This window comes from Schistocerca serialis, chromosome 3 (assembly GCF_023864345.2).
Source record: "Schistocerca serialis cubense isolate TAMUIC-IGC-003099 chromosome 3, iqSchSeri2.2, whole genome shotgun sequence".
NCBI lineage: Eukaryota > Metazoa > Arthropoda > Insecta > Orthoptera > Acrididae > Schistocerca > Schistocerca serialis.
Genome location: NC_064640.1, coordinates 1,025,380,011 through 1,026,532,697, shown reverse-complemented (window position 1 = coordinate 1,026,532,697; position 1,152,687 = coordinate 1,025,380,011). Strand labels below are relative to the sequence as shown.

Here is a 1,152,687-nt window from a genome sequence, read left to right as displayed (position 1 = left end):
CATGCAAGACGGAGCTCGACCCCATCGAAGCAGGAGAGTGTTTGATGTCCTGGTGGAGCACTGTGGGGGCCGCATTCTGGCTGTGGGGTACCTAGAAGCCACTGGCATGGGCCTCGATTGGCCGCCATGTGCGCCAGATTTGAACACGTGCGACTCCTTTTTGTGGGACTATATTAAAGACAAGATGTACAGCAATAACCCCAAAACCATTGTTAAGCTGAAAACAGCCATGCAGGAGGTGATCAACAGCATCGATGTTCCGACACTTCAGCGGGTCATGCTGAATTCCGCTATTCGTCTGCGCCGCGTCATCGCCAACGATGGCAGGCATATCGAATATGTCATAACCTAAATCCGAATATCTGTAGTGATCTTTACATGTTGAATAAAGTGTGTGCACGCTGTAATTGGTAACTAATTTTTTTCACATACTTCAATCATTGTCACACTGCACTAACATATACTATGGAAAAGAACGTGTTGAAAATGTGAGGAAATACTGCACTAAGGAAGACAGTGGCACTCAAGGCAACAATAGTGATGAGGATAACAATAAAAACTAATGTGTGTTTGTGTATAGTAATTTGAGTCATGAACGCTCACCTTAGTGACACTGAACTCTTAAAGTTTTTGGGTTTAAATTTAAGTTGCAGTGCAAATACTAAGTGTCCAAGAAACTGCAGTACACCTGAATAGGCACTATAGCGATGCAGGATGCCGCACTTTTGTCTGTTTCAGAATCATCTGTGTGAACGTCATGAGACATGTTGGTGAAACCACGCACGACTGTTGAATGTTGAACAGCGAGAACAACGACTGATTGCATACGGGGTGTGGCCCCAGTGTCAGAATGTTTTTGCTAATTTGGAGAAATATCCCCCCGATTAAGATTTTGAGGAGTTCAGTGGAAGGAGGCAGTAACTCTATAATTGTAGAAGAAGTTTTATCAATATATATGCAAGGAGTCGAAGCTATAATTGGGAAGGAAGTCTCCAAATGTTATGTGTGTTGCCACCATTAATGTTACATGGGTGTTTAAACATTAACAAAGTTACTGTTGATATTATCGGATGTTGGAAAAAGTTATATTGTGGGTCAGTAAGTTTGTTTAACCCTTCAGAATGTAGTTTTCAAGGTAAATTTTACATTATGACTAGGTGGGGCGGACCGATTAGGGAAGATTAGCTTGACTTAAGAATTAATAAACTTCGTTTCCATAGAGTTATCGTTAAATATAGAGCCCTATAATCTTAGGAAGAAGTGTGTAGCTTGGTTTCAGGCTACACAGTAGAATTCAACAACCTCTTACGTATCTGGGAGTAATTACGACTGTCTTCTCTCATTTGCCCGATTAGCGTAAAGAACCATTAAACAGAAAAAGGGGGCAGTTACACTATGTCCCTGTCCATCATCAAATCAGAGATGACTGAAACATTCACTAGTATTTATTTATTTGGCTTTAGGTATTATTCACTTATTAACCAGCTACTTTTATTTATACATAAAATTTACAGATTATGTATTATGACATAGCTATCTACCACAAAAATGAAATTTTACGTTAATGTGATACATGAATAAATACACAGTGGTGGAAACATTTATCGCATCACCTCTTACAATTAACAATTTTTGTTACAATCATTGAATTACTGAGCTAAATTTGCCTGAGTTCTCTTGATTTCTATCAGAAATGAATATACACAATAATTTTTGTCAGTTTGTTTTTATTCTTAATTTTTGTTTCTATAAAAATGTTTGTTTTTTACAATTTAACACTTTCTTGAAAAATGAGTGTAAGTGGATATGTCAGCTGTTCGGTTTGCTATTCTGAAGTATGAATTCTAATGTTGAAAGAAATACTGCATATTAATGTTGTAACATAACACTGATGGATTTTAGTGTTTGTATTGCCTCATATGAACACACTGTTGCATTTAATACTTTGTTGCTCCACCACGTGCCTTAATCACCGCTTGGCGTCGATAAGGCATTGAAAGAATTAACTTTTTAATGTACTCCTCACTCAGTCCATGGAACCACACACGCACAAGGGTCTCCAACAGATCCCATTTATTTTGTGGCTTCTTTTTGGTGACAGCACTTCCCGTAACCTTCCAACAGTTCTCAATAGGATTGAGATCAGGGCTGTTTCCAGGCAACTCTGATACCCGAACCCCATTTTGTCGAAGGAAAGATTTTAATTGAAATGTAGAAGTACGTGATAATTAACCAAGGAAGTAATCTTCTTTGTGTTTGGTAAAAATTTCGGTCATAGGACTCACCTTCAAAGCTCTATGGCAAGGAGCGGAGTCATCCTGAAAAATGCAGTTGGAAACATCTCCAAACTGGTCTCTAATTGTTGGCATAAGCTGCCCTTCAAGGATGCTTATGTAGGCATCTGCATTGACAGTGCCATTGATGAAGTCCAGACGACCTACTCCGTGACTGGAAATGCACACCCAGACCATTTGTCCTTGTGCGTGTTTGACTGTATGTGTTATGCATGGTCCGCAGCTCGTGGTCGTGCGGTAGCGTTCTCGCTTCCCACGCCCGGGTTCCCGCGTTCGATTCCCGGCGGGGTCAGGGATTTTCTCTGCCTCGTGATGACTGGGTGTTGTGTGATGTCCTTAGGTTAGTTAGGTTTAAGTAGTTCTAAGTTCTAGGGGACTGATGACCATAGATGTTAAGTCCCATAGTGCTCAGAGTCATTTGAACCATTTTTTGTTATGCATGATGGCAAAAATTCTTCGCCTTTTCTTCGATGCGCGAACACTTTTCCATCTGAGCCATGCAGATTAATTTGTTCCACATCCATGTCGCATGTGCCTTTGCCCATTTTAGTCGCTGTTGTCACATTATCGTAGTCAATAAAGGCTTCCTCAAGGACGACGTGCTGAGAGTCCCAGCCTCCAGTACCCTATTTCTTACAGTTCTACTGGTTACTGAGATGTCGCACATTTCTTCCCAGTCTCGCTTTAGTTCACCAGATGACAGGCGACAATCGCTGAGCGAAAGCCTTTTCAATACCCTGTCCTGTTTGGCAGTAGACGCCCTTTTCTGGCCTCTTCCTTTCTCACGATCAACATTCCCTTTTTCCCTGTATTTTTTCAGTAATCTCGTTATCCTAAGCTGATTAAGTCCTGTCTTAGAGGCTATCTCTCTGGTGCTGAGACCAAAAGATGAATAAGCTAGTATAGCAGCTTTCTTTTGTGGGGTTATTCGACTGACCTGATCATCTTCTCACTGCAAAGTCTCAGCTCGAAATGGCATTATAAACACTGGTTTCATTGTAAAAACAAACGACAACAAGAAAGAGTTGTGTATTGTTGGAAAACATGCGTGAAGAAGTCAGAAAATTAAGGCAAGAATATGTCAACAAAGTTTACCAACAATGGGACTGGTATAACCTGAAGCAAACTGCTGCAAAAGACGAAAAGACGAAGCAATTCATGGTGATGCAATAAATATTTCCACCATTGTACATATACAACCATTCTTTTCAAATTTAACTGTATATTGATGTCTGTATGCTCCAATAATACGATAAATCGTTCTATCATTCATATTTAACTACACTATAATGGAGGTCTATAAGGGAAATTTCAGCTGGTTCAGTTTTTCATATAATTTCGTTTGCTACCACCGGTATCGGTGCACACTAACATTACATGACTTAAGTCAGCTTCTTCTTCGCTGTCTTGGCTGTACACCCCCCGGGATTTCAACAACTTTAATGCTATAAAGGTGAGTGGGGTGACATCCGTGTCCTAATGGCATTCTTATTATGGAGTGCTGGTGTCATTTGCTCTCCCTGACTCTGTTACAGCATAGTTTTCTCAGCAGTTCGGGTTGAATACGACCATAGAATTTTCCTGTGTTCCTTTGAGTAATTGCCCACTCTGTGTTCCACTGTTCCTGTGCTTTGCACTATATTTTCCGTATAAAATTACTAGAAGACAGTCTAATTCTTTGGAATATGCCTTGCGTTGTTCTTTCTTTAGCATATCTGTCGGCTGTTGCTTTTCCTAACACGCCTGTTTGTCCTTTGATCAACAAGAAGTCTACATCAATATCAACTTTTCTTGCAGTATGAAGCAGACTCGTTATATCTTGCATATAATCAGGGATGGTCAAGTCTGCTATGCATTTTCTGACCTCTGGAGGGTACTTTTTGAGTCTGTTAAGATTAAAACTTAGAAATTCTTTCCTTATTCCGTAGGTAACCGGTTAGCGAATTGTTAATATTTCCACAGTGTGAATGGATGCTTCATAAGGAATAGCGTATCTTTTACTTTTATCCCGCATGATTGGATATTGCTGCTGTATTTTCTTGATCATCATGTGACTGGGAGACTTGTGTCGTTTTATAAAGTAATTTTGTGATACTAATTGTCGTCGAATGTACAGTAGAATTTTTATTTCTGCAAAGAGTGAATTGGTCGGTGATGTCGACATGGCCCCAAAACATGTTCTCATTGCTCTGTATTGTAGTTTGTCCAACTGCTTGGGGTGAGTCACCTAACATTACCGCTGGATATATTTCGTAAACCACATCAATTACTGACGAATCGATTCCACAGACCGAACGTGAGGAGAGGGGCTAGTGTAATTGGTTAATACAAACCATAAAAAAATGCACGGAAGTATGTTTTTTAACACAAACCTACGTTTTCTTAAATGGAACCCCATTAGTTTTTTAGCACATCTGAAAATATAAACAAATACGTAATCAGTGCCGTTTGTTGCATTGTAAAATGTTAATTACATCCGGAGATATTGTAACCTAAAGTTGACGCTTGAGTACCACTCCTCCGCTGTTTGATCGTGTGTATCGGAGAGCACCAAATTACGTAGGGATCCAAAGGGAATGGTGATGGACCTTAGGTACAGAAGAGACTGGAACAGCACATAACGTCCACATGCTAACATCTTTTTATTGGTCTTTTTCACTGACGCACATATACATTACCATGAGGGGTGAGGTACACGTACACACGTGGTTTCCGTTTTCAATTACGGAGTGGAATAGAAGAAAGTCCCATTCATGCTGTCGTTGCGTGTCAACATTGCTTGTCAACATGCCACACGGGCAGCCATGTGGTCGTCCGTCAGCATTCGTGACACCCACCTGGATGACACTTTTCGCATTTTCAGGTCGTCATGCAGGATTGTGCGCACAGAACCTACAGAAATGCCAACTCTGGAGGCGATATGTTCAACAGTCATTCGGCGATCCCCCAAAACAATTCTCTCCACTTTCTCGATCATGTCGTCAGACCGGCTTGTGCGAGCTCGAGGTTGTTTTGGTTTGTTGTCACACGATGTTCTGCCTTCATTAAACTGTCGCACCCACAAACACACTTTCGACACATCCATAACTCCATCACCACATGTCTCCTTCAACTGTCGATGAATTTCAATTGGTTTCACACCACGCAAATTCAGAAAACGAATGATTGCACGCTGTTCAAGTAAGGAAAACGTCGCCATTTTAAGTATTTAAAACAGTTCTCATTCTCGCTGCTGGCGGTAAAATTCCATCTGCCGAACGGTGCCGCCATCTCTGGGACGTATTGACAATGAATGTGGCCTCATTTTAAAACAATGCGGATGTGTCTGTCTCTTTCCAGTCCGGAGAAAAAAAATCGGAGGCCTTAGAACTTGAATGCACCTTTCGCTGAAAGTGGGACCACAGGTCTACTTTTTTATCCGTGCGTAACCGTGAGCGCCAGATTCTTCGTGTCTCAGACGGAAGTCACCTGCCGAAAGGATGTTGTGAAGGTCCACCTGTGTTAGACGCGTGGAAACATCGAGGTCAGAGGCCCCTGCGTGTAGCTCCACAAACCTTTCCCAAATGCAGAAATGGTAAATACGAAAAATGTAGTACTTAAAATAGGTGAAAGAAGGTTCTAATCAAGGTAAGGCTAACTACAGCACTCTTTGAGTCTCGTAACCACTCATGTTTAACATCCTCCTTAAAACTGGAATGCAAGATTGAATTATGTACACGTGATGCGGTTTTACATTGATTTAAGAATCTGAGAAAAAGGCCAAGATGAGGCCGACGCCTCACATAGCCTCCTACTCAGAAACGAGATTGATACCAGGAGAGCTTACACCGAGAAACACTGTTTGACCTTTCCCAGTCAGTTTCTCCAAACTCACCCACCAACCAAAAACAAAACAAAAAGTCAAATAAGGAATGTGGAATATGGATGTAGGGTTGATTTCTGTGTCACTCTTCTCACAGTCACACACTCTAACCATCATTCCATTCATTCACTTTGCTGAAGCTTCAGAAACCTTCTTTACATAGGATTTAATTATGTAATTGAGCTATTACCACACTAACACTTAAGAATTTTACAAAATAATTGCTGCGCTCTTCTTGACACTTCTTATTTCCATAGTCCTTAAACCTCTTGGGTTGTCACAGCATTCACTCCCTCCCCGTCTGTGACGACACCATTTAACTACGATCACACAATAATTTTCCTGAATTTACTACCACAGTCACGCAAACAGCCAGCCTCATACCACCAATCATACAGATAAAACATTTAGATCAACTAAAAATAACTATAAACACGTAAATACTGTCAAAATGATAATATGAAACATAATACACTCCTGGAAATGGAAAAAAGAACACATTGACACCGGTGTGTCAGACCCACCATACTTGCTCCGGACACTGCGAGAGGGCTGTACAAGCAATGATCACACGCACGGCACAGCGGACACACCAGGAACCGCGGTGTTGGCCGTCGAATGGCGCTAGCTGCGCAGCATTTGTGCACCGCTGCCGTCAGTGTCAGCCAGTTTGCCGTGGCATACGGAGCTCCATCGCAGTCTTTAACACTGGTAGCATGCCGCGACAGCGTGGACGTGAACCGTAAGTGCAGTTGACGGACTTTGAGCGAGGGCGTATTGTGGGCATGCGGGAGGCCGGGTGGACGTACCGCCGAATTGCTCAACACGTGGGGCGTGAGGTCTCCACAGTACATCGATGATGTCGCCAGTGGTCGGCGGAAGGTGCACGTGCCCGTCGACCTGGGACCGGACCGCAGCGACGCACGGATGCACGCCAAGACCGTAGGATCCTACGCAGTGCCGTAGGGGACCGCACCGCCACTTCCCAGCAAATTAGGGACACTGTTGCTCCTGGGGTATCGGCGAGGACCATTCGCAACCGTCTCCATGAAGCTGGGCTATGGTCCCGCACACCGTTAGGCCGTCTTCCGCTCACGCCCCAACATCGTGCAGCCCGCCTCCAGTGGTGTCGCGACAGGCGTGAATGGAGGGACGAATGGAGACGTGTCGTCTTCAGCGATGAGAGTCGCTTCTGCCTTGGTGCCAATGATGGTCGTATGCGTGTTTGGCGCCGTGCAGGTGAGCGCCACAATCAGGACTGCATACGGCCGAGGCACACAGGGCCAACACCCGGCATCATGGTGTGGGAGCGATCTCCTACACTGGCCGTACACCACTGGTGATCGTCGAGGGGACACTGAATAGCGCACGGTACATCCAAACCGTCATCGAACCCATCGTTCTACCATTCCTAGACCGGCAAGGGAACTTGCTGTTCCAACAGGACAATGCACGTCCGCATGTATCCCGTGCCACCCAACGTGCTCTAGAAGGTGTAAGTCAACTACCCTGGCCAGCAAGATCTCCGGATCTGTCCCCCATTGAGCATGTTTGGGACTGGATGAAGCGTCGTCTCACGCGGTCTGCACATCCAGCACGAACGCTGGTCCAACTGAGGCGCCAGGTGGAAATGGCATGGCAAGCCGTTCCACAGGACTACATCCAGCATCTCTACGATCGTCTCCATGGGAGAATAGCAGCCTGCATTGCTGCGAAAGGTGGATATACACTGTACTAGTGCCGACATTGTGCATGCTCTGTTGCGTGTGTCTATGTGCCTGTGGTTCTGTCAGTGTGATCATGTGATGTATCTGACCCCAGGAATGTGTCAATAAAGTTTCCCCTTCCTGGGACAATGAATTCACGGTGTTCTTATTTCAATTTCCAGGAGTGTAAAAATGAACACTACGAAATCAGGCTAATTCGTGTATGATTTTTAAAATTAATATCATCAAGAATCAGCGCTATTTACAATTCCATTATGAAATTTGGTTCAAATATCTGTGCTCTTGTCAGGAAATCTGCACTGCCTTCATGCACTGAAGCGACAAAGAAACTGGTATAGGCATGCGATAGACAGAGATATGTAAACAGGCAGAATATGGCGCTGTGGTCAGCAACGCCTGTGTAAGACGACAAGTGTCTAGCACAGTTGTTAGATCGGTTACTGCTGCTACAATGGCAGGTTACCAAGTTTTAAATGAGTTTGAACCTGGTGTTATAGTCGGCGCACGAGCGATGGGCCACAAAATCTCCGAGGTGGCAATGAAATGGGGATTTTCCCATACAACTATTTCACGAGTGTACTGTGAATATCAGGAATCCGGTAAAACATCAAATCTCCGACATCGCTGTGGCGTGAAAAAGTTCCTGCAAAAACGAGACCAACGATGACCTAAGAGAATTGTTCAACATGACAGAAGAGCAACCCTTCTGCAAATTGTTGCAGATTTCAGTACTGGGCCATCAACAAGTGTCAGCGTGTAAACCATTCAACGAAAAATCATCGACAGGGCTTCTAGAGGTGAAGACCCACTCGTGTACCCTTGATGACTGCATGACACAAAGCTTTACACCTCGCCTGGGCCCGTCAGCTGTAGGGCAAGACCGGTGTGGCTCCATGTTGCATTATTGCCAAATTCATATAATATGGCGACGATAGATGTGGCAATGTCGCAATGACGTCGTGGTGGGAAGTTCAAATTTTGGCGGGAAAATAGGTAAATTAGGCTACCTCCACTAACATAAGAAAATGGCTCGAAAATTTTGGTAAGAAGATAGGTCAACTGGGCTACCACCACTAACCTAAGTCATCCAGTCATCCAACCACCACCTCTTCCTTGAAATTGGTGGGAAAAGGACCCAGTCTATGTTCAGCTGCTGGAGAGGAAGCAATGTACTTTATTTATTTTCAGTGGGAAGTTGGAACATTGCACATAAAAAAGCTTTCGAACTATCGCTAATAAATTCGACCGCAACATATCAGCGAACTGTTCCCTACAGAGGTCCAAGGTGCACACGCTCCGGTGCGGCCTCCCCTGCAAAGCGACGACGTGGCCGTCAGCTGCCTAGCCATACACAGGTGTCCGTTGGATTCCCTCAAACATGAGGTGCTGCCGTACCTTTCATACTAGACACCTGAAAAATTCCTGTCGAAACATATATTTACCCAGCCACTGTGGAGACGCATCGCCACGAGATGTTTTCCTAGCAACTCATCATCCCAAGCCCAATTAAAAGGTTGTCAGCATTAGACTGACATCACATGTCTATGTAAATAACAGCCAAGTCTTCCTCTGGACATGTTATAGAAATCTTTTGCAGTGCTTCCCAGAATAACACAGGATGCAATCTTCCTAGCGATTCTAACAGGGCAGCCCATCCATTACATATCAGTCCCTTCCTGGAAATCGTGAAGTGTCGCAGAAATAGTTAACGGTCGCTTTTGTTGTTGTAGAAGCTTTCGTGATGCCTCAGCTTGTCTACATAGAAATTCTTGTCGTAACAGGACCTGTTTACGAAAATAGCCCAGAATAACACTTATTGCATTCTTCCTGATGGTCCTAATAAGGCATTGCGTGTTCCCTTCTTTCGAAACCATGACGTCCTGCTTTCAACATACACCTCAGAAACGGTAAAGATTCTCACGACTAAAAGTTTTTATCATGTCTGTGCATGCTTGCGAATACACTGTTAATCATAAACGCATTCTTGTTATTTGGAAAGAGAGAAGATGGCCACATAAAACCACTCCAGGAAATAGTGATGTTCCATAAAGGCTTCTCTTTGGCTATCCATTCAAATGAAGCTCTCTCATTGGTTGCCTTGGTCCATGTATAAACCCACAGCCAACCTCCATTGTCCTCAGTCTGCTTCTGTCCACCTTGTTGTGCGTATCTTCATCTCTGTCTGTATGTGTGTTTTTTCTTCCCAAGATGATGAGAGCTAGAAGCAGCAGTGGTCCATAGTACAGCGGCAAGAGGCATAGAGTTTTGGAGACAGGATTACCAACTGAGTAAATAATTTGTATTTTCACTGTAAATTTTCGTGTGTATGGTAAATTCGTCTTATTAATTCTGTCTCCTTGTTACAATACAACTCCAGGATTTTATCTTGGAGTGTGATGAGAGACGGGAGGGGGCTGTACCGTGGCAGACTCTAAAAGCCCAGCTTCCTGTGGTGGGTTCACAGCCAGGATTCCGTTGTGAGTATAGTTTTCATTGTAATTTGTTCTTGTATAGTAGCGATTCAAAATTTTCTTACTTCATACTTCTTTTCGGTTTATATATCTTGTTTGTTGTTGTTGTTGTAGGCAAGACAGACCAGTTAGCAGATGCCGATTCTGACAGGGACGATGACATGCCTGAATGGGTCAGACAAAGTGCCACTGGAGTAGAGGAGGAAAGGCTCACTGATGATGATGACTTCTTTGAGGGTGTGGTGGAGTCGCCCAATGACATGTTAATGCCTTGGAGCCAGAGCGAAGAAAGTAATTACTCACTCTGCTTATAACCTTGTGATCGTCAGTATTGTTTCTTTCACTGCTCCAGCAGCGGTAAGCAACGTATTTTTTTTTATCTCTTCTTCTACAGTGGTTGCGTCTCCGCAACCGCCACACAGTGTGGCACGCATACCGATGGTGGCTAAACCTTCTTCAGCATCGGGAACCATCACCGCAGCCTGGTTGTTCCCTTTGGTCCGCCCTGGTAGCACTGCTGCATCCTCCTCTGTCATGATCATGATCATATCAGCCCCGACAGAGTCGGCGTAAACGAAAGGTATGCGTGCCTCGGCGCATACTTATTTGCCCCTCCCCAATGCCATCATCAATGGGGTGTACGTAGAATAGCATTAATAGTAATAGAGAAGATCCTGTGGCTAGTGGCAGTTCTATCTCCCGTCCTTTTAGTGAAGGACATCAGGTCAGTAATACCATATTGCAGTTAGAATACTCGGTGACTGCAGACGCCTTTGAGGAGCGAATCTCGTTGACGGGTATCGAGAACTCGGCAGGAGGGTACCACAACCCCGTTGGTTTTCTAAGGGCATGCCTTCCTGTAGTGGAAAAGGAACTCCTCAAGGTAGTTAACGATTCGCGTTATCCCACCATTAAATTCAGTGCAGTGCTCTGCATAGAACTATAACTACCGCCCCCCCCCCCCGCCCCCCCCCCCAAGTTGATTCTGGTGTTGAAGAGAAAACTCTTTATTATCTTTGGGGAAAATGACGTGACAACGAAGAGCACGTCAATCGCTGAGTGGTTTCGTAAGTCCTCCTTGAGAGCTATACTGGCCCAGTTTTCCGAGATGGAAGGCAGAGAGTCAGCTAAAGCACTCAGCCGAATACTACACCTGGACATCTATACACATGTCTATGATCCGGTAAATGGAGGGTCAAACTATACCAAGCACCCTAAAGATATAGCTAATAAGCAGGCATGTATTAATGTCGAAAATAGAAAGGATTGGGCCTGTTTTGCATGATCAATCCTGGCTTGCGAGAGAAATTACGATTGTAGGATCATCCTTAGCGTCCCAATACATACCATGTAGATGATAATATTCGTGGGTGCTCTAAATTTGATAGTATCGAGTTCTCCGTCAAGATCCAGGACATACCTAAATTTGAGGCGTAAAATACCAGAATATCGGTTCATGTTTATGGCCTGGAGGAGGAAAGAAAGTCAGATGAGCAAGACAAGCATATTGTCATCGGCCCCCTCCATTTCTCAAAATTTGGTGATGGGCGTGAGTTGCATGTAAACATGCTTCTCATCTCTGAAGCTGATAATTATCACTATGTTTGGATCAAAGACATATCCCAGCTCCTTTCCGCCCTAGATGAATAAACATAAACATAAACAACATATTTGCTTAAGGTGCCTGAATTACTTGTCCTCAGACAAGTTATTAGCAGCGCATCTAGTAGACTGCACTTCCAAGGATCCGGTACGTGTTATTTTGCCTACTGAGGAAGACAAATTAATAAAGTTTAAGAATGCTCACCATCAGGAGCGATGCCTGTTTGTAGTGTACACCGACTTTGAATGCCTCCTCGCTCCTGTGACCCGCTGTGAAGGTGACCCTACAGCCTCACAAACCACCTTTCCACCTTTACAGAAAAACACATACGATATGCATCAGCGTACCAAATTGTATCGTCCTATGATTCCAGTCTTAATCGCTACAAATCTTATGTCGAGGATAACCATGTGGTTTGGCTGTTCTATGAGCTCGAAAAACTTTCGTGGGAGGTTGATAAGCTTTACAGCGACAACGTTCCCATGACCAAATATTGAAGATTTGTATAGTAACGTGACTGATTGTCACATCTGTGGGCTGCTGTTAGACAGAAAAGCGGAAACTCGTCGTAGAAACAACTGTCATCTTATGGGGAAGTTCCGTGGCTCAGTTCACAATGCGTGCATTTTGAAGAACCAGCTACCAAGGCACATACCCGTTTTCTGCCATAATTTAAGCACGTAGAATGCTCACTTTCTAGTTGAGCACTTGATTGGTTTCGGTTCGGAGAAAAATCGGGTCAGTGTCGTACCTGAGAGCGTTGAGAAATACATTTCATTCTCCAAACGAATGACGTCAAGAACTACGCTCCGCTTCCTTGATATGCAGGCGCCACTCCAGAAACTTGTTGAAACTCTACCTCGGGAGGATATGCGTATCACTCGATCTGCATTTCCCGACGAGGAAAAGTTTCAGCTTGTGACTAGGAAGGGGGATTTCCCAAATGAGTATGTGGATAATATGGCGAAACTCAACAAAACCAAGCTACCTGACGTAACTGCATTCTCGAGCAGCCTAACAGACGATGCCATAACGGATGCAGAGTATGAGCTTGCTGTGAATGACCGGCGGGAATTCAGCATCTCCACTTTAGAAGATTACACACGGCTTTACATGGACACAGACATGAGCTTGCTTGGTGACGTTTTCGAGAAATTCCGGAGTCTATGCACGGCCACATATTCTATGGATCCTGCCTTTCATTACACGGCACCTGTGTTCTCTTGGGACGCAATGCTCAAGAAAACGAAGTGCAGCATTGAATTATTGACCGATGCTGACATGCTTCTTTTCTTTGAGTGAAGGATCCGTGGGGGACTTCAATAATGTGTCCATAGGTATGCAAAGGAAAATAACCCGTGGATAGGTGACAGGTTCTACGCATCCCTTGATTCGAGTTACATAATGTACATGGACATAAATAACTTATATGGGCACGCCATGCAGCAATCACTGCTGATTGGTGAGTTTCGATACCTTTCAGAAAACAAATGCAAGGGGTTAGGTGGAAAAATCGTGGGGGTATGGCAGCTGATTCTGATGAAGGGTATGTTGTGGAGGCAGAACTCACATACTCTATCTGTTTGCATGTTGCACACGCCAATTTGCCGCTGTGTCGAGAGCAACTAGTTCTGCGAGGAGGCTCCACGACAAAATTGATGACAACACTGGGGATTAAGCGGAGATACATTATTCATTATCGTAATCTTCAGCAATGTCTCGGCTTGGGTAGGAAGCTGGTTAAAATCACCCGGGCTATCTCCTTCAAGCAGTCTGTCTGGTTGAAGGAGTATATTAATTTGAATATGGGATAGAGAGCTTCAGCAACGTGTAACTTTGAGACAGATTTTTACAAATTAATGAATAATACAGTTTTCGGTAAAACAATGGAGGATCTAAGGGAACGACATAAAATTTTGATTAGAACCGAATGGGTTGGGGTTATGATGCAAGAAGATGTATTGCCAGACCAAATTTTAAGCGGGTCACCATAGGCAATAAGAGCTTTGTTGCTGTGGAGATGGCCAAGACTACAGTAGAGTTTACGAAATCTATTTATATGGAGATGTTCATGCTAGACCTATCCAAATTTCACACTTACAGTTTACATTATGAGTCTTAGAAAACTCGTTTCGCTGATCCTAAATTGTCATCTATTCGGTGAAGAGCCGTGATCCATATGAAGTAATGAGGTACCATGGTAATGAATTCGACACGTTGTAATGGTTCTTTATTTACGTGACCATTACGGCACTCGAACCCCAGTTCTCGATACCAGTAACATCGTACTACTTTTCTGCGAAGTAACAGACGTATTTTTGTGACAATATTCACATTTGGTTTTATTAATGTATAGGTACTCCAATGTGTCGATATAAACTGCTGGTCATTAAAATTGCTACACCACCAAGATGACGTGCTACAGACAAGAAATTTAACCGACGGGAAGAAGATGCTGTGATATGCAAATGATTAGCTTTTCAGAGTATTCACACAAGGTTGGCGCCAGTGGCGACACCTACAACGTGCTGACATGAGGAAAGTTTCCAACCGATTTTTCATACACAAACAGCAGTTGACCGGCGTTGCCTGGTGAAAAGTTGTTATGATGCCTCGTGTAAGGAGGAGAAATGCGTACCATCACGTTTCCGACTTTGATAAAGGTCGGATTGTAGCCTATCGCGATTGCGGTTTATCGTATCGCGACATTGTTGCTCGCGTTGGTCGAGATCCAATGACTGTTAGCAGAATATGAAATCGGTGGTTTCAGGAGGGTAATACGGAACGCCGTGCTGGATCCCAACGGCTTCGTATCACTAGCAGTCGAGATGACAGGCATCTTATCCACATGGCTGTAACGGATCGTGCAGCCACGTCTCGATCCCTGAGTCAACAGATGGGGACGTTTGCAAGACAACAACCATCTGCACGAACAGTTCGACGACGTTTGCAGTAGCATGGACTATCAGCTCGGAGACCATGGCTGCGGTTACCCTTGACGCTGCATCACTGACAGGAGCGCCTGCGATGGTGTACTCAACGACGAACCTGGGTGCACGAATGGCAAAACGTCATTTTTTCTGATGAATCCAGGTTCTGTTTACAGCATCATGATGGTCGCATCCGTGTTTGGCGACATCGCGGTGAACTCACATTGTAAGCATGTATGTATTCGTCATCGAATACTGAGCAACTGGCTCGTCACAATACGCCAGTCACTACTCTTGATGAACTGTGGTGTCGTGTTGAAGCTGTATGGGCAGCTGTGCCTGTACACGCCACCCAAGCTCTGTTTGACTCAATGCCCAGGCGTATCAAGGCCGTTATTATGGTCAGAGGTGGTTGTTCTGGGTACTGAATTCACAGGATCTATGCACCCAAATTGCGTGAAAATGTAATCACATGTCAGTTCTAGTATAATATATTTGTCTAATGAATACCCGTTTGTCATCTGCATTTCTTCTTCGTGTAGCAATTTTAATGGCCAGTAGTGTATTACAGCGATATGGTTCTGGTGTGTATTCATTTCTGTGAGACTGTCATAATCTTTGACTTACTTGTAACCGTTTTGGCGCGAATGCGCACAGAGCAGTATTTGTTTTCACTTTGCAGAAGTTAAGTTGTTATTTCACTTTGTAAAAGAACAGTCAAGTCTTGTGTTTGGTTAAAGTGGACATTAAATATATGAAGATTGATACAAAACTGTTTTCTTGATGATGTGACAATTAAGAAGGAGTATATGTGAATTTAAAGAATGTGGATCGTGAACACCAAGTCAAAAATTATTTCTACCATACCATTGTTCTGATCTGGGATTGTTTGATCATGAAGAATTTCCTGAAAAACGCATTTGTTACGTCTTCAAATATTGCTAAAATACAGATCTGGGCCTTCTAGCAGTCAAAGTGGAATCACCCTAGAATCAACAAGGTGAGCCATAACAACTTCGACGAACTCTACGTGGGGGAATCCATTCAAGATAAGTGACAAAATTAATGACTTTTTTACAGTGACTTCATTATTTCCATTCTGACGATACCATCCACAGTCAATAACTTTGTTGTTGCCCGATAAAGCGAACATATGCTGCGTGAGCAACATTATTAATCTGATTTCTAACCTACTTTGCAGGTGGTGGCATTGTTAGAACGTCCTCATACGCGGATGGCAATCCTTATGGTATCGTTCCACAGAACAAGAAGGTTATCAGTCTTATGAAGGACGAGGCGAACGGATTGCTTATTGTGCAGTTTGTAGGTCTACGTTCAAAACTGTATGCGTATCGCACACTGGAAGGTGCATCGAGAGCCCTCTCTGTCGAAGACTATTTGCGGTGCGTGTACAGCGGTGTTCATGGTGCTGCACAGCACCGCCGCAGATGGTACGCAGATGAATATTCGATCGAGGGGACACGACGTTTAAACTGTGCTGCAGTCTAAGATCGGTCTGTCACCTCGTAACGATAAAAGGGTCATTTGTGATGACGGGATTGAAGCTCTCCTGTACTTACTTGTAGCGAGGAAAGGGGTGGGAGACTCTGATTGAGTGAGAGTGAGACAGAAAGAGAGAGAGAGAGGGAGAGAGAGAGAGAGAGAGAGAGAGAGAGAGAGAGAGAGAGTCTGCATAGTAGTAGTGTGACCCTTTCATCACAGTGTAAGTAATTTGTGTGTGTGTGTGTGTGTGTGTGTGAGTGCTGTAAATATTTATGTGTACTTTGTACGCCTGCATATACATGCACATAGAGCATGTCTGGTAAAAAGGATAAAAATAGAAAAAAGCAAAAAAGTGTATATATGCTCACCATGTGTGTGTATGAAAGAAAAAAAGAAAAAAGCATAAACAAAAAAGTATTAAAAGAGCATAAAGAGAAAAAATATTTGTATTGAGTTCATAGCGTATCTCTTGAAACAGGAAAGCCTAAGAGTTATGTGTAAGCTTGGATCCCACTGTATCGCTGCTGTCAGTTTTCTTGAATGACCCCTCCAGATATATGAAACTCTTGCATGGAAGCGTCAGCGCATCTTGGTGCTGGATGACAATTCTCATTGCGAGGTTACAAGCCAACTGATTTAAGAAACTCGTAGTTCGCAGGTGTTATCACTTTGCGGTTCGGCAGCGAGGTGAAGTGCTGTGAAATGCGTGCTCTGGTTTTATACCGTCCGCCCATCCTGTCTTATATGTAATCGTACTATGATTTCCTCACCACAGATGTCAAGAAGTTGATTATTCTGATCCGAAAGACGCAGCTCCAAATACTCCAATGGCTCTGAGCACTATGGGACTTAACATCTGAGGTCAAACAGTCCCCTAGAACTTAGAACTACTTAAACCTAACTAACCTAAGGACATCACACAGATCCATGCCCGAGGCAGGATTCGAACCTGCGACCGCAGCGGTCGCGCGGTTCCAGACTGAAGCGCCTAGAACCGCTCGGCCACACCGGCCAGCAAAATACTCCAATGGCTGAACTGTCACTGGAAGGTATATAGCATTGGCAGGAGGCTCAACAATCTTATACCCCGTTGCAACTGAGGGGAAGGATCGGTAAATAGTATGAATCAGACTGTCGTTGAGATAGGAGTTCGTTGCAATGCTACACTCGACACGGATTGTGTTGATGGGCAGTATGTCCACAATCTGGTCTGACTTGTATAATTTATTAGGATCCTCCTTCAAAACCTGCCCTACTGAATCTTTCTGGTTAGAGTCAATCGTTGCATTTACAGTCCTTATTTCAGATTTAAGTGTACTGATTTTTGTACGTAGTTAAATACCTTTTCCCGACTGTTTCGAAACTTCATTTAAATCGTTGATGTCGTATACACCCGGTTCTATTTCCATAATGTCTTTTTCAGCATTACTATCCAGATGCAGTTTGTCGTTGGTATCGGTGATATTTGGGATGCTGTTGTACGTCTCCAGTCCAATCAACGCAATACTCCATTCACTAATGCTCAAATCAATTGGCGGGAAGTAATTTGCACGCAATACAGATTATCGTTCTTTTAACGTCAAAGTGTATGACTTTGCATCTGAACCTCAACTGATGAAGGAACGTTTAAAGCTCCTCCTTATATAGTCTGCTTCTTCTTCTTTGGGAACGTCAAGAGAAACATGATGCATAGATGTTCGCATCGGTGTGTATTAAAGTCCTGATAGCGCCGAAAATTGTAGAACACACGTCTTCTGTGAGTGAAGTATCGTTGTAATTCTTCTGGCTATTGAAGGTCACCAAATGAGTCGAAATAGTAGACGGTATTCGCATTTTTCATAACATATGACACCCAGTGGGTGCCGGGGCCTCCAGCAACATCTAAATTCACAATACCACATTCACCAGTTTTCCAGATAGTCGTCGGTAACGTAGCCCGCATAAACACACCACGGAATCTTGGAATGTTAAATTTTTTTCCAAAAACTTAAGAAGATCAGTATTTGTGAGTGATCGATCTAGTAGGACCGCTCATGGGTTTTTTAAATTTATGAATAGACCAAGCCCTTTTCTGTACAGTATCAAGAATAGTCCTTTTCCGATGGTTGCGGCTGCCATCATGCGATTATGTCTTTTTGCCTCTTCTAACTGCACTTTGGAGTTTTGCGCGTTCTTGACTGTTCGAGCAATAGCTGCAGCACCACCAGCGAGGGACCTTACCACCGAGAGCGCGGAGAGGGCCGGGATGAAAAGTGGAAGAAAACCACCAGACGTCTTTTGCATTGGTAGAACTCGAAGTGCTTTAACCGATCCTCTTCTTCTTCCCGCAACTTTCTGCTTCAGAACGTTTTAGCTGCATAATCGCTGTCAGGATACAGCTCTTCAAACAGCTCTACTTCTCACCCTTGCCATTCTTTTTGTTTAGTGCACAACGTGCAGCATTCATAACTCGCTTTAAATTCATCACTCCTAAACCCAACTCAATTTATCCATGGATGGTTTTATCAACTGCAAATGCTGCAGTGCGTTGACTTGTACCAATATCCTTTCTTCTGCGCATCGCCTTAGCCTTATCAGCTAAAATCCTATCTGCAATATGATGACTTGAGAGATCTTTATTTGCAGGGTATGCAACGTAGTGTTCTATACACGCTTCATTGAGCAAATTAACTCCCTTATCACGTCGTGCCAACCGTTTCTGTATCTGTTTTCCAGGTCCACGGTTGGTTTATCCCGGAATGTTTAATTCCACTGGCAGTTTGTCTAGAATACCACCATCTCCTCTAATGCGTCTCCTAGCATGCATGTTATGTTACTGCGGTCGTTGTGGACTGTGCGCCCCATTATATAGCAGATCATTAGCATCAGTCCAACTATATTGTGCTGCAGGAAAACCAAGCCATTTGACTAGTGCTCCATTTCTCCGACGTCTTATGACTCTCTCCACGAGAAACACATCCGGTTCTGAGCTTTTCTGCAACTCTTCGGTGTAGAAACAACCTGCGATTTCTTTGCCTTTACTGTCCTTCAAGGTGTAAGTTCTGATTCGTTCTTTGTCCCTTTGAAACTGTAAATATCTCCGTTGACCAGTTGGGGAGGTATGATTTCTCAAATCCTGCCTTGTGTTTTGAGATACGTAGCAAGTTACCTACATTAAATTTCTATCTGCATGGATCCAGCATTTTAATGTGGTAGTACACCGTATCCATGAGTCCATTATCAAAAACATCGATTGATCTCATTTTTATTGTGGTATGTCTGGTTCGATTATACTGAACAATTATTTCTGGGGGGGGATATCTGTCAATTTGTATGAGCCGCGAAGGTTAAAGCACATCCACATTCGACCTGTTATTGTTCGGTTCAGACGCTTGACGGGGCTGAGTGAATGTTGTGTAGTGATGTATTACATAGCCCTGCATTACGGTCTCGGAGTACCTATTGTAAAACTCTCCACCGTGATCGGTTTGGAGGATGTCTGGGCATCGATTCGTCCCTGTCTGCAACAAACGCTCAAACACATCCGCGACATTTCTTCTCGTTTTTGTTTTAACAGGTAATTCCCAGCAAATTTGGAGTATATATCAATGATCATTAAAATATATATGAATCCCTTTTTCTCATGTGAGTATTCCCTCATATTTACAAGATCAGCCTGTCGTAAGTCATCCAAACCTTTAATCATAACATGCCTACGAGAGTATGTTTTGCTTGCTGGTTTGTGTAGTTCTCGATCTACTGTCTCCATACTTACTCGATGATACCTCTCTCTAAGCTCAGAAATGATTGAAACAGCCTCATTCGAATGAACTGTATTACCTGCAGCAGCTGATGCTATGAGCGGCCGTAATCGATTTATTGGGTCGTTGAGGTCGCCATAACATATATATTGCGGGATTCGATTGTTCAGCGCTTAATGCTTAATGTCAACACCATCGCCGCTGTTATTGTTGTCGACATCAAGTATTGATTTTATAATGGTTTTATATTTCTTGTTGCTCAGGCTTTTTGCGATCTTTTGTACATCAGTCAATGCAGTATTTCACGGTACGTTTGCCTATCATTAACTGAATAATTTATAGATTTTTTGGTAGGTCTTAGGAAAATAAGATTCACTAAGCCAGGTGTTCTCTGAAACCGCCTATCACCAACGTGTATTGTGCCATCAGTTACATTTATAGGCTGCGTGCCCAGCATGTACGGTCCTCCCCTGCTGACGCCGAACGTTCTGTCTATCTGACCAGGGGCGTGATGGATAATGAATTCGTCAATGGCAACACCATCGTTATTGTGTGGTTTTGTTTTTGCTGAGAGCTACCTGAAAGATTAAGTAACCGTCTTAAAGGTCTCTCTTAGTATTTGCTGTCGATCCATATGTCCTAACCTCAGCAACCGTAATTTCTCTCGAACCGCTTTCCGCGTTTGAATGACTTTCAGCTTCCTTGACATCTCGGTGTATACTAATCAGAAGTCTCCGCAGCGTGAGGCTTCATATATCCGCTTTTCTTCCTCTTATTATGTACCTGCTGCCCCTTCCCAACAACAAGGACCTCTACATCCATTTTCCCCACAATAGCCACGACCTTTTCAGTTAAGTCGGTTACTTTCTTACCGATTTCATTAACTAATTCATTTAATGCGTTGATCATTCTCAGAAGAGCCTGGTAATACGTCTCTAGTTCCCTGCGCATACCTCCAACTTTATGCACAGTAACCTGAATTTTCGTATCCATGTGCAAGCGGGTGTTCCGTCTGTGTACACCCATTCTTTCGGACTGAGAGCTAGACATGCGCGCGAATTTGTCCATGGTGCAGCGTACACTGATGTACGCAGGCTTTATATACAGAAACTCTTGAAAGTTTCGCCGGTACCTACCGTGATTCAGTTTTCTTGTTTTATCAATAACGAGAAATCCGTACTGTGAATGATTCCAGCAATCAGTACATTTCTTTACAAAATCATTGAACGACATGTCATTTCCTACATGTGCTTCCCGGGTTCGATTCTCGGCGGGGTCAGGGATTTTCTCTGCCTCGTGATGACTGGGTGTTGTGTGATGTCCTTAGGTTAGTTAGGTTTAAGTAGTTCTAAGTTCTAGGGGACTGATGACCATAGATGTTAAGTCCCATAGTGCTCAGAGCCTACATGTGACTGGTAAATGTGTTTTAAATTCAGATTGTCTTGTTTGAAGGCTATAATGAGGTTTGTATTATCCCTAACCAACTGTTTCGGGATTGTGGAATATGTCTTGCTTAGATACAAGACAGGGTGGTTATAATTAAAGTTTAACTCTCAAACCGCTGTAGAAATAACACCACTGGCCAGAATGGCGTCAAATTGCAACGAAATAGTATCGGAGAAGGGGGAAAACGTATGGCAGAAGAAAAATAAAAAGTTACAACATGTAGCAATAGATGACGCTGTAGGCATCATAATTTAATAGTGTTCGACTACAAACGACAAATGAATCATACAAGAATGCTTAAGGTGTACGTTTGACGTTAAACAAACTGTACTACTCAGTTATTTACCTTATGGTATGACACACTACATTGGAAACAGCACAAAAGAGAATATACATTGTTAAAATATAGGATACAAAAATAATAAAATCATGAAAACTGAACATTGGCGCATAACAATAAATGTATAACTACATTACAAAACAGTAAGATTGCATAAAGTTCAGATTCCAGTATTCTCAGCAATCATAATTCCACACACAGATTCTGCTGCCACTCCACAGCTTGTGCTGTTGCCCTCAGGAAGTCATCATCTGTGCCGGTGAACGCCCTCAGTTGACACTCGCTGACGATGTGGTGGATGGTTTGTTCTTTGACACCACAATCGTACCCAGGGTCAGGTCTCAAGTTCCATCTGTACATCGAGGATCCGCGTCGGCTATGACCTTCCGTATTCTGTTCAGTGTTACCCAGGTTTTCCTTGGGAGGTGAAAGCCCGCTGGATGGTTGGGATTCTCAAATAAAGTATACCATCTTGGATTGGTTCTGTTTCTCCAGTCCGCTCGCCAGATTTTAACGCCACTTTAGTTTTGGCTCAGAAGTTGCTGTGCAGTCTTCACAGGAGGTCTTCTGGATTTGAGTCTTCTAAATACAGTAAGGTCCTGGTGGATTGGCAGGGCTGTATTACTGGAGGTTCTTTTAAACTCTCTTATGAGTATGATGCATCGTCGCATATTAGGCGCTTCGATGTTACTGAAAACTGGTAGCCAGTAGAGTGGAGTGGTTTTAATAGCTCCAGCAATTATACCCATCGTTTGATTTAGCACCACATCTACCTTTCCTATGCACAGACTGTTTAGTCACACTGATGCGCAGTTTTCAGCTGTTGAGTAGACCAAGCTTAGAGCGGTGGTATGGAGTGTCTCTGCACCAGCTTCCCAGGTGGTTCCCGCTAATTTGTGGAGGATGTTGTTTCAGGATTTCAGTTTTGCGGCCAGGTTTGATAGGTGTTTTTTATAAGAGAGTGTCCCATCCAATGTTACGCTCAGATGTTTTCGATGGGATTTGTAAGGAAGCGCAGTACCATTCAGGGATTACTATATAGGTGTTCTAGCCAGCCTATTGTTCAGGTGGAAGCATGAGGTCTCCGTTTGAGGTGCACTTGGGATTAGTGGCCATTTCCTGAATTATTCAGCCATCAATTACATATCTTGCGTGAGAGTCTGTTCACGGGCAGTCATATTAGTGTGTTGGCATGCATGATTGATGTAATCTGCGTAAATAAATTTTCTGGATGCTGTAGTTGGTGGATCGGCTACATAGAGATTGAACAGCCGAGGTGCAAGCATTGATCCTGGGGGGAGACCATTACTCAGGAGTTTTGATTTGCTGAAAGAGCCACCCATTGAGATATGCAAGACTCTATTTGACATCATGATCTCTAAAAGCGACGTCATCGTTTTACATTTAGTAGCTTTTTGGAATTTATATGTTAGATCCTCTCTCCAGACAGTATTCTATGTTGATGTCAAATCGACGAAAACCGCACTAGTTTTCAGGCATTGTTCATAGCCCCACTCAAGGAATGTTGTTAATGGGAGGACATGATCCTCGCAGTTTCGATTGGGTCTGAAGCGAGCTTGGTCAATAGGCAGAGATTCCAGTATGATTGGATTTAGTCTATTGTAAAGGAGACGCTCAAGCAGTTTATATGCTACACTTAAGAGAACGATGGGTCTATAGCTTTCGGGTTTATCGTCTGGCTTTCCTGGTTTGAGGATGGCTATGATCTTTTCCCTCCTGAATTCTTTTGGAAAAGCTCTTGTCTGGAGTATGTGGGAGTAAAATGTCATCAGCCAGTCTTTTGTTTTTGGTTCACAGTGTGTTAGGAACCCTGGGTGTATGTTGTCGAGACCAGGGGCTTTGCCGGTTCTAATGCCTTGTAGGGCCTGTAGCGTTTCTGTGACTGTGAATGGTATTGTCAAGTCTTGTTGTTCATGACTGTTTTTCTTTAATGTGTCTAGTTCTTTCTTTATTTTACATGAGTGTTCATTATCGACAGGTGCTCTAGACTTTTTGACTATATTGTTGGCAATTTGGTCTGGTGTAATACTTGGTTTAGTTTGTGGTACATGTGAATTAGCTCTTAGTTTCTTCAGAAGGCTCCATACTTTTCTGCTAGAACGTCCAAAATCCGGTTTTTCAACGGTGTTCCCCCACTTGACCCTCTTAGCTTTGTCCAGGCTATGCAGGAGGTCATCTGCGGTTTCAGATCTTCCACTCTTCTCGTAGTACTCATACAGCTGTTCATTAGCTTCACTCCATCCTGGCATATACTGCTTTCTAATACACCTAGGAATGTATTTTTAGCGGTCTTTATAACAGTGTAAGCAAGTTTTATGTCATGCTGAGGATGAGGAGGTATGAATCGTATATTAGAGTCCAGGTCTCTAGAAAGGCCAGACCAGTCAGCTTTGGAGAAATTCCACCGGGGCAGTGGAGACGTAAGGATCACAGGGATGTGTATGCCCACCTCAAGAAAGATTGGTCTGTGCTGGCTGTGCAGGAAGTGTTTGACAATGTGACGGTTAGTAGTAGAACAAAGAACAGATGTATCAAATATGGCGGCGATGATGTTTTCCAATATGCCGTCATGTAGACTTGGCAACAGTGCATGACGTCATCCAAGATGGCGGCCGCGACGTCACAGGCACACGCCAAAGTAGGTCACCCCAGATGGCGGCCGTGACGTCATTAAAGATGGCTGATTTTGACAGGAAACTGCCACACCCCCTCCCCCAGAAAAATGGCACGAAGTTCGAGTTCTAGCAGGGTAATGCGTCACACCCAGGAAAATGGCAGGAAAAACGGACTTGTCTTTATTATTTAACCAATTTCATGCATGTGTGTCCACCACGAGCTCCAGAGCCCAACTGACTTAGTTCATATCGTGGCCACCAGCGGGCGCTACCGTGAAGTCGCGTGATGACACAAGTTGTCAGCTCTCTCGCTCGCGCGCGTTATAACCGAACACGCGCCGCGTCAGCGGCCCGCGAGCGACCGCTTACCTCAAACACCCTCGGCTGCCACCTCCATACATGTGCCGTACATAGTCTTCTGTAAATATTCTAACTAAAATATGACTCTAGTACCATTATTCAATCTGCATGGTCCAGGACACAGATGGAGCACGCTCCGATTACGTAATCCAAGACCGTCGCTCACCCCACCTGGAGTCAAGCGCTGCGAGAGAGAGAGAGAGAGAGAGAGAGAGAGAGAGAGAGAGATATGCTGCAATGCATTCTCTCTCATGTAGGTAAGAAAAGGCATTCACTGTACTTTCAACTACCTAGTTTCAACTACTTTTCAAGGTCCAGACCGCCACCTCTTCCTAGGAACTGGCGCTGAGTTTGAATTCTGATAGTAAAGAAAGGTCACGTGGGCTTTCGCCACCAACCTAAGAAAACTGTTGCAAATGAACCTCACCACCACTAACCTAAGCCTCCAGGGCGCAACCTCTTCCTAGGTGTTGCTAGGTGAGACTGGCGTGAACGCGCTTTGGAATGCTATGACAGTATAACCGTGACTGTATAGAGGCATGCAACTTTCACCGGTGTTCGACGACGCCGGCTTGGGTACTGTGACAGAGCGCACGGGATCCGAGCTCCAGCTGCCTCAGTTCGTGGGAGTTTTCGTGCGCGCGGCAATAAATGGAGGTCTGTGAGTGCTTTAACAGCTGACGGCCGCATCGACCGTATGTGCGAACACATCATCATCGGTGTCTAGTGGACAGGAATTTCTCAGGTGTTAAGTATGAATGGGTGCGCCACCACCTCATGCTTGCGGAAGCTGAGCAGTGGCCTGTGCGCGGTTTGACATCTGACTGATGCGTCACTTATCACTACCTCCTGAGTACTCTACTTGACAGGGGGCGGTGGACTGCGCTTGCACATGTTGATTGCATTATTTAGCGAGCGGCTCTGTAGGCCGTGCTATGCACTATTTAGACAGTTTGCGAGTACTGAGTGTGGGTACACATCAGTGTGAAGAATTATTTAGGAGCAGTTTGCTATTGTGTACTACAATTACGAGTTGGTTGCGTGTCTGTGTGCAGTGCAACATGGCCCCTGGCACATCAGGGTGGATCTTTTGTATCAGTGTGATGGATATACTCTATTGTTAAATACGTTGTTTCAAAATAAATAGAGTGCAGTCAATCCTTACTCTCCCCAGCAGCCCAGAGCAGGCTGAGTCGTCTTGCTACCATTTTCCTTAACCATCTTGGTTTACATCAGGGAACGGACGACAGCGTCCTCTGCTGGTGGTACTGAGTCCTAGAGCTCGTGGAGAACACACTGTTTGCCGCCATCATGGATAACTGTACTTGCGTCATCAGCTGGTGTCACGGTGGCGTCCTTTGGTGGCGACGAAATGTACTAAGCCAGTTGGGGTCTGGAGCTCCTGGTGAAGCCACTAGGTGACGCCATCTTAGATTACGGCACTTGTGTCATCACCTGACGTCACTACAGCGTCCTCCAGTGGCATTGATATGAACTAAGTCAATCGGGCTATGGACTCGGTGCCGAATACAGTTGGTGGTGGTGCTGCCTCTAATTGTTTAAACAAAGACGGGTGTATGATTTAGACAGTTGATGATTAGCAAGCAGAGTCTCTTAGATGGATTATTATTTTGACAATTTAGGAGTTGTTTGGCTATCTGGATGTAAATGTATTGCATTATTTATGAGTGGTTGGTATGTGTGTAGGCTGTGCAATGCGTTATTTTTGACGGTTTACAATTAGCAAGCGTGTGTGTAGAGCCTTATACTGAGTTATGTAGGAGTAGTTTGCAGTTCTGTATGCTGTGGGGCATGTCAGTGTGTGTTCTGTGATACATATACTCCATCCCTAATTAAATTGCTCCCAAATAAATAAAGTACATTCCTTCTTCTCTCCATCAGTCTAGTGCAGGCTGAGTCCTTTTACCAGCAACACCTAGGAAGAGGTTGCGCCCTGGAGGCTTAGGTTAGTGGTGGTGAGGTTCATTTGCAACAGTTTTCTTAGGTTGGTGGCGAAAGCCCACGTGACCTTTCTTTACTATCAGAATTCAAACTCAGCGCCGGGTCCTAGGAAGAGGTGGCGGTGTGGACCTTGAAAAGTAGTTGAAACTATGTAGTTGAAAGTACAGTGAATGCCTTTTCTTACCTACATGAGAGAGAATGCATTGCAGCATATCTCTCTCTCTCTCTCTCTCTCTCTCGCAGCGCTTGATTCCAGGTGGGGTGAGCGACGGTCTTGGATTACGTAATCGGAGCGTGCTCCATCTGTGTCCTGGACCACGCAGGTTGAATAATGGTACTCTAGTCATATTTTAGTTAGAATATTTACAGAAGACTATGTACGACACATGTATGGAGGTGGCAGCCGAGGGTGTTTGAGGTAAGCGGTCGCTCGCGGGCCACTGACGCGGCGCGTGTTCGGTTATAACGTGCGCGAGCGAGAGAGCTGACAATCTTGTGTCATCACGCGACTTCATGGTAGCGCCCGCTGGTGGCCACGGTATGAACTAAGTCAGTTGGGCTCTGGAGCTCGTGGTGAACACACCTGCATGAAATTGGTTAAATAATAAAGACAAGTCCGTTTTTCCCGCCATTTTCCTAGGTGTGACTCATTACCCTGCTGGAACTTGAACTTCGTGCCATTTTTCTGGGGGAGGGGGTGTGGCTGTTTCCTGCGAAAATCAGCCATCTTTAATGACGTCACTGCCGCCATCTGGGGTGACCTACTTTAGGGTGTACGTCATGCTGGGGGCGTGTCCTTGAGTCACGGCCGCCATCTTGGATGACATCATGTGCTGTTGCCAAGTCTACACGATGGCATCTTGGGTGACGTCATCGCCGCCATTTTTGATACATCTGGCAACAATGGAATGTGGGGCCACACATACTTTGTTCTACTACTACTATTAACAGGAATTGGCTTGTCCCTCGGGTCAATGGATACTAAACATACTTCGACGTTTGTGTGTGACCGCCATCTGGCTGATTTGAAGGTTACCATGTCTTTATGGCTATGAATTAGATGCATTTTCTGCATCTCAGCCCATTCCACAATCCTGAGCCCATCTGTGTCGTTTCTCTGTACTTCCATTCAGTATGGTGGCTATTAAAAATCACCTGCCTTTAATGCAGTGTGGCTAGCGAGTGGAGGCTGATTTGCTGCCCAGGAAATGGAGGGGGGTTTGTAAATGTTAATGATAGTTAAATCTACCGCTTTTGTAGTAGTGTTATGAAATTATCACTGCCAGATGTAGAGACAAGCTTCACATTATCAATATTTGTGTTTGCGCAGGTAGTGGTGCCATAGTTTGGGTGGTATGTTGCACCAATCAATCTGTACCCTGGGATTTTTCCTCTCGACTGAAGCTGTGCTTTGTATGCAGTGTGTGTTTCTTGTATTAAAAGGATGTCAATGTCATGGCCTAGAAGAAGCTTTGATAAGCATTCACTCTTTGCTCTGCTTACGTTTTCTATACTAAACTGGCAGACGCGCGAGATTGGTCCCACGGGCTTTGTCCTAGTGCCCTGGGGAAAGCCATTCGCTTGCTTCGCCTGTATGTGTCCGGTTACCTTGGAAGTCGTAAGACAATCCAGATTGTCTAGGTTTCTAACTCTTTAGCAGCTTGGCAGCGCCCGGGGTGTACCACTTGGAGGCGAATTAGAAATTACACGCCGTACTACTCAGTGTGCATAGGTGTACAGGTGTGATACTATTTGTTATGTAAGCCCATCCACCACGGCAAGGTCATATCACATCAGATGGGAAAAATGTGCTTTTAATTGTCCTGAGGCCAAAAACCGATAAAAATCGCCAGGCAAAATCAAATCTGACTATTAATTTCCGTGTGACTGACGCAAAATATGTTCGACTTGCTGTTCACCGTTTTCTGCAACAAGTTGAAATTGAGAAACAGTATGTTCTACCACTGATCGAAGAGGTTTATGGGGTCACGTTCAGAATGTGTTGCGCAATGCGTACCTTGAATGCAGCTAAGTTTGCAATCGCAACACTGAACACGACATCTTTCGGACAGCCCCACAGCCAGAAGTCACACGGATTGAGGTCAGGTTATCGGGACGGCCAGGCTGTAGGGAAAGGGCCGCTGATAATTCCAGCATTCCCGAAATGGCGCTTCAGCAGCTGCTTAACTGGATTTGCAATATGCGGAGGTGGACCATCTTGCGTAAAAATGATCCCATCCAGCCGGCGGAAGTGGCCGTGCGGTTAAAGGCGCTGCAGTCTGGAACCGCAAGACCGCTACGGTCGCAGGTTCGAATCCTGCCTCGGGCATGGATGTTTGTGATGTCCTTAGGTTAGTTAGGTTTAACTAGTTCTAAGTTCTAGGGGACTAATGACCTCAGCAGTTGAGTCCCATAGTGCTCAGAGCCATTTTTTTTAATCCCATCCACACATCCATGCGGTTGGAGAGCTGGAATGACGTGTTTACATAAAAGACACAGATAGCGCTCACCAGTGACGGTATAGGAAATAGGACCGGAAGCACCTGTGTCTTCGAAAAAATATGGCCCTATGATAAATGATGCAGTAAACCCGCACCACACAGTGACCTTTTCAGGGTGAAGTGGTACTGGTTGATTTGCGTGTGGATTTTCCATTGCCCATATTCGGCAGTTCTGTGTACAGACATATTGTGTAAGAAGGAAGTGGGCTTCGTCTGTCCACAAAATCTTCCCCAGCTAATCATTGTCCGCTTCCATGCGAGCAAGAAATTCTAAAGCAAAGGTCTCTCTTGCTGGCAGGTAAACAAGAAGCAAATCGTACACATGGGTAATTTTGAATGGATAGCAAAGAAGGATGTTTTGCAGGATTTTACGCACCGTGCTCAAAGGTATGTCCATGTTCCGGCAATTCTCTGTCTACTACACGTTTGCACATCACCACTCGTCTCCTCCTGAGTTACTGTGGCCAATGCTTCCACTGACGTCGAATCAATTCGTTTCCTCTCTCTACCAGGTTGCACACCAAAAGAACTCGTCTTTTCGAATTTCCGAATCATTTTCTCCAGACCCACGGCAATCATAGGACCAACGCCTTTTTTCAAACCTTTCAGTGACCGGAACTTCTGCAGAGCGACGTGTGCACAGTCATCATTCTTGTAATACAGCTTTACAAGCAGAGCGCGATCTTGCATTGAGACAGACATGGCGAACGTCGCAGACGCGAAAGGAGGAAAAGCCGTGTACCCGGCGTGTTTGTACCAACCTGCGACCGCAGCAGTCGCGCGGTTCCGGACTGAAGCGCCTAGAACTGCTCGGCCGCCGTTGCCGGTTCAAAAATGTTCAAATGTGTGTGAATTCCTAAGGGACCATACTGCTGAGGTCATCGGTCCCTAGACTTACACACTACTTAAACTAACTTATCCTAAGGACAACCCACACACCATACCCGAGGGAGGACTCGAACCTCCTGCGGGAGCGGCCGCGCAATCCCTAACATGGCGCCTCAAACCGAGCGGGCACACCACGTGGCTATACCAACTTCAATGGGTTGTGTGCATGACAGATGTTTCCATTTACGTATTCTGACACATACAGCGCCATCTGTTGATCAATTTTCACACAATTTTTTATTCTTCTGCCATACGTTTTCCCCCTTCTCCGATAATATTCCGTTGACATGATGTCATTCTGACCAGTGATGTTATTTCTACAGCGTTTTGAAAGTTTAATTATAATCAAGTTGTACATCAGCATCCATATGACAACCGAAACAGAAACATTTTCGGATATGGTTTTGGTTTTCCACAGCAACATCGTCAAATATGAAGACAGTGTTTGGCTTTGCTTTTCCAGGTGGGGGGATATCACCGCTGTCACTGAATGACATGTATGTAACACGTTTCACACTGCGCAGTGTCTCCTGTAATGGCTGATACTTGGACTGAAACAGTGTTTTTGAAAATATACAAACATGTTCAAATCGGACTCCATCTACATGTGTTTGCAGCGTCATGAGGACAGTGGTCTTACGACAATTGGATGAACTTACAGTAACTGCTCGTATATTATCAGGACGGAGCATTCCATTCTTTTTCTTCTTCTTCTTCTTCAGGTCCTCTTTTGCATCTTCACAGGACCAATCACTGACAACAAACTCCTTGTGATGAGGATGTTTCACCCACCCTGCCATGATACTGACCACGCCAGGTACTGCTAAGTAGAAGGCATATATAGAAAGATACACTTGAACCGACGGTAATAGTATGTGTAGCCACTATAGCTCCATCACTTAACCAACTGAGCTATATTGGCTACACAGAGAAATCAGCTAGTATGTTTCATATGTTTTACCCAAGAAGAGTAACTTCATCATTCATTTTGTCAATGACTGGTGAGGAGATGTATGGGGCAATTGCCTATTGCTGCATCATTATAGGTGTAACATTGAAAAATAATGATGATATTAATAAGTGTAATACTTGGACTGTAATGAGAGACATATGAAACAATACACAAACACAGTTTGAGATTATATATATATATATAATTTAAATATCATACACCGGATGCAGTATTTCAAAAAAATCATCAGATTCTTTCTTTATCTTCTTCTTTGCACCTGTACAGTGTTTCTCAAACAAAGGTTTTTGATATGCAATAAATTCAGCGCATGTCTCCCTCAAACCAATGGGTGTCTCCCAGTATCGGATTTTTCACATACACATGTAATCTGCTTCTCTTTTGGTTCTGCATTCACGTGGAAACAGATCATCAACATGTACACTATGCCCACGTAGGAAGTTTACAACATCTTTGTATGCAGAGTCAATGCTCAGCAACCAATGACTCAGTCTCTCCAATGCAAGGCATAGCGCAGTATCCAGTTCTTATAAGTTCATAACTGATGGGTGTCTAGATAAACACACTTGTCACCAGATTTCACACACAGTGCAGAGTCATCATACACTGTTGTAATAGATAGTGTCATACCAGTAAGGCGAATGTCTGGAGGGGGGGGGGGGGGAGGGGTACGAGTTGGATAATACTCTGTAGTCATCTGTTGATTGATGTAGCGCTCTGCACGACATATTTCGTCCCAGTCTAACTCAGAAATAGGCACACTAACACCCTTCGATGCATTTTCAATTTCTATTCTCACATGCAAGCCCCACTCATGATGTGCTTCTATACCCACATTTACACGTTTCGTTCCACTAGGAGTTACATTGTAGCATGGATACACTTGATTCCATTTTATCCACAGCATCTACAGTCTGTGCTTGCACTAGTACAGGGATGTTCTGCTGAGATCGGTCATATATTGGTAAGCATTATTGTCCTTCATCTTGCTGTTGTTTAGAACTACCAGCAACATTCGATGTGTTGGGAGCAGACCGTGTGTCCTCATCATACAAATCGATGAGTGGGACAGGAAACATCAGCTTCATCTCCTGCTCCAGCAATGGGCTATGTGTGCTGCAGGAACCCACGTGGTCACTACAGGTTCAGACGTGCTGGACAGCCCTGCAGGATTCATGGTGTCAATTCCCTCCAGCACTAATTCTGACATTAGTCGAGTCCATGCCACGTCGTGTTGCCGCTCTTATGCTCGCTCGCGGGGGCCCTACACGATATTAGGCAGTTGTACCGGTTTCTCTGGTTCTTCAGTGTATATACAATTTAACTGAACTCACTCATTGATCGACCTAATCACAGCTGACACAAATGAAGTCCCGAGAAAAATTAGTCAGTTACTGTGAATATGTGTATCGAATTTGATTATGTGGCAATATTTATGCGAAGATAAATATCAAAATTCATGGTATTCATGCTCAGGAAATTGTTTAGGCTGAAGTTTGTATCTTAGTGATTTAAAAATGTACATCCAAATACAAAGTGAAACAACAAAATTAATGTTTAAATATTGATGATACAGTTCGCTGAAAGATAAAAAGGAAATATGCAGGGTAAGAAAAATTCTCGCGCTCGAACGTCGCAGCACAACACATACTGGCAATAGAAAAATGTCTGTCATGATATTTCGTCCTGCGCATATTTCTGGCAGTAAATGGACGTTACAGATTGGCAATCTGGCAACACTGTAATCACGTGTACGGTAACTACCTCTGTCAGGATATAGCAGTAGTGCTGTGCAGTTGGTGCAGTGGGTATGGTTTTGGGTTAGAATGCAGCAGATCGAGTGTTTGATTCTGGGTCGTGTATTATTTGTGTTTATTTGCTAAAAGTAATCTGCGTGGTGCGGTATCTGGCGTCTTAATCGTCTGTAAGTAGGCTGTTTATGTTTTCTTATGTTTTCTTATTGGCAATGCCACGTAGCGCTCTGTATGAAAAATCACTGGCTGTGCTGTGTGCAGTCTGTGGCTAGTTTGCATTGTTGTCTGCCATAGTAGTGTTGGGCAGCGGCAGCTGGATTTTAACAGCGCGTAGCGTTGCGCAGTTGGAGGTGAGCCGCCAGCAGTGATGGATGTGGGGAGAGAGATGGCGGAGTTTTGAAATTTGTAAGACTGTCATGAACTGCTATATATAATATGACTATTAAGGTAAATACAGTGTTTGTTCTCTATTAAAATCTGTCATTTGCTAACTATGCCTATCAGTAGTTAGTGCCTTCCTTAGTTTGAATCTTTTATTTAGCTGGCAGTAGTGGCGCTCGCTGTATTGCAGTAGTTCGAGTAACGAAGATTTTTGTGAGGTAAGTGATTTGTGAAATGTATAGGTTAATATTAGACAGGGCCATTCTTTTGTAGGGCTTATTGAAAGTCAGATTGCGTTGCGCTAAAAAATATTGTGTGTCAGTTAAAGCACAGTCTTGTATAATTGTTCTAAGGGGACGTTTCATATGTCGACCCTTAGCCGAGGATACCTCACTGGAATCTTCTGATTTTTTCCTTGTAGGTTGTGTAATTAGCGTAGATTTTGTTTATTGCTAGCGCGTAATTGTAGAGAGAATCTCCTTTGTAGTTGCAGTCTTTCATTGTTGTACAGTAAAACAGTTGTGACATGCATGTAGATTTGCACCAAGTATTTAAGTAGACATTATTTCCATTTCTATGTTAATGTGTTATCTTATTTTGCTCTTCAAGTTGTGCTTTTCTGTGTTATCGTGTGAAATATTGTGACAATAATGGCGTGTGAAAAACGTAACACTAGGCTCCAAAGTAAACTGAGAAATAATAGTGACGACGAGCGTAGCTTATCAGCGCCGCCGAGTAATGAATTTACTAATGTTCAAAGTAGTAATTTGATAACTGTGCATAGGGAAATGGAGCGGGCGTCAAATAATGGTGTAGACAGTGAAAAAGGTAGTGAACAGGGAAGCATTATCGATCGATCGGTCGGCAACAGCTTGCCTCAGGAATCGGGAATGACAGAACACAATATTGCAAATACTGTAGACTCAGGTTTTGGGTTCTCACCATTTTCTCAAATGAGTCAAGACACATTTTCCGCTTGTCAAAATGTGAATGTTGCCGGTGCAAATTCACTGCCGAAAAGCACTGAGGAACATGTTTCAGACACCAATGCATTGTTATTACAATTAATACAACAAATGGGACAAACACAGCAAAAGCTTAAAAAGTTAGACACGTTGGAACAAAATCAGAGACAAACACAGCAACAGCTTCAAAAGTTAGACTCATTGGAACAAATTCTTGAACAAACACGTGAAGATTTAACTACTGAGTTACATAACATTGAATCGAAATGTCAAAAAGTCTGTAATGACGTAAAAACACAAATTTGTGAGCATTTTCAACCTATTTTTTCGCGGCATGAAAATGCATTACAGAATCACGAAGCAGCCATAAAAGAACTGCAAACTATTGTTCATGAAAATCATGAGACCTTGCAAGCTAAATTTGACTCAGTTGCATCTACCGATTCGGTTACGCAACTTGCAAAAACTCAGGAAAACTTAAAGGACACAGTAGATACTCTGAAAATTGGTTCAGAGAGACACATGGAGGAAATCAGTTCATTATCAGAAAAAGTAGTTGAACTTTCGGATCAACTAAATAATTTATCTACGAAGGTAGATGATAATCTGAATGACACAGAACCGGTAGTCTTTAATGACACAGAAGAGTGTGAACAAATTAGGAAATTAAAACAAAATCAGAATCAAATAAATACGCAACACCAAAGAGAAATCCGAGAAGTACAAGGTCAGCTGACACAGGTAATACAAGAATTACGTATTTCAGAGGACACTCGCGCCCCAATACGGGAAGAGGGACATAGAAATACGGAAAAGCCACAAAATAATAACACAGGGCATTTCGGAAATTATGAACGAAATTGGCAAGGTGCACCGAATTTTGAAATGGAACCGTCGAAACGACGTAACAATGACCGATATGAGACTCGCCAATTCTGGCAACGACATTCATCCACAAGCGTGGCTCCATCAATTCTCTCATTGTTTTCCTCCCAACTGGTCATTAGAGCACAGATTAGAATTTATGTGTGGCTATTTAGAGAATGAACCAGCTGTAAGAATACGATCGGTCATTCACGATTGCCACAGTGAAGGAGAATTTTATCATGCCTTCCTCTCAGCATATTGGTCTCAAGCTACACAAGACCGAGTAAAACATAGCATCATAATGATGAAACATTTCGAACAATCTGAATTTTCCAGTCTTGTGAAATATTTTGAAGACATGTTGCACAAGAATCAGTACCTGTCAAACCCATACAGCCCCTCAGAACTCATCCGCATTTGCTTAATCAAACTACCTGAACATTTACGACATATTATTTTGGCAGGACGTTGCAAAGATGACATTGAAGCTTTTCAGGGACTGTTACATGATCTGGAAATCGACACTGACAATCGCGGAACGCGGAAACAGGAACACAACAATTACAGGTCACATCCGTCGCAATTCCGCGATGAAAGAAATAATAACTGGACATGACAAGATTATCCTCACAACACAGACCGTGACCAAAACAGACACCACCCGTATGACAACCACTGGCAGAGTAATAGTTACAGAGAAAGATCGCATTTCCATGGTAATGAATATGACAGAGACAATCATAGAAACAGACAATTTGGCAACCAGAACTATTATTATCACGGGAGACAGAATAACTTTAGACGCAACGGACCAGCGCGCAGTTACGATTCAGGGAGAAGTTCTCCACCACGTGACCGACAAGAAAGTAACTATGTAAACTACCGACAAAACGACAGACCTGAATTCCATCAGAACTGGCGGGATTCTAACAAGGCTGGGCCCTCTCGGCAAGGCGAATTTGTAGAAGTTAGGTCTCCTAATCCCAGTAACGACGCGCGCCAACAAAGAAACAGACAATGACTCGCACCGCAGGCAGCCACCTGCGCCCGCTGGCTCAGGGAAAAATAACATAGACGCAAACCTTGAGAAAAATTCCAGTATTCTTTATCGATGTATACCACATGAAAATTGCGTCGAAGTTGAAAACACTGCGTACTAGGAAGAGTAAAGGTTTACACCACATTTCACATGTAAAACCATTTATTGAGAGATAATCTGCTAACTTTGTCTTTACCATATAACTTTTCACTTTACATTACTACTATGCTTTGTCAGACTTAGAAACTGTTAACATGCAACTATGTTCTAAAGTTAACTATCCAGTCTACAACTTAGGGAAAAACAAAAATTATGAATGTATTCTTATAGTGAATAGACGACACAGTGTTGTTATTTGTACATTCTTGCTTGTTAGTTGCACGATTACATAACGACTATAAGGCTCACATACTTAGAACATTTACCAGTACTGCTAATGAGATTTTAATGCAACATTTTGGTTTACTTGAAAATACATTCTGGATTTAAAGTACTTTCTGTGAGATACCAGATGACACAGTGGTTAGTTTATGTGACAGCTACACGATTTTATCACGACACTACTAATGAGTGACAATTTACAATGTTGCTTTTGCGGTGCTTCTGTTTTATATCTGCACAGTTTTTCTGAATTATTCTGGAAAGTAAAACATGTTTTAGTAGTAACTTTTGAGGTATAGCTACAATGAAACAGCCTTTTCCGTAGCACAACAATACGTTACAGCACAGTACTTTTTTCATCACGGGAATAAGCGTAATAACTAAGATATCTATACGCAAAGCATTTCACTTTTGTTTATCATGAGGTAAGGACATTGGCTTCTGCAGAACTTAGCTTTTGGAGGACAATAACTACGACACTTCCACAGAGATTATCTTACAGCAAGACGCACATTTAGCGCTACAGGACACGTATTTGAGTGATTAATTTTGTACTTAAATCATTTATTTTTAAAGATATTTGAAGTACAATAATACAAAGGTTTTCCGTAATACATTTCATTCCATTGTTGTAATCTGGAACACCTGAGGGTATAATTACATTAATCCTCAGGGGGGTACACGCTTACTTTGTGTACCATGTGTTTGGCAAGCACAAGGAGCCCTAGCTAATATGGTATTTGCTTATACAGCTTTACACATCGGTACCATATTTCTCTAACACATAAATTACACAGCTATCTGATTATTTAACAGAGAAACAAACATTTTTTTATTACATCAGTGACAGATGTTTATGCAATTACACAGTTGGATAACTTCACACTTATGAAACTGTATTTTGTCTGTACTTTGTAAACTGTTCATATTTTTTCGGAACCATTGTGATACTATGAGAGCTTTGAATGATGTATTTGGTATGGGATCATGATTTTTGAAGTACGTTTGAGGCAGATGACACTTTTGACATGAGCAGTGAATTTTTTTAGGTTTTGAAATTATTGGAGGAAGCTACGCCGATTTTGAGAGTTGACTGAGGTGTTATGATGTTATTATTACGATGACTATATGTATTATGCTGCTGCGGTATGTTTATGATCAGTAAGCTGATGCTATATGAGTTATTTGATTATGTTACGTATCTGTTATGATGAAATATTGAAGAAGTGTCGACAAATAAGGTAAGGAATAATGAGAAGTGGTTAGGGACTCTGGTTTGTGAAAAAGGTTGTTGGAAACCAAGAATCGTACTTTAAGAGTTATGAAATGTGTGTATATGCGTGAATGTATCACAATGCTGGCGAAAATTTTTTGGACGCTGTTATATTTATAGGATTTTGTTTCTACAGATGCGTAACCCAAATTCTTGACCTGTGAAATATTTTTATATGAGACTGTCACTGTAGCGGAAACTGCTGTCGTAAATATTTCGGTAAGAAAGGTAAGTGACCGTGACGTAATTCGTTGTGAGCGGCCAGGTGTGCCAGCCGTCTTGAGAAAAAGCCATTAGGTGGTAGAAAAAAAAAGGGAGGCCATTATCCTCGCTATTGACATTCCTTTGTAGAAAGCATCGTAAATACGACACCCTCAAACTTGAAAACATATGATTACACTGTGGAGCTCTTAATTTATGATATTTACTAAAATGCCTAATGAAATGATGAGAAACATTTTACATCTATTGCCTTTCTAGTTGAGAGATTGCCCATTTTGTTTACTATCTAGTTTCTAGCGGCACTGCAGCATTGGTTAAAATAAAATTTTATAGATGTACTAATATAAATATTTTCTGTCTACAGATCGAGTAAATAATAATTTTTTCAAAAAAATGAGGGAGCACAAAAAGACATTTACCTTCACAGGAACTGCATTCATAATTTTCTTTTCAAGTACTTGGTAATTTTTTGTAGAAATAGTTGTGGTGCACCACTTTAATTACTTAGACATTAAGATGTGATTATACATTTCCCTTATCTGCATTGTTATCTTTAGTGTACTATTTTTTCTGCTTGAGCTATGTCATGTTTACGTATAAGTTATTTCATTTTCTGCTGCTGTTTGCCAGGCATAGTGCTACTGAATTTTAATTTGTGTTACTCTGCTAAGCCAGATTTATTTTTCTTGTTTGCTGCACATTGCCTTATATTAGTTGTAATATTGCAATTGCTTTCCTAATTTCTGTAATGCTGCTTCCTTTGCAAATCTGCATTTTTTTATCATTGCTGTTTGTGTTAATTGTTTTGTGCTGCTGCATTGCCTCCCTTAGTTTAGCATCTGAGCTCAGTAGATTTAAGTTAGCTTAAGAGGGGGTAGACTATATAAGAGAATGAGTTGCGATGAATTGGAAGAAACGCATTGAGAAGTTATACGAAAAAAGTACAGAAAGCAGGTATAGATAGGACCTTTTGGGAATAATGAAGAACGAAGGGAGATCTCCGAGAAGTAAAGAAAGTGTTTGTGGACCCTTGTGTATTTATGTTCTTCCTGTCTTAACATGTTTATCTGATAAGACTTACGTTGTAGAATGTTTCTAATACTCAGCTACATGAACTATGACGAGGAATACTGTTATACTCAAATATAATTTGCATTAATAATATGTTATTTATTTTGTAAAGATGTTAGACATTATTAATTCTGTTCTGTTTTAATGCTCATGTGTGAAGTCGATGTTCCAATAATTATTCTGATCTTTTATGTATGTACTTATGTCATAATTCCTGTAACACTGATGTATATGTTATTTCGATTCTTTTGTAAAGCCCATATTACTACAAATGTTATCTGTACTATTATGTTCTTTAATGATGTATTTTGTACCTTTGTAATTGTATTTTCATGTTGTAAATTTATAATTGTATAGACACCAGTTCTTCAAATTAAGTTACATTTCACTACACACGTTTCTGTTGGTCATAGTATATGGACAATATGTGAGAAGTAGGGACTGATAGTGTCTGCACGTGTGTTAATGATTCAGCAAGGGACTGGATAACAGCATTGCTGGTTCTAAGGACAATTCCAGAAATTTTGTGAGTGGACAAGTGGTGGTTTATGGACTTGCTATATTCTCCTCAAGACTCTTTGATGGTGATTGTGCACCTGCACAGTCGCAACAGATGGCTGCTGGCCGTCTCTACAAGGACTGCAGTGGGTCTGCGCCTCTGGTGGCCCACCAATACCGTAATCTCTACCAGGACTACAGTGGGTCTGCTCTGTGATGACCTACCAATACTCTTCAAAACTTCGATTGACTCTGCTGTGGGTTTGCTCTGTTGTGGCCCATTACTTGTCTGCATGTCAAGAGTCAGCACTGTCTTTCCATTGGAAGGACAACACTACTTCTTCAAGACAGCATGGAAATCCACTACTTCTGTGTGCATTTTCTTTTACTGCTCAGACTTTGAGAAAAACACTGCTATTTTACTGTGATGAACCATCAGGACTGTCTTTATGGACTGTGAGAAAATTTTAGCTTTTGATCAACAGTGTATCAATAAGTGTGTGCATTTGATATCTTTGTTACTGTAATTATGAAAATTTTTATCAAATCTGTATTGGCCACCGCCCAAAACAATTTGTAAAATTTTTTGTGGGGAGCATGGGGGCTATGTAAGTAGGCTGTTTATGTTTTCTTGTGTTTTCTTATTGGCAATGCCACGTAGCGCTCTGTATGAAAAATCACTGGCTGTGCTGTGTGCAGTCTGTGGCTAGTTTGCATTGTTGTCTGCCATAGTAGTGTTGGGCAGCGGCAGCTGGATGTTAACAGCGCGTAGCGTTGCGCAGTTGGAGGTGAGCCGCCAGCAGTGATGGATGTGGGGAGAGAGATGGCGGAGTTTTGAAATTTGTAAGACTGTCATGAACTGCTATATATAATATGACTATTACGGTAAATACAGTGTTTGTTCTCTATTAAAATCTGTCATTTGCTAACTATGCCTATCAGTAGTTAGTGCCTTCCTTAGTTTGAATCTTTTATTTAGCTGGCAGTAGTGGCGCTCGCTGTATTGCAGTAGTTCGAGTAACGAAGATTTTTGTGAGGTAAGTGATTTGTGAAACGTATAGGTTAATATTAGACAGGGCCATTCTTTTGTAGGGCTTATTGAAAGTCAGACTGCGTTGCGCTAAAAAATATTGTGTGTCAGTTAAAGGACAGTCTTGTATAATTCTTAAAAAAGGGGACGTTTCACGTCATACAACGACTACAGTGGGTCTTCTACGAAACGTTTGCAGTTATGTATTACGAACACAGAAATGGAAATACAATTGTTTTCAATTTGTCAGCTTTTAAAGACATTTTTATGTGTTGTGGACGTGAATTGTTTCGCACCACAGCATCTACTAGATTCCAAACTTTGTTTTGTGTGCACCCTTCCCCAATGATTCCCTCAATTAATACCAACTGTTGTTCTCGCTATGTTCAGGTCCATTACAGTGCGATAGGGCCTTTCATCACCGGTAGCGCTAGGAACGACTTTGCAAATAATTTTGATGGGACCATTGGGAGAGTGTACATACAAAACAGGTTTGTAACCTGGTACTTGCAGTGGAACGAAACAGTTCGTGTCCACGACGTGCAAAGGGCTTCTTTAAAAGCTGACCAATGAAAACGATTGTACTTCCATTTCCGTGTTCTTAGTACGTAACTGCAAACGTTTTGTAGAAGACCCCTGTAATCGCTAGATGACGATTAAGACGCCAGATACCGTACCACGTCGAGTACTGTTAACAAATAAAAATAAATATGCCTCGACCCAGAATCGAGTCCTCGACCTCCTGCACGCTAACCCAAAACACTATCCACTACCCCAACACCATAGGAGTGCTCTATTTGCTGACTGAGGTAGTTACCGTACACGTGATTACAGTGTTGCCAGACTGCCAGTATTTAACGTCCATTTACTGCCCGAAGTACCAGGTGATCAAAAAGTCAATATAAATTTGAAAACTTAATAAACCACGGAATAATGTAGATATAGAGGTAAAAATTGACACACATGCTTGGAATGACATGGGGTTTTATTAGAACAAAAAAAAACAAAGTATTGCTAAACGTGTGAAAGATCTCTTGCGCGCGTCCTTTGGTGATGATCGTGTGCTCAGCCGCCACTTTCGTCATGCTTGGCCCCCCAGGTCCCCAGACCTCAGTCCGTGCGATTATTGGCTTTGGGGTTACCTGAAGTCGCAAGTGTATCGTGATCGACCGACATCTCTAGGGATGCTGAAAGACAACATCCGACGCCAATGCCTCACCATAACTCCGGACATGCTTTACAGTGCTGTTCACAACATTAGTCCTCGACTACAGCTATTGTTGAGGAATGATGGTGGACATATTGAGCATTTCCTGTAAAGAACACCATCTTTGCTTTGTCTTACTCTCCTATGCTAATTATTGCTATTTTGATCAGATGAAGCGCCATCTGTAGGACATTTTTTGAACTTTTGTATTTTTTTGGTTCTAATAAAACGTCATGTCATTCCAAGCATGTGTGTCAATTTGTACCTCTCTATCTACATTATTCCATGATTTATTCAGTTTTCAAACCTATACTGACTTTTTGATCACCCGGTACATGCAGGACAAAATTTTGTGACAGACATTTTTGTAATGCCAGAATTTGAGGAATCGGACTGCGAAGTTCGAGTGCGCGAATTTTTCTTCACCCTCTACATCCAACTCATTTTTTCACTGTGAGGTCTTGCGGAACACGGCTTTATTCACTGTATCCGCACGGTTGCGTACTGCACTCGATACTCGACATTGGAGGCGTCGAGTTTCATAGTGCTCGGTGTCTCGAGCGGCATAGTCCGATTGTGCGGGTGCTTTTTGCGATGGCGCCTCGACCAACCACACGACTCCTCTTCCTTGACTTACACTGGCATGGCAACTGTGGCATAGGATCAGGTTATGCTGACAGGACATGTTGCGTAGCGTCAGAAACAGGATTTTGACAAAGGTTAACAACACGTTACATTATGAGTGCGATTGTGCGCCACAACACACGAAATTGGATAATGATCTCACCAGGAGACAACAGTACTGATAGTTCATCGAGCAGTTTCGAGACAAGCTCGGGAAGAAAGAGTTTCTCTTACAATAAAGCGGGTTTAGTGGATCGTGCTTTGCCGCTACGTGTGACAATGGCGCATATTTATTTTTCTCGCGAGGAGGCCTTGCACGGTCTGCAACTCGCCATCGATACACTGGCTGTTTATATAGAAATGGAGATAGGTGTAGGTCATTGTTGCGAACGCTGCACGGTTGGAAGTTATTGTCCATTCGATGAGTCTCGCACGTCGTTTCGCCCTCTCCATTCACCATGTCAGTTGCGTAGCCGTTCGGCGTCAGCCGCTCCACCGCGCCGCGGTGAGTCGCAATTGAGTCATGTCGTTGCCTCCGACCCAACTGTGCCCCCTGCGCCAAGGGATTCCTGGCCTTATCGGACCCAAGCGTGCCGGCTCCCGGTCGGCGCCCCACCTTCTGTGTGCGGCGTCTCGCACCTCTCCGCCACGTCTCTCAGTACCTCAGTGCTTACGTTTCGACTCTTTCCATCCATCTACACAGACTTTTCCAAAGCACGATAAGCAAGCGTACCACGTAGACTTACATACGTCTACATGCATTTTCATTCGACCAACAACTATCATTTCTTCCCCTACTGTTTTATCACATTCTATTCTTAAACTGGAAATTATACAGTCACAGTTGAGCTTACCAACTAAACTCTACAAAAAGAGAAAAAGGAATTAAATTGACTTTGCAAACAAAACTTATCTTTCTAACATCGTTTGCATTGATAGTACAATTGGAAACTTTTGTTCATTTATTTATTTACTTAAACTGAATTATCATACACTTACATAAATCGAACCTCGGATATGTCTCCTACTACCAGGTTCACACTCTCCATTCATACTTTCATAGAGTCGCTCTTTAGTGGTTACTATGCTGGTCAAATTATTTTATTTGTCATGCAACTTACACTGTGTTAAAGGTCATACATGCAGCTCGTTTTCGATACGCTCATGCTCCCTGGTCTCCTTTCATCCGTCTGCTGCTCTTTCTATTGTACTTGCATCCTGACGTCCACCTCAGTGGTCCTCAGAGTTTACCACATTTCTCCTTTGGCTGCATTCACCTAAAGTTCTCTTCGTTCAAAATGGTTCAAATGGCTCTAAGCACTATGGGACTTAACATCTGAGGTCGCCAATCCCATAGACTTAGAACTACTTAAACCTAACTAACCTAAGGACATCACACACATCCATGCCCGATGAGAACCGCGCGACTGCTACGGTCGCAGGTTCGAATCCTGCCTCGGGCATGGATGTGTGTGATGTCCTTAGGTTAGTTAGGTTTAAGTAGTTCTAAGTTCTAGGGGACTGATGACCACAGATGTTAAGTCCCATAGTGCTCAGAGCCATTTGAACCATTTGAACCATGCCCGATGTAGGATTCGAACCTGCGACCGTATGAGCAGCGCGGTTCCGGACTCGAGCGCCTAGAACCTCTCGGCCACAGCGGCCGGCGTTCTCTTCGTCTTCGTCTTTACGTGTCCATGAATTCTCTGGACAATTTTCCGAGCGCCGCACGCCTTTGCACTACTTCACTCGAGACGTTCGGTCAGTACCACCATTGCTATCTCACCTACACAAACATCTCATTTCACACCACATACACACCTTAATTTACCGAAAGATTTTACTTAAAAGCATTAGTCGTCATCTTACCCCTAGATTACCTTACGTTTACCGATCACCCTTTGATACTTGCTTGACCTTTCACCGATCTCATCTGAAATTTTCCTTTCCTTTTGATGAAACATTTGCACATTTCTTAGATATGTTTATATTCATTAGGTGTTTGCTGTTTCCGCCTTCGTTTTGTGGTGGCTTACTACTTGGATTGAATTCCACTTCCTCCTCTCCATGCTGTCTGGGAAACATTCTTAAACAGCACTACACAAAAATTTCATCTTTAGATGCTATCAGTGCACATGAGTAAGTAGCACCAGTTTCAATTCCCTCTGCTCGAACTTCTGCCTAATGTCCCGCCTCTTCGTCTCCTCTGCTGACTCAGCAGAATAAAGAATTGCTTGAAAACACGTATTGCCGTTATGTGTTCCGACACTTCTCCTAACTGGGTTTGGGCGGTCTCATCGCTCGTTACCGTGGACTGCACAGTCGTAAATAGTGGGCAACGAGTAATGATACACTGACAGTGGCCAACACATCCTCGCAATGTGGACAGTAAATTCCATACTGGGTCAACGCATCCGCCGACGTGGACATTCGAAATCCCCTTCTTGCTCCTAACCTTCGTCAGTGCCTATATTGCCTGCTAACAAGCGCTACTTCCCCTACCCCACATACAACTCAGACAAAGGCAAAATGAATAAATCCAATTCTTCAGGACAGAACAATACCTTCCTTTAGTGCTTCCACAACTACTCATCCACGGTACCCTTTTTTTCATCGTCATGGGCCTATGTCGTGGTAGTCCATACAATACTTAACTCTCGATTGTTTTCTCGCAGGAGCATCGTAATATGGCTGCCTTTCCACTCACGTAATTCTTTCCAAGCGAACTACTAACTGATAATGTCTTTCTCCACTTAATAAAAATAACAACTCTAATCTAAGGAATCGCTCGACCTCGCGAAATTAAAGTGCACAACCTTACTAAATACAATCCTATCTACCTATCTCATCTCAGTACAAAAAATTTTGCGAATTTACCCCATAGATTTTCCTATCAAATTTCCAAGTGGATCAAATGGCTCTGAGCACTATGGGACTTAACTTCTGAGGTCATCTGTCCCCTAGAACTTAGAACTACTTAAACCTAACTAACCTAAGGACATCACATACATCCATGCCCGAGGCAGTATTTGAACCTGCGACCGTAGCGGTCGCGCGCTTCTGGACTGTAGCGCCTAGAACCGCTCGGCGATCCCGGCCGGCTATCAAATTTCCAAAAAGATTTCCGACTGGCATGGTGTCTTGACTCATCTCTCAGTCTCCTCACCTACTCAGGATATGGCTTAGACCTATTCGAGACATGGCTTATCATTAACCACGTGGTGTTGGGCATGGGATTAGCCAATCTTGACAGACTCTAACTCGACCACGTTCTGGTTCTTGACTTCCCTCTGTCACAATGCTCCAACCTACAGGTAATGGAACTTATGGCATTGCCTTAGACGATGAGCTCGCACTAGCACCCTCTCCTTCTACATCTACGCATATGTCATATGAATACAAACATCTTATTACTTGAAAAATATACTTACACTGCCTGCTAAACACACAAGACGTACTGACGAAGTTCAACTAACCAGTTAAACAGATATTTAAACTGTAACTCTAAATACTTTATGCAAAGTACAGGACCCTCTGTACACTTTCTGATACTGAAACCTGTATTGGATCCAGCAGAAACCTAACACTTGAATTTCATTCTTCTCCAACTTTACTCCAAATCTCTTGACTGTGGTACGACGTGAATTAGAAGGCGGCGGAGTATGCGCTGTAAACTTGCCCCACTAAATTCGATAATTTCTAAACGTCCACGAGCTGCACTTAATCCAGTCCTATCATTATAAACCAAATCACCAACTAATCTGCTCTCAACTGGCATCATAAGTAGAAACATTCTAATCTTCGGAAAATACCTGACATATTCTGAAGCGTAAATTCATGGTGCCCCAACATACACAGAACAGTGCACATTCTCAACATACGGAGCCTCTGCAATTGTGAGCTCACTCCTCACTGAAAATTGTTTCACTACCTCCTCATGAACAGCTGTAACCTCCTCCAAATCATAATGACTGGTTGGTACTGTGCCATCTAAACTCTGTTCAACCATACTAAGCAGGTGTGCTGCAATAGCAACAGGCACAGCTTTTTCTTCTACCACCACTTGCACCTCAACATGACTTACAACTTCTTGTTGTGGCACGTCAACTAATCTATTCTCTGTTTCAGACTGTTCCTCCTCGCCACCCTTGTTTCCTGTAGCTTCCTTTACTTTCCCTGTGCTCTCTTCCCTCCACCTGAGTACCATATCTACTCTCATGTTCCCACAGTCATGGTGCAGTGACTCCACTGCGCCTCGGTTTACGACAGTTATGGAATCAAACTAGGCACCATCATCCTCAAATTCCTTTTTCGGTTTCACGAGCCTTTCCTCAGTTTTTTGGTACCTTATATCTAACTCCTTGGCTGCTTCGTGGAGCATTCTTCCAGCCTTTTCTCCCATTCATCATCTTTCTTATCCTTTTCCTCATCTTTCTTGTCCTATTTCTGATCCCTTTCCGTATTTTGTTTAATAAGTGGTAACACTAAATCCTTAATCCCGTTAAGATTTTTCTTGCGTTGCCACCGGTGCAGCCGTTACTACAGACTTTCTCATTTGAGCATTCACATCTACAGTATTACCAATATTCTCTTCTTCCCCTGTGATTTACGACGCCAAAAACATATCATTAAATTCCTCCATACCTATACCGTCACCCTCGTTACTATCACTTCCTACGACATCCTTCTGACTTTTCTCAACACCTTCTTTGTCACAGTGTATCTGTTCTGACCCTTCACCCATGACTAAAACCACCATGCTATCGCCTGCCTCTGCATGCACGAGCATTGTTACACACTTCATGTCTGCCTTACCTAGACTCTGGCCTTCTAGTCAACATTCGCACTGAATCTATTAATTTGTCGCCAGAACTTGCCTGTCTCTTCGACGTCTCGAGTATGAAAATTCTCATGTCCTTGTGCACACAAAGCAGAAAGCAACAACAAAGTAGACCTTGTCCACAGGTTGAAAATAAAAAGCCAAGTTAGCACATTAGCACAAGTGCCGCAACTTAGTGCTTAACAAAAAAACACTCCTAACAGTACTCAGAAATGATCTTTAAGTTTTATTCCTGCATTACTCAATTGATTATATATCTAAAAATTACACCAATATCACGCGATGAAAGGTTTTCCGACTGCACCTACAAAAGAACGTAAAATTCGAATCTCACGAAACATCCAGGCAGGGTCACTATTTATGCAAGAGGCCAGGGTTCTGCAACTATCCATTGGCTATACGAGCGCTTCCTGAACTGACAAGGTAACTTGCTCTTTTCCCTAGCACTCCAGATTAACTTCCACAGGGGGTTCCCATGAAACTAGCAGTCATCTTCGTGAACCAACTGTGCGGATGAAGCAAGTGCCTGTTATCCGACTAGATTTAGTTGTGGCTGTAATCACTAGCTTATGGTGGAAGAATCCGTTGCAATCAAAGTAAGGGTTCCCCTTACAACTACTAAATGAAATTCAGAGATCTGTCAAGACAATTTATTCAATAAGACGATAATGGTTTGACAGTGAGACAAAAATGAATTATTACAGAACAACACAGGATCGTCATCAGCGGAAATCACTGGGCAGTTAATATCCAAATGTTGATTACTAAACAAATGGCGTTAAATTAAAGTTTATAAATTGTCAATTGACGCCGGCCGGTGTGGCCATGTGGTTCTAGGCGCGTCAGTCTGGAACCGCGTGACCGCTACGGTCGCAGGTTCGAATCCTGCCTCGGGCATGGATGTGTGTGATGTCCTTAGGTTAGTTAGGTTTAGGTAGTTCTAAGTTCTAGGGGACTGATGACCGCAGATGTTGAGTCCCATAGTGCTCAGAGCCATTTGAACCATTTGTCAATTGACAGTTACAACAATACAAAACCCACAATCGGGAAGCTATGAAAAAGGAGGAAATCTACGTTTAGCATCATTAATTTCGCGGCTATCTGCATCATTAATTAATAACATGAGATATTATTTGATCTGTTCCCTCCAAGAAGAGAAATAGAATAAGAAAGCTCGTGCTGCAACTCAGAAGATACGCACTGCATAGGCACTGGAAATCACCGTAAATTTAATTGTTCTAAGAAAAAGATCCTCTCCAAACTATTCCACGTTTCTGCGCCAGTCTCTCACACTGCAATGCCGTCTTGCCACCACTGCATTGCGTTCGTGGTGGCCGACGACACGCCCCTGAGCTACTCCGGAGTGTTGCATTACGCGTGGGCAGGATTGTTCGTACAGCGATGGTGCCTGCAGACTTCGCCCTCCATCGTAGCAGATACCGTTCCGAAAGAAAACTTTAAGACTCAAAATACGAAAGGCAAAAGAAAAAAAAAGTTCATATGTGTCTGAATCCCTAAGGGACCAAAGTGCTGAAGTCATCGGTACCTAGACTTACACATTACGTAAACTAACTTACGCTAGGGACAACACACACACCCATGCCCGAGGGAGGACTCGAACGTCGGGCGGGAGAGGCCGTGCAATCCGTGACATGGCGCCTCAAACCTCGCGGCTACTCCACGCGGCACGAAAGGCCAACTCTCTTACCGTCCCGTAATCAGACTCCCAGTCCTCGGCTCTCTGGCTTCCCATTTAAACTTGGAACAGCGCTCACGTCTCTTCCTCACAGCCAGTCGTGTGGTAGCCTCGAAATGCTCTTAAAATTGTGGGAAATTATCGTGAACTTTTTCCTCCCGCCAAAGTGTTAACTGTGGACTAACCAATCGGCACCTTCTGCATGAAGCTGCGGCCAGCTACCCCGAATTCCACTGCATGGCGGTCGTTCACCCTACTCGAAAGATTTCTGGAAACAGGAATGGAAAATTTTAAGGGTCACGTTCACGCAGAAGATTCTGCGCCTGTGTACCACGGAGTAGTCTCGAGACGATATTGTGTATGGTGTCCCGCTGCCTTCCAGCAGGACGTTTGTTTGCTCATTAGGTCAGCTCTCACACACTCCACTTTTGCTTTGGCTAATGGGGATGGCTCGCCTCGCCCTGCCCCCGTGCTTGGTTACACTATTGTGCGATCCGCGTTTTGCTGAAACTGTGACCACAGGTCCACTTTTGTTTCTGCTGTAAGCGACTTAGCCATGGTCCGGTGAGCGCCAAATGGTTCAAATGGCTCTGAGCACTATGGGACTTAACTGCTGTGGTCATCAGTCCCCTAGAACTTAAAACTACTTAAACCTAACTAACCTAAGGACATCACACACATCCATGTGCGAGGCAGGATTCGAACCTGCGACGTAGCGGTCGCGCGGTTCCAGACTATAGCGCCTAGAACCGCTCGGCCACTCCGGCCGGCTAACAAGGCGAGTTTCTCTCAACATCACTCCAGTTACACCGTTCAAATGTCTTACAGACACATAACGACGGTGAAGTGGGTCGATAAAGACGCCAAGGATGGATCCTTCCTCTGTTTTAGGATAGGGACGACTATATGCATGCTCACTCAGCTAGAAATGTACTGATACTTCACAGTGAATTAAAAATTTCGTTGAGCAATTTTTTTGCATATCTTGGCAGTCTGAGGATCATTGAGTACATTATCTTATAGACTCCTGGTGCGGTATTAGCCCTTGATTCCCATACTTTTTACAACTCTGCTACAGTAAATGGTTTTTACAAAATTACGTTGGTTATCCACGGGTGTTAGATGGCTCAAGCGTACGCATTCTATGAGCAGTCATTGCGGGTGCGGCTCAATCTGCCTTTGCCCGAACGTCAGACAGAGAAGTGTCCTTATTGATTGTCAGACAATACTCACACAACTTTCTCTCTTCACCTGGACTCCTTGGCAAAGTGGCGGCTGAAGTGTAACGTGTTGAGTTCGACTCGCAAATTTTAGTCGCAATCGAAGGTATTCTAGCAAGTGGTGTTGATCAATACAAGTAGAACTCGTGTAAACAGTAGCGTTCTTTGCAACAGTGCTATTTTTTGCTATGCTCCATCAGTACCCACACAGGAAAATGGCAAACAAGAAGCGGGTCAACAGTGCATCCAGACTCGGGGCAGCGGCGGCCCACCTCATGGCCTCAGTTCCCGGTACAGCCATGCTGATCCCCTCCAAGGTACACTCTTTGACATAAAACTCGACCGGCGGCCGGCCGCTGCAGAGGCTAAGTCCGCGCCGATCGCGACATGGGACAAATAAACTGGCCAACTCGCTAATTCTCTAAGTCCAGCCATCTGCACAATCTGGCAACACTGTAGATTGCGGCACTTCCTGGAGGAAGTCTTGTCCCATGTTAGAGAAAACATAGACTGTTTACGCCCATGGTCTAGCGGAGCCGGCACGGTAGCTCAGCGTGTTCGGTCAGAGGGCTGGATGGCTCTGTAATAAAAAACTGAGTGAAAGGATCAACAACGAACTTGAACGGATGTTATGCGACGTCCGCAACGACCAAACACAACGATCAACAACGAACAAAATAAAAAAAAAGCGGTAGCATTCGTACTTTCTATCTGCAATGTCTGTGGATCGAGACCAGCTAGCGCCAAACATTTTTATAGCCTCTTCTGTTTGAATGCTGAAGACGTGAATTAAATGGTAGCGCAGATTCAATCTATTTCACTTGCTGACACACCGATAGCAAAATTTTATCCAGTAACCATTTTGCGGCAGATTTCTCGCAGACTGTCCTCCTCTGGACGCCCTATGCGGTAAAGCTCCGGGATCCACTTGCTGGCTACCGGCAGCAGCTGTGGCGACAGCAGCGGCGCTGCACTCTCCCGTCCTTTATCGAAAGCGCCTGCTACCGCTCATCGCTACTGATAATTTAAAACGCTTTATTATTATTATTATTAAATATTGCTCCACAGAAAATTTATACGATTTCCATTCACGCTCGAAAGCAACGGAGATTACTGTATTACGTTAATCGGCAAGAGCCTAGTATGGCCCGAAATTAATTTTATAGACTGGGACGAAATTAAACCACCTCACTACATTCGATGAATTTATAAATGCTTCATACCTCGTTTCTTTTTCTTTCAAATTCAGTTATTTGTGCAACTTAAGGCCAATATTCGGATGTTTTCGTCAAGGCAGAGTGAGCGTCTGTGGCGTAAAGTGTATTACAGTTTTTCTCACATTCCTTGTGGTAAGTCTATGCGATAAGCTGTGTGAATACCTTGCAATGCATGCTCTGTAGCAGTGCAGGAACACTGCACATTTGGAGTTCCATTTGTGGATTCATGAAGTATTTAACGATGATCGGAAGTGATAGTAAAGGTCATCAGATTTAAACCAGACGTTTCAGAGAACGGAAAGGAACTGATAACGCCGGTGTCAGAAAACCTCCACAGTTAAATGCAATTGCAAAAATTTAGAGGAGAGGAAGTATATTGATCACGATGTTCACTTCATAAGCAACCTCCATGACATATTAGACCTACATGACGAACAAAGCTCAAATTCGTATCGTTGACAGTCGGTTTGAATCTTTTCAGAAACTAGTTTACAGTGATGCACCTTGGCAGTTGCAAAGTCATCCGTGATATTAACATAATTTACTAATTAGAAAATTGCACGAAGATTTGTGAGTAAAGGCATTCTTCAGCTTTCGTATAAGGAATTTTTACTAGCAGTTTGCAACTCCATTAATTAAAATGGAAAATAAAAGGTCGTGCTCTGCAGCTTTCACCGAGATTGGAACTGCCACCTCATATAGCACCAGCATCGCAACACGTAAGGGAACCACTTTTTTTTTTTAAAATTAGAGCGGGAGTTTTTTGTTTATTTTTTTATTTACGCGGTGACGCTATTCATTACGCTTTTTTTAACCTACACTAATTAAAATAACAAAATGCGTGCGTAACACAAACTGGCATTTTTTTTTAATAGCCAGCTATCCTAGCCACTTTTTTTAACAAAAATGAAAAAAAGGAAAAAGGATTTTGGAAGGTTTGTTTTTCTACTTTTTTAAAATTTTATTTTTATACAAATGGATAAAAGGAAGGCCGTTCCTCTTCGGCTACATAAAGAGAATAATAGGAAATAGTCCCGTTACGACAGAGGATGCTCCATGCTATAGCCGCTGCGAATTTTTCGATGACTGTCGTCTCGTTGCTGTGTTTCCGTTGTTTGTTCAGTCTCATAATAAAAAAAAAGGAACTGGGAAGAGGTGCTATGGTTACCTTCTCATGTCATCGGTAATCCAGCTGCGAGGCGGATTATGGAATGCGCTCCAAAGAAGATTAGAAAAATATTGCCTATATTTAGGGTTCTTGACGATCGCACAATGTCGTTCGTTGAGGAAATACCAAAAATCGGGTACTGTCTTTTCGCCATTACCGAATAGGTAATGAACAGCGTGGCCGCTGATCCATGTCACAGAGTTAGTTTTTGCTCTTGGGAAATAAATCCTATCGGGGAAAAGAAGTGATCGGGTAGTTATCCTGTCGGGAGTCGTGCGTGTGAGAAAAGCCAATACCTGACGCACCAAATACCAAACGTCCTTTGCCGACCCGCATTCGAAACGATGTTCATCCGTGTCAGTCACTTGGCACGTGGCACACAAGGGTGAATCAGCGAGGTGGATGTGATGTAGGCGGGACTGGCACAACTGTTTCCCGTTAACAGTTGCGTACCATGCAGTAGTGGGGTGTTTGCTTTCAATCACATTCGGCGTCCTGTTCATTTGCATGGCAGCATATATCGCCCTCGTCATCATCAAGCGTGTGGGTAGTAGTGCGGTGCGGATGTAGCTTAATTCAAGGAAGAATTAGCTAATGTAGAAGAAAGGTGCTGGGATGTCCGATATCATCACAAGGGGTGTGAGTGAGATTGGTCGTAAGGCTTCCAGTAAGAGACTTGTGAGGCACGTCGGACTTCGTCGTCATAGTTGCAGGTGACAGCTGACGAACAGGGCCTTCGCTCTGTTCTGAACGTGACAAAGGCCTAAACCCCCTCCGCTCCTTGGGAGGGTTAGGGACTCGTAACGAATCTTAAATAACATGCCCGTATTAACAAAGGATCCCAAAACCGCCAACATGCGGTGAGCCATGGTAGGTGGTGTCGGGAGTATCTGTGCAAAATGGGGGATACGTGACGCCAAATAGACGTTAGCATATCGTGTCCGTTGCAGGAGGTCTAGATGTCTCAGACGGTGGTCACTTATTCCTGCTCTCATCTGATTCAATAAACGCCTGTAGATAAGGGCTGTTGAACGCTTCATGTCAGATGCGAAATCAATGCCAAGACAGCGGATTGTGTCACTGATTCGTAGCGGTGCGACGCTGTCGTCGGGTAGGCCTCTGCCTATAGACAGGGCGTGTGATTTGTGGAGATCGAGATGGCTCCCCGATGCCGCGCCGTAGGTCGCCACCCACGCCAGTGCTGCACGAACATCGTCATTATTGCTAAGAAGGAGTGCCAGATCATCCGCATAGGCAGTGCAGCAAAAAGTGTGTCCACCAAGGGACATTCCAGTCAGGCGTTGTCGGAGGCCGCAGAGGAGTGGTTCCAAAACGAGGGCGTACAATATCGCCGAAAGAGGACAGCCTTGTCGCACCGATCGCTGGATCTGTATCGGTGGCGTGAGACGGCCATTATATGACACCTTGGACGTCGCTCCGCGTAGGAGACGCATCAGTACATTAACTATGACGTCCGGGTACCCCATGTGTCGCAGTACATCCATCAAAAATGTGTGGTCGACTCTGTCAAAGGCCTGGGTAAAGTCGAGTGAAGCCAAAACTCCTGGCAGCTGGCGAGCTTTGGCTAGCGTGATCATATCTCTGTATCGGCACAATGCAGTGCGAATATTATGGTCACCACGTAACGATGCCTGGTCCTGCGACGCAACACATCGTACTGATCGCTTTAGGCGTGCCGCTAGAAGCCGGGTGAAAATCTTCAAGTCACTGTTGAGTAAGGTCAAGGGCCGATAGTCACTGATCCTGGATCCGCCTCGTGGTTTGTGTATGGGCACAATCAGTCCTAGGAAAGCCCCAGGGATCTGCGTCGTGGGAGACATAAGATCGCGGCAAATATCAGTCCATGCTGGTGCCAGCAATTGTTGATACGTCCGGTAAAATTCCAGAAGAAAGCCATCAGGTCCCGGGGACTTATGAGCAGCCCCTGCCTTTATTGCTTCAATGATTTTCTCTTCCGTTACATCTGCAGTCAAATCCGCTGCCGCTGTCGGAGAGATCGTGCCATAAGTGAGTTGAGAGACCTCGGCGATCACCTCTGGGGGATGTCGATGTTCCGAGTACAGCGTAGTGTAGTGAGCATGAAGGGCGTTTCCTATGTCGCGCTGGGTATCAATGCGTCGTCCGTCTTCCGTCGTTATAGCTTGGATCAGTGTCCTGCGTCGGCGCTGTCGTTCTGCAATGACGTGGTACATGGACGGTTCCTCCTGGGCCATTCTGTCTTGAGTGCGCGCTCTGACGATCGCACCCCCAAGGTGGCAACGTGTTAATCTGATGATCTGTGACTTGGCACGGTTCACCGTCACCTGCCGTGCAGGTGAGTACGGCATTGTTGTACATTCCCTTAAGATGCTGTAGTAAAAGTCCATGGTTTGTCTCTTCCATGCTGCAACATCTCGGCCGTAGCCTATCAAGGTCTTCCGGAGGGCTGGTTTGGCGTAGAGTAACCACCACGACAGTGTAGACCGGTAGGTGCCACGCCGGCGGCTACAAGAGTCCCATGTGTTCTCTATAAGGCGGCGACATTACTGAGAGGCTAGGTGGGTGACGTTCAACTTCCAAGGCCCACGGCTGTGCCATACCTTCTGGCGGCCGGGGGTAATGGCGCAGGTGTAGGCCTCGTGGTCAGAAAACGCTGTGGGCCAAACTTCGGCAGCTCTCGTCCGCACAGCTATGGAGCGCGAGATGTAAATCCGGTCGATGCGGCTGGAGGAATGGCTGGTGTAGTGAGTAAATCCGGGCCGATCGCCACAAACATGTTCCCATGAGTCCACCAATTGAAGATTATTTATAATTGTCGTAAGTTCTGAGCAGGGAGAATGATGTGGTAACTGATCCTTAGGTGCTTGGCTACAGTTGAAGTCCCATCCGATTATCAAGGCGTCCTGACGTCTCATAAAGAGGGGCGTGATTGTATGAGCGAAAAAGGTGGATCGTTCGTGAGGCCGACCACATCCTGACGGTGCATAGATGTTAATAAGTTTGACTCCTTGGATAGTAAGAGCCATGCCTCTGGCGTCAGGGAGATACTCGACGTCTTCTGCGGATATACCTTCGCGAAGGAGGATCGCCACACCACTGCCATTGGCAGACGCATGTGAGACCCAAGTCTTGTAGCCACAGGGTTTCTTGAAGTCTGCGACATACAGCTCTTGAAGGAGCGCAATGTCAATGTCTGCTGCGTTGAGTAGATCCTGTAGCATCGCTAGTTTATGTCGGGCACGTATGTTGTTGATGTTAATCGTCGCTAGACGGTATGTTTGGTCAGCCAGGTCGCCAACTGGGTTGTGTAGGAGGCCAGGTGTGGGCAGCAGGGGCGGCCCCACAGAGGCTGACGATACAGCCGTAGTCACTGTGGTTGGTCGGTGCTGCGTACAGCCGAGGGAGCATCGCTGCCTTCGGCATCCTCCTGGTGCTGTGGCTCATCCTCGACATCATCCGCCCAAGAATCAGATGCAGCAATTGGTAACTGTTGATTAGTGCTGTCAGTAGAGCGCTTGCGCGCATGTTCAGTAGCAGAAGTGATGTTGTCAGACCGAGGCTCAGAAATTGTATCCGCCGTAACATCGTGATGGGAAGGGTGAGTTGTGGTGGTAGAGTCCTGAGTGTCGTCCAACGCCGGATGTTCATCCGGGTCACACATCCGAAGCAGGCAATCATCGGATGGCGTATGGCGCCGTTTCTTGCGATTTCGAGGGGACCGTTGTTTCCGGACATGTTGTTCTGTGTCAGAGTGCGGGCGACAATCATCTGATGCGGTCTCGATTGGTAGGAAGGTAGAGGTCGGGACAATTTCCGTTTCTACTTCCATCTTCTCCTTAGGCTCGTCTTGGTGGCACAATTGATCACCGTGTTGAGGGAAATCTGCCGATGACGTCGTAGAGGGGGATATGCTGTCCGCCACACTGTCATCGACCACTGACTGCAATATGGTGTTACGATCCTGGGCAGGAACAGCTGTTGCGGTTGCAGCCGCTGCATACGTGATGGGGAGTGAAGTAGGCGTCGCCGGGGATGGAACTTCACCAACCGGTGTCTGAGTCAGTCGGCGTTGAACGCAGGCCGATCAGACATGTCCTTCCTGGCCACAGATGGCGCAAGTACGCGGTTGTCCGTCGTACATGACAATGGCTCTGCAGCCGCCAATTACTAGCTTCGTCAGTTCAATCTTAATTTGTCGCACTCCATTTAAGACGGGGTACGTCTCAAACGTTTGCTATTTTTCAGCAAAGTGACTTAGCACGTTGCCGTACAGTTTGAAAGCTGTCATCACAACATCTGGCTGGACTTCGAATGGCAGCTCGAAGACCCTCAGAGTGCGAAGGCCTAATCCAGCGTGGTCGATCGTGACAGTTCCTATGTGACCATCAGAAACCAGTCCATGAGCGTGTCGGCACACAACTTCAAAAAATGGTTCAAATGGCTCTGAGCACTATGGGACTTAACATCTATGGTCATCAGTCCCCTAGAACTTAGAACTACTTAAACCTAACTAACCTAAGGACAGCACACAACACCCAGCCATCACGAGGCAGAGAAAATCCCTGACCCCCCCGGGAATCGAACCCGGGAACCCGGGCGTGGGAAGCGAGAACGCTACCGCACGACCACGAGATGCGGGCCACACAACTTCAGTGCACGCCTTTTCATTGATCAGTTTTATATAGACGACACTTTGTGTTATAGAAAAGTGGATCCCAATGATGTCTTGAGATGCAATATGAAGTTCTTCCCGGATAAAACGTTCAATATCAAGTGCTCGAGGTCTTGCGTAGTCCGCTTGAAATGTGATCTTAATTGTGGACTTGCGACACGAGTGCGCCATTGCACTACCGAGACACGGACGCGTGACACTCGCCGCAGCGGAAGGTACACAGTAAACATTCGCGCGCGCGGTGCGCTAACAGGGGGACACAGGCACGACGACATTCGCCCATCGCTGCTGACAGCGGACTAAAATTAAACTTTTCACTCGAGGGAAGACTTGAACCAAGGACTTCTCGTGCCGCAGCTGCTGACACTAACCACAGGACCACGGCGCTCCTGAGCGAACGGCACGCTAGCGATGAGAGGCGGCCTATAGTCATTGAGATAGTGACTGAGCCTCAAAAACGCAACATTAAAAACACAAACAGGTGTTACTTATGTGAAGAACGCCGTTCTTGGAGTCCAGAAATTAAATATACTTTCTAAGTGTCTCATCTTATAGTGGATTATATCGTATGAGTCTTCGATTTGAAAAACGAATGCCAAGTGAATTTAGCCAGGTAATGCCGGGCTACACCCGGAAGTAAATGCACTATCACAGTGCTGACAAATACTTGCTACTATGCTGCCAATTCTGAGCTCTCTTACGAGGCATCTCTTCAGCGAAATGCTTGTCGCGATTGTCCGATACGGTTCTTCAGACGGGAGACGCGCGCGAACGTTTGGTTTTTATGCGGCGTTCACCCCTGATAGTTTCTGACGTCACCTTGTGGGCTATGTATACATTTGACGCATTCAATAATCATTAATCCAGAATGATACAAGTTTCAGCTTCCGGCAGGGAAGAAGACTGTTGACGCCGACATTATATCATTTCAAAGTAGGGAAATCAAAACTGATGATTCAGTGTTTCTCATTCAGCATAAACCATGCAAAATAATTTTCCGCGACGTTCATAATCATCTCAAAATACACAAGAAGTAAAAATACATCGAAAGCTAATTTGAATTGAATATAATGTAAGATATGAAACACTTTGCACCTCGGTGTCGAATGTGGCCACGTGCAATCTTCTGCAGTATACATTCAGAATGTCACGATTACCACGAGAATGAAGAAATATGTTGGTAGGGATGGAAGCAAGAAGAGACACAGTTAACAAATATTCAATTCCTCAGGGCATTCATTTCATTTTAGATTTAAGAAGTGGTAAAGCGGGATATTACTTTCGTTAACACGAAAGATATGCCGCACATATGGATAACGAGGAAGTCTGCGTCTTCATACGCTTAATCTTTGAAATCTGTATGTTCTATTATATACTAAGTAGCCTGATCATTGTTTCCATACGTTACCCTCTTGTTTGGCCCCTACACGCTCAATAGATTCCAAATGCAAGTCACTGAATGAAAGTAGTAGTTCGAACCCTTCCTGCGTTGTTTTTTGTGCCCCCCACCCCCACCTCTCGAGAGTTAGGTCTCAAAACTAAACCGTTTTTTTTATCAACGGGCATAATTTATTCAGACAGAATCAGCACAAGACTATCAAACAAAGCCATCCATTTACTGTTGCAACACTCTGACCAGCAGCTGACCCAAGGGTAATTCACGGTCATGGTCCGAAATAAGCAGCTCTCTGCTACTGTGGCAAAGCCTGTGCTACATTTTCGATTCCGCAGCACCAGTTTACCTGGTAACACTGTGTTAAACCAACAGGAGTTGTTCCAGAGCTGTGCCAGCGCATCTATCCTCCCATTGTCAACCTTATGTATCTCACTTCTCCTGTAGCGTTGATCACGAGGTGCCGAAGTAAAGGAGTGTATTCTGCATGACGTAACATTCAGTTTTCCCTTCTTACATAGCCACTCTTCATGTGCTTCGATACCAAATAGGGATGCGGAAACTCTTGCGAGTGAGAGAATGACAGCAATAATCGTAATAAGAACAAGCAAATAATGAGTGAGGTTTATTCGAATGCAGAACGAGAAATGGCTGTGAAAATAAAAATCTATAAAAATTGGTTGATCGTTGAGTTGGCAAAATGCAAATATCTTCTTAGCATTTTATTATTGAATTTAGTTCTGGATGTTTGCAGAGAAAAAGGAAAATTCGGTACTTCTCGCTAGTGCCATATAATATGAACCCGCAACTACCCTTTCCTTGGAACACGACTCAAGCAGGTCCCCAAGTATCTACCAAGGCATTGCTGCATTCTGTTCCCTGACATTATTCTGATGACGGTTAATGCAGATAGTTCCCATTACGAAATACAAAACGTATTGTAGGTTAGTTCCTGGGATCGTAATATTAAATTTCCGATGTAGATGGCACATGGACGTGACGACTATCCAGATTACTCGTCAAAGTAAAAAGACAATATTATGGGAATTGAACATTGTTCCTCGGCACCAGTGCTGAAAGAGAGTGAATGACCACAGGTTTGCCCAACACTTTCAAAAGGTCTGCCAAGTACCAAAGACAGTAGCAATATGAAGAAAGCATTCGACAGATCAGAAAAGCCTCACTGCTATCCACAGCTTGTTTCTGTCAGCCCTAGTGGAGCTGCGCTGCCAGACGCCAACCCGATAGCACATTACACCACTGAAATCTACGAATGAATTGTGTGCTTATGCTGATCAGCTTCAGTGAAATTTGTTATACATCACTAGAATATCAGATGTTATTGTGGATAATAGTCCAACACATCGAAATCATTTGGTGGATACTCAAAAAAAAATGTAATGTGAGAGCACTGAAGAAGAAAGGAAACAATGGGAAAATGCGCTGATGTGCATTTTTGTATGTTTTTATGTTCATAGCTGTCATGGTTAATACATCAATAATAACCTCGTTTATTGCTTCAGTAACTGTTAACTTCTTGTTTGACACCGAGATGATATAAACAACACAAATTCGTGTCACTGACAGTTAATTCTAGTCTCTTCAGGGACTTAGTCTTGTTTTTTTGTTGATGTAAATTGTTATTCGCGAAGAATACTACTGTCGCAAATCCTGAGAGGTTTCCAGAACACATATGAAACGGAGGGTTAAGTATAGTCTCTCAGTTGTGATCTTTAGAATCGCAGTTGCCACGCGGGGTGGCCGCGTGGGCTGATGTGCCGTGTCACGGATTTCGCGGCCGCTTCTGCCGGAGGTTCTAGTCCTCCTCCGGGCATGGACGTGTGTGTTGTCCTTAGAATAAGTTAGTTAACGTAAGTAGTTTCTACGTCTAGGGACTGATGACCCTAGCAGTTAGGTCCCTTAGGCATTAGAACTTAAGAAAAAGTGCAGTAGCGGAAGGAATTTATAAGATAAAGCTTTTGCAGAGAAACTGGAACTAAAGAAAAAACAGCTATAGTTACGTAAATTGAACACTTTACTGCAGCAGTGCCTCGTTCTCACAGTAGTAAATACTGCCCTTACCATAATCGTAACTCACTTATACAGATCGCAATGTGAAACATGAGAGTAAGGCTACCTCTTGTATGAAGCGACCATTTTGAACTGAAATACGTTTTCTAACTCAAAACCACTCGTTCTGTGGTAATTATTCACAATATTTGATCGACATGACAAGAAAATATGAAATGGATGTAGCAGATAAAACACAGTCCCACAGCCGCAAATCATTCTCATACCAAGACAGTTGCCAAGTAAGGCGTCCGACTTTGTGAGTCCTTGACTACGATAGTGGCAAGAAGATTCCGTTTTCTTAGCAGGAATTCTTCACGAACAGATGGGGATACAATGCAATCCGAATGACAGATATGACTGTATGCCTACATGTCTAAAAAGAGCAGAAAACCTAATTGTTAACCATTCGAGTAATATCCCCACGTCTGTGACTCGTATCATGGTTAAAGCTCATTAATTACCACTGTTCATGCTTACCGACTGTTACCTACATCATCAAATAACAGCAGGAAAGGAGAGAAAAACTTTCGGAGTAGACGCCTTGATACTTGAATTAATTTTCAGATGTAGCAGGTTTTCTTTTTCAATAAAGCTATCGTTTCTATTTCGAGGCAACATTTCATATCCTTCTTACTTTTGCTGTAGCAGTTGTTTTGCTGTCCACATGGGAAACCACGCCTACGACTACCATCGTCTCATTTCCTCTGCATAACCTTACTTAATTTTACTACTGCTCATTACCCTTTTATTAAAGGCTATACACCAAGGAAAGAGAAATAACACCTACATGTAATGTTTACCGGGATGCAATCAGGAAATTGTGCTTATAAAAGCGCTCAGAACAGCTGAACGAGTCTCTCAATTTACAGCATACTCCAGACCTAATGAAAGAAAATAATATTAAGACGAGCAAGTTGACCATAGGCAGTGTGGGGAGGGTTTGATGTAGTGCCGTGACGTTAGACCAGTTTCCGTCGAATTTAGTTCCTGATAGACCAAAATGTGATCATAATACTAAAGCATCAGTGTACTCATATGGGAACTACTTCCAACATGTAATTGATGGAATACCCGGTCACGTTAGGTAGCGTTTCGCTTGCGGCCATCACTAATTTTAATTTCAGTCCATTCCTTGATGACACACTGAAATTTTTTCGAACTTTTCTCATTGATTCCTACCATAGACATTTCTTAAAGCATTATGTCGTGTGTTAGTCACACCGTAAGTTAGACAATCATAAAGCTCTGACTTGATGTAGAGCATCAAATCATTTGAGCAGTGATTCGAAAATACAAAAGACCACTTCTGAAGAAGGGCCTGTTGGCAGCAACGCCCATGTTTTACGTCTCAAGATGCAGGAGTGATTTACATGCTTTTCGAAAAACTCATTTCATGAATACTTTTGAGTCTGGTAGCGTATGGGACGGGTGCTTTCGTGATGATACAAAATTGGGCAACACAGATTTCACTCGTTTCGTTGGATTTGAGAATGGGGGTCAGTTTTTGGATAGTCGAGTGACGTGATGATGGTCAAGACCGAGTGCTATTTCTACATCACCGTGGCTGCCGCAGCGTTCCTGTTTCGTCAACACAAACACCACATGACTGGGCACACTGCTCACCACGTCACATGCTGCGAGTGGCAGTGTCAAGAGGGGGATTACACGAATATTGTAAGTGGGACAGAAACCTTAATTTACCTTTCTTGCATATTTGTTGTCAGACTAAAGTGAACAAGAGCATCGTTTAATATCTTGCCTTATGATTGTCGTTTCTTTCTTAATAGTGATTCTTGACAAAGCACTTTAACGGAGTTTATATTTTTTAGTGTCAGATAACTGGAAAAAGATATTCTTTTATTTTGTCAGTCATCGTTTCTCCACTGGTGCTCTTTATAAAACGCATGATAACGTCACAAAGGCGACAGTCGCAATGCAGTCGCTTTGGAATCGAGGGAGTAGGGTGCGTGTGGTTGCAATGATTGAGCATGGTAACTACTCGGCATCAGAAGCTGGAGAAAATTGTGGAGTACCGGCAAGAACAGCTAGACGCTGGTGGAAAGAGTACCATCAAAGGGGCTATAACGAGTGGAAAAGAGGAAGTGGCCGAAGGACCATGCTAAATTCCCATAATATTGTCTTTTTATGTTGACGAGTAATCTGGATAGTCTTCACATCACAAATTTAATATTACGATCCTAGGAACTAACCTGCAATACGTTTTGTATTTCAGAATCGGAACGATCAGCATTAAACGTCATCAGAGCAATGCCGGGGAACAGAATGCAGCAATATCTTGGTAGCTACTTGGGGACCTGCTTGAGTCGTGCTCTAAGGAAAGGGTAGTTGCTAGTTCACAAAGTACCGAATTTTCCTTTTTCTCTGCAAACATCCAGAACTAAATTCAGTAATAAAATGCTAAGAAGATATTTGCATTTTGCCAACTCAACGATCAACCAATTTTTATAGATTTTTATTTTCACAACCATTCTAGTTTGCATTGCAATGAACTTCACTCTTTATTTGCTTGTCTTATTGCGATTATTGCTGTCATTCTCTCACTCGCAAGAGTTTTCGCATCACTATTTGGTATCGATGCACATGAAGAGTGGTTACGGAAGAAGGTAATACTGAATGTTACGTCATACAGAATACACTCCTTTACTTCGGCACCTCGTGATCAACGCTACAGGAGAAGTGAGATACATAAAGTTGACAATGGGAGGATAAATACGCTGGCACAAGTCTGGAACTTGCCTCAGTAGCAGAGAGCAGCTAATTTCGGACCATGACCGTGAATTACCCTTGGGTCAGCTGCTGGTCAGAGTGTTGCAACTGTAAATGGAAGGCTTTGTTTGTTAGTCTTGTACTGATTCTGTCTGAATAAATTGTGCCCGTGGATAAAAAAAAAACGGTTTAGTTTTGAGACCTAACCCTCGAGAGGGGGGGCGTCTGCTTCACGAATTCCAAGCATAAAGCACAAAAATCAACGCAGGAAGGGTTCGGACTACTACTTTCATTCAGTGACGTGCATTTGGAATCTATTGACCGTGTAGGGGCTAAACAAGAGGGTAACGTATGGAAACATTGATCAGGCTACTTAGTATATAATAGAACATACAGATTACAAAGATTAAACGTATGAAGACGCAGACTTCCTCGTTATCCGTATGTGCGGCATATCTTTCGTGTTAACGAAAGTAATATCCCGCTTTACCACTTCTTAAATCTAAAATGAAATGAATGCCCTGAGGAATTGAATATTTGTTAACTGTGTCTCTTCTTGCTTCCATCCCTACCAACATATTTCTTCATTCTCGTGGTAATCGTGACATTCTGAATGTATACTGCAGAAGATTGCACGTGGCCACATTCGACACCGAGGTGCAAAGTGTTTCATATCTTACATTATATTCAATTCAAATTAGCTTTCGATGTATTTTTACTTCTTGTGTATTTTGAGATGATTATGAACGTCGCGGAAAATTATTTTGCATGGTTTATGCTGAATGAGAAACACTGAATCATCAGTTTTGATTTCCCTACTTTGAAATGATATAATGTCGGCGTCAACAGTCTTCTTCCCTGCCGGAAGCTGAAACTTGTATCATTCTGGATTAATGATTATTGAATGCGTCAAATGTATACATAGCCCACAAGGTGACGTCAGAAACTATCAGGGGTGAACGCCGCATAAAAACCAAACGTTCGCGCGCGTCTCCCGTCTGAAGAACCGTATCGGACAATCGTGACAAGCATTTCGCTGAAGAGCTGCCTCGTAAGAGAGCTCAGAATTGGCAGCATCGTAGCAAATATTTGTCAACACTGTGATAGTGCATTTACTTCCGGGTGTAGCCCGGCATTACCTGGCTAAATTCACTTGGCATTCGTTTTTCAAATCGAAGACTCATACGATATAATCCACTATAAGATGAGACACTTACAAAGTATATTTAATTTCTGGACTCCAAGAACGGCGTTCTTCACATAAGTAACACCTGTTTGTGTTTTTAATGTTGCGTTTTTGAGGCTCAGTCACTATCTCAATGACTATAGGCCGCCTCTGATCGCTAGCGTGCCGTTAGCTCAGTGGTTCCCTTACGTGTTGCGATGCTGGTGCTATATGAGGTGGCAGTTCCAATCTCGGTGAAAGCTGCAGAACCTTTTATTTTCCATTTTAATTAATGGAGTTGCAAACTGCTAGTAAAAATTCCTTATACGAAAGCTGAAGAATGCCTTTACTCACAAATCTTCGTGCAATTTTCTAATTAGTAAATTATGTTAATATCACGGATGACTTTGCAACTGCCAAGGTGCATCACTGTAAACTAGTTTCTGAAAAGATTCAAACCGACTGTCAACGATACGAATTTGAGCTTTGTTCGTCATGTAGGTCTAATACGTTATGGAGTTTGTTTATGAAGTGAACATGGTGATCAATATACTTCCTCTCCCCTAAATTTTTGCAATAGCATTTAACTGTGGAGGTTTTCTGACACCGGCGTTATCAATTCCTTTCCGTTCTCTGAAACGTCTGGTTTAAATCTGATGACCTTTACTATCACTTCCGATCATCGTTAAATACTTCATGAATCCACAAATGGAACTCCAAATGTTTAGTGTTCCTGCACTGTTACAGAGCATGCATTGCAAGGTATTCACACAGCTTATCGCATAGACTTACCACAAGGAATGTGAGAAAAACTGTAATACACTTTACGCCACAGACGCTCACTCTGCCTTGACGAAAACATCCGAATATTGGCCTTAAGTTGCACAAATAACTGAATTTGAAAGAAAAAGAAACGAGGTATGAAGCATTTATAAATTCATCGAATGTAGTGAGGTGGTTTAATTTCGTCCCAGTCTATAAAATTAATTTCGGGCCATACTAGGCTCTTGCCGATTAACGTAATACAGTAATCTCCGTTGCTTTCGAGCGTGAATGGAAATCGTATAAATTTTCTGTGGAGCAATATTTAATAATAATAATAATAAAGCGTTTTAAATTATCAGTAGCGATGAGCGGTAGCAGGCGCTTTCGATAAAGGACGGGAGAGTGCAGCGCCGCTGCTGTCGCCACAGCCGCTGCCGGTAGCCGGCAAGTTGATCCCGTAGGTTTACTGCATAGGGCGTCCAGAGGAGGACAGTCTGCGGGAAATCTGCTGCAAAATGGTTACTGGATAAAATTTTGCTATCGGTGTGTCAGAAAGTGAAATAGATTGAATCTGCGCTACCATTTAATTCACGTCTTCAGCATTCAAACAGAAGAGGCTATAAAAATGTTTGGCGCTAGCTGGTCTCGATCCACAGACATTGCAGACAGAAAGTACGAATGCTACCGCTTTTTTTTTATTTTGTTCGTTTTTGATCGTTGTGTTTGGTCGTTGCGGACGTCGCATAACATCCGTTCAAGTTCGTTGTTGATCCTTTCACTCAGTTTTTTATTACGGAGCCATCCAGCCCTCTGACCGAACACGCTGAGCTACCGTGCCGGCTCCGCTAGACCATGGGCGTAAACAGTCTATGTTTTCTCTAACATGGGACAAGACTTCCTCCAGGAAGTGCCGCAATCTACAGTGTTGCCAGATTGTGCAGGTGGCTGGACTTAGAGAATTAGCGAGTTGGCCAGTTTATTTGTCCCATGTCGCGATCGGCGCGGACTTAGCCTCTGCAGCGGCCGGCCGCCGGTCGAGTTTTATGTCAAAGAGTGTACGTGCAGCACTTCACGATATTGACCATCTCATTACTGGCACTATATCACTACAGTAATCATAGAAAATATTTGTGTCACTGTTGAGAGAAATACTGCTGAAATAGCCGCTTTTAAAAAACTCTGTGTCGCAGTGTGAGAAAAAGGCTCAACATTTGGAAGAAAACCTGTCTGCTACGATGGACGAGTTAGAACGGTACCAAAGGAGAAGTAGCCTACGGCTGTTTAGCGTGGCAGAAGATGAAACAGAAGACTCAGACCACCTATTTATACAGGTTGCATGTGAGAAATTAGGCATTGATGTAAATAAGGTAAACAAAGACAGGAGCCATCAGGCGGAACGAATATTATGAGGTGTACAAGACCTCGTCCAATAATTGTGAAGTTTGTCTCATACCAGAAAAGGGCGAAGATCTTTAGCCACAAGAAAAAATTAGCAAGGACAGGACTTAAAATAAGAGAAAATCTTACACCAGAAAGTCTAAGGATTTTGAAAAATGCCATATCCCATTTTAGCCTTCAGAATATGTGGACTCAGGATAGTAGAGTAATTATAAAAACTGCGGCTGGAAAGAAGGCAGTTACAAACATGGCAATACTGAATAGCATTAAGTGAAACTATATGAGCCAAAATGAAAATTTTACATCTCCCACATTGGTTTAATACTAATTTAGTGTAACATACCTTCTGCTCTAAATACTATGTTGAAACTGAACGAACTCTGTAACTGTCTTTGTATCTGTGACTTCACTTGCTGTTCTTATAACTGTAACTCTGTAATTATCTTTGTACTAGTGCCTTCACTTATTGCCCTTATATTACCCTTAACTGTAGTGTTCCTTTTTTTTCTTTTTTTACTTTTATCATTATTTGCCTGAGAATTTTCTACTTTGCTTGTAATAGTAGCATTGCAATTATTGCTCTTCTCCTGGTTACATTACTCACTCATCTTCCTGGTTTAAACTGCCAAGAACAAAATCGCAATCAGTGTTATTTTAGTAATTTATAATTTAATTGTTAACTTTCTGCATTAATCTTTTAGTAATTAAACTTATTTTTCTCTGCTTGCAGCGTCGGCTTTTTAAATCGTCTGCTTCTCTGTTCCCACCCTGAACTTTACATCTTTTAATACAGGAGTAAACTGCTGCTGGAGACGAGGCTGAAGCAAAGTGTCCTTACAGCTCTGTAAGCCTCTGTGGCTATGTCCTTCTGAGACATGACAGGTATAAAAGAAGATGTGGCGACGTGGCTGCATAAATACCTACAAGCACGCTCTTCAACGTCATGCTCACGTCCAAAAACGAGAACAAACAACCCCAACATACGTTCATTGAAATTAAATCTCCCAACAGAAAGCGTCTTATCTGTGTACTATACAACAGCCGAATGCTGGGCAGCTCTCTAACTTTGAATCCGCACTCTCAGGTCTTGAATATTTGCGTGAACACGTAATTATAGTCGGAGATGTGAACGTAAATTATATAAACAACAGTGCTTCAGTTTCAAAGCCAGCCGAAGTGGCCGTGCGGTTAAAGGCGCTGCAGTCTGGAACCGCAAGACCGGTACGGTCGCAGGTTCGAATCCTGCCTCGGGCATGGATGTTTGTGATGTCCTTAGGTTAGTTAGGTTTAACTAGTTCTAAGTTCTAGGGGACTAATGACCAAAGCAGTTGAGTCCCATAGTGCTCAGAGCCATTTGAACAATTTTTTTTTCAGTTTCAAAATTCAAGTGTATACTTTTCTGCGCAAATCCTACACTGCTTCCACTTGGGCCAAATCATCATACAGTAGACATACGTACATACCTCTATCGGTATTTTTGCAAGCAAGTTTGCAAACGCAGTAATTCGAGCTGACCAAATTCCTGCACCTTGCTTATTTGCTCGTAATATAATCTTCATGACTTACTCGTTGCAGTTTCCAAAGAACAGGCCGCCAGTGGCCATTTTTAGAGATTTTAAGCGCTTGAATATATCTGAGCTTAAAATTGAGGCCTATGATATCTCTTGGCAGGGACTGACAGGAATTAACTTTGACGTAAATTATGAAGTATCTAATTTCATTGAGAGACTCAATTCCTTATGCACGACATACAGGAAATACACTCATGCTCATAAATTAAGGATAATACTGATACATAGTGAAACAACGCTCTGGTGGGCGGTTTGCGGGTTTAAATCACCTCGGGGTATGACCATGCGGTGCATTTGACCTGTTGTCGTCGCACGGTGGCGCTGGCAGCAGTTCACATACGCAGAGGTGTGTTGGCGCATGTCAGAGTACGGTGCAGCGAGTAAGTGTGCAGACGCTGTCAGACGTGTTAATGGTGACTGTGCGTTGAAAATGGCTCAAAGAACTCATATTGATGACGTTATGAGAGGTAGAATACTAGGGCGACTGGACGCTGGTCAAACACAGCAGGACGTAGCACGGGCCCTCCGTGTGCCAAAAAGTCTGCTCTCATACTTATGGCAACGATTCCAGCCGACAGGAAACGTGTCCAGGCGCTACTGTACGGAACGTCCACAGTGAATAACACCACAAGAAGACCGATATCTCACCATCAGTGCCCGCAGACGGCCACGGAGTACTGCAGGTAGCCTTACTCGGGACCTTAACACAGCCACTGGAACAGTTGTCTCCAGACACACAATCAGCAGACGACTGAACAGACATGGTTTATTCGCTCGGAGACCTGCAAGGTGCATTCCACTGACCACTGGTCACAGGAGAGCCCGTAAAGCCTGGTGTCAAGAACACAGTACGTGGTCATTGGAACAGTGGTCCCCGGTTATGTTCACAGACGAGTCCAGGTATAGTCTGAACAGTGATTCTCACTGGGTTTTCATCTGGCGTGAACCAGGAACCAGATACCAACCCCTTAATGTCCTTGAAAGGGACCTGTATGGAGGTCGTGGTTTGATGGTGTGGGACGTACACCACTGCATGTCTTTAGCAGAGGGAGTGTAACAGGTCAGGTGTATCGGGACGTCATTTTGCACCAGTATGTCCGCCTTTTCAGGGGTGCAGTGGGTCCCACCTCCCTCCTGAAGGATGATAACGCACGGCCCCACCAAGCTGCCATCGTGGAGGAGTACCTTGAAATACACTCCTGGAAATTGAAAAAAGAACACATTGACAGCGGTGTGTCAGACCCACCATACTTGCTCCGGACACTGCGAGAGGGCTGTACAAGCAATGATCACACGCACGGCACAGCGGACACACCAGGAACCGCGGTGTTGGCCGTCGAATGGCGCTAGCTGCGCAGCATTTGTGCACCGCTGCCGTCAGTGTCAGCCAGTTTGCCGTGGCATACGGAGCTCCATCGCAGTCTTTAACACTGGTAGCATGCCGCGACAGCGTGGACGTGAACCGTATGTGCAGTTGACGAACTTTGAGCGAGGGCGTATAGTGGGCATGCGGGAGGCCGGGTGGACGTACCGCCGAATTGCTCAACACGTGGGGCGTGAGGTCTCCACAGTACATCGATGTTGTCGCCAGTGGTCGGCGGAAGGTGCACGTGCCCGTCGACCTGGGACCGGACCGCAGCGACGCACGGATACACGCCAAGACCGTAGGATCCTACGCAGTGCCGTAGGGGACCGCACCGCCACTTCCCAACAAATTAGGACACTGTTGCTCCTAGGGTATCGGCGAGGACCATTCGCAACCGTCTCCATGAAGCTGGGCTACGGTCCCGCACACCGTTAGGCCGTCTTCCGCTCACGACCCAACATCGTGCAGCCCGCGTCCAGTGGTGTCGCGACAGGCGTGAATGGAGGGACGAATGGAGACGTGTCGTCTTCAGCGATGAGAGTCGCTTCTGCCTTGGTGCCAATAATGGTCGTATGCGTGTTTGGCGCCGTGCAGGTGAGCGCCACAATCAGGACTGCATACGACCGAGGCACACAGGGCCAACACCCGGCATCATGGTGTGGGGAGCGATCTCCTACACTGGCCGTACACCACTGGTGATCGTCGAGGGGACACTGAATAGTACACGGTACATCCAAACCGTCATCGAACCCATCGTTCTACCATTCCTAGACCGGCAAGGGAACTTGCTGTTCCAACAGGACAATGCACGTCCGCATGTATCCCGTGCCACCCAACGTGCTCTAGAAGGTGTAAGTCAACTACCCTGGCCAGCAAGATCTCCGGATCTGTCCTCCATTGAGCATGTTTGGGACTGGATGAAGCGTCGTCTCACGCGGTCTGCATGTCCAGCACGAACGCTGGTCCAACTGAGGCGCCAGGTGGAAATGGCATGGCAAGCCGTTCCACAGGACTACATCCAGCATCTCTACGATCGTCTCCATGGGAGAATAGCAGCCTGCATTGCTGCGAAAGGTGGATATACACTGTGCTAGTGCCGACATTGTGCATGCTCTGTTGCCTGTGTCTATGTGCCTGTGGTTCTGTCAGTGTGATCATGTGATGTATCTGACCCCAGGAATGTGTCAATAAAGTTTCCCCTTCCTGGGACAATGAATTCACGGTGTTCTTATTTCAATTTCCAGGAGTGTAGAAGATACAGGCAAATGGAGTGGCCAGCCTGTTCTCCAGACATAAACCCCATCGAGCACGTCTGGGATGCTCTCGGTCGACGTATCGCTGCACGTCTTCATACGCCTAGGACACACCATGAGCTCTGACAGGCATTGGTGCAAGAATTGAGGCTGTATCCCAGCAGCTGCTCGACCACCTGATCCAGAGTATACCAACCCGTTGTGCGGCCTGTGTACATGTGCATAGTGATCATATCCTATATTGATGTCAGGATATATGCGCAGGAAACAGTGGCGTTTTGTATCACATGTGTTTCGGTATGGTTTTCTCAACTTATCACCAATACTGTGGACTTACAGGTCAGTGTCGTGTGTGTTCCCTATGTGCATATGCTATTAGCGACAGTTTTGTGTAGTGTCACGTTGTGTGAGACCACATTCTGCAATTATCCTTAATTTATGAGCATGAGTGTATAAGCGGCACCCAGCCTCTGAGAATCACCTCGCCTTCAAGCGACTACGCAACCGAGTTAGTCAATTGGTGAGATATGCGAAACTGAGGTATGCTGATTCGTTAACTAAGGACTTTCACAGGACCTCTGTCTTATGGAAAATTCTACGAGGGCTATGAACTGGCAAATCTCAATCTTCAGTTGAACCTCTAGTTCCTATTGAGGATAGAAAAGAGTATTTCGCCACACCAACATCTCTACTTGACCACCGCACGAGGACGCAAACCATCGATGTCCTTGAGTATCTGTGGTCGGTACAAACGAAAATTTTTTTCTACAGCCAGGAAGTCTTAACACACACAGGAAGTCAATTGCACGAATTCGTTCTGCAGCTGCAGAATACGACAGTAGTATAATACAAATGACCAGTTTCCTCACCGATCTATTACTGCCCGCAATAACAGATTTTTTAACCGTTCTCTGACCTCCAGCATCTTCCCAATGGCCTGGAAAAAGGGGCTCATAAAACCTCTACCCAAAAAGGGATTTGCCAAAGAAGCTTCTAACTACAGGCCCATTTGCATTCTACCAGCATTATCTGAGGCTTCAGAATACATAGTTTACGATAAGCTTACCACTCACTTAACATCAGATAACCTTTTGGATGAATACCAGTCTGTTTTCTGGAAAAATTGCAGCATGACAACTACTTTTATAAAAGTGACTCACAAACTGAAACAAGCTATGATATTCTGCTTGCTAAGCTCAAAAGTAAAAACGTTTCTTCAAATGCTGTACAGTGGTTCCACTCATACCTTACATACCATCAGCAGTGTTAAATGATCGGAAGAAAGAGGGCACAGTGGAAGAATGTAGTACCAGGAGTCCCACAAGGATCAGCACTGGGCCCATTACGTTTCTCTGTTAATAATGTGCCAACTACAAATATTGAAAAAAGTTTTGCATCACCTTGGTTCCTGTCCACAGCTTGTGGTCTAGTGGCTAGCAATGCTGCCTCTGGTTCACGGGTCCCACGTTCGATTCCTGGCCGGATTGGCGATTTTCTCTGCCTGGGGACTGGGTGTCTGTGTTGTACTCATCATGTCATCATCATCATCACTAGTGATAGTGGCTAGATTGGATTGTATCAAAAATTGAACTGTGTAAAAAATAGAGACTTTGTATGGGCGCTGAAGACCGTGCAGTTGGGGGCCCAACAAACCAAATATCATCATTATCATCAACTCGATTGCAAGAGTTCCGGAACCTGTAAAGAAAACTGGAATAGAGATCAACATAAACATCATTTCCGCCCCTTTTTATTCCTCATGAAAACCACACATTGCATGTTGTACCACCATACAGCGAGACCTTCTAAGGTGGTGGTCCAGATTGCTGTACACACCGATACCTCTAATACCCAGGAGCACGTCATCTGGCATTGATGCATGTCTGTATTCTTCGTGGGATACTATCCATAAGTTCATTAAGGCACTGTTGCTCCACATTGTCCTACTCCTCAAGGGCGATTCGGCGTGGATCCCTCAGTGTAGTTGGTGGGTCACGTCACCCATAAACAGCCCTTTTCAATCTATCCCAGGCATGTTAGATAGAGTTCATGTCTGGAGAACATGTTGGCCACTCTGGTCGAGCGATGTCGTTATCCTGAAGGAAGTAATTTACAAGATGTGCCCAATGGGGGCCTCGAATTGTCTTCCATGAAGACGAATGCCTCGCCAATATGCTGCTGATATGGTTGCACTATCGGTCGAATGATGGCATTCACGTATCGTACAGCCGTTACGGCGCCTTCCATGACCACCGGCGGCGTATGTCGGCCCCACATAATGCCACCCCAAAACAGCAGGGAACCTCCACCTTGCTGCACTCAATGGACAAGTGTCTAAGGCGTTCAGCCTGACCGGGTTGCCTCCAAACACGTCTCCAACGATTGTCTGGTTGAAGGCATATGCGACACTCATCGGTGAAGAGAACGTGATCCCAATCTTGAGCGGTCCATTCGGCATGTTGTTGGACCCATCCGCATGGTGTCGTGTTTGCAAAGACAGACCTCGCTATGGACGTCGGGAGTGAAGTTGTGCATCATACAGCCTATTACGCAGAATTTGAGTCGTAACACGACGTCCTGTGGCTGAACGAAAAGCATTATTCAACATGGTGGCGTTGCTGTCTGGGTTACTCCGAGCCATAATCCGTAGGTAGCACTCATCCACTGCAGTAGGAGCCCTTGGGGGCGGCTTGGGCGAGGCATGTCATCGACAGTTCCTGTCTCTCTGTATCTCCTCCATTCAGAACAACATCGCTTTGATTCACTCCGAGACGCCTGGATACTTCCCTTGTTGAGAGCTCTTCCTGGCACAAAGTAACAATGCGGACGTGACCGAACCGCGGTATTGACCGTCTAGGCATGGTTGAACAACAGATAACAAGAGCCGTGTACCCCCTTCCTGGTGGAATGTCTGGAACTGATCGGCTGTTGGACCCCCTCCGTCTAATAGGCGCTGCTCATGTATGGTTGTTTACATCTTTGGGTGGGTTTAGTGACATCTCTGACCAATCAAAGAGACTGTGTCTGTGATATAATATCCACAGTCAACAGCTGTCTTCGGGAGTACTGGGAACCGGGGTGATGCAAAACTTTTTTTGATGTGTGTATTATCTCCCATTGCAAATATCATTTAAACGTTGACGACCTTCAGTTATACCTAAGTGCAAGCCCAACAAATTTGCACATTGCAATCCACAATGCAAATGCTGACTTACTTGCTTTATCATAGTGAATGCAGAACATAGGTTTGAATCATTTAACCCATCTAAAACTGAAGCTATCTTAGCCGCTCACAAAAGACTCATTACTCCTCAGTTCAGAGAATTCCTTCCACCCTTAATCCTAAACACCACAGAAATACCTCATCTTCTCCTGCAAAGAATTTGATGATAGTTGTGGAGCGTCTCCTAAACTGGACTGAACACGCAACGGCAGTCTGTAAGAAAGTGTCAGCATCACTTCATTCACTAAACAAATATAAAAAAGCATTGCCTTTCTAAATTAAAAGTACACTTGTAGAGTCTCAATACTCCCCATCCTTGATTATGGTGATCCTGTTCTCCAAGGACTTTCGTATGAGATCGCGTGTTGGCTGGAACTGGTGATGAATGCTTGTGTGTGATGTGTTTGTCATATACGCTATTTCCACCATATCACTCCTGCCAGGGAACAGTTATCATGGCTGTGTGCTGATTAGCATAGAGATTATCATACACTGTGTTTGCTGTATCGTCTGCGCAAACATTGAATTACTTCCTATTTATCTTCAACCCTTACACTACTCTCTGAACAACACAGCAGAAATACTCGAACTCAACAAAGTAAAATCCTCTCTTTACCACTACACAACTCTGCCATGTTCTCTAAATGATTTTCCGTATCAGGAACTCGACATTGGAACAGTCTTCCTGAAAATATTACGGAAATTAAAATCCTTTTAAGCTTCAAAAGGCAACTAATGGCCCACATTCTATCACAATAGCTAGCTCTTCTTGCAGCCCACTTTCATCAACCCTCCCTCCACCCCCACATTTCTGTCTCTCTTGTCTACTGAGTTCTCTATTGAATTTCTTTTCTTTCCTAGCAGCCACTGACACTTTCGTTTCAGTCCTCCCCTCTATTTCTTCTAATACTAAACAAGGTTTCAAAAGCGCTAAACTAATCAATATCATTCTTAATGCCTCCAATACTGTATTGTTGTTATTAGTGTTACTGATGTTATTATTATTTCAAATTATTACTTTTTATTAATAATGAAAATTATAATTATTGAGTTTGTTATGTAATAACTAATTAATATTATTCTTAATTCCCCCATTATTTTATCATCTTTTCATTAGTGTTACTATTATTATTATTATTATTATTGCCAATTATTATTATTGTTAATAATGCAAATTATTGTTATTGCAATGGTTATGTAATATTTTTTGTGTTGTTCCTGGTGAGATGTAAGAGAGCGCCTTAAGGCCCAACCAAATATGGTTGGACTTAATTAGCAATAAATAAATAAGTAAGTAAATGTGCATTTCACTGTAGCATTTGCTTTTTTATATTTAATTAACTTTTTCTAAGTCTAAGATTGTTTGAATATTTCAACGGCTTCTTCCCATTTTGTAATAACGAAGTCACAGTCTTTATTCCACCAGGGTGCGAATGTTCCTCTCGGTATGAGGGCTGGATTAATCGCAGGAATGCGTGGTCGCTGCATCACTGATAATACTAAACAATTTATAGTAATCTTCCGTCAGTGAGGATTACGTGGTTAGCATCTCAATCTGGTGCTCCATTAGTCCTTGATATTTCACCCAGTCTGCTTTGTTAACTTTCCACTTTCTTGATGGGTTAGTGGGAGTTGAGTGATGATCTTGAGTTGTCTTATTTCTATAGCCTAGTGGTTTGATAGTTTAGATTAGCTAATAATTTAGTAAATAGAGATAATGGTTTTAATTTGGACAAAGCATGGAATCCGGCTCTTGGAGTAATTAAACTGCAGAGAAGTCGTCATGGTGTCACCGGCGCCGATCACCCATGGATAAGCGAATCGAATGTCTGCACGCCTTCACCACAGGCGGCACATGTGTAAGCGTATTTCTTTGCCACCGACCAGCATCTGTGACCCGCATGCGCAATACCGCCGCTGTGGACCATTAAGGCCGCACGTGGCATCTTGTCAGTTTTGTGACGCACCCTGAGGATGGCCTGACGATACGCGTCCGAAATATCAGTGGAGGAAATTTTATTTGCGTGGGTGCATGCCCGAGATTTAATGGACTATTCATTACGCCTCGAGAAGCTGAAAATGCACAAAATCTGTAACGTTTTTCGACGCCACCGAAATTCTTCCCCTAACGTTAAAATTGAGTTGACGTACGTTCGGTTCTACTTTACGCTAAGTGTCTTATCAGTTCCATGTGTAGCGTTGTCAAACATGGATCGTAGGGCTACGAATGCCCACGAAAGATCGAAATTAATAGTCTGCAGATGTTTTAATCTTCAAATCGGGCGGGAAAAGATAAATAATTTCCAGAAACACGTTGTATCTGAGACGAATTGTGTATGGTTCAAATGGCTCTGAGCACTATGGGACTCAACTTCTGTGGTCATCAGTCCCCTAGAACTTAGAACGACTTAAACCTAACTAACCTAAGGACATCACACACATCCATGCCCGAGGCAGGATTCGAACCTGCGACCGTAGCAGTCGCGCGGTTCCGGACTGAGCGCCTCAACCGCGAGACCACCGCGGCCGGCTCGAATTGTGTATCTGGCGGGAAAATGTTGCTACTTTGCAACAGAACAATGATTTTTTTAATGTTTAAATACAACCAAACGAAGGAAACAAAGGCCATTTCGGAAGAAAATGGTGCTGAAGCTTTTTCAAAAGCAAAAGGAAAAGCAAAAAGTCAAATCTTCCCAATCAGCACTCTTATTAACAGTCAAATTCAAAGAACTAATAATTTGTTTGTCTTAACTCAGGTAGCACGACAAACTTTTAAATTCGTGCATCTAATGATTTACAAACAAAGACAATAGACACAAATTTTGCAAAAAATAGATGCGAATTTTTGGAAAAAACAGATGCTACATTTTCCGGTCCGTACTCATACGACAAATATGAAAGTAATATTGCTTATGCTCTTCTTGCATCTTCCAGATCATGTCTAAATACGCGAAAACTTCAGAAGTAAACTGGATCTCATGGTTTGAACCATGTTGCACAGATACATGCCAAGAAAATGTCTGTTGAAATTAATTTACGATGTAGGACATCTTTGTTTGCCAATGTAGAACGAACATTCCATGGCAAATTTTTGTATTTGATTCTTAATACGTTTCATTGTTTGTAGATAAGAATCTAGTAAGTAAGTGTCAGTTTGTTTCTATATGAATGGTACCTTCTGCCATGGACTTAAGTTCTTCAGTTATGGTTACAATAAACTCATTACATTTTCCTATTAAAAATTCCCTTGTACTCAGTGAGATCATGTTATTATAAGGTGGAGGTGGATGTGGATTATGTAAGATATGGTGCAGGGGGAGGCATTGTGGCACATATATTTCTTGGTTCATCTGTGCTGCTTTTTACAGTGTAGTGATAGACTCACTCGTCCCACGTGCCATTCTCTACACTGTTGTTGCTCCGCATCCACTAGTAGATACAGAAGTGTCTCCTTCATGAGCTGTAATGGAAAGACTTATGGGGAAACAATGATATAGTTTGGAAACCACGGACCACGCTGCTCTTTGACCACTCATTGTGCAGGTTCATGAAGCATCAATCACTGTTAATAACTTTACCCTGTTTGACGCTCTGCAACAATAGCGTACATTTAACATGGGTATTTTTTGACGTATAAAAGGCACATGTTCCTTCTTAGTGGCACAATGTTCCAGAATAAATCCATTTTGAAGTTTCTGTGGTTATCTGCTTGTATTCATTTGGTCTTTCCTATTATTATGTATCTTCAGGTATCAAGTTGGTTAAGTTCTGTCCGGCAGACTGAAGTAATGTCTGCAGAAAGGAAGCCCATACAATGCTCCTGATAAATGGACAAGTTAGCACTTTTTTGTCTCTTCTACAACCCTTCAACAGCAGATTATCAGTTACAGCTCACAATTGCGAGGATGGGGTATGTTTTTAACTTGCTAATGAGCGACACTATTCTAAATTTTAAGAACTTACTTAGCCCTATGCTTCAGAACTTCAACTTTGATTTGAAACTGTTGTGATTATTCTACTTCAGGGACGTGAAGACAAGTCCCCTTGAAGTGCCTTAACAATAAGCTTAATGGGACAGGCTGGGCACATCTGCGCTAATTTTAAGAGGCATTTGCCCAATGCCTTTTATATTAGGAATGCACAGTTTAAGTGACAGTGAGACCTATTTACCCAAAGATAACCAATACTATCCATCATAAATGTATCAGGCTGGCCTTGTCTATGAGCACTGAAATCATTTAGGATTTGTGCAAAGCACAACTAACTGGCACTCTGGTGTGGGGAATATTTCATGCTGACCAAAACCCAGGACTAGGACTGGCTGCTGCTATCGTTACTGTAGAGACCAGTAGTAATGTTAGGTCTATTGGGGTCCAGAAGAGACTGAACACCTGGATATGTTTTTATGGAAATTAATCGAACTCCACAGTGACATAGCAATCGTCTCAGATTGATCTAGACAGGACGAGACCCTCGGCGGTTCAATAGTTTTTTCTGATAGTGTTCTCAAAATCTGTGTACGAAATGAATTTTATTTTGATGAAGAGTTATATGTGGTCTTTAGGATCTTATGTCACCGTTTCTTTTTTCAAAACTGTCGTGCAACTGGTATAAACGAGAATTAAAAAGACCAATCAAATAGGAATATTTAATCCCTACCCATAAACGAGATGTGTATCAGTATCACTGATTGCCAGTGCTTAATTAACGTAGTTTACAGTTTTATACTGAATTGCATGGTTCAGCTAAATGAGAGGCCACTCTGGAAGGTTATCAAGATGAGCTGCAAGCGCACAGGTACACAGCGGGCTGAGTTAGTAGCCCGCCCCTGGGGGAGTGTCTCAGTAGGCACCAGCTGGCAGCTTAACAGGTCGCTGCCACTCGGCCACCCGGCCTTTCTTTGAGGAAATGCCGCTGGGTGCCGATCACTGAAGTCACAATACAGATACAATCTCTTGTAGCGTACGGCCACCAGCAGAGTCTGTTTTACAACTTGAATGTGGAAGAAGAAGAAATTGCCGTTTTTGGCGAGGTCCAGAAGAACACTTTTGTGAAGAGAACCTAGAAAATAGGACTTTCTTTGAAATAAACCGGCCCTCTTAGATAAGGTCGAAAAGTGAAGTGAGAACCCATAGTTAGGCCGCCGTTGAGTGCATGGACGCTGCCGACCTGAGGCACTGAAAAACCAAATGTTTAACACAGTGTAATGTAAAAAAATTAGAAATTAGAGAAAGAGAGACACGACTGTGCTGCCAAGAAGGACCCATCTCATTGGCCACACAGAGAACAGGACATAGTGTTAGGGACTGTTTTACCGGTTAACCGCCTGTAATCAGAGTGAGAGAGGGGACCAGCTTCTTTTAAAGCATTTTTTTACTAGTCAGCACTCGGAATATCCACAGTTTAGCCAATCTACATAATGTGACGAACGAAAAGGCGTATATACGAGTCTTATTTTTAGGAAGCAATCGGTAAGAAATCACATAATCACTAGATCTCTTCATCGCCAGAGTTGTTGAGGACCAGGGCCTGTCACCGCCTTCCTTCTCCTCCGCACCTCGTTAGCTGAACAGCTAGGCGCCCCTCCGAGCGGACGACCTGGGGACAGAAAATTTCTCGGCTCTCCTGAACTTAGCCGCACACGAAACAAATGACTTCTTTCGTAGCCTCTTCAGCCTCCGTCTGCAGATTGAGATGGTGAAATCTAGCAGGGACAGCGAGACGAGCCGTAGGGACAGGCAAATCATAATCACTGAGTTTTATTAATTTCAAGATTTATTCGGAAGGTTTGATTGCAGATTTTACGATCAATATGCTTTCAACTCCGACCACAGATGCAAATGTATACCATTTTGTAGCGCTATCTGCCTTTTAATACTAACATTTCGGCAATCACAGTACGACTTCGCGATTATAAACTGAAGAGCCAAAGACACTGGTACAATTGCCTAATAACGTCTAGGGCCCCCACGAGCACGCAGAAGTACCGTAACACGACTTGGTATGAACTCGACGAATGTCTAAAGTAGTGCTGGAGGGAACTGACACTATGAATCCTGCAGGGCTGTCCATAGATCCGTAAGAGTACGAAGGGGTGGAGATCTCTTCTGAACAGCACGTTGCAAGGCATCCCAGATATGTTCAATAATGTTCATATCTGGGGAGTTTGATGGCCAGCGCAAGTGTTTTAACTCAGAAGAGTGTTCCTGGAGCCACTCTGTAGCAATTCTGGATGACTGGGGTGTCGCATCGTCCTGCTAGAACTGCCCAAGTCAGGCGGAATGCACAACGGACGTGAATGGCTGCAGGTGATCAGACAGGATACTTAAGTACGTGTCACCTGTCAGAGCTGTATCTAGACGTATCAGGAGTCCCATATCACTAAAACTGCACACGCCCCACACCATTACAGAGCCTCCACCAGCTTGAACAGTCCCCTGCTGACATGCAGGGTCCAAGGATTCATGAGGTTTTCTCCACAGCCGTACACGTCCATCCGTTCGAAACAATTTGAAACGAGACTCGTCCGACTAGGCAATATGTTTTCAGTCATCAAGAGTCCAATGTCGGTGTTGACGGGCCCAGGCGAGGCGTAAAGCTTTGTGTCATGCTGTCATCAAAGGTACACGAGTGGGCCTTCGGCTCCGAAAGCCCATATCGATGATGTTTCGTTGAATGATTCGCACGCTGACACTTGTTGGGGGCCCAGCATTGAAATCTGCAGCAATTTGCGGAAAGATTACACTTCTGGAACGTTGAACAATTCTCTTCAGTCGTCGTTGGTTCCGTTCTTGCAAGTTCTTTTTCCGGCCTCAGCGATGTCGGAGATTTGATGTTTCACCGTATTCCTGATATTCACGGTACACTCGTGAAATGGTCCTACGGGAAGATCCCCAGTTCATCGCTACCTCGGAGATGCAGTACCTCTTCGCTCGTGCGCCGACTATAACACCACTCTGAAACTCATTTAAATCTTGATGACCTGCCATTTTAGCAGCAGTAACCGATCTAACAATTGCGCCATACAGTTGTTGTCTTATGTATGTGTTGCCGACCGCAGCGCCATATTCTGCCTGTTTACATATTTCCGTATTTGAATACTATACCAGTTTCTTTGGCGCTTTAGTGTAGTTTTGATTTACCAATCTTTGTCATTTGTATTATCGTATACTTTCAATGTAATAAACCTAGTTAATTGTGATTCTTGGTTAATTTTGTACTCCCTTATTGATTCCTTTCGGAGAGCAGCAATTAAATATGTCAGATTAACGGAGCACTTTACATACCCCAAAGCGAAACACGAGCCGCTGATACGTATTCAGGTTGCTGGGGAAGTGTATGTCATTCTGCTGGTGCCAGGGTATACGGAAATACAAGGAAGCTAGTCAGAAAAAGAAGTACTGTAAATCCTGTAGATTGATGTGATATCCTTCTGCAAGCTACCAATTGGCTGTCAGTGGTAAGAACAGAGACTGAAAGTTACAAACAAGAAGCTGTGGCTAGTGAAGACAATTTCTCAGTTGTCTTGTACCTTCCGTCACCCACACGGATAGGATGAAATCTTTCTCCCTTGTCTAGGGATAGGACACTATCTGATGACACATGAGAGTATACTCAAATGTGCGGTGCTTGTGGTGTACAGATTCCCACACACCAAATTTTGACTCTGCTGTGTTTTGTATTCAGACATAAGGTTAGATAACTGCTTTCTTAAAGATCTTGCCATATGATGAATGTAGTACCACTTTTAAGATTTTGCGAATCGTCAAAATTTATTTGCTAAGTAGTTTGGCCGTCGGTCTAAATGCATGCTGACAATTAATGAGAACTGCTAAGTGTGGCAGAATTTGCAAATAAAATTAATAAAATAGGATAGCTAATTTAAGTAAATGAAGTCGAAATCCACTTACGATTTAACTTTATTAAATAAAACCGAACCACTTGCGAATGGTGGTTTCATAACAGCAGAAATAAAATATAAGTGTTTTTGTCGTATGTATGACAGTCAGAACGATCTTCTTTCACTACAATCGGCAAAGGATACTGACTGATATTGTGGTACTGCACGGAACCCACGCTTTTATTACGAAAATCATTGTCAAAGTTAATATATTTCTAGTTACAACATGCAATAGTAGCCCACACTAAATATCAAAATATGAGGCTGCTATTCTTCAGAGAAAAAGGTTGGCTAATCGGTTTTTAGATGCGAATCACAGCAATGGGAGTGGAAGAGAACTGAAGCCACAGCAGAGTGTGAGCTCACACTTCTGAACTGAGTCCTGAATGTCATACTAACAGTAAGGTTGCAGCATTTCGGCAAGACGTACATTCCAAATCCTTGCTCATGCGATGCAAGTGTCTTCAGCTCAACAATGAGACGATTTCGACCAAGCTCTCCAATACTTGACTCAAAGCCAACAGTATCGTTACATAATACTTCCATCGTTCGCCAATGTTTGTTTCACGTAAGTACATCCTGCACTTGTAGCGATCTTAAAGAGAGTTTTCTCTTATTTGCTAACTATGTCATATTGTTGCTTCTTGCATAGCAAACACTCTTGAATCCGGAATTTAGTTTATTCTAGCGTAGGTCTACATATCACAGGTTGGAAGCATGTACATATGAACCGAATACCTAATTTTATATTCTTTTAGTGTATGCAACAGTTTTCAATATATATTTCAGTCGAAGTGAGGAAACACATCGCATTTCATCGATAAGGTTATGAAAAACAACGTCAAATGCATATGTTAGTTGGACAACCTGTCAGGTGACGGTTGTTAATTCTGATCTAGCTTAGTATATAGGGTGAGTCACCTAACGTTACCGTTGGTATATTTCGTAAACCACATCAAATACTGACGAATCGATTCCACAGACCGAACGTGAGGAGAGGGGCTAGTGTAATTGTTTAATACAAACCATACAAATATGCACGGAAGTATGTTTTTTAACACAAACCTACGTTTTTTTTAAATGGAACCACGTTAGTTTTGTTAGCTAGCAAAATAAAATACTGGCGGCCACAGCCAGGAATACGACAACCTGCAGAAGACGACTAGATCGGTCGTTCAAATGTTGTGCTTAAAACTGGAACATCACCTAGGCTGAATACCCGGAAGCACTCCATTAATCAGTTACGCCGAGAAAACCTGACAGATCACAGTACCAGACATTTTATATGAGATTACAGTTGGATAATTTAGAGAGCCAGTGGAGGTGCGAGAGGGTTTGTCAAAGTAGGAACGTATGTGTGTCAATGGCTCAAATGGCTCTGAGCACTATGGGACTTAACATCTGAGGTCATCAGTCCCCTAGAACCTAGAACTACTTAAACCTAACTAACCTAAGGACATCACACACATCCGTGCCCGAGGCAGGATTCGAACCTGCGACCGTAGCGGTCGCGCGGTTCCAGACTGAAGCGCCTAGAACCGCTCGGCCACATCGGCCGGCTGTATGTGAGTAGTCCAGCGAACACGACTGTTGTCGTTTTGGAAGATGGATATAGAAGAAAGGGAAACACTTTTTCACCAAGAATGTGAAAGTAAAAATCCTGGTTCAATTCCGTGGTAACCTGAATGGGCGCGCCCAAGTGTTGGTATGAAAAACACCCCCAAAACCTTACAGAAACATATGTGGCTCGAACCACGTCCTCTACACAAAAAAAGCAAACACCTTCCTAACAGGCCTTGAAGGCTCAAAGGTACCGACCAGCTACCGTGTCATCTTCAGCCCTTAGGCGTCACCGGATGCGGATACAGAGGGTCACGTGGTCAGCACACCGCTCTCCCGGCCATTGTCAGTTGACTTCTCAGTCAAGTAGCTCCTCAATTGTCCTCACAAGGGCCGAATGCATCCCGCTTACCAACAGCATTTGGCAAACTCATGCGGTGACTCATCCAAGTTCTAGTCAAGCCCGACAGCACTCAACTTCGGTGCTCTGACGGGAAGCGGTGTTACCAGTGCGGCAAGGGCCTTGCCCTCGCCTCCCACACACTGTGGATTAAATACCTTACTGCCCACCATTTGAAGAGGCAAAGGCGCTGCTCGTCGGACCTACACGCCTCCAGTCAACTACTGTCTAGTTTTGTGCTGTTTGGATCTTGAAGAGACATCAGCTTTACGTGCAGCTGTGAGCAATGGCCTTTAGCGAGGTATCCACTCCAAATGTCCACTGTATGCAGTTCTTTAAGCCCAGAAACTGATTGAGGTGGACCTGAATTCACCGATATCAGGAATTCCTGTCAGGTTGCAAACCAGTCATTGATAAAGCGTGACCCTCTTTCCCAGCTTCTGTGGGTTAGGAGCTACATCTACCTACATATTACGCAAGCCACCACATGGTGGCTGACAGACGGTACCTTGTATCACTGCTTCCCTTTCCCGTTCTAATCATGAATGATTGGAACGAGGGAAAAACGGCTGCCTACATGCCTCTGTACAAATGATAATTTCTCTTGTACTGTCTTACGCGATGTACACTGGTGGCGGTAGACTGATTCTAGGATCAGTCGCAAATGCCGTTCCTCTAAACTTTATCAATAGTGTTTCGCGAAATTACGTCTTTTCCCTCTATGTATTACCATTTGAGTTCACTGAGCATTTCCGTAATACTAGCACCTACTGATAAAAAATCTAGCAGCACACCTCTGAATTGCTTCGATGTTTTCCTTTAAACCGACCTGATGGGGTCCTAAAAAGTCAAGCAGTATTGAAGACCTGGCCTCACAAGTGTTCTATACGCAGTCTCTTTCATACGTGAGTTACATTTTTCTAGAATTCTCCCAGTTTACTGAAGTCGACCATTCGCCTTCCTTACTACCGACCTTACGTGCTCGTTCAATTTCATATCACTTCGCAACGTTACGCCTAGGTATTTAGTCGCTGTGACTGTGTCAAGCAGCACACCACTAATACTGTGTTCGAACATAAAAGCATTGTTTTTCCTGGTCGTCTGAATTAACTAACATTTTACTACATTCAGAGCAAGCTACCATTCATCACACTAAATAGAAATTCTGTCTTTGTCCTCTTACAGTCACTCAGTGACGACACTTCCCCGTGCGCTGCAGCATCGTCAAGAAACAGTCGCCGATTGCTGCTCACTCTTTCTGACAGAGATAGTTTATGTATATAGAGAAGAATAGTGCCCTAGGGCACTTCTGAGCATGCCCTTGTCTCTGATGAACAGTCGATATCTAGATAATCGGGCAACTTCATTCACAGTGTGGTCATGGGCATGTCCAAACACGATAGCTCTTTCTGCCATTGTGGCATTTCTTCATATCGAACCACCTTACGTCGCTGATTCCTACGTCGCTGATTCCGTAAAATAATTGGGAGATACCCACAACTTCATTGCAAGACGGACGTGACTGGTATAGGCTCACAAAACCGCCTGGTGCGAGTTCTTCACCATCCTTGCTCCAAAGAGACGAATACACTGAAGAGCCAAACAAACTAGTACACCTACCTAATATCGTGTAGGGCACCAGGGAACACGCAGAAGTGCACCAGCTTGAACGATCCCCTGCTGACATGCAGGGTCCATGGATTTATGAGGTTGTCTCCGTACCCACACACGTCCATCCGCTCGATAAAATTTGAAACGAGACTCGTCCGACCAGGCAACATGTTTACAGTCATCAAGAGTCCAGTGTCGGTGTTGGCGGGCCCAGGCGAGACGTAAAGCTTTGTGTCGTGCTTTTCGGAAACCGACGAATACTGTATCTGCCTGACAGCCATGACTCTCAGTATGTCATGTGAGAGAGTGCGACTTGGATTTCACATGACCGCTGTTGTCCTTATCCTTGCTAGATTGCATGAATGAGGTCATTATGGTCGAGACACCTCATACGCTTGAACTCGGAGTATGTTCGAAGATTCTACAACAAATAAATGTAAAGAATACTGGACTGTAGTTTTGTGGATCACTTGTGCTGTCCATTTTGTAGATGGCTATGCTTTCTTCCAATTACTGAGGACAGTTCTTTTGTTCGATGGTACTACGATTGATTATAGTTAAAATAGGGGCTAAATCAGCCTAAATGGTACAAATGGCTCTGAGCACTATGGGACTTAACTTCTGAGGTCATCAGTCCCCTAGAACTTAGAACTACTTAAACGTAACTAACCTAAGGACATCACACACATCCATGCCCGAGGCAGGATTCGAACCTGCGACCGTACCGGTCGCGCGGTTCCAGACTGTAGCGCCTAGAACCGCTCGGCCACTCCGGCCGGCTCAGCCAAAATTAAGCATAGAATCTGATATGGATATCATCGGGCCCTGGAGCTTTGTACACCACTGATAGCACCAAGGAGAAATTATGCGACATAAACTAAAGTTGGTAGGAGTGTTTCTACATCTGAAAGATAATGTCCATCATATTTCATGCCAGTCGCATAAGACTGAAATCAAGTTCGACTGAAATAAACACTGTAACGGTCGTGATTTTTAGTTACGTTTGAGATTGGGCGTAGTGAGTAGATGCTAGTCAAGAATGCCTTTAAGACGAAAAAGACGCCATAATCAACATCTCACTGAGTTTGAACGAGGTCGTGTAATAGGGCTACGAGAAGCTCGATGTCCCTTCTGCGATACTGCAGAATGACTTGTCAGGAATGTAACCATAGTACACGATTGCTACGTCACAAGAAGACTCTGGACGGCCACATAGCACTACCGACAGGGAAGACCACTGTGTTTAGCGTATGGCTCTGAATCATAATGCTTCTGCAGCAGTAATTTGAGCAGCAGCTGGCACTCTTGCGACACAACGACCTGATTCAAATCGATTACTTCAAAGACAGCCCCGAGCCAGACGCCCTGTAGCGTGGATTCCACTGACACAAACCAGCGCCATTTGCAACTTCAGCCGTGTCAAGCGAGAGCTCATTGGAGGGCGGGATAGAGGTCTGTTGTGTTTTCTGATGAAATCTGGTTCTGCCTCGATGTCAGTGACTGCCGCGTGTTGGTTAGGAGAGGCCAGCTGAGGGCCTGCAGCCAACCTGTCTGCGGCCTGGACACACTGCACCTATACGTGGAGTTACGGTTCGGGATGCATGGCTACAGATTTTTACGTCAGTCTGGTGATTCGACCTGTTGTGCTGCCATTTACGAACACAGTATTTAAGGAGGTGTTTTCCAACGCTCGACCAACTCTCGACTACGTACCGCTGTTGTAACCCACCATGCTCTACCGAGTGTCGACATATTGCCTTTGCCTACTCAATCATTATATCTGTCTCCAGTCGGGCACATATGGGACATCATCGGACGACAACTCCAACATCAACCAGAAACAGTAGTAACCGTCACTGTATAGACCGACCAAGTGCAACAGGCGTGGAAATCCGTCCAACAAACTGACATTCGGCACCTGTTCAACGCAGTGCATGTCCGTTTGAATGCTTGCATTCAACTTTCCGGCGGTTTCACCAGTTACTGATGTGCCAGTGTTTCACATCTGCAATAGCTTATCTCACACTTACATAGGCCCGCGATCTTGCAACGTTTATTACTTAAATATGTTACCTAGATAAATGTATTCCAGAAATTTCATTACTCTGCGTTAATTATTTTGAGAGGCTGCGATTTTTTCCCGTCATTGCGTTTCGCTCATCTTTTCAACGCTACGAGAAATATATTGGGGCAGTATTCTTGGATTTTCCTTTGTAAAGGAACATTTTAAAATGGAATTAAGCGTTTCTGCGTTTGCTTTTTATCTAGGATTTCAGTTCCGGTTTCTCCATGAGTGTCTGGACACTGACTTTGCTGCCACAAACAGCTTTTACATATCACCAGAATTTATTTGAATTTTTTGAAAGACCTTTCGACAGTATTCTGCTACGGTAGTTTCATTGAGGGCTTCACGCATAGCTCTATTGACAGCTAAACGCGTTGCACTTAGCATCTCCTTAGCTTAGGCCTATGCTTTGTTTTATACTATTGTGCAGTTGTCTCTGTTTCTTTAGAAGTTTCTTTACAGTGACTGTATACCACAGAGGGCCATTCCCATCACGAACTGTTCTGCTGGGTGCATAACTATCTATTGCATGATAACTATTCTTTTAAACATGAACAGAGTACCTCTACAAGTTCCTGCCCTAAGCTAAATGCTTCAAGTTTCTCGTTGAACGATGGCTCAACTGCTTATTTGCCTAGTTTACTGACCATATAAATCTTTCTGCTTGTTTTATTTGGCCGTTATATTTTGGTAATCATTGTTGCTAAATATGTCCTATGGTCGGTGATAACCTCTCCGTTCTGCGCCTGTAAGCTCCTCCTTCCTTCCTTATAGTTACTGATACCAGTTGCGATGTGGACTTCCTCAAAGATGTGAGGTCTTTTTTTGCCATTAGTTCAAATATATTTCCATTATGAGTGGGTTTCTGAACTGTCTGTTCTAGGCAGTTTTTAGAGAAGACATTTAGTAATGTTTCAAAGAATGTCTTGTCACGTCCACACCAAAACTGTTATTATACCAGTTGCTTGTTGGATGTTTAAAGTCTCCTCCAATGATTACAGTATGATTGGAGAACTTACGGTAAGGTGGGGTAAATCCGACCTAGTAATTTCTTGTGGCTATAAAACGCTTATCCGAGGTCGGATCTTAACGTTATATACGTTAAATTATAGGTAATATACAGGAGCAAATTTTTGCAAAATATGTTTATTATACCATCAATAGTTTTTGAGATATCCGTATTTTAAGAAACATCAATTTTTGCCATTTGCAAAAATGGCAGGGTAAATCCGACCCTCTATTTGTTTGGCTGATTTTGCACAGAAATAGCTCTAAATGAACGGTTTTTTGGGAATTAATTATAAGCAATTATGTTTTTTACATTTATGAACAAAATTTATTAAAAAAAACAATGTTTAGAGTACTAAATGTACTGAAAGTTAAATGAATGTAAATTTTAATTGAAAAACGATGGTTTCATTGAAAGAGAAGAATTTATTAATTAATAGGAGTCTGATTGGCTATCGAAATAGCTTATTTGCTAACATTTGGTTCGATTTGAACGTCTGATTGGCTGCAACGTTGATGGTTGTTCGACATTTGTTCGATTATTGGACTTTTTTCGGTAACCTTTTTTGCCTTTATTGGTGGCCTTCTTTGTTTGCTTCGCTAACCGGTTTCACTCAGCTTCTGCCACTTCAGAAATGGTTTCATCTGAGGTAAGGATGAATGTTCGGCCAGGCTTACGACCACGTTTTGTTTCTTGGCGAGGCGGCGCGCGCAGGAACGGACAAATCGATCGCAACGTCTCGTTCAAACTGGATGTTGATGTTGTTGGTGTTGAAGCGGCGATTGGTGGATTCAATGGAATGTCTTCCTCTTGTTCATTATCATCGCCATCATCGACATCCATAGCGACATTTTCCAGCGGCCGATCGATTGTTTCGCTCGGCATAACATCGATGTCCTGGAACATTTGTGGGTCGAACAGCCAAATGCCACTTGCACAGAATCCAGCTTCAATGTTAGTTTCCGTGGCACCCATTTCCAGCGCTCGGTTCACCATTTGCGGTATGTCAAAAATTTGGATCGGCCGGCCGGGATGCATCTGAAGAAAGTTGAGGCACTGCTGGTTCATCGCTGTTTTGAATGGACCAAATACTGCAACATCGAGCGGTTGCAATCGATGCAAGCAATGGGGCGGAATCGACTTCGCATGAATCCCATTTGTTCGGCAGTATTGCAACGCTGCTAGTGACCGGTGGCTTCATGGTTATCCATGAATAGCAACACAGGCTGATCTGGCGAGCAACGCGTGAAGGCGTGGAAATCCCTTAAAAAGCCCAGAAATAGTTCGTTCGTGATCCATCCTGATGGATGTGCGCCGCCCACGCAACCTGTTGGGCCGCCATACAAAAAATGCGGTTGGAAACGGGCTCGGAAAAACACGAAATACGGTGGCATCCGCATTCCGATGGCTGAGACAGGCAAAAGCACTGTTAACAGTTTTCTAGGCTGAAGTGGTTTGCACAACATGTCGGTTGCTACGACGAGCAATCATTCAGACAGACCGCTGCGCCTTCGTGACGCCCGTTTCATCGACATTCCGAATATTGTGTGGACCATATGAATGTGTGTTCATCACACGTCTATAGTTTTTAAAAAAATTGGCAGCATTATGTCGATTGAACGCACTTGCTCTTGCCAAACTACACTCCTGGAAATGGAAAAAAGAACACATTGACACCGGTGTGTCAGACCCACCATACTTGCTCCGGACACTGCGAGAGGGCTGTACAAGCAATGATCACACGCACGGCACAGCGGACACACCAGGAACCGCGGTGTTGGCCGTCGAATGGCGCTATCTGCGCAGCATTTGTGCACCGCCGCCGTCAGTGTCAGCCAGTTTGCCGTGGCATACGGAGCTCCATCGCAGTCTTTAACACTGGTAGCATGCCGCGACAGCGTGGACGTGAACCGTATGTGCAGTTGACGGACTTTGACCGAGGGCGTATAGTGGGCATGCGGGAGGCCGGGTGAACGTACCGCCGAATTGCTCAACACGTGGGGCGTGAGGTCTCCACAGTACATCGATGTTGTCGCCAGTGGTCGGCGGAAGGTGCACGTGCCCGTCGACCTGGGACCGGACCGCAGCGACGCACGGATGCACGCCAAGACCGTAGGATCCTACGCAGTGCCGTAGGGGACCGCACCGCCACTTCCCAACAAATTAGGGACACTGTTGCTCCTGGGGTATCGGCGAGGACCATTCGCAACCGTCTCCATGAAGCTGGGCTACGGTCTCTCACACCGTTACGCCGTCTTCCGCTCACGCCCCAACATCGTGCAGCCCGCCTCCAGTGGTGTCGCGACAGGCGTGAATGGAGGGACGAATGGAGACGTGTCGTCTTCAGCGATGAGAGTCACTTCTGCCTTGGTGCCAATGATGGTCGTATGCGTGTTTGGCGCCGTGCAGGTGAGCGCCACAATCAGGACTGCATACGACCGAGGCACACAGGGCCAACACCCGGCATCATGGTGTGGGGAGCGATCTCCTACACTGGCCGTACACCACTGGTGATCGTCGAGGGGACACTGAATAGTGCACGGTACATCCAAACCGTCATCGAACCCATCGTTCTACCATTCCTAGACCGGCAAGGGAACTTGCTGTTCCAACAGGACAATGCACGTCCGCATGTATCCCGTGCCACCCAACGTGCTCTAGAAGGTGTAAGTCAACTACCCTGGCCAGCAAGATCTCCGGATCTGTCCCCCATTGAGCATGTTTGGGACTGGATGAAGCGTCGTCCCACGCGGTCTGCACGTCCAGCACGAACGCTGGCCCAACTGAGGCGCCAGGTGGAAATGGCATGGCAAGCCGTTCCACAGGACTACATCCAGCATCTCTACGATCGTCTCCATGGGAGAATAGCAGCCTGCATTGCTGCGAAAGGTGGATATACACTGTACTAGTGCCGACATTGTGCATGCTCTGTTGCCTGTGTCTATGTGCCTGTGGTTCTGTCAGTGTGATCATGTGATGTATCTGACCCCAGGAATGTGTCAATAAAGTTTCCCCTTCCTGGGACAATGAATTCACGGTGTTCTTATTTCAATTTCCAGGAGTGTAGTTGCTTCTGGCTTTCGCAGCGAAAGTGTCGGATATCGTTGCATAAATCCGCGGAACCAGTCTTGTCCCGCTTTCGATTCCCTTTTCCATGAATCGTGGACATTGGCTTTTACTTGTGTGACGAACTCGAATGTTAATGATCTTGATTGGTTACTCGTCAAGCCAAGGAAAATATCAGAAGCATACTTCATATAGTCTTCTAAAGCATTTTCTTGTCGTGCAGTGAGCACCTATGAAAAAAGAAGTCTAAAAAGTAAAGAAAAATGCAATAAAAAAGGTAAACAATTTGCTTCGTATAATAAAACCAATAAGACGAAAGTCAAAAACTTTTGCAATTTTAATGTGCTACGGGCTGCAGAAGCAACAACAATATCATTAAAATTGACTTCAGTACGTTGCGTATTCACTTCATTAGCACGGCAGTGCAACAGCAATGTCGATCTCGGAATGTTAAAATCACGAGCGACAGCTCGTAAAGACATTCCCATTTGCATTGCAGCAACTGCTAGGCGAATATCGTTTTGATTGCGTTGTTTCATTTTTCGTTTGTAATTTCGTACCATTTTCCTAAAAATAAACAAAATTCACTCTGTTTACATAAATAAATAATTCCATACACATAAAAGATAAAAAATATGCGGTCAGATTTACCCCACCATTTAGCGGTCGGATTTACCGCACCATGCCATTTTTCATTTAACACTCATAGAAACAATTTACACGTAGAAGACAGAGAAAGCTATTTCTACCACATTCTGCAGTCCGTGTAGAAACAGGCTAAGCTGAGTTAGTGTTACAGGAAAATGTTTTAGATTATTCAATGCAAATGGGAACATGTTGTCGTAGCTCTGCCAACCTTGCACAGTGTGTAAGGTTGGCGCCAAACGAAGTCCGCTCCTGCAACACAAGGTAGTATAAAGACAGTATGAACAGTTACGGTGGTGTTTATTATCGGTAAAATTAGGAAGACTCAATGTCATACAGGTACTGCACACCGAAGCAGATCTGCATCCGGCGGGAGGGGGGAGTGTGCAGAAATTCGACTAATCAAATTAGACAAAATAAACACAAAGGAAATAGTATCAGCTTGAAAAAACTTCATATGTTGTCCATGTATTATTTGCAGGATGAAACTTGCAGAATATCTCGGCTGTTTGGAACATTAATTGCAGAATATCGAATCGGACATGCTCGGAGTCAGTGATAAGAGCTTCAATAGTGAAGCGACTACTAGCCTCAAGTTTGGGAACCTCCTATTTGAGAATAACTCAGACGTAAATTCACATATTGGCGGCGTAATTTTGCTAATTCACAACAGGAGGAAATATTATATCAGCAAGGCTACATCGATTTCAGACAGACAGATTTACGTGATCCTTAAGTTGAGTACTATGATTAGCCTTCAGATCAATTGTGTCTGTATACCTACTCCCACCTCAAACGGTGAAGCACTAGAATAGTTCTACAAAGATTTGACAACAGCAAAAAGATGCAAATCCCACCAAATTTTCCTTAATAGTTGCCGATTTTAACACCAAAATAGAAGTTAGCTTCACAGAAGACGATACCTTCATTGGAAATTTGGGGTTTTCAGCTCGTACGCAGAAAGGACAAATGATGAATTTTTTAACAACCAACAGAAAAGTTAAGAGGAATTGAACTGAATGAACTCTCGACAGAAATGACTGTCAGTATTGTAACAGAAGTAAAGAACTTATGCTATAGCAACATATTTTAATGAGAAATACCGTATGGAGGACATAGTGATAGCCATCCCTGGGGTTGTGAAGCAGCTGAATGGGTTGAAAATAAATAAATCGCCAGGGCCTGATGGGATTCCAATTCGCTTTTACAGAGAGTACTCTACTAAATTGGCTCCTTACTTAGCTTGCATTTATCGCGAATCTCTTGCCCAACGTAAAGTCCCGAGCGACTGGAAAAAAGCGCAGGTGACGCCTGTATATAAGAAGGGTAGAAGGACGGATCCTCAAAATTACAGACCAATATAACATCGGTTTGCTGCAGGATTCTCGAACATATTCTCAGTTCGAATATAATGAATCTCCTTGAGACAGAGAAGTTGCTGTCCATGCATCAGCACGGCTTTAGAAAGCATCGCTCCTGCGAAACGCAACTCGCCCTTTATTCACATGATATCTTACAAACCATGGATGAAGGGTATCAGATGGATGCCATATTCCTTGACTTTCGGAAAGCGTTTGACTCGGTGCAGACCCCTAACTAAGGTACGAGCATATGGGATTGGTTCCCGAGTATGTGAGTGGCTCGAAGACTTCTTAACTAATAGAACCCAATACGTTGTCCTCGATGGTGAGTGTTCATCGGAGGTGAGGGTGTAATCTGGAGTGCCCCAGGGAAGTGTGGTAAGTCCGCTGTTGTTTTCTATCTACATAAATGATCTTTTGGATTGGGTGGATAGCAATGTGCGGCTGTTTGCTGATGATGCTGTGGTGTACGGGAAGGTGTCGTCGTTGAGTGACTGTAGGAGGATACAAGATGACTTGGACAGGATTTGTGATGGGTGTAAAGAATGTCAGCTAACTCTAAATATAGATAAACGCAAATTAATGCAGATGAATAGGAAAAAGAATCCTGTAATGTTTGAATACTCGATTAGTAGTGTAGCGCTTGACACAGTCACGTCGATTAAATATTTGGGCGTAACATTTCAGAGCGATATGAAGTAGGACAAGCATGTAATGGCAGTTGTGGGAAAGGCGGATAGTTGTCTTCGGTTCATTGGTAGAATTTTGGGAAGATGTGGTTCATCTGTAAAGGAGACCGCTTATAAAACACTAATACGACCTATTCTTGAGTACTGCTCGAGCGTTTGGGATCCCTATCAGGTCGGTTTGAGGGAGGACATAGAAGCAATTCAGAGGCGAGCTGCTAGATTTGTTACTGGTAGGTTTGATCATCACGCCAGTGTTACGGAAATGCTTCAGGAACTCGGGTGGGAGTCTTTAGAGGAAAGGAGGCGTTCTTTTCGTGAATTGCTACTGAGGAAATTTAGAGAACCAGCATTTGAGGCTGACTGCAGTACAATTTTACTGCCGCCAACTTACATTTCGCGGAAAGACCACAAAGATAAGATAAGAGAGATTAGGGCTCGTACAGAGGCATATAGGCAGTCATTTTTCCCTCGTTCTGTTTGGGAGTGGAACAGGGAGACAAGATGCTAGTCGTAGTACGAGGTACCCTCCGCCACGCACCGTATGGTGGATTGCGGAGTATGTATGTAGATGTGGATGTAGAGCGCTTATGAGTGAAGTAGATTACATCTTAATATCGGTCAACCAAATTTTCTCAGATGTCTCAGTTTTAAATCTCTTCCACACAGGCAGCAACCCTAGGCTACTTTGAGCCAGAAACCATATTAATACTCAACTAGAGAGAAAACATATGATGGGAAGGAAGATCCGACCAACAATAAATTAGTTGAAAGAGAAAGGAACTCAGTTCAACCAGTGCATAAACAAGAAAATACCAACAGGAAAGTTAAGGGGAATGCAACTTAACGATCCCTCCACAGAAATTATCGACAATATTCGAACAGAAGTAAAGAAAATCGGTGCATTCCTCAAACAGAAAAATCTAAGTTTCAACTCTGAAACAGAACTGCTCTGAAATAACTCAAGAATTTGAAGACGCCAGCTGAAGATCAGACCGTGAGCGAGGTGCTTAAAGTTGGGGAAGAGACGAAGAAGCACTCCAAATGATATTGAATGAATGTCTTGAGGAAGGGGAGATTCCAGAGTCATGGAAAAACGTAGAAGTCATTCTCCTCTTTAAACAAAGTGACAACACGAACATTTAGAATTACAGGCGTATTAGTCTTTTATGTATATTTTAGAATCTGTTAACAAAAATCATTACGAACCGCCTGACTCAGAAATCTGACTCTTACCAGCCAGTCGAACAGGAGAAATTCAGAAAAGGATCAATAATGTTTACCATATCCAAGCAGTACCCACACCGTGAAATGTAGGGGTTATAACGTCCCACATCGTATGACCTTCATAGACACCAGAGGGCGTTCAACTGGATCGAAAACTGGGCAGTACTGAGGTCGATGAACAGAGCCCGCTTTGATTACAGACATACCAAATTAATCTGCTACATTTAGAGAACGCCACTCTACATATGAAAATAAGAAAGTTGTATCATTGGAAAGGATCCCACGTGAAGCGGCGTCACACAAGAAGACACGATCTCACCTAATTTATTCATCTTCTCTCTGGAGGATATGTTTAAGTGTCTGTCCTCTGGACATAAAAATATCGACATGGAAAACGTCTCAGCCATCTTTGCTTGGCAGTTGATAACATCCTATGGTTACATTACGTAGTTGGCACGAGACTAGTCTCTTATTATGAAAAATATAATCCTCTAGTTGGAGAAGTTTTATGTCCGGATCGAATGAGTTACATGTATGGACGAGTAGTCTCGGCAAACTTTAATTGCATCCTGTGATAACATTGACACAAATGAACTGTCAAAAAAGACGTGAGAACTCAAAGATGCTCCCCATGCGGTAGATCTCAAAATTAACTTTCAAAAGACTGAGGTCACGAGGCCTGTCAATATTACAAACTTCATCGAAAACAATGCTCTGGATGTAATAAATGAATGCATTTATCTGGGGCATAAAATTCAACTTGGAAAAGATAAACGGACAGCAGAGATCACCCAGCGAATTGGTCTCACCTGGTTGGCACTCAGGAACCTTGGTTACATTCTCTCTATAAATTTAAAAAGGAATGATTCAGACACATGTATCCTGCTAGCAACAGCATTAATGCTCGAAACTATGACACTTACAACAAACAACACAAATCAACTCCGGATCTGTCAAAAGGCATTAGAGATAGCAATGCTTGGAGAGAGTCAGAGCATCCAACGACATGCAAGAGAAACCTGGATCCAGACGACCCAGAAAAGACCGATATGGAAATCTTTGGAAGAGGTCTTGTTGTGGCTTGGCAAGACAGCCAAGCCACTATGAGGAAGCCGAAAGGCACGCCTTTAAGCTCACGCAGGCTGGCGTGAGGTCTGGAACAGGACAAGGGTTTGAGACTAGCAAAAAAGGTACGTAGCTTCTGGAATACTTAACTTTAATCCATAATTGGTGAACATCGGTCTGACGGTACATGCATCACAAGATAAATAGCAAATGATAATGGCGCCTTGCTAGGTCGTAGCAAATCAAGTAGCTGAAGGCTATGCTATCGTCTCGGCAAATGAGAGTGTAATTTGTCAGTGAACCATCGCTAGCAAAGTCGGCTGTACAACTGGGGCGAGTGCTAGGAAGTCTCTCTAGACCTGCCGTGTGGCGGCGCTCGGTCTGCAATCACTGATAGTGGCGACACGCGGGTCCGACGTATACTAACGGACCGCTGCCGATTTAAAGGCTACCACCTAGCAAGTGTGGTATCTGGCGGTGACACCACATTCCTCCCCCGCAAATCGGCGGACGGTTGTGGCATAAGGCTTCCACCCGCCGTGGAGAGGACCCCATGTTGGCGTATGCGACGAGGTGGGGAGCCTAACAACAGGCGAGGCTGTGCCACCCGCACCCTGCCATTCGGACCGAGGGGAGCTAGGAAACGCCTGAAAACCTGCTTCAGGGTGCACCCCAACATGCGGTGTATGCGCCCGTATAGAGACAGGAGGGGCCGAAGGGTCGACCTTCATCGGGTCGGGGTACCCGACGGGCGAAGACGACATATGGTCCGGAGCGGGCTAGAGTTCCATGGCGGAGGACAACTGGTCACGGGAAGCGTTCGGCGGCGCGTGACCCAGGGAGGCGCCCGGCGGTTGCAGCGACGCGTCCACTGCGGGCGTCGCCGGCGGGAGAACAGGCGGCGGCGGCGGCGGCGGCGGCGGCGGCGGCGGCGGCGGCGCGTCGCCATGGGGCAAAATGGAAGGCATTGTCGGCAACACCTGGGGCTGAGGCGAGCCAGTAGATGGGTCCCCAGGCCGCTGACCGGACGGCACCGTCGCTGAAAGCAGACGGGGAGCGGCAGAGCCCGTGCGACGACAGAGGCGCAGCTGATTAAGATGCCGACGCACCTCACCAGAGGCCCCCAAAAGCAGATACATAGTGCGGCCGAGGCAGCGAAGAATGCGCCCTGCGAGCCAACGCCGTGAACCGCGATAGTTGCGATAATAGACAACGTCGCCTGGAGCAAAAGCAGGTGGCTGCCGCTGCACAGGAACCTGATGCGGCGGATGTAGCAAAGACATCAAGGTTCGATGAGGGCGACCGTGAAGCAACTCAGCCGGCGAGCGACCATCTAGGGGCTGAGAGCGATACGAGGACAAAAAGAGCAATAACGCGTCCTCCCGAGAATGCGACTCTTTCAGCTTCAACATCTGTGACTTGAAAGTCCTGACCAAACGTTCAGCGGCACCGTTTGACTGTGGCGAAAACGGCGCGGACGTCAGATGTTAAATACCATTGGCCTTGCAGAATGACTGAAATTCTGCGGACATGAATTGTGGGCCATTGTCAGAAACAATAGTCTGTGGAAGACCTTCAATGCAAAAGATAGCGGATAACGCTTGGATGGTGGCAGAAGACGTCGTGGAAGACATCCGGACAACAAAAGGGAAATTACTGAATGAATCGACAACAACCAACCATCGAGCATTCCAGAATGGACCAGCAAAATCGATGTGTAAGCATTGCCAAGGGGAAGTGGCTTTTCCGCAGTGGTGCTGATTGTTGTTCGGCACACACCATGCAAGAAGAGCACATATTCGTAATCGCGGCATCGATTCCGAACCAAGTACAGTGCTGACGAGCAAGTTGTTTCGTTCGCACTATACCCCAATGTCCTTGGTGGAGAAGCTGTAAGACAGAGGACTGTAACGAACGTGGTACCACGACCCTGGACTTATCATTATCAGAACGCAACAGCAAAACATCACGTCGTACAAAAAGTCTCTCCTTGTGAGCAAAAAATCGGCGAACCAACGGATCCTCGATCCGGGACTTTAACAAGGGCCATTGCTTAGCAACAAAACGCAGAACGATAGCAAGGACAGGGTCGGCAGCTGTGGCTGTAGCTACACGACGAAAATCAATCGGGAACGATTCGACCACATCATCGGTTTCCGAATCAATGAACATGCAAGCAAGTTCGGAGGAATCGAATGCTCTATCCTCAGCAACAGGCAAATGGGACAATGCATCGGCGTTTCCGTGCTTAGCAGTGGACCGATACAAGATATCGTAGCGGTACTGCGAGAGGAAAATAGACCAGCGAATGAATTTCTGCGCTGGACGTAGAGGTACAGGCTTGGTCGGATGAAAAAGCGATGTCAAAGGTTTGTGGTCTGTGATGATGGTAAAGTGACGACCATACAAGAAATCATGAAACTTTGTAACACCAAATACGAGAGCGAATGCTTCTTTCTCGATCTGTGAATAATTTCTTTGTGCAGACGAGAGCAATTTGGACGCAAAGGCAATAGGGCGATCGTGCGAACCATCTTTGTGCGCAAGCACAGCACCGATCCCGAAATCCGATGCATCCACCATCAACAAAAGGGGCTTCCGGGGATCGAATGGCGTAAGGCAAGTATTGGAAAGCAACACCGATTTCAACTGGCGAAAGGTGCGTTCGCAGTCCGTCGTCCAGACGAACGGAACACCTTTACGGCGTAAGCGATGAAGCGGAGCTGAAATGGAAGAGGCGTGGCGCACATAGCGATGATAATAATTTATTTTTCCCAGCACACTCTGTAGCTGCTTCAAATTCTGCGGCGAAGGCAAGTCTTGTATGGCACGGAGGTGCTCTGGACTCAGATGTATGCCTTGGGCATTGAGTACATGGCCCAGATAGGGTAAGTCACGAGCAAAACACACACATTTGTCCTTCCGCAAGCGAAGACCATTTTGTCTCAAGACCTGAAATAACGTTCTGAGATTGGCTAAATGTTCTTCTTCCGTCTTTCCGGAGATCACAATATCGTCCAGATAGTTTACTGCAGTAGGGACCGATGCACAAACAGTTTGTAGATATTGCTGAAACAATGCAGGGGCGGATGCACACCCGAATGGCAGTCGTTTGAATCGGTACAAACCAAGCTGCGTGTTAACGACTAAAACGCTCTGGGATTCTTCGTCCACTGGTATTTGCAAGTCCGCATCTGCTAAGTCCAATTTCGAAAAATATTTACCCGGGCACAGTTTGTCAAAAAGATCTTCTGGGCGGGGTAAAGGAAAAGTCGCAGTCACTAGTTGTGGATTCACTGTTGCCTTGAAGTCCACACAAAGTCTCAATTTTCCCGAAGGTTTTTGCAAAATTACTAAGGGTGATGCCCAGAGAGAAGCCTGCACACGTTCAATGACACCTTGTGATTCCAAATCATGTAATGTTTTTGCGACCTCATCACGCAATGCGTGGGGAACATCGCGCGCTCTGAAAAATTTTGGTTGCGCGTTTACTTTCAGTTCCAAATGTGCTTTATAGTTCTTAGCGCAACCGAGGCCTGGTGCAAAAATGTCTGCAAATTCTTCACATAGACGAGAAGCACTGGCTGAAGGCACAGTCTGGTTCACTGATAGGACTTGATTGACTATAGACAAGTTAAACAACTGAAATAAATCGAAACCAAACAAGTTCACTGCAGCAGAAGAATGAAGTACGTAAAATGACACAAGTTTTGTTTGTCCTTTGTATGTTGCAAGAAGGCTGCACTGTCCTAACACAGGGAGCCCGTGACCTGAATATGTAGTTAGCTTAACATTTGCTGCACGCAACGGAGGTGTGCCCAGCTGTTTGTACGTGTCTTGATGGATCAGCGAAACTGCAGCTCCGGTATCGAGCTGGAATGGTATCACTTTGCCGTTAATTTCCAAGTCCACAAAAAGTTTTGTCCTGCTGACGACAAGAGCGACTGTCTCGGACATCATGAAGTGACACTGGTACAAAATCACTTGCGACTTGACGGGATTTCCGGCGATGTCGACGCATACGATGTGTGGGACGAACACAGTCACTGTTAGACAGAGTAGCACTGGGCGGAGTGGAACGAACTACATGAATTTGCATAGGCGAAGTTTCATGAGCCAGAGTATCCTTGGTTCGATTCTGATTCCGGCGCGAAGCAAAGGGCCTGGAATGGTTTTGAGCTTCTTCTGGCTTTTTCTGGCAAACACTTTGAACATGTCCTTTTTTATTACAGAAAAAGTAAAGAGCCTGGCGTGACAGGCAATTCTCACGCGAATGTCTAGTAGCACACTGTGGGCATGATTTCACTGCATTTGCTTGCTGGCACGGTACACGTGGCTGAGAGCCAGGCGGCTATGGCGCGGCCGGGCGCGAGAACTGTTTACTGTTCCGTGCAGCTGACCCGGCGGGCCGGTTAACCTGACACACGGGTGGCCAAGTTTCAAATGATTCCTGAGCAAAGTCAAGTGTGTCCTGCCGATCCAATATGTCCATCACTTGTTGAAGGGAGGGATTGACTAGTTTCAGAATCTGTTCCCGTATACGAACATCAGAAATGTTCTGTGCAATTGCATCACGCACCATAGTATCTGAATAAGGGAGTCCACATTGACACTCAAAAGCACAATCCCTAGTAAGGCCTTGCAAGGTTGCAACCCACTACCGATTAGTCTGACCTGCCGTACGTTTTGTACGAAAGAACGTATACTGTTTGGCAACTACACTGACTGATTCTTTGAAATATGCGTCTAATGCAGACAAAATTTCTTCGTAGGACAGAGTTGCTACGTCGCATCGGGGAAACAATTTGACTATCACACGGTACGTGGACACTCCGACGCACGATAATAAGAAAGGCTGCCGCTCGTTACCTTGAATCCTGTAGGCGGCGAGATGGAATCCAAATTGGCGTGACCACTCCGTCCAGCTTTCCAGTGCCGCATCAAAAGGACGAAAAGTTGGTGCAACAGCGTGTTGTGGCTGCGGTAGCGGTGAAGCGGCGGCCGCCGCATCGTTTTGCATCGCACATTGACCCTGGACGAGCTGTCCAAGGGCATCCAGTAAGGCCTGCGTCTGCTGATTCTGTAAGCGATAAAATTCGGACAGTACATCTGGAGATTGTGGCGAAGCCATGACACAAGTAAATCAGGGCAGTATAGGTACGAATGCGATTTGGCTCGTCGCCAACTGTTGCGGCTTGGCAAGACAGCCAAGCCACTATGAGGAAGCCGAAAGGCACGCGTTTAAGCTCACACAGGCTGGCGTGAGGTCTGGAACAGGACAAGGATTTGAGACTAGCAAAAAACGTACGTAGCTTCTGGAATACTTAACTTTAATCCATAATTGGTGAACATCGGTCTGACGGTACATGCATCACAAGATAAATAGCAAATGATAATGGCGCCTTGCTAGGTCGTAGCAAATCAAGTAGCTGAAGGCTATGCTAACTATCGTCTCGGCAAATGAGAGTGTAATTTGACAGTGAACCATCGCTAGCTAAGTCGGCTGTACAACTGGGGCGAGTGCTAGGAAGTCTCTCTAGACCTGCCGTGTGGCGGCGCTCGGTCTGCAATCACTGATAGTGGCGACACGTGGGTCCGACGTATACTAACGGACCGCGGCCGATTTAAAGGCTACCACCTAGCAAGTGTGGTATCTGGCGGTGACACCACAGGTCTATGTCCAGAAGTGGGTATATAGTAGCCGAAGAAGTAGTTGATGAATGCCACGGCACACATGGGCAGACGGTTCTAGAATTTTCAGAGACTATCCATGCACTGCACTACTCTAACAGTACTATTCTTAGGCGTTTTATAACCTAGACTTATGTCTGTGAAAGAAATGCTTAACAGAGTGTGAATACCATCAACACCCCTGCAACCCACATACAGCACAGACCCATTATATGCAGGCTCTGTTCGTCGTCCTCAATACTGCTCGGGATTCAATATTGTCGAACGCCTGTTGGTAGGCCATGTAACGTGGGACGTTTTAACCAGCACATTTTTCTATTAGTGAGCATACTGCTTGGATATGGTCAACAGAAGAAAATCCTTTTCTGAATCCTGCCTGTTCGGCTTGCAGGTAAAAGTCAAATTTCAGACTCAGGCGGTTCTTAATGATATTTCTAGCACCTAATATCACATAATTTGCTATCAAATTTGCTTTGGCTTTAGAAGTCGTTTAACAACTGAAAATGCTATATTCTATTTTCTATGTGAAGTACTGTATGTATTAAACAGAAGGTTTCGAATGATAGGAATATTTTTTGGTTTAACTAAGGCGTTTGATTGTGTTGATCATAAAATATTGCTCCAGAAGCTGGACCATTATGGAACAGGGGGAGTAGCTCACAATTGGTTCACCTCTTACTTTAACAACAGACAGCAAAAGGTCGTTATTCAGAGTATTGAGAATGGCAGTGATGTTTGGTCTGAGTGGGGTACAGTCAAATGGAGGGCGGTGGTGGGGGTTCCCCTTTCTTATTTATATAAATGATATGCCCTGTAGCCCTCTAGTATTACGGGTAATTCTAAAATATTTGTGTTGTGTTGGCTGAAGAGCCAACACCGTGTTACTAGAGGAGGTCAAAATGCACGCGTTTTAGCTCACACGGGCTGGCGTGAGGAGAGAAGAACTATACTGACGTGAGGTCTGGAACATGACAAGGAATTAGAATTCAGAAAGCGGACGTAATTCGTTTGATACTTAACTTTAATCCATTAGTGATGAACGTCGCTCTTGACGGTACATGATTCACAATATTGTCAGTTCAAAATAGTAACTGAATATGGCGCCTTGCTAGGTCGTACCAAATGACGTATCTGAAGGCTATGCTAAACTGTCGTCTCGGCAAATGAGAGCGTACGTAGACAGTGAACCATCGCTAAAGTGCGCATCATTTATGTTGGTGGCCGAGTTTAGGTTCGTTCTGCGCATCTGACGTCACAAAACACAATCAGCCAATGAACAGAGAACGACATTGCCAGATATCGATTGAAGTGCAGAGCACGGACGAGTGTCTCCAGTTTTAGAAACGTTCAGTCATAAATAAAGTAATAGAACAAAAGCAATGTCTTGATAGCAGACTTTCTTTTGTAGAAAGTTTGGAAAAAGCATTCTTTATACCAACTGCTTCATATTCTATTAATTAATTAAACCAAACAAGCAATAAGACTCCTAATTCAGGCGATAGCAAGGAAAGGCGTTTGTATCAATCTCACGAACCGCTTTTTCGCAATAAAGAACAGCGGTAATTGTTTATTTCCTGTTGTACTTCGACGAAGCATGAGTAATTCATAGTCGTACCAATAGTGTTTGTCAGTATTTTGCGTGACATGTTAGAGTCCTCATGGAGTTACACTACCAGAACGGTAAAGGTGTTCGACTATTAAGATTATGAGTTCGAACCTTGTGTGGTGCATAATATTTTCTTTATTTAAAAACAATATCGAAGTGTCTTACTTCACGAATTTTATTCGTTTGAATGCAGTTTTGTGAAATTTTTTAGTGCTTTGTCTCTTCATTAATTCTTTCGCTGCTGCAGACACGTGCTCCGCGCTGTGCGCGATTTTGTCATCATTGTACTGCTCGCCTGTGCAGACGCATCGTGTTCCCACTGCTTTGACACACTTATCATACGATTTCACAAAAACTATTTGGCACAAAAATTTGATTTTTGCACATCTTCTTGACTGATACCTTCCCCCTATAAATGACTAAATTTTGTTTCGATGTTCAACGCAGTTATTGTGCAGCATTAAATGTAGTAAACCATTGCACGAAATTTTGAAGAGTTTGAAGAGGTAAAAGCCCATAGCGTATACTTTCCGTATGGTCGATTTTAGTTGCCACAATGTTGATAATGAAATGTGGTCAAGATACCTAAATTTCACGTGCCCAGTGTAAATAAAACTTTTGTTACAGTCACGAAAAATGGAATATTTCTCAATATTACATACGACACCTATGTGGTACTTAAATTAAATGAGATATTGTTATACAGTAAATTTTATATGAAATTTAGGTATCTTGTCCACATTTCATTCTCAACATTGTTGCAACTAAAATCGACCATATGGAAAGTATACTCTATGGACTTTTACCTCTGCAAACTCTTCAAAATTTCGTGCAATGGTTTACTATATTTAATACTGCATAATAACTGCATTGAACATCGAAACAAAATTAAGTCATTTATGGGGGGAAGTTATGAGTCAAGAAGATGTGCAAAAATCAAATTTTTGGGCCAAATAGTTTTTGTGGAATCGAATGATAAGAGTGTCAAAGCAGTCGGAACACCATGTGTCTGCACAGACGAGCAGTGCAGTGACAAAATCGCGCCAAGTGCGGAATGCAGGGAGCACGTCTCTGTAGCAGCGAAAGGGTTAATGGGGCCGTGATGGCTTTACTTCATGAACTGCGCGCTCCCCCCTAAACGTAAGCTTGCGAACTATGCTATACTATGGCGCTGCTTCTCTTGACGCGTGCGTCGTGTGCAACTGGCAACGCAGCAATCTCCCGCGTCTGAGCGGGCATGCGCCAAGATAAAAGAGTTGGTACTATAGCAAAGTCGGCTGTACAACTGGGCGAGTGCTAGGAAGTCTCTCTAGACCTGCCGTGTGGCGGCGCTCGGTCTGCAATCACTGACAGTGTCGACACGCGGGTCCGACGTATACTAACGGACCGCGGCCGATTTAAAGGCTACCACCTAGCAAGTGTGGTGTCTGGCGGTGACACCCCAATTTCTATTTCCTGATGACACTAGCTTGATAGTAAAGGATATTGTGTGCAACATTGGTTCTGTTTCTAATAGTGCAGTTCATGATATAAGTTCATGGCTTGTAGAAAATAAACTAACGCTAAATCACAGTAAGACTCAGTTTTTACAGTTTCTAACACACAATTCAACAAAACCCGATGTTTTAACCTCACAGAATGGGCATATGATTAGTGAAACTGAACAGTTCAAATTTCTAGGTGTTCAGACAGATAATAAATTGCCGTGGAAAGCCCACGTTCGGGATCTTGTTCAAAGGCTTAATGCTGCCATGTTTACATTCGAACGGTATCTGAAGTGAGTGATCGTTCGACACGAAAATGAGTCTACTTTGCTTATTTTCATTCGCTTATGTCGTATGGTATTATACAGGGTGATTCAAAAAGAATACCACAACTTTAGGAATTTAAAACTCTGCAACGACAAAAGGCAGAGCTAAGCACTATCTGTCGGCGAATTAAGGGAGCCATAAAGTTTCATTTAGTTGTACATTTGTTCGCTTGAGGCGCTGTTGACTAGGCGTCAGCGTCAGTTGATGCTAAGATGGCGACCGCTCAACAGAAAGCTTTTTGTGTTATTGAGTACGGCAGCAGTGAATCGACGACAGTTGTTCAGCGTGCATTTCGAACGAAGTATGGTGTTAAACCTCCTGATAGGTGGTGTATTAAACGTTGGTATAAACAGTTTACAGAGAATGTGTTTTTGTGCAAAGGGAAAAGTTCTGGACGGCCGAGAACGAGTGATGAAAATGTAGCACGCATCCAGCAAGCATTTGTTCGCAGCCCAGGAAAATCGACTCGCAGAGCTAGCAGAGAGCTGCAAATTCCACAATCAACTGTATGGAGAGTCCTACGAAAAAGGTTAGTTATGAAACCTTATCGTCTGAAATTGGTTCAAGCACTGTCTGCAGCTGATAAGATTAAAAGAATCGATTTCTGTGATTTTATCCTTGCTCAAATGGAAACAGATGAATCTTTCGTTTCAAAGATTGTGTTTAGTGATGAAGCAACTTTCCACACTAACGGGAAAGTCAACCGTCACAATGTCTGTATATGGGGCACTGAGAATCCGCGGGAAACAACTCAGTATGAACGTGACTCGCCTAAGGTGAACGTTTTCTGTGCCATTTCAGCCAATAAAGTTTTTGGTCCCTTTTTCTTCGAAGGTGCTACTGTAACTGGACTACAGTATCTGGAGATGTTAGAGAATTGGCTGTTCCCTCAGCTCGAACAAGAAGCACAACAATTCATATTTCAGCAGGATGGAGCGCCACCACATTGGCACTTATCTGTCCGTAACTACCTGAACGTCAACTACCCGAGGCGATGGATCGGCCGCCAGGCAGCCCGTGACAGAGCACTTCATCACTGGCCTCCAAGAAGCCCTGATCTTACCCCCTGCGATTTTTTCTTATGGGGGTATGTTAAGGATATGGTGTTTCGGCCACCTCTCCCAGCCACCATTGATGATTTGAAACGAGAAATAACAGCAGCTATCCAAACTGTTACGCCTGATATGCTGCAGAGAGTGTGGAACGAGTTGGAGTATCGGGTTGATATTGCTCGAGTGTCTGGAGGGGGGCCATATTGAACATCTCTGAACTTGTTTCTCAGTGAAAAAAAACCTTTTTAAATACTCTTTGTAATGATGTGTAACAGAAGGTTATATTATGTTTCTTTCATTAAATACACATTTTTAAAGTTGTGGTATTCTTTTTGAATCACCCTGTATTTTGGAGTAACCCTTCCCATTCTAAAAGGATATATTTCGCTCAGAAACGGAGAGTTCGTGTAATAAGTGGTGTAATTTCGCGGACCTCTTGTCGACCCCTGTTCACTTGTCTGAGTATTTCGTCTTTGCCCTCTAAATATAAATATTCTTCACTGTCGTTTCTTGTTAACGATGTCAGCTTATTCCCAAGAATTAGCAGCTTTCTCTCAGTTAATACTCAGCAGAAATCCAATTGCATTTGGATCGAACTTCCTTAACTCTTGTGCAGAAAGGTGTGCAGTATAATGCTGCATCCATTTTCGATAAGCTAACACAAGAATTTAAAAGTCTTAGCAGTAACCCACACGCTTTCAAATCGAAACTGAGGAGTTTCCTCGTGGGTCACTTCTTTTATTCTGTTGCGGAGTTCCTGGAAAAATTAAACTGATTCTTATGTTGATTACATTTACTTAAACTTATGGCCTGAGTTTTTTTGAGTTCGTAAACTTTTTATTTCATCTGTTATTACTTTTATGTTGTCATTTCATGTACTGACACGTTACATGACCTTTGAGATTTGCTCCTCAATTTGCTCCTACGGAACTAGACGTGTAAATAAAAATAAAAATTATAAAATAAAGATAAAAGACTAATTCTCGATGTTCGTGTTGTCACTCTTTTTGAAGTGGAGAATGGCTTCTGGATTTTTCCATGGCTCTGGAGTCTTCCCTTCCTCGAAATATTTATTTAATAAAATCAGGAGGGATTCGTCTCCCCCAGCATATCACAAGCAAGCTGGTATCCTAGCGCCTTACCATTCTTGAGTTGTTTCAGAGATGTTTCTATTTAATTTTTTTGGCTGGTTGCAGTTCTTCCGATCCTGCATTCATAACAAATCTTCGTGATTCGTCATGCAGACTTTTCCTTGAGTGTGATTGACTGTAGGGCTTCCGACAAAAGTCCTCGACTGTTTTTATAATAATGCCTCTTTAGGTAAGAACTTCTCCTCGGCTATTCAGAATGTTATGGGTGATAAGATTGTTTTTGATTGATTGGAACGAAGACTCTCACGTTCACATTGACACTGATGGTTTCTTAGATAAGTCCCGTGTTTTGCGTTCACTGATTTCTTATGATTGCCTTCTTTATGTTTTAGGTGAGGTCTCTGCATGTTTGCCTTTCTTCTATAATCTGTTCTTGATGTTTTAAACATTTTGTGGCTGTGAGCTTAGCAACCGTATACGCAATTATACAAAATGTAATATTCAGGCAACTGGTTGCACACAATTTTAAAAAAAGGAACACATTAACCAGGTTGCGATAGTTCTAAGACTGTCTTCGTCAGAATGGCAAAAGTTACATGAAATCACATAACAACTTGAAAATTTCACAAACAGTGCTCTCGTCAAACGACTCGTCGTCTTGACTGATAGAACACAAACATGTCATTTGACGTGAACACTGTTGCTGAAATTTTAAACTTGTTATGCGATTTCATGTAACTTTTACCGTTCGGACGAAGATATTATTAGAACTATCGAAAACCGGTTAATGTGCTTTTTAAAAAGATTGTGTGCAACCAAGCGGCTGAATATTATATTTTATATAATAATCTGTTCTGTTTAGAGGCTGCATCTCGGTTTTTTGTCTTTGTGGAGTGCTCCGATTCTCTTCACGTTTCTCGAATACTACTGAAAATTTCTGTCGTGGGTATGTTGAGTTCCATTCCCCTTAACTTTCGTGTTCGTTACTACGAATATTGATTATCATTTGCCCTCTCTGGATTCACGTTGCAAGTCCAAAGTCTGCAATGAAGGGACGGTTTTCTGTGAACTTCACCAGTGTCTTTGTACTAATATCGTCAAGTATTAAGAAAAATCTCATAGTTTCTGAATTTTTTGGTGTTGTCAGGTCTTCATAGAAGTTTTTCATCAGTTGAAGTGCAATAGCTGCATAGGCACGAATGATTTGGGGACTAATCTTACAGTTCAACTCAAGGATTACGTGGATCACTCTGTATGAAATGGTCATGGTCTTGGTGATAGGGGGTTTCTTTCTGTTATGAGTTGGCAGAGCTATGCTGACAGTTTACGAATGTAAGTCTGAGTTATTCTGTAACAGGAGCTGGTGCTATATCCTTTGTGTTTATTTTGTTATTTAGTTTGATTATTCAACGTTTTGTTCACCCCTTTCGCCTCCTCCAGAATCCATGTGGTAGGCTGACATTTTAGTACGAGATTCCGAGTTTCCAACTCTACTTGTATGGGATATGCTTGTTTTAAATCTCAAAATTTTTGGTCAGGGAAAGTTTGGTTCATGTTTTCTCATGCTGGTTCAATGTGGGTTGAGAAGAGATGGAGGGTTGTTCAGGAATTAATAGAAATTTGAATGGATAATGGATTTACAGCACATCCCCCTCGGGATGTGCAGATGAGGAAGAAGAAGTACTCCTATAGGGCAGGGTCGCCACTTCGTGAGATAACCCTATACCCACCAGCTCGTGAGAGGAAATCACTCACTGTCACACCCGTGGCATTACATCTTGATAATCTTCACATGAATATTTATGTTGCCTAGAGGCGTCGTTTATATGAAACAATCGTAGAGTAAATTAATAACGCTGCACTGAGTGTAGAGCACTGTATAGAAAATTTGCACAACGCTCATCTTGGTTCTCTCTGTCTCAAACTTACTGCAAGTTGAAAAGATCTTCAAGAAAGACGGTTTTCGCCTTTATTGACTAAGAATAGAAAGTGGTAATGTTATACTCGTTACGAGTAGAGGATTTTGGTCATTTTTTCAACATTTATATACTAAACGATACTTTTGCTTAACGATGACTTATTCTACAGAATATTGTTCCACGTTCTGCTGACAACTGCTTCTTCTTCATGTTAGCTGTTTGACCTTCTGCACTCCTTCCTGAGCCCACTTTTTCAGTCATAGCGCATAGTTTCCATGTACAATAAACTTTCTTGGTCTGGAACATTATGTTATTCGTAGCTTATGAAGTCTCTCTGTGGATGTTCACATTTTGCAATCAGTGCTGTGTTTCTGTCCATTCATTTGTGTGCCTGCGTTTTCGGGATAGTGCTAATGATAGCTTTCTACCGCTTCTATGCGTATGGCAACGTACTGGTTCTCAGATAAAGACATCAGCAAACCAGGTTTGACCGGCATTTTCATTCTAAAAGGAATTTTCTTGACGATTGTTCGATAAGGAGCGGGGAAGATAAAAATTTGAGGGTGGAAGATTAGAAGAATAATTGCACGACAGCTGACTTCCCAAACAAACTCATGTATAATTTTGTTTGTGGCTTCAGCAGAGTGCGTTATGACGTAGTAGTAGCATGTGATGCTTTATTGGTGGTCGTTTTTTGGTATACTGCGACCTAAAGACGTCTCCTTTGTTGGCGACTAGCAGTATCAGTGATGGACGCACTCATATTGAGGAGTTCGTAGAGCACAACGCCCTTTTTGAGCTACCAGACTTTCAACGTGTTAAGACTTCCCTTAGCCCGAGTATATGTGTTTTGTTGCGGCCGGCGGGTAATAATCAGATGGTCGTTACTTCGTTATCTCATTATGAATAGAGTCTTAAATTGCCTGTGCGTGCTTTATACCTACCTCCGCCATCTACAAGAGCTTGAAAACTACACTCCTGGAAATTGAAATAAGAACACCGTGAATTCATTGTCCCAGGAAGGGGAAACTTTATTGACACATTCCTGGGGTCAGATACATCACATGATCACACTGACAGAACCACAGGCACATAGACACAGGCAACAGAGCATGCACAATGTCGGCACTAGTACAGTGTATATCCACCTTTCGCAGCAATGCAGGCTGCTATTCTCCCATGGAGACGATCGTAGAGATGCTGGATGTAGTCCTGTGGAACGGCTTGCCATGCCATTTCCACCTGGCGCCTCAGTTGGACCAGCGTTCGTGCTGGACGTGCAGACCGCGTGAGACGACGCTTCATCCAGTCCCAAACATGCTCAATGGGGGACAGATCCGGAGATCTTGCTGGCCAGGGTAGTTGACTTACACCTTCTAGAGCACGTTGGGTGGCACGGGATACATGCGGACGTGCATTGTCCTGTTGGAACAGCAAGTTCCCTTGCCGGTCTAGGAATGGTAGAACGATGGGTTCGATGACGGTTTGGATGTACCGTGCACTATTCAGTGTCCCATCGACGATCACCAGTGGTGTACGGCCAGTGTAGGAGATCGCTCCCTACACCATGATGCCAGGTGTTGGCCCTGTGTGCCTCAGTCGTATGCAGTCCTGATTGTGGCGCTCACCTGCACGGCGCCAAACACGCATACGACCATCATTGGCACCAAGGCAGAAGCGACTCTCATCGCTGAAGACGACACGTCTCCATTCGTCCCTCCATTCACGCCTGTCGCGACACCACTGGAGGCGGGCTGCACGATGTTGGGGCGTGAGCGGAAGACGGCCTAACGGTGTGCGGGACCGTAGCCCAGCTTCATGGAGACGGTTGCGAATGGTCCTCGCCGATACCCCAGGAGCAACAGTGTCCCTAATTTGCTGGGAAGTGGCGGTGCGGTCCCCTACGGCACTGCGTAGGATCCTACGGTCTTGGTGTGCATCCGTGCGTCGCTGCGGTCCGGTCCCAGGTCGACGGGCACGTGCACCTTCCGCCGACCACTGGCGACAACATCGATGTACTGTGGAGACCTCACGCCCCACGTGTTGAGCAATTCGGCGGTACGTCCACCCGGCCTCCCGCATGCCCACTATACGCCCTCGCTCAAAGTCCGTCAACTGCACATACGGTTCACGTCCACGCTGTCGCGGCATGCTACCAGTGTTAAAGACTGCGATGGAGCTCCGTATGCCACGGCAAACTGGCTGACACTGACGGCGGCGGTGCACAAATGCTGCGCAGCTAGCGCCATTCGACAGCCAACACCGCGGTTCCTGGTGTGTCCGCTGTGCCGTGCGTGTGATCATTGCTTGTACAGCCCTCTCGCACTGTCCGGAGCAAGTATGGTGGGTCTGACACACCGGTGTCAATGTGTTCTTTTTTCCATTTCCAGGAGTGTATTTTTACTGTCAGATAGAAAGCGATGGAGAATATACTGACCATAATTTAGAGCCTGCAAGCCCGCATTTCTCATTGTGCTCACGGAAAGAAAATGTAACTATTGATATTTACTCAGCGGTATCAGTAACTATGATTATCATTAAAAGTTTAGAGTTTTAATTCATTGACGTATTGTGTAAAAGTCCACAGGCACAAAATACAGGGTGTTTCAAAAAGGTACGGCCAAACTTTCAGGAAACATTCCTCACACACAACGAAAGAAAATATGTTATGTGGACATGTGTCCGGAAACGATTACTTTCTATTTTAGAGCTCATTTTATTACTTCTCTTCAAATCACATTAATCATGGAATGGAAACACGCAGCAACAGAACGTACCAGCGTGACTTCAAACACTTTGTTACAGGAAATGTTCAAAATGTCCTCCGTTAGCGAGGATACATGCATCCACCTTCCGTCGCATGGAATCCCTGATGCGCTGATGCAGCCCTGGAGAATGGCGTATTGTATCGCAACCGTCGACAATACGAGCACGAAGAGTCTCTACATTCGGTACCGGGGTTGCGTAGACAAGAGCTTTCAAATGCCCCCATAAATGAAAGTCGATAGGGTTGAGGTCAGGGGAGCGTGGAGGCCATGGAATAGGTCCGCTTCGACCAATCCATTGGTCACCGAATCTGTTGTTGAGATGCGTACGAACACTTCGACTGAAACGTGCAGGAGCTGCATCGTGCATGAACCACATGTTGTGTCGTACTTGTAAAGGCACATGTTCTAGCAGCACAGGTAGAGTATCCCGTATGAAATCATGATAACGCGCTCAACTGAGCATGGGTGGAAGAACATGGGGCCCAATCAAGACGTCACCAACAATGCCTGCCCAAACGTTCACAGAAAATCTGCTTTGATGACGTGATTGCACAATTGTGTGCGGATTCTCGTCAGCCCACACTGTTGATTGTGAAAATTTACAATTTGATCACGTTGGAATGAAGCCTCATCCGTAAGGAGAACTTTTGCACTGAAATGAGGATTGACACATTGTTGGACGAACCATTCGCAGAAGTGTACCCGTGGAGGCCAATCAGCTGCTGATAGTGCCTGCACACGCTGTACATGGTACAGAAACAACTGGTCCTCCCGTAGCACTCTCCATGCAGTGACGTGGTCAACGTTACCTTGTACAGCAGCAACTTCTCTGACGCTGACATTAGGGTTATCGTCAACTGCACGAAGAATTGCCTCGTCCACTGCAGGTGTCCTCGTCGTTTTAGGTCTTCCCCAGTCGCGAGTCATAGGCTAGAATGTTCCGTGCTCCCTAAGACGCCGATCAATTGCTTCGAACGTCTTCCCGTCGGGACAACTTCGTTCTGGAAATCTGTCTCGATACAAACGTACAACGCCACGGCTATTGCCCCGTGCTAATCCATACATCAAATGGGCATCTGCCAACTCCGCATTTGTAAACATCGTACTGACTGCAAAACCACGTTCGTGATGAACACTAACCTGTTGATGCTACGTACTGATGTGCTAAATGCTAGTACTGTAGAGCAATGAGTCGCATGTCAACACAAGCACCGAAGTCAACATTACCTTCCTTCAATTGGGCCAACTGGCGGTGAATCGAGGAAGTACAGTACATAGTGACGAAACTAAAATGAGCTCTAACATGGAAATTAAGCGTTTCCGGACACATGTCCACATAACATCTTTTCTTTATTTGTGTGTGAGGAATGTTTCCCGAAAGTTTGGCCGTACCTTTTTGTAACACCCTGTATAAGTCTTAGTATTGTTACTAATATCCCTATCGGAAACAGCACTATTAACAGTTCAGAGGCGACTTTTACGCGAAGTTCCAAGTAAAATGGTCTATTGCCCTGACTTCTAACACCAAAAGTCAATTGCTCGCCTTAAAAGTGGAAAATAATCTCGCTGCTTGACACGTGTTTTTGTCCTCATTGCGGGCAGCACTCAAACAGTTACTTCCGTGAAATCTACGCGATGCAGGACGGTGTACGGTCCTCGCGAGTTCACCTCCTACTTTTACGAAGAAACCGTTCAAGTCTGCCCAGCTCTGACGTCATCTGAGACACAGTGCATGCGGGCGATTGACTGGCGCAGACAGTTTGATATGTCAGTGTGAAGTGTATCTTACCACTGCTTCTCTGGCTGGCGCGTTTCGTCACAGGGTTATTTGGTAACCGTGATAGCGTTACGGAGATGTTTAGCAAATTCAAGTGGCAGACTCTGCAAGAGAGGCGCTCTGCATCGCGGTGTAGCTTGCTCGCCAGGTTTCGAGAGGGTGCGTTTCTGGATGAGGTATCGAATATATTGCTTCCACCTACTTATACCTCCCGAGGAGATCACGAATGTAAAATTAGAGAGATTCGAGCGCGCACGGAGGCTTTCAGACAGTCGTTCTTCCCGCGAACCATACGCGACTGGAACAGAAAAGGGAGGTAATGACAGTGGCACGTAAAGTACTCTCCGCTACACACCGTTGGGTGGCTTGCGGAGTATAAATGTAGATGTAGATGTAGATTTACAGTACATGGGGTGCAGCGGATGGCCAAACGGAACATCTATCAACCGCCCTAGGCACAGATAGTTGTATCAGAATGTCCCCTTTCTCTTGAGACATATTAATTAATAGTTACGTCGTTTAACAATTTACAATATTCTTAATTTCTAGGTAAATAGAGTTAAGTTTGCTTTAGGCACTGAAAAGGTCTTAGCTCGATTGCATTTAAACTTTGCTGGCTAAAATTTTTAGACCGGAACCGACAGAAGAACATAACTTCTGAACTGCTTCTTTAAGATTCCTTGTGACCATTGTTATTTATTATACAGTCTTGAAACTTGGTACAGCTGTATTATTTCATGAATGTAATCGAGTGCTGTAATTAGAAATTTCTATTACAAATACACTGGCGAGCCCAAACATTATGACTATCTGCTTAATAGCTTGTTCGTCCGTATTTGGAATGAAATACCTCAGCCATACTGCGTATCATGGATCCGAAAGTTTGTTGGTAGGTTTGTGGAGGTATGTGGCGTTAGATGTCTACGCAATGGTCATGTAATTCGCCTAAATAATGGACCGCCGATTTGCACATGCGGTGATGGAGCCCGGTAGCGACCCAGATGGGTTCCATAGGAATTACATCAGGCAAATTTGGTCGTCGAGACATCAATGTGAGTTCATTATAAAGCTTCTCCAACCACTCTAGCAGTCTCCGAGACACGGGCAGTTATACTGCTGAAGGATGACATCATCGTCGGAGAAGACATCAAGCATGAAGGGATGCAGGTGGTTCGCAGCTGTCAGCTTGTCTTCGATTGTTACGACAGGTCCCATGCAAGCGCAGGGGAATGTCTCCTACAGCATAACACTGCTGCCACCAGCCTGCGTCAGTGGCGCGCTGCACGTTTCGAGCCGCCGTTCACTTCGGTGACGGCGTCTGTGGAGATGACCAGCGACCTAGTGTAGCAAAAATGTGATCCGCCCGACGAGCCGACACGTTTCCATTGATCAACAGTCGAATCCCGATGATTCCGTGCCCACTGCAATCGTAACTGACGATGTCGTTGAGTCAGTATGTGAACACGTAGGGGTGGTCTGCTGCGAAGCTCCATCTTCAACAATGTACGATGCACTGTGTGTTCCGAAACACTTGTGCGTGCATTAGCATTGTGCTCTTTCGGCAGAGGTGCCACAGATCACCATCTCTCCTACTTTAGAAAGCAGACAAGCCTCCAAATCCCACGTTCTCTCAAGAGACGTGGACGTCCAACCATTCTTGACCTAGTGGTAGTTTCACTGTCCTTCTACCTCTTTATGTAGATGCTCATGACAGTAGCACGTGAACATTCGACCAGCTTCGCTGTTTTTGAGATACTCGTATACCGGTTCTGCTTAATAATGATTTGGCCTTTGTCAAAGTCACGTATCTCATTGGATTTCCCCATTTGCAGGCCATGTCTTCACTACGGTGATCACCCCATCCAACGTTGCGGTGGGCAGAGGTCATAATGTTTTGGCTTATCGGTGTACAAATGATATTTAATCTATCACGAATAATGACATTTTCGTTCTAAGTTTGATTTTCAGTAAATAACTTGAAACCTAACAGATATAGCTTATTGGTGTTGCATATTTCATGTTTTTACATGAAACTGAAGACATACGAATTTTCAGCTTTCTGAGTCTAACATTGAGCGGCTTGAATTTTTCGTAAAGACGCCGATTTTAACCAAAATATTGCTCTGATGAAGTTGAGATTAGCAACTTTTAATTGTGACGTACATTTCATATTCTCACCAATTTTTAGCTTTCTAGTTTTATTATTCGCCAACGGCCTTACCGCAGTGGTGACACCGGTTCGCATCAGATCACCGAAGTTAAGCGCTGTCGGTCTGGGCTAGCACTTTCTTGGATGGGTGACCATCCGGTCTGCCGAACACTGTTGGCAAGCGGGGTGCACTGAGTCCCTGTGAGGCAAACTGAGGAGCTACTTGAGTGAGAAGTAGCGGCTCCGGTCTCGTAAACTGACATACGGCCGGGAGAACGGTGTGCTGACCACATAATTGACCGCATAATTGGAGTGTCGCCTTGCGCGTCGAGCGAGCAGGTTGTCGTTAACTTCCGCCTGTGCCGCAGCGCCGTTTTGTCGAAGCTACTTAGTCTTGTTGTTGTATCGGCCGGAGTCACATCGTAGGTGTGTAGCGGAGTTTGTTGTCGTTTTCCTCTTGTTTTCTGCCCGCGCCATGGAGTCTGTCGAGTCTCCTAAATCTGCTCCTCGTCGAGATACTGTTCGTTACAATTTTCACAAGAGTACGCGTCGTGTTCAACCTGGCTCCTTAGAAATTCACGATTGGTTGGCTGATGTTATCCGTGTTACACCTGATCAGTTAGATACTGCTTACTTTGAATCTGATTTGTATGCATTCTTTGTGAAGTTTTATGATCCCGTTCAAGTAGAAAGACTTCTCTCACTGTCCACCGTTACCGACGCGTACCAGTGCGGCCTCTGCCCACGAGGGGACGACGGCTCCAGCAGCGCACGTCAAACGCCGGCGGACTGAGGATGGTACAGATTTCGAGGACGCCCCACTCCAGTCTCGTTCTTCTGACACGGCGTTGACAGAAGGTGCACCTTCTGGCGGTAATGCGTTGTCTACTGATGTTAATTGTGATTCCAGTATTACTAGAGAGGCTGTAGCTGCTTCTGTTGATGTTGAAATGTGCGTTCAATCTGCGTCCCCCACTTCACCCGTCGACGTGACGGTTCCTGTGGGTTCCGTTGTTCCCGCAGAGACGTTGCCTGCTGGCCAGCCTTTACAGTGTTCTAGTGCAGTACCACCCCTCCTCCACGCCGAGACGGTCGAGCAACAAGATTCTACGGGTTCTCTTCCTGATGTTCAGGAGATGCCACCCGACACCGGTACTGCATTACCTGTCTCTTCTGCACCTGATGTTGCTGTTGGTCGTTCTGAGTTGTGTTCCCCAATTTCCGATATGTGCGGTGACGATGGCTCCTCTGTCGAATCGGAGCTTGACGTGCCCCCAACCCCTCCACATCAAGAGCGTATGTTTTCACGGAGTGGTGTGAAACAGCGTTTTCAACTTGGCCGTGCCGCAGGGCGTCGTAAAAAGAAAAGCGAGGATTCCTCGGTGGCAGGTGGGGAGGACTAGCATTATACCTCCTTTTCCTCGCCTCCGGACGTTGGGGAGAGACGGACGTAATAGTGCTTTTTCCTTAATGTTGTTTTATTGACCTTACATGTGTTAACGGATGCAGGCATATACATTTCTAACCCTCAATGTTAATAGGATACGTTCCCAATTACGGCTTGCTGCGTTACGCCAGTTTATTTACGATTCCCAAGCTGATATCGTATGTTTACAAGAGGTATTATTTGATGTGTTTTGTCTTCCTGGATATTCTATGTTTTTCAATGTCGCGCCTGAAAATTCTACCGGTAGACCCTATGGCTTTGCTTTATCGAGATGGAATCCCGCTGACGGACTTAGAAACGCTAGATGATGGTCGCGGTATAGGCTGTAGTTTTTATGACCTCGCCTTCATTTTTCTTTACGCTCTGTCTGGATCCGGTCGTTCATCCGATCGCTCGCGGTTTTATAAGGAAGAAATTGCTTATTTACTCCGACGGAACCCGCGCAAGGTTTTGTTAGGGGGCGATTTTAACTGCGTCTTACGCCGTGTTGATCAGACCCCCAATTATCCTTTTTGTCGTGAACTTAATGATATGGTGACGTCCTTGCATCTCCAGGATGCTTGGGTTTGCAGATATCCTACATTGATGCGGTTTACGTTTTTTACAGCTACTTCAAGTAGCGATTGGACCGCTTTTATTTATCTGCCCCATATGTAGTCAGCTTCTATCGATTGATGTAATTCCTGCACGTTTCACTGATCACTGTGCTGTTTCAATGACCTTTAACCACGTCCCGCAGCGGGTCCATCTTTCGCGCCCTTTATGGAAGCTAAACACTCTACATCTCACGGACCCCTCTCTAGAAGACATCATCGCAGACGTTTGGCGGCGGACGACCCAGTCCCAGATGCGTTATTCCTCACTTCTCGAATGGTGGGTTACCTTTGCTAAACCCCGGATTCGAAATACAATCAAGCATTTTAGAGCTGAAAAAGTGGCTGAAATAAAGCGCACTAGGGAATTTTATTATGCAGTCCTTCTCGATCTTTACGATAATGCTCGTGATGCCCCCTTGAGAGTCGTCGACGTCCACCGTGTGAAGGCGAAACTTCTACAACTCAAACATAGGCAAATGGATGGTGTCCGACTGCGTTCCCAGCGTCGTTCAATCGTACAGGATGAGTTGACCTCTGTCTATCATCTTCTCCGGCTTCAAAAGAGATCTCAAAGGACGTGTCTTTCTACCATTCGTTCTCTAGATGGGCGTGAGTAGTCCTCCCAATCTGATATCACGCGTGAACTTTACCAGTACTATTCCGAGCATTATGCTGAAGTGGATTCAGACGGTCCACCGTCTGTTGATTTCACCTCCCTCCTTGATCGTGTTGTTACACCAGCTCTCCAGGAAGAGTTTTTCTCTGTACTCCATCGCGATGATATACTTGATATTATGACTCGTTCTTCCTCCCATAAATCACCTGGCCCGGATGGCATTCCCAAAGAATTTTATATTCGATTTTGGCCCCAAATAGTAGATACGATAACTTCCATGGTGAATGAAGTGTTCCACGGAGGCCTTCTCCCGCACAGCTTTATGGTTGCTAAAATAGTCCTGATTCCCAAAGAGCCGGGACGTTTGCGTGTGAATCAGGTCCATCCGATAACCCTCTTCAACTATGATTATAAAATAGTGGCGCGAGTGGTCAATAGCCGACTATCGGCATTGTTGACTACCATCATCGCAAGTCATCAAAGTTGTCTTCTGGGTCGCACTCTCCTGACTCCCGTTGCTGAATGTCGAGATTTAATTTCGATTGCTTCCACCATTCCCGTGCCAAGCGCTTTGCTTTTCATTGATTTTCACTAAGCATTCGGCCGCGTCAATCATGGATTCCTTATGTGAGTATTGACGACTGTTGGTTTTAACAATGCTGCACGACGGCTGTTTAGCTCGCTCATCACTGGTATTCGGGCGTCCATTGACGTAAATTACCGTTTTACTTCCCCCATCGCGGTGTGTCAGGGCGTCCTTCAAGGGAGTCCATTATCAATGTCGCTCTACGTGCTGTTTCTGGAACCATTATTGCGAACTATAGATGCTCGTTTGAGTGGCTGGTCGCTGCTGGGAGAAAGGTTTACCGTTTGTGCATATGCTGATGACATTATGGTTCTTCTCCGTACCCATGATGATATACCACTGCTGAAGGAAGTTTTGGATGCTTTTTGTCGTCTTACGGGAGCGCGGGTTAATGACCAGAAATGTCGTTTACTCAATTTGCGAGGATTTGACGCTGTTGAAATTCCATGGGCTACAAAGGTCGCCCGAAATCGATCTTTGGGTGTTATAATTGACAGCTGTCCGCTAAAGATGGCTACGATAAACTGGAAGTCTGTCACGGATAAGATTCAGAGTGCAATCATTGAACACGAGTGTCGCTCCCTCACACTTCTTCATAAGGTTCGGGCCATGGGAACATATGTGTTAAGTAAGGCTTATTTTATTGCACAAATCTTTCCACTTCCTGTGATGATGTCCCGCAAGTTGCAAAGTTTAACTGGCAGGTTTATCTGGCGCCACTCTGTCTTTCGCGTGCGTTATGGGGTCATGGCACGGCCCTGTTTGAAGGGAGGTTTGGGCCTCCCTGACATTCGGGTCACCGGGTCCGTCGCACCGTGTTAACGTGTCAACGCACCCCCCAGTCACTTACAGCTCGCCTTTATGACTGTATCCGACCGGCGAGTTTAACACCTCTAGTAGATATTGGTAGGATTAGTTATAAACTACGGCACGTCAAGGAATTTTTCCTTGAGGTCAGTTATTTAGGAGTAAATATCCTTTCCCAAGCGAATCTCTCCCGAAAAATGCTGTTAAGCCGCTGGTCAGTTTCTCATAGTATTCCCTCTGTGGAAGCCCTGTCGCCAGACACGACCTGGAAGATTGTTTGGTCTAACATCAGCCTCCCGATTTTCCAGATGGAAGTGGCGTCCTCGTGGTACCAAATTGTTCATGATATTGTACCTACCAACGTGCGACTTTTTCGTATTGGCCTCAGTGTAGCGGATCGCTGCAATCATTGTCATGAAACTGATACATTATCTCATCGGTTGATTTCCTGCGGTCATGACCATTGGAGATGTCTTCGCCGACAACTGGCTTTTCTCCTCAGGACGTCGGAGGCGGCTATCTCGGGGGAGATTCTCGTGCGTCCCTATTCAACCTTCTTTCCTCGATCGAAGAACATTGCCATCATGTGGCTTGTTGGACATTATGTCCACTACGTGATGGTGAGTGGATATGACGCAGATCCGTGCGCCTTTTCCCAATATATGGCCACCGCACATTGGACGTGGCTCAGGATGCCCCGTTATCGTGAATTTTTTTCTAATATGTTGTATCTTGTTTTTCATTGCCAAGGCGTTGGATGAGTTGCCATGCGCCCCCCCCCCTTTTTTTTATTTTTTATTTTTGTGGACACTTCTATGGATTCAGATGTTCCACCATGTAGAAGTGAAGGAAGAAGGAATGTGTGGGCACGTTAAAATTGACACCCCATTCCTTCCTATACGTTTTTCTGATTTCACCCATTTCTTTTTGTCGAAGTGACTTCTTTTGTTTTATTTTAATTGATTGCCTTCAATAAGTAGTTTGAAAAAAGAAGAGTGAATATTTCGTTTTTTAAAAAAGAAAAAAAGAAATAGAGCATCTGCCATGTAAAAAAAAAGATGGCTAGAGCCTCTTCCATGTAAATAAGCGATCCCGGGTTCGAGTACCGGTCGGGGCACTTTAAAAAACAAAACAAAAAATGGCTCAGATAGATAGAGCGACTGCCATGTAAACAGCAGATCCCAGGTTCGAGTCCCGGTCGCAAATGAAAAAGAAGTGGTTATGATACTAGATTGTTGCATGCAAAAAAAAAAAAAAAAAAGAGTGGGGGGGGGGGGGCGCTGCAGTCATAGACTGTGCAGCTGGTACCGGCGGAGGTTCGAGTCCTCCCTCGGGCATGGGCATGTGTGTCTGTCCTGAGGATAATTTAGGTTAAGTAGTGTGTAAGCTTAGGGACTGATGACCTTAGCTGTTAAGTCCCATAAGATTTCACACACATTTGAACATTTTGAACGCCTGTAGGCTCAAGATGACACGGCGGCCGGTCAGTACCGTTGGCCTTCCAAGGCCTGTTCGGACAGAGAGAGAGAGATTTATTATTCAGCACCGCTTACCGTTTTCTTGAGATCGTATATTTTGTCTAACAAATTCATTTGACCATTCTGACACTTTACAGTGTTAACATTAATGTACTTGGGAAACACTGAAGAAGCTTGGGAAACTAATTTTAATTTTTAATTACCTTTCTTTGTATTATGCATGGGCGCTTTGTGGTCATGTGGCACTGGTAGTGATGAACTGAGGTAAGCCCCGGCACACTCGCTCGCCTCTGTACCCCTTATAATGATACAGCGCTTGTTTCGTCTCACCTTCACCTCTCTGTTAAATCCAAAGCGAACAATATGTCACAAATATTAAACTTTTTTCCACTTACGACTCTATTTTACAACGCTTGCACAACGTTCATAAGTTTGAAGAATGCAAAATTCAATACGTAACAGCAAGGTAAACAATAAAATGACAGTTGATAAATACAGTTGTAGCGCCACGCCGCGGCCACCTGGTCGGATGGCGCGTGATGTGATGGAGCGGGTGCTGGGTGGCCAGTAGCCAATGACTGCGGTAGGACGAGGAAATCCTGGAACGTATACTGTTCTGATGTCGGAAACACTGGTGCGTATACTGTTCTGACTCCGACGCAGCATCGAGCTGTTGTGTATTTGAATAGTTTTCGAAAGTTTTTGCTTTTACTTTTGTACTTTTGGGTTAGAAAGTGATGCGAATTATCTTCGAAGGACCACCAGGCTGATAACTTCAGCATACAGCCGAGATGTGTTTTAAAACAATGAGTATATGTGGACTCCTCGGCCTCTCGACTTTGAGCCTACATTCTGCAACGTTTATCACTAGACCACGCACTCATCCGGCACTGAACCGCTCCAGGAGGAAACTAATTTCCTCCATACATTGCGGAATTCCACCGTGTTGCCAGATTGTGCATATGGCCGCCCTTCAGATTCTGAGAAGCGGCCGGCTGTATTTGCCGCCTTAAGTGAACCACTCGGACCTGCTCTCTGCAGCTACCAGCCTACAGACTGTACATGATTGTCTTAATCAACTTTTTGCTCAGTGATTCATACTTACGTGCTTAGAAGCTCTCTCTGTTTCTCTCTCTCTCTCTCTCTTTCTCTTTCTCTCTTTCTTAAGAAAACCATGCGCGCGCAAGAAAACCATGCGCGCGCGCATACACACACAGACACACACACACACACACACATCATATTAGGTGTATGTGGTTTGGCATAATTCATGACTGAATGACTGATGTTAGATTCTCGTGGAGCAATGGTCTAACCTTCAAATTTGGTTAGTGCATATGTCCATTCACAGAATAACACGCCTCACTGTCAAGGCTCATCTCTGAGTAGGCCTACCACATATGATACATGAATTTACAAATAAAACTGTCTATGTCTATCTGGTAGATGAGTATTGTAACTAATCCTTATCTAAAGTATTATTTTCATTGCCTCTGAGACCGTCTCTGTCTTAGTCATCTTCATTCTAAGAGAGAGTCCTGTTATTTTGTGGTGTACTTTAGATTAGATATCAATTTTGTTTCTCATATATGTGGCACTGATAAGGGTAGTGACAGGTAATTGACATCACGACATGATTTTCTGAAATATTCCTGTCTTCGAGTTTCTTAGTGCCTGAGAAGTAGATGTAACAATGTTGGTGTACTTCTTGTAAAACTTCCATATCAATACTCTGGCTTTGCAGTGAAATTGCAGGTTTATTTACTCATTAAGTTATATTGTCTATTCATAATGGTATATTGTTATTGTTTGTTCTAATAATGTGCTAGCCCTGTGGTAATGAGTTCACCTGTGAAGTTATGGCTGCTTTGGCTCGTGGTTACAGTCACGTTGCGGGTGGATTTTTAGCATGTCTGTGACGAAGCTAATGTAATAGTTAAAGGTAGCAATTTGTCTTGTGTAATTTAATATTAAGAGTAAAAAAATCCCAGTTAATTAGAAATAAACTGAAAAGAAATAAATAACGAAACAAAATAAAAATGAAACTGATAACCTGCTTTAGAAACTTCACAGTACGGAGACGGATATCACCATATTGATGTCGCTCATTTTGTGGCTACCTCTCTATGTCTCGAGTGAGAAAATCTTCGAGGGGTACTTCTACATTTTCTACAGATATTATAGCTGAATTACGATATTTATTATGTTATAGTATTAATAGATCTTTAGTTAGTCCTATGTTACATGTAATATTACACTACTGGCCATTAAAATTGCTACACCAAGAACAAATGCAGATGATAAACGGGCATTCATTGGACAAATATATTATACTAGAACTGACATGTGATTACATTTTCACGCAATTTGGGTGCATAGATCCTGAGAAATCAGTACCTAGAACAACCATCTCTGGCAGTAATAACGGCCTTGATACGCCTGGGCATTGAGTCAAACAGAGCTTGGATGGCGTGTACAGGCACAGCTGCCCATGCAGCTTCAACACGATACCACAGTTCATCAAGAGTAGTAACTGGCGTATTGTGACGAGCCAGTTGCTCGGCCACCATTGACCAGACGTCTTCAATTGGTGAGAGATTTGGAGAATGTGCTGGCCAGGGCAGCAGTCGAACATTTTCTGTATCCAGAAAGGCCCGTACAGGACCTGCAACATGCGGTCGTGCATTATCCTGCTGAAATGTAGGGTTTCACAGGGATCGACTGAAGGGTAGAGCCACGGGTCGTAACACGTCTGAAATGTAACGTCCACTGTTCGAAGTGCCGTCAGTGTGAACAAGAGGTGGCCGAGACGTGTAACCAATGGCACCCCATACCATCACGCAGGGTGATACGCCAGTATGGCGATGACGAATACATGCTTCCAATGTGCGTTCACCGCGATGTCGCCAAACACGGATGCAACCATCATGATGCTGTAAACAGAACCTGGATTCATCCGAAAAAATGACGTTTTGCCATTCGTGCACCCAGGTGCGTCATTGAGTACACCATCGCAGGCGCTCCTGTCTGTGATGCATCGTCAAGGGTAACCGCAGCCATGATCTCCGAGCTAATAGTCCATGCTGCTGCAAACGTCGTCTAACTGTTCGTGCAGATGGTTGTTGTCTTACTAACGGCTCCATCTGTTGACTCAGGGATCGAGAGGTGGCTGCACGATCCGTTACAGCCATGCGGATAAGATGCCTGTCATCTCGACTGCTAGTGATACGAGGCCGTTGGGATCCAGCACGGCGTTCCGTATTACCCTTCTGAAACCACCGATTCCATATTCTGCTAACAGTCATTGGATCTCGACCAACGCGAGCAGCAATGTCGCGATACGAAAAACCGCAATCGCGATAGGCTATAGTCTGACCTTTATCAATGTCGGAAACATGATCGTACGCATTTCTTCCGCCTTACACGAGGCATCACAACAACGTTTCACCAGGCAACGTCGGTCAATTGCTGTTTGTGTATGAGAAATCGGTTGGAAACTTTCCTCAAGTCAGCACGTTGTAGATGTCGCCACCGACGCCATCTTGTGTGAATGCTCTGAAAAGCTAATCATTTGCATATCACAGCATCTTCTTCCTGTCGGTTAAATTTCGCGTCTGTAGCACGTCATCTTCGTGGTGTAGCAATTTCAATGGCCAGTAATGTAATAGCTGAACATGCAGTGTTGCCCGGGTATATATTTATCCCAGTCTTTTATTAGTCCATCTCCTCCTTCCCTATCTGTTCACCTCACCATCCTCCTCTAATTCCATTTCTTCCTCCTCTCTCGTTGTACAGCTCTTCCTGTTTTGTAAATTTTTGAAAATTTGTGGTAAGGTGCTATGGGACCAATCTGCTGAGGTCATTGGTCCCTAAGCGTACACACAACTCAATCTAACTTAAACTAACTTACGCTAAGGGCAGCACACACCCATGCCCGAGGGAGGACTGGAATCTCCGACGGGTGGGGGGGTGGGGGGGGGGGGGAAGCGGCGCTGACCGTGACAATGCGCGTCAGACCGCGCGCGTCTTTGCTGTTTATTTCCTCCTCCCTCCTCTGCGTCCCCATCTCCTCCTCTTTCCTGTCTCTGTCCATCTGCTCCTCTTCCCCTTCTCCTCCTCGTTCCTTTCTCTATCCATTCCCTCCTCCACCTCACTCTGTCCATCTCTTCCTTACCCCTGTCTCTGTCCATCTCCTCCCCTGCCCTCTCTCTGTCTGTTATTCCCCCTCTTTCTCTCTCTGTCCATCTCCTCCTCCCCCTATAAGGGTCCACTTCCTCCTTGCCCCCTCTGTCTGTTCATCCCCTCCTCCCTCTTCTTTCTCGATGTTATCACCCAATCCTCAATAGGAGGCTGGTGGTTCTCACCCTCTCAGTAGTTCTTTCGAGACTTAACTAATACGTCTACCAGATTTGATTGAAATCGTTCCATGGGTTTAGTATGAGCTTTTTACCCATCAGTTTGTCCCATAGCATCTTACCACAAATTTCCAAATATTTGAGGAAGAGATATACGTGGTTGCCTATGTAAGCACATGTCAACTATGTTTCATGTACATTTAAAATATCTTACACGTATTTGTACACATATTTCACCTGCATATTTAGTGACTTTCGCACGGCAGTTTCATTTTCACACAACTCAATATTTATGACGTCGTATCTCCTGAACTATCTATCGTGCAGTGATATGACTTTTTAGGTACATCCAGTGGTGTATGTGTCGACTGTCTGTCAAATGTGTTGTGAATAGAGTTAGTAGTAAAAAAGTAATAAATTAAACATCATGCACGATGCGGCAGTTTTACTGCAAGAACACCGACAATGTGTTAAGCGATAAAGTAGTTATGAAACTTCCTGGCAGATTAAAACTGTGTACCCGACCGAGACTCGAACTCGGGACCTTTGCCTTTCGCGGGCAAGTGCTCTACCATCTGAGCTACCGAAGCACCACTCACGCCCGGTACTCACAGCTGTACTTCTGCCAGTACCTCGTCTCCTACCTACCAAACTTTACAGAAGCTCTCCTGCGAACCTTGCAGAACTAGCACTCCTGAAAGAAAGGATAATGCGGAGACATGGCTTAGCTACGGCCTGGGGGATGCTTCCAGAATGAGATTTTCACTGTGCAGCGGAGTGTGCGCTGATATGAAACTTCCTGGCAGATTAAAACTGTGTGCCCGACCGAAACTCGAACTCGGGACCTTTGCCTTTCGCGGGCAAGTGCTCTACCAACTGAGCTACCGAAGCACCACTCACGCCCGGTACTCACAGCTTTACTTCTGCCAGTACCTCGTCTCCTACCTTCCAAACTTTACAGAAGCTCTCCTGCGAACCTTGCAGAACTAGCACTCCTGAAAGAAAGGATAATGCGGAGACATGGCTTAGCCACAGCCTGGGGGATGTTTCCAGAATGCGAACCTTCGCAGGAGAGCTTCTGTAAAGTTTGGAAGGTAGGAGACGAGGTACTGGCAGAAGTAAAGCTGTGGGTACCGGGCGTGAGTCGTGCTTCGGTAGCTCAGTTGGACAGTCTGCGTTCGGCAGGGCAGCAGTGCGCACCGCGCTCGGCCGTCCACGCCGCTGCGCGCGCGGAGTGTTTTGTTTACTTCCTCGTCACAGCGCTCCTCAGTCGAACAAGCTGTAATGGCCAACTCTTACAGGAAGAACACTCTTAAGTTCACCTTCTCAAACGAATACGCACGACCCAAAGCACTGGCCGTCGAACGCTTCCTACGCGAAGACGTGAAGATCCCGCGTTACGAACTCATCGGCATACATCTATCGATCATTAGCAGCGTCGTTTATGTTAAAATGACTTCCGACGCTGCCTGCAACGAGATCATTCAAAGGACGCGACATGGACTAAAATTTCTGCACTCCGACGGAAACGTCGGGCCTGTGGATGTCGACCATGCAGGACTTGGCCTTCGGACGATCCGTGTATTCGAACTGCCTGTCTAGGTGACTGAAGATGAAGTCATCGCGGCGCTAACCCCGTTCGGAAAAGTCCAGAGCCACGTAGCCGAGACATGGGCACAGTTTACGACGTATCCGGTGCTTAATGGTGTGCGACAAGTCCGAATCGATCTCAAACGGCACGTTCCATCGTACATTTCTATCGGCGGCTGCCGTGCGGTGGTCATTTACGACGGACAACCTCGAACATGTTCCGGTTGTGGCAAAGAAGGCCACGTCCGTAATGAATGCCTGCAACGCCGCATCACACAACTAAGGCCCGACGATACGAACACCGACAGAACCACGACCACCCTTCCAGTCACCAATGCGGCGACACTGCACGTCCAGCCCGCACAATGCGCCGTTCATGAGCGTCTCTCCGGTCCGATACACCCGGAGGCGTCCCAGCACCTTGACACCGGCGATGCCGCCCGTGAACATGTCCAACAGCCGGACACACCCACGCTAGAAGATCACAAGGATACCAATGAGAGTGTTCTGGAGAATGAAGACCGTATCATAGCACCCGCGGCTTTTGTACCGGAACGACGTGAATCTCTTCCTTCCTCAGACACCGAAACTCATTGCCGAAAGCAGAAGTCGCCCAAACGACGAAATAAACGCCGCAAGACATCAGACTCGACCATTGAGCCCCCTCCGCAGGACGAAGAGATGCCACATCACTCCGACGGAGAACACGATAACACTTTCTCCTCTGCCACGGAGACGCGTCATCCACAAGACAGTGAACCGTCCAACAGAGATCGTGCGCAAGCCCCGCGCCCAGAAGCCATGGAACATAGCACGCCTGTTGTCACCGACGCCATTGAGCAGACTCGGCCAGCGATGCCACCTCTCGCCGATGTCAAACCTGTCGGACACCTTTCATGGGCGGATGACACGGATTTCCCACCTCCATCTGATGCGGAAAAGAGATCTGTTTCTCCGTTAGACCAAAACTAAAACGGGGGAAGTTTCTACGGCGAAGCCTGCGACTTCTATGGACTTCCAGCATCCACCACAACAATCTTCACCAGATACGACCCTATCAGCAGCACGGATCTCCCATCAGGCGTACCGAATATGAATAGCTACCATCAATACTAATAATATCGGCTCCCACGCTAAACTTCAACTGCTCCGTGACACGCTAAGAGCAGCGGACATCGACATCGCCCTGTTACAAGAACTGAGGACAGCGACTTGGACTGGGTGTTATGGATATGAGACGTACGCCGCCCCTGCAGCTATGGAACACACAGGCGCAGCCATCCTCCTCCGAGAAGGAATTGCAGTTTCCGATGTCGCATACCTCCCAACAGCGCGAGGGGTGGCCATAACAGTTGAAGGACTCAAAATCATAAATCGCTACGCCCCATCGGGCACTGATAAACGGAGGGATCGCTCCCAGTTCTACGCAGAAGATATCACGCCTTTATTCCTCGGTCGATACGATCATCTCATCGTAGGTGGAGATTTCAACTGTGTTCTTGAGCGCACAGACCAATACCCCCATTTCACCACATGTCCCGAACTTCGCTTCCTCGTCCGCCGCCTTCGTCTCCTCGACACTTGGCGAGTGGTACACGGCGACCGACCGGGGTATACACACATCACGAGCCACTCTGCCAGCCGACTTGATAGAATATACATCTCTCACGCTCTAAAATCAGTTCTCCTCGACGCGGAACGTTGGCCGTCTGCCTTTTCGGATCATGACATCTATATCTGTACCATGAACCTACGTCGACAATCTATATGGCGCAGTGCAGGACCTTGGAAACTGAATGTCGCGCTACTGCGGGACCCTGAATGTCGACAACAGGTCACCGACACGTGGCACACCTGTGTTCAACGCATTATGCGTTACGAGACCACACTGCAGTGGTGGTTGCTGTGCGCCAAACCGGCCATCCGACGCACATTGACACACTATGGCAGAGCCAAAGCCAGGTGGAATCACCATACAACTGATTTCTACTATAGCGCTCTACGTGAACTCATGGATCATCCTCCATCCCCGGATCGCCTCAAAGAAGCTCAACGCATCAAGGCAAAGATTTTATCCTTGATCAGATGCCGTCTAGAGGGAGCCATTGTACGAGCCCGCAGCCAAGACAGAATTAATGGTGAAGAACCTTCTATGCATCATATTGTTCAAAATGTTCGTCGACGCCGACAGGCTTTAATGACAACTTTAAACTTGCCTGATGGACGACGGCTGACTTCGCAAGCTACCATTGCGGATGCATTCACAACGCACTATAGACTTTTCTATCAAGAAGTACCTGCCGGTGTAGAGGCCATTGCTGAGGTTGCCCATGAGACACTTGGTACTCTAAACGCAGCAGCTGCAACCCTCCTGACTGCTGAAGTGACCACCGACGACGTCCAAGGCGCTGTGGCCAAGGGGTCTCTGGATCGATCTCCCGGCCCGGATGGTTTACCTCTCGAATTTTACAGAACCTTCCAAGATTTGATGATGCCACGATGGAGGGACGTGTACTGGGAACTTTTGTCCGGCGCGGCGAACCCGCCACCAATGTTCATGGAAGGCTTACTTGTACCAGTCCCGAAACCCGCAGGAGGAACGCGACTCGACAGTTATCGGCCGATCACGTTACTCAATTCGGACTTCCAAGATTTTCACACGCCTTCTGGCAGTGCGACTCAAACATGTCTTACGGGACATTGTTTCCCACGAACAAACATCCTTAGGCGCCGATCGTAATATACAGACGGGCCTCAGTGAATATCGAGATGTGATCGCTGTGGCAACACACTCGCGACTGCCAGGCGCTTTAATCTCCATCGACTTCAAACAAGCGTTTGACCGCGTCAATCATGCATTCCTCAACGCAGTGATGGACCGAATGGCAATTTCCCCGACGTTCACGCAAGTGATTATGCGGCTCCTTCGTGGAGCAACGTCCAGACTTCTCGTCAACGGCAGACTTACAGAACCTATACGGATTGAACGCTCAGTACGGCAGGGTTGCCCTTTGTCGACGGTACTTTATGCCATTGCGATGGAACCACTCATTTGCGGATTACGGCGACGTTTGACAGGTATTCCACTCCGGGATCATATGTTCCGCTGCCGAGCTTACGCGGACGACTTGGCCCTCGTCGTACGTTCAGCGGCTGAAGTACAAGCTGTGATGCAGTGGATTACCCGTTAAAGTGCAGGGGCAGGGAGCGCTATGAACGTGGCAAAATCATGCGCCATGAAGATCGGCCGCGGCCTTCCCGCAGACAGCGTAGTTCCATTTCAACTGGTGGACACCATTCGTTGTCTCGGATTGGTGTACACGCGAGACATTCGCCGCACCTCGGCTATCAATTTTCGGGCGCTGCTGCAACGCATCCGGGCCAACATACAAAATCACATACTACGCCCGCTGAATATGTGCCAGAGAGTCACCTTCGTCAATACCCATCTGGCAGCTCGGATACCCGATATAGCGCTGATCTGCCCATCACTGCGACAATGGCGGCCAGGTTACAGGCGGCATTCGGGTATTTCATTTGTTCTGGACACATCTTCAAAGTCCAGTATGAAGCTCTCACCTTACCGAAGCGGGATGGTGGCGTAGATCTGGTTAATGTGAGAGCCACGACAACGGCACTTTACACCAATACTATGCTCCGGTTATGGAAAAGCCAAAATGCTAGTTTTACTGGAATGTTGACCACCGAGCTCGCGCCTGTTTCGAGACGCCCACCGACGTCTTTGGCACAAATCCCACCTCCGATGTCACATATCGGCCGTTTCTTTTTGGAGTGCAGCTACATATGCACCGAGCTCCCCAGGTCCAGGAAGTCGACCACCCGCGACATCTACCGCCTTCTCCGAAAGTCTCCACCCCGCAACCCCGTCGAAACACGTCACCCCCAGGTTTCATGGCCTACAGTTTGGAAAACGATCCAACAACCATATCACACCACTGACACCACCTCTATGTGGTACCTTCTCGTCAACGGCAAGTATACTACAAGACAGAAACTGCATCGCATCGCACTGGTGGACTCAACCCTGTGCCTCAAGTGCAATGTCGAAGATACAGATTTACATCGTTTTGAGTGTGGACCAGCAGCAGCTGTTGGACCCTCGTACAGAAGATTGTGGCTTTCTACCTCTGAGTACCACCACATCACGTTTCTCCCACTATGATGATATATCCCGACACGACCTACTTTCCATCGGCTAAGTGGCACGCCATCACATGGATCAGTGGCATGGCTGTCAACTACCTCTTCCGGGACGACATCGTCGATCCGGCGGACTTTTGGACACGCCTCCAAGTACATCACCACACCCTTCGCCGGCATCGACACTATCGGGCCACTTTCGCGAACTATTTACAGAGCATTTTCACCAACCCGCCTCAAAGCTGGAATCTCAACGAACCGTGCCAGCCAAGGCTGGACGATCCCACGTTCCCCTTCAATGGTCAATGATAGAATGCATTTTGTTCTGCTGGCGCGCCAAAGTGGAGCATGGCGCGGAAAGTATTCCTATTTTATTTCAGTTCTCTTTTCTCCTCCTCTTCTAAGTTTTTTTTCTCCTTACACATGTTTATCATTTTCACACATAGCTCTCTATCTGCAGCCTATTTGTTTTCTTTCTCTTGTGCTCCCCCACCCCCTCCCAAAAAAAAATTGCTGCTGATGGTGAGACTGTACACTCATTTATGTTAACAAAAACCATACAAATACAAAAGAAGGCCGTTTCGGAAATATGGCTACCTTTTATGTTCTACATTTTCAAAGGATATTGTGTTATTTATGAAGAACGTCGTCTTTTATTTTCATACCCAAGAGGTTTTTATTTGTTTTCTTAAAAAAAAAGAATAAAAAAGTTGGTAGAGCACTTGCCCGCGAAAGGCAAAGGTCCCGAGTTCGAGTCTCGGTCGGGCACACAGTTTTAATCTGCCAGGAAGTTTCATATCAGCGCACACTCCGCTGCAGAGTGAAAATCTCATTCTGGATAAAGTAGTTTCCTGTCACCATTTTGCCGGCCGACGTGGCTGTGCAGTTAAAGGCGCTGCAGTCTGGAACCGCAAGACCGCTACGGTCGCAGGTTCGAATCCTGCCTCGGTCATGGATGTTTGTGATGTCCTTAGGTTAGTTAGGTTTAACTAGTTCTAAGTTCTAGGGGACTAATGACCTCAGCAGTTGAGTCCCATAGTGCTCAGAGCCATTTGAACCATTTGTCACCATTTTCTGGTGGCTGTCAGCGAGAAGAAGTTTCTTAAGTATTTGAAATTATGTAAAATGTTTGTTGCAAGTCACTATGTGCACTCATTCTCAAATACTAGATGAATAAAGTGTGGATATTAGAGCGTTGTGGACTACACTGCTTTTTTTTTTATCACCGTTCCCTCCTCTTTGATAGGTATATGAAAATGATATCTGTTCTTTCGGACATGTCCGTGATCTTGCAGCTCTCGAAGAATGAAATTGCAATGAAGTCAGACCATTAGCTGCTTACAGGCGTTGATAAAAATCAACGGGAACAGTTGAAAATGTGTGCACCGACCAGGACCTCCTGATTACAATGCCAGACGCTCTATCCGGCTGAGCCATCGAGGACACAGCGGATAGTACGACTGCAGGGACTTATCTCTGGCACGCTCCCCGTGAGACCCACATTTCCAGCTTACTGTCCACACACTACATTTAACGTGCCCCTGGCCACTATACTCATTATTCGTGGTAGTCATTCTACCGATTCCCATAAGAGTTTGAGCAATGTGAGTGCATCCGCACTGAAGAAGATCATTGGCTGGTAAGCCTTATCTATATGAAGATGGTATCTGTTCTTTCGGACATGTCTGAAGGCTATTGTTACTGGTGTCTAGTTATGACGCCTTTACGTTAACTTCTTAAAAGGAAACTGATCACTGAACCGCAAGAAAAAACATCTCCTCAAGTAAAGGGCAGTGTGAACATAATATATTGCAGCTGGTGGCTCAGTAAGGATGTGCACTACCAAACGCTCCCCAGGGTCGTGTGTGTCGCACCTGGTATTTGTTGAAAGCAAGTAAGAACTGTAATTCAGCTTACAAAGGTAACCTTACGACGAAACTCTGTTTTAATAAAACAGAAAATACTGTAACACGAGCGACCGATAACAGTACAAATGAATAAGATTACTCATTCTGGACTTTGAAAAGGTCTGTGTTCATTTGCTATCCTATGACAAACTGAAACAGTATGGAAATGTGACATTTCAGAGTTATAGTTTATTTATTGATTTTGGATCTGATTGCTTGTTACTCAGTCACGAAACGGCTAAAACATCTCGGCTTCAGCGACACTGGAACCGTGACCCATAGCAGCCCTTACTTCAGAAACAAACACGGTACCCCTGCCCCACTTTTTTTTTGAAGCAGCGTATTAGCGCTCTTTTTTTTATGTAGTGGACCGGTGGGGGCTCGGGGGGCAAAGTGGGCAGGGGTCGAAACCTGAGGCCTGGCCACAGTGTCCCCCTCACCACCACCGAGCCTGTGGTGCTTAGGGAAGTGGGAGACACAGGAATCAACAGTAGTGGAAAGCGTTGTCATTTATTTATTGTATGTGTTTTTGTAAGATTCACTAGTATCATGAAATTATGGGAACACATATGTGAAAGAGAAAAGAAATATAAATTCTGGTTAAAGAAAAAGAAAGGAAAAAGGAAAAGCAAAACGAAATAAAATCCGCGCAATCTGCGACGCGCTCTCCCATCCGCGGAGGTCAGAAGTAGAATAGATCGTAGGCGGTTGAAACTCAGACACCGCCGGGGGAGGAGGGGTGGGTGCCCTCTGAGCCAGGCACCCCCCAACTCAGTGGAGGTCTAACAAAGACCGCTCGAAGATAGTTAGCAAATAATGTTCGGTAACGTGGCGTGTTTTCGAGAGCTGCATTGGCTGTTCGTAAATAGGTCCAGAAGTCGAGGCGGGATTTAGGTCCCTCATGAAAGAGATAAGCGACCGCCCACCCTTTGACCCACGTAATAGCATGACATTTGGCGGCGGGAAAATGTCGGTCCTCCGGGTATAGAAACATTCGAGGTTCGGTTGTGTCTGGTGGCACCCGGAGATAGCAGGCAATGATTTGCTGGACGAAGCGCCATACATCTTGCGATGAGGCGCATGTCAGATGGTGTTCATCAGTGTCCAGTTGCTGGCAAAGGAGACAAAGAGGGGATTCTGACAAGCCAATGTTGTGCAGGCGCTGCTTCGTGGCAAATTTCTTGTTGACTATGTGATACCACAGTGCCCGGACGGTAGTCCACACTATGGGCCACTGGATGGAGGGATGTTTGGTCTCCATCACATTCTGGGGAACACAGCGCAGCAACAGGCTGTAAAAATCCTTAGTCCGAGGTGGGCGTGTATCTGGGAGACTGGTATGTATGTAACTGTAGTCGACGAAAAAGGTCGAAATATGGGACAAATAAGGCAGGATATGGCCGACAGACACCGGTGGTGAGGTGGAAGCAGGTAGGAGGACCTCAAGCAAGCTGCGTGCTAGAGATGTACCCTGGCCCATCCCCTGTTTTCTCATGGTACTCATGTACAAGGCTGCAGCTCGCATACGGACATTGACTAGCCCGACGCCACCATACCGTGAGGGCAGGTAAGTGTCTCATAACGGACTTTAAACATTGAACCAGCCGTGAGATAATAGCCAAAAGCCGCCTGAAGGTTGCGCCCAATTACAGTTGGCAGAGGGAGAACTTGCGCGATGTGAACCAATTTTGATTCCACATAAAGATTAATAAACTCAACCCGTTGAAGTGTGTCCTGGCGGCGCAAGAGGTTCTGGCGGACGTCGTTGCGGATGGCATGTAACAGGCGACGGAAATTCGTTGCCGCTGTGCGTGTGACCGTGGGGGTAAAGGTAATGCCCAGGTACCGGAAAGTCCGCACAAGCGGCAGGGGTGCCACTTCACCCTCCTGGAGGCCTCATCCAATGTGCATTGCAGAAGATTTGGCGAAATTCATGGCACTGCCAGCGGCAGCCCCATAACGGGTAATCAATTCGAGGACTTCCCGAATCTCAGAGCCAGAGCGAATGAGGAGGAGGAGGTCATCACATATGCCCGACAGCAAAAAGTGTGTTGGCGTAGGGTGAGACCAGAGAGCTTGGTCGTCAAGCCCCCAATAAGGGGCTCAAGTGCAATGGCATACAGGAGGGTAGAGAGGGGGCACCCCTGCCGTATCGAACGGCAGATAGGTACCGGCCCTGCTAAACGTCCATTGACTTGGACACGTGAACTGGCACTGTCGTAAAGACGCCGGATGACGTCGAGAAACGGAGGGGGGATGCCCATTCGGGCTGCCACCAGAAACAGGAAACGATGACGCACTTTATCGAAGGCGCTGTCGAAGTCTATGGCGACGACCGCTGCCCGGAGCCTGCAGGCCGCCGCTATCGCAATTAAGTCGCGGCATTCCCCTGTGGCAGTCTGTATGTTAACCTGTCCGCCAGGCGTCGTTTGCTCTGGCGAGAGGATATGAGGGAGTGTAGTTCGGAGCCGCATTGCCAGTAAGAGCGCGAAAATCTTGTAATCGGCATTGAGTAGGATGAGCGGTCTGTAACTCGTGACCATCGAACGTCGGGCTGGTTTGCGGACTGGTATAATGATGCCCTCAGCAAAGGCGGGTGGGATTGCTTGGTCAGATGTCATCAGTTCTTGATACATAGTCGTCCACCGTGGTGCCATGAGGTCCAGAAAGGTACGGTAAAACTCAATCGGTAAGCCGTCAATGCCGGGCGATCTGTTGACTGCACCCTTGGTGATTGCGTTGTTGACTTCGTCTAGCGTGACCGCCACTGTCATAGCATCCGCCTCTGTGTGGGGAGGGTGCGCGTGACGTAATGCAAAATGGAGTCGTCTGCTGCAGTTTCAGTGTCTTCATCACTATAAGTACGACGGTAGTGCTCGACGAATGCGTGGACGATGTCATTCTGAGTGGTCACCTGCGTTCCATGAGGCGTGGTCAGAGTGCTGATGATCTGCCGACGACGCCGTCGTTTGTCGGACACTATATCATGCATGGATGGAATTTCTAAATCCGCGTGATCGTGGCATCGCGTCCGTATCACGACCCCTTGCAGTTTCCGGCGTGCCAGCGCAATTATCTTCGCCTTAGTTCTTTGCCGTTCCAACTGGTTGTCCGAGGTTGGCGGTTGAGCATCCAGATCTCGGAGAATCGCGTAATAGAAGTCAACAGTGGTGCGATGTCAGTCGGCCATGCCCTTCCCGTATCTCATCAGTGTCCTCCGGATCGCCGGCTTGGCGCAGTCCAACCACCATGTCAATGTCGAGTGGTAGCGGGGAAGGCGTCGTTCGCAGGCTGTCCACATTTCAGCGACTTGTTGGCGACACGCCAGATCATGCAAGTGTGAAGTATTGAGTTTCCATGGCGCACGGCTGCGCCATACTGATTGCGGCGGAAGGAGGACCGTACAGATGTAAGCGCAATGGTCGGAAAAGGCCAGCGGCCAGCGTTCGGCGCCCCGTATCGCAGATCTAAGAGTTTGTGAGACATATATCCTGTCTAGTCGGCTTGCGGAATGACTTGTAAGAAAGCTATGGCCAGAAAGGTCGCCGTGTTGTACTTCCAAGGTATCGTGAAGCGGGAGGTCTCGCACCACTATACGTAGCTCCTGGCATGTAGTATAGTGGGGTATCTGATCTTTAGGATGCAGTACGCAGTTAAAATCACCTCCTAGTAGGCAATGGTCATAACGCCCTAAAAACAGGGGAGCGATTTCCTCGGAATAAAACTGGGCTCTTTCATGCCGTCGGTCGGTGCCTGAGGGAGCGTAGACATTAATGATGCATGTCCCCATGGCAGTGAGTGCCATGCTCCGAGCTGATGGGAGGAAGGTCACAGAAATCCCGTGGCGGACGTAGATGGCCACCCCGCGGCCCATAGGATCACTCGCGGAGGCGTGAGCGGTATAGCCATTGATATCCGGAAGACTAGCCAAGTGAACTTCCTGCAGAAGGGCGAAATCAATATCCGAAGCCCAGAACATCTCCTGCATAAGGCGGATTTTCACCCTGGAACGGATGTTGTTGGTGTTGATGGTTGCTATCCGGTAGGCCTGGTGTCGGATTGCTGGAGGCTGGTCCACTCCACCGTCTGCGCAAGGGTGTGGGCGTCGCAGCGGAACGTTATCCCGCTGGCCCGCAGGGGAGTCTGGGGAGAGTATGATTAGTGGTGCGGCCGTGACGGCGCAGGGTCTCGTAACGGTTCCTGCTCCTTGACCTCCTCCTCGTGCCACGCCGTGGAAGCGGAGACTGGTGTATCGTCCATTTTGTCTGCAGAAGATGTTGTAATGGTGCGTGGTGTAGTGTTGCCTGTGAGACGTTCATGATTTAGTTCAGCGTCAGCACGGGGCGCGATAGATGTCTCCGCGCTCATTACGTCTTCGTCAGCAGTAGCGGGTTCTGAGGCCTCGTGCTGGTCGACGGTTACGTCCTCCTCAACTTGTAACGTCTCCTCCTGGCCGGAAACGGTGCGACGTCTTCGCTTGCGACGTTTCGGGGAACGTTGTTTCCTTGTGCGACCCTCCGTGTCCGACGACGTAAGGGAGTCGCGTCGTTCTGGCAGAAAGGCCGCTGTAGGAACGATGAGCGAGTCGATCTCCATCGTGTTTCCGAGATCAGAGTCAGCGTCTGGTTGCGCCGGCATCTTCGGAACGGCGTCGATGGCCGGCCGAGGCGGCGGGTCGTCCGAGGCGCTCTCCGTCGGTGTCTGGTCGGGCTCGTTGGTGGCGTCGTTTGTGGTAACCGGGCGACGTTGCAAAGCGGTAGGTAGGAGAAGCTAGAGCAGCTGCATAGGTCACCGGTAGCACTGTAGGTGGCGACGTGGGTGGTTCTTCGGCAGCCGGAAGTTGCGTAATACGCCGTTGTAGGCATTCGGATCTAAGGTGACCTTCTTTGCCGCACCCGGAACAGGTCCGAGGCTGGCCATCGTATATAATTATTGCACGGCATCCGCCGATCTGTAAGTATGACTGGACGTGGCTTCGGAGATCAATGGTGACCTGTCGGACCCTGTTTAGGACAGGATATGTCCGAAACTGTGTCCACTTCTCCGCAGTGTGGCCGTGGACTGTGCCGTATGGGCGTAGTGCCGCGACGACTTCCTCAGCTGGAAGTTCGAATGGCAATTCGAAAATGCGTATCGTTCACACGAAGTCAACACGTACCGGTACGTGTCCGCTCTGTTGCCCTGCCGAAGGCAGACTGTCCCACTGAAGCGCTGCTGTCTTTGTCTCTACTTTATTGTCCCAGTGGTGGCTAGATCTGATAAACTGCAACGTAAAAGACGAGATTTGTTTCAATTTCCGTGTCGAATGACCCCCCCTGGGCTCAAAATCATAATGAGAGACACCGATGTCAAACCTTTAAAGGAAATGACTCAGATTATTTAATTTAACTGACAAGGAAATATCAAGTGAATTTGTCAGCATATTCGTATGTCATATAGGGAGTAGCTCGGCGGTTACACCATTGCCAAACATTCTACGTTGTTGCCAAGTTTCAGTCTAGTGTTTAACGTCCCGTCGACAACGAGGTCATTAGAAACGGAGCGCAAGCTCGGGTTAGGGAAGGATTGGGAAGGAAATCGGCCGTGCCCTTTCAAAGGAACCATCCCGGCATTTGCCTGAAACGATTTAGGGAAATCACGGAAAACCTAAATCAGGATGGCCGGAGACAGGATTGAACCGTCATCCTCCCGAATGCGAGTCCAGTGTGCTAACCACTGCGTGTGTGTCATTGGAACCGTCCCCGAAACAGAAGAACAAAAATGAAAGAACTGCTCAACTTTCAATGCAAAACGTGAACATCCAAGGACAGGCTTCGTAAGCTACGAATAACGTTACGATCAAACCCAAGAATCATTCGAAAAGTGGGCTCAAAAAATGCGTAAAAATTGACACCAGCGAATATGCACAGTGTTAATTCGATTCGAACTGCTGGTAACGTGAAGGAAGAACCAGTTGTCACCAGCACAAGGAATAAGGAAGGAAAAAAATGCAGACAGTAATGTCTGGAATAAGTCATCCTCAAGCAAAACTGTGATTAAGACTATAAATACTAAAAGAACAACAAATATCTACTGATAATGATTGTACTACACACATCAAAAAAAGTTTTGCATCACCCCGGTTCCCAGACTCTTGAAGACAGCCGTTGACTGTGGATATTGTATCACAGTCACAGTCCCTTTGACTGCTCAGAGATGTCACTAAACACGCCCAAAGATGTAAACAACCATACATGAGCAGCGCCTATTTGACGGAGGGGGTCCGACAGCCGATCAGTTCCAGTCATTCCACCAGGAAGGGGGTACACGGCCCGTGTTATCTGTTGTTCAACCATGCCTAGACGGTCAATACCGCGGTTCGGTCGCGTCCGCATTGTTACTTTGTGCCAGGAAGAGCTCTCAACAAGGGAAGTGTCCCGGCGTCTCGGAGTGAATCAAAGCGATGTTGTTCAGACACTGAGGAGATACAGAGAGACAGGAACTGTCGCTGACATGCCTCGCTCAATGAATGACCGCTACCTACGGATTATGGCTCGGAGGAACCCTTACAGCAACGCCACCATGTTGAATAATGCTTTTCGTGCAGCCACAGGACGTCATGTTACGACTCAAATTATGCGCAATAGGCTGCATGATGCGCAATTTCACCCCCGATGTCTATAGCGAGGTCTGTCTTTGCAAACACGACACCATGCAGCGCGGTACAGATGGGCCCAACAACATGCCGAAGGGACTGCTCAAGATTGGCATCACGTTCTCTTTGCCGATGAGTGTCGCATATGCCTTCAACTAGACAATCGTAGGAGACGTGTTTGGAGGCAACCCGGTCAGCCTGAACGCCTTAGACACTTGTCCATCGAGTGCAGCAAGGTGGAGGCTCCCTGCTGTTTTGGAGTGGCATTATGTGGGGCCGACGTACGCCTCTGGTGGTCATGGAAGGCGCCGTAACAGCTGTACGATACGTGAATGCTATCCTCCGGCCGATAGTGCAACCATATCAGCAGCATGTTGGCGAGGCATTCGTCTTCATGGACGACAATTTCGCGCCCCCATCGTGTACATCTTGTGAATGACTTCCTTCAGGATAACGACATCGCTCGACTAGTGTGACCAACATGTTCTGCAGACATGAACCCTATTGAACATGCCTGGGATAGATTGAAAAGGGCTGTTTATCAATGACGTGACCCACCAGCCATTCTGAGGGATGTATGCCGAATCGCCGTTGAAGAGTGGGACAATCTGGATCAACATCACCTTGATGAACCTGTGGATAGTATGCTACGACGAATACAGGCAGGCATCAATGCAAGAGGACGTGCTACTGGGTATTAGAGATGCCAGTGTGTACAGCAATCTGGACCACCACCTCTGAAGGTCTCGCTGTATGGTCTTACAACATTCAATGTGTGATTTTCATGAGCAGTAAAGAGGGTGGAAATAATGTTTATGTTGATCTCTATTCCAATTTTCTGTACAGTGTCCGGAACTCTCAGAACCGAGGTGATGCAAAACTTTTTTTGATGTGTGTAACCACTGTTGATTTTTTGTCGGTGAAAGTGAAGAGCATCCAAGGTGAAGAGCTTTTCAACTTGCGCTATACTTAAGACAGAGATACCTAGAATGTACACAGTGTTATTAACTGACTCACTTACAGTATCATTTATGAATGACGGCTCTATCCCGCCACAGTACTCAGATGAGAATCATCAGTGTGTTGTAATACAACTGCAAGTCAATGGCCTTGCCGCAGTGGTAATACCGGTTCGCATCAGATCACCGAAGTTCAGCGCTGTCGCGCTTGGCTAGCACTTGGACGGATGACCATCCAGTCTGCCGAGCGCTGTTTGGAAGCGGGGTGCACTCAGGCCTTGTGAGGCAAACGGAGGAGCTACTTGATTGAGAAGTAGCGGTCCTGGTCTCGGAAACTGACATACGGCTGGGAGAGTCGTATGCTGACCACATACCCATCCATATCCGCATCCAGTATGCCTGTAGGTTTAGGACGACATTGCGGTCGGTCGGTAACGTTGGGTCTCCATGGCCTGTTTGGGCGGAATATACAGGGTTATTACAAATGATTGAAGTGATTTCAAAGCTCTACAATAACTTTATTATTTGAGATATTTTCACAATGCTTTGCACACACATACAAAAACTCAAAAAGTTTTTTTAGGCATTCACAAATGTTCGATATGTGCCCCTTTAGTGATTCGGCAGACATCAAGCTGATAATCAAGTTCCTCCCACACTCGGCGCAGCATGTCCCCATCAATGAGTTCGAAAGCATCGTTGATGCGAGCACCATTAAGAAAAAATGTTGCTTCATCACTGAAAACAAGTTTCGCACTGAACGCATCCTCTTCCATGAGCTGTTGCAACCACGCCGAAAATTCAAAGCGTTTGACTTTGTCATCGGGTGTCACGGCTTGTAGCAATTGTAAACGGTAAGGCTTCTGCTCTAGCCTTTTCCGTAAGATTTTCCAAACCGTCGGCTGTGGTACGTTTAGCTCCCTGCTTGCTTTATTCGTCGACTTCTTCGGGCTATGCGTGAAACTTGCCCGCATGCGTTCAACCGTTTCTTCGCTCACTGCAGGCCGACCCGTTGATTTCCCCTTACAGAGGCATCCAGAAGCTTAAAACTACGCATACCATCGCCAAATGGAGTTAGCAGTTGGTGGATCTTTGTTGAACTTCGTCCTGAAGTGTCGTTGCACTGTTATGACTGACTGATGTGAGTGTATTTCAAGCACGACATACGCTTTCTCGGCTCCTGTCGCCATTTTGTCTCACTGCGCTCTCGAGCGCTCTGGCGGCAGAAATCTGAAGTGCGGCTTCAGCCGAACAAAACTTTATGAGTTTTTCTACGTATCTGTAGTGCGTCGTGACCATATGTCAATGAATGGAGCTACAGTGAATTTATGAAATCGCTTCAATCATTTATAATAGCCCTGTAGTTTTAGTAAAGACGACGGCACAGATGGGCAGACAGTTCTAGTACTTGCAGAGACTATCTATACGCTGCTGATTCACGACGCTAAACTACCACTACACCTGATTGTATCTCAGACTTATTTTCTGCTCGTGAAAAAGTTGCTCAGCAGTGGATGAACAGCAATCACACACTGGTACCAAACATATATCATAGACCCATAATATGGTAGTTGACCGCAGTCACCTCGTTTTGGAAACGATAAACAACTGTTTCAGTGTGCCACATCATTATTCACACCCACTCCCTCCCCTCCCAACCACAACAACAACCGTGGATATTTCTTAACATATTGACATTGGATGCAGTTTCGTACCTACCTTATCGGACCCTTGTTGTCATCTTTTTGAGAGATTACTCTGCTGTTACTCTGAAGATAAATACGTAAGGTAAGCACTAATATTTTAATATTTTATTGTGGTGATCTTCCAATGTCTCCATTCTTGCAGCTCCACCATTCAAAATGCAATGAAAATGAGATCGTAAATGCCCTTATGACTGATAAACAGTATTATTATATTAACTGGCAACGTATGGCGAACTCCATCAGTCATCTGACGATTAAAAACTCATGTGTTTCGTAAGACTCTTATAGTCGATTTCGTTGCGTCGTTCTCAGTTTAAATGGAGGAAGAGGTAAAACATCTACCTTTCAACGTACGTTTGTAGTGGGATCTGAATGTATGGGCACAGTTGCAGCAGGACACAGCTAGTGAGATATTGTCGAGAACGTGAACATTCATTTCGAACGGTAGGTCCTCTGATAGTGCCATATTTGACACCATCACTAAACGAGGCGTTGCGAATACGGAGGATCCCGGCGATATGCGTAACTGCTAGAGCAGTAGTGATTAGAAAGGAAAAGGCTAAAGACCCAGCATCACCGAAAAGTTTTCGTAAACAGCGCCTATCACTCCTTATCTTCACCCCTCACCACCAGCCTACAAATACTTGCTACATGCATGCACGTGCGTCGCGCGTTGACGATATGTTCCCTCTACCTGTCGCCATATGAGGTTCTAGAGAAAAACGCTTGTGGTGTGCGTACTGTAAGACCTTCGGTACACACACCATCAGATTATTTGACTTGTCGCTCTAACGAAGTAGGCGAGTGTCAGCAATATGTCTCGTGGTCTTATCGTGGCGTGTTCATCTTCGGCCGTTAGGTCAGACGATAGAAATGCCACTTGCACGCTTAGAGTAGCAGATTGATGGTGAACCACTTTCAACAGAACTTGATTAATTTTCACACAAATTTATTAAAATAATAAAAAGCATTGATATAGGTAACTAGATTCTGGATGCTGTTTACAATTGACAATCTGAAGTTCCTTTGGTCTAGGTACGTTAATCTTATTCTCACATATCTCTGATGACAAAGTGTCTATACATTTCTCTTCATGGCTATGTACAGGAATATGATAATCTTATTAGGCGCAGACTGAAACTTGACTATAGACTGGTACAGACAATTGCAGACTGGTACAGACCAATGCAGACTGATGCAGACTGACTACTCGGAGATCTGTACACTCGTTATAATACCTCGTGCGTTCATGTATCACTGCGCGAGTGTGATCCGCGAGAAGAAAAGGTTCTACGTTAGCAGCAATCTCATTGGCTGCGTTACATATTAATACGCGGATCGGCGGAAGCAGAATTTGGTCCGTCTCTAAGACAGCGCCATCTCGTAGTGCGGAGACGGACGAGCGCTGCGCATGCGCTGTTGCGCTTAGTGGGGCGCGCTCTATTGAGAAAGTTGTGTACGCGCTGGCTATGCGGAACTATGTACACAACATACTTTTAAATGATTCTTATTTTCATTATTCTGTTTTATTTCTACACTAAAATTATCAATGGTTGTTGTTAACATAACTTATTACTATATACAGGGTAGCCCACATAAATGTTTTAGCGCAAATATCGCTGGAACAACGATAGATATTGAAAAACGACTTTGATGGGCACGAGTGTAAGGCAAGGGCTCATAAGACTAAATAGTATGAGACGCTGTAAAACGTAAGCAAATATAAGTTTCAACACAAACCTATGTATTTTTAAATGGACACCTTACATTATTTCTTACTCAGTCAATAACATGAAAAACTACAAAAATAATGGCGTTGGTTTCATCGCAATACGTTAATTACATCCCGAGAAATTGCAAAGCGAAACTTACTATTGAAACAAACGAAACGCCCCGCTAATGCACATCCCGAGATGCAAGCGAGATCCCCACAGATCAGTGTTTGTGGCAGGAAACCCAATTATTACTTTCGGCCCTCGTGACAACAGTGAAAGTATTGTTACATACGTCAATCACGTCGCGATTATGAGGAACTTGAAGTTCACGCTTGCATTTCAAGATGTGCAATGGCGGCAAGTTTCGTTTATTTGAAGCGTCAGCTTCGCTTTACCATTTCTAGGGATGTAATTGACGTATTACGATGAAACCAACGCCATTCTGTTTTGATTTTTCATATTGCTGATTGCGTAGGGCATAAAACGAGGAGTCCATTAAAAAAAAGATTGTATTGAATCTAATATTTGCTTCCAATTTAGAATGTCTCATAGTATTTATTTTCATGAGCGACTGTTGTACATTCACACCAGTGAAATTCGTGTTTCAGTGTCTATTTCTGTTCCAGATATATTTGAGCTGAAACGCTTAAATGGGCCGCCCAGTATACATAATGTAAAACATTGCATGTCACCATGATTACTGAATACGTGCGACCTGTTTAGAGTTTCCGGATAACAGGTCTAAAATTCAAGGCAGTAAACTGTACTGAATTGGTACACCAGTGAAATGACGGCCACTGTGCGTGTTCTTTGTGTTACAATTTGATAAATAATCAGTTCACTGCCACTTATCTTTAAATGTGCAGAATTTTACTGATAGTTAACACGTCCTTCACGAAAGTTCTGAAGACTATAATACATTTTTGTAGACTTATTCCCATCTACACCTCACTTTCGATGCACTACCTCGACTTCACAAATTATCGTCTCTTTACGAAAGCTCGAAACAACTGCCGAAAGCCGAGATACTGGCTGCTCTTCAATGTTTTATCATACTAGACAAATGCCTACTGTATTCCAAATATTGGAATGGCTAATTCTAAAACGTTTACACACGGACATTTACCTTTGTGAACTTTTTTTACACAATTATACTTTCATTTGAAAAAGGGAAAAGAAAAGAGTTGATTCGTTTGAGGTGTGATTTTACAGAAGAATGATGAGAATTAAGCGTCTGATAAGATAAGAAATGATCTTCGTTGTAGTAACACCGACGAAAGGAATACACGGAGAACATTAATTAAAACGCGCTGACAGAACACGTGTTAAGACAGTAGGGGAAAACATCCATGGCAGTAGAGAAAGCGGTAGAGGGCGATAGCTGTAGGGGAAGAAAGATATCGAAAAACATGCATTGTATTACTGAAAACGGGTAGTTAAAATGGAAAGGTTGCCTCAGGTGGGGAAGTCGTGACGAGCTGCATCAAATTGTTCAGAAGACCGGAGGGAAAGGATCATTTCACTGCATATGTTGTTGTCGCTGGGGTCTTCATTCTGGAGATCGATTTGATGCAGTTCTATATGCTAATCCAACAAGTGCATTCTCTCTACGTAACTACCGCAACCTGCTGCCAATTGGGCATTCTTACCATATTCAGTCCGCGGTATTTCTCAACTGTTCTTATTATCTCTCATCTCTCTTCCCCCCCCCCCCCCTCACCGTACATACACCTCAATCCATTATCAAATCAATGATGACCTGATGCCTCGGGACATGTCCTATCAAATGATCCGTACTTCTAGTCAACTTGTAAAATTAATATCTTCCCTTCCCAAATCATATCGTTTTAATCTTCAGCATTCTTTCGAAGCACCACATTTCAGAACCTTCTATATTCCTCTTGTCTGAACTGTTTATAGCCCACATTTCAATCCGTTCAAGGTTACGCTCCAGACAAATACCTTCCGAAAAGACTTTCCAAAATTTAAATTTGTACTGGATGTAAACTACTTTCTCATTTTGAGAAATGTTTTTCTTGCGCCCTGCATTTTCTGTCCTCTCCACTTCGGCCGTCTTCACTTATTTTGCTGCTTAAATAACAAAACTCATCTACTACGTGTAGTGTCCAACTTCCTACTGTAATAAGTGGTTTAATTCGACTACATTTCATTATCATTGTTCTACTCTTGTTGATATTTGTCATATCACCTCATTTCACGACACTATCCATTCCGTTCAACTGCTCCTCAAAGTATTTTCCGTTACCGACGGAATTACGATGTCATCGTAAAAACTCAAAGTTTTAATTTTTTCTCTGAACTTCAATTTCCTTAACAAATGTCTCCTTGGTTCCTTGACTGGTTACTCAATGCACAGACTGAATGACATCGGGAATAGACTAGAACACTCTCCCATTGCCTTCTCCTGCTACCCTTCACGTCCTTCAACCACAAACTGCTTTTTATGCAAGTTGTAAATATCCTTTCGATTCCCGTATTTTATCCCTGCTACCTTCAGAATTTCACTGTGTTTTCCAGTTAACATTGTCAAATATTTTCTCAAAATTGATGAATGCTGGAAGCGTAAGTTTGTCATTCTTCAGTCTGCTTTCTAAGATAGGCTCAGTATTGCCTCATGTGTTCCTACATTTCTCCGGAATCCAAACTGAAGTTCCCTGAGTCCTGCTTCTACTAGTTTTTTTTCTTCCATACTTATGTATTTTGCAAGCATGACTTATTAGCTCTATTGTTCGGCAACAGTCTGATCTGTCGGCAACTACCACCTTTGACATTTGAATTATGAAGTTTTTCTTGAAGTCTGAGGGTATTTCTCCTATATCGTATATGTTGCATCCCCGCTGGAACGGTTTTGTCATGGTATTTCCTCCGAAGGAGCTCAATACTTTTGAGGTTATGTCGTCCTCTTCTCCAAATGCCTTGTTCCAACTTACATGGGTCCGTGCTCTGTCCATTCAGTTCAGTATCTCGAGTGTTATCCAAGGATTTTATCTGTCACTACAGCTACTGTCAGTATTGAGCGTTGCAGCAACAATTCTTAACCGAAGGGATTTAGTTCGATCAGGAATTTACATTTAGGTAAACGAACAATAGACAGTGTTAATAGTTTGTTTCCAGCTATGGAAGGGTGTCTGTGTCGTATGTGGGGCTGTGCGGTAACATTTAGTTCAGCAACTTTTTCCCTGCCAAAGATTATGTATGAGTTATACTAATGCAATCAAGACCTGCTGTTGAAATGTGTCCAGCAAATGTGCTTTTTAGTTTGCAGTACACGTAATAAAGAAAAAATAATTACAACAGTTTACAACAACAACTGAATAGATAAGCCACCGAAATAATTCCTCATAATACTAATTTATGGTGTTTAGGCTGCAGTCTGAAAACTATTCGTAAATATGAAGTAACTTCAATCCCTAGTTAAAGAAATGCAAATAAAATTTCTTAGCCTATTCATCTGGCTAAATAGGCGGTTGCTTGTTCCATGTGTTTCAAAAGCAAGTAGGAGATACACAAGATACAGGTTAGCTGTGGACACGTTTTTCCTGCCACTAGCAAGAGACATGACAAAATCCCGGAATATATTTGGCAACACTGCGACATTCGACTTGCTTCCTGAAGTGGCAGAGAATTATTATGATATATTTACTTTATATTTTCTTGTCATTTTGACTAAGCAGTCACTTGAGGGATGCTATAGAGTTAGAAGAGTTATGTTATTTAATTCAGGAAACGCATTCCAAGCCGAAACTAAAATCACTCTCGTATTTTACGTTACAAACTATCAGTGTTGGCTATCACTGGGGCAAAGAGAGAGTTCTATGTGACAGCTGTCTGCTAGCTCCGTGGTAAAAGTGTTCACCCTTTAAAGGGAATACTGTGGAAGCTGTAGGTTGAAGTGTCGTTGGGAACAAGATTTTAACTTCTTCTGCCATAAAGTTACACTCCGGCAGATCGACCCGCAGTAAAGAAATGTTTAGAAAACACTTCCTTCACAAGTTTTTTTTTTTGCTACTTTGATTCAAAAAACTGTAGATCCAAAAATGAAGAACTTATATTTGCATACTTGTTATTTTTGCTTGTTCTGCTTCTGGAGAGATAAGTTTTTCTTCTTGTGAGTCTGCCCACACTGCATAATTTCCATACTTTCGTGACAGTCATGTAAGCTACTTCAGTAAGAACATGAACTGCACATAGTCACAGACGATTTTTATGCCAAAAGAGCATAATATCTTACTAATTTGTGACGATTTGTTATGTTATGAGTACTGTGTTATGAGTACTTTGTTTTGTTATAGAAGACTTTTGTTGTAAGGTCACCACGGTAGGTTGCAATTTATTTGTTTTAGTACAGTGTATACATTATAGCGTTTTCTCGTTAGTTTATTGAGTATACCAGATAAACCTAATAATTAAATTAATCATCAACAGTATAGTCTCCCACAATATCTAACAATATCGAATATGCACTATTTCATTCATTGTTTTTTGAATCCTCTTTTTTCGTCATTGTGAAGGATTTCCTTGCACTGTTTGCTTTACTGATTTGAAACGGTGTGTTATTCGCAGCTTATGAAATACCTTTGTGGATGTTCATGTTTTATAATCAGTGTTACGTTGTTTTCTCATTTGTGTTATTATACGTTAGTGGTGGTTCCAATGAAAGTGTTGTTAAGGAAAAATGCTTTAAATGAATAATATTAATTAGAATGTTATTTACACATAATGTTAATACAGAGTCAAATGTTAAAGCGTGTGTGCTTTCCTAAGGGACTAAGGGACCAAACTGCTGAGGTCACCGGACCGGTCCCTAGACTTACACACTAACTTATGCCAAGAACAACACACACGCCCATGCCCGAGGGAGGACTCAAACCTCCGCGCAATAAATAAAAGAAGGTGAGTTTGAGGTTATTTGTAACTCTGTTTTAAATCGAAATCATATTTACTGAAGTGTGAAAGGAACTCATTGGGCTATGCTTAAGATATTTCAGCTGCTAGTTATTGTTGTAGCAACAGGCTGCATCGCGCCTTCGAAAGGCGAACTTCCCAAGTGCCAACCAGCCCAGCACGTCCGTTAAGCGGACGTATTCTTCCTGTCACTAGTCTAATAGAGAAACGGCAACATTGTGGAATATATTTGGCAACGTGACCGTTGATTTAATTTCTGGTGTGGTTCAGAATGATCCTGCTAAATTCACTTGATATTCGGCTGCCATTTCCGATAAATAATGGGAATGATCCTTACTTCAAGTGTAACACTGGGATGTCAAATTTATTATTTGATTCTACACAGAATATGTAACTAATCTAATAGAGAACATCACTAATTATCTCTGTTAATCAACAATACAACAGTGACAGTGTACTGCTAGCAGCACCAACTCGCTAGCTAAGCGTTGACATGACCGCTTGGTGGAGGGAACGCTGGATTAGCTCAAGGTTCTAATCTCACTAGAGGCCTCAACATTTTGTCTGCGTTTTATTTCCTCTCTTACCAAGCTATAAGCTTCCAGATCGAAAAGCATTAAGAAAATCTTAACTTCACCATCTTAAGTCTGATTGCAGTTTCGCTTTGGTATCTATTAGATCTAATGGTCAGAAATTTAAGAGGTTATGATCTTATATTTTGAACTTATATTTTTTTGCTTATATAGCCGTACACCTTAGATTTTTGTGAATACACAAGTCAAATGGCTCTGAGCACTATGGGACTCAACTGCTGTGGTCATAAGTCCCCTAGAACTTAGACCTACTTAAACCTAACTAACCTAACGACATCACACACATCCATGCCCGAGGCAGGATTCGAACCTGCGACCGTAGCGGTCGTGCGGTTCCAGACTGTAGCGCCTTTAACCACTCGGCCACTCCGGCCGGCAATACACAAGTCAATTGATTATGTATGGCATTGAATAATTCCTTGGTAATCCTGAAATGCTTCATGCATATGACAAGGGACTTCACGTAGACACATGCCACATCGGGTTCAAAAATGTGTATTATTGCTAATACGTGATGTTCTGGGCAGGATCATGTTACTGATCGTGTTTGTTTTATTAAATTAGACTTTTGTCTCAAGAACCTCCTGGTAAATTGTAATTTTTCTGTATCAGTACAGACAATATTTTTTGTAGCGTCTCTCGTTTTTCTTATTGATGTAACAGAAAGACATTGAAATTAATCATCAACAGTATATCCACCCACCCCCCCTCCCCACCACCAATAACTAAAACAGTCTGATGATGGCCAGGCAGTTTCTGGATTCCATGAGTGTGGAAAGAGGTAAAGACGTCCTCCATCCATGTTTAAAGTGCATTTTCGTCCACAAAGAAATTTTATTGATAGTTTTTTGATAAGGAGCGAGGGCTCTAGGACTTCGGATCAGGTACAGACAGCGTATTTTAACACCGAATTTTATATTTCCTTTGTTAAATTTGTGAATCACTTACAAGTAGAAAAATCTCTGCTCAAACATGGTTTCCAGGTTCCTTCACGTCACAGAGTTAACTTAGTATAGCCCTCCTTGCGATCGCTGACGCTGAATATACGAATATTTGTGTGTACAACCTGCTTCTCGAGGTAGAAGATATTTATCTCAAAGACAGTATAGTGAGCTCAAAAACACTCGCTTTGAACGATGGTGCATCCAGCACTGACTTCATTGTTACAGCGGGGTTCGTTACGTAGAAATGAACGGAAACAGAATATTCTGTCTGATTTACAGATATGTGGTTACCGTACACACGTTACATATAGTGTCCAGGTGGGGAAGTGCTTTTTGTGTAACGCGAGTGGTCATCTTCGTAGCAATTGTCCGAGAAGGGTTTTGTTTTGCGATCTTCTCTTGAACAGCAACGTAAGTTAACGCTGGCGGACCTCGTCCCCAATGGACCCCGCGTCCGGCTATCCTGATTTAGGTTTTCCGTGATTTCCCTAAATCGCTCCAGGCAAATGCCGGGATGGTTCCTTTCAAAGGGCACGGCCGACTTCCTTCCCCGTCCTTCCCTAATCCGATGAGACCGATGACCTCGCTGTCTGGTCTCCTTCCCCAAAACCAACCAACCAACCCAATGGACCTGAATCAGGAGTTGGGCAATATTCTGCTAATGACACCCGCAACACGGATTTGAATTTCGCTGCGGGTGATTTTCCTCTGTTACGACCGAAGGCTGGTTCTGATGTGACTGCCCATTGCACTGATCGTCAAGTGATTGAAAATAAGAGACGCCGTACACAGGATGAGAATAGAGCTAATGTGCTCCCCCTCCGCGCCCCGCCCACCTGAACTTCGTCCATCTGCTGATTCTCTGGACGGTAAGGACGGAGTCAGGATTATCGAACCGAAAGTTGAGATAGAGGGTTCGGGTGCCTCTTCGATTTCCGCGGATGTTTCCTGTGAACCTCTGGAGTACTTGGTGTCGATTCTCTCGTCTCCTGATCCGTTGCCCCCACCTGTTTAGTCACAGCACGACACCGTTCCCTTGTCTAGTACTCCTACGGCGGTTCTATTTCCTTGCTCTTAGAGAAGCCGGACTCGGGGGTAGCTTCACTTGATTTGTCTCCCGTGACGCCCTGTCCATCGTCTGATTGTCTTGTTGACGTGGGTAGGTCGCTTTCGCGAGGGGTTCTTCGTGAGCAGACAGCTTCTGATTCAGAGCCGGCAGTGACTGACTTGAATGTGGTGAACAATCCTTCCACCTCGTCAGCGGCGGAGGATAACTTGCAATGCAGTCGGCGTAAACAACGAATCCAGCCGGTTCGTGCTGTTGCAAAGAAAAAAAACCGAAGAATAAAGGTTTGGCAGGATTCAGCCTTAGCACTAGCACTAGCCTCCTCTCTCAGATTCGTTGACGGATGAGGCGATGGAATGTGACGGTCGAGTGGTGGAAAAAGTTATATTTTTTGTTGCTGTTTTTAGTCTGATTGATAACACAAGCATACACCTTTATTACCCTAAATGTTCATAGAACTGAATCAGATTTACTTCTGATTTCGTTATATCCTATGCTGATGTACTTTTGCAAGAAGTTTTATTCACCAGTTTTGCTCTCCCTGGTTTTCGGGCTGTTTCTAGTGTGGCTCCTGAATATGCGACGGGTACCGCCGTTTTCCATTGTGAGGGTATTCCCACTGCCGAAATTGAATTATTTGATTCTGGTAGGGGGATAGGATGTCGTCTTTTTGACCTCACCTTGGTTGTTTTGTATGCATCGTTTGGTTCGGGTCGTACAATGGCGCGTTCGTGATTTTACAAGGAGAAGGTCGTCTGTCTTTTTCAGAAGAGTCTTCGGTTTCTCACGCTAGGTTGCAATTTTAATTGTGTTTTTCATGCTAGCGATTTGTCCCCACACAATAATTTTTGTCTCGAGTTAAGTGAATTGGTTCGTTGGACGTGTTTGTGTGACACATGGGAGCAAGGATATCCTACGTTGGTTAGATACACGTTTCTTAGCGCCACCTCTAGTAGCCATATCGACAGATTTTATTTATCTGATTGTTCATGTAATAGGAGTCTTGTTGTTGACGTTATCGCCGTTTCCTGTTCTGACCACTGTGCTGTGGCGACTAATGTAAACCTTCAGCGGGAATCAGCGAAACTGTTTCGGGCACAATGAATTTGATTGTCTCCCACCTCACGGACAGCGCGCTGGATGATGTTGCCTCCGGTTCGCTGTGCGTTATACTTCGTTGTTGTACTGGGTGACACATTAGCTTAGCCGAAGCTCTGTCAGTCCTTAATATCAAACTATGCTGCTCGAGCAAAGGAACTTTAGGAAAACTTACGAATTTTATTACTCCCTTTTGGGTGAACTCTATGAACGAGCAGGAAACGCCACTCTACGGATCCAAGACGTTCGCCGAATTAAAGCAAAGGTGCTGCAGCTCAAGCAACATCAGATGTAGGGTTAACAGTTCATATCTAAACCTCGGGTCGCTTATTGAAGGGAGCTGACGTTCTTGTATTACCTGCTACGCCATCAATTGCGACGTTGTCGCTCGTTCGTTCTGTCTCTCACAGTTGCGGCAGGCCGTCAACTGACTGAGCAAGGTGATATTGTTGGCATTTTCCACCAATACTACGCAGAACTACACTGAAGACCCAAAGAAACTGGTACACCTGCCTAATATCGTGTAGGGCCCCAGCGAGCGACGAGAAATGCAGCAACACGACGTGGCATGGACTCGACTAATGTCTGAAGTCATGCTGGAGGAAACTGACACCACTAATCCTGCAGGGCTGTCCATAAATCCGTAAGAGTACGACTGGTGGAGATCCCATCTGACCGGCATATTGCAAGGCATCCCGGACATGCTCAATAATCTGAACTTCTGGGGAGTTTGGTGGCCAGTGGAAGTGTTCAAACTCAGAAGAGTATTCCTGGAGCCACTCTGTAGCAATTCTGGCTGTGTGGGATGTCGCATTGTCCTGCTGGAATTGGCCAAGTCCGTCGAAATGCATGATGGACATGATTGGATGCACGTGATCTGACAGGATGCTTACGTTCACCTGTCAGAGTCGCATCTAGACGTATCAGGGGTCCCATATCACTAAAACTGCACACGTCCCACACCATTAAAGAGCCCCCACCAGCTTGAACAGTCCCCTGCTGACATGCAGGATCCATGGATTTATGAGGTTGTCTCCCTACCCATACACGTCCACCCGCTCCATACAATGTGAAACGAGACTCGTCCAACCAAGCAACATGTTTCCAGTCATCAAGAGTCCAATGTCGGTGTTGACGGGTCCAGGCGAGGTGTAAAGCTTTCTGTCGTACAGTAATCCAGGGTACACCAGTAGGCCTTCGGCTACGAAAGCCAATACCGATGTTGTTTGGTTGAATAGTTCGCACGCATTGAAGTCTGCAGCAATTTTCGGAAAGATTGCACTTCTGTCACGTTGAACGATTCTCTTCAGTCGTCGTTGGTCCCGTTCTCGCAAGATCTTTTTCCAGCCTCAGCGATGTCGGAGACTTGATCTTTTACCGGATTTCTGATATTCACGGTACACTCGTGATATGGTCGTACGGGAAGATCCCCACTTCATCGATACCTCGGAGATGGTGTGTCCCATCGCTCGTGCAGCGAGTATAACACCACGTTCAAATTCACTTAAGACTTGATAACTTGCCATTTTAGCTGCAGTAACCGATCTAGCAACTGCGCCAGGCACTTGTTATCTTGTATAGGCGTTGCCGACCGCAACGCCGTATTCTGCCTGTTAACATGTCTCTGTATTTGAATACGCATGCCTATACCAGTTTCTTTGGTTCTTCAGTGTATATGCAAAAGATAACAATATGAGACCCTTTCCTGATGATACTCATGAAGTCTTAGGTGAGAGAATCACACATACTCAAAATATTGAATTTTTGGCTGCCTTTCACGCAGATGAGGCCCTTACTGTTATTGCTGCTTCTCCCTCCGTAAACCATCTGATCCGGATGGTCTCCCAAAGCAGTTTTATGTCCACTTTTGCCCCCTCTTGGTGCGACGTTTATGGCAATATTAAACGAGCTTTTGCAAGGGAGAACTATGCCTACTCTCTGACCGTGTCACTGCGGATTCCTTTCGTCCTCTTACTTTGCTTAGTTCTGGTTATAAAACTATTGTGAAGGCAATCAATAGCAGGTTATCTTCTCCGTTAACGAACGTGATTAGGGAGCATTGCCTCCTGGTCGCTCGATTTCGACTCCTATAGCGGAGTACAGCTTTGTGGTTTCAGTTGCTACAATCACTTCTTTTCACTGTACACTTGCTTTTCTGAATTTTGACGAGACATTTGACCATGTTATTCATAGACATTTGGCCCGTATGCTGGAGATAATCCATTTTACCCCTGAAGCTCACGTAGGTCTCTCTCACATGTTTCAGGGCATCGAGGGGAAGAAACCTGTTAATAGTCAGCTGACGCCACCGATCGCGATCTGTCTGCTGCTACAGGGCAGCCCAATTTCGATATCCTTTTCTCTTCTCTCTCTGTAACCGCTCCTTCGCCGTCTCTCACTTCAGTTACGAATGGTTTACCCTTTCGGTTCGGGCGTATGCCGGAGCTGTAGTAGTTTTTCTCCTTCGTCGTGAGGTCCCTTGTTAAAGCCGGAGTTAGACGATTATTGTCTAGTCTCTGGTGCACGGTGATTGAGGGCAAAAGTAAAATTCTTGTACTTCCGGGCTTAGATGATGTTGCTATTCTGTGGGTTACTGCAGTAGACTGGCATACGTCATTGGGGGTCATCCTCGATCGTTGCCCTCTTAAAATGGCGACACTTCATTGGAAAACTGTAACTGACGAAATCCATGAGGCCATTCAGGAACACGAGAAGCGCCAAGTTACAATTCTCCAAAAGATGGCATTTTGGATATTTATGTTCTGTGTAAGGCATTTTACATTGCCCAGTTGTTCACTCCCCCTGCGACGGTAGCAAAAAAGTTGCGCTAATTGTCTGGGCGTTTTTTACGGAGACGTTACATATTTAGGTTCTGCTATGCGATCACGACCATACCACGTACCTTAGGGGGTTCGGGCCCCTCTGACATCAAAACCAAAGTTTGTGCTTTATACATTCAGATCATGGATTTGATTATTACGCAGGGGTCACATACTTTCATAGATCGGTTGTTCATACTTGTGCGTCCACCGAGTCTTGCTCCGCCTGTTGATGTTGGTCGCCTTAATTTTAAACTACGGCACGTTAGGTAGTTTTACCTTGCCACAAGATATTTGGGTGCTGACGTGCTGCAGCAGCCGGTACCTACGACTAGGTCTTTGCTTGCTCGCTGGGAGGGGTGGTCTGTCCCAATCCCATAGAGCTACTGTCGCCGTGGATCCCCTGCAAGTCAGTATGGAACAATGTTAGTCTCGCGATTCATTGCATGCCAGTGGCCTCTTCTTAGTATAGACTTGTAAATAATTTGATTCACACTAATGACCATTCATGTAGGATTGGGATCTGTGACACGGACAAACGTAGTAAATGTGCTCCTACAGATACCATCCAGCATCGATTTACCTGCTGTTGACGTTTGGCGAAATACTATTTGCTCCGGATACTGTTGACTTTCCTTACCCGATCTGTTGACACTGCATACACCGCTGACATTGTTCTGCAGCCCGCAACTCTGTTCTTTGCAAAAACGAAAAACAATACAATAACTTGGCTGCTTGGCCATCTTGTACACTTTGTGATTGATTGTGATGGGGGAGACGATCGCTTGGAGTATCGCCAGTATGTGCAGTCTGCATAATGGTACAGCCGGCAACTGCCCCGCTATCAAGACTCCTTTACCATGCTCACCATCACATTTTACCGGCAGGGCGTTGGTTGAGGTCAGATGCGGGTGCGGAAGGCTCGTGATAGCATGTTCTGTGCACAACTGCGTGAAAACATTTATGCGAAAGGTGACTCAATTTACGGTAGTGTCTGATTGGTAGTGAACACGTAACAGTACAGATGTACATTGTAAAAAAATAAATTAAAAAAGTGCAGTGGGTACAGTTTTGCGTTGGAGGACTCGAGTTGGAGAGTTGACTGGGTGTAATGTTTTTTATCTTCTGATTTCACACTGTACGAAAAATATGTTTTTAACAATCGAGATCAATGGTCGTTGGACCACTGGACCGAGTTCAATATGGTTCAAATGGCTCTGAGCACTAGGGGACTTAACTTCAGAGGTCATCAGTCTCCTAGAACTTAGAACTACTTAAACCTAACTAACCTAAGGACATCACACACATCCATGTCCGAGGCAGGATTCCAACCTGCGACCGTAGCGGTCACGCGGTTCCAGGTTGTAGCGTCTAGAACCGCTCGGCCACAACGGCCGCACTGGACCGAGTCTCTCCCATTTTTGTTTTGTTTTTAAATGTGTATTACTTCCTCAATGTTGGTCATGTTATTTTGCATATGCATCATTTCAGAGGTAGTATAGTGGCAGAACGTGTATGTTTGCGTGAACTTTTATTGGATTTCTAACTGTGGATGCAAGGAAGGAAAAAATAAAAAAGACAAGTAAGCGATTGGTTTCATAGGTTGTAGTGGATCGAGTCTCGCTCTTGGTTACTTTTTTTCCTTGTTCTTGTTTTCTCTTTGTTCTCATGTAGTTCTAATATCGGGTTGGTTATGACTGTGAAAATTATCAGTGTCTAAGAGCTGTTTATTATTTTCATGATCTTTGTACTGAATATTAGGGATTTCTCTAAAAAATAAAAAACGGTAAACTTCATTCCTAGAATACGAGAGGTCGTGGGATAGAGTCTCGGTCGGATCCACGATTCTTCAGTGTCCATTTTAACGTAGCCTTCACCTTTCAGCGATGTGATGAGTCAACAGAAACAACAAACCGTTCGGATTCCGCGTTAAGTTATAGGCCCTTTTCCCCAGCCAGCTCCATAACTAGGGTAGGTTAGGGACGCGAAAGTCGCCGAAGTGATTTCCAATAGGGAAACTTGCACCAAGGTACTGAGGTACACGAAATTATTATTATTATTATTATTATTATTATTATTACCTATAAATATAATCAAGTTTGAACGGAAGCGTCAGAGCGCAAGTGTTACTCGAACTTGTCTGCTTTTTTAAGGTGAACTTGGTCCTGCTGGATTACATACAGCCGGCCGGTGTGGCCGAACGGTTCTAGGCGCTTCAGTCTGGAACCGCGCGAGCGCTACGGTCGCAGGTTTGAATCCTGCTTCGGGCATGGATGTATGTGATGTCCTTATGTTATTTAGGTTTACGTAGTTCTAAGTTCTAGGCGACTGATGACCTCAGGAGGTAAGTCCCATAGTGCTCAGAGCCATTTGAACCATTTTTGATTACATACATCACTATTCTCCACATAACAAACAGCGTAAGAAAAGGTCACTACGCCATTACCTACGTAATTATATGCGACGAAATGCGGTTTAAAAATGTAAAAATATGTGAAAATGAGAGTGTGCTAGATATCTGGACTTTGCGTTCACATCGCGCCATATCTATGAGTAAAACACGAATACGTACATGAGCAAAAAATCACATGTGGCAAGCAACAATTCCAGTAGAAATTTTCGATCCTACCGTGTTGCCATTTCATGCAGCTGGCTGTTACATGATTTTATTTAAGTGAACACAAAATCAAGTCAAAAGCGCGTACTGGGTTGACAAGACAGCAACTGAATATCGAAGTGTATGAAAAAAGAAATGAATGCTTCGAACAGGTTGTAATCAACCTCCAGAATTCGCTTTCAGAGTGCAGCATCCTATTTTACGACACAATCAGGAACCAATACTCTGTGTAGTTTGGTGGTGTGAATGAATGATTCCAGATGTGTGTGCCTAAGGTCTGGGTTCGATTCACTTCTCAGGCAACCACTTTTAACAAGCACAAACAGACCCTCTTCATATCTGGTAACGCAGGTTGAACAACGTAGGGTTGCACCGTGGTTCCAAATCTACATTAAACACTACATTCCTCCGCTTCCTACTGGAGGAGAGTCAGTGCAGGCTGGGTCACGACAGCGGCGAAAGTCATTCCAGGTAGAAGCTCTATCAGGAGTTGGCTTTCTTACTCGAGAATTTTTTTATTATAATGTCAATCGCCATGTAATGCCGCAGGGCACTTACTTTGTACTGTATCGGAACCTGAGGTGTTGAAAATATTGGTCCTGGACTGAGATTCAACTCTGATCTCTCCTTTCGCTGGATTTGACCCTTTTGAGACGATGCAGTTCCATCGTTTCATTGTTTCCCCAAGGTTTCGAACGCCACAAGGTCTCCAAAAAGAGTGCGTCCCTCGGTTCGAATCCTGGTCTGACACAAAAGTTTCCTTTCTCATTTCAAGTTTCAGCATACGCGCACCCAACAACAGGTGTCAGACGGTTATGATTTTTAACACCTTCAGCAATGACGATTGGTACTGGTTTCGACTTTCCGTCATATCATTTCATGTTCAAACATGCCACTATTAGTTACAGCTGAAAAAGAATTCGATTGTCAACATCTCTTCGAGTGTAGTCAACAAAGATGATATGAGGAGGGTTGGATTCCAGATCAAAATTTTATCATTTTATTTCCGATTCAGACTAGTGTGCATCTCGCTACTGATGAAATAAACCGATTTTTAGGATCTATTCGTGTCTAGAAGCCAACAACGATAGGTGTTGGGCTCTGATCAAGGTATGGCAAAACATTTTCGTCTCGTTATTTCAGTTTCAGTCATCTTGCTATTGGTTAAAAATTACAATTCCTAACAGTTGACTGTGCTTAGTGAACAATCCGATAGGTGGTGGTTTCGAATTCCCAGCCAACACAAAACTTTATGTCATGTCATTTCAAGTTTAAGACTGCACATACTTTGTTACTTGTGATTGTAACCATATTTAAGATCTTTCGTGGGTAGGTAACAAGAACAATGGTTGCTGGACTGGAGTCCTGTTCTCCTGTCCAATACAAAACAGTTCGTAATGTAATTTAAAGTTGATATTTTGAAATGTCATTTACTGTAATAAATTCTAATGGCTGTGTCGTCTATAATACGTGTTTTCTGATATTTGCATTGTGGTGATATTATCTTGACTGATAGCCATGCAGAGCAGTTATCTCTTGTGGCTTCTTGTAGTAACCATGTTGTATAGTAAAACGACTGTACGAAAAGAGAGCAGAGAAACCTGCAATCCAGTAACGTTATGTGGGTTGCATGAAAATCAGGCGAAACGCAATTCAGGTCACTCGGATACTTTTAACAAGTCCATAAGTATAAGATTTTATTGAAACCGTTGCAACCTGATGAAAATTATAACTTCAAGAAAGACGTAGATGGCATAAATCTCATTTAGACTGGACTGGCCCTCATAACTATAATTGATTTATTCTAAATTAGTTAAATATGCGATCTGTACGTTGTGTGTGCTTTTTCGACTACGTAGAACGGATTATAGTCATCATAGCGCTTTGGTAAGATGTCCATTCGGTAATTTCTTTCAATGCCTATGAATTCCGAATGATACGCAGATGAAGTTGAAAATTCAAGTGATTATGTTAATGTCAAGACAAATAAAACTGAAAGTGCAGAAAAACTCGTCAATGAGAATCTTGCGAAATTGGTACAAAGTAATGCCACTAAGTTGAAATCAGTTGTTTCTTGCGTACTGTTTTGTTCTTTACATGACTTGCCTTTAAGAGAAAAAAAACAAATTAAAATGCTGTTTTTGACGAGTTTAGAGTACAGCCAGGTGACGAAACATTGCGGAAATATTTTGAAAGTGCCCCTAAAAATGCCTCCTATGTTTCTCATAGAACACAAAATGATTTAGATTCGGAAATAAACTGCCTCTTTTTATGTTCCGTAGAAACACTGGAACACGTGAGGCAATACTGACCTTACGACTTATCTTAGAAGAAAGATTAAGGAAAGGCAAACCTACGTTTCTAGCATTTGTAGACTTAGAGAAAGCTTTTGACAATGTTGACTGGAATACTCTCTTTCAAATTCTAAAGGTGGCAGGGGTAAATTACAGGGAGCGAAAGGCTATTTACAATTTGTACAGAAACCAGATGGCAGTTATAAGAGTCGAGGGACATGAAAGGGAAGCAGTGGTTGGGAAGGGAGTAAGACAGGGTTGTAGCCTCTCCCCGATGTTGTTCAATCTGTATATTGAGGAAGCAGTAAAGGAAACAAAAGAAAAATTCGGAGTAGGTATTAAAATTCATGGAGAAGAAATAAAAACTTTGAGGTTCGCCGATGACATTGTAATTCTGTCAGAGACAGCAAAGGACTTGGAAGAGCAGTTGAATGGAATGGACAGTGTCTTGAAAGGAGGATATAAGATGAACATCAACAAAAGCAAAACAAGGATAATGGAATGTAGTCTAATTAAGTCGGGTGATGCTGAGGGAATTAGATTAGGAAATGAGGCACTTAAAGTAGTAAAGGAGTTTTGCTATTTGGGGAGCAAAATAACTGATGATGGTCGAAGTAGAGAGGATATAAAATGTAGGCTGGCAATGGCAAGGAAAGCGTTTCTGAAGAAGAGAAATTTGTTAACATCCAGTATTGATTTAAGTGTCAGGAAGTCATTTCTGAAAGTATTCGTATGGAGTGTAGCCATGTATGGAAGTGAAACATGGACGATAAATAGTTTGGACAAGAAGAGAATAGAAGCTTTCGAAATGTGGTGCTACAGAAGAATGCTGAAGATTAGATGGGTAGATCACATAACTAATGAGGAAGTATTGAATAGGATTGGGGAGAAGAGAAGTTTGTGGCACAACTTGACCAGAAGAAGGGATCGGTTGGTAGGACATGTTCTGAGGCCTCAAGGGATCACCAATTTAGTATTGGAGGGCAGCGTGGAGGGTAAAAATCGTAGAGGGAGACCAAGAGATGAATACACTAAGCAGATTCAGAAGGATGTAGGTTGCAGTAGGTACTGGGAGATGAAAAAGCTTGCACAGGATAGAGTAGCATGGAGAGCTGCATCAAACCAGTCTCAGGACTGAAGACCACAACAACAACAACAACAACTTTTTATGTTAAACATTACCGCATTATTCTACTGTTTGTGTGTGAGGGAGAACGCGATGAAATTTCCACATACCCGTAAATCGATTTGCAAATTTCAGAAGTAGTTCAAAGGTATAAAATGAGGGAAACGTTATTCGTACCAAATTTTTACTGTAGGAAAACAATTGAGAGCGTATGGTCTATCACGAGACCAACAAAACATGAGATAAACAACGTAAAATCTAGGAATGTGTAAACAAACTTTTAAAAAATGGCTCTGAGCACTATGGGACTTAACTTCAGAGGTCATCAGTCCCCTAGAACTTAGAACTACTTAAACCTAACTAACCTAAGCACATCACACACATCCATACCCGAGGCAGGATTCGAACCTGCGACCGTAGCGGTCGGGCGGAACAAACTTTACTATAATTATACTGTTACCTCGTTTATAACATTGACCAAGTAATTAAATAGCACTGCAGAAGCCAATAGGAGAAATGATGCGCAGATAACAACGTCGTCAAAAATTGTAAATCACTGGTATGGGGAAAATATTTTGCGCGCTACTGACATGAAAATATGCAGGCGCCCTTGTTTACTCTTTATATTGTAAACATTAGCGGCTCCATGTACTCGAGAAATAAGTTTTACACCCTAGATTAAGTCACTTTAAGAATTACGTACTGGGTTTCTATGTCTTAGAAAGATCTGAATTCAGTAACAAATCTCATCCCATTCTCATTAAGTTCACTAACATCAATCTGTCTTCCGTGTCTTTTCAGCAGCATCCTTGTCATTTCGAATGTTTTGAAGAGAGTTCTTGGAGCAATTAGCGTACTACTGTGAACATTTCGCAGGAGAATTGAGGCGAACCCCATAAAGAATTTGAGGTGTAAGTGTCGATTAGAACGTAGTGTTGGTGTGGTCCCCTCAAAGATTAGCTTCTCTTAGAAAAAAAACTACATTACGCAGTAGCAATAAAAATATGAAGTGACTTGAAACTCGTATTTTCTTATCCACGCATTAGTTCCGTTGTAAGAAACATTGTCGGCGTCTTCCATCGTCGTCTGCAATGGTGGGAAGGGTGGAACTAAAGGGGGATAATTGATAACTTCAGAAATATCGTCTGCAGTCTTTTTATTCGTTGTAGGATTCTCACCCATTTCTAGATACTATTGACGGCGATTGTACTGAACCGTAGATCTAGCACCGCCTAGTGTGACATGAAGCATTGTGGCTTTAGCAATCACTCTATAACTTAGATTCGTTTGTTTGTCGGGTTGTCCACAGGTAATTATGTCTGTGCCGTGGTTGGGGTGCTTTCCTGCAGTCAAGGTACATGTGAAGATTTTCAGAACACTGCCAATGTAGAGTCCCCAGCCTATTCTCCGTTCATCGTACAATCTGCAGACGTGGCGTGCGGTATCCGACCACATTCGCAGCCCGATTGTAGAATTTGTTAATCTGAAGTCGTCTATAAGTCCAAATGGATCAATCGAAAAGAGAAAACGACATTTCCGCGATAGAAGGGAGGGAAAAAATCATAACACTTCAAGCCTTCTTAAACTACATGGGATACAACACAGCACAGCATGCTGTCATATAATTACGAATTCAGCAGTCCAGTTATCGTGTCTGTACAGTAATGCGTCAAATTGGGGACACAAGGATCGCCTTCGTTCAGTCCTAAGCTTTTAAGAATCGGTTGTACCGAAAAATTCAGTGTTGTTTTGGGAGGTTTCCCGCATTTACATAAATAGTCCAAAACATGTTTCATTCAAGACATGTTTTATTAAACTTTAATTATATAGTCGGCTTTAAGAAAAGGTTTGAAAATAATGCATGAATCTGTTAACATAATAAGATGTGGAATTTTGGAAGCAAACGAAACGGTATAGATTGCATCAGTTCTTTTATTGATGTAGCAACTCTTTTACTCTGTTGCTTTACGTGTAAGTGGTTTGTCTTATACTATTTTACATTCCCATGATTCCAGAAATAAAATCTTAATTTATGTATACTGCTACAACTTGCAGTTGCCTTTGGTCAATATGCAATATGCAAGTAACTCTTTCACTTTTTCATCTGCATCTACATCTGTATCTACATCTACATAACTACTCTACAATTCACACTTAAGCACCTGGGAGAGGGTTCTCCGAAAGACCTTCAAATTAATTTTCTATCGTTCCATTCTCTAACAGCGCGTGGCAAAAATGAACACTCAAATCTTTCTGTACGATATCTGATTTCTCTTATTTTATTATGATGATCATTTCTCCATATGTAGTTGGCGACAGTAAAAGGTTTTCACATTAAGAGCAGAAAGTTGGTGTTTGAAATTTCGTGAAAAGATATCGCAACAACGAGAAGCGACTTTGTTTTAATGATTGCCATCCCAAATATTTTACCATACCCGTGACACTCCCTCCTCGATTTCGCCATAATACAAAACGAGCTGCCCTTCTTTGAACTTTTTCGATGTCCTCCGTAAATCGCATCTGATAAGTATCCCATACAGGACAGCAGTATTTCAGCAGAGGACGAACAAGCCTAGTTTAGGAAGTCTCTTTAGTATACCTGTTGCGTCTTCTAAGCGTTCTGCAAATAAAACGTAGTCTTTGGTTTGCCTTCTCTGCAACATTATCTATGTGGTCGTTCCAACTTAAGTTGTTCATCAGTGTAATTCCTAGGTATTTAGTCGAATATTGATTGCCTTCAAATTCATGTGATTTATTGCATAATCGAAATTTAACGGATTTTTTTTTTGTACTCATGTGGATTACCTCACACTTTTCCTCACTGAGAGACAACTGCCGCTTTCGCACCATTCAAATATCGTGTCTAAGTCATTTTGCAATTGTTTCTGATCTTCTCATACTTTACTAAACTCATTATGTAGTAACTATTTGTTTATCTCTAACTGTTTGATTCCTATTAGTTGTGTATTGTCAACAGTTGGCAATATCTGCAGCTTGAAATGGTCACTTACGCCTATATTCTATCCTTTAAAGTATTATTCTGAAATTTAACGCATCTCAATCTCATGTCACTGGTCGCGATGTGGCAAAGTTTGGTATCTTGCATCTTCATACGCTTTGTACTTTCATTTAGTATTTACTTACTGTGAAACGAAGTGCACTTGAAATATGTGTGTGTGTGGATGGGAGGGTGAGTGTGTGTGTGTGTGTGTGTGTGTGTGTATGTGTGTGTGTGGATTTGTCGTAGATATCATAGGACAGTGTAATGTAAGTATTCTAAAATATAAGGAACTTCTTGTTTTATAAACAGACGGTTTACTAAATTTCCGCTGTTTCCACCAGTAGGCCTACCATTATCCTAGCGTCTAGCTGCTTTTTGTCCAGATATAATGTTCCTGTATTACTTACATCTGATGATGAGCTTATAGTTTCTCAAAAACTAATTAATGGTACAATAAATTGTATAAAAAAGGACATAAAATGCCAACATACAGTATGTTTTGTGTACTTCATGTCAGATTTAGTTGTGGGTTACGACATGTTATCAGACTCACTGAACCTGATACACGAAAACTGACAGTTGTAGACTGTTGCCTGCTGTCGGGTAAATCTCTGCGGACGCCCATGTGCCCTCGAGAGTAATGTGAGCTGCGACTCGAGCGCCGGCTCATCTCCTCTGCCAACTGAGGCGCGGCTCGAGTTTCCGTGTTAATTAAACCGAACGGCGACTGGCGCCAGTGAGATACGGTTAGCAGTTTCTTGAGCGACTCAGCACAGGCCGACGTGGCGCACTCTCGTCCTTCTTCAAGAAGAAGGAAGCTTTGGAAAATACGCAGGAACTGTGGTAATTAGGATCAGCAAGAAATTTTCACGTTCGTGACACAAAACGCTAAGTTGCCTAGTGATTACTTTCTTGTTGAATCAGCAGAAAAAAGTGTACGAGTTACTGTCAGTTGTCTGATTCAAATGAACAAACAATAGGCAAACGTTGGAAATTTTTTTGAGACAGCGAAAAGACATACAAAGAATCCGTTTGGGGATTATGATTGATCATACTCTGAACTTTATTTTAGATTTTCAGTATAAAAACAATGGCGCCCGTAATTATGGTTTAATCGAGGGCCTGTGAGTTTGAAGTACGCACACTGCGTGCAGTGCAGCACCTCAGGAGTTATCTGAAATAAAAAATGGATAACAGCAGTCGATACTACATTAAATTTATGGGAGCTTATACCTAACTACAATGAAATAACCTTAAATTTAACGATACGGTGCTAACTGGAATTTTGAGTCCGATGTTTGGTGTTTTTTCACTTTTTATTGCTTTAAAAAACAGTATATATTGACAGACTTGATGTATTATAGGAATAAGTTCCCAAGAAAAGCGTTTACTTTTCGGAGGTCACAGGTAGAAGTTAATAGGTTGAACCGTTTTTAACTTACACTACACGCAGTTCTGAAAAATTGTTTCTCGAAAAAAACTTATTTAAAGTTTAGGGAAAACTTTTACCTGTGTTATTAGTTCAATTTCCAAAAAAACTACGTGTTAGTGCATATTTTTGATTTCTCTGAGCATGACTCTGAAGTTAGATTTTAAAAATTCAAAATGACTGCTTTCGGTACTTAGGTTTTGTGGAGTGCAATTCCCTCATTCTTCTTGGCGAGGAAACCCGATCTGGCGGAGTTGGATATGATGCATTTGGTAGCCTGCACACGATGTTCGCCGGCTTTTTCGGTCAGTATGTTTGCATGCATACTGCAATATAAATAATTTTTTGAACGTTCGTCACGCTACGTCAAGTTCCTATCTGAGCCGGTCGTCTCCGGCTGAGAACGTCCCACTGCGGCCTTGACACGGCCTCAAACAATGGGCTGTAGAAACTTTTGTACCCTACGGATTAAAAAACTTTTTCGTGCCAGAATTCTAAACACACATACCTTTCAAAAAATACATTAAAAATAAATTTTCGACCGTGTCTAATGATAACCTTGCCTTAAGCGTGGAACAGTAAATGGAGATATTTTATGGCAAGTAGAAAAATCCCGATTTTCAATGCGCTGTCACAAAAAACGTCACCGTTTCTCATAACACGATACAAGACATCTTTTGGGAAGTAATATACTATTCTCGAACGAAAAATATAATTTTCCCTAAGGAGAATGTTTTATGTTATTTTATCATGTATGTTTCTGCATAATGTGACTACACACCGTATCTATGATGACTTATATAATCCGAAATTGGAGGAAGGTGAATGGCAGATAAAGCAGGAGCTGATGAGAACCAGGGAGAAGATAGTGGTACAGAGAGGGTGTAACGTAACAATAACACACACTTGTTTGTGTTCCTATACACTATAAACTTACTTCGTTTAATGTTTGTAATGTGATAGTATGATGTGTAGCTACCAGTATGACTTGTATTAGGTACAGTCGAATTTATTGTTCTGTAGTATAAAAGAAATACTGTGACAACTGTTATGAAATTGTGTCTTAACTGTGTCCTTCCGACGAGGCTACTCACCTTTAAAAATTAGCAGTGATGCAAATGTTAAATTGCCTCCGATGCAAGAATATGGAAGCAAACGGGCCATATTGAAGTTTGCTCCACGATCAGGTGACGAAGGGCCAAATTTTGAACAGTGGTAACTCTGTGAGTTGAAAACGACGGTATAATCGTGTTGAGCTGGAGCATATCCTGCACTGGACGATCTGAAAATACTACAAGCTGCTAGGTGAAAACTGCTTTGTATTTTTCAGCTGTAATAAGTACAGATTATTTACCGTTTTATTTTTAGTTTTGTAAAGGAAGATCAGCTTTCTTCCTTTTCGAGTAAAGGAACAAGACATTTATTTACCATAAACTTTTCAGTGTATTTGTAGTAATTGAGCTCTATAAAGAACGCACAATACTTCCTTTTGTCCCGTTTAATGATTACGAGTGTACTGTTTAACAAAAGCTGTACTTGCAAGATACATTTGCGATATCTTGGCTTAGTTTTCATGCCATATTAATGCTTTAACTTAAGCAATTTTAATGTGTCAACAACAGTAAAGATTATTTTCACCTAGTTCACTTGTAATTATTATATAAACGCGAGAGCCATAAAATAAAGTAACAATTGCTTGAAAGCTGCAATAAAAGATATGCTCATATTTGTTGTTACTCACAAAGAATTTTTACAGGAACTTTCATATGTCTTTATCATTCTGTCAGCACATTAAAGTTTAACTGATTTTTTTTTTTTTAATGAGCAAAGATATACTGCTACAGAGTTAGAAAGTTACTGTCTCTTTTATCATATTGGTCATTATTAAAGCATAAAAGTTGCGCTAAACAAAAATACCAACAACCAGTTGGTTCAAGCATAAAATAAGTCATTGCCCTATTGGGATTGGGGATCGATTTCAAACATAATAAATCTGCAGGTCGAATTTCTAAAGGTGAGTTGTACTAATACCTGCCTGAGTTATAAAAAGAGGCAAGGGCATTTGCCGGTAATTCGGGCCCTCTCGATATCTAATCAACAAAGATGGTGAATAGTTCAATTACAAGTACTAGTTCGTATATAAGCTTCTATTGCGCCCTGACGCAGTAGTTACTCCTCCAGCAGCGAGTAGTTAGGTTATCTTCATTTCACCGCCAACACAAACTTTTAGAGGTGGGAGTTTGTGCCAATATTACTACAGCTATACCTATGCAGATACTCATTACGGTATTGTCTATGTATTAGGCACGTATCAAGGGTTATGTTATAGTATCAACATTTCAGTTTATACTTAATGTTAGATTATGATAAATTTTTGTTTACAGAGATGACGATGTTGGTATTATGAATCATTTTCGTGCTGGCTGTATGAGCCTCTATTATAAAAGGGCCCAAATTATAATCACTAAAGAACTTATGTTCAATTTTGTGCGACAGTTGCCTCGTAAAGAGTTAACGCCTAAGAGCAAGATATGGGGTAAACAAGACATGACAAGAGCTTTACAGGCGCTACCAGAGAACAGAATTAGCCTAAAGAGACAGAAATTGTTTTCTGTGCCCAGAGAAACCTTAAAAACGCTTTTCCGTGTTGACCTGCTTTTCGAAGAAGCAGTTAGTAGAGAAGTCGGAAGGTAACCGATTTCGTCTACTGATGCGGAAGAGGAACATGTTAAATATTTAATTATAATGGAATATAAATCCTATGCGGCTTTTGGCTTTCCAGTTATGTGAGAAAAATTGAATGCCGCATTCATTCACTGATGAAGTTGCAGTACAGGTCTGGTTTGATCATTTAATTAACCGCCACGAAGAAGTTTTGTCTGTCCTAAAACCTAAAGGAAATTCACTTTCACCTGCTAATGGGTGCACTGAGGGGGCTATAAAGTTTTTATTTTTATTTTTTTTAATATTCTGGTGGCTGTAAACATGTCTATCCACCGAACTGTATAATCAGAATACATGAAATAGACATATATACCGTGCAAGATAGGTCTCTCGAGTAACTGGTCTCAGAGGCAAACGCCAGGCAGGTGCTTTAAGTGCCGCTGCTGAATGGGGGAGTCTCATAACAGTTGTCTGTTTCATGTGTGCCGGAGAAACCCGTCATAAATTCCAAGGAAAAGCATGGTATACATTTTAAAGAAAGGGGTGTCACCTGCTGCGACTGGAAGATGCCATCCTCCTGGCTGGATTCAAGGAAATATATTTACAGACTGGCTCAACCACATTATTCAGAATACCAAGCCCATAGCAGAAAATCATGTCTTCCTAATTCTTGATGGGTATAATACGCAACGAAAACGTACTGAGTTTGTTGATCTTACCTAGGATAATCATATTACTATCATAAGCCTTCCTTCTCATTCAAGTCATGGGACGCACCCCTTGGACAAGAAACTTATGATCTCGTTAAAACATTATTTACAGTGAAAATATTCAACAGTAGATGTGCCACAAGGACAGGCCACTTGGACCGTACGACATTTCAGAACCCTGTGAGAAATCTTACTCAATGTGTTTAATTGGAATGACATACTTTTCCCAAAGTTCCCAACAAAACAACGGTATACTTTCCCCAAACGATACAATTGCTAGTGCGTCTACTTATGAGGTAGTATCCACGAGTTCTCCTGCCGCCAAGTCAGATAACTCGAACCGCTGTATTTCACCCAATGCTAAGGCTACAGAAGGAACTGCTCCCTCCAGAATTTCTAAACCAAAGGAAGAAATATACAACTGCTGTTTCATTAAGAGATATTTGGCTTATTCCAAAACGCAAGTAAAAGAGGATAAACAAAGGCCGCAAGTCTGCAAAATCTCCCTTAATAGCATCGTCTGCTTATATACTGTCATTAATAGATGCAGAATAGAAGAAAAGAGAGAAAGAATGTAGAAATGTTCCAAAAAGAAAAACAGAAGAAGGAAACAATTTGACGTGAAAGTATGTAGGAAGAAGTGCGTAAGAGAATGTGTCAGCCGTTATAACTGAAGAAAAAAGAATAAAAATAAAATTATTTCCAAGTAGTCCTACAACTCAAAACTACTTCTCTCACCCAAAGATTTGATACTGAGTCATATCATTCAAATATAGATTCGGGTAAGTCCGCTCCCGAATCAGCATTCGGTGATAGCATGCTTGTTAATGACGACACTGCATACCTTTTTTGTGAAGAGATACATGCAGAGGACTCTAGTGGTGAACAGGGGCTCACAATAAATGTGAGACTGACACTTCTTAATGGGAAAACTACATAAATATCGATTTTTTAAATATAAATTTAAGTCTTGGGACAGTGTTCACAATCTCTACATTATACAATATTATAATGTATTTCATTTAATAAAAGTGTCTTTCCTATAATTTGTTTAAATTTTTTAATGTATCCCATGGGGTTCAAATTACAAGCACAACTTTGTTTTTTGCAAACTCTGTACGGTCCTGTAAAACAAATTATATGTTTTGCTTCGTGCATAATACTTCAAAAATTGTGTAATAAATAAGCGAAAGGCACGTCGCAGTATCTGCTCAGCAAGTATCAAGTAGACAGAAAAGAAAATGTGGCAGTAAATATACAAAATGTGGCCCTTTACACCACCTCCTTCTCTGTCTCTGTGTGAAGGAACTGCTGTAGGAATTCTGATGCAGTTTTCAGTAACAGATAGACTGATGCACGAGGAAGGTTTGTGCTTATAATTTGTTACCGGTATGAGAGACAAAGTCGTCCCGCGGTATATACTTAGTGCTATCCTTGCAAAACCGTGGCAGGTCGCTAATATTACCTAAATAGAAAATTACTTTGAATTTGTGTTTTGAAAGTAATTGCACTGAAATTTATTGGGTAACGTGACTGTCGAGGGGACCGCGCTTATTCGTGATCATCGTTTCGTTCAAATTTGTTATACGCAGAGCTTGACCAGAAATGAAAGTGACAGAAGCGGGAGAGTTTAGAAAAAAATAGCATTTGTGGTGCGGGTCGGCCGAGGCACGAGGTAGTTTACTGCGGCGTGTGCACTTTGCCAGCACCTTTCCAGCCAGTGACCAAGTGTGTGTATTTTCATGTACTCAATTCTAAAAACGGTGCAAACATGTCTCGGTTGGATTTATTTGATTTGTTCAACTTGTGCCTTGAGAGATATGTGTTATAAATCAGGGTTTCTGTGCCTCACACTAACGTTTCTGACTTGTGTAGTAAGTACAAGGAACTGTCTGAATCAGGTATGGGAAGGACAAATGACTTTAAAGCTCTCATCACAGTGAAGAACAAAGCACAGCCGCGATTTTTTCGTTCCAGACCTGTTCCCCGTGCGTTACGTGAGCAACTCGCTCAGGAATTCTAAAGGTTGTTACACAATGGGGTTATCCAATCCGTTTCTGGAAGACAATGGGCATCACTCTCAGTCATTCTGAAGAAGCCTCCAGATGGTTTTCGTTTGTGTACTGACTTTAAGACAACAGCAAACCCACAAACTGTAGTGGTGTCTTTTCGTCTTCCGCGTCCGGAGGAACTGATGGACAGATGAGACAGGGCAGATACTTTTCAAAGATAGATTTGCGTCAGGCATACTGTACACTACTGGCCATTAAAATTGCTACACCACTAAGATGACGTGCTACAGGCGCGAAATTTAACCGACACGAAGAAGATTCTGTGATATGCAAATGATAAGCTTTTCAGAGCATTCACACAAGTTTGGCGCCGGTGGCGACACCTACAACGTGCTGACATAAGGAAAGTTTCCAACCGATTTCTCATACACAAACAGCAATTGTCCGGCGTTGCCTGGTGAAACGTTGTTGTGATGCCGCGTGTAAGGGGGAGAAATGCGTACCATCAAGTTTCCGACTTTGATAAAGGTCGGATTGTAGCCTATCGCGATTGCGATTTATCGTATCGCGACATTGCTACTCGCGTTGGTCGAGACCCAATGACTGTTAGCAGAGTATGGAATCAGTGGGTTCAGGAGAGTAATACGGAACGCCGTGCTGGATGCCAACGGCCTCGTATCACTAGCAGTCAAGATGACAGGCATCTTATCCGCATGGCTGTAACGGATCGTGCAGCCGCGTCTCGATCCCTGAGTCAACAGATGGGGACGTTTGCAAGACAACAGCCATCTGCACGAACAGTTCGACAACATTTGCAGCAGCATGGACTAGCAGCTCGGAGACCATGGCTCCGGTTACCCTTGACGCTGCATCACAGACAGGAACGCCCGCGATGTTGTACTCAACGACGAACCTGGGTGCACGAATTGCAAAACGTCATTTTTTCGGATGGACCCAATTGAAAACTTCTGGTCAATGGTGGCCAAGCAACTGGCTCGTCACAATACGCCAGTCACTATTCTTGATGAACTGTGGTATCGTGTTGAAGCTGCATGGGCAGCTATACCTGTACACGCCATCCAAGCTCTGTTTGATTCAATGCGCAGGCGTATCAAGGCCGTTATTACGGCCAGAGGTGGTTGTTCTGGGTACTGATTTCTGAGGATCTATGCACCCAAATTGCGTGAAAATATAATCACATGTCAGTTCTAGTATAATGTATTTGTCCAATAAATACCCGTTTACCATCTGCATTTTTTTCTTGGTGTAGCAATTTTAATGGCCAGTAGTGTAGTTATCGCTGGACGACAGTACAAGCAGTACCTCGTAATAAGGACTCACTGAGGTTTGTTCCAGTTTCAAAGACTGCCGCCTGGAAGTGCTTCAGCTCTTGCAACTTTTCAGCAGTTCCTGTACAGTTAACAGAAAAGTCACTTTTTGTACTAGTTATCTGGATGATATTGTCGTCACGGAGCACACGCCTGCGGAAAGTTTAACAAATTTAGACTGTTTGTTTCAAGTTCTTTATGCAGCTGGCTTAAAGTGCAACAAGGAAAAGTGATCCTTCTTCCAGGAAGAATTGAACTGTTTAGGTCACAGGGTATACATCCAATTACATCGCACTTGGCTGCGATCAGAGATCTACTAGCGTCCCGTAACATTAAGAATCTCCAATGAGTCATGGGGAACTTACCTGTTATATCAAATTTATTCCAAGCAGTGCGCAAATTGCTGCTTCGCTTAACTGGCTGCGCTGGAAAATATGTTCCTTTCGTGCCGTCCAGAGAATGTCAGAACGCATTTCAGCGATTGAAAGAGGCATTGTTATGTCGTAGACGTTTGATTCACTTTGACCCATCTAAGCCTGTAGTGTTAGCTGTGAATGCATCTTCTTATGAGATCGGAGCGTTGCTCTCCCATAAAATTGGTTCTTCAGACGGACCTGTTGCTTCTGTCTCGAAAACTCTTAACAAAGCTCAGTGTAAGTACAGTCAACTTGACAAAGAAGCGCTCGCCGTTATCTATATTGTTACGAAATTCCACCAATGTTTGTACGGTCGGAAGTTCTATTTGCTGATAGATCAACGGCATTTGCCGACCTTGTTCAATCCTGCCAAGCCTGTCCCATCTCGGACAGCGCAGAAATTGCGACGTTGGGCTATGATATTGTCTAGTTATCATTATGAGTTATTGTACAGACCCATTACTCAATATTAGAACAGTGAAATGTTGTGTCGGTCACTGATCGGTACAGACACATCGTTTGATTGGTCTCAGACATCATGTTCTCACATCGATTCGAGGATATTGAATGTCTCGAAAGCTTTCCTCTCGACATTCGGCGTGTCGCCACAGCAAGTGCTTTTGCCGCAGCTCTTCAAGTTGTTTTACAATACGTGCACCATGGGTGACCGGGCAGTTTGAAAAAAATTCGCCAACCAGTGGCGCCAAACTATTTATCCCTTCGACGCGCGCTTTCCGCGCGGTCAGGTGTTCTGCTGTTGCATACAGAGAACGACGATCAGTCGGCTGTGATTCCTCCATCCCTACAGCGGGAAATTCTGTTTGTATTGCACCAACGTCATTCGGACGTAGTTCACACAAGCAATTCGTCCGCCGTCATTGTGCTTGGCAGAGCACGGACGCTGAGATTGAGCAAATGACCAGTTACTGCGAAGTTTGTGCTGAAAATCAGTCAGCTCCGCAGAAACACTTTTTGAGTGTCAACGTCCGTCCGGACTGTGGCAGCTCATTCGTATTGAATTCGCAGGTCTATTCTGGAATACGCGATGGTTATTGGTGGTAGACGCTTACAATAAGTTTCCTTTTGTTGTCCACATGGCATCCACCACTCCTGCGAGAATGTTGCCGGCTTTGTCTTCTGTTTCTCTCTTTTAGGTTTTCCTGAGACCATTATCTCGGACAATGGTCCACAATTCACGTCTACCGGTTTCAATCAGTTTTATGTCGTCGATGAGGCACACCGTGTGACCACCGCACCGTTTCATCCACAGTCTAACGGTGAAGCTGAAGGGTTCGTCCGAAAGGTCAAATGTCACATGGAGAAACGTCTTTCCTCCCACACACGGGACCAAGTACCGAATTATTTTTCTATTTTTCCACCGCTGCTTGCCATGTGACAGAAAGTCGCCGGCAGAATTGCCTCGTTACTGTACCGAATATTGCCTGACCACATGTCATCAACTTCGAGCCGTGCCAAGAACACAAGAGCTAATTCGGAATGTTGCTCTGGATCACGGGCTTCCAGTTGCTGCACCGTCTGGATCTTGTTTGGGTGCGAGTGTAAAACAGACTGCAAAATTTTCCACACTGTTAACCAAGGGATGGACAATTCTTGTGAGACTGCACGAGCACTAGTGCTACCTGGAGCACGTGCTGCATAGTCAGAAACCTCGGCAATTAGTTCCACTGGGACAGGACGCCTTCCTCTTCCAGATGACACACCGAGCTCATCCGTGTCTTCGAATTTCATTATCATCTCCTTTATGACCTTTCAGTCGGCAATACTGTCTCGACGCAGGACTGTAATTGCTGTCTTTCATGTAAAACAGTTTTACTAATAGCACACGGTCTCTCTTCTCGATAGCAATACTGATCACTCATGTTATGGATTGTCTAATGATAGCGTGGATGTCATATCCTCATACAAACACTGTACAGCGCCAGATTTGCACCCGGTGGCCACTGCTGGAACTAATTTGTTTTCCAGCAAAAGTCGATTCCGCCTTAACGTGTTAGCGTATCGATCAGTTTGTGCTGCCATACCATACTTACAGCCCACCCTGGACTGAGTAGCTGCACTTTAATTATAACCACCCAGTGTTACATATTCTAAAATCGAAATGTGTATAAATTTATAAATATGAAAGTTTGATTTAAATATCAGTATGTAAAGTTTTTTGTAGTTCTGCTCACTGTATTAGCACTGTCGAATGTACTAATTTGTGAACAGTGACCAAGAGAGCCACAGAAATGACATCCACGCTATCATTAGACAATCCATAACATGAGTCATCAGCATTGCTATCGAGAAGAGAGACCGTGTGCTATTAGTAAAACTGTTTTATATGAAATGAAATGTCGTGTGACGAGGGCCTCCCGTCGGGTAGAACGCTATCGAGAAGAGAGACCGTGTGCTATTAGTAAAACTGTTTTATATCAACGACAGCAATTACAGTGCTGCGTCGAGACAGTATCGCCGACTGAAAGGTCTGAGGAGTTGCCCGACTTTATTAAATGACATAAAGGAGATGATAATGAAATTCGAATACCTCAACGCATCACAACGAGACTGCCACGACAGAAGAACAAAGATCACCACAGCATTTACGAAAAGACTATGTAACATCAGTATGACCTTATTGTAAAGTTGTTTTTGTAATGACATTTAGCCTGAAGATGCGGTATAACCCTCGAAACATGTCGCTAAATAAACTAAATAAATCAGTAACACAATAGTTGACAAAGTTTGTGACTGGCAGCGGGAATTTAAAATAAAACCTTTACAAAATTGCAGCAGTTCAGGTACAGGGTGGCAATTGTTGAATTAAATGAAAAAAACGCAAATTAATTACAAACTACGGCTTGCATACACTTTATTCAATATGTAAACGCCAATACAGAAATTCGGATTTAGGCTATGACGTGTTCGATTTGCCTGCCATCATTGGCGATGACGCGGCATAGACGAATATCGAAATTCAGCATGATCCACTGAAGCGTCGGAATACTGACCCTGTCGATGACTTCCTGAATGGCTGTTTTCAGCTCAGAAATGGTTTCGGGGTTATTGCTGTACACCATGCCTTTAATTAAGCCCCACAAAAAGGAGTCGCATGAGTTCATATCCGGAGAAAATGGCGCCCAACCGAGGTCCGTGCCAGTGGCCTCGGGGTACCCCACAGCCAGAAAGCAGCCCAACGTGCTCCTCCAGGACATCACTCTCCTGCTTCGATGGGGTCGAGCATCGTGTTGCGTGAACCACATCTTGTCGAACTCAGAGTCACTTTGGATAATGGGGATGAAATCATCTTCCAAATCCTTCAACTACCGGTCAGTAGTCACCGTGCCATCAAAGAATTTTGCACCGATTTTTCCGTGACTGGACATTACACACCACATAGTCACCCATGGAGGGTGAAGAGACTTCTAGACTGCGAAATGCAGATTCTCAGTCCCCCAAATGCGACAGTTTTGCTTATTACAAACCCATCCAAATGAAAGTGGACCAACAACAACGAGACGCGTGCGCATACACATACTAATTCGCATCGCGCCCCGCGGCCAACCGTGCAGTTTGAACGTCCTAACGCAAAACCGTTCAGAAGTTATGACGATTTTATTACTCATAGTTCACTAATTGCCACTCTTATTTACAGTTAATATGTATACCTTCACCGTTTTCCTGTTCACGGGTCTGATGACTTGTTTTAGTGCTTAGAAAAGTATTGCTGATATGGAGTCTCCTTGCCTGACTCGTCTTAGAGTATGGAAATTCTACTTGTTTTGACGTAAACCAATGAAAGCTGCGTCACAGATGCATATGGCCTACAGTAAGTTGAATCAGTGCCTTGAATTTCAAGTACAGATCCTTTCAACAACTAAGATGAAGCTTTAAAAAAATGTACATATCTGTCGCAGCTTGACATGTAATACTCGTTGCTCCTTTCTATAACATAGTTCAGGAGGTCCAGATATAAACCGTACTACTTCCTTTGCCTGATTCAACTTAATGATTTTTCTACTCAGTTGGTGATAATTTTAAAGAATATTTTGACATTATGGAGTAGAGGTTGATAGGTCTAGAATTTTTTATATCTACTCTGTCTTCTTTCTTGCAGAACAGGAATAATTACAGTGCTGTTTCAATTTTCGTTTACTTTTGTCTAAAATATTCTGCATATAATTTTTAAAGTGTCGTTTGTATAGCTTTTGGCCCAACTTTAATCATTTTTACTGAAACACCGTCTCCTGACTTCTTCCCTTTGTTCGTATTTTAAATGGCTTCGTACGTCTCATTTGAGATTACATTTGGAATGTCATTATTTTCATAGTTACCTCTCTGTATTTCTGATTCATCTCTTTAACTATGCATAAATTTACATAAATTTTAACATGCTTGTAAAATTTTCCCTCTGTTTTTAGTTACTAAGCCACCCGTCGTTTACCTGACGAAGTGTAATGTCTACCTAACATATGTCTGCATTTTATTTTCTTTATACTTTTATTGTTTTTAATTTTCCCAGTGATTTTTCAAACTTTCCCTGCGAAGGTTTTCAGAATTGACTGAAATGAAGACGACTGGTTACAGTCAATTCTGAAAACCTATATTCGTCTCGTCGTAGTGCTTCACGTCTGCAGTGGATAAAAGTTAGATTTGTTTGTTATGTTGACGATTTCCAAGTTTCTAATTATGCAGTCAAGTTAGTGTTGTCATTTTCCTTTCACGATATTTTGACAACTTTCCGAGTTCTCTTCGTCAGGTATCGAGCACAGATTTCCTTGCTCGCTACTTGGTCTCCAAACTATGAACAGGACATGTTGTGTGCTACCCTAGTGCTTACTTCCGGGAATTGTAAAAGAATAAAATACTCTCACATAAATTTAACACAAATCAAAACTGTGCAGCAGAACAGTGTCATATTTTTACAGTCTTCGGCAGACTGTAAAAATATGACACTATTATAATTTTAGTTGCCAGTAAATAATCTCTAGGGCAACGCGTTACATGTCTTATACACAATTTAGGTGTAGTCCGAACAACATGCAATGAAATCTGTTCTCGATATCTAATGAAGACAACAAAGTAGTCGCAAATTTGTGAACAGTGATTAGGCCCAAAATCCATTAACTTGGAAATCAGTTATCATTCGTATCCTCTTCTCGACATTTATGAAATGTTTTCGTTTAATTAAACATGTTATATAATGTTCCTTATATCGCTTGTTTGAAACTCTCACTTTCTCTTTAATATATGCCTCGTTCTACTTGACGTTTTCTTTTAAGATTTACACAGAAAATATAAAATGACAGTCTGAACACGTAATGGCGTTATCGCAAAAAAAAAATAAATAAAGTCATGCTTGTAGATTTAGTAAATCACAGTAGAAACAAGGAAATATATACCAGTGGAGAGATTTTTGTGTAACTTTTCTTGTAATACGCAAAAATAGTAACAATGTGCCTTAAAATAATGGCTTATTCAAACATATAATGTCTGCCATAGGTATTTTGTATTTGATTTTGAGAAGTGGTGCACTGTCAAACAAGTGATAAATAATTTCAACATTATTTACACAGACATACTTTATTTGTTCGTACATATCTTCTGTTAAGAGGAGCTACATTATTTATTCTGCTAACACTAATTTCTGTGCAGTAGATGTGGACAGGTCGTATTTCACAAGTTCCTGTTACAAATAATCTTCTGTTGATTTGAGAACAATGAATAATATTACCATTTTATTGTCCTGCTAGTGAGTTTTTAAACTAAGAAGACATTCACTGATTTTTTGTAAATAGTACACGATTCAATTCCTCTTTCCTCCATGTGGGAACTAATTTATCACAGGTTAGTTACAATGAAAGGCAAGAGATGATAACAGTTGCAGGTATACTTCTAAGTGTGATTAACCAGTGATAAATATATTCTGGCATGACTACTGCTATTCACATAAAGTTCTTTTCAAGGTAATTTATTTTCGTTACATGTCTAGAGATATAATATATAATTCAAATTTGACTGTTATGTGAAACACATATGCCTACTGTATATGTATATATATATATATATCTTTTGAATCGCTGGTATGGCTAAAAGCAATAATTAGTGTCTTTAATATATAACACGAACTGCACAGCATTACAAAATTTTACATTTTTTGGTTAGATTGAAATGATTTCTTAAAATCCAACATAAAATATTCACAAACTTTATTTACTCATTTTACATCAATCTCATGCAAAGTTCCACAGGCTCTGATCATTTGCAGTTACCGAAATTCTTTATTTGTATACAGAGCTTCATAAAACAAGTTTGAATAATTCTGTGATTGATGAGCAGAAAACAAGTATATAAAGTCTGGCGTCTGAAATACTTTATTTTCAGGTTAAGGGCTGCCTTAAAAATAAAAATACCAGAGATTTTCGTTGGTTCTAAGTCTTGTGTTGTAAGTCTGCTAAACTTAGAATGCAGACAAAAATTCATAGATTATGAAAATTACATTTTTGTAAGCCCTTATTCAAGATACTGAGATACATTTTAGAGTTCAGTGTTGCTTTAGAAACTTCAAACAACATCTTCATTCAAATAAATTAATTTGACACTTAATCATATGCATAGGAACCTAAATGTTCAGATGCAACAAATTTTATTGATGAATTCTATGAATAATCAATTGGCTAGCAGTTGAAAGACATAAGCTTAAATTTTGTAGCAAAAATAAATAAGTTAAATAATTGATAACATGAGCTCATGGATTTGTGTTGAAGGGAATGTCCACTAGATTATTTGTAATAAATAAACTGAGGAACATAAACAGTGAACTTTGTGCAATGAGAGGTTATCATTTGTGAGATGGTACACCAAGGAGCTGGACCATTTAAATGTGATTAACCATAAATTTTTGTCCTTCAGCAAGTAGTGTGATTTAAAGAAAATCGGTTGATTGATTCTAAATTCAAGTAAACTATGTACCTACAAACAACCTCAAATTGAAGGATAATTTAAATTTTACACAAAATTGTAATTGACCCTAACTCATTTAAGTCACAGAAAGGCAAGGAATAATTATTTAAATTGAGGATTTATTCAGATCTACAGCGAGGAACTTCTGCAAGTACTAGCTGACACTCAGGAGTGTAGTGGGGACACATTACTTAACAAACATCTCCATACTTGCTACTAACCGTTAATTTTTTAAGTTTGCAGGTATGGTCTACCTTTTCTTCTGACAATATCAACAGATTAATGGTACTGTGCTTAAAATTTTCTCCATATTTTGACTATCCATCATACTGATAGTTTACATAATGCTCCAGAAACTGCCACAGATTAACTGAGTTGCATATTTTTAGATAGTTACATTACGATCTTAAACTTACACATAGGTACTATTCATGTTTAATGGCAAAGTTATAAATAAATATAACATATTTGTAATAAACCACTGCAAAACAATGCCAGTTGGTTATTAACTAAAGGAATGAAGTGCTAATTAAAAAATGATCAGACATATTTGCAGTTTCAATGAAACTAAAAATATTCCAAGGAAAGTCACAAGTGGCTTTTTGCTACAAAATTTTCCTTGCTTTCTTTGAAAGATCAGTAAAGCAGTATGCCAATTTAAGGGCGAGCGTGTACAGGTGTGGTGTCTTCAGGGCTAGGAGAATCGTCATGGCGTGACTTGACACGCACCACTGCATGACGTCCTGATCCTCCATCATCCAGCTGCTGCGTATATTTCGGACCAATGGTTCCTGGCGTCTGCAGGCGCACTTTCTCTGGATCTCCAGTGGTTTCATCAGAACGCATCAAGAAGAATAGACCAAAATTCAGTTGGGGGATGTCGTAGAATACAGTCAGTGTCAGCATCATAAATGTCAAGCCCGCAAGAAGATAACCTGAGGAAAAAGAACAGAACTCTTAGCTTAAACCGTTTTTACTTTGACTATTGGTTGCTCTAAATAAAGATCTCTTTCTTTCACTATCGTTTTTGGACAGTACATCAGCTATCTAAATTTACACATGCTAGCAGTGTATTTTCTTGTTCTGTGAAACTAAGTTGGAACATAAGAATTAAAGTTAGTGAGTAAAACACTTGTGATAAGTATGAATGGTGTTTCAGAAATTTTGAAAACTTTAGGCCACACACATAAGATCACGCTTTGTTGAAGGACACATCCCTTTTAACCAGTCATTTACGATATGTTTACATGCGTGATACAAATCGGTCATTATACGCAATACATCGTAGGAAACTCGTTGTTAGTTGTTATTTTGCTCATAAGCTTTCAGTGTGCCTTACTAATTATTATGGCTTACCTATGAAATTCAGGATCCAACGTGGACGGGTGATAATTTGAGTTCATTGGCATGATTAGGAGTTACGTTGAGGCGGCGGGATATGGGCAGAAACGTTCGCTATAATTACCATTAGCGGTTGCCTAACGGGAGGCATCCGCATGACGGTAGCTTCGCTGCAGTTTATCGAAACTAGGAGTCTTCGTCCTGAGTATGTTGGTCATGGAAGGAGTGATAGAAGTACGCAAGTGTCTGTGGCTGTCATTGTACATAGGTGTAGTAATACACCTTGAAGTTGTACGTCTGCTGAGTTATGTGCTACGGCGCAGGCCACGTAACCGTTCGGAGAGTATTCTAGGAGTACAGTCTACACGTGGAGCACCTTCAACAGATACGGGTATTAGCACCAACCTATCCTGAAATGCACATGGGACTTGTGCAATGGTATCAATATAAAAATGCCCATTTATATTCGTGGATTGAGGCACCTTGTGTGGCTTATTTTACAGCTACCCCCATATATACCTCACTGTTGAGAAACAGGATCATGCATCTGTGTGAGGACGAGAGATTAGGGTGGGGAAACAACAAGCTATGGTCGGTGAAACAAACGATACACCCGTGGCGTTCCTCTTTCCGGTCGCTGAGATCGGAGGAAGTGATTTCACGTGATCCAGACAAGGTGCTCTGCTCGCCCGGTGAGAGTAAGCCACCGGTGTGCGACGCTTGTAGTCGACTGAAATGTGTTCATCAAATTTCAATAGTACGTGTTTTTGTCAAAATATGACGGCTGCAACATGCTCCGATCTATTTCAGGACTCTATGAAAAGCGTGTGGTTCCTGTTTCAGAATGCTGTGTAGCATCTGAGTTTCTACAAAGGTAATTAGGTAGAGTATTTTTCTGTGTTTTAATGGTTGCTGGCTCACCCTATTTTTACCCAGTGATCAGCGATCACCTTTCCGTGTTGTAATAATTTAGCGAAATGAAATGATGGTATGGCATTGGCGGCCGGGAGTCCCCAACTTGTGAAGTGCCACCCACCACCGAGCTGCAAGTCTTTTCAGTTGACGTCACATTAGGCGACTTTCGTGTCGATCATGATCAAATGATGAGGAGGAAAACACAACACCCAGTCCAAGAGAAAGAAAACCTCCAACCCGGCTGCTGCATGGCAGTCAGATGCGCTGACCGCTCAGCTAAGAAGGCGGACTTATTTTAGCTATTGCATAGTTATCTTACGTGTATTTTAATAATGAATTTTACGAAATGCTTGTAGACTGAGGCTTGTGTAAAGGGAGTATCAAAAAGAAACATCCGATTTGGAACGTCTATATTTCTCAAATTAATAAACATATACAACGAATTTTGTCTTTTGGTGAAAAGGAAATTCAAAACTTTTTTTTATACCTTTTAATAGGTGTTCAATATGCCTCCCTTGAGATGCACGGCAATACGTCAATGCGGTATTCAAATTGTTCCCACACTGCAGTGAGCGTGTCTTGAGTTACAGCTTCCACAGCTGCTGTTATGCGATGTCTCAGTTCACGCATTGCTGTTGGTAACGGAGGCATATAAACAGAATCTTTTATAAACCACCAGGTCCTGTGACCTAAGAGACCAGTAATGTAAGGTGGAATCACATGGTCCAGTGTGACCGATCCATCGGTCAGTGACCGTTTGATTTAGAAGTTCCTGCACTTCCAGAAGCCAGTGTGGTGGTGCCCCATCCCGTTGATAAATGAAGTCGTTCGAATCAGTCCTCAACTGTGGGAAAAGAAAGTTCTCAAGTATATCGAGATATGTGCTTCTTGTTGAAGTGTTATCGGCGAAGAAATATGGACCATACACCTATTCCCGTGAAATGGCACAAAACACATTAAATTTTGGAGAGTCCCTCTCACGTTGTACAACTTCATGTGGTTGTTCCGTACCCCATATTCTCTCATTATGACGGTTCACCTTTGCCGGCCGGTGTGGCCGTGCGGTTCTGGCGCTTCAGTCTGGAACCGCGTGACCGCTACGGTCGCAGGTTCGAATCCTGCCTCGGGCATGGATGTGTGTGATGTCCTTAGGTTAGTTAGGTTTAAGTAGTTCTAAGTTCTAGGGGACTGATGACCACAGATGTTAAGTCCCATAGCGCTCAGAGCCATTTGAACGGTTCACCTTTCTATTTAAATGGAATGTTGCCTCGTCACTAAACACTAAGCATGGAAGAAAACTGTCACCTCCATCTTGCCAAGCACGAAATTACAGAAGTCGTAACGTTGTTGTTTGTCACCTTCACGAAAAGCTTGTACTAGCTGAATTTTATAAGGTTTCATGTGTATTCGTCGACGCAGTACGCGCCAGACGGACATCGAGGGCATGTTGAGCTGCATGGTGAAGGGATTTCTGCGGACTCCTTGTGAAACTATGACGGAAGCGTTCTACATCTATGTTAGACACTCGGGGACGGCCCGGCAATTTGCCTTTACACAAACAACCTGTTTCTCGGAGTTGTTCATACCATCGTGTAATGCTCTGTGCTACAGGAGGATTCACACCATATCTAGTACGAAGATCACGCTGAACAGTTATTACTGACCCGCACTCGCAAAACGTAGAACACAAAACGCTTTCTGTTGTCCCGACACCATTTTTACTAGAACTGAAGTGGGCGCACACTGCTGCTACCTAGCGGGAACCATGTAAAACTCGAGAGTTTGCTCTTTCCAACAGGACGTTTTTCACGCACATATCTCAAATAACATAATATATACGATTTCCTTAAATTGTATGATTCTTTTTGATACACCCTGTATTTTGTACTTGTGTGTGAAAGTGTGAATGTAAGTGAGTGAGAATGGAGCTTTAGTATGAGATCAGATGAGCTCGATATTGAGCGCCCTAACCATATAGTACAAGGACATAACCAGTACCAGATTGAATATTCACTCTTTACCGAAGTTTGCGTTGATTTGATACTTCCTAGTATATTCAGACTTTGTGCTTGTCTGGGACTCGAACATAGACTCTTAGCTTTTCGTGGGTAAATGCTCTACCGACTGACCTATCCAGGCTCCACTGAGACTCGCTCTCATCGCTTCACTTCCACTCAATCAGTAGAGCATTTGCTCACAAAGGGCAAAGGTTCTGGGTTTGAATCTCAGTCTGGGTGCTGACGCTGCTGCTGGTTAAGCGTCTGAAGAGACTAAACATCTAAGGACAGCAGTCTCTTATTCGCCTTCCACGACGGAGTCTGTACACCCCATCTGTCTACTTCTGGCGTTAATCCTGTGTACAACTGCGAGAATGTCTTCTAAATGCTTGTGTAATGTATATCTGAAGTGAGACGTGGGTATGAGCCCAGTTTTCACCTAATGGGGTGTGGAGAACCGCCTAAAACCCACACCCAGGCTGGCTGGCTCACCAGCCCTCATCATTCATCCGTCAGGCAGATTCGATCCGGGCCAGGCTCGCCTTCCCTAGCCCTGGAGATGGTGCTTTAATACGCTGGCAGTTCTCAGTATGGCACACTGATTTAATCTCACAGGAAGTTGCAGACAAGTACTTATTTTACAGTCGTGACGACCATAAATGGGACTCCGGGAAATCACATACAACTGCTGTAAGATCTCACCAACGATTGGTTTCTGTGAAAATTGGGGCTGAAAGGGTTGGCAATCGTCTTCTACAATCTATTCTTCTGCTATCATGCTTAAATTAAATAGTAAAATAGCTTACTATCGGTTTCAGCACGTCGCATTTACGAAATTACCACACACTGCTGTTCGCAATCTCTGCTTCCAGAGTTACGAAGCTCCTGTACACTTCAGTGTTGAGATGCGAGCACAGCTATCAACTTTAAGGTAAAGTGGACAGATTGGACATGACGTACTGTGTGCACGCTCGTTTGTTTGTTTTAACGCGCTAATACTTCTTCCGTGAGAGATATCGAAAATTTGGTTTCCATTTCTTCAGTTCTCACCAGTCGTCAACTGATTGAATAAAACAGTAATGAAATACAATCCTGGCATGCTCCATAGAGTTGGACGACCACTGCGGCCTGTGTGTTAAGCTTGTAACGAGGCTAAGGCCAGACTGTTTGAACACTTGTTGTAAGTTTACTAGAAAATACCTCGAATAAATATAATTTGTGTAAAGTTGTTGTTTTTTATTTATTTATACTCTTATGGATGTCTGCAATAACAGATGCGTTAGAAAGAAGATGTTCCTTGGCAAGAAATAATTCTTTGCTGTATATATTGTGAGAAAATAATTATGAAGTCCATTTTCAAAATAACGCCAGAGAAATAGAGGAGAGGCAAAAATAAATATATCTTTCAGTATTTTTAAAAATTTGGAACTCAACAATTGTTCCTAGAGATAATCACAGACGTGGGGCTCCGTAATTATGTTAAATACTAAGATCATATTGCAGTGGAAAGTTTATATACAGCTAATATAATATAGCTGCGGAAAATTTGTCAAGCTGACTATCCCAATTTCTGCTATATGCCAAATGTCATAAGCTATGAAATAACAGTACATAGACATCTTCAAAACAATTATTCCACTTGAATTTTGTTGATAATATAAATGAAGAAAAGGCCACAGAAATCATTAAAAGGTAATTCTCAGCAGCAACAGACTCAATATGTTAATAAAGAGATGCAGAAGTAATAACATAGTTCGACTGTGAGCTTCAGTGTATTGTTAAATTATAATCTGCCACATATCACTATCAAATAAAAAGTAGGAACTACAAACATGGATCGATAATCGAAGCAAATTTCAGCTAGGTATCAGTATATTTTATTAAATGACACGATCGGTTGTAAGCATGATTCTTGTTATGCTCTCGAACTTTCAAAAAGATGCAACGTGCAGTTTTTTTATTACCAGCTAATCAATTGTCACACTTTTCGTAGAAATGTATAATGATACGTTACGTGCAATGATAAGAAACTTTTATTTAAAAAGGTAAATTCGGATCCAGATATAAACTAATTTGTTGGAAGGTGTCTCTACCCGAGCACTAAGGAAATAAAATTAAATGTTCTCTCAGGGGCACTGCAGTTTTAACACGATCTGGATGCTTCTTTGAGGTTTTTATAAATAAAGGCCAATAAAATTCGTAATATGATTATAAAATACCGTCGCGTTGAGATCCGTGAATTTATTGACTTGCCATGCATGTAATGAAAAGCGTCAATACACTGCATGTCAAAAAAGTGAAGCACCCAGAAGACATGGTCAGATGTTAATCTAGCTTCGTACATGTACACACCATTGACGGGTATGTAAGTGATTGGAGTTACAGTTCTCTGTGACAGGTAGAATGGTGACCAGGATACATTAGCGTTGTTCGTGTTTAGTGTTGTTAGCAAGCCTGGTTAATGCATAAAAGGGGGAATGAACAGCGTCAGATATTGAGTCGTCATTGTGAAGGATACGGAGACGCTGCGTACTCCTGTGAAACAGCGTTATCAGCACCTGACAGAGTTTGAAAGAAGCCTCATTGGCGATCTCCACTTCACCGGCTGGTCGAATTGTGCAGTATGAAGATTTGTGAATTCAGATGTGGCAGTGGCCCGATGCTGGACTGCATGGAAATGTGAGGGCAAGCATACTCGTCTTCCAGGTTCCAGTCAACCATGTCTCACCACCACAAGGGTGCACCAATCCTCTCACATCTGTGCCTGCCATCATCCCGCACCATTGGTCAGAGACTAGCAGCAGCCGGACTACGGAATTAATATCCCACGCGTAGGCTGCTGTTACAATCACAACACAAACGGCTGTTTCTGGAGCGCTGCCGTCACCGAAAAGCAACGACTGCTGATTAATGGCGTCGTATTGTGTTCAGGTATGAATCACGGTTGTGCACTACCCCGGATGACCATCATCGGCTGGTACTGATTGAGGAAACTCTGAAGGCACAAAAAAAAAGGTCACTTACATCCTGCTTCCTCATGTGTTAACTCTCATACGGCAGTACCGTGGTGACATTTTTGAACAGGGCAATGCTCGACCACATATGGTTCGTCGCTCTGTGAGCTATCTGCGTGGTGTTAAGGCACTGCCGTGGCCAGTTCGATCGCCAGATCCGCCCCAAAAGGATATGTGTGAGACCAGCTCGGAAGTTAACACTGTCCAAGTGCCCGTACTTGGGATATCAAGGACCGATTACGACAGTTGTGGGAGAACTTGCCTTAAGAGAGGATACAACGGATTTGTGACACCCTTCCCAACCGAATCAGTGGTTGCATCCAGGCTGTAGGGGATAGGACGTGCTTGTGATAAACTGACTCATACTGCCAAGTTCTTTATAAATTTAACTCGATATTTTAATCACTGAAATTATATCATATACCATTTCAAACGGGGAAGCTTCATTTTGTTTCCTCCCCACTTCTGCGTGCGTTACCCCTTTTGTCAGACAGTGTAATATCCTGAATGAACTTAGGCGTATGAAGGAGCTAACAGTAAAATAGGTGCTTTATACGTTGACTCTAGGTCAAAACCGCTTGAAGAAAGACGTTTCAAACTCGTGTTTTCGGCGTTATGAAGCTATAGACGAAACGACGTATGATATTACAGCACATTGATAAAACTACCGTAAAAATGGTAGGGTGCCAATGTAAACGCACAGCAAAATCACATAACGAATCAGTTATAGTGGTGGATTCACAGGGTATCATCACAATTGACTTCTTGGAAGAGACTGTAACAAAAATTTATGTTACACCACTGTTCTTTATTTCCTAAACTCAACATACTTATTGGAGTGAATATATTTAATGAAACGAATTTATATCCTGTATGTCGGAACTAAGCAAGGTAGGAAACAATTTTTTGAGGGAATGAAGAAATGAAATGTCGCAGCACAAAAGTCGTTATGCAAAATTGAGTTTTTGAAGATAATCGTCTACTAGTAGTATAGTCACCTAGTTATGTAACATATTCATGGGCTTTTCAACTGGCATTCGACACATTTAATTTCTTACAAAGCTACAAGTAAAGCTGCTCCAAGCAAGTCAAAAACATTTAATTCGAGGATACTGATATTATCGGTATGCATGCGACAGCATGCGCTACCTAATACACTGATGGAAGAAAGGACCGCAACGCAAAGAAGGAGTTATGCGACATAAGCGAAAGTTGCTAGCCATGTTTCTACATCTGGAATATTACGCCTATTCATATTTCGCGCCAGCTGCGTAAGAGTGGCGCTAGTAGCAGCACTATGAGGATGCAAATCACGTTCCTTTAAGTACGGCTGTAACGGCTGTGAGCGTTAGTTACGTCTGAGACTGGAAGTGGTCAGCTGATGTTAGTCAAGAATGCCTTTAAGACGACAAAGATCCTATTGTCAACAGCTCATTGTGTTTGAAAGAGATCTTGTAAAAGGGCTACGATACACGGGAATGTACGGTCGCAACGAGACAGGACTCCTGCCTGATGGCCACGTGGCACTACCGAGAGAGACGACCATCGTGTTCGGCGTGGGGCCCTGGCGCATCGTACTGCATCGACTGCAGCAATTTAAGCAGCCGTTGGCACCACAGTGACACAAAGAACTGTTACAAATTGCTTACTTCAAGGACAGCACCGAGCCAGACGCCCTGTAGCGTCCATTCCACTGACCACAAACCACCGCTATTTTTGACTTCAGTAGCGTTAAGCGATAGCTCATTGGAGGGTACGGTGTAGGTCTGTTGTGTTTTCTAATGGAAGCTGACTCTGCCTCGCTACCAGTGAGGGCCGCTTGTTGATTAGAAGGGCCTGCAACTAACCTGTCTGAGTGCTAGACACACTGGATCTACACCTGGAGTTATGGTCTGGGGTTCAATTTCGTATGACGCGAAGAGCACTCTCGTGATTATCCCATGCTCCTTGACTGCAAATTTGTGCGTCAGTTTGGTGATGCGACCTGTTACGCTGCCATTTATGAACAGCATTCCAGAAGCATCCAACAGGATAATGGTTGCCTACACACGGCCGTTGTGACCCAGAATGTTCTATAGAGTGTCGACATGTTGCCTGGCCTGCTAGATCACCAGATATGTCTCCAGTCGAGCACATACGGGTCATCATCGGACGACAACTCCAGCTCATATACGAACAGACCCTATACTGACCGACCTAGTGCAACAGACATGGGACTCCATTCCACAAACTGAAATCCGGCAGCAGTGCGACACAATGCATGCAGGTTTGCATACTTGCATTCAATATTCTGGCGACTACACTTGTTATTATTGTACCAGCGTTTCACATTTGCAGTGGCGTATCTCGTGCTTACATTAATGTGTGATCTTGGTATGTTAAACGATTAAATATGTTACTTAGGCAAATGTATTCCAGAAATTTCGTTACTTTAGATTAATTATTTTTCGGCGTTGCCATATTTCTCCGTTAGAGGATGTTCCATAGCGCCGTGCATGAAAACAGGATTTTTCCAGGGCTCATACCTCGTCTTCTATTGGTGATAGTGATATGGTCAACTGGTTTGGATATCCCTTTCGCTGTGGACCATTTGTATACCCAACAGAAGGATCGTCTTACTGTAGCTATCCTACAGTGCAGGGTCAAAGGCTGAATGTTACACACTTCGTGAGCTTAGACAAATGGAACAAATCGGTTGGTTGTTTTTCCATTAGATGTAGTCTACGGTACGCCTTAAGAGCCTTATGGAAGCACCATTTAGTTCATGAGTGGTTTCTGAGAAAACACGAAAAAATGGTTTTCTGGCACCAAAACCGAGCTGCAGATTTTAAGACAGCTGTGCACAGAAAATGTCTGAAATTTTGTATGTATTCCTGAAATCCCGATCTCGAACAACCCTGAAAATTTTCTAGATATTTCTAACCATTTCCAACAACAGAGGTTCAAAGTTACCATACTTGAACACGGAAAATACGCACGTAAAATCAGGTGTGAGGCGAAAACGTAGTTTATAAAGTGATGTAGCTTGGAGGAATATGCTGTGAACTGTATTCCTTATCACTCGAAGGGTTCTGGGAACTCCATGTTGTAGTACTGAAGCACATGCAAAATATTTATGCACGTAAAATTCGGTCTGAGGTGTAAAACTATACAGGCTGAGTCACCTAACGTTACCGCTGGATGTATTTCGTAAACCACATCAAATACTGACGAACCGATTCCACAGACCGAACGTGAGGAGAGGGGCTAGTGTAATTGTTTAATAAAACGGTTCAAATGGCTCTGACCACTATGGGACTTAACTTCTGAGGTCATCAGTCCCCTAGAACCTAGAACTTAGAACTTTTTTTTTTTTTTTGGTCATCAGTCTACTGACTGGCTTGATGCGGCCCGCCACGAATTCCTTTCCTGTGCTAACCTCTTCATCTCAGAGTAGCACTTGCAACCTACCTCCTCAATTATTTGCTTTACGTATTCCAATCTCTGTCTTCCTCTGCAGTTTTTGCCCTCTACAGCTCCCTCTAGTACCATGGAAGTCATTCCCTCATGTCTTAGCAGATGTCCTATCATCCTGTCCCTTCTCCTTATCAGTGTTTTCCACATATTCCTTTCCTCTCCGATTCTACATAGAACGTCCTCATTCCTTACCTTATCAGTCCACCTAATTTTCAACATTCGTCTATAGTACCACATCGCAAATGCTTTGATTCTCTTCTGTTCCGGTTTTCCCACAGCCCATGTTTCACTACCATACAATGCTGTACTCCAGACGTACATCCTCAGAAATTTCTTCCTCAAATTAAGGCCGGTATTTGATATTAGTAGACTTCTCTTGGCGAGAAATGCCTTTTTTGCCATAGCGAGTCTGCTTTTGATGTCCTCCTTGCTCCGTCCGTCATTGGTTATTTTACTGCCTAGGTAGCAGAATTCCTTAACTTCATTGACTTCGTGACCATCAATCCTGATGTTAAATTTCTCGCTGTTCTCATTTCTACTACTTCTCATTACCTTCGTCTTTCTCCGATTTACTCACAAATCATACTGTGTACTCATTAGACTGTTCATTCTGTTCAGCAGATCATTTAATTCTTCTTCACTTTCACCCAGGATAGCAATGTCATCAGCGAATCGTATCATTGATATCCTTCCACCTTGTATTTTAATTCCACTCCTGAACCTTTCTTTTATTTCCATCATTGCTTCCTCAATGTACAGATTGAAGAGTAGTGGCGAAAGGCTACAGCCTTGTCTTACACCCTTCTTAATACGAGCACTTCGTTCTTGATCGTCCACTCTTATTATTCCCTCTTGGTTGTTGTACATATTGTATATGACCCGTCTCTCCCTATAGCTTACCCCTACTTTTTTCAGAATCTCGAACAGCTTGCACCATTTTACATTGTCGAACGCTTTTTCCAGGTCGACAAATCCTATAAAAGTGTCTTGATTTTTCTTTAGCCTTGCTTCCATTATTAGCCGTAACGTCAGAATTGCCTCTCTCGTCCCTTTACTTTTCCTAAAGCCAAACTGATCGTCACCTAGCGCATTCTCAATTTTCTTTTCCATTCTTCTGTATATTATTCTTGTAAGCAGCTTCGATGCATGAACTGTTAAGCTGATTGTGCGATAATCCTCGCACTTGTCAGCTCTTGCCGTCTTCTGAATTGTGTGGATGATGCTTTTCCGAAAGTCAGATGGTATATCGCCAGACTCATATATTCTACACACCAACGTGAATAGTCGTATTGTTGCCACTTCCCCCAATGATTTTAGAAATTCTGATGGAATGTTGTCTATCTCTTCGGCCTTATTTGACCGTAAGTCCTCCAAAGCTCTTTTAAATTCCGATTCTAATACTGGATCCCCTATCTCTTCTAAATCGACTCCCGTTTCTTTTTATATCACATCAGACAAATCTTCACCCTCATAGAGGCTTTCAATGTATTCTTTCCACCTATCTGCTCTCTCCTCTGCATTTAACAGTGGAATTCCCGTTGCACTCTTAATGTTACCACTGTTGCTTTTAATGTCACCAAAGGTTGTTTTGACTTTCCTGTATGCTGAGTCTGTCCTTCCGACAATCATATCTTTTTCGATGTCTTCACAATTTTCCTGCAGCCATTTCGGCTTAGCTTCCCTGCACTTCCTATTTATTTCGTTCCTCAGCGACTTGTATTTCTGTATTCCTGATTTCCCCGGAACATGTTTGTACTTCCTCCTTTCATCAGTCAACTGAAGTATTTCTTCTGTTTCCCATGGTTTCTTCGCAGTTACCTTCTTTGTACCTATGTTTTCCTTCCCAACCTCTGTGATGGCCCTTTTTAGAGATGTCCATTCCTCTTCAACTGTACTACCTACTGCGCTATTCCTTATTGCTGTATCTACAGCGTTAGAGAACTTCAAACGTACCTCGTCATTCCTTAGTACTTCCGTATCCCACTTCTTTGCGTATTGATTCTTCCTGACTAATGTCTTGAACTTCAGCCTACTCTTCATCACTACTATATTGTGATCTGAGTCTATATCTGCTCCTGGGTACGCCTTACAATCCAGTATATGATTTCGGAATCTCTGTCTGACCATGATGTAATCTAATTGAAATCTTCCCGTATCTCTCGGCCTTTTCCAAGTATACCTCCACCTCTTGTGATTCAGGGTATTCGCTATTACTAGCTGAAACTTGTTACAGAACTCAATTAGTCTTTCTCCTCTTTCATTCTTTGTCCCAAGCCCTGTAACCTTTTCTTCTACTCCTTCCCCTACAACTGCATTCCAGTCGCCCATGACTATTAGATTTTTGTCCCCCTTTACATACTGCATTACCCTTTCAATATCCTCATACACTTTCTCTATCTGTTCATCTTCTGCTTGCGACGTCGTCATGTATACCTGAACTATCGTTGTCGGTGTTGGTCTGCTGTCAATTCTGATTAGAACAACCCGGTCACTGAACTGCTCACAGTAACACACCCTCTGCCCTACCTTCCTATTCATAACGAATCCTACACCTGTTATACCATTTTCTGCTGCTGTTGATATTACCCGATTCTCATCTGACCAGAAATCCTTGTCTTCCTTCCACTTTACTTCACTGACCCCTACTATATCTAGATTGAGCCTTTGCATTTCCCTTTTCAGATTTTCTAGTTTCCTTACCACGTTCAAGCTTCTGACATTCCACGCCCCGACTCGTAGAACGTTATCCTTTCGTAGATTATTCAATCTTTTTCTCATGGTAACCTCCCCCTTGGCAGTCCCCTCCCGGAGATCCGAGTGGGGGACTCTTCCGGAATCTTTTGCCAATGGAGAGATCATCATGACACTTCTTCAATTACAGGCCACATGTCCTGTGGATACACGTTACGTGTCTTTAATACAGTGGTTTCCATTGCCTTCCGCATCCTCATGTCGTTGATCATTGCTGATTCTTCCGCCTTTAGGGGCAATTTCCCACCCCTAGGACAAGAGAGTGCCCTGTACCTCTATCCGCTCCTCCGCCCTCTTTGACAAGGCCGTTGGCAGAATGAGGCTGACTTCTTATGCCGGAAGTCTTCGGCTGCCAATGCTGATTATTTATCAAAATTTAGGCAGTGGCGGGGATCGAACCCGGGACCGAAGACGTTTTGATTATGAATCAAAGACGCTACCCCTAGACCACAGGTACTCCCAACTTAGAACTATTTAAACCTAACTAACCTAAGGACATCACACACATCCATGCCCGAGGCAGGATTCGAACCTGCGACCGTAGCAGTCGCGCGGTTCCGGACTGCGCCTAGAACCGCTAGACCACCGCGGACGGCAATTGTTTAATACAAACCATACAAAAATGCACGGAAGTATGTTTTTTTAACACAAACCCACGTTTTTTTAAAATGGAACCACGTTAGTTTTATTAGCACATCTGAACATATAAACAAATACGTAATCAGTGCCGTTTGTTGCATTGTAAAATGTTAATTACATCCGGAGATATTGTAACCTAAAGTTGACGCTTGAAACCTCCAATGTTCAGTTGTGTGTTGTAACAAACACGGGCCACGGTCGGCGAGCAGCATCTGCAGGGACATGTTTACGATGACGACCGTGTTTACGAGCGTGGCTGTAGTGCACCGTTGTGGTTTGGTCTAGCTGTCGCAGTGTCCGCATGTAGCGCTTGCTGCTATTGTTATTCTGCATTCGTCTCCGCACGCAGACCAACTGTAGTACACCATGTTACCAGACGTCTGTGATAGTGTAGTGTTGTAGGAACTGTGACCATGGTGTATTCGAACTTTGAAAAGGCAGAGATGATACTCATCTATGGCGAGTGTCGACGAAATGCAGCTGAAGCCTGCAGGGTGTATGCAGAACGGTACCCGGACAGAGAACATCCAACGTGCCGCCCATTGCAAAACATCTACCGCCAACTGTTTGCAACAGGTATGGTCGTAGCACGCAAACGGGTCCGTAACAGGCCCGTCACAGGAGAAGCGGGTGCAGTTGGTGTGTTAGCTGCTGTTGCCATGAACCCACACATGAGTACACGGGACATTGCGAGAGCCGGTGGACTGAGTCAAAGTAGTGTCATGCGCATACTGCATCGTCACCGCTTTCACCCGTTTCATGTGTCGCTACATCAGCAATTACAGGGTGATGACTTTAATCATCGAGTGCAATTCTGTCAATGGGCATTAACAGAAAATGCGTTGCAGTTCTACCTGTTTACCGATGAAGCGGGTTTCACAAACCACTGGGCAGTGAATCTACGGAACATGCATTACTGGTCCGTGGACAATCCTCGCTGGTTCAGACAGGTAGAGCGACAGCGACCGTGGACTGTAAATGTACGGTGCGGAATCATTGGTGACCACCTCATTGGTCCTCACTTCATTGCAGGGGCCCAAACAGCTGCAACATACATCGCGTTTCTACAGAATGATCTGCCAACGTTGCTCAAAAATGTCCCACTGGAAACGCGTCGACGTATGTGGTATCAGCGTGATGGTGCACCTGCACATTCCGCAATTAACACTAGGCTGACCCTTGACAGGATGTTCGACGGGCGTTTCATAGGACGTGGAGGACGCATAAATTGGCCAGACCGTTCTCCTGATCTTACACCTCTGGACTTCTTTCTGTGGGGTACGTTAAAGGAGAATGTGTACCGTGATGTGCCTACAACCCCAGAGGATATGAAACAACGTATTGTGGCAGCCTGCGGCGACATTACACCATATGTACTGCGGCGTGTACGACATTCATTACGCCAGAGATTGCAATTGTGTGCAGCAAATGATGGCCACCACATTGAACATCTATTGGCCTGACATGTCGGGACACACTCTATTCCACTCCGTAACTGAAAACGGAAACCACGGGTGTACGTGTACCTCACCCCTCATGGTAATGTACATGTGCGTCAGTGAAAAAGACCAATAAAAAGGTGTTAGCATGTGGACGTAATGTGCTGTTCCAGTCTCTTCTGTACCTAAGGTCCATCACCGTTCCCTTTGGATCCCTACGTAATTCGGTGCTCTCCGATACACACGATCGAACAGCGGAGGAGTGGTACTCAAGCGTCAACTTTAGGTTACAATATCTCCGGATGTAATTAACATTTTACAATGCAACAAACGGCACTGATTACGTATTTATTTATATGTTCAGATGTGCTAACGAAACTAACGGGGTTCCATTTAAAAAAAAACGTAGGTTTGTGTTAAAAATCATACTTCCGTGCATTTTTTTATGGTTTGTATTAACCAATTACACTAGCCCCTCTCCTCACGTTCGGTCTGTGGAATCGATTCGTCAGTATTTGATGTGGTTTACGAAATATATCCAGCAGTAATGTTAGGTGACTCACCCTGTATAGCCTTTGGGTTACTTCAATTTCACATAAGTAAGCTATCAAAATTTTACTAAACCATAAATTGCTTTTGACATGAGTGACGTGCCCTGCTTTACCAACAAAAGACGGAAACCAGCGGAAAAATGCTCCTATCGGAGCACATAAAGGACGAATATGCTGCCGTTTATTGAAAGATTCTGACTGAAAAGTGGGGTACTGGCTGCCTCGTTCTACCTTCCTCAGCACCTTTAAAATTTTTCCGAAAAATTTTGGCATGCGAATATATTCACTCTTTTTTAGGCTGGACTGCGGGAGACAGTAGCAGCGGGAAAAAGACAGAAAAGTAATAAATACTAGAAGGTAGCAGACAGTTGCTGTGGTATAGAAAGAGCGAAGGAGACAATGGCCGTGAGACAGAAAGAGAGGGACACAGTGACAGTGGAACATAGTTGACAGTGACAGAACAGTGTTAGGAAATGATTGAAGGAAACAGTACTAATGGGAGAGGAATAAAGAGAAGGAGAAAGTGGGTGAGAGCCAGTGATAATGAGAGACAGAGTATTGATAATGACAACGAGGAAGACAGAGATACTGATTGCGAGAAGGGACGGCATCAGTGCGATGATGTGAATGGGATAGTTGCAGTAAGAGATAGGAAGAGGGAGACAGTGGCAGTGACAGTGAGAGGAGACAATATTAGTACGACAGTACGAAGGAGACTGTGGCTGTGAGACAGGGGACAGTGCCAGTTAGGGAAGCACAGACAATGACTTTGACTTGGGCTGAATAAGTGAGTGAGAATCAACAAGTGGGAGTGGATGCGTATGAGCGACTTACAGTGATGGGGTCGTGGGTGTGAGCGAGCTATAGTTCAGGGAGATTGTATGAATGAGACGTGAGTTGAATGTTAAAAGGAGAGCGAGTATGTTTGCATGCCAAAATTTTTGAGAAAAGTTTAAAGGCGCTAGGGAAGGTAGAATGAAGCAGCTGGAACCCCACTTTTCAGTTAGTCTTTTAATAAACAGGAGCACATTACCTTCTTTTGAGCTACGATAGGAGCATTTTTCCGCTGGTGACTATATGTTCGACTATGTGCATCTGGTTAGTGTTTGCATTGAGCAAATATTTTTCCATGATAGTGATTATATACACATAAAAACTGTTCTTATCTTAACGTCTTTTCCTTATAGTAACTTATGTGTTCACATAAAATTCCAGTAGCTTCGTCCTGGTAGACGAGTGAATCAGTGAGGCTAACAGTATTAATTGTAATACAGTGACAATCAGAAGTACAGAAGCAGAGTTTGTCTACTGTGACTATCAAAATGATTCATTCAGTTTCTTACCTGTGGTTGCAACCTTATACAGGGGTCTGTATGCCTGATTTGGAGAATCTCCTGGAATGTAGTCACCAAGGCCCACAGTTGTGAGTGATATAAAGCAGTAATACAGAGAATCCAGGAAGTCCCACTCTGGTTCAAGTGCTGCAAAAACTGAAGCAGGCAGCATCATGAAAAATGCGACGAGCACTGTGACAACGATAGCAAGATGCAGCAGACGGATATTGAAGGGCTGATACAGATGGCCAAGGCGTGAGTTCAGGGTCTGCAGCAGCACTGTTGTTGGAACCATCAATCTTTCCACCAGGGCTGTCAGCAGCACCAAAGTCAGAGGGATTCCCAGCATTGCGTATATCATGCAAAACACCTTTCCACCTTTGGAAAGCGGTGTCACATGCCCATAACCTGCAACAAATGACACCCTTTTTAACGAAGAATAATTTATATATGTAAAATAATAATCGAAAAGCCGATATTTGCTTCAAAATTTCTATGAAACTCATTATTACAAACTTAAGAACATAAACCCTCCCCACAAAAACAGCAGTTAAGAAATAGTAGGTATATTCAGCTCATGGACAACACTTTGATACATGTGTAATAATTTCTGCTGTTTAAACCGTCCTAGTCTTACATTAACTTTTCTTTAAGCATTCCCTAAACACTTATAAATTTCACTTCATAGATTCACTAGCTCCATGTACAAGAAGTCCACAAGCTTTCTTTCAGTTTCACTCATCGTTTTCTTAGCTTTGGCTTCATGTTTTCCCAAACTTAATATTATTGATAAATGAGTGTTAATTGCTGCTACTACGTTAAATATATGTCCTGCGCCATTCTGTAATGTAGTTGGCGATGGTTTAATTTTTACACACGTTACATAAATGTAGATTTAAAAATTCTGATATTGATAACTTAATTGAATCATTGAACTGGTCCTTTTCAGTGATATTCCAAAATTTGCTGGCAGGAGTTGTCTCCACAGTCAGAACATTAAAACGCATTTTTTATATTGGCAACTTATTGGTTTATCAACATTCATTATTCCTGGAAGCAACATACTTTCTACACAAAGGAAAAGCACCATTTAGCGCAAAAGCTGGTTGATACAGAGATCAAACTATTAAAAGTGTGGAGCAAATTTTGACATTTGCTCTGATTCTATGACTCACTTCAAAGAAGTCGTCTGAAACTGAAAAATAAAAATTTATTTTGTGTCGTGTATACAAAATTGTATAAAGAATTATTCCATTTATATGTAATTGTATTCAATTATTCATTGTTGGGGACTACAATTTCTCACATAGAGGGAAGTTAAGTGTGGTAAATTGCCTACTGAATAGCGTAATTACCATTTCAGATCAGTAGAAGTATGAGTAAAGAATTAGAACAGTAAAAGAAATTGAAAACGTATAACAACGATAAATCGTTGAACTATGAACTAAGAAAGGCATGTGACACACTATGAATAGAGACAATTAATTGCGAGAATATGGTCATGCAGTGCAGAGGAGTGTACATGCGCTGATAACCTCTCCTTGTGCGCCTCTAAGCTCCATAGGAGTGTACAGAGTGCAAGGTACGAGGAAAATCGTGATGTAAAATATACAGTAACCACTTTGTGGCAACAGAATATCTGATGCTGTTTGGCTATATGCTAAACATACTAAAGTCCAAAAAAGATTCTTGCTGCAGGAGTTCGACATAATCCTTCGAGCACTTCTGCAGGAACTATATTTCTGAAGCTTGTTTCCAGCCTTATTTTTTCTTTCTCTTGTGCTATAACACCGCTTTTGAGTGTTCTGAGACGAAATTGAGTTTTTGACTGTTGCGATGCTATGTTGACTTGTCTTGCTAGCAGACTTTACGGACTCCTAACAATAGAAAATTTTCTGTACTGGCTTGGCTGGTGCACTCTGCCAACAATCGCAGATCTATTACAGAGCCTTCGAAGCTATTGTGTCTTATGCAGGGTTAAGGGGAGAGCTACGTAAGTTCAGCAACGGTGATGTACTAAACCTAGTGTCAGAAACGGCAGAGCATTAAAGAGAATTGCTGTCTTTAATAAAACTATTCTTCATTTACAAGTAGAAAGAAAAAGTGTTAACGAAGGCAGTGTGATGGGAACTATTCATGGCATAGCTCACGTTACCATCTCTGTTGGAAATCAGTCAAATACCAAAAAGAGGCTTGAGTGCTGGAAGGAATACAAAACTTTCTCTATCAACCAGTCGTACTTTATAATCTGGGCCAGTAAATCTACACTTCTACGCAACAGTGGGAAGGATAGCGCATAACGAAATTTTAATTACTGTATGTAGTAAAGAAGGAAAAACCAGGGCCGTTTTGAGTACATTCTTTCACACAAGTGTCTTATTATTTGATGTCCCCTCCCCCTCCATTTTCCCTCATACACTTTCTCCTATGTCAGTTTTCGTTACTCATTGTGAAACTCACTGCATATAAATCTTGCAATTCGATGACCCTGCCACCCACATCATCTTGGGGCCCAAGCGGCCTCTACTAATTGTACGTCCTGTATAGAAACCTTACAGTTGCGGGACCTCTGGCGTCTCTCTCAGCTTGGCACCCCAAGGAATCTATACTAATTTTATGTCCTGTATAGAAATCTTATAGCTGTGGAGCATCTGCCACCCCTCTCAGCTTGATAGCCGAAGCGGCCTCTACTAACTGTATGTCCTGTACAGAAATCCTGCGGCGGTGGCACGTCTGGCACCCCACTCAGCTTGACGTCCCAAGCGGCCTCTCCTAATGGTACTACCTGTATAGAAACCTTATCTCTCAGTTTGATGCTCCAACCAGCCGGTTTTAGTTGTACATCTTCTATAGAAATCTTACAATTTCAGCACCTCTGGCGCCCCTCTCAACTTTGTGCCCCAGGTGACCTCTACTAATTGTACATCCTGTATAGAAATTTTACAGTTGTGGCATCGGTGGCCACCATCTCAGAGTCCCAAGCGTCGGTTTTTGTCACGTGGGTCTCACACCGGCCCTTGGAAGAACTTAACAATTTAATCTGTAGGAGATCCGGAGGTATACAGGGTGCAAAAGTTGGTACACAAGCTGCTGCCACTTCTGGCAGCAATGGTGTCTTCACTCCACTAGGAATTGACTGAAACTGAGCTTGGATGACACATACAGTTGCGTCATTCCACGCTGCTTCAACTCAGCTCTATGATTGAGTTCATCAGTCATAATGGACAGCGAGTGGTGGTGTGCCAGTCTCTCAGTAACCCATGAACAGGTGTTTTGGATGAATGTGAGATATGAAGAACGTGCTGGGAGGGCAGTAGCAGAAGTTAATCTTTATCGAGATAGGTCAGGACAGCCTAGGCTACACGCAATTTTACATTATCTTGTTGAAAGACAACATAATGGAGACATTCAGGGTAGGCCGTAGCCAACGGCCTTAACAAGCCGGCAATTTAACCGCTCATATCCAGATATTACTGACTATAACAACCAGAGGTGATCGAGTTGTGCACCCAATGACATCCCATACCATCACACCAGGTACCTGGCCTGTATGACGATAACAAATGCAAGATGACAACTTTTGTCCTGTCTGGAGCCTTCAAGCGTGGATGCATCCATTGTGTTGCTATACGAAAAGCTGGAACTCGTATGAAAATACAATTTGTCGCTACTCACGTGTCCATTGTTGATGATGGGTGCACCACTTGATCATGGGTGCACCACCGTCAGAGCAAGTCCCACTTTTGGTGTGTAAAGGGAAGGCGTAATAAAGATCTCAGTGCTGAAGTTCCGTGGTATTTCATACATCGTCGCACTGTGCATATGAACATTTCCCTAGTTGCAGACAAGTCCATTTCCAGATCAAGACACCTGACGTGGCTGTACGAGTTTCCACAGCCGAGCGAACAATATGCACGATCGGAAGCTAATTGCGTGAGGTTGCCGGGCTCCTGCATGGCGTCGAGTATGGTCCTCCTGAACCCACAGATTCCGTATCTGCTTGACAGTCAAGGGATTCCGACCAATGTGAGCAGCAATGCCGCGGAACGAGAAACTGCCCTTTCGATAGGTCCTGATTGTCTGTTCTCAAATTCCGAAACGTGCTAGTACACGGTTCTGCTTCTTACACGAGGTAAAACACGGTCTTTTCACAACCCACGTTCAAATGTGATTTCTGAATGTTGAGCCCACTAAGTAATACTTCCTTATGTATAGAATATAGGTGGCCTCAGTCCTATTTACTTTGTGATGTGGCTCTGAAATGCTAATCATTTGCACACCCAATTATTTAACACATTTCACTTCATTTCGACGTTAGCTGTATGCTTCCTTCTTCATGTCACAGTTTTGATGGCCGACACTGCAGCCTTACATGGGTACATACCACAGGTCGTGTTTACATATGGGGAACACCAAGGTAAGTTTTCGCTGCAGACGTATTTATCCAGCGGTGCTGCTATGTGGAGGTTCTGTAATAATTTGGGATGTTACATAGTAGTTTTCATTGTGCTTTCATAGTGTGAGTGGCTTAAAATGGTTGATTCTAACATGTCTTATCTGTGTCTCTGTGGAAGCGTAAAATTTTGTATTTGGTTTTCGTGTAATTAAAGCCAGACGATTGCATCATAAATTATGCATTAGCTATTCTCTTTATTATTCGTTTAATATTATATTTTGTTCCATTCAAGGCAAAAAATAAAATCAAACCCAGCTCTCTAGAACAGATGGTCAATGGTCTTCAATCCGAAGACTGAGTTGATGCAGCTCTCCGTGCAACCCCCTCCCGTGCAAGCCTTTTCATCTCCAAATAACTACTGCAACCTACGTATTTTAGAACCTGCTTATTGCATTCATGTCTTGGTCTCTCTCTATAGTCTTTGTGCCCCACATTTCTCTCCAATACGAAATTGGTGATCACTTGATGTCTCACAATGTGTACTGTCAAGTGATTCCTTCTTTTAGGCAACTAGTGTCACAAATTTCTTACCTCCCCAGTTCTGATCGGTACCTCGTCAGTAGTTACGCGATCTACACATCTAAACTTCGACGTTCTCTTGTAACACCATAATTCACCTTTTCCTTGTAACACCATATTTCATATTCTGTTCTTGTCTAAAATGTTTGTCATCAATGTTTCACTTCCATATATGGCTACACTCCATACAGACAACTTCAGAAAAAGTCTTCGTAATACTTAAATCTATTTTAGATATTAGCAAATTTCTCTTGTTCAGAAACGCTTTTCTTGCCATTGCCAATCTACATTTTACATCCTCTCTACTTCTGCCATTATCATTTAATTCGCCTCCCAAATAGCAAAACTCATCTACTGCTTTTAGTGTCTCGTTTCCTAATCTAATTCCCTCATTATCACCTGATTTAATTCGACTACATTCCATTATCATTGTTTTACGTCTGTTGATGTTCATCTTATATCCTCCTTTCAAGATTCCGTCCGTTTCGTTCAACTGTTCTTCCAAATCCTTCGCTGAATAACAATGTCATCGGCAAACCTCAAAGCTTTTATTTTTTCTCCTTGAACTTTAATTCTTTCTCCAAATTTTTCTTTGATTTCCTTTACTGTTTGCTCAAGGTACAGATTGAATAACATTGGGGACAGGCTACAATCCTATCTCACTCCCCTCTCAACCTCTGCTTCCCTTCCATGCCTCTCGACTCTTACAACGTCCGTCTGGTTTCTGTACAAGTTGCATGTAATCTTTCGCTTCCTGCGTTTTACACCTGTTACCTGCAGAATTTCAAAGAGTGTATTCCATTCGACATTGTCAAAAGCTTTCTCCACATGTATAAAAGCTATAAATGTAGGTTTGGCTTCTCTTAACCTAGTGTGGCCTTCGAAATGAAACGTTTTGATCGCAAATCATATTTATGAAAATTGCAGTTATTCGAAAGTCAACGTAAGGCTCAGAGTGACTCAAAGAAACAATTAAAAGTACGTAGAAATAAACGAACATTTCAACTCCAAATCAATATTTAATAGCGCTATCACTCGCTACCACGTTAAAAGATCAAGGGCAATGAATAATGAACGATCTTTACGAGCGAACTGCCGCCTCATGAAAACTAAGACTGATTCACCTGATGCCACACCGGATGAGTGTAACGGCCAGGTAAAATACGGTTACTGCCGCGAATTGAATATATCTTCAGCATTCCTCGTAATGTGTGGACGGGCAATGTCCTATTGGAAATCATCGCGCAGAATGTGATGAAGAAAGAGACTTGTGATTCTATAGCTTGACTGCTGCAGCAGTTACTGTTGAGAGCAGTCACCGCCAAAGAGACTCGAGACTCTTCGGAAAAAGTCACTAATTGCAAAGTTTAGGGACACGGTAATCAGTGAGGTAACATAATTTTCTTATTTCATTCATTAACGTTTTGCGGAAATATATTTCGTGGTAACTTTTCACTTAGACGAACATTGGACACAAAAATATACTTAAAATTATGTTTAGGGTTTTCACACGCGTATCTTCCTGGTATGTGATTAAAAATTAGGCGATATTAACTGCGGCCTGTCAATACTTTTTTAGTAAATTAAGTTTGTTGTGAACCATCCATCCGATTTTGAGATAAATAGTAATATTTACAAATATAGTATTAAAAGGGAAATGATTCCAACTATCACGTAGTATATCTAGCTTTGGCACAGAAAGGAATTAAATACTCAGCAATAAAACTCTTTGACAATCTGCCTACGGAAATAAAGATAAAATGTCTAAAACGAAAAAAGTTTCCATGTACAGATTATGTTTGTTATTCATTAACAAATCCTTCTACAGCGTAGAGAAATTATTGAATAGAAATAAGTAGTCAATGAGAAACTAGAATTTAGTCACACTGACGTATTTCTTAAGATATGTACACCGGTAAAGATGTTCCACATGACAACAAATACTGATAGTGCTGTCTCTGGAACAGGTACCTAACTACAAAGGTATAACCGTTTCTCAGCTACCCGAATTTTACACAATTGTTCACATAGGTCTCAAACGATGTTTTGGCAATAGTCTTCCAGATACCAGCTGCATTTCTAATCATCCAGAGAACGAAAGGCAACTGCCAGTCACCCATCTATAACTCTAATATCCTTTTACATACACATCAATGACACCAACGGCACAGATGACTACTCAAAGACCCTTGAACGTCTGTGTGTATGTGTCATAGAAAAACCTAAAAACAAAGCGACACATCCGTTACAATGTTTGTATCTGGTGAGATATGACAGAACATAGAATTCATAGATATATTATCCCATTTACGCATCCTTTGGTAATCAATCGGATCCTCATATCTAGCGCTTGATCCACGTTTAAAAAGGTGCTCCCTACTTACATTATAAATTAGAGACTATAAATACTGAAACTTAATTGTTACTGTAGAATATAGCTAAAGTGATCTCAAATGGTTCAAATGGCTCTGAGCACTATGGGACTTAACTTCTAAGGTCATCAGTCCCCTAGAACTTAGAACTACTTAAACCTAACGAACCTAAGGACATCACACACATCCATGCCCGAGGCAGGATTCGAACCTGCGACCGTAGCGGTCGCGCGGTTCCAGACTGTAGCGCCTTTAACCGCTTGGCCACCACGGCCGGCTAAAGTGATCTCAGAAATGGCCACTGGATACTTGTGTTTTCTCGTTTAACACGTTGACTCGTTTACCTCTGAAAAAGCAAAATATTTCTATTCCCTCTAAAATAAATAGGAGAGTGGTGGTGATGAGAACGGAGGACTGGCTAGAGGTGGTGACGAGACTAGGGTTGCTGTGGGGGACCAGGAGAGAGGGGTAGCTGGTATTGGGATCTATACATTTGAGAGGGAAGTGGGTGGGAGGCAACAGGGATGAGGAAAAGCAAAAGGTGTGGTATAGGGAGAGAAGGAGAAGGGAGACTTTGGGTGGGGGTGGATAGGGTGGGATGGATTCTTATTCGGTATGATGGGTATTATTTGGGGCTGAGTTCATAGCCTAGGAGAGGGGAAAGGGTTGTAATTTTTTTAATGAGTATGTAGTTTGTGTGCTAGAGGAGGATTGGTGGGATATGTTAGGAGAGGCATGGCAGCGCACTTGAATTGGAAAGGAGAGCAGACACAAGAGAATTGTTGGAGTTGAGTTTGCAGATGGTGTAGGTTCTTCAGAGGTGTTCTATGTGAGTGGGGAGAGGTGGGTGACGGATCCTCGTGAGGGGAGGTAAAAGGATACAGAAAGTGTGGCGGAAAGCATGGCGTTCGAAGATCTGGAGGCACTTATAGAACTTGTAAGGGCCAGATATCAGGGCAACAGTCGCATAGAAAAGCATGCGGTAGATCAAGGAGCTGTACATGTGAAGACAGTGGTGTGCTATAGTCCCCATGTTTAGCCAGGTAGTAGCCTTAGTCTGTCGTGGGCTTTCTGTTGGATGTTTAGTAGGTGAGGTGTCCACGTTAGTTTCCGATCGAAGGTTAGTCCAAAGTTTTTTGGCACCTTTTTTTTCCTTGTTATTTCATCCCCCTCGCCACATATGGTGGGGGTTGGGCTGCCAGAAGTACAGTTCTCTGCTCTTCAGCCAAGCCAATTAAAAAAATTACAATGATAAATATAAGCAAAATTTTTGTTTTTTTTCTATTTTAAATTAAGAATCGAAGATAGGCAGTTAAAATATGGAAGTACATACATTTTAAAAACATATCACAGGGAGGTTAAATTCCTCTGATAAAAACACCGAAGCACTGCACTTTCACTTAAAAACTAAAGGACCTGCACTAGGATGAGAGGTATTGTTTTAGCACCATATAATGGCATGCTTAATAAAGGTTACTTATGAATGTGGTGGTAATGGGAACAACTTTCACAGATGTGAATCTGCAGCGGCTATGGGCCCATACATGCAAAAGACTATTCAGCATATTAAATTAGTACTAGGAATAAGAACAATCCTATAAAGACTTAAAGCGATGGACTATGTTATGTAAAGGAGCCGGGAAGACACGTTTACAACCGCTTGCCAGCAGACAAACACTTTGGCGACGAAAGTCACGGGATAGCGATATGCACATATACAGACGGTGGGTGGCATCACGTACACGTTATAAAAGGGGTCTGCATTGGTGGAGCTGTCTGGCGCCAGACTTACACTAAACTCAACGCTACACATCCATTTAAATCTATCGAGTACTGGAAAGTACATTGTCAACTCATTAGCTACATCCCCACACCTTCCTACCCACTTCTCCACGATAACCACCCCTTACAGACAACCTGAGCAAAGCTAGCCACTTTGCAACATATCTGACATCTTCTCCCATCCCTGATAATCCACATTTTGATGATTCTCTTTTAGCTATCGTCCATGAACGCATTAATACCGCCATCCCACCCCTGGCTTCCAGCTTCCTGTACTTGGACAACATACCACACACAGAATTAAATACACCTATTGCAGTAAGACACATAAAACAAGTACTCGACAAAAAAACGCAACACTTCCCTCGGCCATGACTGCAATACTTATCGACACCTCAAAGAATGACTCCTCTCCTTTCTCATCACTCTTTCAACCCTTTACATCACTATCCTCAACAATGGAAAACCTCCAAAATCCTACTTTTCCTCAAACCCCAAAAACCTCCTACTGATAACTCCTGCTACCGCCCCATCTGTCTCACCTCATTGTTTAGCAAGGTCTTCGAATCCATCCTCTCCCAATGCATCCATCAACACTTGAACCAACACCACCTTCTTCCCATTAACCAGTGTTGCTTCCATTCCAGTGTCTCCTCTCATGACCGGCTCCTGCACCTCACCCATCTCCTATCACACCAACTCAACTTCCGTAAATCCGCTATTTTTGTCTTCCTCGACCTAGAAAAAGCCTATGATCATGTATGGAATTCCCGTCTCCTTTTCAAACTCCAGACATATTCACTTCTAGTTACCTATGTCCGTCTTATTGCATCCTTCCTATGTAATCGCCCATCCTTTGTCACTATTAACAACATCAATTGCTGTACCTTTCATCCCACTGCAGGAATGCCCAAAGGTACTGTCCTGTAGCCTCTCCTTTATCTTCTCTACACCGCTGATATGCTTAAACCACCTCTACCAGTCCACCTCCTCCAATATGCTGATGACACTGCTTTCCTCGCCCTCTACCCTACACTCCAGAAATCCCAATGATCCCTGCAAATTCAACTCAATCAGTTTGCCTCCTGGTGTGACCAATGGCTTCTCAAGATCAACCCCTCCAATGTCCAGGACAAACCACCTGCACCTTCCGCCTCCATGACTTCTACCTTACCATTTACTATCGTCCTATCCAGCTAACTAACACTCTAAAATGTCTCGAACTAACCCTCAAACGGCAACTAACGTGGTACCCCCACCTACCAACCATTCAAAAAAAGGCCCACAATAGACTAAAACTACTAATAGGCAGAACTTGAGGATTACACCCATCCACATTTATCCTACAAAATCCTGATCTGCCCCATTGTTTGTTATGCAAATGTTGCATGGATCTCCACCCCCCCCCCCTCCCAAAGTTCTATAAATCCAATGAAGTCCTCGAACGCCATGTATTCTGTCTCTCTTTCTGAATCCGTTTACCTACCCCTCTGGATCGTCTGCCATCTCATCAAATTCCCACGCCTCCTCATCCACATCGAATACCTACACATCTATTACACTGAGACCTGAGTATCTCCTGGCGTATACAACTTTCAGATAACTTTCGGGCATTACGATGGTGATGGAAGAGGATGGTTGTCTTCCCTTTCTTGAAGTGTTGGTTAGGAGGAAGGATGATGGATCATTGGGACATGCAGTCTACAGAAAACGTACTGACACCGACTTATACTTAGAGGCTAATAGTTATCACCATCCGGCTCAGCGTGAAGGGGTACTTCGTACCTTGGTACACAGGGCACATGTCGTTTCCGACGCTGAGACTTTGCCAGCTGAGCTGTCCTATCTTGAAATTACGTTTCGTCAAAATGGTTATAGTTGTAAGTAGGCTGTTTATGTTTTCTTTATGTAAGTAGGCTGTTTAGGTTCTTATGTAAGTAGGCTGTTTAGGATTTCTTATTGGTAACGCCACCTCTGTATGAAAATCACTGGCTGTGCTGTGTGCAGTCTGTGGCTGCTTTGCATTGTTGTAATACTCGCCATTGTAGTGTTAGGCAGCTGGATGTGAACAGCGCGTAGCGTTGGGCAGTTGGAGGTGAGCCGCCAGCAGTGGTGGATGTGGGGAGAGAGATGGCTGAGATTTGTAATTTGTCATGAACTGCTATATTTATATATGATGATATCAAGGTAAATACATTGTTTGTTCTCTACTAATATCTTTCATTTGCTAACTATCCCTATCAGTAGTTAGTGCCTTCCATAGTCTGAATCTTTTATTTAGCTGGCAGTAGTGGCGCTCGCTGTATTGCAGTAGCTTGAGCAGCGAAGATTTTTGTGAGGTAAGTGATTTGTGAAGGGTATAGTTTAATGTTAGTCAGGGCCATTCTTTTGTAAGGAATTTTGAAAGTCAGATTGCATTGCGCTAACAAAATATTGTGTGTCAGTTTAAGCACAGTCATGTATAATTGTTCAAAGGGGACGTTTCATAGTGATAGACAGATCGAACGCGCGTTGCGCTATCGACCAACTGTACATCGGGTGATTGATGATAATTCTGAGACGACACCTAAGTCTACTGCCTTTTTGCCTTGCGTAGGAAACACTTCCAACAAGATCGGTCGTATTTTATGGAAATACGATGTGAAATGTGTGTTCCGACCTCCATCTAAACTTAGAGTGCTTTTGAGGTCTGTTAAGAATGATCTTGGTCTGCGTAAGGCGGGTGTATATCGCATTCCTTGTAGCTGCGGCATGGCATGCATTGGTCAAACTATCAGGACCGTGGAGCACCGATGTACTGAGCATAAACGGCACACACGATTACAGCAGCCAAGTAGATCGGCTATTGCCGAACATTGCTTGGGTACTGGTCACCCGATGTTATATAATAACACCGAGATATTGGCATGCACGTCCAGCTATTGGGACAATGTTATTAAGGAGGCAGTTGAGATTAAATTAGCGAGCAACCTCGTTAACAGGGCAGGGATGGAGGTTTTTGTTTAAACTCTGTCTGGAATCCGGCTCTCTCCCTTGTGAAGAAACAGAGGTACACAGTCAATGCTACCTCACCTGCGAGTTCGTAGTCTCACTGTCGATATCTCTGACTTTGGTCATCGTTGATGGCACTAGTGTTCAGTGTGTGTGTTATCTTTCCTGCATCAGTCCGAGAACCAAAAAAAAAAAAAAATCAAATGTCTGTGACATCTTATGGAACTTAACTGCTAAGGTCATCAATCCCAAAGCTTACACACTACTTAACCTAAATTATCCTAAGGACAAACACACACGCCCATGCCCTAGGGAGGACTCGAAACTCCTCCGGGACCAGCCGCACAGTCCATGATTGCAGCGCCCCGACCGCTCGGCTAGTCCCGCGCGGCCAGAAACTCTTCCTTCCAGTCACGCAGCTGGTCTGATGTTCCTTACGCTCGTATTTTGTTCTTTAGGCCTGAATGCGGAATTATATCGAACACTTTTGGAAGTAAAAAAAGGCGGCATCAACCTGGGCCCTGGTATCTACTGCTTTCTGGGTCTCGCGGCTAAACAGAACGAGCTGGGTTTCACACTGTCATTGTGTTTTGAACCATGTTGTTTCCTACAGAGAACATTTTCGGTCTCCAGAACTGATGTAGCAAGCGAGCATTAAACATGTTCCAAAATTCTGCAATAGACCGACGTAAGAGATATACGTCTAGAATTTTTTACGTCTACGTCTATTCGACGACTCATTTTGAAAACGGAAATCACCTGCTCTTTTTTCCGATCATTAGGAACGCTTTGCGCCTACAGCGACCTATGGTACACAGCTACTAGAAGAAGAGCTAATTTTTTCGCGTATTGAATGTACAATTGTATGGGTATCCCGTCAGGCCCAGTGGCCTTTCCTCTGTTGAGCGATATCAGTTGCCTCTCTATCCCACGGCCACTTATTTCTGTATCTGTCATTTTGACGTTCGAGTCACTGTTTAAAGGAGGAACTACAGAGCGGTCTTCCTCATTGAAACAGTTTTGGAAAAAGATGATTAGGATTTGGGCCTTCTGTGTCACCTTCCGTTTTCGATGCCATTATGGTCACAGAGTGTTTGGACAAAAGGCTTCGATCCGTTTGCTTATTTAACATAAGGCGAAAACTTCTTAGAATTTTCTGGCAAGTCTGTAGATAGAATTTTACTTTCAAATTCAATGAACGCTTCACGCATGGCTCTCCTTAAGCTACTTTTGGCTTCGTTCAATTTCTACTTGTCTGTAAAGCTTTGATTACGTTTAAATATGCAGTGACGCTGTCATTGCTTTCGTAGCAGCTTTTTAACACGTCTTTCCCGACCCTCACAGTTTTGCTAGCCACATACCTGTCTAAGGCGTAATGTACGGCACTCTTTAACTTTGTTCATCGGTGCTCAACATTATCAGTGCTATAGATGAAATTTTCATGTTGACCTCTCAGTAATCTGAAATCAGTTTCTTGTCGCCTTTGCTAATCAGGAATGTCTACCTACCTTTATTTATAGTTTTATTTACAGGCGTATTCAGTGATGCTGTACCGGTGTTATCAGCAGTGATTCCCTGTTCTACACTGAGTCGAAAAGGGAGCGCCTGTCGGTGACCAGGAGATCTAATACGTTCTTTTCACGAATCGGTTCTCTGATTAGCTGCCCAAGGTAACAGAACACCTGGCTTAATAATATAATATTATCATGCAAAATGCTGGCTGTTCCGAATAAAGGATGCTATCAGTAATAGGGGTGTTGCACAGCCCAGAGGGATGCTATGCCTTCATGGCATTATATTGGAACAGGATAATGTTTTTCTACATGTTGCGAGCAATAATTACGGCTTCCCCTCTTCATGAAACCTTCTGATGCCCTTCTGACCTATAAACTAAGCCGGTATGTCAGCGATAGAACATATATGAGATTGTGTGGGTGGGCACGTTGATCGTGACATCGTGTCAGTTGCTAGAACCACTAAAGTTGGCACTGTCATAGAAGTTACCTGCAATAGTATTGCTCAGGGACTTATTCAAAATCTACTTAATTTTTTTTAGAGCTAGAGATTCTGTGGCAGCCTCACCTCACCAAAAATGGCTTGTATAATATTGTTTCATTAACATATTTATTTGGTATCTTCTTTACCCTATTAGAGTTGACACTTGAACACAAAAAATTCATTTTGCTGTGATACCTTAATGGAATTCCTTCATTTTCACAACAGGCAGTGTATTACACTCAAGCGCCAAAGAAACTGGTGTAGGCATGCGTATTCAAATACAAAAAATGGTTCAAATGGCTCTGAGCACTATGGGACTCAACTGCTGAGGTCATTAGTCCCCTAGAACTTAGAACTAGTTAAACCTAACTAACCTAAGGACATCACAAACATCCATGCCCGAGGCAGGATTCGAACCTGCGACCGTAGCGGTCTTGCGGTTCCAGACTGCAGCGCCTTTAACCGCACGGCCACTTCGACCGGCCTATTCAAATACAGAGATATGTAAACACACAGAATACGGCGCTGCGGTCAGCAACGCCTATATACGACAACAAGTGTCTGGCGCAGTTGTTAGATCGGTTACTGCTGCTACAATGGCAGGTTATCAAGATTTAAGGAGTTTGAAAGTGGTGTTATTGTCGGCGCACAAGGAGTGGGACACAGCATCTCCGAGGTAGCGATGAAGTGGGGATTTTCCCGTACGACCATTTAACGAGTGTACCGTGAATATCAGGAATCCAGTAAAAGATCAAATCGCTGCGGCCAAAATTAGATCCTGCAAGAACAGAACCAACGACGACTGAGGAGAATCGTTCAGCGTAACAGAAGTGCAATCTTTCCGCAAATTGCCGCAGATTTCAGTGCTGGGCCATCAACAAGTATCAGCCTGCGAGCCATTCAACGAAACATCATCGATATGGGCTTTCGAAGCCTGGGTCCGTCAACACCGACGTTGTACTGTTGATGACTGGAAACGTGTTGCCTAATCGGAAGAGTATCATTTCAAATTCTATCGAGTGGATTGGCGTGTACTGAATATAGCTGACAGAAGAAGCTACCTGTTGAGGGAGGTGCGCCGGCTCTGAATCGAATCCGCTCGGCGAGTTGACGACGTGGGTCTGTGTGCTGGCCAGCTTGGATGTGGGTTTCAGGTGGTTTTCCACATCCCACTAGGTGATTACCAGTTACACGACACGCAGACACTTACAAAACTTCCACTTGCTTTCATATGGCTAATACTACACACAAGTAGTTGGGATACACATATTCCGTAACAGAAGGTAACTGGGCGACGTCAGAAACTGAATCCGGCCACCCCTTAAATTAAGCACGCCAAATCCAATCCTAACTATGGCGACCTTGTGCCAATGCAAGACAAAGGCACGCAGAGCAATGGCACAAGATGTAACGATATCACCGACCACCTTAAACGGCAATCGATGCGAACCTTATACATCTGAGAGGAATTTTTGAAAAGTTGACTGTGGGATAACCCAATGGAAACGGAACAATCAAACTGGGATTCGTTCCGAAGCACTCCAGCGGAGTATAACTAACAGTAAACAGGTGGGTCAGGAGCAGTCGTTCTCCCAGCATAAAAGCAAGTTGTAACATTACATATTAAAACCGGTCATTCTTGTGCCAAACAAAATGATAAAGCAGAAGACAGTCTTAAGGCTAACCTAAAATTGCAGATAAATGCGTTGCTAACAAATGGCCAATGAAACAGTGAACAGTAACATATGCTACCTTGAATGAACTAGGAGTAACAATTTATAAAACCAATTACCGACACACATGAAACTAGCAGCAATTCTGAACAGGGAAAAGCCTGAAATGATTCTGAATTTAAATCAGGGGGTCTGCTAATGACCATAATCTATAACTTCAATGCTTATCACAGGGTCTCTATATCTGTGCATTAACCAACTTGGATTAAGAGATAACACGGTAAACAGTTCTTTCTTAAACTCGGTTTGAAGCAACTAAACGGAAAGCAAATCTGACTACACTGGCTCTGAAGAAGCCTTTGCACTGCTTCATTAACTAACTAGCCTAGTACATGAGGGCCCTTAAACTTTCATGGTTAGAAGAACCATGCTCATTGACAAAACTACGCCAGTTTGTATGAGAAATGGTAGGTATTCTTATCATTAATGATTAATTAAGTAAAGCACAACAAACTATAATCCTTTAAATAAGAAATGTGTTTTCATAAGCAGTCTTTTGACCTATTCAAAAGTATAATTGGCTGTGCAAATGACAACAAAACATTAAATTCAAGTTCAACCACTTTCTTATAATAAATTAGGACACTCGGAATTAAATATACTAGGATAGGATTCCTGTCCAGGTTTGTGATTTGGGATAATCACGGGTATAAGATAGAGTTTTTAACAACACCATGATTATTATTAAAATCAACCAAATTTCACAAATACCTGGTCCATTTACAGAGTGCCAAATATAAACAATTTAGTAGAAAGCCGATGGCACTGGTGGCGAAATTCGCGGTGGCTATAATCTTGCGGCGATGCAATCATAGCAGTACTGTTGGTCTCGCCCTGTTATATATCTTCTAGGTGTCGGAATTATATTTTTATAGTGCCAAAAATAGACATGATAATGGTATCACCAAATGCAGCATCCGAGGCCCATAAATACTGCCCTTAAGCTCTTCTGGCCTCAAAACTCCAGGGAGATGAGCCACAATGATCTGCTACTGCTAGCGAGATGCTAACCACAGCACTGCTCAGCTCAGACTCCTTACCCGACACAAAGTGCGAGTTGCCACTTGCGCGCCAGCCAATCCTTTACCACTCTGCCAGTCTACTTCCGTAGCTGCGGGACTTCCCTACAACTTTTACATTCAACCCTATGTTCCCTAACTATGGACGAAGTTATTTACAGTACTTTATACAACAATTATTCCGGTACTTATTTAAATTCACAAGCGCAGTTTAAACAACGTCGTTCAAAAGCTCACGTAACTGAAATATGTATACATAGTCAAAGAATTTTCATGATAGATACAACATTCTATATAAAGAACACTACAAACTGACATAGAATTATCGCTACAGATACAAATAAGTTGAAAATAGGTGTTACAAGGATCTACCTAGCACAATGCACACTTTCAGTACTGCCGTATGAGAAACAACGCCATACAAAAAATGACGGGATGTTCGGAAAGTGTAGACAGCTGGAAATGGACAAAGCGGCGATGTGCGCTTACGCTACGTGAGCAGCCACAAAAGCTGTCGAACAGAACACTGATTCACTTAGACATTCGAGCCTTTTTCTGTGTTCTGGAGTGAGGATATTAACATGGTTGGTTCGTATTTACGTATCGTAAGTAATAAGAAATAATGAAACAACACACGAAGGACTCCTGGACCACGGAAAAAAAGAAAGAAAGAAAGATGAAAATTAATAACAAATTCAAAACTAGGATTAAAATACAAGCCATATCTATATGCAATCATATAGTACTAAGAACGAAGACAAATATCAGTGAACAGGCTGGGGAATGATGACTGAGACATTAAGGTCGCGCTCGCTGGGCAGCCAGATCACCAATGTATTTCTTCGCCACATATATAAAGAATGTGATACTGCATTCGGTACTTGGTTCCTAATATTTTGCTCACGCTGAAGTTTGCGGCTAATCTCATGGAATGAGGGAGCTACTATGATCATGATGCATCTCAGCACGATCCGCCATCGTCATCCCCGTCAGCTATTTGAACAAACGATTATGTATCAAAGAGAATAAAATTTTCTGCAACAAGGAATCAAATGTTGCTCAAAAAAGTGTATATTCTTGTGGATACAAAAATAAACGGGCATTGTCTCCTTTTTCCTTGTTCGTTTTCATTTTTTAACTGTCCTTGTTTAGTGTAATAATATGAAGAAAGTGTTAGTAGCGCTTGAGTTTCGCATTAACGCTGTTTTTCAGCGCAGTTAACAGTTTAACCAAAAAAATAATGAGAAAAATTAAAACATTGCCTGGTAACCGAAAGATCAGGGGATCGAATCCCGGTCGGCCCAGGGACTTTTTAACTCTGCCTTTTAACTTAGCCTTCACCTCTCAAGGATTGGTGAGTCGCCACGAACGGCAGTTGGTTAACTGGAGTAGTTTAGATTTGCACCAGGCCATTGAGCACACGACATTATTATTACCCTCAATTTTATTAGAGCAATTAGGTGGAAGGTACTTCTCATATAAAATTTCGAAGCAGATTTACTCACGGCACCAAGAACAATTAATGAATGCAATCTTTGCGCAACTAAATCGTTATTTCCGAAGATTCGCCGGAAAACAGACGTGGTTTACAGTTAAAAATATTTCATTTTCGAGAATTTATTTTTATGCATACCATGCATTCTTTGTACAAAAGAAATGTGGACTATGCTATCGCCGGATGGCGTCCACGGACTCTGTAATGACATTAACGATATCTACAAAAGTTTCAGGCACAATACGTCCCTGTTTGAGCATCATTGTCAGAGTGACAATAACTATGACAACTCCATTAAATTCGGGTGTGCAGACGCGTAAATGCAGCTTCTCCTAATATTTCGCCTGTATATTGTTCAGCCATTTTCAGAGTGAGCCGAAAGACTGACGCCACAGCACTCACCCCATCCAAATATTAGAAGAAGAAGCTAAATTTATGGGACTGCACACCCGAAAATTTAACGAAGTAACATCTACGGCAGTCTATATACGTCACCGATGCTCATATTTACAGTCTGCATCTGCATTTGCATTTAGAAATTTCACACGATGGTCTCATCGTCTTGTATATTTTAAATTAGTTTACTCGTTTCTTTCGCCAGTTTTCGTTATTTACTTTAGAGTTAGGATCCTTGTGATAAACAACATAGTTCTATCCATTACTGGTCTAGAAGAAATGAAGAATTAAAGATTCGTACACATAAAAATGGATTTACTTTAAATACGAAGGCGAAAATGTACCCTACATATTTAAGAAATGTGGTAACTCATTTCCAGAGACATGGCTATTGGAACTGTTGAACAAGTTATCATAAGTACTTGTGTTTCTCTGATATCTTATTTCGTTGATGTCCAGTAAACAGCTATGGAAATTTGTCTGAGATCAGATTAACAGAGTACGAAGCATTTCTCTTTTCACTTGTCACCGACGAGAACACAGGTTTGCAACCAGACGCGTTAGCAATCGATAAAAATTGGCCAATCTTTATATATTTTATCTTCTTTCTTGCATACGTGGGCGAATTCTTTTCCTCTTATGATAAGAGTAAAATTCTGCACTAGAACTTATAGAATGGTTTGCAGTGTTAGTATGTGACGAATATATCTTTATTTTTGGTGTACATATAGGTCTGTCGAGCGGTTTATATATATGATGTATGAAACAGGCGAAATACCCTCCGACTTCAAGAAGAATATAATAATTCCAATCCCAAAGAAAGCAGGTGTTGACAGATGTGAAAATTACCGAACTATCAGTTTAATAAGTCACAGCTGCAAAATACTAACGCGAATTCTTTACAGAGGAATGGAAAAACTAGTAGAAGCCGACCTCGGGGAAGATCAGTTTTGATTCCGTAGGAATGTTGGAACACGTGAGGCAATACTGACTCTACGACTCATCTTAGAAGCTAGATTAAGGAAAGGCAAACCTACGTTTCTAGCATTTGTAGACTTAGAGAAAGCTTTTGACAATGTTGACTGGAATACTCTCTTTCAAATTCTGAAGGTGGCAGGGGTAAAATACAGGGAGCGAAAGGCTATTTACAATTTGTACAGAAACCAAATGGCAGTTGTAAGAATCGAGGGACATGAAAGGGAAGCAGTGGTTGGGAAGGGAGTGAGACAGGGCTGTAGCCTATCCCCGATGTTATTTAATCTGTATATTGAGCAAGCAGTGAAGGAAACAAAAGAAAAATTCGGAGTAGGTATTAAAATCAATGGGGAACAAATAAGAACTTTGAGGTTCGCCGATGACGTTGTAATTCTGTCAGAGACGGCAAAGGACTTGGAAGAGCAGTTGAACGGAATGGATAGTGTCTTGAAAGGAGGATATAAGATGAACATCAACAACAGCAAAACGAGGATAATGGAATGTAGTCGAGTTAAGTCGGGTGATGCTGAGGGAATTAGATTAGGAAATGAGACACTTAAAGTAGTAAAGGAGTTTTGCTATTTGGGGAGCAAAATAACTGATGATGGTCGAAGTAGAGAGGATATAAAATGTAGACTGGTAATGGCAAGGAAAGCGTTTCTGAAGAAGAGAAATTTGTTAACATCTAGTATAGATTTAAGTGTCAGGAAGTCATTTCTGAAAGTATTTGTATGGAGTGTAGCCATGTATGGAAGTGAAACATGGACGATTAATAGTTTGGACAAGAAGAAGATTTCGAAATGTGGTGCAACAGAAGAATGCTGAAGATTAGATGGGTAGATCACATAACTAATGAGGAGGTATTGAATAGGATTGGGGAGAAGAGGAGTTTGTGGCACAACTTGACTAGAAGAAGGGATCGGTTGGTAGGACATGTTCTGAGACATCAAGGGATCACCAATTTAGTATTGGAGGGCAGCGTGGAGGGTAAAAATCGTAGAGGGAGGCCAAGAGATGAATACACTAAACAGATTCAGAGGGATGTAGGTTGCAGTAGGTACTGGGAGATGAAGAGGCTTGCACAGGATAGAGTGGCATGGAGAGCTGCAGCAAACCAGTCTCAGGACTGAGGACCACAACAACAACAATATATATATGGGTGCGTCTGTGTATGAGATTGCACTAGGGCTTTGTATTGGAAGGGTCAGATTGATTTATGTGTCTTCTGTAATTTCAGTGACTTCAAGCGAATGCTTAAATAACGCCTTCAATAAATTAACGGCCGCTTCTTTTCGCCGATTCAGTCGATATGTTCTTGTTCTCTGCCACAGTAACCGTGACGTTGATGGGACTTTTTACATCTATATCTACATGGACACTGTGTAAATCACACATAAGGGCCTGGCAGACGGTTCGTCGGAACACCTTCACAATAATTGTCTATTATTCAACTCTCGAACAGCGCGCGGAAAAAACGAATACCTCCGTGGGTGCTTTGACTTCCCTTATTTTATTATGATGATCGTTTTTCCCTATGTAGGTCAGGGTCAACAAACTATTTTTGCATTTTGAGGAGAAAGCTGGTGATGGAAATTTCGTGAAAAGATCCCGTTTCAACGAGAAACGCCTTTGTTTAATGACGTCCACCCTAAATGTCCGTGACTCTGTCTCCCCTATTTCACGATAACACAAAAAGTGCTGCTCTTCTTTGAACTTTCTCGATGTACTCCATTAATAATATCTGGTAAGGATCTCACAAAGCGCAGCAGTACTCCAAAAGAGAACGGACAAACGGATTGGAGGCAGTTTCTTTAGTACATATGTTGCATCTTCAAAGTGTTCTGTCAATAAATCGCAGTCTTTGGTTCACCTTCCGCACCATAATTTTTATGTTTTCTTTCCAATTTAAATTGTTCGTAATTGTAATTCCTAGGTATTTAGTTGAATTTACGGCCTTTAGATTTGACTGATTTATCGTGTAACCAAAGTTTTTTAATCGGGCAGGTAGGATAGAAAATTTAAAAAGGGAAATGGATAGGCTGAAGTTAGATATAGTGGGAATTAGTGAAGTTCGGTGGCAGGAGGAACAAGACGTCTGGTTAGGGGAATAAAGGGTTATAAACACAAAATTTCTTTCAGCAATCATGCGAATGACCTCATACTATTCGTTATTTAAGGTCAGTTTCCAATTCTCGCACCATTCAGCTATCTTTTCTGAATCATTTTGCAATTTGTTCTGATCTTCTGAGGACTTTACTAGGCGATAAACGACAGTACCAACTGCAGAAAACCTAAGACGGCTGCTCAGATTGCCTCCTAAATCGTTTATATAGATAAGGAACAGCAGAGGGGCTATAACACTATCTTGGGGAACGGCAGAAATCATTTCTGTTTTGCTCGATGACTTTGGGTCAGTTACGACGAACTGTAACCTATCTCACAGGAAATCAACTGAGACGACCCCCCGCCCCCTCCCCCACCCCTGAAGTATGGACCTTGCCGTCGGTGGGGAGGCTTGCAAGCCTCAGCGATACAGACACGGTGCAACCAAAACGGAGGGGTATCTGTTGAGAGGCCAGACAAACGTGTGGTTCATGAAGAGGGGTAGCAGCTTTTTCAGTAGTTTAAGGGGCAACAGTCTGGATGGTTGACTGATCTGGCCTTGTAACATCAACCAAAACGGCCTTGCTGTGCTGGTACTGCGAACGGCTGAAAGCAAGGGGAAACTACAGCCGTAATTTTTCCCGAGGACATGCAGCTTTACCGTATGGTTTAATGATGATGGCGTCCTCTTGGGTAAAACATTCCGGAGTTAAAAGAGTCTCCCATTCGGATCTTAGGGCGGGGACTACTCATGAGAAGGTCGTTATCAGCATAAACAAAACTGGCGTCCTACGGATCGGAGCGTGGAATGTCAGATCCCTTAATCGGGCAGGTAGGATAGAAAATTTAAAAAGGGAAATGGATAGGCTGAAGTTAGATGTAGTGGGAATTAGTGAAGTTCGGTGGCAGGAGGAACAAGACTTCTGGTTAGGGGAATAAAGGGTTATAAACACAAAATCAAATAAGTGTAATGCAGGAGTAGGTTTAATAACGAATAAAACAATAGGAACATAGATAAACTACTACGAACAGCATAGTGAACGCATTATCGTAGGCAAGATAGACACGAAGCCCACGCGTACCACAGCAGTGAAAGTTTATATGCCAAGTAGCTCTGCAGATAATGAAGAGATTGAAGAATGTATGATGCGATAAAAGAAATTATTCAGATAGTTAAGGGAGACGAAAATATAATAGTCACGGGGGACTAGAATTCGATTGTAGGTAAAGGAAGAGAAGGAAAAGGACTGGGGGTAAAGAATGAAGGAGGAAGCTGCCTTGTATAATTATGCATAGGGCATAATTCAATTATAGCTAACACATGGCTTAAGAATCATGAATGAAGGTTGTATACGTGGAAGAGGCCTGGAGACGTTGGAAGGTTTCATATATATTATATAATGGTAAGACAGAGATTTAGGAACCAGGTTTTAAATTGTAAGACATTTCCAGGAGCAGATGTGGGCTATGACCACAATCTACTTGTTATGAACTGTAGATTAAAACTGAAGAAACTGCAACAAGGTGGGGATTTAAGGAGATGGGACCTGGATAAACTGACTAAATCAGAGGTTGTAGAGAGTTTCAGGGAGAGCGTAAGGGAACAATTGACAGGAATGGAGGAAAGAAATACAGTAGAAGAAGAATGGGTAGCTTTGTGGGATGAAATAGTGAAGGCAGCAGAGGATCAAGTAGGTAAAAAGACGAGGGCTACTAGAAATCCTTGGGTAACAGAAGAGATACTGAATTTCATTGATGAAAGGAGAAAATATAAAAATGCAGTAAATGAAGCAGGCGTAAAGGAAAACAAACGTCTCAAAAATGAGATCAACAGGGAGTGTAAAATGGCTAAGCCTGGATGGCTCGAGGACAAATGGAAGGATGTAGAAGCATGTATCACTAGCGGTAACATAAATACTGCTCACAGAAAAATTAAAGAGATCCTTGGAGAAAAGAGAACCACCTGTATGAGTATGAAGAGCTCAGATGAAAAATCAGTCCTAAGCAACGAAGGGAAAGCAGAAAGGGTCTATTTAAGGGTGATGTACTTGAGGGCAATGTTATGGAAATGGAATAGGACGTAGATGAAGATGAAGTGGGAGATATGGTACTGTGTGAAGAATTTGACAGAGCACTGAAAGACCTGAGTCGAAACAAGGCCCCCGAAGTAGACAACATTCCATTAGAACTACCGATAGAATTGGGAGAGCCAGCCCTGACAAAATTCTTCCATCTGGTGAGCGAGATATATGAGACGAGCGAAATACCCTCAGACTTAAAGATGAACATAATAATTCCAATCCCTAAGAAAGCAGGTGCTGACAGGTGTGAAAATTACCGAACTATTAGTTTAATAAGTCACGGTTGCAAAATACTAAGACGAATTCTTTATAGACAAATGGAAAAACTTGTACAAGCCCACCTCGGGGAAGATCAGTGTGGATTCCGTAGAAATGTTGGAACACGTGAGTCGATACTGACCATACGACTTATCTTAGAAGATAGGTTAAGGAAAGGCAAACCTACGTTTCTAACATATGTAGACTTAGAGAAAGCTTTTAACAATGTTGATTGAAATGCTCTGTTTCAAATTCTGAAGGTGGCAGGGGTAAAATACTGGGAGTGAAAGGTAATTTACAATTTGTACAGAAACCAGATGGCAGTTATGAGAGTCGAGGGACATGAAAGGGAAGCAGTGGTTGGGAAGGGAGTGAGACAGGGTTGTAGCCTCTCCCCGATGTTATTCGATCTGTATATTGAGCAAGCAGTGAAGGAAACAAAAGAAAAATTCGGAGTAGGAATTAATATCCATGGAGAAGAAATAAAAATTGTGAGGTTTGACGACGACACTGTAATTCTGTCAGACACAAAAAAAGGACCTGGAAGAGCAACTGAGCGGAATAGACTGTGTCTTGAAAGGAGGATATAAGATCAACATCAACAAATGCAAAACGAGGATAATGGAATGTAGTCGAATTAAATCAGGTGATGTTGAGGGAAATAGATTAGGAAATAAGACACTGAAAGTAGTAAATGAGTTTTGCTATTTGGGAAGCAAAATAACTGATGACTGTCGAAGTAGGGAGGATATAAAATGTAGACTGGCTATGGCAAGGAAGGCGTTTCTGAAGAAGAGAAATTTGTAACATTGAGTCTACCTGCTTAGCTGGGTGGTAACGTGCTTGCCTCTCATGCAGTGGGCCCGGGTTCGATTCCCGGCCGGGTTGGAGGGTCTCTCTGCTCGTGGACTGGGTGTCGTGTTGTCCTCATCATCACCGGCACGCAAGTCGCCCAATGTGGCGTCGGCTGAAGTAAGTCTTGCATTTGGCGGTCGAACTTACCCGGTTGGGGCCTCCCGGCCAACAATGCCATACTCATTTTTTTTGTGTGTAACATCGAGTGTATATTTAAAGGTCAGGAAGTCTTTTATGAAAGTATTTGTATGGAAATGAAACATGGACGATAAATAGTTTAGGCAAGAAGAGAATAGAATCTTTCGAAATGAGGTGCTACAGAAGAATGGGTAGATCACGTAACTAATGAGGAGGTACTGAATAGAATTGTTGAGAAGAGGAATTTGTGTCACAACTTGAATAGAAGAAGGGATCGGTTGGTAGGACACGTTCTGGGGCATCAAGTGATCACCAACTTAGTGCTGGAGGGAAGCATGGAGGGTAAAAATCGTAGAGGGAGACCAAGAGATGAATACACCAAGCAGATTCTACATCTACATCTACATCTACATCCATACTCCGCAAGCCACCTGACGGTGTGTGGCGGAGGGTACCTTGAGTGCCTCTATCGGTTCTCCCTTCTATTCCAGTCTCGTATTGTTCGTGGAAAGAAGGATTGTCGGTATGCCTCTGTGTGGGCTCTAATCTCTCTGATTTTATCCTCATGGTCTCTTCGCGAGATATACGTAGGAAGGAGCAATATACTGCTTGACTCTTCGGTGAAGGTATGTTCTCGAAACTTTGACAAAAGCCCGTACCGAGCTACTGAGCGTCTCTCCTGCAGAGTCTTCCACTGGAGTTTATCTATCATCTCCGTAACGCTTTCGCGATTACTAAATGATCCTGTAACGAAGCGCGCTGCTCTCCGTTGGATCTTCTCTATATCTTCTATCAACCCTATCTGGTACGGATCCCACACTGCTGAGCAGTATTCAAGCAGTGGACGAACAAGCGAACTGTAGCCTACTTCCTTTGTTTTCGGATTGTATTTCCTTAGGATTCTTCCAATGAATCTCAGTCTGGCATCTGCTTTACCGACGATCAACTTCATATGATCATTCCATTTTAAATCACTCCTAATGCGTACTCCCAGATAATTTATGGTATTAACTGCTTCCAGTTGCTGACCTGCTATTTTGTAGCTAAATGACAAGGGATCTATCTTTCTGTGTATTCTCAGCACATTACACTTGTCTACATTGAGATTCAATTGCCATTTCCTGCACCATGCGTCAATTCGCTGCAGATCCTCCTGCATTTCAGTACAATTTTCCATTGTTACAACCTCTCGATACACCACAGCATCATCTGCAAAAAGCCTCAGTGAACTTCCGATGTCATCCACAAGGTCATTTATGTATATTGTGAATAGCAACGGTCCTATGACACTCCCCTGCGGCACACCTGAAATCACTCTTACTTCGGAAGACTTCTCTCCATTGAGAATGACATGCTGCGTCCTGTTATCTAGGAACTCCTCAATCCAATCACACAATTGGTCTGATAGTCCATATGCTCTTACTTTGTTCATTAAACGACTGTGGGGAACTGTATCGAACGCCTTGCGGAAGTCAAGAAACACGGCATCTACCTGTGAACCCGTGTCTATGGCCCTCTGAGTCTCGTGGACGAATAGCGCGAGCTGGGTTTCACATGACCGTCTTTTTCGAAACCCATGCTGATTCCTACAGAGTAGATTTCTTGTCTCCAGAAAAGTCATTATACTCGAACACAATACGTGTTCCAAAATTCTACAACTGATCGACGTTAGAGATATAGGTTTCAGTAGTTATTCGGAGATGAAGAGTCGTGCACAGGATAGAGTAGCATGGAGAGCTGCATCAAACCAGTCTCTGGACTGAAGACAACAACAACAAATGAGACGATATTCCATAAGCAAGCAATTTGATGATAAGCCGCTTGTGAGGTACAGTGTCAAACGCCTTCTGGAAATCCAAAAATACGGAATCAGTTTGAAATCCTTTGTCAATAGTAGTCAACGCTTCGTGTGAGTAAAGGGCTAGTTGCGTTTCACAAGAACAATGTTTTCTAAATCATTGCTGACTGTGTGTCAGTAGACCGTTCTCTTTGAGGTTATTCACAATGTTGGAATACAATATATGTTCCAGAATCCTGCTGCATATTGATGTTAATGATATGGGTACGTAATATAGTAAATTACTCCTACTGCCTTTCTTGAATATTGGTGTGACCTGTGCAACTTTCCAGGGGTGCAGTCTTTCGTCGAGCGAGCTGTTGTATATGATTGTTATGTCTGATGCTATTGCATCAGCATAATATGAAAGGAACCTAGTTGGCATACAGTCTGGACCGGAAGACTTATTTTTACTAAGTGATTTAAATTGCTGCACTACTCCGAATATATCTGTTTCTAAGTTACTCATGTTGGCAGCTGTTCTTGATTCGATTTCTGGAATATTTACGACGTCTTCTTTGGTGAAGGAACTTCGGAAGGCAGTGTTTAGTAACTCTGCACTACCATTGATAGTATGTTAATTGACATTGATTGTGTCTTGCCACTAGCAGACGTTACATACGAACAGAATCTCTTTGGATTTTCTTCCAGGTTTCGAGACAAAGTTTTGTCGTGAAAACTATTATAAGCATCTCACATTGAGGTCCTCGCTGAATTTCGACCTTCTGTAAGATGGCCAATCTTGTTGATTTTGCATTGGTTTAAAATTGTTATGCTTTTTTCGTTGTTTCTGTAACTGTCTTCTGACTCGTTTAGTGTACCAAGCATTTTAAACTACAGCACGCCATGTGTGGCCAAATAACTACGTATACTCACCGATGGTGGTGACGACGGTGCTGGAGAAGAAAAGCGACTGTCCAAAGCTCCAGTTGGGTTCTCCAGAAGCATTCTTGGCTGCGGATACGCCTCTGTTGCTCGCGCGCACCACTTCCTCGATCAGCTCCTCCAGGGCCTCATCTGTCAACAGCAAAAACTTTGTTCTTACTATATTTGTTTTTTAAAATGCAACTACACTGAATCGCCAGAGAAACTAGTGTATTCAAATACAAAGATATTTAAATGGGCAGAATACGGCACTGCGGTCGGCAACGCCCATATAATAAAAGTGTCTACCGCAGTTGTTAGATCGGTTACTGCTGCTAAATGGCAGGTTATCAAGATTTAAGTAGTTTGAACGTGGTGTTATTTTCAGCGCACGAGCAGTGGGACACACCATCTCCGAGGTAGCGATGAAGTAGGGAGTTTCCCGTACGACTATTTCACGAGTGTACCGTGAATATCAGGAATCCGGTAAAACATGAAATCTCCGAAATCGCTGTGACCGGGAAAAGATCCTGCCAGAACGGCACCAACGGTGTGCTCTCTGCCGCCGTTGGATAAGCAGCTGCCAGCAGAAAGTCGTATATTCCTAGCTCACTTATTTATTACATAGTTTAATTAATTTATTTGCGTGTTTTTGGTACTTGCATTGTTTAATTCATAAATTTCGGGCGTATTTGAGAGTTGTAGCATCGCGTTTTAGTACCTGAATAGTGTAAATTCGCGTAGTCGTCTGTCTTCTGTTTTTGTTTTGAATGGCCAGTGTCGGTTGGTCACAGCCAGTGTGCTCCCTGCCGCCGTTAGATGAGCAGCTACCAGCAGAAAGTCGTATACTCCTAGCTCAGTTATTTGTTACATAGTTTAATTCTTAATTTCTTTGGGTGTTTTTGGTACTTGCATTGTTTAATTCATAAATTTCGGGCGTGTTATAGTATTTGAGAGTTGTAGCATCGCGTTTTAGTACCTGAATAGTGTAAATTCACGTAGTCGTCTGTCTTCTGTTTTTGTTTTGAACGGCCAGTGTCGGTTGGTCACAGCCAGTGTGCTCCCTGCCGCCGTTAGATGAGCAGCTGCCAGCAGAAAGTCGTATACTCCCAGCTCAGTTATTTGTTACATAGTTTAATTCTTAATTTCTTTGCGTGTTTTTGGTACTTGCATTGTTTAATTCACAAATTTCGGGCGTATTATAGTATTTGAGAGTTGTAGCATAGCGTTTTAGTACCTGAATAGTGTAAAATCGCGTAGTCTCCTTCCGCCGCCGAGCGGTGTGTCAGCAGTGCGCAAGTAGCAGCATTACTGCATATACTAGGCAGTCTTTTATTTTAATAACCGTTTAAATTTTGTGTCGATTTGTTTGTGCTCTCTGTACGTTAGTTCAGACGTTCTTTGCACAACAGTTTTTAGCATGGATAGGGACTGCAACTGCTGTGTTCGGATGCAGGCTGAGTTGGCATCCCTTCGCTCCCAGCTTCAGGCAGTGATGGCTTTGGTCACACAGCTTGAGGCTGTTGCCAATGGCCATCACTGTGGGGGTCCGGATGGGGGTTTGTATGGGACGGCCAGCTCGTCCCACGCATCCCCCGATCGGGCTACGACTGTGGCTGCCAGGGATACTGCCCACATTGAGGCTGATCCCTCACCTGTGGTAGAGTTGGAGGTCGTCTCGGGGTGTGGCAGGGGGCGAAAGACATTCCGGATGGCTGAACGGAAGGCCTCTCCAGTTTGTCTGACGAACCGGTTTCAGGCGCTGTCTCAGGCTGATACTGATCTTCGGCCGGACATGGCTGCTTGTCCTGTTCCAGAGGTTGCCCCTCAGTCTGCAAGATCCGGGCGGTCGCAGAGGGTGGGCTTACTGGTAGTTGGGAGCTCCAACGTCAGGCGCGTAATGGGCCCCCTTAGGGATATGGCAGCAAGAGAGGGGAAGAAAACCAATGTGCACTCCGTGTGCATACCGGGGGGAGTCATTACAGATGTGGAAATGGTCCTTCCAGATGCCATGAAGGGTACAGGGTGCACCCATCTGCAGGTGGTCGCTCATGTCGGCACCAATGATGTGTGTCGCTATGGATCGGAGGAAATCCTCTCTGGTTTCCGGCGGCTATCTGATTTGGTGAAGACTGCCAGTCTCGCTAGCGGGATGAAAGCAGAGCTCAACATCTGCAGCATCGTCAACTGGACTGACTGCGGACCTTTGGTACAGAGCCGAGTGGAGGGTCTGAATCAGAGACTGAGACGGTTCTGCGACCGTGTGGGCTGCAGATTCCTCGACTTGCGCCATACGGTGGTGGGGTTTCGGGTTCCGCTGGATGGGTCAGTAGTCCACTACACGCAGCAAGCGGCTACACGGGTAGCAGGGGTTGTGTGGCGTGGACTGGGCGGTTTTTTAGGTTAGATGGCCTCAGGCAAGTACAGAAAGGGCAACAGCCTCAAAGGGTTCGGGGGGCAAAGTCAGGACATGCGGGGACCAAGCAGCAATCGGTATTGTAATTGTAAACTGTCGAAGCTGCATTGGTAAAGTACCGGAACTTAAAGCGCTGATAGAAAGCACCGAAGCTGAAATCGTTATAGGTACAGAAAGCTGGCTGAAGCCAGAGATAAATTCTGCCGAATTTTTTACAAAGGCACAGACGGTGTTTAGAAAGGACAGATTGCATGCAACCGGTGGTGGCGTGTTTGTCGCTGTTAGTAGTAGTTTATCCTGTAGTGAAGTAGAAGTGGATAGTTCCTGTGAATTATTATGGGTGGAGGTTACACTAAACAACCGAACTAGGTTAATAATTGGCTCCTTTTACCGACCTCCCGACTCAGCAGCATTAGTGGCAGAACAACTGAGAGAAAATTTGGAATACATTTCACATAAATTTTCTCAGCATGTTATAGTCTTAGGTGGAGATTTCAATTTACCAGACATAGACTGGGACACTCAGATGTTTAGGACGGGTGGTAGGGACACAGCATCGAGTGACATTATACTGAGTGCACTATCCGAAAATTATCTCGAGCAATTAAACAGAGAACCGACTCGTGGAGATGACATCTTGGACCTACTGATAACAAACAGACCCGACTAACTAACGTAAGGACATCACACACAACCATGCCCGAGGCAGGATTCGAACCTGCGACCGTAGCGGACACGCAGTTCCAGACTGAAGCGCCTCGAACTGCACGGCCACACCGGCCGGTAGTCCCAGTCTTCAAGAAGGGTCGTCGAGCAGATGCGCAAAACTATAGACCTATATGTCTGACATCGATCTGTTGTAGAATTTTAGAACATGTTTTTTGCTCGAGTACCATGTCGTTTTTGGAAACCCAGAATCTACTCTGTAGGAATCAACATGGATTCCGGAAACAGCGATCGTGTGAGACCCAACTCGCTTTATTTGTTCATGAGATCCAGAAAATATTAGATACAGGCTCCCAGGTAGATGCTATTTTCCTTGACTTCCGGAAGGCGTTCGATACAGTTCCGCACTGTCGCCTGATAAACAAAGTAAGAGCCTACGGAATATCAGACCAGCTGTGTGGCTGGATTGAAGAATTTTTAGCAAACAGAACACAGGATGTTGTTATCAATGGAGAGACGTCTACAGACGTTAAAGTAACCTCTGGCGTGCCACAGGGGAGTGTTATGGGACCATTACTTTTCACAATATATATAAATGACCTAGTAGATAGTGTCGGAAGTTCCAAACGGCTTTTCGCGGATGATGCTGTAGTATACAGAGAAGCTGCAGCATTAGAAAATTGTAGCGAAATGCAGGAAGATCTGCGGCGGATAGGCACTTGGTGCAGGGAGTGGCAACTGACCCTTAACATAGACAAATGTAATGTACTGCGAATACATAGAAAGAAGGATCCTTTATTGTATGATTACATGATAGCGGAACAAACACTGGTAGCAGTTACTTCTGTAAAATATCTAGGAGTATGCGTGCCGAACGATTTGAAGTGGAATGATCATATAAAATTAATTGTTGGTAAGGCGGGTACCAGGTTGAGATTCATTGGGAGAGTCCTTAGAAAATGTAGTCCATCAACAAAGGAGGTGGCTTACAAAACACTCGTTCGACCTATACTTGAGTATTGCTCATCAGTGTGGGATCCGTACCAGATCGGGTTGACTGAAGAGATAGAGAAGATCCAAGGAAGAGCGGCGCGTTTCGTCACAGGATTATTTGGTAACCGTGATAGCGTTACGGAGATGTTTAGCAAACTCAAGTGCAGACTCTGCAAGAGAGGCGCTCTGTATCGCGGTGTAGCTTGCTCGCCAGGTTTCGAGAGGGTGTGTTTCTGGATGAGGTATCGAATATATTGCTCCCCCCTACTTATACCTTCCGAGGAGATCACGAATGTAAAATTAGGGAGATTCGAGCGCGCACGGAGGCTTTCAGACAGTCGTTCTTCCCGCGAACCATACGCGACTGGAACAGAAAAGGGTGGTAATAACAGTGGCACGTAAAGTGCCCTCCGCCACACACAGTTGGGTGGCTTGCGGAGTATAAATGTAGATGTAGATGAACGACGATTGAAGAGTGTCGGATAGATCGTCAGAGACAGAGCATCTCGTGTTCCTGCTGCTAATAAGGCGAGTGCACCGTTCGTTTGTTATACAAACTACTGGCCATTAGAATTGCTACACCAAGAAGAAATGCATATGATAAACGGATATTCATTGACTCTGGGGTGATGGGTTTCCGGTTTCCGCTTATTAGGTAAGGAGTCCACTACATACAGGCGGCGGCTGCACGGGTAGCGGGGTCTGTGTGGAAGGGACTGGGCGGTTTTTTTTTAGGTTAGAGGGTGTTAGGGAACCACAGAAAGGGCGTTCGTCTGAAAGGGGGCAGGTAAAACACAGTAAGGTAGTTGTTGAACTGATCGGTACTGTAGTTGTAAATTGTCGTAACTGTGGTGGGAAAGAACCGGAGCTCCAAGTCCTAATAGAAAGCACTGAAGCTCAAATAGTTATATGTACAGAAAGCTGGATAAAGCCGGAAATACGTTCAGCCGAATTTTTTTCAAACGATCTAACAATGTTCAGAAAGCATAGATTATTGCTGTCAGAAGTAGCTTGCCTTGTAGTGAAATTGAAGTAGATAGTTCCTGCGAAATAGTATCGGTAGAGGTTATACCTGACAATCGGACTAAACTATTAATTGGATCCTTTTACCGACCCTCCGACTCAGAAGATATAGTTGCCTAACATTTAAAAGAAAACTTGAGTCTCATTTCAAATAAGTACCCCGCTCATACAATTATAGTTGGTGGGGACTTCAATCTACCCTCGATTTGCTGGAAAAATTATCTGTTTAGAGCCGGCGGCAAGGATAAAACATCATCCGAAATTGTACTGAATACTTTCTCAGAAAATTATTTTGAACAATTAGTTCATGAGCCCACTCGAAGCATAAATGGTTGTGAAAGCATACTTGACCTCTTAGCAACAAATAATCCTGGACAAATAATGAATATCGTGACGAATCAGGGATTAGCGACCACAAGGCAGTCGCTGCTAGGCTGAATGCCGTAACACCTACAACCATAAAAAAGAAACGCAAAGTATATCTATTTAAAAAGCTGATAAAATTGCTTTTAATGCCTTTTTAAGAGGTAGTCTTCAGTCCTTCCGATCTGATTATGTAGAAAAGGTGTGGAATGATTTCAAAGAGATAGTATCGACAGCAGTTGAGTGATATATACCATATAAATTAATAAGTGATGGTACTGATCCTCCATGGTACACAAAACGGGTCAGATCACTGTTGCAGAAGCAGCGAAAAAAGCATGCCAAATTTAAAAGAACGTAAAATCCTCAAGGCTGGAAAAGTTTTGCGGCAGTTCGGAATATAGCGCGTTCTTCGATCCGAGATTCTTTTAATAATTTCCACAACGAAATTCTGTCCGGACATCTGGCAGAAAAGAGATTCTGGATATACATAAAGCACACCAGTGGCAAGACGCAATCAATACCTTCACTGCGGAATAACAACGGTGAAGTCACTGATGATTGTGCCACTAAAGCAAAGTTATTAAACACGGTTTTCTGAAACTCCTTCACCAAAGAAGACGAAGTAAATATTCCTGAATTCCAATCAAGAACAACTGCCAAGATGAGAAACATAGAAGTGTATATTCTCGGTGTAACAATTCAGCTTAAATCACTTAATAAAGCCAAGGCCTCCGGTCCAGACTGTATACCAGTCAGGTTCCTCTCAGAATATGCTGATAAAATAGCCCCATATTTAGCAATTATATACAACCACACGCTCATAGAAACATTCGTACCTAAAGACTGTAAAATTGATCAAGTCACACCAATACCCAAAATGGGAAGTAGGAGTAATCCGCTGAATTACAGGCCCGTATCACTAACTTGCATTTGCAGTAGGGTTTTGGAACATATACTGTATTCGAACATTATGAAGTACCTCGAAGAAAACGATTTATTGACACATAGTCAGCACGGATTTAGAAAATATCGTTCTTGCTAAACACAACTATTTCTTTATACTCATGAAGTAATGAGTGCTATCGGCAGTGGATGTCAAATTGAGTCCATATTTTTAGATTTGAAGAAGGCTTTCGACACGGTTCCTCACAAGCGTCTTCTAACCAAATGGCGTGCCTATGGAATATCGCCTCAGTTGTGCGACTGGGGACTAATGACCATAGATGTTAAGTCCCATAGTGCTCAGAGCCATTTTTGTGCGACTGGATTCGTGACTTACTGTCAGAAAGGTCACAGTACGTGGTAAAAGACGGAAAGTCATCGTGTAAAACAGAAGTAATATCCGGCGTTCCCGAAGGAAGTGTTAGAGACCCTCTATTGTTCCTGATCTATATTAACGACATAGGAGACAATCTAAGTAGCGGTCTTAGATTGTTTGCAGATGATGCTGTCATTAACCGTCTTGTAAAGTCATCAGATGACCAAAAAGAATTGCAAAATGATTTAGATACAATATCTGTATGGTACGAAAAGTGGCAACTGATCCTGAATAAAGAAAAGTGTGAAGTTATTCACATGAATACTAAAAGAAATCCGCTATATTTCGATTAGGCGATAAGTCACGAAAAACTGGAGGCTGTAAATTCTACTAAATACTTAGGGATTACAGTTACAAATAACCTAAATTGGAACGATTACATAGATAATGTTGTGGGTAGAGCAAACCAAAGATGCGATTCATTGGCAGAACACTTAGAAGGTGCAATAGGTCTACTAAAGAGACTGCTTAAACCATGGTTGTCCGCCCTATTCTGGAGTATTTCTGTGCGGTGTGGGATGCGCATCAGGTGGGACTGACGGATGACATCGAAAAAGTACAAAGAAGGGCAGCTCGTTTTGTATTATCGCGAAATAGGGGAGACAGTGTCACGGACATGATACGTGAATTGGAGTAGCCATCATTAAAACAAAGGCGTTTTTAGTTTCGACGAGATCTTCTCATGAAACTTTAATCACCAGTTTTCTCCTCCGATTGCGAAAGCATTGTGTTGGCACCCACCTACATAGGGAGAAATGATCATCACGATAAAATAAGAGAAATCAGGGCTCACACAGAAAAATTTAAGTGCTTGTTTTTCCCGCACGCCATTCGAGAGTGGAACGTTAGAGGAACAGCTTGAAGGTGGTTCATTGAACCCTCTGCAGGCACTTTAAGTGAATAGCAGAGTAATCACGTAGATGTAGATGTGGAGAGAATCGTTCAACTTGGCAGAAGTGCAACCCTTCCGCAAACTGCTGCAGGTTTCAGTGCTGGGCCATCAACAAGCGTCAGCGTGAGAACCACTCAACGAAACATCATCGATATGAGCTTCCGGATCCGGAGGCCCCCTAGTGTACCCTTGATGACTGGACGACAAGTAGCTTTACGCCTCGCCTGGACCCGTCAACACCGATATTGGACTGTTGGTGACAGGAAACATGTTGCCTGGTGGGACGAGCCTCTGTTCAAATTGTATCGTGCTGATGAACGTGTATGGGTATGGAGACACTTCGTGTGGGTAAGGGGCTGGTTGCGTTTAACAAGTACGATGTTTTCTAAATCTGTGCTAACTGTGTGACAGTATACCGTTCTCTTAGAGGTAATGCATGTCAATAGGGGACTGCTCAAGCTGGTGGAGGCTCTGTAATGGTGTGGGGCTTGTGCAGTTGGAACGATAGTGGACCCCTGACACATCTATATACGACTCTGACAGGTGACACGTACATAAGCATCCTGTCCGATCACCTGCATCCATTCATGTCCACTGTGCATTCCGACGGACTTGGGTAATTCCAGCAACGCAATGCGACACCCCACACATCCAGAATTGCTACAGAGTTGCTCCAGCAACACTCTTCTGAGTTTAAACACTTCCGTGGCAACCAAACTCCCCAGATATGAACATTATTGAGCAGGTCTGGATCACCTTGCAACGTGCTGTTCAGAAGAGACCTCCACCCCTCGTACTCTTGCGAATTTATGAGCACCGCTGCAGAATTCGTGGTGTCACTTCCCTGCAGCACTACTTCAGACATTAGTCGGGTCCATGCCACGTCATGTTGCGGCACTTCTGTGTATTCGATGCTCAAAACTTATGTAAAGATTGCACCTTACCTAGTTATCAAACCGAGTGAGGTGGTTAGAAGGGAGAGGGTTCAACTAAGTCTAAGTACAGGGCTGTTCATAAGTACCTCCAAGGTTTCAGAAGACGACTGCTTGGAACCGACAAGATGTACAGAAAGTGACACATATGACTGGACAGAGCATTTATCCAAGTTTAGATTCGTAATACGCGCCATGATACACGCCAGTGGAGGGTAGGGGTGCCAGGACACGTAAACAAATCGTGCTTCGTATTTTCCCATCGAATTCGTTCACGTTTGCAGACAGACAACACAGTGATCTGATTTTCAAAATGAGTTACTGTCGCGCCTTCCTGGGCAACTCCTGTCAGAGACTTTAATAAATTGCACACACGTATTGATTTTTGCCACGTCACAGACGTTGGCCATATTGAAAACCTGCAAGGTGAGTTAAAAACTTGGAGGGATCCTCTATCGACTGTTACGTATCTATTTGCTGTATGTCCTGTAGTCCCCTCCCCTCTCTCCTCCAGTCGTCTTCCGAAATCCCAGAGATACAAAGAATCATGCACTTAGAGGTAAAATTAGGCGACGCAGCGCAGCGGTTAGCATTGGAGTACATTTTGAGAGGAGCAGTAATAAGATCCCCAAAAGACATTCTCGAATTGAGTTGTTTATTGTTTCCCTAAAACACCTGAGATGCACGGATGTGATATGTTCTCGAAAACATGCACTCGTTGTTTTTAACCCCTATCCTTGCGCAGTCCGAGTTTGGATTCTGTCTTAATGACCTCTTTAACTTTATTTTTTCCTGGTTTCCTTCCTCCTTTCTTTTGAGAGAGGAAACTGCCATTCAAAAACGTGTAGAGCAAATGTAGCGTTATAGTGATTGTGCAGCAATGTGTAAGAACGATCAGAAGCACTGTTTTATCTTTCGAGACAAACACATGCAGCTGGCACTCAGCCTTCCTCTATAGTTTTTACCCTCTATATACCCCTCTAGTACCATGCAAGTTATTCCCTTATATGTGAATATATGTCCTACCCTCATGTCCCTTCTTCTTGTTAGTGTTTTCCATATGTTCCGCCGATTCTGTGGAGAACCTCCTCATTCCTTATCAGTTCACCTAATTTTCAACATTCTTCTCTAGCACCACATATCAAAGGCTTCGATTCTCTTCTGTTCCGGTTTTCTGATAGTCGAAGTCTCACTACCATACAAAGCTGTGTTCCAAACGTCCATTCTCAGAAATTTCTTCATCAAATTAGGACCAATGTTTGATACTAGTAGAGTTCTCTTGGCCAGGAATGCCCTTTCTGCCAGTGCTAGTCTGCTTTTTAAGTCCTCTTTACACTGTCCATCATTGGTTATTTCGCTGCTTAGGGAGTAGAATTCCTTAACTTCAACGACTTCGTGATCTCCAATTCTGATAAGTTTCTCGCTGTTCTCTATTCTTCTACTTCTCATTACTTTCGTTTTTCTACGATTTACTCTCAGTCCATATTCTGTATTGATTTGACTGTTGATTCTATTCAATACATCCTGTAATTCTTCTTAACTTTCACTGACGATCGCAATGTCATTGGCGAATCGTATCATTGACATCCTTCTACCCTGAATTGTAATGCCACACTTGAACCTTTATTTCATTTCCATCATTGCTTCTTTGAAGTACTGATTGTAAAGTAGGGGTGAAAGACTACACCCTTGACGCCACGCGTTGTAACCGAGTGGTCTTGGGCGCCTTGTCACGGTACGCGCAGCTCCTCCCCGTCGGAGGTTCGGGTCCTCCCTAGGGCCTGGGTGTGTGTGTTGTCCTTAGTGTAAGTTAGTTAAAGCTCGGTTAAGTAGTGTGTAAACTTAGGGACCGATGACCTCAGCAGTTTGGTCCCATAAGACCTTACCACAAATTTCCCAGGTTTTTGCCTTACACCCTTTCCAATTTGAGCACTTCGTCCTTGGTCCGGTCTTACTGTTCCCTCTTGGTTCTTGTACACACTGTATGTTGCCTGCATTTCCCTATACTTGAAACCCGTTTTTCTTAGAATTTAGAACATCTTGAACTATTTTACATTTCGAACGCTTTTTCCAGGTCGACAAAGGCAATGAACGTGTCTTTACTTTTCTTTACTCTTGCTCCCATTATCAACCACTGGCACTTTAAAAAACAAGAAATGTTATGAGGCAACTATATGAGTACACAGACAGAGTTGGCACCGTGGAGTTATTATCTGGTGGTCGAACATGCAGCTAGCTGACAAGCGTTTCATTTATGTTGTGACAGGAAGTAGAGCCATAAACGTCGAACTGATGTACCACCATAAGTTCCAAGCAGATATCATCCTAATTCAATCACGTTTCTTGCTGCTGATCGGATCTTGTACCAGAGTGGGACAAGAGATGGATAATATGCTAGATGGTGTGCTGTTTGCCCACCAGTGATAGAGGACATCAGTAACCGCTCCTCCATGTCCTTTAAAGAATCGAACTGCCATTTATAAAATTGCTTGAGAGCACTGATTAATGGGTTAAATGTTTGATGTTAAACATCTAAAACCTTTATGGTTGAAGACGCACAACCCTATAACCATGTTTAGAGTTTGTTAAAAGTCATTAAGTGCTCTCATTATGAAACAACGGATATTAACAGTCGACTCGGACTGTAGGAGATTTGACATGCGATTTTATTTATAGTGGCCATATTGACGAGATCATTAACAGTGAAACTTAGTATATCTGATATTATTGCAACATATATTTCAGTGTGGACACTGCTTTTATGAGTGGTTTCGAACTGAAACAACTGGGCAGTATGCAGTTTTGATACAGATCTTATTAATTTTAGGCCGATTTTTATTCGTTATTTATAACTACAATCTGTTCTAGGAATTATGAGTTCATGGAAGATTCGATATGTAGGATTGTGTCGACGAATAAAGCCAATTTGCTTTCAAATGTAATGCATGAAATTATGAGTCACTGAAACCAATATGTCCTAGTGGTTCCAAAGTGAAACCACCTCTTCAAAACAACTGATTGTTTACTTTTTGCAAAGTTATTCTTGTATTCATCGTTTACTGTGATAATAACGATTAATTTTGTGAAAAATTTTAAAATTATATTTTTTTCGCATTGTTAGAACACCAAGGGTTAAGAAAAGCTAGTTTCTCACGCATCTCAATGTTTTTGACATCATATCTCCTGAAGTGTACGTCGTACAATGCTATAATTTTGCAGGCACATTCAGTAGCGTATGTCAATACTGTCTGCAAATTGTGTGGCGAAAAGAGTTAGTAGTAAACAAGCAATAAATTAAAATGTCATGCCTGACGCTGCAGTTTTCATGCATTGACAGTGAAAATATAGCAAGCGATAGGCTATCTCACTTTCATTATTTTGTAAGGGGACTTGAACAGCCAAAATGACCACATAACCCTTGGCAGTAATACGACCTTGCGGAGCAACCGTGGGGCACATGGAATTCCACGACGTGGCTGTCCAAATCATCACCGAATCCCCACTGTGATTCACTCTCGGGGCGTATACTCGACCAGAGTGCGAAGCAAGACTCATCCGTCCAAATAACATTCTTCCATTGCTCCATAGTCCAGGTATTATGGCTCTGGTACCCCGTTTTCCTGTCACTGATGAGTGGTTTTGGAATTCCAGCTCGCCCTTCGTGCTGTTTTGGTGGTGACAGGGTTTGGGAGCTCGCAGTTCAGTTCCGCAGTGACTTTTGCAGCTGTCACAATCATGAACACGCAACACACGCTTTCGTTCACGTTGTGACTTAGCGGATGATGTTTCTTGCTTTCCCTATATAGGGTGCAAATCTTCGATACGGTGACTCTCCGATACCAAACACTTCGGTTCCCTTGATTCCGATACACCCATCATATGAGCGCAGAGAATTTGCCCACATTCGAATTCACTTAGCTCCGACATAACCAGCTCACAACTACATAGAACACAGTTCTGACTTCGCTCGACACTCTCAACGTATTGGGAACTGCCTTCTCCTGTCGAACCGCACCAAAGCGACCGCGAGCTTAAAGTGACGGATCACCACCAACAGTGTAGTGCCATCAGTCTATGGGACACTTTGGAGTATTGTAGATTATAATCCACTACAATCGTGCAATCTCTGATCATCAGAAACTTTACACAACGCCCTTCCCTCCCATTTTCGCCCAAATATTGATGGTGAAAACTCCTTGCACCACCAGGATTCGAACCGCTGTACCTCCAAGTCAAGCGCCACTGCACAGTCCTTCGTTAGGGACCCCGGCTACGGCGGACGGTTGTCCAAAGGCATATCATGTTTTTATGGTAAATTATCAGCAACGACTATCGTTCAACCTGTAGATAGAAATTATTCAAGATTGCTTTGTGGGCCGTCATCTTGTGCCAAACTGTTTTAAAGAATCATAGTTACAGTTTTTTTTAATTTTTTTTTTTAGTGGAGATTGGACGTACATCTTCTTATATAGGAAACTGTCAGTACCAACATAGCGAGTCCCCGATACACTTGTACGTTGTCTGAGCAAATGCTTCACTGGAATTAGGGTTACATTGGATGGCAGCTGTGAACTCCAAATCTCAATGAGCTTTTTTCCTGTGGGAACGCATCAACTCATTTCGATAGAAATCACAGAGGACTTGCTGGTTAGAACACTAGATGCCTATCTTTTCGTTTATTAGTCCAGTACATACCGGAAAGTAGCAGTTTAGAAGGTGTTGTGATGCATTGATTAAGGCTGACGATTTTCAGACTGAACAGCGACTCTGAACTGAACCTTTCTATTGTTTCCATTGTTTAATTTGGGATATGAACATACAGCGCGTTTCTTTCGTTGTTGGGAAGGAGGTATGCGCCGTATGTACTGCAGTGATGTCTTATGCTTCTGGTGATGATGATGTGTTTTGTCCAAATACAGTAAGGTCTTTAGCGTCAGTACTAAAATTTTATGAGACGAATGTGGTTAAAATAGATTTCACAGAATTATAAAACTTAGCTAGGATTAAAAATTATAAAAGGCCCTAAAACACAACAACAACACCACACATACACACACACATACACACACACACACACACACACATACACACACACACACACACACACACAAACACACATAAATACGACAGTAATGTAGTGCTTCAGGTCTAAAACTTCCACTAAAAAGGAAAAGGCAGCGGAAAGAATTAAAATAGCAGATAGCTGTGACTTTCAGATTACTAAGAAAGAAAACACACTCTGCAACATTCTAAAATCTTCACCCTAAAATCTTAGCCTGGAGTGCAGTGAATACACAAAAATTTTAAAGCTGTGCCACTCTCGTCTCGTCGTCAGCTAAAATAGAGGCAGGTCTGCACCTGAATTTGCTTCTGCCCTCTCATCACAAAATATAAAATACACTTGTTAAACATGTGGTGTACTTTGATTTGGACACCACAGGGATCACATGTTGGGGGATCCTCCCGGCAGAGTATGAAGCCGAAGTAGTACCCTCTTCACAGGCGGGTCAGGATTAATTAATCCTGTTTTAATGACTGGTATGAGGTACGCCACGACAGAATAATAATTATTCTTCTGTATTAATGGTTTTGTTAATTTTACAAGGGTCAGCAAGGCTTCTGTTTCTTTCGGAAACTAAAATAGGGCAAACCATCGTGATCGGACCAATCGTTCTGTCAGATTGGTTTCTACTCCTGGTCAAATCGTGACCAAACCAGATGTCATCGACTATTGGGTATTGAAAGTATCAGCCTGAAAGTCGTCAGCTCGCCTGCTCCCTTTCCCAGAGCTGATAAAGGGCGTACTGTGTAACTGAATTAACGCTACGAACGTAACGTGTACTAACGGAAACACATGCCTTCCTGATATTGTTTTCTGGATAGCTTGAGGCAGCCTTGACGTAAAAGTTAATGTGATAAGACCAAAACCCAATACAAATATCACAGCGATGGTACACCTTCTCGATGAGAGAAGGAACCAGCTTTATCGGTTTAACGAGGCTAATGAATCTAGCACCTAACCGCAAGCTCTCTCACCCCACCACGCCCCACAGCCATCGCCAACTGTGCCCCTCCTATCGTAGTTCTAATTAAAGTTTACTTTACTAGTAACAGTTACGTACTAATTTTTGTATCTTGACTTGCCGTCGGCGCTATACCCGTTCGTTGCTGTGAACTCCTGATTGCCGGCTTCATACAAGGTGCGTAAATAGGTCCGCTTTGGACTCGCCCGTCTTGCACGCAGCGAAATCGATAGCTTCCTGCAAGTGGGTCGCAGCGGCAATTCCTGCAACTGAGGAACCAGCAAATGCTACGAACTCTCTGCTGATTAGTTTGTACTGACAGTTCCTACAACTGCGGAACCAGCGAATACCCTCCAAGTGACAAACTCACCACTGATTAGTCCTTAATGGCTGGTTGCCTGGGATTGTCCCCATTCGGTTGCTATCAGCGTCCGCGATATAAAGAGGGCCTTGTTGTCTCTTAATTACAACGCATTACGTAATCGTACTCTTTCACTTCTCACGTTTTTCACATAATATCCTTAATGTGTATAGCGATAAATGAAATATACATTTTGAGTTGCGAAGAATGCAATAGTACGTCGATGGAAATGCAGATTACCTTTAACAGTGCCTTTATAAGGCACACGAGGATGTTCATTAGATGGTGGGAATAAGAAAATGTATACAAACACTACAGACTTGTCATTTGATCCAAAACGGTTTCCATCAAACAGGAACACACATTTTTCAGTAATTTACCAGCAATCATAAAGAAGTGTAGCTATTAATAACGCATTATTTTAGTAGAGCCAGAAAGACTAACTAATCGGCAACATTTTCTACTCCATCACCGAATTTCTTGGAAGAACCAACTGGTGTGTACAAAAGGAGCCAGAAATTTACCATAAAAATTTCGGGGATTGTTCAGGAACATTTTCTAAGTATTTTGTAAATGTCACTTATGGCCTTCGGTGGCTCGTTATACAGTAATTGCATTTCGTTTGACTTCTACACCCCATTTAACTTCGCTGCTGTATTAAGTTGAAAATTTCTGGACAACATTACAAATGTATGCGCTGTATGTATTCGAAACACACTCGTTCCGTACACTGACGGTACTTGCTGCTGGCATCAGTATTCGCCCTCACGTACGCATTCATTACTGCTCGGCTCTGTCGCTAGTTTGTTTTTCCGCCAGCGTTAAGTGTAAGTTATCAGCAATACACAGGAATAGGGATAGATTTAGTGACCGATATGCACCTCGAGCAGAGGTTCACTGAGTGCAGTGGAAGAGCGGCACCGCGACGCTGTACGAAGCCGTTCCCCTGGCGACAGCAAGCACGTCACACAACTTTTGGTTCGCGTGAGTATTGTTGCATTAGTCTTGTGTTTCGTGTAGCACGTTTTGGTAGTTCCATGTTACAAACTTTTTCATTGCTGTAGAGGTGTTTTCACAAAAATATAAGTAACTTTAGCAATACAACGAATATTATCCTGTAACCAGCCACTAGAGACCACGGGTCCGTTATACCAAAATACTCGCAAAATGCCCCTAACAAATTCCTAAATTTTTCTAGAGGAGTTCGGGATCACTCTGCATATTATTAATATCAAATAACACGAGTTCTACGTAATAATCTACTTCTGCGCATCTTAAGTGCAGTAATATGACAAAAATGAGCAAACATTGTAAACTCTTGTCTATTTGTTGATGATTGGCTAGAAATTATTTAATGTTCCTTAATATGCCTGTATCTGGACACCGATGGCAACTGTTATATTAATCTGAAAATGAAAATGAATTTTAACGTGCTTGACTTGTTCCAGACCATATCACTGTTGATCTGTGAATTGAAATCAAATCTAAGAAAAAATATGCTCAAAATCTAGGTGCGTCTCCTCATTGTACCTCTATGGAATGAACAACACAGCTGATCTAATATAATCTGAACTCTACAGAACTGGAAATCCATAGTTTTCGCCAGTAAGTCTAGATTTCACTTGGTACGAAATAATGATTACTTTAGCGTGTGGTGTCGGCCACAGACAGTTGTGAGCTCTAAATATCATCAAGTCATTGTGAATAATAGTGAGGCGTTTATTAATATTTTGGGCACTAAGATAACTGACCGTGAACACAATCTCGCGCTTTCTGGATGTGATATAGACCTCCCTAAATTCTCTAACTGCAACAAACACGCTGTTAGGACATGGATGAAGATAATTTCCAGGCACTTGGCTGGATGAGTCCCTGTCATATCAAGTTGCTGTATTTTGAGGACTTACAGGAACCCATGAATGATAACTGGTGGGCGTACTATATCGTTTATACTGCAGTGTAAATGGCTCGAAATATTATGTAAGGATGTGCCTTTATACATTTTGTTCCACGAATACAATTCGTTAACTTACCAGTCAATACTGAACTTATATTTAGTCATAAAGGTACACGAGAGATATAGGCAAATTGTACAAAAGAGTCTAAACAGTTTTCGCTTCAGCTAATTAGTCAACAAACGGATACAGCATTTATGCACAACATTCACTACAGCAGATATTGATAGTTTGGTATGAGGCAGTTTAAACATGTTTGTTCGATGGTGGTTCTACTAAAGCGAAAATGAGTGAACCAGGATTCATTTTCGAGCTAGGTTTTGTCGCAGAATATATTATTTAAATCTGTTCGTGGTTTGTCAAGAGTAAAACTCTCATAATCTACTTCCGTACACTCATATTAACGGATTATCGGAATGACAATGTTCTCATGGGGAACCTAGAGTCAATGTGCTGCATCAAATGTCACTAATGCAGCACCTGTATGTAACACGTGGTTGATGATTAATTTACACAGTATCCGTACCTCACTCTACTAACTCCACTCCACTACCACTGGAAGGCTGTAATAGGAACTTTGAACACCCCGTAGGTGGACGGCGGCTCCCCGACGTTTAACTGCCGGAGATTCATGTTACGAAGTTAATTTGCACCTCCTGAAGTGTAACGTTACGATCTGTTCCAGATGCTCTTACACCCTGCTTGGAGCGAGAGAGCTATCAACACAGTGTCGTCGTAACTGCCGTCTGCTTCACGTCTGCTGTGCAGCGAGCTACGTTAATTTAAGTATTAACTGTATTTTTCTTACTTGTCACTTCTTCTTCCGTGTGTTTTTGCTTTTATGAAGCTTTAATTGTCGAGTGCTAGTAATAGTGTTCCATAGATTTCGTGTTTGTTTTGAATACAGTCAGAGAGAGTCCCTTTGTCAACCATAGTGCCAGTAGTGCTAGTGTTTGTTTTCAATACAGTCCAGAGACAGGTAGTGCCATTTTAATTGTTTTCTACAAGAAGTGTCTAGCAACCACAGTTTAGTCAACAATCAGCCGCCTTTAGTGAATTAGCAGTCTAGTTAAAAGCTGATTAACTCTCTACAGTAAACTGATTTCTTAGAATGGATAGGATGTGTGACTGCTGTGTACGGACGCAGGAGGAGATGGCCACTGTTCGCGAACAGCTGAACGTGTTGATGGCCGCGGTCAGCCGTCTTCAGGCTGCTGCCTCCGAGTGTAGCGGCAGTGGGGAGTCTGGTGCGTCGCATGGTACACCCCAGGTGTTACATGCCTCACCCACTGTCCCTGCTGTCGAGACATCTTCGCGGGTACCGGGCGCGGTTGGGCCACCCTCTCCCCAAGGGGAGTGGCGGGTTCAGCAGCGTTCGCTGCGCACGAGGCGGAGGGTCAATGTGGAGACTGATCGTGTGGCATCGCCCGCTCTGCCTGTGAGTGGACATATGGCCGCTCCTTCAGCAAGGTCCGAGCAGGCACACGGGTGGAGGGATTTATTAGCAACTGGGAGCTCCGACGTTAGGCGGGTGATGGAGTCCCTTAGGGAAATAGCGGAAAGGTCGGGGAAGAAGGCCAGTGTTCACTCTGTCTGCTTGCCGGGGGGTCTCATCCGAGATGTGGAGAAGGCACTGCCGGCGGCGGTAGAGAGCACTGGGTGCACCCGATTGCAAATTGTTGCTCGTGTCGGCACCAATGATAGCAGAGGTCATCCTTAGTTCGTACAGGCGGTTGGCGGAATTGGTGAAGGCGGAAAGCCTCGCTCGCGGGGTAGAATCTGAGCTAACTATTTGTAGTATCGTTCCCAGAACCGATCGCGGTCTTCTGGTTTGGAGCCGAGTAGAAGGCTTAAACCAGAGGCTCAGACGATTCTACGGAGATCTGGGGTGCAAATTTCTCGACCTCCGCTATCGGATGGAGAAATGTAGGGTCCCTCTGAAGAGGTCAGGCGTGCACAACACGCCGGAAGCGGCTACAAGGGTAGAGGAGTACGTGTGGAGTGCACATGTGGGTTTTTTAGGTTAGAGAATTGCCTCCCTAGGCCGACAAGATGCCTCCTGAGATGCGGCTAGGTAGGAGTAGGGCAAAATGCAACAGGGAATAACAATATTAATGTGCTAATAGTAAACTGCAGGAGCGTCTATAGAAAGGTCCCAGAACTGCTCTCATTAATAAACGGTCACAATGCCCATATAGTACTAGGGACAGAAAGTTGGCTGAAACCAGACGTAAACAGTAATGAAATCCTAAACTCCGATTGGAATGTGTACAGCAGAGACAGGCTGGACAATGAAGGGGGAGGCGTGTTTGTAGCGACAAGAAGTACAACAGTATCGAAGGAAATTGACGGAGATCCGAAATGTGAAATAATTTGGGTGAAGGTCACGGTTAAAGCAGGCTCAGAAATGGTAGTTGGATGTCTCTATAGGCCCCCTGGCTCAGCAGCTGCTGTGGCTGAGCACCTGAAGGATAATTTGGAAAATATTTCGAGTAGATTTCCCCACCATGTTATAGTTCTGGGTGGAGATTTTAATTTGCCAGATATAGACTGGGAGACAAAGAAACCAGTGAAATTTTTCTAAGTGCTTTATCTGAAAACTACCTTGAGCAGTTAAACAGAGAACCGACTCGTGGCGATAACATATTAGACTTTCTGGTGACAAACAGCCCCAACTATTTGAAACAGTTAACGCAGAACAGGGAATCAGCGATCATAAAGCGGTTACTGCATCGATGATTTCAGTCGTAAATAGAAATATTAAAAAAGGTAGGAAGATTTTTCTCTTTAGCAAAAGTGACAAAAAGCAGATTACAGAGTACCTGACGGCTCAACACAAAAGTTTTGTCTCAAGTACAGATAGTGTTGAGGATCAGTGAACAAAGTTCAAAACCATCGTACAATATACGTTAGATGAGTATGTGCCAAGCAAGATCGCAAGAGATGGAAAAGAGCCACCGTGGTACAACAACCGAGTTAGAAAACTGCTGCGGAAGCAAAGGGAACTTCACAGCAAACATAAACATAGCCAAAGCCTTGCAGACAAACAAAAATTACGCGAAGCGAAATGTAGTGTGATGAGGGCTATGCGAGAGGCGTTCAATGAATTCGAAAGTAAAGTTCTATGAACTGACTTGGCAGAAAATCCTAAGAAAATTTTGGTCTTATCTCAAAGCGGTAGGTGGATCAAAACACAATGACCAGACACTCTGTAACCAAGATGGTACTGAAACAGAGGATAACAGACTAAAGGCCGAAATACTAAATGTCTTTTTCCAAAGCTGTTTCACAGAGGAAGACTGCACTGTAGTTCCTTCTCTAGATTGTCGTACAGATGACAAAATGGTAGATATTGAAATTAGATGACAGAGGGATAGAGAAACAATTAAAATCGCTCGAAAGAGGAAAGGCCGCTGGATCTGATGGGATACCAGTTCGATTTTACACAGAGTCCGCGAAGGAACTTGCCCCCCCCCCCCCTTCTTGCAGCGGTGTACCGTAGGTCTCTAGAAGAGCGCAGCGTTACAAAGGATTGGAAAAGGGCACAGGTCATCCCCGTTTTCAAGAAGGGACGTCGAACAGATGTGCAGAACTATAGACCTATATCTCTAACGTCGATCAGTTGTCGAATTTTGGAACACGTATTATGTTCGAGTATAATGACTTTTCTTGAGACTAGAAATCTACTCTGTAGGAATCAGCATGGGTTTTGAAAAAGACGGGCGTGTGAAACCCAGCTAGCGCTATTCGTCCACGAGACTCAGAGGGCCATAGACACGGGTTCACAGGTAGATGCCGTGTTTCTTGACTTCCGCAAGGCGTTCGATACAGTTCCCCACAGTCGTTTAATGAACGAAGTAAGAGCATATGGACTATCAGACCAATTGTGTGATTTGATTGAAGAGTTTCTAGATAACAGAACGCAGCATGTCATTCTGAATGGAGAGAAGTCTTCCGAAGTAAGAGTGATTTCAGGTGTGCCGCAGGGGAGTGTCATAGGACCGTTGCTATTCACAATATACATAAATGACCTTGTGGATGACATCGGAAGTTCACTGAGGCTTTTTGCAGATGATGCTGTGGTGTATCGAGAGGTTGTAACAATGGAAAATTGTACTGAAATGCAGGAGGATCTGCAGCGAATTGACGCATGGTGCAGGAAATGGCAATTGAATCTCAATGTAGGCAAGTGTAATGTGCTGAGAATACACAGAAAGATAGATCCCTTATCATTTAGCTACAAAATAGCAGGTCAGCAACTGGAAGCAGTTAATTCCATAAATTATCTGGGAGTACGCATTAGGAGTGATTTAAAATGGAATGATCATATAAAGTTGATCGTTGGTAAAGCAGATGCCAGACTGAGATTCATTGGAAGAATCCTAAGGAAAATGCAATCCGAAAACAAAGGAAGTAGGTTACAGTACGATTGTTCGCCCACTGCTTGAATACTGCTCAGCAGTGTGGGATCCGTACCAGATAGGGTTGATAGAAGAGGTAGAGAAGATCCAACGGAGAGCAGCGCGCTTTGTTACAGGATCATTTACTAATTGCGAAAGCGTTACGGAGATGATGGATAAACTCGAGTGGAAGACTCTGCAGGAGACACGCTCAGTAGCTCGGTACGGACTTTTGTTGAAGTTTCGAGAACATACCTTCACCGAGGAGTCAAGCAGTATATTGCTTCCTCCTACGTATATCTCGCGAAGAGACCATGAGGATAAAAACAGAGAGATTAGAGCCCACACAGAAGCATACCGACAATCCTTCTTTCCACGAACAATACGAGACTGGAATAGAAGGGAGAACCGATAGAGGTACTCAAGGTACCCTCCGCCACACCGTCAGGTGGCTTGCGGAGTATGGATGTAGATGTAGATGTAGAGATGTAGACTTCAGCCTTTATGACGTCTAAACACGAGGTCCACTGTGGCGGACACTAATTGCACGAATGGGACTTTATGTGGTGAATGCTTCAGGAAATCGTCAAAAGTGAGACCGAGTGCTCCTGCTGGGTGGTATTTTTGTAAGACTAATTTCCAAGAAGAGTATAGCATATCGTTTTGTTTGGCACTATTTTCTGTTGTCACCCTAAACTGACATTCCTACAAACAACTAGGACACTTTAACAAGCGAGGTCTTAGAAATCTTCAGACCTATTATATTGACATTATCTGGATGATTTCTGCGGCCAAATACCTCCCAGTTGAGGTATCGTATCGATGATGGCGTCCTCCTCTACACAAACGAACGAATTTAACTGTCACTGCCATTTTGATGAAAATTAATAATTATAAATTAAGAAGACTATGTTGTTGTTGTTGTAGTTGTTGTGGTCTTCAGTCCTGAGAATGGTTTGATGCAGCTCTCCATGCTACTCTACCCTGTGCAAGCTTCTTCATCTCCCAGTACCTACTGCAACCTACATCCTTCTGAATCTGCTTAGTGTATTCATCTCTTGGTCTCCCTCTACGATTTTTACCCTCCACGCTGCCCTCCAATACTAAATTCGTGATCCTTTGATGCCTCAGAACATGTCCTACCAACCGATCCCTTCTTCTAGTCAAGTTGTGCCACAAACTTCTCTTCTTCCCAATCCTATTCAGTACCTCTTCATTAGTTATGTGATCTACCCATCTAATCTTCAGCATTCTTCTGTAGCACCACATTTCGAAAGCTTCTATTCTCTTCTTGTCCAAACTATTAATCGTTATGTTATTAGTTATGTGATCTACCCATCTAATCTTCAGCATTCTTCTGTAGCACCACATTTCGAAAGCTTCTATTCTCTTCTTGTCCAAACTATTAATCGTCCACGTTTCACTTCCATACATGGCTACACTCCATACAAATACTTTCAGAAACGACTTCCTGACACTGAAATCTATACTCGATGTTAACAAATTTCTCTTCTTCAGAAACGCTTTCCTCGTCATTGCCAGTCTACATTTTATATCCTCTCTACTTCGACCATCATCAGTTATTTTGCTCCCCAAGTAGCAAAACTCCTTTACTACTTTAAGTATCTCATTTCCTAATCTAATTCCCTCAGCATCACCCGACTTAATTCGACTACATTCCATTATCCTAGTTTTGCTTTTGTTGATGTTCATCTTATATCCTCCTTTCAAGACACAAATCAAAATGAAAATAACACACAAACAATTCCGTGCCTACCGATTAATATCTAACTACCGTCTATCTATCTCTCTCTAGTGTGAGGAATATATAGGAAATTATTTTCCTAAATTGTGCACTAATTAATTAATAACATTAAAAGTGGTTCACACTCCTGATAAAAGTGTATCGCTTCGCATTATAACAAAAACTAAGGATAACTGAGCGTTAGCTGTGCACCAACACTGTAATTAATATTATTTATTCGGCCCTGAATACCAAGTCACCAGAAGTTCCATGAAATTTTAATTGATAACTAGCCTCTCTATCCTTAGAAGAAAACTGCGGCACGGAATTTTAATTAGGGAACTCCAGAAGGACCGGTCAGGGACCACACTTTGCTAACATGTTAAGTCACAGTGTACGGGCCGCTGAACATCATGGGCCACGGGGATATGTGCTGGCGTGCACTTTGAGGAGTAGTTTGACGAACTAACTGGCTGCAATATTAACATTTATTTCGCAAACGGAGCGTACTCCTGGGCCCACATATACATGGAACACAGATAAAAATACTTGCCCCTTATCTCCACACGAAGAAACAGTACTACCGTACTAATCATTTGCAGCGAAAGAACGAATGGGATAAGGGAGTGCAACATGGACGTGCAATTACTCTCAGCAGAGATTCGGAAGCAAAATTTGCCACTTTCCAGTAGTAATTGAACCATAAAACTCAGCTCGTGACAGCGAAAAGAACCATGGCAATCAACTGGGTATACGTTGCTTGAACTTTTTCGTAACCGGTCATACAGCGGATTGTCAATCGCGACAATTCTGCAGTGCTCCTAATGATGTAACTGCATCGTTGAGGAGAAACCTAAATCGAAATAACTCTAATTTCAATTCAAAAAAGCACTACTTACTTGATCACGGAGCAGCGACTGCTTGGTGCGATTGCTCTCGCCTAAGTGCCGCTAAATTCTTTCCGGAACTTGTACTTCCTCGCCTCTGCATACAGAGAGCGACAAAACTTGGTGAGGGCGTATTGACCAATCCTCAGATTGCTTCTTTCAGAAAGAGAAAGCGTTTCCTCCGATCAGAAGACAGGAGTGGAAACGCCAGCTTCTCTCGGCCTAAAATTTTCCATTCCGTTCAATAGCTGAAATTCTGAAGACGCCGTACCAACGTTCGGATACGAGACGGCCGATCACGCGGCCCGAAGTGTAGGGACGGGCGGCCGAGTCTGGCGTCACAGTGTGTCGCCCATTTGACGTCAGCCAAGCTGCATCAAAAATAATGTTCATCTGCCTGTCCAGGCTGCAAAGCTAAACCGAGAGCCCTCAACTAAATTTGCCTACTTGCATGCATTTGTTATGATGCCCAGATTCATTCAAAGTGACGAGCTTTGGAACGGTTGGTAAAGGGTACATGTTGTACTGACTGTCAGTTGTAATTAAAGTGAGAATAAAGACACACAAAGTCAGGTTCGCAGCGCGCTCTTCTTCCCTGGCAGAAAAAATATGATCATGGAAAACAGTAGCAGGCAGAGAAAAGATAGCACGCGGAAATTAATAAGCCAAAACCATCAAAATTATACGAGAGACGGAATGACTGACGCTTTTCAATTGATTGGATAAACGAAATATCATATTTGTGTCCAATTGAGCGTCCCTACGCTTTAGGCGTACATATATATTACAATCTGCACCCCTTTGAGTGTCTCACTACTTAGTAACGTACGAGGGATAGCATGGATTGCCCATAGCAGTTGGCAAGCCACAATGCATACAAGCCTTTAAACGCTAATGCAGGACCTATCACCTATCCGACAGAACAGATACTTTCATTTGCTTCTGTTGGAGCAGAAGGTCTACCAGAATGCATCTGTTATGGTCACAGAACAAAAGGATCGTCTTGCTGTGTTCATACGTTCGCGAAATAGCCCACAGCGGATTAAAAACAAATTGCTGGATCAGAAAAGTTAAAGGTTCAAATGGCTTTGAGCACTATGGGACTTAACATCTATTGTCATCAGTCCCATATAACGTAGAACTACTTAAATCTAACTAACCTAAGGACATCACACACATCCATGCCCGAGGCAGGATTCGAACCTGCGACCGTAGCAGTTACGCGGTTCCAGACTGAAGCGCCTAGAACCGCTCGGCCACACCGGCCGGCAAAAGTTAAAGTATTTAAGCCTGGTGTTCGGACAAGGGTACGGCTCCGGCAAATGGAGGCTGTCGATCGTGGGGCACATGACAATTCTCTACATTCACGCCTTGTTTTCTCGTGCCTTAAAATGGATCCACTATTCTTTCCGCCAAAGTCTTTTTATTTCACGAAAAACAAATTTCGAAGTCATCGGGTGGTTAGAAGGTGAGCAAGGGAATATGGGTCGTTCCTTTGTCTGGTACCAAAAAGGAGCAGCAATGAAAGGTTACTGTTTCTCTCCAAATCATCCTCTACTTCTCCTGACATGATCCACACTCTTGCGTTTATGGCACATCCAGTCGCTGTACTTCGTCTTCCTATACGTCCTGTTACGTGAGTACTGATCGTCGACAACACGTCAAAGACGCCAGATTCATTCGAAAACTCGGTCAACACTTTCTAGCTACAGTCACAGTTTTTTGTTGTATGTTCTAGGTTACCGTTTCACGAGTTTTCTTTACCTAACAAATATCAAAAACTTATTGAGTCTGTCGATGTTGGAATGCATATCGAGGACCAAGCTTCTTATTTATTACTATCTATTACTATCTATTCCAGGCTCCATGGATTGTGTTACATACATTTAGTCATACACTGACAGTCAATTTTGTATATATAGTGGTAGTAACAATATACAGGGTGTAAGCGATAACTGTTTACAACGTACCACAATGGTGTAGGTGAAGTCGAGGTGCACAAATTGATACAGGACAACGGTAGTCCGTCAAGACGGGATATAGCTTCTAAGGGTCTACAAAAGTCATGTGAGCGACCGCGCATGCGCGTCGCGAGATAGACTGTCCAGTGGTATTAATATGACCTGCTGTCGACAGCCTGAATAGTCACTATTTGCAGCGCGGACGTGCATGAAGAGAGTCAATGAGGTTCTGGGAAGTACCGACATGGTATTGTGGAGCCACGTCGACTCCAGCGCCGTGGCCAGCTGCGCTAGGTTTCTCGTCTGAACACCATGGCGCAAACAGTCCGCTCGAGGTGGTCAGACAGATTCTCGATTGGGTTTAAATCTGGGACGTTTGGTGGCCAGGGGGCTACCGTAAACTCAGCCTGGTGCTGTCTGAATCACGCTCGTGAACTGCGAGCTGTGTTGACACGTTGCATTGTCTTGCTGGTAGATGGCATCGTGCGTGTGGATGTGGACGTTGTCCCCAAGAATGGGTGCATACTTGTGTTAATCCACTGTGCCTTCCAGAACGACGACATCACCCAGAGAATGCGACGAAAACATTCCCCAGACTACAACGCTCTGTCCTCTGGCCTCAACCCTTCCAACGATTGTTGCAGGGTGTTTGGTTTCAGTCTGTCAGTCCAATGGAACATAAAACGTGATTCATCTGAAAAGGCCACCTGTCGCCACTTAGTGGACATCCAGTGGCGTGAAAATTCCAGTCTTAGTCGCCAATGACCAGCAGTCAGCATGGGTGCACGAACCGGCCGCCTACTGTGGAGGGCCATACGCAGCAACGTTTACTGAATGGTCGTTGAGCAGACACTGTTGATTCGTCTGCGCGGTGAGCTGCTCAACAGTTGCACGTCTGTCCGCCCTTACACATCTCCGCAGCCGCCGTTCACACCCGTCATCTATGGTCTGTGGTGCACCACAGTTGCCTCCGCGCCGGTTTTGGATAAAGAAATTTTGCCATGCACAGTATACTCCAACCACGACAGCACGCGAACGCTTTACAAACCTAGTCGTTTCAGAAATGCTTCCACGTTTGGCCCGAAAGCTAATGGTGATGCCCTTTTGGATGTCAGATGAGTGACTCCGTTTCCGCATTACGACAACCTCTGCATTGTCGTTGCTTTTTTACGTGTCCCCCCCCCCCTCCCCTTATACGATTTATATGCCCTCTACTGCAAGTACTGCCACCTGCTGTCTATGAGTGATTATTGAAAGTTGACATCGAACGAAGCCGGTGGTCACACTAACCTGAGTGGACCGTGCGTTTTGGTTAAAATCGTCCTCATTGTCTATACAATTACGAAATGTAAAACTGACATTTTTGTACATTCTATCTCAGAATATTGTGAACGGTAACTACATAAAATTAACAATTAAATCGTTTTGTTTGTCTGGCCTCCTTGCTACAAAAATACCGTGCTTTTAAAGGCTAAGTATAGATCAAATTGTAAACGTAATTAGGTCTTTTTTCTTTCATTATCCTCTCGGAAAAACTTAAATTAATACTGTCAACTAAATAGTCGACTTAGCCAATGGCATGGGAGACGGAGAGGATACTGAAAAATCTCGGGCGGCGCGCATGCGCTGTAGCATAGGTGTCTGTTGTAGGCCGATTTGAGGTTGTTCGCTGCTTTACAGACCGTAGGTGTCCTGTATCTAATTGTTCGTCTCGCCTTCCCCTGCACCCTGTAATTTGGTTTCTCAGCAAAGAAAGTAATACAAAATGTGAGACGATATATTTATACAAAACAACTTGCTTCGTTCACCAACAATTAACACTACCAGGAATTATATTGGACTCTTTTACAGCGTAGTTCAGTATAAAACGAAACGATACCAGAAGAAACTAAAATAAAAATATACTCTAAACTATACTTTTTTCATTGTTTTCCTAGTTTGGCATAAAATGATTTAACGATGTTATTGGATTTGTCCTAATTGAAAAAGTGTTCTGTTCATGAGACGAGCAGAGATAAAGAAACGTTAACAAATAAATAGCTGAGGCTGCTATAACCGAGCTGTTAATTATCAGTGGCCTTTGCAGCAAAACTTAAATCTATTACTTAGAGTTTTGCACAATATGTGAATAACACATCCGTGGGCGAAGCTATCGCCTTTACCGGAAACTAATTACAACGAAAAATTGTTGCTATTGCTGTATGACTGCGTGGATGTCAGCAGCAGGAAGGAATTTCATATGTTGCGTATGTAATCGTGTAACGTCATCTAGTCGAGCCTGGTGGTCTAGCGGTAAAGCACGTGCCTAGAAACCGATGGGTAGCGGGAGTGAATTCCGGTCGGACCACGGAAAGTTTCAGTGTGCCTTTAATCTACCCTTGAAGTTATAAAGTGGCTATAATTTCGCACTTTACAAGCACTCATCTACATACTTTGCCGTGATTTACAACCGAAATTAGGTATCATTTGATAAGTTGGACATCGTATATATGAATATTTAAAGGAGACAGACATTGTCACGTACACCTTGTAAACAATTGTTAACGCTTATTGCATGAAAGGTGAGGGAGTGTCTTTATTATCAAAACGGCGTAATGAATGATTGCCTATGCTAGTAGAGGTTGGAACGCCAGTGGAAATGAAACGGCAGGCGTAACTCAAGCCCTGGGTGGAAAAGCCCGGACTGTTGTGTTGGTCCTGCTTCACGCAGGAAGTGCCAAGACGGACAGTCTGGGCACCTGAGCGCGGAAGCACAATACAGCAGCGGCCGGCCAGTATTGTAGCGGGGGACGGAAAGATAACCAGATAATACTTCGGAAACTCTGAAAATATTGGACGCAGTAGAGAGTAACGAGGAAGCGTTACCTCGGAAATCGCAGGCTGGGTTATTTCCAAGGTTTTTTACTCTGAGAAGCGTACCATTGTATGAGTATAGGTATTTCCTCGCAAACTTTCCGCGCTGGACGACAAAAGACTAAAATATGGTTGTTCGGCGATCGGAAGAATCTGTAGAGAGAGAGAATATTCCGTGGTTTCGAGAATATGATTCGCCTTCTGGGTTACGAGGGAGGGGAGCCGAGCTTTGCTGGGAAGCCAGTAGTGGAGAGAAGAGGTCTTCCGTTTTGACCGCCCGGGTTTGATGGTCGCTCAGTATCGGCTTTTGTTGGTACAGACGGACTTGCTGTCCTTAGAACGGTTAGGCACTGTATTGCTGTGAACTTATACGATTCTGGACTTCGCCTCCGGGTAGGGAATTGTCGTTGATTGAGAGCACTTCTTCTGTCTATGCTCGTGTAGAGACATTATCTGAATTCCGTCCTTGTGGCTGAGAGTTCGCGTTTCTCGTCTGTAGAACACAGAGAGGAGAAGACAATATTAGATTATAACAGTCAGAGGACCGCCTATTGCCGTCCTAGTGTTTGAAACCCCCCTGCGGGTCCGGGGATTAGAATAGGCCCGAGGTATTCCTGCCTGTCGTAAGAGGCGACTAAAAGGAGTCCCACCCCCTCAAGGGGGTCGTTAGCGCCTGCGTCCGGAGACGGACGGTTCCACGACCTCTATTTGCGGTCATTTTGCTTTTTCACTTCTCGTTTCTTCCTTCCTTTGGTTGGTTCCTTTCTTTGCTCTTTTCCACCTCACTGTTTCCTTACTCTTTCCTTGTCTTCTTCTCCTTGCCTTCTCTTTGCCTTCTCATTGCCTTCTTCTCCTTGCCTTCTCATTGCCTTCTTCTCCTTGCCTTCTCATTACCTTCTTCTCCTTGCCTTCTCTGGTCTCCGCCTCGGCGTTTGAGACAGTCTGTCCTCTCTCTCCCTCTCTCTCCTCCTTTTCCTCTTCTTCCTTCCTCCCTGTGCGTGCCTGAAGGCCGACCCACGCGTTCGCACGCGTAGCCGGTGACGGGGTAACGCGTAATTCCCCGCCCTGGGTAGACATGTAAGGCACGCGCGTACCCTCTGGTAAAGGCCAGGCCCGGGGAGGGGTGATTGCCTGAGCTGATACCTTCTGACCATGCCGATTGGTCCCTCCGTCTGGTTCTCGGGAGGTGTGACCTGAGGTGTAAACATTCACCTAAGGCGGGAGTGCCCTCTGAGAGGGTCCCCACAAGGAAGGAGCGCGCCATCGGAGACGCTGGCAATCATGGGGGATTCCTCCGCAATGGATTTCACTCCATCTGTCTCGACTTCTGCCCAAAAACGGAAACGTGACCAGCCATCAGTGACAAAAATACTACCGCCTGCCCCACAGTTCCTCGACGTTTCTCGATCTGAGGACGGAAAAGATTTTTCCTCTGTCAACCCTTTCGTTATCCAGAAGAGTGTAGATGCCATAGCCGGATCTGTCAAATCTTGTACCAGGTTGCGTAACGGTACCTTATTACTAGAAACTGAGAGCGCCTTTCAGGCACAAAAACTGCTTCGGGCCACACTCCTGTACACGTTCCCTGTGCGGGTGGAGGCTCACCGAACTTTGAATTCGTCTCGTGGTGTGGTCTATACTAGCTCCCTCGACGGACTGATTGACGAGGAGATTCAATCTTTCCTCGCTGAGCAGGGCGTGACGGCTGTCCATAGGGTCATGAAAAAGGTCAACAATGACCTTGTACCGACCCGGACACTTTTCTTGACCTTCGATAGTGTTAAGCTGCCATCGCGCATCAAGGCGGGCTACGAGGTTATTTCTGTTCGCCCCTATGTCCCGACACCTACGCGCTGTTACCAGTGTCAGCGTTTCAATCACACTCGACAGTCTTGTTCCAATGCGGCTAAATGTGTCACTTGTGGCAGGGATGCCCATGAGGGTGACTGTCCACCTCCGTCTCCTCGTTGTGTGAACTGTCAGGGTGACCATGCCGCATCCTCCCGCGACTGTCCTGTCTATAAGGAAGAACGCTGTATCCAAGAAATTCGGGTCAAAGAGAAAGTGTCCACCTCGGCTGCTCGCAAGCTATTGGCTAGTAGGAAGCCCACGCTGCTCCCAGCGGGGAAATACAGTACTGTCCTCGCCTCTCCTCTCGGACTACCAGGGAGGTGGCAACCCAGACATGCGATCTGACCTTCAGCACCACGGTCGTCCGTTCGGCCAGTGCTAAGATCGCCCGGTCGACGTCTCCTCTTCCTCCCGTCACCCCTCAGACACAAGCACCTTCATCAGCTTCTGCCAAGACGAAGACCCAGAAGTCAGATGCACGGGCCTTTAAGAAGGAACCGTCCCGTGCAGACTTCCTACGTACCTCGACCTCCCAGCCCTCGACCGGTACTTCCACCAAACGTCCTTCCAAGAAGGCTCCTAGGAAGCACAGTTCTCCTTCTCCGCCACGGCGCATTTCTTCTCCTGCGCCACCCAGCGGTTGCCGCCCCAGGCCGTCATCCGTTTCGCCTGGCCGCACCGCTGGTAGCCGAACATCTGGCCGTTCACCGGCGGAGGAAGCTCCCCCTCCCGGCCATCTTCCCAAGATGGCCGATGAACCTATAGACCCAATGGACGAAGACTGTCCGCCTACTGATAGCGGCGGCAGTGCTCGCTCAAAGCCAGGCCCTCCGCGGCCTTCGAGGTGACCCCTTCTTTTATCTTCCTTTTCTTACGATGGCACTTATTCACTGGAATATTCGCAGCATTCGCTCCAATCGAGAGGACTTGAAGTTGCTGCTCCGCTTGCACTGTCCGCTCGTCGTAGCCCTCCAGGAAACGAAGCTACGCCCATGTGATCAAATTGCCTTGGCACACTACACCTCTGTGCGTTTTGACCTACCCCCTCTGGTAGGTATCCCGGCTCATGGAGGGGTTATGTTGCTGGTCCAGGAGGATATTTACTATGATCCCATCACGTTGCACACCGGCCTGCAGGCAGTTGCCATCCGCATTACTCTCCCCACTTTTACATTTTCCATTTGTACCGTTTACACTCCATCGTCATCTGCCGTTACCAGGGCAGACATGATGCAACTTATTGCTCAGCTACCTGCACCATTTTTGTTAACTGGAGACTTCAATGCCCACCATCCCCTTTGGGGCTCTCCAGCATCCTGCCCGAGGGGCTCCCTGTTAGCAGACCTTTTCAACCAGCTCAACCTTGTCTGCCTCAATACTGGCGCCCCTACTTTTCTTTCGGACACATCTCACACCTATTCCCATTTAGACCTCTCTATATGTACTCCCCAACTTGCACGCCGGTTTGAGTGGTATGCACTTTCTGATACATATTCGAGCGACCACTTCCCGTGTGTTATCCATCTCCTGCAGCATACCCCCTCTCCATGCTCCTCTAGTTGGACCATCTCCAAGGCAGACTGGGGGCTCTTCTCTTCCAGGGCGACCTTTCAGGATCAAACCTTCACAAGCTGCGATCGTCAGGTCGCACACCTCACGGAAGTCATTCTCGCTGCTGCTGAATATTCCATCCCTCACCCTACTTCTTCTCCACGTCGCGTACCGGTCCCCTGGTGGACAGCAGCATGTAGAGACGCTTTACGTGCTCGTCGACGTGCTTTACGCACCTTTAAACGCCACCCTACAGTGGCGAATTGTATCAGTTATAAACGATTACGTGCTCAGTGTCGTTGTATTATTAAAGAAAGCAAGAAAGCCAGCTGGGCTGCTTTCACAAGCACCTTCAACAGTTTTACTCCTCCTTCTGTTGTGTGGGGTGGCCTGCGCCGGCTATCTGGCACTGAGGTCCACTCACCAGTTTCTGGCTTGACGGTCGCGAATGACGTCCTTGTGGCCCCTGAGGATGTCTCCAATGCCTTCGGCCGCTTTTTCGCCAAGGTTTCGAGCTCCGCTCATTACCACCCTGCCTTCCTCCCCCGCAAACAGGCAGAGGAGGCTAGGCCACCTAACTTCCGCTCCTCGAATCGTGAAAGTTATAATGCCCCATTCACCATGCGGGAACTCGAAAACGCACTTGGCCGATCACGGTCCTCCGCTCCAGGGCCTGATTCTATTCATATTCAGATGCTGAAGAACCTTTCTCCTGCGGGTAAAGGTTTTCTTCTTTGTACTTACAATCGCATCTGGATTGAGGGACATGTTCCCGCATGCTGGCGCGAGTCTATTGTTGTCCCGATTCCTAAGCCAGGGAAGGACAAGCACTTGCCTTCCAGTTATCGACCCATCTCGCTTACCAGCTGTGTCTGTAAACTGATGGAGCGAATGGTTAACTCTCGATTGGTTTGGCTGCTCGAGTCTCGACGCCTACTTACCAATGTACAATGTGGATTTCGTAGGCGCCGCTCTGCTGTTGACCATCTGGTTACCTTGTCGACCTTCATTATGAATAACTTCTTGCGGAAGCGCCCGACCGCGGCTGTGTTCTTTGATTTGGAGAAGGCTTTCGACACCTGCTGGAGGGCGGGCATTCTCCGCACCACGCATACATGGGGCCTTCGCGGTCGTCTCCCTCTTTTTATTCGTTCTTTTTTAATGGATCGACGGTTCAGGGTACGTGTGGGTTCTGTCCTGTCAGACATCTTTCGCCAGGAGAATGGGGTGCCACAGGGCTCCGTTTTGAGCGTCGCTCTCTTCGCCATCGCGATCAATCCAATAATGGATTGCCTCCCAGCTGATGTATCAGGCTCCCTTTTCGTGGACGATTTTACCATCTATTGCAGTGCGCAGTGTACACGTGTCCTGGAGCGCTGTCTTCAGCGTTCTCTTGACCGTCTTTACTCCTGGAGTGTCGCCAATGGCTTCCGTTTTTCTGCCGAGAAGACGGGCTGTATTAACTTCTGGCGCTACAAAGAGTTTCTCCCACCGTCCTTACGACTCGGTCCCGTTGCTCTCCCAATCGTGGAGACAACAAAATTTTTAGGTTTTACATTTGACAGGAAACTTAGCTGGTCTCCACATGTGTCATATTTGGCTGCCCGTTGTACCCGTTCTTTAAATGTCCTCCGTGTTCTCAGTGGTATGTCGTGGGGAGCGGATCGAAGCGTCCTGCTTCGTCTATATCGGTCGATCGTCCGCTCCAAGCTGGATTATGGGAGTTCGTATACTCCTCTGCACGGCCATCCATCTTACGCCGCCTCAACTCCATACAACATCGGGGTTTACGACTTGCGATCGGAGCGTTTTATACTAGTCCCGTAGAGAGTCTTAATGCTGACGCTGGCGAATTGCCACTCACCTACCGGCGCGATATACTGCTTTGTCGGTATGCCTGTCGGCTACTGTCAATGCCCGACCACCCGTCTTATCGCTCCTTTTTTGACGACTCTCTCGACCGTCAATACGGGTTGTATGTCTCTGCCCTGCTACCCCCTGGAGTTCGCTTTCGTCGCCCCCTTCAACACCTTAATTTTTCACTCCCTGCAACCTTTCGAGTGGGCGAGAGCCACACGCCACCTTGGCTCCAGGCTCAGGTCCGCATTCACCTTGACCTCAGTTCGCTCCCAAAAGAGTTACCCCCGGTTCGGTCTACCACTCCCGTTTTGTTGAACTTCGTTCAAAGTTCATCAATAGGACCTTCATTTATACAGATGGCTCAAAGACCAATGACGGGGTCGGGTGTTCTTTTATTGTCGGGGCACAAAGTTTCAAATACCGGCTCCATGGCCATTGTGCGGTCTTCACAGCTGAGCTCTTTGCCCTCTACCAGGCTGTTCTTTACATCTGCCGCCACCGACATTCTGCTTATGTCATCTGCTCCGATTCCCTGAGCGCCATCCAGAGCCTCAGTGATCCGTATCCGGTTCACCCTTTCGTGCACCGGATCCAACGCTCTCTTCAGCAGCTGGTGGACGTCGGTTCTCCGGTTAGCTTTATGTGGGTCCCTGGCCATGTCGGTATCCCTGGGAACGAAGCTGCAGATGCCGCGGCCAAGGCTGCGGTCCTCCAATCTCGGACAGCTTCTTGTTGTGTCCCTTCCTCAGACTGTAGCAGGGTCATTTGTCGGCGCATTTTATCGCTGTGGCATGCCGATTGGGCTGCACTTACAGACAACAAGCTTCGGGTCTTGAAACCTCTTCCCGCGGCTTGGACGTCCTCCTCCCGCCCTTCTCGGCGGGAGGAGGTCGTTTTGGCCCGGTTACGCATTGGACACTGCCGGTTCAGCCATCGCCATCTGCTGACAGCTGCGCCGGCGCCGTTCTGCCCATGTGGGCAATTGCTGACGGTCCGCCACATTTTAATGTCCTGTCCGGATTTCAACATACTGCGTCTCGATCTTAACCTGCCATGTACTTTAGATGCCATTTTAGCAGATGACCCACGAGCAGCTGCTCGTGTCCTTCGTTTTATCAATTTGACACACCTGTCTAAGGACATTTGATGATGCTGTTTTTTAATCCTCTGCCTATCAGTCTGTCTTTTATCGTGTTTTCCCTTTTAGTTGTTGTTTTAAACTTGTGCCTCGCGGTGCATTCTTAACGTAGTAAGGGCGCTGATGACCATTGAAGTTGTGCGCCCTAAAACCACAAAAAGAAAAACTAGTGTTTGAAAGAGTTTTATTTAGTGGGTGGTGTCCTTTCATCGTCGCAGACGTGTACGAGAACCATCAGTCCGATTCACCGGATGCAGTACATACTGTGATACTGCTAACTGCTTCGGCTTATTTGGGCTATAAAGCGAAACAGCTGTGATCACGTAAATTATATTTCCACTGAGGTTGCACTCCACTGTAGATGATCTTTGAAAGTAGAGTCTTCTAGTGTTTGGTACGTAGATGATGTCAGTCGTCTCGCGTTATTTATATTAGACCGCATTGCCATAAAAAGGTAGTTAGGAAATTCATTTGTATCTCTTTATGTCCGTTGGATATTGATATATAAACATTTGTAATATAAAGAGGTTTTAATCTACAATAAATGTATAAGCGGAAACAGCATTTATCATTTGGTAGTGACGAGTTCCCTTAATCATTCATTTATGTTTATGATGTAATTTATATGTTAAAGAGCAAGAAGAAGATAATTTCCATTAACAAATCCTAAGATATGCTTCAGGGAGTAGTCAAACAGGGCGTTCAGTATTTCCGTTGCGCACATTCATTTTACACCCGCCTGGAGTAGCATCATGGGAAGTCCCAACGGTGCGAGGAGTCAAAAATGGTTCAAATGGCTCTGAGCACTATGGGGCTTAACATCTGAGGTCATCAGTCGCCTAGAACTGAGAACTAGTTAAACCTAACTAACCTAAGGGCATCACACACATCCATGGATTCGAACCTGCGACCGTAGCGGTCGCGCGGTTCCAGACTGAATAGCCTAGAACCGCTCGCCCACTCCGGCCGGCTGCGAGGAGTCGCCAGGAAAGACACGTGGATCGGATTCTACATTAAATTGTACACTGTGGTGACAGAAGTCATGGGATAGCGAATGGCGGTAGTATCGCGTTCACATGGTATAAAAGGGCAGTGTATTGGCGGAACTGTCATTTGTACTCAAATGATTTATATGAGAAGGCTTTCGATATGATTATGGTCGCACGAAGGGCAATAACAGCCTTTGAATGCGGAATGGTAGTTGAAGCTAGATGCATGGGACATTTTCCTTCGAAAATGGTTACGGAATTCAATATTCCGAAATCCACAGTGTCAAAAGTGCGCCGGGAAGACCAAATTCCAGTCATTAGCTCTCACCACGGACAACGCAGTGTCGATGGCCTTCACTTAACGATCGGGAGCAGCGGCATTTGCGTAGAATTTTCTGTGCTAAGAGACAAGCAGCACCGATGAAAAGAACAGCAGAAATCATTGTGAGACAAACGACGAACGTTTCCGTTAAGACAGTGCGGCGAAATGTGGCGTTATTGGAGTATGGCAGCAGACGACAGACGCGAGTGCCTTTGCTAACAGCAGGACATCACCTGCAGCACCTCCTCTGGGCTCTTGCCGATATTGGTTGGAGATGATGGTAGGGTTCGAATGTGGCGCGGACCCATCGAAGTCATGCCACTATGCAAGCTTGTGGTGGCTCCAGAATGGTACAGGCTGTGTTTTCATAGAATGGACAGGGTCCTCTGGTCCAACTGAACCTATGATTAATTGGCAGTGGTTATGTTCGGCTACTTGGAGACCACTTGAAGTCATTCATAGACTCCATGTTCCCAAACAACGATGTAATTTTTACGGATGACAATGCCCCCTGTAAACGGACCACAGTTGTTCGCGATTGGTTCGAAGGACATTTTACACTGAATGATTTGGCCACCCAGATCGCCTGAGATGAGTCCCATGGAACATTTACGGGACATAATCGAGAGGTCAGTTCGCACACAAACTCCTGTCCCTATGACAATTTCGCATTTATGTACGGCTATAGATGCTGCATGGCTCAGTATTTCTGCAGGGGACTTTTAAACTTCTTGTTGAGTCCACGTCACTTCGAGTTGCTCCACTACGCCGGGCAGGAGGAGGTCCGACACGGTGTTGGGAGGTATCTCACGACTTTTGTTACCTCAGTGTAGTTCCTCTTTTCCCGAGAGGATAAATAGGTAGGTCAGGGACACACATGTTGCCGAAGTAGTCTCCACTTGAAAGACTTGCACCTGCCACAAGTAATGCGATATCGAAATTTGCAAGAATGGTGTGAGCTGTTTTGTATACGCAGAAAGGCAGGAAAGAGGATTAGGGCTTAACTTCTTGACGGTGAAGCCATTAGAGATGGAAACGAGCTCAGATTTGGGAATGATGGGGAAGAATTTGAGCAGTGTTCTTTTCAATGGTACCAAGCCCAGTATCTGACCTAAGCTGTTTAAGAAAATCACAGAAAACGTAAATGTGGGGAATGGACTGGGATTGGAGGCGCTATTCTCCAGTATCTAATCAATCGCTACGGCTCACTCGGTTTGTATAGACATTGAAAATGTGAGAACCATTGTGTGAAAATGTGTGTCGGTGCATGCGATTAAGGAAGATTGCGAGCCGTTATTTTACTACAGGAGCTGGATCTGTAAGCTGTATGCTCTGAAAGCAGTGCTAGTTAAAAATGTACCGCTCTCATCCAGTGAAATTAAATCGATAATAATTAAATATACAGTAATTTGAGGGTAACGTGATCCGACAGCATATATCTGTTTCCATTTCGATGCGTGCCAATTACCGAGTGTACGCTTTGTGTTGTCTGCACCGCTCGGAAAGTTAATTACGCTATTGGCCGAGTTGATGTGACAATTTAGATTGTATTGATATTCTTGTCTGTAGGCTGGTTACTAAATTCAGTAGTCTCGACGAGTTTGCGACAAACGCACGCGTAGAGCGTGCTTGTTCTACACGGAGCATAATCGTTATTTCACATAGCTGTTAAAGAATAGCATTGTGGACTGCAGTTCGCTCTGCATCATTTTCATCATGTAAATAAAACTAACACTTCCGTAATGATATATACTGACAGAAAACAGTCGCAACACCAAAAAATAATTAATGTAGAGTAATGAAATTTCGGAAATACATTTGTCTACTAGTACATTTAAATGATCCTAATTGCAAGATCATAGGTTAATGTAAGAGCGAGATAAGCCATTGCAAATGTGAAGCGCTGCTGCATTAATAACCAGGGTAACCGCTACAATGTTGACTGCAAGAAGGCAAACGTGCATGCATTGTGTTGTACAGGTGACGGATGTCAGCTTGTGAGGTGGAGTGCCAAGCCTGTTGCACGTGGTTAGTTAATACAGGGACAGTTAGTGCTTATTGTGGATGACGCTGGACTTGTCGTCCAATGATGCCCATATATGTTCGTTTGAAGATAGATCTGGTGACCGAGCAGGCCAAGACAACATGTCGACACCCTGCAGAGCATATTGTGTTACAACAGTGCTATGTTAACGTGCGTTATCCTGTTGGAAAACTCCCTTTGGAAGGCTGTTCATGAATGGCAGCACTACAGGTCGAATTACCAGATTGACGTACAAATTTGCAATCAGAGTGCATGGGATAACCATGAGAGTGCTCCTGCTGTCATACGAATCTCATACCGGATACTAACTCCAAGTGTATCTCCAGTGTGTCTAGTATACAGACAGGTTTGTTGTTGGCATCAACTGGCCTCCTTCTAACCAACACACGGTCATCCTGGCATCGAGGCAGACCGAGTCCTTCAGTGAGCTCTCGTTTGACGCCACTGAAGTGACAACTGGCGGTCGGTTGGGACCAGTGGAGTGCACGCTACAAGGCATCTGGCTCGGAGCTGTCCTTGAAGTTACCCATTTGAACAGTTCGTGTGTCACTGTAGAGCCAACTGCTGCTCACAGTGCTGCTGCAGATGCAGTACGATGCGCCAGAGCCATACGCTGAACACGATGGTCTTCCCTCTCGGTAGTGCCACGAGGCCATCGGTAGCCCTGTTTTCTTGTGACCTTACATTCACTTGACCACCGCTGCCACCAATCACGTACAGTGGCTACATTCCTGCCAGGTCTTTATGAAATACCACAGAAGGAACGTCCAACTTCTCATAGCCCTGTTACACTACTGCGTTCAAACTCAGCGAGGTGTTGATAAATCGTCCTTTTCACCTTAAAGGTATTCCTGATAAACATCAACTCATCACATCCAATTTAGAAGATAAGTAACGCTCACTACCATGACAGCCTGTATTTGCTACTAGCACCACTCTTATGCGGCTGGCACGAAATCTTTCAGGTGTAGAAAGACGTCTGTCAAGTTTCGTTTATGTCGTAGGGTGTATAATAATTATGTGTTATTCATGGTTGTTTATAAGAATCATATGCTATTTATGGTTGTTCGAAGCAGAGATCAGACAGAAAAATACGTAAAGACTTATTATAGGTTAAGTGAACATTTTAGAGACTGTCACACATTAAGCCACAATATTCGGAAGTGGCAGCAGTCGAACAAGGAGGCCGATGACCAACGGAGTTTTCGCAGCAGCAGTCAGCACTTCGACAGATCGACGACCGAGCTGATGGGAAATGCTTCCAAGGAGAACAACGACCAGCGCAGTTCGCACATCAGCGGTCAATGATCCAGGAACTGTCATCATACTGCACTCACGTGTGTGACTTACCTGCCGATGCGAAGGAAAACGACAGGGCAATAAGCGACCACGCCAGAACAGAGGTAAAACAAGGAAAGCCGGCACGTGTGTCGACATTGGTGAGGTCTTACTTTGTCGGTATAACATAATTAGTTCGTAGCCTTGTGGTTAGCGTTGCTGACTCTCGATCACGGGGCATCGGGTTCGACTCCCGGCCGGGTGGGAATTTTCTCCACTCGCGACTGGGTGTGTGTTGTCTTCATCATCATCATCGATGCGCACGTAGCAGATGTGGCGTCAAATAAAAAACTTGCACCACGTGACCACTTGCACCACGTATTGGGACTTCCTGCCAAAAATGTCATATGCACATTTCATTTCGTATGAAATATTATTTATATTGTTTACAATTACTGATCGTCACTAATAGAAAGTAAATGTTATGGAAACGTGGACTACGAGGGGCAGGTTCAGTCGCCTAATAAGAAAAGTTTGTGTCCTTTGCTGACAATAGCACCTTTCCTTTTCGATGTGTTAAGGCTGTGCATTAAGTGTAGGTGACTGTAAGGGATGTGTGGCGAGGTGGCGTGTTTGTGTTGCATGAGAATGAGGGAAGGGAGAGACTGAAACCCGGTGCCGGCGTATAGCCTACTCCTCTACAAAAGCATCGAGGGGGCCTTTTAACGTGGACTTTTGTGGACATTGGTATTGGGCCGTCACCGTATTGCGCCCGTAAACTTCCAACTGTGTAGAGGACAGTGACTTTAACTTTTGCCATTCAGACTTTGAACTTATGTCAATTGGAAGCCCACTGTCATGTTTTCGGAAAAAAAGAATAAACAGTGACCTTATTCTAATTGTTATTTTAACATTAAAACATTCTTAGTGAATCTAGATCTTGAATTTTTGGCTATTGCAGTTTTGGCCAGTTAACCATTGCCTATCTTGCTGGGACTTGAACTACCATGCTAACTTTCATCTGAGTGTAAATCGAAATCCCGGAAGGGAATTTCAGTTTTGGTTCAATCCATATTATTGCGTCCGAATTGAGAAGTGTACTTTTTATGTGTTGATTGATAGTCCAATAAACTTGTTATGCATTGTTTACCTAGGCTTTGATCTCTGTGCACGGCCACCGCACTAGACATATTATTTGGCGACAAGGATAAACATTTTTGTTTGGCTTTACCTTCCAAATTTCGTCCTACATATCAAGTGACGACGAAATAACAATTTTTCATTGGCTCTAGCCCGTCTAGTCTCCCTAGTGCCAGTAGTCCATGTACTTTCCATATCAATTAGCGATGAGGTGTTTGTTTTTTGTGGACTCCGTTCTCATGCGCGTACTCCATCCCAGATAGACAGTGTATTTAAGTGTGTATTGAGTGTTCGTGGTGTGCTAACATACGACTCTCATTGCAGTGTGTTCATCCTCGATGTAGAATTGACACCTCAAGTCCCATCTTTATTGCACAATATGCAGCAGATGTAAAGACACACTTTGGAGAATCACCACAGTACGGGAGAAATCCAGCCCCCGTCCCCGTCCCCAGTACGCGCCCTGGATCTACCGCTTCCGGTCAGCACCGCCCCGGCTTCCCACTGTTAGCGCAGCACCAGGTCTGTGGAACAACGATTTGCTCCATCGGGAGTTGCAGTTACTCATGTACGGATCTTCCGTAGACTCCAACCGACGGACCCCAGAGTCTCTTCAATTTCTCACTAGCATATTCTTTTCCTGCACTTTTTCGTGCTCTACCGCACGCTCGGGCGCTGGAGACGTCTATACCGACATGCTAGGACTCCAGACTAGTCCTCCATCTTTGTCCAATTTCCTGCAAGTCCCCAGTATTAGCACACATTTCTCGACTGTACTCTCAGTGCCCCTTCACACACTCCTTTTTTCCAGTTTTCCTGTGCCTGCTCCACGTACGCATTTTTCGACCCTGTTTTCTGTGTCTCTTCCATACACGGGGGGTTCAGATATCGCTCCAGTGCCTAATGAATACTGCCACAATTTAACCCCACTCTTCAAAATCGGAGATCAAATGGTACCTTAAACTGCTACTGCTAACGTGCTCATCGTTTAAGTAATTTCGTTTCTCACTTTTTTAGATAATTGAGGAACGAAACGACACGTTCTATTCCCCCTTTTTCTTACGTCTTGCATCACAGGCAGGCCGTCTCTCCCGTTTTCTGAAATTTTGGTACAATAATAAGGTTAATTAAGCTGAGATATGTTTTATTTCTTAGAAACGGTGACAATATGTAACGCCTTTTCTATGTTTCAGCATTTCAATAACCATGAGAAACGACTGGTTTGGAGACGTGTCGATTACGCGCCATCCGCCCACCATTAGATGCATATTCGCATCCTTTATAAGTCGAACCTAGCAATCCAACTTCCTTGTCACGATGTCTGATTACTGCTTTTATGATATGCAAAACATTCTAGTGCATTATACACCATATTATCACCGTCTGTTGTCACCAAGCTTTTTCGCTCTCCACTCTGCACCTGACTACAAGAGAAAATCATAATAGTAACAGAGGCGTTTTGGTCAAGTAGGTAGTCTGAAATTACAGTACACTAATAGCCTAATGATACATATTTCTTCATTGCACTCCTGCTGTGGTCAAAATTAGCTTTCAGAGCATTGAATTTCAATTATTTTCTTTCACAATAGCGATTCATTTCGAGAGATACATTACAACATTCCTGTGCCTAAAAACGCTCTTGTTTTTCTCTGTTCTGCGTCCTTTAGCGCTCATATCCGCTCTCCAGGCGCAACATTTCGATGTCTCAAGTGCTCCCGTACTCACCGATGCCTTCCAGATGTATCTGTTTTGCTTTCCAAGTGGTCCCATACTCATCTACACCTTTCGGGCGCACAGTTTTAGTTTCATATGCTGTTACCCATATCGACGCCTTGCGGGCGCAACTTTATACTTTTCAGGAGCTTTCACATTCATCTTCACATTCCGACGTCAATGTTACCATGTTCTTGCGAGTGCCCTCTTGCACCACACATTTCTCAGGTGCTTTTGCACCACTGTCAGCCCTCCTAGCGCAATGCGTCTGTTATTGCTTTTGTTATTCTTGCAAATTCGCCCCAGACGGTTCGCTCCCCAAGCCTCTCCGAGTCCGCGTATGTTAGCTTCAGGATGGGTTCAGGATCTAAGGCTGTGGACACGGTCGCAGGACGCCGTCTCTGCCACCCAGGGCCATGAAGGCTCATCGCCCTACGTCTGTCGAAGGCGCTACCGTCGTTTTCTGAGAGGAGGAAGGAGGCTGGGTCGTCAATCTCCACCGAGATAGCTTCGCGATCTGTTCCCTGCAGGGTAGGGAAGGGATGCTGTGTCTCGGCTACTCGTCAGGCAGTCAGACACTAGCGCCCAGCGGGTGGCCTTCGCAGGGAGCTGCAGGGCCAACTGCGATGCTTTGTTGGTATTACGATCTCACCTACAATTTCGTAAAAATATTATATTACTTGTTAGGCGACGTCTAAGAGGCACACTGAAAAGAAATCAGTTATGAAGCTAGGATTGGATTGTTTTGGGGAAGAGACCAAACAGCGAGGTCATCAGTCTCATCGGATTAGGGAAGGAAGTCGGCCGTACCCTTTCAAAGGAGCCATCCCGGCATTTGCCTGGAGCGATTTAGGGAAATCACGGAAAACCTAAATCAGGATGGCCGGACGCGGGATTGAACCGTCGTCCTCCCGAATGCGAGTCCAGTGTGCTAACCACTGCGCCACCTCGCTCGGTTTATAAAGTTAAACATATCTACAAAAAGGAAAGCTATGACAAGGTACCTTGGCATTTATATAGACCGACATTTACACTTTAACGAACAGTGCCAGACTGACAATTAACAAAGCGACGAAACTCATGCATAAACTTACAAGACTGAACGCTATACGATACAGACTACCCCTTCAGACAATGAGGATATATTACACAGCACTCATTGAGTCAATAACTTGTTTTGTGACTAGTGCTTGAGCACATCGATTATGCTTAGGTACGCATAAAACCATTGTGAGGCGCGGCCAGAGGAGTGTTCTACTCAGAATCTTGGGATCTTTCGGCACAACGTCGACTGAGGCACTGTGCGTGGTACTGGGAGTTTTCCTTATAGATATTACAATTCGCCACAGAGCAGCTGTCCACTGCCTGAAGAGGGGAAGACCTGATAAAATAAGAGAAATAACTGGACAAGACATAACCGACAAACAGAAATTAAACAAGTGGAGACTTGATACATGGTAGACAGAATGTAACACAACTGATAAGGGAAGAGGAGTCTACTCTTTCTTACCCAGTACACGAGAGCAGATGAATTTGAAGTACATAAATCCAATACGCGGCGTGATGCACTTTCTCACGGGCCATGGCCCGTATCCCACGCATCTCTACAGGTTTGGTCTAAAACAGGCTCACACTTGTGCCTGTGGTGAGATGGCACACCTAATCATATAATGCTCATCTGCGATGCCCTAGGACGCATAAAACCGAGTTTAGGAAACCAGGACATAAGACTGTTAATACGCAGGCAAGATGACTGGAACTCTATAAACAACGTCGCAGACGAAGTATCGCGAGCACTTCATGCGGCATACAAACAGGAGAGGCCATACGCTAGAATAAGACAGGCTCCACATCGGACAGATCAGCAGTACATAGCAAGCACTGACACGGAACCGGATGCCGCATCACACACAGGAAGTGAAGACGAGATAAACATACAAACATAGCAAAAGTAAGTGAAGGTCCAACAACACTAAATCGAATCAGTCTGAAAATGTAACTCTCTATGTAGCTGTTTGTTACGCCATTTCATAGCATGTAACGCTATCTGAAGATGTCACAGTTCTTCTTCTTTCGCTGCATCAGGTGTGACTGGCTTTTACCGAGTCCTCGCCCTGATAAAGAACAGAGAAGGAGAAATTAACTTATGTAACACTAAAATAAAACGAAATAATTATATAACGGAACTTCACGTTTATAAAATTGTTTTCTACCGAGAGATTATTACTAACGAATCTTTTTTCTGTCCTACGTTGGTTGTCTATATATTTTTTCCGTACGCCATTTCCATACGAAAATTTGAACACAACGTTCTGATTATTTGGTGAGATCCAGAGAAGCAGTTTTGTTCCCTTATAAATTTAGATTTATTACAAGTAGGGAAACCTAACAGTTTCACCGTTGCAAATGTTGTGTAGCTTCATGTTAGCAAACGCGCGGTGAATGTAAGCTCGTCCGTTCATTGCTTTTGACAGGTACGTTCCAGGCAGCCCAGTCGGAGATAAGCTCGAAGCCACAAACCGAGGACACTTTATTGCTTTTCGCGGTCGTTCAGTAACTGCGCCACAGATATGATATCAGTAATGGACCATCAAACGGGTACAAAACACACGTAATTGAAGTCCTGCGTTTGAAGCGCGTGACGCTGATTGAGGGCCTGCAGATGACAGAGCAGAATAATTGCAATCACTTCGGTCGATCTGGGCAATTATACTCGTACTTCACGTCAGAGGCAAACCGAAGATATTCAGGTGGATACAGGTGGTTCAGAACAGTTTCATTTCGTTTGACATAATCTCCATTTTCCGACAACAGCTCTTCTTAAAGCTTAGATACGCCCTCTTAAACTGTCGTACATTTCAAACCATTCATTACAAAACTCTATTATTGCTGTATTGGAAATCAAAAGGGATCCTTGTTATATCTTATGAACACTGTAGTAATGCTTCCGGATGCGTTACGGCTTCCGTTCTTTCATCCTAGCGATGTAAGTTTACAAAATGGTTAATTCTCAGAACTTAAAGCATTTGTAGAGCATATTTGAAGTTTTAAGGGAAAAAGGTACATTGTGTTTTGCACTGAAATAATATATTTAAAATGGAGATAGGATACATATAGCACACATCGTGAATCGATCCTAGAGACTTGTAGTTAAGTTGAAGTGTTTAATTTTATATGTGTGCCCTGCACAGTTATGTTTAAAAAAAATGGTTCAAATGGCTCTGGGCACTATGGGACTTAACTTCTAAGGTCATCAGTTCCCTAGAACTTAGAACTAATTAAACCTAACTAACCTAAGGACCGGCCGGTGAGGCCGAGCGGTTCTAGGCGCTTCAGTCTGGAACCTCGAAACCACTACGGTCGCAGGTTCGAATCCTGCCTCGGGTATGGATGTGTGTGATGTCCTTAGGTTAGTTAGGTTTAAGTAGTTCTAAGTTATAGGGGACTGACGACCTCCGATGTTAAGTCCCATAGTGCTCAGAGCCATTTGAACCATAACCTAAGGACATCACACACATCCATGCCCAAGGCAGGATTCGAACATGCGACCGTAGGGGTCACGCCGTTCCAGACTGTAGCGCCTAGAACCGCTCGGCCACCCAGGCCGGCAGAGTTATGTTTATCGTCAAGAAAGATCGCATACCTCCCACTGGAAACATCTGGAATTATCGTAGCGTTTTCATGTTTCTGTGACATCTGCATGTGACTTAACACATTCTAGCTACCCGACAGAAACATCGCTATGATTCCCCTTTATTTTTCAACACGTGTGCTTTTTGCTTCACGGATGGCATATTTTTCTCTTTTTTCCGCAACGCGATTTTCCGTGTAAAAAGCAAAAAAAGCATTTTACTTCATAGCATATCATTTTCGACTGACTGAGCCAGCTAGCCTAATAGTTGGTTATTCGATCCAGATTTTAATATGGGGTCTGGTTCTGTGTAGTGTAAGACACAATCACAGTAAAAGGTCAAATAAACCCTCCTGCAAAGGCTTCTGTAAAGTTTGGAAGGTAGGAGACGAATTACTGGCAGACGTTAAGCTGTGAGGACGGGGCGTGAGTTGTACTTGGGTAGCTCAGTTGGTAGAGCACTTGCCCGCGAAAGGCAAAGGTCCCGAGTTCGAGTCTCGGTCCGGCACACAGTTTTAATCTGCCAAGAAGTTTCAGTACTGCAGCACCTCACAATTCGAAAACAGTACGAGTAAGTGGCATATTACCTGAAAAACATATTTGACACTAAATGTTTCTGATAAGCGTCGTGCCAAATAAACTAAAGAGAATAAGGTGACTGGTAGAGGAAAAAGTTATTTCATAAACAAACCTGTTATTCCATTTTTCAATGTCCAGGTCTTATGAGAGCAGTTTTGAAGATGTTGAATAACTGACTTGGACTTTCCTTCGAATTTCTCACTTCTCTGACAAATTCTACTGTAGCAATGGTAAACATGTTTCTCAGTATATTAACATTCGTAGAATGTTTCTCAAGAGTTGTAAGCACATACTTTATTGAAATTATGTGAAAAATAGTATAAAACTTTATGAATAGGTATATGATTTATTTTGATAAAGAATGTAATCGTAAGTTTAAAAGTTTATGCTGAAGTCAGGATAGCTCTAGCAACCGGTTTTCCAATCTCCAAGCAACAGCGCAGAATCCAACCACGGACATAGAAATAACTTAGGAAGATGTGTTACTGAGAAATATGCTGGTGTCCAAAATTAAAGCAACAAACGGAAACCTTGCAGGTTTGCGTTCATTTTTCCGCAAAACAGTATAAACAAGTGACAGTAAATTAGAAACAATTTAAAGAATACAGAACGTAAACAACTGCACAACTGTAGACAAAAATGTTCTTCGTGTTTTTCAGCAACTGAACAACGGCAGACAAAAATGTTCGTTTTTTTTTATTTCAACTTTACAGATTTGCACACACATTCCGACAACTGATTTATCTGCTCAGTATTGGGTGTGACCACCTATAGCAGCAACACAGGGATGGGATATGCAGTGAATGATGTCATCAATCTCATGTTGAGGCAATAATGCCCATTCTACCTGCAGAGCTGCTCGCAAGTCTTGAGGAATAGTTGGTGGATGCTGACGTGATACTACCTGTCACTGCAGTGCATCCCAGACATGCTCTATGGGATTCAAATCGGAAGACCGAGCAGGCCACGCCATGCATGCAATATCTTCCGTTTCCAAGAAAACATCAACCACCTGTGCTCTGTGGGTTCAAGAATGACTGTGCATCAATACGAAGTCTGGCCCCATAGCACCTCGCAACAACTGCACATGAGGTCTCGAGATCTCGACACTATACCTGACAGCAGTTAAACCTTGTCGATTCACCCGTACAATTTCATGAAGAGCTGTTCGAGTGGTCAGCATAATCCCTGCCCACACCATTAGAGATTCTCCTCGACATCTATCTCTTTCCACAATGTTTGGGTTCCGAAATGGTGTTCCACGTTCCCTCCAGAGACGAATCCGTCGAGAATCACTTTCCAGACCAGATCGGGACACTGTTCGATCGTCCAGGTGGCATGTTGACAACTGCACCCTAGACGTTCCCTTCTGTGAAGAAGTGTCAGAAGTATACACACAGCAAGTCTCTGACAATAAAGGCCACTATGCCGAAGCCTTCTGTACGCCGTTTGCCTCAATGCAACATGTCCAGTGCATGCTGCGAGGTCAGATGCCAGCTGCCGTGCAGTATTAAGGCTTTACCGTCGTGCCCTTACAGCCAAATAGCGGTCCTGTCTTTCTGATGTCACACGTGGTCGGCCCATCTTTGGGATACACACTGTCACCACATCCGAGAAACAACAGAACGATTCACATTAAGCCAATGGGCCACATCAGTTTGCGACTGTCGTGTTTCCATTCTTCCTGTGGCTTTCCACTGCAGAGAGACTGGTAGGTGTCTTCTCTGTGCCATACTGCACCGTTCGTGACTGTGTAGACAGCGATTGTGAATGTGGGACTTCCAGACAAATACTACCCCATTTCATGGGTGCCCTGACGTCATCGTTGGCGTGCTTGTCCGTTCACTGGAATGCCATCATCCGTGCAGAACACGCTCCTACGGTCATCTTTTGACACTTGATATGATTATATCGAGACTTAGACACAAGACGGGGAAACAGCGATTTGTTGCTTTAATTTTGGCTACCAATGTGCATGACCGTGGTACTGCTCAGTACGAATCAATGTAACGATGGTGCATGTGATAGCTGATGTTAGCTGGTGACGTCTGCATGCGAACGGTTTTCGCAATCGGATTGCTAACAGCGAGGTCGGGAACAGGAGGGTCGTAATCCTAATGAACAGCCTGTGTGCCGGATGTCTGTGGTAATCCCAGACCAGTCCGCAGCGCCTGCAAAGTGACGCTCCACGGCCATTCGGCATACAGCGATCTGCCAGTGTGTGTCACTGTTACGTCAACTGACACGTGGAGACGTGAATGGCACCAGTTCGGGCGCCATTCATCTGGCCAATTCTAGGAAGTTGTGCCGGGATCCAATTTATGAAGTTCCATGTGACTCATGTCACGTAATCTATGGTCTGGGAAATGACATGTCGTCCGAGGCGGGTAATTTACTAAAGTAAATGGAATAGTAGGCATCAGTTCAAACGCAAATACTTCACGTCTAACTGTGTTATGCTAAGTGTAACTAATTAAAATGAATTGAAAAGTAGCAAAGCTGTTCTTATAAAGAGGATTCATGCTTTTTTGTTTATTCGATGTTTCACGTCTTCGGTTTTTCATTGATTTCCCAAATCATTTCAGGCGTATGCCTCGATCATTGCTACAAATAAGCCACGAATAACACCTTCCCGTTCTTATGAAGTACGACATTTCTATCGTCGAGAGTCGATCGCATTTGATATATTTATTAAAATGATTTTTATTTTTCGACACAATTACTCTCCCCTTCCTTGTCCGTTATTAGGGATTGTAAAATAAAATATATTCTCACGCTGTTACTACTACTATTATTATTATTATTATTTTCATGCTGAAACTACGCAGTTAAAAGGTTAGTTATTCAGATTTCTTTCTTTTAAAAAGACTGCAGTTGTTACAACGTCGATCGCAGGTTCGAATCCTGCCTCGGGCATGGATGTGTTTGATGTCCTTAGGTTAGTTAGGTTTAAGTAGTTCTAAGCTCTAGGGGACTGATGACCTGAGATGTTAAGTCCCATAGTGCTCAGAGCCATTTGAACCATTTGTTATAACGTGTTTGTTGACTTCTGTCCGTGAATATTAATTAAAAACTCTAATAGAAGGATGAATGTAGTACACAGAGGTAACGGACTATTAAATATTTCCTATAATCGGAGTGAGACTCACCATATATTCAACAGTGGTATAGTTCAACAATGGTATATATATTGCTACAATATACGTATCAGTTACTTGTAAGATGTTGCCGACGGATCACCTACAAACCACCTCCTATTGATCTACAAGATATACGCTTTCTATGCGTAGACATATAATATCATTACTACTGACGACGTACAAAGGACGTAAGGAATTATTTTGAGGACATCGTGCAGCTGTTTCGTGCGTGAAACGAGGACGAGCACCGTATTCCATCGGTTGGCATAATACCTTGCTGATCATTGTAGGGTGGGGGATAATACGACTTAAACATTGTGATCATCAATATTAGAACATAAACAAAATTTTGGTAAGTATAAGAGAAGGAATCGACTGTGGCTGCTTTCAAAGAATTAATGGCATCAGTCACACTACGAGGTCGAGGAACACAACGAGAAAGTTTTACACTGAACGTTCCGCCAGGTACTAAGTAGGTTGGCTTAACTGGACACGGCCCATATCCAATTTACTTGTACACGTTCAACAGGAACGATAATGACATTTGTAATCATACGAGACCAGCCGACAACATCATCTTTAACTGTCAAGCACATAACGTAATTACGAAAGTAATCGATTCTAATCAATTTCTATTTATTTATTTAACCGTATGGCTAGGGCCCCCCGTTGGGCAGGCCGTTCGCCGGGTGCCGGTCTTTCAATTTGACGCCACTTCTGCGACCTGCAGTCGATGAGGATGATAGGACGTGATGAGGACAGCACCACACCCAGTCCCTGGGCGGAGAAAATGGCCCGACCCAGCCGGGAATCGAACACAGGCCCAGAGGATTGACAATCCGTCACGCTGACCATTCAGCTACCGGGGGCGGACATCAATTTCTATAAGAGCTTTTAAGAGATCAAGAAAAGTGGACGACAATAGGTAATGTAGCTAATATCATTACCTCTATCCCTCCATCTCCCCCAACATGAAAAACGCAGATACGGCAGGGTATGAGAATTACAAAATCCCTTCTGTCCGGGACGACATCATCATAGTAACGTGAATGTGAATGGTGACATGCTAGCGAGTGCATCTAGTGTTGTGGAAGAAGTGAATGCTAGTGTTCTGTTAGAAAACGTGGCTGTACAAACAAGATTACATCATCTAGCAGAAAGGAAATGGCACCCCAGACCATCACTCCTGGTTGTCGGGCAGTATGGCGGGAGGCAGTCAGATTAGTATCCCCCGCAGGTCTTCGCTGACCATTGGGGTTCAGTTCGACGCAGGAGTCATCAATGAAGTCAGCTCTACTCCATTAAATGAGATTGCAGGCCGAATACGTGTCTGAAGACGCCCCGGACAGTGGTGGGATACGTCGCCCGCCACAGAGCCCGACAACCGCAAGCGATGGTTGGGAGCGCCTTTCCTTTTCACATCAGAACCTTTTGATTGTCATCCCCGATATCCTAACAACACAACGGTATGTCGACCATATTCTAAACCCCGCTATGTTACGCTTCTTGGCAAGTCATCCTGGGATTACATTTCAGCAAGATAACGACCGTCTGTACACGGCAAGTGTTTCTACTACTTGTCTTCGTGCTTGCCAAACCCTGACTTGGTGAGCGACGTTACCGGATCTCTTCTCAACTGAGAACTTTTGGTGCATTATGGGCAGAGTGTTCCAACTGGCGGCGGTACTTCTCCGAAATGAGTGAACGTGATGCTCTAGAGTCCACAAGAGCTTGGGCTGGTCGGCCATCCATGAGGATATCGACGTAGTTTCCTGTCATTGTAGTGGACGACGGCGGAGGATTTTTCTCCTTGTCAGCCTCACCTCCAAGGGAGGACGCACCCTTTAGTTTTCCAGGTTGCGGCGGCTAGGTGATTGGCTGGATCTTCTAAACGGCGATGGATACCTTGATTGGTGTGTTGGGGAGCGTCCTCTCCCGCGGCTAGCTTGCGGCGATGGTGACCTACATCGTCCTGTACCCACATCTTCTTGTTCATCTTCGTCGTCTCGGAGTTGGCGTCGGCTAAGATCGATCTGCTGTCTTCTGGAGCGGGCGTCATCAAATATCCGCCGCCTTTCTCGACAATAGCGCACCACATGTCCTGGTCGTCCGCAGTGGAAACATACTGGTTGGTTATCCTGGGTCCTCCAGACGTCAGTCTTCCTTGGTGCCCAAACAGATTCCTCATGTGGCATTGTAGGAACGTAGCTCCGCCTGGGTCTCGACTTTTTCACCGTTTTAAAGGGAAATGAGAGACGAGAGATTGGATTCAATGACTGTTCCACTTCCTCCATTATGACCTCTTGAAGCCTCTCGATTTTTTGCTCGCTGTGCAATCCAAGTGCCTTCTGAACTTCCTCTCTCACTATCTGACGAAGAACACATGTGAAATAAGTTGCTTCCTCCATCACAGAGATTGATACGACGTTTGGAAGCCTTTCAAATTTTTTGGTGTAATTCTTTTTTTATGCATTGTCTTGATATACTGGCACCATTTTATGGAGCCGTCTGCTGTCGAAACCTCCTTCAGGAGTAGGGCTTGATACATGTCCTCAGCAACACCCTTCATGAGATGTGCAACCTTATTTTCCTCCTTCATTCTAGGATCCACTTTTTTACACAACTCCAAGACGTCTTGAATGTAGGATGCTGTAGTTTCTCCTGGACGCTGTGCCCAGCACTTTAATTTATCTTCAGCCTTGCACTTCTGTCGTGTGTCGCCGAAATACTTGCGCAGTTCCGCCTTGAATACTTCTCAGCTTGTGAACTTCTCCTCGTTGTTCTCATACCATTTCTTGACAGTGCCCTCCAAGTAGAAAAATACATTAGCCAAATACACAGTATCATCCAATTTGTTAAATTTGGCTATACGCCTATATACCTTCAGCCACTTGTTTGGATCTTGGCCATCGTCATCAGAGAACCCGGAAGGATGTCTCATGTGGTGGCACACAGTTGCTGTCATCGTAACGTCCTCCTCTTCTTCTGTCTCAGATAGATTGCGATCTGTTGAATACGTCTCGAACTCGGGTTTTTCGCCACGTAAACGGCGGTTCTGTCGTGGCCGGATGGGAGCCACTGAGTTGTCGATACTGTTCAGTATCACAAGTTCCAATACCCAGCGCCTCCACTAGAATAATATCACGTAGAAGAAGGTGTAAGTAGATGAATGACGAACACTACATTCACTTAACGAAGGTTTATTCAGCACTTGCACATACAAGAGCGCGGAGCGAAATGCCTCAGGCCAGAACACGTACGGTATATACACAGCTACAGACCATTCCAGTACAATGATTCTTGCCATTTGTGGATACTTCTGGAATGTACTCGAACCGAATATAGAAATTAAAATGCTTCGTTTTAGGTGAGTTGCGAACTCACGATCCTCCATGCAACAATCTAGTATCATAACCACAACACTCAGGCTACTGCGCTACTCGGCTTCTTCTGCGACGTTATTGCCACCTTTAGATATAAGTCTATATTCACGTAATATGTTATATTTAAGCCATTTTTAACTTTTCATGCTTTTTAATTGATAACAAAGTCATTTTTACACACAGCACTAATTTTAATAAAATCAAAATATTGACTAAGTAACTGTAGTTGCATTATACATCAGACTTAATATTAATGGAGAGAATATATGTATTCACCTTGACTACAAAAAAGAAAATGAGAATTTTTAAAAAGAAGAATAAATACCAGACAGATAAAATTTAACAATAAGAGGCATTACAAATACAGTTAAAAATAGGAGAGCTAAGGACAGACAACAGTTAGAGAGAACTTCAATTTATTTATATAGGTGTATCTGAAGTTAGTGTAGAAAATGAGAGGGCTGGTAGAGAGGGACATAACAAGCCTATTTCACAAGAAAGCAACCCGTGTCCGCATAACTTAGCGTGCGGCAGTAGGTGTCCTTGAGCAGTTTCGCGCCTGCCGAGAGGGTAGCCACACAACATGCCGTCCGAGCCGTAATGGTAGCAGGTCTGCAGGGAAACGTTTCCAATGTGTTTGTGACATCATGGCAAAAGGGACGTCACGTTGAAGTATTATGAGTTTTATTTGGTATCTCTGTAGTCGACATAATTACAGATATTCCAGGCGGGATAACACTACGTGTTTCCTGCCTCTAACTGGAACGTTAACGCGTTGCTTTTGGCTGTGCAAATGCTTGTTTGATACAGTAGGTGTTGCACAGAGGACAGCATCTGTGTAGACTGCGGAGTCTGGTTTTCCCTGGGTCAGTTTGTCATCCTACGGGGACACTCTTGTGTTTGTTACTGTGTCGAGTGGACAGGAAAGGGCTGACATGCACTGCACTTACGGGGCGGCAGATGAAGTAAGTTCACGCTCCCCAACGTTTATGCGTTTGGCGGTTTGCGAATCGTCAAGTGCTAGATCCACACAGATTTACTGCCATTCAAAGGTCCTTACGAGAGACAGCTTCACTTGAGGTTTTTTGCTCGAGTACCATGTCGTTTTTGGAAACCCAGAATCTACTCTGTAGGAATCAACATGGATTCCGGAAACAGCGATCGTGTGAGACCCAACTCGCTTTATTTGTTCATGGGACCCAGAAAATATTAGATACAGGCTCCCAGGTAGATGCTATTTTCCTTGACTTCCGGAAGGCGTTCGATACAGTTCCGCACTGTCGCCTGATAAACAAAGTAAGAGCCTACGGAATATCAGATCAGCTGTGTGGTTGGATTGCAGAATTTTTAGCAAACAGAACACAGCATGTTGTTATCAATGGAGAGACGTCTACAGACGTTAAAGTAACCTCTGGCGTGCCACAGGGGAGTGTTATGGGACCATTACTTTTCACAATATATATAAATGACCTAGTAGATAGTGTCGGAAGTTCCATGCGGCTTTTCGCGGATGATGCTGTAGTTTACAGAGAAGTTGCAGCATTAGAAAATTGTAGCGAAATACATGAAGATCTGCGGCGGATAGGCACTTGGTGCAGGGAGTGGCAACTGACCCTTAACATAGACAAATGTAATGTATTGCGAATACATAGAAAGAAGGATCCTTTATTGTATGATTATATGATAGCGGAACAAACACTGGTAGCAGTCACTTCTGTAAAATATCTGGGAGTACGCGTGCGAAACGATTTGAAGTGGAATGATCATATAAAATTAATTATTGGTAAGGCGGGTACCAGGTTGAGATTCATTGGGAGAGTCCTTAGAAAATGTAGTCCATCCACAAAGGAGGTGGCTTACAAAACACTCCTTCGACCTATCCTTGAATATTGCTCATCATTGTGGGATCCGTACCAGATAGGGTTGACGGAGGAGATAGAGAAGATCCAAAGAAGAGCGGCGCGTTTCGTCACAGGGTTATTTGGTAACCGTGATAGCGTTACGGAGATGTTTAGCAAACTCAAGTGGCAGACTCTGCAAGAGAGGCGCTCTGTATCGCGGTGTAGCTTGCTCGCCAGGTTTCAAGAGGGTGCGTTTCTGGATGAGGTATCGAATAAATTGCTTCCCCCTACTTATACCTCCCGAGGAGATCACGAATGTAAAATTAGAGAGATTCGAGCGCGCACGGAGGCTTTCAGACAGTCGTTCTTCCCGCGAACCATACGCGACTGGAACAGAAAAGGGTGGTAATGACAGTGGCACGTAAAGTGCCCTCCGCCACACACCGTTGGGTGGCTTGCGGAGTATAAATGTAGATGTAGATGTAGACTGTCCACTTTTCCAGGGGCGTTTGAGAAAGTGCGACAGTCACTCCAGCGTCGTTACATAGCGTGCATTCAAGCAGAACGGCGAAATTTCGAGCACTTTTTGTAACTGCTTTCAAATAAAGTTTATAAAACTTCATCCCCACTTCTCATTTGCCTCGATTCGACAAATATATTGAAAATGTTGTCTTGTAGACATGCTACTACCATGATAGCTCGGATAGCATGTTGTGTGCCTGCCATCGTGGCGTCGTGCGACGCTGTTCAACGACACGTAGCGCAGTGCGCTAAGGGAGACGGGCGTGGGTTGCTATGTGAAGTATGCTTGTTATGACCTACCCTACCAGCCGTATCACTTTCTACATTCATTTCAGGTATGCCCTGTACGCATATGTACATATAGTCGTCAGGCGCATTTTGTTTCTTGTTTCGGCAGATATTTGCTACCGCCAAGCATGCAGCGCTACTGAGTAGCTGCTGGGCTGCTGTTTATTTTTCGTGTCTTACTGTCCGTGTTAACACATGTCGATAAAACGAATATCGTACTTCACTAATTTGGGAGCGGTCTGTCCAATGGACATGTCAGATTCCTATTTAAATATAGTTGTGATTGTAATGGAAAACAAACCGACGCTTGCTGTTGACATTGTAAGTCGCATGAAAGACGTGATGGGCAATAATTGTATGGGCTGACTCCAGCTACACAATGCAAAACGAATAAAGTAGAAATCCGCCTAAACACCAGAGAAACTGTGCCTGACGACTCTTAGCAGAGTCACCAGGTATACACACTTATACACTCTTTTCTTTATATATAAAAAAAACATCCACTATGAAAAAATTATCCGAGTGAGGCGGAAATCTGTCGGTCTGATGTTCATATACAAACAAATGATTACAGTTTCAGAAAAATCGATGGATCGTCCAGAAAAAGTACTTCACAAATTGAGCAAGTCAATAACGCGTTGGTCCAGCCCTAGCCCTTATGCAAACAGTTATTGGGCTTTGCATTGGTATCGAGGGACATCGTTCCAAATTATGTCCAATTGACACTTTAGATCGTCAAAAAAGTCTTCCAAATTCGAAGCTCCAGCGACAGGCAACAAGCGGAAAGGTACCGAAAAACGTGGCGGCAAGGGAAGTCTTAAGAAGATCAGCGCCAGGGCGAACATCAGTCACCGCGAGTCGGAGTATGCATGAACGATGACTCGTTCCCGGACTAGGACGACGCAACACCGAGACTCTGTTCACTTAACGAGGGAGCAATGTCGCAGAATGAGCTAAGTAGCGCAGAGGCAATAGTTTAGTGGTTATGATACTGGATTTTTGCATGGAGGATCGTGAGTTCGAAACTCACGTAAAATGAAACATTTTAATTTCTATATTCGGTTCGAGTACATTCTAGAATTATCGCGAATAGCAAGAATCATTGTACTGTTATGTTCTGTAGCTGTATATATACCGTATGTGTTCTGGCCGGAGGCAGTTCGCTCCGGGCTCTTGAATGTGCAAGTGCTGAATAAACCTTCGTTAAGTGAAGTTACTCATCTACTTACACCTTCCTCTATGTGACATAAATAAATGTCACCACTGATTGAGCGGTGAAACATGGAATTATCCCACGGCGATGCCAATGTGGGAACCAGTTAAAGAGGAGAAGAGCAGGGGAGCCCATAGAAGAGAATACCTGGAACTTCATCCAGATGACGGCAGTTAAACATCTTTTAACAGTCATCGACCTGAAAATTAAAAAAAAAAGAAAATGGAAATGGAAACAAATCTGAGAGACGTAGTAACTTTCCGAGGAAGACTGTCCGCATCCGTAGCGCAGCGGTAACGTTACCGCCTACCACGCCAAGGGGTCCGGGTTCGTTTCCCGGCTGGTGAAGGAGAGTTTCTCCGCTCAGGGACTGGGTGCTGTGTTGTCCTCCTCATTTCATCCCCATCTCCGGCGCGCAATTCGCCCAGTGTGGCGTCGAATGCAATAAGCACTTGCCCTCGGCGGCCGAACGCCCCCGAAGGGGGGACTCCCGGCCTACAATGCCGTACGCTCATTTCCATTTCCGAGAAAGACTGGTTCTGACACTTCGATTCCTTGTGACAAGTGAGGCATACACAAGTTTACAGTACCTGTCTGAAATCTCCAACACTGCGATACCAGAAATTACCCAGCAGCTTGTAGTGCGCTGAGAGACTTGAAGGTTGCAGCTGGTCATGTCGGGGACCATCTCCTTCGCACCTGATTGTACTGCATTGTTTATTTGGAGTTACACAAAAGCTGTTGGTTGTTTCACAGTTCGATAGGGTTGATTCTTACTTCTGGTTCATTGTCTCCTGTGCAACAAATTTCGATATTTACACTATGCGAAGTGAGAGAAACGGAGACAATTCGATGCGCGCCGAGAAACGGACTCTTAGTCTGCCTCGCCGCGAAACAGCTTCGTGCAAAACGTTTCGTTGTGGGGAGCGCGTTTTCTCAAACCGAGGTCCGTCTCGTGAAACTGTTGCGAGAAACTGTTTCGCGTAGTGTAAACGAACCTTTAGACGCTACCATCTCGTTGAGCAGTATTACTATCACATGCCAGGTATGGCGATTTTCAGCACTATTGGATATAAAATGCGATCTGAGGCTAATCAGAGCAGTAACTGCTAAACAAGGGAGATTCCATAGCCCAAGCTACTGCCCCTGTATCAGACAACTCTAGATGTCCTATTTTAGAAGGGCAATGCCCAGTTATATGTGGAAATGAATGTGCAAGTCCTCACGGAAAAACGACAGATACCACTGGGTGCCTGCTCTGAGAGGTCACCCACTTAGCAGCCTTGTTTCTAGCGCACGTCACACTTCTCCAGCAACAACTTTTGACGCGTAGAAACTGCCTTGGGGGAGGTTCCTTAGGAACATAACACCCAGGATCTTTTTAATTGATTACAATGGCTACTAGAATCTAACAGCTTCATGTGGGACTCAATATCACACTAAATTCACATACACAGTTCATGTATAGTTGTGTAACGTTAATAATTTGTGTTCTGTCATCCTGCCATGTACCTCATGTATGGATGAAGTTCATTTCGGTCACATGTATCGTTTTCAGTGCTGAAGTATTAATAAACGTTAGTGCATGCATCCATTTGTCGTTAGTCATGTTGAACTCTATACTCTCGGAATCCTCTGGATAAGGAAAAAGAAGAGCTGTACTATTTCTTGGCTTCGCAAGATGCGTATCTCTGGCTAGCACATGGAAAATTTGGACTTCGCAACGTTGTTGTTCGTTTCCGTGGAAACGCAATCAATTCTTAAGCTGGCAGCTGTATACAGTTCGTGGAAATGCTGTAGACGCGCCGTCGCCACAGAAACCACAACCGGCACCCATTCCTTGACGGTCTTCCTGCAGAAGCTAGTGACTTCAGCGTTCGGTGAGCTTCACAGGAACGGCATTACGACGTTGATGTTTTCTCTGCTGCGTAGCGCGGACTAACGTCACTAAAATGTATTGTGAATGTCTATATGCCATTTATTTGCTTGAACAATGTTAAACCGTTTGTAACACAAAGAAATGATGTGTAAAAGATACTCGTTCTCTATAAGAAAAAATAACTGCAGTAAATAAAATAAAAAAGTCTGTCAAATGTTTTGTGAAATAATTTGTTTAAAAGTAAAAAAAATGAATTTGAGCAATATTTGACGCATAGTTGAATGATGCACGAAATCATGCACAGTGAATGAGACTGCACGGTCTCCCTAATCCATCAGACAGACATGTATCCTGTATTACTCTTTAAAATTCTAAGATTCTATTGTTAAACACAGAATTTTCAATCCTCAATCGATACCTCATTTGCTGTACATGATTTATAGCATCATTCAAAGACGCGTCTAATGCTTCCCAAATCTATTTTGCTTCTTACTTTTAGACATATCATTTCAAAAACATTTGACCTTTTTTCCAGTTTTTTACTACCAAAATGTCTAGGCCTTGAAGACATGAACTTATTCATCCTTCATTGACAGCAGCTGTTCTTGAAATATTTAAATTTTCCCTAAAACTACTTATTAAGTCTTTCTTAATTAACCTTGATTTATTCAAGCAGTTATATCTGTTTTGCGAATCTAGATGTACCATGGTCAATCTAATATCTTATTTGTCCATTTCTCATTCTGTGTTTGGCTATGAAAATCCGAACAAGTATTTTGATTCTGATCACTAATTAAGTTTTTATTAATGGCCTTGATTACCCTGAGGCCACCTGGTCAGTTTGGTCCACTTCTCACTGATCGTTTAACAACGAAAATTCGGAGAAAAATTCATTGTGTAATTTCTAGGGAGTCTTGGTTTTGTTCCACTCTCACATTTGACCAATAAGGAAATAAATTCAATTTCAATTTCAGAATGTAATTTCCACATATTGGCAAATCCAGATCTCCTGTGTTCTATTACGCAGGCAGAACTTTTACGTATCGGCAAATGTGAGGCTTAAGAAAAAATCTAGGCGTGGCAGTGAAAGACTGTCGTTTCTAGGTCCAAAGTTCATTTATTCTTAGAATGAGCCCCCTCTTGGTTCAGTACACTTTATCCATAACTTTTCAGATCTACAAGTCTCATCCCCGAAAGCAAATCCTGAAAGGCCTGCAGACTATCCGTCTCCGCCTGTCGTAACCTCTCCACTGGACACAAAACATTTTCCAGTCAGAAATTTCCTTGCACTTGAGGATAGAGTGAACTCAGAGGTTGAGAATTTGCTGGATATGGCAAGTGTTCCAAACAATTCTTACATAAAATCCCTTGAATTTTTCCTTGACCAAAGCGCTTGAAATTGCTTTAATTATGAAACTTCCTGGCAGATTAAAACTGTGTGCCGGACCGAGACTCGAACTCGAGACCTTTGCCTTTCGCGGGCAAGGGCTCTACCAACTTGCCCGCGAAAGGCAAAGGTCCCGAGTTCGAGTCTAAGTCCAGAACACAGTTTTAATCTGCCAGGAAGTTTCATATCAGCGCACACTCCGCTGCAGTTCATTCATTTGAGTGAAACACACGCAGCATCGTAGCTTTTAGGCAGGTGTAATCAAGACCGTTATGCAGAACAAGTTGACATTCGCCTCTGGTTATAGTGCAGTAGGAATCGACATAGCAAAAACAAATTTTGATCGATACCAACGCCGTCTTCGTCACACATCGAGAACTTTTTGCAGTGATCAATACTATTTAAAATACGTACAAAACAATAGTTGAAGTTCTAAAAGTATAAGGAGCGACCAAGAAGTTTCTGTACAAGGGCGTTGGTGTAGCGTGTATGCAACGTAGCGCGATTCTGATGCAGGTAAATAAGTACAGACATGGCACTGATGTGTGTTTTGGACGTGCACGCGAGCTCCCGCCCTGTAGTCGTGATCTCTCCCCATGCGATCATCACGCCTTCGGTCCCTTAAGACCTTGAAGGGTCGACGGTTCCTATCGGGCGGGGATGTGTAGCAGGCAGTGTAGCAGGATTCGGTCTTTTGCCAAACTAATATCTTCAGCCGGGTATGTCGGCCCATGGCGATTTTGACTGATGGGCATAGCGATTCTGAACTGTACGGCTTTCGAAAGGAAACTTTTTGATCATGCCTTATAGTTCAACTCCACTTTCCCGACATCATGAAATCGTTCTTAGGCTCCATATTGACCGTTGGCACATATGTTATGCGTCACTTATGTTTCTTAGCTTGAAATGAATCTTCATTTCCCATCTCCAAAACATCGTGGTTCAGGCAAATCTGCTTCCATTTTAAGCTAAAACTCAACAACTGTACTTATATTTTGAAAGTATATAATTAGTAAGCAGCTCAGTAACGTTGTATAAACAGAAATATGTCTCCTGCATGTGGTATCAGTTCCATCCTCATACTACGTGATGTGGGCGTATTTAGCTTTATGGGAACAGCGCACAGGAAATGCGACCTTACTAGGAAAACAAATTATTAATACGAACTAGTGTCATGTGGTAACATTTCTAAGAATTAATTTTGCAAAATTACAGTATTGCATATTCCACGTAGTTTTCAGATGAGTGTAAGTGGTATACTGCAGACCTACAACGAAACAAAACGAAGGTTGGAAATATGAATCAGAAAATTAAATTAGTAATTATTTTAAATTGGAGCACTTTGTGCAGCGTTTTGTCTGAAGTCCGCGTTTTTAGAGCCCGATATTTAATTTAGCTAGTGAGGTTTCGCTTTTCAGCGCGGCGCACGGTGCCTTTGTCCTGCTTTTACGATAAAGTAAGATATTTCAAACAGATAGCTTCCGTTGCTGCGTTTACATTTTACGGCCGGTCAGAAGGTTTCGTGCTGACGTAACAAAATAAATACTCTTTTGTATAGTAAGAAATATGCTGTTTTGTGTGTGTCAAGTACAAGCCATTTTACTGAAAACTGTGGCTATAAACAGTAAACTGTGGAAATTTCCCCCGTGCGTAACAACGCCAGAAATGACTGCAACGTGAACATTCCTAGTGTCTAAACACGATGAACGATTAGAAACTTAATACTGTCACTGTGAAAAAATTAGTGAACATAATGAATATGTGAGAATTCTTCACTTTTCAGTTATTAACGAGAGACCATTGCACGAAGTTCTTGAGTCACGAAATCAAATAAAATGCTCAAAATAGCCTCAGCTTGGTCCTACACACGCATACATTTTCCAGATCATGGACTGTCATAACCTTTTAAATATCTCAATACGGTGTGAAATTGTTCCGCAGATTTCCACACCTCGATGGAACGTCTCTGCCTCAGGAACGTCTGCTCCATAAACCAAATAATAACCTGAATAGAGATGGGAGGAACCGACTGATTCATCTATCACGGTAGATATCATCTAATACACCTCAAAATGTGATTGAAATGTGCTATAATCTTATAATGTATAAACTATGCACTTAAATATGGGAGAGTATTTTGAATGAAGGCTTCGTAGATAGCATCTGTAAGATGTACTGGGAAAACGTATGGACCTCCCGGACTCCCTTTCGCCATTACAGCCATATTTTCGTCTTAGACGACATCCAGTGTCAATGGTAAGATCCTCTGTGACGTTGCTATCGCCAGTGACAGTGAAGAAGAGTCGCAGAACTTACTAAATGAAATGGTCTAATGAGGGCACCATATGGATCGAGTGTAAACCGAAGAAAAACGAAAGTAATGTGGAAGAGTGAAAATGAGATTAACGGCAAATCAAACATCAAAATTTGGAACCACGAAGTAAAGTAATTCTTCTACCTTTGGATTGAAATACAACATGACGGACGAATCGAGGAGAACATAAAAAGCGGAGTGCCCAGGTAAAGAGGGCATTCATGGACAAAAAAGTTTACTAGAATCAAACAGCGGCCTTAATTTGAGGAAGCAATTTCTGAGAAGTACGTTTAGAGAACAGCATTCTATGGAAGTGAATCATGGACTTTGGCAAAATGGAAATGAGGATAATCGAAGCGTTTGAGATGTGATGCTATAGAAGGATCTGAATATTAGGTACAATGATAAGAAATGAAGAAGTTCTCCGCAGAATTGGTTCAAATGGTTCAAATGGCTCTGAGCACTATGGGACTTAACTGCTGAGGTCATCAGTCCCCTAGGACTTAGAACTATTTAAACCTAACTAACCTAAGGACATCACACACATCCATGCCCGAGGCAGGATTCGAACCTGCGACGGTAGCGGTCGCGCAATTCCAGACTGTAGCGCCTAGAACCGCTCGGCCACTCCCGCCGGCTCCACAGAGTTGGCAAAAAGAATAACGTGATGGAAACACTGATAAGAAGAAGGAACAGGATGACAGGACATGTGTTAAAACATCAGGGAACAAGCTCCTCGGTATTTCATTGAGCTATAAAACGTATTGCCTGTAGGGGAAGACGGATATTGGAATACGTCCAACGAAGTTGTTGGATGCAGGTGCTACTCTGAGATAAAGAGGTTGGCACAAGAGGGGAATTCCTAGCAGACCGCATAAAAACAGTCAGAAGACTGACGACCCAAAAAAAAGCAGCTAGCCGTAACTGTACCATTAGGATTTGCATGGTCCAACAAATACTGGGGCATGCGTGTGTATTTAGAAACAAACAAAAATATTTTGAATATTTGTTTGGGGATCTATGACTTCAGAAGTTTGTAAAGTGGTCTTTCATTAATACTTCATGAACACATAATTTTCAGGCTTCTTTTTGTACCAACTTTGTTTCTAATTTAGGTATCTAGAATCGTCTAAACCGTTTATAAAAGTATCGGTGTGCGGAACTTATGAACGAGACTAACTTTCGCACGATGTGTAACTGCCAAATAACATAGTACGATGAAACTTGGACCACACATATAAAGAACTGCTATAGCACAGCATAGCACAGCGCAGAAGGTAACTGAAACAACTGAAAGAAATATGCAGGGAGATGAACAGAAATGACACTTTTATTAAAAAACAATAATTACACCGAAGTCACCGCCATTTGTGATGTCCCCAGGAAAATACAAAATGTGGGAAATGGTTCTTAATAGACTGCGTGCTCAGTGCGGGACAGCACTGCATGCGCTGCAGCGTGCTTCCGTGCCGGGCACAAGATGGGTAAAGAGGTGATATGGTAGGGCGTGCCGTTCGTCCACCGGCAGACAACTGCTGGATGGACATGCTGCAATACGTCTCCCTATCGCATCTCTAATATCCTCTCGTTCCAAAAACTCCTCCATTTGTGGAGTTCAGCGCGGTCGCCCATTGTCACCCATAAAAACGAAGTCACGACCGAATGCAACCCTGAAAATACGCACACTGCGAAAGAGTGCAGTTTCACAATAACGTTGAGGGCGAGTGTACTGTGTTCAAAGATTTACAGGTCGGTACACACCTGCAAAATTACGCTTCCCTACACCATAACACTTGGATCACCAAAACGATCGTGTTAGACAATGTTCCCGGGTGTACGTCTCGCCATATGAGGGTACATCCAGAGTCTGTGACTGTGCTCTCAACCCTGCCTCGTTGGTCCAGTCCCTATGCTGTTGACATCACTGCAAACGGTGCCACCGGTGTACTGAACACAACGTACCGATCGTCGGGCAAAGATACCACCGTCATGCAGTCGCCGTGCCACTGTGGAGCATCGATTGCGTACCTTGCAGTTCATTTAAATGTGACTGTACTTGCCCCCGCAGTTTGACATTGGTCCCTTCTTGACCGTAGCTGTTATCTGGTGCTGTAGTTCACTGTGCTTGCGGTTCTGAGCGCTCCCGACGCACGTGAAACAATGCTGTGAGCAAACCGAACTCCTGGGCTGCACTCGGCACACATCGTCCTTCTTCCAGTTTCCCGGTGATTTTTTCCCTTGTGAAGTGACCCATTTTGAAATGAAGAACACCGCCACAGTGCACCGTAACTGCTCACTAATTGACTCTCTCTCTCTCTTACACACACACACACACACACACACACACACACACACACACACACACACACATTTCGACGGAGTAGGTAATATATCATGTTACCTTATGTACCTCGTCCTTAAGTTTTGCAGAGAAGTGTATTTATGATGCATTCTGTATAAACACAAATAACGACATAACGTTATTTCATAATGATAATAAAATTTACAATCATTTGTTTGGGAAACTGTTCAGAGCAGAGCAGATGTCTGTCGTAGAGTTTTGCTTCTTATGAGAATTTCTTATGTCGTCCGGGATATGTAACTTTACTCCTGGAACAAGTCATAGAAACACATGACACCGCCGTTCATGAGCTGGTACTCAGCGTATGGAACATCTTCTCTCTGCGACTATAGCTATTTACCTGTCGTATTCTCGTATGAAGTCCTGTGCGTTTAGCAAGATGTGCATAATTCCTTCACAGTGTTGCACTTGTCACTGACAGTCGCGTATATCATACGTGAAAGAATCTATTCCTTTGGTTTTGTCATTTTCATGATATAATTAACAAGGAAGTATTTTACACCGATTTCTGAACACGTTGCGATACCGCAGATTGGAACATTGGTATAACGCATTTCGAAGTCTGATGTGGCCATTGACGGGAAAGTTTCTCCTGCATGCTGTGGCCGAAGCCAACATCGGAGAAGATATTTCTAGATTTTGAGGTAACGTAGGAACACACAGGACAAAAACTGATCATCTGAGGCTGAAAAAAGATGTACTTATAATTACAGATTTGTAAATTTATTGTGGTGTCGTCCGGACAGTGAGACCTCTGGTTATGGTTGGTATCTCAGGACGGAACCACAAGCTGAGGACAGTCACTGTCAAACGCAGCCACGATTAAGATACGTCGACGAAGAGACGCCCTCGTGAGGTACCGTACGCTGCTGCTGCTGGAAGTCTGCTTACGTCAGAGAGCAACACCAGTCGATTGTAATAGCACCATCATTATAGCTCACATCCGGCAATGACGTACTATCAGTAGTCAGAACCGTACGCTGAGATGACGAAAGTCATGGCATATCTCCTAATATCGTGTCCGACCTCCTTTTGCCCGACCCAGTGCAGCAACTGGACGTGGCAGGGACACAACAATCCTTTCGAAGTCCCTTGTGGAAGTATTAAGCCATTCTGTCTCCACAGCTGTCCATAATTATGAAAGAGTTTCCGGTGCAGGATTCTGTGCACAAGCGACTTCTTGGTTATAACCCATAAATGTTCAATGTGATTCATGGAAAATTTCATCGTTGTTTGGGAACATGAAGTCTATGAAAGGCTGCAAATGGTTTCCAGGTGGCCGAACATAACCATTTCCAGTCAATGGTCGTTTCAGTCTGACCAGAGGACCCACTCCATTCCATGTAAATACGGCCCGCGCCATTGTGGAGTATGGAGGCACCACCAGCTTGCACAGTGTCTTGTTGACAACTTGGATCCATGGCTTCGAGGGGTCTGCGCCACACTCGAGTCCGGTATCTGCTCTTACAAATTGATATCGGAACTCATCTGACCAGGCCACGGTTCTTCAGGCGTTTGGGATCAACCAATATTGTCATGAGCCTAGGAGAGGCGCTGCAGGCGATGTCCTGCTGTTAGCAAAGGCACTCGCGTCGCTCGTCTGCTGCCGTAGCTCATTAATGACAAATTTCGCCACACTGTCCTAAAGGACCTCTCCTCCGAACGTCCCACATTCATTCCTGCAGCTATTTCACGCAGCGTTGCTTGCTTGTAAGCACTGACAATTCTACGCAAACGCCGCGGTTCTCGATCGTAAAGTGAAGGCCGCGTCGCGCGTGGTGGGAGTTAATGCCTGTAATCAGGCATTCTCGGCACACTCTTCACACTATGAATCTCGGAATACGGAATTCCTTACCAATTTCCGAAACGGAATGTTCCATGCGTCTACCTCCATCCACCATTCCGCGCTCAAAGTCTGTTAATTTCCGTCGTGCGGCGATAATCATGTCCGAAAAACCTTTTCGCATGAATTACCTGAGTACAAATAACAGCTGTGCCAGTGAACTACCTTTGTATAACTTGTGTACGCGATACAACCACCATCTGTATATGTGCACCTCAGTGTACTGTGGCCAGTCATCTGTTCTGGCCAATCTTAAGCGTCTTTCACATTTTACTTGAAGTTAGGTTAGGCCGTTCCTCGTGAACTAGCCTGTACACGAATATGAAACACGCGGCCAGATAAATGCAATTGGGAAAACGGCCGCCGTACGCTAAGTAAATGTCTCATCTGACAGAAACAGTCATGTAGGCGCGTAAAGTGTGTTTCCTGTGGTGACAACGTCCGCGTCGGCGGTGTGCGGCTGCTGGAGAGGACGAGGAGAGCGACCTCATTAGTGCCAAGTCCTGCGCTGGCCAGGTGCTTGTGCTGGACACAGGCCTCGACAGGCCGCCGGGCCGTTCACGTTTAGTCGCCTCGGCCACTGTGTTGCTGCAGTGTTCAGTCCGTATGATGGTTTGATGCATCTGTCCGTGCTAATCTATCCCGTGGAAGACCCTTCGTCTCCGCATACCTACCGCAGTGTACATCCACTTGAACCTGCTTACTACATTTCGTATTGGTAGCTGACTAGAGGGTGGTATACCCCCCAGTCAGCTACCTATACGAATGGCAGAGTATGTGTTTCAGATGTTGCAAGAAATTTCTCAAAATGACATTCGGACGCTGTTTGCTCCCATGTCACAACGAAAATAACAGTGTATCGTGCCCGTGGATCTCACAGCTCATACTCATGCTGATCACAGACATCAGTTCCTGATGGAAACTAAGGTGAATCGTCCGCTGTGTGACGTATACCTCCACAAAGAGCAAGTGTACAACTTTTCCTATCCGTCAGTGTAATTTCTGTGCCATCAGTTGGCGTAATCGTTAGCTTAACCCTATCTAAGCATGTAACTCCTATCGTAATATGTCCGAGAGTCTTAACATTCTTAACTCATTCTAAACTGTTCATATAATATAAACTCTCATCTGTATTTGTAGAAAAATTCTCGTTGGTGATGCAAGGCATTCGCATGTTGCAAATACAAACCACCTTCCGAGCAATACAGACATACACTGAGGGGGGGGGGGGGGGGGGGGGAGAAGGGCATCACATCACCAAGACGGAGTTGTGCGACAGGATGGAAGTTGGCAGGCGTGTTTCCTACAACTGAAAGATGATGTCTATTCAGATTTCGCATTTGTGGCATAAGAGTGGCGCTAGTAGCAGCACCACGAGAATGCAAATCAGGTTTGCTTTAAATACACGTTGCAGCGGTCGTGAGGGTCAGATACCTTTGAGATTGGACGTGGTGAGTTGGTGTTAGTCAAGCATGCCTTTAAGGCAGCAAACACATCGTTATCAAGACATCAGTGAGTTTGAACGAGGTCATGTAGTTGGGCTACGAGAAACTGGATGTTCCTTTTGTGACACTGCAGAAAGACTTGGCAGGAATATAGCCAATGTACACGATTGGTTGCTGCCATGGTGACGAGAATGAACGATCGCAAGAAGCCCGGGCTCCAGACAGTCACATAGCACTACCAAGAGGGAAGAACATCGTTTTCAGTGTATGGCTGTGGCGCATCGTACAGCACCTGCAGCCGCAATTTGATCAGCAGGTGGCACCACAGTGACACAACGAACTGTTAGAAATCGGTTACTTCAGGGACACCTCCGTGCCGGACGCCCTGTAGCGCGCGTTCCACTGACCCCACCCCCGGCCATTTGCGGCTTCAGTGGTGTCACGTGAGAGATCACTGGAGGGCAGTGTGGGGGAGTGTTGTGTTTTCTAATTACAACCGGTTGTGCTTCGGTGTCACTGATCGGTGTGTGAGAGACCAGTTGGGGTCTGCAACCAACCAGTCAGCGTGCTAGACACAGTGGACATTCACGTGGAGTTATGGTCTGGGGTGCAATTTCGGATGACAGCAGAAGCACTCTAGAGGTCATTCCGCGCATCCTGATCGCAAATTTGTATGTCAATCTGCTGATTCGATCTGTTGTACTGCCATTCATAAACAGCATTCTAGGCGCTTCAGTCTGGAACCGTGTGACCGCTACGGTCGCAGGTTCGAATCCTGCCTCGGGCATGGATGTGTGTGATGTCCTTAGGTTAGTTAGGTTTAAGTAGTTCTAAGTTCTAAGGGACTGATGACCTCAGATGTTGAGTCCCATAGTGCTCAGAGCCATTTTTGAACAGCATTCTAGGGAGTGTTTTCCAACAAGATAAAGCTCGCCCACATACGACTGCTGTAATAGAGCGTCGACACGTTGCTTGGGCCTGCTCGATCACCAGAGCCGTGTCCAATCGAACACATATGGGACATTATCGGATAACAACTCCAGTGTCGTCCAAAAACAGCACTAACTGTTCCTATATAGGCTGATCAGATGCAATAGGCCTGGAACTCCATCCCACAAATTGACATCCGATACCTGTAAAACACAATGCATGCACGATTGCATGCTTTCATTCAATATTCTGGCCGTTACACCGGTTGTTAATGTACAAGCATTTCACATTTGCAGTGGCTTATCTCGAGCTTACATTAACCTGTGATCTTGCAATGTTAATCACTTAAATATGTCACCTAGACAAATGTATTCCCAAAATTTCATTATTCTGCATTACTTATTTCTCGGTACTGCCATTTTTACTCGCCAGTGTATACTGACCTGATACATCGACTTGAGCGCACTGTTTGAAAATCCGCTGGCTGCGTGGAACTGATTTGTGCTGAGAGATATCAACTGACTCACTATGGAAACGAGATGTTTCTGTAGATAGTATTGCCAAGGACGTACTGACAAACGCTTTGGACGCACATAGCCGTGGTGGAGTCGCTTTGCACGTGAGGTACATACCAGGCGGGTAGCCCCTGCAACCCAGGAATCCAGGAGAAGGTGCATCAATCGCTAGGATTGCAAATGACTTTTTGCGACGAATCTTTGGTATGAAAATTATTTTTCAATGATCAGAAATGATTAGTTTCGCATTTTGAGGGTAGAAACTGCTATAATGAGGAATAATAATAGTTGCAACAATAATAATGGTGGAGGTAGATATCAGTAACTGCCGTAGGCATAATAGCTGCAGTACTGCTGGTGGTGGCAACAGTAATATTTGGTGTATTTGTTTCCGCAGCGATGTTTACGAAATTAATTTCGAGTGCGGGATACAATCGTACTGAGAGCATACAGCCTCGTTGTAGAACACTACAGCTAATAGGCCGTAATGCAGAATAAATAAGTAATGCTCTGTGTCTCATTCTCGATTTTATATCAGCGAATCATAGGTAACATAGGAACTACTCCACTGGCGAGAAAAATGGTAAGCTGGTCGGCTCATTTAAAGGGGTAGCTGATACAAGAAGAGCAGTGAGAGATCAGGTCCCTCGTAATCCTTACTATACTGTTCCCAATATGCAACCTTTCCATTGGATAGTGGTAAAATAAATGACATCAATGTGTAATGTACATGGTGCATAAAAACATGTGTCAGAAAGTTTTGGGATTTATTCTTGACATCGAAACATAACAAAATGTTCATATGAACATGCGTCCGAAAATTCATCGTTTTAAAGGAATTAAGGGGTCCCATTTTGTGACTCATGGTTGAGTGATTTACGAGGGCGTGCTGAAAAATAACGCCTCCAATTTTTTTGTATGAAAACTCTTCAAGCTTTTTAAATGATACAAACATGATTAACATTCTACATCTTTATTCTTGAGGTTTACATATTTGCAGCCCTCTGCCAGAAGAGGGTGCTGGACTGTAGCGCGTAACATGGGGGTGTGTAACGCAACTATGTCGGAGCGTGAGAAACAGCGTGCTGCAATCGAGTTCCGGATTCCAAGAGATCGTCCACAAGTGGAGTACGCTCTCCTTTAGCATGACAATACCGGACCTCACACGAGCGCTTCGACCTTTGCAGCAATCCGACGCCTTGTGCTCACTGTTATCGATCATCCTCCTTACAGTCCCTCCTAGGCCCCATCCGATTTCATCTGTTTCCAAAACTTAAAGAACACGTTCGAGGATCTTACTTCATAGCGATCAAGCAGTGAAAGCAGAGGTGACTTTGTGGCTCCGTCAACAAAATGAAAAATTTACAGTAACGGTATCGACTAACTGCTCTCTCGTTGGAAGAAATGTGTTCGTCACCATGTTCAGAGATAAATATGTAAACACGAAGAATAAAATGGCATTTTTACTTTGTTGTTTATAGTTGGTCATGGCATTTTGTTTTCTTTTGTCACATTGTCGTTAGAATAACTTCCGTCACCATCATGTATTTAGTGTCTGAAATGACGGATATGCACTAGATGCACGGCTACCAGGTATGAACGTGAACGTTATGCAAGAACATTTGTACGACTCCACCAACGCTTGCGAGAGACGGGCTCAGAGAAGACAGTTGCAAATTGCGGGAGACCACGAGATGTACGAACGCTTTAGTTTGAAGAACGGGTTCTTCCGTCTGCGGATGAAACTTCAGCTATCGTAAGCAGAACTGCGAGAAGGAACGGTGTTAATCACGTGACGATTCTTCATAAAATCCTTCTATACCTGCATCATCTTCAACGGGCGCGAGGATTAAATGGGGCAGACTTTCAGCCAAGAATAACTTTCTGTCAACGCATATTAGGGCAGTGTGCTGTTTCTGCAGTTCTTAGTATGTACCTTATTCATTGATGAGGCTGTCTCCTCCCGTGATGGGATCTCCAAGTATCATAAAAATTACTCCTGGGCGACAAGACAGACATCAACAGAGATTCAGCCTCAACGGGAGGGTCGGAGTCATTCATAACCATCTCATTGGTTCCAACTCTTTTCTTCGTCGTTTGCGGGACAAACGTATCTATAGTTTCTCAGACATGAAGTGCTTCATTTACTTGACTATGTTTCTCTAGAGTATGATTTACGCGCAAAGGTGCTCCATTTCACTTTACACGGACCGTTCGCCAGTATTTCGATATCCTGTTTCCAGTGAGGTGGATTCATAGAGGGGGATCCATTGCATTGTTGTTGTTGTGTTGTTGTTGTTGTTGTGGTCTTCAGTCCTGAGACTGGTTTGATTAAGCTCTCCATGCTACTCTATCCTGTGCAAGCTTCTTCATCTCCCAGTACCTACTGCAACCTACATCCTTCTGAATCTGCTTAGTGTATTCATCCCATGGTCTCCCTCTACGATTTTTACCCTCCACGCTGCCCTCCAATGCTAAATTTGTGATCCCTTGATGCCTCAAAACATCTCCTACCAACCGATCCCTTCTTCTAGTCAAGTTGTGCCACAAACGTCTCTTCTCCCCAATCCTATTCAATACCTCCTCATTAGTTACGTGATCTACCCACCTTATCTTCAGCATTCTTCTGTAGCACCACATTTCGAAAGCTTCTATTCTCTTCTTGTCCAAACTAGTTATCGTCCATGTTTCACTTCCATACATGGCTACACTCCATACAAATACTTTCAGAAACGACTTCCTGACACTTAAATCTATACTCGATGTTAACAAATTTCTCTTCTTGAGAAACGCTTTCCTTGCCATTGCCAGTCTACATTTTATATCCTCTCTACTTCGACCATCATCAGTTATTTTACTCCCTAAATAGCAAAACTCCTTTACTACTTTAAGTGTCTCATTTCCTAATCTAATTCCCTCAGCATCACCCGACTTAATTCGAATACATTCCATTATCCTCGTTTTGCTTTTGTTGATGTTCATCTTATATCCTCCTTTCAAGACACTGTCCATTCCGTTCAACTGCTCTTTCAAGTCCTTTGCTGTCTCTGACAGAATTACAATGTCATCGGCGAACCTTAAAGTTTTTACTTCTTCTCCATGAATTTTAATACCTACTCCGAATTTTTCTTTTGTTTCCTTTACTGCTTCCTCAATATACAGATTGAATAACATCGGGGAGAGGCTACAACCCTGTCTCACTCCTTTCCCAACCACTGCTTCCCTTTCATGCCCCTCGATCTTATAACTGCCATCTGGTTTCTGTACAAATTGTAAATAGCCTTTCGCTCCCTGTATTTTACCCCTGCCACCTTCAGAATTTGAAAGAGAGTGTTCCAGTTAACATTGTCAAAAGCTTTTTCTAAGTCTACAAATGCTAGAAACGTAGGTTTGCCTTTTCTTAATCTTTCTTCTAAGATAAGTCGTAAGGTTAGTATTGCCTCACGTGTTCCAACATTTCTACGGAATCCAAACTGATCTTCCCCGAGGTCCGCTTCTACCAGTTTTTCCATTCGTCTGTAAAGAATTCGCGTTAGTATTTTGCAGCTGTGACTTATTAAACTGATAGTTCGGTAATTTTCACATCTGTCAACACCTGCTTTCTTTGGGATTGAAATTATTATATTCTTCTTGAAGTCTGAGGGTATTTCGCCTGTCTCATACATCTTGCTCACCAGATGGTAGAGTTTTGTCATGACTGGCTCTCCCAAGGCCATCAGTAGTTCTAATGGAATGTTGTCTACTCCCGGGGCCTTGTTTCGACTCAGGTCTTTCAGTGCTCTGTCAAACTCTTCACGCAGTATCTTATCTCCTATTTCGTCTTCATCTACATCCTCTTCCATTTCCATAATATTGTCCTCAAGTACATCGCCCTTGTATAAACCCTCTATATACTCCTTCCACCTTTCTGCTTTCCCTTCTTTGCTTAGAACTGGGTTGCCATCTGAACTCTTGATATTCATACAAGTGGTTCTCTTTTCTCCAAAGGTCTCTTTAATTTTCCTGTAGGCAGTATCTATCTTACCCCTAGTGAGACAAGCCTCCATTGCATTGCCTCCCCAATTGCCCGATTTGAATCCAATATCTTTTTCCCCTTTGGTCATATTTAAAATCCTTGGCCCATTCAGCTCCCGTACCCACTATCGATGTTCTGAGTGAGTGTATACAAAACGGGTTGTACCAAATACGGAATACACCAGGAGTTTTCCACAAGGTTCAGCAAAGTATGGAACGCATGCTTAGCGATGCACGTAATCAGTTGGTAGTCACTTCGAGCAATTTTTGTAAATGTAAATGTGTTTCGTAAATGTATCTTTTTTGTGCGATGAATAATAAATTTAAGTTAAAACAATCAGAGCCTCGGTCACAAAATTTAAGTCTTTTGACTTAATTTGTAAATGCTCACTGATCTACGCAGCCATGTTTAAAACTTTCATAATAAATTGTTTCACACATATAACCGTATGTGGTAATTATATCATTTTTGTGCCAGGAATAAGAAATTCCTTCAGACCCGGGTTCATACGAACTTTTTGTAATATTATTCTGTCAAGAATAAACCCCAAAGTTTCTGAAACATGTCTTTTTTTCTTTTTAGCCATATAGTTCGTGAACGGATCATCACAGCTTTTACCTTTTATTAATTTTATGTCTAGCAATGTTAACTAAACCGCGATATGTGCATCTATATAGTAAAAAAATTTCTCGAATGCTCCCACATCACTATCGGAATAATCAGATCAAGTCATTTCAAATTGTGTTAAGGTTTGACCAAAGTACCGTCCTTCCAGTGACTGTAGGTTCCAGACTGCGTCTCCCTTCCCGCCCTGTAAAGCAGCAAAAACGCTCACCGCTGACCGGGAGTAATTTTAGAGTACCCGCAGTATTGGCGTGATAATCTGGCGCTCCGCTTACCGCAGCGGTTGGCTGTCGAGCTGTGATCGATCCGCTCCCAATTTGCACCCAAAGCGACTGATGCGCCTCTTTTAATGGCCTCCGTATCGCCTGATGCGAAAACGAACGACGCTATTTCCAATTCAGCTTTGCCGGCGGGTATTGAAGTTTGATACGCTCTGGGAGCTGCAATCGCAGAGGGCTCCACGACCTGCAGAAGGCTCCGTTACTCACAGTCACTGTTGTAGCGGCAATCCTACTGTAGACGGACTAACGGCGGAGGTTCTCGAGTCTTGTCTGACCAGAAGAGGGAGGCTTTAGAACAGAAAGAAGCTTCATCTCCACAACCATACAAAAATACACTGTCGTAGACCATTCTCAAAATATGCTATAGGGGTCTAAATCTTTCTTCTAGTGAGGATAATAGTAATAATAAAAATAATAATAATAATAATGGTTCATGCATTTTGAAAGTAGTACGCTATGATTTTGCTGCGTACGAAATTTCCCAACAGGAAGTGTCAGTATTCCAGATGATTACAGAAGCGGCCATTAGTAGTATTGGTAGTGCTACAGTAGTGGAAATCAGTAAAAAGGCATGGATATTTGTAGGAAAATTAAGATTGTCCGTTGGAACAGTTGTGCACAATGTATATGCAATAGTACGAGTTCCAGTATACCGATAAATCCAGTCAGAAGTACGGTTTATAAAAAGACATTAACAATTGAGGTGGAAGGGGATGGAATTCGGTTAAAGGCTGTCGGTTCTGAGCGGTGTTAGTCTGTGTGTACGTGCCTTTACTGCAATTAGGAAACAGACGCTATTAGTCGCAGAGTGTTCTGTATACATAAACCACGATTGTGACAATTTCATGCGGAAAACAATTATCATATGATGAAAAAGGAAAAATCGTTGCGTACGAGGAAATGGGACTCTCTAATCGTCAAATCGCTAAGAAGTTGAATTGTTCAAGTATAGTGATTGATAATTTCTTTCGATTCGAGGCACAACGAAAAATATGGGCAAAGTAGTAAATTATCTGAGGCATTAAAACGGCTACGTTTGCACAAAGCAAAGTCCGCAAACCCTTATTCTCGTCCACTTGTTGCTGAGTTACAGTTGCCAGTAACTGCTACACGCGTACAACAAATTTTGCCGCACGACAAACGCCTCGCGTTCAAGAAACGACTGCAGAAACCTGCAATAACACCCCAACAGAAACAAGCTATATTTAAGTTTTCTGAAAAACATATGTCATGGACTTCAGAATGGGATAATGTTATCTTCAGTAACGAGAAGAAATTTAATTTAGATAGTACGGATGGATTTCAATGTGACTAGCATGATCTGAGAACAGAGCAGCAGGTAAGAATGAACAGAAATTTTTGTGGTGGAAGTGTTATAATTTGGGCAGTATTTTACGCTAAAGGTAAATTACGCATTGCTTGGCTAAACACTAGAATGAACTCTGACATGCACGCTGAGATGCTGGAAACAGATTTGATTAGGATGCATGAGAATCCAGCGGACGAAATTATAATGATTCAACAAGATAAAGCATCTTTGCAAGTTTCTGCTACAATCGAAAAGTGGTTTGAAGGTAAAGATATCGATAGCATGATCTGGCTCGCACGTAGCCCAGACTTGAACCCCGTAGAAAACCTTAGGGTAATCTTGCAAGGTGTCTTTATCGCAATGGATGGCAATTTGAGGTCGTATGTGTGCTGAAAGAGTGAGCGACAATGTCACTGCAGTAACTACAAACCCTATAAAAACAATGTCGAAGAGAATTTTTAAGATAATTAGGAAGAACGGACGTTGGAAAAACCACCAACAGTGCAACGACACAACAGATCAGGGAGTGCCTTTACACAAATTTCCATCCAGGAAATTAAAAAAAAAATGGTTCAAATGGCTCTGAGCACTATGGGACTTAACAGCTATGGTCATCAGTCCCCTAGAACTTAGAACTACTTAAACCTAACTAACCTAAGGACATCACACAACACCCAGTCATCACGAGGCAGAGAAAATCCCTGACCCCGCCGGGAATCGAACCCGGGAAACCGGGCGCGGGAAGCGAGAACGCTACCGCACGACCACGAGCTGCGGACAGGAAATTCAAACGCCTTATTTTCTTAATCCTGTTATGAAAGAAACTGTGCAAATCCGTCTTGATTTTTTGTGTCTTACATGTATCTATTACTTTCACAATAAATTCGATACAATTATGCATCACGCACTGCACTATTATTTTCGTAGGTATCCTGCTTTTATAATGATTTCCACTACTGTGCTACTACTACTAGTAGTAGTAGTTCTATCAATCCATGTATCACTTTTACAAGGATAATGGACATGTAATTATAACACACTAAGGACGAAAACGTAAGTAAAATATACAGGAATTTACATTCCGAAAAGTCTAATTTGTCAAGGGCGGGACATGTAGACTACCGTGGTCTTATAATAGGAATCACACTAGCATTTTCCTGAAGTAATTTACGAAAATGGCTGAAAAGCTAGATGAAGATGACCTGATTTGTATGGCCCAAGGAACCTTTCCCAGTATACATATTAGATAGTATTAGCAGCTATATGAGACTGTTTGCTGACGGTGCTGTTGTGTACAGGAAAATAACGTAGTTAGAGATCGTAAGGGATTGCAGGCAGGCTTGGGCAACATTTCGGTTTGGTACAGCGAACTGTAGCCGTCATTAAAATTGGACGATTGTAAGATATGTCTATACAAACAGAAATAACCGTTTTACAAAGATTGTGGTCAACATCGTGAGGATGTCACGCTGGCATATTAACAAGCAAGTGAAATGGGACGATCACGTAAAATCAGTATCGGGGAAGGGGAATGGAAGACTTATATTTGTTAGAAGGGTTCAGGACAACGCACTACATCCCTGAAAGAAATGGCATACAAGACGATTATGCTACTAGTTCCAGAGCATTCTTCCAGTGGTGGGAGTCCTTGTCAAATTCGCAAGACAAAAGACATCGACAGAATTTAGAAACGCGCTGACAGGATCGTGAAAAGTAGGTATAGTCCATATGAAAGTGTACCATAAGCGTTCGGGGAACTGAAAAATGGAAACCCTGAAGAAAATGTGACGTAGTTCCCGAGAATCCCTGTTGGACAAATTTAGAGACTGTGTATGCTAAGGAGACAGCGAGATCATTCTGCTGCCACCAACGTATATCTCGCGTAGGGATGATAAGAATAATATAAGAAAGATTTGGGGACGTACAGAGGCATATAGATAGTCATTTTTTACTCCCTCAGTACACAAATGAAATAGGAAAGGAAAACGATAATGTTTGCACGATGTACCCTCCACCATGGACATTGAACTGCATACGGGGGTCGCACAAAAATATGGAAACGCCGCCGGAGATTCATGTTTAACCATAGATGCAGGTGCACGGTTGTGTTTGACCACGAACAGCACCCGTGCAAAGTCCTCAATACGCTGCAAGTGTCAGTCGTGGTTAGAACGCAAGAACGGTGTTCTGTGTATTTATGAGTGCATAATGTCAGAGCTCAGTGGATTCGAATGAGAGCAAATTATTGATGCTCATATGGGAGGCGCTTCTGTAACGAAAGTAGCCGAATTGTTTGATGTTTTAGGAGATGTATAACGTATACAGGGAAAGCGGAAAACATGATCTGCTACGTCACAACTCGGACGAAAGTGTAAGTAGCGTTAACGCAACGGATGGCGACTGCAGAGGACTGTCACGAAAAATAACAGGACGACAATTGCAAAACTCACTGTTAGCACCAAAACGACGCGAAGGGAGCTCCAGAAGCATTGAATTGCAGGGTGATCTGGGATTCCAAAACCACTGATCAGCTATGCAAATGTCCGTAACAGGAAAACGTGGTGCCGAAGCTACAATACATGGGATATGGAGCAATGCAAGAAGGTCATTTGGTCGGATGAGTCGTGTTTCACACTGTTTCCAACTTCTGACAAAGTTTACGTCCCAATAGTCAAACATGGCGGGGCTTCGGTGATGGTTTGGGCAGCCATATCATGGCCTTTCATGGTATGGGAAGCACTCACCATCATGGTAGGCCAAGGTTACTCTGCAAGGTCACTCTACTGCCAAGGACTAGCTGATCACGTCCATGTTTACAATGTTTATTGTCCAACGGTGATTCTGTGCCCCAAAACAACAGGAGTCCGTGTTCACACAAAACAGGTTCTGTGAGCACGAGGATGAGTTTTCCCATCTCCCATGGCCGCCACAGTCACCAAATCTCAATATTATTGGGCTTTTGTAGTCTGCCTCTGTATAGAAGGGTGCGTGATCGCTAACTACCTCCATCGTCGATATCTAAACTTGCCACCATTTTGCAAGAAGAATAGTATAAAATTGCCTTGAAAACCACAAACCACTTAAGACCTATATTTATCCTTTTCGAGACGATTGGAAATTGTTTTGAATGGCGACGGATTTCCTAGATCGTATTAGGCATCGTAATGTGTTGTGCTTTTTGGTGTTCCCACAGTTTTGTCCACCCCTGTATGTAGTTGTAGGTGGGTGTGTAAAATCTTTCTTAAGACAATGCCAGTCTGTGAACAAGGGTGCAAACTTGTTCAGTTTATCTATAGTGTACAATGTTATTTTCTTTACGTGTTTTATAATCTAAAAGGTTAGTGCTACACAGTTCATTCATTTCTTGACACCAATAACTGCATCCATTAATGAAGCAAACACGTTCATCTATATACAGGGTGTCCCATTTATCTTGACCACTCTAAATAACTGTTTGTCCAGATGCAAATTACGAAATATTTCAAGCAAATGTTCTTTAGCAGTCAGGGGGACATCAATCAGCATGATTGCCTTCGTTGTAACTTTGTTCTTTATAAATATATGAACAGCGGTATGTCTTTTTTAAATAGCTCCCTATATTTTTTTATTCGGTGATTCACTTCCTCTCCTAAAGACTTATTCAGAAATGTTTCACAGTGTACCATTAACTGAAACACAACGTTATTAATTACATAACACAACACTGACTTTGAGATCGGGATCACAAACTCGTCCACTTGCTGGAGTTGTCAGAAAACAAATGAAAACCAAGTAAAAACATAACACTAAATTGACTTTGGCTCTCCTGTACCATTGCTCAGGAGTAGAACATTCAAAGGTGCTCAAAGTGGTGACTTTTGGCACCGTATACTGATGCACTCGTTGACTGAAAGAATTATTTACTGCTTCCAGTGTTGCCTGCTGGACAGAATTACGTTCCTCGGGAGTTGTTGGAATATCGCGATAGACAACGTCTTTATATGCAGCCCATATAATGTAACAAGTACAGTGTTTTAGGTACAGTTGTGTGACTATACGAAACGGTTATCACAAGAGACATATAGAGAACACTGTGCTGTATGGGAGTCAATCCAGATTTAAATTAATGCCAAATTTCAGGAAACACGCTATTTGAAACGAGACAGTCCTTAACTCTTGTAAATTCAAATTTATCACAATAAGTGACGCTTCAAAAATGTTACCGCTCTCATTAGCACCTGATATAACAAATATTCGTAACTCTGTCACATAAATTACTCAGTACTCTTAAGTCATAACTCTCTTTTTTGTGAGTAAGAGATTTGGCAAGGCTGTCTTGACTTCAGCAGAAGTTGTAAGACAATTCGAAGTGGAACTGTGAAACTGCTGTTGCCAAACCTCTTGCAAATTAATTGTGTTTGTTATGTAGAAAAGAATAACTTCGTCCTTTGCGATTGAATGTTTATTTTGTTTTTAAATAATCATCTTTCGCCTATTCATACTAGGCACCATCAGTAATTTTCATTCTTCTATTCTGTTCACAATTTATTCTATAGTTCATCTGTAGGCACACAGGTTCAAGAAAAGAATAGAAAAATGAAAAAAAAAATGATGATGTCTAGTACGAATAGATGAAATATATTTGGTTAAAAACAAAATAGATATTTATCTGCAAAAAAACAGAATTTTTCTTATCCACGTGATAGACGTGACTGAAGTAGCACCTGAGGAAGAATGCCTGGAAAACATTAAGACTCGCACACTATTTTATTGCAATGCTAAATAAAAACGATCAATGAGTGGCGTAATATGGTTCGACATTTCTACTTTTTTACTTTTCCTTACCTCAGGATGTGCTCACACTCGGAGAACACCAAGGGACGCTTACAGTATGAAATGTCTATTTACAGTGGAGACTTGGAGATGGTTTGGTGATCGTATGGTCATTTCTGATGCATCTTGGGGTCGGAGTGAAAAGAAATGTAATTGATGAACTGTGTCAGGACCTGTCACAACCTTATTTAGTAATTATTGTTGATTCAGCATTCTGTGCGATCTGATGTGCTGTCCTATGGGACGTAATTTATAAGGCCTAGTTGGTGCAGAGCGGGTAGAGTATGGCTGAGTTTCCCACGCATGGTGGGCTCGTGTTACGGTAGCTTTTCGGCTCGAATCACAGGCAGTTTTTGTGGATGTGTCGTGGGAAAGGGAGTAACCGATACTTGGCGGTCGGCGGTGCGGAGGCGCAGTGAATGCGCTTCTACGGGACATACCGACTGCATACTGAAAATAACCCAGAGTGGAAACACTTTCACACATACTATTACCGAAATGTCGCTCGATAAAAGTGCCACCACATTTTAAAGCCACATTGTTAAATACCGTTTTCTAATAAGCAGTCGAACGTAGATTAGCACAGCGATTGTGACCTAAGTTACTCAAATCTTTCCGATGGTAGGAGAATATTGCACTCGTTGTACGTCAGTCCATCTTAGATTACTATGGGAGTCAGAGAGTAAAGGATACACTGATCTTACTGTTACATATCTGAATTCAAAACAAATATACAACTTAATTTAATTTGTTTTCTTCGTCATTCTTAAATATCAACATCTCGGCCCCCACTGTTTTGTTTGTTTACCGTAGAATGACCGCAGTAGGATCCGCTACTGGGCTTTTACTGAGAATATTGTGGAATATTAGGTATACTGATTGTAGTTGGTCGATCTTGAAAGAATTTTCCAAGAGAAGGATTCAGTCGGAACACTACAAGAGGGTGCAGTGACACCTTTTGTGGACAAAGTTTATGAAATAAGTTCAAGTGATCGTGTCATTTCAGTGTCGCAGCATGTTCCTAGCAGAAGACTACATCTTCGAAGATGATACTGTCTCACTTAGAAGGCTGAAAATGAGTAATACTGTCGGATGAGCATTAATGCGAAGTGATAAATCTCACATAGCCTTCAAAATCGTCGGATCTGAAATTTTCGAGCCATTGCGGCCTGTATTCTATGGCTCCATTACCTTTTAAAATTATTGTTTTGTGAAGAAACTTCTCACCATTTAGGACGTATCTGCCTCTGTCGCCTAGGTGATACAGACTATTCCGGGCACTAGTACGGGTCTACACCATATTTAGTTGGTATTCAAATGATGTTGTGTAGCCCCTGTTATTTCACGCTCTTGTGGAAATATATTATTTTCTTGTGTGACAAGGAATTGAAATGCGCGTCTTCTTACAACGAAATTTCGATAGTTGATGTACAGAAACGTACTGCACATGGATAAAATCTGCCAAGACTGATCATATCCTCGTAATCTTCCTCATAATTTTAACTTTTACTCATGTTATTTGACGCAAATTAAAGAATATAGATATCAATTACTGAATGTAAAAGATGAAGCATTGCTAAAAAGTAGGAGCTCAAATGAAATCAGTGAGTCCACATTCTGTTTAACATGAACATTTGCTAGAAGGGTTGTAAGGTGGCAGCTTCAATGAATGTTAACTTCATACCTTACATGAGATTTTATATGGCGTAACAAGTAGAAGGATATGTCACCTGACGTACTTCGGCGATAGTGAACAGATTTGCCTATCAAAATGTACAGCATCTAATGCAAAGGAATGACACCCGATTCGATGGTATTAACACACCGAACCCAAATCCTGCATGTCAATGAGCAAAAGGTGGAAAAAGCTGCTGGAAGAAACGTTTTAGTTTGGGGGCAGACGCGAGTTGCGCTGTTGCGGCCCGCATACAACGGAAGGATTCTAACAGGGGTTGGTGAACCACAGCGAGAGAGACAACGAACGCGCCGGGCGATACAGCAAGGGGAGCAGGTAGCGGCCCAGCGCTGCCTGCGATGGAGAAATTATTTAGAAAACTGCAATGGGGAATTCCCAGATGGATACAAACAGACCAGCGATGCAGTTGATCGTGTGTTTGTGGTACGCTCGTGATGGACGCGTGTAACTTTTAGGCGTCAGGAGCGGGTTCAAAATGCCCGATTGGCTGAAATAAACTCGGAAGGAGAAAAAGGGGCGATGTTGCGACGCAGTTTAAAGATAGGCCCTTTGCGATTGGCATGGGTAGTTTCCACAATACGAAAGAAACGCTCCCATTAGTCTGAAAAAGCTGTGACGTGAAGCACGAAAGGACACAGGTAGGGGAAAGTTTGCTACGAAAGACACAATACCGAAAACTTCGGGGACTCTCCTGTGAACCATCATCAAGTACAGAACAGGGCGCATCACGCTGTGTACGACATCAAAAGAGGAATTTGTGTGTGAACACTGTGTTCACTTTGTCTGACATTCAGCTGGAAATTAGCTGAAGAGTCGCTGAGCTCCGATAGCGAAGAAACGAAACAGCCACGTAGTTAATTGTTCTTGCGATAACTGAGAGGGCATTGAAGTATACATGCTGCTCATCTATGCACGTGTATATCGCCATATTTTCCAGACTAGGGATGAGTGCATGTTTTCTAACCTAACGAGAAACATAGGACCGTTTCAGCTGATAAAATCAGTAAAGATTTTGATTAGCTTTTTACAGGATTTTCAGGGAGCGAGAGCAGCCATGTAGCCAGCAGCTCGTCGCAGATAAAGGTAAATGCCCCTCGCAGAGGCGTAAAATTGTTGGATCACCAATCACCAGCTTGCGTTCATTGTGAAAATGAGCCACCTTTAGTAATCTTGTCACAAAAAATAACCATCATCAGTAGACTTGATTGTCATCCTAAACAGTACCGAACTTAGAACCGGAATCGGATAATTAGTCGTAATATTTGCCACATTCACTGTCTAGAAGTAACAAAAATCTTGTAGAGAACCTTCCATTTAAATTTGATATTGTTGTGTTCAGTGTTATTTGTGCTAAACAGGACGTAACGCATTATCTTGACAACTGTCCTGAAATTGCCATGTCACAATCTATGTAAACCCACGTGCTTCTTTAACAACAAAATAGGAATAAAACAAATTTAGTACAGCTAAACATCGTTGTGCTCTGTCATAGAATAAGGGTCCACTCCTAACCCCAAAAAGTTATTCTAGTGACGCTAACGGACTCACGGGGTGTTTTGCTGATGTCTGACGAACGTGAGAGGGAGTGGAGTGTCAGAGGGTCTAGCAATAGTGTTGCGGGGATGCTAAAATTCTTGACAAGAATTTTCAGGCGTTTTCTGGAAATAGCAAATATATAAATAATTCTGCCGTGTTTTGAGTGTTAATGTAATCAACTGGGTGAGGAGGTTCACACAATGAGGGCTGAAAATAGGCTCACTGTTGAGCTTTACTCCCATCAATTTGTATTTGCCACACGCGAAAACCAAATGTGCCCCTCATGGTTATTTTTAATCTTCTATTGACTTTTCTGTTGCTCAAATGGAACGTACAGATTTGTGTTTTGCCAGGGTGGGAACTGAGGCGATTCGCTTCATAATAATTTGCCAACGCTGTTGACAGTTTCATGTCTACGTCCATTAAATTTTTATCTTTGATTACCCATCATTTGATAAAGGTATGGACAAGATACTGACCCTATCTATGCCCTTGTTGAAGGAACCATCCTACCGCACGACTGCAAAGATGTAAGGAAAACATGGTAAAAATAAATCAGGATGGCCGGACGGTAATTTGAATCCGAATATCCAAAAATACGAGTCAACTGCCTTACCATTTCGTCGTCTCTGCCTGCGTTCTCAGTTCTCTTTGTGCGATATTTTCGTGTCCGCTACTGGTGAGTGGTTGTTTCAACGGAATTAATCTCGCCTTGGCGAAACGACAACGGACTATACGCTCAGGATATACATCTTCTCCCGTAGTGAGTTGATTATTGCTGTCATAGCAGTCTCCGGGAGAGCCCATTATGTTGTTATTAATGGTGTGAGACGAGTGGCCCACTATAATCGATGTGCTCCTCGTCATCCGTACATTAGAACCGCTGTAACGCGAGGAACACAAAACAGCCGTACGCTTAATATCAATACGGAACGACGTTCATAGTGCTCGTGTCAGAAATAAAGTATTCGTTAATGTCATAAGAATCATTCTACTTGTACACACACTCCACTATGCTTAACGGGGATGTGACTCCAAGCAGTAGATTATTAAGAAATACCTCCTGTTCGTGTCAGTTATTTCTGTTTATGCATTACCTTTGTGTGCCATGAATTCTGAAAATTTAGGCTTACCAGCCGTGAAATTACGCGTTATGCTTGCTGTTTACTTTCTCGTCGAGTCTGACTTTCGTTTTGTCCACGTGGTGTCTAGAACACCGTCGTGAACTGTTAATTCATATTATGATCGAACGGCAGCTAGTAATAACGATCGTGGCCTCTTGTTTCTGTGACATTTAAGCAGCACGACACGTGCGAGCTTTGAATATGTAGCAGTCAACATAAGGATTAAACTTAGGACAATTTAAGTTTGCATGTGCATTGACAGATGCGGTCCTGGAGTATTTATATTATGTACTTGTTATTCTTGTATACATTCTGAGAGGCAGATCGTACACAGCCAGCTACTAAAGTCTGAGTGTGACTGAAAGGTAGCACGTAGAATATTGAACTAAGATTCAGAACTAGAAACATGGCAAGCTAATGACGTCACATTTTTCAAGAGAAGTTCTGTAGTTCTGAACTTGATCAGGAACCAGATCAAACTCATGATACGACTGATGACTAGCCATGGGAACTTTAAGAAACATCTACTTGTACACTTGATGGGTGTACAGAAAGAAGTCCCTAAGTGCAAATTATGCAGTGAGGGGGTGAAACCGCACTACATTGCAAAGCGTTGGGGGCCAAAAGACACAGAATATTGAGATCATTAATTCCTGAAGAAACTGTGTCTAATAAAGAACTAGTATAAGGCCCCTACTACTCTGCAGAGGTACTGGCTAGCTTTTCTAGAAGTGCAGGGAGGGAAATTGTCAGTCAACGCAAGCCTGAAGGTATTTCATTGGCATCTAAACCTGCATTCGGCTACATTCCACGGTGTGTTTTGAAATGCTAGTTTAAAATCACACAGTTCCAATTTAGTGCCAGTAAATGATTTATGTACCTCGCTATTACTGCGATTTGTAGACCTTGCAGTAGAAAGCGCAGCCTGATTGTAAATGACGTAAAAATTTGAGTCTTGTTCCCCCGTCATTTTATGTAAGTTCAAATGCCGATGGAAATAATATTAATGAAACTAAGAATATCAACTACAAAAAAATTTCAGTCTTTATTTCTTCACACCACCGCAAAGGAAATAAAATTCATGTTCGAAATAACATATAAAATCCCGAATAAATATTACTCTTTACAATATTGTTTCCCACAATATTAATACATAAGCGCAAATATCATTAAGTTATTTTTTGTCTACTTTATGTTCTTTTCAGAATACGACAATGTACAACTGAAGTTACTAATACCGTTCTTATCGTCTACGGATATTTTGCTTACCGAATTACTATATTCTCAAGGCCGTGCTAATCTGCTCGACAACAAAGATACTTGATGTGAGGTGATGTTAAATCCTAGTCACCTATAGTCAGTGTTCGACTACCTTCAGTACACACTTGAAACACAGTTTCCAAATTTTATTTTCAGTAACATATTTTCGGGAGGAGCTAGAACTTTCCTAAGTTATTAGTTGACAACTAACAATGAAGTCTCAATAACATTCCAGTGAATAATATGCTGTTATGAAAAGCAGCAGTTTCATGCTTTCATGAGTTACGAGCAACACTTCTCCCAGTGACAAAGTTACGTTGTCTTGATTTAAAAGATACTGTACCGGGCTGCGTTTGTGTTTTCGCACCTCAGCTGACTTGATATTGTTGGTTAAATATCGCCTAAAATATCTAAAGCTTCATCTTGAGAGTAAATGACATCGTACTTGAAAGATCAGCGAGGAATAAGAAGACAGGCTTTATTCATTTCAGACTGTACCAGTTTACAACTAACAGGGGAAAAACGCTTTCACCGAAAATAAAATACGCGTAAATGCTGGATCACCGACACGTCTAATGAGTCTCTGACGTACGATATCGATACGCGAAAAAACCGCGAAAGTTTTGTAAATAGTGTGGTGTCACCGCCAGACACCACACTTGCTAGGTGGTAGCTTAAATCGGCCGCGGTCCATTAGTACATGTCGGACCCGCGTGTCGCCACTGTCAGGGATCGCAGACCGAGCGCCACCACAAGGCAGGTCTCGAGATACGGACTAGCACTCGCCCCAGTTGTACGGACGACTTTGCTAGCGACTACATGGACGAAGCATTGCTCATTAGCCGAGCCAATAGTTAGAATAGCCTTCAGCTAAGTCAATGGCTACGACCTAGCAAGGCGGCATTAGTAACATTGCATGTATCTAAAGAAACTCACTTGTATCGCCACAATCTCCAGATGTACCAAAAGGATGGATTAAAGTTAAGTATTCCAGAAGCTACGTACTTTTCTTTATAGCATTCATTACGTATCCTGTTTCAGACCTCACGCCATCCTGCTTTAGCTTAGCGCGTGCCTTTCGGCTTACTCTCATTGTGTCTAGGCTGTCTTGTCTAGACACAACAAATAGCATATTGGCATAAGTATGTTGGTAATGTTTTTGATAAGAATATAATATAATTATGTTGACAAGCGTGGTACACTGTAAATTTCTCACAATTTCTCTCAATTATTTTCTGGTGTTTTCAATTTTTTCTGTCACTGTATTCCAAGTAGCTAAAATATATCATACAACACTTAAATGTGTAAAACACAAACTAATTACAAATACTGCACAAAACACAACGTCATCTCTAACAGAGAAAAACCTGTAGAATACGGCGTGTACTGCTTATGGCGGATTGTAGTGCGCACTGCCATTTGTGATTCTAAAATCGATCACTAGACTGAAGTACCGACCAAAACATATGGTGTGTTCCTACTTACACTATTCTCTAGGCACAACACAGTCCCTTACGCACAACACTGGGTAGTTTTGATTCTGTGTGGCACAGTGAGCGGAGGTCCCTCTAAAAAAGGTCCACTACCAGGTGAAGTCGCTCATCAGTATCGGATGGGAGGGGCGACGGAAGTGTCGATGAGCGTTCTGCTTACATGGCTCCATAACTGTGTGTTGCCGGACTCAAATTGCCAACAGCCTTGTTGCCTTCTCGTCGTATGACGAGTGTACTTCTGGACTTCTGCCTTTACGCTTTGATGTATCCTGTATAGACACGTTTGTTCAGACAGTATCTGTCATATTCACATCATTCACGAGTGACTCTCTTCTCTTTAGCAAACCTTAATGGATGAGTAACTACGAAGATATCCGGTACCGTTTAGAAACGTTTCCTCGAGGTGAATCGAATGTCAGCTCATATGAACGGTGGATAAATCCATGATAATGCGAAAAACTCGGGAAAGCCACAGAAGTAGTTGATTACGGCTTCAGTGATAGGCTTCCAGTCTGAGAGACAGAGTTCAACTGTGCAGATGCAGGGACAAACTTGGGACGTGATAGAAGTGCAATAAGAAGAGACGCCTTTCTTGTACTGAGAGCATTTGAAATGCAAAGTTGTGTATTGTGTGACTGAGCACTTTTCAGGTATTTAGGACCCGCACGAAGTCCATCTGAATGGAAAGATCGAAACTGACGTATGTGTGTCGCTGTGATACTGCAAATGCCTGTTTCTTCAGCAAGGGTGTCTTACTGATATATTTACATAAAATACGTGTATGGAATTCGATGATACAAAGACAGCATGTTGTACCAAAAACAATGGTTGAGTGAGAATATATGTCGAGCTATAATGATCGAGGAAATATAATTTTACGAGATATAACCCGGTTTGGCCTCGCTGGATAGCCGCGAGGTCTGGGGTGCCTCGCAACGGTACACGCGGCTTCCCCGTCGTGGGAGGTTCGAGTGTTCCCTCGGGCTTGGATGTGTATGTTCTCCTTAGCGTAAGTTAGTTTAAGTTAGATTAAGTACTACGTAAGCCTAGGGAGCGATGAACTCAGCGGTTTGGTCCATAGGAAATTATCACAAATATTCAAAAAATTTTCCAATTTGTTTCTTTTTTATATTATTCATTGTATAAACAAATATTATCAAAGGCGGGAATTTAGACTACCTTACATAGTACTACCGATACCAGTTTGAAAGAGTAAATCCTTGCTACGTGATACGTAGGCAATCCGGATAGATTATCAGAATCTATGGAGACTAACGCTCCGCAGACGACGCCTGGTCGCACCCACGAAAGAAACTTAAGTGACCCAATCCCGCGAACAATGTTTGTACTTAAAACCGCCGCACCGGCCGCTGTGGCCAAACGGTTCTCGGCGCTTCAGTGCCGAACTGCGTTGGTGCTACGGTCGCAGGTTTGAATCCTGCCTCGGGCATGGATGTGTGTGATGTTCTTTGGTTAATTAGGTTTAAGTAGTTCTACGTCTAGGGGACGGATGACCTCAGATGTTAAGTCCCATAGTGCTTAGAGCCATTTGAGCCATTTTATGAAACCTCCGCTGTTCACAGCCAGTCTCTTGCCCTGCGTTGGCCAAATGCATCAATAGTACTGCTGCTAGTACTGGCACCGACAGTTCATTATCGGCTACGGACATTCTTACGGCTGTCATTTTTGAACTGATTGTTCTACTTTAGATCACTGTAACCAGTATGGCGACAATGTGCTGGTCCCAAGATTTCTGCAACTTCCATGTTTTTCAATGGCGATGACCTGCCTCCATCAGGATGTTAACGTTCTTAATTGCAATAGTACAAAAATGCACTCAGTATCCAAACCGAAATTACGAATGATTACCGGTATATGAGCTTTTAAATTAAGTGCCTGAGTATCATTGTAATCTGATATGGACTTGGGAAGCTTTGCATTGAAGTTCTTTATGCTGAAATTTTGTCAGCGAATCGTTGCTGCAGCTAGCACACTTGGAGGAATGCGGGAAACTAGATAGTGGAAATCGAAATTGTGCTGTGACATTGCACGTTTCCATATGACTTGCAGTGCGATGGAATGAGATACAGTGAAAACATGGTGTTCGTATATTACCAGTGAGGAACTACGAGGTTTTTTTTAAATTTTTTTTTTGGTTGTTAAGAGCTAGAAGATTCTTGACATCAAATATAAGACGTAAGGTTTGATCATCAGTTAATCTGGGTAAGAGCAAAGATACTGACTCACAGAGGAAACTGTTTCTCTCGCAGTGGTGTTAAATGGCATGAACAGAGAACATTTTGACTGTTATAAATTGCCACCATTGGTAGGTGGAATATGTGTGATAATTGTGTTCGGGCTAGAAATCATTATGGTAAGAGTGGCAGTTTATTCTTACTGAGAAGGATGTACAAGACGTTTTGAAACAATAATATCGACAATAATAAAACAGGGGATAACTGCATTCGCATTTGGTAACCATTCTGGTAGTAATCAACTTTATGAGGGAGCAATAAAAGCGAAAACCAGTGAGCACCGTTATTAATTTCCGCTACCCTACAACCTCACCCCTTTCTCTGTCCTTCCCTACGACAATTAAATGCGACGCATAGCCTGGTGCGTAAATTTGGAATCTGGATACTCGAAAAAGTTCAAAATGGGCACACAGGAAATCATTGTTTTTCTCCTCCGCACGCGAATGAAACGAGGTACAACTTACAGGAGGTTGCACTGTATGTATGTAGACGGAACTAAAACTAGATTTTTCGAATACGTATTGTATGTGTGTGTTTGTGAATAAGTCCGGTTAGAACTAGGCAAAGTACTTAGAGACAATGGTTTCCCTTTAATGTGTCATGTCACCATATTATTGTCTTTCTGCCACTATGATGTGGTTTGCTCCCTATGAACGATTTTGCTCCCATATTTTTGTAAAATCTTTGATGTTGGTCATCTTACGACTGTTGAATTTTGCACCGACAAAATTTCCTGTCTGAGATGTCTTCAGTTGTGATAAATGTCAATTTTTGATTATTTTTCATTTTCATAGTCCAATTCGTTGTCTTTCTCTGTCTTTCATAATAGTGAATATTTTTGGTGAGTCTGTCTGTTTTTATTTTTGTTGATATAACTGAAAAAATTTAATCTGCGTTTCTAATTTCACTGTGTGACTTTTTATCTCCTTGTTGTTTTTTAGTGTTTATTGATCTCTTGTAAAAATTGATTCTGGCACTTGCGATATACATTTTCGATCCAATATTGTTGTTTTCTAAAATTTGTGTTTGTGATACAGAGAAAAATTCTGATTTTTGATGAGCAAGTGAGTCTGCACTTTTTCTAGAGTTTTTGGTGTGTCGGCATGCTGTTTCAATTTTTCATCCATCGTAATCAGCATTATTTTAGATTCAATTTTTTTAAACTGTTTCACCTAGGCGCTGAAGTTATTGCACTCACTCTATTATGTGTATGCATGTACATATAGTTTTGTGCTGGAAAAAATGCCTTCTGTCTTTGTCGAATGAAATGTATGGGTCAGCATCCTATGATGTTTCAGTCTGGTTTAGGACTGTTTTGCTGACAGGAGTCAGGACTGCTAGATGTCTGCAAATGAAAAAAAGTCTGTCTCTGATTTTCCTCTGCCTCTGCCTAATGCGAATGGGTGACAAATTTCAAGTATAAATTCTATTTGCATCAAATTTTGTTACTTTCTCCAAAATACAGCTAGAAGGAGTCCGCTTCCTTATTAATAAACCATTTGTGATAACCGTTAGAAGGACCGTTTTGTTTGTTATTTTAAGGCAAAGATGACGAATACAGACATCTGAACAGCAGCGTACGGTTTTGAAGTCCATAGTTCTTAGATAAGAGCGCGAGCAGTCGGCAGAGATAAGAATGTTAGAGATGCTTAAATACGCTCTGTCTGACCAACTTTCAGAATTCTGTCCGTCGTTTTCGTAGTCTGCTCACGCGCAACATACACTGGACGCGTGTGAGACACATGTTGTTTTAAACTTGTTACTATGACGCGGTGTCAGTTTCAGTTATATTTTTGTTATTTGACCACCTGTGGATAGGGGCCGACAACTGATGAGAATGCATAATTTCCTTTTTAGCTTAGGAAAAGAGATATTTGTATCGCTGGGACACAATTTTTTCAGTATGTAAATTGGGACATGAGTTTTAACCTGATAATCTGTTTGTATTCGCCTTTTGTTTCTCTTCTGCTTAGCAGCAGGGCTGCCATAAAAGGTGATTCCTCAGTTTACTTTCGTGATACATACTGATAGCGTTATGGTTTTGCTAAAGAAAGATAATGTGATTTGAAAGTTAAAGAAAAGATTATGTATTACAGATGAAAATAACAGTTCCCTCTTCGTCTTCTATTTAAGTACTGACTCAAGGTCACTATGTTCCGCTAGATACACCAGTCTTGGAGACATTTGCTTTACTCGTTCCATTCAGCCACAAGCTGCCATCATCCTACAAAATGCGGTAGTGCATTACGTACGTTAGTTCATAGAGCGCATGTGGTATCTGATCCTGAAAGTCTGTCGTGTGAAATACTGTTGTGGATTGGCAGGAGACCAACCCACTAAATTGAGAGGAAGCCGAAAGGCACGCGTTTTAGCTCACGCAGGCTGGCGTGAGGTCTGGAACAGGACAAGGAAATTAGAACTTAGAAAAACGGACGCAGATGGTGTAATACTTAACTTTAATCCATTAATGTTGAACGTAGCTCTTGTCTGTACATTATTTACAATATCAATAGCAACTGATAATGGCGCCTTGCTAGGTCGTAGCAAATGACGTAGCTGAAGGCTATGCTAACTATCGTCTCGGCAAATGAGAGCGTATGTAGGCAGTGAACCATCGCTAGCAAAGTCGGCTGTACAACTGGGGCGAGTGCTAGGCAGTCTCTCTAGACCTGCCGTGTGGCGGCGCTCGGTCTGCAATTTCTGATAGTGGCGACACGCGGGTCCGACGTATACTAACGGACCGCGGCCGATTTAAAGGCTACCACCTAGCAATTGTGGTGTCTGGTGGTGACACCACAAATACAACATTTGAAGACAGTTTTCCGACAAAAAGGTTATTTTGAGAGACAGATACGTAATGCATTCAGGCCCAAGCGAGTTCAATCTATGGAGCAGAATTAAGATACGAAGACACCCACCACTTCGGCCTTTTTGCGTATTTTGGTGCCCTGTCGTCAATAATCGGAAGAGTCCTCGGAAAATATGACATTAAGTGCGTTTTTCGACCATCTGCAAAACTGAGGAACCTGTTGTGTTCGGTTAAGGACGATTTTGGCCTGATTCCTGTGTACAAGGTTTCTTGTTTATGTGGGGCAGCATGTATAGGCCAGACATGTCGTACAGTACAATAACGTTGCGATGAACATTAGCGTCATACACGCCTACGTCAACCTGAAAAGTCGGAAATTGCGGAACACTGTCTGAATACAGGAGATCGCATGATTGACGAAAAGACGGGAGTCTTATCCCCAGCGTCATCTTTCTGGCACTGCGTCATTAAGGAAGCAATACATATCCGTACAGCCGATAATCTCGTCAACAGCGATGCGGGATTGCAACTGAGCACAGCCTGGAACCTTGCATTGGCTGCTATTAAGGGGGTAGGACGTCAAACGAGCCGACCTGGAGCAGGAGAAGTACCACAGGACATTTTAATTTCCACTGTCTATACTTTTACAAATAAATTCATAAGACCTTATCAGCATGACCGGGAAGAATTCAGGATTCACACTCATAGCAGTGGAAGTTCAGAAACATTAGAAAATAAATTTTTTAGATGTGAAATTTCATCATTTTTTCACTTTCTATTGGTTGCATTTGTTGCTATAGGTACACATTTCTTCATAAGTAAGAGAGATTCTTCGATAAATTTTGCACAGCATACAAATCATACTTACAGGTGTATGAAACTCTAGAATTTATCTAATTTGTGAAAAAATGAATAAGCTGTTACATTTTAAAGTTCATGTTTTGAAAAAACTCAAATTTTTATAGTTAATTATCTCAATTTTTACCACAGTTTTTAATAAATTTGGAAAATTCTAGACTTTGATACACCTGTAAGTATTGTTTATATGCTTTGCAAAATTCTTCCAATAATCTCTCTTACTTATGAAGAAAAGTATACCTAAAGTGACAAATGTTGCCAATAGTAAGTGAAAAAATGATGAAATTTCACATGTAAAAAAATATTTATTTTCTTACGTTTTTGAACTTCCACTGCTTTGAGCGTGTATCCTGAATCCTTTCTGGTCATGCAGACAAAGTTTTATGGATTTTTTTGTAAAAGTATAGACAGTGGACATTAAAATGCCCTGTAGTGCCTCTTCTTTTCCAAGCGGGCCGTTTGAAGTCCTATCCCCACTTTTTAAATCACGACGGGAAAATTGAGATGTTTCGGTAACAGACCGGTCAGAACATTGGTTTAGTGAGTGACGTCTGGCCGTAAACACAGCGTACACCGCACGCGCGGGAAGGTCGCTCTGCAGAGGGCATTATAGTATGGCACCATCTATCTGCAAATCATTGCGCATGCTTGATTTCCGCGCCTGCGCATTCTTCGCGCGCGTGTTTTATACACAGGGCATCGACGTGCGGATACCGTCAGTGGTACCTAGCCACCAGCAAGGTTGAACCACCTGAAGATGTCGGACAGTTGCTCCGAGGAAATATTGTGGATTTGCACAACGTGATCCGGCGGCAAACCCGTGAAGACTATTTACAAGAAATATATATTGAGAACTTAAGAACACAATACTATTTGATGTGTATCTACGAACATGACGTCAACAGAGCTTCTAAATTAGTTCACAACGTATTTTCAACTTTGATCTTCTTTGGTATTCGAAAAATGTTACAATGATACTTTTTGTTTGTTTGCCGTTTCTTTATCATACGTGTCATCTAGTGACGATTTGTAGACCTTTTGGCAGTTCTGTAAAAAAATTAGACATCTAAACAAAAGAACAGTAAACATCGAAATAGGGAAAATAAACAAAGAAAGTCCTTAAAAACTGAAAAACCTTATGTTGTGGACTGGCAAGACAGCCAATCCACAGTGACGGGTAACCGAAAGGCACGCGCTTAAACTCATGCAGGCTGGCGTGAGGTCTGAAACAGGATACGTAATGAATGCTATAAAGAAAAGTACGTAGCTGCTGGAATACTTAACTTTAATCCACAATTGGTGAACATTGGTCTTGTTACTGTACATGCTTCATTAGATACATAGCAAAGGATAATTGGCGCCTTGCTAGGTCGTAGCAATTGACTTAGCTGAAGGCTATGCTAACTATCGTCTCGGCAAATGAAAGCGTAATTCTCAGTGAACCTTTCCTAGTAACGTCGGCTGTACAACTGGGGAGAGTGCTAGTAAGTCTCTCTAGACCTGCCGTGTGGCGGCGCTCGGTCTGCAATCACTGATAGTGGCGACACGCGGGTCCGACGTATACTAATGGACCGCGGCCGATTTAAAAGCTACCACCTAGCAAGTGTGGTGTGTGGCGGTGACACCACACCTTACGTGCTAGAACATGTTGAAAGCTAGATCCGGACTGTATACGCAGAAATACATGCTAATTGATATATCACATCCCAGATGCAAAATGGCTCTTGAGTAATGATAATTGGCCTCGTACTTTTCAAAGTAATCATTCCAGTGTTTACCTAGGGACACCATGGGAATCCACAATCTAGTTCGCCGGGTGGGGTTATGTTCACGAATACGAGCTCACTCATAACGTCTGCGTCATCTCGCATGGTAAATCAGTGCAGATAATGACAAATGGGAGCAGTATAACAAACTGCAATGCAAGCAGTATGGAAAAAAAAGTATTTTATTTGTAGACTACTTCTAGCCGGAAGGTAGAAAACATGCACGGTATTTTGTAGTTTTCTTTTTCCATAATCAGCTTGCTGAAGAAAGGGACTGACTAACAGTATCCCATAATTTTACTGGCGGCGAGTAATGATATTTTTGTGTCAACGTCAATGAAAAAGAGGAGTTGATTGAACGTTCCCAAAATGTAGCTGGCGACGAGTAATGACTGCCATCAACAGAAAATAGAATCTCTTGTTACTAATAAGTATGCGTCTTCACTTATAACTGTTGCTTATTACCGACGTAAATTATTCGTATTAATTGTCACAATGGAGTCTGATAGCTACAGCCAGCAACGAGAGTTAGAAACGGGAATAAATGAAACGAGGAGGTGAACAAGCTATGTAACATGACCACAGTACGGCCACCACCCTCTGCCCTTCCTTGTATGGACTTTCATCTCCACAGTTTTTCTACCAATTTTCGAGAAATCCCCTTAATTTACAAAATTTTAATTTTAAAACTACTTTAGATAAAGGCAGTTTTAATTAAATATCAATAAATTAGCGAAGGCAGATTCCCAAAGGTATTGTGCAAAATATGAGTTACTGATTAATATATCTTTTCATTTTTATTTTGAATGCATATCAAAAAATATTTATTCCTGAGATAAATGACTCAACTTTAAGGCTGAAGCTAAACATCCGCGCGGAGTGGCCGCGCGTTTTGAGGCGCCATAACACGGATTGCGCGGTCCCTCCCGCCGGAGTTTCGAGTCCTCCCTCGGGCATGGGTGTGTGTGTTTTGTTCTTAGCGTAAGTTAGTTTAAGTAGTGTGTAAAGTCTAGGGACCGATGACCTCAGCAGTTTGGTCCCTTAGGAATTCACACATTTGAAAATTTTTTGTTAAACGTTATGGATTTCTACTACAGTTCAGTTACGTAAGGTTCTGATTGAACATTGTTCACAAAGATAGTCAGCTAGAGGCAAACAGCACGCACATAACCTCTTTACAATGAAACTTTTCACCGTTATGTTTGTCATATCCAGATTTTATTTTCAGCGTTTAGCTGTGTGCTGTTGGTGATAACCTGTTACCGCGACGGATGGGGGTGGAGTTGACTTTGCAAACGGAAAAAGATCCATAACGTAAACATCCAAATTCCCCTCCGTTGCATCTGTGGCAGAGGGTAGTGTTTGGCGGCGATTGAGGTGTTGCCACGGGTCGAATATAATCTCAGTGGCGGAAAAGAAAATTAGCTGCGGGGCACATTTGTTGATCGCTGGAGTGTGTGCCAATGTCTTGAATTAAATCTAAAATTAGCTGATGTATATTTTAGTTGAGTATGCAAGGTACTATAGCTGATGACCTGTTCATCACAAGGATATGTTAGAGCCAATGGCCACTTACGTAATATTACACTGGGTATTTTTGATTCTATGTGGCACAATGAGAGGAGGCCCTCTAAAAATTCCTAAGGTAAACTACCAGGTGAAGTGGCTCATCAGTATTGGGAGGGAGGGGAGACGGAGGTGTTGATGAGTGTTCTGCTTACGTAGCTCCATATCTGTGTGTTGGAGGACTCAAATTGCCAACAGCATTGTTGTCTTCTAGTCGTATGACGAGTGTACTTCTGAAGTTCTGCCGTTACCCTTTGATGTATCCTGTGTAGAGAAGTTTGATCAGACAGTATCTGTCATATTCACATCATTCACGAGTGACCTCTTCCCTTTATCAAATCTTAACGGATGAGTAACTACGAAGGAATCTGCTACCGTTTAGAAACGTTTCCTCGAGATGAATCAAATGTCAGCTTATATGAACGGTGGATAAATTCATGATAATGCCAAAAACTCGGGAAAGCCACAGAAATAGTTGATTACGACTTCAGTGATATGCTTCCAGACAAAGTGACAGCGTTCAACTATGCAGATGGAGGGAAAAACTTGCTACGTGATAGAAGTGGAATAAGAAAAGACGCCTTTCTTGTACTGAGAGCATTTGAAATGCACAGTTGTACATTGTGTGATTGAGCACTGTTCAGGTATGTAGGATTCCCACGAAGTCGATCTGAATGGAAAGATCGAAACTGACGTATGTATGTGGCTGTGATGCTGCAAATATCTGTTTCTTCAACATAGGTGTCTTATTGAGATATTCACATAAAATACGTGTATGGAATTCGATGAGATGTACCAAAAACAAGTGTTGAGTGAGATTATATGTCGAGCTATAATGATCGAGAAAATATAATTTTACGAGATATAACCCGGTTTGGAAGCGCGGGGTAGCCTCCCAGTCGGAGGTTCGAGTCTCCCCCCGGACTTGGGTGTGTGTGTTGTCCATAACGTAGGTTTGCTAGGAACTTACCATAAATTTTCAAAAAAATTTCCAGTTTGTTTCTTTTTTATGTTATTCATTGTATAAACAAATACTATCAAAGGACTGTAATGTCATTGATGGGGGAAATTTAGACTACATTACATAGAACGACCGATACCACTTGGAAAGAGCAAAGCCTTGCTACGTGATACGTAGGCAATCCGGATAGATAATCAGAATCTATGGAGACAAACGCCCCGCAGACGGCGCCTGGCCGCACCCACGAGAGAAACTTATGTGACCCAATCCCGCGAACAGTGTTTGTACTTAAAACCTCCGCTGTTCACAGCCAGTCTCTTGCCCTGCGTTGGCCAAATGCTTCAGTAGTACTGCTGCTAGTACTGGCACCGACAGTTTATAATCGGCTATGGACATTCTTACGGCTGTCATTCTGTTAACTTTAGATCACTGTATTCAGTATGGCGACAATGTGCTGGTCCCAAGATTTCTGCAACTTCCATGTTATTCAATGGCGATGACGTGTCTCTATCAGGATGTTAACGTTCTTAATTGCAATAGTAAAAAAATCCACTCAGTATCCAAACCGAAATTATGTATGATTACCGGTTTATGAGCCTTTGAATTATGTGCCTGAGTATCATTGTAATCAGGTATGGACTTGGGAAGCTTTGCATCGAAGTTCTTTATGCTGAAATTTTGTCAGCGAATGGTTGGTGCAACTAGCACATTTGGAGGAATGCGGGAAACTAGATAGTGGAAATCGAAATTGTGCTGTGACATTGCACGTTTCCACATGACTTGCAGTGCGATGGAATGAGATACAGTGAAAACATGGTGTTCGTATATTACCAGTGAGGAACTACGAGGTTTTTTTTATTTTTTATTTTTTTTGTTAAGAGCTAGAAGATTCTTGACATCAAATATAAGACGTAAGGTTTGATCATCAGTTAATCTCGGTAAGAGCAAAGATACTGACTCACAGAGGAAACTGTCTCTCTCGCAGTGGTGTTAAATGGCATGAACAGAGAACATTTTGACTGTTATAAATTGCCACCATTGGTAGGTGGAATATGTTTGATAATTATGTTCGGGCTAGAAATCATTATGGTAAGAGTGGCAGTTTATTCTTACTGAGAAGGATGTACAAGTCGTTTTGAAACAATAATATCGACAATAATAAAACAGGGGATAACTGCATTCGCATTTGGTAACCATTCTGGTAGTAATCAACTTTATGAGGGAGCAATAAAAGCGAAAACCAGTGAGCACCGTTATTAATTTCCGCTACCCTACAACCTCACCCCTTTCTCTGTCCTTCCCTACGACAATTAAATGCGACGCATAGCCTGGTGCGTAAATTTGGAATGTGGATACTTGAAAAAGTTCAAAATGGGCACACAGGAAATCATTGTTTTTCTCCTCCGCACGCGAATAAAACGAGGTACAACTTACAGGAGGTTGCACTGTATGTATGTAGACGGAACGAAAACTAGAGTTTCCGAATACGTATTGTATGTGTGTGTTTGTGAATAAGTCCGGTTAGAACTAGGCAAAGTACTTAGAGACAATGGTTTCCCTTTAATGTGTCATGTCACCATATTTTTGTCATTCTGCCACTATGATGTGGTTTGCTCGCTATGAACGATTTTGCTCCCATATTTTTGTAAAATCTTTGATGTTGGTCATCTTACGACTGTTGAATTTTGCACCGACAAAATTTCCTGTCTGAGATGTCTTCAGTTGTGATCAATGTCAATTTTTGTCTATTTTTCATTTTCATAGTGCAATTCGTTGTCTTTCTCTGTCTTTCATAATAGTGAATAGTTTTGGCGAGTCTGTCTGGTTTGTTTCTTTTCATATAGCTGAAAAATTTTAATCTGCGTTTCTAATTTCGCTGTGAAAGTCTGTGACTTTTCATCTCCTTGTTGTTTCTTAGTGTTTATTGATCTCTTGTGAAAATTGATCCTGATACTTCCGGTAAATATTTTCGTACAATTTTTGTTGTTTTCTAAAATATGTGTTTTTGATACATAGAAAAATTCCGATTTAGTGATGTAATGTCATACTTTTGAGCAAGTTAGTCTGCACTTTTTCTAGGTTTTTGGGTGAGTCGACATGCTGTTTTAGTTTTTTCATCTATTTTAAACAGCATTGTTTTAGATTCCTTTTTTCTAAACTCTGGGGTGGTGGACGACTACCTACAACCCTTGGACGTCACGCGTCTCGATTGACCAGCTTCACACCCAGACTTGAAATGGATACCATGTGCGTGGGACGCTGTAACTACGCCACTGCAGACCATTACTGGTCTCCTCAGAACGTTTGTTCAGCAATAGGAGCCCTTACAGCTAAACATGTTCGACAGAATTCATTAATATTCGCGCTGAATCCATACCATGCAGATCCAAGGAGTTGTGTTGATGTTCTTATGAACTATCCAGTTCGGCGTGACTTTTTAAAACTATTGCAGAATTATGTGGATAAATGACAAAATCTCATTATAGAGCACACTAAGGTTCAACTCACTTATGTATCTTTATACTCAGGACTATCAAGTTCAACAAGGCATATTTTTCATTTCTGAGAAGCACAACGCAAGATACGCGGTCACGAAGCACGCGTGGATACGTAACTTATCGTTTTCTCTGATGCACTAAGCTTATCGACTAAATGCTGGAGCCCAGAGGCGAAATTAATCTGCGGGGAGAGCTGCTTTTGTTAGCGGGGCCACTATCAGGCGGTATTAGGTTTCCATCATCAATCAATTCCCTAACGCTATAGCCGACCCAGTTCGCAGCCAGCGGGGCTTGCTTTCACTACACGCTGTAGTCCCCAGGACAAGCCTGCACTTCAGCTTTGTTGGCAGTGTTTATGTCGACGTCGTCGGTCGTCAGACACACGGATATGACTTCAAATGTAGGTTACTTTTAAATCGTGCTGGAAACTCAACATGGAATATGCGTGTAACTCCTGAGTTCCAAGTTACAGGGAGAGTCGAGAAGCCCCTCGGTATATCAAATATTTCCCGTCTTATCATGAATGTAATTCGAGATCTAGTAACTGACTATATACATCCATAAAAAATCTCAACTCCTTGTCCACTACTCCAAGTTACTGAGTAGTCTTCGCAAAGCTCAACACGTCATTATATTCTTTTAAACAGTTGAGGTACTTCCTTTTGTTGCCTTACAAGGGAACCTCCCCATGGCACCCCCCTCAGATTTAGTTATAAGTTGGCACAGTGGACAGGCCTTGAAAAACTGAACACAGATCAGTCGAGAAAACAGGAAGAAGTTGTGTGGAACTATGAAAAAATAAGCAAAATATACAAACTGAGTAGTCCATGCGTAAGATATGCAATATCAAGGAGAATGTGAGCTCAGGAGCGCCGTGGTTCCGTGGTTAGCGTGAGCAGCTGCGGAACGAGAGGTCCGTGGTTCAAGACATCCCTCGACTGAAAAGTTTAATTTTTTATTTTCAGTTTATGTGACAAACTCTTATGTTTTCATCACTTTTTTTGGAGTGATTATCACATGCACAAGAAAACCTAAATCGGGCAAGGTAGAAAAATCTTTTTACCCATTCGCAAAGTGTACGAGTTAGGTGGGACGACAACATATTCCTATCATGTGACGCACATGCCGCCACGAGTGTGGTATGGAATATATCAGACGTGTTTTACTTTGGAAGAATCGGTTGATCTATGACCTTGCGATCAAATGTTTTCGGTTCCCATTGGAGAGGCACGTCCTTTCGTCTATTAATCGCACGGTTTTGCGGTGCGGTCGCAAAACAGAGACACTAAACTTATTACACTGAACAGAGACGTCAATGAACGAACGGACAGATCATAACTTTGCGATAATAAAGAATGTAAAATTTTCACTCGAAGGAAGACTTGAACCAAGAACTTCACGGTCCGCAGCTGCTCACGCTAACCACGGGACCACGGTGCTCCTGGGCTCAGAGTGTCCTTTATATTGCCTATGTTAGCCATCGACTACTCACTTTGTATATTTTGCTTATTTTTTCATAGTTCCACACAACTTCCTCCTGTTTTCTCGATTGATCTGTATTCAGTTTTTGAAGGCCTATCCACTGTGCCAACTTATAACTAAATCTGAGGGGGGTGCGATGGGGAGGTTCCCTTGTTAGAAATTTGAGCGCTTCTCTTGTCCAAATTCAAAAAAAGGAGGCTCATCTCGTGTAGCACAACTCTTTGTTTGATGTTTCGCTCTCAGTCGTCCACCTCATCTTGCTTTTCCTGCTGTCTTCAATCTTCATTACTCATATTCCACTATTTCTTCACGTACCTTTAAGTTATTTTCTCCAAAGTGTCCTCTCATATCTGTTGCTGTTAGTCTAGGTCTGTCTATCTGTCTAATTGCCTGTATTAATGGCCACGCTACACGCATTTCTAAACTATGGCTCTTTCTATTGTAGCTATTGCTGCTATTATTGTCCCCGTTATTATATTTATTTATCAGTTTTCGTGGGACTAAGCGAGCCAAAGTTACTTGATTCTGGAACGAATCAGTATATAGTATACACAAAGTTCAAGAAAATTTATAAACAAAAGAAGCAAAGACTTAATAAAAGACGAAACAAATTGCCAGAGAGTATACCAATATATAATATATTACAGAGGAAATTCTCAATTACTGCGGTAACTCCTGTTCAGAACAGAATGAATATGACGTAAGGAAACTATTCAATTTAGATTTAAATACCCTGGGTTAGCTTACAGTTTTTTTCCAGTTCGCCAGAAGCCCACTGAAAATTAAACCTGCTGAAAAGTGCAAACATTTCTGTACAATGCTTAAGGAAGTGATGTCTAAGTGTATTGTAAGTGTTAGATTTTATACTAAATGTAAGACTAGTTTCATAAAAAAATATTAATACGAGTAGATTCTGAAGAAGACCTGAGAGGGTCTTATGGTCCTAATCTTTCCGGGATAAATAAATCCACAATGAATAAAAATGAATAAAATATTGACTTGCTGCTCACAGATGTGTATTCGTCTTTCAAAACGATATTAACAGTCTGTCATCCATATATTGTTGTAAGATGTCAATCTACATTCTCGTCCATAACGAAGATACTTCCATCTTACTTTTATTTAACTATCGCCTACACCTACGCATAGCTGTTATCGATGTCAAAATCAGATCGGCGAAATTTCATATTTCTACAAGTGAAGAAGTTAATGTGATGTTAGCCATTAAAGGTATGAGGGAAATCGCTAATGATCTTTTAGAAGGAGCAGCGCTTTTGTAGACTTTATTCTAAGGCAAGGAAAAATAAATTCCGAGCCGTCAAACTTGAACCTTTCGAAAATAAAAATCCGTTTCCCATTACGTCATCTGAATGTACGAAGAGTCATCCTGTCCTATAAAGAGATAATGCTCATCAGAAAGCTTGTATCCGTTGTATGTCAACTCGGTGCGTCTCTTCTCACAAACCAACAAACTTTTGCAAAATGGAACGTTGTACGATTCTTTTCCGATCTCACAAGCGGGAGATTAACAAATGGAAGATATATATTCGCGAAGTGGAGAACGAATATAGCCTATAAAACATTTTGACTATTTAATATTATGGGACGAAGAACTTCTGAAATAGCGATAAAAAGTGGCATCAATGGAGAATTTGGGTGAAGGAAACGAATCACAGACAGCTGTATTTATAGAAAACCAACTTTTCAGGACATACTGGTAGTCGTTCGCTAACCTACTGCACCTCATTATCGATCTAAGCTTTGGAGATCAGATTATATACCACAAAGAGTGCTGATATTGATTCGAGTTGTAATTCAGATATATGAGCTCTTGGTTAAAGCTGATGGAGATTATGAGCCAAATCACCGTCCGGGCGCCTTGATTTTCCTACTTTTCCCTGAAGCATTTGAGGAAAACTCCATGGTGGCTTCTTAAATAGGTCACGTCTGATGCCTTAGGCCATCCTTCTACAATTGAGGTTGTTCCGGACTTCCAACTATGTCGATGTCGACAGTGCATGAAACTCTAACTTTATTGTGAAATTCTCCTTTCTGGAAGTAGTAACTAACTGCCTGAGGAAAACTATCAAACGTTATCACGGAGATACGATGGGACTTCAGAAAGTACACTGAGGTCATGGAATACCTACTGCCGGCCGGAGGCCGAGCGGTTCTAGGCGCTTCAGTCTGGAACCGCGCGACCGCTACGGTCGTAGGTTCGAATCCTGCTTCGGGTATGGATGTGTGTGATGTCCTTAGGTTAGTTAGGTTTAAGTAGTTCTAAGTTCTAGGGGACTGATGACCTTAGCAGTTAAGTCCCATAGTGCTCAGAGCCATTTGAACCATTTTTGAATACCTCCTAACACAGTGTCGAACCTCCTTTTGTCCGGCGTAATGCAGCAACTCGACGTGGCATGGACTTCACAAGTCGTTGGATGTCCAATGCAAAAATATTGAGCCTGCTGTCTCCGTAGCCGTCCATGACTGCGAAAGTGTTTGTACACGAACAGACCTCTTACTTATGTCCCATAAATGTTCCACGAACTGACCTCTCGATTATGTCCCATAAATGTTCGATGGGATTCATGGCGGGCGGTCTGGGTGGCCAAACCATTCGTTCGAACTGTCCAGAATATTCATCAAACCAAATGCGAACTATTGTGCCCGGTGATGTGGCGCACTGTCATGCATCAAAATTCCATCACTATTTGTGAACATGACATCCATGAGTGGCTGCAAATGGACTCCAAGTAGCCGAACATCAAGAGGACCCAGTCCATTACATTTAAAAACAGCCCACACCATTATGGAGCCACCAACAGCTTGCACAGTGCCCTGTTGACAACTGGGACTGCTCCACAGTCGAACCCTGCGATCAGCTCTTATCAACTGAAATTGGGACTCATCTGATCATGCTGCGGTTTTCCACTCGTCTAGGTTCCAACCTATTTGTTACGAGTCCAGGAGGGGCACAGCAGGCGGTGGCGTGCTTTTAGCAAAGGCAGCCGCACCGGGGCCTACTGCCACATCCCATTAACGCCTAACGGATACATTCGTCGTACGTCCCACATTGATTTCTGCGGTTATTTCACGCATTGTTGCTTGTCTGTTAGCACTGACAACTCAATGCAAACGTCGCTGCTTTCGCTCGTTAAGAAAAGGCCGTCGGCTACTCAGTTGTCCGTGGTGAGAGGTGATGTCTGAAATTTGGTGCCCCGCGGGATTAGCCGAGCGGTCTAGGGCGCTGGAGTCATGGACTCTGTGGCTGGTCCCGGCGGAGGTTCGAGTCCTCCCTCGGGCATGGGTGTGTGTGTGTTTGTCCTTAGGATAATTTAGGTTAAGTAGTGTGTAAGCTTAGGGACTGATGACCTTAGCAGTTAAGTCCCATAAGATTTCACACACATTTGAAGATTTTTTTTTTTGAAATTTGGAGTTCTTGGTCCATTCTTGACACTGTGGATCGCGGAATATTGAGTTCTGCTGCGGTACGGATAATAGGTACGAGTCTCGAGAGAAAAGTGTCTAAACCGCACACAGACTCAGGCGGTAAATGGTCCAAATGAAATGTCGCGTCCAGGGCTAGCAGTGCTGCATTCTGTGGTGTCACCGCCAGACACCACACTTGCTAGGTGGTAGCTTTAAATCGGCCGCGGTCCATTAGTACATGTCGGACCCGCGTGTCGCCACTGTCAGCGATCGCAGACCGAGCGCCACCAGAAGGCAGGTCTCGAGAGACTGACTAGCACTCGCCCCAGTTGTACGGACGACGTAGCTAGCGACTACACTGACGAAGCCTCGCTCCTTTGCCGAGCAGATAGTTAGAATAGCCTTCAGCAAAGTCTGTTGCGTCTAGACAAGACAGCCTAGACACAATGGGAGGAAGCCGAAAGGCACGCGCTAAGCCAAAGCAAGGTGCGTGAGGTCTGATACAGGATACGTAATGAATGCTATAAAGAGAAGTACGTAGCTTCTGGAATACTTAACTTTAATCCATCCTTTTGGTACATCTGGAGATTGTGGCGATACAAGTGAGACTCTTTAGATACATGCAATGTTACTAATGGCTCCTTGCTAGGTCGTAGCCATTGACTTGTCTGCTTTAGATGCCTATTTCAAGGAAACAGTTAATGTAGTTGCAAAAACGTATACTTTCTCTCCCTTCAACAAGTGATAGACATATTGGATAGACAGGACACGCTTGAATTTGCTCAGGAATCATTTGCACCTTCGCCAGCCTTGTGTAACATTAACCGGCCCGCCGGGCGCGCTGCACGGACCGGTAACTTGCCCTCGCGCATGTCCACGCAGCTGCCGCCACGCTCTAAACCAGGTGTGCCGCGCCAGCATACAAATGCAGTGAAATCATGCCCGCGGTGTGCTACTAGACATTTGCATGAAAATTGCCCGTCACGCCAAGCTATTTGCTTTTTCTGTAATAAGAAAAGACATGTTCAAAGTGTTTGCCAGAAGAAGCTCAGATCGGACACTCACACCCATTCCAGGCCCTTTGCTTTGCGCCAGAATCGAACCAAGAATACTCAGGCTCGGGAACCTTCGCCCATGGACATTCATGTAGTTAATTCCACTTCGTCCAGTGGTACTGTCTCTAACCGTGACTGTGTTCGTCCCACAAATACTGTGCGTCGACGTCGCCGGAAATCGCGTCAAGTCGCAAGTGCTTCTGTACCAGTGTCAGTTCAAATTGCACGAGACAGTCGCTCTTGTCGTCAGCCAGACAATAAACTTTTTGTCGATTTGGACATTCATGGCCACATGATAGCATTCCAGCTCGATACCGGAGCTGCTGTTTCATTGATCAATCACGACACGTACAAACAACTGGGCAAACCTCCGTTGTGTGCCGCAAATGTTCAGTTAAATAGTTATTCAGGTCAGAATATCCCTGTGTTAGGACAGTGCAGCCTTCTTGCAACATATAAGGGACAAACAAAACTTGTGTCATTTTACGTTCTTCGTTCTTCTTCTGCAGTGAACTTGTTTGGTTTAGATTTATTTCAATTGTTTAACTTGTCTATTGTTACTCAGGTCCTATCAGTGAATCAGACTGTGCCTTCCGCCAGTGTTTCTCGGCTATGTGAAGAATTTGCAGACATTTTTGCTCAGTAGGAGAGACTTTTTTTCAACGTGGTGTTTTGTTGTTGCGTTCTGATAATGATCAGTCCAGAGTCGTGGTCCCACGTTCGTTACAGTCCTCTGTTTTACGGCTTCTTCACCAAGGACATTGGGGTATAGTGCAAACGAAACAACTTGCTCGTCAGCACTGTACTTGGTTTGGAATCGATGCTGCGATTACGAAGATGTGTTCTTCTTGCATGGCATGTGCCAAACAACAATCCGCACCGCCGCGGAAAGTCTTTGCATGGCCAAACGCCACTTCCCCTTGGCAACGCTTGCACATCGATTTTGCTGGTCCATTCTGGAATGCTCGATGGTTGGTTCTGGTAGATGCCTTCAGTAATTTTCCTTTTGTTGTCCGGATGTCTTCCACGACGTCAACTGCCACCATCCAAGCGTTGTCTGCTATCTTTTGCATTGAAGGTCTTCCGCAGACTATTGTTTCCGACAATGGCCCACAATTCATGTCCGCAGAATTTCAGTCATTCTGCCAGGCCAATGGTATTCAACATGTGACATCCGCGCCGTTTTCGCCTCAGTCAAACGGTACCGCTGAACGATTGGTCCGGACTTTCAAGTCACAGATGTTGAAGTTGAAAGAGTCGCATTCTCGGGAGGCCGCGTTGTTGCTCTTTTTGTCATCGTATCGCTCTCAGCCCCGAGATGGTCGCTCGCCGGCTGAGTTGCTCCACGGTCGTCCTCATCGAACCTTGATGTCTTTGCTGCACCCGTCGCATCAGGTTCCTGTGCAGCGGCAGACTTCTGCTTTTGCTCCAGGCGACGTTGTATTCTATCGCAACTATCGCGGTTCACGGCGTTGGCTCGCAGGGCGCATTCTTCGCTGCCTCGGCCGCGCGATGTATTTGGTTTTGGGGGCCTCTGGTGAGGTGCGTCGGCATCTCAATCAGCTGCGCCTCTGTCGTCGCACGGGTTCTGCCGCTCCCCGTCTGCTTTCAGCAACGGTGCCGTCCGGTCAGCGCCCTGGGGACCCATCTACTGGCTCGCCTCATCCCCAGGTGTTCCCGACGATGCCTTCCATTTTGCCCCATGACGACGCGCCGCTGCCGCCTCCGCCGCCTGTCCTCCAGCCGGCGCCGCCCGCAGTGGACGCTTCGCTGCAGCCGCCAAGCGCCTCCCTGGGTCACGTGCTGCCGATCGCTTCCCGTGACCAGCCGTCCTCCGCCATGGAACTCTTGCCCGCTCCGGACCACATGGCGTCTTCGCGCGTCGGGTACCCCGACGCAATGGAGGTCGACCCTTCGGCCCCTCCTGTCTCTTTACGGGCGCATACACCGCATGTTAACGTGCACCCTGGACTAGGTTTTCAGGCGTTTCCTAGCTCCCCTCGGACCATGGAACTCTTGCCCGCTCCGGACCACATGGCGTCTTCGCGCGTCGGGTACCCCGACGCAATGGAGGTCGACCCTTTCGGCCCCTCCTGTCTCTTTACGGGCGCATACACCGCATGTTGACGTGCACCCTGGACTAGGTTTTCAGGCGTTTCCTAGCTCCCCTTGGACCGAATGGTCAGGTGCAGGTGGCACAGCCTCGCCTGTTGTTAGGCTCCCCACCTCATCGCATACGTCAACATGGGGTCCTCCCCACGGCGGGCGGAAGCCTTATAACACGACCGTTCGCCGATTTTCGGGGGAGGAATGTGGTGTCACCGCCAGACACCACACTTGCTAGGTGGTTGCTTTAAATCGGCCGCGGTCTATTAGTACATGTCGGACCCGCGTGTCGCCACTGTCAGGGATCGCAGACCGAGCGCCACCACAAGGCAGGTCTCGAGAGAGTGACTAGCACTCGCCCCAGTTGTACGGACGACGTAACTAGCGACTACACTGACGAAGCCTCGCTCCTTTGCCGAGCAGATAGTTAGAATAGCCTTGAGCTAAGTCCATGGCTACGACCTAGCAAGGCGCCATTAGCCTTACATAGCTTGTATCTAAAGAGTCTCACTTCTATCGTCAAGAGCGATGTATAAAACAAGGATGGATTAAAGTTAAGTATTCCAGAAGCTATGTACTTTTCTTTATAGCATTCATTACGTATCCTGTTACAGACCTATCTCTTGCCTGCGTGAACTAAACGCGTGCCTTTCGGCTACTTCCGTGGCATGGCTGTCTTGCTATGCCACAACACATTCAATAAAAGTTACTTGGCCTGCCAGAACAATCTGAAACTTACATTTTGAAGTCCCCTCGTAGGTTACGGATAGAAACAGCTCTTATCACAGTTTGTTTATTTCCAAATAGCATGCAGGAGGGGGGAAAGACTACTGTTGGAATAATTTGTGATAACGAATAATGTAAATCAGTAGAGAATTTAGAAGTTAATAATACTGGATAAACTGTGTCGTTGAAATGTAACGTTTCATAAATCTTCGGTAATAGAAAAAATATGACAGTCGGAATAAGTTATAAAAAAAGAAAAAGAAGAGTTATAGTATAAGCGAACTGTTCTTCCGTATGTGATCAGTAAATATAATTTTGTGGTTATGAGAAGCAAGTGTCTTAGTATCAGAAGTACAAATGGAAAACCCGCAATTACCTTGAAAACTTACCCCCAGCGGGAGACGGAGATAAGCAAAAGTTACATTATCATAGATTTTGGAGAAAGCACTATGGTTCGCTTCGATACAGCTTCGAAGCACATAAACGCAAACGTAATAGTGCTAACAGTACTCCAAAGCCGTATTGATTTATCAACGAAATTGAGAACATAAATGTAACATTCATCAAGAAATGGAAAAATGTGGCCGAAGATGAGGTCTTGGAAAGCAATAGTACCACGAAATTTAAACAATAACGAAGTAAAAAGGAAAGTGGCAGAAGTAAAGTAAATAGATGTTGGTTAGTAAATATATGTTAATATTAGACACCGTGTTATGTTCAAGAAAAATGCACCGTACAGTAAATTATATAAACGAAAATCAGATAGTGCGACACAATGAAAGGATTGTGTCCAATTAATTTATGGTGCTGTGCGTAAATAAATAAATAAATATAACTGAAGAACTAAAATTTTAAACGTCGGATAAATCGATCCCTTTTCTTTATTTAGGTGAACTTAAAGTATGTCTTTAATGAAACTTTTCTTGAAAAACATGCCACCAATCACGAGTAATTCATGTACGGATTGTTATGCCTCCCATAAAAGCATTAAAATACATTTATTCTTTAATAATGTCAGCAACTATGTGACTGTTTTAAAAAACCACATGAAAATTATGAACTTTTAGGTAGATGTATGTGGAAAATAAATTAGAAGAGAGAAATATCGTAAGTTGCAAGATTTGGATTTGCACATTTGCCACGTTTATATCAGACACAACTGCCGGACGACAAAACCGGATTTTGGGAACTATTTTTCGCTGTACTAATTACATGTTAAGGGATTATGCAGTTCTGCTAAGCCCTTTCAAATATCGGTTTTCAGATCGTCAGTTGTTTTACAAAAAAGCATCTGCAAATCAGCTTTTCCAGTTTCCGATGTAAGCAGCATAATGGCTGTTTCGTTTGAATTAAATATCAGAGGTAGACAACTTCGTCCTCGGTCTAATATTTCTGCTTCTCTCTCGCTGCAAAAAATGTGCCTCCGTCCAGATTAGCCGTAAAGTTTTCAAAACAAAAAGTAACCTGACAACACAAGCACGTTTTAAAACTGAGAGTGAAAATTAATTGTGGGAGAGGAAAGTAAGCTAGAAACATATTCCTGTAATCGATATTGGAGTGTTTACATGAATAATCAGAAGGAAATAACGGAAAACTTAAATCTGGATAGGTGGGCTGACAGTTGAATCTTCCTCCTTCTTAACACTAGTCCAGTGCCTCACCACTGGACCGCCTCTTTCGGTGTCAAATTCGAATTTTTAAAAATAAACCACCATTTAGTATTTCATTCCATACCACCTTACAGAATATTTCAGATTTTCATATTGTAAGCTGTTTATTACCTATCATTCTCAAATGCCACTTATATTTCAAACGGCAAAAAATATTTTCCGTTTAAATACAAGTTAGTAGTACGGCGCAATGCGGGGGTCATTGCTGCGTTTTTATCTGTGTGGTGTGAGTGCAGGGGCACATTCTCTCATGCACAGTATTGTGAGTAGAGGAAAAGAATCGTTATATGTATTCCTGCTGAAAATTACTGTGTGATCATGGAACATTTATTTACTAAGTCGTATTTACAGAAGCGAACGAAACTATTTACTTAGTTTTTAGCTGTTTATACTCGCATTATCTTGGGTATGCTACTGAAGAATGAAGGGAATGTTTCGTTTCTGTAACTGAATTTCTCTAGGGAACTCTTGCAGAAGGGTAATTCAATATGGTTTTCAGCTCTCTTTCCTCTCTTAAGTGCGCGAACGTCCAGTGTTTCCAGACATCTGTTTCACAAACATAGACCTTGTGGTGTCACCGCCAGACACCACACTTGCTAGGTGGTAGCTTTAAATCGGCCGCGGTCCCTTAGTACATGTCGGACCCGCGTGTCGCTACTGTGTGGTCGCAGACCGAGCGCCACCACAAGGCAGGTCTCGAGATACGGAAGAGCACTCGCCCCAGTTGTACGACGACTTTGCTAGCGACTACACTGACGAAGCCTTTCTCTCATTTGCCGAGAGACAATTAGAATAGCCTTCAGCTAAGTCAATGGCTACGACCTAGCAAGGCGCCATTAACCATTTTAAGATAGAGTCTCACTTGTATCATCAAGGAATGCTGTAGACAAATGATGGATTAAAAGTTAAGTATTATAGCCGCTACGTACTTTTCTTGCTACCATTCATTACGTATCCTGTTTCAGACCTCTCTCTAGCCTACGTGAGATTAACGCGTGCCTTTCGGCTACTTCAGTGTGGCGTAGCTGTCTTGTTACGCCACAACAGTTGGCGATGAGTCAACGGAAAGGGTCTTGTTCTTTCTAATTGCTTACATTTACTTGTGTCATGGCTTCGCCAGATGTACTGTACGAATTTTATCGCTTGCAGAATCAGCAGACGCAGGCGTTATTGGATATCCTTGGACAGCTCGTCCAGGGTCAGCGTGCACTGCACACCGATGCGGCAGCCGCCGCTTCACCGCTACCGCAGCCACAACATGCAGTTGCACCGCCGTTTCGCAATTTTGATGCGGCGCAAGAATCATGGACCGAGTGGTCACGCCAGTTTGGATTTCATCTCGCCGCCTACAGAATTCAAGGTAACGAGAGGCAGCCTCATTTATTGGCGTGTGTAGGGGTGCAAACGTACCGTGTGATAGTGAAATTATTTCCCCGACGCGACGTAGTGACTCTGTCCTACGATGAAATTTTGTCGGCATTGGACACCTATTTCAAAGAAACAGTCAATGTCGTTGCAAAAAGGTATACGTTCTTTCAAACGTACGGCCGGTCAAACTAATAGGGAGTGGGTTGCAACTTTGCAAGGCCTTACAAGGAATTGTGCTTTTGAATGTGAATGTGGACTCCCTTATTCAGATACAATGGTACGTGATGCAATTGCACAGAACGTTTCTGATGTTCGAATACGGGAGCAAATTTTGAAACTCGTTAATCCCTCCCTTCAAAAAGTGATAGACATATTGGATAGACAAGACACGCTTGACTTTGCTCAGGAATCATTTGCAACCTCGCCAGCCGTGTGTAACATTAACCGGCCCGCCGGGAGCGCAGCACGGCCCGGTAAACTGCCCTTGCACACGTCCACGCAGCTGCCGCCATGCTCTAAATCAGGTGTGCCGCACCAGCATACAAATGCAGTGAAATCATGCCCGCGGTGTGCTACTAGACATTCGCGTGCCAATTGCCCGTCACGCCAAGCTATTTGCTTTTACTGTAATACAAAAGGACATGTTCAAAGTGTTTGCCAGAAAAAGCTCAGATCAGACACTCTTAATCGTTCCAGGCCCTTTGCTTCGCTCTGGAATCGAACCAAGGACACTCAGGCTCATGGACCTTCGCCCATGGACATTCATGTAGTTAATTCCACTTCGTCCAGTGCCACTGTCTCTAACAGTGACTGTGTTCGTCCCACAAAAAGTGTGCGTCGACGTCGCCGGAAATCACGTCAATTAGCAAGTGATGCTGTACCTGTATCAGTTCAAATTGCACGAGACAGTCGCTCTTGTCGCCAGGAGGACAATAAACCTTTTGTAGATTTGGACTTTAATGGCAAGGTCATACCATTCCAGCTCGATACCGGAGCAGCAGTTTCATTGCTCAATCATGACACGTACACACAACTGGGCAAACCTCCGTTGCGTGCCGCAACTGTTAAGCTCACTACATATTCAGGACAGCAGATCCCTGTGCTAGGACAGTGCACTCTTCTTGCAACATACAAGGGACAAACAAAACTTGTGTCATTTTACGTTCTTCGTTCTTCTACTGCAGTGAACTTGTTTGGTTTAGATTTATTTCAAGTGTTTAACATGTCTATAGTAAATCAGGTCCAATCAGTGTATCAGACTGTGCCTTCAGACAGTGTTTCTCGTCTGTGTGAAGAATTTGCAGACATTTTTGCACCGGGCTTAGGTTGCACTAAAAACTATGAAGCACATTTGGAACTGAAAGTAAACGCGCAACCGACATTTTTCCGAGCGCGCAATGTTCCTCACGCATTGCGTGATGAGGTCGCAAGAACATTCAACGATTTCGAATCACAAGGTGTGAGTGAATGTGCGCAATGCCTCTTCCCTTTCATCTCCGCTACATCGTTTACGCCGTACAGGTGTTCCGTTTCTCTGGATGATGGAATGCGAACGCGCTGTTCGCCATTTGAAATCGGTGTTGCTTTCAAATACTTGCCTTACGCCATTCGATCCCCAGAAACCCCTTTTGTTGATGGTAGATGCATCGGAATTCGGGATCGGTGCTGTGCTTGCGCACAAAGATGGATCGCATGATCGCCCTATTGCCTTTGCGTCCAAATTGCTCTCGTCTGCGCAAAGAAATTACTCGCAGATAGAGAAAGAAGCTTTGGCTCTCGTGTTTGGTGTTACTAAGTTCCATGATTTCTTGTATGGTCGTCGCTTTACCATCATCACAGACCACACACCTTTGACGTCGCTTTTTCATCCGCACAAGCCTGTACCTCCGCGTACAGCGCAGAAATTCATTCGCTGGTCTATTTTCCTCTCGCAGTACCGCTACGATATCTTGTATCGGTCCACTGCTAATCACGGAAACGCCGATGCGTTGTCCCGTTTGCCTGTTGCTGAGGATAGAGCATTCGATTCTTCCGAACTTGCTTGCATGTTCATTGATGCGGAAACTGATGACGTGGTCGAATCGTTTCCGATTGATTTTCGTCGTGTAGCTACAGCCACAGCTGCTGACCCGGTCCTTGCTACCGTTTTGCGTTTTGTTGCTACGCAATGGCCTTTGTCAAAGTCTCCGATCGAGGATCCGTTGGTTCGCCGATTTTTTGCTCATAAGGAGAGACTTTTTGTACGACGTGGTGTTTTGTTGTTGCGTTCTGATAATGATCAGTCCAGAGTCGTGGTCCCACGTTCGTTACAGTCCTCTGTCTTACGGCTTCTTCACCAAGGACATTGGGGTATAGTGCAAACGAAACAACTTGCTCGTCAGCACTGTACTTGGTTCGGAATCGATGCTGCGATTACGAAGATGTGTTCTTCTTGCATGGCGTGTGCTGAACAACAATCCGCACCGCCGCGGAAAGTCTTTGCATGGCCAAACGCCACTTCCCCTTGGCAACGCTTGCACATCGATTTTGCTGGTCCATTCTGCAATGCTCGATGGTTGGTTCTGGTAGATGCCTTCAGTAATTTTCCTTTTGTTGTCCGGATGTCTTCCACGACGTCCTCTGCCACCATCCAAGCGTTGTCTGCTATCTTTTGCATTGAAGGTCTTCCGCAGACTATTATTTCCGACAATGGCCCACAATTCATGTCCGCAGAATTTCAGTCATTCTGCCAGGCCAATGGTATTCAACATGTGACATCCGCGCTGTTTTCGCCTCAGTCAAACGGTGCCGCTGAACGATTGGTCCGGACTTTCAAGTCACAGATGTTGAAGATTGAAAGAGTCGCATTCTCGGGAGGCCGCGTTGTTGCTCTTTTTGTCATCGTATCGCTCTCAGCCCCGAGATGGTCGCTCGCCGGCTGAGTTGCTCCACGGTCGTCCTCATCGAACCTTGATGTCTTTGCTGCACCCGTCGCATCAGGTTCCTGTGCAGCGGCAGACTTCTGCTTTTGCTCCAGGCGACGTTGTATTCTACCGCAACTATCGCGGTTCACGGCGTTGGCTCGCAGGGCGCATTCTTCGCTGCCTCGGCCGCGCGATGTATTTGGTTTTGGGGGCCTCTGGTGAGGTGCGTCGGCATCTCAATCAGCTGCGCCTCTGTCGTCGCACGGGTTCTGCCGCTCCCCGTCTGCTTTCAGCGACGGTGCCGTCCGGTCAGCGCCCTGGGGACCCATCTACTGGCTCGCCTCATCCCCAGGTGTTCCCGACGATGCCTTCCATTTTGCCCCATGACGACGCGCCGCTGCCGCCTCCGCCGCCTGTCCTCCAGCCGGCGCCGCCCGCAGTGGACGCTTCGCTGCAGCCGCCAAGCGCCTCCCTGGGTCACGCGCTGCCGATCGCTTCCCGTGACCAGCCGTCCTCCGCCATGGAACTCTTGCCCGCTCCGGACCACATGGCGTTTTCGCGCGTCGGATACCCCGACGCAATGGAGGTCGACCCTTCGGCCCCTCCTGTCTCTTTACGGGCGCATGCACCGCATGTTGACGTGCACCCTGGACTAGGTTTTCAGGCGTTTCCTAGATCCCCTCGGACCGAATGGCCGGGTGCGGGTGGCACAGCCTCGCCTGTTGTTAGGCTCCCCACCTCATCGCATACGTCAACATGGGGTCCTCCCCACGGCGGGCGGAAGCCTTATCACACGACGGTTCGCCGATTTGCGGGGGAGGAATGTGGTGTCACCGCCAGACACCACACTTGCTAGGTGGTAGCTTTAAATCGGCCACGGTCCCTTAGTACATGTCGGACCCGCGTGTCGCCACTGTGTGGTCGCAGACCGAGCGCCACCACAAGGCAGGTCTCGAGATACGGAAGAGCACTCGCCCCAGTTGTACGACGACTTTGCTAGCGACTACACTGACGAAGCCTTTCTCTCATTTGCCGAGAGACAGTTAGAATAGCCTTCAGCTAAGTCAATGGCTACGACCTAGCAAGGCGCCATTAACCATTTTAAGACAGAGTCTCACTTGTATCATCAAGGAATGCTGTAGACAAATGATGGATTAAAAGTTAAGTATTATAGCCGCTACGTACTTTTCTTGCTACCATTCATTACGTATCCTGTTTCAGACCTCTCTCTAGCCTACGTGAGATTAATGTGTGCCTTTCGGCTACTTCAGTGTGGCGTAGCTGTCTTGTTACGCCACAACAGACCTCGCGATCGACCTATTCCAGAAAACAAAATATGTCTGAAACTTAAGTCGGCTGTCTCATTTAAATAATGTTGAAGTCAGAAAAATGGTTCTGTTATTAACTTTCACACTTAACGCATAAAAACAAAAGATGGGTGGACTGAGGGAAATTCACATGTCAATCAAAAAAATCTCTTGTATGTGAAATTAAAAGGATTGTGTGTGTGTGTGTGTGTGCGAGCGAGAGTGCGCGATTCACGGCATGCCTCACTGAAGTTAAGAAAGGAAGAGAAAAATCTAATACTGCACCACAATACCACATACAAATAATCATTAATTCGCTCGAAGAATGATTGCTTTCCACTTCACTGTGAAATATCTCAGCCGTGTTGTGCCCTCGTGCCTAACCCAAATCGTTACTGATTGGTAACACAATCAAAGAAGGCGAGCATGAAAGAAGGAAATGAGAAAAACAAGAACAATGAAAGAAACAGTAATGTTGCGAAGAATAGACATCAAGGACCTGAGCCAGCTCGCATAAAATGACTCCAAAATTTATTGGTACGCGGATATTTTTGGTTCAAATGGCTCTGAGCACTATGGGACTCAACTTCTGAGGTCATTAGTCCCCTAGAACTTAGAACTAGTTAAGCCTAACTAACCTAAGGACATCACACACATCCATGCCCGAGGCAGGATTCGAACCTGCGACCGTAGCGGTCTCGCGGTTCCAAACTGCAGCGCCCAGAACCGCGCGGCCACTTCGGCCTGCGGATATTTTTTTTTTGTTTCGTGTTATAAAGAAATACTAGAAAATTAGGCGACAAAAACATCTTCGACACCTATAATCGTTTTAAACTTTTATCTATTTATTCACTGACATATAAAAGTAAACACTGTAGCGTGCAAAACTTAAGGACGCAGTAAATTTCGCTTGATGTGTTTCTGCCAAGTAACATTGTTCGATGAAACTTGGACCATACATAGTAATATCTGCTACAGTATAGTAAAGAAGGGTACTGAAACAGATGCGTAATGAGACGAACAGAAATAACTCTTTTATTTAGGCAATAATTATACTGCAGTAATGGCGATTCATGATCGTCCCCTGGTCATTACAAAAGGTGGGAGATGGTTCTTAATAGGATGTGTGACCACCACGGACAGCAGTGTATGCTCTGCATCGTGATCCCACGCTGACCAAAAGGTTGAAGTGCAGGACGTTCCATTCCCCACTAGCGCGGCTAACACGTCGGTGCACGTCCACGTGCTGCACACCTTCTGCTCAATGCATTCCACGCGCGCTCAGTAGGATTTAAGTCGGGGCAACGAGAAGGCCAGTCCATTCGCCAAAGATGCTCTCTTTCCAAGACCTTCTCCAACTGAGTCATTCGATGAGGATGCGCATTGTCATTCAGATTATTAATAGGTATAACGAGCATTCAAATCGTGGAGAGCAACAATTAACACTTAGAAATTTCGTGGCATGCGTCATTTTGGGGCAATTTCTATTTTTATTTTAGAAGTAATATTTGAAAGCTTAGTTTAAAGGAGGAGCGAAGCATTCTGTTTTGTTTGTCGGAGAGCGAGGAGTGGTAGTCAGCCGTATTCGGTTCGCCGGCCGGGGTGGCTGAGCGGTTCTAGGCGCTTCAGTCCGGAACCGCGTGACCGCTACGGTCGCAGGTTCGAATCCTGCCTCGGGCATGGATGTGTGTGATGTCCTTAGGTTAGTTCGGTCTAAGAAGTTCTAAGGGACTGATGACCTCAGAAGTTAAGTCCCATAGTGCTCAGAGTCATTTTTGTATTCGGTACGGTACTTCGTGTTCAATAAAAAAGTCTCATTCGGACGCGTCACTTCTGAATTTGGAAGATAGCATATTTTCGATTACTGACCCACTGTAAGTGAAATCTATTTTGTGTACACCAAAGCACACATATATTTGACATCACAGATTTTACAGTGGATTATCGTTACATCGGTTTGAGAGTTGACAGAACACTATTTTTTTAAATCTTGGCTCTGAGTTATGTTTGAATCACACTTTCTTGTTTCTGCCAGATTGGGTCAAATTAAATTTAAATATGGTGTGATATTGTTCCAAGTCAAGCATACAAATATCTTACTCATCTAATGACATATACATAGTGTCCCTCCGGAGAGTCGTCAGGTGCGTTTTCTCTGGTCTTTTGGCAGATATTTACAGTTTACTTTTTGCAGTACGTAGCTGGAGTACTCCAGCAACGACAGCACCGCCCTGGCTCACACTGACCACTACCCCCATACATCATCGCTGCTCAGTCGCTGTTGGAGTACTCGTTATTCTCCGTGTTTTACTGTCGATAAAACGAATATCGCACTACACTAATATGGGCCGCTCTATCAAATGAGCACGTCAAAATCCGCTTTAAAAATTATTTTGTTTGCAGCGGAAACTACTCAACGCTTTCCGTCGACACTCGGCGTCGCATGCAACATGTGATAAGCAGTATTTGTTTGGGTTGAGTTCAGCCACACATTGCAAAAACGCAATTGCAAATATCTGCCCAAAAACCAGAGATAATGCGCCTGATGACTCGTAGGAGAGACACCCGGTATATATGGGCGTCACCCTAGGAAATCGTGTTGAGAATGTTAAAACCATTCAAGAAGTATAGGTTCACTGTTTTGTTCGAAGTTAACTGCATATCTGACTCAGTTTTTCCTCCATTTCTGAAATATTCCTTTAGAGCGCTGATTATTCTTCTACTCTCAAGAGTTGTGAGTTCTGTTTTAGGTCGCATTTATATGGGTACAGCTTTCATCAGAGGCTGGGGGACACTGCAGGAGCCTCCACGAAGATTGCGTTCACCACTCGAACAACAAGCAATCGGGCGTCCCCTGGAAACGACCTAGTCGGCCAATCCTGCAAACACCGGAGCACCAAAACCAAAGATGACAAAACAACTCTCCGAAGAGACTCAAAAAAGGCCTTTATCAAGACCATCACTAGTGACAACTTCCTGCAATATTGAAGGCTTATCTGTAAATAAAGAAATTTTATTATCTGACATGTGCAAACGAAACAACTGTAATGTTTTAGTGTTACAAGAAACACACAGAGCACCAACTAGCCATAGACCAAAAATACAGGGCACGAAATTAGTTCTTGAGAGACCACACGAAAGGTACGGAAGTGCTATATTTGTGAAACCGAACTTAGACGTATGCTCCTGTGCTCTGACCTGCGAAGAAAACATAGAAATTTTAACTATTGAGCTACATTCATGTACTGTAACATCCGTGTACAAACCACCCGGTGCGAGGTTCAAATTTACGGAGCCTGGAAATTTCCATTCAAAAAACATGAAAGTTGTACTAGGAGATTTTAACTGTCACGGTCTCGCATGGGGTTATAAAGAGACAAATGACGATGGCGAAATGCTGGAGACCTGGGCAGACCAGACTAAACTGAAATTGATACATGACCCAAAGTTGCCTGCATCATTTAACAGCGGAAGATGGAAACGAGGATATAATCCAGATAACATCTTTGTCTCCGAAAAGGTATCCCTGCAAACTGTAAAGCAAATCGAGGACCCAATTCCAAGATCGCAACACAGAGCAATAACTTGCTGCATTACTGCAGTAATCAATTCAGATGTAATGCCCTTCAAGAGACGCTTCAATTTCAAAAAAGCTCATTGGGAACTTTTCACAGAGGACCTTGATAAGGAGATCCTGGAAATTAAACCAGAGATACAAACATATGAAACTTTTATAGACCTTGTCAAGAAAATCTCTCGTCGGCGCATACCTAGAGGGTGCCGCACCCAGTATATCGCTGGACTCAATGGTAGCAGCAAGGAAGCTCTGAAAAAGTATGAAGAACTGTACAATAAGGACTCCTTCTCAGAGGAAACGATCCAGGGAGGTGAGGTACTGATGTCTGGTATCTCCGAAGCGAGAAAGGAAAAGTGGTGCAACCTCCTACAAGAGACGGACATGAAGCACAGCAGTAGGAAGGCATGGAAACTGGTCAAAAGTCTCAACAACGACCCAACAGAACCACAACCAAATTACAGTGAAGTTACACCTGATCAGATAGCTCACCAACTACTCATGAACGGAAAAACTAAAAGGAAGATCAGGAATGGCAAAATTAAAAGAAAATTGAACGAGGAGATTAGCTTCCTAGCTCACCCGTTCTCCATTCAGGAGCTACAAGATGCCATCAAAGATTTGAAAAACAATAAGGCCGCTGGCCTCGACGATCTGAGATCTGAGCAAATTAAACATTTTGGCCCGGGAGTACAAGCATGGATCCTAGAGCTAATGAATAACTGTATTACAACAATGCAAATTCCTAAACTGTGGAAGAAAGCCCGGGTTATTGCGTTGCTAAAACCAGGGAAAGACCCAGCTGAAGCTAAAAATTTCCGGCCTGTCTCACTGCTTTGTCATTTATTTAAAGTGCTGGAGCGAATGATCCTCAAACGCATAGCTGATTATGTGGACAAAGTCCTCATTAACGAACAAGCTGGATTCCGACCAGGAAAATCGTGCTGTGGCCAAATCCTGAATCTCACACAGTACATCGAAGACGGCTATCAGAGAGGAGAAGTAACTGGGGTCGCATTCCTGGATCTCAGTGCTGCATATGACACAGTTAACCATAAATTGCTTACCCAGAAAGTGTATAATGTCACTAAGGACTACACCCTTTCTATGTTCGTGCAATGTATGCTACAGAACAGACGCTACTATGTAACATTACAATCTAAAAACAGCCGATGGAGGTCACAGAAAAATGGACTTGCACAGGGCAGTGTCTTGGCTCCAATATTATTTAACATCTATACCAATGATCTTCCCATCAGCCACCAGACACGAATGTTCATATATGCTGATGATGCAGCAGTGGCCACACAGAATAAAACCTTTGAACAAGTGGAGGAGAATCTCACAGGAGCCTTAACAGAACTTGCTACCTATTACGACGGCAATAATCTCAAACCAAACCCCAGTAAATCACAAGTATCCGCCTTCCATCTTAGGAGCAAACAAGCCAAACGGAAACTCCGAGTCATGTGGCAAGGGGAAGAGCTGAAACATACAAACAGCCCAAAATACCTGGGAGTAACATTGGACAGAGCACTTACTTTTAAGCAGCACTGTCACAACACTAAAAAAAAGGTCTGTGCCAGGAACAACATGCTGCGGAAGCTAACAGGTTCATCGTGGGGAGCTCAACCACATGTTTTGCGCACCACAGGTCTGGTGCTGAGTATCTCAGCTGCGGAATATGCGGCGCCAGTTTGGAGGAACTCTGCCCACGCTAAGCAAGTTGACGTCGCCGTAAACGAAACTGTACGTATTGCCACAGGATGCCTCAAACCAACTCCCACAGACATCATTTACCCCATCATAGGCATAGCACCACCCACTATCCGCAGACAAATAGCCGCCGAGATCGAAAGATCAAAACAAAAGAATGATCCTCGACACCCGATGTATATGCACCGAAAACAACGTGTCCGGCTGAAATCCCGCAGGAGTTTCATGGAAACTACTGAAGAGCTCGCCACCAAGCCCATCGCAAGGCGGCTATCTCTCTGGGAAGAAATGGTGCCACACTCCACAATGGAACTACTTGAGGAGGGATCTGCAGGATTTCAACTACCTTTTACAACTTGGAGGTCATTAAACCGGCTGCGCACTGGAGTAACCGGGTGCAAATCAAACCTATTTAAATGGGGTTACAGTGATAGCGATAGGTGTAAATGCGGAGCAATACAGGACTTGGACAACCTACTGATCTGCCCAGACATGTCTATGACATGCACTAAAGATGATATTTTGAAAGTCAATGACAAAGCAATCTACGTTGCTAATTACTGGGAAGGAAAGATATAAGTGGTGCATCCGGACACGGAAGAAGAAGAATCAGAGGCTGATATGGAAATGATAGCCCCAGTTCGTCGTGTAGTGGCTAGCGTCGCTGGCTTTAGATCGCGGTGTCCGAGACTCGATTCCCGTTCGTGTCTGAGATTTTCTTCACTCGGGGACTGGGTGATTGTGCTGTCCTCACGATTTCGTGTTATATTCATCGACGCGCAAGCCTCCAAAGTGGCACGAAACAGAAAGTTTTACACTATGCGGCCAGACAGACCCAGGCGGGGTCTCCTGGGCGGTAATACCATAGATCATTTCATTTCATTTTACGAAGATGATTGTTGCCATACGAAAAGTACTGCGTACAGTTGCGCAACTTCCAATTTCACACTGCTCGTAACAACTGACGCCAGCCAGTATGTCTCATTGCTGTGGCTAAAATAGGTGGACTCCAACAGTTATTTTCTAGCGGTTAAACAAAGCATATGAAATCGTGGCAATAGATCTTGTATGCATCGTAGTAATGCACATGAAGAAGAGTTTAGTGTTATTCTTATTGAATACTGGACCGAGAATCGACTTTGTTTTCAAATGCCCTCAGCTCTTAATGCAATTATTGGTCTTAATTTATTCGGCGAGGCAACTGAACTGCACGGCAGGGCCGTCCGAGAATTCGGCTCGCGAGCTGTGCCCGGCCACGAGTGCCACAGCATTCAGCCACGTTGCACATTTCCCGCACCACCACGACACGCTGTCTCAGCACGAGGACGGGGAAAAGGAGGGAACTGCGAAAGGGCTGCACTTCGTACGACTAGGTTTTGTATTTCACGTTTTGCAACAACATAGATCACAAGCAAAACAAATTTTCGATAATATTTAATAATTTTGAAACGGTGAAGACATAATATAATTTTTGTCTGGTACAAAATGTCGGCATACAGACAGCCACAGAGAGTTTCACAGATTTTCACACTCAGGTTGCCAGGTAATCGTGACTTATTTGGTCTCATATTAAAAAAGTCTTTTACACAAATATTTCGATCGAAATATTATAGCACCTTTGCAACCTCATTATGTAGAAGTGTAAACTCTACCTGAGAAAGGAATGGAGACGTCCTGGACAGTTTTAATGTAGAGCGATTTGTCATTAAAATTTGAATTACCTTGCAGGTCAATCAGTTGCATCTGCTGGTGCGCAGATGCCCTTTCAGCTAAAATGGCAAACGGTCTCGAAAACAGAGTAAGGTTGACAGTTTCCTCAAACCAATAAGGAAACTATTCTCGTAATTTTTTCGAGGCCACAATTAATTCTTAAAACCTCACGTTTTCCTTAACGGCAGTGACCTTAGGCAACTGGAGTATGTCTGTCAGAAAGTGTTTCTTCCATAACGCGATTTTCTTTTTCAATGCATCCTCATCAAATCAGAAAGAAGTTGTTTCTCACCTTCCAGTCGCTTACTACAGCCAGTGTACAGTCGAGTAGACTTAAAATGCGAGGTCTGCAATCCATTTTTGATGTTTTAATTTTCGTTCCTGCACTCCTTTCTCCGTCATAAATTCGACACTAGCGGATTTTAAATCGAAAAGCCGTTCCAGGCGTGCTCCTCGACTTAACCAATGAAATTTGTAGCAATTGCTCCAATTTGGCACCATATCCCCCAGGAAAACGTCCGACAACTTTATCAGTCAATGCCTAGGCGAATAACTGATTGCACATGGGCCACAAGTGGACCAAAGCACTACTGACTTGCTCAGTTTGTGAAACTCTTCCTCCAGAGTAAATCACTCAATTTTTCTGAAATTGTAATCATTCGATTGTCTATAGATGTACATCACATCTACACATTTCCAACCTCTTCGGATAAATCCTTTGCGGTGCGTCGTTTTTTTTTAATTTTTTTATTAGCTCTGAGCACTATGGGACTTAAACATCGGAGGTCATCAGGCCCCTAGAACTTAGAACTACTTAAACCTAACTAACCTAAGGACATCACTCACATGTATGCCCGAGGCAGGATTCGAACCTGCGACCGTAACGGCCGCGCGGTTCCAAACTGTGCCGGTCGGAGTGGCCGAGAGGTTCTAGGCGCTTCAGTCTGGAACCGCGCGACCACTACGGTCGCAGGTTCGAATCCCGCCTCGGGCGTGGATGTGTGTGATGTCCTTGGGTTAGTTAGGTTTAAGTAGTTCTAAGTTCTAGGGGACTGATGACCTCAGATGTTAAGTCCCATAGTGCTCAGAGCCATTTGAACCATTTTGCTCCAGACTGTAGCGCCTAGAACCGCTCTGCCACTCCGGCCGGCCTATTTTTTATTATTTTATTTTTTGCCTTAGAGCATGAAATGGTCGATTCACTCGGTAGAGCTGATTTCTTAGTAACGTTCAACGTGTTCCGTTAATGTGGTGCTCATTTTTCCATTCAAATGGAATAAACCTCTCCAGTTACTTCTTGACACTAAGTATTCAATCAGGTTAGCACCCACATGGCAGACCACTGAATCAGAAGAGTACCTGGAGGAAGCGCTTTAGTGAGCACTCGTATTGGCATAGTGACTAACAAATTGGAAATATTTTTTTCAAATTACAAATGCAGTATTTTTTGAAAATTTTCCGTTGTAGCTACACTATTTGATCAAAAGTATGGAATACATATTAGGGGACGTTAATAAGGGGTATGTCCACCCTTAGCCTTTATGTTGGCTGGGAACACTTTTAATGAAATGTCTGAATATGTATATGGAGGAATGGAAGCCCGGTCTCCCTCAAGAGCCAAAATCAGAGATGTTATTGGTGTTGGACACTGGGAACTGGAACGAAATCTACGCTCTGACTCATTCCGAAGGGTTCTATTATATTAAGGTCGGGACTCCAGGTAGACCAGTCCATTTCAGGAATATTACTGTCCATAAGCCATTGCCTTACAGATGCTGCTCTATGACACGGTGCTTTGTTATGCTGAAACAAACAACCATCGTGTCCAAACTGTTTCTCTATTGAACGTATTACTAAGTGCTGTAAAATGTGTTCTTAACTTTCCTCACTGAGCGTTTTCTTAAGCGCAACAAGGGGCTTACATCCCAGGCACGAAAAACTCCCCCATACCGCAACACCACCTCCTCTGCACTTCACTGTCGGCACTACACATGATGGCAGGAAACGTTCTCCAGGCATTCGCCAGACCTAAAACCTTCGATCAGATTGCCACAGGGTATAGCGTGATTCGTCATTCCAAATCAGTCCTCTCCGTCGTCCACTGTCCAGTGAGGTAACTGTTTACACCACTTCGAGGCTCGCTTAGCAGCGACTACAGAAATGTGTGACTTATGAGGAGCTGCCCGACCATTGTGATCCATTGTTTTCAACTCCCTGCACACACTTATTGTGTTGCACTTTGTAACTCACAAGTGATTTTTTCCGCTGATTTTGTGAGATGTTTTACAACTACCTGCGGAATACTGGACGGTCCCTGTCCGTCAGCACGTGAGGTTTGCCTTGTCTCGGTTGAGCTGTACTCGTTCCTTCGCGTTTTCATTTCTCAGTCACATCCTCATCAGGCGACTGGGGCGTGTGTAGAGGGGTTGAAACGTCTCTGATGGGTTTTTCACTCAGGTGTCCTCCAAAGACTAGTCCTCGTTCGAAGTCATTGAGGTCTGCTGATGTACCCATTCGGCTTCTCTGTGGACAACACAATACTTCCCGCCTGCTTTTATAGTTCTGGGTGCGACTCTTGTGACATCTAGTGGTCAATTCTGCATTACGTAGGTGTGACCGGACAATTTTACCAGATAGTGTATGCGTGCAAGTATGGACATACACTTAATGAAAGAACTAATTTATGTCTTAACCGTCTATGAGAAAATGATGTTTGTCAAATCATTTGGCTACTTTGTGAATTAAGACGACACATGTAATGACAGGAACGTGTAAGTGAGCAAGGTTTGAGAGACTGGTGTTAAAGTGTGGCACACACACGGTTCGCCTGGCACAGTCTTAGACTATGACGAACACTTGTGCAGTGTAGCCTAAGTTTCTGTTTGTACTGTTATTGATCAGTATGGAAGTTAAAGGCAGACGAGCATCTCGTTCTACTTGAATCGTATAAGGGGTTTTTCGTCTTACGAACAGATCACCCACTGTGTTTCACTCCTCGGGATACCGCTGAAGAAATGGGATTTAACGTGGCTCAGTGTCGCACACTACGGTGATCGTGAAATCGTAACCCTCCAGCTCTCTCGTGGGTCACTTGCTGCGAGCAACAGTTTGTTCCACTGCCGAGATGTGGACCGGCTAGCTCCATCACACTTCCGTCTCGTTGCCGCCTTGTCTGCTTGGGCAACCAGACATAAACAGCACTGACAATCGAGTGTTTGCAATTAAGCGCCGGCCGCGGTGGCCGTACGGTTCTAGGCGCTCCAGTCCGGAGCCGCGCTGCTGCTACGGTCGCAGGTTCAAATCCTGCCTCGGGCATGGGTGTGTGTGATGTCCTTAGGTTAGTTAGGTTTAAGTAGTTCTAAGTTCTAGGGGACTAATGACCACAACAGTTGAGTCTCATAGTGCTCAGAGCCATTTGAACAATTTTTTTTTTTTTTTTTTTTTTTTTTTTTTTTTTTTTTTTTTTTTTTTTTTTTTTTTTTGCAATTAAGCTTTATCTTGTTCTCTTTTTCCAGAGGAATATGCTTCGTCGAGAGCTGGTTTCAGCAGTTACCAGGTTATTTATTTGTACGAATAGTATTTAGCTGCATACTATTCACGAGTTTTCATCGCTATCAAAAACGAGTAAGAAAATAATAACTGTCGCAGCACTTATGAATCGTCAACTAAATAACAGTTTGTACAATTGATGAATTACGGCCATACAAACGAATAAGATTGAGTGGATTTTTTTGAACTGTCTACTGGCTGCCGATGACGCGCGCTCACACAGTCTCTTCGTATCAATTCCGCCAGTGGCTAGTCCAAACTGACAATACAGCGGTATTTAGTAGCCATCACATTTGCCAGAAGACGCTGCAGAAAGGCCTTTTTGTGATAACGAAGCAGCGACATCGAGCAATTTCAAACTAACGCAGTCTTTTAGAGAGTCTCACACAGTAACTTTATGTTTTGTGTAAAAGTGATTGAATAATTAGAAAATATCACGAACAATGAATGTCTAAGTCATGAAAGTATTATAATAGGAAAAATAACCAAATAGCCAACAACTTCAAAAATGGTTCAAATGGCTCTGAGCACTATGGGACTTAACATCTGAGGTCATCAGTCCCCTAGAACTTAGAACTACTTAAACCTAACTGACCTAAGGACATCACACACAACCATGCCCGAGGCAGGATTCGAACCTGCGACCGTAGCGGTCGCGCGGTTCCGGACTGAAGCCCCTAGAACCGCTCGGCCACACCGGCCGGCAGCCAACAACTTCAGCGACATATTTATATTTATATAAACTGTTTTACGGACTTTACTGAGGTATCTACATCTACTTGATCTAAATCTGCACGTACATCTATATGTGTGTGATTACTCTGCAATTCGCAATCAAGTACCTGGGAGAGGGATTTTCTACCATTCCATCCTCGAATGGCAAAGGAAAAAAGAACATTTCAATCTTTCCGTGCGAGCCCTGATTTGTCTTATTTTGTTATTATAATCATTCCTCCCTATGTAGATGGGCTCCAACCAGATATTTTCACACTCTGAGGACAAAGTTGGTGACTGAAATTTCACGACAAGATCCTGGCGCAACGAAAATTGCCTTTGCTTTATTGATTGCCACTCAATTCGCGTATCATATCCGTGGTTCCCGCTCCCTTATTCAACGATAATACAAAAGGCGCTGCCCTTCTTTGCGCTTTTTCGATGTCATCCGTCAGTCCCACCTGATGCGGATCCCACACCGCACAGCAATACTCCAGAAGAGTGCGGACAAGCTTAGTCTAAGCAGCCTCTTTAGTAGTCCTATAGGATTTTCTAAGTGTTGATCAATAAATCCCACTCTTCAGTTTGCTTTCCCCACAAGATTATCTACGCGATCGTTCCAATTTAAGTTATTCGTAGTTGTAATCGCTGAATTGACAGCCTTTAGATTCTTGTGATTTATCGTGTAATCGATATTTAGCGAATTCCTTTTAATACTCATGTGGATGAGTGCACACATTTCATGATTTACAGTCACTTGTCATTTTTCACACAATACAGATATCTTGCCTAAATCATTTTGCAATTGGTTTAGGTCATCTGATAGTTTCCAAGACGGTAAACACAACATCATATGCAACAATCTAAGAGGGCTTCTCAGATTATCCCCTAAGTCGTTTATGTAGATATATTGAACAGCAGAGGGCCTATAACATTTCCAGGGGAGCGCCAGGAGTCACTTCTGTTTTACTTGATGACTTTTCGTCAGTTACTACGAACTGTGAGCTTTCTGACAGAAATTCACGAACCGAGTGGCACAACTGAGACGATTCTCCACAGGTACGCAATTTGATTAGAAGCCGCTTGTGAGGCACTGTGTCAAAGCCTCCTGGAAATCTAAAAATATGGAATGAATTTGACGTCTCCTGTCGATAACATAGAATAGTTGTAAAAATAAAGAGCTAGCTGTGTTTCAGAGAAACGATATTTTCTGAATCCGTGTTGGCTGTTTGTCAATAAATAGTTTTCGTTGAGGTAACTCATAATGTTCGAACATGGCATAAGTACATAAATCCTACTCTAAATCGTCGTCAGCGATATGGGTCTGTAATTCGTTAGATTACTCCTATTTCCTTTCTTGGGTATTGGTGTGACTTGTGCAATTTTCCAATCTGTAGGTACGGATCTTTCGACGAGCGAGCGGTTGTATATGACTGTTACGTATGGAGCTATTGCATCAGAATACTCTGAAATGAACCTGATTGGTATACAGTCCGGACAGGAGGCCTTTATTAACTGATTTATGCTGCTTCCCTACCTCGAGGATATCTGCTTTTACGTTACTCATGTTTGCAGTTGTTTTTGATGCGAATTCTTGAATATTTACTTCGCCTTCTTCGGTGAAGGAATTTCGGAAGGTTGTGTTTAGTAAATAGTGGAACTGTCATTAACAACATCACCATTGTTGCCGCGCTGTGAAATTAGCGATTGTGTGTTGCCGCTGGTGTAATTTACATACGACCAGATCTCTTTGGGTTTTCTGTCAGATTTCGAGACAGATTTTCGTTGTGGGAACTATTAAAAGTATCTCGCACTGAAGTTCGCGCTGAATTTCGAGCTTCTGTAAAACTTCACCAATCTTGAGGGTTTTGCGTTCTTTAAAATTTGAGAATTTTTTGCGTTGTTTCTGCAACAGTGTTCTGACCTGTTTGGTGTACCGTGAGAGATCAGTATTCCAAATGAGGGGAAGAAAGCCAGTGTGCACTCTAAGGGTGGAGTCATTGCAGACGTGAAACGGGTCCTTCCGGTTGCCATGAAGAGCACGGGGTGCAGCCAACTGCAGGTGGTGGCTCGCGTCGGAGTCGCTTATTTCTTGTTTCCTACCAGTAAAGAGAAGAGTGTTACTTCCTTTATAAGTGCTTGAATCTATTGAATGATGCCATTTCGTAAGCAGACTGGACATGCCTAATAGAGATCACACTAATACCGCGTCACACTGTCTCTAGCCTTGATAATGGGCTCAATCAGGCAAGGAAGGGAGTCCACAATTTTATTCACGAATACCATATCAATATGAAGCCGCGGATTCAGTCGCCCGTTGACCCGTCTAGTGTGGCTGTTTGAGATAACACAACGAAAAACGCAGCTTTAACGTTCAAGAAACCGTTCACGCAGGAGAATCGTTCAAATATACCAGCATTTGACCATCTCACAGGCTCCCGTATGGACTACATAGTAATAAGCATCCCTGGCGTAGAGAGAAAACTAAAAGATTAGAGAGCAAATAAATGACCACGTACGGATGGAGTCCCAGTTCGATTTTACAAAGAGTACTCTACAGCTTTGGCTCTTTACCTAGGTTGCATTTATCATGAATCTCTCGCCCAGCAGAAAGTCCCAGGCGACTGGAAAAAAGCGCGGACGACTCCAGTATATAAGAAGGGTAAAAGAACGGACCCGCAAAAGTACAGACCAGTGTCCTTACCTTCTCTCTGCTGCAGAATCGTTGAACATATTCTCAGTTGAATATAATAAACTTTCTTGTGACTGAGAAGCTTATGTCCACGATTCAGCATGGTTTTAGGCAGCATCGCTCGTGCGAAACTCATCTTGCCCTTTTCTCACAGGATATACTGCGCACTACGGATGAAGGGCAAAACGCAGATGACATTTTTCTAGATTGCCGGAAAGCATTTGAGACGGTGCCTCATTGCAGGCCATTGACGAAGGTACGAGCATATGGAATAAATTCACAGATATGTGAGTGCCTCGAAGGCTTCTTAAATAATAGAAAGCAGTACGTTGTCCTCGACGGCGAGTGTTCAGAGACAATGATATCGTTATGAGTGCTCCAGGGAAGTGTGGTAGGACCGCTGTTGTTCTCTATATACATGAATAATTTGGCGGACAGGGTGGGCAGCAACCTGCGGTTGTTTGCAGATGGTGCCGTGGTGTCGAAGTTGAGTGAGTGTGGGAAGATACATGACGATTTGGACAAAATTTCCAGTTGATGTGATGAATGGCAGCTAGCCCTAAATGTGGAAAAATGTAAGCGGAAGCGCATGAGTAGGAGGATCAAAACTTTAACGTTCGGAAACAGTATTACTAGTGTCCTGCTTGACACAGTCACGTCGTTTAAATATCTCGGCGTAACGTTGCAAATGCATATGAGATGGAACGAGCGTGTTAGAACTGTGGTGGGGAAGGCGAATGGTCGACTTCGGTTTATGGGAGAAGTTTAGGAAAGAGTGGTACGCCTGGTGAGACCTGTTCTTGAGTAGTGCTCGAGTGTTTGGGATCTGTAGCAGGTCGGATTGAAGGAAGACATCGAAGCGGTGCAGAGGCACGCAGCTGGATCTGTTACCGGCGGGCTAGAACCACACGGGAGAAACCTCGGAAACTCAAATGGGAATCCCTGGAGGGCAGGCGACGTTCTTTTCGAGAAACGCTACGGAGAAAATTTAGAGCACCAGCATTTAAAGCTGATTGCCCAACGAATCTGTTGCCTCGAACATACATTGCGCGTAAGGACCACGAAGATAAGATACGAGAAATTAGAGCTCTATTTGCGAGTGGAACAGGAAAGGAAATGCCTAGTAGTGGTACAGGGTACCCTCCGCCACGCAGCGTACGGTGGCTTGCGGAGTAACTATGTACATGTAGAATTAATGATTAGATCTCAGGTTCCAATTTGCGAGGATGTATACTGCTACATTTCACCCGCTGTTTCATAGAATCAGGGACGATGTGCACTTTTCTTTCATTTCTTTAATTGGCTTTCGGGTCGTGCTCATGCAACAAACTCAGTAGTAGAAAGACGATACGACAGCGTATTGGAGACGATTTTCTTGTTAGTAACGACAATACAAACGTAAGGACAACAGAACAACCAGTCCCCAAGCGGAGAATATCTCCGACCCGGGCCGCGCGGAGTAGCCGTGCGGTCTTAGACGTCTTGTCACGGTTCTCGCGGCTCCCCCCGTCGGAGGTTCGAGTCTTCCGTAGAGCATGAGTGTGTGTGTTGTCCTTAGCGTGAGTTAGTTTAAGTTAGATTAAGTAGGGCGTAAGCCTAGGGACCGATGACCTCAGCAGTTTGGTCCCATAGTCCTTACCACAAATTTCCAAATTTTTTCTCCAGCCTGGACACGAATCGAACCCGGGTCCGTGGGCAGCCTTATGTGCCACTGTGAGCAACGCCTTTCGTGCGGTAAACGACTCCAATACGTCCACTGCATGCAACTGCCTTCCCAGCGTTCATTCGCAAACGGACTGAGATGGACCTACATTCACCGACAGCAGCAAATTGTGTCGGGTTTGAGAAATATTTTCACTGACAAGGCGCAAGACTCGGCAGCGCTCCCTGTCGGTTAGTACCCTTTTACGACCACAGTTCTTATGTCGTGTTACTGCGAGTGGTACACCACTTGTTGTGGACACGTAGGTCGGTCTGCGTTCATACACCCACAAATCGTATAGCTACAATCGCGGTGTGGTCATGCGTACATCCACACACTGTAGTTCTTTTCTGTCATTCTACCCCGTCACTATGTCGATCCATCTTACTGCGCTGTTTCCAAACAACCGACACACTACTTCACTGCCAGGCCTTACATCAGATCACGTTACTGCCACATTTTCGACTAATGTTCCGTCCGCATACATTTCCATAATATCTACTAAGGTCCACATTTTTTAGTTTTGGGAAGTAAGATCTTCTGGCACCTCTCTTCATCTCGGATCGTCAACAATTTATATACTTTTTGCTTCTGTAATTGAATTGCCGGTGCATCATTTTTGTTATTTGCAATCGATCGGTTATGCTAGTAAAACCGAAAATATCGATTTATGTTGCTTACAATCGATGTTTCGATTTGGATGTGTGGATGCAACCATTTAATGGATTGTCTTGCTTTAAGTGGCTTGATTTTGCAGATGTATCATCGACTTAAGTGGAAGAAACTATCATATTTTTTGTTGGATAAAAATACTGAAATTGGCGATGAAAAGTGTTCTGATCAATTTTCAAACCGAAAAAAAAATCATAACCGTATGTGTTGGAAATCTGAACCAAGCCAGAAGAAATATTTCAAGCAAATTGAGTCATGTATTAGTGAGGAACAGTTTCGTGAATTAAAATCACGCAGTTCTTCTTCGCACCGAGCGAGGTGGCACAGTAGATAGCACACTGGACTGCCATTCGGGAGAACGACGTATCAAACCCGCGTCCGGCCATCCAGATTTAGTTTTCCGTGATCTCGCTAAATCGCTCTAGGCAAATGCCGGGATGGTAACTCTGAAAGGCCACAGCCGATTTCCTTCCCCATCCTTGACGCAATCCGAGCTTGTGCTCCGTCTGTAATGAATTCGATGTCGACGGGACGTTAACCCCAATCATCCTTTCTTCCTTCCTCTTTGCAGTACCAGCCTATAACGTTTGAGTTGAGGGGTTGTTCTCCTTAATAGAATCACAGTGGACAAAGGAGAGAAATAGTCTCACAGTTGAATCTGTAAAAGGGATTGCAATGGTAAAACTTGATTTTAGGCTTCTGAATTGCAAAAACTTTTTTAAATATTTGTGTCAACAAAAGGAACTCTTAAGAAAGATTTGGTCCAATGAAAAATCTACATAGGACAAGGGATCTAAAAGTAGTTTAGGTATGTGTAATGCGTGTAATATTTTTATCTTTTTATTTCTCATGTAATGAATGTAAAATATGGGAAGTGTCCTCTTTTTGCATTCCAAAATATGGTAACGCTAAGTTCCACACCATCTACAGCACTCCACTTAGAAATTATCAGTGCGCTCTTTTAAGAGGGGGTGACTAATATTTTTTCCGATGATAGTATTTCCGCTGGTTATTACCTAGAGGCTGTTGCATTTCGTGACTAACTCGAATTGTTACATACTAATATTCGTAATATTATGCTCTAAATCATTAATATTGCTAAATGGCAAGTAGCGGTCATGAGATACATCTGGAAGTCGGTGAAGAGCGTGCTGGATTTAGTGATGGCGGTGCGTTGCTTGCTGTGAGGAAGTGTCCACTGTGCTCTGGTCCTTGCACGAGAGAGATAAGGGGAACCGTGTTTGCAGTTCATCTGCTCCGTTAGCCACTGATTGGTCCCGGTTCCCTGTAGCACATTGGCAGAATCGTGCTGCTCTAGACTCCTGCGAAGTATATTCCGGTGAAGGACGTTCACTACTGTTTTCACCTTCCAGTGAGATGACAGCCTGTAAGGGGGGACACCCGAGAAAAGTATTTTCCGGTGTAGTAAGTTCATTGCCAACCACTCACCTTAAAATGAGGAAGAAACCTGTAAAAGGGGGCCTGAGCTCCACATACTACGATACGGTGCGAGAGACGACAGCGGGGCGTTCGTTTTACGCCGCGTACTGGTCTTCTACACGTAAGGAAGCAGGATTTATCATACTACTTTGAAATCGCACGATTCAGTTAACTCCCAAACACTAGTGAAAAATTACGGTGGAGTGAGTGAACGTCGGTTTCAGAGTATGATCTACAGATGTGGCTTACAATAGGAAAGCAGTGCTACTCTGTCACGGTAGGTTCTGTTTAACACTTGGCCATAAATTTTATGGAAAACTTTCCAAAAAAAATGTGTGTGAAATCGTATGGGACCTAACTGCTAAGGTCATCAGTCCCTAAGCTTACACACTACTTAACCTAAAATATACTAAGGGCAAACACACACACACATGCCCGAGGGAGGACTCGAACCTCCGCCGGGACCAGCCGCACAGTCCATGACCGCAGCGCCCCAGACCGCTCGGCTAATCCCGCGTGGCGGAAAACTTTGCATATTTTGGTGCGCTCACATAGGGAAATACTGGGAGAGATAAATAATTTACTGAAATACAAGTTCCATAATAGGGAAAAAAAACAGTTTTTGACGAAGTTTCCCCTTGCATCAGCTCTAGAAGGAGATTCATTCTAGTAGACCCGTAAACCATAGATTTGATGTGAACTGCACTACGGTCATTGAAAAATCTTCCTAGAATACGTAGAAGAGCCACTGTAGATGATGGCTGCTGAATATACATGGTGGTCCATTGATCGTGACCGGGCCAAATATCTCACGAAATAAGCGTCAAACAAAAAAACTACAAAGAACGAAACTCGTCTAGCTTGAAGGGGGAAACCAGATGGCGCTATGGTTGGCCGCTAGATGGCGCTGCCATAGGTCAAGCTGATATCAACTGCGTTTTTAAAAAATAGGAACTTCCATTTTTTATTACATATTCGTGTAGTACGTAAAGAAATATGAATGTTTTAGTTGGACCACTTTTTTCGCTTTGTGATAGATGGCGCTGTAATAGTCACAAACGTATAAGTACTTGGTATCACGTAACATTCCGCCAGTGCGGAAGGTATTTGCTTCGTGATACATTACGCGTGTTAAAATGAACTGTTTACCAATTACGGAAAAGGTCGATATCGTGTTTATGTATGGCTATTGTGATGAAAATGGCCAACGGGCGTGCGCTATGTATGCTGCTCGGTATCCTGGACGACATCATCCAAGTGTTCTGACCGTTCGCCGGATAGTTACGTTATTTAAGGAAACAGGAAGTGTTCAGCCACATGTGAAACGTCAACCACGACGTGCAACAAATGATGATGCCCAAGTAGGTGTTTTAACTGCTGTCGCGGCTAATCCGCACATCAGTAGCAGGCAAATTGCGCGATAATTGGGAATCTCAAAAACGGTGGTGTTGAGAATGCTACATCAACATCGATTGCACCCGTACCATATTTCTATGCACCAGGAATTGCATGGCGACGACTTTGAACGTCGTGTACAGTTCTGCCACTGGGCACAAGAGAAATTATGGGACGATCACAGATTTTTTGCACGCGTTCTATTTAGCGACGAAGCGTCATTCACCAACAGCGGGAACGTAAACCGGCATAATATGCACTATTGGTCAACGGAAAATCCACGATGGTTGCGACAAGTGGAACATCAGCGATCTTGGCGGGTTAATGTATGGTGCGGCATTATGGGAGGAAGGATAATTGGCCCCCATTTTATCGATGACAATCTAAATGGTGCAATGTATGCTGATTTCCTACGTAATGTTCTACCGATGTTACTACAAGATGCTTCACTGCATGACAGAATGGCGATGTACTTCCAACATGATGGATGTCCGGCACATAGCTCGCGTGCGGTTGAAGCGGTATTGAATAGCATATTTCATGACAGGTGGATTGGTCGTCGAAGCACCATACAATGGCCCGCACGTTCACCGGATCTGACGTCCCCGGATTTCTTGCTGTGGGGAAAGTTGAAGGATATTTGCTATCGTGATCCACCGACAACGCCTGACAACATGCGTCAGCGCATTGTCAATGCATGTGCGAACATTACGGAACGCGAACTACTCGCTGTTGAGAGGAATGTCGTTACACGTATTGCGAAATGCATTGAGGTTGACGGACATCATTTTGAGCATTTATTGCATTAATGTGGTATTTACAGGTAATCACGCTGTAACAGCATGCGTTCTCAGAAATGAAAGTTCACAAAGGTGCATGTATCACATTGGAACAACCGAAATAAAATGTTCAAACGTACCTACGTTCTGTATTTTAATTTAAAAATCTACCTGTTACCAACTGTTCGTCTAAAATTGTGAGCCATATGTTTGTGACTATTACAGCGCCATCTATCACAAAGCGAAAAAAGTGGTCCAACTAAAACATTCATATTTCTTTACGTACTACACGAATATGTAATAAAAAATGGGGGTTCCTATATTAAAAAACGCAGTTGATATCGGTTTAACCTATGGGAGCGCCATCTAGCGGGCCAACCATAGCGCCATCTGGTTTCCCCCTTCAAGCTGGACGAGTTTCGTTCTTTGTTGTTTTTCGTTTGACGCTTATTTCGTGAGATATTTGGCCCGGTCACTATCAATGGACCACCCTTTATAATTTTTACCAGAATGTAACAAATGTCCCTCCCAGATTGCAGAGAGCTCTCTAATAGTTAATGCTAGGTGAAAAGTGTTCGGTAGTTGTTTCTGGTACTCCTATGGCACCGACTATTTCATGTCATATTGTCCGCAGCTCGTGGTCGTTCGGTAGCGTTCTCGCTTCCCACGCCCGGGTTCCAGGGTTCGATTACCGGCGGGGTCAGGGATTTTCTCTGCCTCGTGATGAGTGGGTGTTGTTTGCTGTCCTTAGGTTAGTTAGGTTTAAGTAGTTCTAAGTTCTAGGGGACTGATGACCATCGATGTTAAGTCCCATAGTGCTCAGAGCCATTTGAACCATTTTTGAGTCATTTCATATTGCACACTTGCTCAACGTTATTTTCTGTCGTTTCGATCGGTTACAATAGCTGGGAATCTTTCACGAGGGTCATCTTGAAGTGCATTATGGGACGTTGGAATTCAGTCACCCATTTCTTAATGAATGCTGTGACTATACCCTTAAAAAAAAAAGATCGGACTGAGACTGTTTCATTCATTTTAATGACAAACCAACACAACTAGAGTACTTAATTGATAATATTAAAAATAAAATTGAAATCAGACTCGTGTTCCTGCTCAACAGTCACCAAATGAACAAAAACAGAACTGACATTATTATCAATGCCGTCTTTTTGATAGACCGAGAATTTTTCTCTTTGCCTTCGTACTGTTCATTTGTACTGAAATGTGCCGTTTGTTTAATGCAAGCTTGTATCTACATCTACATGCGTACTTTGCAGTTAACACATAAGCGTTTTTAGAGGATCGGTGAACACCTTTCAGCCTATTACTCGACTGCACCATTCTCAAATAACGCCTGGGAAAAATGATCTCCTAAATCTTGCCGTTCGAATTCTAACTTGTCTTATTTTATTACGATAATCACTTCTCCCTATGCAGGCAGCAGTCAGCGAGATATTTTCGCATTCGGAGGAGGAAGTTGGCGACTGAAATTTCATGAAAATCTCTCGCCACAACGAAAAACGCCTTTGTTTTAATCATTGCCAGCCCAACTCACATATCATATTCGTTTCACTCCCTCCACTATTTCACGATAATACAAAACGAGTTGCCCTTCGTTGACTTTTTTCGATGTCCTTCGTCAGTCCTATTTGCTAAGGATTCGACATCGTGTGGCAATACTCCAGAAGAGGACGGACAAGGCTTATGTAGGGAGTCTCCTCAGTAGACTTGTTACATCTTCTGGGTGCAGTATTTGATTCGCTTTTCACACCCATTTGTTATGTCACGGCTCTAATTTAAGTTTTTCGCAGTTGTAATCCCTAGATATTTCATTGAATCGACAACCTTTAAATTGAAACTTCCTGGCAGATTAAAACTGTGTGCCCGACCGAGGCTCGACCTCGGGACCTTTGCCTTTCACGGGCAAGTGCTCTACCATCTGAGCTACCGAAGCACGACTCACGCCCGGTACTCACAGCTTTACTTCTGCCAGTATCTCGTCTCCTACCTTCCAAACTTTACAGAAGCTCTCCTGCGAACCTTGCAGAACTAGCACTCCTGAAAGAAAGGATACTGCGGAGACATGGCTTAGCCACAGCCTGGGGGATATTTCCTGAATGAAATTTTCACTCTGCAGCGGAGTGTGCGCTGATATGAAACTTCCTGGTAGCTCAGATGGTAGAGCACTTGCCCGCGAAAGGCAAAGGTCCCGAGTTCGAGTCACGGTCGGGCACACGGTTTTAATCTGCCAGGAAGCTTCATATCAGCGCACACTCCGCTGCAGAGTGAAAATCTCATTCTGGAAACATTCCCCAGGCTGTGGCTAAGCCATGTCTCCGCAGTATCCTTTCTTTCAGGAGTGCTAGTTCTGCAAGGTTCGCAGGAGAGCTTCTGTAAAGTTTGGAAGGTAGGAGACGAGATACTGGCAGAAGTAAAGCTATGAGTACCGGGCGTGAGTCGTGCTTCGATAGCTCAGATTGTAGAGCACTTGCCCGCGAAAGGCAAAGTTCCCGAGTTCGAGTCTCGGTCGGGCACACAGTTTTAATCTGCCAGGAAGTTTCTTATCAGCGCACACTCCGCTGCAGAGTGGAAATCTCATTCTGGAACCTTTAAATTGATCGTGTAACCGAAATTTAATAGGTTTTTTAGTACTCCTGTATATGACTTCGCCGGCCGGAGTGGCCGAGCGGTTCTAGGCGCTACAGTCTGGAACCGTGCGACCGCTACGGTCGCAGGTTCGAATCCTGCCTCGGGCATGGATGTTTGTGATGTCCTTAGGTTAGTTAGGTTTAAGTAGTCCTAAGTTCTAGGGGACTGATGACCTCAGAAGTTAAGTCCCATAGTGCTCAGAACCATTTGAACCATTTTTGTAAATGACTTCGCAGATTTTATTCATTTATGAAATAAATATTACTGCTTGAGTCACTGTTTACTTATACTTGTTAGAGCACGCGTTTCGACAGTATGTTGCCATGATCAGATGCATTACAGTTACATGCTCTTTAATATCATGTGTGATTAGGAGTATTTGTTGGGTGTGTCAGTGAAGCTATGTGCCGAAATTTAATCCTGTACAGAAAAATTCATTTGTATGTTTAACTCATTTCACGAATGTCTTTACTAACATTTTTGCTGGAAATTGATTTGTGTAGCCCACAGAGTACAGTAGTAAATACAGAATCATCACTTGACACTGCCAGTTTCAGATGTTTACATTCCAAAGGCTTTTAACAGCTAAAATTCACTTATTTCAGTACCAGAGGTAGTACAAGCAATGGAAATACATTATTTTTACATAAGCTTATTTATACTATGCCGTATAGTAAACAATATGATTATTTGTTATTTCTTGTTTACTCGGCAATGTTAAGACAATTTCGTTATATTTTCCCTCAAATTAAAACTTTCTTCTGATAGAATAACTATTCCACACTCAAGAAAATTTTTGAAGAAATTTACAGTGTTACTTTCTAACTTATCGTTTAGCTGCCTGTTAGCATGTACTGTGACATTAATGGAAATTTCTAGTTATTCATACAATTCTGTTAGATGGTTGTTGTCTATTTTATCTAATATATGTAGGTCATTCGCGATACCTTGGAATGGGTGCCCAATGCCTTTAATTTGGGTAGTTATTGCTGATTTAGCATAATTATTTGTGTGATAGGCATGTATGTGTTCATTGGATCTTTTTAGGAAGGTGAAAGTTGCTTTCACAATGTCGATTTTCAAAAGTATTTTTTCCTCTACATACTCTGCATAGCAAGTATACTACAAAGATGTTCCGTACCAAGTGATCGATTACTGACAGTATCACAGTTTTTGACTACCTGAGAAGCAATGTCTGAAGTGATGTACTTTGGCGCGTTGAAGCAGGAGCGAATGACAGGTGAGCATGGCCGCACGCTCTCTGTGGACACACAAAGCAGTCTAGTCGAATCTGCTCGTTTCTGTCGGCGTTTCCGAGTGGTCGCCTGCTGCAGCTCTGCTATGGACACGTGATGTGTTCAGATGTGTGTGAAATCGTATGGGACTTAACTGCTAAGGTCATCAGCCCCTAAGCTTACACATTACTTAACCTACATTATCCTAGGGACGAACACACACACCCATGCCCGAGGGAGGACTCGAACCTCCGCCGGAACCAACCGCACAGTCCATGACTGCAGCGCCTCAGACCGCTTGGTTCAAATGGCTCTGAGCACTATGGGACTCAACTGCTGTGGTCATAAGTCCCCTAGAACTTAGAACTACTTAAACGTAACTAACCTAAGGACATCACACACATCCATGCCCAAGGCAGGATTCGAACCTGCGACCGTAGCGGTCGTGCGGTTCCAGACTGTAGCGCCTTTAACCGCTCGGCTCAGACCGCTTGGCTAATTCCGCGCGCCTCACGTGATGTATTAACTTGCTTTGAAGTTGCTCGCTGATGTTCGTTCTCAGAAAATTGTATTTTCATTGTTTGTGCTATATCGGCAATTGAAACAAGTTAATGTTAAAAGTTAAGAGTCTTTGGAATGTAAACATATGAATGTGAAAATGTTAAGCGACGATGTGTTTATTACTGTCCTCTGTGGGCCAGACAAATAAATTTCCATAACTATAGACATTAATGAAATGATTTAAATACACAACTTACTCAAGTTCTAGAGTAAAATAAATGATTTTTTCTGTATAGAGTTAAATTTCGGTACATAACGTCACTAGCACACCCAGAAAATGATCCGCATTAAGATTAAAGTACATGTAACAGCAATGCACTTGATGATAACAGCACGATAGCGATAGGCGTCGTGATAATAAATGCTAGTAAAAACTGACCGAAACAGTAAAAATTATTTCATAAATTTATAATACAGTCGGTGACCTCAATGAATTCTACACAACATGGATAAATTTAAGAAGAAACAATTTTTCTTGTTTATGGTCAACTGGCACTTTTTGCACCATTCAGATATATATATTCTAAATCAGGGCTTAAAAGCCAACTGATTTTGAGCGTAAGCACTCGCGCCTGCTCACACTCTTGCTCGCGAGCTGAACAGTCGCGGTGTAGTGGGGAATGACAACACAGGGGAAGCGCCAACTATGAAAAAGATGACGTTTCGTGTATCATAAGACACTGGCCATTTTCTGGGAGTTCAATTTACAAAGGCGCTACACGTCTTAGCACGTCAAAGAATACGGAAATGGAGCCGGCCGGTGTGGCCGAGCGGTTCTAGGCGCTTCAGTTTGGAACCGCGCGACCGCTACGTTCGCAGGTTCGAATCCTGCCTCGGGCATGGATGTGTGTGATGTCCTTAGGTTAGTTAGGTTTACGTAGTTCTAAGTTCTACGGGACTGACGACCTCAGATGCTAAGTCCCATAGTTCAAATGGTTCAAATGGCTCTGAGCACTATGGGAGTTACCTTCTAAGGTCATCAGTCCCCTAGAACTTAGAACTACTTAAACCTAACTAACCTAAGGACATCACACACATCCATGCCCGAGGCAGGATTCGAACCTGCGACCGTCGCGGTCGCGCGGTTCCAGACTGTAGCGCCTAGAACCGCTCGGCCACCCCGGCCGGCTTAAGTCCCATAGTGCTCAGAGCCATTTGAACCAATACGGAAATGGAAAGTGTGGGGTCCTGCCTACTCGTTTCTTACAGGGTGCCTGAATGCTGCTTCCTCGGATAGCTATATAACAATTCAAGCAAATCACATTAACGGTTTTTGTTACAATAAAGTAGACTGACAATACTTAACTTTGGTTTACAAGAACGTGTCACAAGCGATTGGCGACATGCAAACTATCAATGTCTTTAGCTATTTACAATGTCCATGCAAGTAATGGATATGGATGACAAGTCCGGATGTGGATCACAACTCTTCTCCTGTCAGGGTCTGTTAGTAGCGGTCTACTACTGTCTGACGGAGGTGGCAGTAGCGGCGCTTACATTCTCTTCGGATAGAGGCCGCTCCTGTCGTGGTGCGGTCCTAGTCAGCGAATTATTGGCTGACGTCGTCTCACAGCCTTCCCTGCTCTTACGTTCTTCATCATCGTTCCGGCGCTTCGTTACGCGGGAACAGAAACTATGAAGGACCTGGGCTTGTACAAGAGATTTGAAGGCTTAAAAGGAAGCTCTCTGATGAAGAGGAATGCAAATCAATGTGCCATTCAGATGAGCTACAAAATTTCACTAGTTTTAGCATAGTCCTTGCGTCCTTTCGCGAATGGCGATTTAATAAAAGAATACTTGGTAGTTGCAGCTGAACATTCATGTCTGCTTCAGGTAGAACAGTTTCGCGTGCTGGTGGTATAACACGACAATCGTGCGTCACATACAGGTTACGGCGGACGACATTCATTGCTAAAAGTTTGTAAAGATTTTGTTCCATATTATTTAGCGCTTATGGAAGTGCAGATATCAGTGGCATGGCATTTTTAACGGAGTAGAAGAAAGTGTTGAAAATGTAGATTTTTCATGAAATTTAAGAGTTTATGTGACGGAGCGCCAGTCATGTTCGGAAATAAATCAGGAGTTGTAGCCCAGGTGAAAGGGAAAATGAAAAAAGCTTCCAGTAGTAAGTTCCTGATGACCTAAAGATTGAAGTACCTGATCTGCAGTGCAACAGGAAATAAAAAAAAGAACAGTCGGGGGGGGGGGACAGTACTCGCTGCTGGCAGCCCTGCTGTGCTCAGCGCCTGCTCACGGAGGACGTTTGCGTTTGCTAATAAGCCCTGGTCTAAATCATTTTGCAATTCGGTTTGATCTTCAAGTGACTTTAATAGACGGTAAACTACAACACCAGCTGCAGCCGATCTAAGTGGGCTGCTCAAAGTGTCTCCTAAATCGTTTATTTACATTAGGAACGGCAGAGGGCCTATAACACTTCCTCGGTGAACCCTAGACGTCACTTCTGGTTCACTAGATGACTTCCCGTCAGCCAGTATGAACTGTGACCGTTCTGACAGGAAATCACAATTTCAGTCGCATAATTAAAACGCTACTCCTACAAGCACGCTTCCTGATTAGAGTCCGCTTGTGAAGAACTATGTCGAAAGCCTTCAGGAAACCTATAGATGTGGAACTTCAGAACCCCTGGAGATAGCACTCATTACTTCCTCTGAATAAAGAGCCAGTTGTGTTTCACAAGAACGATATTTTCTCAATCCGTGCTGGTTGTGTGTCAGTAGATAGTATTCTTCGAGGTATTTCATAATGCTCGAACACCGCGTATGTTCCAAAATCCTACTCTCAAGAATACAGGGACGATATTTTGAACACCTGACTTTTCTCAGTCGATATGCTCGGATGAACTCGTTGTTTACTATGAAAAGGATCCTGCCGCTCCGACGGGGGCGCGAAATTAATTTTCTGTTGGCTGCATCGTTAATTTTGTTTGCCGGGTGGGCGCTCCGCAGCTCCCAGCTGCCGCCGTCTCGCTTCATTAGAGGTTACGATGCTACAGCGCTGAGGCGAAAGCACACGATACCAAGAAACATACACACTTTGCTACCAGGCACAATGTAGCTTATTTCAGTAAATACGTTAGTACACGCTCTTCCACAATACACATGAAGCCAAATAAGTGAAATTAGTATAGGAACTGTAACTCTTGATGGACATTTCATTACGATTTTCTCCTCATTCATTAGCGTCAGAGTGGTAGCGTCCCCTTCGGTCACTCTTACTTGAAATCGGCACTTGATCTACAATCAGGGCTATGGATTAGGGTTATGGGAGTCAGTTTTCTGATGCTTTATAATATAACGTCGCTCCAATCATTCCATTAATTGAACCTGTGTTGTCACCGACAGACACCACACTTGCTAGGTGGTAGCCTTTAAATCGGCCGCGGTCCGTTAGTATACGTCGGACCCGCGTGTCACCACTATCAGTGATTGCAGACCGAGCACCGCCACACGGTAGGTCTAGAGAGACTCCCTAGCACTCGCCCCAGTTGGACAGCCGACTTTGCTAGCGAGGGTTCACTGTCTACATACGGTCTCATTTTCCGAGACGACAGTTTAGCATAGCCTTCAGCTACGTCATTTGCTACGACCTAACAAGGCGCCATATTCAGCTACTATGTATCCTGAATAGGTAATATTGTGAATCATGTACCGTCAAGAGCGACGTTCATCATTAATGGATTAAAGTTAAGTATGGAACTAATTACGTCCGCTTTCTGAATTCTCATTCCTTGTCATGTTCCAGACCTCACGTCAGTACAGTTCTTTCCTCCTCACGCCAGCCTGCGTGAGCTAAAACGCGTGCATTTCGGCTTCCTCTTGTAACACGGTGTTGGCTCTTCTGCCAACAAAACAGAACCTACCAAAGAAATCACGGCAGTAAAAAGAAAAAAGTAAAAACTGAATGATGTTTCAGAAAAAAAGCCTAGAGAAATGGCGCATTAATTATAACAATAACTTTACATTCGCTGAAATCCCAGTCCGGCCATTCGGATCTAAATTTCTTCGGAAGACAAAAATCACTCCAGGATGGTTCCTTCAGCAGAATCGTTTCCCGTGGCCAAACCTGTCAGTGCTCTGCGACCTTTGACGCCGTTGAGGCGTTAAGCTTTTCGAGTTAGAGAATACCGTTTTTTGACGTTTAACCACAAAGTAAATTTCTCCACCACATTACTATAAAGCAAGTATAGCCAAGGATCTGAGTGAAGAATATGTTCTTTCCACATCTCTGCTGGTTTCAATTTATTTCCCTTTGGTACAAAAGCAACTAAATTTTCTGAAAGCTATGTGGTAGTTTTCGCTATTCCTTACTTAGCAATTTTGGGAGCTTCTTCACTCTGTTTCTCGGAGATATTTGCGTCGTGAAAAAGAGTGCAATGAACTGGAACCTTCACCGTTTCGAAGGAAGAAAAGAAATGTTTAAGGTTCCGTTGTTAGAGACAGAGCACAAATTCGGACAGTACAAGGATGTGGTAGGAAATCTGCCGCGTCCTTCTCAAAGGATCCATCTCGGCATTTGTCTTAAGCATTTCAGAGAAACTATGGAAAACCTATATCCAAATGGTCGGACGTGGATACCCGCTTCGAGGATTACTCATAGCCATTTAGGTTTTTTGTACTGTCACTGAATTCTACACTGAAAAGCAAAACAAACTGGTACACCTGCCTAATATCGTGTAGGGCCTCCGCGAGGAAGCAGAAGTGCCGCAACACGACATGGCATGGACTCGACTAATGTCTGAGTAGTGCTGGAGGGAACTGACACCATGAATCATGCAGGGCTGTCCGTAAATCCGAAATAGTACGAGTGGGTGGAGATCTCTTCTGAACAGCACGTTGCAAGGCATCCTAGATGTGCTCAATAATTCTCACGTCTGGGGAGTTTGGTGGCCAGCGGAAGTGTTTAAGCTCAGAAAATCGTTCCTGGAGCCACTCTGTAGCAATTCTGGACGTCTGGGGTCTCGCATTGTCCTGCTAGAATTGCCCAAGTGAATCGGAATGCACAATGGACATGAATGGATGCAGATGATAGGCAGAATTCTTACTTACGTGTCACCTGTCTGAGTCGTATCTAGACGTCTCAGGGGTCCCATTTCACTCCAGCTGCACACGCTCCAAATCGTTACAGAACCTCCACCAGCTTGAACAATCCCCTGCTGACATGCAGGGTCCATGGATTCCTGAGGTTGTCTCCATACCCGTACACGTCCATCCACTCGATACAATTTCAAACGAGACACGTTTCCAGCCGTCAACCGTCCAATGTCAGTGTTGACGGACCCAGTCAAGGCGTAAAGCCTTGTGTCGCGCAGTCATCAAGGGTACACCAGTGGCCTTCGGTTCCGAAAGCCCATATCGATGATATTTCGTTGAATGTTTCGCAAGCTAACACCTGTTGATATCCCAGCACTGAAATCTGCCGCAATTTGCGGAAAGGTTGCACTTCTGTCTCGTTGAACGATTCTCTTCAGTCTTGCAGGACCTTTTTCCGGCCGCACCGATGTCGGAGATTTGATGTTTTACCGGATTCCTGATATTCACGGTACACTGGAGAAATGGTCGTACGGGAAAATCCCCACTTAATCGGTACCTCGGAGATGCTCGTGCGCCGGCTGTTGCAGCACGTTCAAACGCACTTAAATCTTGATAACCTGCCACTGTAGCAGCAGTAACCGATCTAACAACTGCGCCAGACACTTGTTGCCTTATATAGGCTTTGCCGATCACAGCACTGTATTCTGCCTGTTTAAATATCTCATTATTTGAATACGGATGTCTATACAAGTTTCTTTGGCGCTTCAGCGTATAAGAAGAATAGATTTTGCGTCTCAGGAAACACCGGTTATATTCAGTCTGGTAGATGAAATTGAATTTGATTTTTGAGTTGCTTGTAGGCCTGCTACCACCCACTCTTTTGATTTCGTTTTCTGACGAGAAGTGACGAATCGACAACTAATTGACAATAATAAATACGTTTATAATGTCGGATACAAACTTTTTAAACCAAAACATTTGTTGTTAAAACATTTGTTTTTGCATCTGCTTTTGATCAGCGCTCAACGTATGTGTCAGCCATCTGGCATAAAGCTTCCTCATGGTTTATAATCGATGAAAAAGGAATCACACTATTTCCTCTTATACGGCTATGGCGTTTATGACACATATCCCAAACTATCCACTTAAATGTAATAACACAAGGCTCTCGTTTAAAATATTTACAAACAAAATTATTCCTCAGTGCAGGTTGACACTTGGCTTAGGTTATCATGATACATGTACAGACATACCAAATTAAAATTTTGTAGATACCGACTCTGTCTCTTGACTAGACGAAGAACTTTTCGTTTTGTTTCACATTAAAATAGATACGGCTGATCTGTGTAATTCAAACGAGTGAAAAAAATGGTTCAAATGGCTGTGAGCACTATGGGACTTAACTTCTGAGGTCATCAGTCCCCTAGAACTTAGAACTACTTAAACCTAACTAACCTAAGCACATCACATACATCCATGCCCGAGGCAGGATTCGAGCCTGCGACCGTAGCGGTCGCGCGGTTCCAGACTGTAGCGCCTAGAACCGCTCGGCTACAAACGAGTCATTTCGAGAAATTATACCCACATGAACAACAAATCGGCTTTGAAATGAAGCTAGTATTTTAGCTCTCTCAGAATGTTAAAGCATTGATCCCCTGTAAGAACTTGCAGAAGTCAAGATTGATTGGACAGATTGGAGAGTGAACAGCTCCTGCTGACCAAGGGATTTGTTGGACAGTGAACCTTGCGCTACCTAAAAGTACAGGGTGATTCAAAAAGAATACCACAACTTTAGGAATTTAAAACTCTGCAACGACAAAAGGCAGAGCTAAGCACTATCTGTCGGCGAATTAAGGGAGCTATAAAGTTTCATTTAGTTGTACATTTGTTCGCTTGAGGCGCTGTTGACTAGGCGTCAGCGTCAGTTGATGCTAAGATGGCGACCGCTCAACAGAAAGCTTTTTGTGTTATTGAGTACGGCAGAAGTGAATCGACGACAGTTATGGGGGTATGTTAAGGATATGGTGTTTCGGCCACCTCTCCCAGCCACCATTGATGATTTTAAACGAGAAATAACAGCAGCTATCCAAACTGTTACGCCTGATATGCTACAGACAGTGTGGAACGAGTTGGAGTATCGGGTTGATATTGCTCGTGTGTCTGGAGGGGGCCATATTGAACATCTCTGAACTTGTTTTTGAGTGAAAAAAAAACCTTTTTAAATACTCTTTGTAATGATGTATAACAGAAGGTTATATTATGTTTCTTTCATTAAATACACATTTTTAAAGTTGTGGTATTCTTTTTGAATCACCCTGTATTGTACGTTGTAACAACGTGAAAATTCTAACTCACTGTATCAGCTCAAGCTTTCGTTTCACTTTATGTTGCGACAGTACCACGTGAGAAACAAAAATACCATAATACAATGACTAGGTATCAATAGGGTTTAGAAGTGAAGTAACATTTGGGTATACCGATAGGACCCTTTCGTCACCTGTAGGTAATGATCTGAGAGGAATTATTCAAACCTGGGAAGGTTATACGTACTTTAAACACCATGCTATGATGACAAGACCTGCGAAATCAAGGACACGCTTGGCAGTGTTTAAGAATTATATTCAGACATTGGTGATGGTCTCAAAACCAAGAATCTAGGACATTCAGGTGAAACAGAACGTCAACAAACTTTGTAATCACAAATTGATCATCATATCGAGAACAGAGGGTCAATCATTGATATAACACAGAATAAGAAACTGTTGGAGTAGTAAATAGCTCGTGATTGGCAGAGTTTTTGAGTAGAAGTAAAAAAAAAAAAAAGGTTAAACAACCAAAACAAGGAAAATATGAAACGGGATATCAGAAATCTCGTGCGAGGAAGGTGCATGCTGGTAGGCTTCAGTTTTATCGCAGTTTGAGCAAACATACATAAGAGAGTCTTAAAAATGCCATAAGAAAAGGAAAATACTGTAATATTTAGAATTTAGCGATGTGCGGCTGGGGAAGGGAGGTGCTCCGGATCGGTGTGCAGGCAAGTCTGAGTGCGGTTTTCAGGCGGTTTCCCACATCCCACTAAGTGAATATCGGGCTGGTGCCCAAGTCCCGCCTCAAGGCATGTCTGGGACGCCTTGCAACGTGCTGTTCAGAAGAGATCTCCATCCCCGCGCACTCCAACGGATTTATGGATTGCTCTGCAGGATTCATTGTGCCATTCCCTCCAGCACCACTTCAGACATTAGTCGAGTTCATGCCACGTCGTGTTGCGGCACTTCTGCGTGCTCGCGGGGAGCCTACACGATATTCGATAGGTGTACCAATTTCTTTGGCTCTTCAGTGTAGACTACTTGAGAGTTGTCTGTACCAAGGAGATGAAAAATATGTGTGTGGAGGCTTGGATTGTACAAGAATATATCCTTCATCATGACAGTACACTAGCTCGCAATCATACTTTCACTACTGGAAAACTGACGATTTGAATATGAATTATTGAGTATTCCGTTACATAACGAAAATCAAAGGCTTATGGCGACCCAAAAAATTAGACAGTTATCGTACATTTCGTTTTCCGCAGTTTGAAGCTGCTTCCGTAATAATAAAATAGGGCAGGCGGTAGGTACCCATAGTATCGCCGAATGCATTGGTATTCGTGAAAACTCAGTAGCGTGTGGTATGATGCCAAACCTCATGACAAAATACTGAGTACCAATGCCAGAAGTCTCGAGCAGTACTCGGAAAGCCGGCCGCGGTGGTCAAGCGGTTCTAGGCGCGCAGTCCGGAACCGCGCGACTGCTACGGTCGCAGGTTCGAATCCTGCCTCGGGCATGAATGTGTGTGATGTCCTTAGGTTAGTTAGGTTTAAGTAGTTCTAAGTTCTAGGGGACTGATGACCACAGCTGTTAAGTCCCATAGTGCTCAGAGCCATTTGAACCAGTACTCGGAAAAGAAAGGAAAAAAAGTCGGAGCAACTGAAGCTCAGTCACAAAATTTAACCTTAAAGTAAAGTGTCCTTCAATGTCACAAAACACTAAGAGAAGAGAATCACACGTGAGTACGCACTTGGAAAGATTTGTTTTTATGAAAGTGTAGTCCTACAAATATGAAATTTATGCATTTTCTCACCTCCTGAATCGATTACAAGCAAACATGGACGGGAGGAACCACATAGTAGTTTAACAACCGGTCATTATCAACACATAACAGCCACTAAATAAAGTGTAAGTGTCCGATGATTTTTTTTTCCTTTCCTTACAATTCGTAAGCTTTTTTGACAGAATTGTGAAATGAACGTTAGATCAATACATTTTCGACAAAATCGTCTGTGATGATTGGTGTAAATGCAGATTGGCCTGCTGTAATTGCAAATACAGACTAAGGCAGTCACAAAAAAGACTCATAAACTTGTGGCATTGTGACATATGTGCAAACAACATAGCAGACGGAGTCTATTTGGGAAGGAGATAGGTCCAACTCGTTTCAAACGTTCATTGCCTAGCTAAAACTGTGAACGTAGCAGTATGGTCTGTTACGATGCATATTGTGGTTACGTTGCGTGGCTCTGTACTCGTCGCTGAGTACAATTCCTCGTGTTCACTACTTCCCCATGCGTGTACTCTACCTTTGCAATTCAAACCACTTACTGAAATTATAACACGCTTCTGCATTCTGAAAACGTTATTTCTGTAAGGAGGCCTTCCACACACGCAAACTGTAACTTATTAGGTAAGGCTATCCACAATGTGAAGATCAGTTTGAACAGTCCAGCGCTTTATTAGGCACATTTCTGTTGGAGAGAGCATGCTCTTGCTTTCCTTCGATCTTGGAACTGAGTTACTCGCCCAGTTATCTAAGGACCTGGAGTTTAACGTGGATTTCCAAACGCGATACTTCTCTTCATTTTTGACATGCTTGAACTAATTGCCAGAGTGAATGGGAGCTGTAAGTGACAGAAAAATCATAAAATCATTGGATCGACAGGAAACTGAACTGTTGACGTTTGAATATGTAGTCTGACACATACTAGTATAATTCATTAATGAGTGTAAATGTGAAGAATAAAATAGTTTATTCAGTTTTAAATCGTCCATAGCTGCAACTATGCATACTACAAATGCAGCTTAACTACGAAGGTTCATTATTTTAGGTAGTGGGTTTTGAATAAACTGTTGTCAAACTTAAATGGCATTCGATTTGCCTCAAACCTTGTGTTTAAATTCTCACATACTTCATTAGATTCTTTATCAGTACTTCATATCTCTGTCATATATATCAAACGACAAAATTTACATAGTATGACATTTCGGATGTGATATTACTGTATGTTAGGGACTACAGAAGACAAAATATAAACTCGTGATATAGCATGTGTGATGGCCACGGAACTGATACTACTGCTTTGTAACACTCAGACGGGATAAAAAGTATGAAACTGTTGTGTTAGCTACTCCATAATAATTTATCATTTATATGAATAATAACGTGGTTCGCAGAATCAGGTGCCTAACTAAGAAGCAAAATATTGCCAACGGTATAAAATGTTTGATTTATTGATGATAACATTTCATCTGTCATTGTGAATATAAACTGTTTAGTTTCGTTAAGGAATCAGGTGATCACCGAATGGCGCGAGACGTCTTGGGCGCAGCGCAGGGCGCCCCCCCCCCCCCCCCCCCCCACACACACACACACGTGCTGCGATTGCTTGGGGGCAGACTGTCGCAGCAGCGACATCTTCCATTTCGACCCGGCGAGTCCCATCGGAATCCTCATACATATATTTATAAGCCGAGGGAACTGTTTGTTTGGAAAACATATTACCGTGCTGTAAGGCCGGCGCTCCACCGCAGGTACAGTAAAGAAGAAGGAAATGACTCGTCGCTATAGCACATTTACCCTTTTCGTCTCGCCCGCCAGCGGCTCACGCTAGGAACGAATGCCTCAACGAAATCGTAGCTTCTCTCGCTTTATTTAAACTAAGAATGCCGTTACCTTTCCCAGTATGCCATCAAATATATTTCTGATACAGAAGGGTTTCTATTTTAAACACAATTTTACAAATCGTAAAAAAAGGACAACAAAAAATTATGTCGAATGATGAGAATTGTCCAACGCACATAACTCGCATCACGGTAGTGAATAATACATGAAAATAGAATTTCAAGGAAATAATTTGTGTTTTAACTTTCAGACTATATATTTTCAAACATATTGCAATTTTCTGTTTGCGTCCAGCATAAGTTACGACATTACGAAATGTGCTTACCCAGAAACCCATATAATGATGTGCGACGCGGTTATTGGTTGTGTCTGCGAGTTGCAAAGGAAAGGGATATCATTATTCCAGCAGGTCTTCTTTTATGTACGAATGCACAGTCACTACAATTTCGTAAAAGAACAAATTTTCCTATGTAGGCTGTTTTTGTATTTGAAATTAAATTTTAATTAAATATTTAGAAATTAGCTAATCCTGCTCCCTTGGTAGTTGGTTGGGGTTGTTTGGGGGAAGAGACCAAACAGCGAGGTTCAAAAATGGCTCTGAGCACTATGGGACTTAACATCTGTGGTCATGAGTCCCCTAGAACTTAGAACTACTTAAATCTAACTAACCTAAGGACATCACACACATCCATGCCCGAGGCAGGATTCGAACCTGCGACAGTAGCAGTCTCGCGGTTCCGGACTGAGCGCATAGAACAACAGCGAGGTCATCGGTCTCATCCGAATAGAGAAGGCCATGGAAGGAAGTCGGCCGTGCCCTTTCAGAGGAACCATCCCGGCATTTGCCTGGAGCGATTTAGGGAAATCACGGAAAACCTAAATCAGGACGGCCGGACGCGGGATTGAACCCTTGGGAGTTACCAAGCTACATGTTTGTCTCTTTTTCAACAGTTTCGTCAATGTACTTTAATGTGTTATGTGCGCTTGCACAGTAAGAAAATCGCTTAAGGTTTAACTTTTTATATTTGAAATGTGACCTTCACATCTGTGACGGTCGTGTCCGCACTTGCTGGAGTTGGGCGAAACTTTTATTTAGGACGCCAACACGTGTTGCTTTTTGTCCACACAGAATTGTCGAGTATAGCGTTCTGTAACCATAGCAACTGTTATTGTGATGTATCTTGGTAATGCCCAAGGGGACTAAATTACCTAATTGAAAGATAATGAAAGAAAGTATTTATTTCAACAAAAAAGGACAGCCTACTCAGGGGACAATTGCTTCTTTTCAAAAACTACTGCAGGTGTTCTCGGCGTGGGCTGAGTCTCTTGGACAGGAAAGCGAGCACCAGGACATCCCTTGAGAGCAGCTCAAATACGAGGGTTGGAACTTTAATAGTGGCTACTATTTATTTACAGCTCGTACAAAATAGATCCGTGTTTCAAAGTTTTACTGACCTTCAAAGTAGTCATCAGCATTGTGTATAACCCGTTGCCAGAGATGTGGAAGTCGTAGGATACTCTTGTCAGTGCCAGTTGTGTTGACAGTTCGAGCGGCGCGGTCTATTGCCTGACGAATTTGTAGCACGTCACAATACGCCAGTCACTACTCTTGATGAACTGTGGTGTCGTGTTGAAGCTACATGGGCAGCTGTACCTGTTCACGCCATCCAAGCTCTGTTTGACTCAATGCCCAGTCGTATCAAGGCCGTTATTACGGCCAGAGGTGGTTGTTCTGGGTACTGATTTATCAGGATCTATGCACCCAAACTGCGTGAAAATGTAATCACATGTCAGTTCTAGTATAATATATTTGTCCAATGAATATCCGTTTATCATCTACATTTCTTCTTGACGTAGCAATTTTAATGGCCAGTAGTGTGATTGTAGAGAAACAGGCATCATCCTGTCTAAATCGGAACCAGAACAGCTGATTTACAGCTGCCATTTGTCTACTGACATTGAAAATCGATGTACGACTGGGATAGCAGAATGGATTAGAGTCTCACCATGAATACTGAGGTGACTTTAGTCGTGGGTTAGCGATATCCATATATACAGATGGCGGTAGTATTGCATACACAAGTTATAACAGGTCAGTGCACTGGCAGTGCTGTCAATTGTACTCAGGTGTGCTACGTGATTCTGGCCGCACGATGGGAATTAACAGGCTTTCAACGCGGACTGATAGTTGGAGCTGGGCGCATGGGACATTCCATTTCCGAAGTCGTTAGGGAGTTCAATATTCCGAGATCCACAGTATCAAGAATGTCCTGGGAGTACCAAAATGCAGACATTACCTCTCATCATAGACAATATAGTGACCGACGGCTTTCACATAACGACCGAGAGCAGCGGCGTTTGCGTAGTTTTGTCAGTGCTAACAGATAAGGAACACTGCGTTAAATAACAGCAGAAATCAATGTGGGACGTAACGTACGACGAACGTATCCGTTAGGACAGTGGGGCGGAATTTGGCGTTAATAGGCTATGGCAGCAGACGACCGACGCGACTGCCTTTACTAACAGCACGACATCGCCTGCAGAGCCTCACCTCGACTAGTAACAATACCGGTTGGACCCTAGCCGACTGAAACACCGTGGCCTGATCAAATGAGTTCCGACTTCAGTTGGTAAGAGTTGATGGTAGGGTTCGAGTATGGCACAGACCCTACGAACCCATGGATCCAGGTTATCCACTCGGCACTGTCCAGTCTGGTGGAGGCTCAGTAATGGTTTGGGCTGTGCCTGCATGGGATGAGTTGGGTTCTCTGGTCCAGCTGAATCGATCATTGACTGGAAATATTTATATTTGGTTGCTTGGAGACCAGTTGTAGTCATTCATGGACTTCCTGTTCCCAACCAACGATGGAAATTTTATGGATGAGACTGTGCCATGTCATCGGGCCACAATTGTTCGCGATTCGTTTGAAGAACTTTCTGGACAATTCGAACGAACGATTTGCCCACCCAGATCGCTCGACGTGATATATAGTCGAGAGGTCAGTTGGTGCACTGAATCCTGCACAGGCGACAATTTGGTAATTATGAACGGCTATAGAGGCAGCATGGCTTACTATTTCTGCAGGGGATTTCCAGCTACTTGTGAAGTCCATGCTACATCGAGTTGCTGAACTGCGCCGGGTAGGAGGAGTTCCGACACGGTATTATATGGTATCTCATGACTTTCGTCACCTCAGTGAAAATATGTCTGTGAAAAACAGTTTTCGAATTTAGTTTTTCTCCTCCCGGAACTTGTGTTTCATTTAAATGTAGCTATTCGGTTAACATAGACATTTCAGTTTTCAGCCTTGTTGTGTTACTATTTAGAATAGGATATTGTGAGAAATGTGGATCCTATACAGATAGCATGATTTTGTTATACGTTCACTACATGACACCGAACTTACCTCGAAAATAATTAGGGGAGAATAAAACAAACTGCGGCTATTGTGGCGTAAAAATATGACTTCATCGAATGCTACAAAATATGTTAAATATCTATGGCTTCACTGATTCCTCGTTTCCCCTTTCAAAATTTCGCTAGGGAATTCCTGCCCCGTTTTATTCGAAATTACAACAGTTACTCGAACATTCCTACGTGAATTGGGAGCGCGTCGAATCCTACGCGCAGATGCGCGTGCGATTTGACCTTGGGACAGGCTGAGATCAAGAAGAGCCTTGAACCAGGCAATAGAGCGCCGCGTGCCGCTCACGTTACGTAAACCAGCACACTGCCCGACACGGCCGGACACTGTTCCGGAGTGGACTTCATTTGCTGGTTTAGCGCGTTTATTCACTTCATTACTCTGCTGCTGCCGGGTAGTTTGCGGGGTAATTTACGACAGAGCACAGCGGAAGCCATAAACGTGCTGGATGGCGGCAGCATCCACCGCACTCTGCCAATTTCACGGAAACGTATAAGGAAATTGTAGAGGCTGAAGTAAAGATTCATAAATGGCTACTCTAACTGATTCGTATAAACTCATATGACTCACGATCAGGAGGCACTGGGGCAGGCATCGCCTTCCCTAAGCGACGGACTCTATACAGTGTGGATCGTAATTAATAGCGAAAACTGACACAGATGAAAATCTATCTTAATAGCAGCAAAAATGTTCCAGTAAACATACTTCCTCAAACGAACAGTTTGTGAGAGAATTTTTAATGTGTGGCTACCACCCGCCGAGTTCATTATGAAATATTGTCCTAGATAATATAAATGTGTCTCATCTAATGGGGTCAAATTACAACCTTGGCTTATCTTAACAAGAAAGACAATACTGCTTCAGCATGTTATTGGCTACAGTTTGCTGTACATTCGAACCTAATTAAGGAGGTGTTCCAAGTGTCGTCCTCGCATGTAAATACAATACGAGCTCCTTTTTTTGGGGGGGGGGGGGGAGGGGAAGAGACCTAACAGCGAGGTCATCGGTCTCATCGGATTAGGGAAGGAAGTCGGCCGTGCCCTGTCAAAGGAATCATCCCGGCATTTGCCTGAAGCGATTTAGGGAAATCACAGAAAACCTAAATCAGGATGGTCGGACGCGGGATACGAGCTCATTCAAAGATCTTCGGCTAATCTCGTCTTGACAAATCTTTACAATCCGCCGCTGCAGTTCTTCAACTTTCTTCAGGAAAATGTTGTAAATTTTCCATTTGAGATGATCCCAGATAGAAAAATTCAGATGAATGAGGTCAGATGATCTTGGAGGGGTTATCACACATCTCAAAATGCAATATCTACAACCGATGCGGCACCCGTCATATTCATTCTGCCGTATATAGATAATCTGTTTTATAGCTTGCAGTACGCCGTTTCAGAGCAATGGCGCAATGAAAATTTATCACAGACACGTCACCCTTTTGATTAGTCAGTTAATAGCCCATCAACGATTTAAGTCTTCAGGAGATACTATGATGACCAAGACAGGAGACTAAAATCGGATGACCAAGCATTAGTGTAATGTATAATGTTGTGTTTTACGGAGCCGAAGAATGTAGATTCGTAGCCCGCTATATGTTAATATTTATTTTCGTCTTAGAGTTGTTAACACATTCTGGAACTTTCTTATGAATGCAATACAAATATTTTCTGCACTATTCGACGTTTTTTACATTTCTGTCTATTAGAGAACAAAGGATGAAGCAAATACGTGGGGATTTCCGAGTGTGTGGTTAGGGAGGAACCTAAGAGACAGCTTAAATTGCTGCGAGTGAAATGAGGAGCAATAACTTTTATATTCTTCTTTGTCGCAAAGTTGATAGCCAGTAGGCTGAGGTACTAAGTAATTATGTACGATGAGTTTTCACCTAACAATGGCAACATGGGAGTTAATTAACATTTATCAGTTTAGAAGTATAGTTTCTATTTCTTTTGTTTGCGACGTTTCAATTTACAACACATTCTCAGTACAAATGAGTCGAACGTGTGTGGAATATACACAAAAACAGGAAGTTATTATCATAAATATATTACAAAGAATGTCATACTGGTTCTATTGAAAAGAACACGATCATTTTGTTTCCATTTAAATTTTGTTATCCGTATCTAACGTTCTCGTTCTCGAACTGAAGTTAAACCCAAACCCTCGTATCTGCTTCCTACAAAAAACCGGTGCTCCATTATTGGGCGTAGCAACATGTGTTGCTCTGGCCACTTCTAAACGCGAACACCAGATGAAGTTCAACTCTACGAGCTAATTCCATTAACACGGCACGAAGAACATTTTATGTGCCGTGTGCCCTATATAAAAATTTTTACTGGCCTAGCGTAAAGCTGAAGGACCATTCGCGCTGTGCATATGTCACGTCATGTGGCGCGTAGAGACTGTTCCGTCTTGTGCTTTTCCAGTCGTATAAATGAATTGATAAACATGTTAAAACTGAAATGAGATTACAGGATTACGAAACATGTTTTAAAATAATTACGAAGCTCATTTTGTTTTAAGGTAATCTACTAACGTTTTTCACTCCACTGCAGATCAATGCCGCTTTTAACGCCCGCTATAAATAAATTCTTCCAATACAACAAAACAGATTAGTGACACCGTGTGGCCCTCGCTTTTGCTGAAAAATGTAATGATTTAATGCAATGCAATGTAGAAAATGTAAAAGAAGAAGTTTATAGAGGATACATCTCCCTTTGTATCAATTTATTACCAATGTTATTACCAATTATATGTTATCCGATCTGAGGTATTCGTATATTTCAAGAGAAATTGGGGGTATTTGCAACATCTATGGACATTTAGAATATGAGCTCTCATAGATAAACTATATTAGACACATAATTATACTGATACACAATAGTATTACCTTCGTACTCATCACTTTTTGACATAGTAAGCATGTTATCCAAGTAGTTTTTCCGTAGGTATATCATGGCATTGATGCCTACATGAAGCCCCTGTAATCACGTGCTGCCAATATGTTGAAATGGTTGGGAATCGATTACCACGCAAGTGTTTCTCTTTTTCCCTAATAGATGACATTAGATTGAAGTGTTTAAGGAAATATGACGCCGTACCTTCCGCACCTTTTGTGTTTTACTGGCTACAGGTTCAATTTAATATTCAACGATTTCAGTAACGTTTGAAAGCTCAAAATGTACTTAACGGCGTCATCTGAATGAATCCATAACGGTTGGACTTCCTCGATATACAAAGGCGATTTCGATATACAAGACGTAAGGCATGACAGCTGATGCTGTGTGAGGTACCAATACAAGGCGATCAATGCGCCTGAACAAATATCAAAGCAAAATGCGAAAAAGATCTAAACGGGTTTTGTAAGGATTTACTGAAGACTAGTTAGATGGGCTTATTCAGAAGGCAAGTGTGTACTTACAATGAGAGACCACGACATTGGGATCACGGATTTATTTCAAACTTTGTATACATTTAGTAGGCCATTAAAACAACATAATGTGCAAGTAGTAAGGTACACTACTATGGTAATTCTGAGATAGTGGCAAGAGAAGTTTTACACATCTATTATGTGACTGATCTATCTGTGCTTAGGTTCTGTACATTAGAGTCGATGGTGGTCAAGTGGCGCCGACACAGTAGCTCAGCGTTTTCGGTTAGATGGTTAGCTGCCCGCCGTAATAAAAAAACTGAGTGAACGGATCAACGATGAACTTGAACAGGTGTCATGGGACGTCTGCCCTGAACAAATGCAACGAGCAAAATGCAACGAGTCTGGGACTCTTATCAGGCTGGATTAATGGAAGATGTGATGAAGATCCAAGGAAGAGCCACACGTTTCGTCACGGGACTGTGCATCCCGGAGAGACATACTGGCGAAATTCCGAGAGCGAATGTTCTGATAAAACACGGGCCACATATTACTTTCTCCTACATACCTCTCGCGAAATTAGGACGTCGAGAAAGCCAGAGAAATTAGAGCTCATACGGAGTATTACATATAGACTGTCTTCCCATACATTATTCGCGAATGGAACACGGAAGATGGGGAACTATAGTGGTACCGCCAAGTACCCTCCTCCACACACTGTAAGGTGTCTTGCGGAGTAATGATGTAGAGGTGTAATCTATCGGTTTCAGGGGAGAGTCATATGGCTCCAGTCCATGGTGCTATTGTTATCTGGCACAATTGTGATCTCTCTGTTCTAGACTTCTGGCTACGTCATGGGCCTCCAAAAATATTTCTAGAATTCTGGCGTATGTCATGGGCCTCCAAAAATAGATGAATATAGAGGTTTGAAGAATATTATATCCAGTATTTACTTTTGGAAATAAATACTGTAAAGAATGAAAAAATATTATTGAACGATATAATATCTGAAGTAGAAGTACTTACGCATGTATGTATTCGTTTACGATTTGCAAACCGCTCTTCAGTGAATGGTGAAAGATATTTGGCCTAATTATAAGTTACTACTCTTAGTTTTCTACTTAATGGTGGAAAGATTAGTACCTATATGTTTCCTTACGCTCATAGCTACTTACAACTTGTGTTTACAGTCATTATGTGAAACATATGAAGTAGCCAGAAGAATTATTATAAGGTTTCTTTCTAACATTTTTCTCTATGAAATTAACTAATATTGCGTATTTCTTTCGACAATTGTTTACGTTCTCCATTCATGTGCAGAACACTTCCGCATCGATAAAACCGACCAGTCGCTATCCTAGCAGTACATCTCCGACTTCTTCTGAGCATTTAAGACCGATTTGATGAGGATCCGAAACACTCAATATCTCCTCTAGGGAAAGTCAAATGAGGGTCTAACATATGGACTTCTTTACAACTATCTACCTCTTTATAGAGATGCATCCAACATGCCGAAGTGCGGCTGTGGACACCATATAAACTGTGGAATCAGCCGGTAACTTTACTTACGATTGTACACAATAACTATCACTGACGTGCGAGCCACGTATCGAATAGAAGTCATGACACATCTATCGGTGACCAGAACGAATATAACACGTAGTACCGTAACAGATGCAAACAATAACTGCTGGAAAATGAAAATTACGTAGAATATTTCAATGGAGGTATTGTAAAAAGTAAGTTAAGAAAGGGCCAGATGCGTGAGCAGATTTCGTAATTGCTAGGCTAAAATGTGTTGCTACGAGGAGTGTCAGATATGTTATCATCAGTGCCATTTACTGAACCGAAACTGGAAAGTTTCGGAGACTGAAGCTATTTCTCTATATAGGGACGAAACACAGTTCACCAAGAATTTGGCGTCTCAGTAATAATCCGTATAACGTATCACTGGGAACATGCGAACTGCTAAAAGATGTGCCTTCTATACAGCTTTGTAAGACATACACACACTATATCCATCTATGTTATGATCACCCATGGAAAATACACTACCGAAAAAAATCGCAATTCCAGAGAGGATGTTATTGGATATAGGTTACGCCTTTTACGAAAAAACACTGTTTTTCTTGTTACTCAAACATGTTCCGGCACATGTGTGTCATCATCATTGGGCTTTGTTTATCGAACAATGTGAAAAGTGAACATATTTTAGGTTGTAATTCACCTTACAGAGTGAGGAATCACTTTGTTAGATCATTTACAATCTAATATATGTTCACTTTGTACAGTTTTCAATAAACAAAATCCACTGATGATCGCGTGCTTGGACAACAAGAGAAAACAGTGTTTTTGCATAGTAGGTGGAACCTATATCCGATAGTTTAACTACAAACACGGAAAGAAGCACAAGAGTTGCAGATCCAAAAGACAAATACCAAAAGGAGTTGTACGACACAAACGAACGTTGGTAGGCGTGTTTCTATATCTTAAAAATGATGCCTATTCAATTTTCGCGCCAGTCGCTCGTGCTGGCCCACAGCTGTTGTAATTGATCCCTAATATCCTAGCTACTGGTACTGCGACGGAGTTGACGTACGAGCTGATCCCACATAAGTTCTGCTGGGAAGAGATCTGGGGATCTTCTAGTCACGTGAGTACCTCGGCATTACGTAGACAATTCATAAGCACGTACCATCTATCGACGAGCAATTGCCCGTTGAAAAAGGGCACCACGACACTATCGCACGATCGGTAACATACGAAGGTTGGAACTTTAACAGTGGCAACTATTTATTTACAGCTCGTACAAAACAGATACGTTTTTCAAAGTTTTACTGACCTTCAAAGTAGTCACCAGCATTGTGTATAACCCGTTGCCAGCGACGTGGAAGTAGTGTTGACAGTTCGAGCGGCGCGGTCTATAGCCTGACGAATTTGTAGCAGTTTCGAAGCGAATGCCGTGAAATGCTTCCTTCAGTTTAGAAATCGAGTTGAACTCACGAGGGCTTAAGTCAGGGGAGTGCAGTAGGTGGTATAGCACTTAGCAACACCATCAGTCAAACAAAGCAGTAACAGCTTGCACTGTACGTGCTTGAGCATTGTCCTGCAAAATGATGGTCAGGTCCTGCAGAAAGTGTCATCACTTCTGTCTCTAAGCTGGTCGTAGGATGTGTTCCAGAAATGAACAGATTATGTGGTATCTGGCGCACAATATGGCGATCCTCGTGGTGATCAGACCTGGTTGGCTGGAACCTTGACGACACGTATGCCTGCCTTCGAGTTCCCATGCAGTGAAACATCGAACCACTATCACATCCGAATTCCCCACAAATATGGATATTGAATAATTCGACCAGCTGCCCAGATGGAAACCTACAATGAAGCCTCTTTCAAACTCTGTCAGGTGCTGATAACGCCGACTTTCACGGACACGTGATATATTAGCGTCCTTCATAGTGATCACTCAAAATCTGACATTGTTCATGCCTCTTATGTACCCTTATGACTTCAATTAGAACGATCACATTGATAATGTTGTGAGTAAAGCAAACCAGAGACTGTGATTTATTGGCAGAACACAAAAAATGCAACAGGTCTGCGAAAGAGACTGCTTAAACGACACCTATCCGCTCTCTACTGGAATATTACTGTGCAGTGTGGGACACGGATCAGGTAGAACTGTTCGAGGACATCGAAAAAGTTCGAAGAAGGGCATCTTATTTTGTATTATCACGAAACAGAGGAGATATGATACGTGAATTGGGATGGCAGTCATTAAAGCAAAGGCGATTTTCCTTGTGGCAGGATCTTCTCGTGAAGTTTCAATCACTAACTTTGTTCTCGAGTTGTGAAAATATTTTGTTGGCTCCCACCTATATACGGAGGAATGATCATCATAATAAAATAAGAGACATCAGAGCACACACGGAAAAACTGAACTGTTCGTTTTTCCCGCGCACTGTTCGAGCGCGGAACGGTAGAGAAATAGCTTGAAGGTGATTCGATGAATCCTCTATCAGGCACTTAATTGTGAATCACGAAATAATCTGTAGATGTAGATGTATCAGGCCTGGTAACAACAATAAACATGAACAGTGCTGACGCACTCTGGTGGCCCTTCTATCTGTCACAGAGAATTACAACTCCAACCATTTACATACTGACCGAATGTGTGTACGTGTACAAAGTTACATCGGCATCCGACCATGTCTTCTGAATGCTTCATTTTTTTGTCGGGCAGTGTATAATTTGGTGGAAAAAGATCGGTCTAATAAGTCTTGTTTCGTTAACTCCTATTTTCATATTATTTACAAGCTCTTCAAACCACCGAGCGAGGTGGCGTAGTGGTTAGCACACTGGACTCGCATTCGGGAGGACGACGGTGCAAACCTGCGTCCAGCCATCCCGAGTTAGGTTTTCAATGATTTCCCTAAATCGCTTCAGGAAAACGGCGGGAAGGTTCGTTTGAAAGGGCACGGCCGACTTCCTTCCCCATCCTTCCCTAATCCGATGGGACCGATGACCTCACTGTTTGGTTTCCTCCCCCAAAACAGCCAACCAACCAGTCTTGAAACCAATGAGGACTTATTCTGCGAGTTCACTTACCAGTAAATGCTTCTTGCTTCTTTAGGAAAAAAAAAATAATTTCAATATCAACCTTTCCATCACACGGTATTGACGTCGAGGAATATTATCCGAATTGATCAATCGTTGCATTACCGTTACTTTGCCAGGTTTCAATTTGCGTCGGTGCATAGTTCTGCGAGCATACGCTCAGACAAAATAGCTTGAAGCCCTAGGTGGTGCAACCATTTCATCGGATTTCTTTTCAAGGCTGCTCCTAAGTAATTTAGTTCGACTAAAACGATATACCACGTGCAATAATCTGCTGAACGGGCCGCATCGTATGGACGGTCGGAGCTTGCCTCGCCGCTCATCGTCGGACACATTTCCTGATACAGAATCTGTAGAGAAGGCAGCACAATGAGGCGTAATGATGAGAATCATTCTACGGTGCTATGATAACGTAAGTGGCAAAGAAGTGATACTTTTCGACAACAAACTTAATAGTTATCGTGTGCTTCTGAAAGTTTCCTGAAGGCCAAACTAACGGTTGTACGTTTCTCTTTCTTGAACTCTCGCGTGGCTTTTTTAGATCATCGTGCACGCATAAAAAAAAGAAGCAAGGAGGGTTAGACGCAATTCCCCCTTAATTGCGGGTAGTTTGTGTTGTGGTATGCATACGACTCTACCAAAAATCTTAACTACCTTGAGCAGCTTGCTCGGCACCCCACACATAATCTTAGATCTTGTAACTACAAATAAGCCGTATCTTTACAATAATGTCAGCATATAAACGGGGGTTAGCGATCATGATTTCATTATAGCAATTATGGTGACGAAAGTTAATAAATCAGTCAAGACGGCGAGGAGTGTGTTTCTGCTGGACAGAGCAGATAAGGGTTTGTTAGCATCTCAGTTATACAATGGATTGACGTCACTTAGTTCCAGTAAGATGGAAGTAGAGGACTTATGGGCAAAGTTTAAGCAGATTGTAAATTGTGGTCTGGAGAGTTATGTGCCTCGTAAGTGGATAAAGCATGGAATAGACTCACCAGGCTTTAATAACGGAATTCGGAAGATGCTGAGGAAGCAGAGTCTATAGCTCTCTCCATTCAAAAGAGAACGCACAAGTGACGACAAGCAAAAGTTTGTAGAGATTCGTGCGTCTGTGAAAAGATCTATGCGCGAAGCATACAACTACCACTGTCACACCTTAGCAAAAGGTCTGGTAGAGAACTCGCGAAAATTCAAATGGTTCAAATGGCTCTGAGCACTATGGGACTCAACTGCTGAGGTCATTAGTCCCCTAGAACTTAGAACTAGTTAAACCTAACTAACCTAAGGACATCACAAACATCCATGCCCGAGGCAGGATTCGAACCTGCGACCGTAGCGGTCCTGCGGTTCCAGACTGCAGCGCCTTTAACCGCACGGGCGAAAATTCTGATACTATGTAAAATCGCTAGGCGGGTCTAAGGCTTCTATTCAGTCCCTCGTTGACCAGTTTGGTGTGGTAGTTGAAGACAGCAAAACGAAAGTCGTGGTTTTAAATTTCACGTTCAAGAAATCGTTCACACAGGAGAATCGTACAAACATACTGCCATTTGACCATCGGATAGACTCTCGTATGGACGACAAAGTAATAAGCATCCCTGGCGTAGATAAACGACTGAAAGATTTGAAACTAAATAAATCACCAGGTCAGAGGGAATACCAATTCGATTTTACAAAGAGTATTCTACATCATTGGACCCTTACCTGTCTTGCACTTTAAGCAAACTCCGTTCCCGGGTTCGATTCCCGGCGGGGTCAGGGATTTTCTCTGCCTCGTGATGACTGGGTGTTGTGTGATGTCCTTAGGTTAGTTAGGTTTAAGTAGTTCTAAGTTCTAGGGGACTGATGACCATAGGTGTTAAGTCCCATAGTGTTCAGAGCCATTTGAATCATTTTTGAAGCAAACTCCCAAGTGATTGGAAAAAAAACGCAGGTGACTCCAATAAATCAGAAGGGCAAGAGAATAGACTAGCAAAATTACAGACCAATATCCTTAACTTCTGCTTGCTGCAGAATCCTTGAACGTATTCTCAGTTATAATAAAACAACTTTCTTGAGTCTGAGAAGCTTATGTCCACGAATCAGCACGGTTTTAGAAAGCATCGGTCGTGCGAAACTCAGCTTGCCCTTTTCTCACGTGATATACTGTGAGCTATTGATGACGGGTAACAGGCAGATTCCATTTTTCTGGATTTCCGGAAAGCATTTGACACGGTTCCCCATTGCAGGCTGTTAACGAAAGTACGAGCGTATGGAATAAGTTCACAGATATGTGAGTGGCTCGAAGACTTCTTAAATAATAGAAACCAGTATGTTCATCAGAGACAAGGGTATTGTCAGCAGTGCCCCAGGGAAGTGAGTGCGATAGAACGCATGTTGTTCTCTGTATAAATAAATGATTTGGCGGACGGGGTTGGCTGCAATCTGCAGTTGTTTGCTGAAGATGCTGCGGCGTACGCTAAGGTGTCGAAGTACGATAGTAGTACATTGGTGTTTCCTCTAAAACTCTGACACTGTTCACTATCTAGAATAAGTACTCTGTGTGCTTTTGAATCCGTTTCTGAACGCACTTTTGCCCTAAACAATGAAGGATCCCAACATTCAGCTGTATATGGATGTTAAACACTGCTTAGTAGATTATTCTGTACAATATATACTGTCGAAAAAACATCAAAGGTGGTTGTCTATGTTTTAGCTGTTCTGTTAGAGGGTGGGATTAGAGATTAGGGAGCTTCTTGTTACCGTCGGCTCCATTGAGATCCAGTCCGGCGTACATTACGGCTAATACGAAGCTGCAGTTTTAATTAGGGAGTAACTTTCCGACTTACGTAAGAACAGCAAGGCGTACGTGTTTCGAATCACGTGCTGCGGCTGCCAGCCTGTTCTGTGGCTGGCAGAGCGGTAGGCGTGGCTCCATCGTTGAGGCGAGCTACATACGTGTTAGCAATCAAATCACGTCTGATTTAGTACAATAAAATCCTTCATTGCTTAGTGAGGGTATCAGAGGGTGCTTCGATTCTGACGCAGCTGATGGGAACACTGTGCCCAGCCCGCATTTGTGTCTTAGTGACTTTTCGTCCTCGTACAAATGTGCAGTAATTGGTGGTAAAATCCATGAGAGTTTTCAAGACAAGACCGTCGCGCGGCTATTTCCCACAGAGAACTCAACAACGATGATCCAGAAGACCGAATATAAAGAAAGGCTAGGGTCAGTTATTTCGTCTCGGGGGCGTTTCCAAGGTCCCATCTGATGGACAACACAGTACTTCGCAGTTTCAGCAACGTTTTTTAAATCATTTCTTTGCTTACACAGAGTTTTGGGCGGATTCGTAGAGGAAAATGCGGTTCAGTGATTTTATTACTTGAGTGCTTTCACGCCACAAAACTAAGTAAGGCTAGAACTTTGCATTTCATGCGTTCTGAGTTATAGGTTGGCCTGCAAGTGAAAATCATCGTAGGCTGGCCGGGTGGAAAAATTCTTTTGCGTTTTGGTCTGTGATGGGTACACTTGTTAATCGACAACTGAGAAATTTCGAACATAATTAGAGAGTAGAATTGTGTATGCAGGTAAACATTCTGAAATTTTCACTAAAGTGTTGTGGCACTTGGAGACGTTAACAAAGAACCTTGTGGTATTAAGAATAATCGTTGACGGCTAGAAAATCATGAACAACATAAATTGATAAAATTATTGCTAGTGACTTTTTTTTAAGTGTAGTGCTTTGTTACTTGAGTCATTATTGATGGTTTTTGAGTGGAGCGATATGCATTGATGAATGATGTCAATTATGAGATTGAAATGCAAGGTTTATATTTAGTCTATATTATCAATTTTGGTGTATGGCAGTAAGACATCAGCCTGTAATTGCAAAATCGTTCAAAAACAGAAGACTGCTCAAGAGAGACGTTGGTAGTATGGATGTTGTGATTACTACCAGTGACAGGCGACCAGACGAATGGCTCGGAGAACAGACTCGAGTTGATGTCTTATTTTTCCAAAAAGTAAGAAAAGGTCAATACGATCAACCGAAGAATGCAGAGAAATAGCATAGAAATTGTGCAGCGTCAGCCTGGACACGTACAGCTGAAGACTGCAATGCGTGGAAAATTCGAGAGAATTCTGAACGGCTGATGATGATAATTCTTCTTCGTTGTTGTCATGCAATGAATCGTATTATTTTACTTTCACCGTCGACGTCACTGTCAGTCGTTACAAATTACGGTTTTGAACCTTGAGCTGAAATTAATGTGTTCAAAGTTCTTACACAGATCTATACTCAGACACTTGTTTGTAGATATTTTTTATTCTATCCATAGGTGTTTGTGTTCCCGTCTGCTTTCTTCTCCTATAGATGTTGCCACAGGTGATCACAAGGACCCATAACTGTGAAACGCCACTCAAATTCTGTGAGGTAAACTCAAAATTGTAATTAATAGTCCGAAAGAATCGAAGGTAGCAATAGTAACACGATGTAATTAATTGCATGAATGTGCGATAAGTATTAATATGGGATATATATTAGTGTTATTTTCGTTGATTCTTGCAAACTGTTTGTAATACCATGAACGACTCATCTTTAGGCTTTCTGTATAGTACTAATATGGTTTGTTCCAACATCTCAGCGACATTTCGCTGACACCTTTTTGGTCGTTTTCACATCACTGAAATACCTCCTGGAACGTATTTAAATTGTACGGCATTCTGTGACATTAATGTGTAAGCAAAGAGACTCTGTTCGTTCACCCTTGTACGAACACGTATATAACGTTACTACCGAGGATCACCGAGTATTAAACGCCAGACTAATGTAATTTCTGAGTATCAGGAAACTTCTTGTTTGACTTCCAGAGATTTCATTGACGCTGATTTACAGTACGATTTTGGAAAATATACTATCTTCGAACATTATGAATTCCCCCGAAGAATACATACATGATACATAGTCAGCACGGATTCAGAAAATATCGTTCTTGTGAATCACAACCAGATCTTTATTCACATTTTGGTTTAATATTTGTAGATTTACAGAAAGCTTTTGACACCGTACCACACAAGCGACTTCTAATTAAATTGTTTGCCTGTGGACTGTCGTCTGAGTTGTCCGACTGGATTCGTGAGTTCCTGTCAGAAAGATCGCATTTCGTACTAACTGATGGAAAGTCATCGAGTGAAACATCAGTAGTGACATCAGCCGTTCCCCAAGGAAGTGGTGCAGGACGTCTGCTCTTCGTAACCTCCGTAAATTATTTAGAATACAAACTTAGCAGCTGTCTTATATTGCCTGCAGAAGATGTTACCCTTTATCGTCTGGTAAAGTGATCAGAAGATCAAAACTAATTGCAAAATGATTTAGATAAGATATTTGTATTGTGTGGAGAGTGGCAGTTGACTCTAAATAATGAACAATGTGTGAAGTCATCCACATGAGTACTAAAAGGAATAGGCAGGGTGAACCAAAACTCCACCAACAAACTTTCGGAGGTGGTAGTACGGACCAAAACAAGGAAAAAAGTCTAATAAACATGGCGTCTAAAATGCGCAACTTACGAGTTATGAGCACTTATTCATTTTCGATACTGTTAAACACATCCTTTCTAGCGCAAGCTCTTTGTTTACCATATTTTGGGAGGAGGTACTAAGGAGCAAAACAAGAAAACGTGTCCAGTAAAAATGGGTTCCAAAATGTGTACCTTAAGAGCTATCAGCATTTATTGAGTAGAAGTGATGTGTTTCACAGTAACGGAGATGAACAAGTGCTCATAGCTCTTAAGGTATACATTTTAGAACCCATGTTTACTAAACATTTTTTTCTTGTTTCGGTGCGTTATACCACCTCCGAAAGTTTGTCGGTGGAGTTCTGGTTCCCTCCGTGTAGACTATCACTTCAACTAAATACCTAGGCATTACAATTATGAACAACTTAAACTGGAACGATCAAATTGAAAATACAATGTTAAGGCAAACAAAAGACTGTGTTCTAGTGACAGAACACGTAGAAGGTGCAACAAGTTTGCTAAAGAGACTGCCTACAATACGCTTGCCCGTTCTTTTCTGGTGTACTGCTGTGTGATATTGAATCCTTACCAGATAGGAGTGACGGAGGACATCGGAAAAGTTCAAAGAAGGACAGTTCGTTTTGTATTATTGTGAATTAGGGGAGAGAGTGTCGCAGACATAATAAACGAACTGGGCTGGCAATCATTAAAACAAAGGCGTTTTCCGTTACGGCGAAATCTTTCTACGAAATTTCAGTCATCAGATTCCTCGTCTGAACGCGAAAATCCTTTGTTGATGGTAGCCTACATAGGGAGAAACTATCATCGTAATGAAATAAGAGAAATTAAAGTTTGCGCGGAGAGATTTAAGTATTCGTTTTTCCCGCGCGCTATTCGAGAGTGAAACGGTAGAGACGCAGTCTGAAAGTAGTTCGATGGACCCTCTGCCAGGCACTTGTATAGACATGTAGATGTAGTTAAACTGCAGCTGCTCTCATAAATGGCCGGCCGGGATGGCCGAGCGGTTCTAGGCGCTGCAGCCTGGAGCCGCGAGATCACTACGGTCGCAGGTTCGAATCCTAACTCGGGCATGGATGTGTGTGATGTCCCTAGGTTAGTTAGGTTTAAGTAGTTCTAAGTTCTAGGGGACTGATGACCTTAGAAGTTATGTCCCATAGTGCTCAGAGCCATTTGAACCATTTTTTTCTTACAAATGCGTATGGCATACATCTGCACAAGGATAATATGGTGAAGGGCTCCCATTCTGCTGTTACATATCTCGGCGAACAGTATCGTCAGTAATGTACAGTATACAGCATAAAACACATGATTGCGGTTTCAAACATGTCAGAACAAATCCACAATCAGTTTATAAGAGAAATTTCCCTTTCAAGTTACGTGGGACCGACGTATCCTGGTTGAGAAATAAATTGCAGATATCCTCCAGACGTGCTCGATGCTTTTCTGTACGTCTTAGGAGGGGCACGTTCAGGGACATTGCAACAAACCTAGGTTGCTATTTAAGTTGATTTGTTTGACGTTACGTCGTAAGTCGTATAAATATGTACAAAAGCCTCACGCGTCACTATCTCACCGATTTCAATATTACCAGAGATATCAGTTTATAACTAGTTAGTATTTATACGTATGCGTGATGTCCGTTCCTTCGGACATGTCCGAAAGAACAGACACCACGCGGAATCCACAGCTGTGACACATATTATAATGCAGCCGACGTCAATAGTTCTTTCCCTTTTCTTTCCTTTCTCCTCCTCCATCCTCAGTTTACAAAATATCTAGTATTTGATGATAAATTATCTGAGGCGGCAAATATAAAACGAAATGAATGTAGGCACAAAATTCCACCTCTAATTTGTCCAATAAAATCGAAATCACAAGACTTTTATACCAACTACGTGTCTTCCTGTATTGCGACATGAAAGCATAACCTGAAAATTACGATGTATCATTTTCTAGTGTTTAATAAGCAGACATAATTCGATTACTATGTTTTTACATTTAATTGGTTTATATAGTTCCAAGAAAATGCAAAGCACCCGCTGCTGGCACATGGCATTTGGGGAATCACATGGCATGTTCACTGAAGAAACGTCACTGTAAGTAGTTAGTTTAACATTTAGACGGATAATTTATTACAAACGAATGAAATCATTTCATATGTCTGATGAGGGTTCAACTTCATCTACATACATACTTCCCACTCCTGTTCTACTTACAAATGGAGCGATCGCTAAGTTCTATTATCTTGTCTTCACGATCCTTAAACGAGATGTATGTTGGTGGCAGTAGGATCGTCCTGTAGTCTGTCGCAAACGCCGGCTCTACATACTTTGTCCGTAGTGTTCCTCGAAAAGAACGTCTTGTTCCCTCGACGGATTCTTATTTGAGTTCAATGAGCATTTCTGTAACAATCGCGTGCTGATCGAACATGCCTGGAACAAACCTAGCAGCACATATCTGAATTGCTTCGATGTCTTCCCAGATGACAGCTATCACAAACAGTGGGGCGTTTAAGTGGTACGCATACCGCATCGTTCATAGATGAGCTACACTTTCCTATAATTCTCCCAAAAATTGAAGTCGACATTCGCCTTCACTACAGCCGAACTTTCGTTCTTGTTCCATTTCATATCACTTAACAGTGTCACTCAAGAGTCACTCAAAGACGACACTTTTCCCATACACTACATCGTCATCAGCAAACACTCGCAAATTGGTTCGTACCATATCAGTCAGATCGTTTACATATGTAAAAAAATGGATTTATGCCACCTTTTATAGGTTATTCAGCTGTGATTTTTCCCGGATAGGCTGCATGTAATTCACGAATTGTTTCTCGAAAGTTATTTAGCATTCGTTGTAGACTGCAACGCTTCCTTCTTATGTGATGTCCATGAAGAATCATATTATGGGCTCTACATTTATAAAGACGAGGACAGAAACCATTCGAGGTGTAGCAGTGGTTAAGGCAATGCCCCGCATTCGGAAGAAGTTTTGGAGTTTAACGTCCTATAGCCTGTGCGGTCATTAGAGACGGAACACAAACTCGGATTAGGAAAAGATGGGGAATGAAATCGGCCGTGCCCTTGTCGGAGGAACCATTCAGACATATGCCTTCATCGATTTGAGGAAATCACGAGAAATCTAAATCTGGATGGCCGGACGGGCATCTGAACCATCATCGACTCGGATGCGAGTCCACTGTGCTAACCATTACGCCACCTCGCTCGGTCCCTCGCATTCGGGATTAAGGTAATTAAAATCCCTGACTGACCATCCACATTTAGGTTTTGCATGGCTTCCCTAAATCTCTTAATGCAAATATCGGGATGGATCCTTTGAAAAGGACAAGGACTATTTCTTTACCCAAACCGATAGTGTGCACCGGTCTCAAATTATGTCGTCATGGGCCATTAAATCTAAATCGTTTTTCCATTTTTACGACCACAGAATTTCGATATTTTTAGAGATACTGAATATGAGCTGATATTCCGTTAAAAACCAAGAAGGTTAGTGCACAAAGGAAAATAGAAGACCAAATGTTTTCATTTGGTGTACAGAGTGAAGTGGCTCAGTTGTAAATATTCTGGAAAGCCGGGGTGCAGTTCATATCTGGTCAGCCAGGTTTAGAGTTTACCACAATAGCTTGTGGTGAATGCTGAGATTCATCAATTGAAGAGACTCCTTACTATACGAACTTGTGCTCTGCCTTCAGTGACTTCGTTATGAATGTGGTGTTATGTACAAGTTTCCTTTTTCTCTTTCTGTGGTAGGGAATAGCAGTCTGACGCTTTTTCCGCCCTTTCTTTTGTACGAGGTAAAGTTTAGGATAAGTTACCGAACCATATTACTTCTTTAAATTCTCGTCTGTGAATAATCCATGACATAGCCATCATACACTTAGTGCTAAAACGTTGTTTACGTAATCAGATATTTGGATGTTGTGCTCTGGGCACGAGTTGGTCCCATTCACCTTGGACTGCGAAGCCGGTTTCGCGAGAAGCGGACTGAATTCTGAGTTCTCTGGTGTCGCATTTGCATTACAGTGCGTGTTGCGAATCCCGATCGGCGGAACAGATCACTGGATAGTGACTTTCTTCTCTTACCAGGAGCTGTATTTGCTGTCATGTTCTTAGCCTACGGTTCTTCTCGATGCACAAAAGTCGCTGTCAGTCTTCGATAAACAAACAGATTTTCAACCATCTCTCTACTTAGAAACAGAGAGAGAACATTTTTATCTAACCTGCAACACACAAACTGAGTAGAATAGTGTGTTTAAACAGCATGATAATGGGCACCCTGAGAAGCAGAGAAACTGGGTACCCCAGGTAGTTTAACACAAGACTGAAACTTCTTAGGACATCCGTCAAGTCGGTAATTAGTATTTTACATTCGAATTTGTTGAACGGCTACGCTAATTTTGGCTTCGGTCAGATTTGGGTTGCCTGTGAGCCTTCGGCTACTTCAAATTTGCAGCGAAAATCTCTTTGCTTTCGCAGCAGCATCCTAACGCGGCTGTTGAACCTCGGGGTTTTCCCATCTCTCAAAACATTGCTCGGCACATACCTGTCTAATTCGTACTGCACAGTGCTCCTGAACTTTGTTCATTGTTGCTCAATACTGTCAGTATTGGAGATGGAATTTTCATGTTTACCTCTCACTTAACCTAAAGTGTGTTTCTTGTTGCTGTTACTAAGTAGGAATGTTTTCCATCCTTTCTTTACATTCCTGTTTACTGCCGTTTTCAGTGACAATGTCACGGCCTTATGATCACTGAGTCCCTGTTTAGCAGCATGTTGATCGACCTTTGGAGCACAATTTTGCGTTGTTGATAAACAGTGTGAAACAAAGAATTGTGTGATGGCACGGTGTTCCAGTTTATCTATTTGGGCTAAACAAACACAACACGTCTACTTTAAAAATCGTATAAATAAAATTACTCCGCACATCAAGTGGGTACTTAGTTTACTTTATTACGCAAATGTACCAACAAAAGATGAACACTGTAGCTGAACAAGACAGAGCAGATACAGTCGTAGATCTGTACGTAAAAGAACACTTGGAGAAGCTGTGTGACAAGATTAGAAACGTAGACAAAGGCAGTACAAAAATGCGAGTGTCGAGGTGGTGGTGTCCTTTTTATGTAGAATTTCCAAGAGAGTATACCTTCTCTTTTATTTTAATGTTACTGGGTTTCCAACTTACAGTCGTCACAGCTCGTTCACTCAAGCGCTGGTTGAGTTGCGAAGAAACTGCGCGTGAGCGAGGTCAACAGGCTTGGAGAAGTGCCACGACTGGCCAGGTGTAACGGTGGACCTGAGAAAGCTTCGTTACGTGGATATGTAGCCTACACAGCACTTACGTACTTTCAGCAAAGCAACGGACTCATATTCGGTAGGCTATCATCGTATAAGTTTTTCTCGCAAATAGCGAGAGGGTTAATCCAGTCTCGCTACGAGCAAGTTCGTTCTCTTGTTCGAGTGTCGTAATGACCTGTGTCTAGTGACCTTTATTTTTCAGAAACGTCGTAACTGTAACGTACGTTCCTTACAGATACTGTATAGCCGCCCATAGCGCTGTTCGCTACTCTATGTTTTCACTTCATGGTAGATCGGAAGAATAGCCTTTTTGCTTTTCCTTTCTCTGTTCGTGAAACACAACTAAGTTTTCTGCAGCTTATGAGTGAGTCTGTTAACTCCGACGTAGAATATAGAACAATAATATTAGTGCTGTATGTTAATTAACGGCGTATAAGAGCTGCTGTGAATCTTCGTCTCTGCTGACAACTTACAAGTAGCACTTCTGTGTAAAACAAAGGTAAAAACAGTCAACAAATTTCAGTTTCTAAGGTAAGGGTAACAGGAATAAAATTGTTAAAGTCTGTGTTTTTCGTTGTTGTGCCCTTTAAACTTCTTATTTTAGAACAACAATATAGATTCTTTGGCAAAACCGGTGTGTCAGTTTCCATCATTTTAGCCACAGGAAATAAATGTTGTTCTATCTCGTGAGATGGCGGCACCGGAAGCAAACTTTTCCAGCGGATCGCGCTTAGTTAAAACTCTAGCGCGATCCGCCAGCTCTGCCGGCAGCCAGGCGAAGATCGTTCAAGGTCACCCGCCTTCCAAAGCGTGAGTGAAGACAGCCATGCATTTTGGCATCTGTTTCCACACGTAAACCAGTTTGTGTTTGGAAGATCCTTTGATACCAATAAAGGGGTAGTAACAGTCCGAGATTAATATTTTTCACATCTTTCAGAATCACATTTCACAGTTGGTATGTACATCCTGGAAGAAAAATACAACAAAGTGCACGGACGTAAAGGAGAGTAAGTAAAAAAATTGGTGAATTTTGACATTTAGAAACAGAAACTAATCTCGAAACAGTCTAAGTTGCTTTTTATTCAATCTTAGTAATCGGTTTCAGTTCAATGATGTTCAATCTAAAATGTCTATGGTGAGGTGGCATGAATGACAGTATTGTTTAAGCAGGTGGCAGGCAGCCGTGTAAAATAAACAATTTGAAAAAACTCTTGCCTAGTAGAAGGCACTACTTCATCAGTGCTTACAAGGCTCTCACCTCACCGTGGATATTCTAATCTCAACTTGCTTTAACTGAAACCGGTCATCAGTAATACTCAACACCAAAAGAAATTAACGTAGACTAATGAATTTTCTGGAACAGATTTGTCTAGGTAATATATTTAAGTGATTAACGTACCCAAGATCACACATTAATGAAAGCGCGAGATAAAGACATTGTAAATGTGAAATGCTGATACAATAATAACCGGTGTAACCGCCAGACTGTTGAATGCAAGAATGCAAACGTGCATGCATTGTCTTGTTCAGGTACCGGATGTCAGTTCGTGGTATGGAGTCCCATGCCTGTTGCACTTGCTCGGGCAATATAGGGCGGTTAATGCTGTTTGTAGATGACGCTGGAATTGTCGCCCGATGTTGTCCCGTACGTGCTCGACTGGACATAGATATCTGGTGATCGAGCAGGCCAAGGTAACATATCGATACTCTGCAGAGCTTGTTGAATTACAACAGCGGTATGTGGGGATGCGTTATGCTGTCGGAAAATACTACCTGGAATGCTGTGCGTGAATGGCAGCACAACGGGCCAAATCACCAGATTTATATGCTCGTGCAGTCGCAAGAAATCGCGTCCCAGACCGTAGCTGCAGGTGTGGGTCCAATGTGTCTAGCACGCAGATTGGTTGGTTGCAGGCCCTCAAGCGACCTCCTTCTAATCAACACCCGGCCATCGCTGGCAAGAGGGAGAACCAGCTTTCATCAGAAAACACAAGAGACCTTCATCCTGCCCTCCAATGTGTTCTCGCTTGACACCACTGAAGTGGCAAATGCCGGTGGTTTGGGGTAAGTGGAATGCACGCTACAGCAATCTCGCTCGGAGCTGTCCTCGAAGTAAGGGATTTGTAACAGCTCGTTGTGTCGTTGCAGCACGATGCACCAAATCCCCACGCCAAACACGACGCTCTCCCTCTCGTTAGTGCCACGTGGCCGTCCGGAGCCCGATCTTCTTCCGACCGTACATTCTCGCGACCACCGCTATCGGCAGTCACGTACAGTGTCTCCGTTCTTGCCAAATCTTTCTGCAATATCGCAGCTTTTCGTCGCCCTATTACACGACGTCGACGAAACTGAGTGAGATCTGATAATGGCTTCTTTGTCGCCTTAAGGGCATTCTCGACTAACATCACCACGTCCAATCTCGACGATACTAACGCTCAAAACTGTTACAGCGTGTATTTGAAGCGAAGCTGATTTGCATCACCATAGTGATGTTACTAACGCCACGGTTATGCGACTGGCGCGAAATCCGAGTAGACGTAATCTTTCACATATATAAACATGCGCACCAACTTTCGTTTATGTCACACAACTCCTTCTCGGTGTCGCGTATTTTTCCATCAGTGTATAAGAAGCAACGAGCACTGTTTATAGATTAATTTTTGGTAGTCAGTTACTGTAGTTCGTCGACGATATGTCAGAAAAGGTACTAAAAAATCGCAGTTTCTCACTGGGCAGCGGAGAAATTTTCACAGTCCTCTCGTACTCTTAAACGCGATCGTACATTGCACTCGGTCGTACGAAGATACGCACAGACACCGAAACACATCGGATATGTCAACGAACAGCGCTCACAGGTTTGACTCGTTAAGACAATCCCGTAATTTTTCGTCGTATATTTCGCGAGCGCAAAGTGAGCGGACGGTATTAACGGCCTCGCCGTCGACCGGAAGCGTACCTGTGACGCAGGGGTGGTCGTCCAGGAAGCGGCGCCGGGAGATGGCGAGAAGCTCCTTGAGCTCGTCTTCGGCGGGGGCCTCTAGGGCGGCGAAAGCGAAGCCGCCGGCGGCCAGGTAGACGCAGTAGAAGGCGGCGTACAGCAGCAGCAGCAGCGAGCTGCGCCGCACGCCCAGCACGGTCCGCGGCCGAGCGCTCGGCCACTCGTGGCGCATGGCGCGCGCGCGCACGGCACCCACTGACCGCAGCCGCCGCAGCGGACGCCGCCGGCTCGCCCGCTGCACACGTCACGCCGCCGCTTATCACCCGCTCCCTGCCTCAGCTTCACGCTCCCATTCGCGTCCTCGAGATCTATCACTCGCACCGGTAAAACGACTCCTGTGCAACCGCAGCACTGTCTCGCTGACCTTCGTGAGGAGCGTAGGCGAATTACCGCGCGAGAATGCACACGCGGGACCGACGGATAAACGTTGCTGACTGGAGATCGCTTCGTCGGAAAAGGCAGTTCGTCTGAGATAACCATCATCGTCCTCAATACGTGATAGCATTTCGACCACAAAGTCATATCAACGTGTACTGTCATTGTGCAACAAGGCCTGAACGATTTGCACTTTGTCTGCACGAAACAATAAACGTTTGAGTAAAATGTCACGGAGAGAGCTTTTTGGCGTCTGTAATTCACGTGAGGCCCTGCGCACCGATTTCTTCGGACGAAAAGACTGCCTTGCAGCTTCCACCCTGTCTGCTGAGGTTCTTGGTCGACCAGACCTCGGAAGGTCAGCAACCGATCCTGTGTTCTTGAACTTCTCATACCAGGCTTTAATGCTCTTGACATCAGGTGGATTCCTTTCAAATGTTGTCTGGAAGTGTCTCTGCACTGTGGTTGGTGATCGTGTCTCATGGTACCACAGGACACACTGTGCCTTCTCCTGATTGGTTAACATGGCTTCTTGGGCAGTGCACCTAATCCACTACTTACGTACTACGAACCTAAAACAGAAACATAACTTTGATAGTTTTAAACAATTCGACACAAGTTTCATATTTGTACCTTACTTCTAGCCTGAGTTATCAATTTACGTAATCAGGGAATGACTTTTCGGACACCCTGTGTGTTCGTGACCCAGCTCTATTGTAAAACACTAAACTTGGATCCACCGAAGTAGGTTCACAGTTGATCTTAAGTAGCACGTGACATGCTCGGCAGCCCGGTCAAAATTGGCTGTCGACAATATTATTGCTCTTCGACCACTATTCATCGTACATCGTAGATACGCAGTATTTGTTATCGAAAATGTCGTGCTGTAACCGTGGGAGTAAATAAACAGAAAAAGGGGACATCGCCAAACTTGTCTTACAACCGAAAAAAAGGTCACTGCTACAGCTGTGCAAGCTGTTGCTGTGTCTTCTTTAAGCAGATCACCAACCGCTATTTGAAAGGTTCGCGTGACGTAAAAACTTGAGGTTAACAGCAACATATGCATTGCAGTCAGTGGTTGGTTTCTTTTGGTCGGTTTCACCAGATAGTCTCTGAGCCTTAATTCCAACTGCTCTACAGTACTTTTATCCAAACGAAACCTCAGCTTAAATAACTTGTTATTTAACTCCAAGAGCGGGTTCACAATTCCACGGACGTACGGCGTGCTCGTTGGTTCTCGTCATAGTCGTCCTCTGTGGGCACATCTGATTGCTCAGATATTTGTAAAGCAAACGAAAGGAAACAATATAATCCACATCGCGCAGGGTTATTGCACACATAATTTTGCCCAACAGTGATCCAGAACGTTCGAAAAGCGGAGAGTATAATATGGTTTCAGTGGTATGGAATGGCATAGTAACGTCGTTATAATTATCTTTACGACCAATAAAGTAGTGACAAATGGAAAAAAAGTTTCAAAAATCGACGTGGGCTTCGAACATGTGATCTTCTGCACTGCAGCTCACAACACAATCTCTGAGCCACCGAAATAAATAACATAGCGTTATGTGGTTAGCATATTTCGAGATACTCGCTTGTGTTCTATTTATCGACGCATGTGGAATAGCCGTAGCAGTTTAAGGACGTGTTCAGTAGTCAAAAATTTAACACGAATTTCATAGCTACTGCTACTGGAGCCGGTAGAGAACATATATAGGTGATGTTGAATCGTTCCTGGCTGCTGTGAAAATTCCTATACTTCACTGTTCACTGCAAACATGTCCGCGGCTCGTGGTCTTGCAGTAGCGTTGTCGTTTCCCGCGCACGGGGTCCCGGGTTCGATTCCCGGTGGGGTCAGGGATTTTCTCTGCCTCGAGATGACTGGGTGTTGTGTGTGTCTTTCATCATCATAATTTCATCCTTATTTACTCGCAAGTCACAGTAGTGGCGTTAAAGAACTTGTGGAGCGGCGGCCGAATCGCCCCGCGAGGGGTCTGCCGGCCACCAATGCCATACGCTCATTATTACTGCAAATACTTCCAATTTTTCTTTCTTTCTCTGCTACTAAGTGCCGATAAAATATCTTTGAACTAACCACATAAATTACGAGTCGTCTCCCAAGAGCTGTTATAACACTGATCAAGTACACACGGTATCCGGGAATTTACTTAACCTAACCTGCCACATCGAAAAAAAGTATTTTCTGCATCAGCGGCGTGGAAGTGGCGTAGTGAGATATTTATTTGCCATTTTTTGTGTCACTAACAACGATTTTTATTGTTTCACTTGGTATCTGCTAAAAACAAAAGCGATGAATCGTAGTGCTACTACACTATAAGTTGACGATTAGAGCTGAATCTGACTTTCAACCGCCAATTTTCGCCAATCATATTTGATCTGACATCTTGGCGGTATGATCTAGGATTAACGTTTATACAACACGGATATCCAAGTTAAGCTTCATCTAAAGTCTTTTCTGTCTTAACCTAAGGTTAAATGCTTTATACAAACGGCCCCAAGTGTTTCTCTTGCACTTGCTCGACGCTACTCAACCCCATAGCCTCATCACATCCTGCCGTAAGGAATCGCCGAGCTTGCCGTTAAAAACAGCTATCTTAAAGGTACTGTACACCTGATAATGATGGGTACACAGGCAACAGCATGCCCTATCTAATATGTTACAAAACGCCGCACGTAAAAACGCGATTTTTCCTGGGCTTCTACCTCCAGTTTTATCGGAGATAGAAAGGTAGATTCAAGTGTTTCGGATAGCCTTTGGGTTAGGGATTATTTCTATACCGAACAGAAGGATCGTCTTACTGTAACTATTCTACAGCACAGGGTCGAAGTTGGAATATTACGCACTTCCTCCAGCTTAGGCAAATGAAACACTTCGTTTGCTTCTTTTTGCATTATATGTGGTCTACCATGCACCTTAAGGAACGTATGGAGGCACCATTTAGTTCATGGGCGGTTCCTGAGAAAACCCGACAAACATTGGTTTTGGGTACCAAAACCCAGCCGCGGATTCCGAGACGCCTGTGCATAGCAAATGGTTGAAATTTTTAGGATATCTTACTAAGATCCTGGTCTCGAACACGGAACTTTTCTTGGTATCTTTATCCTTTTCCAAGATACAGAGGTTCAAAGTTACCCTACTTGTACACGGAAAATAGGCACGTAAAATTCGCTGTGAGGACAGAACATAATTTACAAAGAGACGTAGCCCGGAGAAATATTCTATGAAGTGTCTCCATCACCATCAGAAGAGTTTTTAGAACCCCATGTTGTAGTGTTGAAGCACACGCAAAATTTTTGTGCACGTAAAATCTGGTTTGAGGTATAACACTAGTTTTGCGTTGCTTCAGTTTCACATAAGTAAACTATCAAAATGTTACTGATTCATAAAGTTGTTTACATACGAGTGACATGCCCTGCTGCAGCAGAGAATAGAAGTGGATCAGCGAAAAAATGCTCCTGTCGGAGCACGAAGAAGGCTAATATGTTCCTGTGTCAAAAGACTCTGAAGAATGGGCTACCAATTGTGTCATTCTACCTTGCTCAGCAACTTTAAAAATCTCTCCAAAACTTTTAGCATGCGAACATATTGGCCCTTTTTGTATTGGGGGAGAATGAGACAGAGGCAGTGGGAAAAAGACGGAAAAGTAATAAATTATGGAAGACAGTAGACAGTGGCTGTGTATAGAAAAAGCGAAGGAGACAATGGCAGTGTGAAAGAGAGAGAGGGACGCAGTGGTACTGGAACGTAGTTGACAGTGACAGAACAGTGCTAGGAAAAGAGTGAAAGAGACAGTGCCAGTGGGAGAGGAATAAAGAGAAGGAGAAAGTGGAAGTGGATGAGAGCCAGTGATAGAGACAGAGTCTGTGACAGTGACAACGAGGAAGGGAGGCGTAGTGACAGTGAGAAGAGACAGCAGGAGTGGGAAGGGATGAATGAAATAGTAGCAGTAAGAGAGAGCAAGAGGGAAACTAACAGTGAGAGGAGGACGGGACGAAGGGATTGTCTGTGGGACAGGAGAAAGTGCCAGTTACAGAAAAGACAAAGGGATAACGGCAATGAGTTGTGCTGAATGAGTGAGTGACAATGGACAAGTGTGCACGGATGGGTACGAGGGACTTACAGCGATGGACTGGTGGGGTTAAGTGAGTTACAGTGTGTGAATGAGATGTGCGTTGCATGTTAAAATGAGCAAGAATATGTTTGCTCGCCAAAATTTTGGGGAAAATTTTTGAAGGTGCTAAGGTGGGTAGAATGGAGCAGCTGGTACCCCACTTTTCAGTCAGTCTTTTGGACCAGGAGCATAATTGGCCCACTTTGTGCTCCGATAGGAGTATTTTCCGGTGGTAGTTTAATACTCGAAAAGCGTAGTTGTTGAGGTACAAACTTCGTGACTGACGCAGAATCATATACAGTGAATTTCAGGAATAGTATGTTATGAAATGGTGATACAGATTAATTCGAACAAGACACGTTCCATATAAATAGTGTCCAAATGTTATTGGTTACTAAGATACAGCTGCTTTCAGAGACATGTTTTCCTTCGGCGTGTTTGTACTCTAGTTACTACGGATTTATTTATCGATTGTAATTTTTGTTTCGAACTTCAATCTGTGAAATTGTGCTGCACTTGAAAATATTTAATTTTGCAATTGTGATTTTGATTCGCTGGTCAAGTCTACTGTACGTTAAGCATATCGCGTATTTACAAATTCGGAGTATCGTCTACAGGTGTTACAACGAAAATGCTGCTGAGTTTTTCGCTGACGGTAGAATATTGCAGAGTACCCGATTCGAGAGTGTTTGCTCGTGGTTTCACGAAACCATGTAAGACTGATTTAGTGCCTAGCAGTCATCTCTCATCTGACCTCGCAAATAAGCAGATTGTGAATGAAGAAGGCATCAACACGATTGTAGCAAGCATCGCTCGTAAACTCAGCAGTGCCCTTTTCTCACATGATATGCTGCAAACTATGGGTGAAGGGCAACAGGCAGATACCATATTTCTAGATTTCCGGAAAGCGTTTGCCATGGAGCCCCATTGCAGGCTGCTAACTAAAGAAGGTATGAGCGTATGGAATAGCTTTCAAAGATATGTGAGAGGCTCGAAGACTTCTGAAGTTATACAACCTAGCATGTTGTCCTCCACGACGAATGTTCATCAGAGACAAGGGTATTGTCAGGAGTAGCCCAGGGAAGTGTGATAGGACCGCTATTATCCTCTATATGCATAAATGATTTGGCACACAGGATGGGCAGCAATCTGCAGTTGTCTACTGATGATGCTGTGGTGTACAGCAAGGTGTCGAAGCTGAATGGCTGTAATAGGATGAAAGATGACTTAGACAAAATTTGTAGTTGGTGTTATGAATGGCATCTAGCTCTAAATGCAGAAGAAATGTAGGTTAATGCGGATGAGTGGGGAAACCGAACCCGTAATACAGCATCAGTAGTGTCCTGCTGAAGGCAGTCACGTCGTTTAAATATCTGGGCGCAACGTTATAAAGCTCTATGAAATGGAACGAGCATGTGGGGAGAGTGGTAGGAGAATTCTTGGAAACTGTATTGCACCTGTAAAGGAGATCCTATATAAGACACTAGTGCGACCTATTCTCGATTACTTAACTATCTCAGGTAAAATTTAATTTAAATAAAGTGTGTTTTTCCAAATTTTGGGAGAGTCCATTTTCTGAGGACCACTTAATAATTCTTTCTGTTATTTCTCTCTAATGGGATTTATTATAACACTAGTATAGTCCGCAAGAAGTTCCAGTCCTGCACAACGCAGGATGGCAACCAACATCTCTGAAACCGAAGTTGCGATATTTTACAGCTCCGGCAGGGCTTCTGAAGGAGTTGAGTAGACAGGAAAACTGTGGCAAGTGAAGTGATCGTTGCTCAGCGGTAGCAGCTGCTATGTGTTCTGGAGTGGGAGTGCTGCAATTGGAGAAAAACTAGCCAGCCAGGTCGCACATATACCACCCAAATCACACCCCATTTTTCAGATTCTCACATTGTGTTCGGTAGTATCTAGCTGTTTATTTCTCTATTGCCAAAGAATAGACCTGTTACCTGATGTTTTAAAACAGGTCGTACATCTTACAGTTTTCATTTTTCATCTTTTTTGTAGTTTTTTTCTTTTGTTTTTATCTACAGCATCTGGCAAAGAATAGCAGTTTTTTAAAATAACTATAATTTATGGATTAAACATAAATAAAATTTTGTTGTTTTAAGAAGAATATAACAAGATGATAGGATAGAGGAGAGACTTGTTAGTGCCATCATCGATTATGACTGGCAGTGAATACTTCGGAATGGATTCTTCGAGCTGTTGAGCGCCAGTCACAACAAAAAATTTTGTTAGTAGTACAGAAATAATATTGTTAATCCTATGTATTGCTAATCCTGTGTATTGACTTTAAGTGCTCACCCATGTACAGCATTTGGTACATTCTTCGTTAGATCGCCAGCGCCTTATGCTTATTTACTGTTACATCTCGTCTTCCTCCTCCTGTTCCTCTCCAGTGTCACTGTTTTTGCTGTCACTGTGAGTGTCGCTGTTATGTTGCATATAGGCATGTCTGCTATGTCATGTCCGCAGGCACTCTTCATGTGTTGTTTTTGAAACACTGTTTGTCAGTGCGTTTAGTTGTGCCCATTGTCTTCGTCTCTTATTGCTGTGTGTACAAGTATGTCTGTTTCTGTGTAGTCTAGGTGTAGTGTATGTCTATCGTCAGCATATTTCCCGCAGAAAAAGACAATGTGTCTTCCCCCCATGTGCATGTCGGCGTCTGTCTCAGATCCACGCGGTTAACGTGCGTGGGATAAGGTCCGTGTCCGGTTAAGAAATGTAATATACCGCGGCTGGGATTTTCCCAGCCACTCCCTTATGTCAGGGAGGAGGTCGTGCAGTCTATGTCCCTTACCACTAACATCCCACTCACCTTGCCATGTAATGCCAACCTTTAAGGTGACATGTCGTCTGTATCGGTACACCAAGTATCTAGGTGTGCACAATACGGTGAATGGCTCCGTCAACGCCTCTGGTGTGTTATACACCGCCGCCGTAGCCAGGGCAGTTCTCTTTCACCTTTCGACCGCTGAGCTGACACTGCTGCCTTCTCGGTGGTCTACTGCTGACGTTGGAACGCACCAGCGACCGAGGCCACCGATGTCACACAGGGCACCGACTTCCTCTCTAGCTTCCATTCTGTATCTGAATAAAGGAGACTGTTGACCACGTATGTTTTATTGGTGATTTACGTTCTAGCTCACCACTACCACCACCATCACAACGACCACTGCACCCACGTCCTGGTGAGGGAACGGCACTCCATTCTCACATACCAGTAGCAGATCCACGCGCCGCCCTAAGGATCACGTTTCTACCCCTACAGTTTATTGTAGCTTCGTTGTCTGAATACAGCAAATGCACTAGAAAAGGCATCCCTTCTGTAATATCACTCTTTGGTGACTGGTTAACTGTTTCGTTACGTCTTATTTCGGAATGTCCTTTGACACATAAAAGTTGCACTTCTTATGTTGTTTGAGACAATGATAAATTTCTTCCTGCACTTAAAAGAGGTAATAATTCGCTTCCAAACTCCAATTCTGTTGTTATACGTTTTCAGGAACGCTCCGTTAATTTTCTGTGATTGTTGTGTTATTTAAGAGGTCTTTTTTAGTCTACCGTATGGGAGACCAAGTCCTATTTCTCCAATCGCTCACCACGTACCCGATTCCGGTGTACCACGTTAGTGTATGTCGGACAACCTTCAGTCGTCAAATGGACTCTGGCGCCGCTAACCGCCAACCCTTTGAACTATGTACCCTCGTATCACTCTCATGTCTACATGACGACTAGAGGGTTATCTGATAAGCGTTTCTGTTCTTCTTGTTATAACAATAAACGGTTATGTTCCAAGCCGTTGCAAACACAGAAATCTCTCCATAATATATCAGGATATCGTTTACAGTGGGTATACGCTGTCAGCAATTAAATGTTTAGCTGGATCCTCCATCCAGGCCAAACCTGACACAGACTTTTAGCCTATAAGAGATTTCATTACACCTTACCCTCCGCTGTTGAGTGAAGAACTCACTCCTACATTTCATACGTTTGATTAAAAAAAATAACTGTACGTTACTTGGAATCAAACGAAATATTGTTTAAAGCACATACAGTCCTTGCTTCCAATAGTTAAAATGAAAAGATTCTGCAAAAGAAAAGGTGTGGTCAATCGCGAAGCCACGTACCGATGTATCTCGTTAGTTCAGATGACTTTCAGGTCTCAGCGGCTTCCAGACTACGTCCCCCTGTACGACTGAGGTGAGAGGTTCGACCGCACAGACCGCCAGTTAGACTACGTTATAAGTAACTCCGGTTTTATCACGTGTCGGACTAAGATACGCTGCGCCGGACGTGGTGCATACGATCTAACACGGTGTATATCAACGCCTGCTCCTATGTGCCTGTACTGCTCTGATAATCACCTATCTAGGGACTAGAACTACCAATTATATCCTAAACTACAACCACGAGTACGACCATCGCCAATTTTGGACACTCAAACTTCACAAACCTATGGGTCCATTGTACTTAGAGGTGACAGCTGATGCCAAATTACCGCCACCCGACACATTTACTTGGACAGCTCACAACAGATCTACTATCACACTCAGCTGAACGTGCAAGCTCAAATGAAATCTTCGTCTCCTAAAGATTCTGTCGTTTTTGTGCCGAGACCGCGACCCTTCCCAGATAAACCGGTACGCAGACAATATAGTGCCCCGAATGAGGCGGATATGCTGTACCAGTACGCTGGACCCACCACACCGATCAGCGAAAATCCCTACCCGCCCAGGACTTCTACAGGAACTGCTATGTATCAATAGAACTAGAATGATGCTGACAAAATATGCCATATTGTATTATATGTGATTCAAAGATTACAAGCCGGCCGCTGTGGCCGAGCGGTTCTAGGCGCTTCAGTTCGGAACCGCGCTGCTGCTGCGGTCGCAGGTTCAAATCCTTCCTCGGGCATGGATGTGTGTGATGTCCATAGGTTAGTTAGGTTTAAGTAGTTTAAGTCTAGTGGACTGGTGACCTCAGATGTCAAGTCCTTTAGTGCTTGGAGCCAAAGATTACATCAACAACCTGGCGCCCCCAGATCACAGATTGAGGTTAGAGCTGCTGTTATAGACATCTATGGAACAGAACGTGGCTCATTAAAACTTATATACAGCACGAAACATTTCTAATAACAACACTGTCAGATCAAGTTACAGGCTGCAGTACAATGGGAAAGATGGTCCTTTTAGTATTCTACGGTGGAATGCGAGGAACCTTATGCAGAGATGGAACGGCTTGATTGCTACTATGAGCGACCTGCATACCAGTGTAGCAATCATTTCTGAAACTTTGTTAAATGACAATGGACACCTAAAGGTCAACCGTTTTAAAATTGGTTGAAAGGACACGAAATGATTTATACCGGAAAGTTGCCGTTACAGTTAAAAAAATCTTAATCTATATTCCTCGCAATACGCAGGTAAATAATATTTCCATAGATCTGTTCTCGCTCGACTCAGTGAACTTACAAGATATTTCGAATGTTACGGCTATGTACTGTTTTCCTTATACTCGCGTTTCCACAGCCACATGATCCCATTTTTGAACCAGCTACCGAAGAAATGCGTTCTTGGAGGAGATTTCAACATTCACAATCGCATGTGGGACGACCAGTTAAATGATTTCAACGGTAATTAACTCGCAAACTCTGTTGTAAAGTCATATGTAGTTTTAGTAAATACTAAACAACCAACCAGAGTAGACAGTCCACAACGTGCATACTTGCCACTTATTACATTAGTACTTTCAGTATTATCGTCAAGATGACGATGGGAACCGCACACTGACAGTCTAGGCAGTGGCAACTTTTTTATTAACTTCTCTCTGATGGCATGTACATCCTGTCGACATGGGAATATGGAATCAACTATGAGCGGATTAACTGGCAGGGATATCATACATTATATGAAACGTTTAATACCCATTCACCGAATTATGAGCAGCAAAGTAGATACACGTATTCTGAGAATGCCTTCTTGACAGCTGCCCTTGAAAACTCACCCCTGAACACGGCGGCTAACCACAGATATTACAACCGGAAGCCATATTTGAGTGCAGAATGTTCTCATGCGATCGCCAAAAGACCGCTTGCAATCACGATATTTAAAATAAATTCCACACATAATGATTTTATAGACATGAGGTAGAAAACGGCTCCGACAAAAAAAGATCACACGCAACACAAACAAGGAAGGGCGGATTAAATTTTGTTCCAAATTATAATCGAATAATACAGCACAAACACTCTCTAAAAGGGAAAATTTTTTGAAGCAACAACTCTCAATAATAGTATCGTCCAGGCAAATAAGGACTACGCAGAATCATTCGTGAACATGTTAGCCCCAGCCTATAGTATGTACCACGAAATACTCTTGACAAGTCGAATTTCAGGCAGTGATATGTATCTGACTATACATCACAACTGTGTGCACGTCCGGTCACATAAATGTGACCACCGCCTGTGTTCGAAGTCAGCATGGAATAACTTGTTGTGGCGTAACAAGCTTGCTACGCCACACTGGGAAGGGAGCCGAAAGAAAGGCACGCGTACACACACGCCGACTGGCGTCAAGTCTGGAACAGGATAACTATTGAATGGTAGGAAGAAAAGTACGTAGCTGCTTTATACTTAACTTTTATTCTTTGATGAATACAGCGTTCTTCTTGAGACATTTATACTATAACTCTCAAAGTAGGTAAGGCTAATGGCGCCTTGCTAGGTCGTAGCCATGGACTTAGCAGAAGGCTATTCTAACTGTCTCTCGGCAAATGAGAGGAAGGCTTCGTCCGTATTGTCGCTAGCAATGTCGTCCGTACAACTGGGGCGAGTGCTCTATCGTATCTCGAGACCTGCCTTGTGGTGGCGCTAGGTCTGCGATCACACAGTGGCGACACGGGGGTCCGACATGTACTAAATGGACCACGGCCGATTTAAGCTACCACCTAGCAAGTGTGGTGTCTGGCGGTGACACCACATAACCACTTGCAGATGGCCTGTGGCAGCGTTGCCAGTGGAAAATCTAATGTCTCTGAGTACTATGGGACTTAACATCTGAGGTCATCAGTCCCATAGAACTTAGAACTACTTAAACCTAACTAACCTAAGCACATCACACACATCCATGCCCGAGGCAGGATTCGAACCTGCGACCGTAGCAGTCGCGCGGTTCCGGACTGAAGCGCCCAGAACCGCTCGGCCACCGCGGCCGGCTGCCAAGGGAGGTAATACGAGTATAAAGCGTGTTCGCGGGAAACAGTGCAGTCGAAAACGGAGCGATTTATCTGACGTCAAAAAGGACAGTATGAGTGGTGTTCGGGCGAAGGGTGCAATCATTTCCGAATCGGCTAAGTCTGTAAACAGTTCGCATGCAACTGTGGTTAAAGTATACAGTGCATAGCAAACCCTGCGCTATCCAAAACTGGCGCCCGGCAACTGCCGTACACCACGGGGCATAGATAACAGGGCTGAACGACGGCTAAGGAGATGAGTACGGGCGAATAGTCGTGCAACTCAACTGCTGAGTAACTAACCACCCAGATAAACGTAGGGTCTATCAACAGTATCTCCTCAACGACCGTTCAGCAAACATTGCTGAGCGCACGCCTCTGCAGCAGGCGCCTGGTTCGTGCACCATTGCTGACTGCTGTCCGTTGGCAACGACGGCTAGAATTTTCACGCCAGTACCGGAAGTTGACTGGAAAACTCTCTTTCAAATTCTAAAGGTGGCAGGGGTAAAATACAGGGAGCGAAAGGCTATTTACAATTTGTACGGAAAGCAGATGGCAGTTATAAGAGTAGAGGGGCATGAAAGGGAAGCAGTGGTTGGGAAGGGAGTGAGACAGGGTTGTAGCCTCTCCCCGATGTTATTCAATCTGTATATTGGGCAAGCAGTAAAGGAAACAAAAGAAAAATTAGTAGTAGGTATTAAAATCCATGGAGAAGAAATAAAAACTTTGAGGTTCGCCGATGACATTGTAATTCTGTCAGAGACAGCAAAGGACTTTGAACAGCAGTTGAACGGAATGAACAGTGTCTTGAAAGGAGGATATAAGATGAACTTCAACAAAAGCAAAACGAGGATAATGGAATGTAGTCGAATTAAGTAGGGTGATGCTGAGTGTGGTGTCACCGCCAGACACCACACTTGCTAGGTGGTAGCTTAAATCGGCCGCGGTCCATTTAGTACATGTCGGACCCGCGTGTCGCCACTGTGTAATCGCAGACCTAGCGCCACCACCAAGGCAGGTCTCGTGATACGAGAGAGCACTCGACCCAGTTGTACGAGAACCTAGCTACCGACCAGATGTACGAAGCCTTTCTCTCTCATTAGCCGAGAGACAGAATAGCCATCAGCTAAGTTAATGGCTACGAACTAGCAAGGCGCCATTTGTATCAGTGCCTATAGCTTACGAGTATTCAAGAGAGATGTATTCCAAGGACTAATAAAAAGATAAGTAATAAGCATCTACATACTTTTCTTCTTATTCATTTATAAGTTCTCATGTTCCAGACTTCACGCCCGTCTGCGTTAGCCTTGCGTGCCCTATCGGCTACAGCGTTAGTCTAGCTTGCCTTTTCAGCCATCTCAACTTCACGGTGTCGGCCCAGATACCGACACAACACTGAGGGAATTAGATTAGGAAATGAGACACTGAAAGTAGTAAAGCAGTTTTGCTATTTTGGGGAGCAAAATAACTGATGATGGTCAAAGTAGAGAGGATATAAAATGTAGACTGGCAATGGCAAGGAAAGCGTTTCTCAAGAAGAGAAATTTGTTAACATCGAGTATAGATTTAAGTGTCACGAAGTCGTTTCTCGAAGTAATTGTATGGAGTGTAGTCATGTATGGAAGTGTAACATGGACGATAAATATCTTGTACAAGAAGAGAACAGCAGCTTTCAAAATGTGGTGCTACAGAATAATGATGAAGATTAGATGGGTAGATCACATAACTAATTAGGAGGTATTGAATAGAATTGGAGAGAAGAGGAGTTTGTGGCACAACTTGACTAGAAGAAGGTATCGGTTGGTAGGACATGTTCTGAGGCATCAAGGGATCACCAATTTAGTATTGGAGGGTAGTGTGGAGGGTAAAAATCGTAGAGGGAGACCAAGAGATGAATACACTAAGCAGATTCAGAAGGATGTAGGTTGCAGTAAGTACTGGTAGATGAAGAAGCTTGCACTGGATAGAGTAGTATGGAGAGCTGCATCAAACCAGTCTCAGGACTGAAGACCACAACAACAACAACAACAACCGGAAGTGATAGTCCACTGAGGGGCCACAGGTGTCCTTCAGATGAATGACTTTTTACGCTCCATCGGCGTGAAACGTGAGAAAGCAAACACAATGCAACAATGGTCTACATCTACATCATCTACACCCATACTCCGCAAACCACCTGACGGTGTGTGGCGGAGGGTACCCTGAGTACCTCTATCGGTTCTCCCTTCTATTCCAGTCTCGTATTGTTCGTGGAAAGAAGGATTGTCGGTATGCTTCTGTGTGGGCTCTAATCTCTCTGATTTTATCATCATGGTCTCTTCGCAAGATATACGTAGGAGGGAGCAATATACTGCCTGACTCTTCGGTGAAGGTATGTTCTCGGAACTTCAACAAATTCCGTACCGAGCTACTGAGCGTCTCTCCTGCAGAGTCTTCCACTGGAGTTTATCTATCATCTCCGTAACGCTTAGCGATTACTAAATGATCCTGTAACGTAGCGCGCTGCTCCTCGTTGGATCATCTCTATCTCTTCTATCAACCCTATCTGGTACGGATCCCACACTGCTGAGCAGTATTCAAGCAGTGGGCGAACAAGCGTACTGTAACCTACTTCCTTTGTTTTCGGATTGCATTTCCTTTGGATTCTTCCAATGAATCTCAGTCTGGCATCTGCTTTACCGACGATCAACTTTATATGATCATTCCATTTTAAATCACTCCTAATGCGTACTCCCAGATAATTTATGGAATTAACTGCTTCCAGTTGCTGACCTGCTATTTTGTAGCTAATGGTAAGGGATCTATCTTTCTATGTATTAGCAGCACATTACACTTGTCTACATTGAGATACAATTGCCATTCCCTGCACCATGCGTCAATTCGCTGCAGATCCTCCTGCATTTCAGTACAATTTTCCATTGTTACAACCTCTCGATACACCACAGCATCATCTGCAAAAAGCCTCAGTGAACTTCCGATGTCATCCACAAGGTCATTTATGTATATTGTGAATAGCAACGGTCCTATGACACTCCCCTGCGGCACACCTGAAATAACTCTTACTTCGGAAGAATTCTCTCCATTGAGAATGACATGCTGCGTTCTGTTATCTAGGAACTCTTCAATCCAATCACACAATTGATCTGATAGTCCATATGCTCTTACTTTGTTCATTAAACGACTGTGGGGAACTGTATCGAATGCCTTGCGGAAGTCAAGGAACACGGCATCTACCTGTGAACCCGTGTCTATGGCCCTCTGAGTCTCGTGGACGAATAGCGCGAGCTGGGTTTCACACGATCGTCTTTTTCGAAACCCATGCTGATTCGTACAGAGTAGATTTCTAGTCTCCAGAAAAGTCATTATACTCGAACATAATACGTGTTCCAAAATTCTACAACCGATCGACGTTAGAGATATAGGTGTATAGTTCTGCACATCTGTTCGACGTCCCTTCTTGAAAACGGAGATAACCTGTGCCCTTTTCCAATCCTTTGGAACGCTACGCTCTTCTAGAGACCTACGGTACACCGCTGCAAGAAGGAGGGCAAGTTCCTTCGCGTACTCTGTGTAAAATCGTACTAGTATTCCATCAGATCCAGCGGCCTTTCCTCTTTTGAGCGATTTTAGTTGTTTCTCTATCCCTCTGTCGTCTATATCGATAACTACCATTTTGTTATCTGTACGACAATCTAGAGAAGGAACTACAGTGCAGTCTTCCTCTGTGAAACAGCTTTGGAAAAAGACATTTAGTATTTCGGCCTTTAGTCTGTCATTCTCTGTTTGAGTACCATTTTGGTCACAGAGTGTCTGGACATTTTGTTTTGATCCACCTACCGCTTTGACATAAGACCAAAATTTCTTAGGATTTTCTGCCAAGTCAGTACATAGAACTCTACTTTCGAATTCATTGAACGCCTCTCGCATAGCCCTCCTCACACTAGATTGTCTGGAAGGCTTTGGCTACATTTATGTTTGCTGTGAAGTTCCCTTTGCTTCCGCAGCAGTTTTCTAACTCGGTTCTTGTACCACGGTGGCTCTTTTCCATCTCTTACGATCTTGCTTGGCACATACTCATCTAATGCATATTGTACGATGGTTTTGAACTTTGTCCACTGATCCTCAACTCTATCTGTACTTGGGACAAAACTTTTGTGTTGAGCCGTCAGATACTCTGCAATCTGATTTTTGTCACTTTTGCTAAACAGAAAAATCTTCCCACCTTTTTAAATATTTCTATTTACGGCTGAAATTATCGATGCCGTAACCACTTTATGATCGCTGATTCCCTGTTCTGCGTTAACTGTTTCAAATAGTTCGGGTCTATTTGTCACCAGAAGGTCTAATATGTTATTGCCACGAGTCGGTTCTCTGTATAACTGCCCAAGGTAGTTTTCAGATAAAGCACTTAAAAAAAATTTCACTGGATTCTTTGTCCCTGACACCCGTTATGAACGTTTGAGTCTCCCAGTCTATATCCGGCAAATTAAAATCTCCACCCAGAACTATAACATGGTGGGGAAATCTACTCGAAATATTTTCCAAATTAGCGTCCAGGCCGGAGGAGGGCCCGTTATGATGTGGGGAGTGATTTCATGGCAGTCCCTGGGTGACCTCGCCATTCTGGAAGGCACAGTGGATCAACTCAAGTCTGCATCAATCCACGGAGACCATGTCTGCCCGTAAATGCAGTTTGTTTTTCCTCGGTACGACGGCTTCTACCAGCAGAACAACACAGCGAGTCACACAGCTCGTAGGATACGTGCGTGGTTCGAGGAGCACGAAGACGAGTTTACCGTAGTCCCTTGGCCACCAAAACCACCGGATTTAGACCCAACGAAGAATCTGTGGGAGCACCTCGATGGTGCTGTTCGCGCCGTGGGTCCTGAGCCGAGCTGGAGGCGGCAGCGCTGCACATCCCCGTCCGTACCCTCCACAACCTCATTCACTTTTTTGCTGCACGTCTCACAGCAGCCCGCACTGCAGAAGTTGGTTATCCAGGCTTTTGACAGGTCGTCACATTAAGTGACTGAGCAGTGTAGTGCATATGAATTGCAACCCGGACTGAAGAAGATAGGCACTGCGCCAGGCTCAGACAAAATTTCGTATTCTGTAATTTTTGACCTCCCTTACGAAAAAAGATGATTCTTTTTTACTTTATCAATTTTTTTTATTTCAAAGCAGTTTTTTCCATGGGGAACCGATGACAGATAACCAAGATTATACTAGTTCCCAAACCGGAAAAAGACCCAAACCTACTTTGCTCTTTCCGCTCAGAATCTTTAATCTCATCTATCTGCAAGATTATGAATATTATTGTGAAGAACGGATTAGAGTGTTTTGTAGAGAATAACAACTTATTTCACAGCTCATTAGATTCACTACATACCTTCGTTACGGATGTGCAACTGAACTTCTATGTAGGTCTATAAATGTTAACAGCCTTTCTAGATATATAGGATGCATTCGACAATGTTGATATTTATATATTATGACAAAACCTATGTGACCCGGGTATTCCATCGAAAACAATTATCTGTTGCTCGTATTTACTACACCACAGAATATTACGATTAAATACGATAGACGGACAACTGATTTTCATAAACGTCTATAAAGTTTGCGACAAGGAGGTCCCGTTACTTTTTAACATATACACTGATCAGCTAGAACATTATGACCACCTACCCAATAGCGATATTTCCAACTTCGGCACAGATAACAGCGGCGACGTGGCGTGACATTGAGTCAGTGGGGCCTCGGTAGGTCGCTGGAGGAAGTTGGCGCCACATTTGCAAACACAAGTCACTTAATTCCAGTAACTTCTGGGAAGGGGGCCGAGGAGCTCTAACGCCACGTTCAATCACGTCTCAGATGTGTTCCATCAGGTTCAGTTCTTTCGAGTTGGAAGGCCAGCACATCAACTGGAACTCGCCACTGTGTTCTTCGAACCATTCCATCACTCTCCTGGTCTTGTATAAAATGGCACGTTATCTTGTTGAAAAATGCCACTGTCGTCGGGAAACATGATCGTCACGAAGGGGTGTGCGTGGTCTGCAAGCAGTGTACGATACTCCTTGCCCATCATGTTGCATATTGTGAGCTCCACAGGACCCATGGATGTCCTTATAATGCTCCGCAGAGCGTAATGTAGCTGCCACCAGCTTGGCTCCGTCCCGCAGTACGGGTGTCAAGGAGTTGTCCTCCTGGAAGACGACGGATTCGCGCCCTCCCATCGACATGATGAAGAAGATACCGGGATTCATCAGATTACGCAACGCTCTGCCACTGCGCAAACGTCCAGTGCCGATGGTCACGAGCCCATTTCAATCGTAGTTGCAGATATCGTGGTGTTAACATTGGCACATCGACGGGCCATCGGCTGCTGAAACTCATCGTTAGGAGTGTTCGGTGCACTGTATGTTTGGACGCACTTGTACTCTGCCCAGCGTTAAAGTCTGATGTTAGTTGTGCCACAGTTCGACGGCTGTCCTCTTTTACCTGTCTGCCCAGCCTGCGACGTCCGACATCTGTAATAAGGGGTGGCCGCTCAACCCCACGACGTCCAGACGTGGTTTCACCTTATTTTCACCACGAGTTGAAGACACTCACCACAACAGTCCTCGAACAACCGACAATTTCTGAAATGCTCGTGTCGAGCTTCTGGGCCATCACAGACTGCCTTCAGTCTACCTCAGATAGATCGGGCTCCTTCTGCACTCTATACACGGACAGTACGCTCACTGATACTACATGCGCCGTGCGTGTGTCTGACTAGCAGTCATTCCTCTCCAGATGACGCTGATATCGCCTGGATGGATTTATATCGACAGTAGATCGGTGGTCACAATGTGCTGGTTGATCAGTTGTACATCGATTATGTGTTGCACTGACTGGGAGCCGACCTTATGATTCTCCTACATCAGTACAAGCAATTAATTAGGGCAAAATGCAGTATGGTAGAATATTATATGACTCCGCTCCCACGTCGCAATTGAAAACTCCAGAACGTATACAACCCGTAGCTTTGCGCATTCGTGGAGGCTATATCAAAACTGCACCTATATCGGTCATGTAAGCGGAACTGGAAGTTCCCCCACTTGAGACGAAAGCTCTTATGTGGTCGATACACTTTAAAGTCAGATCCTCCATGTCATCCATTACACTGCAAATTACCTCGATTACTACTTATGATACAGACTAATTCATACTAATGGAAGAAACCTAAACCGCTACTACCAATATCACATAGTATGGGGAAACCATGCAACATCCGACAGCACAACGTTAAAATCAGTTTCGGAGAGGACAAGTGTTGTAAAGCAAACGAGAACTCTCCACATATTTCACTAACTAAAAGATCCGCACTCCCGAGTGTTTTAGAGCCTTTACACTGTCAAACTTGTATAGTAACTTGCATGACTGGTAAAAATTGTACACGGATGTACGACAGAACAGTGTGCCGACAAACTTTCCTGAGTCGAACAGGAGCCCCGAGATTAACCGTGCAGTTATATGCCATTCATGAAGGTATTATTGATGTAATCGATTTACAAGTCTACAAATATTAATAAATACTCAATCGACGAGTGCCCTACAATCTTTTACGAGGGCAGCCGAAGGAAAAGGAGTAAATCATTTGGCACACGGTGTTCTGAGGAAGTCTAGGTCGAGCAAAGGAGCTAAGGTCACTTCATTCATCTACAGTGGATACCGGAATGTGCTGGAATTACCTGCAACGAACGTGGAGACCAACTGGCGAAAATAGTGCAGCATCTACTTCCCACTGTCATACCTCTACCATATAGGGATTTTCGTTGTAGACTCCCAAGCCAAATTAAGCTCAACGAACAAAGTTAGTATACATGGACCGTAACATCATAGGCTCATGTTTTTGGGCGATTCAGTAACAGATTCAACGATACCCTTGGTATCACAACTTGGCGCTCACGAGAAGGAAAACCGTTACCCTTAACAGACTAAGAGCAGGTCACATGAATACTAATTAAAGGAGACATTTGTTAAAATTAATTCCCTCTTCAAGCTGTGATTCTTGTACAAATACTAACAGAATGTGACAAAGGTAACATTCCAGAAACAATTACATTCTACAAAATGTCAAAGATCAGAATTATTTTTCTCTTGGAGTAGCACTTAATTCCATGGGCAAGTCCGCTGCTTTTTCTTATGCTTTGTAATTCAGTTTTAAGATAAAATTTCGTGGCTTTTATTGTAGTGGTGTAGACATACTGATGTATTGTTATACCGATATGTGGTGTCTGTACTGTCGAACTTCTGTTAGACATTTCTGACAGAACAGACACCACATATCAATACACAGAATATACGAGCGAGGACGGCTCCAGGCAGATGCACCAAGTCTTCCGAGCCCCTCAAGGACTCAGTGAATGCTACTCCCCTTGCGGGTCCGGGGTTAGAATAGGCCCGAGGTATTCCTGCCTGTCGTAAGAGGCGACTAAAAGGAGTCCCTCCCCCTCCAGGGGGTAGTTAGCGCCTGCGTCCGGAGACGGACGGTTCCACGACCTATATTTGCGGTCATTTTGGTTTTTCACTTCTTCTCGTTTCTTCCTTCGTTTGGTTGGTTCCTTTCTTTGTTCTTCTCCATCTCACTGTCTTCCTTACTCTTTCCCTTGCCTTTATCTCCTTGCCTTCTCCTTGCTTTCTCCTTGCCTTCTTCTCCTTGCCTTCTTCTTCCTGCCTTCTCTGGTCTCCGCCTCGGCGTTTGAGACAGTCTGTCCTCTCTCTCCCTCTCTCTCTTCTTTTTCCTCTTCATCCTTCCTCCCTGTGCGCACCTGAAGGCCGACCCACGCGTTCGCACGCGTAGCCGGTGACAGGGTAACGCGTAATTCCCCGCCCTGGGTAGACAAGTAAGGCACGCACGTACCCTCTGGTAAAGGCCAGGCCCGGGGAGGGGTGATTGCCTCAGCTGATACCTTCTGACCATGCCGATTGGTCCCTCCGTCTGTTTCTCGGGAGGTGTGACCTGAGGTGTAAACATTCACCTAAGGCGGGAGTGCCCTCTGAGAGGGTCCCCACAAGGAAGGAGCGCGCCATTGGAGACGCTGGCAATCATGGGGGATTCTGTAGTGTCACCGCCAGACACCACACTTGCTAGGTGGTAGCCTTTAAATCGGCCGCGATCCATTAGTATACGCCGGACCCGCGTGTCGCCACTGTCAGTAATTGCAGACCGAGCGCCGCTAGAGAGACGTACTGGCACTCGCCCCAGTTGTACAGCCGACTTTGCAAGGAACGGTTCACTGACAACTACGTTCTCATTTGCCGAGACGATAGTTAGCATAGCCTTCAGCTACATTTGCTACGACCTAGCAAGGCGCCGTCTTCAATTGATATTGAGATTCTAAATGTATCATCAAGAGCGATGTTCTACAAATGTGGATTAAAGTTAAGTATTCCAGAAGCTACGTACTTTTCTTTATAGCATTCATTACGTATTCTGTTTCAGACCTCACGCCAGCCTGCGTGAGTTTAAGCGCGTGCCTTTCGGCTTCCTCTCATTGTGTCTAGGCTGTCTTGTCTAGACACAACAGATTCCTCTGCAATGGATTTCTCTTCTTCTTCTCTCTCGACTTCTGCCCACAAACGGAAACTTGATCAGCCACCAGTGACAAAAGTACTACCGCCTGCCCACAGTTCCTCGTAGTTTCTCGATCTGAGGACGGAAAGGATTTTTCCTCTGTCAACCCTTTCGTTATCCTGAAGGGCGTAGATGCCATAGCCGGGTCTGTCAAGTCTTGTACCAGGTTGCGTAATGGTACCTTGTTACTAGAAACTGAGAGCGCCTTTCAGGCACAAAAACTGGTTCGGGCCACACTCCTGTACACGTTCCCTGTCCGGGTGGAGGCTCACCGCACTTTGAATTCGTCTCGTGGTGTGGTATATACTAGATCACTCGACGTATTGACTGACGAGGAGATTCAGTCTTTCCTCGCTGAGCAGGGCGTGACGGCTGTCCATAGGGTCATGAAAAAGGACAACAATGACCTTGTACTGACCCGGACACTTTTCTTGACCTTTGATAGTGTTCAGCTGCCGTCGCGCATCAAAGCGGGCTACGAGGTTATTTCTGTTCGCCCCTATGTCCCGACACCTATGCGCTGCTACCAGTGTAAGCGTTTTAATCACACTCGCCAGTCTTGTTCCAATGCGGCTAAATGTGTCACTTGTGGCAGGGATGCCCATGAGGGTGACTGTCCACATCCGTCTCCTCGTTGTGTGAACTGTCAGGGCATGCGATCTGACCTTCAGCATCACGGTCGTCCGTTCGTCCAGTGCTAAGATCGCGCGGTCGACGTCTCCTCTTCCTCCCGTCACCCCTCAGACACAAGCACCTTCATCAGCTTCTGCCAAGACGAAGACCCAGAAGTTAGTTGCACGGGCCTTCAAGAAGGAACCGTCCCGTGCAGACTTCCTACGTACCTCGAACTCCCAGCCATCGACCAGTACTTCCACTAAACGACCTTCCAAGAAGGCTCATAGGAAGCACAGTTCCCCTTCTCCGCCACGGCGCATTTCTTCTCCCGCGCCACCCAGCGGTTGCCGCCCCAGGCCGTCATCCGTTTCGCCTGGCCGCACCGCTGGTAGCCGAACATCTGGCCGTTTACCTGCAGAGGACGCTCCCCCTCCCGGCCATCTTAACAAGATGGCCGATGAACCTATAGAACCAATGGACGATGACTGTCCGCCTACTGATAGCGGCGGCAGTGCTCGCTCGAAGCCAGGCCCTCAGCGGCCTTCGAGGTGACCCCTTCTTTCATCTTCCTTTTCTTCTCACGATGGCACTTATTCACTGGAATATTCGCAGCATTCGCTCCAACCGAAAGGACTTAAAGTTGCTGCTCCGCTTGCATCGTCCGCTCGTCGTAGCCCTCCAGGAAACGAAGCTACTCCCATGCGATCAAATTGCCTTGGCACACTACACCTCTGTGCGTTTTGACCTACCCCCTGTGGTAGGTATTCCGGCTCATGGAGGGGTTATGTTGCTGGTCCGGGATGATATTTACTACGATCCCATCACATTGCACACCGGCCTGCAGGCAGTTGCCGTCCGAATTACTCTCCCCACTTTTACATTTTCCATTTGTACCGTTTACACTCCATCGTCGTCTGCCGTTACCAGGGCAGACATGATGCAAGTTATTGCTCAGCTACCTGCACCATTTTTGTTAACTGGAGACTTAAATGCCCACCATCCCCTTTGGGGCTCTCCAGCATCCTGCCCGAGGGGCTCCCTGTTAGCAGACCTTTTCAACCAGCTCAATCTTGTCTGCCTCAATACTGGCGCCCCTACTTTTCTTTCGGACACATCTCACACCTATTTCCATTTAGACCTCTCTATATGTACTACCCAACTTGCTCGTCGGTTTGAGTGGTATGCACTTTCTGATACATATTCGAGCGACCACTTCCCGTGTGTTATCCATCTCTTGCATCATACCCCCTCTCCGTGCTCAACTAGTTGGAACATCTCCAAATCAGACTGGGGGCTCTTCTCTTCCAGGGCGACCTTTCAGGATCAGACCTTCACAAGCTGCTATAGTCAGGTCGCACACCTCACGGAAGTCATTTCTCTGCTGCTGAATATTCCATCCCTCACACTACTTCTTCTCCACGTCGCGTACTGGTCCCCTGGTGGACCGCAGCATGTAGAGACGCTTTACGTGCTCGTCGACGTGCTTTACGCGCCTTTAAACACCACCCTACGGTGGCGAACTGTATCAATTATAAACGATTACGTGCGCAGTGTCGTCGTGTTATTAAAGAAAGCAAGAAAGCCAGCTGGGCTGCTTTCACAAGCACGTTCAACAGTTTTACTCCTTCTTCTGTTGTCTGGGGTAGCCTGCCCCGGCTATCTGGCACTAAGGTCCACTCACCAGTTTCTGGCTTGAAGGTCGCGAATGACGTTCTTGTGGCCCCTGAGGATGTCTCTAATGCCTTCGGCCGCTTTTTCGCAGAGGTTTCGAGCTCCGCTCATTACCACCCTGCCTTCCTCGCCCGAAAACAGGCAGAGGAGGCTAGGCCACCTAACTTCCGCTCCTCGAATCGTGAAAGTTATAATGCCCCATTCACCATGCGGGAACTCGAAAATGCACTTGCCTGGTCGCGGTCCTCCGCTGCAGGGCCTGATTCTATTCATATTCAGATGCTGGAGAACCTTTCTCCTGCGGGTAAAGGTTTCCTTCTTCGTACTTATAATCGCATCTGGATTGAGGGACATGTTCCCGCATGCTGGCGCGAGTCTATTGTTGTACCGATTCCTAAGCCGGGGAAGGACAAGCACTTGCCTTCCAGTTATCGACCCATCTCGCTTACCAGCTGTGTCTGTAAAGTGATGAAGCGAATGGTTAACTCTCGTTTGGTTTGGCTGCTCGAATCTCGACGCCTACTTCCCAATGTACAATGTGGATTTCGTAGGCGCCGCTCTGCTGTTGACCATCAGGTTACCTTGTCGACCTTCATTATGAATAACTTCTTGCGGAAGCGCCCGACCGCGGCTGTGTTCTTTGATTTGGAGAAGGCTTACGACACCTGTTGGAGAGCGGGCATTCTCCGCACCATGCGTTCATGGGGCCTTCGCGGTCGCCACCCTCTTTTTATTCGTTCCTTTTTAATGGATCGACAGTTCAGGGTACGTGTGGGTTCTGTCCTGTCAAACACCTTTCGCCAGGAGAATGGGGTGCCACAGGGCTCAGTTTTGAATGCCGCTCTCTTCGCCATAGCGATCAATCCAATAATGGATTGCCTCCCAGCTGATGTATCAGGCTCCCTTTTCGTGGACGATTTTACCATCCATTGCAGCGCGCAGCGTACATGTTTCCTGGAGCGCTGTCTTCAGCGCTCTCTTGACCGTCTTTACTCCTTGAGTGTCGCCAATGGCTTCCGTTTTTCTGCCGAGAAGACGGTCTGTATTAACTTCTGGCTCTACAAAGAGTTTCTCCCACCGTCCTTACGACTCGGTCCGTTGCTCTCCCATTCGTGGAGACAACAAAATTTTTAGGTCTTACATTTGACAGGAAACTTAGCTGGTCTCCACATGTCATCTTTGGCTGCCCGTTGTACCCGTTGTCTAAATGTCCTCCGTGTTCTCAATGGTATGTCGTGGGGAGCGGATCAAACCGTCCTACTTCGCCTATATCGGTCGATCGTCCGCTCCAAGCCGGATTATGGGAGCTTCGTATACTCCTCTGCACGGCCGTCCATCTTACGCCGCCTCAACTCCATACAACATCGGGGTTTACGTCTTGCGATCGGAGCGTTTTAAACATCGGGGTTTACGTCTTGCGATCGGAGCGTTTTATACTAGTCCCGTCGAGAGTCTTCATGCTGAAGCCGGTGAATTGCCACTCACCTACCGGCGCGATATACTACTTTGTCGGTATGCCTGTCGGCTACTGTGAATTCCCGACCATCCGTCTTATCGTTCCTTCTTTGACGACTCTCTCGACCGTCAATACGGGTTGTATGTCTCTGCCCTGCTACCCCCTGGAGTTCGCTTTCGTCGCCTCCTTCAACACCTTGATTTTTCACTCCCTGCAACCTTTAGAGTGGGCGAGAGCCACACGCCACCTTGGCTCCAGGCTCAGGTTCGCGTTCACATTGACCTCAGCTCGCTCCCAAAGGAGGTTACCCCCGGTTCGGTATACCACTCCCGTCTTGTCGAACTTCGTTCGAAGTTCATTAATATGACCTTCATTTATACAGATGGCTCTAAGACCAATGACGGGGTCGGGTGTTCTTTTATTGTCGGGGCACAAAGTTTCAAATACCGGCTCCATGGCCATTGTTCGGTCTTCACAGCTGAGCTCTTTGCCCTCTACCAGGCTATTCTTTACATTTGCCGCCACCGACATTCTGCTTATGTCATCTGCTCCGATTCCCTGAGCGCCATCCAGAGCCTCAATGATCCGTATCCGGTTCACCCTTTCGTGCACCGGATCCAACGCTCTCTTCAGCAGCTGTTGGACGACGGTTCTCCGGTTAGCTTTATGTGGGTCCCTGGCCATGTCGGTATCCCTGGGAACGAAGCTGCAGATGCCGCGGCCAAGGCTGCGGTCCTCCAGCCTAGGACAGCTTCTTGTTGTGTCCCTTCATCAGATTGTAGCAGGGTCATTTGTCGGCGCATTTTATCGCTGTAGCATGCCGATTGGGCTGCACTTACGGACAACAAGCTTCGGGCCTTGAAACCTCTTCCCGCGGCTTGGACGTCCTCCTCACGCCCTCCTCGGCGGGAGGAGGTCGTTTTGGCCCGGTTACGAATTGGACACTGCCGGTTCAGCCATCGCCATCTGCTGACGGCTGCGCCGGCGCCCTTCTGCCCATGTGGGCAATTGCTGACGGTCCGCCACATTTTAACGTCCTGTCCGGATTTTAATACACTGCGTCTTGATCTTGGCCTGCCATGTACTCTAGATGTCATTTTAGCGGATGACCCAGGAGCAGCTGCTCGCGTTCTTCGTTTTATCAACTTGACAAACCTGTCTATGGACATTTGATTATGCTGTTTTTTTAATCCTATGCCTGTCAATCTGTCTTTTATCGTGTTTTCCCTTTTAGTTGCTGTTTTAAACTTGTGCCTCGCGGTGCGTTCCTAACGTAGTCTGGGCGCTAATGACCACTGAAGTTGTGCGGCCTAAAACCACAAAAAAAAAAAAAATCTGTGAATGCTACGAGTAGTTGCGCTTGTAAAACGTAACGGAGAAAGGGGGGGGGGGGGGGGGAGACACTACTTGTACGTAGCAGAGCAGGATGAGAACTTGACTTGGACGGGAACGCTGTTCGCATGAGCGAGGCGGTTAAGGTAACTGTTCTAGAGAAGCAGAGTATCCAGTGTCGAGTCCCGGACTGGCACAAAATTTCAGCATTCACCATTTACTTATCAATGCTTGTAGGCGGCTGAAGTCCGACTTCTCGTGATATAATGTATTGTTGGGTCTTTATCTCGTACAGTTATGTTTTATATTTTGTAATAAAGTCAGAGTAGTATCTTGTTTATATCATTATTTGGACTAATTGTATCTGGTGAAATGCACTCTGCCTGTAACCAAATAAAATAAAATAAAATAAAAATAAAATTTAAGTATTAAGTCTCAATGGCGCTTCCTACGAAGTGTGTCGATGTCACTGGGCACAGTGATGTACAGATCATTCTTCCACGTACCTCCCTGGATTTCGTTTCTTCTCTAGATCACTGAGAGTTGTCTGTATACATCACTTTACTAAGGACTACATCTGCAGTTCGTAAACTACCGTCTCGAATGAAGTGAGTCACCGCGTCTCTCTCTCTCTTACTCATTTTGTTGCCTCCGCATACGTAATTGACACAGTTTGTGGGAAATTGTTTGTTCAATACAGACGACATGTATTTGCTGGTCGATCACGACATCGATATGTTAACGGGAACTTATGTGTGCCCAGCGGCGTAGCAATTTTGTTCCGCTGCGTGCTTGTATGTATAAGTCTATTTGTGTGTGTGCTCCAGTTTAACCAAGCTCTTCCCATTAATTAAATTTACCTTTTGAAACTAAAGCTATGACATTATTTTGTGTACTTATTTTTGCATAGTAGGACACAATAACGTTATTGTTTACTGATCATTTTTCGCCTCAGTCAAAATATTCAAACAGTGCAATGCAACACTGACGTAGATGAAGTGAGTGAATAGTGTCGTGGTGTATCCAAATATAATTATTTTTTATGACTGTAGGACACAGAGGGGAAATAACGTAAAAATATCGTGTGATTCATTCGATCTCAGGAATGATGGGAAAAGAAGATACATTAATTGTGTGATCGTAATTTTTGCCTATATTATTTTGCTGTACATCCGTCATTATTCGAAGAATAATTACTTCGTAAAAAAACGGAGAAAGAGTAAGAGTTGTGAATTAATGAGTGTGATGAGCAGTTCTGCAGCGTGACCAACTGGCTGGCCCCCAGTTCTACTGCAGTGTGAGAAGTCACTCGGCGTACTGATTGCCGCATCCTGCCTTTGAATGGAGCAGCACTTGACCATGACCTTCATCTGGATGACAAGGGTTAGTAGATGCTAACGATGCTGACTGACATATTATGGGAGTTAGTTATACAATACCACTTTTGGCAAAACTGAGGGCATCTCATTCAAGACTTCTGGAGGCAAGGAAATACAAAAGGTGGTTTTACCGGCTGACCAGTGGAATTCAGTCTTCTTACTTCATCCGATCTAGAAACTGGGTATTAATACCAATTTCACATACCGTAAGTACCGTAAGTGAACTTTTTGTTGATTAAATTTCGAGAGAGAGAGAGAGAGAGAGAGAGAAAGAGAGAGAGAGAGAGAGAGAGAGAGAGAGAGAGATGGCTGTATTATGGTGGTTGTAAGTGAAATACGTGTCCGAGCTTCCGTTATCACAGAGTCAATCATGTTATGAGATCCGCGACTATATTATGGGTCATGTGTACCTAGTATTCCACTATCATTGATGATTATAAATTTAGAGAGTGTTTGAAATGCCAAGCCCTTACTATTACATATGTGTGGACTTTTCGTGAAAGTAACAACAATGTGGATTAAAATGTCTATTGGACGAGGCTAACAGAAAGTTCAAGACCTAATTTTTACAAACTGAAAGGAAAGTTTTCACAGACGACAAGAGTATTTAAATATAAGAAAATGTGAAGTATGTCATACCGTATTTAGCTTTCTCGTAGAAAGATTTATGGTTGCATTACCATTTCGAAAAGGACAGGAAATTCTTGACTGCTCCCTGTCTGAACGCAAGGAAAAAGAAGTCACCTGTTGTTGGTCAAGGTAGCAGTCGTCGTGCGTTTCAGTAAAGACCAGCACTTCCAGTTAAATGGCCGTTTTCAATTTATAAAAGTTTTATTGCAATACTGAGTTCTGTTAGTGATGTCTGACATTTTACTCCTCAAAAGTGTATAGGAAAGGTATCTGAAATGAAGTCTTGTTGAAAACTGATCTGAGAATATTTCATTTAATTAAAATTTCAATACTTTGATTCATGCACTCTGGAGATAGGAGAAATTAAGTTTCTCTCCATGATGAAATTTGGTCTTTGTTAGCTGAATACTAAGTAACTAGAGATTTGGCTATGATTCACCGCTCTATAACCCAAATACATATTTAGTAATGTGTAATTTATTTATTTGCTGTTCTATTTTTGGCCGTCACTATACGATTCAAATGTTACTGCAATGTTTTAAACGTGATCGAATTGTTCGCTTTTTGCAGGTTAACTTACGTAATTGCCTAAAGAGGTTGCTGGATGTTATTGCTTGAAAACTGATTATTGTATTAAGCACAGGAACAGCTTTCTGAATAATTGGTGGACATACTTTAAATATTTTACTATTAGTCATTAGATAAAATGGTCAATGGAATCAGGCAAAATATAACTGATTTGAAATGTTGGTTCGTTAATAAGATGTGTAGCCGCCAGAAAATTGAATGCAAGCATAGAAACCTGCATGCTTGTTGCAGTGTTACACTTGACACGGATTGTACTGGCCGGGAGTATATCCACTGACTGGTCGGATCTGTAGAATTTATTAGGATCCTTCTTCAAAATATGTCCTTTTGTGAAACCCAGTAACCGTTCTACTGATCCGTTCTGGTTAAAGTCAATCGTTGCATTCGTCTTTATTTCAGATTTAAGTGTGTTGATGTTTGCACGTAGCGCAATCCCTTTTCCAGACCGTTTTAAAACTTCGTTTCAATCGTCAGTGTCGTATGCGCCAGGTTCTATTTCCACAATTTCTTTTCCATCGCTAATTTCCAGGTGAAGCTTACTGTTAACCTCAGTGATATTCGGAATGCTGTTATAAGGCTCCAGTCCAATCAGTGCAATACTCCCCTCTGCTTAAATCAATCGGTGGGAAGTAAGCTCCGCGTAATACTGACGATCGTTCTATTAAAGTCAGAGTATACGACATCGAATCTAAACCTCGACTGACGGGTGGATCCGTAATGCATCTTCTTATGGAGATGATTCTTCTCAAACTTTAGAAGGAACATGACGCACAGATGCCTGCATAAGTAGGTATTAAAATTTTGGTAGCGATAAAAATTGTAGAACACATGTCTTCTGTCGGTGAAGTATCGTTGTAACTCTTCTGGCGGCTGCAAGCCTTCAAATGAGTCGAAATAGTAGATGTTATCTATATTTTTCTTAACATACGCCACCCAGTGGGTTTCTGGTCCCCCAAAAACATCTAAATTCACAACTCCACATTTTCAGATAGTCTTCGGTAATGTATCCCGCATAAACACACAACGGAATCGTGGAATGCTGAATTTTTTCCTGACAAACTTCAGCAGATCTGTATTTGTAAGAGGTCTGTCCGGTAGAATAGGTAATTGGCCTTTTTATTTATTCATTTGTTTATGAAGAAATCTAGTCCTTTACTGTATGGTCTTAGGTGTAGTCCTTTTCCGGTGACTGTTGCTTCCATCATGCGGTTATGTCCTCTTGCTTCCACCAGCTGCTCCTGGGAGTTCTGTGCGTTCTTCACTGTTCTGGCAATAGCCGCAGCCCCAGCAGCCAGTGAACCCTCCGCTGAGAGACCTGCGAGGGCAGGAATGAGGAAGGGAATAATCCCACCTGATGTCTTGGGTACAGGCAGAATCCTGGGTACTTTAACGGGTCCTTTGTGCTTCAGGGCACTTTTAGCTGCATCCATCGCTGTCACGATACAGTTTTTTAAACACCCCTTCTTCTTATTCAGTGCACGACATGCAGCATTCAGAACTTGCTTGAAATTCATCACTACTAAGCCCAACTTAATTCTATCAAACATGGTTTTATCAACTAAAAATGACACAATGCACTGTCCTATACCGAAATCCTTTCTCGCAAGTATTTCTTTGGCTTTATCAGCTAAAATTCGATCTGCAGCGTGACGTTCTGGTAGAGATTTATGTTTTGTGTATGCAACGTCGTGTTCTAAGCGCCCCTCGTCAAGCAGGTTAATCTCTTATACCCACGAGCCGAAAGTTTTGCAACGTTTGTACCAGGTCCACAGTAATTATATCCCGGAATGTGCGATTCGACGGGAAGTTTGTCGAGAATACCACCGCCTCCTATAATGCGCCTCCTATCATGCATGTTATGCTACTCTTCTGGTTGTGATCTGTGCACCCCATTATATAGCAAATCGTCAGCGTCAATCCAGCGGTTTTGTGTTGGAGAAATACGAAGCCATTTAACTAGTGCTCTATTGCCTCGACCTCTTATGACACGCTCTATGAGAAACACGTGTGGTTCTGAGCTCTTCTGCATTTCCTTCGTATAAAAGCATACTGAAATTTCAGTGCCACTGTTATCCTTTAAGATGTAAGTTCTGGAATTTGTTCTCTGCCCATTGGAAACTGTGAATGTCTCACTCGACCAGCTTGGCAGGTAAAACTTCTGAAATGCTGCCTTGTGTTTTGAGATACGTACCAAATCACTTACATTAAATTTCTGTTTATGTGGATCCTGCATTTTAATAGGATAGTGTATGGTATCCACGGGTCCATTATCACGAACATCGATTGGTCTCATTTTTATTGTGTTGTGTTTGGTTCGACTATACCTTGCAATTATTTCAGGGAGGATATCTGTCCATTTGTATGAACTGCGAAGATTAAAACACATTCACATTTGACCTTTTATTATTCTGTTCACACGTTCCACGATACTCGCCATCAGGTGGGTAAATGTTGAGTAGTGATATATTCCATACCTCCGCATCATGGTTTTGTAATACGTATTGTAAAACTCCCCACCGTAATTGGTTTGGAGGTTGTGAAGGCATCGATTCGTTCCTGTATGCAAGAACACTCAAACACATCCGCGACATTTCTCCCCGTTTTAATTTTAACAGGTAATGCCTAGGTAAATTTGGAGTATGTATCAGTGACCGTTAAAATATTTTTGAATACATTATTCTCATGTGAATATTCCCTCATATCTGCAAGATCAACCTGCCATAAGTCATCAAAACCTTTAATCATAACACGCCTACGAGGGTATGTTTTGCGTGTTGGCTTGTACTATTCTCGAACTACTGTCTCCATACTTATTTGATTATATATCTCTCTCTAAGCTCTGAAATTATTGAGACAACCTCATTCGAATGAGCGGTATTGCCCGCAGCAGCTGATGCCATGAGCAGCCGCAGTTGATCTATTAGCTCACTGCTGCCATACCGACCGTCTAATAATAACGGTTTTATAATGTCTCTGTATTGGTTTCCTACATTCCTGTGTACACCGGTCAATTGTAGTATTTCACCATACATCTCCAGATCTTTAGGTGAAAATTTTGATATTTTTGATGGTTTTAGGAAAATGAGGTTCAGTACAACTGGCGTTCTTTGAAATTTCTTATCCCCTATCTATATATTTTATTCATTTAAAGTTATAGGGTGCGTGCCCAACATGTATGGCTTTTCACCACTGACACGGAATGTTTTGTCTATCCTAGTGCCGCTGTGACGGTTACTGAAACCGGCTATAGCTCCATCGTCGTCGTTGTGTAATTTCGCTGAGGGTTCATCGTGGGATTCAGTAGCTGGTTTGAACGTTTCTCGCAGTGTCTGCTCTTGATCCAAATGTCTTAACTCCAACAACCGTAACTTCTCTCGAACGGCCTTCCGTGCAGCGATATCCTTATGCTTGGGTGACATCTTCCTATGAACTAAGCGGGCTGCTTCATCGGCTGTACGTTATCCCTTTCGCTTAATTTTTAGACTTACGTCACGTGCTTTGTGACGCGTTTGTTTATAGCTCACTTGTCTACTTTCTTTCTCAGAATGACGCGGGTGTACGTCTCTAGTTCCTTAACCCTAGCATCTAATTCGTTGATCAGTCTCAGACGGATCTGGGTGTACGCCTCTAGGTCCTTAACTTTACGTTCGAGAGACTGAAAATTTCCACCTATGTACAGATGCATTGTCTGTCTATGCACACCTATCCTCTCTGCTGAGCGCCTGAAATACGTGCGAACTTGTCCATGGTATGATGCATACTAACATACTCATCAGTTTTTTCATAGCTATACATATAGAAACTCTTGGAAGTTTCGTCTAGATCTACCGTCATTCAGTTTTCTTGATTTATCAATAACAAGAAACCCGTACTGTGTGTGATGCCAGCAATCTGCACGTATCTTTACAAAACCATTGACTGACATGTTGGTTCCACACGTGCCTGGTAAATGTGTTTCATATTTAGATTTTATTATCTCAAACCTATAATGAGATTTGCATTACCCCTCACCAACTGTTTCGGGATTCTGGAATATGTCTAACTCAAATAAAATACGTCAATACCCATATGACGACCAACGCAGAAATATAGTGGAGTTTGATCTTGGTTTTACACAGCGACATCCTCAAATATGAACACTGTGTTCTGGCCAGGGGATTTGACTGCTTTGACTTGAAGTTCGTGTCTGTTACATCATCTACACCTGCAGTATCTTTTGCAGTAGCTGGTATTTGGGTTTTTAAGCGTTTCTGAAAATACACGTACATACTCAAAGCAGACCCCATCCGGGTATGTTAGTAGTGACATGAGGACATTGGTCTCGCCGCAGTTCGATGGACTAACTCTAACTACTTAACCCTAACGACATCACACATATCCATGCCCGAGGCAGTATTCCAACCTGCGACAGTAGTAGCAGTGCGATTCCGGACTGAAGCGCCTAGAACCGCTAACCGCTCGATCACAGCGGCCGGCATACCAACTACATCAGGTTATAATGTTGAATGATCTTCTATAGAAAAATGAACTATTGTAACATTAATAACATGTGTAACCACTACAGCGCAATATATATATATATATATATATATATATATATATATATATATATATATTCAAAAATCATACATTGGAGTACTGAGTCACCATACGCTGTTGTAATCGAGGGAGTTAGAACACCACAGTTAATGTCTGGTGGGGTACGAGTTGGATAATATCGGTGGTAATCTGCTGATTGATATAGGCTTCAGCACGTTTCTTTTCATCCCATTCCTCCTCAGCCCTGCACTTTAATATTTCTTCCATTTCTAACAACGCACACCAAATATTGGCTTCTGCAGCTGCTAGTATACTGATATTGAAACGCTTTGAACCTGTAGATGTTAAATTGTAGCCGGCCGGTGTGGCCGAGCGGTTCTAGGCGCATCAGTCTGGAACCGCGCGACCACTATGGTCGCAGGTTCGAATCCTGCCTCGGGCATGGATGTGTGTGATGTCCGTAGGTTAGTTAGGTTTAAGTAGTTCTAAGTTCTAGGGGACTGATGACCCCAGATGTTAAGTCCCATACTGCTCAGAGCCATTTGAACCATTTTTTGTTAAATTGTATGTTGAAGCGAAAAGCATTAGTGCGCTAGGTAGAACTGCTAGCTTCTCACGTACAATATCTTCACCTCGTTCTTTTTGCAGTGGCATCGGAATCGTCTGAGATTGCTCGTATGTCGGCAGCCGGTAGTGACCTGTCTCGCGTGGTTTATCTCGTTCCAAATACCGAATCCCAAAAAAATTAAAACTCTAATTAAGATAGATGTAAGGTGAAATAAGTTATGCAAATTTTTTGGAAATAAGCAGTTTGTTTCAAACGAAGGTCGAAATATGTGTGGAGCAAGGAGATTTAGACAATCCTTGGTAGGCAGTCCTAGCATTTGTCTCGAGAGGAAGTGGACTGTACCTTTGTCAAACTAATCGGTATAGAAAAACAGTCGACTACGTTCATGGAAAAATAAAGTTCTGAAACTGAATAACAGGATGAAACGAGAGTTCAGTCCATTGCGATCAGTGGTTTTTCACCAGTTATGGCTTAACCGATAGCGGTAACGGGGACTGAGGGGAAGATGTAACTGCGTTGCTACTGAAGTGATAGTGACGGGAGCAGCTAACGGTTAGCAACGGTGTTAAAGCTCAGCTGAATGTGATTGTAAGGTTGTACTGTTGCACCAAGAGCTTGTAAACATGATCTTTGCGTGGGAATATTCCGATAGCTAGAGACACGACGGAGCTATTTTCCCCCCAAAAAGATTTTTTAGTGTCTGCTACCAGTCACAAAATTTTCTATTGTCTTACATGAATTACACTGAAGAGCTAAAGAAACTGGTACATTCACTTAATGTCGTGTAGGGCACCCTCGATCACGCAGAAGCGCAGCAGCACGACGTGGCATGGACTCGACTAATGTCTGTAGTGCTGGAGGGAATTGACACCATGAATCCTGCAGGGCCATCCATAATTACGTAAAACTACGAGGGGGTGGAGATTTCTTCTGCACAGCACGATGCAAGGAATCCCGGATATGCTCAATAATGTTCATGTCTGGGGAGTTCGGTGGCCAGTGGAACTGGAGAAACTCAGAAGAGTGTTCCTGGAGCCACTCTGTAGGTTCAAATGGTTCAAATGGCTCTGAGCACTATGGGACTTAACATCTATGGTCATGAGTCCCCTAGAACTTAGAACTACTTAAACCTAACTAACCTAAGGACATCACACAACACCCAGTCATCACGAGGCAGAGAAAATCCCTGACCCCGGAGGGAATCGAACCCGGGAACCCGGGCGCGGGAAGCGAGAACGCTACCGGCCACTCTGTAGCAATTGTGGACGTGTGGGGTGTCGCATTGTAATTACCCAAGTCCGTCGGAATACACAATGGACATGAATGGATGCAGGTGATCAGACAGGATGCTTACGCACGTGTCACCTGTCAGAGTCGTATCTAGAGACGTATCAGGGGCCCCATATCACTCCAACCGCACATACCCAACGCCATTACAGAGCCTCCACCGGCTTGAACAGTTCCCTGCAGACATGCAGGTTCCATGGATTCATGAGGTTCTTTCCATACCCGTACACGTCCATCCCCACGATACAATCTGAAACGAGACTCGTCCGACCAGTAAATATGTTTCCAGTCAACAACAGGCCAATGTCGGTGTTGACGGGCCCAGGCGAGGCGAAAAGCTTTGTGTCGTGGAGTCATCAAAGGTACACGAGTGCACTTTCGACTCCGAAAGCCCATATCGATGGTGTTTCGTTGAGTGGTTCGCATACTAACACTTGTTGATGGCTCAACATTGAAATCTGCAGCAATTTGCGGAAGGGTTTCACTTCTGTCTCGTTGAACGATTCTCTTCAGTCGTCGTTGGCACCGTTCTTGCAGGATCTTTTTCCGACCGCAGCGATGTCGGAGATTTGATGTTTTACCGGATTCCTGATATTCACGGTACACTCTTGATATGATCGTACGGGAAAATCCTCATTTCTTGGCTACCTCGGAGATGCTGTGTCCCATCGCTCGTGCGCCGACTGTAACAACACGTTCAAATTCACCTAGTTTAACTAGCAACGTTCTGGTGTGTCGTGCCTGATACATTTCCAAAATTTGTTATTAAATAGTATTAAGCCTGATGAATGCGACGGCCGTGTACAGTACGGGAACATCTCGTCTAATAAATAGGTAAAACACTGCTGGGCTTCGTGAAGCAACGCTGACAGAAAGATCGCAGTGCCTCTGAGTAACATTCTACATAGCCAAGATTTATAGATGACAGTTTAATATACTTATTCACGCTCATGCAGTAGAAGTAAGTTTGTCACTGACTATTCGAAGAATCTTGTATATTTGTCGAACTTGCTATGATACCAAATTGCCTTTCAGATAACAAGAAACTGTTCACCTGTGACTGACTAATAGGACAACTAACTGTCTCCCGTCCATGTGTTCCACCTCCCGCAAGAATGACGGAGTTCAATCACGAGGCTTTCTTTCGGTATCAGTCTTCTGACTGGTTTGTTGTGGGCTGCCATGAATCCCTCTTCCGAGCCAAATTTTTCATTTTAGAATAGCACTTGCTCCAAAAATCTTGAGTTATTTGTTGGATGAATTCCAGTCTCTATCTCTCCGTACAGTTTTGACCCGCAACAACTCCTTATTCATGTCTTAATATACGTATTGGCATCCTGTCATTTCTTCTCGACAAGGTTTTTCACGTGTTACTCGGCTCATCGACTCTGACAAGACCCACCTCATTTAATATTTTAACACTCCACCTAATTTCCGACATCCTTCTATAGCAACGCATATTAAACTATTCTATTCTCTTTTTTTGCGCCTTTCATACAAACGCAGTGATCGACTTACTAGGCTACAGCTAGCAAGAGAAGATCACGTTGCCCTTGATCATCAGAGTACGCAGGTATGATCTGGCCGTAATAAAAGACTGTTTGAAGTTCAGTATAGTGTAAGAATATAAAACACCTCGACGACGAGTGTTCATCAGAGACAAGGGTATCGTCAGGAATGCCCCAGGGAAGTGCGATAGGATCGCTGTTGTTCTCTATATAAATAAATGATTTGGCGGACAGGGTGGTTAGCAGTCTGCAGTTGTTTGCTGACTATGCCATGGTGTACGGTAAGGTGATGAAGTTGAGTGACTGTGGAAAGATACAAGACGACTTAGACAAAATTTACAGTTGATGTGATGAATGGCAGCTAGCCCTAAATGTCGAAAAATACACTCCTGGAAATGGAAAAAAGAACACATTGACACCGGTGTGTCAGACCCACCATACTTGCTCCGGACACTGCGAGAGGACTGTACAAGCAATGATCACACGCACGGCACAGCGGACACACCAGGAACCGCGGTGTTGGCCGTCGAATGGCGCTAGCTGCGCAGCATTTGTGCACCGCCGCCGTCAGTGTCAGCCAGTTTGCCGTGGCATACGGAGCTCCATCGCAGTCTTTAACACTGGTAGCATGCCGCGACAGCGTGGACGTGAACCGTATGTGCAGTTGACGGACTTTGAGGGAGGGCGTATAGTGGGCATGCGGGAGGCCGGGTGGACGTACCGCCGAATTGCTCAACACGTGGGGCGTGAGGTCTCCACAGTACATCGATGTTGTCGCCAGTGGTCGGCGGAAGGTGCACGTGCCCGTCGACCTGGGACCGGACCGCAGCGACGCACGGATGCACGCCAAGACCGTAGGATCCTACGCAGTGCTGTAGGGGACCGCACCGCCACTTCCCAGCAAATTAGGGACACTGTTGCTCCTGGGGTATCGGCGAGGACCATTCGCAACCGTCTCCATGAAGCTGGCCTACGGCCCCGCACGCCGTTAGGCCGTCTTCCGCTCACGCCCCAACATCGTGCAGCCCGCCTCCAGTGGTGTCGCGACAGGCGTGAATGGAGGGACGAATGGAGACGTGTCGTCTTCAGCGATGAGAGTCGCTTCTGCCTTGGTGCCAATGATGGTCGTATGCGTGTTTGGCGCCGTGCAGGTGAGCGCCACAATCAGGACTGCATACGACCGAGGCACACAGGGCCAACACCCGGCATCATGGTGTGGGGAGCGATCTCCTACACTGGCCGTACACCACTGGTGATCGTCGAGGGGACACTGAATAGTGCACGGTACATCCAAACCGTCATCGAACCCATCGTTCTACCATTCCTAGACCGGCAAGGGAACTTGCTGTTCCAACAGGACAATGCACGTCCGCATGTATCCCGTGCCACCCAACGTGCTCTAGAAGGTGTAAGTCAACTACCCTGGCCAGCAAGATCTCCGAATCTGTCCCCCATTGAGCATGTTTGGGACTGGATGAAGCGTCGTCTCACGCGGTCTGCACGTCCAGCACGAACGCTGGTCCAACTGAGGCGCCAGGTGGAAATGGCATGGCAAGCCGTTCCACAGGACTACATCCAGCATCTCTACGATCGTCTCCATGGGAGAATAGCAGCCTGCATTGCTGCGAAAGGTGGATATACACTGTACTAGTGCCGACATTGTGCATGCTCTGTTGCCTGTGTCTATGTGCCTGTGGTTCTGTCAGTGTGATCATGTGATGTATCTGACCCCAGGAATGTGTCAATAAAGTTTCCCCTTCCTGGGACAATGAATTCACGGTGTTCTTATTTCAATTTCCAGGAGTGTATACCGGGTGATCAAAAAGTCAGTATGAATTTGAAAACTTAACAAATGACGGAATAATGTAGATAGAGAGGTAAAAATTGACACACATGCTTGGAATGACATGGTGTTTTGTTAGAACCACTCCATATTGCTAGACGCGTGAAAGATCTCTTGCGGGCGTCGTTTGGTGATGATCGTGTGCTCAGCCGCCACTTTCGTCATGCTTGGCCTCCCAGGTCCCCAGACCTCAGTCCGTGCGATTATTGGCTTTGGTTCTAATAAAACCCCATGTCATTCCAAGCATGTGTGTCAATTTGTACCTCTCTATCTACATTATTCCGTGATTTACTCAGTTTTCAAATTTATACTGACTTTTATATCACCCAGTAAGTTAATGCGGATGAGTAGGAAGATCAAACCTATAATGTTCGGATACGGTATTACTACGTCCTGGTTGACACAGTCAAATCGTTCAAATATCTGTGCACAACGTTTCAAAGGGATATGAAATGGAACGAACATGTGAGAACCGTGGTAGGGAACGCGAATGGTAAAATTCGGTTTACTGGCAGAATTTTAGGGAAGAGTGGTTCACCTGTGAAGATGACCGCATATAGGACGCTGGCGTGACCTATCTTGAGTACTGCTCGAGTCTTTGGGATCAATACCAGGTCGGATTCAAGGACGACATCGAAGAAATTGCCGCGCGGCGTTGCCGCACCGTATGAGGTGCCATGTCACGCATTGCGCCGCCCCTCCCGTCGGAGGTTCGAGTCGTCCCTCGCGCATGGGTGTGCATGTTGTTCTTAGCCTAAGTTAGTTTAAATTAGTTCAAGTCTAGTAAGTCTAAGTAAGTCTAGGGACCGTTGACCTCAGCAGTTTGGTTCCTTAGGATTTCACACACAGTTGAACATTCGAAGCGATTGAGAGGCGGGCTGCTAGATTTGTTACTAGTAGGTTCGAACAACATGTAAGTGTTACGGAGATGCTTTGGGAACTCAAATGGGAATCCCTGGAGGGAAGGAGACGTTCTTTTCGAGAAACACTATTGAGAAAATTTAGAGAACTGGCATTTGAAGCTGACTGCCAAAAAATTCTACTGCCGCCAACATACATTGCGCGTAAGGACCACGAAGATAAGGCTCATAAGGAGGCATATAGATGGTCGTTTTTCCCTCGCTCTATTTGTGAATGTAACAGGAACGGAAATGACAAGTAGTTCAAATGGTTCAAATGGCTCTGAGCACTATGGTGCTTAACTTCTGAGGTCATCAGTCCTCTAGAACTTAGAACTACTTAAACCTAACTAACCTAAGGACATCACACACATCCATTCCCGAGGCAGGATTCGAACCTGCGACTGTAGCGGTCGCGCGGTTCCAGACTAGCGCCTAGAACCGCTCGGCCACTCCAGACAAGTAGTGGCACAGCGCCACACTTATCTGATAATCCAGACTGCTCAAGACACGTACGTTTCCATTATAGTGTTAAAGAGACAGACAGCAGCAGACTTTAAGTAAGATGATATCTAGTTTTAATAAGATATGCACTTCCTTTGGTCACTGCCATTTTAACCGCCACAACGCTCAAGAACGTAGACAGGCTAGTTTGATTGCGCTTTAAGAAACTGTGAACGTGTCAGACGATTGTCATCATTCCATAGCTAAAATACAAGTAAATACGTCCATCCTCTTGGAGTCTTGGAAAATTCTCCTGTTGACATTATCGTAGTTCTCTCTGTATATCAGAACTGTCTTCATCTTACCAAACAGTGAAGCGAAGCATCTGTTTCCCATTTTCAACATTCTCTCAGATTTGCTTATTCCTGTTTCTTTATTTTTCCCATCTACATGAATTTCATTCATTACTCCTTCCGCTGACTAAAGTCACGGACTTCCGCAGACTAGTTAACTTACTCTCCAAAGTTCATTCTTTCTGTACTGATATTATGCAGGTCTGCTACAGCTACATCTACTTGACTACTTCACAATCCACACTTCAGTTGCTCTACCGCCCCACTCTTGAACTGCAAGTGGGTAAAACGAATACTAAAATCTTTCTGTCCGAGCTTTGATTTCTCTTATTTTTAACGTTGGACATTTTTCCCTTTGAAGGTGGGAGCCAACAAAATATTTTCGCATTCCGAGGAGAAATTTGGTGATTGAAATTTCATGAAACCATCTCGAGACTAATAAATACGACTTTCTGTTAATGATTGTCGCCTCATCTCGCTTAACATATTTGTGACACACTGTTCCCTGTTTCGCTATAATAAAAGACGAGCTGCCTTTCTGTGAACCTTTCAATGTCCTCCGCAACTCTTATCTGGTAAGGCTCCCATACCGCGTCGCAATACATCGGAAGAAGACGGACAAACGCAATGTAGGCACTCTATTTAGCATGTTTGTTGCATGTTCTAAATGTACTGCCAATAAAACTCATTCTGTAGTTCACCTTCGCCACACCATTTTCTGTGTGATCGCTCCAATTTAAATTCTCTGTAACTGTAAGCACTAGGAATTTAGTTGAACTGACAGCCTTTAACGTGTACCAGTTAGTACTCCAATGGATGCTCTCACACATTTCATTGTTTAGAATCAACTGCCACTTTTCGCACCAGACAGATATCTTGTATACATAACTTTGCGATTTCGTTTTAATCTTCTGATGATGTCACTAGTCAGCATACGACAGCATCATCTGCAAAAAAATCTCAGACGGCCGCTTGTCTCGTACATGGTTTGTATAGATTAAAAACAGCAGAGGGCCTACAACACTACCTTGGGAAACGCCAGATAACACTTCTGTGATATTTCTGGCAGGAAATCACGAATCCAGTGCCACAATTTCCCGACACTCCATAGGCACGCAATTTGATTAAAAGGTGCTTGTGAGAAGCGATATCAGAAGCCCTCTAGAAATCTGCAATAAATTTGAGATCGCCTGTCGACAGCACTCGTTACTTCTTGTAAATAAACAGCCAGTTGTGTTTCACGAGACCGATATTTTCTCAATCCCTGCTAACTGTGTGCCAATAGATCGTTTTTTGTTTTTTTTTGTTTTTAGAGATAATTCATAATGTTAATGACAGTATACGTTCCAAAAAGCTTCTGCAAATCAGTGTCAGTGACACGGGTCTGTAATTCAGCGGACTACTTCTGTTCACTTTCTTGTGTATTGGTAAGTCCTGTGCAACTTTCCAGACCTTGGATACAGACCTTTCGTCGAGTAAGCGGTTGTGTATGATTGCCGGCCGCTATGGTCTCGCGGTTCTAGGCGCGCAGTCCGGAACCGCCCGACTGCTACGGTCGCAGGTTCGAATCCTGCCTCGGGCATGGATGTGTGTGATGTCCTTAGGTTAGTTAGGTTTAAGTAGTTCTAAGTTCTAGGGGACTGATGACCACAGCTGTTAAGTCCCATAGTGCTCAGAGCCATTTGTATATGATTGCTGAATACGGAGCTATTACATCAGCTTACTCCGGAAGGAAGCTAATTATTATACACTCTGGACAGAAAGATTTGTCTTTATGAAGTATGTAATAGCTCTAATCTGACAACATCGTTCTGTTGTGAGAAATATACTTAGTACGATACTAATTTGTTGATGATAGTGATGGTTGATCTCTGTGGTTATGGATTAAATTACTTGCAGAGACACAGCAACCAGCCTACTTAAAAGTTTAAAGAACGAGCACTGAGTGAGAAATCTGGATTATGCAACAAAACCCTACCTATGACTCTGGAAGACAAGGTCAGATTAATCAGAACGCGGACAGAGTTATTTAAGCAATCGTATTTCCCTTGCTCCATAAGAGAATGGAACGGGAAAGGGCACTAATAAGGTGTGCAGTGGGAATTACCCTCTGCCATGCTATCCACAGTGGTTCACCGAGTATAGATGTTGTTCTAGATGTAGGTTAGATATCAATGTAGAAATGTGGGAAGGGTCAGTATTCCTGTGCCACTGATTATGGCTAACGCAGAGCGTTCATGAAGAAAAAAGAACGTTATTCAAGCAGTCTTCTGAATGAAGAGGGAATAGATATTAATTCTTCTGTAACTACGCCCTATGGTTCAGGCTGTCGAAAGTGACAGCACTCATTCCAAAATACAGCTTTATCCTTATTTCTCCAAGGGCAATTACTGACTCTGCGGCAGGAAGATATGCAATGGCTTCTCGTTCTATTTACAGATACACTGATCAGCCAGAACATTATGACCGCCGACCTACTATCGATATAAACCAATCCAGTCGATAGCAGAGTCACCTGGCGAGGAATAACTGCTAGTCAGACGCACGAACGGTGCATGTAGTATCAGTAGGTGTACTGTCCGTGTGTAGAATGGGGAAGACGCGCGATCTATCTCTTTCACCGAGGGCAGATTCAGAGGCTCGGCACGAGCATTTCGGAAACGGCACAACTTGTTGGGTGTTCTAGGAGAGGTGTGCTGAGTGTCTTCAAAACGTGGTGAAACCACGTCCAGACATTGTGGGGTTTGGCGGCCACTCCTCATTACAGATGTCGGACATCGTAGGCTGGGCAGAACAGGAGGCAGACTGTGGCAGACTTTAATGCTGGGTAGAGTACAAGTGTGTCTGAATACACAGTGGACCAAACACTCCTAACGATGGGCCTCCGCAGTCGACTAGCAATGCATGTGCCTATGTTAACACCACGATACAGGCAACTATGACTGAAATCTGAACGTGACCATCGCCACCGGACGTTGGCGCAGTGTTAGGGCGTTGCATGGTCTGATGAAGCCCGATACCTTCTTCATCATGCAGATGGAGACGGCGAATCCATGTTCTTTCAGGGGAATAGCTCCTTGACACCTGCACTAAAGGACGGAGACAAGCTGGCGGCGGCTCCATTATGCTCGGGGAACATTCACGTTGGCATCCATGGGTCCAGTGGAGCTCGTGCAAGCACCATGACGGCCAAGAGTATCCTACGTAGTTGCAGACCACGTACATAGCTTCATGACGATTATGTTTCCCGACGGTAATGGCAACCCGATCGGTGGTTCAACGTGGCGTCAGCGCTCATTGCACCCCTCCCCCGAATTTAAGGGAATTAGGTGACTTGTGTGTGCAGATGTGGTGCCAACTCCCTCCAGCGACCTACCAAGGTCTCATTGCTTCCATGCCACGACGCGTCGCCACTATTATCCATACCAAAGGTGGACACACCAATGGTCATAATGTTTTGGGCGATCTGTGTAGAACGACTGAAGAACCCGTGTCTGTCCTCCGTGCTCATGCTAGAATGTCTGTAATGATTCCTCCAATAACTCACATCCACTTCCCGTGCCTATCTATCACCAGTGAACTAGTACTTCAATTCCAGTGAAACCGAGCGAGGTAGCCCAGTGGTTAGCAACGTATTCGGCAGGACGACGGTACAAATCACCGTCCGGTCATCCAGCTTTAAGTTTTCCGTGACTTCCCTAAATCATAAGGCAAATGTCGGGATGAATAGCCCCCCCCCCCTCCCCCCGCCTTTCCATAATCCAAGCATGTGCCCTGTCTCAAATGACCTCGTTGTCGACGGGATGTTAAGCACTAATCTTCCTTGCTTCCTTTTTAGTTCCAATGAGACACACGCCGACGAGTGGTTAAACTCAACCCTTGGTTTTTTACATACCTATTCGAGAGGATCTGAAATACCTGTGAGGCCATCCTGATATAGGTTTCTCGAGGATTTCCTAAAAATCACTGGCGAGTTCCAGGATGAATCCTCGTGTATACTTGGTCAAATGAACATTAACTGTCTGTCTCTGTTGGCATTGACGCGTGCAGGAAGTTAAATCTGAATCTATATTCTTCCGTCGGTACAGAACTTTCCGTGGGAACTTTCACCCCACGCCACAAAACTTTTTGTTCACTGTAGCGTACAGTACCAGCTGCGATACTCTCCCTGACAAGTAGTAGCGACCATTCATTTGTGTTGATACATCCAAATCGACTCGAAAAGTGCTTTGGTCGAGGAAGACAGGGACCAAACATGTAGTCACCTCTCTACAGTACTCAAGTCTACTAATCTCCGTCGACCGTAAGACATTACTAGTAATTTTGTTTCGGAGCAAGAAAGTTGTTTCTAAGAGAAAGTAACTACGAAGATTTATTTTTTAAACCTGAAACCAGCTGCTCCAAACGTATTGACGACATCCCAGTAAATGGTAAGGTAGAGCAGTAACGGTTCACAGGTGGCTACGTGGTTGCTGCAACAGAAAGGCGTACATGACGTAGTCGCGTGGGATGTTACTCACTGGAAAATTCCCAGCTGGTCTGGTGATCCCAAGCCAGTTAGCTGTACCAGATGGCCCGTTTCCGATCTGTGGAATTCGTTATGAGGCCAACGAACCAGCATACAGAGGGCTATGGGTCGGCTAATGATGTGACAGCGGTTTATGATTATTTAAGGAGGATTTTTACTCTCGGAATTACTGTCCCGTGTGGCGTTGGCACTTCTTTGGCTCAAACAGTTATTTTATAGACAACAAATTGCGCCGAGGCCGCATATTAGCTTCCCAGTAATAAAACAGTTCACTTCACAAAACCACAGCTACGAGAAGGGCAAATTGTAAAGACCACCAAATGTCTCGAATATAAAAATGATGGGACGTGTCCTAGACGTGCCAGATTTACCTTGCAGTATGGAATGATAAATACGGTGCTCAGTATTTGGATAACAGAGTTTCTTTGTTTATCTCTCGTGGTAAATATTTTGTTCGAAATAACAGAACAAAAATTTATTTTCAGTTGACATGGCTTTCTGCCTTTTCAGTCAGGGATGCGTGTCACTGTCTCATGTCAGAGACATTCAATTTCGGTCCCTCGACGTGTTTAATATTTTAAAACGTATTCCGCATAGGACATAGGTAGGAAACCGAAGTTCTTTGTTCCAGTTTTGTTGATGCCTAACACGGCTCCGGCTTGGTTACGGACGCTTGGTGTACGGATCTGCCAGAGTATTGTGTCTGGAGATATTGAATGCAGTCCAGGATGAGAAACTAGGCTGGTCGAAGTGGCAGCCCCATTACCCAGCCAGGCTGACGATCTGCCACTTCCTCACGAGGCAGAAGCGGCCTAAGCCTGGGTGTCGCCCGCACCCATGCGGTCCGAGGGGTCTCGCACTTTTGTTTATACAGCTCTCTTAAACTCGTGAAAAATATTCAGCTGAACCATTAAAAGCCGTGACCGCGAGTAAAGATTTTAACTACCTTAAGGCGATAAATCACAATGGCTAGAAAGCACTTGTTAATATTTACCTACAACACCCGCTTTTTAAAAATTTAATCTGCACTACGATAACGAGAAGAAGGAGGCTGCCTGGGCCCATAGTATTCCTCGAGTAAACTCGAAATTTTTTGTGGTGACTGTCCTTTGTTTACAGTTACTGCCAACTTCAGCGGACTAACAGTAGTGGCGTGTTACTAGCTGTGCTAAGTGTAGTTATTCTTTGTTATGTGTCACTGACAATGTACAGAATAAATAATGAGCGGCGAAGTAATTGCTAGTCCCTCGATGTGTTCCCCTACGACACCCAGAAAAGTTAGAAGCCATAGAGAGGGCTTAACAACCCGCTGATTTTGAGCCTGAGCAGTCGCGCCTGTTCACGTTCGTGCTCGCGGGCACAGCAGTCGCGGCGTGGTGGAGAGTGAGGGAAATGCACGCGCATCATGTGGTCGCGACCATGGAAGAAGCACCAACTGTTAAATATGTGTGGTAGGTTTTGACAGCGGTGCCATCTAGTAGAAGCGATAAGGAGTCGGCGGTGTGTAACACCGACAATGTCTTCGCACTTCAATGCGCAGTGCGAGGGATCTTATCATTTTATACAAAAAGATGGGTTCGAACAATGTTTAGTGTATCGTAATGTGCTTACTACTTCCAGGAACTTCAATTTACAAAGCCACTAGATTTCATAACACATCAAAGAATACAGAAACGGAAAAACTCAAAAGAAGCTCTCAGAAACTGAAGAAGAAAAAGAAGAAGAAAAAGCAAGTGAGTGAGCTGTTCGGGTGAGCTACAAAACTGCACTATTCTTACCAAATTCCTTACGCTCAAATGGCTCTGAGCACTATGGGACTTAACATCTGAGGTGATCAGTCCCCTAGAACTTAGAACTACTTAAACCTAACTAACCTAAGGACAACACACATCCCGAGGCTGGATTCGAACCTGCGACCGTAGCTGTCACGCGGTCCCAGACTGAAGCGCCTAGAACCGCTCAGCCACATCGGCCGGCCCTTACGCTCATTCAGGGATGATGATATAGAATAAGAATCATTGTTAGTTGCAGTTGAACATTTGTGTCCATTTCAGGTAAGTGCGTTGTACCATCATCAAACATGACAATCATGCGTGCCACACAGGTAATTACAGACGAAGTTCAGAGCCAGCTTGCAAAATCCTTGTAAAGAGTTTGTCGCATATTTTTGGCGTTCTGTGGAAGCATAGATATGGTCGGCACACAGCTGCATACGACGTTTTTGGCAGCGTAAAGAAAGCGTAGAAAATTTATTTTTGTAGGAGTCTATGTGTCTACAGACGGAGCACCACCCATGTTGGGAAAAAGTCAAGATCCGTGACGCAACTGCATGGAAAATGAAAAACCGTTCAGCACCCAATTCGTGATAATCTTCAGCTTGAAGTACTTTATCTGTAATGTAACAGGGAATACAAAGATATCCTCAGGATCGATTTCGCCGTTCACACGTGTCCACTGCCTCGATATTCCCTGTGTCTATTTGCTCGCTGTGAACGGGGGGGGGGGGGGGGGGAAGCTTTGCTGTAGATGAAGTGTCATTTGTGGTAATGCTTGGAAAATAATAAAATCAGGTCGCAGAATGCTGCCCCGCTTTTGAAGCTGACCGTCTCTAAAATCCGTTTACGCGATTCCTTGCTATTTCCGTACGTAATTTATACACTGACGAGCCAAAGAAACTGGTAAACTTGCCTAATATCGTGTAGAGGCGCCGCGAGCACGCAGAAATGCCACAACACGACTCGGACTCGATTAATGTCTGAAGTAGTGCTGGAGGGAATTGACACCACGAATCCTACAAATGGTTCAAATGGCTCTTAGCACTATGGGACTGAACATCTGTGGTCATCAGTCCCCTAGAACTTAGAACTACTTGAACCTAACTAACCTAAGGACATCACACACATCCATGCCCGAAGCAGGATTCGAACCTGCGACCGTAGCAGTCACGCGGCTCCGGACTCAGCGCCTAGAACCGCGAGACCACCGCGGCCGGCCGAGTCCTACAGGGCTACCCATAAATCCGTAAGAGTATGAGGGGGTGGAGATCTCTTCTGAACAGCACATTGCAGGGCATCTCAGATATGCTCGATAATGTTTATGTCTGGGGAGTTCGGTGGCCAGCGGAAGGGTTTAAACTCAGACGAGTGTTCCTGTAGCCACTCTGTAGCAATTCTGGACGTGTGAGGTGTCGCATTGTCCCGCTAGAATTGCCCAAGTCCATCGGAATGCACAATGGACATGAATGGATGCAGGTGATCAGACAGGGTGCTTACGTATTTGTCACCTGTCAGTGTCGTATCTAGACGTGTCAGGGCTCCCATATCATTCCAACTGCAGACGCCCCACACCATTACAGAGCCTCCACCAGCTTGAACAGTCCCCTACTGACATGGCATGCAGGGTCCATAGATGCATGAGGCTGTCTCCATACCCGTACACGACCATCCGCTCGATAAAATTTGAAACGAGACTCGTCCGACCAGGCAACATGTTCTGTCATTCAAAGTCAAACGTCGGTGTTACTGGCTCAGGCGAGGCGTAAAGCTTTGCGTCGTGCAGTCGTCAAAGGTACACGAGTGTGTCTTCGGCTCCGAAAGGCCATATCGATGATGTTTCATTGCGTGGTTCGCACGCTGATAGTTGTAGACGGACCAACATTGTAATCTGCAGCAATTTGTGGAAGGGTTTCACTTCTGTCACGTTGAACGATTCTCTTCAGTAGTTGTTGGTCACGTTTATGCAGGATCTTTTTCCTCCCGCAGCGATGTCGGAGATTTGATGTTTTACCGGATTCCTGAAATTCACGGTACACTCGTGATATGGTCGTACGGGAAAATCCCCTCGTCATCGCTACCTCGGAGATGATGTGTCCCATCGCTCGTGTGCCGACTATAACACCAGCGTCGACGGGTTGAGGAACGGGTACAGTTGGGTCAGTCGACCCCTGGCCTTTCGGACGACGTCGTCGACGTGCTGTCGCCACGTCAGCCTCCTGTCCAGCGTTACACGCAGGTACTTCGCTGTAGTGACCCAAGATATTGCGGTTCGCCTGCTGGTAATCCGTGGTAACAACTGCGCCAGACACTTGTTGCCTTATACAGGGTGTTACAAAAAGGTAAGGCCAAACTTTCAGGAAACATTCCTCACACAAATAAAGAAAAGACGTTATGTGAACATGTGTCCGGAAACGCTTAATTTCCATGTTAGAGCTCATTTTAGTTTCGTCATTCCAACGTGATCAAATTGTAAATTTTCACAATCAACATGTATGGGCTGACGAGAATCCGCACGCAATTGTGCAATCACGTCATCAACACAGATTTTCTGTGAATGTTTGGGCAGGCATTGTTGGTGATGTCTCGATTGGACCCCATGTTCTTCCACCTACGCTCAATGGAGCACGTTATCATGATTTCATACGGGATACTCTACCTGTGCTGCTAGAGCATGTGCCTTTACAAGTACGACACAACATGTGGTTCATGCACGATGGGGCTCCTGCACATTTCAGTCGAAGTGTTCGTACGCTTCTCAACAACAGATTCGGTGACCGATGGATTGCTAGAGGCGGACCAATTCCATGGCCTCCACACTCTCCTGACATCAACCCTCTTGACTTTCATTTATGGGGGCATTTGAAAGCTCTTGTCTACGCAACCCCGGTACCAAATGTAGAGACTCTTCGTGCTCGTATTGTGGACGGCTGTGATATAATACGCCATTCTCCAGGGCTGCATCAGCGCATCAGGGATTCCATACGACGGAGGGTGGATGCATGTATCCTCGCTAACGGAGGACATTTTGAACATTTCCTGTAATAAAGTGTTTGAAGTCACGCTGGTACGTTCTGTTGCTGTGTGTTTCCATTCCATGATTAATGTGATTTGAAGAGAAGTAATAAGATGAGCTCTAACAAGGAAAGTGAGCGTCTCCGGACATATGTCCACATAACATATTTTCTTTCTTTATTTGTGAGGAATGTTTCCTGAGAGTTTGGCTGTACCTTTTTGTAACACCCTGTATAGGCGTTCCCAACCACAGCCCGTCTTCTGCCTGTTTACATATCTCTGTATGTGAATACGCATGCCTATACCAGTTTCCTTAGCGCTTCAGTGCACCATAGCTGCAGATCGGCATGGGGCGCGCGCGTCAGTAGGTTGCCATTCCTGACAGACAGTAGAGGCCTAGTCATTGCCTGTCCTCTACACGCTTCCGCCTGAGCCAAGGCGCCTCCTTTCCGTGTTCGTACTATACCTGTCCATTATACATCGTCCGGCGGCAGAATGCGGAACTAAACTTGTTTTACATGCAGACGGCACCACAGGCGTCCGACGAAACGTGAATGACGCACGCTGCTCGACAGCTCAGGTTAATATTCACAGTATGTTATTACTTCTGCGTAGACTCTGCGTCTGCTGAAATGGGTGGTCAACGCACAAACATACGTGATGGAAGAATACGACAAGATAGCAAATCTTTTACAAATAACGTAGATCAACTCTGTTGTGAAGAGAAACGAAAATGTTTGCTAATACCGTTAGTCACAACTGTACAGAGAGCAGTAGCAACAGTATGAAGTGATATAAGAATAGTTCGTAATGTGAACAATGTCAATGAAGATCCAGACAAATGGTTCAAATGGCTCTGAGCACTATGGGAATTAACATCTATGGTCATCAGTCCCCTAGAACTTAGAACTACTTAAACCTAACTAACCTAAGGACATCACACAACACCCAGTCATCACGAGCACGAGGCAGAGAAAATCCCTGACCCCGCCGGGAATCGAACCCGGGAACCCGGGCGCGGGAAAAGATCCAGACATTAACCTCACAAGGAAAAACAAGAATGTTATTTTCCTATTTTAGTATCTTTCGCTTTTCTGTAGAAGAATATCTGATGCATTCCTGCCGCAGTTATTAGATTCAAAAACTAGTTTTATTTTCTCACGCTTTTCTATAGAAGAATATAGTAATAGATGATGTAGTTTAGTTTTGTTTCATATGCTGCACGCAAAACAAGTGTTCAATTTGGATCAAATGCGATTGTAGTGCTCCTGCGTCACTTGAAGTAACCAATAGTCGAGCACGTCAACAATCCGCAGCGCGCCCAGCTAAAACGGCAATTGCGAGAAGGACAGGTTATACCACCAACCTTCAATCGTTAGAGAGCGAATCAGAGAGCCGCACGCAGCCATGCCACTGTGCGTCCTTATTTAATGTTATGTTATTTTGTAATTCTGACAGAATGGTGAGTGAAAATGAATATCGTTCATTTTTAAATATTAAATAAATAGGCAGAGATTCTTGATCGGTATCATATACTGAACTAAAATAAGTAAAGAACTGTTTTATGTTAGAACTTGTTTATTTAATGAAGAAAAACAACGATGTATATGCTTAGTTAGTGAGAATAAGGTAAGAAATAATTTGCACACGTATACCCAAAGAGAGTAAGTAAAAGTATTGCGATCCCTTACACCATGTATGGTGTACGTGAAATACAGTCGATCGCAAAAAAATAAAATCAAAATTGCAGAAAAAATTTGACCCTTCAACTTTCATGCTAATTCGCGCTTTAGTGAGCCACCATAGTGGCTGACTTGTACGAAAAGCTGACAATATTAATAATAAACAAACTTTTAAAAACAGGGTTACACAATTTTTGGTATCAAACATACATAAGAAGCGCGTTAAAAAGAGCTACTTCAGAAGTTATTATTTTTTACCTTTGTAATAGAATTGTAACGTTACACATATTTAGGCCAGCAATTTTGCCGTCAAGGGTTGGTACTGAGGAGAGGTGAATTTTCTTGCTTGGTTGGGTGCGAACCGGCGGGACGAGGATACCGAACGGCTGCTACAGGCGAGCTGAGGTACAAAGGCGGTCAGCATGTGGCCGGATATGGGTAGTCCCAGAGCAGGGAGAATTTGGACGGCAGTTGCTCACATGGTCAGAGTGTAGAAGATGTAGCAACTAAACCACAAAATAACAATGTTTAAGCACTTTGTGCGATTTCAATAAACAATGTCTCAGATGATAGATAGCGTTATGGCTATCATCCATGAAAGCTACACATCTATAACTATTTTAATTATTGATTTATTAAATTTTATATCGTTTTCGTTGTGGACTTAAAACTCGAATGTTAAATATAAATTCCAGGGCATTTTTTACACCCTGTAGGTGTCATAGATGGAATCTTCTACTGGTAGAAGCGGTTAACTCTTCAGTCGCAGCAAAAATATTTTTTCCTTTTATTTAGAAATTTTGTTTGCTATTGTCAACTCCAGTAAAGGTTGGAAATTAATATGAAGTGAATTAAAGCTTACCATGAAACCTTTATTAGACTTAATGTGGGAAAGCAGAATCGATGCAGAGAAGGCCTTCCTACTAAAATTTGATGATGTTGTTGAATGCATTGAAAGTTTAAAAAATTACACAGAAGAATCAGATACACTGAGTGATTGTGATTCAGTTCTGAACGAAATGCTCCGCTTAGAATTTTCGTATCGCTGCATTTGTGGTATGAGATATTATGGTGTGTTAATGCTATAATCAAACTATGACAATCTGTACAAGTCCATTTGAGTATTGCTTTTGAACATTTGCATATGTTTTCTGATTGAATCAAATAAAATCGGCAAACTGGGTGGAGGAATACTTGTCTGACATTCTTCAGTTTCTTGAGACAACAGTTATGCTGTGCCAAAAGATCTCAAAAAGAAAAGGGTATCAAAATGGCAAGGATATTCCATTATGAAAACAGTAATGAAGCTATATAGTCTCCAAAAAGACGATACGAAACAAATTTTTTAATACTATAATTGATTCCATGTTGAGTATTCTTTTTTTTCTAAAAAAAAAATTGACACTTTTGGTTTTCTCTTTGACGTAAGAAAGTTGAAAATTATTCCAAAAGATCAGATATTAAAAAGATGTCAAAATCTGCACGCAGTCCTTCGAGCAGGTGAGAGATATGACTTCCAGTCTTACGAAGTATATGAAGAATTGCAAATAATAAGCCCATATTTAACCGACTTCGTTACAGATATGAAACTGCAATACATAACAGAAACTAACGTAAAAGAAATTTTTCCAAATATTCGTATTGTTATTCGAAATTTTATTAACAATAGCAGTAACTGCAGATAGAAACTTTTCAAAATTAAAAGTAGCAAAAATTATTTAAGAAGTACGAGGAGTCAGCAAAGACTTTCACCTTCGGCAGTTTTAGCCTCTGAACCAGATATATCATCTAAACTGAATTACGATACAGTTGTTTAAGAGTTCAGTAAGGTTGAAAGTAGGAAATTTTTGTTTCATTAATATTTAACTGTTAGTTATTACTGAAATTACTGAATAACGTTACTTAAAATTAAAATATTTTGATTTTTATGAATAAAACTTTGACAGTTTCAGAACAAAACAAGAAAGATTTCTCTGTATAAAATTCATCCTCTTGCGCCAACAGAGGGCCTCGCAAAATTTTTGTTGCCCATAGGAGATTTTGGTCTTGCCCTGTCACGTCAGGCGGAAATTCTTCATGTTACAACCAGCATACGAAATATAAATAAAATCTTAACGGTATTCAAGCCGCATGATTTCCAATACAGTTCCCAAACTTTCGGCAGCCGTATGTGCCGACGTCTTCAGGAGGAAAGCATCTGACTTTTTTCTGCTTATACAGGCAGCACTTCGGCATTCGTCTGGAAGATTCAAACGCTGCAGCCTCGTCTATGTAAGCAGAACACAGTAAAATCCGTGGCAGTCATTACTTTTACTCCTAAATACTATGGCGACAATTTTATTCGAAATGACGCGATTTCAGTATTGAAAAGATTTGATTCAGGCATGCCATCGCAACAGAGCTGAAGGACACGAACAAAATATCTTTCGTATCCCGGGAGTTCATCCACTTATGAAGCATATTTCGAATGCTACCTGTACAACGCCATAGTACACCATCAGAAGCTAGCGAATGAATACTACTTCATTTGCTAATAATTTTTCAGGTATGTAGAGTACGACTATAGAACTAAAGCTATTAGAAATAAATGAACTGTTAGCGCAATAATGGTTCAAATGTACCGTTGTATGCCAATTATACGCCTAATTGTCCCCTATAACGACAGTAACATATATAAAATGTAATGAACTCTCATTGCTGAAGCTTCATAAATGGCTCCATAGTATTACCTATCACAGATATGCTTCATTAACATTTTATGTTGAAGTAAACTGGAAATGAAATACTGTTTTTTTAGTTGCTTCTAGCAGTTACTTATGAGGTTCTTTAAATATTTAAAAGTTGTAAGGCACCGCTATTATTCTCAGTTACTGAAACGAGGAAATGGTTCATATGGCTCGGAGCACTATGGGACTTAACATCTGAGGTCATCAGTCTCCTAGAACTTAGAACTAATTAAACCTAACTAACCTAAGGACATCACACACATCCATGCCTGAGGCAGGATTCGAACCTGCGACCGTAGTGGTCGCGCGGTTCTAGACTGAAGCGCCTAGAACCGCTCGGCCACACCGGCCGGCACTGAAACGAGGACCTTTAGTATTAGCATAATAAACACATACATATGAACGACATCAAGTGTCGGCATCGACCACGATGAGTTTGGAGTTAAGATTTATCCACGACTCAACAGTTAGCAAAGTTTACTCGTATTTTTGGGAGGCTTGGGGCTCGTGGTTTTACCTTGCTTCAAGTTTTTCCTGAGGTATCCGACACGACTGAGGTGATGATTTTCTTTGCAACACAACTTCCATATTGCTTTCAACCTGTCTCGAACTGACCAAACGTTATGGATTGATCGATACCGCTGTTAACCGGACTGTAAAACTCTTATCTTCCTTTCCCTGTACACCTCACACACATTATAACCTGTACTTCAGAGGCGCTCAGTCAACAGAATATAAAGAGGCCGTGGCACACCTTAACGAGTGTAGGTCAGCTTGCGTGCGGTAAAAAGCTGCCGTCATCGATTCAGCTGTAATTGCCCACAGCTCGTGGTCTGCACGAACTAACACGTCCAGATTATCGCAAAAACCCTGTCTGAGAAAGTAACGCGCAACAAGAAAATTCTGACTTTCCCTCTTAGGTAACGATTAAGAAAGAGGTTTACTCCCGCTCGTACTACTTGCTGCTGCAGATGTTAGCGATAAGAAAAAGAAAAAGCAAAGCACATGCAAACGCAAAAGACTTTCTACCTAAAGTATTACTGAGCAACGTAACTGTAACCTTTACTATGCGGAAAGGACTTGCACCAACTAGTGACTGTCAATGTTCTGAACTTTGTGCTTATTTCTCATGAAAAACTTTAATACAGATCTTCCAGTATGTTTCACACTTTAAATTCTTAGACAACATTCATTTCAAGATTTAAAGCAGTTTGTATACAGCAGTGAAAAATATTTCATCCACTTAAACAGCGCATAATTCATGTAATAAGATCAAATCATATCGTGTGCACGCCCACGCACGCAGACACAGACACATAAATATACACATACACACACATACACACACACACACACACACACACACACACACACACACACACACACACACACAACAAACAAAATTTCACACCGTCACAGTATCCTTCAATAAAATAACTGCGTTTCGCTATGTTTTTTGTAGGCTTAAAATAGATCCTGGTTTTCAATATATTGTTTTCTTCGACAGGGAAAATGTTTAATATAACTCAAAATTCATTTCCGTTCGTAATCGTCTCTATGTTTCTTTCAGTAATTCCACAATATCTATAGTGCATTTATACTTCCCTGGTCTGTTTAAAATACACCGTATTTTTTACATACACATATTGAAGTGAAATACATATCATATTAAAATAGCTTCTTTGAATATCATATGGAATAATAATGGACTGAATTGAAGATGCGAGCCAATAATTTTAATATCTATTGTAATATTAGTCTCCATTTCGCGGTAACTGTTTGCTTCGCTACACCTTATATGTGTGTCAGACTCGTAAAGTGTGTGTTGCATGCCATATGAAACGAACCGTACAGCCAAATCAAGAGGAAGAAAGAAGAATGTCTGTTGAAAGAACTCGGAACAACATAACGGCTTTAATTTACTCTCTACAGAGTTTCACTGAATAAAGGCGAACGGTGAAATATCTAAAGTACAACATGGTATACAAAGTGAATTTTAAAATCGAAATCATCCCAGAAATATCCTAAGCAGCAACTTTTCAACGATATTCCCGTTGGTAAAAGACAGTGACTTAGCGTGTGCCGAGTTCTCGTCAATAACATCGTGGATTCGCTTGCGGCCGGCCGCAGTGGCCGAGCGGTTAAAGGCGCTACAGTCTGGAACCGCACGACCACTACGGTCGCAGGTTCGAATCCTGCCTCGGGCATGGATGTGTGTGATGTCCTTAGGTTAGTTAGGTTTAAGTAGTTCTAAGTTCTAGGGGACTTATGACCACAGCAGTTGAGTCCCATAGTGCTCAGAGCCATTTGAACCATTTTTGATTCGCTTGCGTTCCGACGGAGATCAGGTTTTTGATGGAAAAGTAGATCACCTTGAATCTCGTGTTGAAACAAAATGGTGTGAGAGCATTTATGGAATATAAAACGCGAAAAACCCATTCTTGGCCTTATGGCAGTTGCCGTACGCTGCGCAGGTTGCCGTTAACCCCACAACACTATCAGCTGCGTGTTGAGTGGTGCCGTCACTGGGAAGCATGGACTTCGGATGAATAGCGTGGAACTGTGTTCAGCGATGAACAGCGGTTCTGCACTACCCCGTATAACCATCGTCAGAGAGTATGCTGGTGAACTGTGGAGAAGTCGAATCCTTCCAGTGTCTTAGAGAGGCACAGTGGTCATGATGGATCCATCGCACATGACTTCAGGCCACGGCTGGTAGTGATCCAAGAGACTGTGACGACACCTCGTCTCCTCATGTCTTGCTTTTCATGTGACAATCGTGGTGCCATTTGTCAAAAGGACACTGCCAGTCCACACACGGTACGTTTGTCTACGAACTGCCTTCGTGGTGCTGATGTCTCTCATCACCAGCAAGACCTCCAGGTCTGTCCGAGTCTACTGCTGGTTTGATTCAGTGATGTGCGCTAGTCTTCCTCGTGCAAGTCTCTTAATCTCTACATTAATATCGCAACCTTCTTCCAGTTCAGTCTGCACACTATAATTACGCCTAGGTTCCCTGCACAATTTTTACCCCCTACACTTCCCTCAGTCACGAAATTGAAAATTTCTTTTATCTTATAGTCTTCACTGTGTATGGTCCAAATTTCACATCCGAACAAAATTACAAACCATATGAACGCCTTCGTAAGAGATGCCTTAACACTTAAATTTGCATTCGGTATTAACAAATACTTCTTTTCAGAAGCGGTTTTCTTGCTACATCCAGTCTGTCGTTTACATCCTCTCCTCCTCGGCCTCGTCAGTTTTCTGTACAAATAGTAAAACTAATCAACTACTTTTACTATATAATTTCCTAAGCTATTTCTCCCAGCATCGCTCGATTTACTTCGAATGAATTCTATTGCTCTTGTTTTACTTTTTTATTTTCAGATTTTGGTCTGTTCTGAAGACACTAGCTATTCCGTTCAACTGGCCTTCCAAATACTTTCCCGTCTCTGACAGAAATACTGAGTCATCGTCAAATCTCAAACCTAAAATTTCTCCTTCGTGAATTTTAGTTTCCTTTCCTAAGCTCTCCCTTGTTTCCTTTACTGCTTTCTCAATGAACAGATTGAATTAGGTTGGGATAGAATAAAACCCTGTATTACTCCATTCTCAACTACTGCTTTCCTCTTGTGCCCTTCAACTCTTATAACTACAAAAAATGGTTCAAATGGTTCTGAGAACTATGGGACTTAACTTCCGAGGTCATCAGTCCCCTAGAACTTTGAACTACTTAAACCTAACTAACCTAAGGACATCACACACATCCATGCCCGAGGCAGGATTCGAACCTGCGACCGTAGCGGTCGCACGGTTCCAGACTGTAGCTCCTAGAACCTCTCGGCCACACCGGCCGGCCTTATAACTACAGTCTAGCTTCTGTATAATTAGTTGAAAAATTTCGCACCCTGTATTTTATTCCACCTACACACTGAGGTTACAAAATTCATGGGATAGCGATATGCACATGGCTGCAGTATCGTACACGAGGTATAAAAGGACAGCGCATTGCCGTAGCTGTTATTTGTGCTCAGATAATTCACGTGAAAAACTTTCAGAGGTGATTACGGCCGCAGGAAACGAATTAACAGACTCTGAACACGGAATGGTACTTAGAGCTAGACGCATGGGACATTGAATTTCGAAAACCGGTAGGGACTACAATATTCCGAGATCCATAGTCTAAAGAGTGTGACGAGAATACCAACTTCCAGGCATTACCTCTCTCCAGTGACAACGTAGTGGCCGATGACCTTCACTTAACGACCGAGAACAGTAATGTTGGCGTAGAGCTGTCAGTGCTAACAGACAAGCGATACTGCGTGAAAATAACCACAGAAATCAATGTGGGACATACGACGAACATATTTGTTAGGACAGTGCGGCGAACTTTGGCGTTTGCTGGCTGTGGTAACAGACGACAGACGCGAGTGGCTTTGCTAATAGCACGACATCACCTGATGCGCTTCTTCTGGGCTCGTGATCATATCGATTGGAACCTAGACTACTGGAAAATAATGCCTGGTTAGATGAGTCCAGATATCAGAGCTGATGGTAGGCGTGTGGCACAGACCCCGCTAAGCCAAGGACCCAAGTTGCCAACAAGTCACTGTGCAAGGTGGTGGTGGCTACATAATAGTGTGGACTGTGTTTACATGGGATGGACTGGATCCTTTGGCAAAATTGAACCGATCATTGACTGAAACGGTTATGTTCGGCTACTTGGAGACCATGTGCAGCCATTCATGAACGTCATGTCCCCATACAACGATGGCAAGTTTATGGATGAAAATGCGATACGTCAATGGGCCACAATTGTTCGCGACTGGTTTGAAGAACATGCTGGATAGTTCGAGCAAATAATTTGTCTTCCCATCGAACATTTATAGAACATAATCGAGAGGTCAGTTCGTGCACAAGATCCTCCACCGGTAACTCTTTCGCAGTTATGGAGGCCTGTGGAGGCAGCATGGCCCAGTATTTCTGCAGAGACCTCCAATGATTTATTGAGTTCATGCCACGTCGATTTGCTGCACTACACCGGACAATAGGATGTCCGACACGATATTAGGCGGTATCTCATGACTTCTGTCATCTCAGTGTATTAAGAAGTTCTAAGAGTGTATTGTCAAAATCTGCGTATAAATCTACAAATGCTATAAACTAGGTTTGCCTTTCCACTTTATCTCCTAATATAAGTCGTACGGTCAGTATTGCGTCTCGCGTTGCTACATTCTGCAGGCCCCAAACTGATCTTCCCCGAGGTCGGTTTCTACCAGTCGTTCCATTCATCGTTTAGCAGTTCGTGTCTGTATTTTGCAACCATGACTTGTTAAACGGATGGTTCTGTAATACGCTCACCTGTCAGCACCGGCCTTCTATGAAACTGGAGTTACTCCATTCCTCTTGAAGCCTGGGGGTTAATTCGCCTACTTCATGTATCTTACTAAGTGGAATATTTTTGTCGTGATTTTTCATGGAGCGTCATCTACTCCAGGTGTCTTGTTAAGACGCAGGTCTTCCAATGCTCCGTCAAATTCTTCTCACAGTATCATATCTGTCGCCTTATCTTCAATTACATCGTCTTACCAGTGGCCGCGGGGTTAGAGGCACTATGTCACGGACTGCACGTCCCCTCCCGCCGAAGTTTCGCGTCCTCCCTCGGGCATGGGTGCATGTGTTGTTCTTAGCATGAGCTAGTTTAAGTAGTGTGTAAGTCTAGGGACTGATGACCTCAGCAGTTTGGTCCGTTAGGAATTCACACACATTTTTTGTTCTATTTCGAAAAATATTGTTGCCAAAATTGCCTCCTTTATAGCGCGCTTCTGTAGATTCCTGTCATCTTTCAGCTTTCTTTTCTTCGCTTAGTACTGGCTTGTCATCTGAACTCTTGATATTTATACAGCTTCTTGGCTTTTCTCCTTGGAATTTCCTATCCACCATCTATTTTTCTCATAGTCCACCACTTTTCTACAGCTTTGCGCTTCTTCTCTTCTGTCAGTTTCATATTTTAGACAGCTGTATTATTTTTGCCTACTGCACTTGCTATGTTTTTACATTTTCTCTTTTCGTCACTAAAATTCAACACCTCTTGTGTTAGCCAAGGATTTCTTCTGAACCTTGTCTCTTTGCCTAATTGTTCCCCAGCAGCCTTCACCATTACTTCTCTCAAAGCTACCCATTCATCTACTGTTGCCTTCTCTGACCCTGTTTCAGTCAGTCGTTGCTTAATAACTCCCCTCGAAACTCTACTGATATAGAAGGCCAATATTCTGTTACAGTAAGCTTACTTATAAAAATTAAACAGAATGAAATAAAATAAAATAAACTGGCATTACTGCCCGAAACTACGTGATTTTCGTGTTTCATTTTTAGCTGTAGAGGGAGAGCACAAAACAGAAAGCACTTAGCCTAACTCATCGTGTCAATTACGTCGTTAGTAATTAAGAAAGCGACGATACTGGGGGTGATATCGGGGCGCGAATGTAAGCGATCGGTCTTCCCCTCATGTCCGACAACTGTAATTCCTCGCTCCTCACTTGTGGCCGAAGAGGCTAGTTGCACTTCGGCCAAGTTACAGCCACGGCTCTACCGGTCTGCCACTGCGTTCGAGAGCCGTAGCCTTCTGAAGAGCCTCCCTAGTGAGCCTCCTAAGCCTCCAGGCTTATGGCGCGGGCCTTAAATAAACCAGCGAATAGAGTAACTGTTGCGGAACCTGAGGGCCGGCTGCAAGTGTGAGGGGACCCGTATAAACGCCTGGAGACTGGCGATAAACGGCCACCGTCACACGCTGCACCTGGTTAGAGCGCATCTCCGCACGTACAAGAATAGCTACACACTTAACACGGCAGTGTTCACAGCCGAGATGATGGCTGCCGGGGGTTGAAACTGCGGTAAAGACTATTACGGCGCAATCTCCTGGCGGGCTTTGTTGTCTCCGGCAGCTAATTAACTGACAGAGAATGCGAGCACTGTTTACCTCGCTCACTCCGCCTGCCACCGACACGTCTCACACAGGCAACTCATATCTTCTACAACGGCAGACACCGTCTTCATTAACTCCCTCGATGAACAGTCTGTGTTAGAGAGGGGTAGCGCAGTTTTTCTCATGTTCTCGATATCACTAAAGGGATGCAGTAATGACGCAGCGTATAGCATAATGCTTTCGAAAAACTGCTGCAAATAACATCTAAAAATCATCTAACGACTATAAGCTGAACAAGGGTTCACTTTCTACTTTCATTTCTATTTTATTACTGTTACCCGACTACGAACAGCCACATACGCAAATTCAGCGGCATCTGCGTTCCATAAATATCTTCTCAATGTGTTTACCTCTTCCCTATAGTGTTCTGTGCAAGATAATGTGACCACCGTTTCTCGGATATCTAATTTTTAATTGCTTTATATACACTGGTTATTTTAGCAAAAAAATGGTTCAAATGGCTCTGAGCACTATGGGACTTAACATCTGTGGTCATCAGTCCGCTAGAACTTAGAACTACTTAAACCTAACTAACCTAAGGACATCACACACATCCATGCCCGAGGCAGGATTCGAATCTGCGACCGTAGCAGTCGGGCGGTTCCGGACTGAGCGCCTAGAACCGCTAGACCACCGCGGCCGGCGGTTATTTTAGCAGATGGCTTGTGCTGATAACAAACATGTAATTATAACCTCTTCATCTGATTTAAAATTCAGTGAATGAATAATGCGTTCTTCATCCCCTCCCCATCGCACCCCAAGTTCTTCCATTAACAAAGCACTATGTGGAAAAGTGGGAGGTCTGTTATTTTTACTTACACAATTGAGGTCTTTCGTGACTTTTTTTCATCCAGTTGAATCCACTTATACACTGCCTGACCATAAGTATCTGGACAGCTCTAAGTGGACATTAATATGGGCTGTGTGCACCCTTCGCCATTATGATTGCTTGAACTCTACTGGAAACACTTTCAGTAAGGTGTCTAAATATCTGGCGAAGAATGACAGCCCATTCTTCCTCAACAGGCGAATCCAGATGAGATAGTGATATTGGAAACTGGGGTCAGAACCGAAGTCGACGTTCTATCTCATCGTAAGGGTGTTTCACTGGATTGAGCTGGGGACTGTGGGCAGACGAGACGTTATTGTCCACAAATGACTGCCTCGTAGATGTTGCTTTATGACAGGGTACATTGTCATGCTGGTACACGCAGTCATCGTCTCAAAATAGTTCCTCTATTGTACGCATTACACAGTGCTATAAAATATGATCGTGTCCTTCCGCATTATAAGCGCAATAAGGAGACCACGCCGTCACCAGGAAAAACATTATCATATCGTAACACCACCTTCTCCGTTCTTCACTATCGGCATTACAGATGATGAGAGCTAACGTTCTCCAGGCATTAGCCAAATCCAAATCCTTCTATCGGTTTGCGACAGAGTATAGCATGATTCATTCTCCAGTTCACTCGTTCCAGTCATCCACCGTTCAGTGGTGGCGCTCTGTACACCAACTCGAGCGTTGCTTAGGTTTGACTAGAGAAATGTGTAGTTTTGTAGGAGCTGCTCGAGCATTCTTTTTAACTCACTATGTTCTGTCACTGAGCTACCTCGACAGCTATTAGGACTTTGGAACTCACGAGTGATTCCTTCGGCTGATTTCATGCGTTTTTACGACCATACTCCGCAATACTCGAAGGTTCCTGACTGTACATGAGGTCAGCCTTGTATTGGTTTAGCTTTGGCTTTTCCAATTCACAAATGCACCATCAACAATCGACTTCAGCAGCTTTAGAAGGGCTGAAATGTCGCTGATGAATTTGTTACTCAGTTGACATCCAGTGAGTAGTCCACAGTGGAGGTCAGTGACCTGTTCTGAGCCACACATTTTGCTGTTACTGCTTCTCTGCTGACAACACAACAAATGCTCCCTGGCACCTTTTATTGTGGCTGGTCCATCTCTCTTGATATCTAGTGGTTAATTCCGGATTACATAGAAGCGTCTGGATAGTTTTGAACAGATAGTGTAGATTTATATCTATTGTGTGTAGTGAACCGGGGACCTAGAAACGACGCAGAGGCTTCGTCCCACCGTAGCCCTCAGTGGTTCACAACATGCCACAGCAGTTCACCCACGCCACTGCCGCCCCACACCTGAAACGCCTGCTTGGAGACTGATGAATTTGGTTACGAATCATCAGGCATCAGACTTTAGACAGGCCCTAAGCAGTAACTCTGTCTCCATTTTGTGTTAAGCTTTTTACCACCTCGCATCTTTCAAACAAAACTGGTGGGAGTCAGACATTGGATCTAATGAATGTATGTTTTTTTTTTTCAATCTCTTCCTCTGATATCCCTGGAAGGGGCAGTTACTTGCTCACCGTCACTTCGCGCGGTGGTCTGCGCGTTAAGGTTCTGCAGCGTACAGCCAGTTTTGTGAAAGTCGTCTGTAACTTCCTGCTACACTAGTTATTTGGTCGTTGCTTGTTTTCTCTTGGACTGCACTTCGGCTGAATACTTGTTACTCTGGTATCGGAGCTTGTGCCACAGACCGGTTTTGTTTGGAATATTCCTACACCATAATTTTTTCTTTAGTCTATGATGAATGTGGTGATCTAGGCTTATCACGTTTGTGTCTGTATCCACTCGCCCCGATCGTCTACATTATAACGGTAACGTGTTGTTTCGACATGAACCGTATGACGCAAATGCGAATGGACTTAAACACTGAAAGCGCTCACGAACATAGATTTCTCCTCATCTTGCTCCATGCGACTTCTTTCATTCCCAAGTTAATAAACAGAGAGTGCTAGGAGGAATGGTCAGTTTTCAGGGGTATGGCTGGAACGATTATTCGAAGCAAAAAGTCTTATAAATATGGACTCTAAAAAGCATACCTTAAGAGCTATGAGTACTGGTTCATCTTCACTACTGTGAAACAAACCTCTTCTACTGGAAAAGCGCTCCGAACTGTTAGCGTATGCATTTTAGAGATCATATGTATTAGACTTCTTTGTTCCGAATGATCGTTCCTGACACATCAGTGAATGCTGACCATTCCTTCTGGCACACACTGTAAAAATGGCATGAAGCGACTATGTTGTTACAGAATGAATCATACAACATGAAAAATACTGAAATTAAGCTCTGGAAGAGTTGACGCATATAGATTTCTCCTTCTCTTGCTCTATGTGACCCTTTTAGTTCCCAGTTAATATATATCCTATGAATACCTCATCGTTCGGTTTAACAAATTTTATAATAAAGTACGAGTGAATAATCATTAGTGACTCTTAAGACAATAATTGCAAGCAACCAAGTGAACACAGAAAATTATCTTTGCACATGATACTTGCAACTCCGTAGTATTTTACAGAACTGCGTGTTGGGTAACATGAGTTCAAACAGCGCCAAAGATCACTAGCGCACCTCAAAGAATTCAGGGCGCACGAGCGAGCAACGATATGTTGGCCACATAGCTTAGCTAAGAAGAAACCCATCAAGCAGCAGTTCATTCGTACTGCAACGCTGTACGAGATAGAACGAATGAAAATTAACTACACTCCTGGAAATGGAAAAAAGAACACATTGACACCGGTGTGTCAGACCCACCATACTTGCTCCGGACACTGCGAGAGGGCTGTACAAGCAATGATCACACGCACGGCACAGCGGACACACCAGGAACCGCGGTGTTGGCCGTCGAATGGCGCTAGCTGCGCAGCATTTGTGCACCGCCGCCGTCAGTGTCAGCCAGTTTGCCGTGGCATACGGAGCTCCATCGCAGTCTTTAACACTGGTAGCATGCCGCGACAGCGTGGACGTGAACCGTATGTGCAGTTGAAGGACTTTGAGCGAGGGCGTATAGTGGGCATGCGGGAGGCCGGGTGGACGTACCGCCGAATTGCTCAACACGTGGGGCGTGAGGTCTCCACAGTACATCGATGTTGTCGCCAGTGGTCGGCGGAAGGTGCACGTGCCCGTCGACCTGGGACCGGACCGCAGCGACGCACGGATGCACGCCAAGACCGTAGGATCCTACACAGTGCCGTAGGGGACCGCACCGCCACTTCCCAGCAAATTAGGGACACTGTTGCTCCTGGGGTATCGGCGAGGACCATTCGCAACCGTCTCCATGAAGCTGGGCTACGGTCCGGCACACCGTTAGGCCGTCTTCCGCTCACGCCCCAACATCGTGCAGCCCGCCTCCAGTGGTGTCGCGACGGGCGTGAATGGAGGGACGAATGGAGACGTGTCGTCTTCAGCGATGAGAGTCGCTTCTGCCTTGGTGCCAATGATGGTCGTATGCGTGTTTGGCGCCGTGCAGGTGAGCGCCACAATCAGGACTGCATACGACCGAGTCACACAGGGCCAACACCCGGCATCATGGTATGGGGAGCGATCTCCTACACTGGCCGTACACCACTGGTGATCGTCGAGGGGACACTGAATAGTGCACGGTACATCCAAACCGTCATCGAACCCATCGTTCTACCATTCGTAGACCGGCAAGGGAACTTGCTGTTCCAACAGGACAATGCACGTCCGCATGTATCCCGTGCCACCCAACGTGCTCTAGAAGGTGTAAGTCAACTACCCTGGCCAGCAAGATCTCCGGATCTGTCCCCCATTGAGCATGTTTGGGACTGGATGAAGCGTCGTCTCACACGGTCTGCACGTCCAGCACGAACGCTGGTCCAACTGAGGCGCCAGGTGGAAATGGCATGGCAAGCCGTTCCACAGGACTACATCCAGCATCTCTACGATCGTCTCCATGGGAGAATAGCAGCCTGCATTGCTGCGAAAGGTGGATATACACTGTACTAGTGCCGACATTGTGCATGCTCTGTTGCCTGTGTCTATGTGCCTGTGGTTCTGTCAGTGTGATCATGTGATGTATCTGACCCCAGGAATTTGTCAATAAAGTTTCCCCTTCCTGGGACAATGAATTCACGGTGTTCTTATTTCAATTTCCAGGAGTGTAATTCCTGTAACATATGATCGCATTAAATTCGATACCAAATGGTGATTTCTTTACGTAGATGAGGTGAGTAGTGATTTATGACTCTTCCATGAAAGTTAGGGCCGGCTGCGGTGGTCTCGCGGTTTTAGGCTCGCAGTCCGGAACCGTGCGACTGCTACGGTCGCAGGTTCGAATCCTGCCTCGGGAATGGATATGTGTGATGTCCTTAGGTTAGTTAGGTTTAAGTAGTTCTAAGTTCTAGGGGACTGATGACCACAGCTGTTAAGTCCCATAGTGCTCAGAGCCATTTGAACCAATTTTTTGAACCATGAAAGTTCGGGAAGTGGTGCCAGTGAGTCTACTGTGTTAATACACATGTGCAGCTGAATGGGACACACCTACCCTGAAGCATTTAAAACCTCCTGCTGGTCACGATGATGTTGACGACGCATTGTGGCATCGACTCCACAACCAGATTTCCGCCCACGGAAATTGTCGGAGCTGAAAAAAATGGTTCAAATGGTTCTGAGCACTATGGGACTTAACATCTGTGGTCATCAGTCCCCTAGAACTTAGAACTACTTAAACCTAACTAACCTAAGGACATCACACACATCCATGCCCGAGACAGGATTCGAACCTGCGACCGTAGCAGTCGCGCGGTTCCGGACTGAGCGCCTAGAACCGCTAGACCACCGCGGCCGGCTGTCGGAGCTGAGACCGAGCCCCAGATCTCATCGGTAGCTTCGGAGATTTGCTCAGTACGAAAGCTAGTCATAAATGTTTATTTATCACCTCAAAAAAATCAGTGTATGATTATGAAACCTGGTTACGGGGTTAGTCATCCTCTACCTGTACACCCTTCAATGAGATACATGTTCCACAAAAATGGGTGACTTGAAACTTACTGTCAGATTAAAACTGAGTGCCGGACCGACTCGAACACGGGGCCTTTGCCTTTCGTTGGCAAGTGCTCTACCAACTGAGCTACCCAAGCACGACTCAGCACCTCTCCTCACAGTTTTACTTTCGCCATTACCTCGTCTCCTACCTTCCAAACTCCACAGAAGCTCTCCTGCGAACCTTGCAAGACTAGCACATCTGAAAGAAAAGATATTGCGGAGACATGGCTTAGCCACAGCCTGGGGGATGTTTCCAGAATGAAATTTTCACTCTGCAGCGGAGAGGCAGTTTTAATAGCCAGGATGTTTCATATCAGTGCATACTTTCCTGCAGAGTGAAAATTTCATTCAGGAAACATCCCCCAGGCTGTGGCTAAGCCATGTCTCCTCAATATCTTTTCTATCAGATGTGCTAGTCTTGCAAGTTTCGCAGGACAGCTCCGCAATATCCTTTTTTCCAGAAATGCTGTTCTTGCAAGGTCCTCAGGAGAGCTTCTGTGAAGTTTGGAAGCTAGGAGACCAGGTAATAGTGGAAGTAAAGCTGCGAGGGCTGGTCGTAAGTAGTGCTTGGTTAGCTCAGATGGCAGCTGGAACGGTAGCTGAGCGTGTCCGGTCAGAGGGTTAGTTGTCCTGTGTAGCAAAAAACCGAGTAAATGGATCATAAATGAACTTGAACGTGTGTCACGTGAAGTCCACGAACAAAATGTGATTTTTATTTTTTAAAAAAAGTTGGTAGAGCACTTGCCTGCGAAATGGTAAGGTCCCCAGTTCGAGTCTTGGTCGGGCACACAGTTTTAATCTGCCAGGAAGTTTCGTATCAGCGCACACTCCGCTGTAGAGTAAAAATTTCATTCTGGTGTGGATGACATGGCGGAGACCTTGGTTGTAGAAGTCTGCTGTTTGTTTGTCCAGACGGACTTCGAAAATCACCTTGTCATTATGGTGTAAATGCCTGCCACGCAATGGGTCCTTCATCAGAGGAAAGAGGAAGAAGTCACTGGGTGTCGTGCTAGGAGGACGGGGAATGGGGAGGGGGGGTGGAAGGGGGGGGGGAGTTTGACAGACCTTTGCAGAATGAGCCTAGGCACTGTTTTGGAGCACTCCCTTGTACAGCTTCCCGTCTTGCCAGACTCCCGTAAACTTATCAGGAGATTTCCGTAATATTTTTCTGTGACGGCTTGTCCTTATGAGCGCAATCTATTAGCAGCACATCTTGGCAGGCCCAAAATAGCTTCAGCATCCGCTTTCCAGACGATGGATGGGTCCTTGCTTATTTCGGCGTTGTTGAATGCACGTGTTTCCAATGATTTCTTTGCTTCATTGCCTCGGGATAGCAATGATACATCGAGCTTCTCAGTGCTGATAAGGAGGCTGCAGAAGTCACCTCGGCTGGCCTGACATACGTGTAACGTTCCCGCTACTGCCTCGGATCGGCAGCTTTTTCGAATAGGTGTTGAACAGTCGTGCAACCTTTTTCATATTCAAAATATGAGAGATTTTTAAAACTATCGCGTCGATTGTAATACGCCGGTGTTCGAGCACGAGGGCCTCCGCTTCTCTTGTGATTCCAGGTGTTCACAGAGAGATAGTCAGCCACTTCGTTTTTCGTCATTCAGACTTGTTTGACCACATAGAAAATGTGGCCTACGGCTCCACCAACTCAGCACGGATTCTTACAGTATTGCAATGCCCATATTGTTAAGAAGAACGAGGCAACGTTCCTTCGTTACGTCGTTCTTCTTAACAACACAGGCTCTGCAATATTATATTTATCCGACGGTACCGGCAACGACATTCAATTAAAATGTCATGCACGGGAATTACATAATGTGTGTACGACTACACGTTGTGACGCAGGAACGACGACATGTGGAAGTTTGGGTCAGTAAACCCATATCCTTGGAGCCTTCCTCGAAGAGTTCTGATAGATCTGGGAGCGATAGTATCATGCACTGTCTCGCTGAAGATATAGGTCGCTTGCATGATGCACCCAATCGGACAGTAGCTTCCCGTATCGTTCGCCTTTGAGAGACGGTGACAGACTTATGAGGCTCTCGGTTTCATATCGCGCAAACATCTCTCAAAAGAGAATACCGCCATCGTCGGCATCCTTGGCTCTTTTTTCAAATGATGCAAGGCTTCCATTCACCGACAGTTCACTGAAGCGTTAAACCCTACATGTGTAGAGGGCGTAGTCCAGGCGGGATGTGGTGCTGTGATGCTTTTGGGTTTTTTTTCGTAGGGCCCAGTGATTCAAATAATCGTGAACATGAACTAAGATATTTATTTCAACATTCTCGGTGAACAAGCGTTGCCTTGTCTTCGGCATCTTCGTGATAAACATGCTATCGACACACCCGTCTTCTAAGGTGACAACACAACGGTTCATAGTATTACATCGTAAGTGTCTGCTTTCACGAATACTCAGGTACACTATCGCTCCTCGACTGGTATGCTAAATCAGTCGATCATAACCCGATAGAAAATATCTGTGGGACTATTTGGAATGGCTGGTGCAACTTACCGGTCATTCTAAACGCTACAATTAGGTAGTTCTAGAGCATCTAATGATCAGCAGGTTCAGCAGGATTTGTCATACCGGAAGAAACTAACTTGTGGGGTCTCTTTCTCGCCGAATATATCGTAGACCTTCCCAAACTGGACCTCAAGGGTGGAAACTCGTCATTAAAAATTACATTCGCGTATAGGAGGGCAACGTCAGGAAAATAAATGTAAAATGTAAATAAAAACACAGTCCTTCAGCGTCAGGACGAGAAATTTTCAAGTTCCCCTCGCATAAAAATGAGATTCTTCTCTGTCTCTCCCGTCTCCGCCTGCTACCCTCCCTACCTCTCTCGCTGCCTCTCTCCGCCTCTCCCTCCCTTCCTCCATCCCTCATTCCTAAACATTATAATCTTCTACGTCGATAGACACTCGGCGCTCAGTATCAAAGATATGGAACTTGAGATTTCTATCTCATATTTCCTAGTGTCTGGTGGATCAGTCTATTTTTGACAAAATCGTTCGGCAGCAGACCCGAGAAGAATATAATCTGTTACCAGGTAGCGAAGACCTAAAGAACTACAGGTGTGTAAGTCTACGTGAACGTTCTTCGCTATAGAAAGGAAATATTGCTGTTGCAGGCTTATATCTGCCATTTACTGTAACTACAGCTGAAATTTTCTGTACCAAATACTGTACTAAATACTGTACATTTCTTTTGAAAAGTGCCTCGAAAACGATTATTTTTGGAATGGAAACCTGCGAGGTCCACGATTAGTATGAGAAACAACTCTGAAAATTGTTTAATCACGTACTATCGATGTTATTTCCGCTCTGTTTATTGCTGCTCGCTGCTAGACTTGAGTCAGGAGAGTGAAGAGGGAATGCTGCTGCCCGTTTATGGTTAGAATCTAAATTCACCATGCCTTTTAGACAATATATGTTTTATGTTTGTAACCTTCTGTATATTAACATTTGTAATCTGCGCGTGCTTGCATTGTGTGCATCTATAATTACTAGAAGAGCCTCTTTCACAAGTCGAAAGAGTTGCACAAGAATACACGCTAAGATCACTATAGCCTGTTCTTTCCCCTGCGGCCTTTTCCTTGAGGGAAATACATTCGAGTTGTCGACGATTAATTAAGTCCTTCCTTTAGCAACTAATCACTGTCGTACATGAAGTTATACACCTTCCAAGATGCGTATCAGCTGTTGACAGTTAATAGAAATACCCTTCTTCAGCAGCTTTTATGATCTTGTGCAAAAATCCTCAGGCCTGTCAACAGGATAAACATGCTGCACAGGCTTAGGCTCAATGTCTGTATAAACGGCACTTTGAATTTGTTGTTAAGAGGATAGATATACCTGACACGCAACTCGCAGTTCGAGATGCCGAGTGGCTTGCAAACAAGACTGAGTTTCCGCCGGCGACGACAGGACTGCACGTACTTGGTGCGTCCGGAGCAAGTTTTTCAGAGTCGGCCGCTCGACACTCCCGACTGCGACAGCTGCCAGTCGCTCGCCACAAATGGAAGCGACCTACGACTGCTTCCGAATCGCTGCTGACATATTTCGTCCCGAAACACCGATGAAAATGAGGTCGCGTTTTAATTACGATTTACGTACATTTGTCTCGAGAACATAATAAAAAGACAAATTCGCACAAAAATAAGTAGCGATAGATGAAAAAATCTACAACGAAAATAATAAAAAGAATCCAAAGAATTATGGCATTAGACGCAGCAACATCTTTTGGATAAATAGACTGACACGACGTGCGATCACTAAAAGAGATTCGGTCGTTTCAGATCCCTGGAATACTGATAGAAGACTGAAAAATCTAATTCAGCTGTGATTTTCGGATGAACAACGACCGATAAGAAAGTGAAAAAGGCGTCACCGGTCAGAGACGACACTCTGCAATTGGACTGTTAAAATTTCTGTTGCACACAGCTATATATTTTATAAATCACGTCAGCCACGCGTAACCGTTGTAAAATTCACAAAATGGACAGAATACCGCAACACATCTAAATGTACATATAGTCGCGGAACTGTAGCAATGAGTGGGATGAATAGTACGTTTATTTGTACGAATGGTTTTAAATCATCGCAGTGGATTAAATTTTCAGTGGACACATGTCATTTCATCAGCCCACAATGGGAAATTTCTAAGCCTATTAAATCACTAAAAAAAGAGAGGAAGGGACAAACTCTGGAATTAACTGCAGATTCAACGCTTAGTGTGACATGTTCTGCCCTGCTTCATACTGCACTGATTCACGTGTGGTGTTAATTCCACATGGAAAAAAAAAATCGCGACTCTTAGGCAGCTCCGTGGCAAACCCTTCTGTGCTGTAGAAATTATAACAATCTAACTGCAGTATGTCGCCTGTGAACATAAAAAATATCAGCGATTGTCCACTACAGAATCACAGCTGAATTACATTCCTGAGCCATCCATCAGTATCCCCGAGATCCGAAACAACTCACACACTTCTAGCGATCGTACCTCCCATCATACTCTTTATCCAAAGCATGTTGCTACATCTGGTGTCACAGATCTTTGGATTCTTTTCATTGTTCTCGTTGCAGGTTTCCGAATTTATCTCTACTTATTTTTGTGCGAATTTCTCTTTAGTTAGTACCTTTTCCACAGCCGATTGTAGTTTTAAGACAACTGATTTTACTCCATAGTGTTCATGTACGATCAGGCATTTCCATTAATTGATAACAATCTGTACTATCTCCTTGCGACGACTCTCTTTCTTGAGGGAACGTTACATTGCAATACAGGACACTTTTCATACTAAAATGTATTGTTAATTTCATATTACAGATCGTGATATGGTAAATTACTTGTATTTGCAGATACATTTAATTTCATCATTCAGCACCTAAGGCATAATCAACTTCTAACATTCTGCGTGGTGTCTGTTTGTTCTAAGTCGTGTCTCCCTACCACTTTCGCGCAACGACGCTCTGAGCGTGTTTTTTAGGGAATTGACTAGTTTGAACCTGGGACCTGTTGCTGGTAAGGAGACACGAGACCACACATGACATGTAGAGTTCAGAAGAGTTCAGTGAGACTAGCGATGATATAATCAAATATTTAATGATTTCAGCGTCAGCTCCACTGCACTCCCTTAAAAGAATCTTAATACTAACTAAATTTAGTGGAAGGGGTTCAAGGCTTTCCTATTTTTAGTTATCTGGTAAAATAACGTCGAAAAAGCAGTTAAGTTTACCATTGAAAATTTTATTCTACTCACAAAACATTGTTTATAAATTGCACTATTGATAAAAGGAAATATTTTAATACAGGATGATAAAAACCAACTGCGTTCAACAAAAATGTGAACGAACATTGCCTGAATGGGTTTCCAAGTTCTACAATTGATCGAAGGATGACCTATGCCATATCACATCTATACTCTAGATTTAAGTTAAGTTTCATAAAAGAGAAAACTATCAAAATGGTCTACAGTGACCCTCAATTATCTTTAATTACTTATCTAAGTTGTCGTAAATGACAGTGGCTGATGTGGCTTCTCAATAACTATGTAAAAGAAAAATCATCGCGTTTCAGATTTTTACTTCAAGTGGCAAATGTGAACACCATGAGCTTTAATTGACGATCGACACTAGTATTACGCAAAAAGGGGGTGTAACAGATGAGACTTCTGCAGTTCTGAGTGAAGCTTTATGCGCTGTTATGCGGCATCGCGTGCGTTCATTACCTTGTCGGTGTTCGTCAGGGGGCGGCGAGCAGCACGGCTCCGCTCACCTCGCCGTCTCGGAAGCAACTCTCTCCTAACTTCTCCTTACTACAATTTGCCGAAGTTGGTTTAAAAAACAATCTGGCTGTGTTTTCATCTGACCAATAAGGGTCTCAATGTTATCCTTAAGCTCCACCGACAAAAATTCTGTCTATCCAATGAGAAACGTTATACTTTTCGTGGTGGGGCAATGTTTTTAACGTTTGCAACGTAACAGAGACGCGAAAAAGTCTCACGCTAAAACTTGCAGCTGGTGTGGCCCTTTTAGTGTTATCGTAAGATCTATACTGTTCTTCTGGAGGGCCCTATCTTTTAACATGGGCTGGGAGTGGTCTTGGCGGTCGGCTGGCGACGTGGGTGTCCGTCCCTTATCGTAGAGCCTCCTAGCCTACACGATTCTGCTCTCGGCTTCTGTTCGTGTGTTAGTCTGTGGTATTCCATTTGCTCACTCGTTGATCGTATTACTTTGGTTAATTTAATGTAAGGATTTATTCGGAGCTATATGACATACTGTCGGATTTGCTATCATGTCAGGATTTTCATGGAAGGTGTTGGATTTGCCTGACACCTTACAAACTACGAAAATTTGACTGACTTTTGTGCTTGTGACAGCAGCAACTATTAATGTTTTTTTTCCTACTTACCATGCCGATGACAAGCATTTGAATGAAGAGAGCGACGCCTGTAGCGGTAGCAGCAATAACGGTTGTCTAATACACAGAAATTTAGCTTCGATTCTGTTTTTTTCCCCATGTGCTTCTGCGTATAAGTGAACTGTGCCAGTGTATTTTACTATGTAGTTTAGTGTGTACCAGATTACTCTTAGTTTTTGTTTTTGCGTAAACCATAGTGCATATCCTTGTGTGAGGCGGCTTCCTCGTCTAATTTTTCCGACACCAGTTGCGCCGCATAACGTGACTACTTTTAAATCTTATGTTAATATACAGCGTATAGTTCAGATCAGTGCATTAGAGTTTGCATATATATTTCTTGCAGTAACTTTTGTGTAAGCAGAGTTTCTAGTAAAAAGTAACTGTTGATACATCCATTTTCAATAGAGACTTCTATCTCTGTTTTAAGAGCTTGCAGTCTCGGGGTATAGTGAGAACCGTGCAGAGCGGATTTTGGTGTTATTTCTATTCTTCTCATTATAATTTGCGTACATTCCAAACTCAGTAACGTCGCAGTCAGGTAATTTTCTTTTTTGCGTGTGTCTGTTAGTATTTTCCAAGTTCTCATGACTGCTTTATCCGTACTTTTTGAGATATTACATCAATTTTTTACACGGTACGATGTGGCTAGGAACTGTGCTCGTTCTGATCGGACACAACGAAAATAGGCTGCTAAACAGCTAGATGCTGCACTGGCCATTGTCAACAGGCTTCTGGCTACTTCTCAAAGCTGCAGGCACATCGTGGCGCCGGTGACGAGACGTAAGACACCTTTGATGCCGTTGGATTTCCATGATGAGCTGGTTGTCACTGCGTCTTCAGACACGCATCATCTGACCGGTCCGTCCTCACTCGAGAGTGAATGGCGGACAGTGGTGGGTTCCCGTCTCGCTGGGCGGAAGACAAAAGAGGGAATGGACCGCACGGCTCGCTCCTTGCGCCTTAGCAACAGATACGAGGTGCTACCCAGTGTTAACATTTCTGAGCCAGCACGAGGTGCCTCTCCAATTGGGCCAGAGGCCGATTTTCCTGCCCAATCTGGACTTGTACAGAGGGTGGGGGTAGGGAGGGGGGCGGGGTTGGGAGTGGTATGCTAGTCACTGGGTGTCCACCGTTAGGCGGATAATGGAGTCTATCAGGGAAACAGCATGCAGGGCGGGAAAGAATGCCAATGTAGACTCGGTATGATTGCGCGGGCGACCGGAGGAAGTCTCGTCCGTGACGTGTAGGCGGCGCCGCCGGTGGCTACCGAGCGCAGTGGGGCGCGGTACATTGGATTGGGGCAGAGTGGAAGGTCTAAAGCAGGGGCTCAGACGACTCTGCAACATTATTGAATTAGAATATCTCCACCTCCGCTATCAGATGCAGAACTGTAAGGTACCCCTTAATAGGTCACGCGTGCACCACACGCAGGAACCGGTTACTAGCGTAGCAGAAGCGTCGTGTGCACGTGGGCTAGGGGAACTATCCGCTCCCCCTCCCCCGCGCCACCATGATCTCAGAGAATTCTCGTCATCGCAGATCGGGTATAGAAAAGGTTAATATGATGTTAGTAAACTGCAGGAGCATCCAACGAAAGGTCCCAGAATTAGTATCGATTATTGAAGGTTATAAAGCCCGCATCTCGTGGTCGTGCGGTAGCGTTCTCGCTTCCCACGCCCGGGTTCCCGGGTTCGATTCCCGGCGGGGTCAGGGATTTTCTCTACCTCGTGATGGCTGGGTGTTGTGTGCTGTCCTTAGGTTAGTTAGGTTTAAGTAGTTCTAAGTTCTAGGGGACTTATGACCACAGCAGTTGAGTCCCATAGTGCTCAGAGCCATTTGAACCATTTTTGAAGGTTATAATGCCTAGATTAAATCAGGAACAGAAAGTTGGTTGAAACCAGAAGTGAATAGCATCGAAACCCTAAGTTCAGATTAGAATATTTATCATAAGGATAGGTTAGTCGCCAATTGGGGCGGCGCATATATTACAGTAAAGAACTCGATAAAAATCCAGCGAGGTTGTCACGGATTTCGAATGTGAGTTGATCTGGGTGAAGTGAAGCATCAAAGGTCAGTCAAAAACGGTAATTTGTTGCTTCTGTTGGCCACCTGTGTCAGTTTCTGTAGTGGTAGAGTGCATCAGGGTGAACTTGCAGAAAATCGTTAGTAATTTTCCTGATCGCGCTGTTACAACAGGGGTGACTTCAACTTGCCAGGTATAGATTGGGAGAATTATGATATCAAAACTGGTGCCAGAGATAGGGATTCGTGTAACATTATTCAGAATTTCTTGTCGGAAAATTACTTCGAGCAGATAGACTGAGAACCAACTCGTGAAGGTAACGTCTTAGACCTCCTAGTACCAAACAGACCTCAGCTTATCGAATCACGTAACGTAGAGGAAGGTATCAGTGATCATAAGGCTGTGATAGCAACTATTACTACGGGTTTTACAATGAATGTTAAGAAAGGCAGGGATATATTTTTGCTTAACAGGAGTGACAGGATACAAAACGCAAAACATGTGAGTAGTCAGCACCAAAATATTCAGTGAAGAGGACGAAGACATAGAGCACAAATGGAAAAAATTCAAAAGCATCGTGAAATATACCATAAATATGTTCCAAGCGAAGTCTTAAGGGATGGGAAAGATCCGCCGTGGTTTGATAACCGTGTTAGAAAACTGGTACGTGAACAAAGAGGGCTTCATCACAGATTCAAAAGTCAGAACTTAGTTGACGAACAAAAGCTGAACGAAGCGAAAATGAGCATAAGGAGAGTAATGAGAGAAATGTTCGATGACCTTGAAAGTAAAACTTTGTCAAGCGAGCTGAGAAAAACCACCGTAAGAGGTTGTGGACTTATATGAAATCAGTCAGTATTTCTAAATCAGCTGTCCATTCACTCAGTGATCATACTGGCACAGAAACGGAAGATAACATAGAGCCGGCCGCGGTGGTCTAGCGGTTCTAGGCGCTCAGTCGGGAGCCGCGCGACTGCTACGGTCGCAGGTTCGAATCCTGCCTCGGGCATGGATGTATGTGATGTCCTTAGGTTAGTTAGGTTTAAGTAGTTCTAAGTTCTAGGGGACTGATGACCTAAGATGTTAAGTCCCATAGTGCTCAGAGCCATTTTTGAAGATAACATAGAGGAGGCCGAAATACTGAATTCGATCTTCCGAAAGTGTTTCACCGCGGAAGATTGTAACACGATACCTCCTTTCAATCATCATACGAACGTCGAAATGGCAGCTATTGAGAAAGAGATCGCGGAATAGAAAAGCAACTACAATCGCTTAGTAGTGGAAGGTCGTGTGCGTGTGTGTGTGTGTGTGTGTGTGTGTGTGTGTGTGTGTGTGTGTGTGTGTGTGTGTGTGTGTGTGTTTAGTGCTCCCGAACGCTCAACATCGAGGCTATCAGCCCTCTTACACACATTAAAAGAAACGAATGTGGAAAGTCGTCGTGACCAAATGAGATACCTATAATATTCTGCGAAGATTGTGCGAAAGAACTTGCCCTCCTTCTAGCAGCAGTTTATCGTAAATCACTGGAGCAACGAAGAGTACCTAGCGACTGGAAAAAAGCGCAGCTCTTTCACGTTTACAAGAAGGACCGTAGGACTAACGCATACAATTATAGGCCGATATTATTGATGTCAGTCCGTTGTAGAAATATGCAACGTGTTTTATGCTCAATAATTATGACATTCTTGGAGAAGGAAAATCTCCTCTATAAAATCAAAATGGAGTCCCCAAACGGAAATCTTGCATAGCTCAACTCGCTTTGTTCCTCCATACAACGCGAGCGCTCTATACAACGGTGCTCAGGTCGATGCTGTGTTTCTTGACCTTAGGAAGTCATTTGTCATCGTCCCGCACTGCCAGTTAGTGGAAAAAATACGATCTTATCAAGTATCGGACCAGATTTGCAAATGTATTCAAGACTTCTTTGCCCATAGAACACATCACGTCGCCCTTAACGGAGTAAAATCGACAAATCTAAAGGTAATTTCCGAAGTACCCCATGGAAGTGTGGTAGGACCGTTACTGTTTACAATGCATACAAATGATACAGTAAAAAGTGTCGGAAGTTCTGTAAGGCTGTTCGAGGTGATGCGATTGTCTACAAGAAAGTAGCAGTTGCGGGAGACGGTATCGATTTGGAGAATGACCTAGAGAAGCTTGATGAGTGGTGCAGGCTCAGGCAGTTGACCCTGAACGTGAATAAATGTAACATATTGCACATACATAGGAAAAGAAATCCGCTGCTGTATAACTACACTATTGATGACAGGCTGCTGGGAACAGTATCTACCGTAAAATATCTAGGAGTAACTATTCAGAGCGACCTTAAGTCGAATGACCAGCTAAAACAAATAGTAGGAAAAGCAGATGCCAGATTGAGGTTCATAGAGAGAATCTTAAGAAGCTGTAAATCATACACGAAGAGGTGGCTTATAAGGTGCTTGCTCGACGGATTCCTGAATATTGTTAATCAGTATGGGATCCTGTCAGATTTAAAATCCTCCCGGTAAATTAAATGTTTGAAGAAATTCCTGGGTTGCAGCCAGTCGTCGTAAACTTCACTCCACGATATTTCGACAGGGTGCAAAGCAGTATGGATACCGTATCGTTCTGAATAATCTGACCTTGTCTTACAGAGGCATAAGTAGGGTTTTGTTGCACAACGTTTTTCGCCAAATCGTCTAGTTCACCCACTTCTTTATGGAGGTGTGTTGCTTCCATGGTTATGTGAAAATAGCTGAAACGCAGGCTTCCATAGACATTTTAGCTCCGCTGGATATTCTCCGAACGGTCCTCAAATCAACACCACAGGCTTCAGCTGTCTGCTCCTGACATTAGGCACCCACACTGATCGAATACATTTAAAGCATTTTCAAGTCTTAATAATTTGTGACCATAAGAATATCAAAATCAGATCGTTTAATGTGTTACCGAAGGCGAGTATCCAACAGCAATGCAAAAATTCGTTTGATTAACTAGTAAAGGTAACTAGTAAAGGTAATAGCAGAGAAACTAGTTTCGCGTATGAAAGAAGCTGAAAATTTTAACGGAAGCAAATGGACCATGTTGAGGATACTGAAAGACATGGGGTTCAGGTTCAGAGAACGAACGATGGTAGGAAATTATTAGTAGAACGAAGCAATATTGCAGCTGCAAGGACTGTGTTTTTGAGAACAATGCAGGAGATCAGAAAAGCTGGCACATCTCGAATTTATTATTTAGATGAAACTTTCGTTAACCAGAACCACGCAAGGGCTATATGCTGGAAAATGAGCGATGGGTACGGTGGACTAAAAGTTCCTGTTGGTAAGGGTAACAGAATTATAGTGCTTCATGTCGGATCAGCAGGTACTGGCTTTATTCCCCAGGGTAAGCTGATTTTGAAGGCGTATAAAGCTAATAATTGTGAAGATAACCACTGTGAAATGACGTACAGCATCTTCAAAAGGTGGTTTACACAACAATTATTGCCACATATGCTCACGTCTTCAGTTACAGTCATGGACAATGCGAGCATCCACTCAGTGCAAGTGAACAAAGCTCCAAATACGAACTCCAAAAAGGCAGACAATACTGCATGGCTGTCATCTAACGGAATACCTCACAACTCGTAGCATACCAGAGCAGAATTGCTAGTTCTTGTCAATCGACACAAGCCTGCCTACAGAGTTTGTGAGATAGACGAAGTTGCAAAGCAGCCTACTGTCCAACGTAGATCAATCAGACTCAGCAAGATTTATGACGAATGGTTCCATAACCCTGTCCCTGCCAATTTCCCTGTTGTAATCTTAATCTTGCAGTTTTTCTGCGTGTCTGCCCATACACAAGTAAGATTAAGGTTGTGCCTCCTCCTCGCCCTAGTGCAACTACGTTCTAACAAACTATTTGTCTGCTTACGAAATGCTGGCCTGGCCGTTAGATTACCCCCATACCATTGCCATTACAACCCAATCAAGCTGGTATGGGCTCAAGTGCAAGCATATATTGCGGAAAAGAATAATACATTCAAAATTGCAGATGTTGAGAGACTTACACATGAGGCAACATACAGCATCTCAACATCTGCATGGGCCGTCGTGTGAACTTTCAATTAGACACAGGTGCCTCAGTAACTTTGCTTAATCATGCTACGTATGAACAATCAGGCTCACCACGCCTTTCTAAATCTAGCAATCACCTCACTGCTTGCAATGGACAGGAAATTCCAGTGCTTGGACAGTGTAGTTTGCCTGCCACTTACAAATCTCACACTAAGACAGTGAATTTTACTGTGTTGAAATCAACAGAAAGTGAGAACATTTTCGGTTTAGATGCCTTTGATTTGTTTGGCCATAGCATCCACGTCAATGTACTTTCCATATCCGCTTGTGATCGGAAAGACACTGTCGCTAGCTTGCTTAAAGAATTTCCTGAACTATTTTCAGAAGTAATGGGAAAAGTTAATAACTTTGTAGCGCATGTCCCATTCAAAGACAATGCACAACCTAAGTTTTTTCGGTCCTGCCCCGTTCCAATTGCCTTAAGAGGCAAAGTAGCCAGTGAATTGAAAGAATTGCAAGACAATGGTGTCATTACACCCAATCAAGCGAGTCAGTGGGCAAGTACTCTAGTTTTGTTGTCTAAGCCTTCTGGTCGCCTTCGCATTTGTGTTGACTTCAAGTCTACAGTCAACACACAGACAGTGGTTGATACTTATTCGTTACCACGCCCTGAGGAACTCATGAACAGGCTTGATGCAGGACGTTACTTTTCTAAGATAGATTTGCGTGATGCCTACTTGCAGATTTTATTGGATGAAGAATCACAGAAAGTGTTCGTTGTAAATACAGACTTAGGACTGTTTAAGTATTTGCATTTGCCTTTCGGCAGTGCTTCCGCACCCGACGTTTTTCAACGCTACTTGGAACAGCTGACTGCAAAAGTACCAATCTGTTCACACTACTTTGGGGGAGCACATTGCCAATTTGCATATTCTTTTTCGAGTGTTGCCAGAAGCAGGATCCAAATGTCGTCTCGAAAATTTTGACTTTTTTAAAACTGAACTACAGTACTTAGGTCATGTGATAAACAGTCAGGGAGAGCACCCCCTCATTTGCTTGCAATATGTGCTTTTCCTGTTCTTCGCAATGTGTCTGAACTACAGTCAGTGCTGGGCAAGATGACATACTACACTAGGTTCATACCAAATGCCACTCAGATCGCGCTCCATTGCATAGCTTGCATCGCGAAAATGTACCTTCTGTGTGGACTACAAGACGCATTTCAGAAACTCAAAAATGCCTTGCTTAAGCCAACGGCCTTGCTGCAGTGGTAACACGGTTTCCGTCAAATCACCGGAGTTAAGCGCAGTCGGGCTGGGCTAGCACTTGGATGGGTGACCATCCGGTCTGCCGGGCGCTGTTGGCAAGTGGGGTGTACTCAGACCTTGTGAGGCAAACTGAGGAGCTATTTGATTGAGAATTAGCGGCTCCGGTCTCGGAAACTGACATACGGCCGGGAGTGCGGTGTGCTGACCACATGCCCCTCCATATCCACATCCAGTGACGCCTATGAGCTGAGGATGACACGGCGGCCGGTCAGTACAGTTCGGCCTTCATGCCCTGTTCGGGAGGAGTTTAGTTTAGTTTCTAAAATGCCTTGCTTTGTGACAGAGGTTTAGTGCATTTTGACTTTCCCAAGCCAGTAGTTTTGTAAGTCGACGCTTATTTCTAAGGAATCGGCGCTGTGCTTTCGCACAGAACAGGTGCCCATGACAGATCCATTGATTTTGCCTCAAAGCTGTTAACTCCAGCTCAGAGCAATTACTCTCAAACTGAAAAAATTTTGTTGCATTACATTCGCAGGTCTTGGCCTCATTCATTGAGCAATATCCAGAACTCAGTTGTGCGCCGATATTTTGCATGCCGGCATAGCCTTTCAGTTCAAAAGGGTGTGAGTCCAGTTCAAAGTGACAGTGGATAATTACGTGTGTTTATTCCCAAAGAGTTGCAAAAGGATGTCTTGCGAATGCTCCACCAAGGACATTGGGGAACTGTTCGTACTAAACAGTTAGTGCGGCGGCACTGTACTTGGCAGGGCAAGGACGCCCACATTGAACTGATGACGGCACAGTGTCGTGCATGCGTGGAGAATCAATCTACTCCAGCACAAACATTCTCAGCTTGGCCTAAGACTCAATCGCCATAGCAACGAGTGAACATAGACTTTGCAAGGCCATTTTGGAAAACTCGTTGGCTCATAGTGGTAGACTCTTTTAGCAAGTTTCCATTTACATTGCCTATGAGCTCTACCACATCACGTAGCACCATTCAAGCGTTGTCCTCCATATTTTGCATAGAAGGTTTGCCAGAAGTACTTGTATTGGACAACAGACCACAGTTCATTTCACGTGATTTTGAAAAGTTTTGTGAATGAAGTGGCATTCATCATCTCACAAGTGTCCAACGGAGAAGCAGAACGCTTTGTACGCACTTTCGGGCAACAGATTGCCAAGCTCCGCACCACCCCTACATAGGAACAGATGCTGCATCTTTTTCTTGCCTCCTATTGTTCCCAACCACGAGACGGACATTCACCGGTTGAACTTCTGCATGGCCGCCGCCATCAGACGCTGCTACACCTGCTACAAGAACCGCAGCATCCAGAGCCGCCAACGGTCCGCAAGTATCACTTTGCGCTGTGCGTGTTATCTTTTCAGGGTTTACGGCAACCGTGGACGCTGGGAAAGAGGCGTGGTACAGGAACGCATTAGCTCTTCTATGTTTTTGATTGCAGGTCCCGATGTTTAGCAGGGCCGCCACTAGAACCAAATTCGAGCATGTCATTTGCCCGCTTCTTCCCCCAGATTCACGGCTTCACGGGACCGCGCGGCCTTCGCAGTCGCATACTGATGCCACCAGGTTACTCCAGGAGGTACTGATGGACGATGCGCCCTCACCCCCGCCATCCCCATTCGCCGACTTGGTGGACCTGGACCCGCCATCGTCGTCGCCGTTGTCGTCGCCATCGCTATCTTCGCCCCAGGACACGCCTTCTGGCCTGGACGTGCCTGGGCGTGTGCCCTGGTAGCAGTCTTTAGGAGGATGTTCCTGTTGCCTCGCAAGACAGATGGCGGGGTACGGTCGGCAGTACACTGTCCTCCAAAGCCACAGCTCCCGTCTCATCTCTACCTCCAGCGTTCTGCCTCCTTCCCTTTTGTCGTTCGCAGCCTCACTACACGACACCAGTGCGACATTTCGCGAGGTGGGGGAGAGGGTGAGTGGGGTGTGGGGGGGGGGGGGGGGAGAAATGTACTGGTGTAAGCTGCCGCCAGCACACCAGGCGGCAAGCAGCTTGCGACAAGATCGATAGTAGATGTAAGCAAGGAGCCTATCAGGAGAGAGGCCAAAGACAGACTCGCAAGCAATGTGCAGCCAACGCCCTCTCGCCCGCCAGTATTTAGATCACTGTCGCGGACCGGAGGGATCAGTCAGTCAGTCAGTCATCCAGTGAGTCACCAAGTCGCGCCTTCAGTCGCAGCCCAGTCACTTGCAGTCGCAGACAGAGTCTTAGTCTTAGGCAACGCATAGCGACCAGAGTAGTGTACACAGTAGACTTGTACTTCACCAGCACTGAGGCTAACGTGGACTATTACGGTAGAGCTTGTACCACAGCACATGGAAGCTGAAGTTAAGTAGCTCTTTGTTTATATTAATAAAGAACCCTGTTAATACATGCACGCAGTCCCATGGTACAAGCCCACAGTGACAACGAGACGACAGAGAAACTCTGACACCCGCCCACTGGTAGTCTCAGCGAGCTATACAGGGCGGGCGAAGAAAGTCTTCATCAGTCTTCGATGACTAACCTGAGGATGACTGGCAGTTGTCCAGTCGAAGTATAGTGGAATGAAGTTTATGACGATCGGCTGCAATCCAGAAATCTTTTCGAACATTTAATTCGTCGGAAAAATTTTAAATTTCGTATCAGACGCCTTTACAGGGAGGAGATGGCCTCACATGTAAGAAGTTAGGACAAGCTATGTGGAAATAGAGCAAAACTTTTAAGTTCTTTAAGTTTTTTAATGAGATATCGGGACCATGGCATAATACCAAAATTTGCCAGAGTGACACATTATATTAAGACTGTCGCTACATGCAAGATAACGAAGAATACCAATCATGCTATTGTTAAAGAGAGAATCTGTTATTCGCGACGAAGGCTGGATGCAATCTCAGAAGATTGTAGCACTTCTCTCTCCTGTATCATGGGACTGGGTTGATGGAGTGACCTCAGCCAAGTTTGACTGTATATACAAGGATGAAAGTTCTCGGGATGTCAAAAACTGATCGTGGGTAAAGGACTCAATTTAGCATCTCCACCTAGTGCACTATCACTGGTAAGTTTTCTGAGTGGTGTTGAAGAAGCTGAAAGACACGTTCCTGGGAATGCTGCCGAAGAAATAAGAAGAGGAGCTTGATATACTCTTTTGAAAGCTCCTCCTCAACGCAGTAATATAACCTCCAAAGAAATGGTCGCACTACAAAATGTCCGAGATTACCCGGACATAGTGGTACTGAAGGTTGATGAAGATAACTCAACTGTTTTGTTACCTTGTAGTTTGTATAATGGTTCAAATGGCTCTGCGCACTATGGGACTTAACTTCTAAAGTCATCAGTCTCCTAGAACTTAGAACTACTTAAATCTAACTAACCTAAGGACGTCACACACATCCATGCCCGATGCAGGATTCGAATCTGCGACCGTAGCGGTCGCGCGGTTCCAGACTGTAGCGCCTAGAACCGCTCGGCCACCCCGGCCGGCGTAGTTTCTATGTGGAGAAGGTGTATGGCCTACTTAGTGTTAATATGTACAGGAACACTGATCGTGACCCTACAGCATGTGTGCAGTGGAAGACGTGTACCCTCCTGAATTCTCCCTCGTTTATTCCAGAGACTATCAAGTTCTGGAAAAATAATATACGTGTACAGTGGTGAGACAAAAACAGTATTACCGCATGCATAATAGAATCGGCACACAATACAGCAGCAATTATACGCGATGTGGCAGCGACAAGTCTTTCGTAGGTTTCCAGAGGCACGTGGCACTTTATGTGTACGCATAGATAACACAGTTACCGTAAATGACGGGCCAGTGGTTTGTGGCCACAGGACTGGCGCGCGATAGCATCCAATATGTGTTCCAATGGGTTCAGGTGAGGCAAATTTGGTGGCCAAGTTATCAACGAGGGTACTCTATCATGCTCCTCATACTACTGTAACACGATTTTGACATTGGAATACGGACAGTTACGGTGATGGAAGATGACGTCTCCATCGGAGGACATCAAACGTGAAGGGATGCAAGTGATCAGCTATAATGTTCACGTAGTCGACAGATGTTATGATCCCTTGGATAACTATTGCAGATCCCCTGGAAGCCCAAGTGAATGACTGCCGTAACACAGCATGTACTCCCGCCACCACTCTGCGCCCGGTAAGGACCGTGAATCCAAGGGAGGTGGAGGACCTGGTGCTCGATGAGCGGCGTATCCCAATGGCAGCGACAGAGTAAAAGGTGAAACTCAGTCGCCCATCACTCTCCAACACCTGGCATCACATTTTGTACACCACCCGCTAAGTTCCGCGACGGCTCACAAACATTCTAAAAGCCCACCGAACCGAGGTAGCAGCGAAAACGTTGGACGTGTTTCACGTCAATCCAGATGACATCTTTAGCCATACAAACACCATAGGTGGGTGCTGTGTATATCATAAAGACCTCGAGACAAAACAGCAAAGCGAACAATGGAAGCATGTGGATTCACCAAGGCCGAAAAACGCGAAGACCCAACCATCATCGGACATCGAGATGCTGAGTGTTTTTTTGGATTACCACGGTGTCGTGCTAACAGATTATGCTCGTAAGGGTGAAACTAGCACAGGAACATACTAACAAAACCTCCTGACGACGTTCCAGGAGTCTTTAGAGTGAAGCGTCTAGGGAAGAGATCCTGGTGGGAGGTTTCGTTCCAAGACGTAGCTGAACTCGATCTGCAGAGGGCACAGTTACGTATGAACTTCTTGGAGTTACAAATTGTGGATCAAGCCCTCGTATTCTCCTGACCTCGCACCCAGTGACGTTTTCCTATTTCCTTTTTTTTTTTTTTTGAAAACGATGACAAAATGCTCCTAAAAGTGCAACGTTTCTTGAACAGCCAAACTGTAGACTTGTACAACCGAAGTCTCTATCACGTCATCCATCGTTATGAGAAATTTGTCGCAGATTGATTTTTTCGTGATGATTGCCAAACTTTATGACTACCTCTTGTACCATGCATACTGCAAAAAAAATTACGTTGCACAGACATTCTTTTATCGTACTGCCGTTTCCTGAAACGCGGATGTGTAAGAGAATAGCTTGGTCACGCTTGTGGTGTTAAATAATGGTAAAACCTCCTGAGTGCTCCACCATTGCGCTGGAGCGTTGCAGGTAAATCTCTGTCCACTGTCGCCTGTTGTACGGTGTGCAGTGGTGTGGCAACCAGATAACGGTGTCCTGTATTGCATGCGCCTTTGTTCGTTCGTGGCTAAGCACAGGCGACTCTCTGGGCACTATGGCCAGAATATAGCCGTTCTGTCGCACACCAGATTAGTACTTCACGATGTCATTCTCTCCGTGACTGTCGCGGTGGCCAGAATAAACATTTTTTCTCCCATACACGCTGGCTATCTTTGCCTGACGATTCAATTGATGTTGCTTGTATTGGGGCTAGGGTGGCAATAGGGAGAGTGGTGGGAGGGACAGATGTGGAGTGGGTATAGGAGAACTACACGTGGGCAGACATACACGTGGAAAAATTTCTGCTGTAGATGTATACTACATTTTCATTCACCTTTCTTTTGGTAATCGGTAGATAATAGAAACATATGGCCACTTCTAAATTAACCAAAAAGTGCCTTTCAGAAGTCAGTAAAAATGCACTTGGAACATATATACGAGGGCAAAAACTTCGAAGGGTGCTAGGTTACATCGAAACTATCATCTATAAATACGAAAATATGTCTATAGACCTAGGTCTCAGAATGGTTCCAGAGAATGATGTAAAACGCTAGAAGTCGCAGATCTGTTACCGTTCTTGTAACCGATTTGTTATTTCAACAGAAGTGGGTCACTAGTTCCAGCTTCAGTATTCAAACAGTAGGGACTGTCACACTTGACCAAACATTCCTGACCGATAAATTCGAAAGTTACTGTAATTCGTGTCGTGAGCTCCTCCATTGTAATGATGTCGTTTGTCAGTTAATAGGTTCTCATCTTCTGATCAGCCTCCCAACATGTATTGCAGCAAGTTTGTCTGAGATACTACTGCAGGAGAGGAGTAGCTTCACCGTGCTGGAACCCCACATCTGCACAAATATAAAGCAGAACATTTTCTAGAAATTGTCATAGCAGACGCTGTTAAATTTCAAGAACTGCAGCCTCTAGAGAAATAACCAAGTGTACGTTATGGATACTTGCCTATCTAAAGAAGACTGGCCCGCTGTACTTTATTACACCCACACGGCGCAAAAAAATTGTCTACCTGACAAGAAATCACGTTAATACTAAGATAAGTTCAGCCGAAGTTTTTACTATGCGTCTCACGGTGATCAGAAAGGACAGACTAAATTAAATTAGCGGTTGTGTCTTTGTTGCTGCCGGCCGGAGTGGCCGAGCGGTTCTAGGCGCTACAGTCTGGAACCCCGCGTCCGCTACGGTCGCAGGTTCGAATCCTGCGTCGGGCATGGATGTGTGTGATGTCCTTAGGTTAGTTAGGTTTAAATAGTTCTAGGTTCTAGGTGACTGATGACCTCAGAAGTTAAGTCCCACAGTGCTCAGAGCCAACCATTGTGTTGCTGTTAAAAGTAGTAGGTGGATAGTTTCTGTGAGTTAATATGCGTAGAGGTTATACTCGACAACCGGAATAAATTAATAATTAATTCTTTTTAGTAACCACCAGATTCAGATGATATACACTGGTGTCCAGAATTAAAGCAAGAAACGGAAATTTTGCAAGGTTGATTTTATTTTTCCACAAAACAGTATAAACAGGCGATACTAAAGTAGAAACAACGTAGAGAATACAGAATGTAATCAACTGCAACATTCATAACGGCAGACAAAAATGTTCTTCGTTTCCTTTCCAACTTAACGAATTTGCACACACATACTGACAACTGGTTAATGTGCTCAGTATGGGGTATGACCGCCTCTGGTGCCAATACAAGTCTGACAAGGATGGGACATGCTGTGAATGATGTCATCAATCTCATGTTGAGGCAATAACGACTATTCTTCCTGCAGAGCTGCTCACAAGTCTTGCAGAGTGGTTGGAGGATGCTGACGTGATACAGCCCGTCTCCCTAGTGCATTCCAGACATGCTCTATGGGATTCTAATCTGGAGCGAGCAGGCCGCCACATGCGTTCAATATCGTCCGTTTCCAAAAGACCATCAACCACTTGTGCTCTATGAGGTCGAGCATTATCGTCCCTACAGTCTGGAACCGCGCGACCGCTACGGTCGCAGGTTCGAATCCTGCCTCGGGCATGGATGTGTGTGATGTCCTCAGGTTAGTTAGGTTTAAGTAGTTCTAAGTTCTAGGGGACTGATGACCTCAGGAGATAAGTCCCATAGTGCTCAGAGCCATTTGAACCATTATCGTCCATCAGTACGGAGTGTGCGCCCACAGCACCTCGAAACACGAGATCATCTCCTCACGGTACCTGACAGCAGTTAAATCTTGCTGACTGATCTGTACAATTTCATGAATGAGTGTTCGAGTGGTCAACGTCATCCCTGCCCACACAATTGTGAACCCTCTTCGATATTGGTATCTTTACACAATATTTGGGTCCCGAAACCGTGTTCCGCGTTCCCTTCAGATGCTAATCCGCCAAGAACCACTCTCCAGACCAGATTGGGACTCATGTGTGAGAGGAACATTAGCCCATCATTCGATCGTTCAGGTGGCATGTTGACGGCTCCAATCTAGACGTTCCCTTCTGTGAAGACACGCCACAGGTAAACAGATACAGGTTTCCAACAGTAAAGGCCACTCTGCTGAAGCTTTCTGTACACCGTTTGCCTCGATACATGTCCAGTGGATGCTGCAAGGTCAGATGCCGTCTTGCCCTTACAGCCAAAATTACGGTCCACTCTTTCTGATGCTACACGTGGCGCGCCCTGTTCTGGTCTCCGGGATACAGTTTCGGTCTTTATAAACTGTCGCCTCATCTGAGAAACAACAGAACGATTCACATTAAGCCATCGGGCCACATCAGTTTGCGACTCTCCTACTTCCATTCTTGCTATGGCCCTCCACAGCAGAGAGTCTGTAGGCGTCTTCTCTGTGACATACTGCACCGTCTGTGACTATGTGCACAGCCATTGTGGATGTGGGACTACCTCGCAAACACTACCCCGCTTGATAGGTGCCCTGACGTCGTTGCTAGCGTGGTTGTCCGTTGATCGGAATACCATGTTCCATGCAGAAAATTATCGTAACGACATCTGTTGACAGTTTGTATGATTATATCGTGAATTACACATAGGACGGGGAAATAGCAGTTTGTTGCTTTAATTTTGGACACCAGTGTAGTTGCTGAAAAGTTCAAGGAAAATTTAACTGATTTCGAATAGATACCATACTCATACAATTAAAGTTGGTGGTGACTTCAACCTACCCATGTCAGCAAAATACGTGTTTATTTCTTAGCAACAGATAATCCTGAGCAAATAGGGAGCATCATGATGGTTGCAGCAATTGGTGACCACCAGATCATTGTAATGTGACTGAATACCGTAACAACGAAATTCACCAAAAATAAACGCAAAATATATCTATTTAAAAGAACATATAAAATTTAGCGGCAATTGAGAGATTTGTACGAAGTGAATTAATAAGAGGTAGAACAGCCCTCACATGGTGCATAAAAAAATCCCAGGACAACGTTCCAGAAGCAACGAAAAAGCTTGTCAGCTTCAAAAGAACGCAAAATCTTCAAGACTGGTGATGTTTTATAGATGCTCAAAATTTAGCGCAGACATCAGCGCGGGGTGGTGTCATTAGTTTTCAAAACGAAATTTTGTCTAGAAATCTGGAAGAGACTGTTTTTGTTTGTAAAGTACTGCTGCCGCAAGTTACAATCAATATGTTCACTGCGCAACATCAATGGTAATGTTATCAATGACAGTAACACTAAAGAGGAGTTTCTAAACACGGTTTTCCGATGTTTCTTCACCAAAGAAGACGCAGTAAATATTTCAGAATTCGAAGCGAAAACAGCTGCAAACACGAGCAGATTAGAAGGAGATATCCTCGGTGTAGCAAAGCAGCTTAAATCACTTAACAAATGCCAGACCTCCGGTCCAGACTGTATACCAGTGAGTATGCTGACACAATACCTCCTTACTTAGGAATCATTACGGCCTGTCGCTCGACACAAGATACGTACGTGAAGAACGGAAAGTTGCACAGGTCACACGAATATGCAAGAAAGGAAATAGGAGTAATTCACTGAATTACAACCCCATATCACTAAAGTCTATTTGCACTAGGATTTGGAACATATACTATGTTCGAACATATTAAATTATCGCGAAGAAAACGATAGTACATAGCATGGATTCAGAAAATATCGTTCTTGCGAAACACAACTAGATCTTTATTGGCTCTGAGCACTATGCGACTTAACTTCTGAGGTCATCAGTCGCCTAGAACTTAGAACTAATTAAACCTAACTAACCTAAGGACATCACACACATCTATGCCCGAGGCAGGATTCGAACCTGCGATCGTAGCGTAGATCTTTATTCACACGAAGTGATTAGTGCTATCGACAGGGGATGTCAGATTGACTCCTGTGGATTACAATTATGAGCAACTTAAACTGTAACCATAACAAAGAACATTTTGTGGGAAGACGAACCAGTGACTGTGTTTTATTGGCAGAATACTTAGAAGATGCAACAAATCTACTAAGGTAACTACCTACATTACACTTGTCCGTCCTGTTCTTGAGCACTGCTGCGTTGTATGGATGCCTTACTGGATAGAATTGACGGACGACATCGAAAAAGTTCAAAGAAAGGCAGCTAGTTTTGTCGCGAATATGATATTCGGGTTGGGGTGGCAGTTATTAAAACAAAGGCTTTTGTCGTTGCGACACATTTTTCACGACATTTAATCACGAACTTTCAAATACGAATGCGAAAATATTTTGTTGGCTCCCATCTACATAGGGAGAAATGATCATCGAAGTACCATAAGTCATATTGGAGCCCGCATGGAAATATTTGAGAGTTCCTCCACATGCTATTCGACAGTGCAAAGATAGAGAAATACACTGAGGTTTCAAAAATCATGGGATAACGATATTCACATATACGGAAGTATCGCGAACACAAGGTATAAAGGGGCGGTGCCTCGGGGGAGTTGTCATTTGTACTCAGGTGATTCATGTGGGAAGATTTCCGACGTGATTATCGCCGCACAGACTTTGAACGAGGAACTGACGCATGGGCATTCCATTTAGGGAATCGTTAGGGAATTCAATATTCCGAGATCCATAGTGTGAAAAGTGTGCCGAGCATACCAAATTTCAGGCATATTCTGTCACCACGGACAACGTAGTGGTTGACGGTCTTTATTTAACGGCCGAGAGCTGTTGCGATTGCGTAGAATTGTCAGTGCTAACAGACAAGCAACACTGCTTGAAATAACCATAGAAATCAGTGTGGGACGTACGACGAACGTATCCGTTAGGACAATGCGGCGAAATGGGCTATGGCAGCAGACGGCCGACGCGAGTGCCTTTGCGAACAACACATCACCTGCAGCGCCCCTCCTGAGCACGTGACGGAGTCGGATGGATTCTAGCACACTGGAAAATCGTGACCTGCTCAGTTGAGTTCCAATTTCGGTTGGTAAGAGCTGGTGGCAGGGTCAGAGTGTGGCGAAGGCCTCACGAAACAATGGACTCAAGTTGTCAACAAGGCACTGTGCAAGCTGATGGTGGCTTCATAATGGTGTGGGCGTGTACACCTGGAATGTACCGGATTCCACGGTCCAGATGAACCAATCATTGACTGGAGATGGATATGTTCGGCTACTTACAGAACATTTGCAGCCATTCCACAACTGTTCGTGATTGGATTGATGAAAATTGTGGACAATTCGAGCGAATGAGTTGGCCACACAGATCGTCCGAGATGAATCCCATCGAATATTTGTGGGACCTAATCGAGAGGTTAGTTCGTGCACAGAATCCTGCGTTGGTAACACTTACGTGATTACAGACGGCTATAGTGGCTGTATGGCTCATTATTTCTGCAGGGGACTTCCAACGACTTCCGAGTACATGCCACGTCCAGTTGCTGCTCTACGCCGGGCAAAAGGACGTCCGACACGATATTAGGAGGTCTCCCATGACTTTTGTCTCCTCAGTGTAGTCTGGAAGTGGTTCTATGAACGCTATGCCAAACACTTAGGTGTAAACTACGGATAATAATGTACACTACTGGCCGTTAAAATTGCTACACCAAGAAGAAATCAGATGATAAACGGGCATTCATTGGACAAATATATTATACTAGAACTGACATGTGATTACATTTTCACGCAATTTGGGTGCATAGATCTTGAGAAATCAGTACCCAGAACAATCACCTCTGGCCCTAATAACGGCCTTGATACGACTGGGCATTGAGTCAAACAGATCTTGGATGACGTGTCCAGGTACAGCTGCCCATACAGCTTCAACACGATACCACAGTTCATCAAGAGTACTGACTGGCGTATTGTGACGAGCCAATTGCTCGGCCACCATTGACCAGACTTTTCAATTGGTGAGAGATCTGGAGAATGTGCTGACCAGGACAGCAGTCGAACATTTTCTGTATCCAGAAAGGCCCGTACAGGACCTGCAACATGCGGTCGTGCATTATCCTGCTAAAATGTAGGGTTTCCCAGGGATCGAATGAAGGGTAGAGCCACGGGTTGTAACACATCTGAATGTAAGGTCCACTGTTCAAAGTGCCGTCAATGCGAAGAAGAGGTGACCGAGACGTGTAACCAATGGCACCCCATACCATCATACCGGTTGATACGCCAGTATGGCGATGACGAATACACGCTTCCAATGTGCGTTCACCATGATGTCGCCAAACACGGCTGGGACCATCATGATGCTGTAAACATAACCTGGATTCATCTGAAAAAATGACGTTTTGCCATTCGTGCACCCAGGTTCGTCATTGAGTACACCATCGCAGGCGCTCCTGACTGTGATGCAGCGTCAAGGGTAACCGCAGCCATGGTCTCCGAGCTGATAGTCCATGCTGCTGCAAACGTCATCGAACTGTTCGTGCAGATCGTTTTTGTCTTGCAAACGTCTCCTTCTGTTGACTCAGGGATCGAGACGTGGCTGCACGATCCGTTACAGCCATGTGGATAAGATGCCTGTCATCTCGACTGCTAGTGATACGAGGCCGTTGGGATCCAGCACTGCGTTCCGTATTACCCTCCTGAATCCACCGATTCCATATTCTGCTGACAGCCATTGGATCTCGATCAACGCGAGCAGGAATGTCGCGATACGATAAACCGCAATCGCGATAGGCTACAATCCGACCTTTATCAAAGTCAGAAACGTGACGGTACGCATTTCTCCTCCCTACACGAGGCTTACAACAACGTTTCACCAGGAAACGCCGGTCAACTGCTGTTTGTGTGTGAAAAATCGGTTGGAAACTTTCCTCATGTCAGCACGTTGTAGGTGTCGCCACCGGCGCCAACCTTATGTGAATGCTCTGAAAAGCTAATCATTTGCATATCACAGCATCTTCTTTCTGTCGGTTACATTTCGCGTATGTAGCACATCATCTTCGTGGTGTAGCAATTTTAATTGCCAGTTGTGTAGCTGTGAACGTCGTGTACCACCAACCCTCGCATTGATAATGGTCTCATTTCGGCGAGGACGAGACTCTAAATTTCTTCAGGAATGTCATATACAGCTGAGACATTCACTGATGATTAGATCCCGTAGAGTAACTAAGCTTCCAGTTCCACTCGCTATTCTAAACAGCCCCAGACACTTCCTATGGGATTATGATCGGATGATTTAGCGATGCAGGCGAAGTGCAACAGAATGCCTGCAATGTAAGCGAGCAGCCCTGTGAACGTGGCTGCTGTCATCCTCGGAGACGGTAGCGTGCACAGCGTCCTCATTGTGAAAATGTGGAAGGAAGAGCAACACTTCCTAAACGAGAATGTTGGAATAAACATGTGAGGGGTAACTATTATTATGTCCAGTGAGCTTATAGCTTGGTAATCAGCGGATACAGCAGTATTCCTCTTCCTAATCTATGGAAAGACGATCCACACACTACTATATCGTTGACTAACAACAAAGATGCGAGCATAAGGAGTATCTTCGAAAGTATGATGAATAACTGACTAATAGGAGTCTGTGTGTTACACTGGATGACGAATGTTTTATAGAAACGTACGTAACGTCTGATGGCACCAAGAACGCGCAATGGGATCTCGCTTCTTTCTTAATGTATGTAAATGATTCAGAAGCACTATAATACTATTCACTGACTTTCGTGTAGTGTACGGGAAAGGTCTGTAGTTGGGCGATAGTAATGCATATCAGAAAGAAAGCATTTCCACTTGCTGTACTGAATGGCAGCTCTCTTAATGCGTGGGTAAATTCAAGATCATTCGAACAAAAACCGCCCGATACCATCTCACTATAAGCACAGTGGCGAACATTGGGAACATGTGACATCGTTTAAAAGTTTAGGTACACTGACAGCAAAAAATTGCAACACCAAGAAGGAGTTGCGCGATGTAAACGAAAGTTGGTAGGCGTGGTTCTACATCTGAAAGATGATATGTATTCAGAATTAGAGACTGTTGCATAAGAGTGGCGCTAGTAGCATGCAAGTCAGGTTTGCTTTAAGTACGCCCTGTAACGGTCGTGAGCGTTAGTTACCTTTGAGATTAGACGCGCTGAGTCGATGTTAGTTGAGAATACCTTTAATGGCGACAAAGACGGCACTACCAACACCTCACTGAGTTTGAACAGGGTCTTGTAATAGAGCTAAGAGAAGCTAGATGTTCCTTCTGTGATATTACAGATAGATTTTGCTGAAATGTATCCACTGTACTTGACTGTTGGCAGCGTTGGTCACGAGAATGTACGACCGCAAGGAGACCGCTCCCCATATGGTGACGTGGCACTACCGGGAAGGAAGATCGTGTGTCAGGCGTATGGCTCTGGCGCATCGTACTGCATCTACAGCAGCAATTTGAGCAGTATTTGGCACCACAGTGACGCAATGGGCTGTTACAAATCTATTAATTCAAGCAGGGCTCCGAGCCAGACGCCCTGTAGAGTGCATCATACTGACCAAAAGCCACCACCATTTGCGGCTTCAGTGGTGTCAAGTGAGAGCTCATTGGACGACAGAGTGAAGGTATTTAGTGTTTTCTGATGAAAGCTGGTTCTGCCTCGGTGTCAGTGATGGGATGGCCGTGTGTTAGTTAGCAGGAGACTTCAACCACCTTGTCGGCAAGCTAGACACACCAGAGCTACACTTGGAGTTGGTCTGCGGTGCGATATAGTATGATAGCAAGAGCACTGTCGTGGGTATCCCACGCACCCTGACTGCAAATTTTCACGCCAGTCTGGTGATTAGACCTCTTGTGCTGCCACTTATGAAGAGCATTCCAGGGGGTGTTTTCCAACAAGATAACACTCGCCCACATATCGCTGTTGTAACCCAACATCTTCTAAAGAATGTCAACATGTTGCCTTGGCCTGTTCTATCACCAGATCTGTCTGCAATCGAACACATATGGGACGTCGTCGGACGACAACTCCAGTGTCATCCACAAACAGCATTAACCGCCCCTATATTGACCGACCAAGTGCAAACGACATGGAACTCCATCCCACAAACAGATATCCGGCAACTGAACAACACGATGCAGGCACCTCTGCGTGCTTACATTCAACATTGTGGAGGTTACACCTGTTATTAATATAACAGTATTTCATATTTGCAATGGCTCGTGTTGCGCTGACAATAACCTGTGATCTTGCAACGTTAATCACTTACGTATGTTACCTAGACACACGTATTCTCGAATTTTCATTACACTACATTAATTATTTTTTAATGTTGCGATTTTTTCTATCAGTATATAACACTCAGAGAGGACATGAAATGAGCCGAACACGTAAAATCGGTATTAGGGAAGACGAATGAAAGACTTAAATTTGTTGGACTGGTTTTTCGAAAGTGCAGTGCATCTGTAAAGAAAACACATACAAGATTCTAGTGCGGGCAGTTCAAAAGTATTCCTATAGATGTTGCAGCCCTTATCAAGTAGGCATCACCACAGACGTCGAACGTATCCAGAGATCCGCTGCCACGGTCGTAACAACTCAGTATAACCCATACAGAGGTCCAAAAGAGTAAGACTACGAGGACGTAAACGAGAAGCCTTGGAAGAATGGGCACGTTGTTCTCGGATGAGTTTAGAGCACTGTTACTGGAGGAAGACTGTGCAATATTTCTGTTGCCAGTGTCGTATTTCCCTAGTAGGGATAAGGGAGCTGAGGCGTGTACAGAAGTATGGAGTCATGTCGCACTCGCTCAGTTCCCTAATAGGAAAGGACAGAAAATTAATTATGTAACAAATAACATCGTTATAAAGCATAGGTAGCGTTCACGAGACGAAATGTGTATAACCTGGCTTTACCAACCATCTAATGAAACCAAAGTTTATATGAACCATGAAATAGGGGCAAATATCGTTGTGAGATATCACATTAGCCATACGAAAGACACAATAATGATCAAAAGTGTCCGGACACTTATAGATGGACATTAATTTGGGTTGTGTCCACCGTTCGCCTTTATGAGAGCTTGAACGCTGCTGGGGCACTTTCAGTGGGGTATTTAAATATCTGTGGAGGAATGGCAGACCATTCTTCCTCAAGAACCGAAAACAGAAAAGGTAATGATGTTGGTCGCTTGGTTCTGGAGTGTATTCGGCGTTCTAGCTCCACTGAAGAATGTTGCATTGGGTTCAGCTCCGGACCATGGATGGGCGAGTATATTTCACGAATGTTATTGTCCAGAAAGCATTGCCTCACAGATGCTGCTTTATGACAGGGTGCAATGCCATGCTGATACAAAAACATCATAGTCTCTCAACTATTCTTCTACTGTCCATAATACACAATGCTGTAAAACGTGTTCATATCCTTCCACATCTATTTTTTTCTTAAGTGCGTTGAGGGGATCATACCCTACCTACGAAAACAGCACATACCGTAACACTATACAGGGTGATTTTTTTCTACCGTGAACAAACTCTAGGGACTGATAGATGAGAGGATACGGAGAAAACAAGGTCTAAGGAACTTATGTCCGACAACGCATGGTTTCCATGCTAGAGACCATTTATTCAGTCATACATGTTACAAAGACTGCAGTCTAATAAGCGCTGTAACATGCAGCCACAGTTACAGTATGTGTTGAAAACGGTTTCCATGTGTCTCACCTCATGCGTGAATGCGCCGGAGCATGTTATGTCACACGTTCACATCGGCAAGGCTGCATCCGAATAGTGTCAAAGGCAGCATGAATACGCTGCTCCAGTTTCTCCACATCTGAAATACCCTTGAGTACCAGAAATCACACTGGTTGAGATACGGTGAACGAGAAGGCCGTGCACTGGCCCCCTCGTCCCATCCATCGACCAGGGAAGACACGACTGAGATGCGTCCGGACGTTAAGCAGCCAAATAACCCTTCGAATCATCAATGGCACTTCTTCCAGCACGGGGGCAAAGTCATCCGCAAGAAACGCCAATGGTTCCGGCCTGTTAGGCGACGTGGAAGAAAGACTGGTCCCAAAATACGGTCGCCAATTACTCCGGCTCAGACATTCCGGCTGCACCGATGCTGATGATGTGCTATCACCATACCGTGGTGGTTCTGCATACTATACCACGGATGACTCTTATGGAAGTTGAAGATACCACTCTGCGTAAAGGTGGCATCATCTGTGAATAGGATGGATGGCACAGATCTCGGAATCGTGGTTGCCTCGTGAAGAAACCAGTGCCAAAACTGCTCCCGATGTGGAAAGTCTGATGCTAGTAAGCCCCACACGCGCTGTAAGTGGTAAGGGTAGTAACAATTGTTATGGAGAATGTTCCACACGTTCGTCTGGCTTACTTTGTACTAGCGACGCAAGTGCTTGGTATTGACACGGTGGTCACCTTCCACAGTGTTAATCACATTTTTCTCCAAGTCTGGTGTTTGAAAATTCTGGGTATGTCCTTCATCACTTCCTGCTCGCTGAAACGTCCCTGTCTCAGACAAACGGCGAAACACTGTTGCAAACATTGGAAGCTGTGGTTGTTGTCGTCGGGGATAGGTCTCCTGATATAACCTTGTTGGTCGCCGCCCGTTGCCGTTTGCCTTACCGTAAATAAACACCACATCGGCAAGCTCTCGATCCGGATAGGAAACGATTGTGTACAACGCTGTATCACATCCACTATGTGGTGAGTCAGCAAGAGCAGTGAATCGGACACAACACAACCAACTACTACGGCAGGAGAGGGCGCTAGGGCATGACGTAGGAGGAACAGTACCACCCTTTAGGAGGAAACCGTGCATACTGTAACTCTGGCTGCACGGCACAGCGCGTATTAGACCGCAGTCCCTGTAACAATGTATCACTGAGTACGTAGTCTCTAGCATGGAAACGATGCATTTCCGGAGATAAGTTCATTAGACCTTTTTTGTTCCTTATCCTCTCATCGATTAATCCCTAGAGTTTGTACACGGTGGAAAAAAATCACCCTATACTTCACTATTTGCACTAGACAGGATGGCAGTTAACTTTCTCTAGGCATTCGCGAGACCCAAACCTATCCAAAGGTTGCCACCGGGTGTAACGTCTTTCATCATTCCGTATCACTTGTTTCCAGGCATCCGTTGTCCAGTGGCGTCACTGTTAACGGCACCTCAAGCATCGAGTATTGTACTTTTTAACTCCCTACGCCCAGTTATTGTACTAGTCGGACAGTTGATAGGAGTTTGGAACTCACAAGCGTTTCCTTCTGCTTATTTCATGCTATTGTTTATAACCACTCTCCACAATGCCCGAATGTCTACATCTACATCTACATCCATACTCCGCAAGCCACCCGACGGTGTGTGGCTGAGGGCACTTTGAGTACCTCTACCTGTTTTCCCTTCTATTCCAGTCTCGTACTGTTCGTAGAAAGAAAGATTGTCGGTATGCCTCTGTGTGGGCTCTAATCTCTCTGATTTTATCCTCATGGTCTCTTCGCGAGATATACGTAGGAGGGAGCTGCTTGACTCCTCGGTGAAGGTATGTTCTCGAAACTTCAACAAATTCCGTACCGAGCTACTGAGCGTCTCTTCTGCAGAGTCTTCCACTGGAGTTTATCTATCATCTCTGTAACGCTTTCGAGACTATTAAATTATCCTGTAACGAAGCGCACTGCTCTCCGTTGGATCTTATCTATCTCTTCTATCAACCCTATCTGGTACGGATCCCACACTGGTGAGCAATATTCAAGCAGTGGGCGAACAAGTGTACTGTAACCTACTTCCTTTGTTTTCGGATTGCATTTCCTTAGGATTCTTCCAATGAATCTCAGTCTGGCATCTGCTTTACCGACGATCAACTTTATATGATCATTCTATTTTAAATCACGCCTAATACCTACTCCCAGATAATTTATGGAATTAACTGCTTCCAGTTGCTGCCCTGCTATATTGTAGCTAAATGATAAAGGATCTTTCTTTCTGTATATTCGCAGCACATTACACTTGTCTACATTGAAATTCAACTGCTATTCCCTGCACCATACGTCAATTCGTTGCTGATCCTCCTGCATTTCAGTACAATTTTCCATTGTTACAACCTCTCGATATACTATAGCATCATCCGCAAAAACCCTCAGTGAACTTCCGATATTATCCACAAGGTCATTTATGTATATTGCGAATAGCAACGGTTCTACGACACTCCCCTGCGGCACACCTGAAATCACTCTTACTTCGGAAGACTTCTCTCCATTGAGAATGACATACTGCGTTCTGTTATCTAGGAACTCTTCAATCCAGTCACACAATTGGTCTGATAGTCCATATGCTCTTACTTTGTTCATTAAACGACTGTCCTTACCTTTTACTTGTACTTTTGAACTCCCTACGCCAAGCTATTGTACTAGTCGGAAAGTTGATAGAAGTTTGGAACTCACGAGCATTTCCTTCCGCTTATTTCATGCTATTGTTTTTAACCACCCTCCACAATGCTCGAACGTCCTTAAGGTTAAGATGTCGTGGTGTGTGCTTTCTGTTCTGTGTCCTTGGTCAGTTCTCTCAGAGCGGTATAGAGTGTGTTGTTACAAAGTGTTGTGTTTTCGTTTAGTACATTTTCCCCTTCCACTATAGCTTTTTGTATGTAGCAAATAGTCACACGAAAGAGCCTTAGTCTGAAAACGTCACGGAGTACTTCGACCACCATAGTCACTAGATACATCACATTCACCTTCTCCTAATGTTTTTTGATGGAGGTGCAACATTTTTGGTCTAATAATATAACAACAAATTTTAAATTTTTGTCTTTTCAAGTTTCTTCGACATTCACTTAATGAGTACTACAAATCAGTGTTAGCAATTTCTGTATGGTGAGTGCTTTTTAAAAGTGTGCTGCCAACATGTACAAATTTGAGAATTGTACGAGGGTGTGCTAGAAATTAATGCCTTGGATTTTTTTGTGTGAAAATTCTTAAAGCTTTTAAAGTAAAACAAACGTTATTTACAGCTAACATATTTATTTTCGGTGTCTACATGTTTAAAGCCCTCTGCCGCTAGAGGTCTCCGAACTGTAGCGTGTAACATGGCGGTGCGTAACGTAACTAAGTGGGTGAGTGAGAAACAGCGTGTTGTAATCGAGTTTCGAATTTGAAGAGTTCGTCCACTCATAGAGCACCATCTCCTTCAGCATGACAATGCCGGACCACACACAAGAGCTCCCACATCTGGTGCCTTGGGTGTAGAGTCCCAACTTGATCACATCCGATTTTCATCTGTTTCCAAAACTTAAAGAACACGTTCGAGGACTTCGCTTTGATAGTGACGAAGCGGTGCAAGCAAAGGTGACATTCTACAGTGGCGGGATCAACAAAGTGTCTCGCGATGGGAGTAATGTGGTCGTCGCCAGGGTGACTTTGCTGAGAAATGATTATGTGAACACGAAGAATAAAAATGCAGAATGTTAGTATCGTTTGTTTTATTTAAATGGATCTAAGAGTTTCCACATAAAAATTCGGAGGCATTACGTTTCAGCACTCCCTCGTACGCCAGTCACGTGGTGTACTTCGTGCGTGGTGTGGACAACAGGACTTCAATCCTAACTTCGCTTTTCTTAGCGTGCGTGGACTGCTCAACGGTCCCGAACAGCAGAGCTCTGAATGTGCCGTTCTCCTTTTCAGCTCGGAAAGCAAGCAGGCGCAATCTCAGCCAAACATATAGCGCACCAATCACTGACAATAGGGTCCATTCTGAAGCAGTCCACAAACTGCTCTCATAAAAAATAAACGACCTGAAATATTCAGAGTGGATAAAACTTGGTCACGCGGAGGGCTATTGTCGCCTTTTTGCCTTTATCGTTTATTTCATTCCGCTCTACAAAGCGGCGAGCTGGGATCGGTCACAGCTGCTGCACTTCAGCCAAATATTAACACCGATAGCACATAATACTTTTTTCTTTAATTTGACAGTTTTTTTAAACGAACTGGCGGTTTGCCGTGCTTTGTGCCTGTATAAAGGAGCATATGAGCTGCTACTGTGGATGGGAACTCTAGGAATATAAAAACACAATGGGCACAGGACTCCCAGTTATACGGGATAGGGGTTTTATACCCTACTGAATAAAACATGTTTTTCGTGTAGAACCAGTCAAGGGTAACTGGTTGTGGCCGTTATTTATAGCGTGTATTCGTGTCTGTTTGCATTATACTGTAGGTATAAGCGCAAATGTTTGCTTTTCATAAAGGACAGACCACAGTGTGCCCCAAATCTATACGAACAAACCGACGAAGAGTAAAAAAGGCGCATTTGTAAACTGTTTATGTTTAATAAGAAACAATTCACTGTTTCATGGCGCTATCTCGCAAGTAAGATAAATCTGGGAGAGGCGCCGCATGCGGTATAGACTGGGACCCCTCGTGGTTTCGGCAAATACCGACACACTGTGAGCTCATCGGCACAGCCGAGCGGAGGGGCCGCGCGCTTTGAGGTGACATGTAAAGAACTGCGCGGCCCCCCACGTCGGAAGGTCGAGTCCTCCTTCGAGCATGGGTGTGTGTGTGTTGTTCTTAGTATAAGTTATTTTAAGTAGTGTGTGAGTCTAGGGATCGATGACCTCAGCAGTTTGGCCCTTAAGAATTCACACACATTTGAACATTTTTTCTTATCGGCAGTGCAGTGGCTCAGTGGACGCCAGGCCATAATAAAAGTGTTTACGTTTCGATCGAGTACATTTCACATAAGCTCTGGGAGAATAACTGAGGTAAGTCTGTAAACATCCCTTCAAAACCTTATCAGCGTCACGATTAGTTCTCAGTATATGCTGAGTAGTCAAATATTCCCAAATTGTCGAGTAGTTGTATTAACAGTAAGTTTCACTGGGATTCTTTTGATTCTAGTACGGCCATCTTAGCTATCAAAGTCATGATTTTATAAGGCGTGGCATCTCTCCCCTGCAGTTCGAGATACATACCGCAATAAAATCTTGTACATATGTCGCACATTTCTTCGTTAGTGGTACTTGCTGCCTATATCAAATAACTGTTTTAAGCAAGTGGAAACATTTCTGTTTTGTTTACATTTTCGTTCAAATGACTTAGCCTGCATTTTTAAGATGTTCACACAGTACCATGAAAATCAAGGCAAAATATTATTCAATATTTTCGAATATATATATATATATATATATATATATATATATATATCAGCCAATTACTTAAAATTTGTTTGCCGGATACTGACAAAATAAATATAAAAAAATGGCTCTGAGCACTATGGGACTTAACATCTGTGGTCATCAGTCCCCTAGAACTTAGAACTACTTAAACCTAACTAACCTAAGGACATCACACACATCCATGCCCGAGGCAGGATTCGAACCTGCGACCGTAGCAGTCGCGCGGTTCCAGACTGCGCGCCTAGAACCGCTAGACCACCGCGGCCGGCAAATAAATATACCCAATTTGTAAATAAAATTATATTTTTAATTTTTAGAGTGAAACACCTGGCCAAAGTTTGTAAATATTACTTCTGTTTTTCATTTAATGTTTCACTAGGAATTTTTGAGTGTGTTGACGAAAGATAAGTGGTTTATATGTCTTAGTTTTAATGTTTTCAACTATTAATAAGAAAACTGGTTATCTAAACCAGGGAACTACTTAGATATATAAATAAGATGTCATTAAAAGAACTGTTGTTAACACTTCATCGTTTTCTCTTCTCCTCACAACATACTTATAACCGTATATATATATGGCTCTGAGCACTATGGGACTTAACATCTATGGTCATCAGTCCCCTAGAACTTAGAACTACTTAAACCTAACTAACCTAAGGACATCACACAACACCCAGCCATCACGAGGCAGAGAAACGTATATATATATATATATACACTCCTGGAAATGGAAAAAAGAACACATTGACACCGGTGTGTCAGACGCACCATACTTGCTCCGGACACTGCGAGAGGGCTGTACAAGCAATGATCACACGCACGGCACAGCGGATACACCAGGAACCGCGGTGTTGGCCGTCGAATGGCGCTAGCTGCGCAGCATTTGTGCACCGCCGCCGTCAGTGTCAGCCAGTTTGCCGTGGCATACGGAGCTCCATCGCAGTCTTTAACACTGGTAGCATGCCGCGACAGCGTGGACGTGAACCGTATGTGCAGTTGACGGACTTTGAGCGAGGGCATATAGTGGGCATGCGGGAGGCCGGGTGGACGTACCGCCGAATTGCTCAACACGTGGGGCGTGAGGTCTCCACAGTACATCGATGTTGTCGCCAGTGGTCGGCGGAAGGTGCACGTGCCCGTCGACCTGGGACCGGACCGCAGCGACGCACGGATGCACGCCAAGACCGTAGGATCCTACGCAGTGCCGTAGGGGACCGCACCGCCACTTCCCAGCAAATTAGGGACACTGTTGCTCCTGGGGTATCGGCGAGGACCATTCGCAACCGTCTCCATGAAGCTGGGCTACGGTCCCGCACACCGTTAGGCCGTCTTCCGCTCACGCCCCAACATCGTGCAGCCCGCCTCCAGTGGTGTCGCGACAGGCGTGAATGGGGGGACGAATGGAGACGTGTCGTCTTCAGCGATGAGAGTCGCTTCTGCCTTGGTGCCAATGATGGTCGTATGCGTGTTTGGCGCCGTGCAGGTGAGCGCCACAATCAGGACTGCATACGACCGAGGCACACAGGGCCAACACCCGGCATCATGGTGTGGGGAGCGATCTCCTACACTGGCCGTACATCACTGGTGATCGTCGAGGGGACACTGAATAGTGCACGGTACATCCAAACCGTCATCGAACCCATCGTTCTACCATTCCTAGACCGGCAAGGGAACTTGCTGTTCCAACACGACAGTGCACGTCCGCATGTATCCCGTGCCACCCAACGTGCTCTAGAAGGTGTAAGTCAACTACCCTGGCCAGCAAGATCTTCGGATCTGTCCCCCATTGAGCATGTTTGGGACTGGATGAAGCGTCGTCTCACGCGGTCTGCACGTCCAGCACGAACGCTGGTCCAATTGAGGCGCCAGGTGGAAATGGCATGGCAAGCCGTTCCACAGGACTACATCCAGCATCTCTACGATCGTCTCCATGGGAGAATAGCAGCCTGCATTGCTGCGAAAGGTGGATATACACTGTACTAGTGCCGACATTGTGCATGCTCTGTTGCCTGTGTCTATGTGCCTGTGGTTCTGTCAGTGTGATCATGTGATGTATCTGACCCCAGGAATGTGTCAATAAAGTTTCCCCTTCCTGGGACAATGAATTCACGGTGTTCTTATTTCAATTTCCAGGAGTGTATATATATATATATATATATATATATATATATATATATATATATATATATATATATATATATATAACAGGCTAGTTTTGTAGTTTTGTATAATGCGGCGTATCACCTGTAGCATAAGAGATGGATGACACAATGTTTTCATGGCCAAATATTATGTTTAAATGTAACATTGAAATAAAAAATAAAAAAATTGTTTGTCATACACAACTGGTGTGTTTAGTTGTACAAAAAGATACTAAAAGTGCATCATGGGATTTTAAAAATGTGTGCCATCTCTCCTGGATTCACCGTAATACTCAAACATCTGCAGTGAGTACAAGGTGTAGTTCAGGTCTGGTCAACATTTGCGCTCCTGCTGAGCTCCTCGGCTTGCACTATTCCAAGCAGCTGTGGGAGGGCTATATGCTGAAGGCTACACTGGCGAGAAACTTAGGAAGACATATTTTGCAACCCAGTGTAGCTGCTTTTCTAAGATACGAATGTTGCAGCGTACTTTTATAAGCAGGCGTTTATCTCATTTGTCTGTTTTCAGCTTTTTATTTTTCTGCTAAAGCAATTACTGTTATTGTTCGCCTAAGTAAATGCATTATATATATAGATCTTGTAGTTCCTGTGTTATTGAGAATTACGATGAAATGTGCCTTTGGACACACATACCTGTCCAAAGGAACAAGTAGTGCGATGACTACAGCCATTACAAAATATATGAAATGTAATCGCAATTGCAAATATGGACAACCATCAGTTCTGTAATGGAAGGGCGACAGTGAAAATTTGTGCTGGACAGGGATTTGAACCCAGGTTTCCCGCTTATCGCAAGCGGCCGCCTTACCATTTTTTTTTCTTTTTTTTCGGTGTTGTTCGTTGCGTTTGGTCTGGGCGGACGTCACAAGACATCCGTTCAAGTTGATCGTCGATTCCTTTACTCATTTTTTTATTATTATTATAGAGGGCGTGCAACCCTCTGACCGAACACGCTGAGCTACCGTGCCGGCACCAATAGGCTATACAAGTACACCTCAGAGCCAGGCCAGAACTTCCATATCTCGTCAAGCATGTGCCCACAACCTGTACATCCATTACGTAATTCCTGCGCAAGTGAGACATTTTACTTGAAAGGCGTTTGTCCGGTATCGGCGGATAAATACGATATTACAGTGCCTGTATAATGATGCAATGTTCCTTTGGACATCCACGCATATAATATATATGTTACATAGTGCTAATATGGTGAGCAGAACTACAAAAAGTATTACATATAGGCATTTAATATTATCTTGTGATATTTATAAACTTATACAAATTTTAATTTTAGAATACGTAATAATTCTAGAACTATGGTACGTGATACAGTCGAACACATGGGGTTAAACCTGATCGTTGGCGGGACTTCGTCAGTTTAGAAAGAGAAAAAAAAGTTCACACGCATTGTTGAACCAAGCCCTGAAATAATGTCAACGGCTTGTCTGTGCACGCGAGGGTATTGCTCTTGGGGGGTATTGCACTTGGGATAACATTTTATGAAAGTCCGGTAAATTACTGGATTGGACAAAAAGGTAGTTGAGATGGATGCCGCACTGTACGTCTGTCGCCTCAAGTCGGAAGTAATGATGTACATTAGCAGCGAAAAGCGAAAACGGTCTGACAAATAAATCGAAATCCATATTCACTCTTTCAATTTCTGTGAGAAGTCATGACGAAATGTTTCAATTACTGAAACGTATTCAGCCATGTCTGTCCACAAATGACTGCCTTCAGTTATGGGAAATGTCCTTTGTCACGAAATGGAAGCTGATTTTTCTGGAAAAAAAAAATGGCTCCGAGCACTATGGGACTTACCATCTGAGGTCATCAGTCCCCTATAACGTAGAACTACTTAAACCTTACTAACCTACGGACATCACACACATCCATACCCGAGGCAGGATTCGAACCTGCGACCGTAGCATTCGCGCGTTTCGGGACTGAAGCGCCTAGAACCGCTCGGACACCGCGACCGGCATTTTTTTTCTGCAGGATTAATTTTTGTTTTATAGCATCAGTCTTGTCTGCCACATCTGTTACCAAATGATCCTCCCCTTGCATTAAGACACTTAAAGAATTAAAAAAATTTGTGATGTCAGCAATAAAAGATTTTGTCACCACTCTGCCTACGCTTGACTCAGCTTTATTCTGCAATGATCGCCTTCAGTTCAGCCAGCACGCACCGTCGTTCGTCAGAAAACAAGTACACGGTATTTTCTTTGTGGCTGGCGTTGTAATGACGTTCCAATAAATATATTACAGTGCATAACAGTGCGACGGCATATTAAGCCGTTTTCTTGGCCTTTAAACGATACGAAAAGTAACACAGTTCCCATTCGGCATTGAACGAGTGGCTTCTCCATTTTTTTCTTTTTTGGAGAAGTGCGTAGACAGCATAGTACTCCTAATGCAGAGCGTAAATGTCAAATCGAAAGACTTGCACCAGGCGGGCGGTCTACCCGACGGGAGGCCCTCGTCACACAACATTATTATTATTATTAATAGAAAAGTAACTGCTGGCATGATCCTCTTTCATCTTGGGTATCATAACTGTGATTTTCGTAATGGATTCAGTTGTTACGATCCATTATAAACAATAATAGTAATAATGTTAGTAACTTTTTAACCAGAATCCTGCTACAGTGTTGTTTGCTAGAAGACGTTTTACATTAGCAATAGGTGTGCTTCGGCATTATCGCCATCTTCAGACTATCTGCAACCAAATACTCTTTGTTAAAAATTGTAACATTATAACTAATAACAATTTTGTTTCACTGTGTGCTAGTACTTACCTCCACATTGCATCGTGGTGCTGTCGCTGTCTTAAAATCTTGCTGTTGCGTAGGTCGTTTCCAACTACAGCCAGGTTTTTAAATATTTATGTTAATCTCTATTAGTTGCTGTTTTCTCAGATGTAGGGTAGGTCTTTTATCGCTTGTATATACTGTTGTGGTTTTGAGAGTTACAATTGACAGCGAATCCAGCGATGCTGTATGGTTACAATTTGTTTATTCATTTGTCTGTGTTTCGTAATTAGTTCTGCTGTGGTATTGTATTCTTTGTCATATTTTTGTAGTGTGTGTTTATCATTGTTTTTATTTTATTACGACCAACCCGAATCTAGCTGTATGATATCATAACGCAGCTCGCCTGTCACAGTCCGATTGACAGCAGGCAGATCCAACGAACATTTCTGCCCACAGGCGGCCTGTCACATTCAGTCCACCCTGCAGAAGTTGAGCCAATGTTACATCATTCTCTCAAAAACGGTTCTTTTCCGCTATTTAGACTATGTTGTTCAGGTCCACCTAGTTACAGTTTCTGCGTAAAAAGTTTTATGTTTGGTGTATCAGGTTGTTCCTGCATTCTTATGGCCTTCTTCTAATGCATCTATCCATTTTATTGTTTCAATTTTAACTTCACCGCGACATTCATAGAATACCACACAATCTGTCTGTAGTGTTGGCAGAAGAGCCAACACTGTGTTTCTAGAGGAGGTCGAAATGCACGCGTTTAATTACACGCTGACTGGCGTGAGGTCTGGAACTGGACAATATCTTGAGAATTGCAAATAAAGTATGTAGATGATGTAATACTTAACTTTAATCAGCAATTGTAGAACATCTCTCGTTACGGTACATGCTTCATAATATTAATTATCAACTGCTATGGTGCCTTGCTAGGTCGTAGCAAATGACGTAGCTGAAGGCTATGCTAACTATCGTCTCCGCAAACGAGAGCGTATCGGTCAGTGTAGCTTCGATAGCAAAGTCGGCTGTACAACTGGGACGAGTGCTAGTCAGTCTCTCTAGACCTGCCGTGTGGTGGCGCTCGGTCTGCTATCCCTGACAGTGGCGACACGCGGGTCCGGCGTATACTAACGGACCGCGGCCGATTTAAAGGCTACCACCTAGCAAGTGTGGTGTCTGGCGGTGACACCACACTGTCTAGTTAATCAGAGCGTTTCCATTCTTTTAATCAAATTTCAGCCTGTTCTTTCATGTCTGAATAAACCTTTCAATTTCTTTATGTGATCTTAGCCTTTTTGTTCCTTCTTCAGTCTATTTTGCTCATAAAATATTCCATGTTACTTTTAGTTCGCTCTTTTGGATTTCTGCAATGCCTCTATTACTATTTAAATTGAGTGATTCAACCTCACATGTGATTAATGAATAGTGCAGCGGGATGTAGATCCAAAAGGATCGGAAAAATTTTCGGCAACAGGTGGCATAGTAATTGAAAGAAATTTATTGCTGTGGATAGAAAATGACGAGAAACTGTGTCGTTTAAGCCCCGACGAACTGATCGAGGTTCCCGACATAGAACTGTGCCGGCAAGTAGGCATGTCACGAGGATTCTGGCGAACTTTGTTTTTACTTGTGAAGTCACGTTACCGAGGTCGTTGGTCTAGTGACGTCATCATTCTTATCAACATCGTCAAGTTACGTTCAATTTCCTTCTCCTCTCCACCCAATCAAAAAATTCAAGATGGCGCAAATAATCCAATTATACTGGTGGCAAATCTGAAACCTCCTCACACCTAACCAGCCAATCACAGTGAAGAACTAAAAGTGAGGCGACCAGTCAGAATGTGGTTTCAATAAATAAATAAAATAAATTTAAAAAATGTAACTGGCTCAGTTGTGCTTTTTGCCTCACGCCCTCTTCCCTCACCCTCCTCTCCAGCCAATCATAGAGTAGTACTAAAATGAAGCATAAAATGCCACCAAGTTGCATTACTTCTGTGATGTTTACACAAAACTGCGTAAACACACACACACACACACACACACACACACACACACACACACACCATAATGTACCACCTCTCTTATCCTCCATTCCAGAACCTAGGATTTTAGCCGCCATTAAAATGAAAGAGCCAATTACAATGTAGCTCCATCTTTGCTTTACTGAAAAATATTCGAATCATTTGTCAAAAAAATTACATTCGCAGTATTTCCACATCTAAAGTACGCTATCCCATGTGAAATGTGTGAAAGTACGTAGAAAATATTGTCAACTATGTTTTCGTTACCGACTACAAAAAATAGTTTATGAACTGATTCACCAGTCGCATCTGTCTTTTTTTTTTTACTTTATTGTGATTTTAACACCTGAACAATCAGGTAGGCTGGCAGCGGCATACAACGCCGCTCTTCAGCCAGAGGATACACAAAGAGAAAAAACACTGAAAAGACACATAAGTTACAGAACGGTGGGCAATAAAACAGTAGACACATAAAGACAAACACGGAGCCGTTCACACTCGACGATAATCCACACTGCAAACTGTTGATACGACGCACAAACACTGAAGAAGACGATGGCACTGGTGAACGATGGAGTGTGACGATGAAACACTGAACACTAAACATGACGGCACACACGAAACACTGATGGCGGTGATCTCCGGCGCGCGAATGTCCACTGAGCGTGTGCGAGTCCGGGGACCTGCCAAGAGGGGAACAGGGGTGAGGTGGGGGAGAGGGGAGAAAAAGGATGCCAATGGCTGAGGAGACGGGGGCAGGAGGAGAGGGACAGGGGAGGGGAGGCCCAGGGGAGGAGGGGGGAGAAAGGGAGGAGGGAGGGAAAACGGAGAGAAGGGAGGGAGGGTGCCCAGAGGAGCAAGCACAGGAGGAGGGCGGGAGGATCAAAGTTGGTAGGAGGGGTAGATGGAGGGGAGGAGGGCATCATCAGGGAGGGGGAGCTGGCGGAAGCCACCTTGGGAGAGGGTAAGGAGGGTGGAGATATGGAGACCGGGTGGGACGAGTGAATACAGGCGCGGCAACGGGCGGGGGTGGGAGAGGATCGGGGAGACGAGCGAGTGAGGAGGATCGAGCTTGCAGGAGGTGTACAGGATCCGTATCCTTTCAAGGAAAAGGAGGAGGTGGGGGAAGGGGATGAGATCGTACAGGATCCGCATGGGGGAGGGGAGACGGATGCGATAGGCGAGGCGGAGAGCATGACGTTCAAGGATTTGGAGGGATTTATAAAAGGTAGGGGGGGGCGGAGATCCAAGCCAGATGGGCATAACAAAGGATAGGGCGGATGAGGGATTTATAGGTGTGGAGGATAGTGGAGGGGTCCAGACCCCACGTACGGCCGGAGAGGAGCTTGAGGAGACCGAGTCGGGAGCGTGCCTTGGCTTGGATTGTCCGGAGGTGGGGAGTCCAGGAGAGGCGGCGGTCGAGGGTGACGCCAAGGTACTTAAGGGTGGGAGTGAGGGCGATAGGACGGCCATAGATGGTGATATAGAAATCGAGGAGACGGAAGGAGGGGGTGGTTTTGTCTACAATGATCGCCTGGGTTTTGGAGGGATTGACCTTGAGCAACCACTGGTTGCACCAAGTGGTGAACCGGTCAAGATGGGATTGGAGAAGGTGTTGGGAGCGCTGTAGGGTGGGGGCAAGGGCAAGGAAGGCGGTGTCATCGGCAAACTGGAGAAGGTGGACGGGTGGTGACGGCGGCGGCATGTCCGCCGTGTACAAAAGGTACAGAAGGGGGGAGAGGACGGTGCCTTGGGGCACACCGGCGGAGGGGAAAAAGGTGTAGGAATCTGAATTAGGGATGGTGACATAGAAAGGACGGCGGGAGAGAAAGGAGCCGATCAGACGGACGTAGTTAATAGGAAGGGCGAAGGTTTGGAGCTTGAAGAGGAGACCGGAATGCCATACGCGGTCATAAGCACGTTCGAGGTCCAGGGAGAGGAAGATGGCGGAGCGACGGGAATTAAGCTGTTCGGAAAGGAGATGAGTGAGGTGAAGGAGAAGGTCGTCGGAAGAGAAGGACGGTCGAAAGCCACACTGGGTAACGGGAAGGAGGCGGTGCTGGCGGAGATGCTGGTGGATGCGTCGGGTGAGGATAGATTCCAGGACCTTGCTGGAGACCGAGGTAAGGCTAATGGGACGGTAGGAGGAGACAGTGGACGGCGGTTTGCCAGGTTTAAGGAACATGAGGATACGGGAGGTTTTCCACAGGTCGGGGTAGTAACCGGTGGACAGGACTACATTGTAGAGCCTGGCCAGGGTGGAGAGGAAAGAGACAGGAGCTTCACGAAGGTGACGGTAGGTGACACGATCGTGACCAGGAGCAGTGTTGCGTTTTGTGCGGAGTGTATCAATGAGATGCTGTGTAGTGATAGGGGCATTGAGTTCCGTGTGTGCAATGTTGTCCAAGTACTGGAAACCAGGAGCGAGGGGAGGGACAGAGGTGTCAGTTCGATCGCGGATATCCGGGAAGAGGGAGTAATCGAACTGGGGATCATCGGGGATGGAAAATACATCGGAGAGGTAGGAGGCATCTGTCATTTTCATTGGAAGATATATACATTCAATATGGCAGGCTGGAACGAGTATAAAACTCTCCAGACACAATTAAAAACAAATGATAGGTTGCACAAAGTAATTAACAAATTAGTAATAAACAGTTGTGAGACATGTTTTGCTTTAAACAAAATTCTAAAAAACTTCGAAAAAGTGTAATAATATCAGCTGCCGATTAATGACATCCTGTTGACTGTCTTTGCCAACAGATGGCTAAACCCATAAAAAGTCCGAAGTCCAACTGCTGTACCACAGTATAAGACAGAACAGAGATATAAGGAGAGTACACAGGGTGATTCCGTGATCATGCTACAAAGTTACAGCAATGATCGAGAAAGCTATTGGGTAAAGGGAGCACGGTCCCGAAACGACTGGGCCACGACTGCACACCGACCAGCGCAGCGCCGCCAAACGGCATCAAGAAGGCGCTGACCCGCGCACCAGTGGAAAGAGCGGGCAGCGCCAAACCTCTAGGAAGACAGAGTTCAGCGCCCCCTCTCTACGCTAACTTAACCAGCCGCCCATCGCTGGTCGGATCCAGTTCGGTCGCAGAATTTGAGAGCATCAGTACTGAGTAATACGAAGACGAGACATAGCGTGCGTTCTGAGAGTAGCAATAGCTTGTCAATGCGACTGCATGTAGGAGGCACCGGAAGCACAGAAAGTTAAGTATTGTTTCTTCCCCTAATATAAATAAAAGTTTCTATTAATTTGAAAGTGTTTTGTACAAATAATTTGGATTCCTGCCACCGGCCATCGCAACTTCCCTTCTTGCTTGTTGGTGTCCGTGCTGACTCCCACAGTAGCCGACACAACAGGTTGTAAAAAGTATACCTTAAGGACTAGGAGCACTTGTTTGGTAGAAGTGATGTGTTTCACAGTAACAAAGATGGAGAAGTTCTCATAGCGCTAAAGCCTATGTTCACTGGACATTGTTTTCGTAGTTTGATCCATACTACATCCTTCAAAAATTTGGAAAGGAAAGAGCTTGCAGTAGGAGAGTTCTACTCTCACAGGTATCAGAACTTATAACTTTCGAGTCGGTAGTTCCCGATCAGGTTCCCTTACCTCAAATTGATAGCTTTTTACCCATCTCCATCACCCCTAAAAGTATGTAACATAATCACGATATCGTCCTGTACAAGCGGAGCCGAGAGGAATGGGGAATCACGGAATGCCGAGCTGAGATGCAGACGTGTTACGAAACAGGGGATATGGCAGATCGCTGTCCGGCCGAACATGCTCCGTTCATCTTCGGTACTTTGGGACACAACTCTTCTAATGAACAAGTGCTCATAACTTTTAAGGTATGCATTATAGAGCACATGTTTACTGGACATTTTTTTCTTGTTTTGGTCCATACTAACACTTCCCAAAATATGGAAAGGAAAGAGCTTGCAGTAGAAGAGATTTGTTTCACAATATTGAAAATCAAGAATATCTCATAGCTCTTAAGGTATGCGTTTTGGAACCCCTGTTTTCTTGACATTTGTGCTTCTATTATCGTGTACTTTCAGCCGTGTAAGTTTGCGCCATTCTGTTTGATACAGCTTGTATATGTATGGCAAGCTGAAATCGTAGCATAAATTGTGTTATACGTAGTCTATAAGTTGATTATTTATAACTTAGCTGTTCAGTAAGTAGTTTTCAACTTCTAACACCTCAGAAAAGCTGTGAGTTAGAAAGTTTCCATGGTGTAAGCAACTTTTATCTAATTCCTCGACTGAGGCAGAAAAGGAAATGTCACAAAATTTACAATGAGATTTCTAAAAAAAAATCATGACAAAGCAGGTCCATCCAAACGTAGGAAAGCTAAACGTCGGTGACGTACATGCAGTAACTTTTTGTGCTTCGAACACATTGTTCCAACTATTTAGAATGTTTCAGTAATGAAGAAAACCCTGCAAGAATCTTATTTCCTCCAAAAACTGCGTGTAAGCAAACTATAGATTACTACTAAAATTAGGATAATATAAGTGTACTAACTACTTTTCTTACTTTTGTCATTGTGAGAATTATGATAGACAGTTGCAGAATATTTTAGAACTTTAAGAAAATAACGCTATTATGGAAAAGCCAAAACGTTTTATAATTGAGGCATATTGTCAAAGTTCATTAATAACTTTTCACCAATATGTGGAACAAAACATTTTTTTCTTATTTTCAAATAAAAAATTAATTTGCGGCTACACAAACCCCACCTTACTAATAACGTTAAATTAGTTGACAACAGTAACGAATGGTTAAGAAGCGGTGCGGATAGTTTCTGCAGAAGATAACCAGCCCAGAAAAAGAAGTTTCTTAGACATTTAACGATCTCTTATCATGCGACTTATGTATAATTGGAGCCCTGAAGAAAGACACTCGTGGCCGTGGATTTGCTTCGAACGCAAAGGTGCACGCCTGGGTACAATCATGGTTCCGTAGCCAACCGCAAACAATTTTCCATGAAGGCACTGATCGTCTTGTGTCACTGTGGGATAAATATATCAACCGTTACACCGATTACTTTTGAAATAATAAACAGTTTACCTACTTTTTGCCATGTGTCCCGTTTTCATTTGACTGCCATCTATATCGTGATTTACTGTTCTCTAGACCGCGTGCTAGAAGCTGTGATGTGATTCGGCTCAAAAGGTTGATATATCGTCAGATTACTGGAATATCTTTTCCCAGATTTTCCCTCGTGTCTCGTTGTGCGGTGCAGTCCATTCACCTCCTTTTGTGCCTACGTGTCAGCTGTGGGACGGTGTAGTGACGTCGGTAACTGACGACTGCGTATAGAGAGTACTGTCATGTTTGTTGATTGGCTAGTTTCTAACTCAAATGGTTCAAATGGCTCTGAGCACTATGGGACTTAACTGCTGAGATCATCAGTCCCCTAGAACTTAGAACTACTTAAACCTAAGTAACCTAAGGACATCACACACATCCATGTCCGAGGCAGGATTCGAACCTGCGACCGTAGCGGTCGCGCGGTTCCAGACTGTAGCGCTTAGAACCGCTCGGCCACTCCGGCCGGCTTTCTAATTCAGATAGAGGAAATAGGTGAGTCAGCTGCTCTGGTAAACGGGGAAACCTTCAAAGAATATATCATTTTGCGGTGTAGGAGACCTCGGAAAATTATTTCTTTTTTTCCATTAAATTTTTTTTCAATCATTTAGATGAATGACATTGTGGTTCTCTAGCAACTCCTCAGAAACATTACACAAAATACGAAGAACGCATTGAACGCAGGTTTCAGACACATAGCACGCACGATGTTCTTTTGATTGACGGCGAGACAGGTGGCCCTAAGACGCTGCACTCGGTTACGGAAAAAGCAGCATTCAAAACTCTTTCCTCATTAAATTACACATCTCTGACTAAAATAGTTAGTCCTCTGCTTTTAATGATCTGGGTCCTCGATGAAACGTCAATGCCAGACACACACATCATTCCTGGCCGTGATTTCTGCTGGCCAGAGAGATTCACAAACATGAACGTGAAATGGAAGAGTAAAAAAACGAAGTTAAGTCTTTGCCATGTAGAAAGGGAAGAACACATTTCAGTTTCCAGTTTCATCAACTTAAGACCAAAGGAATAATGCTGTAGAAAATCAGTTCAGTGAGCGAGTTGGAACCAGAGTTGGCAGACTGGGCACATATGGGGAAGACCGAAGTTAATATTTGCGCTCAATCATCTCGATTTAATTCTTGTGAAACTTCTCAAAACCATTTCACGCGATAGCTTAAAAGAGGAACACGACAGATTTCTTCCCTCATTCATTTACAGCATTGTATCGTTAATGATATCGATCTCGACCGGCTGTAAAATCAAAGGAAATATAAAATAAAAACCCAACTAATTAATATTTTCTATAATTGGATTTAAATTGACATTCTTACTGATTCACTTTATTCTTAGTTTCCTTAAAACAGTGTTCCGATGGAGATCGGATAAGTTGCTTCAACAATGTTTCGTCAGAGCCCATCACTAGTATTACCAAACTTTTTCTTCCTGTTCTATTATTTCGTCTTACATTTTGACATACTGTATTTCATCGGTATTGAAACGATAAACCTTAATTTAACAAAAAGGACTTGGTGTATAGTATTAAGCATACTACCAAACCCCATTGCGTGAAGACACAGAGGCGTGTATAAATGTGAAAAGAAAAGTTTTGCGTCCCACAATATATTTGTTATAAGATAAGAACACGAATGAACTATAAAAATTACAGAAATTGGGTGACGATATGAGAAGAATTATGCTTCTGCTTCAAAAATGGTTCAAATGGCTCTGAGCACTATGGGACTTAACTTCTGAGGTCATCAGTCTCCTAGAACTTAGAACTACTTAAACCTAACTAACCTAAGGACATCACACACACCCATGCCCGAGACAGGATTCGAACCTGCGACCGTAGCGGTCGCACGGTTCCAGACTGTAGCGCCTAGAACCGCTCGGCCACTCTGGCCGGCTCTGCTTTAAAAATAAAGTGTATGTACCAAGATAAACTAAAATCGGCACTCGCATTCTTATCCTGTATATCTCTATAACTATGTACCCCAAATAATTTGTCACATGTTTCCACACTATATTTTAATGTTCTGTGTGTCGAAAGTGTCCAACGATTCGATATACTCGTCGGTTGTTACTATTCACTTCTCTGACGGGAACCCAAATCGTTCAACTGATATGTAATGGGCGTTTTTCGGGTCGTATCTGGCTGTAGCGGTCGCTATCCGCACATTGCCTCACCCTATTCCTAGGCGCAGCTTTCAGCTCTCTTAGCACCCCGATGCCTCAGCTTTGCGTCACTCCTGTCACATACCCATTCGTTCGTTCTGCAATCATGTTCCTAAGCTTGTTCGAATATTTAAACACTGGTTAATTCGCTCCAGAATATTTCCGTCACTTTTGGTTCACGTTCCTTTTTTATTTATTTATTTATTGTTTTTGACAGTTTTTAGTATCTTCTGTTTATAACTTCGAAATTACAATTCTTTTATCTTTCCTTAAGTCACTTTCTTGAGTACAAAAATCTCTGTATGTACGTGTTATTAATCACACATGTGCTCCCGTTTCGTTACTGATTCACTGGTCGACCAGAGCGCATATCTAAACCCATCTTCACCTACATCCCACCCACCCTAGTTTCCATAACCACGCAACACCCTGGATCCAAGTGGTGACAAGGGGCCACGTGGCTTTATGTACATCACTTAAAGCCAAAACAAATACTGCATGATTTTATCATATTTATACCCTTACAGAGCCCTGTACCGGAACAGTTTTAAGGAACTGTCAGAACAAAATAAAGTACATACATTCCGATTGTGGTTGTTTCTGGGTATCTTGAAAAGGTTATCGAGACGTGTTTTACGGAAAAGGGATGTAACGAAAACAGAAATTACGTTGCGATATACACTGACGGAAAAAAATCGCTACACCAAGAAGGAATTCTGCGAGTATACGAAAGTTTGTAGGCGTTTTTCTACTTTTGAAAGATGCGCCTGTTGAAATTTGGCGCCAGTCGGAGAAGAGTGGCGCTAGTGGCGCAACTATGAGGATACAAATCTGGTTTGTTTTAAATACACGCTATAAGGGTTATTCTGAGGTTGGACGTGCTGAGTTGATGTTAGTCAAGAATGCCATTACAGCGCCAACACCTCATTGAGTTTGAACGAGATCGTGCAATAGGGGTACGAGAAGCTGGTGTTCCTTCCGTGACACTGCTGAAAGAATTGGCAAGAATGTGGCCACTGTACATGACTGCTGGCAGTGGAGGTCACAGGAAGGTAGGGTGGCAAGAAACACGGGTTTCGGACGGCCACGTGGCACTACTGCGAGAGAAGATCATCGTGTCCGGCGTACGGCTCTGGCGATTCATACTCCATCTAGCAGCATTTGGTACTACAGTCACACAATCAAATGTCACAAATCGGTTACTTCAATGACAGCTCCGAGCTAGACGCCCTGTAGTGTGCATTCCACTGACCCCACACCATCGCCATTTGCGACTTCATTGGTGTCAACGAGAGCTCATTGGAGGTCAGGGTGAAGGGTTATCATTTCTTCTGATGAAAACCGGTTCTGTCTCGGCGCAGGTGATGGCCGTGTATCGGCTGGAAGGAGGCCAGTTGAGGGCCTGCAACCAATCTGTCTGTGTGCTAGACACACTGGAACTACAGCCGCACACCCTGACTGCAAATGTGTGCGTCAATCTGGTGATTCGAACTGTTGTGCTGCCATTCATTAACAGTATTCCAGGAGGTGGTTCTTCAGTTTCTCCCGCCGTATTTGTTGCTCGAACAGTCCACGGGTATACTGCCGGTTCTTAGTGTCCAACGGGCATAATATTTCGGCGATCAGACATGTCGCCATCGTCAGGTGCGCTGACGAACTGAGCTCCTGAGGGCGGGCGGCCGATTTAAATCCCCTCCACCCGCGGGCCGCTCTCTTCGCCGTCCGCGCCCGCGCGCCGGCGGACGCGAAGACGTGGGCGTCGGAATCTGTCGTAGCGTCGATGTGCTTGCTACGTCTGTCCTGATCGCCAGTTTGTACTTCTTGCTGAGAGTCCGAATTCCCTGTGAATGTGGGAAGACTTATATCGGACAAACAGTACGCACCATCGAAGATCGCTGCCGAGAACATCAAAGGCACATTCAACTGAAATATCCAAATAAGTCGGCGGTAGCCGAGCACTGTTTGTCCGAGAAACACGAGATGGATTATGAGCGTACCAAGATTCTGACACAGACCTCTAAATATTGGGACAGCGTTATAAGGGAGGCTATTGAAATTCGCACCAGGGAAGATCTTATCAACAAGATTGCGGCTACAATCTCAGCAAGGCTTGGGACCCGGCACAGAATGTAATTAAAAAGACTCTCAGCAAGAAGTACAAACTGGCGATCAGGGCATACGTAGCAAGCACATCGACGCTACGACAGATTCCGACGCCCACGTCTTCGCGTCCGCCGGCGCGCGGGGGCGGACGGCGAAGAGAGCGGCCCGCGGGGGGAGGGGATTTAAATCGGCCGCCCGCCCTCTGGAGCTCAGTTCGTCAGCGCACCTGAGGATGGCGACATGTCTGATCACCGAAATATTGTGCCCATTGGACACTATGAACCGTCAGTATACCCGTGGACTGTTCGAGCGGTATTCCAGGAGGTATTTTCCAACAGGATAACGCTCGCCCACACACCGCTGTTGAAATCCAACATGCCATGCAGAGTCTCGTCATGTTGCCTTGGCCTGCTCGATCACCTAATTTGTCTCCAATGGAGCACGTATCCGACATCATCGGACGACAACTCCAGCATCATCCACAACCAGTTTTAACCGTCCCTGTTCTGAGCGACCAAGTGCAACAGGCACGGACGTCCATCCCAGAAACTGACATCCGGCTCCTGTAAAGGACAATGCATGCGGGTTTCCATGTTTTCAATCAACAGTTTGGCAATTACGCAGATATTAATGTACCAGCACTTTACATTTGCAATGGCTTTTTTCGCGCTTGCATTAACCTGTGACCATGCAACGTTAATCACTTAAATATGTTACCTAGACAAATCTATTCCCAAAATTTCATTACTCTACGTTACTTGTTTCTTGGTGTAGCGATTTTCTCCATCAGTGTACTTTAGCTCTAAACTGCTTAGAATAAGTTTTCGATCGTTCGCGGCCGATATGACCGAGCGGTTCTAGGCGCTTCAGTACGGAACCGCGCTGCTGCTACGGTTGCAGGTTCGAATCCTGCCTCGGGCATGGATATGTGTAATGTCCTTAGGTTAGTTAGGTTTTAGTAGTTCTAAGTTCGAGGTGACTGATGATCTCAGAAGTTAAGTCCCATAGTGTTTAGAGCCATTTGAACAATTTTTGATCGTACGCGTTAAGAACTAGAATTCTGTGGTATCCGTCCAGTTCACGTCATAGTTCCCCCGATGTTTCAGAAGAAAGACTCGTTGTCATCTTCAGATGGTCTTGATGGTAGCGACGCTGTTTGCCGAAATATCTGGAGAACTTATGACGTGACCCAGGCAGTTACCCGATAATTCTACAAGTTAAAAATACGACGGGAAAACGTCAGATCGCATGAGAGATCGTCCGTTGGGCAACACCTTTCCGTCGTTCAGATCTGTGATAACTACACTACTGGCCATTAAAATCGCTACACCACGAAGATGACGTGCTACAGACGCGACATTTAACAGACAGGAAGAAGTTGCTGTGATATGCAAATGATTAGCTTTTCAGAGCATTCACACAACGTTGGCGCCGGTGGCGACACCTACAACGTGCTTACAAGAGGAAAGTTTCCAACCGATTTTTCACACACAAACAGCAGTTGACCGGCGTTGCCTGGTGAAACGTTGTTGTGATGCCTCGTGTAAGGAGGAGAAATGCGTACCATCACGTTTCCGACTTTGATAAAGGTAGCCTATCGCGATTGCGGTTTATCACATCGCGACATTCCTGCTCGCGTTGGTCGACATCCAATGACTGTTAGTAGAATTTGGAATTGGTGGGTTCAGGAGGGTAATACTGAACGCCGTGGTGGATCCCAACGGCCTCATATCACTAGCAGTCGAGATGACAGGCATCTTATCCGCATGGCTGTAACGGATCGTGCAACCACGTCTCGATCCCTGAGTCAACAGATGTGGACGTTTGCAAGACAACAACCATCTGCACGAACAGTTTCTAATATTCTGCGCGGTGTCTGTTTGTTCTATATCGTGTCTCCTTACCACTTTCGCGCAACGACGCTCCGAGCGTGTTTTTTAGGGAATTGACTAGTTTGAACCTGGGACCTGTTGCTGGTAAGGAGACGCCAGACCACACATGACATGTAGAATTCAGAAGAGTTCAGTGAGACTAGCGATGATATAACCAAATACTTAATGATTTCAGCGTCAGCTCCACTACACTCCCTGTAAAAGAATCTTAATACTAACTAAATTTAGTGGAAGTGGTTCAAGGCTTTCCTATTTTTAGTTATCTGGTAAAATAACGTCGAAGAAGCAGTTAAGTTCACCATTGGAAATTTTATTCTACTCACAAAACATCGTTTATAAATTGCACTATTGATAACAGGAAATGTTTTAATATAGGATGATAAAAACCAACTGTGTTCAACAAAAATGTGAACGAATATTCCCTGAATGGGTTTCCAAGTTCTACAAAGGATCGAAGGATGACCTATGCCATATCACATCTATAATCTAGGTTTAAATTAAGTTTCGCAAAAGAGAAAACTATCAAAATGGTCTACAGTGATCCTCAATTATCTTTAATTACTTATCTAACTTGTCGTAAACTGCAGTGGCTGATGTGGCTTCTCAGTAACTATATAACAGAAAAATCATTGCGTTTCAGATTTTTACTTCAAGTGGCAAATGTGAACACCAAGAGCTTTAATTGACGATCGACACTAGTATTACGCAAAAGGGGGTGTAACAGATGAAACTTCTGCAGTTCTGAGTGAAGCTTTATGCGCTGTTATGCGGCATCGCGTGCGTTCATTACCCTGTCGGTGTTCGTCAGGGGGCGGTGTGAAGTACAGCTCCGCTCACCTCGCCGTCTCAGAAGCAACTCTCTCCTAACTTCTCCTTACTACAATTTGCCGAAGTTGGTTTAAAAAAACTATCTTGCTGTGTTTTCATCTGACCAATCAGGGTCTCAATGTTAACCTTAAGCTCCGCCTACATAAATTCTGTCTATCCAATGAGAAACGTTATACTTTTCGTGGTGGGGCAATATTTTTTAAGTTTGCAACGTAACAGAGACGCGAAAAAGTCTCACGCTAAGGCTCTAGTTTTTAACATGGGCTGGGGGGTGGTCCTAACGGTTATCTGGCGACGTGGGTGTCCGTCCCTTATCGTAGGGCCTTCTCACTTAACACGGTTCTGCTCTCGGCTTGTGTTCTCGTTTCTCCCCTCGGAACTGCGTCTGTCTCACGGTGGGAAGGTATGACAAGCATTTAGGCATTCTTGTGTTAGTCTGTGGTATTCCATTTGCTCACTCGTTACTCGTATTACTTTGGTTAAATTAATGTCACGATTTATTCGGAGCTATGTGACATACTACTGGATTTGCTTATCATGTCAGGGTTCTCATGGAAGGTGTTGGATTTGCTGACACCTTACATATCACCACCCATCGAACTTAATTTTTGTACTGAAGTTAGGCAATGATTGAATCGTTGTCTAAGCCAGTCAAAAATTATTCCGTTATCTAAATTTTGTTGCCTACTGTTCAGCCACGTTATTCTGTTGTATGCTAGTTTGTATTACTAATTAATATTTTTATATTCTTCCACATTATTATCAAAAAATATGTTTATATTGACAAGGGAAGAATATTTTTATTCTATGATAATTATTATTTTTTAATTATTTTCTTCCTTTATTTAATTGTGAAGTTTGTTTTTTAAGAAGTTTGTTATCGAAAGTGAGGAGTCTTTCACACCGATTTTCTTAGAAATATTGTTTTTATAAATGTAGTAATTAAGTAAAATCTATTCCTAACACATTTTCTAAATATCATGTACAAGTAAAATGTTTTTGTTTCTAGACACTCATTTCAACATTGTTACACTAACAAATAGGAATTATTTCCAAGAATTGCTTTGACAAAGAAATATACATACAGAAGTATTGAGATATTATCCTGACAAATGGTACAAATGTTACAAAAAAAGGGAAAGCATCCAACAAGATAATTTTTTGTTCTTTGTTTTTATAAGGAAAAAATAAGTAAAATATAGTTATTCTTTTATTTTTATGAGGAGAAAATAAGTGGCATATAGTTTTAGTGTTTATTATGCCTTACTTTTGTTCTTTATATACTGTCCATTTCAGAACTAGTGACTTATTTTTATCGATAGTCTATTTTTTTTCTTAAGTCCATAGTCAATGACTGTTATTTTGTAGTTTATTAGCTGTCTGGTGTGTTTAACTTATTTACTTTTTCACACATTTCTTTTGCACAATTCCTACATCACATAATTTGATTTCACACATTCACACAATCCTATGAATGTTTATGCATGAGGTTGGCGAATTTTTTTTGCACGAAGGTGATGGACTTGTGCGAGATGGATGTGGGTAAGTATTTGATGTAGAGCTTCGTTCGTTGTTCCTTGTTGGCTTTGCAAGTGTGTGTTGCTGTTGTGGAGGTCCCATAATGGAATGGAGCTGTGAGTGCAGAATCTCGTGGTTTACTGGCTTTGTATGTGTGAAAGTCATCGTTATGTGTCGCTGAAAGCTGTCGTTTTTCGTTGTAATACTTCGCAGGCGACTAGTTTACAATAGAATAGGGATTTGGGAAGGTATGTCGTCTATTCTTCACTCACCTTCTTTCTTGGTCTCAATCTTGCGAATCTTCAACTTCTGTTCTTCCTGCTTTTTCTCTGCTTCTTACTTGCTTCTTGGTTCTTCTCGGGGCAGGATATGGAAATATTTATTGATAACTAGTCGCTTTGAAGTTCTCCTCCTAGTAACAGTTTGATAAATGGTTTGGACATGTCATTTCTACTTTGTGGACGTTTTCTTCACTTTCGTGCATCAGCATGTTGTTTAATAGCGGTAGTGTGACTTCTACACATATTTTTTTGCCAGTGGTGGCTTGCCCAAGCCGTCTTCTCGTCAGTCCGATCTTTGCTCGCTCCGCCGAGTCAGGGCGCTCAGGGACCCTTTCGGCGTTCGGCATCCCGCCACTGTGCGGCTCCGTGTTCCGTCCCAACAGGGTTCCGCCTAGCAGACAGATTTATTGCCCACTTTTGATACAAGGGCCATCTGTTAGTCTCGCTGTCCTTTCCTTTCTCTCGACGCTTCTGCCTTGTAGGAATTGTGTCTAGCTAATTACGTCCTTTTCTTTCTTGATACTTCTCGCGTTGCAACTTGTGGGTCGTTGCATCTCATCCTTGCTGGAGTTTTTACAATGGTTCTTACAAAGAGTTTTACTTATAAGCATCTAACATATGTCTAGTACCTACAGGGGTATTACAAATGATTGAAGCGATTTCATAAATTCACTGTAGCTCCATTCATTGACATATGGCCATGACACACTACAGATATGTACAAAAACTTATAAAGTTTTGTTCGGCTGAAGCCACACTTCAGGTTTCTGCCGCCAGAGCGCTCGAGAGCGCAGTGAGACAAAATGGCGACAGGAGCCGAGAAAGCATATGTCGTGCTTGAAATGCACTCACATCAGTCAGTCATAACAGTGCAACGACACTTCAGGACGAAGTTCAACAAAGATCCAACAACTGCTAACTCCATTCGGCGATGGTATGCGCAGTTTAAAGCTTATGGATGCCTCTGTAAGGGGAAATCAACGGGTTGGCCTGCAGTGAGCGAAGAAACGGTTGAACGCGTGCGGGCAAGTTTCACGCGTAGCCCGCGGAAGTCGACGAATAAAGCAAGCAGGGAGCTAAACGTACCACAGCCAACGGTTTGGAAAATCTTACGGAAAAGACTAAAGCAGAAGCCTTACCATTTACAATTGCTACAAGCCCTGACACCCGATGACAAAGTCAAACGCTTTGAATTTTCGCCGCGGTTGCAACAGCTCATGGAAGAGGATGTGTTCAGTGCGAAACTTGCTTTCAGTGATGAAGCAACATTTTTTCTTAATGGTGAAGTGAACAGACACAATGTGCGAATCTGGGTGGTAGAGAATCCTCACGCATTCGTGCAGCAAATTCGCAATTCACCAAAAGTTAACGTGTTTTGTGCAATCTCACGGTTTAAAGTTTACGGCCCCTTTTTCTTGTGCGAAAAAACGTTACAGGACACGTGTATCTGGACATGCTGGAAAATTGGCTCATGCCACAACTGGAGACCGACAGCGCCGACATCATCTTTCAACAGGATGGTGCTCCACCGCACTTCCATCATGATGTTCGGCATTTCTTAAACAGGAGATTGGAAAACCGATGGATCGGTTGTGGTGGAGATCATGATCAGCAATTCATGTCGTGGCCTCCACGCTCTCCCGACTTAACCCCATGCGATTTCTTTCTGTGGGGTTATGTGAAAGATTCAGTGTTTAAACCTCCTCTACCAAGAAACGTGCCAGAACTGCGAGCTCGCATCAACGATGCTTTCGAACTCATTGATGGGGACATGCTGCGCTGAGTGTGGGAGGAACTTGATTATCGGCTTGATGTCTGCCGAATCACTAAAGGGGCACATATCGAACATTTGTGAATGCCTAAAAAACTTTTTGAGTTTTTGTATGTGTGTGCAAAGCATTGTGAAAATATCTCAAATAATAAAGTTATTGTATAGCTGTGCAATCGTTTCAATCATTTGTAATAACCCTGTACATTGTTTTATGCCTTCTTAAAAGCTTTACAAATTTCGGCGCCCTTTCCATGTTACAATTCTAAGATATTTTGAGTCTTAACTTCTACAAAAAATCCTCAAATTTGTTTTTTTTATTTTTTGTGTAATGTTGTGGTGTATAGCATTTTAGTATTTCATGCTGTTAGACTATCTACGCTTGATCCCTTCACCTTAATCTATGGTACTATTGGTGTTATTTTTGTTTTTGTTTTTATTGAAACTACTTTCTTTTTCCCACCTTCCTCTCTCTTCATTCTTATTTCTCCTGACGATCTTATCTGCAACATAATCTTGAAATATTGTGCTGATTATTTACCAGTAATAAAATTAATCTTCAAACTTTTTGATATGCCTCACATGGTGAAATCCCAAGGTTTTGCCTGTTTTGGGTTCATTAGTTCCACGGCATTATCATGAGCAATTCGGCTAATTATGACAGGTCCTTTGTATGCAGCGTAAAACTTATGTATTTTGTGTTTCTGTTTCCTGGAGAGATGGTGTGTTTTTACAAATACTTTCTGGCCTACTGAGAATGTTCTTTTAATTGCTGTTCTATCTCCTCTTTCTTTTCTTTTAATGGCTGCCTTTCTGATGTTGGAGAGTGCTGTTGCTGTGACTTGTTTGTGCTGTCTATGTGGTACAGTAGGAAATCTAACATTTTCTCTGGTTATGTTTGGGGGTTCAATATTTTTAAGTACAGTAACTAGAGGTAGTAGTGTAGTGCTATGTGGCATTTCATTTATTACTTCTTGAAAATCTTTAAGGTATATATTCCAAGTGTTGTGTCTTTTGCCTGTATATAATCGGCATAAAGTGCCTATGTCCTTCATAGATCGTCTGCTGGATTTACGCTAGGTTTGTACTTAGATATGTAGATGGGTTTTATTTTGTGTTGTTTTAACGTGTTCTGCCATTGCCCTGATTTGTATTGTGGGCCATTATCCGAAATTATTCGTTCCACTCGACCTACTTGTCTGAGAAAATCTTGTCTAAGTGCTTTACTTATAGTAAGACCTGTTGCCCGTTTTAATGGTGCCAAGGTAACATATTTAGAAGTAAGTTACAAAACGACAAATATGAAAATATATCCATTTTTTGTGCGTGGGAGGGGCCCCATCAACTGTTGCAGCTATCTGTTTCAATCTTTTTGGGATTATTGGAAACATAGGTGGCTTGGTTTGGAAAGTGACGTGTTTAGCCCTCATACATTTTTTGCATTTGACTAATAGTTCTAATTCGTCTTTCCATATTAGGAAAATGGCTTGTTTGTTTTATTTTTAAAAAGCATTTCTTTGTTCCAAAGTGGCCATTACTTAAATGTGTGTACCATATGTACTTATTAATTAGTTCATCTGGGATATAAATTAACTATTCATTCGTTGCAGCATTTCGTCTAAAAAATAAAACATTGTTTTTTACGAGATAGTGCTGTCGAATGTCTGGAAAATCCTTACTTCTCCACTTCTGATTGATTCCTAGTATTTCGGGATCCTTGTCCTGTTCTTTGCCTATGTTTTTCAATGCTGTCGTAATGTAGTTTTCGAAAGGTACTCGTTTCATATAGTACATTGTAAACTGGTCTTCTGCTGCTTCCAAACCTATGTTATTGGATGCACCCTGTGGACATCGTATAAAGCATCTGCTAATACATTCGCAGGTCATGGTATGTGTGTAATAGTGAAGTCAAATTCTTGTAGTATTAACATCCATCTGGCTAACCTCCCATGAGTTAGTTTGGTAGATAACAGAAATTCTAATGCTTTGTGGTCATTGTATACTTTTGTTTTTCTTCCGAATAGGAAGTATCGAAAACGTTGGAAGCCCCATACAATGGCCAAAGCTTCCAGGTCCGTGACTGAATAGTTTTTCTCGCTTTTTGTGAGTACCTGACTGGCAAATGCAATAGTTCTATACGATCTTAGCCCTGCCTGTTCGTACTCTTGGAATAAAACAACTCGTAAACCTGTTTTCGCGCTATCAGTGGCCATACAAAAAGTTTGTGTTAGATCAGGGTGTGCTAAAATCGGTGCTGTTGTTAGTGCGTTTTTCACTTTTAAAAATTCTTCATTGGCTTGTTGATCCCATACCCAAGGCGTGTTTTTTCTAGTCAATGCACATAGGCGTGGTGTTGCGAGAGAGTCGATCCAAATAAATTTTTTATAGAATCCGGTGAGACCTAGAAATTCTCTGAAAGTTTTCTTATTATATGGAGTACAGAATTCTTTGATTGCCGTTAGTTTTTCTGGGTCGGGCATTACCCCTTTCTCTGAAATTATGTGTCCTAGAAATTTGACCTCTCGCCTTCCAAATTTGGGTTTTGTTATATTTACTGTGACCTCATGCTCATTCTTGGTATGTAAAAACTGATTTAATGTGTCGTTGTGATGTTCCCAAGAGGGTTCTGCTATAATCACATCAACAACATAACAAGTAATTTTTTGTAAAATTTCAGGACTGAGTATAGTATTAAATCCCCTAATAAACGCTGCTGATGATATGTTTAACGATAAATGCTGTAAATTTTCTACATTCTGGGGCCAATTCTATTTTCCAGAAACTACTCTGTAAATCAATTGATGAAAATACCTTAGCACCGTGGAAGTTTTGCATCAATTCCTCTAATTTTTTTGGGCGATTTGTCTCAGTGATTATGATTGTGTTGATCTGTCTGGAATCAAGCACTAACCAGATGCTCCCATCTCGTTTTTGTACAATATGGAGCGGGCTGTTATATGTGGAGGTAGCTGGTTCAATAATATCGTCATCTAACATTTTAGATATCTCCTGGAATACTTTATTCCTGTAGCTTAATGGGATTGTATAGGGTGGCACTCTAAATGGTTTGTGCTGTTTTACTTCAAACTTGTACTGATAGTGTTTAATACTGCCAGTCTTAGGTAAAAATACCTCTGCTTTATCTCGTAAAATACCCTCTAATTCTCTTTTACTATGTTCCGAAATACTTTTCCGAAATACTTTGAACTTCTTGCAATTTTTCGTCGATTTCTTTATGGACTTCTAACATGAGTTGAGGCGAATCCCCCTTTTGTGCATACCATTCTTTCTTCATCCTCCTTATCTCGCGTCATTCTTAATTGTTTGTTTATACCTGGTATTTCTTCTAATTTTAGCTTTTGCTCAAAGAGAAGTGTGACATTCCCGAATGTTACGCTATCTTTCCCCATATCTATTATCGCCCGTCTCTCATTTAAAAAATCTGCACCTATAATCAAATCTACAGTTAGTTTAGGTATAATCACGAAGTTGGCTTCGATCTTTTGACCTTGACTCGAAAGGGTTAACCTTGTTTGTCTCGTAACTTCCGCAGCATTGTTTCTAATAGGACCTCTTACTTTAATCTTACGTGTTTTCAGAACTAGCAATTCCTCATTGGCATTACACTGCATGAATAAATTTTCTGAGATCGCAGTCAGTTCACTTCCGCTATCAATTACAATATTGACTGGGATATGCTTTACCATGGCCTTCACAATTGGTTTAATTTGAAAGGGTTGGTTCTGTTCTTCTTCTTGCATCAACGAATCCTCCACTGAATCATACATGAGTCTTTTTAGGAATTTCCCTTGTGAATTCGAACTTTCTGTAGGATAAGCTTCGACTGCTACTTCTCTCTCTTTTATTTCCTCTTCTCTATTTCTTCCTTCATTTACGCTTTCTTCAACATCCTCTACAGTTTCCTCATCCTCGTCTATCTTCTCCTTCTTCGTCGCTACTTCCACATAATCGCATCTAAATGCTCTAATTATCGCTTCATAACTTCCTTCATTATATACGTTGGGTTGTGTGCCCACTCGTAACTTATTTTCAACTTCTGTCGACTGCGGATTATCCTCATTGAATTCGCTTTCTCTGGTTTCCATCTCAAATAGCTCTGCAATACTCATTACTTCGTCCTTTCCTCCTACATTCGTTGTGCATGCCTCTGGTAATTCATCTTCCTCGTCAGTATTCTACCAATTAATTTCGTCCCAACACGATATTGTTATTTTCTTGTCTTCGTTTTCATCTGGTCCCTGCGCATTTGTTTTTTCCTTCTTCTCTTCACGTGATAAGATTTTTACTTCTCTGTTCAAGGTGCTGCAATTGTCCTGGGTCGGTGCGTCATTCTCTTTGGCATGGGCGCTTAGCTGTCAATTCGAACGTTTATCGGGGTTTGGTGGTCTTACCTCCACCTCTTCTATCTGTATTCTCTTTTCTTGTTCAGCTTGTTGATAGAGGTTTCTTTATTGATAATTTGTCGGTCTATTGGTTCTCCAGTACCCGTTCCGGTTGTCGTTATTCCCTCTGTAATAGTTGTTGCCGTTCCTGGGTGAATTATAGTTATTGCCATATTCCCTTCTAAATCCATAACCGGTTCTTTGTTGAAATCTATTGTCGTTTCTTGGTGCGAAGTTATCACGTGGTTCGTAATTATTGTTTCTTCGTGCTGTGTCTTGTGGATTCCACTGCTTTTTGCTTTCATTTTCAAGTGCGCTTCGTCTTTTTCTTGCGTCATCTTCCGAAAATATGAACTCTAGTTCCCTTAGAATACCTTTAAATGCTTCTACGTCATTGCCTCCGCGACCTACTAATAATTGCTGGTATTTCAATGGTAGCTTCATCGCGCATAATTTAATCAACTCTCCGTCACTGTATGGTACATCTAAGCATTGATTTTTCTTTGCCATTAATTCGAAAAATTTCACGGGACTCTTCTCTCCTGAATTTTCAAAATATGGGTTCTGTAATAATTCGTACTTCACTCTGTTCTGTGCTTCGCTGGACCAATATCGTGAGAGAAACTTCTCTCTGAAATCTTCGTACGATCGGCATGTCGCTGCAACATTCTGCATGGTTTCTGCGACTGTTCCTGACATGTGTGCACATATAAAGTCTAATTTGTGTGCTAGCGTCCAGTGTTCTGGTAATCCTACTCGGAATTGATCAATAAAAGTTCGTGGATGTAATGAGTTTCCTTCTAGAAAGTGTTGAAATTTTCTGACTGTGAGGTAATGATCGTTGTCGTACTTCGTCATAGTTCCATATGAAATTCGCGAATCTTCGCCACTTTTGTTTCTGATCATTTCTCCCGTCGTTCTTTCCGGTTGTGGTAGATATTGTCCACTGTAACTTTCGCCTACCCTTGCGTAATATCGTTGGAGTGGTACGCAATAATTTTCTTCCATCGGTTGTGAACGTGTAGCTGAATGCATTGCACTGTACTCTTCGCGACCTGGCTTTCCATTGTCAGGTATTGGTTCGGTATCTTGTCTGGCTAACCTTGCTGCTTCATTGTACGATCCAAACTGTCTTGAAACATACATTTGTGGTTCCGCATGTGTTTGTGATGACGTTTGTTCATCAAGAATTTCGAAACGTGTTTGTTGCTGTGCAGGCTGTCTGATTTCACGTATGTTACTTTCCGCCTGTGACTGGAATCGCAAATGCGTAATATCTTCGTTAATTGCTTGTTTTTCCGGTGCTGTTACAGATACGGGTGTGGTTGCAGACTCTGTGCTTGTTCGATCCTGTTCACTACGCTCTTCAATGGTTTGCAACAACTCTGTTCGCAATTTCTGAAATTGTCGCTTCGTTTGCGCTTCTATTTGGACTATGCGGTTATCGTATCTTTTCAGCGCTGCTTTTGTGATACGTTTATGTAACACACTGTTTTCAACAATTTCACGCGCTGTACCTGCTGTTTGTCTAGTAATTTCGTTTATCTGTTTCTCTAGTTTCTTGACTTCTCCCTGGGTGTTGTTACGTAATGTTTTGAACTCGTCCTGAATGTCATTACGCAATGCTTGTACGTCCGCTTGTACCTTGTCAATGTCTGTTCTCAATTGATTGTGACCTGTTATTAAGTTTCCTATCACTTCTCGAGATTCTTTTGCCTCGTCTTCAATATGACTTAGGTGTAACTGAATTTTTTTGTTTTGTTCTTTAATCGCACGCATTTGTCTCGTGGTTTCTGCATTCTGAATTTGAATTTGGTTCGCTATGTCTTTATTTTGCCTTGTCATGCTTTCCGTAATTTGTTGTAATAATTCTGCCAGATTGTTGGGTCCTATTCCGTTTTCTTCCGACGTCCTACGCTCTGTGTTTTCGCCCAAGTGTTGGTTCGCAACCGATTGCATTGAACTGTGCTGTGACGCGTTTCTGCTCGCAATCCTTGTACTCTGTGGTGAGGGAGCTCTGATTACTTGTACTATGGGTTCTACGTATTCAAGACGCAAGTTAGAATCCTCATCGACTGTCTCTCTACTTTCCTGCTCCTCTCTCGTATGCTGACGTATGTTTTCTATGCCTTGACGTACATTATCCTCGTCATGGTGCGTTATTTGTCCTATTTCTCGCGATACTGCATCGTCTGTTGTACTGTCCTCTATTCTCTGTCCGTTTTCATGCTGGGTCTCTACCTCAATTCGGTCAAGATCTCGATTTTCCATTGCTAATCTTTCCGAATCCCTTATTTTCTGTTTTAAAAGCAATTCACGCGCCATACTTCGAGTCAGCATGCGCTCATACGATCTCACGCGTTTCATAAAATTTTTGCACACACGACTTGACAATCAATTCACTTACTTGTTGGGTCAGAACCAACTTGTCAACGATGTATCCGCCACCTATGCGCTTGCATTGGAGAGAAAACTTAATTCTAACAATATTACAATTCATAACTTAATTATGCTATTGTCTCTGCCAGAATGTCTCACTTTTATTGAATACTTTCTTACTATCTATCGCTGCAGATACTGTTTCCGACTATTTACAACATTCAAAAAAATTTTTTTATTACGAAAATTTTTCAACGGGATGTTTTTCTGACCTAGTTAGGCATGTGGTAGACCTTCAATCATGGTATTTTACCATCATGGCAGGGCCGCCATTTTCTAACATTCTGCGTGGTGTCTGTTTGTTCTATATCGTGTCTCCCTACCACTTTCGCGCAACGACGCTCTGAGTGTGTTTTTTAGGGAATTGACTAGTTTGAACCTGGGACCTGTTGCTGGTAAGGAGACGCCAGACCACACATGACATGTAGAATTCAGAAGAGTTCAGTGAGACTAGCGATGATATAGCCAAATACCTAATGATTTCAGCGTCAGCTCCACTACACTCCCTGTAAAAGAATCTTAATACTAACTAAATTTAGTGGAAGTGGTTCAAGGCTTTCCTATTTTTAGTTATCTGGTAAAATAACGTCGAAAAAGCAGTTAAGTTTACCAATGGAAATTTTATTCTACTCACAAAACATCGTTTATAAATTGCACTGTTGATAACAGGAAATGTTTTAATACAGGATGATAAAAACCAACTGCGTTCAACAAAAATGTGAACGAATATTGCCTGAATGGGTTTCCAAGTTCTACAAAGGATCGAAGGATGACCTATGCCATATCACATTTATAATCTAGGTTTAAATTAAGTTTCACAAAAGAGAAAACTATCAAAATGGTCTACAGTGATCCTCAATTATCTTTAATTACTTATCTAACTTGTCGTAAACTGCAGTGGCTGATGTGGCTTCCCAATAACTATATAACAGAAAAATCATTGCGTTTCAGATTTTTACTTCAAGTGGCAAATGTGAACACCAAGAGCTTTAATTGACGATCGACACTAGTATTACGCAAAAAGGGGGTGTAACAGATGAGACTTCTGCGGTTCTGAGTGAAGCTTTATGCGCTGTTATGCAGCATCGCGTGCGTTCATTACCTTGTCGGTGTTCGTCAGGGGGCGGCGGACAGCACAGCTCTGCTCACCTCGCCGTCTCGGAAGCAACTCTCTCCTAACTTCTCCTTACTACAATTTACCGAAGTTGGTTTAAAAAAACTATCTTGCTGTGTTTTCATCTGACCAATCAGGGTCTCAATGTTAACCTTAAGCTCCGCCTACATAAATTCTGTCTATCCAATGAGAAACGTTATACTTTTCGTGGTGGGGCAATGTTTTTAAAGTTTGCAACGTAACAGAGACGCGAAAAAGTCTCGCGCTAAAACTTGCAGCTGGTGTGGTCATTTTAGCGTTATCGTAAGATCTATACTGTTCTTCTGGAGGGCTCTATCTTTTAACATGGGCTGGGGTGTGGTCCTGACGTAACAGATACGCGAAAAAGTCTCACGGTAAAACTTGCGGGTGGTGTGGCCCTTTTGTGTTATCGTAAGATCTATACTGTTCTTCTGGAGGGCTCTATCTTTTAACATGGGCTGGGGGGTAGTCCTGACATAACAGGGACGCGAAAAAGTCTCACGCTAAGGCCCTAGCTTTTAACATGGGCTGGGGGGTGGTCCTAACGGCTAGCTGGCGACGTGGGTGTCCGTCCCTCATCGTAGGGCCTTCTAACTTAACACGGTTCTGCTCTCGGCTTCTGTTCTCGTTTCTCCCCTGGGAACTGCGTCTGTCTCACTGTGGGAAGGTATGACATGCATTTAGGCATTCGTGTGTTAGTCTGTGGTATTCCATTTGCTCACTCGTTACTCGTATTACTTTGGTTAATTTAATGTCACGATTTATTCGGAGCTATGTGACATACTACTGGCTTTGCTTATCATGTCAAGGTTTTCATGGAAGGTGTTGGATTTGCCTGACATCTTACAAGTTAGACGATGTTTGCAGCAGCATGGACTATCAGCTAGGAGACCATGGCTGCAGTTACCCTTGACGCTGCATCACAGACAGGAGCGCCTGCGATGGTGTACTCAACGACGAACCTGGGTGCACGAATGGCAAAACGTCATTTTTTCGGATGAATCCAGGTGCTTTTTACAGCATCATGATGGTCTCATCCGTGTTTGGCGACATTCAGTGAACGCACATTGGGAGCGTGTACTCGTCATCGCCATACTGGCGTATCACCCGGCGTGATGGTATGGGGTGCCATTGGTTACACGTCTCGGTCATCTCTTGTTCGCATTGACGGCACTTTGAACAGTGGACGTTACATTTCAGATGTGTTACGACCCGTGGCTCTACCCTTCATTCGATCCCTGCGAAACCCTACATTTCAGGAGGATAATGCACGACCGCATGTTGGAGGTCCTGTACGGGCCTTTCTGGATACAGAAAATGTTCGACTGCTGCCTTGGCCAGCACATTCTGCAGATCTCTCACCAATTGAAAACGTGTGGTCAATAGTGGCCCAGCAACTGGCTCGTCACAATACGCCAGTCACTACTCTTGATAAACTGTGATATCGTGTTGAAGCTGCATGGGCAGCCGTACCTGTACACGCCATTCAAGCTCTGTTTGACTCAATGCCCAGACGTATCAAGGCCGTTATTACGGCCAGAGGTGGTTGTTCTGGGTACTGATTTCTCAGGATCTATGCACCCAAATTGCGTGAAAATGTAATCACATGTCAGTTCTAGTATAATATATTTGTCCAATGAATACCCGTTTATCATCTGCATTTGTTCTTGGTGTAGCAATTTTAATGGCCAGTAGTGTAGAAAGTACCGTCTTTCAGAAGAGCGGTGATGGCAGCTGTGCCAGTGGTGTGGTACGTAACGCAAGTAATTTGCGCTCCAAGTCCACCCAAAAGAGGCGCCTTTCCAGCTGGCCGCCTGCCAACGCAGCACGCCCCTCTCACGCGGAAGCCAGCGATAGAGTAAAGCGTTCGTTGCTCTCCTGAGAGTGGGTCCTGTCGTTTATCTGCGCCCTGTACAAAGCGCGGCAAAAAGTACACAGAGCAGGGGGCCGGCGATTGTGCCTCCGGAAGAAGCTCGGACCAGTCTCTCCGTCCAGTCCGTATCTAAACGTCGTCAAACATAACCCATCACTTGCTGGAAACGGTGAGTCATCCATACGTGGGATAGATTTCAAACATTTCACCTCCAGAGTGCATTTTCTACCTTCTGCTTATTGTGCTTGCTTCTCAACTTACCGTTTGAAAATTAATTTCGAGGAAAATCGTAGCTCCTCTATCTACCCACGTACCTACAGTTACTGTAAATGTTTACTACTTCCACGTTGATGTATTGTACCGTGAGAGATCTTTCGTTTATTCTTACTATTTTTCGTATTAATTTTTAATTTTTATATCTTCTCAATATTAGTGCCATAAACCAATAGCTCTGTTTGTTAAGTATGGGGTAAGAGATCTGCATAGCTCTCTCACCCATGTACTGCCCCGTAGTTATTTGAGAAAAATACGCAAGAGATAAATCAGGATGGCCGCGTGGAGACTCAACGCTGCTCCATCCTGATGGGTGTACTGTGTTTTAACCAACGCTTCATTCCGTTACACGGAATCAGCGGCCACGAGCGGGATTCGGACGCGGAATCTCCTGCTGGCGTTAGCCACTGCACTATCCGGGACACACTGTCAGCGCTACTGCGCAGACTATCTCCGCACGCCTCACCGCCCATCCACATTCCCACCGAGTACCACCTATCCGCACTCCCTCTCCATTTCCCTCACTGTTTTCTGCTCTGAGATTCCCTCAGAAGGTCTGACGTATTTGTGAATCCGCAATGAAGAAGGTGGATCCACTGCCCGGCTACCCGTATCAATTGTATGAGTGCGTGGTGTTTCTTCTTTTGGACATGTCCGGAAGAACAGACACCACGCATTCACATAAATATTTAGTGACCATGATTCCGATGGTATGTCGTATTTTAAACTTTTTTCCTTCCGAGGAGGCTGTTCTGATTGTGATTAAAATATGTAGTCATCGGATAGTAAAGGCTATGCTTACTTCAACTGACCTTTTTTTCAAATTCTTCTGTAACAAAAACCTCTATCGTAGATTTAATTTAACCATAATGTCTACTTCAGCTCTGGTTTCTGTGAACCTCGGTACATAATCACCAGGAGTGAAAGTTTCTACCAACCGCAGCGCAAAGCATTTTAAAAAGATAGGATCGTATAGCACATTGAGAAAAAATCTGCACGGAATATGAAAAATTCCTTGGGAACCCATTTGATTTGTCGAGAATAGTAGACCATAGAAGTGTTGAACCGGAGGACGTGTCTGGAAACTTACCGTGCAACAAGTGAAACAAAATCAGTTCAAATGTTTATAGACAATAAGAATAAAAATTCTTATATATATTGCCTCAGCGATTGTATTCGTGTTCATACATGAGGCCTAACACAATTCGCTGTGCAACAGACAACCCACGTTACGAGAAGCGAGTGTTTACGAAGCAGAACGTTGATTCCTCTTGTCACGTGTCCAACAATGCCTGCTTTGAGCTCTGATTCACGTACTATAGTGAAGTGACTCCTGGGAAAAGTCCATTTTGCTTGCCTTGGTAGCAAATGTCACACTCTAGTGCACGTGGTCCGCTATACAGAGAGAGAACTGGTTTTGAAGCCTGGTGTTGGAAGTAGTTTTCGTCGCCAGTACTCGCCTTTGTCCAGTGAAGAACAACTGGTGCCTAAATGCCTTGAATTATCCGACACTGCTAATAACTGCCTATGAAAAGGTGAAGTACACGCACTCCACATAGGAAAGAAGAGGGTTTCGGTCTCACTATTGGACTATCTCGAAAGAGCATCTGTGAAAATGATTCCCAGTGTTCGGTTTCATCCCAATAACGAGTAGTTAACATTTTAAGATGTTTTGGCATAATTTTGATTCACTGTCATGCTTGATATAAAAAAATAGCTCGATTCATGAGCAAGGAGAGCAGTGTTTCACACAAGTCTAGGCAAACGACGGCAGTGGTTATATTTTTACCATTCATGTGATGAGTACAGAGTGACTCAATCTGGTTTTGTTGCTCCACACGTTCAGTTCCATATGGATTCCACATGTCTTTGTAAAAGATACGCCGACATCGTGGCAAGTTCTCTCCGCCAGTGATACTCAGTTTATTTGTGGAGATCTTCCCATTATTACAAAAAACTAAGTTTAATTTGAGACATAATAGCTAATTGTACGTACGACTCTATCGTAGAAAATTTAGCGTTAGATGTTTCAGATATCATCAATGGTCGTTTTATTGGGAAAGATACGGGAAAAGATGAAACGTTCAAAGAGGCTCTACTCATTGGCCTATCAAACCCTGAGAGTTAAATTCAGGTAAGTGTACCTCTGAAGATTATTGTGCAACAACGTATGTGTGAGATCTCTGAGAGATCAAACAATAAGTTATGCCAGTTGTCGCTCCGCTTACAGCGGCGTATCGTTTGCACGCGCAATATTTATTCTGAACCCGACACTCGCTACTTTGAGCAACTTTTCTAATGAATCAGTTTGTAGTATTAGAAACAGGTGGAGTAAAGTCACGTCTGTTCCATAACCACTCTGCTGCAATGAATAAACGCCTTACTTTCCTTGGCATAGTGACAATGTGGGACACTCCACAGTAAGCTTATGGCGCACTCTAATGGGCGTGTTCCGTCAGTTCTTTCCTGCGACTTGTGGGTGACTTATCGCACGCGCAGTATCGTCAGGGTGGCTGTGATGAGTACCTGACAGTGTAATAATGTGTTAATTTTCTGTGATGTTTACAGAAATGTCAGTAAGGGAGAGTGTATGCAGCCTGACCTGTCGAAAAACATCAGGCAGCCGTCTAATTAACGACCCCAGCCGACAGATAGGCCGTCACTAATATCGTCGTGTGTTGTTATTCCATAATATAATAGGAAGAAGTGCACCGCCTGGAGATCCCGACACGCGTTCCTTCGTTCACTTCGTAGATCTGGTGAACAATTCTCCCGCGAACGCACTTCGAAGAACCCACCTCTGGGGTGGTCGCTAGAGCGTAACGTGGTTTACCGGCCACCACTATAGCGACGACTTCAGCGACGCAGAAAATTGGATAACACATTTTATTACAAATGGAGTAACCGTAATAAACGTCCTTACTCCTAGCGCAGCCAGAAAATTTGGTGGGTTTGTCTTGCAGCATGATTTGATTTCAAACGTACGTTCTTCTTCAAAATGAACTACAAAGTGAGGTGATGCCGACTAAGGAAATGTACTCGTACCCATGACGTGCAAAGCTGTAATCCTCGTTCCCCGATACTAATTTATGTTTCTCGTGGTTTCGTTAAATAAATCAACTGAATGCATGGACGGTTCCTCGAGTTACCGACGAATGATTCCTTTTATCACGGCCCTGCAACTTAGCTCCAGTTCCATCTGTGATGATACTGGCCTCGGATATATATAAAAACTTTATCATAAAGGGTGACAATTATTGAACTATTTGAAAAAAAAACGGAAATTACTTGCAAACTACTGGGTGGACACACTTTATTCAACATGTAAACGTCACTAGAGATATTCGGATTTAGGTTATGACGTGCTCGATATGTCTGCCACCATTGGCGATGACGTGGCGCAGACGAATAGAAAAACTCTGCATGACCCGCTGAAGTGTCGGAATGTCGATGCTGTCGATGACCGGAATCACAGTTTTCAGCTCAGCAATGGTTTTGGGGTTATTGCTGTATACCTTGTCTTTAACATAGACCCACAAAAAGGAGTCGCATGTGTTCATATCCGGAGAATATGGCGTCAATCGAGGCCCTTGCTTGTGGCCTCTGGGCACCCAAGAGCCAGAATGCGGCTCACAAAGTGCTCCTCCAGGACATCAAACACTCTCCTGCTTCGATGGGGTCGAGCTCCGTCTTGCACGAACCACATTTTGTCGAAATCAGGGCCACTTTGGATGATGGAAATGAAATCATCTTCTGAAACCTTCACGTACCGTTCAGTAGTCACCGTGCCATCAAGGAATGCCGCACCGATTATTCTGTGACAGGACACTGCACACCACACAGTCACCCGTTGAGGGTGAAGAGACTTCTTGATCGCGAAATGCAAATTCTCAGTCCCCCAAAAGCACCAATTTTGCTTATTAACGAACCCATTCAAACGAAAGTGTGCTTCGTCCGTAAACCAAACCGTGCTTCCGCATACTAATTCCCATCATGCCCCGCAGCCAACCGTGCAGTTTGAACTTCCTAACGCAAACCGTTCAGAAGTTATGACGATTTTATTTCATATAGTTCAATAATTGTCACTCTGTACTTCCATTTCTTTAGAATTTTAGTAGTGTTTTACTGAGACTTTTAAACATCCTTTATTGTCAAGTATTAATGGGAAATGTGTAATCGCTTTATTGAAAGATTGAATCGTTGAGTAACACAAAAATACCATACAGGTTTTCTCTCTTACCTGAAATTATTTACATGCCAGTCAAGATACCTGCAGAGGGACACTACAGAAGGCAATGTGTAATTTGCAGTCTCTCTACTAGTTCTAACAAATTTATGGACAGATATATTGAATAAATGTTGATCTTTTTGGCCAAGATTGCATAAAGGAAATATGTCTACTAGTTTCGACCGTTACCAGTCGTCTTCAGATCAAAAAATACAGAGCAGTGTGTAAGATAAGAGGACAATTCTTCAGTTTGGCTGTTAACGGTGCAAGGAATTGTCAGCTTCGAACTCATAATTGTAGCATGAGTTAATCGTAAGTACAGACAAGTACCGCTGTCGTGCGTTCAGGGACACATATACAATAGCCACGTTGTCTGGTGACAGCGACAGTCGAAGTTTCCATGAGGTGGTCGTACACAAACTGATGATTGTATACCAAACCACTGGAAACTTTGTCACTGTCACCATACAACATGGCTACTGTATATGTCACTTGGAATGCAAGACTGCGGCACTTGTCTGTGTTTATGATCCCTCATTATTCAATTATGAGTTCGAAGCTGACAATCCCTTGCACCGTCAACAGCCAAGTTGACAAAGTGTCCTCGCTGTGTATACTTTCATATTTTGAAATCACTGGCGGAGAGTATTTCCTTATCGTAAATGTATATTTCTCAGTTAAAGGTAGAACAATTGTCATTCGACTGCTTTCACAATTGTTAAAAAAAAAGACTTACCGAGACAGTAATGTGTTCATACTAAGTATATTTTATGTCAATATGATGCCGAATTTTTTCGGAATGGGTTTTTCCTTACACCGTGCTAAGCTGTCTAATGTTAGTGTCGCAGAAATGAACATTTATCACAAATAAAACGTTGTGTTGTGGGCAGGAGTGTAAATCTGAAGCACATTCTTGCAAAAAGTTTTCATGGGGTGTAAAATAATAGTCTAGACTTATCGAAAGTTCCCGAATGTTTTCACAAAAGAAGAATTATTTTTCTACATAGTTGAAGATATATAACACCCATCAACACAAAGAAAATTTAAGATGTATCTCTGAAAAGCAGGAGAAATCACTGCAATATGGCATACACGACGCGAAACTGATTACAACGACCTGATATATATTGTACGATGAGTTGGAGGACGTATTGAATGAACATTTAACAACTGTCCAAAATGTTTGTGATCACACAAGCTTAAACGTGAAACGAAAGGGGGCAGAACAATTACTCCATATTGGATACATATTAATACGACCATCAAAAAGATGTAGAATTAACAGATATTGACCAGCACTGCGCGTTTCTGATGAAATACGAGTATATCTCACACAGACGGTAGTGCATGAAATAATAGATGGCACCCATTTGAAACTACTGAGATTCACTAATGTCAGATTTATACCCACCCGGGTAGCCGTGCGTGTTAAAGTGCCGCTTCCTCGTCATCCGCAGATCGAATACACCCTGGGGATTACCAGCGGAAGTCGATGTGCCGGGCAGAGTGGATGAGGTTTTTAGGCGTTTTCCCACATCCCACTAATAAATACTTAGCTGGAGAAAACTTTCGCTCTCTTCTTCATAAATAACACTACTTGCAGACGGGTGAGGTACACATATTCCGTAACGGGAAGTGCACTCGGCCACCTCTCAAATTAATCATGCCAGGTCGGTTAATAATCGTGCCGACCCTGCGTGGACACGGGACAAAGGCACAAGTAAAAGAAGAAAATGTCGGGTTAATGGTCAGCAGACTTTAATGACTTCACGATATTGCAGTGGCTGTGTTGTTCACAAGTACGACGCAAAGTTCGTTTGGACATGCATGCATGTCCGAAGGAACGTTACACTGTATTTTTGAGCAACACAGCCACTGCAATATCTCATTTATCCGTCGACACGTGGAAAACGACTTTCAATTAATATGTCTCCCCTGTATGGGAATATACATAATGGATGTACGAGGGCAGGTTGTAGACACATGGTTGACATATGGAAGTTAGGGTCTGGCAGTGAAGGGTGGACAGCATAGCATCATGGAAAGTCGACCGCTCACAATAAGAGGGAAGAAAGGGTTTGAGTCCCGGTCCGGCACAAATTTTCATCGTTCGGAGCCGATGACCGTCCACATTCGCAACTGCTCTTTATCTGTTTCTTAAGGAGAGGCAGCCAGAAGGTGCGAGAAAAATTCAGAAGTCCTTTCCTGGCAGAATGAAACTGTACGTCACAATGGAACACAAACCCGTAACATTGTCCTTTACAAGCAACACTCCTACCAACTGAGCTATCCGAGCATACCTTACAAACGATTACAGCCTTACCTCTCCCCTGCTTTCCAACCGCGTGTTGTATCCCCAAAACACTTTGTAGTCAGAGAAGCATTCTATACATCAACCGGTCGTTTTTTGAGAATGGATGATAAGAATTGGGGAATGGAACATCGTCGGGAACTCACAAGCTAATTTATGTTGTTGGAAACAGTAAACTTTGTCTGCAAACAGTCGAGAAAGTGTACAAGACAGGATGTGTGAGTCCTTAGGGATGGTTTCTCACGTTACCTTACACAAATTTAGATTCGTACTCCTAAACTATGTCGACAGAGACGCTGTACGCAGCGTTAATAATACTTCATCAGGGTTTGCGAGTTCTGTGTGTGGAAGAGGAAATGGCTCTTGGCTATTAAGTAACGTAGTTCGACACAGCATTAGACCACGAGGGAGTTGTTATCTCTGTGGAACCATTAGGCATGGGGGAGGATGGAGGCGGGGTAAGTTGTGCGCTGCGCTCCGATGCCGAGAACAGCAGTGTCGCTCGACTCTTAGCGACGAGGTCACTCGCCATTTTTCTTGAAAGGCGACTGCTGAATGCCACCACAGGCCCAACTCTGCACTTATAGAGGCTGAAAGGATTGTTATTATCTGCAGATTACTGAGTTGAAGAAACAGCTTTATAGCTTCAGAAAATGTAGACGTCAATGAAATCCTGCGTTATTGGGCAAACATAAATTGAGTCTCATTTAACGGCGCCAGCTGAGAAGGAAAAATTACTGTCGTACACACATATATTGTCATTTCACGTCCTAAATCGTAGACTGATATTACAGAAAAGAGTGTTGATCATAAGGAGTGTGCCCATTACCATTACTACATGTTACTAAATTCTGAATACCGGTTTTCACATGACCGTATCAGTCTGAAAAGACTTATACGCCCTCTTCGAATGATTGATAACAGGCAAGTTTCCGGCCTGCCATATGCTATGTCTATATCAGCTGCTCCTCATTGTTGACACATCCCAGTTCCTCCCATCAAAAGTTATGTGACTGTAGTAGTAACACAATGTCTAGTATGCTAGCTGTACTCGTACATAAAAGAAAAACTTTCTCCAACAGTTTATCCGTCGTTGCTGTCTTCCACCGTAATAATCTACGCTGAACCTCATCAACATCTATGAAACTTCTTCACGCAGTTATCGTTTTTTCTCTTTTTGTTTATCGGTCAATCACGGTATATACATTTTTTCTCAACTCTTCGCCTCCTGTGTTCGATTACTTTCCCAAATTTCATCGTATGTCTCACTTTCATTTTTCCTCATTCTACAGTCTGAATCTATCTGCCTGTAAATTATCTCCCTTTACGAAAAAATATGAACTGTGCTTTTTCATTATAACTATTCTAGTTTTCATTATTTCAGTCGTAAGTATTTCTGAGTAGCAGATGCTATATTAAATGTAAGCTCTCTTGTAACAGATAAGCCATAATCAATATACTATAAAATTACAAAGACGTTCTGGTTAGCAATATCAGAGAGCCTTATGACCCTATACTTCAAAGGATAAATTAATATATTCTTCAGGCGGAACATTAACTTCGACTTTATCACCTCAGTTTTAGACGTGAACTATCGCACATTCAGATAACAAAATAGTAAGTACTCTTTAGACTGATCTGATATTCTATTTTTTCTTCCTTAAAAGGTGAATGACATCTTGATTATTTTAGAAGACTTTACTGCCTTTTGTATCCCGTAGCTTTATTAGTTGCTAATTCTTCCGACCTTAGGGACAGTTTCAACCGCCAGGAAACAGGCTGACTCAACCACCATCAATAGTTCAGCATACTTCTGACAAAGCCGGCCGCAAAATTAGCGTGACGTCACCTAGAGAATGTCTTTAGTCGCTATAACAACCATAATTTTTATTCAGTATCTTAGAAGAAAGATTAAGGAAAGGCAAACCTACCTTTGTAGCATTTGTAGACTTAGGGAAAGCTTTTGACAATGTTGATTGGAATACTCTCTTTCAAATTCTAAAGGTGGCAGGGGTAAAATACAGGGAGCGAAAGGCTATTTACAATTTGTACAGAAACCAGAAGGCAGTTATAAGAGTCGAGGGACATGAAAGGGAAGCAGTGGTTGGGAAGGGAGTAAGACCGGGTTGTAGCCTCTCCCCGGTGTTATTCAATCTGTATATTGAGCAAGCAGTAAAGGAAACAAAAGAAAAATTCGGAGTAGGTATTAAAATCCATGGAGAAGAAATAAAAACTTTGAGGTTCGCCGATGACATTGTAATTCTGTCAGAGACAGCAAAGGACTTGGAAGAGCAGTTGAACGGAATGGACAGTGTCTTGAAGGGAGGATATAAGATGAACATCAACAAAAGCAAAACGAGGATAATGGAATGTAGTCGAATTAAGTCGGGTGATGTTGAGGGTATTAGATTAGGAAATGAGACACTTAAAATAGTAAAGGAGTCTTGCTATTTGGGGAGCAAAATAACTGATGATGGTCGAAGTAGAGAGGATATAAAATGTAGACTGGCAATGGCAAGGAAAGCGTTTCTGAAGAAGAGAAATTTGTTAACTTCGAGTATAGATTTAAGTGTCAGGAAGTCATTTCTGAAAGTATTTGTATGGAGTGTAGCCATGTGTGGAAGTGAAACATGGACGGTAAATAGTTTGGACAAGAAGAGAATAGAAGCTTTCGAAATGTGGTGCTACAGAAGAATGCTGAAGATTAGATGGGTAGATCACATAACTAATGAGGAAGTATTGAATAGGATTGGGGAGAAGAGAAGCTTGTGGCACAACTTGACCAGTAGAAGGGATCGGTTGGTAGGACATGTTCTGAGGCATCAAGGGATCACCAATTTAGTATTGGAGGGCAGTGTGGAGGGTAAAAATCGTAGGGGGAGACCAAGAGATGAATACACTAAGCAGATTCAGAAGGATGTAGGTTGCAGTAGGTACTGGGAGATGAAGAGGCTTGCACGGGATAGAGTAGCATGGAGAGCTGCATCAAACCAGTCTCAGGACTGAAGACCACAACAACAACAACAACAACAACAACAACAACATCTATGTGACTGCAAATCAACTTTGAACTGTTGTGTGAATGCTCAAACACGCCAACACTAAATCGTGGTGAACATTATCGTATTTTATTATTTCAGTATTTTCAAGAAATAACGAGCATGCTGGTGTGAAAGAGATACACTGATGTTGTATAAAAGACGATTCGTGTTCAAAGCTGGACTGGCCAGTTGGACTGAAGTGTTCCGTGGTTTCTCCCAAATCTCTCCATAATGTTCAGTCAGTAGAAACACGTCCTGTTTCTTCTCTCATATTCGACGATCTTGAATCACTGCTCGGTCTGTATTGACTCTAGCGTTAAGTCCCACCAACAGAAAAGGTAAATGAAATAGTGGACATATCTTAAGTTTCATTAGATGAGGTTTCGGCATTTCACTTGGAAATTCAACAGTTCCTCAACTGAAATATCGTCTCAAAAGCTTTCATCCATTATTTCAATAACAGCTCCGTAACTAAATCGAAAAGTCGCTTCTTGAAGTTTTCGAGACTGACAAGCAGTTAGTTGTTCTATGTAAGAGTTGAAGATGGCACTGGTGGTTATAACATGATCTGTGAGTGATAAGTAATGGCTAGGACTTATTTCTCATCGATTTTGATACTCTCTGCAAGTTCAAACTGAGACATCAAAAAGTAATATTTGTCAAAAACTACGTTCCGTTTCATAGATTTTAGCTGAAAGATTAGGTGATAAGCCATGACGAAGAATCACTTAGAAATCCTGCGGAAACCATGTATATTTAATAAAGAAACTTATTTTATAAACTTTCTTACAAATAAAACCTGAGCAAAAATATTGGCCTGTCACGTACAACACTCTAGCTACTCAGCCAACCGGCTACCCCAAACGGCGCTACCTAAAACTTCAAACACTGCAGAGGTTCTCACGCATACCTTGCGAGACCAGTACACTTCTGTTTAGGATATGGCAGAGAATGCCTACGAGGTAACACTGATGTGCTTTTCCTGAATTAAATCTTCATTATGCAATGAAACACACCTATACACCACAACAGTGTGGCGAACAGGGACAGAAATCCGGTCAATAGACTAGGCCAAAGCAACTCAAATCATTGTTTCATATTAGCCACCTGTGCATGTATGCCTGAAACACTTCGTTTTGAACGTGTCTCTGGTAAGAGCACGTGTCAGCAGTGGGGAATAACTCTAAGGAATCTCCAAAGACGGAATAACGTTACAGTGCCCTGGGAAACTAAGGGGACCACAGAACGGATATCTGCATGCATGATCGTAAGTAGGTTAACGACATATCTACGTTATGGAATGAATTAACAGCTATTATATGATGAATATGTGTACATTTTTACCAAAGAAGTCTTTTGCTTCCAAAATACTACCATGACTTCTCTACGGAAGAGTAGAACGATTGGCTGAAACTGACGTAGGGGCAGATCAGTTTGGGTTCCAGAGAAATGCAGGAATATACGAGACAATACAGACTATACGACTTATCTTAAGATATAGGATGAAGAAAGATAAACATATATTTATAACATTTCTAGATTTAAAAAAAGAGTATATTAACTGGCATACACTCTTCCAAATTCTGAAGGTATCAGGGGTAAAACACAGGGAGACAAAGGTTATCTACTACTTGTACAGAAACTAGACTACAGTTACAGGAGCGGAAGGACAGGAAAGGGAAGCAGTAGATGAGAGCGGAGAAGTCTGGAAAAGCAATTAAAATTCTGGGAGAAGAAATAAGAACCTAAAGGACTGCCAATGATATTCCAGTTCTGCCAGAGATGGAAAAGGACTAGCAAGATCACTTTAACGAAATGATTAGCGCCTTAGAAGAATAGTTATAACATGAACGGAAATGAAAGTAACATAAGGATAATAGAGTTTAGTCAGGTGATTGAGATTATGAAATGAAAAACTAAGAATATTAGTCAAGTTTTACTATTTAAACTGCAAAGCAACTGACGATTGCCGAAATGGAGTGGGAATAACAATGGTTCAAATGGCTCTGAGCACTATGGGGCTTAACATCTGAGGTCATCAGTCCCCTAGACTTAGAACTACTTAAACCTAACTAACCTAAGGACAGCACACACATCCATGCCCGAGGCAGGATTCGAACCTGCGAACGTAGCAGCAGCGCGGTTCCGGACTGAAGCGCCAAGAACCGCTCGGCCACAACGGCCGGCGGGGAATAACAATAACAGCGTTTCTGCAGAAGATAAATTTGCTAACATATACAATAAATTTCAGTGCTTTCAGAAGGTATTTATCTAGGGTGTAGAAATGTGCGGAAGTGAAACGTGGAAGCTGAATAGTTCAGACAAGAGAGAATAGAGGCTAGAAGACTTTTAAATTTGATGCTACGGAAGAATGCTGCAGATTAGATGGATGGACCGGATGATTGCTAAAGAAGTAGTGAACTGAAATGGGGAGAAAAGATCTTTATCGGACAACTTTGCTAAAAGAAGGAATACATTGATATGGCACATCCTGAGGCATCAAGAAACAGTTAGTTTGGTAATGATGGGAGGTTGAGGGGGAGGGGGTAAATTGTAGGGGAGAGACCAAGACTTGACAATTTATATTTATTCTATTTTATTTGTTTGTCGTAGCCCATTTTCTTGAAGACTGCAGAGGACCATTACATAAAGAATTACACGCATGTGAACTTTCATGATTATTTATTTTGTGTCTCTTAATTTTTAGGGTTCCATACGTGAATTGGTAAAAATAGAACTGTTATAGGATCGCTTTTTTGTCTGTGTGTCCGCTGTTGAGACCACTTCTTCTCAGGAACGTAAAGTTGAAATTTATGTTACTAATTTATATTGTCCCTTGGGGGATGCAAAAATTTAAGGTTCTACGTCAATGAAATCAAAAGATACTGCCATTTATCTCACATGTTTTAATTCTTGCAGATTCCCTCATCAGAACCTATAGCTGAACTGTCTATGCATGCAGTTAAATTAGTACGGAACCCTCACAGCGCGGGTCCTACTCGCATTTGTTCCGTTATTCTACATATACTTTTCTGCGTATCCACAGCAAAACTTTTTCCATACAGAAACTAAATCTCTACAACTAGGTTTTTTATCTAGTCTGATTCCTGAACTAAGTTTAGAGTATCTATAATATTATTTTTTCCTAATTTTTATTTCTTTCTGCTACTAGCGCTCTAACATTTAGATGACAAGACTTGGCTACAGTAAGTAGACTGAAGTGGTTGTAGGTCACAGTAGTTACTGAGAAATGAAGAACCTAACCTAATATGGATTTGCAAAGGATAGAGAAGCGTTGAGATCTGCACCAGGCCAGCTCTTTAACTGAAGACCACAGAACAACACCTGGAACAATGGATATAGATTTTAATAATTGTTTCAGGCGTCAAAAGATGTAGCTTATAGTCATGCTGAGATTTCATGCTTTGATTTAGTAGCTTTCTGTTAGGTCGGAACTAATTCTCAAATAAATATGTTGTCATACAGAACTTATTCTGTTTCTATGACGTGATTCCTATAAAATTATTCTGATTTAATGTACATACAGCGATATGATACTGTAATAGCCCATCACGTTATACAGATAACGTGCTGTTTCTCTATCAGTTACACTTTGCGGCATAAATGCACAACTAACATTTTTCAGATCAACAACCAAAAAAAGGGTTTCACTGTGATCTCAGGTATGTTCGTACATCCAATACTGTATCATATGGTTGAAGATATGTATCCGAGAGTGATCTCAAAATACTGGAAAACGAGTAAAAGAGATTGTTCGTGAAGAACAGATAATACATTTGTTCTATGCTGTGATTATAGATGAAATAATTAGAAATACTGGTTAACGTGTCTTCACATGCTCAAGTGATACCCATCATCTGAGGGTCCATGACACATCTCATCCGTGTTCCGAAGAACTAGATACCGTAGATATGGCGCGCGTAAAATCCGCACACATTTGTGCCCTGCTTTACGATCCGTGAACAACTTCCAATCATAGCTTCATGTCGCGTAACAGCCCTCCGGGAAGACAGAGAAATCCAACAAGACATCTTTTCTTCTGTGAAACTTTGCTCATATTGTGTAGATAGGAGATCATAAGATAGCTTAGCTATGAGGGGGAAAAAAAAAAAAAGTGCCGCGCGAGATTAGCCGAGCGGTCCAAGGCGCTGCAGTTACGGACTGTGCGGCTGGTCCCGGCGGGGGTTCGAGCCCTCCCTCGGGCGTGGGTGGGTGTGTTTGTCCTTAGGATAATTTAGGTTAAGTAGTGTGTAAGCTTACGGACTGATATCCTTAGCAGCTAAATCCCATAAGATTTCACACACATTTGAACATTTTTTTGGAAAAAAATGTGCCTTGAAAATGACAGACTGCTCATCTGTCAGTAACGTTAATCTTTTGTATCCTCGCAAATTTATTAAACTGAGACCATTTCATCGAGACATGAGACGCGTTTCTATGATTCAGTTTTATACATGTGGCCGTGTACTAAAAGATACACGGTGGCAAGGTGAACACAAAAACTTCCGAGACACGTGTAATATCAAATGAATGCAATATCTGAAGAACACTACTCAAATTTTCTGGACACAAGAGACAAATTCGGAAAGAGGTTTTGAGGTTTTCCGGCATTTCCTTCAACCATTCGATACGAGACTGTGGTTATTTCTACAAACATGACTCTCCGCAAAGGAGCACTTTTAACTACCGCTCAGTGGTAGTAAAACCGTGCCGTCGTAGCATCCGTACGGTGAATACCGGATCCTAGGGGGTCATACCCATCAACCACAGAGCTACTTTAGGTTCTTTGCTAATTCGCATTTAACCTATGATACTGGTACTTGAATCCTCGTGTTGTCGCCAAGGATGCGGAAGCGGTACTTGCACCGCACTGTGCTGCTATAGAGCACATCCATTACCCATATGCTGGGAGAGGTTCGACCACAGTAGGGATTGTAACACTGTATGGACGTATCGGAAATATGGATATTTCGGAGTAATGACATCGATGCGTGAACATCGATATTGTACTGTCGATACACTAACGATATAGACACCATAATTCAAGATTCTGTACTGAGAATTACATATAAGTGATCACTGTTTTATTTTTCACATAACTTGTCACATAAACTTAACAGGTCGTACATGCATTTAACGTTTCTAGTACCAGACTGATAATGGCAAACACCAAAGAAGATTAGAGATATTGTTAAACTCATAAAAGACCAGAAATACAAGCGATCATCTGATACAAGAGCAAACAATGGAGGAATTCTCGAAGGAGAAACTTTGCTACGACACTATACGTGAGCGAGCGTTAGAACTTCACATTCTACATGATGGAAAGATTTTAATTTTTGACAAACACCGTCATCAGCATTCGTATTCCCAGCTCTTAGGCTCCGCTCATGCTGACTGCTCCAGAGCTGGAACTGCTGAGGAACGAAATTTCTCGTAATAAGAGCGTTTGATAGGAGAATTATCAGGATAAACCTATGTCATAGTAAGTATACAAGCCTACCAGTAAATTATTCCCCCAGTCTATAACAGAATACTCTCCAAAATTAGGCTTAACCATCAGCTTGAAAGACACGATTCTGAAAGAATTTGATGGGACGTTTAAGGACAGAGGCGCATTTCATTGCTCTGCTTACGTTTTTGGTATGCAAATTTATCATCTAAAGCTCAAAAATAGCTTAGGTATCATCACCGAGACAGGAACAAATAGTGTGTGGTCACATCACAAGTGGCTCGCGCTGCAGACAACGATGCTAGTGAGGGCGCCTTTGTCCTGTGCTAGTAACCTTCAATAAGCATAAATATCCTCGTGCTTATGTATTACTGTAATTGTAGATCACAGTAGGGATCCTTGAAAATCTCAAGCAACTATACGCGGCGCTATGCTTTAGCAATGCAGTATTTGAGTGTTGTTGCCACCTCTATACCAGCCAAGAGCCTATTTTCAAGGCTGGCAACACCATCACTGAAAAAAGAAATAGATTTTGTGGCATCTTTTTTGAACTGATTACCTCAAACATTTTTGAGTTAAGTACAGGACATATGTTAGTGTATATGGAGATATATTCTGAAAATTTAACTACTCACGCTCTTACAAAACAGAAAAATAGGCTTTCAGTAGGAACAATATATACGTTTTAAAAGTATATGTTACGTGATTGGGAACAGGTTCTACTTTTCTAAGTCTATTTTCAACTTGATCATTTTTACAAAATTGTTAAGGCTTTCGTGGCCACTTGTTGACAAACTGCCTATTGGATTCTGTCTCGGGTTCTTCGGCCGACGTTCATCTAATGATTTTTCTGACGTTTCGCCAGCACGAGTGGCTGGCATTGTCAAAGTTTCACCCTCCATTGCCGGTGGTGAACTGGAGCCGAGCTCGCGGCCGCAGACTATATGCCGGTCTTCCCCACACATACATTAAGGACTCAGGACATTTCATTGAGAAGCTGAAGAAACTGAAACTTGCACCAAACGACATCCTGGTCAGCTTTGATGTTGTTTCGTTATTAACGAAAGTGCCACTCAGTGACGCTCTGGAGCACATCGGTTCCATTGTCCCACAAGACATCAGAAAGCTCTTCCATGCATGTCTCACCACGAGCTATTTCACGTGGAATGGCGATTTCTACGAATAGCTGGAAGGCGTCGCCATGGGTAGTCCTCTCAGTCCAGTGGTGGCCAACTTCTTCGTGGAACAATTCGAAGCACAGGCACTGGACTCCGCGACTTGCAAACCTAAGGTGTGGTACAGGTACGTCGATGACACGTTCGTGGTGTGGAGCCATGGTGAAGAGCTGCTCGGTGACTTCCTAAGACATTTGAACAGCCTCCATGCCAACATAACATTTACCATGGAAGTAGAAAAGGACAAGAAACTGCCATTTCTAGATGTGCTGGTCACAAGGGACGGCGAAAACCTGGGACACAGCGTGTATAGAAATCCGACAAACACGGACCGATACCTGCACAAACTGTCAACCCACCACCCGAGCCAGAAAAGAGGCATGATTAATACGCTCGTAACGAGAGCAGGACGAATATGTGAGCCGCCACACCTCAAACTAGAAATGCAACACCTGGAAACTGTTCTGAGGAGCAATGGGTACTCCACAAATTATATTAGAAGTGTAACAGAGCCAAACACTCGGCGAAGTAAGGAACCAGAAAAAGAAATGTCGGGTAGGCCTTTCTTCCATACATTCCCAGAGTGACGGACAGAATCGGCCGTATATTGCGCAAACATGGCGTAAAGACGATTTTCAAACCGACAAGGAAGTTCAAAGAGTGTCTTAGGTCGGTGAAGGAGAAAAGAGACCCACTTGCAATGTCGGGAATATACCGTATACCATGCACATGCGGAAAAGTTTATGTCGGAATGACTGGACGATCAATTAACACTAGGATCAAAGAGCATAAGCGACATTGCAGGTTAGGTCAGGTGGAGAAATCGGCCGTGGCAGAGCATGCACTAAATGAGACCGACCGCGTAATAAAATTCGCCGACACGGAAGTTCTGGCTGTAGAGAAGCACTATCACACGCGCTTGTTCAGAGAAGCTGTAGAAATACAAAAACACGTGAACAGTTTGAACAAGAAAGAGGAAAGCCTTAAGGTAAACGGATCCTGGCTTCCCGTACTGCAGCGAACGACCGTCGCAGGTAGCAAGAGGAGAACCGCACCAGAAATGACCGCGGAGAAGCCCTCGGACGTTGGTGCGCCAGGTACATATAGTCTGCGGCCGCGAGCTCGACTCCAGTTCACCATCGGCAATGGAGGGTGAAGCTTTGCCAATGCCAGCCACTCGTGCTGGCGAAACGTCAGAAAAATCTTTAGATGAACGTCGGCCGAAGAACCCGAGACAGAATCCAATAGGCAGTTTGATCATTTTTATTAATACTTGAGCAAACGTCACTTTTGAATGTCATTATTTTCATTCAACTTTGAACTAAGGTACTAAGTAGAACCTGGAAGAAAACGTTGAGGTTGCCAATTTCAGAGTGCTACTTGCATTCGAAAGACCTTTTTCCCTATGAAACTAAATCAGAGTTATTTACAAGTTCTGTAAATTTTCTTAATTAATAAGCAATGAAAATGTTACAAATCTTCTTAAATAAAATGATACAATGTACAGTATGTGTGGGACTTAAGGATGAAAGTAACTTTCGGATGATACGTCACTGTCAAGCAATTTAGCCCGATGAAACTTACACCAGACATGGAAAAAATTGTTACAGTATAGCACAGAAGGTAATTGTAAGAAACAGAAACGACGCACCTATTGAAAAACAAGAATTATAACGAAGTCATCGTGGTTTGTGATGGTCCTCTCAACACTACAAAAAGCACGACATGGACGTCATAAGAGTATGTGATCATCACTGACGACAATATATGCTCTACAACGTCTCACCACGCGGAGTAGCCGCGTGGTCTCAAGTACCTTGCCACGGTTCGCGCGGCTCCACCCGTTGGAGTTTCTAGTCCTCCCTCGGGCATGGGTGTGTGTGTGTGTGTGTGTGTGTGTGTGTGTGTGTGTGTGTGTGTGTGTGTGTGTGTGTGTGTGTGTTCTCCTTAGCGTAAGTTAGTTTTAGTTAGGTTAAGTTGTGTGTAAATCCAGGGACCGATGACCTCAGCAGTTTGGTCCCATAGAAATTACCACAAATTTCCAAAATTTGCAACGTTCTCCCATAGTAAGGAGTTCTGTGGCAGGGTGTTCCATTCATCCACCAGCGTGGTTGACAGCTGCCGGATGGTGATTGGTGCATGTGAACGTGCTCCACTACGTCTCCCAAACGCATCCCACAAGTGCTCGATGGCATATGAATCGGGAGAACGGACAAGCCCGTCCATTCGTCGAATATCCTCTCGTTCAAGACCTCCTCCACCTGCGCAGTTCAATGCGCTCGCGCATTGTATCTCCATAAAAAGGAAGTCAGAGCTGAATGCACTCCGAAAAGATGTTAATGGGGAAGGACTACAGATTCAGAAATAACGTTGACCACGAGTGTGCCGTGTTCAAAGATTTAGAGGTCAGTACGCGTATGCAACATTATGCCTCCCCACCCTACAACACTTGGGCCACACCGAAACGATCATGTTCGACAATGTTTCTGGATGAGTTAAATGTTCCTACCTCTCGCCATGTAAGGGTACGTCCAGAATCACTGCTCAGACTGAATCTATTCCCATCCGAGAACAGCACACGCCCCCCCTCCTCGCTGATCACTCGCTATGCTCTTGGCACCATCGCAAACACGGTACACTCACTGGTCAACGCTGTTGTGACACGCTACTCCGCTATGTGCGTCTTCTCGGCCCTGGCGTAATTCTTATGGATGACAATGCGTGACATCATAAATCGCGGTGACTTCAGTGTAATTGTTCAGTTTAATGAAAGTGTCATTCCTGTTCCTCTCATAGCGTATTTCTTCAGTTATCTTCTACACTATTCTGTAGACGTTCTTTCTACGTGTCGTCCAAGTTTCATCGAGCTGTGCTAATTGGCAGTGGCACACCACGTGAAAGTTACTTTCGTCCTTAAGTTCTTAACAGTAGTGTATGCTGCACAATACCTGAAATGACTGATCTAATTTATAAAAAATGGCTCTGAGCACTATGGGACTTAACATCTGAGGTCATCAGTCCCCTAGAACTTAGAACTACTTAAACCTAACTAATCTTAGGACATCACACACACCCATGCCCGAGGCAAGATTCGAACCTGCGACCGTAGCAGTCACGCGGTTCCGGACTGAAGCACCTAGAACCGCACGGCAACTGCGGCCGGCGATCCAATTTATACCCTAACGTTGGAGGCATATACCCGTCTGCTCTGTCGAAAAAACTATCGAGTCAAAATCGACGAGTCTCGAGATTCAGCTCGACTAAACCGTTTAATCGGAAGGGTGCGCATACAGTTCATTGGTTACAGTAGAGATTTTATGTCGAGCGTTCGCGTATGTATTTCTTACTTACGTTGTGCTCTACCAAATATTCAGGGGAAGTATTCGTCTGTGGTGTGCTTTTATGGAACTAAAACGAAGAAAATAAACAGGAGACTGTGTGTTCATAAAAATTACGAGTCACATATTATTAAATCGAAAATTCCAAACATTAAAATGGAATGCTGTATTGTGCATCAGTGTAATAATATAAGTAAAGATTAGTATGTAATATAAAATAACACACTAAAGATTCTTTTACTTTTTGTCACCATATCCGCAAAGTACACATTTTCTACTAGTTACGAGGGTTGGATCTTAAATAGTGGCAACTATTTAGTCACAACCGATACAAAAGAGTTACATGTTTGCACCTGTTACTGTCCTTCAAGGTAGTCACCAGCGTTGTGTAGAACCCGTTGCCAGCGATGTAGAAGGCGTAGTATACCGTTAGCAGAGCCTGTTCTGTTGATGGTGCGAATAGAGCGGTCTACTGCCTGTCGAATCTCTGGAACGGTTCTGAATCGAATGCCACGAAGCCAAAACTGAAACGCCAGTCCAACGAATGGCGTCATTATGGGTCGCCGCGAAAGTCGGAAGTGCGTCAGAGCCCCAGTATGTTGAAAGTTATGGTGATTCTGTTGTACGACTGTGATGGTGTTATCCTAACGCATTACGTTCCTCCGCGGCAGACCGTCAATGCACAGTATTACTGTTCGCTTTTGGAGCATCACCTGCGACGAGCTTTGCGAAGAAGCAGCGACACTTTCTGTGCAACCATCCATCATTTTGCACGACAATGCGCGGGTGCATACAGCGCAAGCTGTGGTTGCTCTGTTCGGTCGATGGGACTGGGAAGTACTGTACCATCCACCATATTCCCCGACTTAATTCCTTGTGACTTTGATTTGATTCCGAAGATGAAGGAACCACTTCGTGGCATTCGCTTCAGAACTGTTTCAGACATTTGACAGGCAGCAGACCGCTCCATTCGCACCATCAACAGAACAGGCTCTGCTAACGGTATACTACGCCTTCTACATCGCTGGCAACGGGTTCTACACAACGCTGATGGCTACTTTGAAGGACAGTAACAGGTGTAAACATGTAACTCTTTTGTAAGGGTTGTGAATAAATAGGTGCCACTATTTAAGTTCTAACACTCGTATTGCTGGTCATTAACAATGAAATATTGTTTAAGTGTTTTTTATAGAGTCTCTTTCCTATACTCTCAGTAAGTCCATGTGACTTTTGGCAGTTCCCTCTGCGAATCAGGCACTCAATGCACTGCCCCTTCTATGCGCGTCAATTTCTATCAGTACCCTCCAGTTTTGAGTACAGGATGTCCCGTAGTGCACCAAGAGAAGAAAATTCTGGAGATAAAGCTTACACAACGAAAGTTATGCCCCCAGGCGAAGAAGACGTTTAAAGCCGCACAGTCACCCTTTTTCGTGAAATCATTTGCCTTGGCATTAATGTGTGTGGGAATTCCTAAGGGACTGAACTGCTGAGGTCATCGGTCCCTAGACTTAAACACTACTTAAACTAACTTAAACAAACTTACGCTAAGGACAACACACAAACCCATACCCGAGGGAGGACTCGAACCTCCGGCGAGAGGGTCGCCTTGGGATTGAAGAAGCCTTTACCAAAGAATAATGTTGGCATCCAGACGTTGACAGCTGAAGAAAGCAGAACCACCTGCAGTTGTAAAAGTACCCGCAAGCTAGCGCTGTTCATTAAACTAGCAAGTTTGCCTATATCAGAAACTGTGGCGGCAGTAGAAGATAGTATCGGGAAGAATAATACACCATCATGGCAGTCAAGAAAAGCGAACTAGAAAAGTGTTTGTGTTGCTACGATCTTACCTCCGTTCCCAGAATCAGAGCTGGAGACGAAAACCAAAAGATCAAATAGCTCAGGTCAGAAACCACGAGATCGTGCGACCTTGGGCCGCTCTAATGGGTCTGACAATAACGATATTTTCGATGATACGGATGGCGACCTTTGATTCAGTGCAGCGGCAAGTACCTCAAGCAACACACCTCCTGAAAGCTCCCTGTTACGGAGGAACGACAAGGGGAAAGCAAAGAAAAACCTCACCGCTAAGGTGGCTCCCGTCCTACAGCTCAGGACACATGTACAGGAACGATGACTTCTGGTTCAAATGGTTCAAATGGCTCTGAGCACTATAGGACTTAATATCTGAGGTCATCAGTCCCCTAGAACTTAGAACTACTTAAACCTATCTGACCTAAGGACATCACACACATCCATGCCCGAGGCTGGATTCGAACCTGTGACCGTAGCAGTCGCGCCGGAGGACTTCTGGCTTAGGAAAGACCAGTATGTGTATATCTTCAGGGAACACAGTTTAAAATGTCTGACCCTCCTGAGTTAAGTGGCTGCATCCTCCCCAACAAGGATGCCCTCAGTGACGAGAAATAGCGAATAGAGGTCTGTTTTCGTAAACAACGCCTATCACTCCTTATCTTCACCCCTCACCACCAGCCTACAGATACTTGCTACATGTATGCACGTGCGTCGCGCGTTGACGATATGTTCCCTCTACCTGTCGCCATATGAGGTTCTAGAGAAAGACGCTTGTGGTGTGCGTACTGTAAGACCTTCGGTACACACACCATCAGATTAGTTGACTTGTCGCTCTAACGAAGTAGGCGAGTGTCAGCAATATGTCTCGTGGCCTTATCGTGGCGCGTTCATCTTCGGCCGTTAGGTCAGACGATAGAAATGCCACTTGCACGCTTAGAGTAGCAGATCGACGGTGACCAACTTTAAACAGAATTTGATTAATTTTCACACACATTCATTAAAATAATAACAATCATAAACCTTACTTAACTTGATTCTGGATGCTATTTATAATTGACAATCTGAAGTTCCTTTGGTCTTGGTACGTTAATCTTATTCCCACATATCTCTGATACTTGACAAAGTGTCTATACATTTATCTTCATGGCTATGTACAGGAATATGATAATCTTACTAGGCACAGACTGAAACTTGACTGCAGACAAATGCAGACTAATGCAGACTGACTAATCGGGGGTCTGTACACTCGTTATAATACCTCGAGCGTTCAGGTATCACTGCGCGAGTGTGATCCGCGAGGAGAAAAGGTTCTACGTTAGCAGAAATCTCATTGGCTGCGTTACATATTAATACGCGGATCGGTGGAAGCAGAATTTGGTTCGTCTCTATGACAGCGCCATCTCGTAGTGCGGAGACGGACGAGCGCTGCGTCTGCGCTGTTGTGCTTAGCGGGGCGCGCTCTAGTGGGAAAGTTGTGTACGCGCTGACTACGCGGAACTATGTACACAACAACGCTCTCACTCAATACTCAGCTCCCACAACCCATCCTCCTGTGCGGAGATTTTAACACACGCAATTTACTTTGGAACTATGTAAGCAACTAACTCGCGGGCAGAGCAATTGAAACCTCCTAATGTCGACATATGCATGTTGAGCACCAGCAGAACAGGCGCTTCAGCATTGCTACGGAGTCGTTGACGGCTACCAGTCTCTCGGTATACTCTCGAGCCCTCGGACAGTCGATGAACTGCACTCAGGTGACCCCTTCCCCATCTAGATTCGCTGCACAGCGAAAATTTTGTTCTGGGAACATCCCCCAGGCTGTGGCTAAGCCATGTCAAAAAATGGTTCAGATGGCTCTGAGCACTATGAGACTTAACTTCTGAACTCATCAGTCCCCTAGAACTTAGAACTACTTAAACCTAACTAACCTAAGGACATCACACACACCCATATCCGAGGCAGAATTCGAACCTGCGACCGTAGCGGTCACGGGGTTCCAGACTGTGGCGCCTAGAACCGCTCGGCCACCCCGGCCGGCCATCTAGATTCACCTGCAACACAGAGTGGTTCCCGAGAAAAGCTTCCACGATGGGTTCTCAGTAAGACGAACTGGACACTGCACAGCCAACTTACAGGGTTTGAACATCTTGACAGCGTCCGGATCATATTGCCACAAATATCCACCATGCCGATGAAGCACCCATTCCACAGTCTTCAGGCCACTTGAAAATGCAGTCTGTCCGACACCTCCGAGAAATGGGGTGTCGGTCTGTCCCTCGACAGAGCGACGATTGACGCTCCGCAGTGGGGAGCAGGCAGATGTTTCTGCGTACATTTAAGTGTCGGGAAATTACAATAGCGAGAGCGAATTGTCGCCGAATTATTACACAGAACAATTACTTAACATCATTTAGTGTTACATTAACAGTAAAGTTGTATGGGAGACCATCAGGAGGATTTCCGGGTTGAGTGGGGCGGAATATTTCGCCAGGGTTACCGCCACGGCTAGTCAGGATCTAACTTCCGGACGCAACAGAGTGACTACTACTAGGGGCAATTGTCACTCACGTTCCACTAATGATGAAGAATACAACTGTCCCTTTTCTTTGTTTGAGCTTGATTTATCACAAGATAGGAAAGATTACATAGCAACACCGTGCGGTAAAACGAGTCCGTTGCTGAAATGTAAATGCTGCTATTTGATTTATGTTAGGAGATGCAAAGTTTGACTACCACTACATTACCATACTCGACCAAGTTGGCTGATGATCTCCTTGTTTCGGTGAAACTGAGGAACGGCACGGTAGCTTACGTCGTAGAGACTAGTGCCATTAATGCTGTATATCTTAATCATTGCATCTTCCGACCACGCTGACTAGATCACGATTTAACTAATGGAAGTGATAACAAAATGAACTCGTGTATGGGAGGATTTTAGTCCTAATAAAATTACAATCATTCTGTCCCAAGTTTCCCATGGTTTTGTGGTGGCAGTTCTTTTCAAACGACGTCTCCGAAATAAGTAGTTCTGGAGACATTTTCAGTCATGTTATGTACTGTTAAATAGTATTTGTAATTCTAAGATACCCCACTGTAGCACAGTTAACCATTTCGCAGTTTAAGTAATGTAGGTGTGATATTACACATGTAAAAGTAGGAGTGATATACGTTGTTTTATGGACTGTCCAAAATGGTTACTTCAGTATAGGAAAACATCATCTTTGATGGGCTGTATCGCTTCTAGACTGTAATTCCTCACACGTTTTTTCTCGGTATTTAATTACACAAATTCTTTGTAAAAATATAAAGAAGTGCAATGACTCAATCGCAAAAGCAATGCAGATGAAAGTAACGTTTTGAGAAGCAGTATGGCAGAACAGTATTTCCATGTTTCAGTTTAAATTAGAGGCGGAGCAGCAACTTAGACCAATATAGGAAAAAAAGGCTAGTTCGGAATCTTGTTGAAGTAGCCACCGTCATCTTCTGCGTAAGTGACTCAGAAAACACAGCAAATCCACAGCATTGCAGCTGGACTGGCATTTGAACTCACTTCTTCCCGAAAGCGATTGCAATGTAGCACCTGTCTCGGCAACTGTGCGTTTAAGGGGCTTCAAATGACGTTTCACCTTGGTAGGTTAATAGTCATATCGCAGTTTATTGTCAGCGTAGAACGCAATCTCTTTGTGCAGCAAACACGTGAGTGCCTTGAGCTGTAAGCCTTTTAGTCTATTGTCACGCTCCCTTTATGCAGTTAAGATAATGGTCGAGGTAACAAGCGGCTGACCGATTTCTTTCCTTTATAGCGCGGTAACAAAGGAGTAATGCGGTGAGTTCTGGTGTTGTTTGTTCGCGTGAGAGCCGAGATTGACAATTGCAGCTGGCGATAAGGCAATACAAAGAACAAGAGTTTGGCTCTAAGAGTTGTGTACCATAAAAAGCTACGCAGAATTGACAAATTACGATTCATTCATCACAAACAGTTAGAACGTCCACCTGCAGCATTTGATGAGAGGCAGAACTACGACATCACATGATGTCATAATGCGTATCATTTACGGTTTAACAGATGTATAGGAGTCAGAGACTATACTGCTGATGTTATCTGTACATGCTGGAAAGAAAATGGTCCTTAAACTGAACGACTTTTCGTAGAACTTCAAGACCCAGAACGTTTGTATGAAGGAGTTCCATCTTCAAACAGCTGTATCAATTTATGGATCTAAATATTAGTTAAATATTATTGGAAAACGGCGAAAATAGTACTCCCATATAAACAGTTCTACGTGTGGTAACACCTTAAAAAGTAATTTGAAACAATTTATTTTTAGCAATAAGATAAAAGAAGAAAACAGAAGTTGCGATAATAATATTATGATTCTTTTTAAAGAAACAGGGACATCTTCTGAATACATAATTTTCGAGGGAGAAGGCAAGCGACTATTACTGGACATGTTGCTACTTACTTAATTTTAGAAAACATCTATGCAGGACAAAACATTGTTACGAACAGAATCAACTCCTACGCAGAAAGGAACCGAATGTTGACACACTTGTCCTTCATAAGAAACCTGCAGAACCGGTTGTAACGCAGTTGTCATGTTGTTCTTTCAGTAATTCTTCGCCGTGTGACTCTCAAGGTGAGCAGTGTCGTCATCGACGTACTTCAGTTCAGTTTCGAGTAATTTTTACATTCCTGACTTGCAAACATATGTAGGTTCAGTTTCTACAGATGTGTTGCCCATCAAGGAATTCGCTACTCGAAAAGAGACTCACATGCATGCAGCATAATAACTGAGAACGGGCAGAAATTTCTGCAGATTCTCTCCGTGTCGTTACCAGTGTTTACGAGTCTTACATTGAGATAATTACTTAAAACTGTACGTCTCCGACATCGTGATTACTTTTAAATACATATGGCGGCATCTGGGGTCGTTTGTTCATCCCAAACCGATTTTCTGATAGTTAGGCCATCATCGGGCTGCAGCTGTGCAGCGTACACAAAATACGATAGTGTGCAAGAGAAAAGGAAACCTTGAAAACTAAATTCACTGTCGGCTCACGGAATCTTTGGTCACGAAATTCGGCAGGAAATCACAAAATGACAAAACTTGTTCTCGTTAGTCGTCGAAACCTAGTTTTATTTTATTTTTAAACACGACGTATCTACGATATTTTTGAGTAACACAGAGCTACTCGCTGAGGAAGAGATTCCAGTACGCATGAGTTTGTAGCTGGGCAGATAACGGAAGCGTATTTAGCATAAAGCTACTGGAATTCTTCCAGAGCCTAGTGCCTTGTTCGCTTTTGTCTTAATTGTTTTACAATAACGGTGGTGTTCATATCAATACATGTCATATGTGATTCTGTGCTACTGTCAAACGTTTGAACCATGGTATCCTCGTGCGTAAAAACAATTTTAGAACCGGAATTTAATATTCCTGCATTCTGTTTACTCTCTTTAGTTTCAACACCAGACTGATCCATCAAACTTTTAACGGAAGACAGTGTCCGTTCCTTCGAATGCGCATCCATATCGGAAGGAACATTGCATCGTACTTTTTTTCAGAACATAGGCAATATCCTACTTTTATGCAAAGTTTAGATCCGTTCGTTGATTATAATGACCAAAACTTCCTAACATTTTGTGGAAGTTCTTTCGTCAGCACCTCGATGTGCTAATTATCGTGCGATTAATGCATAACACTTCTTGCGGATACACGAGTTAATATTAAGTTTTCGCTACCAATTTTCCTCAGTAGCATTCGTAGCGAGAGGTTAGTAGACTCCGTTTTCCCAACTTTCTCTGAATGATATCATCTAACCAAGATGGAACTTTGCCGTGTGTCATTACTTTACTTGGCGCATATTTATCTACAAAACCGTTTACAATTACTTTCATGCTGAATCGGTTTTCCTGCGTTTGTCGCATCTGAGCTAAATGATCTGAGTTCATCTTGTAAATAGGCCCTATGTGATTTTCTCTCAGTTCGACCGAACAAAAATTTTTTAGAGCTTTCTCGATGACTCTTTTGTTTTTGGTGATCATTATTCCTGTAAGAAAATCGCGATCACTTATCTCTGTTTCACTGGAGACATTCTGTTAGCGTTCTCGCTTCCCACGCCCGGGTTCCCGGGTTCGATTCCCGGCGGGGTCAGGGATTTTCTCTGCCTCGTGACGGCTGGGTGTTGTGTGCTGTCCTTAGGTTAGTTAGGTTTAAGTAGTTCTAAGTTCTAGGGGACTGATGACCATAGATGTTAAGTCCCATAGTGCTCAGAGCCAGAGCCATTCTTACAAAATCGGATCTGGAAGGTGTACAAATGTATTTCTGGAGTGGTTTTCGGACTATTTGTTCGAGGCAGCTGTCTGCTAGCAGTCTCCAGCGCTTTCTCCTCGAAGTCCTCCATAAAAAGTTTCATTGACAAACTGAAATAATGATAGTCAGTTTCGATGTAGTGTCGTTGTTCACAAAGGTTCCTCTTTCGGAATTATTGTCTCTCATTGGAAAGACTTTCGATAAAAATATTTCAGCTTTATTTGAACATGTTTTGACCTCAACATATTTTTTATTCAATAACGAATTTTATGAACAGACTGGCGGTGTCGCCATGGGTAGTACTCTGTCGCCATTGGTGGCCAACTTTTTTATGGAGGACTTCGAGGAGAAAGCGTTGGAATCTGCTAGCTTGAAACCCACAGTGTTTTGGGGGTATGTTGGTGACACGTTTGTAGTGTGGCCCCATGGTGAAGACAAGCTAAAAGAATTTTTAAATCATCTGAATTCTATACACAGACAAATTCAGTTCACGATGGAAATCGAAAAAGATGGATGCCTTCCATTTTTGGATGTGTTGATACGCCGCAAATATGATGGCACTTTGGGACATGCAGTGTATCGAAAACCGACCAATACGGATTTATATTTACGTGCAAATAGCTGCCACCATCCTTCGAAGACGATGAGTGTACTCAGAACTCTAGTACACAATGCACACGGCCTTCCTGATGAGTGGACTTCCTGATGGAGGACGAGCTTCTACACCTGAGAAGAGTGTTTGAAGCCAACGGATACGTAAGGCGCTTCAAATGAAATCAACACTGTGCACAAGAAAGGCGGAAGAAGACACGGAATGTTTTAAATCCATGGCTTTCCTGCCATATGTTGGAAGCCTTGAATAGTACGGATCCTCAGTAAACACAATGTGAAAGTGGTTTTTCTCCCTCCACCAAAGACTGATTTGGTGCTTCGGAAGCCTGCGTTTTATAAGATCCCCTGTGAGTGCGGCCGTTCATACATCGGACAGACGACACGTACAATCCAGGAGAGATGCACAGAGCACAGGTACACCCGTCTCTTACAACTTAATAGATCTGCTGTAGCGGAGCACTGTATTGACACTGGGCACTGTATGGTGTACGATAATGTCGAAATTTTAGCCAAGACTTCATCTTTCTGGCACTCAGTAGTGAAAGAAGTAATTGAACTTCGGTTGGCGACGAATTTAATTAATAGAGATAGCAGCTTTAGCTTGGACAAATCATGGAATGCGGCAATTTCTGTAATTAAATCACAAAGACGTCACGACGGTGCAGTTCTTCGTGACACATTGATATCACCGTGTGGATCGGCTGCGCAGCCATAGCTTTAATTTCCAAACATATGTAACACCTCTTTGCCGCCTATCAACGTCTCTGGTGCCTTGTGTATATGTGGCCGCATACGCAGTGGTTCGGTCCTCCAGTTTAAAAGGACGGAGCAAGTGCTGGAGCGTTAGTCACCTCGGCTCCCTCTGAAGATGGCTGGACGGTACTCTGCCGAAATATTAAAAGAAGAAGCTGAATCTATGCGGTTGCACTCCCGAAATTTTATGGAAAATTGATATGATGTTAATGGGAATCCCTCCTCCATAATCGCTCAAAATTGCAGTAATACGTTGAGGCATGGACATTTCAAGGAGTTGGTTTAGTTCTGGAGTTATAAATATCCTCGCATCTTGCAGTGCTACCCACAACTGCGCTTTTGTGGTTCGTGATGGTCATTGTGTATACACGGCTATCGATGGCGTACCATAAATTCTCGACAGGGTTATGATCGAGTCAACTGGCGGGGCAAGCCACGGTTGGGAATTTACTGCAATGTTCATCACACTACCTGCGTACAACAAGTGCACTGTTCTGTTGAAACATGGAATTTCCATCAGGAGACTCTAATGTCAGAAAGAGATTCAGATGGTTTGTAAGAATGTCCACAATGGGGCCTAGTTGCTACATGTAATCCCAGCCCAGGCCATAACTTAGGCTGGATGTCACATTGCTGAGACACAGGATCTGAAGCTTTGTGTGACATACGCTACACTCTGATGCGGCTCAGTTCGATACAACTGAAACCGTACGCTGCTACACGCCGCTACGGTCCCACGGTTCAGTGACAGTGCCAGTCGTTCACCTTTGTGCCGAGGCGTGAGGAAAGAAACACGAGATAGTGGTCATCTGCTAAAGCCCATGCAGCGCGTATGTCTTTCTGCAGTCCAAGTAGATGTTGTCCCACATTCAAAGAGGTGGCCATCTGACTCACAAAGACCATCGATCGTCCCGTATGGCTCTGCAAAAGCGACGTGCAGTCCGTTCGACAATCACTTGTGGTTGTCCGGCGCGGTGATTTACACGTGTAGAAACAGTGCTTCTGTTATATTGTAAACCCACCCCAGACACTGTTTACCTAGGAAAACCGAATATAACATAAACAGGAATGGTACAATATAGTACAGAAGGAAGGGTGTTCCATTCATCCACCAGCACGATCAACAACTGCTGAAGGGTCGTCGGTGCATGTGGACGTGCTGCAATACGTCTCCCGAACATGCGCGATAGGATTTGAGTCGGAGGAACGGACAGGACAGTCCATTCGCCGAATATTCTGGCGTTCCGAGAGCTCTTCCGCCTGCGCTGTGCGTTACCGTGACGCATTGCCATCCATAGAAATGAAGTCAGGGCCGACTCGACCGCTGAGAAGACTCACATGGGGAAGCAGTACACTGTCTCAATAACACTGACCGGCGAGTGTGCCGTGTTTAAAAGGTCAGTACGCCCGTGCAACACTATGCCTCCCTACACCATAAAACTGGGACCAGCAAAACGATTTTGGAACACGACACACGTACCAGTCCATGTTATCCTGACTGTATTTCTCCCCCACGTGCGTCTTTTCCAGTGTTGCATTTTTATGGGTGACAACGCGTGACCACATCGAACAGAACAGTTGTAGCAGCTCTCGTTACAGGAGGAAGGGACTGACCCGCCGAACTGAAATGCCATCGAACACGCGTTTGATGCGTTGGGTAGACGTAAGGAAGCAGGTCCACATGTACCAACGACCATCCACCAGTTGTCGACCGCGCTGGTCGAGAATGGAACACTCTACCGCAACAACTCCGACCTTGTGGAACAACAACTTTTGTCTACACAGTTTCGTTCGCAGTCGGATTAATTTTGGACCTCGATAGTGTTTCTGCTTGTCACTATAAACACTTATACTACTAGGAGTTTAGGTTTCTGATATTTCTCTAAGATATTGTCGACTATTTTCCCACTCTCTACTTCGGGTTTCTACCAACTCTCAGCTACTAATAGACGTGGGAGCGATTTCTTTCTAGAAACGTGGCGGCGATTGCTTTCTAGGAAAGGCGTGAGTTTTGAGACTTAACTGCGAATACTGTAACAGTTAACAATACCTATCTTAAGAGTTCCTCTCTCTATATTTGTTCCCGGTCTGTTGTAATAACTACATCATCTGATAGTAGTTTGTCTACTGGGGGATGTCGGAGTTTCGCCTGATGTAAAAATCCACCATATGAAGTCTTCACGCATTCAGCCACTCTTGTGTCTGTTACCGGTGTATAGTTCACTCCTGATCTATCCAGCTCGACACACAATCGCCAATATCGCTGGTTTACACCCTTCACTCGCCTCCAGATCAGACGGCCGCGGAATTTGATGCAGATCGACAGTTTTGTCGAGCCTAGCTGTTTTTACTACATCCGTCCGTGCCCAAAAAGGAGCGATAATGGTGTCCGAACACAGGCGACAGACGTCGTTGGTGCCGACGTCATGGACAATCTGCAGCTGACTGCAACGTGTGTACTCATTTGCTCCCGAGATGGTGTCTTTTACACGAAGGAAGAGACCATTGTTCGAACAAATGTGCTTAGACCCCTTACCACCGTGAGGCAGTTTCTTAAAATTGTTAGGCCACTAGCCACATACAGCCTTCCCCACGAAACAACTCGAGTTCTGGGTGCGCGCCGTTAGCTACGATAGGGTGAAGTGAAATGATCGTATGGCATTGAGTGCCGTGAATCACTACCTGGGAAGTTCGGCTGCAGAGGTGCAAGTCTTTTCAGTTGACGCCACATTGGGCGACTTGCGTGTCGATGATGATGAAATGGTGATGAGGACAACACAACACCCAGTCCCCAGGTGGAGAAAATCTCCGACCCGGCCGCGAATCGAACGCAGGCCCACTGCATGACAGTTAGATGCGCTGACCACTCAGCTAATGGGGCGAACTTCGATCCTGTGACTACCTGGTGTCAGAATGGGCTTCTCTACGGACCCCTTCGGCAACAAGAGTAGCTTCCAAGCTGCGCAGCGATTTTCCAACAAAAAAACCACCATGCTACTCCAATTCTAAGCTGTGATATGAAGTCCGTCGTCAGTTGCGACTGCAGCTTCTATTTGTTCCAGAACAGCAACCAACTCCTTCAATATGATCCCTCAACGGCCACGCTTCGTAGTCATACCTAGCTCTTTCACTATAAAAAGAAGTGGAGGAATTATGTGCACGACTAGGTTGTGATTTTGTAAAAACTAAGCCAAAATCAAGCATTTTAAAACCCTGCTGCTGCAGATGTCGGACCCTCCTGGTATTGATATCTCGGGATCTAAAGCGCTTTCGATATTATTTAAAGGTTGCTAGTTCGAACTTAAAATTACGAGCAAAGGTATTCTTAAATATTCCAGCGATACCTCACCACCAGCAACGTGGAAACATTGTGCAAATTTACTAACAATACTTCGCTGAATCTCCGAAAAGTCTAAAAATAGTTCTATCACCAGAGAAACATTAAAGTTCACGAGAAATAAGACAAAACTCTGAAGAGTGAAACAATATGACAAAAACAAATTTCTATACCACACTACTACACTCCTGGAAATTGAAATAAGAACACCGTGAATTCATTGTCCCAGGAAGGGGAAACTTTATTGACACATTCCTGGGGTCAGATACATCACATGATCACACTGACAGAACCACAGGCACATAGACACAGGCAACAGAGCATGCACAATGTCGGCACTAGTACAGTGTATATCCACCTTTCGCAGCAATGCAGGCTGCTATTCTCCCATGGAGACGATCGTAAAGATGCTGGATGTAGTCCTGTGGAACGGCTTGCCATGCCATTTCCATCTGGCGCCTCAGTTGGACCAGCGTTCGTGCTGGACGTGCAGACCGCGTGAGACGACGCTTCATCCAGTCCCAAACATGCTCAATGGGGGACAGATCCGGAGATCTTGCTGGCCAGGGTAATTGACTTACACCTTCTAGAGCACGTTGGGTGGCACGGGATACATGCGGACGTGCATTGTCCTGTTGGAACAGTAAGTTCCCTTGCCGGTCTAGGAATGGTAGAACGATGGGCTCGATGACGGTTTGGATGTACCGTGCACTATTCAGTGTCCCCTCGACGATCACCAGTGGTGTATGGCCAGTGTAGGAGATCGCTCCCCACACCATGATGCCGGGTGTTGGCCCTGTGTGACTCGGTCGTATGCAGTCCTGATTGTGGCGCTCACCTGCACGGCGCCAAACACGCGTACGACCATCATTGTCACCAAGGCAGAAGCGACTCTCATCGCTGAAGACGACACGTCTCCATTCGTCCCTCCATTCACGCCTGTCGCGACACCACTGGAGGCGGGCTGCACGATGTTGGGGCATGAGCGGAAGACGGCCTAACGGTGTGCCGGACCGTAGCCCAGCTTCATGGAGACGGTTGCGAATGGTCCTCGCCGATACCCCAGGAGCAACAGTGTCCCTAATTTGCTGGGAAGTGGCGGTGCGGTCCCCTACGGCACTGCGTAGGATCCTACGGTCTTGGCGTGCATCCGTGCGTCACTGCGGTCCGGTCCCAGGTCGACGGGCACGTGCACCTTCCGCCGACCACTGGCGACAACATCGATGTACTGTGGAGACCTCACGCCCCACGTGTTGAGCAATTCGGCGGTACGTCCACCCGGCCTCCCGCATGCCCACTATACGCCCTCGCTCAAAGTCCGTCAACTGCACATACGGTTCACGTCCACGCTGTCGCGGCATGCTACCAGTGTTAAAGACTGCGATGGAGATCCGTATGCCACGGCAAACTGGCTGACACTGACGGCGGCGGTGCACAAATGCTGCGCAGCTAGCGCCATTCGACGGCCAACACCGCGGTTCCTGGTGTGTCCGCTGTGCCGTGCGTGTGATCATTGCTTGTACAGCCCTCTCGCAGTGTCCGGAGCAAGTATGGTGGGTCTGACACACCGGTGTCAATGTGTTCTTTTTTCCATTTCCAGGAGTGTAGTTTTATTTGGGGTTTGTTACGCAGCCTAAAACAAATCCTCTTCACGGCTGCTGTAAGACTAGGTGCATCAGTTTCGTAGCAAAGCTGTTCCTCGGATCCCGGAATGAGCTGTGCACGTTACGGCTGCAGACGTTTGACGGGGCTTTTCATCTTCGGCTGGTGCGTTGGAGAGCGTTCCTCTCATCAGAATGAGGTTCTGTGTGTCTGCGCCCTCCCTGCTGTAATATTGACGCCAAGGGACTGTTTGGTAGCTGCTTCTGTGGCCAATTCTGACATCTGTACCACAGCCAGCGCACCCCCTTTCAGTGGAAGTGAGCCCTCCTTACGCACATCTCACAGCTAACGAAAGGGGGCCCTGAGAATTTCCCGGTTTGCTTCGTTTTTGGCGATACTATTAGATTCACCTCAAATATTCTAGCGGTAGTGATTAACTCATCACTGATAAAAAATATAATTTTTGCGCCTGATATTACCGTTATAATGGAGAGACGTTTTATTTTTTATTTTATTTCTTATTTTTGAGGTTCCATAATATCTACCGGCGAATCCACGACCGTAAACTACTCTTCTTACTGCAAGTCTACTGACATTCTCATCAAAATACCCGACATTTCCTGTTTTTTTCACAATTGAAACACATTCCTTACTAGTGAGTCCTCGACTTCTCAGACTTTTCACGCACCATGCGACTCAATACCACAGGCTATAACGCTATGCAGAGTAGTTTCAAAAGAATTAGAAGACACAATCATTGTGCAAAATTGATTTACCATCTTAACGTTGACGGTATGATGTTAGCACAGCTAATGATGAGATGAAACAGTATACTGGGTTATTCACCCTGAGTTATTGATAAGTATGATATTAAATGTTAAATATTATCGGGTTTTGTTGGATATTTCTGTTTCTCGCAGTGGTAACATCATTCCATATAACATCTTTGTTCTGGGCTCCCCCTGCAGTTTACTGAGTATTTCTGCGATGATCTCGCGCTGTCCAACGAGACATTTGTGCCAAATTACCTCTACGATTGTACTTGTCAATTCTGTTTAAAGCTTTACGAACCCGAAAGCTAATGGGCGATGTTCACCCGCTGTTGATTTTTGCTGAGGATGTCTTGTTACGAGTTCTTTGCATCATCAGCGTCGAGGACGCTGTTGCTTCCTACACAGGTAACGTTCTACAAGCCGTTGACACACTGGTTTCTATTAACGGCAATCCAGTAACCCATCGTCGTTGAAAATCGGACGTAGATGTTCTATGTGTGGCTAAACACATTAACCAGAGCGTGGAGTGCGGCTCATCATATTGTAGACACACTACTTCCCCTACGAAACAATAAAAAACGCAGTAGCGGCATGTGACTCGTCATTCTTACCATCGAACAAGAATGCAGTGTTGCTGCTTTTTAATAATTATTCACATGGAAAGCCGTGCATCTTGCTGACACCTGATGCACATTGTTTGCTCTGAAAAATGGCATTCGGACTTGGACGGAGACGCAGTTCTATTTATTGGTTACAATTACAAATACAGATTTTTCTAGCAGCGTAACGGTTTTAAGGACGACTCTCAGTTTGAAGGAAACCGCTTGCACGTTGCTGGAGTTCCCGAGAAGCTTTAACTGGAGTTTCCTCTCCCTGTTGGTTGTTATGCTGACAGAAAGCTCCCCACGGGGCTACAGTTCTCAGTTAAACGATACTCCACTGGGGAAGCGCTCTCTTTCGTTCCTGCGTCTCCATCAGCTACAATTTCAGTGGTAGCTGTTACGAATTATTCTCTTGAGCTCGAACATTCGAGTTCTATGTGAAAGAACTCACGAAGGTATGGTAACAAAATAACATGATACTCCAGCGAATTATCGTAGTTATCTTTGTTTAAAAGTAACTTCCCGTAAGGAAAAATGGTTTGGTACCGTATTTATTGTTTGCAAAAACCAGCTGTGCGAGAAAGAACTACAAATGTCTCACTTTTACAGTGCATTTCGAACTTGGTTCTCAAGTAGATAAAAATTCTACAATATGTTGTGATTATTCATCTGCATTTGACAGATTTCACAGTTTGATTGCGATCCAATATGAGACACCGTACTCGCATTCGGCACATTACCTTCTCTGTCCTTTTCTTTCCCTTTATTGTGGCCTTCGGTCACTATCCACTCAGCCAACTTCCAATGTATGACATGTTACAATTTAAAAGGTACATCCAATCGAAATCATCACACATACTCACATATACACCCGTGAGTCACACAGAATATTTACTTTGGTTTACACAGAACAATTAAAACATGATGCGTTCAGCTGCCAGAAAGTGATACATGTGTCGATACAGCGATACATCGTGAGCTGCGAGTGGTAACTTCATACTGGTAGGAAGCTATTGTCCAATAAGCACCAAGCACTGCAGCAATGCGGTTACAGCGTGGTATCGCAGTGGGCAGCCGATAATGATGTGGTCGATGTCCTCCTCCGCGCCGCAGTCAGACTGGGGCGGATCAATCAGTTGCAGCCGATAGAGGTGTAATCGGAACCGTCCATGACAAAAGCGGAGGCGGAATATGGTCACCAGAAGCTTTCTATAGTACATACCAAAGGATTTTCTTGTTGTGATGCTGCAGTGCTGCAATACAATCTATGATCTGGTAAAGTTTTTGTATTATTGACGACATGATTCCGTATGAGCAGCAATACTGATCGCGAGTCTGTCAGAATAATGATCATATCTTTACCTAAGCCGTTAGCGTAGTTAAGGCTCTCTAGTACTGCGGTGAGATCCACTGTAAGTATCGAGGCTTCCGCAGGGAGCTGGGATTGTTTATTTTGGAGTGTCTGCTCGCCATAATATGCGCTTACAACACAATCTACAGTAAGTGATCCATCCTTATAGAGACGGTGCCCATGTTCCCAACCGCTTAGAAAGTCCTTTAACAATTGCGGGCTCATTTACATTCCATGTGTGGTGTATCGGTTCGAATGGCTGATTCTGTTATCGCATTCCTGTAATCAGTCATGAAACACAGATGGTGCGAGACTGTTGCGGTTCGGTGACACAGAGCTGAAACACCATAAAATGTGTATACTAGTGGTGGAAGTTTCTATATAAACCAGTACCTATTATAAGAAATTCCAGTAAAGAATTTTTCTGCCAACATCCTAATCCTCGAAAATTAAGGATCTTACCCAGATTGTGTGCGTGTGAGTAGATATTTAGAGCCAAAGTACTGTCTCTGAGTTCGAGTGGAGGATCATAAGCCGGCCAGAGTGGCCGAGTGGTTCTAGGCGATACAGTCTGGAACCGCGCGACCGCTACGGTCGCAGGTTCGAATCCTGCCTCGGGCATGGATGTCTGTGATGTCCTTAGGTTAGTTAGGTTTAAGTAGTTCTAAGTTCTAGGGGACTGATGACCTTAGAAGTTAAGTCCCATAGTGCTCAGAACCATTTGAACCATTTTTTGAGGATCATAAGCTTCGACAACCTCAATCAGAGCAGTTCCGCAGCAAATAACTTGTTCATCGCCTAGATGCTTAGCCGTAATTTTCCTTCCTTTATTGGTGATTGCAGCATCTTACAAAAACAAGTGTAAATGTGGACAATTTATAAGTGTGAGTGGGGCGGCCGCGGTAGCCGAGCGGTTCTAGGCACTTCAGTCCGGAACCGCGTGACTGCTACGGTCGCAGGTTCGAATCCTGCCTCGGACATGGATGTGTGTGATGTCCTTAGGTTAGTTAGGTTTGAGTAGTTCTAAGTTCTATGGGACTGATGACCTCAGTTGTTAAGCCCCATAGTGCTCAGAGCCATTTGAACCATTTTTTTGAGTGTGTGTGGAAATGCTCACAGGACATGTTCGCAAGGGGTAGCGTCACAAATTATTAATTTTGTACGCTCTAGGCATGAAGTGTGCTTGTATGGCAGGCCGTGTAGAAATAGCAACGTTGTCGAGGCACTCCCTTGATGTCTGTGTTTCCAGCGGCGGGGTGATTTCGTGCCGGGAAATGTCTGTGGAAGCTCTGCCATAAGGAGCATCACATACGTTCCAGTGTTTGACAGCTCCACTAGCAGTGAAAGCGTGTCTTCTAACCGCAGAGAAACTCAGCGCGAAGCCTATAGACAAGACCAAAGCAAGCATCAATGTTCAAATGTAACTTATATTCATCGCTAAAGAACCATCAAGTTACAACCCTTGACAGTCGAATGCGGCCTACACACAAAAGGGTCAGTGAATAGGATACATTGGCAGGAAATGCATGGGTTACCGAGGGACTCAGGATCCTTCGCCAAGCACCTTACAATAACGCAGGTATACACAAGAGCAGGTAGCGAAATAGAAACTTGTGTTTCGACAACAGAGCGAATGTGTCCACTTAAGATTCTCGACTGCTCGTGCTAATGCCGCTTCGTATGGCCTATTGACGGAATTTGGTGCTCATTCGACGTGGGCGCGTGCTCCGCTGCATGCACTAACCCAAACGCGCTTGAAATATCTGGTCTAACCAGTATAGGAAGTGGAAGATGTGGCAACAGAAACAGCCAGCCTAGTGCTGTGTCTCCTTTCACACTCTGTTAAATTTGCAAACCTGTGGCGCCATAAGTAACAACATGGCTTTAGTTGACGTTAGCTGCGATTGAGTCCTTTCACATCTACCACTGGTAACACCAAACCACTGCCTGTAAGTGAAGCAGTGCATCTTTCACGGCAGTATGGTAGTTGGCAGATTATATGTCCTGAAGAGTCTCGTAGCAAAGCGGCCATCTTTTTGGTGTGAGATTATTTTTGTCATACGGCTCTGAGCACTATGGGACTCAACATCTGTGGTCATCAGTCCCCTAGAACTTAGAGCTACTTAAACCTAACTAACCTAAGGACATCACACACATCCATGCCCGAGGCAGGATTCGAGCCTGCGACCGTAGCGGTCACGCGGCTCCAGACTGACGCGCCTAGAACCGCACGGCCACACCGGCCGGCTTGTCATACGGTGTAACGGACGGCGTGGAAAGTATTCAGTTAAGTAACGTGAACACCTTTTATGCGACTGTAGAAATTATTTCTTTCAACATAAAATACATGAAACAAATTTTTATCATCACTGTTAGGCAAAAATATTTCTTTAGATTGCTGCAATTGTACAAACGCTAAATTTTTTTAGCAGCAAGAGAAAATTAAATCCAGTGTTTTACGGCTACATAACTGACTGGTAACACGTACTTCGAGAAAATAAGGATAGTAAGAGAGAGCTATGATATTCACTCCTGGAATGATGGAATAAGGGTAAATATTCTAGGTCGGCCCTTACAACATGTTAAATATGACTCACCACTTGACGTTCACCGGAAAACAACAGCCAGTAGAGAAATGAAAAATGGACTTACACCGTCATCCCTGCATATGTCTGGGTATCAACCAGGACGAGAACAGGAACAGTTTTTGAGATCACGGGAGAAACTTGCAGAAGCAGCAAGCTACAGTAGAGACGTGGTGAGCTACGGCTCGGAACCTCACTGAGGGGTCGATACGAGAAACTTCCTCCTGGGCACACAAAGGATGGAGCGACTTGGAAGACCCTAAACAGACAGCATGCGCTACACTGTGACAAGAGGCGATGTCAGTCTCTAAGAGCGGGTTTACAACTTGGCTGGCGAAAACGAGCATGAACACTAGAAAATGGGGCTTTGAACCTGAAACTCGCAGTGCCTAAAAGTAAATAGCGTAACTGTGGAAAAATTATTTCCACGAAAAAAAAATCATTTCCGTACCCACAGTAAAATTCTATGACTGTTGGTGATGACTCAGTTCCTTGCAAACCAAACTTACTTGTGATATAATAATCTGTCAGTACAGAATTATTCATAGGAAGTTTCAAATGTGTAGCTTATATCGGGAAACGCCGAGCCACCTGAGGAATCAGTATTTTGTAAGTGTAACAGGACATCAAAATATGTCTGTAACAAAGAAGACCAGCACCAAGTACTGTAGCAAAACAATGAAGTACTGGACCGCGTTACGGAAAGATACGCCTTCAGACCGTCTTTATGAAATAAAATTGTCTTGCTAGATTCTGGTGAACATAGACATGATTTCTGACTTCTTTGACTATATAAATGCTTCTATGAGGGCATGCTGAAAAATAATGCTTCCAAATTTTTATTTGAAAATTCTGAAAGCTTTTTAAATAAAGAAACGATATTAACATTCTATATCTTTATTCTTCGTGTCTACGTATTTATTTCTCAACATAGGCGCTCTAGCGGCGAACACATTCCTCCCAACAAGAGACCAGTTTGTTGATACTGTCACTGTAGAATGTTTGTGTTGTTGACGAAGCCACAACCTCACCTCTGCTTGCACCATTTCATCACTATTGAAGTGAAGTCATTGAAGGTTTTTTGAAGTTCTGAAAACAGTTGAAAATCGGGTGCTACCAGGTCGGCACTGTGTGGAGGATGATGGATGTCAGCGAATCCAAGGCTGCAGATGTCGCAGCGCTCGTGTGAGATCTGCCACTGTCTTGCTGAAGGAAAGGTGGCTCTAAAAATGGTTCAAATGGCTCTGAGTACTATGGGACTCAACTGCTGTGGTCATAAGTCCCCTAGAACTTAGAACTACTTAAACCTAACTAACCTAAGGACATCACACACATCCATGCCCGAGGCAGGATTCGAACCTGCGACCGTAGGGGTCTTGCGGTTCCAGACTGTAGCGCCTTTAACCGCTCGGCCACTCCGGCCGGCGAAGGAAAGGTGCTCCACGTGTGATCGAATTATTCTAATTCGTACTTGAGTTTTATGAGGGTTTACAGCACACTGTTCCTCACTCACCGACATAGTTACCATGTTACGCGCTTCAGTTCGGAGCCCTACTAGCGCCACAGCGTCTTGCGTCAGCGGAGCGGGAAAGTCGACTGAGCAATATTCGTGACTTGTAATACCTCAACCTATATTGATAACAGGGTGATAAATTCAGAAGCATTACTTTTCAGCACGCCCTCGCAAACGGTATAAACTACAAAATAACTAAACTAACAGAAAAGAACAAATAACTAAACATCTAAAACTCAGTATCAAACTTCAAGTTTTGTAAATAACCTACAGTGCAAATTCTGCTAATTAGCCAGTCACAAGAAATTCTTATTGCAGTCCTGTTAACTGAAAATTGTTTCCTCCGATACTATGGTTCAAATGGCTCTGAGCACTATGGGACTTAACTTCTAAGGTCATCAGTCCCCTAGAACTTAGAACTACTTAAACCTAACTAACCTAAGGACATCACAAACACCCATGCCCGAGGCAGGATTCGAACCTGCGACCGCAGCGGTCGCGCGGTTCCTGACTGTAGCGCCTAGAACCGCTCGGCCACTCAGGCCGGCTCCGATACTATGACGAGGGAAAAACGTTTCCAGTGTTACCGGTGTTACACAATGAAAGTTTGTCAATATTGACTCATACAGGATAGAAGTCCTTTAAAATGTTTCTGCTCCGTTCAGTCGTAGCTGCTACGCTGAATTACAACAAACAGAGCAGTGTTTAGCCACGTCCACATGTGCTTTTGCATCACCATTTGTTTTATAGCTTCGAGTTTAGTTGCAGTTTCGAAATGATCATCTCGTAATCAAGTTCCCTGATGATCTCTTTCCTCCTCTGCGTTTATTTACCAATGTTCATCATTGGCAAATGCAAAACACATTATTTCATTTCGCTCAATTTGAAACGGTAGTTACGCACATAACTATGTCTTCAATTCTAAATTGCGCATATAATGTAGCTTTTACAAACCTATTGTTACGATGTCTCGTTTCATCAGTACACATTCAACCCTCACCGATCAGTCCTCAGAACGGACTGCAGACTAACAGTTACCATTCATTATTTGCACCTCAGTCTGCAGTGATCTCTTCAGACTTCTTATAATTACGCCAGACATTGTCTGTTTGATATTAATTTTGCTAATATGTATGTCTCCTCTGTAAGATATGAAACATCTAATAACTCATATTCGAGAGAATTATGGTTAGAGTAATAAGGTCAACCTCTTAAAAATTTCCTCCAATTAATGGGGAAAGTGTTATTCAACAAAATTATTAGACATAGGTACGTCAAATTATTTGTTCTCTTCTGGAAGGAGGTAAGGAAGTACTGGAACTTTGATGATCTTGCAGTCCTTAAGATGTTGAATTACATGGAAAAAAATCTTCATGTAGAGATTTCGTTTCTGTATGGACTATGTCTTGCTGTGGATACACAAAAAGGGGGAGATGTTGAATGACTACTTTTCAAAAGAGTTGAGGAAGTACAACGATCAATAGGAATATCGCACGAAAACATCACATTGGCCCAGAATGCGTACTTGCCAGGGAGGAAACACGTAAAGCCCATTAAGTAATTGATGACAGAGTTGTCCTCATTCTCGGGTCGTTTATGAGCCGCTAGGGAATTCATATTGCAGCACTAAGCAGAGCTGCAATGGCGGAGGGATTGCGACTGCCACCTCTTAATCCGCTATCCCTATTAAGTCTATTCTTAACATAATGTCGTAGTTTTACGGACGAGCAACAGCACAGTACTTGTTTGTGCATCCAGTCACACACACACACACACACAGAGAGAGAGAGAGAGAGAGAGAGAGAGAGAAAGTGAGGGAAGGACGAAGAACCCGCAACTCTTAAAACAGGGGTGACAGATGCATTCTTGTTATGGTGTCTAACCTTTAACGTCCCGTAAATGAGAACAACTCTATCTCAGAACCTATACTCTGTCCTCTTTCTTTTTGAATCACATCCAACTTTTCCCATTCTACAGATATTGGAACAGCTAAACCCCTTGTATCTCGCTTTTACTGCTGAGACTTCAGGACATAAATTAAAGTTTTCATCCCTTTCACACATTACATGTTCTCCGACATTTCGGATCACTTGAGTCAAAGTCTCAACATACACTGGTGAGCCAAAACATTATGGCCGCTGCCCAAGGCGATGTTAGATGCCACTTGGCAGCTTTACGAGCACGTGGCGCGGTAGGAGAGAAGTACACTGAGGTGACAAAAATCATGGCATAGCGACATCCACATATGCAGACGGCGGTAGTATCGTGTACAAAAGGTATAAAAGGGCAGTGCATTGCCAGAGCTGTCATTTGTACTCAGGTGATTCATGTGAAATTGTGTCCGTTTTGATTATGGCCGCACGATGGGAACTAACAGACTTTGAACGCGGAATGATAGTTGGAGCTAGACGCATGGTACATTCCCGAAATCGTTAGAGAATTCAATATTCTGAGATTCATAGTATCAAGAGTGTGCCGAGAATACCAAATTTCAGGCATCACCTCTCACCACGGACAATACAGTGGCCGATGGTCTTCAGTTAACTGCTGAGAGCAGCGGCATTTGCGTTGAGTTGTCAGTGCTAACAGACAAGCAACACTGCTTCAAATAACCGCAGAAATCAATATGGGACGCACGACGAATGTATCCGTTAGGACAGTCCGGCGAAATTTGGCGTTAACGCTATATGGCAGCCGACGACCGACGCGAGTGCCTTTGTTAACAGTTGGACAATGCCTGCAACGGATCTTCCGGGCTCGGACCATATCGGTTGGGCACTGGACCAGTGGAAAATTGTGAAGTCCAGAGTTGAGTTGGTAAGAGCTGATGGTAGGGTTCGAGTGTGGCGCAGAGCCTACGAAGCTGTGGATACAAGTTGGAAACAAAGCACTGTGCAAGCTGGTGGTGGCTCCATAATGGTATGAGCTGTGTTTACATGGAATGGACGGGGTCTTCTGGTTCAACTGAACCGATCATTGACTGGAAATGGCTATATGTTCGGCTAATTAGAGATCATTTGCAGCCATTCCTGGGCTCCATGTTCCCAAACAACGACGGGATTTTTGTGGATAACAGTGCGCCATGACATCGGGCCACACTTATTCGCGACAGGTTTGAAGAGCAATCTGGACAATTCGAGCGAATGATTTGGTCACCCAGATCGCACGATATGGATCCCGTCAAACATTTATGGGACATAATCGAGAGGTCCGTTCGTGCACAAAATCTTCCACTGGCAACACTTTCGCAACTACGAGCGGCTATAGAGGCAGCATGGTCGAACATTTCTGCAGGGGACTTCCAACGACTTGTTGAGTTCATGCAATGTCGAGTTGCTGCACAACGCCAGGCAAAAGGATACTCGCCGCGATACTAAGGGGTATTCCGTGACTTTTGTCACCTCAGTGTATGTAAGTGAAGCAGAGACGAATGGGGAATCGCTTTAGCGACGATGCGGACCGCAGTTGTGGGAGTCTACTGAAATAAGCATGCTTGACAAACGACGGGTTGCTATGACCCGACACTTCGGGAAAGATCTTATCGGAAACGACGGAGCTGGTCTGCTGTTAGCGTGTTACTGTCTTGTGCATTTACAGAAAGTGGTTGAAGGAGGGTGAAACCACGAGTAGGCGACAAGTTGTTGGACGTCCACACGTCTTCACAAAACGTGTTGGTTGGAGGATTGCCCAGTCTGTAAAGAAGAGTAGGTACCGATCTGCGGCAGTCCTGACGACATAATACAATGCTGGTGTAGACACAAGTGTTACAGATAACACCGTACACCGCACGTTGTTGAACATAGAGCTCCGCAACACACGATTTCTACGTTTTTCCATCATGAAGCAACGACATCGACAGCTACAACTGCAGTGGGACGAGGTCATCTAGATTTAACCGTGGATCTATCGAATCGTGTCGCTGGGATGGACAAGTCACGTTTCGTGCTACACGAGATCAATGGTTGCGTAAAGGTACGGCGTCATTCAGGCGAACGGCTACTCGCAAATCGCACCGCGCCGTCGGTGCAGGCCGTTGACGGCAGTGTTATTCTGTGGGAGACGTTCACCTGGTCTTACATGACTACATAAACAATATGACTGACCGACAGCATCCCTTCATGCTCGATGTCTTTCCCGATGGCGATGATAACTTCGTACAGGATAACTGTTCGTGTCTCAAGGTCAAAATATTACTACCATGGTTTGAGGGTCATGATAGTGAACTCACGTTGATGTCTTGGCCAGATTCGCCTATCTGAACCAGGCAGAACACATCTTGGACGGTATGTGGTGCCAGCTCTGTTCCCACAAACCACCGGTCCTTAATTAGCAGAAACTGCTGGTTGGTTGGTTGATCTGGGGGAGGGGATCAAACGGAGAGGTCATCGGTCCCAGCGGATTAAGGGAGGATGGCGAAGAAAGTCGTCCGTGCCCTTCCAACGGAACCATCCCGGTATTGACCTAAAGCGAGTTAGGAAAATCACGGAAAACATAAATCAGGGTGGCCGGACGCGGTTTTGAACCGTCGTCCTTCCAAAGGCGAATCCAGTGTGCTACTCACTGCGCCACCTCGTTAGGTGGCGGGAATTGGCTGACCTGTGCGCTGACATCTAGGAATCTATCAAGGACTTGTGGAATTGAAGACGTGCCACGCACAGTCGCTCCAGTACTGGGATGCGAAGGTGGACCAACAGGCTGTTAATCAGCTGATCATAATTTTATAACTTATGAGTGTCTAAGAGGTCTGTCAGATGGTGTGAGCAGTAATCTGACTGTTTCCTGATGGTTGTGTTGTGCCGGGAGAGTGTCGTCGTTAAGTATCTGTATAGGGATTAATGGCAGCTTGCTTTAAATCGACATCAGCGTACTTTAATGCAGATAGCTAGAAAAAAAATCGTCTAACGATCGAATGGTCACGCGAATTGAATGTTTAGGCGTGGCGTTGTGAAAAGATAAGAAATGGGACGAGTACATAAAGTCAGTTGTAGTAAAGGTTTATTTGGAGAATACTGCGACAGTGTAGCGCACGTTTAAAGGAAATTGCGTTCAGAACGCGTATGCGTCCCATGATAGAGTACTGCTCGAATGTTTGAAGCCCTCAAGAGATCGGATTAATGGCTGACAGTGAGGCAATTCAGAAACGTGCTGTTAGATTCGTTAGCGATCGTTTAGAATAGCGCATGAATAGTACGGAAATCTATTCTTCTCATTCACAAATTTCTGTGTGCTTGATGATCAGACGTTACAAATCGAGCCACTGCATAATCACTGTACTATGGTCCCATAGCACCCGCCATGAAATCATCGACGTCGAAAGCACTTTCTCTGAAGAATGCTCATGTGTAAAATCCACTATATTAGATACGCTGAAGGTGAGCACGATGATGTCGCGTTCTCCACAATACATGTGAAGCTGTATATTTAAGTAGTAGATGAGAAACTATTACTCAGATAATGGATTTCATGTATATTGTAGAGTACGTGACTGTCAGCGTGTCCTATACAGGGTGTTGCAAAAAGGTACGGCCAAACTTTCAGGAAACATTCCTCACACACAAAGAAAGAAAATATGTTATGTGGACATGTGTCCGGAAACGCTTACTTTCCTTGTTAGAGCTCATTTTATTACTTCTCTTCAAATCACATTAATCATGGAATGGAAACACACAGCAACAGAACGTACCAGCGTGACTTCAAACACTTTGTTACAGGAAATGTTCAAAATGTCCTCCGTTAGTGAGGATACATGCATCCACCCTCCGTCGCATGGAATGCCTGATGCGCTGATGCAGCCCTGGAGAATGGTGTATTGTATCACAGCCGTCCACAATACGAGCCCGAAGAGTCTCTACATTTGGTACCGGAGTTGCGTAGACAAGAGCTTTCAAATGCCCCCATAAATGAAAGTCAAGAGGGTTGAGGTCAGGAGAGCGTGGAGGCCATGGAATTGATCCGCCTCTACCAATCCATCGGTCACCGAATGTGTTGTTGAGAAGCGTACGAACACTACGACTGAAATGTGCAGGAGCTCCATCGTGCATGAACCACATGTTGTGTCATACTTGCAAAGGCACATGTTCTAGCAGCACAGGTGGAGTATTCCGTATGAAATCATGATAACGTGCTTCAATGAGCGTAGGTGGAAGAACATGGGGCCCAATCAAGACATCACCAACAATGCCTGCCCAAACGTTCACAGAAAATCTGTGTTGATGACGTGATTGCACAATTGCGTGCGGATTCTCGTCAACCCACACATGCTGATTGTGAAAATTTACAATTTGATCACGTTGGAATGAAGCCTCATCCGTAAAGAGAACATTTGCACTGAAATGAGGATTGACACATTGTTGGATGAACCATTCGCAGAAGTGTACCCGTGGAGGCCAATCAGCTGCTGATAGTGCCCGCACACGCTGTACATGGTACGGAAACAACTGGTTCTCCCGTAGCACTCTCCATACAGTGACGTGGTCAACGTTACCTTGTACAGCAGCAACTTCTCTGACGCTGACATTAGGGTTATCGTCAACTGCACGAAGAATTGCCTCGTCCATTGCAGGTGTCCTCGTCGTTCTAGGTGTTCCCCAGTCGCGAGTCATAGGCTGGAATGTTCCGTGCTCCCTAAGACGCCGATCAATTGCTTCGAACGTCTTCCTGTCGGGACACCTTCGTTCTGGAAATCTGTCTCAATACAAACGTACCGCGCCACGGCTATTGCCCCGTGCTAATCCACACATCAAATGGGCATCTGCCAACTCCGCATTTGTAAACATTGCACTGACTGCAAAACCACGTTCGTGATGAACACTAACCTGTTGATGCTACGTACTGATGTGCTTGATGCTAGTACTGTAGAGCAATGAGTCGTATGTCAACACAAGCACCGAAGTCAACATTACCTTCCTTCAATTGGGCCAACTGGCGGTGTATCGAGGAAGTACAGTACATAGTGACGAAACTAAAATGAGCTCTAACATGGAAATTAAGCGTTTCCAGACACATGTCCACATAACATCTTTTCTTTATTTGTGTGTGAGGAATGTTTCCTATAGTTTGGCCGTACCTTTTTGTAACACCCTGTATACTAGATGCTATTTTAGATCATGATTGTGAGCAAGTGCTTGTGACATCGATAATTTCTTGCCGTTTGTTATTAAAGAGCTGATGATTGAAGTTTAGTAACCATAAAGGTGACCATATTTGAATATACGATCTTCAGGAACCCAACTGTTAATGGGAAATGAATTTAGTGATTCAAGAGAAATGAATAAGTGAAAACGAAGCAGTTCTATTCCATGTTCTATTGAAGACCCAAATTCAGTTATGCAGATATTCCGTTAACTGAAACGTTAATCCTTTGAGGGAGGGAGAAAGACGTTTTTCCCGAAGTGGTGTTGAGGAAGTTCAAAGAACCAGATCGGAAATTGATTCTACTGCCTCCAACCTATTTCTAGGGTGATGACAAGATAAGAGAGATTAGGGTCCGTACCGAGGGAATAGGTGGCAATGCTCCAAAGTACAGCCCGCCACATGCTGTGAAGTGTGTTGCTGAAGACGTTGCATTCATTGCTACCAAAGGGAACTGATTCTTACAAAATGTGGCTATCCTCTGTGAAACAACTGTAGCCGTCTACGACTCAGGCGCCACATATACTCCAGTGAGGGCATTCGCCTTACGTCACACAAGTAGTTCCCAGGTACCCATGCATCCACCAAACGTGAATACAAGCAGACATACAGCTCCACTCGGCAAGTAGTGCCTCATGACAATCTACGAAAAATTGTCAGACGGTGTCAGAACTGTGGCTCAGCGAGTGTCTCAGAGCTCATCTACAGTCTCCACGTGCAAGAACCAAGTCAGACTTTATACAAGAGATGTTGACCGTGGTTCTCTGGTTTTGGGACTATACCAGCGGGAAAGACGGTTCAGCGCATGTGAGCATTGAACTATATTGCACGCACTACCTTCATACTCTAGTTAAGTATCGTAAAACATCTGTCAATAAATCACTGTACATTGTTGCTAATCTGTGTTGCCATCATAGCCGTCGCCTAGCCTTATTCGGCGCTGTGACGAATCTGTATAGCTGCTGCGTGAAAGCAAGCTACCTCTAACAGAAATTGTTTCGGTGGTAGACGGTCCTCCTCATGTCACATCTATATGTTTGATGCCAAGTGCATTTGGTGAATACAACAGGATCCACGACCTTCCTCTAGCATCATACAAGTAACTCGAACTGTTTCGATGCCATACTGATGGATAATCCCAATGAATACTGCTCAAGACGTGGATGCGTCTATCTGCAGAAGGATTACGGCTGTTCTGAATGGCAAAGACGATCCTGTACCCTGCCAAATTTCCGCTCGTGCTATTTGCCCTGATACCATTTTACATTACGATCTGCGGTTTAGATGTTAGACTGTGAAAACATACTTACATGTTTAGATTCTGTTTTGATGCCTTGGTCCGACGTCTGCAGACGGATTCTACATCCACTAACGTACATAATCTCGTTCCGATGTCTGCAGAACTATACTACTACCACCAACGTAAATCTCGCATAAGGGCCGCGAAGATGAGAAAACGGAAATTGGGACTCCTATGGAAGCACGTATAGAATCGTTACTCTATTGCTTCATTGACGAGAAGAACAGGAAAGGGAATAAGTAGCGGTGTTAAAAGGTACCCTGCGCCAAGCACCGTATGGTGTCTGACGGAGTACTTACACAGATGTAGATCTATGAGACCTAAGTTCTTTCAACCTCTGGTCGGTCGCGAAGCGGAAACCACAGTGAAAATCGAAAATGTTTTATTTCCAACATTTAGCTACACCTTCCAGCTCTCCCCCTACATTTTCCCACCGCCCGTTTCGACGTTTGTCGCAGTGTGGTACCAGATTTCCAATACCCCCGTCATAGCAGGCAGCTGCCGGCGATTTCGGCCAATTCCTTACGCTGGCCTGCAGCTTGTCTCTGCGAAAAGGCTGTTCACATATCCAGCGGTTCATGCGAGCAAAAAGATGAGAATCAGTGGGATTGAGTATCGTGAGTGATCAAACACTTCCCATCCGTAACTCTGTAGGAGCGTCTTCGTTACACCTGTAGTGTGAGGCCGAGAATTGTCACGAAGAGGGAAAAGCATGAAATTACAGTATGTAATGAAATCAGGCAAAACCACTCAGCAGCCACATCACTCTTGGCGAGGGACACTACTTTACTAGGCATCTTTACGAACTCACTGTGCACTCAGAACCAGAAAGTGTGATGTGACGCGATAGACTGGCACAGTAGAGACACTGCGCAACACGTCTGCGCAAAGCTTCACCGGATTTTCCGTGTAATTTTAATTGCTCTGACGATTGGAGATCGAAAGAAATATGATTTGTATTAAGGTTAAGGTCGTTCACATCGTTATTTCCCTCGTAATTACGACACACTATCGTTTTCTGTGATTTCGTGCTGCGCCAGGATACATAAAGAAAACTTATGAAGTTTTCTAACGTGGAAATAATTTCATGGCTGTTCTTCTGCAACAGCTTCTAACTGAATAAATGAGAGAACAACGCCCACCTGACTCGTGCTATCCGTTTGGACGATCGATATTAGCTGCCACAGCAAGGGACGTAATGTAGGAGTGCATTTCTGCGCGCTGCTGCATCCGCCGCAGGTGAGGGCTGATGATTTATTCAGGAGCGACGCTCCGCGGGGGAGTTGCTGGTGTTGCTACCGGCCAGCTGCAGCGTCCATACAAATGTTACACATATTCTGTGGTAACAAAGGCACTGCGAATTTTACTTCTGTATTTTCATCCGGTGAACTACTGTCTTCTCAAAACTAGCGTTAGTTGCTTTCTACGAATCTTGGAAACATTTCAAGAAATATTCCCAAGGTCTGAGTGCGTATCCCGGTACCTACGACACATCTAGCAGAGCAAGACCTAGACGTTCATATTTATTGTAAGACCTGAGATACAGACAAAAGGAGAAAATTAAAATTCTAGTTTCCCTTGTTCCTTTTACAGTTTATATTGTAAGAAGCCTGTTTATATGTTTGTATGTTGGAAGCGCTTTAGACTGCATTAGTATCACAGACAGCGCTGTGCGCCCTTGGTAAGAGACTCTGTGGCTGGAAGGACTCGCAGTTAGAAGTTAAAAATTAACAGTGATGGAGGTTAGAAACAGTGTTAGCGCGAGCGGACGGTCTGGACGTGTGTCCGTCATGGTGGCTTAAAATTGGTTGGACATGGATTGTAAAATATAGGTAATGGAATTATTGACGATTATATAATTTTTGGAACTGGATGTCACGGACTACTATATAATTTTTCGAACTGGATGTCACATGATTAAGGTAAAATCTGCTCAATACATTGTTTGCTCTGCAACAAAATATTTCCTTCTCTAATCACACGACTATTAGTAGTTAGAGCCTATAATAGTTAGAATATTTTAATTTAGCTGGTTGTCTACTTGCTGTATTTGCTGTAGCTCGTGTCATGAAGATTTTCTCTGAGGTAAGCGACTTATGAAATTGATGGGTTACTGTTAGGATTTCTTCTAATTCAGGGCCATTCTTTTGTCTTAATTAATAGTCAGATTGCGTTATCCTTGTATATTGTGGGTCATTAATGAATAGAATAAGTTTGAGCTGAATTCGTCAGGGAAAATTCTGTAGGTCAGTGTTGAAACGACAAAGAGAAGCAAAGTGACTGTACTTCAGTTTCACTCATCAGTTTTCGAAGTTTCACTTGCGTTAGGCAATTTAAGTAAAAACGTAGAAGTTTCGCCTTCTCAGTTATTTCAATTTAAGTAAAAAATTTATTTAGAAATTTCAATATGTAACGTATTACCGTATTTTAAGGATGAAAATCAATGCAGAATTGCAGATAAAGTTGCTGATCATCACATTTTCATTCTGGAAGAGTTACTTTATGAAAAAACTGTCATGTGATGCGTCATGTTTTCGCCTTTGCTGCTGTCTCTACCAGTGACTTTTTAGTTTTTCCCAACACTGAAGGATAATATGTATGACTTCTGATTTCCAACTCTAACATCTCTTGCCTCAGTGGTTTTCCAGTGTATGCAATAGACACACATTACAGGGTCTGAGACACACACAGTCTTGATGTTGCAAAAAATGTCATTGTGTACATTGAGATTATAGTGGGATTGAATAGAAGTTTATAGAATACATGCACTCCTGGAAATTGAAATAAGAACACCGTGAATTCATTGTCCCAGGAAGGGGAAACTTTATTGACACATTCCTGGGGTCAGATACATCACATGATCACACTGACAGAACCACAGGCACATAGGCACAGGCAACAGAGCATGCACAATGTCGGCACTAGTACAGTGTATATCCACCTTTCGCAGCAATGCAGGCTGCTATTCTCCCATGGAGACGATCGTAGAGATGCTGGATGTAGTCCTGTGGAACGGCTTGCCATGCCATTTCCACCTGGCGCCTCAGTTGGACCAGCGTTCGTGCTGGACGTGCAGACCGCGTGAGACGACGCTTCATCCAGTCCCAAACATGCTCAATGGGGGACAGATCCGGAGATCTTGCTGGCCAGGGTAGTTGACTTACACCTTCTAGAGCACGTTGGGTGGCACGGGATACATGCGGACGTGCATTGTCCTGTTGGAACAGTAAGTTCCCTTGCCGGTCTAGGAATGGTAGAACGATGGGTTCGATGACGGTTTGGATGTACCGTGCACTATTCAGTGTCCCCTCGACGATCACCAGTGGTGTACGGCCAGTGTAGGAGATCGCTCCCCACACCATGATGCCGGGTGTTGGCCCTGTGTGCCTCGGTCGTATGCAGTCCTGATTGTGGCGCTCACCTGCACGGCGCCAAACACGCATACGACCATCATTGTCACCAAGGCAGAAGCGACTCTCATCGCTGAAGACGACACGTCTCCACTCGTCCCTCCATTCACGCCTGTCGCGACACCACTGGTGGCGGGCTGCACGATGTTGGGGCGTGAGCGGAAGACGGCCTAACGGTGTGCGGGACCGTAGCCCAGCTTCATGGAGACGGTTGCGAATGGTCCTCGCCGATACCCCAGGAGCAACAGTGTCCCTAATTTGCTGGGAAGTGGCGGTGCGGTCCCCTACGGCACTGCATAGGATCCTACGGTCTTGGCGTGCATCCGTGCGTCGCTTCGGTCCGGTCCCAGGTCGACGGGCACGTGCACCTTCCGCCGACCACTGGCGACAACATCGATGTACTGTGGAGACCTCACGCCCCACGTGTTGAGCAATTCGGCGGTACGTCCACCCGGCCTCCCGCATGCCAACTATACGCCCTCGCTCAAAGTCCGTCAACTGCACATACGGTTCACGTCCACGCTGTCGCGGCATGCTACCAGTGTTAAAGACTACGATGGAGCTCCGTATGCCACGGCAAACTGGCTGACACTGACGGCGGCGGTGCACAAATGCTGCGCAGCTAGCGCCATTCGACGGCCAACACCGCGGTTCCTGGTGTGTCCGCTGTGCCGTGCGTGTGATCATTGCTTGTACAGCCCTCTCGCAGTGTCCGGAGCAAGTATGGTGGGTCTGACACACCGGTGTCAATGTGTTCTTTTTTCCATTTCCAGGAGTGTAGTTTTTCAAGGAAAAAGTTGGAAGCGACGAACTTGGAAGGGTTGTAAAGATGGTCTTCAGGAACAAATTAAGGCTAGGAACCCGTGTCCAGAAACGTAATCCAACGACGCTACAGAGCGTCGAAACTATAGGCGTCAGCGCCTGCCACTAGGCCACCCCTTTCGCAGCGAATATGCCTTTGCACGCTGATGAGCTGCAGGCAGAACGTCTCGCAACGTTGTTTATTATTCAGTGATTGCGACTGTAGCCATGATCGGCAGTAGAGAAAATGAAACTGTCTGATGTCTTGACGAATTATGGTTTCAGACACAGATGTCCTTCTGCAGTTTAATTCTTTCCTGGAAGCCTCTAAAATCTCCGTGTCAGAAAACATCACACGCCAAGGCAACAGAGCATCACATTCATAGGAGACTAGGCCTGTCTACGCAGCAGCCAGCTCCGTCTTCTCCACTGGCGATCGTGGCAATCAGTCGCGGGCATTGAATAACAGACAGACACCATTGCTAGACGTTCCGTCTATGGTCCATCAGCGTAGCAAGTCACGTTTGCTGCCGAACGAGTGGCCGAGTTGTAGGCGCCAGCTTCTTAAACTTCGACGCTCTGTAGCGTCGTTGGATGACGTTACCTGAGGTGAGTTCTACCTCAATTTGTTACTCAAGATTCCCTCCACAACCCCCAGAAGTTTGTGGCAACATTTCTGGGACACTCTGTATACGAACCACTAGACTATTTAGAGAACCAATGCAGTCGGAAACGACGATAGACTTGCCAGGGAAACCATTCGGACTTATTCCTGACGTGATGTTGGAAAACCACATAAAACCTAAACAAGAACGGTCAATGGTGATGTCAGATCCTCTTCGCTGGAATACATCAAATGATAATACCATACTGAACATTCTACTAGGTCAAATAAATTTTTGTGGGATGCTGAAATGCTCCTGACTACCTGCATTTGCAGTAAGAAATAAGAGAAAATGTCACCAGCAGTCTGTATTGTGGTTGAAACTTGGGGTAGTAGGGGACTGTTGAAGTTTCACTATAAAGCCCAACTCATTGCAGATATCGCACCACCGGACGCTACTCTCTCAAACGGCGATTGCTAAAGAATCGTCTGTGGCTAAAGATTTATCGTACGCTAGCGGAGGAGCGGCGTATGATCAGCAAACCGAGCTTCCGTGAGTCAACGAATGGTATGCGAGACTTCTCCTCCGAGTAACGTCTCAAATGTCCTCAAGAAGCAGAGTTCACTCTTCTCGGGTCTTCCCAACAAGAAAAATTATTGGTGGTACCGCAGGTCGAACTCGGGTCCTTGTGTGTTAGTCAGACACGCATCAAATTATAGCTGCTAGACTAAAGCGAGATTTTCCTACATATAAAGATGATAAGCATATTCATCAGTGCGTCCAGTTTATGATATAGCGGGATACGGTTGCAAGATGAGGAAGTTTTGAATGACTGTGAAGGTAGTTATTAACCATAAACTTTCTGTATTCACTAAATAATTATTTTACTATATTCGACATGGTTTGCATTAGTAGTTGATTTATATGGCGTAAATTAAGGTGAATCTTCCTGCTCGATAACAACCATGTGCTCCATCGAGACCAGAACTAGGAACAAACCTTTCGAGGACAATACTTTTATCGACTAAGCTATCTATATGTGATTCACTACCCGCCTACACATCTTCTGTACTTCCAGAACTTCTGACTTACTTTACAAACGTCACTTCTTACTTTATTGGGATGCCACTCCTGGTAGAAAGAAAACTGCGGAGAAATGGCTTAGTCTTGTTTCCAGATTTCTAACAGTACAAACTCATCAACTGTTTTACCTTCTATAAGCCACTGAATATTTACCTTTTGCATCACTAGAACCTTCCAAATCGCCGCGCGGGGAAGCCGCGTGGTCTCAGGCGTCTTGTCACGGTCCGCGTGGGTCCCTCCGTCGGAGGTTCGAGTCCTCCCTCGGGCATGGGTGTGGTTTCGTGCTTAGTGTAAGTTAGTTTACGTTAGACGAAGTAGTGTGTAAGCTTAGGGACCGATGACCTCAGCAGTTTGGTCCCATAAGACCTTACCCCATTATTTTTTACCTTCCAAATTGGTGCCTTTATCTTACTTATGTTTACGCTTCTGTCAAGTGCTTAGACTGGCCACAGACTGAGCATCGTTTTTACATTAACCATTCGGATTAAGACAATGTTCAGACACTGGCCACAGCGCCAATATTTTGGCATTTTTTGGTCAACAAACTTTTAGAAATACAATTGATGGACAATCTGATCAACCGGGAAGAGGGAGTGCCGAGACAGTTAATGGAATACTCTCATTTCACGTATTCAGTGACAAAGGATTTTCTGTTCTCAGTTTTCACTGCTTGGTGTTATTTCACCTGCCACCAGTTATAATGAAGCGCCATGTGACTCATGATTATGGGTCTACGGTGACTCCAGTAGCGCTGTGTTAGTTTGTACCGGACACTCGCAGCGTTATATGCTTTCGCATTTAAGTTTTGCCTCTGACTGGCGATGTGATGCAAACAGGCGCACCTGAGACGCACTGAACTCCACAGTAGTGCTGAGAATCACATTGTATCATAGGACCCATACCTCATGTCTCCAGCTGATTTCTAACGTTAAATCCAGATCGGAACACTAGTGCTACAACGCAGACGAGCCCTAAAGGCAAAAAAAGGTTTGTTGCGAATAACGTCCCCATGGAAGCATTAAAAGCAAGTGCATTGCAGGAAAGCGAAGCAGAATGAGAACGTCTCTTAGAACAGCACACTTCTCGGGCTGCAGCTGACAAGAAACCAAGTGAAGTATGTTTAAGCGATTATAAAAACTGGAGCGCGTTACGTGCAGGCATAATGCTCCTGTGTGACCCACTTCTAAACGAGTTATCTGCTCCTTCTGCTTCATAAAAGGCGCGCACTGCACCGACCAGTCACGCTATAAGCGTTTCCTCGCTTTCTAGAATTTAAGAAGCGCAATTTCACGACTGCGGTGCTGAGTCGTTTCGCTGACAACAAAAGCGCTGGAGAAAGGTGTTCGGGCTGGCGTTTAGCGAGTTCGCCGAGTGATTAATGCCTCTTGGCTTTTGTTGCGAAATAGGCTAGCAGATGCGCGAAAGAGACTGATCGCCAACGTGCTCTCACCATTGTACTAAATTCTTACAATAACCAAGTGACGGTTACATGTGCACGATACGCAGATATATCAAACTACGCAGGTGAACATTATTCTCATCGCATGGACCCTGTATTTCGATTGTGAAACTCATATTTGAATCGTATATTTTTGAAAGCACATCAGCCCATAATTTGGTGATTCCGAGTTTGCTATTGTTTCAGATACTACATTAGCAACTGCATGAACTGATATAAAAGGGTTATCAGTTCGACAGTTAGTGCATACTCTATAGGATTCTGAAAAAAGAGGTTATTTTTATAGGGGCATTAATCAATGATTGAAACTAATGGGGCATCAGTCATGAGTTATGTCCCTTTCAAAATAAAACTTATATAGCAGTACGGACGATGTTGCATATCATTTAATATTTCTACTCTGCTCGAAAAAAGAAGCACACTTTCAACAGATTTCTTTCACACTTCAACGATTCTGGGAAATTCAACAAAATTGAACACTAATTTCCATTGAGAAGACACAGTTGCTTATCCTGTAATAGGCGTTTCGGCATTATGAAAATGAAATTAAGGAACAGGACAAATTGTCTTACTGTGCGTGAAGTCACACAGGTGATTTTTGTAAGTGTGAAACCAAGTATATTCCTCTGTACAGAGATTGCTCGTAATGAAATACTAGACAAGTTATAGTGATAGCCGTACTATTGCAACATCCAAATTTCTGAAGCACTCAATATAAGGTGACAATCTCTATCAGCACTTTTCCACAAAAGAAGAATATATATACATCCTCTGGGTCTCCTACATGGTCCATTGACTGTGCCAGAAAAGCTAACTTATCCATCAACAAAAATTCCAATTAAATCTAATACCATCAAGGACTTGGGAAAACTCCAAAGTCATTTGCCTGGCGAACGCTTAATTTTCTATTAAGAAATTCTGAGATGGCCTGTAAAATTAGAATGACAGAATGTTAGAACGACAGCCAAGACGACAAGTGAATGGACTGTCAAACATTGATTATTATTGTACAACTACGCATTAGTACTGGGAAATGTCGAAATGTACGTGTTATACAGTACACAATCAAGATAATCTTAATGTGAATAAAAATAAAGCTTTGATATCGGCATATTTTACACGCAGTTTTTAATAAGACATCAATTTCCAGCTTTTAATGATTAAATACGTTATCATTACAGCATTAGAAATTCAATGAATTGTTTGACAATCACATTCGCATCATATGATATAACAATGACAATGAAGTTGCCTATACAAAGCCATTATATAAATTAAACAGTTTTTCTCAACTTCCCACAAATATGTGTTGGTTCACATAAGCCCCTTTAAAAATATATGATTCATTTATTTTCCACACATAAAGTAAAGTTTTGTTTTTCTTTAAGTTTGTTGTATTCGTTATTGAATCATTCGAATTTCACGAGATTCGATACGGAGATGTGGTGCTGTTTAGTATGTTTCATTGCTAGAATGTTTACTTTTCACTCATACTGTTCATGTCCGACTCGGACTGAGGTGGTACTTTTCGTATTCCATTTCGTTAGTTTCAGATGCGTCTCGTTATCCCTGTAACGTCCAGTATCACAGTGCGCGTACTGAACATAAATGGCGTAATATAATTTAGTATATGTGTTTGTTGGGTGTACATTTTATCTAGGCTTAAGCATCCGTTTTTATCATCATAATACAAATAATAGTTGTATTGACAGAGTAACAATAGTACAGGGTTGGGATTAAGTACTTCTGGGGTCCCAGAAAGTGACTATAGGAAAACCACAAGGCATACAAAAAAATGAAAAATATCAGTGGATAGAATGCCTCTGCAAATTTCGATTCGTAATATGTGCCGTGACGTAATTGCAGTGAACATGACTGGGGGACAGGCGTGTCATGACATACAGGCAAATTATGCGCTCCTTATTGTCACATGGAATTAGTTCGCGCCTGCAGATAGGCAATTCAGTGAACAAAGTTTCAAAGCGGGTTGCTATCATTGCTCACGCACGCACGTCTGACCTATGTATTGACGTTTGTCGCGTCACAAGCGGGAGCACCTGAAATATGAGTTTAAAACTTGCTCTTTCCAATGAGATGCGTGTATGTTCTGTACATCTTGTAGCTGTCGTACAGCCGTCTTCCGAAATCCCTGATATACGCACGGAAACCCTGTATCATGTTATTTAATTAGAAGACTTCGTCTATACGACTATTCTGCAATTCACACTCAAGTGCCTGACAGAGACAAGACTTGATTGTATGTTTTATTTTTCACTTGATAATACACGTGGCATATGTAAACACTGACAGACGTCTTGCATGAAATATGTTCATAATTTCATTTGGCGAATATTTAGATGGTAGAACTAACCGCGGTAGTTGCCGAGAGAGGGAGCCACCTACCGAGGGCCGAAGAGACAGCCTTCACAGTTTGAGAAATGCTTCACTGGTTTAAGTGTACTTGTGTGCGTTTCCCTTCCTCTTCGAGATCTTGTCACCACAGCGCGATGGAACATATCTGGTGCAACATCGCATGATCTGTGTACAACTTCGGTCCAACTCTGAGCAGTCACCAGGTGTTGTTGGCGGTGGTTATGCAGTTATCGATCTTGATGGGTCCCCAAAACTTTCAGCGTCTCGCTGCAAACGTCACAACAGAAAATATGGCTATTCGCGCATAGACACTCTATGGCGAATGCTGTTGGCCGGTGCTTGTAATGCCCTCATACATGGCAGATTAAAACTGTGTGCCAGACCGGGACTCGAACCGGGGACCATTTGCGGTCAGTGTCTTCTCCACTGGGGTAACGAGGCACGACTCATGACGCGCCCTCACAGCTTTACTTTCACCATCATCTCTCGTCTGTTTCCCAGACTCCTGTATGCCTTGCGGGATAAGCAATCCTGGTAGGAAGGATATTTCACGGAAATGGCGTACTTAACGACAGCCTAAGGGACTGTTTCCAGAATGAATCTGCCACTCTTCAGCGGAATGTGCGCTGTTTTGCTACTTCCTGGCAGATTAGCACTCTGTGCCGAACGGGACTCGAACGCAGCAGCTTCAGGACGGAGAGCGAGTTGTGCGTAGTCAGAAAAAGCATTTCCCGCGAAAGACAAGTTACCAAGTTTCAATACCGGTCCGACACACAGCTTTAATCTCTCAGGAAGCTTTAAAAGACTGTAGTTGCAAACTGGAAGATTCGTTGTAGATCCACATACCTGTTCTGCCACGACGTTCAGACACGCACCTCTATTCCACCGACATCAAATGGTTCAAATGGCTCTGAGCACTATGGGACTCAACTGCTGAGGTCATTAGTCCCCTAGAACTTAGAACTAGTTAAACCTAACTAACCTAAGGACATCACAAACATCCATGCCCGAGGCAGGATTCGAACCTGCGACCGTAGCGGTCTTGCGGTTCCAGACTGCAGCGCCTTTAACCGCACGGCCACTTCGGCCGGCTCCACCGACATCACCCATCCCTGTAATTAACAAATGGCTGCAGGGCTGGGGAAAAGTCACACTTTAAAATCATTCACAGAAAGCTGTAGTAAAATTGATCGTCTACTGAAACCAGAAAAAAATACGTAATTTGTGGTCTCCACCGTCCTCATCTGTAAGTTAACGTTAACTGATAAAGTGTTCTATGGACAGTTTTCATCCGCTAATCACATGCCTCGTAGGCATAGTGTAGCAATATTGACTGCCTGGCATAAAATATGAAGCACCCAGAATGGATGCTCTCTCGACGAAAGTTCCGTACCCAAAGACTGGAAAGTTGCACAAGTCACACTAATGTTCAAGAAAGGTAGTAGGAGTAATCTACTAAATTACAGACTGTACCATTAACGTCGACATGCAGCAGGATTTTGGAGCATATATTGTGTTCGAAAATTATGAACTGCCTCGAAGAGAACGTTTTATTGACATCTAGTTAACACGGATTTACAACACATCGTTCTTGTAAAACACAACTAGCTCCTTGCACACACAAAGTGTGCTACAAAGTGCTACTACAAGGGGTTTCACATTGATTCCGTATTTCTAGATTTCCAGAAAGCTGTTGACACTGTACTACACAAATGACTTGTAGTGAAATTGCGTACTTATGGAATATCGTCTCAGTTATGTGAATGGATTCGTGATTTCCTGTCAGAGAGGTTACACTTCGTGGTAATTGAGGGAAAGTCATCGAGTAAAGCAGAAGTGACTTCTGGCGTTCCCCAAGGTAGTGTTATAGGCCCTTTGCTGTACCTTATTTATATAAATTGTTTAGGAGATAATGTGAGCAGCCTCTTAGGCTGTTTGCAGATGATGCTGCCGTTTATCGTCTAGTAAAGTCATCAGAAAATCAAAACAAATTGCAAAACGATTGAGATAAGACATCTATATGGTGCGAAAATTGGCAGCTGACCCTAAATAATGAAAAGTATGAGATCATCCACTTGAGTTCTAAAAGGAATCCCTTAAACTTCGGGTACACTATGAATTAATCAAATCCAAAGGCCGTAAATTCAACTAAATACATAGGAATTACAATTACGATCAAATTAAACTGAAATGAACACACAGAAAATGTTGCGGGGGAGGCGAACCAAAGACTGCGGTTTATTGGTAGAAAATTTAGAAGATGCAACAGATCTACTAAATAGACTGCCTACACTACGCTTTTCCGTCTTGTTTTGGAGTAGTCGTGGGCGGTAAATGTAAATGAGCGTTTGGCGTCTTTGGCCGTGAGGCCGCCTGCCGGGCAGGTCCGGCCGCCTTGGTGCAGGTGTTATTACATTCGACACTACAGTGGACGACCTGCGCGCAGAATGGGGATCAAATGATGATGAAGACAGCACAACATCCCTGAGCGGAGAAAATCCTCGACCAAGCCGGGAATCGAACCCGGCCCAGTAGGACGGCAATCCGTCACGCTGAACACTCAGCTATCGGGGCGGACAGTCCTGGGCGGTATGGCAACCTTACCAGACAGAATTAACGGAGTACATTGAGACAGTTCAGAGCAGCACATTTCGTATTATCGAGAAATAGGGACAGAGTGTCACGGACATGATACCAGATTTGGGGTGGACATAATTAAAACAAAGGCGTTTATCGTTGCGCCGGGATCTTCCCTCGAAATTTCAATCACCAAATTTCTCCTCCGAAAGCGAAAATGGTTTGTTGACGTCGACCTACACAGGGAGCAACGATCAACATAATAAGATAACGAAAATCTGAACTCGCACGGAAAGACACAGGTGTTCGCTTTCTCCGCGCGCTGTTCGAGAGTGGAATAACAGAGAATTATTGTGAAGGTGGTTCGATGAACCCTCTATCAGGCACTTATGTGTGATTTGCAGAGTATCCATGTAGATGCAGATTTAGATGTAGATGTTGTGGTTTGACGCCTGCCGACGATGATATCATCAAACAAGATTCAGAACCTGGGATAGAAATTCGACTGCGTCGTTTCTTTAAGTGAATTATCCCAGTATGTGTGCTAAACACTTTACCTAAACCACAGGAAATCTAAATTTGAAGAGGCGGTTGGGACCTCATAAATTCGAGTCCAACGCTATCTCGTTTGGAGAAAAATAAGGAAAAGGATTGCAGATGAAAAATTTGACAGCATGGAAAATAAGAAAGAAGAATTGCTAATAAGAAATTGAACGACATAACATACGCAGAAGCATTTAAATTAAAATGTAGTACTTAAGTATTCAGACTCGTAGGAAATGTAAATGGTGAAACTGGAAAAAAAGGCATTAACATTTTTACACCAATAAACAAAGAATGAGTGTTAGAGAGCTGATAAGGATAATTCTATAGCATTTTGAAAAATTAAACGGTTAACTTAATTTACTAAGGAATTACACACATCAAAAAAAGATTTGCATCACCTCGGTTCCGAAAGTTCCGTGACCTGTATATAAAATTGGAATAGAGATCAACATAAACATCATTTCCGCCCTTTTTATTGTTCATGAAAACCACACATTCCATGTTGTACCACCATACAACGAGACCATCAGAGGTGGTAGTCCAGATTTCTGTAGACACTGCTACCTCTAATACCCAATAGCACGTCCTCTAGCATTGATGCATGCCTACATTCGTCGTGGCATACTATCCAGTTCATCAAGGCACTGTTGGTCCAGAGTGTCCCACTCCTCAACGGTGATTTGGCGTAGATCCATCAGAGTGGTTGGTGGGTCACGTCGTCCATAAACAGTCCTTTTCAATTTATCCCACGCATGTTCGATGGGAATCATGTCTGGAGAACATGCTGGCCACTCTAGACGAGCGACATCGTTATCCTGAAGGACGTCATTCAAAAAATGTGCACGATGGGGGCAGGAATTTTCGTCCATGAAGGCGAATGCCTCGCCAATATGCTGCAGATATGGTTGCGCTATCGGTTGGAGGATGGCATTCACGTTTCCTACAGCCGTTACGACGTCTTCCATGACTACCAGCAGCGTGCGTCGGCCCCACATAATGCCACCCCAAAATAGCAGGGAACCTCCACCTTGCTGGACAGTGTGTCTAAGGTGTTCAGCGTGACCGGGTTGCCTCCAAACACGTCTCCAACGATTGTCTGGCTGAAGGCATATGCGATACTCATTGATGAAGAGAACATTTTGCCAATCCTAAGCGGTCCATTTGGCATATTGTTGGGCCCATCTGCACCGCAGTGTTTGGTGTTGTGGTTGCAAAGGTGGACGTCGCCATGGACGTCGGGAGTAAGCTGCGCGTCATGCAGCCTACTGCGCGCAGTTCGAGTCGTAACACGACGTGTTGTGCCTGCACGAAAAGCGTTATTCAACAGGGTGGCGTTGCCGTCAGGATTCCTCCGAGCCATAACCCGTAGGTAGCGGTCATTCAATGCAGTAGTAGCCCTTGGGCGGCCTGAGCGAGGCATGTCATCTACAGTTCCTATCTCTCTGTATCTCCTCCATGTCCGAACAACATCGCTTTGGTTCACTCCGAGACGCCTGGACACTTCCCTTGTTGAGAGCCCTTCCTGGCACAAAGTAACAATGAGAACGCGATCGAACCGCGGTATTGATCGTCTAGGCATGGTCGAACTTTATACAACACGAGCTATGTACCTCCTTCCTGGTGGAATGACTGGAACTGATCGGCTGTTGGATCCCCTCCGTCTAATAGGCGCTGCTCATGCATAGTTGTTTACATCTTTGGGCGGGTTTAGTGACATCTCAGAACATTCAAAGGAACTGTTTCTGTGATAGAATACATCCACGGTCAACGTCTATCTTCAGGAGTTCTGGGAACTGGGGTGATGCAAAACTTTTTTGATGTGTCTATAGGGACCTAGAAAACATCGTTCTTGTGAAACACAACTAGCTCTTTACTCACAAGAAGTGCTGAGTGCTGTTGACAAGGGATTTAAAATTGATTATGTTTTTCTAGATATCTATATGGTGCTAAAATTGGCAATTGACCCTAAATAATGAAAAGTGTCAGGTCATCCACATGAGCGATAAAAGGAATCTGTTAAACTTTGGTTACACTACTAATTGATCAAACCTAAAGGCCGTAAATTCAACTAAATACCTAGGAATCACAATTACGAACAACTTAAAACACATAGAAAATGCTATCATGAAGGAAAACCAAAGACAGCATTTTATTGCCAGAACACTTAGGGAATGCAACACATCTTTTGGAGTACTACTGCGCGATCTGAGATCCTTACCAGATAGGATTATCGGAGTACATCGAGCAAGTTCAAAGAAGAGCAGCAAGTTTTGTATTATCGCGAAATGGGGGAGAGAGTGTCACTGACATGGTACAGGATTTGGGGTGTACATCATTAAAACAAAGGCGTTTATCGTTACGGCAGAATCTTCTCACGAGATTTCAATCACCGACTTTACTTCCGAATGCGATAATATTTTTTTGACGCCGACCTACATAGGGAAAAAGATAATTATAATAAAATAAGGGAAATCAGAACTCGCACGTAAAGATATAGATGTTCTTTTTCCGCGCGCTGTTCGAGATTAGATAATAGAGAATTATTGTGAAGGTGGTTCGATGAACCCTATGTCTAACACTTACGTGTGATTTGCAGAGTATCCATGTAGATGTAGATGTAAATATAGATGGAGGAAACGGAGTGAAATTTCAAGGGTTGGGAGGTTGTATGGTGTTACTTCAGTGATTACACAATCGAGTCAAACTTACAATGAACATGGCAGTATTAGTCCATTCATTAGTACGATTGGCGTTGCAACCTCTCTGGGCTGGAGTCGTGCACTGATTTGTTTGGGATCCGTGGCATAAGGTCGTTGTATCCTCACCTGAGGCGAGCTGTCACGGAAATATTGTAACTGGTCGCTGATGTCTTTAATGCTGGCACTGAGACGGCGTTGACGTACGAGCTGGTCCCACATATGTTCTATCGGGGACAAATCTGGCGATCTCGCTGGCTATGGGAATACCTCGAAGCCCATGCAGACAGTTCATAGAGACAAAGTGCCATGTGTGGGCGGCCAGAGTCCAGTTGAAAAATGACAGCCGCGCGGAGTGGCCACGTGGTTTTAGGCGCCATGTCACGGATTGTGAGGCCCCATCCACTAGAGATTAGAGTCCTCCCTCGGGCGTGGGTGTGTGTCTTGTTCTTAGTATAAATTAGTTTAAGTAGTGCGTAAGTCTAGGGACCGATGACCTCAGCAGTTTGGTCCCAACGGAGCCGCTTCCGTTGTGGTGTTGAAGGCATCCTAGGCGTGGGACCATAATACCCTTGTCTGGTTGCTGTTGTCCTCAGACCAATGGTACGGAAAGGCTCAGAATATTGTAAGGAGTCAAGTACTTGTACTTGAATGGCAGGAGGAGATGTGGAAGGGTTACGATATGCTTGGTGCACAATATTGCGATACTTTCTTTGAGTGGTCACCTGGACAACGAATATACTTGGCCTCGCGTTCTCATGTAGTTCAACATCGGACCAGTATCACATCCGTTTGTCCCACAAATCGGAATATGGCACGATTATACCAGCCTGCGAAACGGAGACCCACTACGAAACTCATTTCAAAGTATGTCATATGCTGATAACACTGACTCAAACCTGTACACGCATCGCCGTGTCCTTCATCATGATCACTCAAGATCTGGCGCTGTTTATGTCGCTTATATACCCTACGCGACTTGGTAACAACGCCCAACACGGACAACACCAATTCATTCTGATGTCCGTTCTGTCATAGAAAATTACAAGTCTGTAATCATTTACATACCTACCGATGGCGTGTGCGTGTACGAAACTATACTGACATCCGATCTCGACTAACGAGTGCTTCACTCTTTTGTCAGATAGTGTATAGGTATATTTCGTCCTGATACACAAATTTCACAATAACTGTGTGGAATTCACTTCCTGTTGACGAGGGCGTTCTCGATCGCCGCGTAAAGGATGAATGTGTTACCGGCAAACCCGATTTTAGGATGAACTAGTTTCGCCTGGGTCAAACTCGTTCATCGTGTTACCGATAGGATAAAACAGGTTAATCAATAATTCAAGAACAGTCTTAATCGCATTTATTATTATTATTACACCGCCAACTGGTTTCAACCCGACGTAGGGGTCATCTTCTGGGCGTTTACACCATTGGTTGACTGCTGGTGGTGTCACTCCTGCCTACATAACGGCAGGAAACTATACGGGAGTGACACCACCAGCAGCCGACCAATGGTGTAAACGCCCAGAAGATGACCCCTACGTCGGGTTGAAACCGGTTGGCGGTGTAATAATAATAATAATAATAATAAATGCGATTAAGACTGTTCTTGAATTGTTGATTAATCACACTAATCGCTGCTTCTTGTTGTGTCTAGACAAGACAGCCTAGACACAATGAGAGGAAGCTGAAAGGCACGCGCTAAGCCAAAGCAGGGCGCGTGAGGTCTGAAACAGGATACGTAATGAATGCTATAAAGAAAAGTACGTAGCTTCTGGAATACTTAACTTTAATCCATCCTTTTGGTACATCTGGAGATTGTGGCGATACAAGTGAGACTCTTTAGATACATGCAATGTTACTAATGGCGCCTTGCTAGGTCGTAGCCATTGACTTAGCGGAAGGCTATTCTAACTATCTGCTCGGCAAAGGAGCAAGGCTTCGTCAGTGTAGTCGCTAGCAAAGTCGTCCGTACAACTGGGGCGAGTGCTATCCCGTATCGCGAGACCTGCCTTGTGGTGGCGCTCGGTCTGCGATCACACAGTGGCGACACGCGGGTCCGACATGTACTAATGGACCGCGGCCGATTTAAAGCTACCACCTAGCAAGTGTGGTGTCTGGCGGTGACACCACACTTCTCTCCACAACCATGTTCTTCATAAAACAGTTTAGCCTAGGTCGAATCGGTTTATCCTAGTTAGAATTCACATGCTTTAGGATAAACTGGTACGTCCTAGTCTGAATTAATTTCACCTAGTTTGTATCTTCTATAAGCTTTTCAAAGTGAACTGAATAAAGGAATAGAAATAAAATAGTCAATATGATTCATTAAAGTTATTTATCAATTAATCAGTAATTTCACATCTATAACTAGATCAATTACATATCTACAGATATCACCTTATCTGCATTTTGCTCATTTACTTATATTTGCAAGTTTTACTTTGGCGGCACTTAGAATTGCAGAGTACTTTTTTTTTTACAGTTATATTTGTTTGTTGTACAGTTTTTATGCAACTGCATTTCACGAAGCCTTGCCCTGATCCAACACAATGTTTTGTGGCTGCAGTCCATAAAGACATTTCGATATCCTGGTTAATATCTCCCACATCTAAAAACGTCTGAATGCAGACGTCGAAATCAGTTCTAAGAAAATAAAAAAGAAGTAAAAGCAAATATCTTTTAATAGTTTATTACAAAAATTATGGAAGACTTTTATAAAATAATATCTGCAATAATGTTTTTGAAGTACGGTGTGTTTGGTGCCAGCTTTGTAGAGCCCCCCTTAGTCTTTTGAAGTATTGCTCCGATTATGTTTCGAAGGTCACCTCTGCCTTTATCTACAACTGGAATTGTTGTCTCCAATGTCAGTTGGTGGATGGGATTTGTCAGAAGAAGCTATCATTCTTTTAGCTTGTTTTTTTAAATTTTCTGTCGCAATTTTTCTAGCATTTTGAATGTCGTTTGTTTCAATTTTCACAATGTTTTCATCATCACTGTCTTCGTACTGTTCAGTATTTATGTCATCTTTGATTGCCTTCTTTAGGCCATCTTCATTCTGAGTATCATTTATGATTTCTTGAGGCAACGAGGAAGTGGAAAGTCCTACTCTAAGTTCGATTCCGAATAGTGCTTTGTAAGGTGATTGTTTTATGCCAGAGTGGTAAGCTCGATTTTTCATGAATTGGACATACCTTAATCCTTCGGACCACTTCCTCGAATTGTTGTCCTTTAACCAAGAACTTATCATATTTTCAATGTCTTGGCTGGCACGTTCAACAGAACCCTGACTTTAGGTGTGACTTTGTTTTCCATCCTCAATTTTCAATTCTGACGAAAGATTTGCGAGTTCACTTATAACATTATTGACAAATTCTCTACCATTATCAGATTGAAGAATGCACGGCGCTCCTACAGTTAGGAATATGTCATTCAAATGATAAGCCACTTCTTCAACCCTCTTTGATGTTAACGCACGAAGGAGAACAAATTTTGTGATATGGTCTTGGTAAACTAGCATGAATTTTAAATTCCCATCTGGTTGTGTTTGGAAATCAATCAAATCGACTTGGCATCTGCTATTCATTTCACTACCATCCTATCACGACCACCATGACCCCACAGCTACATGAACTGTGTCAATCACATCATAAAGTTCATCAGCTGGAACAAAGCATTTTATATTTACTTCACACCGTGCAATGAGTTTTTTCACATCACCAATTTTCAAAACAGGAAATCGTTTCAGTCTTCTTTTTTGTAGTGGTGTTCTTTTTTCCAACTTTTCAGCGTCTTCTACTTGTTTAACCAAATCCGCATATTCGTCTACTGATAACACATTATAATGAGAGAACTTTTTGTTTTCACTCTGCAAAATTTCCTCCAGAAACTTTTATCTCCACAGCTTTTGATTGGCTTGTCTACTACAAGAAGGCTCATCCATGATGAAACGCCTCGCAATAATTATGCTAGGATTATAATAAAATCTTTTAAACGCAATCAGCAACTTAACATGCTCACTCGTCGATGCAAAATACCGTTCAAAACAATGAACAATGCGAGCGAAGAACTGTTGAGAGGCCCGAGGGGCGAACCAGAGATGATTCGGGGATTTCCCATTCGTACAGGAAGCGACATGCGTTCCGACTAGGAAAAATTAGTTCAGACTAGGACGTATCAGTTTATCCTAAAGCATGTAAATTCTAACCAGGATAAACCGATTCGACCTAGGCTAATCTGTTTTACCCTATCGGTAACAGGGTGAACGAGTTTGACCTAGGCGAAACTAGTTCATCCTAAAATCGGGGTTGACAGGTAACAAATGCGTCCTACGCGACATAATAACGAAGCGAATGTTCACTCACTAGTGAAATACTGTCATTTAGCGCAAGCTTTCTCGTACACCCATAATTCACACGAAAGCATAAGTCTGACGTCTCCAGAATACCTCACTGGCGCACATGCTCGAAAGTGAATAGTATTATTCAGCCACTTACTCCACACGTAGCAAAAGTGTCCACCAGCTTGATGTAATATCCTACATCGTGACTTCGACGTTTAGAAGTGAGTTTTACTTTCATGAAACATAAGCCATAAGCACGTCCTATAAGGAGTACACCCAACATTCATTACTCTTCAATCGTAAATCATACTTGCAGCAACTACATTTGCTCTTTGAAACGGAATACCGTATCGATATGAGCATTAGGCAGTGATATGACTATATGCTTGCATCATGTAAAAGTCATGGAGCACTTTTAATGTACCGGTATATAACAGTCAGATGGAAAACTGGCCACCCCAATTTGCGAAAAGGAAATGGTCCACTACAACACAAATTGCTCTGGACGTTTCTGGGGCTTCAGGTATCGACGTCATCCCTCTAGCAATCGTCCCCGGTCTCCATACTCGAAAGTCAGTGAGCTTTTTTTTCCTCTCAATTCCGTTGCCAGATTCCTGGGTTGTATAGAATATCTTAAATCAAACCGACACCAGTGCCACAGGGCAATTAATCTCTGTTCACTACAGCGAGATATTCTATACACTGGTTTCTGAGCAGAGTACAACAAACTGAAAGTTAACGTAGAACGATCATTATTTAACGCCCCGTCACCGTTGGAGACATAAACGACAAGCTCTTCATGAGAATGGCGCAGAAAAACGACCCTACTTTTGATTGAGGGATGATTATAGTTTTTTCATGAAATAATTTGGAGATTATTTATATGTTTAGTGATTTTGTTGTTTATATTTACACAAAACGTGCTGGATTGGTCATAGATATTTATATTAGACATTTTTTCAGGAAAATTTTTTTCCAATACGTACGGAATGATTCCTTGATGATGTTACAAGCTTTCAGGTTTCAAAATGGTTCAAATGGCTCTAAGCACTATGGAACTTAACATCTGGGGTCATCAGTCCCCTAAGAACTACTTAAAACTAACTATCCTAAGGACACCACACACAGCCATGCCCGAGGCAGGATTCGAATCTGCGACCGTAGCAGTAGCGCGGTTCCGGACTGAAGCGCCTAGAAGCCCTCTGCCACAGCGGCCGGCAACTTTCAGGGATTATGGAGAAGGGTAAATGTATGATATTAACAGAATCTTCCGTCGGTTCTTGGTAGAACAACATTATAATAACAAATGAAAAATTCTCAAGCACTTTTTGTTCCTTTGGAGACAGAACGAAGTTCGATAAGTTAATTACACGTTGCGAAAAATTTTGTATACAGTTTGAGGTTAGAGGTTCACTCACCTTCCTAATTATAGATAATTTCTTGTTCTGCCGCAAAAATACGTCATGAATAAGATCATTTAAACTTTGACAAACTTCTCGATCGAAAACATCGAACTCACACGGGTGTAACTTAGATGTGATTGTAAATGTATGAATTTATGGTAAACGGCTCCCGTCTGAAACGATCGAGTCGTAAGTTATAAGCAAAAATCGTTCTGATACCTCTGACAGGGGAATGCATATACCGATACTGTTGTCGCTAAGGATAGGCATTTCTGACGAACAGTTAGTTTAGAAGTTGGTATAATAACTCAACTAATCCAATGCAGATGGCGTATTTTGTACTGACATGAGCCGTCCTGTTGTATAATGTCTGTACTGTAGCAGACTGCAGTCTGTGTTTACAAGTTGAAGTATTAACACTGATCAGCCCTAACCCGATGACAGAACTCCCAGGCATGTCGTACGTTCAACTTGTGTGTTTTACAGCGGCACTTAACTGTCCTTTCATTTACATCTCGCGAATGTCGTATTCTGTTCTTCAAAATGATTTACACAAGCTACCTACATTTAAATTTCGGTTGCACGATAAATCATACAAATTTAAAGATTGTCGATTTAATTAAATACCTACGAATTACAGTTCGAACAACCTGAATTGGAACCATCACATAGAACTTTGAAAATGCGGCGAGATCTTTTCTCGAAATGTCCATCCTGACTTTCTTCTTCAAAATCCAAAATATTTTTTGACCCAAACTTACAAGGGGAGAAAAGACCATCACAATTAAATAAGTGAAACCAGAGCTCGCACGAAAAGACTGAGATGTTCACTTTTCCAACGTGCTATTCGAGAGTGGACCTGTCGAGAAATTGTCTGAAAGTGGTTCTGCGAAATCTCTGCCAAACACTTCAGCACGAATTGCAAAGTAATCATGTAGAAGAAGATGTGAAGAAAGCGCGATACACTCTTCAGATACGTGTTGTACAGATAATGCATAACTCCTATCCTGAAGGATCCGTAAATCGCTGTGGATGAGGAATGGCTCGACATATTTTCAGAATTTCTGTGCAATTTCGTCGAGGTAGCGATCCGCCGTGCACACAATCGTCATCAGTTTGTTGGCATGACAGTTCTTTTCATCGGACGATATTGTTCCATGTGTAACATCGACCAAGATGGCACAGTGGTTTAGACACTAGGCTCGCAATCGAAGGAGCAGGGCTCAGATCGCCGCCCAACGATCATGATATAGGTTCCCTTTCGTTTTCTTAAGTCGATTAAGGTGAACTGCAGGATGCTTCTTTTGTAAAGTGTCATACCCTGGAACTACCGGTATGTGATCTAAATATACATGTGGACACCTGATGATTAAGTAGCTAGGAGACAACAAAATTATGGGGCGTTAAACCTAACTTTGGCATCTATAAACTCTGCGTTGATTCTCATGTAACAAAATAGTTCAGACGAAAGTCGTTTGATTAACAAAGCCGTATCTACTTAAGCTACCGAGAAGAGTTCAGTGTGTTCTAAAAGAATACAGTGGTCATTAATATTTTATAAATAGGAATATGGCATTTTTTTTGCAAGTGACTGGGAGATATATATGTGAATAGTTCAGTGATTACACTATTTTGTAGATATGACAAGAAATCACGGAGAAAAAAAATAGTGTTTTTGTTGTGACCGTGTGAATGGCGTACTGCCCGAAAGTATATTTCACTCTCCACTATCCGTCGAGAGTGTTGTGATCATCACAAAATTGTTGAAATGTGTGTGAATTCCTAAGGGACCAAACTGCTGAGGTCATCGGTCCCTGGACTTACACACTACTTAAACTAACAACAACACACACAGAAACACACCCATGCCTATGCCCATGCCCGAGGGAGGACTCATACCTCCGATGGGAGGGGCCGCGCAATCCGTGACATGGTGCCTCAAACCACGCGGCCACTCCGTGCTGCTGTAATAATCATACATCAGTTGCCTCGCTGGTGCTAGTTTCCTTGAAGTGTGAAGTGAAGTTCGTGGTGTCGGGGTATTGATATTGCCGCGAAAATTGCACGAAAATACACACATTCAATATATTCCTACTCCCTAATTTCCCGTCAGATCTTCAAAAGAGTTATATTACTAAATTTATATTATACAGATCTGCTACTCTGGCAAAAAAATTTCTAGTGCCCGTTATATTTTTTAGAGTATCTCATTCAAGTGATTCCGGGCAGTGTAAGCAGATTGGGCACTGGTTTCAGTACTTTCTGAGAGCATTACCCCTGCGTGCAATCAGACATTGGATAATATCCCTCCCCCCATCATCAACATTAGTGCCTAACAGTACTTTAAAATGAAAAATAATTTTCTTTCAACTGTTTTATTTTCGCAACGAGGAAGAAAAATGATATTTAGTTTTTGTGTGTGTTTTATTAAACCACGAACTAACGAGTCGATGAGACAACTGGTAGTGCCTATGTTTAAAATCCTTTTTTATAGAATGATGGAGCAATTTCTCAGTGTATCGTGAGTGCTACCTACAATTTCTTCTCAGAAGAGAAAGCTAACATCAACATTGAAGGTATTGCAAAACAGGCTTCCTCTGCACCACTCTCCGCCTGCGAAACTTGCTTCACTCACACCCTGCTTCCCCGTTTAAAATTAAACAAGTTAAAAGTCTGCACTATGCTTCATGCTCGGAAAGCATTTGATTACTGAACTCCTTACTTCTGAACTAGGATTGCCATTGCTTGGTGTATTACTACTGCCACTAATAATAATAATAATAATAATACTCTGTAGGCCCTGCAGCAATGTAGTGGCCACTGCATAGTTACAGTTGCGTTGAGCTGTGAATTAGTTAGTTGACATGTTGGGAAGTGGATTATGATGCAATTTATAGTACACTGCAGGAAATACTTAAAGCTTTCAAAAGGCATTTTAATGACCTACTTATACGTATGTGATGTATATGTTTCCATTTTACTGTTATAGATCCGTGGTACAATGTGCAGGCTATATGTGTAGTGGTGGACTTTGTGTGGAAAAAGATGTCTGTACATTCGTTTGACGAGCTGTAGCTTGACATTATGTCAAGCGTTAATCGTAGAATTTTAAGAAAAAATGTAATTACTGATAACTTATGCAACCAGTATTGTAAAAAAAAAAATGGCTCAGAGCACTATGGGACTTAACCTCTCAGGTCATCAGTCCCCTAGAACTTAGAACTACTTAAACCTAACTAACCTAAGGAGATCACACACATCCATGCCCGAGGCAGGATTCGAACCTGCGACCGTAGCAATCGCGCGGTTACGGACTGAAACGCCTAGAACCAGTATTGTAGTCTTATGAAATAGTAATAATAATAATAATAATAATAGTCATTTTTTAAAAATAATTTAGTTTCGCAATCGACATACACTCGAACACTTTTGTTTTTACCCGTCAGAGAATTTCATTTTACCCCTCACGAATAGTCACTCCCCGGTTGGCAACTACTGAGATAAAGTGATCGGAACAGAACAACGTTTAACCATGTTGCACCCATGATGCTAACTAATAGGGAATTCAGCTGCAAATTATTTTGCTTCGGAGCACATAGACTATTTTCATTCTGGTTTTTCATTCAGCTCTGCTTGTTGTTTACTTTATTTGCAATCGACCCGTCCTCAGGCACATGACACAGTTATCGAAATGAACTAAATCCGCAAATAAGCCTTATTGCTGTACCACAGCATCCACTAATGTAGTGGACATAAATAAATATCTATGTCTCATATCTACTACATCAGATGTTGCTGCGGGACAACAATAATAGGTGACAAAAGTCATGGGATACGGATATACACACTTACAAATGTCGGTAGTACGGCGTAACAAGGTATGAAAGGGGAGAGCATTGGCGGAGCTATCGTTTGTACTCAGGTGATTTATTTGAAAAGGTCTTCCACTTGATTATGGCCGCACGAAGGGAATTAAAAGACTTTGAACGGGGAATTGTAGTTGGAGCTAGAGACATAGGGCACTACATTTCGGAAATCGTTGTGGAATTTAATATTCCGATATCAATACTGTTAAGAGTGTGCCGAGAATACCAAATTTCAGGCATTACCTCTCAGCACGGACAACGCAGACACCGAAGGCGATCACTTAACGACCGAGAGCAGCGGCGTTTGCGTAGAGTTGTCAGTCCTAACTGTGGTGTCACCGCCAGACACCACACTTGCTAGGTGGTAGCCTTTAAATCGGCCGCGGTCCGTTAGTATACGTTGGACCCGCGTGTCGCCACTATCAGTGATTGCAGACCGAGCAGCCCGCATCTCGTGGTCGTGCGGTAGCGTTCTCGCTTCCCACGCCCGGGTTCCCGGGTTCGATTCCCGGCGGGGTCAGGGATTTTCTCTGCCTCGTGATGGCTGGGTGTTGTGTGATGTCCTTAGGTTAGTTAGGTTTAAGTAGTTCTAAGTTCTAGGGGACTGATGACCATAGATGTTAAGTCCCATAGTGCTCAGATCCGTTTTTTTGCAGACCGAGCGCCGCCACACGGCAGGTCTAGTCTAGAGAGACTCCCTAGCACTCGCCCCAGTTGTACAGCCGACTTTGCTAGCGATGGTTCACTGTCTACATACGCTCTCATTTGCAGAGACGACAGTTTAGCATAGCCTTCAGCTACGTCATTTGCTACGACCTAGCAAGGCGCCATATTCAGTTACTACAATTACTTCAGAATGTATTCTGATCAGATAATATTATGAATCATATACCGTCAAGAGCGACGTTCATCATTAATGGATTAAAGTTAAGTATCAAACTAATTATGTCCGCTTTCTGAATTCTCATTCCATGTCATGTTCCAGACCTCACGTCAGTATAGTTCTTCCCTCTTCACGCCAGCCTGCGTGAGCTAAAACGCGTGCATTTCGGCCTCCAATCGTAACACGGTGTTGGCTCTTCTGCTAACACAAAACTAACAGACATCAAACACTGCGTGAAATAACCGCAGAAATCAATGTGGGACGTGCGGCGAACGTACCGTTAGGACAGTTGGCCGGAATTTGGCGTTAATGCTCTATGGAAGCAGACGACCGACGCGAGTGCCTTTGCTAACAGCACGACGTCCCCTGCAGCGCCTCTCCTGGGCTCGTCGCCGTATCGCTTGGATCCGAGACGACTGGGAAACCGTGGACTGGTCAGATGTGCCCTTATTTCAGGCTGATGGTAGGGCTCGAGTGTGGGGCAGATTCCACGAAGCCACGGACACGAGTTGTCAACAAGCCACTCAGTAAGCTGGTGCTGGATGCATAATGCTGTGGGCTGTGTTTACGTGCAATGAACTGGATCCTCTGGTCAAACTGAGCCGATCGTTGACTGGAAATGGTTATGTTCGGCTACTTGGAGACCATTTGCAGCCATTTATAGACTTCATGCTCCCAAACAACGATGGAATTTGTTGGGATAGCAATGTGCCATTTCACTGGGCCACAATTGTTCGCAGTTAGTTTGAAGAACGTTCTGGACAATTCGAGTGAATAATTTACCCACCCGAATCCCACGACACGAATCCCATCGAAGATTTATCGGAGACAATCGAGAGGTCAGTTCGTACACGAGATCGTGCACTGGCAACACTTTCGCAGCTATGGATGGCTGTAGAGGTAGCATGGCTCAGTATTTCATGTGGGAACTTTCAAAGATGTTTCCATGCCGCGTCCGAATTGCTGCACTAATCCGGGCAAAAAGAGGTCCGAAACAATACTAGAAGGTATCCCATGACTTTTCTCATCTGAGTATGCACTTACAGGAGTATTTTAGATCGACAACTGTGCACGAATGCCTCACGATGAAGCAAGGCTTCGAAATAATTATAAAGTCGGTAAAACACAAAAACAGCTAAATGGAGAATTAATACAAAAATAACCTTCGTACTCTTAGCCTTTGTCTGAGGCATTCTCATGTTACATCAGAATTAACTTAGTTCTTGCAGAGGCCAGTGTTAAATGAGACTCCCTGTATTTATATTCTTTGGAAGAGTGTGCTCTGCTGTAATTCGTAGCTAAAATGTTTAAGAAAGCCGATTTATTACTTTTCAGAGGCATCTTAAGCGACGCAAGCTGTGACAGGAGCGAAGAGTGTCAGCTACGCTGAAACGGAGAGACTGACGGAAGGCGAGGCAGAGGAGGAGGATTGCGTGAGGCAGCCGAGAAGCTGACGGCAACGACAACAAAGGAGCGGAGAGGTCTGAAAGGCTTTCTGTGTGAAGTGGCCCGTGGCGGGCACTTTGCGTGCCCGTGTAATGGGAGACGGGCTCCAGCCGGCGGAGGCGTATCGACTGGCGGTTGGCGCCAAAGGTCAGAGTTCGGTCACAGACCGAGCTCCCCATTACGTTTGAATGTTGGTCAACCGCCGCCGCCGCATTCCACGCCGCTGCTTGTCGCGCCTAAGCCGGCAGGCTGTCGCGTCAGCGAAAATATCACGCTCTCACTGTGAGCTGTCTATAAAAACACACGAGGCCGCGCTGAAAAGGAATGCCTCCGATATTTTATTCTGATCTCAATACCGGTTGAGGTACTATATGTCACGCGTGTTAGTCGGTCGACTTCCCCGCTTCGTTGACGCCAGTTGCAACCCACTGCCGCTAGAGGGCTCCGAATTGTAGCGTATAACATGGCGGTGTATAACATAATTATGTCGGTGCGTGAGAAACACCTTGCTGTTTGTCGACACACAGAGCACCCTCTCCTCTAGAAAGACAACGCCGGACAACATAAGAGCACTGCGACATCTACAACAATCCGACACCTCGAGCTCACTGTCATCCATCGATCATCCTCCATACAGTCCTGACTTGGCCCCATCCGATTTTCATCTATTTCCACACCTCAGAGAACGCCTCCGAGGACTTCACTTCGGTAGAGGTGAAGTGGTACCAACAGAGGTGAAGCTGTGGCTCCGACAAAAAACTCAAACATTATGCAGTGACTGTATCAACCAACTGGCCTCTCGTTGGGGTAACTTTGTTCGTTACTAGCGTGACTATGTTGAGAAATAAATATGTAGACGTGAAGAATAAAGAGGAAGAATGTTAATAATGTTTGTTTTATTTAAAAAGCATTAAGAGCTTCCACATAAAACATTCTGAGGCATTACTTTTCAGCACATCTCTGTAGGTTTAGGACTAAATATACAGTAGCCAGAGCGTAAAAAAGTAAGTATTCATTAGGCAGTAATACTAAACTGTTGAGCACAGGTGGGCAACCGGCAGCCCGCGGGACGGATACGGCCCTCGAATAGTTCCAACCCGTCCAGCGAAAGAAATTCCGGGAGAAAACAAAATGAATGTACTCTCAAAACCGCGTGTTTCAGGCATAATTTGTTGGCGTGGCTTCTCATGAAATGGGTGCCACTCATGTTGATGCGTTATCCCATTAAGACTGTCACAGACACTATAGTTTTCACTTTAGGCGCTAGGAGCGCTGTTTCGCTTCAAGTGACGAGGCGACCCGCGCGCTTCAGTAAGTATATGAGCCAGGCCGGCGCGGTGGGTCGAGAAAGGTTGCCCATGTGTGGTGGAGGGCAACCGAACCTGGCCATGGCAGCATCTGAGGGAGAAGGGCACAATACATTGTTTAGGTCCTCGCTCTCGGATGGCGAGTAGTTGCACTAATAGTAGATCGGGTGGGTGCTTCACAGGAGCGAGGCTCGAAGGACAACTAACGTACAACGAAACCTCACCTACTAACTATCCAACATAATGCCCACAATAGACTACAACTACTAATAGGCCTAACTTTGGGATTACTCCTTCCCACTATTCTCCACACCTACGAAACCCTGATCCGACCCATGTTCTGATATGCAAATGTTGCCTGGATCTCTGCCCACCAAAGCTGTGTAAGTTCTTCCAAATCATGAAACACCATACACTCCGTCTCGCTTTCTGCATCCCTTTATTTTTCCCCACGTTGATCCTCTACCACCTCATCCAAATCCCACCCCTCATAACCCACATCGAACACCTTCGCATTTCCCAAACTACCCGCAAATTACATTTCAGTAAATTCTTTGTCTCCGCTGTGATCACCAACCCTGGTTCGCTGCCGCACGTCTCCAAACGCTTCCCACCGTTCCTATACCTACACGCACTCCACATCCTATCTCAACACAAATTCAACCGACACCCTCTCCCAGCCGATGAGCTCCATCCCGATATTTATCCCTCCTACCAACATTAATGCTGCCCCACCTATCCCACTCCACATCAGGGCTCCTCTCTCCTTTTCCTGTTTGCCCATCCCCATCCCTTCCCTTTTGTTATCAACATATCAAATTACTCCTCATCCTCAGCCCTTCTCACTCTATGTCTATTCACTATCCACCCCAACATCTCCATGGTTTTCCTACCACACAGACGCCTATCTTTCCTACCCACACCCCTCAACCCTCAGGAACGTATTCTCTCCTCGCGAAATACTTCTCTCCCAATGCAGGTCTTTCAGAGTTTCAGTGAAAGTACTTTTTCTTAGAAGCGATATGTTTTTAAACGTTTTACGCCGTAGACACCAACGGCAATCTCTCCGATGGAGCATAAAACATGTTTCATCTAAAAAGCCATCTGTCACCACTCAGTGGACGTCCAGTTGCGGTATTGGCGTGCAAAATTCAGTTTCATCGCGCAATGAACGGCAGTTACCTTTGGTGCATGAATAAGGCGCCTCCTGCGGAGGCCCACACGTAGCAAGGTTCGCTGAAAAGTCGTTCAGGAGATACTGTTGGCAGCCCCTTGGTTCATCTGTGCAACCACACTAAAGAGCCAAAGAAATTGATACACCTGCCGAATATCGTGTAGGGCCCCTACGAGCACGCAGAAGTGCCGCAACACGACGTGACATGGACTCTACTAATGTCTGAAGTAGTGCTGGAGGGAACTGACACCATGAATCCTGCGGGGATCATCATGTCTGGGGAGTTCGGTGGCCAGCGGAAGTGTTTAAACTCAGAAGAGTGTTCCTGGAGCCACTCTGTAGCAATTCTGGACTTGTGAGGTGTCACATTGTCCTGCTGGAATTACACAAGTCCGTCGGAAAGCACAACGGACACGAATGGATGCAGGTGATCAGACAGCATGCTTACGTACGTGTCACCTGTCAGTATCGTACCTAAACGTGTCAGGGGTCCCATATCACTCCAAACGCACACGCCCCACACCAGTAAAGAGCCTCCACAGGCTAGATTCAAATGGTTCAAATGGCTCTGAGCACTATGGGACTTAACTCCTGAGGTCATCAGTCCCCTAGAAATTTCTGTAGCCAGAATATGTGGGATTTTAGTGCGATCAATCCGTAGTTTGTAAGGAAAGAAAGATTCCGTGTCAACAAACTCCTAATAAGCTATAATAAAATGTAATGAAGTTGCCGAATGACTGAGTGACGAGATTAATTCATTTACGCACGCTCTTCATCTACATCGACATACATAATTGCAAGTCACCACACGGTGCCTAGCGGAGGTTACCTTGTACCATTATTGGTTCAAATGGCTCTGAGCACTATGGGACTTAACTTCTAAGGTCATCAGTCCCCTAGAACTTAGAACTACTTAAACCTAACTAACCTAAGGACATCACACACATCCATGCCCGAGGCAGGATTCGAACCTACGACCGTAGCAGTCGCGCGGTTCCGGACTGCGCGCCTAGAACCGCTAGACCACCACGGCCGGCCACAGGCTAGAACATTCCCCTACTGACATGGATTCATGAGGTTGTCTCCATAGCCGTGCACGCCCATCCACTCTATACAATCTGAAACGAGACTCGTCGGACCAGGCAACATGATTCCAGACATCAACTGTCCACGTCGGTGTTGACGGGCCCAGGCGAGGCGTAAAGCATTATGTCGTGGAGTCATCGAGGGTACACGAGTGGGCCTTCGGCTCCGAAAGCCCATATCGATGACGTTTTGTTGAAAAGTTCGCACGCTGACACTTGTTGATGGCGCAGCATTGAAATCTGCAGCAATTTGCGGAAGGGTTGCACTTCTGTCGCGTTGAACGATTATCCTGAGTCGTCGTTGGACCCGTTCTTGCACGATCTTTTTCCTGTCACATCGATGTCGGGGATTTGATGTTCTACCAGATTAGTGCTAATCACTTCATCGCTACCTCGGAGCTGCTGTGTCCCATCGCTCGTGCGCCGACTATAACACCACTTTCAAATTGACTTAAATCTTGATAACCTGCCATTGTAGCAGCAGTAACCGATCTATCAACTGCGCCAGACACTTGTTGTCTTATATAAGCGTTGCCGACCGCAGCGCCGTATTCTGCCTGTTTACATATCTCTGTATCTAAATACGCATACTTATACCAGTTTCTTTGGCTCTTCAGTGTAGTAGCTCAGCAGTTGCACGGCTGTTCGCCCATGTACATCTCCTTAGCCGTCGTTCTCCCCTGTCATCTATGGCCCGTGGTGCACCAAAGTTATCTCGGTCCCTGTTTTGAATAGCGCCATTTAGCCATGCACGATATAATTTAACCACGGCGGCATGCGAGCAATTTACAAACTAAGCAGTTTTGTAAATACTTGTACCATTGGTCCAAAAGTTAACGATAATACTCTTTTGGACATCAGACAAATCGCTCCGTTTCCGCATTACGAAAAGGACTGCACTGTTTCCTACGTCCTCCCGACACGCTTTTCGTACTCTCCACTGCTGCCGCTGCCACCTGTCGCTTGTGAGTGGTGATTGCATGTCGACGTCGAACGGAGGCGGTGGTCACATTAATGTGACTGGACCGCGTAATAAAGAGAGCAATGGTCATGAAGAATGGAGAATTGAACGCTCTACTACAGCTGGCAGTAGAGAATGATACTCGATAGTAGTAGATGTTAGTGCTTCCGTCCACGATAACGTCTTACTACTAATAGTTGTACGTCATCGATATCAATCTTCTTTCTGGAAGAAACCAAGAAGGGTGAAATTTTACGCTGGTAAATGCTTTTACAAAACAACAGTATTCACAAAAACTTGTACAGTTTTTTTTCAATGTAAATTAAAAGTCTTCTGTATATATCAGACAACATGTAACGGCATTAAAAACATTATCATCTCTGACATCGCCTTTTGAGTAAAAATATCTTTCCCGAGACATATGCGACTTCAGAATTGGGCCTAAACAATAAAAGACCACAAGCGTAATCTCCTCGGAAGTCGTAGTACACCATAGCGAACAACATTACAGACGCACTTCAGGAAACTATATCTGTCGCCGGTAGGATCCCGAAAAAGTCAGTTACGTTGGATTCTCACATTGTCCCCAACAGTCACTGACGAGTACGAGAGTCATCTGGCTACGACGAATAGGATTTTTATAATTTTTATGACTGATACCAATGATATACGAACTAACCCATTTCGGGTAGATGAAATTATAGATCTGTATCGGTTACGCTAATCTATTGCATAATTTTGGAACGTATTTTATGCATTATTACCTTTTTGGAAAACGAATATCTCCTCTACAAAACTCGACGTGGATTCCGTAAACAAATAATTTGTGAAACACAAAATGGCTCTGAGCACTATCGCACTTATGTGAAACACAGTTCCCTATGTTCGTCCATGGAATACAGAACTCTGTAGACAGCTGGTTGATACCGTGTTGTTGACTGAAAACATTCGATACACTTCCGCAGTGCCGTTTAGTGTACAAAATACGACTTACCAGGTATCGGGACAGACTGGTGGCCGGATTCAGGACAGAACTCAACAGGCTGCTCTGAACGGAACGAAATCGACAGAGGTAGAGCTCATTTCAGGAGTACCCTAAGGAAGTGTGATAGGATCATTGTGTAGAATACGTCCATCCTTGAAGGAAGATGATGTAACGTATTTGTTTCAGATTCTGCAACGCGTGCTGTGGCTGAAAAGACCCATTCGAGAGTGGCAGTCCCTACCGCAGTTTGGGAACGTGAAACGTGAAGGACTTCGAACAGAAGCCGCTCTCCCTTTCCACCTTTTCCTCTTCCTGATTAGCTCTTGTGTGCGTCTTCTGCAAGCTTGACACCACATCGCATAGCTAGTAGCCACTTGACATGGTCTTCAGCAGTATTTTCCCAGCGACGTGGACTAATACCATCCTTGCTCAGGTCCCTATTGCAGACATTGCGGTCTTCCCACTGGCATGACGTCCTCCTGAAGTACTCAATACAGCAATTTTCTCGGTACTGAATGCTGGTTGTGCTTGCGAGCTGTAAGACTTGGGTGTTGGGTAGTCTGTTTTTCCAAGAGGTCTGAAGGATCCTCCGGAGACAGCGGAGATGAAAGGTGTCCAAAAGAGACCTGTGCTTAGCAAGAGCTGTTCATGTCTCACAGCTATTCAGAACGGTGTTGATAACACATGCGTTGTGTAATTGTAACTTAGTTTTTATTGTGAGCAGTCTATTGTTCCGTAACCTGTTTTTCAATCCAGCCATGACAATTGATGCTTGTGCGATTCTGTTAGTAAGCTCAGTGTCCACAGACAATTTGCTGTATACAGTACATCCCAAGTAGGTAAAGTCATCAACTACCTAGAGAGAGCTACATTCGATACTGATGGATGGAACGTTGGTGGTGCCCAGTGCCACGATCTTGGTTTTTGGAGGCTGATAGTAAGACCAAATTTTTCACATGCATGTGATGATTTGTTAATTAGATACTGCACCTCATCTTCTGCGTTTGCTGCCAGAGTTTCATCGTCTGCATATAACAACTCACGAATAACAACAGTATTTACTTTGGTCTTGGCCTTGACGTGGGCAGTGTTGAAAAGATTTCCATTAGACCTAGTATGTAGATACACCTGCCTCCTGACAGTCTTCAAAGGCAAATCTCAGAGGAGGGGAAAAGAAGACGCTGAATAGAGCGATAGCTAACACTCACCCTGCTGTAAACCGCTATTAATAGACAATGCATCCGATGTTTTACCGTTCAAGAGATTGTTGCTTCTGTTTTCTCATGTAGAGAGACAGTTTTTGATAATAGTTTAGGTGGGTATCCCATATTCTGTAACAGCTTGAAGAGACCCATTTCTGCTCGCTAAATCAAATGCTTTAAAAAGGTCAACAAAAACAATATAAAATGTTCTGATGATGTTTGGTTTGTGGGGCGCTCAACTGCGCGGTTATCAGCGCCCGTACAAATTTCCAACTTTTGCTCAGTCCAATCTCGCTACGCGCATGAATGATGATGAATGATGGGGACAATGCAAACACCCAGTCATCTCGAGGCAGGTGAAAATCCTTGACCCCGCCGGCAATCGAACCCGGGACCCCGTGCTCGGGAAGCGAGATATAAAGTGTCCTCTGCTGCTCACGGCGCTTCTCTTGCAGCTGTCCTAGAGAGGTCATATCCACGGATCCACGGTTGATCGGCCTGATCTGAATCAGTATTGAGATTCGAGGTAGATTCTGGAAGCTAGGATCTTTAATGTTGGCAGTATTAAGTATTGGATAACGACGGAAGTTCCGGTTTGTTGATGCATTCACAGGGACTGTACAACATATCTACACGTAATGGTGTATCATTCGCAGGCATGTAACACAGCTTATGAGCAATGGTAGTAAAAAGAGATCGGAGTCGAGTGTCACGTCTTGTCAATCACATTCAGTTTTAAACCGACAAGAATCGCTATTGTACCGAATGCAGGGCCATCTCAAAAAGTGCGCGAACGCACATTGAGAAGCGAACTGCAGGCAATAAACATTTGCTCTCTGGCATCTCGAAGAAGGCCATTGCTCACAGGGGCACGGTTGCACGTCTTCAGTGGGCCAAATAAAACAGAAATTTGTCTGTGGGTGACTAGAGACGTGAAGTGAGGTCTACCGTGTAACCGTGTACGTGAACCAGAAAGTTTGCTGCAGCATTCTTTGTGACAAGATGTCGTCCTTTCTTTTACTTCTTCATGATAACGATGCTATTGACACGTTTTCCAGAATGAGAACTCGCACACACGCATATGCTCCTGGTTTGAAGAACACTCGAGCACCCAAACATACCTCAACAGATCCTCTGAAGCATCCGAGCTTAACCCTATAGAGTATTTCTGGGACTGCGCGAAGCAGTGGGTGAAACGTAGTTAGCCACACCCCAGCAGTTTGGTAGACCCACGATCTTGTCAGCAATGAGTGTCTAACGCTGAATATGGCATGCCTGACGAAATTTCTCTTCCTTGCCGAACTGAAGCCATTATAAAGACTAGAGGCGGTGTTATTTCGTATTAGCGCGATGTCTCGCAGGAGTTACTAATTTTTGTCTGGTGCGCTTATTACGTCCTCCTAAATATACCATGAGAAGTGGCCACGACGAGGTTATCAGAGAAATTAGAACTTACATCGAGCTTTACCGACAGCAGTTCTCCCTACCTTCCATTCGGGAATAGGGGGAGGGTGGGGGGGGGGATGGAGGGGGAAAGGTAGTGCTGCCACAAGTACCCTCCTCCAAAAGTCATAATGAGGCTTGCGGAGTTAAATGTAAGTACCAAATTACTCAGGATATTTTATTTTACTTCATTTGTAGCCATTTAGAAAGGACCTGCCACCTCGTTACTAACACAGGTCATACTTTTACAATACTAAATTGTACATACACGTAATATGAAGGTATTTGATTTCTTAGTATTTTAACAAAGTTTCAGGTTTGAACGCTTGGAAACTTAAAAGTATTTAGGAAACGGAAATGTTTAAAATTAACAATTATGTACTGAGAAGAGAGGAAAACAGGAGGAAGTACTTCGGAAACACGTTGAGTCTCTGGCTTCTGCTAGTTTTTTCCTTTATTGTTATTTCATCCCCCTTACCCCATATTGGCGGGCGTTAGCTGCCTGCGGTACGATATTCCGCTCTTCAGCCAAGAGCATTTTTAAAAATATAACAAAGATGCCAATAAGAAGACATTAGGAATGTTTTTATATTAAAAATCAAAGACGGACAGCTAAAAAATCAAACCTTTACATTTTAAAAACGCATCACTGAAAGATGTATTTTTAAATTAAAAATCAAACCTTGCAACAATCGTCGGAAGGGTCCATGTGATCTTGGCGTTCTGGGAAGCACAGTGGATCAACACAAGTAGGAATCTATCCTTGGGGACAATGTCCACCCTTACATGCAGTTTGTTTTCCCTCGGCACGATGGTATCTACCAGCAGTACAATGCAACGTACCACACAGCTCGCAGTGTACGTGCGTGGTTCAGAGAGCACCAGGATGAGTTTACCGGTCTCCCCTGGCCACCGAATTCCCCGACTTTAAACGCAGTCGAGAATCTGTGGGACCTTCTCGGACGGGCTCAGCTGGCCGCGGCACTGAAGGCGGCATGGCTACGCATCCCTGTTTTTACATTCCAGAACACTACTGAGTCTCTTTTTCCACGCCTTGCAGCGGCCAGCGCTGTAAAGAATGGTTATTGAGGCTTTTGACAGGTGGTCACATTTATATGGCAGGGCAGTGTATTCCGCATGCATCACCATAGTGCAATAATAAACCATTCTTCACCGATCCGTGAAGCTCTGCAGTCTTAGATGGTAGATGAAAACCCACTTTAACTTAAAATTTCAGGAGGATCGTGGCTATCATGAATGAGACATTGCCAACAAACCAAAGAAACGGTCTGTATTTTACTGGTGTACTATCCTGCCTGTCTGACTGCCTGTATTTTAGCTTTAACTATCTGAGGCGTTCAATAAGTAATGCAAAACATTTTATAGGGAATTTTCGGTTGAAAAATTGCGGGATTTGTAGTGGGGCATTCCCGTTTCATCCCCTATATTTTCATGAAGTTCGGTAGGTGAAGGCCGTCTGTAACGAAGGTGTGTTCCAACCAGGCAGCTGTCACTGAATTTCTTCTTTGGAGAAAAACCAGAGGAACGGAGATATTCATAGGCGCTTGCAAAATGTCTGCGGATACTCGGCAGTAAACAAAAGCACGGTGAGTCGTTGGGCGAGGCGTCTGTCATCAAAACTTCATTGGACTGTTCTTCCTTATAAATCTGACATGCACCTTCCGACTGCCATCTGTTTGGCCCAATACTTAGGAAGCAGTATGTGGATGATGGGGAGGTTATTGATGCAGCGAGACGTTGACTCTGACGTCGACCAGTAGAGTGTAACAATGCGGACATACTGGCCCTCCCAGTAGCGTTGCGTAAGGCCGTTGCATTGACTGGAGATTATGCTGAAAAACAGTGTTTTGTAGCCATAAGAGTGGATAATAACATGGTGTATCGGAATCCTGAATAAAACCAAACTGATTTCAGAAAAAAAGTGTTACAGTACTTACTGAACGCCCCTCCTATAAACCCCTGTTCGTCCATTGGGTGGAGAATCTATTTTATCTTAACGCTACTCTTAGATAGGAGAGCCCCTTAGACAAACTCTCAGAATCGGAAACTGCGTGGGCCGAGTGTTCAAGTGTGGTAAGCACACTCATGGTCTTCGTCAGGTAATGACAACTGAAGGCTGTAAATATAAATCCACGGAAGTGGGATTACGGTAAACTGAACGACCTAGAGCGTCGTCACTCTTCTGTCTAAACACAACATCCAAGAATGGCAGACAACCGTCTTTTTATGTTTCCATTCTGCAGGGTGATGTTTTCCACCGTGTATAAACTCTAGGGATTGCTCGATGAGAGAATACGGAACAAGAAAGATCTAATGAACTTATGTCGGAAATACATGATTTCCATGCTTCCACAGTTACAGTATGCACGGTTTCCACCTAGAGGGTGCTACTATTCCTCATACATCATGCCCTGGCGCCATCTCCTGCCATAGTAATTGGTAATGTTGTCTCCAATTTATTGCTATTGCTGACTCACCGTGTAGTGGGTGTGATATATCGTTGTACACAATCGTTCCGTATCCGTATCGAGAGCTTGCCGACATGGTGTTTGCTTACGGGAAGGCAAACGGCAACGGGCGGTGGCCAGCAAGGTTGTACCAGGAAACCTATCACCGCCGACAACAACCACAGCTTTCAGTGTTTGCAACAGTGTTTCGCCGTTTGTTTGAGACAGGGTCGTTTGAGAAAGCAGGAAATGAAGGACGTACCCGAAACGTTCAAACACCAGACTTGGAGAAAAATGTGATTAAGACTGTGGAAGGAGACCACTGTGTCAGTACCAGGCAGTTGCCTCGCCAGCACAGGGTAAGCCAGACGCCGTGTGGAACATTCTCCATGACAATTGTTACCACCGTTACCTTTTACAGCTTGTGCAGTGGTTACTTTCGACAGACTTTCCAAATCGCGAGCAGTTTTGTGCCTGGATCCTTCACCAGGCAACCACGATTCCAAGGCAACGCATGCATTGAGGCACATGGAAGCCATTTTCAACCCGTACTGTAACTATGGCTGCACGGTGCAGCGCGTATTAGACGGCAGTTTGTGTAACAAAGTATGATTGAATAAATGGTCTCTAGCATGGGAACGATGAATTTCCCCCTCTCAGCTATCAATCCCTAGAGTTTGTACTCGGTGGAAAAAATCACCCTGTATACCTGGTGTTCTCACGAATGGGGCTGAGATGGTGCAAAATCATCATTAATTTGTCTTCTTCTTGAGGCCGTACAATGAAAATGTCATCATCATACCTTCAAAAACCATTTTTTTTCAAAATTCCACATAATAATGTTTAACACAAGGGAAAGAGTTTCCTATGGCCAACCGATCAGTTTGTTCAGAAAAGATGGTACTATGTTTGACACACACGCAACAATACTTTTCTGGGGATGAGCTACAGTCCGAGAAGAAATCGCTGTCGATCCCTTGATCTGCTCACACTCATTGCCATTTGCAGAGCCATAGCACGTAGTTTTGTTTTTGACTGAATAATGCACTACGTTTTCCACGTCGTCCACTATTTGCTCTGTTGCTCTGTTCATTGCTCGCTGCCTTTGGGAAACTGTGTGTTCATGCACTACGAATATTGTTGCTGTGAATTATCTTGAGAGTCACTTACGTATTAGGTGCTGAAACACGTTTTGTTTGGTACTGTGTGTGTGGACTGGTACAGCCGACTCCACAAGAAATGCATCACCATATTACGTTTTGTTAGTGTTATGTGGTACCACATCTTGTATAATATCTGTACCTCTCTAGGACACGTGTTCGTTGGAAAAGATTTTCTTGTTTTGATCCTGGGAACAACGCCCTTACATCTGTTACAAGCATATTTTAAAATAAATCTGACGGTAGGGGCTAGAGAACGTTCTCTGTACTTCAAAATAAACGGTCGAAGTGCACAAGCCATTGGCATATTGTCGGTTTCATGCTTCGATCTCCAAACAGTTCGTGTTCGTATAGCAAATCAGAGAGTTAGAAATACTTCAGGACACCTTTGTAGCATTTTCGCTTTATTCCTGACACGATTGGACCTGATGAACATTTATTTCGTACAATATAGTGTTGTGACGAAGATGTTGCTTAGCCACCACTTTGCGAAGAAATACTAGTGCTGACAGTTGCTGTTGATCCTGCTACTGGCCGCTTGACTGGCGAGTATTAACGACCTAAGCTACGGAGCCCGGTCTTCAGCTAGCGGTTTGCTGTTTACATAGCCAAGTAGCCATATTTGTAACTTGTGTCTGTTACAGAGTTTTGCCCTTTACGGAACAGCAAAAGTGACTGTTCCTACAGTTTCATTGCAAGAAGGAAGAATAGTGAGCCATCGAGAGTGATTTCAGGTTACGGTGAGATTACTCTGATGACACAACGGTACACAACGGACATACTGTGTCCTCAACAGAATCGTGGTGCCATTCTTTAACAGGACAATGTTGGTCCACACGCAGCATGTGTCTCTGTCTACTGTCTGCACGACGTGAGGTATTCCCGTGGCCGGCAAGATCCCCAGGTCATAGGACACGTGTGGAACCAGCTCCGACATGGAATGCGTTCTCGTGCCAGTATCCAGAGACCAAGGGCCAGTTACAAGAGGCCGCTTGCGTCAGGAGGAGATATAACGGCATTCTGACACGCTTACCAATCAAAATGTTCAAATGTGTGTGAAATCTTATGGGACTTAACTGCTACGGTCATCAGTCCCTAAGCTTACACACTACTTAAGCTAAATTACCCTAAGGACAAACACACACACCCATGCCCGAAGGAGGACTCGAACCCCCGCCGGGACCAGCCGCACAGTCCGTAACTGCAGCGCCTTGGACCGCTCGGCTAATCCCGCGCTGCGCAAAGCTGAGTACCGCTTCGAATATTGCGCAATGGTATGTCCGTACTACTGGTAGAGGTAGACTGTATTGTTTTGAATTAATGTAGTATGTAGTATTTTTCTGCTTTGTTTGCTGTTAGCCTCATGTCTTCGAGGAAATTCAATTTCTCATTATGGGTATCCCTAGATAGCGCGTAACATGTGATCGATAGATGTTTGTGTCCTCAATTTTAACTGAAGGGTTCCATTGGAGTGATCCTTTCAGTAATGTGTCTATTGTTCTGTTTTCGGCTATCCTGAGTTTGCCGTTGTGACACTATTGTGTAACTGTTTGTAGTATTCCACTGGCTCTCTCTTCTAACTGGGCTGTGTTGTGTCTACAACTAATAGGTCATCTGCGTAGGCGACAATTCCGTCTGAAGTGTCATCCCCATCTAGAAGTTGTAGGAGGGATTCGATTTTTCTGTCCCAGAAGATGGGGCCACAGATCGACCATTGAGGACAGCCATTGGTAATTCTTTTAATTACTTTCCGGCTGTCGATCTGCCATTCGACTACTCGGTCTATACATAGTCTAGGAAACTGTTGTACAGTGATTGCGGTACCTCCAGATGTCTTAACCTTTGCAACGTCATACTGATAAATTGGCTCATGCTGCCATGTTCTTTCTAAATTTGACTCGATTTTGTAATCACTGAAATAAGTTCAATCTGGTCATCGGGAATTAGTTCGCTGCGTGACTCATCACTGAAGACAACTCTACTCCAGTCGCAGAGATTACAGGCCAAGACGTGTCTGGAGACTCTGGGAAACGGTGGTAGACCAATCAGACTGTCGCCCGCTATACGGCCGGACAGCCAGGAGTGATGGTCTGGGATACTATTTCTTTTCGTAGCAGTACCGCTTTGGTTGCCATCTGCACCGTCCTTAGAGCACAAAGGTACGTCGACAATACTCTACGTCCCATTTTGTTGTCCTTTACGGCAAGCCATCGCGCGATTATATTTCAGCATGATAACGACCGCCCGCACACGGTGAGAGTTTCTACCGCTCCCTTCGCGCTTGCCAAACACAACGGTGTGCAGTAAGGCTGCCGGATCTCTCCGCAATTGAGAACGTTTGGAACCTCATGAGCAAGACCCTCCAGCCGTCTCGGGATTTTGACTATTTAACGTGGGATGTCCCTCAGGAGGACATCCAACAACTTTGTCAAACAATTCTAAACCGAATAACTACTTGCATAGTGTTCAGAGGTGGACCAACGCGTTAATGTCTTGTTCAGTTTGTGAAAATATTTCTATCGAATAAATCACCCAATTTTTCTGAAATTATAATCATTTGTTTGTCTGTAGATGTACATCAAATCTACCGATTTCCGTCCCATTCGGATAATTCCTTCTTGGTGTATCGTTTTTTTTCTTAGAGTCCATTTACGTATGGCGTCAGAACACCTATATAAAATAATGACGTTTATTTGTAAGTAACTATATGTACTTTTCGATGGTAATATAACTGAAATTGTACATAAGACTAAACATTGCTGTGTCCAAGTCATCTATTGTAATGCATCTGTCAGCTCAAGATGATTATGATATTCATAATTAGTAGCAAAAGGAAACAAAGAAATTCTACATAGCAATTACGGTCTACGAAATATACTGTCTTTCATATATCATTTCTATAGTAAGAATTCTAATGTCACTTATAAAACCCTGTGGGTTTATACTTATTGTCTCATTGTTACATCAGAATTTTTACTGTCACCATTTTGTTTACGGTGGTGTTATGTTGTTTGTACTTGCTCAGTTTCCACAGACGTTTAGTCCCTGAAGAGGTCTTCGAAGGTTATTTCCAATGATGAAGAAAACGCATACGGGGTGTTACAGGTTATCATTGGTACCTTAAAATCTACCGACTTCAGAATGTTTTTTTTTCTATAGGTCTAACAGCATTCCTACAAACACGCTACACAATTTACTACCTGATGTTTCCTGCACAGCCCTAACTGAACCACTAAGTGGACTACGCCTATCACTACGGACTATTCATTTTGCATCCATGCGTCCACACTTCAACACCTGACGTGCTGCCTTAATAACTTGCTCTTGACACATGTACTTGGAGGCACTAACCAACCTTAAACACACTACTCCTAGTAGCTGTAACTATTACTCTACAAATGAAGTAAATACTGATGTAATGTTGTTCAGTACACTGTCCTCAGGTGCCAATAAAAATCATTGCAGTTATTTCCTTAACACCCTGTATAGTTTTATTGAAAGGCTTAGTCAGTGTCATAATTTGGCACGTAAAAGATAAAAATTATTATCTTACATCAGAAAATGCTCCTCATTGCTCGCTAGAACTCAGAAAATCTCGCAACACGAAATATTTACAAGTTCTGGATGTGTTTGGGATGGCCTGTCTAAGCTGTCTCCCCCTATTTCACACACGATATTGAGGAACACTATAGGATGAGTTCTCTATGTGTATGTGGTACCTGTTGTTCTGTGGTTTCCTTCCATATCCATGAAACCACTTCTCTCCTGCGCTGTACTCGTTCTGGTTCATGTTGGTATTTTGTGCTCTGCAGTCTCTTCTCATGGGTGTGTTTTTCTTCTTTCCGTCCCGGACTGTTGTCGTGTCCGTTCGCATTTACACGAACTTACTGTTCTCTTAACTCTTTGGATGCAGGAGGGGACTGTACCATGTTTCTGCAGAAAATGTATCATGTCTCACGTATGCCACGATTTCCCCTTCGCGCACGATTTAACGTACTTGCTTCCCTTGTCTGGATTGTAGCGCGTTTGTTGACAGTCCAGGATCACGTGTTAGTGAGTTTATGATTCAGTTGATGCAGAATTTTCAGTAACATCCTTCACTTCCTGTAAGCACCAAGCCGCTGCCTTCATAATATATCTGGTTCAAAAGCCGTAGGTGATTAGTACAACTCGTCCGCATCTGTCAAATATGTTTAATATATTCCACACGTATTTGTACACATAGCTCACCTACATCTCTAGCGAATTTCGCCCGGCAGTTTCATTTTCACGCTCTTCAGTGTTTAAGGCGCCGTACCTCCCGAAATTTATGTAGTGCAATGACATAATTTTATAGCTACATCTAGTGATATAAGTAGCTTCTGTCTGCGAAAAGTGTTGCAAATAGAGTTAGAGGTAAGGGAGTAATAAATTAAAACGTCGTGCTTCATGCAGCAGTTTTAGTGTACGAATAGCAAAAATGTAGTAAACTATAAACTTTTCTTCTTTCATACGTTTGTTGGGGTTGTCAGCGAGAAAAAGTTTCTCAGAGGTTTAACATTATGTGTGAAGGTTGTTCCAAGTAACTAAGTGCTCTCATGCGCAAATACTGTGTGAATAAACTCTGGCTACACTGCTTTTTCACTCCTACCCCCACCCCTTTGATAGAGGGTGATTCTTATCCTAACAGCGATCCTTTCCAGATTGTAAGTGATATGTGTACCAAGTTTAGATGAAATCCGTCCAGTGGTTCACGAGGAGATGTGGAACATATATACATACATTCAGAAGTACATTCATCCATTTTATAATATGTATGAATACTGAATTTCTCGTTGCAAGATCATCGTACGCACGTATCCGTGGCTGTATTCTGTTACGTGAAGTACCTTATGGCGAGAGGAGGCAGTTATTGTCCGGTAAGGTAAGCTGGAGCGACGTTATCGTTGTCGCCAAGTTCGCGCCTACGGCGTCGCCGAGCTTTCAGCAGGCCTAATGCAGTTACCAGGCGTTGATGAGGTGCAACTCTCCATCCTGCTTCATCACGTCCTCGGCGATGCGAGTTTGCTTAGCCTTTCCCTCGGACGCTGGAAGGCTGTCGCTTCGTCACATCCTCAAAATGTTCTATGTAAATGCATTGACCCACAACCAAAGGATTCCTACGTTGTAAAGTTTTGTGGATGCTATTGGCGTTAATTACAGCATTCTCCTATAGCACGTTTCCTTATTCCGACATTCGTGATCAGAAATTGCCGACGAAACTGTAAAATGCGTAATTTAAAAATGATATTAGTACACGCTTGTTTCACGAAATCGAGGACGAGCTATCAGAAAATGACATAATATTTATAATATTTAATTGTTTTTTTCCTCTGCTCTTTGTCTTACGATACTTAGGAAAAGCAAGGAAAGTTTAAATCTGCATGTGGAATGGGGACTTTAACCCTGGTCCTCCTGAACACGAGCCCAGTGTAGGAACCACTTTTGCAGCCCATTTGTTCAAATGACAACGTATTTCAGGAAAGCGGACTAAGTAGTAAAAACGAACATTTACAGATTCATTACTGTATTAAAGTGAGTAGATAGTCAATAAGATGTATACAAAATTTTGTTTAAGAATATGTTTCTAAGAAAATAGTTCAGTGAAATACTACACACATATAAAAAAGTTTTGCATCACCCGGTTCCCAGAACTCCTGAAGATAGACGTTGACTGTGGATATTGTATCACTGGCACAGTCCCTTTGACTGTTCAGAGATGGCACTAAACCCGCCCAAAGATGTAAACACCCATGCATGAGCAGCGCCTATTAGACGGAGGGGGTCCGACAGCCGATCAGTTCCAGTCATTCCACAAGGAAGGAGGTACACGGTGTAAGTAGGCTGTTTAGGTTTTTTTATTGGTAACGCCACCTCTGTATGAAAATCACTGGCTGTGCTGTGTGCAGTCTGTGGCTGCTTTGCATTGTTGTAATACTCGCCATTGTAGTGTTGGGCAGCGGCAGCTGGATGTGAACAGCGCGTAGCGTTGCGCAGTTGGAGGTCAGCCGCCAGCAGTGGTGGATGTGGGGAGAGAGATGGCGGAGTTCTGAAATTTGTCATGAACTGCTATATTTATATATGATGATATCAAGGCAAATACATTGTTTGTTCTCTATTAATATCTTTGATTTGCTAACTATCCCTATCAGTAGTTAGTGCCTTCCATAGTTTGAATCTTTTATTTAGCTGGCAGTAGTGGCGCTCGCTGTATTGCAGTAGCTTGAGCCGCGAAGATTTTTGTGAGGTAAGTGATTTGTGAAAGGTATAGTTTAATGTTAGTCAGGGCCATTCTTTTGTAGGGAATTTTGAAAGTCAGATTGCGTTGCGCTAACAAAATATTGTGTGCCAGTTTAAGCACAGTCATGTATAATTGTTCAAAGGGGACGTTGCATATGTCGACCCTTAGCCGAGGATACCTCACTGGAATCTTCTGATTTTTTCTTGTAGTTTGTGTAATTAGTGTAGCTTTTGTTTATTGCTAGCGCGTAATTGTAGAGAAAATCTCCTTTGTAGTTGCAGTCTTTCATTGTTGTACAGTAAAACAGTTGTGGCATGCATGTAGATTTGCACCAAGTATTTCGCAGCTGCAATTAACTAGATATTATTTTCAGTGTTATGTTAATGTGTTCTCTTATTTTTGCTCTTCAAATTGTGCTTTTCTGTGTTATCGTGACATATTGTGACAATAATGGCGTGTGAAAAACGTAATACTAGGCTCCAAAGTAAATTGAGAAATGACAGTGAAGACGAAAGCAGTGTGTTAGCGCCGCAGAGTAATGAATTAACTAATGTTCAAAGTAGTAATTTGGTAATTGTGCATAGGGAAATGGAGCGGGCGGCAAACAATGGTGTAGACAGTGAAACAATTAGAGAACAGGGAAGCATTATCGATCGATCGGTCGGCAACAGCTCGCCTCAGGAATCCGAAATGACAGGAAACAATCTCGCAAATACTGTTGATTCAGGTTTTGGATCCTCACCGTTTTCTCAAATAAGTCAAGACACATTTTCTGCTTGTCAAAATGTGAATGTTTCCGGTGCAAATTCACTGCCGAAAAGCACTGAGGAACATGTTCCAGACACCAGTGCATTGTTATTACAATTAATACAGCAAATGGGACAAACACAGCAAAAGCTTCAAAAGTTAGACACAATGGAACAAAATCTTCGAAAGTTAGATACAGTGGAACAAAATCTTAAAAAGTTAGACACAGTGGAACAAAATCTTAAAAAGTTAGACACAATGGAACAACATCAGAGACAAACACAGCAACAGTTAGACGCAATGGAACAAAATCTTCAAAAGTTAGACACCACACTTGAACAAACACGTGAAGATTAACTACTGAGTTACATAACATCGAATCGAAATGTCAAAAAGTCTGTAATGACGTAAAAACACAAATTTGTGAGCATTTCCAACCTATTTTTTCGCGTCATGAAAATGCATTACAGAATCATGAAGCAGCCATAAAAGAACTGCAAACTATTGTTCATGAAAATCACAACACCTTGCAAGCTAAAATTGACTCAGTTGCATCTACCGATTCGGTTACGCAACTTGCCAAAACTCAAGAAAACTTAAAGGACACAGTAGATACGATTTCAACACAAATGGACACTCTGAAACTTGGTTCAGAAAAACACACTGAGGAAATGTGTTCACTATCGGAGAAAGTAGCCGAACTTTCGGATCAGGTCACTAACTCATCTACAAAGGTAGATGATGATCTGAATGACACAAGACCTGTAGCCTTCAATGACACAGAAGAGTATGAACAAATTAGAAAATTCAAACAGAATCAAAATCAAATCAATACACAGTACAAAAGAGAAATCCGGGAAGTACAAGATCAGCTGACACAGGTAATACAAGAATTACGTATTTCAGAGGATACTCGCGCCCCAATACGGGAAGAGGGACACAGAAATACGGAACAGCCACAAAATAATAACACAGGGCATTTCGGAAGTTATCAAAGAAATTGGCAATGTGCACCGAATTTTGATATGGAACGGCCGACACGACCTAACAACGACCGACATGCGACTCGCCGACATGATGATTTTGACTATAAGCTGTTCATTACTACACGTAAATTCAAAACATTTAAGAATTCTGGCAACGACATTCATCCACAAGCATGGCTCCATCAATTCTCGCATTGTTTTCCTCCCAACTGGTCGTTAGAACACAGATTAGAATTTATGTGTGGCTACTTGGAGAATGAACCTGCTGTAAGAATGCGATCGGTAATTCACGATTGCCACAGTGAAGGAGAGTTTTACCATGCCTTCCTCTCAGCATGTTGGTCTCAAGCCACACAAGACCGAGTAAAACATAGCATCATAATGATGAAATGTTTCGAACAATCTGAATTTTCCAGTCTTATGAAATACTTTGAAGACATGTTGCATAAGAATCAGTATCTTTCAAACCCATACAGCCCCTCAGAACTCATCCGCATTTGCTTAATCAAATTACCTGAACATTTCCGACACATTATTTTGGCAGGGCGTTGCAAAGACGACATTGAAGCTTTTCAAGGACTCTTACAAGAATTAGAAATTGACACAGACAGTCGCGGGATGCGAAAACAGGAAAACAATCACTACAGGTCACATCCGTCACAATTCCGTGATGACAGAAGTAATAACTGGACGTGACAAGGCTATTCTCACAACACAAATCGTGACCAAAACAGACACCACCCTTATGACAACTGCTGGCAGAATAATAGTTACAGAGAAAGATCGCATTTCCGTAGAAATGAATATGACAGAGATAACCATAGAAATAGACAATATGATAACCAGAACTATTATTGTCAAGGGAGGCAGAATAATTTCAGACGCAACAGTTCAGCACGCAGTTACGATTCAGGGAGAAATTCTCCACCACGCGGCCGACAAGAAAGAAACTGTGTAAACTACCGACAAAACGACAGACCTGAATTCCATCAGAACTGGCGAGCTTCAAACAGGGCAGGGCCTTCCCGTCAGAGTGAATTTGTAGAAGCTAGGTCTCCTAATCCCAATAACGGCGCGCGCCAACAAAGAGACAGACAATGACTCGCACCACAGGCAGCCGCTTGCGCCGGCTGGCTCAGAGAAAAATGACATAGACGCTAACCTTAAGAAAAATTCCAGTATTGTTTAACGACGTATACCACACGATAATTGCGTTGAAGCTGAAACTCTGAGTACTATGAAGAGTAAAGGATTGCACCACACTTCACATGTAAAACCGCTTATTGAGAGATAATCTGCTTTTTAACTTCGTCTTTGCCATAAAACTTTTCACTTTACATTGCTAGTATGCTTTGTCAGACTTAAGAAACTGTTAACATGCAAGAATGTTTGAAGTTCACTATCCAGTCTAGAACCTAGGGAACATTTTTAAACAGAAATTACGATTGCATTGTTATAGTGAACAGACGACACAGTGTTGTATTTGTACATTCGTGCTTGTTAGTTGCACGTTTACGTAACGACTATAAGGCTCACATACTTAGAACATTTACCAGTACTGCTAATGAGATTTTAATGCAACATTTCGGTTTACTTGCGAATACATTGTGGATTCAAGGTGCTTTCTGAGAGATACCAGGTGACACAGTGGTTAGTTTATTTGACAGCTACACGATTTTCTCACGACGCTACTAATGAGTGACAATTTACAATGTTGCTTTTGCGGTGTATCTGTTTTATATCTGCACAGTTTTTCTGTTTTATTCTGGAAAGTAAAACAGGTTTTAGTAGTAACTTTTGTGGTATAGCTACAACGAGACTGCCTTTTCCGTAGCACAACAATACGTTACAGCACAGTACTTTCCTCATCACGGCAATAAGTGTAATAACTAAGACATTTATACGCAAAGCATTTCACTTTTGTGTATTATGAGGTAAGTACATTGACTTCTGCAGAACTTAGCTTTCGGAGGACGATAACTACGACACTTACACACAGATTATGTTGCAACAAGACGCACATTTAGCGCTACAGTACACGTATTTGAGTGATTAATTTTGTACTTAAAACATTTATTTTTAAAGATTTTTGAATTACAAAGAAAGTTTTCCGTGATACATTTCATTCCATTGCTGTAATCTGTAACACCTGAGGGTATAATTACATTAATCCTCAGGGGGGTACACGCTTACTTGGTGTACCATGTGTGTGGCAACTACAAGGAACCCTAGCTAATATGGTATTTGCTTATACAACTTTACACATCGGTACCATATTTCTCTAACACACAAATTACACAGCTATCTGATCATTTAACTGAGAGATAAACATTTTTTTACTACATCAGTGACACATGTTTACGCAATACACAGTTGGGTAACTTCACACTTATGAAACTGTATTTTGTCTGTACTTTGTAAACTGTTCATATTTTTTCGGAATCATTGTGATACTATGAGAGCTTTGAATGATGTATTTGGTAAGGGAGCATGATTTTAAAGTACGTTTGAGGTAGATGACATTACTGAAATGAGCAGAGAATATTTTTTTGGTTTTGAAATTATTGCAGAAAGCTACGACGTTTTTGAGATTTGACTGAGGTGTTATGATGTTATTATTACGACGACGATGTGTACTATGCTGTTGAGATATGTTTATGATCAATAAGATGATGCTACCGTATATGAGGAATAAGAAGTATGTTGGAAACCAAGAATCGTACTTTAAGAGTTATGAAATGTGCGTAAATGCGTGACTGTATCACAATGCTGACGAATATTTTATTTGGACACTTATATTTATAGGATTTTCTTTCTACAGATTTGCAACGCTAATTCTTGACCTGTGAAATATTTTTATGTGAGACTGTCACTGTAGCGGAAACTGCTGTCATAAATATTTCCGTAAGAAAGTTAAGTGACCACCTGCACGTAATGCATCGTGGGCACACAGCTGCGTTAGACGCCTGGAGAACAAGCCATTAGTGTGAGTGCCTCGTCAGAAGCACAGGTAGAAAAAAAGAAAGGGGAGGCCATTGTCCTCGCTATTGACATTTCCTTGTTGAAAGCATACTGTGGAGCTCGTAATTTATGATATTTACTGAAATGCCTAATGAAACGATGAGAAACATTTCACGGCTATTGTCTTGCTAGTTGAGAAAAATGCCATATGGCTTGCTTTATGTATTTATTTACACATTTTGTTTAATATTAAGTTTCTAGCTGCACTGCAGCATTGGTTAAAATAAAATTTAATGTATGTACTAATATAGTTATTTTATGCCTACAGATCCAGTCAATAAGAAATTTATGATCTACTTCCAAGAAAACGAGGGCACATAAATATACATTTCCCTTCACAGGAATTGCATAAATAATTTCGTTACGATTTGGTAACTTATCTGCTAGTGTAAGTTCACGTGATGCATCACTCTAGTGTTAAGATGTGACATAGGTATTAGACATGGCCATTTTAGTGTAATATTTTTTCTGCTTGAGCTATGTCATGTTTAGGTATAAGTTGCTGCTGTTTGCCAGGCATAGTGTTATTGAATTTGACTTTGTATTATTCTGTTAAGCCAGTTTTACTAATGATTTATTTTGATTGTTTGCTGCACATTGCCTTAGATTAGTTGTAATATTACAATTGCTTTGCTAATCTCTTAATGCTGCTTGCTTTGCAAATCTGCGTTTTTTTTCATTGCTGTGTATATTAATTGTTTTATGTGCTGCTGCATTGCCTCGTCCCTTAGTTTAGCATCTGAGCTCAGTAGATGTAAGTTAGCTTAAGACGGGGTAGACTATATAAGAAACTGACTATGGAGAATAGGTAAAGAATGCATTGCGAAGTTATATGAAAAAGATTTGGGCCCAAATGAGTATTGTACAATCAGAAATAATTATTTTGAAAGAAATATGATCAGAATACAGAAAGCAGGCTTAGATAGGACTTTTTGGGAATAACGATCAACAAAGGGAGATCTCCATGCAAAATACTGCAGTAAAACAAACCCTGTCCTTTCCCTTTTGTGTTATCCCACTATATGTTTATGTACCCTTGTGTATTTGTTTTCTTCCTGTCTCTGTGTACTGTTTCATAGAACTTTTTTCTCTTCTAATACTAAGTTACATTCACTATGATGAGGAATACTGTTATCCTCAAATACAATTGGCATTAATAATGTGTTATTTACTTTGTAAAGATGTTTAGACCTTATTTATTCTGTTTTGTGTTAATGCTCATGTGTGAAGTTGATGTTTCGAAAGTTATTCTGATCTTTTATGTATGTACTCATGTCATAATTCCTGTAACACTGACGTATATGTCTATTTCTATTCTTTTGTAACGCCTGTTTTACTACAAATGTTATCTGTATTGTTATGTTCTTTAATGATGTATTTTGTACCTTTGTAATTGTATTCTCATGTTATAAAATTGTAATTGACACCAGTTCATCTTATTATTAACTTGTAAGTTACATTTCACTGCACACGTTTCTGTTGGTCATAGTATATGGACAATATGTGAGAAGTAGGGACTGTTAGTGTTTGCACGTGTGTTAATAAGGGGCTGGATAACAGCATTGTTGGTTCTAACGACAGTTCCGAAAACTTTGTGGGTGCACAAGTGGTGGTTTATGGACTTGTTATATTATCCGCAAGACTCTTCAATGGTGATTGTGCACCTGCACAGTCACAACAGATGGCTGCTGGCTATCTCTACAAGGACTACAGTGGGTCTACATCTTTGATGATCCATCAATACCATTATTTCTACAAGGACTGCAGTGGGTCTGCACCTCTGGTGGCCCACCAATACCGTAATCTCTACCAGGACTACAGTGGGTCTGCTCTGTGATGACCTACCTACCAATACTCTTCAAAATTTCGACTGACTCTGCTGTGGGTTTGCTCTGTTGTGGCCCATTACCTGTATGCATGTCAAGAGTCAGCACTGTCTTTCTGTTGGAAGGACAACACTACTTCTTCAAGACTGCATGGAAATCCACTACTTCTGTGTGCATTTTCTTTTACTGCTCAGACTTTGAGAAAAACTCTGCATTTTTACTGTGATGAACAATCTGGACTGTCTTTATGGACTGTGAGAAATTTTTAGCTTTTGACCAACATTGTATCAATAAGTGTGTGCATTTGATTTCTTTGTTATTGTAATTATGAAAAATTTTTTTCAAATCTGTATTGGCCAGTGCCCAATCCAATTTGTAAAATTTTTTGTGGGGAGCATGGGGGCTATGTAAGTAGGCTGTTTAGGTTTTTTTATTGGTAACGCCACCTCTGTATGAAAATCACTGGCTGTGCTGTGTGCAGTCTGTGGCTGCTTTGCATTGTTGTAATACTCGCCATTGTAGTGTTGGGCAGCGGCAGCTGGATGTGAACAGCGCGTAGCGTTGCGCAGTTGGAGGTCAGCCGCCAGCAGTGGTGGATGTGGGGAGAGAGATGGCGGAGTTTTGAAATTTGTCATGAACTGCTATATTTATATATGATGATATCAAGGTAAATACATTGTTTGTTCTCTATTAATATCTTTGATTTGCTAACTATCCCTATCAGTAGTTAGTGCCTTCCATAGTTTGAATCTTTTATTTAGCTGGCAGTAGTGGCGCTCGCTGTATTGCAGTAGCTTGAGCAGCGAAGATTTTTGTGAGGTAAGTGATTTGTGAAAGGTATAGTTTAATGTTAGTCAGGGCCATTCTTTTGTAGGGAATTTTGAAAGTCAGATTGCGTTGCGCTAACAAAATATTGTGTGCCAGTTTAAGCACAGTCATGTATAATTCCTTAAAGGGGACGTTTCATAACGGATCGTGTTGTCTGAAGTTCAACCATGCCTAGACGATCAATACCGCGGTTCGATCGCGTTCGCATTGTTACTTTGTGCCAGGAAGGGCTCTCAATAAATGAAGTGTCCAGGCGTCTCGGAGTGAACCAAAGCGATATTGTTCGGACATGGAGGAGATACAGAGAGATGGAACTGTAGATGACATGCCTCGCTCAGGCCGCCCAAGGGCTACTACTGCATTGGATGACCGCTACCTACGGGTTATGACTCGGAGGAATCCTGACGGCAACGCCACCCTGTTGAATAACGCTTTTCGTGCAGGCACAGGACGTCATGTTACGACTCAAACTGTGCGCAATAGGCTGCATGATGCGCAACTTCACTCTCGACGTTCATGGCGAGGTCCATTTTGGAAACACTACACCATGCTGTGCGGTGCAGATGGGCCAAACAACATGCCGAATGGACCGCTTAGGATTGGCAACACGTTCTCTTCACCAATGAGTATCACATATGCCTTCAGCCAGACAATTGTTGGAGACGTGTTTGGAGGCAACCCGGTCAGGCTGAACACCTTAGACACACTGTCCAGCAAGGTGGAGGTTCCCTGCTATTTTGGGGTGGCATTATGTTGGGCCGACGTACGCCGTTGGTAGTTATGGAAGGCGTCGTAACAGCTGTACGAAACGTTAATGCCATCCTCCGACCGTTAGCTCAACCATATCGGTAGCATATTGGCGAGGCATTCGTCTTAATGGACGACAATTGGTGCCCCCATCGTGCACATCTTTTGAATGACTTCCTTCAGGATAACGATATCGCTCGACTAGATTGGCCATCATGTTCTCCAGACATGAACCCTATCGAACATGCGTGGGATAGATTAAAAAGGGCTGTTTATGGACGACGTGACCCACTAACGAGTCTGAGGGATCTACGCCGAACCGAATCGCCGTTGAGGAGTGGGACACTCTGGGCCAATATTGCCTTGATGAACTTGTGGATAGTATGCCACGACGAATGTAGGCATGCATCAATGCAAGAGGACGTGCTACTGGATATTAGAGGTACCGGTGTGTGCAGCAATCTGGACCACCACGTCTGAAAGTCTCGCTGTATGGTGGTACAACAAGGAATGTGTGGTTTTCATGAGCAATAAATGTGTGTATGTTCTAAATGGTGCACCAGTGGGCTTTTACATGTGGTATTCCGAAACAATAAATCCAGCTGTCGAAATTCCAAGTGTAAGTAACAGTTACTACAAACATGAGAAAATTTGTGTATCTAACTTATTCTTACGTGATTATTCACATACATCAGTCCACCTGCAGAATCATGCTGAAGTCCAAACCCTTAAAGAGGTTTAGTCGTCGCTAGATGCAGTCCTTCACGTTTTCTTATGATTCGAAACGCCGTAAAAGAAAGCGTGAAAGCATTTGCCAAATCTGACGAAGTCATCATACAGAAACATATTTTATCATAAATGAATCACAGTCATCGATATTAATGATCATTAACAACAAAAGTTCGTTCAATTTTTCACTAATTTCGATTACTTGTGATACATCTTTGGCAATCAGGTATAGCTGCTCAAGACATGTTGGCGCAAATCCGACAGTCTCAGTACCAGTCGGTGCCCAGGAAAATCTCAGTTTTGTCGTGTTCGTACAGTATACTGTTCAGACATGTGTAGCTCGGAGCCACAACTAGTAATCATACATATCACCTTGATGAAGCGCTCTGCAGGTGGTAATATCATTCTTCTGATGACTGCAGAGCTGATCGCGATTATGATGGTCCCGCAAACCGATGCTATCGAATTCATGACACGAACAACGATTACTAACGCGTATTTAAGCACTTGGCCTTCTTTCAGTGAACCTTTTGGATGGAGAATACGTAGTTAGAAATAGTTTACTCAGTGTATGCACGAAGTCGAATATTTCGACTCCTGGATACCTTTCCCGAGTTTGACGTACCTCCAGTCTGCCACTGAACTTCTATAACAGTTCGTTCTGTAAATGATACCTCAATGTGAGTCGATCAGGTGTGTGCATTCTCACTGTACACACTAGTATTTTGCTCTCAAACGTTGAGATGTATTCTGTAACACCTTACACCAACACCGAGCGAGGTGGTGCAGTGGTTCGCACACTGGACTCGCATTCAGGAGGACGACGGTTCAATCTCGCGTCCGGCCATTCTCATTTAGGTTTTCCGTGATTTCCCTAAATTGCTTCAGGCCAGTGCTGGGATGGTTCCTTTGAAAGGCCACGGCCGACTTCCTTCCCCATCCTTCCCTAATCCAATGGGACCGATGACCTCATTGTTTGGTCCCTTCCTCCGAATTAACCAACCAACCTTACACAAGAGAAATGCAGCGCTGATGGTTTCCACAGTAGTGCTCTGGGAACAACACAATCCAGCTTCGTGAGAACTGGATTGTGAAATACGACGAGAGGCGCAACTTTTTTTCAAAATAGTCTTGCAAGTAATTAATAATAGTATTTCGCAGAGAAGTACGATTACTGAAGACACTAGCAAAATGACAATAAACATGCTTATTATTAGTAAGAGCTCCTGTGTCAAATGCATCACCTTCATGCTGCGCGGGGAAGGTGTCTTCGAACATTCTTTCTTGTTTCGTTTGTGACGAATTCCAGTACTTCCACGTATCAACATCAACAACTCCAATTTTTTCTTAGTTATATATTGTTAAATTTTACACATAATGAAGCAAAACTTTTTCCAAATGCATACAGTAAAGAAAGACGCCGTTCATGACATATATTTATTTCATTTCCATTAACCAAGATTCAGCTTATACAAAGAAGCTGATCTGAATAATGCTGCTTTCGAGAGGCTTTCACTTCTTTTAAATCCTTGCATTCAATTAAATCTGATGAATTCCTCACACAATCTACTACTTGTATTCCTGCCACCGTTTTAGACTCACACTGCGACAAAATTTCGTATTGCCTGTAGCCTTCGTATTCCTTGGAATGGCTACACGCCAGGATGTATGTCCAGCTAGCGATATATTCAAAAGTTGATGATTCCTCTCATAAATTCCGAATGAGCGCGACATTACAACTGGTAACGTTTACAGCTTGTCTTTCGTCAGCACAGAAGCAGTTAGTTTAGTATTACTATTTAAACATCTTGGGTGATCCTCACAGGCTATTGTCACTATACTGTAAAAAACCGCATGAATAATGTGTACAACTTTAGGTTATTGACCATATAGCTCACTAGTATTCCACTACATTCGACGATATTCGTGCAAAGTGTTCAAGTGGCTTAACTGCCCTCCAGACGCCTTCGAGAAGACAAGAACGTCATTCTGGTAGCAGAGACAAATTTCCATATTTTATGTCGCATCATGCATTCCAAATGGGTATTGGACAGATCAAATAGCAAAACTGTGCTTTCATGACACATGTCGCGCTCTGCGAGTTCTGTCTTTTAATAGTACGTCTCGTCTATCTCGATCTACCTGCAGGAAAGTTTTCATATACTTAGTGCAGAAATGATTCACTGCCTTCAGTTAGTGGTAATGAGTGCTCATCCTGTTTGGTGATTTTTCATCCGCCGTTAGTTAACGCCGAAACTTCATGTGCATCTTCCTTCTTCAACTGGACCAAAAGGGAATACCAGGACTTTCTAATGGCTAAATTATGCCATCTCGCATCTTCTCCTCTTCCTTCTAAATTGTTCATCATTCAGATTAAGTCACCCAATATGATAGGGGAATAATCCACAAAATTAATACTGTAATCCAGATTGGGTCATCTGGTCTGCCTTCTCTCAATTCCAACCTTTAATGCACAGACACACTGATAAAGAACGGCCAGCAGTTGACGGTGTTTTTCTTCTTCGGACAAGCTGGAGCCCAGTGGAAGCTGGACAGTAGATTCCTCTGTTGAGTAACTGATAATGGTAGCGTATCATGATTCTCAGTGTATGGCATTGAGCTAACCTGTTTTTCTGTCCCTATACAAACGCACAGAGCAATCATTGGCGTGTAAGGTTGTTGGAGTAACTTTATCAATATGGACCGCCAGCCTTCCACAGACTATGAATGCATATGATGCCTGCAAGAATCCCATCCAAAAACTGGTCCTGATCTAGGGGGGCAGCGGGGAGGGGGCAAATCGGGTTATCTGCCTCAGGCGGCAATTTCAGGGGGTGCCAAATTCACATTCATGAAGAAAAAATTCTTGTTTCAGAAAGCGCCTAGCATCCAGCGCATGTTGGTCTATCGATTTTTCATATGATTTTGAAATGCGTCCCTGACGGTTTTTGAACATTTTTGAACAAATTCTAAGTTGGTATGCGAACGAATCATAAGTTGCACGCGATGCCAGGGCAATCCTCGTCGCAGCTAGAAATAAAAAACTTTTCCACAGACAAATGCGGAATGGGATAAACACAAACGGGTGAATGCCAATCGCTGTTTGTTTATGTGGTTGATTGGCTGTGTGGATGATAAACTTTGTTATAATTACTAGCGAAATTCATAGATTCAGGCTACCAGAGTGGAAATAAATGACTAACAGGAATAACAGGTAAGAAAGATTACATATTATCTTCTCGGTGTATCCAAGAAAATGAAATTTTGACAGAAAATTTTTGCCAGATCGCTACACACTACACTACTAAGTCCGAGATTAGCAGCCGCTTAAGGTCTATTCTCGGAATAGCGAGGAAAACGCGTTGTACGGACACCTAATAACGCCTAACCGGAGAATAAATGCGGGATAACTGAACCGGCGATTCTGGCAGGGCTAAAGAAACTAACCGAAGAATACGTTTTGACAATGGCAAGAATAGTTACAGAATTATTGATGACAACATTGTTTGTTAGAGTGAGAAAGGACAAGAAACGGGGACATCAGACAAATTATATGGAAGAATATGTCGATTCCAAATTTATATAAAAATTTCGTACTACTACTATCTTCCCATCTCATGCTTGAGAAACTGGAGCATATGACTGAAATGTGAAACTATTTCTTAACATAAAACTTTTTGCTTGTAGTAAGCCTAATAGGCATTGATATCGCTGCTTCGTGAATTATATTCTGTCATGTTATTTATGTAAATGAGGTACAAATGACCATCTGTGCCAAAACAGTCTCGCTTATTTGGCGTGTGCTACAACTGCAGCAATATTAGAAAGGCCTGTTTCGTTTTATCTAGCAGACAGTGACCAAATAAACGTTATCAAAATTGAGAAACCACACAAGTCTTGGGTACTATGCGTATTAACAGTCTGTTAGTATTAGACAACGACATTTTGATTTTTCACGTAGCAAAACATTTGACGAACTTTGATGGGATAATAGATTCTTTCGCAGAAAGGAAAGGACGCTGTGTAAAGCTGTAGCAAGATTAGAGAGAAAAAAATGCTGGGACCTAAGGATTGAATAAATGTGTACTGTCTTGCTTGTCTCTTCTCGTTATTGCTTTTATGTTTCCCATATTTAATTTTATGTCACACAGAAGAGAAAATTATTAGCTAATAGGCAATAAAGAATGCAAATTTTCTGAAGAGTTCTTGTTCTTCTGTCTTCTGGTCACAAATAATCCCACTCAGTATCAATTGTGAGGTTTTTTTTTTTTTTTTTAAGGAGAGTAGGAGAGTAGGAGAGTAGGATGTCAAACCGGCCATTTGGGAGCAGGAGAGGCAACACAGGACATTTTACTTCCATTGTCCTGTATATAGATTTGACAGCTTCCAATTACAAAATTCAACAGAGCGTAATACAATGAAGTGCGATAGAAGAGTGCTGTGTGGTGTGAACAAACATGACACTTAACATTTTGTCCAACATACATGTTTTATATATCAAACTCTTCAGAAAGTTGTGCACTACACAATGAACAGATTTTTGAATCAGTCACTATCAGGTTGTTGCTGCTGTTCGGAAATATCGTAGATTCGGGTCTGACATTAGGTACATTGGCTTCTGAATACATAATATTATTCAGATGGTGATGATAAGCATGTAATATTAAAAAATGAGCCCTTTAATCAATAAGTGCATACCCTGGTTGGTCAAAATGGTTCAAATGGGTCTGCGCGCTATGGGACTTAACATCTGAGGTCATCAGTCCACTATAACTTAGAAATACTTAAACGTAACTAACCTAAGGACATCACACACATCCATGTCCGAGGCAGGATTCGTACCTGCGACCGTAGCGGTCGCGCGGTTCCAGACTGAAGCGCCTAGAACTGCTCGCCACACCGGCCGGCCCTGTTGGTCATTGACGAATATATTAATGTGATTTTGTGACATCTTGGAAACTGTAGTATGCGGTGGCTTCACCTCCAAGTAGAGTCGTTTCGTTTATTTCTTCTGATTTCGCCATTTGGAACGTATGTATGCTGATGGAGAACTGCAGCCAGCGATCTCGACCAGGGTACGTAACTGGCTTCGCCAACGGGCTGGCTGTACTCATCTGCAATTGCCCAGCGTGCATATACACACTCCAGTCACATTAATGCCACCACCACCTACAGCGTTAACGTGCCATAACTACTCCGGCAGACGGAAGCACTACCAGGAAGGGTATATATAGCATGTCGGGAGACACGGAAAAAAGTGCAGTCATTGTCGTAATGCAGAAATGAAGCGACTTATCTGATGTCCAGAAGGGCATGATCATTGGCTTTCGGAGAAAGGATGGTAGCATTTCCGAAATGGCCAAGTTTGTAAACTGTTTGTGTGCCACCATGGTTAAAGTATACCGTGCACATCAAAATTGTGCTATCAAAAACCGATGCCCCTCGGCATCACGGGCCGTAGATGATAGGAGTGAACAACGGCTGTGGAGATGTGTACAGGCGAAGAGACGTGCAACTGACCAACTAGATCAACCAAGGGGCTACGAACAGTGCCTCCTCGACAACCGTTCGGCGAATATTGCTGCGTACGGGCCTTGCAACAGGCGGCTGGTTCATGCTCCCATGCTAATTGCTGTTCATCGGCGACAAAGGCTAGAATTTACATGCCAGTACCGCGACTGGACGTCCACTGAACGGTGACAGGTGACCTTTTCAAATGAATCGCATTTTATACTCCATCATACAGATGGCCATTGGCGTGTATCGCATGAAACGTCTGAATGCAAAGGGCACAGGCCAGATGAGGGAGCGTTATGGTCTTGGGAATGTTTTGTGGTATTCCCTAGGTGGTATTGACGTTAGGAAGGCACACCGGATCAACACAAGTATCCGTCTATACTTGGGGACCATGTCCACCCCTACATGCAGTTTGTTCTTCCTCAGCACGATGGCACCTACCAGCAGGACAGCGCGACGTGTCGCAGAACTCCAACTGGACGTGCGACCACCAGATTCCCCGCATTCAAAGCCCGTCGAGAATCTGTGGGACCGCCTCGATGGAGCTCTTCGTGCCATGGAGGTTCAACCGAAGAACCTATCTCAGCTGGCCGAGGCCCTGGAGTCGGCATGGCTCCACGTCCCTGTCGGTACCTTCCGGAACCTGACTGACTTTATTCCTGCACATCCGCACTGTAGGTTCTTGACAGGCGGTCACATTGATGTGACTGGGCAGTTTATATTACAGGCCTGAACGGAATCTCGTTATCAAGTCGGAAGACGAACACCAGTCACAGTAGCGTATGATTACTACTGATAGTGATCGGCATGTTAACGAATAAATTTATTTTTATTTTCATACACCACAAACTTTCAAGATGTATATATACAGGACGGTTATAATTACGCTTTCGTTATGTGAGAGGGCCCTCATAGAAATGAGTAATGGCAGGACAATGAAACTGTGTGGAAACATTTGTAAGGATATTGGGACCATAAATAACGTATAAATATTTGTGAACTGGGCACCATGGTTACATTCCAGTTTGCAAACATTGCTCGATGTGACGACTATCTGCATCCACGACGGTCTGGAACCGCAATAGAGATACCATTTCACAATTGTTCGCAGAACTTTTCAAACATTGGACCGTGGGATGTTCAAACCCGCCTGGGTAGACGCGCGGTCTAACACGCTGCTTCCCGATCAGGAAGGCATGCCGGTCCCTGGCACGAATCCGCCCGGCTGATTAGTGTCAAGGTGCGTTGTACCAGCCAGCCTGTGGATGGTTTTTAAGGCAGTTTTCCATCTGCCCCGGCGAATGTGGGCTGTTTCTCTCCCTATTCTGCCTCAGTTACACTATGTCGGCGATTGCTGCGCAAGCACTGTCTCCACGTACGCGTACACCATAATTTACTCTACCACGCAAACATTTGGGGTTACACGCGTCTGGTTCGAGACGTTCCTGGGAGGGGGGAGGCGGGGCGCAATATTGAATTAACAGTGAAGTCACGGCCGAACGTGTAATCACAGGCAAGAACTGGAGCGTATCAAGCTCATAACACTTTAAAAACTTTGGACTAACTTTGGGTAATGAGTCATAGTTTACAGGTAATGGGCTATGACTTACAGGTTACATGTTATAGGTCATAGGTTACAGGTTTAATGCCTTTTACTTCCTGCCAATTTTTAAATTTCGCACCAGAACCTCTTTAATTTTTTGACGGCTCTCGACTATAGTGCTGCCGAGCTCTGAACTGAGGCATAGGTACTTGATAGCCGTAGTACTGGAGAAGGATACTATTTTTCGGTAATTTACAGATTTAGCGAGTGGGAATATATGAAACTGCTGGTTAGCCTTCTATAAATTATTATGGTGGGCTTGAGAGAAGGAGGGGAAGGGGTAGGAAGGACAAAAAGAATAACTGGTCTACACCAGCTTATGTTTTTACCTTTATTTATTTCATTTATTTACTTATCTGTTGTAACTACATTTGATTCGCTGCCACAATGTAACAAAACGTTGAGATTGGCTGGAGAGTGGGAAGGGAGGAGGTACAAAGCACGACTAGGATAGTAGGATTTTGCAAATGCATTTTATTTATTTAATTATTGAAACTCTATTCTGATTGGTTGCCTCATTTTAATACCACGCTACGACTTTTGAGTGTATGAGAGGTGACATGAGCCCCCTCTCATATTTCTACCTTACGATTTTCGTCTCTAATTGCATGCGGTGAAAAGTTGCTATTCCTTCACACACGGACTTCCCACGCAGCGTCTCTCGTCACCCGGGTGGTCCGGTGACAGGCGGGCTCTCCTGATCTGGAAAGGGTTAAGCCGAAGGGTGTGAGGAAGTCGAGTGAATGCTTTGCAGACGCCAACATTGTCAAAAGACACGCCCGGAGGGGTCTGAAGTAGCGGCTGGGCTAGAGGTTCCGTTACTTCGCAGAATATTAGCGAAAACACTTTCTGGCGGGCTACCAGCGAGGTGTGGGAATGACTTGTGTACCCAGGCAGTTGTGGCGGGAAAATTCCCGCGCTTTCTGAAAAATAGTAACTGTGATTGGCTGGCTCAGGGCATAGCTCCATGACGTAGCAAAATCAGCGCAGAAATTGGCGCCAAGAATCTCCATTGGTGGAATGGTAGTGCTCCGGCAATGGAGTGGAATTTTCCGCCGGTTTTCGAGTTGCTGATTGGAACGTTTAACCACGGCCACTGTCGTGGGGGCGGGAATGTTGTGTGTTTGGCCTGTATGGGTGCTCTAAGTAGTCGGCTCTCGCCTTTCGGTCGAGGACGTCGAAGCAACCAGCCATCGCCTCCAGTACGCCAGATCGTGTTCTGCCAGTTAAGAAGACAGTTTGGTAATGTATGTCCGCAGCACCGGCAGATAGGGATTTTCCTAGGTGATAATCAGAGCTCAGCAGAGTGCCCCTGCTCGTCTTTTTCTAACTTTGTTCTGTCTTGGGTAGCAGCAATTAATGTTGGGTTAGCTGTGTGTCTCTCTTAAGATTTGAGTGACAAGGAATTGGCTCCACATACCACTTCGTCATAAACCTCACAATCTAGTTTAGGGACAACTTCACCTTCACAGCGTTTGTTTGAGTATCCAATTTGAGCCAATTTGATGTATTATAAATGTTTCATGTGTTTTTGTTTATTATTTAGTGTTTAGTCTTAATAAATCATATTGTTATTTTGGACAGAACTTTCATTCTGTTAATCGGTAAAGCAACCCATCATTTCTCACTACATTAATGAAACCTTCCTTTATTTAACTTATTTATCTAATTAAATTATTGTAGGTGCCAAACTCTTCTCTACTCCACTTGCAGGGTTGCTTACAGTCAGTTCGTGTATATTTTTTAATCCTTGTGCAATAGCAAAAGTCGGAGTTAGAATAGGGGGGAGGGGGGTTCAGAGCATCATTTACACATGTAGCTTCTAGAATTTAGTGTTAAATACACTGCTAGCCCCGGCACCTCGCAGGTACAAAGCACGACTAGGGTAGTAGGATTTTGCAAATGCATTTTATTTATTTAATTATTGAAACTCTATTCTGATTGGTTGCCTCATTTTAATACCACGCTACGACTTTTGAGTGAGGAGTGAGATTTTGTGGACATGTGGCGTACAAAGCACCACTGGGATATTTCCCCCTTATTGGATATTTAAATTTCCTGCCAAGTTTTAAATTTCCCACCAGCACCATGTTTAATTTTTGAATATGTCGCGACTGCATCGCCTGCTAGCGATGGAAACTTAAACTGTGACGTTTTTAGAAGATTAAGCCAGTGTTTCGTCTCGTTCTGATAACACTGGGGTGTGGAAAATATGCATCACTTGTGACGAAGAACCCTTCAATAAATATATTTAGTTGCTCCCATCTACTGCGGACAGTTTTTTACGCTCTCAACAAGTCTCATTTTACAGCACGAAATAAATAAACCATGATACATACGAATGAAAGACCAAGGTAAAGGATGGCAGCCAAAAACAGTTGCAGGATAGAATTTTTTTATTAAAATTCTTGACCAAAGTTTCGGTACATATAAATATACCTTCATCAAAAGTAAACTTCCTGAATAGAAAGACACATTCATTAGATAAGCCATATCAACGAAAGTGAGAAACAGAAGCTTAAATAACGGTGAAATTGCTAAAGTAATACAGGCACACAATTTTTAGTTCTTACTAAAATTACATCATGCACTGGAGAATAATGAAACAATTATGCCAAAAGGCGTCGTCAGTAATTAAAATATCATCTCCATTTGTACAACATGTGTAATGGGCACAGGATCAAAGCGAACAGTTTAACAATGTTACTTCGCCTATGAACTGTTGAGACACAAGTGTGAAGGCACTAGGTAGATTGTTTCGCCGAGAGAGGGCACTTGCATGTGCCAGACTCGCGCATATTACAATCTATAAATACATACATACATACATACATAAGCGCTTATGTATGTATTTATGGATTGTAATATGCGCGAGTCTGGCACATGCAAGTGCCCTCTCTCGGCGAAACAATCTACCTAGTGCCTTCACACTTGTGTCTCAACAGTTCATAGGCGAAGTAACATTGTTAAAGTGTTCGCTTTGATCCTGTGCCCATTACACATGTTGTACAAATGGAGATGATATTTTAATTACTGACGACGCCTTTTGGCATAATTGTTTCATTATTCTCCAGTGCATGATGTAATTTTAGTAAGTACTAAAGATTGTGTGCCTGTATTACTTTAGCAATTTCACCGTTATTTAAGCTTCTGTTTCTCACTTTCGTTGATATGGCTTATCTAATGAATGTGTCTTTCTATTCAGGAAGTTTACTTCTGATGAAGGTATATTTATATGTACCGAAACCTTGGTCAAGAATTTTAATAAAAAAATTCTATCCTGCAACTGTTTTTGGCTGCCATCCTTTATTGTGAAGAATTTTAACAGTTGCTGCTGCAGCCATGTTTAAAATCTTAAAAGACCAAGGTGTTACTGATCCTGACGGGGATGATCGGTGGGGAAGTATTCTTCAGAATCTCCTATTTTTTGTTTCTTTACTCGAACGTAATGATATGGAGGTGTGGTCAATATGCTAGACCGATATTCGGGTATACAGGGATTCAAATCTTCGTCTGACACCCCAGATTCAGGTTTATATCACCCAAGACGTACGCACTGAAAGTTTCTTCAAAGTCTACCGACTGTTCGTACCCCCACCCTTGGAATAATGAGACAGAGAAAGAGCCGTTAACGCCAACCCCTTCATCTAGTTCGTCTTGTGGTGTTTTTCCTCAGAATGTTCATTGTTCTTCGTCTTTTATTGAACGATTAAGTATGTTTTCAAAATACCATCACACGAAAACGAAATTTATTGTTTTTCACTGGAGTAAATATTACACAAGAAGTTATGGTAATATGTTACAGGCAGATTCTTCGAAATATACATAGCTGACAGTTACGAACACCGTGAAGATGGCCTGCAGCAAAGGTCACATAAGCATGCAGGTTACTACATGCTTGGATATGCAACGGAATTGCAACCTCAAAAAACAAGTGGGCGTAATGATTTCAATGCTCTGTATATACACTGTCAGGCACATTAATGTGAGCATGTAGCAAAGCCTAAGTAACCACCTTCTGCAGTGCGGACTGTTGTGAGACATGCAGGAAGAGAGTCGACGAGGATCTGGATGCGGAGCCATGCCGGTTCTACTGCTGTGGCCGGCCGCACTAGGTTTCCCCGAGAAGGATCCACGGCGCGGACAGCCCGATCGAGGTGGTCCCACGGATCCTTCGTTGGATTTAAATCGGGTGAATCTGGTGGCGAGGGGAGTACAGTAGAGTCATCCTGGTGCTTTCGAACTACACGCGTACACTGCGAGATGTGTGGCACGTTGCATTGTCATGCCATCGTTCCAGGAAAAACAAGTGCTATGTAGGGATGGACAAGGTGCACAAGGCTAGATCATACTTGTGTTGATCCATTGTGCCTTTGGGAATGACGAGATCACACGGGGAAGGTCACGAAACATTCCCCAGACCATCACACTCCATTTATGTTTGCTTTCAGACGTTTCACGCTGTCCAGTGGAGCATAAAACGTGGTTCTTTCGGAAAGGCCACCTGTCACCACCCAGTGGGCGACCAGTTGTGGTACTGGTATGAAAACAGCAGTCAGCACGGGTACATGAAGAAGACGCCTGCTGCGGGGGTACACACACACCAACGTTCGCTCAACGGTCGTTGAGGAGACACTGTTGGTTCATCTGGTTCACCTGGGCGGTCACCTGGACATCTATTCGACTGTATACATCCCTGCAACCGTCGTTCATCCCTGTTATCTATGGCCCGTCGTGCACCACATTTGCCTCGTCGCCAGTTTTGAAGAGCGCCATTTTGCCGTACACGTTATACTTTAACCACAGTGGCACGCAAACAGTTTACAAATTTAGCCGTTTCGGAAGTGTCTCCACCCTTGGCTCGAAAGCCAATTATCGTGGCCTTTTGGACGTCAAATAAATCGCTCCGTTACCGCATTACAACTACTCATTATTCTTTGTGTCTCCCTGACACGATTTATATATCCTCCACGGGTAGAGTTGCCATAAGCCGTTTGTGACTGGTTATTGCACGTCGACGTCGAATGTAAGCGGTGCTCACAATAACGAGAATGGACGATGTAAGAAAAGATTATGCTATCGGTTTCTAATTCAAAAACAGCATTAGGAGAAATGTCTATCAGCGCGTGTCAGTATTTGAATATGGGACGATCGTGGCCTATGGAGACTGTAGTTTATCGTTCTGTGATATTACTGCTAGTATTGAACGAGATCCCGCGACTATCATGTGAATATATGGAACCCGTGGGTTAAGGAGGTCGACTCGCAACGCCATTAAGTGTGAAGCCCCCGCGACCCGCGACTAGTGCCCGAGAGGACAGACATATTGGGCCGGCCGCTGTGGCCGAGCCGTTCTAGGCGTTTCAGTCTGGAACCGCGCGACCGCTACGGTCGGAGGTTCGAATCCTGCATCGGGCATGGATGTGTGTGATGTCCTTAGACTAGTTAGATTTAAGTAGTTCTAAGTTCTAGGGGACTGGTGACCTCAGATGTTAATAACAATCGAAGTGGAAACGTTTCCTTGTGGTACGCACCTTCTATTCTGTAGAGGAATTCCTCGCAGTAGTTGTCAATTTTTCTCTGTAATTTGTTGTTTATTCGCATCCTTTCTCACAATTTTATGTTATTTTGATAATTATTTAACTCTTTTGGTTATAAATTTTCTGATCATCATCCTGTAAATTACGTATTGACTCGTCCCACAACCAATCAGCTTTCAAGAAGTAACGCAAGACCGCATGTTGCTCGTGTTGTCTGAACTATCTCGCTACGGAGGGAATTCGACTGTTAAATAGAACCTGACAAATAAATAAATTATAAGAGAGTGACATGCACTTGGAGTCATGGACATGATGGGAAAAGCTCTGGATACTCTTCTGTAGCGGAACAATGCTTCTCAGTCTTAAAGTCTGTCGTGTTCTTCCACTCGGTCGCAAGATTTATATGCACTTCAGTTCGTGCTAGAGATTGACACATTATTTCGTTTGTGGGACAACGTGGTCAGTTATGCGTATAGAATATCCAGAAAGGCTTCAGGCGATTGATGCAGACATACAGACGTTGACCTTTACTCACATGTGTACCTAAGCTGAAGAAGGAGGACACGATAGATATATGACATCTTTAAAGGAACAACCTCAGAATGCGTTAAGCTGAGATAGTTTAAGTGTGGAAAATATAAGGCAAAGTCGTCGGACGAGAATCTGTACCGCGCGTTTTCCGAACTCCAAACCAGTACCTGCACCACTGAAGGGCCTTATACACATTCTCTTTTCTACGCCATTTTCAATCATTGTTTACCAACAGTAACGCTGCTGTTCTCTCTCAAAATCTGTTTAAAAATATCTTTTACCACATTGTTATTTCTGATCCACGTCTCCTGCATCACAACTGAACTCTCCGTCTAATGTTAACTGTTATTTTACCATTATCGCCTGCGTCAAGACACATACTTCAATGATGTGACCTTTTGTACGAGATCAATTAGAATTAGAGTTTCTCTAAAGTTCTTTTACTTCGTTTTGTGCCAACTGTTTACAGTCAAATACATGTATCAGTCAGGCACACTCAATTAAAAAATACGTCGGATCGTAAAACTACGTTATATTTTGTAATCCACAATTTGTCATGACGTCTCGAGTAATGAAAAATAGTACCCTGGCCGTACCTGTTATATTGATACTTAATGGCACGTGGAGAAGCTATAAAAACGAATAATCGACAACAACGTCAATTTGCATTTGGAGCTCTAAGAATTTATTGTGGTAGACACGTGCGCTTACATTGAGCTTAATCCCTAGATTCAGAAACATACCGAGCGAGGTGGTGCAGTGGTAAGACACAAGACTCGCATTTGAGAAGAAGACGGTCAGATCTCCTCCCGACCATTCAGATTTAGGTTAACCGGAATTATGGCTCTGAGCACTATGGGACTCAACTGCTGAGGTCATTAGTCCCCTAGAACTTAGAACTAGTTAAACCTAACTAACCGAAGGACATCACAAACATCCATGCCCGAGGCAGGATTCGAACCTGCGACCGTAGCGGTCTCGCGGTTCCAGACTGCAGCGCCTTTAACCGCACTGCCACTTCGGCCGGCGAACCGGAATTACTTCAGGCAAATTCCCGCATGGTTCCTCCCTCATCCTTACCCAAACCGAACTTATGCTCCGTCCCTATACCTCTTCGTCGACGTGACTTTCAACCCTAATCTTCCTTCAACAGCGTTAGATTGTTCATTACTAGTAGCCACTAGATAATTTAAATTTATTATTTGAGGTAAGACTGAAAACATCTGTGCAACATTGATTTCACATTTTTAGGGATCCGTACGTCTTTCGGTAAAAACTGAAACCTTATAGGATTACTTTGTTTTCCGTCTGTTTGTCGTTTGTCACTCTGTCTGTCTGTCCGGTTATTAAGAACCGCTTTTCTCGGGAACAGGTTGACGTACCAAGTTCAAACTTATGTCACGCACTAAGGTCTATGGTCCCTTAGCACTGTGAGACACTTAAGCTTCTAAGTCAATGCAATCAAAAGATATGGCCATTTTTGTCACATATGTTGCTACTCGCAAACGCACCTATCAAAACCTATAGGGCATTCCCCGTTGACCTAGAATTATGAAATTTAGCAAAAAGCAAGAGTTCACAATAAAAGTAAGGGAAAACTCTGAAAATTGTTAATTTGTAATTACATCATACAAAGAAATATTTTTTGTCATTCTTATCCGACTGTCTGTCAGTCACGAACGGATATATGTATGAGTTTGAGATTTGTGTCATATACTAAGATCTATGGCTCCTCTGCGGTATAAACAACTAAAGCTTCTAAGTCAGTGCAGTCAAATAATACGGTCATTTATGTCACACATTTTGATAGTCGGAAACCTTCTCATCAAAAGCTGTAGAGTACTTCGCGTTGGCATAGAATCATCAAATTTGGCAAGAAGCAAGACTTAACAGTACAAATAAGGAAAAAGTCTAAAACTTGTCAATTTGTAATTATATTGCACGAAAAAATACTTTTTGTTATTTGTTATCCGAATGTGACTCTGTCCATCTGTTAAGATCTCTTTTTCTCACGAGTAACAATAGCAAATCCGATACTACACAAAAATTTAAACTTGAAACTTAAAAAAATCTCGAAAGTATCGGAGTTCCAGGGGCCGATATCTTGTCAGTATCGTTTCTGATAACAGGCAAAAATCCTCGAGATACTCGAGTTCCGGAATAGATATAGTAAGAAATCCTCGGAGTGCGAGTCCTATTCGCAGTTAGCCAATATTTATCCTTCATTCACATATTTTAATTGTGAATGACATAAAAGTTAGTCTACTGAAATACTGTTTCCATTTTCTTTAATGATGAAATGATTTTATAAAATAAGTTTTTCTCAGCAGGTTTTAATGACTTAGTCCTGTAGATTTCTGCTGAGTTAAGAGAGCAATTTTTTGCTAAAACTCATTTAGGAACATTCTACTCTTTTCAAGTTTCCGACTAACATTGACTAAAGGAACGATTCGAGGTAGGCCATATGCATGATGAGTAGGTCCACGATTATTTAAACTACAGAACAGTAATCTGCATATCTCCTGCATTAAGGTATTCAGTTATACAGATTATAGGCTATTTTGGAATTAGTTTCCCAGTTCTGTAGGTGACTATAGCTCTGAAATTACAAGCAGTGCTCTGTTTCAATCTGGCAGTATGAATGAAAGCAGCGCGAGGTTCTGGTTACACACTGCTGCTCTGGCTGCCCCTGATAGTCGGCTATTCATTACGCTCCTACTCAGTTGGAAGCCTCATGTCGGCTGGCTGGCGCTCCGGCTTGCCTCTGCAGTTCTGACTCTATACCTGCACAACGAGAAAATTTCTAGGCTTCGCACTGACGTGGCGTTGATATAATTCAAGTTCTGTATTTGTTTTGTTGGTATATGGGGCGCAAACAAGTAATACAACGATAGCCTGGTCCGCCAATTAGTTTTATTGCACAGTTTTTAAGATAATCGTGCTGTGTGTGTTCCATTCAATTAGATAAATTCTAATACCCTGCTTCATAAAATTCTTTACTCTTTATCGACAACGGAAATTCGTCCAAAATGGGTCAAGTTTAATGAGAACGCCAGTATACCGAAAAATTTAGGAACTGTTGACTAAATTCAACTTTGCGGTATTTCTTTAGAAAGTGATCGACCCGAAAGACGTCCAAATCTGCAACCGTAGACAAGGAACGACAAAATTCATGATATGGTATGTGACGATTGGCAAAGAGGGGTGTTGGAAATGTACGAATAATTAACCGTGAGAAACCTGTATAGATGCTGCGTTTATAAGATGGTGGCCATTTCGGAAAACAAACTTCTCTGTAATTTTTGGATAATTTTCTTTTAAGCCAAATGATGTAATGCTTGATTTGTTCTAGTGGATAAGGAGTAGGTAAATAATTTCAGAAATGAAACAGCAATAATGCAGTGGGCGAATGAAGATAGACCCAGCGTGAATAGGGCGCTATCAATTTCATCTGCCAGGAAGGTTACAAGTGTTTTGTGGGGTAGAAAATAGGTGATTCTAATCCATTACCTGACAAAGATAAAAAGATGAACGGCGAACACTACATAAGACCTCCGGACATAATGTATAAAAAGTACTTTGAGACAGATATTAATTGCAAAAGGAAAAGGAAATAACCCTCTGTTGGGAGGATGCATCTATGTTTTGCAAATGAGAAAATTGAGTGGGTTTGAAGTACAGGAGCACCCATCCTATTCACCAAATTTTGCACCCTTTGACTTCTACCTCCTCGTTCGTACAAAGAAATTTCTGGCTGTGAAAAGCTGAATCCGATGAAAAGTTCATTTGAACCTACGATAGCTTATTGCAGACCTTTCACAGCCCCATTTTATGGAAGCAGTATACTTAGTAGGAATACACTGTTCTGTCACATTCAAGTCACCATCTTTAAAAATCCAGAATAACTACCTTTTCCAGTGCGGACCTCTGAGAGATGTGCAGGAAGAGTCAGTGAGGTTCTGGAAGACGCAGTGGCCAGCTGCGGTAGGTTCCTCGGTTGAGGATCCGTGGCGCGAACAGGTAGATTGAAGTGGTCCCACAGTTCTCGACTGGGTTTAAATCCGAGGAATTTGGTGGCCAGGGGTCTCCGGTAAGCTCATCCTGATGACCATCGAACCACACACGTACACTTCAAGTTGTGTGACACGTTGCATTGTCTGATGGTAGGTGCCATCGAGCCGAAGAAAATAAACTGCTCGTAGGGTTGGATATGGTCCACAAGGACGGATGCGTACTTGTGTTGATCCATTGTTCCATCCGGAATAACAAGAGCACCCAGAGAACGCAACGAAGCATTCCTCAGACCATAACGCACCCTCCTCCGGGCCGGTCCCTTCCGATTATTGTTGCAGGGTATTTGCTTTCACTCCCTATCTGCCAACGACCAACAGTCCAATAGAGCATCAGACATGATCTATCTGAAAGCCCACCGGTCGAAACTCAGTGTACGTCCAGTTGTGATACTCGTGTATAAATTGCTGCACGAACAGCAGTCAGCGCGGGTGTATGAACCAAGCGCCTGCTGCGGACGCCCATAAGCTGCAACGTCCGCTGAACGGTCGTTCAGAAAACACTGTTGGTAGCCCCTCGGTTCGTCTCGACGGTCCATTCGCCCGTATACATCTCCATAGCTGTCTTTCACCCCTGGTTCAACACAGTTGCCTCGGCACCGGTTTGGATACCGCCATTTTGCCATGTACGGTATACTCTAACGATGGCGACACACAAAAAGTTTACAAGCTTAGCCGTTTTGGAAATGCTTCCGCCCTTGGCCTGAAAGCCAATGACAATGCTGTTTTGGACGTCAGATAAAACGCTCCGCTTCCGCATCACGGCAATGAATGTACTGTTTGCTGCGCCCCACCGACTCGCTTTATGTATCATCCACTGCTAATGGTGCCACCTGACGTCTGTGACTGGTTATTACACGCTGCGCCCCACCGACTCGCTTTATGTATCATCCACTGCTAATGGTGCCACCTGACGTCTGTGACTGGTTATTACACGTTGACGTCTAACATGGGCGGTGGTCACATTAACGTGATTGGACTGTGTACTTTGCACAAAGTAGCTTCACCTAAATGAGAATTAAATCTTGAAATACGTATGCTATCAGCCTAGGAATTCAATAACAGGATTTTACCTTTACCATCGTCATTTCATTTCATAGAAATGCGAAAAAGCAAGTTGAAAATTTGTTCTATTAATGCGTAACATTCACTACGGGAAAGAATCTAGCAGTTTAATAGTTACATTTTTCTCTTTCAATAATAAAATCCAGTTAATTCGTCTTCTTTTTCCTGCAGTCTGTGAAGTTTTATGTTCCTTTCATTAATAATTCTGGGAACAGTAAGTAAAAATATTCTCACTGTCTTCCAACATATAACTGAAGAATGCGAAGTGACTTCCAATGAGTGCCTAGTTGCTACGAAAATGAAGAGAGTCGCCTTTCACGAGAACTTATCATTGTATTTCCTAGTTGTATATTCTGTATATTGTGTAGGATGACGAGGATCACTAAGGTTGATTAGAGTTAAATTTGTTTTTTTCTTAAAACGAAAGTAATGTCAGTGGGAAAGAAATATAAACGGATTGAGTGCCAAATAGGAGGAACAAAGTTAGAACAGGTGGACGGTTTCAAGTACTTAGGATGCATATTCTCACAGGATGGCAACATAGTGAAAGAACTGGAAGCGAGGTGTAGCAAAGCTAATGCAGTGAGTGCTCAGCTACGATCTACTCTCTTCTGCAAGAAGGAAGTCAGTACCAAGACTAAGTTATCTGTGCACCGTTCAATCTTTCGACCAACTTTGTTGTATGGGAGCGAAAGCTGGGTGGATTCAGGTTACCTTATCAACAAGGTTGAGGTTACGGATATGAAAGTAGCTAGGATGATTGCAGGTACTAGTAGATGGGAACAATGGCAGGAGGGTGTCCACAATGAGGAAATCAAAGAAAAACTGGGAATTAACTCTATAGATGTAGCAGTCAGGACGAACAGGCTTAGATAGTGGGGTCATGTTACGCGCATGGGAGAAGCAAGGTTACCCAAGAGACTCATGGATTCAGCAGTAGAGGGTAGGAGGAGTCGGGGTAGACCGAGGGGAAGGTACCTGGATTCGGTTAAGAATGATTTTGAAGTAATAGGTTTAACATCAGAAGAGGCACCAATGTTAGCACTGAATAGGGGATCATGGAGGAACTGTATAAGGGGGGCTATGCTCCAGACTGAACGCTGAAAGGCATAATCAGTCTTAAATGATGATGATGATGATGATGATGATGATTTGTAGTCTTGAGGCTGCTCCCGATAGTAAATATCTAACGTACTATGTCTTTTACGGGTTTCGATATAGATATCATCTATTAGCAGAACAAGTGTAATTATTCAGCTCGCACATGAAATGCAATCCAACATGCTGAAGCACGCTGCTGCCCACTGGCATTGCAACACAGTAGGGATGCAAATAACAAATTTGAATTTGTTGCGCGTATATAGTCTACTAGGAAAAGTACTTGATTAAAATTGTGGATGATTGGAGTGCCTAGTGAGAAATCAGTTCACTCAGCTGCCACCTTTGGCAGCAACAACGGCTCTACCCCGTGTGGGTATCGAGTCGAACTGAGCTCGGATGACAGATACGAGTACGTCATTCCACGTTGCTCATGTTCTGCATTATTGTTCATCAATCGTAATTTGATTTCACTTACTGATTATTGGTATGTGGTAGAGTAATACTGTAACATATAAATTATGAAATGCAGTACCGACCAAATCTTCTCGATTACAACATTTTTATATTTAAATAGAATTTTTGCTCATTGGTACATGGCCGTGCTGTACTTAGGAAGTGTTGTTTTAAACTTAGAAAAATTTTACTTATCCGCTGTAATTTTTGTTATTTCAGGAAAAGACTGGGGGAGACAAAAAGTGAACGCTGTCATTTAAAAATGGAATAAGAAAATGCATTCTAAGACAAAAAAAGAAGCACCACGAAGGAATTATCCGAATGGGAAGGGAATCGAGAGGGATGGTGTACATGTACAGTTAAAACATATTTACAATTTCAGAAAAATTGAATGTTTTATTCAAGAGAAACAGCTTCGCAAATTAAGCTAATCGATAGCGCGTTGGTCCACCTCTGGCCCTTATCCAGGCAATAATTCGACTTAGTGTTGATTCATTGAGTTGCTGGATGTCCTCCTGTGGGATATCGTGTCAAATTCTTTCCAACTGACGCGTCAGGTCTTCAAAATCCCAAGCTGGTTGCAGGGCCCCGCCCACAATGTCCCAAAAGTTTTCAATTAGCAAGAGGCCCGGCGCCTTTGCTGGCCAAGGAAGGGTTTCGAAAGCACGAAGACAGGCACCAGAAACTTTTCTATGTGTGCAGACGTGCATTATCTTGTTGAAATGTAAGACCGGGATGGGTTACCATGAAGGGCAATGGAATGGGGTGCAGAATATTGACGGCGTACCAGTGTGCTGTAAGGATGCTACAGATGACAACCAAGTGGTCCTGCCATGAAAATAAGTGGCACCCCAGACCACCACTCTTGGTTGTCGGGCGATAGTCAGGTCGGTATCCAACTGCTGTACGGGCCATCTCTAGATACGTCATCGGCATGGAATCTCATTGGGTGAAACAGAATTGTCTTCAGTATGAGTCTCGCTTCGAAACGGGCTGTGATGACGGGCAAAGACGTGTCTGGTGACGCTCCAGACAGCAGTGGGATATCGACCAGACTGTCGCCCATCATATGGTCTGACAACCGGCAGTGCCGGCCGCGGTGGTCTAGTGGTTCTAGGCCCTCAGTCCGGAACCGCGCTACTGCAACTGTCGCAGGTTCGAATCCTGCCTCGGGCGTGGATGTTTGTGATGTCCTTAGGTTAGTTAGGTTTAAGTAGTTCTAAGTTCTAGGGGACTGATGACCACAGATGTTAAGTCCCATAGTGCTCAGAGCCATTTGAACCATTTTTGAACAACCGGCAGTGATGGTCTGGAGTGACACTTTCATAGCAGGACCCCACTGGTTGTCATCCACGGCACCCTTACAGCACAGCTGTACCTCGACGCAATTCTACGCCCCGTTTTTCTGCCCTTCACGACAAACCATTTTGGGATCACATTTGAGCAAGATAATGCCAGCCCGCTTGCGGCGAGAGTTCCCACTGTTTATCATCGTGCTCGCCAAACCCTGCCATGGCCAGAAAGGTCGCTGGAACTCTCTCAAATAAAAACGTTTGGAGAATTTTGGATAGGGCCCTCCAACCAGCTCGGGATTTTGACGATCTAAAGCGCTTATAGGACAGAATTTTGTACATCATCCCTCAGGAGGACTTGTAACAACTCCATCAATCAATGTAAAGTCGAACAGCTGCTTGCATAACGGTCAGAGGTGGTCCAACGCTTTATTGATTTGTCCAGTTTTTGAAGATCTGTCTCTTGAATAAATCATACAATTTTTCTGTAATTGAATCATTTGTTTGTCTACACATATATTTCACATCAATCGATTTCCGTCCAGTTCATATAATTCCTCCGTGTTGCGTCGCTGTTTCTTTCTTAGAGTAAACTTCTTTTACCGGGGTGACTAGAGGTGGAAGTCTGAAAATTCTGTCCCCTACTATTAGAAGACAGTGAATATCTGTAATTTTTGGTTCTGTTCCTCTGCTCGTACAATTACGACTTCAAGGAACAACGCGAGTGTGGACACGGTTATTTAGGTTTATCCTTGGGCTGAACACCACGTTTATCCATAAGAGTACCTTATTTCCAGTTCGAAGATATGGTGAAGAACATAAATGACGAGTTTCCAATAAATGTATGGAGAGGTGTCCAACCTAGGCAGCAAGATGCAGCACAGAGTGACACACTCCTGCCGATACCACTCTGAGGACATTCTTCTCACTTCGCGACATCGTTTCTTCTAATAGATGTATCACAGTACGGTACAAGCATCTCGTCTTCATTCTCTCAGCCGGCCGGGGTGGCCAAGCGGTTAAAGGCGCTACAGTCTGGAACCGCGCGACCGCTGCGGTCGCAGGTTCGAATCCTGCCTCGGGCATGGATGTGTGTGATGTCCTTAGGTTAGTTAGGTTTAAGTAGTTCTAAGTTCTAGGGGACTGATGACCATAGAAGTTAAGTCCCATAGTGCTCAGAGCCATTTGAACCATTTTTTTCATTCTCTCAGATCTGCAGGACGAAATACCACATAACCTATATGCAAATAACGTACGAATTGTGTGTACGAAGCATCTGACGCATTATGTACATTGGCTACAACTAGACTGCGACGGTGAGAGAGTAGATTCAGACGTGCGAGTGTTGAGATAAGTAGCAGGTCTTCAGTCATTTATACCGTCAGCCATACCAAATGCATTATGGGAAATACTGCGCGTAGCTTCACCGGACTTTCCTCTATTTTAATTCTGACAATGCCAATGGGACACCCTGTCTAACAAACTATACGCAGCAAACATCAATCCACAACCACCTAACACAATTCTGTGTTTCTCCTAAACGGTCCTAATCGTTTCATTTCATATTCATCATATTCATCGATGCGGAAGACGTCAATCTGGGGTCAAATAGAAATACTTGAACCAGGAGGTCGAATATCGCTAGTGAGGTTCTCCCAGCGAATAGTTTCATACCACCATTTTATTTTATTTTTGACAGATGAACGGTTACTGGCCTCTATTATCGTAATGGACAATTGTTCTCAGTTTACGTCCCAGTTACTCAGAATTTTTGCACCAAAATGGGATTACACATCAGACATTGGCACCGTTTCACCCTTAATCTGACGGTCATTCAGGACAGCTAGTGCGGACTTTAAAATACTACCTGCTGACGTTTGGGCACTATTCAAGGAAGAAACAAGGGAGAAACGATGCCGTCACAGCAGCGGGCAACCAAAGGTGGCATCGAAACCAGATGCGCCAGCAACATCTGGCGGGGCGTCCTTATCGCTGAGTTAACTGTCGCCGCCAACACTGGGAGAAACGTCTGCGAGAGCTCAACTATAGGTGAGCATCACTTGCTCCATCTGGCAATGGCATTACCACCACTGGAGGATGACTACGACTTCTTAAGGACTCTGGCTGAAAGTGCGCCCGTCAACCTGGCCATCGCTGGCGCTCTGGTCCCCCAGCATGGCGAGAGTACGTCGAATAGTCAGCGCCCTACAGGTTGTGGTGATCCGGTGCAGCTACTCGACACAAAAAATGACTCTGAGCACTATGGGACCTAACTTCTGAGGTCATCAGTCCCCTAGAACTTAGAACTACTTAAACCTAACTAACCTAAGGCATCACACACATCCATGCCCGAGGCAGGATTCGAACCTGCGACCTTAGCGGTCGCACGGTTCCAAACTGCAGCGCCTAGAACCGCAATGCCACTCCGGCCGGCCTCGACACAAATGATTGGAGCGGCCTGCCTGTAGAGTCCTTGCACGAAGGTCATCACGGATAAACACAGTAACAGTCTCTTTTTGGATAAAAGAGTCTATTAGTACCCTAAATCCACGGTTACATCCGCGAACATCCTTAATAATATTTACTTTTTGGTTAAAAGTTAAAGGACAGTATCAATATTATTATACGATATTCCTGAAATAGTGTTACTTTAGGTGAATGAACGCTATTGCTCTGCACTTCTGTTGTAACGTCAGTAGTGATTCCTGTTTCTTTCGCAGTAACAGAGCTCAGTTATGCAATTACAGAAAGCTGCCACATAGTGATACGTAGGCTGTTATAAGACAGTAGTCTGTTCTTCGCAATCTGACTCCTGTTTGTGTACCACATGCCACATACTCAAAATTCGGTTAAAAATCGACGAATTTCTCAATGATTGTGTTAAGTGTATTTAAAAGTACACAATGCAATGCTTGTTATAGTAAGAAGTGTTGTACGTTGACATGGTTTAAAATTGTAGTGAATTAATGTAATATGACCAACGGGTTGTGAGACAAACATTTAACAATGTGAAATGTGTCACAACTTGTACCACTACTTTATTTGCCTTCACAATATCGCGGAAATGTTCCACAGATAATTTCGTAGAATATATTCCAGTAATTAAGACGGCATGATATAATTTGTGTAGCGTATCGAAAATATGGCAGGCTACGTTGTATTAAAATTTGGTCACGATTAGCCTCTGCTTTCTTGTTCTACGAAATGTAAATTACGACGCCCACCCGAAAATATTAAAAATTCGAATTTTCTTCTCAGAAAAAGGCGTTGAACATAAATAACGAATCAAAATGTTTTGTGTCACTTTTAGACGTAGCACGGAATGTGTTTAAATTTCATTTGGCTGACACTGAAATACGTTTCGTTATTTCGTAGCAAAGCTCGTGGACTTCAGCTGATGCAAATTCACGCCAGGCACAAGGCTATCGTCAGATCTGGGGCATACCTAACGGGTTAAAGTCATTTGCAAACCTTTGATATCTGCGGATGTAGTGAAAGTGTTTGAGATGCGGGTGCGGATAACATTTCTCTTACCTGCACGGACCTCTACCCGTGGGCAGGGCTGCCTCTCTGTTCGCTAGGTGGATGCTAGGGCGCAGCTTGCTTGAGAGCCAGAACACTGCCTGGAGCAGTTGTGTGTTTACATTTAAGGTGTTCGTGTTGACTGCAACCTTTTAGTGTTCTTTCACGGAATTTCAGTTGTTACTTGGACTCCCTGTGTTCTTTGGTTTAGGGTGTCAGAACTTTGTGTGCACTCGATCTGTGAACTGTTACTCAGCTCCGTTGTATTCGAGACTCATATTCTGTTTACCTATCGAGTGTTCTGGCTACGCGTTGTGTATTTATGTCCTGCACTTTACCTTTCCACTGACGTACTAACGTAAGGGGCCATCAAAAAGTTTTCGGCTGAGTGCCGAACGTGAACCATGGCGACGACGGGATTAGCCGAGCGGTGTTGGCCTTTGGCTGTGCTGCGGTGAGGACGCGCTGTTTGTGTTCCTGCCGCGGAGCGAGCGCTCGTGTTTGTTTACATAGTACTCGGCCGTTTCGCGCGTGCCGTACTCAGCATATAGATCATTATGGCGCACCAATACAGAACATCGACGCTCAAATTTACGTTCCGCAACGAATTTGCACGGCCCAAAGCACTCGAAGTCGAACGATTTCTACGAGAAGAAGTTAAAATCCCGGCGACCGACATTCTCGGCATTCACTTGTCCATTGTGAGTAGTATCGTATATGTCAAGATCATCAACGACGCAACATGTGAACGGATCCTTCGGGACACGAAACAGGGCCTCCGTTTCTGCCATGCTGATGGCAATGTGGGGACTGTGCACGTCGATTATTCTGGCATGGGACTTCGCACGATCAGAATTTTCGAACTTCCTTTCGAACTACCAGCGGAGGACGTCGTGACAGCGCTGCGCCCCTACGGCACGGTCCATGATCATATTGCGGAAAAATGGACGCAATTCCAGACATATCCGGTGTTGAACGGAGTCCGCCAGGTTCGAATAGAACTTAAAAGACATGTACCTTCATATCTGACTATCGGTGGCTGCCGTGCCATCGTCATCTACGATGGGCAACCGAAGACCTGCTCTGGTTGTGGGAAGGAGGGACACCTCAGATCAGAATGTATGCAACGTCGCATCACTCAACTGCCGCCGGCTGAAGTGGACCCGCCATCGCAGCCGACGCTGCTTCCTGTGACTTATGCAGCAGCCCTCACGACAGCTACTACTTCACCACGACAGCCGACATCCACTGTTGGGTCGCGGCTCCATGCTCCAATACAGGGCGATGATGACACACCCGTTCCACAAGATACGGATTCAACTCCGATGCCGCCGCCCCCGTCGACTGATAACAACATACATGACGATAGCATGGCCGTAGACTCGCTTATTGTGCCTACGGCTGCCTTTGTGCTGGATCGTCGTGACTCTTTGCCATCGTCTGACACAGAAGGACACACCAGGAAGCAACGCTCTCCGAAGCGACGGAAGCGGAGGCGTAGAGCAACTTCCGAACGGGATGCGACACAGCCTCCAGGGGATGACGATTCCACCTTCAATGACGACGCTACCACAGAGGCAGCCGCCATTTGCTGCAGTGTGACACCATCGAACGAAACTGAGGACAAACCACATGTATCTACAGTGGCAAAATCGGATGCCGAGCTGCAGGACAGATGCTGCCCACCACCTTCTGGAATGCAAGCACCCATGCCGTGTCCTGAGGAAGCTAGGGAGGCCGATCTTACTTTCAGTTCCCCGACGTGGGCGGATGACCACGACGACAACGGAACCATGCCAGTTACGCCAACAGGGCCCACGCCATTGGCGCCGGCTCTCTAGCAAGGACTGCCGGTGAGGTTTGGGGGGATGCGAAGGTGTCAATACAGTCAGAAGCGTCATAGGTCATTCCAGTCTTAATGGATAACTTAACACCTGCGGTTCGGCAACAAGCTTATCGTATCGCCACGCTTAACCTCAACACGATACGAACGGCAGTGAAGATCCAGTTGCTGCGTGAGATGCTTCGTTCTTCCGATGTTGACATTGCCCTGTTGCAAGAAGTATATATAGCGGCCCTCCCCGTTTTCTACGGTTATGTGACATATGTGTCACCGGCGGACCGGAATGGCAGCGGTACGGCAATACTAGTGCGCGACGGAATTGCCGTCGAAGAAGTGACTTACCTTCCGTCAGGAAGGGGGTTGGCGATCACAGCACTGGGAACGCGCATCATTAACATTTACGCTCCATCAGGAACTGACCAACGCCGCGAACGATCGCTGTTCTACTCGGAGGATATCGCCCCCCTCTTTATCAGCCGCTTCGAGCAATATATCTTCGGGGGCGATTTTAACTGTGTGCTCCACCCCAAAGACCAAGTCCCACATTTCTCGACTTGTCAAGAACTTCGGCTCCTGGTTCGAGATCTGCTTCTCACCGACACGTGGGAGACGGTGCACGGTGAACGTCCCGGGCCGACATACCTTACTAGTCACTCCGCCAGTCGCCTAGACCGCATTTATGTATCACGAGCTTTAGCGCCGGGAGTATTGGACGCCGAACGTTGGCCGCTTGCCTTCTCCGATCATAGCGCTTTCATATGCACACTCACTCTACAACAGCAGCAGGTATGGCGCAGCCGAGGACCCTGGAAGCTGAATGTGGCACATCTTCAAGCCCCGGAATGCCGTCAGATTATCGCCAACACATGGCTGGATTGCGAACGTCGTCTTCCCCGATACCCATAGACTCTAGCATGGTGGGTGGACTGTGCAAAACCAGCTTTTCGGCGTGTGCTAACACAATTCGGAAAAGATATCGCAGCTTGGCATCGTCACACATTGGACTTTTATTACACGATGCTTCGCGAACTCGACAGCCAACCACCATCTCCAAATCGACAAATGGAAAGCCGCCGAATTAAAGGTAAAATATTGTCTCTTACGAGGAAACGTTTGGAGGGGGTCGTAGTGTGATCGCGACGTCAAGACCGAGTGGAAGGAGAAAACCCGTCTATGCATCACATCGTGCTCGACAGCCGCCGACGCCGACAGCAGCTGATCACGGACCTCGTATTGCCAGGTGGTAGGGTCGTAATGACTCAGGCGGCAGTTACAGAAGCCTTCGCAGATCACTATCGCCGGTTTTACGACGAGGTGAATACAGAGGACGAGGGAGCGGACGATCACGACATACTGCAGCACGTGTCGCACACCCTCGACAATGCAGCAGCGGCGACGCTGTTAGGTGGGATTACACGAGACGACATCGTGGACGCGCTTAACAAGGGAGCACTCAACAAATCTCCCGGGCCAGACGGACTGCCGCTCGAGTTTTATCGTACTTTCCGCGATCTCATGATGCCCCGATGGATCATCATGTACCAAGAACTGATGACCCCCGGTTCTCACGTGCCACCTGCATTCGTGGAAGGTCTCCTAATACCGGTACACAAGCCTTCCAGAGGTCGGACGGTCGAGGACTACAGGCCCATTACAATGCTCAACTCGGACTATAAAATCTTCGCCCGACTACTCGCCAGCCGCATGAAGACGGTTCTGCCCCTACTCATCTCAATGGAGCAAACGACACAGGGCGGAGTGACCAACATGCAAACGGCAACCAGTGAATGCAGGGATTTAATAGCCATCGCCACATCCTGTCGCCTTCGAGCTGCTCTGATCTCCATTGATTACGACCACGCCTTCGATAGAGTCAACCACAAGTTCCTTCTGTCCGTTATGGCCCGCATGGGCTTCCCGCCTGACTTTATCGACATCTTTCAGCGCCTTTTCCGTGGAGCTGCATCCCGTGTATTGGTGAATGGACGGATTGCGGGTCCCTTTCCGATCCGACGGTCAGTTCGCCAAGGCTGCCCTCTCTCCATGATCCTTTACGCGATCGCACTCGAACCACTTGTTGGAGGGTTGAAAAACAGGCTCTCGGGCATGTCATTGAGGGATCACACCTTTCACTGCAGGATATATGCTGATGACCTTCTATTACTTGTCCGATCTGGTGACGAGGTACGCTCAGTGATACAATGGATCAATCGCTATGGTTTGGCAGCGGGCAGCCTCATGAATGTGGCCAAGTCGGCAGCGATGCCCATTGGGAGAGGTCTACAGGAGGACGCTTTAGCCCCACTCCCACTCGTTAACAAGATCCGTTTCTTGGGCATAACATTTACACAGGATGTGCGCCGCACAGCTGCCATGAACTATGCACGAATACTACAGGCAATACGCACAGAAGTTCGCCGGAACTTACTTCGACGGATGGACCTCCTACAGCGTGTGGAATACCTCAACCTTCACGTGGCAACTAAGATGATCCACATGGCCCAGGTCCTACCGATACCGACAGCGATGGCACACAGACTGCAAGCAGCGTTTGGATATTACCTTACCGCCGGACACCTATTCAAAGTCCGCTACGAAACACTCACCCTCCCTCCGCTTGATGGCGGACTGGGACTTATAAATGTACGAGCGAGGGCTACAGCATTATACTTGTGCACAATGATGAAATTGTGGACCCACAAAGATGCTTCCCTTACGGGTAGTCTGTTAGAGGAATTGCTGCCGGCGTCTCTTCTGCCACCTGTCACGGTTGCGCACATTACACCCTCACTCTCGCACCTCTCGGCATTTATTCTTGAGTATAGTTACGTGCACCCAGACCTTCCCAACACTCGCCCTCCCAAGGCGAGAGACTTTTACAGACTGCTGCTAAGGTCAATCCCTCGCAATGTGATTGAGAGGAAGAGCCCTACGACCCTATGGCCTGCAGTGTGGAGAGCGGTCCAGAAGTCGTTCCTCCCCACGCGGGTACGAGCCGCGTGGTACCAGGTGGTGAACGGGAAGGTTGTAACACGACAAAGGCTGCACGCTATTGGGATGGCGGATTCCCCCCTTTGTCCACATTCCCACCTCGTGGATACTGACGACCACCGTTTAACATGTGGATCGGCGTTAGAGGTATGGCTGCTTGTGCAGAAGATCCTCGCCTGCTACCTACGTATCGCGCCTCGCACAATTGAGCCACGGCTCCTCCTTTGTCCAGAGGATACTTATTTCCCACCTGCGAAGACTCATGCTCTCACATGGTTTAAAGGCATGTCCATATACTACCTCTTTCGAGATGATGAGAAGATGGTGCTTGATTACTGGCAATTTCTCCAGGACAGTCATAGCACACTTGAGTGTACACCCCGATACCGACAACTATTTGCCAACTATTTACTCAGTGTCTTCGATAACCCCCCTCACAGTTGGGGAGTACCGGGCAGAGGATGACCGCCGTCATGGAGCTCCAAACGCTGCGAAATGTTGTACCAATTTAGAACATGGAATCTGTACGCAGATGGGCCATGCACACGGAATGGCGTGCGGGATTTGGTTACGTTTTTCTTTCTTTATTATCTATCACCACGCTATTGGTTTCAAATTCTCTTTCATAGTTTAGAAGAAACTCTTGTTCAGTTGTTGCTACGGATGTACATTCTAATTTTGTTTGTCGTAACTGAAAGACGCCTTTTTCCATCTATATATAAAAAAAGGATGGCAGAGGGAAAAAAAATAAAACAAAAAAATAAAAAAATAAAAAAAAATATAAAAAGTAAAAAGTACAAAAAAATGGTAAGGCGACCGCTTACGATAAGAAAAAAAAAAGAAAAAAAAACTAGCATCGCTGCCCCCTGTTGAGTTGTTGATTGGGGCGGTGGTTCGCGTCTTGCCATTGCAAATAAAAAAATTAAAAAAAATAAAAAAAAAACAAAAAAAAAGAAACAAAAAAAAGTTGTTCTAAGTTCTTAAAAAAAAAAGATGGATAGAGTGTCTGCCACGTAATCAGGAGATCCCGGGTTCGAGTCCCGGTCGGGGCACAATAAAAAAAAAAAAAAAAAAAAGCGGTCTAGGCGCTGCAGTCACGGACTGTGCGGCTGGTCCCGGCGGTGGTTCGAGTCCTCCCTCGGGCATGGGTGTGTGTGTTTGTCCTTAGGATAATTTAGTTTAAGTAGTGTGTAAGCTTAGGGACTGATGACCTTAGCAGTTAAGTCCCATAAGATTTCACTCACATTTGAACATTTTGAACATGGCGGCGTTGTTATCAAATGCGTCCAAACAGGAAGAACTTTTGTTGCCTGCCGAAGGACAAACACCGGTATGTATCCTTCGGAGAATGAAGAAATTATGGGTTGCAATTAAGGAGATACTGTAAGTGGGCTGTTTAGGTTTTTATATAGGTAGCGGCACGTAGCGCTCTGTATGAAAATCTCTGGCTGTGCTGTGTGCAGTCTGTGACTGGTTGGCATTGTTGCAATATTCGCTATTGTAGTGTTGGGCAGTTGGATGTGAACAGCGCGTAGCGTTGCGCAGTTGGAGGCGAGCCGCCAGCAGTGGTGGATGTGGGGAGATAGAGTTTTGAGAGCGGATGATCTGGGCGTGTGTCCATCATAGACAGTAAATTTGTAAGACTGGATGTCATGACTTATATATATATATATATATATATATATATATATATATATATATATATATAATGACTTTTGAACTCTATTAAGGTAAATATATTGTTTGTTCTCTATCAAAATCTTTCATTTGCTAACTATGCCTATCGGTAGTTAGTGACTTCAGTAGTTAGAATCTTTTATTTAGCTGGCAGTATTGGCGCTCGCTGTATTGCAGTAGTTCGAGTAACGAAGATTTTTGTGAGGTAAGTGATTCATGTAAGGTATAGGTTATTGTTAGTCAGGGCCATTGTTTTGTAGGGATTATTGAAAGTCAGATTGCGTTGCGCTAAAAATATTGTGTGTCAGTTTAGTGTTGATCAGAATAAGTAAAGAGAGAAATGTCTGAGTACGTTCAGTTTTGCTCAGCTGTTTGAAAATCAAATAACGTAAGGGGTTTATCAGCACAGTAATTAATTTATTTTTCTAAGGGGAGGTTTCAATACGTCTGGGAAAACTGCGGCAAGAGGTCCTGCTGCTTCATGATAACGCACGTCCCCGTATAGCAAATGTCGTAAAGCAGAAGTTACGTCAACTCAAGTGGGAGAACTCAAGCACCGACCCTATAGCCCTGATCTCTCCCCACACGACTATCACGACTTCGGTCACTTAAAAACAGCCTTGAAGGGTCGACGATTCCCGTCGAATGAGGATTTGTAGTGACCCGATACGGACTTCTTCACACAACAGGATACAGTGTTTTACCAAAAGGGTATTACTGTGATGATTGCTTATGATCACTGTGATTTTGCCTGGTTGGCATACCGCTTCTGAACTGTGCAACTTCGAACTCAAACTTTTCATTTCCTCTTATATTTGCTGCTACGGTTAAAGCACGAAGAACACAAACGTAAAAAGCACAAAAAACGCTTTACTTCATACACACAAACCTGAAGGCGGAATATATATAATTTACAGTTTCTGGGTCACTTAGTTTTCGCCAATCATGCTCACTGAATTTATTGGGATACACGTATAACCAGATACGGTGCTCCGCAGTCTACATCAACTTCAGCATGTGCAACATTCAGGTCGGTTTTTAGATTATTTTTATAGTACGACCAGCAACGGTACTACTGTGAAATACAGCGGCAACAACCTCCTAACGATAAAAAGCGTGGGCTATGGAATTGATGCAGCTTTAGTGAAGCGGAGTTAATAGGCGCTGTCGATGCATGCACCTTACACCACAGGTAAATGGGTTGCATAACCAGCCATGAATCCAAACAAAATCCGCAGCTACTGTGACACCACCGTTTACAAATTCAAATTCCTCACAAGACGCGAATCGTATAATTAAATAAATAGATTCTATCTTGAACAACGACAAGTCTACTGTGCTTCACAACGTGCTAAGCTTTGTCAATTTTTTCTTGGCTAGTCTGAGTGTGCACTGAACGGCGCGTGAAGTCTCGCACCTCCTACCGTTGTTTACGCACATCAAGTGATGAAAGATTACGGAAAAAATTAACTGATCACGTCTGTACAGCTCTTCTGGACATTTCATCACCTTAGACAGCACTGTGTCGACCCCAGTTACTTCTTGGTCATGAACATCGGTATCTAGCAAGAACTACTCGAAACAAACTCCAGGCGTGTTGAGAGACTTGACATCTGAATTTAATACACGATCTACCATGTGGACCTGTCTAACTAGTTAAAGTTACTAGCGCAGTCTAGAGTGTTTGTGATCGGCTTTTAGGTATCCGGTTCTAATACCGTTACTGGAAAGAGTTCCCAACACCAGCACTTGGGTGACACCTGGAGGAGCGAAGGTTCTGATCATACAATTGTGCCTCAATGTCCTACGTCCAAAATATATCTGTCGGCACTGTCTCATGGTGTGATGGTAGAAGACACTGTTAACCTTGCTCTGTCTACTGGAGGGGGAAGGTATTCAACAAGAGTAAAGGCTGCACCACCACACCTTTCCTCTCTCCCGCTTCCTTTCATTCGCTAGTGGACCATGACACACCAAATAGGACAACAGGCTGCATAAGCACTAAAAAAAAAAAAAAATGTTCAAATGTGTGTGAAATCTTATGGGACTTAACTGCTAAGATGATCAGTCCCTAAGCTTACACACTACTTAACCAAAATTATCCTAAGGACAAACACACACATCCATGCCCGAGGGAGGACTCGAACCTCAGCCGAGACCATCCGCACAGTCCATGACTGCAGCGCCTTAGACCGCTCGGCTAATGCATAAGCACTAATAATAGTCATTTACACATCTCATACTTCAGAACTGGTAGGAGAACAAGAATGTGAATACTCTCACAATGTCCCTAACGCACACTCACATGCGTTGGACTGTTCACGTGCTCTTAAAAGTTTGAAATACACTGACGGAAAAAAATCGCAACACCAAAAAACAGTTAATGTAGGATAACGAAATTTGTGGAATAAATTCGTCTAGGTAACTTATTTATCTGATTAACATTGCAAGACCATAGCTTAATCTGAGCGCAAAATGTGGAATGCTGGTACATTAATAACGAGTGTAACCACCAGAATGATGACTGCAAGCATGCAGATATGCTTGTATTGTGTGGTTCAGGCGCTGGATGTCAGTTATGGGATGAAGTTCCATGCCTGTCTCATTTGATCGGTCAATACAGGGGCAGTAGATGTTATTTGTGGATGTATTGCCGTCCGATGATGTCCCATATGTGCTCGACTGGAGACAGATATGGTGATCGAGCAGGCCAAGGCAACATGTCGAAACTCGGTAGAGCATGTTTGGTTACAACAGTGCTATGCGGGCGAGCGTTATCCTGTTGGAAAGAACTCCCTGTAATGCTGTTCATGAATGGCAGCACTACATGTCGAATCACCAGACTGAGTACAATTTTGCACTCCGGGTGCGGGGATAAGCACGAGAGTGCTCCTGCTGTCATACTAAATCGCATCCCAGACTGTGTAACTCCAGGTCTACCACGTAGACAGATCGATTAAAGGTCCTCGACTGCCATCTTACTAACCCACACACGACCATTGCTGGCACCGAGGCAAAACCAGCCTTTATCAGAAAACACAACAGACCTCCACCCTGCCCTCCAGTGAGCTTTAGCTTGACACCACTGAAGTCGCAAATGGCAGTTGTTTGGGCTCATTGGGATGCACGCTACAGGGCGTCAGGACGACTGTCTCTGAGTTATCCTTGAAGTAACTGATTTGTAACAGCTCGTTGTGCGACTGTGGTGTCAACTGCTGCTGAAATTGCTGCGCCACGTGCAGTACGATGCGCCAGAGCCGTACGCCGAATATGATGGTCTTCCCTCTCGGTAGCGCCACGTGCCGTCCAGAGCCCGGTCTTTTGCGACTGTACATCCTCGTGACCACGGCTTCCAGCAATCAGGTACAGTGGCTACATTTCTGCTACGTCTTTCTGCGGTATAGCGGAAGGGACATCCAGCTTCTTGAAGTCCTATTACACGACCCCGTTCAAACTCAGTGAGGTGTTGATAATGGCGTGTTTGTCGCCTTAAAGGCATTCTTGACCAACATTAACTCACCACGTCAAGGGTAACTAACGCTCACGACCGTTGCAGCGTGTATTTCAACAAATTTGATTTGCATCCTCATAGTGGCCCTACTGGAACCTTTCTTAGGCGACTAGACATAATCTTTCAACTGTGAGAAACACTTATCAGCTTTAGTTTATGTCGCACAACTCCTTCTAGGTCTTGTGATTTTTTTCCGTCATTGTAGTTCAGTAATGTATCGCTTTCACTCAGAGAGAATGGTTCATGAATCAAAATTTGTGCCTAAGTGAAACAAAAGCGTTCTTCCTCGGCAAACGTAATTGCTGAAAAGCAAACAATTACTGGAAAGTGAAGGACTGACTTTTTGTATCACATACCCCTACTCCTTCTCCACAAGAAACACTGACTCCAGAAATCTTCTTTCCATGTGTGGAGCCTATGACACGTCGGTGTTGTTTACTCTAAATCATGAACTTACCTGTTGTTGTCGTTGTGATCTTTAGTTCGAATACTGGTTTAATTGCTGAGGAAGCAGAAACTGTTGCACTGTCGGTTCAAAAAAGAATGCGCGAAAGCCAGCAGGCAGACGTTAGTATAAATTCGTGCGTCTGTGAAAGGACTGATGTGTGAAGCATACAGCAACTACCACAGTCATACCTCAGTAAGAGATCTTGCCGACAACAAGAGAAAATTCTGATCCTACGTAAAATCGGGTCGAAGGCCTCTCGCCAGTCACTCATTGAACAGTCTGCTGTGGCAATAGAAGACAGCAAAGGGAAAGCCAATTCTGTTCAGTACCTCGTCATTAGTTTCTCATTTTAAATCCAGCCTTTATAAAATCATTCACGCAGGAGAGCTGGACAAACGTATTGCCACTGAACCGTCGCATTCCCGGCGTAGAGAAACAACTGAAAAAGTTGAAACAAATAAGTTACCAGGTCCGAACGGAATTCCAGTTCGGTTTTACGGAGAATACTCTGCGGCATTGGCCTATTACTTAGAGATTGCATTTATCGTGAGACCTTAGCGCAGCGAAAGGTCCCAAGCCACTGGAATAAGCACAGGTGTCTCGTGTATAGAACAATGGTAAAAGAACTGACCCGCAGAATTACAGACCAATGTTCTTAATGTCAGTCTGCTGCAGAGTTCTCGAACATATTCTTAATTCGAATATAACAAGTTTCCTTGAGAAGGAAGAGCTTCTGTTCACAAATTAGCACGGATTTAGAACGCATCGCTCGTGCAAAACTCAGATTTCCCTTTTCTCACATGATGCGAACCGTGGATGGAGGCCAACAGACAGATTCGATATTCCCAGATTTCCAAAAAACGTTTCACATAGTGTGCCGCAGCATACTATCAACGAAGGTACGATCATACGGAATATGCTCTCAAATATGTAAGTGACTCGAAGGCTTTGTAAGTAATAGTAAGCAGTTCGTTGTCCTCGACGACGAGTGTTCATCAGAGACAAGATTATCGTCAGCTGTGCGCCATGGAAGTACGCCGGGACCTCTCTTATCCTCTGTATGGATAGACGGTCTGACAGACAAGGTGAGCAGCAATCTGCGGCTATTTGCTGATGATGCTGTGGTGTACTGGCATATGACAAGATGACTTAGACAAAATTTCTAGTTAGTGTGATGAATGGCAGCTTGCTCTAAATGTAGAAAAATGCTTATTAATGTAGATGGGTAGAAAAAACAATGCCGTAATGTTCGAACACAGCATAAGTTGTGTAATGCTTGACACAGCCACGTGGATTAAATATGTAGGTATACCGCTGCAAAGCGATATGAAATGGAATGAGCACATGAGGACGGTAGTAGTGATGGCGTATTTTCGACTTCGTTTTATTGGCCAAATTTTAGGAAAGTGTGTGTCATGTGTAAAGAACAGTGCGTGTAGAACTCGAGCGTGATAAATTGTTGAGTACTGCATGTGTGTTTGGAATCCCCAACAGTTCAAATTAAGGGAAGACCCCGAAGCAATTCGGAGGCGGGCTGCAAGATTTGTTACTGGTACGTTCGAACAACGCGAGAGTACTACGAAGATGCTTCGTGAAATCAAGTGGGAATCCCTGGGGCGAAGACGACGTTCTTTTCGTGCAACCCAATTGAGATAATTCAGAAATTGGGCCTTTGAAGCTGACTGCAGAACGACTCTACTGACGCCAGCATCCATTTCGCGAGAAGACCACGAACATAAGCTAAGAGAAATTAGGGCTCATAAGGAGAAAGATAGATAGTCGTTTTTTCCTTTGACTGTTTGTGAGTGGAACAAGAAAGGAAATGACTAGTAGTGGTACAGGATGCCCTCTGCCTCACACCAGATGTTAGTTTGCGGAGTGTGTATGTAGATGAACATATAGACGCAGCTGTCCACGTTACTATAACCTGTGCAAACGTCTTATAACTACTGCAACCCACGTCCATTTGAACCTGCTTGCAGCACTCATCTCTCGGTATCCCTCTGCAAATTCCTTGATGTTTCACGATGTGTCCTATCAACCGATCCCATCTTTTAGCCAGGACCCACAAATTTCTTTCCTCCGCAATCCTATTCAGTACCTGTTCATTAGTGACGCGTTTTACCTACCTAATAGTCAGGTGTCTTCTGTGACGCCACATTTCAAGAGCATCTATTAGTTTCTTGTCTAAATTTCTTATCTTCCACGTTTCACTTCCGTACAAGGCTGCACTCGACACAAACGCCTTCAGAAAAAACTTTTCACACTTACATATAAATACGATGTTAACAAATTTCTTTTCTTCAGAATCAGTTGGTTTGCCATTGCTAGTTATTTTACTGCTGAACAAGATACCTCATGTACTGTTTTTAGTGTCTCATTGCGTAATCTAATTACCTCACAATAGCCTGATTTAATTCGACTACATTCCAGTTCCATTTTATTTTCCTTTTTTATTATTAATTTTACATCCTCCTTTCAAAACACTGTCCATTCCATTCGACTGTACTACCAAGTGCCGGTCGAGCGGTTCTATAGTTTCTGTAAAATGCATCGTTAAGTATGAGGTTGAGCGGAAATTATGCCCTATGTAAGATTAATCAGAACAAAAATTCCAGTGAAAAGAGTCTTACGCATAACTGTGCTGCAGCTAATGGTTGACATGATATCGTGGGGGCAAAATCAGCTCCGATTTCTAATCTGACTAAGGCCACTCTTCCTTGCCCAAAAACATTCTGAAATAATGTAGCCTGGATGCACGGAGGATGCTAAGTTCACCGGACTTGGATACGATATGACGTCATTATGACGTATACACGCTACATCGAAAACGATAGAAACTGTATATCGACTATTCGACTTTTGTGAACTTTCGAGAGGTAGTGACAGGGTAGCGCTGTGCTCTGCGCCATTCGTTTAAATGTGCTTTGCGCTCCTTGCGTTTAAATCGTGTATTGTACTGTGTTTGTGTCCTGTGCGTTGTTTTTCGTTTGCTCGTCTCTAATTATGTGTTCAGCATTCGAGAGACTAATGAGAGAAAATCTGAAAGAGTTCAGCATCGATGACGACGGGCAATTGCGTGGTTATTGTGAATCTCAAGCAGAAATTGATGTACTTCTGACCCAGCTGAAGTGCGTCGGTTATTTGTACTCAGTGCGAAGAAGCACTCAGCAGCCAAAATCTTTAGATGCGTCAAGACACTAACCTTTGGTTAAGATTACATTGAGAAATCCACTTCCCCTCATATTTCATCTCCGGTCGACGATTTTTCTTCAACAATGCCTCATATTTTTCTTTTTAAGTTCGAAATTCAATCATTCTACACACCAGTCATTACTGGACACTAAGGTACCTGTCTCTGCGGTCCGAGTGTAAAATTACTTGGAATTATGGTTGATAAGAGACTATCTTGGGATGGACATTTAAATTACTTAGCTAACAAACTTGCACGAGTTCTCTTTCAGCTATATAAATTAAGAAAAAAAAGTCAGCAAGAGTATGCTGCTACAATGTAATATGTACTGACAAGACCAATTGTATGAAACCATACTAAAATATTGATAATAAATAAACATTATTTTCGGTTTAAGCGTTCAACACAACAATCACACAATCAAATCTGGTCGGGACATAAGAAGACTTCACTTTTTTACGAAACGTATTGTCTGTGGTGTTTTCAAGGCCACGGTCAGGAATATTTCTATTAATATCCAGCTCTTTTATTTTGGCGAAATACATATACGCTACCACACTGAGCTGTTATCAGAATCGCACGTGTCAAAACAAACCACTAGCTGACGACAGTTTAGAATATCGAACGTTCGTAAAAGTCGATAGGTGTGTTAATTGACTAAAGCGTACATACGTCATAATGACGTCACATCATATCCAGGTTGGGTGAACTTAGCATCCTCCTGGATGCACTGGAGGAGTGTTAATGTCCCTCGCCATTTGCCCGGGCCGGCACAAGCCGAGCGCTCAGTCACACCAAGCGGCAGCAGGTAGTGGCCGAGCAGGTAGTGGCGCAGCATTTTCGACACACCCTGTGCCGGTCCCTCAGTATCCCGGATTTCTCACAAGTGTCCCCACATTCGAGTTTCTCACAAGTGTCTCTTCTCACAAGTGTCCACAACTCGTGTGTGGGTGAAGTACCTATCTTGTCTATGATAATGTGTTCTCTATGATCTTCATAGCAGCTTACCCGCATTCCTACTTTCTTATTCACTATTAGACCTGCTCCTGCATTACCTCTATTTGATTTTGTATTTAGAACTCTGTATTCACGTGAGCAGAGGCCCTGTTCCTAGTGGTACCGAATGTCAGTAATTCCTACTACATCTAACTTCAATCTATCAGTTTGCCTTTTTAAACTTTATAACCTATCTGTCCGATTAAGGTATCTGACATTCCATGCCTCGACCCGTTAAACGCTAGTTTTATTTCCCCTGATGGCGACATCCTCCTGAGTGGTCCCCGCCCGGAGATCCGAATGGGAGACTATTTCATCTCCGGAATATTTCACCCAAGAGTATGCCATCTTCATTTAACCAAACAGAAGAACTGCACGCCACCTAGAAAAATAACGGCTGTAGTTTCCTCTTGCTTTCAGTCGTTCGCAGTGCAAGCGCAGCAAGGCCATGTTGGCAGGCGTTACAACGTCAGATCAGGCAGTCATCCAGACCGTTGCCCTGCAACTAGTGAAAATGCTGTTGCCCCTCCTTAGGAGGCACAGGTATGTTTGGACCCTCCTTTGATACCCCACCGCTGTAGATGCACCTACGGTACGGCTCTCTGTAGCGCTGAAGCACGCAAGCCACCCCACCTCGGCAATGTATGTGGTTCATGGAGCAGGTAGGTATCTATACGGTCTTATTATTCTAGTGTGAGAACTTTTGGTACGTCTTTAGCGTCTATTGCACAGCCACAAATTTAGAGTCCAAAATGTAGTATTATATCATAGTCAAAGACAAAATTTAACTCCTCGGTAACAACGCTAATAATTTTCTGTAGATTTTGCAGGATTCAGTTTCGGTTTATCTCTTAAAAGAAGGGCGCTTATAAAGTTTTAATTATCAACTCGAAAAAATCAAGGTGCAACCATGAAAGTTGGTGATGATAGTTCTTCTCTAGATCTTCTCTCTCTAATGTGTAATGTTTATCTTAACGATGAATGACTTTACAAGCCTGCATTTTGACGGATGAGAAAAGTTCAACCTCGAAAAATTATCTTTTGATTCTGGAGATGCCTGCCACATTATGGTTTCTTCACCCGAGCGAAAAGGTTCAAATGGTTCAAATGGCTCTGAGTACTATGGGACTTAACATCTGAGATCATCAGTCCCCTAGACTTAGAATTGCTTAAACCTAACTAACCTAAGGAAATCACACACATCCACGCCCGAGGCAGGATTCGAGCCTGCGGCCGTAGCAGCAGCGCGGCTCCCGACTGAAGCGCCTAGAACCGCTCGGCCACAACGGCCGGCGAGAGAAAAGGAAGTAGCTAGATGGCGTGTCAGAAGAATACGGTGGGATAAGGTAAAATATGACAGGGCAGATGAGCGGCGTGTGTGGCTGTGTCCTGGGCAGAAGAAGCTGACATGTTGTCAGGAATATCACTGGAATGATCCTGTGATGGTGTGACCCTTACGACCTCGGTCTATTACCACTACTCCATGACGTTTGGATCTTCACCTTTTTCGGCAGTGTTGAATGCACATGTTTCCACTGCTTGCTTTGCTCCTTTTTCTCGGTATCATTGGATACAGCCAGCACTCACTTGTCCATGCTGATTAGGAGGCATCTGTATTGGCTTGATACAGCTGTAAAATTTCCTCTGGTGCATGGGCTCGGCGACCGTTTTAGTGGGTGTGAGCTGCTGCGGTACCCAGGGAGCAGCGACATTTATCGTTTTCAAAATGACGTGCAAGATATTGAAAACTGATTCATGACTGATTATCACATTCTCCACTATCATTTCGATTGTGATACCAGGACCACCACTCTTCTTGCAGTTCCCAGTTAATCACAGTGAGATGGTCTTCCGCTTCTTCCTCATTCAGACTTGTTTGTTCACAGGGGAAGGGGGGAGGGCTAAGCTACATAACGACAGTGCCATATGACAGCGACTTGTTGCCTACACTTCCACCAAATCAATATGGATTGTTAGAGCGTTGCTTTCCCTTGAAATGCAGAAAACGAATGGCCACACCACACTCCACTTCATCAACAGGATCCGCCATTTGTGTTTGGTCATCACTTTCTGTGAAAATTAACACATTTCGACTTCTCCTTTTATTTTATTTCTTTTCTTAGCTATAACGATACTCAATAACGAATTATTTTCGTTAATTTCTAAATGACAAAATGCCATCAGCACGTTATTATAGTTAGTAAGAGAGTTCCATGGAACTTTAATCACCTGTAAGCTTCGGGTTTCCGTTACACAATGCGCTAATTAGTGGGAATTAAATTTTCAACTCTATCGCGTCGGATTTCGTAAAGCGTGCATTAATGAGGCTCACTGTAAACGGCCACGGACAAGGCAAATTTACCGCATACGCATTCTATGATGTAGTACTTTCTGCAGACAATGAGATTTCATGTAGTAAGGTAGGCTTTGGCTTATTTTCACATTCAAGATGTATCTTTAAGGAAATTGTCAGTATAAAGTGTTGCCTCCTTTAAGGACAAACTTAAAACTTACGTCGGGATCTTTTTGTTTAGGTGTAGAGTTTCCCTTTATGTTTCAAAATTTCGCACCATATAATGTGAGGCATTTTTCGGGACCACAAGTAAACACAAAAAAAGTTCAAATGGCTCTGAGCACTATGCGACTTAACTTCTGAGGTCATCAGTCGCCTAGAACTTAGAACTAATTAAACCTAACTAACCTAAGGACATCACACACATCCATGCCCGAGGCAGGATTCGAACCTGCGACCGTAACGGTCGCTCGGTTCGAGACTGTAGCGCCTAGAACCGCACGGCGACTACGGCCGGCGCAAAAAAGTGTACACATATCCAGTAATTGAACAGAAGTTTTTGGGTGACATATAAAAACGGTCACTACAGTCGTACTCGCCAGGAACTTGTTTCAAATTCCGCACTGGCCATCCTAGTTTAAATACTCCATGGCTTCCATAGGCATCTATATCTACAGCTACGTCGATACTCCTCAATCCACCTTAGGGCACGTGGCGGAGGGTGCCCCGTACCACTACTAGTTATTTTTTTTCCTGTTTCACTCGGAAATAGAACGATGGAAAAACGACTGTCTATATACCTGCGTATGAGCCTTAATTTCTCGTATATTATCCTCGAGGTCCTTACGCACAATGTACGTTGGAGGCAATAGAATCGTTCTGCAGACAGCTTCAACTGCCGCTTTTTCAAATTTAATCGGTAGTGTTCCTCGAAAAGAATGTCGCCTTCACTCCAGAGATTCCCATATGAGTTCCCGAAGCATCTCCATAACACTTGTGTACTGTTCTGATCAACCAGTAACAAATCTAGTAGCCAGTCTCTGAACAGCTTAGATGTCTTCCTTCAATCTGACCTGGTATGGATCCCAAACACTAGAGCAGCACTCTAGAATAGGTCGCACCAGTGTCCTTTAAGCGGTCTCCTTTACAGATGAACCTCACTTTCTTAGAATTTTCCCAATAAACCGAAGTCGACCATTCGCATTTCCTACCACAATTCTCACATTCTCGCTCCATTTCATATCGCCTTTGCAATGTTACGCTCAGATATTTGAACGACGTGACTGTGTGAAGCAGGACATTGCTAATGTTGTATCCGAACATTACGGGCTTGTCTTTCCTACCCATCCACGTCACCTAATATTTTTCTACATCTTGTATCCTCCTACAGCCACTCAACTTCGACACATTACTGCACACCACAGTATCGGCAGTAAACAGAGACTGTTGCTCACACCGTCCACTAAGTCATTTATGTACACAGGAATAATAGTGGGGCACCCCTGACGTTATCCTTGTCTATGATGAACATTCACCATCGAGGACATCATACTAGGTTCTATAGCTTAAGGAGCCTTCTAGGCACCCACATATCTGTGAATATATTCCACGTGCTTGTACCTTCTTTAACTCTCTGCAATGGGGCACCGTGGCAAACGCTTTCCGGAAATCTAGAAATATTGAATCTGCCTGTTGCCCTTCATTCGCAGTTCGCAGTATATCATGTGAGAAAAGGGGAAGGTGAGTTTTACTTGAGCGATGCTTTCTAAGATCATGCTGATTAGTGGATATGAAGTTATCGGTCTCAATAAAATATATTCAAGGATTCTGTGGCAAACCGATGCTACGGGTATTGGTCTTTAATTTTGCCGGTCCGTTCTTTTGCCCTACTTTGCGCTTTTTTCCAGTCACATGGATCTTTGCAAAGGTAGTTTGAGACAACAGTATGCAAACTGTATACTCGATCAAAAATAAAGCACTATAACTGAATTGTTTACCCAATGCTAAGGGAAATCAGACCGTATTTACGTAGCAATGATAAAGCATGGCGTCTAAGGTTTTTGCGTTATAGTCACGGATAGCAAAATACTATGAATTTAGAATAGGAGCAGCAGTAATATAAATACCTAATAATGTTATCATTTTAATATCTATCACAACAAAAATGAGAGATTAAATCCATCAGGAACTTTAACAGGTAAGAATTCCAATCTATCATAAGAAAAATTCAGTTTTTCTTAATGCAGGAATCATTTATAAGGCAGCTAATAGTGTATATAAAATTTTCTTCCGTAAACATTTCATATACAACACATACTGTGAATGTATAAGGTAACAATACGTCAAACTTGTAACGAGTGATTATATAGAAGGGGGAAAAATTACGGTAGATGATCCTGAAAGGATTAGGAGTGAACAAGAACCTACAATATGTCTGGCAGTGTCTCGTGCGAACATAGACATCCAATTGTCAGCTCTAAAAGGTTTGGATCTTTAGTATAAGAAGCAAAATAACATCATAATGTAATACGAGACCTACCACACTTGTAGTATATCACGTGTGCTATTGTGTGGTTCTGTGTACTAAATGAACCAGTGTTTTTGCAAATCAAAATATTTGTCGTATGAAATCTATATGATAGCGAAAAATCTCCAAAACGTGCCAATGTGATAACTGTACGTCAATGCATTTCAATTTAGACTTTCATACACTAAAAGATATGAGAAACATTGCATCATCAACTACCAAACTGATGCCCCATTAATTACATGACTCTGGAATGTGCTGAATAGCACCTCATCCTTGTGGGGGCTTATTTTCACTGTTTACAGAGTAGGAAACGCCATTCTTACAAATTAAGCAAGTAAATAAATGATGGCTGTTGAATGTATCTAACATTCATGGAACTTTTCGAATTGGGATGGCAACACAGCATGCACAGAGGACTCGCACTTGCAGCTGATCACCACCTTTCGGATTTGAGAAAGGCTGAATTATTGCATGAAGGGTATAGGAGCAACATACCAACAAATCACCCAGACAGATGGCTGTACTGCTGTGAGTGCAGAACGAATGGTGACCAGATGGACTCAGCACAACAGTGTGGCGAGAAGAGAGGCGCAGCTTCTGCCTGAAGAGCAGCATTCGAAACGATAGTAGGATTCTTCGACTGGCTCTAAAAAATACACTCCTGGAAATGGAAAAAAGAACACATTGACACCGGTGTGTCAGACCCACCATACTTGCTCCGGACACTGCGAGAGGGCTGTACAAGCAATGATCACACGCACGGCACAGCGGACACACCAGGAACCGCGGTGTTGGCCGTCGAATGGCGCTAGCTGCGCAGCATTTGTGCACCGCCGCCGTCAGTGTCAGCCAGTTTGCCGTGGCATACGGAGCTCCATCGCAGTCTTTAACACTGGTAGCATGCCGCGACAGCGTGGACGTGAACCGTATGTGCAGTTGGCGGACTTTGAGCGAGGGCGTATAGTGGGCATGCGGGAGGCCGGGTGGACGTACCGCCGAATTGCTCAACACGTGGGGCGTGAGGTCTCCACAGTACATCGATGTTGTCGCCAGTGGTCGGCGGAAGGTGCACGTGCCCGTCGACCTGGGACCGGACCGCAGCGACGCACGGAGGCACGCCAAGACCGTAGGATCCTACGCAGTGCCGTAGGGGACCGCACCGCCACTTCCCAGCAGATTAGGGACACTGTTGCTCCTGGGGTATCGGCGAGGACCATTCGCAATCGTCTCCATGAAGCTGGGCTACGGTCCCGCACACCGTTAGGCCGTCTTCCGCTCACGCCCCAACATCGTGCAGCCCGCCTCCAGTGGTGTCGCGACAGGCGTGAATGGAGGGACGAATGGAGACGTATCGTCTTCAGCGATGAGAGTCGCTTCTGCCTTGGTGCCAATGATGGTCGTATGCGTGTTTGGCGCCGTGCAGGTGAGCGCCACAATCAGGACTGCATACGACCGAGGCACACAGGGCCAACACCCGGCATCATGGTGTGGGGAGCGATCTCCTACACTGGCCGTACACCACTGGTGATCGTCGAGAGGACACTGAATAGTGCACGGTACATCCAAACCGTCATAGAACCCATCGTTCTACCATTCCTAGACCGGCAAGGGAACTTGCTGTTCCAACAGGACAATGCACGTCCGCATGTATCCCGTGCCACCCAACGTGCTCTAGAAGGTGTAAGTCAACTACCCTGGCCAGCAAGATCTCCGGATCTGTCCCCCATTGAGCATGTTTGGGACTGGATGAAGCGTCGTCTCACGCGGTCTGCACGTCCAGCACGAACGCTGGTCCAACTGAGGCGCCAGGTGGAAATGGCATGGCAAGCCGTTCCACAGGACTACATCCAGCATCTCTACGATCGTCTCCATGGGAGAATAGCAGCCTGCATTGCTGCGAAAGGTGGATATACACTGTACTAGTGCCGACATTGTGCATGCTCTGTTGCCTGTGTCTATGTGCCTGTGGTTCTGTCAGTGTGATCATGTGATGTATCTGACCCCAGGAATGTGTCAATAAAGTTTCCCCTTCCTGGGACAATGAATTCACGGTGTTCTTATTTCAGTTTCCAGGAGTGTAGATATATGACCACATCTACTCTCTCATCAGATTTTACAGGGAAAAATTCATCTTGAATCATCAGGAATAGATTAAAGGGAGCCGGTTTGCGATCTCGCTTTGCCATTCTGGCGCCATACCACTATCAACAGAGACCTGCACGGCGATGAGCCTGAGACGACAGGGACTGCTCTATCGTGGGTTTACGCCTGCTCTGCCAGCAACCCACATTACATCCGAGTTACTTCCTCTCAGACGACATGTGAGGGCTTCAATACTACACACAGCCACCAGATGGCGACCGAAGCACCAGCCCATATACCTCTTTCCTATGATGGCCGCGTGAGAGGAAGAAAAATCAACTGTAACTGGGCGCTGAAGGCTGTACTTCGGCCACTGCATTTGCCCTGATACGCTTGTTCACTCCGAGTGAGCTTCCCAGACCAGGATCTGAATGATTATGGATGTCATCAATCAGGAACTCGCTTTGGAGCCGCCGCAAGTACGACGCAAATCTCCATGCCAGTGTTTCTGAATGTGGACTTGTACGAATTTTGGGCTTTGTTTTTCATATGCGATACACTGGATTTGACTATGTTTTCGACATAATGGAGCCTTAATGTTGCACTTTAATTTGAAACAAGTCACAGCTCTCAACGTTTTAACTTGGGACTGTCGTGGTGAGACTTGAACTTTTTTCTAGCATAGAGCTTTGTGTCGTTACTAGTTAGTAACATTTTGCAGCATTTTTGCTTTCATTCTACAGGTCTTCTGTCTTTGGATTATATTTACATTAATTCTTTCTTCTCACCAACTTTGCCGAATTTACTTGTGGACTATGATTTTTCTAGTCCCCTCTGAACTCTAATTTGGACACCTTGTGTGTATGGAGGCTTCAGCTCTGAAACTTTTTTTAGTTCCTTGAGATATCACTAGCCTTCTGTCGCAGCAATTGTTTATGGCTAACGTCAGTTTAGAACTCTTTGTGTATTGTAATTAATAGGCACTCTGCCTCAAGTACTATTTGTGTTCAAACCAGAAGAGTTTAATTCGTTCATGTCTATTTCAAGAATGGTTTCCAAGAAGGAAAACTGTGTTCTCTTAATTCAAATAAACCTGATATTCCTTGTACACATGGACAATTACTTTGGACTGCATGCGGCAGATACTTTAGGGACATGAGTGATATTTTATGGAGTTCAGTAATGACTCTCGCTTCAGGTTGTGGTGGTCAGTTCGATGCCCAAGTGCTCGAGGACGTCCTGGTGAAAGTGTAACACTTATATTAACTTGATATCGAGTAAATCGTAATGTGGTTCAGTGTGTCACTAGACCTACTGTGTGGGTAGAGGATGGCGGTGACATCTTGGTGGGGAGTTATAGCGTCACAACTCAACTGGAAACAGCATCCTCATTTGCTATTGGCTAAGCAATGCATAACCATAATAAGAAGCGCAGATTTTCTTGGCTTTGACTGATTGAAACGCTCAAAACAGAAGATCTCTTGTAGTAGCAGGCAGAGTAAGGCGACGTCCATAGCGGAGTGGGGTGGCGAGTGCTAAGTCACTGTACAATTATATTGTGAAACTATGTTACCTTTCTGAGACTTTTGTCAGAAGTTAGCTTAAACAATGGTACTGAATCTCTTATTATAAACTGTCTTCGACATTATTATTATTATTATTATTATTCACGAGTGTCCAGTGCTGATACGTAAGAGTGACATATTGTATAATACCTCATGCTTAACGTTAACAGTGCTGCGTCAGGTTGTAAAGCACTCAATAAAAAGGCATCCCTTGGAACAAAATTTGTGTGCTCTTTACTGAAAGGTTGTTACGTATTTTTCTATAATCATTGGAGTTCCAGCACATCAGAAACGAAGACATGACGGAACATTATCTTCTGCGACGAATAGACGCGATCTGAGTTCTATAAAAAAATCTATGAGGTTTACCTGTCGCAGTGCATCTTGAATTGAAGCCGTCACGTGTACTGTTAGGCTGTTATGCCTAGCCACTGGGGCATGGTTCTTACAGAAAGGAGGCGTCGTAAAAGTTCATAAGAAGCAGCGATTCTCGAGACCCAGACTCTACAACTTCTTGACTCATGGTATGGAGATCTACTGAATATGATAAGAGGACTGATTTGGTAACTGTCGAAGGGAGGCTGAATGCTCGCGAAAATTTGGTGCGAATGGTAAATGCTGTTGTGATACCCTCCAAAACCAGTGCACCAAATGAGCGTCCGGCAGGATATGCGAGACTCCAAACTGTAGTTCATAAAACAAACGTCTTGAGCAATGTACGGCTCCTTGACTGAGCTGGTCAGTCCTCTGGTTTGCTACCCATAGAGCATGTCTGGGATGTAATGGGAAGACGTATATTTTCATACCAGTTTCCAGCCAGCAGTCTTCATGGAGTGACAAAGCATGTGCTTCACACGAGGCTAGAAATTCCTCGAGATCGCATTCGGAAGGTGTTTACTTCCATGGGACAACGAATACAAGTGCGTGTGTGTGTGTGTGTGTGTGTGTGTGTGTGTGTGTGTGTGTGTGTTTGGATCGTATGTGACAAGAGTGTAATAGTGCTCGTGGATGTTACACTTCATGATGAAGATGATGATGGATATCAGTTGCGGTCGGAATGAAAATTTAGTCATGTAATACCTGTTATGTGTTGAACATCCCTATGGAGTTTGATAAATATCGGACTGCTACTTCCTGGTTAGGGCTCTCCATTACCGTGAGTGTAGTTTTACATCACTGAAGCTGAACCTTTTCCGCTAGCAGTTCGTTAAATAAGACATAATCATCAATGTTCTTTTAGATGTTCCAATAGGGACTCTTTTACACAGTATATGCAAGCTGTATAGTACCCAAAACATCAGATTTTCACTCATTATTGATACTAACTGTAACAGTTATGTGGATTAATTAAATTTCAGTTATTCATTATTAAGAATCTGCATCATTTAAGTAATTTTTTGCTTAAGAACTGTAACAAAGAGTCACGTATGTAAATAAATTAGTACTAATACATTTTGTGCGAGTTGTACTGTATGACATACGTACGAAGTTTGATAGAATGTTACGTCGGATACAGCAGGCGCTCGCCAACAGTTAGGCTTGACATTAGGAACGGTCCGACAGCGTGCGTTTCTGACGCAAGTGGCTGCGGGGCTGGAGGTGGTCCACCTGCGGGCCTGGGTGGCGTGCGCGGGTGGAAGAGCGCCCGGATCGACCCACAGCTACCTGCCTCCTTTGTCCCAGGCGATGACAATGCGCTACCCGCTGCAGTCGCCCGTCAACACGCTACAATTTGCCGCTATTTTTATGCTTTTCGTTTTGACGTGGAAACTCGAGGAGGGAGACAGCTAGCGTGCAACCGCTTGTGAACACCGAGACCGTTAGAGTAATAGCGTATTTGGAGGTAAATGGAGATGACGAGGGCTCGGATTTGTAAAGGAAACCATTCAAGCATTCGCATGAAATCGTCTAAGGAAATTGGGCGAGAGTTAAAGGTTCTGGGAAACGGCCGTAAAATATCAAGAAGGGCGTATGTGACAAACAAACGAAATGTTCTTCGTACGAACGCTGTATCCGGCATTGTGTGGGAACCAATACCGGGGAAGTAGGATCCAGTCGACACACATGCTTCCGCCCGTTCCTTGGACATTGGTGGGTGGAGTAAGGTTTTAGCTCAACTAGAAGGTCTAGGATCGACCTTGTTAAGAAGACCGACAAAATCGTTGAGCCATTTAGCTCTTTAGCCTGGCGTGTCAAGAGCATCTCCTAAAAGACCTTTCTAAGTGACGACAGTGTATTGGCTGTGCAACTCAGATAGAGCTTTTAAGTGCTTTTAATACCTCTCACAGTTATGCTCCGTCTCGAAATTTGACAGAAGGTGCAGAGAGATTTTGGTCGTATTTTGAGAACACCAGGCACAAGGCACAATAAACACCTTCACTGGGCGATAATAATGATGATATTACCGATGACAGCGTCACTAAAGCGGAGTTATTAAACTTAGTATTCCGAAATTCCTTCACCAGAGAAGACGAATCAAATGTTCCAGAATTTGACTTAAGAACAGCTGCCAACATGAGTAACTTAGAAGTAGTTATCCTCGATGAAGCAAAGCAGTGTAAATCACTTAATAATTACAAGTCTTCCTGTCCATATAGTATACCATTTAGGTTCCTTTCAGATCATATAATATGCTTGACGAAACGTCCTTATCAAAATTGGAAAGTACGATTGGTTACACCAATACTCAAATACGGAAGTAGGAGTAATCCCATGAACTGCAGACCCGTATCACTGATGGCGATTTGCAGTAGAATTATGGAACATATCCTGTGTTCGAACATTATGAGTTACCTTGAAGAAAACTGTCTACTGACACACAGTCACGACGGATTCAGAAAATAACTTTCTTCTGAAACACAACTAGGTCTTTATTTGCACGAAGTAATGAGTGCTATCGACAGGGGATCTCATATTGATTCTATATTTCTAGATTTCCAGAAGGCTTTTCACACTGTCGTCATAAGACGCTTTTGATCAAATTGTTTGCCTATGGAGTATCGCTTCAGTTGTGCGGCTGTATTAGTTATTTCCTGACAGAAAAGTCACAGTACGTAGTAATCGACGGAAAATGATCGAGTAAAGCAGAAGTGATATCCGGCGTTCCCCAAGGAAGTGTTGTAGTCCCTCCGCTTTTCCTAATCTATAAAAACGATTCAGAAGATAATCTGAGCAGCCCTATTAGACTTTTTGTAGATGATGCTGTCATTTACAGTAAAGCAAAGTCAACAGAAGAGGAAAAATAATTAAAAAAATAATTAAAAAATGATTTAGACAAAATGCCTGTATGGTGCAAAAAGTGGCAATTATGTGAAAAGTGTGACGTTATCCACAAGGGCACGAAAAGAAATACATTGAATTTCGATGACACCAATTTAAAAGCTGTCAACTCACCTGAATGCTTAGGAATTAAAATAATGAAGAACTTAGAGATAATGTAGTGGGGAAGGCAAACCATACAATGCGTTGTATTGACCGAACACTTAGATGATGCGACAGGTCTACTAAAAGGACTGCCTACACTACGCGTGTCCGACCTCTGTTAGACTGCTGCTGTGCTGTATGGGATCGTACCAGATAGTATTGACGGAGGACACCGAAGAAGTCCAAAGAAGGGCAGCTCGTTTTCTATTAATGCCAAATAGGGAAGAGAGTGTCACGGATATGGTACGCGAGTTGGGGTACCATTTATTAAAACAACGGCTTTTTTTCTTTGCGGCGAGTTATTTTCATCAAATTTCAGTTTTACCCTCTCGATGTGAAAATATTTTGCTGTCGCCAGCCTAAGTAGGAAGAAACGATCATCGTAATAAAATAAGAGAAATCAGAGCTCCTATAGAAAGATTTTTTCCACGTGTTGTTAGAGAGTGGAATGATGTAGAAGTAGTCCAAAGGTGCTTCGAAGAACCGTCTGCCATGTACTTAAGTGTGAACTGCAGAATCATCATATAGATGTTGATGTAGACGCAGTGAGCTATATCCTCATTCCAGGCAAACAATGCTTGTTCCCACTTGGTGCTACAAGGGAAATCATCTGAGTGTTACTCGCATCGCAGCACTGCAAAAGATTAATCTGCTTGTTCAGCAAAATGTTTTGTGGACCTTTCTTATTTATTATTCATTATAAATGGAAAGCAAGGTGTAGGCTAAAACATTGGCCAAATATGTATATATAGTGTTTTCTAGTTGATGCAGTTTTATAAATCACATGCTTAGAACTCAACAGCTGTGTGTATATGCCTGTGTGCGTGTGTATGTGTGTGTGTGTGTGTGTGTGTGTGTGTGGGTGTGTGTGGGGGGGGGGGTGGTTGCTGGGGCCTGGGCGGGGAGGGGGGTGGGAGGGTAGGAGGTTGTCCCACGTGACTGGATACTCTCAATATTTCTAACAAAGAAACGACATACAATAGTGCGCGAAGAGCCAGAGCCGAGTATTTACCTAACATTGTTAATGTAGTAATTTTTTTACCTGCTGATCTACCGAAACAGAATTGGTTTGTTTTAATGGAACTACCCACTTTGTCTTTGTGGTATTCTAAAGTCGTTGAAAAAAAGTACTTTAGTACTATAATGTGTACTGAAGTTTGTAGAGACACTATTCGCAAAAAATAGCAGAGACTGTGGTTAATAGGAAGGCAGAGACTGCCGGACGAGCAGTCCACAAACACGTAAACGTCAAGTAACAGGCCGAAAATTACTATATTCCGACAATTTTAGGCTTATGCGAAGAGTTTCCCGGAAACTCTGACATATGTCTCTTATTGTCAAGGGCTGCCAAATGACTCAAACAAAAGCATCCTGTTGCATTTACCTCAGTATCTCAATATATTAAAAAAATACGATGATTGAATAAGTAACAAAATATTCACACCTTGGCGTACTATAACTTATAGAAAATTTAGTTTCTGTAACTTGTTTTTCCATGTAGTTCGGATATCCTGTAAGTGTGAAACGCCCATTTCCAGACGCAGTGAAAATTTTCATCAAGTTACATAGTTACATGCAATGCTGCGTGAGCCTGTATATTCAGTATTTGCTCAAGCGATTCCGAACTCCTCACTGATGTTGGTCAGCATTATGTCCGGATATACAACCGAGGCCTTATTAAGTGCAGACAAGGGTCTGAATAAAGAGAGAGAACTGGATGAGTACGAACCGGTTTTGATAGATGAGGCACAGGAATTAGAATATTTCGTTAGAACGTCCGTAACAGTTACGTATACCTGGGGCGGCTATCAGTGATAAAAAGTAGTGTATACGTCAGAGCATAAGTAGACATAATCATCATTATGGTATGGCTCAGAAATTATCTGAGGGAAACCGCTGAACCTGAAAGTGTGCTGTATGAAACGACGGGCGGATTTCCTTGTCTACTCTTGCAGAAAAATTCCGTCGTAGATCAGGTACAGAACTCAGTTTCAGAACGATTCCTAGGGAGATGGGAGCACGCATTGTTCATAGCCATAGTGTTGCTCACGTAAGAAGCTACTGACCATAAGAATTAATGTAGAAGTCACTTACTGTCTTTCGAACAGTGCCGTCATTGTTTTGTGGAACAGTGGAAGGTGTTATGAGGTGAAGGGTCGCGATGCGTGTTGCGGCACTCAGACGAGGGTGCGTGGGTGCAGAAGATGCTTGCTGAGCAGTTTTTACGTCACTAGTGATTTACTCCGGTTTGGGCTCCGCCTATTTTCGATAGAAGCCAAAATAAATATATGTGTTTTCAAAACCATATTAGACTGTAGCAATTGCCTCACTCCGTGTCAACAGTTCATAATTATTCCTTTTCTACGCGGGTATCATAGTTCTCCTACAGGTAAAAAAGATTATTGCATCATGGTACCAAGAAAATTACGGTTTTCTATATTGGTCTGCACAAAGTATTGAGATGTATCCCATCAGATATGTAAGCCCACAAACTTACCATTACCACTGCTTATCATAGTGCAGGAAGAATTGACGCCAAGACTAAACATGGAAGTAGAGGCAAAAGGAGGCTCTACATGATATTATTTGCACGGTTAGAGCCTGAACATTTTATGGTAATGGGAGTCTGTAGTCTTTGGTCACACAATGCGTCTAAATTAATGAAGTATAATTTTATGTCTTGTAAGCCGTTGCTCTCAATAAGCACGATTTCAAGGAATGAGGAAAGGCTTAAATAACTAAGCTCTACCGATCATTTCTCAAATGCGGCACACTGAATGAAAAAAGAGGTCACAATGGTTATAGTGTTAACTCAGTTTCTCTTATATCACAACGGTGTAAATTAATCGCAGACAGTAACGTGAATATCAAAGGCTAGTTCTACTTAAATTATTAACAAAATTCGATCTGATTTTGCAAACGACAGAGGTCGGCTACAACTTAAATAATATCAAAAGCTTACAATATAATCCGTTATTTAAAATGAGGAATGTGTTTAATATTTCAAAATAACTGAGTGACAGAAAGATCATAGATATTTTTGACAAGGGGGCCGACTGCGTGGGTATAAGATTATGAACAAGCCGAGATATTTCAGACTTCTAAGTATGAACAGTGCGAAATATATATTTATGGTAAATTTGTGTAAATGGTTCCTGATTAGTGATTCCATTGACTTTATCCGATGACGGCAGCACCTAGTTGTGTAAGAACCCTAGAAGGACTTTTATACGACGCAATGGCTTTACAACGTACCCTCACTCTCCAGATTATTGATATTGTTGAGAGAAGCAAATCTTTGCTTGATCTCTGTAGTACTAGAATATCTTTGGTACGGGTGTGCTTCGCTTTGTCTGTAAACCAAGAACGTGACGTCAGTTTTGAAGGTAAGCTCTCGGTGTAAACAAGCACTCTTACGCTGATCGCTGCAGAGGCACGAGCTGTCTCGAATGGGTTAAGGGCCTACGCTGTGGATTTGTGAGCGAGAACTTTCAGTGTTCTGAAGCATAGTGCGAAAGGCCTTGAGCCAATTTCTTGCTTAGCGCGAGAATGCAGATATTAGGTTTTTGCGTTATGAAAGTATAATCACTACAGATTTATTTTAGTCGCTGCACAACAAGCACGTGCGGTTATACCACGGAACTAGTGTGTACCAGAATGAAACGTCCTGCTACCGTAGCACTGAAAGGCAAATATGTCTTGGGTAGAGTTAGGGATGTGAAAGAAGGTCGCTAGCTTTTCGACTTATCTGGCACAAAAATGGTTCAAATGGCCCTGAGCACTATCGGACTTAACATCTGAGATCACACACATCCATGCCCGAGGCAGGATTCGAACCTGCGACCGTAGCAGCAGCGCGGTTCCAGCCTGAAGCGCCTAGAACCGCTCGGTCACAGAGGCCGGCTATCTGGCACATTCAAAGATTTTAAATTAATACATGTTGATGTATTCGCGCTTTTTTACTTGTTAGCACTAGTACCCATGTCCTATAATATAATGCATAGTGTCATATAAAGTAACAAGACCATGTCATATAACATGCCAACATGGCATTTGTCGTGTCGCACAATATGACACAAAGTGTCATTAAAGCTTAGGATGCAAGCATCCTCACTCTAGGAATACTTCCTATACTATTATAATGCAATTCCACTCTCGGATTCTTCTTACAGTATATGAATCCCACCCTCTAGAAGCACATAAAATGTGTCTATTTGTTCTTACATCCTCACCATACATGTGAGTGGCTTTGGGGGGAGAAACAGTCCACTCGAAGAAAAAAGCAACCCTCTTCCATCCAGAAATCAAAAAATTATTTTAGTGTCTTCTCAGGAACAAACCCACCACCATAAATTTTATTCTCCAATTAAAACTTTTTTAGCTATTACATCTACGCTCTTCAGCCATATGATATTGTATAGCTTTTGTTACGAGTGCATAATATTAAGGATTTTGGGCACAGGGTCAGGTGCTTTAGCCTATACGTTTGCAGGTACGCAAACATCTTGCAGCTAAGAGAGCACACCGTGCTGCAGAAGTAGGGTTAACTCATAAAATAGCACGAATAAGTCAATATGTTTTGATTTAAGCTTTGAAACTTCCAGATAATTCGAAAAGCTTCTTTTTCTCCTCTACATTCCTTGGATATATTCGCCTTTTTTGTGCTATTACGACACTATCGCCTATGGTTGTAGTGACACTGACTTGAAATTCAGAATGCGGCGAACAAAAACGTTGACTGTCTTTGGAGCTAACGTTATAAGAAAACTGCGACCAAAACATACCTCCGATGTATTCTTAATTGCTTTCGTAAAAAAAAAAATCTAAATTTATTAATAATGCTGTCACTTTCATTCACTTTAAAACTGAAAAACATAGTTACGGCTCACAGTCAGCTTGGAAACACTATTCGTTTGGTACTTTCAATTGACTTGAAAATAAATTAAGTTTTTTTTGGAAGAGTTGAATTGTACTCAGAAATGTTACCGGAGTTCGTGAAAATAAATGACTGCAGGTTCTGATGAATATAATAAGTAGTTGATAATTACGCAGAAAATGGCTTTTGAAATGATCGTGAACCCAACGAAAAGCTTCCGTATTTAAGTATTTCATTTTTACTGCAGATACTTAACTCTTTTCTGATTGGCAATGAAAATATATTTTAAATGACGTAGTCGTAATTCAAGAAATATTTTTAGACTTTGCAATGCGTATTTGATCTACATTCGAAAATAAGACTCGCATTAAAGAATACAGCTCAGTGACAATAGACATCGATCAAGCGATACAGAAGAAGTGTCTCTTTTTGCATTGATGCGCTGTATACATAATTAATTAATTAACGCCAGTATCTTTGTTTTTTGCAAATGATAAAGCTAATGGTCACATGTACGTAGGTGCATTTCACAGACGACGAACTACTAGCAAGTTAAATATTCTCTCAATTATGTGCACTTAACGCTGTCATTAGATAGATATTCATTTGGTTAAAGGGGGAAACATTTTTAAACATAAAGTATCATTACACTTTGAACACCGGAAATTAATTATTTAGAAACTTTTGTTTCCAGATACATTAATATTCTATCACAACAGTTATTCTGTACAGGGTTTTTCATTTGAGTTATATTTCTTTTGTAAGTTAACTGAGTGCAGTTAATTACAGTTCAACCATTCTTTTCAGAAATGACATTTGCTTTGCTGATGACTGACTTTGCCTCTTGACTAAGGTCTGTGTTTTAACCTATGCCTCGAATAATTTTATATTTCCACCCATTCAGGAGCAGTCCATTGGCAAACGAGGTTAAAACCAGGGATGGACGGTTTTTATTTTGCATTCACGATCTCATCTGACATTTACATAAGAGCATAAAATGTGACAGAAAACATTAGCACGATTTTATGAGAATGATAGTGATTTCAGCGTATTTTATACAGTTCATGTACATCGCAATACGATCAGATCTTTGCAGCTTCTTCTTCTAGATTTTTATGGCTAATAAGGTTTACAATTTTTTCAGGTTTCGTCTGATACTGACGCTTGTACGTTTTGCTTTTAGTCAGTTCCATCACATAAGAGAAAACATTCGGTAACCATTACAAATTTTTTGTTTTTTCAGTTGCACGTACTGAAACAATTTTTATATCATTGCACGTAGAATGATGGTTTGCTGAATTTCTGCTGAGCCGTCGAGATGAACAGGAGGCAGGACAGCTCACCGGACAGGACTCCCGAATGCAGACAGCAACACCGATTGGTATGCCAGGATAGAGTAGGAGGTCGACGGGATACAGGATGGTCAGGTTGTGTTCTTCCAGAGGTCAAACGTCTCATTGATTATAGGTACATGGACCACAATCATTTTTCATTGGAATACAAATAAGATGGCTTGATGTGTCAGCTGAAAAGATGTTTCATCAGTACCATACAAGAATGCATAATTCATGTTTGTCTTATTGTTTGTGGCGACAGTTTTACCATGTCGATATGATTTTTTAGTATATCTGTCTGCTTGGTCGTTTTTATTTACGATACTACTGTACATGTCATATGGCCGTTTATTGCACCACATTCACTGTTTATAATACCTGATATGGTTTACATTCACCGTCACTGAATTATGCACGCGTTTGAGAAGTGTCCTTAGTACGGCAATCACACATAAAATTAGCAACGACTGGGATTGCTGCACTGAGATTCCACCGCGGCAATACAACTATAGCGCAGGGCATTGTCGTCGACCATCGTTTGCGTACAGGCTCCAACGACAGTTTGCTGGGTACACTGTGTTCACTCGGGGCTGTAACTTCTGAGTCTGGCAATACATCGGTCGTACGGTTCACTACTTGTTTAGCATTCAAAGTTCACGCACTACGCCTTTCAATGAAAATCTCTAATAGCACTGACTTGGACATTCGGTTATGTTATAAATTATTTATCACATAAAGTCCTTCACTTACGTCACTGTACGCTTCTCGTAAAGTTTAGAAAATCTTTCTTTTGTGAATCGTGTGTAGCTTTTGAATTACAACATAATTTGCTAAACGATTTATATAACATAAAATTCACAAATGATATCGCCGGCCGGTGTGGCCGTGCGGTTCTAGGCCATTCAGTCTGGTACCGCGTGACCGCTACGGTCGCAGGTTAGAATCCTGCCTCGGGCATGGATGTGTGTGATGTCCTTAGTTTAGTTTGGTTTAAGTAGTTCTCAGTTCTAGGGGACTGATGACCACAGTTGTTAAGTCCTATAGTGCTCAGAGCCATTTGAACCATTTTGAACAAATGATATCAACATATCTACATTATGTACAATAGGTCATCTTATTTGGCTTTCTGTATTCATGCTGCGAAGTTGTGTATGGCCTTGTTTTTTCGAACTGTGTGGCTGTGCTTTACATAGATGTAAAAACTGCAAAATTTGGCACCCAGTATTAATTTAATGAAACCGCTGTTCAAGAGTTTCGCACATCTCTGCACCTTCAACAGCAAAAAAAAAAAAAAAAAAAAAAAAAAAAAAAAAAAAAAAAAAAAATCGCGAAAGAGAAAGTGCCTAACGTTACTAGGATGAAACTAATGCCCGACGACATCGAGCTGTGCCAAAATTAAACGAGTATCATTGAAATGCAAGACTTTCAAAAGATGATGACTCGAGCCCTGTGCTTTCCTAGCAAGGAACAAGCATAGTCATCAAGTATTTAAAACTACTGCTACTTAAAATTTCTGAACATGTATTCAATAACTAATTACATATTCTCTTGATGTTCATCAGCCGTCTGCTGCGGCCGAACGATTCTAGGCACTTCAGTCCGGCACCGCGCTGCTGCTACGGTCGTAGGTTCGAATCCTGCCTCGGGCATGGATGTGTGTGATGTCTTTAGGTTAGTTACGTTTAAGTAGTTCTAAGTCTAGGGGACTGATGACCTCAGATGTTAAGTCCCATAGTGCTTAGAGCCATTTGAACCATTTTTTTAAATATTCATCAGGAAGGGTCTAAATTAACTGTTTCCATATTCACCTCAGGGAATGCTTGTATTATTCTTCCCACACTTCTGTCCATGTTGTTGTGCTTCTATTTCACAGTTCTCAATCCAATATCAGAAAGTAATCATAAGAAAATAAATAAACAATATCAATTCTAGTTAGAATGTCTAAAAAACTCAAACATTAAGTACCCATTGGACTTCAGCTACTGCGTACACATCGTCCCAAGACAAAATTTAAATTCCGTGTACATTGTGTTTCCTCCTGTCACACAAGTAGTTACTCAAATTAAGCTCTTTAGTAATCATCATAATCAGTTTCTTTTGCAATAAATTCATTTGTTCACTAAAGGCATATTTCTGTACATTCTCTATTCATCTCAAACACTCCTGGTTTCTGGTAATATAAGTAGTTTATGCAATGGAATAAAATATCATATCACGCTAATAAATCTATACAAAGAAGCAACAAAATATATTTTGATGCTACAAAAGAAGTCATCAAATGATATGAAATTCCCATAGTCACTGTATACGTCTTTTTAGGTCCCAGTGAGCATATAATCCTCGTGCGCTATTTGACTCAGGATATGCAAGCAACCAATTCCCTTCATGAGTGTATTGATAATTCTATATGGTCCAGTGTACCTCAAATGCTATTTCTTGTTATTTCGTTGAGACAAACAAGGCTTAAGGTGTGATTTTAATAAAAGTTTGTCTCCGAGCTCTATCTAGGTTTGTGCCATACTCGGTTTTTCTCAATTGCACCTGATGTGCTAATGAGGCAACCGTTTGTGTTCCTTTTTATTCCATGATACTTCCTCTCTTGGCATGCGGAGAAGGGGTCTGATCCATTCATTGTTGTCTTGCATCTTACACATCAGTTCAACCAGCGTATATTTAGTGGAGCTATGTGGCGAGTTGTTTACTATTTCCTCAAAAGCCTCTACGTACTGAACCTGTTCTGTCTGCTAATTCGGTATCTAAGTCCTTGTAAAGTGGTTAAATTCACGGACTATGTTTCCAGCGGTTCTAGGCGCTACAGTCTGGAACCGAGCGACCACTACGGTCGCAGACTCGAATCCTGCCTCGGGCATGGATGTGTGTGATGTCCTTAGGTTAGTTAGGTTTAATTAGTTCTAAGTTCTAGGCGACTGATGACCTTAGAAGTTAAGTCGCATATTGCTCAGAGCCATTTGAACCATTATGTTTCCAGCGGGATTTCCTCCAAGGATGTAACTGGGAAATTAATATGTGTTTAATGCCCTGTTCATTCAGAAAAAACTTTCATTCACGACTGGTAAAACTTGCAGCACTGTCAGATAGTATCATTTTCGGTTTTCCTACCCTGGGTACGTAATGATTTAGAATTCTCTCTATTATGGGAGTAGAGGTGGTGGTCTTTGTCGCATATATTTTTGTATGTCTAGTGAATACGTCCAATAAGGTCACTATATACGTCACGCTTCCACGTGACCTGGGAAGGGGTACAACAACGTCGACAGCTACGGTTAATGGTGGTTTAGAAGGTAGAATTGCATGTAATTGGGTATGACAACATACGAAGGGCTTATTTCAATAGTAGTACAAGTCCATTTTTGTTCATTGTGAGATACAGAGTCCTAAAGTTAAATGAGCGCTGAAAAATCTGCAGTTGAGATACCAGAAACATCCAAGCATATGACTTCTTGCTAGAGATGAACCTTTCCTTCTGTTTGTTTGGATCATTAATTGTAGAAGCATTATAGGCAAAAAAGTGAAGGTAATGGTCCTGTACCACTGTTGAAATAAGCCCTTCATATGTTTATGTGTTTAGTTTCCAATATGTACATGTTCTCAACAATTGGTGGATATATCGCTTCTAATTAGGAAGTAGAAATGTCGTTTTAACTCCCTTATACACTTGTTTATCCCGTACTGCCCCCATACGTAATGTGTGCACGAAATTAATGCTTGTTGACAAGTTGTAAGGATACAAACACACCACTCATCCGTCTGTATGTTCTGACAGTAAAACAAGATTTTGCTATAGATAGTATAACGTTGATTTGTTTTACTTGCAGGTTCGTGTCCTAAAGATTCTTTAACCTGTGCCCACTTAGGATCTCGTTCCTGTAGCACTTGTATGCTGCAGCACGTGTTTAGATAATATTTCCTATAAGAGGGCTCCTTTATTAACAACATCTCCAATTTATGTTGTCTGTTCAGCTAATTCTGAAAACTCATGTAATCCCTGTAGTTGGCAGGAGTGGCCGTGCGGTTCTAGACGCTACAGTCTGGAACAGCATGACCGCTAGGTCGCAGGTTCGAATCCTGCCTCGGGCATGGATGTGTGTGATGTTCTTAGGTTACTTGGGTTTAAGTAGTTCTAAGTTCTACCTTGCCGTTGGTGGGGAGGCTTGCGTGCCTCAGCGATACAGATAGCCGTACCGTAGGTACAACCATAACGGAGGGGTATCTGTTGAGAGGCCAGACAAACGTGTGGTTGCTGAAGAGGGGCAGCAGCCTTTTCAGTAGTTGCAAGGGCAACAGTCTGGATGATTGACTGATCTGGCCTTGTAACAATAACCAAAACGGCCTTGCTGTGCTGGTACTGCGAACGGCTGAAAGCAAGGGGAAACTACGGCCGTAATTTTTCCCGAGGGCATGCAGCTTTACTGTATGATTAAATGATGATGGCGTCCTCTTGGGTAAAATATTCCGGAGGTAAAATAGTCCCCCATTCGGATCTCCGGGCGGGGACTACTCAAGAGGATGTCGTTATCAGGAGAAAGAAAACTGGCGTTCTACGGATCGGAGCGTGGAATGTCAGATCCCTTAATCGGGCAGGTAGGTTAGAAAATTTAAAAAGGGAAATGGATAGGTTAAAGTTAGATATAGTGGGAATTAGTGAAGTTCGGTGGCAGGAGGAACAAGACTTCTGGTCAGGTGACTACAGGGTTATAAACACAAAGTCAAATAGGGATAATGCAGGAGTAGGTTTAATAATGAATAGGAAAATAGGAATGCGGGTAAGCTACTACAAACAGCGTAGTGAACGCATTATTGTGGCCAAGATAGATACGAAGCCCACACCTACTACAGTAGTACAAGTTTATATGCCAACTAGCTCTGCAGATGACGAAGAAATTGAAGAAATGTATGATGAAATAAAAGAAATTATTCAGATAGTGATGGCAGACGAAAATTTAATAGTCATGGGTTACTGGAATTCGAGTGTAGGAAAAGGGAGAGAAGGAAACGTAGTAGGTGAATATGGATTGGGGCTAAGAAATGAAAGAGGAAGCCGCCTGATAGAATTTTGCACAGAGCACAACTTAATCATAGCTAACACTTGGTTTAAGAATCATGATAGAAGGTTGTATACATGGAAGAACCCTGGAGATACTAAAAGGTATCAGATAGATTATATAATGGTAAGACAGAGATTTAGGAACCAGGTTTTAAATTGTAAGACATTTCCAGGGGCAGATGTGGACTCTGACCACAATCTATTGGTTATGACCTGTAGATTAAAACTGAAGAAACTGCAAAAAGGTGGGAATTTAAGGAGATGGGACCTGGATAAACTGAAAGAACCAGAGGTTGTACAGAGTTTCAGGGAGAGCATAAGGGAACAATTGAAAGGAATGGGGGAAAGAAATATAGTAGAAGAAGAATGGGTAGCTCTGAGGGATGAAGTAGTGAAGGCAGCAGACGATCAAGTAGGTAAAAAGAAGAGGGTTAGTAGAAATCCTTGGGTAACAGAAGAAATATTGAATTTAATGATGAAAAGTGAAAATATAAAAATGCAGTAAATGAAGCAGGCAAAAAGGAATACAAACGTCTCAAAAATGAGATCGACAGGAAGTGCAAAATGGCTAAGCAGGGATGGCTAGAGGACAAATGTAAGGATGTAGAGGCTTATCTCACTAGGGGTAAGATAGATACTGCCTACAGGAAAATTAAAGAGACCTTTGGAGATAAGAGAACCACATGTATGAACATCAAGAGCTCAGATGGAAACCCAGTTCTAAGCAAAGAAGGGAAAGCAGAAAGGTGGAAGGAGTATATAGAGGGTCTATACAAGGGCGATGCACTTGAGGACAATATTATGGAAATGGAAGAGGATGTAGATGAAGATGAAATGGGAGATACGATACTGCGTGAAGAGTTTGACAGAGCACTGAAGGACCTGAGTCGAAACAAGGCCCCCGGAGTAGACAACATTCCATTGGAACTACTGACGGCCTTGGGAGAGCCAGTCCTGACAAAACTCTACCATCTGGTGAGCAAGATGTATGAAACAGGCGAAATACCCTCAGACTTCAAGAAGAATATAATAATTCCAATCCCAAAGAAAGCAGGTGTTGACAGATGTGAAAATTACCGAACTATCAGCTTAATAAGTCACAGCTGCAAAATACTAACACGAATTCTTTACAGACGAATGGAAAAACTAGTAGAAGCCAACCTCGGGGAAGATCAGTTTGGATTCCGTAGAAACACTGGAACACGTGAGGCAATACTGACCTTACGACTTATCTTAGAAGAAAGATTAAGGAAAGGCAAACCTACGTTTCTAGCATTTGTAGACTTAGAGAAAGCTTTTGACAATGTTGACTGGAATACTCTCTTTAAAATTCTAAAGGTGGCAGGGGTAAAATACAGGGAGCGAAAGGCTATTTACAATTTGTACAGAAACCAGATGGCAGTTATAAGAGTCGAGGGACATGAAAGGGAAGCAGTGGTTGGGAAGGGAGTAAGACAGGGTTGTAGCCTCTCCCCGATGTTGTTCAATCTGTATATTGAGCAAGCAGTAAAGGAAACAAAAGAAAAATTCGGAGTAGGTATTAAAATTCATGGAGAAGAAATAAAAACTTTGAGGTTCGCCGATGACATTGTAATTCTGTCAGAGACAGCAAAGGACTTGGAAGAGCAGTTGAATGGAATGGACAGTGTCTTGAAAGGAGGATATAAGATGAACATCAACAAAAGCAAAACAAGGATAATGGAATGTAGTCTAATTAAGTCGGGTGATGCTGAGGGAATTAGATTAGGAAATGAGGCACTTAAAGTAGTAAAGGAGTTTTGCTATTTGGGGAGCAAAATAACTGATGATGGTCGAAGTAGAGAGGATATAAAATGTAGACAGACAATGGCAAGGAAAACGTTTCTGAAGAAGAGAAATTTATTGACATCCAGTATAGATTTAAGTGTCAGGAAGTCGTCTCTGAAAGTATTTGTATGGAGTGTAGCCACGTATGGATGTGAAACATGGACGATAAGTAGTCTGGACAAGAAGAGAATAGAAGCTTTCGAAATGTGGTGCTACAGAAGAATGCTGAAGATTAGATGGGTAGATCACATAACTAATGAGGAAGTATTGAGTAGGATTGGGGAGAAGGGAAGTTTGTGGCACAACTTGACCAGAAGAAGGGATCGGTTGGTAGGACATGTTCTGAGGCATCAAGGGATCACCAATTTAGTATTGGAGGGCAGCGTGGAGGGTAAAAATCGTAGAGGGAGACGAAGAGATGAATACACTAAGCAGATTCAGAAGGATGTAAGTTGCAGTAGGTACTGGGAGATGAAAAAGCTTGCACAGGATAGAGTAGCATGGAGAGCTGCATCAAACCAGTCTCAGGACTGAAGACCACAACAACAACAACAACAACAATGTTTGTTTGCGTACAGGCAAACACTGAAGTTATAAACAGTACACTAATGTCATCTCTTTCTTCAGTCAGGCACTTTAGAAATTTGGTAAGTTAGCTAAAGAGTCATAAATGGTATCAGACTCAGAGTAGTCCAGTTCCACATAGTCTAGATGCAAGTTAACCATTATCTTAAAGGAATTGCTGTTAAATGGAGTTACTCTACCAGTTTTAAAATTCGTAAAAAGCAGTTCGTTTTCTATAGTGGTTAACTTGCGTCTACACTAAGGGGAAGTCGACTACACTTGGTCTGACACCATTTATGATTCCTTAGCCAGCTTACCAGATTTATAAAGCGCCTGACTAAAGAAGGAAATGGGTTTAGAGTACAATTCATAATTACGTTGTCTATCTGTACAAATCAAACATTAACAGAATCGTAAGAAATGTTAAATGATAGATACAAATGCTACGAGTCACGATGGATCAAATACTGAGCCTTCCCGATCCACAGAGTGGTACTTGCTAGCACAGTTGCCTGATGGAGATGTCTGCACTGGCATGAATTGGGATTACTAGTAGCACCGTAAGTAGTTAAGCAGACTATGTATGGCGAGACTCTCCATTGTTGCCAAATTTATTCAAGATGGCGGATCCAAGATGGCGGCGATAGATATGGCAACGTTGCAATGATGTCATGGCGGGAAGTTCAAATTTTGGCCTGAAGATAGGTCAATTGGACTGCCTCCACTAACCTATCTCCCACTCCTCCACTCTCCCCCCCCCCCAGAAAATGGCAGGAAGGTCAAATTCCATCAGGGCACCATGACTATGTCTACTAACCTAAGAAGTAGGAAAATAGGTAACTTGGGCTACCTCCACTAACTTAAGTCATCCTACCGCCACCTCTTCCTAAGAATTGGCGGGAAAATGACTCAGCTTGTGCTGGATAGGACAGATGTAAGTCTTTATTTTCAGTCTTTATTTTAACAATTAGAGGGAGCACCGCCACCCAGTGTGTTCACCCCGCGCACCGTTGTCCAACTGACCTAGTGCATAGTACCACCATCATTACTCCCATGACGTAATCCAATATGGTGGTCTGGAGGAGGAAAATGGCGGGAAAGGGGCCCAGCCTGTTCTGGGCTGCTGGATAGAATGGGTGTCAGTCTTTATTTTGCAGGCAGTCTTTATTTAAACAGTCAGAGGTAGTACCTCCATTCATTGTGTCCACCATGGGATCTGGAGTCCAGCTGACCTAGTACACAGTACTGCCACCAGAGGGCACTGTTGTCCTACCATGACATAATCCAAGATGGCGGTCTGGGGGGGGGGGAATGGCGGGAAAAGAACTCAGCCTGTGCTGGGTTGTTGGAGAGAGTAAGGAGTGTACTTTATTTTGGAACAATTTATTTAGGGATGAATTTGAATAGTATATTTATTACACTCATGGAAAAAACTCGCTCTGACCTGCTTGGGGTCACACTGCACAGCACACAGAGCTTAAAACTAGTTGTCCGTCACCGAAATAATGCAGTACACTGATGTACAGACACACAAACAACTCGTAAATTACCGAAATACTGCATTGCACAGCCTAAAGAGCTGCAAAATACTCGCAGATCACCGAAATACTGTACATATAATGCTCTGAGGACACGCTTACTAATTTTAAACTGTCAAAATAATGCATAGCACACCCTACAGACCTGCAAACTACTCGTTGATCACCGAAATAATGCATGTAAAACGCTCTGCAGACATGCTTGCTAATTGTAAATTGTCGAAATAATGCATAGCACAGCGCCGGCCGGAGTGGCTGAGCGGTTAAAGGCGCTACAGTCTGGAACCGCACGACCGCTACGGTCGCAGGTTCGAATCCTGCCTTGGGCATGGATGTGTGTGATGTCCTTAGGTTAGTTAGGTTTAAGTAGTTCTAAGTTCTAGGGGACTTATGACCACAGCAGTTGAGTCCCATAGTGCTCAGAGCCATTTGAACCATTTGAACCATAGCACAGCCTACAGACCTGCAAACTACTCGTAAATCACCGAAATAATGCAGTACATTGATTTGCGGAGAGGCAAACAACTCGTAAATTGTCATAACAATGCATCTAAAAGACTCTGCAAACGACCTTGCTAACCGTCAACTATCAGAATCACCCACTTCACACCTATTCACAAAATAATGCAACAGACACCAAAACAACATGTGAATTGTCAAAAGACAATGAATATGTAACGCTCACAACGCTTAAATGGCGAAAATAATCCAGTACACTAACACTCAGTGCATGTAAAAAACGCTTCCGAACTATCATCAACCACAAAAGTGAAACTATCAGAGGCTCCAACACGAGCACGTGCTTTGCAGGGACAGACAGATGCAAACCAAAGCCAGAGCGCTAGGCATTTGCTCCTGCACTGCTGCAGACAGCATGTGAAAATCGTGTCTACAGTAGATCTGTTTAAAGTTTCATCTCATGTACTGTACCTGTTTACGAAAAACTAGCACAGAATAACGCTGAATGCTTTCTTCATCACGGTCCTAACGTGGCACCCCGTCCATCACATGTCACCCTTCTTGCTTGCAGCATTCGCAAACGTTCACACCGCTATGTACAGACTCCTATGTCCCAGCACAAAGGATTGTGAGTGAATGGAACATTATGATTGGCTCTTATTGAATTTGCCCGCTTAATTACTGATGCCGCCGGTCTGGAATCACCGTTCACCGTTTCTTTCATTCTGCAGACAAGACATTCAGTGGGAAAAAAAACTATTTTGTACATAATACCATATTGCACCGATAATTAAACCCTGCAAAGTGGCGTACAGGTCGTCAAACACAGAAAGACTCTTCTCAATTACACAACTCTGCCACTGAGAACGAAAGATTGAATATTAGAACGTGAAACTGATCTCCAATCCAGAAATATATCACCACATACCGTTCATATCCTGTGCCATACAGAAATCGTCCTTTTACATCATTTGTATAGCTATCAGCCGCCAGAAATTCATACATATACCACAGAGACAGGCAGCATAAGCACATGGAATTTTGCTGTAGCAGACAACTTTGAGAAAGGTGACTCGTTTCGAGATATGAGAATGCCAGAAATATGATTCACTAGTGGCTGTAATCATTAAAGGACTTCTCCATAGAATCCAACGCAGGTATATGGTTGGATGGAAAGACTTTATTCTAAATCATAGACATCATTTCTAGCAGATAGTGTAACACTAGAGATCTGAGATGCCTGTGTACATTTCTTACAACATCAATCAGCACACCATCTACTGTTCAATATGCTTCTCAATCAACCATTGCCCATAACCCAGTGGCTATATTGCAGAACCTCTGACATGGCATCAAGACAAAATGTGTTACAAATACTGGAGAAATATCTAGCTGCAGCATGAGGGAGTTGGAAATATCGGTTTCATACCATATTCATTAGCTGAATAACTTTTTAAATTCCCTAATTTTATTATGAGGTTGCACTGTAAGCGACCTGTAACCGTGCTGCTGGTCTGATAATATGCACTCGTATGATAACTGTCTATATTCAGTGTCACGGTATTTGTTTGGAAAAACCAATTCATTCAGAGGTAATGCCATACCTCGATATATAAAACCGGTATAGCTTTTAACATAAATACTTGTCTGCACCTGTAGAACCAAGACTGCTTGTGACAGTAATAGGGTAGCGTTTTCTAACATATCGTGGTTTGTAAGACAATTATGCCTCTCTTTCTAAGTCACAGTGGTATTACTCACAAGAAAAACTTACGAGACATGTCCACACATCGTTGATTTTCGGTCAGTATTATTTCGTATTGCCAGCAATCAATTATTGGTGAAGTATTATATTTAGTGGTAGGGGTTGGGTGCCTTGAGCATCAGGCTCATAAAGTATGTGTTTGTGTTCCGACATGTGCAAAGGAAATGACTATGTCCAGTATGGATTTGACGTGGACTACTGCGATAGCAAAGGGAAGAGTATGTCAAGTCATAAGAATGGTAGAGATATTTCTATTTCCAGAGCCACACTCGTCAGCAGGGTATATTTCTGATACTTCACTCATTGTTGAATGGCGTTCAACTGAGACCGCTATCATAACCTTTAATTGTATGTATAGGGATAAAATATATATGTGACCAGTTTTCCTAGGACGATTCTGTATATGTGTGCTTGGCATCCTGCGCCGGTGGCCTGTGGCTGGAACGATTAATGTTTCCCATTAACGGCAGATCCGTCTGAATGGAAACGCCTGTTGGAGTGCAGGAATGTAGGTGACTTAACTGTGTCGTCCTCTAGACGGCCGAACAGCGAACTAATACTTAGTATGTGTTGGGCAGCTTTCGTGATTGCGTGGAAATTTGAGAAGATTCAATATGGATGTGTGTTTGCACTGCACCATTATTCCCTCCCATGTAAATTCTCCGGTTGATTGCTTCTATGCACTTCGCACCTTTATTTGGTTGAGAGAACATCGATTGTGGTGTGTGCACCTAGCAGGTGAAAGTCAAGTGGACGACATGTTTGCTGGTTCTCTGGACATGAGAAAGACATTAGCTGACTCTGTAAATTATTGGGATGATTTGGAATCTGTTATATCACCGACATCGCTATTTGCGACAGGAAATATCTGTTTCATCTATTTTTTTTCCAGTTTTCACATAAAGGTCTTCGAAGATGGGATAAGTTTCTAGTCACCCAGTGGCTTACAGCACACTCCACCTCGCTAATGTTTCGGGTTTCTAGATAAATAATTTCCAGTCTACACTCCTGGAAATTGAAATAAGAACACCGTGAATTCATTGTCCCAGGAAGGGGAAACTTTATTGACACATTCCTGGGCTCAGATACATCACATGATCACACTGACAGAACCACAGGCACATAGACACAGGCAACAGAGCATGCACAATGTCGACACTAGTACAGTGTATATCCACCTTTCGCAGCAATGCAGGCTGCTATTCTCCCATGGAGACGATCGTAGAGATGCTGGATGTAGTCCTGTGGAACGGCTTGCCATGCCATTTCCACCTGGCGCCTCAGTTGGACCAGCGTTCGTGCTGGACGTGCAGACCGCGTGAGACGACACTTCATCCAGTCCCAAACATGCTCAATGGGGGACAGATCCGGAGCACGTTGGGTGGCACGGGATACATGCGGACGTGCATTGTCCTGTTGGAACAGCAAGTTCCCTTGCCGGTCTAGGAATGGTAGAACGATGGGTTCGGTGATGGTTTGGATGTACCGTGCACTATTCAGTGTCCCCTCGACGATCACCAGTGGTTTACGGCCAGTGTAGGAGATCGCTCCCCACACCATGATGCCGGGTGTTGGCCCTGTGTGCCTCGGTCGTATGCAGTCCTGATTGTGGCGCTCACCTGCACGGCGCCAAACACGCATACGACCATCATTGGCACCAAGGCAGAAGCGACTCTCATCGCTGAAGACGACACGTATCCATTCGTCCCTCCATTCACGCCTGTTGCGACACCACTGGAGGCGGGCTGCACGATGTTGGGGCGTGAGCGGAAGACGGCCTAACGGTGTGTGGGACCGTAGCCCAGCTTCATGGAGACGGTTGCGAATGGTCCTCGCCGATACCCCAGGAGCAACAGTGTCCCTAATTTGCTGGGAAGTGGCGGTGCGGTCCCCTACGGCACTGCGTAGGATCCTACAGTCTTGGCGTGCATCCATGCGTCGCTGCGGTCCGGTCCCAGGTCGACGGGCACGTGCACCTTCCGCCGACCACTGGCGACAACATCGATGTACTGTGGAGACCTCACGCCCCACGTGTTGAGCAATTCGGCGGTACGTCCATCCGGCCTCCCACATGCCCACTATACGCCCTCGCTCAAAGTCCGTCAACTGCACATACGGTTCACGTCCACGCTGTCGCGGCATGCTACCAGTGTTAAAGACTGCGATGGAGCTCCGTATGCCACGGCAAACTGGCTGACACTGACGGCGGCGGTGCACAAATGCTGCGCAGCTAGCGCCATTCGACGGCCAACACCGCGGTTCCTGGTGTGTCCGCTGTGCCGTGCGTGTGATCATTGCTTGTACAGCTCTCTCGCAGTGTCCGGAGCAAGTATGGTGGGTCTGACACACCGGTGTCAATGTGTTCTTTTTTCCATTTACAGGAGTGTATATCTTCAGAATTATGTTGTGCGAGCAATACTGCTATGCAAACAATATTGCTAAGTGCTTGATATCGAGAAGTACAGTGATAATGGTATGATATTCTGGCAAACCATGCGAAATTACATATGTTCTAGTAATAACAGGCAAGAAAGCCGGTCTGTACCAGAAACAGTAACACACTTACTCCAAGGGGAAACGAGCACGTCTTTGCACAACAGTTCTGAGAGTGACTTCAGTCCACTGAGGACACTCTGGTCATGCATTGGGAGTGGATGACTGCCTGACCTTGCTGGGAAATATCTTGTGCAGTGAGGAGTATACTGATGGTGCATGTGCTTATGTTGTCCTCTCTGTGGCATATGTATGAGTGTCTGGTGGCTGATAGCTATACGAATGACGTAAAAGGGACTGTTTTTGTGTGGCACAGGATACAAATTGTACGTTTACTACATCGACATAGTATTCAGTGATGTATTGCTAGATTGGCGATCGGTTTCACGCTCTAATATTCAAGCTTCCGTCCTCAGTGGTAGACCAGTGTAATAGAGCAAGAGTCTTTCCGTGTTTGACGATTTGTAGGCCACTTTGCATGGTTTAATTGTCGTTGCAATATGGTAATCTGTACAAAATAGCTTTTTTTGCCACTGAAAGTCTTGTCTGCAGAAAGAAAACAAAGGCGGGTGGTGCTTCCAACCCAGCAACATAAGTAATTCGGCGGTTAAATTCAATAAGAGCCAGTCATAATGCTCCATTCATTCACAAGACATCATGGGAGTCTGTACACAGCAGTGAGAACGTTTGTGTATGTTAAAACAGGAAGGGTAACATGTGATGGATGGGGTGCCACGTTAGGACCACGAGGAAGACTGCATTCGGCGTTATTCTGCGCTATTTTTTCGTAAACAGGTTCTGTTGGGCTAAGAATTTCCATGCAGACAAGCTGAGACACCATGAATGCTCCTAAAAAATCGACCGTTAACTATTTCTGGGGACAGTATACAATTTCCGAGAGGTCGACTTGGCTCTTATTTTACATTGCCATGTGACATCACTAAAACACTGATAACGTTTTAGATGGTGAGTCACCACACTCACATTTCACAGTGATGTGCCAGCCATGCTGGGCGGATAAGCACATGTGCACACCTAGGCACAGGTCACGTGTCCTGTTAGAATTGCTAGAAAGCAGCCTGTGCTATTCTGGGAAGCAATGGAATGGATTTCTGCAGTGTCTGGGAGGGTGAGTCGCTCAGCAATTAAGTCTTCGCTGGACTGCAGGCAGTGAGAGGTATCACGCCAGCAACAGTGAAAACGTGTGTGCGGTCCAGAGGGTGATTTGGCGCTTATTAACATACAGATGTGACGTCAGTATAACACAAGAAGAACTCTAACCATAGACACGACTTTCACATGCTGTCAGCAGTGGCGCGAAAGCAAATGGCTAGCACTCTGGCTTTGGCTTGCATCCGTCTGTCCCTGCAAAGCATGTGCATGTGTTGGAGCCTCTGATAGTTGCGGCTGATGATAGTTCCAAAGCGTTTCTTATGTGCACTGAGTGTTTGTGTACTGAATTATTTTCTCTGTTTAAGCATTGTGAGCGTTACACATGCATTATCTTTTAACCATTTGTGAATTTTTTTGGTGTCGGTTGCATTATTTTGTGAACAGGTGTGAAGTGCATGATTTCGACAGTTGACGCTTTGCATGGGTGTTTGCAAAGTCTTTTAGATGCAATATCTTGACAATTTACGAGTTGTTTGCCTCTTTGCACATCAATGTACTGCATTATTTCGGTGATTTACGAGTAGATTGCAGGTCTATAGGCTGTGTTCTGCATTATTTCGACAATTTACAATCAGCAAGCGTATTTGCAGAGCATTATACATGCATTATTTCGGTGATCTAAGAGTAGTTTGCAGCTCTGTAGGGTGTGCAATGCACTATTTCGGTATTTTAAGAGTTGCTTGTGTGTCTTTACATCAGTGTACTGCATTATTTCAGTGATTCACAAGTAGTTTGAAGCTGTGTGTGCTGTGTAGTGTTACCCCCAACCACATCAGAGCTAGTACTCCGTATCAGTGAAATAAATACACTATGTTAAATCCATCCCTAAATAAATTGTTCCAAAATAAATAAAGTACACTCCTTACTCTCTCCAGCAGCTCAGCACAGGCTGAGTCTTTTTCCTGCCAGTCCCCCCCAGACCGGTATCTTGGATTACGTCACAGGAGGAACAACAGCGCCCTGTGGCGGCAGTACTGTGTACTAGTTCAGTTGGATCCTAGACCTCAGCGTAAACACACTTGATGGTGGTACTGACTCTAATTTTTTAAATAAATACAGAAAATTAAGACTTATATCCATCCTATCTAGCACAGGCTGAGTCCTTTTCCCATCAATTCCTAGGAAGAGGAGGCAGTCAGATGACATAAGTTAGTGGAGGTAGCCCAGGTGACCTATTCTCCTGCCATTTTCTTAGGTTAGTGGAGGTAGCCGTGGTGTGTTTCATTCTCCTTATGGAATTTGAACTTCCCACTACTTTCTGGAGGAGGAGAGGGGAGGGGGGAGGGGGTTAGATTAGTGGAGGTGGCCCGATTGACCTATCTTCCCGCCAAAGTTTGAACTTCCTGTTATGACATCATTGTGACGTTACCGTATCTATGGCCACCATCTTGGATCTGCCATCTTGAATAAATTTGGCAACAATGAAGAGTGGGGCTGTAAGTAGTTTGCTCTACTACTACCATATCTGTGCGATCACCATGTCAGTGCTGCAGACCCATCATGCTGCGACCATGGTGCACTTGCAGGGAATACTCAACTATGAAAAGCTGTATCAAACCACTATGTAGGAGGAATGACTGAAGTATTGTGCGTCCTTGAGTCCAGTGCAGTGTTGCTCTATTTATGCCACTTTAAGATGTGGACGTACCAACAGTTGGATGGTAAGACAGTTGTTGTTGTGGTCTTCAGTCCTGAGACTGGTTTGATGCAGCTCTCCATGCTACTCTATTCTGTGCTAGCTTCTTCATCTCCCAATACCTACTTAAACCTACATCCTTCTGAGTTTATTCATCTCTTGGTCTCCCTCTACGATTTTTACCCTCCACGCTGCACTCTGATGCTAAATTTGTGATCCCCTGATGCCTCAGAACATGTCCTACCAACCGGTCCCTTCTTCTTGTCAAGTTGTCCCACAAACTCCTCTTCTCCCCAATTCTATTCAATACCTCCTCATTAGTTATGTGATCTACCCATCTAATCTTCAGCATGCTTCTGTAGCACCACATTTCGAAAGCTTCTATTCTCTTCTTGTCCAGACTACTTATCGTCCATGTTTCACATCCATACGTGGCTACACTCCATACAAATACTTTCAGAGACGACTTCCTGACACTTAAATCTATACTGGATGTCAATAAATTTCTCTTCTTCAGAAACGTTTTCCTTGCCATTGTCTGTCTACATTTTATATCCTCTCTATTTCGGCCATCATCAGTTATTTTGCTCCCGAAATAGAAAAACTCCTTTACTTCTTTAAGTGTCTCATTTCCTAATCTAATTCCATCAGCATCACCCGACTTAATTCGATTACACATTATCCTCGTTTTGCTTTTGTTGATGTTCATCTTATATCCTCCTTTCAAGACACTATCCATTCCCTTCAACTGCTCTTCCAAGTCCTTTGCTGTCTCCAACAGAATTACAATGTCATCGGCGAACCTCAAATTTTTATTTCTTCTACATGGATTTTAATACCTATTCCGAATTTTTCTTTTGTTTCCTTTACTGCTTGCTCAATATACAGATTGAATAACATCGGGGAGAGGCTACAACCCTGTCTCACTCCCTTCCCAACCACTGATTCCCTTTCATGTCCCTCGACTCTTATAACTGTCATCTGGTTTCTGTACAAATTGTAAATAGCCTTTCGCTCCCTGTATCTTACCCCTGACATCTTTAGAATTTGAAAGAGAATATTCCAGTCAACATTGTCAAAAGCTTTCTCTATGTCTACAAATGCTAGAAATGTAGGTTTGCCTTTCCTTAACCTTTCTTCTAAGATAAGTCGTAAGGTCAGTATTGCCTCATGTGTTCCATCATTTCTATGGAATCCAAACTGATCTTCCCCGAGGACGAATTCTACCAGTTTTTCCATTCGTCTGAAAAGAATTTGCGTTAGTATTTTGCTGCTGTGACTTATAAAACAGATAGTTCGGTAATTTTCACATCTGTCAACACCTGCTTTCTTTGGGATTGGAATTACTATATTCTTCTTGAAGTTTGAGGGTATTTCGCCTGTCTCATACATCTTGCTCACCATTTGGTAGAGTCTTGTCAGGACTGGATCTCCCAAGGCTGTCAGGAGTTCTAATGGTATGTTGTCTACTCCCGGGGCCTTGTTTCGACTCAGGTCTTTCAGTGCTCTGTCAAACTCTTCACGCAGTATCGATCTCCCATTTCATCTTGATCTACCTCCATAATATTGTCCTCAAGTACATCGCCCTTGTATAGACCCTCTATATACTCCTTCCACCTTTCTGCTTTCCCTTCTTTGCTTAGAACTGGGTTTCCGTCTGAGATCTTGATATTCATACAAGTGGCTCTCTTTTCTCCAAAGGTTTCTTTAATTTTCCTGTAGACAGTATCTATCTTGCCCCTAGTGAGATAAGCCTCTACATCCTTACATCTGTCCGCTAGCCACCCATGCTTAGCCATTTTGCACTTCCTGTCGATCTCTGAGACGTTTGTATTCTGTTTTGCCTGCTTCTTTTACTGCATTTTTGTATTGTTGTGGTTGGCAGGAGAGCCAACACCGTGTTACTAGAGGAAGCCGAAAGGCACGCGTTTTAGCTCACGCAGGCTGGCCTGAGGTCTGGAACAGGACAAGGAAATTAGAATTTAGAAAAAACGGACGTAGCTGGTTGAATACTTAACTTTAATCCATTAATGGTGAACGTCGCTCTTGACGGTACATGATTCAAAGTATCAATAGTAACTGGTAATGGCGCCTTGCTAGGTCGTAGCAAATGACGTAGCTGAAGGCTATGCTAACTATCGTCTCGGCAAATGAGAGCGTATTTTGTCAGTGAACCATCGCTAGCAAAGTTGGTTGTACAACTGGGGTGAGTGCTGGGAAGTCTCTCTAGACCTGCCTTGTGGCGGCGCTCGGTCTGCAATCACTGATAGTGGCGACACGCGGGTCCGACGTATACTAACGGACCGCGGCCGATTTAAAGGCTACCACCTAGCAAGTGTGGTGTCTGGCGGTGACACCACATATATTTTATCCTTTCATCAATTAAATTCAATATTTCTTCTGTTACCCAAGGATTTCTAACAGCCCTCGTCTTTTTACCTACTTGATTCTCTGCTGCCTTCACTACTTCATCCCTCAGAGCTACCCACTCTTCTTCTACTGTATTTCTTCCCCCATTCCTGTCAATCGTTCCCTTATGCTCTTCCTGAAACTCTGTACAACCTCTGGTTTAGTCAGTTTATCCAGGTCCCATCTCCTTAAATTACCACCTTTTTGCAGTTTCTTCAGTTTTAATCTACAGTTCATAACCAATAGATTGTGGTCAGTGTCCACATCTGCCCCTGGAAATGTCTTACAATTTAAAACCTGGTTCCTAAATCTCTGTCTTACCATTATATAATTTATCTGATATCTTCTAGTATCTCCAGGATTCTTCCACGCGTACAACCTTCTATCATGATCCTTGAACCGTGTGTTAGCTATGATTAAGTTATGCTCTGTGCAAAATTCTACCAGACGGCATCCTCTTTCATTTCTTTCTCCCAATCCATATTCACCTACTATGTTTCCTTCTCTCCCTTTTCCTACTCTCGAATTCCAGTCACCCATGACTATTAAATTTTCATCTCCCTTCACTACCTGAATAATTTCTTTTATCTCATCATACATTTCATCAATTTCTTCATCATCTGCAGAGCTAGTTGGCATATAGACTTGTACTTCTGTAGTAGGCATTGGCTTCGTGTCTATCTTGGCCACAATAATGCTTTCACAATGCTGTTTGTAGTAGATTACCCACACTCCTATTTTTTATTCATTATTAAACCTACTCCTGCATTACCCTTATTTGATTTTGTATTTATAACCCTGTATTCACCTGACCAAAAGTCTTGTTCCTCCTGCCACCGAACTTCACTAATTCCCACTACATCTAAGTTTAACCTATCCATTTCCCTTTTTAAATTTTCTAACCTACCTGCCCGATTAAGGGATCTGACATTCCACCCTCCGATCCGTAGAACGCCAGTTTTCTTTCTTCTGATAACGACGTCCTCTTGAGTAGACCCCGCCCGGAGATCCGAATGGGGGACTATTTTACCTCCGGAATATTTTACCCAAGAGGACGCCATCATCATTTAACCATACGGGAAAAATTACGGCTGTAGTTTCCCCTTGCTTTCAGCCGTTCGCAGTACCAGCACAGCAAGGCCGTTTTGGTTAGTGTTACAAGGCCAGATCAGTCAATCATCCAGACTGTTGCCCCTGCAACTTCTGAAAAGGCTGCTGCCCCTCTTCAGGAACCACACGTTTGTCTGGCCTCTCAACAGATACTCCTCCGTTGTCGTTGCACCTACGGTACGGCCATCTGCATCGCTGGGGCACGCAAGCCTCCCCACCAACGGCAAGGTCCATGGTTCATGGGGGGGGGGGGGGGGGGGGGGAGAGTACAGGAATAAATTTCCTTCATAGGTTAATGTCCAACGTCCAATGTAGAACACTTATAGTTTTGGTGAGGTTCAACCAGCTCTGTGCATACGTTTCTCAAGCGATGTGCTTGGCAGTTATTGTTTGTGAGACAGATTTTGTGGTTATCTTCTGTTCATATCTGTTCTGTTTCTGGACGTTACTGAAGCGCACTGTAAGTTCAGATGTCGAACGCTGCAGTCCTGCACACGACTGTTTATGTCAAGAAGTTCTCCTACAGCTTTAGCGGAATGATAGCAGCGGCTTTGGAATGTGATTACGGTCTTCATTCATTGGATGGTGTGGAAATATCTGCCTGTGTCTTGAGCACCAGAGGAGGTGCCAAAGCGGGCAGCTTTGTCCCTCCAAGCTATCACATACACGTGACAAAACTCTTTTGTTTATGATGCTGGGTCTGCGGTGTTGGGCGTGAAGGCATAGCGATCTTCACAGGCGGTGTTTGTTTAGATAGATAAAGGTTCCTGCTAGGGACGTTGATATTTAAAAAAATTCGGGATTCCGATGTTTCGATATTAGTAAAGATATCTTTATAGGGCCTCGATATACTGAAAAATGTATCGATGTATCGCCGGAAATGATATACAATCACCGACAAAATAAATAAATAATATCGGCTACAACACTGTAAATATACTGCCAGTTTAGAGGGCCATATTTAAGTATTGATTTGTAATTAGATATTCAATACATTAACAAGCTAGCAGCTTGCTTATCTCCATTGGAGCAAGAATTGAAAGGAAAACGATGCACGTTCATACTTGGTTGTAACCAATTAGCTAACAGCGGTAACTGCTTGTAAGTGGCACAATAAAAGGTGCCCAATGGGTCCGTCGTTCGGTTTCGTCACATATCGGATTTGTATGGAATGCTTCATGTATACTTCCTTGTTTTCTTCGTTTCTGCAAACGGCAGTGAACTAGCAGTCATAGTGTCAAAATTGCTTGGTGAAGTTAAACGTTGCAGTTTCTGTTGGTAGCGTCGAACTCGGATTTAGTCAGCATTTCCCTCACACGTCTCCGCCCACCGCTAAGGCTAATCTTTCCTTTAGATTTTGCTCATCAGTTTCAGCAACGGTTTATGAAGAATACCGATGTGAAGAAATAGCACACTTGTTGGGTTAAAGACTGTTTTTTAACGCAACTGTTGTGCTATTTTTTCACATCGGATATCTTGTTATTCCATTCATACCGCCATCCGCTAATGCAGTCGGACTACTTCTTTGTGCCATCTGATTTTGCTTCACGCAGTCAAAGAGAACGACTGGTTGTAGTGGAAGCTCAAAAAGTGGTAAGACTCCTCCACACAGTGAAAGTGAAACTATGTCCTACTACAATTTCAAAAGAGCAGTTTCAAATATTTACCGAAAATTGCAAAGAAATATAATATAAAAAGAAAATATCGGCACTCGATATTGCCAATTCTGCATCGATAAGTCGGTCTATCGATATCTGTTGCGTCTAATATCGATATATCGATATTTTGTTGACGGGCTTACTTCCTGCCCTGTTGTATCCTACAAGATTAGGTTTGTTACGGGTAAGTTCGAACAACACGCATGTATTATGGAGGTGCTTCGGGAACTCGAATGGGAGGCCCTAGAGAGAAGGCGACGTTCCTTCCCAGGAACACTACTGAAAAAATTTACAGAAGCGGCATTTGAAGCTGACTGCAGAACTATTCTAATGTGCCATGGACCTCGAATGCAAGATTCGAGAAATTAGGGCTCATGTAGTGGCATATAGAAACTCCTTTTTTCCCTCGCTCTGTTTCCGAGTGGAAGGAGAAAGGAAATGACTAGTAGTGGTCCAGAGTACCCTCCAGGCACCGAACGGTCGCTTGCAGAGTATGTACGTAGAAGTACATCTACAACACAATGGCCGATCAACTTTGGTCTCATGTCTCCTCCTAGTACAGCTGGTGTCTATTATTGTTGTGTCATTACACTGAACTTAAAAATGTATCAAATCATCAAATAACGATACTTTAACGATGGTAAAACGGTTGCTTGCCTCTGTACGGGTCGTCAAGTCTCCTGTGTTCGAGGTTCTTACTTGAGATGTGATTCCTTCTGATGCCTAATCTAAAGTATAATCTGGGACTTGCCTGCTGTATGTCCGTATGTCAGGCGCTGGAAATAGATGTCCTACTTTGGAATGTTAACTGCGATGCATTCTAGATGACTAGGACGTTTGGGAATCTTAGGTGAGGGCGCCATCAGGAGAAGCGGATGGAAGACTTAGATTTCTTGGAAACATTAACAAGCTGTTATATCACTAGCACCCGTATTCGCCAAAGATGTGAGTGAAACTCTCTGTATAGCGCAAGCAAGTCACCTCATAACACCGTCTAAACTACTGAGTTTCCTTCCTGCCAATTCACTATGTTTGAAGTCAAGTGCACTTGGTGAATACGACAAACAAAATATTTTATTTTTCTGTTTTAGTCTTACAGCTTCATTCTAATAGACTACATTGAAGTTCTTTTTGAACATTACATCTGCTTCATTTTAGCATATAGATGTAAATGAACTACTTAGCTGTTAGTTTTTCGCCAGAAAAACGTCTCGGACGAGGTGAACTAAATACATATTTTCGTGTAGAACTATGTCGTTCACTTACTGCTAGGAGGTATGCTGAAGCAGATGTAACGTTTAAAACAACATGAATTTAATCCTTGAGAATATAGTTATATCTCATTAAGTCGCGTTGGGCTAAAAGAAGAAAGTAATATAACTGAAGACTGCATATAAACAACAAAAATATTCCTAACCTATAAGTTACAGGTATGGACAGCCCCTGACGAAATGTCTATTAATGACGTATATAATTTTTACGTATTGTAATTTGGATGATGTCTCAAAACCCCCTCTTCTGCCAGTCCTATTGTTCCATTAATCCGAAACTTCAGTTGTTTTTATTTCTCTCAGAACATCAGTCACGTAAACCATGTATTTAAATTTTTCTGATGTGTTCTTCACGGTGCTGCAACTTTTCTCCATCAGTGTTTGGCTGCCTTTCCGCTATAAAAATTTGCAATTGTTATACTTACCGAATGTCAACAGGAGCTTCAAGTCAATGTTAAAAAAGAAAGGAAAGTCATGTGCTCTTAATAAAACAGATCGTCAGATAAAAAACTGGTAGGTATATCGCTGCTGTAGACAAATATTGCTGAAAGGTCTTACTTATTTTCTGCCGGGAAAAATACACCGATCACACAGGGTCAGTGCCACATGCTTCATGTACTGTATTTTCGTGCCAGAAGCAAACATGCGAGAAATAAACAAAAATCAACACAACACTGAAAGCACTGTTCTGAAAGAATATAGCGAGTTCTTATAGCAGAGACAACATACACAGGTCATCGTTTACAACCGTGATCTCGCTACTGCTCCAAATACAACTGCATACTGTTTGTATGAAATTGTGTAGGGTAAATTTCTGCAACCTTTGAATCAAACTTCTCAACACGCACAGTATCTCTTTTTGGTGGAAAATAAAACGCAGAAAAATGCGGCCCCCAGGAAAAAAATTTCCATCATTTCAAGACTTCATTTTGTAGAACAGCATCGATTCAGTAACGGATCAGTGTTTAGTTTGGAACATTTTTACGACTGTCTGATGTGCGGTACAAAAATAAGTGAACTATAGTTGAACACTACGCCGATGTCGAGTTTATTAGATGTAGAACATCAGCTCAGTTGGAAAATCATTTCTGAAGTAAATGGTGTTTGGAAAACCATTCTGACAACCGCTTCAAAATGTTCAAATAAACTTCAGAAAACCGAAAGCAATATTGCCAGACGTGTATTGAAATTCCAGTGTTCCCGAACAGGAGAGGCGATTCGAAATTCCTGTGCTACCTCTCTCTGTGGTACATATGCAGTCGCCGACCGATTTGGTGCAGTAAGTTCCACATCGCACTCGTATCCTGAAATAGCGGACTCAGTACCTGTAAGTCATCTTGGTTTAGGTTTCCTGTAGCTTTCCCTAATCATTTGAGGCATCTGAAAGGACTGTTATTAAAGCAAGAGATGGCCATTTCCTTTCGCCATGTTCTTCCAGCCGAACCAGGGTTCCGTCTCTGACGGCCTCGACGTTAATCTAAAATAGAACCTCCATCTCGCCTGTTCCATGCCCGATGAAGATGGATAGGGAAACAGAAATTGTGGTGAAATTATAATTCCATTACAACTGAAAATCTACGCTCATGATACTTTCCGAGAAACGACTGGTCCCATCATTTACGTACAGACTACACTGTGTAAAAATTTCTGGACCAACTACTACTTTTCTTATAATAAATGTCACTGGAGAGTAAAATTCCGTTGGAGTCTGAAAATAAAGTCAGATTACTTTCTACGTTTGTCACTGTACTACCGTTTCTTCGCTTTAAAACTTCGTAAACCTGTACATCTCAACCTCAAACAAGTAAATTGAAAGAGTAATTTTTTATCATAAAACCGCTTCACCTGTAAGTACTTTATTTGTAAGCATAAGCATGTTAGCTGCATCATGAAGTGCAAGAAAATCAAGTCATGTTCTGATCAGAAAAGAGAATGGGATAATCCAGTGTTCACAGTCAGCAAGGTGTCGCTAAGTAGCGGACGTCAGTTATAGAATAGCATAAAACAACGTAGATCCCTTGATACCATGAGTAGCGGTATTTGGTGTCCTAACGGGTGCCCATGTGCTATCTTGAACCATTTTGCATCCGTTAACGCGCTGTTTTTCTATGGACAACATTGGCACTAATAATAGTTTTTAAGAATATACGTCGGTTTTAACACATTGTAAGGGATCACCCAGCTTGCCCACCATCCCAGTCGTCGCTCTACACATCTAGTTACTCACGAATGCACATGCGCGCTCCACATGAATCTCTCGATATCACTGTATTGCGCTTCCGCTGTTCCTCGTGACACGCCCCCCGTTAGTACACAACCATGCGCGGCTTTGCGGTGGCAAATGAGGGACGGCGCTACTTGACTTTACATAATCCCATAGAAGATCATACACTGTTAGTTTTTGATCACTTTTTTGGTACATGGGAACCCTTTAGCTCACCAAATACTGGTACTCAATGTATCACGGGAGTGTTCTATATTGTTTTATGCTGTTTTATAATTGACGTCTGCTACTTAGCGAAAAATTGCTAACTGTGAACGCTGGGTTATCCCATTGCTTGATATTATTGCACCTGATAATGCTGCTGAAATGCTACGAAACTGGCAGTGCTTACAAATAAAGTACTTACAGCTGAATCGGCTTTATCTTCAAAATGATATATCCAGGCTGTGGCTGCCCAGACTACAAAGTCTTCTGAAAGAGTAATGTTACAATAACTCATCTAACTGCAAGTGCGATGGACTCTTAAGCTCTCATTAGAACTCATCTAAGATTTTATATGTAACACTGTGCGCCCGAAGTGGAACATAGTACTAGTTGACTTCTGAACTTCGAGTTTAGTTGTGATATCTCAACGTACTTTTCTTTACTGAGAAAGAAGCACCTGAATGTAATGTCCAATACAGACTTTATTGTCGTGGTCTTCAGTTCTAAGATTGATGCAGCTCTTCATGCTAGTCAATCCTATGTAAGCCCCTTCATCTTTGAAAATCTATTGTAAGCTACACCCATTTTGACCTGCTTAATGTAGTCAAATTTTGATCTTCCTCTACAATTTTTACCTCTTACAGTTTCCTCCGTTTCAGAATGATGACTGCTTGTTGCATCAGAATGCATCCTCTCAATTGAACCCTTGCGATAGTCAAGTTACACCACACATTACTTTTCTTTCCAATTCTATTCAGCATCTCCTCATTTGTTATTCAATTTACCCTTGTAATATGCAGCATTCTTCTGTACTACCAAATTTCAAAAATTTTTGTTCTCTTATTGTCTGATTTATTTATCTTCAAATTTTACTTACTATTTTTAGTATGAACTTTATATCACCTCTATTTCGGCGATCGTTATCTGTTTTGCTGGCCAAATGCAAAATTGGTCTACAACTTTGGGTATGTCATGCCCCTAATAAAGATTGCTGTTCATGTAGAGCAAAAATATACTGTAATGAAAACAACTGCTTACACATCGAAAATGAGGAAAATTTCCCAAGTCAGTGAGTTACACTAAATTGCAGAAATATTTGGCCACACCAGCTTTCATTACGTATGTCCTGTTGAATTCTCGTTAACTCTTATACCGGGACGCTAAATGAGCAATATTTTGTACTGCAGCTGAAAGCAATAATGTTACCAATGAGATAATCATTCATTTCAGTTATCTGTTCACACTAAAATACTTGCCGGTAGCCACTAGTGGAGGAAGACCGACCCAGTTTGATAACGATACTGTGAGTATCCATGTTGTTGTTCGGTACTATTGTGCCCTGCTTTTCCACAGCACATATTTTGACTGAGCTCACTTCGGTCTGTTGTTAGGGTAGTAACATACGTGACACGTAATTTGAAGACAATCAAGATTAACTTACAATATCAGCAAATGGCGTATACTCGTATGTCACAACAGTCTGTGAGTATAAGAGAGAACGGATAGAATTTCATGTCTACACTTACATTTGTACTCTTGTGGACAATTAATAAGAGATCATCATGTAATTAATGGTCTTATTCTAACCCGATGATGTTTCAAAAGAAAGAAAATTGCATGCAGATTGAAACCGAAGTAACTATGTGGCGAGTGGATAGGGCCCAGTATATTCATTTCCTATCTCACTCCCATTCAAAACCGTTTATTTTTTAGAAGATCAGAAGACTGTTATATGCAATATATTAGATCAAACGCAATCTGTTACAGTCAAAGAAGCATAATTTATATGACAGTTTTCGTTCCTATTTACATAACGCTGTGGTCACGATTTTCCGTAAAGAAACAGTAAATTATTTTTGCAAGGTCAGAGTATCATTTACTTGCTATGGTCCACCTTCGTAATTGATATCGTAGAATTTTCTACAACGCATTCTGTGGCGCTTCTTATGTTAAAGATGTTCCAATAGAAGCCGAAGGCTTAGGGCTTCTCTGCAATTATAATACTATCCAAAGAAATACTACAAAATTATGTTGTCTTCTCAATAGGTATGATTACTCAAGTAACATGCTTGGAAATTTACCCCACTGATATGAAAACGTAATAGTACATTTACAAAACGCACTACGTCTCTCTAAGGTGGTTGCTGTGTTATATATGTGTTGCGACGTGAATCGCTTCCAATAGATGGTAGAGGAGGCAGAGGTAGCAGACGTGAGGAGAGATGTATTACCTGTATAAGAGAGAACATATATGTAACTGGAATAGTGTTGCCCCATACATGTGGGTTTCTCAACTGAAGTCTACGAAGGAATGGAAATCTTTCGTCACTTCTTTGTTGCCAGATCGCTTCGCCTGTACCCAAGAGGAATAGTTTGGAAATTTTTCTGCTTCGCGTCTGTATACAAGTAATTATATTTCACTTTCAGGGGTAAGATACAACAGCATTTTGATCTTATAACATATTTTCAAAGTGTTTAAAGTTGACACGTGGGAAATAATATTTATGCTTCCTACGTACAAGTCCCCCACATTTACTTTTAATTATCTTATGGATGTGAGAAATATGTACGGTTGCATTTTTTACAGTTTATTCTTCGACTGGTGGACACGTATGCAGCAAAATTCCGGTGCCTTTAAATTAGAAGCAGGAATGAAACAAAGTAAAAGAGAGAGACAGGAAGTGTTGTCAAACCAAAATAAGTAAACCAGTGTCGTTAGCTATGATGATTGCTTCTTTCGCGTCTGTTAATCAATTTCTTCTCAGTGAAATCAGTCTAAGACGCAGATTTAGATGAAATACGCAATTCAGCCGGTTTTCAGCCGTAACAGCCTCGAAAATTTTCTCGTTATTGCAGTAGGTATTGTAATAGATTAAGAAAACGTCTTCGTTTACTACAGAAAATTTGGAAAAATAAAATTTCCAGAACGCCGCCCTCCCGCCTCCCCCCGACCAAAATCCTGGAATCGACCCCGGCTAAGTATTGAAAGTTCGCGACCTATTTCGTTCTCCATATTTATTCATCGGTCTCTTGTGACCTGAACATGAATGAGACACTGAAATTCAAGGATTATTCCTCGGGATCAAACGGTATTTCAGTGCTTAAGGTAAATCTAGACGCTGTGGGCTATTAAGTACATTGTTCAATCAGCACTCCTTAGTGCTATACTCACATAAAACTGATTAGCAAGTGGATGTCTGCCTTCCGTGCAGTTCCCGTCACCGGGTGAAGAAAGGCGTTTGATATCTCTGTAATACCGGAATCTGTAGACACAGAGGACTACGTCGGGGAACAAGCACGGGAAGAAATTGGGCCACGACTGTGCTGAAAGTTCTCATCTTAAATAACGTAGAAATATCACAGGAAACATGAATGAAGATGGTTGAAGGGGAATTTGAACCCCTCTTTTTCCAATCACGATGTTATAGTTTTAATTAAGGTGACAGTTCATTTGGGGGAAGAATCTGTGTATCTGCTCCTCCATCAAGTGAATTTCCCGCCACAACGTGTTACGTAAACAGAAACAAAGCGTTGTACATAGTCGCAATATAACACAAGCAACACACCACCAGCAAAATTTGGAAATTTGCCGAGTGGTGTTTCCAAACAGCAGGCGTTATTGGAGGGTGCCTGCTTTCTATAAGGCCGAGAAACTACCGAGGCAACACGAAAACTGGTTATTGATGTAATATAAGGGACTATCAAATGCACACGAGACAGATGGAAAAAAAAGTGAACTGTTTATTATTTCAGAAGTAGCTGCCATAACTGTTCATATATTTATCCCACTATGAGACAAGTCGGTCAGTGCCTTCATGGAAAAATGTTTGCGGTTTGCTGCGGAACCATAATTGTACCCAGGCGTGCAACTTTTCGTCCGAAGCAAATCGACGGCCGTCAATGTTTTTCTTCAAGACTCCAAATTCCATAAATATAGAAATCACATGAGGAGAGATCGGGACTCTGTGGAAATTGTGTAAGGGCTTCCCAGCGGAAGCCCTGAAGAATGATATCCGTGGTCGTTGATTTGCTTCGGACAAAGAAGTACACGCCTGGATACAGTCACGGTTCCGTAGGCAACTGCAAACATTATTCCATGTGGGCATTCACCGTCTTATCTCACAGAGGGATAAATATATTAACTACTTATGGGGATTACTTTTGACGTAATAAATAGTTCACTCACTTTTTTCCGTCTGTCTCGTATTCATTTGACTGCCCGGTATATGAATGCTACATTGACGACGTGAAGCATAGAACTTTACATTTGAACCGTTCCAGGTAAGGCCAAGGAGGCATCGACAAAGGAAGTCATTCGTAACTGGAAAGTTTTAGTTTTTTACTTGAGTCGTCAACTTTTATTGTACATAGCAAAGATTTAAAAAGCATTCTAAGGTGACTTTCAAAATTTAGGATTGTAAACTGAAATTTGATATGTATTTCACATCTGGTATTTTTTTATGGACAAATTCTTACGAACTTGGGACACGTGGTACCCCAGACATTCTTATAAAATATCGACAGTAATTTTCGAAGCGCAGAAATTTAAGCCTATGAACGATGTATAATTTGACTTCATTTGCAGTTTCTGACCAACATGTAATTCGAACGAAGGACGAATGTTGTGCGTTGCAACTGTGTGTGCAGTTTTTAACTGTGTGAGTACGTGCGTGCCGAACATGCGGAAGGAAAAAACTGCTAACAGCAGCACTCAAGTAAGGTGAACTGAAATGAAATCGTAACTTTAACGTGGGATTGAAACAACAACATACCTAAAAACGTTAATTCGCAAAAGCCAGCTGCAGTATTACATATACAACTGCTAAAGATAACTATAGCCTCAACTGAACTAACTACAGATGGATGAAGCCCAACATGCATCATGCTAATACTGCATAAAGAGGCTGATTGGCGTAATTTTTGAAATAATTGGTTACGTAGATTTTTATGGCACCTCTGCAGAATTGTATCCGGTTGCCATTATATAAATGGTTTATTTCTCTCGGAGATAAAAAAAATGCCTTTGAAAGGTGTTTGATGTTTCAGCATGGCAGGCTGTCCACGCAGACTTGCCCCTTTCCTTTTTATGTTTCAGCGCCAATACGCAACCGACTGTGCGCCGCGAACATACACACCGCGATTAAAGAACAGGCTGCACTTTATGACGCAAGCACGCGTTTTATCGTCACATCGTCAGCCCAGCAGAAATAGGGTGACGCCTCGCAGGCGGACAACGTGCGACGGAAATGCAAGTCCGAGTGGTGTTCTATGACCGCTCTATGATTCAGTCACAGAGGCTGCTCCGATCGCTCCAAAATTAAGAACAGTGGGTAGGGAGATACGGCGATTGATTCCATCCCTTCCGTCGTGAGGATGAGGAATAACGATATGTGTGGCTACATCTTCAAACGAAGCGTAAATGGTTTTCCGAATGAAACGATTAGATGTTCGATACTGTAAAACAATACCCATCTAGAGCTGCCGTTACGGATTTTACGTTTGGATGATGGGTATTACATACGTTGTCTTTTTATGTTTTTGATGTTGAGAGTCCGCAGCTCGTGGTCGTGCAGTAGCGTTCTCGCTTCCCGCGCTCGGGTTCCCGGGTTCGATTCCCGGCGTGGTCAGGGATTTTCTCTTCCTCGTGATGACTGGGTGTTGTGTGGTGTCCTTAGGTTAGTTAGGTTTAAGTAGTTCTAAGTTCTAGGGGACTGATGACCATAGATGTTAAGTCCCATAGTGCTCAGAGCCATTTTGATGTTGAGAGACATTTAATATCTAGTAGTTCCTTCATGACCAAGAGTAAGATGAAAAATTCTCGTCTTGGCATTCATATCAACGAAATAAACTTTCTGAGATGCTGTCCCATGTTATTGCGTCGTGTAACTCATTTCTCAACTTGATCTTAGGAGCTATTTTGTTTAACGTTAGTCTTGTTGCGAGTTATTCGTTCTACGCAAGAAAGAGAAATATGACACCATCAACATTTTTGTTGCTGTGAGCAGCTGACAGCAAAAGGATGTTTATCCTATGTTGGTGAAAATATATGAGGTGTTTTCGGCTTTCAATAGGTAAGAAATGAACACAAACATGATCGTAGTTGTCTTACAGATGTTCCACATGAAAGACGTACGAAGACATCATTCACAGATGAAAACAACGAAGTCGTGCACCATATGACGATGGGCGATAGTAGATTGGAGTTGTATGAAATATTTGGTGTCACAGGCATACCAGAATAAAAAGTACGGTGCATTTTACCTGAAGAATTAACTAAAGAATAGTGATTTGTTATTATTAATAAGATGTCCATCCACTACTTCCCGCCAGAAAAGATACAGCAGTCAAAGAAGATGTTAGAATCTGTGACACGGTATCAAAAGTGTCGAAATGATTTCATATGTCCAAAAGCTTACTGCACGTGCTTTCTTGGGATGCAAAAGGTCGGCTTTTACCGATTTCCTAGGAAAGAGTAAAACTGTTAGTGGTGAATATTATGCAAGTGTTGTGGGTAAACTACCAATTCAGTGGCCAAAAATATTGCATCGCAGGCTCCCATCGCCAAAGCGAGAATAGTTTTTTATTTTCCTCGTTCACTATACGACAGAATTGATTCTATACTACAAAGGTCGAAAATTTCTTTCGTAGCTCGCTTATTTTTGTAGGCACACTTATTTTCCGATGTAGTTTTCTCTTTGTCAGTGCACTTTGTCCATTTCTTTCCAGTGGCTAATTTCCTTTAAGTTCGACTCAAGAATTTCTGTAAAATAAGATTCATGGCTGCCATAATTTGTTCATTGTAATCAAACCGTTTTAGCCAGAAAGTTCGACAGAAGTGGCAACACATAAAAATCAGAGAATACTGGGTAAATTTGAATGACTAGAGCGGATGTTCCAAGAATTCGATCTTAAAAAATTTCAGTTAACGTTTTGACAAAGCACCTCCGCTTCTACCGAGAAAAGTTCCTTTCTTTCTCTTGCAGTCGAGTTCTCTTCTCACACACCCTATGTGATCAAAAGTATCCGAACACCCCCAAAAACATACGTTTTTCATATTAGGTGCATTGTGCTGCCACCTACTGCCAGGTACTCCATATCAGCGACCTCAGCAGTCATTAGACATTGTGGGAGCAGAACAAGGCGCTCCGCGGAGCTCAGGGACTTCGAACGTGGTCAGATGATTGGGTGTCACTTGTGTCACACGTTCGTACGCGAGATTTCCACACTCCTAAACATCCCTAGGTTCACTGTTTCACTGTGCTGGCGAAGTGGAAACGTTAAGGGACACGTACAGCACAAAAGCTTACAGGCCGACCTCTTCTGTTGACTGACAAGAGACCGCCGACAATTGAAGAGGATCGTAATATGTAATAGGCAGACATCTATCTAGACCATCACACAGGAATTCCAAACTGCATCGGGATCCACTGCAAGTACTATGATAGTTAGACGGGACGCGAGAAAATTTGAATTTCATGGTCGAGCGGCTGCTCATACGCCACACATCTCGTCGGTAAACGCCAGATGACGCTTCCCTCGGTGTAAGGAGCGTAAACATTGGACAATTGAACAGTGGAAAAACATTGTGTGGAGTGACGAATCACAGTACACAGCAAAAACGTTGTGTGGAGTGACGAATCACAGTACACAATGTGGCGATCCGATGGCAGGGTGTTGGTATGGCGAATATCCAGTGAACGTCATCTGCCAGCGTGTGTAGTGCCAACAGTAAAATCCGGAGGTGGTGGCTTTCGGTGTGGTCGTGTTTTTCATGGACGGGGCTTGCACCCCTTGTTGTTTAGCGTGGCACTATCACAACACAGGCCTACACTGATGTTCTAAGCATCTTCTTGCTTCCCACTGTTGAAGAGCAATTCGAGGATGACGATTGCATCTTTCAACACGGTCGAGCACCTGTGCATAATGCACAGCCTGGGGCGGAGTGGTTACGCGACAATAACATCCCTGCAATGGACTGACCTACACAGAGTCCTGACCTGAATCCTGTAGAATACCTTTGGGATGTTTTGGAACGCCGACTTCATGTCAGGACCTACCGACCGACATCGATACCTCTCCTCAGTGCAGCACTCCCTGAAGAATTGGCTGCCATTCCCCGAGTAACCTTCCAGCACCTGATTGAAAGTATGACTACGGGAGTGGAAGCTGCCATCGAGGCTAAGGGTGAGCCAGCACCATATTGAATTCCAGCATTACAGATGGAGGGCGCCACGGACTTGTAAGTCATTTTTAGTCAGATGTCTGGATACTTTTGATCCCGTAGCGTATTATTTCAGTTACATAGTACAGGAGAGCTCAGTAGTAAACGGAGGAGTCGTTCAGTATTGTTGGCTTGAAGATATAGAAGGGGATTTTCAGCTGGGAAGAGTTTTCTTCCCCCCCCCCCCCCCCCCCCTCCCCACCGCACAATGGCCATGGCCGCTTCCCTCACTGCTCACTGTATTTGATAATTGCGTTTGAAGTGAATCTGTTGATTATAGGTGGCTGTAACGGATGTGTGTGGAGTGTGGTGCCGTGCCAGTATTGTGTTATGATGAGAGAAATGTGCGGGTGAAACATGGTGGGAGCACAAGGCATACTTCTCTTGAATAGCACCAGGAGGACGCCAAGTTTAACGTCTCCATTCTAAAGACGGATAACGATCAACAGTGTCACACACCCTCACTCCATGAGACACTGCGCAGAAGTTTGAAATTTATTCCAGGACATTGCTGCAAAGTCTGGCAGTCAGGAACTTTCCACCATCACCTCTCCTCACTTTACCGACCAAATACTTGTAGTGAAAATTTTTCCCACAAGCAGGATTCGAACCTCCAATCTCCGAACCGAGCGCCACTGCACATGCGTGCCTTAGCGACCTGGATTACCGAAGCGTGTAATTCATAGTATACAGATTATATACTTTACGCTATTGCAAGGCAATCCATAAAAAAATAATTTTTCGTACTGGAAAATATCCTTCCCGCATATGAAACATCTCTAGACTGAAGTTTTAAGCATTGGGAGAAAAAGTGAGTTCGGTTGTTTTCAAAACGCCATAATAAAATTCGTGTTCCCATTGCTTTTAGTCAACATTCAGTAAGCGCTGCACTAACTTTGCACAAAGCTTACTCTTAGGCAATTCTTGATGTCAAACCTAGTCTACAGTAATATTTTCTATCTAGGACCCCTGTGACGACAGAAGTTTCATACACTTGTAATGGTTAATAACCCAACACCCTATTCTTCGCTTCCTCTCTGTTTAGATTGTGGTTGCAATTCTACAACGTCCTTAATATGGTTTCAACTATTGAAGCTACTGCTGCCTGTCCTTTGGAACGGAACACACCCAATACGACTACTTCAAAAAGACGTATAACAAAACAACTTCGGAAATCAAGTTGGCCGGTCCCTTACGGTTTTTCAATAAGCTTTTATTCATATTAAATTTCTATATGTGACATTTCAATTACTTTTTCTTTACGTTCGTAATGTTTTCCTTCTTAGTGGGCTATAAATCGTTTTATGAAACAAGTGACGAACCGGTAACAACTTCTGGCATATTCTCATGAAATCTTTGATTAATAATGTACCGAAAATACTGCAGATTCCTTACAGCTAAATGCACAGTAACATATCTGAACAAGCCTTCCACGTTTGTCGCCGGAGATCGCGCACACTGCAGTGCTAGCTGATCGGAAAGTCATCTCAGGTAAGTAATAAAGTTCTTGGCGGTCGAACCGTGTCAGCGACAGGAACAGCAAGAAAACTGCTAGCGGCTTAACCTCCTCACTGTAACGACTGTCATCTTGACTGCACATCTCAGCCATTCCTGTCTCCCGCCGCCTCTTTTTCCCCCGCCTTTAGTTGTACTGCCATTACTACATTTTTGTAACACGAATATCTCATTAAGAGTGGAAAAGTGCAGATCTGGACACGTAAAAAAGACTTTCTCTTTTACTCGAATAGACGTGAGTTGTTCATAGAGCTTCCTGTCGTTATTTCGGAATAGATATAGGATTGGAACGAAAATTTTCTGCCAAAACTCAGTATTTCGTTCTTAACTTGGAGTGATTCACAGAAGCAAAGACAGCGTCTGACGTACTACAAGGATATATAAACTATCTTATCAAAAGTATCCGGACAGCCCTATGAACCGTGGATTTATTACTAGATGTCACGAGAAGCTGGTCGCCCAGTATAAAAAGTAGGCGGGAAGTATTGTGTTGTCAGTAGAGAAGCAGTAACAGTAACAGCAGAAGCAGTAATAGCAGAGCTCACTTACTGATTATTCGATGTCACAACATTAAAAAAACTATCACAGATATTTCTACCCTTCTAAAGCTGCTTAGTTCTGCTCTTGGTGAGATGACTGTGAAATGGAAACGCGCGGGAACGATCGTAGCTAAGTCGACAACAGGCAGATGTCACGCACTGACGGGTACGGACGGAGGGTTGTTGTAAAAAAATCGCGCGAAATTAGAGGAATGAATCATTCGTAAGTTCCAAAGTGCTACCATCAGTAAAGATAGCACAATGACTGTGAGTAGGGAGTTAAAAAGAATGGGGTAGAATGGTGGAGTAGCTCGTCATAAAGCACACTTTTCTGTAGTCAGTGATAAGGTGGTGCCACGTCACACTGTAAACTAGTGATCTGTTGTGATGAACCACGATGTACCCTGGCGCAATCCTATGGAAGGGCTGGGGTTTGGCAGATGCGTGGAGGGCGTTATCTGCAATGGCGTGTAGTGCTGACAGTGAAGTACAGAAAGCGTGTTTTCGTGATTAGGATACGGTCCTCTCATTACGCTTAAGGAAACGGTTAATGTGGAAGGATAAGAACGTATTTTGTAGCATTGTGAACTGCGTATATTAGAGGAACAGTTCGGAGATTATGACTGTTTGTGTAAGCGTGACATTACACCTTGTCATAAAGCAGAATGTGTGAAGCAATGGTTTATGAACAATAACATTCCTGAAATGGACTGTCCTTCCCACAGTCCCAATGGACCAGTTTTGAAATGAGTTAGAACGTCGACTTCGCTCCAGACTGGAGCGTCCAACATCACTACCTTCCCTGGTGTCAGCTCTCGAGGAAGAAGGGGCTGCCATTCCTCCACAGTCAACAGAAGCCAAGCCGTCATCTGAATACATCTCATATTACTCTCCACTACCAGGTGCCCTTTTACTTTTGGTCAGATAATGAAATAGGACACTTGTTACTCACGGTAAACGTGTATGGCCAGACAGGCAACGTTTCTAGGTCTCTGAGGCTGTTCGTAGACGATGCTTTTGCAGGTAATCAGCGCTCGATGGAAAAGCTGGAAGCTGTTCCTCAACGTAAGTCAATGTATCGTAATGTGAGTGAAGACACGAAAATGCGCGCTATCATTTGGCTATAGGATAAGTGATCAATCATTGGAAGCAGACGCAACCTTCAAGCATGTAGGAGTATCTGGACTGACTGATGTAAGAAAGAATGGCTACACGAATGTAGCAATGGGGTGATTTACTGAGCTTTCCTGGAAGAATGTTAAGGATGAGTAACCGACCCACGAAAGAAACAGCTAAGAAAACCTTTATTCGGTCTCTTTTCTCATAATTTTGGTCGGTCTAGGGGCATACCAATTGAAATAACCAGTTATAAATGCAGATTATTCGGAACATCGTTCACTTTAATCGAAATAATGCACGAAAGAGACTGGGAATTTTAAGCTCAAAATCGACAATCTTACTTTGGGTCTCTTTTTTCGTCTCTAAATACACCTATAAAAATTTATTTTGACCGTCTCTTTATCACGGAGGCAATAGATATGAAGTTTGTCTTTCTCGGCGTTATAAATGTTCCTGGAGTTCTCTGGCGTCGGGTCACCTGCACCGTGAGTTGCAGTCCACTAGAATCTCACATGCAAAAACGGTCTCCATCAGCAGAAGGGAGTTGGCGAAAACTCGAATGGCCTTAAATTGTCCTAGTGATTGCAACCCGTACACGAAACCAAGAGTTGCGGTCGCGCTGCTCTCCTAAGGGGTGCCGCCACGGTCAGCGGGGATGCAGCTCCACAACGTCTTTAGAGAAGGCTGCAAATGTCAGCAGTGTCAAAGGTTGTCAAGAACCTGTTCCTATTTCTCATCACTCTGCCAAGTATCGTTTTCGATGCGAAATGTGTGGGAATAAGCCCCCGGAGAAACTGACGCTCTTTACGCCACACCCTTAGGATGTTAGTGCCGATCATGAGAGGCGTTGTATCTGAAATACTATACTCTTCCAGCCATAGAGGAAACCGCGGGATTTCAACGCTTGGTGCAGCGATTCTGACCTCCATCGCAGAGCCGTCAAAAGAATGGGGTAAAATGTAAGTGGGGCTGTCCCATTGTGTGACACGTCCACAGTGGCGTCTGTCAGAGTTGTGGTGAACTCTGGTGCCAGTGGAACACCATTACCTCAAATGAACTTGTGAGATGTGGCCTTTTTCTCGCACGTGTCGATACCTTGCTGTTTTAAGCGTCGTCGAGCCCTAGGATGACGCTAGAGGGCGCCACGCTTTTGCACCTTTACAGAGGAAGGCTGTTCGCATCTTTGAGCCAAATTTCACACCTATGAGGCGAAATGGGAGAGAATTATGGAGTTTCGAAAAGTGGTCCTTTAATTCTGTTGTGCAGTGTAGTTGTGTAGTACAATTGCCAGCATACCGCACTGTCGTTAACCTTACAATTACTGTTGGCGTCATGACGTCGAATTATACTTCCTTACAGGTCGTGTTCGTGAGACAATGGTAGACGTCGTACTTTCGTAACATTTTGGCTAAAATTTAAACCACTCGCATTTTTTCTCTTCTAACAAAAGTTGTTTGAATGGCGTAGTTTGGCGAGTACGTATTTCTCGAATCTGGCGAGACTACAGTAATTACACTGAAATTTTCTGTAATTTTCTGTTTCTGGAGTAACGAATATCTTTGATTGTAAAAGAAACTGATTAGAATTTTCAGAATAAACATACCATAGCATTAATTTTTACATTACTTGCTTACAAATACGTTGCGATGTACTACGCTTTCGTCTTTTGTGTCAACTGGTAATCCAGATTTGTTTCTGTGTGCGATCTTCATAATTTTTGGGATTCCAATTGCTGCATGCAAACGATGCAAAAAGTTTATGGGTGATTTCTGAAAGTTAGGAATGTGCATGTCTGTGACAGTGACATAACTTGTGTTTGCCATGAATGTAGTCCTAAAATACTGCACCACACTCACTCACACACACACACACAGACACAACAGTTCGTTTTCAGTGTTTTTTTTTTGTAATAAGCGTGTATTTTACGTTAAAATCACGAAAACAAATCAAGGTCCCATACACAACTCTCTGTCTGGCCAGAGATCTTAGACTTCTGTGTATGATTACAGGACTCTTGCTTTTATTTTGATCAGTCTGGAAACATGTGGACCACTTCCGTCAATTTGCGGACATCTGTTTAAGAAAGTACTCACGAAGAGGCAAACGTGATGGAACCTTGAGACAAGCTAACATCCATGCATAAAGTGTGTAGACTACGCACTGTATGTACGACTTGTTTCCTGCGATTTTGATGTGCAGTGCGAGTCTGCTACAACAAAGTATACAAGCAAGTACTGTCTATGACAGCGATGTATGTTATTTCTGGAATACAACAGTGAAAAAAAAAACGAGTAAATTTTATTTCTAGGTACCCTATTACCCGGAATTCTCTGAAGCACACAGTCAGTTGCTTTTAATCTCCTCACTGTAAATCGTTCCCCAACACAAAGAAACGCCGTATTCTAAATAACCGAAGCGTCAGACAATCGCTACTGATGACGAAAACATACTGCATTAACCTGAACTTCGCCGACAAAATTCCGGCTGTTGTTCAGGAATATTTTCGGAGGATTTTAGTATCCGGTGGGTCGTTAGAGAATAATAATATAATTAAGATTTTCTTACATCAGTTATGTTTCTTTCAGTGAATTTATAATAGGGAAAGTGAAAAAGCCCGTATGTCATCACCACAGAATGAAAGGGTTCGGATCCCGTGGTGCCTGTGTACAGATGCAAAAGTACTTTGATTTTGTTGACGTCGTTGTACCACTATTCTATTTGCATTCGGTGGAACCGTACGTGAGGTGCATATCGGCAACCACTTCATTGCTAAACCTGTTAACGTACGACTAACACTGATGGCAAAAAAAAGGAGAGGGGGAGAGAGGGAGAGAGAGAGAGAGAGAGAGAGAAAGAGAGAGAGAGAGAGAGAGAGAGAGAGAGAGCGAAACACATGCGAGCGTACTGAATGCAAGCTTAGGGACAAGTAGTAAAGTGGACATTACTGTTGTCAACAGTAGGAATGTAACAAGTTTGTTTCAAACACAAACAGCGCATACTGTCGACATTTGGACTGCTGTGCATATGTTTAGAGTGGAATAAAGCTCCAAAGGTAAATTTAGGAGAAGAAGAGTAACGAAATGCAATTACTCTGTCACAGGCCATCGGCGACTACGGCTCCCTAATACGAAAATACTCAGAAAACATTCCCGACCAAACTCCAAAATTTTGTCGGAAGAGTTCGGTTTCTCACTGTAGATCTTCGAAATGCGTCTGTAAATGACCAATTTAATCAATGAATTTCGTCTCTGGAGCCGAGTGTGCGTTGTTTTGAAGCTTCTCGAAAGATATACGACTGTATGCTTGACTGGGATTAGAAACCGGAAACTACTTCCCAAATTTCCCAGAAATTGTATCGCAGGAGTACCGCACGTGGAATAAACTGCGCAGAAATGGCTTAGCCGTAGACTAGGGGATTGTTTCCGGAATGACTCAGTCTGCAGCGGACTGTGAGCTGTTTCGAAACTTCCTGGCCGATCGAGACTATCTTCTGCACGGGAGTGCTCTAACCGATTAAGATGCCCTCTCGAGACTCGCGACTGGCTCTCACGGATATACTTCTCGCAGTGCCTGCCTCCTCCCGGGAGGGCGACCCGTCAGCCTCGATCGGATAGCTCAGTCGGTAACAGCAAACCCGTGAGAGAAAAGGCACTGGGATCCGGTCTCGGTCTGGCGCACAGTCTTAATCTGTCAGGAAGTTTCAGTTACAAAAGTTACCGGCGGGGTGTTCCGCCTCCGAAGCGGACTCGACAGTACGTATCTTTTGGCATCTCTGGCCGAGAACGGTACTGTAACGCCAGGTGGTGAGTAGATGTGTGGGTGTCGAAACATTTGGTAAAGGACGTGTCAGCGTGAGGAAGGAGGAACAGCCGAAGCGGGCCAGAAGCTGAGGCACATGCGGGACGGGGAGCCAGCTGAGGAGACGCACCGGGCACGCAGGAGTGCTGGCGCAGGAAGGCGGCGCGCAGCTGTCGCAGCTGGCGCACGCGCTGCGCCTCCTCGGGCGCCTCGATGGCGGAGAAGATGGCGGCGCCCAGCACGAGGAAGAGCGCGTAGCAGGCGGCGAGCGCCAGCAGGCGCACGGCGCTGGCCCCCAGCCCCAGCCGCAAGCGCGGCAGCTGCAGCTGCATGGCGGCCACTGGCGCCGCGCCAGCCGCTCTCGCCCGCCGCCGCCGCCGACTCGGTCGCCGCGCATGCGCCCTGCCGGCCGCTGCACGCCGGCGTGGCGGCCGCCGCCGCTCCTTCCTATTCGCTCGCACCTTCCCAATCTATCGACGGATGCTGCGCGGAAAGTCCGTAATAGCGCGCACAGATGACTATGTATTTTACTCTATAAATTTGGAGCTTTCGGCTCTTTTCTTACAACTAAGTAAGTATTCTTTCAGAATTCTCTTTACACAGGAAACATTGTAGCTAAAATACACTGACGGAAAAAAAATCGCAACACCGAGAGACAAGTAATGCAGAGTAGTGAAATTTCGAGAGTACATTTGTCAATGTAACATATTTAACATTGCAAGATCACATGTCAATGTAAGTGCAAGCTAGCCCGTACAAATGTTAAATGCTGGTACATTGATAACTAGTGTCACAGTCAAAATGTTGAATGCAAGCATGCAAACATGCGTGTATTTTGTCATACAGGTACTGCATGTCAGTCGTGGGATGGAGTACCATGCCTGTTCCGGGTACGGTCAGTACAGGGACGGTTAATGTCGGTTGTGGATTACACTGGAGTTGTCATCCAATCGTATCCTGTATGTGCTCAATCGGAGATGGATAGAGTGATTGAGTAGGCCAAGGCTGTGGTGTCACTGTCAGACACCACACTTGCTAGGTGGTAGCCTTTAAATCGGCAGCGGTCCGTTAGCATACGTCGGACCCGCGTGTCGCCATCAGTGATTGCAGACCGAGCGCCGCCACACGGCAGGTCTAGAGAGACTCCCTAGCACTCGCCCCAGTTGTACAGCCGACCTTGCTAGCGATGGTTCACTGCCTACATGCTCTCTCATTTGCAGAGACGATAGCTTAGCATAGCCTTTAGCTACGTCATTTGCTACGACCTAGCAAGGCGCCATATTCAGCAATTAGAATGAATTCTGAACAGACAATATTGTGAATCATGTACAGTCAAGAGCGACGTTCATCATTAATGGATTAAAGTTAAGTATCAAACTAGTTACGTCCGCTTTCTGAATTCTAATTCCTTGTCATGTTCCAGACCTCACGTCAGTATAGTCCTTCCCTCCTCACGCCAGCCTGCGTGAGCTAAAACGCGTGCATTTCGGCCTCCCCTAGTAACACGGTGTTGGCTCTTCTGCCAACACAACAAAGGCAACATGGCGACACACTGTAGCGCTTTTGGGTTAAAACAGCTGTATGTGGGCGAGCGTTATCATGTTGGGAAAAAAAAAAATAGTTCAAATGGCTCTGAGCACCATGAGACTTAACATCTGTGGTCATCAGTCCCCTAGAACTTAGAACTACTTAAACCTAACTAACCTAAGGGTATAACACACATCCGTGCCCGAGGCCGCATTCGAACCTGCTACCGTAGCGGTCGCGCGGTTCCAGACTGAAGCGCCTAGAACCGCTCGGCCACAACGGCCGGCCATGTTGGAAAACACCAGTGGGAATGTTGAATAATGAATAGCAGCGCAAAACGTCGAACACCAGACTGACGTACAAATTTGCAGTCAGCATGCGTGGGATAACCACAAGAGAGCTCCTGCTGTCGTACAAAATTGCACCCCAGACCGTTACCAGAGGTGTAAGTCCACAGTGTCACTGCCACAGACAGGTTGGTTGCAAGTGCTCACGTAGCCTCCTCCTGACGACGCACAGCAATCAATGGTGTTGATCCAGAACCAGCTTTCATCAGAAAACACAATAGACCTCCACTCCACTCCCCAATGAGCTCTCGCTTGACACCACTGAAGTCGCGAACTGTGCTCTTGTGGGGCCAGTGGAATGCACGCTAGAAGGTGTCTGTCTGGCTCAGAGCTGTCCTCGAAGTAACCAATATTTCCAAACGCGACGGTCTTCACTCTCAGTAGTGCGATGTGACCATCCGTTGCCCGGTCTTCTTGCGACCACCACTGCCAGCAATCATATACAGTGGCTACATTCCTGGTGTGTCTTTCTGCGGTATTGCGAAAGGAACATGCAGCTTCTCGTAGCAATATTACAAGACCTCAGTCGAACTCAGTGAGATGTTGATAATAGTGTTGTCATCGTCTTAATGACATTCTTCAGTAACATCAACTCACTGCATCCAGTCTAAAAGGTAACAAATGCTCATGACTGTTACAGTGCTTATTTAAAGCCAATCTGATTTGAATCCTCAAAGTCGCGCCACTAGCGCTACTCTTAGCGGCCTTGGGCCAAACTGCAATACGTCATCTTACAGATGTAGAAATACTCAACATCACAACTCCTTCTAGATACTGCGATTTTTTTCCATCAATGTATATTAATTCAATATGTAGAAGACACAAACAACAGAGGAAAGTGCACTAACTAGACTGCCACCCTCAGATGGATCCACTGGTGTCTGGGTTCTGTGTCCTTCTGAACTCTAGTGGGACCTAGGCTAAGTAGTATTTTATGAAAAAAATGGTTCAAATGGCTCTGAGCACTAGGGGACTTAACTTCTAAGGTCATCAGTCCCCTAGAACTTAGAACTACTTAAACCTAACTAACCTAAGGACATCACACACATCCATGCCTCAGGCAGGATTCGAACCTGCCGGTCTCGCGGTACCAGACTGTAGCGCCTAGAACCGCTCGGCCACCCTGCCGGCAATATTTTATGACCCCACCACTCTGTAGCAGGGTGCACCAGTCACCCTCCTCACTTTTTGCTTATTAGTTCGCAATTACATATTACGACAATAGAAAAAGATTTTATATTCTGCTCCATTTTTCGTTCTTCCTCTTAGATATTGACAGGTAAGCCATTCAGCATCCATGTTTCTTGATAAGCAAAGGTAATTTCCAAGAATGATTACCTATCGAAGTCGCGAGGCCCAAACGATACATATCGAACGTACGACTATAAATCGATCATGCGACTCTGGTGGCGGGCGTTATGAGTCTGTTTACGGCGAACACTACAGCAACGACAGAAGAAGAGCGTTACGAAAATACTTGTAATTACAAAGGAGACAACTTACTTTACTCGTCGTCGGTGTTGTCGCCATGTGAAAGTCCATGTGATGTGTGTGCAACGGTAAGAACTCCCTTTTTGCCGTAGCCTAGGTAAACTCTGCCAATACCAGGCAAGAATATGGGTAGGTTGTCACATTTTCCCAGCAAATGCAAGTTGTGGAAATACAGGTACTGAAACAATTACAGTTCGTCTCCTTGTCCTGGAAACCCTTCTCTTCTAATGGAAGATTTTCATAGCCGCTCGATGTTCTGCGTGTGCACACTGGGGTCATCCGAAGACACGAACTCTACAGAGTGGTTGACGAACTCGTGGTCGAATCCTTCTGCTTTCAGTGTCTTGTACTACTGAAACCCGTCTGTAATGACTTTAGTACCAGGCAGTATGAAGTGCTTTATCAGAACCCACTAAAATGACCTTGTCTCTGGACAATACTCTCACAATGAAACACTTCCGGGACTCTCTTTCCATTCCAGCGAATACCCAAATATGATCGATTTCACTTTGAAGGTCGTCCTCTCTGATTGTTCCTTCTAGCTATATGAGATTCGTCCACTCCCACAACTTTACTCGGTCCTCCAATTGGTACACTGTCGTTCGTCACTGCCACATAACACACTTCTCTACAAACCCGAAATAGTCACACACGGTATTAGCAGATAAGGCAGTTTCCGATGCTGTTACTTGCAAGGTGTAGTCTCGAATCCAGCAAGATAGCAGAATTACGCTGGTCTGGATGGATAATTTGGAAGAGTCGAACCACGTATTCTTCCTGATACTCGTTCGTTTTACTCACTGTCCGCAATGAAACTGTAACGGTATTTCAATATCGAAACTCTTCTTCCGAAGTTTTACTCACTTCGCACCACCACAGTCTACACAGTGCCTCCTTTCCTCGTCCGGTAGTACTCAATATTTGCGACAAAAAGTCAAACACTTTTCTACGCTGGATAAGCATGGAATGAGATTTTTCCATGTGAGAGAATCCGCCGAAGAAACATCAGGAACACCATACATCCCGCTCACTATCGACAGAAATCGTCTGGGTTTCCCTAGCAACTCACAAATAATTCTCGGAGGTATGCAATTTAGAGCAACTACAGAAGCGACGGAAAACAGATAAAAATGACGATCATAAATAATTGATCGCAACGCCCGCCACCAGAGTCGCATGATCGATTTACTATCGCACGTTCGATACGTATCTTTTGGACCCCGCGTCTTTGATAGGCAATCATTCTTGAAAATTATCCAGACTTTGATGTTGATGGTTATAACTAAACCGCGTCCTCTAGATATTTGGTGAAGATCTTTACCTGCATGGTGAGTTCGAAGTTTGTCAAGACACCGACTCATTCTTGGGTCGGCCATAAATCGCCTAAAACATGTATTATGTTACACCTGTGTGGAACTGTTTTGCACGCAGGTTTCTTGAACTCATGAACAACTGTCTCCATAATCACTCAATGATACTTCTTTTTCGAAGTTCTGAAATGATTTATATTATTTCACTCGTGTGAGCTGTATTCCCCGTGGTAGCTAATGCTGTGAGTAATCATAGGTATTATATGATTTCGTTTGGATCATCGTAGTGTATGTACACCAGATGCACAGTGTTCAGTCTATTATGCCGAATGTTAGTTCCTTCACCCATGCTATGTACACCAACTAACGCAGGTCTAATAATATACTTGTATTTCCCACTGTTTGAGCCTTTAATGCATCCATTTGGGGCTTTGTTTCACCCACATGCGTTAGCCATACGTAATACTTCAGTAAATATTTTTATCTGTTTTGGAAAATGCTTATCTGGGTGCAAATTTTTAAGAATATTAGATTCAGTAAACCTTGTGTTCTTTTAAATTCCTTATTCCCAACCTGTACTGTATGCTGAGTTAAAAATATAGGGTGCTTGCCTGACATAAGTGGATTTTCCTGCTGACCCCACATAGCTATACAAAAGGGGCCATAATCGTCGTCAGCAGGTCAGAGGAAGAAACTGCCTTTGCTTGGGCGACAAATTTATCTCGTACGTAGGGCACAATGAATTATAAACTGAATATTACTATTAAGAAAAATCTGAGATAGAATTTCTTTTGACTGGGCAACCTGTAACATATAGCCATGTGAAAGGGTGGAAACAAGGAAGGAAGATTAAGGTTTAATGTCCTGTTGACAATGAGGACATTGGATGCAGAGGAAAGGATGGGGAAGGAAATAGTTCGTGCCAGGAAATATACTGGCATTTGCCTTAAGGAATTTAGGGAAATCGTGGAAATCTTAAATATGGATGGCCAGATGGGGATTTTAACCTCGTTCCCCCTGAAAGCTAGTCCAGTGTGTTAACCACTGCTCCACCTCAATTCCTATCGTTGTATCGGATGGGTAATTATCATGAGCCAGTCTGCAGTGTACTGATTTTATGGCTTATTATGGAACTGAAAGGGAGGGACAGAGTGAAACACCTTGCAAACACTCAGTAGTCTCCGCTCGAAAAGTGCAGTGTTGTTGATCGAGACACCTCTCTCCATCGGATGGAGCTCTATTAACAGTATTCCCCATACTCACTTCATACACAACTGTAAACAGAGGTAAGGAACTTGCACAAAAGCTAGTGATTCAGAAATACACTCCTGGAAATGGAAAAAAGAACACATTGACACCGGTGTGTCAGACCCACCATACTTGCTCCGGACACTGCGAGAGGGCTGTACAAGCAATGATCACACGCACGACACAGCGGACACACCAGGAACCGCTGTGTTGGCCGTCGAATGGCGCTAGCTGCGCAGCATTTGTGCACCGCCGCCGTCAGTGTCAGCCAGTTTGCCGTGGCATACGGAGCTCCATCGCAGTCTTTAACACTGGTAGCATTCCGCGACAGCGTGGACGTGAACCGTATGTGCAGTTGACGGACTTTGAGCGAGGGCGTATAGTGGGCATGCGGGAGGCCGGGTGGACGTACCGCCGAATTGCTCAACACGTGGGGCGTGAGGTCTCCACAGTACATCGATGTTGTCGCCAGTGGTCAGCGGAAGGTGCACGTGCCCGTCGACCTGGGACCGGACCGCAGCGACGCACGGATGCACGCCAAGACCGTAGGATCCTACGCAGTGCCGTAGGGGACCGCACCGCCACTTCCCAGCAAATTAGGGACACTGTTGCTCCTGGGGTATCGGCGAGGACCATTCGCAACCGTCTCCATGAAGCTCGACTACGGTCCCGCACACCGTTAGGCCGTCTTCCGCTCACGCCCCAACATCGTGCAGCCCGCCTCCAGTGGTGTCGCGACAGGCGTAAATGGAGGGACGAATGGAGACGTGTCGTCTTCAGCGATGAGAGTCGCTTCTGCCTTGGTGCCAATGATGGTCGTATGCGTGTTTGGCGCCGTGCAGGTGAGCGCCACAATCAGGACTGCATACGACCGAGGCACACAGGGCCAACACCCGGCATCATGGTGTGGGGAGCGATCTCCTACACTGGCCGTACACCACTGGTGATCGTCGAGGGGACACTGAATAGTGCACGGTACATCCAAACCGTCATCGAACCCATCGTTCTACCATTCCTAGACCGGCAAGGGAACTTGCTGTTCCAACAGGACAATGCACGTCCGCATGTATCCCGTGCCACCCAACGTGCTCTAGAAGGTGTAAGTCAACTACCCTGGCCAGCAAGATCTCCGGATCTGTCCCCCATTGAGCATGTTTGGGACTGGATGAAGCGTCGTCTCACGGGGTCTGCACGTCCAGCACGAACGCTGGTCCAACTGAGGCGCCAGGTGGAAATGGCATGGCAAGCCGTTCCACAGGACTACATCCAGCATCTCTACGATCGTCTCCATGGGAGAATAGCAGCCTGCATTGCTGCAAAAGGTGGATATACACTGTACTAGTGCCGACATTGTGCATGCTCTGTTGCCTGTGTCTATGTGCCTGTGGTTCTGTCAGTGTGATCATGTGATGTATCTGACCCCAGGAATGTGTCAATAAAGTTTCCCCTTCCTGGGACAATGAATTCACGGTGTTCTTATTTCAATTTCCAGGAGTGTATACACCACGAGCTTCTGGTCGTGAAAATCTCCTCCACCGAAAGATTGTAAAATTGATAGTTCTGGAATGCAAGACGCCATCCGACGTGCGTTTCAAAGACCTCAGCTACAGAGAGAAAGAAATTCTTAGAAATAATAAAAATAATAATTGTAACAAATCGGTCACCCAATAATACTATGTAAATAGACAGAATCAGTATTCGAACCATTACATCGGTAGATCAAGGAGAATGCACTGTATGGATAACTTAAAACACCATGTGTTGAATAAGAACAACCCTATTTAAGATACGGATTTCGCAGAAATACGTCGATTGTATAGTTCTGACACACATGTCTGTAGAACACTATAAATCAGATATCATAGTTGTAAACGAAAACAAAACAAATAACTGAAAAATAACTTTTCACTGATGTAGATGTTCATCTCAACAGAAACATGATATACATACATTGTGAAAATAATATCTGAATTCTCCCAATCAGGTACATGAGCTAGCCAAGCTGGAACGCACAATGGACATGAATGGATCCACGTAATCAGACACGATGCTTCCGTACGTGTCACCCGTCAGAGTCGTATCTAGACGTATCAGGGGTCCCATATCTCTCCACCTGCACACGCCCCACACCATTATAGAGCCTCCACCAGCTTGAACAGTACCTTACTGACATGCGGGGTCCATGGATTCATGAGGTTGTCTCCATACCCGTACACGTCCATCCCCTCAATAAAATTTGAAACGAGACTCCACCGACCATGCATCATGTTTCTAGTCATCAACAGTCCAATGTGATGTTGACGGGACCAGGCGAGGCATAAAGATTTGTATCGTGCAGTCATCAAGAGTACACGAGTGGGTCGTTGGCCTCAAAAGCCCATATCGATGATGTTTCGTTGAATGGTTCGTACGCTGACACTTGTTGATGGGCCAGCGTAGAAATCTGCAACAATTTTGCGCAAGGGTTGCACTTCTGTCACATTGAACGATTCTACTCAGTCGTCGTTGGTCCCATTCTTGGAGGATCTTTTTCCGGCCGCAGCGATATCGGAGACTTGATGTTTTACCGGATTTCTGATTTTCACAGTACACTCGTGAAATGAACATACAGGAAAATCCGCACTTCATCGCTACCTCGGAGATGCTGTGTCCCATCAGTCGTGCACCGACTATAACACCACGTTCAGACTTACTCAAATGTTGATAAACTGCCATTGTAGCAGCAGTAATCGATCTAACAATTGCGCCAGACACTTGTTGTCTTATATAGGCGTTGCCGACCCCAGCGCCCTATTCTGCCTGTTTACTTATACAGGGTGTTACAAAAAGGTACGGCCAAACTTTCAGGAAACATTCCTCACACACAAATAAAGAAAATATGTTATGTGGACATGTGTCCGGAAACGCTTAATTTCCATGTTAGAGCTCATTTTAGTTTCGTCAGTATGTACTGTACTTCCTCGATTCTGATGATCAAATTGTAAATTTTCACAATCAACATGTGTGGGCTGACAAGAATCCGCACGCAATTGTGCAATCACGTCATCAACACAGATTTTCTGTGAACTTTTGGGAAGGCATGTTGGTGATGTCTTGATTGGGCCCCACGCTCTTCCACCTACGCTCAATGGAGCACGTTATCATGATTTCATACGGGATACTCTACCTCTGCTGCTAGAACATATGCCTTTACAAGTACGACACAACATGTGGTTCATGCACGATGGAGCTCCTGCACATTTCAGTCAAAGTGTTCGTACGCTTCTCAACAACAGATTCAGTGACCGATGGATTGGTAGAGGCGGACCAATTCCATGGCCTCCACGCCCTCCTGACCTCAACCCTCTTGACTTTCATTTATGGGGGCATTTGAAAGCTCTTGTCTACGCAACCCCGTTATGAAATGTAGAGACTCTTCGTGCTCGTATTCTCCAGGGCTACATCAGCGCATCAGGGATTCCATGCGACGGAGGGTGGATGCATGTATCCTCGCTAACGGGGGACATTTTGAACATTTCCTGTAACAAAGCGTTTGAAGTCACGCTGGTACGTTCTGTTGCTGTGTGTTACCATTCCATGATTAATTTGATTTGAAGAGAAGTAATAAATGAGCTCTAACGTGGAAAGGAAGCGTTTCCGGACACATGTCCACATAACATATTTTCTTTCTTTGTGTGTGAGGAATGTTTCCTGAAAATTTGGCCGTAGCTTTTTGTAACACCCTGTATATGTATTTGAAGACGCATGCTTATACTAGTTTCTTTGTCGCTTCAGTGTAAAACGTTGCTACACAGTGCCACAGTAATATTGTTTTCTATACTGGCTTACAATGCCACAGTAATATTGTTTTCTATACTGGATTACTCCTGAAAATAGTATTGTTCCTAGCGTTACTTATGAGCTAATTTTTTCTTTACTGAACCCGCCATATTGTTTTTATGTGTTAGTACTTCCTCTTTGCGTTTCGTCCATCATGCAAATTTTGTATGTCAAATTTCGTGGATGTATTCATCCCGAATATAAAATTATTTTCTCTATAGTGTTGTGAAAATGCGGTTAAAGAATAACACGTATGCTAATAACAGCGAACTACTTAACATGGTAAGACCTGAGTTTGCTTTATCCCTGGGTAGCGACCTGAGCGTCGTCTAGGTCGTAAATCTGTCGCCACTGCGAGGTGATAAATAGAGGCACGCATCTCGGAGCTCTGCGTAAGCCGCCGCGGAAGCCCCCTTCAGCTAATCCCACTCCCCTGGCTTTTTCCGTGCATTAAGCCTCTGGCAGCGTAGCCCTATCTGATATCCGAGGCACGCAGTAACGATTCTTCTATATTTTCACATAATATTTTTCCCCGGAGTCATGAAATGTACCTTTGCAACTTACTTCGAGTTTGTATGCAGCAAACGAAGAGAACGTGCGGCGAGTCTCACAAAGATCAGACAAGAAGCCTGTCATTGGCGAAAAACCTGGGAGGTATTGGGCGATAATTATTGAACTATATGAAATAAAATCTTCAGCATTTCTGAACGATTTGCATTAGGACGATCAAACTGCACTGTTGGCTACGGGGCATGATAGAAATTAGTATGGTTTGGTTTAGTGACGAAGCCCACTTTCATTTGGATGGGTTCGTCAATACGCAAAATTGGCACATTTTGGGACTGAGGATCCGCATTTCGCTATCGAGAAGTCTCTTCATCCTCAACGAGTGGTGTCGAATGTCCAGTACCGGAATAATATGTGCGATATTTCTTGACGGCACGGTGACTACCGTACTGTATGTGAAGGTTTGGGAAGATGATTTCATCCCAGTTATCCAAAGTGACCCTGATTTTGACACGATGTGGTTCTTGCAACTCGGAGCTCTATCCCATCAACGCAGGAGAGTGTTTGATGTCCTGGAGGAGAAGTTTGGGAATCGCGTTTTGGCTCTGGGGTACCCAGAGGCCACTGACATGGGTCTCGATTGGCCGCCATATTCTCCGGATCAGAACACATGCGACTCCTTTTTGTGGTGCTACATTAAAGGCAAGGTGTACAGCAATAGCACCGAAACCATTGCTGGGCCATCAGGATCATCGTCAGCATCGATGTTCTGACACTTTAGCGGATCGTGGAGAATTTCGCTATTCGTCTGCGCCACATCATTGCCAGGCATATCGAACATGTCATAACCTCAAACCAAATGTCTGTAGTGATGTTTACATGTCGAATAAAGTGTGTGTACGCCGTAATGTCTAAGTAATTTACGTTTTCTCCATATGGCTCAATGACTGTCGCACCGTAAATTCAAATAAGCCATACACACAGTTATACATTGACGGGGAAAAATGCGTAACCCTCTGGGAAAAGATCATTTTATTGTCAAGTAGGGTGGGACGGTTCATCATTGAAGGAGTACACAATAACAAATATCAAGATCATTTTATTGACAGGTAAGGTGGGACACTTCATCATTGTAGGAGAATACGACAACAAATTCAGGCAAATAATTGAAACAGGGAAAGGGTGCTCACACCATCGCATCAATACACAGTATACCAACCCCCCGACGCCTCTGGCGGCAACACTGGTATGCATGTATTCCCGCACACAAACGATCATAAGTGTGCCGACTGGCACCCTGCCATCCTGTGATAGATTGTCCCAATGATCCTGACCCTTTTGTTCCAATTCGGAAATGGGTCTCGCAGGCACTGGAGAATGAGTACATTCCCGCTACACCATGTTTCCATATGTTCCATATGTGCTCAATTGGCGAGAGATCTGATGACCTTACTGGCCAGGGCAATTTTTATACACCATGTAGAGGACGCCACGTCGTAGTAGCGGTACGTCGATATTCATTGTCCTGCAGAAAAAGCATATCACCTTTCTGTCGAAGAAATGACATCAGCAAAGAGATAACATCCTGCGCGATGTAGCAGGCACAACTTACTTTACCCTGCAGAAACACCAAAAGTGACAGAGAGTTTTAAATGATGACCCTCCATACCGTGAAGTCTAGGATGGGACATGTGTCTCGTGTGCGAATGCACACTGGAATTGGCAGCTCACCAGGTCTACGCCTTACACGTGTATGTCTATCGCTCGTGGACAGACTGAACCTACTCTCATCAGTGAAGAGAACAGAGTCCCATTTCACGTCACCAAAGTAGTCTTGCTAGGCGGTGTCTTCACTTAAGTGGGAGCCTGGCCAGAGGCACTCTTGATCTTAATGCTGCTCCTAGTTAAACGGTTCTCAATGATCCCCGAAGACAAAGCAGGTGCAACACGTGCCTCGATTTCGTCCCTGAATGTTGTTCGTTCGGCCACCGCTGCTCGAACATTACATCGTCCACGACATGGGTCTGTACAATGCAGAAGTCCAGAAACTGGTAAGTAGGTGTGAGGATAATTAACAGACCGCTGTCGAAAACAGCGACACATCACTGCTACACTGTGTCCGGCAAGCACAGCAACCCGTCGATACGTACATCCAGCCTCTCACGGACCCACAGTGCGACTTCGTTCAAATGACTGAAATTGCTCAGCTGGAGTCCGTGCTCGTCAGCGGTGCATTTTGTACCATAGCATGAATATTGCAAACATCGTTCACATCTAAACTCAGCCCAGTTACAGCACGCAGAGTTATAACGCTGGGCTTACAGACAGGCCCCCTGAGGGGCATCTGATCGGCTATTACCGTGACAAATGAATCACAAAAACTACAACCCCTCAGTATGCACATATCAGACCCTGATACCACTGAATATAGTCCATGAGGGTGTTGCATATTTTTCTTGCAGTATAAAACTCTTATACCGTTATATGTACTACTAAATAACACTATAATGTTTTATTTTAAACAAAGAAAGTAGCTACTAATTTTTATACTATTCTGAACATGCAAGGATCTAAAGCATTAACATAAACCTGTGGAGAAATGCTCCTATCATAGCGCAAAAACTGCGTATATGTTCCTGTTTATTTGAAAGACTCTGTCTGAAAAGTAGCTTACCAGCAACCTGCTGCCTCATTCTATCTTCTTCAGCAACTTTAAAAATTTTCCCAAAAATTTTGGCATGCATATTCGCACTTTTTTTAACACGCAATTCACCACAAACTTCCACAAGCTCCCGTAACTCTGGCTCACTCCCATTCACTAGCCCATCGGTGTAAGTCGCTCATACCCAACCGTTCACAACTGCTCTCTCTCACTCACTCATTCAGCCCAACTCATTGTCATTATCTCTTTGTATGCCTCTGGCGTTGTCTCCTGTGTCACAGTAACAGCCCACTTCGTTCTTTCCTACTACTACAGTCTTCTCGCACTGTCATTTTCTCCCCCTCACTCTCTCTTACTGTTAATATCTCATTCCTTCCTGCTGCTGCAGTCTGTTTTCACCGTCACTATCTCTCTCTTCCTCGTTACCATTGTCATATACTCTATCTCTCATTATCACTGACTCTCAACAACTTCCATTCTCTTTTTCTCTTTATTCCTTCCCCCTCCCCCCACGCTGGCACTGTCTCCTTGACACTTTGCCTAGCATTGTGCACTCACTGTCAGCTACATTCCACTGCCAATATGTACCTCTCTTTCTCTCACACCATTGTTTCCTTTGCTCTTTCTACACTGAAGTGGCAAAGAAACTGATTCACCCGCCTAATATCGTGTAGGGCGAGCACGCAGAAGTGCCCCAACACGACGTGGTATGGACTCGACTAATGTCTGAAGTAGAGTTAGAGGGAATTTGCATCATGAATGCTGTATATCTGTCCATAAACCCGTGAGAGTACGAGGGGGTGGAGGTCTCTTCTGAACAGTACGTTGCAAGGCGTCCCACAGATGCTCAATAATGTTCATGTCTTGGGGTTTCGGGGACCAGCGGAAGTGTTTAAACTCAGAAGAGTGTTCCTGGAGCCACTCTGTAGCTATTCTGGTCGCATTCTCTTACTGAAATTGCCCAAGTCCGTCGGAATGCACAATCGACATGAATGGATCCACGTAATCAGACAGGATGCTTGCTTACGTGTCACCCGTCAGAGTCGTATCTAGCGGTATCAGGGGTTCATATCACTCCAAATGCACACGCCCCGCATCATTACAGAGCCTCCATCAGCTTGAAAAGTCCCCTACTGACATGCAGGGTCCATGGATTCATGAGGTTGTCTCCATACCCGTACACGTCTATCCACTCGATATAATTTGAAACGAGACTCCTTCGGCCAGGCATCATATTTCCAGTCATCAACAGTCCAATGTCGTTGGTGACTGGCCCAGACGAGGCATAAAGATTTGTATCGTGCAGTCATCAAGAGTACACGAGTGGGTCTAGGGCTCCAAAAGCCCATATCGATGATATTTCGTTGAATGGTTCGTACGCTGACACTTGTTGATCGCCCAGCATTGAAATCTGCAGCAATATGTCGAAAGGTTGCACTTCTGTCACACTGAACGATTCTCCTCAGTCGTCGTTGGTCCCCTTCTTGCAGGATCTTTTGCCGGATGCGTCGATGTTGGAGATTTGATGTTCTACCAGATTCCTGATGTTCACGGTATACTCGTGAAATAAACGTGCGGGAAAGTCCCCACTTCATCGCTTCCTCGGATATGTTGTGTCCCATCACTCGTGCGCCGACTATAACACCACGTTCAAACTCACTTTAATCTTGACAATCTGCCATTGTAGCAGCAGTAACCGATCTAACAAATGCGCCAGACACTTGTTGTCTTATAGAGGCGTTTCCGACCGCAGCGCCGTATTCTGCCTCTGTATTTGAATACTCATTCCTACACCAGTTTCTTTGGCCCTTCTTCTAGATAAATTCCTAGAGAATACACCGTTAAAATTAGAGCAAAATGCTGCGGTTATTTATTATTTAGATTTCCTCTCATACCGGATTTTACGTATAGAATATGTTAATTTGAACCTCTGTATCGTGTAAACGGGTAAAGATATCAAGAAAATTTCCAAGGCTGTTCGAGGTCGAGATCTTAGGAATATATCTTAAATATTTCAGCCATTTTCTGTGACTAGCCGTCTTGGAATCCTAGGCTGGGTTTTGCTCCGCTGGTGATGGCGAAATAGGGCCTACATACACTCCTGGAAATTGAAATAAGAACACCGTGAATTCATTGTCCCAGGAAGGGGAAACTTAATTGACACATTCCTGGGGTCAGATACATCACATGATCACACTGACAGAACCACAGGCACATAGACACAGGCAACAGAGCATGCACAATGTCGACACTAGTACAGTGTATATCCACCTTTCGCAGCAATGCAGGCTGCTATTCTCCCATGGAGACGATCGTAGAGATGCTGGATGTAGTCCTGTGGAACGGCTTGCCATGCCATTTCCACCTGGCGCCTCGGTTGGACCAGCGTTCGTGCTGGACGTGTAGACCGCGTGAGACGACGCTTCATCCAGTCCCAAACATGCTCAATGGGGGACAGATCCGGAGATCTTGCTGGCCAGGGTAGTTGACTTACACATTCTAGAGCACGTTGGGTGGCACGGGATACATGCGGACGTGCATTGTCCTGTTGGAACAGCAAGTCCCCTTGCCGGTCTAGGAATGGTAGAACGATGGGTTCGATGACGGTTTGGATGTACCGTGCACTATTCAGTGTCCCCTCGATGATCACCAGTGGTGTACGGCTAGTGTAGGAGATCGCTCCCCACACCATGATGCCGGGTGTTGGCCCTGTGTGCCTCGGTCGTATGCAGTCCTGATTGTGGCGCTCACCTGCACGGCGCCAAACACGCATACGACCATCATTGGCACCAAGGCAGAAGCGACTCTCATCGCTGAAGACGACACGTCTCCATTCGTCCCTCCATTCACGCCTGTCGCGACACCACTGGAGGCGGGCTGCACGATGTTGGGGCGTGAGAGGAAGACGGCCTAACGGTGTGCGGGACCGTAGCCCAGCTTCATGGAGACGGTTGCGAATGGTCCTCGCCGATACCCCAGGAGCAACAGTGTCTCTAATTTGCTGGGAAGTGGCGGTGCGGTCCCCTACGGCACTGCGTAGGATCCTACGGTGTTGGCGTGCATCCGTGCGTCGCTGCGGTCCGGTCCCAGGTCGACGGGCACGTGCACCTTCCGCCGACCACTGGCGACAACATCGATGTACTGTGGAGACCTCACGCCCCACGTGTTGAGCAATTCGGCGGTACGTCCACCCAGCCTCCCGCATGCCCACTATACGCCCTCGCTCAAAGTCCGTCAACTGCACATAAGGTTCACGTCGACGCTGTCGCGGCATGCTACCAGTGTTAAAGACTGCGATGGAGCTCCGTATGCCACGGCAAACTGGCTGATACTGACGGCGGCGGTGCACAAATGCTGCGCAGCTAGCGCCATTCGACGGCCAACACCGCGGTTCCTGGTGTGTCCGCTGTGCCGTGCGTGTGATCATTGCTTGTACAGCTCTATCGCAGTGTCCGGAGCAAGTATGGTGGGTCTGACACACCGGTGTCAATGTGTTCTTTTTTCCATTTCCAGTAGTGTAGTTAAAAAGCCCTTTTTCCGGGTTTTCGAGGAACCGCCAATGAACTAATGGTGCCTCTGTGAGTCACATCAAGCTCACCATAGACAACATCAGATACGAAAAGAACCAACCGATTTGCTCCATTTACCTGAACAGGAGGAGGTTTTTCATACTTTAACACTACACTCTAGGATAGTGACACTAAGACGATGCCTCTGTTGAGTATACGAATGGACCCTAGCCCAAGGGCTATCGACAAATTTAACCTTTCTTTCTTATCACCAATATAACCCGAGGTATGAGCACACGAAAATCCCGTTTTTGCCGTGAGCGATGAAAGACGCACGAGTGTGAGTCCATTGTGAGATAGAATCAAGTAGATGGCTGCCAACGCGGCCCACGGTGTGCGGGAGGGATACGGAAAGCGACAAGCAGCCAGAAGCCTTCACTACAGCTCAGCGAAGGAGGATCCACTTGACGCTACCACCATAGGCAACGCATGCACTACTGTTTCGAAGACTTCATCCAGAATTACAGGCTAATTCAGCTTGTATCGCCTAGGCTGCATGGATTAGAAGGACACTAATCGCAGAAGTCAACATGACTGTCTTTTTATGCGCCACATAAGGGAAGGGACCATCGCTATCTTGTTCAATGACCTCTGTAGCATCGAAGAACATTCTACTAACTGATCTCAACGATGTAGCGCTGGCCCAGGATTGAATTTTCAATAGCTAACACGTTTGCTGGAAAAAACATTATTCATAAAGATATTTGAAACAGTGATTTATTGTCTGCGACAGTCATTTTAAATTGCTGACTCTTCCCATTACAAACTTGGAACCTCTGTATCTTGCAAACGGTTAGAGGTATCAAGAAAATTTCCAAGGCTGTTCGAGATTCGGATCCTAGAAATATATCTTAAAAATTTCAGCCATATCTGTGCATAGACGTCTTGGAAATTTAGCTGGAAACGATAGCAGATCAGCTAGGATGCTGTCTGGCATCATCTCGTCGAAATCAGTGTTGTGAAAACATCGTATACGTGAACTGCCTGACAACGTGGAACTGTCATCAGTGTAACTGATAACGATAGAATGATGTACCTCAAGTACCTCGTGCTTGATCGATATTTTCACTGTTGTGTCTCAGTACTGGAACAGAAATTACTAACTTCTTTCGTTAATATTTCACTAGTAAAATTAGTAGTATACTTTTATTTTCCACTTCAATCATGTATATGTGGGCTCGGCTTCTTCCATGAACTTGAGAGTCAACTTTAAGGCTTATTGGGAAAAACTAATGTTCAGAGCTCAGGTTAGTGTGATGTAGTGGCATGAATGTAGTACGCTTTGCTTTGCAGCTACAACCAAATGTGATGAAGAGTGAGAGAGGCTGGACGGTGTGAAAATGGAGGCAGTTGTGGCCCGGCCTGTTGCAGGGGCAAACAGTTTTTGAACAGTTTTTGTGACTCCAGTGTAAAGAAGAAAGGGAGTGCCAGTTGACATAGACCGCGCTTTTCTACCGTCAGTAACAGTAGCTTTCACCGTGCACACCTTATGATAATGAATGTGATACAACACCGTAACTAAATACGAACTCTTGTAGCAGAATATTTGTGGCGACCTGAAGGCAAAGGCAGTTTTTGTGACAATTAGCACATTGTGCATATTAGGTTGTCATTTAAAAGTACCAAGTGTTAGCAAACGCTAAAAAACCGAAGATTTCCATTCCACAGGACACTGCTTTTATTTTGTGATATTTTTAGGGGCATAATTAAGCAAGGCTCCTTTCTTACATAATGATAAGTTGTAATAGTGCTTTTAATGATCTCAATATGCACCAAAAGTTTATCGGATAGAGTCACAAGCTCTCTCTGATTGTTCACCGACGATGCCACTGGGTGCAATGAAGTGTTGTTACTGGATGATTCCAAGAAAATTCACAACGCCTTTCACTGTATGTTTTGTTTATTTGTGTACTGAATGGTTACTCTTTTCAAATGTGGATAAATGGAATACAAGGCCACAAACAAGAGAAACATTGTAAACTATCGATTTATTAGATTATTGGTACACCTTTGACTCCTATAACATCTTTAAAATACCTACATACGAAGAAATTGAACGAACATGTGAAATCATGGTTATCAATCCCTCTACCTAATACTCCACAAGTCCCGTCTTCCCTCCATCTCTATCTTAACCAGTTACCCTTCCAGTGCAACCAGTGCACCTCAAGAGAAACTATTCCAAAACAAATAAAACCAATTACCGGTCGATCCACCCACAGCTTACGTCTCCAAGACTTCTACTAAGGCATCTATGATCGTGCTATCCAATTAAATGACACATTAGACAACCTTGGACTAACCCTGTAAAATAAACTAACTTCGAACCTGTATGTATTATCTTAGATTGATGGCGCTAATGGCACGAGTCAGCGGTCCCTAAGAATAAGGTGACAATGCCAACATCTTGTACATAAGCAGCTGCTGCGCTGAAACTACTGTACCAGGTTGCAAAGCACAGTATTACACCTTATCGTTAGAGTAGTACATGTACTTTTATTTTGTTGTGGATGCAAATGGGACAGCAAGAAAGCAACCCCCGGAAATGAATGAAGACCTAGAGGTCCATTGTGAAGGTATATCAAAAAGTTGGCTTACGGTCTACTGGTGAATAATTTGTCATTAAATATGTAAGTAACATAAATAAACAAAATAAAGGGGATGTGTTTCGCTGTGGAAGTACGATTAATGTATTACTATATTTTATTATTAATTATATATATTCATATAATTGTATAACTGAATTTTTAATGTTATTAATATCGGATGTGCGTCAAGCTGCACACAGTAGTCCTGTAAAGGAAGTTTCTAATTAATTGAATAAGATATAAAATTTTCAATCATGTATCTGTCTTTGTTGAAATCAGATTCATTCTTCATTTTGATCCATTAAATTAACATAGATGCTGAAAACCATTCTGTTCTATAATACCAATTGGTTAACAGAATTCGTTAGTGCTTAATAAATTATTTTGATATCCATAAAGGTATTAAAAATGTTGTGGTGACATGGATATGATTCTGATGGCATTCTATATCTAAGATTTCTATGGTGTTTAAATTCAGTAAAAATTAAATGGTTTGTGAAAAAGTCAGAAACTGACTTGTTGGCATTTGTTGTCTGTATAGACAGTAAAAGTAATCCCGAAGGCTCAAACGTGAAAGCTGAGCTAATGCTCATTTAAACTGTAACAGTTCTGATACTAAATGTAACTGGGTTTTCTCTTTTGATACTAGTCAATTGTCAGGATGAGCATCACTGCAATGGGCATTTAATTCTAAAGTATTATGTCTGGGTGAAAATACTAAATAAATTAATTTTTCTCTCTTAACAACATGTAGGCAGGGTGGGTTCTTCCTTAGCTCGGGTATGAGGTAGAATGAAACAGCATTTTTACATAAGATAACTTTTATTGAAGGTTTGTACAACTGTTTCCTTACTCGATGTTCTGGCTCGGAGAGCGGCAGCTGTGTCGTTTGCGAAGCCTTCTGCTGCGGCAGCAGCGGCGTCTGATTACACGTGGCAGTGTGTATCTCGTGTTGCCGTCTCGCCCAGCTGACTGGAGACGTGCAGTGCGAGGTGGCCCGTTTAATTATTGCGAGCGAAGTCGTGCATCGGATGGTGATACCTTAGATGTGGCGTCCCAGTGTTTCTCTTCTCTAAGCGGCCGCGTGTGTTGTGTGTCGGCCAGCGGAGCGGCGCGGCGGGGGAAGGCCAGTGACCCGGACTCGAACAACGGGCTCCCGCTTGCCAGTCTTCGGCTGTCAGATCTTCATCCCAGCTCACAGGTGACTGCTGATGTGAGGCTGTCTCCTTCCCGTCCTCACGAGTCACCCAGGTACGTAAAAATCAGACTTCAAATACCTTTTAACTTCTGTCTTCTGGCGCCGAGGCTGCTGCTTGCTATTCCATTACAGCGGCGGACTTGGTGCGTCTGTGCATGATGTAGTCTCTTCTTGCATGACGGTCTTCAGCACCGAAACTGACTGAAAACTACTGCTACTCTTCTCTTCTTCCTTCATCTCTCAGGCTCACTGCATCTCGCGTATTTATTCACTTCAGTTTACTGGAGGTGAACCACTTCACGGTCATTGCCTCCTCTGTCACGTTGAAAAGCTTCTCGAAAAATCTTCTTAACGTCGGTCATTGGCTCTTGGAATGTAGGCGAGGGCCTTTGATCACATGTGACGACTGAGAAACACATGAGCCGGTCATTGCCTCTTCTGTCACGTTGGAAAGCTTCTCGAAGAATCTTCTTAATGACGGTAATTGGCTCTTGGAATGTAGGCGAGGGCCTTTGCTCACATGTGACAACTGAGAAACACGTGAGCCGGTCGAGCGATGCCCTGACGGCTGAATCGACAGTGTCCACTTATGTGGAACTTGCTGACTTCATGGCCATTGTCTCTTCTGCTCTGCTGTTCTGCCCGCTGTTTGCCAGTGTGTAATTCTTCTAAACTAAACTAAGTTTTTTATTTATATTCTAATTTCTACTTCACTTTGATTTCACTAATTTATTTACTTAAGTACCACTCAACATGAATGTAGGCGAGGGCCTTTGATCACATGTGATGACTGAGAAACACGTGAGCCGGTCGGGCGATGCCCTGATGGCTGAATCGACAGCGTCCATTTATGTGGAACTTGCTGACTTCGTGGTCATTGTCTCTTCTGCTCTGCTGTTCTGCCCACTGTTTGCCAGTGTGTAATTCTTCTAAACTAAACTAAGTTTTTCATTTATATTCTAATTTCTACTTCACTTTGATTTCACTAATTTATTTACTTAAGCACCACTCAACATTCCTCCACCCTTTGGAGAAATTCGCCGTCGAATTTACCACTCAACATTCCTCCACTCATCACACAGCAAAAGCACTAACACAAGCAATGAAAACTCTCGACTTAGACGATTACACACGTTTCACATTAATTATGTTGAAAATACTTTATCATTTTACTAAAGCACTGTAAGCTCATGAATCACATAGCTCACACACAACTCATTGTAATAAGTGTAACAAATCTTGATGACAATGAATAAATAAAAAATAGATTTTTCACTTAGAAAATTACATAGCAACACCTGTTTAATCTACCCTATACTAATGCAAGAATATCTATTCTACAGTATTGTTTATTTTAACATGACACTGTTTAATAAAGACTGAAGTACAATAAACAAAATTAATACACTAACGCTCAAAAGTAACCACTGAAGTACACCAGTTAAAGAGTGTGGTATCCAGTTCACAGGGATTTGATGAAGTGGTATATCATTATTTGGCTTATTTTTTCGTCTTAAATAAAAGAAAACTGTACAAAGCAGAAACAGCAACACAAAGGTTCCAGATATACCCATTCCTAGCATTATAATTTTAGTTTTATGTTAACCTTTTAATCTTAAGACATGTTGCATCATAACATTGGCATTAATTTTGCCTTGCTGTGAGTTTATTAACATATCTAAATTGCTTCAGAAGGGAACTGTCAAGGGAGTCATTGAGGTAGGATAGGTTTTGTGTAGGAAATGCTTGAATGGCGTCTTCTGAAAAAAGCAAACAACATGGTTATGGACCTACCAACCTAGTAAAACCAAAAACAAGGAAAATAAGGAATACATCGTTAACTACAAGATCAACATGTTTCTATGTTCATCTTTTATTTCTTAAAAAATAAAGCATTATCATTTATTAATTATTTACATTTGTATATTATCCACAGTCTTCTAAGATTCCACTAGGATATTTGCACCCTTGGTCGAAGTTTGTATGGTGCCATGTCTGTATGTTGTGCTGGAGTGGCCACTCTTTTTCCTTTTCGGGTACTTCCTCCAACCTTCGGAAAAGCAGACACTATTGTTGAAGGAATTACATCTGGAGCGCCCTTAAAAGGTCTTAACGACTTTCATGGACAATAGTAGTTCGGGTAGGCAGTTGCAGTTTAACGTTGACTGGTGATGTGATCTCAATAATTTGATAAGGACCTCTGTAGTTTGTTACAAATTTCTTCGTTTTTCCTTTCGCAATGTATGGGGTTGACAGCATCACCCACTGACCGATTTTGTAATTTGGATATTTAGCTTGGGCATTACCTAATCTTTCCTGTCGTTCCAAAGCCTTTGTATCAGATTTTTGAACCTTTTTCAATACATCCTTCATCATTCGACAGAAATCTTTTACTGTTTCTCCGACTTTTCCGTTTTCCTGCCCGATTACATCAAAAGGGGACGGCATTTTTCTCCCATAGACCACTTCATAAGGTGACATGCCAGTTGCTTCATGCGTTTTGGCGTTGTATACCGACACGATTATTGGTAAATACGTATCCCAATTGGAATGTTGTTCGTTAATATAACAACTAAGCATCTTGCCAATTGTCCGATGAACTCTTTCTGTGCATCCGTTGCACTGAGAGTGTAACGGAGTGGTGCGTAATTGACGTATTTTTAGTAAGTGGCGTAGCTGTTTCATTAATTCAGACATAAAATTAGATCCCTGATCTGTGATAATAGCTTCAGGTACGCCAAATTTAAGTATCCAGTTGTTAACTAAAGCTTGGGCAACTGAATTTGCTTGCTGATCTGGGTGACTCACCATAGCTAGATAGCGTGAAAAGTGATCTATAATCGTAAGAACATACTTATTACCAGCAGGTGTTTTATGAAATGGCCCGTAGAGATCCAGTCCACAGATTTGAAATGGACATGAAGCCTCGGGAAGCCTCTCTAAGGGTATTTTTGAACGAGAAAGTTCAGCTCGTTGTGTGCACGCAGTGCAATTACGAACATACTGCGCAACACCCTGCTTTCTGGTTTGCCACCAAAATCGCTCTGCTACGCGTCTTTCGGTTGTCCACTGTCCACCGTGTCCTGCAAGGATATGATCGTGGGCCTCTGACATTATTTCTTGTCCAAGGTGTTGGGGAACAACAATTCGCGGTCCAAGTTTTGTTTTATGGCATTTATCTTGTGCCTTTCTCCAGTCCTCAGTATCCCGGCCTGTTGCTTCCAAAAGTGCTATTTTCCGATTTAGACAATCTGCATTCGTGTGTTTTTTGCCTGGTTTATGGATAACTTCGAAATCCATTTCGGAAAGACATACGGCCCAACGAGTGAGACGACTAGATGGATCCTTTAACCCAAGGAACCATTTTAAAGTTGCGTGGTCTGTAATAACCTTGAATTTCCTACCATACAATTAGCATTTAAAGTATTTGATGCCATAAATAACACTTAACAATTCTTTCTCCGTTGTGGAATAATTTCTTTCTGCCGTTGTTAGTTGTCTCGCAGCGTAGGCTGTGGGGTGTTCTGCGCCATTAATATTCTGACTCAAAACAACTCCTACTGAATGACCACTTGCGTCACACGATAAAATAAATTCTTTGTTATAATCTGGGTAGGTTAATACTGGATTGTGTGTTAACTTATCTTTAAGGGTTTGAAATGCTGATTCACAATCTTCAGACCAATGAAATTTTGCACCCTTTTTCAATAATTGGGTTAAGGGTCGGGCAACTTCAGCAAAATTTTGAACATATTTTCGGTAATACGATGAGAGACCAATGAAACTTTGTACTTCCTTAACACGTTGTGGTGTTGGGAAGTCCTTAACTGCCGAAATTAATCGAGGATCTGTTTTAATTACTTTTTCACTAATGACATGCCCTAGGTATGTAACCTCTGTCAATGCAAAACTACATTTTCCCATATTTAATGTTAATTTAGCTTTTCTAAGTCTCTGAAAAACATTACGCACATGCACAGCATATTCATTAATATCTTGGGAGAATACAATAATATCGTCTAGATATACACAACATTGTTGAGTTTTAAGTCCTCACAATACTCCATCGAGTAGTCTTTGAAAAGTTGCTGGTGCATTTTTCAAACCGAAAGGCGTTCTTTTAAATTGCCAGTGGCCTCCAGGGGTAGAAAATGCTGTTTTATGCCTATCTTCAGGTGCAACTTCCAATTGATGATATCCGCTATGTAGATCGATTGTTGAAAATTATTTACTGTTACCCAAACTGTCAATGGTATCTGTAATGTTTGGAAGAGGATAAACACCTGAGATAGTTTGTTTGTTAAGGTGTCTGTAGTCACAACAAAATCTATATCGTTTCGTACCGTCGGGAGACTTCTTTGGAATAATTACAATATTTGAATTATAAGGCGAATCAGAATATTCTATAATTCCATCTTTTAGATGCTGTTCTAAAAATTCATCCAGTACTGGCTGTAAGTGATGCGGAACTCTATAAGGCTTCCTATAAACTGGGGGGGGGCTATTTCCTGTTGGGATCCTATGCTGTGTGATATCTGTTGCTGGCAATGGACCTTCTGCATTAAATAAATCTTGGAACTCAACTAAAACTGCTTCTATCGTGTCTCTATCATTTCCTTTCAAATACTCAATCTTCTGGCGTAATGCGGTTTTATAGGCGTCTGGTTTCTGACCATCAGTAATATCTGATCAAATGAAATCTTCTTCTTCAAAAGTACTGACTGCAGCTACTAATATTCCCTTATGCAACTCTTTGTCCTCCACTCCGAAATTGTCAATATGTACCAATACTTTTCTTTCTCCCTCAACGTCTTGAACCCGTACAACACTTCTACGTACAAAACAATGTGATACATCTAATTCCTCATTTTCCTCTAGTGGCTCTATTAGACACACTCTATCTGTAGGTTCTTCGGGGTCAACGGTCATCCAGAGAAGTTTTCCTGAGCCAAATGGTATCTTATCCTGTGAATCAACCTTCAAGGACGTTGCACGCAGTGTAGTTGATTTCGCCTTCCGGTTGGGGAAATCTTGCGGCAGTGGGCCCTTTGCAGCGGTGTCATCTAGTTGAAACACTATTCCGCTAAGTTGTACAGTTTGCTGTCTGAGGTCGATTTTAGCGTGACGTTTATTCAGGAAATCCAACCCTAAGATCGCGTCGTACCAGTCAGTTACCTTTGTTACCACTTCTACATCTTCTTGAAATTGTACACCGTGAATATAGAAAATCAATGATGTACATCCTAATGACTTCACTCTACCTCCTCCTACTCCACTCAATCTATACCTTGGAGGGTCATATTTCTTTTCTCCAATGTATTCATTACCCACTCTTGATATGTTTGCGCCTGTATCCACCAGTATCCTTGCCTCTTTATCCTGTATGGTAGCAGATAACCAGCATTCCGCCTTCACATTATCCTTAATGGCATGAAATTTTATTGGGAACGCCTGGCGGCGGCTCCGACATTCCCATTTGCGTTTAACTGATTTCTGTTTCCAAAAACTTTCTTAGACCTGTATTCCTTGAATGTGTGACCTATTCTTTGACAGTCAGTGCATTTAGGTTGTCTGCAATTTTTTGCTATATGTCCCTGTCGATCGCACCTAAAACATTGTACTCCTGCTGAAAATACATTTCGCTTCTCCTTGTATCTGGTGGCAATGTCTATTTCTTCGAAAGCCGTCGCCACAGATACAGCTTCCGCTAAATTTTTAAGAAACTGCCCTGACACGACGGGACGTTTCAGGAGGTAATCCACGTAAAAATGTAACCAGAGCTCTCTCTATCTTCTGCCTCTTGTAAAATAACTTTATTTGCTTCATCACTAGTTGTCAACTGATAGGTGTTAATATTAACTTTTCTAATCCTATCTTCAAAGCTTTCTAACGACTCGTTTTGCCTCTGAGTGATAGTGTTTAACTGTTCCCTATAAGATCTACAGCTGTTCTGTTTTTGAAAACGTTTAAGTAATCCTTTCTTCAATTCCTCAAATGTTGGAGCATTCCGTAATTCTTCATGATATAATACGTGTGCTTTAGCCTCTCCTATCAATCTTAACTTTGTCATTTGTAAGAGCTGTTCATCTGACCATGATCCTAACTTTGCAGCTGCTACTAAATCATCAAAAAAGGCTGTTATGTCCTCGCCAAGTTTACCTGAAAAAGGAGTTACCAAGGCTGCTGCTGAGGAATCTAGGGTGAGAGGGATTGAACTGGTTTGCCTAACCTCACTCGACTGTTTAAATAATATATAATTATCATTTTTAAGCTGTGATATCTGATTAACTAAGCTCTGAATAGCTTCCTCAGTAGAAACCTCTTGTGGTGCTGACTCTGACTTTGTACGATTTCGAGTCATCATTTTACAGACTATTAGTTACACAATCTTACTACACTGAATTCAAAAGATGTTTAAATATTTTCGACAAAACTCTTAAAATTATGAGAGAAAATACACTTCTAAATAAAGAAAATATTATGGCTGCTATGCAAACCTATATCCTTTCACACATTAAACAATACTAACTGTGGACCTTTAGTGACTGTGCTTCACACCTCATATTGAGCCAAGGGTTTTTTCTCTGACACCAAATGTAACAGTTCTGGTACTAAATGTAACTGGGTTTTCTCTTTTGATGCTAGTCAATTGTCAGGATGAGCATCACTGCAATGGGCATTTAATTCTAAAGCATTATGTCTGGGTGAAAATACTAAATAAATTAATTTTTCTCTCTTAACAACATGTGAGCAGGGTGGGTTCTTCCTTGGCTCGGGTATGAGGTAGAATGAAACAGCATTTTTACATAAGATAACTTTTACTGAAGATTTGTACAACTGTTTCCTTACTCGATGTTCTGGCTCGGAGAGCGGCAGCTGTGTCGTTTGCGAAGCCTTCTGCTGTGGCAGCAGCGGCGTCTGATTACGCGTGGCAGTGTGTATCTCGTGTCGCCGTCTCTCCCAGCTGACTGGAGACGCGCAGCGCGAGGTGGCCCGTTTAATTATTGCGAGCGAAGTCGTGCATCGGATGGTGATACCTTAGATGTGGCGTCCCAGTGTTTCTCTTCTCTAAGCGGCCGCGTGTGTTGTGCGTCGGCCAGCGGAGCAGCGCGGCAGGGGAAGGCCAGTGTCCTGGACTCGAACAACGGATTCCTGCTTGCCAGTCTTCGGCTGTCAGATCTTCATCTCAGCTCACAGGTGACTGCTGATGTGAGGCTGTCTCCTTCCCGTCCTCACGAGTCACCCGGGTACGTAAAAATCAGACTTCAAATACCTTTTAACTACTGTCTTTTGGCGCCGAGGCTGCTGCTTGCTATTCCATTACAGCGGCGGACTTGGTGCGTTTGTGCATGATGTAGTCTCTTCTTGCATGACGGTCTTCAGCACCGAAACTGACTGAAAACTACTGCTACTCTTCTCTTCTTCCTTCATCTCTCAGGCTCACTGCATCTCGCGTATTTATTCACTTCAGTTTACTGGAGGTGAACCACTTCACGGTCATTGCCTCTTCTGTCACGTTGAAAAGCTTCTCGAAAAATCTTCTTAAAGTCGGTCATTGGCTCTTGGAATGTAGGCGAGGGCCTTTGATCACATGTGACGACTGAGAAACACATGAGCCGGTCATTGCCTCTTCTGTCACGTTGGAAAGCTTCTCGAAGAATCTTCTTAATGATGGTAATTGGCTCTTGGAATGTAGGCGAGGGCCTTTGCTCACATGTGACAACTGAGAAACACGTGAGCCGGTCGAGCGATGCCCTGACGGCTGAATCGACAGTGTCCACTTATGTGGAACTTGCTGACTTCATAGCCATTGTCTCTTCTGCTCTGCTGTTCTGCCCGCTGTTTGCCAGTGTGTAATTCTTCTAAACTAAACTAAGTTTTTTATTTATATTCTAATTTCTACTTCACTTTGATTTCACTAATTTATTTACTTAAGTACCACTCAACATGAATGTAGGCGAGGGCCTTTGATCACATGTGATGACTGAGAAACACGTGAGCCGGTCGGGCGATGCCCTGATGGCTGAATCGACAGCGTCCGCTTATGTGGAACTTGCTGACTTCATGGTCATTGTCTCTTCTGCTCTGCTGTTCTGCCCGCTGTTTGCCAGTGTGTAATTCTTCTAAACTAAACTAAGTTTTTCATTTATATTCTAATTTCTACTTCACTTTGATTTCACTAATTTATTTACTTAAGTACCACTCAACAAAACCTTAAACTTTTTTCTGAAAACCCTCCAATTTGTATTTTTCTGTAAAAATCAAAATAAAAAAGCCTTGAGTAACAGAAATCACGTTTAGTAACTCCGAATGACATTTCAGCTCCTATGCTCCCACCTTCAGGTGGAGGGAATTTGTAGTGACATTGTCGTATTACATTCAATCCTTAGCGAATATGAACGAACTGCAGATTGTAACTAAACAGAGTAAATACTCTAATTTATTTTTGGTACTCAGGAAAAATTAAATAAGATTTACTTTCATCCTATGCATTATATTCCACATTTGTATACTGGATATTTTTGAAAGAGTAGTTTTCGATAGAGATTCTGAATGCAAGCACTATGATCTTTGGTTGCTGGTAACACTGTCATTGCAGTTACTAACTTAAAAGCAGCTAGTGAGAGAGTCAGGTGTTGGCTATGCTACTGAACGAATAGAAGTGGCTTGCAGAACACAAAGATAGAGATACAGAGAAGGATTAATTGTGAACTATGAGTCTGTAAAAATTAATTTTACAAGTGAAGATTTTTTGAGGTAGGGTGTTACTGCATCTCTTTCTCGTGCTTAATCATGACGTATGTGAATAATGGAATGTCTTTATGGAATCCCTCTTTATTGGTTTAGATTAGTTTGATTAATTGTTTGGATGACAATTAGTAAGGTTTTGTATTCACATGGCTTGCATTCCAAGGTATTAGATTTTACCACTCCTTTACCATTTTCAGTAATTATTCTCGGCAGAGAGATATTTGTTATAAAAGATCATAATTTTGCAAAGATGGTTGTAATAGTTTGACAATCAGTTTCAGTTTTTGCAATACAGTTCTTTAAAGGTCAATTTTCCTTCAATCATTTAGCAAGTCCAAATTCCACAACTATGTTCTATCTTCTCACGCAAGAATTTAGTATTTTCTTTTTATGTGTATTGCCGAATGGCACTTTTCAGGACACAGTGGCTAAAAGTGAGACACACTCTCTTTAGGATAGTTGCACATCCTTGCATTGCACTTGCGCAAGGCTTTTCTTTTATTTAATTTGCTAGCTGCTGCTGCCTATTTTATGTTCATCACTTCGAGCAGCACCAAGTTTCCGTCACCACAGGTAAGCCATATGAAATATGTTAGGGTCAGTTTCACAGTACAAGTATGTTACAATTAGATCACTCAGTTAACTTGTTATCATAATCTATTAACAGGCCAGTATCCGTAAAGTTCAGTTTAGATTTAATTTCTTATGCAGAGAATTTTATTTCCTCAGTGCAATGTTACATTTGCGTGTGCATTGTTCTGTGTTTATAAGTTTGTCACTCAGACTGCGTTTGTAATTCCGTAGAGCACCTTTAGAGAAACATTTTAGTGATCCATTCTTTTAAAACTGAATTATAAACTTAACGTAGCTTTTTCGTTTTGTTAATTTTGTGTGTTGGAATTGCAAGTGATATTGTGACGTCACACACTGTAACACCGCTCACTGTGCCACATAACAGAATTCCACAGGATAGGTTATTTAGTTTACAGTTTGGGTTTTCTAATTACTTTGTTTATTAAAAATAGAATTATACGGCTTTAGTTGGCCGACCCATTTTTTATCTAATAGCGTTTCTGTAATTACATCGTCTGTATTGTCCAGCATTACAACACAGACACGCACGAGAATAGCAGTTCAGTTTACTGCAGTTTTCAGTTCACGAGAAAAACACATTAGAAAATTTACACTTGGCGAACACTTTTCCTAGGATATGAGGTTTGAGGTACTTTTGATAATATGGCAGTCAGATGAAGGTACTGTCTAGATTGTGAAGCTACAACGATCACATCTTTGCGCGCACCCTGCTTTACTCGTTAATATTAGTCTACGAATTTTGTGTTTTTTTCTGTGTGGACTGTCATTTTTGCATCAGAATTTGTTGTTTTATTCGCGTGACATTTTCGCGGTTTGCTGAAAATTAATAGTGAAGACTGAAGTCATTGCAGTCAGATTTTACGAGGTTCTATTTGATATATTCATGAAATTTTATTGGTTATTCGTTACCTGGCACAATTTATTTTTTAGTAGACAGAATGTGATGGAAAATTTTTTGGTTGCAGTTCATTTTTGTGTCGAATCAGTATTATAACTAGCAACAGAGCCAGTCGTCGTGTAAGAGAAATGAGGGAAGTTCAAAATGAGAATTCTGCACCAGGAGAAATTAATTTTGTCGAGCATTTATTACAGATTAGTAATGTGATCGACAGTTCCGAAAACATCACAGACGTTCAGGTTCGAAATTAATCCTTTATCGAATCAAAGTACTGAATAGGACATTGCGATTGATAGCTTAAGCTTCGAGGAAAAATCTTTGATAGATGACAAACCACAACAAGTGACACTTCGTAACAAATGTAGACAGCAACGGTAGGTCCCGGTTTTGCGTAATCCTCTTTTGTGCAAAGTGTATACGTGTCGCCTTTGTTGGTGCTAACGTTGAATCTAACAACGTGGTTATTGTAGAATTGTAGGTATCTATGCAGAGGTCATATTGGAAGGCAAAGTAGGAAATAATAGGTCACAGAATAAAGTAAAAGGTTCAGGAAGAAAACACTGAGAAACTGGAAAGGTAACTAGAAAGGTCCAGGAAGACTTGAAAACACATATTAAGGAAGAATACACTAGGACACACGAACAGATTAAAAAAAAGTCACAAGGAGGGTTTTACATCTCACTAAAAGAGACAATTATGTCAGGGGAAGAACGTATTAGGGAAAGGAGAGAGCATGCTAAGCCACAAAAAGATACGAAATCACAGATACAGAAACAGTGAGGTCACATTAGGAGAGACATCAGTGACGAATCCTAGCCTATAACGAAAGGTTTTGAGATCACACCTTGTAATAATGATATAGAACAGCGTCAACAGAACGAAACAAAAAATGGTTCAAATGGCTCTGAGCACTATGGGACTTAACATCTGTGGTCATCAGTCCCCTAGAACTTACAACTACTTAAACCTAACTAACCTAAGGACATCACACACATCCATGCCTGCGGCAGGATTCGAACCTGCGACCGTAGCAGTGGCGCGGTTCCGGACTGAGCGCCTTAACCGCGAGACCACCGCGGCCGGCTTACTGAACAGTTGATGAATATTTTTCATTTCTGTGTATTTGTACATAGCTACATTCTTCCATCCAACTGTCTATATTTTTTAGTTATGTAGTATGCATCGCTTTAATTTTGCTGTTGTATTTTGTCACATGTCTAACACAGTAAGGTAGAGAATATGTTATCCTCTAGATAGTACTTGCTATACATTGAAATGCCTTTTTATATTTAAGGTGATTATAACTACAAAGAGAGTTACAGTACAAAAGTTCATTGCAAGGAATGCTGCAAAGTAGGACATGATTACACTACTTACATGATGAAATGAAACTAGATAATTAGAAATTTTGGGAAACATACTTGAATGAGGGACACAGAAAAGAAAATAAGGAAGTCATTTACTTTTTTCTTACAGTATAAGCAATACTTTTTCAGTTTTAAATTTAATGTTTTCTGACATAGTATAGTTAAACTTTTAATGTTATAAGATGACCTTATGTAGTGACATTTGCTTGTCGTAACTTTCTTTTCAGCTTTTAGAAACAATAATATTTACTGAAAGTGAAATTAGGCATATAATCGATTTAGGTAAGATACAGCATGTGCCAACACATATCTAAGCTACAGTATGTACCAACATGTATCTCTAAGCCTGGACAAAATCACACTGGAGTAAGATTTTTTTGTTGACTATGCTGGAGAAATATAATGTTTCATGAATGATATGTATTTAGGTTTTTGTTGTGTTATGATGTTAGTGGTTATGAAGATGTAAGAGGAAATCTGTCTGTAGAGGTTGATGCTATGTATCTAGGATTCTGATGTGCTATGATATTAAATGTTATGAAGAAGTAAGAGAAAATCTATAGTGGTTAACAGTACATATGTAGGTTTTTGCTATGTTATGGTATTAATGGTCAGGAAGAAGAAAGAATAAATGTATACAGATTGATGGCATGTATTTAGTGTTAATAGCTGTTTGTTATGTTGATGGTTTTGAAAAAGAATGATGTATAAATATAACAGCATGTTAATGAAGTAAAGATGCTAGTGGAAAAAATAAGCAATGAGATGCTGACAGACAAAACAAGAGAAGGAAAAAAATAAACTAAAGTTATATGATGTCGTGATAATAAAGGATCTTTGTCACTGACTAGTGACTAATGAGTTACTAACATGTGTTTCCTTGCAGCCAATTCTTTGAATGCCTTCAATAATCTTTTCATTAACCAGTCCAACTACAGTTGCTCCCTGTTCTTATGTATCTGTAGTTAAATTGTTCCCTGTCCTTACGTTTATTTTTGTTGACTTTTCCCCTGTTATTATATGTATGTAGTGGTTTAGTAGTGATTTCTGTTCTGTGTGTAGTGGCTAAATTTAAAAAATATGTATCTTAGGGTGTGCACACAAACAGTATTTCTTGTTCCTTCCTTCATACCATTAATTATTAATAGGTAATGTTTTGATGTTTATTGTTATGCACACCTCCTTATCCCATTTGCTTTGTAACATGTGAGATGTTTCACTTTTGCAGTTGCTATGAATAACATTTTTGCTTATTTCTACTGTTATGATTAAAACACATTGTATGAACAGTTTTACATTGACTTTTTTATAATGAAATTTACTTATATCAGCTTAGGCATATGTTCACATACATTTCACTCTTCGTGTTTCAAACGTTTTTTCTTCTTTTTTTGCCTTGTATGGCTCGTGCAATCTAAGATTGTAAAATGTGTTCAGTAATGTTTCATGTTAGCTTTATGATCTTCCAGGGAGATTTCTATCATTACCAATGCATGCACAACCCTATTCTTAAAAAAATGGAGATTCACAAGGTTAACCCTATACTGTTGCCACCACTAAAATGCAATACAGATCTGATGGTACAAATGAGCCATAAGAAGAAGTATCACTATGAATAATGGAGTTGTGGGATGTCACTAATGAACACATTCCACTTGTCTTTCTGAGTCTGCAGCAATTGGAAATACTCTTTCATGCACCAATGTTACAAGTGATGTGCCTATCATTGCTTCAAAGAAGATGGTAGCTGGATTGGCGGTGGAGTACATATCATATAACTGCCTTCCTGGGTCTGCCCTCTAGTTCTTACATGTGCACAGTTTCAACACTTTCTACTGATTACATTCTTGACAGCCGGCCGGAATGGCTGTGCGGTTCTAGGCGCTGCAGTCTGGAGCCGCGAGGCCGCTACGGTCGCAGGTTCGAATCCTGCCTCGGGCATGGATGTGTGTGATGTCCTTAGGTTAGTTAGGTTTAAGTAGTTCTCAGTTCTAGGGGGCTGATGACCTCAGAAGTTGAGTCTCATAGTGCTCAGAGCCATTTGAACCATTTGAACATTCTTGACTCTCTGTTTTGGAGAATCTTGATGTGTTTCGTTGCGTAATGTGTGTAAAACCACGCACATTTACATTACTCCCTGAGCAGGAGAGTGTTAAATCGGTTTCACGTTATTCTATGTCTTTTGCTCATTAAATGTTTTTGGTTAGGTCAGATCCTACGTACACATAACTCCTGTAATCTCATTACTACTGTATTATTTATTAGCAGTTTCAAAACTTTTTCTTATTTGTCAAAGCCATTCTACTCATACTCCTGTTCAAGATTTCATAGTAATTTTTTCCTCCATCTCTTTTTTACGATTTTCTATGTTAGAATTTGTTGTCTGTTCATTCCTGTTTGAAATTCTAATTGGTAAAGGGGGGCGATAATGTAAGTTTCTTAGTTCATTCTTGGTATTCAAGAAAAATGATGTAAGCTCTATTTTCATCCAATGTGTCATATCCCATATGTGTATACTGGATATTTTTCAAACAGTAGTTTTCGATAGTCGATATGTCATGCCACAGAAGTTCTCAGTGATCAGTGATCTTTGGCTGCTAGGAGAATTGTCATTGCAGTAAGTATTCTGAAAGCATTTAGTGAAAGAGTCGGGTGTTGGCTATGCTACTGAACGGATGGAAATGGCTTGCAGAGCACAGACATAAAGATATAGAGAAGAATGAATTGTGACTTATGATTGTGTAAAAATTAATTATACAAGTGAAGATTTTTTAGGTAAGGTGTTGCTACATTGCTGCCTTGCATTTAATTATGATGTGTGTGGATAATGGGAGGTTTCAACGGAATATTTCTTCATTGGTTTTGGTTAGTTTGTTTCATTGTTCAGAAGAGGATTAGTGAGGTTTTCTATTCACATATCTTGCACCCAGAGATGTTAGATTTTACTAATCCTTTATTATTTTCAATAATTAATCTTGGCAGAGAAATATTTGTTATGAAAGATAATTATTTTGTAAAGATGATAGTTAAAGTCAGATAATGAGTTTCAGTTTTTGCGATTTAGTTCTTTAAAGGTAAGTTTTCATTCACTAATTTAGGTAGTCCACATTCCAAAACCATCTCCTCACGAACGAATTAATATTTTATCATGTGTATCACGGCATTGCACTCTGCGGAAGATAGTGGCCAGAAGTGAGACACAATCTCTTTAGAATAGATGCACGCCCTTGCGTTGCACTTGTGCAAGGCTTTTCTTTTACTTAACTTGCTAGCTGCTGCTGCCCATTTTATGATCATCGCTTCGAAGATCACCAATTTTCCGTCCCCACAGGTAAGCTATACGACATTTGTTAGGGCCATTTCTACAGCACAAGGAGGTTACGGTTAGATCATTCAGTTAGCTTGTTTTCAAAATGTATTAACAGGCCAGTATCAGCAAAGTTCAGTTTAGATTTAATTTATTCTACAGACAGTTTTATTTCCACAGTGCACTGTAACTTTTGCGTGAACATTATTCTGTGTTTAGAAGTTTTTCAGGCATATTGCGTAGGTAATTCCGCAGAACGCTTTTAGAGAAACATTTTAGTGATCCATTGTTTTCAAACTGAATTAGTAATTTTACGTAGCTCTTTCAGTGTGTTAATTTTATGTGTTGGAGTTGCAAGTCATGTCGTGTGACGTCACGCATTGTAGCACTGCTCACTGTACCGAAAAATAGAATTTCACAGGATAGCTTATTTAGTTTCCAGCTTGTGTTTTCTAATTACTTTGTTAATTAAAAATACTGTTTTCTGATGACTCATTTTTATGAGATAGCGTTTCTGTAGTTACATAGCTTTTATTGTTCAAGATTACAACACAGACACATCCGAGTGTAAAGAATAGCAACTCAGTTTACTTGAATTTCCAGTTCACAAGAAAAAACCTAGTAAAGAAGTTACAACTGTAACTGAAAAAATGGATGACCAAACGAAATTTTCAGCCCCGTTTTATGATGTGTAAGTGAAAGTTTGATTTCTTTAAGTTTGAGTTCCTTAATTCACCTAAGGAGTAAATAACTGTTTCATTATATAAGTTGTTTCATATTAATAGGATCCAAAATATCATAGTGTATAAATAAATATTTTTTGTAGTGTATTCACTTATAACTAGATTTACAAATATTAATTTCCCATGTCATGTGGATACTCGTTCTGTTCCTTACACAAATTTAAACAGGTCAGAGTAGTTTCGAATAGGTGGGAAAGAAATTCCTACACTGGATCGACCACACCACACAATGAAAGAACTCGACATGCACAACGGCATGATACAAACGCTTTTGAGTATTTTGTTACAAGAGAGAATAATATACTGTAGATAATTTCCCAGAATACAGCTTCTCCATGAAGAGCCTAGACCAATGCAACTTACCTGTGGTCTAGAACCAGTGTAAGCCTTTCCTGATAACTTAAAACGAATTCAGTTCAAAGGAAGTCATTTGAGCAATATGATGCACGCACTTTGTGGTGCTTTTTTCTGTTCTCCAAACTGTCACTCGAGTGCCCAGTTTAATGACGGCGAAATACTTTTGTTTCTTTAAGTTTGTTATTTTAAAAAGCTCAAATTCTACGGTCTTCCTGTCGTGGATTAAGATATGTGGAACTAATCTTCAGCCTGTTACGTATAAGTAGAGGGAAGGTCCATTATTCTTCGAACAACCGTAAAATATGTAGGAATTTTCTCCCGAAGTGAGTTAACCCTCCTAGTACCACTGGGGTCAATATGATCCCATAAGCACATTTGAAATATATATCTTCCTTGTTTTCGAAACGATTATTTTCAAAATTTGTGACTTTGTCTCTCTAAGTTGCTTGTATGCAATGACATATTGTTCAGTTTTACATTTACAACATATTAAAATTTACTCATGGTAAACGAATTAAGTACCATTGGGGTCAGCATGACCCCAATCTAAATTTTTGTTTTGTTTCTAGAATGTAACATCATGAAAACAGAATGACGAATATTACGTTGAACAGATGTTATACGAAACACTTGCGACAGTGAAATTAACATTTCCCACTTATTATTTATACCCACCGTTGTCGTATCTTGCCTCAGCCGTTGTTGTGTATTGCCTCAGTTGTTGCTAGTGTTTTGTCTCAGCGTGTGCAAGAACTACATTACAACTAGAAAACGTGTGAGTAGCGCTGAAATACAAGCAATTTTGAATAAAGAAGAGGAATTAGGAGATATACCGTCTGATGACTTTGAAGAGATTGGTGTTATTATTTCTGGAGGTAGTGAATCAACTGAAAATTCTGCTGAAGATTTTGTGTTTTTGGGAACTCTACTTCCTAAAGTTGCTGACATCTTAGATCAGAGCGTTCTCCAGTAAGTGTATATAATCTACCATATGCTTGCAAAAACTTTAATGATAGTACTAATAATAATAATAATAATAATAATAATAATAATAATAATAAAATGTAAGTACATATGTAAAATAGTAATCCCATTTTTATTCAGGTCGAGAAATGGATATGAAATATGGGGAAAATCCTGTTAGTTTACATAGGATACAGCCAGCACGAAAAGTACTGAAGAAGGCTCCAGGTCCCACGAGGCATACTGTAAGGAACGTAAATATTGTGCAGTCAGCATTTGAATTATTTATGAAGTATGAATTTTTCAGATTATTTTGAAGTGCACCAACAAAGAAGGTATCATTACTTTCGGTAACAAATGGACAAATCTTGATAGAGAAGAATTTGAATGCTTTCTTGGCCTGCTTTTTCTTACTGGAGTGTACAAAGGTCACAATGAGGGCATAGTGAATTTATGGGACGGAGAGCATGGCCGACCTATTTTCAATAGTTCTATGGCTAGGAACCGCTTTACAGAAATATCACATTGTATTCGGTTTGATGACGCTCAACACCGGCGCAGAAACTTAGCCCTGATAAATTGGCTCCTATAAGGGATTTATTTGAACAGTGGGTAAGCAACTGGCCTGCACAGAGTCCTGACCTGAATCATATACACACATCAAAAGAAGTGTTGTATCACCTCGATTCCAAGAGTTCCGGAACCTGTACAGAAAATTGGAATAGAGATCAACTTAAACATAATTTATCACCTTTTCATTGCTCATGATAACCACACATTGCATGCTGTACCGCCACACAGCAAGACATTCAGAGGTGGTGGTCCAGATTGCTGTATACACCGGTGCCTCTAATACCCAGTAGCACGTCCTCTTTCATTGATGCGTGCCTCTATTTGTCGTGGCATACTATCCACAAGTTCATCACGGTTGTTCCAAATTGTCCCACTCCTCAACGGCGACTCGGTGTAGGTACCTCGGACTGGTTGGTGGGTCACGTCGTTCATAAACAGCCCTTTTCAATCTATCCTAGGCATGTTCGATAGGGTTCATGTCTCGAGAACATGCTGGCCACTCTAGTCGAGCGGTGTCGTTATCCTGAAGGGAGTCATTCACAAATTGTGCACGATGGGGGTGTGAACTGCCGTCCATGAAGACGAATGAGTCGCCAATATGCTGCCAATATGATTGCACTATCGGTCGGAGGATGGCATTCATTTGTCGTACAGCCGTCACGACCAGCAGCGGCGTACGTCCGCCCCATATAACGCCACCCCAAAACAGCAGGGAACCTCCACCTTGCTGCACTCGCTGAATAGTGTGCCCAAGGCGTTCAGCCCGACTGGGTTGCCTCCAAACACGTCTCCGACGATTGTCTGGTTGAAGGCATATGCGACACTCATCGGCGAAAAAACGTGATGCCAATCCTGAGCGTTCCATTCGGCATGTTGTTGGGTTCATCTGTACCGCGCTGCTTGGTGTCGTGGTTGCAAAGATGGACATCGGCATGGAAGTCGGGAGTGAAGTTGCGCATCATGCTGCCTATTGCGCACAGTTTGAGTCGTAACACGACGTCCTGTGGTTGAACTAAAAGCATTATTCAACATGGTGGTGTTACTGTCAGCGTTCTTCCGAGCCATAAAACGTAAGTAGCGGTAATCCACTGCAGTAGTAGCCCTTGGGCGGCCTGAGTGAAGCATGTCATCGACAGTTCCTGTCTCTCTGTATCTCCTCCACGTCCAAACAACATCACTTTGGTTCACTCCGAGACTCCTGGACATTTCCCTTGTTGAGAGCCGTACCTAGGCATGGTTGAACTACAGATAACACGGGCCGTGTGCCTCCCTCCGGGTGGAATGAATGGAAATGATCGGCTGTCTGACCCCCTCCGTCTAATATGCACTGCTCATGCATTGTTGCTTATATCTTTGGGCGTGTTGTGTAGTGACATCTCTGAACAGTCAAAGGGACTGTCTCTGTGATACGATTTCCACAGTCAACGTCTATCTTCAGGAGTTGTGTGAACGAGGGTGATGCAAAACTTTTTTTGATGTGTGTAGAACACCTTTGGGATGTGTTTGGAACGCCGACTTCGTGCCAGGCCTCACAGACCGACATCGATATCTCTCCTCAGTACAGCACTGTGTGGAGAATGGGCTGCCATTCCCCAAGAAACCTTCCAGGACCTGATTTAACGTATGCCTGCGAGAGTGGAAGCTGTCATCAAGGCTAAGAGTGGACCAACACCATATTGAATTCCAGCATTACCGGTGGAGGGAACCACGAACTTTTAAGTCATTTTCAGCCATTTATCCGGATACTTTTGATCACACAGTGTATGAAATCTTATGAAATGTTTTGTAATACACTTAGATGCAATGACTAAGTAGACACATTAGTTGCGAGAGATGCGAAATGATGTTTAGCACTTTGGATATTTTTTGCTGGAGGAGTGATATTTAAATTCTCCTATACTGAGGGGGGTGGTGCAGTGATTAAGACATACACTCTGTGATCAGAAGCATCCGCACATCTAGCTGAATATGACTTAAAAGTTCGTGGCGTCCTCCATCGCTAAGACTGGAAGTCAATATGGTGGTGGCTCCCACTCAGCCTTGATGACAGCTTCCACTCTCGCAGGAATACGTTTAATCAGGTGCCGGAAGGTTTCTTGTGGAGTGACAGCCCATTCTTCCCCCGAGTGCAGCACTGAGGAGACGTATCGATGTCGGCTGGTGAGGCCTGGCACGAAGTTGGCGTTCCAAAACATCCCAGAGGTGTCCTATATGAGTCAGGTCAGGACTATGTGCAGGCCAGTCCATTACAGGGAAGTTATTGTCGTGTAACCTCTGCGCCACAGGCTGTGCATTACGAACAGGTACTCCATCGTACTGAAAGATGCAACCGCCATCCCCTAATTGCTCTTCAGCAGTGGGAAGCAAGAAGGGGCCAAAAACATTAGTGTAGGCCTGTGCTGTGATAGTGTCACGTAAATCAACAAGGGGTGCAAGCCTCCACCATGAAAAAACACGACCACACCAAACACCACCCCCTCTGAATTTTTCTGTTGGCACTGCATACGCTGGCAGATGACGTTCACTGGGCATTCTCCATACTCACACCCTGCCATCGGATCGCCACATTGTGTACCGTGATTCGTCACTTCACACAACGTTTTTCCACTGTTCAATCGCCCAATGGTTATGCTCTCTACACCAAGCGAGATGTCGTTTGGCGTTTACCAACATGATGTGTGGCTTATGAGCAGCAGGTCAACCATGAAATCCAAGTTGCTCACCTCCCGCCTAACCGTCATAGTACTTGCAACGGATCCTGATGCACTTTGGAATTTCTGTGTGATGGTCTAGGTACATGTCTGCCTATTACCCATTAGAACCCTCTTCAACTGTCGGCGGTCTTTGTCAGTCAACAGACGAGGTCGGCCAGTACGCTTTTGTGCTGCACGTGTCCCTACACGTTTCTACTTCACTATCACATCGGAAACAGTAGACCTAGGGATGTTTAGGAGTGTGGAAATCTCGCGTACAGATGTATGACACTCGTGACACCCAATCACTTGACGACGTTCGAAGTCCGTGAGTTCCGCGGAGCGCCCTATTCTGTTATCACGATGTCTAATGACTACTGAGGTCGCTGATATTGAGTACCTGGCAGTAGGTGGCAGCAATATGCACCTAATATGAAAAACGTATGTTTTTGGGAGCGTCCGGATGGTTTTGAAGACATAGTGTAGGACTAGCATTTGGATGGAAAGAGATTTAGATCCTCTTCCGCCTTTGATAATCCTGATTAAAGCGTTACATGATATTCTGAAGTCACTTGAGTGATTTATCAAAGATTTCCTAACCAAATCTACCGCCGATTACTCTGTCCATCCGTATATATTTGAAGCTTGCACTGCGTCTGTTATGATCTCGACGGGATGTTGATCACGAACCTTCCTTTTTTCGCTTAGCGATTTTTTTCGGTGTTTTACATCTACTTTTCCGCCATTTTTTCGGCACTATTAAACGTAATTCTCTCTTATCATGTTTCTTTGTATAAAAGCGAATCGGTCTTATATGGTGTAAATTGTATGGAAAGTTGCCAGACGGACTGCAGACAGAACATTTAAATCCATACTCTAAAATATTTTTACTCTTGGTCAGTTTTTTAACATTTGAGTTTAGAACCTAAACCACAATGGCAGAAATATTTGTGTTTTCTTTTATTTATTTGTGTCATACAGCAGAAGAACTGTGACATTCACCCTGTGTTACAAAATTTAAATGTGAGGAACTTTGATGTAAATGAATTCCCATTATTAACATGCAGAGTATTAAGTATTTTTGGATTCGGAACTGTGAGTGTTGCGGTCTGCTATTGATTTTCATGTTTAATCCAGATATGCATGTTTCCCCAGTTTAGCGCATCTCATTTGATTTTTATCGTGTTAGCTTTAATTAACGCAGACAGGTTAAAAGAATGACTAATTAATGAGGTTAGCGGTCGAGATTCTTGCGTTCCGCAAAAAAATTGTTCAATATTAGTTCATTTCATTTCGATTACTTGCGCAAGTTCGTGGGAAAAGGACCTCAGCGTCTTCTATAAATGTCTCGATTCGTACCCTTAGAAATATAATTAGAAACTGGTAATAGGAATAATTTAGTATATGTATGGGAGACAGGGACAAGTTAGGAACTGACATCATTATTAGTCACTTAATTCAAATCCATACTTCCTCGTAGCACCAGCATGTGGACGCTTCTAACGTTTCACTAAAACTGACGCAGTGAAGCCGTTGCCTTCATTTATATGCGTTAGGTAATAGTTGCGAACATTAACAAGTTTGCTTGCGTGGCCATCATCCGCAGCAAGAACAGAAATATTGGTTTTGTAAATAAAAACCACCTTTTCTTTGCTGCAGTGTATTTTACTTCTTCCTGACGCGTTTCGCCTTTTACGTTAAGGTATTTTCAGTGTGATCCAGAATGACACAAGAAAAAAGTTCAGAACATGAAAACGTGCTTATGTTTCGTAAGTGAAGTTATAGTGCGACCTCCAGCATGTCATCAGATGAGAGGAAACGTAGATGCCAACCACAAATACGAAGAGCTGTAAGTAATGACTTATTTACGTAAAAAGCGATACTTGAACTGCCTTAAAATCTACAAATATCACGTGTCAAAACAAAACTATCACTCTAGATCCCACTGAAGATGTCTTAAAACAAAAGGCAAAATTTGTCTGGAAGAAATAAAATACGTTGCACCAAGAACGGGCGATTTTTATTTACAAAACGAATATAGTCGTGGACATTGTCTCACGTGTATATTCGGAGTAATTCCTGTAGAATAATAGGTAAGGTATTCGGTTATTCTTTGGTATACATGATTACAAAATATATGTTTCATAATCGGTATTGATCAAACACTTTAGCATACCCATCTGGATCAAGCTGACTGTGGTGAGCTGACCTAAGCCAATTGACGTCATATGCTGAGTCTCTATTGAGCACCGCTTACTGTAAACCAGCAGCGGCTGGTAATGCTGTTAATGAATTCAACGAACGTGACATCGAGCTTCACGATCCACTTTAGATACTTTCCTGCGGCGTAGGCATTTGAATGCTAACCTACAGAAACTCCTAGTGAATCTCCCGATAAAAAACCAGGACCTTCAACAAACTGTGCTCTCCTTAAGCCAATACAGTACAAAAGTTTTGATTTCAACTATTGCCTAAAGAAAAGACATGGTCGAAAAGAAAGAGGATTGCACGTATTTTTACAGACTCACCTATGAAACAGATGTTCGTTTATGAGGAAGCAAACAAGGTGGAACAAAACCGATTTGAAGAAAGTATAGTGAAGTGCCCTGCATGTGATGATATCCACGTCGACTCTCCACAAGAAATCCGGATAGAGTGTATCAAATACCACACATGTTGGCACGAGGATTGCCCAGATTTTAATGCGTATATTTGTATGTGATTTTTATTAATGAAATACACTGATTGAGCCTTATATTAAAATAATATATCAGTATACACAGTTTGATAAGAAGTGTAGAGCGATGGTAAATTAATTAAAGCACTCTTCTATACTTCTTGTGAATAAAAATGTATTCAACTTTTATTGGTATTGTCGTCTTGCTCATGGTCAGTCGTCTTGCAGTGAGGTGAGATTTTAGTATTAGTTTTTAAAATTGGAATAATGATTGTGATTTTATTGAAACTGAAATTAGAACAATAAAATACGATACATAAAAGGTCATACTCTCGAAATTAATTTATGAAAAATGGTTAACCGTTAATGTCATTAATTTGCTCCATTCTCCCTTCCATTGTCTACAATCTTATGCGCACCATCTCATGAATTCCAGTTCGTCTGGAAGGAAAGGGAAGGAGGCACACGTTACTATTCTTATACGCTTAAGAGCCAAAGAAACTGGTACACCTGCGTAATATCCTGCAGGGCCCCCGCGAACACACACAAGTGCCGCAACACGACGTGGCATGGACTCGACTAATGTCTGCAGTAGTGCTGGAGGGAACTGACACCATGAATCCTGCAGGGCTGTCCTTAAATCCGTAAGAGTACGAGGGGGTGAAGATCTCTTCTGAAGAGCACGTTGCAAGGCATTCCATATATGCTCAATAATGTTCACGTCTGGAGAGTCTGGTGTCCAGCGGAAGTATTTAAACATAGAAGAGTGTTCCTGGAGCCACTCTGTAGCAATTATGGACGTATGGGCTGTCGTATTGTCGTGCTGGAATGCACAATGGACATGAATGGATGCAGGTGATCAGACAGGATGCTTACATACGTGTCACCTATCAGACTCGTATCTAGACGTTACAGGGGTCCAATATCACTCCAACTGCACACGCCCCACACCATTACAGAGCCTCCACCAGCTTGAACAATCCCCTGCTGACATAAAGAGTCCATGGATTCATGAGATTGCCTCTATACCTGTATACGTCATCCGCTCGATACAATTTGAAACGATACTCGTCCTACCAACCAACATGTTTCCAGTCATAAATAGTCCAATGTCGGTGTTGACGGGCCCAGGCGAGGCGTAAAGCTATGTATGGTGCAGTCATCAATGGTACACGAATGGGCCTTCGGCTCGGAAAGCTCATATCGATGACATTTCGTTGAATGGTTCGGACGCTGACACTTGTTGATGGCGCAGCATTGAAATCAGAAGCAATTTGCGGAACGGTTGCACTTCTGCCACGGTGAAAGATTCTCGTCAGTCGTCGTTGGTCCCGTTCCTGCAAGATCTTTCTCCACCCGCAGCAATGTCGGAGATTTGATGTTTTACCGTGTTCCTGTTATTCACGATACACTCGTGAAATGGTCGTACGGGAAAATCCCTACTTCATCGCTACCTCGGAGACGCTGTGTCCCATCGCTCTGCACCGACTATAATACCACGTTCAAACTCACTTAACTCTTGATAACCTGCCATTGTAGCAGCAGTAACCGATCTAACAACTACGCCAGACACTTGTTGTCTTATACAGGCATCGCCGACCTCAGGGCCGTATTCTGCCTGTTTATGTATCTCTGTATCTGAATACGCATGCCTGTACCAGTTTCTTTGGCGCTTCAGTGTAGTGTGCGATAAAATTTGTTCGTGTGCAAACGCAGGAAATGTTGGTAGCAGTATAAAGATGTCGTAACTGGCTATTGGTGAAGAATGTTGACTCAACCGCGGCATGATAACGAACAGATTATTTTAGTTTTTTATTGGTAGTAATGTTTTTAATTCGAGATATCCGTAGTCGTTGCTAAGAGTGATGATTCCATCGTTCGGTGTTGGGTTACAGTTCATGGTTGGCCATTGTAAGAAGGAACTGAATGGCAAGCGTATCATAATTTCATTTTGGTAGATCTATCCACTTGGTGGCCTTCTGTTTAATCTTCGGCCGTAAACTTTGTCTTAACTGATGAAATTTTCCAAATTATCTCGATCCCTCGTTAATATACGACATTAGCTGCAGATAGAAGAATTTAAACGCAAAGTGTGTCTCCGCACATCGGTGAATCCATATATATTAGGAGACTGTACGTAAGTGTGTATGTATGTACCGGTATGTATATGTGTTTCACATCTCGTCCTAAACCAGTAGATTGATTGCAACCAAACTGGGTATGCATATCACTTACTATATGGAAAGAACGATTGTGGTTGTAAGAACTATGTAGCCCTCAAAGGGGTGGAGGTGGGAGTGAAAAAGGAACTTTGCTGACGACGTACAAATACTCAGATTACGTTCATCCAGTATCTGAGAATGAGAGCACTTACCGACTTGCAGCCAACTTTACACACATCAGACCTATTACTTCTTTACACATTTTGCAGACAGCATTCGCATATACCACTGAATGTACAGTCGTGGACAAAATGAGCGAGACCCCTCGCCTTTTCGTTATGCAGATCCGCACAGCTTTAAAGTCTGCTACACAGTATAACAGGCAAGGCAACGTAGTGCTACCAACATACAATACTGGAAATGGAAAAAAGAACACATTGACACCGGTGTGTCAGACCCACCATACTTGCTCCGGACACTGCGAGAGGGCTGTACAAGCAATGATCACACGCACGGCACAGCGGACACACCAGGAACCGCGGTGTTGGCCGTCGAATGGCGCTAGCTGCGCAGCATTTGTGCACCGCCGCCGTCAGTATCAGCCAGTTTGCCGTGGCATACGGAGCTCCATCGCAGTCTTTAACACTGGTAGCATGCCGCGACAGCGTCGACGTGAACCGTATGTGCAGTTGACGGACTTTGAGCGAGGGCGTATAGTGGGCATGCGGGAGGCTGGGTGGACGTACCGCCGAATTGCTCAACACGTGGGGCGTGAGGTCTCCACAGTACATCGATGTTGTCGCCAGTGGTCGGCGGAAGGTGCACGTGCCCGTCGACCTGGGACCGGACCGCAGCGACGCACGGATGCACGCCAACACCGTAGGATCCTACGCAGTGCCGTAGGGGACCGCACCGCCACTTCCCAGCAAATTAGAGACACTGTTGCTCCTGGGGTATCGGCGAGGACCATTCGCAACCGTCTCCATGAAGCTGGGCTACGGTCCCGCACACCGTTAGGCCGTCTTCCTCTCACGCCCCAACATCGTGCAGCCCGCCTCCAGTGGTGTCGCGACAGGCGTGAATGGAGGGACGAATGGAGACGTGTCGTCTTCAGCGATGAGAGTCGCTTCTGCCTCGGTGCCAATGATGGTCGTATGCGTGTTTGGCGCCGTGCAGGTGAGCGCCACAATCAGGACTGCATACGACCGAGGCACACAGGGCCAACACCCGGCATCATGGTGTGGGGAGCGATCTCCTACACTGGCCGTACACCACTGGTGATCATCGAGGGGACACTGAATAGTGCACGGTACATCCAAACCGTCATCGAACCCATCGTTCTACCATTCCTAGACCGGCAAGGGGACTTGCTGTTCCAGCAGGACAATGCACGTCCGCATGTATCCCGTGCCACCCAACGTGCTCTAGAAGGTGTAAGTCAACTACCCTGGCCAGCAAGATCTCCGGATCTGTCCCCCATTGAGCATGTTTTGGACTGGATGAAGCGTCGTCTCACGCGGTCTACACGTCCAGCACGAACGCTGGTCCAACTGAGGCGCCAGGTGGAAATGGCATGGCAAGCCGTTCCACAGGACTACATCCAGCATCTCTACGATCGTCTCCATGGGAGAATAGCAGCCTGCATTGCTGCGAAAGGTGGATATACACTGTACTAGTGTCGACATTGTGCATGCTCTGTTGCCTGTGTCTATGTGCCTGTGGTTCTGTCAGTGTGATCATGTGATGTATCTGACCCCAGGAATGTGTCAATAAAGTTTCCCCTTCCTGGGACAATGAATTCACGGTGTTCTTATTTCAATTTCCAGGAGTGTACTATGCACAGGCGTGAAATTGAAAAACTGTCCGAACTTTGTTAGACTGTTTTCAGTCATGTGTAACACTACATTAATGTTGATTAGTGTGTTAAACACAACACGTAAATATAAGATATAAATGAAAGAAGAAATGCTAATTAGTATGAACTGTACTAATAAAAATCCATTTCAGCTTATCGAGATAACATAACTGTTTTAGCAAAATATTTTGTGCATTCGGCCGCGAAACGGTCTGTATCAACGTTCAGACCAGTCATACTGGATTACCGTTGCTGACCTACCATGAAAGTGTGCAAATTTAGCAATGCGTGAAGATTCATAACGAAATTCAGTGAAAAATCATTCAGTATCACACATAAGTCAATTCAGTTACTGTCAGAAGCGGAAAAAGTAGGCAGTAACAAGTATGAAATTCTACAAGAGTTTCATATTGATATTCACAGGGCGCCGGTACAGAATAAAGGTAGCAACAAAACGTATTGTGGACGCGAGAATTTCTTAAAATTGCTTTACTGATAGTCTATCTGCCCGCATCGAGATTATTACCGAAAACAAACCAGACCTCCCTTGCAGTAGCAAAACACCTTTCACTACGCTAGCAGACAACCCATGGAAACAGCCCTCTATTGTTACCCCAGACATGAATAAGCTGGCAATTTCACAATGTAAATGGCAAAATGATCTAAAGTTTCCGTTGCATAGAGCTTTCTGGCCTCAAAAACATGAATTTTCTACCTTTATGTTACCGCTTATGTGACAGTCATTTGGCATGTTTATCGAAATAACAAAATACTGATGTTAACGAGTAAATTTAGTAGGATAATTTTGCACCACTCATTTTTTGACCTTTCGCGTAAATTTTATTTATATGTACGGCCGTATCTTTCGATTACGTTGACATAAAAGCTCACCTTTTTACACCACCAAGAGACCGTATACCGCAGGAAATGCGATACATTTCCGCTTATTATTTTTACCCGTACTCGAGGTAAAAGGGTTTTAAGGGTTGGCAAGACAGATGCCGGCTGAAGTAGCCGTGCGGTTAAAGGCGCTGCAGTCTGGAACCGCAAGACCGCTACGGTCGCAGGTTCGAATCCTACCTCGGGCATGGATGTTTGTGATGTCCTTAGGTTAGTTAGGTTTAACTAGTTCTAAGTTCGAGGGGACTAATGACCTCAGCAGTTGAGTCCCATAGTGCTCAGAGCCATTTGAATCATTTTGAACCAGCTAGACAGATAGATGCTCAAGAAAGTGCAACTAGTAGGGTTCCATTTTTAGGTAACGAAATCCTAACAACGAAAATAGCTAAGACATTTGCTGAAGATGAGGGCTGTATAAATAATTCCCCCTTCTTATTGTTCGAAGTGTTCTAGTTGCAGTCGATACACAGCATTTTAATCGTAGCTACGCTTTCGATCCAAATCATTTTTACAGGGATGCAAATAAAATCCATTTGCCTATACAAGTGGTAATTCAGATCCCAGTATTAATGCGACCGCGTTTTAGAAGTGCGAGCATCCTCATTGCTATCTAGCTTGAGAAACACTTCGGCTACTTTTTAACGTTTTATGGCTGTGGCGAGTCTAATGGAGAATTCGAAACATTGTAGAATACGTTTGGCAGCCATTGTCGCCGTTTATTTCCTGTGGTGGTGGAGAATTATCCTTCTAAATTTAGTCGCTAATAAGAGTATTTCGTTATTTCGATAAACATGCCGAATGATTGTCACATGAGCGGTGACATAAAGGTAGAAAATTCATGTTTTTGAGTCCAGGAAGCTCAATGCAACAGAAACTGCAGATCATTCTGTAGTTGTCATTGTCGGCTTATTCGTGTCTGGGGTAATTACGGAAGGCTGTCTCCCTGGGTTGTCTGCTAGCGTAGTGAAAGGTGTTTGCTCCTGCAAGGAAGATCTGGTTTGTTTTCGGTTCTAATCTTGATGGAGGTAGATAGACTCTCAGTAAAGCAATTTTAAGAAATTCTCGCGTCCCCAATACGTTTTATTGCTACCTTTATTGTGTACCGGCGCCCTGTGGATGTCAATATGAAACTCTTGTAGAATTTAATATTTGTTACTGCCTACATTTTCCGCTTCTGTCAATATTTGAATTGACTTACGTGTGGCACTGAATGATTTTTCACTGAATTTCGTTATGAATCTTCACGTATTGCTAAATTTGCACACTTTCATGGTAGGTCAGCAACGGTGATCCAGTATGACTGGTCTGAACGTTGATACATAATATTTTGCTAATTCGTAACGATCTGGAGTACTTTGTCTTACTAAAACAGTCATGTTATCTCGATAAGCTGAAATTCATTTTTACTAATACAGTTCATACTAATTAGCGTTTCTTCTTTCATTTATATCTTATATTTACGTGTTGTGTGTAACACACTAATCAGCGTTAATGTAGTCTTAAATATGATTGAAAACAGTCTGACAAAGTTCGGATAGTTTTTCAATTTCACACCTGTGCATAGTATGTTGGTAGTACTTCGTCGCCTTGCCTGTTATGCTGTGTAGCAGATTTTAAAGCTGTGCAGATGAGTATAACGAAAAGGCGAGGGGTCTCGCTCGTTTTGTCCACGACTGTACTTGTAAACATGTCATTTTACGAGACATAGTTCAGGAGATATGACGTTATAAACACTGAGGTGCGTGAAGAACTGCTGCATCATGTATGACGTTGTAGTTTATTGCTTCTCAACTATTTAATCTATTCACAATTCATTTTGCATACAGTATCCACTTATACCACTGGATATACCTGCAAAGTTATATCACTGTATGACACATAGTTCAGGAGAGATGACGTCATGAACATTGAGCTGCGTGAAAACGAAACTCTAGGACGAAATTCGTTAGAGACACAAGTTAACAAGTGAAATATATCTACAAATATGTGTGAGATATGTTAAATATATGAGATATGTGCGTATGTGGGCAAAACCACGGATAGGAAGCCCCTCCTAAACCCCTTGATCGATGTCAATCAAACTTGGCACCTATATTACTTACCGTCTTGAAAGAAATCCTCTGGGGTAATAACCAGGAACTTTTTATTGGGGGGAGGGGGGGGGGGTGGCGGGCGAGGCTGATGACGTGTAGAGGGAATTGGGGAAAAGAAAGGAGGTGGACAGCTGGAGAGGGGAAGGAGGAAATGGGCACAGATATGTGGGAGGAGAAGATGAACAGAGTGAGGAGGAGGAGGATATGGACAGAGAGAGAAGGAGGAGGAAATGAATGGAGGAAGGGAAAAGGAGAGGATGTACAAAAAGAGGGGAAGGAGAAAGTGAGTGGAGGACGGGAAGGAGATGGACAGTGAGAGGGGGAAGAAGGGGATGGACTAATAGGACCCTGGAATAAAAAAATGCCCGGGCAATGCCGGATTATCAGCGAGTGGTATCAGAAAACGAAGAAGACGAAACATACAACAAATATATACATATTCACTTTCAATGTAATCTCCATTTACCACAATACTTTTTTGGAAACTTATGGAAAGCTGCTGGTATCTCCCACCGAAATCTAGCTTTCAAATCTATCGAAGATTTTGTATCAAAAGTCATCTCCAGTGCATCAAGATTTGGGGGCATGACGATTGTCTATCCGACTCTGGATTGCACTGATGATAATCTACAAAAAGGATGGACCTCGGTAATGAAACATAGACATTTCTAGCAGTCAGTGTCTGTTTCCTTTTCCTGTTCGCCAATTTGTGTGGTTCGATTAGGCAACAAATCTTATTTACCCAAATAGTGGTGATTCACGGCATTGCTTAGCCCCCCACCCCTTTCCTAAACTTCCTTTATTAATATCAGGTAATCACTGATTTTGCGCTGCTGTGTTGGGTTGTTCAGGAGTGAAGCTAACTTTTATCACTGAGGCACCTCAAACAAGCGTACCTCTCCATAGTGGCATTTAATCTCTAATGACTTCGATGTCTAATTGTCATTAAACCTCAATCCTTTTTATTAATCTTTTCATCATATGGCCATCAAGTATCTGTATAAGAGATTCTAGTTGAATTTGGTGTATGTGGCTGGCAAGAAATACTGCACAGCAATCAGTAGTTGCTTCCTTCATATGGTGAAATGCTACACAGCTTCCTTTTGAGAAATTTGAATCTATATGAAGATTGTTGTTATGGTCTTCAGTCCAAATACTGGTTTGATGCATCTCTCCACGCTGGACTACCACGTGCCAGCCTTTTCACCTCTGCGAATTTCCGCAACACCCATTTTAAAGTACAATTATAGGCATGACTTGGTCGCTCTTACTAACTTTTACACTTCACACTTCCCACCGTTATAGAATACTATTATTTGTTATCTCAGAATGAATCCTACTTAAGTGTAGTTGTGTCCTAAATTTATTCTCTTTCCACTTACTTCCAGTATTTCTTATTAGTTATTCACTCTACCAATCTAATTTAATGCATTCTTTTGTAACACCACGTCTCAAAATCTTCCATTGTGTCCTTATCTGTACTGGTTATACTCCACGTTAACTTTCCGTACAACACTTCACTCCAACAGAACACTTTTAGAAAAGACCTACATTTATATAAGATCTTAAAATATATCAATTTTTCAGAAACAGTTGTGAGTTAACAGGCATTTCGTTCTCATTTAAGTATACGGCCGAAAGAGTCAGCCTTTAGGAATAGTGAAACAAACCCTGTCTTTCAGGACCGGGTGCTACAAAGAGCGCCCATTCGCCACGAGATGGGGAAATTCACAGGAATCTATTGTGCACTAGTGTGCGAGTGAGACAGACGAGAACCTACGTCATAGGGAAACCCCGTAGAAGCCATTTGAGGCCAGAGAGACGTAGCAGTGTTAAACATGGCGGACCTAATATCGGCATTAAAGGGAAACATTTATGGAAACTATTTAATTCTGTAGTAATTCAGGGGATGAAGCCACAGTAATTTTAATCTGCCATCCTCCATAAATTTTCATGGTAATCCCAATAAAACTTGAATATTGATCATATCTATAATAGTTTAGGATTTACTGTTAAAGTGCAAATAACAAGTTTTGTAACAAAGACCTGAATGCTAAAATCCGAACGCTTTGGTCGATCGTAACGATCGACACTTCACATAGAAGCGCGTCATTAAAATGACAAATGTTGTAAATATCAACTCTGTAACTTTATTTGTTTGAAAGATATAGTAAATTTAAATTATCAGTGTTTTCAGTTAAGCATCAGATCATCTTTTCCTACACACAAAACATACTGAACGATGAGAGCTTGACACCTTATTGAATCATTAGGTAATAGAATATTTGTTGCAACGTTTAGTGCATAATAGTTACTTTTGTTCTTTATTAATTTATCAGAAAGCACATTGGTGCTTTCAAAGCGAAGAAGGAAATTGTGTTGGTTTTATGTAAAAGAGTTTAACGGTTATTATGTAATGGATATTATTGTTCCTTTATTTAGAACGTGAAAGTGGTCAACCTTTGATTATTTAAATACGTTAAAACGAAAAATAATGTGGAATTAGCTGTAGCCAATCAGATGGACGGCTTCAGGAAAGGGAACTGCCCTAGTCAGTTGAGCGAGGATATTCGGCGCGAGGGAAACGCGCCCGGGGACGGGGAGAGAGACAGTGCTGTTGTAGACGCGAAAGTGGACAGTTCGGCTGGAAACACGAAAGGATACAGTTCGGATTGAGACGCGAAAGCGGACAGTCGGTCTTTAGGCAGCTAGCAAGTGAAACGACTTAGAAAATTTCGCGTTATGTGGTGTCGCGGGACTTGGTCTCTGAGCGGTGAGCAGCCGCACGCCTGGTGTGAACTGTAACTTTTCGTGTAAATACCGAGGTGGACTTGTGTTTCGTGATAAGATTGTGAATGATCGAACTGTGTCAAATGGATATGCGATCATGTGTAACAGTAATTCTAAATACGACCACTTTCGCTATAAGTGTTCTTTCTGAATAAACATTATTCTAACCAAATCGCAACTGTGTGGCCTACATCATTTATGGGTCGTTAATTTAGTTCCCGATATTATTATCACAATTATTATATGTTATGTTAACCTTATATTACGCAAACTTGCCATCAACCAGACGATTTAACCAAACGGTCATAAGTGTCTAATTTAGGGCTTGTAATGCGACACGTGCGGTTCAACCCCTAGACGAGTTTGAGCCAAGACATTTCGACGAAGAGGAACCGCATGTGAGCCCTAACATCTTTGGGATGTTAGCTCGCACAGTGTTCATTTTGTATATTCTCTACTTCGGCCCACGCCAGTTATTTTGCTTCCCAAACAGTGAAATTCATAAAACAAACTGAAGAGAGTATTTTTATTTTAACCGGCCGCGGCAATTACTCATATTCTCGTGATGAATTACAAAATTTTGAAATACATATTTCGTGGCTATCTCTTTCTTAATATCGAGACATCGGTCATCCAGTTAGAAATTTTATTCTTCCTTCAGTGGGATACCTGAAAACTAAGGTCTGCTTAGATCACCCTGGAAATACCGAACAATGAGTGGAAGTAATGGAATATTTTGTTTATTATTAATTTATTGTTGTATTTCAGTTTAGGAATCGTTATCTAGTGTCTAAGTATGACTCCGAGTTATGAAATAGTTCACACTGTGATGTTGGTAAGCGTCCTCATGTCTACAGATATTTTATTATTGAAAGAAATCAGATGTACTGCATGTTAATGTTTCCCTAATAATAGATAAAACTATCTCACCTGGCAATCCTCTGACCACTAACGGTCGACATATCAGTCCTGTTGTCATATTACAGGTGTTTCAGTTGCCAGAATAAACAATGTAAAGAACGAAGGAGACAGTAACAGGCAGTAATTTTCTAACAAACCCAAATATTGGTCATTTATACACATTGCATGTGTGCAGTCTCATTACATAATTGCAGCGAAATCAACCCACATTCCAGGATCACTTGGCATGCAGCCGCCTTGCTGCCGTACAAGAAAAGTACATGGAAAACTGTAAGAAACAAATAACAACTTGTCCAGTCCCTGGAGAGTGGTATTTGTAGCACTGAGATGAACTGTCGAATGAGAAAACCAAAAAATGTGGTTAACCATGTGTAGTTATGGATACGAACGCAAACACATAGGAGTTTGACAATGCTTCCCGCATCAACATTGATAAAATCACGGTGCAAACGGCGTAACCGCGTAATAATGTAAGTAGGCTGTTTAGGTTTTTATATTGGTAACGCCACGTGGCGCTCTGTATGAAAATCACTGGCTGTGCTGTGTGCAGTCTGTGGCTGGGTGGCATTGTTGCAACACTGCTATTGTAGTGTTGGGCAGTTGGCTGTTAACTGCGCGTAGCGTTGCGCAGTTGGAGGTGAGCCGCCAGCAGTGGTGGATGTGGGGAGTGAAATGACAGAGTTTTGAGAGCGGATGATCTGGACGTGTGTCCATCAGAGACAGAAATTTGTAAGACTGGATGTCATGAACTGCTATATATATATTATGACTTTTGAACACTTTTAAGGTAAATACATTGTTTGTTCTCTATCAAAATCTTTCATTTGCTAACTATGCCTATCAGTAGTTAGTGACTTCAGTAGTTATAATCTTTTATTTAGTCGGCAGTATTGGCGCTCGCTGTATTGCAGTAGTTCGAGTAGCGAAGATTTTTGTGAGGTAAGTGATTTGCGAAAGGTATAGGTAAATGTTAGTCAGGGCCATTCTTTTGTAGGGATTATTGAAAGTCAGATTGCGTTGCGCTAAAATTATTGTGTGTCAGTTTAGTGTTGATCAGAATAGGTAAAGAGCGAAATGTCTGAGTACGTTCAGTTCTGCTCAGCTGTTTGAAATCATATAACGTAAGGGGTTTATCAGCAAAGTAATTCATTAAGTTTTCTAAGGGGACTTTCCATATGTCGACCCTTAGCCGAGGATACCTCACTGGAATCTTCTGATTTTTTTCTAGTAGTTTCTGTAATTAGTGTAGCTATTGTTTATTGCTAGCGCATAATTATAGAAAGAATTTCCTTTGTAGTTGTAGTTTTTCATTGTTGTACAGTAAAACAGTTGAGGTATGCATGTAGATTTGCACCAACTATTTCGCAGCTGCGCTTGCAATAAACTAGATAATATTTTCAGGGCTATGTTAATGTGTTTTCTTATTTTGCTCTTCAGATTGTGCTTTTCTGTGTTATCGTGTGAAATATTATGACAATAATGGCATGTGAAAAACGTAACACTAGGCTCCAAAGTAAACTGAGAAATAATAGTGACGACGAGCGTAGCTTATCAGCACCACTGTGTAATGAATTAACAGACATTCAAAGTGATAATTTGGTAATTGTGCATAGGGAAATGGAGCGGGCGGCAAATAATGGCGTAGACAGTGAAACAATTAGTGAACAGGGAAGCATTATCGATCGATCGGTCGGCAACAGCTCGCCTCAGGAATCCGAAATGACAGGACACACTCTCGCAAATACTGTAGATTCAGGTTTTGGGTTCTCACCGTTTTCTCAAATAAGTCAAGACACATTTTCGGCTTGCCAAAATGTGAATGTTGGCGGTGCAAATGCACTGCCGAAAAGCATAGAGGAACAGATTCCAGACACAAATACATTATTATTGCAATTAATGCAACAAATGAAACAAAATCAGAGACAAACACAGCAACAGTTAGACACAATGGAACAAAATTTTCAAAAGCTAGACACAATGGAACAAAATCTTGAAAAGTTAGACACAATGGAACAAAATCTTCAAAAGTTAGACACAATGCAACAAAATCTTCAAAGTTTAGACACCACGCTTGAGCAAACACGTGAAGATTTAACTACTGAGTTACATAACATCGAATCGAAATGTCCAAAAGTCTGTAATGACGTAAAAACTCAAATTTGTGAGCATTTTCAACCTATTTTTTCGCTGCATGAAAATGCATTACAGAATCACAAAGCAACCATAAAGAACTGCAAACTATTGTTCATGAAAATCACGAGACCTTGCTGGCTAAAATTGACTAAGTTGCATCTACCGATTCGGTTACGCTACTTGAAAAAACTCAGGAAAACTTAAAGGACACACTAGATACTCTGAAAATTGGTTCAGAAAGACACATGGAGAAAATTAGCTCATTATCAGAGAAAGTAGTCGAACTTTCGGATCAGCTAAATAATTTATCTACGAAGGTAGATGATAATCTGAATGACACAAGACCGGTAGTCTTTAATGATACAGAAGAGTACGAACAAATTAGGAAATTCAAACAAAATCAGAATCAAATTAATACGCAACACCAAAGAGAAATCCGCGAAGTACAAGATCATTTGACACAGGTAATACAAGAATTACATATTTCAGAGGACACTCGCGCTCCAATACTGGAAGAGGGACGTAGAAATACGGAACAGCCAAAAAATAATAACACAGGGCACTTCGGAAATTATGAAAGAAATTGGCAAGGTACACCGGATTTTGAGATGGAACCGCCGAAACGGCGACATGCGACTCGCCGACATGAAGATTTTGACTATAAGCTGTTTATTACTACACGTAAATTCAAAACATTTAAGAATTCCAGCAACGACATTCATCCACAAGCGTGGCTTCATCAATTCTCTCATTGTTTTCCTCCCAACTGGTCATTAGAGCACAGATTAGAATTTATGTGTGGCTACTTAGAAGATGAACCAGCTGTAAGAATGCAATCGGTCATTCACGATTGTCACAGTGAAGGAGAATTTTATCATGCCTTCCTCTCAGTATATTGGTCTCAAGCTACACAAGACCAAGTAAAACATAGCATCATAATGATGAAACATTTCGAACAATCTGATTTTTCCAGTCTTGTCAAATATTTCGAAAACATGTTACATAAGAATCAATATCTTTCAAACCCATACAGCCCCTCAGAACTCATCCGCATTTGCTTAATCAAACTGCCTGAACATTTACGACATATTATTTTGGCAGGACGTTGCAAAGACGACATTGAAGCTTTTCAGGGTCTGTTACAAGAATTGGAAATTGACACTGACAATCGCGGAACGCGAAAACAGGAACCCAACAATTACAGGTCACATCCGTCAACATTCCACGATGACAGAAATAATAACTGGACACGACAAGGCTATACCTACAACGTAAATCGTGACCAAAACAGACACCACCCATATGACAACCGTTGGCAGAGTAGTAATAATTACAGGGAAAGATCACCTATCTGCAGTAATGTCTATCACAGAGACAATCAGAGAAACGGACAATATGGGAACCAAAATAATTATTATCAAGGGAGACAGAATAGCGTCAGACGCAACGGTCCACTGCGCAGTTACGATTCCGGGAGAAATTCTCCACCACATGACCAAAAAAAAGAAACTATGTAAACTACCGACAAAACGACAGACCTAAATTTCATCAGAACTGGCGGGATTCAAACAGGGCAGGGCCCTCTCGACAAGGTGAATTTGCAGAAGTTATATCTCCAAATCCCAATAACGACGCTCGTCAACAAAGAAACAGACAATGACTCGCACTGCAGGCAGCCATGTGCGCCGGCTGCGCTTGAGAAAAATAACATAAGCTAACCTTGAGAAAAATTTTAGCATTCTTTACCAACGTATACCGCATGATAATTGCATTCAAGTTGGAACTCTGAGAACTAGGAAGAGTAAAGGTTTACACCACATTTCACATGTAAAACCGTTTATTGAAAGATAATCTGCTTTTTAACTTTGTCTTTGCCATAAAACTTTTCACTTCACATTTCTAGTATGCTTTGTCAGACTTAGAAACTGTTAATATGCAACAATGTCTGAAGTTAAATATCCAGTCAAGAACCAAGAGAACTTATTTAAACAGTATTTACGAGTGCATTGTTATAGTGAACAGACGACACAGTGTTATTGTGTGTATACATTCTTGCTTGTTAGTTGCACAATTATGTAACGACTATAAGGCTTACATACTTAGAACATATACTGCTAATGAGATTTTAATGCAACATTTTGGTTTACTTGAAAAGACATTCTTTATTTGAAGTACTTTCTGTGCGATTAAAGATGACTTAGTATTTGGTTTCTTTGGCAGATACACGATTATATCATGACGCTACTAATGTGTGACACAATTTACATTGTTGCTTTTGTGCTATATCTGATTAATATCTACACAGTTTTTCTGAATTCTTCTGGAAAGTAAAACATGTTTTAGTAGTAACTTTTGTCGTATAGCTACAATGAGACAGCCTTTCTTGTAGCACAACAATATGTTACAGTGTAGTACTTTCTTGATCACGGTAATGTAGGTGATAACTACGATATCTATACACATAGCATTTCGCTATTGTTTATTACGAGGTAAGTACATTGACTTCCACAGAACTTTGCTTATGGACGACGATAATTACGAAACTTGGCACATTTTTTACCCTTAAGCAATGACAGAAATTATGTTACAAGACGCACAATTTAGCGCGTCAGTACACGTATTTGAGTGATTAATTTTGTACTTAAAACATTTATTTTTAAAGATTTTTGAATTACAAAGAAGGTTTTCTGTGATACATTTCATTCTATTGCTGCAATCTGTAACACCTGAGGGTATAATTACATTAATCCTCGGGGGGGTACATGCTTACTTTGTGTCCCATGTGTTTGGCAAGCACAAGGAGCCCTAGGTAATATGGTGTTTGCTTATACAACTTTACACCATATTTCTCTAACACAGAATTACACAGCTATCTGATTATTTAACAGAGAGAGAAACATTTTTTTTAATACGTCAGTGACACATGTTTACGCAATTACACAGTTGGATAACTTCACACTTATGAAATAGTATTTTGTCTGTACTTTGTGAACTGTTCATATTTTTTTCAGAACCATTGTGATACTATGAGAGCTTTGAATGATATATTTGGTATGGGATTACGATTTTTAAAGTACATTTGAGGTAGATGACACTATTTAAATCAGCAGAGAATTTTTTAGGTTTTGAAATTATTGCAGAAAGCTACGACGTTTTGAGATTTGGCTGAGTTTTTATGATGTTATTATGATGACAATATGTATTATGCTGTTGAGGTATGTTTATGATCAATAATCTGATGCTGTATGAGGAATTTGATTGTGCTACGTATTTATTATGATGAAATGTTGAAGAAGTGTCGATGAATATGTATATGTGTAGTAAGGTATGGAATAATGAGTAGTGGTTAGGGACTCTGACTTGTGAAAAAGGATGTTGGAAACCAAGAATCGTACTTTAAGAGTTATGAGATGTGTGTAAATGCGTGAATGTATCACAATGTTGGCGAAAATTTTTTGGACAATGTCATATTTATAGGATTTTGTTTCTACAGATTTGTAACGCAAATATATCGACCTGTGAAATCTTATTTCTATCAAACTGTCACTGTAGCGGAAATTGATGTTGTAAACATTTCGGTAAGGAAGGTAGGTCACTTTGAGGTAATGCACTATAAGCACCCAGCTGCGCGATAGTCGCCTGGAAAAAAGCCAATAGTTGGTGCCTTTCAGAGGCACAGGTGGAGAAAAAAAGAGGCCATTATCCTCCATATTGACATTTCTTTGTAGAAAGCATTGCAAATAGGACACGCTCAAACTTGAAAACATATGATTACACTGTGGAGCTCTTAATTTATGATAGTTACTAAAATGCCTAATGAAATGATGAGAAACATTTTACATCTATTGTCTTTCTAGTTGAGCGATTGCTCAATTTGTTTAATATCTAGTTTCTAGCTGCACTGCAGCATTGGTTCAAATAAAATTTAATAGATGTACTAATATAGTTATTTTATGCCTACAGATCCAGTAAATAATAATTTTATGATCTACTTCCCAAAAAACGAGGGGGCACAAAAAGACATTTCCCTTCACAGGAATTGCATACATAATTTTTGTCAATGACTTGGTAACGTTTTAGTAGTGTAAATTAAGGTGATGCATCACTCTAGTGCTAAGATCTGACATAGGTATTAGACATTTCGTATCTTTACTATAATATTTTTTCTGCTTGGGCTTTATCATGTGTAGGTATAAATTATTGCATTTTTTGCTGCTGTTTGCCAGGCATAGTTCTACTGAATTTTACCTTGTGTTAAGCCAGTTTTACTACTGATTTATTTCTCTTGTTTGCTGCACATTGCCTTATATTAGTTGTAATATTGCATTTGATTTGCCAATTTAGATATACTGCTGCTTGCTTTGCAAACCTGTATTTTTTGTCATTGCTGTTTGTGTTAATTGTTTTGTATTGCTGCATTGCCTCGTCCCTTAGTATATATATCTGAGCTCAGTAGATTTAAGTTAGCTTAAGATGGGGTAGGCTATATAAGAGAAAGAATTGTGATGAATTGGAAGAAATGCATTGAGAAGCTATAAGAAAATAGTTTGGCCAAAAAAGTAGTGTACAGTGGAGAAAAACTATTTTTGAAAGAGGATGTGGACAAAATACAGAAAGCACGTTTGGATAGGATGTTTTTTGGTGGAAACAAATGTTGAAATAAGAGGAAAGATGTACGGAATGAAGTTTTGGGTTGGACTGCAGTACCAAATGACACATTGAAAACAAACCCTGTCCTGTACTTTTGTGTTATTATGCTATGTGAATTTGTGTTTTTCCTGTCTTTATGTGTTTAGCTGATAAGAGTTATGTTGTAGAATTTTTCTACTAATATGTTATTTACTTTGTAAAGATATTTAGACATTATTTTCGAAAGCTATTCTGATCTTTTATGCATATACTTATGTCATAATTCCTGTAACACTGTTGTATATGTTATTTCGATTCTTTTGTAAAGCTGGTATTACTGCAAATGTTATCTGTATTGTTATGTTCTTTAATGATGTATTTTTTACCTTTGTAATTGTATTCTCATGTTATAAAATTGTAATTGACACCAGTTCATCAAATTAAGTAACTTGTAAGCATTCATTTCACTGCACACATTTCTGTTGGTCATAGTACATGCACAATATGTGAAAAAAAAGAGGACTGTTAGTGTTTGGGCGTGTGTTAATAATTGAGCAAGGGACTGGTTAACAGCATTGCTGGTTCTAAAGTCAATTCCAATAACTTTGTGAGTGCACAAGTGGTGGTTTATAGACTTGCTATATTCTCCACAAAACTCTTCGATGGTGATTGTGCACCTGCACAGGCGCAACGGATGGCTGCTAGCCATCTCTACAAGGACTGCAGTGGGTCTACACCTTTGATGACTCACTAATACCATTATTTCTACAAGGACTACAGTGGGTCTGCACCTCTGGTGGCCCACCAATACCATACTCCATACCAGGACTACAGTGGGTCTGCTGTGTGATGACCTACCTACCAATATTCTTCAAAACTTCGACTGACTCTGCTGTGGATTTACTCTGTTGTGGCCCATTACCTGTCTGCATGTCGAGAGTCAGCATTGTCTTTCCGTGGAAGGACAAAACTACTTCTTCAAGACTACATGGAAATCCACTACTTCCGTTTGCATTCTCTTGTACTGCTCAGACTTTGAGGAAAAAAAAACACTGCAATTTTACTGTGATGAATGATCAGGACTGTCTTTATGGACTGTGAGAAAATTTTAGCTTTTGACCAACATTGTATCAATAAGTGTGTGCATTTGATTTCTTTGTTATTGTAATTATGAAAAAAAATTTCAAATCTGTATTGGCCACTGGCCAAAACAATTTGTAAAATTTTTTGTGGGGAGCATAGGGGCTATGTAAGTAGGCTGTTTAGGTTTTTATATTGGTAACGACACGTAGCGGTCTGTATGAAAATCACTGGCTGTGCTGTGTGCAGTTTGTGGCTGGGAGGCATTGTTGCAACACTGCTATTGTAGTGTTGGACAGTTGGCTGTTAACTGCGCGTAGCGTTGCGCAGTTGGAGGTGAGCCGTCAGCAGTGGTGGATGTGGGGAGTGAAATGGCGGAGTTTTGAGAGCGGATGATCTGGACGTGTGTCCATCAGAGACAGAAATTTGTAAGACTGGATGTCATGAACTGCTATATATATTATGACTTTTGAACACTTTTAAGGTAAATACATTGTTTGTTCTCTATCAAAATTTTTCATTTGCTAACTATGCCTATCAGTAGTTAGTGACTTCAGTAGTTATAATCTTTTATTTAGTCGGCAGTATTGGCACTCGCTGTATTGCAGTAGTTCGAGTAGCGAAGATTTTTGTGAGGTAAGGAAATGAGACACTTAAAGTAGTAAAGGAGTTTTGCTATTTGGGGAGCAAAATAACTGATGATGGTCGAAGTAGAGAATATATGAAATGTAGACTGGCAATGGCAAGCAAAGCGTTTCTGAAGAAGAGAAATTTGTTAACATCAAATATAGATTTAAGTGTCAGGAAGTCGTTTCTGGAAGTATTTTTATGGAGTGTAGCCATGTATGGAAGTGAAACATGGACGATAAATAGTTTGGATAAGAAGAGAATAGAAGCTTTCGAAATGTGGTGCTACAGAAGAATGCTGAAGATTAGATGGGTAGATCACATAATTAATGTTAAAGTATTGAATAGAATTTGGGAGAAGAGGAGTATGTGGCACAACTTGACTAGAAGAAGGGATCGGTTGGTAGGACATGTTCTGAGGCATCAAGGGATCACAAATTTAGCATTGGAGGGCAGCGTGGAGGGTAAAAATCGTAGTTGGGAGACCAAGAGATGAATACACTAAGCAGATTCATATAGATGTTGGTTGCAGTAAGTACTGGGAGATGAAAAGCTTGCACAGGATAGGGTAGCATGGAGAGCTGCATCAAACCAGTCTCAGGACTGAAGACCACAACAACAAGAACAAGTGATTTGTGAAAGGTATAGGTTAATGTTAGTCAGGGCTATTCTTTTGTAGGGATTATTGAAAGTCAGATTGCGTTGCGCTAAAAATATTGTGTGTCAGTTTAGTGTTGATCAGAATAGGTAAAGAGCGAAATGTCTGAGTACGTTCAGTTCTGCTCAGCTGTTTGAAAATCAAATAATGTAAGAGGTTTATAAGCACAGTCATGTATAATTTTTCTAAGGGGACGTTTCAATAAAAACGATCAAAGTAGCCATAAGCATACTGTCGCGAGACTTGCTAACTAAAACTGACTGACAGTGTACAGCGCTTCTTCCAAGGTGATGGAAGCCAACACACGTACTATACGATGGCGACACTTTCGCTCTACTACCAGTAACGATGTGATTCTGACTAAGAACTGCAGCAGAATGGGGGAGAGACTCTGGTCCATAAGGGAATGAGGCCCGGGGAGTGTCCCTTCGTTGTTTTTTAAACTCGGACGCATCACCATAGTGTGCCTAATCTGAGTGGGAAAGGTGCTACAACTAACGTTACTGGATGTGTCAACGAATACGGATCCTGCGGTTTTCGGCCACAGGGGCGGCTCGCGATCCTGGCATTTAAGTTGGGTAACCTGGTCCGCCACAAGTTCAGCGGACACATGAGAAACTAGTGTTCGTACGAGACTGTGTGTCTCCTGTAGAAATCTGAACGTAACCGCGCCAAAATTTCTACCGATTTTCGACATATTGTGGCTAATCTAAATTAATTGTTTGGTGAACACGAAAATTAATCCGTACCAAGAATTCGATGGTCCTCCACTTAGGCAAGCTAACGGCGGTTTCGTATGGCTGGGGAAAACTAATTTTAATGAATAAATTTATTGGTAAATTGTGTTGTGTCGGTAGCTGGCCGACACCGTGAAGTTGAGATGGCTGAAAAGGCAAGCTAGACTAACGCAGACGGGCGTGAAGTACTGGAACAGGATACGTAATTAATGTTAGGAAGAAAAGTACGGAGCAGGTTTAATACTTAACTTTACTCAATCATTGTGGTACATCGATCTTGACGATACACAGGAGACTTTAAGTACAATCACTGTATGGCTAATGGCGCCTTGCTAGTTCGTAGCCATTAACTTAGCTGATGGCTATTCTGTCTCTCGGCTAATGAGAGAGAAAGGCTTCGTACATCTGGTCGGTAGCTAGGTTCTCGTACAACTGGGGCGAGTGCTCTCTCGTATCACGAGACCTGCCTTGGTGGTGGCGCCAGGTCTGCGATTACACAGTGGCGACACGCGGGTCCGACATGTACTAAATGGACCGCGGCCGATTTAAGCTACCACCTAGCAAGTGTGGTGTCTGGCGGTGACACCACAAATTGTACTGACTTTTTAATTAATTAGGCAATATGTCCATGATTACTATCATTGAGATCGTGATTAGATATACAGTATGATTCCGTGATTGGAAATATGATTTTCACTTGATTTAACTCTCTTCCTTTGCATAGGACAGCTGATGAGATTCCTCCACGTGGGTTTTACGTCTCAGAAAAGTCTCAGGCTTAGAAAATGAAAATAAGGACTTGATAGGTTTTGCTAGTTAACTAACTAAATATTCAATAAAGAAGAAGGTACATAAGGACAAAACATTGCATACTGTTACGGAACAGAAGACAAGATCTTACTGACAGCACTGATATTGAGAAAACAACATTATAAGGAAGAAGAGCAGAAGGGCATAGAAGAAATATGAGAAATGGTATAAGGAATCCAAAACACACAACCCTCCTTGTCTCTAAAATCCAATAATAACATCCACGATTTGAATAATATGCATTACTCTAGTTCAAAGAACATCATTGGATCATATGTAAAGTGCTTTTTGTGTACCTTGTCTGGTCTGATTTTTGTTGAGTTAGTTACAAGAGACTAAACTCACTACTAAACTTAGAATCGATTTCTAACGTCCCTTAGGTTGTAAAAGACAGCTTGAAATAACAACTCAAATATCAAATATTAATGTTTAATAGGAGACTGTGTTTACGAAATGTAAGCTGATACATCAGATGGACAATAGTTCCAAGGAATAAACCGTAAACGTAGAATGTCAGAACAGAAACACTCTGCTGACGTATGTAAGAAATCCAATATCTGGCAACAACTATGTTAGAGCTTTCGTGTTCTGTTTTTGGATGGAATAAATGAAGCGTCTGAAACCATAAAACAGGGTGGTGCACCTCCGATGAAAATCCATGTTAGCTTCTCTCTGTGACGTCACGTAAACCCGGTTAGACGTTTGACGAGACACTTGATTGGCAGACCCTCATCCGTCTCCTTCCAATCCACTGTCACTTTCAATAGCTAAATTAAGGTCGCCAGCTACGCTATTATCAGCAAAACAGTGTTCTCTCTTCTTCCGCCAGTGCTGTCTCTTTTGATATCACCAACGACAGATAATTCCAGAACTGTCCCAAACCCGCAAACAGAGGCTACACTTAGATTTTACATCATGGAATCATTTTCTCATTTCTAAGTTTCGTTACCGGCCCCCAAAATTGATTATTCGCAACACTTACATACTTTAAGATGGCGTTCCACATTGAAAACAGTCTCAGCTTCAGTTGAAACAGACCTTAATTCATCTGGTTTACACTTTTTGCTCAATAATCACTAACACATACCTAATAAATTACCAAACTTTGCTGTCGCTACTAGACCTCTTAGACCTAGTCTCAATCTAAATTATTCACAATAGTAATCACTAATCATTAACAACTACATATGCGTGGTGGTCATAAAATCTCGGTTCATTTCCAATAAACAGTGGATACATTTACGTAATACATAATTATAATCCATTTCTATGATAATGTAAGCATATTTTTTCCAGGATAATCAAGCAAAATGCTTACGGTAGAAGAATGTGTGGTGGCTGTTTGGGAGCGATTGCGTGGTTTATGATATGTGGAGGTGCAACAGGAGTTCACTCGAAAATTTCGCGAGCCAACACCAACAAGAGCAAACATCCATCCACTTGTTAATACACTCCTGGAAATTGAAATAAGAACACCGTGAATTCATTGTCCCAGGAAGGGGAAACTTTATTGACACATTCCTGGGGTCAGATACATCACATGATCACACTGACAGAACCACAGGCACATAGACACAGGCAACAGAGCATGCACAATGTCGGCACTAGTACAGTGTATATCCACCTTTCGCAGCAATGCAGGCTGCTATTCTCCCATGGAGACGATCGTAGAGATGCTGGATGTAGTCCTGTGGAACGGCTTGCCATGCCATTTCCACCTGGCGCCTCAGTTGGACCAGCGTTCGTGCTGGACGTGCAGACCGCGTGAGACGACGCTTCATCCGGTCCCAAACATGCTCAATGGGGGACAGATCCAGAGATCTTGCTGGCCAGGGGAGTTGACTTACACCTTCTAGAGCACGTTGGGTGGCACGGGATACATGCGGACGTGCATTGTCCTGTTGGAACAGCAAGTTTCCTTGCCGGTCTAGGAATGGTAGAACGATGGGTTCGATGACGGTTTGGATGTATCGTGCACTATTCAGTGTCCCCTCGACGATCACCAGTGGTGTACGGCCAGTGTAGAAGATCGCTCCCCACACCATGATGCCGGGTGTTGGCCCTGTGTGCCTCGGCCGTATGCAGTCCTGATTGTGGCGCTCACCTGCACGGCGCCAAACACGCATACGACCATCATTGGCACCAAGGCAGAAGCGACTCTCATCGCTGAAGACGATACGTCTCCATTCGTCCCTCCATTCACGCCTGTCGCGACACCACTGGAGGCGGGCTGCACGATGTTGGGGCGTGAGCGGAAGACGGCCTAACGGTGTGCAGGACCGTAGCCCAGCTTCATGGAGACGGTTGCGAATGGTCCTCGCCGATACCCCAGGAGCAACAGTGTCCGTAATTTGCTGGGAAGTGGCGGTGCGGTCCCCTACGGCACTGCGTAGGATCCTACGGTGTTGGCGTGCATCCGTGCGTCGCTGCTGTCCGGTCCCAGGTCGACGGGCACGTGCACCTTCCGCCGACCACTTGCGACAACATCGATGTACTGTGGAGACCTCACGCCCCACGTGTTGAGCAATTCGGCGGTACGTCCACCCAGCCTCCCGCATGCCCACTATACGCCCTCGCTCAAAGTCCGTCAACTGCACATACGGTTCACGTCCACGCTGTCGCGGCATGCTACCAGTGTTAAAGACTGCGATGGAGCTCCGTATGCCACGGCAAACTGGCTGACACTGACGGCGGCGGTGCACAAATGCTGCGCAGCTAGCGCCATTCGACGGCCAACACCGCGGTTCCTGGTGTGTCCGCTGTGCCGTGCGTGTGATCATTGCTTGTACAGCCCTCTCGCAGTGTCCGGAGCAAGTATGGTGGGTCTGACACACCGGTGTCAATGTGTTCTTTTTTCCATTTCCAGGAGTGTATTTTCCAAAGAACCGGAAACGTTGCCGAAGAATCACCCTCCGGGAAATCTCCTGTACCACAAGAGACTCTTCAGCGAATCAGTTAAGCATTCGAAAGAAGCCCCATTGCATCAAACAGTCGTTTAAGAAACCATTTTGATGTGCCAAACTCAAAGTTGTAAAAGTTTTACACGTAGTGGTTTATATGTATTGATGACGCGTTATGCTTATGATCGCGCATCACCAGATAGCTACAAGGATTCCTCAAGCTTCTAAATTCCGAGCGCAACTGTATCAAATTCACAATAGGGTCTGGAGTTAGCTCCATAAATTATTTGGACTTAACCATTGGTATCAGTGATCATATCCATATTTTCAGGATTTACAGGAAGCCTGCAATCACCGACATTGTTATACCTGCCAATTCTGTACACCTACTGACCCACAAACATGCGGTTTTTCACTCCACCATACATCACCTAATATCCATTCCCATGGGTGATGACACCTGCCAAACAAAATCAACCGCCGCGCGGGGTAGCCGTGCGGTCTAGTGCGACTTGAAAGGGCTCGCGCGGCTACTCCCGTCGGAGGTTCGAGTCCTCCCTCGGACATGGGTGTGTGTTTTGTCCTTAACCTAGGATAGTTTAAGTTAGATTAAGTAGTGTGCAAGCCTAGGGACCGATGACCTAAGCCGTTTGGTCCCATAGGAACTTACCACAAATTTCCAAAAATTTAAATCGACCACAATCAAACAAATAGGATCAAACTATGGCTACACCCTTGCCTTGGTCGACTCCATAACGCATAAAAAACGAAACAAGAGCTCCCTTTCTTCTTTACCCTGTGCTCAGCCCACCAGTTCAAGACTATGCTAACTGGTTCACGTTTCCATATTTGGGGAAAAGTTCTCTGAATGTGGCCAGGAAGCATATTTCCAAGAACTGTAAATCATTTTATGTGCACAGCACTATTGGGCACTTTTTGCCCAGTGTTAAGGACAGCGTTTCAGGCTTCAAAATGTGTGGTAGATACAAAATCACTTGTAATTGTCGCAAATTCTATATAGGTCAGTCTGGCAGGGTGTAAGTAGGCTGTTTAGGTTTTTATATTGGTAACGCCACGTAGCGCTCTGTATGCAAATCACTGGCTGTGCTGTGTGCAGTCTGTGGCTGGTTGGCGTTGTTGTAATATTCGCTATTGTAGTGTTGGGCAGTTTGTGAACAGCGTGCAGCGTTGCGCAGTTGGAGGTGAGCCGCCAGCAGTGGTGGGTGTGGGGAGAGAGATGGCGGAGTTTTGAGAGCGGATGATCTGGACGTGTGTCCATCAGAGACAGTAAATTTGTAAGACTGGATGTCATGAACTGATATATATATTATGACTTTTGAACACTATTAAGGTAAATACATTGTTTGTTCTCTATCAAAATCTTTCATTTGCTAACTATGCCTATCAGTAGTTAGTGACTTCAGTAGTTAGAATCTTTTATTTAGCTGGCAGTATTGGCGCTCGCTGTATTGCAGTAGTTCGAGTAACGAAGATTTTTGTGAGGTAAGTGATTCATGAAAGGTATAGCTTATTGTTAGTCAGGACCATTCTTTTGTAGGGATTATTGAAACTCAGATTGCGTTGCGCTAAAAATATTGTGTGTCAGTTTAGTGATGATCAGAATAAGTAAAGAGAGAAATGTCTGAGTACGTTCAGTTTTGCTCAGCTGTTTAAAAATCAAATAACGTTAGGGGTTTATCAGCACAGTAATTCAATAATTTTTCTAAGGGGACGTTTCAAGGGCAATATCCATCTGCTTGAAAGAATGCCATAGAACTTGGCGACTTAGAAAAGGAGACTACACTTTGCAGAGCACCTGCTTAAAGAAGGCCACAGGTATGAAGTACAATATGAAGTCTTTCACAGCATCCATAAAAATGTATGTGCACTTGTTGAAGCTTGGTACTAAATATTCAGACGCAGATTCTTTAGCTGCTGTGTTCAGCTTCTTGGACACGGAGGTGGCTTGTAATAATATTGTTAATTAGAACACTCTGAATAAATAATACTTTATTAATTACAACAAAACTCATTTCTGCTCGTCAGGCTCGGCTGTAGCTATGAAACTACGCAAGTGAACTTGCAGTTCAGATCACACTAAATGAGCCACAATTACTGTGTGATGAATTGACACAAGTTCAGTATGGCCTTGCTGTGGCTCCACCACAGTCACTAGAAAACACAAGTTCGTGGACACAGATCCGATAACGTTGGCGCGTAGGTACACTTCACACGAGACGGAAGTTTCTTCACTCCCTGACGGTTGACCGGGCTTTGTCTCGGGGGGTAGGCAGCACAACGACGTTAATCCAACAGGAACGTCCTACAAGCGAGCAGGATCCGACTTCACACAGAACTGCCCGAGCCTCTGACGACGGTGTTTCAAGAAAGAGACGTGGCGGTGGTGTCTCGGTACTACGGGAGGCACAGCCTCTTCCTAGCATCTCCTTGGCGCCTCGTGATACCGCTTTGCTATACAGTACCTCTGCGATGGTCGATGATTCTTGCTTCGCTCTCTATACTTGTTACGTGTCTCACTTACACTGATCAGCCAGAATATTATGACCAGCGACCTACTGTCGATATAAACCGTCCAGGCGTTAGCAACGTCACCTGGCGAGGAATGACGCCTAGTCAGACAAGCGCACGGTACGTGTAGAATAAGCGACCGTGCTGTCCGTGTGTAGAACGGAGAAGGCGTGCGATCTGGCTGAATCTTACTGAGAGCTGATTGTGATGGTTCCGAGGCTCGGCATGAGCATTTCGGAAACTGCACGATTTGTCGGGTGTTTGAGGAGTAAGCTGGTGAGGGTCTTCAGCACGTGGTGAAATCAAAGTGAAACCATGTCCAAATGTTGTAGAGTTGGGTGACCCCCCCAATTGCAGACGTCGAACGTCATAAGCCAAGCAGACTGGTAAAATAGAACTGGCGGCGAACTGTGATGGAACTAACATCAGACTTTAATGCTGGGCAGAGTACAAGTGTGTCTGAGCACACAGTGCACCGATCATTCCTAAAAATGCGCCTCCCCTGCCAACGATCTATGCATGTGCTAATGCTGCCCCCAGGACATCGGCAACTATGACTGAAATGGGCACATGACCATCGGCACTGGACGTCGGCATAGTGGTAGAACGTTGCATGATCTGATGAATCCCGATGCTTTCTTCATCATGTCGATGGGAGGTGGCGAATCCGTCGCCTTCCAAGATAAGAGATCCTTGACACCTTTACGGCGGGACGGAGACAAGCTGGTGGCGGTTCCATTACGTTCTGGCGAACATTCACGTGGGTATTCATGGATCCAGTGGAGCTCTTGCAAGGTACCATAACGGCCAATTAGTATCGTACACAGATTGTACACCACGTACACCCATTCATGACGATCGTGTTTCCCGACGGCAGTGGCATTTTTCAACAACATAATGCGCCATTTCGCAAGGTCAGGAGTGTGATGGAGCGGTTCGAGGAATACAGTGGTGAGTTCCAATCGATGAGCTAGTCCACCAACTCGCCAGATCTGAAACCGATGGAATACATCTGGGATATGATTGAACGTAACGCCGGAGCTCAGCGCCCCTCTCCCGGGAATTAGGTGACTTGTGTGTACAGATGTGGTGCCATCTCCCTCCAGCGACCTACCAAGGCCTCACTGTTTTCATACCACGACACGTTACCGCTGTTATTCGTGCCATATGTGCACATACCGGCTACCAGGTAGGTGGCCATAATGTTCTGGCTGATCAATCAGTGTATAACGTACCTGTTTGCAACATACAAAATCTTGTTCAGTCACCCCCTTGGAATACGACAGCAAATTTGCTATAGATTTTGCGTGTAGTTGAATTTTTAATGTATTACAAACTTTACTTAACATACAAACTGTGCATCGCTTTTTCACTGAATGAATTTTTCCAGTTTTAGTCAAACATCAACAATGTCATCTTTGTAAACCAACTGAGATACTCTGTAGTTGCACTATTTTAAATTCTTTGATTCCACAAAATTTCACAGCCAAACATATTTATATTTGTACCTGGTTATGGCATAATACTAGAAAACCAGTTTGTAAAATAATAAATATTGTAGATACGTGATGACAATTATTGAATTATAAAAAAAACAGATTAGTTAAAACTACGACGTGCACACACTTTATTCAATATGTAAACGTCACTACAGATATTCGGACTGAGATTATAGCATGTTCGACGTGCGTGCCATCATTGGCGATGATGTGGCGCAGACGAATAGCGGAATTCTGCATGATCCGCTGAAGTGTCGTAACGTCGATGCTGTAGATTACATCCTGAATGGCTGTTTTCAGCTCAGCTGTGATGTTGTGGGTTATTGCTGTACATCTTGTTTTTAATGTAGCCCCCACAAAAAAGAGTCACATGTGTTCAGATCCGGAGAATATGGCGACCAATCGAGGCCCATCCCAGAATGCGGTCCCCAAAGTGCTCCTCCAGGACATCACTCTCCTGCTTCGGTGGGGTCGAGCTCCGTCTTGCATGAACCACATCAGGCATCAGGGTGGCTTTGGATAATGGGGATGAAGTAATCTTCCGAAACCTTGACGTACCGGTCGGTAGTGACAGTGCCATCAAGGAACATGGCATCGATTATTCCGTGACTGGACATTGCGCATCACGCAGTCTTGTTATTGCACCGATCAGTTTCATTGTTTCACTTCTTCCTTTACTGTGAGCTTCGTACATTTCCACAGCCTGTCTAGGTAATCTGGTTGATTTCATTTGTTTTAGCATCCCCGAGGAACTTTAACCTACGGTTTTTCATATCTGAATAACACTGCTATACTTTTCAATTCTCTATTTGCTGTTAGTGTGAATGTTCCTTCTTCAGTACATTCCGGACCTAATTTTATTCTGATTACTTTTTGAATTTCTTCAAAGTCTCTCTTTCTGTTGAAAACGACCATCTCAGTCACAGAAAAACATTCTGGTTTGAAGGCTGTGGTGTAGTGTCACAGTTTGGTTTGTTTGAGATGCACTTCTTGTTACAGACGTCTGTTGCAAGCCTGAAAGCTGTTTCTCTTTACTGACAATGAATTACTAATGAATCTTTTCCAGACCAGTTTCCTGGATTTTTTTCACCTGAATATCTGAAATGAGACACTCTTTTGATTTTCCCACATTTTGTTTTTGAATTTTGAGTGGTAGGTTGTTGCTAGACACGGATTTTGTTTCTTCGAACTGTATATGGAGCAGTAATCATTCTGCTATTTCATTAAGAATTTCTATTTGTTTTGTGCTGTTAGAATGTCCTGACATAGAATCATCGGGTCGTCTGCAAGAACTAAGGAGTTTGCCCTAATATAGGTTCCTCCTAATTTGATTGGTCGTGAATTTTGAGCTCTGATTTTTGGTTTCTGCCACTCTTGTATTAAATTTTCTAAGACAGAATGGAAAAGTAATGGAGAGGGTCCATCACTTTGTTCCACTCATGTTTTAATTTCAAAATGTTCCGAAATTTCTCCCCTGAATTTTATCTTAAGTTCTGTAGCATATAGTGTTTCGCTAATAATTGTAGTGATTTTGAGATCCAGAACTTGTTCTCTCAGAATCTGGAAGAGAGACGTGCGCTTCACTGAGCGGTAAGTCTTTTTAAAATCTCCGAAGTTTATACTGGTATCTTACTGTAAATTCTGTAATGTTTGGGAATTAGTTTCAGAACTAAAATTTGCTCCGGACGAGATCTGTTCGATCTGAAACCTGCTTGATACTCGCCAGTTTTGCATGCAAGCTGCTATTGTGCTCGGTCCATGAGATATGATTTTGTATGGGACATAAAGAGGATAAATCCGTCTACAGTTATTAACGTTAGTTCTGTCTCCTTGTTTATGTAGTAGATGCATCCCTGCAGTTTTCCAGTCATCCGGAATTTTCTCATTTTGTGAAAAGTTCTGCATGATCAACGATAATTTCTTTTAAGGCGAAAAATCACCATATATTTGCGAACAGTATGAAATTGGCTTGCTTGTAACGAGTGCTCAGCTAGGAATTTCCATTGTATTCAGCTTCAGACTCTTGGTACACCCGGAGTGCTGTGCATAGCGATATGCAATAACAGTACCGTTCCACCAGTCGACCAGAACAAACGTGTACAAAATTCCCAGCTTGAATGGTACAAAGAGTATACAGGATATGCTCATAGGCATATTAACGGTGTCCAAGAGTATTCAAAATGTTTGAATAACAGTCGGCTTGTTCCTGGTTATCGGACTGGACGCACCAACTGCAGCTATTTCACCATTGTGAAGGTGAACCATTAGATTAGAATCAGTTTTCCTGCATGATACATTTGGCGTTCAACTAAAGCTATAGGCTCAAACTTGATACTTTGTCCCTGTTTATTAAAATTAGTTCCTTTGTACTGAGTAATTAAGTAATTTTTGTTGCTGTTAAGAACTTAAACAAGTTAAATGTGGAAGTTCGCAAATGCTTAACAGTATTTTTATTACATGAAAAACATTTAGATTTAATATTGTTTATCGCGTCAGTGCACTGAGAAGATTATTTAAATTGTGTTGCACAAAACTGTTGGCAGCCACTAGCACTACTGTAGATGCGCTATGATTATATAATGCCATTAATTACTGTGACTGCCTGCTATGAGTGATGGGTTTCTCTCTCAACGCAATATGTTTAGCTGTGCTATGCAGGACATCGGTGAATACAGGGGGCACTCCAGCTCAGAGCTTTACGCTGTTACTATGAGGGACAGTCAAATGCCTCTTATACTTCCCCTCCCTGCCACATGCCGGTTCTACCATCCTACATGGGTCAACAGTTTGCTTTGCCAGGTAATAACATTGTGAATGCTGTCAGGACCAGTTGTGATTAATCAGCGTACTAACGTCTGCTGCCGAAAGGGTGGCGCCATGGCAGGTTATCCCCTATAAGCCTATAACTCCGACACTGTAGTGTCGTTGGATTACGTTTCCGGGCATGGGATATTGAACTCAATATATTCCTAAAGATATAGTTCGGTCAGTGGATACTTTTCTTTTCTTTCCATTCGTTCCTTTCGAGTTAATGTGCCTTAACTATGTAGTGTGATATTGCTGCGTTGCTATTCAGCGTCGTGCTTTGGTCCTCAGGTCTACGGTATTTCATGTTTTATTTAAAATGTTTCTAAATAAATTCGTAGATATTTTGGATGGCAGTTCTCACATGTGTCTTTGTGTAATGTTACGTAACACATCTTTCATGTGTCTTTGTGTAATGTTACGTAAGACATCTTCAACTTTTGTTGCCCTGTACGTAACTTCCTCCCTAACTTCAGTCAGTTAATTTCAGCTGAAATTAGTTCGAATGCTGTTAAAAAAGGAATCATAAGTATTCTAAACGACGAGATCAAGTTCAAAGCCTGTCTGCATCTTAAAAAATATATGATTTAGACATGGTGTCAGTGACGACGGTTGTAGGCCAAACTCAGTGTACTGTATAATGTGCGTTGTAGTTAAAAGTTACGTATTATTGGGTAGCTGTTACATATTTCACGTACAAACTATATATAAAGTTACAGAACCGTTGTGCTACAAGCTACCAAAAAATTCTAAAGGATTTTGGTCCTACATAAAACAAGTCAGTGGCCCAAAATAAACTGCCCAAACGTTCGTTTACTAGAATGGCATCGAAGCTGAGGTCATAAAATGATGGCGGAAATACTAAATTTTATTTTTCAAAATTTTTTCAAAGAAAATCACAACTCATTTACTATGCTCAACTGTCCAACTGTTGCGACATACAGAAATATAAGCGTAAAACTTTAAAACAGCTTAACTTGTTCTAGGGAAGAAAGACTGTAGCCCCTTCCAGGTGTTCGTTACATCTTGTATTGTACATATTATGGTGGAACTCAAATGGCTCCGAGCACTATGGGACTTAACATCTGAGGTCATCAGTCCCCTAGAACTTAGAACTACTTAAATCTAACTAACCTTAGGACATCACACACATCCATGCCCGAGGCAGGATTCGAACCTGCGACCGCAGCGGTTGCGCGGGTCCAGACTGAAGCGCCTACAACCGCTCGACCACTCCGACCGGCACGGTGGAACTGGTTCCTCTTCTAGTGTTAGTATACCGTAGGTCGCTGTATCAATGGATTGTAGCACGTAACTGGAAAAAGGGCACAGGTCACTTCCATCTATAACTTTGGCCACAAGACCTACCTCTGTTGCCTCAGTTTCTTACAGATCTATAGAAAATGCACTGATAAGCGAAAACATGATAACCACTGCCTACCGCTGGATGGAATGTCCCCTGCTGGAGTTGCATAAACGTGATGCATTAAAGAAAGTATAGACCATGGATGATAATAGCCGCAAATGGAGAAATCCACGGACATAAGCGACTTTGAATGAGGACACATTGCTATTGCAGGCACATGGGAACGAGAATCTCATAAACGGTGATACTCGTAGGCTGTTCACGTGCTGCAGTCGTGGGCATCTATGGCAAGTAGTTGTAGGAAACCACTAGTAGGCGACAAATTGTTGGGCGTTCACGCGTCATCACAGAACATGGAGGTTGGAGGACTGCCTACTATGTAAAATAGGATAGACGATGATTTGCGGTATATCTGATGACGGAGTACAGAGCTGGTGCAAGCACAAGTGTTTTGAAGCACAGCGTTGAACATGGGGCTGTGCAACAGACGAGCCTTACGTGTTCCAGTGCGGACCCTACGACATCGTCGTTTACGGCCGCTCTGCACACAGGGTCATCGAGACTGGACCTTAAATCAATGAATACGTGACGCATGCTCAACAGAATCTCGTTTCCTGTTACATAAGATCGATGGTAATATCCGGATAAGCTCTAAACACGCACCTTGCCACACACACAGGACTGTGGAGGCAGAATGGTGCTGTTTGGGACATCCGCTTTTGCTTCCATATTACCTGTGGTAGTAATCGAAGGCATCATGACATCAGTGAATTACGTGAACATTACTGCTGAGTACGTACGCCTTTTCATGCTTGCATTCTTGACGTCTTCCCTGACAGCAACGGCATCATACGGCCGCATAACTGACCGTCTCACAAGGCCAGAATCGTGCGAAAATTTTTTGAGGAGCATTATAATGAACTCACTTTTATGTCTTGACTACAAGATTCACCAGATCTGAAGTCGATAGAATACATGAGGGACGCTATCGAGGCCACATGCTCGCCCGCAAACAACCGGCCCGTAATATACCGGAATTGCGTGATATGTGCATAGACATGTGGTGCCATTTATAACGGAACAACTATACTAAACACATTAAATAACAAAATTTTCAGAATAATTTTCGATGCAACTGTCGATCGATTAATATCTACGTGTGTAAGATGGAAATAGAGATATCTTTATAACTTACGAAATGAATTATTTCATATGTGTATTACTTTGAAAAGATAAAAAGGTACAGTAGTTACTTCTGTAACTGTAAATGGCTACACTACTCCAATGGCTTAAATCTGAATGAATTAAAATTAAATATGTTGCTGTGAAAGTCAAGCATTTTGATTGGACGATCTGAGTTGGTGTGCTCCGTGCTGACGTGTACAATAGTGTCAGGAAGGAGAACGTAGCGGGGCTTTGAAATGTGCGGGTACGTTGTCAACGGCCGCAGATGTAAAATTAATGTTGTGAATTGTGCGTCGAAACATTCTTAAGGTTGCGCGGTGTTTATTTGCGCATTAGTAAATCGCCTTTGAAATTCTCAAGTCGCAGATGCAACAATTTCCGGGCTTACGATGCTGTGAAGTTTTATAAGCTGGAAAAATGGAACAGTGACTGGAAAGTGTCACGTTGGTCGGCGTTTAAATGTATCGTCAGAAACTTGAAGAAGCTGTGTAAGAATATGGGCCACTACTTTTTCGACGACGCAGCCATGACAAGGGAAGACTTTAAATTTGTTTAGTAGACTTAAAACTGTAAGGAGTAACAGTCATAATAGTGCAAGTATGAAACCGAAATTAGTTTGCATATTATAATTCATTATTAACAGTGAATCGATTTTAATTTAGCATACAGTCTATTCATAATCCTAATTCCTGTACCATATATTGCAAGTAACAACTTGTATTAAAATCACGCTCTTAAAAATCGTATCTGTCATTTCAAAATATGCTAATTTAAAGCATGATAAAATGCATATGCAGTTCATTTAAACTGTACTAAACCTAAAACCTATGCACTGGTTGTCTTCGTTTTTCCATTTGCTGACGTAAATTTTTCTGAAAGTTCACAATCAAAATAAATAAATTTCAATAACTACTTAAGTAAAAGTTTTAAAGTTGGTTGCCTAAACGTGGCATCAGGGACAACACTGCTTGGTTCCATCTTGAATTTTTAAGTACAGTAAGACAAATGATTATTAATTTACAGTAAATGTAAGAATTAATAAAGTAAATCGGTTCCTTCAGAACTTGGCGACCGTAAGAACCTAGCTACAATATTCATTTCATGGGGTTCAGTAAGGTGAGTAACAGTCGTTTCTTTTTCCTGTGTCTGCAAAGAACGATAGTTGCACTTGTTGATATAACCACGGTATCTAAACGACATAGAAGGTAGGCAGTGCAAGCTATAGCGCAGTGCTTTTGTAATTGTGGGTGAAATATACGATCGACGCCCTATATCTGGCAGTTACTTTGTAAACTGTAGTCGATGGCCTTTATCGTCTAACAACAACCCAGTTTAGAGCACACATAGTTCAGATTAGATAAACAGTGATATTAATATCATTATTTGGCCAAGTAATAACAGTGCAAGTACTCCTTTGACTGACAGGGTAAAGCTTTTATGTTTGTTGAAGACTACAGAGAAGCCAAAAGCTACGATCTGTTTCACAGCCAAGGTCACACGCCAGAAGCAAGCAGACGCCTGATGTAGCGCCCGATTTTACGTGGGGCGGCCGAAATCGCGGAACAGTGCCTTTGGTAGTTCAGAATAAAGACTTTGGCCGCACTTGACGAATTTAAACAATATTAACAAACGAAAAAAATAAAATTAAGATGAATCAGTCGCATAGTATCGATATTTTAGTAAAGCATACGTAACGAAGTTGATGTGATCGTAAGCAATTTGTCGCCAGATAAAAATACATATTGAAATATCGTAGAACTGTGGTCACACACTTGCTTCCAGAAACCTACCAAGGACTTGATGAACCCATGCAACCGATAATCACCACTGCAGTGTATTCCAAAGGCGGATGAAGACTCCATTAAGCAGATGGTGAAAACGTTGTGGTTCATCAGTGTATACTGTCGTCACGTCTAGTGACTTTCCTAGAAAGCGGAAACCTCGTATGTAGGAATGGATATAGTTTCGGAAACCACAGATCATATGAAATCAAACTTTCTCTTCTCATTCATGAAGTTCAGAAGATAGTAGACATAAAAGATCAGATTTATGATGTGTTTCTTGGCTTCCAGGAAGCCTTCGTCGTAACGGAAACTGTAATATACCAATTCAATACGGTATATACAATGGAACGGACGTTTGTCATTGTTCTGCATGGAGTTGCACTGAAGGATATGTTAACTACATTGTTTTGAAGTTGGCTTCCTTGCCTGCTTATAGAGGTATGATAATGACACGGGTCTGCTTTGTACGAGGAACAACCGCTGATGCCAGGATTCTGAAAGTTAGGTGAATCCCTATCTACAAGACTAAATAAATATCTGCACTTTGAATATTTGTAGTTTAAATCTTAGAACATCGGAATAACAAAATCTGATACTCATTCTGTTATGCCGGAGCCAAGGTAGTCCCTGAGGACCGACAACCCATATTACACCACAGTGGACGAGGTTGTCTATGTCCAAGGCGTACCAAAAGCACCATGGTAAACACCGGTTATTTACATACAAGATAATGGAAACTGACATTCCGAACACCATTTCCTGCAGGGGGAACTCGAGCCACGGCCTGCAGGAAGTATCACTACGCCAAAACCTGATTGGCTGGAGACAGCTATTTAGGGGCTAGAACCAGCCCTGAAGTTCTGTTCACTCCGGTTGCCGACCCTGTGTACTTCGACCGCTGAAGATTACGTCTTCGTCTCTGAATTGGACTCTTACTAGCGTGTGTGTGTTACCACGAACCTTTGATGAGAATTAGAAGTGAACTTCTGTTTGCCTCAATGGGGAGACTTTTACTGCCATCGTTATTGTTACCTTTTCGATTGTTGTTCAACTTACCTCAATAAAAGTTGTTTTTGTGAAAAATTACGAATTGTCAGTCACAACAAATTCTCTTCTATGAATTATGAGTTTTAACTACAATATCTGCTTTCTATCGTATCACACACACGTACACAGCTTGTCTCCATTACTCATAAATGACTGGTTTGACTCAACTGTTCCGTGCACGGCTTGCTGCAACCAAACGGATAAATGCTACGTTATTTTAACTCTTGTTGGCCTATCTTTCGCACACTATGTCATTTACTGAATTGTCTGTTTAATTTGGCACTTCAGACCTTTACAGAGCATTAGATCTGGAGACAGACAGCAACCGAAACAGGTCATCACTTTTAAATAAATGTTCATTGCGATCTTGACTGTTTTGTTAACCGATAATTTATAACAGATCACTGTCAGATCTCCAAAGCATGTTAGCTAAAATGAAATTCTGCATTAAAAACACTGCCCGCATGTTATTTCATCGTAGTGTCATACAGTTTCCATGGTGTGGCAGTACATGTCGGTTCTCACCAAGAACACATTAACCTACAAGTTAGATCGATAGTCCCATGTGTGTTTGTAACGGTATGGAACAAATCTCTATGTATTTTGATAAAAAATACATACAAATGTTTGTTTATTTAAGGTGTGGTACAAAGATCGAAGTATTTTCGTTGACAAGTGAAGCTTAACTTGTACGAAGCATCAGTAGTGCCAAAAAGCAACTCACGTGTATTTTGATTCGTAATACAGAAAATTGACATGTGGAAATATTTAGTTTGGGCGTCCCATTGTGCCTCGCAATGTCAAGAGCAGATAACTGAACTTTAGTAGTCGAGTAGTGTACTTTCACTGATAAGTTAGATCAGTGGTGACTATAAGCGAGTCATGCATATTGTTTTCAGTTATAGAAAACTAAGTTAAAACAATAGTGCTAAGCGTGTCTTCTACTCTCCTTCCTGAAATCTTTATGTATTTTAATTAATAATATAATTTCAATACTTACCTGTGTGCGTCGTCGGAATGGGTACAGAATATAGGGTTAAAGGTCATTCCAACGAAAACCCAAGCTGTCTTAGTGTGACATACTAGGCTCATTAGCCAGAAATATGGCGAATCTCTACCATCTTTAATCTTAAATGGTACTAACAACAACTTCTCTTCATCAGCAAAGAGTCAAGGAATAATAATAGATGAAAAACTAAACAGCTGAACACACAGCTGCAATGTGTTAAAAAAAAGCATCAACATCTCATCAAACCTTACGAAAATATAAAAAGTTCTTCCTGTTCCGCCATGAACAGAAACTTGTACAAACCCATATCCTTCGAACTCTTGAATACAAAGATATTATCCTGCAAGCTCTTTCCCAGGAAAATTTACGGTGCATGGAACTGGTAATGAACGCTTGCATTCGATATATCTGTGATGTTCGACTTTTCAATTATGTTTCACCATCATATACATAGCCATCCCGGCTACATGCAAGCAGACAAAGAGATTTCCATATACTCTTTCTCCAGTACTCTCTTTTCAATGTAAACTTTTTCTCATATCTCACCTCGAGCTTAACGCTCTTGTCAGAACAGCATAGCATAAATACTCGTTCGCATCAGAACAAAATCCTTTCAATCCCACTTCATCACTTAACCGCTTTCTCGACGTCCTTTTCAATAGCAGGAAGCAGACTCTGGAAAGTCCACTCTCATTGTGTTAGAGAACTAAATAACGTCTTCAGTTTCAAACGACTATTAAGGACATATCTACCGAAGCAACAATAAAGTCTACTTTTGTCTCCATACGCACTCGGCACCCCACTACAATGCTCCTTCCAACCAGATCTTCCCTATTTCCTGGTGCTGTTAGCTGGTGCAGTCTACCGAAATTTCTTTCCCTCAGAACACGCTATTGTTATTTCTTAGAGAAATACGATGCGGAAAAGAAAAGTACTGTATTTGTGAAACCCTGGTCGGATGTAAGAGAAGAACAGCACGCCCTAATCTCATCATGTTAAAGAAAGAAATAAAAGAAATTTTATTCTGGTGCAAAGATCGAATTTTCGTTCATGATCAGAGGCATGCATTAGCACTTGTGTATTACAGCAAGTGACATGTCTGTTTTCTACTGTTATGGAAGAAAACTTTATATAATTGATAAATAATTCAGACAGTTTTAGTATGGTGCGAAGATACATTTTTCGAGAGGTCGTACTTTCCTCTCTGTTGAATCTTGTACACCATTGTCTTTAACCGAGCAGCGTTTCTATGTCGTATTTGATGCTTTTCGACGTTACACTTGCGAACTGCAATTTAGATGATATAACTCATTGCAGTTCTCGCCAAATTGCAACTGTTTTTTCCGGTTTGTTGTGCTGAAGTGTCAGAAAAAGTGGTGCCAGTGGAGTGGAGTGGAGCCAATGTAGGTATAGTGGCATTGTCCTGCTGGAGACCTGTCTCGACTAGGGGCTCTGTCTGCTTTGTGCGGCTGTTTGCCTGGTTCAAATGGTTCAAATGGCTCTGAGCACTATGGGACTTAACATCTGTGGTCATCAGTCCCCTAGAACTTAGAACTACTTAAACCTAACTAACCTAAGGACATCACACACATCCATGCCCGAGGCAGGATTCGAACTTGCGACCGTAGCAGTCGCGCGGTTCCGGACTGAGCGCCTAGAACCGCTAGACCACCGCGGCCGGCCCACGACATATGTTTTGTAATACCATGGAAGAGTAATACAATCTGTGTAGGCATCTAAATAGCATTCTGACTTTTAATTTGAAAGTCCACAGTCGTGTTTTGGCTGTAAAGCTTATCATGACCCGTAAGTGACCCAGTAATTTCACTCTTCCTGTGGCTCTAAAGGTGCCTGTCAGTCAGTAGAGTCATATCCTCAGAGTATATTTTGCTTTTTCGTATACAGCGACACTTATATTTACTATAATCTTCCCCTAACCAGTTCTGATATATTGGTACAAGCTCTTCAGCAACCTCTTTGCTTGATCGCTCTTGCAGACTTAAATCTTTGCTCTCAACCAATAGTATTAGTTCACAGGTTTGAGCTTGTGGTATTTCTCGTTTGAAAGTTGTTTACAAATACTCTTGCTCACTTATTACCTAGACTTCGTATGCAATAGTCAAAGAGGCACTTTGTATAATGTCTCTTATGTTGAGAAGGAAGTTACTTTTATCTTGATGTGGTCCACGCTGTTGAGCTTGCATGGCTGTGCATAAGAAACTGGGTGAGACCAACTAAATGTGGTTACTGTGATGATTCGGGAATGATCACTCATATTACTCCATGTGTAGATATCTGATCGCGTGTTTCTGCAAAGTCTTATAGGTGCTTGGAGGTTGCTATCACAAACTGTTTGATAGCTGATCATTGCATCACTGTTTGCTTTATTGAAATTCAAAGACATTAATTTTTCCTGAAGTGTAAGATTAATTTTAGAAGGTTTCATAATGAAGTACTTCAGAAGAAATTGCCTTTGTTTATAAAGTTTAATGTAGGCTGGAATATTCCTAAAGCACTGTAAAGTTATTCTCTTATTTTTAAGGTCAATGTAAATTGTTAGTTAAACTCATATCTTATGGATTCATTTACTAGAATCATATCACACATTCTATGCACTTGATCTATTTTCATATGCCATGGTGGTAAGTCACCATCTTGTTGTCTTACAAATATTATCCACGGGTCTCACAGCTACTCTGACGAATAAGCACTAAACTACAGAGCTAACACCGACAATTATTATTTTGATATATATATATATATATATATATATATATATATATACATAGAATAGTAATGTGACATTACTAGTCTAATACAATATTGGTATGACGTGAACAGGATTGCGACTAATCACTTTGGTAACTCACTAATTATGCACTCTGAATGTATGTGTACACAAATGGGTGGACAGCTCATTTGCAAAGGTGCACACTATATGTAGGAAGCCGTCTTATGTTTGAAGTAATCTATTGCATTTATGAACGCATTGATTTATTGGCTACCTACACATATTAGACACTCAGGCCTTCCTTTCTTTTCATTGCACTGAATTGATGACAGTGTGTACTGTGTGAATATGATCTCCTTATTTTCAGGTCAGATCACACCACTAAGTTTATTCTCTTGGGTATTAGAAACTGAAATTCTGAATATCTTCAAAGTATGAGAACTTATTCGTCAGTACCTATGGGAGTAGACTATGCAGCTTCCAAGGTTACTCATTATTTTAGCTAAAATGTATTTTGTAGGCCAATGATACAATTTAGAGGCGTAAACGTTTCATTTGGGGCTCCATTGTGCCTTACGCCAAGTGTGGTACAATTATAAATGTTTGCTTGTCGTCCTTTCAAAAAAACCGTTTATAATGGACAAAATCAGCCCTTTGAAGCCTAACCTGTAAGTTAAATCAGTAATGCTACACATATTCCGACAGAAGTTTTAGTTGTTTAAATAATGTAAGATTCAACATTCTCAATATCTTTACATATTTTTGACATATTTTAGATGCAGAAGTAACAGTGACAGAAACATTATGGTGTTAATGAAGCTTACCCATTTTTGAAAGATATTTTAGTTGTGGAAACACTGTAAGTTACTCCAATTGCCCATGTTCGACAGAAATTTTAGACAGGGAAATAACACTGACTCAAAATTTATGTTGCTGATAAAGTTTATGTATTTGTAACACTAATTTTAAATGTGGAAACACTGACAGTTACACCTTTACATATTTTTGAAAGACATTTCAGATGTGGAAACAACGAGACACTTGACAAACATTGTGTTGCTGATGTATTTTTGACAGACACATTTTAGTCATGGAAATAACGCAACTTACACCCAATACATTTAGACATACAGATAACATTGTGACATGTGACATAAATATTGTGTTGTTGATGATGTTTACATACTTGTGGCACACATTTTAGACATGGAAATAACTTTGTCGTAAGCACTGTGTGTGCTTATATATTTTAGGACGTAATATAGACATGGAAATACTGTAAGTTACACTCTTTATGTAATTTTGATAAATAATTCAGGTTGTTTGGATACGTTTTGGGGGCTAGGATGGTAAAATGCTAGGTCGTGATTGTCTGTTTAGGCCGACCGCTGTAGCCGAGCTGTTCTAGGCTCTTCAGTCCAGAACTGCGCTGCTGCTACGGTCGCAGGTTCGAATCCTGCCTCGAACATGGATGTGTGTGATGTCTTAGGTTAGTTATGTTGAAGTAGCTCTAAGTCTAGGGGACTGATGACCTCAGATGTTAAGTCCCATAGTGCTTAGAGCCATTTGAACCATTTTTTGTCTGTTTAGTTTCTACAGCCGGTATAATGGAGGGCAGTGGTTGGCTTTCTCCTTTTACTGGTTGCTGAAATATTGCGTTCTGATTATGGGAGAAGTAGGAAGAATGTGAGGGAGGGTGGGTGTGGGAGGCAAGGGGGAACTGGTTATGGCTTAGGAAGGGGTCGTAATTCATCAATGTAAACAAGGTATGCTAAAATGCCAGTAACAATGCTACTAGCACAGTTGCAGATTATGCAAAGCTTGACAGGAGAAGATGTGCACTTCTCAGCCGAACAGTTACAAATAAGCCGATCATCGAGGAGACTGGAGTGGTAGAGTAGAGTAACCAACAAATAATTCCAAAAAATGGGGAATATAGATGAAACTGGGCAAAAATTAACGCTTACAGGAAAAATCGAAAGAAATGACACGAAGAATTGCCACTTGAACAGATAAAGACCATGAACGAGGTTCAGAAAGTAAAAATGGAATTAAGTGAATGAATTAGTTGTATCAGGAAACCACTAGTAACCTGGTTAATGTGTGTGACAGTAATAAAGTTACACCAACAAAATAATTAGCAGGGTATAGCAGTAAGAAGAAAGTAGAAGTTCATGAGACAGCGCAAATGGACGAGCCAGTATTGTCAAAACAAAAACTGTTAAAGCTTGTACAGGCCGTTTTTGATACCAGTAAAAGGGAATAAATTATCAACATCGCACTACTACTAGTGGTTCCGTTAGTCTGACTTGACCAAAATCATTATAAAGTATTTCATTGTCAAAATTCTTGGCAGATTAGAGCTGTGCGTCAGTCCTGGACACGAACATGCCTTTCGCAGACAAGTTTTCTACCAAGTGAGATACCCAAACACAACTAAGGTCCTGTCTTCACAGCTTTACTTCTGCCTCATCTTCTAGCAGTTTCATTGTGCAATCATTTGGTGGTATCTAACCAGAATAGCGTAAAAGGATAGTGAATGTCGTAGTTTCATTGTTGCTCGCAATACTCCTTATACAGGCCTTCAGAACCAGCCAAGGGATATGGAAGCCAACCGCTGATACACCTGAACACTTGCGCAACACCTTGCAATTCATTGTTCTGCAGTCATTGGTTGACTATGTTGCTACACGGTGTAGCGCAACGCGACATTTCCACACTCGATTACTTGACGAGTAACTACATCCTATCATTACACACTTGGCCTTAGGGGTATAAATGCATTCAGCTCAGCTGGTAACAGCATTCCTTCAAAGACAAAATTCAATAAGTGCAATCTCCGCGCCAGTCGTCAGTCGAATAGCATGGTCGCTGCCTGCCACCACTGGCTGCTATCTCAGCTTACTAGACACGACTGCCCCTGCGTCACTACCGTTTAAGTACTGTATGGAGAGTGTGAAACAATAATGAACGTACGTGTTTCGTAAGATTCTTGGCTCAGTGCTCGCTGCGGTACTGGAGAATTTGTCCCACAGCTTCCCTCAGAAGCAACTCTGCAGCCAGAACCAGCCATCCCAAAACACTGGACTAAGAAGTGGTTGCATTGCAACACACAATAGAAATCTTCGACTATTTTTTTCTGAATAAACCGTGCTACAAATATTGAAGTTTTCTCATTTCTCCCTCGGTGCATCTGGTCCATGAAAGAATAAGCGATATTCTTCTTAGTGTACCTGAGACTAACCTCTCCTATTGCAACAACTGACAACTTTTGTAACATGGGTGATCGGTGTTACCACTTGTAAGATGTATTCGCAGATTTGGCTCTTTCCATTATTTTAAGACTCATCAGTAGGACAACATTTCAGTTTACGAGTATTTGGCATCCAATTGTGACTGAGATGGAGTAAATGTAAAGCTACATGAAGTCACTTGCTCGCTCGAGAAAATATTGTGAAGCACAACAAGATAGGTAGGCCACCCAGAATGCGGCACATACGATTTGTCTAATTCGTTGGGAGAAAGGATGACGTGACTTAATTTTAATTCACAGGTATTAGAGTTACTTTAATACTGATTAAAGACAAAATTATTACAACCAGTAGGACATGACTGTTAATGGTGGAACTGTTTTAGAATAACTTTAAATTTTAGTTTATTACATACTGCTATGGAGTTCAGTAAGTATAATGTACACTACTGGCCATTAAAATTGCTACACCATGAAGATGACGTGCTACAGACACGAAATTTAACCGACGGGAAGAGGATGCTGTGATATGCAAATGATTAGCTTTTCATAGGATTCACACAAGCCGGCCGGAGTGGCCGAGCGGTTCTAGGTGCTACAGTCTGGAACCGCGCGACCGCTACGGTCGCAGGTTCGAATCCTGCCTCGGGCATGGATGTGCGTGATGTCTTAGGTTAGTTAGGTTTAAGTAGTTCAAAAATGGTTCAAATGGTTCTGAGCACTATGGGACTTAACATCTGTGGTCATCAGTCCCCTAGAACTTAGAACTACTTAAACCTAACTAACCTAAGGACATCACACTCATCCATGCCCGAGGCAGGATTCGAACCTGCGACCGTAGCAGTCGCGCGGTTCCGGACTGCGCGCCTAGAACCGCTAGACCACCGCGGCCGGCGTTTAAGTAGTTCTAAGTTCTAGGGGACTGATGACCTCAGAAGTTAAGTCCCATAGTGCTCAGAGCCATTTGAACCATTTGATTCACACAAGGTAGGCGCCGGTGGCGACACCTACAACGTGCTGACATGAGGAACGTTTCCAACCGATTTCTCATACACAAACAGCAGTTGACCGCCGTTGCCTGCTGAAACGTTGTTGTGATGCCTCATGTGAGGAGGAGAAATGCGTACCATCACGTTTCCGACTTTGATAAAGGCCGGATTGTAGCCTATCGCGACTGCGGTTTATCGTATCGTGACATTGCTGCTTGCGTTGGTCGAGATCCAATGACTGTCAGTAGAATATGGAATCGGTGGGTTCAGGAGAGTAATACGGAACGCCGTGCTGGATCCCAATGGCCTCGTATCACTAGCAGTCGAGATGACAGGCATCTTATCGGCATGGCTGTAAAGGATCGTACGGCCACGTCTCGATCCCTAAGTCAACAGATGGGGACGTTTGCAAAACAACAACCATCTGCACGAACAGTTCGACGACGTTTGCAGCAGGATGGACTATCAGCTTGGAGACTATGGCTGCGGTTACCCTTGACGCTGCATCACAAAGAGGAGAGCCTGCGATGGTGTACTCAACGACGAACCTGGGTGCACGAATGACAAAACGTCATTTTTTCGGATGAATCCAGGTTCTGTTTACAGCATCATGATGGTCGCATTCGTGTTTGGCGACATCGCGGTCACCGCACATTGGAAGCGTGTATTCGTCATCGCCATACTGGCGTATCACCCGGCGTAATGGTATGGGGTGCCATTGGTTACACGTCTCGGTCACCTCTTGTTCACACTGACGGCACTTCGAACAGTGGACGTTACATTTCAGATGTGTTACGACCCGTGGCTCTACCCTTCATTCGATCCCTGCGAAACCCTACATTCTACAGGATAATGTACGACCGCATGTTGCTGGTCCAGTACGGGCCTCTCTGGATACAGAAAATGTTCCACTGCTGCCCTGGTCAGCACATTCTCCAGATCTCTCACCAATTGATAGCGTCTGGTCAATGGTGGCCGAGCAACTGGCTCGTCACAATACGCCAGTCACTACTCTTGATGAACTGTGGTGTCGAGTTGAAGCTGCATGGGCAGCTGTACCTGTACACGCCATCCAAGCTCTGTTTGACTCAATGCCCAGGCGTATCAAGGCCGTTATTACGGCCAGAGGTGGTTGTTCTGGGTACTGATTTCTCAGTATCTAGGCACCCAAATTGTGTGAGAATGTAGTCACATGTCAGTTCTAGTATAATATATTTGTGCAATGAATACCCGTTTATCATCTGCATTTCCTCTTGATGTAGCAATTTTAATGGCCAATAGTGTACTTGTTTGTTCATACTTACATATAATTATTGAATTGATTATCTTAAAAAGCCAAAGTTGATCCACGTGTCACACCATCAACCGATAGTGAACGTCTCCATGAAGTGGTTTCCCTTAACCCTGTACGATACCACAATAACTCATGAAATACAGTGAACTATCTAAACGTAATAGTCGTGAGAGGTGGTACACCACTCTCTCACTTCAACAAAATTTTCAGTCGGAGTAACGTTCATATTTCTGGTCATGATTTCGGTGTTCCCCAGCGTACATTTGGTATGTAAGGTTTATGATGTTTCTATATGAGTAAACTGTGAGCAGAATGTTCTTATAACTGCATGTGTAACCTGCAGAGAACTTGTACCTGAGGGTCCACACTGGAGGCAACGTAGAGCAAGGACAGAGATGAATGGGGGGCCATAAATGCTGAGTGGAGCCACCTGGCTGTGTGAGTGACTCTGGGAAGCAGTATTCAGTCAATCGTACCTGCAAATGGACTTCTGGCTACCAGGTTCCTTTAGCAAGCGGCAAATACATATATTTCATGGGCACGACTGTCTGGGAAACTTAACAGCCTTCTTTCAGAAACTGGAAATGGTTGCCCGAGAAAGACTACATTGATGTTTTTTTTCCAAAACATGGCCATGCTTACGGTGAGAACGACACCTCCCTAGTCTAAAATTTTCTTTTTCCAGACAAGAGAGATTTGGAGTCGCTGATTGGCTCCTCTCAGGATATGCAAAGTGAAGACTTGCTCCTCCAGCATGGGAACCCCAGTGCTGTGTCTGTGTTGGTTACCAGGGCAGCAGAACAGTCAAGAAGAGAGACTCGATGAGTAGTGGATAGTTCAATTGGTTTGTGCAATGTGGGGGCGGTTTCGTTTTTGATAATTCGGCTCCAGTACGGAGGCTTGGTGGAAGTGGTTGCCTACGTCGTCTTCTGGTCCTCCCCTGGTGAAGAACTTCAGGTATTTTCTTAGTGGGTGAGACTTGTGTTCAGTATGTTGTTGTTGACTAAGAGCCAGTGGCAGTTTCCAACTGTACAGACACTGGGACTGCATATCTCTCAGACGTATCGTGTGTCATGAGGGTGGACTTATTCGTCCTGAGTCGGCCGTCTTATATTTGACAATTCCAGCCCACATCATCGGGCCTGTGAGACGGATTGGTCTGGACAGACCAGCGAAAGGTGCACCTCATACTGAAATCTGCCGGGACTCCAGGGCTCTGATAGGGAAGTTTCCCGCTTTGTGATAATGAGAACGGCAGAGCACGTAGTTTGCAAACTTTCGTGGACGCGTCAGAACATTAGAGCTGCCGCAGCGCACCGCTCCTCGCCCACAGCGCAGCGTTGCCTGCTGCCCCCTGAATCAAGGCGAAAGGGGAAAATACTGCTGCACCAGCATGGCCTTGTTAAATCATATTCACAGCTCTCTGTTCTGAGGTGAACCATAGTTTGCGGTACACTTGGTCGTAGGTGATTCCATTAGAATACAGTTGGGCCACACAATGGATTCATGAAAGCGAAGTAAGATTGCGTTGTAAAAGGAATTACTTCATGGAGAATCTGTATATCTTCCATTTCAATGTATGCTTTCCCAATAAAACACCATTCCTTTTCTGATATGTGTTTGTCATTTTTGTGTAAGATTTATCAGCTAGTTGTAGTTACAAAAGGATTAATTAATTTTTCGTTATTTTTTAAACCTACATACGCCACTTCCTCATTCATACTCCCTCAACTATTCAATGTTTGTATTTTATTGTGGTTGTACACGGGCACAACAGAGATTTAAGGACCAATATGATTAAATTAATTAATCTGATAATTAATATGAGTTCTGCAAGTGACCACTGGCATAGGCAACGAAAGTGTCATTAGTAAATTCACTAATTTATGTTTAAAAATTAAGGGTGTAGCTTACGATTTGAAAGTTATTGAGAAGATAACACTTTTCTTTATGTAAAAATAGTAACATTTAGCATCACTCACACATATCTTTACACTTAAATTGAAACAAAAGTTATTCCAGTTATCAATCTTGTAAAACGGGTACTATTTTGACTAGTTCGATACAACACACATAATGTAAACTCCAATCGACTGTTACCTACGTGAATTACGTTTAATTCGGTTTTGTGACCCTGTTAGTACTCTAATGCTCAGTGACTGCCACCAAATAACTGACGTGTTTATGCTATTTTCGACGCCTTCCTAGTCTGTTGAACCGTCAACGCATCTGTTACGTACCCTAACATACCTTCACTCTGTAACTGTAAAACAAGATCTGTTATGACTTGGTAGTACCTATTTATGTCACTACATAAATCTTTTTTCGAAACTTTCTTTGTTTCAGCTATATGTCTGTGGACCAACTTACCCAATATACTGCACCAGATAAAAAATTATACTGCTGTCAGAACAAAACTAAAGACATTCCTCTTATCACTGGCATATTTTCCCATGGAAATTTGGAAATTTTTGGTAAGTTCCTATGGGAGCAAACTGCTGAGGTCATCGGTCCCTAGGCTTACACACTACTTAATCTAACTTAAACTAGCTTACGCTAAGGACAACACACACCATTGCCCGAGGGAGGAGTCGAACCTCCGACGGGGGGGAGCCGCGCGGACACTGACAAGACGCCTTAGGCGGCAACCCCGGGTGGCACCTCTTTTGTACCAACATCCAATTAGTATCGCTCTCCTATTCTTAAGATTACTCTCAGCTTTCCTCATGTCTTTGCTTTCCTACGTCTCTCCATAGCCCTTTCTTTCTTTCTTTTTTTCTTCTGCTGACTTTTTTCTATACTTTCTATTTCAGACCAACCAAACCATTTTCTGGATTTGGTTCTTCCCCTATGGCTGCCATTATTTTTGTTAGTGTATCTATACACCCAGCCAATAGTGGAGTTGCACTTCTGAAAGACATTTTTATGACTTTGTTAAGTGGACTAAAATTACCGTCGTACATAATCATATATTTCATTGTTATAATAATAATTATTATTATTATTATTACTATTTTTTTATATTTAAATTTTGAAACAATATTTCTTCTATACAATGTTCTGTTGTTCGAAAAGAGAATTTCTAAAAGACTGCCAAGTTATGTCTAAGAGAAGATAAAAGGCTCTAAATTTACAAAGTACAATAAGTAAGTAACTGGTCATCTAAGCCTTCTTATTAGAAACTGCTACGGACTACCGAACCGAAACCGAATATAGTTTTGTATTCAAAATACTGGTAGTGTATTCGATCGTCTGTTCTATCACAAAGTGTAATCTTCTTAAAATGTTCTTGTCTAATAATCTATATTATTCCAGAGGATTCTATACCTCTCAGCCGACTTATCATTGGCTTCACACTGAAATTGCAACCTGTTCAAGGTCTCTAGTACTGCAAAGAATTCGGTAGGTTTATTTTTAGTTAACAAAATAAAAAATGAATGGTGTAAAATTCAAGAAACTCATGTTTAAAGCACTGAACTTTCTCTCAGGAATTATTGCCTACAGTGAGTACATCACATCACCGTCACATCAGTCATCATAAATGAGGTACCGATACTGTTTTCTCAATTAGAACATAATTATTGCAAATAAAGATTGTATGTTAAACACAAAAAGTATGAAAATGATCATAAAATGAGTGATCATTTAATTTAAACGTATTCAATAGGGCAACGCCCTTCTCGATCGAATGACGTCTAGCAAGCTTGGATGCACGTCCTCGTAAGTAGTGAAACTATTTCATGTGATTAGTACGTAAACTGTGGACAACTTTTAAAAAAATAAATTCGGAAACTCTGAAAATTGTTTTCTATTTTAGTTCATGACTCATAACTTCAAAAGAGACCAATTTTCAAGTTTCTGACATTACTCGTTGAACAAATGACGCGGTTGAAATAAGCTGGTAACTTTCGTACAAACATTTCTAGCGGGCAGAGGAGGGACAAATCTGTACAATATATTTCAGTGTGCTTGCCAACTGTCAAACTGCCAGTATTAACGAGTGTGTCAGACCGCTGATATTGTTCTTCTGATAAGAAAACTATGTCTCAGGCAGTGTTTTGATGAGTAGTAGCTGGTGTGATGGACGTAAAGTTACCTCTGTGATGGGATTGCCTGCTGTAATTTACGCTTGTGGAACTTGTTTTGGACACAGTAGTGTAGCACCCTGATGAAACTGGGTGGTCTTGCTTATAAGCTTGTAGTTCAGCTGATAGTTGCTGAATTTTCAGATTCAACTACTCCGGTCTTATTACTTCTTAAATACCTAACAAAGTGAAATTTCCGCTAGTGAAAGGTACATGATTTGACAAAGGAGAATAAAAGATCGTTATTTGTTATATTCTGTTAATCTGTTCACTTCAGTGCACAACGAACCCAGCCAGTCACTGATATTCCCACCTAAAAATCACGTATCCCGGCAGGCCGGGTTTTCTAAACGCACTGTTCTGTTTTCAGGATCGTGATCGACAGCACCATCCGTTCGCTGACCGCAGTAATATAAGGGAGGCTCGCAGCTAGACTTTCAATTAACTTACGCTCCTTACAAGTGAAACACTGCTGTTTATTCTAAAATCAGTCTCCATAAAATTTAATTTAACGCTTATTTATTGATATTTCAGCACTGTCTTCGAAAAGTATCTTTAGTTTTCTAACAATTCTACTTATTCTTCCACACGTTTAAAATTACTACGACTTCCAAATGTAGCTTCTTGCCTATCAAATGCTGTTCTAGCTAGACTTCACCAGGTATACATCTGAAGCAATAATTAGAATATTATTGTAAGTTTTGCAATAAGTATACTTTTTAGTATAATATATTTTGAATTTTCATCGCTGTTAATCCACCGAAACGCAATGTACAGGGTGACAATTGTTGAATTATTTGAAATAAAATCGTCATAACGCCTGAACGGTTTCCGTTAGGACGTTCAAACTGTACGGTAGCCCGCGGTGCACAATAGGAATTGTATGGTTTGGTTTAGCGACGGAACCCATATGTTCGTTAATAAGAAAAATTGGTTCACTTTGCGATCGAGAAGTATCTTCACCCTCAACGGGTGATTGTGTGGTGTGCAATAACCAGTCACGGAGTAATCGGTGCGATATTCCTTGATGGCACTGTGACTACCGAACAGTAAGTCAGGATTTTGGAAGATAATTTCATCCCCATTATACAAAGTGTTACAACTGCGACCGGGACGGTCGCGGGGTAGCAATGACGGAAGGCGCGGCGGGATCCACGGAGAGGCCCGCGAACAACAGTACATCGGAAGAGGACGGACACCACCAACGTAGGACAGAACGAATACAACAAGATCCAACAACGGAGTCACAAGGAAACAAACACGTCCACTCGTACACAGAACAAGGAAGTAAGCTGTCTAGCGCGAAGCGAGGTGTCAACCGACGTACGCGTGATTAGACTGGCTGGGTGAGCGAGAGGCAGGCCCTTAAGTACGCTATCGGGGGCGCCACTATTGGCCGCATAGACCACTTGTTCCACTGTGGCGCCCTCACACTAAAAGCGGACCAGGAGGTGCGCGCCGCCACAGCTAACGGCGCAATGGTGCTGAGACCTCTATGGGTCTTCGACGTCCATGACATCTGGCGCGGATTCAAATTCCGCGGCTCGCGGTACCAGACAAAGTCACCAGACTTCGACAAGATGTGGTTCATGCTAGACGGAGCTCGACCCCATCGAAGTAGAAAGTGTTTGCTATCCTGGAGGAGCACTTTGGGGACCACATTCTGGATCTGGGTACCCAGAGGGCACTGGCAAGGGCCTCGATTGGCTACCATGTTCTCCGGATCTGAACACATGCGAATCCTCTTTGTGGGGCTATACTAAAGACAAAGTGTACAGTGGTAACCCCAAAACCGTCGCTGAATTAGGAACAGCCATTCAGCATGTCATCGACAGCATCGAAGTTCCGACACTTCAGCGGATCAAGCAGAATTTCGCTATTCGTCTGCGCCACATCATCGCCAATGATGGCTGACTTATCGAACTTATCATAACCTAAACCCGAAAATCTGTAGTGAGGTTTACATGTTGAATGAAGTGTATGCATACCGTAGTTTGTAAATAATTTACCTTTTTTAGTATTGTTCAATAATTGTCGCCCTACATATGTTTTCGGATAGGGTCCGCCTTTAGCAAAAAACAAGTTTGTTTTTTAACCAAAATATGTTTCATTTCAGATGCAGCATCTGCAGTGGGCTTTTATTTTTCCTCTGTTAAAGATAAAGGGTGTTCTTTGTTGTTTGTATACACGTAGCTATTAGTTTTTAAATCGTAATTACAGATATTTTAAAAAACTCATAAATTACGAATTCATACCCTTTTACCACATGATGTGGTTTTTCTGATGTGTTGTGTTTCTACAGTGAGCATTTAGTTCCACAGTTTGTCATCTGCACCCACTTATACCTCAAAGTAGATAAATTGTTTAAGCCAAAATTACGATTTGAAAACTTTTTATTTCTATGCCTGAAATTATTTAATTCTATGTGTGTGTGTGTGTTTGTGTGTGTGTAAGTGTGTCTATTTACATAATGTTTCACTTACATTTTCCTTTTAAACATCTTCATCACTGTCAAACACTATATATTGAGTTGCCACTGTCACTGTCACTGTAACTGTTTCACTGCTTTACCAGCTGTAGAAACGAACACCGTGGGCAGTGGAACAATTGAAGGTGTAAAAACAAGATGGCCGCAGTAGAACAGTCGAAGATGCTCCTGGCGGTTGTTCCGAATATTTCAGAGGTGTCTGTGATTTTTATTTGTGTGTGTGTGTGTGTGTGTGTGTGTGTGTGTGTGTGTGTGTGTGTGTCTGTTGTGTGTGTGAAAATGGAGCGAGAGAGTTAGGGAGAGTGAGGGTGACAGTAGGTTTAGGGATTTATATTATTTTATTTTGTGTGTGTGTGTGTGTGTGTGTGTTTGTGTGTGTGTGTGTGTGTGTGTATGTGTGAAAAGGGAGAGAGAGAGAGGGAGAGAGAGAGAGAGAGGGAGAGAGAGAGAGAGAGAGAGAGAGAGAGAGAGAGGGTGAGAGTAACAGTAGGTTTTAGATTTATTTTTTGTGTGTGTTTGTGTGTGTGTGGGGGGGGGCTGGGATGGTTGGGGGGGGGGATAAGAGCTCTATTGGTTGGTCTTGTCTAATAATTCTTTGAGAGCAGAGAACAGAATGCCTTTGCAGAAAGCTGTGTATTCATTTTCACTTGTTTACCTTTTAGTATGGCTTTTTGTATCTGATAATTTCCTTCAATTATTAGTTTTTTTTTGCTGGACTGTTGCTGCATTTGAGTATTTTCAAATCCGTGTTGATGTTTGTTGGGTTATGTTTCTTGTCCATGAGGTGTTCAGCAAATGTGGAATGACAGCTGCTACTTTTTAATGCTCTTCTGTGTTCTGTGTATCTGGTATAAAAGTTTCTGCCTGTCTGCCCTATATAAACTGCTTTGCAATCCTGGCACGTTAGTTGGTAAATACCATATGTGTTGTGTTTGTCTGGGCTTGTGTTGGTTGTCCTTAGTTTTCTCTGTGTTGAGTGGTCTGTCCTGTAGGCTATTTTTAGCCCTGGTTTTTTGAGTGTGTTGCCTATTCTATGTGCTGCTGTGTTGTTGTAGGTGAGAGTGAACCACCTGTTTGTCTTTGTGGGTGTTTCCTGTTCATGTGAGCTCATGAGTGGGTTCTGTGTGTTTGTAAATTGATTAGGAAGCTTTTGTTTTTGTGTGTTGGGTGTCCATTTTAATTTTGTGGTTCAGTTTATGTATATTGTTTGTGTCTTATCCATTCTCTACTGCTATTTATCTGATTGGCTGCAATTCATTCTTGTAGTTGTTTTCAGTGAGTGGGGTTTTGTTCAGTCTGTGTAACATACATTGGAAGTTGGCTAGTTTGAGTGTAATCGGATGATTAGAGCCTTTGTGAATGGCTGTGCTGGTGGTGGTCGCTTTCGTGAATGTAGATAATTTGTGTTGGTTGTTGTGTCCGTATATTGTGAGGTCAAGTAAGTTTAACCTTTCGTCGTGTTCTGTTTCTATGGTGAATTTTATTTTTGGGTGTACTTTGTTTTTATGACTATGGAGTTGTTGGATGCAACTTGGTGTTTCATCTATAAGGCATATGATGTCATCTACATAACGGTACCAATATATTATTCGGTACTGTTTGGGTCTTATTATTGTTTCGAATATTTTATTTTCAATCTGATCGAGGAAAATGTTGGCTAGGAGTCCACTGACTGGTGACCCCATTGGAAGCCCGTCTTGTGTGTAGAATTGATTGTTAAATGAGGAATAGTTTTGCTCTGTGATTAGTTTTAGAATGCTAGCTACTTCTTTTATGTGGGGTTTGGGAATTTTGGGTTGTTCTTCTAATTGTTGTTTGATGATGTTGATGGTTTCTGTGGTGGTGATATTGGTGTACATGGATGTGATGTCAAATGATGTGAGTGTGGCTTTTGTGAGTATGTTGATGTCTTTGATTTGTTGTATCAGCTCTTCAGTATTGTGTATGCTTCTGTTATTCCTGTATATGCAATGTTTCTGTAAGTATCGGAATGCCATCCTTGTGGCGCTTTAGTAGGCTGTTCAGTGTGGGTGCTTGGGGGTTCTTTTGTTTCAACCATTTTGCTTTCCATAAATTTTATCCATAGTGGATGCTGTCGAACTCCGTGACTGTTCCTTTATGAGGTGTAGAAAATTAATCTGCTACCAGTCACAATAAAAGGTTATTTATTTTCACACGACCGGTTTCGGACTTGCGCCCATCTTCACGTGTTTATACATTCATGTACATGTTTGTCCTTTTGGAGATCACTGTATAAATACAAAAAAATTATTTGCAGGTGATTATACAGATACAAGTGGGACAATTGTAAGTGGTAAGGCAGCATTTGGCGAAAATATATCTGTACTTCATCTTTATGTAAGTACAGATATATTTTCGTCAAATACTGTATAAACACCTGAAGATGGGCGCAAGCCAAAACCGGTCGTGTGAAAATAAATAACCTTTTATTGTGGCTGGTAGCAAATAATTTTCTACACCTCATTTTGCTTTCTGATCTGTGAATATCTGTGAGATATTTTTTAAGATTGTTAGTGTGTTTTTCTGGTATCTTTGTGTTGGGTCACTGGTTAGCTTTGTTATGTTATTGTCTTCCAGAAATTTTAAGGTTTTTTCCTTGTATTAATCCTGTTTTATTATTTTCATGGTGCTGCCCTCGTCTGATCTCGTAATGAGTGCCTCATTGTTTTTAACTCAGTTCTCTGCATTGGCACTCTGTTCTCTGCCCTGAAAGAATTATTACACAAGACCAACCAATAGAAGTCTTAACCCCCTCCCCATCCCAGCCCCCCCCACACACAAACACACACAAAAAATAAATCTAAAACCTACTATTACTCTCACCCTCTCTCTCTCTCTCTCTCCCTCTCTCTCTCTCCCTTTTCACACATACACACACACGCACACACACACACACACACACACACACACACACAAATAAAAATCACAGACACTTCTGAAATATTCAGAACAACCGCCAGGAACATCTTCGACTGTTCTACTGCGGCCATCTTGTTTTTACACCTTCAATTGTTCCACTGCCCACGGTGTTCGTTTCTACAGCTGGTAAAGCAGTGAAACAGTTACAGTGACAGTGACAGTGGCAACTCAGTATATAGTGTTTGACAGTGATGAAGATGATTAAAAGGAAAATGTAAGTGAAACATTATGTAAATAGACACACATACACACACACAAACACACACACACACACAAAGAATTAAATAATTTCAGGCATAGAAATAAAAAGTTTTCAAATCGTAATTTTGGCTTCAACAATTTATCTACTTTAAGGTATAAGGGGTGCAGATGACAAACTGTGGAACAAAACGGTCACTGTAGAAACACAACACATCATAAAAACCACACCACGTGGTAAAAAGGCATGAATTCGTAATTTATGTGTTTCTTTCCGATATCTGTAATTACGATTTAAAAACTAATAGCTACATGTATACAAACAACAAAGAACAATCTTTATCTTTAACAGATGAAAAATAAAAGCCCAATGAAGATGCTGCAGCTGTAGTGAAACATGTTTGGGTCAAAAAACAAAATTGTGTTTTGCTAAAGGCGGACCCTATCCAAAGACATACGTATTGTTAAAGCAAACATGGAAGAAAAGAACTTCAACCCCAAGATGATTAATTGTCACCCTGTATATATCAATATAATGACTGATCTGCTATCAGTGAATATCCTTCTGTTTATGCATCCACTGAAGAGCCAGAGGAACTGGTACACCTGCCTAATATCGTGCAGGACCCAGGCGAGCACGCAGAAGTGCTGCAAGACAACGTGGCATGGAACCCACTAACCTCTGAAGTAGTGCTGGAGGAAAGTGACACCACGAATCGGCAGTGTTTAAACTCAGAAGAGTGTTCCTGGAGCCACGCTGTAGCTATACTGGTCGCATTTGTAATCCCTGCGACACAGCACTCGTTAAAGCCTGTGCTATGGTAAGTGAGCGAGATTCACCTTACGAGACAGGATTTTCGTATAGTTATCGACCGCGTGTACCTGAATGGTGGCAAATCAGACTTACATCCACTCTGTAATAACAATGATCCGTCAAGTAAGTTCGAAATGCAATTACACGTCAGGATGGATCAAAAGCAACCCAGAAAATGCTACCAATTAGATAATTATACGGTCGCCAGCCTAATTAGGCATTAACTGAGTTTCTTCCCTATACAAGTTGGTATATATTCATGCAAAACAACAAGTTGTAACACTGCATAATATAGTCGAATTTTAGAACCAGAAAATCCATTGAACTGATAGTTTCACGTTTTGTACTGATGTGGATGAATACATAACACTACACTATAATGTATTCTACAAAACTTTATACTGTCTATTAATCTGATGGCCGGCCGGTGTGGCCGAGCGGTTCTAGGCGCTACAGTCTGGAACCGCGCGACCGCTACGATCGCAGGTTCGAATCCTGCTTCGGGCATGGATGTGTGTGATGTCCTTAGGTTAGTTAGGTTTAAGTAGTTCTAAGTTCTAGGGGACTGATGACCTCAGCAGTTAAGTCCCATAGTGCTCAGAGCCATTTGAACCATTTTATTAATCTGATTAAAATCGGGCATAGGTTACCCTAGAAATTGCACTTTCATGCCACACACAAAATCTCAATTTTGATAAAGATAAAACACTAATAAACTTTGACTTTTGTATTGACTTTAACTTTTGCTGGTCAGACCAATTTAGAACACTTAAGAATTCAAATGAATTAAGGGGGGGGGGGGGGCTGAAACTGTTATGATCGCTGCATTAAAAAAAATTGATTGCTGAATTTATTATGCGTTCAAGATTTCCAGTATATAAGTTACTACTCTTTTCATCTTATTTATTGCTCATTTAAATGCCTTTAAATCTGTCTCGAAATAATAAACTTCATTACTATATCAATACTAAAGTTATCTTTCAACTTCGTTAGACCTTCGTTATTCATTTACTGGTTCATTAACACAACCTTTCTTTAAACACCATTCTAATATAACTAGTTCTGCAAATAATTATTATTAACACTAATTTTTAATTTTCAGTTGGGACACTCGGATTGCACAACGTTTGGAAAGGACCCTATCTAGGTTAGTTGTGAGCATAATTAAATGATGGAAAAGTTCGGGTAAAATTTAGGTTATTATTGCACAAAACACAGTTCACTCTCTGATCCATACGAATACAGTACTAAAAGTTTCAACCTGCTAGTATCGATGTGGCGGTTGGCGGGCGGCAGGATGTCGAGGCACAGAGCACACATACAACCACAGCTTGACGTATCGGCACGTTAATTCTTCTTAGCGTCGCAATACTTTTCCACTTAGTGCCTATGGAATTTTGCCTTGCTGTGTGGGCGTTGGAACGGCATACCCGAGGCTCAGCGAAGCTATGTCTTCCACGAGAGCCTCCTCGATCCAGAAGGTGTTACTCAAACCAGTGCCAAACTCCAACTACCACTGAGCCCGTTGTGCCGTGCAGTGCATTTTCCCGCGCTCGCCTGCCATCCACCTTTCACCGCTCCCTTACAGACAGGGTATTCACCCGAGGTTTTGCATTCTACATATCCTAACACATTGCCTACGTATGGACCAGAAGCACAGTTACAATTTTAAACATCTTACAACAGTTTCAACATTTGTTACATTTCAGTTCTATTACAATATTACTTGACATTTGACATAAACATTAATATTCACATTGAAACTTGTTTACAGTTTTCTTAACACAATGGCATGAAACAAAAAAAAAATTGAAATCAGATCATCAATTACACAAGTTTATCGAAAAATCAGATGGGAAGAATTACTCATATGTACAATATTACAGAATCGTAGTTGTTACACATTGTCCTGCTGGTATTGCCCATGTCCGTCGGAATGCACAATGGACATGAAAGAATTCAGGTGATCAGACAGGATGCTTACGTACTTGTCACCTGTCACAGTCGTATATAGACGTATCAGGGTTCCCAATCACTCCAACTGCACCCGTCCCATATCATTACAGAGCTTCCACCAGCTAGAACAGTCCCCTGCTGACATGCGGGGTCGATGGACTCATGAGGATTTCTCCATACCCGTACACGTCCATCCGCTCGATACAAACTGAAACGAGACTCGTCCGATCAGGCAATATGTTTCCAGTCATAAACAGTCCAATGTCGGTGTTGACGCCGGCCGAAGTGGCCGTGCGGTTCTAAGCGCTGCAGTCTGGAACGGCGAGACTGCTACGGTCGCAGGTTCGAATCCTGCCTCGGGCATGGATGTGTGTGATGTCCTTAGGTTCGTTAGGTTTAACTAGTTCTAAGTCCTAGGGGACTGATGACCTCAGAAGTTGAGTCCCATAGTGCTCAGAACCATTTGAACCATTTTTGTCGGTGTTGACGGTCCCAGGCGAGGCGTAAAGCCTTGTGTCGTGCAGCCATCAAGAGTATACGAGTGGACCTTCGGCTCCGAAAGCCCATATCGATGATGTTTCTTTGAATGTTTCGCACGATGACACTTGCTGATGGCCCAGCATTGAAATCTGCAGCCATTTGCTGATGGGTGGCACTTCTGTCACGCTGAACAATTCTCTTCAGTCGTCGTTGCTCCCGTTCTTTCAGGATCTTTTTCCGGCAGCAGCGATGTCGGAGATTTGATTCCTGATATTCACAGTACACTCGTGAAATGATCGTAAGGGAATATCCCCACTTCATCGCTACCTCAGAGATGCTGTGTCCCATCGCCCGTGCGCCGACTGTTACACCACATTCAAACTCACTTAGATCTTCATAGCCTGCCATTGTAGCAGCGCCGTATTCTGCTGTTTACATATCTCTGTATTTGAATTCGCATGCTTATACCAGTTTCTTTGACACTTCAGTGTACATTTATACAGGTAAAACTTTTTCGAAGACTGTAGGAAGCTTGTTTTAATATTTAATATCTCTTCAGAACGTCTAACGATTACGCTGACATAAAAACACTTTCGGGGCATTACCGAGCCTGTAACGACAGTACCAGAAAACATGTGAGGATGAATTGCAATTGCTAAATGATGGTTAATTATTAAAATAAATTACAGAAATGAATGATAAGCCACACAGTTCACTGTTAACCCATAAATGCAAGTTGTCGTTACCAAAAGAATTCATAAGTAGCTCGCTTTTTGGTCGTAGTACTGTTACATTGAAGTTGCTCTGTTTTTGGTCGTAGTACTGTAACATTGAAGTTGCTCAGTGTTCGGTTTTTGTCTGACGCACAGTATGTACGTTTTCTCATTGTGGAGGTAAAATAAACAAGAATACAACCATTTTGTTTGCATTGGACTAAATTTGTATTTCTTTCGTCTCAAGGTTGGAAAATAGCGTGAAATCTATCCCAGACACCAGGCCCCTCTACTGGAACACGTTTGCAACTGTGTACTTTTCATCAATTAATTTTCCTCTCCTACCCTCCACAACCTCACAAAACACAGCTTCGTTAAAGCCATATGACCCTGAGAATTGGCGCAGTGGTTAACACACTGGACTCGCATTCGGGAGGACGACGGTTCAATCCCGCGTCCGGCCATCCTGATTTAGGTTTTCCGTGATTTCCCTAAATCTCTCCAGGCAAATGCCGGGATGGTTCCTTTGAAAGGGCACGGCCGACTTCCGTCCGCATCCTTCCCTAATCCGATGAGACCGATGACCTCGCTGTTTGGTCTCTTCCCCCAAACAACCAACCAACCAACCAACCCTGAGAATTGGGCATTTCGCCTTGTCAGTGCTCGTTTACAGCAGCAAGATCATGAACTCACCTTCCGTACTAACAATAATTCACGACTAACCTTACGCTTCTGCACACTTCAGTAAGAGAGAACTAATTGACGATTATGAAGCGACTGCAGCGCCACAGTTCTCACAAGGGAAACTCCCCATTGCACCCCCCTCAGACGTAGTGGTAAGATGGTCCAGTGGATAGTCCGTCAAACACAGAACACAGATCAAGGATGAAAACAGGAAGAAGGTGAGCAGAACTGTGAAGAAAGATGCAAAAGCGAAACAGTGAGCGGCCCAAGCTCAAGACGTGCGATGTCGAGCGAATCTGAATAGCCGTGGCGTCGTGGTTATGTGGTCACGGAGATGGATTGCGCAGCGGAAGACGCGTGTTTTAATCTTCCTCGTGCCTTTTTTTCCACAGAACTGTGAACTTTCCGTCCGATCATTGACGTTTCTGTTCGCTGTATTCAAATTTGTGTCTGGATCGTGGTTTAAGGTCCGTCTGCAACAGCGAGGTGTTACGAACGGACATACAGACGCATGCACCTCATACACAGCTACCACATGTTATGACTCTTGCGTTCTACTTTGAAATTTTTGACTCTTGAATACCTTTGTTGTAACACAGTTCACACTCGTTTATTTGTTGTTTTCATTTCTGCGAGAGGTCTGTGCAACAACTCGCATGCTCTAACTATTCGCCACATGTAGTTGCGACTATAATATGTTCTTACCACATGACTTATATTCTATAGGTAATGTATAGTATGACAGTTACGAAGACTACAGATGGAGATCAGACACGTCAGTGACTGGACGGGAAATTCATAATTATATGAAAAAGATGGGCAAGAGGGAGAACTGAACACAAATTTCCCGCTTTGCAGTTCAACACCGTGAACTCGTAACCACGACGCCATGGCTGTTCAAGTTTGCTCTATGGCGCACATCTTGAACGTGTATCGTTCATTGTCACTACTTTGCTTCTTTTTTTACAGTTCAGTTCAAAAAATGGTTCAAATGGCTCTGAGCACTATGGGACTTAACATCTGTCGTCATAAGTCCCCTAGAACTTAGAACTACTTAAACCTAACTAACCTAAAGACATCACACACATCCATGCCCGAGGCAGGATTCGAACCGGCGACCGTAGTGGTCACGCGATTCCAGACTGAAGCCCCTAGAACCGCCGGCTCACAGTTCAGTACACCTTCTTTCTGTTTTCATGCTTGATCTGTGTTCAGTCTCTGACGGGCTGCCCACTGGGCCACCTTAGCATTAATCTGAGGAGGGTGCCATGGGAGTTTCCCTTGTCAGACTCGTCATACTCCCGGAACTACAGCGGCAACGAAGGAAGCCCTTTAGCACTGATGTAACAGCCGCGCTTTAATTTGTGAAGCATGCAACCCGAACATTATACTATGAGCAGACGAAACTGTAATCTTCCGACCGTAACAGGGGGTTCTTTGATTGATGTGACAGATGGCTCATTGGAACTAAAACATATGAAATATTTGTTCAGTTTATTACATGAATGATAAATGATTTACTTAACTTCATATAGTGCTTTCCCACAGAAATGCTTGATCAACTGGCACTGACTATTAAAGCATTGCTTGATGCACTAATTAACAAACTGTTTTCTTGAAGTACGATGTTCAACATTTACTAAAGCACATGTCATCTGAGACTTGACGAACAATGCTCTTAATCGATAATGTTGATGGCCTCAGTTCAGGTTCCTAACTGGAGAGAGCGCTTCCATGTTCAACTCTATATTCACCTCCGTGCGAGGGCGCTTCTGTGCTGAGAGACAGGCTGTGTCTTCTTTAGCCTCTCCCGTTCATCGTGGAGGATGGCAGTGAGAAATCGCTAGTGTCGGTGGTATCGATGTGTATTGCCGTTCGTGGTGTGGCTCCGCGCGTTAACCGAGTAACAAATGTGGGCACAGTGAGAGCGCACCGATGTTAACACTTCTGCTTTTTCGACTGAATTGAGGTTAAGGGTTTATCGCTTACTACATTTTCGTTGTTCATGCTGTAAAACTGCCGTACGAAGCATGAAGTTTTAATTTATTACTTCTTACTGCTAACTGTATTTGTGACATACTTTACAAACAATATTCACACGTAACACTGATGAAACAGAAAAATTACATCATTGTAGAACATTTAGTTTAGCAGATATGACATCATAAACACTGAGTTGCGGCCAAAACTTCTATGCTATCTTCTTATTGGAAACACTTTTTGCAGTCTACATCCACATCTACTGCTGAATGTACTGTAAGTAGGCTGTTTAGGTTTTTTTGTTGGTAACGCCACGTAGCGCTCTGTATGAAAATCACTGACTGTACTGTGTGCAGTCTGTGGCTGGCTGGCATTGTTGAAATATTCGCTATTGTAGTGTTGGGCAGTTGGATGTGAACAGCGCGTAGCGTTGCGCAGTTGGAGGTGAGCCGCCAGCAGTGGTGGATGCGGGGAGAGAGATGGCAGAATTTTGAGAGCGGACGATCTGGACGTGTGTCCATCAGAAAGAGTAAATTTGTAATATCGGATATCATGAATTGATATATGATGACTTTTGAACACTATTAAGGTAAATACATTGTTTGTTCTCTATCAGAATCTTTCATTTGACTATGCGTATCAGTAGTTAGTTCCTTCAGTAGTTAGAATCTTTTATTTAGCTGGCAGTATTGGCGCTCGCTGTATTGCAGTAGTTCAAGTAACGAAGATTTTTGTGAGGTAAGTGATTCATGAAAGGTATAGGTTATTGTTAGTCAGGGCTATTCTTTTGTAGGGATTTTTGAAAGTCATTGCGCCAAAAATGTGTGTCAGTTTAGTGTTGATCAGAATAAGTAAAGAGAGTAATGTCTGAGTACGTTCCGTTTTGCTCAGCTGTTTGAAAATCAAATAACATAGAGGTTTATCAGCACAGCAATTCATTAATTTTTCAAAGGGGCTGTTTCAGTACATACAAAAATATATCACTATATGCCACATATTTCTAGAGATATGACGTCAAATACTGAGAAGCATGAAAAACTACCAGATTATATATACACGACTGGCCATTGAAACTGCTACACCAAGAAGAAATGCAGATGATAAACGGGTATTCATTGGACAGATATATTGTACTAGAACTGACATGTGATTACATTTCCACGCAATTTAGGTGCATAGATCCTGAGAAATCAGTACCCAGAACGACCACCTCTGGCCGTAATAACGGCCTTGAGACAAACGTAATAACGGCCTTGAGACAAACGTAATAACGGCATTGAGCCAAACAGAGCTTGGACGGCGTGCACAGGTACAGCTGCCCATGCAGCTTCAACACGGTACCACAGTTCATCAAGAGTACTGACTGGCGTCTTGTGACGAGCCAGTTGCTCGGCCACCATTGCCCAGACGTTTTCAACTGGTGAGAGATCTGGAGAATGTGATGGCCACGGCAGCAGTCGAACATTTTCTGTATCCAGAAAGGTCCGTACAGGACCTGCAACATGCGGTCGTGCATTATCCTACTGAAATGTAGGGTTTCGCAGGGATCGAATGGAAGGTAGAGCCACGGATCGTAACACAATTGAAATGTAACGTCCTCTGTTCAAAGTGACGTCAATGCGAACAAGAGGTGACCGAGACGTGTAACCAGTGGCACCCCATACCATCACGCCGGGTGATACGCCAGTATGGCGATGACGAATACACGCTTCCAATGTGCATTCACCGCGATGTCGCCAAACACGGATGCGACCATCATGATGCTGTAAACAGAACCTGGATTCATCCGAAAAAATGACGTTTTGCCATTCGTGCACCGAGGTTCGTCGTTAAGTACACCATCGCAGGCGCTCCTGTCTGTGATGCAGCGTCAAGGGTAACCGCAGCCACGGTCTCCGAGCTGATAGTCCATGCTGCTGCAAACGTCGTCGAACTGGTCGTGCAGATGGTTGTTGTCTTGCAAACGTCCCCATCTGCTGACTCAGGGATCGAGACGTGGCTGCACGATGCGTTACAGCCATGCGGATAAGATGCCTGTCATCTCGACTGCTAGTGATACGAGGCCGTTGGGATCTAGCACGGTGTTCCGTATTACTCTCCTGAACCCACCGATTCCAAATTCTGCTAATAGTCATTGAATCTCGACCAACGCAAGCAGCAATGTCGCGATACGATAAACCGCCATCGCGATAGGCTACAATCCGACCTTTATCAAAGTCGGAAACGTTATGGTACGCATTTCTCCTCGCTACACGAGGCATCAAAACAACGTTTCACCAGGCAACGCCAGTCAGCTGCTGTTTGTGTATGAGAAATCGGTTTGAAACTTTCTTCGTGTCAGCACGTTGTAGGTGTCGCCATCGGCGCCAACCTTGTGTGAATGCTCTGAAAAGCTAATCATTTGCGTATCACAGCATCTTCTTCCTGTCGGTTAAATTTCGCGTCTGTAGCACGTCATCTTCGTGGTGTAGCAATTTTAAGGCCAGTAGTGTATGTGATTCGGTCTGCATTGGAAGTCTGTGAATTGCTGATAAGCTGGTGTTAACTTAATTTACCAGTTACCAGATGTCAGATCGAGGGTAATAAGTGTTGTGTACCTCATGAAATCTTTAAAACTATTCATTGATAATTCTGACCAATCCCTTCCCTCTATCGGAATTTGGTTTAACTTGTAAAGAGCTACCTGCTCTCATCCGTCTTTCTTAGAAGCAGCTAACATCTGATTATTGTAACGGCTTACTGACAGCTCTGCCTCCATGTAGTATGCGTTAGATTTCCTTATCCACTGCCAATTTTCTGCGAGCAGAATCGAATACGGGTTAGTATAGAAAGGTAAATGATGTATTGTTTCAAATTTGTATTCAAATTTGGTAATTTCACCCGGATAATGCGAAACGCATGTCGATAACAGTGCAGCAACAGGTTTAATCATGCTTTCTCCTGTGGAGGCATGGCTCTAGCTCGGTGATTTTTCATTTTTTTTCAGCCTGTTTCATTGGTGGACTGTCAGAAATTACTACCTGTTGTGTTACCAATTCTGCCCTTGCATGCTCGGTTGTTTAGCATTGTCTGATACATGATGAACGCACACGCTGTGTAGGTTTTCGGACTCCGCTGCACTGTTGGGCAGTGCCCATTCTTTAAGTGCTAGCGTCATGTTTTTTCCATCAGTTCTAGCCTCAAGAAGCTCCTTCTCTATATCTACAGCCGCTTCTGCGCTTCTCGGCCAATCCCATCATAGGAGAATTAAAACGCATAAATTCGGAGTCAAAATCACGTTGTACTTGGTAATGGAACTGTCCATCGCAAACTTCAGCCAGACTTTCTTCCCTAAAGGTTGGGTTCTCTTCTCCACATTATGTACGATTCTCAAGTCTGATAGCGACAGTTTCGGTAGCGGACCCTAAGTAAGGCGTAAGTACCTTCTCACACGGTAGACAGATCGCTCCCAGAGTCTAGAACAGAAGGAACTTATGTATCTTGAATCACCACTGGCACCACTGTCTGATACTTCTGTTACTTCCGCCTCGTCTCCCGACAAAAGTGCTTCGCGCACCTCTTCGTAATAATTGAGCATCTGGATACGGTCCGGTCCTTTCTTCCCTGTCATTTTTAAACGGGCTGTTTCAGAAACTAATCCCAGTTTCCACTATACTCCTGACCCTCTGTTTCGCTCGTTCGGTCCGGTTCTTCCATTTAACTCCAGAAAGCACTAACGCTCGTTAACGGGCTCATTTCAGTCCCTCGCTGACGCCTGGTCATTATGACGTGGAGAATAGCCCACGTGGCCGCACCGGCCTCTACATCTTTCTTCGGCCAGCCTGTGCCCTGCCGTTCATCGGGGCGCTGTAATCGAGTTCCTACACGAAGAGCATCGAGATTGCCTAGGGCGCTCTCTAGTCTTTCCGTATCTGCCCTGGGTATTGCCATCAACGGCTCGTGCACATCTTGACGCAACTTGACCTGACGTGGCCAAACCCTCGGGTCGATAAGGCTCAGGCAAACACGAATTCTGCTAGATGTATTTGTTGTGAAAGACACGAAGGCTCATTCCGCTATCTCGTTCAAATGACTTGCCTTGGTGATGCCTTTTCTCACTCTACTTTGCGTAGCGTTACGCTAAAATTTTGTCAGGAACGAGGTTTCAAATTCTGTGAACGTCTGTCAACACTCCGTTGTTCTTAGCCCCCACGCTGAAGTTCCATCCTGTAAGCGACTTACAGTATAACTAAGCTATCGCCACTCGCTCCATTTTTTCTGCATTTGCGAATTGCTTTATGAATGCAACAGGATGGACCTTCCCGGTTGGGTGGAAAGGATGAGGTGCGCAGACTGATAAAAACCTTTCGTTACCTCGTCATCATCCTTTTGCCTCATTCCTGCTTTTCTATCCTTCCATATTGCCCCATTTGTATTTTCAGATGGATCAGATAACACAGAGCTAACATTGGAGGCAATTAGGTTTACCTCATCCATCATCTGTTTCTGCAACTGTGAGGTACTATCAACTATCCCCCTGTTCGACCAACTGTTCAAGTCTGCCGTTCACCTCAACTACTCGAACTATTACTCTGGCCTCCGCTAACTCTGTTCGTTGTCTTATTGCAGCTAGTAGCTGTGGTTGTTTCTCTAAATGCTCCTGCACTATAGTCGTTTGTGCCAACAATTAAGTCTTAGCAGCTGACACTCCTGTTCCAGTTCCGAAGCTACTTTGTCCTCCACATTTTTCGCTACCCTATTCATACGTTCCTTCTGGCCCTCGTTTTCTTTTACAATTTCATCAAGCCTCTTATTAGTGGTTTGCAACGACTCTGTAAACGTATGTTCTACTGTGTTTAATTTCGCTGCATGCCTCAGAATTTCGATAATTGCCTCAGTTAGAACTTGCAGTTTATTATAAATGATCACCTGATTTGTAGTCATCCCTTGGCTCAGTGCCTGGAGTCTTTAGTCCAAAGCTTCCTATTTAGCCACTGTTTCTTTAATTCTGGCTCTCTGTTTCTTGCCCATAGTTTCCTGCACGTCCTGATCTCCAGAATCTCCGCTACAGTTTGTTTACTTCGTGCAGCATTCGCAAAACTCAATCTAGCGCACACGAATCAGCTCGAGGTAGATCGTCACTACTAACGCGTGTTATTGAAGGCGTGCCTGCTGCTCCTAATACACTCTCTTCTGCGTTTTACGAATAACTAAAGGGAGTCCACAAAAATACAGAAACACCAAAAACACAACTCACTGCCACGCATGAAACTGTGTAGGAAACCCGTTGGCACTCGAAACAGCTTCTAGTCGTCTCGGAATGGAAAAATACAGGTCCTGTGTGGTTTTCAAGATGATGTTATACCATTCTTCTTAAAAAACAGTGGCAAGTTCAGGTAATAATGGTGAATGTGGGTAGAGATCGCTCACTCTTCATTCCAAAGTAGACTACGAAGGCTCAATATATTGAGATCTGGTAACTGTGATGACCAGGAAAGATTCATCCTCGTGCTTACGAAACCCGTCCTGGACGATGAAAGCTGTGTGAATAGAGGCGCTGTCGTTTTTGAATAAGGCATCACCAATGGGGAACAAACATTGTACCGTGGCACGGATCTGGTCAGCCGTAATGGTGACGTACGTAATACTTGGCAGTAATGCGACCTGGCAGAGTAACCGTAGGGCGCATGGAATGTCACAATGTGGCTGACCTAATCATCACTGAGCCCCAGTCATGTACGCATCTCTTGAACGTAAGCTCGGTCAACGTCTGCGTTGTGACCAGACGAATCATGTTATTCCGCTTTCATGTTTTCGGTATAAATCTTCGATATGGTACTTCTCGAAACACTAAAACGCTTCGGCTACCTGCCGGAAGCACCTTCCCCCCCCCCCCCCTCCCCCCCCCCCCCCCTCGCAGACGAGCATCGAGCATCAACAATTTGCGCGCGCACATTCCAATTCGCTTAGCTCCGACATAACAGAACACTGTTCTGACCACGACTGACACTTGCAACGTATTGAGGACATAGCACAGGTGCCGTTCGTGATCAAATACAACAGCAGAACCTGCAGGCTTCGCTGCGCTGGAATCTGATTTTATGTTGAACCACGAATTTCGCGTGGTGTTCCCACATTTTTGTTCAATCCCCGTACTTGAATCCGCTGGTCCGCTGGCAGGAATAGATCTCGATAGGGTTTGTCCACAACATTTTACATAAAGTTTCGGGCACGATTCAGTTTTCAGCGTCTGTTACCCAGAAACCTACAACGCAGTTGAATGAACATCTTTCAAAAACTGTTAGATTTGTCTGATCGCAATTTCCATCAGTTTATCCAACGTTTCGTAGCATTAAAACATTGTATACCTGAAGCGCGTGTGTGTTTTGTTCCAAAAGGTAAACGGGACTACTGTGCCGTTACGAGACGTGTCTAGGTTGAGTTCAATTACATAAAGCGCAATGTCATACCATAAAAAAATTCTTTGTCGTGAACGGCTTGTGGCCAACTAATTTAATTAAAAGTGGATAAAAGTTTACAAGAATCCTACCCTTTCGTTTTCACCAAATAATAAGTGGGCGCCTATTTTTAGACATGGTCGTTCTCCTCCCGAAGGTGAATCTCGTGCAAAAAGTAACAGAAGGTCTATTGCAGATGAAAACATGGAGAATGTGCACAACATAACAGTGGAATACCGACTATTAAAGGTATATGAAATAGATGAAGTAATAGGCATTTAGAAGAATGATTACAATACAGTCAGCATGAAGAATTAACTATGAAAAATCTTTGTGCATGTATGTACCCCATTCGTTGAATACTGACCAGAAGCAACAGCTAAAAAGTATTTTTTTTAAGTTTTTGAACCATTTCAATAAAATCTAATTGAATTTTTGGTCCGAACAGTTATTGTGGATGACACTTGGTTTCCGGTCTTCTAGCTAAAAAGTGAAAAAGCAGTCAAAACGTTGACTGGAAACTGCAAGTCCGGTAATAAAACGCAGAAGTCGATTCAGTTTGTCGGAAGGAGTTTGGTCAGTGTTTCCTGTGTGATACTAAAGAGAAACAGTTGGTAAAACAATAACTGTCGACTACTACGTAAGTCTTCTGTACCATAGGAGTGAAACAGCATATATCATGAGGAGTGTGATTATATACACAAATGTGCTTTGACGAAGGGAGGAGTGAGGAACATGAAAAACTACTCTCTCGAACACTTTTCGTATTCGTATGATTCAGTTCTTTCTGACTTCCACGTAGTCCCAACATTTGTAATGAATTATTTGAATCCAATAAAGAATTTATGGTGTCCATAGACGAATGTTTTGCACCCGCGCGTATAGACAAGTTCGTTTACGCACCGCTTCCACAATTTGGGGAAGCGAGCCTGCCGCTGATCGAGTCCGCCTCACAGATTAACGACGAGGTCTGGTGAGGCGGCCAGACTGGATGTGGTGTTTAGGCTGTTTCCACATCCAGCTAGGTAAGAACTGGTTCGCTCCCCACAATTTCCCTTGGATACCGCTACGCAAACATTTAGAAAAACGTTGACACACTTGAACAGAAGACTGCTCTAGACACATACAGATGAAGACAAGTTCCATTCCAGGGCAACCGGTCTCCTCAGGAAGAGTGTCCGGCCACCAACTTCCACCAATATTGCTAAGGTAACTGGAATAAAAGAAAAACAAGTAGAAGATAGAAGACTATTTTGCAGACCTTTTCAAACACAATTCGGAACGTAACCTACTCGCTAGAAAAAACGTTGGACAGAGTGTATTCCCCATGAAGACGAATATGTCAAAATTTTAGAGATAAAATCACTGGCTTTGAGTGGAAGTTTCGGACCTATTCCTCTTGCCATAAGAATTCCTCTGTCAATTACCTCTTGCTTGCAAAACTAAATCCTCTTATTGCAGTTTGTGTTAACTTTGGGAAGAAATTTATGACTTGAGAAGGAATCGTGTGATGAAAGATATCAGGAACATACAGACTAACGAAATCCGGCCTATGGTTTAGGGCGTATTGCTTTGAAAAGTGCAGTTGTGTTGCATGAAAGGTAAGAGAGTGATTATCAGCTACAAAATCTGTCAAAGTAATATATATTCAGCTGCGACGTGTTGCACATATCTATCATTATCATAGATCTGTATCCTGCATAAAGAGGATACTTCATATTAAGCGTATAAAATTATTACATTAGTTTTAACGTCACGATATCACGTAACACCAGTTGGGACAATTTGATAAGATACCGAAGTGCTTGTATACGTGTGTGCGAGTGTGTGTGTGTGTGTGTGTGTGAACGAGAAAAAGAGAAAGAAACGGAGCACGCACGCACACACGCACACACACACACACACACACACACACACACACACACACATACAGAGTGAGAGAGAGAGAGAGAGACAGTTACACTATTAACCACAGATAATGACATAACCATGGAAGATATAATAGCATAGTATTTCACATTTTTTCATCACCTTTACAGCGAACAACAAAATAATGTAGTCTCTCCGTCTTTTAAATATGTGGTTACAGAGGAAGAGTCTAATGTACTCGTATTTAAGCTGATACTATACACTGAAGAGCCACAGAAACTGGTACACCTGCCTAATATCGTGCAGGGGTCCCGCGAGCACACAGAAGTGCCGCATCACTACGTGGCATGCGTTCGACTAATATCTGAAGTACTGCTGGAGGGAATTGACACCATGAATCCTGTAGAGTTCTCCATAAATCAGCAAGATTACGAGGAGGTGGAGATCTGAACAGCACGTTGAAAGGCATTCCATATGTGCTCAATAATGTTCATGTCTGGGGAGTCTGGTGGCCAGCGGAAATATTTAAACACATAAGAGTGTTCCTGGAGCCACTCTGTAGCAATTATGCACATGTGGGGTGTCGCATTGTCGTACTGGAATTGCCCAAGTCCGCCCGAATCCACAATGGACATGAATGGATGCAGGTGATCAGACAGGATGCTTACGTACGTGTCACCTATCAGAGTCATATCTAGACGTTACAGGGGTCCCATAACATTCCAACTACACACGCCCCACGCCATTACAGAGCCTGCACCAGCTTGAACAATCCCCTGCTGACATAAAGAGTCCATGGATTCATGAGTTTGCGTCTATACCTGCATACGTCCATCCTCTAGATACAATTTGAAACGAGACTCGTCCTACCAAGCAACATGTTTCCAGTCATCAGCGGTCCAATGTCGGTGTTGACGGGCGCAGGCGAGGCGTAAAGCTATGTGTGGTGCAGTCATCAAGGGTACACGAATGGGCCTTCGGCTCCGAAAGCTCATATCGATGAGATTTCGTTGAATGGTTCGGAAGCTGACACTTGTTGATGGCGCAGCATTGAAAACAGAAGCAATTTGCAGAAAGGTTGCACTTCTGCCACGATGAAAGATTCTCTTCAGTCGTCGTTGGTCCCGTTCTTGCAAGATCTTTCTCCACTCGCAACGATGTCGGAGATTTGATGTTTTACCGCATTCCTGATATTAACGTTACACTCGTGAAATGGTCGTACGGGAAAATCCCCACTTCATCGCTACCTCGGAGACGCTGTGTCCCATCGCTCTGCGCCGACTATAATACCACGTTCAAACTCACTTAACTCTTGATAACCTGCCATTGCTCAATAATGTTCATATCTGGGGAGTTTGGTGGTCAGCGTAGGTGTTTAAATTCAGAAGAATGTCCCTGGAGCCATTCTGTAGCAATTCTGGTCGTCTGAGGTCTCGCATTGTCCTGCTGGAATTGCTCAAGTCCATCGAAATGCACAACTGACATAAATGGATGAGGGTGATCAGATAGGATGCTTACGTACGTGTTACCTGTCAGAGACGTGTCTAGACGTATCAGGGGTCCCATATCACTCCAAATGCAAATGTCCCACACCATTACAGAGCCTCCACCAGCGTGAACAGTCCCCTGCTGACATGCAGGGTCCATGGACTCATGAGGTTGTCTCTATACTGGACACGTCCATCTGCTCGACACAATTTGAAACGAGAGTCGTCCGACCAGGCAACATGTTTCCAGTCATCAACAGTCCAATGTCGGTGTTGACAGGCCCAGACGAGAAGTAAAGCATTGTGTCGTGGAGTCTTCAAGGGTACACGAGTGGGCCTTCGGCTCCGAAAGCCCACATCGATGATATTTCGCTGAGACTTGTTGATGGCCCAGCACTGAAATCTGCAGCAATTTGCGCAAGTTTTGCACTTCTGTCTCGTTGAACGATTGTCTTCAGCTGTCGTTGGTCCCGTTCTTGCACGATCTTATTCCGGCCGCAGGAGTGTCGGAGATTTGATGTTTTACCGGATTCCTGACATTCACGGTGGACTCGTGAAGTGGTCGTACGGGAAAATCCCCACTTCATCGCTATCTCGGAAATGCTGTGTCCCATCGCTCGTGCGCCGACTATAACGCCACGTTCAAACTTACTTAAATCTAGATAATCTGCCATTGTAGCAGCATTAACCGATCTGACAACTGCGTCAGACACTTGTTGTCTTATAGAGGCGTTGCCGACCGCAGGGCCGTATTCTGCCTGTATACATATCTCTGTATTTGAATACGCATGCCTATATCAGTTTCTTTGGCGCTTTAGTGTATTTATTCATCTCATAGCTGTAGTGTTATGCGTAAGTGTTGATTTTGGTGGAATATAAGTAACATTAATGCAGTCACTTACTGTTTTATAGCTTAACAAAACAGTCTTCTTGGTGTGCACATATATTCCTAATTCTTCACACAAATCATCCGTGAAGTACGTAATTAATTGATATTCGCTTGACGGATTGATCCTTGTAAGCAATATCGCGTCCCTGCATACGGAATAGATTCTCAGACCTGTGACTGGTGCGATTCCTTTTTGAATGACAGACTCTAATACGGTCTCTTGGACGGCGAGTATTCATCAGTTACAAAGGCAACGTCACGAGCGACCCATAAATGTGTGATAGGACCGCTCCTGTTCTTCATATACATGAACGACCCTTAGCGTTGTTTGAGCAACAGTCTGACATAACTGGTGACACAGTTGCGTGCGGAAGGGTGTCGTCGTTGAGTGACTGCAGAGAGAATCAGGATGACTTGGACCGAATTTGTATGTGGTGCATGTGGATACACGTAAGGTAATGTGAATGAGTAACAGAGCCATACCTATAATGGTCGAATACATTTGTGGTATGTTACTCGACTCAGAAACTTCGTTCACATATCTAGGTGTAATGTTGAAAAACGACGTGAAATGAAACTAGCACATTGTACGATTTGTGGGAAAGATGTATGGCCTACTCTAGCTTATTGGAAGATTTATGGGAAAATGTAGCTCACCGATGAAAGAAAATGCATACAGATCGCCTGTGCGACCCATTCTTAGGTACTACTCGAGTATTTGGGACCGCATTATACGTGGTTAAAGGAGGACATCGAAGCCATTCTGAGGAATTTTGCTGTGTTTGTTATTAGTCGCATCGATCAGTACGACAGTTTTGTGGGTATGTCCTTCGAGGGAAGATCTTTTTGCGCCATGCAATTGATACAGTTTAAAGAAGTAGCTTCAGCGACAGACTGTAGAACGATCCAATTTAAGCCGACTTGTAATATTTTGCGTAAGGACAGTGTAGAACCCTCCACCATACCCTTTGTAGCCGTTTGCAGAGTTTGTATGTAGATGTAGAGCCATTCAGATTTTTGCACTCACCGTGTTCCTTGCTTCAGAGATCATTCCGCATCAATCAACATACATTGCGGCATTTGCTCCAGATGTATTGTTATTTCTGTGGTGCATTGGAAATACGTACAGCCATCTGAAAAGAAATCAATTTGGACATAGTTAGTCAAATACATTTAATTTCACCCTATATACTCATTTTATGAAGTAGCTGGCACATTAATAAAACTTCTGCGGGTTATTTCAAGTAGGTAACTGGTTAGCACGATCCAAAAGCTTTGTTGGAAAAACAAGTTGCAGTTTACCCTTGTGCAACAAAGATAACTGTACGAAGGCGTTTCCACAAATGCACCAGTTGTGCTTTAAAAGTATGAAATTATTTCGATTGCATTTACTGTTTCAACACTAAAATACAACATTTAAAATATTTGGAGGTAATTTGGTACAGAAGGAAACAGGATTGGAACCTGGTAATAGGTTACCAGTCCCAAAACAGAACTGCATCTGATGAGAGACATTCATTGTTCCTTAATATCATCTGTATGTCCAACTTAAATTTGCAAAATTGTTCGTATCAAACGTTGCTGCTTCAAGCCCTAATTAATCAACGCATTTGACTTCAATTTCCTCATTTGCTGAAGCTGACGCATTAACGTCAACGAGTTTACAGTCGTACTGACTGCGTGCAGGCCGAGTGTGTGGCCTGACAACGGGGGGGTCCACGCCCTTCCGTGGGTGGTAACGATCCGAGTGCTCAGACCTCGCTATGTCCCGCACGTATAACTAATTATGCGTCTGAATCGAAATGCGATGTTACATGTGTGTACACCGCGTTTTAACCGTTTAAAACCTTTGTCTCGGACCAAACTCAGTCAAAAAATAAATGATTTGTCGAATTTCACATCCAGCATTCTTTCTGACCGACGCAAATTCAGCGGCTTTCTTATATACGAATTTACCAATAAACAACTTACTATAATATCAGTCGAAGCTTGACAGGACGGGGTGAACAGTGGAGAGTTAGTGGACAGGTGTGCTTTTAGAGAAGGCAGTCTATAAACAAGTGAAGTGCATTATGTAAAACAAGAGAACGAGAAGCAGTGCGTTACAGATTTACAAATACAGTATCTGATCAAAAGTGACTGGACACCCCTGCGTAATGCAGAATTGACCAATAGATGTGACGTGAGGCAGACTCGTCAGTGTAGAAGAAGACGAGGGGCCTTGTGTTGTCAATAGAGAAGCAGTAACAACATAATGGTTAAGTCAGGAAAGCGATGTGACTTCGCATGTGGACTAGTCATTGAATGCCACCTGAATAACAGATACATCAGGGACATTTCGAGCTTTCTAAAGCTGCCCAAGCCAACTGTTAGTGAAGCGACTGTGAAGTGGAAACTTGAGGGAACAACAATAGCCAAACAAAGACCAAGCAGATCTCATGTACTGACGGACAGCGACCGTCGGTCACTGCGGAGGGTAGCTCTAAAAAAAACCTTATCAGATCACTGGATGAAATCACTCGTGAGTACTAGAGTGTTACCACCAGTCTATCTAGCAAAATAACTATGCATAGGGAATTAATAACAGTGGGGGGACAACGGTCGAGCTGCTCCTCATAAGCCACACATTAATTAGTGCTAAACAACACCCGAGGTAGTGTAAAGAGTGACGCCATTGCCTTGTGGATGAATCGAAACGAGTGCTCTGGAGTAAAGAGTCAGGCAATATCCTATCGCAATGCCATGGAAGGGTTTCGGTTTGGCGAATGCTGAGAGAATGTTACCTACCATCATGTGTAATTCTAATAGTGAAGTACGAAATAATTAGTACGGGGATGTTTTTCGTGCTTAAGTTGTAGTCCTCTTAGTACGCTTCAGGAAACGCAAAATGCGGATATGAACATACGAGGGCTGTTCAATAAGTAATGCAACACATTTTTTTTCTCGGCCAATTTTGGTTGAAAAAACCGGAAATTTCTTGTGGAATATTTTCAAACATTCCCGCTTCGTCTCGTATAGTTTCATTGACTTCCGAAAGGTGGCAGCGCTGTACGGAGCTGTTAAAATGGCGTCTGTAACGGATGTGCGTTGCAAACAACGGGATGTGATCGAGTTTCTTTTGGCGGAAAACCAGGGCATCTCAGATATTCATAGGCGCTTGCAGAATTGTACGGTGATCTGGCAGTGGACAAAAGCACGGTGAGTCGTTGGGCAAAGCGTGTGTCATCATCGCCGCAAGATCAAGCAAGACTGTCTGATCTCCCGCGTGCGGGCCGGCCGTGCACAGCTGTGACTCCTGCAATGGCGGAGCGTGCGAACACACTCGTTCGAGATGATCGACGGATCACCATCAAACAACTCAGTGCTCAACTTGACATCTCTGTTGGTAGTGCTGTCACAATTGTTCACCAGTTGGGATATTCAAAGGTTTGCTCCCGCTGGGTCCTTCGTTGTCTAACCGAACACAATAAAGAGCAAAGGAGAACCATATGTGCGGAATTGCTTGCTCGTCATGTGGCTGAGGGTGACAATTTCTTGTCAAAGATTGTTACAGGCGATGGAACATGGGTTCATCACTTCGAACCTGAAACAAAACGGCAATCAATGGAGTGGCGCCACACCCACTCCCTTACCAAGAAAAAGTTTAAAACCATACCCTCAGCCGGTAAAGTCATGGTTACAGTCTTCTGGGACGCTGAAGGGGTTATTCTGTTCGATGTCCTTCCCCATGGTCAAACGATCAACTCTGAAGTGTATTGTGCTACTCTTCAGAAATTGAAGAAACGACTTCAGCGTGTTCGTAGGCACAAAGATCTGAACGAACTTCTCCTTCATGACAACGCAAGACCTCACACAAGTCTTCGCACCCGAGAGGAGCTCACAAAACTTCAGTGGACTGTTCTTCCTCATGCACCCTACAGCCCCGATCTCGCACCGTCGGATTTCCATATGTTTGGCCCAATGAAGGACGCAATCCGTGGGAGGCACTACGCGGATGATGAAGAAGCTATTGATGCAGTACGACGTTGGCTCCGACATCGACTAGTGGAATGGTACCGTGCAGGCATACAGGCCCTCATTTCAAGGTGGCGTAAGGCCGTAGCATTGAATGGAGATTACGTTGAAAAATAGTGTTGTGTAGCTAAAAGATTGGGGAATAACCTGGTGTATTTCAATGCTGAATAAAACAACCCCTGTTTCAGAAAAAAATGTGTTGCATTACTTATTGAACTGCCCTCGTACTTTACAGAAATGTGTACTATACACAGTAGAAGAACAGTCCGGAGACATCAGCACGACAATGCACTCTGTCACAAAGCAGAATCTGTGAGGTAATGGTTGTGGACAACGTTATTCCTGAAATAGACAGGCTCGCCCAATGTCCCGACTTGAAGCCAATGCAACCCCATTGAGATGAGGGAACGTCGACTTCGCTCCAGACATGGGCGTCCAGCATCACGACCTACTCAGGTTTCGTCTCTTCACGAAGAATAGGCTGCCATACCTTCACGGACATACAGACACACCTCACTGAGAGTGACCCCAGCAGAGTGATGATCTAAGAAGGGGAAAACTTGCTGAAGATATGAATTGAAGTTTGTGTTAGGGAGGGCACTGGAGCAGGGTAGTCGGTGTAGCTACGTTAGCTATAGTGTATTGGCCAGCATACTTGCGTAGTAAGCAAGGAGACCCATGTTAGAGTTCTGGCTATATCACGAATTTTAATTCATTTCTTCAGCTTCCATCATTATCGCAGAGGTGAAACCGTCATAAAGGCGATGGGAAGACATTGACCAATGGACACATCCCACATCAACGTCCTCCGTATTATGCAGATAGTGTCCATCACACCTGCAGTCCCTAAGGAAACAGCGTGTCACACAAGAGCGTGAAATAAATTGTTGACCAGTCATAATCAAATGAAAAAGTATGAGATATATACGTACAAATACTAGAGTCGCTGGAGAAATCAGGAACACTTCTTTTGCGCAACAGTCTGTTTAATTGTTTGAAATAGAAAGGTATTTTTTCAACAAGGAGATGGTTTAAGAATTTATACTTAATACTGTAGGAAAGAGTGTTGCTCCTTGGAACACTTTTCAGACTATCGCCTCTAGCCAGCGCTGTAACAGAAGTTTAACGTATTTTCTTATTCCATTCCGAAATAACAGATTCCATTTTATGTGTGCTGTAGTCATTTTGTGAAATTACAAAAATTCCTACGGAAAAGCGAGGTATTCCTAATGTGAAAACTGTTCCAAGGTATGGCACGGTCAAGTACCTACGAACAAGTATTCAGTTTGTAACACCATAGCTCTAATGCTGTATGGATTTATTTTGCTTTTGTTTCATTTAATGTTACATCATTCAGCTTCTGTAAATGTGTTTGTTTGAATCGATAACATAAAATTGTATACTCCTTTCTTTGTACAAACTTTGATGTCATGGGTTGGTTCTATGCTGTGTAGCATATATTTCATTTAAATTCTTTGTCCCATTTGGAGGGAACAAAACTTACTATATATAATTGTAATTTTGTGTGAATAATTTTTTGTAGAAATGTCAGTATGTGAAAATGTTCTGTTTTATTTAATGTATTTGGTTACTGTTATGTAAACTGCTGATCCTCACTTAGGGTTCTTAGTTAGTTTGTATGTAAAAGGTGTAGTGGTTCCCCTCGGGAACGGAACCGTGTAGCGCGCGCAAACTGTGGTTGGCCTAGGTGGAAAAGGTGGAACTGATAGTCAGTCGGAGGCGAGCTACTAGTCGGGGACGACCTACGAGTCCGTGCACTGCCATGTAAAAGATGCATATTGTGCTGGTTCCGAGAGAGGCTTTTCCTGCTTCTTTCCAAGGCCTCGGACGGATGGATAAATAGCTGGAACTATTCTGGAATTTGTATCTATCATCGCCACCAAGAAATGACAGAGTCCAGCAATTCTGTCTGCGAATCCACCTACCAACATGCAGTTGCCACAACGTTGCGCAATCACTGTAACGCAATACTATAATGATGCACAGTGAAGGATCAGCTTAATGGATGTGTTAATGTGCTCAAATATAAGGTAATTTATGTCTGAATTTATGTACCTACCTTGATTTTTCTCTTTATCATAACACCTCTCAGGTTCCTCTCCGTTTGAACTAAAGTGATATCCGAGTGTCCTTACCAAAAGAAATTAAAGCCTAGAGTTTTGCTAATTAATGCCTCTTGAACTTAGTAAAAAGAAAGTTAAAGTTAATGTGGCAAGAGAGTGAGGAGTGAGTTTAAGTAAATGTTGTTTGCTGAAAATAATTTTCCTATTAAAACTGCTATTTAAAGTGCCTTTGCTAACTTCAAAATTAAAAGTTCTTAAGACTGAGGCTTATAAAACAAATGATCACATTGTTGTCTGTAGTAAATTCTAAAAGGTGAGTCAGTTTCTCGCAATTTGGTCAGTATTGTGTTTCGCTGTAGTAAAAGTGAGAATGCTGCAGTTGTGAAACGTTATATACTCATGTTTGCTAAGTGTTTATCTATCTTGTGTGTTAGAAGTGCATATTAATAGTAATATTATAAAGTCCATTCACTTTATGTAAGCCTGAAAGTAATAGGGTGTTTCGGTATCTCTTATAATTTTGCAAATAGTTTGTGCTGCTCCAGTTGTTAGCTTCAATCTTAAAACATATGTGTGTGTCAGAGTTCATTGCACTTGCGTGTGGCCAAGTCTAGGTTGTGTTTGTCCGCTATAGTTACTTATACCTACTTTCTTAAACGAGAATGTTAATCATTCTCTTGCCTAGTTAGGCTGGCGACCGTTTTCTTTATCCATTAAACAGTGCAGATAGGCAAAATTTCGTTTGTTACTGTTCAAATATTTACGTAATTCTGACTTTCATTTCCGATAAGCCACCTCCGTTAGGTACAACACGGTCAACATAACAAAATTCCTCTCAGAGGGTAACACTGCTCTGTTGCTTTGTACCATAATTGCTTTTACAAAATAGTTTTATGTCACAACCTGTTTCTAGCATTGAGGTTATGGTATACTAGTAGCAGACGGGAGTGTTATAAGTTCACATTTAAAAGTGTTGCAATCGAGAAAATGTTGTCGATACTGTATTAGAGAGTCCCTGTGTTACATTACTACACATTACTGCATCTACTACACACCAATAATATCACTGAATAAAGACAAATTAATGAGTATTGTGAGAAACTAATTACAAAAAAATGGTTCAAATGGCTCTGAGCACTATGGGACTCAACTGCTGAGGTCATTAGTCCCCTAGAACTTAGAACTAGTTAAACCTAACTAACCTAAGGACATCACAAACATCCATGCCCGATGCAGGATTCGAACCTGCGACCGTAGCGGTCTGGCGGTTCCAGACTGCAGCGCCTTTAACCACACGGCCACTTCGGCCGGCAACTAATTACAAATTAAAGACTTTTTGAAACAGAATCTATTGGCAACTAACACAAATTTTCGTTTTCAAGATGAGGAAAGTTGTTAAGACACTTAAGAAACTCAGTTCATTTGTCAGTGTCACGTTTTCCATTTCAGGGTACAAGACTTTGCACAGTTGACGAAGTACGGCCTAACTATTATTAAAAATATACAGAATTTTACCCACCATAAAACTCGGTAACTGAAGACTTAACAAAATACACCAGCAAGCTTTAATATATCATACAGCACTTAAATATGTGGAAGTGGTAATATTTAGAAGCGGTGGGTGGGGAAGGACGCGCTGTTGTCGCCTGGTAACAGTGCCAAATAAGTGGAAGAATGTGACTTCCCCTACACTGCCCTCCGAACCCCAAGGTCAAACCGAGCAGACAATGAGCTGCACAGCTGTGTAGCACCAAAATTAAATATTGGTATAATTTTGTAATTTTCTTCATAGACTAGTGCACAGTGATGTAGATGTAAGAATACTACGTTTGAGCAAAATTTAAGAAGTAGTTTTCACAAAAATCTCTTTCATTCGTAATTTCACATACGCCAGGGAAAAGAGATACGAATCTTAGATCTTCAGAATATATGTGTTTCATAAAATTATCTTCAGTACTTCACGAGATTTTTAAAGAAATGTGAATTTTGAACTACCCTGTAGCTAAATATAAGCCAGAGCATAGAAGTAATGACAATGTATCAAATTTCAGGATTTTACAAAGGTACAGCGCAAGCAAAAGAGACAGTTCGGAGGGCATAGCCCACTTAAGTTCCCATTGCAAAAATCGTAGCCATTGTAATTAATAAGGTATGAAAGTAAAAATGAAGTGAAATGTTATTCGAGTAGAGATTTACAGCAGGAAAAATTACAGATGTGATACAATATAAACTGGAGAAGTTATTAATGATTTAGTATGCAGAGAGTTAGTTTACTAAGAACGAAGAAAGGGGCCTTGGCGCTTTAGTAGCGACTGTTCCATTTCTCTGTCCGCTCCTAACGGAACCGAGGCTATACGAGCATAAACAACTCCGAAGCTGTCTCGTGGCTAATTTGCTCGGACGGCGTGTGTTCCCATCAAACAGGAAAGTGCCCAAGTGTGCAAAAAGTGGCGTTGGAGTATTATTCATAACCGGGAATGCGAACCTTTGAATGGCTATGTACGAACACAAGCGAGTGATATCGAGAAGGTTTACGATCGTGCGTTTATAGGACTGGTAGGAGTGAACCTTCGCGTGTCATACAATGCTTGAAACGCGTCTTCTGTCTCAATTTAACGTGATTTGTACGCTGAATGTCATTTTCTAGTTCCGTGTGGAAAATGGAGCGTTAAAATTTGCCACTTATAGGACAGTGACAAATAGATCTTCGAATTATCAGAAATATTAGTTCCAGGTCAGTAGTTAACATGAATGGAATTTTAAGGAGCTTTAGGCTCTGAACTGTGCCAACTGGTGGTTGGAGTAGTAAAAATTGATGTGCTATATAAAAGATTTTGTGTGTGTGAAACAAAGGATTTTTTTTTTAAATCGGTAAACATGCGACAGGACGCTGACCAATATGTTCTAAAACACCGCGCATAAAGAAGGGATATCCCAGTGCTTATACCTAGAATTCTAGTCATGATAAAAATGTGGGGTCAAGTGTTTCGCATAGATCTTGAGCTAGGGACCATTCGAATACCCAACAGAAGAATCGTCTTAGTGACACTATCCTATAGTACAGAATCAAAGTATGGATATTATGCACTTCCTCCTGCTTAAGGAAACGGAGACAATCTACTCGTTCTTTTTGCATTTGACGTGGTCTGCGATGGGCTCGATTGGACTTACGTAGGCAAAATTAATACATGCGCGGTTCCTCGGAAAACCTCCTCTTCGTCGTCACCAGCGTACCAAAATCCAGCCAACGAACCCAAGACATCTATGCACAGCAAATAGCTGAAATTTTTACGATACATACCTAAGATACGAGATCGGATCTCCAACAATCTTGAAAATTTTCTTTATATCCTTATCCGTTTCCAAGATTACAGAGGTTCAAAGTGACCCTGTTTCTACAAGCAAAGACCGGTATGAGGCGAAATCCAAATAACAAATAACCGGAGAAAATTCCTCAAATTTTAACAGTATATTTTCTAGGCATTTATCTAGAGGAGCCATCTCCATGTAATAAAAACCTTTATCGGTTATCAAGAAATGTTATAAAAAACTTATTTTTTGCGTACCAAAATCCAGATCGCGCATTCCTAGACCGCTATGTACAGCAAATGGCTATAATTTTTACGATGTATTCCTAAGGATCCGATCTCGAACTGTCTTGAAAATTTTTTTCACATCTTTATCCATTTCCGAAATACAGAGGCTCAAAGTTACCTTACTTGCACACTTAAAATACGTGCATAAAATCCGGTGTGAGGCGAAAACGTAGTTCATAAAGTGACGTAGTACGGGAAACTATGTTGTAAAGTGTCACCATTATCATCTGGGAACCCATGTTGTAGTACTGAAGCACATGCAAATTTTTTTTGCACGTAAAATCCGCTCTGATGTGTAAAATACGTTTTGCTTTATTTCAATTTCACATAAGTAAACTATCTAAATTTTACTAACAAATACATTTCTTTTCATATGAATTACATGCCCTGCTGAAGCAGCGAAACAAAGGAACAATCGGAAAAATTTTCGTATCAGAGTACAAAAAATGCGAATGTGTTCCTCTTTAATTAAAAGACTGGCTGAAAAGTGGTATACCAGCTGCCTCATTCTACCTTCCTCAGCACCTTTAAAAATTTTCCAAAAAATTTTGGCATGTGAATATATTCACGCTTCTTTACGTGGGAGAGATGAAGAAAGTGGCAGTGGCAAAGAGACGGAAAAGTAATAGATCTACATCTACATCTACATGGATGCTCTGCGAATAAAATTTAAGTGCCTGGCAGAGGGTTCATCGAACCACCTTCACAATTCTCTATTATTCCAATCTCGTATAGCGCGCGGAAAGAATCAACACCTATATCTTTCCGTACGAGCTCTGACTTCCCTTAGTTTATCGTGTTGTTCGTTCCTCCCTATGTAGGTCGGTGTCAACAAAATATTTTCGCATTCGGAGGAGAAACTTGGTGATTGGAATTTCGTGAGAAGATTCCGTCGCAACGGAAAACGCCTTTCTTTTAATGATTTCCAGCCCAAATCCTGTATCATTTCTGTGACACTTTCTCCCATATTTCGCGATAATACAAAACGTGCTGCCTTTTTTTGAACTTTTTCGATGTACTCCGTCAGTCCTATAAGGTAAGGATCCCACACCGCGCAGCAGTATTCTAAAAGAGGACGGATAAGCGTAGTGTAGGCAGTCTCCTTAGTAGGTCTGTTACATTTTCTAAGTATCCTGCCAATAAAACGCAGCCTTTGGTTAGCCTTCCCCACAACATTTTCTATGTGTTCTTTCCAATTTAAGTTGTTCGTAATTGTATTACCTAGGTATTTAGTTGAATTTACGGCTTCTAGATTAGACTGATTTATCATGTAACCGAAGTTTAACGAGTTCCTTGTAGCACTCATGTGGATGACCTCACACTTTTCGTTATTTAGGGTCAACTGCCACTTTTCGCACCACTCAGATATTTTTTCTAAATCGTTTTGCAGTTTGTTTTGATCTTTTGATGACTTTATTAGTGGATAAACGACAGCGTCATCTGCAAACAACAGAAGACGGCTACTCAGATTTTCTCCCAAATCATTTATATAGATAAAGAACAGCAAAAGGCCTATAAAACTACCTTGGGGAACGCCTGAAATCACTTCTGTTTTACTCGATGACTTTCCGTCAATTACAACGAACTGTGATCTCTCTGACAGGAAATCGCAAATCCAGTCACATAACTGAGACGATATTCCATAAGCACGTAATTTCACTACGAGCCGCTTGGGTGGTACAATGCCAAAAGCCTTCCGGTAATCCAGGAATACGGGATCGATGTGAAATCCTCTGTCAATAGCACTCAGCATTTCATGTGAATAAAGAGCTAGTTGTGTTTCAGAGGAACGATGTTTTCTAAACCCATGTTGACTGTGTGTCAATAGACCGTTTCCTTCGAGGTTATTCATAATGTTAGAACACAATATATGTTCTAAAATCCTGCTGCATATCGACGTTAATGATATGGGCCTGTAATTAAGTGGATTACTCCTACTACCTTTCTTGAATATTGGTGTGGCCTGTGCAACTTTCCAGTCTGTGGCTAAGAATCTTTCGTCGAGCAAACGGTTGTATATGATTGTTAAGTATGGATCTAATGCATCAGCATACTCAGAAAGGAACCTAATTGGTATACGGTCTGGAGCAGAAGACTTGCTTTTATTAAGTCATTTAAGTTGCTTCACTACTCAGAGGATATTTACTTCTACGTTATTTATGTTAGCAGCTGTTCTCGATTCGAATTCTGGAATATTTACTTCATCTTCTTTTGTGAAGGCATTCCGTAAGGCTGTGTTTAGTAACTCTGCTTTGGCAGCACTGTCTTCGATAGTATCTCCATTGTTATCGAGCAGAGAAGGCATTGATTGTTTCTTGCCGCTAACATACTTCACATACGACCAGAATCTCTGTGGATTTTCTGCCAGATTTGGAGCCAAAGTTTCGTTGAGGAAACTGTTGTAGGCGTCTCGCATTGAAGTCCGTGCTAAATTTCGAGCTTCTGTAAAGGATCGCCAATCTTGGGCATTTTGCGTCTGTTTCAATTTGGCATGTTTATTTCGTTGTTTCTGCAACAGTGTTCTAACCCGTTTTGTGTACCAAGGAGGATGAGCTCCGTCGTTTGTTAGTTTATTTGGTATAAATCTCTCAATTTATGCCGATACTATTTCTTTGAAATTAGTCACATCTGGTCTACACTTACATTATTAATTTGGAATGAGTGGAGATTGTCTCTCAGGAAGGCATCAAGTGAAGTTTTATCTGCTTTTTTGAATAGGTGTATTTTTCACTGATTTTTCTAGGATTTGGGGATTACAATATTCACTCTCGCCACGACAACCTTGTGTTCACTAATCCCTGAATCGGTTTTGATGCTGGTTATTAACTCGGGATTATTTGTTGCTAAGAGGTCAAGTGTATTTTCACAACCGTTTACTATTCGCGTGGGCTCATGAAGTAGCTGCTCGAAATAATTTTCAGAGAATGCGTTTAGCACAATTACGGATGATATTTTATGCGTACCTCCGGAATTAAACATGTATTTTCACCAACATATCGGGGGTAGATTAAAGTCACCACCAACTATTATCGTATGAATCGGGTACGTGTTTGAAATCAAACTCAAGTTTTCTTTGAACCTTTCAGCAACTGTATCATCTGAACTGGTGAACTGGGAGGTCGGTAAAAGGATCCAATTATTATTTTATTCTGGTTGACAACAATGACCTCTGCCCATACTAACTCACAGGAAGTATCTACTTCAATTTCGCGGCAAGTTAAGGTACTTCTGACAGCAACAAACATGCCACCGCCAACCATGTTTAGTCTATCTTTTCGGAACACCGTTAGGTTCCTCGAAAAAATTTCAGCTGAGCTTATATCCGGCTTTAACCAGCTTTCAGTGCCTGTAACGATTTGAGCATCGGTTCGTTCTATAAGCGCATGGAGCTCTGATACTTTCCCAACACAGCTACGACAATTTACAGCTGTTATACCAATGGTTCCCGTATCTACGTTCTTCCTGTGTTCAGCCTGCACCCTTTTTGACTGAAAAAAAAAACGCCCAGTCCACGCCACACAGCCCCTGCTACCCGTGTAGCCGCCTCCTGCGTATAATGGACACCTGACCTATTCAGCGGAACGCGAAACCCAACCACCCTTTGGCGTAAGTCGAGGAATATGCAGCCTACACGGTCGCAGAACCGTCTGAGCCTCTGATTCAGACCCTCCACTCGGCTCTGTACCAGAGGTCCTGTCGGCTATGCTGCAAATGGTCAGCTCTGCTTTCATCTTGCAAGCAAGACTGACAGTCTTTACCACTTCAGTTAGCCGATCGGAATCAGAGAGAATCTCTTCTGATCCAAAGTGACACACATCATTTGTACCGACGTGAGCAACCACCTGCAGTTGGCTGCACCCTGTACAATAGATACTGGAAGATAGTAGACAAAGGTTGTGTAATAGAAAGAGCAAAGAAGGCAATGGCAGTGTGAGAGAAAGAGAGGGACGTAGTGGCAGTGGAACAAAGTTGACAGTGACCGAACAATACCATTACTTAAACATCTATAGTAACACATCCGACATTATCGATGGTATTTTTCAAAACTATCGATGTATCGATAAACTATCGATCTTTTGGGCAGGTGTTTGAAATGAAAAACAGCTTTCTAAGAATTTTTATTCTTTAAAATACAACAATACAAGAAATGCAAATTTTGTTTTATAAAAAGTAAGGAATTTAAATTCTTGTCCTTTAGTCTGTTGTTTAAAATAAAACATTAAAAGATACACGTAACGTGTTTAAATTCTTCTCCTTTAGTCTGTTGCGTTTTTAAGTAATTATTTATCCTGACTTGGAGAAAACCCTCTCTGCGGGAACTGAAGACGCTGGATACCACAAAAGTTTAATGGCCATTACACGCAACATTAGATTTTGCACAGTATTCTAATACACAAACATGCTTGTCTATTACGGGTTTTTCAGAATACTGATGTAGGTCAATTATGGAATCACTGTCTGGTGTAACGACATCGACGTTACGCTGCTGCTAATTGGGAAAAAAAGTAAATCATCCGATTTCAAACTGTTGGACGTATCAGTAGACGTATTAGCACTGCTCATGGAGGCTTCTGTTTCAGGCATTATTTTTGTAGTTGTTACGATGATAGCAGCACACGCTTTCTCACGTTCTTGTGCAGCGTTTTCTACCTGTTGAAATGTCCTCAAAGAAGTTTTTAAAATCTACGATCTAATAATGTCACAAGCATATTAACTGTCAGTGTGTTAAATGATTTCACTCTTTCCTTGACTGATTTAATCCAACTGTTAAGGTACTTTACAAGTCTGAAAACTTTGCAGCAATACCTCATATAAGAGGTATAATTAAGGAAGCAGTGATGTATGACTCCCCTGAGATTGTTGTTGTTGCTACTCCAAAAGGTTCTAGAAGATCTATTGTCACTTGTATAGCTAAGTAATTCTCTGCTGTGAGGGTAGGCAGTGCTTTTGAACTTTCATCGATCGCAATCTCAAGCTCATTTCGTATATCCAAAATTCTTTTGAGCGTGTGTGGCATCATCTTGTATCAGTCTCAGTTCTTTTTTTTTTTTTTTTTTTTTTGCTCTTTTTTGAACATTGCTCAGTTTGTCTCCGGCTAGTGTAGAGTTATGAAAGTAAGTCACAATAGCCTTCGTCTTCAATAAAATTTTTGAAAATGTTTCTGCTTTGAAACAATCTTGTGTTGTTAAGTTGATGCAGTGAGAAAAACAGGATGAATGTCGAATCCTTAACATTTAGGTAGCTTTTTCGTAGCTGCTGTGTTGTCTGTAGCCACTACCAATGTCTTATCACGGATATTGTATTCTAGTAAGATTTGACTGACGACCTGGAAAAATATAATGTTAAAGTAACCTGCCAGCATGTCTGAAATTTTGCGTAATATTGTCAAAGGGGTGGGGAGGGGAGGGGAGGGGAGGGGGGAGGAATACAGAAAAAAGGGAAAATGGAAGTGGGTGACAACCAGTGATAATGAGGGACAGAGTATGAGACGACAACGAGGAAGAGAGAGATAGTGACAGTGAGAAGAGAGAGAAGCAGTAGGACGGAACGATTGAGATGGGGGAGAGGATGACAGTGAGAGGGAACTGTAACTGGACAGTGACAGCGAGGCAGAGAGAGATAATGACAGGGATCTGGGCTGAACGAGCACGCGAGTAAGGGCAGCAGAGGGTCCATCGCTCGATGGACTAGTGGGTGTGAGTTAATTACAGTTAGGGGAGCATGTGGGATGTAAGAAATAGCGCAAATATGTTCACATGCCAAATTTTCGGGAACATTTTTGAAGATACTGGGAAAAGTGGATTGAGGCAGCTCATGCTCCACTTTTCAGTCAGAGTCTTTTAAATAAACAAGAACATATTCGCATTTTTTGTGCTCCGATAGGAGTAATTTTCCGCTGGTATACTTTATAATTGAAAACAATGGACTCTTAATGTATCGCCGTTGTTTTCTTACTCCTTTCAGAGTAGAGTGTATGACTTCATATATCAATTTAGACGAGCTGAAATGTGGACAAATGGAATGTACACTGCCTGTATCACGTTTAAGGATACTTCCTGGATGCCCATAGAAGTAATTTACAAGGCCTTGTGGCGCAGTCGTAGAAACGACATAACGAACCCGCCACCCCAGAGTTGCACAAGACACAACCTCATGTCTCACAACAACAAAAACAGCAGAAAATGCCGGACAATGCTTATGGTGGTTCCTAGTGAGCATTCTTTCACGTGATTCTAAACACGGTCACTAGACTGAAACACCAACCAGGAAATATCATGTGATGCTAGGTACACTATCCTCCAAGTTGAACACCGTCCCCTATCAATTACTTATGTTTGAAAGTAATCGAACTGTAGGAGCAATTAACGAGGTCCCAGAAACAAAATGAAGACTGATGAAATCTTGAGTTAACAGCCAAAAACAGCGTGTTACTGAAGCTGCGTTTCGACAAATTCAGTATCTTCAGGGTGCTAACTGGTGGGAATATTGTCGCAGTTTTGTTCCACGAAGACGCCGTCATTCGGTTGGCAACCGAAAGAGTTGTCATGAGTGAAATTGACAAGGAAACTCTGTAATGTCATATAGGACATTGTAGCAAAAATAAAATTGACCATAAGAACAGTTACCCCAGGAACACAAAAAATAGGATGTCCTTCACAAGCACTAAGTCATCTATATTTAATGCAGCACAGATCGGATGATGGAAATGGAGAGCTGAAAAAAAAACAGTGAACATTTGTAATCAGTGTTTACCCTTCCAGATAGCCGAGAGCACTAACGTGTCCGCCTCGGGGATGTGAGGAGGCGAGCTAGCCCCTGACTGACGACGAAGGCTGGTGAGCCGGCCGGCTTGTACATAGTTTTTAAGCGGTTTGCCACATCCAGCTACGTAAATACTGAGCTGATACCCACGTCCCTCCTCAGATACACACAACACTTGCACATGGGTTAAACACTAGATGATGACAGATTCCTTCCTGGAGGAAGTGCTGACATCAGGAAGGCTATCCTGCTACCATATTCCGATTTATTTATTTATTTTTTGGTGCATTTAACTTGTAGGTGGTTGACTCCGCTGCAGGATCCGCTCTCGTACTACCCCAGTCAACAGACATAGTTTGCTGTATTCCTTGGGCGTCGGGCAGCACGTCAGCGGCGTTTCCACTATTGCAAGTAGTTTCACCCATCACTGTTACTTCTTAAAGTTCACAGTTCCGTGATCACTTGCACCAACGCAATGTAGATTTTTGGACAGTATTTCACTCAGTGGTCGTCGACCTCAGTCATCTTCTCTCCATCTGCAGAGTATGTTGTCTAGCCTGGGTGGCAGCGTGACGACTTATGGTTGAATGCCTCGTGAAGTCTTCCTTGGCCTGCGTGGATACTGCTGCTGCAGTATCGCCCAAGATGCGCTAGGTCGACTCACTGCATAAGTGTTTCTTTGGGATCCAATATCCTTAATACCTGACGTCATTACCCGCTGCATCTTCATAGAGCGTGCAGTCCCACAATGTGTGTTCTGGTGCGCCCACACTGCCTCAGGCGCAGATATCATTCATCTGTCTTCTGATTTTGTACAGATACGTGGCATAAGAGCCATGGTCAGTCAGGTAATGTATCAATCTACTCGATGGGCTAAGAAATCTCATTTTTAATCTCTCCCTGATGTTAGGGAGAAATTCGTATGTTCTCCTGTCTGTGTCTGAGTGTCTCATTCATTTTTCCACAGTTTTAATATGCGACTTCTGCTGGTACCCAGAATAAATAAATAAACAGAGAACAAATTCTGCAGTGCTTGTAGCAGATAGAAGCTGGGTAATTGGTTAAACGTTTAATGTAGTTATGTAGTCGTAGAAATAGTTGTAGTTGTCTCTTTTTCTAAATGTATATATACGTATTTTTAATTAAGTATCAGAAATAAATAATTAATATATAATATATTACTATCCACGCAAATGTGAATTGTATGGCCTATTTTAAATTCTCAGTTAATCGGCTGTAATTATGAAGAATAAATAAATAAAATAACAATTCCGATCTCGTAGAGAAACGGGTAAAGACAACGGGAAAAGAAGAAGAAAAAGATTCGCTATTAATGTATTCTGTTCAAATAGTTCAAATGGCTCTGAACACTATGGGACTTAACATCTGAGGTCATTAGTCCCCTAGAACGTAGAGCTACTTAAACCTAACTAACCTAAGGACATCAGACACATCCATGCCCGAGGCAGGTTTCGAACCTGCGACCGTAGCGGTCGCGCGGTTCCAGACTGAAGCGCCTAGAACCGTTCAGCCACGCCGGCCGGCTAATGTGTTCTGTCGCACTGATTTTGTTTGCTGTTATACAGGTTTTATTGTGTATATGACCATAATCACAGTGTCATACACCTATCGCCAAATTTTCTTAAACAAAGATTTAAGTTTCTTGTACAGTGTCTTCCAGGAATTATACAGCCCAGCAATCGCGCCCAGAGATGACCGTGTAGATGTGAATGTGTCCCGGGAGATAATGTTTCCAACTACTCTCACCTGTTCTCATAATCGGTCAAGAAATTTTGCTGAGAGATAGAAGTTTCCAGGTATAGTCCCAACAATAGGGAAAACGTACAGTGACGGGTGCCGTCAAGGGAGGATGTCGACAAAATTAGGTCACGCGAGAACAATCTGCACAGATACTGTTTACTGCAAAAGCACGTCTCTCTGACGCGCAATTGAGGCGACAGATTTAGCTGCATGATTTTGCACTCTCCTATACTCAAAAAACACATGAGATGTACGGCACTGCACACAGTGGTTCCTCACACATTGAGACCTAGAGTTGGTCATATATTGTTTTTTAATTACTGGCTTTCTGGACGTGTCCTTACAGCCATACCAATAGCGGAATGTTAGTAGTGACGATACGAACGTAAAGATAACACAACAACCACTCCCTGAGCGGATAAAATCTCCGACCCGGCTGGGAATCGAACCCGGAGACCCGGAGTCTTTGTGGGATCATTCCGACGCGCTGACCGCACAGCTATCGAGGTGAGGAGGTTAGATATTTAGACAACTGCGTGAAACAGTCCGTTATTTGCTGTACTTGCCGTTGGTTGGTTGATTGGGGGGAAGGGACCAACAGCGACGACATCGGTCTCGTCGAGTTAGGGGAGCGTGGGGAAGGACGTCGGCCGTGCCCCGTCTGAGGAACCATCCCGGCATTTGCATGAAGCGTCGTCCTCACGAATGCGAGTTTAGTTGGCTAACCACTGCGCCACCTCGCTCGGTTACTTTTCTGGCTGATTCCAAATTTCTCACTGGCCATCACTGACATTAATTAAAAAAGCAAAACATTGCGCCATTCATCTGTGCATCTGCACCTGTAGATACATCAGTAGGGGTTACACAGCGACAAGGTGTGAGGGCAGGCCTGGGATCAGCACCGTCGTTCAAAGCCTAACTTCCACCAGACGACTCCTCGTCTTCCCATCAGATTTTCAGTCTACAGCATCGCCTTACGTTGTGCTGCGGTTTCTGTGCGACCATCAATGGCTGTTCGTCTGACGCAGCGCTGGAGGTAGGAACTGCCTGCTGCAGCCATTAGAAATCAGTGCGACGAATATGGACCCTTTCTTTGGAACACTAATAATAACACTGAGACGCAGCTGTCATCTCACGTCTAATGCACTGAGCAATTCATCAAAAGGCCTATCCAATTACTCTCGGCGAGCCAATACATCCACACTAAAATCCAGTTAATTACACGAAATATGTCACCGCCATCTTGATATGTCTATAATGTTTATTAACAGAGTTCAACATTAGAAGTAACAGATCATGTTTTCTTTTAAGTTAGACTATTTGTGAGTTTCATTCAAATGTATAAATCATCATGCTGTCTTCATAGCTTCTTGTCTTTTATTCCGCCAACAGAAACTCATTGAAAGTTGGTGGAATTTATGAGACTGTTCATTCATTTTCAGAAGTAGGGAAATTGCCGGCTCTATTCAAAAGTAGCCGCACTTCTTTTGAAAACGGGCAACGTTGTGGATATCCCAAAACTGCAACCGTAACTGAAAAATCAAGAAAATCCACAATATGAATTTTTTCTATGATCATTTAAAGGTGTATGGGTTTTCTGACACTGAGCAAGGTGGCGTAGTGGTTAACACACTGGACTCGCATTCGGGGGCACGAGGTTCAAACCCGCGTCCGGTCACCCTGATTTAGGTTTCCCGTGATTTCCCTAAATCGCTTCAGGCAAATGCCGAGATGGTTCCTTTGAAAGAGTATGGCAGACTTTCTTTCCCATCCTTCCCTAATCCGATGGGACCGAAGACATCGCTGTTTGGTCCCCTTCCACAAATCCACCAACCAATCAACGTCTCTCACGCCGCAGTCGTATCTAAAGAAAGATTACGGCACATTCCAAATTAAAAAGTTACCGTGAGGTGTAAGATACGTGTAGTGACCATTGAATGTTAGGCAAAATAAAATGCGAAACTGCTTTTCTTGCCACCGTCTGTGCCACTCTAAACTGAATCTCACTGATTATGTGAGGCAGTTTGTTACAATGTATAATCGTTGAGTCCAGCACTTCACGCCAGAAGCGAAACAATACAGAAAGAATGAAGGTTAAGACAGAACAACCGTCGAAAACGGGATCATCAGTGACGGATCACACGCACGTTTCTGGGGAAGAACAGGGAAGGAGCAACCATACCGACTCTGATTTAGGGAAATCACGAAAACCTAAATATGGAGATGGCCGGACGAGAATATGAACCTCCGTTCACCTGAATACGAATCCCGAGTCTCACCAACGAGCTACCTCGCGCACTAGAACAGCAATGAGAGCACTGAACAGTTCCCAATGGCCTTGTAGAAAAAAGAGACGAAGTCAGTCTCATCCACTGAAGAAATTATGGTCAACTTTTTTGAGATGAAATTTGATTCTTTTATTAATTATCTTGAAAATCGATAACCTGTAACTGGTGATAATTATGCAAATAATCTGGACCAATCAGTTAACAAATACATGTAGAAAGACACATGGACTGAACAAAAAGTCATTCTTCAATAGCCGGCCGGGTTGGCCGAGCGGTTCTAGGCGCTACAGTCTGGAACCGCGTGACCGCTACGGTCACAGGTTCGAATCCTCATCGGGCATGGATGTGTGTGATGTCTTTACGTTAGTTAGGTTTAAGTAGTTCTAAGTTCTAGGGAACTCATGACCTGAGAAGTTAAGTCCCATTGTGCTCAGAGCCATTTGAACCATTCTTCAATAAGAGAACGAAATGTGCTACAACCATGGGATATTAGAGTACTAATATTGTAAAAGCCATCGTAGTCACCAGCTTTGTTACCCTGGCTTCCACATATTCACACACGAAAACAAATGTGTATTGGAAAATACGTTTTGCATCACCTCGGTGCCGAGAGTTCCGGAACCTGGACAGAAAATTGGAACAGAGATCAACATAAACGTCATTTTCGCCCTTTTTATTGCTATGTTGCACCACCATACAGCGAGACCTTCAGAGGTGGTGGTCCAGATTGCTGTACACACCAGTACCTCTGATACCCAGTAGCACGTCCTCTTGCATTGATGCATGCCTGTCTTCGTCATGGCATACTATCCACAAACTCATAAAGGCACTGTTGGTCCAGATTGTCCCACTCCTCAACGGAAAATCGGCGTAGACTCTCAGAGTGGTTGGCGGATCACGTCGTCCATAAACAGCCTTTTCAATCTATCCAAGGCAATGTTCGATGGGGTTCATGTCTGGGGAACACGCTGGCCACTCTAGTCGAGCGATGTCATTATCCTGAAGGTTGTCATTTACAAGATGTGCACGATGGTGACGCGACTTGTCGTCCATGAAGACGAATGCCTCGCCAATATGCTACCGATATGGTTCCACTATCGGTCGGAGGATGGCATACATGTATCGTACAGCAGTTACGGCGCCTTCCATGACCACCAGCGGCGTCCGTCGGCCTCACATAACGCAACCCCAAAACGTCAGGGAACCTCCACATTGCTGCACTCGCTGGACAGTGTCTCCCAGGCGTTCAGCCTGACCGGGTTGCCTCCAAACACGTCTCCGACGATTATGTGGTCGAATGCATATGCGACATTCATCGGTGAAAAGAACGTGATGCCAATACTGAGCGGTCGATTCGGCATGTTGTTGAGTCCATCTGTACCGCGCTGCATGGTGTCGTGGTTGCTAAGAAGGGCCTCACCGTTTATGTCGGGAGTGAAGTTGCGCATTATGCAGGCTACTGCGCACAGTTTGAGTCGAAACACGACGTCCTGTGACTGCAGGAAAAGCATTATTTAACATGGTGGCGGTGCTGTCAGGGTTCCTCCGAGCCATAATTCGTAGGTAGCGGTCATCCATTGCAGTAGAAGCCCTTGGACGGCCTGAGCGAGGCATGTCATTGACAGTTCCTGTCTCTCTTTATCTCCTCCATGTTCGAACAACATCGCTTTGGTTCACTTCGCGACGCCTGGACGCTTCCCTTGTTGAGGGGCCTTTGTGGCACAAAGTAACAATGCGGACGCGCTCGAACTGCAGTATTGACCGTCTAGGAATGGTTTAACTACAGACAACTCTAGCCGTGTACCTCCTTCTTGATAGAATGACTGGAACTTAACGGCTGTCGGACCCCCTCCGTCTAATAGGTGCCGCTCTTGCATGGTTGTTTAATCTCTGAGAGAGGTTTAGTGACATCCCTAAACAGTCAAGGGGACTGTGCCTGTGATACAATACCTACAGTCAACGTCTGTCTACAGGTGTTCTGGGAACTGGGGTGATACAAAACATTTTTTGATGCGTGTATTACGTATCAAACGAAGTAATGTTCAATGTAATTCGTATTTCGCTGATCATTCACCATTTCTTCATTAGAAAAACGTTGGAAAATGTGCATTTACTGTTATAATGACGACGAACGAATCGTCGCCAATGTGAATGACTTGTGGCCAATGCTAAATAGAAACCTACAAATCTCTTCTTTGTATATACAGCAGGTTTGACAGTGAAGTCGATAAGGGGCTGGCTGCATGATCTGGGTCTACAACGACTAAAATAATTAGAAGTCGTTGGTAAAAAAATAATATATTGTACTTAACTGGTGGTACAGGCGTCTTCAAAGTCAGGAGGAATAAAATTACAAACAGAGAGCTGTAGAGGCAACACATAGGCCATACTTTAACTAAGCGCCTTGTTAGAGGTTGCTTCCTATCAGCTGAAAGCTATACTACTTTCCTACTTGACGTCCGGAGCAAGAGTGGCCGAGCGCACGCTAGAGACTTGTTGCAAGCCGCGGAGCGGCGCTAGTCTCGACTCGCGGGTCCAGCGATACTAGTACGGACCGCGGTCGATAACTGCAACCCCTAACAAGTGTGGTATCGAACGTTGATACCACATTCCTCATCCGCAAATCTCCGAGCAGCCGTTGAATATGGCTTAAGACAGCCGGGAGGAGGACCCCATGCTGACGTAGTTGAGGAGGTGGGGAGCCTGACTGCAGGTGAGGCATGCCCACCCTGACATTCGGACCGAGGGGAGACAGGAAACGCCTGGAAATCAGCTCCAGGGTGCACGTCAACATGAGGTGTCTGCGCTTCTACAACTGTGGTAGGAACCGAAGGGCCGACCTCCATCGGGTCGGGGCACCCGACCGGCAACAAGGAGTGGAAACTCGGAGGCGCAGACTGTTCAGACTGTTCTACGGTGGGGGACGGCGTCGTAATCGGAAGTTCACTGCTCCCTATCACAGTTGAAGGCACCTGGTCCATATGGTCATCCGGTCTCCGCAGCGATGCTGCGACTCCGGCTCGAGACACGGCGTCCGCGCTGGTGCGCCGTCGCGTGGCAAAGGCGAAGGTACGAGCGCTGGCACCCAGGGGCGAGGAGAGCAAGAGGTCCCCGCAGGGGCAGCCCCGTCGGCGCCGTCACTGGAAACGTAGGGCAAGCGGCAGAGACCGCACGACTAAAGAGGCGCATCTGATTCTGATGCCTGCGCACCTCACCAGACGGACCTGAGATGACAAAGATAGCGCGGCCAAGATGGCGAAGAATGCGCCCTTTCAACCATGACGATTGCCGCTGAAATGACGAAAATAGACAATACCATCCAGCCAGAATTTGTGGGTCTGCCGTGGCAAAGAAACGCGGTGCGGAGGATGCAACAAATTCATCAAAGTTCTGTAAGCACGACCGTGCCACAATTCAGCCGGCGAAGCACCGTCGCGGGGCTGCGATCGGTACGAAGATGAAAACAACAAAGAGTGTCCTCGCGAGAATGAGAGGCGCGCAGTTTAGACATCTGCGACTTAAACGCCCGAACGAATCTTTCAGCGGTTACGTTCCATTGAGGAGACAACGGTGCTGAAGTTAAATGCTGAATACCATTAGATTCACTAAAGATTTCGAACTCTGCAGACACAAATTGAGGTCCATTGTCGGTGACAATGACTTGTGGCAATCTTTCTATGCAAAATATAGAAGCCTTTTGATGGTAGCAGACAATGTCGTTGATGACATACGAACAACAAATGGAAAACCGCTAAATGAATCAACAACAATTAACCATCGTGCGTCCCAAAAAGGACCAGCGAAATCTAAATGGAAGCGATTCCATGACAAAGTCGCCTTAGGCCAAGAGAAAATTTTTTGCGGTGGTGCGGATTGGTTTTCTGCACACACAGAACAAGAACAAATCTTAGTGATGTCAGCATCAATTCCAAACCAGGTAAAATGACGGTGAGCTAACTGTTTTGTCCGTCTGTCTGTCATAGTGAAGAAGTCGTAGCAGAGCACGTGGAACAACAACACGAGACTGATCGTTCTCCGTGCGGAGCAAGATGACACCACGTTGGACAAAAAGTCGTTGCCTGTGCACAAAAAAACGACGAACCAACGGATCGTTAATCCGATTTTTAGACAAAGGCCATTTCATAGTGATATAACGCAAAACAACACTTAATACTGGGTCGTTAGCTGTTGCTGTGGCTGTACGACGAAAGTCAACAGGAAAACTTTACACAACACCATCATTTTCCACATCTATCAACATACAAGCCTGTTCGGAAGAGTCGAACAGCGTGTCTCCAGCTATTGGCAATCGGGATAACGCGTCGGCGTTACCGTGTTGGGCAGTAGGCCGATATTAGATGTCGTAACGGTACTGCGACAAACATAGTGACCGACGAATAAATTTTTGAGCCGTACGCGGAGGCACGGGCTTTAACGGGTGAAACAAAGACGTTAAAGGCTTGTGGTAAGTGAGAACTGTTAACTTGTGACAATATAAGAAGTCGTGGAATTTCGGAACTCCAAAAGTCAAAGTGAGAGCTTCCTTCTCGATCTGCGAATAGTTACGCTGCGCAGAGGAGAGTAGCTCCGATGCAAATGCGATCGGGGGCGATCGCGCAAACCAAATTTGTGAGCAAGAACAGCTCCGATCCCGAAATCTGAAGCGTCAACGATGAGGGCAAGTGGTTTTGCAGGATCGAAGGGTGTAAGATATGTACTAGATAACAACGCAGATTTAAGCTGCTGAAAGCCACGTTCGCATTCAGGCGACCAAATGAACGGAACGTTCTTTCACGTAGTCGATGTAATGGTGGTGCAAGAAGTGATGCATTAGGCAAAAACTTGTGATAATAATTGAGCTTTCGAAGGACGGATTGTAATTCCTTAATTGTCTTGGGTGCTGGTAGCTCTGACATTGCTCTTAAATGATCCAGGCTTGGATGGTGCCTTGACAGTTCATTACGTGTCCCAAGTAGGATAACTGTTCAGAAAAAGAATTACTTGTCCCTATTGTGAGTAAGTCCATTCTCACGTAGCACTTCAAATAACTGTCTCAAATTATGCAGATGTTCATGCTGCGTAGAACCAGAAACTACGATGTCATCTAGGTAATTATAAACCGAAGGAATCGACGCACAAAGAGTCTGTAAGTACTGCTGAAATAGTGCCGGAGCAGATGCATATCCGAACGGAAGTCTCTTAAATTTGTAGAGACCTAAATGGGTATTCGCGACGAGAATCTTCTGGGATTCTTCATCCACAGGAATTTGTGGATATGTATCTTGCAAATCTAACTTAGAAAAATATTTGCCTGGTCACAATTTGTCAAACAAGTCTTCTGGACGTGGGAAAGGAAATAGTGCAACAACAAGTTGAGGATTGACGGTGGCTTTAAAATCCACGCACAGTCGCAATTTGCTAGATTGTTTCGTTAAGATAACCAATGGTGAAGCCCATAGTGATGCTGTCACTGGTTCAATCACTCCTTGATCCTCAAGTTGACGCAATGTTTTAGCAACTTCGTCGCGAAGCGCGTGAGGCACTGTGCGAGCGCGGAAAAATTTAGGCTGTGCATTGTCCTGCAATGCAATGTGCGCCTCAAAATTTTTCGCGCAACCTAAACCTGGCGAAAAATGTCAGCAAACTCTTGGCATAGCTCAGAAACACTATTTGTGGGAACACGTTTAGTGACAACTAGTAGGTCATCGCGCACAGTTAAGGAGAATACATCAAATAAATGAAGACCAAAAAATTTACAGATGAGAGTGAACACAGTACATGAAAAGAAACCACTTGCGTTTGTCCAAGGTATGTCGCTGACAAACTAAACAGTCCTAATACCGAGATACTTTGACCACTGTACGTAGGTAGCTAACGTAACATTTTCGTTACGCAATAGGGATGAACCAAGCAATCCGTAAATTCTACGATTCATTAGTGAAACAGACGCTCCATTGTCCAGCTGAAAAGGAATCATATGATTCTGTATGTTCAAGTCGACAAAAAGTTTGTTCTGCCCTCGACGAAAAGTGTTAGTCTGAGAAGTCATGTTGACTGACAAATGTGGACGGGCAGATTGGGCGTGGCGGGACATCTTTCGTCGGCGTGCACTAGACTTACAAGCAAAATTGTCACAATCAGGTACCGGAGGTGAAATTACAACATTTATTTCCATTGCTTGTGGCTCGTTGTGATAGGAAGTCTTATATCGGGAACCGTTCCGGCGGAAGCTACTTTGTCCGGAAACGTGATGCTGAGCGTCAGTTTTTTGTCGTTTGAGGCACACTGCCTGGACATGTCCCTTCTTGTTGCAAAAATGGCACACGGCCTTGCACGATAGGCAATTCTGGCGTGAATGCTTTGATTTACACTGCGGGCATGAGCACAAAGCAGGCGGCTTCTGCCGGCGCATAACAGGTGTCTGTTTCCGGAAGTGAATTGGGCAGGAGCGCGCCGAGCCGGTACAGCGGCATGTATGTGTGATGCGCGCACATCTGGCTTTCTTACCTGACAGACACCGGGAGGCGATTCGAAAGAATTTGCAGCAAAGTCCAAAGTGTCCTGTCTGTCCAAAATGTCCAACACTTGTTCTAAAGCAGGGTTGGATAATTTAAGAATTTGCTTTCTAATGCGTGTGTCTGACACGTTTTGCGCAATAGCGCCCCGTACCATTATGTCAGTGTGGTGTCACCGCCAGACACCACACTTGCTAGGTGGTAGCTTAAATCGGCCGCGGTCCATTTAGTACATGTCGGACCCGCGTGTCGCCACTGTGTGATCGCAGACCGAGCGCCACCACAAGGCAGGTCGCGAGATACGATATAGGACTCGCCCCAGTTGTACGACGACTTTGCTAGTGACTACACTGACGAAGCCTTCTCTCATTTGCCGAGAGACAGTTAGAATAGCCTTCAGCTAAGTCCATGACTACGACCTAGCAAGGCGCCATTAACCGTATCTGAAGATAGTCTTATTTGTATTATCAAGAGCGATGTACCACAAGGATGGAATAAAGCTAAGTATTCGAGGAGCTGCATACTTTTCTTATTAGCTTTCACTACTTATCCTGTTCCAGAATTCACGCCCGTCTGCGTTAGATAGTGTGCATTTAGGCCGCCTCTATCTACAAGGTGTTGGCACATTTACCAACACATCAGTCAGAATATGATATTCCACAAGAACATGAAAATTCACAGTCGCGAGTGAGGCCTTGCAAAGTGGCTACCCACTCACGGTAATTATGCTGAGGGGCACGTGTTGTGCGGGGAAAGGTGTACCGTTTACCAAAAAAAGAAATGGTTCAAATGGCTCTGAGCACTATGGGACTTAACATCTTAGGTCATCAGTCCCCTAGAACTTAGAACTACTTAAATCTAACTAACCTAAAGACATCACACACAGCCATGCCCGAGGCAGGTTCAAATGGTTCAAATGGCTCTGAGAACTATGGGACTCAACATCTGAGGTCATCAGTCCCCTAGAACTGAGAACTACTTAAACCTAACTAACCTAAGGCCATCACACACATCCATGCCCGAGGCAGGATTCGAACCTGCGACCGTAGCAGTCACGCGGTTCCGGACTGAAGTGCCTAGAACCGCACGGCCACCACGGCCGGCCCCGAGGCAGGATTCGAACCTGTGACCATAGCAGTCCCGCGGTTCCGGACTGCAGCGCCTATAAGCGCTCGGCCACCGTGGCCGGCTGTACCGTTTAGCCACAATATTTATGTTTTCCTTGTAATAATTGTTTAATGCCTGAACAAGTTCGTCCAAACTGTGCTGATCTGGAGAACTTCTTGGGAAGAGTTTGAGGAGGATTCTGTACTATGTCACTCCTACACAAGATAAAAGTGCATGCAGCTTTGTTGTACATTGGATGTCATATGCTACAAGGTGGTGTGAAAACTGCATGTACCACTCCTGCCAGCTTTCCACGCTGGGGTCGAAAGCTCGAAACGGCGAGGCTGTGGCCCGCTGTACGGCCGGCACCTGTGCAGCCGGTATGTTGTCCTTGGATGAGGTATCCCAAGGCTTGCAGTAGTACGGTGGACTGCTGATTCGGTAATCGTTAAGATCTGCCAGTCGATTTTGTTCCTCCGGATTTGCCATCACAACTAAATCAAATAATCACAAATGGGAGTAGGAAAAATGTCTTTCACTCTTCAGTCACACAATGCGGAGAGCATGGGTGGCGCTGCCGGGTATACAGTCTGTAGTTGGTTCAAATGGTTCAAATGGCTCTGAGCACTATGGGACTTAACATCTATGGTCATCAGTCCCCTTGAACTTAGAACTACTTAAACCTAACTAACCTAAGGACATTACACAACACTCAATCATCACGAGGCAGAGAAAATCCCTGACCCCGCCGGGAATCGAACCCAGGAACCCGGGCGCGGGAAGCGAGAACGCTACCGCACGATCACGAGCTGCGTATACAGTCTGTAAACACACATAAATAGAGATAGCGTAAACACAAACGAAATAAACGTCCCGTCTCCGATGCTGTCACTGCTATGCTTTCCAAATAATCTGCGTCGCCGCTTCCAAATAACGACGAAAGAAACGAACAAGAGATACACACTGTATGTCGTCGACACTGTTAAATAACGACGAAATGCTTTTACCCTTGTCGCCAATTGTTATGATGACGACGAACGAATCGTCGCCAATGTGAATGACTGGTGGTCAATGCTAAATAGAAACATACAAATCTCTTCTTTGTATATACAGCAGGTTTGTCAGTGAAGTCGACGAGGAGCTGCATGGTCTGGGTCTACAACGACTAAAATAATTGGAAGTCGTTGGTAAAATAATAATATATTGTACTTAACTGGTGGTACGCAAGTCTTCATAGTCAGGATGAATATAATTACAAACTGAGAGCTGTAGAGGCATCACATAGGCCATACTTTGACTAAGCGCCTTGTTAGAGGTTGCTTCCCATCAGATGAAGGCTATACCACTTTCCTACTTGACGTCTCGAGCAAGAGTGGCCGAGCGCACGCTAGAGACTTGTTACAAGCCGCGGAGCGGCGCTAGTCTCGACTCGCGGGTGGTGGTGGTGGTGGTTAGTGTTTAACGTCCCGTCGACAACGAGGTCATTAGAGACGGAGCGCAAGCTCGGGTTAGGGAAGGATTCGGAAGGAAATCGGCCGTGCCCTTTCAAAGGAACCATCTCGGCATTCGCCTGAAACGATTTAGGGAAATCACGGAAAACCTAAATCAGGATGGCCGGAGACGGGATTGAACCGTCGTCCTCCCGAATGCGAGTCCAGTGTGCTAACCACTGCGCCACCTCGCTCGGTTTCGACTCACGGGTCCAGCGATACTAGTACGGACCGCGGTCGATAACCGCAACCCCTAACAAGTGTGGTATCGAACGTTGAGACCACATTCACCTCTCTCGGGATTACGTATGTTCAATCAAGTCTTTCATTGTCGAGCACAGAATTGTACTCGTCGCCCTCCTATTGCATTGTGTGTCAAGTGGATGGGACAAAGGGTTCCTTCAATCATAGACTTAACTGCACTGAAGCGCCAAAGAAACTGCTATTGGGCGTGCTACTTCAAATACAGAGATATGTAAACAGGCAGATTACGGTCCTGCGGGCGGCAACGCCTATATAAGACAACAAGCGTCTGGCAGAGTTGTTAGATCGGTTACTGCTGCTACAATGACAGATTATCAGGATTTAAGTGAGTTTGAACGTGGTTTTATGGTCGGCGCACGAGCGATGGCACACATCATCTCCGAGGTAGCGATGCAGTCGGTATTTTGTCGTACGACTATTTCACGAGTGTCTCGTGAATATCAGGAATCCGGTAAAACATCAAATCTCCGACATTGATCCGGCCGCAAAAAGGATCTTGCAAGAACGGGACCAACAACGACTGAAAAGAATCGTTCAACGTGACAGAAGTGCAACCCTTCCGCAAATTGCTGCAGATTTCAATGCTGGGCCATCAACAAGTGTCAGCATGCGAACCATTCAACTAAGTATCATCGATATGGGCTTTTGGAGCGGAAGGCCCACTCATATACTTTTGAAGACTGAACGACACAATTCTTTACACCTCGCCTGGGTCCGTCTACACCGACATTAGACTGTTGATGACTATAAACATGTTGCCTGATCGGACGAGTCTCGTCCTAATTTGTATCGAGCAGATGGACGTATACGGGTATGAAGACAACCTCATGAATCCATGGACCCTGCATGTCTGTAATGGTATGGGGCTTGTACAGTTGGAGTGAATGGGACCCCTGACACGTCCAGATACGACTCTGACAGGTGACACGTACGTAAACATCCAGTCTGATCACCTGCATCCATTCATGTCGATTGTGCATTCGGACGGACTTGGGCAATTCCAGCACGACAATGCGACACCCCATACGTCCATAATTGCTACAGAGTGGCTCCAGGAACACTCTTCTGAGTTTAAACACTACTCCCCAGACGTGAACATTATTGAGCATATCTGGGATGTCTTGCAACGTGCTGTTCATAAGAGATCTCCACCGCCTCGTAATCTTACGGATTTATGGACAGCCCTACAGGATTCATGGTGTCAGTTCCCTCCTGCAATACTTCAGACACTAGTGGAGTCCATGCCACGTCGTGTTGCGGTACTTCTGCGTGTTCGTGGGGCGCTAAATGTTATTAGGCAGTTGTACCAGTTACTTTGGGTCTTCAGTGTATGTTTCCCATTGAACAGTGGGCAGTGTAGCCCGGTCTAGCTTCGCTGGTTGTAAAATAAACTTAATCTCTAAATGCCGAAACTTTTCATTAGTACACGAAGTGGAATCAAAAGCAAAATAGCTGAAAAAGATAAAATAATTAACACTGCATTTCTGTGCTTGAAGCAAAAAAGCTTTCAAAAATATACAGTAAGTAATTTTAGGTGAAGTGTGAGGAGTGTTTGTGGAATCGCACTGATGCTATTATTTCCGAAGAATTTGCTGGGCAAACATAGCGGAAGCTGATAGTTTCGAGGGAGATACGACAGCTTCGCTATGCAAATACGAAGCGAATGGTTTGCACAGGAGAGAACCGCAAATAAACAAACAGCAATAGGGCAGCAGGGTAGGTGCCCGGCGTGTGTTTACTTACCAGTGTAACACTTAACTGCCACTGGCAGCTAATCGCTCTGGCTACACAAATACGATGTCACCTATTTAGAACTGAATGGCATACTACATCAACACGGGATCAAACAAATATGTCTCAGTCTGGCATGTAATATTGTTTTCTTAGGTAAAAATGTTCTAATTTATCAACTTAGTCCTGTGTTGGGTGAAGGGTTTCCCGGTGGATAGATTCTATTTATAAAGCGTGGTTCAGAAAACTCTTCAAAATAAACAGCTTCCGCTGGATTAATCTCTTCAATAGAAACATAACCCGTTGTTTCAACCCAAAATTTCTTGAATCTTGGGTGTAGGTTGAAGTCAGAGGCTACCGAATGTTTTGAATACGGCGAATGTTTCATCAGTCGGTAATTCTGATTCATAATTCCTCATTTATCCCATTACCCAAAGAACGTGCCGCGGCAGGAGCGTTCTCGTGATGAATGTTTTTTTATCTAAATTAATTTCATATTTTTTGAATCCATATACTTTTTCAGTACTTTTCATGCAACTGCTGCGAAAATCTTTCTCAGACTGATTCCCTTATTTCCTTTATTGCCGCAATCCTTGCGTTACTCACACTATAGGAAGACAACAATATCTCTGCATTTCGCCGTTCCAGAGTCACAGTTCAATTAAAATGTATATTTGTGTTCTGTTATGACTTTCGTGGCTACCAGTACGACGTGTACGACGTATATTTCCTTGAAAATGATGAAACACGTGTGAGATGATTAGGGGGCGTCTCATTCCTCGACCTCTAGGTGTCGTTATGAGGTTACTCTCTTTCTCAAACGCATGAACAAAAGTGAGTGACTTGCACGGTATGGAAACAATTAAGCTATTCTTGAATATTTCGCCAGGATAGCGGAGCGCGTTAACCAGCCGCTTCTGGGATTTGGAGAGACGAGCCAGGACCGGACGATATTGACCCGGCATTTTAAAGACGAGGCTTGGTGTGTGGTGCGACTTTTAGGCGGTTTCCCAGATGCAGCTAGGTAAATATCGTGCTGGTATCCACGCCCGGACTCAGATACTCGCTGTACAAACATTTAGAGAACGTTCTCACACTTGAACCTGCGATTTACTTTAGGCGCAGGTAGGTGGGGAACAGAGACTGCGTCCTTTGGTGATGAGGGAGTCATGAAGAACAGCCGACCATTCACTTATCACTAACAATACCACAACCCATATAACAAATGTCGACCTTATGGAGAAACGGGAAAAGGCGAAGAAGAAGAAAATACTCCGTAAAATGTGTCGGACGATTTCACAAGTGTCCGTGATTCGCTGATAAAGGTCTGTACATATGTAATACCAACTTCATGAACACATACACAGAAAGAGAGAGGGAGGGATGGAGGGAGAATGTAAATAAAATTCAAATTTGGTGCCCAACTCACTTGAGAACATGTGAACGGCAACTTAGACTAGTCACACAACAGCAACATGAACGCGCGAGGTATTATAACGAGTGTACAGACCTCCGATTAGCCAGTCTGCATTTGTCTGCACCAGTCTGTACCAGTCTGCATTAGTCTGTGCCAGTCTGTACGAGTTCTACATTTGTCTGTACCAGTCTATAGTCAAGTTTCAGGCTGCGCCTAATAAGATTACCATATTCCTGTACATATCCATGAAGATAAATGTATAGACACTTTTGTCAAGTATCAGAGATATATGTGAGAATAAGATAAACGTACCAATACCAAATGAAATTCAGATTGTCAATTGTAAATAGCATCCAGAACCAAGTTAAGTAATTTTTATGCTTGTCAGTATTTTAATAAATGTGTGTGAAAATTAGTCAAGTTCTGTTTAAAGTTGGTCACCGTCTGCTACTCTAAGCGTGCAAGTGGCATTTCTATCGTCTGACCTAACGGCAGAAGATAAACACGCCACAACAAGACAACGAGACATATTGCTGACACTCGCCTACTTCGTTAGAGCGACAAGTCAAATAATCTGATGGTGTGTGTACTGAAGGTCTTCCAGTACACACACCACAATGATGAATGGGTATATGTATTTTCTTGAGAAAGGAGATGGTTTATTTTTTTGTATTTTATGTTACCCACTCACTTACTGTTTAATAAATCTTGTGCTAAATTTCTTAGAAATCTACATGTTCTACTTTCACAATCCCACACCACTCCCCCTATTTTTTTTAATTGTTGATTCTAACCGCTGTGTATTGATTGAAAAGCATGTCAATTCAAGGGCATTGGATAGTCGAGAACAAAAGGAAATATTTTAGGAGAGCCCCGTGTCTAAACGAGGTCAATGTGTGAGTTTTTATATGTTGCCAGCTTTAGATTCAGCAGATATTAACTTTATTAAGTGGACTAGGGAGTCCTGTTACAGTACTAGTGAATTTGGACTTGGGCCACTATAATCGACTAGTTTAAAAACAAAGCTGTCAATTCCAGGAGAACTCTTTCATCAGTGTTCACAAACTGAGTTATTCAGGTTTACTGGTATGATGGACGGTTGCAGCTCTTCAGTCTGTGGTAATAGGAACTATTCGAGTATGTTTAGATAAACAGTTCCCATTACGATTTTCTCTGTGAAAAAAAAAATGGGCCTATCATTCTATCATGTATTAGGCCACACCAAACATTGAGTTACGGGCTATCACGGATCTGTTCCCGTGTGTCTTGGGTATTTGCGGAGCAAGAAATCCTAATATTATAGTGATTCACATGCCCAGGAATGTGGAATGTTGCTTCATATCAAAACAGATACTTTTGTAGGTAGCCATTGTTAACATCTATTGAGGCCAGAACGGAACACGCGAATACATACCGCACAGGAAGATCGTTTCACTGCAATGCTTGGATCATAAGCACTTTTTATGCAACAAGCGTAATCGCTTATTACCACTTTGTGAACAGTTGATTTTGGTTGCTGCGATAATTCCCCTGATGCACGACGAATTGATTTCTGATCGCTGCCTTAAAATTCAACTTGCGCTTTGTCAACACGTGGTTGAGACACAGGGAGGCTTCCGTTTCGAGGAAATATTGAGACAGACCGCCTCTGTAGCGTTTGTGTAATCTCATTATGCTTGTTTTTGTCGGTAATGTCCTCTCATAACGGCGTCGATAATTCAAAAGCACCGTTCTCACTGATTCGGCGTACCAGATGATACGTTACGCCTTCTCCTGGTCTCTCACTATTAGAATGAGCCCCAAGTCAAATCTGCAAAAAAAGACAAGAGAAAAAATCTTTGACAGCTGCTAAATGTGTTACAACAAACTACAATGCTCTGTCTCTAATAATTTCCAAGTTACGATTGTTTGAAATGATGGCGAGACTTTATGGACATCCTGTACACTGGGCATCTCGCAAACGCTTACACTGCGCAGGACGCATGGCATACCCGCGTTCTCCCTATGTGACTGGTTACTGCGGCTATCCATCATCTTCCAGCATTGGATGCTGAACATGTGGGACGTGCTAAATGACACATTTTCTGTGAGGTGCAGAGGTCGTGATGGTCCAGTTGCATAGTCGTCGCGTCCTCCCGATATCTCTGAGTACGGTAATACGCGTATTTCAATTGATGTCTGTAGTAGTCACGATTAGGTGTAAAAGAAAAATATCGACATCCAAAAGGGCCAAAGTGATTTCTGAGAGCATAAGCAATTTTGTCGTGTTTTGTGGAAAACACCTTCGAGTAACCAAAGAAAATTAGTAGATGCTTAGGAGTTAAATTATCACACAAACTAAGGTTAAGAGAATATGCTTTTCTATAATTAGGTACGGACTGCAAGAGTTGAGTATTTTGCAACACGACGCTGGAAGAAATTTCACATGAGATATTCGCAGCCACAATACAAACCCAAATGATCCTAATCGTCCGCAGCTCGTGGTCGTGCGGTAGCGTTCTCGCTTCCCACGCCCGGGTTCGATTCCCGGCGGGGCCAGGGATTTTCTCTGCCTCGTGATGACTGGGTGTTGTGTGATGTCCTTAGGTTAGTTAGGTTTAAGTAGTTCTACGTTCTAGGGGACTGATGACCATAGATGTTAAGTCACATAGTGCTCAGAGCACTAAGGGACACCGGCATAGGACCGTTGATGACTGGAAACATGTTGCCTGGTCGGACGAGTCTCCTTTCAGTTTGCATCGAGCGGATGGACGTGTACGGGTACGGAGAAAACCTCATGAATCCATGAAACCTGCAGGTCTGCAGGGGACTGTCCAAGCTGGTGGCGGCGCTGTAATGATGTGGGGCGTGTGCAGTTGGAATGATATGGAACCCCTGGTACGTCTAGATACGACTGTGACAGATGACACGTACGTAAGCATCCTGTCTGATCACCTGCATCGATTCATGTCCATTGTGCATTCCGACGGACTTGGCCAATTTCAGCAGGACAATGCGACTCCCCACACGTCCAAATTTCTACAGAGTGGCTCCAGGAAAAGTCTTTAGAGTTTAAACACTTACAAAATGGTTCTAATGACTCTAGCCACTATGGGACGTAACATACGAGGTCATCAGTCCCCTAGAGCTACTTAAACCTAACTAACCTAAGGACACATCCATGCTCGAGGCAGGATTAGAACCGGCGACCATAGCAGCAGCGCGGTCCCGAACTGAAGCGCGTAGAACCGCTCGGCCACATAAACACTACCGCTGGCCATCAAACTCCCCAGACACGAACATTATTCAGCATATCTGGGATGCCTTGCAACGTGCTGTTCAGAAGAAAATGGTGTCAATTCCCTCCAGTTCCCTACAGCACCATTTCAGACATTAGTAGAGTCCATGCCACGACGTGTTGCGGCGCTTCAGCGTGCTCGAGGGGGCCCTACCCGATGTTAGTTCAGCAGGTGTACCAGTTTCTCAGTTTATTTGGCTCTTCAGTATATATTGAAGTGTTGGCAGGAGAGCCAACACTGTGTTGCTAGAGGAGGCCGAAATGCACGCGTTTAATTACACGCTGACTGGCGTGAGGTCTGGAACAGTTAAGGGAATGTATAGTAGCAAATAAAGTACGTAGTGGATGTAATACTTAACTTTAATCCACAATTGTAGAACATCTCTCGTTACTGTACATGCTTCACAATATTAATTATCAAATGCTATGGCGCCTTGCTAGGTCGTAGCAAATGACGTAGCTGAAGGCTATGCTAACTATCGTCTCGGCAAATGAGAGCGTAATTGTCAGTGAACCATTGCTATGAACGTCGGCTGTACAACTGGGGCGAGTGCCAGGACGCCTCTCTAGACCTGCCGTGTGGCGGCGCTCGGTCTGCAAACACTGACAGTGGCGACACGCGGGTCCGACGTATACTAATGGACCGCGGCCGATTTAAAGGCTACCACCTAGCAAGTGTGGTGTCTGGCGGTGACACCACACACACACACACACACACACACACACACACATATATATATATATATATATATATATATATATATATATATATATATATATGTGTGTGTGTGTGTGTGTGTGTGTGTGTGTGTGTGTGTTTGCGTTCTTAATTATTTTCCGTCCAGTAACGGGCACGGTGCTACAAAAGTGTCAGATATTACTGAGACATGGTATGAACTGTAAAAAGGTACAGGATATTCAGAGATTAATGGCCTGTAGACCTCGAGGTCTCCATAGGCACCATTAATTTGGAATGGACAATGACTGGGTAGGAACAGGCCGTGTCCTTGTTTTAGGAAACACCCAAGAATTACGAAAACAACAGAGGACATGGAAGTGAATAGTTAGATCTGCTTTTGAATCCCGCTCCTCGAGAAACCGAGTCCAACGCGTTAACCATTGCACTAATTACAGGACTCGCAGTGTACAAGTAGATATGTAGATGTATAAGGAAACTAATACAGTTCTGGAACACAGACAACTGCATTTCCTCACATAAACTAAAAATAGTTCTGCAGTCAACAAATATAAAAGAACGCTAGTGAATATTGTTCACTTGAACTGTATGAACATTATACCGAATGATTATAACTGAAGTAGGTCCAGTATGGCCTGTAATTAGTATATGACAGCACAGCTTTGTAGACATGCTATTGCGTTAATGAGAAGCAGATGTACGCTGGAAAACAAATTAGTTCCAGTTGTGACCACCAGTTGATGATCTTGCCCTGTAGATTGTTTGTATGTTGGTATGACATCCATGCTGTCATTTGACGAACCATAACGTAAGTGAACATTATGGCTCTCTAGAAGAGAGACCGTACACTGTTAGTGAGTCTGTTAATGTGAACGGCAGCTATTACAGTGTTCCACTGAGAGAGTGCCGCCGACTGAAAGGTCTGTGAGCCTGCTGTGGCAGCAGGAACAGGAAGGCGTCCTATCCCGGTGGAAGTTACTGACGAGGTTGCTGTTGTTGTAACTGACTATGCAGCATTTGCCTCGGGTACTGCTTAGTGCTAATGCTCCAGCAGTGTCACGAGATTTTTTCACCCCATGGTCAGCAGCACGGAAAGTTCTGTGATCTATTTTAGGGTCAACAGAAACATCCGATCTCACGCGTCGGCTTTGACCCGTGACGTAAGGGTGTTGTGGTGTGTGACGTCATTACGGCGCGGAGTTTGGTTTGTGAGTGTGGCGTGTTTGTAGATGTTGCCTCGTTGACGTTACCTTAGTAGGAGTTTTAGGACCTGTAATATATAGTTTACCTTTTTACTGTACTTTTTGTTTTAACGTCGTCTATGAGGCTTTTATCAGTTTGCCATTAGTTTGTTCAATCTTTATGGTCTATATGTTTTGTCGCTACTCGTTATGTCTAATGAATCAATATTGTTTTTTTCTTTTTTTTTATCTTTTGATTGACCTACACATTGATGTAGCGTAGCCCTGAATACGAGGTTAGGTTGGGAGTTCTTTTTGGCGGGGGGGGGGGGGGGGGGGTCAGGGGGGGGCGGAGCCCCCCCCTGCCTGGCCTTGAGTACCACTTGTTTATTATTATCTTTGTTTGCTATCAATGTTAGCAGATTGTTCTTGTGAAACCTTTGTGTGTGTTGTTTTTCTATGTGTTTTCGTCTTTGTGATACGTATACAACGTTTCTATATCCGCCATACTGGAATTGTCGTTTCCGCTATATTTGTGACGTCATGGGTCAAAGCCGACGGGTTAGATCGGACGCTTCCGTATTTCCCTATTTTACATTTGTACCCGCACAAGATTCACACGGTGCAGGAACTGAAACCTCATGATCCGCAGCATCGTTCTGAATTAGCTCTTCGGTTTCTTGCACTAATCGAAGTTGATGACATGTGGCCGGGAAATATTCTATGGAATCACGAGGCACATTTTACACAATGGGGTGCATGGAATACACAGAACTGCCGAACTTGGAGTACTGATGAATCGCGTGTTGTGTTCGAAGAGCCATTGACTCGCCGTATATGACTTGTGGTATGTATTCACAAACAGCTTTACTCTCTGTCCTTTCTCAGTTGAAAACACCCAGAGGGCGTGTCAGGAGTACCGTGACATCTGCACATTACCGACACCTCTCTGTACAGCATGTGATTTCAGCTCTGGAAGAACATAACCACATTTTTCATTCAAAATGTGGTCATACCTCATGTCGCTTGTGCAGTGAAAGATCTCCTTAATGCAGCCCTCCACGAACGTGTTGTTTGCAGAGGTTTTCCAGATGGAAGGCCTGCAGGATCACCTGATCTGCATCCATATGACTTTTGGCTCGGGGGATATATAAAAGACTGCGTTTACCAGGGACACCTTCTGTCTTTACCTCATCTGAAGGCCAGTACACGGGAACACGTTGCTCAAATTCCACTGGGACTGCTGCGAGTAACTGTTGTTCACGTCGTTTTACGGATGCACCACCTCACTGACGTCTCTGAACAAAATTTGCAACCAGAGGTTAATAATAAAATCAACATTACTCTTTTCTCACTTGTTTGACCTTTCCCGCCCACGTCCCGTTCCTAATCCATCACACATGGAAACATTTGTATACATCTTTCTAGCATTCACAACGTCATGTTTTCACCTGTTGTCCAAAATTGTAATCCTGCGTTAACGCATTAGAATATCTACCAAGATTCGCTGACATACGATAATTAGAGCCCACACCAGACCTATGTGAGTAACTGCTCCTTAATTATAACCACCGGGTAGTTGTACAATGTACCCATGAAAGTTGATTATTTGGCCATTGCATTTACGGCCCTTGTGGCTTCATCAGTGTATATAAACTGTGAATCGCAACAATATGAACGTATATGAGCACTAATGTCATTACACACAGACTCAGTCGTTGAAGGCATGCAGTTTTTTTTTTTCATAGACAGCAACGTACTCTCCATAACTGGCTTTTTAGCTATCAGTGTCAAAAACCACTCTAACCATTAACACATTTAGTTAACATTACTGTACTGCTTAAGAAGGACGCTGCATCCAGTGCCAGAAGACAATATCAAAGAACATGATACGCATAGCAAATAAACGAACACAGCGTAGTACTTTTTTTACTGGAAACTGTTCCCTTATTTAAAATACTCTTGTCTTCAGTACATTACTTCACTGTTATATAAGGAGTGTGTCAATTAATAATTTTGATATTTCAGTATCGCATGGCAAATCCTGTTTGCTTATCTAGAACACACATCGAAAATTTGCAGTCACCGAAGAGCTTCTAGCCTTTAGTGAGTTTTTCGAAATGGCAAGGGAGTAGTCAGTTTGCTCTGGACTTGGCAGTTGCTTTGTCTTCGCCAGCCATTGCAGGAAAACTTCTGCTTCAGACTCGGAGGTAACTGTATGTCTAAAGAGTTTCCAAAGTAAACCGTGTTTCACCTAAGGTTCACGTTTCTTTCGTGTGTGCTCTCCTAAGTGATTCGTATTGGCCCTGTCCTGTCGCCTCTCATCCGTTAACCATTAGAAACAGAAGTGGAAAAGAATAAAAGATTTTGCCTTTCTTTCTTGTGCTACGCTGTCGTTTGATGTAACCGTATCACTTTTGGAATAAGTTATAATTTTCTTCGCATCGAATGTAGATGAAAGGCGGAAGCTACTTCATTTTTATGAACTAATTTCCTCGGCATTTAAACTGCTGATAATAACCATGACTTCTCATACGTGTATTTTTCAAGATCAGTTGAAGACGCACAACGTAAACAGCATGAAGAACGTAAGAGACGAGTGCTCATTTCCTCATAAAAATAATTGTAATCGATATTTCAGTAGTCTATAGTGGTAAAAACAACTTTATAGATATAATATAATGCAAAAAAGACTGTAACACCTCTGTTTCTGTACAAACTCTTTGTGAAACCATATTGTCGTAAAAATTGACTGAAGCTGATATCTTTACTGCCTAGTACCTATAGTTAATCTCAGACTATCGTGTGCATTGTGCTCTGATAATAGAATATAGGATTTCCATAATTAAAGGTCTCTAAATGAGCCGTTTCGTAGGCTAATGTTTTACTGAAGTTAACTTCATTTTCCAAATGATTAGCGCTTCACACTTTCGGTGCGTTCAGCAAATCATGACACTATAAAGAGCGCGGAGTTGATTGTGTCCTTATCAGCCACCGTTTCATACATTTTCTGCAACTATATCTGTTTTTTAACTGGTTTATACTAGATGTAGATTCCTTAAGTATCTGTTTTTCCTCTACCTTGTTTACGATGTTTTGAAGTTGTGTCGCTATGTTTCCTTCCTATTCCCCTCCTCTTTGAACGACACAGTTAGTGAATGAGTCTTTGTATTGCATTATCAAAGCGTTTGCCTCTGAGTACAGTTTCCGTTTGCTGCTGTGATAGTTTGGCCAACTCTTATTTAGACTTACGGAGAAACAAGGAGGTTTGGCCCCCATCTGGTTGAAGGGCTTTCGTGTTTATGTTGACACGGTGCGATTAGGGTTTCTCTGGGCACTTCCGCTACCTGTGTAGTGCCCCAATCTGTTAACATACGTGGCACTCGTCCCGGGGATCTTGGTGTGTTAGACTGCTCGTGACAGCTCATCTAGAGTAGTTCTAGTATGATGGTTGAAAATGTGTAAGTTTGAGCCCAGCTGAAGTATTAATCCATTCCTTTTAAAGTCCATGGTCCAGGTAATCGTGAGGTATAGTTCATTCAGCATAGGAAGTGCTAAGAGTTTTGCTATTATTGAATTTTTATACGTATTTGCTTTGTTCAACCAGCTAAGGAATGTGGAAATATGGTGGTCGAACTATGCTTGGTTTCGGTTAGTACTCTTGTTTTCTCAATGTGCGTGTGTTTGCGTTTCTTGCGTTATTATTCTTTGTTTTTCATTAGTTTCAGTTTTTGTTGCAGTTTCTACCTGTCTCACACACTGGTCAGTCAGAACATTATGACCACCGACCTACTACTGATATAAACCTGTCCAGGCGATAGCTGCGTCAACTGACGAGGAATGACTGCTAGTCAGGTACACGCACGGTGCAAGTAGCTTCAGTGAGCGTGCTGTCTGTGTGTAGAATTGGAAATGCGCGCAATCCGAGGATTGATTGTGGTGGCCCGGAGCTCGACACGAGCATTTCGGAAACTGCACGACTTGTCGGGTGTTCGAGGAGAGCTGTGGTGAGAGTCTTCAACACGTGACGAAACCAAGATAAAACCACGTCCCTTCTAGGCGCTGCAGTCTGGAAAAGCGAGACCGCTACGGTCGCAGGTTCGAATCCTGCCTCGGGCATGGATGTGTGTGATGTCCTTAGGTTAGTTAGGTTTAACTAGTTCTACGTTCTAGGGGACTAATGGCCTCAGAAGTTGAGTCCAATAGTGCTCAGAGCCAGCCAAACCACGTCCCGACGTCGTGGGATTAAGTGGCCATTACAGATGTCGGACGCTGTAGGCTGGCCAGGATAGTAAAACAGGAGAGGCGGAGAACTGTAGTGGAACTGACCTCAACTTTAATGCTGGGCAGAGTATAAGTGTGTCTGAACACACAGTACGCCGAACACTCCTAACGATGAGCCTCTGCAGCCAACGACCCATGCATGTGCCTATGTTAACACTACAATATCGGCAACTACTACTGAAATGACCGCCTGACCATCATCGGCACTGGACGTTGGCGCAGTGGCAGAGTGTTGCATAGTCTGATGAATCCCGACAACTTCTTAATTCATGCCTACGGGAGGTCGCGAACTCGTCGTTTTCCGGGGGAACAACTCCCTGACACCTGCACTGTGGGACGAAGACAAACTGGCGGCAGCTCCATTATACTCTGACGAATATTCACGTGGGCATCCATGGCTCCAATGGAGCTCGTGCTATGCACCATGACGGCCAAGGAGTATTGCACGCAGGCTGCAGATCACATTACCGCTTCATGTTTCCCTACAGGGGTGGCATTTTTCACCAAGATAATCCGCCGTGTCTCAATGCCAGGAGTGTGATGGAGTGGTCTGGGGTACACATTGGAGAGTTCCAGTTGACGTGCTAGTCTCCCAACTCGCCAGATCTGAACCCGATCGAACATATCTGGAATGTGATTGAACATGGCGTCAGAGCCCATATACCACCTACCCGGAATTTAGGGAACTAGCTGACTTGAATGTGCGGATGTGATGCCACCTATCTCCTACGAGCTAACAAGGCCTCATTGATTCCATACGACGACCCGTCTCCGCTGTTATCCTTGCCAAAGGTGGACATATCGGCTATTGGGTGGGTGATCATAATGATCTGGCTAGCCAGTGTATATGTTCTTCTCGATTCCATTCGATCTTCATTGGTTTGGAGAGCCGTCAGTTCTCTGACTGAGATTTTTTTTGGTCATTATTTTGCAGTAAATTTCTGACGTGGATAATTTTTTCTCTGGAATAACCAATTTGTCAGGATTTTCGTTTTCTCGTGGTCTTACTTTGCGTAACTTGTATCAAATGCTTGAAAATTGTATGATGCTTCAGCTCCTTGTTCTTCAGTTCCTTTCTTTACTAGCAGACTTTAAATTAATTTTGTTTCGTTTTTGTGTTATTATTGATTTGTGTTTCTCTCCATTCACAACTTTCCGTGTTAATCTATGTTTTAACTCCCCTCGTTTCCTCTCGTTGCTCCGTGTGGTGCTAGTGTGATTTCGTATTAAGTGTGTGGTACCAGTCCATCAAAATATCCCTATTTTACAAGTTATCAAATGTTCATGAGCCCATAACGCAAATTATTTTGTTAATTTTTATACTCACTTGGTTAGAAAATCAGGCGCCAACAACTCGTTATGTTGTAATGTATAATGTTTCGTTCTTTCTCTCTAAAGAATTAATTTTTGCAGTCATATTTTAATATATTTTCAGCCTTATTGCTACTGAATTGCCTCACGCATGCTAATCTGTTTCCTAGGGCACTTTCTACGCAGTTTTCCTTTGCGTAAACGAGTACAGTCCATTCAGTTTCTTTGTTAGGCAGGTGTTTGATTTTGCATTGGAGAAAATAATTTCTCTCAACAATTTTATACAATTCCAAAGATTGTGATATATTTCTGATTTCGTCAGAAGGTCTTTACTTGAGTACTTTTCCTAATACCCGATTCAAATATGGCTTAATCTCCAATTTATACTCTATGTTCAGTCATATGAGGGTCGCAGAAAAGCAATGGTGTACGTCATTTGGATTTGCACTTTGGATTCATTGACTCTTCTCTCTCTCTATCTATCTATCTATCTATCCCTCTTCATGCGAAGTGTCACTGGTTTGTTTTATCTTCTAAGCTGGTAAAAATTCCATTCAAATACATACACACCTAAGTCTTTGGAGAGAAAGAGTTTGTCTCTAGACTTTGAGAATATCATTTATTGATATATGTGTCTGTTAGTTAAAATTTTTTTATGTGGACCAATTTCCCGTTTACAACAGCACACATGCCACGAATGAGTGTGACTGATATGTAGCAGTCGTAATTTATACTGCATTTTCTCACAACAGCAGTTTGGTGCATACGTCATTGCTATTCTAAAGTGCTCATATTAATGCGGAACGAGAAAAAATGGCGACTCAATTTTTTTATCGTCAGATTGCAAAAATTAACTGTACAACTGAGTGTATATACACTGAGCGTGCGCAGAAAGTAACGTCCTTACCTGGTCAGAGATCAAAAGTTTCCGTCATTTTCGAATGCTCATCTGACAATTTTCCAGAGTCGTTTGTACGATGTAAAACAATCTTCTGCCTTCTGCAGAAAAGAAGAGTTTTACTGATGTAAATAAACCTAGGAGAAATTAAATAATAATTAGTGAATATTATTCGTTTATTTAAAATATGCGGTGCCTACGATATACCTTTAAAAAGTAGATCGTAAAATAAATACTGATTCTTCTACCTTAATATTATTTATTGGAAGTAATACACGGTCTGTTAATCCATATTTGAAAAATCAGTCAAAGTAGAAAAAGAAATATGATAAAAATCATTTTTTACACACCTTTTGCGCCTCCTCAGCGTTGTTTATATGCAGCATTGGGTTTGTTAACAACATTGTGACTTTGGTTCTTGTAGCAGGAAATAAAATTTTGGGCATCAGCCTCAACTCTGAAAGTTAAACGTCACTCACAATTACTCTAGATAACAGTTCAATTGCAAATGAAAATTATAGGCTTGTTAATGAATTCAAATTGTAACTTCATGTCAGTGTAGAGAACGAAGACGGCATTATTCAAATTATATAAAAATAGTATGTAGAAATAAATTTCATTTGGGTGTAATTGTTAAATTAAATACAAAGCCACGGAAACGAATCCAACCACGAAAGTTGGAAATACTTGCAAGCAGATGACATTTACATTAAACATTTATAACAAGTCTTCTAATCTCTAAGTGAGTGATTTCTAATGAGATACAACCGACATAAAACTTATTGACACCCTACCTTTTCTATCCTAATTTAGTTACAGCTGGAAAATTATATTTGTCGCTGGGTTTCCAACAGTTTGTTATGAGCTCAAACTTTATACTGTTGAGGATATTTCGTTTCCCAACGTAGAGATCTATGTGAAGACAATGAAATTCGGACAGCTGCTCCTCTTTTTGCATCTGTACTCCTTTACCTGAATCACTGATGTTCAGGTGTCTCTTTGGTAACTCTGTACAAGTGCTTGAAGATAAGGGCCTTCAGACACATCTGTCACAGAAGAGTCCCTTCCTTTCTATTTTTTAGCAATCGGTTTAGCCCTAGACAACAGCTTTTTCTTCCTGTCTTCCTTTCACTCGTATTGAAACATGCATGTATTTATTTGATTAATGTATTTATTCCAATAGTTGGCACAGAAAAACTGGGTTATTTGAGATATTTATCATTGATATATCACCCTCTCATTGGGACGCAGAATTAGGACATGTACACAAACCACTTATGACTTAAACAATTCACGCAACCACCTCGCACAGGCAAACGCTTTGTCTGTAACGTTCTCCGTAGCACTACTCTATTATGATTTAAATGAAATTCCCAGGCGAAACAAGCCGGTTCAATTGTATCAACGGAAATAATTAAAAAAGATGCTATGGCCATTGTAACGTTAGCTGCATTATTGGACTATACTTGCTGCGTTGCTGAGATCGTTTTCCACGTTCCGTGCTGCTCTGTAAAATTCAGAAATGAATACGACTGACGCAATCGTAATTCACATATCACCAATCATGTCTGAGAATTATAGTTTGATCTTTACTCATCTATTACACGTGGAGTTCGGATTGCAATAGTTCAGCATTTCACAAGGAAGTGGAGCGATAAAAATAACATTAAATTAAAATCAGGAGATTCAAATACACTTCCCTATGTAGCCCAAAAAATTGCGTTTATCAACAAAATATCGTCCAGGTGGTGACAGCTGCATTTCTTTGAAAAAAGAATAGCAAAATTCTATCGATAGTAGACCAAAAGCCGATATATCGCCCAATCTGGTCACCCTGCACTGGCGTTTTGCTTCGCTGTAACAAAGTTCATTTTTTATTAGGTTATTAACTGGTTATTGCTGTAGAATACAAGGATGGACTCCGCTCTCTAAGTCGATTATTCTACATGAAAACATTTGAAATACACAGAGCTGCACTTGAAATTTTACAGATTTATTTATTTTTTTTTTTTTTTCTCGGGGTTGGCTGGCTAGTGCACTTCTGTGACTGGGCACACTTCTTTGTGGTGGTCAAACGTGGTCGGCTGCAGCCTTGACGACTAGTATGCCCGCCCTCTCTTTCCCGTGCAATCGGCCCACTGTCATATCCGACTGCCCCATACAAACGAACTCTGCACCATGATGTTTGGTTTGTGGAGCGCTCAACTGCGCGGTCATCAGCGCCTGTACCAATTCCAATTTTTACACAGTCCAATTTTTCACGCAAAGTCATTCCAGCAATATTTTCTTTTTTGTAACGCATATATTGATGTAAATACCATCTAACATAAAGGTAACAATCAGTTCATGGTTACAGACATGAAACTTCATTTTTCAAGTGACTTAAGGGGCTCCGGAACGCCCTATACTTGCAATGTTAAAATAACGCTTATAAATTACACCTTTCCTCACAAAGTATTTGAGGTAGGAAGTTGAACTTTTTACAGATTATTTATTGGAATATGGGCTACAACTTAACACAGGGATTTTACAAAATTTTAGTTCAGTTATTAAAGATGATTTTTTTTTCAATTGTAATGAAAATTCACAACATTTTTTGCAATTTTTTATTTATATATTCAAAAATGTACAGTTTTTTGGAAAAAGGCTGTGTTAAATTATGCAGAAGGTAGTGTGTAACATTTACTGAAAGTTTGAAACAAATATGTTTGGAAGATCCTTGGAAAACATGTAATTAGTATGAGAAAATAAAAGTTTTGGGAATCGAGCGACAAAGATTGGATTAACTTTTTAGTGCATTCCAGGTCCATAGGATGGATTATCTTCATTGGTAACAAAGGCACTCTCGTCGGTCGTCTGCTGCCATAGCCCATTAATGCCAAATTTCACCGCACTTCCCTAACGTACACGTTTGTTGTACGTCTCACTTTGATATCTGCGATTATTTCACGCAATGTTGCTTGTCTGTTAGCACTGACAACTTTACGCAGACGCCGCTGCTCTCAGCCGTTAAGTAAAGGCCGTCGGCCACTGCGTTGTCCGTGGTGAGAGGCAATGCCTGAAATGTGATGTTCTCGGTACACTCTTGACAATGTGGATCTCGGAATATTGCATTTGCTAACGATTTCCGAAATGGAATCTCGCATGCGTCTAGCTCCAACTACCATTCCGCATTCAAAGTCTGTTTATTCCCGCCCTGTGGCCATAATCAAGTCGGAAACCTTTTCCCAAAAATCAAGTGACGGCTCCGGCAATCCACTGCCCCTTTATACATTGTGTAAACGGTACTACCGCCATTTGTATATGTGCATATCCCCCTTATACCTTGTGTACGCGATACTAGCGCAATCTGTATACGTGCATGTCGCTATCGCATTGCTTCTGTCACCTCAGTGTATTCTTAGGTGACTATTTCTGTCGCTATAAACTGTTAGATACCAGAAAGTTTTTGATCTTCAGAATCCGCCAGTAGTGCCCTGCTAACATGTTGAGTAACGTTTCCATACCTAGAGACGGTTTCCAGCGGTGAGGGCGTTCACGTTCAGACATTTTTACTTATGACACGGTCCTCAGCAGCTATATCTTCATCATGTTCATGGCGGATCGTGCAGTCTGTCCCACCCAGACAGGAATTCTGAGTTCATCCTCCGAACACTACCACGGACGTCCAATGTACCTCTTATCAGCTGGTCTCTAGGGCAAAGGCTTCTTTGAAGGACTTTTGTCTTCTATTCGCAAGAAGTATTTGTGTCACTTGCTTTTATTCCTTTTACCTTTTCATTTGTATTCAATGTCTTTCTTTTGCAGTGATATATTCTTTTCTTATTTCGTTTCTAAGAGAATATCGAGTCGTTCTTCTCAGGGATTTTATTTACACCGTTTCAATATCTCTCTTTTTGCCTTTCCCTTTAGAGCCAAATTCTCAGAACCATGCAGGAACGTAGGGAATGCCATCACTTTATAAAACTTCATTTGTGTGCCCTTTTAAGCTTTGTTGGTAAGCGTTCTGTTTATAACACTTCAGTTAGAATTAATTTATTTCTCTGATCTTCATCTTGATCGCAGAAAATCAGACGGCCTAAAATACTGTACATAAATTTGCTAACGTATTCTATTATGTTATTCTCACGATTCTTGAACTGACTGAATATTTTTTGTTGAATATCATTAACTTACAGTTTTTGAAGGATCATCTTCATAGTTGGACCCACATATGACATTACCAAAAGTGTCGTCATAATTTCATTTATACATATATAGGTTATAATTTGAAACTTATACATCTACATCTACATCTGCATGGATACTCTGCAAATCACATTCAAGTGCCTGGCAGGGGATTCATCGAACCACCTTCACAATTCTCTGTTATTCAAATCTCGTATAGCGCGCGGAAAGAACGAACATCTATACCTTTCCGTACGAGCTTTGATTTCCCTTATATTTTCGTGGTGATCGTTTCTCCCTATGTAGGTCGGTGTCAACAAAATATTTTCGCATTCGGAGAAGAAAGTTTGTGACTGGAATTTCGTGAGAAGATTCCGTCGCAACGGAAAACGCCTTCTTTTAATGATATCCAGTCCAAATCCTGTATCATTTCAGTGACACTCTCTCCCATATTTCGCGATAATACAAACGGTGCTGCCCTTCTTTGAACTTTTTCGATGTACACCCTCAGTCATATCTGGCAAGGATCCCACAACGCGCAGCAGTATTCTAAAAGAGGACGGACAAGCGTTGTGTAGGTAGTCTCCTTAGTAGATTTGTTACATTTTCTAAGTGTCCTGCCAATAAAACGCTGTCTTTGGTTACCTTTGAAGAGAAGATGCGAGATCAGTTGCAGTTGAGGCTGATTCGCTGTAAATATGCCCTGATTATCAGCAAACGGAAGTGTTTAAACTGTGTTATATCAGAACTCAACAGACACCAATATTTCTGACGCTTCAGATGGCTGAAATATCCATGCTGTGGGTTGTCATTAATGGTCAAAAGTACTCGTTGTGACAGATTAATGCAGATAAATACGAAAGTCAGTCTTCAAGACACAACTCAAGCAATCACTCAGCACAATATCATCAAGAAAAAATTTTCTAATAACTGTAAAATGAGTAAAATGTTACTAACTCTGTCATTTTGCTGTCAGATATTGAACCAACTTCGGTTAAAAAAGAATTGCTATGGAAGAACTCCTCTTCAATGCTGATTCCTCCTTACTAACCCCATTCAGTTTAAGAATGTACCGACTTCTGGTTAAAATTCGTAACAGAGTTTCATTAGTAACTGCATCAGTAAAAGAAGCTCTGTCATGACGGAAATCCTTATTTACTGCAGCTTAGCATGCTTTCAATTGTGCCATCCACGTTCTCAGAGATTTCCGTTGAAATTCTGTATCTGTCATATCCGTTTTTTCATTCCATTTGCAGCGGTGAACGAGAGAAGGAGGGAAGGAGGGAAGGAGGGAAGGAAACACATGAAAATTTCCCAGGGGATATCCTGCGCGCTGGAGTACTGAACGTTTTCGTGTAGTGATAATATATTATATTGCGCTGACACTGCAGGTTATGTCGCTCAAAAGGCAAGCATTGTATACTCATAGAAACAATGCGTGCATAATTTGAGGTATAAAAATGACCCGTCAGTTCAGATGTCACAGCAAAACTCAAAATAATCTCTACCGCACAATTATATACCATTATTACATAGAGTGGCATTGAGATATCTAAATTGTGTGATATTTGTCTCATCAATTTAACGTTATCGCCAATAGTGGTTCCAGTTTCATGTGAAACCCGTCGAATCACAGCTGAGTAAGGAAAGACCAATGCCTTTGAAGCAACCACTAATTTACATAATTAGTTAGCAATTATTGTTCGATACATTTTATATTATTACTGACCGTCATAGCACCTGTACATTTGAAACATCATTGAATTTATAGGTAACATATCACATTTCAGTGTACTGGTTAACAAAGTTGAGACCTATACGTTGCTTAAAGCACGAAGGTAAATTGCAGGTGGGTTGTAGAAACTTGACACTATCTTACAAAAACCTACTTCCAGTGTAGTAAAGTATTTTAAGAGGAAACTAATGACGTTCCCATGTCCAGTCATATTATTCTAGCTGTTCCTAACTTGTATATGGAATGTATTAACCCATGGTCATCCCAGTCAGTCAACAAGAGACCAAATAAGTGGTACCGATATGTGGATGATACTTTCGTAGTATGGGCTCACAGCGAAGATGAGCTTTCCTGGTACAACTCAGTAACATCAACCTGAAACTGCAATGTATTATTAAAAAACAGAGCAAATGGCAGCTTAAATTCCTGGATGTGTCAGCAATCAAACGCGCGGTTGGAACTTAGAGCCATAAGGTGTAAGTAAATAAATAATTAAATACATGCAGATTGGTAACTCCACAATAAATCCAACCATCATCCAAAACAGAAGAAAGGTATAATCAAAATATTGGTGGATAGGGCGATTAAAATGCAATACTGGCCATTAAAATTGCTGCACCAAGAAGAAATGCAGATGATAAACGGGTATTCATGGACAAATATATTATGCTAGAACTGACATGTGATTACATCTTCACGCAATTTGGGTGCATAGATCCTGAGAAATGAGTACCCAGAACAACCACCTCTGGCCGTAATAACGGCCTGGATACGCCTGGGCATTGAGTCAAACAGAGCTTGGATGGCGTGTACAGGTACAGCTGCCCATGCAGCTTCAACACGATACCACAGTTCATCAAGAGTAGTGACTGGTGTATTGTGACGAGCAGTTGCTCGGCCACCATTGACCAGACGTTTTCAATTGGTGAGAGATCTGGAGAATGTGCTTGCCAGGGCAGCAGTCGAACATTTTCTGTATCCAGAGAGGCCCGTACAGGACCTGCAACATGCGATCGTGCATTATCCTGTTGAAATGTAGGGTTTCGCAGGGATCGAATGAAGGGTAGAGCTACGGGTCGTAACACATCTGAAATGTAACGTCCACTGTTCAAAGTGCCGTCAATGCGAACAAGAGGTGACAGAGACGTGTAGCCAATGGTACCCCATACCATCACGCCGGGTGATACGCCAGTATAGCGATGACGAATACACTCTTCGAATGTGCGCTCACCGCGATGTCGCCAAACACTGATGCGACCATCATGATGCTGTAAACAGAACCTGGATTCATCCGAAAAAATGATGTTTTGCCATTCGTGCACCCAGGTTCGTCGTTGAGTACACCATCGCAGGCTCTCCTCTTTGTGATGCAGCGTCAGGGGTAACCGCAGCCACAGTCTCCAAGCTGATAGTCCATGCTGCTGCAAACGTCGTCGAACTGTTAGTGCAGATGGTTGTTGTTTTGCAAACGTCCCCAGCTGTTGACTCTGGAATCGAGACGTGGCTGCACGATCCGTTACAGCCATGCGGATAAGATGCCTGTTCTCTCGACTGCTAGTGATACGAGGCCGTTAGAATCCAGCACGGCGTTCCGTATTACCCTCCTGAACTCACCGATTCCAAATTCTGCTAACAGTCATTGGATCTCGACCAACGCGAGCAGCAATGTCGCGATACGATAAACCGCAATCACGATAGGCTGCAATCCCACCTTTACCAAAGTAGGAAACGTGATGGTACGCATTTCTCCTCCTTACACGAGGCATCACAACAACGTTTCACCAGGCAACGCCGGTCAACTGCTGTTTTGTGTATGAGAAATCGGTTGGAAACTTTCTTCGTGTCAGCACGTTGTAGATGTCGCCAGCGACGCCAACCTTGTGTGAATGCTCTGAAAAGCTAATCATTTGCATATCACAGCATCTTCTTCCTGTCGGTTAAATTTCGCGCCTGTAGCACGTCATCTTCGTGGTGTAGCAATTTTAATGGCCAGTAGTGTATGAAATCTAGATTATTTAGAAGAAAAGTTTTGTGGCGGTGTTCGTAGCGACAAGCAATTCGCTGTAGAACGGCTTACGAAGTCACTGCCACACTTTTAATAGCGGGCCGACCGGTCCGCTGGAACAGTGAACAGAAAGATGAAAGCCCAAACACTCAGATTAAATAAAAGTCGGTACTTATCTTTATTAACGAAGATACAGAAACAAGGTCGTGAACTCCGTGTCTACAGAATCTGTCTAGTTCGAGTCGGAGCGGCTAGGTCAGCGTCGGCTGACGACAAACAACAACTCTGCTGCGATGAACACACAACAGACTAGCAAGTACACAATTCGGTGGCGAGTACACAACTGAGCGGCGAATGCAGAACTGTCCTAGCGCTCGCGACTCCAGCGCTTAAGAAGCCAGAAGCCAGCTATGGCGCGCGCAGACTTGCGGCGATTTCCTGTATCGCTGGCGCTGCTTATGCGGACGGCGTCCGGACTTTGATGCTGCCAACCTTTTGGCAGCGGGCTCGGTTGGCATTACTGGCTAGGATATAACACTCCTCCCCCCCAAATCGCCGCACCGTCGTTGAATAATGACGTGGCGAGCGTCGACGGCGGGGGAGGGGTCTGGCCGCAGGCGTAGCAGAAGAGACCGGGGCGGAGACTGTTGTCGGTGGCAGTCCCCGGTCCGCACCCCAGCATTGGCCGCGCGGGGCCTCGGGAAACACCGACTGAAAACCGAGGTCAGGGTGCACGCCTGTGACCACGGGCGCAGCTTCTGGTACTGGACGCGACGGGGCGTCGGGACCCACGAAGAGAGGCAGCGTCTCCTGACGCTGCGTCGACGGCTGCTGAGTGGGCGCCGGACAAGACGCTGCGGTGTCAGACTCCTTTGGGGTACCCAAGGAAAGCGGCTGCAGGACAGGCTGCACAGCCACCGCTTGGGAAGGCGGCCCGGCTGAGGGGTCGACGTCCATCAGCTCCGAAGGCGGTGGCGACTGAAGAGGGACCGCAGGCGCCGGAGCGACCACCTGGGGCGCTCCCGGATGAAGCTGCGCGGGAGGCATCAACGGGACGGGCTGTCGGCGTGGTAGCGGCGACGGCTGCTGCTGCTGCCCTGGGGGCGGCAGCGAAGTCGGAAGGCGCGGCTGGAACCCGCCGCGGACCAAATCTGTGGACAAAGAACGAGCGGCAGAATCCGGGCGGCCAGCGCGGCGCAACTGGTTCTGATGCCTCCTGTGCACCCCAGTAGCACCTTGAACAGTATAAAAACCGCGACCCTGGACACTTATCACGGTACCACGTTCCCAACGACGGCGACCGTGATAAACTCTGAAAAAAACGGCGTCGTTGCGCTGAAAACGCGTGCGATGCTCAGAAGTGGCGGGTCGATCCGGGGGGTGCAACAACCGTAGTAGGGTGCGATGACGACGGCCGTGGAGAAGCTCCGCAGGCGAAGGGCCGTCGCGTGGCGTGGTCCGGTACGACGACAGGAACTTGATTAGGGCCTGCTTACGAGAGTGCGTAGCACGAAGGCGGTCCATATGATCCTTGAATGTGCGTACAAAACGTTCCGCTGCACCATTCGATTGAGGGTGGAACAGCGGAGTAAGAACATGGCGAATGCCATTGGCAGAACAAAAACTTTCAAATTCAGCAGAGGTAAATTGTGGACCATTGTCAGACACTAAAACTTCTGGAAGACCCTCAATACAAAAAATTGAAGTCAACGCCTGTATAGTTGGTGCAGACGTTGTAGACTGCATGGGCACAACAAACGGAAAATTACTAAATGCATCTATCACGATGAGCCAACGAGAATTCCAATATGGACCAGCGAAATCAATATGTACTCGCTGCCAGGGACCGGCAGGGCGTGCCCACTCAAAATAGCGTTGAGGCGGAGCAGCTTGGTGTTCGGCACACGTCGAACAATCTGTAGACATCTGCGTAATCTGCTTATCAATGCCGATCCATGTACAATGACGGCGGGCAAGCTGCTTGGTGCGGACCACTCCCCAATGACCTTGATGCAACAAGTCGAGGACCTTGGACTGGAGCACTTGGGGAACCACTACACGAAGCTGGTCATTCTCGGTGCGTAACAGCAAAACTCCGTGCGAAACAGACAACAGATGACGTCGCGGATAATAGCGACGAACCACAGGATCCGATATGTCCTTTGCCTTGGACGGCCAACCACGTTGAACAAAACGTAATAGTAAACTCAGATGAGGATCCGTAGCTGTCTCACGTGCCACCTGACGATAATCAATCGGAAAATCCCGGAGGGATTGATGCTCATCGGCGTCAATCTGATGGCAAGAGTCGTCAGAGGAATCGAAGACATCATCCGCAGCAATCGGTAATCTAGAAAGCGCGTCAGCGTTTGCATGCTGAGCTGTAGGGCGATACAGTATCTCATACTGGTATTGTGATAACAAAAGAGCCCACCGTTGTAGTCTCTGAGCTGTCCGCTGAGGAACTGGTTTAGACGGATGAAACAGTGACGTCAGGGGCTTGTGATCTGTTACTAAATAGAATGGTCTACCATAGAGGTAGTGATGGAATTTTGTGACACCGAACACAATAGCCAACGCTTCCTTGTCCAATTGGCTATAATTACACTGAGCTTTGTTTAGCAACTTAGATGCGAACGCAATAGGACGTTCGGTGTGACCGACTCGGTGAGACAACACAGCACCGAGGCCGAAAGAAGAGGCATCACAAGCTAACACCAGAGGCTTGTTAGGGTCGTAATGGACCAGACAACGATCATTCAATAAAGCCTCTTTAAGCTGCTGAAAGGCTGATTGGCAATCAGCTGACCACACAAACGGAACATTCTTACGGCGGAGACGATGCAACGGTGCAGCAATCTGTGATGCATTAGGCATAAACCTAATATAATATGTCAATTTGCCAAGAACTGCTTGCAATTCATGCAGATTGCGAGGGGCGGGCAAATCACGAATAGCTGCTAAATGTGACTGGGAGGGATGAATGCCTTGAGCATTAATAACATGTCCCAGATACTCCAGCTCTGTAAGGAAAAATGAACATTTATCGATGTTGCAACGTAGGCCTGCCTGAGACAACACTTTAAACAAACACTCCAAATTACGGAAATGTTCAGCAGGCGTCCGACCGGACACAACAATATCGTCTAAATAGTTGCAACACGATGGCACATTAGCCAGAAGTTGTGACAAAAAACGCTGAGAAACAGCTGGAGCCGACGCACAACCAAAAGGCAAACGCAGAAAACGGAACAACCCCAACGACGTGTTTATGACAAAATACTGTTGTGATTGCTCGTCGAGGGGCAATTGCAAATATGCTTCACGGAGATCAATTTTGGAAAAGAAACGAGCTTCCCCTAACTTATCCATCAGCTCGTCCGGTCTAGGCAAAGGGAAAGAATCAATGACAGTCTGAGGATTAACTGTCGACTTAAAATCAGCACACAAACGTAACTTGCCAGACGGTTTCTTTATAATAACTAAGGGAGAAGCCCACTGGCTCGCAGAAACGGGTTGAATAACACCGTTGTTTTGCCAACGACGAAGTTCATCTTCTACAGGTGCCCGGAGGGCGCGAGGCACTGGACGAGCACGAAAAAATCGAGGCTGAGCATTATCTTTTAACGTAATATGAGCGGCAAAGTTCGCAGCACAACCTAGTTCGTCTTTAAATATGTCACTGTATCGTTTACACAAATCGGTTATGCTGTCTTGAGGAACAACAACAGAATTAATTTGCAACACATTGTCTTGGATAGACAGGCCAAACAAGTCAAAACAATCTAATCCGAAAATGTTTACACTGTCTGTAGCGCGGAGCACTGTGAATGAAACTGTTTTTGTATTGCCACGGAATGTGGCTGGCACGCTACATACACCTAACACAGGAATGTGTTCGCCACTATAAGTAGCCAAAGAATGTTTTGTCGCTGAAAGTTTAGGGCGGCCGATAGCCGCATACGTAGCACTATTTATGAGAGTCACAGACGCACCAGTGTAATTGAAAATTGAAGGTCTTATCCTGGATGCGTAGCTTCACAAATAGTTTATTACACTGTCTCTGGATCGGTGCAGTGGAGGCGGAAGACACAAAATCAGCGCGTTTAGCGCGTGTTCGCTGCTTACGACAACTCGTGGGTTGGGCGGGTGGAACAACAACTCCCGCTTCACTTGCAGTCTGTACATTACTTTTTACAGCGTTTGAATTACGCCTGGGTCGCATAGCAGAGGGCTGGGTGGGTGGCTTATTGCGAACAAGTTTATTACCCACACGAACCGTGGAAGAGTCTTTAAACGCGACCTCCTGGGCGGGCTGGCTTTGAAGAACATGAATATCCATGGGCTGGGCAGCACTAGAATTGTTCTTGCGTTTACGCAAACAAACAGTCTGGATGTGTCCTTTCCTTTGACAAAAGTGACAAACCGCGTTTCTTAACGGGCAACGTACACGAGGATGAGCAAGAACACACTTAGGGCAAGACTCAACTCTATCATTTTGCACACGCGGCTGACGAATGTGTTTAACATGACGCGGCCGGCTAGTGTTTACAGTCTGACTCTGCCGGTGAGGCCGCGGGCGTGACATAACTTGCTTAGCACAGGCAATTTGAGAAATACATGGCTGATCTAACTCACACTCAGCATAGTCAAAAGTATCTTGCGCTTCAATGATGTTCATCACAGTCTCTAATGACGGGTCAGGCAACTTTAAGATAGCAGCACGAATACGAGAATCTGCAATGTTTTGAGTAATAGCGTCTCGTAACATGACATCACTGTAGGAAGCTCCACACACACAATTAAATCGGCACTGACGTGTGAGGCCCCGTAAATCTGTTAACCACTGTTTATTAGATTGATGTGGCAGTTTCTTTAATCTGAAGAACTTGAATCTGGCTGCTGCCACATGAACTCGCGACTCGAAATACTCAGCAAGCTTGTTAACAACAACGTCATAGTCTAAAGCTTCTGGCTTGGATTCCGGGAACAACTTACAAAGTAGTCGATAGACTTCCACGCCTGCAGTGGAAATTAAATAAAGCTGCCGCTCAGTACCCGTGATTTTGTAGACTGTCATGTGCGCCTGCAACTGCGCTAAATATTCTCGCCATTCTTCTCTTGATGCATCAAAAGCACGGAACGGTGGTGCTGCCTGTGCTTGTTCCTTTTGTGTTGGAGGATTAGCCGCTTGTTTGGCGATCGCTTCCACCAGACTTTGTATTTGCTGACTCTGTAACAAGATCAACTGTTGTAATTCGGCAGACATAGTGAACACAAATTAAACCAGCCCCCAAAAGTTTATCGCTATAATTAGTATAACCAGAAACAAGTTGAACCAGCCCTGCACACGAGTTCGGAAGTCCTCGTCGCCATTTTTGTGGCGGTGTTCGTAGCGACAAGCAATTCGCTGTAGAACGGCTTACGAAGTCACCGCCACACTTTTAATAGCGGGCCGACCGGTCCGCTGGAACAGTGAACAGAAAGATGAAAGCCCAAACACTCAGATTAAATAAAAGTCGGTACTTATCTTTATTAACGAAGATACAGAAACAAGGTCGTGAACTCCGTGTCTACAGAATCTGTCTAGTTCGAGTCGGAGCGGCTAGGTCAGCGTCGGCTGACGACAAACAACAACTCTGCTGCGATGAACACACAACAGACTAGCAAGTACACAATTCGGTGGCGAGTACACAACTGAGCGGCGAATGCAGAACTGTCCTAGCGCTCGCGACTCCAGCGCTTAAGAAGCCAGAAGCCAGCTGTGGCGCGCGCAGACTTGCGGCGATTTCCTGTATCGCTGGCGCTGCTTATGCGGACGGCGTCCGGACTTTGATGCTGCCAACCTTTTGGCAGCGGGCTCGGTTGGCATTACTGGCTAGGATATAACAAAAAGTTCAATTACTTGCATTTACCTTTTGAGAAAAATGGTTACTCTAACGTTTTCTTGCTTTGGTTGGTCTTCCGTCCAAAAGAAGAAAGAAAGATTAGGGAGTAATTAAAGACGGAGTACAAGCTCGGAGTAGGAAAGGGTGCGGAATGAAATCGGTCGCGCCACTTCAAACGAACCAACCCATCAGTTGCCTTGCATGATTGATAGAAATCACGAGAAACCCAAATCTGGATGAGCAGAGGGTGATATGAATGGTCGTCCTCCCGATTAAGAGTCCACTATGCTAACCACTGAGCCATCTCACTCGGTGTATTGCACCACTCCATGCTAGTCTATCCTGGTAGCTTTCTTCGTATCTGCACAACTATTAGAACCTTCATCCTGTCGAACCTGCTTACTGCAGCCAATCCTTGGTGTCTCTCTACAATTTTTGCCTCACTATATTCTCGTCACTACCAAACTACACTGATAAAACAGAACATTATGACGACCTGCTTATTCGCGTTGGGCCACGTCTAGAGCACAATAGTGACTTGACTTTGATAACTCCTTGGTAGTTTTTAGTACGCGTGTGTCACCAGATGTCTGCACAATTCCCGAAAGAACAGTGCATTGTGGCGCCCGATATCATCCCAGACGTGTTCTATCATATTTAGATCCGGCGAATTTCATGGCCAAGACATCAACATCAGTTCAATATCACGTCACTCAAAACACTATATCACCATAATCGACTTAAGTCATCCTTCTGAAAGATACAGGATTGTCAATTATTGAACTATATGAAAAGAAACGTAAATTAGTTACAAACTACGGCGTGCTCACAATTTATTCAACATGTAAACTTCACTACAGATATTCGAATGTAGGTTATGACATGTTCGATATACCCACAACATTGGCGATGATATGGTGCAGACGAATAGCGAAATTCTGCATGACCCGATGAAGTGTCGGAGTATCGATGGTGGCGGTGACCTCCTGAGTGGCTGTTCTCAGCTCAGCAATGGTTTTGGCGTTATTGCAGCACACCTTGTCCTTAATATAGCTCCACAAAAAGTAGTCGCATGTGTTCAGATCCGGAGAATATGACGGGTAATCGAGGCCCATGCTAGTGACTTCTGGGTACCTCAGAGCCAGAATGCGGTCCCCAAAGTGCTACTCCAGGACAACAAACACTCTCCTTCTTCGATGGGGTCGAGTTCCGTCTTGCATGAACCAGATTTTGTCAAAATCAGAGATTTTGGGGATGAAATCATGTTCCAAAACCTTCACGTATCGCTCGGTAGTCATCGTGCCATCAACGAATATCGGACCAATTATTCCGTGATTGGACATTGCACACCACACAGTCACCCTTTAATGGTGAAGAGACGTCTCGATCGCGAAATGTGAATTCTCAGTCCCCCAAATGTGCCAGTTTTGTTTATTGACGAACCCATCCAAATGAAAGTGGGCTTTGCCGCTAAACCAAAGCGTACTAATTCCCATCATGCACTGCGGCCAGCCGTTCAGTTTGAACGTCCTAACCCGAACTGTTCAGAAGTTATGACGATTTTATTTCATATAGTTCAATAACTGTCACCCTGTACCATCATTGTCGGGGAAAAAATCAAGTGTGATTTCGTGCAGAAGCTCGGACATAATGTTCACATAATTCACACCATTGTTGGAGCATTCGATTACTACTACAGGTCCCAAGAAAGCCCAGCTGAATGTGCGCCATAGGATAATACTGTCCTCGCCGGTGTGTGTCCATACCGCTGTGCTTGCTTCGAGGAGACTTTCACTTGGATGAGAGAGTATCCAGACGTGACCATCGACCTGGTATAATAAGAAACGTAATTCATCCGACACAACGTTTTATGCAGTGGACAAATCTCCGATCTCCACGTTCTGTGATGAGCAGTGGAAATCCAACACTTTATCGGCAGCTCGTGGTTACAACGTCTTTCCACCAGTTTCCATATATGCTCACGACAATAGCACACGAACAGAAGACCATGTTCGCCGTTTCCAGCCGCAGAGCCATTAAAATTTGATAATTGTCAAAGTCGCTTATGTCAGTGGATTTCCCTATTTGCGGCCCGTATCGTCGATAGAATGATTTCCCATTCGTTTCTTCTCCGCTCCTATAACTCCCTAGCCGCGTCACAAGCCCGTAACGCCATCGGGAGTCATTCAGTCTCTGGGCGGGCAGTGGCCATACCGTTTTGTTTTATCAGTGTAACTATTTCTTGATAACTTAGCATGTGTCCTATCAAAGGACCCACTCTGTTAGTCAACTTTGGCATAAAGCTCCTTGTCTCTCTAGTTTGATCCAGTATCTTAGTTACTAGATCTGCAGATGTAACCTTCAGCATTCTTTTGTAGTACCACATTTTAAAGCTTCTATTCTATTCTTGTTTTCACTGAAACCAATAGTTTCAGAAAAGACTTCCTATAACTTAAATTTAAGATAGATCACAAAATTTTCTCTTTTATACAAACGCTTTTCTTGTTACCGCTAGTCTGCCGTCAACTATCTTGTTACACAAGCTGCAGGACCCGTCATCTGCTTTTAGTGTCCCATTTTGTAATCTAATTCTCTCAACATCGCCTTACTTACTTTTAGTACAATCGATTACTCTTGCTTTAATTTTGTTTATCTTAATCGTATGACTTCTTTTCAAGACAGTATTGGTTTTGTTAAAGTGATCTTCCACGTACCATGCCGTCTCTGACAGAATTACAATGTGATCTGCAAACTGAAAAAAGTTTTTATTTAATCTTCCTCAATTCTAATTTCCGTTCCAATTTCTCTTTGGTTCCCTGTACTACTTGCTCGATGCAGAGATCCAGTAACATGGGGCATAGCACACGACTCTGTCTCACTCCTTTCTCAACGATTTCCCATTCACGTCCATTGATTCTTGTAAGTGCAGCCTGGCTTCCGCGTGAGTTGTAGATGACTTTTCGTCTCCTTTACTTTATCCCTGCTCCCTTCATAATTTCAAAGCGTGCATTTTAGTCAACTTTGTCGAAATTATTCTTTAAATTTCCAACTGCTACTACAAATGTAGACTTACCTTTCTTTAACCTGTCCTCCAACGTAAGTCGTAGGACATTCGGATTTCGATCAGATCAGTCAGTGCCAGTAGCTCCGACATAGCTGACAAGAATACCACGGTGTTTCACTTCGACCAGTGAATGCGATTCTCCGCCCGACATAGTGCTTTCTTCCGATTTCGTAGTGATCGGTGCGGAAGACTTGAAGCAGGGCATTTTATTCGTGAGTTGCTAGCTCTGGTGCGTGCTACTTTTTCATGATAGACAAACAATAATAAATTTAAAAGTAGAAATGGGAGTGTATTTAACTAGAGTGTTAGGCAACAATATGTGATTTATGATCATCACCTGCCATAACCAGTTTGTCAGTAACGTTTGTCCATACACAGTTTAATTCAAGCGGTATTCCGATGCGACCGCCTAAGGTTAGTCAGGTTCATCTTACTTGGAGTGCTACGTGGTACGAGTGCTCAGGTGGTAATTCTTGACCCTGTGTGAGCTTCAGACATTGGAGGCACCCGCATTGTGTAACGCGCCGCACGCTTTCTTGTGATACAGGAGGTGAGCCAGACCCGGATCGAACGGGCGCAGCAGATCACCTACCGTGGTTTGGTACGCCGGCCTACCTGAAAGTGATTTTGAGGCGGTTTCACCACGTGCATTTAGGTAAATGCTGGACTGGTGCCAAATTTCGCCTCGGAGAATACAATACACAAACAACTAAAATACGATAAGACACAGAAAGAAGTTTAGACGATTCACAGACAGAAGGCGCACATGAATTCCCATCCTCAGGATACCTTGAGCACTGCTGCGTTGGGGAGAACATCTGGCCACATATTTCAATAACAAAATACAGTCTGCCAAATCCTGAAAAATCGGATCTAATTAGATGTAATGAATGCTAGTAAAAAGAAGAAGGAAGGAAGGAAAAAACAATGATGACGGAAAATTTCGCCTGGAGTATTTGGGTGTTACAACAGTAATTTTTTACCCTATTTAGCAGTTTGTAAGATTTTAATGCAATTTTCGTTTGGCTGGATAGCTTGCCAGACGCAGCAACACGGCTATTCTAGAACATTGGTTAAACTGACGCAAATCATATAACACAATGTTTATGTTCATACTATTCATGTAGCTGCACCCGAAGTTCAATCGTTTTTATTCTGACGCTGGAGCGTTATTTGAATCTGTCTGTCTCTCTCTCTCCCTCTCTCTCTCTCTCTCTCTCTCTCTCTTTCTCTCACACACACATACACACACACACACACACACACACACACACACACACACACAGACACACGCACGCACACACACATATGTATATAGTACCACAGTATCCAGTGTTGGCTGCGTATGTATTTATTACAATATTCTATTGGTCCCCTCTCTATCTCCTCCACCCCATCTCTCTCTCTACCTCCTCCTCATCTCTCCCTGTTCATATGCTTCTCTTTACTTCCTCTGTCCATATCCCCCTCTCCTCTTCCTTTGCTCATTTCCTCCTCCCCTCTCTCCACTCATTTCCTCCTCCCCGTCACGCTACACATCTGATCCTCCCCCTTCCTCTGACCATCTGCTCCCTTTTTCTATTGTCTTTCTCCTCTTCTCCTTTCTCTCTGTCCATTTCCCCCTATCCCACTCTCTGTCCATCTCCTCCCCTTCCCTCACCTCTGTCCATCACTTCCTTCCGCCTCACTGTCTATCCATCTCCTCCAGCCCCCTTCTCTCTCCATGTTATCACGCTCACCCCAAATAGGAGGCTGGCGGTCCTAATTCACATATATCTAAAATACACTCCTGGAAATGGAAAAAAGAACACATTGACACCGGTGTGTCAGACCCACCATACTTGCTCCGGACACTGCGAGAGGGCTGTACAAGCAATGATCACACGCACGGTACAGCGGACACACCAGGAACCGCGGTGTTGACCGTCGAATGGCGCTAGCTGCGTAGCATTTGTGCACCGCCGCCGTCAGTGTCAGCCAGTTTGCCGTGGCATACGGAGCTCCATCGCAGTCTTTAACACTGGTAGCATGCCGCGACAGCGTGGACGTGAACCGTATGTGCAGTTGACGGACTTTGAGCGCGGGCGTATAGTGGGCATGCGGGAGGCCGGGTGGACGTACCGCCGAATTGCTCAACACGTGGGACATGAGGTCTCCACAGTACATCGATGTTGTCGCCAGTGGTCGGCGGAAGGTGCACGTGCCCGTCGACCTGGGACCGGACCGCAGCGACGCGCGGATGCACGCCAAGACCGTAGGATCCTACGCAGTGCCGTAGGGGACCGCACCGCCACTTCCCAGCAAATTAGGGACACTGTTGCTCCTGGGGTATCGGCGAGGACCATTCGCAACCGTCTCCATGAAGCTGGGCTACGGTCCCGCTCACCGTTAGGCCGTCTTCCGCTCACGCCCCAACATCGTGCAGCCCGCCTCCAGTGGTGTCGCGACAGGCGTGAATGGAGGGACGAATGGAGACGTGTCGTCTTCAGCGATGAGAGTCGCTTCTGCCTTGGTGCCAATGATGGTCGTATGCGTGTTTGGCGCCGTGCAGGTGAGCGCCACAATCAGGACTGCATACGACCGAGGCACACAGGGCCAACACCCGGCATCATGGTGTGGGGAGCGATCTCCTACACTGGCCGTACACCACTGGTGATCGTCGAGGGGACACTGAATAGTGCACGGTACATCCAAACCGTCAGCGAACCCATCGTTCTACCATTCCTAGACCGGCAAGGGAACTTGCTGTTCCAACAGGACAATGCACGTCCGCATGTATCCCGTGCCACCCAACGTGCTCTAGAAGGTGTAAGTCAACTACCCTGGCCAGCAAGATCTCCGGATCTGTCCCCCATTGAGCATGTTTGGGACTGGATGAAGCGGCGTCTCACGCGGTCTGCACGTCCAGCACGAACGCTGGTCCAACTGAGGAGCCAGGTGGAAATGGCATGGCAAGCCGTTCCACAGAACTACATCCAGCATCTCTACGATCGTCTCCATGGGAGAACAGCAGCCTGCATTGCTGCGAAAGGTGGATATACACTGTACTAGTGCCGACATTGTGCATGCTCTGTTGCCTGTGCCTATGTGCCTGTGGTTCTGTCAGTGTGATCATGTGATGTATCTGACCCCAGGAATGTGCCAATAAAGTTTCCCCTTCCTGGGACAATGAATTCACGGTGTTCTTATTTCAATTTCCAGGAGTGTATTTCACACATATTTCTGCGCGTGGTTCGCCTGTATGTCTAACAAATCTCGCTACGCAGTTACACTTTCGCCCAGCTAAATATTTGTGACATTGTATCTCCAGAACTGTGAGTTGTAAAACGATGTAATTTTGCAGGTACATCCAGTGGTATATGTGTCTAGTACCTGCAAAATGTGTTAATACTAAAGAAGTAATTAATGAAAACGCTATACACGATGCGACAGTTTTTGAAGCATCCCAGTGCATGGTGCCATATCTCCTAAACTATGTGTCATACAGTGATATACACTGGAGCCCAAAAAAATGGTTCAAATGGCTCTGAGCACTATGGGACTTAAAATCTGTGGTCATCAGTCCCTTAGAACTTAGAACTACTTAAACCTAACTAACCTAAGGACATCACACACATCCATGCCCGAGGCAGGATTCGAACCTGCCACCGTAGCAGTCGCGCGGTTCCGGACTGAGCGCCTAGAACCGCTAGATCACCGCGGCCGGCACTGGAGCCCAAAATTAAAGCAACGAACAGAAATGTTCCAAGTTTGCGTTCATTTTGGCACAAAACAGTATAAACATTTAATAGCAAAGTACAAACGATGTGCCGGCCGAAGTGGCCTTGCGGTTAAAGGCGCTGCAGTCTGGAACCGCAGGACCGCTACGGTCGCAGGTTCGAATCCTGCCTCGGGCATGGATGTTTGTGATGTCCTTAGGTTAGTTAGGTTTAATTAGTTCTAAGTTCTAGGGGACTAATGACCTCAAAAGTTGAGTCCCATAGTGCTCAGGGCCATTTTGGAACAAACGATGTAAAGCACATAGAACGTAAATAAATGCAACATGTACAACAGTAGACGAAAATTTTCTTCGTTTTTCCAACTTAACAGATTTGCACACACATACCGACAACTGGCTAATACACTATTTGATCAAAAGTATCCGGACACCTCCAAAAACATACGTTTTTCATATTAGATGCATTGTACTGCCACCTACTGCCAGGTAGTCCATATCAACGACCTCAGTAGTCATTAGAAATCGTGAGAGAACAGAATGGGCCGCTCCGCGGAACTCACGGACTTCGAACGTGGTCAGGTGATTGGGTGTCACTTGTGTCATACGTCTGTACGCGGGAGTTCCATATTTCTAAACATCCCTAGGTCCACTGTTTCCGATGTGATAGTGAAATGGAAACGTGAAGGGACACGTACAGCACAAAAGCGTACAGGTCGACCTCGTCTACTGTCTACCACAGACTGCCGATAGTTGAAGAGAGTGGTAACGTGTAATAGGCAGACATCTATCCAGACCATCACACAGGAATTCCAAACTGCATCAGGATCCACTGCAAGTACTATAACATTTAGGCGGGAGGTGAGAAAACTTGGATTTCATGGTCGAGTGGCTGCTCATAAGCCACACATCACGCCGGTAAATGCCAAACGACGCCTCGCTCGGTGTAAGGAGCGTAAACATTGGCCGATTGAACAGTGGAAAACGTTGTGTAGAGAGACGAATCACGGTACACAATGTGGCGATGTGATGGCAGGGTGTGGGTATCGCGAATTTCCGGTGAACGTCATCTGCCAGCGTGTGTAGTGCCAACAGTGAAATTCGGAGGCGCTGGTGTTGTGGTGTAGTCGTGTTTTTCATGGAGGGGGTTTGCACTCCTTGTTGCACTATCACAGCACAGATCTACATTGATATCTTAAGCAGCTTCTTGGTTCTCACTGTTGAACAGCAATTCGGGGATGGCGATTGCATCTTTCAACACGATCGAACACCTGTTCGTAATGCACGGCTTCTGGTGGAGTGGTTACACGACAATAACATCCCTGCAATGGACTGGCCTGCACAGAGTCCTGATCTGAACCCTATAGAACACCTTTGGGATGTTTTGGAGTGCCTACTTCGTGCCAGACCTCACCGACCGACATCGATACCTCTCCGGAGTGTAGCACTCCGTGAAGAATGGGCTGCCATTCCCCAAGAAACCTGATAGCACCTGATTGAACGTATGCCTGCGAGAGTGGAAGCACTCATCAAGGCCAATGGTTGGCCAATACCATATTGAATCCCAACGTTACCGATGGAGGGTGCCACGAACTTGTAAGTCATTTTCAACGACACAGCGTGTTGTGAATAACGCCATCAATGTTATGTTCAGGCAATTAAATTCATTTTTCCTGTGGAGTTGCTCGCAAGTCTAGGAGAGCGGTTGGTGGATGCTGACGTAATGTAACATGTCTCCCTCGTGCATCCCAGGCATGCTCTAAGGGATTCAAATCGGGAGAGCGAGCAGGCCACGCTATGCGTGTAGTATCTTCCGTTTCCAAGAAAACATCAACCACTCGTGCTCCATGAGGTCAAGCATTATCTTCCATCAATAGAAAGTCCAGGCGAACAGCACCTCGCAACAACCGTACATCAGGTCCTAAGACGTCGTCACGATACCTGAAAACAGTTAAACCTTTTCAATTCACCTGCACAATTTCATGAAGAGGCGTTCCAGCGGTCAACATAACCCCTCTCCACACCATTAGAGATCCTCCTCGATGTCGGTCTCCTTCCAGAATGTTTGGATCTCGAAATCGTCTTCCGCATTCTCTTCTGGTGCGAATCCGTCGGGAATCACTCTACAGAAGAAATCGGGACTGATCTGTGAAAAGAACATGTCCAAGTGACGTGTCGACGACTCCATTCTAGACGTTCCATTCTGTGTAGACGCGTCTGAGGTACAGCAGGTCTCCGACAGCAAAAAGCCACTCTATCGAAGCCTTCTCTACACCGCTTGCCTCCATACAATACGTCCAGTGGCTGCTGTGAGGTCAGATGCCAGTTGCTGCGCAGTACTAAGGCGGTATCGTTGTGCTCTTACAGCTAAATAACGGTCCTCCCTTTCTGGTGTCACTCGTGGTCGACCCTGCCCTGGTGTTCGGGATACAGTTTCGGTCTCTACACACTGTCAACACACCCGAGAAACAACAGAACGATTCACATTAAGCCATCGGGCCACATGAGTTTGCGTCTGTCCTGCTTCGATTCTTTATATGGTCCCCCACCGCAGAGCGTCTGGTAGACGTCTTCTCTGTCTTCCATGCAGAACAAGATCGTAGGGACATCTGTTGACAGTTTGTACGATTATTTCGTGAATTAGACACAGGACGGGGAAACAGCGGTTTGTTACTTTAATTTTGGACACCAGTGTAGTTTTGTCGGTACATTCAGCGGCGCAAGTGGATGATATCTGCGGAATGTGTTGCGAATAGAATTAATAGTAAAGAAGCAGTAAATTTTAACGTCTTGCATGATACGGTAGTTTTTCAAAAGTCTCGATGTTTCTGACGTCATATCTTCTCAAGAATGTGTCGTAGAAAGATATAATTTTGCTGGCACATTCAGTGGTATATATGAATACTGTATGCAAAACGTGTCGCGAATACAGTCAGTCGTAAAGAAGTAATAAGTAAAACTTCATGCTTCATGCGTCTGTTTTACTGCATGAAGAGCGAAAATGTTGCTAGCGATGAACTGTTTTTTCATTTTATGGGGGTAGTCAGCGAGAAAATGTTCCTTAACGGTTTGAAATAATGTGTAAGGTTTGTGGCAAGTCACTAAGTGCTCTCATTCTCAAATACTGGATGACTAAAGTATGGTCATTCGCGCGTCATGGGCTACCTCCACCCCTACTCACCCGCACACCCACTCCATCCCCATCTATTCGGCAAGTAGGTGATACTTACCACCACAGCAATTCTTTCCAGACAGTAAGTGTTATTTGTACCAAGTTTGATTGAAATCGGTCCAGTGACTTAGGAGATGTGCAGTATTCATAGATACATACACACACACTACACAACACAGTTGTAGTATCATTTCTTTGAAACCCCGTAAATGTCTTCAATTGCGACAAATAAGTTCCTCTGCGAGGCATAAGTTTGAAATTTGACTCAAGTATGTCTACAACCTTCCTCTGTAATGGTGCAAAACTTGGCGCCCTGCGACATCACGCTTCTGGTAGACGACACTTCAAACAGAAGGGTGTCGACACATTAAAAAAAAAAAAAAAAAAAAAAAAAAAAGAAGGCCAGATCTCAGAAGTGCATGTGAGGTGTAAGCTGGGTTAACGATATTACATTGGGACCAAATTTCACAAAAATTCTGCCCAATGCCACCGCGGACGTGTCACATGGTAGGAAGGTCGTCATAGACCCTCTTACCCACATTTCACTCCTTTTTTTGTCGCCTCTGCAATGTGGGTCAGAACCGCGACGCCCACCGTTTAAATCAAGTCATTTTCTTCTAAGAGCCCGCGGTAAAACATTTCACACAAACCGCCGCTCAGAATCTACACGAAAAGGCCTCAGGGGTGGTATAAAGGACATCAATGAAACCACTCATTTACTTGGGGAATTTTATTCCAGCACATTTCAGGATCGAAAACGACAGTTCTGAGTACGACAAGCAATAAGACAACGATTGTGACAACCAGAATAAGATTTTCACTCTGTGGCGGAGTGTGCGCTGATATGAAACTTCCTGGCAGATTGAAACTATGAGCGGGACCGAGACTCGATGGCGGGGCGTGAGTCGTGCTTGGGTAGCTCAGACGAGAGAGTACTTGCCCACGAAAGGCAAAGGTCCCGATTTCGAGTCTCGGTCGGCACACTGTTTTAATCTGCCAGGAAGTTTCATATCAGCGCACACTCCGCTGCAGAGTGAAAACCTCATTCTGGAAACATTCCCCAGGCTGTGGCTAAGCCACGTCTCCGCATTATCCTTTCTTCCAGAAGTGCTAGTTCTGCAATGTTCGCAGGAGAGTCTTTGTGACGTTTAGAAGGTAGGAGACGAGGTACCGGCAGATGCAAAGCTGTGAGGACGGAGAGTGAGTGGTGCTTGGGTAGCTCACACGTAGAGCACTTGCCCGCGAAAGGCAAAAGTCCCGAGTTCGAGTCTCGGTCAGGCACACAGTATTAATCTGCCAGGAAGTTTGATGTTGACAACGTCTGTCTCTACTGCCACCCCCGGACGCATCAGTCCCTCTCTACGGACAATGTGTAGACACCTTGCAGTTTGAACCATCGTTGAGCCCGAGGGAGAAGTCGCTCGACGCCACACTTTTCCATCATTACAGAGGAAGTTTGTAGCCAAATTTCAAAGTGCAGAGCGTGAGAACTTTCCTCTATAGAAGGCTCATTCCATAAGTAATGGTAACTATGATACAGTACACCGTGCGAACGTGTGGCATCATCGTAATCGCAGTAAATTCATTCGAAAGCCAGCGGCACACGTTAAGGAAGTCAACCGACAGATTGCGGCTGCGTGCGAGGATGGCTCGATACCAGCGTCTGAAACATTTCGTGTAAGGTTGGCCGAGCTACGAGATGGATCCTCCCCAATCCATCCCCACCCGCCAGACTTCAGTCCAGGCGACTTCGACCTCATTCCACAAATGAGGAAGCCACTGTGTGGGAGGCGCTTTGCAAGTAGGACGAATATCCTCACGGCATACGTTGATGGCAATGTCAACGGCATTCAACGCTTCCCCGTCGTTGGCAACGTCGTGCGTATTCACTGGGGAACTATTTTGAAGCACAGTAGTTGATTTTGATTCATTTTTGTTCCATTTGTACTAGTGAACAATCAATTTACACATAGTTCCAATAGTGTGTTTCATTTCATCATTTACCGTGACTCTCTATACTGGAACCTTATTTTATGTTGTCACTCAGATACGCACTGCCGTATCGGTTCAATGCACGTCGTGCAATTCTCATGTTGTCGTATTATCGCAAACTACACCACAGTTGGCATGACTTATGGAATGACCCACCTGTATCCTTCTTAGGAAAAAGTGAGAACTTCCTTTCCTCTTTTATTTTCTTCCTAAAACTTCTGCATAAATTCACTTCCTTTTTCGCTTTCGTCAGTCCAATTTTTGTCTGTTGCTTCCTTTTTCTAGACAGTTTCAATTCGTTTGCTTCTGGCCTTATTTCTGAATTGTTTCCTGTCCGTAATTTCTTCTTCTGTGATTTTCAATTGTTGCTGATCTTCTAGCATTTCTTTCATCCTGCTGGTTTTTAATTTACTTGCATTATTAATGTTAAACATTTTATAAGTGTTTCTGTTTTCATGTCCGTAGAAATGTATACCTGTTAGGGTCAATGTCGCTAGTGATATTTAAAGACGACGTTCAAACTGCTGTGTGATGAATATTGTTGTAGAGACGTCGCTGAAAACGTCGTCCGTTTACATTAATGCACAAGTGACAACTACATGCTAATGATTGTCTGACACGCTCAAAACAACCAGGTGTTTCACGAATAAGGCCTGCAGCTTCAGCCAAACAGGCAATTACTTGTTCCTGAATGTCCGTTGGTGTTTCGTACACCAAACACTTCATTTGCCCCCACAAAAAGAAATCCACAGGTGTGAGGAAGCGAGAACGTGGTGGCCACGGTACTGGGCCACCCCTTCCAATCCAACAATTGTGGAATTCCTTATCAAAAGGTTGTCTGACGTCAACGCCAATCTTTGGTGGAGCACCGCCATGTTGGCACCATTAACATTGCCTGACTGCTATCGGGATATTCTCCACAATTTCCGGAAGTACTTCACGGAGAAAGATACGGCGATTTCTTCCACTGTGCGTGTAAGAGTAGACGCAGTCCAGTCATTTGGCCATGCAAAAGACCAGCCCAAAATGGTTCAAATGGCTCTGAGCACTATGGGACTTAACTTCTGAGGTCATCAGTCCCCTAGAACTTAGAACTACTTAAACCTAACTAACTTAAGGACATCACACACATCCATGACCGAGGCAGGGTTCGAACCTGCGACTGTAGCAGTCGCGCGGTTCCAGACTGTAGCGCAGACCAGCCCATTCATTTACAGTAAATCCCTGTTGATGGGGGAACACACAAGTTGCCTTAGGATTTTCCAGCTTCTAGAGATAGCTATTGTGCTGATGAAGATTCCCTCCCTTGAGAAAGCAACCTCGTCAGTAAACAAAACATATTTTTGGAAACCAAGGATTTTTACAGCTTCTCGCAGGTACCATTCGCAGAATAAAATATGCGCCCAGGAAAGCCTTCAGCTGATAAGTGTTGTACCTTTTGATACGTGAATGGATGCTTGCATCGTCTCGTGCAGGACATTCCACACAACTGCTTTGGAGGTATTCATATCCGTGGCTATGAATCGTTTGTGAGTGCTGGGACTGTCCTCAATCCACTGTAACATAAATTTTTCAAACTGAATGGTTCTTACACTGCTAGGTCTACTAGTTTCCCGATTGGCCCGGTATCAGGGGTCCTGTTTCACGAAGACGGTCCTCCCTGGAAACCATTTTGAATACTGCTCGACTGTTGCATCGTGCCTGTCTGTATGTGAGATATAGGTCGAATAACCCATTTAGAGTGAAATCATCCATCAATAACCTGTAAAAATCTGTAAAAACTTTCATGTAAACACAACATAACATAAACAATAAAAATGTAATTGTTTATACAGGGACATAGGCACTCAGCGAGTAATGAAAATTTACTCTTCCAAGCAATAAAACGTATTTGTATTGCAAATGAGATTCCAATGTCAACGTGTTACATGTGAAGCAGTCAAAACAACTGAACGTTGGTGTAAGGGAATTCCAGCGTCAGACATTTCAAGGACCCCTAGTGGGTTAATAGTGCGTCTATGACACTTTTGTCACATTACAAAATTGTGTTTGAGGTGTCCTACCTGGTCAATAACTGAGTGCCCCAGGTCGCTTGCAGTTAACAATTATTTTCATTCCACATCAAAAAACCAATATAACACTAAAATGTCCTTCTTGACTGTGTTACCTAAGTACAGAAAAACTTTACCCAGAGTTGATGATTGATAAACAATTCAATTATTTAGTCTCTGCCCATGTACAAATACTTGAAAAATAAACGGTTCCACAGAAGGAATCACGATGATTGGAGTCACTTACCTCTTTTGCGATCGGGATAATAAATCGTATGTACATTTATCCCTAGTGATAATTGGTGATAAGTCAAAGTCTATTCGTCCTGTAATGAAGAGACCTGCTGAGCACGTCTGATTGTCTAGGTTTCACACAAGGAATCCTGTCTTAGAGCTCCACTCCCACAGGACGCCACGCTGAAGGAAGCGAAGTTCCCTGGCCAACGGCTGGCTGCCCGTCGTGATTGCAGTGAAGTACTACTGGAACCGCGAGGGGTAGATTATGGTGGTCACTCTGCGTCGGAACTTTGACGAAACTAACTGAACTGCGAGAGAGTGGCCGGGTACCATCCTAATTTATGCCCTGTGGAGTGATATCTCCTCGATGCTTGCATGGCATGTGATTCACGAGGCAAAGTAGTACTTCCGATAGCGGCGCGATTGCTTCCACAAAATATCCTGGAGTATGCATACCGAGCGATTTGAATTGCAAGGACCACAAAAATTAATTTCAGGTAAGGCAGATACCAGACAGATTCAGTGAAGAATCCTCAGGAAATGTAGTCCATAGTAAAGGAAGAACCCTACAAAACATTCCTTCGTCCAAAACTTGAATATTGCTCATCAGTGTGGGATTCATACCAGCAGAACTGGTAGAGGAACTAGAAAAGATCCAAAGAAGAGCAGCACGTTTCTTTACAGGTTCATTTAGTGGGCGATAAACGTCACGGAGATGCTCAGTGAAATCCAGTGGCAGACACGGCAAAAGAGGCGTTTGGCATCACGAAATGGTTTACTGTTAAGGTTCTGAGAGTGCGAGTCCGGGGACCTGCCAAGAGGGGAAGAAGGGTGAGATGGGGGAGAGAGGAGAACAAAGATGCCAATGGCAGAGGAGATGGGAGGAGGAGTAGAGGGATGGGGGAGGGGAAGCCCAGGAGAGGAGTGGGGAGAAAGGGGGGAGGGAGGGAAGGGGGAGAGAAGGAGAGAAGGGAGGGAGGGAAGGGAGGGAGGATCAAAGTTGGTAGGAGGGGTAGATGGAGGGAAGGAGGGCATCATCAGGGAGGGGGAGCTGGCAGAAGCCACCTTGGGAGAGGGTAAGGAGGATAGAGAAATGGAGAGCAGGTGGGACGTGGAAATACAGGCACGGCAGTGGGCAAGGGTGGGAGAGGATGGGGGAGACAAGTGGGTGAGGAGGATCGAGTTTACAGGAGGTGTAGAGGATCCGTATCCTTTCAAGGAAAAGGAGGAGGTGGGGGAACAGAATGAGGTCGTACAGGATCCGTGTGGGGGAGGGGAGACGGATGCGATAGGCGAGGCGGAGAGCATGGCGATCAAGGATCTGAAGGGATTTATAAGAGGTAGGGGGGGTGGAGATCCAGGCAGGATGGGCGTAACACAGGATAGGGCGGATGATGGATTTATAGGTGTGGAGTATGGTGGAGGGGTCCAGACCCCACGTACAACCGGAAAGAAGCTTGAGGAGACGGAGTCGGGAGCGTGCCTTGGCTTGGATTGTCCAGAGATGGGGGTTCCAGGAGAGGCGACGGTCGAGGGTGACGCCAAGGTACTTAAGGGTGGGGGTGAGGGCGATAGGACGGCCATAGATGGTTAGATAGAAATCGAGGAGGCGGAAGGAAGGGGTGGTTTTGTCTACAATGATCACCTGGGTTTTGGAGGGATTGACCTTGAGCAACCACTGGTTGCACGAAGCGGTGAACTGGTCAGGATGGGATTGGAGAAGGTTTTGGGAACGCTGCAGGGTGGGGGCAAGAGCAAGGAAGGCGGTGTCATCGGCAAACTGGAGAAGGTGGACGGGGGTGACGGCGGCGGCATGTCCGCCGTATACAAAAGGTACAGAAGGGGGGAGAGGATGGAGCCTTGGGGCACACCGGTGGAGGGAAAAAGGTGTAGGAATCCGTGTTATGGATGGTGACGTAGGAAGGACGGTGGGAGAGAAAGGAGCTAATCAGACGGCCGTAGTTAATGGGAAGGGCGAAGGTTTGGAGATTGAAGAGGAGACCGGAATGCCATACGCGGTCATAGGCACGTTCGAGGTCCAGGGAGAGGAAGATTGTGGAGGGACGGGAATTAAGCTGTTCGGAAAGGAGATGAGTGAGGTGAAGGAGAAGGTCATCGGAAGAGCAGGACAGCCGAAAGACACACTGGGTAACGAGAAGGAGGCGGTGCTGGCGGAGATGCTGGTGGATGCGTTCGGTGAGGATGGATTCCAGGACCTTGCTGAAGACCAAGGTAAGGCTGATGGGACGGTAGGAGGAGACAGCAGATGGCGGTTTACTGGGTTTAAGGAACGTCAGGATACGGGAGGTTTTCCACAGGTCGGGGTAGTAGCTGGTAGACAGGACTACATTGTAGAGCCTGGCCAGGGTGGAGAGGAAAGAGACAGGAGCTTCACGAAGGTGGCGGTAGGTGACACGATCATGACCAGGAGCGGTGTTGCGTTTTGTGCGGAGTGTAGCAATGAGATCCTGTATAGTGATAGGGACATTGAGTTCCGTGTGTGCAATGTTGTCCAAGTACTGGAAACCAGGTGCAAGGGGAGGGACAGAGGTGTCAGTTCGATCACGGACATCCGGGAAGAGGGAGTAATCGAACTGGGGATCGTCGGGGCTGGAAAAGACATCGGAAAGGTAGGAGGCAAAGTGATTGGCCTTACTAAGGGTGTCAGGGAAGGGGTGATCATCATGGAGAAGAGGATAGTAGGGGGAGGGTTTAGTTCCGGTAAGGCGACGGAAGGCTGACCAGAACTTGGACAAGTTTATAGGTAGGGTAGCATATAAACAGGTGCATGTCTGTCGCCAGTCCCGGCGTTTCTTAGCCGTGAGCAAGTTTCGGATGTGTCACTGGAGTTGCCAGTGGCGTTGTAGTGTGTCCGCGTCACGCATGTGAAGGAAGGCATGGTAGAGACGGCAGGATTCACGGAGGAGGAGAATGGCCTGTGGGGTTAAGGTAGGTTGGTGGGGGTGGATGGCGACAGTAGGGACGTGGGCCTCCATGGCCTCAGACAAGGTCTGCTGGAGAAAGGAGGCGGCATGGGTAACATAGTCAGGGTGGTGGTAGGTGAAGGGGTGGCCTTCGATCTGGGTGGAGAGAGTATCCCAGTAGGCATTCCAGTCGGCATGGGTATAATCATGGACGTACTTCAGGGGAGGGTCACTACGAGGGTTGGGGCGGGGGCGACGACCGTCTGAAATGGTGAGGAGGACAGGGAGATGGTCGCTACCAATGGGGTCCAGGACATCCACCGCTATGTGGCCAAGGAGGTTGGGGGAGGAGAGGATGACATCGGGAGTGGAGTTGGATTTGGGGTGGGTGTGCTGGGAAATGGGGACGAGGTCGCCTTGGAGGGTGGAGAGGAACTGATGCCACCGCCGTAACTGGGTGGCGGAACGACTATGGATGTTGAGGTCGGCGGCGATCACATAGGAGGAGAAGGTATGATCAATGTGGGAGAGGAAGTCGAAAGGAATAGGGGTGTTAGGGCAGACATAGATGGTGGCACAGGTGATGGTAAGGCTGGGGAAGAAGAGACTAAGGATCAGGTGTTTGTTGGGGTCGGGAAAGAGAGGTCGGAGCCGAACCAGGATCTGGCTGTGGTGACCAATAGCAACTCCGCCACGCACAATCGGGAGGGGATTATTGGAGTGGTGGAGAAGGTAGGGCGATGTGTGGACGGTGTGGTGGGGTTGGAGGAAGGTTTCATTGAGGAGGAAGGCATCCACATGGTGGGTTGCAAGGGTGTGCATGAAGAGGTTCTTGTTGGCGGGAAGGGAACGGATGTTATTGAACAGCATACGGTGCTGTCATGCCATGACAGGGATTTAGACGAGGGTGTCAAGACGGGAGAAGGTGAAATGAGCCTGGTTGTGGGAATAGGTGGCATACATTTTTAGGTGGAAGACGGAACGGGCAGCGAGGGAGACCTGTTGGAGAGTGTGAGGGGGCTGGAAAGGGTGGACATTTTGCAGGACAATGGTGATGAACCTGATGATGTCCTCAGCGGTGGGGGGGGGGGGAAGAGGGAATTGCCAGGAGGGGTTGGGGCGTCCAGAGGGTGGACAGGGATGGTGAGTTCAGGAGTGGTCAGAGGGGGTCAGGCTTTACATTTTTGGGAGTAGGTGCGATGGGGGAGATTGCAGGTATTACAGGAGGGAGGGGACTGAAGGTTAGGGCACTGCCGGAGGAAGTGCGCTTGCTTACGATGTGGGCAGGTGGGGGCCTCTCGGCACTCAGCTGTTGGGTGTGTGTTGTAGCGCAGACACCTCTGGCAGCGAAGGGATTGAGGAGGGGAATGGGAGGGGTTGACCTTATATCGCTGGTTGAAGAGGAGGGCACCCTCCTTCAGGAGACAGTCAATGGAGGGGGCGTCCTTGGAGAAAACCCACATAAGGCAGGTGGGGCCGGCGGAGTTAAAAATGCGGTGGACCGGCTGCACCTCCAGCGAGGGATGTGCCTCGAGCTCCCCCAACACCTCCTCCTCCCTGATCGTCAGACTAAGCCGAGTGATCACGGCGGTGAGGGTCGGCGGGTGACGCGGGGTTTGGGGTTGGCGGGTTGGAGATGGAGAAGGAGCAGGGGTGAGGGAGGCGTTGGGGCCAAACCAGGTGATGGGGAGGCGTGAGAGGATGTCAGTATGGAGGGTGGGGCTGGGGGAGGAGATGAGAACTGAATCCCGTCTGGGAGTGAGGAGTGAGATGGGGGCACCATGGAAGTGTTGACAGAGGAGGAGGGAGAGGTTCCGGGCCTCGAGAAGGGAAGGATTAGGATGGGAGAGGATGTATTTGTATTATTTGTATAAAGAGGGGGCGGGAGAAGGAGGAGGAGGCGGAGGGAGCAGGGCCAGGTGGGGAGACATCCATGGCATCCTGGGGAGGGAGGAGGATGGGGCGGGGCCTTCTTGGGAGCAGAGGAGGTGGGGGTGCCACTAGGGCATTTAAGGGCGGCGGAAGGGTGGGTGGTGACATGAGGTACAAGAGCTACAGGGAGGTGGCGGGAAGCGGCAGGTCCCGGCGTGGACGCAGTAGTCGGCGCCGGAGATGGCGATGGTGAAGGTGACGGCGACGGCGATGACGGTGACGGTGACGGCGATGGGAGGAGCGGGGCATGGGCAGTGGTCCATCAGGCCACCACCCTAGCTGGAGCTGCAGTGGCAGGCTGGGGGAGTGGGGGGAAACGATCAGAGGTAGAGGAGCAGGAGGAAGGAGCTGGGGAGGGGGCAACACGGAGCGAGGGTGAAGGGAGAGTTAGAAGAGGAGGGATGGAGAGAGGGGGGGGGGCATCTGGGCACACCATGTAATGGTGGTGGTGGCGGCGGAGGGCGAAGTGTAAACTATGGCAGTGGTGGTAGTAGTGGCAGTGGTGGTGGGGGCTGACATGACGACAGGTAGAAACTAAGACGGTACAGGACGGAAAACGAGGGAGGAAAACCGGGGATGGACGAAGACGGACGAAGACGGACGCTGAAGTCCCACGCTGCTGGCGCTGGCGACTGCTGACTGGAACGCCGATGCTGCTGCTGCCGTGGACGGGGTCGCCGCCGCTGCTACCACTGCTGCTGCTGATGCTGCTGCTGGCTGGACCGCTGCTGGCTGGCCGGACCGCAACTGCTGCTGCTGGCTGGACCGCTGTTGGCTGGCTGGCTGACTGGCTGGCTGGCTGGCTGGCACCTGCAACCCTAACAGTTCGATTAGTGCACGAAAGCACAAATCGAAGGGCGGTACTCGTAGCGAGGTACCGCCGGAGATGAACTCTACAAATTTGAATCTCTAGTTTTGTACACCCTGTATGTATACCTATATAAAAATTGGAGTCCCAGTCTGTATGTTGAGGCTAATCACAGGAGCTACTCTAAGGATTTTGATGCAGTTTCCATTGAGAGGTAGACTGATTTACGAGGAAGATTTGTATACATAATTTATAAACATTTCGCGTAAATCGATTGAACTATGAGGAATTAAAGTCCGCTGCCGCTGTGGAAACGATGCTATCGCCATCTAGTGGTGTACAACAGAACTCAATGGAATCATTGTAGCACGTGTGGCCTGGTATTGTAGCGTAGTTACGTGACAGGAAACTTGGTATCAATGTTACGTCGCTAAGGATGCTTTATGCCGATTTTGTATGACAGAGGGCACTTCGTGCCGATGTTCCATGGCAGAGGATACTTCGTCCCAATGTTATGTTGAAGGGGGTGCTTCGTACCGAGTTTACATAGCACAGCGTCTGTCTTACCAGTGTTACAAGACGTTCCGTACCAATGTTGTGTGGCAGAGGGTTATTTGTACTGATGTTGAGTGGCAGAGATTGCTTTTTACTAACGTTTCATGGTAGAGGGTGTTTTGTACCATCCTATCGATGTTGCCTGGCGGAGGGTGCTTTGCAGCGACTGGGAACTGTGGGAAGAGGTCACATAGAAAATGCAGCTCATGCCAGACTGCCACTGGAGTTGGGTCACTGGCAAGTGGCCATAGCTCACACTGGACTTTTATTTTAATCATAACTCTACACAGTGCCCCATAAACAAAATTACTACCACGCTAGTACGCACACACACACACACACACACACACACACACACACACACACACACACAATTATGATAAGCAGTTCATCCAAATACTGTGTGCACACTTCCACATACATCCAGTATTTGCAAATAAATAAATACACAGGCACACACTCTATCACTTAATGAATAGTGTGAGTACAGGAGGGTTGTGATCCCATCCCCATAGTTGAATCATGACACAACAGCCCTAGTTTCAGTTGCTGTGCAGTATGTATCTCATGGCCTCGCAATCGAAAGGTTACCTGACACACCGTATGTTGAGCTGCACCAGTGCCCTCTAGGAGGCACCTCTTCTAATCCTCGATCATGTGATCATCTGAGGCTGCATATGTACATCCTGGTTTCTGGTGGCACCTGCAGCTATCCGGTACACATTGCCTCATATTTCATCAGGCCGATGAACTTTTTGGTGGTGTTATTCAAAAATAATTATTGGCTGCATATCCGGATGTGTCGAATTCTTCGTGAATGTAACTAATCACTTCTTATGGATAGCAGCTTGTCAGTTATTAGATGAAACTACCTGTATCCATGTAGCGTAACTTGGGATCTGCAACGTTTGGTTTTGCAAGCTTATAGTGAAATCGATAGATGTGGAGTCTGAGGAGGCCCAGAGGGGAACTATGCACTAAACTGTAAAACATTTTTTCAAAGTCACACATCCTGACAGATCTCTGTTCTGTATAAACATCAATGGACTCCTTCAACCAAGGACACTGGTCGAGCTTGGAGATGGAACCATTTCACGGGCCTAGGCGCTCTAGACACAGCATATGCAAATGGGTGGGATATGCCATTTCTACCGGCAGAACGTATCCCTTACGAGCATATGCAATAACATCATGCATCTCTTCCTTGAATCTGACGATTTCCTTTGCAGGCAACCATTGTAACCCTCCAAATGGTAAACTTTGTTACATGGCGTACTCTTAGAGGTTGTTTACATCCAAGTAAAGGATGTAACTAAAATCATCAGATGGCCTCTACTGCTTCTCGCCCATTCGCAGGGCCTTCACCTTGGCGTACGTGCGCACACATTGGCAAATTTACCCACAAATCCCATGTCCAAAGAAGAGCATTTTGTCAACATTGATCGAAAGTGTGATGCTGACACATGTTCTTAACATTGCGTCCCATGAAAACCTGGTTCAATGAACTGGAAGACAGGATCCAGACAGTATGTGCCCAGGAATACACTCCATAGGTTCCCGAAAATGTCCACGAGCAGATTTACATCAGGGTTCATGTATAATCTGGCGTACTCTCCTGAATCAGCAATGCAGAACTCCTGCCAAACATTCACTGTATGGTCACACTCTTCATCTGATATGGCAGTGCCTGTTAGAATACTAGTGAATGCAGTTGTGTTGAGCAATGTGGTGAATCCAGTTATTCATATGGAAAGACTTCCTTTTTTGTCAAAAGCTGAAACTTTGCATGATCGGAGCATGAGGTTCTGGTAATATGCATACCCGCCTGATGCATTGTCACAGCAAGTTTTTGTAGAGACGCGTGCGTGAAGCGAAGCGACTCCTGGGAGCAGAACAGTATTCTTGGACAAAGAAATGTACTTTTTAACTTAACCGCGAATGGCACCCACCTTATCGCCCTTTAAACCGAAGTCACTCAAGTGTTGAAGAAGAAGCTGGGCATCATAACCACTCAAATTGTCAAAAGAGATGGACAGTGCCATGGCAGTTGTTACTTAAGGTTTCATGTGTTGTGAGCTGCATCACAAACTTCCAAGTTAGATGACAGTTGTCTCTACATAAAGTTTTCGTTTCTCGATCAAATGGCGGCCAACAAATGCTTACCTGCTCGTACAAGACATCATTCTCCTCCGAGTCGGTCATGGAAATGTTGTTGGGATAAATCGCGTCAACTGCCGATACAAACTTTTTGAGCTCAGCAAGCAACCATTTCGCATGATTATCCCCTATTCTTAGAATTGGGTGTCATCAGGCCATACAACTTGATGGGCTGCCACATACGGTACCTGCTGTTCTGAGAACGTTGTGTGGGAGGCACAAGGTCGCCATGGAAATTATAATGCCTGTTGACATCAGATCATTGACGTATTTTCGTATTCCATGCATATTTCTTATTCCTAGTAATTTCTATCGCTAGACAAAAGCAACCATGAAAAGCAAAGAGCTTCCCTCGCAGCAGTTTTCTACACTCTAATACAAGCATGTTTAGCGGCAATATCGTTTGGAAGAAGGATGAATCCCTGTTCTCAGTATCTCATCCATATCACCTGCAAATAAAGAAACAAAAAAGTATCATGCATAATGAAATAAAAAGATGTATGTAAGTGTCTCAAGAGGTTCTGCTCACGTTCAAAATTTTCTGCATCCGAATCAGTCCACGGGACATTATTGACCAGTATCTCTAGCAATATTCAGTTCAACTGTTTCTGTGGATTGACAACACTCCGTTAGCTCGTGTCATTGATTGCAACTAGAAACAAACAAGAACACCACATGTTAGTAATGCACGAATGCAATTGTTTGGGGTATTATTATTGTAGAAGAAGACGAACAAAAATAATTAACACTCACGTATTTGCTCCTTGATAACCGCTATTATTCCCCACAAATTATTGGTGATGACTGGGGATGCGTTCACACTCAAAGGCTGTGGTACTGATTGATTCTCTCGAGCGTCATCATTGAGCACATTTACGAACAATCAAGGACACATCATGTTAGCTATCCATGCATGTAACTGTGTTGGATATTATTATTATCGTTATTATTATTATTATTGTAGAAGGAGAGTAGAGAGAACACCACTCACGTACCTGCACCTCAATGACAGGCATCGTCCCAGTGAGCTGACAGTGGAGAAAGGTACTGGCTGTAATATGGGAATTTTCCGCTCAATAAGCTGCACCACATCATCATCATCAGCATCATCATCAAGATCAAGTATAATTGGCGACAGTGGCTGCATTCAGTGAATAGTTATCGGATTTGGCTGGGGCACCACGTCTATATGGTCACGATCTCATTGGGGAATTCTACAACAGACAGAAACAAAAAGCATAACGTTAAATAGATGCATTATTCATACATGCAGAGGGAAGGAGAAAGAGAAAAAAAGGGTACATATGATCATATGGTTTGGGATTTATACAGCCGCCATCCTCTGCAACGCCAAAATGCCACACCACATCTCAAGAGCAACGTCGCTCCTCAGAGGTGACGGTATGCTTCCATTAGCAACTGATGAAGAAAGAGAAGAAGATATTAGCCATCAGACTGCAGCAAAAAAAGAATAAAAAGAAGTACGCTCACAAAAACAACGTCTACAGAAGTCATCACCGGCCGCGCAGGATTAGCCGAGCGGTCTCAGGAGCTGCAGTCATGGACTGTGCGGCTGGTCCCGGCGGAGGTTCGAGTCCTCCCTCGGGCATGGGTGTGTGTGTTTATCCTTAAGATACTTTAGGTTAAGTAGTGTGTAAGCTTAGGGACTAATGACCTTAGCAGTTAAGTCCCATAAGATTTCACACACATTTTTAATGATTTAGTTAGGATCATCATAATATATATACTTTAGGGGTAATGTGTTCAGCTTTTTATGCTGAATGTCCAAGCTTTGACCTTCGCTCTATTTACCAGTTAGCAATGGTCTAATGAAGTTAATGTATTTTCTGCGGTTTCTATTTTTTAACTGTCCTTTTGGAGTGTTATCTCCCCTATGTGTGTTAGTGATATGAAACATTTCAGTATATGATCTCTTCTCTTTCAGCAAATACCTCTTGGGGTACGAAGTTTTTAGGAATATTAACTTCACAAAACCAGGTGTCTGCTCAAACTCCCAGTCCCCAACGTATAAAATATCCTTCATTAATTGTATAGCTACCTTTCCCAGCATATACAGTTGATCTAGAGTGACCCCATAAGTCGTATCTAATTTGCTAGGGCTGTGACAGTTGATGAGACTGTTGATTGCGTATGATGCTTATTCTTCATCATCATCTTCTTCTTCTCTTCTTCTGATCTGGACGATCACAGAGAGACAGTCTCCACTCCTTCCAAATTAATAATGTAAGTGTAGACCAGATGTGGCTTGAATTCAAAGAAATAGTATCGGCAGCAGTTCAGGTTACCCGAGAGCGCTAATGCGCTGCTTCCTGGACTCGGATAGGCGCACCGGCACCGGATCGAATCCGCCCGGCAGATTACCGACGTCGGTCGGTGTGCCGGCCAGGCTGGATGTGGCTTTTAGGCGGTTTTCCACATCCCGCTAGATGAATACCGGGCTGGTCCCCACGTTCCGCTTCAGTTACACGACTCGCAGACATCTGAACACGCTCGCCCTATTCCATTACTTACACTCGACGCAGACAGCAGGGGTACACTGATTCCGTCCCGGGGGGTACGGGGTGACGGCAGGAAGGGAATCCGGCCACCCCTTTCCACTAACCTTGCCAAATCCGTTCGTAACAATGCCGACCCTGCGTCAGCGCGGGACATGGGACCAGCGAAAGAACGAAAGAATGAAAGTATCGGCAGCAGTTGAGAGATTTATACCGAATAATTTAACAAACGGCGGAGCTCATCCTCCTTAGTACACAAAACGGGTCAGAACACTGTTGCAGAAACAACGACACAAACTTGCCAAATTTAAACAGACGCAAAATACCCCAGGTTGGCGATATTTTATAGAAGATCGAAATTTAGCACGGGCTTCAATGCGAGATGCTTATAACAGTTTCCACAACGAAATTTTGTCTCGAAACCTGGCAGAAAACTCAAAGAGATTCTGGTCTTATCTGAAGTATGTTAGCGGCAAGAAACAATCAATGAGTTCTCTGCGCGATAGCAATGGAGATACTGTCGAAGACAGTGCTGCCAAACCAGAGTTACTGAACACAGCCTTCCGAAAAGCCCTCACAAAAGAAGACGACGTAAATATTCCAGAATTCGAATCGAGAACAGCTGCCAACATGAGTAACGTAGAAGTAAATATCCTCGGAGTAGTGAAGCAACTTAAAGCACTTAATAAAAGCAAGTCTTCTGATCCAGACCGTATACCATTTAGGTTACTTTCGGAGTATGCTGATGCATTACCTCCATACTTAACAATCATGTACAACCGTTCGTTCGACGAAAGATCCGTACCCAAATACTGGAAAGTTGGTCATACCAATATTCAAGAAAGGTAGTAGGAGTAATCCACTTAATTATAGGCCCATATCGTTAACGTCGATATGCAGCAGGATTTTGGAACATATATTGTGTTCCAACATTATGAATTACCTTGACCCACAGTCAATATGGGTTTAGAAAACATCGTTCTTGTTAAACACAACTAGCTCTTTATTCGCATGAAGTGTTGAGTACTATTGACAAGGGATTTCACATCGATCCCGTATTTCTGGATTTCCGGAAGGCTTTTGACACTTTACCACACAAGCGGCTTGTAGTGAAATTGCGTGCTTATGGAATATCGCCTCAGTTATGTGACTGGATTTGTGATTTCCTGTCAGAGAGGTCACAGTTCGTAGTAATCGACGGAAAGTCATCGAGCAAAACAGAAATGATTTCTGGCGTTCCCCAAGGTAATGTTATAGGCCGTTTGGTGTTCCTTATCTATATAAACGATTTGGAGACAGTCTGAGCAGCTGTCTTAGGTTGTTTGCAGATGGCGCTGTTGTTTATCGACTAATAGAGTCATCAGAAGATCAAAACAAATTGCAAAACGATTTAGAAAAGATATCTGAATGGTGCGAAAATTGGTAGTTGACCCTAAATAACGAAAAGTGTGAGATCATCCACATGAGTGCTAAAAGGAATCTGTTAAACTTCGGTTACACGATAAATCAGTTATATCTAAAGGCCGTAAATTCAGCGAAATACCTAATAATTACAATTACAAACAACTTAAGTTGGAAGGAACACATAGAATATGTTGTGGGGAAGGCTAACCAAAAACTTTGTTTTATTGGCAGGACACTTAGAAAATGCAACAGATCTACTAAGGAGACTGCCTACACTAGGCTTGTCCGTCCTCATTTAGAATACTGCTGCGTGGTGTGGAATCCTTACCAGACAGAACTGACGGAGTAAAACGAAAAAGTTCAAAAAGGGAAGCACGTTTTGTATTATCGCGCAATATGGGAGAGTGTGTGCCTGATATGATACAGGATTTGGGCTGGACATCATTAAAAAAGACGGCGTTTTTCGTTGCGACGAAATCTTCTCACGAAATTTCAATCACCAACTTTCTCTTGTGAATGCGAAAATATGTTGTTGACACTGACCTACATAGGGGAAACGATCACCACGATACAATAAGGGAAATCAGAGCTCGTACCGAAAGTTATAGCTGTTCGTTCTTTCCGCGCGCTATACGAGATTGGAATAATTGAGAATTGTGAAAGTGGTTCGATGAACCCTCCGCCAGGCACTTAAATGTGATTTACAGAGTATCCATGTAGATGTAGATGTAGATTTAGATGCCACCATCTGCCCCACTGTGTGTGAGAGCTGTCTAACACTGTTTCGGTTTTCAACGTTTCAGAGAGAGAGTATTTGCACTTCAGCTGTCCCAGTTTTAAGAGTCATAGTTTGTAACGAATACCATTTTGCCCCTCTATGACTTTACATTTTATCAACATGCTGCCACAAACTGCCCACACTTCGATATCGTATACACCTTATATGGTCTTATACACTGCTTTCCGAAACTTGTCAACCTTTAGATTTATTACATTAGGTAACCTCAGAAGGATTTCATTGCCTTCTTATCGATCTTCTCTTCCCACAATATTTCAAGAGGGAATTTTTCATCTCTTCTAATGTTTTTAGGACCTTTACAGTTATAGTAAGAGCCCTATTGATCTTTGCGCTTGTCATTTTGATATATGACTGTATTCCATCATTCAACTGTCACATCTGAGATTCACTTTTCACAGCTGCTGGCTTTATAATGCTATCCATTTCCATTAACTATGTGTTGGCTACTTGCTGACTTCGCTGGATTCTACCATTCTGCTGAGATTTACCTTTCACAGCTACTGTCTTGACAACATTATCCGATTCACCAAATCTTTCCTTGGTTGTCTCAATTTTTCTGTCAACATATACAGGTAAGTTGAATTTCGATTGAGCTAACTGCATACGTTCGAATTTATCCATAGGCCACAATAGTGACACAGTTACATTGTAAGTACACTGTCTTTTATGCAGAATCTCCTCGAAGTTGGATCTACATCGGTCTTCATTCCTTTTCTCATATTATATATAATCAGAAGCCATACTGCGAGTTATTCCATCAATCCGCACAAATGGTGATGAACTCATTGAGTGAAATGTCGGTTCCTACATGTGCCTGGTAAATATGGTTTAAATTCAGATTGTCCTGTTGAATGCTGTGTATGTGTGTTTTCTATAAAATGTCATGTATGCCAGTGTGAGCATGACGTCGTCGTCATGACAGAGGGGATGAAACGTCATCATAACAAGGGTCCTGCAGTAACCGACTGGTCCTACAATGATGCTGGAAACTGCAAGAAGAAGAAAAAGGTTTGCATTACTCCTTACCAACTGCTTCAGGACCTTGAGTAAGTCTCTATCAAATATAATACATGGACTTGTATATGGTGGCCATAGCAGAAATGTCTTCGGATCTCATCTTGCTTTTCCACTGCTACATCATCAAATATCAGCCTTTACTTTTTCAGCCGGCTGATTGTCGCTGCCTTCGCTTTACACCTAGTATATTCCTCAATTCCGTGCTAAATCTCTTGCAATAGCTGATATTTTGACTGAAACAGGGCTCTTGAGAAAATATATAAATGCTCGAAGTGGATTCAGTATGTGTTAACAGTGTTAGCACGAGATTAGTATTCCCGCAATTTGAAGGCCCAGTAATTAAAGAACGTATGTTAATGGAAAACAATGATTCATTCTTCTTCTTTCAGTTTCCAGCATCATTGTAGGACCAGTCGGTTACTGCAAGACCCTTGTTATGAGGATGTTTCATCCTCTCTGTCATGACGACGACCTCATGCTCACACTGGCATACATGACATTTTATAGAGAACACACATACACATGCAGCTCCTACACTTTCATTCATAAACACTTGCATATTGCTGGATACATGAACAGACTGAAACACAATCGCAGTTCTGTTTCTTGCAATGGATGCAGAGTTTGGCAAGCAGACTCCAACATTTTACTCCACAATGTCTCGTAGAATTGATGAACGTATAATCGCTGCCGTAGTCGACAGTCAACAGCTTACATTATAGTATAACTTGTATACATTAGATTCTTAAACGTCTGTTTTTGTAGATTTATGCACTCTCTGCTGTTAAATATTTTAACTGTTCCAGAGAAGTCTCCTGGTGTGACCATATTACTAATGACAAGCGAAAATTCCTGTGGAACACATCTGAAATATGCACTGACGTACCACACAGTCGAAACCATTCATCTGGGGAAAATATCACTTTAATATCACAAAATTATGGATTTTCAAGTAAAACCACTGGATAAACCATCCGGTCTGTAATCATACTGACACTGACATTTATAAACGACGAATACGGCAGCCCGTACTGTCAGCTGTTCGGCAGAATGAACAAGGTTACGATCATTTGTGGAGCAGTGGTGCTCGTTGTTAATTTAATGAGGGCAGTGAGTGTACACTGCAAGTGATTTCCGTCGATGCGACGACCATTACGTCTGTATTAAGGGAGAGAAGTGACTGCACAACCTGAGTATTTTCGAGAAAACGACTTAACCTCTATATTCTGGGTATTTCCGAACATGTTATGAAGATTCACTTGGTGGACTATGGCTTCCAAGATGACAACGGGCTACTACTGGTTATCATGTGTTCAGATGGCTGAAATCACGAAATAATTATAAAGTGCTTTTGGACATTTATGATAATCTTACTGAATGACGTCACAGTTTGAATTCTGTTACTGTTACTTGTTTCCTACAAAGTTTATACCTTTGCTATAAGGTATTTCGCACCGAATTAACCTGTTGCCCCCAAGTGTTTAAAAATGTTCTTTCTAGGTATGAGCCCTGCAATAAACATTATTATGTGATTGCACGATGCCAGACTGGAGGACGAATTCCCATGAAACTGCGCTGTGTTGGTTGTAATAAGGGTAATAATAAATTATTGTTTTTCTACTCGATATGCCATTTTAATAACAATAAAATGTGTGTGTAGACAAGGTAGGTTAGCAAGCACGTAAGACACTACCAACTAAGCAAAACTGCCTCCACCCTTTCACGAGTTCTTATTTCATACTAATATATCCGCCGTCCGCGGATAGGAAAATCTCAGAGAGTGAGTTATAGCGTTTTTATGTAAACTAAAGTCTTTCTTCAAAATTTACAAAACAATATTCGTGAGGTAGGACTGATCCTCCAAGCCTACCAATAACTAAATCAGAGATTCTTCCAAACATAAACTGTCTATAATAACCATAAAACTTCACCAAACCAAGACCCGGGCGTCTCGTGAAGAGCGGCGTGGAGTCCACGTTGCCGTCACCTGAGTCCGAGGATGAGTAGAGGCCCTGCGAGGACGGCTCCGGTACGCTGGCGGCGGTGGACGATGACGCGGCGGCTACAATGACACCAGTGGGCTCGCTCGGCGTGAACTGCCTCTCCAGGTTTTTTCTTTTTTTTTTTTTTTCTTTATTGATTTTCAATTTCTCCCGAAGGGGGCGGCTGGCAGCAGCTTAGTACGCTGCTCTACAGCCTACAGACTTTTGTAAAAACGGAAGAAGAAAAGAAACAAGAAAAACAGGCGATAAAACGGTGACTTAAAGTGTAAAATGGCGGAAAAATGCGGAAAGTTAAAACAGAAAGCTAACGGGTTGGCAATGTTAATGAAATACACAGGAATCAGACAAGTAACATAGTGCCTCTCCAGGCTCCTGCGCCAGCCTAAATACTGCTCGGCGCATGGATATGGCTCGCTCTATTTTCAGTCACGTGTCGAGCGGAAGGAAAGAGGTCCGTGGCTGTAGCGACCTCTTGCGGCGCCGTGGACGCCTCCTGGTGGTCTCTGGGAAGCGTCTGTTTCCGGGACGACCGGCCAGGCTGACCCCTACTCAGTCCGGGGCCCGCTGTGCCGGTCTGCTTCGCGGGATGCGAGAGTTGCAGGCGCTTAGTCTGGACACAGTACATACTGCGATCAGGAAGTTGAATCTTGCTGCACCTGTCTGTCATTGAGATACCCCACTCCCCTCCTCCCATGGCCAGGCGGCAGCGGCCGCTTATTGGGCACTCCTACAACCATCAGATGAGCATTCACAAGTGTTCGACATGGAGGCGATGTAGTGGCAGAGGCAGGTGCAAGTTTCAGCATCTGCACTCACTCATGGTGACAAGCTACCGTTTTTATAGGTTGTTGGGTATGGACTTGAGAGGTTATGTGAAGTAAACGACAATTTTTCCTGTAGCAAACACTGTGCTTTACTGATTTTCTTATATACAGATTTCATTGCATAGTGGTAGCATAGAATTTTTAAAATATCTGTCATCTGATGCTTTAAATTTGGCATGTATGGCATTCAGGACAATAGCCAGCCTTAACCACACAGGGATTTCTTCAGAGAACTCATCCTCTATAGACTTTACTGCTTTTACACTTACGCAGTAGGGTACAGGGCTGTGTAGGCATTGACACACTGCTCCAGTTGGTACATAGTAACACAATTTATGCTCAAACAGTCTACATACTCATAGTATGCCACCCTTACATATGGCTGCCAGTGGCACAATCTATCTGTGACGATCGGTATTGCACTGTACAGATCCATGTGCCCCATTGAGTTTATTCTAACATGGACTCGCCTTACATATCAGCTATCGTGGTTTTACATCTTAACATTTGAATGTCTATTGGAGAATGGACTGGATCATAGTCGGCATCTTCTTCTGTATATAATCCATAATAATGCGCATATATTCCCATTCATACAATGAACCCAGGGTTAATTCGAAGCTCCAGCGACAGGCAACAATCGGAAAGGTGGCGAAGAGCGTCGCGGCAAAAGAAGTTCTAAGAAGATCACCACCAGGGCGAGAATCAGTCATCAGGAGCCGGAGTATGCAGGACCGATGACTCGTTCCCGGACTAGGAGGACGTAACACCGAGACGCTGTTCTCTTAAGGAGAAGCTGAGTAGCACCGAGGTCAGTCCGGCTTTCGCCGCCGTGCAGTGCGGACGTGTTGTTATTTCCGCCTGCGGAGCGCGCGTGCTCGCTGTTGTTTACATTTCAGCGGCCGTCACTTACGTGTCGCTTACGTGTACTAGAAACATGGCCAACCGTTTTAGAAAATCAACACTACGATTCAGCTTCTGCAGCGACTACGCACGACCAAAGGCCTTGGAAGTGAAACGCTTCTTACACGATGTTGCTAAGATCCCAGCTTCTGACATCTTGGGCATCCATTTGTCCATATTAAGCAGTACGGTGTACGTCAAAGTCGTCAATGACGCGGTGTGTGAAAGAATACTTCGTGCCACCAAACACGGATTACGCTTTTGCCACGCCAATGGAAATGTCGGTGCGGTCACTGTCGATCATGCAGGCTTGGGAAAGCGTACCATACGAGTTTTCGAACTTCCGTTCGAGCTCCCGGCGGAAGACGTTATCGCGGCCTTCCGCCCCTATGGCACTGTACATGGCCACACTGCCGAACGCTGGCAGCAATTCCCAACGTACCCCGTTCTTAACGGTGTACGACAGATCACCATCGATCTCCATCGACACGTGCAATCTTACCTGCAAATTAGCGGGTGCCGCACGGTTGTCATATACGACGGCCAACCCAAGACCTGTTCCGGGTGCGGCAAAGAAGGCCACATCAGATCTGAGTGTCTTCAGCGACGAATCACCCAATTGCCAGCCGCTAACGTGCCACCTCCGGCTCCGACGACGGTTTTACCGATCACCTACGCATCGGCGCTCTCTTCCCCTCCCACCGGCCGCCACCCGTCGGACCATGCACCGGTGACCCTTCTTGCTGCTACGGATACCGCCGGGGTCGAAACGTCGCTCTCACAGCCTGACGCTAGCTACTCTGGCGCCACTACCAACAGCGACGACTTTCGATCCCCACCCACCCGATCATATTGACCCTTCATTTGACGTTCCCGCGACGGCCTTCCTCCCAGAACGCCGCGACTCCCTTCCGTCTTCCGACGCAGAGGGTCGAACAAGCAAACAACGTTCACCTAAGAGACGCAAGAGGAGGCGCCGTACGGTCTTGGAACGAGACGGATCACCTCCACCTGATGTGCTCCAGAGGCCGTCCGACCCGACGAGGCCTCGGAGAACCTGCACGACGATACGAATGACGACAACATGACGCCGACTGTCGCTGTGTCGGTGCCTACTCTGCTGGCTCGCCCAGGTGCTCCTAAACCAATGGACTCCACCGTTGCGACTGCCGCAGAGACATCCTCCGCCCCTACGACCGAAGTGGAACGTACGACCATCACAACGACAGCGCCTTCAATGGTGTGGAGTGAGGACGTCGATCAAGGCCCGGACCACACGCTGGGGACAGAGTTAAACCGTTACCCCAGACGGAAGCCTCGTTACGCCGTTGATAATGCCATCAGGTGGCGTACGACACGACTCGCCGTTGCCTCGCCCCACTCCATTCTCTGTTGGCGGAGTTCCCCTCCACAGTGGAGTACGGCTCCAAACTTACCGAGTAGCGACGATCAAAACTAACACCATTAGCTCACCCGTGAAACTTCAACTGCTACGAGAGATGATATGGGCATCGGACGTCGATATCGCACTACTACAGGAAGTACACTTGGCCACACTTCCAGATGTCGCGGGATATAACACTTATCCTTCTCCTGGTAACCACCTGGGACGCGGCTTAGCCATCTACGCCCGGGAGGGCATTCCAGTGGCCGATATCTCATACCTTCCACTCGCCAGAGACATGGCCGTCACCGTCATGGGGACGCGTATTGTCAGCATTTACGCTCCGTCAGGCTCCACCCGCAGACGCGACAGGGCACTCTTCTATACAGAAGAATTCACCCCTTTGTTTCTTGGACGCTGCGACCATTACTTGCTTGGGGGTGATTTTAATTGTGTCTTGTACCCTAAGGATCAAGTGCTCCACTACAACACCTGTCAAGAACTGCATCTTGTCGTCAGAGATCTGTTGCTCTGCGACACTTGGGAAGTTCGGCATGGCGACGGGCCTGGACATACTCACCAGACGAGTCACGCTGCGAGCTGCCTTGATATGATTTACATCTCTCGGGAACTCACACCTGCAGTCCAAGGTGCAGAACTTTGGTCCTTGGCCTTTTCGGACCACTGTGCCTACTGTAGTGTCACCGCCAGACACCACACTTGCTAGGTGGTAGCCTTTAAATCGGCCGCGGTCCATTAGTATACGCCGGACCCGCGTGTCGCCACTGTCAGTAATTGCAGACCGAGCGCCACCACACGGCAGGTCTAGAGAGATGTCCTGGCACTCGCCCCAGTTGTACAGCCGACGTTCATAGCAATGGTACACTGACAACTACGCTCTCATTTGCCGAGACGATAGTTAGCACAGCCTTCAGCCACATTTGCTACGACCTAGCAAGGCGCCGTATTCAATTGATATTGAGATTCTATTAAGGTATCATCAAGAGCGATGTTCTACAAATGTGGATTAAAGTTAAGTATTCCAGAAGCTACGTACTTTTCTTTATAGCATTCATTACGTATCCTGTTTCAGACCTCACGCCAGCCTGCGTGAGTTTAAGCGCGTGCCTTTCGGCTTCCTCTCATTGTGTCTAGGCTGTCTTGTCTAGACACAACATATTTGGCGACGAGTCTCAAAAGCGGATTTAGCGTTCGTATTGCCCTAATTTACTTGTGTCATGGCGTCGCCAAAATCTCCAGATGTACTGTCCGAATTTTATCGCTTGCAGAATCAGCAGACGCAGGCGTTATTGGATGCCCTTGGACAGCTCGTCCAGGGTCAATGTGCAATGCAAACCGATGCGGCAGCCGCCGCTCCACCGCTACCGCAGCCACAACACGCAGTTGCACCACCTTTTCGTCAATTCGATGCGGCGATGGAAAGCTGGACGGAGTGGTCACGCCAATTTGGATTCCATCTCGCCGCCTACAGAATTCAAGGTGTTGAGCGGCAGCCTCACTTATTGGCATGTGTAGGGGTGCAGACGTACCGTGTGATATTGAAATTATTTCCCCGCCGCGACGTAGCAACTCTGTCCTACAAAGAAATTTTGTCTGCATTAGATGCATATTTCAAGGAATCAGTCAATGTAGTTGCAAAACGGTATACATTCTTTCGTACAAAACGTACGGCCGGTCAAACTAATCGGGAGTGGGTTGCAACTTTGCAAGGCCTTCTAGGGATTGTGCTTTTGAGTGTGAATGTGGACTCCCTTATTCAGATACTATGGTACGTGATGCAATTGCAAAGAACATTTCCGATGTTCGTATCTGGGAGCAAATTTTGAAACTAGTCAATCCCTCCCTTCAACAAGTGATAGACATATTGGATAGGCAAGACACACTTGACTTTGCTCAGGACTCGTTTGAACCTTCGCCAGCTGTGTGTCACGTTAACCGGCCCGCCGGGCGAGCTGCACGGAACTGTAAACAGCCCTCGCGCCCGTCCGCGCAGCTGCCGCCACGATCTCAACCACATGTCCCGCGGCAGCAAGCAAATGCTGTGAAATCATGCCCGCGGTGTGCTACTAGACATTCGCGTGAGAATTGCCCATCACGCCAAGCTATTTGCTTTTTCTGTAATATAAAAGGACATGTTCAGAGTGTTTGCCAGAAAAAGCTCCGATCGGACACTCACAACGATTCCAGGCCCTTTGCTTTGCGCCGGAATCGAACCAAGAATACTCAGGCTTGTGAACCTTCGCCCATGGACATCCATGTAGTTAATTCCACTCCGCCCAGTGCCACTCTCTCTAACAGTGACTGTGTTCGTCCCACAAAAAGTGTGCGTCGACGTCGCCGGAAATCACGTCAATTAGCAAGTGATTCTGTACCAGTGTCTGTTCAAATTGCACGTGACAGTCGCTCTTGTCGTCAGCAGGACAATAAACTTTTTGTAGACTTGGACGTTAATGGCAACGTGATCCCATTCCAGTTCGATACCTGAGCTGCAATTTCATTGATCAATAAAGACACGTACAAACAACTGGGCACTCCTCTGTTGCGTGCCGCAAATGTTAAGTTACATAGTCATTCCGGACAGCATATCCCTGTGTTAGGACAGTGCAGCCTTCTTGCAACATACAAGGGACAAACAAAACATGTGTCATTTTACGTCCTTCGTTCTTCTTCTGCAGTGAACTTGTTTGGTTTGGATTTATTTAAATTGTTTAACTTGTCGTAAGTAAATCAGGTCCTATCAGTGAACCAGACTGTGCCTTCAGCCAGTGTTTCTAGTCTATGTGAAGAATTTGCAGACATTTTTGCACCGGGCCTTGGTTGCGCTAAAAACTATAAAGCACATTTGGAACTGAAAGTAAACGCGCAACCAAAATTTTTCAGAGCGCGCAATGTTCCCCACGCATTGCGTGATGAGGTCGCAAGAACATTACACGAATTGGAATCACAAGGTGTGACTGAACGTGTGCAGGCTTCTCTCTGGGCATCACCCTTAGTAATTTTGCTGAAACCTTCCGGAAAACTGAGACTTTGTGTGAACTTCAAAGCTACAGTGAATCCACAATTAGTGATTGCAACTTTTCCTTCACCCCGCCCGGAAGATCTTTTTAACAAACTGTGCCCGGGTAAATATTTTTCGAAGTTGGACCTAACAGATGCGGACTTGCAAATACCAGTGGACGACGAATCCCAGCGCGTCTTGGTGGTTAACACGCATCTTGGTTTGTACCGATTCAAAAGACTGCCATTCGAGTGTGCATCCGCCCCTGCATTGTTTCAGCAATATCTGCAAACTGTTTGTGCGTCGGTCCCTACTGCAGCAAACTATCTGGACGATATTGTGATCTCCGGAAAGACGGAAGAAGAACATTTAGCCAATCTCAGGACATTATTTCAGGTCTTGCGACAAAATGGTCTTCGCTTGCGGAAGGACAAATGTGTGTTTTTTGCTCGTGACTTACCATATTTGGGGCATGTAATCAATGCACAAGGCATCCATCCTAGTCCAGAGCACCTCCGTGCCATACAGGACTTGCCTTCGCCGCCGAATTTGAAGCAGCTACAGAGTGTGCTGGGAAAAATAAATTACTATTACAGATATATCCCGCATGCCTCTTCCATTTCAGCTCCGCTTCATCGCTTACGCCGTAAAAGTGTTCCGTTCGTCTGGACGACGGAATGCGAACGCGCCTTTTGTCAGTTGAAATCGGCGTTGCTTTCAAATACTTGCCTTACGCCATTCGATCCCCAGAAACCCGTCTTGTTGTTGGTCGATGCATCGGATTTCGGGATCGGTGCTGTGCTTGCGCACAAAGATGGCTCGCTTGATCGCCCTATTGCCTTTGCGTCGAAATTGCTCTCGTCTACGCAAAGAAATTATTCACAGATCGAGAAAGAAGCTTTGGCTCTCGTATTTGGTGTTACTAAGTTTCATGATTTCTTGTATGGTCGTCACTTCACCATCATCACAAACTACAAACCTTTGACATCGCTTTTTCATCCGAACAAGCCTGTACCTCCACATACAGCGCAGAAATTCATTCGCTGGTCTATTTTCCTCTCGCAGTACTGCTACGATATCTTGTATGGGTCCACTGCTAAGCACGGAAACGCCGATGCGTTGTCCCGTTTGCCTGTGGCTGAGGATAGAGCATTCGATTCTTCCGAACTTGCTTGCATGTTCATTGATGCGGAAACCGATGACGTGGTCGAATCGTTTCCGATTGATTTTCGTCGTGTAGCTACAGCCACAGCTGCTGACCCTGTCCTTGCTATCGTTTTGCGTTTTGTTGCTACGCAATGGCCCTTGTCGAAATCACGGATCGAGGATCCGTTGTTTCGCCGATTTTTCGCTCACAAGGAGAGACTTTTTGTTCGACGTGGTGTTTTGCTGTTGCATTCTGATGATGATCAGTCCCGGGTCGTGGTCCCACGTTCATTACAATCCTCTGTTTTACGGCTTCTCCACCAAGGACTTTGGGGTATAGTGCGAACGAAACAACTTGCTCGTCAGCACTGTACTTGGTTCGGAATCGATGCTGCGATTACGAAAATGTGCTCTTCTTGCATGGCGTGTGCCGAACAACAATCCGTACCACGGCGGAAATTCTTTGCATGGCCGAAAGCCACTTCCCCTTGGCAACGCTTGCACATCGATTTTGCTGGTCCATTCTGGAATGCTCGATGGTTGGTTGTTGTCGATTCTTTCAGTAATTTTCCTTTTGTTGTCCGGATGTCTTCCACGACGTCATCTGCCACCATCCAAGCGCTATCCGCTATCTTTTGCATTGAAGGTCTTCCGCAGACTATTGTTTCCGACAATGGTCCACAATTCATGTCCGCAGATTTTCAGTCATTCTGCAAGGCCAATGGTATTCAACATCTGACATCCGCGCCGTTTTCGCCTCAGTCAAACGGTGCCGCTGAACGATTGGTCCGGACTTTCGAGTCACAGATGTTGAAGTTGAAAGAGTCGCATTCTCGGGAGGACGCGTTGTTGCTCTTTTTGTCTTCGTATCGCTCTCAGCCCCGAGATGGTCGCTCGCCGGCTGAGTTGCTCCACGGTCGTCCTCATCGAACCTTGATGTCTTTGCTGCATCCGCCGCATTCAATTGATATTGAGATTCTATTAATGTATCATCAAGAGCGATGTTCTACAAATGTGGATTAAAGTTAAGTATTCCAGAAGCTACGTACTTTTCTTTATAGCATTCATTACATATCCTGTTTCAGACCTCACGCCAGCCTGCGTGAGTTTAAGCGCGTGCCTTTCGGCTTCCTCTCATTGTGTCTAGGCTGTCTTGTCTAGACACAACACCTACATCTGCAACATTCTCCTCCCCCAGAAAGTGGTCTGGCGTAGTCGTGCACCGTGGAAGCTAAACACCTCCCATCTTCATGATCCCAAATGTCTTCAACGTGTTACCGAGACATGGGCCACCTGTGAACGTCGCTTACCTAAGTACTGCACGGACTTGACCTGGTGGCTGGAATGTGACAAACCTGCCATTCGACGTACCTTGATTCAGTACGGCAAGGAAGCAGCTAAGTGGCGCTGGCACACTACCGACTATTTCCACGTCGTTCACCGCGACCTGGACGCCCAGTCGCTCACTCCCGACACCCAGAGGGAACGCAGCAGGATTAAGACGCAAATTGTAACGTTGGCACGCCGTAGACTGCAGGGGGCGATGGTGCGAACCTGAAGTGAAGATTCGGCGGAACAAGAACATCCCACCATGCATCATATCACCTCAGATAGGAAACATTGCCGACAACGACTCATCGCCGAGATCAACACCTGTCGCGCCCAGCAAGTCACTTGCCAGGCCGAAATCGGCAGTGCCTTTGTAGACCACTACCGCACAATGAACCAGGATGAGACTACCAACAACCACACTGAGTAGTCTGTGTTACCACACGTAACACGCACCCTCGTCAGCGACGAAGCAGACGAGCTGATGGAGCCAGTTACGCGTGACGAAGTCCACGATGCAATAAATAAAGGTGTTCTGAATAAATCACCAGGTATCGACGGATTGCCGATAGAATTTTATCGCGCTTTCCTCACACTAATAGCGTCACGGAGGACGACGATGTTTCATGAACTGATGACGATGGGGAACGCCGCACCACCGTCCTTTGTCACGGGAATTATTATCCCCATCCACAAACAGACACCGAGTGTCACGACAGCACATTACCGTCCCCTGACTCTGCTTAACGCAGACTATAAAATTTTTACACTCCTACTGGCGACGCGATGCCGCAAAGTCGTGCCTAGCATTCTATCCCCGGAACAGACAACTCCAGGTGGCTCAATTAATATACAAACGGCCAAAGGATAATGTCGTTATTTGATTGCACTGGCAGCGGCGTGCGTTTACGCGCCGCGGTGGTTGCCATTGATTTTGACAGCACATTCGACAAGGTGAGGCATCGTTTTTTGTTCTCAGTGATGAACCAAATGGGTTTTCCACCAGCCTTTATCGATGTCATCCGACGCCTGTACGGCACCGCCGAATCGCTGATTCATGTTAATGGCCGTGTGACGTGACCAGTGACGATCCGGCGTTCCGTAAGGCAAGGTTGCCCACTTCCAACCCTACTCTATGCCATAAGCTTGGAGCCACTCATCGGGAGTCTGACGAGCCACCTTTCTGGTCTCACTTTGCGACAGCACAGTTTTCGATGTGCGTATGCGGGCGACCTCCTCCTCTTAGTCCGCTCACGGATTGAAACACAAACGGTAATTGATTTGATATCAACGTACAAAACTGCAACGGGCAGTAACATGAATGTGGCTAAATCCAAGGCGATGTCCATTGGACGCGGCCTGTCACACGACGATTTAGCACTTCTCCAGAGAGCAAAAAATACGATACCTTGGTATCATTTTCACCTCCACCGTGCGCCGCTTCGCTGCCATCAATTTTCGACGTGCACCCCAAATTATCCGCACGACGGTGGGACAAAATCTTCTCCGCCGACTCGATTCCTTACAACGTGTCCAATACCTCGATCAACATATGGCGTTCAGAATGGTCCACATCGCACAGGTCCTCCCGCTGCCATCAACTATTGGACGCAGCCTCCAGGCTGCTTTCGGATACTTTCTTACGCCCGGTACGCTCGTTAAGGTCCGCTACGACACTCTCACCCTTCCCCCGCGAGCGGGTGGCCTCGGTCTTGTCATTGTGCGACTCCGAGAGCGTCCTTGTACATGTCCACCATGCACAAGCAGTGGCAAGGGGGCACCTCCCTTATTCGCAGCTTGCTGGAAATTCTTGTGCCCGCGACCATAACGCCACCAGCACCAGTCTGACACATCAAGCACCATCTGACGCACATTTCTGATTTCATCATCGACTTCAGTTATGCTCACACACATTTACCGACCAAGCCTTCTCCTCGACCTAAAGATTTGTACACCCCACTGCTTCGTTCCATATCCAACAGTGATATCGAACTCAAACATCCGTCCAAGCGGTGGCCCACGGTTTGGCGTCATATCCACGAGTCGTTTCTTCCCTCCAACGTCCGGGCAACATGGTACCACGTCGCAAGTCGAAAATTCGCCACAAATCAATGTCTTCACGCCATCGTACTAACGGACACTCCATTTTGTTCCATTTGCTACCTCATGGATGACAATATCCACCAACTGACTTGTGCTGCCACCAGTGACGTCTGTAAACTTGGCCGACAGTTCGCTGCCTGTTACCTCCGCGTTCCGCCGGACTCGATTGACCCTTGGACTTTGATGCATCCTGACGATACTTGTTTCCCCGCCACCAAAAATCATGCGATTGTATGGGTCAAGGGATGAACGATCACCTTCAAGTATAATGATGGCGACAAATCATGCCTTGACTTCTGGCAATACTTACAAACCGCCCACATTGAAGTTGAGCACCGACCGCGCTACCGCGCCTTCCTCACCAATTACCTACACGCGGCCTTTACGTGACTCCCACTCAGTTGGGTGGTGCCATACGCAGACAGCGCTCCCGCCCCCCCCCCCCCCCCGGCCCACGCCCACCCTGCTGACATCTGAGACTCTCCGCGCTACTTTCTATATTGTAACCCACAGTGGAGTAGGCGCATAGACACTCGCCTCCTTTCTTTTATGCACTATACAAGAAAACGCTGGTTTTTCACTCAACTCTACTGTCTATTACATCACACCTCTTAGCATACATGTGATTTCATTTTTACGCAATTTGGTTGCATAGATCCTAAGAAATCAGTACCCAGAACAACCACCTCTGGCCGTAGTAACGACCTTGATACGCCTGGGCATTGAGTCAAACAGAGTCTGGATGGCGTGTACAGGTACATCTGCCCATGCAGCTTCAACACGATACCACAGTTCATCAAGAGTAGTGCCTGGCGTATTGTGACGAACCAGTTCCTCGGCCACCATTGACCAGACGTTTTCAATTGGTGAGAGATGTGGAGAATGAGCTGGCCAGGGCAGCAGTCGAACATTTTATGTATCCAGAAAGGCCCGTACAGGATCTGCAACATGCGGTCGTGCATTATCCTGCTGAAATGTAGGGTTTCGCAGGGATCGAATGAAGGGTAGAGCCACGGGTCGTAACACATCTGAAACGTAACGTCCACTGTTCAAAGTGCCGTCAATGCGGACAAGAGGTGACCGAGACGTGTAACCAATGGCACCCCATACTATCACGCCGGGTGATACGCCAGTATGTCGATGACGAATACACGTTTGCAATGTGTGTTCACCGCGATGTCGCCAAACATGGATGCGACCATCATGATGCTGTAAACAGAACCTGGATTCATCCGAAAAAATGATGTTTTGCCATTCGTGCACCCAGGTTCGTCGTTGAGTACACTATCGCAGGCGCTCCTGTCTGTGACGCAGCGTCAAGGATAACCGCAGCCATGGTCTCCGAGCTGATAGTCCATGCTGCTGCAAACGTCCTCGAACTGTTCGTGCAGATGGTTGTTGTCTTGCAAACTTTCCCATATGTTGACTCATGGATCGAGACGTGGCTGCACGATCCGTTACAGCCATGCGGATAAGATGCCTGTCATCTCGACTGCTTGTGATACGAGGCCGTTGGGATCCAGCACGGCGTTCCGTATTACCCTCCTGAACCCACCGATTCCATATTCTGCTAACAGTCATTGGATCTCGATCAACGCGAGCAGCAATGTCGCGATACGATAAACCGCAATCGCGATAGGCTACAACCCGACCTCTATCAAAGTCGGAAACGTGATGGTACGCATTTCTACGCCTTACACGAGGCATCACAATAACGTTTCACCAGGCAACGCCGGTCAACTGCTGTTTGTGTATGAGAACTCGGTTGGAAACTTTCCTCATGTCAGCACGTTGTAGGTGTCGCCACCGGTGCCAACCTTGTGTGAATGCTCTGAAAAGCTAATCATTTGCATATCACAGCATCTTCTTCCTGTCGGTTAAATTTCGCGTCTGTAGCACGTCATCTTCGTGGTGTAGCAATTTTAATGGCCAGCAGTGTATTATCATTTTTTTCCTACACCTTGTTAATAACAAAAAAATTGCTGACCTTGTAGGAGTGTAATGTCTCGTGTCATTTCCGCCTTAAGGATGGCATTTCTGTTGTATTTAAGCTTGTACCAATAAAGATATTTTGTTCATTTACACTGTTCGTGGAAAAAAATAATAAAATGAAACAAAAAATAAATCAAAAAGCTACTTTGAGGGAGTGATTCAGGAATGGGAGGGGGGAGGCATCGGGGCCAGGCCTCGGGTTCCGACCCCTGTCCGCCTTGTCTCCACCTGCTCGTAAGTCTAAAAAACTCACCTGGACTGTACGATTTTAATTTCTATATTCGGTTAGAGTACATTCTAGAAGTATCCAAAAATGCCAAGAATCATTGTACTGGAATGTTCCGTAGCTGTATATGTACTGTATGTGTTCTGGCTGGAGGCAGTTCACTCCGCACTCTTGTATGTGCAAGTGCTGAATAAACCTTCATTAAGTGAAGTTAGTGTACGTCAATCATCTAATTACACCTTCTTCTACGTGACAATATATTTATTAATAACAATATTAATAATTATTGTATTGTTAGTAGTTACCTACATTCAGATCTAATAGTGGCTCTGATCACTATGGGACTAAACATCTGTGGTCATCAGTCCCCTAGAACTTAAAACTACTTAAACCTAACTAACCTAAGGACATCACGCACATCCATGCCCGAGGCAGGATTCGAACCTGCGACCGTAGCAGTCGCAGTGTTCCGGACTGAGCAGATCTAATAGTCTTATTCCTCTTGTGCCTGGGGGCGTAGCTGGTCTCTGCTACCACTTAATTCTCTCACTATGAGGATCAGACCTCGAATGAGGGAGTGGGGAGGGAGTGATAGATCAGCTGGATTCATGATATAATAAAGGACAGAGAATGGGGGATTATATTTCCTGATATTTGTGACACTAGAGTGTATTAAATGTTTCTCTTTAAAAAATTCATGATTTTCTGCTTATACCTTAATTGCTTTGATCAGTGTAACTATATAAAACCTAGAGTGGTGCAGATCAGAATTCTTGTGATAGACATTCAAAAATCGTCTCAGTTGATCTGTCACATTGTGTTGCATTCCAAAAAGATATCTTAAATTTCAGGATATCTGGAAAAATCTGAAAAGTTCTCGAGCAAGACAGGGAAGGAGAAGCCTTAATTATATATTTGTTTAATGAAAGGAAAGAGATGTTGGAGAAAAACTTCTCATTTAATACGATGGAGACAACGAGCCTCCTGAGACTTGCTAGGAATATTGAGCAGACGTTGCTTGGGTGGCTGTGAGGTAACAGCGCTACCACGCAGCTATTACGCTGTCGCGAATACCGGGTTCGTATATCACTCGGAGTTCAGACCAATTAACCTAACTTACGTGCCGACTAGTGTCCTAGATCGATACGTGGTTTTGCTAGTTCTGGTGCTGTGCTAATGGTTGGTTTCTGGTGTAATTGCATAGTAACAGGTTCTCATTTGTACAGTCTCCGTGTTATTAACGTTGGTAATGTCAGTTCCTACCGCAATCGGGGGTAAAGACTTGTATTTATAGAACAGCGGCTTCTGCACTACAAGCAATACACCGAATGTATATCCACAACGCTTCAAAATTTAAGCAAGAGAAACGTATTCAACAACTTGTTTACATATAATTATTTCTGCATGATGTTTACCTTGCGAGTCGCTTTTCAGTGCCTAGCAGAGTCTACTTTACAGTTCTAGGTTTCTCGATAGAGCGGGAAAAAACCACTGCTATAAATATATTTTATTTAATGCAACTCCTGTTCTATTTTATTGAAGAGCATCTGTCTGGGACTTAAAATTGATGTATTAGATTTTATTATGATCAATATTATTATTATAGCACTTTAATGCTAACTAAACTTAAGTAATTCTGTTGTATTTAACTTAAATATAAAGTTATATCTCTGCTTTCTTTCCAAATCCTAGTGACTCCTCTCTGTGGTGATCGCACCATATTTGCGTTTTCCCGTATTTTATAACCTGTATATCGTGAAACGTTTTCCATATTTTCAAGAACATCGCCAGCTTAGGTCTCAGTCCCCCTATCAGCCTACTTAGCTATACTCACCTATGCTGAACTTATTTGTATGCCCTCGACATTTCATGTAATAACAATATTCCAGTACAGGTTGTACAAGAGAGTTCTCAGGAACTGACCTCGACAAAAAGCTGCAGTTTCCTAATATCGTAACAAAAAGCTGAATCATGCTGCAGGGCCTACTCATGTCCGGACGTATGTGCTCACTGCTTCGATTCATTCTAGGTAGTATACATGAGACAAGATAGATTCCACGTATGACTCATTAAACCTGTGGTCAATCTTTTCGACATATCTGGTTTCATTACATACAAAACGTCAACTTTTTCAGCTGGAGTCTTGTCAGGTTACAATACGATATTAGTATTGACATTTTGTTTCTAACTAATTGCTTATCACAAGTAACTTACCTCCTGCGAAAATTATGACATTACAATTGCAAATGCAATACTAAAATTCAGAAGTCATGGTCACACAGATACGAACTTTTGTTGCCGTATTATGTAGATTGCAAACTAACTACTTATGAACATAGGGACGTGCTCCTACGGACAGATTACCTTGTACGACAATTTCAGTATGTTGTATGGGTTCATCAGCAACAACATAGCTTTGCAGTCGTTTAGCAGTGCGTATAGATAATCACAGAGATGTTGGATTCCCTGTTAAGAGAGAGTTTTCCGTGCTGCTTCCGCCGTTGGTAAGATTGTTCAAGGGATGCTGCGGGTAATCCTGTCCAAACCAGACATCATTCTGATAAGTGTCATACTGCCTCAATACTAAATGTTTCAGTTATCGTGCAGGCTAGGAGGCTTTGTAACATCCTTGGACAGCACCCTGGACAACAAGTGATGAAATGGAATGACATTCGCCTAGCTGGAACAGAGCAACTCCCTGATGGGGTAGGGACGACAGTAGAATGGGCCCCATGATATTCTGGATGAATGCCTGCAGACGTCAGTATTCCTTCAACAGAGTTGTTGTATAATATAGGCTATGGTTCTCCTCACAGTGCCGATTCCTGTTGAACTCAACTTGAGAATCAGTACAAATCGCATTACGAAGCATACACTGTTCAAATAACCCTAATACGAGTAATTACCCACACGGGTTTTTGGCTCTCCCACCAGTGTCATTTTGCAAGAATATTCGATTTATTTTGTTGCTTGAATTCAAATAGATGTATGTTTACATAATTTTATAAATTGTAGTACAACCACATTTTTGTGCTTTTCTTTTATAAATAGGCAAGAACTGTTTACACAGACCAATGAAGTCTATGCCACCCGGCAAAGTCACGCATACGACAAACGTCTATAACCAGGAATAGCGTCTTGACAGAGAAATTTACTAGTTCTCAGTTATTATTTCAGTTGGTACACTCTGTGATCGTGAATGAAAACAATAATATCACATCCGGGGGAACAAAAGTCTTAGTAAAATGTGGTTCATCTGTTTTCCATTGTAACTAACTCTATCATACCACTACATTTCACTGCGTTGCTGTAGAAGACAACAAGTATATTCATAAAATTCATCCTGCAGCATAGTGAAACGTTCTGTAACTGCTATGGTGCTGCCTTGTATCTCTATTCATTTACTATCGATTGAGCTGAGAGGAGGCTATGACTGGTAGTGCTGTTTCACTAACTTCCATTTCACCTTATTGCTGTGTTAGTGATTTTGTTTCATAGGCACTGGACAGGACCACTTTACTTCGAAATCGAAACGAGTCAGATAGAGCTAGTGCTACAATGTAAGTATCAGAAGATTATTTAATATTTACTTTTAGCTCTCAGTATTCACACTTCGAGTAAGTAAAACCAGCGCACCAAAGTTAGACAACTAAAATTCTGCTCATATCGGAATACATATCGAAGGAAGTTGAGTTCAGTAAGCAACGCTATCTTGATGTTCACCATGTCCCAGTACGCCCATCAAACTGACATAACGTGTTACATAAGCCTTCACCTGGCACAGTGCTCTTCGATAGTTATAGGAAGCATTGGCAACATGTCTTGAATCACTGCCGTGCCGTCGTCGTAGTCTGCGGCAGCGGTGAACGTTCAGTTTCGTGACCGCCTTAACACGACAACGGAATCCAATGCTAAAATTAATACATCTCTTCAATGACACGCGCATCGATGTCCCTTCTCGATGATTTCCAACAATTTTACTCGTGTTGCCCTCATTGCTCGCTGAAACTATTCAATATTTTGAAAAAAGCATTTTTGCGCAATCAGCTGTACAATTGCATGTTTATTTTCTATCAGCGTTACTTATAACAACCATGTTCACAAGAGAGAAACAGTATACATCAATGGATCAAAAATACGTTTTCGTCAAATATGATGCAATCAAATGTACAACGTACACAACTGTCTTAAGAGTCTTGTCAATATAATTCAAATAAATGTGCTGTACATTGGCACCATTACAGTAATGTAGACGTGCGGAGAACTTCACACTTAGTAAATGTGAATATCTAATCGTGTATACGTTACTCTTAAGTTTGACTTCCTCATCAAGTATAATGACAGTTATGTATATTTTTGACGACAAATTCCATAGGGAACCGTGTGCACGAGGACAGCATTATTGTCAATATATTTTGGATAAATAGCAACATCGGTCGTAAATATTGGGATCCTTTATTCTACAGACAGATTTCGGTCGCTCTGTGACCATCTTCAGTGCAAATTATTCTAGCCTTGTAGGCCCATACCGTAACAGCACAACATTTTCTATGAAGTGCAACATGTACTGTGATTATTACTTCCAACTGATATCTTCACTTTTACGGCATCCAATAATTTTTAAATTTACAGAAGAGCCTATCTTGTAGCCTTAGCAATTAACCTTAGCAATTGCATATTCCAAGGCGTACAACACGCAGACATCAAATATAGCAAATACTATCAATTAGTAAAACCAAAGCTTACACAGAAAATAACCTTTGATATCACATGGTGATTTCTTTCCTGCAGAAGGCATAGCAAGACTTTAAAAACGCAGTAAAGGGAGAACGAAAAAATTCAATAAAGTTACGCCCTGTGACGTAAAGTACAAGATAAAATTTTGTAGCAGCGTACCTAACGTAAAAGCACATGATAGTTTCTTAAAAACAAATACAGAAAAGTTAACATCAGAAACAGTCTTTTCTACATTTCCAAAAACATCTATTAAATGCGACTAACACAGTGATCTACTTTGTCGTTATTGAAATTTAACGTCAGTTGCTCACATGAAAAACAGCAATCTTACTTGTCTGGTACATCGTATATGTTTGTTAACGTCTTTTTCTTACTTTTTGTAATTTCCTGCTAAGAATTTACGCTGGTAATGTCAATCATTATGTTCTTCAAGTCTTCGAGTATGATAAGAGAGAGCGTAAGGTCCCATTGTAAAGGGTTATTGTTTTTACATTTACCCGATGTTTTTGGAAATGTAAAAAGGCTGTTTCTGATGTTAAGTTTTCTGTATTTGTTTTTAAGAAATTGCAAGGGTTACAAGATAGGCTCTTCTGTAAATTTAAAAATTATTGGATGCAGTAAAAGTAAAGATATCTGTTGGAAGTAATAATCATAGTACATGTTACACCTCATAGAAAACGTTGTGCTGTTAGAATATGAGCCTATAAAGTTCGAATAATTTGCACTGAAGATGGTCACAGAGTGACCGAAACCTGTCTGTAGAATAAAAGTTTTCAATATTTACGATCGATGGTGCCATTTATCCAAAATATATTGAGTTATCTATGTTCCACATTTGGTAGTGTCGTATTTGACGAATTCGTATTTTTGCCGCATTGATGTTTTTTATTTTCCTTTAGTGAATATGGTTTTGTAACTGAAAGTGGTCGAGCATAAATATACAATAGTATAGCTGATGGCGCAATATATTTCTTTATAAAAAGCTTTAAGAATCAACCTTGATCTAGCTATTCACTATCAGTGTATGGGAATTACACATTATTGGTATAATTTGTGCAGGACGCATGTATATGCACTTTGTATCCTACAACAGCTAATATATGGAAATGAGCTCATGTGCTAACTGAACATCAGCATCTTCGTCACCGTGAACACGTGCCTCGCAGTTCCACTGCTACACACACTTTGTTACATGAAAATTGCATTGAAAAACAAAACACTCGTTCTACTGAAGTCAGATCACTCACTTTCTACGTGGAATACAGTATAATAAGGCTCAATCTAAATCTCTCGTGAATGAGGTTAATAAGGGAGGACATATGAGGATTTAAACAAAGCTCAGAGTAGTGGAAATTAATTTTGTAAGAGCCGCGAGTTGTACGGAAGCAGAATAAACATTCGTATATTACGCAGAAAAAGAATACAAAGCCTCACGTTTTATAGACAATTGCTCTTCAACGGACCACATAATGTTCAAAAATGGCTCTGAGCACTATGGGACTTAACTTCTGAGGTCATCAGTCCCCTAGAACTTAGAACTACTTAAACCTAACTAACCTAAGGACATCACACGCATCCATGACCGAGGCAGGATTCGAACCTGCGACCGTAGCGACCGCGCGGTTCCAGACTGAAGCGCCTAGAACCGCTCGGCCACTCCTGCCGGCCACATAATGTTACATCATCATACTTTTACAAGAGGAAACAGCATAGCAATTCCATATTCATAGTAATGCTTGTAACATTGTTTAACCAGCGGAGAAGCGCTACTGTAAACTGATTGCAAATTCGTATGGATGGATGAATAGAAAATTGCTATCGATTCCACGTGCTCAAACAAAGTTGTGAAAGCGAACAAAGAAGTAACATTGTCACACAAAATACAGTTCAAAAAAATCTCGCGTGAATAAATTTGAAAGTAATTTAGCGAATAATTGCGTGAAAGTAGCACAAACTAGCAATCATCTCACCAAAATCCTGGACGATATCGCTTCAGTGTGCCAACTCAATACGACTAATACAAATGTGTTTACTGAATAGTTCGGCACGTACAACCAGCAAGATAGCAAAGCGTGTTCATTGCCGGAGGCGGAAGTGAGAATTGCTAACTTTGTCCCACAAGTCAAGCGGGCGCTCTCTTACCGATCTCCGCATCAAGCAGTACTATTGGCCGACTACCGTCAAGGCAGAATTTTTGAGACATGCCTGTTTCGGTTCTCAACCAAAGATGAAGTTGTTCTAGCAGACAGAAGAGTGGCTATACTTTGAGGAATGCAAGTGCTTACTGAGCCGCGTATGAATACTGTTGTTGTGATTTTCAGTCTGAAGACAGGTTTGATGCAGCTCTCCATACCTTCTTCATTTCCGCTTCTACATTTTTTACCTCCCACACTTCCCTCCAATACCAAACTGACGATTCTTTGATGTCTCAGAATGTGTGCTATCAACAGATACATAATTTTAAGTCAAACTTAGCCACAGATTTCTTTTCTCCTCAAGTTATAGTCAGTACATCTTCTTTAGTTACATGATCTACCCATCTAACGTTCAGCATTTGTAGCACCATATTTCAAATGCTTTTATTCTCTTTTTGTCTTAACTGCTTATCAGCCATGTTTTACTTCCATAAGAGGCTATAGTCCAGACAAATACCGTCAGAAAAGACTTCCTAACACCTAAATTTACATTCACTGTTAACCAATATCTCTTCCTCACAAAGGCTTTTCTTTTCATTGCCAGTATACATTTATATCCTCTCCAATTCGGCCATCATCAGTTATTTTGCTGTCCTAATAGCAAAAACATGTATTACATTTGGTGGCTCATTTCCTCACCTAGACACTCGGCACCACCTGATTTAGTTTGATTACATTCCATTATCATTGTTTTTGTTTTGTTCATGTTCATGTTATATCTTCCTTTCAAGACACTGTGCACTCCGTTCAACTGCACTTCCACGCCATTTGCTGACTCCGACAGTTTACAATGTCTCCGGCAAACCTCAAACTTTTTGTTTCTTATCCTTGAACCTTAATTCCTTCTTTAATTTTTTCTTTGGTTTACTTTACTGCTTGTTCAGTGCACCGCTTCCCTTTCAAGTCCTTCAGCACTTGTATCCGCCGACTTGTTTTTTATACGAGTTGTATATAGCCTTTCGCTCCCTGTATTTTACCCCTGCTATCTTCGAAATTTCAAAGAGTGTATGCTTGTAGACACTCTCAAAAACTTCCTCTACGTCCACAAATGCTATAAACGTAGGTTTGCCTATGCTTTGCATGTACTTTACAAATATGACATATTAAACTGACGGTTCGGTAATATGGTAATATTCGCACCTGTCAGCAGCAGTTTTTTTTTTAAATTGAGATTATTACATTCTTCTTGTAGTCTGTGGATATTTCGCCTGTCTCATATATCTGGCACACTAGGTAGAATAGTTTTGTCATGTCTGGCCCATCCAAGTATATAAGGAAGTCTGAAGAAATATCATCTACTCCATGGGCGTTGCTTCGACATAGGTTTTCCAGTGCTTTGTCAAATTCTATTCTCAGTATCGTATCTTCCATCTCATTTTCATGTACATGCTCTTCCCTTCCTATACTATTACCAACAACTTCATTTCCCTTGTAGAGCTCCTTTATACAATCCTTCAGATCCTTCAACTTTCCCGTCTTTGCATAGTAACGGTTTTCCATCTGAGATCTTGACATTCATACAGCTGCCGCTCTTTTCTTCACAAGTCTATGATTTCTCTATGGTCATCTATAACCTCGTATTTGTCCGCTAACCGTTGATGCTTAGTCGTTTTGTACTTTCTGTCAATCTCATTATTTAGACGTTTGTATTCCCCTTCCCTTGCTTCATTTGCTGCATTTTTATATTTTGTCCTTTCGTCAGTTAAATCAAATGGCTTTTGTAATAGCCAAGGATTTCTATGGGCCTTGTCCTTTTATATATTTGATCATCTGCTACCTCCACTATTTAACCTTTCAAAGTTACCCACTCGTCTTCTAATGTATTCCTTTCCCCTGTTTCAGTCAAATGTTGTCTAACAATCCCTCTGTAACTTTCTAATTATCGGTTCCAATCTTCTTAATTTCCCATCTTTTTGTAATTCCTTCAGTTTCAATCTACAGTGCATAACCAATAAAGTTTGGTAAGAGTCCACAACTGACCCTGTAAATGTCTTACAGTTCCGAAACCTCTTTCTTACCATTATATAATTAGGATGAAACCTTCCAGTGTCTCTAGGTCCCTTCCACGTATATAATCTTCTTTCACGATTCTTAAACCAAGAGTTACTGATCATTAAATAACGGTGTGCGCAAAATTCAAGCAGGTGGCTTCCTCTTACATTTCTTTCCCCAGTCCATGTTATCCACCTGCTTTCCCTTCTCTTCCTCTTCCTACTGTCGAGTTCCAGTCCTCTAGCACAATTCAATTTTCCTCTCCCTTAAATATCTGCATAATTTCTTTTATCTCGTCGTACATTGTTTCAATTACTGGATCATCTGCAGTGCTAGTTGGCTTACAAACTTGTACTACTCTTGTGGGTGTCTACCTTGGCTACGATCTTGCACTCATTACCCTGTTTATAGGAGCTTACCTGCATTATTATTTTCTTATTAATTATTAGACCCACTCCTGCCTCATCCGTATTTTATTTTGTATTTACAACGCATTACTGGCTTGACCAGAAATCGTGTTCCTCCTGCTACCACACTTTATTAATTCCCACTATATGCTGGGTGGTCGCAAATAGTTCGAAAAATTTGTGTGTTGCAGGGTAGGTTAAGATGAGAGGTAACTGTTAAGAAATAAATTCGATATGTTGCGCCGTTTCCGATTTAATTAACCGACCAGGTCTTTGTGCATGCAAATTCAAGTAGCCTGCCAGAGACGGCGTTTCCGAACATATTCTTCCTCTGGCTTCCTAAAACCGAAGAAGAGAGAGATACAAAAATTGGACATGCGATGGCAGCAAGGGTCGAACCCGAGTGTACGGATGAGAAGTCTCGTGCGCTATCATCTGCTCTTAGATTAACTGACACTAATTGTATCTGGCCGGCTGCTTCAATTTGCGTGCGCAATGACCTGATTTGGCTAATCTCAATGGTAATTAAATCGGAAACAGCGCAACGTATGAAATTTTTTTCTTAAAAATTATTCCTGAGTACAACCTATCCTAGAACACCCTTACAAGATTTGCAGACTGTAATTGACCACCCCGTATAACTTTAACCTATCCATTTCCCTTTACAAATTTTCTAATCTACCTACGCAATTAATCGATCTAACATTTCACGCTCCGCCCCATAAATTGCCAGTTTTTTTTCTCCTGATGGAGACATCCTATAGAGTAGTCCCCTCTTGGTCATTCTAATGGAGAACTATTTCACCTCCGGAATATTTTACGCAAAAGGATGCCATCATCATTTAATTATCCAGTAGAGCTGCAATGCGCTCGGGAAAATGAACGGCTGTAGTTTCCCCTTGCTTTCATCCGTTTACAGTACCAGCATAGAAAGACCATGTTTGCTGATGTTACATGGCCTCATCTGTCAATCATGCAGATTTTAATAGTTATATACAAGGCTACCCATCTCGATCTGTATACAATCGTGCCTTTCTTCGTGTTCTTTGGATATCCCAAAGTATCTCAGCAGCTGTTGAGGACCGACAGTTTTTCCATCGTTTTTCCGATTCATCTATCATGTATTCGACGTGCCTCCCTATTTGAAATAAGTAAATAAATAAAATATGGTATAGTTAAGGGTGGTGGCTGTGGCGGCCTATTTCCTTTCTCCCATTTCAGCAACTAAGGAAAATGTGATTTTAAATACGCCAGCCCACCAATGGAAGAGAACCATCCACCATCTCATTACAGCAGTGTCAACAGGTTTTGTAAGAACTCATTCAGTGGGTGTTGCAGGAATTCAGTCTACTATCCACCGATTTATTGTCACTGGAAGTGAACCGAAAGTTTTTCCCTCGCTACAGAAATAAGAATGAGGTAACAAAAGCATCAGGATAGCGATATTCACATATACAGATGGTGGTCCCGGCGGAGGTTCGAGTCCTCCCTCGGGCATGGGTGTGTGTGTTTGTCCTTAGGATAATTTAGGTTAAGTAGTGTGTAAGCTTAGGGACTGATGACCTTAGCAGTTAAGTCCCATAAGATTTCACACACATTTGAACATTTTGAACAGATGATGGTAGTATCACGTACACAAGGCATAAAAAGGCAGTGTGTAGGTGAAACTGTCATTTGTACTCAGGTTATTCGTGTGAAAAGGATTCCGACGTGATTATGGTCACACGACAGGAATTAACAAATTATGAATGAGGAACGGAAGTTGGAGCTAGACGCATGGGAATTTCCATTACGGAAATCTTTAGGGAATTCAGTATTCGGAGATACACAGAGTCAAGACTGTACCGAGAATACAAAATTTCAGGCATTACCTCTCACCACGAACAACGCAGTGGCCGACGGCCTCCACTTACCGACTGAGAGCAGTGGCGTTTGCGTAGAGTTGTCAGTGCTAACAGACCACTTACGCTGCGTGAAATAATCGCAGAAATCAATGTGAGACACAAGACGAACGTATCCGCTAGGAAAGCACCACGAAATTTGGCGTTAATGGGCTATGCCAGTAGACGACCGACGAGAGTGCCTTTGCTAACAGCACGACATCGCCTTTAGTGCCTCTCCCGGGCTCCTGATCATATCAGCTGGGCCCTAGACGACTAGAAAACCGTGATCTCGTCATATGAGTCCCGATTTCAGTTGATAAGAGCTAATGGTAGGGTTCGGGTGTGGCACAGACCCCACGAAGCCGTGGACCCAAGTTGTCAACAAGACACTGTGCAAGCTGGTGCTGACTTCATAATGGTGTGGGCTGTGTTTACATGGAATGGACTGGGTCCTCTGGTCCAAATGAACCGATCATTGACTTGAAATTGTTATGTTCGGCTAACTGGAATTCATGGACTCCACGTTCCGAAACAACGATGGAATTTTTATGGATGACAATCCGTCATGTCATTGAGCCACAATTGTTCGCGATTGGTTTGAAGAACATCCTGGACAATTTGAGCGATTGATTTGGCCGCCCAGATCGCCAAACTTTAATCCAATCGAACATTTATGGAACATAATCGAGAGGTCAGTTCACGCGCGAAATCCTGTACCGACAACACCTTCGCAATTATGGACGGTTATAAAGGCAGCATGGCTCAATATTTCTGCACGTGACTTCCAACGACTTGTCGAGACTATGCCACGACAATTTGCTGCACTACGCCGGGCAAAAGGAGGTCCGACACGATATTAGGAGGTGTCCAAAGACTTTTGTCACCTCATTGTATTTTTAAACATATCCAGTATCTCTTTCCTAGAGTTCACTTCGTCGCACCAATTTAGTGGACGGATGCCCTTCGTTTCGTCACAGTTTTCAGTTAACCTACGGTAGGGAAGCGGGTGCACTTTCTGTCTGCATATAGTGTGACGGTTGTTCTCTGTGTTACCGTATTTTAACTGATTGTTTTCTGAGAAAGAGATTTTGGATGAGAGCAGTATTTGTCTATACGAGCGTGAAAAGTAGCCTAAAAACCACGCTCATACTGGGCGTTGTACTACACTAACGGTTCTTAACACGCAGTTCAGATTTGATTCCGAGTGTCTCACAGACCTGTTTCGCAGGTTACATCGCTGAACCTTAAGCTACAAATCTTTTATACATATCCAACATACTTGAAATTTCTGCTTCGTTCACTAAGTTACGGTTCGCACCACACGTGCTTTTTAAATAATAGAACCGAACAGCCGCATTATATAAAAGAGTAATGTTAAGATATTATTAATGAATAGGTTACTGTCGATTTTAGCATGCTCAAATTTAAAAATTTGAAGCTGAATTAGTTTTCTCCATTTCACTACAGACAACTGGAAATTAGAGTTTCACCATTTCATACGTCCTGCAGAGATTACCTAAAATTCTGGCATATTATTTTTGATAAATAGACTGTTAATATGGGGCTAGGACGTTTTTCTCGTGAAGTACTTTGCCGATATACCCTGAAGCGCCACAGAAACTGGTATAGATATGCTTATTCAAATAAAGAGATATGTAAACAGGCAAAATACGGCGTTGCTGTCGGCAACGCCTATATATGACAACAAGTGTCTGGCGCAGTTGTTAGACCGGTTACTGCTGCTACAATGGTAGGAGATTAAGACTTAAGTGAGTTTGAGCGTGATGTTATAGTTGGCGCACGAGTGATAGCACACAGCAACTCCGAGGTAGTGATGAGGCTGGGATTTTCCCGTAAGACTATTTCGCGAGTGTACCGTAAATATCAGGAATCTGGTAGAACATCAAATCTCCGACACCGACGCGGCCGGAAAAAGGTCCTGCAAGAACGGGACCAACGACGACTGAGGAGCATCGTTCAACGTGACAGAAGAGCAACCCTTCCGCAGATTGCTGCAGATTTCAATGCTGGGCCATCAACAAGTGTCAACGTGCAAACCATTCAATGAAACATCATCGATATGGGCTTTCGGAGCCGAAGGCCTATTGTGTACCCTTTATGACTGCACGACACAAAGATCTATGCCTCTTCTGGGCGCGTCAACACCGACATTGGACTACTGATGACAGGAAACATGCAGCCTGGTCGGACGAGACTCGTTTCAAATTGTATCGAGCGGATTGACGTGTACGGATATTGATACAACCTCATGAATCCATGGACCCTGCATGTCAGCAGCGGACTGTTCGAGGTGGTGGAGGCTCTGTAATGGTGTGGGGCATGTTCAGTTGGACTAATATGGAACCTCTGATACTTCTAGATACGACTCTGAAGGTGACACGTCCGTGAGCATCCTGTCTGATCACCTGCATCCATTCGTGTCCAGTGTACATTCCGACAGACTTGGGCAATTTCAGCAGGACAATGCGAGACTCCACAAGTCCAGAATTGCTACAGAATGGCTCTAGGAACACGCTTCTGAGTTTAAACACTTCCTATGGCCACCAAACTCCCCAGACATGAAGATTATTGAGCATATCTGGGATGTCTTACAACGTGCTGTTCAGAAGAAATCTCCATTCCCTCGTACTCTTACGGATTTATGGATAGCCTTGCAGGTTTCATGGTGTCAGCTCCTTCCAGCACTACTTCAAACATTAGTCGAGTCCATGCCAAGTCGTGTTGCAGCACTTGTGCGTTTTCGCGGACGGCCTTACACGATATTAGGCAGGCTGTTCAGAGTATATCAGTATTTTTCTTTCAAAGAATCTCTAGTCATTAATAGCGTCATGGCGTATAGGTCAAGTATTATTATTCATCACGTACTCTCGAAATGGTGATATCCTCAGTTCCATGTATAAGGACGCTAGTATAACGGTGAACAGATTTACAAGGTTTACGTCTATCTAGACAGAGACTAAGTCCTTGGTTTGCATTCGAGGCGGTGGCGGTGGCGAAGAAGCGGCTAGCGAGATGTCCGAGATCTGCAGCCACGCCTCCCAAGCGGTGGCCGCACTCACTCCTAAGTCTGCCAATGATATCATTCGGAAGCGGTGGCTCGACACTCAGCACGTCTGTACTGCCATGGATTACTATTATCATTTTTAACAGGTTCACGATTGACGATTTGTTTCCAGCATATACTGTCGAAGCTACTATAAATTACAATTTTTGATTTTTTCCATCAAGCAGTTCGTTCCAGTTCCCAATATATAAAAAGTAATCAGATGATGCTATGGGTGCATTGTGCGTTTGTAGAGGAGGCAGGGGCAAAATGACGATGTCAGCAGTTAAACGACAATGAATAAAGTCATTTAAGGAAATAGTTTCGTTTTCTTTACTTGTTCTGAGAAACTCGCCTCTTATTTTATTGTACCTACTTGCATAAATATTTAATTTAATATAATAACAAGTATCTTGCCAATTTTAAAGACTAAAGCGAAAGTATCATCTCTTAATTTTACCATGGGGCAAGATGACAATACCGATAAAAGTAATATACATTTTATCCTTATCTGCATTGCTATTCAGCATATCCCAGAAACGTTGCGACAAACTTGGAGGGGATGTACAGGATGCCTTGAGGAACAAATCGAGGATAGAGCCCGTGTCCATCATCCAGCGATGATACAGAGCGGCGCCTGCCACTAGACCACCTCTTTGGAGCAAACATTACTTTGTACGTTGACACACTGTTTGGCGGGACTTATTGCAAGGTTGTTTCTTATTCAGTGATCGCGACTGATTGCCTCGATCGCCAGTAGAGAAAGTGAAGCTAGTTGCTGCGTGTAAATGCCTTGTCTCCTATAATGCGATGCTCTGTTGCCTCGGTGGATGACCGTTTCAGACACGATTTTCCATCCACAGTTTATTTTTCTCATGGAACCCTCTAAAATCTTCAATGTTTTTCGGCAGGCAGGAGAAAAATAAACTGCAGATAGAAACCCTTGCCCGAAATTGTCCTCCACCGAGGCCACAGAGCGTCACATTCATAGGAGACAAGGCCTGTCTACACAGCTACTAGCTCCATCTTGTCCACTGACGGTCGTGGCAATCAGTCGCTATCATTAAATAACAAACAACACTGCGAGTCGTTCCGCATACGGTCCATCAGTGTAGGAAAGCTGGCGAAGGAGTGGTCTGTTGGCAGGCACCGGCTCTGCATCGTCGTTGGACAGTCCGCCTGCTTAGCTGAGTGGCAACGTGCTTGCCTCCCATGCACCGGACCCGGCTTCGATTTCCGGCCGGGTTGGAGATTTTCTCCGCTCGTGGACTGGATGTTGTGTTGTCCTCCTCACAATTTCATCCTCATCATCGGCACGCAAGTCGCCCAGTGTGGAGTCGACTGAAATAAGACTCGCACTCAGCGGTCGAATTTCTCCAAATGGGGCCTCCCGGCCAATAATGCCACACGATAATTTCATTTTTTTGTCGTTGGGTAACGCTTCCGGAAACGGGTTTCTACTTCCGATTTGTTCCACAAGACACCCTTGAAGTTTGTCACAACTTTCTGGGACACCCGGTGTAAAGACCAGTCACTGTTTAACTTTGTTAGCAAAATTCTCGAAAAGTGCTGACCGATTTCCATCATATATTTGCATAATACTCTTATCAACATTCAGATAGGCTATATATATATATATATATATATATATATATATATATATATATATCGCGCGTAGTTGTACATGTAAAGAGCAGATGGACAGAAGGGTAGGATGAATGTAGAGAAGGGGAAGGAGGAGATGGACAGAGACAGGGAGAGGAGGAGACGCACAGAGAGAAGGAGAGGAGGAGATGGTGTGAGAGGGAGGAGGAGGAGATAGAGACAGAGGAGGAGGAGATGGACAGAGAGAGGGAGAGGAGGAGATGGAGTGAGAGGGAGGAGAAGACAGTGAGAGGGGAGGAGGAGATGAAGTGAGAGGGAGGAGAAGACAGACAGAGAGAAGGGAGGAGGAGATGGAGTGAAAGGGAGGTGGAGGAGACAGACAGAGAGGGGGAAGGAGGAGATGGACAGAGAGAGGGAGAGGAGGAGGTGGAGTGAGATGGAAGAGTAGAAGGTAGACAGAGAGAGAGGAGGAGGAAATGGACAGAGAGAGGGAGAGGAGGAGATGGAGTGAGAGGGAGGAGAAGACAGACAGAGAGAGGGTAGGAGGAGATGGAGTGAGAGGGAGGAGGAGGAGACAGACAGAGAGAGGGAAGGAGAAGATGGACAGAGAGAGGGAGAGGAGGAGATGGAGCGAGATGGAAGAGTAGGAGATAGACAAAGAAAGAGGAGGAGGAGATGGACAGAGAGAGGGAGAAGAGGAGATGGAGTGAGAGGGAGGAGAGGACAGACAGAGAGGGGAGGAGGAGATGGACTGAGAGGGAGGAGGAGGAGACAGACAGAGAGTGAGAAGGAGCAGATGGACAGGGAGAGGGAGAGAAGGAGATGGAGTGTGATGGAAGATTAGGAGATAGACAGAGAGAGAGGAGGAGGAGATGGTCAGAGAGAGGGAGAGGAGCAGATGGAGTGAGAGGGAGGAGAAGGCAGACAGAGAGAGGGCAGGTGGAGATGGAGTGAGAGAGAGGTGGAGGAGACAGAGAGAGAGAGAGAAGGAGCAGATGGACAGAGAAAGGGAGAGGAGGAGATGGAGTGAGATGGAAGAGTAGGAGATAGACAGAGAGGGAGGAGGAGGAGATGGACAGAGAGAGGGAGAGGAGGATATGGAGTGAGAGGGACGAGGAGGAGATGGACAGAGAGAGGGAGAGGAGGAGATGGAGTGAAAGGGATGAGGAGGAGATAGTCAGAGAGAGGGGAGGAGGAGGTGGACAGAGAGAAGGAGAGGAGGAGATGGTGTGGGAGGGAGGAGGAGGAGACTGACAGAGAGAGGGGAGGAAGTGATGGACAGAGAGAAGGGGGAGAAGACGTTTGGGGTATATATACGATTATCATCCATATTTAGCAGTTCCAAAGCATTACTGGGTTTGCTAGTAACGCGTAGGACAGTACACTAATTGACTGAACGTTGCTACGTATTTGTTATCGAAAAGTACATGAAAGAATTACTGTGTTGAAAAATACTAACTCTAGGTCACCCACAAGTAGAAACAATTTTTTTCCTCCAAAACGTGAGCTATTCTCATCCCATTATCTGCAGAGTTTGTAACTTCGTCTTAATTGGAGCAGGATTTGTTGAAGGTTCTGGATGCTCTATATGCTATATCTGAACTTCATCTGGAGAATAATTAGAATAAGATTTTTCATAGACCGCTACCAGTCACAAAATTTGATGACGTACTTAAATTATTTAACGAAACAACATGCATCCAGGTACAAACCTCATCTCTAGGCTACAATAGCAATACAAAAATATTTCTCAAAAATTAGAATATATATTAAAGTTTTCTCTCTACTGCCTTGGCATTTACTGTGGTCATCCTACAGAGAAAGAGAAGGATAACCTAATCGAGAGAAAACTCACGTCATTAGTGGGTCTACTGTCCACACAAAAATTTTTAAAGAGTCACTCACTTTGTTCTTCTTCTGGTGTGTTGAGTTGCCTCAATTGTTATGGCTCCTGTCTTGTTAACCACTGTCCATAAACTAGCAAAAGGACGCTTTTTATGAACAGTGATTAACAAGAAAAAAGGACCCATAAGAGTGCAGATAAATAAATATTCCACAAGAAGACAACAGTTTCATATGAACTAAGCAAGTGATCATTCAAAAATTGTGCTCCGTTTTATAATTTCGTTCACGACTTTTAAATAGTTGATTATACTGTATCCACTTGTAATGCCAGCTTGTTCCTTACCCTTACTGTCATCACATGTTCTTACTTATGCAGTTAGTGGAAATTTCAGTGAAGATGTTTTGTCTTATCTGTCTATTCCTTGTGTGTGTGTGTGTGTGTGTGTGTGTGTGTGTGTGTGTGTGTGTGTATGTGTGAATGAGAGAGAGAGAGGGGGGGAGAGAGAGGGAGACAGTAATTACAGCATTGTTCCAATTTGGGATATTTTACAGTGTCGTAAACTTATTTATCAGCAGGCTATTTCATATGCCTTACTGTTCTTGAAAATTCGACAGTAACAACTTTAAACCAATGGACGCGACTATGTAGTCGTTTCGATACGTGTTACTTGTCACTCTAACCAAAGTCTGTATTTCAACGCAATAGCAAATCCCCGAGAAGACTCCAGCCATCCTCCTTCTATGATGACCCCTGCCTGTAGTCTCAGATGAGCAGGACGTAGTACATGATTCACGTGAAGACATAGATGTGATTGGCCTGGCCACATATTACGTTTCCTGCTGCCCACGATCCACTTTGCTTCCTCTTCTCTCTCTTTACTGGTAGGACTCATGAAAGTCGCTTGCGAGCAACACTACTCCTAAAATCTATGGGGTAAAAACATCTTCAGAGTTCTGACTGGGAAAAGATTTAATGATTTTCTCGTAACGCGCTACCTAGGAGACTGAAATGGGTTCTTCAGCCGTCTGTTCGGAAGCGGTTTTGTTGCTGCTCGCACCATAGCCACTTTTCTGGTCGTGTGTGAGAACTGTCTTAAGTGTACCTGCTGAGTGTAGTGTGTGTATAGCTTTTGCTGTATGGAACCTAGTGTCGACGCGCAGCCTGCTTGTATGGCATAGGACCAAGAAGCCTGCGCGGCTTAGTATCTCTTTCCAGGTGACGGATCGCCATCAATAGTGTCACGTGCTTTCGCTTCATTTGACACTGAGGAGAGGTTCGGAATTTATTCAGGACATGGGTGCAAAGTTTGCAGTTAAGAGGCTTTACGCCCCCACTTCTCCCTTTCTCGACCAAATACTTGTGCTGAAAACTACGGAAGGATTCCAACCGACTACCTCCGAGCCGATGCGCCATGTGGCAGGCATCTGTTAGCAACATAATAAATAAATGAACATGACGTTCAACGTATCGGCAGTGGTAGTAGCATTAACACAGCTCAAACTTCTAGACGTAATACAGTGCTGAGAAAGAGACAAAGCTGGTTTTTTCTGTCTTTATTTTGAAGTGTATGCAAACGGATTTGTTTTCAAGTGTATGACGGCAAATGTTTCCCATTTCTTTGTTAGCATTTTGCATTTTAACTTCGTACTTACGTTTAACTTCGCGGTAAAATAAAAATCGCCTGCCGCGCGGGATTAGCCGAGCGGTCTCAGGCGCTGCAGTCATAGACCGTGCGGCTGGTTCCGGCGGAGGTTCGAGTCCTCCCTCGGGCATGGGTGTGTGTTTGTCCTTAGGATGATTTAGGTTAAGTAGTGTGTAAGCTTAGGGATTGATGACCTTAGCAGTTAAGTCCCATAAGATTTCACACACATAAAAAAAATCGCTTTTACCTTTTCCGTTTCCTCCAACGCTCTTCAACGTCTTCCTTTCAGTCCATAAACTGCATTTAAGAAACGTCAGTGATGGTCAGTGGAGAATGATGGTCAATGGAGAATGATTGTGATCGAGAATGACAGACAATGAAACTAATGATGACCAGCAAAACTGTTTCGTTCTAATGGCTCTGAGCACTATGGGACTTAACATCGGAGGTCATCAGTCCCCTAGAACTTCGAACTATTTAAACCTAACTAACCTAAGGACATGACACACATCCATGCCCGAGGCACGATTCGAACCTGTGACCGTATCGGTCGCGCTGTTCCAGACTGAAGCGCCTAGATCGCTCGGCCACACCGGGCGGCCAAAACTGTTTCAAACTTGCCTAAGAGTGTATGAAATAATCCCGAAACGATATAAACTTGCCTTCCAAACTGTATCAAATTGCCCCCAACTGTACTAACTTGCCCCAAAACTGTATCAAATTACCCCAAACATTAACAATTTTCACAGAAATTGGAACAGTTTTCCCCAAAACTATAATAAATAGCGCAGAAACAGTAAAAAATTCACCAACATAGTAAAAGATTGTCCCCTGTACTGTCTTGTCATTTCATTTAAAACATTTCCTATATGGGGGATCTGGTCCAGGATGAGCAGTGGTTGGATGTGGGGTCATCAGGGTGAGTAGGTGATCAATAAACATAGTCCAGTTACTTTTACATAACTTAATTCATAATCGGATACATATTCTCTTGAAGTCGATGCCCCAGTGGCCTCCCGATGTGGATGAGGTGCAACTGATGATGACACAACACCCAGCCAACTGAAAAGCCCACTCTTATTCTGCATGGTCAGCTCTATTCACAGCTGACGACCCACGCATGTGGAATCAGCAGACAGCAGAATGTATGTTCAGTGCTGGGGGAGAGGGGGTGGGGGGGGGGAAGGGGTTGAATGCTCAAGTACCCTACTTACTGCACTCTTTCACCACCTTCCCCAATAAGATGATGTGCCAGAGAGGCTCATTTAAGAACAGTTGTCTTCCATGTTAGTTCTAGTATTGTCATAAAGGGTAGTGCACTCACACACCCGACTTGTTATGCTTCATCTGTAATGGGTGACAAGTCGACCATAATGTTGCCGGCACTAATACATTCTAGCTCGTGAGCCATAGAGGGGGCGTCGATCGCTTTGACCTGAGAAAGTCAAAAGTGATCAAACACAACAAAATGATTAGTAAAATTAAATCAATTGAAAGCTCAAAAGTAATAGTACTCTGCATAGCCTGTTGATATTGGTCAGTACTGTTAATAGCTTGAACTAAATTCACGTCATAGCCACTAGTGCTTATCTCTTGTTCTATTTAGTTCTAGAGTTTGTCTTTTCCACTTAAACTAATATTGAGTAAACTCACTGGATGTGTATTACTGTGGAATATTACTAAATGGTAAGAAGATTTTACACTTTACAGCGTTCTTCTTTTCCTATCTTTTCTAACTCGTTACTTACTTCAACCAAGGCCTTGTCAGTTAATGTTCCAAAAACAGTTCTGAGTATATTGTCATCAATATCAAAAGGTTCAAATGGCTCTGAGCACTATGGGACTTAACTTCTGAGCTCATTCTTAGCTCTGTGCCAGACGCAGTCTTCCTCATCTGGTCGCCTCAGTTCAGTGCAATGGAGTGGTAACATGTACTGGCTCCAAGGATTGATTCCGTATCACTTGGTTGTGGCCTCAAACTGAATGAGAGACGTATAAACATCTGTATACCATTCCGCGCTCCTCGTGTGCAGAATTCGTGGTCACGTAAATACAGAAATTTGCTATAATAATGCTAGATAGTAAATGTTCATGATTATTATGATGTCATAAACATGTACAACAGATTAAAAAAATGGCTCTGTGCACTAAGGGACTTAACTTCTCAGGTCATCATTCCCCTAGAACTTAGAACTACTTAAACCTAACTAACCTAAGGACATCACACACATCCATGCTCGAGGCAGGATTCGAACCTGCGACCGTAGCAGTCGCGCGGTGCCGGACTGAAGCACCTAGAACCGCTCGGCCACCGCGCCCGGCTACAACAGATTATCGACAGTTTAATTACATTAACATATTTAACTTAACCGTAATTCTCACTTACTTATAATTCAGTAACATACTGAATTATTATCATCACACACGTATCTGCAGCTTATTAACACTTTAATGTAACAGAGCTGGGTGGTATCCTTACCTTGTTGAACAGAATCCATGTATAATGAATTAAGATTGTAAAAATTGATGTAATACCACCTGTTACAGTATCTAGGCAGCACAGCAAAGCTCAGTGTCAGCAAATGTATAAATAAATAGTACACCAAGATACGCCTGAGGAATATCCCACTTCGTTCACTGGAGTATATGTAACTCTGCCGATACCTGTAACTCGCTTTTGCCACTCTGCGTCGCATCCAGCGTTACTCACTGAAAACAGTACGTGCATTGTGTTGTGCCACCTCCGTGCACGCACTATATTCCGCAAACTGCTGTCACCGCCATTCAAGTCGTTCCACGACACACGAGCACACCTGAAGTTACAATTAGTTTCGACAAGCCAGATGACGAAGAATTTTTCCGTGAGTTTCGCTACATTCCAAATACATGCACAGTCACTAACCACAGTAATAAATACATCACCACTGCCGCCACACAGTTGGAAGGTATTTCTGATTCGATCACGCAACAAATCTTACCCACCTCACGAACAATGTAAATGTTTCACACTCGTCTCCAAGATTTTGTCCTTGATACCAATCTGCAAGTCAATCTTGCAATTCTTTTACTTTGTACCTATATGGCCTACCCAGCGAAAATCTTCGACATCCTGTAGTCAATGCTGTGGAATTCAATAGTGGTGGGTAACTATGGAGAAAGTCATTTCCCAAACTTTAACTAGACACGACTTTCGAGAGGCTGTTCGCAAGAAACAGGTGTGAACTTGCACTCCATTTTGTGAAAAACGGCGCACAAAACGTTAAGTTTACGAGAGTTTGTCTCACAGCTAACACCTGTGTGCGGAAGGTATTTAAGAACCACTCCAGTTGTTTCGCGGCTGCAGAAATTCGCAAACACACAGACATTGTCTGACAGTGACAAATTAACATACAGGATCTATCATAATTAAACTGCTGGCCATATAAACTGTAACGTTGATAGGAATAATATAATAAAGAAATTTCAGTTACTGCGCATACACAGTAGGCTGAAGTAATGAAAGTCGTGGGATACCTGCTAGTATTGTGTCGGACCTATTTTTGTCCCCAGTGGTATGGACTCAACAACCCGCTGGAAGTCTCCTGCAGAAATACGAGGGTTGGAACTTTAATAGTGGCAACTATTTATTTACAGCTCGTACAAAATAGATACGTGTTCCAGGTCCCGCAGAAAGTGTCATCACTTCTGTCTCTAAGCTGGTCATAGGTTGTGTTCAAAAATTGAACAGCATAGAGAAAGAAGTGATGTCACTTTCTGCAGGACCTGACCATCATTTTGCAGGACGATGCTCAAGCCCGTACAGTGCAAGCTGTTACTGATTTGTTTGACTGATGGGGCTGCTAAGCGCTATACCACCTACTGCACGCCCCTGACTTAAGCCCTAGTGAATTCAACTCGATTTCTAAACTGAAGGAAACACTTCACGGCATTCGCTTCAGAACTGCTACATATTCGTCGGGCAATAGACCGCGCCGCTCTAACTGTCAACGTAACTGGCACTGCTAACAAGGGAACCTCCTCATCGCATCCCCCTCAGATTTAGTTATAAGTTGGCACAGTGGATAGGCCTTGAAAAACTGAACACAGATCAATCGAGAAAACAGGAAGAAGTTGTGTGGAACTATGAAAAAAATTAGTAAAATATACAAACTGAGTAGTCCATGCGAAGATAAGCAACATCAAGGACACTTGGAGTCAAGGTGCGCCGTGGTCCCGTGGTTAGCGAGAGCAGCTACGGAACGAGAGGTCCTAGGTTCAAGTCTTCCTTCGAGAGAAATGTTTAATTTTTTATTTTCAGTTTATGTGACAAACTCTTATGTTTTCATCACTATTTTGGGAGTGATTATCACATCTACAAGAAAACCTAAATCGGGCAAGGTAGAAGAATCTTTTTACCCATTCGCTATGTGTACAAGTTAGGTGGGTCGACAACATATTCCTGTCATGTGACGCACATGCCGTCACCAGTGTCGTATAGAATATATCAGACGTGTTTTCCCGTGGAGGAATCGGTTGACCTATGATCTTGCGATCAAATGTTTTCGGTTCCCATTGGAGAGGCACGTACTTTCGTCTACTAATCGCACGGTTTTGCGGTGCGGTCGCAAAACACAGAAACTAAACTTATTGCAGTGAACAGAAACGTTAATGAACGAACGGACGGATCATAACTTTGCGAAAATAAAGAAAGTAAAATTTTCAGTCGAGGGAATACTTGAACCTAGGACCTCTCGTTCTGCAGCTACTCACGCTAACCACGGGACCACGGCGGTGATGAGCTCACGTTCTCCTTGATGTTGCCTATCTTGCATATGGACTACTCAGTTTGTATATTTTACTAATTTTTTTCACGGTTCCACACAACTTCTTCCTGTTTTCTCGATTGATCTGTGTTCAGTTTTTCAAGGCCTATCCACTGTGCCAACTTACAACTAAATCTGAGGGGGGTGCGATGGGGAGGTTCCCTTGTAAGACTGCAGCGTTTTCCACAGCCGCCACTACGGCATGTGGGCGCTGCCTTGAACGCTTATTATATGCAAGCGTACCCTCTCCGGAGCTGGCTCTGAGCACTATGGGACTCAACTTCTGAGGTCATTAGTCCCCTAGAACTTAGAACTAGTTAAACCTAGCTAACCTAAGGACATCAGACACATCCATGCCCGAGGCAGGATTCGAACCTGCGACCGTAGCGGTCTCGCGGCTAAGGACTGCAGCGCCTAGAACCGCACGGCCACTTCGGCCGGCTCTCCGGAGCTCCAGCGGGTCTTCTTAAGTTCAGACATCTACACACAGAGCCATTTTTGTTTATTTGCCATTTCGTAACAAAAACAGACTTTCATAGCGGTCAGAGTTCGTCATGTGCATAATAGTCATTGTATTGAAGACTTACTGAATAGTTAACTTTTGTATCTGTATCCAGGGTGTTCAAAAAAGTGTCTAATACTTTGAGAGGTGGTAGTACTCATTAAAAAAAGAAATTAAGTCAAATAAAAATGGGTTCGGAAATGCATACTTTCTGTGATAACACGTTTACATGAGGTGTTCAACGTGACAACCATTCATGAAAATGACCCCTCCACCCTCTGGCATAAGGAATGATGCATCCTTTGAAGTATACCAGGTTGTTGTTATACCTGCTGGCACACACTGACGACGCGATCCTGTATGGCCCGCACATCATCGATTGGCGTGGCATAGACCAATTCCTTCAAGTGTACTCATAACCTGAAGTCTAGGGAATCGACGTCTGGTGACCAGGCAGGCCAAGGTGTGGGGGGGCTCCCGACCAGACCAGCTGTCTTGAAATGTTTGCATCATATGTTCATGCACATTGTGACGAAAGAGTGCTTGTGTGCCATCATGCATGAACAACATTTGTATTCGTTACTGCAATGTCACTGCCTCCAGCAAAGGCAGGCGATACATTAATGAGAAAGACCAAATATGCTCCTCAGTTACCTTTGTGGTTGCGCATATGAGTGGTATGGGTAAAGCTGACATGGGCACTATTCAGTAATGTTGCCAAATGTCTTCCCACTCCCCCAGCCTGGTACAGGGTTGCAGTGTCAGATGTGGCAACATCGCAATTTAATTACAGAAATTAATAAATTTAATTATGCAAAGTAGTCCACTCTCAGGAATTTTGAATTTTTGCAGTACAATTCAATTGTTAATTCAGAGGACATAATATCGATGGAGATTGTTTATAAAACGAAAATTGTTGATGAAAATTGTTTATAAAACAGGAGTATATGGTAGAAATCGAAAAAATGCAGAGGATGGACACTGGGGAATTATGCACTGCTGAGGACATAATCTGCATTTCGTAGGACAGGGGTACTCTTGTTTAACTTCCAATCACGTAGTATACTGTGATCACACTGCCGTTAAGATGCCCCAGTGTGTGCTGCCCTACGTTAGTGCAGTGAAGGTTAAAACTGGTACACATGGCACTCGTACTCACATATTTAACCTGCAGCATGGCACGGCGCACTGTCATCGAGTGTCGTACGCACAGTGCGTGACTTGCTCTGTGGCTGCCTGGGGAGGAGTGTCGCTTGCGCAGTGCTCTGTGGCTGACTGAGCAGCCACGCACACCACGCCACGTGCACCACTTCACTTGGTACCTGGTGCCTGGCAACGGAACCGTAGGACCCACCAGCTCCCGCTCCGTGCCACATCTGCCTCACGCGACCTTGGGTGCTCAGTCCACCCACACCAGGCCACCTACCCCACCTCACACTCCCATCGCACGCCAGTGGCCCCGCACTGAGCTGCAGCTGCCCCACGCGACCTTGGCCAGTCCAGTCTGACTGTAACACAATGAAACAGTCCATGAGCAACAAACATACTCCCACCAAGCCAGACAGTGATCAAAGGGAAGCATCAGGCGATTGGAATGTGAGCCGAGCCACTGGTCCTGAAGCACAAGGCAGTGGGTGAATGCTGCATCCTCTAGAATGAACGAAATAATTGTTTTTCGAAAGATAGCGTCTTCCTCCTATAGTTGTGCCCTGCCAAACAGAGACATGCATTTCGAAGTGTGCTTCCAACCACCTGCAGCATGAACAAAGGAATTGCCATGCTATTCATTTGTCCCGGAATGAACAAAGGGTGTTTTTCGAAAGACAGCTGCTGTGGCCTATTTTCCAGCCACATGCAGCAACTTGCCGGCAAACAATGGGTATTTTCGGAAGTTCCGTCTATTTTTTTATCCCAAAATGAACAAAGAAAGATAGCTCTCCCCTCACAAACGGCGTTCTGTTCTCTGACCACCTGCATCAAGCATGCTCCTTCCTGTTTGAACAAAAAGAAGGCGTTCTGGAACTTATCAGTGTGACATTCTGAATTCCTATTGGTCCTGTGCAAAACAGAGGCTGGAACCTGAAGGTATATAAAACCCAACCCCTCCACAACCATCATCAGTCTGTCTTTGGTAGTTGAGTTTGTGTGCTCGTTGCAAGATGAAACGTTGAGCCAGTAGCAGTGCCAGCGGCAGTGGTGATCGGAAATGACCAAACTGGACCAATTCTCTTGTAAGTACCTATAAAAAAATTATGAGTTCAAATTGTGATAGCTGTAAAATTTCCTAGCAAAGTGTTCAAATTTTTCGAGATCGCTCCACATTTTCGTAACAAGTGTCTATACAACTGGTTACAAAAGTTCTCTTTCCTGATGTTGCAACATTCATTCCTGAAATGCTGGCCAACCTAGAGCTTCAACAGGAATCTGAGAAGCAGCCATGTAGGTACATCTCCAAATTCTGTGTGTGATAGTTTAAATTTTCAGAAATCATCTCTTAAACTACTCAAATACAGAGTCCGTCAAAAAATGTACATACTCTTTGTCAGTCTCTATCGAGATATCGATATTGTCGTTGTATTTGAGTTAAGATTGTGTCGTATGGTCTTTGGCTTAACAAAGGTTAGCACTTTCATCTTGATTTTGAGAAAACAAGATGGCTGGAGCACGCTTGACAATCGAAGAACGAAAATGAATTGTGAAGTGGTTTTTCAAGTTTAATAATGCTGTTGATGCGCAACGTCAGTGGAGGCTGGAGTTTGAAATAGAACCGCCAACCCACCTCACAATTAAACATATCGTTGCCAACTTTGAATTGGATGGAACGATTTGTGATATTCACAAAGGAAGATCAGGAAGACAGTGTACAGCTACAAGTCCTGTTTCGTCGGCTCTCGTGTTGGAAACGTTTGTTGACCTTCCACAGAAGTCTCTTACGCATTATGCACGTGAAGTAGGGGTTAACAGTACAAGTGTACAAAGAATTCTGAAAGCTGCAAAGTGGAAAGTTTACATTCCAAGATTACTGCACGCGATTAATTATGCCCATCCTGATCGCTGAATACAATTTTGCGAATTGTAACAGTAAATGGTAACTGATGACGAACAATTTGTGACGAAGGCAGTGAAGAGTGACGATGCACAATTTAAATTTAATGGAACCGTGAATCAGCATAGCCGGCCGAAGTGGCCGTGCGGTTAAAGGCGCTGCAGTCTGGAACTGCAGGACCGCTACGGTCGCAGGTTCGAATCCTGCCTCGGGCATGGATGTTTGTGATGTCCTTAGGTTAGTTAGGTTTAATTAGTTCTAAGTTCTAGGGGCTAATGACCTCAGAAGTTGAGTCCCATAGTGCTCAGGGCCATTTTGGAACAAACGATGTAAAGCACATAGAACGTAAATAAATGCAACATGTACAACAGTAGACGAAAATTTTCTTCGTTTTTCCAACTTAACAGATTTGCACACACATACCGACAACTGGCTAATACACTATTTGATCAAAAGTATCCGGACACCTCCAAAAACATACGTTTTTCATATTAGATGCATTGTACTGCCACCTACTGCCAGGTAGTCCATATCAACGACCTCAGTAGTCATTAGAAATCGTGAGAGAACAGAATGGGCCGCTCCGCGGAACTCACGGACTTCGAACGTGGTCAGGTGATTGGGTGTCACTTGTGTCATACGTCTGTACGCGGGAGTTCCATATTTCTAAACATCCCTAGGTCCACTGTTTCCGATGTGATAGTGAAATGGAAACGTGAAGGGACACGTACAGCACAAAAGCGTACAGGTCGACCTCGTCTACTGTCTACCACAGACTGCCGATAGTTGAAGAGAGTGGTAATGTGTAATAGGCAGACATCTATCCAGACCATCACACAGGAATTCCAAACTGCATCAGGATCCACTGCAAGTACTATAACAGTTAGGCGGGAGGTGAGAAAACTTGAATTTCATGGTCGAGTGGCTGCTCATAAGCCACACATCACGCCGGTAAATGCCAAACGACGCCTCGCTCGGTGTAAGGAGCGTAAACATTGGCCGATTGAACAGTGGAAAACGTTGTGTAGAGAGACGAATCACGGTACACAATGTGGCGATGTGATGGCAGGGTGTGGGTATCGCGAATTTCCGGTGAACGTCATCTGCCAGCGTAAGTTGTGCCAACAGTGAAATTCGGAGGCGCTGGTGTTGTGGTGTAGTCGTGTTTTTCATGGAGGGGGTTTGCACTCCTTGTTGCACTATCACAGCACAGGTCTACATTGATATCTTAAGCAGCTTCTTGGTTCTCACTGTTGAACAGCAATTCGGGGATGGCGATTGCATGTTTCAACACGATCGAACACCTGTTCGTAATGCACGGCTTCTGGTGGAGCGGTTACACGACAATAATATCCCTGAAATGGACTGGCCTGCACAGAGTCCTGATCTGAACCCTATAGAACACCTTTGGGATGTTTTGGAGTGCCTACTTCGTGCCAGACCTCACCGACCGACATCGATACCTCTCCTGAGTGTAGCACTCCGTGAAGAATGGGCTGCCATTCCCCAAGAAACCTGATAGCACCTGATTGAACGTATGCCTGCGAGAGTGGAAGCACTCATCAAGGCCAATGGTTGGCCAATACCATATTGAATCCCAACGTTACCGATGGAGGGTGCCACGAACTTGTAAGTCAATTTCAGCCAGGTGTCCGGATACTTTTGATCACATAGTGTATGGTCACTATGAAGAGTGACCACCTCTGGCAGCAAAACAGGCCTGGCAACGACAGAGCGTGTTGTGAATAACGCCATCAATGTTATGTTCAGGCAATTAAATTCATTTTTTCTGTGGAGTTGCTCGCAAGTCTAGGAGAGCGGTTGGTGGATGCTGACGTAATGTAACATGTCTCCCTCGTGCATCCCAGGCATGCTCTAAGGGATTCAAATCGGGAGAGCGAGCAGGCCACGCTATGCGTGTAGTATCTTCCGTTTCCAAGAAAACATCAACCACTCGTGCTCCATGAGGTCAAGCATTATCTTCCATCAATAGAAAGTCCAGGCGAACAGCACCTCGCAACAACCGTACATCAGGTCCTAAGACGTCGTCACGATACCTGACAACAGTTAAACCTTTCCAATTCACCTGCACAATTTCATGAAGAGGCGTTCCAGCGGTCAACATAACCCCTCTCCACACCATTAGCGATCCTCCTCGATGTCGGTCTCCTTCCAGAATGTTTGGATCTCGAAATCGTCTTCCGCATTGTCTTCTGGTGCGAATCCGTCGGGAATCACTCTACAGAAGAAATCGGGACTGATCTGTGAAAAGAACATGTCCAAGTGACGTGTCGACGACTCCATTCTAGACGTTCCATTCTGTGTAGACGCGTCTGAGGTACAGCAGGTCTCCGACAGCAAAAAGCCACTCTATCGAAGCCTTCTCTACACCGCTTGCCTCCATACAATACGTCCAGTGGCTGCTGTGAGGTCAGATGCCAGTTGCTGCGCAGTATTAAGGCGGTACCGTTGTGCTCTTACAGCCAAATAACGGTCCTCCCTTTCTGGTGTCACACGTGGTCGACCCTGCCCTGGTGTTCGGGATACAGTTTCGGTCTCTACACACTGTCAACACACCCGAGAAACAACAGAACGATTCACATTAAGCCATCGGGCCACATGAGTTTGCGTCTGTCCTGCTTCGATTCTTTATATGGTCCCCCACCGCAGAGCGTCTGGTAGACGTCTTCTCTGTCTTCCATGCAGAACAAGATCGTAGGGACATCTGTTGACAGTTTGTACGATTATTTCGTGAATTAGACACAGGACGGGGAAACAGCGGTTTGTTACTTTAATTTTGGACACCAGTGTAGTTTTGTCGGTACATTCAGCGGCGCAAGTGGATGATATCTGCGGAATGTGTTGCGAATAGAATTAATAGTAAAGAAGCAGTAATTTTTAACATCTTGCATGATACGGTAGTTTTTCAAAAGTCTCGATGTTTCTGACGTCATACCTTCTCAAGAATGTGTCGTACAAAGATATAATTTTGCTGGCACATTCAGTGGTATATATGAATACTGTATGCAAAACGTGTCGCGAATACAGTCAGTCGTAAAGAAGTAATAAGTAAAACTTCATGCTTCATGCGTCAGTTTTACTGCATGAAGAGCGAAAATGTTGCTAGCGATGAACTGTTTTTTCATTTTATGGGGGTAGTCAGCGAGAAAATGTTCCTTAACGGTTTGAAATAATGTGTAAGGTTTGTGGCAAGTCACCAAGTGCTCTCATTCTCAAATACTGGATGACTAAAGTATGGTCATTCGCGTGTCATGGGCTACCTCCACTCCTACTCACCCGCACACCCACTCCATCCCCACCTCCATCCCCATCCATTCGGCAAGTAGGTGATACTTACCACCACAGCAATTCTTTCCAGACAGTAAGTGTTATTTGTACCGAGTTTGATTGAAATCGGTCCAGTGATTTAGGAGATGTGCAGTATTCATAGATACATACACACACACTACACAACACAGTTGTAATATCATTTCTTTGAAACCCCGTAAATGTCTTCAATTGCGACAAATAAGTTCCTCTGCGAGGCATAAGTTTGAAATTTGACTCAAGTATGTCTACAACCTTCCTCTGTAATGGTGCAAAACTTGGCGCCCTGCGACATCACGCTTCTGGTAGACGACACTTCAAACAGAAGGGTGTCGACACATTAAAAAAAAAAAAAAAAAAAAAAAAAAAGAAGGCCAGATCTCAGAAGTGCATGTGAGGTGTAAGCTGGGTTAACGATATTACATTGGGACCAAATTTCACAAAAATTCTGCCCAATGCCACCGCGGACGTGTCACATGGGAGGAAGGTCGTCATAGACCCTCTTACCCACATTTCACTCCTTTTTTTGTCGCCTCTGCAATGTGGGTCAGAACCGCGACGCCCACCGTTTAAATCAAGTCATTTTCTTCTAAGAGCCCGCGGTAAAACATTTCACACAAACCGCCGCTCAGAATCTACGCGAAAAGGCCTCAGGGGTGGTATAAAGGACATCAATGAAACCACTCATTTACTTGGGGAATTTTATTGCAGCACATTTCAGGGTCGAAAACGACAGTTCTGAGTACGACAAGCAATAAGACAACGATTGTGACAACCAGAATAAGATTTTCACTCTGTGGCGGAGTGTGCGCTGATATGAAACTTCCTGGCAGATTGAAACTGTGAGCGGGACCGAGACTCGAAGGCGGGGCGTGAGTCGTGCTTGGGTAGCTCAGACGAGAGAGTACTTGCCCACGAAAGGCAAAGGTCCCGATTTCGAGTCTCGGTCGGCACACTGTTTTAATCTGCCAGGAAGTTTCATATCAGCGCACACTCCGCTGCAGAGTGAAAACCTCATTCTGGAAACATTCCCCAGGCTGTGGCTAAGCCACGTCTCCGCATTATCCTTTCTTCCAGAAGTGCTAGTTCTGCAATGTTCGCAGGAGAGTCTTTGTGACGTTTAGAAGGTAGGAGACGAGGTACCGGCAGATGCAAAGCTGTGAGGACGGAGAGTGAGTGGTGCTTGGGTAGCTCACACGTAGAGCACATGCCCGCGAAAGGCAAAAGTCCCGAGTTCGAGTCTCGCTCAGGCACACAGTATTAATTTGCCAGGAAGTTTGATGTTGACGTCTGTCTCTACTGCCACCCCCGGACGCATCAGTCCCTCTCTACGGACAATGTGTAGACACCTTGCAGTTTGAACCATCGTTGAGCCCGAGGGAGAAGTCGCTCGACGCCACACTTTTCCATCATTACAGAGGAAGTTTGTAGCCAAATTTCAAAGTGCAGAGCGTGAGAACTTTCCTCTATAGAAGGCTCATTCCATAAGTAATGGTAACTATGATACAGTACACCGTGCGAACGTGTGGCATCATCGTAATCGCAGTAAATTCATTCGAAAGCCAGCGGCACACGTTAAGGAAGTCAACCGACAGATTGCGGCTGCGTGCGAGGATGGCTCGATACCAGCGTCTGAAACATTTCGTGTAAGGTTGGCCGAGCTACGAGATGGATCCTCCCCAATCCATCCCCACCCGCCAGACTTCAGTCCAGGCGACTTCGACCTCATTCCACAAATGAGGAAGCCACTGTGTGGGAGGCGCTTTGCAAGTAGGACGAATATCCTCACGGCATACGTTGATGGCAATGTCAACGGCATTCAACGCTTCCCCGTCGTTGGCAACGTCGTGCGTATTCACTGGGGAACTATTTTGAAGCACAGTAGTTGATTTTGATTCATTTTTGTTCCATTTGTACTAGTGAACAATCAATTTACACATAGTTCCAATAGTGTGTTTCATTTCATCATTTACCGTGACTCTCTATACTGGAACCTTATTTTATGTTGTCACTCAGATACGCACTGCCGTATCGGTTCAATGCACGTCGTGCAATTCTCATGTTGTCGTATTATCGCAAACTACACCACAGTTGGCATGACTTATGGAATGACCCACCTGTATCCTTCTTAGGAAAAAGTGAGAACTTCCTTTCCTCTTTTATTTTCTTCCTAAAACTTCTGCATAAATTCACTTCCTTTTTCGCTTTCGTCAGTCCAATTTTTGTCTGTTGCTTCCTTTTTCTAGACAGTTTCAATTCGTTTGCTTCTGGCCTTATTTCTGAATTGTTTCCTGTCCGTAATTTCTTCTTCTGTGATTTTCAATTGTTGCTGATCTTCTAGCATTTCTTTCATCCTGCTGGTTTTTAATTTACTTGCATTATTAATGTTAAACATTTTATAAGTGTTTCTGTTTTCATGTCCGTAGAAATGTATACCTGTTAGGGTCAATGTCGCTAGTGATATTTAAAGACGACGTTCAAACTGCTGTGTGATGAATATTGTTGTAGAGACGTCGCTGAAAACGTCGTCCGTTTACATTAATGCACAAGTGACAACTACATGCTAATGATTGTCTGACACGCTCAAAACAACCAGGTGTTTCACGAATAAGGCCTGCAGCTTCAGCCAAACAGGCAATTACTTGTTCCTGAATGTCCGTTGGTGTTTCGTACACCAAACACTTCATTTGCCCCCACAAAAAGAAATCCACAGGTGTGAGGAAGTGAGAACGTGGTGGCCACGGTACTGGGCCACCCCTTCCAATCCAACAATTGTGGAATTCCTTATCAAAAGGTTGTCTGACGTCAACGCCAATCTTTGGTGGAGCACCGCCATGTTGGCACCGTTAACATTGCCTGACTGCTATCGGGATATTCTCCACAATTTCCGGAAGTACTTCACGGAGAAAGATACGGCGATTTCTTCCACTGTGCGTGTAAGAGTAGACGCAGTCCAGTCATTTAGCCATGCAAAAGACCAGCCCAAAATGGTTCAAATGGCTCTGAGCACTATGGGACTTAACTTCTGAGGTCATCAGTCCCCTAGAACTTAGAACTACTTAAACCTAACTAACTTAAGGACATCACACACATCCATGACCGAGGCAGGGTTCGAACCTGCGACTGTAGCAGTCGCGCGGTTCCAGACTGTAGCGCAGACCAGCCCATTCATTTACAGTAAATCCCTGTTGATGGGGGAACACACAAGTTGCCTTAGGATTTTCCAGCTTCTAGAGATAGCTATTGTGCTGATGAAGATTCCCTCCCTTGAGAAAGCAACCTCGTCAGTAAACAAAACATATTTTTGGAAACCAAGGATTTTTACAGCTTCTCGCAGGTACCATTCGCAGAATAAAATATGCGCCCAGGAAAGCCTTCAGCTGATAAGTGTTGTACCTTTTGATACGTGAATGGATGCTTGCATCGTCTCGTGCAGGACATTCCACACAACTGCTTTGGAGGTATTCATATCCGTGGCTATGAATCGTTTGTGAGTGCTGGGACTGTCCTCAATCCACTGTAACATAAATTTTTCAAACTGAATGGTTCTTACACTGCTAGGTCTACTAGTTTCCCGATTGGCCCGGTATCAGGGGTCCTGTTTCACGAAGACGGTCCTCCCTGGAAACCATTTTGAATACTGCTCGACTGTTGCATCGTGCCTGTCTGTATGTGAGATATAGGTCGAATAACCCATTTAGAGTGAAATCATCCATCAATAACCTGTAAAAATCTGTAAAAACTTTCATGTAAACACAACATAACATAAACAATAAAAATGTAATTGTTTATACAGGGACATAGGCACTCAGCGAGTAATGAAAATTTACTCTTCCAAGCAATAAAACGTATTTGTATTGCAAATGAGATTCCAATGTCAACGTGTTACATGTGAAGCAGTCAAAACAACTGAACGTTGGTGTAAGGGAATTCCAGCGTCAGACATTTCAAGGACCCCTAGTGGGTTAATAGTGCGTCTATGACACTTTTGTCACATTACAAAATTGTGTTTGAGGTGTCCTACCTGGTCAATAACTGAGTGCCCCAGGTCGCTTGCAGTTAACAATTATTTTCATTCCACATCAAAAAACCAATATAACACTAAAATGTCCTTCTTGACTGTGTGACCTAAGTACAGAAAAACTTTACCCAGAGTTGATGATTGATAAACAATTCAATTATTTAGTCTCTGCCCATGTACAAATACTTGAAAAATAAACGGTTCCACAGACGGAATCACGATGATTGGAGTCACTTACCTCTTTTGCGATCGGGATAATAAATCGTATGTACATTTATCCCTAGTGATAATTGGTGATAAGTCAAAGTCTATTCGTCCTGTAATGAAGAGACCTGCTGAGCACGTCTGATTGTCTAGGTTTCACACAAGGAATCCTGTCTTAGAGCTCCACTCCCACTGGACGCCACTCTGAAGGAAGCGAAGTTCCCTAGCCGACGGCTGGCTGCCCGTCGTGATTGCAGTGAAGTACTACTGGAACCGCGAGGGGTAGATTATGGTGGTCACTCTGCGTCGGAACTTTGACGAAACTAACTGAACTGCGAGAGAGTGTCCGGGTACCATCCTAATTTATGCCCTGTGGAAGGATATCTCCTCGATGCTTGCATGGCATGTGATTCACGAGGCAAAGTAGTACTTCCGATAGCGGCGCGATTGCTTCCACAAAATATCCTGGAGTATGCATACCGAGCGATTTGAATTGCAAGGACCACAAAAATTAATTTCAGGTAAGGCAGATACCAGACAGATTCAGTGGAAGAATCCTCAGGAAATGTAGTCCATAGTAAAGGAAGAACCCTACAAAACATTCCTTCGTCCAAAACTTGAATATTGCTCATCATTGTGGGATTCATACCACAGAACTGGTAGAGGAACTAGAAAAGATCCAAAGAAGAGCAGCACGTTTCTTTACAGGTTCATTTAGTGGGCGATAAACGTCACGGAGATGCTCAGTGAAATCCAGTGGCAGACACGGCAAAAGAGGCGTTTGGCATCACGAAATGGTTTACTGTTAAGGTTCTGAGAGTGCGAGTCCGGGGACCTGCCAAGAGGGGAAGAAGGGTGAGGTGGGGGAGAGGGGAGAACAAAGATGCCAATGGCAGAGGAGATGGGAGGAGGAGTAGAGGGACGGGGGAGGGGAAGCCCGGGAGAGGAGTGGGGAGAAAGGGAGGAGGGAGGGAAGGGGAGAGAAGGAGAGAAGGGAGGGAGGGAAGGGAGGGAGGATCAAAGTTGGTAGGAGGGGTAGATGGAGGGAAGGAGGGCATCATCAGGGAGGGGGAGCTGGCGGAAGCCACCTTGGGAGAGGGTAAGGAGGATGGAGAGAGGGAGAGCAGGTGGGACGTGGAAATACAGGCACGGCAGTGGGCAAGGGTGGGAGAGGATGGGGGAGACAAGCAGGTGACAAGGATCGAGTTTACAGGAGGTGTAGAGGATCCGTATCCTTTCAAGGAAAAGGAGGAGGTGGGGGAACAGAATGAGGTCGTACAGGATCCGTGTGGGGGAGGGGAGATGGATGCGATAGGCGAGGCGGAGAGCATGGCGATCAAGGATCTGAAGGGATTTGTAAGAGGTAGCGGGGGTGGAGATCCAGGCAGGATGGGCGTAACACAGGATAGGGCGGATGATGGATTTATAGGTGTGGAGTATGGTGGAGGGGTCCAGACCCCACATACAACCGGAAAGAAGCTTGAGGAGACGGAGTCGGGAGCGTGCCTTGGCTTGGATTGTCCAGAGATGGGGGTTCCAGGAGAGGCGACGGTCGAGGGTGACGCCAAGGTTCTTAAGGGTGGGGGTGAGGGCGATAGGACGGCCATAGATGGTTAGATAGAAATCGAGGAGGCGGAAGGAAGGGGTGGTTTTGTCTACAATGATCGCCTGGGTTTTGGAGGGATTGACCTTGAGCAGCCACTGGTTGCACGAAGCGGTGAACTGGTCAAGATGGGATTGGAGAAGGTTTTGGGAACGCTGCAGGGTGGGGGCAAGAGCAAGGAAGGCGGTGTCATCGGCAAACTGGAGAAGGTGGACGGGGGTGACGGCGGCGGCATGTCCGCCGTATACAAAAGGTACAGAAGGGGGGAGAGGATGGAGCCTTGGGGCACACCGGCGGAGGGAAAAAGGTGTAGGAATCCGTGTTATGGATGGTGACGTAGGAAGGACGGTAGGAGAGAAAGGAGCCAATCAGACGGACGTAGTTAATGGGAAGGGCGAAGGTTTGGAGATTGAAGAGGAGACCGGAATGCCATACGCGGTCATAGGCACGTTCGAGGTCCAGGGAGAGGAAGATTGTGGAGGGACGGGAATTAAGCTGTTCGGAAAGGAGATGAGTGAGGTGAAGGAGAAGGTCATCGGAAGAGCAGGACAGCCGAAAGACACACTGGGTAACGAGAAGGAGGCGGTGCTGGCGGAGATGCTGGTGGATGCGTTCGGTGAGGATGGATTCCAGGACCTTGCTGAAGACCAAGGTAAGGCTGATGGGACTGTAGGAGGAGACAGCGGATGGCGGTTTACCGGGTTTAAGGAACGTCAGGATACGGGAGGTTTTCCACAGGTCGGGGTAGTAGCTGGTAGACAGGACTACATTGTAGAGCCTGGCCAGGGTGGAGAGGAAAGAGACAGGAGCTTCACGAAGGTGGCGGTAGGTGACACGATCATGACCAGGAGCGGTGTTGCGTTTTGTGCGGAGTGTAGCAATGAGATCCTGTATAGTGATAGGGGCATTGAGTTCTGTGTGTGCAATGTTGTCCAAGTACTGGAAACCAGGTGCAAGGGGAGGGACAGAGGTGTCAGTTCGATCACGGACATCCGGGAAGAGGGAGTAATCGAACTAGGGATCGTCGGGGCTGGAAAAGACATCGGAAAGGTAGGAGGCAAAGTGATTGGCCTTACTAAGGGTGTCAGGGACGTGGTGATCATCATGGAGAAGAGGATAGTAGGGGGAGGGTTTAGTTCCGGTAAGGCGACGGAAGGCTGACCAGAACTTGGACAAGTTTATAGGTAGGGTAGCATATAAACAGGTGCCTGTCTGTCGCCAGTCCCGGCGTTTCTTAGCCGTGAGCAAGTTTCGGATGTGTCACTGGAGTTGCCAGTGGCGTCGTAGTGTGTCCGCGTCACGCATGTGAAGGAAGGCATGGTAGAGACGGCAGGATTCACGGAGGAGGAGAATGGCCTGTGGGGTTAAGGTAGGTTGGTGGGGGTGGATGGCGACAGTAGGGACGTGGGCCTCCATGGCCTCAGACAAGGTCTGCTGGAGAAAGGAGGTGGCATGGGTAACATAGTCAGGGTGGTGGTAGGTGAAGGGGTGGCCTTCGATCTGGGTGGAGAGGGTATCCCAGTAGGCATTCCAGTCGGCATGGGTATAATCATGGACGTACTTCAGGGGAGGGTCACTACAAGGTTCGGGGCGGGGGCGACGACCGTCTGAAATGGTGAGGAGGACAGGGAGATGGTCGCTACCAATGGGGTCCAGGACATCCACCGCTATGTGGCCAAGGAGGTTGGGGGAGGAGAGGATGACATCGGGAGTGGAGTTGGATTTGGGGTGGGTGTGCTGGGAAATGGGGACGAGGTCGCCTTGGAGGGTGGAGAGGAACCGATGCCACCGCCGTAACTGGGTGGCGGAACGACTATGGATGTTGAGGTCGGCGGCGATCACATAGGAGGAGAAGGTATGATCAATGTGGGAGAGGAAGTCGAAAGGAATAGGGGTGTTAGGGCAGACATAGATGGTGGCACAGGTGATGGTAAGGCTGGGGAAGAAGAGACTAAGGATCAGGTGTTTGTTGGGGTCGGGAAAGAGAGGTTGGAGCCGAACCGGGATCTGGCTGTGGTGACCAATAGCAACTCCGCCACGCACAGTTGGGAGGGGATTATTGGAGTGGTGGAGAAGGTAGGGCGATGTGTGGACGGTGTGGTGGGGTTGGAGGAAGGTTTCATTGAGGAGGAAGGCATCGACATGGTGGGTTGCAAGGGTGTGCATGAAGAGGTTCTTGTTGGCGGGAAGGGAACGGATGTTATTGAACAGCATACGGTGCTGTCGTGCCATGACAGGGATTTAGACGAGGGTGTCAAGACGGGAGAAGGTGAAATGGGCCTGGTTGTGGGAATAGGTGGCATACAGTTTTAGGTGGAAGATGGAACGGGCAGCGAGGGAGACCTGTTGGAGAGTGTGAGGGTGCTGGAAAGGGTGGACATTTTGCAGGACAATGGTGATGAACCTGATGATGTCCTCAGCGGTGGGGGGGGGGGGGGAAGAGGGAATTGCCAGGAGGGGTTGGGGCGTCCAGAGGGTGGACAGGGACGGTGAGTTCAGGAGTGGTCAGAGGGGGTCAGGCTTTACATTTTTGGGAGTAGGTGCGATGGGGGAGATTGCAGGTATTACAGGAGGGAGGGGACTGAAGGTTAGGGCACTGCCAGAGGAAGTGCGCTTGCTTACGATGTGGGCAGGTGGGGGCCTCTCGGCACTCAGCTGTTAGGTGTGCGTTGTAGCGCAGACACCTCTGGCAGCGAAGGGATTGAAGAGGGGAACAGGAGGGGTTGACCTTATATCGCTGGTTGAAGAGGAGGGCACCCTCCTTCAGGAGACAGTCAATGGAGGGGGCGTCCTTGGAGAAAACCCACGTAAGGCAGGTGGGGCCGGCGGAGTTAAAAATGCGGTGGACCTGCCGCACCTCCAGCGAGGGATGTGCCTCGAACTCCCCCAACACCTCCTCCTCCCTGATCGTCAGACTAAGCCGAGTGATCACGGTGGTGAGGGTCGGCAGGTGACGCGGGGTTTGGGGTTGGCGGGTTGGAGATGGAGAAGGAGCAGGGGTGAGGGAGGCGTTGGGGCCAAACCGGGTGATGGGGAGGCAGGAGAGGATGTCAGTATGGAGGGTGGGGCTGGGGGAGGAGATGAGAACTGAATCCCGTCTGGGAGTGAGGAGTGAGATGGGGGCACCATGGAAGTGTTGACAGAGGAGGAGGGAGAGGTTAAGGGCCTCGAGAAGGGAAGGATTAGGATGGGAGAGGATGTATTTGTATTATTTGTATAAAGAGGGGGGGAGAAGGAGGAGGAGGCGGAGGGAGCAGGGCCAGGTGGGGAGACATCCATGGCATCCTGGGGAGGGAGGAGGATGGGGCGGGGCCTTCTTGGGAGCAGAGGAGGTGGGGGTGCCACTAGGGCATTTAAGGGCGGCGGAAGGGTGGGTGGTGACATGAGGTACAGGAGCTACAGGGAGGTGGCGGGAAGCGGCATGTCCCGGCGTGGACGCAGTAGTCGGCGCCGGAGATGGCGATGGTGAAGGTGACGGCGACGGCGATGACGGTGACGGTGACGGCGATGGGAGGAGCGGGGCATGGGCAGTGGTCCATCAGGCCACCACCCTAGCTGGAGCTGCAGTGGCAGGCTGGGGGAGTGGGGGGAAACGATCAGAGGTAGAGGAGCAGGAGGAAGGAGCTGGGGAGGGGGCAACACGGAGCGAGGGTGAAGGGAGAGTTAGAAGAGGAGGGATGGAGAGAGGGGGTGGGCATCTGGGCACACCATGTAATGGTGGTGGTGGCGGCGGAGGGCGAAGTGTAAACTATGGCAGTGGTGGTAGTAGTGGCAGTGGTGGTGGGGGCTGACATGACAACAGGTAGAAACTAAGACGGTACAGGACGGAAAACGAGGGAGGAAAACCGGGGATGGACGAAGACGGACGAAGACGGAAAAAGGACAAAGACGGACGCCGAAGTCCCACGCTGCTGGCGCTGGCGACTGCTGACTGGAACGCCGATGCTGCTGCTGACGTGGACGGGGTCGCCGCCGCTGCTACCACTGCTGCTGCTGCTGCTGCTGCTGGGTGGACCGCTGCTGGCTGGCGGGACCGCTGCTGGCTGGCGGGACCGCTGCTGCTGCTGATGCTGCTGCTGGCTGGACTGCTGCTGGCTGGCGGGACCGCTGCTGCTGCTGCTGCTGCTGGCTGGACTGCTGCTGGCTGGACTGCAACTGCTGCTGCTGCTGCTGCTGCTGCTGCTGCTGCTGGCTGGACCGCTGCTGGCTGGCGGGACCGGTGTTGGCTGGCAGGACCGCTGCTGCTGCTGCTGCTGGCTGGACCGCTGCTGGCTGGTCGGACTGCAACTGCTGCTGCTGCTGACTGGCGGGACCGCTGCTGGCTGGTGGAACCGCTGCTGCTGCTGCTGGCTGGACCGCTGTTGGCTGGCTGGCTGACTGGCTGGCTGGCTGGCTGGCACCTGCAACCCTAACACTTCGATTAGTGCACGAAAGCACAAATCGAAGGGCGGTACTCGTAGCGAGGTACCGCCGGAGATGAACTCTACAAATTTGAATCTCTAGTTTTGTACACCCTGTATGTATATATAAAAATTGGAGTCCCAGTCTGTATGTTGAGGCTAATCACAGGAGCTACTATAAGGATTTTGATGCAGTTTCCATTGAGAGGTAGACTGATTTAAGAGGAAGATTTGTATACATAATTTATAAATACACTCCTGGAAATTGAAATAAGAACACCGTGAATTCATTGTCCCAGGAAGGGGAAACTTTATTGACACATTCCTGGGGTCAGATACATCACATGATCACACTGACAGAACCACAGGCACATAGACACAGGCAACAGAGCATGCACAATGTCGGCACTAGTACAGTGTATATCCACCTTTCACAGCAATGCAGGCTGCTATTCTCCCATGGAGACGATCGTAGAGATGCTGGATGTAGTCCTGTGGAATGGCTTGCCATGCCATTTCCACCTGGCGCCTCAGTTGGACCAGCGTTCGTGCTGAACGTGCAGACCGCGTGAGACGACGCTTCATCCAGTCCCAAACATGCTCAATGGGGGACAGATCCGATGATCTTGCTGGTCAGGGTAGTTGACTTACACCTTCTAGAGCACGTTGGGTGGCACGGGATACATGCGGACGTGCATTGTCCTGTTGGAACAGCAAGTTCCCTTGCCGGTCTAGGAATGGTAGAACGATGGGTTCGATGACGGTTTGGATGTACCGTGCACTATTCAGTGTCCCCTCGACGATCACCAATGGTGTACGGCCAGTGTAGGAGATCGCTCCCCACACCATGATGCCGGGTGTTGGCCCTGTGTGCCTCGGTCGTATGCAGTCCTGATTGTGGCGCTCACCAGCACGGCGCCAAACACGCATACGACCATCATTGGCACCAAGGCAGAAGCGACTCTCATCGCTGAAGACGACACGTCTCCATTCGTCCCTCCATTCACGCCTGTCGCGACACCACTGGAGGCGGGCTGCACGATGTTGGGGTGTGAGCGGAAGACGGCCTAACGGTGTGCGGGACCGTAGCCCAGCTTCATGGAGACGGTTGCGAATGGTCCTCGCCGGCACCCCAGGAGCAACAGTGTCCCTAATTTGCTGGGAAGTGGCGGTGCGGTCCCCTACGGCACTGCGTAGGATCCTACGGTCTTGGCGTGCCTCCGTGCGTCGCTGCGGTCCGGTCCCAGGTCGACGGGCACGTGCACCTGCCGCCGACCACTGGCGACAACATCGATGTACTGTGGAGACCTCACGCCCCACGTGTTGAGCAATTCGGCGGTACGTCCACCCGGCCTCCCGCATGCCCACTATACGCCCTCGCTCAAAGTCCGTCAACTGCACATACGGTTCACGTCCACGCTGTCGCGGCATGCTACCAGTGTTAAAGACTGCGATGGAGCACCGTATGCCACGGCAAACTGGCTGACACTGACGGCGGCGGTGCACAAATGCTGCGCAGCTAGCGCCATTCGACGGCCAACAACGCGGTTCCTGGTGTGTCCGCTGTGCCGTGCGTGTGATCATTGCTTGTACAGCCCTCTCGCAGTGTCCGGAGTAAGTATGGTGGGTCTGACACACCGGTGTCAATATGTTCTTTTTTCCATTTCCAGGAGTGTATTTCGCGTAAATCGATTGAACTATGAGGAATTAAAGTCCGCTGCTGCTGTGGAAACGATGCTATCGCCATCTAGTGGTGTACAACAGAACTCAATGGAATCATTGTAGCACGTGTGTCCTGGTATTGTAGCGTAGTTACGTGACAGGAAACTTGGTATCAATGTTACGTCGCTAAGGATGCTTTATGCCGATTTTGTATGACAGAGGGCGCTTCGTGCCGATGTTCCATGGCAGAGGATACTTCGTCCCAATGTTATGTTGAAGAGGGGGCTTTGTACCGAGTTTACATAGCACAGCGTCTGTCTTACCAGTGTTACAAGACGTTCCGTACCAATGTTGTGTGGCAGAGGGTTATTTGTACTGATGTTGAGTGGTAGAGATTACTTTTTACTAACGTTTCATGGTAGAGGGTGTTTTGTACCATCCTATCGATGTTGCCTGGCAGAGGGTGCTTTGCAGCGACTGGGAACTGTGGGAAGAGGTCACATAGAAAATGCAGCTCATGCCAGACTGGCACTGGAGTTGGGTCACTGGCAAGTGGCCATAGCTCACACTGGACTTTTATTTTAATCATAACTCTACACAGTGCCCCATAAACAAAATTACTACCACGCTAGTACGCACACACACTCACACACACACACACACACACACACACACACACAATTATGATAAGCAGTTCATCCAAATACTGTGTGCACACTTCCACCTACATCCGGTATTTGCAAATAAATAAATACACAGGCACACACTCTATCACTTAATGAATAGTGTGAGTGCAGGAGGGTTGTGATCCCATCCCCATAGATGAATTATGACACAACAGCCCTAGTTTCAGTTGCTGTGCAGTATGTATCTCATGGCCTCGCAATCGAAAGGTTACCTGACACACCGTATGTTGAGCTGCACCAGTGCCCTCTAGGAGGCACCTCTTCTAATCCTCGATCATGTGATCATCTGAGGCTGCATATGTACATCCTGGTTTCTGGTGGCACCTGCAGCTATCCAGTACACATTGCCTCATATTTCATCAGGCCGATGAACTTTTTGGTGGTGTTATTCAAAAATAATTATTGGCTGCATATCCGGATGTGTCGAATTCCTCGTGAGTGTAACTAATCACTTCTTATGGATAGCAGCTTGTCAGTTATTAGATGAAACTACCTGTATCCATGTAGCGTAACTTGGGATCTGCGACGTTTGGTTTTGCAAGCTTATAGTGAAATCGATAGATGTGGAGTCTGAGGAGGCCCAGAGGGGAACTATGCACTAAACTGTAAAACACTTTTTCAAAGTCACACATCCTGACAGATCTCTGTTCTGTATAAACATCAATGGACTCCTTCAACCAAGGACACTGGTCGAGCTTGGAGATGGAACCATTTCACGGGCCTAGGCGCTCTAGACACAGCATATGCAAATGGGTGGGATATGCCATTTCTACCGGCAGAACGTATCCCTTACGAGCATATGCAATAACATCATGCATCTCTTCCTTGAATCTGACGATTTCCTTTGCAGGCAACCATTGTAACCCTCCAAATGGTAAACTTTGTTACATGGCGTACTCTTAGAGGTTGTTTACATCCAAGTAAAGGATGTAACTAAAATCATCAGATGGCCTCTACTGCTTCTCGCCCATTCGCAGGGCCTTCACCTTGGCGTACGTGTGCACACATTGGCAAATTTACCCACAAATCCCATGTCCAAAGAAGAGCATTTTGTCAACATTGATCGAAAGTTTGATGCTGACACATGTTCTTAACATTGCGTCCCATGAAAACCTGGTTCAATGAACTGGAAGACAGGATCCAGACAGTATGTGCCCAGGAATACACTCCATAGGTTCCCGAAAATGTCCACGAGCAGATTTACATCAGGGTTCATGTATAATCTGGCGTACTCTCCTGAATCAGGAATGCAGAACTCCTGCCAAACATTCACTGTATGGTCACACTCTTCATCTGATATGGCAGTGCCTGTTAGAATACTAGTGAATGCAGTTGTGTTGAGCAATGTGGTGAATCCAGTTATTCATATGGAAAGACTTCCTTTTTTGTCAAAAGCTGAAACTTTGCATGATCGGAGCATGAGGTTCTGGTAATATGCATACCCGCCTGATGCATTGTCTCAGCAAGTTTTTGTAGAGACGCGTGCGTGAAGCGAAGCGACTCCTGGGAGCAGAACAGTATTCTTGGACAAAGAAATGTACTTTTTAACTTAACCGCGAATGGCACCCACCTTATCGCCCTTTAAACCGAAGTCACTCAAGTGTTGAAGAAGAAGCTGGGCATCATAACCACTCAAATTGTCAAAAGAGATGGACAGTGCCATGGCAGTTGTTACTTAAAGTTTCATGTGTTGTGAGCTGCATCACAAACTTCCAAGTTAGATGACAGTTGTCTCTACATAAAGTTTTCGTTTCTCGATCAAATGGCGGCCAACAAATGCTTACCTGCTCGTACAAGACATCATTCTCCTCCGAGTCGGTCATGGAAATGTTGTTGGGATAAATCGCGTCAACTGCCGATACAAACTTTTTGAGCTCAGCAAGCAACCATTTCGCATGATTATCCCCAATTCTTAGAATTGGGTGTCATCAGGCCATACAACTTGATGGGCTGCCACATACGGTACCTGCTGTTCTGAGAACGTTGTGTGGGAGGCACAAGGTCGCCATGGAAATTATAATGCCTGTTGACATCAGATCATTGACGTATTTTCGTATTCCATGCATATTTCTTATTTCTAGTAATTTCTATCGCTAGACAAAAGCAACCATGAAAAGCAAAGAGCTTCCCTCGCAGCAGTTTTCTACACTCTAATACAAGCATGTTTAGCGGCAATATCGTTTGGAAGAAGGATGAATCCCTGTTCTCAGTATCTCATCCATATCACCTGCAAATAAAGAAACAAAAAAGTATCATGCATAATGAAATAAAAAGATGTATGTAAGTGTCTCAAGAGGTTCTGCTCACGTTCAAAATTTTCTGCATCCGAATCAGTCCACTGGACATTATTGACCAGTATCTCTAGCAATATTCAGTTCAACTGTTTCTGTGTATTGACAACACTCCGTTAGCTCGTGTCATTGATTGCAACTAGAAACAAACAAGAACACCACATGTTAGTAATGCACGAATGCAATTGTTTGGGGTATTATTATTGTGGAAGAAGACGAACAAAAATAATTAACACTCACGTATTTGCTCCTTGATAACCGCTATTATTCCCCACAAATTATTGGTGATGACTGGGGATGCGTTCACACTCAAAGGCTGTGGTACTGATTGATTCTCTCGAGCGTCATCATTGAGCGCATTTACGAACAATCAAGGACACATCATGTTAGCTATCCATGCATGTAACTGTGTTGGATATTATTATTATCGTTATTATTATTATTGTAGAAGGAGAGTAGAGAGAACACCACTCACGTACCTGCACCTCAATGACAGGCATCGTCCCAGTGAGCTGACAGTGGAGAAAGGTACTGACTCTAATATGGGAATTTTCCGCTCAATAAGCTGCACCACATCATCATCATCAGCATCATCATCAAGATCAAGTATAATTGGCGACAGTGGCTGCATTCAGTGAATAGTTATAGGATTTGGCTGGGGCACCACGTCTATATGGTCACGATCTCATTGGGGAATTCTACAACAGACAGAAACAAAAAGCATAACGTTAAATAGATGCATTATTCATACATGCAGAGGGAAGGAGAGAGAGAAAAAAAGGGTACATATGATCATATGGTTTGGGATTTATACAGCCGCCATCCTCTGCAACGCCAAAATGCCACACCACATCTCAAGAGCAACGTCGCTCCTCAGAGGTGAAGGTATGCTTCCATTAGCAACTGATGAAGAAAGAGAAGAAGATATTAGCCATCAGACTGCAGCAAAAAAAGAAAAAAAAGAAGTACGCTCACAAAAACAACGTCAACAGTAGTCATCACCGGCCGCGCAGGATTAGCCGAGCGGTCTCAGGAGCTGCAGTCATGGACTGTGCGGCTGGTCCCGGCGGAGGTTCGAGTTCTCCCTCGGGCATGGGTGTGTGTGTTTATCCTTAAGATACTTTAGGTTAAGTAGTGTGTAAGCTTAGGGACTAATGACCTTAGCAGTTAAGTCCCATAAGATTTCACACACATTTTTAATGATTTAGTTAGGATCATCATAATATATATACTTTAGGGGTAATGTGTTCAGCTTTTTATGCTGAATGTCCAAGCTTTGACCTTCGCTCTATTTACCAGTTAGCAATGGTCTAATGAAGTTAATGTATTTTCTGCGGTTTCTATTTTTTAACTGTCCTTTTGGAGTGTTATCTCCCCTATGTGTGTTAGTGATATGAAACATTTCAGTATATGATCTCTTCTCTTTCAGCAAATACCTCTTGGGGTACGAAGTTTTTAGGAATATTAGCTTCACAAAACCAGGTGTCTGCTCAAACTCCCAGTCCCCAACGTATAAAATATCCTTCATTAATTGTATAGCTACCTTTCCCAGCATATACAGTTGATCTAGAGTGACCCCATAAGTCGTATCTAATTTGCTAGGGCTGTGACAGTTGATGAGACTGCTGATTGCGTATGATGCTTATTCTTCATCATCATCTTCTTCTTCTCTTCTTCTGATCTGGACGATCACAGAGAGACAGTCTCCACTCCTTCCAAATTAATAATGTAAGTGTAGACCAGATGTGGCTTGAATTCAAAGAAATAGTATCGGCAGCAGTTCAGGTTACCCGAGAGCGCTAATGCGCTGCTTCCTGGACTCGGATAGGCGCACCGGCACCGGATCGAATCCGCCCGGCAGATTACCGACGTCGGTCGGTGTGCCGGCCAGGCTGGATGTGGCTTTTAGGCGGTTTTCCACATCCCGCTAGATGAATACCGGGCTGGTCCCCACGTTCCGCTTCAGTTACACGACTCGCAGACATCTGAACACGCTCGCCCTATTCCATTACTTACACTCGACGCAGACAGCAGGGGTACACTAATTCCGTCCCGGGGGGTACGGGGTGACGGCAGGAAGGGAATCGGGCCACCCCTCTCCACTAACCTTGCCAAATCCGTTCCTAACAATGCCGACGCTGCGTCAGCGCGGGACATGGGACCAGCGAAAGAACGAAAGAATGAAAGTATCGGCAGCAGTTGAGAGATTTATACCGTATAATTTAACAAACGGCGGAGCTCATCCTCCTTAGTACACAAAACGGGTCAGAACACTGTTGCAGAAACAACGACACAAACTTGCCAAATTTAAACAGACGCAAAATACCCCATGTTGGCGATATTTTATAGAAGCTCGAAATTTAGCACGGGCTTCAATGCGAGATGCTTATAACAGTTTCCACAACGAAATTTTGTCTCGAAACCTGGCAGAAAACTCAAAGAGATTCTGGTCTTATCTGAAGTATGTTAGCGGCAAGAAACAATCAATGAGTTCTCTTCGCGATAGCAATGGAGATACTGTCGAAGACAGTACTGCCAAACCAGAGTTACTGAACACAGCCTTCCGAAAAGCCCTCACAAAAGAAGACGACGTAAATATTCCAGAATTCGAATCGAGAACAGCTGCCAACATGAGTAACGTAGAAGTAAATATCCTCGGAGTAGTGAAGCAACTTAAAGCACTTAATAAAAGCAAGTCTTCTGATCCAGACTGTATACCATTTAGGTTACTTTCGGAGTATGCTGATGCATTACCTCCATACTTAACAATCATGTACAACCGTTCGTTCGACGAAAGATCCGTACCCAAAGACTGGAAAGTTGGTCATACCAATATTCAAGAAAGGTAGGAGGAGTAATCCACTTAATTATAGGCCCATATCGTTAACGTCGATATGCAGCAGGATTTTGGAACATATATTGTGTTCCAACATTATGAATTACCTTGACCCACAGTCAACATGGGTTTAGAAAACATCGTTCTTGTTAAACACAACTAGCTCTTTATTCGCATGAAGTGTTGAGTACTATTGACAAGGGATTTCACATCGATCCCGTATTTCTGGATTTCCGGAAGGCTTTTGACACTTTACCACACAAGCGGCTTGTAGTGAAATTGCGTGCTTATGGAATATCGCCTCAGTTATGTGACTGGATTTGTGATTTCCTGTCAGAGAGGTCACAGTTCGTAGTAATCGACGGAAAGTCATCGAGCAAAACAGAAATGATTTCTGGCGTTCCCCAAGGTAATGTTATAGGCCGTTTGGTGTTCCTTATCTATATAAACGATTTGGAGACAGTCTGAGCAGCTGTCTTAGGTTGTTTGCAGATGGCGCTGTTGTTTATCGACTAATAGAGTCATCAGAAGATCAAAACAAATTGCAAAACGATTTAGAAAAGATATCTGAATGGTGCGAAAATTGGTAGTTGACCCTAAATAACGAAAAGTGTGAGATCATCCACATGAGTGCTAAAAGGAATCTGTTAAACTTCGGTTACACGATAAATCAGTTATATCTAAAGGCCGTAAATTCAGCGAAATACCTAATAATTACAATTACAAACAACTTAAGTTGGAAGGAACACATAGAATATGTTGTGGGGAAGGCTAACCAAAAACTTTGTTTTATTGGCAGGACACTTAGAAAATGCAACAGATCTACTAAGGAGACTGCCTACACTAGGCTTGTCCGTCCTCATTTAGAATACTGCTGCGTGGTGTGGAATCCTTACCAGACAGAACTGACGGAGTACAACGAAAAAGTTCAAAAAGGGAAGCACGTTTTGTATTATCGCGCAATATGGGAGAGTGTGTGCCTGATATGATACAGGATTTGGGCTGGACATCATTAAAAAAGACGGCGTTTTTCGTTGCGACGGAATCTTCTCACGAAATTCCAATCACCAACTTTCTCCTGTGAATGCGAAAATATTTTGTTGACACTGACCTACATAGGGGAAACGATCACCACGATACAATAAGGGAAATCAGAGCTCGTACCGAAAGTTATAGCTGTTCGTTCTTTCCGCGCGATATACGAGATTGGAATAATTGAGAATTGTGAAAGTGGTTCGATGAACCCTCCGCCAGGCACTTAAATGTGATTTACAGAGTATCCATGTAGATGTAGATGTAGATTTAGATGCCACCATCTGCCCCACTGTGTGTGAGAGCTGTCTAACACTGTTTCGGTTTTCAACGTTTCAGAGAGACACTATTTGCACTTCAGCTGTCCCAGTTTTAAGAGTCATAGTTTGTAACAAATACCTTTTTGCCCCTCTATGACTTTACATTTTATCAACATGCTGCCACAAACTGCCCACACTTCGATATCGTATACACCTTATATGGTCTTATACACTGCTTTCCGAAACTTGTCAACCTTTAGATTTATTACATTAGGTAACCTCAGAAGGATTTCATTGCCTTCTTATCGATCTTCTCTTCCCACAATATTTCAAGGGGGAATTTTTCATCTCTTCTAATGTTTTTAGGACCTTTACGGTTATAGTAAGAGCCCTATTGATCTTTGCGCTTGTCATTTTGATATATGACTGTATTCCATCATTCAACTGTCACATCTGAGATTCACTTTTCACAGCTGCTGGCTTTATAATGCTATCCAGTTCCATTAACTATGTGTTGGCTACTTGCTGACTTCGCTGGATTCTACCATTCTGCTGAGATTTACCTTTCACAGCTACTGTCTTGACAACATTATCCGATTCTCCAAATCTTTCCTTGGTTGTCTCAATTTTTCTGTCAACATATACAGGTAAGTTGAATTTCGATTGAGCTAACTGCATACGTTCGAATTTATCCATAGGCCACAATAGTGACACAGTTACATTGTAAGTACACTGTCTTTTATGCAGAATGTCCTCGAAGTTGGATCTACATCGGTCTTCATTCCTTTTTCTCATATTATATATAATCAGAATCCATACTGCGAGTTATTCCATCAATCCGCACAAATGGTGATGAACTCATTGAGTGAAATGTCGGTTCCTACATGTGCCTGGTAAATATGGTTTAAATTCAGATTGTCCTGTTGAATGCTGTGTATGTGTGTTTTCTATAAAATGTCATGTATGCCAGTGTGAGCATGAGGTCGTCGTCATGACAGAGAGGATGAAACATCATCATAACAAGGGTCTTGCAGTAACCGACTGGTCCTACAATGATGCTGGAAACTGCAAGAAGAAGAAAAAGGTTTGCATTACTCCTTACCAACTGCTTCAGGACCTTGAGTATGTCTCTATCAAATATAATACATGGACTTGTATATGGTGGCCATAGCAGAAATGTCTTCGGATCTCATCTTGCTTTTCCACTGCTACATCATCAAATATCAGCCTTTACTTTTTCAGCCGGCTGATTGTCGCTGCCTTCGCTTTACACCTAGTATATTCCTCAATTCCGTGCTAAATCTCTTGCAATAGCTGATATTTTGACTGAAACAGGGCTCTTGAGAAAATATATAAATGCTCGAAGTGGATTCAGTATGTGTTAACAGTGTTAGCACGAGATTAGTATTCCCGCAATTTGAAGGCCCAGTAATTAAAGAACGTATGTTAATGGAAAACAATGATTCATTCTTCTTCTTTCAGTTTCCAGCATCATTGTAGGACCAGTCGGTTACTGCAAGACCCTTGTTATGAGGATGTTTCATCCTCTCTGTCATGACGACGACCTCATGCTCACACTGGCATACATGACATTTTATAGAGAACACACATACACATGCAGCTCCTACACTTTCATTCATAAACACTTGCATATTGCTGGATACATGAACAGACTGAAACACAATCGCAGTTCTGTTTCTTGCAATGGATGCAGAGTTTGGCAAGCAGACTCCAACATTTTACTCCACAATGTCTCGTAGAATTGATGAACGTATAATCGCTGCCGTAGTCGACAGTCAACAGCTTACATTATAGTATAACTTGTATACATTAGATTCTTAAACGTCTGTTTTTGTAGATTTATGCACTCTCTGCTGTTAAATATTTTAACTGTTCCAGAGAAGTCTCCTGGTGTGACCATATTACTAATGACAAGCGAAAATTCCTGTGGAACACATCTGAAATATGCACTGACGTACCACACAGTCGAAACCATTCATCTGGGGAAAATATCACTTTAATATCACAAAATTATGGATTTTCAAGTAAAACCACTGGATAAACCATCCGGTCTGTAATCATACTGACACTGACATTTATAAACGACGAATACGGCAGCCCGTACTGTCAGCTGTTCGGCAGAATGAACAAGGTTACGATCATTTGTGGAGCGGTGGTGCTCGTTGTTAATTTAATGAGGGCAGTGAGTGTACACTGCAAGTGATTTCCGTCGATGCGACGACCATTACGTCTGTATTAAGGGAGAGAAGTGACTGCACAACCTGAGTATTTTCGAGAAAACGACTTAACCTCTATATTCTGGGTATTTCCGAACATGTTATGAAGATTCACTTGGTGGACTATGGCTTCCAAGATGACAACGGGCTACTACTGGTTATCATGTGTTCAGATGGCTGAAATCACGAAATAATTATAAAGTGCTTTTGGACATTTATGATAATCTTACTGAATGACGTCACAGTTTGAATTCTGTTACTGTTACTTGTTTCCTACAAAGTTTATACCTTTGCTATAAGGTATTTCGCACCGAATTAACCTGTTGCCCCCAAGTGTTTAAAAATGTTCTTTCTAGGTATGAGCCCTGCAATAAACATTATTATGTGAATGCACGATGCCAGACTGGAGGACGAATTCCCATGAAACTGCGCTGTGTTGGTTGTAATAAGGGTAATAATAAATTATTGTTTTTCTACTCGATATGCCATTTTAATAACAATAAAATGTGTGTGTAGACAAGGTAGGTTAGCAAGCACGTAAGACACTACCAACTAAGCAAAACTGCCTCCACCCTTTCACGAGTTCTTATTTCATACTAATATATCCGCCGTCCGCGGATAGGAAAATCTCAGAGAGTGAGTTATAGCGTTTTTATGTAAACTAAAGTCTTTCTTCAAAATTTACAAAACAATATTCGTGAGGTAGGACTGATCCTCCAAGCCTACCAATAACTAAATCAGAGATTCTTCCAAACATAAACTGTCTATAATAACCATAAAACTTCACCAAACCAAGACCCGGGCGTCTCGTGAAGAGCGGCGTGGAGTCCACGTTGCCGTCACCTGAGTCCGAGGATGAGTAGAGGCCCTGCGAGGACGGCTCCGGTACGCTGGCGGCGGTGGACGATGACGCGGCGGCTACAATGACACCAGTGGGCTCGCTCGGCGTGAACTGCCTCTCCAGGTTTTTTCTTTTTTTTTTTTTTCTTTATTGATTTTCAATTTCTCCCGAAGGGGGCGGCTGGCAGCAGCTTAGTACGCTGCTCTACAGCCTACAGACTTTTGTAAAAACGGAAGAAGAAAAGAAACAAGAAAAACAGGCGATAAAACGGTGACTTAAAGTGTAAAATGGCGGAAAAATGCGGAAAGTTAAAACAGAAAGCTAACGGGTTGGCAATGTTAATGAAATACACAGGAATCAGACAAGTAACATAGTGCCTCTCCAGGCTCCTGCGCCAGCCTAAATACTGCTCGGCGCATGGATATGGCTCGCTCTATTTTCAGTCACGTGTCGAGCGGAAGGAAAGAGGTCCGTGGCTGTAGCGACCTCTTGCGGCGCCGTGGACGCCTCCTGGTGGTCTCTGGGAAGCGTCTGTTTCCGGGACGACCGGCCAGGCTGACCCCTACTCAGTCCGGGGCCCGCTGTGCCGGTCTGCTTCGCGGGATGCGAGAGTTGCAGGCGCTTAGTCTGGACACAGTACATACTGCGATCAGGAAGTTGAATCTTGCTGCACCTGTCTGTCATTGAGATACCCCACTCCCCTCCTCCCATGGCCAGGCGGCAGCGGCCGCTTATTGGGCACTCCTACAACCATCAGATGAGCATTCACAAGTGTTCGACATGGAGGCGATGTAGTGGCAGAGGCAGGTGCAAGTTTCAGCATCTGCACTCACTCATGGTGACAAGCTACCGTTTTTATAGGTTGTTGGGTATGGACTTGAGAGGTTATGTGAAGTAAACGACAATTTTTCCTGTAGCAAACACTGTGCTTTACTGATTTTCTTATATACAGATTTCATTGCATAGTGGTAGCATAGAATTTTTAAAATATCTGTCATCTGATGCTTTAAATTTGGCATGTATGGCATTCAGGACAATAGCCAGCCTTAACCACACAGGGATTTCTTCAGAGAACTCATCCTCTATAGACTTTACTGCTTTTACACTTACGCAGTAGGGTACAGGGCTGTGTAGGCATTGACACACTGCTCCAGTTGGTACATAGTAACACAATTTATGCTCAAACAGTCTACATACTCATAGTATGCCACCCTTACATATGGCTGCCAGTGGCACAATCTATCTGTGACGATCGGTATTGCACTGTACAGATCCATGTGCCCCATTGAGTTTATTCTAACATGGACTCGCCTTACATATCAGCTATCGTGGTTTTACATCTTAACATTTGAATGTCTATTGGAGAATGGACTGGATCATAGTCGGCATCTTCTTCTGTATATAATCCATAATAATGCGCATATATTCCCATTCATACAATGAACCCAGGGTTAATTCGAAGCTCCAGCGACAGGCAACAATCGGAAAGGTGGCGAAGAGCGTCGCGGCAAAAGAAGTTCTAAGAAGATCACCACCAGGGCGAGAATCAGTCATCAGGAGCCGGAGTATGCAGGACCGATGACTCGTTCCCGGACTAGGAGGACGTAACACCGAGACGCTGTTCTCTTAAGGAGAAGCTGAGTAGCACCGAGGTCAGTCCGGCTTTCGCCGCCGTGCAGTGCGGACGTGTTGTTATTTCCGCCTGCGGAGCGCGCGTGCTCGCTGTTGTTTACATTTCAGCGGCCGTCACTTACGTGTCGCTTACGTGTACTAGAAACATGGCCAACCGTTTTAGAAAATCAACACTACGATTCAGCTTCTGCAGCGACTACGCACGACCAAAGGCCTTGGAAGTGAAACGCTTCTTACACGATGTTGCTAAGATCCCAGCTTCTGACATCTTGGGCATCCATTTGTCCATATTAAGCAGTACGGTGTACGTCAAAGTCGTCAATGACGCGGTGTGTGAAAGAATACTTCGTGCCACCAAACACGGATTACGCTTTTGCCACGCCAATGGAAATGTCGGTGCGGTCACTGTCGATCATGCAGGCTTGGGAAAGCGTACCATACGAGTTTTCGAACTTCCGTTCGAGCTCCCGGCGGAAGACGTTATCGCGGCCTTCCGCCCCTATGGCACTGTACATGGCCACACTGCCGAACGCTGGCAGCAATTCCCAACGTACCCCGTTCTTAACGGTGTACGACAGATCACCATCGATCTCCATCGACACGTGCAATCTTACCTGCAAATTAGCGGGTGCCGCACGGTTGTCATATACGACGGCCAACCCAAGACCTGTTCCGGGTGCGGCAAAGAAGGCCACATCAGATCTGAGTGTCTTCAGCGACGAATCACCCAATTGCCAGCCGCTAACGTGCCACCTCCGGCTCCGACGACGGTTTTACCGATCACCTACGCATCGGCGCTCTCTTCCCCTCCCACCGGCCGCCACCCGTCGGACCATGCACCGGTGACCCTTCTTGCTGCTACGGATACCGCCGGGGTCGAAACGTCGCTCTCACAGCCTGACGCTAGCTACTCTGGCGCCACTACCAACAGCGACGACTTTCGATCCCCACCCACCCGATCATATTGACCCTTCATTTGACGTTCCCGCGACGGCCTTCCTCCCAGAACGCCGCGACTCCCTTCCGTCTTCCGACGCAGAGGGTCGAACAAGCAAACAACGTTCACCTAAGAGACGCAAGAGGAGGCGCCGTACGGTCTTGGAACGAGACGGATCACCTCCACCTGATGTGCTCCAGAGGCCGTCCGACCCGACGAGGCCTCGGAGAACCTGCACGACGATACGAATGACGACAACATGACGCCGACTGTCGCTGTGTCGGTGCCTACTCTGCTGGCTCGCCCAGGTGCTCCTAAACCAATGGACTCCACCGTTGCGACTGCCGCAGAGACATCCTCCGCCCCTACGACCGAAGTGGAACGTACGACCATCACAACGACAGCGCCTTCAATGGTGTGGAGTGAGGACGTCGATCAAGGCCCGGACCACACGCTGGGGACAGAGTTAAACCGTTACCCCAGACGGAAGCCTCGTTACGCCGTTGATAATGCCATCAGGTGGCGTACGACACGACTCGCCGTTGCCTCGCCCCACTCCATTCTCTGTTGGCGGAGTTCCCCTCCACAGTGGAGTACGGCTCCAAACTTACCGAGTAGCGACGATCAAAACTAACACCATTAGCTCACCCGTGAAACTTCAACTGCTACGAGAGATGATATGGGCATCGGACGTCGATATCGCACTACTACAGGAAGTACACTTGGCCACACTTCCAGATGTCGCGGGATATAACACTTATCCTTCTCCTGGTAACCACCTGGGACGCGGCTTAGCCATCTACGCCCGGGAGGGCATTCCAGTGGCCGATATCTCATACCTTCCACTCGCCAGAGACATGGCCGTCACCGTCATGGGGACGCGTATTGTCAGCATTTACGCTCCGTCAGGCTCCACCCGCAGACGCGACAGGGCACTCTTCTATACAGAAGAATTCACCCCTTTGTTTCTTGGACGCTGCGACCATTACTTGCTTGGGGGTGATTTTAATTGTGTCTTGTACCCTAAGGATCAAGTGCTCCACTACAACACCTGTCAAGAACTGCATCTTGTCGTCAGAGATCTGTTGCTCTGCGACACTTGGGAAGTTCGGCATGGCGACGGGCCTGGACATACTCACCAGACGAGTCACGCTGCGAGCTGCCTTGATATGATTTACATCTCTCGGGAACTCACACCTGCAGTCCAAGGTGCAGAACTTTGGTCCTTGGCCTTTTCGGACCACTGTGCCTACTGTAGTGTCACCGCCAGACACCACACTTGCTAGGTGGTAGCCTTTAAATCGGCCGCGGTCCATTAGTATACGCCGGACCCGCGTGTCGCCACTGTCAGTAATTGCAGACCGAGCGCCACCACACGGCAGGTCTAGAGAGATGTCCTGGCACTCGCCCCAGTTGTACAGCCGACGTTCATAGCAATGGTACACTGACAACTACGCTCTCATTTGCCGAGACGATAGTTAGCACAGCCTTCAGCCACATTTGCTACGACCTAGCAAGGCGCCGTATTCAATTGATATTGAGATTCTATTAAGGTATCATCAAGAGCGATGTTCTACAAATGTGGATTAAAGTTAAGTATTCCAGAAGCTACGTACTTTTCTTTATAGCATTCATTACGTATCCTGTTTCAGACCTCACGCCAGCCTGCGTGAGTTTAAGCGCGTGCCTTTCGGCTTCCTCTCATTGTGTCTAGGCTGTCTTGTCTAGACACAACATATTTGGCGACGAGTCTCAAAAGCGGATTTAGCGTTCGTATTGCCCTAATTTACTTGTGTCATGGCGTCGCCAAAATCTCCAGATGTACTGTCCGAATTTTATCGCTTGCAGAATCAGCAGACGCAGGCGTTATTGGATGCCCTTGGACAGCTCGTCCAGGGTCAATGTGCAATGCAAACCGATGCGGCAGCCGCCGCTCCACCGCTACCGCAGCCACAACACGCAGTTGCACCACCTTTTCGTCAATTCGATGCGGCGATGGAAAGCTGGACGGAGTGGTCACGCCAATTTGGATTCCATCTCGCCGCCTACAGAATTCAAGGTGTTGAGCGGCAGCCTCACTTATTGGCATGTGTAGGGGTGCAGACGTACCGTGTGATATTGAAATTATTTCCCCGCCGCGACGTAGCAACTCTGTCCTACGAAGAAATTTTGTCTGCATTAGATGCATATTTCAAGGAATCAGTCAATGTAGTTGCAAAACGGTATACATTCTTTCGTACAAAACGTACGGCCGGTCAAACTAATCGGGAGTGGGTTGCAACTTTGCAAGGCCTTCTAGGGATTGTGCTTTTGAGTGTGAATGTGGACTCCCTTATTCAGATACTATGGTACGTGATGCAATTGCAAAGAACATTTCCGATGTTCGTATCTGGGAGCAAATTTTGAAACTAGTCAATCCCTCCCTTCAACAAGTGATAGACATATTGGATAGGCAAGACACACTTGACTTTGCTCAGGACTCGTTTGAACCTTCGCCAGCTGTGTGTCACGTTAACCGGCCCGCCGGGCGAGCTGCACGGAACTGTAAACAGCCCTCGCGCCCGTCCGCGCAGCTGCCGCCACGATCTCAACCACATGTCCCGCGGCAGCAAGCAAATGCTGTGAAATCATGCCCGCGGTGTGCTACTAGACATTCGCGTGAGAATTGCCCATCACACCAAGCTATTTGCTTTTTCTGTAATATAAAAGGACATGTTCAGAGTGTTTGCCAGAAAAAGCTCCGATCGGACACTCACAACAATTCCAGGCCCTTTGCTTTGCGCCGGAATCGAACCAAGAATACTCAGGCTTGTGAACCTTCGCCCATGGACATCCATGTAGTTAATTCCACTCCGCCCAGTGCCACTCTCTCTAACAGTGACTGTGTTCGTCCCACAAAAAGTGTGCGTCGACGTCGCCGGAAATCACGTCAATTAGCAAGTGATTCTGTACCAGTGTCTGTTCAAATTGCACGTGACAGTCGCTCTTGTCGTCAGCAGGACAATAAACTTTTTGTAGACTTGGACGTTAATGGCAACGTGATCCCATTCCAGTTCGATACCTGAGCTGCAATTTCATTGATCAATAAAGACACGTACAAACAACTGGGCACTCCTCCGTTGCGTGCCGCAAATGTTAAGTTACATAGTCATTCCGGACAGCATATCCCTGTGTTAGGACAGTGCAGCCTTCTTGCAACATACAAGGGACAAACAAAACATGTGTCATTTTACGTCCTTCGTTCTTCTTCTGCAGTGAACTTTTTTGGTTTGGATTTATTTAAATTGTTTAACTTGTCGTAAGTAAATCAGGTCCTATCAGTGAACCAGACTGTGCCTTCAGCCAGTGTTTCTAGTCTATGTGAAGAATTTGCAGACATTTTTGCACCGGGCCTTGGTTGCGCTAAAAACTATAAAGCACATTTGGAACTGAAAGTAAACGCGCAACCAAAATTTTTCAGAGCGCGCAATGTTCCCCACGCATTGCGTGATGAGGTCGCAAGAACATTACACGAATTGGAATCACAAGGTGTGACTGAACGTGTGCAGGCTTCTCTCTGGGCATCACCCTTAGTAATTTTGCTGAAACCTTCCGGAAAACTGAGACTTTGTGTGAACTTCAAAGCTACAGTGAATCCACAATTAGTGATTGCAACTTTTCCTTCACCCCGCCCGGAAGATCTTTTTAACAAACTGTGCCCGGGTAAATATTTTTCGAAGTTGGACCTAGCAGATGCGTACTTGCAAATACCAGTGGACGACGAATCCCAGCGCGTCTTGGTGGTTAACACGCATCTTGGTTTGTACCGATTCAAAAGACTGCCATTCGAGTGTGCATCCGCCCCTGCATTGTTTCAGCAATATCTGCAAACTGTTTGTGCGTCGGTCCCTACTGCAGCAAACTATCTGGACGATATTGTGATCTCCGGAAAGACGGAAGAAGAACATTTAGCCAATCTCAGGACATTATTTCAGGTCTTGCGACAAAATGGTCTTCGCTTGCGGAAGGACAAATGTGTGTTTTTTGCTCGTGACTTACCATATTTGGGGCATGTAATCAATGCACAAGGCATCCATCCTAGTCCAGAGCACCTCCGTGCCATACAGGACTTGCCTTCGCCGCCGAATTTGAAGCAGCTACAGAGTGTGCTGGGAAAAATAAATTACTATTACAGATATATCCCGCATGCCTCTTCCATTTCAGCTCCGCTTCATCGCTTACGCCGTAAAAGTGTTCCGTTCGTCTGGACGACGGAATGCGAACGCGCCTTTTGTCAGTTGAAATCGGCGTTGCTTTCAAATACTTGCCTTACGCCATTCGATCCCCAGAAACCCGTCTTGTTGTTGGTCGATGCATCGGATTTCGGGATCGGTGCTGTGCTTGCGCACAAAGATGGCTCGCTTGATCGCCCTATTGCCTTTGCGTCGAAATTGCTCTCGTCTACGCAAAGAAATTATTCACAGATCGAGAAAGAAGCTTTGGCTCTCGTATTTGGTGTTACTAAGTTTCATGATTTCTTGTATGGTCGTCACTTCACCATCATCACAAACTACAAACCTTTGACATCGCTTTTTCATCCGAACAAGCCTGTACCTCCACATACAGCGCAGAAATTCATTCGCTGGTCTATTTTCCTCTCGCAGTACTGCTACGATATCTTGTATGGGTCCACTGCTAAGCACGGAAACGCCGATGCGTTGTCCCGTTTGCCTGTGGCTGAGGATAGAGCATTCGATTCTTCCGAACTTGCTTGCATGTTCATTGATGCGGAAACCGATGACGTGGTCGAATCGTTTCCGATTGATTTTCGTCGTGTAGCTACAGCCACAGCTGCTGACCCTGTCCTTGCTATCGTTTTGCGTTTTGTTGCTACGCAATGGCCCTTGTCGAAATCACGGATCGAGGATCCGTTGTTTCGCCGATTTTTCGCTCACAAGGAGAGACTTTTTGTTCGACGTGGTGTTTTGCTGTTGCATTCTGATGATGATCAGTCCCGGGTCGTGGTCCCACGTTCATTACAATCCTCTGTTTTACGGCTTCTCCACCAAGGACTTTGGGGTATAGTGCGAACGAAACAACTTGCTCGTCAGCACTGTACTTGGTTCGGAATCGATGCTGCGATTACGAAAATGTGCTCTTCTTGCATGGCGTGTGCCGAACAACAATCCGTACCACGGCGGAAATTCTTTGCATGGCCGAAAGCCACTTCCCCTTGGCAACGCTTGCACATCGATTTTGCTGGTCCATTCTGGAATGCTCGATGGTTGGTTGTTGTCGATTCTTTCAGTAATTTTCCTTTTGTTGTCCGGATGTCTTCCACGACGTCATCTGCCACCATCCAAGCGCTATCCGCTATCTTTTGCATTGAAGGTCTTCCGCAGACTATTGTTTCCGACAATGGTCCACAATTCATGTCCGCAGAATTTCAGTCATTCTGCAAGGCCAATGGTATTCAACATCTGACATCCGCGCCGTTTTCGCCTCAGTCAAACGGTGCCGCTGAACGATTGGTCCGGACTTTCGAGTCACAGATGTTGAAGTTGAAAGAGTCGCATTCTCGGGAGGACGCGTTGTTGCTCTTTTTGTCTTCGTATCGCTCTCAGCCCCGAGATGGTCGCTCGCCGGCTGAGTTGCTCCACGGTCGTCCTCATCGAACCTTGATGTCTTTGCTGCATCCGCCGCATTCAATTGATATTGAGATTCTATTAATGTATCATCAAGAGCGATGTTCTACAAATGTGGATTAAAGTTAAGTATTCCAGAAGCTACGTACTTTTCTTTATAGCATTCATTACATATCCTGTTTCAGACCTCACGCCAGCCTGCGTGAGTTTAAGCGCGTGCCTTTCGGCTTCCTCTCATTGTGTCTAGGCTGTCTTGTCTAGACACAACACCTACATCTGCAACATTCTCCTCCCCCAGAAAGTGGTCTGGCGTAGTCGTGCACCGTGGAAGCTAAACACCTCCCATCTTCATGATCCCAAATGTCTTCAACGTGTTACCGAGACATGGGCCACCTGTGAACGTCGCTTACCTAAGTACTGCACGGACTTGACCTGGTGGCTGGAATGTGACAAACCTGCCATTCGACGTACCTTGATTCAGTACGGCAAGGAAGCAGCTAAGTGGCGCTGGCACACTACCGACTATTTCCACGTCGTTCACCGCGACCTGGACGCCCAGTCGCTCACTCCCGACACCCAGAGGGAACGCAGCAGGATTAAGACGCAAATTGTAACGTTGGCACGCCGTAGACTGCAGGGGGCGATGGTGCGAACCTGAAGTGAAGATTCGGCGGAACAAGAACATCCCACCATGCATCATATCACCTCAGATAGGAAACATTGCCGACAACGACTCATCGCCGAGATCAACACCTGTCGCGCCCAGCAAGTCACTTGCCAGGCCGAAATCGGCAGTGCCTTTGTAGACCACTACCGCACAATGAACCAGGATGAGACTACCAACAACCACACTGAGTAGTCTGTGTTACCACACGTAACACGCACCCTCGTCAGCGACGAAGCAGACGAGCTGATGGAGCCAGTTACGCGTGACGAAGTCCACGATGCAATAAATAAAGGTGTTCTGAATAAATCACCAGGTATCGACGGATTGCCGATAGAATTTTATCGCGCTTTCCTCACACTAATAGCGTCACGGAGGACGACGATGTTTCATGAACTGATGACGATGGGGAACGCCGCACCACCGTCCTTTGTCACGGGAATTATTATCCCCATCCACAAACAGACACCGAGTGTCACGACAGCACATTACCGTCCCCTGACTCTGCTTAACGCAGACTATAAAATTTTTACACTCCTACTGGCGACGCGATGCCGCAAAGTCGTGCCTAGCATTCTATCCCCGGAACAGACAACTCCAGGTGGCTCAATTAATATACAAACGGCCAAAGGATAATGTCGTTATTTGATTGCACTGGCAGCGGCGTGCGTTTACGCGCCGCGGTGGTTGCCATTGATTTTGACAGCACATTCGACAAGGTGAGGCATCGTTTTTTGTTCTCAGTGATGAACCAAATGGGTTTTCCACCAGCCTTTATCGATGTCATCCGACGCCTGTACGGCACCGCCGAATCGCTGATTCATGTTAATGGCCGTGTGACGTGACCAGTGACGATCCGGCGTTCCGTAAGGCAAGGTTGCCCACTTCCAACCCTACTCTATGCCATAAGCTTGGAGCCACTCATCGGGAGTCTGACGAGCCACCTTTCTGGTCTCACTTTGCGACAGCACAGTTTTCGATGTGCGTATGCGGGCGACCTCCTCCTCTTAGTCCGCTCACGGATTGAAACACAAACGGTAATTGATTTGATATCAACGTACAAAACTGCAACGGGCAGTAACATGAATGTGGCTAAATCCAAGGCGATGTCCATTGGACGCGGCCTGTCACACGACGATTTAGCACTTCTCCAGAGAGCAAAAAATACGATACCTTGGTATCATTTTCACCTCCACCGTGCGCCGCTTCGCTGCCATCAATTTTCGACGTGCACCCCAAATTATCCGCACGACGGTGGGACAAAATCTTCTCCGCCGACTCGATTCCTTACAACGTGTCCAATACCTCGATCAACATATGGCGTTCAGAATGGTCCACATCGCACAGGTCCTCCCGCTGCCATCAACTATGGGACGCAGCCTCCAGGCTGCTTTCGGATACTTTCTTACACCCGGTACGCTCGTTAAGGTCCGCTACGACACTCTCACCCTTCCCCCGCGAGCGGGTGGCCTCGGTCTTGTCATTGTGCGACTCCGAGAGCGTCCTTGTACATGTCCACCATGCACAAGCAGTGGCAAGGGGGCACCTCCCTTATTCGCAGCTTGCTGGAAATTCTTGTGCCCGCGACCATAACGCCACCAGCACCAGTCTGACACATCAAGCACCATCTGACGCACATTTCTGATTTCATCATCGACTTCAGTTATGCTCACACACATTTACCGACCAAGCCTTCTCCTCGACCTAAAGATTTGTACACCCCACTGCTTCGTTCCATATCCAACAGTGATATCGAACTCAAACATCCGTCCAAGCGGTGGCCCACGGTTTGGCGTCATATCCACGAGTCGTTTCTTCCCTCCAACGTCCGGGCAACATGGTACCACGTCGCAAGTCGAAAATTCGCCACAAATCAATGTCTTCACGCCATCGTACTAACGGACACTCCATTTTGTTCCATTTGCTACCTCATGGATGACAATATCCACCAACTGACTTGTGCTGCCACCAGTGACGTCTGTAAACTTGGCCGACAGTTCGCTGCCTGTTACCTCCGCGTTCCGCCGGACTCGATTGATCCTTGGACTTTGATGCATCCTGAGGATACTTGTTTCCCCGCCACCAAAAATCATGCGATTGTATGGGTCAAGGGATGAACGATCACCTTCAAGTATAATGATGGCGACAAATCATGCCTTGACTTCTGGCAATACTTACAAACCGCCCACATTGAAGTTGAGCACCGACCGCGCTACCGCGCCTTCCTCACCAATTACCTACACGCGGCCTTTACGTGACTCCCACTCAGTTGGGTGGTGCCATACGCAGACAGCGCTCCCGCCCCCCCCCCCCCCCCCCCCCCGGCCCACGCCCACCCTGCTGACATCTGAGACTCTCCGCGCTATTTTCTATATTGTAACCCACAGTGGAGTAGGCGCATAGACACTCGCCTCCTTTCTTTTATGCACTATACAAGAAAACGCTGGTTTTTCACTCAACTCTACTGTCTATTACATCACACCTCTTAGCATACATGTGATTTCATTTTTACGCAATTTGGTTGCATAGATCCTAAGAAATCAGTACCCAGAACAACCACCTCTGGCCGTAGTAACGACCTTGATACGCCTGGGCATTGAGTCAAACAGAGTCTGGATGGCGTGTACAGGTACATCTGCCCATGCAGCTTCAACACGATACCACAGTTCATCAAGAGTAGTGCCTGGCGTATTGTGACGAACCAGTTCCTCGGCCACCATTGACCAGACGTTTTCAATTGGTGAGAGATGTGGAGAATGAGCTGGCCAGGGCAGCAGTCGAACATTTTATGTATCCAGAAAGGCCCGTACAGGATCTGCAACATGCGGTCGTGCATTATCCTGCTGAAATGTAGGGTTTCGCAGGGATCGAATGAAGGGTAGAGCCACGGGTCGTAACACATCTGAAACGTAACGTCCACTGTTCAAAGTGCCGTCAATGCGGACAAGAGGTGACCGAGACGTGTAACCAATGGCACCCCATACTATCACGCCGGGTGATACGCCAGTATGTCGATGACGAATACACGTTTGCAATGTGTGTTCACCGCGATGTCGCCAAACATGGATGCGACCATCATGATGCTGTAAACAGAACCTGGATTCATCCGAAAAAATGATGTTTTGCCATTCGTGCACCCAGGTTCGTCGTTGAGTACACTATCGCAGGCGCTCCTGTCTGTGACGCAGCGTCAAGGATAACCGCAGCCATGGTCTCCGAGCTGATAGTCCATGCTGCTGCAAACGTCCTCGAACTGTTCGTGCAGATGGTTGTTGTCTTGCAAACTTTCCCATATGTTGACTCATGGATCGAGACGTGGCTGCACGATCCGTTACAGCCATGCGGATAAGATGCCTGTCATCTCGACTGCTTGTGATACGAGGCCGTTGGGATCCAGCACGGCGTTCCGTATTACCCACCTGAACCCACCGATTCCATATTCTGCTAACAGTCATTGGATCTCGATCAACGCGAGCAGCAATGTCGCGATACGATAAACCGCAATCGCGATAGGCTACAACCCGACCTTTATCAAAGTCGGAAACGTGATGGTACGCATTTCTACGCCTTACACGAGGCATCACAATAACGTTTCACCAGGCAACGCCGGTCAACTGCTGTTTGTGTATGAGAACTCGGTTGGAAACTTTCCTCATGTCAGCACGTTGTAGGTGTCGCCACCGGTGCCAACCTTGTGTGAATGCTCTGAAAAGCTAATCATTTGCATATCACAGCATCTTCTTCCTGTCGGTTAAATTTCGCGTCTGTAGCACGTCATCTTCGTGGTGTAGCAATTTTAATGGCCAGCAGTGTATTATCATTTTTTTCCTACACCTTGTTAATAACAAAAAAATTGCTGACCTTGTAGGAGTGTAATGTCTCGTGTCATTTCCGCCTTAAGGATGGCATTTCTGTTGTATTTAAGCTTGTACCAATAAAGATATTTTGTTCATTTACACTGTTCGTGGAAAAAAATAATAAAATGAAACAAAAAATAAATCAAAAAGCTACTTTGAGGGAGTGATTCAGGAATGGGAGGGGGGAGGCATCGGGGCCAGGCCTCGGGTTCCGACCCCTGTCCGCCTTGTCTCCACCTGCTCGTAAGTCTAAAAAACTCACCTGGACTGTACGATTTTAATTTCTATATTCGGTTAGAGTACATTCTAGAAGTATCCAAAAATGCCAAGAATCATTGTACTGGAATGTTCCGTAGCTGTATATGTACTGTATGTGTTCTGGCTGGAGGCAGTTCACTCCGCACTCTTGTATGTGCAAGTGCTGAATAAACCTTCATTAAGTGAAGTTAGTGTACGTCAATCATCTAATTACACCTTCTTCTACGTGACAATATATTTATTAATAACAATATTAATAATTATTGTATTGTTAGTAGTTACCTACATTCAGATCTAATAGTGGCTCTGATCACTATGGGACTAAACATCTGTGGTCATCAGTCCCCTAGAACTTAAAACTACTTAAACCTAACTAACCTAAGGACATCACGCACATCCATGCCCGAGGCAGGATTCGAACCTGCGACCGTAGCAGTCGCAGTGTTCCGGACTGAGCAGATCTAATAGTCTTATTCCTCTTGTGCCTGGGGGCGTAGCTGGTCTCTGCTACCACTTAATTCTCTCACTATGAGGATCAGACCTCGAATGAGGGAGTGGGGAGGGAGTGATAGATCAGCTGGATTCATGATATAATAAAGGACAGAGAATGGGGGATTATATTTCCTGATATTTGTGACACTAGAGTGTATTAAATGTTTCTCTTTAAAAAATTCATGATTTTCTGCTTATACCTTAATTGCTTTGATCAGTGTAACTATATAAAACCTAGAGTGGTGCAGATCAGAATTCTTGTGATAGACATTCAAAAATCGTCTCAGTTGATCTGTCACATTGTGTTGCATTCCAAAAAGATATCTTAAATTTCAGGATATCTGGAAAAATCTGAAAAGTTCTCGAGCAAGACAGGGAAGGAGAAGCCTTAATTATATATTTGTTTAATGAAAGGAAAGAGATGTTGGAGAAAAACTTCTCATTTAATACGATGGAGACAACGAGCCTCCTGAGACTTGCTAGGAATATTGAGCAGACGTTGCTTGGGTGGCTGTGAGGTAACAGCGCTACCACGCAGCTATTACGCTGTCGCGAATACCGGGTTCGTATATCACTCGGAGTTCAGACCAATTAACCTAACTTACGTGCCGACTAGTGTCCTAGATCGATACGTGGTTTTGCTAGTTCTGGTGCTGTGCTAATGGTTGGTTTCTGGTGTAATTGCATAGTAACAGGTTCTCATTTGTACAGTCTCCGTGTTATTAACGTTGGTAATGTCAGTTCCTACCGCAATCGGGGGTAAAGACTTGTATTTATAGAACAGCGGCTTCTGCACTACAAGCAATACACCGAATGTATATCCACAACGCTTCAAAATTTAAGCAAGAGGAACGTATTCAACAACTTGTTTACATATAATTATTTCTGCATGATGTTTACCTTGCGAGTCGCTTTTCAGTGCCTAGCAGAGTCTACTTTACAGTTCTAGGTTTCTCGATAGAGACTGCTACAAATATATTTCATTTAATGCAACTCCTGTTCTATTTTATTGAAGAGCATCTGTCTGGGACTTAAAATTGATGTATTAGATTTTATTATGATCAATATTATTATTATAGTACTTTAATGCTAACTAAACTTAAGTAATTCTGTTGTATTTAACTTAAATATAAAGTTATATCTCTGCTTTCTTTCCAAATCCTAGTGACTCCTCTCTGTGGTGATCGCACCATATTTGCGTTTTCCCGTATTTTATAACCTGTATATCGTGAAACGTTTTCCATATTTTCAAGAACATCGCCAACTTAGGTCTCAGTCCCCATATCAGCCTACTTAGCTATACTCACCTATGCTGAACTTATTTGTATGCCCTCGACATTTCCTGTAAGCCCTATAAGCGATCTCACAAACTAACAATATTCCAGTACAGGTTGTACAAGAGAGTTCTCAGGAACTGACCTCGACAAAAAGCTGCAGTTTCCTAATATCGTAACAAAAAGCTGAATCATGCTGCAGGGCCTACTCATGTCCGGACGTATGTGCTCACTGCTTCGATTCATTCTAGGTAGTATACATGAGACAAGATAGATTCCACGTATGACTCATTAAACCTGTGGTCAATCTTTTCGACATATCTGGTTTCATTACATACAAAACGTCAACTTTTTCAGCTGGAGTCTTGTCAGGTTACAATACGATATTAGTATTGACATTTTGTTTCTAACTAATTGCTTATCACAAGTAACTTACCTCCTGCGAAAATTATGACATTACAATTGCAAATGCAATACTAAAATTCAGAAGTCATGGTCACACAGATACGAACTTTTGTTGCCGTATTATGTAGATTGCAAACTAACTACTTATGAACATAGGGACGTGCTCCTACGGACAGATTACCTTGTACGACAATTTCAGTATGTTGTATGGGTTCATCAGCAACAACATAGCTTTGCAGTCGTTTAGCAGTGCGTATAGATAATCACAGAGATGTTGGATTCCCTGTTAAGAGAGAGTTTTCCGTGCTGCTTCCGCCGTTGGTAAGATTGTTCAAGGGATGCTGCGGGTAATCCTGTCCAAACCAGACATCATTCTGATAAGTGTCATACTGCCTCAATACTAAATGTTTCAGTTATCGTGCAGGCTAGGAGGCTTTGTAACATCCTTGGACAGCACCCTGGACAACAAGTGATGAAATGGAATGACATTCGCCTAGCTGGAACAGAGCAACTCCCTGATGGGGTAGGGACGACAGTAGAATGGGCCCCATGATATTCTGGATGAATGCCTGCAGACGTCAGTATTCCTTCAACAGAGTTGTTGTATAATATAGGCTATGGTTCTCCTCACAGTGCCGATTCCTGTTGAACTCAACTTGAGAATCAGTACAAATCGCATTACGAAGCATACACTGTTCAAATAACCCTAATACGAGTAATTACCCACACGGGTTTTTGGCTCTCCCACCAGTGTCATTTTGCAAGAATATTCGATTTATTTTGTTGCTTGAATTCAAATAGATGTATGTTTACATAATTTTATAAATTGTAGTACAACCACATTTTTGTGCTTTTCTTTTATAAATAGGCAAGAACTGTTTACACAGACCAATGAAGTCTATGCCACCCGGCAAAGTCACGCATACGACAAACGTCTATAACCAGGAATAGCGTCTTGACAGAGAAATTTACTAGTTCTCAGTTATTATTTCAGTTGGTACACTCTGTGATCGTGAATGAAAACAATAATATCACATCCGGGGGAACAAAAGTCTTAGTAAAATGTGGTTCATCTGTTTTCCATTGTAACTAACTCTATCATACCACTACATTTCACTGCGTTGCTGTAGAAGACAACAAGTATATTCATAAAATTCATCCTGCAGCATAGTGAAACGTTCTGTAACTGCTATGGTGCTGCCTTGTATCTCTATTCATTTACTATCGATTGAGCTGAGAGGAGGCTATGACTGGTAGTGCTGTTTCACTAACTTCCATTTCACCTTATTGCTGTGTTAGTGATTTTGTTTCATAGGCACTGGACAGGACCACTTTACTTCGAAATCGAAACGAGTCAGATAGAGCTAGTGCTACAATGTAAGTATCAGAAGATTATTTAATATTTACTTTTAGCTCTCAGTATTCACACTTCGAGTAAGTAAAACCAGCGCACCAAAGTTAGACAACTAAAATTCTGCTCATATCGGAATACATATCGAAGGAAGTTGAGTTCAGTAAGCAACGCTATCTTGATGTTCACCATGTCCCAGTACGCCCATCAAACTGACATAACGTGTTACATAAGCCTTCACCTGGCACAGTGCTCTTCGATAGTTATAGGAAGCATTGGCAACATGTCTTGAATCACTGCCGTGCCGTCGTCGTAGTCTGCGGCAGCGGTGAACGTTCAGTTTCGTGACCGCCTTAACACGACAACGGAATCCAATGCTAAAATTAATACATCTCTTCAATGACACGCGCATCGATGTCCCTTCTCGATGATTTCCAACAATTTTACTCGTGTTGCCCTCATTGCTCGCTGAAACTATTCAATATTTTGAAAAAAGCATTTTTGCGCAATCAGCTGTACAATTGCATGTTTATTTTCTATCAGCGTTACTTATAACAACCATGTTCACAAGAGAGAAACAGTATACATCAATGGATCAAAAATACGTTTTCGTCAAATATGATGCAATCAAATGTACAACGTACACAACTGTCTTAAGAGTCTTGTCAATATAATTCAAATAAATGTGCTGTACATTGGCACCATTACAGTAATGTAGACGTGCGGAGAACTTCACACTTAGTAAATGTGAATATCTAATCGTGTATACGTTACTCTTAAGTTTGACTTCCTCATCAAGTATAATGACAGTTATGTATATTTTTGACGACAAATTCCATAGGGAACCGTGTGCACGAGGACAGCATTATTGTCAATATATTTTGGATAAATAGCAACATCGGTCGTAAATATTGGGATCCTTTATTCTACAGACAGATTTCGGTCGCTCTGTGACCATCTTCAGTGCAAATTATTCTAGCCTTGTAGGCCCATACCGTAACAGCACAACATTTTCTATGAAGTGCAACATGTACTGTGATTATTACTTCCAACTGATATCTTCACTTTTACGGCATCCAATAATTTTTAAATTTACAGAAGAGCCTATCTTGTAGCCTTAGCAATTAACCTTAGCAATTGCATATTCCAAGGCGTACAACACGCAGACATCAAATATAGCAAATACTATCAATTAGTAAAACCAAAGCTTACACAGAAAATAACCTTTGATATCACATGGCGATTTCTTTCCTGCAGAAGGCATAGCAAGACTTTAAAAACGCAGTAAAGGGAGAACGAAAAAATTCAATAAAGTTACGCCCTGTGACGTAAAGTACAAGATAAAATTTTGTAGCAGCGTACCTAACGTAAAAGCACATGATAGTTTCTTAAAAACAAATACAGAAAAGTTAACATCAGAAACAGTCTTTTCTACATTTCCAAAAACATCTATTAAATGCGACTAACACAGTGATCTACTTTGTCGTTATTGAAATTTAACGTCAGTTGCTCACATGAAAAACAGCAATCTTACTTGTCTGGTACATCGTATATGTTTGTTAACGTCTTTTTCTTACTTTTTGTAATTTCCTGCTAAGAATTTACGCTGGTAATGTCAATCATTATGTTCTTCAAGTCTTCGAGTATGATAAGAGAGAGCGTAAGGTCCCATTGTAAAGGGTTATTGTTTTTACATTTACCCGATGTTTTTGGAAATGTAAAAAGGCTGTTTCTGATGTTAAGTTTTCTGTATTTGTTTTTAAGAAATTGCAAGGGTTACAAGATAGGCTCTTCTGTAAATTTAAAAATTATTGGATGCAGTAAAAGTAAAGATATCTGTTGGAAGTAATAATCATAGTACATGTTACACCTCATAGAAAACGTTGTGCTGTTAGAATATGAGCCTATAAAGTTCGAATAATTTGCACTGAAGATGGTCACAGAGTGACCGAAACCTGTCTGTAGAATAAAAGTTTTCAATATTTACGATCGATGGTGCCATTTATCCAAAATATATTGAGTTATCTATGTTCCACATTTGGTAGTGTCGTATTTGACGAATTCGTATTTTTGCCGCATTGATGTTTTTTATTTTCCTTTAGTGAATATGGTTTTGTAACTGAAAGTGGTCGAGCATAAATATACAATAGTATAGCTGATGGCGCAATATATTTCTTTATAAAAAGCTTTAAGAATCAACCTTGATCTAGCTATTCACTATCAGTGTATGGGAATTACACATTATTGGTATAATTTGTGCAGGACGCATGTATATGCACTTTGTATCCTACAACAGCTAATATATGGAAATGAGCTCATGTGCTAACTGAACATCAGCATCTTCGTCACCGTGAACACGTGCCTCGCAGTTCCACTGCTACACACACTTTGTTACATGAAAATTGCATTGAAAAACAAAACACTCGTTCTACTGAAGTCAGATCACTCACTTTCTACGTGGAATACAGTATAATAAGGCTCAATCTAAATCTCTCGTGAATGAGGTTAATAAGGGAGGACATATGAGGATTTAAACAAAGCTCAGAGTAGTGGAAATTAATTTTGTAAGAGCCGCGAGTTGTACGGAAGCAGAATAAACATTCGTATATTACGCAGAAAAAGAATACAAAGCCTCACGTTTTATAGACAATTGCTCTTCAACGGACCACATAATGTTCAAAAATGGCTCTGAGCACTATGGGACTTAACTTCTGAGGTCATCAGTCCCCTAGAACTTAGAACTACTTAAACCTAACTAACCTAAGGACATCACACGCATCCATGACCGAGGCAGGATTCGAACCTGCGACCGTAGCGACCGCGCGGTTCCAGACTGAAGCGCCTAGAACCGCTCGGCCACTCCTGCCGGCCACATAATGTTACATCATCATACTTTTACAAGAGGAAACAGCATAGCAATTCCATATTCATAGTAATGCTTGTAACATTGTTTAACCAGCGGAGAAGCGCTACTGTAAACTGATTGCAAATTCGTATGGATGGATGAATAGAAAATTGCTATCGATTCCACGTGCTCAAACAAAGTTGTGAAAGCGAACAAAGAAGTAACATTGTCACACAAAATACAGTTCAAAAAAATCTCGCGTGAATAAATTTGAAAGTAATTTAGCGAATAATTGCGTGAAAGTAGCACAAACTAGCAATCATCTCACCAAAATCCTGGACGATATCGCTTCAGTGTGCCAACTCAATACGACTAATACAAATGTGTTTACTGAATAGTTCGGCACGTACAACCAGCAAGATAGCAAAGCGTGTTCATTGCCGGAGGCGGAAGTGAGAATTGCTAACTTTGTCCCACAAGTCAAGCGGGCGCTCTCTTACCGATCTCCGCATCAAGCAGTACTATTGGCCGACTACCGTCAAGGCAGAATTTTTGAGACATGCCTGTTTCGGTTCTCAACCAAAGATGAAGTTGTTCTAGCAGACAGAAGAGTGGCTATACTTTGAGGAATGCAAGTGCTTACTGAGCCGCGTATGAATACTGTTGTTGTGATTTTCAGTCTGAAGACAGGTTTGATGCAGCTCTCCATACCTTCTTCATTTCCGCTTCTACATTTTTTACCTCCCACACTTCCCTCCAATACCAAACTGACGATTCTTTGATGTCTCAGAATGTGTGCTATCAACAGATACATAATTTTAAGTCAAACTTAGCCACAGATTTCTTTTCTCCTCAAGTTATAGTCAGTACATCTTCTTTAGTTGCATGATCTACCCATCTAACGTTCAGCATTTGTAGCACCATATTTCAAATGCTTTTATTCTCTTTTTGTCTTAACTGCTTATCAGCCATGTTTTACTTCCATAAGAGGCTATAGTCCAGACAAATACCGTCAGAAAAGACTTCCTAACACCTAAATTTACATTCACTGTTAACCAATATCTCTTCCTCACAAAGGCTTTTCTTTTCATTGCCAGTATACATTTATATCCTCTCCAATTCGGCCATCATCAGTTATTTTGCTGTCCTAATAGCAAAAACATGTATTACATTTGGTGGCTCATTTCCTCACCTAGACACTCGGCACCACCTGATTTAGTTTGATTACATTCCATTATCATTGTTTTTGTTTTGTTCATGTTCATGTTATATCTTCCTTTCAAGACACTGTGCACTCCGTTCAACTGCACTTCCACGCCATTTGCTGACTCCGACAGTTTACAATGTCTCCGGCAAACCTCAAACTTTTTGTTTCTTATCCTTGAACCTTAATTCCTTCTTTAATTTTTTCTTTGGTTTACTTTACTGCTTGTTCAGTGCACCGCTTCCCTTTCAAGTCCTTCAGCACTTGTATCCGCCGACTTGTTTTTTATACGAGTTGTATATAGCCTTTCGCTCCCTGTATTTTACCCCTGCTATCTTCGAAATTTCAAAGAGTGTATGCTTGTAGACACTCTCAAAAACTTCCTCTACGTCCACAAATGCTATAAACGTAGGTTTGCCTATGCTTTGCATGTACTTTACAAATATGACATATTAAACTGACGGTTCGGTAATATGGTAATATTCGCACCTGTCAGCAGCAGTTTTTTTTTTAAATTGAGATTATTACATTCTTCTTGTAGTCTGTGGATATTTCGCCTGTCTCATATATCTGGCACACTAGGTAGAATAGTTTTGTCATGTCTGGCCCATCCAAGTATATAAGGAAGTCTGAAGAAATATCATCTACTCCATGGGCGTTGCTTCGACATAGGTTTTCCAGTGCTTTGTCAAATTCTATTCTCAGTATCGTATCTTCCATCTCATTTTCATGTACATGCTCTTCCCTTCCTATACTATTACCAACAACTTCATTTCCCTTGTAGAGCTCCTTTATACAATCCTTCAGATCCTTCAACTTTCCCGTCTTTGCATAGTAACGGTTTTCCATCTGAGATCTTGACATTCATACAGCTGCCGCTCTTTTCTTCACAAGTCTATGATTTCTCTATGGTCATCTATAACCTCGTATTTGTCCGCTAACCGTTGATGCTTAGTCGTTTTGTACTTTCTGTCAATCTCATTATTTAGACGTTTGTATTCCCCTTCCCTTGCTTCATTTGCTGCATTTTTATATTTTGTCCTTTCGTCAGTTAAATCAAATGGCTTTTGTAATAGCCAAGGATTTCTATGGGCCTTGTCCTTTTATATATTTGATCATCTGCTACCTCCACTATTTAACCTTTCAAAGTTACCCACTCGTCTTCTAATGTATTCCTTTCCCCTGTTTCAGTCAAATGTTGTCTAACAATCCCTCTGTAACTTTCTAATTATCGGTTCCAATCTTCTTAATTTCCCATCTTTTTGTAATTCCTTCAGTTTCAATCTACAGTGCATAACCAATAAAGTTTGGTAAGAGTCCACAACTGACCCTGTAAATGTCTTACAGTTCCGAAACCTCTTTCTTACCATTATATAATTAGGATGAAACCTTCCAGTGTCTCTAGGTCCCTTCCACGTATATAATCTTCTTTCACGATTCTTAAACCAAGAGTTACTGATCATTAAATAACGGTGTGCGCAAAATTCAAGCAGGTGGCTTCCTCTTACATTTCTTTCCCCAGTCCATGTTATCCACCTGCTTTCCCTTCTCTTCCTCTTCCTACTGTCGAGTTCCAGTCCTCTAGCACAATTCAATTTTCCTCTCCCTTAAATATCTGCATAATTTCTTTTATCTCGTCGTACATTGTTTCAATTACTGGATCATCTGCAGTGCTAGTTGGCTTACAAACTTGTACTACTCTTGTGGGTGTCTACCTTGGCTACGATCTTGCACTCATTACCCTGTTTATAGGAGCTTACCTGCATTATTATTTTCTTATTAATTATTAGACCCACTCCTGCCTCATCCGTATTTTATTTTGTATTTACAACGCATTACTGGCTTGACCAGAAATCGTGTTCCTCCTGCTACCACACTTTATTAATTCCCACTATATGCTGGGTGGTCGCAAATAGTTCGAAAAATTTGTGTGTTGCAGGGTAGGTTAAGATGAGAGGTAACTGTTAAGAAATAAATTCGATATGTTGCGCCGTTTCCGATTTAATTAACCGACCAGGTCTTTGTGCATGCAAATTCAAGTAGCCTGCCAGAGACGGCGTTTCCGAACATATTCTTCCTCTGGCTTCCTAAAACCGAAGAAGAGAGAGATACAAAAATTGGACATGCGATGGCAGCAAGGGTCGAACCCGAGTGTACGGATGAGAAGTCTCGTGCGCTATCATCTGCTCTTAGATTAACTGACACTAATTGTATCTGGCCGGCTGCTTCAATTTGCGTGCGCAATGACCTGATTTGGCTAATCTCAATGGTAATTAAATCGGAAACAGCGCAACGTATGAAATTTTTTTCTTAAAAATTATTCCTGAGTACAACCTATCCTAGAACACCCTTACAAGATTTGCAGACTGTAATTGACCACCCCGTATAACTTTAACCTATCCATTTCCCTTTACAAATTTTCTAATCTACCTACGCAATTAATCGATCTAACATTTCACGCTCCGCCCCATAAATTGCCAGTTTTTTTTCTCCTGATGGAGACATCCTATAGAGTAGTCCCCTCTTGGTAATTCTAATGGAGAACTATTTCACCTCCGGAATATTTTACGCAAAAGGATGCCATCATCATTTAATTATCCAGTAGAGCTGCAATGCGCTCGGGAAAATGAACGGCTGTAGTTTCCCCTTGCTTTCATCCGTTTACAGTACCAGCATAGAAAGACCATGTTTGCTGATGTTACATGGCCTCATCTGTCAATCATGCAGATTTTAATAGTTATATACAAGGCTACCCATCTCGATCTGTATACAATCGTGCCTTTCTTCGTGTTCTTTGGATATCCCAAAGTATCTCAGCAGCTGTTGAGGACCGACAGTTTTTCCATCGTTCTTCCGATTCATCTATCATGTATTCGACGTGCCTCCCTATTTGAAATAAGTAAATAAATAAAATATGGTATAGTTAAGGGTGGTGGCTGTGGCGGCCTATTTCCTTTCTCCCATTTCAGCAACTAAGGAAAATGTGATTTTAAATACGCCAGCCCACCAATGGAAGAGAACCATCCACCATCTCATTACAGCAGTGTCAACAGGTTTTGTAAGAACTCATTCAGTGGGTGTTGCAGGAATTCAGTCTACTATCCACCGATTTATTGTCACTGGAAGTGAACCGAAAGTTTTTCCCTCGCTACAGAAATAAGAATGAGGTAACAAAAGCATCAGGATAGCGATATTCACATATACAGATGGTGGTCCCGGCGGAGGTTCGAGTCCTCCCTCGGGCATGGGTGTGTGTGTTTGTCCTTAGGATAATTTAGGTTAAGTAGTGTGTAAGCTTAGGGACTGATGACCTTAGCAGTTAAGTCCCATAAGATTTCACACACATTTGAACATTTTGAACAGATGATGGTAGTATCACGTACACAAGGCATAAAAAGGCAGTGTGTAGGTGAAACTGTCATTTGTACTCAGGTTATTCGTGTGAAAAGGATTCCGACGTGATTATGGTCACACGACAGGAATTAACAAATTATGAATGAGGAACGGAAGTTGGAGCTAGACGCATGGGAATTTCCATTACGGAAATCTTTAGGGAATTCAGTATTCGGAGATACACAGAGTCAAGACTGTACCGAGAATACAAAATTTCAGGCATTACCTCTCACCACGAACAACGCAGTGGCCGACGGCCTCCACTTACCGACTGAGAGCAGTGGCGTTTGCGTAGAGTTGTCAGTGCTAACAGACCACTTACGCTGCGTGAAATAATCGCAGAAATCAATGTGAGACACAAGACGAACGTATCCGCTAGGAAAGCACCACGAAATTTGGCGTTAATGGGCTATGCCAGTAGACGACCGACGAGAGTGCCTTTGCTAACAGCACGACATCGCCTTTAGTGCCTCTCCCGGGCTCCTGATCATATCAGCTGGGCCCTAGACGACTAGAAAACCGTGATCTCGTCATATGAGTCCCGATTTCAGTTGATAAGAGCTAATGGTAGGGTTCGGGTGTGGCACAGACCCCACGAAGCCGTGGACCCAAGTTGTCAACAAGACACTGTGCAAGCTGGTGCTGACTTCATAATGGTGTGGGCTGTGTTTACATGGAATGGACTGGGTCCTCTGGTCCAAATGAACCGATCATTGACTTGAAATTGTTATGTTCGGCTAACTGGAATTCATGGACTCCACGTTCCGAAACAACGATGGAATTTTTATGGATGACAATCCGTCATGTCATTGAGCCACAATTGTTCGCGATTGGTTTGAAGAACATCCTGGACAATTTGAGCGATTGATTTGGCCGCCCAGATCGCCAAACTTTAATCCAATCGAACATTTATGGAACATAATCGAGAGGTCAGTTCACGCGCGAAATCCTGTACCGACAACACCTTCGCAATTATGGACGGTTATAAAGGCAGCATGGCTCAATATTTCTGCACGTGACTTCCAACGACTTGTCGAGACTATGCCACGACAATTTGCTGCACTACGCCGGGCAAAAGGAGGTCCGACACGATATTAGGAGGTGTCCAAAGACTTTTGTCACCTCATTGTATTTTTAAACATATCCAGTATCTCTTTCCTAGAGTTCACTTCGTCGCACCAATTTAGTGGACGGATGCCCTTCGTTTCGTCACAGTTTTCAGTTAACCTACGGTAGGGAAGCGGGTGCACTTTCTGTCTGCATATAGTGTGACGGTTGTTCTCTGTGTTACCGTATTTTAACTGATTGTTTTCTGAGAAAGAGATTTTGGATGTCTATACGAGCGTGAAAAGTAGCCTAAAAACCACGCTCATACTGGGCGTTGTACTACACTAACGGTTCTTAACACGCAGTTCAGATTTGATTCCGAGTGTCTCACAGACCTGTTTCGCAGGTTACATCGCTGAACCTTAAGCTACAAATCTTTTATACATATCCAACATACTTGAAATTTCTGCTTCGTTCACTATGTTACGGTTCGGACCACACGTGCTTTTTAAATAATAGAACCGAACAGCCGCATTATATAAAAGAGTAATGTTAAGATATTATTAATGAATAGGTTACTGTCGATTTTAGCATGCTCAAATTTAAAAATTTGAAGCTGAATTAGTTTTCTCCATTTCACTACAGACAACTGGAAATTAGAGTTTCACCATTTCATACGTCCTGCAGAGATTACCTAAAATTCTGGCATATTATTTTTGATAAATAGACTGTTAATATGGGGCAAGGACGTTTTTCTCGTGAAGTACTTTGCCGATATACCCTGAAGCGCCACAGAAACTGGTATAGATATGCTTATTCAAATAAAGAGATATGTAAACAGGCAAAATACGGCGTTGCTGTCGGCAACGCCTATATATGACAACAAGTGTCTGGCGCAGTTGTTAGACCGGTTACTGCTGCTACAATGGTAGGAGATTAAGACTTAAGTGAGTTTGAGCGTGATGTTATAGTTGGCGCACGAGTGATAGCACACAGCAACTCCGAGGTAGTGATGAGGCTGGGATTTTCCCGTAAGACTATTTCGCGAGTGTACCGTAAATATCAGGAATCTGGTAGAACATCAAATCTCCGACACCGACGCGGCCGGGAAAAGGTCCTGCAAGAACGGGACCAACGACGACTGAGGAGCATCGTTCAACGTGACAGAAGAGCAACCCTTCCGCAGATTGCTGCAGATTTCAATGCTGGGCCATCAACAAGTGTCAACGTGCAAACCATTCAATGAAACATCATCGATATGGGCTTTCGGAGCCGAAGGCCTATCGTGTACCCTTTATCACTGCACGACACAAAGATCTATGCCTCTTCTGGGCGCGTCAACACCGACATTGGACTACTGATGACAGGAAACATGCAGCCTGGTCGGACGAGACTCGTTTCAAATTGTATCGAGCGGATTGACGTGTACGGATATGGATACAACCTCATGAATTCATGGACCCTGCATGTCAGCAGCGGACTGTTCGAGGTGGTGGAGGCTCTGTAATGGTGTGGGGCATGTTCAGTTGGACTAATATGGAACCTCTGATACGTCTAGATACGACTCTGAAGGTGACACGTCCGTGAGCATCCTGTCTGATCACCTGCATCCATTCGTGTCCAGTGTACATTCCGACAGACTTGGGCAATTTCAGCAGGACAATGCGAGACTCCACAAGTCCAGAATTGCTACAGAGTGGCTCTAGGAACACGCTTCTGAGTTTAAACACTTCCTCTGGCCACCAAACTCCCCAGACATGAAGATTATTGAGCATATCTGGGATGTCTTACAACGTGCTGTTCAGAAGAAATCTCCATTCCCTCGTACTCTTACGGATTTATGGATAGCCTTGCAGGTTTCATGGTGTCAGCTCCTTCCAGCACTACTTCAAACATTAGTCGAGTCCATGCCAAGTCGTGTTGCAGCACTTGTGCATTTTCGCGGACGGCCTTACACGATATTAGGCAGGCTCCTCAGAGTATATCAGTATTTTTCTTTCAAAGAATCTCTAGTCATTAATAGCGTCATGGCGTATAGGTCAAGTATTATTATTCAACACGTACTCTCGAAATGGTGATATCCTCAGTTCCATGTATAAGGACGCTAGTATAACGGTGAACAGATTTACAAGGTTTACGTCTATCTAGACAGAGACTAAGTCCTTGGTTTGCATTCGAGGCGGTGGCGGTGGCGAAGAAGCGGCTAGCGAGATGTCCGAGCTCTGCAGCCACGCCTCCCAAGCGGTGGCCGCACTCACTCCTAAGTCTGCCAATGATATCATTCGGAAGCGGTGGCTCGACACTCAGCACGTCTGTACTGCCATGGATTACTATTATCATTTTTAACAGGTTCACGATTGACGATTTGTTTCCAGCATATACTGTCGAAGCTACTATAAATTACAATTTTTGATTTTTTCCATCAAGCAGTTCGTTCCAGTTCCCAATATATAAAAAGTAATCAGATGATGCTATGGGTGCATTGTGCGTTTGTAGAGGAGGCAGGGGCAAAATGACGATGTCAGCAGTTAAACGACAATGAATAAAGTCATTTAAGGAAATAGTTTCGTTTTCTTTACTTGTTCTGAGAAACTCGCCTCTTATTTTATTGTACCTACTTGCATAAATATTTAATTTAATATAATAACAAGTATCTTGCCAATTTTAAAGACTAAAGCGAAAGTATCATCTCTTAATTTTACCATGGGGCAAGATGACAATACCGATAAAAGTAATATACATTTTATCCTTATCTGCACTGCTATTCAGCATATCCCAGAAACGTTGCGACAAACTTGGAGGGGATGTACAGGATGCCTTGAGGAACAAATCGAGGATAGAGCCCGTGTCCATCATCCAGCGATAATACAGAGCGGCGCCTGCCACTAGACCACCTCTTTGGAGCAAACATTACTTTGTACGTTGACACACTGTTTGGCGGGACTTATCGCAAGGTTGTTTCTTATTCAGTGATCGCGACTGATTGCCTCGATCGCCAGTAGAGAAAGTGAAGCTAGTTGCTGCGTGTAAATGCCTTGTCTCCTATAATGCGATGCTCTGTTGCCTCGGTGGATGACCGTTTCAGACACGATTTTCCATCCACAGTTTATTTTTCTCATGGAACCCTCTAAAATCTTCAATGTTTTTCGGCAGGCAGGAGAAAAATAAACTGCAGATAGAAACCCTTGCCCGAAATTGTCCTCCACCGAGGCCACAGAGCGTCACATTCATAGGAGACAAGGCCTGTCTACACAGCTACTAGCTCCATCTTGTCCACTGACGGTCGTGGCAATCAGTCGCTATCATTAAATAACAAACAACACTGCGAGTCGTTCCGCATACGGTCCATCAGTGTAGGAAAGCTGGCGAAGGAGTGGTCTGTTGGCAGGCACCGGCTCTGCATCGTCGTTGGACAGTCCGCCTGCTTAGCTGAGTGGCAACGTGCTTGCCTCCCATGCACCGGACCCGGCTTCGATTTCCGGCCGGGTTGGAGATTTTCTCCGCTCGTGGACTGGATGTTGTGTTGTCCTCCTCACAATTTCATCCTCATCATCGGCACGCAAGTCGCCCAGTGTGGAGTCGACTGAAATAAGACTCGCACTCAGCGGTCGAACTTCTCCAAATGGGGCCTCCCGGCCAATAATGCCACACGATAATTTCATTTTTTTTGTCGTTGGGTAACGCTTCCGGAAACGGGTTTCTACCTCCGATTTGTTCCACAAGACACCCTTGAAGTTTGTCACAACTTTCTGGGACACATGGTGTAAAGACCAGTCACTGTTTAACTTTGTTAGCAAAATTCTCGAAAAGTGCTGACCGATTTACATCATATATTTGCATAATACTCTTATCAACATTCAGATAGGCTATATATATATATATATATATATATATATATATATATATATATATATATATGTCGCGCGTAGTTGTACATGTAAAGAGCAGATGGACAGAAGGGTAGGATGAATGTAGAGAAGGGGAAGGAGGAGATGGACAGAGAGAGGGAGAGGAGGAGACGCACAGAGAGAAGGAGAGGAGGAGATGGTGTGAGAGGGAGGAGGAGGAGATAGAGAGAGAGGAGGAGGAGATAGAGAGAGGGAGAGGAGGAGATGGAGTGAGAGGGAGGAGAAGACAGTGAGAGGGGAGGAGGAGATGAAGTGAGAGGGAGGAGAAGACAGACAGAGAGAAGGGAGGAGGAGACAGAGTGTAAGGGAGGTGGAGGAGACAGACAGAGAGGGGGAAGGAGGAGATGGACAGAGAGAGGGAGAGGAGGAGATGGAGTGAGATGGAAGAGTAGAAGGTAGACAGAGAGAGAGGAGGAGGAGATGGACAGAGAGAGGGAGAGGAGGAGATGGAGTGAGAGGGAGGAGAAGACAGACAGAGAGAGGGTAGGAGGAGATGGAGTGAGAGGGAGGAGGAGGAGACAGACAGAGAGAGGGAAGGAGGAGATGGACAGAGAGAGGGAGAGGAGGAGATGGAGTGAGAGGGAGGAGAGGACAGACAGGTAGGGGAGGAGGAGATGGACTGAGAGGGAGGAGGAGGAGACAGACAGAGAGTGAGAAGGAGCAGATGGACAGGGAGAGGGAGAGAAGGAGATGGAGTGTCATGGAAGATTAGGAGATAGACAGAGAGAGAGGAGGAGGAGATGGTCAGAGAGAGGGAGAGGAGCAGATGGAGTGAGAGGGAGGAGAAGGCAGACAGAGAGAGGGCAGGTGGAGATGGAGTGAGAGAGAGGTGGAGGAGACAGAGAGAGAGAGAGAGAAGGAGCAGATGGACAGAGAAAGGGAGAGGAGGAGATGGAGTGAGATGGAAGAGTAGGAGATAGACAGAGAGGGAGGAGGAGGAGATGGACAGAGAGAGGGAGAGGAGGATATGGAGTGAGAGGGATGAGGAGGAGATGGACAGAGAGAGGGAGAGGAGGAGATGGAGTGAAAGGGATGAGGAGGAGATAGTCAGAGAGAGGGGAGGAGGAGATGGACAGAGAGAAGGAGAGGAGGAGATGGTGTGGGAGGGAGGAGGAGGAGACTGACAGAGAGAGGGGAGGAAGTGATGGACAGAGAGAAGGGGGAGAAGACGTTTAGGGTATATATACGATTATCATCCATATTTAGCAGTTCCAAAGCATTACTGGGTTTGCTAGTAACACGTAGGACAGTACACTAATTAACTGAACGTTGCTACGTATTTGCTATCGAAAAGTACATGAAAGAATTACTGTGTTGAAAAATACTAACTCTAGGTCACCCACAAGTAGAAACAATTTTTTTCCTCCAAAACGTGAGCTATTCTCATCCCATTATCTGCAGAGTTTGTAACTTCGTCTTAATTGGAGCAGGATTTGTTGAAGGTTCTGGTTTCTCTATATGCTATATCTGAACTTCATCTGGAGAATAATTAGGATAAGATTTTTCATAGACCGCTACCAGTCACAAAATTTGATGACGTACTTAAATTATTTAACGAAACAACATGCATCCAGGTACAAACCTCATCTCTAGGCTACAATAGCAATACAAAAATATTTCACAAAAATTAGAATATATATTAAAGTTTTCTCTCTACTGCCTTGGCATTTACTGTGGTCATCCTACAGAGAAAGAGAAGGATAACCTAATCGAGAGAAAACTCACGTCATTAGTGGGTCTACTGTCCACACAAAAATTTTTAAAGAGTCACTCGCTTTGTTCTTCTTCTGGTGTGTTGAGTTGCCTCAATTGTTATGGCTCCTGTCTTGTTAACCACTGTCCATAAACTAGCAAAAGGACGCTTTTTATGAACAGTGATTAACAAGAAAAAAGGACCCATAAGAGTGCAGATAAATAAATATTCCACAAGAAGACAACAGTTTCATATGAACTAAGCAAGTGATCATTCAAAAATTGTGCTCCGTTTTATAATTTCGTTCACGACTTTTAAAAAGTTGATTATACTGTATCCACTTGTAATGCCAGCTTGTTCCTTACCCTTACTATCATCACATGTTCTTACTTATGCAGTTAGTGGAAATTTCAGTGAAGATGTTTTGTCTTATCTGTCTATTCCTTGTGTGTGTGTGTGTGTGTGTGTGTGTGTGTGTGTGTGTATGTGTGAATGAGAGAGAGAGAGGGGGGGGGGGAGAGAGAGGGAGACAGTAATTACAGCATTGTTCCAATTTGGGATATTTTACAGTGTCGTAAACTTATTTATCAGCAGGCTATTTCATATGCCTTACTGTTCTTGAAAATTCGACAGTAACAACTTTAAACCAATGGACGCGACTATGTAGTCGTTTCGATACGTGTTACTTGTCACTCCAACCAAAGTCTGTATTTCAACGCAATAGCAAATCCCCGAGAAGACTCCAGCCATCCTCCTTCTATGATGACCCCTGCCTGTAGTCTCAGATGAGCAGGACGTAGTACATGATTCACGTGAAGACATAGATGTGATTGGCCTGGCCACATATTACGTTTCCTGCTGCCCACGATCCACTTTGCTTCCTCTTCTCTCTCTTTACTGGTAGGACTGATGAAATTCGCTTGCGAGCAACACTACTCCTAAAATCTATGGGGTAAAAACATCTTCAGAGTTCTGACTGGGAGAAGATTTAATGATTTTCTCGTAACGCGCTACCTAGGAGACTGAAATGGGTTCTTCAGCCGTCTGTTCGGAAGCGGTTTTGTTGCTGCTCGCACCATAGCCACTTTTCTGGTCGTGTGTGAGAACTGTCTTAAGTGTACCTGCTGAGTGTAGTGTGTGTATAGCTTTTGCTGTATGGAACCTAGTGTCGACGCGCAGCCTGCTTGTTTGGCATAGGACCAAGAAGCCTGCGCGGCTTAGTATCTCTTTCCAGGTGACAGATCGCCATCAATAGTGTCACGTGCTTTCGCTTCATTTGACACTGAGGAGAGGTTCGGAATTTATTCAGGATATGGGTGCAAAGTTTGCAGTTAAGAGGCTTTACGCCCCCACTTCTCCCTTTCTCGACCAAATACTTGTGCTGAAAACTTCGGAAGGATTCCAACCGACTACCTCCGAGCCGATGCGCCATGTGGCAGGCATCTGTTAGCAACATAATAAATAAATGAACATGACGTTCAACGTATCGGCAGTGGTAGTAGCATTAACACAGCTCAAACTTATAGACGTAATACAGTGCTGAGAAAGAGACAAAGCTGGTTTTTTCTGTCTTTATTTTGAAGTGTATGCAAACGGATTTGTTTTCAAGTGTATGACGGCAAATGTTTCTCATTTCTTTGTTAGCATTTTGCATTTTAACTTCGTACTTACGTTTAACTTCGCGGTAAAATAAAAATCGCCTGCCGCGCGGGATTAGCCGAGCGGTCTCAGGCGCTGCAGTCATAGACCGTGCGGCTGGTCCCGGCGGAGGTTCGAGTCCTCCCTCGGGCATGGGTGTGTGTTTGTCCTTAGGATGATTTAGGTTAGCAGTTAAGTCCCATAAGATTTCACACACATAAAAAAAATCGCTTTTACCTTTTCCGTTTCCTCCAACGATCTTCAACGTCTTCCTTTCAGTCCATAAACTGCATTTAAGAAACGTCAGTGATGGTCAGTGGAGAATGATGGTCAATGGAGAATGATTGTGATCGAGATTGACAGACAATGAAACTAATGATGACCAGCAAAATTGTTTCGTTCTAATGGCTCTGAGCACTATGGGACTTAACATCGGAGGTCATCAGTCCCCTAGAACTTCGAACTATTTAAACCTAACTAACCTAAGGACATCACACACATCCATGCCCGAGGCACGATTCGAACCTGTGACCGTAGCGGTCGCGCTGTTCCAGACTGAAGCGCCTAGATCGCTCGGCCACACCGGGCGGCCAAAACTGTTTCAAACTTGCCTAAGAGTGTATGAAATAATCCCGAAACGATATAAACTTGCCTTCCAAACTGTATCAAATTGCCCCCAACTGTACTAACTTGCCCCAAAACTGTATCAAATTACCCCAAACATTAACAATTTTCACAGAAATTGGAACAGTTTTCCCCAAAACTATAATAAATAGCTCAGAAACAGTAAAAAATTCACCAACATAGTAAAAGATTGTCCCCTGTACTGTCTTGTCATTTCATTTAAAACATTTCCTATATGGGGGATCTGGTCCAGGATGAGCAGTGGTTGGATGTGGGGTCATCAGGGTGAGTAGGTGATCAATAAACATAGTCCAGTTACTTTTACATAACTTAATTCATAATCGGATACATATTCTCTTGAAGTCGATGCCCCAGTGGCCTACCGATGTGGATGAGCTGCAACTGATGATGACACAACACCCAGCCAACTGAAAAGCCCACTCTTATTCTGCATGGTCAGCTCTATTCACAGCTGACGACCCACGCATGTGGAATCAGCAGACAGCAGAATGTATGTTCAGTGCTGGGGGAGAGGGGGTGGGGGGGGGGGGAAGGGGTTGAATGCTCAAGTACCCTACTTACTGCACTCTTTCACCACCTTCCCCAATAAGATGATGTGCCAGAGAGGCTCATTTAAGAACAGTTGTCTTCCATGTTAGTTCTAGTATTGTCATAAAGGGTAGTGCACTCACACACCCGACTTGTTATGCTTCATCTGTAATGGGTGACAAGTCGACCATAATGTTGCCGGCACTAATACATTCTAGCTCGTGAGCCATAGAGGGGGCGTCGATCGCTTTGACCTGAGAAAGTCAAAAGTGATCAAACACAACAAAATGATTAGTAAAATTAAATCAATTGAAAGCTCAAAAGTAATAGTGCTCTGCATAGCCTGTTGATATTGGTCAGTACTGTTAATAGCTTGAACTAAATTCACGTCATAGCCACTAGTGCTTATCTCTTGTTCTATTTAGTTCTAGAGTTTGTCTTTTCCACTTAAACTAATATTGAGTAAACTCACTGGATGTGTATTACTGTGGAATATTACTAAATGATAAGAAGATTTTACACTTTACAGCGTTCTTCTTTTCCTATCTTTTCTAACTCGTTACTTACTTCAACCAAGGCCTTGTCAGTTAATGTTCCAAAAACAGTTCTGAGTATATTGTCATCAATATCAAATGGTTCAAATGGCTCTGAGCACTATGGGACTTAACTTCTGAGCTCATTCTTAGCTCTGTGCCAGACGCAGTCTTCCTCATCTGGTCGCCTCAGTTCAGTGCAATGGAGTGGTAACATGTACTGGCTCCAAGGATTGATTCCGTGTCACTTTGTGGCCTCAAACTGAATGAGAGACGTATAAACATCTGTATACTATTCCGCGCTCCTCGTGTGCAGAATTCGTGGTCACGTAAATACAGAAATTTGCTATAATAATGCTAGATAGTAAATGTTCATGATTATTGTGATGTCATAAACATGTACAACAGATTAAAAAAATGGCTCTGTGCACTAAGGGACTTAACTTCTCAGGTCATCATTCCCCTAGAACTTAGAACTACTTAAACCTAACTAACCTAAGGACATCACACACATCCATGCTCGAGGCAGGATTCGAACCTGCGACCGTAGCAGTCGCGCGGTGCCGGACTGAAGCTCCTAGAACCGCTCGGCCACCGCGCCCGGCTACAACAGATTATCGACAGTTTAATTACATTAACATATTTAACTTAACCGTAATTCTAACTTACTTATAATTCAGTAACATACTGAATTATTATCATCACACACGTATCTTCAGCTTATTAACACTTTAATGTAACATAGCTGGGTGGTATCCTTACCTTGTTGAACAGAATCCATGTATAATGAATTAAGATTGTAAAAATTGATGTAATACCACCTGTTACAGTATCTAGGCAGCACAGCAAAGCTCAGTGTCAGCAAATGTATAAATAAATAGTACACCAAGATACGCCTGAGGAATATCCCACTTCGTTCACTGGAGTATATGTAACTCTGCCGATACCTGTAACTCGCTTTTGCCACTCTGCGTCGCATCCAGCGTTACTCACTGAAAACAGTACGTGCATTGTGTTGTGCCACCTCCGTGCACGCACTATATTCCGCAAACTGCTGTCACCGCCATTCAAGTCGTTCCACGACACACGAGCACACCTGAAGTTACAATGAGTTTCGACAAGCCAGATGACGAAGAATTTTTCCGTGAGTTTCGCTACATTCCAAATACATGCACAGTCACTAACCACAGTAATAAATACATCACCACTGCCGCCACACAGTTGGAAGGTATTTCTGATTCGATCACGCAACAAATCTTACCCACCTCACGAACAATGTAAATGTTTCACACTCGTCTCCAAGATTTTGTCCTTGATACCAATCTGCAAGTCAATCTTGCAATTCTTTTACATTGTACCTATATGGCCTACCCAGCGAAAATCTTCGACATCCTGTAGTCAATGCTGTGGAACTCAATACTGGTGGGTAACTATGGAGAAAGTCATTTCCCAAACTTTAACTAGACACGACTTTCGAGAGGCTGTTCGCAAGAAACAGGTGTGAACTTGCACTCCATTTTGTGAAAAACGGCGCACAAAACGTTAAGTTTACGAGAGTTTGTCTCACAGCTAACACCTGTGTGCGGAAGGTATTTAAGAACCACTCCAGTTGTTTCGCGGCTGCAGAAATTCGCAAACACACAGACATTGTCTGACAGTGACAAATTAACATACAGGATCTATCATAATTAAACTGCTGGCCATAGAAACTGTAACGTTGATAGGAATAATATAATAAAGAAATTTCAGTTACTGCGCATACACAGTAGACTGAAGTAATGGAAGTCGTGGGATACCTGCTAGTATTGTGTCGGACCTATTTTTGTCCCCAGTGGTATGGACTCAACAACCCGCTGGAAGTCTCCTGCAGAAATACGAGGGTTGGAACTTTAATAGTGGCAACTATTTATTTATAGCTCGTACAAAATAGATACGTGTTCCAGGTCCCGCAGAAAGTGTCATCACTTCTGTCTCTAAGCTGGTCGTAGGTTGTGTTCAAAAATTGAACAGCATAGAGAAAGAAGTGATGTCACTTTCTGCAGGACCTGACCATCATTTTGCAGGACGATGCTCAAGCCCGTACAGTGCAAGCTGTTACTGATTTGTTTGACTGATGGGGCTGCTAAGCGCTATACCACCTACTGCACGCCCCTGACTTAAGCCCTAGTGAATTCAACTCGATTTCTAAACTGAAGGAAACACTTCACGGCATTCGCTTCAGAACTGCTACATATTCGTCGGGCAATAGACCGCGCCGCTCTAACTGTCAACGTAACTGGCACTGCTAACAAGGGAACCTCCTCATCGCATCCCCCTCAGATTTAGTTATAAGTTGGCACAGTGGATAGGCCTTGAAAAACTGAACACAGATCAATCGAGAAAACAGGAAGAAGTTATGTGGAACTATGAAAAAAATTAGTAAAATATACAAACTGAGTAGTCCATGCGAAGATAAGCAACATCAAGGACACTTGGAGTCAAGGTGCGCCGTGGTCCTGTGGTTAGCGAGAGCAGCTACGGAACGAGAGGTCCTAGGTTCAAGTCTTCCTTCGAGAGAAATGTTTAATTTTTTATTTTCAGTTTATGTGACAAACTCTTATGTTTTCATCACTATTTTGGGAGTGATTATCACATCTACAAGAAAACCTAAATCGGGCAAGGTCGAAGAATCTTTTTACCCATTCGCTAAGTGTACAAGTTAGGTGGGTCGACAACATATTCCTGTCATGTGACGCACATGCCGTCACCAGTGTCGTATAGAATATATCAGACGTGTTTTCCCGTGGAGGAATCGGTTGACCTATGATCTTGCGATCAAATGTTTTCGGTTCCCATTGGAGAGGCACGTACTTTCGTCTACTAATCGCACGGTTTTGCGGTGCGGTCGCAAAACACAGAAACTAAACTTATTGCAGTGAACAGAAACGTTAATGAACGAACGGACGGATCATAACTTTGCGAAAATAAAGAAAGTAAAATTTTCAGTCGAGGGAATACTTGAACCTAGGACCTCTCGTTCTGCAGCTACTCACGCTAACCACGGGACCACGGCGGTGATGAGCTCACGTTCTACTTGATGTTGCCTATCTTGCATATGGACTACTCAGTTTGTATATTTTACTAATTTTTTTCACGGTTCCACACAACTTCTTCCTGTTTTCTCGATTGATCTGTGTTCAGTTTTTCAAGGCCTATCCACTGTGCCAACTTACAACTAAATCTGAGGGGGGTGCGATGGGGAGGTTCCCTTGTAAGACTGCAGCGTTTTCCACAGCCGCCACTACGGCATGTGGGCGCTGCCTTGAACGCTTATTATATGCAAGCGTACCCTCTCCGGAGCTGGCTCTGAGCACTATGGGACTCAACTTCTGAGGTCATTAGTCCCCTAGAACTTAGAACTAGTTAAACCTAGCTAACCTAAGGACATCAGACACATCCATGCCCGAGGCAGGATTCGAACCTGCGACCGTAGCGGTCTCGCGGCTCCGGACTGCAGCGCCTAGAACCGCACGGCCACTTCGGCCGGCTCTCCGGAGCTCCAGCGGGTCTTCTTAAGTTCAGACATCTACACACAGAGCCATTTTTGTTTATTTGCCATTTCGTAACAAAAACAGACTTTCATAGCGGTCAGAGTTCGTCAAGTGCATAATAGTGATTGTATTGAAGACTTACTGAATAGTTAACTTTTGTATCTGTATCCAGGGTGTTCAAAAAAGTGTCTAATACTTTGAGAGGTGGTAGTACTCATTAAAATAAAAATGGGTTCGGAAATGCATACTTTCTGTGATAACACGTTTACATGAGGTGTTCAACGTGACAACCATTCATGAAAATGACCCCTCCACCCTCTGGCATAAGGAATGATGCATCCTTTGAAGTATACCAGGTTGTTGTTATACCTGCTGGCACACACTGACGACGCGATCCTGTAGGGCCCGCACATCATCGACTGGCGTGGCATAGACCAATTCCTTCAAGTGTACTCATAACCTGAAGTCTAGGGAATCGACGTCTGGTGACCAGGCAGGCCAAGGTGTGAGGGGGCTCCCGACCAGACCAGCTGTCTTGAAATGTTTGCATCATATGTTCATGCACATTGTGACGAAAGAGTGCTTGTGTGCCATCATGCATGAACCACATTTGTATTCGTTACTGCAATGTCACTGCCTCCAGCAAAGGCAGGCGATACATTAATGAGAAAGACCAAATATGCTCCTCAGTTACCTTTGTGGTTGCGCATATGAGTGGTATGGGTAAAGCTGACATGAGCACTATTCAGTAATGTTGCCGAATGTCTTCCCACTCCCCCAGCCTGGTACAGGGTTGCAGTGTCAGATGTGGCAACATCGCAATTTAATTACAGAAATTAATAAATTTAATTATGCAAAGTAGTCCACTCTCAGGAATTTTGAATTTTTGCAGTACAATTCAATTGTTAATTCAGAGGACATAATATCGATGGAGATTGTTTATAAAACGAAAATTGTTGATGAAAATTGTTTATAAAACAGGAGTATATGGTAGAAATCGAAAAAATGCAGAGGATGGACATTGGGGAATTATGCACTGCAGAGGACATAATCTGCATTTCGTAGGACAGGGGTACTCTTGTTTAACTTCCAATCACATAGTATACTGTGATCACACTGCCGTTAAGATGCCCCAGTGTGTGCTGCCCTATGTTAGTGCAGTGAAGGTTAAAACTGGTACACATGGCACTCGTACTCACATATTTAACCTGCAGCATGGCACGGCGCACTGTCATCGAGTGTCGTACGCACAGTGCGTGACTTGCTCTGTGGCTGCCTGGGGAGGAGTGTCGCTTGCGCAGTGCTCTGTGGCTGACTGAGCAGCCACGCACACCACGCCACGTGCACCACTTCACTTGGTACCTGGTGCCTGGCAACGGAACCGTAGGACCCACCAGCTCCCGCTCCGTGCCACATCTGCCTCACGCGACCTTGGGTGCTCAGTCCACCCACACCAGGCCACCTTCCCCACCTCACACTCCCATCGCACGCCAATGGCTCCGCACTGAGCTGCAGCTGCCCCACGCGACCTTGGCCAGTCCAGTCTGACTGTAACACAATGAAACAGTCCATGAGCAACAAACATACTCCCACCAAGCCAGACAGTGATCAAAGGGAAGCATTAGGCGATTGGAATGTGAGCCGAGCCACTGGTCCTGAAGCACAAGGCAGTGGGTGAATGCTGCATCCTCTAGAATGAACGAAATAATTGTTTTTCGAAAGATAGCGTCTTCCTCCTATAGTTGTGCCCTGCCAAACAGAGACATGCATTTCGAAGTGTGCTTCAAACCACCTGCAGCATGAACAAAGGAATTGCCATGCTATTCATTTGTCCCGGAATGAACAAAGGGTGTTTTTCGAAAGACAGCTGGTGTGGCCTATTTTCCAGCCACATGCAGCAACTTGCCGGCAAACAATGGGTATTTTCGGAAGTTCCGTCTATTTTTTAATCCCAAAATGAACAAAGAAAGATAGCTCTCCCCTCACAACGGCGTTCTGTTCTCTGACCACCTGCATCAAGCATGCTCCTTCCTGTTTGAACAAAAAGAAGGCGTTCTGGAACTTATCAGTGTGACATTCTGAATTCCAATTGGTCCTGTGCAAAACAGAGGCTGGAACCTGAAGGTATATAAAACCCAACCCCTCCACAACCATCATCAGTCTGTCTTTGGTAGTTGAGTTTGTGTGCTCGTTGCAAGATGAAACGTTGAGCCAGTAGCAGTGCCAGCGGCAGTGGTGATCGGAAATGACCAAACTGGACCAATTCTCTTGTAAGTACCTATAAAAAAATTATGAGTTCAAATTGTGATAGCTGTAAAATTTCCTAGCAAAGTGTTCAAATTTTTCGAGATCGCTCCACATTTTCGTAACAAGTGTCTATACAACTGGTTACAAAAGTTCTATTTCCTGATGTTGCAACATTCATTCCTGAAATGCTGGCCAACCTAGAGCTTCAACAGGAATCTGAGAAGCAGCCATGTAGGTACATCTCCAAATTCTGTGTGTGATAGTTTAAATTTTCAGAAATCATCTCTTAAACTACTCAAATACAGAGTCCGTCAAAAAATGTACACACTCTTTGTCAGTCTCTATCGAGATATCGATATTGTCGTTGTATTTGAGTTAAGATTGTGTCGTATGGTCTTTGGCTTAACAAATGTTAGCACTTTCATCTTGATTTTGAGAAAACAAGATGGCTGGAGCACGCTTGACATTCGAAGAACGAAAATGTATTGTGAAGTGGTTTTTCAAGTTTAATAATGCTGTTGAAGCGCAACGTCAGTGGAGGCTGGAGTTTGAAATAGAACCGCCAACCCACCTCACAATTAAACATATCGCTGCCAAGTTTGAATTGGATGGAACGATTTGTGATATTCACAAAGGAAGATCAGGAAGACAGTGTACAGCTACAAGTCCTGTTTCGTCGGCTCTCGTGTTGGAAACGTTTGTTGACCTTCCACAGAAGTCTCTTACGCATTATGCACGTGAAGTAGGGGTTAACAGTACAAGTGTACAAAGACTTCTGAAAGCTGCAAAGTGGAAAGTTTACATTCCAAGATTACTCCACGCGATTAATTATGCCCATCCTGATCGCTGAATGCAATTTTGCGAGTTGTAACAGTAAATGGTAACTGATGACGAACAATTTGTGACGAAGGCAGTGAAGAATGACGATGCACAATTTAAATTTAATGGAACCGTGAATCAGCATAGCCGGCCGAAATGGCCGTGCGGTTAAAGGCGCTGCAGTCTGGAACCGCAAGACCGCTACGGTCGCAGGTTCGAATCCTGCCTCGGGCATGGATGTTTGTGATGTCCTTAGGTTAGTTAGGTTTAACTAGTTCTAAGTTCTAGGGGACTAATGACCTCAGCAGTTGAGTCCCATAGTGCTCAGAGCCATTTGAACCATTTTTGAATCGGCATAACAGTGTATACTGGGCACCGGAAAATCTGAATGTTTATATGGATAAAGCAGTGAATCTACCAGGGGCTCATGTGTGGTGTGGACTATCATCTAGGGGCTTAGCAGGACCCTTTTTCTTTGACTGTCACTGGAGAAGTGTACCTGGAAATTTACTCACATCAATTTTGCCAGGTATACGTGTGCTTTATGGAGCTGATGAAGAGGTCTTCTACCAACAGGACGCGGCACCACGACACTACCACCTAGCCATAAGAGCTTTCCTGGACGACAATTTTCTGGGGCATAGGATTAGACGAAGAGGGCCAATTGAGTTCCCTCCACGGTCGCCAGATCTAACTTCTATGGATATTTACTTGTGGGGAACTGTGAAAGATAATGTCTATCGACGTAAGCCGTGCATGCTGGAGGAACTTCGCCTGGAGATTACATAACACGTGCAGTGATCTCCACTGTAACATTGACTGACGTAATTGCGGCGACCGCTCGTCGTTATGTGTACAGCCGCCAACGGTAAACATATTGAACATTTAAAGTGGCCATGTGCTAAACTGAAGGTTGTACAATATGTGTGATCAATTATTAAATGTAGAATAAACTCATATGTAATACTTTTCGTTCCTTAAAGTTGTATACATTTTTCTGGCGGAATCTGTAGTAACAAGGGCTTATACCATTCCTGTTATTGTTTTAGAATCGGAGTAGCAGGTGGATTCTGAAACTTGACAGCAGTAGCAAGCCGAAGCGGTGGTGATACCATCATGTAAGTACATTTTCACATTCTGTAGGTGAGATAAAAATGGTTCAAATGGCTCTGAGCATTATGGGACTTAACTGCTCAGGTCATCAGTCCCCTGGAACTTAGAACTACTTAAACCTAACTAAGGACATCACACACATCCATGACCGAGGCAGGATTCGAACCTGCGACCGTAGCGGTCGTGCGGTTCCAGACTGTAGCGCCTAGAACCGCTCGGCCATCCCGCCGGCTAGGTGTGATAGTTTACGTTTTCAGAAACAGCTCTTGATGTTTTCAAATCGTAACAAGTGCTTATAAAAATTTTGATTTCGTTGTTGCAGCATTAGAGCGGCAGCTGACCGAACTGTGTGCCATTGCGTTGACAGAATGATTCAGATTCATTTGATATCAACAGAGGGCCGTTGTCCGACACTATGACTTCAGGCAAATCTTCGAGGCAAAAAATAGATCGGGCATGGATGGGTGTGATGTCCTTATGTTAGTTAGGTTTAATTAGTTCTAAGTTCTAGGCTACTGATGACCTCAGAAGTTAAGTCGCGTAGTGCTCAGAGCCATTTGAACCAGAAAATAGAGGACGACGCCTGAATTGTGCTATGTGCCATTGTCGAGTTCATTGGTACAGCAAAAGGAAACTTGCTATAAGAGTCTACCACAATCAAAAAACGATTGTTCCAAAAAGGTCCCTCAAAGTCTATATGCGCACGTTGCCATGGTGATTGCGACTTAGGCCAGGCAGAGAATTTTTACGGCGGAGCGGCCTGATTTTCAACACATGCGTGGCACTGTGACGTCTTCTGTTCTATTTGGGTGTCCATACTCTGCGAAGTACAGTGTCCACGCGTTAACTGTTTGGTACGAACAATGCCACAGTGTCCTTGGTGAAGTAACTGGAACACTTCTTTTTATAAGAGTTTGGGGATCAACACACGTGATTATCCACTGTCATTTTGAACAAGAATCACACCTTGCTTCTTCGCGAGGCTATGCCAACGTGCAAAGTACCGGCGCACTACTAAGTTCTTAATGCTATGCAATGAGCGAGACCAAGATGTGAGAATGTATTTTAGCAAAATGTTCAAATCTAAATCAGCTTCCGTAGCCTGCGCAATGTTCCGATAGTTAAGAGGAAAGGATTGAAGCAAGTGAGAATCCTGAGCATCGATGTGACAACAAGATGCAGCAGAAGCGTCAAAGTCTGTTCAGGGCCAATCGGAAGACGTGAAAGTGCATCAGCATTACGATGTTGAGCTGTCGGACGATACACAATCTCGTACTGGTATCTAGACAACAACAAAGCCCTTCTTTGTAATTTTTGGGCAGTTCGCACAGGAACTGGCTTCATCGGATGATACAAGGAGTGAAATGGCTTGTGATCCGTTACTAAGAAGAATTTTCTGCCATAGAAATAGTGGTGGAATTTGGTTACACCATGCACAGTAGCCAATGCCTCTTTCTCTATTTGTGAATAGTTACACTGAGCTTTGGACAACACTTTTGATGTGAAAGCAATAGGCCTGTGTTTATCACCAATTCTGTGTGAAAACACTGCACTGATTCCGTAAGAAGAAGCGCCATCTTGTGACGTCGCAGGTTATTACGGGATAACTTTTATTGCAGTAAGATACCTAGACGTGGAGCCCGGTGGACGTACAGGAGGCTGCAAACTTGTGTCTTAGCCATGACTCATAGCACATCTGTCGCTACTAGCCAGCGCGAGAAGGGCTTCTATGTCACATAGAACGACCGTATATTCATACCCCCTACGAATGTAAATAAAACATATTAAATAGTAATAGATTATTTTCAAACCTGGTATGCTATTTCTTGTGATTCAGGACAAGATCTCATCCAAATTTCAAAGTTGTACATATAATAGTTTCAGAGATTCAGAAAATTGCCTAAAACCCACCAAACCGACACTCACGGTGAAAAATTCAGTTAGTAACGATTACAGTTTGCCTTTTGTTACCATTTGAAATCATTCGCAGAGTTCACAATATATCAAATCAATTACTTTGGGTTCTTATTTTCAAAACTTCAATTATTCATCATTTTGTGGTATAAAAATTCAGAAAAAATTATTATCTGTTTATTATGTTGTTGTGTGAATAAATGAGAATGAGTGAGAGTGTGTATGTGGGACATACGAAAAAATTCAGTATTATATTATGTACAACATTACGCAACTGGAACGTGGGAAAGATGTAATTTACCCACATTGCGCCGGCCGGAGTGGCCGAGCGGTTCTAGGCGCTACAGTCTGGAACCGCGCGACCGCTGCGGTCGCAGGTTCGAATCCTGCCTCGGGCATGGATGTGTGTGATGTCCTTAGGTTAGTTAGGTTTAAGTAGTTCTAAGTTCTAGGGGACTGATGACCAGAGAAGTTAAGTCCCATAGTGCTCAGAGCCATTTTTTTTACCCACATTGCTGATGACATATGTTTAGGGGTGATTGCTTTTGTAAGAAGGCAGCCAGAATATTAGTTTAAAGTGCAATCGTTTTCTAAATTATTTTCAAGATTAATTTTATTTCGTTTTGTTTTATTAAACATTGTGTTAGTCTTTGCATTTTGGTATGACGTAAATTACTTTTTGAACAGTGGTTGACTTAGGCGAGTTTTGCCGCGAGAATGAACTCGAAGGATTATTCTGATTGGGTCGTCAGACTGATCAGCCAATCAAAATTAAGTAGTTCCTGCGCATAGCAGGTTAGATAGGCTGTGAGTGAGGCAGTATCGTGAGAGTTGCTCACTCATTACGTGTAAAATGAAGGAATATTGAGTTCCTCGCGCTTAACACATGTCGTGACTAGCGCTGATGTAGTTACGATCAGTTTGATGAAAGTCTGGAGTTTCAGAAGTGTTTTGTTGGAAAGTTAGTCGATTGTGAACTTTCGGCCTTTATGAAAATTCCATGTGGCTTATTCTTTATTCAGTTATGGAGTATTTGGCGAGCAGTTTCTTTTAAAGAAAACCACTGAAAAGGACCGAATGTGGAACTCATTTATAGTAGCAGATATGTGACTGTGAGACTGCGTCATCAATCGGGTTGGACTTGTGTAAATTTCTGGCTGCTTTGCATGTGAAATTGGTTGTATGAACTGTGAACAGAGAACTATAGGTAAATGTGTACTTGATAGCCTATTTTCATGTGAGCTAGAAGCAATAAAAAGACTTATATACAAATTTTTTGAACATTTAAACATTTACTGAGAGAAAAAATGCCCCATATCACTACCAGAAATCTTGATACATGTGAGATTGCAGGAACTGAAACACTACCAGAGAGTAAGCGGACTTTGCAGGACAGATATTAGGCGGCGTTTTCTTCAACGCTGCTTTTTCACTGTCTAGTAAGTATCTACGCTTGCAGAGTGAAGGGACGTCGAGCAGAAGCCGTACTGAGGTAGGTGGACATTTATTTTGAACAGTACGACGAACGAGTTTTTTTCTAACCCGCCCCGCCGCAATTAGCGCATTAGTGTCCAGGAACTATAATCGGAAAGTTCGGATGTGTAGGAACTTTAAAAAAGCAGCAGTGAGAAGTCAACCGGGATAAGTGAAAGACACACATGCAAAGAACTCGAGTGCAATGTTAGTAGTGTGGTGAAATACAGCGAGAACAACTGATGGAATAAGGTGGCCGACGACGTTGGCGACATCTGAATGTCGAGAGGCGACACGCTACTGCAGCAGCCAGGCGTTCGTAGCAGTTGGTAGCCGTGGCTGGAGCGTGGACCCACCAATGGGACTGATGGGGGCCGAGCCTGGTGAATGGTCACACTGTACCATCTCACCGTGCCGACAACACAAGAAAAAAGATAATTAGTGCTCTACTTCATTGTGTGTATGCATGTGCCAAGAAACCTTGCAACATGGCAGAAAATAAAAATCAGGAGGTCGTAGAGGAGTGACTGGAGGTAGATTTGGGGTATATAAAGGATGAAAATGAGTGCATGATTGGTAATTTTAGTTTTAATGTATCACAAGCTAATGATAGTGATTTACCTGATCCATGGTCTGCTAGTTATGGAATAGAAAATGAACTGAGCACGGTGGAAGCCATTGCTAAATATATACCTGTTACTGTTACTAATATGAAACAGGAACCAGTGTCAGTGGCTTGTGAACCGAAAGATAGTGTTTCGGAAATGTTAGTAAATATTTTGAAAAAATGGATGGCTGGGTTATGAAATTATAACATCATTAAGTTCAGATATTGACAATAAAATGAGTAAAATGGGCTTTGATATTGATATTAAAATGAATAAAATGGGTTCAGATATAAAAACGTCCTTAAGTTCTGAAATAAATGAGTTACATATTGAAGCTGATCACGGGTTTGCTAATTTGTCAGTTGAAATGGAATCCAAAATGTAAGTTAAATTTCGAATTTGAGGGATGCTTGGAAAAATGCTTTCACTCTGTTTAGTAACAGCATTAAAAGTGAGCTTAGTCAGGCTAAACAAGAATGTAATACTGGTGTTGTAACCGTATAAGATGAATTAACATCGCAAATTGAGCAAGCCGCTGAGGACAACCCACAATTAAAACAACTAGTACACTCGTAACTACATAAAATTCAGTAACAAGTCATAGGTGTAGAAAAACAGTGTTAGGAAAGTCATGTTGTACTGAAAAATAAAATTAAAGAAGAAAAAGTCGTGTGTGCAAAGTTTGGTGTGCAGGTAGCAAGTAAAATTACTAACATACACTCCTGGAAATTGAAATAAGAACACCGTGAATTCATTGTCCCAGGAAGGGGAAACTTTATTGACACATTCCTGGGGTCAGATACATCACATGATCACACTGACAGAACCACAGGCACATAGACACAGGCAACAGAGCATGCACAATGTCGGCACTAGTACAGTGTATATCCACCTTTCGCAGCAATGCAGGCTGCTATTCTCCCATGGAGACGATCGTAGAGATGCTGGATGTAGTCCTGTGGAACGGCTTGCCATGCCATTTCCACCTGGCGCCTCAGTTGGACCAGCGTTCGTGCTGGACGTGCAGACCGCGTGAGACGACGCTTCATCCAGTCCCAAACATGCTCAATGGGGGACAGATCCGGAGATCTTGCTGGCCAGGGTAGTTGACGTACACCTTCTAGAGCACGTTGGGTGGCACGGGATACATGCGGACGTGCATTGTCCTATTGGAACAGCAAGTTCCCTTGCCGGTCTAGGAATGGTAGAACGATGGGTTCGATGACGGTTTGGATGTACCGTGCACTATTCAGTGGTGTACGGCCAGTGTAGGAGATCGCTCCCCACACCATGATGCCGGGTGTTGGCCCTGTGTGCCTCGGTCGTATGCAGTCCTGATTGTGGCGCTCACCTGCACGGCGCCAAACACGCATACGACCATCATTGGCACCAAGGCAGAAGCGACTCTCATCGCTGAAGACGACACATCTCCATTCGTCCCTCCATTCACGCCTGTCGCGACACCACTGGAGGCGGGCTGCACGATGTTGGGGCGTGAGCGGAAGACGGCCTAACGGTGTGCGGGACCGTAGCCCAGCTTCATGGAGACGGTTGCGAATGGTCCTCGCCGATACCCCAGGAGCAACAGTGTCCCTAATTTGCTGGGAAGTGGCGGTGCGGTCCCCTACGGCACTGCGTAGGATCCTACGGTCTTGGCGTGCATCCGTGCGTCGCTGCGGTCCGGTCCCAGGTCGACGGGCACGTGCACCTTCCGCCGACCACTGGCGACAACATCGATGTACTGTGGAGACCTCACGCCCCACGTGTTGAGCAATTCGGCGGTACGTCCACCCGGCCTCCCGCATGCCCACTATACGCCCTCGCTCAAAGTCCGTCAATTTCACATACGGTTCACGTCCACGCTGTTGCGGCATGCTACCAGTGTTAAAGACTGCGATGGAGCTCCGTATGCCACGGCAAACTGGCTGACACTGACGGCGGCGGTGCACAAATGCTGCGCAGCTAGCGTCATTCGACGGCCAACACCGCGGTTCCTGGTGTGTCCGCTGTGCCGTGCGTGTGATCATTGCTTGTACAGCCCTCTCGCAGTGTCCGGAGCAAGTATGGTGGGTCTGACACACCGGTGTCAATGTGTTCTTTTTTCCATTTCCAGGAGTGTAGAAACTAACATCCAGCAATTCAGTACCAATGTGAATGAGCATTTGTGTGAGCATGAAGGTAGACTAACCCAAGTAGAGAAAAATGTTAGTAACCACAGTTGTTGCATAGTATTTAATGGTGTAATAGAATCATCTGAAATTGCCTATGTTACTCATAGTCAATTTTTACGATTTGATCCTACTAAAAATGTGCATCCAAAGGAATTTTGGATTGAGTTTGAGCATATATTACCCAAATCTTGGGGTGATAGACAAATGATGGGTTTCATTACGGCAAATTGAATGGGAGAATCTAGACTTTGGGGTAATTTGGCTTCAGATAAATATGACTGAAAATGGAGTTCAAGCAGGTGTTCTTTGAAGAATACTGGGGAAAGAGGAAACAAATGGAAGTGTTGAATAAATTCTGGTCAGGGGAAAAGTATGATCCTAAGAAGGAAAGTGCCAAAAGATTTGTACAGAAATGGGTAACTACTTTATCCTATTTGAAATCTAAAGTGGAAACAGAACAAATAATTATGGGAATTGAAAACAAGTTGCCATTGTATTGGAGGAACAAAATAATTTAGGCACCAAGGGATGACATTGACAACAGAGTTGAAGTCAATGTAAACGGAATAGGTGTACAGAGAACGAAAAATTATAGAGGCAGATACCAAGGGAGAGGAGGTACTGTTGGAAGCTGGTTCAGTGACCAAGAGCGATACGGCGACCGCAGGCAGCAGCCATCAGCTAACGGGATTGGCGCAGACCGCCATATGACAGAAATGTCAGGGGAAATGACCGCATACAGAAGGGAAACTGGAGGCAGTCTGTAATGGCGCTAGCGTTCACAGACTGAAATCGATTGAGTTAAACCCGTTAGCGAAATCATTTGTGAGAAAGGCTACTATTAAATATCTTGGGGGTAGAAACCAGGAGGGCAGAGCAGAGTGACACTAAAAAACAGTTTGTTTATCCAGGAAATAAAGTAGCATTTTGTGAGAAGAGAAGTTAAAATAAAGATCACAGGAACCATGTTAATGAGGAACAGGTGATAGACATTAAAGATTTAGATCAGGAGGTGGGGGTGAATCAGCGCTGTGAAACAGATGAGGGGCTACCCATAGACTGTGGAATTAATACCAGAATAGTGGAAACAGTATCAGAAGTAATAGAGGAAGAGTATGATAGGGCTGAGGAATTTTTGAATAGAGTAAGTGGAGTAATTTCAAAAAGTGAGGAAGAAGAAGCAGAAAAGGAGAAAGAAAGGGGTAAAATAGATAATTCTGACAACACTGAGGGAACGGTTGCAGAATCAGAGGTTATTTCAGAAGATGAGGTTGGAGAAGAATGTGACTTTTTTCAATGTTGAGCCGTTTAGTGAAATCTGCCAATAGAGAGGGCGCAGTTAAGGTATGTGTACTTTCCACAGAAGGGGTAGGTTTTGATAGGCGTGAAGTAGTGCAGGATTTACTAGGTGAACCCGAGTCTGTAGTGGGGAAAGAATATATCGGAGAACCTATAATTGAAGTAATGGTGTTAAAAGAAAAGCTCCCTTGCTTGATAGATAGTGGTTCCGAGGTGTGTACAGTGTCACAAAATTTTGTAAATGCCCTACCTGAAAGCAAAGAAGTAGCTATCATGCCAGTGAGGGGATTAAAATTATTGTGGCTACGGGAAAAAGCAAAAAGGTAGTTAAACAAGAAATAATGTTACCAATCACTCTAGATCAGGTACAAACAGAACAAAACCTTTTGATTATTAATGGAGTAAGTGTAGAGAAGTTAGTTGGGGCCGATCTCTTAACTAAATACAACGGGTGGGTCAATTTTGAAACTAATGATGCGATGATTAGAATGAATGGAGAACTGGTAACTATTCCTTTCGTTGGCAAAAGACATTACAGAGACAATGAACAAAATGATATTCCATACGATACTGTAGGACCACAGAGATGACCAAGGGCTATAATGAATATGGAGAAAGTAAGAAAGTAGGTCCTTCTGAGAAAAGGGGGTGGTGTAATGCACAAATTTTGATGAAAAACATATTGAAGGAGTTCGGAGACAGCAGTAATCAAGAAGTATCAGGGGAAACGCATTCTTTGCATCGTCAGGTGTTTGATGAACGCCAGGCATCCCAAGTTCTTGGCAATATTACTTCCATTTCATTTCACATTGTCAACCTCCCTCTTCATCATCCAGAAATTTTGCTGTCTTCTTTCCTTCTTCCCTATTATTGTAAATAGTGTAAATCGTAGTTGCTAAGAGATCATGTAAAGAAACTTGGACGTTTTATATTTGATGTCTATGATTTAGCAGAAAGTAATTTGGTAGACACTCAGAGAAAAAGTATCTAGTAGATGTAGGTAAATAAAGAGGTATAAGGTAGATAAGATTGAAAGCAGTAATTGAAAGTAATATGACTAAGAAGAAACTAACCAGAATGAAAGAGGAATGAAAGTGCAGCAGAAAAGAATAATGTTTGTGACTTGTTTTCTGAAGTTTTGGAACCTGTAAAAATGTTGTGGTGAGGTGGTTGTGTTAGAGGCAGGAGAGAGTTGCCTGCTAGGTTGGTAAATCAATTTTGTATAAGATGTGTATTTCAGAGCTACCAAAGCTGACGAGAGACATTTCAGTATTTTCTGGAAAGTGTGTATTCTCACATGTAATGTGTATAAGATGTTTTACAGAGCTCCAGAAGGTGTCCTGAATGGCTTTTAGTGTATTTAATAATTTTATATGCCCTTTATGTAATGTGTGTAGGATGTTTTGCAGAGCTGCAGAAGTTGGCGGAAATGATTTTCAATGTGTTTAATAATGTTTTATTCTCCTAATGTATAATAGCTCATTTTACGTAAAGTCATGAAGCTTAAAGAATAACTATAGAGGCTTTTTTTCTGAAAGAAGGGTTAGAAAGAAATTGTGTATCCATTTTTTGAATAAGCAATGCTTTCAACAGGAACTGGCTCAAGGCCTAAAATGCTTTGTCGAAAAAAGAGTAAAGTTATAGTGCCAACTTGGGTACTGTTGGTATTTTTAAAAAATGGTTAATTCATTTTTTGCTGAAATAATTATTGCTACATGTAACTAATGTAAAGAAGATGTGGAATTTCAATGACTGTGAATTTGTTTGGGAAAGAGCTTTGAGTAAATTAGAGATAAAATTTAAAAGGCATGTAGTTTTAGAATTTTTATTTATTTGAAAAAAAAATGTTTTTTTCAGATGAAGCAAATTTTCATTAGAACTTCCCATAGTTAAAAGTGTCGGTACAGTTAAACAATTCATTAATGATAACTTGACGTGATAATATCCGTATAATATACTCAGGAGCAATTTTAGGTTCTTAGGGGGTATGTGACGTTGCAAGTTATTATGGGATGACATTTATTGCAGTAAGATACCTAGACATGGAACCCGGTGAACATCCAGGAGGCTGCAAACTTGTGGCTTAGTCAGGACTCATAGTACATCTGCCGCCACTAGCCAGTGTGAGAAGGGCTTCTGTGTCGCTTAGAACGACCGTATATTCGTACACCCTAAGAATCTAAATAAAACATATTAAATATTAATCGATTATTTTCAAACCTGGTATTCACTTATGGATTATTTGGCGAGCAATTTTTTTTAAAGAATCCCACTGAAAAGGACTGAATGTGAAATTCATTTATAGTAGTGGATCTGTGACTGTGAGATTGCGTCATCAATCAGATCAGACTTGTGTAAATTTCTGTATGAAGTGTGAACAGACAACTATAGATACGTTATTTAGGTTAATGCGTACTTGATAGCCCATTTTCATGTGTGCTAGAAGCAGTAGAAAGGCTTATCTACAAATTTTTTGAACATTTACTGTGAAAAAAATGCCCCATATCACTACCCGAAATCTTGATATATGTGAGATTGCAGGAACTGATATACTACTAGAGAGTACGCGGACTTTGCAGGACAGATATTAGGTGGCGGTTTCTTCAACACTGCTTTTTCGCTGTCTAGTAAGTATCTACGCTTGCAGAGTGAAGGGACGTCGAGCAGAAGCCGTACTGAGGTAGGTGGACGTTTATTTTGAACAGTACAACGAAAGATTCTTTTTTAACCTGCCCCGCTGCAATCTTGCATTGACTAGCTCGTATGGGCGCTATAGCTCCGCTACCTTGCAGTTCTTTAATTTCGGCAGCCAATTTGTCCCATAATGCAATGGGAACAGTTCTGGCCTGGCAAAATTTCAGCTGAGCATTCTCTTTCATAGAAATATGTGCAACAAAATTGTTAGCATTGCCGAAACCTTCAGAAAAGAGTTTATGGATTTCTTTCAGCAAACGAGCTACACTGTCGTTGGCATTGAATGCAGTCACTGATTACACATTGTCCTGAATTTGAGAGCCAAACAAATCAAACCAACCAAGGCCAAATATGTTCTCACAATCACGTGACTGTATTACAGTGAAAGTCATAGTTCGCATATGCAACCAATACATGGCAGGCAAAGTACATTTTCTGAGAATGGGAATGCCTTGTCCGTTATAGGACGTCAGGTGGTTGCTAGTTTTAGACAGGTGTGGGAAGCCTAACAGTTCATACGTGTTACGATTCAGAAACGTAACAGATGCATGTCCAACTGGAATTTCACATATTTTTCACTAAGATACAAACGAACAAAAAGTATGTTGGACTGGCGTAGCACTGGAGAAACTGTTTTTTGCTTGTGTTGCTAATGCTTTCAGCAGTCTTTGGATACACTGCATTGATTACGTGGGCCTTGTTACTGGATTTTTGTGAGCAGGCAGCCATTCCAAACATATGGATTGTATATGACCTTTCTTTTTACAAGCGTAACACTGTGCTTGTCTGGATGGGAAATCCTGGCGTTTGTGCCATATTTAGCACCAAGGGCACGACTTAATTCGATTCACCTGTTTAGAGAACTGTTTATATGGCTTGGCGTGCGCGAGCTGTTGCTGCTTACTGGGCCAGTTGTGACCAAGGGACGACTCACCCTGACAAATTGGTGGCTGCTCAAATTAATCGATCACTACGGCACCTGAATCATACTGATCTAGCCACATGGGGTAGCCACGCGGTCTGAGAGGCCTTGCCACAGTTTGCACAGCTCCCCTCGTCAGTGGTTCAAGTCCTCCCTTAGACATGGGTGTGTGTTGTCCTTAGCGTAAGTTAAGGTAGTGTGTAAGCCTAGGGATCGATGACCTCGGCAGTTTGCTCTCATAGGAACTTACCACCATACTGATCTAGAATTTGCGCTTCGTGATGGATTGACAGATCTGACTGTTTCAAAATCTGTGTTCTAACTTTGATGTCACTAACACTGTACACGATCGCATCACAAATCACATCTGAATATAAAGTACCACAACCACATTTGAATTTGCATTTCCTTGTCATACCCTGCAAATCTGTTACCCACTCACGATATGTTTGGTCTGACCTTTTCTTGCAATGAAGGAATTGGTACCTAGCCGCCACCACATTCCCCTGTTGGTCATAATAGTTAGTTAACGAATCTACAACCTGATCGTGGGAAAGTTCACTCAGAGTGGCATTAGGGAACCATTTCTGAATGAGGCGAAAGACTACACTTCCTACCATTGACAAAAAGTAATATACACTCCTGGAAATTGAAATAAGAACACCGTGAATTTATTGTCCCAGGAAGAGGAAACTTTATTGACACATTCCTGGGGTCAGATACATCACATGATCACACTGACAGAACCACAGGCACATAGACACAGGCAACAGAGCATGCACAATGTCGGCACTAGTACAGTGTATATCCACCTTTCGCAGCAATGCAGGCTGCTATTCTCCCATGGAGACGATCGTAGAGATGCTGGATGTAGTCCTGTGGAACGGCTTGCCATGCCATTCCCACCTGCCGCCTCAGTTGGACCAGCGTTCGTGCTGGACGTGCAGACCGCGTGAGAAGACGCTTCATCCAGTCCCAAACATGCTCAATGGGGGACAGATCCGGAGATCTTGCTGGCCAGGGTAGTTGACTTACACCTTCTAGAGCACGTTGGGTGGCACGGGATACATGCGGACGTGCATTGTCCTGTTGGAAGAGCAAGTTCCCTTGCCGGTCTAGGAATGGTAGAACGATGGGTTCGATGACGGTTTGGATGTACCGTGCACTATTCAGTGTCCACTCGACGATCACCAGTGGTGTACGGCCAGTGTAGGAGATCGCTCCCCACACCATGATGCCGGGTGTTGGCCCTGTGTGCCTCGGTCGTATGCAGTCCTGATTGTGGCGCTCACCTGCACGGCGCCAAACACGCATACGACCATCATTGGCACCAAGGAAGAAGCGACTCTCATCGCTGAAGACGACACGTCTCCATTCGTCCCTCCATTCACGCCTGTCGCGACACCACTGGAGGCGGGCTGCACGATGTTGGGGCGTGAGCGGAAGACGGCCTAACGGTGTGCGGGACCGTAGCCCAGCTTCATGGAGACGGTTGCGAATGGTCCTCGCCGATACCCCAGGAGCAACAGTGTCCCTAATTTGCTGGGAAGTGGCGGTGCGGTCCCCTACGGCACTGCGTAGGATCCTACGGTCTTGGCGTGCATCCGTGCGTCGCTGCGGTCCGGTGCCAGGTCGACGGGCACGTGCACCTTCCGCCGACCACTGGCGACAACATCGATGTACTGTGGAGACCTCACGCCCCACGTGTTGAGCAATTCGGCGGTACGTCCACCCGGCCTCCCGCATGCCCACTATACGCCCTCGCTCAAAGTCCGTCAATTTCACATACGGTTCACGTCCACGCTGTTGCGGCATGCTACCAGTGTTAAAGACTGCGATGGAGCTCCGTATGCCACGGCAAACTGGCTGACACTGACGGCGGCGGTGCACAAATGCTGCGCAGCTAGCGTCATTCGACGGCCAACACCGCGGTTCCTGGTGTGTCCGCTGTGCCGTGCGTGTGATCATTGCTTGTACAGCCCTCTCGCAGTGTCCGGAGCAAGTATGGTGGGTCTGACACACCGGTGTCAATGTGTTCTTTTTTCCATTTCCAGGAGTGTAGTTGCACAGTACCTGACATTGTGAGCAGTGACGTGGGTTTCAAACTGTTGCAACCACTCGAGCCATTCCTGCTCTTTTTCGTTAAACTGGCGAAAAGGCGGTATGGCACTCGGAGCTGCAGTTGTTGCTTGTTGCACTGCATTTGTCTGATTCGCCAGTAACTGCTGTACCATGTTTAGAAGAGTGGCAATCTCCTGTGTCTAAAACTGAAACATCTGTGTTAGCTGCGCTGCATCTATCGCTGGCAGCTGAGGCGCCTAAGCAGAGGGTGGGAGAGGTGAGTTGCTCATTTTGGAATAGGCAAATTCAATAAACAAACAATACAAGAAATAAAAAGGAGCACACAAGCAAAGAAAATTTCTGCAACGCCCACATGAGAACACTGACTAGAGAAAACACTGTAAGACACTGTTAAAACATGTAAACACATCCCTGCAAGTAAAAGACAGGGTGGAATTAAGGCACCAGCAAAACACAGCCCATGACAAAACTCGGGGGTTGGGGAAGAGGGCGTCGCTCTGTTGTTCTTACACCTCGTCGCCAAATATGTAATGTCTAGGAAGCCTGCATACTCGGTGCGCTAGACAAACAATCAAACAAGTCGTATTAAAGAGTTTTATTACAATAAGAAAATTACAATGTTTAACTTTTTCAATTACACGGTAAAGTATTGGGCAACATACAAAATAACAGTCTTCCTCAGTACAAACAATCCCAAGTCTGTGCTACATAGACAGTACAAGCGAAGTGACTAGAGTTGACGGTGCTATTGAATTCCTAATCTTGAAACTGCTTTTGAACTGGGCCATCAGTCAGTCGTGGTGCTTATGTCCTCTTCACATAGGGGCCGCTGCTGCCGCGTTGTCGTCGTGGAGGGAGGTCCTGTCGGTGTGCGATTGGCTGACTTCTTTCATAGCCTTCCCTTCCCTGTCGTTCCCGACTGGCGTGACGGCTCTTGACTTTATGCCGTAACAAATATAACTTGAATTGAGGGATGCGTTGAAGGTTGCCCCCCTACATGGATTATTTGCGTTGTTGTGTCTATGGACACACTGACAAAGTCCTCCACGGATCCCGCTCTCAAAAAATTGAAGCTTATCAGCATCAGTCAGAAATTTGATGCTGCGCCTCGTTTTCTTGAGTACCCCAGGAAAACCCAGACGCCAGGTAATGAAAAGAGGGGGGGGGGGGGGGGGTTCTTGACAGTATGTAGCGATGCATACACTCCAGAACTTTTCAAAAACATCCACAAGTAAGCACACGTCGGTGTCCGTGTATAGTCTTGCGTATTCACAAAAATTGGGAATATCGAATTCCTGCCACACATCCACAGCATGCTCATAACATGAACTAGTTATTGCATCGCTGGTAAATGCAGATATGTCAGGTAGCCTGGTTTCACAGTTTTTCCTTACCGTCCAGATATTCGTTGGGGTTAACTCCTTTCCTTGTCACAAGCTGCAACTTTTCTCTGTCATGGTATGCAGAGCAGGTGATATGCGTGTCCCCCTGAGATAGAGTTTCAACGAGTTTCTGGAGTAGCGCGTACGTGAAACGCAGCGTCTCAAGGAAGAGGAGTGTAATTCTTGGTGTCATTTATTTGAAGAATGAAATGTATTTCTCAACACTTTCAGGCAAGACACTGACCTGATCTACATCTACATTTATACTCCGCAAGCCACCCAACGGTGTGTGGCGGAGGGCACTTTACGTGCCACTGTCATTACCTCCCTTTCCTGTTCCAGTCGCGTATGGTTCGCGGGAAGAACGACTGTCTGAAAGCCTCCGTGCGCGCTCTAATCTCTCTAATTTTACATTCGTGATCTCCTCGGGAGGTATAAGTAAGGGGAAGCAATATATTCGATACCTCATCCAGAAACGCACCCTCTCGAAACCTGGCGAGCAAGCTACACCGCGATGCAGAGCGCCTCTCTTGCAGAGTCTGCCACTTGAGTTTATTAAACATCTCCGTAACGCTATCACGGTTACCAAATAACCCGGTGACGAAACGCGCCGCTCTTCTTTGGATCTTCTCTATCTCCTCCGTCAACCCGACCTGGTACGGATCCCACACTGATGAGCAATACTCAAGTATAGGTCGAACGAGTGTTTTGTAAGCCACCTCCTTTGTTGATGGACTACATTTTCTAAGCACTCTCCCAATGAATCTCAACCTGGTACCCGCCTTACCAACAATTAATTTTATATGATCATTCCACTTCAAATCGTTCCGTACGCATACTCCCAGATATTTTACAGAAGTAACTGCTACCAGTGTTTGTTCCGCTATCATATAATCATACAATAAAAGATCCTTCTTTCTATGTATTCGCAATACATTACATTTGTCTATGTTAAGGGTCAGTTGCCACTCCCTGCACCAAGTGCCTATCCGCTGCAGATCTTCCTGCATTTCGCTACAATTTTCTAATGCTGCAACTTCTCTGTATACTACAGCATCATCCGCGAAAAGCCGCATGGAACTTCCGACACTGTCTACTAGGTCATTTATATATATTGTGAAAAGCAATGGTCCCATAACACTCCCCTATGGCACGCCAGAGGTTACTTTAACGTCTGTAGACGTCTCTCCATTGATAACAACATGCTGTGTTCTGTTTGCTAAAAACTCTTCAATCCAGCCACACAGCTGGTCTGATATTCCGTAGGCTCTTACTTTGTTTATCAGGCGACAGTGCGGAACTGTATCGAACGCCTTCCGGAAGTCAAGAAAAATAGCATCTACCTGGGAGCCTGTATCTAATATTTTCTGGGTCTCATGAACAAATAAAGCGAGTTGGGTCTCACACGATCGCTGTTTCCGGAATCCATGTTGATTCCTACATAGTAGATTCTAGGTTTCCAAAAACGACATGATACTCGAGCAAATAACATGTTCTAAAATTCTACAACAGATCGACGTCAGAGATATAGGTCTATAGTTTTGCGCATCTGCTCGACGACCCTTCTTGAAGACTGGGACTATCTGTGCTCTTTTCCAATCATTTGGAACCCTCCGTTCCTCTAGAGACTTGCGGTACACGGCTGTTAGAAGGGGGGCAAGTTCTTTCGCGTACTCTGATTGTGTTGTAAGCTGCCCTCTGATTCGGTCATGCGGATGTTTGTGCTGTAAAGCCTACGAACATAGTATGGGTCTTTTTCAATCTCAATGAGCAACCAAACCACAGGATTATTCCCTAAATAAGGGTCATAGTGGTTAAGACATGAATCATACGAGCATGCAAGTTGGTACGCTGCTGCATACAGTATGTGTTTTTGTGTGAAGGTGCGAGGCGCGCATCTACACAGACATAAAGAAAACAGAGCAAGCGCTCTCCGAATGTGGATGTGACTAGATACGCCCGTGTTACATTTACAGGCAATTTTAGAACACAGAACGATGGGCTATGTCGCGGTCGCATGGATGGATCTGACATAAAATCGAAAGAAATGCGAAAACTGATTAGGGCATAGATATAAACTAGCCTAATATACACCGAAATGCGGTGAAATTGAGGAATTACTTGCTTATCTTCTGGTTCGCACGGGCAATTTGTACATGGAGTCAAGTATGCGGCAACAAGAGGAATGTGGGAAAACGATGACATCAAAGCGAGCGGAATCAGGAAGGTAGTCAATTTTTTCCTGTTGAGTTCGTGTTATACTGTATCTCTATTAAGGTAGCAGTGATACACGCGAGTTGACTACTGTATTTGATGCTTTTCAGGTGGACAGAGAATCATTCACGTCTAAAATCACTCGCTTGTGTGTTACAGAGAGTGTTCGGGATGATCGATTGAGATAGAGCTGTAACTAGGTACGATTTAAACGTTGACTGATTTATTCCAGAGAAGGACAAGTTGGTGAAGGTCAATTTTTTTCCAGTGTTCTGTCTGGATGCATTAGTCACGTGATATAGCCTGCGTTGTAGTCATATACAGCTCCGTGTTCCGTATGTGGTTTAAAGCACTGTCTCCTCGAGGTCGTTAATGGTGAACCCGTCGTCCATCAGAGGACTTCCATCTCATGTGTGATGAAACTTGACACATTCCTCTAAACGCAATTTGATTTACGCGATCGCCACCCTGTTGCATGCTTGGTGTAAAATTGAGACTTCAGGGTCATAACTAAGTTAGCTGTCGGTGCTTGTGAGGCGCTACACATTTACCCGACATATGGGCTGCTTACACAGTTGGTGACGGAATGACTTGCAATTTTCACATGTTGGACGCTGCTGTTATGCGCATCTATTTCCTTGTAGGATGTACCGCCCGCTACTATCATTTTTATATAGGCATGATGGAGTAATAGTATAATTTCTGACTCGTGATCGGATGTGATCAGTGGGCACTACACATGTCCGCAGGGCTGTATGGCGTATCATACAAAGTTAATGTTTTACGATTGGGGAAAGCATAGGGGAACCGGGAAGATGGAAAAGTAGGCGATCTAAGATTATCGCCCGTTTTTAAGTGTTGAACGTTCTAGTCTTAGGAGTGTGTGTGTTTATGTTCTCTCTCTCTCTCTATCTCTCTCTCTCTCTCTCTCTGTCTCTCTCTCTCTGTCTTACCAGAACCTTCGAGGCACTGATCCTAGACTCTAGAACATTACTTTATGTGGTGTCACCGCCAGACACCACACTTGCTAGGTGGTAGCTTAAATCGGCCGCGGTCCATTTAGTACATGTCGGACCCGCGTGTCGCCACTGTGTGATCGCAGACCTAGCGCCACCACAAGGCAGGTCTCGATATACGATAGAGCACTCGCCCCAGTTGTACGACGACATTGCTAGCGACTATACGGACAAAGCCTTCCTCTCATTTGCCGAGAGACAGTTAGAATAGCCTTCTGCTAAGTCCATGGCTGCGACCTAGCAAGGCGCCAATTGTAACAGTGCATGTATCTTACGAGTCGCATTTGTATAGTCAAGAGAGATGTATCACAAGGAGTCATTAAAGTTAAGTATAAAGCAGCTACGTACTTTTCTTGCTACCATTCAATAGTTATCCTGTTCCAGACTTCACGCCCGTCTGCGTTACTTAGCGTGCCTATCGGCCCCCTCAAAATAACACTGTGTCGGCACTTCTGTCGACACATCACTTTACACATGATAGATTGGATGATTTACGTAAACCTATGTCGAACTACGTTGCGTATAAATATCGCATGTGGGTTTGCACTAAGTATCTCGCAGTCGCTTTTGCAAATAATTAGATATTTATTATTTTCACTGCTATTTTAGTGTTTCTTCTTATTTTTGCTTTTCAAATTGTTTTTGTGTGTTATTGTGTAAAATAGTGTGATAATCATAGCGAGTGAAAAGCGTAACACTAGGCTGCAAAGGAATTCGAGAAATGACAGTGACGACGAGCGTAGCTTGTTAGCACCACCTAGTAACGAATGGACAAATATTCAAGACAATAATTTGGTAATAGTGCATAGGGACGTGGACCAGACAGGAAATAACAGGGTAGATATTGAAACAGTCAGTGAACAGGGAACTAGTATTGTACTTAAAGTTTGTAACACTTCATCTGATTGTATACATGAGTTTAAGCTATTTTAACTTTTCGAAATCGGATTTATATACCACCTGAAGTATTTATTCCAACGAATGTATTCAACATCTCAAACAACACCTCCAAATCCTTTAAAAAATTTATTCTGTAATAATGTTGTTAGGACGTATATTTTTTGAACATTGTGACAATGTTTTCTCTTCTGCTATACGATCCATGCACCCAATAAATTCCAAAGCCATATTTGTTTACAAAATATGACAGTATACATGTGATGTGTTACGACTGTGAAAGGAACCTGTGAGCACTGGAGGCACTTTATTTTACTTATGTTTACCGTTAGATAAACGTTTAATTTTTTGTCAACAGAAACCCAAAACCATGTTCTGAAATAGTGTTTTGTTTCTCCACTAGACAGTGCCACAAGTTCCCCCAAAAATCGTATCACAACACACACACAAATGTCATATTAATAAATGTAAATCCACCTGATGATGGAGGTTTAAGCCTTTGAAACGCATCGTGGAGATAAATAAACATTGACTGGTAACAGTAAACTTGTTGTTTCATTTAATACACTTTTCTGAATTAAGTCAAGACACACTCTCTGTTTTTCAAAGTATGAACATTGCCGGTGCAAGCGCACTGACAAAAAACACAAAGGAACATGTTTCAGTCACTAATGCATTGTTATTGCTGTTAATTCAAAAATTTGATCAAACTGACCAAAAGCTTCAAAAGTTAGACATAATGGAACAAAATGAGAAATAAACACAGCAACAACTTCAAAAGTTAGACACAGTTGACGAAATTAAACAAATACTTGAACAAACACGTAAAGATTTAACCGCTGAGACACACAAAATTGAATAGAAATATCAAAACATTTGTGAAGACGTAAAAACAAAAATTTGTGAGCATTTACAGTCTATCTTTCGTGACATGAAGACACATAGCAGAACCGTGATGCAGAAATGAAAGAACTGCAGACCATTGCACTCGAAAATCACGACACCTTGCAGACTAAAATTGATTCTTTTGTATCTACCGATGTGGTTGCTCAACTTGTAAAACATCAGGAAAACTTAAAGGACACAGTGGATACGATTTCAACACAAATGGACGCTCTAAAACCTGGCTCAGGAAAACACATGAAGGACATCAGCACATTATCGGAAAAAGTAGCCGAACTTTCGGATCAGTTAACAAATTTATCTACGAAGGTGGATGATGATTTGAGTGATACAAGACCGGTAGCGTTTATTGACACAGAGTAGTACGAGGAAACTAGGAAATTTAAATAGAGTCAGAAACAAATTAGTACGCAACACAAAAGTGAAATGCAGGAAGTATAAGATCAGTTGGCACAGGTGATACAAGAATTACATATTTCAGAGGATACTCGCGCTTCGACATGGGAAGAGGGATTTAGAAATATGAAAAAGTCACGCGGTAATAATTAATGGTATTTCGGAGATCTTCAAAGGAGTCGGCAGGGTGCACCGAGCTTTGAGACGGAACCGCCGACACGACGTAACGATGACCGATTTGCGACTCGCCGACACGATGACTTTGACTATAAGCTCTTCATCACAACTCGTAAATTTAAAAAATTCAACAATTCTAGTAATTTCATACATCCACAAGCTCGACGTCATTAATTTTCCTCCTAATTGGTCATTAGAGCATAGACTAGAATTTATGTGTGGCTATTTAGAAAATGAACCAGCTGTGAGATGCGATCAGTTATTCGAGTCTGTCACAGTGAAGGAGATTTTTATCATGCCTTCCTTTCTGCATATTGGTCTGAGGCTACACAAGAACCAATAAAACACAGTATTATAATGATGAAGCATATCTAACGTCTGAATTTTCCAGCCCTGTAAAATATTTTGAAGATATGTTACACAGGAATCAGTATTTGTCAAACCCGTACAGGCGCTCGGAACTTATACGCATTTGTTTGATTAAATTGCCAGAACACTTACGTCATATTATTTTGGCTGGATGTTCTAAAGATGATAGCGAAGCTTTTCAGGGACTTTTGCAAGAACTGGAAATCGGCACGGCCACCGCATGATGCGAAAATTGGAAAACAACAGCGATTACGGTACACATCCATCACAATTCCGTGACGACAGAAACAATAACTGTACACGACAAGTCTACCGTTATAACGCAAACTGTGACCGAAACAGACACCACCCATATGATAACCATTGGCAGAATAACATTAATTACAGAGACAGATCACATTTCCGTCGTAATGACTATGACAGACACAACTGTAGAAACAGACAATATGGTAACCCGAATAATTATTATCAAGGGAGACAAAATGACTTCAGACGCAACAGTCCACCTAGTTATTACGATTCTGGAAGAAATTCTCCACCACCTAATCGACGAGAAAGAAATTACAGAAATTACCGACAAGACGACAGACGTTGTAGTCATGATAACAGAACTGAATTTAATCAGAACTGCCGTGATTCAAATAGGGCAGTGCCCTCTCGGCAAGTTGAAATTGTAGAAATTAGACCGCCAAATCCCAGTAACGATGCGCAACAACAAAGAGGTAATAGACAATGACTCACACCGCTGACAGCTACAAAACGTACTTATGAGGTTGACAACGTAGCCACCATGACTATTAATTACGTGAAAATAGAAAACATTAGGGACATTTTACTCCAGAAACATGACATGAAACAGAACAATAATGCATACCCTATAATTTACATCACAACAAAAGACATTAAATTTAAGCCAGTACTTGACTCTGGCAGCCCTATTTCGGTAATGAGTGAAACAGCTTTCAGTAAATGCAAAAAATCGAACGATTGCCCCACACTTCCTTTACATAATACTAAATTACAAGGTTCAATTTTTGGAGAAAGTGTAGATATCCGCCAACAAATAAACTTAGAATTCTTTTGTCAAAGACACAGATTTATTATAAATTTTCTTATTGTTCCATTATTGTTGACAGAGATTATATTAGGTGCAGATTTTTTGAATGAGTATAAAGCAATTTTAAACTTTCACGATGCTGAAATTAGTTTAGAGAAAGAAGATAAGTCAATAGCTTTGAAATTTGAAGATTGGCTTTCAAACCATGACGAGGAAATCAATCGGATTTACCTTTTGTCAGATCACAGTTTGGAACTTTTGTCGGAATTTGACACCAATAATCACTTTGCAAGTACTGACAGGGATGATATTAATGACGCATTAGATACCAACGATTTAATTTAGAAATAAATTCAAATAATTGAGAACTGTAATTACACTGACAGGCAGGACCTTTCTGACATCTTACAATCAAATTCCGCAGTTTTTACTCACAAAACAGGAACAGTTACAGAATTTCAGTACCAATTTCGTGTTCGTGAGCATACAAAATTTTGCGTCAGACCATGCGTAATTCCGACACATTACAGGGACCGTGTTAGAACGGAAATGCAATCTATGCCTGACGATGGCAGTTTTGAAGCAGTGGTAAGCTCATACAATAATCCATTACATGTTGTTGAGAAGAAAAACAGATCGATCAGGCTTGTATTAGTTTCCAGACAAATAAATACCATACTAATTCCTGAATCAGACGGGCCGCAAACGTTGGAAGAACTTCTTAGAAATTTCAGTGGCGTAAAACTCGTGTCTTCTATAGATCTCAGATTCAGCTTTTGGCAAACTGAGCTTCATCCAGAATGTATAAAATATACGGCTTTTCTTTGTTTCGGTGTTTGTTACCAATTTCGGAAACTTCCTTTTGGCTTGAACATTTCTTCAGCAGCATTCATTCGTGGGCTAAATTCAATACTATCTGACTTTTTAAAACGACACATCACCTCGTGCATGGACGATATTTTAATAGCTCAAGCCTCTTGGGAACAACATAATCATATCCTTAACTCAGAGCTATTCCTGTTCCATCCACAAAAAGACAAGTTCACAGTTTCCTAGGTCTCGTGAAGTTCTACCGTCGTTTCCTTAATATGCAAATTCTAGTAACTCCAAAACTTTGTTCTCTCACTGACAAAAACACTATTTGGAACTGGGACAAACAGGCACCTTTGAAATTTGATTCTCTGAAAGAAGCGCTACTTAACGCACCAAATCTGTCACAGGATTTCTGTCTTGGCACGGGCTAGAAAATGCCATTAGTGTTCAGAAAACCATCGCTTTTGTTGGCCGCGTGCTAACAGAATCTGAGAAAAATTATTCCGTCAGTGAATTGGAAGCTTTAGCTATCGTTTGGGCGTTTGACAAAACTCGTTTCTTTCTTTCTGGCAAACGTGTAAAAGTTTACAGTGATGGTCGAGAATTGCATTTTTTTTTATGTCTTCGAAATCAAATCATGACAAGTTCAAACGTTGGGCGTTGCTCAAATGGTTCAAATGGTTCTAAGTACTATGGGACTTAACATTTGAGGTCATCAGTTCCCTAGACTTAGAACTACGTAAACATAACTAACCTAAAGACATCACATACATCCATGTCCGAGGCAGGATTCGAACCTGCGACCGTAGCAGCTGCGTGGTTCCGGACTGAAGCGCCTAGAACCTCTCGGCCACAGCGGCCGGCCTGGGCATTATTCCTGCAAGAATTTCGTTTCATAATAGTCTACATACCTGGCATGGATAATATTGTTGCGGACGTACTTCCACGCGCACCGGCCGGCCTTGAGGAAAGCAACACAGTAGCTAAACTTATGAAAAATTTCAGTATTCTTTACATTCAAAAAGCAACTTCTCAAAACTTCGACACTGTATCTTTAAATGACATTGCTCATTAGCAAGACAAGGATCCGATTTGCAAAGATATTAAAAGTAAATGGCATGAAAAGGCAGACACGCAGATTCGTCATTATTGTCTGGATAGAAAGAACATACTCTTAAAACGTTACACTGTTGATGATAAGCTAAGGGTACATTGTATTCCTGACGATTTTGTTAATAAGCTCATCTCGTACATTCATTTCAGCTACGCACATTTTCGTCCACGAAGATGTTATCGTATACTTCGGACAACTGGTTATTCTAACAAGATTGAAAACAGAATAAGAAGAGTTCTGTCTATTTGCAAACTTTGTTAAAACGATAAACCGTCTACCACGCCACGTCCATATTTAATGGATTTTCGTACGTTTTCTTCGCTGTTGAACTTACTTCGAAATTTCTTTCTTTCACACCGTTACGCAAAGCCACTGGACGTTCTGTATCCAACGCCTTTGTTAAAAATTCCTACGTAAAGTTGGACACGTTGACAATGTCATTTCAGATAACGGACTACAATTCAGATCTGCTATTTGGTCACGCATGCTTCGGAATCGTAAAATCGAACCTGTTTTTATTTCATTGCATTCTCGACATTGTAACCAGTCTGAACGCGTTATGAAAGTAATTAATAAGCTTTACAGACTTACTTGTCACAGGAAGCATCAGTATTTGGAAAGATACTTACACTTATTTCAAAATGTGCTGAATGAAATGCCTTATGACTCCACTGCTTTACCACCTATTCTTATACTTAAGAATGAGGAACCATCGAACAGAATCAGAGAGCTTACGCCTTTTCAGAGTACACGTAAACTTCGGCATAAAGACATAATTGATTTGGCTATTAAACATATAAATTCTGCTGCAGACAAAAGGAGAAAACTACACGCCAAGCCAAATGCAAGGAAACTACACATTGGTCAAAAAGTTCTGATTAAAGCCCTTCATTGTCACATAAGAAGAAACATTTGAGTCACAAATTCTTTCTGATTTAAAATGGACCATGATAACTGCGTTGAAGTTGAAACTCTGCATACTAAGAGACGTATAGGATTAACCACATTTTTCATGTAAAACCGTTTATTGAGAAATAATTTGCTTTCTGAGTTAGTCTTTGTTATAAAATTTTTCACTTCATGTAACTGTTTCGCTTCGTCACATTTAGAAACTGTTAGCATGCAGTGATGTTTTGAAGTTAACTGTCCAGTCGAGAACCTATGGAACATATTAACATAGTAATTTTACGAGTACACTTTTGTAGGGAACAGACGACACAGTTTTATTGTGAGTATATTTTCGCTTGTCAGTTGCACGATTACGTCATAAGTATAATGCTCACATTCTAGTAACATATACTGCCAATAAGGTTTTGGAGCAACATTTTGGTTTACTTGAAAAGACATTTTTAATTAAAGTACTTTCTGAGAGCTCACAGATGACACAGCATTTGGTTTCTTCGACAGCTACACGATTATATTACGACGCTACTAATGAATGACAGAATTTTCATTACTGCTTTAACGCTGTGTCTGTTTTATATCCGCAAAGTTTTTCTGCGTTACAGTACAGTACTTTCGAGATCACATGGCAATGAACGTAACAACTACGACATTTATATGCATAGCACTTTACTTTTGTCTATGACAAGATAAGTACATGATGCAGAGAAGGATTTCGGTGATACATTTCATTCCACAGTTTTAATCCCTACGATCTGAGGTATAATTACATTATCTCTCAAGGGGGTACGCCTACTTTGTGTACCATGCGTGTGGCAAGTGCAAGGAGCCCTGGCTAATATGGCATTTGCTTATACAGTTTTATCCATCGGTACCATATTTCTCTAACACAGAATTACACAGCTATCTGGTCATTTAACAGAAAGAAATGGACGTTTTTACTACTACCCTGACACATGTCGAGGTAATTACACATTAGGATTACTTTTCATTTATGAAATTGTACTTTGTCTGCATTTTGTGAACTGTTCACATATATTTTAGGAATCATTGTGATACTGCGAGAGCTTTGAGTGATGTATATTGTATGGGATCATGATTTCTGAAGTACGTTTGAGATAGATGACACTACTGAAACAAGCAGAGAGCATTTTTCTTAGAGGTTTTGAGATTATTGATGGAAGTTACGACGATTTTGAGATTTTATTGATGTGTTATGATGATATTATTACGACGACGATGTGTACTATGACGTCGAGAAATGGTTATGATCAATGTGAAAAGTGAATATATATGTGAATGTGAGTACCACAATGGCGACGGTAATTTTTGGACAGTTATTAATGAGATAGTGTTTTACACACTTCTGCTGTAATTTTTTATTTGAATGAAACTGTCATTGTAGCTGAAACTGTTGTCGTAAATATTTTGGTAAAGAGTATATGTGACCTTGACGTAATGCTCTGCTGTGCTGGCGTGCGCGCCCTCCTTTGGTTGGGTTGTTTTGGGGGAAGAGACCAAACATCGAGGTCATCGCTCTCATCCGATTAGGGAAGGGCGGCAAAGGAAATCAGCCATGCCTTTTCAAAGGAACCATCCCAGCATTTGCCTGGAGCGATTTAGGGAGATCACGGAAAACCTAAATCAGGATGGCCAGACGCGGGACTGAACCGTCGTCCTCTCGAATGCGAGTCCAGGGTGCTAGCCACTGGGCCTCCTCGCTCGGTAGCCTCCTTGAAATACAGGGTGAGTCACCTAACGTTACCGCTGGATGTATTTCGTAAACCACATCAAATACTGACGAACCGATTCCACAGACCGAACGTGAGGAGAGGGGCTAGTGTAATTGTTTAATACAAACCATACAAAAATGCACGGAAGTATGTTTTTTAACACAAACCTACGTTTTTTTAAATGGAACCACGTTAGTTTTGTTAGCACATCTGAACATATAAACAAATACGTAATCAGTGCCGTTTGTTTCATTGTAAAATGTTAATTACATCCGGAGATATTGTAACCTAAAGTTGACGCTTGAAACCTCCGACGTTCAGTTGCGTGTTGTAACAAACAGCTGCAACATACATCGCGTTTCTACAGAATGATCTGCCAACGTTGCTCGGAAATGTCCCACTGGAAACGCGTCGGCGTATGTGGTATCAGCATGATGATGCACCTGCACATTCCGCAATTAACACTAGGCTGACCCTTGATAGGATGTTCGACGGGCGTTTCATAGAACATGGAGGACGCATAAATTGGCCAGCCCGTTCTCCTGATCTTACACCTCTGGACTTCTTTCTGTGGGGTACGTTAAAGGAGAATGTGTACCGTGATGTGTCTACAACCCCAGAGGATATGAAACAACGTATTGTGGCAGCCTGCAGCGACATTACACCAGATGTACTGCGGCGTGTACGACATTCAATACGCCAGAGATTGCAATTGTGTGCAGCAAATGATGGCCACCACATTGAACATCTATTGGCCTGACATGTCGGGACACACTCTATTCCACTCCGTAATTGAAGACGGAAACCACGTGTGTACGTGTACCTCACCCCTCATGGTAATGTACATGTGCGTCAATGAAAAAGACCAATAAAAAGGTGTTAGCATGTGGACGTAATGTGCTGTTCCAGTCTCTTCTGTACCTAAGGTCCATCACCGTTCCCTTTGGATCCCTACGTAATTCGGTGCTCTCCGATACCCACGATCGAACCGCGGAGGAGTGGTACTCAAACGTCAACTTTAGGTTACAATATCTCCGGATGTAATTAACATTTTACAATGCAACAAACGGCACTGATTACGTATTTGTTTATATGTTCAGATGTGCTAACAAAACTAACGGGGTTCCATTTAAAAAAACGTAGGTTTGTGTTAAAAAACATACTTCTGTGCAATTTTTTATGGTTTATATTAACCAATTACACTAGCCCCTCTCCTCACGTTCGGTCTGTGGAATCAATTCGTCAGTATTTCATGTGGTTTACGAAATATATAAAAAAAATGGTTCAAATGGCTCTGAGCACTATGGGACTCAACTGCTGAGGTCATTAGTCCCCTAGAACTTAGAACTAGTTAAACCTAACTAACCTAAGGACATCACAAACATCCATGCCCGAGGCAGGATTCGAACCTGCGACCGTAGCTGTCGCGCGGTTCCAGACTGCAGCGCCTTTAACCGCACGGCCACTTCGGCCGGCACGAAATATATCCAGCGGTAATGTTAGGTGACTCACCCTGTATACCCACTGTTGTGTTGCCTTTCAACTTTACTGGTGCCGCTTCAGCAGCTTCGAAGTTAGCAGCACTCCCACAAATGCTCGCATAGCTGTAGAAAAGAAAAGCCGTTGACCTCGCTATTGACATTTCTTTCCAGAACACACCACAAACACGACGTACACTATTACTTGTAAACATATAATTACACTTTGGACTTTTGAACTTTGTACTACCCATTGAAATGTTTATGAGTTGATGAGAAATATTCTTACGTTTACAACCTGATTATGATAAGTGTCTCTCTACGAGAGTTGACAGAATTTCAACTGACTTATAAAATGCCACATAGCTATTGAATGATGTTTTTATGCTCTGCTTTGTACATATTTGCTTATTTTATTTGATATCTGGTTCTAGCTGCGCTGCAGCATTGGTTTTATAAAATAAAATTAAATACATATGATAGTGTGAATACTTTCCGTCAACAGATCCATTAAATAATAATTTTATTTCCCACATTCTTAAAAGAATGGAGTACTGGGAAAGGAAAGAACAATAAGAAGGAGAAGGGACTAGTAACATGAACTGCATATATAATTTTCTTTTCAAGAAGTTGGTAATTTTTTTGGTAGAGTAAGTTGTTGTGGGGCACCACTTTAGTGTTAAGATGTGACATACACTACTGGAAATTGAAATAATAACACCGTGAATTCATTGTCCCAAGAAGGGGAAACTTTATTGACACATTCCTGGGATCAGATACATCACATGATCACACTGACAGAACCACAGGCACATAGACACAGGCAACAGAGCATGCACAATGTCGGCACTAGTACAGTGTATATCCACCTTTCGCAGCAATGCAGGCTGCTATTCTCCCATGGAGACGATCGTAGAGATGCTGGATGTAGTCCTGTGGAACGACTTGCCATGCCATTTCCACCTGGCGCCTCAGTTGGACCAGCGTTCGTGCTGGACGTGCAGACCGCGTGAGACGACGCTTCATCCAGTCCCAAACATGCTCAATGGGGTACAGATCCGGAGATCTTGCTGGCCAGGGTAGTTGACTTACACCTTCTAGAGCACGTTGGGTGGCACGGGATACATGCGGACGTGCATTGTCCTGTTGGAACAGCAAGTTCCCTTGCCGGTCTAGGAATGGTAGAACGATGGGTTCGATGACGGTTTGGATGTACCGTGCACTATTCAGTGTCCCCTCGACGATCACCGGTGGTGTACGGCCAGTGTAGGAGATCGCTCCCCACACCATGATGCCTGGTGTTGGCCCTGTGTGCCTCCGTCGTATGCAGTCCTGATTGTGGCGCTCACCTGCACGGCGCCAAACACGCATAGGACCATCATTGGCACCAAGGCAGAAGCGATTCTCATCGCTGAAGACGACAAGGTCTCCATTCGTTCCTCCATTCACGCCTGTCGCGACACCACTGGAGGCGGGCTGCACGATGTTGGGGCGTGAGCGGAAGACGGCCTAACGGTGTGCGGGACCGTAGCCCAGCTTCATGGAGACGGTTGCGAATGGTCCTCGCCGATACCCCAGGAGCAACAGTGTCCCTAATTTGCTGGGAAGTGGCGGTGCTGTCCCCTACGGCACTGCGTAGGATCCTACGGTCTTGGCGTGCATCCGTGCGTCGCTGCGGTCCGGTCCCAGGTCGACGGCCACGTGCACCTTCCGCCGACCACTGGCGACAACATCGATGTACTGTGGAGACCTCACGCCCCACGTGTTGAGCAATTCGGCGGTACGTCCACCCGGCCTCCCGCATGCCCACTATACGCCCTCGCTCAAAGTCCGTCAACTGCACATACGGTTCACGTCTACGCTGTCGCGGCATGCTACCAGTGTTAAAGACTGCGATGGAGCTCCGTATGCCACGGCAAACTGGCTGACACTGACGGCGGCGGTGCACAAATGCTGCGCAGCTAGCGCCATTCGACGGCCAACACCGCGGTTCCTGGTGTGTCCGCTGTGCCGTGCGTGTGATCATTGCTTGTACAGCCCTCTCGCAGTGTCCGGAGCAAGTATGGTGGGTCTGACACACCGGTGTCAATGTGTTCTTTTTTCCATTTCCAGAAGTGTAGAATCATTGTATTCCACAAGGAAGATAGTGTAGATCTTGTTCCTTGTGCTGGTGCTTTGCATAGCTTTGATGATCACAGATGCACACAAGCTATTGTAAGTATAGGAAAAATATTCTTGTAACGTTCGAATACAGCATTAGTAGTCTACTGTTTGACACAGTCACGACGATTAAATGTATAGAAGTAACTTCCAAAGTGATATGAAATGGAAGAAAAACAAAAGGACGGTGGTAGGGAAGGCGAGTGGTCGACTTTGGTTTATTGGGAGAATTGTAGGAAAGTGCTGTTCATCCGTAATACGGACCGCTTGTAGAGCAATAATGTGATCCGTTCTTATGTACTGCTCGAGTGTTTGAAATATTCACCAGCTCAGATTAAAGAAAGACATCCAAGCAATTCAGATACGAACTGCTACATATATCGGTAGATCCGATCAATACGCGAGTATTGCAGAGATGCTTCGTGAATAAAAGTGGGAATCCTTGGAGGGAAGACATTGTTCCTTCCGCAGAAGTCTATTGTGAAAATTTAGAGAACCGGCATTTGTAGCTGACTGCAGAAAGATTCTACTGTCACCAACGTAGTTTCTGTGTAAATACCACTAGGATAAAATAGGAGAAATTAAGGTTCGCATGATGGCACGGAGATAATCCTTTTTCCCTCGCTCCATTTTCGAGCGCAACAGGAGAGGGAATAACTAGTAGCACCATACGGTGGCTTGTAGAGTATGTGTATAGATGCAGATGTAGGTGTGACTTCCTCCGAAATAGGGCCTTCATCTTACAATGTGACCACGTTGGGCAGTTAACCGACAATTGTTCTTTTCACACATCCTTCATGAATGGAACAGGGAAGAAAACAGTGAAAGTGATCTGAGAGTTATCTTCCACCATACCCCGTAATATATTTTGCGGAATGTCTTTACACAACCCATAAATTACATTAAAGTTACAAAGGGTCTTCAAAAAGTAAGTTACACTTTATATGGCAGCCAAAGTAACGTTTTTGAATGCTGTACCACGGTCCAGAGCGTAGCAGATTTTCAACACATGTCTCCAACTCTCTGTGAAGACTGGTCGGAACGCTCTACCAATTGTTGTGTTCCTCGACGACAGAAATACTCTTCCTGGTCACGGAGCCATTTGAGAACCCTTGTGTGAACATCCCCATCGTTGGAAAATCTCTTTCCACAGAGATTTTCTTCCAACTTGTCGCAAACATGGAAATCTTATGAAGTAGGGTCTCCCTTCAACATCATTTACCCCTATGCTGATTTTTTTACTTTATTGGCTTTCGGGAGGTGCTCTAACAGCCATCTCAAAAGTGGAATGTCTACTACATCGATATGAACGTGAGAATAGCACTACACGCAGTCCCCAACTGAAGAAAAGCTGCGACGCTGTCGGGAATCGAACCCGTGCCTTCGGTTAGGAATCCGCCACGCTGACCGCGCAGCTGCCTAGGTAGACACTTGTGTGCCCCCTTGGTCAAAGTGCTGGCACCATTTCACAGCGACTGGTGGAGTCTTTGCATTTGGTTCTTCTACCCACGGATTTTTATGGTGAATCTACACGGTGTTTCGGTAAGAGCGTGCAAGTATTTAACAGGACACAGAGGATGCTTCACTCAACAATTTCAGGTAGGGAACCTGGTGTCTGAGAAGCCATCTTGAGGAGATAATAGGAATAAAATCGCATTGCTGTGTACTTTTTCCTTTACATTAGTTACAGTTATCTGGAAACACCATCACTGACACAGTTAACTTACCATTTGTACTATATCTCACGAAAGCTGCTGAAACTGATGGCCATGAACCTCAATGCAAGCATGACATCGGTGAACGAGATTCTGATACACCCTGACAAATATCCCTGGTGTGTTTCGAATCACATCACAAGTAGCTACAATTCAGAAAACTAATTCCATCTTCGTATCCACTAGTGTCTCATACACAAGTGACGTTCGATACCCCCATAGAAAATAATCAAGGGGATTCATGTTAGATGACCTTACAGGCCATGGAATAGGACCTCTACTTCCAATCCAGCGACCAGGAAATATAGCACTGAGGTGGTTGCGGACATCCACACTGAAGTGAGGCGGAGCACGTCACGTGGAGTCCACATCCTCTCACGAACAACCAACAACTGAAGTAGAACTATTTGCACGAACCTCAAGAAGCGGTGGACATTCAGACGGCCAGGTAGAAGATATGGCCCAATGAGATTGTCGCCTACAGTACCAGCCTAGATATTCACAGCAAAACGTACTTGATCCTATGACTGTACTACAGTGTGAGGGTTTTCCTCATCCGACACATTCCTACTGTTCGAAATACCATCATGATCAAATTAGGCCTCGTCAGTAAACAGAATGATTTAGGGGACATCTCGTCGATCAGTCCATTGTTGCAGCAAGCACTAATAGAATGCGACCCTTGGTACAAAGTCAGTCACAAGCATTGCCTGGACTCGTTGTGGGTGATTTGGGTATAATTGTTGTGCGTGGAGTACTCGCCACACGCTAGTACCGGCAGCACCTACACTCCTGGAAATGGAAAAAAGAACACATTGACACCGGTGTGTCAGACCCACCATACTTGCTCCGGACACTGCGAGAGGGCTGTACAAGCAATGATCACACGCACGGCACAGCGGACACACCAGGAACCGCGGTGTTGGCCGTCGAATGGCGCTAGCTGCGCAGCATTTGTGCACCGCCGCCGTCAGTGTCAGCCAGTTTGCCGTGGCATACGGAGCTCCATCGCAGTCTTTAACACTGGTAACATGCCGCGACAGCGTAGACGTGAACCGTATGTGCAGTTGACGGACTTTGAGCGAGGGCGTATAGTGGGCATGCGGGAGGCCGGGTGGACGTACCGCCGAATTGCTCAACACGTGGGGCGTGAGGTCTCCACAGTACATCGATGTTGTCGCCAGTGGTCGGCGGAAGGTGCACGTGCCCGTCGACCTGGGACCGGACCGTAGCGACGCACGGATGCACGCCAAGACCGTAGAATCCTACGCAGTGGCGTAGGGGACCGCACCGCCACTTCCCAGCAAATTAGGGACACTGTTGCTCCTGGGGTATCGGCGAGGACCATTCGCAACCGTCTCCAATAAGCTGGGCTACGGTCCCGCACACCGTTAGGCCGTCTTCCGCTCACGCCCCAACATCGTGCAGCCCGCCTCCAGTGGTGTCGCGACAGGCGTGAATGGAGGGACGAATGGAGACGTGTTGTCTTCAGCGATGAGAGTCGCTTCTTCCTTGGTGCCAATGATGGTCCTATGCGTGTTTGGCGCAGTGCAGGTGAGCGCCACAATCAGGACTGCATACGACCAAGGCACACAGGGCCAACACCCGGCATCATGGTGTGGGGAGCGATCTCCTACACTGGCCGTACACCACTGGTGATCGTCGAGGGGCCGGCCGCGGTGGTCTCGCGGTTCTAGGCGCGCAGTCTGGAACCGCGCGATTGCTACGGTCGCAGGTTCGAATCCTGCCTCGGGCATGGATGTGTGTGATGTCCTTAGGTTAGTTAGGGTTAAGTAGTTCTAAGTTCTAGGGGACTGATGACCACAGCTGTTAAGTCCCATAGCGCTCAGAGCCATTTTTTTGATCGTCGAGGGGACACTGAATAGTGCACGGTACATCCAAACCGTCATCGAACCCATCGTTCTACCATTCCTAGACCGGCAAGGGAACTTGCTGTTCCAACAGGACAATGCACGTCCGCATGTATCCCGTGCCACCCAACGTGCTCTAGAAGGTGTAAGTCAACTACCCTGGCCAGCAAGATCTCCGGATCTGTCCCCCATTGAGCATGTTTGGGACTGGATGAAGCGTCGTCTCACGCGGTCTGCACGTCCAGCACGAACGCTGGTCCAGCTGAGGCGCCAGGTGGAAATGGCATGGCAAGCCGTTCCACAGGACTACATCCAGCATCACTACGATCGTCTCCATGGGAGAATAGCAGCCTGCATTGCTGCGAAAGGTGGATATACACTGTACTAGTGCCGACATTGTGCATGCTCTGTTGCCTGTGTCTATGTGCCTGTGGTTCTGTCAGTGTGATCATGTGATGTATCTGATCCCAGGAATGTGTCAATAAAGTTTCCCCTTCCTGGGACAATGAATTCACGGTGTTCTTATTTCAATTTTCAGGAGTGTATTTCACGTGCAATACGACGAGTACTTGTAGTCGGGTCCGATGCAACACATTACAGCATCTCCTCATCAAAATTGAGTGTGCGAGTGGTCCTCATTTTTCCATATCCCTCGTTTCTTCTTTCTAATGAACCAGTCTTCCGTATTCGTCGCTGGGGAGAAATAAACACTCGTTGTGACGGATGATGTCTGCTAGGAAAACGTTTCCTGTACAGCCTTTCAGCAGCGAGAGCATTGCAACGTACTCCACCATACATGAAGTGCATGTCAGTGAGTTTTCCGCTACTGCTCTATCGTATTGCACCGTACGCATCTGAATAGCACTGAGTAATGAATGGGTCTTTCGTTGACTTGTAGCACCTTCTGTTGTGGGACAATGTAAATACGATACAACAGAGCCACCTAGCAGGAAATAATGAATGTACATGTAAAGAAACAGCACAATATGTGTAAACTTGCACGCATGTTAGTTGTAAATAAGCTGGAAAACAGTAATAGTAGACAAAGCGATAGTCGAGTTTACTTCCATGTCTCCTTCAGCTGGCTTCTCCGAACCCAGGTTCCCTAGCTCAAACCGCCAGTGGAGCAATCTCTGAGTCCTGTTACACTTTTGCACGCTCTGACGGAAACCCCCTGTATGTGCCATTTAGATATTTTGCCCACAAGAATTGTACTGTCATCTGTACTTCAAATTTGAAGTACGTTTCTCGTTTCCGCACCATTTTATTCGCAACTGTGATGCATCTGTTATCTGTATGGCAACATATCTGCGCCTGGATGAAGGTACAATGGTCTTAGCGAGGGACGACATGTGCAAACTTACTTTCTGAATTCCCTACATATCTGAAATATGATACTGTGGCCGGCCAGAGTGGCCGAGCGGTTCTAGGCGCTACAGCCTGGAACCGCGCGACCGCTACGGTCGCAGGTTGGAATCCTGCCTCGGGCATAGATGTGTGTGATGTCCTTGGGTTAGTTAGGTTTAAGTAGTTCTAAGTTCAAGGGGACTGATGACCTCAGAAGTTAAGACCCGTAGTGCTCAGAGCCATTTGAACCATGATACTGTGTTGGCGTAAGCTGTGGTCAGCACACCAGTCGGCAAAGATGTAGTAAGAAGATCGCTAGTAGGCGCTGTGTCAAGTGCGTGTATCAGGAGAGAGGCCAAAGACAGACTCGCAAGCAACACGCCGCCAGGGCCTGCTCGACCGCAAGTATTTAGGCCGCCGCCGCCGTCTCAGTCTCAGTCACTCACTAGCTCAGGCACTCGCATTGAATCATTCTAGTTGGGCGTCTGTCATTCATCGCATAGCGGGACTTTACTTCACCAGCAGTGAGGCTAACGTGGACTATTACTGAAGAGCTTGTACGACAACACATACACTCTTAAAGTTAAGTAGCAGCTATCTGTTAAAGTAAATGAAGAACCGTGTTACTTCATATGTGCAGTTGTGTTGTAGAAGTAGGATACTAGCCACCAAACAACATCCCCTCCCTCGATTTCTACGGTAAAAGACTGTACAGTGTTGACGAGGACAAGAACACAACCGTAGTGACCAGGATACAACAGATAATGCCGACGTATTCACTTTTGTTGGCACTAAAATATTTCAAAGTAATGAACGAATTCCGCAAATTCAGTTTGAATCAGTCAAATCTAATTAAAAGTTGTGGAATCTAGTCATACGCAACAGCTGCACAGAAGTCAGTGCAGCACATGATAGGATGTCTAGTAATTCACATATCACACGATATTCACATTGCCTAATTTAGATGTCGAAACGCTCTTTCTCACGTTTTCGCTTAATTCAAAACTGACAAATGACACATTAACTGGTCGAACCAGTGGAAAAGGGGATGATTTACTATATGATAGATGTGCCACTTAAACTGTCAGTATCGCTTTTAAATACACATTAATTCATTTGTGTAACTGTTGAATCCCGATGATTTCTATTTTAATTGTTATACACAAGTTAACGGAACAACACTTCTGTGCTCTCACATTTAAGGTAACGATAAATGTCAGACAATTGAAAATTTCTGGAGTGTAGCTCAAGTACTAAGTGACATCAGTTATTACAAATAACAGTCGAAGAGAATAAACAGTTACCGCAAAACCTCGTTTGAACACTACAGATTCTGCATTCTCATGGCAGGATTCACGTCGGTCTGGGTGTAGATTTTAGACACACATTTATTAAAGACTATTTTTTTATCAAGCCAGAACGACCCTTACATATTAAATTTTAGGTTTTGAGCTTTTTCGTGCATTTTAACTAGTGTCAAAACAAGAAAAATTAGAGTTTAATATTGGTTTATTTGTGGTGAGGGGGGAGGGGGGACGGCACCAAACAGCGAGGTCATCGGTCCCCTCGAATTAGAGAAGGATGGGAAAGGAAGTCGGCTGTGCGCTTTCGGAGGAACCAGCCCGGTATTTGCCTGAAGCGATTTAGGGAAATCAGGGGAAACCTAGATCAGGATGGTCGGAGGTGGGTCTGAACCGTCGTCCTGCCCAATGCGTGTCCAGTGCATCACCTTGCTCGGCGGTTTAACGTTCCATCGACGATGAATTCATTAGAGAGAGAGCATTTGGCTGGAATGAGGATGAAAAACTAAGAAAATGGGCTACACTTTTTTGCAAGAACCCTCCCAGCATTCACCTTAGGCGATTTAGCTACATCTCGGAAAATCTAAATGTAAGTGGTCGAACGAGAATCTGAAACACCGTCTTTCTGTATAGGTTCCAGTATGATACCACAACGTCACATACACATTGTGTATTTTTCATCGTTAACTGCAGGCAGTGCCAAATTTAGTAGCATATTCTGCTGGGAATGCTTTATAAATTAATGAGAGCTCACCAATAAGTCTACGAGCTCTCAACATTTTTTATTGCACGTACATGATGTTCAGTACAAAGGATTTTTCGGGCACGAGGGCTGAGGCGCAACGATACTACCTATGCATTTGCTGGTTGCTTCGATTCGTTAATTGACGAAATGTCCGAAAGTAGCGGTGATATTAGAATTCTGTAAATAAACGATTAGCTCGATTCAAACGTTGTTTGTTGGTCACAGTGCCTTAGGAGCCCCAGAGACTACCTGGAAATATAAGTGGAAAGCACCTGCAGTGCTCATCTGTAAGTGTTGTGAGTCAGGATTGGCAGCGACAGATGAGAACCATCCTTTCCACGCAGCACGCTACAGTTATGCAACGAAAGAACTCTCTGTACTGAAAGTGGACGTAAATGATCAGTTGATCAAGCGCCTTACGAGTGTTGCTGCCCTAATAAACGAATCCGAAGATGACCTGAAAAGATGTATATTTACTCATGTGAAAAATGTTCTCATAGCGTATTGGAGATAGAAGCGATTTTTAAAAATAACTTCAACTAGAGGAAATTACCCCTTGCATTTGAATCGATATATGTATCTGTAAGCTATCTTGCTTTTTATTGTATTTCACAAGATTCTGAGAGCTGTAACTTCTGTTGTACGCTGGACATATTTATTAGGAATTTCTTCACTAGATGTTGTGATAGCACGTCCTAAATATTAACCGAACCACCTGAAGCTTTGGAAGCCTTAATAGCATGCGTTATCATGTTGACAATGATGTTGGGAATTCAGCGAGAAATTTAATATTCACTCAGAACGCTCATGATAGTCTTCCTAAAGCCTTCAAGGTAGTTCCATCCCATCTACTTTATTTTGCAAATTCATACAATGAGATTATAGAAGCAAATTTAAAAGGCTAATTTGAAGGAATTTTATCTGGCGATGGCTTGAAGCTAAATTTAATCTCAGTAGCCAATTAAAAAGCGAATCTCGTACGTTATCGCCAAAGTACGGGGTGATTTCTTTGTACAAGATTTAATTCATAACTCCAGTATCGCACAAGTAATTAGCATTTTAATTGAGTTTGATCAAGTGATTATGTAGATTAGGTATCTAGCAACAGGTCACTCAGAATGATTTGTTTGCTAGCTCACGTAAACAGGGCACTCTATTTAACTGGTAAAGACTAAACGTCTCTTTCCAACTTAAACTGCATAGACACAGCCACAGGGGTGTTTGGCCACTGGAAATACACAAGCAGGACGTTCCTTTTCTTTCTTGTAATGCTGGTTGTATAAACAGATTTCCACAGTACTCCTGTTGTGCAGTACACTATCAATAGTTAATTCAATTGTAAGCCGAGAATCACAGATTAAGATAAAAATCAAAATGTTTTGGCTCTTAGAAATTTTATTTTATTGGGGGTTTTCTTTTTGATGGTTATTAGACGCGAGATTCTAAGTTAGTTTTTCATTAAACGTTATTACTACATATTTCAATGTTTTAGTTAGGTGAATGAGACAGTTGAGGAGAATATGGTAGAGGTAACGTGGGAGAAAAATTTCTAGTCGCTTGTTCTACAGGTATTACCTCGGTTTTAGTAGGGAAAGGTACCACTAAGCTGTGAAATTATTCAGATGAAGTTGAAGAGATCATTGTGACGACATCGATGGACGACGATGGACGGCGAGGAATGTTGGGGTAGATATACGGCAGGAGATGGTGGGGCGTGTGTATAGTATATTAAGGGAAAATGACATTTCTGACCTAAAGTGAACAGTTGGTTGCTTGGGATTTAGACAGCCACAATAGTGCGTGTGTGTCTCTTGTACTGCTATCCTCGCAGCCCATACAACTCATGAGCTGGAGACGTAAGCAACAGAAAATACTTTTGTCCAAATGCCTGAACTTAATCTCGTATTAAATGACAGTGGTGTGGATTAGACAAATGAAATAGACAGTGCTTTATTTATTTTATTTCCGAAGGCAACTAATTTACACTACATCACTTGCTCGAATGTTCGCCCCAGTAGCTGAGTGGTCAGCGTGACGGATTGCCGTCCTCTGGGCCCGGGTTCGATTCCCGGCTGGGTCGGAGATTTTCTCCGCTCAGGGACTGGGTGTTGTGTTGTGTTCATCATCATTTCATCCCCATCCGGCGTGCAGGTCGCCCAATGTGGCGCCGAATGTAGTAAGACCTGCGATATGGCGGCCGGACCTGCCCCGCGAGGGGCCTCCCGGCCAATGACGCCAAACGCTCATTTCCATTTCCATTTCCTTGCTCGAATTGTGAGTCATTCAGCACCATACACGCAGAAATACGACGCCGATTAGATCGGTGCTTATGCTGTAGTGCATCAGGATTAACTCAGACGCTACGACAAGCACGCAGAACACTTCGGCAGGATTCTTTGTATCTATATTGTAGACTATAGACAGGGTGCCTTTCAGTGACGCCACAAGTAAAGCTCAGACTAGGTGTGGTGTGGATGTCTATAGAACAGTAAGAATTAATATTTTATTATTACTGTTGTAAATTGTTGGAGTTCTGTGAGACTGATATGTGGTACTTTCATTGAGTGTTCAACTGAATATTTTAATATGACCCTGTATATCTGACATAAGCAAACAGATACCCACCAAAACAATGAGAAAAGAATTCATCTGATTAGAAAATTAGAAAAGGATCTCAGTTACCTCAGTTTATTACTTCAAAAATCAAAAGAAATAGTTTAACCTTCATTGAAAAGAATAAGCTAATTTCTTGGCAAACCTGGAAAAGGAATGTGATCCAAATGAAAGTGTGTCGGGATTAAATATTAACATTCCTGTAGTTGTACCGTTATTGCTGAAGTTTACCGTACAGAGAAAGAAAATACTACAGAAGGATATGCGTGTACATCTACTGCCGGAGTTGAAAGCATGTTGAATCTCTAACTGCAATGAAGTCTTCAGAATGAAGATTAAAGTTATTGAACATTGTTTGAAATGATTCGATTTTCCCTGCAGTTTGCCTCGCTGTTGCGGCTGGATCTCCCTGTACCCCTCTATGCAAGTGGCTGCAGAATCACTCATTGGCTCTGTACCAACAACTTCACGCAGTTTGCGTCTAAGTTCATCTCAGCTGTATGAGAGCCTCTTGTCCAAGACTAATCTGGAGAGGTCGTCTAGAAGTGAAGTCTGCTCATCAAGATGCTGAAGTACGAAATAAATTTCTTTTCCTGCGTCACGTAATTTTCACTGGCTGAATTGTAAACATTGTGAGTGTCGACCAGTAGGAATTCCTTTTACGAGACGCTGTATCCCTCCCTTACTCTCAAAAATGGTTCAAATGGCTCTGAGCACTATGGGACTCAACTGCTGAGGTCATTAGTCCCCTAGAACTTAGAACTAGTTAAACCTAACTAACCTAAGGACATCACAAACATCCATGCCCGAGGCAGGATTCGAACCTGCGACCGTAGCGGTCCTGCGGTTCCAGACTGCAGCGCCTTTAACCGCACGGCCACTCCTTACTCTCATTTCAGGTTGTTAACCAGTTACAAAATTCGTTATAATTGACAATCCAAAAGGCCAATAAGGCTTTTGTAAGCACGGTTATATTCCTTTCTCCTACTTTTAAGTTATATATGTGAACCAATGGTAACAATTTTTATATCTCGTTAAACGTTCGGGTTTGGCGGGATCTGAGCGTGGTCCTGGTGTCTCACAATTTTTAAAGGAGCCCTAAACTTCCTGTTCCCATTCCACTCTCTAAGATGTTATCTTAACGGTCAGTGCTTTTAGGCGAATTTTGCCTGCCAGCTGTTCATTTCACAATAGTAGTTCTTCCGGAGCTCTGCCAAAAACGACACGCAACCCCGACTACACACAGCTCGCTAAAAACAGTCTCTGTCTTCTCTGCACATCCTGACTTTGGTCGCCTAGCGCCAAGGCGGCTTTACGTCAAAGCACTGTCCAGTCCGACTATCTGGCATGGTCCTCCGCACGTGTGCGGGCGGCAGCTCCGCAAATTCCACTGGGCTGGTTCCCTCTAGTTTTATTGCCGTACTGCATATCCCCTAGTCCACAGTTAAGTGCAAGCTGCTTTCACAGTGGCGTCTTATTTAGGTGAACATGAAATTCAGCGTAGGAAAGTGTAATCTGAGTAGTTAAGTATTGGTCGTCACTGGTACTGATTCGTATTTCAGTTTCAAGTGGAGATTAATTAATTCTGATTGGATTTGACTTTTTGTACCAGGTTTTACAAAAGTTGTATGCAAGAAACAGTCGCGTAACATTATCATCACTGTAGGTGCTTTGCCCGCATCTCGTGGTCGTGCGGTAGCGTTCTCGCTTCCCACGCCCGGGTTCCCGGGTTCGATTCCCGGCGGGGTCAGGGATTTTCTCTGCCTCGTGATGGCTGGGTGTTGTGTGCTGTCCTTAGGTTAGTTAGGTTTAATTAGTTCTAAGTTCTAGGCGACTGATGACCTCAGCAGTTGAGTCGCATAGTGCTCAGAGCCATTTGAACCATTTGAACTGTAGGTGCTTTGGTTTTTATGGGAGAGGAACAAGACAATATTTCTCGACTATGCGGCTCATTGGAAGCAAAATACTAAAAATCTTGTACCCGTTTCGAGAATATAAAATATCTAAAAAACCAAGTTTGTAAATCCCGTAATGACAGAAATTTAAGAAAGCAATACACTGCGTTTTTTTAGTAATGTCTCAACAACTACAATAAGTACCAAGAGATTCATAGAGGTTTGCAGTTCATAGGACTGAGTTTGAGTTACCTTTCCTTTTCTCTGTCTCTCTCTCTCTCTCTCTTTTATATCCTAATGTAAGTTGTCTTTACTTTCTTTGTCAAAACATATTGCAGTTCATCTGTGCCATCATCAACGTTTCCTCCTTTAATTGATTGCTGTTTTTTTCGATGTTATTATCAACATGTACATCCTTCCCACGTGAAGACGGAGACACCCAAGCATAGGAGACGTCGCTTTTATTTACGGTCGACGAAATATGTTAAATACTTCGAAAATCGCACTCGTAGTGGCACAGTTACAGAAATGATATTTTGAGGTTAGTAGTAAAATTGACATCTTCATTGTCCGTATATCTCCAAGTGAGGAGCGAACACATAAGAAGAAGAACATCTAAAAAAGCCCCATGCAACACAAAAATGGCTCAGGCATGACTGAAGAGACGTGGTGAAACATATTTGATCCCGAAAACTGAGAAGGAATAATTTTTTTCAGAAATATGGTGAGCATAGCCCTATGATCTTTTTACAAACAAGTCCACATTCAGAGAATCACGAACCAAATGTGAATTAAAGATTATAGTGCTATTTTCAGAGTCAGCTGGTAAAAATATAAAATATGAATCATTGCTTTAAGGTCACGACCAGTCTTATTTAATCTCGAGCAGTAGTATTACACCAGACCTCTTCAACCAGAGCTTATCTAATAAGGAAGACTTGTTTTGTTGTGTACTTAAAACTTTGTGCAGTCTATCATGTATCATTTTCCACAGTTATGTTTGTATTTTAACGAGCTACTTTTCACGACCGTCAAGTGTGTAGATTAACAATCGGCAATATTAATATTTCCAGACTTATCTTGAAGATAAATCACCTCAAAGAGATTCGTCGATGTAGAAGGGATTCCGTTGCCGAAGAAAGGAAGTAATGTATCTGTGACACGATTAGAGAATAATAACACAAACACTGCATTTGGTTTTCTGCAATTTAAAACTCAAATTTATTAAAAAATAGCTATCGATACTTTTGAAAAAGCACTGATACGCAAAATATAAGGATGATAGTAAGTTTCACATGATGTGTCATTGCCAAATAACATAGCTCAATTAAACCTGGACTCTACAGAGAAAAATCTTCACTGAGACGAACAAAATGGTTCAAATGTCTCTAACCACTATGGGACGTAACATCTGAGGTCATCAGTCACCTAGGCTTAGAACTACTTAAACCTAAATAACCTAAGGACATCACATATATCCATGCCCGAGGCAGGATTCGAACCTGCGACCGTAGCACCCGCGTGGTTTCAGACTGAAGCGCCTAGAACCGCTCGGCCACAGAGGCTGGCAGACTAACAGAAATGACAGTTATTACACTGAAGTCACAACGATTTATGGTGGTCCCCTGGTCAGTACAAAACACGCGATATGGTTCTTAATAAATTGCATCGTGCGCGTGTGGGATGCTTTGTGAAGACGCACTGAAATGGGAGACGCACTGGAATCGGAGGCGCACTGCAGCAAGTCCACATGGACAATCAACCTGCAGTTGTCAACCACGCTGATGAAGGCACGTTTCACAGCATGCACTGCCCTCCATGCTGATCACACACTCTATGAAAAACCATGTCTCGCCTTTTATAGTCTCCAGAGAATCCTCATAAATCTCGGTGACTTCAGTGTAATTAATGTCCTTCGATAGTAGTGTTATTTCTGTTTGTCTCATTGCGTATTTCTTTCAGTTACCTTCTGTAATATACTGTAACAGTTCCTTCTATGAATGGTTGAATTCTCTTCATCCTATGTTACTTAGCCGTGACACAGCACCGCTGTTCTTTCAGACACCGCACATTAACGTCTCTAAATGCACCAGAATGTGATGATTTGCCGATCAGCTGCTAATCAATGCCACATAAATATGTTGTTGTTGTGGTCTTCAGTCCTGAGACTGGTTTGATGCAGCTCTCCATGCTACTCTATCCTGTGCAAGCTCCTTCATCTCCCAGTAGCTACTGCTACCTACACCCTTCTGAATCTGCTTAGTGTATTCATCTCTTGGTCTCCCTCTAAGATTTTTACCCTTCACTTTGCCCTCCAATGCTAAATTTGTGATCCCTTGATGCCTCAGAACATGTCCTACCAACCGATCCCTTCTTCTAGTCAAGTTGTGCCACAAACGTCTCTTCTCTCCAATCCTATTCAATACCTCCTCATTAGTTATGTGATCTACTCACCTAATCTTCAGCATTCTTCTGTAGCACCACATTTCGAAAGCTTCTATTCTCTTCTTGTCCAAACTATTTATTGTCCATGTTTCACTTCCATACATGGCTACACTCCATACAAATACTTTCAGAAACGACTTCCTGACACTTAAATCTATACTCGATGTTAACAAATTTCTCTTCTTCAGAAACGCTTTCCTTGCCATTGCCAGTCTACATTTTATATCTTTTCTACTTCGACCATCATCAGTTATTTTACTCCCCAAATAGCAAAACTCCTTTACTACTTTAAGTGTCTCATTTCCTAATCTAATTCCCTCAGCATCACCCGACTTAATTAGACTACATTCCATTATCCTTGTTTTGCTTTTGTTGATGTTCATCTTATATCCTCCTTTCAAGACACTGTCCATTCCATTCAACTGCTCTTCCAAGTCATTTGCTGTCTCTGACAGAATTACAATGTCATCGGCGAACCTCAAAGTTTTTATTTCTTCTCCATGAATTTTAATACCTACTCCGAATTTTTCTTTTGTTTCCTTTACTGCTTGCTCAATATACAGATTGAACAACATCGGGGACAGGCTACAACCCTGTCTCACTCCCTTCCCAACCACTGCTTCCCTTTCATGCCCCTCGACTCTTATAACTGCCATCTGGTTTCTGTACAAATTGTAAATAGCCTATCGCTCCCTGTATTTTACCCCTGCCACCTTCAGAATTTGAAAGAGAGTATTCCAGTCAACATTGTCAAAAGCTTTCTCTAAGTCTACAAATGCTAGAAACGTAGGTTTGCCTTTCCTTAATCTTTCTTCTAAGATAAGTCGTAAGGTCAGTATTGCCTCACGTGTTCCAACATTTCAACATATATCATTCAGTATATATGCTATTACACATTTGAATGATACGTTCATTAACACAACTGAAATTTTAGAGACGTTTTTGGAATTTAACAACAGATGCCACACTTAGGTGCCCACAGTAAACAGTCACATTGGACAAAAAATTAGAAGCCTCCCGGAACCATCATGCTAATGCCCTTTAACACGGCCTGTATCCTTGATAACGGCCTCATTTCGGCGAAGAAGTGAATTCACAAGTTTGTTCAGGTACATCGTATGCAGCTCAAGTAATTGTATGGAGATTAAATCCTGTAGAACTGTCAGTTTGTTAGGATACGCATTTCCACGTTCAACTCACTGTTCCAAATACTTCCAACATTTACTATGGGATTACCCTCAGGTGAACTGATGAGGCCAGTTAGGGTGCGATATGCTGTCTGAGTGTTCGTCCAACCAGGAACGTATGCATGCAGCTATGTAAACAGAGCTGTTGTTATCTTAGGACATATGAGTATGTCCGGCATACCCATCATGAAAATGTAGAAAAAAGAGCAACACCTGGTCAATGAAAACGTTGAAATAAATATCCTGGTCAGTTTTCACAGTAACATCAAAGGGAGAGCGAAACTCATAAAATGAAAAATACTCCCAGTACTTTAAACTATATCCTCCACATACTCTAGGTTAAAACATTCATTGGACCGGTGGTGTACTCGATTCCCTGCATTAACCGTAAAGGGGCAAAATGGCGATTTGCCAGAATACACTTCACGATTACAGGTAGTTGTCCAGTTTCTGTGTTAGTAGTATACCTATGGAGTTTCTGGCGCACTTTTTGGACGTATATAAGCAATATATCATGCTTATTATCATACCCTTGAGATCACACACACAGGTTGCCTACATGGAGAGACACGAGAATGGCGATATACTTAATCAGCAGAAAATTGACACAGCTCACAGCTTCATGAACCGCCCATTTCACCATACACACACACACACACACACACACACACACACACACACACACACACACACACACAAACCACATCTAAATCTCCCAATCACAGCCCAGTATTTTAGCAGCCATTACAACAATACAGCCAGTCAATCTGTAGCCCCAGAGCCAGCTTCAAACCCATGTTCACAGGTATACGAAGGACAAGAATTGCATAAATTAGTGCTTTGTTCAAAATTATCTGAAAAGCCTCCATTGCTGATGCTAGCATCATATTAAAAAATTCCCAAATGGGCTGATATGCGTAAATTGGAGCCATGTTGAATAGTATCCAATCGACCTGAATTGCGTAATTTGGTGCTATGTTCAAATGTATCCGAAGGACCTGAATTCCTTAAATGATAGTATGTTAAAAAATATCCAAACAACTTGAATGGCATAATTTGATGCCATGTCCTGAAGTATATGAGTGACGTGAATTGTGTAAATTGGCGCCATGTTCAAAAGTATCTGAATGACCTAAATCAAAATGGATTATTTCTGAGTGGTCTGCCAAATATATTTCAGCACTGAACACAGTCGACAAACATGGCATTTGGCAGAGCTCTTGATATGGTGGAGAAACCTTTCTAGTTTTTCGCTTTTTAATTGCCAGGTTCCATAACAAAACCCAGTCACCCACACGCCATGGGGGCAGCACTGCTCCTTTATTACCTCTTTAAATTTGCTTTGAAATCGTCTTGGAATTACTTTGCTGCACCTTTTATCACATCATTTTAAGTTGGTTGTGTAAACATTTTACTTCACCCATATCAGCACCCAATGCCAATTCATCCAGTTCAAAGGGGGAATGCATGGGGCATCCACATTCTACCTCGTAGGGTATGTATCCTTTGATGCACAAATTCTACTGTTATAGACACACAGATATAGGGCAGACATCGATCCCAATCATTATGGTCTCATTTATGTAACAGCAAAACATGTTGACAATAGCCTTATGAACTCATTCAATATGGCTATTGGTCTTAGACTGGAAGGAGTTGGTTCTCCATTTCTTAAGTGTTAACATTTCATACATTTTCACAAATGAAGCTAGAATGAAATTTGTTGCTTGGTCCATCAGAATGGCACCACGGCTTCCAAATAGTAATATTAAGTAATTCACAAAGGCCTTTGCAATGATCTCTACCATCATATTGGCATTTGGTACCAAAACTGCACACCAGATAGGGTTGATAGAAGATATAGAGAAGATCCAACGGAGAGCAGCGCGCTTCGTTACAGGATCATTTAGTAATCGCGAAAGCGTTACGGAGATGATAGATAAACTCCAGTGGAAGACTCTGCAGGAGAGACGCTCAGTAGCTCGGTACGGGATTTTGTCAAAGTTTCGAGAACATACCTTCACCGAAGAGTCAAGCAGTATATTGCTCCCTCCTACGTATATATCGCAAAGAGACCATGAGGATAAAATCAGAGAGATTAGAGCCCACACAGAGGCATACCGACAATCCTTCTTTCCACGAACAATACGAGACTGGAATAGAAGGGAGAACCGATAGAGGTACTCAAGGTACCCTCCGCCACACACCGTCAGGTGGCTTGCGGAGTATGGATGTAGATGTAGACCATAAAGGTGATCAATTATTGGCAGGATGTATTTATTCTCCTGGTGTGTCTGAGGAAATGGTCCTATGATATCAAAAACTACAATTTCGAATGACTTAGAGGCTTCCATAAAAGCTGCCAATGGAACCCATCGACATGGACATGTATGTCGTACTCTGTGTGTGTACAGAAGAAAAGTGAATATGTAATTCTGAACATCTCACTGTCAATTTTTCCGCCAGTATCCCATGGCGGTTTGCGCATTAGTAATGTGTTTTCTGCTGAGACAAGCCAGAATACCGTTATGACATTGGGCATTTATACATTGGTGAAGTGCCATAGGTATCACTAAACGAGCCTTGAGGGCAGCTTAGCAATACAGAATATCATCCTTGGATACAAAATTCAAGAATAACACAACTGTATTCCGATGCAAGTTACCCAGTTTATGATACATGTCACAATCGTATTCACCCAATTTCAAAGCCGATTGCATCAGGCAACTACTTTTGTTCTTTAAATTCGATAGCCACAGTAGGCCTGCAAGCTCAGTAATCACTGTAAACTTCTTAATATAAAGGTAACATCTAAAATAATTAACTCCAAACACCAAGGTCCAAAATTCCATCTTTGTTGTGCTGTAATTCATTTTAGCTTTATTGAGGTGGTGAGATGCATAAACAATTGGTTTCTCTTTGTCATCTTCTTCCTGACTTAAAGTGCATAATACAGCAAAATCAGATATGTCACATGACAATATAAATGGTTTCTAAAAGTGAGGATGTTTTAGCAAAAGGGAACTCGTTAAATATCTCTGATCTGTTGCATTGCATTATTGCACTCCATACTTCACTCAAAATTTACTCCTTTTTTCAACAACTATTTTAATGGTTTAGTTACTGTGGCATAATCCTTGACAAAACGGCAGTAAGAATTCGCTAGGCCCACACACTCTGTAATTCGCACATGTTAGTGGTTGCAGGAAAATTGTCTACTGATGCTGTTAACTGCAGGTCTGGTTTCCCCCCTTCATCGAACTCATATAACAGGGGTTGGACAAAAATATAGAAAGACCACCACGTACAATGCTTACTACAGGTAGGAGAACTGTTGGCGTTGAAAACGGCTTCCAGTAGTCTGAGAATGGATAAATACATCTCCAACGTGTTTTTCAAAGGAATATTGTATCATTCTTCCCGCAAAGTAATGGAAAATTCAGTTAACAGCGTCGGAGGTGGACAGCAGTCACGCACCCTTCTCATCAAAGTAGACCACAAAGATTCAGTAATATTAACACCTGGTGTCTGTGGTGGTCAGGAAAGATGCAACAATTCCCCTTTGTACTCAAAATACTAGTCCTTGATGATACGAACTGGGTGAACAGGTGCCCTGATGTCTTGGAACACAGCATCACCACTGGGGGAAAAGCATTGTACCATGAGATAGACCTGATCAGCCAAAACGGTCATATAGTCCATGGCAGTAATGTGACCTAACAGAGTAACCAAGGGGTTCATGGCATATCAAGATGTGGCTGCTCAATCCATCACCAAACACCTGTCATGTTTCTCTCTTGGGACATACCCTCGACCATAACTTGGAAATAGCGTGAAACAAGACTCATCTGACCAAACGACTTTCTTGCATTGCTCCATAGTCCAAGTTTTGTTGCTTTGGCACTAAATTTTCCTGTTATAGGCATTTGAGTCACTGAAGAGCGGTATTGGGATTACAGCTTCACCTGCAATTCCCTTCTCAAGGAGCTCCCTGCATGTTATTTTGGCACTGAAAGGGTTCAAGAATGCGACATTCAGTTCTGCAGTAACCTTTGCAGCTGTAATCGCATTATTTTTCGTGAAAACCCTACTCAATGACCGTCTGTCATGAACACTCAACACACACTTTCGTCCACGTTGTGATATAGTGGATGATGTTTTGATGCTTTCCCTGTATGCAGTATAAATTTTCGATATGATGCCTCTTGAAACACAAAATACTTTAGCCATCTTGGTTTCAGGTGTACCCCCCCCCCCCCCCCCACTCTGTGTGGACCAACAGTCTGTCCAAGTTCTAATTCAGGTAGCTCCAACGCAATGCACTCACAGGTGCACAGAACAACACTGTAATGGAAATGAGTCACACTTGCAATGTATAAAGGACATCGTCCAAGAGCCATTCAAAGTCAGACAGTCAAATACATCAGCTCAACCTCCAGGCTTGGCAGGGTTGGCTAGCATTTCATTTATGGTCAAGCATCCACAGACATTCTGTTTCTCTCTGCCCATAGTCCTGTTTTTAGAGCATGGTTTGATATGATCTTACTATTAATTATCGTCGGGCCAATATTGGTTTTTCAATTTTCTACTATTAGCCAATACAAGTGCATATCGTTTGTCAAGTATTATTGGTTCTATTACTATGCTGAGACGTAGCTTTGTAAAGAATCAAAACATTTAACAACTGCAAAAGTTGTTAATAACATGACCAATTATACGAATGGAGAGAGTAGGTTTAAAAGAAGCAATAAAACAAATAAAATTGTCAGTTCAGCAAAAATGTTTCCATAGTCTTAATTCTGTTAGTTCCCAACCCGCTAACATGTTCTTTAGATCCTGTTTAACATCAGGGGACAAAATCACTAAACTCACAAGCACACGTGTATCTACTAACAATTTCTTCTTTTTCTCCGTCGCATTCTTCCAAAAACAATCAAGCTTGCCACTTCTTTTAACCTTCAGAAATTAAAAGGATCCACTGTTGTTACTGAGACTCGATGGTTGACAACACCTGACTTTCCGGCGTCTACCTTCTAGGTCCACCTCGTCCTCTAGAGCAGTTGATGTCTAAATGACTAATTGCCTCACAGTACAGACAGCACGGTGCCTGATATCTGTCAGTGATGTGTCCCTGCTGCTGGCATCGCCTACAATAATTTATCTCAGCTGTGGATAACTGGTGCCTGGTGCGATCATCTCTGCGGGGCAGTGGCTCAAATGGTTCAAATGGCTCTGAGCACTATGGAACTCAACATCTTAGGTCATAAGTCCCCTAGAACTTAGAACTACTTAAACCTAACTAACCTAAGGACATCACACACACCCATGCCCGAGGCAGGATTCGAACCTGCGACCGTAGCAGTCCCGCGGTTCCGGAGTGCAGCGCCAGAACAGCACGGCCACCGCGGCCGGCATCGGGGCAGTAGGGACTCGCATAAGAGTGCGAGGATGAAAGCGACGCTGCCTTGACCTCTTGTCCGATTTGTGGTCTTATTCCTTTAATAATCGTATCCGAGCCTTGCACTTCGGCCTTTTCTAAGAAAATTTCATTTCGTGTCACATTTCTCCACAGAATATGTACGTTAGACACGAAATAGTACATATTTTGTCAGAAAATGCCTCCATATCCTCCTTTCATGATAATAACTAATTTCCCTTTCACCTGCTAACGCCGGCCAGAGTGGCCGACCTGTTCTAGGCACTACAGTCTGGAACCGAGCGACCGCTATGGTCGCAGGTTCAAATCCTCCCTCGGGCATGGATGTGTGTGATGTCCTTAGGTTAGTTAGGTTTAAGTAGTTCTAAGTTCTAGGGGACTGATGACCTCAGAAGTTAAGTCCTATAGTGCTCAGAGCCATTTGAACCATTTTTTTACTTGCTAACCTCTCTGGTAGCCTTTCAACCAAGACTTCAAAATTGCGAGAATTTTTACCTTGTCCACTGAATCAAAATAGTTGCGTGCATTTCCCAATAATTTAAACTTTGTCATGTTTAACTGAAGGCCATCAGGCCATTAACACATATGAACAATATCACAAATCTTTTCGTAGAAACATGTGCAGTTCTACGATTTTTTCCCAAAAAGGACAGACGCAGCCGATCACGGGAAAATTAATGATCATGCGAGGTGACCGTACTGTTGCTTGGCCCGAAAGCTGCTCTTGCTTTAACTCTGTCATATGTTTGGCCGAAAGGCATTCGATTTGATCTAGAATTGTGTGTAACTGATCGCCGCTGTGTTCTCTAACAGAACTTTTAGATCCAACTCACTCAAATAAAAATTCGGTGAAAGACGATTGGACTGCATATTCGTCAGCGTAAGTGAAGAGATTCCACTGCAGTGATACCTCTTTTTTCGATAATATGTCAAAATTTACTGTTCATCCCCGTTACATCTTCTCTATGGACAATATGAAATCACAATGAAACTTTCTGGCAGATTGAAACTGTGTGCCGGACCGAGACTCCAACTCGGGACCTTTGCCTTTCGCGGGCAAGTGCTCTATCAACTTCATTTTTTTTTTTCGTTGTTGATCGTTGTGTTTGGTCGTTGCTGACGTCACATGACACCCGTTCAAGTTCGTTTTCTGATCCTTCCACGCAGTGTTTTATTACAGAGGCCAACCAGCTCGCTGACCAAACACGGTGAGCTACTGTGCCAGCACCAACTGAGCTACCCAACACGACGCACGACCCGTCCTCACAGCTTCAGTTCTGCCAGTACCTCGTCTCCTGTGGAGTTTGGAAGGTAGGAGACGAGGTATTGGCAGAACTGAAGCTGTGAGGACTGGTCGTGAATTGTGCTTGGGTAGCTCAGAGGCAGAGCATTTGCCCGCGAACGGCAAAGATCCCGAGTTCGAGTCTCGATCCAGCACACAGTTTTAATCTGCCATTAAGTTTCATATCACCGAAAACTCCGCTGCAGAGTGAAAATCTCATTCATGACATCACAATGTTTGTTGATCGCACTGTATGCCGCCGTTATTGCAAAAGATTGTGCAGTCCAGGAGTGTATGGCGTTTTCAAGATTACACATCGCACAGCACACCCCATTGAGCTCATTAGTAGTTCACATTGCCTTAAAACTCGCCATACTGCTCAATCTTCTGTTCTGGTTTCGTTCGAACATATCGGCAAAACTGGCTGAAAGAAACTGTAGAATATCACAAAAAATGTCCAACACACGTGCCTGCATGAATTTCCTGACAAATGCGCTGTGGTGTGCGTACTGTAAGACCTTCGGTACACACACCATCAGATTATTTGACTTGTCGCTCTAACGAAGTAGGCGAGCGTCAGCAATATGTCTCGTGGCCTTATCGTGGCGTGTTTATCTTCTGCTGTTAGGTCAGACGATAGAAATGCCACTTGCACGCTTAGAGTAGCAGATTCACAGTGACCAACTTTATACAGATCTTGATTAATTTTTACAATCTGAAGTTTGTTTGGTCTTGGTACGTTAATCTTGTTCTCACATATATCTGATTCTTCACAAAGTGTCTATTCATTTATCTTCATGGCTATGTACAGGAATATGATAATCTTATTAGGCACAGACTGAAACCTGACTGTAGACTAATGCAGACTGACTAATCGGAGGTCTGTACACTCGTTCAGGTATCACTGCGCGAGTGTGATCCGCGAGGAGAAAAGGTTCTACGTTAGCAGCAATCTCATTGGCTGCGTTACATATTAATACGCGGATCGGCGGAAGCAGAATTTGGTCCGTCTCTAAGACAGCGCCATCTCGTAGTGCAAAGACGGACGAGCGCTGCGCCTGCACTGTTGTGCTTAGCGGGGCGCGCTCTAGTGGGAAAGTTGTTTACATGCTGACTAAGCGGAACTTTGTACACAACATGCGCAATGGATGATTAACAGCCTGCTATAGCCATGTATGATGGTCAAGCTACGCATTTGATATCATCAGCCAAGAGTTTCTTCCTGAAAAATTTGAAAAATTGGAAGTGCTAACTGTAGAATAAAATTTGTTGACATCAGAATCTTCGGAAATTATAGGGAGTTTTAGCATAGCGCGTCAGTTACACAAACAAAGTACGATATATGATATCCTTTACGACTCTGGTTTTGAATTTGTCGTTTCATATTGTACTTTGATGACGTCTACAGCATATAACTAAGGATACTTCCCATTTATACGCAGATGACACAAATATAATGATAACCAGAGGAGGGAAAGCAGATTCTAAGAGGTAGTCAATGAAGGCACTCCTTTTATAAAATCATTTCTCGATACAAACATATTGCTTATACACATTCTGAAAACTGTAAGCATATTTAAATGTTTTACGAGTTACGTTATGTTCTTTTAGCACACAGCATGTTTATATTACAGACACAAGGAATGAGGATCACGGCATGTGTAATGAAAGCCGAGCTCTGTAAAACAAAACATCAACAGTATAAAATCCTGGCACTCCATTTATGTGATAGACTAAACATGTTTTACAGCACAGCACTCAAAATCCTTTCACATAAATCTATATTATCAACCCATCACACTCTAAACAAAATATATGAACACATCCTGGCAGATACCATCTTGGCTAATGTGCAAGAAAATTAAGATACCCACTGTAATAACTTTTAGCAAGCTACAATTTCTATTCTGTGCTGACGTTCTGGACACAAAATTGAAATTTTCCTAAAACCTCAAAATGAAAAGCTTCTATAATGGATATAGTTTGCTCCAGAGATAGCATTCTACGCTAGTTTGCTGGTACTTACAGTAGCTCCATGGGCTTTATAAGGCCGCCATAGCAGCAGCAACGGCAGTCGGTAGCAGTTGACGAAGACTATGGCAGTAATCATCGAAAGGTCTAGGGCCTAGGTTTTATCCTGAACTGACGCGGTAAGTAGTCCGAGCATATTTTATACATATGAACGATGTATTCAGTCCCTTATGGCCATTTGTGAATCGTCATCGTCTAGATTCTTCTGTTCGTATTTTTCTTCCTGTCCAATTTTTACTTTCGTAGCAAAATCTTTCTAATATTTCTATGCAACAAATTACCCTACACCAGACTATATGCTAGCTAAATCATACGCAAACTCTAGTACTTTTGATTACTTCCAACTCTAGAGGGGCTGGATAAAAATATGTAACCACTGTCAAAAACGCAATCTTCAACGTAAATGCAGATGCTAGCCAAACCTACAGGTTGCGCTGGCATATTTGACCGTGAAATCTCCTCAATTCGTTGTAAGTATAAGTCGTGAGCAGAAGAGTGTTCTGTGTAGTTCTGACAGCATTATGGGGAGTTAAGTGAATTCGAATATTGGAAAATTGTTGGTGTTCATACTGTTGATGCCAAAGTAACCAATGTAGCTGAAGTGTTTGGTGTTTCAAGAGGGACGGAATCGAATATTTATACCACGGAGAATCATCATCTGCTAAGTCACAACTCGGACGTAAATGTGTGTTCAGTGACCGTCACACACCATCACTGAAGAGGACTGTGAGGAAAAACAAAAGGTGTGGCAGCTACAAAAGTCACTGCAGAACGGAATGTCGCTCTCACGAACCCTCTCAGCACAAAAACAACTCGAAGACAACTACATAAGCAGGGAATTGCAGGGCTAGCTAGCATTTCAAAACCACTAATCGGTGACGCAACTGCTCGTAACAGGAAAACTTGGTGCCATAAAACCGGGACTATTGAACAATGGGAGAGAGTCATTTGATCGGATGAGTCTTCTCTCACAGTCTTTCCAGCTTATGGCAGAGTTTACGTCCAACAGTGAGACATGGCGGGGATTTTGTGATGATTTGGACCATTAATAGCTCGCTACAGTTCTCCTTAAACTGATTTACAATTTGATCTATCAGCATTATCACTGTCTGAACTGCAGCGTAGCTTTGCCAACTTCAAGTCCCATGCTGCACTCGGGAGTCATTCATTCATCTGTAACGTACAAATATACGCGGTCCAGTCACATTAATGTGGCCACCACTCATGTAAGAAACCAACGTACATAGCCACTCACAGAGGCAGATGGCAGCACTAGCCATGGAGGGTACATAAAGTGCGTCGGGGAGGCGCAGAAAACAGTGCTGTCGTTGCCGTAATTTGGAAACGACGCAATTTATCTCATGCCCAAAATGTTCGTAGAGCACCAGGATGATTTAACCACACTCACCTTGCACCAAACTACTCTGATTTAAACCGAATCAAGAGTCAGTGGGGCCACTTCCATTGGGCTGTTCTCATCACTGATCCTCAACGAGAGACCTAGCGCAGCCGTCCATGTCACTGTAGTCAACATAGCTCCACATCCCTATCGGTATCTGCCAAGAACCTCACTGACTCTCTTCCTGCACGACTCACTGTGGTCCACACTGCAAAGGATGATTATTCAGGCTTTCGACAGGTAGTCACATAAATGTGACTGGACAGTGTAGGCCTAAATCAGTGTTTCAGTGTCTGCAAACATATTGGGGGTAAGCGATACTTACCCTTGATTCATATGTTCATTTTGAAATTAATCTAATTTTAAATTGCGCTATGATATATCCCACTAGCTTTACTCACGAAAACCCTTCACATTCTAATGTGGTGTACACTTTGAGGCTTCTTCGTCCTAAGCATCGCCAGCTCCACTATCCTTTGATGCACCACACATCTTACCCGGTACAGTCCCACATTAACATGAAGAAGGTTCTGAAACTGTGAATTCCTTGCACGCATCTCGTGGTCGTGCGGTAGCGTTCTCGCTTCCCATGCCCGGGTTCCCGGGTTCGATTCTCGGCGGGGTCAGGGATTTTCTCTGCCTCGTGATGACTGGGTGTTGTGTGCTGTCTTTAGGTTAGTTAGGTTTAAGTAGTTCTAGGGGACTGATGACCATAGCTGTTAAGTCCCATAGTGCTCAGAGCCATTTTTTGTGAATTCCTTTTACTGGATAATTTATGAGATTTCACCAACACCTGTTCCCCATAGGGAACGACTTCACTCTACTCTTAAATTTATAATATGCTTTGTGTTTATGAGAAGTCCACTGAATGTTAGCCAAAGACAATTCCTCTAAGTCATAGTGCCATAATTTTGAAGAAACAGGCGATGGAAAAACTTCACAAATCTTATCTGGCAGATATTCATTTTTTTAGTTCAAGACCTGGTGGTAGTGAAATAGAGTCATCTGGTAATTCATTTGTAAACTGTTTGAAGTTGTGAATTTAAGGATCCCAAGACTGATGACAACGATGATGATATAGATTATGTAAATTCCCAAGCCCATTCATAATGTAGTCTGATGAGTTTGAAACAGGATGATACGACGAGGAAAAATTGTTTTGATTTTCCTTTGTTGCAGAGCCTGTTTCCAGAGTTGTGACCAAAACCGTGGACTTTTGTCCAAAATTACCTTAGCAGTGTGAACAACTGTTTTATGAAAATGTTTAAAAAAGCGCGAATGACAGATGTATTGCTGGGTTTCCTATGAGTTTTCAGTGACGCATATTTTGACGTCAGTTCTACAGCTACACAGACACAAGAGAAACTCTTAACAGTTCTCAGCAGTAGAACAAATCAGTTGACTGCAACAAGTTCGTTTCGCTTTGAAGGAATGATAGGATACGGTGTGGTCTGTTGGGACATCGTCGATGCCTACGTTTGCAATGAAAATCAACTTATTATCTCCTCTGGTATACAAACAACCCGTTGTGCTCTATTGATGTCCTTTCTCTTAAACAAAATGACATTTTAATCATATAGTATTACGTAACTGCGACATTGGAAGGGTCATTCCATTTCCATTTTACCTACTTACAGGTAGAAGCCTTGTCCTTTTCCTTGGCAATATCCGCGAATGACCATGTGATGAAATTTTCAAAAATCAACAAAACTTCAAATACAAAGCATTAACATTATACTCATTATCATCTTCCTCATTTCCATTATTCAGCTCTAGAGGTGATCTCAACAGCATGTTGGCAATATAATTTCTTTTCCAGGAATATAAATAACAGTGAACTGAAATTTTCGTAAGTATGGTTCCTATCTGGTTAGATATCCATGAGCTAACATAGCACTCGCAAAAATTGTTAAGCTGTGTGGTCTGTGTAGACTTTCACCACTCATCCAAACAAATAACAACAAAACTTGACACTTTCCCATACTACAGCCAAAGCTTTCAACTCAGTAACACAAAGTTATGTCTGCATTTTATGAGAATATGGCTCACAAAAGCAGTAGCTTCGAGACCAGTTTTAGAACAATCCAAGACAAGACAAACCTCCTTACTCAGATCAGGAAGAGGGATTTGTGCCTGAGCATCCGAGTTTTACTGAGTATTTTTGTGTGTTAGTGCACAAAGATATGGCACAGCCAATATGTTGAAGTCCACAAAATATTTACATAAATCTGACAACCAAAGAAATGAACGAATCTGTTTTCTTACTGAGGGAACAGGAAAATCGCGAATCGCTTCAACCATGTTTCGACTAGGTTGAATTCCTGATGCAGTCACAAAATGTCCCAGGAAGTTCAATTTTCTCCTACCAAACTCTGATTTTTCTAAATTAATAGTCACTCCAGAATCCTCAAACACACTCAACAGCTTGTCTAACACCTGACTGTAAGTCTTCCAGCTATTCTCTACAATCAAGTACCCATCAAGATACGTCATTAACCCCTTCCTTAAATCAGTTGGTAAAATACTGTTAAAACCTCTTATGAAAACAGCTCTATTCACATGAAAGGCAATTTTCGGAATTTTTTATCGACCTCCCAAGTACCTTCATAATTTTTAATGCAAGACACAAAATTAGCTAATCAGTGGGTGTTTCTTTGCCTTAATCGTTGATCATCTGTCACTTTTGAGCAGTTTCAGTGTCTTCACTCAAAATTGGTAATACTTACTGATTGTATACTTTTTGTTTCAGGCCCATCAGAATCTTACATTGGAAAACACTACCTAGTTTAACAAACGTGCAACAGGCAATTTTTACTTTCCTATTTCTTTCTGTTGCTGCCCGTTAAGTCTTCATCTTTCGCTACCTTGAATAAGAGAACAAGGACATTTCGCTACATCGTTGTTAATTTGTAGTATTTTCTTCCCAGTGTAATGTGTACATCTAATTTTGGTCATACTATAACTGATTTTCAGGCCTACTTCAAATTTATTGAATTAATTTCATTCATTTTCTTGTAGAAGTTTGTATCATTTATTTGTTTTTATTAGAAGCAAACAATGAAGTGTTAAGAGAAAAATGCAGGTGGTTCAAATATGTTCCATTACTGTTTATTCATTCTTCTTTTTCCCAGTTTAGACACCTGAAGCCTTCTGGACCTGTTGAGAAGGATTTTCATAACACCGAATCTTATAGCATGACTGCTTACGATTTTGATTTTTGCACTATCCAGATGAAGACTAATGGAAGCACTAACATTAATGCATATATTGATCAGTACACTAAAGTCAATTGAATCAATGTCTTGTTTTGGAAAGCATGTTATTACAGATGTTATTACAGAACTGAGGCACAAGTTTTCTCAGCATACTGGATCTCAGAGGAAGTAATATTTCGTACCCACTGACGTAGTTTATAATTTCGTTAAAGGCTAGAAAGAGGTCTATTGTGCTTTCTAAAATTAGTTTGTTCCTTGTTTTGATTAAAATCCAGAGTTTTCCTATGCAGCTGATGATAATTTCAGTGAATATCATGTACACTGTGGAGATGGAGCTGATAATTTTATGGCTGTTTTGTTTTGTCTGTCTCCTTTGTTTTGAAATACATTGAAATACACAGAGATTCCTAGTTCCTTGTGGACTGTGACTATCAAAAATAAAAGTCATGGATTATGTTCATAAAATCACTCACTGCATTTATTCAAAATAGTCTTTCCATAAATCAACACACAGCTGAAATCGTATAAAAAATGTTTTGAGACAGTCAATACAGTCCTTCCATGGAATGGCGTTTAGTAATGCACTACAGTTTTCTTGGATGTCTTTAACTGCGTCGTAACGGTATCTTTCATTGCTAGCTTCAATCTGAGGAACAAACAGAGGTCATCTGGTGTCAAATCAGGCTAATATGGCGGCTGATTCAGGACTACTGTGGTCCGTTTGCTGGCAAAAAGCTCGCGCACGATCTTCGCCTTGTGGGCTGGGGCGTTGTCGTTGAGGAGCGTCCAGCAACCTGCCTCTCGGTATTCGGGTCGAATTCCACAAGTTCTCAACCACAAACACAGGACTTAACACAAAACATGAAGTTGCCTCACTTCTCCACGAGTGTCAGACGTGATCACAATGCCTGCTGCAGCCATGTTGTTGGCACTTTGACCTTCCACACGGCTGTTGTTGAAACTTCAAGGATGTTAACGCCACAACTCGTCACGAGATACCACGGCAGTTTGAAATTTCACACAAGCAGTCCTAACAGAACTGGGACACACCGTGTAGAACAAAGTACCTAATCTGGCATTACTTATGGAATGTCAATATTTTTCGTATTAGCTATCTGTGTTTCTGAAATCCCTCTTGACCTGCCTCTATACAAAAATCTTCGAATGTTGTGCAATTATCTCTCTATTACTGTCCCATCTGCCACGTCGACAGACGAAGTATTTCACTATTGTTTTCTTTCAATCGTTACTCTAGTCAGATTTTTCTCTTCAAGAAATTCCAACATAGTTTTGTTCATTAAAGCATATGCTACCATTTTCCTACTATTGTGTGCTTAAAACTCTCGCTTTTTCTTTAATAGTTTACTTTTCAATTAGAGATTTTCCTTCTTTTCGTTCTTCTTACACGCAACGTCTTCTCTGTTTTCATAAGAATTTTAATTAAATAAGTGCCCATTTCATTCTACCATGTATGATCTTCATTTCTGTTCTTGTTACTTTATTTATTGTTGTACACCTCTACGTTTCTAAGTAAAGCATCACAACATAATATCAGAATCCCATGCTGAAGAGATTATATCTGTCTGAGTTTTAATATATTCTCACTCTGTATCTCACTAATTATTGATCACTTGGTTTATAAAAAGTTTAGCACAGTCATATTATGTACAGTTTCTTCATATTATGAAAAATAGTTTCATTTCTAGTGACTCTTTGTCCTTACCATGACCATTTTGTATCTATTTGTGTTAGAAGAAAATGTTAACTACAAAAATGTAGTTTCTCTTGATAATTGTTATTAATGTGTAACTCCAGCCATTTTAATTATCATACCCAGTCTTTCCAACTGAAGTATCTTCCGTTGATCCTATACTTCCTTTTCAGTATAAAACTCTGTATTAGCGTCTCGCAGCGGGGCTTGCCACCATTCCTCTGTGTGTCTAATTCTTCATAGAGGCCTTCTACCTCCTCATAGGAGTCTTAACACAATGTTATAAGGACTTGAATTACATTGAAGCGCCAGAGAAACTGGTATAGGCATGCGTATTCAAATACAGACACATGTAAACAGGCAGAATAAGGCGCTGCGGTCGGAAATGCGTATATAAGGCAAGAAGTATCTGGTGCATTTGTTAGATCGGTTACTGCTGCTACAGTGGCAGATTATCAAGATTTAAGTGAGTTTGAACTTGGTGTTATAGTCGGCGCAAGAGCGATGGGACACAGCATCACCGAGGTAGCGATGAAGTGGGAATTTTTCCATACTACCATTTCACGAGTGTACCGTGAAAATCAGGAATCCGGTAAAACGTCAAAACTCCGACATTGCTGCGGTCGGAAAAAGATCCTGCAAGAACTGGACCAACGGCGCCTGAAGAGAATCGTTCAGCTTGACAGAAGAACAACCCTTCCGCAAACTCCTGCAGATTTGAATGCTGGGCCAGCAACAAGTAAGTGTTAGTGCGCGAACCATTCGACGAAACATCATCGATATGGGCTTTCGGAACCGAAGGACCACTCGTGTACCCTTGATGACTGCACAACACAAAGCTTTACGCCTCGCCTGGGCCCGTTAACATCGACATTGGACTGTTTATGACTGAAACATGTTGCCTGGTCGGGCAAGTCTCTTTTCAAATTGTATCGAGCGGATGAACGTGTACGGTTATGGAGACAACCTCAGGAATCCATGGACCCTGCACGTCAGCAGAGGACTATTCAAGCAGTTGGAGGCTCTGTAATGATGTGGGGCATGTGCATTTGGAGTGATATGGGATCCCTGATACGTCTAGATACGACTCTGAGATGTAACACGTACGTAAGCATTCTGTCTGATCACCTGCATCCAGTCATGTCCATTGTGTATTGCTGACGGACTTAAGCAATTCCAGCAGGACAATGCGACACCCCACACGTCCAGAATTGCTACAGAGTGGCTCCAGGAACACTCTTCTGAGTTTAATCACCTCCGCTGGCTACCAAACTCCCCAGACATGAACATTATTGAGCGTATCTTGGATGTCTTACAACGTGCTGTTCAGAATAATTCGCCACCCCCTCGAAATCTTACGGTTTATTGATAGCCTTGTAGGATTCATGGTGTCAGTTCCCTCCATCACTATTTCAGACATTATTCGAGTCCATGTCACGTCATGTTGCGGCGCTTCTGCGTACTCGCGGGGGCACTGCACGATATTAGGCAGGTGTACCAGTTTCTCCGGTTCTTCGGTGTATCCTCTAAAATAAAATATGTGTGCTGACTTTAATTATATATACTCTTCTTTTTTTCCCCGCTTCTAATAATCACAATATATCCCGTCTGCTTTTGTTAAACTCTTCTTGTCAGTCCAGTAACCTATTGTTAGAGTCTGAAGTTCTGATATTTATTGTATCTGAATAAAAATTAGTTGAATCAGGTGAACCTGTGAGGTTCATGTTATTGTATATTTAGCCAAACTGCCTGTAGCAGTAATATAGTCCATGACATACAACAAATAAAATAAATACTCCTTCGAATTAGAAAGATGCTCTGTCGTTAAAAGTCATCTTCTTAATATCATTAATATACTGCGTTCATAGAAGACGCAAAGAATACTGTCGTAACGATTCATGATAATGAAAAGGCTTTCTGCAGCAACGATACGATTGTTCTTGTTTAATTGCAGCATTATGCACACCTGATGAAAGGTTGCGAAGGCATCTTGCGGCTAGGCCGTATCGCACTTCCCTATAACGCAATTACGCTGCCCGTAGCGTTGTGTCCTCACAATTTCCTGTCGGAAATTGTCTCGGAACTTCGCATATTGAATCAGAAGGAAAATTGCTCACAGATTGCGAAGAGACGTGCGCAATCGCGTTTGGCGTCTACCCTCCTTCATTAAACGGACCCACACCAGGCGTCGCTCTGCCTGCTGCAGACAATCGACCCGCACGAGTTGCCATTCCACGCAGTAACACCACTGACATTCGGAAGCAACTGCTTCCACAGCTTATTGTTGCCCCCCGTCTCTGTAAGCTTGGGGAGCTTATCTTGCCATTATATTAAAAGAGACGGTCGATGCAGAAACTGCAAATCAAAGAGAAATCACGAACAATGGCCACAATTTTTAATTATTATTCAGTCATCTCAAATATAGTAGAGGAACCTTTCATCCAATCACATGGACGCAACTGGAAGTGACTAAAATGACAGTTGTGCAGGCAATATGAACATGCTGTTGTAGACACTTCATTTCCAGAACAGTGAAGCACTATTACCTTTTGTTTTCCCTTTGTATAATAATAACTCCTTATATTTGTTGAGCAGCCAGTGCGTCTGTAATCCTTATAAACATCCACCGTAAGCAAATTATCGGTGTACCCTTCGTTACTGCGTCTGTGGCAGCTGTAAGGAAACGGCTACAGCTGTTTGGAGGGTAATGCTCGGTGCGTCCGTAGTACTCGATAGGCTATACATTTACTCTGGGTTGTACGTGATAACGTGTAGATCAGGGAACTTGATTAGCACAAGTTTGATGTACCGTTTCGGAGTGAACATCGCCACTTCTGGTAGTACCATCAACTGTGACCATGTCTCAGCGACCAACGTTGGGTTGATTGGTTCAAATGGCTCTGAGCACTATGCGACTTAACTTCTGAGGTCATCAGCCGCCTAGATCGTAGAACTAATTAAACCTAACTAACCTAAGGACATCACACACAGCCATGCCCGAGGCAGGATTCGAACCTGCGACCGTAGCGGTCGCTCGGTTCCTGACTGTAGCGCCTAGAACCGCACGGCGACTCCAACCGGCGACGTTGGGTTGACGGTAGAACGATGTGTGTCACGCAGAGTGATCTTGAGAAAAAAATACAAATCTCTACAAAAAAATTTCATCAACGTCAGTATGTGCTATGAACCGATCGGTGGGATGGCTATTGAAGCGTAAAAGTCGTTAGCAGAAACCTGTAAGGCCACCTTTCTTGAGGCATGCTGTGCTCTGGCTGAGGCAGCTTCTCAGAAGTTAGTTACTCATGGTTTCCAACTCATCAAATAAAAAACTTTTAACGAGACGGGTACGTTGTCGGGGGTTAATAACACCCACCTAAGCCTACCCTTCTACAGCTTTAGGTAAAGAATAAGAGTTGCTAATTCTGAGAATGTACGTTTCGAGCACAGCGGATGGTAGTGATGCGTGAACTATAGGAAAACCGGAACAGGAGAGCATCGAAGTATCTGAGATGTGTTGCTACAGAAGTATATTAAAAATTAGGTGGACTAATAGGAGGAGGTTGTCTGCAGAATCGGCAGGAAAATAATATATGGAAAACACTGACAAGAAGAAGAGACAGGAAGATAGGACGTCTGTTAAGACATCAGGGAATAGCTTCCATGGTACTAGAGGGAGCTGTAAAGAGTAAAAACTGTTGGGGGAGACGGTGATTGGAATCCATCCAGCAAATAATTGAGAAAGTAGGTCGCTACACTGTGATAAAGGAATTCGTAGCGGGCCGTATCAAATCAGTCAGAAGAATGATGACTCAGGGAAAAATAGTTTTGAGGGGTCATTTGAAAAGACGCTCTCCTCTGCAGGCAATACTGTGTCCATTGTGTCGTAAACAGTCTGAAATGAGCGAGAGGTCGAAGAAATAGGACACCGTTCAGTCACAGCTGGTGCCGCTCAAGCTATGTAAACTTAGAATGCTAAATCCCTATGTGGGAATCCAGTAATCACTTAACTTGAATTAACTGTTCACTTTTTCAAGGGTGTTTTATCAATCAAAGACCTTACACAAAACGACATCGAAGAATTAAAGGATGTATGTGAAGTACGAGACGTCATTCATTTGAGGAAAACGGCCAATGAGAATCTCGAGAAAACAATCGTATTCATATTTAGTTAATAGATTGCGTACGATCCACAGCACAGCTGATGTGTCAAGCCCAAAGCCTTCATAATGATGGAGGACACTTCCTGGATGGGATGTTGATCTCTGCAATCAGAGACAGGAGCGTAGCGCTACTGACATTCAAGTGCAGACCATTAGTTTAGAATCTTTGAGTCGTTATTATGGTTAGGATAGAATTATGTAATGTCATTAAGTAGAGCAAAAAGAGATCGAGGCAACAGCTACTGCAGGAGAGGTGAATTACCGCGTTTTAGTGACGGTAACGTGTATGTTTGCACATTCTGTAGAAAAGTTGTCATTTGTTTGTCTGTTTTCGAAGGCAAGTAACTGTTGATTACAGCTCAGTCGTCACCCTTCGTTGGTGAAGCAGCAGGAGACTAGGCACGTATCATATTTATCGTTTTTGTTTGTTTTCATAGTTTAATTCTTAAATTCTTCGCACGATCTTGTGTGCTTGCAAAGTTTATTTCTTACATTAATTGCGTATTTTTGTATTTGAGAGGTGTAGTATCGCGTTTTAGTAAAGCTAACGTGTACGTTCGCTCAGTTGGCCCCCCTCCAGTGGTGAAGCACAAGGAGACCTAGCTATCGACATACTTAGTTTTTTCTGTTTATTTTCATAGTTTAAATCTTAAGTTAGTAGAATGGATAAGGTGTGTGAGCGCTGTACTCGGACGCAGGAGGAGATGGCCGCTGTCTGCGACCTGCGACCAGCTGAAGACACGACCAGCCGCCTGCCTCAGTGCGCGACGCTTGGGACACCTCAGGTGTCTCTTGTTTCGCTGCTGTCGGGGCGCCTACCAGTGCTCACTGCAGGGTGAGTGGCGGCTTCTAACCGGTCGCGTCGCTTGAGGGGAAGAATCAATGTGGCGGCCGTCCGTCTGGATACGCCCACTCACTTTCTGAGTCACTCCTTCGACAGGGTACGAGCAGCCACACGGCGTGACGGGTTTACTAGTTATCGGGAGCTACAAAGGTAGGCGTATTGTACAGTTTCTTAGGGAAGTAACGTCCAATGTGCACTCGGTGTGTCTACCGAGGTCATCATCCGAGTTATTAAAGAAGTCCTTCCTTGGGCTATCGAGGGTACCGGATGCATTAGCCCCGAATCTCAATTTCCTCGACTTGACCTCCAGTTTCGTTTCCTCCGTTGTTCATTCGCGCACATCTTCCATTATCAATGAAACCCGATCCATGGCTTCGTCATCCGTTGTTTTGTGGTCCGTAGCCTTCATTCCTCCTTCCATTCCAGCTTGTTGCGTAGTACATAACTATTGCGGTTCACATTCCAGTCTCTTCGTTGTTCCACTTCACTACTCCCGAAATTTCCCGATCGTGAATGGCTTCCGTAAGGCGTTCCATTTCGTACATTTCGCTTCCTATTACTGTAATGGTTATGTTGTGGACGCGACACAGGGCCTGCGACGTATCTGTCAGTTTCCTCCGTGTTCTCTGATATTCTCTGCTCAGAATGCGTACTCTAATTTGTAAAGAGTGTTACTGAAACTACTGAGCTCCACATCACACCTGCCAGCTAATACTTGCTGATATGCTGACGGAAGTTGGGTGTAACAGTGGCGTATGATTTCACCGGTAGAGCATGGTACGTCAAGATACTGGTTCTTGTCAATCATTGCCTCAAGGAACTTCACTGGGCTTTTCTAGGCTGAACTCTCGAAATGTTTGCCAACAATCATCTCGTACTTTATGTGTTCTTGCGTCTCCTTGTACCAGTAGATATTTAGTAAGCTGTCCTTTAACTCATGGTAACTTCTACACGTCGCTGATATTCCGCGCATTTTCTCTGCAACTGACCCTTGCAAGGGACCGCAAATAAAGTCTAATTTGTATTTTAAAGGCCAATTTGGAGGTAAAGGGAGATCAGATTGCGATATCCAAGTGCATGGGTGAGTAAAGTTACCCTCATGTCGGAAAATTTCGAATTTTCGGGCTTGTAAGAAGTGTTGAAAGTCAAATGGCGTTTCGTCGACAACTTTCATCCTACGGAAAATATCAGTCCTTTGTAAGTTCTCGTTCGACGTCCCTTCAGTTGTGCTCCCTCCACGGCTTCGAGAAAATGCGACGTTCATCTCACCATTTCCTCTGCTCGCTGCTAACGGTATACATTTATTCGTCCCGTCCGAATTTTTCTGGTTCTTTTGCGTTCGCGCCTGGCCGCATTTGAAATTGTTTCCTTAGCGCCTCCTCCAATTTCTTATCCATACACGTGTTGATAGCTTCCTGTTGAGATTTGAAAGAAAGGAGAGTCCGGACTCTTCAGTCTCGCTCACTGAAGTTACAGTTGTTACCTCCGAACCAATCCCTAATTTGTCCGGCTCAGTCTCTAATTTGCCTATGGCCGCTGTCGCATGAAGATCCGTGGCTTCACGTATTTTCGTGTCGATTCTCTGCTCCGCGTCATTTTACCGCTTTGCCAAGGTTCCGACCTTCATATTCAAATCAATCACTGCCTCTCGTCCTTGCAATTCTATGCGTTTTCGATGCTTCAGCTGCTACTCATCTTGCGAAACTTGCTATTGCCCTGGCTCCCTCTGCCGTCTTATTAGCATCATGTGCAATCTTTAAACTTTTGATTGCTTTGGTGTTTACTTTATGTAAGTTTTCCTGGAGTTTATTTGCCCATGACTTGTGTTCCTCTCTCATCTGATTTACCTGAGCACAGGTATTTTTTATGTTCGCCCTCGTCTCATTAATTTTCTCCTTCATTTCTCTTAGTCCATTAATCTTTTCCTCCATTCCTTTCAGTCTATCAATTTTCTTATGTATTCCTATTAAAAATGCCAACAGATTGAAGTCCTCTTCCTTTTCCTCAGTATAGTGGTGGACCGAACTCTGTCCTGTTGTATCCGCATCATTACGTTCTGATACCGCCCTGTCTTCTATGTCCGGATTTCTAATAATCACCTCTGCTTCGATATGTTTGTGGTACGCTTACATCTTGTATCACACGCGATCTGGCCGGCCCCGGTAGCCGTGCTGTTCTAGGCGCTGCAGTCCGGAACGGCGGGACTGCTACGGTCGCAGATTCGAATCCTGCCTCGGGCATGGATGTGTGTGATGTCCTTAGGTTAGTTAGGTTTAAGTAGTTCTAAGTTCTAGGGGACTGATGACCTAAGATGTTAAGTCCCATAGTGCTCAGAGCCATTTTTTTGAACACGCGTTCTGACACTGTCTTTCCCCTCAAGAAAAGTCATATCGCTTTCGTCTCCCCGATTTCCTTGTTGCACGACATCGTTGTTGCTTACACAATTCAACAGCAATTTGCGTTCAAACTGTTTCATTGAGCTCTTCCTCCATGAAGTATGCTTTATTTTCCCGCTCCCAGTCTACTTGTCTCCGTACTCTACTTCTCGTTATCATTCAAATTCTCTATCCACAACAAACTTTAATTATCGGTGCAACACGTGCACAACCGTATTATCTAACTCACAAGATACACGCAGTACAATGCAATGACGTCAAAGAAATTAGCAAAGCAGATTGTAGTCCGAGACTACGACGATAGTACACTAGATCCAGAATAAACAAACAACAAAATAAAAAAATACAATAGTAAACACCACTAAAATAATACGACAACGCCGTTAGCAATGGCGGGAAAACGATCGACATCTGACAGAGAAGTCACCGACACAAATACACTGTAAATAAAACAAATAAACACATAAACAACACAATCAGAGAATTAAGTATCTACAACATACTAATGAACGATATCTTTTTTTTTTTCTATGTGGACCTGTTTGGGAAGGACGCTAAATGAAAGCATCACAGAAGTGCAAAGGACCTAGATCCTGGCAGCAGTTCGCCAATTGCAAGCTTGCTACTTTCAATTGCAATCAAGACTTCAATGGAAATGGCAAAGGTAATGTTAATCAGAACACTGGGAGGAGTTGTGGTCTACATAACAATAGATTTATTCATTCTTAATAGACAAAAAATGGCTAAAGAAACGTCACATAAACATTTTTATTTGACAAACGCTTTCACTAATATGCGGTCTATGCTGAACAAAGTGATCAGCACGCATCGCTTGTTGCGGGTGTGATGCTAGAAGCCGTATGTCTGACGGTTCAGAAATTGACTGGCACAGGCTCTAAGTGGCACACTAGCAAAGGACCCAATGCTCACCGTTTAGGTGAAGAACTGCAGTTCTTTACTAGCGAAGTGCCAGTACAAGAGTGTCCACTTCTCTTTCTCTCAGCTTTCTTCGCCAGCTTGGTAGCATAGTACATTTACATCTTAGACTACTCCCACTTTAACACAAGCCAATCACGAGCTGGAGCGCCACATTCGAAGCCGCGAGACTGTCCATTGCTCTGCATACACAGATTTGAAAAATCAGCGACTTAAAAAATTAAATGGGAGAAAAGGAAGAAAGATTGAGCTTCGCGGCCTCTTTCCTACGCGTTTACGCCGTGTCTTTTTCTAAAAGCATGACCTGGATGGAACCACAGCCCTCCATAAAAAAGATCGTTATCTTCCCTGTTGCGTCCATTTTAAACTTTTCAAAGAACGGCCATAAACTCGTTAAAAGCCTCGTATCTTCACAAATATGTTTTGTAGCTGAGTCTGGATGCCTGGGCGCCAGTGACCTGGCGGTAGCGTTCTCGCTTCCCGCGCCCGGGTTCCCGGGTTCGATTCCCGGCGGGGTCAGGGATTTTCTCTGCCCCGTGATGACTGGGTGTTGTGTGCTGTCCTTAGGTTAGTTAGGTTTAAGTAGTTCTAAGTTCTAGGGGACTGATGACCATAGATGTTAAGTCCCATAGTGCTCAGAGCCATTTGAACCAGCCAGTGACCTGTCCCACAGAAATTCGCAGCAACTCACAGTCGTCTCATCAGCTTGCTGCCTAACAAGGGCCCATCCTCCGCTTTATTGCCGGTCATCAATGCTCTGGTCATAGCAGTCGCGCTAGTCGCCTGTATGGACGTGGTCGCCGACCGACCGGCGCCATCCAACCTATCTGCAAAATGAGACCAAGGGATTCTGCAATATTCAACGTCTTCACTTAGGTTTCGCAGAAAAAACGCTCCCCTCGGCCCTCAGCTGCCGTACGCTTTTACTGCAGTCGTTTAAGGGGCTCCGGAACACCCTATACTTGCAATGTTAAAATAACGCTTATAAATTATACCTTTCCTCACAAACTATTTGAGGTTGGAAGTTGAACTTTTTACAGATTATTTATTGGAATATGGGCTACAACTTAACACAGGGATTTTACAAAATTTTAGTTCAGTTATTAAAGATGATTTTTTTTCAATTGTAATGAAAATTCACAACATTTTTTTTTGCAATTTTTTATTTATATATTCAAAAATATACAGTTTTTTGGAAAAAGGCTGTGTTAAATTATGCAGAAGGTACTGTGTAACATTTACTGAAAGTTTGAAACAAATATGTTTGGAAGATCCTTAGAAAACATGTAATTAGTATGAGAAAATAAAAGTTTTGGGAATCGAGCGACAAAAATTGGATTAACTTTTTAGTGCATTCCAGGTCCATAGGATGGATTATCTTCATCCTCTGCAAACTCCTCCTCCAGCTTCCTCTTGTTCCTCCTCCTGTTTACTCTTGCTTGTATTTCTAGACTCTTTACAGCCCTGTCTGTAGCCCGAAGGCGTTCCTTGTCTAAAGCAAGCATCGCTCGTTGTTGTGTTCGTAGATTTTGCTACCATTTTCTTCAGTTGCAGTTACTGCAACACTGTTCCAAAAGGTGGTCATGTATGAACACTTATCACATTTCAGTTGTATTTCACTAGCAAGTCCTACGTGCTTTATTATGGAGAGTTCCAGACCAACTTCACTACAATGAATACATCTTACACAGTTTGAAAAAATTCCTTTGAGAACCGACATATCAAATATTTCATTCACATCCGATTAGCCCATAAAACATTAATAGTTTTCACTCATTGAACCAAGCTTCTTCTGTGAAGTATTTTCTTTCCCACTTTGACTGCTATGGGCAGGTGTACTTGAGAGGTTAGATTCACTCACTTGGTTATCGTCTTTATTGTTTACAGTATTAACACATACCTTTGGCTTTCCAACATTTCTCCTTTTCTTAAAAGCCTTCAGAGGATTTCTAATAACTTTAATTTTACTCATTATTATACTTCAACAAAACAGAGACTCAAGAAACAGAATTAATTACGAATATTTTCGAGATAACGACAGAGTAAATAAACATGAAACAATCGACAATCACACCAGCGATATATATTGAACCATCACAGGTTAGCCACAACACATACTTTATCTCACATCACTAAAATGTACCTGATGAACACGGACGTTAATAATAACACCATTTGACAGCAGTTTAACAGCGCCACAGTGGGTCACGCCCATGTAGAACACATTTCAAAAAAAATTTAAAAATAGTTGTAGTCTCCGGAATTGAATAAATTATATATCTATTAAAAGGGTAATAGTCTGCTGATTCAGAAATCGCAAAAAAGTAAAAAATTGAACTTTTCATGATTTTGAGCCTTTCCGGAGCCCCTTAAACAGGGACCCTCTTCCTTTGAACGCAGGTAAAGCTTACCGCTATTCCTTCACTAGAGCGCACAAGCAAGAGCGTTAACTGCTGCCAGCCATTTCATCATATGAATGAACTCAGATCATATCCAGGTATAGGAACCAAGTAATAAAGATCATATTCCCTTAGAACATTACGTAGCACAACACCATATCAGAAGTGAGAGTGCCCTGCAACCTCTCAAGTATGCGCATCAAAAAACGTTTTACACCTCCCCGGATCCCAGAACTCCTGAAGATAGATATTGACTGTGGCTATTGTATCAAAGACACAGTCCCTTTGACTGTTTAGTGATGTCACTAAACTCATCCTAAGATGTTAACAACCATGCATGAGCAGTGCCTATTAGACGGAGGGTGTCCGACAGCTGATCAGTTCCAGGAAGGAGGTACACGGTTCATGTCGTCTGTAGTTCAACCATGCCTAGACGGTAAATACCGCGGTTAGATTGCCTCCGCATTGTTACTTTGTGCCAGGAAAGGCTCTCAACAAGGAAAGTGTCCAGGCGTCTTGGAGTGAACCAAAGCAATGTTGTTTGAACATGGAGGAGATACAGAAAGACAGGAACTGTCGATGACATGCCTAGCTCAGGCCGCTCAACGGCTACTACTGCATTGGATGACCGCTACCTACGGATTATGACTTGGAGGAACCCTGACAGCAAGGCCGCCATGTTGAATAATGCTTTTCGTGCAGCCACAGGACGTCGTGTTACGACTCAAACTGTACGCAATAAGCTGCATGATGCGGAACTTCACCCCCGACGTCCATGGCGAGGTCCATCTTTGCAACCACGACACCATGCAACATGAACATGGTGCAGGTGGGCCCAACAACATGCCGAATGGACCACTCAGGATTGGGATCACGTTCTCTTCACCGACGAGTGTCACATATGCCTTCAACCAGATAATCGTTGGAGACGTATTTGGAGACAAACCGGTCAGGCTGAACGCCTTAGATACACTGAACACAAAGTGCAGCAAGGTGGACGTTCCCTGCTGATTTGGGGTGGCATTATGTGGGGCCTACGTACGACGCTGGTGGTCATGGAAGGCGCCGTAACCGCTGTACGATACGTGAATGCCATCCTCCGACCGATAGTGCAACCACGTCGGCAGCATATTGGCGAGGCATTCGTCTTCATCCACGACAATTCGCGCCCCCATCGTGCACATCTTGCGAATGACTTCCTTCAGGATAACAATATCGCTCGATTAGAGCGGCCAGCATGTTCTCCACACATGAACCCTATCTAACATGCCTGGAATAGATTGAAAAGGCTGTTATGGACGACGTGACCCACCAACCACTCAGAGATCTACGCCGAATCGTCGTTGAGGAGTGGGACAATCTGGACCAATAGTGCCTTGATGAAGTTGTGGATAGCATGCCACGACGAATACAGGCATACACCAATGCAAGAGGACGTGGTACTGGGTATTAGATTTACCGGTGTGTACAGCAATCTGGACCACCACCTCTGAATGTCTCGCTGCACGACGGTACAGCATGTAATGTGTGTTTTTCATGAGCAATAAAAAGGGCGGAAATGATGTTTATATTGATCTCTATTCCAATTTTCTGTACAGGTTTCGGAACTTGCGGAACCGAAGTGATGCAAAACTTTTTTTGATGTCTTTATTAGTTACTTTCTTGTAAGCGCAGGTTCTGTTGATTGAGTTACCGTCGTTAATGAGATGACGAATGTTGGCAGCGGTGCTGGAATAAAAATGTCTAGTGAAGAACTACGTCAGGTATTGCGCTGGATTAACGGGTGAGCTATTTTAATTTATTATGCTGATCTGAGAAGATAACAGTTTAAGATAGGTCAAATACTATGTGGATATGTTATTAGGTGTAGAAGAGGATGCGATGTTAGCGGCATCAATCCGACCTGTACAAAACAAAATGAGAATATAAATCAACAAATGGTCATTTGACTTCATGTGACAGATTTCTGTAACAGGGTACGTTCTAGAACTATTCAGGTAATTCGCTTTGGGGAAATTGAGAGCTGAGAGTACAAGGAGTACAAGTGACATTTCGCGTGAAAATGATCTAAGTGCACATTTGGTAAGCTAAAATGTCGATCTCTTCGGATAAAAGAGGTACAAGTGAATTATTGTTGAGTGGTGAACTCTATGATGATTAAGTATAAGCTCAAAGACAATGCCTGGACTGCATTTAGAGTATAACTAGTGCAAGTGAGATGGCGAATGAAAGGAGAATTGATATCTTCGATGAAGCTTCAGGTATGTTTACTTCTGAAGCTACCATGATAGCGTAATGTGTCAGTTTTAAAAAGGTTTATTGTAATATTTCATGCGCGTTTAAATAAGTCATTTGTAAAACCACTGCCTGTCTTAAATGGTATCTTGTGTTGTCTTTTTGAGCCTGGGTTTATATTATAAGAAGTGCGTAAAGACTTTTTTTGTATTAAAGGCAAACAATCCATAGCAAAGGACAAGTTTGCAAAAGATACTGAAGGAAACGTAATACATCGGAGAAGTATTAAGTGTGGTGTCACCGCCAGACACCACACTTGCTAGGTGGTAGCCTTTAAATCGGCCGCGGTCCGGTAGTATACGACGGACCCGCGTGTCGCCACTGTCAGTGATTGCAGACCGAGCGCCACCACACGGCAGGTCTAGAGAGACGTCCTAGCACTCGCCCCAGTTGTACAGCCGACGTTGCTAGGAATGGTTCACTGACAAATACGCTCTCATTTGCCGAGACGATAGTTAGCATAGCCTTCAGCTACGTCATTTGCTACGACCTAGCGAGGCGCCATTACCAGTTAATATTGAAATTATAAAACATGTACCATCAAGAGCGATGTACACCAATTATGGATTAAAGTTAAGTATTACATCAACTACGTACTTTATTTGCTACTATTAATTCCCTTAACTGTTCCAGACCTCGCGCCAGCCTGCGTGAGCTTAAGCGCGTGCCTTTCGGCTTCACCTCATAGTGACTTGGCTGTCTTGCCAAGTCACAACATTAAGTGCATCCAAATTAGCAAAGAAAACCTCTAACAACGCATTTCTAGTATTCACTAATCCGTGAGCTTGAGTTTATAGAAGTGGATTTTAGAAGGCGCAATGTTGGCCGCATATCAATGCCTCTTCTATAACACTTCCATGAAGGTGAAAGTGAAATAATATTTTGTAAGTGGAAAAATTTTCAGGAGGTAAATAACTACATCTCTCCCATTTCTCACGACTTCTATAACAATATATTCCATTCCCAGACAGCAGTAACCATGAATGTAAGAAGAGGGAGTGGAGAAAAGGAGTACGTGGTGAGAGAAGTGGAAGAAGAAGACCGAAAAGTGCACAACACAGTGGTAGAGCATCATGAGTGTTGCCCCCCGAAGTAATTTCTTCAAGAGATACATAACAGAAAGGGACTATGAGTTATCTGTCATACATGTTGCAACCTTATATATATATATATAGTCGTTTTGGTGTTTCTGTTTGGTTTGCTATTTATCTAGTGTGTGTTTCAGCTTATTATGTCAGTGTTGCATTAACTGGTCATATTTCCTTGCTTTCTAATGAACATGAATTACATTATGTATCTCAAATGAACATGAATTATATGATGCATCTCATATGTGTTGTACCAAAAAATTCTTGAAAATAAAGCACAGTATGGAACCCCTGTTTGCATTTGTACTTGTTTTACTCTAAAAAGTTTTAAGGCACAAGGCATGTAAGAATTTTTTATATATCTTAAAAATAATGCGGGGGTAGTAAAATCTCTACCCGTACCTACAACTGTACACAGACTCACTGACAATCATAAAAAAGTCAGCTGTTTCAATAATAGCTCACATAATTTATAAATGGCCAGTTAACTTTGGTAACTATTTGCCCAGTTAGCTTAAGAAAGCTCTTGTGCCGCTTGCACTCTCAGCCCCTCAATTAACTGCGCTACCGAGCATATGTTACGTGACCATCCGTTTGTTGTCCTTGATCAGTTACTGAAAAAAGCGTGCCATTAAAGCCGAAGCAATTATTGTTACAACCTATTATTTAATTATCAACTACATCTAGCTTTAATTGTGGGGCGGAAATGCATCAGCGAATGACGACTCTTCAGATGTTCAGGCACGACCTAGCTGCCGTGTTTTGAAATTGAAAGATATTTTGATTTTCAGGCGTACGACGAAAAAGGAACACGCATTATCGATAATCAATTAGCCTATCGATAGATTTAAACTGTCGATAACACTTTGGAGCCTGGAAGAAGGTTGCGGTTGCAATATTTCACAAGGCAGCGGAGTGGTAGACATCATTACAAATAATATTAAATTAAATCAGTGCATAAAAACACACCTGCATTTGCCTGTGTGGCCCAAAAATCACGTTGATCAAAATAAACTCCCAACCGGTGACGGTTGCATTTCTTTAAAAAAATTCGCTGAAAATTTTTTCATTAGTAGCCCAAAAAGCAAATCACATCCAGATCTAGTCACCTGTGAAGGCACTCAGTTCTAAAAACCAGTTCCAATACGGAACGATGGGAAGAAGTTTTTGTGTCGAGCGGGAAGGGTATGTTATGGCAGCACATTATATAGTTCGTTTGTTTCTAAGACATCTCTTCGAACTTGCTGCTTGAATTCGTCCGAGCCGATACTGCTCTGCATCCCCCCCCCCTCTTTTTTTCGTCAAGAATCTATTTACATTTACACTCTTGTGATATTACAACAACTGAAGCTTTTTCAGATGTTCTATGTCTTCAAACTGTAATGTTTTTAAATTATAGAAACAATGATATAAAAATAATTTTTTCGTTGGCCGGCCGGTGTGGCCGAGCGGTTCTAGGCGCTTCAGTCTCGAACCGCGCGACCGTTACGCTCGCAGGTTCTAATCCTGCCTCGGGTATGGATGTGTGTGATGTCCTTAGATAGTTAGGTTTAAGTAGTTGTAAGCTCTAGGGGACTGATGACCTGAGAAGTTAAGTCCCATAGTGCTCAGAGCCATTTGAACCATTTTTCGTTACTTGCAACATTACAGGAACTCATCTTGGTTTGGGAAATATTTATTTATTAATCAGGCAGACAGTGTTTAGTTTCAATTTTGGTTTGCTTAAGATTTCGACAATACGCGTAGTCCAGTAAATTCAGAGCAGAAGCCAGGATTTTGCGCTGAAGAAGGAGAGGGGGCTGAGCTCATAGAAACAATGAAATTTTGTATCAACGTGCAGTCTCCAAATTCTCAGACGTAAACAAAGATGTTTTCTTAATCTATTATAATATCAACTATGTTATCGCGAAAATTTTCGAAATAGCTAAGTATGAAAGGCATGTAACAAAGATTTTTTAAAATATGTTTTAGGGACAGGAGGGTGGGTGGGGGGGGGTGCTGTACCCCCACTGCCCCCTTCCTGGATTCGCCTCTGTCAGTGATATGTTCATTGGAAGGAAGCTAGCGACAGTCATTTTGTACTATGTGTTTATATATAAAGGTAGTTCAGTTCCGGAACGGTGATATATCATCTCTTCAGGTTTTCCTACAAGGACGGTGTTTTGTTGTGAAATGTCTTATTAGGAATATCTTTGGAACAGTTAGTCCAACCGTCACAACTGTAACGTATTTGTAAATAAACGCCATATAAACGATAACTAAAACTAAACTAAACTCCGTCCGAACAGGACTTGGAAGGCCCAACGGTACCGACCGGCCACCTTTTCATCCTCAGTCCATACGCATCATTGGATGCGGATATGGATGGGCATGTAGTCAGCACACCGCTCTCCCGGCCGTATGTCAGTGTAAGGGACCGGAGCCACTACTTCTCAATCATGTAGCTCCTCAGTTTGCCTCACAAGGGCTGAGAGCACCCCGCTTGCCAACGGTGCTCGGCACACCGGATGGCTACACATCAAAGTGCTAGCCCAGCTCGACAGCGTTCAACTTCGGTGATCTGACAGGAACCGGTGTTACCACTGCGGCAAAGCCATTGGAATGTAAACGATAATGTATGTTATAAATCGTAGAGGAGTTTATTAGCATCAAAGAATGTATAACCATATTGTAATGAGTTCGCATACGTGAGAAGTCTTGTTTAAATCAGTGTATGAATCAGTGTTAATATCCCAAAATTGTAGCTCACAGTCTTTGTGTATTCCCTAATGGTTTATAAATAAATTTGGTTGCTGTTGTTTCAAGTTGACTGTTCAAATTATAATTTAAAAAGAAGTTCTTGATCACTTAAAGAAATTGATGAATTTTAATGAAATGAAAGATACTTTAATAAAATTTGAGATGGAATTGAGAAACTTGAATTGAGGATGGTTTGAAGTAATGAAGGAATTTTAACTTCGTTTCAAATAAGCGTAAATTTAAATACAAGAAAGTAGTAGGAGGAAGATAGCTATTGTCAAAAGAGGCCCCAATCCGATTAACTTCATAAGTTATTCAACCCAACGTTAAGGTACTCCTGCTCTGTGGTAGTAAATCTTATATTAAAAGACTGAGCTGCGTTTTGTTAGAAAAGAGGCAATAAATTATTTTACAAATTTAAATCGTTTGGCAATAAAGTGAAGTTTTCATATTGTCAAATAAGGAAAAATTTAATTGTGCATTTCAGTATTTCATGAGAATGTGCGCTTACTTTTTTAAGAAACGCTTTTCTTGCTTAGTTTTATAGATGAAATACTATTTTTGTGAAGCTCACCCGAAAGCAAATTATGTACATAAAATTAAAAAATAAATAAATGTGCTTTCAGAATAAACGAAAAACATAAACTTTCTTAGTTATTCTTTAACAAATCGGACTCCACTTTCTATAAAATCCTGGTTACGTTCTTAGTACAGGTTTTCAAAATTCGATGTAGCTAAAAACGTATAGTACAAACGAAAAACAGAGATTGTAATACTAAAACAGACAGTCACGATGGACCGACGTATATTCCACAACGAACATTGTGACGTCGGTGATATGTGATGTTGCCGGCCGAAGTGGCCGTGCGGTTAAAGGCGCTGCAGTCTGTAACCGCAAGACCGCTACGGTCGCAGGTTCGAATCGTGCCTCGGGCATGGATGTTTGTGATGTCCTTAGGTTAGTTAGGTTTAACTAGTTCTAAGTTCTAGGGGACTAATGACCTCAGCAGTTGAGTCCCATAGTGCTCAGAGCCATTTGAACCATTTTTTGATATGTGATGTTGGTGCATATGTACGAGTATGCCAGCTAGAGGATGATCAGCTGCAACTAGACAGGAAGCGTTAGACCATGAGGAGGAACGTGCAACTGTAGCGTAGGTTCAGAGCTAAAGTTGGGGAGTGGAGAATGGAATATGTTAGGATTTATTACAATAGCTGGGGTATACGCGTAGAATCAGAATCTGATGGGGCTGTCGTGGGCCCTGGATGTAGTGAGGTGGGAGATGTATCGTACAGTAGCGTGTGTGTCGGACTAAACATAGGTATGTAGGTGAGAGAATGTGATGTGCGAGTGATTCTGATAGAATGTCACTATGACAATCAGAAAAAATACGAAATGATGCACAGTGTGATTCGTTGAAACAAGTGGAGCCACACAGAAATATGTTAGAGGGCTTCCTAACGGAATGAGGACTAGTCACCATAAAGTCTGTCCGAATCGTGGTAGTAGATGACAACGAAAGGAAAGTTGGAGTTTTAAATTTCGCGTTTAAGAAACCATTCACGCAGGAGGATCGTACAGTCATTTCGTCGAACAGGCTACCGTATGGAAGACGTAGTAAAAGGCATGCTGGCGTTGAGAAGCGACTGAAAGAGTTGAAAACAATTACGTCGCGATGTCGGGATGGAATCCCAGTTCGGTTTCACAGAGAGTACTCTGCGCAATTGGCCCCTTACTTAGCTTGCGTTTATTACGAATTTCTCGCCATGCGCTTAGCCCTTGTGACAGGAAAAAGCCGCAGGTGGGCATCCTGTATATAAGAAGATTAAAAGAACGGACCTAAAAAACTACAGATCAGTATCATTTACATCTGTCGGCTGCGGAATTTTTGAACGTTTTCGCAGTTTGAATATAATAAATTACCTTGAGACAGAAAAGCATCTGTCCACAAATCAGTACGGATTTAGAAAGCAGCGCCAGCGCGAAACTCAGTTTGCCCTTTTCTCGCACGATATCCTGCGTACCACGAATGAAAGGCAACGGACAGATTCCATGTTCCTAGATTTCCGGAAAGCGTTTGACACTGTGCGTTACAGCAATCCTAGAAAGGGGAGTGTTTCAGAGTCTAGGGCCTCGTCAGATGTGTCACGTGGTTGCGTAATAGAAATGCTCTTGTTCTCTACATAAATAAATCGTCTTACGGATAGTGCGAGCAGCAATCTGAGACTTTGGGAGGACACAGGATGACTTAGAATTTCTATTCGGTCTGATGAGTCGTAGCTTGTTCTACATGTAGAAAAATGGAAGTTGATGCATATTAGTAGGAAAAACTACCCTGTAATGTTCGAACACAATCTTAGTGGTATGGCTCGTTGACACAGTGATGTCGATTAAATACCTAGGCGTAACGAAATAAAATGATATGTAATGAAAGTAGCGCGTAAGGTCGGTAATAGGAAATGCTAATGGTCGCCTTCGGTTTATTGGGAGAATTTTAGGAAAATGTAGCTCATCTATAGACAGAGGGATATAGATAGTAGTTCTTCCCGTATGGAGGCCTGCAGAGTATATATGTAGCTGTAGATGTAAATGGATATGCATCGTGGAATATCCTCTTCATTCCTTGATAACTTGTTACCTCCGTGTATTTTGTACTATTTCCTTTCTTGACGTCCCGTTAGCACACTGGAGTCGCATTCGGGAGGACGAAGGTTCAATCCCGTCTCCGGCCATCCTGATTTAGGTTTTCCGTGATTTCCCTAAATCGTTTCAGGCGAATGCCGAGATGGTTCCTTTGAAAGGGCACGGCCGATTTCCTTCCCCATCCTTCCCTAACCCGAGCTTGCGCTCCGTCTCTAATGACCTCGTTGTCGACGGGACATTAAACACTAACCACCACCACTCTTGACGTCCCTTTGGTTTCTTCTCACAACATTTTATTTATATTCGTTAAAAAACTTTGTGTCTAAACAAACGTCCTAAAAGATTCGGTTTGATTGTTTTGAAATATTATCTGTTGACTTTGTTCGCCGGCCGCGGTGGTCGAGCGGTTCTAGGCGCTCAGTCCGGTACCGCGCGACTGTTACGGTCGCAGGTTCGTATCCTGCCTCGGGCATGGATGTGTGTGATGTCCTTAGGTTAGTTAGGTTTAACTAGTTCTAAGTTCTGTGGGACTGATGACCTCAGAAGTTAAGTCCCATAGTGCTCAGAGCCATTTTTTGACTTTGCTCATTTGTTTCAATGTTTTAATGGAAGCTCATTGTAAATAAATACTTCGTCAACGATTCTTCTAGGTCTGACAATTTTATTAACACACAACCCGACTTTCAGCCTATAATGCCGACAGGCAGCCGTAGCTTAACTAAAACGATGGTTTGACAAAACAGCATTGTTCCCTCTAAACGTCCACATATGCTTCAATGTCCTATCCATATTGATCGGAGATAATGTTTTTGCTTTATTGACGTCAATACCGACGAGGCCTTAAACTCTACCCTTCCTCCATATTTGGTATATAATGAAAACTATTATTGACACGTGTTGATGCACTAGCTAGTAATCCGTGGGTGACAATAAAAGTAAATATGTCGGCATGCGATGAAAACATTTACAACTGTTCTATAGCTTCACTTGCCATTCATTACCAGCACAAACATGGACTCCAGTTTATAACATTACACAAAGTGTCCTTCATTTTTGTGACGTATTCACGGGTTCAGATCCATCAAGAACATAGTCGTAAAGAACTAAAACGTGAAAATGTCAAAGCGGTATATGAGAGGAAAACATAACTTCATTTATATAGCTGATTTACATAGAGACGTCGCACACTAGGTAACGTGTTAGTAGTTCGCTTTTTTGGGATGTCAGACCCGTGGTGCGGCTACATTTTCATGTGACGGGAAGAAACGCTTTCTGGGAGATATAAAAGTTTGTGACGGGGAACGGACTGTCCGGTCGTTTCCATGGCTACACCCCTCGCTGATGCGGCAGCGCCCCCTCAGGATTCCCGGCTCGTAAAACGCTTCCCCAGCGACGTTTATTTGACGTAACAGCCTGTGGATTAAATTAAACGCGTATTTGTCGTACTGCACGGACTTGTTTCAGAATGCAGTCGTCTGCCTTCTCATCCAAATCTTAAATAACTCGAGCCCTGAAAGCCACTGCTACATAAGCTCGGTGTTGCCTATAAATTAGTCAGAAAAATTAGCATTCCAAAGCTGTCGCTTAATACAAGAGAAACATTAAGCTAGGAGCGAATGTCAAAGGTTAAACTTTTCAAACTCAAGACATGTCACGGTCCATCTTCATAATTCAGAAAAAAATGTGTGCTCCTGCAGATTTTACAACGCCCCCTCGAGATTCAGCTATTTTATGTTTGTACTTCGTTTCTAGTGACACACCGGAAAGTAGTAGGCTTCTTTCGGACATACTTTGCAATCATGTTATACAAATTTTCTATTTATTTTTTATAAATCTGGCTGTACAACCGTGAGATAGCTTATAAAACAAGTGTTGATTAAAGTATTGCCTGTGATTGCACTATGACAAAATAACACACATATAACAAAGGTTTTCCTTTAGGAAAATGCTGAACCCAGTTTAATATCGTACTTTGTGATAAAATAGTTTTATCCCTGCTTAGGTAATAAAATTACATGGCTGGTTATTTTTACAATGTGTTCCACTTCTGAATTAAGTTTAAACAATGTTGGATCTTCGCCCACTGCAAATAATATTTTCTCGAGGTTTATAATGGCTTTTATGGGCTGATGTTCATATTTCAAACTACGTGCCAATAATTTGGTAAATGTTAACGTAAACTAAGATTGCTGGTCTGAAGTCATCAGTCCGAAGACTGACTTGACACATCGCTGTACGCTAGTCTATCTTGTTTAAGTCTTATCATATTTGCGAAACAACTGCACCCTACATTATTTGAACCATCTTACTGTATTCAATTTCTGTCGTCTTCTACAATATTTCGCAACCACGCTGCCCTAAATTATGAAATTAACTATGCCCTGATGTTTCAGTATGCCTCACATCAACCTGTCTCTATGTTCTGTTAAGTTGTGCCTTCACACTTTGTTCTCCCCATTTTCATCCAGTATAGCTTCTAGTTCCTCGATATAGCCATCTAATGATCCACCTTCTGTAGCACCACATTTAAGAAACTCCTCTCTCCTTGCCTTTGCCATTTATCATTCACGTTTCACTTCCGTATAACGTTTCATCCGCATCAAATAATGTCAGAAAAGAGTGGCCGAGCGGTTCTAGGCGCTACAGTCTGGAAACGCGCGATCGCTACGGTCACAGGTTCGAATTCTGCTTCGGGCATTGATGTGTGCGATGTCCTTAGGTTAGTTAAGTTTAAGTAGTTCTAAGCTCTAGGGGGCTGATGACCTCAGCAGTGAAGTCCCATAGTGCTCCGAGCCATTTGAACCATTTGAATGTCAGGAAAGGCTTCCTAATGTATAAATTTACATTTAGTAGTAACATATTTATCTGTTTCAGAAAATATATTCTTACAACTGGTAATCTGTATTCTATACGTTCCTTACTTCTGCCATCACCGTTTATTTTACCGTCAAATTGCCAAATATCGTCTACTGCTTTCAGTGTCTCATTACCTAATTTAATTCCCTCTGCAGCATCTGACTTATTCCGTCCATAATCCATTATCATTGTCTTACCTTTATTTATGTATGTCTTATACCTTTTCAAGAGATTGCGCGAGAGGTTATAAATATAATTTTTTTTTTTAATTCGTGTCTGTCAATCAGCAGCTATGAAGCACGTTTCAAGTAGAGAAAAAAATCAGTCGTCAGCTGCACAACTGTTTATTAAATTAACTTCTTTACTAGTTTCAGCAAATGAATTTGCCATCCTCAGAAGATCGTACGACGGTTGCCTAGAAAGTAATGCGCTGCACTTTTTTTCTTCAACAATTCTTTATGGAACATAATGAGAATTAAACACACGAAAGGATGGTGTTTTATCTACACATCTACTTTTGCAAATAATCTCCATCCCGTTCTATGGCTTTCCTCCAGCACGAAACAAGGGTGTGTATGCCCTGTCAGTACCAATCCTTGTCCTGGTGGCGGAGCCAGTGCTTCACTGCGTGAATCATCTCATCTTCCTCAAAATGTCTTCCACGAATGGCATCCTTTAATGGCACAAACAGATGGAAGTCCGAGGGGGCTAGGACGTGTGTGTCAGATGTGACAGCCGTGGATGGTCTCCCCAACCGCTGCTAATCGTGGAGCTCCGCTGAACCAAATGGTTCAAATGGCTCTGAGCACTATGGGACTCAACTGTTGAGGTCATTAGTCTCCTAGAACTTAGAACTAGTTAAACCTAACTAACCTAAGGACATCACAAACATCCATGCCCGAGGCAGGATTCGAACCTGCGACCGTAGCGGCCTTGCGGTTCCAGACTGCAGCGCCTTTAACCGCACGGCCACTTCGGCCGGCTTCGCTGAACCGCCTTCTGATGACCTCACCCTCCGAACCCAGCGACTAACTGTGCTTATGTCGACAGTAGATGCTCCATTGACTGACAAGCGTTTGTGAATATTCCCCATAGTTTCTTACTCTGCGGTGAGAAATTCAATGACGGCACGTTGCTTGTAACGTACATCACCCACAGACGCCATTTTGAAACTGTCCTGCAGCTACGCTATCTGTCGGAAGCGACGGAAACTTGGTACGCTCACTCACGAGACGTCAAGTAATACATATGTAACGTTTCGCATTCGTAGCATTGTTTTCGGCTCAGAAAAAAATGCGGTGCATTACTTTCTGGGCAACCCTCGTGCAGTTGACCTTACATTGGAAAGCAATCGCCAAGCAAACTCTGGACGATGGAGTCCCACAAAAATTAGTATAGAATAAGAATTTAGTGATTGCTAGGACTGGACCACAATTAACAGCAGATTAAAAGCAATAAGTGTACAGTAAAAACAGATTATAAACTAACCTCCGTTTACGTACTGCTGTCAAGTATTTAAAACCCAACGTACTTAATGCGAAGATGTGGTGACCAATAAAAATTCGCATCATAAGTGAAATATTAAAACACCGATTAGCATCGATAGATGATAGTTTGATTATAAGATATTTCACTTATACAAGACGCAAAGAGCGCTAATGTGCTTACGAAAACTAAGCACAAGGAGGGCGCTCGTGTCTATAACATAACTAAAACGAAACAGAACATCAGTATCTTCCCGGGTTCGATTCCCGGCGGGTTCAGGGATTTTCTCTGCCTCGTGATGACTGGGTGTTGTGTGATGTCCTTAGGTTAGTTAGGTTTAAGTAGTTCTAAGTTCTAGGGGACTGATGACCTCAGATGTTAAAAGTCCCATAGTGCTCAGAGACATTTTTTTTTGAACCATCAGTCTTAAAGAAATGAAACAACATTAAGACCTTATGTCATGTGCGTATAAATTAGTACACATAAATTAGATAGCTTGTAAAAAGTGCTAAGAATGGGTGCCACGACCAGATTTATTTAATAATCAGCTGATGGTGGCACCGTGGGCCGATGGAGAAGCGGCGCCACACTGAACGTTTCAGTATCTTGACGTAGAGGCGTGCCGCCGGATACGAGTTTTCAGCGACGCAAGTAAATGGGGCCGCCCCGGCTGAGATATCCAATCTTATGGCGACCGCGAGGTCCCAGTGCGTATTTACAAGTTGTCTTTCCGTAAAAACCACTACCTGTATCCCTTATATGCATTTGCTTTCAAAGAAATCTATTGAATGTATCAATCTTTGTTAACATTTTGAGAGCTACTGCAAAATGTCAAATGGTTCAAATAACTATGAGCACTATGGGACTTAACATCTGAGGTCATCAGCCTCATAGAACTTAGAACTACTTAAACCTAACTAACCTAAGGACATCACACACATCCATGCCCGAGGCAGGATTCGAACCTGCGACCGTAGCGGTCACGCGGTTCCAGACTGAAGCGCCTAGAACCGCTCGGCCACACGGGCTGGCTGCAAAACGTCAGTGAACGCTTCTTTTTTAACTGATAAAAGCACTGGTGCCACCCGACTCTGGGTATTTGTCGAGATGTAATACATATAGCACCTACTGCTGTCATGATACTAGGGTACTGTATTCTGGGTGGTAATGGTAGCACAGATATCACCATTGTACTGATGATTTGCAGAAAACATTGGTCTCGATCACGCCTCGCCAAAACCTATCTGGGTTGCCTTCCTATAGGTGTCTGGTTCTTGGTGCTGCAGATGCTAACCTTAATTACCTGTGCGACTCCTCATCAGATACCTCCTAACCTGCTCCTCTTTCAGGATACGGGATTCTTCCGACTAACGAAGACGAACTCCGTGAAGTGGATTTGGGGACGAGTAGTTCATTTCTCGTTTGCTGACGGCGAGAAAAGTCCTTGATTTTTGCAACTTCCTTAATTAATGACATTGTGCAGTCGTCTGCACTCGCGCATGCAGACGATTTTTCTCCAAATTTTCTTTGTAGTGTTTTTCTTTACTCACACCGGAGATTCGGTGTTACTGCAATCAGAAGTTGACCCACGCATTCTCCACTCTTAGTACCAGTTATTCTCTGTTTATTGGAATGTTCTTCTCCAAGAAACTATGCACTGATAGTCCCACAGGATGACGCCCCCTCATTGTCTAACATTTAGACTCTAACTTAATGTACTTTGTTACCTCTACTCCTCACTCCCTATGCTTCCCTTGGTCACTGTGGTGGGGAATGGGACATTGGGTTGCGACGCCATCCCACTTTGTCCCCGCCCCTTCCTATGCACCCCGGGAAGGTTCCTAAAAATAAAAGAGGGAGAGAGTCGGTATATAACGCAACCCGCCTGGTTAGCCGAGAGCGCTAATGCGCTGCTTCCTTGACTCGTGTAGGCGCGCCGGCCCCAGATCGAATCTGCCCGGCGGATTACCGACAGCGGCCGGTGTGTCGGCCAGCGTGGATGTGGTTTTTAGGCGGTTTTCCACATCCCACTAGGTAAATACTGGGCTGGTCCCCATGTTCCACCTCAGTTCCACGACTCCCAGACATTTTAACATGTTCGCACTATTCCATGGATTACATTCGACACAGTAACAAACCGTTATATCACTGCGATACCTTCAAGCTTTACCTGTGTTATAGCTGCTATATACTCCACAGGAGCACCCTTGTTGACTGAAGCACGTCCGCATTCGTCAGAAACTATTTAGAAATCCAGTATAAATACCTGCTGTGGATACCAACACCAGTATTCATCACAAATATAGGTGGAACTTTCATTTTCCTAGTTGTGGTTTTCAGTTTGTTGCGGAAATGGGAATACTTTAACGCGAAGATTCAATGAATAGTATTACCAGCTAAGAAAGCATCTGCTAATGGCTGTTTCCAACTCGTTTTAAAAAGCATAAGAATAGATGGACTTTTGACTTCTATTTTATGCACTATACTGTGTGTATGTCCTACATTGCTAACAAATAGAAGTTTCACCCCATGCCGACTGGTTATGGTCACCGTACCTTCCCCAAACTTGTGTGCTGGTAGCAGGCTGCATCTATACCGGGGTGCGGTTCGAGCCGTGAGTGGCCATCTACAACTGTCTGTATACCTGCAAGTGTTTATGAATGGGATGGGTTCTATTATTCGCCACCGGACCTATTTGTTTGTCATTCAGTCAGTAGATGGGGCTGTACTAGTATTGCATTCTGTTGTGATGAGATTTTTCGTCATGGAAAATCTCGCACAGAATGGTTACATATGGCTATTAAAAATGTCGTTCTTTTCCATCATATATTATTAAATGCGAAAAAAAAGATAAAATGTCGGCACTGGAGCCAGATATGCACCAGACTCAATGCTACACTCCCCATCAGCTCTTCTAAATACTACAACGTATTCCATCGACTCACTGGCAATAACACTATACCCCACTACTCGCTTTTCCACGATAACCATCCCTTACCTGTCAGCCTGAGCAAAGCTAACCATTTTACATCTCACCTTTCTGATATCGTCTCCATCCCTGATGACCCATATTACGCCGGCCGGGTTGCCGAGCGGTTCTAGGCGCTTCAGTCTGGAAACGCGCGACCGCTACGGTTGCAGGTTTGATTCCTGGCTCGGGCATGGATCTGTGTGATGTCCTTAGGTTAGTTAGGTTTAAGTAGTTCTAAGTTCTAGAGGACTGATGACCTCAGATGTTAAGTCCCATAGTGCTCAGAGCCATTTGACCCATATTACTATTCCATCAACCAACATACAAACACAGCTGTCCCAATCCTGTCTCCCAGCTTCCAGTGCTTGGACACCATACCACACAGAATTAAATACTCCACTTACAGCACGCAACATAAAACAAGTACTCCACAAAAAAGGCAACACTTCTTCCACTCATGACTGCATTACTTACTGACACCACAAAGATGCACCCTCTCCCTTCTCACCATCCTTGCAACCCTTTACAACAATTATCCTCTCAACAGGTTACTATCCTCACCAAGGGAAATCATCCAAAATTCTACTTTTACTCAAACCACCTACTGATACCTCCTCCTACCGCCACATCTGCCTTATCTCAGTGTTTAACAAGGTCTTCAAATCCATCTTCTCCCGATGCATGCATCAACGCTTGAACCAACACCATCTTCTTCCCGTTAACTCGTTCTCCTCTGATGACCAGCTCCTGCACTTTACCCATACCCTATCCCATCAACTCAACTCCTGTAAATCCACTATTCTTACACCCTCGACCTAGGAATAGCCTACGACAGTGAATGGCATTCCAGTCTCTGTTTCTGACTCTGGACATCCGCACTTTCAGTTAACTATGTCTGCCTTATTGCATCTTTCCTATTTAATCTCCCATCCTGTGTCACTACTAGCAATACCTATTCCTTACCTTTCAGCCCACTGTAGGAGTGCTACAAGGCTCTGTCCTCTGCCCTCTACTTTATGTCCTGTACACTACTGATATGTCCAAACCGACCTCACAAGCCCACTTTCTTCAGTATGCTGATGACACTGCTTTCGTCGCCCTCTAACCTACACTCCAGAAATCCCAACGATCCCTCCTCCAAGTCGTCCTCTTAAAGTTGAAAAAAGTTCCAAATTTTATTTCTAATTGTCATTATAATTTTTTTTAAATAATTTGGTTGAAGAGTGCATAATGTACAGCTGACCACCCACCCCCATCCATATGAGGCGAGGGGAATGAAATAACAATAAAGGGAAAAAAATGGCTCTGTGGGGTTACTATCCTGAGCTGTGGAACACCTCCGAAATCCTACTTTTCCTTCAAAATCCTACTTTTCCTCAAACCACACAAGACACCTACTGATACTTCATCCTGCCGCACCATCTGCCTCACCTCAGTCGTCACCAAGCTCTTCGAATCCTTCCCGTCCCACCATATCCATCAACACCTGCAGTTCATAGCTCGTGGTCTATTGGCTAGCGTTGTTGCCTCTGGATCACAGGCACCCAGGTTCGATTCCCAGCCAGGTTGAGGATTTTTCTCTGCCTATGGACTTGGCGTTTGTCTTGTCCTCATCATCATCATCATATCATCATCATCATCATATCATCATCTCATCATCATCATCTCATCATCATCATCATATCATATCATCATCATATCATATCATATCATCATCATCATATCATATCATCATCATATCATATCATATCATCATCATCATATCATATCATCATCATATCATATCATATCATCATCATCATATCATCATCTCATCATCATCATCTCATCATCATCATCATCATCATATCATCATCTCATCATCATCATCTCATCATCATCATCATCATCATATCATCATCTCATATCATCATCATCATATCATCATCTCATATCATCATCATCATATCATCATCTCATATCATCATCATCATATCATATCATATCATCATCATATCATATCATATCATATCATCATCATATCATATCATATCATCATCATCATATCATATCATCATATCATCATCATATCATATCATCATATCATATCATCATATCATATCATCATCATCATATCATATCATCATATCATATCATCATATCATATCATCATATCATCATATCATCATATCATATCATCATATCATCATATCATATCATATCATATCATCATATCATATCATATCATATCATCATATCATATCATATCATATCATCATATCATATCATATCATCATATCATATCATATCATATCATCATATCATATCATATCATATCATCATATCATATCATATCATATCATCATATCATCATATCATATCATATCATATATCATATCATCATATCATATCATATCATATCATATCATCATATCATATCATATCATATCATCATATCATATCATATCATATCATATATCATATCATCATCATCATATCATCATCATCATCATATCATCATCATCATCATATCATCATCATCATCATATCATCATCATCATCATCATATCATCATCATATCATCATCATATCATCATCATCATATCATCATCATATCATCATCATCATATCATCATCATCATCATCATATCATCATCATATCATCATCATATCATCATCATCATATCATCATCATATCATCATCATCATATCATCATCATATCATCATCATCATCATCATCATCATCATCATATCATCATCATCATCATCATATCATCATCATCATCATCATATCATCATCATCATCATATCATCATCATCATCATATCATCATATCATCATCATATCATCATCATATCATCATCATATCATCATCATCATATCATCATCATATCATCATCATATCATCATCATCATATCATCATCATCATATCATCATCATCATATCATCATCATCATATCATCATCATCATATCATCATCATCATATCATCATCATCATATCATCATATCATCATCATCATATCATCATCATCATATCATCATCATCATATCATCATCATCATATCATCATCATCATATCATCATCATCATATCATCATCATCATATCATCATCATCATATCATCATCATCATCATATCATCATCATCATATCATCATCATCATATCATCATCATCATATCATCATCATCATATCATCATCATCATATCATCATCATCATATCATCATCATCATATCATCATCATCATATCATCATCATCATATCATCATCATCATATCATCATCATCATATCATCATCATCATATCATCATCATCATATCATCATCATCATATCATCATCATCATATCATCATCATCATATCATCATCATCATATCATCATCATCATATCATCATCATCATATCATCATCATCATATCATCATCATCATATCATCATCATCATATCATCATCATCATATCATCATCATCATATCATCATCATCATATCATCATCATCATATCATCATCATCATATCATCATCATCATATCATCATCATCATATCATCATCATCATATCATCATCATCATATCATCATCATCATATCATCATCATCATATCATCATCATCATATCATCATCATCATATCATCATCATCATCATATCATCATCATCATCATATCATCATCATCATCATATCATCATCATATCATCATATCATCATCATATCATCATCATATCATCATCATATCATCATCATATCATCATCATATCATCATCATATCATCATCATATCATCATCATATCATCATCATATCATCATCATATCATCATCATATCATCATCATATCATCATCATATCATCATCATATCATCATCATATCATCATCATATCATCATCATATCATCATCATATCATCATCATATCATCATCATCATCAGTGACAGTTGCTAGATTAGACTGTGCCAAAACTGGACTGTGTAAAAATTCGGACTTTGTACAAGCGCTGAAGACCGCTCAGTTTAGCGCCCCACAAACCAAACATCATCATCAACACCAAAACCAACAGCAGCACCTCTTTTCCATTAACCAATGTCGCTCTTGTCCCACCTTCCCCTCTGATGACCAGCTCCTGCACCACACTCATCTCCTATCCCATCAGCTCAACACCCTTAAATCTGCTATCTTCTTCTACCTCAACCTAGAGAAATCCTACAACCAAGTATGGCATTCTGGTCTCTTCTTCAAAATCCAGACATGTGCACTTCCAGTTGATTCTATCTGCCTTATTGCATCCTTTCTGACTAAGTGCCCATCCTTTGTCACCATTGACAACATCAATTCCCATACCTTCCATTCCATTGCAGGCATACCCTAAGGCTCCACCCACTCTTCTCTCCTTTTTCTCCTCTATATTGCTGATATGGCCAAACCACCCCCACCAGTTCACCTCTTTCATTATGCTGATGACAACACTTTGCTCACCCTTTATCCTACTCTCTAGATATCCCAACAGTACCTCCTGACCCACTTCAGTCAGTCAGTTACCTATGGCTCCTGAAGATCAGTCCTTCCAAAACTCAGCCAGTCATTACAGGACCCTCCACCTGCACCTTCATTCTCCATCTACAACCATCCTATCCACTTAACTAACACGCTAAAATATCTTGGACTAACCACCAGCCGCCAACTAATCTGGTAACCTTGAATCCAATGCACTCTGCCTCAATTTCTGCATCCATTTACCAACCACCACATGGATCCTTTACCAGCTCATCAAATTACCACTTCCCATTATTCACACTAAACACCTGCAAACAACTTACACCATCTGCCAACCCGACTCCAATAATCCTACAATTTCCTCTAATCTCCAGTCTTAGTGTGTTGACGTGCCTCTAGCTACACGTCCCACCAAACCTACACCAACACACCCTCCACATACTCTCCCAAAGAAACTTTAAATGTCTCCAACACCCAGATAGTGATCTTTGTCCCAACATTTACTCATCCTACCAACTTTAAATCCACCCCACCCATTCCATTTTATTAGGATTCCCTTTCCCTCCATTTGCTATATTTTCCTGCCCCCTTTTTTCCCCTTCACCTTCCTTACCCTAGCTCCTTTTGTTCATCAAATTATAACATCTCTGATATCCCCTCTACTCCAGCCCCTCTTGTATCCCAACAGCCCCGTTGGCAGTTGGCAGTTATAAGAGTCGAGGAGCATGAAAGGGATGCAGTGGTTGAGAAGGGAGTGAGATAGGGTTGTAGCCTATCCCCAATGTTATTCAATCAGTATATTGAGCAAGCAGTAAAGAAAACCAAAAAAAAAGTCGGAGTAGGAATCAAAATCCATGGGGAAGAAATAAAAACTTTGAGGTTCGCCGATGACATTGTAATTCTGTGAGAGACAGGGAAGGACCTGGAAGAGCAGTGGAACGGAATGGACACTGTCTTGAAAGGAGGATATAAGATGAACATCAACAAAAGCAAAACGAGGATAATGGAATGTAGTCGAATTAAGCCGGGTGATGCTGAGGGAATTAGATTAGGAAATGAGACACTTAAAGTAGTAAAGGAGTTTTGCTATTTAGGGAGTAAAATAACCGATGATGGTCGAAGTAGAGAGGATGTAAAATGTAGACTGGCAATGGCAAGGAAAGCTTTTCTCAAGAAGAGAAATTTGTTAACATCAAGTATAGATTTAAGTGTCAGGAAGCCGTATCTGAAAGTATTTGTATGGAGTGTAGCCATGTATGGAAGTGAAACATGGACGATAATTAGTTTGGACAAGAAGAGAATAGAAGCTTTCGAAATGTGGTGCTACAGAAGAATGCTGCAGATAAGGTGGGTAGATCACGTAACTAATGAGGAGGTATTGAATAGGATGGGGGAGAAGAGAAGTTTGTGGCACAACTTGACTAGAAGAAGGGATCGGTTGGTAGGACATGTTTTGAGGCATCGAGGGATCACAAATTTAGCATTGGAGGGCACCGTGGAGGGTAAAAATCGTAGAGGGAGACCAAGAGATGAATACACTGCGCGGATTCAGAAGGATGTAGGTTGCAGTAGGTACTGGGAGATGAAGAATCTTGCACAGGATAGAGTAGCATGGAGAGCTGCATCAAACCAGTCTCAGGACTGAAGACCACAACAACAACATCAACAAAAGCAAAACGAGGATAGGGGAATGTAGTCGAATTAAGTCAGGTGATGCTGAGGGAATTAGATTAGGTAATGAGACACTTAAAGTAGTAAATGAGGCCAGCCGAAGTGGCCGAGTGGTTCTAGAAGCTACAGTCTGGAACCGCGCAACCACTACGGTCGCAGGTTCGAATCCTACCTTGGGCATGGATGTGTGTGATGTCCTTAGGTTAGTTAGGTTTAAGTTGTTCTAAGTTCTAGGGGACTGATGACCTCAGAAGTTATGTCGCACAGTGCTCAGAGCCATTTTTTTAGTAAATGAGTTTTGCTATTTGGGGAGTAAAATAACTGATGATCGTCGAAGAAGAGAGGATATAAAATGTCGACTGGCAATGGCAAGGGAAGCGTTTCTGAAGAAGAGAAATTAGTTAACATCGAGTACAGATGTTTCAGGAAGTCGTTTCTGAAAGTATTTACATGGAGTGTAGCCATGTATGGAAGTGAAATATGGACGATAAATAGTTTGGACAAGAAGAGGACAGAAACTTTCGAAATGTAGTGCTACAGAAGAATGCTGAAGATTAGATGGGTAGGTCGCATAACTAATGAGGAAGTATTGAATAGAATTGGGGAGAAGAGAAATTTGTGGCACAACTTGACTAGAAGAAGGTGTCGGTTGGTAGGACATGTTCTGAGGCATCAAGGGATCACCAATTTAGTGTTGGAGGGCAGCGTGGAGGGAAAAAAATCTTAGAGGGAGACCAAGGGATGAATACACTAAACAGATTCAGAAGGATGTAGGTTACAGTAGGTACTGGGAGGCGAAGAAGCTTGCAAGGGATAGAGTAACATGGAGAGCTCCATAAAACAATCTCTTGACTGAAGATCACAACAACAACGCAGGGTAATAGAGCTGCATACAAGAAAGAAGAAAATAATAAGTTATTTTCATCCCAATGTTAGGGAGTATGCTCTACACGATAAAACACCTATTGGTGAGCAATCATAAATGTAACTAAACGTTTTCGGCTAATGATACCTTAAAGAAAATCCTTGTGTGCTCCCAAATTAAGTCATTTGCAGAATAATTTTCAGTAACTTTCCCAGCTATTACGTAGGACAGATTATTAGAGCAATCAACGTGAGATATAATGAATATGTAAGGGGGAAGGAAAGATGACCATGTACACGATTTCCGCACAACATTTATTTGCTACTGATCATAATCCAAGGTTTTTAGAGGATACCATATTTCTGCTCAAAGAGGTAAAAGGGGAGAGATTAGATTACGGGAAAAACTTGAAATTTTCAAATACTCAGCGAACAAACAAGGCAAAATTTTGAATGATAGGCTCCAGCTTGGAAGTAGACATTTCCTTGAAGGCTTTAAGCCACTACGTCAGCCCGTGTATCCAAGTTTATGGTTCGCTGTTGGCCTCACCGTGAAGTTTCTTTTCCTGAGAATTCAATTTCCATTTATGAAGCCTACTTTCAACTATGTAATTTCATGTAGCCTACTTCGTCATGCATAGCTACTTCCTCTCTTTTAATAATTCATGTTTAACGTACCCCCTTGGCTCCCATTCCCCCTTTCCCTCTCCACTTTTTCTTTTTACAGCGTATTTTAATCGGCTTCGGCTTTATGCATTCCGTATTGTAACAGTTTATGGTGTACTATTTACTTGTACTTTGATTTCCACAGAATGCTACTTCCGTCCGATATTAACTTGTTTGTATAGTATGCTTTATCATTCACAGCTACTTACCGTAGTTGGCACTACATAAACTCAGACTCCGAACAGGTGTGGAAAGCCCAACGGTACCGCCCCTCCACCTACAGGCGTCACTGGATGCAGATACGGAGGGGCATGTGATCAGCGCACTGCTCTCCCGGCTGCTGTCAGTTTTCGTGACCGGAGCCGCTACTTCCCAGTCAAATAGCTTCTCAATCGGCCTCACAAGGGCTGAGTGCGCCCTGCTTCCCGACAGCGCTCAGCAGACTGGACGGTGACCCATCCATCTGATAGCCAAGCCCGCAAGCATTTACTTCGGTCATCTGACGGGAACTGGGGTTACCACTGCGGCAAGGCCTGTAACGGGACATCCTCATCTAGCATTGCTTTCCCTCAATAGTAGTTGTCGATGTCAGTATTATTTTGCGAATTTTGTAAAGGTCAATATTATCTCAGCTGCTTTTCTGAAAACTTTCATGTAATTTTGTACACAATTTGTTATATTTCAAGCTAAAATTTATGAAAAGGAATTACTTTGTTTTCGATGTTACAATCGATAAGTACTTGCTGTGAATGCACAGTCAAAATTTTTTAGAAACATTTGAAATTACGAATTATTTGGCACCGTTAAAATTTCTATTTTTAACCACGCAATCTAGCACCGTTTACTATATTTATTTCTGGATTCATTTATGAAATAATAAACGAAATTAATAGATATTCATTTGTCAAGGAAAACTGTAAATGGTTTGGAATATGATTATTACCGCAGAGTGACGTAGTAGTAATCATGCCTCTGATGTAATTAGACGTAATTTATGTATTTTCGGCGAACAATGTAATTTCGCCTTTGTTTGTATGAAAATGCAAAAGACTGTATGATATATTAAAAAGTGACAAAATATATTAACTTAACAAAAATTCTGCAACAAAAAACTTCAAATTTCTTTAGATCACTTCAACCATGAAGCCCTAAAATGTGAGAATTTCAGCTTCAGGAATCAGACCCTCAGACAAGAAGAACTGGAGCCAACTCAACACGAAAAGCTAAGTAAACTAGAAAGTTTATTGTAATCGTCGCTCCTCTCAAATTTTTCGTAAATGACTTAGCTTATTGTGGACAATAACTGGAATTAGGCATCAGGGGGGAGATTACAGGTCGTTGGCAGTTGTCACTTCACAGGTTATAATTAACCCTCACCCGCCTCACTGGGCCTTTTTGCGTGTATTTCAATCCGTTATATTCCTTCTTATAAATATCTTTTCCTTCATGGTTACGTGCTGATTAATAAGACTCTACGTTTTTTTACATTATGTTAATATTGAGAGGCACCCACATGCCTTGCTCATACTATGGCATCAAGCAGTGAGGCCTGCAAGATGAGTGGTCTGCCAAGCGAGTGGATTCATTCTTATGTATCGAGTAACATGAACTCTAGTACTCACACTTAAGTTACAAGTTATCCTCCCATATGATTAATACGCAACGGAAACACGTATCTGACTATCAGTAATTTACAGAACTCTGACTGTACACTACGCACTGGCAATACCACATTTTCTTTTTGTCTTTTATTTAACGGCTTTTGTCAACACGTGGCCATCGCACTGAATATGAATGGCGCACACATTATAAATTCGGGACATTATGACAACATACAATTCGAAGGAAAAGTCCACCAATCTTTTTCTTTTCACTATCTTATTTATTCCGATAAATTCTCTAACCTAAACACACAAATTCTACAACCTACAACAATAACACATGAGAAATTCCGCCCAGTGGGCATGGCTTTACAATGGTGAATATCTATATTATGGTCTCTTAATTACTTTTAACGCTACAGTGTACTTTCTGGATAGGATGGTGGATCTTTTATTATACCTCACGCTTCGACTCTCACAATCATCATCACTAAACTTTCCTCCAGGCCGAGCGGTACCGAAGGAACAAGCATAACCCACTAATCTTTTGAAACTACCTCGCTACTCTCCCATGCAAACCACACATACCCAAATTACATGACATACACCACACTACAACATGAAATACTACACAGAGAATAGTCACAACATTATCACTTTCAGCTTTCCCACTTCAATTAGTATTTATCCCAGTTTCACACGACACTGCCCCACTTTGTAATTCTACTTTCCTACTATGAACTCTGGAGATATTTACACGTGTTCCTGTGCAATGCAAGCCAAGTGGCGTTGCTGGATAGACGGCCGACTCACCTTGCTTCTCTCTCAGAGTTTGAATCAAGCGTCACACGGAATCATATCACGCAAAGTAATATTAAGAACATCACACACGCGAGTCCTCAAGTGATACCATGGATGAGTACTTCTCTTTATCCTTTGTCTCATACACAGATTGAGACTCACACAGTACTCACCACGTGGAAGCACTCGTCTCTAATTTCAAGTCCTGCACACGCCATTTCTTAAATATTTCAACTTATGGTACACACGCTATTTCTTAAATATTTCAACTTACTGTACACACGCTAGTAATTCAGCTTAACTTAAGCACACGGAAGTATTTCAACTTATTGCTACAAGTGGTTTCATTGTGACCGTTGGTCATTTCCCAAGATTACTACAATCCCTTTAATATTACCTGCCTGACATTTAATTCTCCCCACAAAAGATCCTGAAATAGAGAAATTATTATTTCAAACTACTCTTAAATATTCCACATGCATACCATGTCTCCACTCTTTCTTCATTACGAAGCACAACTAAAACAGGTCTTAACAGCACAAGATCCAGCGGCAGAGTGCTGAAACATGGCCGTTCTCTAGGTCCTCTCCCATCTCTGTCGAGGTGGGGGAAGCACCTTGCTATCGTATTGGTCAGCCACATTTCAGGCGCTCAAAGCTCTGGTAAATTTCATCTCTTTGGTCCCACCAAAGGTGGCCAAAGGATCGACTCAAAGATGATCATATATTCACATTCACCATCTGCGGTTAGCAGACGACCATACATTCATTCATTTCACAGATCTCACCAAACTGGATGTAGGGAATTATTTTGTGGGAGTGCACATGTGATCAATTAAATAAATTGTCATTCTTTCCCACACTGGTATCTGGCTTCGCTGTATTAATTGAAATTGAGTTAATTTAACAAAAAAAATGTGTTGTTCTGACAAAAATAATGAAGTATGTTGTACCTATTTTCAATTTTGGGCGGTACTGTACCCTTTCAATATGTTTGACGGAGTGTATTGGCTTCATATATTGTTACTTAGCACGTTCCAGTATTTCTTTACAAGTTCTTCTCCTGCTGCTTTGTGCACGAATATGCAAATAATTAGTACTGTTTACCTGAGACTGCTTGCTCTTTACACGCCTCCCTGCACCCCATTTTTCGTATTTTCATTAGTTTTATTCCGTTTTGATAATAACTGTTACCGAATTTACTTGCTGAATCACGCGTTGGCTGCTCAGTGCAGCTATACGCACACTCTTTTGCACAATAAGCGCCAACTACCAGAGTTTACCCATTGTGAGTGAGCGCACATCTCAGTCAGTGGGCTCATGTCACAAGCCTTCTATGTGCCATACTAAGTGATTGCTGGAGGTAATGTCACGTATGTTTCATTTTTAAGTTTAACGACAAAGCCCGACAGTACTAGGCTACTACCTTCAATTCTGTATTCTAACTGCTGATATTTGCAGGTGACAGGCACATTGTGTTTCAACATCCGTTTATGTCAAATATGTGATTTAAGGAGTGAGTACGCTCTTCTAAGTATATTTGTAATTATTTTTGTCGAATTTGATTCTTTTTCTGGTTAACACCTGGAACTATTTTGTATTAATTTGTTCAATAGGACCATTTTAGTTCTGGATACGAGAAATTTATATTTGTCGAAACCGTGATAAAGTGTTAACAGACCTCTAATTCTGCAAATAGTTGCATGTTAT

The 1,152,687-nt window shown here is 43.6% G+C and overlaps 1 protein-coding gene across 1 annotated transcript; it reads right to left on the bottom strand.

Annotated features, from left to right (window-relative positions):
- Nucleotides 1-179,915: 179,915 nt before the first annotated feature.
- On the bottom strand, nucleotides 179,916-850,101 carry LOC126471374 (potassium channel subfamily K member 1-like). Its single transcript, XM_050099495.1, has 5 exons — nucleotides 849,977-850,101; nucleotides 741,765-741,961; nucleotides 226,636-226,776; nucleotides 198,761-199,159; nucleotides 179,916-182,249 (listed from the first exon to the last, which is right to left on the bottom strand). Exons 1-5 carry the CDS (start codon nucleotides 850,099-850,101, stop codon nucleotides 181,972-181,974), a joined length of 1,140 nt encoding a protein of 379 aa, XP_049955452.1. The 3' UTR covers nucleotides 179,916-181,971.
- Between the last annotated feature and the right edge of the window lie 302,586 nt (nucleotides 850,102-1,152,687).

Coding starts and splice junctions, on each gene's coding strand:
- LOC126471374 (XM_050099495.1), bottom strand. CDS start 850,101: ATGACGCTAGCACTTAAAGAATGGGCACTGCCCAACAGTGCAGCGGAG. Junction 226,777..741,764: donor CCAGCACTCCTGCGTGCCCG/GTGCGTCTCCTC, acceptor TGCTGTTGACAG/ATGAGGCCCTGGAGGAGCTG. Junction 199,160..226,635: donor CACCGTCGTCACCACCATCG/GTGAGTATACGT, acceptor CATTTGTTGCAG/GTTATGGGCATGTGACACCG.